Source organism: Notamacropus eugenii, chromosome 6 (assembly GCF_028372415.1).
Source record: "Notamacropus eugenii isolate mMacEug1 chromosome 6, mMacEug1.pri_v2, whole genome shotgun sequence".
Classification (NCBI taxonomy): domain Eukaryota; kingdom Metazoa; phylum Chordata; class Mammalia; order Diprotodontia; family Macropodidae; genus Notamacropus; species Notamacropus eugenii.
Genome location: NC_092877.1, coordinates 73,470,129 through 74,623,561, shown reverse-complemented (window position 1 = coordinate 74,623,561; position 1,153,433 = coordinate 73,470,129). Strand labels below are relative to the sequence as shown.

The window sequence follows — 1,153,433 nt, the reverse complement described above, 5'->3', positions numbered from 1 at the left end:
AGGAAGTACCTATTTAGTGAGGGAAAAACCCTCTCCTTCCTTCTTCACATAAGCGCACATGGAGATCAAGCTTTGGCATGTTTATGCATTCCTACTCTCCTAGAGGGAATTAAGGTAGATACAATTTCATAGTGCAGGTTTTCATTAGCTACAGCTAATGGAAAAAAAAAGTCTTGGTATGAATTACTCAAGTCTAGAGAGAATTTGCAAATTTAGTCTCAATTCAGAGTATTTATTAAGCTGATAATTTAACTGTCTTTTTAATTATAGAAATGCAAATCATTTAGTTAAAATACTGAAAAAAATTACAACTATCTAAGTAATTTTTAAATAGCAAAACTGTGGTGACCATTTAAGGAATGGCTTTTTTTCATCCAGTATTTGTCATTTTTATTTAGGAATTTCATTTTAATATTTTACTTTGTGAGTACCACTTCATATGGGTTTGTTAACTAAATGTTTTTAGGAATGTTGAAGTTTCCAAGTAGTTGCAAAAGTGTCTTAAAACAATTCAGTTTGTATCTCAAATTGAAAACGGGAAAAATTGGCACCCCAGATTCATGTGCTTGAGTTTTATCTCTTCTCCCATCTGATTCTTTTTGGATAGAAATGCTAATGAACAAATTTGAGATCACATTACTTCATGTCATTTATATGTGTTTGTAAATATGTACAAATGTGTGTCTATATATGTATACTTATGTATACAGATACATACATACACACATATATATGACCCTTTATTCAAAGTATACTACTGTCTGACCCATGAACTTGATATTGTAATTGTTACTTTGGGGACTTTCACATTAGTTACCCTCTTTTCCTGGAATGTGACAGTCTTTCTATATCTCTGCTTCTGAGAATATTTATCTGCCTTCAAAGCTCAACTCAGACACCATCTTTTCTATGAAGCATTGCCTGTTTTTCACCAGTAACAAGCTGTCTCCACACTGCCCCAATTTTGGTGCTTTCTCCATAAAGTTACTGTGAATTTACTTATCTATATGCATGTTTTATCCCCCAAGTCATATGTAAGTTTCATGAGGGTTGGGACTCTCACACTGTTGTCTTCCTATTCCAAACACCTATCACAGTGTTTGGCCTGGATTAAGGTCTTCCTAAGGAAGGACATAGGATTATTCAAGTCTACACTAAGTTTAAATCCTTTACAATTCTTGTTATGTTTTATTTCCTATAATTCAAATTGATGAACTTGTCTGAATCATTATTCTCATATAATATTTCCCAGAAATTTAGCCCTCTGTTAATTTTCTCCCTTCAAAAAAAATACTTCCATTAAATATGCCTTCAGTTCTTGAAATATTAGAATGGAAAACAGGCAATCTGTTTTTTATAACTCCTTGATATAAACACCTGCATTATAGTCACTAACAATGAAAATCTTTTTGGTCTTAGTCCAGTTGTCCAATTTTCTTTCGTCAGTATCACCTTGTGGTTGTCCATTTCAATTTACCTCCAATCTATGGTCCATGCCCAGAACATGTTGTTCATTTCTTTTGTTTATGTCAAATAGGATGCCCATTTTCATAGAACCAGAATGGGTTTTATGTCCATCTGCTTCCTGGCTTTCTTTTATTGGAAAGTAACTAGGTGCTAAGAGGAAAAAATGAGTCTCTCATCATTTTTTACTCATATTTGGCCTTTTGTTTTGGGGAATAGCAGTTCACTGTGTGTTGGGATCCAAATTTTCTCATTGGAAAACCTGAAAGAATCATTCTGTGCAAGCCCAATGACCAAATTGACATTGTTGGCTGGGCAGTTATGTGGTTAGGAAGGAGGCTTCTCTCTCAAATCATATACTGATGGACTACCATCACCACTCTTATACATAGTTATTTCCATGTTGTCTCCCCCAGTAGAAAGGAAGAAAAAAACATGTTTTGGCTTTTTTTTTTTTTAAAGTAGTACTTGGTACAGTTCCTGAGACATGTTAAACGTGTAATAAATGTTTGTTGATTGGTCAATTGGTTTCAGTAAGTTACGTGGAAAGCCTTGTAGAGTTGTATCTGTTGGCTGACAGATAGGATAAGAGAAATTGGCACAGGCATTGAACCACAGGATAGGGACAGAAGCTTAGTACTTGATGCCACGAATGGAAAAAAATGACAATACAGTAGCACTGTGTTAGCGTACAGTGTATATGATAAGCATTTAATAATTGTTCACTCTTTGATTCATTCCATTTTCAGCCATTATTAAACACCTTTTATTAATAGGACACTGTGATAGGTTCAAAAAATATATGGTCTTTGCCTTATGTAATACAGTATAACAGAGAAGATGAAATAAACACACTAATAACTACATTGCAAGTATAAGAAACTTTTTCCTTTCAGATATGAACTGTTCACCCCACTTCCTATTTGAATAGTTTGGCTGCTGAAAGGGATAGAAAAAGAACTTTACTCATATGTAAAACTAATAAAATTAAAGAGTAAGGAACTAGTTTCTCGAATGTGAGGAGAGACACAGACTATCAGGGGACCAGATATAGAACTGCTTCACAAATGAACATACCTAGAAGACCTTTTTCGAGGGAAGAAAAATGACTGAGACTACAGGGTATTATGGTCCCTCAATTCATCTGCATGTGAATGGTTTTATCGTTGAGAGGTTAAAACTGACAGTGTCAATCAAACACTGTTCAGAGGCTGTGGGAAGATTAAGGATGACTGCTTGTGTAAATGACAGAAAAAAGAATTTCATGAGTTTTACCTCATAAGTGACATGTGAATTACTGACCACTAAGAGACTGTTTTGAGGCATTAAAGGCAACGAAGAGACTGAATTAAGAAGTCATTAGATTACAAAGGTTTTAGCTATTGGACCAGGAGCCTGCTGATTGACTGGGGAAAGACTGGAAAATTGATGAACTCATCAGTAGTTTGAACTGTTGTCCTTTAGCACTATCTGAGCCTTTGAGAAGTGGCTAGTTGCTCCCTACTTCTTTCTGTCTCTGGTTCCAAAAGTAGAGGTAGAAGAGGAAAGGCACGCTTTGTGATTGTTTTGCTGTGAGAAGATATTTAATGCTGATGGGACAATGAAGAATCCTACTGAGAAAGACCTGCCTGGGATTGTTTACATTGGCCAGAGAGTTAACTTGAAGAATTTAGGCATGAACTCTGTTTTGTCATGAGAAAATGCTGAGGGCATGATTGGACAAAGCAGAATCCTGTTGAGTGAAGAGCTACCTGGGTTTGTATGCCTTACCCAAAGAGCTGACCTGAGAAACCCTGTAGCTCTATTGTTTAAGAGAACTTCATGTCACTAAGTTAGTATAACATATTTTTCAGAACACAATTAAGGATGGTTGTGAATTAAAATAGCTCATTATTAATTCATTAACTCAAGAACAAAAGAAGAGAGGATTTGCCTAGCAAGAGTGCGATAAAGACTAGAAGGAGGAGAAGTTAGAAAAGTGACTTCGTGTAGCATAGATTGTTTCTGAAGGGACCAAAGTTATCAAGGCTTATAAAACAGATTTGTGAGTTCCCCCAACGATATGGATTTTGCTCACTCATGAATTTCCCTGTTGTCATTGTATGTGTTCACTCTCTTATGTGGACAGTATGTGCGTTTGTGGGAGTATGTGACCAGATTTATGGCTGGACTGTAATGTAATTAATTATTCACATATTTATACTGAGCTAGTGTGATGTGGCTTTTCTAGCTTTTGTCTTATAGAAAAGTAAAAGTTTTATGTTTAGAAGCTAGTTATGTCATGGTGATTCATTTTGTATAAATGGGAGGCCACACCATTGATGGCCCAGAATTAGCAATGGCAGGCAGCTACCACAAAAAGGGTTACTCTTAGGAACCTGAAAGAGTTTGTCATAGTCACGTGGTACTTCTTCTCTGTGAACCCCAGATCTGTCAGTATGAAGATAGCCTAGAAGACTGACATCCCAGAGATTAAATGTGGTAGCCATTGACCACATATAGTATGCTACACAAAGTATAATGTGAATGGATTTGTTTTTATTTTTTAAAGGGTTTCTTTTGTTATGACTAGACCTGTGATGTCATTCATCAGAACTGTAGAATTCTCGTTATGGAAACAACTTCAGCCAATGCAGATTGACTGCTTTTCCGTCAGTCACAGACATAACCTGCTAGGGGTCATTGAGAGCATGTGTGGCTTGATTCTGTTAATACAGGCAGTAGTTTTCAGTGTCCAGACTTGAATCTACACTGCTGAGAGCCTGCAATTTATTATTCTATAATATTTTTTAAATGGTAGGATAGCTCTTTGAGGATAGAAATGACTTGTAGGTGGTTTTGGTTGTTTTTTTTAGAAATCTTCTTATTGCTACATCTAGACAGTTCAAATTAATACAATATTGATGACATCATTAAGATCTCTTGTACAGATATGACATTGTCATGATACCATAGGAAGAGAACTCTAAGCATTCCATGATAGTACTTGCAAGGAATTGAGTAGGGTGGGAGAAGTCAAAGGATCCCATGTGGTGATTGCAGAAAATCATACTGTGCGAAACACAGTGAAAGCACAAAAGTCTTAGTCATGGAATGCCAAAGTCTCAGTTAGCTCTTATGTGAAGCAGAGTTGCTTATAGGATGTATTCCACCATTTGCTTAAAGATCTACAGTGAGAGGGAGGGAACATATTATTTCATTTTTTGTCAAGCAAGTTAAAGATCCATATACCAAAGTAAGTTACTATTCAATATCTGGAGTTGTTAGAGGATTTTTTTGGTCAAGCATATTATTAAAAATAAACAGAAAAAATAATTTCAAATATGCTAGATAATAAATTGATTCCTACTTATATCTTATACTCCCCTCTCTCTATGAGCTATTTGCTGTATTTACTAAATAGATGCATGAAGTTTTGGTCTTGGATAGAATTAATTGCAGTATTATCCATAGAGGTTAAATAAGAAATGGCATAAATAGAATTCAAACAGCTTAATCATACCCCATAGTGAAAAAACACAATGAAGACAATAACCCTTCTTGAGATTGTTATTATGCCAGCAGTATGAGTCCACAACAGGGGTACACAAAATTCCATCTGGTATGTTTCACATATCCAAGCTACAATTAGCTAGAAATATTACAGGGATGCTGCATTTCCTGCTGTGAAAGAAAATACATTATTTTCAAGTGGTTTTTTTGCTATAGTATATTATAATCAAAGCATAATTATTATTAACTTTCAAAGGTCAACTTAGATGTACCCTACATTTACAAATTGACCCAGAAGGTAGATTTCAGTTTTTATTTATATTTTTGTCATCTTGAAAAAAATTCCTATTCTTTAGCAGTAAATAATTGGTGTATAGTCTTTATATCTTTACCCCAATACCTGACAATCCATTTGTAAAATAACAATAAATTGGATCATTCTGCGATGTAATTCAGTCAAGCTTGACTCTAGAAGACATGTCATCTACAGTAGTGTTATCAAACTCAAACAGAAATGGGAACCACCAAACTACATGAGGATCCCAGCAAACCTTGTATTTACTTAGTTAAAAATATAATATCTATATTTATTGAAATTTTTGTTTATCTTGTTAAATATTTTTCAATTACATTTCAGATTGCTTCAGGGGGTGTTTGGCCTTGTGTTTTACACCTCTAATCTACAGATAATGAATGTTTTTTGTTTAGAGGAGGCCCAAGAGCAGCCTACCTCTGACCCTGTTCATCCTAGATCTTACAAGAAAAATATTCTCTCTTTTTTTTGAGTTCCTGTTGAAAAATGAGGTAAAGGGGACAATAGATAATCCCTCTGCAAGTTGTTCACTCGAGGAACTTTCTTCCATTTTGGAATTCTTCTTTCTTGATAGCACATAGTCGTAGATGACAATTTTTATAACACTGAAATGAACTAAAAAAAGAAAAAGAACATATGTGTTGAAGTATCTAGAACAATTAAAAGTCAATTCTCTGACTTTGAAAATAATATCTCACATAACAAAATCAGTTTTTACTGTCTTGGGTATGCTCACTTAACATCTGCTCTCATTAGTATGCCCTTGATGCAAAAGTAACTGCTATAGGGATTACTCCAGGTGGTGAAAGTCTAGGTGTGACAGGAATATTGGCTTTGGGGGAAAGATAAATATGATGTCACAACCCTCTAGACATAGAAATGCCACCATTTTAACAAGATCAACACAGGAGACATTTGTCTATTTGTCATACATAACTGTATTATAGTCATCTGAAATTTTAGCATCTGTTCTGTATTTATCTACCTTCAGTAAAAAAAAAAAAAATATTTTGGATAAGTAAATAATGCCTGGCACCTGAATTTCCAGTCAGAATGAAATATTGTAACTGGTACAAGTGGTGGTTTTGAGGTCAATAGAATTCTTAAAATATAAACTGCATTTTATTAAATTCTAAAAATTTTAAATTTGAGATGCTTGTAGAATTCAAATCCAAATCTGTCCTAACTTCTCTTTAAGGATATTAATCTGAAATAACATGAATCTATTAATGAGATATTCATTCAACTAGAATAGTAAGAAAAATCATTAATTGCAGAAATTATAAAAAGTGATAGATGTATCTACTTGGTAATTCTGTAGTGAAATCACTAAGAACTTTTGCGACTTCTCATTAAAGCATTCTTACCATCAAAATTTTGTGAAATATCAATTTGATATTTAGATAGGATAACAAATTGAATGAAGGTATTAAATTATTTTGAGAGTCAATCCAATAATCACAGTTGTAGTTGCCAGTTTTCCAAAATAAAACTTAAATTGTTAACTCAAAGAAATGAAGGTACTGATTTTTAGTAAGCAGTTAGTCTTAGTGTGCATTAAAAAGCAAATTAACAGACTTTTATTTCAAGGACTTCAGGCTAGTGGTAAGGGTGGATGTTGTTTTGTTTTGTTTTTTACCTTTTATCTATACATGGAAAAATACTCTTGTTGATGCAGATACCCAGAGGTGCTGAAAAATCTTGTCCCCTGCCTAAAGATATTCTTCTTCTGCCATCTAGGAAACGCTATAAGTAATGGTTGTTTTTGCTCAATAGTGCTGAGAAGTACCATGACATGACATGGTGGATAGAGCCATGAGAACCAGGATGATGTGGACCCAGATCTCTCCTTTGAAACATGCTTGCTCTGTAACTTTGGTCAAGAAACTTCACCCCAGGGCTCTGGGCAAGTCTTTAAGACTCTAATTACAGGGAAGGTATTGATGTGCATTTGTAGAGGGAGTTCCCTATAATAGTGAAAATGCAGCTCTACTTCCAAGCACTACCCTGAACATTCAGTCCATGGTTTGTGAGAATTTTATCTCCAAGGGGTATTTCATTGTGGGTGATTATTGTTGTTTTCCCCAATTTGGCATCTCCTTTTGATCATTGGCTCTGATCCATTCTCTTTCTTAGGTGGCTTTATTGAAACTTACCTCTTCTTGGCCATGCCTTCTGGGTTCCTATAAACAATCTCTTGTTTTTGCAACACTAGATTCCACTGAATCTTAGACTCAACCCAATCTCTGACAGCTCTAGAAGATGAATTCCATGCATTTATTCTACTCATGATTGTCTTGCACCAATTAACAGTCACTGAAGTAGCAATTTGGGACCAGAGTATGGTCCATGAACTGTAATCAATAATGCTATACAGATACAACACAGTCTTGTTGTTGAAATAGTTATAATTGTAGGTATTTCATATGCTTAAGCATAAATGACAATACCTCTTATTTTTATGTTTATTAATTGCTTAAGGCATTATTGTAATGTAAATGGATACCTAAAATAATTTTCGAGCACATAGTTGGCACAGTGGATAAAGTGCAAGGTCTGGAGTCAGGAAGACTCATCTTCCTGAGTTTAAATCTGGCCTCAATATTTACTAGCTATGTGACCGTAAGCAAATGACTTAACCCTCTTTGGCTTAGTTTCCTAATCTGTAAAATGAGCTGAAGAAGGAAATGGCAAGCCATTCCAGTCAGTATCTTTGCCAAGAAAACCCCAAATGGGGTGACAAAGAGTATGACATACCTGAAAAACGATTCAACAGCAATAACAATGAGTAATTTTCAGTGTTATCATTCAATCCAATCTAATCTCTCTAGCATTTATTTATTAAATAACTTCTATAAATGAATATAGTGAATACAAATGAATAAAAGGTACAGGGGAGACAAAGAAAATAGAAAAAAATCTGTCCTCAAGAAACTTACTATCTTTACAGATTTATGATTTTATCTTTATAGATTTATAGATTTATAAACTATTATTTTCATCAGAATTTTTAGATCATCCCCACATTTTCTTCTTAAATTCCAAGTGGAATTAAAGAAAGAAAATGAGGAAGTAATTAGATCACTAGAATGTTAGTCTAAAATCTGTTTTAGAAAAAATAGATTTACTTTTTTTTATTTCTGCAAGCAATCAGTCTTAAAAATATAAAAGAAAAAAAGCACTTTTTACCTTTGTCAAGAAATTATTATTTTTTGTAGCCATTTACCTCTTTCTTCTCCTCTGTATTCCAAATATCCAAATATGGTGGATAGAATGTATTAAATTTTGAACTCTGAGAAATTTACCCCAAAGTCTACTAGGACAGACATTTATTAGTCCACATGACAGAAGTCTCTTAAAGTTACTGTAAGCAATGTGTTTGATTACCTTGCCAAACACCAACACCAGGAACTTAAGTTCTTTTCTGCACTATTCTTGTAACAGCAAGGACCCTGGCATACAAAGGAGGGCCTGCTGTACAAGTTCTTAGATCTCCTTTTCTAAAAGGGAAGCAACTGTTGAGGGGTCAGCAATCTACTTTAATCAAGCACATATATCATTCACTTAGTTCAGGGGAAAAAGTCAGCACCTTGAATTTCAGAGAAAATACAGAGAGAAATAAAGACCAACAGAAAGGGCTTCTGACTGTCTGACCATAAGCAATATATACAATACAGATCAACAGACAGTCTGACCATTGTATACATACATAGTTACCAGAGAGAGAAGCACCAACATCTGAGTTTTCAAAGCCAGGGGGCTCCTTAGTGGCTGCCCAGAGTCTCTTCTGGCCAAATAAACACTTCCAGTGAGTAAGTCCCCAAAACAAAACCTTACCTCAGAGTAAATACAGGTGTTTCAGAGTCAGAAAGTGTCATAAGCCTTGAGAACCAGTGCCTCATTAGAAATTAACAAAAAAATGTGGTCCTTCCTACAAAATAAATCTCCCCTAATCAAACTTCCCTTAATGGGTAGGCCTATTAATGAGTGGGGGAGATCTTTAACTCACATTAACATAATTAACATTATAGCTCTTTAACTCATAAGAGAAGATTCACTATCACACAAAGCCCTGGGATTGTGGGCAGTACAGAAGCAAGTGTGGCAATTCCCACATTTTGACCCCTAATCTTTTGCACGCTGGGCACACATGTCATATATATGACCTCTAGATAGTCATTCTCTTTAGGGTCTTTTACTTGTGGTTTTCTTGTATTGCCACAGAGGGTCATGCTTTTACTTCATAAGTGAGCACCCATCACTGATGTCCCCAAACCAGAGTGATTTGGTTGTAGTTAAAGCCATTTTTTGGCAAGCTGAATTGTCCTGCTGTCTCCAACGTTTTCAATAATCTATTTTGTTCATTGCAATTTGTGTCTTTTGTTGCAGACACAGCATAGTGTAGAACAGAGAACGTTGTGATAGGAGATCTAATTTTTAGGCCTGGCTTTGCTACTGAACAACTACGTGAACTTGAAGAGATTACTTCATCTTTCTTGGTCTCACTTCATCTGTAAAGTTGGGGGGGCTAGATAGATAAAAGACCCCTAAATTGCCTTCTAGCTCTAAGATTCTTTTTCTATTATACTACTCTTTTTTGGCAACTTTCTCTAATCAGTCCATTAAGATGAAGTAACCTTTTTATTTTCCTTTCTTAGAGCATAATGGATTGATAAGTATCTTGATAATCCCCTCCTTTTTCTTCTCCCTGTGGTGTTTGCTTTATTCCTTCTTCAGTTAAAATGTCAGAGATTGGAATGGGCCATGCTACTCCCTAAATGGCTTCAGCACATTTCTTTCTGAAAAGTTTGGGCTGGTTATGTAAGATCGTAGGGTTGAATTACTAATTCAAATTTAAAAACTATATTAAGCCTCAACAGCAATATATAATGCATTAAAGGTCCAGTTTGGTTGTTCTACCATCAAATTATTTTTTTCTTTTTTTAATATTTAAACTTAAATACTGAAACTTAAAGGCATAATAAAAGGAAAAAACATAAACCTAAATATAAAACAAGAAGAGAAAAAAACATTCTCTGTGGGCAGCAGAATGTAAAAGAGGATTCAAAATATATTGTAATAAATGTCCATTTCAAGAAAACCTATGTATTAAATACTATGCATTGTGCTGAGAGCTGTCTGTCTTGTCTTTGCTTCCTTGTAGGTTTTCTTTTGTTTTCTGCTGTGCACTTTTTACCTTGTTCTTTTTTTCCCCTTCCTCTGCCCTCTCTCCCTCCCCAGGCTACAATTAAGCATATACATTCATACATACATACATACCTAAACATATACTTTCCCTAACAGATTCTACTCCTAATTTTTGTTTTTATGTTTGTGTGTATCTCTTATTTCCTATCCCTCAGGTCTCCTCTACTTTACTTCTACCCACTACTTTGACATCCTATTACTTAACTTACCTCCCCCTCCAAGGATCCTTATTTTTTCTACTAATTAAAAAAGGTTGTTATATATTTTTTATTCTATCAATGTAATTATAATTCCCTCTTGCATGAATCTCTTTCTTATAAGAGAAGAAAAATAGTTAACTGAAAGCAACTGACAAAATTACAGGGTCCAGTAGCATGTACAGCAGTCTACGACCATAGCCCTCATCTCCTCTGAGAAGAGGGAAGCGTGTTTCATAAATATTGATGACTTTTTGACAAACACTATCTTTGGTTATAGAATGAATGTTGAGTTAACCTTATTTATGGGCTTAACTATATATGGCAAAGTATTGAAATACAACCAGATATGGTAAAGAGTCACAACCATGATACATGTAAATGTCCATATGTATCATCTGACCCAATACTCCTACCTGATCAGTATGTGTATTTATGTGAAGATAGATAATAGATTTCTCTACATACACACATGCATGTATATATGCACATATACACATGTATGTATATTGATAGACATATGTAGCTTTCTCTACACACATGAACACACAGAGAGACGTGATCAGGTAGAGACATTGGATGAAATGACCCATATGATCTTTTACATTTATAACATCTATCATCTATCTGTCTGTCTATCTATCTTTCTATCTATAGATCTATTCTGGCTTCTACTGAGACATTTGAAAGGATGGTGCATCTCTTCTTCCTATGGAATATCTTCTTCCATTTTCTTTTAGCACTACTAATTTTTAAGCTCCTCATTATTGAACTACTGATCTATCTCTCTATAACTTCAACCCACTGGCCACAGTTTTACCCTCTTTGGCCACACAGACTGCAGTGGCAATGTGGTAAGAAATTTATTGCTTATAGTGTCTGAGTAGTCTTTTATTTAGTTCAAAGGCTTCAGTATCTGGTCATTTTTCTTTCTTTCCTTTAATTTTTTTTCTCTATGGAGTCTAGGAAGGAGAGGCTGTTGTTGGCTCAGGTAAAACATGCATGTTTTCACAAAAGTCATCTGAAATCCAATTATCTGTTTGCTGCCTGTGCCGACCCCAGTACTGCACATTCATGATAATTATGTGTTGGTTCAGGTTCAGTTTGGATTTTTCAATCAGAGAACAAACTGATACTGTTTCTGCAATTACTAGAAAGGTCATGGCTTCAAAGGTTTAGACAATAGAAAAGCTGAGATGAAAATAGAATCTCCAGAAGGGTTTTGAAAACAAGATAGGAGGAATGAAACCTGAGGCCAACCTAGATGTCACGAGAAAGATAGAAGAAAAAATGAGAAAGTCCAAGTCGGGAATTAAGAAATGAATTAAGGCTTCAAGGTGGGAAAACAGCAAAAAAGATGAAAGGAGGTGTTGTTTTTCTCATTCAGATGGAAACTCCAACTCTATGGACTGCCTTCCACATGTTTATTGCACTTCCAAGTAGTGTCAGTACTATCTGCTTCAGGTTAAAACTCTCCATTGTTGATGTGCTAGTGGGATTTTCCAGTATCTTTATTGAGTTACAGAAATTGGAAGGGAGGGAAAGCACTGAAAGGAGCAAATTCAGAAGTCTCATATCCTTTAGAAACTCAGTAAACCGAGATTTAGCAATCTCTGTGAATATTCCAATAGAACAAAAACCTGGGATATCTTCTGTTTTTTTTCTTATCTTGAATTTGGGAGTAGCAATGGTCATTGAATGCTCAAAGTAGCTGAGAGAAATTGGAGGAGAAGGTAGGTCTAATGAGAGAACGTATTGTGCATTTCCCAATTCTAAAAGTCTGAAACTCTTGTTAATCTATGTCATCTTATAACTAAAACAAAGGAGGCATGGGGAAATTTTGGTTTTACTGAGTTGACATGTCTTGTTCTTTTAAAATATATATATATATGTATAAATGTATACATATATATGTATAAATGTATATATATACTTCTATTTATTTTGTTAAGTATTTCCAAATTACATAAAAACTATTTAACAATCATTGCTTTTTATATTTAGAGTTACAAATTTGCTCTCTCCTACCTGCCCCTCCCCTTTCCTTGAGAGGTAAAGTGATTTGATATCTATTTTATATTTGAAGTCATGCAAAACATATGTCTGTAATTAGCCACATTACTAAAGAAATTACAGGCAAAAAAAAAATACATCCAAGAAATATAAGGTAAACAAATAGCGTACTTCAATCTGTAGTCAAGGTTCATCAGTTCTGATTAGCTTTTTTCATCAAGGGTCCTTTGGGATTTGTCTTAGATTATTGTCTTGATCAGAGCATGGAGATCTTTAGCAGTTGGTATTGTGTACAATGTAATCCTGGTTCTACTTCCTTCACTTTGCATAAGTTCATATAAGTCTACTCAGGTTTTGTGAAATTATCCTGCTTATCATTTCTTATAACACAAAAGTGTTCCATCACAATCATATCCCATACTTTGTTCAACCATCCTGCAGTTGATGGTTAATCCCTCAATTTCTAATTTTTTGCCACCACAAAAGGAGCTGCTATAAATATTTTTGTACAGAGGGGTCCTTTTCCTTTTCTTTGATCTATTTGGGATATAGACCTAATAGTGGTATTGCTGTGTTAAAGGGTATGCACAGTTTTATAGTTCTTTGGGGGTAGTTCAGAATTTAGACCACTTCACAACTCCATCAGCATTAAATTAGTGTCTTGCTTTTTCCATATCCCCTCCAGCATTTGTGATTTTCCTTTTTTGTCATGTGAGTCAATATGATAAGTGTGAGGTGCTATCTCAGAGTTGTTTTAAATTGTATATCTTTAATCAGTAGTCATGCAAAGCATTTTTAATGTGATTATGGTAAGCTTCATTTTCTTCTTCTGAAAGCTGTCCTTTGACCACTTATTAACTGGAGAAGGGCTCTTATTTTTATAAATTTGGCTCACTTGCTAGTTTTTTGAGGAATGAACCTTTTCAGAGAAATTTGCTATAAAATTTTCCCCACTTTTTTAATTTCCCTTCTAACTTTGGCTGCATCAGTTATGTTTATGCAAACGTTTTTTAATTTCATGTAATCAAAATTGTTTATTTTACTTCTTGTGGTGCTTTTTTTTTGCTTATATACTCTTCCCTTATCCATAGATCTGACAGGTACATTTTTCTGGGGTCCCCAAATTTGTTGATATTACCATTTATGTCTAAATCATTAACTCTTTTAATCTTATCTTGGCGTTCACTGTGAGATGTTAGTCTGTGCTTAGTTTCTGCCAAACTGTTTCCAGTTTTCCAAGAAATTTTTGTTAAATGGTGAGTTCTCAGCCCAAAAGTTTGAATCTTTTGGCTTATGACTCATTTACCACTGTGTATTGTGTACCACATTTAGTTCTTATACTAGAATTTGAGTTATAGAAATCAAAGTGTAAGTTAGAAGAAGTCATCTAGTCTAACTAGTGTTCATTCTTATTTCTGTGTGCTACATTATTAGCTGGCATAGGTGCTGCTGTATCAGTTTTATCTTCCTGATTTTTAAAAATAATTATTGTTTATTATTACAAAGAAAGAAGAATAAAATATTTGTCCACTTTGCCCTTTCATTTACTATGATGCTCAATTCAGTGCAGCTCATAGCCTAGTTAAAGAAAATGCTCATTGGATTAATAGAAGCAGAATGAGAAGCAATGGCTTAAAAGATGCTATGGAAAACTAAAAATGGCGTTGCTTGTTACATCATTGTTAGACATGTTTGCAGTTGCCTGGTTTGATTAAATAAAGTGAATGCAACTTTGGAATAACCATAGGATATTATGTCAACCTTGTTAAGAACAGTCACCCAGTGTGCCTCTGCAGATACCTTTTCCTGGGATTTAAAAAAAAAAAGCTAGACTATGAAGGCAGTCATAGAGTAATGATGTCAGGGTTATTTATGTTTAAAATTATACTGGATATACGGAAAAGCAGGATAATGGAGCAGAATCCACATTTTAGAATCAGGAAGGTCTTTATTCAACTCCTGCCATTGACAATGTGCTATTTCCAGTCTGGGATCCACCATGGATAGAACTCTCAGTTGGACAAAATCACAGGTTTTTGCTTCCCGACTGAAATCTTATGCAGTGCAAGCAATTGTTTCTTGAGATAGTTTTTGTTGTCCAATAGGAGTGCTAAATTAGGACAATCAAGCATCGCTGCTATTTCCTGTCTAGGACTGTTCTCAGATTTCACACACAAAGGTAATTTTTTGAAGGATGTGGATAAATGGGAGAAAATGTTCTTGGTTAATGAAGGGAGATTTGGATGCAGTATCACTCGGACTTTTGAGAGAAATTCAGTGGAAGAAGGGGAGTGGGGATCAACTGTATATAGGCTAATATAACAACAGGTATAGTGGTACTGGAAGGAGGAATGGCTCATTCCCTATAGATGGTTAAGCTCAGGCACTTGGAAAGGAGTGCAACAGTCACAGGAATCTGGGACTTGGTGATATGGGACTCCCCCCCACCCCCTGCCCATTATGTAGCATCCTGGGTCAATAGTTGCCCCATGGAAGAAGCTCTCTCACCAACCCACATTGTTAACATTAAGGGTCAAGACTCCAAATGTTCCCAGGTAATTATACTCTTGTTTGTGTGGCTTAATTTTTCACCAGGGTTGAGGTGGTTTTGGCAGGGTTGGGCTGAGCTGTGGAATTTCTATCCTAAGGCAAGGTAGGATAGTAGGAAAGTAGGGGTGGGTGTTCAGACATCTGTGGTTATGATGATGATGATGAGGAGGAGGAGGAGGAGGAAGAGGAAAACAAAGAAAACTTGAAATTTACAAATGCAGAATAAGTGCATTTAGTGGCATTTAAGCTAAACCCACAGTACCCACAAAATGTAGTTGACAATCTCATTAAGTATATCATTATATTAAAACAAAACCATTCCTCCAAACTGTTTAACCAGAATACTGTCAACTTAGGAGTAAAAGCATGAAACTTATCAAATAAGATTTATGGGATACTTGGTATTTTTCCTTTCAACTCTGTTTTTTTTCAGTCATGTTCAACTCTTTATGACCCCATTTCAAGTCCTTCTGGCAGAGGTACTGGAATGGTTTGCCATTTCCTTCTCTAGCTTATTTTACATATGATGAAATTGAAGCAAACGGGATTAAGTGACTTACACAAGGTCATACAGCTAGTAAGTGTCTGAGACCAGATCTGAACTCAGGTCTTCCTAACTCCATGTCTGACATTCTATCCACTGTGTCAGCTCTCATAGTCACATCTGAAAGCTTTTAGGCCTGCATTTACTGTGCTTGAATTATTTGCCCCAAGCACATACTTTTAAAGAAAACAAACCATAAAACTAGTCTCTTGGGTGGTTTCACTCCTTTTCTCAAAGTATAGCTTAAGTGCTTTTTTTGCTCATATAAAACAACTGAGCAAGATGGAAGAAAGATGGAGAAAAGGTGGTGAATGTAACACTGTGCCTTTTCTGTAGCTACCAGAATCATCTCTACCATTGTCACTTTGCACCTTTTCCCCTTTATTTAGGGAACTCAAAGTGTGTGAGAGTGGCTTGTTTTTACAGTGTTCCCTCTTGTAGGCTGTTCATAAACCACACTCACTGCCGCATCAGGTATAGTCCTTAGGTGCAGAATGTTCACAAGGTCCACTTAAGTTATGTGAGTGCCAAGGGACAAAGAACACTCATTAGAACAATAGAACTTTTATGTAGTGGATCATATGGCCATGAAAAAAGATTATTGCTTCAGAGCTCTCAGTTTTTCAGGTGACACTAAAGCACAGAGAGGCCACAGGACTTACCTGAGACAACCCATATAGTAAGTCAAAGAGCTGTGATTCAAACCAACATTTTCTGATTGGAGATTTATTGGATGCTTTTCCCACCTCAAAAAGGCTGACTAACATTCATTACCCCTCTGGATCCTCACAAGAAACCTGTTTGGTAGGATAAGTATAACTATCTCAATCAGATGGATAAACTAAGGCTCAAAGAGAATGCTAGTAGACCTACTAGTACTACAGTCTAGTCCCTTGACTATCATGCCAGTATTTTTCTTCCATACCACCCCTCTCAGACCTTGAGCAATCTGGGAAAAGCCAGATTTGTAGTACCTTAGCTTATGGGTACATTATAAGCCTTAACCATATAATGACCAGCAAACAAAATAGAATGGAAACAGATATCATTTTATCCCTCATTAACTTTTTCCCCTTTTGCCTTCAGCATGTCAGTATATTATGTATGTACAAACATACTGGGATGGTCAGGTTTAGGTTTTTGAAGAGCACAGACAAAACCTCATTCTAAACAAACTCAGCTGTAGGATTTATTGGATGATCCATACAAACCACTTAGCTGTAGTCTCTCAGACAGAGTGAATACAAGGAGACATGCATGTATATCCATCTTGCTGGGTCCCTATCTTTGTGTGGCTCAAGGACGTGAGCCTGCATACATGTTTCCAGACCCAGGAAGTGGTCCCAGCCACCAGCTAGGATGTGAAGCTATTTTATGTTGTTAGACAAAGGGGGCTTGGGACTGTTTACAAATGCACCAGTCTTGAGTGGGTCAAATAAGGCCATCATACAGGGGTTGGTAGAACTCAATTGAAATCAGAAGCTGTATTCATAGATATTACTTAGTCACTCTGTCTTAATTTATATACCCTTCCTCCCCCTCTGAGTGAATGGACTGCCTACTAAACTGCATCATTAGATGCAGAATAAGGGAGTTATATTTCTCAAATTCTTGAATTTTTCTATTTCCCTCTGTCTTCCTAAATCAGAATTTTAAAAGGCAGTTTTCTTACCTGCTTTTGGGAAAGTGAAAGTAATTTGCTGATCATAAGAGAGTCCTTGGGCCTTTGGGACAAAGTATTTTTCCAAAGGGATGGAGTACTTATTCCTTTAAAATAAGGAACATCTGGTCTGAGAGAAAAATATAATGATAAATGATGCCATCCTGGTGAGCCAAATGTTATAAATTATGTGTATGTCTGTTTTCAAAGATAAAATAACAACCTATGGGTGTGTTCTACTGGGATTTTAGGGGGAGATTTTTCACACTGGAATGAGGTGTTATTTCCCTGAAAAATCAACTTGTTCTGGGCATTCTTTGTAAAGATCTTGGAGATTCCTTCATCTCTCTTCCTCGATGATTCTATAATGAAATAAGACATTCAGACCCTAGAAATGTTCTTATCCTGTGGCTGGAAAGGAAGGCAACAGACATTTATTAAGCTATGTTAACCACTTTAACAATATTATCTCATTTGATTCTCACAACAACCCTGAGATAAAAGTGCTATCATTATCCTTATTTTACAGTTGAGGGAACTGAAACAAACAGAGGTTGTTGTCCAGAGTTCCAAAGCTACTAAATATCTGAAGCTAGATTTGCACTCAGGTCATCCAGACTCCAAGGCCAGCTCCATTGTGCCACCTAGCTCCCTGGGCTATATGGATTTCCACACGCGTGCATTTTTAAGAGCTTACCTAGAGAAAAAGGCTAATCTAGATCAGAATGAGAAAATCCACATTGCTTACGGAATAAAAATGCCAAAGTTATGCTCTCAGATTGAAGAGAACCCAGCTGGAGATCTTTGTAGTGAAAGGACAGATGTTGGGTATTTGCCTGTAAAACTTTATTTCAGTTACAAAACTCTTCCCCCCCACCCCCTTTTTAATGGAGTGTAGTAGAAAGGGCCTTTGCCTAGGAATCAAGACAAGTGGGTCCCTATCCAAGATATGGCACCAAGTCACTGTGTGACTTTGGACGAACTAAACCTTTCTCAGCTTCAGCCTCCCAAAATTCAGACAACACGCCCAGCCCTACCTATATTCTGTATTCTTGTGAGGAATAAGTGAGATGTTAAAGCTTTGTAAACTATAAAAGTCTTTTATAAGCTTGATAAATTAAAAAATGATGTTATGTGCAATCTCATCTTATGCCAGAATTTGTCAGGTATTATTAGAACATCTTCAAGAATCAAGTGCTTATGCTTCTTGGAATATTTATCAGGTACAGGTGTCTTCAATAAAGTCAGTATTTAACCAATGAAAATAATTTGACTTGTAGTGTAAGTTGGTCATAAATTCAGATCAACATTGGCAATAGTTCTGGGTAAATATATTCCCAGAGGTATCCTATTAAATTGTTTCTGACAAAAAAGACAAAGTGGTTGATGTTTCCAGATTTTGTGTGTATTCATTTGTGTATACTATCAAGGTGCTAGAGAGTACAGATCTAGAAAATGTTTTTCTGTTTATCAAACCCTTTGAAATCCAATTTCAGTAACTGGTTTGATTTGAAGTACATTTCTTTGCTGAATTTCAGATTGATTTATAAGCTGCTGTGTGAGGTTGTATTAGTAGAACAGAAGGAGATGTGATTAGATTGGAAAGGACCATTTATATATGGAATTATCCATGAACAAAGTAGTTTTCCTTAATGTTATCTCTTCATAGTACTCTTTTTCAGAATGTGCATAATTGATATTGCAATAAGGACTTTATTGTTCCTTCTTACATAGCTGGTAGAAAGAGAGTGAGCATGTTAGAGTACCAGCATAAAGGCTCAGGGTTGTAAAACGTGGTTAATGATGGTCTGTTTCATAAAATTTTTTATTCATTAGAAAAAAAATATTTTCATTGTAAATGGACCAAGAAACTCAGGTAGCCTGAATTCTGCATTGTGCTCTGAGCTGCAGAAGTAATAATTAAACAAATAGTACCCAGTGAAGCCTTGTCATGTCAATCACTTTTTTCTATTTCAATAATTACTTCTAGAAAATAAAGAAGCTACAGATTGTAGGACATCGGTTTACAAAGAAACCCTCCTGTATACTGGCTTTAGGCTCCAGCTGATTTCCAAAATAAAATTGTTAGTTTTTCTTGTAACTGTAGTAGATTAATTGCCAGCATAAAGATGCCTGTCATTTATATATGACCTTCTATTTCTGGCTAACAATTTTAAGTGAGAAAAAAAAATCAAAATAATATAGAGTTCTGTTCACATTGGAAATATAGATTTCCTTTCTTTTTGAATTTCAGTTCCATAATGAAGATCATAGACATATATTGGGAAGGGTCCATATTGGCTTTATGTAGGAACATAAACATTGATTCATTCAACAAACAGTTAATAAAAGATGTTATAATCACCTACAAGTGCAGAAGGACCCTAGGTGGCATGATGAGGTCAGGAAGACCTTAGTTCAAATCTGTCCTCAGATACTTAGAAGCTGTGTGATCCTATGCAAGTCGCTTAACTCTGTTTGCCTCTGTTTCCCTGTCTGTAAAATGAACTGGAGAAGGAAACGGCAAACCACTCCAGTATCTTTGCCAAAAAAACCCTAAATATCATCATAAAAAATTGGATACAACTGAACAACAAACAAACAAAGAAACGTGTGCATGGTGCTACTTTGAATAATGTGTTCTTGTAGTATGATACAATGCGGAAAAGTCCTAGTTTCAGTGTCCAGTAGTATGAACTTGAATCCTACCTCCTGTATATAAAACCTAATGATCTTGGGCAAGTAATTTATCTTCACTGGACCTCACTTTGCTTAACTTTAAAATTAGAAATTGTGCTAGATGACATCTAATGACTCTTCTAGTCTTAAACCTACAATCTTATTCTAGTACCTCTCAGGATTGTTGTGAGTATGTAATGAGATATGTTTGTAAAGTGCTTAGTATAGAGCCTGGTATGTAATAGGTGCTTAATAAATGCTTGTTCCTTTTCTTCCTTCCAATATTTCGATTTGAATATCTTTGACCGAAACTGCAGAATAGCATCCACTGAATCCAGGAAATATAAGTAGGCAGCTTTGCAGTCTTCACTAGCATAACTTCCTCCACAGTAATGGTAACATCTATACCTTCCCTCCATCCCCACTGCCACTGCCATAGTTAGGGCATTCATTACCTATTGCTTCTCATTATTTCAAGAATTTATTTCTCTGTGGTTGGGGGACAAAATTGTAAAGGCTATTGCAAAACTAGACTTCTTGGATTCTCATTAGCTTCTTTACTCCTGCTTTGACTCATATCTGTCCTTTTCATGTAGAATGTCCTCCATTTCAAAGGTTTCACCACATAACAAATATCCATCTTGTACAAGAACCAAATCATGTGCAGTCATTTTTTTTCATAAAGTCTGTGCTGATTTATCAGCAAGAACTCACCTATCTCTTCTCTAAATTATGGACTTCATTTCTTAACGATGGTTGCACGCTGTCCTAGCATTGTGGATGTTTGTATCTATGCCTAATTCATTGTATTCTGCCATATCATGTAGTACAGTGCAATAAATATTGGCTGAATTAATGAATGGATTTGCAAAGGAAAATATATTTGATCAGTAAATATTGGTTCATTTATGTCATCAAGGCACTGATTGGGTCTTTTACAGTGAGGATCCCTTTGGAGTGTTGGTGGGACTAGAGGCCTATTGAAATATCTTCCAATTCTCAAATTCTGGGATCAAGATGTTTCTGATCTAATGTGTAAGGTCTGTCTTCTGATGGGTCAGCAGTCACAAAGTAGTAGCTAGTATTAGAAGACTATGTATGTGAAAATATCAATTATGATACTGCAGAAAAATTTAATGATTTTTTAAAGGCTTCATTTCTGAGCATCATTTCTCTTATGAACAATTTTGTCACTGGCTAATCCCTACCCTAAAAAGTGAAAGTGAAATTTAAAAGCAGAATAATGCCATGGATCATTCATTTGGAATTTGAAAGAGCCTTGGACACCACAAAGTTCAATATTCTCGTGGTTTTTTGTTTTCTTTCGGGTTTTGTCTTTTTCTTTTTTTGGATGTGAAAACTAAGGCTCAGAGATGTAAGATGATCTGTTCAGGGTCAAACAACTCTTAAGAGATTTAAGTGGGATTTAAATGAAAATCTTCCTTTCTCCAAGTTCATTCTTCTTTCTGCCATACCATACTAGTACAGCTTGCTTATTTTTACAGATGCTAATGTTGTCCTCTTTCATACAATAAACCTTTGGGAACAGGAACATTTCATCTTGTTGTGCTTTCAGACATATTAAACACTGCAACTTACAGAGAACAAAATCATGCATGGGCAGATAAAAGTATTTTTTGAATCCCATAATCTTTTTAATACTTTTAGTAAAAAACATCATTCCAGAAGCATATTTTCCTGAGAAAAGCAAGGCTATTCTATTGCTAAAGTATTTTAGAACTAACCCTGGGGAGGTAAAGTTATGTAGGTGTGTATATGCTTTCTGTCTTCCTCTCTCCAAATGTTTCGTTGATTCAATACATCGTGCTATTGAAGATATGAAAAGTTGTTACTGGAGAGATTTTTACAGCTCTTTTAACATTGAAGATGCAAACACTAAGGAAAACTTTGAAAGAATCATGGCCTTATTTTAGATTCGCAGAAGTGTCATCTGATAACATGCCTAAAGAAGTGATGATCTCACTCAATTCTGACTAAATCAGATCATATCTGGAATACTGCTGTTGTCCATTCTGGGGAGAGAGTGTATAGAGTCCAGGACTTCATAAATTTTTCCACTCCTGACCCCTTCAGTGCTTCTTAAACTGTGGGGTCAAGACCCCACAGTTTTAGAAGGACTAGATAGACTTCGGAAATGAATCTGGAGGGGAATGACCAGGATATTAAGTGGAATGCCATTAGGAAGAGCAGTTACATAAAGATTTACTGAATGCTTTATTACTATTTATTAAATAATACCATGCCAAGTATTGGGGACAAGAAGATGAAACATTGCATGGTTCCTGCCCTCAAGGGGTTATAAACTAATATTTCATGCTTTTAGTTCAATAATTAATTGGGAGGAATTGTAGCCACATGGTAGAATTGTGTTATTCAACCTAGCACAACCCTTTGCTTATAGTAGGAATTCAATATTGAATTTTAATTTGAGATCTTAGATCAGTGATTCCTAATTCAGGTTAGAACCTGCAAGGAACTACTGATAAGAGAGCAGAGGGAATACCCAGTTACCTTAAGAGGCACACAAATTTTCAAAAGTAAATTATTTTATTTTATTTCACTTAATTTCAATTGTATTTCACATATGTTGCATATAAAACCTATGTAGCACTCTCAGGATAATAGGGATGCGTTGTAAGACAGTAGATATCAGTTTTCAAGTATCTAAAGGTGTATGACTCAGAAAAAGTAGTAGACTTGTTGTTTGTTGTTCCAGAGAGAAGATGAAGGTCGAGAGGCAAAATTTGGCTCAATAGAAGAATTTCCCAACATTGAGAGCAGGCCAGTATCAAAATAGGCAGCTTGGTAAAAGAGTGAGTTTCTGGTCACTGGAAGTTTTCAAGATGAGGCTGGCTGGCCTCTTTCAGATACATTGTCAAAGATATTCCTGTACATATGAGATGTATAAGAACATCCCCAAGATGTTTCTCCCAGCTCTAATATTCTATGATTATATGAAAATAAAATAACTTGGTATGCTAGCTCTTCCCAAGTAGTTGAAAATTTTCCTTAAGTTTATAGAAACAGTAAGAAAAGAACGTAAAATCATTGATCTGAAGGTCAAAATACTATGGAACTTTCCTCAAAAAGTTTTCAAGCCACTGACTTGGGAAAGATACAGTAGTTTCTTGTGAATGCATATGAATCCTAATTATTTATCTGTAATAATCTAGCTGAATCATATAGGATCTTAATGCTACTAAAATGATTGTGATATCAAAATAGTTTTCATATTTTAATGCCACATAATATCCATTAAGACTTTAATTACAATGCATTATTTATTCAATAATGAGTTTGTGATTTATATGTATTTGTGTCAAGATACTGAAATGGATTTGTGACCTCATCTATTTGTACTTCCCTCCAGTGATGTGGATGACAACTCATCTCTGTCTGCCCATTTTGTTCTGTGTGGCTTTTCTATCTGTCTTGAAAGTGAGAATCTAGCTAACATCTTAGAGGCCTTCCTTGCTTTTTTCTAACAATGAAAGGGTACCAGTGGAGTACTCTGTGTACCAGATTTCCATTGTTTTTGCCACATGATCAGCCAATATTCTCTTCCTGTAGCACAATTCCTCAATGATTCTTTTATTACTGTTCTCCAGAGTTTCTCATTGATTATGTTTTACAGCCCACTTATATTCAGTATGCAATGCTCTATCGTCCTCTGCATGGTACTTATTTTAGTTTTTCAGAGGTAGTTATATTCTCTTTTTCTCCACTATGTAGCAACATTGATAATGCTAATGTTGAAAAAGTGGGCCTTTGTTTTCATGAAATCAATAAAGGAACTTTACAATTTCTTGAAAGCAATCCAGTCTGCCTTTTCACTATCTATCTGTCTGTCTGTTCGTCTGTGTCTGTCAGTCTGTCTGTCTCTCCGTCTGTCTGTCCATCTGTCCATCCAACTGTCTGTCTTTGTGTTGTGACAAATAGTCATGAATTAACACACTGTGAGTACCCTTGAATATGAAAAGTCTCTCAGAATCATGGAATTTGAGATCTGAAATGTGAAACAACCCCCATCTAGTCTAGTCCATCCTCTGCTTGAGAAAGATTCCTACTATAATACACCCAACAAGTGGTTATCTAACCTTTATGTGAAGGCTTTCAATGAGAGATAACTCACTTCCTCTTAAGGCAACACATTCTAGTGCTGAAAATAGCAATTTCACTTTCAAAATGCAATGAGACATGGGATTCGTGAGACAAATGTGAATTTCTGAAAGTGGTGTGGCTACATGTATACTGAGTGCATTGCTACTGCTGTCCTCACAGTGTTAGGTGAAAGTGAGGGGGAGACCAAGAGCGTGGTGAGTGGATGCCCTGTAGCTAACCTATGGGAAGACTTAGATAAGAATCTCATAAGAAGAATTGTGCCCTGCATCAATGGAAGAAACTTCTGAATCAGTAAGATCACAGATACATTTTTGGATTTGAATACTTGTGCTGTCTTTTCATATCATAAATAGATATATTTTCTGTCACCCAAGTTCTTTAATCAGCAAGTCTGAAATAGGGCTGTCCTAAAGTTACTGGTTGTGACTTCCTTGTGAATAAAAGGTGATGTGTTATGGGTAGAGTGCTAGGTCTGGGGTTAGGAAGACCTGACCTAAATCCAACCGCAAATCATAACTAGCTTTATGACCTTGGGTAGGTCATTTAATCTTTGCCTCAGTTTCCTCAGTTGTGAAATGGGAGTAATATTAGTTCCTACCTCCCAAGATTGTTACAAAAATCAAGTATGCTATATAAATACTACTTGCGATGATGGTGATGTTTGGGTTTGGGTAGTGGAGTGTTCAGTTAGAAAGAATTTCCCTCATTGGATGGGATTGTGGAAAGAATTTTCTATTTAACCACTTTACTACTAGTATTATTAATATTCAAAAAAGAAGCTTGGTCATTCTTCTAGATATGAGGGAGTGGGGAGAAAAGTGGGGAGGCAGTTTGTAATGGTCAATGGGGTATGCTGATAAATGTTTAGCAGCCAGCTCTTTCAAAAAAGATGATCTGCTCTTTTAAGTTTAATCTGTATTATTAACATTTTCTTAAGTCTAGAAATCAATAAAACAAAATAAGCCCTGGTTTGTAGCACTTCCAAATTTCCAAGGAACACATGTTCACACTGAAAATTTACCAACTGGTTCTCATGAACCACTATAAACTGTCTCCAGCAAATCCCTGAAAGAGTATTGGCCTTGGAGTCTCCATTTGAATTTCAGTTCTGATGTGTTTTATCTGTGCGTGCTTTAGCAATTAATTCATTTCAACTTTTGGAATTTCAGTGCTCTCACCTAGACAATGGGGTAATAGTACCAATATTACTTAAGTTGATGTGAGGAAAGTATTTCAAAAAGAATACAGAGGCAGCGAGGTTGTACAGTGTATAGAGAACTGGCCCTGAAGTCAGGAGAACCTGACTTCAAATCTGGCCTCAGACACTGCCTCAAAAAAAAGGACAATAAAGATGTGAGGTAGGATAATAATGATGACAGTGGTGATAATGATAATCCTTTAACATGTGGAAGCAAACCCTTATTGAGTTCTACGCTACGTCAGTGAGTAACTCTAAAGTACAGAAATCTCAATAGGTGGCATCTGGCTGCCATTTAACTGCTTTGAACAAAAAGGAAGGCTTTTCTCTCCCTTTGTTTCTTTAGATGTAAGAGAAAAATCAAATGGAATATTTCATTTTTGGCTCAAAAGCAGAAGGTAGCTGGCCTCGTTGCTAGTATAAAATGTGAATTAGAAAATACATTTTCTCCCTCAAATTTTTTGTGGAATATTTCAAAGGCCTTAAATGGGCAATGCTTTATTGTAGACCCAGTTCATCATTTATAGAACATTTATTACAAATTTTAGTATGGTTTCATAAAGCTGTCACAAAAGGAAATAAATGAGGATAGAGCTAATTGAAACAATGTGTCATAAAAAGCTTAAGACTCTCTTTAGAATTATTTAAAAATGTACAGAAAATGTACCATTCACCAACTGTTCATATAACCCTGGATTATATAGGGGCTGTTTATCTACTGAGCACATTTTACTTTTGGCCCATGTTTAAATACAAAGCAGGCTCACTGGGACTATTTCTAACCTCTCTTTTCAAGCTTCCAACTGTACTTCCAACCACTTCCCTCCTACTTGATCACTTCAAGTTTTACTTAACTGAGATGGGGGCCATCTGTGAACATGTGAGTCTCTTGTGTGGCATACCACTTAATCTTTCTACGGCTCCATCCATTCGTTTTCTCATACTTCCTTCCCATCTCAAAGGATAAGGTGGAACATTGTTATTCTCTTTATTGTATTGCTACTTCTGTTTCTTTCAGTCTTTTTCTGAACTTTTCCCCATTCATCATTTCTCTTTCGCATCTTTAATTTCTCCCTCTTTCACTACTAGCTTCTCCTTTTCTACTTATAAACATGGTGGAATCTCCTCTAACCTGGAAAAAGACAATGTTTCCCTTGATCCTCACTGTCCCAGCAAACCATCACCCTGTAGCCTTATTTTTTGTCTGTTAAACTATAAAAAGGAATCTATCTTTCCTCCCTCCATTTTCTTGGTACTCTTAGTAACAAATAGTCTTAATTCTGACCCCATTCACCATCTGAGATTATGACTTCCTTCAGCATCTCAAGTTACTTCTTCATTATTGAATCTAATGTCCTTTAATCAACCTTGACCTTCCTTAAACTTTTTGAAGCATGTGACATTGTTGATCATTCCCATCTCCTGGGCATTCTGCTGTCATAGTTTCTGTGCAATCCTCTTTAATGATTTGTATCCTATTCATTCAATATCATCTTATTAAATAAGTAAGCAATTTATTAAAATAAATAATCTATTAGTCAAACATCACTTTTTTTTGGTCTTCTTTGCTATTTACTTTTCCTCCTCCCAAGTGTGGATATTCTTCAAAACTCTGTGACATTATTTTCTTTCCCTGGCAACTTCCATGACCTAATTACCATTGTTATCCTGATAGATTCCAAATAAAAATAGTTCAGATCCTCCCTCATTAATTTTTACCTAGATTATCACAATAGTCTCCTAATTCTTTCCTTATCTCTTCTAGTCTCTATTTCATCAATCATAAAGCTGACAAATAATAGTTGTTATATACCATGTCACTTTCCTGTAACTATCTATGACTGGCCTATGAGAGAGACACAACAGATACTTATCAAACACCTAATATATGTAGTACCCCATGCCAGGCACAGGGAGAGCAAAGAATCTGATGCTACAAAAAAGAATATCCTTTTAGCAGTCACATAGGAGAGCAAAGAGAGTACTGTTGTGAAGAAGCTGTTGGGTGAGAAAATATTCCTGGTGAAGGAGTGTCAGAGTGACAGAGATAAAGGAAAATTGGAATGAGGAATAAGTATATCCAAACTCTCAAGCCTGATATTTAAAGCTTTTCATGCATGATATGGCCAAAGAATATTTTTCTAGCATTATTTTAATCAGCTCCTTTCATGAATTTCTTGATCATGCCAAACTGTGTTCCAATCTTGTCTTCTCCTTCTTTCAAGAAATTGTGTAGGCTCACCTACATTCCTGGAATGCATGACATCCATATTTATGCTTGGTGAAATCCTTTTTTTCCTTCCAGGCCAAGTTCAAATAGCATCTCTTCCAAAAGGCCTTTTGTGATCTTTCTGGTTTAAGACATTCCCCGCCCCCCCCGCCCCCGCCAAAACACACATAGACACATCCCCCTCCCAACACACACACACACACTCACACACACACACACACACACACACACACGCACGCACGCACCATTTTCATTTATACCCTTCCCTTTTGTATCACCTGACCTTGTACACAGACCTCATCACCATCATTAGAACATAAACTTCTTGAGGAAGGGATTGGGGATTTTTTTTTCATTATGTTCCCAGGGTCTTGCACATAGTAGGCACTTACTACATGTTATGTGAATTGAATGAAAATATTCCAGTTCTAAGTATAATTTGGACCTTTTCCATTCAACAAGTAATTATGGGGCAGTTATGTATTTGGCATCGTTTCACTGGTGTCTCCATCTATGAATGGAGAGGAAAAGACATAGAATTCAAGTCAGTCCTTAATTAGTTGCTTGTTAGCATACCTTGTAGGACCTTTAGTGGAAGAGAATATTTGACATAAATGAAATGTAGGTATTGTCCTTGGCTGGCAATTATCATAAACCTCTGTACCATTGTAGTCCATTACCATGGGTGATAAGCTACAAATCTGTGCACTTCATTTCATAGTTGAAAGAAATTAGCTTTGATTAGTTACATAGATTCTTTCACCCTCTTGTAATTTCAAATCATTCTCTGCAGTCCTTACCTTAGGCAAAGATTCCATTAAAACATATAACTACATTTTTGGAATTAATTTGATATTATCAATGTATTTATTAGTTACCTTTTAATAATTCTCTAAAATTGGAGTACTAGGTAACTGAAATTTTACCAATCCTACATAGAGGCAGTTATTGTTTCTAAAAATCCCTTTGAAAATTGGAAATGTGCTTCTAAATAGGAAGAAAAGGAGTGCAACATATAAACTATTCGAATGGACTAGAAGTTGGAAAGAGATATGACATACCTAAGCATCTCAGAACACCTGTGTTTTCCCAGCGGGTTATCGCTTCCCCTATCACAGGTAGCTGTAAGGGCAATTATCTCCTTTCTGGTCTTTCGACTTTCGGGTAACAGCTGTTGATAAATGGTAATTGAGTTTTCCCAGGGTGTCTAAATAAGAAAGGGCAGGTCATCAAGAAATACAGCTGAATTCTTTTGTGTTACATTTTCCTCAACTGAATGCTTTCTAGTCTGTTTCTTTTATTTGGTTTTCAAGTCTTAGATTAATGTCTTTGCCAGAAAGGTTGGAAAGACTTGAATTTCTTTCAGAAAGTTTGATCATTTTCTCATGAGATACTGATATTACTTGTCTTCTAATTTGTCAATATTGCAAAAGACAGGGAATAGGAATCAAAAAGCAAGATTGGTCATTGTTCATTTACCCCACAGTTTACAGGGAAGATGAAAACAATATTCTTGATGGAATATGTTTGAATCTGAGTGAAAATTGTTATTTAGTTTTAAACCCCTTCTTCCAGGGGTTCGTAATTTTTATGACCGTAGAGAACTGGTGTATGGGAACTTTTCCCACAGGTAATCAATCAGTCAATTAATCTACAGGAATTTATTAAGTTTATAATATGCAAGGCATTATCCTTAGATCTATGTGTGTAAAGACAATATAAACCAGTCACTTCCCTCAGAAAGGTTTCATTTTAATAGAGGAGACAACATGAATATATTTAAGTATATATGGAATATGTATAAAATGGATACAGTGTAGTTTTTTAAAAGACTTTGCTAGCAGCAAGGAGGATTTGGAAAGGTAGATACATTTTCTGATTTAATAGAGAAATGTTTAAAAGTTATCTTGGACAGGTAGAGATTAAGTGACAGTTCTACATCACAAAGTTATTATCAGAAGTGAGATTTTCATCTAGGTTTTCCTTACTTCAAATCTAGCACTTTATAAACTATGCCAGACTACTTCTTAAAAAAGAGTGTACACCCTTAAATAATCAGTCTAAATACCAATAAGAATATTTTTTAAATGAGAATTTATAAAAAAATAAAGATTTTATGACCTAGACATGGAGAAATATGAGATAGAAACATAATAGAAGAAAATTTAGAGTTATCTCTATAAAACAGAGATGTACCAGATTTGATAATATCCTATTTTAAAATTAACTTTGCTACAGTCACCAAAACAAGGAATTCAAACCGTGGTTAACTGTAAAGAGTAATGGAAAGGAGCATTAGCTAGGCATGGTAATTCAAGCCTGTAACCGCTGCTGCTGAGGGAGGCTCGTGGATCTCTTAAGTTTAGGAGTTCTGAGATGAAGTAGGGTTAAATCTGATTGTATGTCACCAATATGATGATTTCCCATCCCCAATATGATGAACTCCCAAGTGATGGGAATCTAATGTGGGTGGGAGAACTCCCCCATTCTGGAACCTGCACAGGTCAGCAGTGGAATCAATCAACATTTATTTGCTGATTGGCTCTGTGAGTGGCTGCTGTACTTCTAGTCTAGCTGACATAGAAAGACTGCCTCAAAGAAACAAACAAAAAGAATGGTGGGTGTAAGGAGAGGACAGCCTGTTAACAATTACAGATAGCTAAAAAGTAGAATTATTAATGGCAGATAGAAAGGAGATATGTTACTCATGAAGTGAGGGTAAAAGCTGTACTGGCATCTAAGACCCAGAGCAAGATCTCTATTGTATTGGGTGAATTAATGGAAACACGTGGGCAAGGGTCACATTGGAAAATAAGAAAGTAGCAGTCCATGCTGGTGGAGGGTCTTTTGCACAGAGGAGCGTAATAATCTAGTAAAGTACCATTGCACTACCTAAACATTCCTGAAAGTGACAGTTAACCTGCTGGGCCATCACCAGCTGTCTTGACTTTTGTCTTATAACTGGATTCTGACGACTCTGAAGGAGATAGTAAAGCTGATGACTTTGTGTAACTCTGCCTCACCTCAGTCCGATTCATGCACAAGTCAAGACATTGCCCTCATGATGTCATAGGTCCTCTTTGAGAATGAAGAACAAATCAACAGTCTGTGACCATCCACATATAACCTTATTTTAATAGATTTATAGGATTTCTCAATGGGATAATCCATAAAGCTCTTTTTGACTTCCCAAAATCACTGTAACTAGGAGGCACTTATTTTATCCCTTGCAATATACTTGCTTTTTCTTTTGTAGACCTGTTCTTCTCAGCATGGCATCATAGGAAAAAAAGGATTAGACCTAAGATCAGAAGATTTAAGTTACTCTATGGGTCCTATCAGTAACCAGCTAAATAACCACAACCTATTTTCTCATCTGAAAAATGGGAGTGATATGGCACTTATCTCCCAGGGATGTTGTAAAGAAAATACTTTTTTTGTAAAAAGGCAAAGCATTTTATGTATTTAAGCTATTTTCATTGCTATTACTTCAAGTGCCGTTTTTTTGCTACTCTCCCTGTGACCTAAGAAAATTAGCTATTTCAGGTTTTACAAAATATACATTGTTATGTACCTGCCAGTTTTCATATTATGTAGACTTTATAAAACAAATGATTCTGCTCCTTTATTTCTGACATAGCATTTTGAGAGTGAGTTTATGTGAAATGCAGTAGACAAAATATAATTTATCATGTTCAAAACACGTTCAGACATATAGCATCTTGGTTTCTGGACAATGGACTTTGAGCAACTTGTTAAATCTTCTCCAAAGTAATTTTTCCACATTAGATTATGCTTTTAATATGGATGAAAAAACTAGCTCTACTCAGGTACTTCTCTCCCACCTGTGTTCCCCAGTGGCTATTATTTTCAGACTTCCTATAAACAATATGTTCTTTCATACTGAAAATTTACTTATTTCTTATCTTACCTATATTTGTTAGCTGTTTAAGGGCTGCAATTATGCCAAATTAGCTTTGTGTTCTCAAAGTCTAGCATAATATCAAATATGAAGTAGGTGTATGAAGATGTTTGTTGAAAAGAATTTATTTTTTAAAATGAGAAACTTCATTGTGTAATTTTTCTTGTCTGTGATATGAATACATATTGAGAACAAAGCATTTGGACAAGAATTTTCTTTGTTATTGATTCTGAAAGCATCCTTATAAAAGACTTTTAACTTATATTTTAAAAATATATAAAAGTCATTGACAGATACAACCATAAGGAAAGCTTTGTTTAATTTTCCTCTGATTATTGATAGCAAATAAGGCTTTGGAGATGTTTGCCCCAAATTTGTGTCATTGCAGAATAGAAACGGGAAAAAAAAAATCCCCATAGGCATCTTTGAACTACTCTTTACAGATGACATTGGACAAGTTAATTAATTCTCGTTGCGTCTCAGTTCCTCATTTGTAAAGTCATAAGATTGTATTAAGTGACCCTGAATTTCATCTCTATACCTATGAGGTTGTGATCATATCAAGTACCAAACTACTACAAGGCTCAGACAAGGCCTCCTAAAAGATGTCTAAGACCTTAAAGAGGCAGGCCAGCCATTCATGTTGTAAAAAATGGAATGTATTAAGGAAACTTGTAGTCATGTCACTGCATGAATATTTGTCTGGACTCAGACTTGAATATAAGCGGAAGCTGAATTTCATTTAGGGAATTGCTTCAGTTCTTTCGACAGAATCTTAACACAGAATCCATCCTTGCAGCACCAGCATTCTCAGAATGATGTTTTCGGAGAAAAAAATTGTGGGATTTGTACGCATCACTATTTATGAAGAAGAAAAATTTTCTGTGACCCACAAGGGCGATGGAGGAATAAATACTGGGCTTGGATTTGTTACTGGTCCGTACTGGCATGGAAGAAACACCATGATATCATGAGGAATTGATCAGAAGAGGAGGTGGACCAGTCATACAGGAGGAATATGATAAGACAGAAAATGCAAGGATTGTGCTGTTATCCAAAAAACATCAAATTAAAGGACTTTAGTATGTTGGGCAGATATACTGTAGAGTAGGTGTGAGAGGATGATGACACGCATAGCATAGTCAGGTACAGGCTGGAATCAAACTGGTGGGAGGAATACCCACAGTGATGAGATTGGAGGTAGAGGGAAATACCAGTGAAGGGTATTGCATAAAGAATGATATACATCTCTAATGACTGTAGTGTGAGTGTGTGTGTGTGTGTGTGTGTGTGTGTGTGTGAGAGAGAGAGAGAGACTTTAATAAACTAAAGGAATTCACATGTTTTTCCCCTAGGATTGTTCACGTGTAAAATATTTAATTCAACAAAGATTCTCATCCATTAGACAAAAATCCTTATGTACATCTACAGAAAAGAACTCATGTATATGACCTTAACTAGGTCACATTAATGCAAACACTGCATGTATCTACAAGCATATCAAATGTATCCTCAGTATTCACTATAATTGTAAATATATGAAATCTTTTTATGTATGAGAAGTCGAGATACTTATGGGTAAAATGATTTTAGACTCACTCTACACAAAATAAACAAATGAGGAATTTCATATTCAATACTCCCTCCATCTATGCCCTCCCCCTCATAAATATCCTTCATTTGGAATAAAGGTGAAGGGAGGAGAGACAGTTGCCATGGTAAACTTGCATTTTCAGTAAGTCAAGTGAACTTGCTGTGTATGAGTCAAAACTAAATGTCATATCTGATTTTTCCAGTTCCAATATTACTTGTCTTTATTTCTGGGAAGCGTGCATATTTTTCCCCTAGATTGGTCACCTCTTTTAGAAACATCTGGCTAGGAGGGATGACACTTGTAGACTCCCTGGCCCCTATCTAAATTTGTTCTCATCTTTGTATAAATTATTGAAGTGAAATCTAAAATTATTGCAGGCTGCTGTAGACTTTGAGGGCTACTGAAAAGAACTTCAGAAAACTTCTCTTATCTCACTTTCCTTTAGATAGCCTCTATTCCAGCAAAAATAGACTATACTACTCTAAATTCCTCTTTCTTATCCTGCCCTCTTCGTTGACTAGACTTCCTTCCTTCCTTCCTTCAAGGCCCAACTCAGGTGTTAACTCCTTTCTAAACGCTTTCAGCTGATTCCAGCTTAAATCCCACCACCGATTTTATAACCTTGTCTTGATTTCTTCTTTGTACTGTTTCACTCTCTCTTGTATCCATAGTTGTGCATGTATGTGTTCTTCTCCCCATTAGACTGTAAGTTCTTTGAAACAGGGACAGTTTTGTTTTTGTCTTTGCGAGGCCTTTTAACCCTTCTGGCATCTGTCCTGCACGTTTCCATTACCCTTTGGACAATTATAAACTTTATTCCTTTATAGGTTGTAGTGTTCTGTGACATAAGCTATACAACATTACTGGAAAACAGTCATTAAAAGAACTTTGCAATTTCTCCAAAGCAGTCCAGTCTGCTATGTTAAATCTGATCCTGGCTCATTGGACTTTTGCAGTTTCTATCCAAGACAGACTGACTGAGCTGTACTGTTTGTCCATCAGACAGTTTTATTATTGTTGTTGTCATTTTCCAGTCCCATCTGACTCTCAGAGACCCTCTTTGGGGTTTTCTTGGCAGAGATACTGGAGTAGTTCACCATTTCCTTCTCCAACTTCATTTTACAGATAAGGAAACTGAGGCAAACAAGGTTAAGTGATTTATTTGCCCAGGATCACACAACTAGTAAGTATCTGAGGACAGATTTGAACTTAGGAAGTTGAGTCTTCCTGACTTCAGTCCTAGCACTCTTTCCACCATGCCACCTAGCTGCCACATGAAGAATGATAGTACAAGAGAAGTCCTGTAAATGGTTTCATTTAAAGAGCATATGTACAGAAACGAAAAGTGGAGTGGTCATGTGGCGAGGGCAAAGGATGATCAAGAGGCTGCCTATTTCATTAGGGCACCGAGCACATTGACCGAACCTCACCTATGACAAACTTCTGATAGGACCTTGAAGAAAGTCACATAGGAAAGATAGACACGGATGAGTTATCAGCTTCATTTGCAGGAATATTTGCATCAATGCGTTTCAGATTCATTTCAGCATGTAACATACCTGGAGTGGGAACCTGACAAATGTTTGCTGAATTATACAGGTACTGCATTTCTCTTGTGCTACTTTTGTTTATGTAAAATAAATGTCACATTACCCTGTGGCTTGTTAGCTATGAACAGATGTTGCACTTTTTAAAAGAACAAACTTTGCCTTTTAGTATGCCTCCAATGTACACATAATTACATCCTCTTTACCACATTTTTTTATTTGGTTGGTTTTGCTTCTCTTATTTTAGTAATGTGAAGGTTCCTCAAAAGTAAATTGAAAATTTCCCATGATGCATGCATAGTATACTCATTTTGGTGTTAGTATAATTTTGCTTGTGTGGCAGCTGTGTAACATGAGCAAAGTATAGCAAGCCCCGTCCTCTCCTTTATCTAATTCAATTCATCAAAACATTAAATGACTACTCAGGTTCAGGCACTGAACATTTCTGGGAATACAGAGAGAGACAAGCTTGAAAACGATTTCAGTACTCAAAGAGTTTAGTCTACTGGGGGTGGAGTTGGGAAAAGTGGGCATACAAATATGTAAATGCAAAGTTCACATAAGAGAAATTTCAAAGTAATTTAGAGGGGATGGGACATTAGTAACTGGAATTCCCAGAAAAGGTGGCAGTTTAGAGAAGCATTTTAAGAGTGGAAAGGAGAACCAGAAGATCTAAATCCTAGTAGTAGGCTGACCTCTAGGAAAGGGCTTTAATCTCTCTGATCCCCAATTTTCTTAGCTACACATGAGGTGGGCAGCTGAAGAATGTGGAAGTTCTTTTCACATTTTTAATAATAGGACATAAAGGTCCTTAAGGGAGAAAAAGAAGTCCATTTCTTCTGTTTAGCATCATGTTTCCTTTTTGTGCGACCTTAAGGAAATGAATAGGAAATAAAATCCAAATAAATGAATGAAGTAGTTTACTTATGACTCTGTAGGTTGTATAGACATCAGTGCAGTTTTAAGCTATTGAGACTTAACACTGCACTAAGACTTTTGGGACACCTGTGTGTAGTGTGAGATGTGACTGTATATGGTGAAATAGGGAGCCGGTAAGCAGGTGTCAATCACTGTTAGCTTTCTTTCCCCTTTTCTGTGGTCTGGGCTAGTGTTTCCACTGGGTATTGTTCTCTCTTTAGTCATTCCTCTGGACTTTATCTCCGCTGCCCCATCTACTGATGCTGACTCATTTGCCTAAAGAAATTCTTATGAAAATGTTCTCTTTATCCTTTAAAATTTTTTAAATGAATAAATTATTCTTTTTTTGACTCCCAGTACCCCAGACTACGATCCCACATTGGCGAAATACCAGTTTAAAATCTCTTTTTCTTTCCTCCAAACTACTCCCAAACATTCTTCCCAGTGTTTCATTTGAACAGTGAAAGCATATGGTCTAGAAATAGCTTTAACAAAACCTAAGAGATGAAGTAAACATTTAAAGACAAAATAGGAAAGCAAAATTTTTAGAAGCAAATAGTAGTCTCCTGATCCCTGAAGGGAAAATCAGATTTATGGTGTCTTGGGAGGGAGAAGAAAAGTGGAGAATTGTTGCTTTTGAATGACAATCTTGACTAGTTTCTGCAATGCAGGTCCTTCCAGACCAGCCTTATGCATAAACCATGATCAACTTGAGTTGGGAATCCAGTGGGCCCTCTCCTTCTTCTGCTCTCCACTGGCTCTCTTGATTTCTTCCTCTCCTTCATTCAAGTATGAAAAAGTTAGCTGATGACTGATATAGTTGCTCTATGAGTCCCAAGTTCAATCAGACTTTCTTGGGGGTCATGGAAGATACTGGGAGAGCCCTTCCTGAAAAAAAAAAAAAGCAGGCATTTAGTTCTAGTGGCCTGTTCTCCTTGGTGACACTTGAAGAATGGATGGGCAAATGTTATGCCACACAACTCTAAGTGATCTAACTTCCATAGGTTCACAAAATATCAAAACCGTTGGAAACTTTAGAGAATGAACTATTCCTTCCTTTTAATTTTACAAATGAGGAAACAGGTACAGCATGGGGAAATGATTTAAACAAATGCGCTCTGACTCTACATTCAATTTTTGACCGTATATCACATTGCAGGAAACCTTTGTTAAAAATATCTGGGCAGGAGGTCCCTCATATAAAGTATAGGCTACGATTTGATTAACTGTGGAAATTAATTCTACTGCATAAATTTATTGCCACCTTACTGTAGTTGATACCAAGAATTTCTTAGTAGAGCAAGTCTGGAGAAGGTACAGCAAGAGTGATGCTGTGTGAACTGGAGTAGGGAAAATTGCAAATCAAAGACTCCATGCCCTGTTCGACCAGCTTGGAAAAAAACACCAAAAATGAAAACAAACAAACTTGTGGCATGATGTGACAAATTTTGGAATTTATTAGGATATTATGTTGAAAAGTAGAGGCAGCATAGACTAATGGAAGAAGCACAGGACTGAAGTTAAGATGCCTACCTAGGTTTTCTTTTTATCTGGCTCTACTGCAAACCGACACACTAGACAAATTTCTTCACCTCGTGGTGCCTCATTTTCTCATCTATAAAATGAAGGAATTGGAAACATTTTTCTTTAGTTAAGAATCAAGTCAGAGTCAGTGCTCTTACCACTCTCAAATCCAATGATCATAAATGCTTAGAATATTTGCATGCATTGTAGTAAAAGTCATTTTCTGAAACTCTCCTGGTAAACTTATTTTCAAAAAAACCCCACAACTTCTATATTGTAGGTACTTTTCACTGTATATGTAAAAAATGATATAGTGATGGACTCTTTGGCAGAGTTAACCAGTCTGAAAGGAGAACGTGGCCATTTACTAGATTGAAGCAAGGGAAATGTATATAGTCATTTCTGAATTATTCATGCATAGATTATATGAATTCTAATTCCCCCAGGGGACTCTAGCTTTGAGATTTGTTGTTTGGCAGTCTTTCATCTATTGCCTTTGTTGACTTCTTGATTTTGCCTGTGACCTAGATTCTATTAAAGAAGTCCTATAAGACAACATTATGGCGTGAGTTTTGCATCTGAGTAGATAGGAAATGGTCTAACACAGCATAGATTGATGCTATGTATGAATCTGAGATGAATTGACTTTCCCCACAGGCATTTAGAGTTTTTGGACAGTAGGTTAGCAAATCTGGACAGATTTCTAGCTGACTCCAGACCTTGTGCTTGAGAACTTGTCATCTTATGAGTTGTGAGTCATAGGGGAAAAAAATAGCCTGGGGTGTGTGTTTGTGTGGCGAGAACAGGGGGTGGGAGAGGAGAATGGTGTCACTCAAGGATAGGCTGAAACTTTACTCCAATTTTGCTGCAAATGTCTGGGTTTTAAGCAATAAGAAATGAATTTAGCTGTGACCAACAGTGGCTGGTTCTCTTTCTTTTTTAATACTCACAAATGGTCCTGAGCAATTTAGGAGGTAAGAAAGATATAGCACCCTAAAGTACTTTCTGCTTGTTTGTTTGTGAACTTCCATGTGATTATTTGAATTTGTCCTTATTAAAACTTTAGAGGAAAGGAAGTTCTTTCTTTGAAATACCATATTTGAAATGCCCGAAGAGTTTGGAAGCTATGTTCCACTGTTGGTGATAAACAGGATTGTGCTCAGTTAACTTCAACTCTTAATAGACCAGTTCTTCCCCCTCCCTCACTAATTTAAAAAAAAATTCTGCTCCCTCCTCCCTTCCTGTTGACCTGCTGACTCACAGTCACAGCATTTTCTAGTGTCTTTTTTCCCCCTGAAAACTCACTGTTGACCATGGTATTTACTTTCTTTTATAGTCTGTGTAGACAATATAATTGTGTAAGATATTTCTCCTTAAACTGGTTGAGCTTGGGTGCCAGGTGGCAACCCTGATGAATTGAATTTATTCATAATGCCAACGGGAGTGAGCAGCTGCTTTGTTTTGCTGATTTTAGATTTCATTTCCAAAGTGAGTTGGGAACTCTGTTCTCTGCCCTGGTTCATGATTAGGAAAATATGCACTTTAAAGCTACTTCTCAAGATGGTGTTTTCCTTACTGGTCCCCATCTCAACCTAGCACTAATTGTCTTTATTCAGGAAACCAGTTTTAAATGCTAATGACAAGAGGTCATTATGTACAACTCTTGTTCCTTACCTACTGAGTAATTTAGAGCTGGGAAAACCAAATTGTTTCATTGTGATAACTTCTTTTTTCCAGAGATTTCATACAGAGTTGCAGAAATTAAGTGCTGTAAGTGACTGATGAGGTTCCTTGTGCTCCTTTATATTTAATTCCTTTGTCCAGCAAACAAAGATTGAGGGCTTGTGGTGTAGGAGGGGCTAGGCTAGTGGGGAGGGATGTACAAAACAAAGTCCCTTGATCAGAATCAACAGAGTTCCATTTTGGTGACAAGAATAGCAGTTATTTATCATTTAAAGAGTCTTTTAATTATTCACTAGCTTCTTTCATCCTTACAGCAGCCTTGTGAGGTAAGTAGCACAAACATCACCCTCCTGTCAAGATTATAAGATAATAGATTTAGAAAGAGAATGAACATTGGAGGTCAACCACTCCAACTCCTTAATTTTAAAGATAATGAAAAGTAAGGTGCAGAGTGGGTGATTGTACTTGCTCATTAACTTTTGGTAGTATGTCTCCAAGTTCAGCATTAATTCCATAGAACCATGGCAGAAGGAAGTGGAGGAAATAGGACTTGAACTATCTTTGAAACTCAGTTCTCTGTCCATCAGTACTAATTCTTAACTAACACAATTCAATTAAATAACCACTTAAGAGATACCTGCTGTGCTTATGGCATCCAAGGAAATGCAGAGTTTAAGGGAGACAATCCCTGCCTTCAAGTTACTAATAGTTTAATTGGGAATTTAATTATTAATAGTCATGAATAATTGAAATAAAAATGACATGATAAATGCATTAAAGACCTCTCAGACAAGAGAAGTCATTATTGACTGTTAATACAGTGTATCACAGCAGATATGACATCAGACTTGAGCTCTGGAAGATTAGTAGGACTTCCATAGATAAAGAAATGTATTCCAGTCCCAAAAAACAGGAAGACACTTGCTTTGGACAATCATAGGGCATGCTTTGTAGACAGAGTGGTTCAGTTTTGCTAGATCTCATTGCATCTGTTCTTTTATTCTCTCTCTCTCTCTCCTCTCCCTCTCCCTCTCTCTCTCTCTCTCTCCTCCCCCTCTCCCGCTCTCTCTCCCTCTCCCTCTCTTTTTTCTGTTACCCATTTTCTTTTTCCCAGACCAAGCAAAAATGCACAGAGCAATTTGTGGAGTGTTTGGTATAGTATACAGCAAGGAAGCCATATACTAGATCCCAAAGTATGTGAAAGGAACTGACAAGGTGGGAATGACTCAGGTTACGATGGGCCTTTAAAGGCAAACTAAGTATTTTCTATTTTATTAAATATAAATACGGTGTCAACATGCTCAGATCTGTGTTTTAGGATGCTCAGTTTTACAGTGGACTGGAGGATGGACTGGAGAAAGGAAAGAGTGGCAGAGACCAGAAAGCAAACTATTGTAATAATCCATGAATGAAATGCTGAGAGACTGTCCCATAGTGGTGGTAGTGTCATAGGAGAGAAGGGTGACATATATGAAGGATAGAAAGGTGATAAGGAAATAGAAATGACAGAACTTGACAAATAATTAATTATATATTGTGGGAAAAAAAAGAGTAGTCAAGCATGACCCCTAGGTTGTGAACCTTTTGGGATTATGTTAGTACCTTCAACATTAATAGGGAATTTAGGAAGAAGAGAGGTTGAAGAATTGAAAGAAAATGAGTTCAATTTTTGACATGTTGAGTTTAAGATGTCTGTAGCATCTCTGGTTCAAGATGTCTAATAGGTAATTGGAAGTGTGAGACTGGAGGTCAGCAGAGAAGCTAAGTCTGGCAAATCAAAGTAGTAATGTCAAAATTAAACTATCAGTAAAATATGCTATGCCAATACAATTCAATTAATGTTTGAACTTTAGTTATCTCCAATTCCATTCTGAAATTTCAACTCTGGGGGAATGTTATAGCTTTTTTAATTTCAAAATAAGGTAGGTCTTTTTTTGGTAAAAAGTTCAAGAGAACTTTTAAAAGATGATATAAACTGTCTTGGGCTAACTCTGTTAATACCATGTTGGTCCCATAAGTATGAAAAATTTCCCTCTATAGTAGCAGCAGCACTATCCAACACTGTGAGAAGCAAATATAGGATTTTCTTGTATATTTACAACATACAATAATAACTGAGGTTTAACCAAAATGTTGCTGTTGCCACATGTGGTAAAGGAGTTGGGAATTCAAGGGGTTTTTTTGTTTGTTTGCTTGTTTTTTAAGAAATGTGGTCTCTGGGGGTGGAGCCAAGATGGAGGAGAAGAAAATGCACATACTCTAGCTCTTCCCTGATAGCCCATAAAATACCTGTAAAGAATGACTCTTAACAAATTCTAGAGCAGCAGAAGCCACAGAATAACAGAATGGAGGAGATTTCCAACCCAGGGTGACCTGGAAGGCTGACAGGAAAGGTCTGTCACACTGGAAGCAGAGCAGAAGCCAGCCTAGCCTTGACCACACAGCACAGGGAGGAACAGGAACAGAGCAGGCCTCAGGAGTGGAATCACCAGCAGCAGCGGTGGTTCTCAGATCCCTCAACCTAGAGGCAACAAAGACACTTCAAAGGTCAGTGAGAGGGCTTTTCCCACTAGAGCAAGAAGAGAGCAGGGTCCTCCCTTAGCTCCAGCCCCAGACAGCAACAGCAGAGGTAGCAGCGACATCCATTGTTGGATCCCTCCCCCTAAAGCCCCTGGGGGAATTGAGCAGCTGATCTGAATCTCAGCCCTGAGCAAGGTCCTGGGTTAAGGAGAAGTGCTGGCCTGGTGGAGCTGGAGGCCATGGAGGAGTAAACTTCTCTCCTTTGATTGTGCCACCTTGGAGAAACTGAGATCTTACAGGTCCCCAGAGTGTACCCTATTCTTGATAAAGGACCCAAAAATCAAGTAACTGGTTGGAAAAATGCCCAAAAGAAGTAAAAAAAATGAGACTCGAGAAGGTTAATTTCTTGGTGAACAGGTATTTTCTCCCATCCTTTCAGATGAGGAAGAACAATACTTACCATCAGGGGAAGACACAAAAGTCTTCCCAAATATCCAAAATAAATATGCAATGGTCTCAGGCCATGGAAGAGCTCAAAAGGGATTTTGAAAATCAAGTAAGAGGTAGAGGGAAAGTTGGGAAGAGAAATGAGAATAATGCTAGAGAATCATGAAAAGCAAGTCAACAACTTGCTAAAGGAGACCCCTAAAAAAATGCTGAAGAAAATAACACCTTTAAAAATAGGCTAACTCAATTGGCAGAAGAGGTGCAAAAAACCAATGAGGAGAAGAATGCTTAAAAAGTAGAATTAGTCAAATGGAAAAGGAGGTTTAAAAGCTCACTGAAGAAAATAGTTCTTTAAAAATTAGAATGGAACAGATGGAAGCTAATGACTTTATGAGAAACCAAGAAATTACAAAACAAAATCAAAACGATGAAAAAATGGAAGATAATTTTAAATATCTCATTGGAAAAACAACTGACCTGGAAAATAGATCCAGGAGAGACAATTTAAAAATTATGGGACTACCTGAAAGCCATGATCAGTAAAAGAGCCTAGACATCATCTTTCATGAAATCATCAAGGAAAACTGCCCTGATATTCTAGAACCAGGGGGCAAAATAAATATTGAAAGAATCCACTGATCACCTCCTTGAAGAGATCCAAAAAGAGAAACTCCTAGAAACATTATAGCCAAATTCCAGAGTTCCCAGGTCAAGAACATATTGTAAGCAGCTAGAAGGAAACAATTTGAGTATTGTGGAAAAGAAACATGGTCTCCAGAGTGAGTTATAAAATATTGGGATAACAGAGTCAAGAGCCTTATCTCATGGAATATCTAGACTTCTAATATTTAGTTCATCTAATGGTAAGGCTGTTTAGAACCAGACTTTGCCATAAATACAGAGACCCTTAGAACTGAGAATGCTTGCAGACAAGCCTGACTCTCAGCTCTATCCAACTTCAGAACACCACAAAGTACATTTGAGAAACGACTGTAATATTATAACATTTTAGAAGAAGTCAATTAGTGATGCAAATGTGAAATTAAGTGCATTTGAAAAAAGCACAATAAATGCATCAGAATGTGCTTATAAAAGTATCCAAGTTTTCTAAGGTCCACTTTAGCTTGGAGTCTGTGATTCTTACTATGGATATAGATTACTCCGCACACTCTTAGGCATAGTCGCTTTATTGGTCCTTACATTGGGATGGTTTGTTGGGCAGGGAATTAAGGAAGCATATCTTAGGAAATTGAGATATAAAAAATCAATAAAGAAAAAGTAAAAAAGATTTTATTATTATACTGTGGTGATTCACTTACCTAAAGGTTTTCAATACCATAATAGTTTTTAAGCTAATATTAACTTTTCTGGAAATTTAGTCAGGGTTCATATGTGGACAAATCTACCTACAAGTGGACCAATTCCACATGCCACCCAAGGTGGCAACAGTTAAATGTTCATGTAGCACTATTATTCAAAACCCTATTATCTCAATTTAAGAATCAGACCTCTTTATGGTAAAGGTGTTCTGCTATGGATACTTGGTCGTTTGACCCAGAGTAAACTTAAAAAAAAGATTAGTTATAGAAAGCTTTTCTAATTCTTTGATTTCTCTCTCTCATGTACACAAGCATTTAAAAATAATTTCTAATCTATCAAATCTAGTATGATAAGAATTCATTCTATTTAATGAATGAATTTAAATTCATTCTATTTCTATTTAAAGCATTTTTATTCATAAAACACTCAGATAGCTTTATCATTTATACTTTGCCCTTACAATAGGGAAATTGCCTCAGTATGCCAAACTTTTAAATATAACCAGTGTCAGTTTCAAAAAAAAAATAATGGTAACAAGTACAGCATAGACAAACATCCACAATGCCTGTTTTTTCCCCCCTGAAAAGACCTTCTTAAATCTTTATGGAATCATTCCTTCGCCTTAGAAGAATGTGTTGCCCAATAGATCAAGAACTGTGGGAAGATTTAATATGATATTAATGTTGAACTAACAATTGTAACACATGCCTCCCTGGCCTAGACACTTTGTGACTTGATTGTAATTTGGATTATTTTTTCAATGAAGACAAAATTTTGAAATTCCTTTTGAGATGAATTTTTAAGATCTAATATATTAGTCACTTGTAATTTAAGTGACAGGCACCAGTCTATAAATTCTAGATGCTGGATCTTTGCTACGCTGATCCTAATAATAAGTTAGTATCTATATTGCTACAGTAGTCCTACCCAGTACAGTCAAGTTCATGCTTTTTGCCCAGCAAAATCTCTCAAAACCTTTTCTTCAGTAATGCCTTACATATAGTCAATGCTTTGGAACATATGTGTGGAAAACACCATGAAAATGGGTGCTGTATGTAATAATGGCAAAGCTTGGGCTCAAAAAAGAGAAATGCAAGAGTGTCCAACCTTTCTTTCTTTGCCAAAGTGGACAACTGTGGAGAAGAATTCTGCACAATCTATAGGACTTATATGTCTGTTAGCTTTATTCAACTACCTTTTTAATCTTTTTCTATTCTTTGTTATAAGGAATGAATCTCTAGATTCATTCTAGACAAGGGGAGGAATATTTTGGGAAATATAAAGGTAATGTAAAATATTTAAAAATTTTAGAAAATGCTTGTTCAATTGAATTTGTTTATTTTCACTCAGATAGGGAGAGCCTACATTATGCTGATGTTAGAAAAAAAAAGGCAGCTGTTTCATTTTTCTGTTTATCTTCAAAGCTTCCACTGCATTTTGGATATGGGAATTTGTTCAGAGAGTAATAGAGGGGAAAGGGTAGCATATTAACGTAATTGATATATCATCCAAAAATAAATCTCCTTTTCAAAGAAGTTTTTTTCCATTTAAATGAAAAAATATAACTGATAGAATGCAACTTTGTAGGCTTTGCTTGTTTATTTTAATCACTTATGATTTCAAAGATGTAGAGAACTGTCACTGGGTCAACTCTTAACCAATGGTGACCAGCATTTACTATGTAACTCAGTGGCTTAGAGTGTTGTCTAGGTGATGCAGGCAATTGCCTAAGGTCACACAGCCAGTATATGTCAGACATGACACCTAAAAGGAGATCTTTATGACTCCAAGGCCAAATCTCAATCTACCACCCTCTTCAACTTACTTCCCTATTTTATAGTCATATGTGATGCCCCAAAAAATACATCCTCAATCCAATTTAAGATGAACAGAGCTGATCCTAGAGATAGTTTGGCTATCATGAAGTTTGAAGTTAAGTCATGTAATTTAGAGTTATTGAGCATAGGAAAGAGAAGATTTTGATTTCTTCAGATATATCTAAAAGGTTAACATGTAAAAGAAGAGATGGACCTATTCCTTCTCAATTCAAAGGGAGATGGGTAGAATTTACAGGTTAAAAACTTCTGTTCAATACAATGAAAATGTTCTAATCCTTAGAGATAGCTATAAAATGAAGACTACTTCACAAAGTAATTAAATCTCCATTACGTTAATCACTGACAAGGATTTACAAAGCTCTTTACATATATGATATTATTTCATGTAACCCTGTGAGGTAGGGCTTATTATTATTTCCATTTCATAGATTCAGAGCCATCTTAATTTCCTTTCCCTTCTCTGCCTGAACATAGCTCACTCAGATCCCTTCAACCACCTATGAAAACCGTACCTAACCTATCTTAACCCTGTCCCAAGATGCTTTTGTGATGCTACTGTTATATTTAATGCAACTTATTGGCATTAAATATTATTTTCAACTATAATCTTCCATAGATGATATAGACTGTATTCAAATACTTCATCTGTAGGCTATATCACGGTAGTAATATTTCTGACAGAGAAGCTTTTGGAATACAATTATAATTCATTCAAAACTACTTACTAAGAACCAACTGAGAGATGATGCAACATTTAGAAAACACATTTCTGTTGTCTACTATTAGAACTTATAACTTAGTCATCAAATAAAATACAACTATAGATAATTATTTTGCATCGTATTGCAAGATTAGTGAATTACAGAGATGCAAAAAAATGCTCTCAAAGATTTGAGGAGGAAAGTCATTACTAACTATGCCTTTTAGGACAGGCTTCATGAGAGAACTGGTAAGTGAGTTTAAAGGACTGATGAGAATTCAACAGTCAAGGAAGGGAAAGGAAAGGACTCTAGACAGAGGGAACAATATAAGCAAAGGCTTTAAAATGGCAACATAAATACTATGTTCAAGGGACACAAGTCAACTTATTTGTTTAGACTAGAGTAAGCCAAGTGATACAGTATGAGGTAAAGGTACTAGGTTATAATGTGCCTTTCAGGTCAGGCAAAAGAATTTAGAATTTTATTTTTGAGGTAGAAAGATGGGGGAAGAAAACATTTTTTTGAGATGAAAGAGTTACAAGATGAACTATATGAGGGAGAAAGATTAGTCTGCCAGGGCTATGGAGAATAGATTGGAGGTGGGAGAGAATGAAGGTCAGAAGGCCAGTGCAGATTACAGTGTTCAGGCAGGTGGTTGTGAGGTCTTGTATAAGTACCAGTACTTGTAGTAGTGGGAATAAAACGCCTTGCTTTTGCTACTGTCATTGTTATTGCTTCTTTTCCACTGTAGGAAACAAAAAATCCCACTGAAAAGCATTTGGTATTTTATAAACATTAATTGATTACTGGCTTTCAATCTAATTATTTGTTTATTAGCTCATGTTGCCAACCAAGCAACAGAATTATTCTTTCCATCACTTACAGGGGCATCCTGCAAAGAGTGGGAATGTACGTGCCAATCATTCAGACAAGCTTTCCAAATGTCACTTTTATTTGAAAGTAGATGGGGAAATAGAGGTGTCAGTTATATTTTTGTTTTGTTACATAAAAGGGAGTTAAGAATTGTTCCAATTAATGTCAATAAAATACGAATGTTTAATATCCCATAATGTTCTAATTTTTACAATGTCTTGCATTTATTTTTTTGTGTTTTACAGAATATTTTTATGGAATACTTTTAAAGATGATGTATTGAACTTTCATTGTCTTCATGTATGATCAGAGTGAATATTGTATCAAGAAACAAGGAGAGAGTATCAGCAAAAATAATTTTCAAAATTTTAGATGAATTATGCATACCAATTATTCTGAAAATGAGTTTTTGTTATATTGTACGATGACCTGACCATTTTCATTAGAACCTCGTCCAAACCTTGACTTGTCACAGTCCTAATTGCTGTTTTAAAATGTGATGATAATTCAAGCTTTGATTGTTGGATGGACATAATATACCCTTACTGTTATTATCAGTAGGTGCACACAAAGACAAATTCAAATACCTAAAGAACACAACCAAGATATTAGACCTTCATTATCTGAACTGTGACCTGAGACAAAAAGTAAGCTAGATTTTTATTTTTTTCATAATTTAGTTAAGTGACAATTGATTGTTACATGAACATTTAATCAGTATACTACAATGGAAGAGATATTTTGGGAGTATTATACCAGCTGGTAGCCCAGATGGTACAGATGGCACAGGGCTCTTTAATGGGATAAAGATAATGTATTGGCATGAAAAGACCTGACTGTGTGACCTCATGAACTCTTTTTTTCCCCTTTTAGAAATATTCTAGGCTATGTTCATGACCAACACTTTTGTTGAAAGGTTCAGCCTCCAATACTAATCTGAAACAAACTTTTTCCAGATGCAATATGCTGTCAAGCCTATCTAGTTGATAAGATGAAACTCTTATACATGATAGACTGTAGACCAACTTTATATAATTTTGCTATAGTATTTTGTAGCTTATATTTTATTGTTTTCCTTCTCTAAAATTTTCCTAATTGTTTTATGGACACTAACATTAAATAAGTCTTATAATACTTACTACAGTGTCAGACACCTCATGGATACCTAATGAGTAAACTATGGTATTTCCAATGCTGTTGATGATGGTTGGACTAATAACTATTAACATCATTGCTTTGCATGTATTATCTCAGGTGATCTTAATAATGAGGACAGAGAGGTGTGGGTGGTCATATTTTCCCATCCTCACACAGCTAGAGTTTAGTTAAGGTTTTCTCACTCCAAGTCAAGTGCTCTTAATGCTAATGTGCTGTCAAAGTACACAGAAATCATCAGAGCATCAGAGCAACACACTTATGCCAGAAGACACTGTAACACCAAATGGAGATTCCATAGAGTGTCTGTCTAGGTAGCTTGGAAGCCAGTAAAAGAATAAAATCTTTTGACGACAATGAAACTGTTGTTCCTTATTCATGAGTTCAAATCAGACCTTCAACATTTACTAGATATGTAAGCCTGCCCAGGGGTCACTTAACCTTTGTATGCCTCCATTTCCTCATCTTTAATATGAGAATAATAACAGTACTTGCCTTGTGAAGTTGTTGTGAAGTTCAAATGAGATTACACTTGTAAGATGTTTGGCACAGTGTCTGGTAAATAGCAAGTGCTGTATAAATGTTTATTGAATAAATTAGAGAGCAATTACTACCTACATTTTCATATAATGAGGCTAAGGATGAGAAGGATTAAGTGACTGGTCCAGAGTCATACAGCTAGTGTGATATCATAATCAGGATTCCAACACAGGTCTTCCTAACTTCAGGTACAATGTATTCTATTCAGTGGGCCCTTGAAGTACCCTGACTCCTTCATGGACTTATGATTAGGATTGCTCTTTGAAAATCTTTTATCCCTAGGAATGTAAGTTATTATTATAACTGGAATCCTTGCTCAACTTTGAACCATTCAACAGTTTAATAAGTGATTTCGATGGAGACATCCATGTTGCGATTATCGAATTTGTGGATGATACAAGGCTAGACAGTAGATCTAATATTTTGAGTGATAGAATCAGGATAAGAAAAATTCTAGATAGACTAGAATATGGTCCAAGTCTAACAAAATGAAAGTTTATGGGAATACAAATGTAAACTCCTGAACTTTGGTAACTACATCCAGCTGCACAGTGTTAGAGTAATGGGCACAGAGAATGAAAGATGTGCATTTGAGAAAATGTAAAGAGTTTAGGTGATTACAAATTCAACATGAATCACCAGAACACTATGACTGACAAACTGCAAACCAAACAACCAAAAACCCTAATGGAATCTTAGATTGGATTAATAGACATGAAAACAGGTTACATGGAAATCAGTTGAAGGTTTAGAGAATATTTAGCCAAAAGAAAGACAGAAGAAAGGATGTGATTCTGGTCTTCAAAGATTTAAGAACTGTCATCTTGATGGCAAGTTTAGCATAAGTGGATGGAAGTTAAAGTGTTACTTTTAATTGGATATTAGATTAGAATGCATGATTACTGATATTTAGTTGTAAAATGTTGCCTGGAGAGATAGCAATGATCAAATGGCCACATTTTGGAAATAGAAGTAGGCTTCATGCATGTGCTATGAGTTACACCTATAAGGTTCCTTCTAATTCTTAGGTTCCAAATTTCTGTGATTCAAAGTAAAAAAAAAATCAGAAGCAATTACATTTGAAAATGCAGTGACTTTTTGTCAGATTAAGCTATTACATGCATCTATAAACTTTGGGAAATATGGCTATAATTGAAGCTACAATACAATTTTCATTTTGAGTTTTGTTTCCCACTGCAGGACTGCAGGGTATTCCTAGTTGTTTTGATAATAATCTTAGCTCTGAATTGGTGTAAAAAATTGTTTCATTAAAGTAAGTAATAGCACAACATTGCATTAAAAAAGGCAAAGTTGCTGAGCATTTTTAAATATGGAAAATCCTGTGTTTCTTTCAAGTATATAACATTGCTGCCACCTATCATTTCTTTTTTTAAAAAGAGAGAAAAATTTTATTTCATGGCTTTTGGTTAAGGTATATTTGAATAAGCAGATAAACTGAAATTTTCTTTGGGATGTTTCTTTTTTAAATTCTTTTTTAATATTTTATTTTTCCTAATTACATGTAAAAACAATTTTAACTTTTTTTTTCAAATTTTGAGTTACAAATTCTCTCCCTCTCTTCCTTCCCTCCACCTCCCCCCAGTAAGAAGGTTGGTTGGTTTGTTGTTGTCCTTAATTTTGAAAGAGAACCAAAATGACATCACCATGATAAAGTGAAATTTCACTGTGTCCACCTGTGGTTAATCAGAGCAATATGAGCTTGGAATGCTTTACCACAGGTTGGGCACAGATAGTCCGTGAGAATATTTGGGGTGGATACCCCAAATTTGCACATCCTACATTTACTTTGTGCTGTCTCAATTTTGCTTTGCTCATAGAGCACAGCACCCTTTCTGATGTAGGCATGCCATGTTGAGCAGTCCTGTGTGGGTGCCTCCCATGTTGCACAGTCAAATCCAAAGTTCTTGAGAGTGTCCTGGTATCATTTCTTCTGACCACCATGTGATCACCTGCCCTATGTGAGTTCTCCGTAAAATAGTCTTTTGGCAAGCATACATTTTGCATTTGAACAAGGTGGCCAGCCCAATGGAGTTGTGTTCTCTGAATCACAGTTTGAATGCTTGGCAATTCAGCTCGAGCAAGGACTTCAGTGTCTGGTACTTTATCCTGCCAGGTGATCCTCAGAATCTTCCTAAGACAGTTCAAATGGGATCGATTCAGTTTCTTGCCATGGCACTGGTAGACTATCCATCTTTCACAAGCATATAACAATGAGGTCAGCACTCCAGGTCTCCTGGAGTTGTTGGGCAGCAAATACCATATCAACTGTTCCTCAGCCCTTTCTGAAGCCACGCTGACTCTCAGGTATATGACCACCTTCCAGGAGAAGGATCAGTCTATTAGGAGGCCTGTGGGTTGAGGGACCTGCGAACCACTGCTACTGCAACTAGAGATTCTGCCCCTGAGGGCTGTTTGCCAGCCACACAGCCAAGGCTGGGCTGGGGTCCGCTCCACATCTGGTGCAATAGACGTTTCCCGCTGGCCTTTCAGTTCACCCTGGGCTGGAAATCTCCTCCATTCTGTTGTTCTCCACCTCTGCTGCTCCAGAATTTGTTGCGAGTCCCTCTCTACAGGTATTTTATGGGCTGTGTGGGGAGAGCCAGCATATGTGTGTCTTTCTACTCTACCATCTTGGCTCCACCTGTTTTAACCAATTTAAATGGAAATTTCACGTACTCTCTTCTGCATTTCCCCCATTTCCACCTTCACAGTAGTATCTCTTTCAGGTCTGTTTTATGTCAGATAACAAGTCTACCTCTCATTCCCCTTTTCCCATTGCATTCTTCTTTCTCATTCCTTTTTTTAAAGATATTTTTAGTATAGCATTCAACTCACACCGCTAATTTCTGTCTATGTATATTCCTGATGACTGCCTTAATTACAAGAAAATTTTTAGGAGTTATAAATATCATTTTCCCATGTAGGAATATAAACTGTTTTACCTTATCAAATTCTTTATGATTTCCCTTTCCTGTTTACCTTATTAAACTGCTTTTGCATTTTGTATTTGAAAGTTAAATTTTCTATTCAGCTCTGATATTTTCAACAGGAATGCTTGAAAGTCCTTTATTTCATTGAATGTCTATTTTTTCCCCTGAAGGATTATACTCAGTTTTATTGTAATCCCACCAATTTCCCACTATTGGCTGATTGGATCTTTGCAGTAGAAATCTTCCACATTACAAATGGGTCAGGTTCTCTTTATAGATCTTCTCCTTCCAATACAAATTGATACAGTGAAAGAGATTGGCAAAACATCAAAAATGATTGGAAAATGTATGCAGAAATATATTTTCCAAATTCCTGATATTCCTATTTCTTTGGCCTTGAAAGTTCTTACTTCCACATTATTGGGAATGAAATTAGAGAGGTATGAGATTCTGATCATTGGGCCATGCTGGTCACAAAAAAACAACAGATGGCCACTGTACTGAGACTGGGAATTCAGTGTAGCAGTTACTGTGGTAGTTGCCAGAACCTGTATCAACTGTAACTAAGACAAACCAAACCTGAATTTCAGACCTGGGACAGAGATGCAAGTTGCCCACTGTGACTACAGGAGCTAACAGTACTGAGGTGAATCAGCTATGGAGTAGACAGATTCTGAGATGCCTAACCTAGCAACATTTAGGAATTATATAAGTGGGTAATTAGACAAAGGAAGGGTGCTCTGCTCCTCCCCAAAATCACTTTGCCTCCATTTGGCACACATCTCCTTCTGCTATGCCTTTTATCTCTTGGACAAAAAAGAGGAAACACCAAATGTAGGAATGGGAGCTTTATTTTCCTAGATGTAAAGTGCATTTGGACAATTAATTATTATAAAACAGTATAGCAGTGAGCCAGATTGAGGCTACTTATTGCTCATGAAGCAAATGTCTCCATCTACTCTCATATATTGGTACTTGAATAAGTAATGGAGGATTAAAATAGCCAATGACTTTTAAAAACAATTAGTTTGTAATTATAGACATGATAAGACATTTCATTTTTATCATGTAATTCTAAAGTAGCAGAATCCACAAAATGACAGTGGAAGAGATTTCCAGTCCAAGAAAATCTGGAAGGCTGACAGGAAAGGTCTATCACACCAGACTCAGAGTGGAGTGCAGCTCAATCTTGGCCACATGCATGGCAGGGACCAGACTGGAGCAGGCTTCAGGGTGCAGAATCCCAGGTAGCAGCTGTAGTTACCAGATTGCTCAACCCACAAACACCAAAGACGGTGTCAAAAGTCAGTGAGAAAGCTCTTTCACCTGGGTGAGAAGGGAACATGGTTTGGTGCTGCTGGCAGCAGCCACTGCAGCACCAGGGTCCATTTTTGGAGCCCTCCACCTGAAGACCCTGGAGGAATTGAGCTGCTGATGTGGGTCTCAGCCCTGAGTGGTTGCTTTGTGGTGAGTAGGTGCTCTGGCCTGGTGGAGCTGGTGGAGGCTCTGTAGAGGGAACCCTGATCACAGATCCTGGGCAGAAAAGCTTGTGGTCACTTCCAGACCAGAGTGCAGGCCAGGAGAGGAGTAAAAATGCCCAAAAAAGGGAAAAATATAAGACTATAGAAGGCTACTTTCTTGGTGAACAGGTATCTTCTTCCATCCTTTCAGAAGAGGAAGAACAATGCATACCATCAGGGGAAGACATAAAAGTCAAGGCTTCTGCATCCCAAATATCCAAAATAAATATGCAATGGTCTCAGGCCATGAAAGAGCTCAAAAAGGATTTTGAAAGTCAAGTAAGAGAGGTGGAGGGAAAATTGGGAAGAGAAATGAGAATGATGCAAGAAAATCATGAAAAACAAGTCAACAACTTGCTAAAGGAGACCCCCAAAAAATGCTGAAGAAAATAACACCTTTAAAAATAGGCTAACTCAATTGGCAAAAGAGGTTCAAAAGCCAATGAGGAGAAGAATGCTTTAAAAAGCAGAATTAGTCACATGGAAAAGGAAGTTCAAAAGCTCACTGAAGAAAATAGTTCTTTAAAAATTAGAATGGAACAGATGAAAGCTAGTGACTTTATGAGAAACCAAGAAATTACAAAACAAAATGAAAAAAATGAAAAAAGAGAAGACAATATGAAATATCTCTTTGGAAGAACAACTGACCTGAAAAATAGATCCAGGAGAAACAATTTCAGAATTATGGGATTACCTGAACCATGATCAAAAAAAGAGCCTAGACATTATCTTTCATGAAATTATCAAGGAAAATTGCCCTGATATTCTAGAACCAGAGGGTAAAATAAATGTTGAAAGCATCATTTTGGTCATGTACCTTAAAAGTAGTTTGGCATTTTGTACTTTTTTATAAAATAGAGGCAGGTGCAGTAAAAGCAGATTAAATGAGCAAAACTGGCTCTAATCTAGGAAAGTCTGAGATACAAAGCCTTGAAATGTTAGCATGTGTGATGATTCCTCATCTTCCCCTATAATCCCTAGCCAAACAATCATGTCTTATTGTCCCAAGTAGCATCAGATAATCCCAGATATTACCATTTTCTTTGTGATATGGACATCCAGCTGTGAGTGTCAGATTTCTATTCTTTTGAGTGTTAACAATAGGATTCTTAAGTCACCCATAAAAGTCTCAATGCAGAACAAATCTTTTTTTTAATTTTTTTATTAATTTTATTTATTTTCAGTGTTCTACAATCGCTGCCATGTAACTTAGAATTATTTTCCCCTCCCTCTCGCCTTTCTCCCCTCTCCCTCCCTGAGACAGCATGCAACTTTATATAGGTTCTACAAATACATTCCTATTAAATACATTTTCACTATAGTCATGCTGTGTAGAAGAATTAAAATGAATGGGAGAAATCATATAACAAACCAAAATATAATACACACAAAAAAAATGATCTGCTGTATTCTGCCATCCAATTCCATAGTTCTTTCTCTGCATGTGGAAGGCATTTTGCCTTAAAAGACCATTGGGAATTTTTTTAAGTATTTGCATTGCAGTGAAGTTCCAAGTCTACCAGAAAAAACTCTCACACACTGTGGTCCTTGCTGTGCACAAAGTTCTCCTAGTTCTGCTCCTTTCACTTGGGATTAGATCATATAATTCTTTCCAGGCCTCTCTGAGGTCTTCCTGTTCTTCATTTCTTTTAGTGCAATAGTATTTCATTACATTCATACACCATAATTTATTCAGTCATTCCCCAATTGATGGGTATCCCCTTGATTTCCAGTTTTTGACCACCATAAAGAGTGCTGCTATAAATATTTTTGTACATGTGGGACACTTTCCCATTTTTATAATCTCTTTGGGATACAGTCCTAGAAGCAGTATTGCTGGGTCAAAGGGTATGCATATTTTTGTAGCCCTTTGGGCATAGTTCCAAATTGCTCTCCAGAATGGGTGGACCAGCTCACAGCTCCACCAACAATGAATTAGTGTTCCAACTCTCCCACATCCTCTCCAACATTTATCATCTTCATGTTCTGTCATGTTTGCCAATCTGATAGTTGTGATGTAGTATGGCAGAGTTGTTTTGATTTGCATCTCTCTAATCAATAGTGATTTAAAACATTTTTTTATATGACTATAGATATCTTTAATTTCTTTCTCTGAAAACTGCCTGTTCATACCTTTGACCATTTATCAACTGGGGAAAAAGGTAAAACCTTATTATCAACATTTCTCTATTATTTGGCTCATGGGACCTCTGCATATCAATGAGTCTTTTCTGCGTGTTGCTGACCAAAAGAAGTCTATGGCTTTAGCCTATTATAAATCCTTCTTATGATTAAATATCATGCCGTCCATCCCAGAATTCCATTGTGGAATGGATGTGATTCCAGATTCACAGTCAATAGCATTTGTTTACAAGCTCAAACAGGTCCTCCTACTCTAGAAAAATTTTATATATGGATCTCACAGTGGATTATATTATTATTTCCTTAAGGATGGTCATTACTTATGTGACCTTGAGCAGATCCCTTCCCTGGCTCTTCATGTTCTCATTTGGAAAATAAGGGGGTTGTACTATAAATAGATGGCCTCAGAGGCTCTTTATAGCCCAAAATCTTAATCTAAATTCTTTAATAAATCATAGGAAATTGTGAAGGGTCTTGGCATTTAGAACTGGTTGGTTGTTGTCCTTCATCTTCGAAGAGGACCAAAATGACATCACCATGGCAAAGTAAAATTATAGTATGTCTGACTGTGGCTGATCAGACCAATATGAGCTCAGAATGCTCTACCGCAGGTTGGGCACAGATAGTCTCTGTGAATATCTGAATGTGAGTATTTGAAAATTTGCACATCCTACATTTATGTTGTGCTGTCTCAATTCTCCTTTGCTCATAGAGCATAGCACCCTTTCTGATGTGGGTATGCCATTCTGAGTAGTTCTGTGCTAGTGTCTCCTATGTTACACAGTCAAATCCAAAGTTCTTGAGAGAGACCTTGAGAGTGTCCTAATATCACTTCTTCTGACCACCATGTGATCACTTACCCCATGCAAGTTCTCCACAGAATGGTCTTTTTGGCAAGCGTACATTCTGCATTCAAACAAGATGGCCAGCCCAACAGAGTTGCACTCTCTGAAGCATAGTTTGAACACTTGGCAGTTCAGCTCAAGCAAGGACTTCAGTGTCTGGTATCTTATCCTGCCAGGTGATCCTCAGAATCTTCCTAAGACAGTTCAAATGGGATCGATCCAGTTCCCTGGCATGGCACTGGTAGATTGTCCATGTTACACAGGCATACCACAATGATGTCAGCACAGTGGCTCTGTAGACCTTCAGTTTGGTAGTTACTCTATTACCTCTTCTCTCCCAAACTTTTCTTCAGAGCCTCCCAAACACTGAGCTAGCTCTGGAAATATGTGGATAGTGTGATGGTGGCTAATGGAGCACATGTGTTTCCTTGGTGTTAATTATTAGGCCAAAATTAACACAGGTAGCAGAGAATTGATCCATACTTTGTTGCATCTCAGCTTTAGAGGATGCATTGAGTGCACAGTCATCTGCAAACGGAAAATCATGCACTAACACTTCCTCCACTTTGGTCTTGGCTTATAGCCTTTTCAAATTGAAAAAGTTATCAGTATGGTAGCTTGCCTTGATGCCACGTTCATCCTCATTGAAAACATGCGATAACATGTCTGAAGCCATCATGCTAAAAAGCATGAGAGCAAGTTCACAGCCCTGTTTCACTCCATTGGTGAATGGAGTGGGAAGGCATGAGAGCATTGTCCATTACCTGGGCAAACATGCCATCATGAAACTGATGTACAATATTAATGAACTTCTTTGGGCAACCAAACTTTGACATAGTTTTCCATAAGCCCTCATGACTAACAGTGTCAAACACCTTGGTCAGATCTACAAATGTGTACAGACCTCTGTTCTGCTCCTGGCATTTCTCCTGGAGTTGTCGGGCTGCAAACACCATATAGACTATTCCTCAGTACTTTCTGAAGCCACCCTGACTCTCAGGTATATGACCATCTTCCAGGTGAAGGATCAACCTGTTAAGGAGAACTCTAGCAAGAATTGTGCCAGCAATGACTTAGAGAGTGACCCCCTCTGTGATTGTCACAGGATAATCTCTTCCCTTTACCTTTATAGAGATGGACAATGGAGGCATCCTTGAACTGCTGAGGGATAGCCTCTGCTTGCTATATAACATGCGTTTAGAACTAATGTCAAACCAGATGGATAAATAACCACCCTGCCTTCAACCTCTTCACTGTTTCCTCCCCTCCCCCTCCAAATGTCTTTCTGGACATTTTCTTTCCTTCTTCAGAGCAATTCACTTTGGGAGTGAGATTAGGGGTTGAGAGTATTTATTAAAGGGCAGAAAAAAAATTCTACAAAATTGCAAATGTAACAAATTATTCTTGATAGCCCCGTTCCTTCCAAAATTTTTGATTATGACAACAGAGAATCTGGGAAAATGTATGTAGGCTCCTTCTTTACTATGTCCTATTAGTGCATCCCACTAAACCTAATGTCATATTCTCACCATCTTGAACAACTTGGTGATTTTCTCAGCCTTACTTGCCCTCATGAAAAGCTTTAACTCTGCTAACTGAAAGGATTTTTCATAATTTTCATAAATTTCATAATTTTTTTACATTTAAATAGGCAAAAAAGAATTATTGCCAAAAATATATGAACCCTAGTTCAAATTCCTTAGCGAAGGTAGATTCCCGACCATATGAATGCATACACTTTTATCCCTTCACCTCTCTAGCCCTGCCCTTTTAAACTCCATAATGTCTTAACTACTTACCAGGAACATCATTAAAAATATATTTTATTGTTTTTAATCAGCAAAAATCTGCCTCTCTCCCACATACTGTTCTCCTCCTCAATGTCCAAACTGGGTAGCATGTTTAATCATTTGTCCTTCACAATTATAGTTGATAATCAACTAATTAAAGTTCCTGGTTCTTTCAAAATTGTTTGCTTTTACTGTATTGTTGTCATTTTATAAACTGCTATCTTGATTCTGTTTGTTTCAGTCTGTATCAGTTCAGACAAGTCTTCCTGTTTCCCTGAAACTGTCCTCTTTATCATTTCTTACAGATCAACATTCCATCACCATATGCTGTCACCATTCCAATTTTCCAATATTCCAATACACCATAACTTTTAACCAATTGATGTATTCCCTCAGTCCCATTTTTGCAGCCTCAGAAAGAATGATAAATATTTTTGTATATCCTTCACGTTTAGTAATTAGTCCCTTAATTTGCCCTCTCTGGTTTTTAATCCACTCTGCTATCTACTTCTGTTTTATGGGTGAGTTCATTCTGTTCAGATCCACAATTATAATTACTGTGTTTTTCCCTTCATTCTGCTTTTCTCACCTGTTTTTCCTTCTTTTTCTCACCTTTCACCCTGTCCCTCCTCCAAAATGTTTTGTTTCTGAGCACTGCTTCTCCAATTCTCCTTGCCTTTTATCAGCCACCCTCTCTTCTCTTGTCTACCCTCCCTCCTACTTCCCTGTAGGCTAAGATAGGTTCTATACCAAATGAGTTTGTATTTTATTCCCTCTTTAAGACAATTCTGGTGAGTGTAAGTTTCTAGCATCACCCACCACTCCATGCCATTTCCCCATCTACTGTAAAAGCTCTTCTTATCATGGCTGTTTTATGTGAGATCATTTACCCCACTCTACTACCCCCCTTTCCCTTTATCCAGTGCATCCTTTTTCCTCATCATTTAATTTTATTTTTTGGACACTGTCCCATCATGATTCACTTGTGTCTGTTACCTTTGTCTATGCTCAGTCATTCTAACTGCTATCATAGTATGTTTTCCACTTAAGCAGTATAGATTATAAAATTAGTATAGATTAAATTCAGTGAATAATTACTAAGTGTTTATATTTTGTGAAGCACCATTCTAGGTATTAGGAAAGCTACAAAGTTAGGCAAAAGGCCCTTCTTACTGTTTTGGACTTTAGGTGGAAGGAACTTTTCTGTTAAACTCAGGAAGCTAAGGTCTAAGCACGGATTCTAATATTCAGTATTGCTAAGCCTTTGTTCATTTGGAAAATGAAGACAATAGTTACATTTCCTCCCTCACACAGTGGTGGGAGAAAAATATTTTGTAAACCTTAAGGTGATATATAAGCAGGAGTTCTTTTTTTAAATCTTTTTAGGCTTTGTGACTCACAACTAAGGGGAAAGACATGTTTCAATTATCTAGGCTGATCAATAATTAAATATTTAGAGATTAGAATCGCCACAGGTCTGCATGACATGCTAAATAAAGTAGAAGGGATTTCTGTCTAGAGGGTGGGAAAATGTTGACAAAAAATAATAATCACTGCTTCACTTTCGTGAATTTAGTAGGTGTAAGACAAGTGGTGCCCTGGAGCAAGAATAATATTTCATCATCTCCATCACAAAATTACATATTGTTCTTTTTATATTAGATCCTTTATTTTGGGACAGAATTTCTTTGAGAAATTCTATATTGAAATAAATGCTATTGGATTATATCTATAATTCCTCTAAGCCTTATTTTATTATAGGCTCACTAATTTATTTTCAGGTCATCTTGTGAAAAATGTTGAAGATAAAAACCTATCATTCCAAATGGAGTATGCAGATGTTTTGGGAGAGGGTTGTTGTCTCACGGCATATAATTCATTTACTTTTCCTGTTTCTTGTCTTCAGTTTCATTTTAAAATCTCTTGCCTTGGGATTTCACAGTTTTTAGAAAACTTGTTATAAATTACCACAATAACCTCACGATCTGCAATGATCGGATCTAGTCTGTGTTTACACTTCTTGCTATAGCCCTAGGAAGAGAATGAAATGCTACCTGGGGTCCATGTGCTCAGCCCTGCTAAGCCGTATGTAATGATGCTGAATTGTAGGTAAAACAACAACAAAAACAACAGATGGGTGATGGTGGTGGAGAACAAAGCCCTTTGAAGTATTCAGAAAATAGATTCTTCTATTTTCCCACCATACATGCACTTTTTAATGGGGAAATTGGTAATCTATTAGGAGATTGGTGAGTTGTGGGGAGTAAAGAAAATTTAAGAAGTTAAAGGGTTTTTACTAACTACTATACCTTCAAAAGTTGTTGGTATATCATTTTTCTACCTTAATGGTCATAGATGTAGAACTGACAGGTCCTCAGAGGTCACCCAATTCAACCTCAAACCCTATATGTTAATAGGTGAAGAAACTGAGGTAGAGAAAGTTTAAGATGATTTACCCAAGGATACAAAGGTAGTATAGAGGTTCAAACTCAGGTTTTCTGACTCTAAATTCAATGCTGTTTTCATTGGTCTGTGATTAAAAGGATGGCTCAGAAGAAGGCAGCCAGGAAGAAGAATTGAGCTGGAGTCCTGCCTCTAATTCTAGGGCAAAAATTTTTAAAGAGCTAGATGGAGTCCAGTGTGTGCACCGAAGTACACTGTGGAGAGGGGGAACTGAAAACCAAATAAATGAAGGGACCCACATACATTTTAAGTATTAGTTATTTTTACTGACTTTGCTGGCATTACTTGTGAAGACTACTTTCTCCATGTACAGCTAAGTAGCACAGGGTTGAAAAAGCATTGCCCCTAGGAGGATAAATCTTTGAGGGGAGGGGTTTGGACATCCTGAGAAGAGTAGAGGAAGGACATGTTTACCACCTCCTTAATTTATCTCATGATTTTCTGAAGACTCAGGGAGTAACTGTCATCATTCCATGTGATGGCATGACTAGTATATGTGTTAGTTTATATGGTATATATTTATATAAGTATAAATATGTACTATATATGTACGTTTGTAATATATATACATATATATATAGTATATATAATAATGTGTCAGTGTTCCCTATTGAAAGAACTTATGTTAGATGCAATTTCAGCCAGAAAGCCCCAGAGTATCATTGTTTTAGTGCTGGTAAGGATTTTGGAAGTCACCCATTTTAATTCCTTCATTTTACAGCTGAAGAAAAGTGTAACAAAATTGAATGTGTATTCTACCATAAGTGATAGAGCCAGGAGTGAAACTCAAAGTCTTCTGGATTCAGAGTTCAGTGATCTTTTTATGTACCATAATGCCTTTGCCTCTTTAATCTGTATTCCTTGACCCCCAATTCCCCTTCAGCTTCCTAAGATCTTACTTATCAGACATCCTTATTCCACTTCTGTTTTGACTTTTGCTTTGTCTAAGATCATAATTGATACTCCTGCCCTACCTTTAACTACAGATGAGGCATAATAGGTTCTAGTCCACTCCATTATGTTAACTTCATGTATGTCTTTTGTGAAGAAGATATTGTTAGATTTGGGTTTCTAATACATCTGACTATCTATCCTCTTCCATTTTATGGGTAAGTTCATACCATTTGTATTCACAGTTATTATTATTAACTGTACATTTCCCTCCATCTTATTTTCTTCTAGTTATCCTTTTCATTTTTATCCTATTCCCTCCTTAAAAGTCTGTTTTGCTTTTGACCACTTAATCTACATTCCATTTTACACACACACACACACACACACACACACACACACACACACACACACACACCCCTTTTCTCTTTGTTGATTCCCCTCCAATTTCCCTCTTGATAACATGAATTTGTATACCAAACTCTGTGTATATACTCTTCCCTCCTTAAACTTTAATAATCTTCAGGTGAGAATGAGGTTGAAGCATTACCCACTTCACCCCTCATATTCCCCTTCATTGTAAATACTCCTTGTGCAATTTTTTTAAGTGAGATAATTTTCCCTATTTTTCCTATCCCTTTCCTCTTCTTCCAGTTTCATTCTTCTTTTTCGTCCTTTCATTCTCCTTTTGAGATCATCTTGATATAATAGACTCAATTCCATGCCCTGTAAGTAGACTCTTTCTAACTGCCTTAAAGATCATTTATGTCCTTCTGCTTTCACAGATCATTCTAGGGGCCTGTAGATTTTTGGTGCTTTTAACATGGTGTGATCCAGAAAGATATCTGTTCGCTGTCCACTTGCTCTGTACTCTCATCCTTAAACAAGTAGAGCCCATGCTGTCTTGTGACAATGGCAGTTTCTCTCCACTCTATAACTGTGACCAGAACTAAATAATCGTGACAAAGCTACCAAATAGTTTTCCGTATTAGACCTTGTGCTAGTATAGGGGTTCCTTGGGATCTCTTTCTGACTAGGTATTCAGGCTTTACTTACTGTCCCTGAGTATGGCTCCTTCCCACAACTTGTAACTGATGCTGCTTCAGGCACCCTATGCTTCCAGTTTTCTTCCACTTCCACTATCCTCTGCTTCTGCCACATTGTGGTCCCAACCAACACCTACCTTAGTATCTATAGATCTCCCTTATTGTCTTTTAAAGCTATTCTGGACTAGAAAAATGATTCGCTTTATTTTTCTTAGGTTTTTCCACTCAAATTCTGTTTGGTCTTTTCTGTGGTCATTTGTTAGGAGAAATTTGGAAGGGAGGTTTAGTAGCTGTGACCTTTCACCCCAACGTGTTGTCCCCACTCTTTCTTATTCCCCTTACAGACAAATTTCCAGGGGTATTCTGCTTTCACTAGATTGGTCAAGGCTGGCTGAGATACCTTGGGACTGGTATCATCCATGATTTGTCCATGTTTTATTCCCAAAAGGTTCTCTTCTTTACTGAGACTCAGTCTACTGATTTGATAAACTAATGCATACTAATTTCCTAATGGATTCTATGTTCTGAGCATGCTTTCCTTTTGGATAGAAGGTATATTTTGGAGACAATGTCTTTGCTCTAAAATGAGTTTGGTGCATTACAAGAACTGAATCTATGATTCATTCTTTTGAATGCATGCTAACCTCTGGACACATTTGACATTACTAGGCATTTTCCTGGATACATTATCTTAGTCTTTGTAAAGTACAGGTCCCATGAACATAGTAGTTGGTTAACAGATGTTTGTTAAAATTAATTGTATTATATGCAATGAAGCTTCATTTATTTTACCTCTAATAATTCATTTTGTGAATATTTAGAGAGAGGTTCAGTTAAATGTTATATTTTAGTTGATCAATGACTTCAGTAATCAGTGATCAATGTCAAGAAGTTTGCATGTTTTCTAAGAAAATAAAAAAAGAGTTTCCAAGCAAGTTAATATTTTTGATATGGCTGCAATGAGATGCTTTATCTGAAAGATAAAGCTGCATTCTTGCTTTGTTTAATTTTTTATGTCTATTGTGTGTACATCATAGCCATTTCCACATATATCTCTTCTCTATTTCTCATGACTAAGAAAAAAATTAAACAAAACCAACTGACGCAATGACTGTATTTGACCAAATGTTCCAGATTATACACCAGAGTCCCCTACCTCTGTATCAAAAGATCATACTTTTTTTTAGAAATACTCAAAGTATTCCACTTTTTTATTTTGTTTTTTTTTTTTGTTTCCCATCAAGCAATGCCTAAAATATTAGCAAGTTTGGCACTTAAACACTGCTGAACCTAAAGAACTTGAGAAAAATGGAAATGATTTTATGATATCGGCAGTGAATGTCAGAAGTAGTGAAAAGCAAGGTTTGTTTTATGTCCCTACTCTAAATGCCTCCATATTATTAGCTAAGGACATTTTAATGATCTGTTTAGCAACTAGGATAACATCCAGAACATCTAAATCATCACAGATTCATGAAACATTGCAGGGAGCCTTAGAAATCATATTGCCTAACTTGCTCTTTTATTTATAGAAAAGGAATCTGAGGCCCAGGAGTTATGACTTGGCCAAGGTCATGTAGGGAGTTAATGGCAGTGCCAGGGATTATAAGGTAGATCTTTCACCATCTCAGGACAGTGTTCTTTCCATATCATGATTTCACCAGTTTAGTGTTGATTGCATTTATCATTTATTGACTCTATTATTTTTATTTTCTTTAAATCCAATCTATAATAGATACATAACCCTGGTCACTTAATCTCTCACTCCACCCAGACACTTCTTTGAGATTTTCAGTGAATTAGTGAAGAAAATTTCTGAACAGTGCTCTTCACGCCAAAGAAATCACAGGTCTGGCACAAAATAATTACCTGTATATGTATGTGCATGTACACACCTGAAAATACAAGAGAAAATTAAATCATTTATAAAACAATTAAATAAATTTAGATTCACTCCTTACTCATTTACAACTTTGTTAAGGAGTCGTTAATAGTATAAAAATAGTAGAAGAACGTCCTAATTTAACAAAGAGTTTTTAGTTTTAAAATGATGCAAAAGACAATCGTTTTTACAGTTACCATGTGTGCTTACTTAGTTTTTCCTTTAAAATGATAAGTCAAATAAATATTTTAGAGGGGATATTAAGATGTTCTAGATGGAAAATTCAAGCTGATGGTATACATCAGAACAAGAAACGCTTCTATGCAGTACTTTGGACCTGTTCCAGTAATTGAATCCTGATGTTTGCCAAATGCTCAAGTGATGACCTTTATATGATGAGGCCTTTTTACATCTTCCAAAAAAAATTGCAAGATTGTGTTTGCAATTTTACACTTGTTACTTTGGGCTCAATTTTAATATGGCATATATGGTAGAGAACAATTATTCATTTATAGCTAGATCACTCTTGACCTGAACCATTATGCTCTTTTTATGCATAATTTCTTTTGGTTATTGGCAAACTCCTCAAACTACTTCATGCACATCAGCTTTATCATAATCTCCTTGTTTTCATGGATTATTCAGTATTCTGCTACTACCAGCCTCTAAATCCTCTGTATTTTCAATGTGCACTGTTTCTCATCATTGGCATGTAGAATTAAATTTTAGCACAATTTTTATCTATCTACCTATATCTTTCCCTTGGCATTTTTTCCTTCACTTTATCCCATCTCTTAGCTTCTACTTGATGGTATCAGTTTTCACTCATTTTACATGTGCTTGTTCTGTGCGTGTGTGTATAAAAATTTTATTTCTCCAGTGTTGGTTTTCTTCCTAACATCTATCCATTTCACTGTTACAGTCACACATTTGATTTTGACCTCTCTAATTTCAACAGGATGAATTATTTAATTATTACCATGAAAATATTTATAAAAAAAGGTCACCTCATTGTGCAGGGCTAAGCTCTGCATGAACGTAAATATTCAGGCCTGGCTCCTGTCTGCTGGAATAACCTTGTCTATTTCATTGTGGAAAACTGTAAGAGATCTTAGACATGGAAAGCAGAAACATTAATCCTAAATTCTGGTTGGTTATGAAATATCTTCTGCACATCTTATATTTTCATATATGAATTTATCTGAACATAAACAGTTCAGTGACTTTAAAGGTTCAATTCAGCAAACGTTAAGTTTCTCTGTACGAGGTACAGTGTCAGGTGCTGTGAACAGAAAGATGTGTAGAGTACGTTGAAATGTAGACAGCACTGAATTTGTGATCAGAAAACCTGGGTTCAAATCCTAGCTTTGATATTATTTATCTAGGTGACTATGAGCAAATTACTTCGTATCCCAGGGTTTTAGTTTCCTCATTTGTAAAATAAGATCCCTTGTAGGGCTAGATACTTTAACAGATTCCAGAGTCCCTGCCTTCATGGAATTTACAATCAATGAGAAAAGTAAAATCTCCATGTCTGATTCCTGAGGTTATAGGTTCATTTCTTTTTATAGACTTGCTTGCCTATACTTATTTCTGTACTTATCAGTCTGAGTTTGCATTCTATGGATTCCCTTCCACTAACATGTCTAGTGATCTTTTATGCTTAGTCAATCAAACAATAAGCATCTATTAAATGTTTATTGTATGTTAGGCACTGTGCTAAGCCTTAGGGGTAAGGGGAATACAAATAGACTCTGACCTCAAGGAGCTCACATTCTATGGGTGACCTGTAAATAACTAAGATATATGCAGAGTAGACAGAAGATGATCTCAAAGGGGAAACCAATGGGGGCCCCAGGAATAGCCTGCAATAGAAAGTGAGATTTGGAATCCCCCCTAGGATCTGGAGGTGGGATCTGGAATCAGGAGAAGCTAGAAACTTAGAAGTAGGAATGAGGATGGAGAGCTTTCCAGGTATGGAGAATGACTAGTGCAAAGGTAAAGAGAGAAGAGATTGAACATTGTGTGCAAAGAATGGTTTTAGTGAAACTTTTGAGAACAAGGACTATTAATTTTTTTCTTAGTATCCCCAGCACTTAGCACAGTGTCTGCTGACACATAATAAGTGTTTAATGGATGCTAGTTGACTGATTAAATAAAAATTTCTTACCAGTGTCCAATCTTTTCATGTAGAATCTCTTTGAATATAACTAGGCTGGCCCTCCAGTAACAGCTTGTTATAAGGGCTCTATTTGAAACCTCTACAATGCATTAGAAGCTGCCACATTGTGGTCTCTCTCAGGATAGCTTTTGAGAATCCTGAATCATTGCCACATTAAATGAAAAATTTGAGTGAGACCTGACCCATGGCTCTAATTGTATGTTCCATTGATTCTGTATCTGCTATCTGCCTCTCCTCTTATGCATTCCTATAACCACTAGCCTCTCGGATTATTGTAAAAGCCTTCAAAGAGTCTTTGTGTCTACCTTTTCCAATCCATACTTCACAGTACTGCTGGATATTTTCCCCTCATGAACAAACTTAGGGCATTTCTCTTCTCAGAATCCTTTAATAGTTTCTGATGACCACCAATTAAAGATCATTTGGGCTCCATCCTGAGATGTTGCTCACCTTTCCCACTTTTATTTTCCTCTTTTTCGTGCTACTACTAGAATTAGACTAAAGAAAAGTGGAAGAAAATGGAGCCTTCCCAACAAGGTGTTGGCTATGGTTTTTGGACATATTAGATCAGTCATCTTCAGTTCTAACAGTGGGAATGGAGAGAAGTAAGTTATCCGGTGATGGCCATCCTTAGAAGCTATGCTGAGAAGAGTTGGAGTTAAGAAACTAAAGGATAATTAGAAACTACTTTCTAATAAAGCACTTTGGGAAGCCACATAAGCCTTGGTAGTCTGCTGAGGCCATGTTTACATGGTTAAAAATTGAAAAATCAAGTAAAAATAGCTTATGTTTTTGTACAAGTAGGTCTAGGATACAATTTAGTTCAATACAAGTTATTATAACAAACTGTATATTAGGATCTATGCATTTCCCCCTAGGGTACACAACTTAATTCTAACATGGAGATTAATTTATTCATTGAGATGCTGAGACAGTCAGCATCATTAAATAAAATGAACAGTATTTAGCAACAAATCTTTATATTTTGCATTAAGGGGCATTTACTTTTATTCTTCTTTCTTCTACTGCCCTATTGTGACTTATTGACAACGTCGTAGATACAAATGGACTCCTTATTCTCTTGTGTGATGAAATCCAGACTTCTGATCCTAAACACTGAAAGCATGCTACAATCTGCTACCTACTATTTCAACAATTTTACGTTTTCCTGATCCCCAGAAAAGCTTTTTTCTCTTAACAAAACTCTTCTGCTTAGTTTCCCTAAAACATTTCACTCATTCATTCACTCATTCATTCATTCATTTATTCATTTATCCACTCCTTCATTTACTTATTCATCCAGTACATACTATGTACAGAATACTGTGTTTGCTACTTCATTACTTTTGACTCTAGAATTACAGCATTTTAGCACTTGGAATGCTAATTGTTCCATAAGATAGGCTTTTGTTTCACTAGCTAGATTGTAAAGTTTTTGAGAACTTTTTCCTCATTATTCTTTTATTTCCCTTCTCATTTGCTTCACATTTTATATTATACATAGTAGGTTCACAACAAATATTTTATGAATGAATTAATTATTATCTCCACCTAGATTGCCTATTGGCATCTCTGTGTATATAAAACTGAACTCATTATCTTACATTATCATTCATAAGTTTTTCCCTTTCCCAACTTTCTCAAATTTGTTAATTGTACAACTGCCTTGCTATTTCTCTGGTCTCATTACCTTGGGTTTAACTTGGACTTTTTCCTGTCTTTCACCCCCCATATCTAGTAACTTGCCTTTAATATGTATAGTTATAGCATGTTTTTCAGCTACAACTCCACAAGGATTTTACCCTTAGGATGATAGCTAAGGGAACCGGGCTAGAAGCAGTACTCTTCCCCAAGTTCTTAGGTTTTGAGTCCTGTGTTATCTCCATTAGGGTCTGAGGGGAAATACTGGTCAAAGTGGTGGTGCTGGTAGTGGTGGTTTGAACTGTCTGATGCATGGTGCTGCTTTCTCAAGGAATCCTCTAGCTTCACCTAGGTTGACCTGCTGACCTTACATATGGCAGTTGGTTAGTAGTTGGTATGTAGGACTGTTCGTTTTCCATTCCTTATATTCAGCACTCATTCAGCTTGCTTTAAAGTCCTGAGCTGTCTATGTCAGGGTCTGAGGGGAAATGGTACTCAAAGCTGGTATTCCTGAAAGTAGCTTGATATGGTAGAAAGAGCTGTGTCTTAGAAGTCAAATGACCTAGATTTCAAATCCTATTTCTAATGCTTGTGACTTCTGTGAACCAGGGTAAGTCATTTATATCCCCATTCCCATCTCCACCTCCATTTCCTCAACCATAAGATCAGAGAACTGAACTAGAGCAAAAATGATTCCACTCATCATTGGTACATGGTGTGTGTGCTCACATATGGAAAACACGAAATCCAATAGACCTGAGAAACAAACAGCTCTTGTTATGAAATAACTCAGCAGATAGCACATCCAAATAACAGCCCTGAGTGAAACAAAGCTGGCAAATGAATGTCAGTTTACTGAAGTTGGAGCTGGATACACATTTTTGTGGAGTGGCCACAGTGATAGGGAGCATCATGAAGCTGCTGTAGGGTTCACAAGCAAAATTAATGTAATCAGAAAGCTTTTATACCTCCCAAAAGGAGTGAATAATAAGACTGATGACAGGGTGATTGCCACTTGCAGGAAAAACCATACCACCATCATCAGTGCCTGTGTTCCCACCATGAAGAACCCTGATGAGGTCCAAGAAAAGTTTTGTGATGGTCTGGAGACCATCATCATCTACATGCCAAAATGGGAGAAACTTGTCATTTTGGGTGACTCTAACACCAGAGCAGGCCCAGACTATCAGAAATGGCACAGTCTATCACACAAGGCAGGGAGTCCTTGGGAGGAATGGAGTGAGAAACGGTGACAGTGACTGTCATTGTGTATCTCATGACCATCTCATCACTAACACTGTCTTCTGTTTACCTAAATGCAATAAAACTTTGTGACTTCACCCTTGCAGCAAACATTGACATATAATAAACTGTCATTTTAAGGAGAAGAGATAGAATGTGAGAGTGGTGTATGGTGATGTGTGGTACAGAGTGCTGGACTGATGGCAAACTTAATTGCTCCAAGTTAAACATATCCATGCAACAACCCCCCCCCCAAAGCAAGATGATTACCAGACTGGTAATCAACAGATTGTAGCAATTCTGCACACATAAACAGTTTGTTGCTAACTTAGAAAGCTAAGCCTGGTTGGCAACAGTGGAGCAGAAAAGGAGTGGGCAGCCTTCAGAGATTTGGTGCACAGCACTGTTAATCACCTTGGTCAGAACATTCACAACATCAAGACTGGTTTGATAAAAATGATAGAGAAATTCAGGCACTGCTAAACAAACAGAAAACCCAAACTGAGAACTCAGTAGGGTTAACCAGCATCTTTAAGAATGCAGCATTTAACTCTGTCAAAAGTAAAGTGCAAGCAAAACTTAGAGAGATGCAGAATTCTTGTCTCAGTAAGAAGGCAGATGAAATTCAATTTTATGCTCATAGTAACAACCCAAAGCCTCTTTTATGATGCCCTGAAGACTGTTTATGGGCCAAAGACTTATGGTGCATCTCAATTACTCCAACAGTGATGGAGCAACATTGATTAATGATAAGGACATGATCCCAGACAGCTGGGCTGAACACTTCCATAGCATTCTCAACAGATCATCATCAATCAGTGTTGAAACCACTGACTGTATAACTCAGGTTGATGTCAACCCCCCTCTACCTGAACTTACAATGGAAGAAGAGGTTTTTGAATGCAATTAGACTCCTCTAGTGTGACAAAGAACCTAGTGCTGATTCTATTCCAGCTAATATTTCTAAGATAGGTGGTCTACTGCTCATACAAAAGATGAATGAAATCTTCTGGGGTATATGGCAAGAGGAGGTTATCCCCCAGGAATTCAAGTGTGCCTCCATTGTCCATATCTTTAATGGAAAGGGAAATAGTTTGTCCTGTGACAATCACAGTGGGGATGGGATGGGGGGGGTGGTCTCCTAATATCAATATTCTTAACAGAGTCCTCCTCCTTAATAGGCTGATCCTTCACCTGGAAGATGGTGATCTGCCCAGGAGGTTTTGTGGCTTCAGAGAGCACCAGGGAATGGTTGGCCTTTTCAAGTTAAAAAATTTACCATTCACAAGGTAGCTGAGCTTGATGTCATTTTTCATACTCATTAAAGGCTTCTGACAACATCACAGAAGACATCATAGTTTTTTTAAAAAGCAGGGGAGCAAGCACACAGTCCTGGCATTTCTCCTTGAATTATAGAGCAAAAAAGAGATTTGCACAAAACGTTCATCAATCTGACCAAACCTTTGATACTGGCAGTCATGAGAGCTTTTGGAAGATTATGGCAAAACTTTGTTTTACAGCAGCATGCTTTCACAGGTTCTGGACAATGAACAATGCTCTTATGCTTTCTTAGTGACCAGTGGAATGAATGAAACAGAGCTGTATGCTTGCTGCCATGCTTTTTTAAAAAGCCTGATGTCTTCAGTGATGTTATCAGAAGCCTTTAGTGAGTATGAAAATGGCATCAAGATCAGTTACCTTACTGATGGTAAATTATTTAACTTGAAAAAGGCTGTAAACGAAGACTGAAGTGGAGGGAGAGTTGGTGTATGATTTTTTGTTTACAGATGATTGTACATCAGTGCAACCTCTTAGGTCAAGATACAACAGAGTATAGATTGATTCTCTGCCACTTGTGCTAATTTTGATCTGACAGTTGACACCAAGAATAAAGTTCTCTACCAGCCATCATCACATTATCCATATATGGAACCATTGGTTACAGCAAATGGATAAATTTTGAATGTTGTGCATAAGTTCACTTGCCTTGGCAGTATGCTTTCCAGGGATGTACATTTAAGTGATGAGGTTGCCAGAACTAGCTCAGATTTGATAGGCTCCAAAGGTGGGAGAGAAGTATTAGGCTGACTACCAAACTGAAGGTCTACAAAGCCATTGTGCTGATTTCTTGTTCTATGCCTATGAAACCTGGGTAGTCTACCAATGCTTGCCTGAAAACAGACTTTCTTCCATTTGAATTGTCTTAGGAAGATTCTGAAGATCATTTGGAAAGATAAGGTACTGGACACTGAGGTGATTTGTTGAGCAGAGCTACCAGGCATTCCAACTCTGCTGCAGAGAGTACAACTCTGATGGACTGGCCATGTTGTTTGAATGCCAAATGTCATCTACCTAAAAGAGCAGTTTATGGAGAACTCACAGATGGGAAGTACTCACACACAGGTCAGAAGAAAAGATACAAGGACACTCTCAAGGTCTCTCTGAAGAACTTTGGAATCAGTTTTGACATATGAGAGACACTGGCACAGGGCCACTCAGCATGGCATGCTCTCATCAGAGAAAGTGCTGTGTTCTATGAGCAAAGCAGAATTGCCAACAGCTCAAAAGAAATGTGAGAGGCACAAATTTAGAGACATTTCTATCTGAAATGTTCACATGGGCTATTTGTACCTGACTTGTGGTAGAGCCTTTCCTTTACCCACAGTCAGATCTAGTTGATTTGGGGTTTACTGGCTAGATTTCTTTCTCAAAGACAAAGCCTTTAACTCAATTCCCTCAGATTCTCAGGGATTGAACAACCATAGGCCCTTGCCCAAGCACCACTTAATGGTTATTTTGGGGCCCTTCCGGCTCAGGGGGTATGTAAATAGTAACTATATCTCTTCTGGTCAGCAACCTTAAGAGTCTTCCCCTCCCAGTTTAATTTTTTTTTTTTTAATTAAAGGGACCATCCCTTGATTCGCTTCTTAAAGAGACTTATTTCCTGAATAGGCATTGCCTCATTTAAAGTGAGAACTTGGAAAGACCTTAGCTTAAAGGGGCTAAGGTCTCCCATTACATCCTGGGCCATCTCTAGTCATCCTGATCAATTTCTGGACACTGGACCCAGATAGCTCTGGAGGAGAAAGTGAAGCTGGTGGCTTTGCACAGCCCTCCCTCATTCAAATCAAAGTCAATTACACATCATGTCATCATCTCCCTGATATCATGGTCCTCTTCAAGAATGAAGGACAAATCATACACAAAACTATACAACCTTGATCCCGATATAGTAATGTTATATTGATCTTCTTTGAGCATGAAGGACAACAACTAACCAACTTATACTCTGCGTAGCTTGGTTATTGTACATAGTTGTTTGAACATTATTTCTCCAATGGGACTGTAAGCTTCTTAAGGGCAAGAAATGTTTGTTGCCTTTCTTTGTGCTTAGCACAGTGCCTGGCACCCAGCAGGTATATTAATGACTGGCTGAGATGACCATCTAGTTATAGTTCATATTTGATAAGGGTGAAAGTATAATGATGAGAAAGAGGATGGCAGTTCCCATTTATAATATGCTTTAAAAACAGTGAATACTTTTCTCATAAAACCTTATGGGAGAATCTATATACATACATACCTTCTTAGTATATGGTTTCTTGTCTTGGCAGCTGGTCACTGCCTTGCCCCTGGACAATTCTTGTTGTTGCATAACTCAGCTTTCTGAAAGGAATACTTACAGTAAGACTCATTCAGTCTCTTTTCCTTGGTATAGACATGAATATATTTGCTTTTCCTTATTTCTTAGTCTCTCCCAATTCTGGTTTCTCTCCTTCTTAGTTAACTGGGAGTATCAACAATGAACACCAATAAATTTGAATATTTTAGTAAGGAGATTTCCCCCCCCTAGAATCAGTGAGAAAATGTGAAAATTAAATATGCCAAATCTATAGTATGAAGTGACTGAATGCAAGAAATAATTATTTTTCAAAGACAAAAATCTTTACCACAGTACTGCATAATGGCATCATTTTTTTGTTTCAACTGCTATTGACTCAGCAAAATAAAACTTGTGTAATTTAAGTAAGTGATGACAACATAGAAGTGAGAAGTTTGGCCCTTTATTGTTATTATTTTAATCTGTACAGTAATGCTGTAGAAACATCCACTTCAGGGGAGACACAATTATCTATATGTAAGAGTCTTGCTAGAATGGGAAGTTTTATTTTTCAGTTTGAGAACAGCACCCTCTTCTGGAAATTTAAAACCATTTTATTGTCTTTACTCTTCAAAGACAAACTGGGAAAAAAAGAGGGTGGGAGGAAGGAAGGAAGGAAAAGAGAGAGGGAGAAAGGGAAAATGGAAAGGAGGGAAGGAAGGAATAAGGAAGGAAAGGAAAGAAAGGAGGGAGGGAGAAGGCAAATGGAAAGAAAGGAAGGAGGGGAGGGAAGGGAAGGAAGAGAGGAAGGATTGATTTAGTTCCTGCTATGTGACAGACTGCTATTTTATTGTTTGATCTTCATCACATCCAGTGGAGGTAGATTCAGTAAAATAAACCATGAAAACCAGATTTTTTTTTTGTAGTTGATCACAACTGAGATTAAATATGGTTGTTATTCAACACTGTGATTAGATAAATTCCATTTTAATATCAGGTTGGGGAGTGGGATATAGATAGATAGATAGATAGATAGATAGATAGATAGATAGATAGATAGATAGATAGATAGATAGATATAGATATAGTGGGATAGAGCTGGAAGGGATCTTGCAAATATAGTCCAGCCCCTTCATTTTATGCATGAGAAAAATGAGGCTCAGAGAGGCTGAGGCCTGCTCAAGATTACACAGCTAGTATACAAGGTTTAAATCTATGAAACCATGGACATATAGGAAAATACCCTTTAATTACACTGATAAGGCTGGACTGATGAGTAAATTTCTTGATTTTTTCTAAAAATATTTATTATAAGTATTTTCACTGTTAGATGAAGCACATTTCTAATGCCACCAAAAAAAAAAAACCCTTCAAAATGTTGGGAGGGTCATCCAAGAAGTGTTCCATGTGTATCAGAAGAAATATAACTAGGGAAGGGTGAGTTGGCCTTATTCCTTAGTACTGACGTTCACAGGGCACAAGTCAGTTTGTATTCACTCCTTCAATGGAGTAGACAGAAATAATCGACAAATTGTCTCTATATACAGTTGATAAAATTAGTTGGAGTAATTAATTAAAGTAGGAAACTACCAGATAGCTTCTTCCTCCCTGCTGTTTTACAGTTGGCAGATTCCATCTCCCATCACTCCCACATGTTATGCCACTTGCCTCGGTCTCAAAAAATGGATACTTAGAGTTTTGTATGTTGAGAGAATTTTGGCCAAAATGTATTAGAATTTTTCCCCCTTGTGAAAATAGGTTCGGTGCTTACTGAGAATGGTTCTCATTTTTCTATCAGATCTATCTGCCTGTCTCCCCATGATCTAAACTTAATATGCCCATGTGGGATATCGTGTGGTTCCTATTTTATGATCTTTTCATTTGCCCAGGCACATAATGGTTTTGCCTGAAGCGCTTTCCACTTAAATGACACTGAATGGGCGTCTCAGGGCTGTTTCATAACCAAAATAACATTTCAGTGCTTTTCTCAGTTCTTTAAATGGATGTTCGTACTGGAAATGTGAAGAAACCCAATTTCAGTTTATTTTCTTCTGGGCTCACATTCAAGTCATTTTACTAGAGACCAAATACAAACAGAGTTTGATGTTCATTTCCACAAGTAGTTGTTTAAAAAGCCAAACTCAGACAGATTGTTTTTTAACTTATGTTTATTTAACTAGAAGGAATACACAGGGGCAGTATGATATGCTGAAAAGGGCATTGACTCTGGAGCCAGATGACCTGGTATTAAGCCTTGTGACCTTGAATTATTTATTTAATTTCTTCAAACCTCACTTTCTCCATTTATAAAATGATGCTGATTAATTTCTCCTGCCTCTCTCATAGGTCATTATGAGGAAAGATCTTTGCAACCTTAAAGTACTTTAAAAAACTGAGTCTTTTATTATGTATTTCTGACTCTCCTGTAGTTATTATCAGCCTTAAAAGCCTTTGTATTCAGTTTACATAAGTGCTGAATTAATACAGTGATCCTTCCCTTTATAGGAACTAAGCATTTAGCAAATGTGGTGTACTTAAATATTTGGCATATTTCCTTTACGGAGAAAACATTCCAACCTTTAATTTTTCTTTTTCTTTTTTGAAATAAGAAGTGATTGAAAGTGTGTTTAATTCCTGACTAACTTAAACTTTGATTCCACAAGTTAATTACACATTATAGAAGCCTGCCTTTTTCCCTCTAATTACTCTTATCCATTTGCTAAATATCTATGATCATCTAATCTTTAATGTCTCTCTCTCTCTCTCTCTCTCTCTCTCTCTCTCTCTCTCTCTCTCTCTCTCTCTCTCTCTCTCTCTCTCTCTCTCTTTCTCTTCCTCTCTTCCTCTCTTCCTCTCCCTCCTAATTTCTCTTTGTCTAATCAAAATGCTGTGAGAATAAAAGATGATCCGGAGATTCCATTTTTAAGTTAGCTTCTTTAAGCAATGGGTGAAAATTACATGTGGAACTATCTCCACCTAGTGGATACGTAGAAACAATAGCCAAAGAAATAAGATCAGTATTGGTAGAAATGGGAGTTCATCTGAACTGTGAATAGGATGAGATATTATGAACTACTTTTTCCCTCTCTTAAAATAAAGATCTGAAGGAAATGTTTCTTTCTCCCGCTTAGTTAGTGATACCTTATTTTGCCTTGTAGACAAGGCCACATGGATTAGCATTTGCCAACTAGACTGTAATCTCCTTGAGGGCAGAGACTCCATCTTTTATATGTTATTTCCACCACATGACATTTGATAAATAATATTAAGATGTATTTATATTGCCTTAATATTTACAGTGTTTTCCATGTAATGCTACTTCTAGATGTGTATGGGAAGTACTATCTTCATTTTTACAGATGATATGACTGAGGCCCATGGCCATACAGTTACTAAAAGTTGTAATCAAGATTTGAACTCTCCTAAATTCCTGTTTCAAAGTCCAGGGTTCTGTCCCCTCATTCTCTCCCAACTCCAATTCATTATAATGTTTGCATAATAGGCAATTGATTAATAACATATCACAGATTTTCATGTAGAAGAAAAAGACAACAAACTTCTAAATGCTTAAATTTGCCCAGAAATGGAATAATCCTCTCCTTCTGCCTGTCAAATATTCCTATCTTTATGCCCTTTCTCTTGGAGGACTAGTGGGATTTCCCCTCACTAAAGCCATCTAGCAAAAGGCCCTTTAATTTTACAGTTGAAGAAAATGAGCTCCAAAGAAATGAAAAAAGGTCTGCCTGTGGACAATTAAGAAATAAGGGGTAGAGCAGGATTCAAACCCATGTTTTCTGACTCTAAACTGAGCATGTGAATTAAGTTCCAGTATTTCTTCATTTACCAATGTAATAAGAACAATAGTTAATTTCTTGAATACCGTTGATATCAGTGACTTTCACAGGTCCTGAGTACACTTCACAGGGTTTATCACTTTCTCACTTTTCTGGTTCATTGTCCTAATCAATAAGAATAGAGGTCTTCTTATCTGAAGCAAACTAGCATCTTATTACCAGCTACTTTACGTTTCACAATTCTTCAGTTATGAACAAATTTATCGAAAGATTATGGTACATAGACTATTGGGCTTGTAGAAGAGCCATAGAAAGTAATCGTATCTACTAGGAAGAACCCTTCGTGGTGGCCTGGGTAGTCTCAGTTATATGCAGTATTGCCTCTGGCAGGAGTTGCTCAGGGTCATTCCTCCACAGTGGAGTTCCTCTCCCTAGGTGCCCTTAGCTGTCTCTGCAGAGATGATGTGCCTGAATGAAGCTCATCACCCCAGTTCCATCTCTCCACCTCTTACAGTTTGTATTTCCTTTCCAGCAAATGCCACCAATCATTGCTCCCTACAGCAGATTTCCCTCCTGTACAGTGCAGCAATTTTCTGTCCTCTTAGTTTTCCTGAACTTCCAAATGATGGTGTCAGATGTCTTTATAAAATTACAGAGTTGAAAGAGATTTCACATACCATCTATTCCAACTCACCATACTTGACTTCCCTATACACCTTTACAATAGATTCAACAAGTAATCCTCCAGTCTTTGATTAAAAATTTCAGGTGAGACATATCTCAATATACTTCCAAAGAATGAGACATGTAGATGGAATTATCTAGCAGGTAATGGGCAAGTCCTCTTCTGGACATGCCTAATTTTTCATTATTTTCTTTTTCCATAGTGTTGAAATCTGCCTTTCTCTTCAGTTTTCTTACGTTATTCTTAGTTTTATCCTCTGTGGTAGATGGAATAAATCTCTTTCCTTTTCATCAGTTCTTCAATTACTTAGAGACAAATATGTCTAAGTCTTGTTTTCTCTAGACTAAAATTTCCATAATGCATCCAACCTATCCCATGCATGGCATATAATCATACAATGAGAGTTTGAAGAAACTTCTGAAAATATCTAGTCTACCTATCTCATTTTACAGAGGAGATCCAAGGGGTTAAGTAATGTAATAGAAGGCAACGTTACATATTTAGTATGCAGCAGAGCCAGGATTCAAACCCAGGTCCTTTGGCTCTGTAAAAGCAAGGACCCTGACATACATAGGAGGGCTTGATATCACAGGCTTTTTGATCTGCTTTTCTAAAAGGAAAGTAACTTGAGAGGGTCAACAATAACTTTAATCAAGCAAATGTATCATTTACTTAGTGGAAAAAGTCAGCACCCTGAACTTCAGAGAAAATACAGAGAAATCAAAACCATTGACAGGGCTTCCGACTGCCTGACAGATCAACAGACAGATGTGACTGTCTGACCATACATCAATAGTTACCAAAGAGGGAAGCACCAACATTTGGGTTTTCAAAGCTGGAGGGCTGCTTAGCAGCTTCCCAGAGTCTTATCTGGCACATCAACCTTCTTCCAAAAACTAAGCCCCAGGTTTTGATACCTAAATCAGGGGGAGACAAAACAGAGAGAAAATATAAACCAATTTCTCTAATGAATATAGATGCAAAAAATTTAAATAAGATTTTAGCAAAAAGAATACAGCAACTTATCACAAGAATAATACATTATGATCATGTAGCATTCATACCAGGCATGCAGGGCTGGTTCAATATTAGGAAAACTATTAACATGTTGATCATATCAACAACATACCTAACAGAAACCACATGATTATCTCAATAGATGCAGAAAAAGCTTTTGACAAAATGCAACACCCATTTTACTAAAAACACTGGAGAGCATAGGAATAAAAGGAACTTTCCATAAAATAATAAACAGTATCTACCTAAACCCTTCAACAAGCATTATATGCAATGGAGAAAAGCTAAATGCATTTCCAATAAGATCAGAGGTGAAACAAGGATGTCCACTATCACCACAATTATTCAGTAGGGTACTAGAAATGTTAACTCTAGTCATTAGAGAAGATAAAGAAATTGAAGAAATTAGAATAGGCAAAGAAGAAACTAAGTTATCACTCTTTGTACACGATATGATAATATACTTAGAGAATCCCAGAGATTCAAGCAAAAAACTACTTGAAATAATAAACAACTTTTGCAAAGTTGCAGGTTACAAAATAAACCCACACAAATCTTCTGCATTTCTATATATTATTAACAAAGCCCAACAGCAAGAGGTAGAAAGAGAAATTCCATTTAAAGCTAGTGTAGACACTATAAAATATTTGGGATTCTACCAACCAAAACAAATCCGGGGACTATATGAACACAATTACAAGACACTTTTTGCACAAATAAAGTCAGTTGCTCATGGGTGGGCCGAGCTAATATAATAAAAATGACAATTCTACCTAAATTAATTTATTTATTTAGTGCCATGCCAGTCAAACTATCTGATAATTATTTTCTAGAGCTAGAAAAAATATCAAAATTCATCTGAAAGAACAAAAGGTCCAGAATAGCAAGGGAACTAATGAAAAGAAATGCTCTGGAAGGTGGCCTAGCTCTACCAGATCACAAATTATATTATAAAGAAGTAATTATCAAAACCACTTGGTAGTGGCTAAGAAACAGAAGGGTAAATATATGAAATATGCTAGGTACTCAAGACAGAGTAGGCAATGAATATAGCAATCTACTGTTTGATAAACCCAAGGACCCCAGTTTCTGGGATGAGAACTCACTGCTTGACAAAAATTGCTGGGAAAACTAGATAAAAGTGTAACAGAAACTAGTCATAGAGCAAGCCTAACACCATACACAGGGAATAAAGTCCAAATGGGTACATGACCTAGGTATAAAGATTGATACTATAAACAAATTAGTGGAACAAGGAATAGTGTATTTATCAGATTAATGGAGAAGAGAAGAATTTTTGCCTAAAGAAAAGATAGAAAGCATTATGAAGTGCAAAATGGATAATTTTGATTTCATTAAACTGAAAAGTTTTTGCACAACCAAATCCAGTATAACCAAGATTAAGAGGGAAGCAGAAAACTAGGAAAGAATTTTTGCAACTAGTGTCTGTGATAAAGGTCTCATTTCTAAAATATGAAGACAACTGAGTCAAATGTACAAGAATACAAGCCATTCCCCAATTGATAAATGATCAAAGGATATGAACAGGCAGTTTTCAGAGGAAGAAATTAAAGATATCTATAGCCATGAAAAAATGCTCTGAATCACTATTGATTAGAGAGATGCAAATCAAAACAACTCTGACATACCACATCACACCTATCAGATTGGCTAACATGACAGAACAGGAAGATGATAAATGTTAGAGAAGATGTGGAAGAGTAGGAACTCTAATTCATTGTTAGTAGAGCTGTGAGCTGATCCAGCCATTCTGGAGAGCAATTTGGAACTATGCCCAAAGGGCTACAAAAATATGCATACCCTTTGACCCAGCAATATTACTTCTAGGACTGTATCCTCAAGAGATCATAAAAATGGAAAAGGGTCCCACATGTACAAAAATATTTATAGCAGCACTCTATGTGGTGGCCAAAAATTGAAAATCAAGAGGATACCCATCAGTTGGAGAATATCTGAATAAATTATGGTATATGAGCGTAACAGAATACTATTGCACCATAAGAAATGATGAACAGGAAGACTTCAGAGAGGCCTGGAAAGACTTATATGATCTAATGCTGAGTGAAAGGAGCAGAACCAGGAGAACTTTGTATACAGCAACAATCACAGTGTGTGACGACTTTTTCTGGTAGACTTAGAACTTCATTGCAATGCAAGGACTTAAAAAATTCCCAATGGTCTTTTAAGGTAAAATGCCTTCCACATCCAGAGAAACAACTATGGAATTTAATCACAGATTGTAGCAGATCATTTTCTTTTGTATTATATTTTGGTTTGTTATACTATTTCTCCCATTCATTTTAATTCTTCTATATAATATGACTATGGTAAAAATGTGTTTAATAGGAATGTATGTGTAGAAACCATATAAAATTGTATGCCATCTTCAGGAGGGAGGGGGAGTTGCAGGGGAGGGAGGGAAAGAAAAAATCTAGGTTGTATGGTAGTGATTGTGGAACACTGAAAATAAATTAATTAATTAAAAAAAAAAAAACTAAACACCAAAGTAAAACCTCACCTCAGAGTCTTTATACACTTTTCAGAGCCATAAGGCATCACAACCCTTGAGAACCAGCGCCTCATTAACCAAAGATGTGGGCCTTCCTACAAATCTTCCCTAATCAAACTCCCTTAATGGGCAAGCCCATTAATGGGTAGGGAAGATCTTCTTTAATCACATTTAAATAATTAACAATGCAAATACATAATTTCTAGTTAAGAGACTCTTGATAAATTCAATGAAAGGCAAGATTCAATCAGAGGCACTTGATTATCCTAAAACAAAAATAGTAAAAGATCCTACTTTGCTTGCCATTACACTGTACCCTTCCAGGATCTTTGGCCTTAGAATCTAAATGATCATAGATCTTGGAACAAATAGAAGTGTTATGCTTTGGGATCCCAAATCCAGGTGCTTTAAGCAGGTCACATGGGCCCATTAGTGGATGGGAAATATCTTCCCATTAAGAAGCAAAATTATATTAACAATAAGCAAAACGCATTATCATTATAGGCTCTAAATCCAGTGTTCCATCTACTGTACCAACACATTCAAAGACATTCAACATTCTGGTTACACATCTATACTTAAATCCTTTTCTCCTTTGTCCTATCACTGCCCATAGCTTGCCAAAATTCAAATCTAATTATTCCCACTATCCATCTTGAGCAGCGTGTGAACAGGAACACAGAATGTCAGTGGAAGAAATAATAATATTCTTATCGTATAGATTTAAGGTTGAAAGGGACCTTCATTTTATAGATGAAAAACTGAGGCAAAGAAAAGTTAAGTAGTTTGTTTAAGGGTCACACAGGAAGTAAATGTATAAGGCAGGATTTGAAACAAGGTCTTCTAGACTCCAAGTCTAGTGCCTATCGATTGTCTTACTCATTTCACTCCAGAGTTATTGTTCAGTCTCAAATGATTCCTTACAGTTGCAGGTTATTTTTCTGGGTTTTGCAGCTCTAGACTTTGTTTAGAGTCATCATTTAGAGCCCTAATTTTTCAAGTGCTTATTGGATAGCTCCATTTCCATGCACCAAAGACATCTCAAGCTCAGTGTGTTGAAAATAAAATTTATTATCTTCCTCTCCTTACCTACATTTCCTCTTAGCTTCTTTATTTCTGTTGAGGGCTCCAACACACTTGTAGTCACCAGGTTTGAAACCTAAAACTGGCCCTTGACTGTTACTTTTTCCTCAGCTTCTCCTATAGCCAATCATTTTCTCAAGACTTGTCTATGTTAACATGCATGTATCCCCTTCTAAGCCAGTATGAATCCTCATATGCTCTCATGAGAACCACTGTAATGACCTCCTAATTGGACTCCCTATGTCCCATTTTTCTGGAAAGTCTGAAGCCTCATAACCTCTAGCCACAGTCTCTGTAGCCTCTTAATTGGTCTCCCTCTATCCAGTCTTTCTGCTCTCTACACTTGCATTCCCTTATTTATCAAAGTAATCTTAATGTACTTGTAAAACAGCAATAACAAGTTGGCTTGTGTATAGTACTTTAAGGTTTGCAAAGCTCTTCATGTATGCTCGCTATTCGATCTTCACACCAATCTGATGAGATAAGTGCTGTTATCATTCCTACTTTATAGATGAGCAAGCACAAATTAAATGTCATGCCCAGGGTCCAGAGCTAGTAAATACCTAAGGCTGGATTTGAACTTGCGTCTTCATGATTCTAAACCCAGAACTCTGCCCAGTTCAGTGCTGATCTGCTGCATCGATGACAGTGTTATCGCTGATTAAAAATCCTCTTTTCTTCCTCTGGAATAAAATTAAAACCTCAGTCTGGAATTTAAATTTCGCCATGTTCTACGTCCAACTGACCTTTCCACATTCAAATTACTCCCTACTGCTGCCTTACATTCCGGTCAAGTTTGCCTGCTGGTTTTGCCTAAATTTCCTTTTCCAATTCTTTGTGTGTGTGTGTGTGTGTGTGTGTGTGTGTGTGTGTGTGTGTGTGTGTATGTATCTGTGTGTGCTTTGGTTTGTCTGCCTACTTAGAATGTACTTCCTATTCCTTTTTGAATTTTTAGCTTCCTTCACAACTCTTGTGAAAGTGTCATTCCTATGAGAGGCGTTTTTCTGGTGGCCTTAGATTTTATTGCTTTCTTCTCTTACAAACAATATTGCTTTCAAATATCTTTTAACATATTATATCCTGGAATAGAATATGAATTTCTCGAAGACGTGGATTTAAAAACAAGAACAAGAAGAGATAAAACAAAACAAACTTTTGTCCTGTTATCCTTGGTGCCTAATACACATACTTTCTACCAAGTACTATCTGTGGATAATGCCTTTTGGTTTAATGGTATTATTAAGTTCCCGAAATGTGACAAAGAGAACTGAATATGGTACTCCTTTTGTGGGCTGGCAACACCAGTACTGCCAGGCTATCACCTCCCTAGCTTTGGACAGTATGCCTCTTTGAATGCAATGTAAAGGTTTGTTTGGTTGGTTTTCAATTCCCAATCCATTATGAATCAAAAGTTTTTGAAACAAACACACTTGTTATTAGTTCAATGTTACCAATATCATTTTAGTTCAGAACAAATTTATAATTTGAAATGCTCTTTCTCATTTATATCAGTGACTAAAATGGGGCTAGAAAATAGATGTTTAACTTTGTTTTTGTTATCATTGATAACATGGCAGCCTGGCAAAGCCTATAGGACCCTTTCTAGAATACTGCTCTGTTGCCTAAATATGTAATTGTAGGAAATGCTAAATGTCAGAGGTTAATGAACATATATGTATATATGGTATCTATGATATGTGTTTATGTGTACTTTTTAAAAATGCACTTTAGGGAATTGAGCCCACCACCATAGACAAGGAGCTCTCCAACTAATAATTTCATAGCAGTTTGCTCCAGATCATTTTTATCCTGCTTTAGGATTTCTTAGAAGTTTGATTCATATATATCCTCCCTCTACCAGAGTTGTGTCCATGTGAATCCAAAGTTAAGTTTTGATACAGATGAGAACCCCAAGAAACAGAGTTTTTGGGTAATTAATAATCAATTTATTAATTGGCCTAGCCAGCAATCAATAAATTGATGCCAGTAGTTTCAGTAACAAAAGACCCCCCCTAGTGGAGACCCTGAGAGCTTTAAATGCCTTTCTGAAAGAGAATGCCCCTGACTAGTGAAAAATCAATCCTGATTCATGGACATTTAATGAGGAGGTGGACTAGAAGTCTTCAGTTTCTCCTACTGAGATTGTGGCTTAATCTTAAAACTCAGCAGCTTGCAGCAGTTTGGACTGGAGAATCCATCTCCATCCTGACTTCTTTGCCTAGTTTTCTACTTCATGAGCTGAGTCACCTTAAACTCTAGTGGAGTGGTACAGTGACAGGGGCTTCTTGTCCCAGGGCAAAGGTCTCACTCAGACTGCATTCTCTTTATACTCTAAACAGAAGTTAGGTATTCTAGTTAGTGGGGTCCTGCCTAAGACTGAAGATCCCCTTCCTAGAAGGCTAGAAATAATCTCATCAATCAATAATGTTCTTCAGGGACTGACTTCAATAAGAGTTGGCATATAATGAGGAAATAGAAGGAGAAAAGCCTGGATCCCAGTTGAATAATTGGTTATTGGTATGATAGTGTAATAATTATTATTTTTCTTCTCTCCTGTCTAGAAGTTCAGTAAAGCACCCCAGTCCCTAAAGTTTTCCCTGGGATGGCTATGTTAGTTATTCAAATTCAAACCCTGGGGTTACTTTTTTTTTTTTTGAGGGAGGAATGCTTTATTTGCATCTTCCATTTTCAGAGGGTTCATAGGAGATTTAAGGAGTCAGACTGTGAAAGAAGTCAAAGGAAAGGAGGCAAGCTTCCCTATCCCAACACCAATTGTAGAATGAACCACAATCTAGCATTATCTACTTTGAAACTGACATCATGGGAGCTTCAGGGGACAGCTCATAGTCAGGCTGGGCAGAGGCCATTGTCCTGCAGGGCCCTGTGCTTACCATCAGCCATCCTGGGGACAGCATACATCTGGAAAGTGCTAACCAGGAAAGAAAGCCCTGGTCAAAGTCTATTCAAGATTAAGGAGGACTGACCCACAGATGCCAGCGCAGATTGGGATCAGAACTTCTGCCCTAGATTGGAAGGGTCAATTTAGGTTCCCTATGTTTAGAGGGGACTGGGTACAATTCAGGGTTCAGCTGCTTTGCAGTGGGCATCATGGGGACTTCAGTAGACAACTCAGAGCTAGGGTGGGCAGAGGTCAATGTCCTGTAGGGTGCCATGTAACACCATGCTTGCCATCAGCCATCTTGGGGATAGCAGGCAACTGGAGAGGGCTAACCAGGGAAGAAGGCCCTGGTCAAAGTCTGTTCAAGGTTATGTAGGACTGACCCATGCATACCAGTGCAGATTGAGGTCAACACTCCTGCCTTAGATTGGAAGAGTCACTTTAGGTTTCTAATGTTAGAGGGGACTTGGAACAGCTCAGGATGCTTGTTATTTTGAAACTGACATCATGGTGACTTCAGGGGACAGTTCAGGTTCTAGATGAGCAGTAGGTCTTGTCCTGTAGGGCCCTATGCCAACACTGTGCTTACCATCAGACATCCTGGGGACAGCATGCATCTGGAAAGGGCTAACCAGGGAAGAAGACCTTGATCAAAGTCTCTTCAGAGTTATGGAGAACTGGTCCATGGATGCCAGCCCAGATTGGGGTCAAGACTCCTACTCTAAATTGCAAGAGTCACTTTGGATTCCTGATGTTAGGGGGGACTTGGAACAACTCAGGATACTTGTTATTTTGAAACTGACATCATGGAGACCTCAGGGGACAGTTCAGTTTCTACCTGGGCAGCAGCTGTAGTCCTGTAAGGTCCAGTGCCAACACAAGCAATTTTGAGCTCCAATTTGAGAAGGTGATGGGGCTTGCTTTTCACCCAGAGCTTTGTGGCCTCCTCTACTGGCCCTCCTCTTCCCATAGGCTGGACCCATTCCAGAGATGACACACTCTCTGTTGGGGTGCTGCTGCTGTTGGAGATCCAGCAGGGAGTTTGGAGGAGAGTGCTCTGGGCCCCAGCTACTGAGGCGGGGAAGGGCCCTTTCCCCTCAGGGGCTTCAAGTACATCCCCAGGAAAACATCCCCAGGAATCCTGGAGGTACTTTCTAAATCATGTCTGGGAGGGTAGAGGTATCACTCACTCCCATGCTGCACTGCTGAGCTCCTGGGAGAGAAACTTTCACAGTTCTTATTACACTTCACTTTGACAAAGATAAATATGGATGATGTGTCACTATAATGGCACTTGTTTGCCTTTCCTTAAGATTATAGAATCATATATTTAGATTTAGAAGAATCTCTGAGGCTAGCTAATCCAGTTCCCTCATTTTTCCAAAGAAGATACTGAAGACCAGATAAATGAACGGCTTTATCTTAGGTCAAACCAATGGTAAGTGGCAGGGCCAGAATTTAAGCACAGAACCTCTGATCTCAAATCTGTCACTTTTGACTGGCCGATTTTCCATATTCCCAGTGAAGATTTTAGTTCCTATTTACTAACTGCATCTCATAATTGCCTAATAAATATACAAAATTTAATTTTGAAAACCTAGTTATCAATTCCTCCCCTCTCCCCCTTAAGACACTAACTCAAAAAATTAAAATTTTGTTCGTTTTGCACATTGTTCAGCTCTCCTGGTGGAGGCACATGAGGCAAGAGCACCTCTTTATCTCTGGGACTTTATTTCACTTTCCTCTGGGAAATCTAGAGAGCATGAAAAGACAACGCCAGGCTAACTTCAAGTTTATAAGTTTTCTACCTTGATGATTTTCCATCAAACTTGTAAGAAATGCTAGAGCAGGATAAAATTGATCTAGAGCAAACTGCTATAGAATAACTAATCAGTGAGCTTCTAGTTTATGGTGGTGGACTCATTGCTCTAAAACATTTTTTTTAAATGAGTCCCTGTAGAATTTCAGCGTGCCCAGCTGGAATATTGACACTGGGCTGGGCTTCATCTCAACAGCCTGAAAGTTACATCAGTTAACTGTGAGGTATCTCTATGGCCATATCCTTTCATTATTCCTTCTTCCTCTGTCATTTTAAATACACAAAATTCATGCACCTTGGGTACAACCTCTGGTTATTTAGCTTTTTTAAAAAATGAAAATATATGAAAAATAGCAAAAAGTACCCCTAATTTAGTGTTCCAGTATTATTATTAGGTAAACGGTTACAGGTATGTGAATACATCTTCTCCAAAACATGCCATAGTCAGTACAAGGCACACTAGATTTAGATCTGAAGATCTATGTGTAAGTCTCTACCCTCATACCACCTGGATCACTTTGGGAAAATGGACTTACCTCTCAATTTCTGGTGTTTGCTTATCTATAAAAGGATATGGATGGGTCTTGAAGTCCTTTTCTGCTTCTAGGATTATAGAACTATAGATTTGGAGCTAGAAGGAACCTTAGAGGCCATATAATTCAACCGTCTGTTTTACAGATAGGGAAAGTGAGGCAGAGAAGTTAAATGACTTGGCCAGGTTGAACAGATTGTAGATATGTGATCTCAAGTCTTCCTGGGTATTGAGGTCAACACTCTAATCTCCATCTACCTGCTTCAAAAGAAATGCCCTTGTTTTTTGGTTCCACTTGGACTCAAACCCAGTACCTTCTATATGTGTCTTCTTCATTGACCTCTTAAGTATTTTTCCCATGACTGATTAGCTTTTAGTCTCTAAACAAAGATAAAAGACACTCAAAAATTTAAAGTGACATTTGGTGTACATCTCCCTAGATTTTAGATAGATCTAAAATCATAGATCTAGAAGTGTCCACCAAAACTTACCTAATGTAGTCTCTTAAGGGTTGTCCTAGGAAGAATCTTTTCTAGATTTTGGAAGCCCAAGGCCTGGAGGGTCCCTGGTATGTACATAAAGATCAAAAAGGTGACCTGACATTTTGGTGGAGAAAGGTCCTATGTTTATCTGGGACTCCCTCTTTTTTATGCCTTACTCCTCTCCATTGATCCACAGCCACCCCCTCCCCAAAGTGTCCAATATTTCTGTGACCCAGGCTGTTTAACTCCTATCCAGCCTCTGATCCCCAAAACTTCATCCCAATTTTTGTTTTGAGGCAGGACCCAGTCTCGTCATTTTGGACCTAGATTATCCAACTCCTACTTGTACTGGGGTAGAGAGACCAACCTAGCTCTTTGACTCGTAGCTATTTCATTAAAAGTACTAACCCTAAGTAATTAACCCAAAGGGTGTGATTCATTAAAATGTACATTGGTTTTGCTTTGAGTTTTTTTTCATAGTGTATATAAACAGATGAGAAGGACTCCTTTCTTTCGAAAGTTTCTACTAACCCATCAAAAAAATAATTTAGAACACAATCAACAAGAATGTTGTTAAAAGCACTTATTATGTGCAAGGCACTGTGCTGAGCATTTTACAAGCAGGATTTGTGTGAACAGATGGCCGAAGGGATCCATGACACAGAATGGTGGAGAACTTTGCTCTAGAATTGATGTTCTTCCTATTTATCAATGCTGTCTTAGAGATTCCAGCCTGGTATTCTGAAGAAACTAGTCCAGGGCTTCTGGACAGAGGTCCATAAACCTTGGTGAGGAAAAAATGCATGTTTATTTCACTTTGACTTATGTGTTTTATTGTATGTATTTGAAAACATTATCCTGGGGAGAGCTTCACAGACTTCATCAACCTGCCAAAGAGGTCTAAAATCCAAGGAAGGCTAAAAATCCTGCTTTCCCTTTTCTTTCTCAGTCACTACTGGTCTTCATCATGCCACTCCTAATGTTTCCCCTTAATTCTCACCCATTAGTTCTTGCTTTGAGAGTTCCTACTTGCCCATCATACTACCTTAATACCCACTGGCCAATGTCTTTGACTTCCTGTCCTTTGCCCAGCACATGATTAGTCTAGACTCATGACATCCTATGTGATCTTTATCTGCTGCTGCCTAGCTTTTCTCTACCTCCTTTCCCTTCTAAAACCACATGTTGGTTGCTGACTTAGAGTCATAGCTGTTTAGAACAACAAAGAAATGTATAATTCTATCATTTTACCTATGTTGAAACTGAGGCACTGAGAAATTGTTATTAGTCTGGTCACCTGACTTTATCATATTTTTTTTTTTTTTGGCGCTGTGCTCTGTGACTACTTCGGGGCGAAGTTCTTGGCATTGCTTTTCTTTGCTTTAAATGCTATGTATGGCCTAAGTGAAATGTCAAAAGGAGATTACCTTTGTGTACAAACTTGCCATACCTAAGTAGTTTTATTTAGCTGATCTTAGTAGTCAAGGTATGAAAAGGGTCAGGGATGATCAACCAACAAACATTTATTTTTAGAAAACTTCTGTTGATCTTAATTATATTCATTATCTTTTTTTGTGAGGGACATCCAGGGGACAATATTAGGCAGCATTGGGACCCCAACTGGGGCAGTCATCTGTAGCTTATTGGGGGTCGGGTAAGTGGACAGGACCAACAGGCAGATTTCAAGAGGGCTAGATAGAAGGACTAAGAGTTTTGGGAAAGGGGTTAGTGGATAGTAATTAATAAAATGGCGAAGTCTAAGCTACTTGTGATTATGAGTAAGTAGGATTTTCAGTAACTTGAGCCTCCTGTTGTTCCTCAACTGTGACATACTCTGCCATGGTATTTTAATGCAGCTCCTAAAATGTTGGTATCCAGCACTCATTCCCTGGTAGCTCTGATATATAGCATCATTCTTCAGGCATAGGTCATTTTGTTGGATAAATGCTTTGTCAGGGGTGCCATCTAGCTCCTACAAGGGAGAATGGTTCCAGCGCTTCCTCCTCCCATATTCCACCTTACAGATCTTTTGATGTAGTACTAGATCTTAACCAAAGATATGAGAAAACAGGTGAAGAAGGTGGGTAGTTACTGTGGAGGCAGCTCATGTACGACTCTAGTGGACATCTTGCTCCAGATAGGCCAGTAGAGGAGAAGCAGAGTAAGGTCCCCAGCTAGTGAAACTCCTCCATAGAAGCTTTGTTTGAGAAGGTGGGCAAGAATTAGAATAGAAAGCATGAAGTCTGTATGAATGGAGAGAGGCCTCTCCTTAATCCCCACCCCCAACAAAAACATGAATCTGTGACAGAATCCAAGTAAATAAAGGATACAAAGGGAAAAATGGGGGGAAAAGTGTTAAGGAAAATGTCTTAGTTGACAGACAATATTTAAAGAAATAGCACATAAGTGAGGTAGGCAATGTATAAACATTAAAATATTCACTGAGGATTTTCCATATTCTTAATAAACCAATTTAGGCAGTCTGCTAACACTGTACATTTCTAAGCTGCTAAATTACTTGCACGTATCTGTTGTGGAACCAAATTTTCAAACATCAAAGCTAACATGTGGAATATGTACTTTTGCATGAATAATGTATCTGTCCTGCAAGGTGATAGAATTAATGCTGTTTACGATGTGGTTATTAGTGGTTGAAAGTTTGAACCATTGCAGCTTAGTACACAAATAGCGCAGTTCGTTCTGTAAACGAGCTGCCTCACATATACCTGTACTGCAGCAATTTGGCTAGGTTTAATCTATTTTCCACAGTTTTGTATTGCTTTGTGCTAAAATTGGCTGATTGTCAGCACATCAAAGTCATTAGGAGGTAATTGTTATATGAAAACCTAGTTATATTAATCTCAGTGTCTGGTATAGGCTGGTGGAAAATGAAATTTCATTTGAAATATGTTATGGGATATGTTTATTTCATTTTGCGACCAGATTTTATTTTTAATATCTTGGAAAATAAAGTTATCTTGGAAGCTTGGTTCAATGAACACAAGTATAAAGATTGCAGGTCTCCTCCCCACCATGACTTCCCTTAGCTTGTGAGTGAAAATCGTGTGTTGGATGGAGGGATTGTGCATGGCTAATCCCTATGAGCATTGCTTTTCTAACTCCTTACTAGGAGGAAGACTAATCTAATGGAGTGTGTGTGAGGTTGATATGATGACCTAGTGCAGAAATTCTTAATCTGGGGTCCATGACAAAGTTCAGATTTCAGGGGGTCTGTGAACTAAAAAACACACACACATATATGTACACACACATATGTATACATGCGTCTTTATATACATATGTGTATGTATGTCTATATCTATTTTTAAAAATAAGGCTACTGTAGAATTTCATCATGAAGGCCAGCTTTCATGAATCTCCATTGATGTATGCATATGTATATATGTATGTGTGTGCATATACATTTTTTTCCTCCTAACCTTTGGTTTCATTTTTAATCCTTTGTATTTACTTTATCCATTTAAAAATATTATTCTGAGAAAGATTCCATAGACTTTGCCACAAGGCCAGAGGGGCTCCATAACATACTAAAAGTTAAGAATTGGTGATCTACTACTATAAAAAGCCCTGACTTTGGAGTTAGAGGACCTGAGTTCAAATCTTAGCTGTCATTTATTATCTTTTCAAACTTGGGAAAGCAACTTAAGAACTCTGAGTTTCATTCTGAGCATCATAAAACAAGGGGATTCAACTAATGAACTTCTATGAACCCTTCTAGGTCTACATCTATGATACTATTTTTATGACTTCAGAACATGTTATCTTGTTTATTAAAGTATCAATAAATCAAAGCAGTTGTTAGTGGCATTACACCACCACCCCCTTCCACCTAGGACATGTTAGTTCCTCGTATCCTGATTCATCCTACTGCTATAGATATTAAAGAACAGAAGAGCTAATTATCACATAAAAATATTCTGAGTACCTCAGTACTAAGACTTTCCTTCTTTAGACTTCAGTTTCTTGATTTGTAAAAATAAGCGGGACCCCCTAGCACATTTCTAATGTTTTTTTTTCCAGTCCTAAATTATATTATTTACAGTATTCACTACAACTTCATGAAAAGAATGAATGTCCAAGTATTATTATCAACGTTTTACAGATGAGAAAAATTTTCTTCATACTTGGACCTAGACCTATGGTCTCCCTATTTCACCAGCTATTTTTACTACACTGAGCTGCCTTGAAGTTAAAGTTACAGGCTGATAGAGAAGATGGGTTGGAGGAAAACACAGATGATAATTCATTATTTGATGTGTAAATGGGCATTTTATTTGTAGATTCTTTATTTTGTCTTGACATGGATATTCATGAGTCTTAAATTATCATAGCATAATGGCAGCATTATGACCGATCGTATTAATAGACACAATAAAGCTCCCTTGATAAGCATTTGCATATTAGGTGGTAATAGCTCCAGATGACTCTTTATAGCCTTCATGTTTTAGTGATTCATAGACTATAGATTCTAGGCATGACAGGTGTCCTAATGGACTTTGTAAGAAAAAGAAAATAGACAAGTACCTCTTCCACATCCATAGATATTCACAGAAACTTACTTTCACAATGAAATTCCACAGTAGCTTTAAAAAAAAAAAATAGGAAATATGCAAAACAAGACAAGGAATGAGTTAATGAAAACCAGCAAATAGAAAGCCGTTGACTGGTTTGTGCCTAGATTTTAATGTCAGTATTCTTTCTAAAAAACAAAAACTGAGACCAGCAGGTGGCATCACTGAATAAGCTGTATTTTTTCTACAAATGAGAAATAGTTTTGAGAGCAAAGCTTAGTCTTCCTCTTTATTATTCAGATGTATAGTGAAAACATCAAAGAGATGTTCTATTTTCTAGAAATAGTCTGAATTTAGCCCAGTATTTCTTCTAAATGAACAATCTGAAAGACAAGAAGAGGTAAACAAAATATATTTAGAAAAAGTAGTGTGATGATAAACAGATACATACACATATGTGTATATGTAATTTAAATTTTGATTAATAGTAAAGATACTGATTAAAATTAAATTATTATTAATAAAACACTTTATACTGCAATATGAGAACAGAAATAAAGATATGGAAGTTGTAGCTCCCTAAATTTGCCCAATAATCTATCTTATCATAATAACAGATCATATTTTATAGCATATTAATGTTATTTAATTTGATCATTACAACACTGTAACAATAGATAGAGAAGCTGTTTCGGAACCAGAAAGCTCTAAATTCAAGTCTTTCCTCTGACTCACTGAGACGCTGGAAGTGTCCTGTCAGGGTTCTAGGCATTTGTCTAAAGGTCTAAGTTGCAGAGGAGGTCCCAGATTGCATTGGTTGAGGGAGTTTCCTCATCCCAAGATTTTCCCATATGAAATATAGTCCCTTTCTCCTCTTCTTTTACTCACAGCATCTCTATTGAAGTAGATAAAGAATCTTCCTTTTATAAATGAAAAAAAGTGGGTTAAAGAGATTATCATTTTCACAAAAGCCTTTAACAAATGTAAGTTCATATCCTTCCCCCCCGAAAATTCATGCTTGCACGCGCACGCACACACACACACACACACACACACACACACACACACATACATCCCTATCACTAATGGCTAAGACAAATAGATTGAATGAATCAAAAGTAAACCAACTGTGAATAACTCCCTAATCACTTTGAAAAGTGGTTTAGGGCCGATGGATATAAATTGATGAAACCACATAGGACCATATCTTCTTCCTTGAAGAAAATCAAGTCACATGTCTTGGGCCAAATGTTAAAAAAAAAAACAAAACACACTTTGGAGTCAGTCAGTTGAATGCTTGATGGCTCTAAATTAAGGATCAAGGAGGATTCCAGTCACCAGAGCAACAATAGCCCTCGAGGGAGGAGAGATGTCACCCAAGAAAAGGCAATGAGATGAAACTGACCAAGTTATAACCTTGTGATTTTCAACAATTCAGAAGATTTATAGGTCTTATCAGTATTGATAGCAATATCCACCAAAGACAGTAACTATTGTTGTCTTTTGTTTTCAAAGAGAACCAGTGGCATCATGGAGTGATGTCTTGACTTGTACTTGACTTTCATTTAAGTGAGGCAGACTGGCACAAAGGTGTGTGCCTCGCTCTCTCTCCCTGAGTCATCAAAGTCCAGTAGCAGGACAGAAGTCTGTGCTACTGTTGATGGCATCTTCAATGTCTGACTAAGCACTCCACAGTGCCTACTTCAATCACCATGATGGACATCGCAACAAATTCTTCACATCTATCTGTTCCACTAGGGGAAGTCTCCACAATCTTGGGGTAGACATCCCCCTAATTCACCAACAGGTTTGAGGTCTGTTGGCTAACATTAATTTGGGTTAGCCTGTCTTCTGAGACGGTTTTGCTGCGGTGTGGCCACTGTTCATGCTACAGCTTCTCAGAGTCACAGATGAGAGTTGGGTAAATCAGGTGGACACCAAAGGTAGATGAGCAGCCCTGAAAAGGGCTGGGGAAGCCCTCACACCAGAGGGACATCGTCAGGAATGGAAAAGCTTAAATATAAGAAGAAAAGGTAGCTTTATCTCTGTATGAGTACACTGACTCTCAGAGCCCAGCAGAGAACCATGCCTAAGGAGAACTCCATGAAGACTCCATGAAATGAGAAAAGAGCTTTTCATAAGCCAGATCTGTCAGTTCCTCCTTTATCACAGAGATTCTATAATTTTTACTATAAGTTTAAAACAACTCTTCTCAGACAGCTTGTTTGTATAAGAGGGAAAGTGTCTATTCAGCTGGGAGACAGAGAGATTGGGCAGTGTTCCTATAATAATTTTCCTTGCCACGTCTGCTTAGTGAGTACTCTTTCTGAGACCTAATAGAGTGACTCTGTGAGGGCTCATTAATCACAGTATTAGAAACTCTCATGATATTAGAAATCAAAGTATTAGAAAGCTTTATGGTTGTTCCTAGAATGTTTAGGGTATAATAGTAAGAACACTGTAGGGACCTGGTCCACCAGGATGAATGGAAAATGAGGAAAATTACATTGAAGGGGTGAATCACAAGTAAATGCTAAAGCCATTATTCTCACCCACATAAGTAGGGGAACTGGGATTCTATTCCATTCACGAATCAAAAAACCTTTGTTCTGTGCATGTATATGCCAGGAATTGCGATGGGCACCACTGATGTAAAACCAAAAAATGTTTCTGCTCTTAAGGAGTATAAAAGGGAACCACCATGTGCACAAATAAGCACATAAAGTAAAAAATGTATACGTTTTAAAAAAGTTTAAAATATGTTAACTTGAGGGCACACGAGCAGATGGGGTGAGGGGAGGAATTGGGAAAGGTCTTATGTAGGAAATGATTATAGATAAAAGGACTGAAGGAAGTTAGGAATTATAAGAGGCAGAAGTCAGAAGGAAGGCATTCCAGGCATCCTAGAGAGTGTATAAAAAAGCACAGAGATGATGGGAGATGGAATGTTGTGTGTGACAAACAAGAACAACATGGGCTTTACCACAGATAATATTGTAAAGCACTTAGCACGTAGTAGGCACTAAATACTTATTAACTTTCTTTTCCCCATATTGGATATGGTAATGACGGAAAATCATGGGAGGTAGAACAGAACCATGTACAATGACATCAAGTCCAATAATCCAATTTGTGAAATAATGACATATTTTAAAAATCAGCTTCGCAAAACTTTAGAACTATTTTACCCACCTCTGGTCAGAGAGATGATGGATTTAAAATTTAGAATAAGGTATACATATTTCTTGACATGGTCAGTGTGGGGATTGTTATTAGCTATGCATGTATGTGTCATGGGGGCCTGATTTCACTATTTGCTCATTTGATGGAATAGGGACAGAAAATAAAATGCCTTAAAATTATGTGTATGTATTTATGTATACACAGATATATAAACACATACACATATATGTTTACCCAGAATCACTTGTTCATTTAGAGCCCTGGAAATGCTATTTCTATTGTTACTTAAATATATCCCTGAAATTCAGTATCCTTGGAAAATCTGTCAGCATGATATGAGACAACATACACACTCACACACACACACACAATATTTTTTGTTTTATTTTTTATTCTCTTTGAATTTAGTCTACCTACTTTCTTTCCCGGACTTCTTTTGTTCATTCATTTCAGTTAATAATAACAATCATAATATCAATTTCTAGTCATTTAATATTTTTAGGCTTACAAACTGCATTCCTCAAAAGAACTCTGTGATATGGGTTAGAATATCCCTGCCTCCCATTATAGAGATGAGAAAACTGAGGCTCAGGGAGATGGAGTGATCCATGCAACTAATAAATAAAGGAGTTGAGATATCAACTCAGATTTTCAGACTCCCTAGGCAATACTATCGCAGTCTCCTGTAGTGCCCTGTCTATCTTTTGAGGGGATTTAGGGTGGGATGGGGAACTACTCTAAGCAAGTCACAAGGGTTCAGTGTTAAAGCAATGGGCATTTTGCTACTCAATTCTCAAACTCAGTCCCCTGAAAACAATTTCAGCTGGCTCATCTAAAATTGTCACCTAGCACCCTGTTCTTCCTCCTGTTGCTAGGCTGCTGGAGGTGTATCACATCCTCCCTGTGAACCTTGAAATAATTTACTCTCCACCTCCCTCTAAAGCTCTTTTGGAAAATGGGTACTTACTGTACACATATCATTTTAATTCTTCTGTCCTTTAATGCTTTTGTGAAATATTCAAGCTTCTCTTAGGGACTATTTTTTAAGCCTATTGCTTCATGTTTACCTTCAAAGCCACACTGTTTATTCCCTAAGTGCGTAATCACGTTTAGCCAAAAACATTTAATTGCATATGCTTTCCCCAAAGCAGCATTTCTGGTACTCAAAGAATTTCCTAGCATGTCATTATAAATTCACATGCTGTCGCCTCAATTCAGTGTGTGCTAGTTGATTAATTTTGTTTTTAAAGTGAACATAGTTATATAATCTGGCACATTTTAAAATGGTAGGATGGTAGGATTATTTTCTGGTTTGTATGAGATGTCATTGTTAAATAGAGCAAAAAAATATTTATTTACTAAGGAAGAACTGTGTTTCCAAAAAAACATTTAAAATATCTTTGACTGTTGTCCAGACTTTTTCCTTCGGATGTAGTAAGCTCAGAACTGCTTTCCTTTTTTTTTCATTGTTCAGTCATTTTCATTGCTGTCATCCTCTTTGTGACCCCAGTTGGGGTTTTCTTGGCAGAGATATTGGAGTGGTTTACCATTTCCATCTCCATCTTTCATTGTACCCCAAGAGTTTACTTGTGCTTAGATTGAATATACTGTACTTTGTTTCAGCAACTGGAAATTTCCCCTTTTTTGCATTCAGTGATTAAAACAATTTTTACTTTGCATGGTAAATAAAGCAAAAGTTTAATTAAATTAGAGAGAAAATATGGTGGTATTAAAACACACCAGATGTGATATAAAATGCAGCATATTATTCATCTACCAAGGTCAATTCCTAATCCAAGCTACTCATCTCACTCTTCCCTAACTTTAGCACTGAAATAATTGTGGTGCTGAAAATTCACAATCCTTCAACCAGATAATTATTGAGAACAGTTCAATCTAGGAAAAAAAAGAAAGAAAGAAAAGAAAGGAGGAAGAAATTAAGAAGAAAAAGGAGAGGGAGTAAGGAAGGAAGAAATATGTTAAGCACTTACAGTATACAAGGTACTGTGCAGAGTGCTTTACAATTGTAGTTAGATTCTATTATTATCTCCATTTTAGAGTTATGGCAACTGAGGCAGACAGAGGCACTGATTTGCCTAGGGTCATACAACTGAGGAATGACTGAGGCCTGATTTCAAATCTTCCTGAATCCAGACTCTATCTTCTGTACCACCTAACTACCTCTAAACAAATAAGACATAGGTTGGACTTGCCACAGATATTGGTCAGAGGCACTGCATCTCAGACCTCAGTGACCATTGCATCTTTGGGTGGTCTGGTAGCTGATTTATTCTTGCACAGATGAGTAGAGTCCTAAGAGGTATACACTGATACAGTTCAACTAGAGATTGTTCATATGGGAAAGATTGCTATACCACTTTGTTTCCGCTAACAGGGTTCTAGATCATGCATACATGGATACATCCATGTTTCTTCCTCTTCTTCTCTTCCCATATCTCATTACTTTTATCCTCAGTCTAGCTGACCAAGCTGGTCGCCTTCCTCCTTGATATCAAATGTCCCAGGAAAAAGAAACTCATAGGGTTATGTCAGAAGCATCAAGATTTTGGCATGGTATTTAAGAATGACTCTTTTACATAAATTTCATTAAAAGACTGAGCCAATGACATTTTTTAAATATGCATGGCATGATGCTGTAGGGGCAAAGCTCTCCCTTTCCGCCACCTAGTCTCTCTCTTTTCATACACAGTACACTTCAGACCTTGACTTGTTATTGCCCCAAGTGATCACTGTTGTTATCACCATCACCCGTCATCAACAGCAAATATTCCTTGATTAAACAGTCAATTATATTGTCATATCATATATATGATAGAAAACAACAACAAGGAAACACGGAAACAAGAAAACCCCAATATGCTCTAGCACTTTGCCCTGACAACCAGTTTTTGGAAATTAAGTGGTCATCTGTAAGTGGTTTGTAAGTATGGAGACAAAACCTAGAGGGTTTTATATAGTAAATCCTTATTAATTATAGGTCTATCTGAACAAATAAATATTGCTCATTAACTGGGTAGGAAACTGTACCTTCCTGTTAAACCTATCCAATTTGATGTCACTATTTCTTAGAAGGTCCCTCGCTTTTATTTTTATTTTCCTTTCCTAAAAGACTTTATCCAATTTCAAACTGTGGCCCTTTTCCCCATGCTACACCCCCCTGCCCTTCCCTCTGGAGGAGTGAATGGGAAGGAAGGTGTACAAGCATCTAACTGATCACCAGATGCACCTCAAGGCCCTGAGCATGAGGCAGGTATCTTTGGAGACTGCTAGAACAGGGTCCTTCCAACTCCGTGGAAGGAGGAGACATGAACAGGATTGTGAACAAAGGTGCATCAGCTGAGAGGAGCTTCCCCTATTTACAGATGTTCTTTAATTGTATAAAACTTTAAAATTTGGGAGAAAAGAAAAATGTTTATATATTTTTAAAAATCTAAAGTGGTAGAATAATAGGTTGGGCTTTTGAGCTGTGAGTTTCTGTTTTAAAAAGGCAGAACCTTCTTCCGACATAAAATTGAATTCACCAAGTACTTGCTGACCTCCAATTATATGGATGCCAAGTAGGAAGTTAGCTGCTACAAAAGAATGAATTAAAAATGAAAGTAGGGTTCCCAAGCTCAAGTTGCTTAACATTTCATTATTTTGATGGATCCATCCATTATTTCATCCCACTAGGTACTGCTGTACCTTGAAACCCAGTCATGCCTATCTATCTTATTAAAATTCTATGGCTTCGCATAAAACAGACACATGGAGTCTTCCCAAAATATTCACAAAAATGAAATATGTCAATATTTTCATACTCAAAAACTAAATAGGAAATATCGATTTCTGTGGAATAGTGTAAAGAATGGAATTCCAAATAAAAAAATCTAAATTAAAATCCTGGAATTTAGATAAATCATTTCACTCCCCTCTCCCAGTCTCAGTTTACTCATCTATAAAATGAAGGAGGCTGGAAAAGATAACCCCGTAAGTCTCTTCAGTATACAAAGATACGACCATTCATATTACTGAAACCTCAAAACTAAATCTCAAGACTAACAGTTTATCTCAGTTTTAGATTCAAAGACTTTTCTGTTCAGTCAGTCAACAAGCATTTACTAAACACCAGGGAATATACCAGAAACTGTGCTAAGCACTAGGGATACAAGAAAAACAAAAACAAACAAATGAAAACAAATAAAAACAAACAAAAAGCCTCCAAAATGATGAAAATGAAAACTAGAAAGATATAAGAAACATCAACTGAATGCTATAATGTTTCTCTTGGTGGTTGACAATTTAATAGCATTCTGAGTTAAAAGTACATAATAAAAGTACTAAACCAAATCTCCACCCACCCCACAAATCAAATCAGACTAACTTTATAAAAACTTAATGTTTTTTTTCGTTACTTCCCATTTTTAAAATCTCTCCTGGTTTGTTGTCTCCAAGACCAAGTACATCATGGATATCAGATTTCTACTATGTAACTCCATAGACGTGCAACATCCTAGTAAATTACACATAGGATGATGACCCTGAGAGTTCCCACTGGACAACGTCATGCCTTCGTAATTTGACTCTGATCTTGGAAGTTCAGGTACTTGATCAAAATAGGGGGAAAAAAAGATGTTCAGATTACAAAGTATTTAAAATCAAGAAGAAAGCTGGAGCAATTAGCACATTTTTTTTAAAACAAATGGCAAATGCTGTTGGGATGAAACCATCTCCTCCTTCCAATTAGCTCCCAACCTCTTTTCACACTCAATGCTATTCACACCTAAGCTGTTATTGAAAGTTCTAAGTAGGAGAGAGAAATGTATAGATACAATAGCCAGCAGCTGTAATTATTTCCTTTATAACAGATACAGTGAAGATCCGTTTTGTAATCACAGCCCTAATGGTTACAACCTATGGGATTTGGGGAAAGTTATTGTCTCTCCTAGTTTCAGTTTCCTCATCTGCAAGATGGAGGAAGAGGAGTTGAACCAGACTACCTATTAACTGCAAGGATGACCATCCTATAAAGGGATACTTCACTTCAGTCATTAAAGATAGTCTCAACGTTAATGAACTATGACCACAAGATAGCCAGAGAATTTCCACATTGTTCTATAATGTTGACTCACAAAAAAGGAAGGAATTATTATGCATACAATTTTGCTGAAATGAAGAATTAATAATATCAAATTACAGAATTGGGCTGCGCTTACTGCAGTTCCTGGTACACAGAAGGCACTTAATGAATGCCTGTGGACTGATTGACAGTAGGCCTGAGCACCCTGATTCTTGGGAAGGAGGGATGGAGTGGTAGAAAAAGTTGTAGACTTGAAATCAGTAGAACTGGATTTGAACCCTGGCCGTGTTGTCTTATGCAAGTTATTTAAGGGTCAGTAGGCTTTCTACTCTGAAACATAAGAATATTGCTCTCGATGATCTGTAAGGTTCCTTCCAGCTCTGTGATTCTTTGATCTAAAGGGAACTTGACTCCATGGTTTTGTGAAGAGCTTTCTCCTGATCTTTCACTCTGACATTCTCAGACCAGAGAAGGTCTTTGCTAAGGGTATTTGGTCCTCTGTCTGCAGTTCCTTGTTTTCATCTGTCAGACTCATTTTACTTATTTTTCTGGTAAGAAGAAAAATAATCAGAATCACCTAAAATATGCACATTCTAAAAGCTCATTTTCTGTGACTTGAAAGATGAGTGCTATGAAATCATCTGAGCCATTGAGAGACTTGCATATACTTAGCATCAAAGTCTAGACCTAAAACTCCAACTCCAGCACCCCATTCCCTCACTACACTGGGCTGCCTGTTAAATGGAACATAAGTAATGAAAGTCAAACTCAAGATAACAATTCTTTGCCTACTTGATTTAATGAATTTTCTGTATTGCTTTAATGAGGTACTTAGTCAAACCACTCTAAGTGCTTTTTAAACCAACTGCCCTATCCTTTATAATTAGTACCATTAATGTGTAGGTTTGGTGATGTTTTTTTTTTTCCCACATTAATGTCTGTTCTAAAATTACTTACAAAATCTCTCCAGGAATAGAATATTTTCTCATTGATATAATTATGCTCCCTGAATACCTTCTTGAGCAACGGAATAAAAAGAAAAAGAAAAACAAAAACAAAACCCATGTCTTTGAACTATCTAGCAAGTATTTTGTTTGAGAAGAATAAAGAAAAAAAGAATGAAGATATAAATCAAAGAAAATGTAAGTTACAGAGGAGAAATCCTTGATTAATTGGAATGAGATTACTAGTGTGATGTTTAAGGATTCATTGGATCATGTCATTTTTTATTCGAGACTCTTTAATGGTTCCCCATTGCCTACTGAATAAGATTTAAACTTGTTAATATCATGTCGAGACCTTCCATAATTGAGCAGTCATCCTTCTTACTCTAGTTTATATTACTCTCTCCCAGATAACCTATGTTCTAGGCAAACTTAAATACTTACTATTTTCTGTAACTGAAGATGGCTTTTACAGTGGTTAGAGCACTGATCCTAGAATCAGATACCTAGAAAACAAGGTCCTTGGCGGATTTCTTAAGCTCTCAGTTTCCTCATCTATGAATGAGTGCCTGCTGATGTCCCTTCCAATTTATGATCCTAAGATTTGAACATCCCTGGATCCCCTTCTTCTCACCTTTGCTCACAGTTTACCTGTTTTTTTAAAAGATCTTCTTTCTCATTTCTGCCTTTTAACATCTTATCCATCATTTGAATGCTACATGAAACCTGAGTATGTTGAGTTACAACAGCACTAGATTTTGAATTAAGACATTAATTCAAATCCTCACTCTACCAATGTCTCTGTTACCTTAGGTAAATGGCTGTATTCTCTGGGTTTCAGGTTTCTGGTGTGGGTGTGTGTGTGTGTGTGTGTGTGTGTGTGTTCATCCTTCGTTGCCAAAGAAGACCATGCCATCAGAGAAATAATGACATGACTTACACCTGACTTGGTTTTGAGTGAGGGAGGGCTGTGCAGGTCACCAGCCTCACTTCCCCTCCAGAGCCATCTGAATCCAGTGACCAGATATTCATCAGGATGTCTGAGGATGACCCAGGATGAGGCAATTAGGGTTAAGTGACTTGGCCAAGGTCACACAGCTAGTGAGTGCCAAGTGTCTGAGGTGAGATTTGAACTCAGGTTCTCCTGACTCCTGCACTGGTACACTATCCGCTGCACCACCTAGCTGCTCTAATAAGAAAACTAGATTAGCTCAAAAATCTTTTTCCAGTTACAGATCCTATTCTCCTCCCCGACATTTCCACCCCGCTGTCAGACAATAAAACAATCTTCCATCCTTAGATTTCAAAGCTCTCAATGCTGCTCTCATCTTGTATCCTTCTTTCTCATCACCTGTGAGATCCAAAGCTCTATGAAGGCAGTAAATAGACTGTTTGGCTTGTCAGCAAGATCTGAATTCAGCTGCTGCTGCAGATTTTTAATTAGCTGTGTGACTGGTGAATTAGGTATTCAAACTTTGAATCTTAGTTTTCCTATCTGTAAAATGTGGACAATAATAATTCTTGCCTCAGAGAGTTAATGTGAAGATTAAATGAACTAATGTGTGGAAAATGCTTTAGAAATCTTAAAATTTTAAATAAGTGGAAATTTTAATATTTATCTTTGCATCTCCCCCAATGCCTAACAAAGTGCTCCTCATAAAGTTGTACTTAATCAGTAATGGTGGAATTGGCCTGAATTGCTGTCCATTGTTCACATTTCAAGGTATTACACTGGCAGCATGACTGTTCATGGGTATCAGTGTAACTGCATTTAATTTTTAAAGCTTTTTTGACCAGCAGCCCTTTTCATGTTGGGTTTGAAATAAAAAAATAAAGGCCCCTGAAGGGATTCAAGTGTGTGTATGAGGGTGGGGGAGAGAGGTTGTGAGAGGAACAAAAAGAAATGAAAAGCTGGAAAGTCATAGTGATGCGCATTCCAGTAAATTATTCAGGAGATGACTAAGAGAGAGTGGTTTGGGCCAAGGTGCAGAGTTAGAAGAAATGAAATAAATCTGGCCTGCAACAGTCTGCCTGCAACAGTCAGGATGACATTTCCAGGAGCTGCCTTTGGGGAGCTCTAGATACTGTAAGTAAACATACCTTTTCTTTTAGACAAGTTTGTAACTCAAAGACCATTTTAGCCATAGAGAGAGGCCCCTCAGTCTCACTGAATACCACACAATAGTCTCCTTCCTGACTGAGTTCAAGTATTCTCTCAATCCTTTCTCCTGTTGCCTGTCTCCCCAGGTGTCCCCTAATCAAGTCAGATCAACAGGTATTTGTTAAGTGCATGCCTAGAGCCTTATAATGTGCTAGGTACTGAGAGAATTTTAAAATGGTAGATGATAAAGAGCCCATCTTGAAGAATTTAGTTCAGTTAAGTCATAGACTTTATAAGTAGAAATTATACAAAGTCACAAATAACTGAATGTTAAATTGTATGCTAGGGTCTATAGAATTCAGTCAATCAGTCGATCAACAAGCATTTATGAAGTACTTGGTATATGCTGTTCTAGGTACTAAGAATAAAGCAAAAAAATGAAAATTCAGGGAAAAGAAGATGATTGCAGATTGAAGTAACTGGCAAAGTTTCACAAAGCAAGCGACGCTTGAGCTGAATGAGGAATAGTGTTTGACTTTGAACACAGGAGACAGAAAAGGTATATTTAGGGAGATAAAGGCATAAGCAAGTGATGGAGGTAGGAATAATTATGCCTCATATAGAACAGTAGAAAGGCTAGGCTTTATAAAAGAGGATTTTTACTGGGATGTAAAAAGTGGAAGAGAAGTTTGAAGATATAGGATGGGGATTGTTTCCATATATCTACCTTCCATTGAATCATTACATCACTAACCTTAAATTGCTTTCTCCAGTGACATCAATCAATGAACCAATAAATTGCCAGACATTTATTATATATAATATGTCATCCAACAAGGTAGTAGATCCTGGGAATACAAATTTAAAAATGAAATAATCTCTGCCTTTAAGGAGCTTATATTTTCAATAGAAACCAATGGCAGTTCACTACTTTATTCAGACTTATGTCTGTTTTTCATTCATCATAATTCTTGCCTGCTATATCTGCCCTCAGATTAGAAAAAAAATCATCTCCTTAATTTTTATAATGTCAGAGATGCCCTCCAATGTCTAGATTATGTTAGGTAAAAGAGATAGCCAAGGAAAAAATGCTATCGACATCCAGAGAAAGAGCTATGGGGTCTGAATGCAGATCAAAGCATACTATTTTTGCATTCTCTCTCTCTGTCTCTCTCTGTCTCTCTATCTATATATCTATCTAGTGTTTTGTTTCTTCTTTCTCATGGTTCATTCCATTGGTTCTAATTCTTCTTTACAATATGACTAATGTAGAAATTAAAAAAATAGACATCAAAAAAAGATATCCAAGAAAACAATATTAACAATATTTTAGTGTACCTCACTGGTATATATTTTTCCAAAAACTAATAATTTTTGATATTTTTGTGAGACAAAATGAGAAAACCTCATCAAATCCATTTTTGCATTACTTCAAACTTTCATCATAGCAAACTCAACTATCTCTTCATCTCATTTCCTTAAAAAAAAATAATCCTTTGTTGCTCAATCCTTATCTTTTATGAACTCTCTGAGTAGTGGAGATTGGGGACCACTCTCTTTTTTAATGTGTTCTACTCTTCTGATTCTTCTATTAGTCTTCTGATTCTCTTCCTACCTTCTTGATCAAGTCTTCTTCCTTGTTTCCTTCATGATTCTTACCATTTCCTTAAAAAATAAATGTTATCCAAGTTTCTTCAGCTAACTTCTCTCTTTACTTCTCTTCTCTAATGACTTATCCATGTTCATACTATTAGCTGTAAGTTCTGCGTGAAGGATTCTCATATCTTCATCTTCAACTGTGACTTGATATTGACTTGTAATTCTAATACACTACTGAGAATCTTCAAGATATGGTAGTTTAGGGGAAAGGAACTTGTATCTTAAGACATGGGGCTACAAATCCATTTTTGGCCACTTCCTCATGGTATAATTATAATCCAATCATTTAACTTCTGTTGATTGGTTGGGTGTGGACTTGTAGTCAAGAAAACTTGAGTTCCAATATGGATTCAGATACTTGGCTGTATGACCTTGGGCATACAGGGTCTCCCTGACTTAGCCTCTTCAGGTTCCTTATCTATGAAATGCAGATAATAATAGCAAGTATGTCGTACTGTTATTGTGAAGATAAAAATAAGATATTTATAAAGTACTTTATAAATCTTAAGTCACAATATCAAAAAAGCTAGGCATTATTATCATTATTATTACTGTAGCTATAGTAATAGTGGGAGGAGGAGCTGTTGTTTTTGTTATCTCTTTCAATTGCTTTCCATCTAATATTTAAATGATAAGGGAAGTGCCCATAGAAACCTGGATAGATCCTCTGGGGCAATTTATTGGAGGACATGGGTGAAAATTGCACAGAATGGTTAGGTATGGGTGGATTATTATCTGTATTGTTGGAATCGATAAGACCACAGACCCAATGGAGTCTTGATTTCTATGGCAAATTAAATTCCACATATTTAAAAATCAAACTCACGATCTTTCCCCTGAAATGTGCCCCCGTCCCTGACTTTTCAATTCTATGTTACTTCAATGCTCAAAAACATTTTGCTTACCAAAAAAAAGTTCAAATTTCTTAGCCTTGGAATCAAAGGCCCCTATAACTTAGCTCTAACTTCCCTTTCTAGACTTGTATCACATCACCACCACCCCTTACTCTCCTTTGCACTCTGGCCAAGGTCCTGTGGATATATAACTCTTTCTTACAAGACCTTACTGAAGAGCATAGAATCACCAATTTTGAGTCAGAGAGACCTAGGTCATTCACTACTAGAACTCTTCCGTTTGTAGATGAGCAAACTGAAGTGTAGAGAGACCAAGTGACTTGGCCAAATGGGATGTCATGCTTAATGTTCTTTAATAAAATCAGTGATCCTGATTTAAAGGAAGAAGATTATCTAACTATGTGGTCTTGGGAAACTCATCTAACCCCTCTGAACTTCAGTTTCTTTAGCTTCTAAATGAGTAAGATGATAGGACTAGATAATTTTTCTACCCTTTTTAGCTTCAAAATTCTGTAACTTTTTAACTTCAAAAGGAGGAAAAAAAAACCTTGATTGCAGTAGAAAATACCTGAAGGGACAGATGGCATATATTTTTCTAGGGAATTGCTTTAAGACTATTTATTTTTAATACTTTTTAACCCCTTCAATTGGTAATAAATTGAAATGCTTCTGTGTAGTGATAAATGCATATAAAATGCATCCAGCTACTACTGTGGAGATGTAGTGATGATGGGAAGCAATATTGGAGGAAGTGCGTAAATGAGATGACTGCTTAATCAGGATGAACCAGAGGCTGCCAAAGTGCCCAAATTAAGTGTCTCCTGCTCATCTACCTTATCAGCATGTTGTGCAGCTTAACGAATATTTGTAAGGCATTTTAAATCCTTGGGGGAAGAGCACCACTACACAGCAAGTGATTGCTACCGCTGTTAATGGTAAGCCTTCTATCACTTCCAGGGACCTCTTTGTTCTTTGTTTTCCTAAGCTCAGCATCCTGTTGAGAGTAGCTTTGGTGGGATGTTGACCTCACGCCAGAGGAACTCTTGCCATTTCTATACCCTCAGAAAGACAATTTCCATTGAAATCAAATAAAGCAGGCCACTCAAATCACTTCCCAAGGTCCCTTTCAGCTCTAGGCCTGTGATTTTGGTTTATGAATTCTACATTGCCACTAATATTTGTTATACAAGCTTGTCACAGGAGTCATAACAATTCTAGAATATAGATTAATTGTTATGACTATGCTAGCCTTTAGTGTTAAAACAAAAGAATAAAAGGCAAATATTTAAATGGTTACTGATTCTGCCTAGTAGTATGCCTTTTATGATCAGTTGGGTGGGGTAAAGGGCAATAACTTTGGAAGGGTTAAGAATTCTGGGGGGAGGCAGGGAACAAATCCTGGCTTTAGAGAATTGATCGCAAAGTATCTCTTCCCTCCCTCTTGTAGCACAGAGTTAATGGACTACACTTTGGTAGTGAAGCCTATGTCACCAGATATGACCAATATCCTGTTCTGTTATAAAGCAGAGTTCTGGGTTCTATTGTGGGGGAAGGAAGATTAATTCGAAGGGATAAAGGAAGAAAATGTCTTCAATAATTTTTTTAAAAAGCTTTACAAAAGATTTTAGAAGAGGAATGTATGTATATCCTGAAAAAATCAGTACTTGTTTCCTAGAAATATAGTTACTTTTATAGCTTGCATTGATCAGAGCTAGCTAGAGTCATGAGATTTTGTAACACTCCTGGGGCTAGTTTTTTTGTTTCGGTTTTGTTTTTTTGGTTTTGTTTTTTTTTTTTTGTAGAAGGTCACTGAGATGATAAAACCCACGTTTATACAATCCTTTAAAATTTTCTGTTTCTCTTACAAAAAACCCTATGAAGCTTGTCATGTAAGTATTACTGTCCCCATCTTACAAAATAAGGAAACAGGTTCAGAGAGAATAAATAACTTTGTCTATGGTCACAAGGAGTGATTTAAATCCAAGCAGTTTCATTATAAATATAGTTTATTTCATCTCCTCCACCCTGAGACTCTTGTATCCTGATTGGTGGCTGACTGCCAAAATCATTATTTCTGGAAGGGGCCCAGTCATACTTCACTAAACATTCAAAGCTCCTTTTTAGATTTCTCCTCATCATTGTCACCTGCCTTCTCACAGTGAAGAGATCATTTCCCTTAAGCCTTACTCTTGTTACAGTCCAGCATATCATTTCGTGCTTCTCCTCTGCATCACCAGCAGCCTTGCTTTTCTCACCTGCTTTCAAGTGCCATCATCCCTTCTGTGTTGTTGCCCCCCTCATTGTAACCCTTCCATACCACTACTAAGCCTGTACCTCAAAGAGATGAAAAAAAGAGGAAAAAGATTTCTGTACAAAAAAAGATTTGTAGCAGCTCCTTTTGTAGCCGAAAAAACCCCAAAACCGAAACAAAACTAGAAACTAGTGAGGCATCCAACTAGTGGGAAAAGGCTAAGCAAATTATATATTGAATGTAATGCAATATTAGTGCCCCATAAGAAATAACCAAATGGATAGTTTTCAAGGAAACTTGATAGACTTCTATGAACTGATGCCAAGTGAAGTGAGAACAGTTGATTCTGTGACAATAAGTAAAACAAATAATTAAATAAAATAAACTTAAAATAAAATAAAACAATTAGATCTCTGATCAATGGCAAACCATGATAGTACAGGACTGAAAAAGAAACACGGACACCCACCTTCTGCCAGAGATATGATAGACTTCAAAAGCAAAGTGAAACATGTATTTCTGGATATGGCCAAAATGGAAATATTTTGTTTGATTATGCATATTTGTTATGAAGGATTTCTTTTTCCTGTTTATAATACAATTGGGATGGCAAATGGAAAAGAGTCTAAATGCTTGTTAATCAGAAAAAATTCAGTGAAATTTTGGGGGGAAAGAATACAAACATCTGGAGTGTAAGGACTGTCTTGTTTTATTTAGATCTGCAGTGTGCTCTCCCCCCCTACCCCCCTCTCCCTCTCTCTCTCTCTCTCCCTCTCTCTCATGATTTCTTTAAGTTATCTTAAATAAGAGTTGACTTTTCAGCAGTTAGTCATTGATTTTCTTTCAGAGTCAAACCCTTATTATACAAGCAATCCAGAAAGCCATTTAAAGTGGTCAGTTCAGATAATTACTGAACTAACACAAATGCACTTGAACTGATTTAATATTGATGCCGAAATGGCACCTATATTTCTCCAACATATAGCTTACTGAACTTTTTGTTATTGTTGTTAAACTTTGTGAAACATTAGCTTGTTGGCAGAAAATTACAAAACATCAGATTTCTAAGGAGGTAAAAACAAAGTAATTTCATTTTTATAAGTCCTAAATCTAAGAGTTGAAGGGGATCTTGAAAGCCATCTAACTGAACATAGACATAGATCTGAGCAAGAATTCTCTCTAAACAACATCAAGGAAAACAACCCCCTCCCCCCCACCTACCTCCCTTCCCCCAGACATGCACATAAATCCTGGATCTCTTTGCAGGATTAAATAAACAAATCTCTCTTCCTTCAAACACTGAGGTATCAGACCCCCATGAAGTCTTCTATTGTATAGGCTAAAGTAACCTAATTACTTTATTTAATGATCATATAACCTGACTTAGAGCCCAGTCATCATCCTGAGTTGCCCTCTTCTGGAAGAGTTCTAACTTGCCAATGTTAATTAACAGAGTCTGAAAATAAGGTTCAAGATAGGGACTGACCAAGGCAGAGTATAAACTATTATTTCTTCTGTTCTAGGTACTGTAATTTCTTTAACACCTCCTAACTATTTAACTCAACTCAATAAAGCATTTATTTAGTATCCTACTAACTGTACCAGGCACATTTTGGGCACTGAAAAATGAAGGGAAAAAATGCTGATAATCCTTGTGCCCAAGGAGCTTATATTCTTTTTGAAAAAAAATTTATTTTCAGTTTTCAACATTCACTTTCACAAAATTTTGAATTTCAAGTTTTCTCTCCATTTCTCCTCCCTACACACACACACCAGGACAGCATGCATTCCGATTTCCCTTCCTTACAGTCTATCACCCCCCTCCATCCCCTTCTCTTTTATTTTCCTGTAGGGCAAGATAGATTTCTATACCCCATTGCCTATATATCTTATTTCCTAGTTGCTTGTATAAACAATTTTTAGCATTGATCTTTAAAGCTTTGAGTTTCACATCCAGCCTCATTGAGAAGGTAAGCAATCAACATAGGTTATGCATGTGTAGTCATGCAAAACACTTCCATAATAGTGATATTGCGAAAGACTAACTATATTTCCCTCTATCCTGTCCCACCTTACATTAATTCTATTCTCTCCTTTGATCTGTCCCTCCACAAAATGCATGCTTCTGATTATCCCTTCCCCCAATCTGTTGTCCCTTCTATTATCTCCTTCTCTTATTCCTTTCCTCCCTGCTTTCTGGTAGGATAAGATTAACTTCCATACCCAATAGTGTGTGTGTGTGTGTGTGTGTGTGTGTGTGTGTGTGTTATTCCCTCCTGAAATCAAATCTGATAAAGGAAGACTCACTTATTTCCTCTCATCTTCCCCTCCATTGTAAAATCTCTTTCTTGCCTCTTTTATGAGATAATTTACTACATTCTACCTCTCCCTTTCTCCTAGTAGATTCTCAACACTTAATTTTCTTTTTTAGATATCATCCCTTCATATTCATCTCACCCTGTGCCCTCTGTCTCTATCTCTGCCTCTATACATACATACACACACATACATACTATATCTATCTATATGTGTGTATGCATATATATTCCCTCCAACTATCCTAATACTGAGAAAAATCTCATGAGTTACAAATATCATCTTTCCATGTAAGAATATAAACAGTTCAACTTTAACAAGTCCCTTATGGTTTCTCTTTCCTGGTTAGCTTTACATGCTTCTCTTGATTCTTGTATTTGAAAGTCAAATTTTCTCTTCAGCTCTGGTCTTTTCAACAAGAATGCTTGGAAGTCTTTTGTTTCATTGAAGTTCCATTCCCCCTTCCCTTAAATATGATACTCAGTTTTGCTGGGTAGATGATTCTTGGTTTTAATCTTATCTCCTTTAATCTCTGGAATATCATATTTTAAGCCCCCTGATCCCTTAGTGTAGAAGCTGCTAAATCTTATGTTTCTGACTGCTTTTAATGTTTTCTCCTTAACCTGCGAGCTCTGGAATTTGGCTGTAATATTTCTAGGAGTTTTCCTTTTGGGATCTCTTCCAGTAGGTGGTCGATGGATTCTTTCCATGTCTATTTTACCTGCTGATTCTAGAATATCAGGGCCATTTTCCTTGATAATTTCTTGAAAGATGATATCTAGACTCCTTTTCTGATCATGACTTTCAGGTAGTCCAATGATTTTTAAATTTTCTATCCTGGATTCATTTTCCAGGGCAGTTGTTTTTCCAATGAAATACTTCACATCATCTTGTTTCCCCATTCTTTTAGTTTTGTTTTATAATTTCTTGGTTTCTCATAAAGCCATTAGCTTCCATTTGCTCTATTCTAATTTTTAGAATTATTTTCTTCAGTGATCTTTTGGACCTCTTTTTTCCATTTGGCCCGTTCTACTTTTTATGTTGTGGTTCTCTTCATTGGCTTTTTGGACCTCTTTTGCCATTTGGGTTAGTCTAATTTTAAAGCTGTCATTTTCTTCAGCATATTTTTGGGTTTCCTTTAGCAAGCTGTTGACTCATTTTTCATTATTTCCTTGCATCACTCTCACTTCTCTTCCCAATTTTTCCTCTACTTCTCTTACTTGATTTTCAAAATCTTTTTTGAGCTATTCCATGACCTGAAATCAAATCATATTTTTCTTTGAGGCTTTGGATGCAGGAGCTTTGACTTTATTGACTTCTTCTGGTTGTATGTTTTGATCTTCCCTGTCATCAATGATGTAAGAAAATACCTCTTCATCAAGAAATTAAGAATCTGCAGTCTATTTCTTTTCCTTGTTTGCTCATTTTCCCAGCCAATTACTTGACTTTTGAGCCCTTTGATAAGTATAGGGCTGCAGAAGTAGCCTCTGCTTCAGCAATGGCTACTGCTGCCCTGGGACTTGGACTGGGGCCAGACCACTCTCCCCTCTGAGCCAGATGAGAGACTCTTATCACTGACCATCCAAGCTGTCTTTGGCATTTCTGAGTTGAAAAGTGTGGAAACTGCAGCAGTGCCCACAATTCAGTACCCTAAGGCCTGCTCTGTGTCAGTGGGCATGGTCCATGTCTAACTCCCAGCTTCTTGCCATAAGCCCTTCCTGTCAATCTTCCAGAATGTCTTGGGCTGGAAATTTCCTTTATTCTGTCCCGTTGTGGCTTCTGCTGCTCTAGAATGCGTTTAGAATCAGTTTTTACAGGTTTTTTGAGGGGTTTCGGGGGAGGGCTCTAGCAGGTTCCTGCCTCTATGCCTCCATCTTGGCACCACCCCCTAGGAGCCTACATTCTATGCTAAGATCTTTTACATTTTTTTCTTTTTTTCTTTTCTTCTTATATTTGTCATTGTACATGACAGACACAAATTGAGCTGAAATCCACCAAACCCCCAAGTGTTTTTCACATGAACTTTTTTACCATATTTCTCTCTTCATGTATTTAATAAAGCTTATATTTAAAAAAAATGTAAGAAGATGTCTTTACATTAGTTTCTAGTGATTTTATTTTTGGTAGGAAAAGTATACTCACTTGTCTTCCTGTAAGTATACCTGGGACTTTTAGGTAATTATACAAATAGTATCATTGATTTCTGTAAAGGAAAAGCTGTTCAAAAAGTTAAAAATTAATTTACTTTCTTAGTTTCTTTAGAGAGGCAGTAGAGCCATTTATAGCTTCTAGTAAAATTTATGGAGAAATGCAAACTAGCTTAGCAATTCAGCCATTAAAATGCACACTTTTTTGTGTTTGTTTCTCTAAGATCTTGGAGAATGTCCGGCATATAGTAATTGCATAAGAAATGTTTCTTAGATTCCATCGGTTCATGAAATACTTTTTAAAGAGTTAGCTATTTTTAAAAGGTATAAAACCCTTAACGTAAAACTCTGTGACCTCCACATTTTCTTGTGTTTACCAACTTTTTGTTAGAATGAAGTCATATCCCAAGTTTATTGTAATAGATCCAGGGTCCAACATCTTCCTAATGTTTTAGCAATTGACAAAGAATATGCTTTGAAGTGCTTGAAAATGACATATCTATTCCATTTATACCCCACTCCCCCATTCTCATAAAAGATTTGCAGTAGACTATTTCTTTAGTGAAGTTAATTGAGAACAATTCCATAAAATATGCCCTCAAAACATTGACCTATGGAAATAGCTTTGTTATATAGAAAGCTTTTTTAATATTAGTCAGTGGAATATGTTTTTACTCATATACCTACTTTCCCCAGTACATTTTAATTGCTTATTATGACATTTTTCTTTTAAGAATACATAATAATGCAATTAAAGTCATTACTACTTATAAGGTAATAAAGCACCAAATGATATTTTGAAGTAGGTCATTTATTCAGTGACCTATAGGATAATTCATACTTTTGTAAGGGGATGGTCGTTTTTTGAAAGTTTGGATGGGGTAATCATTGCCATTGCTGAGGTCCACCTCTTACTTCATTCTTAACTATTACTTTTGAAGAATGAACATCTAGTCAAACAATGTAAACAGTCCTGGCCCAGAAGGATTTCTATCATTGTCTTGGCTCCAGTTTCTTTGGGGAACAAGGAATCTAATTCTTTTTATATATTTTTTTAAAGTTTTTTGAGGGGGGAGATAAGGCAATTATGGTTAAATGACTTACCCAAGGTCACATAGCTAGTAAGTTCCAAGTATCTGAAACCTATTCACTGTGCCACCTAGCTGTCCCTGAGCAAGTCAGTGAGTCACATTTTAACTCCTCCCAGATTGTGCCCATGAAAGAGGCACTATTATAATGGAAAAAATATTGTGCCAGGAGTAAAGAGATTGGGGTTAAAATTCCACCTCTTCCAGTACTTGTTATGTGACCTTAAGTAAGTCACCTTCAAGGGTCTCAGAGGTTTTCTTGTTTGTAAAATGAGGGGTTGTTCAAGATCAGGGGATTTTAAGCTCTTTTTGTGTAGGTCGTTAACAGACTATTGAAACCTGCAGACCGTTTCTCAGAATAATGTTTTTAAATGAATTTTTTAAAAATGAGTTTTGATTATAAAGGAACCAATTGTATGGTTCTTCCCATCAAAAATGATGAGCCCCCAAAATCTATACATTGGCTCAGAGCAATTTGTGGATCCCAGGTTAAGAATCCGTAGTTTAGATGAGGGGTGGGGAACCTATGGTTTGGAGGCCTTTAAATCCTTGAGTGTTGCCTTTTCACTGACTCCAAGTCTTACAGACTTTTATTAAGGAGATTTGTTCTGTGAAGATTGGTCAAAGGGCCATATTTGAGGACCTAGAGGGCCACATGTGGCTTCCAGGACACAGCTTTCTCACCCCTGGTCTAGATAATGTCCAAGATCCCTTCTAAAATTCCATTAATGTTCATGACTATCTTCAGGTAGAGGGTATTATCTTATTCCTCAGAGTTCTGAAATATTATTTCATTTTATTTTCTAACTCTTTCTCAAGAAATACACCCATCTGCCTAGACCCTTGGGTTAACTTAGCTGGCTCGGTTCTCTGGAAGCTTGCCACACCCCTCCAGAACTTCCTGGTAAGAGTGCACACAGAGAGTACATGCATACAGGCACCTAGATGACCTTTGTAATGATTGGCTAAAAGGGCTTGTGCATGAGCTAGTCATGCATATGGAACTAAGGCTGAACCGCATATAAGGCTTGTACTTGCATTTAATAAGCGGAGCTTTCACCAAAAATAAAAAAGGAAAGAAATACACCCATCTAAAGAAAGACCAGGGTCTGCCATGACACACAGTTTCTACTTTGATGCTATCATTATAGCATAGGATGAGAATAGAAGCTCCCTGAGGACAGAAACCATTTCCTTTTTTGACTTTCTGTAACTGGTGCCTAATGCAGTAGTTGGCACATAGTAGCTTTTAATTAATTCCTCTTGATTGATTGACTAATTGACAGATTGGAACAGTTACTATTGTCCCATTAAATTGTTTTCAGATACCTATTTTTCATGGTACTTTACAATGAACAATACTTCTTTAGTCTGAAAATCTCAACAAAACCAGTTCTACCTTAATTGAAAATAGATATAAAAGGCTGAGTGGCAGATGGGCACAGCTGCCTGTTTAGCTCCATCCTGATTTTGCTCAGTGGAACTATTTTAAGATCATTGCTTTAGCCAAGTCACTCTGAATGTCCTCGAGAATGAAGCAGCCATAAGACAGACCCAGGTAGATATCAAGACTGAATTGCAAAGTTTCAGGTATTCTTAGACACCAGTTGAAAAAATGTTTTGTTGCCTATACCAATAGGAGGCATATTTTAACCTTCCTCTGAGAAATTCCAATTCTAGGCAACACTTACCCAGAGATGCCAGACATTTAATTAAATTTTAGATTCAGATTCATTTTGTCTAAATCATAACATTTGTCCAAGATCTTATAAAACAGAAATAAGCCTCCAAAAAACAAAAGAGAGAGATAAAATGCTGTGAAAAAAATCCTTAATTGCAGTAATACATTTTATGGACAATAAACTCTTTAACACATCATGTGGTGAGAATGTTTCAAATGCTGAGAAGATAAAGATAATTGCGGATGGTGCAGCACACTGGAAAATTACTCTTATTGGTATAGACTTGGTTCCTAACTCGTCAGGCCTGGCATTTTTGACAAATGGCTTCCTAGAAGCAAACTTGATTACTCAGTCCAGCTCTAAGGAAGAATTTCCTGACAATGAATTGATAAAGAAGATTATACTACCTACTTTTCTCTGTCTTCTTCTCCACCTCCTAGCTTCTCTGGCTTCCATCATGTCTCAGCTAAAATCCCTCCTTCTGCAAGAAACCCTTCCTGATGTCCATTAATGCTTGTATCTTCCATCTGAGACAATCTCCAACATAGCTTACGTACACTTATGCACATAAGAGCAGCTCAGTGGCACAGTGGACCGAGTGCCATTCCTGGAGTCAGGAAGACTCATCTTCCTGAGTTCAAATCTGGCCTCATACCCTCACTAGCTGTGTGACCATGGTCAAGTCACTTAACCCTGTTTACCTCAGTTTCCTCATCCGTAAAATGAACTGGAGAAGGAAATGGCAAAGCACTCCAATAACTTTGCCAAGAAAACCCCAAATAAGGTCGTGAAGAGTTGGACACATCTGAAGAATGACTGAAAAACAAAAAAAATCTATATAGATATTTATAATACAGCACAAACATTATACATACTACTACATATGTATAAAGATTGTATATGTATGTGTAAACACACATTTTTTGTACCTCATTGTTTGCTTGTTATCTTTTCTATTAGATGGTGAATTTCCTTAGGTACTGTTATTACCTTTTTTTGAATCTCTGGTTGCCTAGCACATGGTAGGTGTTTAGTGAATGCTTGTTGACATGACTGCTCTAACTCTGGGATACTTTTTGAATCAATCCAATTTATATCCACTTGGGATTGTGTTGAAATAAACCTGCCTGAAATTTTTCCCAACCAGTACAGTGATTCTGGTTCTTTTTACAGAACATAGAATTGGACATGGCCTTGGTTTTGTTTAGAAGTTATGTAATCTAAAGCCCTCAGTTCCTCTATGAAGAAATTGAGTCTTACAGAAGGGATGTCCCTTGGCCAACATCACACAGATAGTAAGTAGCAAAGCTAGTAAGTTTCTCGTGGGTAGGAATTGTTTCATTCTTGGTATTTATTTCTCCCATGCTTCCACAGAGTACTTGGAAAACAGTGAATGAGTATTCTTTCAGTATTCTTTAACACTGTGCTAAATGTTAGGTATAACCAAGTTAGACAGTCCCTGTGTTCAAGAATCTTATATTCTAATAAGAAAACACATTTCAGAGAGGTAGAGTCTGAAAAGCAAGTCAGAGGTACACGTGGGACTGTATGTTTTGCACAAAGCTGGCTGGCAGCCCACTTGCTGGTGAGTTCACTTAATAGAGTCTAATGTCCTAGGGGCCACAGTGTGATTTTTTTTTGGCAGAGGGGAAGATGAAGAGGAGGGGCACAGAGTACAGAAGACAGCGTTTAGAGAAAGGTGAGAAAGATACTTGATTGATTGATTGAAAGTAAAATCCTCTGATTTCAAATCAACTATAACCATATTACCCTTGCAAACTTTGACCAAGCTTAACCTTGGCCTCTTCCTTGGCCCTCTGCCTTTCCCTCATTTAGGCCGTGTTGTTAACTTCTTCCATTTTCTATTTCCCTTCTATTATGGCCCAAGCATGCAGGTGCCTTCAGGAAACCTGGAGGTAACCTTAGAATTCGGTTCAAATTCAAGTTTGTTGACTTAATAAGCTTCATGTATTACTTGGTTACAAGGGTTGTAAGGTCATTTATTTTTATGCACCAGAAAGACCATGATAACAAATTATAGTTTCTGGTCATGTAGAGAAGTACTAATCATGTTATAGGTTTGAATAGCATTTACTGGTTCAGAAATAATTCTAATAATGACAGTAATATAGCCTTTGCATACTTTCTATAGGAAGTATTCCCCAATTCCTCTTAATTCCAATGCTTTCCCTCTGTGAATTATTTTCTATTTGTCCTGTACATGGCTTGCTTTTCATACAGTTGTTTACATGTTTTCTCCCCATCAAACTGTAACTTCCTGGAGGACAGGCACAGTCTTTTGGCTCTTTCCATATCTCTGCCACATAGCACGGTGCCTAGCATGTAGAAGGTGCTTAATAAACTCTGGGTGATTGATGATTTATAGCAAATCAACGAATTAGGTACTAAAAGTATTTTTTCACATTTTAACAGATGAGGAAATTGATTTTCAGACAGATAGCCAAGATGAAATTCTAACCCATATCTGATTCCAAGTCTACTAAAACATCTTTTTCTTTTTCTCTTCTTTTCTTCTCCTTTACTCCCCTATTTCCTCATTTCAAATCATCTTCCTAGTCAGACACATATTAATAAAATCACTTGTCAAATATGTTACATCACAATTTTATTATGCATTTTTGTGCACTTTTAAAGAAAGTTCACTTTTTAATATAAGGCAGTACCCTAAATCAAAATCTTATTTATATGCTTAGATTTAAAGGATGTATTACATGGTACTCTTTTAATATGCAAAAAAGGTCTCCTGAGATACTTCTGCAGAAACTGAAAAGTCTGCAGGGGCTAAAAGAAAAAGGCATTACAATGTAAACTGCAGTGCCTACAGATAGAATATATCTCTCAAGCTGGAAAGGGTGAGAGGCTTGGATATAGCACTTGAATGTGAAGAGGCCAGCAAGGCAATGAACTTGCCTCTAGGCAGTAGTATGAAAGTATACCTCATTTGCATAAGATTCTCAATGATGTTTGGAAAGTGAAAATGATTGAATTGAAATTAATCACCCTGAGGCATACATATTGAGGGAAAGAGCCTTCTAGCCAGGAAGAATTTATCATGGGAAAGGTAAGCTTTCTGTTTCCTACCTAGACATGACAGACCATCTCAAAACTCCACTTCTGAGGGAGTCAAAGCAGCTTCTGATCCTGAGCTGAGGGTCATTGTCCTAGCCGAAAGACTTGTGTAGATCTACTGTAAAGTAGCAATTCAGGTGAAGAGAGCACAGTACTACCCAGCCAAGCCCCAGGCTGAAGGTAGCTAACCATTGAGTCTTGTTTTGTATAAATTGGTTTGCTTGTCATCTCTCCCGTTAGATGGTAAGCAACTTGAGGTGTTGTCTTTTTACATCCCCAATGCTTAGTACAATCACATGATTAATTAGGTACTCAGAAATTGTGTTCATCCTTCATTGCTGAAGAAGACCATGCCATGAGAGAAATAATGACATGACTTGCACTTGACTTGGTTTTGAGTGAGGGAGGGCTGTGCAGGCCACCAGTCTCACTTCTCCTCCAGAGCCATCTGAATCCAGTGACCAGATATTCATCAGGATGACTGGAGATGACCCAAGATGAGGCAGTTTGGGGTTATGTGACTTCCTCAAGGTCTCACAGCTAGTGAGTGTCAAGTGTCTGAGGTGAGATTTGAACTCAGGTCCTCCTGACTCCTACACTGGTGCTCTATCCACTGCACCACCTAGCTGCACTTAGAAATATTGCTTGATAGGAGGGGAAAATCTAACTGAGCTGATGACCCAGTGAAGACACTGGTTTGCCAAGGGCCAGCTCTACTGATGCCATCCATGCCTTGCACTAAACCTTGTGATGACCCTCTAAAGTGAGAAAGAACATTGAGTCCTTAAAATCCTGGAGCTGTCAATTGCCTGGGCTACATGTATTCCCTATGCATGTACCTCACTAAATTTGTGCCCAGTTTTCTTCTTGGACTCTCAGACTGTATGTGAGAAAGTATCCCCATGTCCCAAAATGCATCTCATTTTGTAACAGAAAAAAAAAATGAAACAAATAAACAAAAAGTGTGCCTTTGGTGTTGGCAGAAAATATTTGTAACTGTTTTGCTTTGCAATGTAAAAAAAAAGCCTTTGCTAAAGAACTAAGTCTACTGGATGATTAGAAAGTAGAATTATGCCAGGTGGGGGGAATAGCGAGTAAGAGGTTTGACATATAATCACCACAGGGTGAGCCCTAGAACTTTGAAAGGAGTAGCAGCCATTGACTGTGCAAATTGGGTGAGTAAGCCCTGAGGAGGCATTGTAAATGTTGGAAAATACAGATATATGAATACGTAATTACCAGAAGTATTTGGTAACATGCTACTTAATTACCCAAATACTGCCAACTCCACTCCATTTATTTTTGGTTTTATTTTCATTTAGTTTTGAAAAATAGTTGTAGATAGATGCTATTGCTTTACATTGGAATAACTGGCATAAGTAGATATTTTTGGCAGATCATAAAGTTCTAAACCAAGAAGATTAAACTATCCTCTTTTAAACTGTATGCTTATTTAAGAAGGCCAAAAAAAAATCCATATCTATTAAGGAACAAATAACTATGTTCAAGTAACTACTTAGCTGGGTACTTTTGTTCCTCGCAAAAAAAAAAAAAGGAAGAAGAGGTCCACAATTGTTGTTTAAAGAATGCCATAGACTTTCACCAGCTTAAGGAAACATAGATCTAATGTACTTTTAAAATCAAGTAAATTATGAACGTTGCATTGGCCTTGGTATGAGGGTAAGTTTAGTATAGTGAAAGGACGACTGAATTTAGAATCAGAGGAGCTGTTTAAATTCTTGCTTGACTAATTAAGATCATAGGATCTTGGAGGTCAGCTGCTCTAAACTCTTTATTTAAAAATGAAAAAAATGAACTTAAGGGGTGGGAAGCAACTTGCCTGCTCTCACACATGTAAGTGGCAGAACTGGGCTTCATACCCAGATCCTCTGACTTCAAATCTGATCTCAGATACTTACTAATTATATGACCCTGAACAAGTCACTTAACCCTATTTGTCTCAGTTTCCTCATCTGTAAAATGAGCTGGATAAGGAAATGGGAAACCATTTCAGTATCTTTGCCAAAAAAAAAAAAAAAAAAAAGCAAACGAACACCCAAAAGGGGCCACAAAGAATTGGACCCAACTAAAAGATGACTAAACAACAATTAAAAACCCATTACGACCTATGTGACCTTGGACAAGCTAAGACACATCTTTGGATCTCATTTTCCTTATTCTGTAATGTAGGGATTGTATTAAATGATCTTATTACTTTGGATCCCATGATTTACCAGATTTCATTAGTTGGAGGAAATTTTTGTAAGATCCATTGTCAAGATCCAATTTCTGCCAGGATTCTATTTTCCAATGTAACTAAGTCTTGAAAACTTGCAGTGCTAGCAACCTCATTTGCTCCCTTTCCTATATGATTCCAGATGTCTGAAGGTTGCAACAAATTATTATTAATGGTGGAGGAACAATCCTAAAAATAGTTGAGCCATATTACACCTCCACCTCTCCCAAAATCCATCAGAACTCAGCTGTCTATGTAATAAATGATTCTTGTTAAGTTCCAAAGTCTCACAGCCTTCAAATTTTAGAAACCACACCCCTAGGGAGGAAAAGTAATTCTTCTATCTCAGGAGGTAAAGAAGGATCTAAAGTAGGGAGGAGTAAATAAAACAGATACATTCATTCATTTCATGAAAATGGTGATTTACTATGCTATTAGTGTTCATTATTACTCCTTAATTAAAAACCAGCTAACCATTAAAGTCAAACTCTTAAATTCAATATAGCATTTTTCCTTAAGGAGTCAGAGTTTCTTAATCTTATCAAAGAAAATTGATTCACCCTTTTCAATAAAACGATTATGAGCTATTTTCTTTCTTGAATTAAGGCTTTGAGCTCTGAAATTTATCATTTACCTTTTTTTTTTTTTTACATTCAGCTGTTTTTCAGTGTTTCTTAGTTGTGTTCAACTCTTCATGATCCCATTTTGTTTTCTTGGCAAAGATACTGGAGTGGTTTGCAGTTTCCTCTTCTGATTCATTTTGCAGATGACGATCCTAAGGCAAACAGGGTTGAGTGACTTGTCCAGGGTCACTCAGCTAATAAAAGTCTGAGGCCAGATTTGAACTTAGAAAGATGAGTATTCAAAACTCCAGATCCAGCACTCTATCTACTGTGTCACCTACCTGCCACTATTTACTTTGAAAACCCTGAGTTTTATAAGCATAAAATCCAATATTGTGAGAAAGTAGAGAACATTCCCATTCTGCTACATTTTGAGGCATTAAGGCATAGTGAATAGGGTGCTTGGAATCAGGAATACCTTGGTTCGGATCCTGTGGGGGGTGGTAGCAGGAGAGTTTATTTCATCAGATAACCTCTAATGTTCCTTTGCCAAAGAATCTGGTTTTATGAGCCTTTTAATAGCAGGATAGGGGAAGACTTATACAGAATACTGAATTCATTTTCAAACATGTCACCATGACAGGTTTTTTTAAAGGAATTTGTTGTTATTGAATTGTTTCAGTGGTGGAGGAGGGCGGGGGGGATCCCAGCACTGACATGCAGAAGGAAGCTAATAAGTTTATCAATTGAACAAAAATGAATATGATCCAAAACCAAAAGTAATCAATAGAGCTTATTTAAAAGTGAAATCTTCTTTGAATGATCTGCCTTAACTGGGTCTCCTGCTGAGTTTTCGGTAAACTCATTTTTTCCTTCACTACTTTTTTCCTGTTTTATGAGGCTGTACTAATGATTCACTATCCTCCATAAGACTTTGTAAATGAGTTTATATTCTAAATAGAGCATGAAAATAAAAGTGTGTTTTATGCATAGTCCATTCAAATATCCACAAAATATCCATCTTTAAAATACAAATGTGAAGTTACACTCTAATTTGGCTCTTTGTCCCTCTGTGAGGTGGCAGTTTTGTGAGACTGAATGAAAGCAGTCAAATCAAAACAGAAAAATAATGACCAATACTCACTTAAAACCATCTGTTTACTTGTTATCATATGTGTATCTCAAACTTTAATCATAATAACCAACATTAATATAACATTTTAAGTTTTATTTTAAATGCATTATGCAATGTAATCTTTGCAGCAAACCTGTCAACTAAAAATTTTAGATTATATGATATCCATATTACAAATCAGGAAACTGAGGCTCAAATAGCATAATTGATCCCTTGAAATGGTAATTTAAAGTTAGTGGTGGGTGATGGTGGGGGGAAAGAGTTAAAGATATTCCCTGCCCATTCAAAGGCTTCAATATCTTTTGTTAATTTTTACTGACACACTGGGTCAGAGGGTCCTGCCCTCCAGTTTTCAAAAGTGTATAAATACTCTGAGGTGAGGTTTTGTTTTGGGGCTTAGTTTTTGGAAGAAGAGTTGTGTGCCACATGAAACTCTGGGAAGATGTTGATGAGCCCCCCTCCTCAACTTTGAAGACCCAGACGTCGGTGTTTCTCTTTCTGGAAATTTTGTATATATGTAATGGTAAGACAGTCAGATCTGTCTGTTGATCTGTGATGTCTGTGTTGCTTGTGGTCAGACAGTTGGAAGCCCTGTCAGTTGATCTTTATTTCTCTCTATTTTCTCTGAAATTCAGGGCGCTGACTTTTTCCCCTGAGCTAAGTGAATGATACATGTGCTTGATTTAAGTAGATTGTTGACCCCTCAAAAGTTGCTTTCCTTTTTAGAAAAGTAGATCTAGAAACTTGTACAGCAGGGCCTCTGATGAATGCTGGAGTCCTTGTTGTTACATCCCTAAATCCAAATCATACGATCATAAACTTATATTAGAAGGCACCTTTGAAGTCAGATCAACCTACTCACTACAATGATGATGATTTAAAAAAGGAGGAGGCTGAACATAATAATAGATATCCTGAGTTTCCATAGTACTTTAAGGTTTGCAAGCACTTTTTAAATGTCACATTTATTTGCACAACAATCATGAAATACTATCTCCATTTTACAGATGAGGAAACTTAGTTGTATAGAGATTAAGTGACTTGCCCAGGTTCACATAACTGTTAACTATCTGGGGCATGATTTGAATTCATCATGTCTTCCTGAGACTTAGTATTCTGTGACTTGTGCATAGATAACATATCCAGATTTCAAAAGACAGAGAGAGAGAGAGAGAGAGCGCGCCCCAGATAGTAATGGACCAGCATTTCACAGATAAGAGAAGTGTGGGCAGGTGAACAAACTCAAATGACCAATACATTGGCCTTAGAAACATAGCTCCCAAATTATAGGGATAATGAGGATTTAATAAAACAGCCACAAGATTTCTTAATTGCTGTTCATATTTACAGAGTATTTTCTGTTTCACAGACATCTTATTAGATCCTCTGAACTTCGGTGAGAAGTAGATACTATAGATTTTATTCCTTTTTTACAAGGGAATTTTACAATTGAAGCCCAGAGTGGTTAGGTGATGTCTCTAGAGTTACTAGTGGATTAAATATTGCAAATAGGATTTGAACCCAGGTTTTTCTGACTCAGTCTTCTGTATCCATCACTCTGTAGCCACAATTTTACATGTACACAGTTGACTAAATTGTGCAGAAAACTCAAGATGTAGTGTTGTTTAAATTGGTTAATACTAAAAAGAGCTTTTGGTCAAGTTGAGTAAAATTCAACTTCAAAGACTCTCCCCCAGAAAGCTGTATGTTGCATAATGCTGTCCTCATCAAAAAAAAAAAATAGTTGTCCCTTTGGTGGAAAAGGTTTCAACCAAGGATCCAGGCTGATGGTGAAACATCTTGGCAGAGAGGTAACTGACTAGAGATATATCATGTGCTCCCAGCATGGTCAGTGTAACAGACAAGGAGGAGATTAATGGGTAAAGATAGCTATGTAACAAAATGCATCCTTCAAGCACCTCTAAAATTGCTTAAAGGGAAAAAAATAGTTCAAATGGGGACTCAGAGAAGGCAGTTTTATTACTACTGTGTTAAAATGAAAAAATCTCTTAAAGTCACCTAACAAAATTTATAGTTTCTTATACAATTTTCTTTGTAATTGACTTTTTTAATGTATGTTGAGGATTAAGTTCCTAATAAAAAAGGAAAAGAAAAAATACACCAGACAAAGGGGGAATTTTCTATAGATGGTGAGTTCTTTCAGATTTTTCTATTTGTGGTTAATGATTCCATCAAATCTTAGAAAATTATCAACTTTCTCAAAATGAGGTATGCAACTACTCCAAAGGGTTCACCAAAGCAATCTATGCAGGTAAAACAAAATGGGGAAAGAATAAGTATTGTCTAGATTGTTTATACACAATTGGATGGACAGCCCACAGAGCTAGTTTATCAGACTTTGGACTGACACTGCAGATGGCTCCTTGAAACTGGGCTCAGGATTGAAAAAAACAAAGAAAATGGGCTTGATTGTGTATGCAGAATTAAGCAATACTTAAAAAAAAAACAGCATGGGATTTCTCCTGAAAGAAAAACATATTATAAATACCAAGTTTTTTCCAACAATATACATGGTACAGATTATGTAAGTAACAAAAAAACATTGCTCACCAACAAGGTTGCAAAGAGACAAACAGTAAACGTAACCAGATTGCAATATACTGATAATGGTTAGTGACTAGAGAGTCTGCCTCTGAGTGACGAAAATGAGTTCAAGTCTTGTTTCTGACATGTATTCATTACATGATCCTAAGCAAAGTCATTAAGCCTTTTCAGTGTCCCACTAAAGTCATTTAGATCTTAGCTAAGATCATAGAAGGAATTTTCCTTATCAGGAGTTCCATGTACCACAGATATCATGGATTTTATTAAACACACACACATGCACACAATGATTAATGCCCAAGAACACAAGAAGTGCGCTAAAAGATATCAAAGCTTATAAAGAAAAGGGAGGTGGGTTGGTCATGGAGTAAGAGTGAAGGATACATAACAAATGGAGAGCCCACATGCTAGACTGTTCTCTTTTCAATATGTAGAGATCTTGAAAAGGGGATGCTGTATACTGAGAAGGAACTAATGCTAAGGGGGCAAGCATTTATACAGCACTTACTGTGTACCAGGCTCTATGCCAAGTGCTCTTTTTTTTTTTTTTTTTACAAATATTATTTCATTTGATTAGCTCATATTTAAAACAACCCTGCATAGTAGGTCTCTTGTCATTCCCTTTTTAATGATTGAGAAAACTAAGGGAAATGTTAAATAACTTCTCCAGGGTCATACAGCTAGAATATATCTGAGACCACATTTGAACTCAGGACTTAATGAGCATTCTACCTATTTTATTATGCCACCAACTGCCTAGGGGGACAATGATGAAGGATTTGGGGGACAATATGCCAAGAGTTACAGAGTATGGGAAAAGCATGAATGATTTTCCATATGCACTATGAGAAGGAGTACACTAATCCATGAGATCTCCAATCCATTGAAGTTTGGAGTATCAGGCCAATGTTGAAGCAGACTAGCAGCTCCTTGTTTAGTTGGAGAGGCAAGCTAGCATAATAGTGAGAGTATCTGAATTGAAATCAGGAAGATAGCAATTTGGTTCTTGTCTCAGGAACTTAACAAACTTTGGGATCCCAGGCAAATCATTTAACTTCTCTGAAACTCAATTTCTTCATCTGTACAATGGGAATAAAAATAGTGCCTCATTCCCAGGTTGTTGTAAGGATCAAGTAGATGGGTATATAAAAAAATAATGTGCAAACATTACTGCCTTCTGTAAGTGTTACATCTCAATATTATTTGGCTGTCATTTTAAATGTTGGGGGTAGGGGGTATCTCATTTTGGGGCCTCCATCGTCAGATTATGTGATTATCTTTCTTTTTTGTAGCATTACCAATGTCAGTATTTCCAAACAAAAGGTTATGCACTTGGTGAATGACTCCATCTGTTTCAAAAATATGGAAGTTTTTTTTTTTCAAAATCTGCTTGAATTTTTGCCTCAGGAAACACGTATCTTTCAAATGATAAAAAAGATGTTCCCTCATTTTCACTCATTCTTGGGAAATGTTTCAGGTCCTTTAAAAACTACTTTACCTAGTTTGAAGTTGGATTGGAAAATATTATATTATTGTTTTACTCCATTTAATAATATTTTCCTTTGTGTAGCTCTGTGTTTATTTCTTTTATTTTTGCTCTCAGCAATAACAATAACTTCTCAGCTAGCTGTTTTGATTGGTCAATTCTAGATACACACATGTATACATATGTAGATATAGGTATCTATGTATATGTATGTATGTGTACATGCACATGCACACATGCATATATATCTTAATTTCTGATAAATCTCTGAATATTCTAGATCTTTCCTTCAACTTAACCTCTATATGGTAGTATTGACCTATCTCCTTCGTAAAATTAATAATAAAAATTATTCTCTTTTATGGATTAATTAAATTATAGCCATGGGGTTCCACTGCATCTAGGCAAATAGCTTAATATTCATAGTCCTTACAATTGCTTCTCTATTTGACTGTAGTCATCAATTTTTCCTTCATTCACTAAAATGTGGAATTATCTACTTTAACTTGAATAGATGCTGAACAACTTAGATATGTATCATAAAATTCAGCCCCAAACCACCTACTGCTTGAGGTTACAATAAAGTACTCTGAAGTCCAGTTTAGAAGCTTGAATGAGCGGATGGTTAGCTAATTGGACTTTTCCCCAATATTCGATTGCTGTGAATGTCATCATTTAGAAATCATTTTCTATTCACCTGAATCTATTTCTAATATAGCTTTAGTTGGGTCTAACCCCAGGGGTAATTGAATGGAGTACAACTTTACAACATCACTTTTCGTAGCTGTGCTCTCATCAAGCTTTCAATATGCCACTAACCATGTAGGGTATAATTTTCATTCAGATGAATATTTCAGCTAAGTGAAGAAGCTCCACTTTTCTCAAAATATGACATCTGCTTCTGGTCTCCTGTCATCTGCTTAGCGAAATACAAACTTGTAATTGCTATTTTTCTTAGGGCAATCTTTCAAACCCCAAATCCAGAGCCAAATTTATATGTAAATATATGTATAGATAGATACATATTTAGATAGAAACAAATTTAGATGACTGCATAGAGGGTTTTTTTTTATTTACAGTAATTCTCCAGGAAGCCACTAGCAAGAATGGCAAAGGACTGTGGACCTCACTTCTTGAAATTACGGAGAGGAGCGAGGATTTTACAGTAACTGGAATGGACTGCAGTTTTTTGTATTTCTGCCATGTCAAAAGTATATGACTAATCTTCTACCTAGAAGAAAAGGTAGATTTGAGTAAACCCATTCCATTCCAGGTTATCGAGGAAAATGAAGTAAATTTATAAATATTTATATAAAGTAGAAGGTCTTTAATATGAAAAGAGAGGAAAAAAGTATTTGAATAGCCAGGAGTTTGGGTGATGGAAAAATAGAACACTGTTGAGAAAGAGAAGATGTAGCATCAAACAATTAGCAATAATTTATATGAGACTTACCTTGGAGAGGAAGTAGCTGGACCTTCTGAGAAGGAAGCTGAAAGATTTGTGCTCCAAAAAATACTATATTAAGAATCTGCATGTGCTTTATCCAGAGTTTATCCAGTAATAATTAGAAGAAATAAGTAGTGGTAGCCACTGACTTCTTACTGGGGAGTAATGAAGCAGTAATTTTTTTTGCTCTAAAAACAAAAATAAAGAGGTTTGATATCATTTCAGGACACATGTCAAGGATGTGAAAGAAAAGTTCATAAGATCTGTCAAATCACACATTACCGACTTCTGGTGATTCATATTACTACAAGCAATCAAGAAATCATTGCTAAAATTTATAGAATGTTTTTTATTTGACCTGGGAGTTCTGGAATTTGGCTATAATATTCCCAGAGGGTTTTCATTTTCATCACCTCTTTCAGACGGTGATCAGGAGATTCTTTCAATTTATATTTTACTCTCTGTTTCTAGAATGTCAAGGCAGTTTTCCTTGATAATTTCTTGAAATATGATGTCTAGATTTTATTATTATTGTTATTACTTTCAGGCAGTCCAATAATTGTTAAATTATCTCCCCTCAATCTATTTTCCAGGTCAGTTTTTCCAGTGAGATATTTCACATTAGCTTCATTTTTTTCATTCTTTTTACTTTGTTTGGTGATACTTGTCCAGTTCTAATTATTAAGTAATTATTTTTCTTCAGTGAAATTTTGTGCCTCTTTTTCCATCTGGTGAACTCTGATTTTTTTAAGGTATTTTTTCTTCAGGATTTTTTTGTGCCTGTTTTTACCAAGTTGTTAATTGTCTTTTCATAATTTTCTTCCTTTGCTCTCATTTCTGTACCTAATTTTCTGCTCTACTACTCTTATACGACCTTGAAAATCATTTTTTAACTCTTCCAGGAACTCTTTTTGTGTTAGTGTCCAATTCAGTTTTTCCCCTCTTTGAGGCTTTGCTTATAACAGTTTTTATTTCATTGTCCTTTTTTTTTGAGTTTGTTTCTATATCTTCCCTGTCACCACAGTAGCTTTTTATGATCATACTCTTTTTTTGTTTTGTTTTTGCTCATTTTTCTACTTTATTTCTTGATTTTTTAACTTAATGTAAAAGTTCAGCTCTGTTCCCAGCTTGGGGTGGGGATGGGAGAGAGAAACTGCCTTAAGCTTGAGGCATTTTTGTACTGCTATTTTCAGAGTTAGTTCTGGGGTTGGGAAGTTTTCAATGCTTTCAAAGTGATGTGATCTGGGGAGAGGTGTGGTCACTGCTCTCTTGGTCTGTACCCTGATTATTCCACAGAAAGAGCCTCTCATCCCTTTGGATTGCAATTGACAGTGCTCCTATGGGTCCCCCTTTGGGACTAAAAGTCATGGTGTTCCTTAGGGTCCCTTCTCTTCACTCTTGAACTATGCCCCAAAATTGGGAATGGGCAGTGGACCTCAAATAGTCTGGTCCTGTGAGCACAGGGGGTCCCTGTCATCTCTTTCTGACCATTTGCCAGGTCCTCTTACCCTCTCTGCCTTAAGAGCTCCTGAAACTGCTGGTGCTGCTTCTGTCACCGTTACCTAGTTCCAACATCCACAAGGCTCCAGCCCAACCTCCACCCCTTACTGGGGATTTTGTAGAAGGCTTTCCAAATAAGTTATAGATTTGACTACATCAACAGTACTATGCCAGGGATCTGTGGATAGATTTCAGGGAGTCTGTAATTTTGAATGAGAAATACATCTTTATTTTCACTAGCCTTTGTAAACTTTTATACCTATCCTTTATAGTCTTTTGAATTTTATTCATTTAAAGTAATAAATCCATAGGATTTGCCAAACTGCCAAAGGAGTCCATGACGCAAAGCTTAAGATGACTGTAGACTAGGTCATCTCTAAGTCCCCTTCCAATTTTGATACTATTTAACGCTATTTTTCTGAAAACCAGTCCATCCAACGTGAACTCTTCTCTCTCTATCTTCATCTATTCTCTCCTGTTTCTCTAAAGTTTCAGAGAAATTGTCTATATTACTTGCCAAAGCTAATCCCTTAGCTTGTGGTCTTTATCTTATCCCAATCAATATTCTCCAAGATCTAGACTAATTCATCATTCTTTATGATCCATGCATATTCAATCTGTTCTTTTTTATTTACTACTTAAAAAAATTTATATCTCCTCTGTCCCTTAAAAAACAAACAGTAACCACAGAGATATCAAAGGGCTTTCCTTTTCCCCTGCTACCCCATCATGCTATATTCCTAGCTAATTCTCTCTCCTCTCCATCATTATCACTATCATACTCCTAGAATGAGTAGTCTAAACTTGCCATTTTACTTTCTGTGTGCCAGATCACTTTGCAGAGACTTGCAATCTGACTTCCATCTGTATTACCATAGTGTAACTGCCTGCAATGGTAGATAATGACATCTTTGTTGCCGTATCTAATGTTCCCTTTTCCTCATTCATCATCCCCTTTGGCTTCTCTGAAACCTTTTACTCTGTTAACCACATTCTCATTCTTTGACCTCTGATACTTCATTTTCATGTTTCTGTTCACCCCTCTGACTTTTCCTTCTGATTCTTCCAATGTGTCCTCATCCATCTCATATACTTTAAACATGGGTTATATCCTTGGCCATCTTCTCATCTTTCCTTGTTCTCCCTTCCCTGGCAATATCATCCAATCTCATGGTTCATTTTTTATTTCTTTTTTACAATTTCAGTTTTATTATAAATTTCTTAAATACATTAATATATCATATATTACATAATTATTGTATATAACATTAATACATAATGTATAAATATGTTATGATAGAATTAGTCAAATACAACTAATTATACAGTGACTATATTTGAAAGTTTATGTGAATTTTACATCTGAAGCATCCCAACTCTTGACTTAAAAAAAAGATTAAAAATCCAATTTGTCTTCCTACTGTCAACATCCAGTTGAAAAGAAACTTTTTAAAAAATCTTATAATAAATATGTAGTCAAACAAAACAAATTCTTCCATTGGCTGTACACAAAGATAGTTTGATGTGTGTGTATATATACATGTATCTATACACACACATATATGCATATATCTGTGTGTATTTAAATTCTGCAACATAAATTCATCACCTCTCTGTAATGGATAACATATTTCATCATCAGTTACCTGGAATATTGATAATAATTCTTTTACATCTTTCGAGGTTTTTTGTAATGTTGAATAAATTGTTCTTCTGATTCTGCTCATTTCATTTCTCAGTAGTTTATAAAAGTCCTCAAAGTTGCTCATTTTTATAATATTGATTTTATGGTATAAACTACATATTATTTCTGCTCACTTCACTTTGCATCATTTCATGCCTTTTAAAGTCTTTGAAAAAATCCATTTCCTTATTTCTTACAAAAGCATTCCATTTTTGCCTTGATCTAGATGATGACTGCATCTAGTTCACTAGCCCCATATTTCCTAATACTTTCTAAGTATCTCCAAATGTATCACAGCAGAATCTCAAATCTAATATGTGCAAAAGCAATTTCACCATCTTTATCCTTTAAAACAACCAAGTTTCTTCTCTTCTCAGTGCCTTTATTTGATCTTTACAACAACCTTGGGAGGTAGTTACTATAAGTATTATCCTCCTTTTACAAATGAGCTTGTTCCTAGGAAATTAAGTAGTTTGCCTAGAGATACTTACAATATCAAAGATGGAAAATGAACCAAGGTTTTCCTTACTTGGAAACCCAAGCCTTGCTATCTGATCAGTTGCCAGATCCTAATAATTCTCCTTCCTTTCCTTTTTACTCCTATTTTAATCACCCTAATCCAATCTTTTATGGATTACCTACTTCTTACCAGGACTTCCTTCTTCCCAATTATCTTTTCACCTCTAAATCTTCCCTTTTCCAGTTTATCTTTTACATTGCTGCCATTGCAACTAATTTTTTTAAATAGCCTTTCTGCATTGACTGCTGATGAAGTTCAAATTCTTCAGCCTGGCATTCAAAGCCCTCTTTAGTGTTACCCCACTCTACCATTTTAGATTTATCAAACACTTCTTCCTTTTAGGCATTTGCATTACAGCCAAATGACATCGATGAATTTTCTTTTTGGTAACCTTTGGAAAACTCTGCTCTCAAGAGTTGCTCTAACAGGACTGTTTACGATGTGCAGGTTGATTTTTATTCCTACTGGAAACTTTCTCATTAAGAAATAAGTGAGGGGCAGAGCCAAGATTGTGGAGTAGAAGCAGGGACCTGCCTGACCTCTCCACCCAAATCCCTCAAAATGCCTGTAAAAAATGACTGAACAAATTCTAGAGCAGCAGAGGCCACAAAATGACAGAGGGAAACAGATTTCCAACCCAAGACAATCTGGAAGGCTGACAAAAGGGGTCTATTTCACCAGACTTAGAGAGGAATGCAACCCAGTGTGGGCCATGCTGGCACAGACAGGACAGGAGCAGACTTCAAGGCACTGAATCACTGCACTGTGGTTTCCAGACTTCTCAACTCACAAACACCAAAGACAACTTCAAAAGTCATGAGGAAAGCTCTCTCCCTACCTTCTGCAGACCAAAAAAAATATGAAACGGTCTTAGATCATGGAAGAGCTCAAAAAGGATTTTGAAAATCAAGTAAGAGAAGCAGAGGAAAAATTAGGAAGAGAAATAAGAGTGATGCAAGAAAATCATGAAAAATGAGTAAACAGCTTGCTAAAGGAGACCCCCCAGAGTTTCATTGAATATAAAGGACTTCCAAGCATTCTTGATGTAAAGACCAGAGCTGAATAGAAGATTTGACTTTCAAATACAAGAATCAAGAGGAACATGAAAATGTAAACAGGAAAGGGAAGTCATAAGAGACTCATTAAATTTGAACTGTTTACATTCCTACAAGGAAAGATGATATTTGTACCTCATGAGAACTTTCTCAGTATTAGGCTAGTTAGAGAGAAGATAGATAGGTAGGTAGGTAGCTAGAAAGATAGATAGATAGATACATACATACATATATAATATTATATATGTATGTATCTGTATGCATATATGTGAATATTATAGATTTATATGTATATGTATGTAGATGTATTACTGTGTGTGTGTATATATGTATATATAAAAGACAGAGGGCACAGAGCAGCTGAATATGAAGGGAAGATACCTAAAAAATAAAATTAAGTATTGAGAGGAATGTACTGGGAGAAAGAAAAAGGGAGAAGTAGAGTGTAGTAAAGCACCTCACATAAAAGAGGCAAGAAAGAGCTTTCATAATGGAGGGGAAGAAGGGGGAGGTGAGAGAGAATAAGTGAGCCTTACTCTCATGGGATTTGGCTTAAGGCGAGAATAGCACACGTTGAATTTTATATGGAATTCTATATTACCCTACAGGAAGATAAGGAGGAAGGGAATAGGAGAGGGAGGTTAATAGAAGGGATGACAGATTGGGGGAAGGGGAAATCAGAAGCAAACACTGTTGTAGGGGGACAGGTCAAGGGAGAGAATTGAATGAATGGAAGGCAGGAAAGGATAGAGGGAAGTGTGGATAGTCTTTGGCAACATGACTGTTATGGAAGTGTTTTGCATGGCTACACATGTGTGACCTATATCAAATTGCTTGCTTTCTTAATGAGAGTGAGTGGGGAGGGAGGAAGGGAGAAAATGTGAAACTCAAAGCTTCAAAAATGAATGTTATTAATTGTTTTTGCCTGCAACTGGGAGATAAGTTGTACAGGCAGTGGGGTGTAGAAATCTATCTTACCCTATAGGAATATAAAGGGGAGGGAGATGGAAGAAGGGGTTGATAGAAGGGAGGGTATATTGGGGAAAGGGACGGTTGAGATGTATGCTGTACTGGGAGGGGGGGTGGGGAGAGAGATGAGATAATTTGGAATTCCAAATCTTGTGGAAGCGAATGTTGAAAACTGAAAATAAATGAATTATATTAAAAAAAAAAAAAAGAAACGTCATTTTTCCCTAGTTCCCTCTTTCCATTGGGGCAATGCAAAGCTAGTTAATATCATCTACATTTTTGGAACCCCTGTGTGCTAACTATACAGTAAGACATTAAAACAAGCTTACTTAATGAAGGAAAGGACATCAAAGCAAATTAAACCCGAGATTTCTGCTTCCTTTTACATATTAAGTGTTTTCTTAGTGGTAGTGTTGGCACTGTATCAATTAATTAACGCTGTCATTTAGAATGCTGTTTGTTCATTTTTCTTTCATAACATTAGTTCAGGTTGAAAGAAAGAGAAAACTAGTTTTGTCATTTTAAAAATCCACTTTAAACAATTATGATTTTCTTCCTCTCCCCTAATAGTGTAAATGATATACTTGTTTTTCTATGTACTCCTATGTATTCATATCTTGAAAGAAATAACCATTTGAGACTAGACTGTATCAATTCATTTGAAACCATTATGGGTGATTATGTCTGCTGTTGGCAGCCAAACAGCCCAGTACAAGTTTCCCTAATGCTTCTATGAGAAAGATAATATTTTGTAAATATTATCAAGAGCTTGGACTTATAAATTCCTTGTTGGTTAACTGATTTTGAATTGAATTAAGGGGGCCTAGTCTATGTGATAAATTAACTTTGTACAAAGTTATATTTGCTGATTACATCTATTTTCACATGAAAAATTTGGAAATGACTTTTGGGGTTAGTTTGCATTTGAGAAATGTTGTCAAGTTTAGATTTTATTTCTCACTATGATATACATTTTGTAACACCATTCAGTATAAATTTTCAAGTAATGGAGATAAAAATAAGTAAAATAAATACCCTACAGATCTGTGCATTGAGATAGTCCTATCACAGCAAATATTTATCCGTTCATTTGTTAATTCATTCATTCATATAAATTCATTCAAGAAAAAAAAATATTGAGACCTTACTATTTTCACAAAATTATTAAGGACTTTAAGTATGAGACAGAATGAAGGGGCTCTGAAGTTTCAGAAAGCAGTAAAGGGTAAAGTGAATTTGTGTAACACTTAGCAGGTAAAAGCAATAGATCAATCTATTTAACAGGTATTTGTTGAGTACTAACTAGATATAATGCATGACAATTCAGTTAAGCCTTTATTGATTAGCAGCTGTGTGCAGAGCACTGTGATAGGTATTGTAAGAACTACACAGATGAACAGGACTCTCAGTACCCCAAATATGGGGTGTGTATTAGGGTGTGTGATTAGTATCAAGAAGGTATACCAATAGTTAAACAAAAAGCATAGTAAATGCCACAGGAATATAAATAAATGCTATGGAGTTTTTTTAAACCACTTTTTATTATATTATTACATGGTGTTCAAGACTTCAGTGTTTTATTTGACTCTACTATCTCTTATACTTTCCATTTCTAATTATTTGTCAGGTTCTATGGATTCTGGCTCCATGAGGTCATTCAGAAACTTCCTTTTCCTTCCTTTCTATTCCCTCTGCTACAAAGATAATGGATGGTCCTCTTTTATATCTAATGGGATTATTATAGCATCTTCTTATCTTTATCTACCACCTTTCAATAACATTTTTCCCCTCATATTAAGAGGCAGCATGCCATAGTAAATACCTGATTGGACTTTGGGGCAGGACTACTTGTGTTCCAATCCTGCCTCAGGCAATTACTGACTTGGTGCCCAGGGTTAAGTCTTTTAATGTCTTTCAAACTCAGCTTCCTTATCAGTAAAATGAGGAAATTGAGCTAAATGATCTCTGGCTTCCCTTCCACCTTGAAATTTATTATCCTTTAACTCTATGATCTTATATACAAATCTGACCTTGTCAATATTCTCATCCAAACCCTTCATAGTCTATGATGAAGCAAATAAAATCCAGATTCCTTTCTGTGGCACTCAGCATCCTCCAAAGCCTGATGTCTTCCTTATTTAACATTCTTATATCTTTCACATTACTCTTGTCTACATTAGCAATTCAGTCTACTTACCTGTCATCATAGTTGTGTAACGCCTCTGATTTTTGCTCACGTCATTTCTTATACCTAGAATACTTTCTTCTCGTTTCTGTGTCTTTTCAAGTCATGTCTGTCCAAGAAATTTTGAGTCATTTAATAATGTATGTAGATGCAGCTTTAATTGGAAATTGAAATGTAATTTCATTGACGCAGAAATGCCCAGATGAGGTAACTTCTTTTATCAGTGAAAGCCGGTCCTTTGTTTGCAACTTTTAGTCTTGGAGAGGTATCTAGAACAATGAGAGATCAAGAAACTTGTCAGAGTCACACAGCCAGCATGTATTAAACCCTGCTCCCTCTGCTTCTGAGCTAGCTTTCTATCCAAAAATATACTTGCCTCTTATGTGAATTTAATTATTGGCAATGGCTACATATGTATGCATGTATGTGTGTATGCATATGTATACACACATATATACAAATATATACATATTCACGTAAGTTGTACCTATAATATAATGTATAGTATATATACATAGTAAACTATATATAGTTAACTAAATATGTTAGTGTGTGTGCACTTGTGTGTGTCTATGTGTGTGTATTTGGATATATAGTTTATAGTTCTCAGAGCACTTTGGCACATATGATGCACAAATAATGTCAACTCCTTGAAGAGGGCAGAACTCATTTCATTTCTCTATGTATCTCCAGTACCTAAATCAGTATTGTCATGTAAATGCTGCTTGAATGATCTCACACGATCTTTACAAAAATCCCATAAAATAGACAGTGTGTTATGCCTCCCATTTTTTAATCAGATGGAAGAATTGAGGTTTATGGAAGTTAAATCATTTAACCAAGGTCATGCATCTACAGGATAATGAAATAAGGATCAAATCTTCTGGCTCTGAATCCATTGCACTTTCACATGCATTATATACTACTTAGATATTAAAACTTTTCCCACCTCAAAATGAATGTTAAATCCTTATCATTCAAAATAACAAGGGGAAAAATCATGCCTAATTTAGTGGCACATGTAAACAGGGCAAACTGGACCTTTTTTCCATACAGAAGAAGTGGTCTTTGAGAAAAAGAGATGTTGTCTACGTTGACAAGCAGATTTTGTTAATTATTCTTGCAAGATTCCTGATAACAAAGATTTCTAATTGGTAAGAAGTTGAAAAAGCCATCAATCCAGGAAGACAAACAGGGACCATTCAGTCAGAAATAAGTTGCTTACCTAGATGGGGATTCCCTTATTTAAACCACTTCAGTCCTGTTAAATCTCTTAAAACCTCTTCTCCTATGGGTCTTCTCTTTGCCCAGGTATAAAACTGACAAGAGCTAATGGCCTAGCCAGCTCTAATGGGAGAGAGGATTGCCTTTTCACTGCTGCAAATACTAGATGAGCAGAAGTGTGGGAGGCAAGCTTTGGCCATGGTTGTAGCGAGCCAGCAGTTAGGTGTCTGTGATTCTGCATTTCTAGTCTCCTTTCTTTCCCCAGATCACCATGAACTTGATGCTTTGTCTCTGCTGTCTTTAGTTTGCTTTCTTTATTGTTTTCTTTCTTCTTAGCTACATTTCTCCCCAAATCATGAGGATAATAATAAGGATAGTAATCATTAGTATTTATATAGTGATCAGATTTGCAAAGTACTTTCTCATTTGATCTAGTTGGAAAGTAAGTACTATAATTATCCCCATTTGTCAGTTACAGAAACTGAAGTCAAGTGAAGTTAAGTACATGCCCAGGGTGACACAGCTAGGAAGTGTCTGAGGCATGATTGGAACTCAAGTCTTCCTTACTCTAAGTTCAGAATTACAAGTATTCTGTCACCTAGCAGCTTCCTTCAGGAATCATTTACATTTATAGCTTGCCTTTTAGTTTGCAAAGTGTTTTCTTCAAAATGAGCCTATGAATTAGGTAGTGCAAAGTGTTTAGAAATGAGAATACTTGAACTTGGAATACAGATTGAAGCATATTTTTTAAACATTATTTTGATTGCTTTACTTTGTGCTTTCTTATGCAATATGGCTAACAAGGAAATATGTTTTGCATGATTTCATAGGTAAAACTGATTTCGAATTGCCTGCCTTCTCAACGAGGGAGGAGGGGTAGGAGAGAGGAAGAGAATTTGGAACTTAAATTTTTTTCAAAATGATTGCTAATTATTTTACATGTAATTGGGAAATATTTAATGAAATAAATTTTTAAAAGCATTTTTAAAGAAATGAGGAAACTAAGCCTCTGTGGAGAGGTTAAATTCCTTCCTCTCAATCACAGATGAAGGGTCAGACAGAGGAAGCAGTATTTAAACTGTGCTTCCAAGTCCAGTGCTCCATTTGCTACCTACCACATGGTACCATTTGTGACATCAAACTTCTTAGGCTGTACGAGGGCCATGATGGCAAATGCAGAAACACACCTTAATAAAATTCATGTGGCTAACTTTTAGTGTCTATAAAATATCCTTGGGAAAATACAACTTGATATCATTGACTGAACTTCTGAGATGAGCTAGAATCCAGGAAAATTAGCTTCCAAGAATACAAAATAAGCTCCTTTACGGTAAGAACTGAGTTATTTTTGTCTTTGAATTCACATCTTCTAGCACTGTACCTTGTACATAGTAGGAATTAAATAAATATTTGCTTAATTTAATGAACTTGCTGTATTTTCATGCATACGACTGTAGGAACCTATGTTTGAGTATCAAGAATTCTGCCCACAAAAGTAGATCTCCTAAAGACTGGGAGAGGGTTTGAAAGGAATTATTTTGTTGTCTTGGGAGAGGTACGCCCATCCCTAGGGTCCATTAACTGTGGGTCAAAGATAGGGAACCAAAATGAAAGTGAAGAGATTTATTAGTTTATTAAGGAATCTGCTCCGACTGATAATAAATTCGCGTTCACCCAGTACAGATTTGATTTTTATAACCTTTCAGGCCCACTTAGAAGACTCAGTCAATCAGCTGCATTCTGCAGCAACTCAGGATAGAAAAGTAAAGCATTTCACAGAAGAGGGAGGCATAGACACAGAAAGGGTTCAGCCAGTGCAAGTGGCAAAATTTATTGTCAGAATACGAAAACATCCCCTGCTCAAAGGCAGGAGACAAAGAGAAAGAGAACAAATAATTTTACAGTTGTGGAAGCAGCCCTTTTAGGTAAAACTTCAAGGACCTTATATGATGACAGCAAAGAGTTATTACATCATTATTGTTGGATTTATTATTAGTGAATGAGACCATCTGCTTTACAGTTTTGTGGCACAAGGATTGGGGACTTTGTATTATTAAGTCACCAGGTGTTTGGGGGATTTCTACATTGTTATTTCATTGAGATGTCCTGAAATGATTGCGGTTTCTATTTTTCCTATAGAAGGGTAATAGGTACTAGTCCTGAAAGTCACTTCCCAAAGGTTTAAGTTGTCAGTTCACCCAACTGAACTTGATGGCTAAAGATAGAGAGAGACTTGATGGCCCTGGGAAAAATCTCTCCCCATTCCTTAGCAGGCTGAACCAGTCTAGAGGGGCTGTCAGTTCTGTTTCCAGAAACAAATCTCTTAAATGCAATGCCCATACATACATAGCAGTCCTTCACTGATAGTCTTAACACATGCACTTTTGTCTAAGATCATTATTTCAACTTTCTGGTGTTATCATCTCTTATACTTAAGCAGACTATTTGGAGAGATTCTCAGGATGGAATGATGTGTATCTCTGTATCATCTGTAAGGAAAGGACGCTTAAATCTCTCTGTCAAAGTCATAACACTATCTTCCCTGAATAAGGCTTTTTATTTTGTCTAAAGTGTGAGTTCCCAGAAACCTTCAGCATAACCCCATTTGAATTTAAGTTTAAAAAAATATAACCACATTCCATGGCCAAACATAAATGGGTTTTAGATTGTCTGCCATTTGGAATTCTCTTTCCCCCTCCTGTGGCTTCCACTAGCATGGGCATATGAGCTGAGCCATTGATTTTGTAGAGTTTATGGAAAGCTTTTTTAGTGGGAGAACAGCCTGATCTTGGAGTCACTATACTGCCCACAGATGTCACATGGAACTCTGCCATTAACAAAGGGCTATGCTGCAATGGGCTTGCTTTACCTACTTACTGTTCCCTCTCCTCCTCTCCTCCTACCCCACCACCCCCAAGCATCCAAACATCAGTGTGACACTTTTGCTATAGATTTCTTTGACTGAACATTTTGATTATATGCACATAAGCTTACCTTTGTATGATTCAGGGGTATAACTGATAAACTGGTTTGTACTGTATAATTGACCACAGAAAATTCACTTTGGGATTTTAATGTATTCTATTTGTAAGAAATCTTCAACCCAGCAAAACCGTGAAGATAGAATAATATGAATAATATCTTACATCTGTAAAGATTTTTCCTTATCACAAAGTACTTACCTCCATTACTATTCAGTTCTCACAATAACACTTTGAGGTTGATACAGTAAGAATTACCTTCATTTTACCTTTAAGGAAAATCCAAGGACAGAGAATTTGCAGTGATTTGCCTTCATATCTTATAGCCTAGTAGGTTGTGGTATCTCAAATTGAACCTAGAACTCCTGGCTTCCATCCTGGTGATCTCTCCACTGCAGTAAAGTATCTGTTCGTCATCGGAATATGTGCCTAAGATATGGGAGAGAACATGTCAAAATGCTACCTACTTCAACCTGTAACCTAGGACTCAAACTCATTTGCATAAGGTTATCCTCGTTGGTAGAGACTGATCACTCACTGTTCTATGCCTGTGTAAGGGGTGGAGTTAGCAAGAGCTTGGGAAGGAGAAGACACTACATCTTCTGGCTTACAACTTTGAGAGAGGAGACACTCAGTTCCAAGTCCTCTTCACAGAGGAAGACCCTGGGAGGAAGCTGTGAGGTAGCAGAGCTGATACCTTACTCATGTCTCTTTCTCCAACTTATCACTCAAGGGACTTGAGGAAGGTCATATACTCTGTCTTTCTTTTAGTAGAGCTGAGTTATTTTATTTCCAGTGAGACAACTCATTCACTGTGTATTATCTGATATATTCTAATCGCTTTAACTGCTCTGATGTTTGCTATCTGCTAGAAGAAATGAGTTTATTTGCTACTCACTATGTGTAACTGGCATTTGATGGTGGTGTTTAACATTTCTGTGCTTGGAATTTCATGTTGGCATTCCATATAAGTTATTTTACTGTAAAGTACATATCACTTGAAATCCTTTACCATGTATTATAGTTACAGCATTAATAGAAAATAGGTTACAAGTCCATATTAGCATGATACTAGATACAAACACTGGAATGGAAGTTAAGAGTCCTAGTTTCTAGACTCACTGCCCTCACATTTCCATGTGAACTTGACTGAGTCACCTAGCTTTTCTATGTCTTATTCCTTTATCTAAAAAAATGGACTTCTGCAAGGATTATATTATATAAAATGTATATCTATCTGTCTGTCTATATATCTACACACATATCTCTGTAAACCTTGAAATATTTTATAAATTTTATTATGATTGTCAGTAGTGTTTGATGGATAGAGAGCTACCATCTAAGCCTGGAAGACCTGGGTTCAAGTCCTTCCCCTCAGACATACTGGTTGTGGGACCCTGAGCAAAGCCTTTAACTTCTCAGTACTCTAGGCAACTTTCAAAGGATCTGAGTTTCAGAAATGATGCTGATCTGGATAGGGTAAAGACAATTTCCTCATGTGAGAGTTACTTACGCCAGTAAAATCACCAGTTCTTCATCCCCATTAGTATTATCAAATCTAAGATGGTAATAGAATTAGAATTTATATATAATGTAATTTATTTTCTCATCATATATTCTTCCTTTTCTTCTCCCTAGACAGTTTGATTTTGCTGACCTGTATGTGTTTTCTTTTCCCACTTCCATTTCTTTTTTCCTATCCCTTCCAGAGTTGTCGTTTCAGCCATATTTTTCCTTGTTGCAAACCATTCCTAAAAGTGTACTGTCTCTGTGAGAATGAAAAGGACAGATGGAAGGATCAATAAGGACAGAAACAAAATTAGTTTTCTCTGCTTTTAACTTTCTCTCAGTAGGTATTTCCTATACATTTAACTTTGCAATTTGTATGAGCTCTCAGTGAAGAAATGTACCTTTGTATAGTCTACAAAGTGTGACATATTCTCAGTTCAATAATAACAGTATACATATTTCTATCCTGTCATATGACTCTCTTGAAAAGTGTTAGAACTTTTTGCTCCTTAATTTTGATATTTCTGGATTTTTTTGGGAGGAAATGAATTTTTGTGGTTATAAATAACATTAATAACATATCCTGATTAAACCCTTGTTTTGAAACCAATTCAGTCTATATTTATAGTAAAGTCATGTTTCTTGAGCCACTTTTCCCTCTCCTGTTTTAAAAATGCTACTTTAAAGATAATTCTGATGAAATTTATTCTAGGATATAAGAATGGCACTTCAACACAAAAATCAATCATGGTAATTTGAAATTAATGAATTTACCTTAAAAGAATTTACTAAGCAAAAGAATTGAGCCTAAATTTCTTACCTTGGCATTTAAGGCCCATAACAAATTGATGTTAAATTCTGATTTCCCATCATCTCCACAATTTCTGAAGTCATATAATATTTTTGGGGGCAGCAAAGAGGCACAGTAGATAGAGTGCTGGGCATGGAATCAGGAAAATCTAAGTCCAAATTTTACCTTAGACATTTACTAGCTATGTGACTTGGGCAAGTCACTTAACCCTGTTTGCCTTAGTTTCCTCATCTGTAAAATGAGTTAGAGAAGGAAATGGCAAGATAATAGGGTCACAAAGGGTCAGATGTGACTGAAATGACTGAATAACAACAGGAAAATAGTATTTTCCCATTTCCCTTCCTTGTCATGAACACTGCAGTTGGTAGGCATGTTTCATTTATTCAACAAACATTCAAGTATTGTGTGCATAAAACTATACGGTAGGACTTATCCAAAGACTAAAAGAAAAATAAATCAACCTATAACATTTGCCCTCAAGAAAGTCATAACTTACTTGGGGAGATGTGACGTGTCTAATCCAAGTACAGTATGATGAGTAAAGGGAAGAATTCAGTAAACTAATATGCGAAATTTGAAAGAAAAACTTATTGGGGGAAATAAGAGATGTTGTCATGTAGTGGGTGGATAAAAGAGAACTGACCCTTGGTTAGAAAAAAGTTTTCAGAAATTTGGAGAATTGCCAGAAGCCCTCTGGTCTAGCTCACATCAGAACAGCAATTCCCTCTATTGCCTGTCCAACAACTAGAAGCTCAGTATTCACTGAAAAGACCTCTAGAGAGGGAGGCACCCACTACCTTGACTGACAATCCATTCCAATTTTGAATTCCTTTAATTATTAGGGATTTTTTCACGTCAATCCTAAATTTGCCTTCATCCATCACTCCTATTATATTCCTTCAAATACTTAAATACAACTCATATCCCTTTTTCCAATATGCCTTTCCCCACTAAGAATTCTGTTCTCTCCATTAAAATATCTCTAATTCCTTGATCTGATCCTCATAGGGTAGCACCTCAGGGCTCTTCACCATCCAATTGCCTCCTTATGAGCAAATATCAGCTTATCAATGTCTTTCCTCCAAAGGTAGTATTCAATTTTGGTTTGACAAAGCCGGAGTCAAGTGGAACTGTCACCTCAATAGTTATGGAGACTAAGTCATTTTTTTATTTTGTTGAAGTCTAAGAATAGAAAGGGTTTCCCCCCTCTTTCTATATCCTTACATTGACATTTTGAGTTTGAAATGAGCAGACCCCCTCATTCTTCAGACAAATTGCTCTGTAACCATAATTCTCTCACCTGGTACTTCCAAAGATGATATTTGGGCTCAAGTATTTTAAAACTATTCTCTTAAACTAACTTGTGATTTCATTGATATAGGGAACTCCCACTGAAAAAATTCCCTCTTTCAATAAAAATCAATACCTGTCCTACAGCTTAGAGAGCAGCCTAGGGCACTAAGAGAATCATATGTCCAGGGTCACTTATCCCCATTAAATTTTATCTTAATTGATTTGTCCCGTATTCTAGCCTATCTATATCTTTGTTCATCCTTTGCCATCTGATATTTTAACTAACCCTCCCAATATTGTGTCATCTGCAAATCAAAATGTACCATCTATGCCTTGTTTGAAAATCATCATTTTTTGCAGAATATATTTAATTTTTAATTAAATTTTAATCATTTATTATTTTTCCTCCTTCCTGCCTTCATTGAACAATAAAAAAGAAGACTGAAACCCTCACAACAAATAGATAGGATCAGAGAAGGACAGAACTTGCAGTATCATGTCGCAGAATAACTTCCCATATTGACCACATCCAAAAATATATGTCACAATCTGCATTTTAAGTCTGTCATCTCGGTGGTAAGAGGTGGGTGGAATATTTCATCTTCATTCTTTTGGATTCGTGATTTATCACTGCATTGATTAGAGTTCTAAAGTCTTTGAAGTGGCTTTTTTTTTATATTATTGTTGAATAAGTAGTTTTCCCTATACTCTGCATGGTCTCCCAGTTTCGTCTGTCCTTCTTTTCATTGGAAAGTTCTCTCTGATAAAAAAATATGTTTACTATCACAAAAGTAAGCACAGATTATTGGAGACATTTAAGTAGAAATCTTTTTTTTCAAAACTGATATCAGAATATTTATATCTACTCTGGATTTGACCATTCAGCCAACTATGAACCCATTGAACTATACTGTCCTCTAAGAAACACCTCTATTTTTCCCCATCAAGAATAACATGATAGACTTTTTGAAATACACTGTTAAAATCTACAAAAACTGCATCTCTGGCGTTCATACAATCATAGATCTGGAGCCGAGAGCGACTTCAATGATGATCTAGCGTATGTCCCTCATTTTATTGAGGAGGAAACAGATGACCAAGGAGGTTGTATGACTTCCCAGTGCCACACATGGTAAATGTCTAGACAGGAAGTTGAACCCAGAGCTTCTGATTTCAGTGTTACTGCTTTATAGCATACTATTTTCTCTTTTTATATTTGGTTTGGTTTTTCTTACGGCTTCTCCCATTCATTTTAATTCTTCTATGCAACATGACTAACATGAAAATGTGTTTAATAAGAATATATGTGTAGAACCCATAGAAGATTGCATGCTGTCTTTGGGAGGGAGGGAGGAAAGAAAGGGAGAAAATTTAAAACTTGTGGAAGTGATTGTTGAAAATTGAAAATAAATTAATTAATAAATTTGAAAAAAAAAGAATTATTGCTTTATATACAGTCTCCTGCTCTATTAACCTTGTAACAATAACTTTAAAATAAAGAATAATGAAGCATTCTAAAATTTTACTAGAAATAAGGGTCTATATAACTGCTCTATAGTTTTCAGAATTTATTTTCTCTTTGGAAAATCATCTGCTATTCTCCAATATGATTCAGAGATCACTGACTGTGGCTGTCGTCATATTTGTTGGTCTTTTCAGCATGTTAGGATGTAAATCCTTGATGACTTGAACTCATCAAGATCAGCCAGGTACTTTTCTGTTGTCTCTATATTTACCATATATCAATTTCTTATTAGCATTTTTTGTTCCATACCTTTCCTATGCAAAAATACTTCTTCTTTATACAGAAAGCAATCAAAATAAGAGAATAATTTGACTTTCTCTTTATTATTTGTCATTATGGACTCACACAAACCAGACCAGTCAATGAAGGGGAGGATTAAAACATAAGCTTATAAATGTAGGTGGGTAATCAAATTATGCAGTCTTCGATGTTGAGCTCAATTATATAGACATATATGCATGTATATGTATATATATACACATATGTATATGCATATCTATACATCTATATGTATATGTGTGTGTATGTATGTATGTATAAAATTTTATCCTAGAAGAAATAGGAGACTACAGATGATTTTTGAGCAGAGAATGGTTAGGCTTGTGTATTAGCTCATGGAGGGGAAATTTTAAAGTGGAAATAATGAAGTCAGTTAGGGTGATAATTTAGGGGAGTGAAAGGTGATATAAGTTTGAACCAGGGTACTGGCAGTGTGGCTGATAGGGAATAAGGCAATGACTAAAATGACTGACATCTGGAACTTGGAGATTTATTATAGAAATGTAAATACAAATACCAACACACATGTACATACACATATCTATATATTTATAAATGTGTGTATATATTACAATTCACATGTAAAGCTATTAAAGTATTAAAATGTATAAGGATTTGATAACTACTTTTTACTTCCATGGTTCAAGGATGCATTATTGTGTCCATGTGGGATTTCCCTTCATTTACATAAATCACACTACATCTTAGTAGCGAATCTTCAAGGGTGGCTACTGCTAAAACATTTATCATGTTGTGGCCAAACTGGTAATGAGCCTCTTCATCATTAGTAAGGGATGCCTACCAGGCTTTTACCCAAACCTCAATAGGACCGTCTGGAATCAGAGTTTCATTGGTAAAGTCCAAGAATTCCAGCCCATGCAGAATGAGCTGAAACAAACCAGTAGGAAAATTAATATAATAGTAACAGTGTTGTAAAAACAAACAACTTTGAAAGTCAACAGGAGGATCAACCATGGTTTCAGAGTACCAATGATACCCACCTCCTGAGAGAGAAGCGATGGACGCATGCAGAATGAAACACACATTTTTGTATGTGGTCAATGTGGGAATTAGTTTCACTGACTCTACATATTTGTTAGGACTTGTTTTCTTTTTTTCTTTTTCCTGTTTGTGGGTGGGAGTGGGGAGAGGGACAGAAAGTAAGTGGTTGTTGAAAAAGAATTAGTTTTTTTAAAAAATCAAGGTTGCCTCTCAGACACTGTAATGTGCCTGGAAATTGAAGGAGGAAATTAGTATACATAAATATATATATCGAGAGAATATGAATGCATATAATCATACACTTAAGTACACAGACCACAGAGAGATACAATTCTGTGGACAGATATTTAAGACTATAAATCTTAATTTAAGAGTACTTAATGTGTTTAAATATAATTAGCATTTTAGTTTTTTCAAATAGTTCTCCCTTTCTTGTGGTCCAAATTGTTAGAAGAGAACAATTTATTTGAGTGATAAACTTTTATTTCAAACATGTGAGTAAATATATATTTTACCACCAAAAAGATTACCTTGAGTTCTTGAACAAGTAATTTTCATTAAATTAGGATATTTGATAAATTATTTCTTTGCTTCTGTTTTGTCTGGAGAGATGATTTAGATGGTGGTCTTACTTTGTATCCTATGTGCAAGTAACAAGTAGCAGAAACTCTGAGTGATTCTCAAGCCTTGACTTTCCTCTTCTCTGTGTTTATGTCACTTGCATTACTTTTCATTCATCACCTGGAAGATAATTGATCTTAAAAAGATGGGCTGAGGACATGTATAAGATGACTTATTGGTATCTGACACTTGGAAACTTATATACATATTTGTGTATGTATGTATATGTGTGTGTGTATACACACACATGCACATGTGTATATAACATACACATATATAATACGCACAATACATTTATACATATGTGTGCATATGCTCATGTATATGTTTGTGCATGTATATACATATATGTATACATAAATATACATGTGCATATATATACACATATATATATATTTTACACATATATTTGTGTGTTGGTTAGTCATTTTTCAATCGTGTCCAACTCTTTGTGACCCCATTTGGGGTTTCCTTGGCGAAGATGCTGGAGTGGTGTACTATTTCCTTCTCCAGTTCATTTTACAGATGAGGAAAGTGAGACAGGGTTAAATGATTCCCCCAGGGTCACACAGCAAGTAAGTGCCTGAGACCAGATTTGAACTCAGGAATATGAGTCTTCCTGACTCCAGATCCAGCATTATGCCACCTAGCGGCCCCATATTTGTGTGTGTGTGTGTGTGTGTGTGTGTGTATCTCTTCAAATCTTACAGATAAGTTTTAGTTATTAATAATAATATTTAGTAATTGTGTAGGTTTATGTTTTGAGTTTTAAAGAAAATATGTATTTTTCTGCTTTGACTTATTTACAAATCTAAAAATATGATACATTTGTTTTTGTATCTGGACACTCATGGCCTATATTTTGATGAAACAAAACACACTTTTTAGTGTAATTAAAAAAGCTGCTGTTACATTTTTTATTGCTATTAAAATGGGTAGGGTCTATTTGCTATACTATAGCTTACAAAGAAGGATATAGTTTTCATGTGTGACTCAACTTTATTTACAAATGTATATCTAGGAGGAAAATGAAAATTGGTCTTTATATGAATACGTGTCACATTTGCTAGAAGATAACCCCAACTCCACTGAATTTGAGCAATAAATCAGTGCTATTGGATTTCTAAACTTAGAAATATTAAGACAACTGAACTTTGTTGTACTTTGGGTGCTTAATCCCACACTGACTTCCATTGTTATTTAATTTTCATGTGTGAATATCTTATCTTTCTTAAAAATATGGTAAACTCCCTCAGGGAAATGACCAAGTCTCATATTTCTTTTGTGTCTCACAGAGCATCAATATATAATGGGAACCCAGCCTGGAATAGTGGCAATGTGATCAGTAAGACCTGTGTTCAAATCCCACCTTCAGCACTTCTAAATTATGGGACCCTGAGAAAAAGGCATGATCTCTGAAGTTCAGCATTATCATAAATGAAATAGGGATAAAAACTAGATCTCATATCACACAGTTGTTTTGAGGATCAAATAAGGAAGTATATGTAAAACAATTTGCAAAAAATAGTTATTAGACAAATTAGTTGAATTTCTAACATGGGAAAAAGATATGCTGGGTTGAAAAGAACTTGAATCCAATGAAGAGAATAGTCACTTTGGAAACGACTTCAGTTTCATTCTCAGCTTCTCTTGTTACTCTCTGGCCTCAGATACATGAGGCCCTCTGTGTCTTAGTTTTCTCTTGCTTAGGATGGGGATAATGATAACTATACTATTTATTTCACTGAGTTCTTGTGGAGATCAAATGGACCATTCATATTTCCCTTTGTGAACTACATTTTCTCTCCTCATCTTATTTGGTCTTATTAGTTGATTCAAATGCGTCAGCTAATTCAGTTTAGAAAATAGCCTCAGCCTTTTCCGATGCAGTATAGAAAATCTTGGTAGTATTCCTCTTTTATAAATTGGCTTAGAACATATGATGGGGTATGTTTTGGGGTTCCGTCTTAACTGAGTAGTTTAAAATTATTTTTTTCACAGCTTTGTCACCATTAAAATTAAAAATACCAACTTAAAGCGGTCTTTCCAACATGAGGTTCCTTGGGCATCCATTTCAAGGACAACCAAGAACCCTTCCTATGTAAACCTCAGAGTACTCAGAGTGACAAATTGCAGGCTCTTTGTGCTAGTAGATTATTACGATCCTTATCTAAATTGTTTACATGTCAGGTTTCTTTGGTAGCTCTGAATAATTTGGATAAATGAGCCTTCCCATTGGTAATTACATTTCCTTAACAATTCAGTGAATGCACCTAAAAAGTAATAAAAGCTTCCACCAGGGCCAATTCCTGCAGCTTGTCACAGACCCAGGCTGGGATAATGTCTGACACTTATTACCTAGGTCATAATTCTCAAAAAAGCAGAGGCATTTGTGAGATCTTGTCTCAAGCCTTTCTCTCTGCATTTCAAATTCTTTTATATTGGTTCTGAACTCTGACTATAGATTTACAGGGGTTCCACCCGCATTTATGGATGATATGCCTCACCCCCCCCCCATTCACACAACTTCGTAATGTTTACTGTGTCAGGAGCCTAAGACAGTGTTCTCCAAAGTGGGTGCCATGGCTCCTGGGCATTACTTGGCTGCCACCAACTAGACCATGATGTGTAAATAATAGGAAGTTGTATCACAATCCATAATCCTGGGAGAGCTGATCACAGATTTGTCTCCAGCACTTCATCAGCTCCTTCAACCATTGCAACTTTAACAATCTACTCTCTTCCTTCCTACAATTCTCATCTTGCACAGCCCTCCCTCACTCAAATCAAAGTCAACTACAAGTCATGTCATCATCTTGATGTCATGGTCTTCTTTGAGAATGAAGGACAAACATAACATCACCTTCCAAGGGGGAGTACAAGGCATAGTACCCTCAGGGCAGTTATAACCTTATTCAATGACCCAAACAGATGGTGTTTCCCCCACCTCCCCATGAAGTATACTCACACCCTGTCCCTCAGTTCACTTTGTGATTGCCATAGATAATTTTCAGTGGGCAGTCTCTGAGCTCAAGGGGTAATAAGGAGTGCGTAAGATCCTTTCCTTCATTTTGTTTTTCTTGGTAGAAAAGAGTGAGTAGCATAGGGTAAGCAGAAACAGATGAATTGCTCTCCACGTTACAGATCTCATTACATTATTTTCCCCTGAAAACATACTCCTCTTCTGAACTACCATCATTTTTCAAATCTCCCAGGCTCCAACCTCGGCATTGCCCTTGCTTCCTCATTCAACTGAAACTTCTCTCCTCAAAGTTAGTAATGATTTCTCCATTGCCAGATCTGATTGCCTTTTTTCAATCTTCATCCTTCTCACTTGGAAAAAAAAAATGGCATAATTGATCATCTTTTCTTTGGGGATACTTGTGCTTTCCTCTCTGGGTTGCTGAAAACAACATAGGTGTGTCAACTATAAAAAAATCTAATTTCTGCTCCTTTTATGGACTTGGATACAAAATTTTCTAGCATGTTTGAAAATTTTCCAAATAATGAATTTTAAATAGGGAGAGAAAGAGACAGAGACAGAGATAAAGTCGGAGACACACTGAGGAAGAATGAGAGAGAGGGAAAGAGGAAGGGGGAAGGAAGGAGAGGAATATAAATAGAGAGTCTGAAGTGCTCAGTACTAGGTTTATTTCATAATTTTATTCCAGTGACTTCTGAGATATACAGTTCATCACCATCATCATCAGCAAATAATTATGGCGTGCCTACTCTGATGGGCACTAGACTAGCAATCCTTCTGTGTTCCCTGCAATCCAGAGACACACGAGGCTAACAGACAGTAAGTTTATAGAGATCAGGAACAGCCTTTTTGAGGTTGATACATTTCATCAATCTGAAAAATGATGCTATCCATCCTGAGTAGTGCAGAAAAGCCGTACCAGATGAAGAAGCCGGATGACTTTCAATCTTGTAAGTCAGAATTTCATGGTGTAGCTTAGTTACTTAAAGCACAGCGAGTTCTTGCAAAGAAAAATCCATATTTAATTACAAAAATTCCAATCCAAATCAAATACAAATTATATGTGTGAATATCTATACTGCCACCTTCCCTATTAGCACAGATAATCCATAGTTTCATTTAGAATTAGTGTTCTATTTTTGTGAAAAGCAGCCTAGTTATGTAACACATGGTATCATGTATTATATTTGTATTTATTTTATTTCTGTTAGCCTTTATTTTATATCTTTTAATTTATAAGTATCCATCTATATTATATGTACTTGTCTGTTTTGCTGTTTTCAAGTCCTTTGTCACCTCTGATATCTTTTAAAGAATTGTTTTTTCCCTGAAAATCTTATTTTGGACAGGAATTGCTAGCAAAATTTAATTTTCTATTCACTAAATGAAATTAGACTGTCTTCATATGAAATATGTAAATATATTTTCACATATATATGCATATACATATGTACATATATGTGTATACACACATAGATATAAATAACTATACTCTTTGCCCTTTTCAATTCTTTTTTTATACATGATCATCCCCATTAAAATCATTAGCTTCTTGGAGGCAAGGACTGTCTTTCTTTTGACCTTTTATCTTCCCCCCCCAAGAGTTAATGCTGTACTTGACACATAGGAAGTGCTTAATAAATGATTGTTTTATAGCTTTCAAAGAATCTTGAATGATTTTAATGTATTGATGAGAAACTATTTTTTGAAAAAGCCATGTCTTATTCTAATATATCAGATTCTTTTTCCTACTTAGAAAACAATGAGATGGACAGTGAGTTAGTCCCAGAATTGAATGAGAGGAGAAGAGTGAACTCAATTGTCTTCAGAAATTATGAAACTCCTTTAGTGATCCCAAGTTTCCAGTGGAAATAAATGCCCATCTATTTCACATCCACATTCTCCTAGTGGTGTGATGTAGCTGACAAATCTTAGAATACATCGGTCTCCAAAGAATTCAAAATAAACATAGCACAAATGATTATGGAGAAATACATAGTTTATGAGAGTAGGGTTCAACATACTGGAAACTTTGTTAAGGAACAGGAGTAAAACATCCCATATGGCAATGTATGACAAGAATAAGGTCTGAGCGATGATGACAGTTATGTTGGCACAGTGCTCTACTGGTACCCTTTTGATATCAAGAGAAAGAAAGGAAGTCCCCTGTTGAATTTATAGGAGAACCTAGCTGAGAGCTCTACAGTCTGGGTAAAGCTAGATCAGCCATAATGTAGGGAAGAGACAAATTGATGAGATCACAGAATCACTTGAATATTTGAGTATAGGTTCAGTGCGGTGGCCTATCAAGTTGTTTTAGTGCATGGGTCTTTTTAATCTAGTGGTTTAGCTATCCCTTTCAACTTTATGCCATATTCAAATTAAATGAATAAGCTATATATTGTTTTATTCAAGTCATTGATAAAAATGTGAGAGATCACTGGACAAAGTATAGATCCACGGAATACTGTATTATAATCCTTTTCAGTTGATATCAAACCATTAATGACTTTGGTTTGGATCGAACTATACAAGTAATACCAAATGAAACTCATTTCATAATTTTCTATCATGTATCTCACCATTTTTTTCTGTACAACGATAGTATGCATTGTTTTACTAAAATCTAGTCAAACTATGTAACATTCTTTTTATTCTTATTTAGTACCTCTATTGGGGCAGCTAGGAAGTGCAGTGGATAGAGCAGCATTGCAGGAGTCAGGAAGACCTGAGTTCAAATCTCACCCCAGACACTTGACATTCACTAGCTGTGTGACCTTGGGCAAGTCACTTAACCACAACTGCCTCATCCTGGGTCATCTCCAGTCATCCTGATGAATATCAGGAACACACACACACACACACACACACACACACATCTCTATCAAAAAGACATAAAGTTAGTTTGACTCAATATGTTTGTGATGAAACCAGGCTTCCAAGTCATTGGAGCCTACTTATACCCACCATATGTCTATCTATTGCCCTTTGGATTACTTAGATTATTATGAATTCATAGGATTCCTGGATTCATAGATATATGACATCCCTGGGAAAAACCTGCTATTGCAGAAATGTCCTTTTGCAGCAATGAAAACTTTGAGATCGTTAAACACACTGTACCAATTCTCAAATGCAATATGATACTATTTTCTCTCTCTACTCAATACTGAGTCCAGCTTGTGATCTATCTTCAGCACTGCCCAAGACCTATATTTTGATTGACTAACTTGACAGGCTGTTTGTCCATAGAGCTACTTGTCATTATTTGTGTACCTCTTGCATTCAAATTTTTTTTTCAAATATGGATTGTTAGACTAAATTCTATGGATTTCTTAGAGGAAGCTCTTTAATACTCCTGGACACAATTCTATTATTGGAATATCAACTGTTAACATTTCCATTTTTCGATTAACAGGTAATCTTTCTTCTGTTTGGATTCCATGCAGTAAATTTTCTGGTGCACTGACTAGTACTTTTCATGAATATGTCTTCGTGATTCACATTTTGTTTGATGTTGAAACTCTTGAGAGTTCCTATTGACAATGCTTTTTCTCTAGTCAAATCTGTCATAGTCTTGTAAAATTTTAACATATGCACAGGAGACATCTTCATTCTCCACAATGGAAGTTAATATATAAGCTGCAATTTTCCTTCATTGTGATTTGTAGGCTTAATATCATCATAAGCACTGCAAAGGGAGATGATCAATTATAATATGAAATGATGTTTCTCGTTGCATTTGAGGTTATTATGGCATGACATATTCTTGATAAAGCCATGCTGACTCTTTGTAATCACCATTGCCCTTATTAGGTGTCCACCAACAATTTCTTTAATGATCTGTCCTAGAATTTCATAGCAATCATGATCAAGTTTGCTGTCCTATAGTTTTTCTTTTTTATTTCATGTCTAAAATGATTTGCTCTCTGATTGACAAACTTCTAGGAATAATTACTGTTATCAATTATAAGAAAACAATAAGAATTATCTTATATTTCCATATTACATAGTTATTCTCATTAACATATTCTCCAAATAATTCCCTTACTTGCCATGTTTTTGACCAATAATTATATACCAAAAATGCCAAGTGACTGACTTAGGATTATTTAGTTGAAATATCGACACAGAACTAAGTAGAAAAATGACAATTTACACATTATTTGATTTTTTTTCTTTAGTTCACTAGGCTATTTTGTTTTATAAATACAATGATGGAAAGTATATTCTTATTGCTATTATAAGGCACTCAGACATATCTTTATAGCAATTTATATGCTTCATCTCATTTGAGCTTTACAACAACCCTATCATGTTATTAACATGCTCATTTTATAGATTAATCAAGAGAAGCAGTGAGGCATTCTGTAACTTGTCTATAGTTACAGAAGTGTTGGAGATGGGTTTCCAAATTGGGTCTTTCAGATTCCAAGTGTGGCACTCTATCCAACGCTTTCTTTCTTATCTTTTAGCCTCCTTCAGTACAATTGCCAAAACTGAAGTTTTGCACATCTTAGTATACACAATTTTTGAGTTTTTGTGGCCAAAAACTTCTAGTTTCTGTTGTCCAGCCCTCTGGCAATAAGCCTGTCTTATCTTCACTGGATAGATCCCTGAACCATTCTCTGTCAACCACAACAAAATATGTTATTCAATTCGATTTAATTTAAAGAACATTTATTTGAAAATGGCCGTGTGATATAGGGGAATAAGTCTGGATGGGAAGTGAAAGGACATAGGGTCAAATTCCTGCTGTGTCCTTTATCAATAGCCTGACCTGGAGCTAGCCACTGAGATCCCCAGACCTCATCTGTCTCATCGGTTGTCAATGAATGATCTCCAAAGTCCCTTCTAGATCTAAATCCCATGGTTAATGTCTCCTAATTGATAGTCCGGCGTTCTTTGACTCCAAAATGTAGCAAAAGTAAGATGACTTCAGTGCGTATGTGTGCATGTATACAAACATGCATGTCACATATATGTATATATTTAATATAGAAAAATTTTATGAAATAGATTAGGATGTAAAATAACTTTTAAAATTGTTTCCTCCCATGTATTATTCCTTTGGCAATAGAGGAAAAATACTGTCTAAATAATAATCCCATTAATATTCATAGCTAACATTTACAAAATGCCTACTCTTTTCCAACAAACTGTATTAAATGCTTTACAGATATCTCATTGTACTGTCCCAACAACACCGGGAGGTAGGTCCAGTCATGCGGGGAGCGGGCTGCCGTTCAGCCCTCTTTCCCTTGACAGTAACTCCCCTTTTGGGCTCTTGGGGGCGCTCCTCTCGAGCGGCCCAGGCCCTGCCCGGCCCCGGTTTCCTTTTCCAAAGCCTCCCTCCATGTGGCTTGTCCTGGCGCGCCTCTCTTCTTTCTCCCGCTCCTTTCTCGAGGCCGCCGCCACCACAGGAGGCCACGCGTCCAGCCCGGGCTGCCGCCCTCGCCTCTGGCTTCCTCGGCCTCTCCCCTCTCGAGGGCCTCTACTCTTCCTTCCAGCTCTTTTTTTTTTTTTTTATTAAGGGAAGCGCCCCTAGAGGGGCCGCGGCCGCCGAGACCCCGGACTTAGCCACTGCCTCCTGCCCCAGCCAGCCCTCGGCCTTTCTGCCGCTCCCTCGGTTTAATTTGACACGTCCGACTCCGTTTCCTTGGTGGATGCCATTTCCCGGGGCCTGAATCCCAGCTTTGCAAGAGCACTTGGGTCCGCCTCCGTATCACTGCAGGCACGGAAGACAATTCCCTGGATTCTTTGTATCCAGAGAAGTTGATACAGTGTCCACAGAATGAGAACATCAGGTTGGGGCCTGCAGGTTCCCTTATCATCTGCTCAGATGCAGAGAGCACCACCCTGATGCTGCAAACAAGCTGGCTCCGTGTCCTTTCAGCGCTCGCCGCCAAGTTCCCAGGCTGAAATCCGTCACCTCTCAGGCTGCCATGGCACAAGCGGCATCGCACGGGACGTTGTCAGCCAGTCCGGAAAGGCAGGTGCCAGGCTCTGACCGTGCATACGGCGGTGCCCTCCTTGGGATGGATGAAGACTTGTGGGAGCAGTCCAGCACCTTCGTCTGGGGCACTGCCAACTGCGGTGGCAACGACAGCCCTGCGAACGATGCGCTGGTGGAACATAAGAGGATCCTGGCTTCGGGCATGCGGGTCCCCCAGTCTCTGCCATATGTTCTATCGTGGAAAAGCAATGGAAATTCACAGTAGCTGAAGATCTATCTCGTCAGATGACAGACCCAAGAAGACACTTTTGCCTCCTGCTACTTATTTTGGAAAGATAAACTGTCTGTGGCTCTGAAAAAAAAAAAAAAGTTTTAAAAGCTGACTTACCCAAGATCATATAACTAATAGATGTCTGAGGCTGGATTTGAGCTCAAGTCAGGCTGGATTTGAGCTCATCTTCCTGATTCCAGGTCCAACACTCTATCCACTGTGACGCCTATCTAATATTATATCCTTTCGTATGTCAAGGAAGGACCTGTTCTTACGCATAGACGTCTCTCCACAGAAACAAAACCCAATTCAACTATTATTTATAATATGAGTTGCCTGAGGATTTGAGAGTCTAAGTAAGTTGTCTATGGTCATACAGCTAGTAAAGATGATAGCTAGGATGTGAACATAAGATTTTCTGACCCCAAGCCGAACACTCTGTCTACCATGTATCTTAGTATTATCCTATTTAGTTCAACTCCTCAAACGTTTATAAAATACCTACTATGTGCAAAACCCTGATACCAGGAAGATGAAAAATAACCTAGTCAGAAAGCTTCCATTCTTCCGGGAAGAAGTAGACACAAAGAAGTCACATAAAGCAAGAATGTAACAGAAGCAAAGGGAAGAAATGCTCTTTGGAAAATTGAAGGGAGAGAGAGAGAGCATTTGAAGTTGATTGAATGTTTTATGGAGGAAGTAATCTGAGCTGAGTATTGAAGGAAGAAAAATATTTTAATAAGGTAAGATAAGAAAGAAGTTCAGACAGCGTGTGTGTGTGTATGTGTGTGTGTGTGTATGCGTGCATGTGCATGTAGGACAGGGACTGGCTTTGGGATCCAGTGGAGGGGTTTTGCGGGAGGAAGGGTCTGTACATGGAAGTGAATGATAATGAATTGAGTTAAAAAAATAGCCTTAGTCAATTTGCCTGAAATATAATCTGTCCCAAAAGTCTTGGTTCAGTTTTGAGCTTTAATAGCCTAAAACAGCACTGAGATTGTTTGCGACACATTGTATTCTGTGTATAAAAGGAAGTCATGTGAAATAAGATTAGAAAGATAGGTTGGAGACAGTTTGTGAATTCCTGATCCTCCTACTCATTCCTCCAGTATGGAAGCTAATTCTTCTTCATTTCATTTCATAATATCCAGTGTTCAACTTAATCACTCATCCTATTTTAATTTGCATTATATTTATTTGTGTATATGTCTTATCTTTCCTATAAAATTGTGATTTCCTTGAAGGCAAAGATAAGGCCCAATTTATTTTTGAATCCCTCAAAGGATGTAGCACAGTGTTCTGCTACAGTGTATGTAGTCAGTGCTTGATAACTGTGCATTGAATGAATTGAGGAATAGTTGGATGTATATAGGAATACAATAATGAATATCACAAAACGTGAAAAACAGATGAGAATGTTACAAACACTATGAAAGGAATAGTGCTATCAGCTCCATAGAGAACATTTCAAAGGGGTTATGGACTACATCTGTGATTTTATTGGTACTAGGAGCTCCTGCTTTGCCAGCAACGGCTCAGCACCTTCTCTGCATCATCATCATCACCATCACCATCATCATCACCACCACCATCACCATCATCAGCAATAAAAATGCTTAGCATTTACCTAGTACCTGCAGTGTTCTAGGCACTGTACTATGCAGTTTACAAATATCTCTTCAGATCTTCACAACATTATCTCCATTTTATATAGTTTTCCAACTGTATAAGTTAAGTTAAAGCAAAGGTTAAGTGACTTGACCAGAATCATACAGATAGCAAGTGTTTGAGGTTTGCATTTAAACTCAGATCTTCATAAGTCCAGGTCCAGCCCCACTACTCCACTCTATCCTACTCTCTTTCCACTCTATCCACTGCTCCATTTACCCAGGTGCTTGCAATTTCTAATCTTAGAGAATTGCCTAGCCTTAGAATATTGAGTGAGTGGGGACTTGCACAGGGTCATAAAGCCTATATTTGTCAGTGGTATAATATGTCTTATCTTCCATCAAGGCCAACTCTCTATCCACTATTAGAGCTACCTCTAAAATGTAATGGAACCCTTTTTTAAGGATGAACTTTTCAATTCAATTACATTCAGCTTAATTAAGGAAATGTATTAAGTGCCTAACTACATTAAAGCACTGGGAACAATAACTTTGCCTACAAGGGATTTACTTTCTGTTGGTAGGGGATATGATTTGTACATATAAGTAAATCCAATTATCTACGTAGTAAATATAATCTGTGAGAGAGCAGAGAGCACCAACAAAGAGAGGAGAGTAAAGAAAAAAAATCGAGGAGGAAGTGGGGTGAGAACATATTCTTGTCATAGAAGATCTTTATTCTGGTCTATAGGAATTATAGGTAGAATGCTAATATGTCTCAGGGCAGATGTTATTCCCTTTGCCAGTGCTGTGATCAAAAGATTTATAGCTATGCCTTTTGTAAGTACTCACTGGTGTATTCCCTGTTCTTTTTCAATTCATGTTAAGCCTAGTAAATTAAATTCAGAAGAGTCCATAGTCATGAAATATAAAAGTTATAAGCATATATTACAAAAACTGGGGAACATAAAAAAGGATGGTTCTAATGGAATCCGTAACTTGCTCTGTGCTTACTGCCTGCATTTAAGTATAAATATGCATTAAAGAGTCTACTTCTTTATTTAGTAATGGCTACTTATTGCCAAACAGCATTACAGAATGGAAAAACCTAGGACTTCAGTTGCCATATAGTCTAATTCTGGGATGGGGAACCTGCCGCCTTAAGGCCACGTGTGGCCTTCTAGGTCCTTGAGTGTGGCCTTTTGACTGAGTCTGACTTTGACAGAATAAATTTTTTATTAAGGAGATTTGTTCTGTGAAGTTTGTAGTCAGTCAGTAGACTGCACTTGAGGACCTAGAAGGCTACAAGCGGCCTTGAGTTTCTAAGTTCCCCACTCCAGGTCTAATTCATAAACAGTAAGAATCCATACTATATGACAGTTATCCAGTCCCTACTTGAAGACCTCCTATGAAAGTAAACTCATTACCTCCTGAGCTATCCCATTCCACTTTTGGAGAGTTGTCTATTATGAAGTTTTATTTGACGTCAAGTCTAAATTCTCCTTTTTCTGTTTTCTATTCATTGCTCTTGATTCTGAGTTCTGGAGCCAGAGACAGTCTAAATCTCCTGTAACAAGAAGGGCCCTCAAATACTTTATGACAGGAGTCATGGCCCCTTGAGGCTTCTCTTCTCTGGGTGAAATATGTCCATTGTTCTTAACCTGACTTCATAAGACATAGACTAAAGGCCCTTCAGTCAGTTTATAAACATTTATTAAGATCCTAATATGTACCAGGAACTGTGCTAAGAGACATCCTGGCTGCCCTTCTCAGAATGTTTTTCTGATTATCAATTTTCATCTTTCATTTGTCATTTGCCACTAAGTACAGAACTCCAGTAGATTCCAATTCCAACTTACTCAAAACCTGATGCACGTTAACCAAGACATCTGTTCGTCATTGTTTAGAGAATGTCTTAGGTTCGGTTCACCTAAATAAACCCAAATAAAAGTTAACAAATGATATTAAGGTATACTTTGAGATCCTGCGGTTGTTCATCAAAATAAAAATTATTGCATCAAATCATTGCAAAGATCTACTAAAAGATTATAACACATTTATGAATTAGTATATGAGCAGATTGAAAAATTTATATTTCCTCTACTCAGGTTAGAAATTCTAGACTTTTGGGGTTCAGATTACATCTAGAGTAAGGAAAGATTGGAATATTTACAAAGAGAAGGTTCATACTAGCATGAAAATGAATTGGGACAAAATGAAATATTAATTTACTTACACAATAAACCTTATAACTTTTTTACATCTTTAAAAAAACTCCATAAGCAATGTATTTGCTCTTTGTTACCATCACTTTGTTATGAATTAGCATTGCATTCACAAGATTTTGAGGCACACTCTTTCATTTTTCATCATGAAGACATTAAATACCTTTGATCAACAGCTGCATTTTCTGAGTCTAATTTTTACTATAGCCCATAGGTTATCAATAGAGTTTAAATCAGCCAAGTTTTCTGGGCATTAAAACATGTTTATCTCCATTTGTTAGATATGTTTCTTTTACGATGTGTGATATAGTACAAGGCCTTATGGCAGTATTTCGGAATTTCTATACTTCTGCAACAATTATTTCTTAGCACATCATTATGTTTATCATAGTGCCCCATTTCCTCAAGAGTTACAAGGTTTCCTGGCCCATTGGAAGTTAAAAAAAATCTCCTAAACATTTTTGGGTAGATATTTTCCACTCTGTTGAAGATACCTAAATCTTGTAGGCTTATCTGGATCTCTTCTAATAATGGCTTTAGTATATCCTTGAATAAAGCTAAACAAAACAAAAACATGAATTTCATTAGTAAAATTTATTTTTATCGAATCTTTAGTATTTTACTCTTTATATTATCTTGTGCTTGATAATTTTTCCTTCTTCATAGGAGGTATTGACACCTCTGTTTGTAGTTCTTTCTACTTCAAGAAGCCCAAGCCATAGTGTACATGAGGGGTACATCAGGGGTTCCTAACCTTGGTTCCATGAATCCCCAGAGAGCACATGAATAATATTTGGATGCAGAAAAGTACATTTTTCAATAATCACTCATTTAAATTTAGCATTAAATTAAGTTATGAATTTAAAAAAAAATAATTTAAGTGGTCCATCAGTTTCCCTAGTCTGCCAAAGGAGTCCGTGATATGTGAAAAGCTTAATAACCCTGTTTTCAAGGAATCAGTAACAACCCCTTCAGATGACTGATCTCTCTGAAGAGCTTTGCTTGTGTTTTGAGTACCATTTCAGCTGTTTTGCAACTATATACATATATATATATATAATATAATTTTAACTTGTAACTTTCTTTTGTGCTTTGAAGAAACTGACCCTGTGGCCAGAATGATTCATGGAATACTTGCTTTCCCCACAAAACAAAACAAAAAATAGCAATACCTCTAACAGTCATTGAAGTGTGATCTTTAAAAACTATAGCTATTTCGTAATACAATATACAACCATTCTTTTTAAACTATAGAATTAAACACTCAACAAAAAAGCAATGAAAACTCTGTATATGGCACAAAATCAAGCACCCAACTGACAGAACACTAAAAGTGAGGAAGTCATCTGAATCTGGCTTTTTCCTGTCAAAGTTAGTTATTCTGAGGTCACTTTGTGTCAGTAGAAACACTTGCATTACCTTTAATGTCCCAAAATGAAAACGTACCAAAATTATTGCTTGCCCCTCCTCCAAATAATTTGTACACTATTATAGAATTGGGGGCTTTATTAGATTGGATACATCCTAAATTTTTTTTCAGCAAATTTTTCGGAGATATGGAAACTATTTGGTTTATGTGTGTATATGTCCATGATTGTATGTTTATGTACATATGTGTGTATGTACATACATGCTTCTAATTAGTGTAGGAAACTCCCAGTATTCCTCCATTGATATAGATTGGCTTCTTATAGTCTCCACAATTGCTCAGGAGTTAATTAGTCATCCAAGCATCCATAGTTAATATGTAATAGAGTCAAAACTTGAAGTGAGTTCTTTCACTTTCCACTAAGCCATACTACTGAATTTATGCATATAAAAATAATGTGTGTATGTATGTGTACATATATGTATATAGCTGTATCTATGTGGCTATATGATAGCATCTCTCTTGTATATGCCTTCCTTCCAGAAACACAAATTGAGTTATTAGAACAAGTTTAGTTTTGGAGCTTTGCTTTGCCTTACTCCATCCATATTCACCTTTTAAGTAAATATAAAGTCAGAGCTTCTGAAAAATATACTCCTAAACTAATAATCCCAAGACAAATCTATGTTTCCTATATGTCCCCCTCCCCAGGCACTTACCTTTCTTCAGCAATGTAATGTTGTTTTCCATGCTTATAAATTTCTTAATTTAGTGTTTCATAAGCTATATCATTATAATTCTTTTAAAAAAACTCTCCAAATGTTTTATCATAAAATAAATTTATTTTTGAGAGACTGAAGAAGTTTCTATTCATCTTTTAGCCTAAAAATGATTTATTTTCCTCATTGCTTCCTCCGCACATGATTTTCTTGATGCTTCTTAGTCATTCATCCAGGAGAATGCAAATACCTCCAGGCTATGAGGAAAGCTACATGTTGGCCACATTCGTTCTAGAAGTAATTAATAACATTATATTTTCTTTGTGCTTTATGAAAAAAGTATCAGATAAAGAATAGAAGAGTCTGATAGGCACAACTTACAGATAGTAGTACTGATTTTCCATCAAAATGGAAAATAGTTGTTTATAAAATATTGTATTATGAAGTATTTCATAGATTTACAATTACAGATCGAGATCAGAGATGTAGAGATGATCCAGTACAACCCCTTCATTTTATAGACAAGGAAGCTGAGGTCCAGTGAGCTTAAGTTGACTTGCCCAAGGTCATAATAACGTAATAACCCCTATCAATAACTGCTTCTTCCTTCCATCCCCATAATGCTTACTGTTTCCTTCTAGTCATTCCTACAATGATGTTTGCTTTGAATTTCATATTCTTTTAAATATTCAGAAGATGGAGAAGAGATGAGGAAATACATCTTCTTTCCTTTTAGATTTGGGGATTATGGGTGAAGAATGTTGAATATGCTGTTAATCTCAGTTAGATAATTTTAAGTCTTTTTCTTTGTTTCAAGGGTTGGAATTGAGATTGAAAATCAATGGAGGAAAGAATATATTCAGAAATTACTGTGGTATAAAAGCAACAGTTATCAATATGATTTTAATAGATAATATTGGGGAAGCAGAGTGATACAGTGGAAAGGTAGTGGATATGGAGAAAGAAGACAGATTCAGGTCTGGGTTCTGCAGCTTAGCAGATGTGTGATTGTGGACAAATTGTTTCGAACCTATTAGGGTTTCCTTCCCTGGGGTCCATAAACTTTTATTTTTCTAAAAACATTTTGAAAACTGCATTCCAAGATAATTATTTTCCGTAGTAACCCTATTTTATTATCTTCATTTTAAAACTTTATTTTTAGAAGAAGTCCATAGGTTTCACCAGATTGCCAAAAGTTTCAGTGACACACAGGAAGGTTAAAAATCCTATTTTAATCAGTTGATTCCACAAAAACACTGTGCTACATATCTCAGAATTGTTGGGAGAAAACAACCCAATTGATTTAAAGCATTTTCCAACAGAAAAAAAAAATATATCTAAACCAACTTTAATAAAAATTTTGATAACCCTATCTCTCCAGGATTTTATTCCATTTTGACAAATATCAGTTGAACAATTAAAATTCCGTAGCAAATCCAAAAGAAAATGCATATTTTCTTATATGACCAGGAAAAAAAATGTGAAAGATAAAGATGTTCCAGTGTCCTCTATTTCCATATTTTAAAGAGAATTAAAAGTGAAAATATCAAAATGCTAAGATACCCTAAAGAGAAGGAGACTTGACAATCTATGTGAGGGTTGTTAGTTTCAGGTACCTAATCCACTCGCTGCTGATAATGCAAAGATTACTGCCTTGCAGTGTGATTGTGTGATGCGTTGCCAAATTTTTGCCATAGGATTTCTAGATTGTTGTATTTCCATAAGCAGAAAAAAGACACATGTTTACATTTTTGGATAGATATTTTTCTGACAGACTGGCTAATTATGATCAGCCGCTTGGTTTTATTTCTTCCACATCCACAGCTTTGGATCTCCCCTGAATTCTAACAGTGAATTTACCACACAGGAGGCACACAACAATTATTTTTGGAATTGATTTGTGGTGGAATTAATGGTGTGGGATGGTTGATTTTAGAGGGGAAAGCTAAGGTTTCTACTTTTTAGACCTGCTCTTAAAATACCAACTCTGAGCTCATTTTCATGAACAGTGTGAAATATATGACAGCAACTCTAAGAAATATGATGTGAGACTTTTTTTCATACATACTACGTGAAATATTTACTAAAAAGTCAGCAATTCTTGGACTGTACATTCTAACCAGGAATTATTGGTTTAAAACAAACCCTCAGTTTCATAAGAATAATATTAGGAGTCTTAGGAGACAAAGATGTAAAATAAATAATGCCAAATACTTAGAAGGGTCAGGCGCCAAACTCAGTTTGAGTGAAGGCAGAGCAGGGCTATTTTGACATCATATAGCAGCTTCTGAGATGCTGAAACATTTATAAAGCAACATCCCAGAAGGAAAGGGAGCAGGGCCAAGAGTGGAAAATTTGCAGTATAATCCTGAAAGGAAAGCAAAAACAAAATAAAACAAAAAAACAACAGAACACTGAACTAGAAAACAAACTTTAGATTTACAGTTATTCAAATCTGAGTTTGAATCTAAAAAGGCTTTGGTCTTTACTAGATCTATCTTGATCTTGGGTAAGCCATTGTAGCCTCTGTGGGACCCAGTTTCCTCATTTATAAAATGAAGGAACTAGAATAGATTATCACTATACTTTTTGCCTCTGGAATTCACCCTGAGAGGTTATTGGGTGCAAATATAACAGCAGACTCAAAAGTCACTTATGTGAGATGTCAGTATAAATTACTGAAACTAGTTCCAGTAAGCCACATACAAATAGATCTCATCTATTCATCATTGCACATTGTATAAGTTCATGGATGACTGATTCATGAAAGGCTTGTCAAGGGAAATTTAGGGATGTTTCAGATTTGTCTCTAGCCAATTTAAGTTGACATGCTTGAAATGCAAGAGTTGTGGTATATAGTCAAAAGATCCCTGGATTTGGAATCAAAAGACCTGGGTTCGAGTCTTGATGCTTGTCTTTTATAACTTGTACAAATCACTTCCTCCTTTTAGTCTCAATCTCTGCATATCCAGTATAGGAATAATAATACTTAGACTACCTCCACTGGTTCATTGTTGTGAGGCAGAGACACAAAATGCTACGAAATGCTATATGTAGAATAATTTACTTACAAATGAAATGGATGAACCATTGGCCTGATTATGCAATTTACAATGTACCACACAAGTTTTCAGTCTATGTTAGCACCATAGAAGTAATGAGATGCATCTAGCACCTTGAGCTATTTAAAAGAAAAAAAAACCCTATCAAAATGTAGGATGCTATACTATTTATATGACTTTTGAAGAATTTTACTATAATATGAAGGTATAGATAACTTTCTAGTGGTTTATTTTCACAACCGCTATAACAGTTATACTAGTTAGCCTTCATATGGCGCTTTAAGGTTTGCACACATACTCACACATTGACACATACACACATATATGCATATATATAACATATATTTAACTTTGCTAATTATATATTATATAGCTCTGTCTCTGCCACTGAAAATTAGAAGAGTTTTTTGTTTGTTTATTTTTAATCAAAATGAGCTCCTTTATTTTGTGCTAACTACAGATAGAGTGGTAGATAAAATCCTGGGAGTTGAGTCAGAAAGAACCGAGTTCAGATCCTGCTTCAAATAATAGCTAGCTGTGTGACCTTAAACAAGTGACATAATGTCTTTCAGCATCAGGCTCCTCAGCTGTAAAATTATAGGGCTGTAGTTCATAGCCTCTGTAGTCTCTTGTAGATCTTATAAATTTTTAAATATTCTCCATTCCTGCAGATCAATGACAAATGTTTAAATACTGATAAAATTTGATGAATGAGAATTTTCTACCTTTATCCTCTTTCCTTCCACAACATTTTTGTGAATATTCTCCCTTTTTCCCCTAACTCAACAACCATTTCCATTGTGATCCTCCTTAAAGAAGACAGGGCCACCAGTGCATTGTAGTTGAAAAAGTACTCTTTGTTTCTAACCAACTTTTATTAAACATACAGCTTATGAGCTATATCTAACCTTTTCGTTCTGTTTTAGTGATTTCTAGTCATTTGGACAGTTTTCAAAACTTATATCTATCTCTCTATCCCTCTTTCACAGTCCATTTTTCACTTATAAATCAAGATCTGATTGAGCAAATTTATGTGTATCTCTTTTAATATCTTGTATTTATGTATTTTTTTAAAATCATAGCTTACAAATCTTTCAGCATGGAATTACTTAAAAGGGCTACTTGGAGAAGGCATGTTAAATTTGAATTAAAGCTATAGTGCTGTACCATAGACTTGAATAACTCATCCTTCCTATAATATTTTAGGTAATAAAAATATGAGACATGGCTTTTAAAAGTTATGGCTAGTTCTTCTTATCCTTCGGCACCCACTATAAATAAAGAAATGGTCTGTTTCTAGAATCTTGCCTGTGAATTTCAAGGAGGCAATTGGGCTTTAAAGCTTCCTTCAGAGTTGATCAGTTGTGAGAAGCTGGTTCTCTCTTTTTCATTAGTCCTATTTTTATTATTTTATGTTTCTGCTATCCCCTGAGAAATCGACCCTGCATTTCCCATGAGGATTCTTTCTTTCCCAAATTGCTGTGACAAGATGCAGTTGTCCTTTATGTCCATACAAAGAAAGGCAAGTCGAGATTACAGATATTTGAAGAGAAGACTCTGTGGCAAAATTAGTGGTGATGGTGGTGAAGTATGTCTAGAGAAGTTTGGGTATCAATAATATCTCACATTGCTAACCCTTTACCTTGCAACCATGGTCTCCTCCTCTCTACCCCAACAGATGAATCTGTTGATAGTCCCCCACAGGTATACCATCGTTTACTGTTATTATAATGCTTTGTAGATAATTTGAGAATAGTCTAATTGCTTAATTTATTTTGCTGAATTAGTAATGAGCTCAAAAGTGGCACAGAACTTGCCTCCCCCTCTCTTACATATTCTCCTCCACAATCCTTTAATTTTGAGGAGGAAATTTTTCTTCCCCTAATGTCTCTCCTGGGCTGCCATTAGCAACAGCTTTAGACAAACAGTACATTCCGATGTCTCCTTGGTGTTTTGCTTTGCTCTTCCAAAAACAGAACTCTGTGTTGCGTTCCTGTTTGCAAAGCAACTCTGCCCAAAGGATCCTTCTTTGTCTCTGCATGCTTCCTCCCTGTGTCTGCTCCTTTACATCACACTTTAGGAAAGTGTTTGTTTGACTTTTGGGAAAAAATGTTAGCTATAATCATTTGGAATTGAGAATTATGTGGTTTTATTAAAGAGTGTGTCACTACTATTCTATTGATTCAAGTGGTAGCTATATAATAAATTTTGAGTGTTGAACTTGTGTTGTTCCTGTGCTAAGGGGCAGTGGCAGCTTGTGTATCTATGACTTTCATAGAAAGTCTACAGTTACTACCACCACATTTCTTTTCATCGTGGGTATAGACACATGATTCTGCTATTTCCTTTGTCATCACATCCTCATTCTTCTGTATCTTACTATCAAGTCTCTCTCCCCATAGGATCATTCCCCCAGTACAGTGAATTGAATAAGGGACTGAGCTTCTAAGAACTTCAGTTCACATACCAACTAGGAGACTTTGGAGAAATTATTTATCCTCCCTCAAGCCAAGTTTCTTCAACAATCCAATGAGATGGTTGACCAGATGTTCTTTAAGATCCCTTTGAATTCTAAATCTGTGATCCTATGATCCTATCACATCACCCAAATCATTCTCCTAAATATCACTTATATACTCTTAATTGACAGATTCAATAGACTTCATCTTCCTTGACTTTTCGGAAGCATCTAGCACTATAAATCAATCAGTCATCAAATATTAAGTGTCTACTATGTATCAAGCACTCTTCTTATCTTTGGAGATATAAAGAATGTACCAACCCCTACTTTCAAAGAGCTTTCATTATATTGCATGCTAATGGATAGATAAGTAGATGGATAGATAGAAAGATAAATAGATGAGTGGATAGATCAATAAATAGGAAGATAAATAATAGATATAAATGCATCAATATATATATATTATATATATATAAATATCAATACACCTTTAATTAAGCTATCTCTTTATAATAAATGTAAAGAGAATAGGGATGGGGACTCAACTTGCAGTTTCATTGGTATTGAGAGCTCCTGACTAAGGAAACTCCCTCTACCGTTGCAGGTTTGAAACTTCTTTGCATCTTCCTGTCTTACAGGACTGCCTAGAGTACTGAGAGGTCAAGTTAAGTGTCCAGAGTCACATGGCCAGTACATGTCAAAGAAGGGACTTGAACTCATAACTTCCTGACTTTAAAGGCTGACTGTGTCCACTACACCACTGGTGTCAAACTCAGATGGAAGTAGGAGCCACTAAACTGTACATAAGAATCCCTGCTGGCTGCTTACTGACTTAGAAAACTACACATTTCTGTATCTTTCTTTTTTTAATTTTTTCTGTTTTTCTTATGTAAGAGAAGATAGGATCTTCATTTTAGTTTCATTACAGTTGTACTTGGGAGGTTTTACACCTCTGCATCACCCCACACACTATAGAGTGCTAAATACAAAAAAATTCATAGTAGGTAGATACAAAGTGCAGTAGTTAGTGAGAATGGGCACTAACATTTTAGGGGATTAATAAATGTTTCATGTCGGGAAATGTGCTTGAGCTGAGTGTTGAAGGAATAGAATTCTATAAAGTAGAAGAAGAAAATGCGTTCCAGACATCAGGGCAGCCAATGCATAGGCATGGAGACAGGAGATGGAACACTGTGTTTTTATAATACAGAGAAAGCCAGTTTTATTGGATAGTAAAACCCCCAAAGGGGTTAAAGTGTGATGTACATTGTAATAAAAATATACTGTGTACATTTTAATGTATAATGATTCTGTAAAAGAGTTTGAAGCCAGCTTATACAGGGCTTTAAAAGCTTAACAGAAAAGTTTTTATTTTCTCTTAGGTAGAGTAAGAAGTTACTAGAGTTTTTGCACGATACGGTCAAATCTATGTGTGAGCAAAGTTGGTTTAGCAGTCATGCGAAGAACTGACTATGACCTATAAGACAGGGAGACTAATTAAGAGGCCATTATAATAATCTAGGCAAGACATGATGAGGGTTTGAACTGAAAGGGTTGAACTTGAAAGGGTAACTATATGAGTAGAGAGAAGGGGTAATATTTGAGAGATGTAGTTGGAGGTAAGATTGGGTAATTGATTAGGTATGTGACCTAAGAGTGAAGAGTTAAACCTGTGGTTATAATACTTTGAGAACAGAAGAATGGTGATGACTTTTCTGAGGAAATAAATAAATTCTATTAGAGTATAGAGTTGTCTTCAGGGCATCCTATTTGAAATGTTCAATAGGCAGTTAGTGATATGGGACCAAAACTCAGAGAAGATTTTGAGGCTGGATATATGGATATATGAGTCATCAGCCTAGAGATGGTAGATAAACTCATGAGAGCTCATATGTTCACTGTGAGGGAGTGTAGAGGGAGAAGAGGAAAAGAATCTTGGAACACCCACAGTTAGATTGCTTAGTTAGGTTATACTGGTGATAAGCTAATAAAGGAGATTGAGAAGAAATATTAAACAGGTAGGCAGAGAACCAGGAGAGAGTAGTAGAAATGAAAGCCTAGAGCAGAGAGAATATTCAGAAGGAAAGGGTGATCAGTAACATCATATACAGCAGGTTGAGTAGGTTAAGGACTGAGGAAAAGACCATCAGCTTTGGCAATTATTAAAGGCTCATTGACAACTGATGAAACAAGTTTCAGTTGAATAATGGGGTCAGTAGTCAGTTTACCGAGGGCTGAGAAGTATGAGGTGAGGAACTCAAGGTGGTGAACAGAGACAGATTTTTCTAGGAGTTTGGTTGAGAAAAGGGTATATAGAACAATTCATTTAAAGCTCTATTGACCACCTCATGAAATGCAACAAATATTTAAGCACTAATAACGTGAATAATGCACATACACTAATAGATATGCTGTAGCCCAAGCTCTCAAAGAACTTAATTTATTTAAACTTTTTGATTTAAACTCTCCTGTTTTGTGTCTTGGCTTCTCTTGGTTCTATCTCCTAGATGTTTAGCTGTTACTTCTGAATCTCCCTTAATGGGTCTTTTTACTGCCCTTTGAGTGGGGGGACCTCATGAGGCCCAGTCCCTCTTTCCCCTCTATTTTCTCTCTCTCTCTCTATTGGCAATCCCATCAAGTCAAATGGCTTCAATTATTACCTATGTGCATATGAGTCCAAAATCTGCGTGGGAGTCTCACATTTTCAAACTGCCTGCTAAATATCTACAGTGGATTATCTTTCAAGCACTTCAGATTCAACTCATCCAAAACAAAATTCATCATTTTGCCTTCAAAATTTTCCTCTACTCACAGTTTTGCCCTGATGGTACCACCACCCCTATAGATACCTAGCCATCTTTTATTATTCTTACCTCCATCAAATTATTTGCTAAATCTTATTGAATTTACCCTTTCAAATATCTCTCATATTCATCTTCTCTGTATTCTATTCAGCCTAGTACAGTCCATCATCACTTTTCACATGGTCTGTTTGTATATGGTTTGAAGTTTTGTATTTAGTTCCTCCATACTTCAATCTAACCTTTTCCAACTGATCATTACTAAAATTGCCAAGACAGCATCCCTAATGTTTGGTAGTTATGGTCATTAGGATGACCTCCCAGATCGAAAACTTTTGGTTGTCTTTAAGAATAACATACAAACTCCTTAGCTAGTATTATAAGCCCTCCATAATTTTACTCTGAAATGCTTTTTTAGATACTATTCCACGTTATTCCCTTTCATCCATTCTACCTTAGGGCTAAATTAGACCACTAGGTATTCTTCAAACTTGTTCCCTGTTCCCTATCCAGATATTTACAGAGGCCTGACCTCCTTTCATGTAATAATTTCACTTCCATTAAGTTCATATTAAATGTTTCTTCCCTCCCCCACCCCATTGGACCCATTTTCATGCAACTGAAAATGATCACTCTCTCCTCAAACCACTCCTAATACTTTGTCTGGATCTCTTCTTTGCCTTTATCCCATGCTACCTTATAACTTTTTTTTTTTAAATTTGAGTATATCTTTGTATCCACCCTATTAGGTGGTAAACTCCTTAAGGAAAAGGTTTGTGTCATTTTTATTATTGTGTTCTTAGGCCTTAGAATAGTTCCTTGAACATAGTAGATGATGATAATAATAATAAAATTACAATACCTAGCATTTATATGGTGCTTTAAGGCTTGCAAAGCATTTCACAAATACTATTTGGTCCTCCCAACAACCTGGGAGGCAGGGCTGTTACTACCTCTGTTTTGTAGATGAGGAAGCTGATGCAGATAGAAGTTAAGTGATTTGCCCACAATCACATTGCTAGTTAGTGTCTGATTTGGGATTTGAATTAATTTTCCTGACTCCAGGTCAAGTGCTCTACCCACTGTCCCACCTAAGTGTGCCACATATAACCTTTTAAAAAATTTAATTTGATAAGTGAATCCAGGAGCTCATCTGAGCTCTCCCCCAAATCCCTCCAAATACCTATAAAAAATGATGCTGAAAAATTCTAGATCAGCAGAACCCATAAAAAGACAAGTGAAACAAATTTCTAACTCAGGACAACTTGAAAGATTGATAGGAAAGGTCTTTTGCACCAGACTGAGAGAGGGGTGTAGTCCAATACAGGCTACACCAGGACTTCCCAGGACCTAGCAAACCCAGGGCATGCTTCAGGGGACTGAATCACTGGCAGCTGTGGTGGTCTCCTCAAACGTCAAAAACAACTTAGAAGGTCAGTAGGAAAGGTCTGTGAGAGCTGAGTAAGAGAAGAATGCAGTCCAGGCATGGCCACAATAACCCAGGAGTAGTTCTTGGAAGTGACTAAAGCAGCAGTGTTATCTGAGTGGCAACAGCTGCTTCTGGAGCGCTTAGACCATAAATGGGAAAGGAGATCGAACAAAACGGTCAGAAGCAAATATACTGGCACTGAAACAGGTCTCTGGTATTTTGCCCATACTCGGATGCCACTCAGTACTCGTGGCAGTCTCAGGGCAAGGAGCACTAGCACAGCACAGCTTGTGGCAGTAGTGGAGAGAGAACCTTACTCACATTTCCAGGGCAGAAAAAAGTGTATGTGGTCACTGACAGATCAGAACATGGGCTAGGAGGAGAGTAAATACCATTCCTTAAATCATACAATCTTGAAAGAACTGAAAACCTGTGAGTCCCTGGAAGCATCTCTGAAAACAGCTGCATAAAACCCTGAAGCTTGAGAGAGTATACCCTCCACACTGAAAGCAGAGACCTACTTAATGAAGAGTTAAAAAGTCAAATAAATGACTGAGAAAATGGACAAACAATGGAAAAAAATCAGACTATAGAAACTTACTTTGGTGACAAGGGAGATCAAAACATAAACTCAGAAGAAGACAACAGAGTCAAAACTCTTACATCCAAAGCCTCCAAGAAAAATGTGAATTGATCTCAGGCCATGGAAGAGCTCAGAAAGAATTTTGAAAATCAAGTAAGAGAAGTAGAGGAAAAAGTGGGAAGAGAAATGATAATGATGCAAGAAAAATGAGTCAACATCATGATAAAGGAAACCCCCAAAATACTGAAGAAAATAACATCTAAAAATGGCTAGACCAAATAGCAAAAGAGATCCAAAAAGCCAATGAGGAGAAGAATGGCTTAAAAATCAGAATTGGACAAATGGAAAAAGGAGATTCAAAAGCTCACTAAGAAGAAAATAATTGCTTAAAAATCAGAATGGAGCAAATGGATGTTAATGACTCTATGAGAAATCAAGAAATTATAAAACAAAGAAAAAATAGAAGATAATGTGAAATATCTCGTCGAAAAAACAATTGACTTGGAAAATAGATTCAGGAGAGCTGATGTGAACATTATTGTACTATCTGAAATCCATGATCATAAAAAGAGCCTAGACACCACCGTTCAAGGAATTATCAAGGAAAACTCACCTCATATTCTGAATTCAGAGAGGAAAATAGAAATTAAAAGAATACACCTATCATCTTCTGAAAGAGATCTCAAAAGGAAAACTTCTGGGAATATTATAGACAATTTCCAGAGTTCACAGGTCAAGGAGAACATATTGTAAGCAGCCAGTATTTGAGTATTGTGAAAACACAATCAGGATAACACAAGATATAGCAGCTTCTACATTAAGGGATTTGAGAGATTGGAATATGATATTCTGTAGCTCAAAGGAGATAGGATTAAAGCCAAGAATCACCTACCCAGGAAAACTGGAGTATAATCTATGTGTGGAAAAAAGGGATACTCAGTGACAGTGGAAATTAATTTGTTCTTGAGAAAAGACCAGAGATAAATAGAACAACTGACTTTCAAGTACAAGACTCAAGAGAAGCATGAAAAGGTAAACAGAAAAGAGAAATCATAAGGGACTTATTAAAGCTGAACTGTTTATATTTCTACATGGAAAGATGATATATGTAACTCATTTCTTGTTATTAGGGTAGTGGCAGGGCATATATATGTGTGTATTCATATATGCATATATGTGTATATGTATATATGTGTATATAAGTGTATATATACACACATATATGTATATGTGTACATATGTATGTATGCATGTATGTAGACAGAGGGCAGAGAGTGAGTTGAATATAAAGGGATGATATCTAAAAAGTAAAATTAAAGGGTGAGAGAAGAATGTACTGGGAGAAGGAGAAAAGGAGAGGTAGAATGGATAACCTATATCACATAAAAGAGACAAGAAATGTGGAGGGGAAGAAGGGGTGACAGGAAATGAGTGAACCTTACTCTCATTGGAATTAACGTAAGGAGGCAATAACATGTATACTCAATTGGATATGAACATCTATCTTACCCTACAGGAAAGTAGAGGGGAAGAGGTCGGGGGATGATAGAAGGGAGAAGGGAATAATGAGAAGCCAACACTTTTGTGGAGGGGGACAAGGTGAAAGGAGAGAATAGAATAAATGGGGGGATAGGATGGAGGGAAATACAGTCATCAATAGTAACTGTCAAAAAAATTGAAGCAAGTTTCTCTGATAAAGGCTAACATATGGAGAACTGTGTTGAATTTATTAAAATAAGAGCTATTCCCCAACTGATGCATGATCAAAAATTATAATCAGTTTTCAGATGCAGTAATTAAAGCTATCTATAGCCATATGTAAAAAATTCTAACTCATTATTTGTTAGGGAAATGCAAGATTAAACAATTCTGGTGTATTACTTCATGCCTATTAGATTAGATAATAGGACAGAAAAGTTAAATGACACATGTTGAGGGGGATGAGGGAAAAGTGAGATACTAATGTACTCTTGTCAGAGTTGTGAATTGGTTAAACCATTCTATAGAACAATTTGGAACTATGGCCAGCAATACCACAGCTAGATCTATATCCCAAAGATATCAGAAGCAGAAAGGTAAAAGGACCTATATGTACAAAAATATTTATGGTAGCTCTTCCCTGGAGGTAAAGAATTAGAAATTTAGGGAATGCACATCAATTGGGGGATGGCTAAAAGGTTGTGATGTGTTGTTATGATGGATACTATTGTACTACAAGAAATGATGAGCAGAACGTTCTCAAAAAAACCTAGAAAGACTTACATGGTGGATGCAAAGTGAAATGTACTGGGTACAAAGTAACAGCAATATTGTAAGATGATTAGCTGTACATAGTCTAGCTATTCTCAGAAGTACAATGATCCATGACAACTCTGAACGACTTGGGATAAAAAATGATACCATCCCCAGAGAAAGAACTGATGGTGTCTGAATACAGAGTGAAGCAATGTTTCTGTTTGTTTGTTTTTCTCATTTTAGTTTTCTTGAGGTTTTTTTTTTTGCTCCATTTTCTTTCACAACATGACTATTATGGATGTTTTGCATGACTACACGTGTATAATCTATATGGGAATGTTTGTCTTCTCAATCATGGGGGGTGGGAAAGGAGAAAGGGAGAGAATTTGGAATTCAGAGTTTTAAAAACAAATGTTAAATTGCTTTTACATGTAACTGGGGAGAAATAAACACTAAATAAATGGAAAAAAAAGATTTAATTCAAAGTACGAATTTAATTCAAAGTATGACTACATTTAAGTATGTAGTCAGCAACATTGATAGAACACTGGGCTTTGAGTCAGAAAGACCTCAGTTCAAATCTATCCACTCCTTCACTTACTCCATGCAATAAGAAGAGAACCACAGAACAACCTTCTACATCTCTATTGAACTCCTCGTGGCAGATTCGTAGAAAAACATCGTCTAAAGGCACCTTGGATGAGATGCTATGAATAGGTTGCTATCTGCACTGTTGAAGGGAGTTATCAGGTGTATGTGGTCATGTATTCATTGGAGATATTCATTTATCAACTGCTTAATTGTTTACTCTTAGTATGTAAAAATGATACTCATTTTGTTACTTGGTGAAAAGAGCAGTCAGGTTCCTGTAATGATTCATTGCCCACATCAGTATTTTGCACCAGGGGTAGCTAGGTGGTGCAGTGGATAGAGCATCAGTGCAGGAGTCAGGAGGACCTGAGTTCAAATCTCACCTCAGACACTTGACAGTCACCAGCTATGTGACCTTGAGCAAGTCACCTAATTCCAACTGCTTCATCCTGGGTCATCTCCAGTCATACTGATGAATATCTGGTCACTGGATTCAGATAGCTCTGGAGGAGAAATGAGGCTGGTGACCTGCACAGTCCTCCCTCACTCAAAACAGCCAAGTGCATGTCATGTCCTTATTTCTCCAATGGCACTGTCTTCTTCGGCAACGAAGGACGAACACACACAATTTCGCACTGAAACAACCTTGTCTTCTGGACCTTCTGTTGCTATCTTTAGTTAACATCTCATTTATTTTGGCATCAGAACAAGAGCTGTTTGTTATTCCTGATTTTTTAGACCATCCATTAAGGTGTCAAAATGGTTTAAACAGTCTAATGTGTACAGATTCTTAATATATAATTATTGAATTGATTTGATGAACATTTCTTCAGTCTTATATAGAGCATGCTGAACTTCATTTAACCTGTTAATGATGACTCAGGGTCATCATTTGACCTTCAGTTCTTGTACTGTACTGTCATTCAGTAATGCCCTTAGCAGCTATGAAAATTTGTAAGACTATTGGCTCACAGCCCGACACCATTTGGCATATCAAGTTCATGTGTCTGTTTTTAATAGTTATTTTTTCCTTCTGTCTGCCCCCCATACCCTTTACCCCTTGCTATTAGGCTGTCAGCTGTTACTACTTTCCTTATCAGTATGCCTGTCATGCAAGGGTACAGGTAGCAATGAGAAAAGATTGGCCAGAGAAGGGGAGGCTAATAAAACAGCAGATGATGCAATCATACATCTCAGAATTAGAAGGAACTTCAGGGTCCATCTGTTTAACCCATATCCAACAAAGAATACCCAATGCAATACACGTCTAAGGAATGATCATGCATTCTTTGCCTGATGACCTCCAAATAGGAGAAACTATTTCCTTAGGGAAAAGCATAGCTCTAATCATTGGAGTTTTTCTTCCTGAGTTAAACTTCAATTTGACTCTTGGCTATTTTCACCTATTACTCTCAGTTGTATACTCAAAACCCCCAAAGAACAAATCTAATTTCTAACATGGCAGAAAGGCTTTGCAACACTTGAAGATAGCCATTGTCATGCTCCTTTCCTTTCTTTTCACCAGGCTAATCATCCCTAATTTCTTCAAGAGAGCTTCATTTGACATCAGCTTGGTACCTCTTTTCCATTTTTTGCTATCTTCTGGGCTGTGTTCCATTTACCATTGCCCACAGATGACACACTGAATATACCAGTACTGCAGATATTATAGACAAATCAAACAAAATACTCCAGATGTAAATCTGACTAGGACCAAGTTCAGATGAACTATGTTCTTATTCTTGCAGGTCATTTCCATCGTAATGTAGGCCAAGAACATACTAACGCTTTTGGCTGTCCTATCACACTGTTGACTCATATCAGATTTTTCAGGACACTAAAGTCTCCTTATGTTTTTCATACAAACTGCTTCCTAATCGTGCCTCCTCCCATCTTGTGCTTGTCATAAATATTGTGAAGGTTAAAGAATACTGGGTTTGAAATAAGAGGACGTGGATTCAGCTTTCACTCGATTATTCACTACCTGTATAATCTTCCACAAATCTCTAAACTAATCTGGGCCAAGGTTCTCAATTATAAAGTGAGGGCACTAGACTACATTATCTCTGTGGTCACTTGGAGGTTTACATTTTTTGACACTTTGAAGTTAGCTTGTGTTAGCACAGATGTGGACAGTTAATAACTTGGGGTTATGAGGAAAGTGCAAACGAATGGCATAGATCAAGGAAGGTCAGTACAGTCTAGAAGTTCAATAGATGTGGATGCGCCTTTATATTATAGTAGATTATGAAAGTACAAGGTCAAGGAGGTAAATGAAGCTATGAAGGAACAGAAAAACACCTAAATCCAGAGGGGCAAGCAAAGCACAAAATTCAAAATACTGTCAAAGAGGACCTAACAAGCCATAGGAGTTATACTGTTCACCTGGATTGTGATGGGGCCAAAGGATATTTCTTCTCCTGGTCGGTTTTTTAATCTCTTTATGTACAGTTAGACAAAGACTCCCAAGTGTATTTTTGTATTTAAAGAGAGCCAAAGCCTCTATTAGAGCAGTACCTAGCACTTTGTAAGCCCTAAATCAATGTTTGTTAGATTGAATTGAAAGGCTAAATTATCCATTGGGGTTTTAAAACATGTACTTTCAATAGCCCCTTCATCCCACCTTTAACCTGATGTTTATAATTTGTTGTAGGACTAGAAAACTTCCCTTGTTAAAACTGCATTTAAAATAAGAGTAGATAAGTCTCTAGGGATTCTCAAAGTGGAAAGTGAGCCTTGTAAAGTCCAGCTGAGCTTCTCCGTGGTTTGTTTGGGGCGTTATGTTTGTTTCTGATTTCCTAGTTATGTTCTGGATGATTGAGGCACTCAGAGATATGTGATTTTTAGGTAGATGAATTTCAGTTGTAACAATATGGAATGGAGACCCTCTTGCTATCCTGCTAAACCTATAGGTTTCATTTTCAACAAATCTACATTTCTATGAAAGTTTAAAAAGTGAAAAAGTTTTGTGAAATTGCTTTTTATTTAAATTTTTTTCAGATGGCTAAAATTTCAACATGACCCAGAAAAAAACGGATCACAATTACATTATCCGTCATAGAAACATATTAAAAGAATGTAAACAGTATAGTGAAAATTAGGACTGTCCTATATAAAAAGGATGAAAATCATTTTGGGAGGCGGGATGCTCTTTTCAATAATTATCACTGATGGTATTTTCAGTACTGTATTGTTTCTAAAGATTTAAGGCTGGAACTTCTACAATTCAAGTAAAGAAAGAATATGAGGGACTATTAAATATTTTGTGAATTGTGTTGAAGATTTTTTTTTCTTGTAGTAGACGTAATGCATTTAATCTCACCAGAAGTTAAAGCAAAGCTAACCAATTCTAGTGGTGTAGTAAAATAGATTTTGTTACAAGTCACTAAGGAATCTATTGACTGGTGAGGCTTATTGTCTGCAGAAGAGCAAAAGGAGTCAATAGTTTAAATGCAGCAAGACATTTTGGCAATAAATTAGGAAGGACTGGTTGGCTTTCTGTTGGGAATTTGTATAATGAAGTAGGCTCCTAAGGGTCTGGAGCAAGGGGGAGTACAGAGCTGTAAAGGCATCATTTCTGAATATTTCTAAAAACAGATGGAGTGACTTATCTTAGAAGGGAGGGTGAGTATTTGGTGGAGGAAGGTGGGGGAGCCAGACAACCTCTTAAAGTCCTATTACTACCCGTTAATACTGTGTTACAGGATGACAGGCCAAGTCTCATTGACTTATTTGACTCATTATCCACGTGTGAAGGAAATGCCCATTGCCCTGAACTGAGTCTGCTCTTGGTTTTCACATTCAGACCGCCTGCTCTTAGTAGATATGACTAGATGCCTCCTATATAGTAGCACCCTCACTGAAGACTGGTTTTCCCTGTGGTAAGAAAGTTATAAAGATGACTGAGTATGAATCAGGAAGGCTGCTGGGGTCATGCACAGGGTCTTCTGTCTACCTCCTTTTTTCTCAGTTCTTATGGACCTCCTGGTTGCTGCTTGCGCTGTCACTCAAACAACTATGTTCATTGGCCATTCCCATCTCTTAGTGGTTAAATTGCTTCTGCTTTGCATTTGGTTTGTCCTCTGGTACTTGCAGGTGCTAGATTCCTATGGTATATCTGAATATTCCACCAAACTTTGTGCTCACATGACCTGTCTGTCCCTTCTGCCAGATGCTGCCTGGAAACTGCTATGATGTCAATATGGAGAGATAAAATTTAGGCAGCCTTATCTCAGCCAAATTTAATAACAGTAACAGTGATAATGCTGATATAAAGCAGTTTGAGTTGGGTAGAGCAGTTACGTGGTGCAGTGGATGGAGTACTAGGGCTGAACTCAGGAAGATTAATCTTCCTGAGTTCACATTTGATCTCAGACACTTACTGGCTGTGTGATCCTAGGCAAGTCACTTAACTATGTGCGCCTTAGTTTCCTCATTTGTAAAAAGAGCTGGAGAAAGAAATTGGAAACCACTCCATTATCTTTGTCACAAAACGCCCAAATAGGATCATGGAGAGTTGGACATGACTGAAAGAATTCCACAAAAACAGCAAAATGTGCTGGGTGCCCTTTGCAGTTATTATCTCATTTGATCCTCAAACAATGCTGAAAGGTATTGTTATCCTTATTTTGCTGATGAGAAAACGGAGGCAAACAGAGCATAAGTTTCTTGCCTAGGGTTATACAGTGGCCAAAAAATTGGCTATTCTGCCAATATTTTATATTCATAGTAGTAATGTTTTAGAAAAAATTCCCTTTAATTTTTTCACATGCAAAATCCTAATGCTAGAGGAAAATTGTGGCAAGTTGCAAAGTAACAGACAGAACTAAAAATGCTGTACTAAGTAAGGTGTTTTATTTTTTAAAAATGTATTCTTTGAGTTACCCTATGTTTTCCCACTGTTTGCTTTTTACTTCTAATTACAATCCTGCAGATAATCCCCTTATCTTGTCTTTTAAAACCCCAATGCCTTATTTTACCGGAACCACTATTTTAAACCAGAGATAGACTTCGAAGAGTGACCTTGTTAGCGCCATCATACTTCTGCTGGAGAAATGACAAACAAGTGACTTTAGTTCTTGACATTTCAAGAGAGAGCAAGACTTTGGCACTGTCTGTTTTATTTAGAAGTATAATCTCTGCCTCCAGGTCAGCGCTTTAATGAGGTGACTTTCTTTAAGCTTAAATTTAATATTTGTTTCCATATAGAATTTCCTTGCTTTGACAGACTATACAGTTTCAAATCAAACTTCAGGAAAACTGATCCAGAAATTGTTTTACCTCCATGTCAAATCCTATAAAACACAGGATTAATTAGGTTTTTAGAAGGAAGGATTTATTATTATTTTTGCATTCCTGGGTTTTTAGAACATCCTCCGTGACTTATTCTGGTACCTCATTTCCTCACAGATGTGTTGCTGTAAAGACATTTTTCATTTTCTGTGCAATAACTGCTTAACACTTAGAGAACTAAGAATTTACATCAATATTCAATCGACTATCTCTGTCTGTCTCTGTGTCTCAGAGTCTTGTCTCTGTCTCTGTCTCTCTCTCTCTCTGTCTTTGTCTCTGTCTCTCTCTCTGTCTCTGTCTCTCCCTCTCTCTCCCTCTCTCTGTGTGTAATGGCCTTAGAGGCTATCGAACCCAACCTTATTTTACAAATGAGGAAATCGAGTCCCAGGGAAGTTTAATGTTTTTCCCAAGGTCACATGGATATTTAGCAGGATTTGAACCAAAGTCCTTTACACAGGAGACATTGCTCTTCCCACTTACAAAATATACTTTATTAACTTTTTGTATTGGTGCTTGTTTTTTTCTTATTTTTAAACTGTTTTATGAGTTTAGTTCCTATGAATTTTTTCTTTGTATGATTATTTTGTTTTGAGCACTTTAAGGACTTTGAGCTTTCTGTAAAGTCTCAAGACCCTAAGCAAGTCTGCAAACCTCTGTTTCTGTGACTTATTTCTGAACTTGATCAGAACCACACTGATCACCTGGAACCTCTCTGTCTTATTGTTGTTTATGACCGAGGACACTTTTTTCTTTGTGTAGGTTATGGCATAAGTCCACTCATCTATGCACTCTGACAATATGAATTGTGTCTAGATGTGGCTTCTGGTGAAAGAAGAAAGATGCTAGTATGTCAAATTCTAAGCTAGAAAATTCTTAAAGGGTAGCAAAACCCAACATTTATGTGGTGCTTTGTGGTTTATCAATGATTTACACAACTGACATCATTGGCTCTGCATAGCCACTTTGAGAGGCAGGAGAACAAGTTCTAGTCTCCCAGGTCAATAGAAGCTCAGGCTCAGAGAAATTAATTGACTTTGGCCAAAGCTGTCTAACTCTTAAATGGCAGAGGGTGCAATCTGAGCCCTGCTGCAATTCTAGAATTCCAAATATCTTTCACTGTAGCTTCCTCTCTACTCAAAAGCAGGTAACACTTTCATGTATTTATATAAATATTTGTGAATTCATATTCGTCAGTTTGATGTCTTTTGTTCTTTATATCATCATAGTTTTTTTTTCCTCCCCAGGATCCCTTCCCTCCCAAAGAGCCATCCCAGATAACCAATAATATTGTTTCAAATAGAAAAAAAAAGTGAAGGGGGAAAAAATCAAAACAAATAATCAGTTTAATCAGTACACTGAGATAATCTGAAAACATGTGCAATGTGTAACACCTGTGAACCTCCCACTTCTATAAAGGATGAGTTAGGAATGCTTCTTGTATCTCATCTTTCAAGCCATGGATATTCCCTATAATTTTTCAGAATTCACTTTTGATAGCGTGTGTGTTTGTAGTTATTATGTCCATTTACATTGTTTCACTCGTGTATGAAGTTTTCTTGGCTCTACTTCATTCTGCATCAGTTCAGATTTTTTTGCTTTTCTGTATTCATCACATTCATCATTTCTTACAATACCATAACATCCCATTTTGTTTATATATCACAATTTGTTTAGCTGTTTTCCAATTGATAGACATCTACTTTCCAATTCTTTGCTGTCACAAAAATTGCTCCTATATCTCTTTTGCTATATATGAGTCTTAGCAATGGTATAGACACATTAATCACTCTTTTTGCATATTTTTAAAATGCTTTCCAAAATTATTGTACCTATTCACAGGTATAGCAACAATGCAACAGTGTGCCTATCTTCCCACAAACCATCCAGCATTGATTTTTGCCTCTTAATGTCCTCTTTGCCAATTGTCACGGTATTTGGTGAAACCTTAGGGTTGTTTTGTTTTGCGTTTCTCTTTCTATTGGTGATTTAGAGTATACTTTCATGTGGTTGTTCATATTTTGCAATTCTTTTAAGAACTATTTGTTCATATTCTTTGACTATGCATCTACTTGAGAATTGGGTAGGTAATACTTTAAAGGATCACTTCTGGTGGTTATGATAGGATTCAGACTTGTGATTTAATTTCATATGAAGCTCCCAGGAAGGCGCATCCTTTACCAGTGCAGGTACCTTCTCTGCAATATATTGTCTCTGAGAGTTGCTGAGACTACCTTCAGAACCTGAGGGAATTGCTCTGTGTCACAAGCCAGGACGTGTGCAGGGGGCATACTCATTGCTATCATGAATTCTGCAATTGGTAGTCATAAAATTACTTCCAATTCTAAATCCATGACTGTATGGTCCACTCCCTTAACACATATACATAGAACGTTTAAAGTTTTATAATCACAAAAAAGCAATTGCATTGATTAAGTGCCTAGTATGTGCCAGGCATTGTGCCAGATGCTGGGGACAGAAATACAAAAAATGAAGCACTTCCTACTCCCAGATGAACTTCTAATGAGGGAAGCGAGTATGTTTACTGTATACAATGGGAATAAAAACAGCTTGATGCTGAGTACTGTATTGTATCACATACAATTTGATTCAGGTACTCCATGGGGGAGTGGGGGAGGTCATTATCAATTGGGAGGTGGTACTGGGAAAGGTTTCATGCAGAGGATAAACACAGAATAACCCTATCTGAAACCTTTAAAAATCTGTTGTTTGAAAACCACAATATCATCAACTAAAAATGTTTTTTTGTTCCTTTTCCGTTATTCAGTTGTGTCCAATTCTACAGAACTCTATAAATCTTTGTCTGTGGGGTTTTCTTGGCAAAGATACTGCAGTGGTTTGCCATTTCTTCCTCTAGTGTACCTACATTTTACAAATCGGGAACTGAAGTAAATAGAGATTAGGTGGCTTGCCCAGGGTCTGTAAAAGCAAGCGCCCCAACATACACAGGAGGGCCTGCTATCACTGGTTCTTAGATCTTCATTTCTAAAAGGAAAGCAGCTTTTGAGGGGTCAGCAATCACTTTAATCAACCACATATGTATCATTCACTTAGTTCAGGGGGAAAAGTCAGCACCTTAAACTTCAGAGAAAATTCAGAGAAATGCAGATCTGTTGACAGGGCTTCCAACTGCCTGACATAAGCAACACATACCTCACAGATCAACAGACAGATAACCGTCTGACCATATCAGAGAGAGTTACCAGAGAGAGAAGCACCAACATGTAGGTTTTCAAATCTGGGGGACTCCTTAGTGGCTGCCCAGAGTCTCATCTGGCCAAACACTTCCACTCAGTAAGGGCCAAAGTAAAGCCTCACCTCAGAGTCTTTATACACTTTTCAGAGCCAGAGGGCATCACAACCCTTGAGAACTAGTGCCTTATTAACAAAAGGTGTGAGCCTTCCTACAAAGCTTCCCTAATCAAACTCCCCTTTATGAGCAGGCTCATTAATGGATAGGGAAGATCTTCTTTAATCACATTAAGATTACACATTAACAATGCAAATAACATAGACTATTTCTAGTTAAAGATTCTTGATTAATTCAACCAAAGGCAAGATTCAGTGAAAGGCACTTGATTATACTAAAACAAAAAGCAGCAAAAGATCCTACTTTGCTTTTCATTACAGGGTCAAACAGCTAAGGCCCAAGTTAACTCATATCTTCCTGACTCCACACCAACTAGTTTAGCGAGTAAGAATGCTTAGTAGGAACTAAAATGGCAGTAGCAGGGGCTAGAATGGAAAGGTCCCTTCCTCAGAGAACCTACCTGCATGGTTCTTGATAAATCTAGCTTGAAGATTCTTAAAAGAGGTCAACAAAGTGAATTTAGACGCGTTACCTCTGAAGCTTGTGAATCTTTTTCTTTAAAATGTCCCCTTTGATGTTTAATTTAGCAATAGTGAGACATTCAATATAATCTTAAATAATAAACCATGAATCCACAAACATATGTGGAGGGTCCTACAAGCCAATAAGGGAATATGATTGGTTAGCAGAGAAATAGCAAGCATTAGTGAAGAGAAAAGAAGTGGAGATGGATTGAGATGTCAAGAACAAAATGAAAGGGAGCATAGTTCCTTCAGAGGCTTTCAGAAGGAGATATGATTTGAGGGAAGAGGTTGAGAAAGATGCCATGTGATTGGCTGCATGTCAGTGTTTAGAAACTCCTGAAATAATGCTTAGCACAGGTGCTAAGTGGGAAAGAATTGATCCCCCAAAATTGTGCCACAAGTGCAAGGAGTAAATATCAAATCACAGCATTTGGAGCCAATGATGGATCCGAGAGGGGAAGCAAAAAGGAAGCTGTTGTAGATATATTTGAAATTCCACTTTGCTTTATGAATATGAAGAGGCTTTCCATGGAACTAATGGTCAGTGAACTTAGTTTAAGTGTAAAGGGATTCATGCTTCATTTAATTTTATTCATCTTATTGATTTGATTGCAGTAGGTCAGGCCAGGTATGTTTCTGAGTTTCTAAGGAGTTACATAAAATTATTCTGTCAGCTTTTAAAATGATTTTTGAATGATAAAGGCAGAATGTATGTAGGAATATTTTTTTCCTGCTCTCTCTGTTTTCACTGAACAAATACTTCAATTACTTAAAGTATTTTTGGACCCAAGCACTGCAGAAGGGTTAAGAACCTGAAAGAAAATGAAACCTGGTTGCTCAGTGTAGAATTCACCTCTATCCTGCCTCTAACCTATAAAAGAGCAAGTGGCTTCCATTTTGGCTATTAAACTTGGCAGCATCACCAGTTTTGGTGGTGAATTTCCAAGCACCAAATTCCATAAACATGAGTGGCTTCTTGCTTTTTCAGCCATGATGTCCTTCCTGGCTCAGTCTCCCTACTCCTGATGGATCCCCAAGTTCAGACAAAACTGCCTTTAAAGAGAAGGTAATCAGATTCTGGTGATGGCTTTTACTTACTACCACCCTACCCAGACTTTTGGAAAGTTAATCCACTGGTTGAACAAATGGCAATGATGATTTTGTTAGATTATAAAGTCAAAAATGATTTTGTCAGTCATAGTTCAAGTCAAAAAGTGAGTATCAAACACTATCATATGCCAGAAATTTCACTAAAATCAGTGAAATAGAGACAAAATTGAAAGCATTCTTTGACCTCAAAGAGCTTACATTTTGTCTTCTGGTTACTAGTATTTCTACAAGTAAACAGTATGGTTCTGGCACTCTTAGTTGTCCTAGAAATATGTGGTTTTGAATTCACGTTAGAATCAGTTAGAAGCATGCAGTGAGCAGGAGGTGGAAGCATCTAAACAAGGAAGTTTAGAAACACAAACTAAGAATTGTAGTAAAGAAATGGCAATTGTTTGAGGTGCTCTGTCTGGATAAGGGAAGGAAAAGAAGAGACCTCAGTAGCAGGCATGTTCAAAAGAGTGAAGGCCATGCTAGAGTCTCTGGTGTTGGTATTCCAAGTATAGCCATCCTCTGCAAATGTTCTTGTAGATTTTAACTTATTTTTCTCATTGGGTTTTCTGAGACCATAGAGAGCTGGACACTGATGGGAATGCAGAAGTTATCATAGAGTCATAACTGCATATATTGTTTTGAACTTTGATTCCCAGAACTGAAGTATTGTTGTCAGTGTGGCAATGTAAGCAGATGTTTAGATGAATTCACATAAGCCAGACCTGTGAATTCTCACCCACTATCCTACTTGCCTGAGGCATCTAGATGACTGAGTGGATAGAGCATTGGACCATGGAGTCTGTAAGACTTAAATTCAAATGTGGCCTCAGATAGCTGGGTGACCCTGGGCAAGTCACTTAACCTCTGTTTGCCTCAGTTTCCTCATAGATAAAATAAGCTAGAGAAGGAAATAACAAACCACTCCAATAACTTTGTCAAGAAAACCCCATATGGGGTCACGAAGGGTAGGGCCAGGTCTGAACAACTTTCCTATCCTACCTGGCCTACTTCCTCTTTACCTAGCACATAGCACTCTTTATGATCTCATCAACTCTGTGGGGTCAGGACCCACATACCGTGGGTTAGTACCACCTTTCCTTCTCTTACTACCCCCTTTCCATTAAAATCAGGTGAACTAAAATCCTTATCTTCCGGTCTTACCCTGTTCTGAAATGGATACATCCCAAGATAAGCTTTCTGGAAACATTTCTGTTTAGCTAATTGGAGTCTAGATAAAATGGTTATGAACTTGATAGGGGTGAGGAACCTGCAACCTCAAGGCCACATGTGGCCTTCTAGGTTCCTTGATGCAGCCTTATGATTCAGTTCAAGTTTTACAGAACAAATCCTTTTATTAGGGGGTTTTTTCTGTGAAGTTTGGATTCAATCAAAGGGCCGCATTTGAGGACCTAAAGGGCCACAGTTTTCCTACCTCTTTCCTTCCCTCAGCCACAATCCTTTCAGTTGTAAAGTTGGTATTTTAATTTCTTGCTGACTTTCTGTCTGCTTGTCACCATGTCGCCCCCCTCCCCTGAAAAAACCAGACCAATTTCTCTTGATGTGCGTTTAATTATCACTTAACCTCCACTTGGATGAGGAGTTGCCAAGAATGCTAGGGGAAATTTTCAGCTCTTTATTAGCGATAAAGCTGTTTGATTTCATGTACAATTCCTTGATACAAGCTCTGGCAAGATTTTGGTTGCCTTCAGATGCATCAGTCCCCAGTGCTTTGCTAACCTGAGTAACAGACTATAATATCTTACCTATTTTGCATATTTATTCTTAAATAATTCTGTGCTGACTCAAATATCAAGTGAGGTGTTATTTTTAAGTAAATTAAAAATAAAAAATAACTTCATTGAAATTCATAGATATACTACTGGACCTGCAGAGTCCTTCTCTTAGTTTATGGACTAGGAGGGTGTGTCTTCTGGCTTTACAAATGCTGAAACCTCAAAAGCAGCCATCTCAACTTGCTATGTCATGGGTACCCTAATAATTCTTGTCCTTGGAAAGAAGGCAAAGTGTATAACAGAAAGCAGATTGTGAAAGGCAACTGTGTGGGGGTTGCCAAGGAACAATTGTATTTAAATTCTAACTTGTGTTCTAGCATCAGAAATAAAAAAAAAAAAAATGAGGGTGGAAAGAAACTATTCACTCCTCTAATGTCACAGGCAGCAAAGAATCCCAGATAGTTAAATGAAATTAAAATGCTCCATCAAATGAAATAACTGACTTATAAAAAGTAATTCCACTTTAAAGTTGTGTTAGTGTTATAGTTGGATGAATGTGATAGTTATCTGCATAGAGATTCCCTGAATATTGATTTCCAAAAACTTGGATGATATTTCTTCCTAGTTACATAAAGCATTTCTTGGTAAACTGAGTGGACTAATGAAATTTTATCTTGTGCCAATTTTAAAATTAGAGTTATGGAATTAGTAGAGAATTCACAGTGATCTGCTTCTTCCTCTAGCAGGTCTACAATTAAGCTAATAAAACTTGCATAATTCATTTTATGAAATAATTTGGATAGAAATTCCACATACTATCTCTTCATATTAAAATAACCAACTTGGCTCTAACTTTGGTATCTTTAACAATGTGTGTATAAATAGTTTTATCCTGATGGTCTGTATATTGGCCTTGTCTATATCTCATCCTAATTATTAACTCCTCCTGAAAGATACAAAAGGTTATCGTAGAGATATTCTTCATAAAATCTCTTGAATCTTGATTCATCAAGATAAAGAAAACTGATTCCAGTGTGGAAAATTTTTAATAAAATTTACTACTAATCCAGGCTGGCCTTCTCTGGTCATTTGAATTCTGGTTCTGTCACTCTGTGTGTGCGTGTGTGTGCGCGCATGTGCAACCAACCTTGGACAAGTGTCCTACATTCTCAGGGTCTCTGGTTCTTCATTTGCACAAAGAAGTCCAGTGAAGGGTTGGATGGATGGATAATCTGTGTAAGTCCTTTCTAGCTCTGCGGATGTCTGATTTTAAATCTTTTCTCAAACTCAATTCTTTCAGTTTGTCAGATGGCCTTCTTCTGACCTTATGGGAGATGGAGAATATCTTCTATTTTATCTTTCTTGTAATTTGTACTTATTCCTTAGTTATATAATTATATAGAATAGTGTTATTCCTTATTCTTCTATAATGGATAGTCAAGTGTAAGCTCCTTGAATACAGGGCCATCTTCTCCTTTATCCTTCCCCATCTCCTTTCACTCATTTCTAGATTCGGGACCTAGCATAATACTTCATACACAGCTGACTCAAATATTTGTTTATTCAATTAAACTATTTGATACAATTGTCAGGGTAGTCCCCTGGAAAGTTGTAAAGTTTGAATAAGACAATTTCCCTTTCTCTTCCAATTTTCCCTTTTCCTCCCTCATCCACTGTTTTCACTTTTTATAATGTCCCATCCCAACATTTTACTTCATCTTTTCCCAAAATTCTTCTACCTAAAAGATCTAATAGCTGTTGTTTGTGTCTTGGTGTGAGATGATCACTGTGACATTTACTTTTCTAGAGACATTTGTAGTTTGAAATCTCTCATCATTCCTTCTAAAGGGAATTCAGGTGTCTCTGTGTGTCAGCGGATAAGTGTTTTTTGGTCCAGTTCCTGAAATCACTATCTCATTTACTGAATGCAGTGAGAGAAACTGGCCCTGCTATTTCTCAAACAAGCTCTCTTTCTTGAACAAGTTTAGGTTGTTCTTATCTCTGATTATATGGAGTTATTAAAATGAAAAAAGAAGAAAAGATAACAATATGGAATCATGGGATCATAAAATTTAAACACTAGAAGGGACTACATGATCATCTAGCCTAGCACTGAAACTCGAATCCTATTTTGTTGACAACATCCAAGGTAAGAGGCCATTTAGTTGCCACGTAGGAAACTCCAACAGGGTTTTCCTTTTAATTCTGACAATCCTTTCTGCTTTCAGTTAATGCTTATTGTTATCAAGTTTTTCTTTATATTGAGTTTTCTTCTTCCTGCCTGTAACTTCTGCCATTCATCATTAATTCTCCCCTTTAAGGCAATGGAAAAGAAAAATAATCCTTCTTTCACTTAATAACCTTTCAGCTATGTTGAGAGAGCTGCCTTCTTCTTGTGTTTTCTTCAACCTAACATCCCCTTCTGTCTTCAACCAGTCTCTGTGTAACATGATTTCAAGTCCCCACTTGCCCTCCCTACTGTCCTTTTCAGGATAGGCTCTACCTTTTCAAAGTCCTTACTAAATTATGGTTTCCGGAACTGAAATCATTTTTACAGCTACAATCTGACAAGAGCAGGGTAAGCAGTATTTATTGACAACTTAGTTTTTTCTTCTATTATACCATTCTTAATGAAGCCTAAACTCATATTTGGGGTGTTGTCTTTTTTATTATTTTTTTATCTTTTGACAATCACATCACACTCAGCACTGGTGGGAGTTCCTGGCTCAGGTTCCTGCCTGTCCAGCAGGAACCTTGGCCTATTAGAGAAGAAAGCATGCAGCTATAAAGGAGGAGATTCTCCTTCACTTAGTGCAGCACCTGGCATATGAGGTAGGCACTTAATAATGTTTATTGATTTCATTTTATTCATATTGACTTTATAATCCATTATAATCCCAGGTCCTGTTTACATGAGCTACTGTTGGGCCGCATATTCTCCATGAAGTACCTTTGTAATTTTTTTTTTTTAAAGCCAAGAGTAGCAATTTACATTTATTGCCACTAAACTTCATTTGATTAGACTTGACTATCATTCTATAGGCACTTAAAAGCTTATTTTGGTGGAGGGGGATCCTCATTCTGTGATCCTATATACTAGTTATTAATCCCAACTTTTATTATCTATATACTTCTCTAGGCTTTCATCCAAGCTATTGGTAACAACAAAAAAAAAAAGCTTGCTTGCTTTTAATCATCATTTATTAGGTCAATTCATTCAACTGGTTCTGAATCTACCTAACAATTCTCTCTTCTAGTCCCCATCCTTCCATTTTATCCATAAAGATACTGTGAGAAACAAGGAGGGAGTTCTGTTTCCACAGGTTAAAACTCCCAGCTTTGGGCCAAGATGGCGGAGTAGAAAGACGCATATACACATGGCTCCGAAGCCACAACCGATAGAACGGCTACAGAGAAGTAACTCACGGCGAATTCTGCACCCAGAGGCCACAGAACATTGGAGTGAGGGAGATTTCTGTTCCGGAGAGACCTGCAAACCTCTCGCAGGGGGTCCTTCGCGCTGCGGACTGGGCGCCGGGACTGGGAGCTGAGTGCAGCCCTGCCGCGGCCACGGCACTGAGAGGAAAAGATCCGAGCAGGCTTCAGGGACGGGATCTCCAGCGGCCACGCGGGTCCCTCCACCCACAGAGGGACCTGCAAACCTCTCGCAAAAGGTCCGTCGCGCTGCAGACGGGGAACCCAGCACAGACCTGCCGCAGCCGCAGCACCGAGACGTACAGATCCGAGCAGGCTTCAGGGACAGGATCTCCAGCGGCCGCACAAGTCCCTCCACCCACAGGTGACGGGGGTCGGTGAGAGAGTCTCTTTGGCGGGTCGAGAGGGCAGTGGGGTGCCCCCATAACTCAGGCCCCCCTGGGAGGTAGAAGCTGAGAGGAGGCTGCAGACCGGGGCTCCCCAAGGGGGCAGGAGCCTGGATCCATTGTGGAAGGTCTGTGCATAAACCCCCTGAGGGAACTGAGCCTGAGAGGCGGCCCTGCCCCCACCTGAGCCCCTGATCTTAATCTCACACTGAATAGCAGCCCTGCCCCCGCCCAAAGCCCTAAGGCTGGAAGCAGCATTTGAATCTCAGACCCCAAATGCAGGCTGGGAGGATCAGGAGGCGAGGTGGGTGTGAGGAGAATATTCAGAGGTCAAGTCACTGGCTGGGAAAATGCCCAGAAAAGGGAAAAGAAATGAGACTATAGAAGGTTACTTTCTTGGTGAGCAGGCATTTCCTTTCTTCCTTTCTGATGAGGAAGAACAATGCTTACCATCAGGCAAAGACACAGAAATCAAGGCTTCTGTGTCCCAGCTCACCCAATGGGCTCAGGCCATGGAAGAGCTCAAAAAGAATTTTGAAAATCAAGTTAGAGAGGCAGAGGAAAAGCTGGGAAGAGAAATGAGAGACATGAAGTCAAAGCATGAAAAGCAGATCAGCTCCCTGCTAAAGGAGACCCAAAAAAATGTTGAAGAAAATAACACCTTGAAAACTAGCCTAACTCAATTGGCAAAAGAGGTTCAAAAAGCCAATGAGGAGAAGAATGCTTTCAAAAGCAGAATTAGCCAAATGGAAAAGGAGATTAAAAAGCTCACTGAAGAAAATAGTTCTTTCAAAATTAGAATGGAACAGATGGAGGCTAAGGACTTTATGAGAAAGCAAGAAATCACAGAACAAAGCCAGAAGAATGGAAAAATAGAAGATAATGTGAAATATCTCATTGGAAAAACAACTGACCTGGAAAATAGATCCAGGAGAGACAATTTAAAAATTATGGGACTACCTGAAAGCCATGATCAAAAGAAGAGCCTAGACATCATCTTTCATGAAATTATCAAGGAAAACTGCCCTGAGATTCTAGAACCAGAGGGCAAAATAAATATTCAAGGAATCCACAGAACACCGCATGAAAGAGATCCAAAAAGAGAAACTCCTAGGAACATTGTGGCCAAATTCCAGAGTTCCCAGGTCAAGGAGAAAATATTGCAAGCAACTAGAAAGAAACAATTCAAGTATTGTGGAAATACAATCAGGATAACACAAGATCTAGCAGCCTCTACATTAAGGGATCAAAGGGCATGGAATAGGATATTCCAGAAGTCAAAGGAACTAGGACTAAAACCAAGAATCACCTACCCAGCAAAACTGAGTATAATATTTCAGGGGAAAAATTGGTCTTTCAATGAAATAGAGGATTTTCAAGCATTCTTGATGAAAAGACCAGAGCTGAAAAGAAAATTTGATTTTCAAACACAAGAATGACGAGAACCATGAAAAGGTGAACAGCAAAGAGAAGTCATAAGGGACTTACTAAAGTTGGACTGTTTACATTCCTACATGGAAAGACAATATTTGTAACTCTTGAAACATTTCAGTATCTGGGTACTGGGTGGGATTACATACACACACATGCACACACGCACACATACATAGAGACAGAGTGCACAGAGTGAATTGAAGAGGATGGGATCATATCTTAAAAAAAATGAAATAAAGCAGTGAGAGAGAAATATATTGGGAGGAGAAAGGGAGAAATTGAATGGGGCAAATTATCTCTCATAAAAGAGGCAAGCAAAAGACTCATTAGTGGAGGGATAAAGAGGGGAGGTGAGAGAAAAACATGAAGTCTACCCTCATCACATTCCACTAAAGGAAAGAATAAAATGCACACTCATTTTGGTAGGAAAACCTATCTCACAATACAGGAAAGTGGGGGATAAGGGGACAAGCAGGGTGGGGGGATGATAGAAGGGAGGGAAGGGGAGGAGAGTACAATTCGAGGTCGACACTCATGGGGAGGGACAGGATCAAAAGAGAATAGAAGTAATGGGGGACAGGATAGGATGGAGGGAAATGTAGTTAGTCCTATACAACACAACTATTATGGAAGTCATTTGCAAAACTACACAGATTTGGCCTATATTGAATTGCTTGCCTTCCAAAGGGAAGGGGTGGAGAGGGAGGGAGGTAAAGAAGTTGGAACTCAAAGTGTTAGGATCAACTGTTGAGTAATGTTCTTGCCACTAGGAAATAAGAAATACAAGTAAAGGGGTATAGAAAGCTATCTGACCCTACAGGACAAAAGAGAAGATGGAGACAAGGGCAGAGAGGGATGATAGAAGAGAGAGCAGATTGGTGATAGGGGCAATTAGAATGATCGGTGTTTGGGGGGGGGAGGGGATAAAAGGGGAGAAAATTTGTAACCCAAAATTTTGTGAAAATGAATGTTAAAAGTTAAATAAATAAATTTAATTAAAAAAAAAAACTCCCAGCTTTGGATGATCAGAGTTGTGACCTAGCATGGTCTGATGAAAGGTCAAAAACTTGTGCGCAGGCTTGATGAGCTGTTTCAGGGAAAGTCTATCAGAGAGGAGAACATGGAGAGCATGGCCAATGGATGGTGTGGTGGAAGGTCCAAAATTTGGAACAGTATAAAAGGGCTTGTATTGGACTGAAGAAACTCTAGTCTTCGTGTAGCCTTACTTGGGAGCTATCCGTTCATTCAGGGGGAATGAAGGTAGGAGGCATGCCTTCCTCCTGAAGAGGGGTGGAGTCAACTTTGGCCAAAGTGTTCAATTCCTCTGCATTCTGCAGTAATAAATTTTCCTTGTTAACTTTTTGTGTGTCAAGTGTGTTTCCAACAGATACCATGAAAGAGTTATTGCCTTGCTGAGAAGTGTAGTGCAGTGGAAAGAATGCTGTCTTTGGAGGCAGGTCAAATGCTAGATCCTGCTAGGCATACTTGAGTGACTCAGCTAATCACATATCCTTTCTGGACATCAGTTTCACCATCTGTTAAAGGAAGGCTTTGAAGTAGGTAATCTCAAAAGCCCCTTCCAGCTTCTGATTCTATTAATCCAGATATACCATGCATATATTTCCCAGATGTAACAGATTAATAACTCTGTTCCAAAAGAAGATGAGTTTGTCTGGCATCATGAGCTTTTATTATACCCATTGACTTTTAGTACTCACTGTTTTCTTTTCTAAAAGCTTACAGATAATGTGTTCAAGTATTTTGCCAAGAATTGATGCTTAGTTATTTTCTTTGAAGAATCAATCCCCTTCTCTTTTTTGAAGATTGGAACAAGATTTGCACAACCACAGCCCTGTGGCACTGCTGTGGTTCTCAGTTCTTTCAAGACTTTTGTTATAAGGTCTGTGATACCATTCGCAGGTTTTTTCATCACCTAAGGAAGTAGCTCATCAGAGCCATTGATTTGAACACTCCCCAAGGGCAACAAGATTCTCTGTTACTATTTCATTTATCTTGAACTTCAATTTACTTTTATCCATTTTTTTCCTTTCTTTCTAATCTTGACATTCTCACTGGTGTACAAAACAAAAGTGCTGCAAGAATCGAGGAGTTCTACCCTTCTCTCTCATGCATTCCCATTAGGACATCCACCACAAGCAGTAGTGCTACCACAACCCTGTCATTTTACAGATAAGAAAACTCAAAGCCACTGAGGTTATGTGATTAATTCTCGAAAGAATTGAGTCTCCTAAGTCCACATTCATTTCTCAGTATCTACTAAACATAATTAGATCAGATGAGCCTACATAGCACCCATGAAAATCCTTATATTCAGAAGGTAGCTGACTCCTTAGCAACATAATTAAATCGCTTCAGTTTGCCTGGAATTGAATTTCATTCTCTAAGTTCCTGGTTTTGGTTCTATCACTTCTTTCCCTCATCTTCCCTCCTCTCTCTTCAACCTTCTCATGCTGCCTAGCACCTTTTCTCGAGTTCCTCCCCCACTTCCCCAATGTCTGATTTCCTATCAAGTCTTCTTTTCCCATTAGCTTTCTTCATCTTAAAGCTCTTTTCTTTCTTGCCAATTTGCCCTCATTCATTAAAAGTCACCTTTCTAGTGAATTGGACTGGTTTCTTTTATTCTCTGTTAAACTAACAGGTCCCAAGTTGTTGGTGGCTTATTGTGTTGAACACAGAATCTCAGAATACCAGGATATTTGAGATAAAATAGACTTTGGAGATAATCCAATACAATTTTATAATTTTACAGATGAGGTGATTGAAGCCCAGGGAGATTAATTAAGTGACTTACCAGAATCATACTGTAAGTGTCACTTTATCTGTAATTTTGTTTTAATGTTTAACCTAAAGCAGTAAGTACAGTATCGTGGGGATTTTATGTATTGTATGTGTATCTGTGTGATACTTTGTTGTTCTTGTTGTTGTTGTTGTTATTGTGATCCTTAGCTCCTCTCAAATCAGCACTAGATAGGCTTCTCAATCTGTCTGTGCGTAGGACCAGCCTTGGACAATTCCACATGAGAATTTGTTCCCTGCATTAAAAAATAAGACAGCTCTGCCCTGGGGATTTAATAGTGTGCTTTCTGTACTAAAGAGTAGGCAACATAAAAGTTGCATTAAACCCTTTTTGTATGCCAGCACACAATGTCACATGACCTCCTGTTTATTCCCTAATGGTTTTCCTGTGGAAGGTCGGGGTCGTAAATTACTCTTTACAGGCCATCAGTCCAAGGTTCTCAACATTTAACATGGGTGATGAGAGAGGTAGGGGGTATTACAGTGGTTCTAATTGACAGGATAAAACCTTCTTCTAAATACTAAGTGAAAATGAATCCTTGGGGCACATTCAGGGACACCCAGATGTCACAATGTCATTCTTTTCCTTGGGCTAAATAGATGAGAACTTGGTTATTGTGAAATAGGCTTGAAAAGAGATCGCTGTTTTCAACATTGCTGATATTTCTCTTAATGTAGTGAAAACAAGATATTATGCTTCTGATAAAGTGTCATTATCCTTATCCTTAGTATTTCAGAATGGCAAGGAGTTGTTAGCTTGTCCATCCAATTTAATCTAGAGCTGCAAGTCCTGACAGCCCGACTGGTTGAAGTCATATATTGAAGATAATCATTATTAGTCACAGCAGCATGTGCATGGTTTTTGTTTGTTTGTTTTGTTGTTGGGTTTTTTTTTTGGGGGGGGGGCCAGGGGGCAGCTCAGTAGCACTGTGATTACAACACTGGCCCTGGAGTCAGGAAGACCCAAGTTCAAACATGGCCTCAGACTTACTAGCTGTGTGACCCTGGGCAAGTCACTTAACCTCTGTTTGCCTCATTTTCCTCATCTGTAAAATGGCGATAATAATTGCACCCACCTCCCAGGGTTATTGTGAGGATCAGGTGAAGGAATAAGTGTAAAATATTTAGCATAGTACCTGGCACATAGTAAACACCATGTAAACTATTATTAACTATTAATAATAATTAATGATAATAATAACTGTGACATTAATTCAGTCATAATAGGACATCTTTGGAAACTCATCAAAAGAAATTAATCAAACTAAAGGGAATTATACCCTTTTCTGTAGATATGGCTGTACTGGTTAGTAGTCAGTCCTATAATCCACACATGCCATTGCCACTAATATTATGAGTATTTTATGTGAAAAAGAAGGGATTGATTTTCACAGGTCAAATTCAAAGCATTTCACACCTTATAATAGCAAACTTGCCTATTTCCAATTATTTCTAATCTTTGCTCTTAAAATAAAATAAAAAAAAATTCTTTCTATTGCTCCTTTCTGAATCCATGTTTTGTCAGAGCCTGGCAATTTTGATTACCAGATAGATAGAAGAGTAGTGGTACTTACAGGTGATGGCCCCAACATCTAGGGGCAGCTCGTTAGTGTAATGAATAGTGTACCAGCCCTGGAATCAGGAAGACCTGAGTTCAAATTCAACCTCAGACACTTAGACACAACACTTACTAGCTGTGTGACCTTGGGCAAGTCACTTAACTCCAATTAATTTGCCTTCTCCTTTCCAAAAAAAAAAAAAAAGACCACTTTGCTAGTCCCTTGTTTGTTCCTTTGAGATCCTATCCATGCTGATTGCTTAAAATCATGAATTTGTAGGGGTGACTCCCAAATCTGTGTCCCTGAATTGACCTTTTCCTAAATCCCCCTCAGTACTTCACCTGGTATTTCCCACTTTCATCTTAGAGTCCACCCTATTTATTTGTTTACTTATTTAGCCTTTTATTTGTTTGTTCATTCATTAATTTACTTATTTATTAATTTATCTGTCTTTTCACTTATTTGTCTATTCATTTATTCAATCATTCACTTTGGAGACTGGATCTCTTTAGCTTATTTATTCTGGAAGTTTTAGGACTGAATCTACTGTTGATAGACACAAATGTTTTGACTGTCTGTTTCATTTCTGACTAAGCAAAAATATCCTGCACTAGGTAGTCATGGTGACCCTCCACCCTTGGGACCCATCATGTTGGTGACAGTCTTACTGTGGTCTCCTGATTGGTTTCAGCCCCACTGCATTTCAAGATACTCAGACTTCAGATTCACCAGCCACAGCCTCTTCAGTAGTGGATATGACAGGTCTAGGGGATCACACCCAAAAATTTCACATTTCTAAAACTGGCCTTTCCCTTCTCCATCTTGCATTCACCTCTCCAATCTGACCCGGACAGACACAAATTAAAAAAAAAAATAGCACTTGATGAGCCTCTCCATGACTTTCCCTATAAGTTCACTGTTGTTCTTCTAGAGATACTTAAATCTGGAAATAGATCTCTGATGCTTTTAGTTATATTTCTTGCCTCTTCACGAAGGGAGACAGAAATCTCATGTTTGTGTCTTCTGCTTTCACTCAAATTTTTAAAAATGCTTAAAACAGGTTTAAAATTTGAAATAGGTTTAAGCATTAATGTTAACCAAATGGCTTTATGTCATAGGATAATAGAAGAGAGAAATTAATTTAAAAAAAAAAAACTTTGAGAGAAAGGAAGACAATGAATAACATCCCAAATTCCATGTATACATATATACACAAATATGTACACATATTTGAGCGTGTTGCATGCTTTTTCTTGAATTCTCTGACCTTGTGATAAAATGTCATTAAAAGGCAATGTCATCATTAAGGCAACCTTTGAGCTATTGGGTCAGAATGGACCCTATGTGAGCACTGGTGGTTGAACTGTGATGGACAAGAGGTAAAAACAATCAAAATTGTTATTTTAGCTCTATTGATTGCCTTTGATATCATTGACAGTGCAATTTGATTGTGAGGTTTTATTGGCTTGACATTCTTTTTGAAATGGAAGGAAGGAGATGCGTTACAGAGACCACATCCCATCTTCTCTGAGGGCTGCAAATGGTTTTCAACAGTTGGTTGTGTTGGAATGATCTTCCCTGGAATAGATGTGGTTCCTTAATTATTTTGTGAAATATTCATGGGTTACTAAATTTGGAAGATTATTTGGCTTTTGGTATAATTCAGTTTCCTAGTCTAGCCTTTCTGTCATAGGCTGGGCCTTTCCTCCAGCCCTGCAGATGAACATCCAACTTCGGTGTCTCCTTTCTGTTATGATGTGAGCTCCTAGAGAGAAAGTCCGAATTTGCTTTTCTGTTCGTATTTCCAACACTTAGCACAGGGCTATGTATATAGTGAATCCTGAATAAATACTTTTATCCATTCATTCCCTCTCCAAAAGTCTCTATCACAGAATTATAGAGCTAGGTGAGGTTTTAGCTTATCTAGTCAAGTCTATTCAACAAATATTAAGTACCTTCTGCTTCCAGGTTATACTGCTAAAAGTGAGTAAGATAAAGTTTAGATCAAACATAGATCCTGGTCTCTGTCCCTATGGTGAATATAAGGGATAAAGCAATGCACATAGCCATTCAATGGAATTAGTACATAGTAAGTTTACTAGGGGTTATTAAACAAAGTGATATTTGAGGTCTCAAAAAAAGGCCATGTCTTAGAGTTTACATAATGATGTCTTCTTTTAGAACAAAGAAGAAACAATGATCTGTGAGTAATAAGAGCTACCCCACTGGGGACCCAAATGGCCAGTTCCAATTGGACAACTCAACACCTTTCCTCTCTCCTGTCCTCTCTACCTCCCACATAGGCTATAATACCCTTATCTGACAGTGCTCTGCCCAAAGGAATGTAATTTTTGATCACTCAAACCTACCAAGGTATCTTTGGATTTATAGACTAGATTTCTTTCTTAAGGACCATGGCTCAAACTCAAATCACTCAGTCTCTGATTGATTGACTAATAATAGGTCCTTGTCCAAGCTCCACATGTTTATTGTTTGGGCAGGCAACTTTTTCTGTTTTGATCATAAATCCTGAAGTTCTTCCCCTCTCAGATTGATTTTTTTTTAACTAGGTAGAAGAGGCCATTTTTTTTGCCTCATTTCTTACCTACTCTTAAACAATGAAGGAGCGTTGCCTGAGTCAAACTGAAACCTGGGAATGACCTTAGCTTCAAAAGATCAAGGTCTCCCACTTCATCTAGTGCCATCTCCAGTTCAATTGATCTATGTCTTCTCACTGGGTGCAGAGTGCTTCATAGAAGTAAATGAGACTGATGACTTTACACAGCCCTCCCTCTCTTAAATCCAATTTACTTGCAGGTCGTGGTGTCACCTCCCAGATGTCATGGTCTTCTTTGAGAATGAGGGACAAACAATAACAACCATACATATGAATATGAGAAAGGGTTTTATCCATGTTTCATGTATCCCATTCTAAAACGTACATGGAAATGGTAATGGCTCATTTAGTTTGTGCATTCAGTCAAATATTTCTTAGTAATTATGTGTGCCTTCCCTATGTTTCAAATGAGGTTTTTGAATATCTTTATTGGTGACCAGAGATGCAATAGGGGAAACCAATGTGTTTCAGTTTCTGTCAGAGAAATTCTCAAAGTGCATAAACTATGACTGTAAGGGAAGAAGCTGAGAAATTTGTCAGGCTGCCACCTCTAAAAGCATCTGGAGAAACACAGGAAAGCCATTTACTAGAACTTGCTGAACAGTGACAGTGGGAAACTTGACCATTACCTTTAAATATCTGAAGATATTTATAAAAAAGGAGTTAGATAAAATGTTATTCATCCTGGAGACAGAATGTGAATCATTTGGGCTGCAATTCAGAGTAACATATTTCATTTTAAGGAAGAACTTTTAAGCAAACAGCTAGAAATGGATCCTGAATATTTGATTTCATCAGTAAAGGGAACTCCCAGGTAAGAATATGCCTCTACCCATGTAGGTCAGCAATTTATAGTTTTTGAGACTTGCCTAGAACACTCCAAGGATATTCAGTGATCTGTCCAAGTTCATACAACTAGCATGTGTCGGAAGAGAAAACTGAACCCAAGTCTTTCCGGCTGGTTCCACACTGCCTCTTTTTAGATTAGGACTCTGAAAATGTGAGGCATTGCCTCACATTTATTGGTAAGTGGCGGTTGAATAACTCACTTGTCAGAGATTTAGAGAGGATTCATGTTTTAGTAGAGAGTTGAACTTTAATTGACTTCTGAGGTCCCTTGCTAGAGTAGAAAGGGCATTTGCTCTGGAATCAGAGGACCTGGCTGCAAATATAAACTCCAAAGATAAGTACCTGTGTGACCATGAGTTATGACATTAACCCTTTTTGGGCCTCAACTAGATAACTTGTGAGGTGTCTGTCAGTTCTAGGCTCTTGTCCATTTCAATTTTATAACACTAAGATTACAAGACATCCTTAAGGAGCTGAGGAAATTATATATGTATATATATGTATATATATACACATATATATACGCACACACATGTATTCATATACATGCACACATATACATACATATATTCATATACATATATACATATATATTGTGTGTATGCATGTGTATAGGTATACGTGTATATAACATATATGCACAGATATATGTGTCTGTGTATGCAGATACATAAACACATGCGTATGTGTGTTTCAGCACATATACACATATTCTGTATACATTATCTGCATCTGTACACATTAGGTATCCCTAACTGTGTGTGTATAGCTATTATATATAATATATAAGAGATATTTAAATAAGCAGTCATAAATTTTTTTTTAATAACTGTGGAATGCTGAAGGAAGTGAGATTCTAGGTTTTAAAGAAAGGTACAATGTAGTATTTTATCAGCAGGAAGAGAAGGGCCTGAAGACAGGGGACCAGGGAATAAGTATATATGTCTCTTGCCAGTAGTAGACAGGAGAACAGGAACAGGAATAGGAACAGGAACAGAGATACATGGAATACAATGGCGGCAGATATTGAAAAGGTATTGAAAATAGGTAAGATATTGAAAAGTGTTGTATGTTTTATCTGAAAGGAAATGGAAAGCCACAGGAGAGTGCTGAGCTATTGGGGGAGGGCTGAAATGGTGGGTGTAGAAAATGTGTAACAATCAACATACCAGAAGGAGCTGGTATAAGGAAAGGCTGAGACCAGAAAAAAAAAAAAAAAAAGATGCTATGTTCCTAATTTCAGTTGCAATTTAGGATACTCTGTGTATGTGTATTGCTCTATAGATACAATTCATATGCTTACATGTAAGTTTCACAGGCAGCATTGGATTTAAAACCAAATTCCTAGCCCCATGGCTATGACAAATCACTTGACTTCTCTGAGTATCAGTGGTCTTATCTGTAAAATGGAAATAATTGCATTTTTCTTACTGATGTTATAGGACTATAACAAGAATGACACTTGGTCAGTTGTAAAGATCATAACAGTAGGAGGGTCTTTACAGTTCATCTAATCCAACTCCCTCATTTTACAAATGTGGAACTTGGTTCCAGAGAGACTGTGACTGATCCAAGGTCACAAAGGTGGTCACAGAGTTGAGATTGTAATCTATTCCCTTGACTCCAAATCCAACATATTTTCCTCTGTACTGTACTGTGAGTTGCTTATATGATTACTATCAATATCTTTCGTTCAATGGATAAAAATAGACATGGTCTGGGAACAAGTTCCTGTTCTGACTGTTCTTTAATGTTGCACAGATTATTGCTGAGGTTCATAATAGAATTTTGTTTAATAGTCAAATAAAAATATTGAGACTTAAGCTTATCTTCTGTACTTATCTTATCAATGAAAGCATGAAAAACTCTTCAGAATAACTTCAGTAGCAGAAGGAAATACAGGTGTCATAGGTACGTCATTCTATTCCAGCTTGGCTTTGTTTACTTCTGCTAGTTATCTATATTTCAAAAGCTTTTCATTTCGTTATTTGGAGCTCTTGAGCATTCTGTAGAGTTACATCTATTAAAAACACTATTCTTAAATTTTTAGGGGGCAATGTTATATCTGAATAATTATATTGAAGGATTTTGTTTGTAATGACATCCCAATACATTTTACTTGTTAATTTTTCAGTGATATTTTGATGTTTATATTCGAATATTGGAATGTGTCTATTCTGTTTATGAAAGCTAGTGAATTCTGGTCTCCTGACTGGATCTTTCTATCTGTTCAGTAGGTACTAAATTTTTGTAACCTGCAATGATTAAGTGGCACAGTTTCCTCTGTGTTCTTGCAAAATCTATATCAAATAATAAATTCTGGCTCCCATAAGCATGACTTTTCCATTTATTTTGATGACAGTGACCAGAGTATGAATCACTTTGATAAGCCTTGTTACTTCTAGTAACAGATCTATATCACTTTGGCATTTGTTGAATGTTTCCTTGTTTACATATTTGTTAGGTAAATTCGTGAAGATTTTACCCATGGAGGGAATTTTGTTTCCATGATTGTACCTTAACTGTTTCATAGGTTCTACCTGAAGATAGACTGGTTTTGATTACCATATGTCCTAAGTATAGTGGGGGGTGGTGGGAGTGTATCCATTGTTTCTTCTTCTCCTCTACCTTCTCCTTTTCTTCCTTCTTCTTCTTCTTCTTCTTCTTCTTCTTCTTCTTCTTCTTCTCCTTCTTCTTCTTCTCCTCTCCTTCTTCTTCCTCTTCTTCCTCCTTCCCATCTTTCCCTCCTTCTCCTTCCTCCTCCTCTTTCTTCTTCTTTCATATAATATCTGTCCTGCTATTATTCTTGTAAATATAATGTTCTGCAGAATATTCTATATTAGGATAACATCACTACTTTTTGTAGAATAATATCATTAGGATGAAAGTTCATATTCTGTAGGTTCACTAAAACCATGCTCTACACCACTCCAGAAGTAGATAGAACAATACTATTGATATGTAACTTATTTTGTTCCCATATAATTTTGATCACCTTTTTTAGGTCTTTATATTTTGAAATCATGTTCCATGGAGATTAGAAATTGTTACTATTTGGCCTGATTCTATTAATTTATTTAGAATCAACATTATACCTGAACAATTATGAGCAGCATTTGGTCCTTGATGATGGCTCAATTCCAGTAAAGTTGATGAATGCCAAGTTAAGGATATTTTGTAATCTGTATTTGTAGGATGGGGATTTGTCATTGATCACTTCATGAGATACAACATGCTTCTGCTATATAATCTTATCTACCAAGTCATTTTCATTTTTTTTATTGTCTCTGAGTAAATATTTATCTCTCTTCCTCTTTCATGCTACCTTGCAAACTGGAAATAAAAGTAGAAAGAAAACAATACCTTATAACAGATGTGAGTAATCAAACAAATAAATGCCCACATTGACTGGCACTGTGCAAAAAACATGTCCCATTCAGTCTTTTCTCTAGCATTATTGCTGGTCGTTGCATTGTTAAGAAGGCTTAAGTCTTTTGAAATTGTTTCAAAATGTGAACAACATTTACAATGTTGTTCTTCTGATTTTGCTCACTTCATTCTACTTCAGTTCACACAAGTCTTCTAAAGTTTTTCTGAAACTGTCCTTTTCTTATATTAACTATGATTTTAGGCAGGTATTTTCCCTTTTGAGTCCTCACTTCCTCATCTATAAAAGGAAGGAGTTCTAGTTTGTCTTTAGGATTCTCTCCAACTCAAGCGTTCAGAGACCTTTTCTTATGGCTCAATATTATTCTGTTACATTCATATGCCGTAATTTTCTCAGTCATCACCCCATTAGTTTCCAATTCTTTTGTTGTGCTTATTGGGCATTTGGTAGGCATTAAGTCCTTACAGCCTGGTGAAATCTGCATTGATCACTAAGTCAAGAATCTTTAAGTATACCCCTTCTCTAATCTCTGGTGGCAATGACTTTCTCCAGAATTACCATCATAAAAACGTCTTTTTCCACAAATAAATCAGCATGGTACAGCCATTTGTTTAAGGCTTCTTTGACCAATACCGTTGGCTGAGTCCATGTGAATTATCACCCATGGAGGGGCTTTTGTTTTTTTTTATTCCTGAATCTCAGATATTCTGTAAGCCACATTCAGAGGTAAAAGCACTGGTTACATTCCACAAATCCCATGTTGTGTACCTATTATCCTCCTTTATTACTGCTCACTGATTTGATGTGGACTTGTTCCAAATTTATTTCGGTAAGTTTTCTTCCAGTTTATCATTTTTTCCTCTAAGAATATGTCTTGGTCTTCTCATTTTTGGAGAAAAAGTATTAAGTTTTCTGCAGGTGCCTTGGGGTCATTGGTCTTGTTTTCTTAATATTCTGTGTTTTTTGTTATTATTGTTACAATTGTTTCTTCCTCATCATTTTGACAGGGTGTGGATGGAAATGGCTTTCTGGAAAGTTCCTAAGTTGCTGTCTGATTATTCTTATATATTTAGTATTCTATGGACCATGCTATTATTCTTATAGATTTAATATCCTATAGACTATTACAGAGGTGGGTAGAATAACTTTTTTTTTTGCAGTTGAATAAAAATAATAGGATTCATGTTTATTTTCCATAGGGACACTAAAAACATTTTTATCACAACTCTAATGGAATAAAAAATCAGGAGGGATGATGTTCACCTCATTCTGCTTTACATGCTTTTGATTTTTGTTAGATTTATCTTATAATGATAACTTATTTAACATGTTGGTATTATTGTTGCCACAGTATTTTTGAGTTCATTCTGTGCAGAATGAATGATTGTTTTGTTTTTGTCTTTTATTACACAAAATCATTGTCTAAAATGGTTACTTGTTTGTGGTCAGCTAATGAAGACCTAAGTACTCAGAGGGTATGGGATTTGACCTCTCCTACTAATAGATTAAGATTTTGAGTTTTTGTTTATTTTTTGGTAAAAAGGCTGTTGTCATTAGGGGCCAGCTGAAATTGGAACAAATATTAATCACACATTAAAAAGCTCTTTGCTCATTGAAATAGTAAAAGATGATATTACTGGAATGCTAATGGACGTAGCAGTCAGTGTGGCTTCCCTCTTCACTGGACACTGGTTATTCTGATATTTTATCAAGACCCATTTTCAAAACCTGTGACTTTGCCGCAAGGCTCTGTTCTGTTTCTCTTTTCAGCCCCATGGTGAGCTATTTTTATTCTGCACATGTTTAATTTTGCAACTTGTGACAATTTGAAAAGTATAACAATGTCTTTTCACTGTAAGATGCACAGGATAGAACAGGTTTAATTTAGGATTTACAGGAGGTATGATAGCCTTTGATACAAAAGGTAAGTTAATATGGACAGGCTTATTGAGAAACTTAATTTTTTTCCAGTGAAGGAATAGCAACCTTCCTCTTTTGATAAATAAAGAGTATTTATTTTTTTTCTAGGGATCAAATCCCTTTACATTTGTGGGTATTCCAGGGAGCCATGGAGGTGACCCAAATACATTAAGATCTGTATTACTCTGACTGGGCTTTCTCTGAGGCAGCCAGAAAGAGAGAACATTTCCTCTGATAGACAATTAAGGTAAATGCATCCTTATATTAGCCAACACTTTCAAATCCTTGTGAAAGGTACTTAACAAGAAAGATCAGAGACTAGTTTGTTATGATATCTCAGAAAAGAGCTTGTGTTTCTGGTGCAGGCTTGGTAGTGCCTGTGATTATGACATGTTAAACCAATCCATTTTAATTAAAAATGTGGCTTCATTAGGGTCTTTGAATTCTAGAACTGAAGAGGAGGTCTTTGAGTCCATTCAGATTTAAAGTTTATCCTTACAGATAAGCTAAAACAATCTCTTCATTTCTACAGTTGAGGAAGCCAGGCTCAGAAAGGGAAAATGACTTATCCAAGGATCTGCAGTTAGTTAGCAGAGCAAGGGCTTTTAGCAAGGAACTAGAGTCTAGCTCCAGTTATGCTAGATTAAAGACTGGAACCTAAAGAACCTGCTATTTCTTCTCTACTTGCTAATTTTCAACTTTCCTAAATATGACACTCCTTTTCGAGCTACACATTTTTTTCTGTCCATTTCTAATGCACTGATCAGGTATGACTGGTATTAAGGCTCTCTTTGTCAGAGAGGACACCTCTAACAGACTTTAAACTCCACCAAGGCAAGGATTATAGTTCACCTAAACTTAGTACTTCACCCCAGTACGGTGAAAATCTGTATACAATAGGTACCTAACAGATGTCCGTACAAACATATTTCCTGATTATATAATACATAGATTGATTAATATTCCCATGAAAGGAAATCCTTACCTCTTTGGATCTTCCTCAGCATTCCCCTTTGGTCTCTCTTATTAGAAATAATCATTTTCCCTCAAGCTCCCAGAATTTTGTTTTGTTTTTTAAGGTAGAAGTGTGTGTGTGTGTGTGTGTGTGTTTGTCCTTCATTGCCAAAGAAGACCATGCCATCACAGAAATAATGACATGACTTGCACTTGATTTTGTTTTGAGTGAGGGAGGGCTGTGCAGGTCACCAGCCTCACTTCTCCTCCAGAGCCATCTGAATCCAGTGACCAGATATTCATCAGGATGACTGGAAATGATCCAGGATGAGGCAATTGGGGTTAAGTGACTTGCCCAAGGTCACATAGCTAGTGAGTGTCAAGTATCTGAGGTGAGATTTGAACTCAGGTCTTCCTGACTCCTGCACTGGTGCTCTATTCACTGCACCACCTAGCTGCCACAGGTAGAAGGGCATTTCATTGAAGAAAAGGCAACTCTTAGGCTGTGTCAGTCTGGATGGGTGGAAGATGCAATGAACAGCTGATAATTTAGAGAACATTTCCATTGTGCCTGGAAGATACGTTATGAGGTTTGGAAATTTACCTCCCTAGGTACACATTCTTTGTTTCTGGTAACATTAAATGTAATTATTTTCCCCAAGCATATCCCAGTAGGGGAGGTTGAAGGGGGAAGGGCAAAAAGGGGACAATCAAAAGTACAGACAAATCATCAAGGCAGGTTGGGAGGTAAGAGCAATATTAAAATACTCTTCAACAGTTACCACTGCTAGTTCATAAACTAGGTCATCTCACTGTGAAAACTTAAGGATTGATGGCTTTTAATTGATAACAGGCCAATACCTGCCTGTACATCTCATGAAAAAGAAGTTATTTGGAGGGCCTGAAGGCAAGAATGAGAGGGAAGAATGACAATTCTTGATTCTCATGTTGACATTCTCACAGCAGAAGTATGTGTACTTCTATTTTAGAAGAGCTATCATAAAAACAGAGGAATATAATTTTATTAGTTTATTCTTTTTTAAATGCTCTAGTTAGTCTATTCATCTCATAGACATTTTATGCTGTCTCATATTCTACAGGTGTGTTTTACTTTAAGGCAACCACTTATGTGAAATACAGAAGAGAAGGAGACAGAAAGAGAGAGGAGGAGGAGGAGGAGGAGGAGGAGGAGGAGGAGGAGGAGAGAGAGAGAGAGAGAGAGAGAGAGAGAGAGAGAGAGAGAGAGAGAGAGAGAGAGAGAGAGAGAGAGAAAGTGTCAAGGTTTTCAAAACATATTACAAATATTATCTCAGTTTTTCTTCCCAACCCTGGGAGATAGGGGCTACTATTATCTCATTTACAGATGATGAAATTGGAACATGCGGAAGTAAAATGACTTGCCCAGAATCATAGAAACAATAAGTGTCTGAGCCTGGATTTGAACCTGAGTCTTCCTGGAGGTGTAGGACTCTATCCACTATGCTACATAGCTGCCTAGATGTCTGTCTGTCTGTCTGTCTCCCTCCCTCCCTCCCTCTCTTCTTCTCCCCCCTCTCTCATCTATGTATATCTGTCTCAATTCAAAGTTAGTTAATTCTTATTCAACAGTAACTACAGAGACCATTATGCTAGCATCCATAGAGATCCAAGTTTTAGATAAAGTAAGGTCCCAACCTTCATGAAGTTTACAGTTTAGTGTGAGGATATGATACCCAGGAATAATCAGGCTCAACTGGTTAGCGTATGATGCTGGTATGGTCAGTCATGAAATTGATCTTCGAATGGGCAGAGCTTTCATTGTTTTCCCTTTTTTTCACTGTTGCTCTTTTTTGATCAGTTTCTTGCTATCATACCACTCTTTAAACTTCCCTTATATCAAAGAAAGCAAGCTAAACAAAATCAACAGCTAAAGCAGTAACATTAGTGTTTACTTTATTTTTTCCTTATAGTTGTCCACCTCTACTGAGAAAAGAAATGTATGTTACATTTTCTTTTCTCTAGAAACAAGATTGTTTACTAAAATTAATCTGAATTCAACTGACTCCCCCCTTCATTTCTTGTTTTTCTAAATTTTTCCATTTTTAATATGTATTTTATTTCTTCCCCCAATTACATGTTTAAAATTTTTTTAACATTTTAAAAAAACATTTTGAGTTCCAAATTCTATTCCTTTGTCCCTCCCTCACCTCCCCCCTCCCTGAGATGGTAAGTAATCAGGTAAAAGATAGACATGTGCAATTATGTAAAACATTTCCTTATTAGTCACTTTGTAGAAGACTCAAATAAAAGAAAATGAGTGAAAGAAAATGAAAAATAGTATGCTTCAGTCTGTATTAAAACAATATCGGTTCCTTCTCCGGAGGTGGATATGCTTCATGATTAAGCCTTTGGAATTGGATTGCATTGCATTGCTAAGTCATTCACAGTTCTCCATCAAAAAATATTGCTCTTACTGTGTACAACATTCTCCTGGTTCTGCTCCTTTTACTATGCCTCAGTACATGTCAGTCTTCCCAGGTTTTTCTGAAGTCTACCTGCTCATCATTTCTTGTCATACAATAGTATGCCATTACATTCATATACCACAGTTTGTGTTGCCATTCCCCAGTGGAAGGGTGTCCCTTCAATTTCCAATTCTTAGCTACCACAAAAAGATCAGCTACCTTTTAGCATTGTTTTCATTTATATTCTATCATTTTATTAAGAGGCAGCCTGTTAAAATGGAAGGAACATTGACTTGGGGTCAGGAGACCTGAATTTGAATCCTGGATGGAAACTACCTTGTTATATAAAGGAGAAAGGCCTTTACTGTCTCAAGCAAGACTTCAAGAATAAGGTGGTCTGTTAGTAGTATTTGAAAGGTGGAGAGGTAATTCAACAAATGAAGGGGGAAGGGGAGACAGGACATTCCAAGCACAGGCAACTATTTTTTTAATCTTATAATTCACTTATATAAATCTTTGTGTGGAATTTTTGAATTTCAGGAAATAATGACTTTTTGGGTCTCATTTATTCTAAAACAGTTTAGGCCCTGGGAAAACATAATTTAGAAGATTTCTTTAAGGATTCCAGCAGTCATACATGCCACTCTAAATATTTTCCTTATTTCTCATCTTATGTCTATGTCAAGATGTGAAATGTAAGCTCTTTGAGGTCAGTGCTTGTCTCATTTAATTTTTATAATTGAAAGCCTAGCATAGTGACTGCTACAAAGTGGTTACTTAATAAATGCTTGCTGATTCTCTTGAAGAACTGACCTTCCATAATGGCATATGCTGGAGCTTTTTGGTTACTTACATAGATAACCCATTACTGTTATGACTACATAGATTTTTGTTTTTGTACTTTCATCAACTTGTATAAATGTCACCATGAAAATTCCCTCCAGTGGTGCAGATTAGCAAATGTTCTACAATTTAGTTTTAGAGTTGCTGAGAGAACTAAAAAGATAAATGACTTGACAATGTTCTATCCACTATCCCATACAGCTTGCTTTTCTTCCAAAGAAAAATTACATTTGAATCTTAATAGTATACCCACTAAATACCAAATCTGTTTCCTCTGCTTCAGATACTCAAATACTCAGATCATTGGTTCATCCCTGGTCTTTTTTTGACCTCTCAGGCAGCCTTCTATGGCCCTTCAAGGTGATGGAATATGTGACTTTTATACCTGAGGTTCTGCGTCACAAACATACTTCCTCATTCTAGGTTCAGTACCAAGACTGTGGGAAGGAAAAGGAATTGTGCAGATGTTATGAGGGTTAACCTTGAGTATTTGCAGAGCTCTATGATTCCTAAGCAATGATCTCTCTACTTTCATTGAGAGAAAAAAACTAAAACTAAAAATCAAACTTTCTTTTAAAAAGAAAATTTGCTCCAGGAAGTGTTTTGGTTTAGTTGTAAGTACCAGAACCATATAACCCATATCTGAACAGATACAGGCATTTTTTAAAAAATGCATCCATCAAGAAACCTGAGAGTAAAATTGAGGATTTATCTGAAGCCCAGAAATTGCCAAAGGCATGGAGGAATCTCAGAAAGCAAACTGTACCTTCTGAGATAAAAAGTGAGGGGAATATAAATGCAGCTCAGGCTGTCAGAGACAACCATCACTATAATATTTTCAGTAAGAAATAGTGTTGCGTGAAGATCTCAAAGAACTTTATAAGTGTCATCCCCATTAACCCAAAATGAGCTTTCAGATGGACAGGTATTGCTTGACATCCTTTACGAATTTGAAGGAACATGATGAAGGCATTTCTGTCAGGGTAGAACAAGCACCTGTCATTATGCCTGGCACACAGTAGGCACTTAATAAAGGCTAACTTGCCTTCTTGATTGAAGACAGCTTAGTCTCTGAGACAGAAAAGTCCATTAGAGGTAGAAGATGAGGCCAGACATTTTGATTTCCATATCATTATGCTTCCTGGGATGGAAGACTTTTAATTTCCAACTGGCAGCCTTATTTTCCTAAATCTAGACAAAGTCGTCCTTAGTGGCAGAGCTATTGAAAAGTAATCACAACTGAGGAAATCTCACTTTGTTTCTGCTAATAGCACACTTTCCACCAAATGGTGCCACCCAGCTGTTTATATTTATCGTTTACCAGATAGGAAATTATCCATTTTTATTTTTAACCCTCCCTTCGGCTTTTTCCCTACATATACTGGCTTCTAGGACAAGCCCTCTCCCTGTTTAAGCTTGCTATATACAACTAGCACACTGTCAGAGACTTCTCAGATGTCTGACCTTGAGCTGCAGCCTTTCCTAGTTCCTCTGGCTTTTTTTCTTTCTTCCTCTTTATTTGCAGCCCCTGTGTTTATCCTTTAACATGCCTGGTCACTGTTCACTGGGGTCACTTTTTTTTCTGCCTGGTGAGATTGGTCTGACACCCAGTGACCTGTCAGCTGTCTCCCCACCTGCTTACATGCTGATTCATTGATGAGGAAAGAGTTGGCATGCAGGCCCCGCCTCCCTCTCAATGGTCTGCGAGGCTGCTGGAGCTAGTGGAGAGGATTCTGTGGATGGGAGCCTCCTCGGCTGTGCCCTAGCTACTTTACTACAAGTGTGCGCTGGCTGGTAGCCTGGCTGCTGCCTCTGAAGACCACAGTGACCACACTGAGCTGTCTCCCTCTCTCTGCACGTTGGTGGTGTTGTCTCTATAGCCGGCTTCTCTAGCTTTTTAAGGAACCTCCTATTCAGGCAGCACAGCTAAATTCAAAGGAGTTGTAGTGCAGCCTGTGATAGAAACTGAAACACAAGTTTCCCCTCAGAGACTGTCTTTTTTTTTTTTTTTCTCCCCTTTGGCAAAGACTTCTGGCTCACCTCAGAGGAATACCTTGTTGCTTAAGATGAGTGGCTGTAGAAAACGGTGTAAACGTGAAATATTGAAATTTGCCCAGTACCTTCTCAGGCTATTAACAGGGTCTCTTCATACAGGTAATGATTGCTTTTCTTTCTAGAAGAAGACTAAGTCTGGGAATGAAGTTGTAACTGAGCACAGAGGCTCGCTGTTTTGGTCTGGTGATTTTTAAGGGGAATTTAAAATAAAATGCCTCTTAAAACATGGGGGCTTAAAATCGGTGTAGTGTAGATCCTGTCTGTGTTTGGGGCTATAGAAGTTGATGTTATGTGTGTGGTTTCCGTATATGGGAGAGACACATCTTTGCTATAAATGAGCATCCTCTAAGGGAGCAGAGGGTCTGCAGAGTATTAAAGAATAAAGCGCTACGGCTCATGCAAATGGTTTATTTCCTTCTGTTGTTCTGCAGTGATTGTACCTGGCAGAGGGCTGACCTGCCTGTAGGTATTTGGAAATGGTCTGGAGGAATCTGATGATTACAGTGCATAGAACAGGTCTTGTGCTGGATTTTGTAATTTGGTTTTTAGAGGGTTAAAACAGTTCTTTTGGGTTCTTTGGCTACCTAGCAAAATGAGTCTGGGAAAAGAAACCAGCAGTGAAGAACTTGTAACAGGCTTGATTTTTGGAGGACTGAAGAGGAAATGACAGTTTTAATTTGAAAAATTTAGTGTGATTAAAATAGAAAGTATTTTAAATCAGCATTGATAGAAAGAAATATCTTTTAAATGTTCCAAATGATTGAGATAAACCCCAGTGATGGTGCTGCCCATGAGAATCCTTGTCAGTGTAATTCAGTTTTTTTTAACACGTGGGACAAAATTACTTTTTCATGCTACTTGGTTTATTAATATGTGAAACTGCTAAAGTTAGTCATGGAAACCAATACTTTAAATTGTTAGATTGAAAAGAGTCATCTCAATAGTCTTTATTGTCAGTGAATAAAATCTTGATGATAACTAACAGGGCTGAATTATTTTTATTTTATTGACAAGCAGGTAATAGAAAACAATTTCATCGAAATGATGGTGATTGGTGATGAAAATGTACTTTGCAAGTTTTTAAATGGGCATTAAGAGTATCCCGTCATGCTTCACAGTGTTCTTTTGGATTTTATGTCTTACTTTGATCAACTTTCAGCAACCTTAAATACCTCCCATTAAAAATGATTGTTTCCATTACAAATACAAAGCTCATTAGTATAATTTGGTCACAAATCCATCATTTCCATAGGACATTTAAATTGACCATAGAGCAATATTTGTGTTAATTCTTATATTCTGAAAAGTTAGATACATCTTGTTTTATGTTGCTAAGGGAAATAAGTAATATTCTATGAAAAAATGCTTTATTGGTAACCATATCCTGTATTTTCCTATTATACAAAGTAATTTAACATTATATTTCCTTCTAGGTTAAATGGGAAAGAGCCTCCAAATTAGCGTGTCTGTGTATGTGTGTGTGTGTGTGTGTGTGTGTGTGTGTGTGTGTATGTATCAGTGTGCTGTGTTTCTACATAACTCTCAGCTCAGAAGGGATTCTGTCGAATTGTGAAGGATTACATTACAAACCCTCTGACTTTTTATAAAATGCACTAGTGGTACTCTACAAATTTCATGACTGTATCTATTATGTTAAATGAATAGAAAGCTGGGCGCAGTGTGCTATTTTAGAGGACTTAACAATCAATACATATTTCTAAAATCACTGTAAGGTCTCTGCTTTCTTCAAAATCATGGGGGTTGGGGCAGAAGAAACCACCAAAGATCTTGAACTTGAAGAGGTGGAACTGATGGAATAATGTAAGAAGTTGCAAGGCTGTTTTATGATCTGTTGCATGCCATCACAACTTACTATGTTCTTAAAAAAATTATTGAGAACACTATGCTCGTAATTGTTCTGAAATCCAGCTTGACTCTTTACAACTCTTCACACTGCTTTTTGGAAAGGCCAGTTTATACATTTTACTATCTACTGCAATAATAAACACTGTTCATATTGCAGTATCTAATGTAAAATTCATTAGGGCACTCTCAAGTCCCTTGGCTAGTAATTAATGAAGAAGTGGGAGGCATAGAAGAATTAGTTTAAGAAATTTGCTTCACTGGTGCATGTTAAAATGGTTACTAATTGTACTATGAACCATCAGCATATGTTTATGTAATTATTGTAAATAAAGAAAAATTAATATGACTTGGAGGGGCTTTTTTATTTTGAGGGGGGAGAATGTCTGCCATTTCACAAACTCTTCTGTCTGTGATCTTTCAGTTACCGTTAGCCTGAGAAGTCTGTTGTTGCATATCCCATTTGGGGACAAGTTTTCTTCTGAGATGCACTGTATTATTGACAACTGCCCATCCTTCTGTTATTAAGGGGCCTGTGGAATACTCTAATTGGTTCTTAGCCCTTTTGAAAATCACGTGTGCACATACATACACACACACACACACACACACACACACACTTAGAGAAGCATTCCCTTGACTTTAGTTCTTTTTAGGGAAAGTATTTGGGGACTTGATTTTTCCTTTGATGTACCTTATTAGTGGTTATCATGAGCTTTAGGAAGAGAACTAATTTTCAACACTTCTTTGTGCTAAATAGTAGCAAACTCTTAACCTTCTTAGATACAAGATCCATGAAACAATTTATCTAAATATGCTTTTATTTAGATGAAAGCACGCCACACAAACGCAACTGAAACAATTTAGAAATCTAAACCAGACTGGATATAGTCATTTTCATGGGAACTTGATCTATATTTTTGTCAAAGCAAATCCATTCTCCAAGAGATGAACTTAAAAATATCATCTGTTTCCTCTTTCCGTAATGAGAGACTACAAGCTCAGAGATACCCTCTTAGCTATAATCATTCACAGAAAACCACAGTGAAAACATTACATATCCACAGATGTTCAGGTTCTGGGTCTCAATCTCAGTTCTCATTAAGTTGAGAATACTAAGTTCCATTCTAGTACACATTCATTCAACTTTTTCTCTGCTTTGAAAGGCAGGCTAGTTTAAGTCTCAAAGGCATATACCTTATGAACTGTGATCCTTCAATTTTGCCCTGCACGGTTTTGTGTCAAAATCTTGACCTTGCATGTCCCTCAAAGTAAGGATTACCTGAATAACATGATTGTACTAGGGTTATTGCCCTGCCTTACATGCACATTTAATGTAGACTTTTATTTATGTAGACTATTTATGTAGACTTTCTTATGTAGACTATCCTTTAACATAATTTATGGACCCATTAAAAAAGCCTGAAGGAAATTCCATTTCTTTATATGAATGAATGAAAAAACTCTTACTATATGTCAAATACAGTGCTAAGTTCTAGGCATACAAAGAAAACAAAAGAAACAAGAGAGACCCTGCTCTCAAGGACGAAGAAAATACATATTTGGGTTTTTTTTCTGAGGAGGTGGAAATTCATATTAGATTTATTAGAAAATATCCCTGGATAAAAGCATGGGTGATCTTCAGAAAACTGGGAAAAGCTTGCCTTCCAGGATCCAAACTTCATTTTCTTCTGTACCTTGTAATGACAGCACTGTCGGGTACAATTATACACATTTGCCAAGTCTACATGACAATATTAGAATTATCAAGGACTTTAGAGGACATATAGTCTAACTTTATTCTGCATTTGTGCACCTGTTGGAAGGGTTTGTCTAAGATCACACAACGGCTTAGTGGCTTAGTAACTGCTGTAATTGAGAACTTGGGGTCCAGTTTACTTGCTATCTTTGTTTTATTTCTGTTGAGGAAGCTGTATCTACATTTTAGTCATCTGCACATCATTCATTATTCATTTTCCAGTACCTTCAGATTTTACAAAAAATTGAGGAAATTGGGCATATTATTATCATGCATCATGTCAAGAATTTACTTTACTTAGCTACCTAAAGACTTCAGACCTTGGGTTGATGGACATGCAACAATAGAGAGGACAACCCATATATTACTGTACTTGGGAGAAATGAGGAAAATGGGCATATTGACACTTACCAATGGCTGTTGAGACCAGTGAGAGGCTTTCTTTTTCAAATTATTGACAGTGGTCATATAAGTAGGTCTCAAGTTATACAGAGTTAGATAAATAAATTAATCACATAACAAAAAGATTCAAAAAGGATCCATCTTTTTTTCTCACTATTTTTTGCTACAGAAATTTACTTAAGAGCATAGTGTCTTTCCACGAAGAAGCAAGATAGTAGCTACAAAATAAGCAAGGATTCTATTTTACAAGGAAAATATGATTCAATCAGTAGTCACATAGGTCATAATGAAAAAACCCAGCCTTCATATAAAGGAGGATGTCTCTACCATCACAGTTAAGGTGTGTGCTGTGAGATGTTTTGCCAGCAGTGAAGATGGATGGCCCTGTAGCCATTCATTCAGACTTGCATCTGGCTCTGCTTTCAATCAGTGGGAGGTGCCTGTGGGACAGTGGGACAGGGTCCAAAGTAAAGTCTCGATCAAAATTAACCAAAATTTATAAGGGTAAAAACCTTTAGCTTTGGCCTTTATTGGGATTGGACTGGCACATGATTAAACAGACTAAACAAACTGCACCACAGATTTTTTGTTTGATTTAGGCTTAAATTAAGTACCTAAAAATACAAAGTAGTCTGTTGGGAGTTATAAAATCCAACAAACATTTATTAAGGGACCCATGATGTTTAAGACCCTGTGCTAGGAGCTAGAGCATACATCTTTTTCTTTTGATGTAGATGACTTAAGACATGCTCTATTGAAAGAAATAGGATATAATACTTGGAGTTAAAAGTGAAACTGAGAGATCTAGTTCAATCTCACTATTTTGCAGATGAGTAAAGTGAGAACAAGGTAAGTTAAATGACTTATCCAAGGTCATACAGCTAACAAAGAGTAGAGGTGGAATTTAATCCCAAGGAACTCTAACACCAATCTTGTGCACTTTGCAATTCACAGTAGCCACTGTTCCCCTTATTTTACTTTTAATTTGATTGTGAACAATCATGCTCCATGACCATCATACAGTGAGTATTTAACATGCTTGTATCAAATTTGCTATAAAATAAAACTTACAACTGAAGTTAATCATATACATTTAATTATATATATATATAATTATTATACTGCATGGTAATTAGGTTTAATGATAAGCAGTACATATAAAATACTATAATTATGATTTGTTTTGCACAGCTAAACCAAAATGTGTGCTATTCATTTCTGCTTATTTCCATGTTGCTTCACACTGTCAAAAGCATCAATGTCCATTTTCTCTGATGCCATGAACGTTTCTTTTTAAAAAATGTTTATTTATTTATTTTTAGTTTTCAACATTCATTTCCCCTAAATTTTGAGTTCCAAATTTTCTCCCCATTTCTCCCCTCTCCCCACTCTAAAACACTGTGCATTCTTATTATCCCTTCCCCCAATATGCCTTCCCTTCAATCACACACACCCCTACCTTCCCTTATCCCCATTTTCTCTCTTTTCTTGTAGGGCAAGATAGATTTTTATACACCATTACCTGTATTTCTTATTTCTCAGTTGCATGCAAAAACAGTTCTCAACATTTGTTCCTAAAACTTTGAGTCCCAACTTCTCTCCCTTCCTCCTTCCCTGCCCATCCCCACTGAGAAGGCAAATAATTCAATATAGGCTATATATTTGTAGCTTTGCAGAAGACTTCCATAGTACTCATGTATAAGACTAACTTCATTCTATCCTGCCCCCCCCCATTAATTCTCTTCTCTCTTTTGACCTTGTCCTTCCCTAAATGTGTTTACTTCTAATTACTCCCTCCTTTGATTTACCCTCTCCTCTATCATCCCCTCAAACCACTTATCCTCTTCTCCTCTACTTTCCTGTAATGTAAGATAGATTTTCATACCAAATTGAGTATGCATGTTATATGATGAGAGTAAGTTTCATTTTTTCCCTCTTATCTCCCCCCTTTCCTCCTCCATTGAAAAAGCTTTTTCTTGCCTCTTTTATGAGAGATTATTTGCCCCATTCTATTTCTCCCTTTCTCCTCCCAATATATTCCTCTCATCCCTTAATTTTACTTTTTTTTAGATATCATCCCTTCCTATTCAACTCACTTTGTGTCCTTTGTCTATGTACATATGTATAATACCTCCAGCTACCCAAATACTGAGAAAAGTTTCAAGAGTTACAAATATTATCTTTCCATGTAGGAATGTAAACAGTTCAACTTTAGAAAGTCTCTTAGGATTTCTCTTTCCTGTTTACCTTTTCATGCTTCTCTTGATTTTTGTGTTTGAAATTCACATTTTCTCTTCAGTTCTGGTATTTTCATCAAGAATGCTTGAAAGTCTTCTATTTCATTGAATGACCATTTTCCCCTGAAGTATTATACTCAATGTTGCTGAATAGGTGATTCTTGGTTTTAATTCTAATTCCTTTGACTTCTAGAATACCATATTCCACGCCCTTTGATCCTTTAATGTAGAAGTTGCTAGATCTTGTCTTATCCTGATCGTATTTCTACAATGCTCAAATTGTTCCTTTCTAGCTGCTTGCAATATTTTCTCCTTGACCTGGGAATTTTGGCTGGATTTTGGCTTCAATATTTCTAAGAGTTTTTCTTTTCAGGTCTTTTTCAGTAGGTGATTGGTGGATTCCTTCAATATTCTAGAATATTGGTCCTAGAATATCAGGGCAATTTTCCTTGATAATTTCATGAAAGATGATGTCTAGGCTATTTTGTTTTGATCATGGCTTTCAGGTAGTCCCATAATTTTTAAATTGTCTTTTCCAGGTCTGTTTTTTTTTTTCCCAGGGAGATATTTCACATTGTCTTCTATTTTTTTCATTCTTTTTGTTTTGTTTTATAATTTCTTGATTTCTCATAAAGTCATTAGCTTCTATCTGCTCCATTCTAATTTTTAAAGAACTATTTTCTTCAGTGAGCTTTTGAATTTCCTTTACCATTTGGATAATTCTGCTTTTTAAAACATTCTTCTCCTCATTGGCTTTGTGGACCTCTTTTGCCATTTGAGTTAGTCTATTTTTAAGGGTGTTATTTTCTTCAGCATTTTTGGGTCTCTTTTAGCAAGCTGTTAACTCACTTTTCATTATTTTCTTGCATTGCTCTCATTTCTCTTCCCAATTTTTCTTCCACCTCTCTTACTTGATTTTCAAAATCCTTTTTTGAGCTCTTCCAGGGCCTGAGGCCATTGCATATTTATTTTGGAGGTTTTGGATGCAGAAGCCTTGACTTTTATGTTTTCCTCTGGTAGTATGCATTGTTCTTCCTCATCTAAAAGGATGGAAGAAAATATCTGTTCACCAAAAAAGTAACCTTCTATAGTCTCATTTATTTTCCCTTTTTTGGGCATTTTCCCTAGCCAGTTACTTGACTTTTTTTAGTCCTTTGTCAAGAGGAGGGTATACTCTAGGGACCTGTAAGTTCTCAGTTCCTCCAAGGTGACACAATCAAGGGAAAGGAATTTACTTCTCTCCTGGCCTGTGCTCTGGTCTGGGAGCTACCACAAGCTTTTCTGCCCAGGATCTGTGAGTAGAACTCCCTGTCCAGAGCCTCTGTCAGCTCCACCATGTCAGCAACTCTTCTTTACCCCAGGACCTCCACTCAGGGCTGAGATTTAGATCAGTGGCCCAATTCCCCCAGGGTCTTTAGGTGAAGTACTCCAAAAATAGATGCTGCCACTGCAGTGACTGCAGGGCCAGACCACATTCCCTTTATACCCAGGTGAAAGAACTTTCTCACTGACTTTGAAGCTGTCTTTGGTGATAGTGGGTTGAGCAATCTGGGAACCACAGCTGCTGCCCGGGATTCCACCCCCTGAGGCCTGTTCCAGTCTTGTCTCTGCCAGTGCCACATGGTCAAGACTGGACTGCTTTCCACTCCGTACCTGGTATGGTAGACCTTTCCTGTTGGTCTTCCAGGGTGTCTTGGGCTGGAAACTTCTTTCACTCTGTTGTTTTGTGGCTTTGGCTGTTCTAGAATTTGTTTAAAGCTATTTTTTTACGGGTATTTTATGGGTTATGAAGACAGCTTTTACAGGTCTGTCCTTCTATCTGCCATGGCTCTGCCCTGCCATGAACATTTCTTAATTATCTTGATGGACAAACTTCCTGCATTTAGGTTCCCAAAGTTAGGGTTCTTCTGCCTTCTATGCTTACCTAAGGTTGAGATTCCTTTTAGCCCAACCATGTACTTCCTTTGAATTCTTTTCTTTTCTTTCTCAGGAGCATTTGAACAATGACCCCCCAAGCCCTTGAACTGCCTTGTGCTGTCTTTAGTGTGGAAGGTTTAAATAAGTAGTAGAGGTTAATAAGCATGACCTTCATGTCACAAGGGAAGACCAAGGTAAGGATTTATTGCATAAAGAAGAAGGCACAGCGCCAATGGAGTTGTAATCTCATGAAATCTATGAATTTAGGGCAATGAGGATGAAAACCTCAGGGAAAGGAAAAATTAGGCATAAAATGTGATTTCTCTTTTGCCCTCAGCCATGTCATCTCTTTCAATGAAACCCTCAAGTCCATTACTGAGCATAGGAAAATTTCAGAGGATAGGATGATATTTGCTAAAAATAAAATAATACAAAACAAACAAAACTGTTCCATTGTCTGCTCTCTGAACCCAGACCTTTGACTCCAAATCTAGTTCCTGTGACTTTCTCTTCTTATTTAGACATGGAAAACTGAGGTTCAAGGGTTGAAATGATCTGTTCAAAGTCCCACAGATTGGTGATGGGAGCACCCACTACTCACCCTCCCATACTTCAGGGTCATTGGCCTTCATCCATATTTTGCTTAGTCTGCACAATGAACTTAGCAGGAGCTTTGCAGTACTCTTTTGAGGTCTCAGTAATAGTAATGAATGAGAACTTTTCTCTATCATATATTCTCTGAACCCCCCCCCCCCCGCAACCTTGCTTTCTTCACCATGACTTCCCCCTTTACAGCAAAATTAATATGGTATTATTTTCATGTTCTTCATAAAAAGGGAATGTGATTTGCTTCCATTCACTATATTTCAATATTCCCAGCTCTTTCTCTACCATCTTCTACCTCATCTCTTCAATGCCAGGAAATTTCTGTCTCCACAAGGAAAAACATTTTCTTCCTTCACAGTTCAGTTCTGGTACCACCTTTCTAATGAAACCTTTTTGATGAACCTAATAGAGTATTATTTTTTCTTCCTAAATTTTCCTAGAGTGCTTTTTCCCTCCTTGGATTTCTCATTTGCCCTTAGCTCAACTCGACATTGTAATACATATATCTGTGCCAGAGTAGTATTCTCCTTTTCCCTCAGTAAACTGCAAGCTCTCCAGGGCAGGAATTCCATATTCTCGGCACAGTAGAACCCAAGAAATTGTCACTGAATTGAATTGTTAAACTTAAGAAGAGTAGAGAGTAAAAGGGAGGTAGAGGAGATAATAATCCCCTAGAACTGACAATTTTTTCTGTGTCATGGATCTCTTTGGTAGGTTGGTGGTCTATTGTGCTTTCAAATGCATACAAAGAAAACACAGAATTACGAAGGAAACTATATGTATATATTTTATGTACATATATACGTATATGTACACACATACACAGATATGTATGTGTGCGCATGTGTGTACACACACATACATGTCTGTGTTTATATATACATCTAAAAATTCATGGACTCCAGGTTAGGAACACCCTGTACTAGAAGTACCGCATTTAAAGGGGCAAATATTGGAGAGGGAAAAGTAGTAATGAGCCAAGGAAGTAAGAGAAAATAACAATATTCTTATGTAATGGAGGAAGACTTGCTTAGGAGCTAGGATGACGTTTACTGCCAGGTACTGGGTTTCTACCAACCTCCCCAAAATTACTGATAGCCAATTGAGTTCAGCAGCTAAAAGATTGTCCATGTAGAAGAGTATTGTGGGATTTTGTCTTTTAAAGTCCAGAAGAATTTCCAGAAGAATTATTTGAGCTTTCTCTCACTAATATAGTACAGATTAACCTTTTCTTACTTTGAATCCCTACAAAAAAGCTACTTCTGATTCTGTTAGTTTAGCAGTGGCCTAAATTATTTTCTAATTGTTTCATTCAGTTTCATAATCCTTTTCTCAGGAGTAGACTATCAGAACAGTGATAACCTTCTTGTTGAACTTCCACAGCATTTAACTCAGTGCTGGCCCAGAACAGGCTCTAGATAGATATAATTAGTTAATTCCATACACTTTGTATTTCATCAGTAGCTGGCTTTTTTTTTAGAAGGTGAGAAAAAGTCTGTGTGGTTGTAGTTGAATGTTGTCCTTTCTAAATAAGTAATAGGTTTAGAGATGGAAGAAACCTTAGAGGTCATCTAGTCTAATGTCCTAATTTTTATAGTTGAAGAAACTAAGGATGAGATAAATTAAACAATTTGACCAGGATGTTGCAACTTATAAATGAAACAGCTAAGACTTGAACTCAGCCCACTGACAGGAAACCCAGTATTCCTTCTATTATATCATTTTTTCTCCATTTAATAAGGTTCTATTGAATTTAGGGTCTCATAATTTTAGAGACCTATGAGTTAATGAGGAAAAAATTAATGGAAGTCTTGTTCTGGTTCTGCAGCAGCCTCTGGGCTGTTATGTGAGTATCCTTCAGGTGATGTTTCTCATTCAATTCAATTCTTAATTCGCATCTCATCAACTCCTTCCACTCCCTCTCTTCTTGTCACTAGGGATAGATGCTATTTTTAATTATATCTTTTGTTTAAAATAAACTCACACAACTTTATTTAGGAAGGTCTTAAGTAATGATGTGATTCATTAAAATCATTATATATTTGCCCTTTCCAAATATAAATAATCATTTAAAAATGCACTTATTTGTGTTACCTAAAGCAAATTATTTCACCTCTCTATATTTTCATTTCCTAAATAAAAAAAAAATTGGGCATTAGTCTATAAAGAACTGCCAGGCCAGAACTTCTATAACTTGCTCTTTATGCCCTACATAATTGCTTATTGGGTAAGAAGCCATATTAAAGCTTAATTTTTAAAGACAAGGTAACATATGGTCTTTTTACAGACATCTACTAGAATGTACAGGTCTTCTTTGAGTATTTGTAGGGCATGTTGCCTTCAGACCCCAAAGATTTTATTTTTATTTAGAGATTGCATAGATTACTGTTGGGAAATTTGAATTTTTTTTTGATTACTTGCCCAGCAGTTGGCGATGTGATCTCCCTTGGGATGGTTTAGTAGACACAGCATAAAACTGATCTTTAAAGTACTAAAAGCTTTTTATAGAACTGGCTTCATAGCCCTCTACAGCCCGTCAACTTCCTAACCATGTTATTAGCCCCTGAGCCAAACAGTCAATCTACATTATTATTACAATAGAAACATACATATTATAGCACCTCATAAAAAGAGAAGTGTGAAATGGTGAGAAACTTCATTTCCCATTCCCTCACCCTAGTGACCTTGCCAAATCGCTGCCCATTGTAGAGATGGTCATTCTAAACTTGGAGGGATTGTGGTTTTTCCCAAGGTCATACAACAAGTTCAAGGCTGGAAAATAGAAAATAAGATAACTCCCAACAAAGTGATGTAAGACTAGACTTTTCTATTATATTGTGGCTGGAGAAGTGAGATTAAAACACACTTAAGATAATGACTTTTTTTTATCTGTGTAGAAACATACAGCCTATCTTAATTGACAGGACTTTCTTCTTTTGTGTGTATTTGTTAACCTTCACCTTCAAAGACTTGATTTTGGTGACATTGGTCCTCTCCGCTGTATTGAAGACTGCACATTCTCTTGCCTTTTAGCAAGTTCTTTCATGAGCTGTTGTGGCCAAAAGAATTCATCACCTGATGGCCCATTTAAAGGTAATAATGATATATTAGGATAATGAAAGCAAATGATTGATTGCCTAGGTTTTCCATTCATAGTACCTGCTTTTTTAAATGCACAGCAACACATTATCTGTCATGCAACCAGACTTCCAGCAACCTCAAACATCTGGAACCTCACTAAACATGGAATGAATTGAGACAAAAATAGCAGAGATGAGCCAAAGATATAAAGACGATGCCCCACGCTGTGATTGCTCAGAAGGAAAAGGGCTGGGGTGGGTGGAGTGTGGTTGGTTAGGTTAATAAATAACTAGCCAATCTCAGTGAAGCAGTCCTAAAGAATCAGAAATAAAGTAGAGAGCAAAGGGATGAAGGTGATCGTGGAGATGGAAAGTGGGGGCAGAAACACAAGTGGGGAATTACAGGTATGGTTAGGGACTAATAGGAGATAACCCGACAGTGAAGAATAAATGACTAAAATATGTTATGGAAAATAGTTCTGTGGCCTTGACTAGTCTTCATCTAACTCTAAATAGCCTAGAAGGGAAGTACTATCCACAACTAAATGCACAGTACTCATAGAACAGGTTTGTAATGAGAGTAGGGGAGAGAGGAAGAGTGTGTGTGCATTCGTTTTTCTTTGTTGAAGAAGACCATGCCATCAGAGAGTGACTTGCACTTGACTTTGTTTTGAGTGAGGGAGGGCTGTGCAGGTCACCAGTCTCACTTTTCCTCCTGAGCCATCTGAATTCCAGTGACCAGATATTCATCAGGAAGACTGGAGATGACCCAGGAGGAGGTAGTTGGGGCTAAATGACTTGCCCAGGTCACACAGCTAGTGAGTATCAAGTGCCTGAGATGAGATTTGAACTCAGGTCCTCTGACTCCTGCACTGGTGCTCTATCCACTGCACCATCTAGCTGCCCCGATGCTAAAGTTAAGAGTTATTTGAATATCTGCCAGAAACGTGCTACTAACTTTTTTGGACAAGGACAGTTCCTCATTTTAAATCTATAATTATATCAAATTCAGTAAATGGAGTAAGAAAAAAGAAAGAATGAGGACTCCTGAGTATATTTCTGAGTAATTCCAATACTGAGTGTTCAAAAAATATTACTATTTTTCTATGGGATCACAGAAGAGTAACAAAATGGGAGTCCTGAAGGAATGCATTTTAACTTTTCAGTAAATTCACTGACAAAATTTGCCTTTCAAAATGTCAATAGAGATTTCATTTAAGTAGTGTGTAATTACCTCAGAATTTGAGGAAAGAGGAAGAGTGGTAATAGTTAAAAAGAGAGAGATTGTTTTCAGGTGCATGGATTTAATGCCATATGCTCCATGATATGAGCATTTACAGTTGTTTATTGCAGTATTGTAAAACTCATATAGAAATGTATCCCTGCAAATAGAAATGTATGTATATTGACTTTGAAAATCACAAATTAACATTATCTAAGTCATATTGTATTTTCATTAATTTTTGTTAAACATTTCCCAGCTACCTTTTAATCTGGTTCTAGTAGCATTCTTGGAGTTTTGGCTGGAGGAAGTGAGTTTGATTCTTCCTCTCTACAACGCAGTACAATTGTATAGTATATTCTCTTTTTTAAGTATTTAAGTAAGAAGTGCATTCCAGAAAGATTTTCACCAAAATATTTAAAAGTATATGAAGAGACAACACCTCATACATATAGAAACGTCCCCACCCTTTTCAGCTTTTAAATTTCAAGGCAAAAAGTTTGTTTTCTGTCTGCATATCCCCAACACTTAGCAGCGCACTTTGCATATAGTGCTTTCAAAATGATTATTGAGCTAAATATGGGGGAAAAACCACTCCTTTATTCACTGGATCTAAAATAATTACACACCAGCTTTGTTGGAGAAACATGGTAATATTCAAAGAAAGAGAGGACAAACTAATGGCAGGAGTTTCTCTAATTAAACACATTTAACCCCGTATGCCCCATGTTATCACTCTCCCCCAACTCAAGACAATGCGGTATGATTGAGGAGTCACTACAGTGTGTGGGCTTTGTGTGGAGGAGGATTTACAACTTTTATAGTACTAGGGAGGGACTGTTATTTTTCACTTTTTCCCCAAAGCAATGAGGAATGCTGACAATTCTAGGTTGCATAGACTTCCTCCCCAAGTTAATATAGAAAAATGGAATAAAATAATTGATATTAATAAGTTAAAATGGAGAAGTTCTGGGTCTGTTTTTTCACTAGGCATGCATAGAGGCATATCATGACTGAATAGCTTTGAATAGATGATGAGTATAGATGTTGATAATGCTCTTTTATTTTTAAAGAAATATACTATTTATTTGTAACATTAAAATTTGTCTTGAGTTCCAAATCCTCTCCCTCTCCCAGTCCCTCCTCCATCTATTGAGAAGGCAAAGCAATGCAATATCATTTATACATGTGAGGTCATGCAAAACATTTCTGTATTACCCATGTGGCAAAAACAGTAAGGAAAACAAAGTGAATAAAATTATGAATTTTTCTTGATGGAAGGCAAAGTTATTTGCTCTATTTTATTGCTTTGAAAGTTTTTATTACATCTAGAAAACTAAATGATCTTCCTACCATCTTTTTCACAATGAAAATAGTTATAATTACAACTCAAAATCTACAAACCTGTAGGTTAGAAAATAAATGAAATAAATAGAAAAGAGGCTTCAGTGGCATTCATAAGAAGGCAAAACAAGCAAAACTCTGTAATAGTGAAGAGATCATTCCTGGTGCACGCTATTTTCTACCTTTTGAATGCTGTTGACATTTCTATTTTAAAATCAGTCTGCATTATTTTTAATGTTGAACAGCTTTCCAGTTTTCTGTCATTAAAGAGCCTTCTGTGGTTACATAGCAGTTTTAAAACAGAATTTAAAAATATCTCAAGTGATAAAATACTAGTATTCTAATTATGTCATCCAATTAAATGCCACTTTTGAAGTTATAAAGGTTTTTTTTGTTTTGTTTTGTTTTTTTTACCAATGGCAATTTACTCCTTCCAGTAAATGATTTAAAAGAAAATGAAGAGGCAAGTCTAGAATCAATCAACAGATAATTATTAATTGCCTATGTGCCAAGCACTGTGCTGTGTACTGGGAAGGCAGAGAGACAAAAGAGACCTTCTCCTAAAAGAGCTTAAAATCTAGTGTGTAATCATTTTAATGATGTTTAATCTGTTTGTTTTTGTTTTTGCAATGTAAAGTACCTTTTTTATTTCGCAAATGTTCTTAGATGGATAGAAATGTTTATTTCTGAAATGTTTACACAATATTTTGAGATTTTTTTTTCTCCAAGTACTATAAAAACCTGTCTTCTTAAATATAGTTCCAAAATAGTTCTGAAGACTATCTTCCTTTGTTAGGATACTTTAGTACTGTTCTTTCTTGGAATATCAACTTTCAAAGTGTGGATAGGAAAATGGGTTTAAATCAGTTTCATCTATAATACAAAAAAAAGGCTTTAGAAAAGTAAATCTAAGGACTTCATTAAAGTTGCAAAGGTTGATACAAATATTAATTGACTAATTATAGTCACCAAAGTCTATGACTCTACAAAATATGAAGATATTAAGAAAAATAAAGTGATAATAATTTACATCTTATGACCAGAAGTATTCTAATTTGTTTCTTCATTCTATCTTAAGCTTTCTTCACCCTTTCTTTGCAAATGCAAACTATGTTTCAGTAACACTGATGGAAGTGGGTCATAACCAACAAAACCTGTCAAGTTTATTGCAAGTTTACAACAGACATGCAATAGAAGACCTGTAATTTTTTTTAAGGCTCAGGTTCTTCATCTGAGGTATGTGAAACTTGTCAAAGAATATGGAAAATTTTGATAAATTATTATATTATGCTATTGAAATTTATTAATCTTTTTATTCTTATGTATACTGGCATGGAAACCCTGGAATGCATTTCATTTTGTATTAAATGCAGCATATAGGAAGATTTCCTGAAAACCAATGTGTACAGGGTTTGAGAACATAAAAGAGTGGGGAATTCTAGTTTAGGGAAACAATATTTGGATTGATACATAGCAATAATTGGTTCACTTACTTAATGAAATAAACAGTACATATATGCATACACATATACATAAACACACATATATGTGTACATATTTATGTATGTGTACATATGTATGTATGTGCATATATACACATACACACATATATACATATATATATAATTTTTTCCTTTAATGTGCATTCCCATGTTTAAAATTTAATTGAAAAAAAAAATGGATCCCAAAGCTGGACTAACTAAAGAAATGTGAGACATCTGCTGAAATGATGATATTAAAATAGTATTATCTCTTGATTTCTTAGACTTGGATTGTTAACTTGTGTTCCATGAACTCATGTTTTTTAAAAAAATATTTTAATAAATATATTTCAGGATGATTGGGTGTGTTTGTAATCCTGTGTATTTTATTTTACACATTTAAAAACGTTATTCTGTGAAGGGATTCATAGGCTTCTCCAGATTACCAAAGCACCCAATGACACAAAAAGATAAGAACCCCTGACCTAAACATAATCAATCTTGACTTTTAAAGAGTTGTTATTCAAGTCATTTTTCATTCATGCCTTACCCTTTGTGATCACATTTGGGGTTTTCTTTGCAAAGATACTAGAGTAGTTTGTCATTTCCTCATCCAGCTCATTTTACAAATGAGGAAACTGAGGCAAACAGGGTTAAGTGACTTACACAGGGTCATATAATAAGACTCTGAGGCCAGGTCTGAACTCAGAAAGATGAGTCTTCCTGATTCCAAGCCTGGTACTGTATCCATCGTGCCTCACATCTGACCTTTAAAAAAGGAAGTATTTACCTAATAATTAAGTTTTAGACCATTTAATCTAAGGCAGTATATAGTTAAATTTTGATGAATATAGAATTCTCAATGATAATTCTTATTTCTTGCTTACAGTTCTTATTGACATTAAGCAGATTGGGTAGCAATTTTCTTTATTGATATGCTTTTCTGTCACTCCTTACATGGCTATTGCAACAGAATGATTTATACTGAGTTATCTGCTTTGCTCTAGTAGAAATACTAATCTAGTTTGGAGATTAGTGACAGCTTTCAAACTGATATTTTTTATGAGTTAGAGAAACCATATCCTTGAAAAGAACTATAGAGCACATTATCCTTATTTGTGTCATTTGCTTCTCAGAATGATTCTCACCAACATTCATATTTGATAGAAATGTTAAATTTTAGTTGGAACTTAGTGAAAAGGAAAGATGTGAATTTTTGTATCCAAATTCACAGACCCTCCTGAAATCTATCATGGATCTATTTCAACCCCACCATTAATTTAAGAGAGTAAGTAGGAAAAGTGACTAAAAGTTTTAGCTTTTTAAAACTTTAGATTCTGTAAGGACAAGAAGAAAAAGGTCACAATTTATCCTGAAGTTGTTTGCCAAGGGTGTTTTGTGGCTCTGAATTTCCATTAGATTTGCCTGGTGGAACTTAAGACTTATCAATCGCTTGCAAGATTGCCTTCTATTTATTTTGTGGAACTTTAACTTATAATTGCATAGATAATATTTTGTTGTGAGGAAAGAAAAAAAGAAAATGTTCAAGAACTAGCAGGATAATGGAGGGATTCACTCATGACTTTAAGTGTAAACTATAAAAACCATCACCTATGTGCTATTGGTCTAGGGTTCAAATCATAGATAGAGGTATACTTTTAATTATAATTTACCTATGTGGTTCAATTGCTCCAATAGAGTTAGAGAATTGGGAGCTTCTTAATTTAATTAAGACCTTAGTATTTAATTGCTGGCCATAGTAGCAGATACCTACAAAGAACAGACATAAAAACAAGAAATTCATTTATTTTGTGGTAGAAATAAATATTAAAGAACAAGAAGCAATATTATTCAAATTCCAGAATGAACAGCATAGTCTTCAACCTCTCCCATCTTCCCCTTCTGTCAAAAGCAAGGTACGGGATTGTTTGTTCCTCTTGCAAAAGTCATGGGGCAGCAAAGTTTTGTCAGGATCCAAGTTTGTGCCCAGAATCCCTAGCTTTGTGCTTTTTTTTCACTTGGCTTTATGTCACTTATCTTCATGCAGGTTCCCCAAAATGGCTTTCCTCAGGAGTTTCTCTTTAATCTACCTGGCCATTGCTATCTCCATGCCACCTTGGCTCCTCTTTTGACTGAACATGGTCATTAATTCAGCTCTGACATTCAGTACTGTTCCATCTTCTTGCAGAAATGACAATAACCAATATTTAAAAATCTCATTCTTGAATCATTTCACCAAGAGATTGTTGTAAATGATTCTCTTTAGCTGCCAACCAAGACAAATTTCTCCGTTTTGCCCACTCCTTATTTGAGTGAGACTTTTTCTATCAGGAAAAGATTGAATGGTAGAGAAGTATAAACAAGCTGGCCCTCTGGTATAATTCACTGGTAGCTATATTAAGCACAAGTAAAAAAGCTCATCTTCAAGATAAGATAGTTATCAAAACACTAGAAGAATTCAACCTGCTCCTTGTTGGTCATTGGGTACAGAATTTCCAGGAAATCGACATCTTAAAGGCTTAATTTCTTAAAGTCATAACTCAATCCCTATTCAGAAGGATAAAGCTCTAACTTGGCTTTTCAGAGGATAAAAATGTAACTGAGGATTAAAATATATAGAACCCCCTCCCCCAGTCTAAGGGTGAGGAAGAGATATATGCCTCCATCACCAGCAGTGCAAATTTAAGAAAAAAAATTTCAGATTTCTGTTATTCTTCTTGATTATTAAGTGACACAAAAGATTAAAACCAATGTGCAAAGAAAAGGCTGAAGCACCAAGCTGTCAATAACTATCATCTCTTGTAACTTTTCAAAACCTCAGCCACTGTTTGAATTTTTATTCCTCAATTCTTAAGGTTACAGTTGAGGTAATGGCTAACTGTAGGAAAGGAAGAGGAAGAAAGGGAGGAAATGAAGGAAGGAAGGAGGGAGGGAAGCAATCATAGGTTTTATTTATCACTTACTATATGACAAACACTGTGTTATACACTTTAGTAATATCTTATCCTTGTAACAACACTAGGACGCTATTATCATCTCCATTTTACAGATAAGGAAACTAAAGCAGACAGGTTAAAAGACCCTGGGTCACACAGCTATGAAGTGACTCACCAGTGTTTCTGACCCCAGGTTCAACGTTTCATCCACTATGTTTCCTAACTGCCTTAATTCACATTCATGTAAAAATATTATCTACATGATGGGGTCAGAGAACTTTATTTGGAGTATAAGTCCTGCCTCTAACACTTATCTGTGTGACTTTGGGTAAGTCGATACCTCTGTGTTTCAGTTTCTTTATATTTAGAATAATACCATTTGAACTAGATGGTCTTTATGGTCTCTTCTAATTCAAATCTTATGACTCTATAGTATCTGATTATTTTTTGAATTTTAAAGTAAGCAATTTTCTGGACAGGTTGCATAGGTATAAATCTCCATTCAGCATTTATTAAGCTCCTCTTATATCCGGTGTAAAGTAATAGTTGTGAGATCATGTATTCAATTTATTAATGTTTGAAATAATTAAAAACACATTGTTTATTATACTTCAAGCACTATGGTAAACACTAGGAATGTAGCTTAAAAAACTAGACACACCTTTAATTCAGGGGACTTAGGACAGGAATTCTTAACACTTTTTGTGTTATGGATTCCTTTTGAACCAAATTGTAACATTCTTAGAATAGCATATTTTTCAATTAATAATTTAAGAAAATACTAACTTTCAGAGGATACTGAAAATATCTTTGAACTAACTTGGTCATATTCACAAAATTTTTTTGTACATTGTCTCATTGTCATTATCCTTTAATGAAATTATCTCTTGTTTGTATTTTTGATTGAGTGATTCTTTGTGATTGAGTTATTTAGTATTGAATTAATTACAATTGTTTTTTCAAAGGCCCTATATGAAATTTAATTTGATTGTATTATCACCTATAAAAGATTTTAAATATCTCTGCTGAATTTTGTTTTAGGGAAGACTTTATTACTGTAATATATGACCAGTGTTTGTAAAGGTGCCATCATACACAGCTAAGAAATATGCTTAATTCTTTCTCTTCCTGTCAATAATTACCAGATTTTTATTGTATCTAGCTTTTCCAAAATTCTGTTCTGATATTTCAAAGCTTTATTTTATATTTTTAGTTAGATTTTTCTGGGACTGAAAAGGTGATATACTGAGGTTCCTGTTATAAAAGTATAATTGCGTATTTCCCCATGTAACTCATTTAACTTTTCCTTTAAGTTTTTGAATGCTGTGTCATTTGGTGCATATACATTGTTTATACTCCAATCAACATAACGCAGTTTTCCTATTTAATTTATTTTAATTGAGCCTATATTTTACTATTGATTTTTAATTTGTTTGCAAACATGATTGCTACTCCTGCCTTTTTTTTTTTTTTGCTTCATCTGAAGCATAGCATAACTTAGTCTACTCCTATATTTTAACTCTGTGTGAATTTTAGGTTTCAGTTGTGTTTCTTATAAACACCTTGTATTTGTATTCTACTTTCTAATTTATCCTATTGCTCCCTTTCATTTTATAGATAGTTCGTCCTATTAACATTAACATTTATGATAATTATTTGTCCCTTTCCCTGCATATTTTCCTTATATACTTTTCCTTCCCTTGTTCCCAAAACTTCTTTAAAAAGAAGAGGGTAATGACCAAAAAGTTCACCCAGCACCAGTATCTAGCACCCCAAGTTGCATACACTCTTTTCCTCTTCTGTTCTCTCTTTTCCTTGCCCGGAGCGCAATCACAGTTTTTGACTCCTTTCCATTCTGATCCCACTCCTTCCCTTTGTCCCCTGCCCTCTCCTCTCCCTGGTTCTAACCAGTTTGTTTTTCTTAAGCTAATCCCTTTCTGAATGTACAAGCCCTCTCCTACTTCTCTGTTCAGTGACATACATATCTCTAACAACTATATGTGTGTCCTTCCTGGATTTCACCAATCCAGATGAAAGTTGGGACCATGTTTTATCTACTTCCCTACCCTTTCCTTCTCGTTGGAATTGTCTTCTGCTTATGTACAATAAATATGACGTAATTCCCCCTATCCTTCTTCTACTTGATTCTTCCATCTGGCCTTGGTTTACTGCATTTTCTAGACTTTTCTGGAGTAATTGGTGGCAAGCTAAGCTATTCTTTGTTCTTCTGTTCCACTATTTTGGCTGGTCTAGAACTTTCCAGAAACAATGGTAAAATTGGTAGATTATGGTTCTCAGAGCAAGAGGTAAAAAAAAATGTGTCTATATGTCTATTTGTGGAGAAAGAGTTGGATCAGGGTGAATTGGGTGAAGAGTTTGCAAGAGAATGGTTAGAATGGATAGATAGATGGGATGTGAAACATGCTTTGGTTAGTCATAATGGTAGACCTAATGGCTTATTTGATTTTGTGTTTAATTAGTAACCACTTATAGTTTGTATAGTTTGGCCCAAGGGTGCAATTTCCAAAGATGAATGGATTAAGTCCTTTCCATCAGTGTGATCTACCAGGCAGGCAAAACACTTGAATGAGCCCAAACCAGATTAAAATATAATTGGCAAATGTTTAACAAAATACATAAAAATACAGTACAATACTGGTAATGTTAATTTGCGGTTATTTAAATCAGTGTGACAATAGGAGCCTATTTCTTTTTGAGTTTGACACATCCGCTTTAGGGCATGATCCTTGGAGGTCTAGAGGGTGCTGTGGCAGGGCAGATGTCAAGAATGAATATTACTAGAGTGGACCAGCATTATTGACTAAAATGTAATGAAGTAGAAGTAATAGACTTGATAAAAAAAATCCATTACTACTTTATACTTCTGGAAGTCATTATGACTCTCCAGTGGGAAAATGACTATTTAGTTGTAACAACACAGTAACGTAATTCATTAGCTATCATTTGTGAATTCAACATGGATAGTATATTGTTATAGTTGGCCAGAGATTAAGAAGATGAATCTGCGTGTGTTCTGAGTTGCATGTACAATCAGTTGTTCATCTTTCGCCAGCCTACTCTGTGTTCTTTTCTTTTTTTTTTGTTTTTTTTTTTTGTGTGGCTTTAGCTTTTAAAAAGAAAGAATTGAAAGCTAGCACTTCAAGTCTACTGTTAAAGAGGCATCTTCTTTTTCTTTGCATCTGCTTAATGTCTAAAATATCTCATTTGTACTATTATTTTCTAATTGGATAAGTTTTATGCCTCTATAATTAAAGGGTGGTTTTTATTCAGATCGAACTGTTAGTGAAATCAAGAGTTTGAATAACTTCATCAGCATCAAGATAGATCGTTGGGGACTGGAAACCAACTTCATTGGCCTTTCTAAGAAGCCATCTTCCTTACCGAGTTTCTTTCTTCTCTCTGATTTTATTACAAATCATAGACTTTCCTAGAAATAGTGGGCAATAGTTTGCATTGTTTTTATGATTATGGGTCACTGATTACTAAAATTTGGATTTCAATATAAGGTGATGCTTCCTTTCTTCAACATTGCTGGGGATTGAGCATCTTTTTAAGGTTTTAAGGTTTTATAAAACTATAGTTCACAGTTTCTTAAAACAGAAACATACCTTGATATTTTCATTTGTAATTTAGGGTTAATCATAGCTCATTTTTATGTAAGGCTTCTAGGGTGGCAAACCACTTCATAAACGTTATCTAATTTAGTCCTCAGTACAAAGCACAATCATGCTATGATAGGAATATGGGCTATTATGTTTTCAAAGGGTTTAACGTATGTTATCTCCTTTGATAAAGAACAACCTTGTGAAAGTCTGAGAATGTTTGACACTTGTCTATGGGCTAGTATCAGAAGCTGAATTTGAATTCAGTTTTCTTCCAATTCCATGAATAACATTGTTTCCATTAAATCATGCTTATTATTGACAACTTGATACAGCAGAAAGAATCCTAGCCTTGAGAATCAGAAGACATATTTCAGTCATCCCTTGGCCATCAAGAAGCAATTTCATCCCTGGAGAACCTCAAGTTCCTCTTGAATAAAATGTGGAAAATACTATTACTGAAATCACCGGTCTAAGGAAAGGAAATGGGCCATGTAAGATGGCCTATAAATAGATTCTGTTGTTATTTCCTTCCTTCCTTGTATGTCGTTAACTAATTGCTTTGTTGTGCTTGATGTACCTCCAACAACCCTTCCCATAAACTTTCACATTTTTTGGATCATATAAGATAATATTTGTAAAACACATTTATCACAATACCTAGCATGTAGTAGGTATCATATAATGTTCATTCTCTTGCCTTTCCCCCTCCTTTGCTGTTTTTCATCTGCTCTGTACTAGGAAATCAGACATCCACAAGTGTTACACATAATATATTAAATAAGAAATGATAATAAAACTCTGAGTGAAGCTCTTAGTTCTTGGCATTAGAGCAGAGACTTTATGGAATCCATTGGGGAGGGCTAGAAATATTTTTGAGTTCAAGTATCAATGGAAAGAGTTCTGAAGTTGTAATCAGAGAACTCAGTTCAAATGCTGACTCTACCACTTACTGTGTGACTTTGAGCAAGTCACTTATCTTCTCTGTGCCTCAGTTTCCATATTAGTACAATGAAAAGGTTATTTCATTTATGTCTGAGATCCCTTCTAGCTCTAAATGTAAAATATGAGTCAAATGCCATGACCTGTTAGGTTATTCCAAATGCAAACTATATTACCCTATGATACGAGGTAAAACTGTGTTAGAGTATTACTACAGTGTTAATCTAATTTAGAATGCTTCTTGAGGTTCCCCTTCCTCCACCTCAACCCTGGGAATTAATCCTTGAGGAAAAATACTAACTCTCTCAAGCCAATCGGATTTCATTCTCTCCAAGTGCCTATGTCATAGCAGTTGATTACAGATGCTACTCAAGTCTTGTGCTCTGAAAATAGCATCGCTCCCCAGGATTCTGAAAATCAGCCACTTGCAGAATGGGCTCTATAAATCATAAAGCTTCGTTAATAGCAAGAGGAATGATGAAATATAGCCAAGAGGGGAAAGAAAAACACAAAACAACCTAGGTCCTGTTGACAGTTGAAATGTGATGAAGAATCTGTGAAGCTGAGATGTGTAAGGAGGTTGTTCTAGTCAAAAGTAATTGTAAACCCGGGCCAACAAGTGAAAACATTTCTGAAAATTCTCTCAACCTGTATTGCAATACTACTTTCAAGCCATTTTATAGTGGGATGAGAATTATATTTGGGTGTCCAGAATGAGTATCTTTCCAATAAATACACTGCAGGCATATGAAATTTGGCCTGTGATGCACCAAATTCTTTTGAGTTGTCCAAATCCACTGAAGTATTGCTGAAAGGTGACAGATTTTGCTTATACTTGGAAGTGTATTTGTTTGCCTCTGCTATCAACTATACTTGGTTGGTTTTGGGAATTGAATCAGGCCTGTCTGTGTTCATGGCCCAACATTTCAGTGACACATTTTCAGCTCTCTAAATCACTTTTATGGGGCATGAGATTAAAACCAAACACTGTTTAACATTTATGGTGTTCAGTCATATATGAATATGACCTGTATAAAATCTACCTTATTTGAGAGCAGATTCAAAGTGACATTGAAGATAGGGGTTAGGTTTTCCATTTAAAGGGGAAAAATATGATTAAATAATGTAAATAAAAACCAACTTATTAAATTTCAAGGAATTTTAATATATTTTACCTATTTTATGGCATTTCTCTTTCTGACAATTTGTCTTTGACAGATTCATTCCATTTTTAGTGGATTTTTGAATTATCCCTTGGGAATAAGTTAGGTTAATACCTAATTGTGATAAAATGTGAAATGGTAGTGACAGTAGGAGTAGGAAAGTTTTGATAAGTAGAAATGATTTTACTCTTATACAGTTAGTTTCTTCAGTTGATAGAGTGCTAGATGTTTAACTAATGATCCAGGACTAGCTACCCCTTCAGTATGTTTCAAGATCTATTGAAAGGCTCCACCCTTTTCCTCCAACCCCTCTAAAGTTTGATTAAAGCACTTCTCCTTGTCCCCTGGCTTAATGAGGGATGAAGAACTTTGTGACCGTTTTCCAATCATCCTTATGGCCACTTGAGGTAAGGGGACTAAAGTACTAATCAGCCAAAGTGGTCCACAAAGCAAGTGTCAAAACATATGCAAAGATCCATAGAAGTGCCCTTAATTTAGCTTTACTTGATTTCCTTCAGGATTCATCTCAAGTGCTCAGAGATTTTGGCTGATTCTCTGAGCCTCCTTCCTAAAATTCCCTCATCTTTATCCTGTTCACATTATATTACTTATGTACATCTCTCTCCCACTCCCCCCATAGAACATAAGCTTCTTGAGGGCAGAGATTGTTTCGTTTATATCTTTATATGCCCAGCACTTAGTAGACTGCTGGCATATAGGAGGTGCTTACTAAATGCTTATTGATTACCATCAAGAATTGATGGTCATCTCCATACCAAAATTAAACACCCAATTAGGACTTTAGTGTAGAAATAATTAAGAAGACTGCAGTAATAGTTTTCTCTTACCATTACCTGTGAAAATTAAGTTAAACAACCTTAGTTGACATCTCCTATTTCAGATGCCTGAATCATTTAGAGGTTAAGATGTTAAAAGAACTATAATGAAATAACTTTGGGCACCTAGCTGGCACATGGATAAAGTGCCAGGCCTGGAATCAGGAAGGCTTATCTTTGAGTGTTCAAATCCCACCACAGACATGTATTAGCTGTATGAGCCTCTTTGCCTCCAGTTTCCTTATATGTAAAATGAGCTGGGGAAGGAGATGGTAAACCATGCCAGTATCTTTGCCGAGAAAACTCCAAATAAGATCAGAGAGTCAGACATGACTGAAATAACAACAATGAACTAACATACTTGACTTTAAGAAATAAACCCTGGAATTATTGAGATACTCTCTGTATAAGCCCTAGAAAACTAATAATATTGCAGTATAAAAAAATGCAGGTAGTTTTTAAGAATTGGTTTGATACTGATTTGTGTTTTATTTGCCAGCAAGGCTTAATATATTTTATTTTGAACCAAGTATAGAGAAAGTTCTCCAAAGATGAATACACCTCTCTTTGCAAATCTCTGTCCTCTGTAAAGTATCTCTGTTCTAGGGGATAAAGGACAGCAGACTCAGCTCATTGGAGCATCTAAGGTGTGACTTTTACTGATGGTAGATGATCAGGTAAATTGGATATTAGCATGGTGTCTAAATTCCACTATTTATTATACAGATGTGATCATATTGCTTCCCCGTTGAAACTCCTTGGATGACTTCCTCTCAAGATGGAATATAAACTCCTTAGCCTAGCATTAAAGGATCTCCCCTGGCACCAATCTGTTTTCTGGCTTTGTCTCACATGATTGTTCCTTATCAGTCTGTGTTTTAGCCAAATGGAGATTTATTCATTGGACTTAATTCTTTTAACATGCAAATATCTCCTGGAAAGATTACAGTCTACTAATTCACTTTCGGTAAAAAGAACTTATCAGATCTAATTCTCATGAAGTTGAACTGTGTATACATAAGTGCTTTTATTTAAGTGAGTACTTATTAGATAATTGTGGCCTGATGGACTATATAAACTGAATCTTTCAAAAAGGAAGTATACCCACAGAGATAAGATGGAAAGTTGGAGTAAGATTTATGATGTTTCAGTTGATGCAAAAAAGGTAGGAGTAGCAGTTATGATCTCAGACAAAGTTATGGCTAAAATAGATTTAATTAAAAGAGATAAACGGTTAACTAGATTTTGAAAAAAGGTACCATAGACTATGAAACAATATAAATATGGAACCTTTATGCACCAAATACTATATAGCATCTAAATGTTTAAAAGAAAAGTTAATTGAATTGCAGGTAAAAGTGGATAGTAGTAATGTAATAGTAGGGGACTTTAATCTTAAAAAAATAAAAATAAAAAGTATTGGATTAACTCTGGTTCTTGTTTTTAGCTAACAGTTTGTTGTTTTTTTTTTAATGATCTTTCATGCTTTTAGAAATGTGGGTGACTTCAGATAGGGAATTTTCTCCATCATAGCAGATCACAGCACTGAGATTTAATAGAGGCCTAGGAGTTGCTAGAGACATATGGAACTTAAGCAACTTGACAAGTGTCATACAAATAATTCGTGTCAGAGGAGGGATCCGAACCCTTGTCTTCCTGACTTAAGGCCCAGAACTCTGCTGACAGAACACTTCTCCATAGACCCTTGACAGATAACAATTGAGAGGAGGATTTAGCTCTAAGCTTAAAGAGCACATCACTATTGTCTCCTGGGAGCTAGAAGGTTTCTTCTTAGTCCCTGCTGCCCCTCTAGGCTGTTATTACATCCTTAGGCTTCTCTCCCAATCCTTCTTTGTGTGCAAGGGAACACATTACACATAGATAAGGACAAGGAATAAGTTAAATTAACTTTCTGTTTTGCTTTTGGGAAGGGAATTTTCATTTCTTTCCACTTCTATGAAATTTAAGAGTTATGGCTCAGTATCACCTACAGTCTATTAACTCTGTCTCTCTGTCTCTCTGTGTGTCTCTGTCTCTGCCCTGCCCCTCCCCATCATTCTCTTGCTCTTGCCTCCCTTAGCTCTGTTCGTGCTTTTACCCTCTTCTCTCCTTTCTCTGGTTTCCCTATTAATGTTTGGGACCCTAAAGGTTTACAGGTGTAGGCTGAAACCAGCTTTGACTTGGTTTGGAAAGCAAATGGTTTTCATTTTCAGTGTAAGCATTTACATCTGGAATTCAGTAAACGCTAAAAGAGGGGCTTGATTTCTAGTTTTAATGTCTATCTGGGTGGGGAACCTGCAACCTGGAGGCCACATGTGGCCCTCTAGGCCATCAGGGGTGGCCCTTTGATTGAATCCAAACTTCAAGTAAAGTGAAGTTTTGAGACCACAGGTTACCCACCCCTGGTCTAGTAGAGAATGAGAGAAAGTATATGCATGATTATTGAAAAAATAAAGCTTAAAAAAAGAAACAAATGTAGAATAATGTGTATTTTCTTATGTTAAGGATACAGAAGGAGGAAAGTAAACACAAATTCTGTGGTCTTTGCTGCTGGCATAAATCACATTGATACATGGGGAAGGAATTTTGTTTTGTTTGGTCTTGTTTTCTTATGAACTGCAGGGAAAATTGGATCAACTTGCTCTATAGATAATGGAGACAGTAATGCACTGAGATGATCTGTTGCTGTTATGCATCTGGGAAGGTTTTAATGTGGTAAAGACTCCGCTCAATTGATGGCAAAAGGAAAGCACAAGTTATTACGGGCAAAGTTCTGTATATCTTCTCCTGCTGTTACTTCTGAATCAGACAGAGAAAATATTGGCTTGGCAAATACCTTATATTCCTGTCTTAAAAAGTAACAGATCTTAGAGAGTCCAATTTTATTTTTATGCATTCCCTTTAAAGGTGAAACCCTATTTTGGTAGCAAGATGTGCTTGGAAAAAAACCTTTTGTTCAAACATTTATACGATGAGTATACATATAGCAGTGTAAAGGTACAGAGTAGTATATAATGATCCAAAGAAATCTGATCTGGTGCGGGGTTCAACTGAGGTGTTTTGTATGGTTTTTGGCACAATCATAGTTAGCTTTTTGGCAATTAATGGTATACCTTAATATGTAAATCAGCTTGCATTCCCTATAAATACAACCAAATATGAGAAGGCAATCAAACAAAATGAGCTCTTAGACTCAGGGTACTGAGGAACTGGGTTGATTTTCTATTTTCATCCTGGGTCACCTGGCACAATTTCTTTGTCTACGGTGTGTTCATCCTTCCTTGCTGAAGAAGACCAGGCCTTCAGAGAAATGATGACATGACTTGCACTTGACCTTGTTTTGAGTGAGGGACAGCTGTGCAGGTCACCAGCCTCACTTCTCCTCCAGACCCATCTGAATCCAGTGACCAGAAATTCATCAGAATGACTGGAGATGACCCAGGATGAGGCATTTGGGGTTAAGTGACTTGGCCAAGGTCACACAGCTAGCTAGTGTCAAGTGACTGAGGTGAGATTTGAGCTCAGGTCCTCCTGACTCCTGCACTGGTGCTGTATCCACTGTACCACCTAGCTGCCTCTTTCTCTACAGTAGGCATTGCATAGATGCCTGATAATTGGGTACACAAGTTGTTGGAGCTATGTGGCCAAATTGGTAATATGTATTGATAAAAGGGGACTGATTCCATTTATTTATTCTCAGATCTTTGTTAAACAATTCAGAAGTTTCTGGGGAAAGAAGGTTATTGCAATGAAGCAACCCTGTGGGAAATGCCTTTTCATTTCATGTCATTTAGTTAAATTCTTTCCAATTTCTAGGTCTGTAGGTACTCTTAGTGATATGATTTTGACGTTTTCGGTAGAAATATCATCACATTTTGCAAAGAATGTCTGCATGTCCTTAAAAAGCGGGAGGGGATGGAACTGTAATAGAAAAGACATTAGCAACTGCAGCCTTAACTTTTCCCAGGCTTTCACTCGGAGGTTGCAATTACATTTAAGAATTAGATTTCAGAACTCAGCAGTACTTCCTGACAACATTTCCCCCTCCTACACAGATTAACTTTCTAAAGTACATTCTTCCCTCTTAAGGCTTTTCTATCCATTAATTGGCAGAGGTTGAGGAGAAAAAAAATATAACTCTTTCCCAGTTTTACTTATGGGGCCTCTAGCACTGATGGTTTCTATCTGTGCACAGCTGCCTCACATCCCCTCCTTTCTAGCATTTGTGGGGGGTGTGGAAATTCAATATAGTAAAGAAGAGAAGGGAAGGTAAACCATCAAGCAGTGTCCCTTGTAAATCTCACTGAGACAAGTGGAAATCTTTGTTGGCTTTTGAAGATACTAAGGAGGGGATAAAAGCCATTGACGAGCTCTCTACCCATGATTTCCTGTTACATCCTGACATGCCTCAAGCACAGGGTCTTTGGTTGCCTCATTATTGATCTATCTCCCCCACACTCCACTCTCTGTGATCCTTGCTCAGGCTGAAAGAACTGAAGAAATGTACCACATCAAGGAGCTACTTGAAGGCATAATAATATGTTATATTCATATATCATTATTTGTTTAGCCATTCTGTAATAGGTAGGAATTCCCTGATTTCCAGAGTCAGTTTCTCTAAACAATTTTTTAAACACAGAGATCACTTTTTCTCTTTGTTTAAACTCATTAGGGTATATGCCTACTCATGATTTCATTGCATCAAAAGATATGCTCAATTTAGTGACATTTTAGACATAGCTCTGAATCTCTTCTTAGATTGTCAAGATCAGTTCACTCCTCCACTAATAGTTGCCAAAATTATTTTATAAATTCAGAAATTTAAAGCTGGAACTCATGTAAGAGATCATCTAATCCAAACCTTGCATTTTAAAAATGAGGAAACCAATTCCAATACCAAGATCACCTAGCTATTAATTACCCTGACATACAACATTCATTCTGCTTTACCATTCTACCTAGATCAAATTATTAAAGGGATGTCTTGTGAGCATTTAGAAAGGAAAGCAATGATCATTAAAAGACAACATGACTTTATCAATTAATGAGCCATGGTGAAATGTTATTATTTTAATAAGTAATTAAAATATTTACAACAGAATACTGTAGCTATCATGTAATTACATAATAAGAAGCTCTCCCTCTTAAAGAGATCCTAAAATGCAATAAGGGCCCATGTACAGTGTAGTAGTATAGTATAGTACATATAGATAATAAAGAATTCAGGTGTAATATAGATTCACTATAGTTGGTGTTCAGTACTGAGATAACTCAACACCAGGCAGGGTCAACAGAAACCCCAGCATAGTGTATCGAAATCAGTAGCACTAAAGGCAAGCAGACTTCGTGCTTTTGGGAGCTATCTCACCAGTTCAGTAACCCTGACCCTGAATGAGCTTTTCCTTAGCTCTTTTTTTCCTTAAGGATCTCTCTGATCATATCTATAATTTTAGGCCTTAAACTTTAAGGAATAATCCAGATTCATATACCTTCTTTCTCCCACTGGTTCTAATACCTCTCCTTTACCCCAGCTTCCACCAAAATAGGGAAAAATCTCTTATCTCCTTAAGAAACAAAAGAATTTCTTTATCTCCCAGGTCTCCCAGTGCACTGAAAATGAATGAATTCAATTATGCTAGCAGTCAGCATTATCATCTGACAACTGGGATAGTATAGATTGAAAGTTTAACCAGGAAACACAAGTTTAAAAATTACTACTTTGGTCTAGTAGTCTAAAATGGACAATTACTTGTTTTACCTTTTCTCTAACCAGACAAAAGGGAACTAAGAAAATAAACTGTTAAATGGGAAATAGGCAACTTTGGGTTAAACTTCTTTTGAAAGAAGAAAAGGAAAACAAAGAGTTCTAACCTTCTCAGAAGGCTGACCTAAGATCCTTTTTGTGTCTTTCCAGTTCACCAGATTCTAGCTGGCACTGCCTAGTCACTTTGGTTCTTAATCTCCAAAATCCCGAAGAGTCTCACTGGGGCAGATGGGTGGCAGTGGAGGATTGTTCTGATTCACCATCAGCTCCTCTCCCTTACTTGTTGGACAAGATGAATTTCAATGTTTTGTCTCTCCCCCAGCATCCTCCTTCCCTTTGCATTTGTAATTTTAGAAATTATATGATAAACATCTTTTTAAACAAAACATGTTATATGTGTGGGAGAGCTGTAATTAGTGGTGGGTATTCCTTTCACGTCTGGATTGGACTAAATGGTCTCTGAGGTCCCTTAAGACCTTTTTTTGTCTCTCATATTTTATTTTTTTTTCCTCAGTTGCAAATAAATATTTTAACATTCATTACTGAAAGTTTTGAATTCTGCATTCTTTCCTTGAGAAGGCAAACAATTTGATATCGACCATAAATGTGAAGTAATATAAAACATATCAACCATATTGCAAAAGAAAATATAGGCAAAAGCAAGAAAGAGAAGAAGAAAGGAAGGAAGGAATGAAGGAAGAAAGAGAAAGGAAGGAAGAATGAGAAAGGAAGGAAGGAAGAAAGGAAGACAAAAATATGCTTCTCTCTGCATTCAGACTCATTCAGTTCTTTCTCTGCAAGTAGATAGTATTTTTTAATATGTCTTTCAGGATTGTCTTAGATCATTGCATTGATTAGAATAGCCAAGTCATTCACAGTTGATCATTGCACAGTGTTGTTACTACTGTGCACAGTGTTCTCCTTGTTCTGGTCATTTTACTTTGCATCAGTTCAAATATATCATCCCAGAGTTTTTCTGAAACTATCCTGCTTATCATTCCTTATAACTCAACAGTATTCCATCAATATAATATATGACAACTTGCTTAACCATTCCTCAACTAAAGGGCTAATAATCTAATCTGATAGCTATAAGGTGGTACCTCAGAGTTGTTTTGATTTGCAGTTCTCCAATCAATAGTAATTTAGAGCATTTTTCATATGACTATAGTTTTGATTTCTTCTTCTGAAAACTGCCTGTTCATATAATTTTACCATTTATCGATTGGTAAATGACTCATATTTTTATAAATCCAACTCAGTTATATATATTTGAGAAAAGAAGGGATTCACAGAAAAGCTTTAAGTAAAATTTGTTCTCAGTTTTGTGCTTTCCTTCTAATCTTGGCTGCATTGGTTTTCTTTGTGCAAAACCTTTCTAATTTAATGTAATCAAAATTATCCACTTTACATCCTGAAATACTCTCTAGCTCTTTTCTTCTCAGACATTCTTCCCTTATCCATAAATCTGACAGGTAAGATATTTCATGTGCTCCAAATTTGATTATATTAGCCTTCGTGCCTAAGTCATGTACACATTTTTACATTATTTTGGTATACAGTGTGAGATGTTGGTCTATGCCTAGTTTCTGCTCAAATTATTTTTCTCAGATAGTATTATTTAAGTATTCTATTTCTTCTTGTTTTAATCTGGGCAATTTAATCTCTCCTTTAATTTTGAGGGTTTCCTATTTGATGTTTAACTGGGAATTTTATTTTTTTCTTTTTGTAGTTTTTTTTTTTTTGTTTGTATGCCCAATTCATCAATCCATTCTTTCTCTTTTATAGATATACAAAGTTAGAGATGTAAATTTTCCCCTAAGCACTGCTCTGTCTGCATCTCACAAATTTTGGTGTGTTGTCATTATTATTCACTTTAATGAAATTATTGGTGGCTTCTATGATTTGTCCTTGTACCACCTTATTTTAGGATTAGATCATTTAGTTTACAATTAATTTTTAATCTATTTTCCTGTGGCCCTTTATTGAATATGATTTTATTGTGTTATGGTCTGAAAAGAATACATTTAATATTTCTGCTTTTCTTCATTTGCATGTGAAGTTCTTATGCTCAAATACATGGTCAATTTTTATGAAGTTGTCCTGTACAACTGATATATGGTATATTCCTTCCTATTCTCATTTATTTTTTTCTACAAGTCTATCATATCTAACTTTTTAAAATAATTCTATTCATTTCCCTCTTTCTCATTTATTATTTGGGTTAGAATTTTCTGGTTCTGAGAAGAGGAAAGTTGAAGTCCCCTACTAATATAATTTTATTATCAATTTCTTCCTATAATTCATTTAACTTTTCCTTTAAGAATTTGGATGCCATGCTACTTGGTGCATGCATTTTAATATTGATATTACTACTTTATCTATGGTAACTTTTAGCAAGATATAGTTTTCTTGCTTATATCTTTCAGTCGGGTCTTTTTTGTTTTGTTTTGTCTGAGATCATTACTGCTATCCTTGCTTTTGATTATTATTTTTTTCTCCATTCTCTTAGTTTCACTGTGCATGTGTCTCTCTGTTTCAAATGTTTTTCTTGGAAAAAAAAATTGTTTTTAATCCATTTCACTATCCTTTTTCCATTTTATGGGTGATTTCATTCCATTCATGTTAGGATTACTAGCTATATTTCCCTCTCTCCATTCTTCTGTATCTTTTTCTCTACCTCCACCTCTTTCTCTCCCTTCAAAAGTCTGTTCTCCTGCTCACTACTGCCTCCCTTAATCTGCCCTCTCTTAACAACACCCCTCCTCTCTTCTCTCCTGCCCCTCCAACTTGCCTGTAGGGTATGCTAGATTTCTATACCCAAAGGAGTATTAACTTATTCCCTTTTTGGTACAGTTCCAATTAGAGTAAGGTTCAAGCATTGCCTGCTACACCACATCTGTCATTTTCTCCCCCACTATAAAAGCTCTTCCTTTGATTCTTCTTTTATGTGAGATAATATTTTCCATTCTTCCTCCCACTTTTCCTACACACACCTCTTTCTCACCACTTAATTAAAAAAATACATTCCATCCTACTCAACTCCTACTTTGTACCCTCTGTTGATGTAGGCTCCTTCTACCTGTACTAATAATGACACAGATCTTAGTAGTTACAAGTATCATCTTCCTATATAAGAGTGTAAATTGTTTAAGTTTAGTGAATCCCTTAGGTTTCTCTTTCCTATTTACCTTTTCATGGTACTGAGTCTTGTATTTATTTGAAAGTCAAATTTTCTCTTTAGCTTTGGTCTTTTCTTCAGGAATTCTTTAAAGTTTTCTATTTCATCAAGTGCCTGCTTTTTCCCCCCAGAAGGAGTATACTCAGTTTTCCTGTGTAGGTGAATTTTGGCTCTAATCCTGATTTCTTTTCTATCTAGAATATCATATTCTCTCATCTATAATATTGTAGCTGTTAAATCTTGTGTGAACCTGCCTGTGTCTCCATGGAATATGATTTTTTTCTTTCTTTCTGGCTGCTTGCAGTATTTTCTTGTTCATCTGGGAGATCTGGAATTTGTCTATAATACTCTTGGGAGTTTTCATTTTTCAATCTCTTTTAAGAGTTGATGGAGATTCTGGCAATTTTATTTTATGCCATGAGTCTAGGATATTGGAGCCGTTTTCCTTGCTAATTTTTTGAAATATCATATGTAGGCTCTTTTTTAAAATGACTTTAAGAGGATAATAATGCTTAAATTATCTTTTCTTGATCTGTTTTCCAGGTCCATTGATTTTCTAATGTGATATTTCACATTTTCTTCAGTGTTTATTCTTTTGATTTAATCTTATTGTTTATGGATGTCTTGTGGAGTCATTGACTTCTACTTGCACAGTTCTAATTTTTTGGAGTTATTTTCTTCAGGGAGCTTTTGTATCTCTTTTTTCATTTAGTCAATTTTGCTTTTTAAGGAGTTATTTTCTTCTTTGAATGTTTCTGGCTTCTTTAAAATTTGGTTAATTCTGTTTTAAGGTACTTTTTTCTTCAGTATTTTGGTGCCTTTTTTTAACCAGCCTTTTGACTCAATTATCATAATTTTCTTGTATCCCTTTCTTTTTTCCCCCAAATTTGTCCTCTACCTCTCCTATTCTGTTTTTAAAATCCCTTTTAGGTTCTTTCAGGAATTATTTTGAGTTTGTGACCAATTCACATTTTTCCTTTAAGCTTTGCTTGTATCTGTTGTGACATCATTGTCATCTTCTTTTGAATTTGTGACTTGGTCTTCCCACTCACTCTAGTAATTTTTTTTTTTATGGTCAGGCTCCTTTTATTTTTTTTTAATTTGTTCATTTTTCAGCCTATTTGTTGACCTTTAACTTTACATTAAATACAGACTGTCCTTCAGGGAGAGACTAGGCACTGTCTCAAATTTCAGAATGTTTTTTGTCTGCTCCAAGAGTTATTTCTGGGCATCTATAAGTTTTTAGTTCTTCCAGACTGATATGATCAAAGGAGAGGTGTAGTCACTACTCTCTTAGCCTATGTCTTTACCCAGGAAGGGACCTGTTAATCCTGTATCCACATATGGTAGTGCCCCTCTTGGCCCTGGAACTGTGAACAGTCTCCTGCTCTCCTGCACCTGCAAACACCAGTTTTCCTTTCTGCCTTGAAACTGAGACCAGGGCCCCTGCACCCTTATCAGTGACAACATGAATTCTTCTTTGATCTGGAACTATGCCCAAGAACTGTGTATGGACAGTGCAGCAGAGTCCTGAACCCAGTACTAGCAAAGGGTCCTCTGTAATCTCTTATCATTTATCTATCCCATTACTATCTGTGGTCTGAGAGCTCCTGAAGCTACTGCTACTGCAGCCACCTACAAGGTCTGCTTCTGGCATTGCTACATTTGAGGCCCAACCACCACTCTGGTGTCACAGACCTTTCTTGCTGATCTCCTAAGTTGTCTTGGGAAAGAAAATCATCTTACCCCTACCTTTTGTTGACTCTGTCATTCCAGAATCCAATTTGAGGCATTATTTTAAAGTTGTTTGGAAAGGAATTTGGAAGAGTTCAAATGAGTTCCAGCTTCTACTCCACCATTTTGCCTCTGCCTTCCTTCAGACTTTCAAAGTCTATGATTCTGTAAAATTATCTTAATGGTGTGTTTAACACAATGGATTAGAACCTTATGCTTATGAAACATAAGACATGAGGTCAAATACAGCATCATACACTTACTTACCAGTTATGTGACTGGGTAATTCACATTATCTCTATCTGTATCAATTTTCCCATCTGTAAAATGAGAATATAATAGTGTCTGCCTCCTAGATGGTTGGAATAGAATGAGTTAATGTTTGTAAACTGCTTTGCAAACTTTAAAGCCTTGTGTAAAGGCTGGTTGTTGTTATTGATGTTGGTGAAGATGCCCCACACTCAGATTCAATTATAATATAAGCTCGTAACCTTTTCAGAAGTATTGCATAATAACAGCTGCTCGAGCTCTAGTCTTACAAATTGACATAATCCCAATCAGCTACCAGGACCTCAGTAAGAGAGCAAGGGCCTATGGATAGAACAGCTTACTCTGTCATTATGACCAACCAAACCACACGTATATCCTGCTGGTGCTGGGTAAACATCATCAATACCTATGAAGTCAAGTTCAGTTGAAATTTGAAAGCTTAAATCAAGGAGGCTGTATTTGAGAAGGAAGTGAGACTGGCATCCATCTTAATAAAGCAAATTTCTATACAGTTTAGAAAATATGTGTAGGAATGTATGCGAAGAAGGCGTATGAATAGTAAAACAGAAAAATGAAGCTGAACAGGTTTAATAGAGCTAGTATGACTCAATTCCTTCGCATGCAAAAATAAGGATGGGAGATCATACAACCAAACTGACCTGAGAAGATAATGTTATGTAGAAAGCTCAATTACATGTAGGTCCCCTAATTAATGTTGTTCTTGTTATGTAATTAGAATTCCAGGTGGATTATATAACCTTACATATGTGCATGAGCTGTTTTCCTGATTCTTTAGAGAATATAAATTTGCAGTTATCTATCATGGCCCTGGTCAAGTTTGATTTTATTCCCCAGTGAAGGAATAATAAGCATCTCAGATGTGTCTGGGTAGGAAAACATATGATTTTAGAAATTACCTCTCTAACATTTGTGGGTTCAAGTAAATTTAAAGTTTATTTCTCAGAACTGGCTGATCTCTCTCTCTCCCCTCCCTCTGTCTCTTTCTTCTTCTCTCTCTCTCTCTCCCTCTCTTTCTCTCACTCTCTTTCACACACACATAATGCTCAACACACAACATTGAACATATTTAGAAGCTCAAAGAATTATAAAAATTCAGATACTGTAGGTCTTTCCCTCATCTGCTTTTCATTCCTTCATGCAACAGGATGAATTTGACAGAATGTTTAAAATATTAGAAACAGTCTCCAAAAGGACTAATGATCCCTGAAATAAACTTAGTGGCACGAGGCTCCAACACCTTCCTGAAAAGACTCTCCAGGCTCACAGCACTCCTTTTAAGGGGCTGTCAGTTTCCCATGTGTGTGTCATCAGTTTCCTGAAGGCTGGAGGACATTCTCAAAATTAGAAAGTTATGCTGCCTCCTTTTGGTCTTATTTATACCCTGGCTAATTCATATTTTTGTTTGGTTGATTTTGTTATTAATAAGAAACATAAGCCTCCACATATCTTTTCTGCATTCTTGCAACTCTATCCTGCTTTTTTTTTTACCTTGGACTTAAGGACATCTTTGGGATTTATGGTATCAGCCTTTGGTTGAATCATTTAGTGGGAACCAAAATATTAAAAGTATATTTTTATGAGGAAAATCATCTGTAGCAAAGGAATATCTCTGAAGCAAGCACACTTTTCTGGGATAGCATTTGATAAACTGAAGTTTTAGGAACTCAAAGACAAACCTCAAGATCTTAAAAATCTGCCTTTTGCCAAAGTGGGCAGTCATAAATCTTGGTCCTGCTGGGTTTTACTTGTGACAAGCCAATACTGGCTGAGGCTGGGATCTGTCAGATTTACTCCCAGCACCTCCATCTGGGCTCTTGAGACAACCCTTAGGTCTTATTCCTCCTAAGAAAATTCATGTGTGCATGAATGGATAGGTAGGCATATTGAAATTGGTGGGATTCTGTTTTAAATTTTAATCTTGTCTCTAAAGCTTTAATCCTTCACCATCATAATGAATAAAGTCTAAATTTCTTAACTTGGCATAATGAAACTTTTTGGAAAATTTGTGCTTTTTAGTTTAGTGCCTTTCAAAGTCTATCTTTTCAACTTGATCTAATTTTCGCTATTCTCAAATCGAACTCACTGTAAAGAAATGCTAAGTTCCAGTTATAAGGTCTGTGAATGCCAGATGCCAGGATAATTAGTTTGGATGACGGGAAGCATAAATATTTGCTTGTATAGGCCAGAGACATAATCAGAAGTATGCTTTAGGAAGATTAATCTTATGGTAGTATAGTTAATGGGTTAAAGAGTAGAAACACTGGGAGCAACAACATTAATGAACAATGTTTTCAGTAGCTTTCCTGACTAATCTATTTCTCTTAAGAACCTAAACTAGGTTCCCAGGGTCAAACTAAAAGGAAGGTGGGAGATATAAGTATTGATTGGTGTGAGAAATGATGTGGAATTTTCCATCACCAAGCAAACTGAAACTTTTTATAGCTTACAATTTTAACTGCTTAAGGCTCAAAGTAAGGATGAGTGACAGAATTTGAACTCAAATTTTTCTGATCATAAGCCCAGGACTCTAGTCTTCAGAAGGAGATATAATTAAAAATCCATTACAGTTTAAAATTTTAAGTCATTATTTATTCACATTTTAATGCCATTATGTCAAGTTTTTTTTTTTTTTAAAGAATCTTTATATAAAATTCCTAGTAAGCTAACTTTTTTTTTCCTTTTTCAGCCATAGTTGAAGAATGGATTGTTCTGGTTAATTATGACTAAGTTAATTAAGTTAGCCTGTAAAATAAATGGATTGAAATTTTTTATGAAAATATACAGTAAAATTTCTTTAACTCTCAAACCAGGTCAAACAAAATTTGCTTTGGTGAAATATGTTTTTGTACTTTGGAAAATTTAAGTAGCTGCAGAAGCATAATTTATGGAAACATCTCCATTATCTCAAATCCCTAAAAGTTAAGTGACGGTTAACTCTTCAAGTGTCAAATATTTATTACTTTAATGAAACTTAATGGAAGTAGTTCTAAAAGATATTATGTCTTCCTGTCTTAGAGCATAGTCAACAGTATTTCATCTTTTCTTAACAACTCAAGCACCATAATAGTATCATTTTATCTGCTGAAGAGGATGCTATCAGTAGTTCCTTCAATAGCCATTGAGGTACATAATTAGTCAATAATAAACATTTTCTTAAAGAACATTCTATATGCCAAGTACTATGTTAAGTACAGAGAATACAGAAAGAAGCAAAGACAGTCCCTGTACTCAAGGAACTTACAATTTAATAGGAGAGATGACAAGCAAACAAATGTATTCAAATAATGGGATAAAAAAATACAGAATAAATAGGAAATAATTAAAAGAAGAAAGGTGTTATAATTGAGAGGGATTGAGAAAGGCCTTCTATAAGAAATGAAACTTCAATTGGACTTAAAGGAGCCTAGGGAAGCCAGTAGAAGGAGATAAAGAGGGAGAATATTCCAGGCATGAGGGACAGCCAGAGAAAGTACCTGGAGTCAAGAGATGGACTGTCTTATTTAAGGAGGTTAGTGTCACTGGATCAAAGAGTACATGATGTAGAGTAAGGTGAAGAAGACTGGAAAGGTAGGAAGGAGCTAGTTATGAAGGGCTTTGAATGCCAAATAGATTTTGTATTTAATTCTGGAGGTGATAAGTATAATGTTGAGAGTTGCTTGATTATGCCTCCCACAATCTTCTTGTAGGAAAACTCACACCTTTTGTTTATTTCTAATGAGGCACTGAGTCATATGAGGGTCATGCCCTCTAGCTCTGAATACTATGTGTGTGTGTGTGTGTGTGTGTGTGTGTGTGTGTATACTGAGGTGAGGTTTTGTTTTGGGGCTTACTCTTTGGAGGAAGGTTTGTGTGCCAGATGAGACTCTGGGTCGCTGTTAAGGAGCCCCCCAGCTTTGAAAACCCAGATGTTGGTGTTGGTAACTATGCATGTATATAATGGCCAGACAGTTGGATCTGTCTGTTGATCTGTGATGTATGTATTATGGTTAGACAGTTAGAAACCATATCTGTTGGTTTTCATTTCTTTGCTTCTATTTTTTCTGTTGGTATATGTGATTAAAGAAGATTGTTTATTCCTCAAAAGTTGCTTTCTTTTTACAAAAGCAGATGTGAGAACCTGTGCTAGCAGGCTATGTAGGTATTTGCTGCTACAATAGGGAGTCACTAAATTTTTTGGACAGGGAGGCTGACATACTCAGACTTGCTCTTCTAAAAAAAATCACCTTGCTAGCTGAATGGAGGATGGATTGGAGTGGGGAGAGACTTGAGAAAGGCAGACTCATCAATAGACTCTTATAATAGCAGATGGATATGGTCAGTTCAAATTTTTTTAAAGGATTTCGGAATTTTTAGGCTTTAGAATATGTAGGGAAAGATTGACGATTAGAGAAAGATAATAGTGAGGTGCAACTTACTAGAGAAAGTGGGCAGTGATATGATCAACAGTACATGTAGAGTGATTTGAGAAGGTCCACTTCTTTAACTGAGACCAGAAGGAAGGAAGAGATAGTAGGTGGGTATGTCTGAGTTATATGAAATGAGGAAGAGGAAACAAGAGTGAGCTCTAAGTGAATGTCCTTTTTTATTTTTTATTTTTCCCAATGAAGTATGAGGGAAGATGTCATGACAGGCTGTTGTAGGAGAGTGAAGTGGGAGGCCACAGTGGGATGAGGGATGGGAAGTTTAAATTAGTTTTTGGATAGTGGGATAACAAGCTAATTAGGGAGTAATAAAAAGATTGCTTTACTGCAGTGAGGGCCCAGTAGAGATTATATAACAAATTTCTAGTTGTCTTAATCAATAACATTTCATGATTTCCTTCAACTCCATTCAGTAGTATGTTGAATATGAATAAGCAAATTGGATAGTGGAATAAATCCAAAGCTGGACGTTGGCAAATCACACTCAATGATAAGCAAAAACACAGTTATCCCTTTCACTGGTCCAGATTACTATCTATCCACAACTTGTGCTGTACGATTCTTGTCCATATCCATCTATTAATCCCACCTGACATGTTACAGATTCTGAGCAAGAAAAGAATCCAGCAGTTCAGAATGACTATTATTATGTTCTCTGAGTATTCATAGTACAATCCCCTGCAGGTATTAGGCAATCAAGAAATTTCAGCTGATTAACAAGTTGTCCTGTGTTTTCTATTTTCTCTATGAGAAATTCAGCATTGATTTGAACTAAAATCAGCTGATGCATTTAATAGACTACTATATCTCAGCCTTTCCTTACTGTTCAATATTATGTGACAAGGAGCAACATATCAGATCAAAAATTAAAACAAATGGTTGTTGCTGGTATTTTAGCTACATGGTTTCGATGTGGCTTATGATTATTTAAGTTGCAACAAACTTAGTCAAGGAAAATGATACATTTTGTCCAGGGTGTACAGACATAGCAATTTCAGTTCTTAGAAGGCAGCCAAAAACTTGGGGACAATCCAGAAAAGTCTTTGTGCCACCATGCATATTCCTCCTAGGAGAACCCTGTGAAATTCTATTTATTCTTCTCTTAATCACAATTTTAGCACGCATAGGGGTCTGCTTTTCTTAACTCACAAAGTTATATTAGAAGGCAGGGTTTAGACATGAGTATACTAGAGCCAAGAAATGCTGGCATGAATGTAAAGACAAAGAAACTCTTTACTAAAAAAAAATAAGACAAGAAATTTTAAGAGGAATGGAAGTATAGGACCATCCAGGGTTGGTGAAAACAGCCAAACACAGCTTCCTGTTGTAGCCTAGTACAATAAATAATTATCAGCATGACCTTGTGTCATTTAGGGGAAAAAAGGTTATATTATATCCTGCACCTGAATTTTAAGAAATAACACTACAACTAAATGTATGTGTGTGTGTGTGTGTATATATACGTATATATGTGTATATATGTATATATGTGTGTGTATGTGTACATATATATGTGTGTGTATGCATATATATACATATATATTTGTTAGAAAACTTTTGTTTTCTAATCTCTGTTTATTTACTTCCTGTATGGCCTTGGTCAGGTAATTTTGGGATCTTTCGGCCTCAGTTTCTTCATTTTGTTTAATGAGAGGTTTAGTGTAGATAATCTCTAAGGTCTCTTTCAGTTCAAATTCTATGAGCCTAAGAATTCAGGGAGGTGTGTAATGTATTTTAGGAAAAATATGTTTGTCTATAATATTTAAAATTTCAAAAAACAATGTTGATGTTAAAGAATTTAAATTTCATTTGCCCAGATAATTCAGTGTATATGGGATACCTTTTTCCTAAAAGATGCAGAGTGAATGAGACACAGTTTCACCAATGTGTCCGTCTCCCACCTTTGATTTGTCAGGCACATTTCCCCCATATCAGGATTGCTGGTTGGTTGCTAGCTCTGCTGTGTGACTCCTTATGTCATGGGTGTTGATGGGACATAATAAACAGGTGGTCATGATTAGTTCTTGGGCTTGGACTACAGACTTTATATATGGAAGAATGATGCTCTTCTGGGTGGCAAGCAGCCACTGGCACATATGGCCAGTCTTTCTTTTCCTGAATGTATTTATTCCCGGCTAACATGGTTAATTCTGCCTTAATGCTTTGGAATAAATCTGCATTGTAATGTGTGGAATTTTATTATGTGAGTGAGAGCACAGCATGGCGCCTAACGTGACCCTTTGGTCTACTGTGCACATCAATGCTGATAATCCAATTTCCTGGAAGAAACAGCAGGGTAGACTTTGGGGACCTTCATATTATCATGGAACACAGAAAATGTGATGGCAAAAGTATCTAGTAATCTCATCCTGAGCTGTTCAAATAAGGAAACACACAATATATGAGAGGCCTTTTACCAACAGTGTAGATAAGGTGTATGTATCTCTGTAAGATGACCATCCTACGGATTGTAAATGATAAAAACAATAGAAATAATAATGATGATGATGATGATGATGATAGCCAAACTGTTTTTAGTTATCTTAAGATTTCCAAAACACTTTATGATTTTTGTCATAAAACATATTCCATCCTTCTAGGGGAAAAATGAAATGACTAGTTTAATAGCAACAGAAGAAAAAAAATAATTCAGCTTTCTAATGGTAGGAACTTTGGACATAATTTATATTTATAGAGTTTATATTTGCATTTATAGAGTTACACATTCTGAACTCCAAAAGTCCCTTCCAGTGGTCTTTAATTCTGTGATACTTAAATCCAAAAGAAAAAAGAAAAAAGTCAAATGGCAAGACAAGAAATTGAGTTCAGGATTGTATTTGGAAGAAATAGCTTCCAGGTTATGTCACAAGGTTATACTGAGTCAGCCAAATCTCCTCCCCAGAGGTTGGCAAGCTTTAAGAATCAGTACGTTATGGTTTGCTCTAATTTAAAGTTGGGTGTGCCAGTAAAGTATCTTGATCCTTATAAGGCCTTTTTCTAAATATTTAAGTTATGGGTACATATAAAATTAATAAGGTTGTTTTAATATTGGAGAAATATCATTTGAAGTTATTTATAAAAATATAGATTTCACCACTTTCCTGGGATGGTTGCCCCTTGTTTTTCTTTGCCAAATTGTCTAATTTCCATTACTGACTGGAAACCTCAGATAGGTCTCTAAGTAAACAATTGTTAAAATAGTCCAAGTTGAAGTACTCCTGCTAGCTAGTCACTTCTGAATCAGTTGCTCAAGTCCCAGAATTTTGTGGCTTACCAAGGTGATGGGGAGCCTAAGACTTCACTTGAACAGAGAGAGTTGAGTGTGGTCTTACTTTCCATAGACAGGTTAGTGTATAGACAGACTCTGTGATCTGGGTCAAAATATAATCTTTCTCTGGGTCTTGATTTCCTCATTTGTCAAATAGAGCAATATATTTTACTTCACAGGGGTATTAGAAAGATGAAGTGACGTCACAAATAGGAAAGCATTGTGGAAACTATAAATATTATGGAGTGAAAAAGTATTCTAATAATGATGTGGCTTAGTAGGAAGTGCACCAGATTTGGCATCAAAGGTTCAAATTCCAAATCTTCTTATTATCTTTGTGATCTTAGGAACACTTAACCCTTCCTGGGCCTCAGTTTCCTTATATGTAAAGTGTGCTTATTGGACTAGATGATCTATAACCTTAGGGCTTACTACATGAGTGAAAATAACTCCAGCCCAGCATGGGAATCTAAATGCTAAAAGTACTACAAATCTAATTAGTTGAGTTAAATTTCATAGGCTATGACATCCAAGAGAGTCAGAATAGAGGCCTCCTAAGATCTTTGCTGTTGTTGAGTTGTTTCAGTCATATTCAACTCTTTGTGACTCCTTTTAATGTTTTCTTGGCAAAGATAGTGGAGCGGTCTTCCTGACTTCATGCCCAGCACTCTGTCCCTGCGCCATCAGGCTGCCACAGTATCTCTTGTTAACATTGAATTCTTCATAGAAATGCGGTTACTCACAATTCTGAACTGACTTAAGAAGCTGCTGCTTGTAATTTTCAGTAACTGTTCTGGAATATAATGACACATTCTAATAACTTCCAGGTTCTAATTGAATTCTGGACTACTATTTTGCTTTACTTTTTGCAATTTTAGTGCTTTTTATATAGTTGGTATGTAATATGTGTCTCATACCTGATAGGGTTACATAATCAGTTCCAAATCTCATAGGTGGCCATGCTCTCAAAGGTCAGATAACTACTCTTCCTCCTCGAGTTCTAGGTGAGGTTTGACCAGTGCACTCTCTATTAATAACCAACTGGTGTTGATTAGCTTTTAAGGGGAAAGACATATCTATTCAACAAATATAATAAACAGTTGTTACAGAAATATTCCCCTGAACACAAAGTTTTTAGGAAGAGTGGGATCAAACCTAGAAGATCTGAAGGTTAATGGAAGGTCTTTTCTGCTAAAGGCAGAGTTTGCACAGAGTTCCCTTAAACTAGAACTTTCTTCAGAGCTCCTAGTTTTGGTGTCTGACGCTACCTTTCCAGGGTAGGTATAGCTTATCTTCTCTCTCAGCTCCCGATGCAGCTCCTTATGCAGACACTAACAGCAGAGATTGCGGTGTTTGTCTCTATCAGCCTTGATGGGAGCACCAGGTCTTCCCTTTCAAAATTCACAAAGTTGTCACCTGGTGAGTGGGGAAGAGGGAAGTGAGAAACCTGAGTTTCTCCCCATCCTCCAAAGGGAAATATCTTCTCAGTCATCAGTCACCAAATTGACCCTCATTGCTCATTTGACTTGTTTCTAGAATGTGTGATTCTACACTGTCTTTCTGTGTCATGCATGAGCCCAGAATTTTGTTGAATTGTTCCATCCAATCATGAGACATTTCTTGTCCACATAATTTATATTAACTGGATCACACCACATTAATATTTTGATGACTAATTCATTCAGAAACCTCAACCCTTACATATATGTGTTGAAATAAACAGAAAGTTGCCTTTGTTATGAAAATATTCAGGTCAGTTCATTCAGCATATATTAAGCCTCTACTGTGTGCAAAACATTGGGCATACAGAGACAAAATTGAAAAAACATAACAAAACCTAATTCCTTTAAGTAGCTACTGTTTTATTGTTTACACGTAACAAATAAGATAAGGAAGTACAGTTATCTACATCATTATTTTCCACGTCATGAACATTAGGGAGCACCACACCATTGCAATCTTGAAAATCCATGTAAAATTTTTGGGTCCTCCCTTTGTACCAGAGAAGATATTTGAATTTTTTTCTTTTTCTTTTATGGGGTGTTTATAGTATGTTATTATGAAATTTGGGTTGATATTGTATAATACTATACATGTATTTTATCTATTTCTGAGTTTCTAAACTTTATCTGTGTTGTCTGTGGCTTCTGAAAACCTCTCCCAAAATTCCCATTTAATTTCTTATGCTCACCCATAACTTATCAAAACTGCAATGAGGAAAGTCATGAGGCCGAAAGAATAACTGTACAAAATAATTTGAAGGGGGAGAGAACATGAAAAATTAAGGGAAAAATTAGGTTTTACATGGGGGGGGAGGGTAGAGCCTAAGCAGAGCCTGGAAGCTAAAGATTCTAAGAGGTCAGAGGAAGGAGGAGTATCCATTCTAGGAATGATGTGCCATCTTTGTAAAGGCAGGAGATTGAATGCAAAAGACAGAAAACATAGGAAACTGGACGTTTTGGATGGGTGTAGAATGTTTGAAGAGGAGCAATAGGAAGTAAGTTTCGAAATGTAGGTGGAGCCCAGTTATTTAGAGCTGTTTAGAGCCAGGCCACAGAGTTTGCATTTTCATCTGAGTCACAATAGAGAAGCAGTGGAGATTTTTGTTCACTTGTTTATGGGTGTAACATGATCAGTCCTGAGGTTTGTGAGGATTATCTTGGCAGTTAAATGAAATATGGGTTGAAGAGGTAAGGAATCCTGAAAACAGGAAAGCCAAATCAATGGTTACTTCATTAGCTGAATGAAGAGTGATGACAATATACATTAGGGTGGTGGTTGTGCGAGTGAAAATGAGGACCTGGATGTGAGAGATGTGATAGAGGTGAAATACAAACCTGATGGATGAAGGGAAGAATCAGGAAAAAAAATAGCATGGAGTTTACGCTTGTCTGAGCACTCTGTGGTAAAGAAGCGCCTTAGTAGTGTTGAAATGTGGGGAAGAATACGCTTAACCTCTAAGTGAGACCATAGTTCTAATTCTAGTAAGGTGGATGGTAAACTGATTAAGGGCAAAGTAGAAGTCCAGTCTTCCTGAGTCAAGTAATAGAGAGTTTAGGGAGGAGGAACCAATTGTATGATTCCATATATATACACATATATATATATGTTTACTTGTATATAGTAGGCACATATGGACAGAAACACATTTACAAAAGGAATATGTGATCATAACCATTACAAAAAGCATATCTGAATATCCACAGATCAGAAAGGCATATGTAAATATACATTTACATAAAAGGCATGTATGGATATACATCCACCTAAAAGCTGTGTCCATCTACACACACATAAAAGGTATCCAAGTGCATGCAATTTGTACATTCACACATGTACAGGAAATATATGCATATGTTGGACAGGCCAGCACATGTCCACATACATACAAGTGTAGGAGACTGAGTTTGTCCATGCATGAGACCTTTTGCCTAATATTCCTAGTTGCTCCTGCTGAGATGGTGCTCAGTGACTAATTCATGAACATTAGTCTTTTCTATACTATTGTCATTCACATTTGTGATTTACTGCAGTCCCTAGAAGAGGAACCATAGCCACACATCAATACTTGTGGCTCTATACCTTCCCTTAGAAAGATGATTAGATCATGTGTTGCTTTTTGTAATAAATTTCATGCTAAATTGGTTTCTTTGCATTTGAATCCCAGAAAAAAAAGATGAGCAAGCCACCTTGTTTGTAGTCATATGTAAGCAAATTCTTCAATTATTATTTTTCCTTACCTCACGTGCCATAATCCTACTTATATTAACTGTACAGTAGCTGCTTAATTTTCATGCAGTTGTGAATCCCCCAAATATGTCTGATCTGGTAAGAGAGAGTTGCACTAAGCATTGCATCAGTAGGGGTTAGTTAACAGTGTTCCACAACCTTGTGGGAATCTTTGATATTGAAATGCTTCATGAACTGTAACTTATAGGTGATGCTGATGTGACAATTTAAGATGTATCAGTCACTGCACATTTATCAATTTCCTGCTAAGTGTCAGGCATTATTGTTAGTCCTGAAAGTACGATGAAAAGAATAAAGCAGTTCTCTCCCTTTAAGAGCTTATGTTTCATCAGAGAATATGACATCTAGTCACAGCCTTTTGTTTTTAATTAGTCTCTGAGGTCCTCACAGATCATGCAATATGGTACCTGGAGAGGGCTTATGATATAACTGAAAAGGTCAAATGACTTGTATTCAAGTCCCATTTCTGAACCTGAGCAGCTACATGATCCAGAGCAAGTCATTTAATTTTTTAGCTTCCATTTTCCCTTTATAAAAATGATACTTTTGTAATTTCCACACATAGTTATTATAAAGACTTCTAAGGCTCATATAAATGGTAATTGTTATTTGACCTCTAATTGATAAATCTTTTCCTTCACTTGGATAATTATGAAATGCTGTTCCACCGTGTCTGTTCAATGTCATCTTCTACCTGCATTTCATAATTCCTGTGCCACCTCCACTGAGAATATCCATTAGAGTTGTGGTTGTTCAGTTGTTTCATTGGTGTCTAACTCTTCGTGACCCTCTTTGAGTTTTTCTTAGCAAAGATGTTGGAGCAGTTTGCCATTTCCTTCTCCAGCTTATTTTACAGGGCTAAGCGACTTGCCTAGGGTTTCACAGCTAGTAAATGTCTGAAGCCAGATTTGAATTCAGGAAGATCAGTTTTCCTGAGTCCAGGTCTGGCATTCTATCCACTGTGCCACCTTGCTGCCTCACTAAGATATTCTTCATTATTCCTTTCATTGTTGTGGTTTGTCCTTCATTCTTGAAGAGGACCATGCCATCAGGAAGGTGATACCTTCACTAGCACATGAATTGGATTTAACTGAGAGAGGACTGAGCAGAATGACCAGTCTCACTTTCTCCTCTGGAGCCATCTGGGTCCAGTGACCAGATATAGATCAAGACAACTGGAGATGGTCCTGGATACAGTGGGAGACCTTGGCCTTTTTAAGCTAAATATTTCCCAGGTCTTAGTTTGACTGAGGCAATACTTATTTAGTGATTAAAGCTTTTTAAAAATTTTTATTGACTAGGTAAAAGAAACCATTCTTTGTCTCATTTCTTACCAAGCTTTAGTCACTAATTCCTTCCATACTGCATTTATGAATAAGTAGTTACTGGTCTTTTCTAACCTTTTGCTCACCCTTCTAATTTCATAGTTGCATGTTGAATTTAACCTTGTCCAAGTTCGGAGTTTGTATGAGGAAGAGGAAAAATTGCTAATTATGTAAGATCTATATTTGTCAAAATTTCCAGATACACTGTACAGTGTACTCTAGCTTTGTAGCTGTCTGGACATAGCATCCCATCTGTCTCTTAATCTTAACCAAGGTCTGGTTTTCCCACTGGGAAACTGTCATCTTAATGCCAGATTTCTCCAAACCCCATCATCTTGAATCAGAGTATATTAACTTAGACTCTCTTGTCCTAGCACACATTTGACCCCTTCTACCCTCCCATTCTGATTAACTTTTGTTTCTGTTCTGTTTTCAAATGCTTTTTTCACCTATCTTAACATTCTACATAGGTTTAGCCATTCTCATAGGTCATTTGGATTTAATTGAGTAGATATATGTATTTGACCAAGAGAAAAAAATAATGGTCGCGTGCTCTCTCTGTGTGTATGTTTTTAGTAGAGAAATGTGAAGTTTTACTTTCTTCTTCAATATTACTGTCTTGTCTATCAAAGATGAATCATGAATTATTCAGTCATTATGAAGTGCCTACTACGGTTAAAAAAAACAAAACCTTAAAGTGGTACTTTTGGGAAAAGATCATAGTTTTGCAGAATTGTTACCTCCAAAATGAAGAACATTTAACATTATCAAGTTAGGAGACTTGATAATGAGGCTTTATCATATAGCAGTCCCCATTCTAACTGGGTAGACATTGTGAGAAGTGGAGGAGGGATCAAAATCCTGCTCAGTCCTCAATATTTGTACATTTCAGTTTGCTAACTTCAAGCATTCCTGTGATTTTATTAGTAAATTCATGTTCGGTTTCTCAGTGGCAACTGTGCGCATTTGCAGCTATGTGCAATAGAAAAAAAAAAAAAACCATGAGTGCCTGATATCCACAGAGGAGGAAAGCATTCATAAAAGTATTTATGAATCTATTACAGAAAATTCTACAGTAACCTCTTGAGTGTGAGAAAAGGGGTTTTAGAAAAGTGGCAAAGTTTATGGGTAAATAGTGGTCACTACTACTGGTCTCACTAAGCTTCCAGGTGAGTGGAACAGCATGGCCTACCTTGTCCAGACCAGCGCTCCAAAGGAGGCCATGGACTCACCCCAAGGCATGTACTTCAACTACAGAGCTGAAAGAGAGATTAGAGATGGCAGGTTCCCCTTTGTCCTTTGTTACCTTGGGGTTCTTCCGACATGGTGACATTCTATTTGGCATTGGCTCTCTTCTCTCCTATCTCTTATGAATTATTTCTTGGTTACCATATTAGGAAGAACACATATTATCAGAATTAATATTTTGTTATGAAGAATTGTATGCAGTAAAGTATATTTTCAGCAATCTCTGGTGAAATATTACAGTTTTTGAGAATCATGGGAACCTATACCTTTTTTCTCAAAGGTTCAGTGTATCAGCATTCAGGTTTTTAGACTTACACACCATTTTCTAGGAACATTACCCCCATGAAAGGTGAAGATTGACTCTACATATTATCTGCCCAGAGTGCAGAAAGAATAGGTTTAAATTGGCCTAGGGATGGAATGGGGAAAAAACCCAACACTTTGAATTGGTCCATTTTTTGTAACTGGAAAGCTGGTGTAAGCACTCTGACTGATAAAATATGGCCTTCATCCACTTTTAAATTGCTTTTGCTCATTCACTTTCAGAGGTCATAAATCTTTTCCTTCACAAATGGATATGCAACAAATTCCCAGCAATTGAGTCAACCGTAAAATACAAAGTTATGTCCAACTTTACAAGTTGTGATCAAAGAAAAATATTATATAGGAACAAGAGCAGGAATAAATAGGAGCAGCTAGTTGGTATAGTGGATAGAGTGCCTGTCATGGAGTCAGGAAGACTCATCTTCCTGAGTTCAAATCTGAATTCAGATACTTCCTGGCTGCCTGACCCTGTACAAGTCACAAAACCCTGTTTGCCTCAGTTTCTTTATCTGTGAAATTAGCTGGAGGAGAAAATAACAAATAACTCCCCTATTTTTGCCAAGAAAACCCCAAAAGGGGTCATGAAGTGTTGGACACAACTGAATGACAAAAAGCAGGCCTTAATAAGGTGTACCTTTAACACAATTAAAAATATACTCATTGATAAAATTAATTCTAACATGACCTGAGGAGAATCAGGTAAACAAACAATACATAAATTTTGGAAAATGAGAGTTGGAAATTTCTCCCCTCTCTCTAATATGTTGGGCAGATGACGATCTAGTCATTATTTGAACCGCTAGTGATAGGTAAAGGATTACCTTATTAAGCAGACCATTCAATTTGGGGGCAGCTCTTATTGTTAGGGGGAAAAAAAAAACCTTCTATTAATTTGAAACTGATTCCCTGTGCTGTTTTCATAGAAGACAGATTTAGAGCTAGTCCAACACTTTCATTTTAGAAATGGGGAAACTAACTCTCAGGGAGGTTGTGATTTGCTCAAGATCACCCAAGTAGTGAATATCAAGGTAGGATTCCAATTCATATCTTTTGAGCCAGAGCCAGGGGACAAATAGAACAAATCTATACATTCTTCCAAACTCTTCTAATGGCTGTACACCCATTCCTTTGCTTCCCAAATCAAAAACATTCTACTGGACTACCAATTCCCTCTATGTTGTGTGTGTGTGTATGTGTGTGTGTGTGCGCGCATGTGTGTATACACAAAACTGCTACTTTTCCTTAATAATACTCATCATTTTTTAACCTAAGTAGAAAACTTCATATTCACCTCTAGGGTCATTATATAAACTCCTTTCCTTTACATTTAAAGCCCTTGACAACCTTTTTTCAACCTGCCTCTCCACTCATTTTTTTTTCACTTTCCATCATGTACTAGCAAAACTAACATGCTAGCTGTTCCTCACATATGACACCCCATCTTCTCTCTCTGTGTCTTTGGAAAGATTTTCTTCAATGAATCAATTTTCACCTCTACTTCTCATAATCCCCCTTTTTTCTTCAAAAATCAGCTCAAACATCATAGTCTTCATGAGGTCCTTCCTAATTCCTTTAGCTGCTATAAGTATGGATTATTGCATATACTGTCAGATGCCTCTGATGTATTTGTTTTTGTTGAACTTTTCTTTCATCTTCTTTTAAAGTCATTGTCACAAGGAAAATCTAGCAAAGAGATGGATGTCTGAATTTTACTTAAATCATTAATAAATCACAACTCTTCTATGATACCTGTCCTTAATATTTGAAGTTGATGTCAATGTCTGTGCATCTTTTAACTTCTTGATGGAAAAGGAAAACATATATTAGTTCTTTCTGACACTGGGTATATAGAAATATACTGAGAACAACTAGGTTAGTCAGCTACTCCTTGAATCAGAACCACATATTCTTTCATTTCCCCTGGATACGGTAGAAGAACAATTCATTAAATAATAGTCAAGTGGCCTGAAAATATCACTCTACCTCCAAATATACATAAACTGTTCCAAAGATAATTTATCCCTCTGACAGAATCATGCAATTGCTCTACATTTTTAAGTGCCTATTTAAATGAAAAAGAATTTGGTATGATAGTCACAGAAAAAATTGCATTGTAGTGTTTAGGGTAGGAAAACTGTGAAGGCTAATTTTCTAGAGTAGATTATACTCTGTGGTTATCAGATTTTTTTTTTGGTTAAAAAAAAAAAAACATCCACAAACCTTGTAATTAAGTGCACACGTTTATGACAAATTTTCAGGGCTAAGGTGTAGAATGGCAGTCAATACCGAGGTGGTGTCTGAGGAAAAAAGAACCAGAGTTCAGATCTTGCCTCTGACACATACTGACTATGTGACTAGTGAGAAACCCCTGTAGCATCAATGCAATATTCATAGAACCTTCGGCAGCCATGAATATCCCAGTACAATTGTGAATTGCGAAATATCACAGACTCTCCACATGGAAGACAGAACCAAAATATTAATTCAGACATCAGAAAGCCAAATCCATCATAGTAACAAAAGTCTATACATATTAACAATGCAGAGGACAACACCATCCCCAAGCCTTCCCCCTGCTAGGCTTCCCACAAACTAGCTCCTTGAAACAAGTCACAAACAAGTTCTTTCACTCACCCTAGCCAGCTGCCTTCATCCTTCCTACCTTTGACTGCTCTCATGACTGACTTCCTCTCTGCTCAGCTCTAGCTCTGCCTCTTCATGTTCCACCCATTCAGCAAGTTCCTCCCACCCTGGGTTCCATATAACTCAGACTCATGTGACTCAAAAGATTCCATGTAACCCAAGGTGGTCACATAGGTATATTAATGAATATGAAAGATCTCTCCATTTAAATGACCATTACAATTCTTCACTTCCCAGTACCACCAAGTACTCTCTAAGACTATTAATGGAAAATTAGGTACTATCTTTTGTTGGGAGATAAAATTCCTCCCTAGCAGTTTCCTACACTGAAGAAATTAACCTTGTTAACAACAGGGAAAATGATTTGAAGTTGAACATAGAAAAATAAATTAATATGCTTTTCCATAAGTATAAAGCATGGACACTACTTGGAAAACTCTGATGGAATTTCTATGCCTCAAAACTATTCAAGTAGATTCCTATTTTTCCAAAATGATCTAGGAAAATAGTGTTCTAAGAATGAGACTAAAAAAATTTATAGTAGTAAAGATATATTTGTGTATATAATATGTATATATGGATACATGTGCATGCATGTATGTTTATGTGTATATATGTATACATATAGACACACACAAATATGGGGAGAGACAGAGAGAAGCAGAGAGAGATAGCAAGACAGAGACAGAGCGATAGAGACAGAGAGATCTGGAATCTCATTAGAATGATATACTTTATTTTTACTTTGTCATTATAGATAACAATATATCAATATCTTCTCATGTGCAATTCTTGCCCATATCTTTCTGGAAATTCTCCATAAAGAATTTACTAGAGGGCTTTGTATGATTTTAAAAACTCTCTGGGAGTACCAGTGTAGTATCTGCACTTTCCATCTGTTCTCAATCAGTTTTGCTGCAAGACTGGGCCACTGTCTTTTCTGGACATATGTGCCCTTGCGATTATATTTTTGTAATTCACGTTTGCATGATAATTTAAGGTTTGTAAAGCTCTTAAGGTCTGTTTTCTTATTTGAGCCTTCCAACTCTATGAGGTAGGTGCTGCTGTTCTCCTCATTTTTATAGATGAAGCAACTGAAGCTGAAGGTCAAGGGATTTCACAATCCCTCAGTTAACCATTGTGAAAGGTGGCATTCACTTCAACAAGGTCTTGCCTCCCTAGTCAAATACTCTAGACTATACCAACTTGCTTCCTTTTTATGTCATTTTTTGCCCAGATCACCTTTCCAGGGACTAAGAATATGCTGAAACTAATGCAATCACTGATGATTAAGAGATTAAACACATAAGGATCTTACCTCTAAGTCATTGTTGTGATTTCCAGTTTTCATTGTGTAAATTGGGAAAAATTCTAATTAGGATTCAATATAAAAGGAAATATTCCCAGTACTTTTAGCAGGAGACAGGGTTTCGCAGGTGATGTTGAGAACAACAGATGGCTAGGTCTTCTGTGGAAACCTTATAACTCTAATACCCAGAGGTCACTAAAAATGCAGGTGTTATTTTTAAACTAGTGTCTTAGAAGCACAATGAACTTCCCTAAGTCTTCGTTTACTCATTTATAACATAAAGGGCATTGGACTAGATGACCTTTTAACTTCAATGATTCTATCAATGACTAGTAAATAAATAAAAAAAACCCAACATATTTAGCAGTGTGAGTTAATAAAGATGCCCATACGAGTTCAGAGGGCCAGCAGAAATGCCAGGAGGCAGGTCTGACTCTTGTGCCCAAGACCACTTTGCAAACCAAGAAAGGCTGGCTCATACACATTGACTTGGCAGTATTATAATTAATGAATTCTGCTCTGTGTGTATTCTTTGATCCTGCTTCCTCTTCATATTCTCTGCATCCCCTTTATTAGCCGTTCTGTCTGAAAGGGAAGCCAGATTTCTAACAGCATGGCCTCCTGAAAGACCACATCTTTGCTTAACTGGCTAATTCTTTGTGTCATTTGATTGTGGTTATGGCTGTATTTACATTTTTCTGCTGCAAAAGAAATTTCAATTTGATTTGCATTCAGCTTTTGTCTAGATATCTGTCTTGCCCTAAGTTCACCACACCATCATATGTAAGAGTAGACATCAATTAGAGTAACAGATAAAAATGTACTGAAGGCCTTCGTTGCTTCCTCCTAACATGAGGATCCCAGTGGAACACTCATGTCATCTAACTGTTATCCTTCTCCTTGCTATGAGAGCAGCCTGCCTTTTATTCCTATCATACATTTCTCTGGTGACATTTTTTTTTACTTATCTTCTTCGAAGTTCCACTTTGGTTAATTATTTCTACCTACTCATATTCACCATTAACTTTAGTGCTGTTTGAGAGATACTTTCATTTTGGGGGGACAATATTATATCTGAATATATAGAATGTTTTAAGGAAATGTTTCCTCACCCTTGCTTATCCTTAGGTCATGTGACTTATTGAAAGTTTTTTTCTTGTTTCAATGATTTTTAAATTGTTTATGTCATTAATATAATACAGAATTGCAAAATCTCATAAACTTTGGCAGTCTTCCTGATTATTCCAAATCTGAGATGGGAGTAATTCTCTATTTCTAATTATGTTACTAAGGCAATTTATCAAATATATACACACATAGACAAATGCATGTGTTTTATATTTGACCTCAATTTATTGAGGAATTTAGCATGTTTATTTCTTGAAAGTGACAGAATGTGAAAAAGATTTAATAAAAAAATCATTCCATAAAAACTGGATGAATAGTAAGGGATTATTTTTCCTACATGCTTAAATATTTGTATTTCATCTAAATATTTGAAGAGTGTGCTGTCACAGTGTTTTTGCCTCACTTTTACTGTTGTTTTCTTATTTTAGATATCCTGAACCAATTTTGCAATATTTTTTCTTTATTTGAAAAGTCAAATGTGATTTGAACAGCATGTGATTAAAATTAATAGATTGCCTTTTTTCCTGCTGCCTTGCTTTGATTGACAAATTAGTGAAAGGGAAACAAATTCAACAGCTGAAAGAATTTGAAGGATTTGTTTTATATCTTGAAAAATCATGAACAGATAAGTCATTTTTCTCTCCAATATGAACGATTGACAGATGCATTTGTGGTTATCTTTTTACAAGATGTCCTTCATCCACAATTAGTCACTAATCTTATTGAGTTTAGGAGATGAAAAATGGTTTCCTAAAGCAGACCTGCCTAGGGCACTATATTGGCTACCATTTTCTCCTAGTATCGCAAGTGACTGATATCTTCTAATACAAATGTAATCAGCCAATTCTTTTTTTCTCCTTTTTTTCCATTTACAAGATCAAATACAGCAAGTGTTTGTGCTTAGATGAAAACATATTTACAACAAATTTGATTCAACATATTGATTTGTCTTTCAACTATTTGATAACAGCAAATTTGAGTTCATTTCCCATCCCTACCCCACTCAAGCCCTCAGAATGTAGAAAATTCAATTGGCAATGTCCAAGTAATGTTACTTGTTATCCTAATATTGTATTTATCCTCATATATTATCTTATCAATAATACCCCGTAGTCATCCTTTCAAAGCCATGGCCCTTGCTACTACAATAATAATATGTTATTATTCCTAGTAAGAACAAGAAAATAGGATACTAGTAGTGAAAAAAAAAAAACTGCTAGACTTTGATTTTCTGTCATGTGATTAGTTTCAATTTTAATCTTCCTACAGTGACAGACCAACTTAGCATTGACTAAAGCACATGTCAAGCATAAATCAGGCAGAGTTCTTTGAACCCATACAATATGAACAACATCTTTCACCTCAGGCTGTATACTAGGAAACCTGGAGAGATTCTCTGGCAATGGATGTTGCTCTAGATTGTCTGTTCGTTCTTCTACCAGGGAGCTGCTGATTGCTTATCTTTTTAGAAGGTCTAGAGAATACATTATCAGCATACTCTCACACAGATATATCAGAACATGATTTTTTTTTCCTTTTTACCCCAGTGGAGGTGAGGTGGGATAGAGATTAAAATAAATATTCCTTAATTTAAAAAATGCAATTTAGTATAAAAAGATAGATATGTCTATTCTCTGGTTAGTTTTCCTGGGAGAATCATTCCTTAGGGGTATCTTAAGGGTTCCTTCAAGAAAACTAAGTTATCCATTTCTTCTGAAGTAAAACTGACATTTTCTGTGGTTTTCAGCATTAGATGTGGTAAAAAGAAAAAAGGAAAGTTAAGACTAATCTCCTTCCCACTTCTCCCTTAGAAAGATGTGACAGCAGAGTAGTACCTGACTATGTTTTTTCGGGAAGTGACAGAAAACCAATGAAAAAATAAAGTTCTGTTATGCATAATATACAGCAGACTAAAGGTTAATAATTTGCAGGAACCTAGTTTTTGTTTGGCATTTTTTTGCAATAATTTTTCATTTTTTAATCGAAACACCAAAACCTTTACCGTCTATTTTTTTGTTAGGAATGAAGAAACAAACAAAAAAACTAGACACTTTACCAGGGGAAAAGATGTTTTAAACAATTTTGAGGCAAAAGTACCAGATGGTTGCTTTCTGACAGGATATTCTGATATGACAATCACCTGTCTTTTATTATTTGTTAAGTATGTGTCCTATGCCAAGAATCTCTAAGTATGGTGTTGAGCATAAAGGATGTTGTTTCTAATACCACTTACCATTTCAGTCTTTGCAAAAGGATGGTTTTCACTACTGTGTTATTCATTTCTTTCAAAATAAATCTCCTCTTGCGTTTTAAAGGGAAACTGTCATCTAATTTCTTAGGTATTGTATGTTTGTAGAGTTTCCATTCAAAGTTCACTTTGAGTCAGATTCTTCCAGACCTAATTAAATAGCCATACAGTGTGTTGAAAGAGGCATTCCCTGTGATTGATTTGTTTGCAGTGTCCATCCCCTTTTGCAATTGTGTGCTTTCTGTGCATAGAAGAAAAAACAGTAGATTGATTTAATCTGTCTGAGCACTTAACACTCTGTTTTAATAAGTCTTTTTTAGAAATGCCATGGGGAAGAGTATTACCATTTCTTTGCAACTCGTTTCCCAAGAGCAGAACACCTATTGAAGAGGTTTGAATGAGTTTCTTATAAACCATGGAGATGTATAAGATTTCATGACTCTACTATTGGGTCAGAGTCCCAATGTGCCAGAATGATTTATTTGAAAATAACTTTGCACGCCAAGTTATGCTGTTTTGCGAAAAGAAGATAGAATTTGTGAGTGATAATTTCTCCCGTTTATGCTCTCTCAGTTTTTTGGGTTGGAGTGGGTTGCCAATGCCAAATTGATCAGTTGGATTTTTTTCAAATATGGTGAAGTTAGATGTGGCTTTCAATATGCTGTTCTTATTTACTTATCTTTTAATGGAAATTGTATTTCTGTTTGAAAAAATGATCATAAAAGATATTTTGATATTTTAGACTTGTGGAAAGAATTCTAGATTTGGAGTTAAAAATATATGGTTCCAATGATCAGTGTGCTAGAGTTTTTTCTGGTAGACTTGGGACTTCATTGCAATGCAAGGACTTAAAAAATTCCCAATGGTCTTTTAAGGCAAAATGCCTTCCACCTCCAGAGAAAGAACTATGTAATTTAATCACAGAATGTAGCAGATAATATTCTTTTGTGTTACATTTTGGTTTATTATATGATTTCTACCATTCATTTTAATTTTTCTACACAACATGACTATAGTGAAAATGTATTTAATAGGAATGTATGTATAGAACCTATGTAAAATTGTATGCTGTCTTGAGGAAGAAGGAGGGAAGTGGGGGGAGGGAGGGGAAAAATCTAAGTTATATGGTAGTGATTGTAGAACACTGAAAATAAATAAAATTAATTTTTAAAAAAGAATATATGGGTCCACCTCTCTGCCATTAATTGCTGTGTGCTACTGGATAAGTCACTAAACCTCTTTGCATCCCATTGTCCTCACTTATAAAATCAGGGGTTTAAGATTTATGCCCTATAAACTTTCTCTGTATTTTAGAATTCATTTGTGTTTTGTTTCCCTTGTTTGAAAAATTGGATACTTTCTCCTGCTAGAGTATTGCAGTGTAATTATCACAGAAATGATTATAAGAACTCAGGGTAACCCTGTATGACGTGTAAGTATCTCCACATGCATTCATTCCACACATATTTGCTTGCTGTGTGCAAAGGAGTATGCCAGTGTAAAGCTACCAACATACAGTTTCTAGTCAGGACAATAAAATGTACACAAATAATTATAATAGAAGGATCAATTTGTTAAATGCCTAAGGGAGGCACCATCAGAATGGTTTTAGGGTTTCATAAGAGGAGAAGATTTAGTTCTGGGTGAAGTTCTTTGAATTTCAAAGGATGAGTAAGGTTCTAACAGACAAAAAAGATGAATATAACAGGTAGAGGAGAAGGCATTAGTAAAAATATATAACTGAGTTAGTGTAAGGCATGGTTCTGGGCACACTAAGTAGTTCAGATTGACTAGAGGAGAATCACACACATTGGGAATTTGGGGGAAGCCATCCTTTACTTTTATAAATGCAGATATTTCCCTCAGTATAAACTTTGACATGGATGTCCAATAATAACTTCTTTGTAATTTATAATCTTAGTGTCTGGGATATTGAATGCTTAAATGACTTACCACATGGCTAATATGGGTCAGAGCTCATACTTGATCCCACTCTTAATAGCTCAAAATCTAGTCCTCTTATCCTCTGTGTCATGTTTATATTCTTTGGCAAAGTGTATATGGTGGAAATGTTATTAGATAAGACTAGAATGGAAGACCTTGACATGCAGTCTTAGAAGTTTGGACTTGATTCAAAAAAAAATAGGGAAGTTTAGGAAGATTTTGAAAAAGGGATCACATGAACATATCTGTACTTTAAGAAGATTAACCTGGAAGTGATATGGCACATAGTTGATGCAGGTTTTGTAGCCACTACAGGCAAAAGAATATGAAGTCCTGAGTTGAAGTGGTTGCAATGGGAATAAAAAAGGATATGGAAAACAAGAGATATAGTTGACAGAGTTTTGTGACTCATTGGATAAATAAGGTGGGAAAAGGATGAATTCAAAAATGACGTGAAAATTTTGAGTTTGAGTGACAAAGAAAATTGTGGTGCTCTTAGCACAGACTGGGAAATCAGGAGGAGGAATTATTTGGGGGATTGAGAGTACAGAGGAAGAAAGAAATTGCATTTTGATACATGGAAGCTAAAGAGAAACAAGAATATAGACATGTCTAGCAATTAGAAACAAGAACTTGGAAGAGAGGTTAGTGCTATCATCCACTAGAGAATAAGGATGAAGCTTAGAAAGAATAAGCTAGGACTGGGTTTTGTTGTAAACCTCTGATTTCCTGAAGACATGGCAGGAGATGGAACCCATAGCTTCCAGACCGAGGTGAACCTCATTCTTGGCCACATGAGCCAACTGATGCTCAGTATTTTACCTACAGTTTAATTTTCTCATTTCCTCACTACTACCTCCCGAACTAATTGCTGCTTAGTAACACCTAATTCTCTTTCTTTCTTTCCTTCTTTCCTTCTTTCCTTCTTTCCTTCCTTCCTTCCTTCCTTCCTTCTTTCTTTCTCCTTTTAAAATTAATCCCTCCATTAACTTCTCTCTACAAGTGGCTTTTCTGGGGGCATTTATTTAGAAGGAAAAGGAAGATTTATCACTAATGAGATTCAGGTAATCAGAAATGTCTCTAAGACAGTTCTATCCACTCCCAATTATGCAGTTTCTAGGCTAAACTTTTTTAATTACCTAACTCACCATGATTTCATAGGATCTAGAAATTGTTGGTTCAAATCCTACATGATTTGAGAAGGTATCTTTTATAATAGTATACCTCTTCCTAGGCTACACTGAAGTTAGCCTTGTCAGGGGCTCTGCACAGTATTTATCTGCACAGTTTATAATCCCAAAGTCATTGATAGCCAGAACAGGCATTAAACATTTGAACTTGAATAATTTTCTAACTAAATTGCTGCCTTCTGGCTCCCACATGAATACAGATCTTTGCAGAGGCAAATTAGATAATGAATATATCCCTTCCTGAGATCATGATGACCCATGATACAACTTTATAAATACAGAATATGATTGAGAAGGGAAGTGTAGAAAGAGATTATGGTTAGCATTTAGGAGCCACCTATAAACACATGCCTGCAACCATACAAAAAATTTAAAAGTACTATCTCAACATGTCAAATGTCACTAACTGAATCAGTATACTAGAGAGAAATGTAGTTGTTTCCAAAGTGAAATGACTTTTCTTTATGTTTCTTAATACTGTTTTCATAATACTTTATATTTCATAATACTTCACACGCTGCTTCAGTGCCCCCTGTGGGAGCCCCATGTTGTTTCATTGTTGAATTTCTAAATGGGGAGATTTTATTTTTTTTAAATGGAGGATAATGCAAAGATGCTACATAGATATGATGATGCTTCCTCACATTACAATGACTTATGGATGGAGCCAAGAGGTTGGCAGGGAGAAAACACTAAACTGAGGTCTTCCAACATTCCCCTTCCAATAACTTTAAAATAATGCATCAAATTAATATCTGGAGTGGCAGAGTCAAATAAAGGTCAGAGATAGAGACATTTTTCCTTGCCCAAGACCACTTAGAAATTCAGAAAGAGAGATCTGTGACATGAGACTGGAGGCTAAACAGAAACCTACATGGGTTAATGGGTACATAATTTAGACATAACGAGTGATATAAGCTTTTAAGAGGAATGTGTAATATTTTATTAGTCAGATCTATGGATAAAGGAAGAATTTATGAAGAAACATGAGATAGAGAGCATTATGAGAAGTAAAATGGAGAATTTCAATGCATGACATTGAACAGTTTTTACATAAACAAAACTAATGTAGCTCAAATTAGAAGGAAAACAGGAAACTGAAAAACTATAGTAGGTTTTTCTGATAAAAGCCTTATTTCTCAAACATAAACCAAATTTATAAAAAGAAGAACCATTCTCCACTTACATAGTAACAGCAATATTGTAAGGATGATTAACTATGAAAGAATCTGATCAAGACAATGATCCAAGATAATTTCAAATGATCCTTGATGGAACATACTACCCACCTCCAGAGAGAAGTGATGAACACTGAGTACAGGTTAAAGTATACTTTTAAAAAATAACTTTATTTTTCTTGTTTTATCTTTTTCTTTTTTTCCCCTTATTAAACAGATTTTGCATGACCTCACATATATAATCTATATGAAACTACCTGCCTTTTCAAGGAGGGTGAAGGGTTGGGGAGGAGGGAGAAAATTTGGAACTCTAGATTAAAAAAAACAGATTATTAAATTTTAAAATGTAAATTGAGAAATATTTAAGGAAATAAAAATACATTAAAAACAAAGTGAATAATGAAGTGATGTAAAAATATCATCAAAGAAATATATGTGACAAGATAAACTGGTCTTTTCTGGTGAATAACTAATGGAAACCCTTATGAGCTTCATTGGCAGCCTTAACTATATAGAGAGTGTCTTCTCTTGTGGTGAACTTCAGGGAGAGGATGGTGAAAATTCACACAGAATGGACATACATGGTTAAGATAGAGTCTTCTTCACTGGAGGGAATAATCACATGAAGATTTCACCTTTTTGCTGGGGTATTTGAAATTAAGAAAATGTATTCATTTCCAACATGTAAAAAGAACATCTTGAAGATATGAAGAGAGTTTTAAATTTAGAGCCAGAACACCTTCAGCTTCTTCTCTGCCTCTTTGCTAATCATGCAATGGAGAGAGCATGTAAGCAGAGGTCCTGGGAAATATTTGCATTGAGATGTAGTAGAATCTCTTACCCACTATGTCGCATATTTTAAAGAAGGTGCTACTTTTGGCATCTTTTGTTTCCTTCATAGCTGCAAATTATATACATTGTTCTGCTTTGCCAGATAGAACAAAATTGTCATCATTACATATTTTTTTTAATTGTGGAGTATTTCATTACCTTTGTGGTATATTTTAATAGGTCTGTGGTGTTAGTTTCCATGATTAAAAGTATATTATTCTTTTGTCATATTTATCTTTTAATGCAAATTTCACAATGCCATAAATTGTTTAGACAAGAAGCAAAATTTCTTTAGACATGGTGAATATTTATTATTCTGAAAAAAAAAAGTTGTTTTTTTTTTTTTTAAGTTGACTGGGTGGGTAGGTTATGTTTGATTCAAAGTCAACCTTCCGTATCCAACTGATTTTGCAATTGACTCATTACATTTTGATAGTAATTTCAAATGTGAAGTTGTGAGATGGTAAGCAGACAGAAAGGAACAAAAAGGGGAAATTCATTAAGGGAACAATTTTCCTTAAAAAAATTCATTTGGTCAGAATACAAGGTAGCTTTTTCCATATATTCTAAATGTCCTCAATTGAGGAATATTACATAGTAAACAAGTTTGAAACCCTGGGCAAGTCACCTAATCCTGATTGCCTCACCAAAACAAAAAAAAAAAACAAGTTTGCATAGTTAATCATATTGTGATGTAGGATTTCTTACTTGAAAGGTATCTCTGGGTCAGTAAAGGCTTAGTTCAAGTAAACTGAGTGGCCATTATCTACATGCAGGTTTTTCCACTAGGACTTTAATAATCAGTAGAAAAAGCCTCACAGAATTATGTAAAATAATGGAAATTAATTTCATTATTTGCATATTTCTGAAAGCTTTTCCTACTTCTAAGAATTACTTTTTCTCATTTTCCACTAGTGGGTGCCCAATTTAATTGATGATATCTGAAGCCATTTTCATGTATTGAAATGGCCTTTAATGCTGAATGCCCATTAATAAGCTCATCAAAGACTCAGCAAAGCAAATTATCCCATGCTTACATGTTCTGGGCTGGGGTGAAATGAAGCATTGCAATTCAAAAACAATCATTCAGCAGGTCCAAAATAATTTAATAAATGGTGATTGCATTTTTCCACCATTATTTTTTTGTAAGATTTTATGATAATTCACTTGAGAGGATATTGTATATATATGTTTTCAGGCAAAAAAGTACAGTTTTTCCTTAAATACAGAATGAACTACAAGAGAGAGTATGGAGAGTCAAAAAGGAGAGGCAAAAGCTTGAATAATGATAGTCATGAATCAATAATTCCTTAAGTATTCATTAAGTATCTACTATATGCCCAGCACTATATACATTTCTCTGTTGTGAATCTGGTGAATTACATCGCTAGAACTGGAAGGTTTCTCAAAGATCAACTAGTCCAGTTGTGACAAAAGAAGATAAGTGACTTGACCAGAGTTAACACCATACACATTGTAATGAATAAGTTCACTGACTTAGGCAGTATTGGCAGTATACTTTCCAGGGATGTCCATCTAGATGATGAAATTGATGCATATATTGCCAGAGTTAGCTAAGTCTTTGGGAGGCTCCAAAAGAAAGTGTGGGAGAGAAGAGGTATTAGACTGCCTACCAAGCTGAAGGTCTACAGAGCTGTTCTGCTGACCTCATTCATTGTTTCATGCCTGTGAAACCTGGAAAGTATACCAGTACCATGCCGTGAAACTGAACCACTTCCATCTGAATTGTTTTAGGAAGATTCTGAAGATCACCTGGCAAGATAAGGTATGGTACCAGACACTGAGATCCTTTCTTGAGCTGAACTGCTAATCATTCAAATTAAATTGTAGAGAGCATGACTGTGGTGGAAGTTTTGAAAAAAAATTTCACTAATTTGTCTTTCCTGAGTAGGGACATAAATAGTAGACCGAAAGTTGGAAATCTTTTTACCCTTTGAAGTCATACCAGATACTCTGAAAGCCAGTGAATCTATTTATCATATAAATTATTTTGGATTGACTGCATTTCCCATAATCATCCCCAAAAGATAAAGTGCCATCTAGCGATCCTGCAGTACCTGAGTTCAAGTCCCATCTCAGACATATACTGGACTTGTAACCTTGGTGCTCTAGGAAACTTAGAGTAGGTGCTACTGCTTCCATAGAGGAAGTTTCCTTCCTCAGGAGTTCTCTATACCAATAAAATCACAGATCCTGTTTATTATTATACCCAGAACATCACAAAATGATTTTTCAGTTATCTACTAAAAGGAAGTAAGACCTAACTTTGGTATTGGTGCTCTATCATCATGTTTGCTAAGTTCACAAATATGTTACCTTCCCTGGTGGCTTCCATTAACTCGGAGCCCATTCAAGTAGGACTCATGAATTACTGGATCATTTACCAAAAATTAAATTAAGCCCCTGAAAACATTTTGTAAGTTGTATTTCAAAAGTGGTTTTCATCAGAAACTCTAAAGTGACTGCTCCATTTTGATGAAGGCATGATTCCAAGACTGCATTAGATCTATGGAATTAGGCAGCTTGACTAGAAGAAGGCATATCAGAATATGCCTCATTTTTCCAAGTGGGATTAAGACATTGGCATATCTGGGATGTTCTGAGCCTTTAGGAGAGAAGAATATCAAATGGACATAAAATTGGCATTTTAAAAGTGTCAAACAAATTTTACATACACAATTTTCACCAGTTGTTAAAATTTAATACTCTTCCTTAATGTTTATAAACATTCTTTCCCCTTTTCTTTGTAGAAAAGCTGTTCATTATTTTTTCCCTGTCCAATAAAGAATGAGTATTAATTTCAAGTTTTTCCAGGACTTACATTCTGAAAGTCACGTCATGCTTGTGAAATGTGAAAAATTATGATAATTCAATCATGCTCAGGATTTATTTTAAACTGTATTGATATTTAAATATTTTAAAGCATTATGCAAAACTGTTTCTGTAGAAAATCAGCATGAGTTGATGGTATTTGTGAAGTGAATTGTTGATTAAAGTGAAGGCTGCCTCTTCTTTGGGATAAGGTCAACAGGATATTCATGACTAGAATGGAAGGGTTTTCAACAGGTATCAGTGAAAGTACCTTCAGACCTCTGTATTGCCTAAACCTCCTCTCTTCTCTTCTATCCAGAATCATAGAATTTCAGGTGACCATCAGATCTACACAAGGATCCATGATACATAAAAATTTTAAGTGGACATTCAGTCTTTTTCATAATAGCCTCCACTTTGGAGGAATTCTTATTAAAAAAACCATTCCATTTTTTAATACTCCTAGTTATTAGGAAGATTTTTATGAAGCCAAGTGCATATTTGTCTCTGAAATTTTTACTCATGTTTTGTTCTGCTTTAAGAATTAGAACAAATCTAATCACTCCTCTGTGTGATAGCCCTTCTGATTGAATACCAACAAAATGTCTTTCCCTTTCCCCCAAGTTTTCTCCAAACTCAACATCCTCAGCTTCATTTAGTATCTGCTACAGAAATAAGTAATAATATTGGAATTCCCCTTCATAGCTAGTAGCAGAGTTAACCCTAAGATATGGCAAATGTGATTGAAGTGATGTTTCTGGTTGGAGACTGTGGAGGATGAAGAGGTCAGTATCAAGTGGTGCTAAAAACAAGAATAATAAAAAAAAAAAAAACCTGAGGTTAATGCAAATGGCCAGTAAACTCCCTTGCAGAACTGATAGAACTGCCCTCTTCTTTTTTCACATACTCTTCTCATGCTGAATGATTTGAGCAATTTTCCTCCACCAACACTACTCCTAATGTCCATTTTTTTACTTGATTACATGAGAAGCTGGATACTTATACGGGGACTCATCCTGATCAGAGGATTAACTCACAGGAAATAAACCTATTAGCTACATTAGCTACAACAACTCATGAAACCATCTCAAAGACTTGGATGGAGGATCTGTGATCAGCAGTGTGGCAAATGTGTCTACAATGATGTTGTCAGACCTTCTTGCAATATTCAAGAGCTGTTGTCCATTCATCTGTGTACATAAATACTGGGGAGGGTTGTGAAAGGAGGTGTGTTATGGCTTCCCTTTTATTCTTGAACTCCACGGAATGGCTCTAACTTTGTAAAGAAATAAGAGGTATATTTTTAGTTAGATGAACAAAATCAGATAGGACTGATTGAAAATTCCAAGATTATGTCCGTTTTTCAAGTAATTATTTTGTACTTTTCTGTATTTAGATTACTTATAAAGATCCATCTTTTAAGGTCTTACCCAAGATAAGTGTTTACACATACTTAATAGCTATAAAGGAGACAGTACTGCACTCACTGATTCACAAGATTTAGGGCTGGAAGGGGCACTAGTGCCAATACTTTCATTTCATGAGAAAACTGTGTCTTAAGGAGATGAAGTGACTGACTATAGGATTATGCTACTTACTGTCTCTCTGACCTTCTCAAAGCAATGCATATAATTATAACAAAGCCAGGATTCTAAACTGGGTCCTCTGACTCCAAATCAAGCATTCTTTCTACTGTATCATACAGTTGACTAAGAAAAAGTCATTTAATCCCCTTTAGCTTTTACTTAAAGAGACTTTGGGAATGTATTTCTAATGATTTGCCAAAAAAAAACATAGCATACATATGATTACATCTAGATTCTCATCACGTATTTTGGAATTTCTAATGGGTATTAAATACAAAATAGGAAGATAAGCTTATGAAGACCAAGTCATATTCAGGGATTACTAATTTCTCTGGGGAAAACATGCTGTAATGATCCTGTCCTTATTTCAGTGAATAGCTAATCATGACATCAGAGGAGAAGGAAGTGAGGTTGGTGACCTTGGACAGCCCTCCCTCACTCAAATCAAAGTCAACTGCAAGTCATGTCACCATCTTGATGTCATGGTCCTCTTCGAGAATGAAGGATGAACACAGCAACAACACTATCATGACATCAAGATAATGGGCAATTATTTTCCAGAAACACCTCTGTGGTCATAGATCATTCTCCAACTGGTTTACTTACTTAATGTTTATTAGCAGACTTGGAATATTCCTTCAAAGACAATGAAAATGAGGTATTAAATGCTCTCCGAAATCTGCTCCATCTATTTTTCTTAATTAAAATACTGTCATCTTTTGTGTGTAGGAGTCTTGACACAATGATATAAATAAATTTATGAGAAATTAGATGATATTATGATTAAGCCTTTTGGTTTGTTCAAGAGCCATGTGCAATGGTTTTAGAAAATTGCTCACCCTTCTTTTGCAGCTGCTAGAGAATAGAGGCACTACTTTGCATTCCAAGACTGAGACTGTTGTCAGGGGGTGGGGGAAGGCAGGGAGGACATAACAATGGTTCAAATGAAGATGCACCGTTAGGGCCATTCAAAAAAACAAGTTTCAGTGCGGGGTAGATGAATGAGTGTAAGAACTGAAAACATCCACAGCAGCCCCTGGAGCCAGATGCCTGATTGAGACATGCCAATTAGCCTAGTATAAACAGATGCATTAAATAGATGTTTGGGAGTGGGGTGTGGGCAGTATTTGGATGAAAATACAAGAACTGCTATTTAATATTCTGTTTGAAATGAATTTAGGGAAAACATTATTGATGCAATTCAACACAAGAAATATTAACCAGATGCCCCCAATATCCAAATCACTTTTAGGTGCTAATTAAAGTTGTGGGTGACTAAGTGTGTTGCCTCAGTTTCCCTGTTGTCATTCACTGTCCTTGTTACATAGAGATTGTGCACTTGAATAGATGTCTTTGAATATGAAAAACTAAATAATATTATTTTGTCTAATCACCATTGCATCTTTGAAGCTGGAAGGGAGTTTTAGAAGTTGTCCAGTTCAACTGCCTATTGAGGATAGAAATCATCTCTCTAACATACTTGGCAAATAATCATTTAGATTTTTAGCTTCAAACTTTTATCTTCTTGGATATCTTTCAGATATGTTAGCTCCAACATTTATATAGTAGAACTATGGCCAGCTAAGACCAAAACAGTATAATTTAGCATCTAGTTATGGAGCATGTATGTTCCTGTTACCTCAGACTTTGCCCAGTCTCTCTGAATATCTGAGAAAAAGATTAATTTATTTTTGGCTCCATGCTATTCAACTAATGTCAAAGAGAAGGGTTAAAAACTACTCTGTCATTTGTCAATATGGTAGTTCACATTAGTAATATAGATATTTGGAGGGGTGATTTTTTTAAAAGAGGTTTGATTCTAAAATGTTATTTTCAAAGTTTTTTCCTCTAAAATAGAATTGAAGTTGTAAATAAAGAATCCTCTCTTATTAGACTCTCAGAAACTTTAATGTTGACCAAGAATATTGATGACATTAGAAAACAACTTATTGGCTTGTTTCGGAGTGAAAATAATTGACCTAGGAAGTAACAGAAGATAATTTAAAGGAAAAACAATGAAATATTGTTATGGTTGAAGTGAAATTAAACGTGTGTGGAGTGTATGAGACATTCAGGGAGGACTAGCACCCTGGTGTGAGAGTTTGCAGAACTTTTTACAGGACTGCTCATCCACCTTTGGTTTCCTCCTCCCACTCACCTCTCACTTGTGACTCTAAGAAGTAATAACATGCACAGTTGCAACACTCCAGTAAAACCATCTTAGCAGGCAGGTTAAAGCAAGTTGAGGATAACCAACAGGGCTCAAACCTGTTGGTGAGTTAGGGGAATGCCTCCCCAAAGCATGTGAAGACTTCATTTGGCAGAATGAGCAGATGAGAAGAATTTGTTCCTAAGGCCATGAAGGGGTATAACAGCAAGGATCCCAACATACACAGGAGGGCCTGCTCTACAGGTTCTCAGATCTGCATTTCTAAAAGGAAAGAAACCTTTGAGGGGTCAACAATCACTTTAATCAAGTACATATATCCATCACTTAGTTCAGGGGAAAAAGTCAGCACCCTGAATTTCAAAGAAAATACAGAGAAAGATCAACAGACAGGGCTTCCATCTGTCTGACCATAAGCATACCTACATAGTTACCAGAGAGAGAAGCACCAGCATCTGGGTTTTCAAAGCCAGGGAACTCCTTAGCAGCTTCCCAGAGTGTCATCTGGCACACAGATCTTCTTCCAAAAACTAAGTCCCAAAATAAAACCTCACCTCAAAGAGCTATGAAAGTAAGAGGCTTCTTGACTAATCTATAAACAGTTGTCCTCTTTCTTTATTAAATGTAAATCATATTTTACAACAAGTTTTTTGCCACTGTCTTTAGTACCCACTTTTACATTGGCACTATTGGATGTTTAATTTTAGTCATTAGATATTCCTTTCTGACTTGAAAGCAATTTTTAATATAAATATTCTTCTGGTGATGCTTTATGATTATAGATTAATAAATATGCTGTCTGCAAAAAAGAATGGAGGGTTCAGGTGATCCAAAAGCTGTTGAAAAGACATGCTGTAGGAATAAATATTTGGTAATATATTTTCAGTCATGATCTTACACAGAAATGAAAAAAGGGATATCATTGAGAAAATGTTATCAGAAAAGAACCGATGGATACTCTGAATGATGGACTGATAATTCTGAAATCTTAAAATAACTAAAAGTAAATTCTATGTTGAATAGATTATCTGTGGAGGATTTATGCAAGAACAAGGATAATAATTACATAGGATAAAGAGTCATGGATGGATTGTCATATGAACTGATGAATGGCCTCATTAGTGAGATCAAAGATGGATTGAAATATTCTAGACTTACCAAAATTAGTATTGTCATTTTTCCTTCCCCAACTGTATAAAAGATATGTTTTGTAGACTCATTACTCAAATCTCTGTTTATTGTTCTTTCTCTATGTATTTGCAGATAGGTTACATGTTTATGTGCCTTGTCTCTGAAACTAGGTTAATTTTTTTTCCTTGCCTGGTTTAAATCTTTAATCTGAAAAGCCAGTGATGGATAAGGTATATATAAAACCTTGTTTTGGATGATGATTTATTTTCTCTCCTTTTTTCTAGTTCCTCGCCATCACCTTTCTGTATATAAAAAGATAGTTTAACTGAAAAAAAATGCAAAACAATATAATGGAAAAAACAAATAAAGAGAAAGAGTAAGATGCAGTATGAGAAAAGGGGAAATTGTAAAATAATCTATTTTACTTTATTTTGTTAGGTTTTAATGATGTGCTTTGTTTTTACATAACAAACATTTCCAGATTATTTCCTTTACATGAGTCACATCATGTAACAGAATAAAACAGTTGTCAAAGTAATAATAGAGTGACCTCATCTAAAAGCAATGTAACATTTTACTTCTGTAGTAACTCCATCTCTCTATTTAAAAATAGTTAATAGAGATCTATGATCTCTCCTTCCCAAGCCCTCCGAGAAAAAAAAGCCTCTCTAATTACAAATATATATAGACAAGCAAAGTAAATCCCCTCAATGCCTATCTACAATGGCTCTCTGTCTCTGTCTCTCTCTCTCTCCTCATGTATATACACATACACACACATACATAAAAAATTAATCCTCTCAATGTCTGTATACATACACGTATATTTTATATTTGTACACATGTGCACACATACAAATATAAATAATATACCATTCTAAAGCTTAATCTGCCATGTTTCAGTAATGGATCGTATGTCCTCTGCTGGTGTTCTGAATGTTTACTTTGGTGATCATATTGGTTACAGCTTTCCAAATTATTCCTTTTGACAGTGCTGCTGTTTTTGTTGTACAACTTATCTTGTTAAATACTATTCTTTTTGTAGTTCCTATTGAGCCACATTTAAAATCTGAAAATTTTGGTGCTGGAAGGAACTTTAATAATTATCTAACATATTCTGCCATTCAGGCCCAAAGAAATTATCATGGAATCTCATTATACCAGAGATGTGGTTCAGTGTTTGACAGAAAAGGAACCTGCATCGTCCCTGATACGTGAAGATCCATCCTTAGCTGGAGACCCTCTAATAAGAAGGAACTCATTGCTTTTAGAGATAATTCTTTCCAGTTTTGAAATTCTGGTTGAGATTTTCTTGATATTGATTCAATCTCTCTCTCTCTCTCTCTCTCTCTCTCTCTCTCTCTCTCTCTCTCTCTCTCTCTCTCTCTCTCTCTCTCTCTCTCTCGGTAATGTCAGCCTTCTAGTCCTTGTTCTTCTCTAGCAATAAAGAATATCAGTAAAAACAAACAACAAATCTATCTTCCTGAGGCCAGTCCTTCACACTCTTGAAGATATACATTATATCTCTAATATTCTAAGCCTTCTTTATGCGGACTAAGTATCTCAACTCCACCGATAGAGCTTCATATAATATGGCTTCTGGTCCCCTCAACCACATATCATGCTCTTGTCAGGACTTGCTTGAGACTCTCAGTATCTTCTCAAAAGTGACTTGCCCAAGGTCACATAACTAGCTGACAGTAGTGCTGGAATGAAAACTCACATGTCCTGATCCTTAGTCCTTGGTGATTTTTACTTCCTATTTTTCATTCAATTCTCATTTTCTTTTCAATATATCATTCTTATGATAGCTAAGTATATTCTAGAAGACTTGTCTGAGTTACTTGGACTTGATACTGCTTGTCCTTTCAGGTTCCCTATTTGTAAGTCATAATTGATCCATCTGAAATTATATTTGGCTTTTATTCAGTACAGTGAAGAGAATGAATGTATTTACCTCTGCTTTCATCAGACACCTTGTTATTTCCTAATTAAATATATATATATAGCTAGAATAAAGTACAAAGGGATGCAGAGGCTCAGTTCTATATTTCTTATTTATAGGAAATTTTTTATAACACAATTTGTGTTTCTTTAGTGCATATAATATTTAAACTGGGGTCAAGTTCTAATTTGCACCTAAAACAGTAAGATTTGGTGATTAAATGAAATATATTTTTTCATCCCAAATGAGCTAAGATGAGAAGAGAGTAGAGAGGTCTGATTCAGCATAAGACCTTTTTGCCACATTCTTTTGGATGATTTTCATTGAAAATTGTAGTAATGCTACATCTCTAATGCATAATTTGTTAGATTCAAGGCCTGTATAGTAGAGAAAAAGAGGAGTTTTCCATAAGGGGATGCTGTGAATACAGTTACAGATAGATGGGTATTTTATATATATATATATAAACTTGGGCCACATTTGCTAAAAGGGATGTACTGTTATTTCACTGTTATTTCATTGATTTCCTAAATCTAAGTCTGTGTGCCTACTAGGTATATAAAAAATGAATCATGGCAGAAAAATGATCCAGATATTGGAGATTTCCAAACATAGGGTTACATGTACAAAGAGAAATGATGGTTTCTGAATTTATTTTACACTTTGAATTTTCTTACTTAGAATCAAGGTGTTCTCTTTTCACAAATTTATCACTATTTCCATTTAATTTTGAAATTTTTCACATAGAGGTCATCTTAATCTTGTGTTAAACCTAAGAGGAATATAAGATACTTGTACATTGTATTTTATTTTGTTCATAGGCCCTATCTCCTTTGCTTTAGGGACCCCTTTTCGACATCTTCTACTGCCTTTTCCCCTTTTCCCGTGTCACTGAATGAATTCTGTTCAGTTTTCTGAGTCTCATATCCATTTTGTCATCTAATATTTCTTCAGTGTCCACTGAATAAGGTTTTCCAGTATAGACAGAATGGACAGTTGGGTGCGCTGTCTATGGTGCTGAACCATCAGGTTTAGGGAAATGCTCTCTAGGGCCTGAAACATTCAAACTCTACTGACTGGAAAATAAACAAGAATAACTGCCAAAGCAACGTAGCTAGTTTAACAGAGCTGCAACCTCAGCCTTTATGGTAATGGCTTTCAGTAAATAGCCCTTATGAATGTCTTGAAATTTAGGGAGCGAAGAGTTCCAGACTTCTTTAGTTATTTTGATACTGGCTGCCTTCTGTTGTACTTTGAAAGTTTCTCAGAGGGTAAAGTTGAGGAATTTTCATTGCACTTCATCCCTTCATTTTGTCACCTGTTGCCACTTATCACATAGTATATGGCACCCCATGTGTGGTATAAACAGTCACATGCATGTTGTTCTTTTTGGTGTTCGCTGTGTTTTCTATGTTTTGAGAGAACAGATTTCTTAGGAGAAGTCTATTTATCTATGTTTTGCTGTACAAAATTCAGTTGAAACAGAAATGGCCCAGAATCTCGCCAAGTTCCATGCTGGCCACTTTTCTGCTTTATGTGTTCACTTCATGATTCTGAGGTTCTAGTCATATTCACTTCTAAAAGGAGCACTCACCTTTATATGGACATATTAGTCATCCATACCAACAGCAATAAATATTTTCTGAGAATGTACTATGTAAAGAGCATTAATATGCTAAACCCCTGAAAATACTAAAGAACAACAACAACAAAAAAAAAAAAAAACCAGTCTCTGACCCTAAGTAATGTAGCGTAGTTCAACAAAGTATGTCTAAAAAGATTACTAACACAACAAGGTAGCATATGCTAAGACAGTAATAACTATGGGATGGAATAGCAGGATTATAGCTCTAGATATGAAAGAGCCCTCAGAGGACATCTAGTAATAGGGCTTTAGGATTATGGATTTGGAGCTGGAAGGGGCCTTAGAAGCCATCAAGTCTAAACCCTCTCATTTCACAAGTGAGGAAAACTAAGCCCATGGAAGTTAAAGGATGTGTCAAAGGTCACAAAGCTTCAGAGGCAAGATTACCACTGCACCTTTGTTCTATAATGGTGTGAACTTCCAAAAGAATAATAAACAATATTAATGTTATTATTTACTAATATTTAGGAAGATGATATGTCTTCAGTCAGTTATAATTCACTTGAATCAAGTGGTAGCACTACCAAAATATTTTATCTTCTTTTGTCTTAAACAGAATGCAGTCTTTGACCTATAAGCAATGCTGTTTCCTGGTGATTCCTCAATGACAGGAAGAACAGATGTTCACTGAGGGTCACAGACATTAAATAGAAAATCTTCCCAGACTATATGAATTGTTGAGACTAATTGCATATTTTTCAGGTTACATTGCAACATTTTTGTCCACATTTTTGTAAGAGATATTACCTGTGGGGAAACATATCAACCTAAATATTTACTAGCTATTCATGAACACTTCAAAAAGAAGAATCCTTATTGCAATTTCACATGGCTTCATAACATCTTTCTAATCACCCAGGCTCCCAATTTTGTAATTCTCTCCCCTCTTTCACAACTATCCTAACATCCAAATTAGTTGCCAAGTTCTGTCAAATATACCTCACTGAGATATTCCTTATCTTTTGTTTCTTTCTATACTGTCTCTACATTAGTTCAAGCACTCTCCATCTCTTATATGGACTACAATAACAATGTCATTCTAACATTTCACTGTGTTTTCATTCTCTGTGTATTCCATTTCATCTTCATTTAGCTGCCAGAATAGTTTTCCTAATGAATGGATCTGACCATGGTACTATCTTGCTCAGAAATCTTTAGTGGAGTATAATATCATCAATAGGATAATAGTATATATATATATATATATATATATATATATATATATATATATATATATATATATATGTATGTATGTATGTATGTATGTATACATATATACATATATACATATATACATACATCTTTAGCTTGGCACTTAATTGCATCCAATCTCCCAGAAAGCATTATTATGTCGTTGAAAGAGTTCTGAATCTGAATTCAGAAGACATAACTTCAAGTCTTGCTTCTACTACTTATCACCTATGTGACCTTTGCCAAATCACTTCTCCTCTATGACCTTCAATTTGCTTATATGTAAAATGTATTAATGTATTAAAATGTATTAAATATACTTGAGTAGGCAAAATGCCTTCCACACTCAGAGAAAGAAATATGGAAGTCACTCATAAAATGTAGCAGATCATGTTTGTGTATGTGTATGTGTTTGTGTATCATGTTCTGATTTGTTATATGATTTCTTTCATTTATTTTAGTCAGACTACATAGCATGACTATAGTGAAAATATACTCAATAGGAAAGTATATGTTGAATCTATACAGAATTGTATGCAGTCGTGGGGAGGGAGGGGGGTAGTGGGGGGTAGGTGGGGGGGGATAAAATCTCAATTGTATGGCAGCAATTGTTAAACATTAAAAAATAAAAAAATATACTTGAGTAAATTTAATGCCCTTTCCAGTTCTAATTTTTATAATTCTTATTTTCCATTGTAATATTTCACACCAATCCTATTGACTCACTATATTTTCAACAATCTGGATTATGTACCTTTCTCTGATTTCCTCCAACCTAATATGTTCTCATACACTGCCCCATATATATATATATATATATGTATATATATATATACATATATATATAAGTGCTTTCACATATGTTTCTAATGATTTCTCAAATGAGAATTTTCCCTCATTCTCCAAATTTTCCCATAAAAATACCTTTGGATCTCTTATTTGACTTCTTAACATTCTACCTTCTATCACACTTAATTTTTAAATGTAACTCATGGTCCAAGACACCAGACTCTAGACTTATGTGCTCCAGATTAAACCTTGAGAACATCCTTAAAAAATTTCACTCTTCATGGTTCATTATATCCTCACTTTGGATTGAGTCTTTTATTTATCAAAGGCTGAAATTTCCCTTTTAAGAATGTTATAAATTAAAGATTTCAATATTGTTCCAAAAAATTAATTTGATGATTATTTTTATTTAACCTGATTTTTGTTAAATTATTTTCTGATTTTTATTATACATTATTATGTCTTTAAATGTCTACCTCCATTGAGTGAGATCTGTAATTTACTGAACCACTAATTTTAATGCTGATTTTTTATGTCTTCATATTAAAATGTAACAGAAAAACATGCCATTTCAAAGTATAGACTATATCATTAAACTGAAAATTTAATTAGAAGAAATATTTGTAGAAAAGAGGCTATTATGAATGTATTATTTTCTCCTTAACTCCCATCCTGAGATTCAAGAAACTTCTTCTAAGTAACAGAAATTCTTTGGTAACCTATCTCCTACTTATGCTGATTAATAGTAATGCTAGTTATTATGTGGTGTAATTTATTATAATCATACCTCTCTTTATGGAAATATACAAATGTATATTGTATAAATGTACAAAATAAGTTATAGTGGTGGAGATTATTCATTTTTATGAATTTCACAAGAAACAGGAACATGAACCCCAAGCTGATGATAGCTAACACGTTGCATGATAGACTCCAAAAAGACCTAGATAGGTTAGGGTATTGGATTATATGTAATTAGATAAAATTTCAAAAAGCTAAATGTAAAATGTTACACCTTGGTAAAAACAAAGTGGTGAATATAAGATGAGTGATAATGGTTAGATGGCAGTTTGTGTGGAAAAGATTTAGGGATGCTGTCCGTCTCTGAGCTCAGTTTGAGTCCACAGTGGGATATGGCAGCCGAAAGAGCTAATATAATCTTAGGCTGCCATAAAAGCATTCAGAGCTCATACTATACAGGACAAAAGGAATGATAGTCTTTCTGAAATTCACCTTGATAAGACCATATGTGGACTATTGTCTTCATTTCAAGGCTCTCAATGTCAAGGAATGGCACAGATCTATAGATATGGCCTTGCAAGAGCTGAGTATAGTAGGACTATTGCTCCCTTAATCCTGGACTATATGCGTATCTCAATCAGCCCAAAATTGCATTAACTTTTTTCTCTGCCATATCATTCAGTTGCTTCATATAAAGCTTGTAGTCTATTAACATCCCCTGATGTTTTTTAGACAAACAACTCTCTACCCATGCGTCTCCAATCTCATACAGCTGTTCCAAAGGTCCTAATACAGTTTAAACTATTAAATATTTAAGTAAGAAATATTTAAGTAAATAAATAGGATAGTAGTATTGCTTTTTTGTTAAATTAGATTTCAGATTAGATTAAATAATTCATTAAATTATGTATGGAGTTATTAAACTAACATTAATATGTTAAATAAGATTTTAATAAATCTATAAAATTAATGGACCAAATATTTAGTAAAATAAAATATTTAATAAAAAAAGACTTGAAATTGCACTAGGATTTTTGGGACACCAGGAATTTGCCAACTTTTCGGTCAAAGGACCTCAGAATTTTCCATATGAGGATCTGTTGATGGAATTGAAAAAGTTTAGTCTACAGAGGAGAAATGTATAGGGTATGAGAGCAATGATAACTATCTCTAAGTATTTTAAGGATTGTCATGTAGATGCCACATTCCTCTTGTTCTACTTGGCTCTCCTGGGTCAAAACTAGTATTAATAGATAGAAGTTGAGAAAGATTTTGATTCAATATAGTGAAAAACTTACTAGAGCTACCCCTAAATGAAATGTGTTACCTGAGAAACTCATGGGCTTTGCTTTAAGAGAGCACTTGAAGACTAGAAGGGATTCTCTTTCAGATACAAATAGGAGACTCTGAAATTCCTTTCAACTCAGAAATTCTGTGATTCTGTGGAGTGGGAGGAGCATTGGACTTAGTAAGCTAATTTTATGTCTTTAGAGCCGCTCTATCAATAAGTAGTTGTCATGCCATGGACAAGCTTCAGTTTCCTAGTCTGTACAGTGGAGATAATATTTCAATGACCACTACTGCTTCCTCACATTAACTGGCTTTCTTTAGCCTAACCTCGACCATGGATATCCAAATTGAGAAGTTAGGAAATGTTCTGTTTACCTCCTCACTTTCAGGGGTTCTTACTTCACCTGCAGGAGACGTCCAAGTCTGCTTAGGTTTGGAAATAGGCTCAAACACAAAAAAGACAAGTACGTACTCTTTCAGACTAATAAAATAGGCTGGTTCGAGATCAAGGCCTATCTTGTTGCCAAAATTCCGTATTTATTACAAGTGGCTATGCACACCTTTACTATGGAATGCCCACCTTACTGCAAGGCCTTGGGCCTTAATGTTGGACTTTTATAGCCTCTCCAGCTCCCTAGACTGTGCTCTCTCTCCAGAATTTGTAACTCATGTCTTGTATCAACAACCACCAATTGCCATTATAGTTTAAAACTGTCTAAAATGCAGGTCTGATGCTAACCACCTTACTCATTAAATTCTAGTAGCTCCCAGTAACTTCCAGGGTCAAATAAGAAATTCTCTAAAGCCTTTTATGACTAGACGCCTTCCCAACTTTCTAGGCTTCTTATATTATACTTCCCTCCACTGACATCCTCCTCCTTTTCCTCACACAGGCTCCCTGCATTTTTTAAAAAAAATAATAAATCTGTAGATTATTTGATTTCTCATGCTAACAGTGCTGGGTTGTTTTTCATTTATTTTTTATGTTTTATTTCATTCTTTTTCAATGAACAAATTTCTCTCTCTTCCTTTCTCTCTCTCTCCCTCTCCCTCTCTCTCTCCCTCCCTCCTTCCCTCCCTCTATCTCTATCTTTCTCTCTCTACCTTTTCATTGGCTGTTCCCCATGCCCAGAATGTTATCACCCACTAGTTTCTCTGGCTTCCTGCAAGACTCAACTTAACGTTTCACCTTCTGTAAGAGGCCATTCCTGGTGTTCCTTCCAATTCTAGTGCCTTACCTTTGAGATTACTTCCTATCTACATTGTATAGAAGTAGTGTTGTTTGTATGTGATTCCCCCATTAAAGTGTGACTTCCATCAGGGAAGAGAACGTTTTCACCTTTCTTTGTACTACAGCACTTAGCACAGGGTCTAACACATTGCAAGTGCTTAATGAATACTTGTTGAATGAATAACTCACTGAAGGTGTCAGTTATTGTGCTTTAATGTGAAGAAAACTTGTGCTTTAATGAGAAAAAAATCATTAGTATTTAAATATTTTATATACAGGTCCTGTAGATATGTATGTATACTGGTATATTGTGTGTAGATATAACATGTTCATTGTGTCTCCCAGTACCCCCAAAATATCAATGGGCAATGAGTGGGAATCAGAAAACCTGGGTTCTAATACCAGTTTTTTTCTCATTTGAAATAGAAGAAACTGAGGTTCAAGATGGTTAGCAGATTTGGCCAAGGTCACATGACCAGTCAGTAGTAGAGCTGGCACAAGAAGCTTGGTTTTTAATCCTATGAAAACTACTTCCCTTTGACATTCTTATGAAGGAAGTGAATGAATAGAGATGATCATATCACAAAGAAGTTCATAGCAGAATTTAATGTGCAACAAAATGCCAGCACAGTCATAGTGCAACAGTGACAATGGGACAATGGGAATAATGAGCTGTACGTATCAGCTTCATAAATTCTAATGTATTCAGAGTTCATTGTCCCCTGAAGAGAGCCCCTATGAACGAAACTGAATGTGCATTCCTGGAGTCATACTGAAACTTTATGTAGTACTATTGAATTGGATTATTAGGATCTAGGAGGATATTTGTATTTGACGTTAGGAACTATCTGAAGTAATGGAGATAAAGTGAAAATTCATGGATTGAATGAAATACAAGCTGTGTTGGACTTCATAATGAAAAAAAGCAAAAAAGCAGAATACACATATAAAGATATGTATATACACGTGTGCACACACACACAAACACTTGGATCATTTCACTTATTTTCCCCAGGCATTTCTTACTGTTTAAGGGCTAATTTCAGCATTCTGTATGTATATATATATATATATATATATATATATATATATATATATATATATATATATAACACGTACATGTGTATAAGGTTATGCCACACTTAACCTCAATAATTATAATAACTGCAGTCAATAGTGGCATCCTAATGGTATGATAGTGACCTTATAGTAATAACTAACCAGCAGAATTATATACCCTTAATAGGGTGTGACACAAGGAGCAAAGTGGTTCATGCACTCATATGCTACATTAAAAAGGAGATAGTGGCCACAAGGAGAAATTCTACTATTTGAGGATTAATTGAAAATTCTGGGAATACTGAGCATTAAAAAGAGGAAATTTGGGGAGGACATGTTACCTATCATGTAGCATGACAAATATGGTCTTTTTTAAAGTAGATTAGACTTGGTTTATTTGGCCCTGGAGGTAGCAGAGAGGTACATTTCACCTTTATTTAAGGAAATGGACAAACAGTGCTATCCTAGTGTGAAATAGGCTACTTTAGGAGACAGTGAGTTCTATATCACTAGAGATCTTAGAGTAGAGGTTGGATGACCACTTGACAAAGACATTAAATATATGTGTGTGTTTTATATATAAAATACACATACATATAGATAAGGCTTGGACTAGATGATTTCTGAGGAGCTTCCAACTCTATGTGGTTCTGTGACCATTTGTATGATAGAGAGTATTTTTGAAGAATTGAACTGCCTATGATTATTCTTACAGCCCTCATAAGTAAAATACTAGGTTGCTAAAAGCTCTGAGAACTTTTACTTTGGAGGGAACTGAGACCTGAGTTTAAATATGACCTTAGAAACTTGCTAGTTGTGTGACCTTAGGCAAGTCACAACCTCTGTGTGCCTCAGTTTCCTCAACTATGAAATAGGGATAATAATGATAATACCTACCTCACAGGGGTATTGTGAGGATCAAATGAGATGATAATTATAAAGATATTATTATCTTAGCGCAGTACCTGGGACATAGTAAGCTCTGTATAAACATTAGCTATTATTATTGTTGTTGTAATAAATCACAGTATAAGCCCCAGCTAATGTTATATTTTATCTTCAAAGACCATGCCAGTCACAAATCCAATAGTAAAAACATTCAATTGATACATAAATGTGGCAAATAACAAGACAGAATTAGGTAATAGAATCATTCACTACCTACATACACAAAAAACTGCAAACCTCTTTAATATTACAGTCATCATAATCTAGCCACTATTTTATTTCTCCCAAGTCTGCCTATATTCAATGATTTTCCAGCATATCAGAAGAGGTTGTGAGACTTTTGAATAACCCATTTCTAAAAGCTTAGAATTCATCATTGTCTGCATTATGGAGTTTTCCAAAATCTCTAGTTGCCAACTATAATATAATGCAACCTCTCTGTTCAGCTCTGGGTCATCTCATTCTTCTGGGACTCAACTATAAGAACATTATAGCTATGCCATTTTTGATGGTTGCCACTTCTATCTTCCCCCTCCAACTACAGCTCGAAGCTGACTTTTTTAAACTCTGCTCAATCCTGTATTCCCTCTGTTTATTTCTGTTTATTTTCAGTGTGAGCTCACTATCTCTTTACATTTTTATTCTTTTCCAAGCTCAGTACTCCTGATATATTGCATCCTGGCACAAGACTCCATAGGATTCCATTGTACTGGAGCTTTCTGCATTGAACACAGTATGCTTATGTCACCCACACACCATAATCACTTAATGCTGCATCTGCAAAGTCATTTATTTGCAAAATCAATCCACATTGGTATTGCATAGTTAGTTTTTATTCAGAAAAATTTGAAATCAAATCTTAGGATTAAACCCTGGCTCTGACTTTTACTAGCTGTGTAATCCTGAGCAAGTCATTTAATTTCTCCAGTTTTATTACTTGTATCTATAAAACAGGGGTAGGGATAGAGAGTAGATTTGTGATTTCATTGATACAGGGAACTCTTAGAAAACAAAACGCCCTCTAAAAATGAAGACCAGTAACTTCTCTGCAGTGTATAGTCTCAGAGAATTGCCTAGAGTACAGACAAGTTAAGTGATTTGCCCAGGGTTATAGCCAGTGTGTGCCAAAAAATGAGAATTAAACCTAGTTCGTCTTACTTCTGAAGATGACGTAGTCTTTCCTCCTGTCTTTAAAATAGGTGTAGTAAGTATCAGTATCTCTATTTCACAAGATAATTAAGAAAGAGGACTTCATATGCCACAAAATACCATATCTATAACATATATGTGTGTGTTATAACTATTATATGTTCACAATTAATATTCTCTAGTATATGTGCATTCAAAACAAATTGTGAAAGTTTTTCCCCAAATTTATCTCTTTGTGCAATGAGTATTTATTGAGTCCCCACTATATAAAAACACATCTCCTTTTACCAGGACAGAAATTTTATGTAATATTTATAAGAATTTGCAGTGATGGATTGTTATAATTCCAGAGTAATAATCTTAAGATCTTAAAATTTATATAATATATTCTGGTTTGCAAAACATCTTACATAAATTATTTTTGATCCTCAAAACAATTAATTGTGATAGACACTATTGCTATTCTCACTTAACAGATGAAGAATTTTATAGCTTTCTTGTTCTCTAGCAGTTATTTGTTTAAGATATCCAACTTAGATGCTAAAGGTAGCATTCACAATCAATAATTGTAGAGGTTTATTAGAACCTTAAAATCTCCAAAGGAACCATCCCTGTCCTTTTTCCCCAGTCAAACTTATTCAGTGACAATTACCATCTTGGGTTTGTACCAGTGTTTCCATAGCCTTCTGTAACAACAAGGACCCGAGCATATACAGGAGGGCCTGCTGTACAGGTTTTTACATCTGCGTTTCAAAAAAGGAAAACAACTTTTGAGGGGTCAGCATCTACTTTAATCAAGCACATATATCAATCACTTAGTTCAGGGGTAAAAATCAGCACCCTGAACTTCAGAGAAAATACAAACAGAAATTATAAACTGAAAGACCAACAGACAGGGCTTCTGTCTGATCATAGACAATACATACATCTTTGCCAGAGAGAGAAGCACCAGCATCTTGGTTTTCAAAGCTGGGAGGTTCCTTAGTGACACACCAACCTTCTTCTAAAAAATAAGCCCCAAAGTTAAACCTTACCTCAAAGTATATATACTCTTTTCAGAGCTGCAAAGCAAGACCCTTGTGACCCAGTGCTTCATTAGAAATTAACAAAAGGTATCTGAAGCCTATTAATGGGCAGGGAAGATCTTTAAGACTTCCTTCCCCAACATTAACCTTACATTAACATTACACCTTCAACCTCAATTTCATTGTGGTAGAAGGCAGAAAGGTTTTTAAAGAAAGGGAAAATTAGAGTCCATGCCTAGAACTCATCAAGTAAATATTGATTCATTCTGTGTTGAATGAAAAGCTCTCTCAGGTGGTCTACATTTTTACTTGCAATATAGAGTCATATTCTTTTCAGATTGTTCTTAGTTGTAAATGATATCCACAAATTTAAGGGTCATTGGTTAGGAATGAGGCCATTCATTTGGAACACAGATTTTTGCAAGAAATTCTCTTTCCCTGAGATACTTCATGAATAACATATGTTCTGGGAGGCATATTTAATAAGTTTTTCTTTAGCGGAAAAAAAACAAATTGTATTGCTAAAGTCAGGACTCTGGAGTCTGTGAGAAGATACCATTAGGCTTCAGCTTTATGAGCTTAAACTACAGCAGATGTTGGTCTGGATAGTTTCCTCTAGGATGTTCCACTGGACATGAGGCAGTCTCAGAAAAAGAGAGATTTCCCATCCCATTAGTTATTTACATAATGTTTATCATGATAGAATCTGCCACATCACAAAACAAATTGCTACCTAATTATTCAGAGTCAAGGAGGCAAGGCAATATAGTAGGGATATTGTTGGCAATGAGAAGATTCCTAGTTAAGGTTCATTCATTCTCTTCCTTTAGCAAGCTAAAGCATCCTAACCAAAAAAAGGAGTGATGCCATGAGGATGCCTTATCAGTATTCTAAAAGTTCTGTTGTGCTTCTCACTGAATTTTCAAAAGGAGGTTTACAACATAATTATACTCAGATATTCAAAGGGATATATGATATCACTAGTTTGAATGTCCCCCCATGATGATATGACTCACAACCTATCCATGCCTGTCTATACTCTGCACATCTTTTCCATGTGCTTCCATATTTGTCAAAAGGACCCCAGTTTTTGCTTCCTTTCTCCTGACATATGAGGGTTATGTGAGGAGCACCAAGAGTGTTCACCCTTTATGCTTCCTCCTCAATACATAGCCAATCCATCTTCTCTTTTGATCATACCTTTCCTGAATGACATCTTTTCTTTCTTCGAGGTTTCTTATTATATGTGGTAGCCTGTTCACATTTACCATGTCCCATTCCCTTGGCCTCTGCTATTCATTTTCATCAAAGAATATTGTTTTCCATGTCTCATAGCCATAAAGTCATACTGATTGAAAAATGATACTCAAAGTTTAGACTAGTCCATATTTAAGTGCTTACTGTATGCCATGCATTGTATTAAGTAGCAGTTATATTGCAACATGGACCCTGCCCTTGAGAGGCTCACATTTGAATGATTAAGACAAGATTCAAATAACTGTATGTATACAAGGCAGGTATAGTGTGGATGCAAGATAATATCAGCAGGAAGGCAGGAGGAAAAGCAGTGAGAGAGTAAACCAGGGAAGGCATTTTATAGAAGCCTTACAGCTTTTTAGATGAATCTTAAAGAAAACCAGGGATTCTGAGAGTCGGAAGTGAGGAGAGGGCATGTTTCAGGCATGAAGGACATCACTGGAAATGCACAGTCAAGAGTTGGAGTGTTGGGTAAAGGGGAAAGCAAGAAGGCAGATGTTGCTGGATTATAAAGTATGTGGAGGGCAATCAAGTATAAGAAGATCAGATAGATGAGTTTTTATTTCAAGGAGAAGTTAGGGATCATAAAAGAGCCCTGAAATTTCCTAAAATTATCAAACAATCCTTCTCGTCCTGTTTTGTTCTGGGTACAGCTTACCTATTTGTATCATCTGACTCATAGTCAAATGACGTAAAATGAAAAGGGGCACCGTGAAATGAAAATGAACATTTTTTTTTCCCTAAGAGAGTCAAGTATGGTAAGCAGGTAGAATGTTGGATGAAAATCACTGATGATAATAGTGTTTAAGGTCAATATTGGATTGTAAATTAAGCCAAGTAGGCCACTCATAAAAGAATAGATAAAACACTCTAGGTATTATGTAGTCTATTGATTATATAGTGTTACTGGTTGATTAAATGATGAAGTTGGACTAGAATGATGCTGTCTGTGGTCCATTGTAGCCTTTTCTTTCTGTAGTAATTACATATTTAAGTTTAACCAGCTTAACTGTTCAATCTCTCATTCACAATGATAATGTTTCATCATAGAGATATATTTCGTAGGTCATTTCACCTTCTTTGAAGAATAATAAGTAACTATTTCAGCTGCATCTGAATTGTACTTTGAAGAAGCAAAAGGATCTCCACAGAGATAAGATGGAAAGGAAAAAAGAAAAAGAGACATCAATATGATATTTCTGGGCATTTACAATTTAGTTGATTAAAAATAATTTTGGTGTGGGCTATGGACTATACGATTTCTCTTAGCACCTTACTGTATCTTCTGTTTAGATTCTTCGTGTCTTTCTACAGTTTGACTTCATGATTCAAAATTTCTTAATTTCACTGCTAATTTTACCTTCTGACTTCCAAATCTAAAACCTTTGAGCTTTTTCATAATTGTTAGTTTCCTTTTTGATGCTTTAAGATGAAAATGATATTTTATCAGCCTATGAATATCAACTCCATTATCAGTCACAGGCTTTGGTTTAATTGACTACACGCTTGCTCAAGAAGTGCTACTGTCATGTGCAAATTTTGAAATATAATGTTATAGTAGTTTGCTCCAAGTATGTTGAATTATTGTGTCTCAGAATTTTATTAGGGCCAGCATATTCTTCATTAAACTGAAGCACTGATGCATATTTTTCTAAATAATAAAACTGTCCAAATAAGAGAGTTCATCTCCTAAGTCAGAACTACTAAAGGAAAAGCAAATTTGGAAATGGTACAGTGATGAAGGACTGTTTGTAAATAATTTTATAGTGTTTTTTGAAACCTTATAAATTATTCATTTTATAGAAACTGTCACAAAGATAAAAACCTCATATTTACTGTTTCTTTAAAAATATTTTAAGTGGAAATGAGCTGATTAAAATGTAAGAGAATGTCAAGAAAATACAAGGAATGTAGATGTAAATATTTTTCTGCATTACTGAAAGCTGGAATAATTCAAGATTGGTCTCATACACCAGAATCATCAAGGTAGAACCAGAGGAACCATATACTGCAGGTAGCTTCAGGATTAGAGCATATATAGTCAAGAATACTGCCAAGTATATATAGTCAGGATATGGATACATACAAACATATGCATACATACATATTCAAGGTATATACACACACCTATATGTATACACATATATGTGTATGCATACATCCAGACATACATCCATACATATATGAGTATGTATGTATATGTATGTGTATATATAGCTATGTAGATATCAGTATTGGGGTTGATTGGTTGGTTGTTGTCCTTCATTGTTGAAGAGGACCAAAATGATATCACCATGACAAAGTGAAGTTTCAGTGTGTCCAACTGTGACTGAACAGACCAATATGAGTTCAGAATGCTCTATCACAGGTTGTGCACAGATAGTCCATATGAATTTTTGAGGTAAATACACCAAATTTGCACATCCTACATTTACTTTGTGCTGCCTCCATTCTGCTTTGCTCATGGAGCACAGCACCCATTCTAATGAGGGCACACCATGTTGAGCAGTCCTGTGCCAGTGTCTCCCATGTTGCATAGTCAAATACAAAGTTCGTGAGAAAGACCTTGAGACTGTCCTTGTATTGTTTCTTCTGGCCACCATGTGATCACCTGCTCCATGCAAGTTCTCCATAAAATAGTCTTTTTGACAAGCATACATTTTGCATTCGAACAACGTTGGCCAGCCCATCGGAGTTGCACTCTCTAAAGCACCGTTTGAATGCTTGACAGTTCAGCTCAAGCAAGGACTTCAGTGTCTGGTACCTTATCCTGCTAGGTGATCCTCAGAATCTTCCTAAGACAGTTCAAGTGGAAGCTCTTCAGTCTCCTGGCATGGTGCTGGTAGACTCTCCATGTTTCACAGGACCTCACAACAATGAGGTCTACACAACGGCTCTGCAGACCCTCAGTTTGGTAATCAATCTAATACCTCTTCTCTCCCAAACAATGGGTTAGCTCTGGCAATGCGTGTATCAACCTCATTGTCAATGTGTACATCCCTGGAAAGTACACTACCAAGGTAGATTAACTTATTCAAAGCTTTCAAAACTTCTCCATTTGTTGTAATTGATGGTTCCACATATGGATGGTGTGGTGGTGGCTAATGGAGTACCTGTGTTTTCTTGGTGTTAAGTATTAGGCCAAAATTAGACTGCACAGGCAGCAGAGAATTGATCCACACTTCATTGCATCTCAGCTTCAGAGGCTGCACAATCATCTGCAAACAGAAAATCATGCACCAACACTCCTTCCACTTTGGTCTTGGCTTGTAGCCTTTGCAAATTGAAGAACTTACTGTCAGTACAGTAGTTGACCTTGACACTGTGTCCATCCTCATTGAAAGCATTTGTCTACATGGCTGAAAACATCATGTTAAAAAGCATGCAAGCAAGCACACGGCCCTGTTTCACTCCATTGGTGACTGGGAAGGCATGAAAACATTGTTCACTATCCAAAATCTGAGCAAACATGCCATCAAGAAATTAATGAACAATAGTGATGAACTTCACTGGGCAGCCAAATTTTGACATAATTTTCCATAAGCCTTTATGACTAGTAGTGTCAAAGACCTTGCTCAGATCTACAAACATTGTGTTCAGACCTCTGTTCTGCTCCTGATATTTCTCTTGGAGTTGTCAGGCAGCAAATACCATATTGACTGTTCCTCAGCCCTTTCTGAAACCACATTGGCTCTCAGGCATATGACCATCTTCCAAGTGAAGGATCAGCCTATTATGGAGGACTTTAGCAAGGATTTTGCCAGCAATGACTAAGAGATAGATCGCTCTGTGATTGTTGCAGGGCAGTCTGTTCCCTTTACCTTTACAGAGATGGACAATGGAGACATCCTTGAACTCCTGGAGGATAACTTCCTCTTGCCATATAACCTGGAATATTTCAGTCAGCTTTTGTAAGAGCAATGGTCCCCCTACCTTGTAAATCTCAGCTCGGATAGAATCAGCACCAGGTGCTTTGCCACATGAAAGTAGCCTAATGGCCCTCAAAACCTCTTTTTCGGTTGGAAGTTGAGCTAAGGAGGAATTGACTTCAACCTGAGGTAAACGGTCAATGACCTCAGCATTGATTGATGACGATCTGTTGAAAACACTATCAGTTCATCACTCAAGGATCATGTCCTTATCACTAATCAATGTGGCTTCATCAGCGCTGAGTAGATGTGATGCACCATAGATTTTTGGTCCATAAATAGCTTCCAGGGAATCATAAAAGTGCTTTGGATTGTTATTATCAGCATAAAACTGAATTTCATCTGCCTTCTTACTGAACCAGGAATCCTGCATCTCTCTAAGCTTTGCTTGTACTTTGCTTTTGATAGAATTAAATGCTGCCTTCTTAGAGGTAAATGAACTATCCTGCTGATATATCCTGTGGAGTTCTTGTTTTTGGTTTAGCAGCTTCTGAATTTCCCCATCGTTTTCCTCAAACCACTCTTGGTGTTTGCGAGTGCTCTGACCAAGATGAGCAAATGCAGTGCTATATACCAGATCTCTGAGAGCTGCCCACTCCTTTTCTGCTCCACTGTTGCCAGCTATGTGTTGGTTCATCTTTCCCTCCAGCTTAGCAACAAACTGTTCATGCTCAGAGAAGTGCTCTAATTTATTGACATTAATTCTTCTGGTAAGCATTTTGCCTTGGGGGGCAGCATTTTTGATGAATGTGAATATTTAGCTTGGAAAGGAAAAGTCTATGATCAGTCCAGCACTCTGCACTACACATTGCTGTCACTCTCACATCTTACTGACTCTTCTCCTTACAACGACATAATCTATTAGATGCCAATGTTTGCTGTGAGGGTGGATCCATGAAGTTTTATTATGTTTAGGTAAACAGAAGACAGGGTTGGTGATGAGAAGGTCATGTGATTCACAAGTCTTCAGCAGAAAATGACCATTGCTGTTGCTATTTCCAACTCCATTCCTCCCTAGAACTCCCTGCCAAGTCTGGCAGTCTGAGCCTACTCATTAAAGTCACCCAGAATTATAAGCTTGTCTTCTTTTGGCACATTGACGATAAGGGTCTCTAGGTCTTCATAATATTTTTCTTTGACTTTATCAGGGTTCGTCAGGGTGGAAGCATAGGCACTGGTGATGGTGACATGGCATTTTCCTGCGAGTGGCAATCACATTGTCATGAGGCTGTCGTTTACACCTTTTGGCAGGCATACCAGCTTGCTGACTAGATTAGTTCAGCTTCATGGTGCTCCCCTTCACTGCAGCCACTCCAGAAGAATGTGTATCCAGCTCCAACTAAAGCAAGCTGGCCTTCATTGGCCTGCCTTGTTTTACTCAGGGCTGTTATTTGGATGTGATACCTGTTGAGTTCTCTTGCAACAAGAATAGTTTGTCTTTCAGGTCTACTAAATTTTGTGTTGTCTATAAGTGTGTGCATGTTCTATGAGCCAGTGGTGAGTGGAATCATCTTTGCAGATGTTTTTGTACATTTTGTACATATTTTTGTGTTTTGACCACATAATAGGATTCCCTACTTGCTGCAGTAATCAGGCCAGGGTTGAGTAAGCAGACAATGTTTAGGGCACCTTTTCTAGCCACTTCCTAACACCAGTAGGTGAGCAGCGTGAACCTTAAAAGGCTGCTCAGACACCAAGGGGGCTGCCGAGTCCCACTGCTGCTTCCAGTGAGAAACGACCCTGTGGCCTGGGCTGCCTGTGTGCAAGATTGTGACTACAACTCCCAGTGTATCTACACCTGCCACTTCATCACTTGCTTGTCACCACAGGACTTTGAAGCATAATAGTAAAATGGTATGGGTGATGTCTTTTGATTCGTGTGTAAATTAGATTTAAGTGAGGCAGAGTTGCACGAAGTTGTCAGCCTCACTCTCTCCTCCAGGGCCATCATAGTCCAGTGGCAGGATAGAGTCAAAATGGCTGACAATGACTCAGGCTGCAATGAATGACCTTGGAGTCTTTGATGTCTAACCAAGCTCTAAGTGCTCCATATCACCTGCTTCAGCTGCCTTCATGGCCATTGGAACAAATTGTTCTCATCTGCCCATTCCACCAGAGGAAGTCTTCACATGCTCGGAGTAGACACCCCAGTAACTCACTAATGAGTTTGAGAATCCTTGGTTACCCTTAACCTGGTTTGGCCCATCTGCTGAAGTGGTTAACTGGTGTGTGATCACTGTGCATGCTACAGCTTCTTAGAGCCACAGTTGAGAGCTGAGTGGAACAGGTGAACACCAAAGGTGCAAAGTGCTCCCAAAAGGGCTTGGTGGCCATCACATCAAGGTACTGGTTCTCCCTAAGCATACCCTATATCCCAGTATTGGAGTATATATACTCCAGAAGCATTTATCACATACTTACTATATACTAGGTACTAATGCTGGGGATGGGCAAGGTGTAGGCATGTTTGTAGACAGCAGAAAAGCAGCCAGGAAATTGCAAGAGATTGAAGGTTAATGGGAGAGAATATGGGAATGATAGAAGCCACAATCTGCTAGAAAAGACAGGATGAGATGAAATCAAAGATTCACATAGAGGACTTTGCCTTTGGCAAGAAAGACCACCTTTTTATGACAGACAGGGATAAAGGAGGAGATAGCTGCTGAAGGGTGGGATGGGATGTGACATCTGAGTGATACGAGAGGATAAAGGGAGGAGAAAGAGTTCTTTGCAAATGGCCCCCCTTTTTTAACTCAAGTATGGGGCAACATTTTCAGCTGAGTGGATGGGGAGAAGAATTCCATGGATGGAATATTTCGGAATAGCCACTATAGTGAGTAGGAGAGTGGTTCATAATTTTCTCTAGCTCTATTGAGCAGTATATGAAAAGGACTGAAGACAGTCATTAGTAGGAGTAATCCCATGGACCTTGACAAGGCATGATGAGTGACAGGATAAAGGGGCAAAAGAATACAAAGTGTTCACTACAATACAAAATGACTAGATGATTAGGCAAAACTTGTGGCAAGGTAGGAAAGCTCATGTGTCATAAATTGGTAATGGAGTGGAGACATGGTGTTAGTAGGGCTCTCTCATTCTTTATAGACTTTCTTTTAAGGTAGGTCCGTACTTTGGCTCAAAAGAGGATGCTAACCTTTTCAACAAGGGAGCCTCCTAAAAATGGAAGTTTTAGCATCCTTCTTCTCCCATCTTGACTAATGGCTTATTTTACTAGCTTCTCAAGATTCAGGTGTGTTATTGTCACAACAAGGCCATGTTAACTCTCTCTACAGTTAACAGCTAGTGGGAGGACTGAAAGTTGACATAACATCTGTCCATATGTCTGTTTCATCATTTTAGCCCTATTTTCTGTCTTAGATATGAGACACAGACCTAAGAAGGCACACATCCATACTTCTATTCACGGACATACTCAGACCGATCACTGGACATTAGAATGGAGAAATTCTATACACAGAAACCCTATTCAACAATAGCTCCTCATTAAAGTTAAAAAATGGATAGTGAGAAACCAGCAACAGAAAATCCCCTGGGCTTGTTTCTGGAGCATTTGTCTCATCACTTCTTAAAGAAAGTGGCTATTGTGGTTTTCCAAGAACATTTTCCTATGAAATTTCAGGATGTAATCAACTGTGAAAGCTTGAGCTGCTGACACTAGAAGCCCACCCCCTCCCAACTGAAAATAGATGTAAATGCCCCCAAAATAGCAATAGGCAGGGAGTTGTTAGATTATACCAAGATACTTTTTACATCTTAAACTTTTTTGTTCTTCAAAAAATCCTGCTTTAAATTCCAGTGAAAGTGCCATAGTAGGCACTTAATAAATGTCAAATTGAGTTGAATTTAGACTATTAGAAGCAATTATCTTGCAGCTGTAGTGACCATTGATGCATGGTAATTCTTATATTATTGATTGTCATTCATATGTCTATGTATCATTCATGTTGAACTGTCAACTAGACTTCTTAAAAGTCACTTACTAGGGAACTAACATAAAGTAGTCCTGTTTAGATCTTGTCATTGACTTTAACACACATCATGAAAAGGATGAGTTAAGCATAAAAAATATATAGATCTGTATGAAAAGTTGGCAAATATCAGTTGGGTAGGAAGTGGTGGGGATACAATATATTAACTGGCATGAAGGCAGGGCCCAGAAAACCATTGTGGTAATAGATGGCAGCTGGGAAGTATAACGAGGCATTTTATGAGAACGAGGTTTGCCTTTTGCATTGTTCTTAAAATGATGGTCGGCAAGGTGCAGAATGCAGGCTTGGGATTTTGGAATCTTAATTAAGACTGAGGAAAGATAGAACACTGATGGGTTATCAGCACAGTGGCAGCACACAGACCACAAGACCACCTTGAGGTATTGTTGGTTCTGCTTATTCATAGAAATGCATAAAAGTTAAATCTAATACTCTGCAGCTTTACAGGAAAAATTCCACACTGCACACATAGGGCAGTATGTTTATGAATTTCAAATTCTAGTTTGATCCTATAGCCTTGTGTGGCCTCAGTTATCCCTGTGGCTATTATAGTCTCCCCTTAATTCTCAAAACAAATATCTTTCTCTTCTCTCTCTCTGTGGATAGATAGATAGATAGATAGATAGATAGATAGATAGATAGATAGATAGATAGATAGATAGATATAGAGATATGGGGAAATGGAAATGTCCCAGACAGTGCTTATAAAAGAAGGTTGAAGAGGAATTATGAATTAACTAGAATACTAACAATTAACATTTATGTAGAGTTTTGAGATATTTTTTGATATATGTCCAATCCAGTAAGCATTCATCAAGCACACAGTAGGCTAAGTGCTGGGAGTATTAAGGCAGAATGAAAATCAGTTCTTATTCTAATGGAGCTTACATTCTATCTGAGGGATGTAGAATGTAAACAGATAATCATAAACATGATAGTTTGAGGAAGAGGTAGAGAACATTAACAACTTGGGAGATCAGGAAAGGATTCCCACAGGAGGCAGTACATCCACTGAGCCTTGAAGGAAACCATTTTGAATGGAGTGAAATCAAAGAATGAAGGACAATCTGTGCAAGGCATAGAGCTCGACAGTATAATGATAAGCTCGGGATTCTCACAAATATTGGTCTATCTGAAACAGAGTAGATGAATGGGGAGTAATGGGCAATAAGTTGAAAAAGACATGCTGGATCCAAATTGGGAAGGATTTTAAATACCAAAATGGTTTTCTATTTTATCTTATTTTAGAAGCATTAGGGAGTTGTTGAAGGTTCTGGTGCAGAGCAGTGACACAGTCGGTTTATGCTTTAGGAAGATGGTTTAGGCCTCTGTTGAATGGATTAGACAGGAATGGGACTGGAAGCAAGGTGTCTTATTAGAAGATTGAGGCTGTAGTCTAAGCTAGATATAATAAAGTTCTCTATGACGATGATGGCTATATGAGTAGAAAATGTTGTCTAGGTAGTATTCATAAGCCTTAGCAGTAAATTCTCTCATCTGATCCTCGCAACCACCCAAATTGAGCACATGGGACGCCACTAGCAAAAAGTTGGGATTGCCTGGTTTAAATTTTGAATTTTAGTTTGACTATTGAGATAAATCATGTGCTTTTTATTCTTGTTCCCCTTTTCTCACTTCTATAAGTCATTGTGACAAGGAGATTTCATCATCTTTAAAAAGTCTAAAAGTAGCTTCCTTTCTGGCATATTATCTTACACTAACATCTTCAAAATGTTTCTCTCACTAACAGTTATCTAACTCTATGGGTTTTTCTTCCTTTTTTTAATGAAATTCTTCTTGTGGCTATGTCAAACCATTACACTGTAATGAAAATCATTATAGGCACCTAATTTTTTACTCTGTTGAAAAGTTGCAATAATGTTTATTTCATAGAAGCAGAAGATGGAAGAGGTGCCTGTGCTCAAACTCATTTCCTTTCTGAGACTGCAACATGTATCTTAGATGGTACTGAGTACCAATTATAAGGGACTCAAATGGGGCTGACTCCCATCAGATCAAGCTGAAATATCTGCTGATGCTCTCTGTTATGCCACACTCTGATTGCCTTCTTTAATAAAACTATTTGGGATTTAGCAAAAGCCAGCCAATCAATCACTATGGCCTTTTATTCTGAGGAAAAGTCACTGAGCGTAAAATGAGAGATTAAAGCAGCCCCACAACTGATCATCCATAATCAGGACCCAATGTTGAAAAATAGGGTACTTAAAAGAGTAAAATGGAATTTGCTGCAAGTAACAAAATGTCTTTTCTCTTTTCCTGGGAGGACAAAGATAATTTAAAGATTTATAATATAAGGTTAATAAATGAGAAAGATTCAGAGAGAAGTAAAATCAGGTGTAAAAATAAAGGCCGATTGTATTCTCTAGAAATAACTTCATTCTTTACAGTAATAAATTACCCTCAGTGATGCTGTCATTCGTATATATATCAGTAATTTCCCTCATGTATATTTTCTTTGTAAGTTACCAAGTTTCCTGGAGCAAGTAGGCACAAGGGAAAATAGAAAGTCTTGGTCAAAAATGGTTCTCATTATCAGAAAATTCACCTGATCATCTGCACATACCTAGTTTCACTACCTGTCAGTGAGAAAAGATGAGTGATATTTCGGCAAATTATTCCTAAGGAACAAAAATACAAGACATCTCTTGGATATCCTCTACCAGACAGTAGCCAATCAATAAATATTTGTTAAATTCTTGTTATGTGACAGGCACAGTGCTAGCACATGAGAATACGAAGGGAAGGATATCTAGATATGTAAGAAGGTTGCATGAAGGACAGCGAGGGGTTTTGAATAACCCTGGAAAAGTATGTCAGAGTCACTGTGAATATTTTTGATTGTCAAATAGAGAGGTGATTGATCAAGTGGATAGTACCAGGTCTGGAGTCAGAAAGACTCATTTTCCTGACTTGAAATCTGACCTCAGACACGTAGTAGCTATGTGACCCTGGGCAAGTCACTTAACCCTGTTTGCCTCAGTTTCTTCATCTGTAAAATGAGCTGGAGAGGAAATGGCAAACCACTCCAGTGTCTTTGCCTAGAAAACTCCAAAATGGGGTCATGAAGATTGAGAGACAACTGACAATGACTGAACAACAAGAAGTAATAAGAAGTAAGTGGGATTTATTGAGGAGACTAGACTTGAGCTTTAGAGTAAAAAAGGAACTTTGGCCGATGTGTGGAGAGACTTGAGACAGAGAAACAAATTATGATGCTAATGTACTTGTCCAGGTGAAAAGTGATGAAATTCTGAGCTAATTTTGAGGAGAAAGGAGTTGGATGTAAGAGACATTGTGGAGGTGGAATTGGCTAGGTTTATCCACTCTTTTGAAATGCCAGATGAGAGAATGAGATTGAGTACCAAATTGGGTGCTAGTGATACCAAAGCAAAAAATGGAAATTGCCCTCAAGGAGATTACATCGTAAGGTGGGTAGAATACGTCCCTAAGTAGCTGCACTACAAGGTGATCATCTGGTTCCAATCAATATGTAGTCATGAATTTCAAAAGCAACAGAAGATGTTTTTCAAAAGGTAGACATTTAATGTTATCTTTGGCAAAGACAAAGCTTGTCCTTGTTTAATATGTGAGACTAGTATACTCACAAGATCAGGTTGCAGCATGTGAATCTCAACTAAATAATCAACCCTTACTTAGCTGTCCTTGCTAATAATTTCTCAAATTCAGTTATTCATGAAAATCTGTAGAATTTTACCTTTAAATATTTCTCATATTTATTTCATCTTTCCACCTAATCAATTCTGAACGCTTTGCCTCCAATCACATCAGCCTTACCCTCCACGCTACATCCTCAACACCCAGTGCTCATCATGCCTGTCTCTGTCTTTGCTTGTTTTGTATACCCTCCCCCCATGGCCTACTTTCTCCCACCTGCTTATTCATACTCTCTGCACCATCTGCCAGTGCCCAGCTTTGCTTCCACCTCTTCTTGACCTTCTCGGTCTTCATTGATCTCTTTTTCCTTTGAACTTCTATCACTCGCAACAGTCTGTATAACAGAATTTCACATTTAATTATATGTTGTCCTTTATAATTTATTGTTGTTTCATGTGTTCGGCTTGCTTCTTCAAAAATGATTGATGCAGTAGGAAATATTTCTTTGTTCTTCTGTATCCCTCATTGTTCTGAATACCTAAGGGACATTCAATGGGCCCTTATTCGTTAATTGATATACATATATTCTTTTTAATAAAATTGTTTTCAATTCTATTATTATAAGTAGAATCAAGAAATTATTTGGGAAAGAAAATAAGCTCTCATCACCCTGTACTTATGAAGCTATGATATTCAATTAAACTCTTATTAAAACATCTACTGCATGCCAGGTATTGCAATAGGTACTAGGGTTATAAAGCTAAAAACAAATAGCAAATGTTAATGTTTAGTGATGTGATTATACATATACTCAAATGTAAATGCATATACAAAGAGAGGTGGCCAGATTTGCACAGTAAATAGAGTGCTTGATCTGGAATTAAGCAAAAATGAATTAAAATTTGTCCTCAGATACTTACTAGTTGTGTGACTGGGCAAATCCCTTGACCTCTACCTCAGTTTTCTCATCAGTAAAGGGGGATAATAATAACTGCTTACCTCCAAACATTGTTGTGTGAATAACATTAATGCTTGTCAAGAACTTTGCAAACCTTTAAATGTTTTATAAATGAGAGCTATCATTATTGTTATTATAAATAAGTAGGTACCACAATGTGAATCATTAAAATACCAGTAGAGAAGAAAGTTCAGAAGAAGACAGAGATAAGCAGGGCAATGTTGAAGCTGCCACACTAAATGTTAGACATACTAAGAAAATCCAGCTGCTTGGAAGGAAGAGTGATAGTTTCATCACAGCTTCATAAAGAAACATTCTGGATTTTTCTTCTTTTTTTAAAGGATGACTCCTTTTGACCAGGTGTGGTCAGTAAAGATTCAGGGAAATAGTACCCCCCTATTTATTTGCTGAGTTCATTTGCCGTGTTATGGCTAAGTAAACTACCTTTTGTTAACTATCAGATCATTCTACAAGTGTTTCTTTTTGTTCCAGTCCTGAACTTGAATTATCTGATTGGTCTGAAACAGGCCTTCAGATGAAGTGATAATTGAGGCCATAAAACTAGATGTTCTTCATCTAGAGTAGAAAAAGAAGAAAAGGTAGTCAGGAAAAAAAAAAACAGTCATTGCAGCATTAGGAAGAAAATGAATCAGCAAAGACTACTATGAAGGAAGATTCAAACAGGGAAGAAGAATTCTAGGATAGAGCACTACCACAGATGTCAAGGCTGAGAGGATCCAATAAGTAGCTATGATCTGTATGATAAATAGCTATGCTATGTGTTGAACATCACAGCATATAAATGTAGAAAGTTTTGTTAATCACTGTGGAAAGTATCAAGGTAAATAAGTTTTCTCAGCCCACAAGAAGTTTGTGATCTTTACCTCTTACCCATAACTGACCCTGTATAGCCATTCATACCATCCCCTGGCAACTATGATGAAAGACTGATTTTGGCCCTTCCAACCTAAGCAAGCCTCAACTTGGATGAATGCAGTCTTAGTCAGGTTGTTTCTCCTGTCCTACTCCCCAGTAGCATGAGTACATTTTTATAGCTTAAAATTTTGATGTAGGAAATAGGTGAAAGGATAAATAGAAATGATTGGTTGAAATTAACTTTGGTTAATTCCTTGATATCCCAATGTGGATATAGGTTGGCTCTTGGCGACTAGAAGCTTCAACCTTCTTGAGAGAAAGGACAGTTTCATTGAGGAATACATATCATTTGACTTCTGATTAGAAGGAACAGAGCAGTAGTAGTTGCTTTATGTTCTCTATGACAGTCCTAAAGATGTCTCCCTGGCAATTACTACTTTGAAATAATGAGATTGTGATCTGTTGGTCCCTTCCACTTAAACTATCTCTTGAGTCTTGAATGTCCTACTTGTAGAGAGGAATCAGCAACAGCTATTCAGAATTCTCAGTATAAAAAGGATACAGGGTCTATTTGGAGATTAGAGGATTTTTTTTAAAGAAAAGGCTTAGAAAGTTGAATGCATTTTCTTTTATAGTTATATCCCAAATGTTGCCAAAAAAGACTCACTGTGTATCCATGTTACGTAAGATTGGTTGGGTCGCTACTTTTATTTATGTTCTAGGTCATGCATTCCCAAGCAGGAGATTAGACTTTACCAGTAGATCTCAAAGCTAAACTTAGGAGAGACTGCATGGTGCAGGAGAAAAGTGTAACAGATCTGGAGCCAGGAGACCTGATTTCAGTCCGGGTTTCTGTATTTAACTGTATGGGTGATTGTGAGAATATAACCTCTTTCAGACTCAATTTCAAGGTCATGATTGTTTTTGCACTACTTATATGATAACAACTGGTATTTATGTCAATTCAAAATTTGCAGTGCAATTTACATATACTATCTCAAAGTATTGATTCCTTGCATAAAGTTTGAGAATCCCTTTTCAAGACTTACAGATTTAGTGTCTGGTATGCAAATGCTAACTGTAAACATTAAGAGGGAAAAAAGTTTATAGGAGTTTGCTTATTTTGGGTCATAATTATTCATAATTTTGTTTTGTTTTAATTGCTAAATATATTTATCCTTCTTTTGACTTCTACTTAGTCATCTCCTGATTCCAATTTCCTTCCTATTCTCTTACTTCATCTTATTCCATGAAAGTGGTAATCAATACATGAGACTTCTTGGAAGTTACTGCCCTTCACAGTTTCTGGCATAGTGTACATTATAAGCTAATATGCTGATTAGTCATTCCAGCACACTTGTTTTATATCAAACACTTCTGGTAATTCAAATATACTAATGACTTTAGTCTCTCAAGCTTACTTTGTATTTCTTACAGTCTCTCAATTTGTTATTTTGGGAAGGAAACTGAAGTTTTAATCTTCTGGTTTCAATTGTGTTCTGAGAGCTGTCTTATTGTGACAGAATTTTAAATACCATTCCCCTCTTTTTCAACATTAAATTTTATATTCAATTTTATTTTGAGGGAATAAAATTTGATTGCACACTTTATATTTGGACTTATTAGAAAGTGTTAAGCAATCAGAAAAGACTAGGAAGGGACTTAGGCAAGATAGTTATAAGGCTGTATTTTTAAATAGCTCCTCCCATGAGTGTTTTTTTCTTATATTTTCCTTTTTTATTTGCTCCCCTTTTCCTTCATTCTTCTTCCTTTCTGTTATAAATTTTTACTCTGTTTTTTCATTTTTCCCCCTTAAATCAACTCAAACCTAGCATGATAATGACGAGGCTATTTTTCACTTTTCTTTCTGCACTGACTTACCTGTTCATGATGGACTCCTACTCTTCTCCCTTCATTTCTTTTCCTCTACTTCAACATCTCTTTTCATCTTCAATTTTCCCATCTTCACCATTCAAGACTAAGATAAGGGCAGAACAGGATAACATAGTACCAAAATTTCTAAGGGGACAATTTTCATCGTAAGAGCTACCTGCTATGGTTTTGTCAACATTACAGCCAGAGAAAGCTCTGCAACCTTCAAGAGCTGATGTTGGTGAGCACGATGGTAAGGGAAAGCACAGCTGAGCCATGTTGTATCATCACTGCTTACAGAGGGATGTCCTGAAGGCAGAAGATGTAAATAAAGTAGAGAGTAGAGAATGTAGCTAAGTGGTAGTATTATGTCTTCTGGTGGATTTGGGTTTTTGTGGAGCAATGTTCAGTTCTAAGTAGACCTGCAGGACTTAGGAAGGGCCGGACTGTTTTATGTGGATTCCTTTAGAAACTTTCCTGACATTGCTAGCTCTGGGTGCCTTATCTGAATGAAGGTAGCTAATGGGAAAATACACAAAGACACACACACACACACATATCTATATGCATATAGTATTTTCCATTCCTCTCAGGCATATCACATCCTGTGCAAGCTGACAACTTCTTGAATTCGAGGATTCAAGAATCCTAGAAAGGCTGCATTTGAGATTAGATGGTTTTCTGGGATTCTGCTTCAATGTCCTTACAGCTTATTTGAAAATCACTATTTTAAAATGTCTTTATTTGTGGAGACCCTGCAGATTTTGTGGAAGAGAAGACAATTTGCCATTCTGGTGGAGATTAAAATGAGCACAAGCCATCCTCCACTTTTACTGATCAGTTACATCTCCCCCACCTCCTGTACGCTAAACATCCCAACTGTGCACCGAGGAATGGAAATAATGAGAAGCATGCTTAAGAAAGGCTTCAGTCAATGTATGCAGCTTGGGTTTTGGATAAATAATGTGCAAAACTAGCAATAGTAATATTGAAATAATATATAAAATGCAAAAGTCAAGTTATGTTAAAATTCATATGTTGAGTATCCACTTATATTCACACACACACACACACACACAGGTGTATGTATGTGTGTGTCTGCGTCCCAACCCAAGTAAGATGCATTCTTTGTAATCTTTTAAACATTATTGACAAATATAAATACAGATATAGAGCAGACCTAGAAGTAAAAAACATGTAGACACAAATTCTGCGTGGCACATTATGACCCTGGAAATTCTCTACCCACTGGCGATTCTCTGAGACTATAAGATGCAAGCGGGTGGTGCTTCTCACAAGGAGCTCCTTATGCCAATGAAGTCATAGGCATAAATTATCAGTGTTGAATGCTTCTAGTGAGGAACTCCCTCAAACCATGCAGATTGGCAACTTATCTGCCATCTATAGAGTCTTAGAGAGTTGCCTTTGGGTATGTAGAGGTGAAATGGCATGCCTAGGGTCACACAATCTGGATGTGCTTCCTGATCTCTAGGTCCTCTCTCTCTCTCTCTCTCTCTCTCTCTCTCTCTCTCTCTCTCTCTCTCTCTCTCTCTCTCTCTCTCTCTCTCTCTCTTTCTCTCTCTCTTCTTCTGTTCTCTGTCTCTCTTTCTTTATCTCTCTGTGTCTCCCTCTCCTTCCTCCTCTCTCCTTAAAGATCACCAAAAATAATTTGCAAAAATCTTTTCATTGTTTTGACAGCAAATTTGTCTAGAGATAGACTGCAGAGGAAGAGGGAAGAAAGCATTTATTAAGTATTCCCATCTACTTGAATCTGCCCTTGACCTTAAAATAATGACGATGCTGCTGTTGATAACAATGATACCATTATTAGTACCACTACTACTACCACCACCACTACTGCTACTACTACTACTATTATTACTACTACTACTACTACTACCACCTAGAATTTATGTGAAACTTTAAGGTTTGCAAAGTACTTTGCATTTGTTCTCTTATTTGATCCTCCTAATAAACCTATGAGGTAAATACTATTCCAATTTTACAAATGAAGAAACATGTCAAGTGACTTGCCCAGGGTCACACAATTGTTAAGTATATGAATCAAATGTGAATTTCTTCTTTACTTCAAGTCCAGTGCTCTATCTACTGCCACATAACTTGTTGTTGTGTCATTTTAGTCATGTCTGACTCTTCATGACACCCATTTGGAGTTTTCTTGGTAGAGATGCTAGAGTGGTTGGCCATTTCCTTCTCTAGTTCATTTTACAGATGAGGATACTGAAGCAAACAGGGTTAAGTGACTTCCTCAGGGTCACACTGCTAGTGAGTATCTGAGGCAAGATTTTACCTCAAATCTTCCTAACTCCAGGCCTGCCATTCTATCTTTACCACCTAACTGCCCCTGCCACATAACTAACTGCCTATAATACCATGCCATATGTTGACTAGTTATTGTTTTGTCCAGAAGTCAAATCCCTTATTAGTTCGCTTTCCTAAGTATCAGGAGAATTAAGGATTGTAAATCCCTGTCTCTGATTCTTCTGAAATGATTTAGGGTTGTGCTGACAATATTTCATATGTGTTATTTGCAATATAAGGGTTAGTAAGTTGGGCTGAGATACTAATTGAGAGCATTTTTTTTTCAGTTTATTTGTCCCTTTCTGTTATCTCTCCTGTCAAAAGATTATGTTGTTACTGGCCAAGGAATTGCCTCGGTGGCTATGGATACTAGGAAAGAAACTTGTCAATTAGTTTCTTTTAAAACAAACTGGAAGAAATCTTAAAAGTCATCTATTACAGCCTTTCCTTTTCAAATGAAATTAACTGAATGAAGTGTAGATGGCCTAAGTGATTGGCCCAAGGTTATGAGGTTAGTGGTAGAGCTCAGATTGTCTCAAATATTCTTGCCATTTGGTTGTTATACCCTTATAGCTAGAAATAACACTAAGTGGGAAAATGGTTGTGTGTGTGTGTGTGTGTGTGTGTATGTGTATGTGTATGTGAAAGAGTGGAGGTGGGGGAAGAATAGTGAGTCTCTTTTGCCATTTCAAACACAAACCTAGAAATAAGATTTTCAGTACAACTTGACAAGGATTTATCACATTCTTTTATATGCAAAGCACTCTTCAGCAGGTGCAAGAAATAGGTGAAAAATGAAGATAGACCCTGCCCTCAGGGATCTTACATTCTATTAGAGGCTATAACATATATACAAATAAGTAAGTAATAATCTTGTATATTTCTATAGTCCTGTAAGATTTGCAAAGGTATTAACATAGGTTATCGAATTTTACCCTCCCTACAACCCTGGAGAGTAGCTGCTATTATATCCTCATTTTACAAATGAGGAAACAGAGTGAAAGAGGTTAAGTCACTTGCTTCAATATCTGAGTTGGGATTTGGAGTCGGCTCTACATCCTTTGTTGATGTTAGTCAGTCTTTTCAGTGATATCTGATTCTTTGTGACTCCAGTTGGGGTTTTCTTGGTAAAGATACTGCAGTGATTTGTCATTTCCTTCTCCAGGTCATTTTACAGATGAAGAAACTGAGGCAAACAGTTTAGTGACTTGTCCAGGGTTGCACATCTAGTAAGATTCTAAGGCAGGATTTGAACTCATCTTCCTGATTATAGGCCTGACCCTGTATCCACTGCACCACCTACCTGCACATTTTGTCTACTACTTATCTAAATAAAGGTAGTAAATATGAGGTAATGTAAAGATTGAGATATTGCCAACTAGGGGGCTCAGGAAAGACTTCACAGAGCAGGTAGTATATGAGCTGAGGCTTAGAGGAAGCTTAAAGAGGAAAAAGAAATGAAGGTGAGAATTTCAGGTATTGGAGTTGATGTTTACAAAGGCACAGACTCAATCAAAAGAATTCCTATTTTTTGTAACTGCAAGTAAGGAAGTTTGTCTCTGAAAAGGGGACCCGTGTGAAATAAGTATGAAAAGGGTGCTTAGAAACAAGGTATGAAAGGAATTGTAATTCCTAAGAGGGGTGAGTTATCCTAGAGAAAATATGAAAATTCTGAAAATTCTTATGTATTCAATATGCATATATAATATATATACATATAATTGTAATATGTATAATATATACTTAATATAATAAATAATTTATTTTTTTAAAAGATGATTTTATTGGAAACAATGTGAAGTACAAATTAGAGAGAGGGAGAATGAAAGTGGGGAAGCCAGTTAGCGTACTGTCATAAGCTAGGCAGGAGGTGATGAGTATGGACTTTGTGTAGATGGAGAGGAGATCAATGAAAGAGAAGTTATGGAGGTAGAATCAATAAGACTTTGGAAATGAGTAAGGGTGGTGGTGGAGAAGAAAGAGTTAAGGGTGAGTCCACAGTTGGTGAACTTGGGTGACTGGAGTGAGATTGGAACCCTAAGTAGAAATAGGAATAGTTGGAGAAAAGTTTTTGGGAAAAAAATATTTTCACCTTTACTTAAATTGATGCATAATTTCAATCATATGGCTGCTCTTTTTAGTAACACGGATGGTAACCTTCATATAACCTTCATCCTCTACAAAGGTTTTCCTACCTTGTTAGGGCATTTCTTGATTTCTTGACACCAAAAATGGAGCATAGATGCTAGCTAGTTATTTGTTGCTCACTGCATCAGAAGCTCTCATCCTTTTCTAGTTTTGCTTTCCCCTCCCCCAATATATTTTTATTTATTTCATTAAATATTTCTCAATTGCATGTTTAAAAAAACTAACATTTTTTTTTTAAAAATTGAGTTCTGATTTTTTTCCTTCCCTCCCTGCCCTTCCCCTTCCTTCAGAAAACAAGTAATATGATATAGATTGTGCATAAAAATTCATGCAAAATATATTTGCCATTTTGTGGAAGAAAGCACACACTAAAACAAAGAAGAAAAGTGAAGAAAGCAAAAAAAAAGTATGCTTCCACTGGCATTCAGAATGCATAAGTTCTTTCTCTGGTGGGGGGGTAAGAATCTTTGATCATAAGTCTTTTCAATATGCTTGGGTCATTGTATTGATCAGAACAGCTAAGTCATCCACAGTTGATCATTGTAAAATATTATTGTTACAATGTATAATGTTCTTCTGGTTCTACTCACTTTACTTTGCATCAATTTCTATAAATCTTCCCAGGTTTTTCTGACATCATTTTACTAGTCATTTCTTACAGCACAGTAGTATTTCATCACAATCATATACCACAACTTGTTTGTTCAGCCATTTCTCAATTGATGGGCATGCTCTCAATTTCCTATTCTTTACCACCACAAAAAGATGTGTTATAAATATGTCTGTACATAAAGGTTCCTTTCTTTTTCTTTGATCTCTTTGGGGTACAAACATAATAGTAGTATTACTGGGTGAAAGGGTATGTATAGTTTTATGGCCCTTTGGCCATATACTTCCAGATAGTTCTCCAGAATGGTGGGACTACATCACAACTCCACCAGTAGTGTATCAGTGTCTCAATTTTTCTAAATTCCCTCCTGCATTTGTCATTTTCTTTTTGTGTCATGTTAGCTAATCTGCTACATATAAATTGGTATCTCAGAGTTGTTATAATTTGCATTTCTCTAATTACTACTGATTTAGAGCATTTTTCTGTGACTATAAATTACGTTGATTTCTTCTGAAAACTGCCTGTTCATATCCTTTGACCATTTATCAGTAAGAGATGGTACAGATCCTATTTTTAAGGAAGTTACTATCTAATGGCAGAAAAGACAGTTACACAAACTGTGAAAACAAAGAATGTAGTGTACAGAAGATGTAGAGACAGAGAAATCAGAGGAAAGAAAACTCTTTTTCACCAAGAGATAAGATGGGAGATGTTGGAGAGAAAGATAGTACCTCTTGGGCTTTGAAGGAAATGAAGTGCTTCAGTGGCTAAAGATAGAGTCCGTTCTAAGCATTTTTGAAGAAAAGTGCAAAACAAAGAGAAAGAGGAACAAAGAGTAAAAGAGGTAATGATGGGTAATCCATTTTGGTTGAGAAGGTAAACAAAAGTTATGATACCTTGCATTCAGGAAACAGGATATTAGACTTGGATAAGAACTCACCTGGGAATCAGGAGAACCAGCTTTGAGTCCTGGCTGATTATACCATTTTTTTTTTGTCAATTCGAATCTAATCTGAAATTTATGTTTATTTGGGAAGTAAGGCTGAGGAATGGAGGAGTTACGATAAGTTATTTAAATAAATCTTTTGAGTTGTTGCTATAGGACAGTCATCGGCTAACAGAGCAAACTGTACAATCTGTACAATCACATTGATTTTGAGCGTACCCACAGATCTAGGAAATCTCAATCCAAAAACCTACGAGGATTCTGAGCTAGCAGTCACTATCAGTATTGGGTAGTGAATAGCTCTTGAAATCAATCCTTTTCAACATCCCAAGGAACCCCTTGGGTTTATTTTTTACCATGTCTGTAACCAGTAACTTTTTTTTTTCCATTCTGCTTAGAAAAGTTATGGTATTTCGCTTAGGCATAACAGAAAAAAGTGATGATTTGTTCTTCAGGCCTATACTTAACGTGTCATCACGTAGGGTGACAAAGTGGAATGCAGAAGATAAAAAATAAATTGAAAGTGTAGTGCAGGCACAGCTTATAAATTTAGCTCAAGAGAGTGTCAGCTTTAGTTGTTAAACTACAGCCATGCTCGCTGAACTGGGTCATTCATTTTTTGAGAAGAGTGGTACATTATTGAGGAAACACAAATGGAACTCCTGGGTCTTTACACTAATACTCTCCATTTTTCTCTCTAATACACAGAAAAAGATACCCCACCCTCCAAGATCACCTGCCCAAATACAATGACTTCTCCCTTTAGGATACAAAGTATTTGGCAATATGAAAATGTCAAGTGATAAGTGAAGCCAGATTGTGAATGAGTCATCTTCATTGTGATGACAATTTAGGAAGGTTGTATTTGGCAAATGCACAATATTGAAATTAAGGGCAAGCTATAATGGCAAGTCTCCATAGTTTTGTCTGCTTTGAAGGCATACAGTCTATATTTCATAAATGTTTTTGAGCATCTTTGATGTTTGATTTCATATTTGAAGCCCTTTATAGCATGCCGATATGAGCTAGAGTTTATTTTCTTTTAACCTAAGCAGATAAGCATGCTCATTACTGCAGCAAATTGATCAATGCTGCTGAATTGAGTTATGTTTCAAAGTATATATTTTGCTAAATTGATACATTTATTAATACTTTATTTTAGAAAATATACATACCTGCATTTAGCTTGTGTGAGATCTATCTTCTAGTTGAATTCACACATCTATATTTATATAAGAGGAATTACTAGAAAGAAAAAATGTGTTATTTGAGTCAAGGAAAAAAATAAGGGAAGTAGGTGGGATTGCAGCAGAATAATACAAAAGACTGAAGTTGATCATGGGGAGCCACGTGGCTTTCCAACTGAGATCATGACATTGGATGAGTTGGGTGAAATCAGAATCAAAGTATCTGAGACTAAACTTTAACAAACATTAAAGGCCTCCTGCATTTTGTGCTCAGCACTGTGGGAGATAAAAAATTTAAATATGACTACATCATTGTCTTATGGATCTCACAAAACTATCTGTGATTTGAAACTTTATGTGAAGAACACAGAAATTAATTACAAACTATGCTGTATAAAATCTAAGAGCAGAAGGTTTTATTTCATTAGAGTTTTTCAATCAGAGATAATATGACCAGTTTTCTCAGACCCCCTAGGCATATGAATTAGACTAGATGTCCTGTGTGATTCCTTCCAATGATGGGGTTTTATGACACTTCAATCCAAGGGGGAAAAGTCATGTAGGCAGCTGGAGACTTTAATTTAAAATCTGTCAATGGTGGTAAGATGGAAATAAAAATTTTAGAATCACCTATGTAGTTATGATTATTGATGCTGAATACAAGAATGAAAGGACTAAGAAAGCAAGTGCAGAGAGATAAAAAATGAGAGCCACAGTCAAATTTAGGTAATATCAACAATAAGGAATCAAAAGTAAACAGCAACCAAAAGAGAAGCAGTTATAGAGATAGAGGAAGCATAGAAGTCTAGTGAGTTGAATGTATCCAAATGAAGGGCATGTTCTACCATTTTAAAACCTGTAGGGATAATTCTAGAGAGGATTATGATCTTTCAGGTGCATTCAAACTAGACAGAAAGAAAGTTTTATAAATATCTTTCACTCTTGTTTAAGAAAAGTAGAATTATTTTACCTCAAGTTATAGAGATGGAAATATAGTGAAATTGAGCTTCTTTTCTCTAGACAAGAGAACAATTTGAAGAACACATTGGACATTATGGCTAGTTTCACTGTATTAATCATGTAGTAAATTATTCTTTCATTCTAGGAATTAAAAAAAGAATCAAGGATAACATAACATTCCATGTAGTTATACAAAGAGTCGATTTATCAGTGAAAGACACAACATCTTTCAGTTCTCTTGAGTGTCTGTACCTGCAGTAATACAGAAGACAGCAGCAAATCAAGGAAGAAACTCTTTACACACCAAAAAAAAAATGCATATATGTATTTATGAGTATGTTTGCAGCTCAGTTAAATTAGAAATTAATAAGACAAATAGCAGTTTACAAAGAAGATGCAAATAAGGGGCCATGGAGGGACGGGGGAGAACAATCAAAAGATGCAAATTTTCCTCATGATATATTTCAATGTGTGAAAGAAATTAATTGAGTCAACTCTTCTGAAGTATTTTTATCTTTTATCCAAACTAGTTAAAGGTTCTTTATAAGTATGGAGCGTTTCATAATTCACAGTAGCTTTTTGAGAGTTATCAGGGAATTTAACACTAGCTTTCTAGCATCGTTCTTAAACTCCCATGGCTATTTTTGTTACAATATGTTAAGCCAAAGAATCTTAAATAATGGTGCTGAGAATTGATTTTTTCATGCTACTTCATTTTCCATACTGATTAAAAAATATGATTTGATCTAGACCTTCCTTAAATCAGTTGATTGTATAGACTCTCGGTTTCACTATTTGTTTTATTGGCTGAGGGAAATAACTGGAAAATGGATTTTAGTTTGACAGGTATGGGAGGTAATTGGCCTCATTCCATAATGCATGAGCAATCAATATATTCAGTATATTTTTGCTGATTGAAAAATACACACACATATGTGAATATTCATATACATATTGTGCATGTATATACCTATGTATCTCCAGTACATATATACAAGATACAAAGAAAAACAATTCATTGTCCTAGACCTAAGAGTGCTCACAGTCCCCTAGAGGACAGAATATATCTAAAATCTGTAAATGAGAAAACAAGGCAGCCTGTGAGGACCAACTAGTCACAGACATGATATATTCTATAGGACCTACAAAAGGGAACAGGGACATTGCAGTGGTCTGGGATGGATGGAAACATCATTATTGATGACATAGGACTGGAGCTAGACCTTAAAGGATGGGGAAGATACAAATAAGGAATAGAATAAGGAAACGATGCTACTTTATGCAGAGTGAATTAAAAATCAAAGACATGGAGTTGAGAATGCATATCATATTGCAGGAACTAGGTAGATTTACAAAAAAAGAGTAGATAAATTTGGCTGAAATAGTGAATTCATGGATGGGAGTAACAGGAGAAAAGTTTGGAGAGGAAGATTGGGGTCAGATTTGGGTTAAAACTGTAGAGAATATCTAATTGATTTGTTAATAATGCTTTCATTACTAGTCTTTTATGAAGTGCTCAATAAATACAAGTGCATTTTCTATTGTATTATGATTGCTATTAATAATAGTCATTAAATGTTAATGTAACAATCCTATTTCTAAAAGGAAAATACAACAGCATATTAATTAAGTCAATTAAGGCTACACAGGGTAAAGTCTTAAACAATTCAATTGAGAATGGTCTTTGAAGAACATTAACATACTAATGCAAGATCATTCTAATCATGACCCTGGATTGTATGGGTAGTGGTTTAAAAATGGAGAACTTTTCTTAAAGTAAATTAAATAATTCAACCAAGTGAATATTTAATAATAAAAAAAAAGGACTGATGTGCTGACGTTTTTTCCCTTACTGCCAACTTTTACCAGACAACTGAAACTGAAAATTACTAAACTCTTTGAGTCTCCATTTTTTTAATCTGCAAAATAGAAATAATAGTACTTGAAGTCCCTTCCTTACAAGGTTGTAAAGTGAATTGTAGAAAGTTGTGTCCATGTCTTATCTGCCTTCTAAATGGATAGTTTCAATACTTCCTGTTGAAACTTTCTGTCTTCCCTAGTTATTAGTAAGTATTGTGCTCTGCACACAGTAAATGCTCAAAGACTTTTGTGTGAACCAGTGTCTTGGTTTTCCCATTTGTAAAATAAGCTAGTTGATCTAGATGATATGTGAAGTCCTTTTCCACCCTAAATCAATGATTCAGTGATTCTATGCTCTTCTAGAGATAGCCTGATTATCAGATATGCAAATAGTACAAAGCTGAGAGAGAACACATCCAACAGCAGGTAGGATTTAAAGAGATAGACAGAGAGAGAGAGAGAGAGAGAGAGAGAGAGAGAGAGAGAGAGAGAGAGAGAGAGAGAGAGAGAGAGAGAGACAGATAGATCACAGACCCTAATAAAATAAGGTGAGTTTTCACAGGGATAAATGTAAAGCTTTGCATTTTTGTTCAAAATACTTAATTCATAAATAATTGATTTGAAACAGAGAGAAGGTGTTAGGTAGCAGCTCTGCTAAAATGCAGCTAGGGAGGCAGGAGAATTAAAACTCACTTAAAGGAAGCTAGTGGCAAAGTAGTTAGAACTCCGCCTTGAGTTAGGAAGACCTGAGTTCAAATGTCACCTCAGATGCTTAACTAGCTATGTGATCCTGGACAAGTCCCTTAATCTATTTGTTTCAGTTTCCTCAGCTGTAAGATAGCTCCTCCCTGACGGGATAATTGTGAGGATCAAGGGACATAATATTTATAAAAAGCACTTAGTGCAGTGTCTCTTGATAATAGATACTAAAAAAGGCTTCCCATTCCCTTTCCACCCCCTCCACCTGTCACTGTGTCAATAGAAATAAAATGTTTGGAGAGCAAAGAAAGGTAATACAGCCTTAGGCTACATCAAAGGGGGAACAGTTCCCAAAGTGAGAGAGGTTGGAGGACCATTTTGTTCTGCCCTGGTTCTGTCTCATTTGGTGTATTTTATTTTATTCACTTCTAGCCACAATTTAGAAAGATCTTTAATAAGTTGGAGAGTGTTCAGAGGAGGGGGACCAGGATTGTAAAAAACCTTGAATTTATGCCATATGAAGGCAAAGGGAGGGAATGTGCATTTATATAGCCTACCATGTGCCAGGCATTGTGTAAAGCACTTTTTACACATATTATCTCATTTGATCCTCACAACAACCCTGTGATACAGGAACTATTAACACCTCTAAATTACAATTGAGGAAACAGACTAGATAAAGGAAGGGAGGGTGTTTCATGTAAAGAAGGGGAAAAAAATTCAAGTTAAAAATATGTTATCAAGTATTTGAAGGGCTATCACGTGATAGAGGTTTAAAGGGGTTCTATCTGGTCCTAGAGAACAGGACTTGGACCAGTGTAACAGACAAATTCAGGCTTTATGTGAGGAAAACTCTTTTTTATAGACAGAGTGTGGAGCCCTGACTAGAAGACTGCTTAGGTGAAAGGACCCATGCTCTGACTGTTTGTGAGATCATCCTTGGTTTTTTGAAAGAATGCTGTATAATTAATAACAAAACAAACCAACATGGTATGTTAGAACTTGACATATTAATGCAAATGTTTGTGTGACCAGAGTTGAAATGTGTACTCTAGATATGAGGTTCTTAAGTTAGAACCTCATTTATGTAGTATACATTTCAACTCTGGTCACAAACATTCGCATTAATAATTTTAAATGAATGATTTAAACTGTGCCTTCAACTCACTGTTGTTCTTCAATCATTTTAGTCATGTCCAACCCTTTGTGACGCCATTTGGAATTTTCATGGCAAAGATACTGGAGTGGTTTGCCATTTTCTTCTCCAGCTCATTTTTACAGATGAGGAAACTGAGGCAAACAGGGTGAAGTGACTTGCCCAGGGTCATATAGCTAGTAAGTGTCTGAGGTCAGACATGAACTCAGGTTTTCTTGAGCCCAGGCCCAGCTATTCTACTGAGCCAGCTAGCTGCCCTGTCTTTAATGAGTTTGTGATTATTTTCTATTTTTCTACATACTTTTATTCTGTGTGTGGTTGTATAGGAACATTTCTCCCCACAGAGAATTAAGCTTTATGACAGTAGGTATATTGTATCTTGGTGTTCTCTCTTCATCTGTATCTCCAGTGCCTAACAGAGTGATTAGAGAGAGAAGACATTTAATAAGTGCCTGTTGATTGATTTATTTGATTTGCCTTGGGGCAAGTGTGTGGACAGGGTAGTAGTGGGTAGATGGTAACCTGAGTGAGGAAACAGTCTGTACCATTGGAAAGTGGAGCCACGTCAATTAAAACACAAATGTAAAAGATGTATATATGTCTTATACTGTTCTATGGCAAATTCAGTGGAGATATAATTCTTGGCTTATCTATCTTTCTATCTCTGGTGGATTAAAACATTCTAAGGCTAAGGTACTAATATATAATTTTTTTTTCCAAAATGACATGGCAGTAATAGTGTCATGTTACTTAAAAGAGCACAACCCAATAGAGACTCTTCTGATCTTTGTATATAGAAATGCTTGAGCTTTCAAGTGCAGAATAAATACATGTGCACAGATATATATGTATATGTGTGTATATATACACACATACACACACACACACACACACACACATATATATATATATATACACATACACATATACATCACAAAGAATGGGAGATTTCTGCAGATCTTTTCTTACATTCCTTTTAATTATCTGACATTAGTAGCTGATGGGTAAAACGGAAAATCCATAGGGCTTAACAGAACCTTTGCCAAATAAAACCCCTGCGTTTTTTCCCAAAAAAAACAATTTAAATAGGCTTCCTAGAAACATGGCAGATATAAAACCAGGCTCAGTCTATAGTTCATTTGGGACAGGACAGGAAATGAAAGGGAAAGATGTGTCAGGAGTATGTTTCTTCCAGCTAAATGTATGGATTCAGGTCAAGGCATGCAAAGTAACCCTTGGAGTTTGGGTGAGAAACAAAAAGCTTCAGGCTAAAATCTAGGATAAAACTGTTGGCTTCCATGTCTGGATTGCTATTAGATACTTAGACATATGATGCACAAGCTGGAAGCAACACATAAACAAAGCATGAGCAGCAGCCAAATGAGATTTCTCTGCTATCCTTGGAAACCACCATGCATGTGCCTACTAAGCAGTCCAAGTCTGTCTTTCCTTGGTTTTGCATATAGTAGTCAATAAATGTTTCATAATCAATGAATTATTGAGAATGTTTCAACCATATATGCAGCCTAAACTCAGTAGTTTTACTGGCTATGTTTCCTTAAGGCAAGTGATGAATATTTGTGTTTCTACTTCACCTTAAGATTTAGAATTCTAATATCAGGATAAACACATATGTTTTTGAGGGACAAATTGAAATTAATAGCTTCTTGATCCTGTACAGAATGGATCAATTCCCAAGTCAACAACAAATATGTAGCAATACTATACATTATTTAAGCGGCTTCCTATCTGTTTCAAGTCTATGAAATAGATCTTGACTAGAATATTTAGCCCTGGCAATGAACAAAAAGTATGTTGCCATAAGTACAACAAACTGAGGCACAGAGATGTTAAAATAGCTTGCCCAGCTTTGTGTCTGAAACCTGAATTCAACATTATCCAGTATATCACCTAGTTGCTTCTCTCTTTGACCGTGTTTTGACGTACTATGAGAATTATTTCATATTTCCAAGAATCTTATAGAAATAGATACTTTCTCGAATGGCAGAGACTATGACTCAGCCATGCCTTCTTGTACCATCCTCTCCCTCTACCCTAGATTCCATCAGTGCCCTGGAAACTTTCCTCTATTATTTTTAAAATATTATGGGCACTTTGGCTGACCATCTGCTAGTGTTCCCGTCTGCTGACCTCATCAGCTCACTTCCTATTCTCCCCCTCTATCATGTCTTGATGATGCTTCTATGCAAACTCCCAGTTGTATAAGTGACAGTTTGCACAATAATATTTTAATAGAGACATCAAGACTTGATTTTTCTCTAATAATATTTTCATGTCATCTTCATTAAAGACTGAAGAATGCATTTACCTTAAAAAGAAATCTATGTTAACATCATAACATAACATCATAAAACCACTGGTCACTTCATCCTTACTGGAGTGAAAACTAACGAGGCTGTTAATATCTTGATTATTTAGGGAACATCATATCTTAGGACTGTTATAGTAACTAACATAGAAATAAAGTTTTTAAAAGCCAGAAAATCTAACTGACATTAATGAGAAATTACAATTTCAAATGCATTACCCTTGTAAGGTAAATCAAAGGTAACAGTAATTAAGATAATTGCAAAAGATATTTTGGGTTCTGTGTATTTGTGCAAGTGTTAGAAGAAGAATATAAATGTGCGTGTATTTTTGTTCTTTTGGTATCTTGAGCTTGGCATAGTTTTTAGAACACAGAATATTTCTTTCCAGAGGAGATAAAATGTATAATTTGACATAATCTGCCCTGTGTATATATGTGTACATATCATCTCGAATTTCATCTCCAAACATTAATGGTAACAATTCTGTGTTTACATAAATTGTCAGTTGACTATGTGTAGAGTGCATAGACCAGATAACAAAATCAAATCTTAATTTATTTGCTCTGAAGCCTTCTCTTCAGTTGTTGTTTAGTACATGGACTATGTCTGAGCCTATATTTGATTCAAGTGTCACAGGCTATTATTGTTTCCTTAAATACTGCACATTTCATTCAACTGGGGGATCAGAACTTTGGTTAACAATTGGAGCTTGGTGAATAGCTAGCACCTTTTAAAAAACATTTCTGTTCAGAATTATTTTAGAGATTCTGTTCAGATACTGTTATATGTATTTACATTATATGTTATATGTATTTACATTATGCATCATAGTTTTACATCATAAATGAGGACTTTATAACAGTGGAGGGGGATTTGCTTTTATTAATGGATTAAATCTTCATAGTGGTCACTTTAATGATTTATTGTAATTGAATGAAGTTTTCTGCTTTAGTGGAGCAGCTTGCACCATTGGACAGCCCTATCGTTAACAAACTGTGAAAAAGGTGCTCTGACTACTAAGCTGTGTGTCTAAGATTGCGTGTTGGCATGGAGGTGGTGGAGCATCCATACCAATTCGAACTCTCACAAGTGACATTTAATCCTCTATGAGGAAATAGGGTCAGCCATTAACTTCAAGCCAATGAAAACTATCTTGTCATGTTTGCTTTCACTTCTGAACAATGGAGATGCCCAAAGTAATAGCTCTAATAAAATTCTTTCCTTTTATCTGTAATTTTATGAACAATGATAACCAGGCTGTCAAAAAATCACTGTAAAGTCTGAGTGCATAAAAACAATAAACAATAACAATTCACCTTTATATTGCACTTTGTACATATTTTTCACTTAATTCTTACAGCATTCAGGTGAAGTTAATAGCACAATTTATAGATAATAATATTAGGCACCCAAGCTTTTCTGACTTATTTGTAAGAACAAATTATCTAGCTTCTAGCTAAAATAGATTGCTAAGGCTCCGAGAATTCTCTGCCTCTTTTAGAACCTTTATCCTATGCTCATCTCCCTAGATCACCTGAGTGAACACATAATTTAAAGAATTTTATAGCTGGATATAGAATTATAACGAATTTTCCTATAGCAGTCTATTTCAACAAATGTTTGTTAGACACCTATCAATCAACCAACAGGCATTTATTAAACATACTGTATGCTAGGAACAGAGAACAAAATAAAACTGCCTCTACCCTCAAAAGATTTCATTCTAATGGGAAAAATAACGTGCATATGTGGGCATTGTGCTGGATTCTAGGGATACAAAAATGGAAAATAAGCAGTTCTTGTTTTCAAGGACTTTCCATTCTCCTTGGGCACAACATGTATACAGTTAAGTAACATGATGGCAATTTAGTAGGTTGCTGACACTAACTGACTCCTGAACTGATGGTACCTAACTAAATGGAGCATTGAAGTAAGATCAGCATTCTGAGGGTGGAGTGGGAACAATTGGGAATGAGGATCAAGATGGAATCCCAAATGTTGGAGACTGCTAACAGTCCAGGTGAGAAGAACCAAAATGTGGGAAGGAAATGAGATGTCTGGAAAGGTAGGCTGTAGTTAGTGTGGGCTCCAGGGTCAAGGTGAGGGATTTACATTTTATCTTAGAGAGCTTCAGGAGCCACTGAAGATTTTGAGCTAAGTCAGACATGTGATTTAGGAAAATCTTCTAGGGAGCTATGTGGAGGACAGATTGGAAAGAGGGAAAGTTGAAAGCAGGTAAACCAATTAGGAGACTGTTAAAATAGTGCAGGAAAGCCATGACAGGACCCTGAAGCAAGGTGTTATACCTAAGTGAGTAAAGAGAAGGGGCCAGATGAGAGAGGTACTTTAGGGAAGGAGTCAAAAGATTTGGCAACTGACTGGATGTGTGTGGCCCCAAAGATTCTTTTTTTCGACTTCTGGCCATCCTACACTGATTTTGTGTTCAGTCTCCTAAGCTTGCCTAGTGCCCTTTTCAGGTTTACACAATTTTAAACTATTAATCCTACTTGGAGTCATATAACAACATCAATACAATTTCCTTGGTGGTTGTGTGATTGAGAAATAGACCACAGACACTTCTGAAGTCCCTTTAGACCTAAGAATGTAGAGAATAATCATATCACGTAGATATTTCCTGTCTATTTCTGCCTAACTAGTCTTCTCAAGCACCCATTTATAAATTAACTTTCTATTTAGCAGAATAGACAGTATTCTGAACCAGAAAACTCCATCTTAAATCACAAATTTAATTTCTTCATTTACTTCAATCTGTAGTGATCTCCCCAGAGTTAAGAATGTTCAGGTGTCTATATTCACATGATAAATTTGGTGATGAATCAGTATTGAATCAAGATTAGGGTAAGCCAGGGGAATATGGTGAGAATGATGTTTGCAGAAGCTTGGTGTTGGAGTCCCACTTTCTGATTGTAAGTAATAAAAGGAATAAGTACATTTCCTATTCCTACAAATCTATATTCCTCTTCCTTTGCCCCTTGCTTGTAAGTGGAACATGAATGATCCAGATTACAGTTGGTGATGAGCTGGGCATGCAACAAGTAATGAGCTCCATTATTTTTTCTCCTGAAGCAATTTAATAGATGAGTAACTTCAATAACAAAATGTATTTCCAAGACTAATGAAAATATAACTCTATTTATGTTGTTCATCTTTTTTCACTGTTCAATTTTGGTAAATAAATTTGTTTCTCTATTTCACATCAGATAAGATGAAGCTATCACTATTACTAGGAAATTTTGGTGTTAACCTCTGTCATTTGTCCACAGTATCCAGTATTACATTTCCTAGGATCTTTGAGATGAACTGGTCTGCCCCTCTCTACTCTTATTTCACAAATAAAGTAATTGAGACCCAGAGGGAAGTGATTTATTCAAGGCCACTCAGCTGCAAAGTAAAAGAAACATGGCAAAAAGTGACTTCTCTTGGACTTCAAGATGAGGGCTCTTTTCACTGCAGAAATGCCGCTTCCTAACCAGGAAGATTATAGAAACTAAAACTCGTTCTCCTTTTAAACTACATTATGATAAAACTTGCTCATTTTTGAAAGAACAAGTGGGTCCTTTGAGTGTCACCCTTGTGGCAGAGATTCTTATGGCATGAAAGGTGTGGGTATACTTTGGAAGCTTTGCTTGGTTTATAATGTTAAATAGACAGCATAAGAAAAATGTACACCCTATATTCCCCAGCATACCAAGACTAGTATGTGGGTTTATTGCAGGAGTTTTATTAAAAGAAAGAAAATGAAACATGACATATCCTTCCCTACTTCCCCAAACCATTGCCTTTACCAATCATTAGCAGAGCTTTCTTACACTTTCATATGCAAATAAGCCACTCAGAATCTGATACCCTTAATTTCTTCTGGTTTATCTGAGGACTTATTTGAATCCTCTTAAAAAAAAAAAAAAAAACAAGCCTTAAAATGAACAACTCCTGGGTCCCTGAGATCTAAGTTAAGATTGAAGGTCCCCTCTAGAGTATAGAATCTGAATATTCCTCTGCTAGTCTTCCACCTGCCCTTTTTCCACTAGGAGATCCTTCCTATTCACAGTAGGTGGAGGAGGGGAGGGATGGGCTTTTCCTCCTTAATTTTCTCTCTCTGTCTAGCTTTCTGTCATCAACAATGACTCTATATCATGAACAGACATCATAGTTTTTCAGCTTCTCAACTTATGAGAAGGCAATCAGTCAATATGCAAGAGCTTACTTACCCTGTGCTAGACAGTGGCAATACAATGAACATGCAAAAAGAGTCCCCCAAGGAGCTTACTTTCTTAGAAGGAGTAGGGATATAAATGACTTTAATAAAGTTGAGGACAATAATAAGATATTCTCAATTAGCTGATGAGGCTCTTTCAGGATATTTGAGTAGATTTTAAACACAGAAATACTTCTAGCATAACCAACAGGCATTTATTAAGCACATATTATGTGCTAGGCACTTCACTAGAGGATAAGCATCCCAAAACAAAAATGCAGCAGTACTTGGGGGTTCAGAGTTTAAGTTCTCCAGGCGTTTGAGGATCCTCTCTGGTACTTATAATGAGGCAAGAGAAGGACAGAGTAACTTAAAATCATTAAATGTGTTTAATTTTTAATTAAACAAAGTGAAAGAAGGTGCTATAAGAGGACAGATAAAACAAAAATAATTCTTGTGGATTATTTAATTAATTAAATTTTTGTGTCTGGGAAGAATGCTGTGAGACATATGAGAGAATACAAGAATAAAAACCAAAACAATAATTAATGATAATAATAGACAATACCTCCTAAATGACATCATCTCCTCTTAGTTTCTACTGCTCCTGTCCCCTAGCTCCCTTTTCTGAGTCTCCAAAGCATTACCAGAAAATACAATTCAATTTAAAGTTGTGGGAAAGGGGACATATTTTCTTTCAGTTTTTCTATATCAGACTCAGTGTGGGAACGTTATTGAAATATTCAAAATATGACAATAGAGGACACATGACTAATGTCTAAACTTTAAAATGACCACAGCGGTTCTGTGATTAAACTCCAAGTTTTATGAGACCCACAAATGAAAAGGGATGTTTTCATAACTTGAAAAATTGCTCAATATTTACGAAAGGTACACAGCGCAGGATTGTCTGCACCAAGGTTATTTTCCTTCAGATAATTTTCCATTTGTGGTTTGGGTTTTTTTTGTTTTTATTTTCAAATGAGCAGTAATTGTGGATGTTTATTTTTCAGATCTTTGTTCTCTAATAGGCTCTTATGTATTTATGGATACCGTTTAAATTTTAATAAGAATCTTTTACAGATATAGCTATTGTATATATCTAGCAAGTATATTTAATCAAAGTTATGGTAAGCATATAAGTCCATTAATTTAAAAATTGGAGCCCACAGTGCATTTTGAAAATGAATGTGTCTGTTCTAACATGACCTTCAGACCAAAACAATGGAGTTCCTGGATATAAATACGAAAGTAAGTTTTCTGAGTGCTAAAAATCTTTCATTTGTATTAGTTTTTCAAAATAATTTACAAACTTTATTTACTTAGACTCATCATTTTCTCAAAAAATAAGCAATAAAACCTTTCTAAATGAGAATTGCAAACAATTAACCATCTTATAAAAGAATACTGTAAATCTATATTAAGCCCCTCCCCCCCAAAAAAACCTCTGAGGTTTCATCTCACAACTATCTATTTTGTGCAAATATTATTCAAAGACATTAAACAGCCAAGCAATCACTTGCATTACTTTATTTCATCCACGATTCTATCAGCCTCAGCTACTTATGCCTCTGTCCAGTTTCTTAAAGCATCAACAAAATCTTCCTGTTTCTTTACTTTGTGGTCCTCTGAATAAGCCGTGGTTGAATGCTGGAGCTGTTGATGATGAAGAGACTTGGGAACTTTTTCAAGTTTGGCCAGAGCCCAAAGAATCCCTGGATGGAATTTTTTATTTCACTTTCCCTTGGGTAGACAGTGAGGGAAAACAGGAATGGTAAGACCAGAAATTAAGTCATATAAGGGTCAGTGGAAGAAAATGGCAATGTCTAGGTGGAGAAAAGAATATTTGAGAAGACAAAAGCTATTCTCCCATGAAAGAAGTAGAATTGTTTTTCTTGGCCTCTCAGGTTAGAACTCGGAGGAATGGGCAAAGGAGTGGTAGCTGGACAGTGGAGAGAAGATTGGCTATGAAGGAGGGTCTGAGCTCAAGTGTTGTCTCTCTCACATACTCCTTTTTTGAGCATAGACAAATAACTTTCTTCTCTAGGCTTCAGTTTACATCACGTGAGAACTTTACTGGATGAAATCTGTGGGCCTATCTAGCTCTAGAGCTGTCCTGTTATGAAGATACAGAGAGACAGGTTTGAAGTATGTATAAGGAAAACATGAGGGGCAGTGAGGTGGAAGATTTATTTTTCTGAGTTCAAATCCAGCCTCAAACATTTACTAGCTGTGCCTTCCTGGGAAAGTCACTTAACCTTGTTTGACTCAGTTTCTTCATCTGTAAAATGAACTGAAAAAGGAAATGGCAAACCACTCCAGTTTCTTTTGACAAGGAAACCTCAAAATGGGATCATGAAGAATCAGATACAATTGAAATGACTCAACAACAACAAAGGAAAAACATGCTAACTTTTGAAGTTGTTTAAAAACAGTATACCCTACATATATTAGGATGTAGCCAGCTCTGTGGATCTTCAAGTGAAAGCTAGATGAACCCTTTATTTTATTGCTTTGGTAAATGTTGGTCCTGAGATCCTGAGGCTTCGTCAAAATGTTAATGAATGGCTAATGTTCCAAATAAATGATAATATTAATAAAATTGTAGATAACATTCTGCAGTGTACTTTTTACAAGGTGTACAATTTACAAAGCATACATTTTTTACACTTCAATAACCCTGTGAAGTAGCTGACTCAGATCTGATTATCCCCATTTTATAGGTGAGGAACTTGAACCATAGACACTGGACTTTATTATGTGATCTAGCCCTCAATTAACACTCAGTGAAATATTTGTTGAATGGACTAGTGAATTATACTTTAGGGTTACCATCCATCGTCAAGAATGTTCCTAATAGTGGATAAGGTATACATCAAAGAATCAACCGAGTCAGCTAGTTGACCCAGTGGGTGGAGCCCTGAGTTTGGAGTCAGGATGATCTGAATTCAAACCTAGCTTCAGACACTACCTGTGTGACCCTCTTAACCCCTGCCTGCCTCAGTTTCCTCTTTTATAAAATACGGAAAACAATAGCACCTATCTCACATGGTTGTTGTGAGGATCCAATGACATAACATTGTAAAGCAGTTTGCAAACCTTAAAGTGCTAAATAAATATTACCTATTGCTGATGTAACTCCCAATTCACATCTATCTGTTCTAAACCTTAACATTATACCATCAAGTAGAGCATAGCCAGTTTCACCTTCCTTTGTTTATCCCAATTAATTTCTCATTATTATATCCCTTTTGATAGCCAGAAGGTAATTGCTTTTACTTCATGATCACTTTGAATTGTATGCTCTGATTAGATTACCTGGATATCTTTATTTTTGTTACTGGCAATTTATTTCCATTAAATTTAAAATAGCAAGAGTTCTTATTGAGATTAATTTAGCACGACACATGCTGAGAGCTTTCTCCGTAAAGTTTGGGCCTAAGAAACTTAATCTTCATCTTTGCTGAGGTAATGTGCCAAATGCAGAAAAATGAAAAAAGTTCCAAATAAACAATCGTTAGCATCATAATAGTGGACACTTTTACAATGTTCCCTTTACAAAGTACTTCACATAAATTTTCTTTTGAAGTAGGTATACAGATATTATTCCCATTTTATAAGTGAAGAAACTGAAACTGGGCAAGTTAAATAGACTTATCCCAAACTTACACAATACTAGTCTTCTAATTTATGCCCTTTAAATGTGTAGTAGCTGTTCTTCTGGTGGAAACATCACTTCTATGGAGCTACTGGGTACTGTGATAATGAGAATATTTTAGATGGCATTTTTAAAATCGACAGTGTTTTCTCCCTAGGAAATGAGTACAAATATTATGATCTCAATTTTACAAATGAAGAAAGAGAGGTTGTTTTTGATTTTACTTGTAGTTTAGTTGGTGGTGGTGTCTTCTCACCAGCCAGTCGCTATCAGAACCATGTGGTGAAGCCAATTTCTCGACTTGGTCTAGCAATCTTTTCTCCATTCCCCAGATAGATGTGCCTCACCTTGTATCATCCAAGAAGTTACCGGATGCCCTTTTGGGACTGGCCCTGACTCTACCATCCCAAGGTTTTTTTTCTACTGAAAAGGGATAAAATCCTGAGTGGAGAGAATCAGGCCCAGGTAAAGGGTTCTAACTTCACCACAGGTCAGGTCCCACAGAGGAAAACCTAAATAGTGGATAGAAAGAAACAAAAGGCTATATGACTTTGGCCTCAATACATGCTACACATTCTGTACAAACCTTGCTTGTGCAGAAAATGGTGCAGCCTATTCTAAAACTTTGAACACTTTGATGACTCTACAAGATGAAAACTGGGATCCTTTTTCAGATACTTTAAACTATCTGTCTATACAAGTTGTGAACTTTTAAAAGTGTATGGTGGTACTTTTTTTTTTTTTACCAGAAGTATAAATGTGTGTGTGTGTATTTGTATGTGTATATCTGTATCTATATATACATACATACATATATATGTAGAGAGATGATTTTTTCTATCATATTTATAATGAATTATTAAATCAGGATTTTGGTTTTTCCTTTTTATTTCCCCCATTCAGGGACCAGCCTCTATAGCTTATTCAATCAGTCTCTGAAGGACAAGGCTAGTAGGTGAGATTGGCCTGATCATCCGGTATCTGCTCTTGGATTTTAAGTTAGAATGAATACTACCAGCGAGGTGACTACCAGCCCCAAAGCACTAAGTCTATGTCCTTTGTGGCTTAGGGTAAACTAGCTCATGAAGGAGAAAACCAACCAGAGTGGTAAGATGGATTAATTTGTCCAGATTGCTAGAGATGGCTGAGTCTCCTGATTAAGCCACATTCTCGGCAAGAAGAGTTGACGGCTTTCAGCCTATGTTACTGATCACCAATAAGGGTTGATTTTCACCTTTTGGAGGACCCTCTTTTCGGTAGGTATTTAAGTATTTGGTTATACACACACATACATACATATGTACATACATGTGTGTATACAAACACATCCCTATAGTCATGTGTTTCTTTTACGTAGGATCCAAGATTCTCAAAAGGTTGACATGTCTGCTTTGGCAATGGTGTGACTTGACTGATTATAAGCAACAATACATAAAATCCACTTTTAAAGTCAGAGTGTGCATCTTCTATGTACTCTGTGTAAATATGTTGATCATATTAAGGAAACTTTAACTCAGAGATGAAGTACAGAAGGATAATGGGTTTATTCAGACAATAAATTTGCTCTAGGCATTTAGCTTTAGTATCTTCTAGGAGTCAGTCACATATACCACAGTTAGGCGAAGAAGGCATAAAAACAGAAAGGATATAAGAAGGCATAAAAACAGAGGGCAAAGTTTATGAGAACGAGAAGGAAGGCATACAAACAGAGAATGTTGGATATAGCAGTGAAAATGGCAAATTGCAGTAAAATTACATCTGGGAAAATAGGAGGGAGCAATAAAGATGCCTTTTACAGAGTTGCTATTGAACTGTTCTTGCTAGGGTGCATTACAACTTCTACCTCAGCAATACCAAGAGGATTTCTGAGTCTAAAGGACCAATGCATGAATATTTTCACTTGGTTATTATTATTTGTTACATGAGAGGGCTTTTATTTTATTTTATTTTTTATTTTGAATGAAGAGTAGAAAAAGAAGGAGAGGGAGTGATGTCCCCACCTTCCAAAGAAAAGATTTAAAAGAATATCAATGAAACTTGAAAAACAAATTCAGAAAAAAGGAGAGGAAACATTTCAGAAGGAGACAAAGACAATCCTGGCAGCATATAACATGTTAAATTTAATATATACTTTTATAAACTATTTAATATTCCTAGCTTTATGAGTGAATGTGTTTGTTATCTGTATGTGATCCTGATTATTGATGTTTGTTAGGTTCATAATAAAAAAGATGAAAAAATACTTTTAGCAAAATAGAATTTTTGACTGCTCCATTCTTAGAAGAGTGAAAGAACAAAAAAAAAAGACTTGGAAAAGAAATGCTCTGTTAGGCCTTTTGCATACCAGGAAGAAAGGTGAGATGAGAAGGAGTTGGGTAGCAAGGGGAAAATGAAATGAAAGTCATCTTTCCAAAACAAGAAAGCAGCGATAGAGAATGTTATTGGGGAGGAAAAAAAAAAAAAACACTACCTCTACTCACCATTATTGTGTGTGTGTGTGTGTGTGTGTGTGTGTGTGTCTGTGTCTGTGTTTAAGAAGGAAATGTTTGCCATCCCTTTTTTCCAAGGTAGCATTTCTTTGTTCTAAATATTTCTACTTCACCAGGGCCTTACAAATACTTTTCCCCCTACTTCTCTACATGCTAAAATTACTAAGCTGTGAAGTAAGGTCTCTTAATTTTTTTCTTCAAAGATTAACAACTTATTATGCACTTTTTGATCATGGGTAAGATTTGGTTCCAGAATTATCAATTCGTACTCTATATCTGCATGCTACCTAAGGGATAAAATATACAGACCTGTGGTTAGCTAATTGTTTTAAAAAATGGAGAAGATACTAGTATTCAGAAATGTCCTCCATAAAATTGCTTCTCCATTCTTTTTCCATGGCCTTATGTATCTACTCTGACAAATTCAACAGTCAGCTATGTCATTCAGGTGGCTTTGTTTTGTCTTTCAGTAACACTATGGTAGGCAGTGGACCTATGGTAGGCAGTAGACCAGCACTGTGAAACACTCAAACTCTTCATGTCGTTTCATACCACATGACTTACTTATTGACTTTTTTCCACTTACATGATTGATTTATCTATTGACCTTTGCTCTAATAAATACTCTGTATTCCAATCATGTATTCAATGAAGTTGTTGATGTCCTCTTACAACAGCTGTTGATATTCTCTCCATCAATTCTTTTGGTATTAGGTTCAAGATTTTTCCTTGAATTCATTATCTTTCTCTCCTTCAGATACCATGGAAATCAGTCTCTAAAAGCCACACAACTGTGTTCTAGTATAGATTTTCTCTACTGGTTTAATCTAGTTGATCTTCCTTTCTTTGACTCTTTGGTATTGTATCTGCCTCCTAGAAACTGGATAAGCACATCTGGGATTATAATGTTAGATAGAATTCATGTGTTGTGGCTCTGTTATTGTTAATAGTGAAAATATTTTTTAATAAAACAGCATCTTTGTGGATATTTAACTTTCATTTTTCTGTTGGTTGTCCTCCTGCCATTTTTATCTTTAAATGCCTTCAGAATTCTTTGTTTATAGTATCTGTTATTAAGTTTCCTTTAAACTGATTTTCTGCTCTAATTCTCTCCTTTGTGAAGCAATAATTACTCATACTTTCCCATCACACTTCACAAGATTTTTTAGAAAATATTTTATATTTATTTCATTAAATATTTCTGATTATATTTTTTAGACAATTAACATTCTTTAAAAAAATTAGTTCCAAATTCTCTCCCTCCCTCCTACCATTCCATCCCCCTTGAGAAGGCAAGCAATGTGATATCAGTTATGCATGTGGTTATGCAAAACATTTCTATGTTAGCTATGCTGTGAAAGAGAATGCATACACAAACCCTAAGAAAAATAAAGAGAATTTTAAAAAAAGCTATGGAGGGGGCGGAGCCAAGATGGCGGAGTGAAAGCAACGACTCACCTAAGCTCCTGGAAAAACTCCTTTGGATATTTCTGGGGGGAGAGTCTGACCAGACTTTGGAGGTGTAGAATCCAGTGGGAGACGGACTTTGACAGATTCGGAGCCCAGGCTGGACTGGAAGGTCCACGGGAGGGATCTGTTCCGCGGGGGTAAGAGCCCGGCGCACGCGGTCAGCGCGGCAGGGCGGAGGCGACCCAAGGGGCCCGAGAGTGGCGGGCGAGACCAGCGGAGCAGGAGATAAGCCAGGCCGAGCCAACGATATCAGCGCAACAGCCTTTGAAATCTTCAGCCTAAAGACGGGACTTCAGTGGCTCACTACTTGAACATCCAGGAGCTGGGATGCCGGAGTGATCAGTAAGTGCTCTCCCCTCCCCCCCGATGACCGTGAGGGAACCATAAAATTCTTCCCCAGATTGATCCTGGATCAGTGGGAGCAGCAGAAAGGGGCGAGTGGTCTCGTAACACCAGAGGCTGGAGAGGTGGCAAAGGGGGATTCTTCCTACCGTGGTGGAGGCTATCTGGAGGGACAGACGACCCAGGGCAGAGAAAAATTCGCACTGAGACCCAAGCAAGCCTCAGCCCGGGAGACGAGCCCCAGGAGGGGCGGGAACACGCATTAGCCTCTAGGCGTGCCCCAGCCCTCCAGGGGAAAAGGGAAGACAATAGGGAAGCTGGGATCACCATCCCCCTGGACCTTGCCTTTGCCTCAGGCCAGCTGAGGAGATAGCCTGAGACCAGACCACACCTCCCACACACCTATCAAGCTAAACCCAGGGTTGATCTGGGAAACAACAACAACAACAAAAAAAAAAGCCTGCTTTTAGCCTAGACACACATCAACTCAACTTAAAAGATCTGTATCTTCTGACTGAAAGAACCAAAAGCTACAACACTCAGCCAACATCATGAATCGGAAAAAGCAGACGAAAAGTGAAAAAACCATAGAATCTTTCTATGGGGATAAGGACCAAAACACAAACACCAAAGAGGTCAGAGCTGAGACTGTACTTCCATCTGAAACCTCAGATGGGACTATGAATTTCTCGCAAGCACAACTAGATTACCTGGAACGTCTGAAGAAGGATATAAAAGAAAAACTGGCCAATGATTTTAAAACCATAAAAAAAGAATTCACTGATGAGAACATCAATCTGAAAAAGAAAATTGAAGAAATGGAAAAGGAAGTTCAAAAATTAACTGGAGAGAATAATTCCCTAAAAGGAAGAGTTAATCAAACGGAAAAGGAAACTCAAAACCTAATAGGGAAAATTGATCAGATGGAAAAGGAAACCCAAAACCTAACTGGGAAAATTGGTCGAATGGAAAAAGAAGTACAAAAATTAAATGGAGAAAATAGCTCCTTAAAGGGAAATATTGGCCAGATGGAAAAGGAGATGCGAAAGCTAACTGAAGAAAACAATACGATCAAGATTAGAATTGGGCAAGTAGAAACTAATGACTCAATGAGGCAACAAGAGTCAGTCAAACAAAATCTAAAGAATGAAAAGATGGAAGAAAATCTAAAATATTTAATTGGAAAAACAACTGACCTGGAAAATAGATCAAGGAGAGAAAATCTAAGAATTATTGGCCTGCCAGAAACCCATGATGAAGAAAAGAGTCTGGACAATATCTTCCAGGAAATCATCAAGGAAAACTGCCCAGAAGTACTAGACTCAGAGGGCAAAATAGTCATCGAAAGAATCCACCGTTCCCCACCGGAAAGGGATCCCAAACTCAAAACCCCAAGAAATATAGTTGCCAAATTCCAGAGCTATCAAGTGAAGGAGAAAATACTACAAGCAGCCAGAAAGAAACAATTTAAATATCAAGGTCACACAGTCAGGATCACACAGGACCTTGCAGCTTCTACATTAAAAGATCGAAAGAATTGGAACCCAATATTCCGTAAGGCAAAGGAGTTGGGACTCCAACCGAGGATCAACTACCCAGCAAAGTTCAGCATAACATTTCAGGCAAGGAGAAAGTCATTCAACGAAATAAGGGATTTCCAGAGCTTCCTGACCAAAACACCAGAACTCAATAGACAATTTGTTCTTCAAATGCAGGTCTCCAGAGAATCATAAAAAGGCAAACAGAGGGGAAAAAACAAAAACAAAAACTTGCTACTCAATTAGGGAAAACTGTTTACCTCCCTATAAGGGAAGATGATACCTGTTAATCTTGAGAACTGTGCAGCTATTATGATAAAAGGGATATATGTAGAGGGAACGGGCATAAAGTAAATGATGTCATGTCAAAAATATGATTTAAGTATGAGAAGGGAATGTAATAGGAGGTGTGGAAAGGGGGAAGCAGAAAATGGCAAATTATATCACAGGAAGAAGTACAAAACTATAGTAGAGGGAAGGAGGGGAGGGAGATGAGCATTGTTTGAGAGGTACTCTCATCTGATTTGTTCAAAGGAGGGAACAATAACCTTAAGCAGATAATCCTAACTAGCTCTATAGGTAGTAGGAGGGGAAGGGGGAAGAAAGGGGAGGGTGGCTAAAAGGGAGGAAAGAAGCAATAAGAGTAAAGGGGACTAAAAGGGAGGGGGGCTAAAAGAAGGAGGGGAAGGCTGCAGGAGGAGGGGGAGAAAAGTGAATACTATTGAGGAGGGGAAGGGAGACGGGAGAGTTAAAAGCACAAATGGTGGGAAAGAGGGTGGAGGGAAATACACAGATTGTAATCATAACTGTGAATGTGAATGGGATGAACTCTCCCATAAAACGGAGACGGATAGCAGAATGGATTAAAAGCCATAATCCAACAATATGCTGCTTACAAGAAACACATTTGAAACGGGGGGATACACATAGGATAAAGGTCAAAGGATGGAGCAGAATATATTGTGCTTCAGCTCATGTAAGAAAGGCAGGAGTAGCAATCCTAATCTCAGACAAAGCAAAAGCAGAAATAGATCTAATCAAAAGGGATAAGGATGGAAACTATATCCTACTAAAAGGCACCATAGACAATGAAGCAATATCATTACTAAACATGTATGCTCCAAGTGGTATAGCATCCAGATTCTTAGAGGAGAGGTTGGGGGAGTTGAAGGAAGAAATTGATAGCAAAACTATACTAGTGGGGGACCTCAACCTCCCCCTCTCTGAACTAGATAAATCCAACCTTAAAATAAACAAGAAAGAGGTTAAGGAGGTAAATAAAACTCTGGATAAGGTAGATATGATAGATCTTTGGAGAAAATTAAATGGGAATAGAAAGGAATATACCTTTTTCTCAGCGGTACATGGAACATTTACAAAAATTGACCATGTACTAGGACATAAAAATCTCACAATCCAGTGCAGAAAGGTAGAGATAATCAATGCATCCTTTTCAGATCATAATGCATTAAAAATTACATGTAATAAAAGGCCATGGAAAGAGAAACCAAAAATCAATTGGAAACTAAATAATCTAATTCTAAAGAAGGATTGGGTTAAAGAAGAAATCATAGAAACAATCAACAACTTCATTCAAGAGAATGACAATAGTGAGACAACGTACCAAAACTTATGGGACACTGCAAAAGCAGTTATTAGGGGAAGTTTTATATCTCTGAATGCTTACATAAATAAAATAGAGAAAGAGGAGATCAATGACTTAGGCTTGCAGTTGAAAAAGCTAGAAAAAGAACAAATTGAAAATCCCCAAGTAAATACCAAATTAGAAATACTGAAAACCAAAGGAGAGATTAATAAAATTGAAATAAAGAAAACTATTGAATTAATAAATAAAACCAATAGTTGGTTTTATGAAAAAACTAATAAAATTGATAAACCTTTGGTTAATCTGATCAAAAAAAAGAAAGAAGAAAACCAAATTACTAACATTAAAAATGAAAGGGGTGAACTCACCTCCAATGAGGAGGAAATTAAAACAATAATTAGAAACTACTTTGCCCAACTTTATGCCCACAAATTCGATAATCTAAACGAGATGGATGAATATTTTAAAAAATACAAATTGCCCAGATTAACAGAAGAGGAAGTTGAATACTTAAACAACCCCATCTCAGAAAAAGAAATTGAACAAGCCATCAACGAACTCCCTAGGAAAAAATCTCCAGGGCCAGATGGATTCACAAGTGAATTCTATCAAACATTTAAAGAACAGTTAATTCCAATACTACATACACTATTCTTGAAAATTGGGGAAGAAGGAGTCCTCCCAAATTCTTTCTATGATACAAATATGGTTTTGATACCCAAACCAGGAAGAGACAAAACAGAGAAAGAAAATTATAGACCAATTTCCCTAATGAATATAGATGCAAAAATTTTAAATAAGATTTTAGCAAAACGAATACAGCATCTAATCACGAGATTAATACATTATGATCAGGTAGGATTCATACCAGGACTACAGGGCTGGTTCAATATTAGGAAAACTATTAGCATTATCGATCACATCAACAACAAAGCTAACAAAAACCACATGATTATCTCAATAGATGCAGAAAAAGCTTTTGACAAAATACAACATCCATTCCTACTAAAAACATTGGAGAACGTAGGAATAAAGGGAACTTTCCATAAAATAATAAGCAGTATCTATCTAAAACCTTCAGCAAGCATTATATGCAATGGGGATAAGCTAGATGCATTCCCAATAAGATCAGGGGTGAAACAAGGTTGTCCATTATCACCACTATTATGCAATATGGTACTAGAAATGTTAGCTGTAGCAATTAGACAAGATAAAGATATTCAAGGAATTAGAATAGCCAAAGAAGAAACTGAGTTATCACTCTTTGCAGATGATATGATGATTTACCTAGAGAATCCCAGAGATTCAAGTAAAAAATTACTTGAATTAATAAACAACTTTGGCAAAGTTGCAGGGTACAAAATAAACCCACACAAATCCTCTGCATTCCTATATATTAGCAACAAAGTTCAACAGCAAGAGATAGAAAGAGAAATCCCATTTAAAGTTAGGGTAGACAGTATAAAATACTTAGGAGTCTACCTGCCAAAACAAACCCAGGGACTATATGAACACAATTACAAGACACTTTTTGCACAAATAAAGTCAGATTTAAGTAAGTGGAAAAACATTAGTTGCTCATGGGTAGGCCGTGCTAATATAATAAAAATGACAATTCTACCCAAATTAATATACTTATTTAGTGCCATACCAATTAAACTATCAGACAATTACTTTCTAGAGCTGGACAAAATAATATCAAAATTCATTTGGAAAAACAAAAGGTCCAGAATATCAAAGGGACTAATGAAAAGAAATGCTTGGGAAGGTGGCCTAGCGCTACCAGACCTTAAACTGTACTATAAAGCAGCAATTATCAAAACCACTTGGTATTGGCTAAGAAACAGAGAGGTAGACAAGTGGAATAGACTTGGCACTCAAGATGCAGTAGGCAAGGAATATAGCAACCTTCTGTTTGATAAACCCAAGGACCCCAGCTTCTGGGATAAGAACTCATTGTTTGACAAAAATTGCTGGGAAAACTGGATAACAGTGTGGCGGAAATTAGGCATAGACCCATACCTGACACCGTACACAAGAATAAAGTCCAAATGGGTACATGATTTAGGTATAAAGATTGATACCATGAATAAACTGGAGAAGCAAGGAATAGTGTATTTATCAGATCTATGGAGAAGGGAAGAATTCTTTACTAAAGAAGAGATAGAATGCATTATGAAATGCAAAATGGATAACTTTGAGTACATTAAACTGAGAAGTTTTTGCACAACCAAACCCAATGCAACCAAAATCCGGAGGGATGTAGTAAATTGGGAAAAAATTTTTACAGCTAAGCTCGGGGATAAAGGCCTCATTTCTAGAATATATAGAGAACTGACCCAAATGTATAATCATACAAGTCATTCCCCAATTGATAAATGGTCAAAGGATATGAACAGGCAATTTTCAGAGGAAGAAATTAAAGCTATCTATAATCATATGAAAAAATGCTCTAAATCACTATTGGTTAGAGAGATGCAAATCAAAACAACTCTGAGGTACCACATCACACCTATAAGATTGGCAAACATGACAGAACAAGAAAATGATAAATGCTGGAGAGGATGTGGGAGAGTTGGAACACTAATTCATTGTTGGTGGAGCTGTGAGCGCATCCAACCATTCTGGAGAGCAATTTGGAACTATGCCCAAAGGGCTACAAAAATGTGCATACCCTTTGACCCAGCAATATCGCTACTAGGACTATATCCCCAAGAGATCATAAAAATGGGAAAGGGTCCCACATGTACAAAAATATTTATAGCAGCACTCTATGTAGTTGCCAAAAACTGGCAGTCAAGGGGATGTCCATCAATTGGGGAATGGCTGAATAAATTATGGTATATGAATGTAATGGAATACTATTGTGCCATAAGAAATGATGAACAAGAAGACTTCAGAGAGGCCTGGAAGGACTTATATGACCTGATGCTGAGTGAAAGGAGCAGAACCAGGAGAACTTTATGCACAGCAACAACCACAGTGTGTGAGAGTTTTTTCTGGTAGACTTAGATTTTTGTAATAACACAAGAACTTCTGAAAAAAAAAAAAAAATCCCAATGGTGGACCTCAAGGCAAAAAGCCTTCCACACTCAGAGAGAGAAATATGGAAGTCACTCACATAATGTAGCAGATCATGTTTGTGTATGTGTATCTGTTTGTGTATCATGTTCTGATTTGTTATACGGATTCTTTCATTTATCTTAGTCTGACTACATAGCATGACGATAGTGAAAATATACTCAATAGGAAAGTATATGTAGAATCTATACAGAATTGTATGCAGTCGTGGGGAGGGAGGGAGGTAGTGGGGGGTGGGTGGGGAGGGATAAAATCGCAATTGAATGGCAGTGATTGTTAAACATTAAAAAAAATAAGAAAATTAATATGAAAAAAAAAAAAAAGAAAAAAAAGAAAAAAAAAAAAAAGCTATGCTTCAATCCACACACAGAGTTTATCAGTCCTCTCTTTCTGGAGGTGGATGGCATTTCTTTTTTGCACAACTGAGTCTTTTAGAAGTGCCCTAAAGCAATGCCTTGATCAGACTAGCCAAGTCTTTCCCAGTTGATCATCAATACAATGTTGTGGTTACTGTGTATAGTGTTCTCCTGGTTGTGCTCACTTCATTTTGCATCATAAGTCCTCCCAGATCTTTCTGAAACAATTCTATTTGCTATTTACAATAATATTCCATCATAATCATACATGAGAACTTGTTCAGCCATTCCCCAGTTGATGAACATTTCCTCAATTTCCTATTCTTTGCCATCACAAAAAGAGCTTCTATAAATATTTTTGTACAAATATGTCCTTTTCCTTTGACCTCTTTGGGATATAAATCTAATGGTGCTATTTCTGGCTCAATGGGTAGGCACAGCTTTATAGTCCTCTGGTTATAGTTCTATATTGTTCTCCAGAATGTTTGAACAAGTTCACAGCTCCACCAACAATGCAATTAATATCCTAATTTTTCCACATCTGTAGCATTTTTCATTTTTCTTTCATGTCATGCTAGACAATCTGATAAATCTGAAGTGGTATCTCAGAGTTGTAATTTGCATTTCTCTAATCAATAGTGATTTAGAGCACTTTTTATGTAGCTATGTATAGCATTGATTTCTTCTTCTAAAAACTGTCTATTCATAATGTTTGAATATTTCTCCATTGGGGAATGGCTCTTATTTTTATATATTTGTCTCAGCTCTCTCTATGGTTGAGAAATGAGACCTTTATCAGGAAGACTTCTTGTAATTTTTTTCACTATTTTCCTGTTTTCTTTCTAATTTTGGCTGCATTAGTATTGTATACATAAAACCTTTTACATTTCATGTAAGAAAATTAATCATTTTACTTCCTGCTCCTAAATTATTTATGATATCACCCTTTATGTCTAAATCATTTATCCATCTTTAACCTTATCTGGGTGTAGTGTGATATCTTGGGTCTATGCCTAGTTTCTGCTAAACTGTTTTCTTTGCAATTTTTGTGAAATAACGAATTCTTGTTCCCAAAGTTTGGATTTGGGGCTTTATAAAAAAAATGAGATAACTATGTCCATTCCTTATTGTGTATTGTGTACCTACTCTATTCCACTATTCTACCATTTATTTCTCAGTCAACAGAAGATTGTTTTGATGATTGCTTTTTAGTAACATAGTTTAAATTTGGTGATGTTTAGTCTCCTTCCTTAGCACTTTTTTTCCACTGATTTTTTAAATATTCTTGACTTTATTGTTCTAAAATAAATTTTTGATAATTTTTTTACCCTAAGTAAATTAATTTAGGTAGAATTGTCATTTTCATTATATTTTTTTGTCTTGCCCATGAGCAATTAATGTTTGTCCAGTCGTTTATATCTGTCTTCATTTGTGTGATGAGTATTTTGTAATTATATTTATTTAGTCTCCAGATTTATCATTAGCAGGTAGACCTTCAAGTAGTTTATATTATCGGCAGTTATTTTAAATGAAATTACTCTTTCTAGCTCTTCCTGCTGTGTTTTATTAGTAGTATATAAAAATGCTGATGATTTGTGTGGGTTAATTTTGTATCCTCTTATTTTGCTAAAGTTGCTTATTGTTTTAATTATTTTTAGGTGATTTTTCCTAGGGTTCTCTAAATATGTCATCATATCATCTGCAAAGATTAATAGTTTCATTTCCTCATTGCCAATTTTTATTTCTCTAATTTTTCTTCATAAAATTTTTGTAAATAAGTTTATAGGGACTCTTTTAGCACAGTATCTCCCATTTTAAATTCCTTGAAAGATATAATGGTAGAGATAACCTTGTTCAATAACCTCTGGTCATAAACATCAATAAAGGTATAAAACTGAAACTTATATTCAACCAAGCTGTTCATCACTATGATAAGGGAGATGAAGTGTAGAGTTCTAATTAAAAAGAGACTCGCAGTGATGATGAGTCCCTTCAGATGTTCATGACTGTAGATAACATTGGTCAGGTTGCATTAATCCCTGAAATATTTCAGAGATTTCTTGAAAATGCTCAAAAGAGCTTGGCCTATATGGCAGCATATTAAGAACTCATGCAGTGAAACTGAAAATATTAAAAAAATCACATTTTTTCTACTACTTTTTATAAACTATTGATCAAAGTGAAGAAGTCCCTTTATTTACTACAGAAGTCCCATTGATTTCTTCAGAAGAATGATCCAAGAAAGAAAAAAGCAGTTACTCTGTTGCTAAACTATTTTGGAATGTGGACCTCAAAGTGTGTAAGTGTGTGTGTATGTGCATACATACATATGTACATGTCCAGCCTATAATGCCATGGGCTGCCGGGTCCTCTTACCTCTCTCAGGTCTTCGGTGGCCAGCTGAATAAACATATGAGAGAAGAGATCTCCAGAGTCAAACAGAGGTGTAGGCATTATTCCGGATACAAACTACACGTCAGCATGCAGGGCGAGTTCTCCCCGTGGGAGCTTCCTTCTCCTTCCTGAGGAGAAAGGAAAAACAACCCCCTCTCAGGCTTTCCTATTCCCATTTAAGCTCTCCCAGCTGCATAGTTTGTTCGTGGACTGTGCAGCTCTCAAACCCTTAGTCAATTAACAAAAGGTGTGCTCAGACCACAGACCAATCTCAAGGGTGGGATGCTCTCCCCAGCAAGTTTCCACTGAGAAGAGGTGGAAAACAAAATAACTCATCTCACTCCCTCAATTCCAAGCTGTTCTCTGGGGGGCTTTGTGAGAGCTCAGCAGTTTCCAGAAGCCCTCACCTTTACCTGACCTGAGACAGTTCACGTGAGAACTGAGCTTGTACCTTAACAGGTACATATACATATGTGTGTATTTATAGGGTTCTAGAATGGGATAGTTTGTGTGTGTACGTTTATTCATTCTCCCTTGTTCCAGATCCCTATAAATGATTCCTACAGTCACCTCAGGAAAAAGGCAGACATGTTGGAGAAGACTAATCTGGAGGTCTCTCCTCTGTCCAAGCTAGGAATGTTTGAGTATTATATTAGTATCAAATTAATAAAAGAAAAAATTTCTGAAAGTCTTGAACCTAAAATGCATAGACTACAGTATGAATACTTTTTTTTTATTAGCGCCTGACTATGTATACAGGAAAACGAAACAAGTAAATGTATGAAGTGTATTGGCTAGTTTATGGCGTGTAGTTAGATGATGAACTTATATAGTTTATTGATCAGTATGTATATCTAAGAGAGGCAGTAAAAATGGACAATGTGTTGAGCCAAGATTTCAGCAGGAAGAGAGCTGAGATGGATTGTCTTCAGCAAACAGAAAAACTCCTTTAAGGATCACTTAGATCTTCCAGAAACAAGACCCAAATATTTCATGCCAACATTTTATCAGAGTTGTTACAAGGGTAATATGACATGTAACATGAGTATCTCCAAAGAACTGAAAATGCATTTCACTCAAAAAGTGTTAGGGATGTATATTATAGGTATGAGCAGGCTGCAACATAGAGAGAAGAAAGGTAACTGAAAAGAACAGAAGTATAGAAATTGATCAGGGGAATTCGAAATAGAAAAAGAGGATGGACTGATAACATGGTAAGGCATGATGGATAGACAGCCTGAATGCCCTAGTGATATACTCTAAATGGCAAGAGAAAGCAAAGAAGTCTTCTGGAACATCGGGTGGACACCCTGTAGTGCAGTCATGAAAAGGCAGGGATCACAATGTATGGAAATACCTAGATGGGTTGTTTTCTACATTTTTTGAAGAAAATATTCAGTTCAATGAGATCACAGATTTATTTTGTAGTACTTGGGTCCAGTTTCATCCAAGAAGCTAAATCATTTAGAAAGGAAGAAACAAAATCTTTCCCTAACATGAAAGACCCTGACTTTTTCATATGATAAATGGAGAGTTATAGACATTTTACGTCTTCTAACAATGTAAACAGATGCCAGGCATGAAATGTTATTCAGTTACATAAGGACTGCTAGTGCTCATCTACATTTGTGATTTACCTTTAAACACTGATAACCCTGAACAGTTACTGGAGGATCCTTTTAAATAGCATCTTTCATATAACAGGTACCAGGATGCAAAAGCAGCCCTCTCAGCAATCAATAGATAGTAATTGAATTGAACACATCTGTGTCGTGTTTGAGAATAAGCACATTTTAATGATACCAGAGAAACTTATAAATCTTTCCACTAAAATTATTTCTTATTTCACTTGGACTTTGAGAATACATGCTGTCTAAAACTGTTAAGGTTTCTTTCATCATTGGAGTGACCATGTCATGTACTTTCCTTTCTCTGTTACCAGAGTTGCCATCCTTTACTGCAATTTCATGTTGTTGTTGTTGTTTCTTTTAAAGAAAAATGCTTTCAGGAGTAGTTTAGTACCTTTATGAAGGAAATTATCCATTTCCAAAGAGTTACAGTCACTGGCCGCCCATGCAGTGGGTTGCATACATACATAGGTATTGGGATAATTGAGAGAATACCCTTCTTCCATTGCCTCTTTTAGTTTGGTTCAAAGATTTTATTGATTTTTCAAAACATGTTCATGGCTCAGTGAACTAAATACAGAATGGGAATGCAAGTCAGAGACCCACTGAAATGCAAACTTCACAGACTTCTCTGTCTTTCTCCATTGGTTTGTGAGTTACCCTTAGGCAGATGCTCAAAGCTCTTCATTCTTCCTCTATTTCTCTCTGAGATCACATGCCATTTTTCTTGTATATATCTTATATGTACATAATTGTTTGCATGCTCCTCCTCCATTAGAATGTGAGTGGCCTTGAGGTTAGGGATTATGTTTTTGTTTTTATTTTTATTTTTATCTCCAAGCTTGACACAGTATCTGACACATAACAAACATTTAATAAATGTTTGTTGACCGACTACCATCTAGGCAGAACTAAAACAAAGAATATTTTTACCTGGATAAAAAAAAAAAGAAACAGAGAGGAATATTTAGGAAAGGGGCATATGGGAAAGAGAGGTGCATAAAGAGGAGGAAAGCATGGTGGATGATTATTCTGAAAGAGGCAATACTTCATCATGGAGGTGGAGGAAAGGAAAGCCCCATCATGAAAGAATCAGGAGCTGGGTAGCCGTACTGGAAGACATCTGTTTGAGGTAGAGGATTGAAGTCTATGGACATCTCTCTGAGATGTTGGTATCCTGGGTCAAAGCCCCATTTGCCCCAAGGTTTTTATTACTATGAACCTAGTATAATGCTTTGTAGGCATTTAATAAAGTTGGTTTAATTGGATTGAATTATTCTTAATGACAAAAGAGAGAAATGCATTCTGGCACAATTCACCTGAGCAAGACAAAGGTGATGGTGGAAAATAGTATAGCGACAGAATAAAGACCAGTGGCTGCAGAGAAAGGCCGCACGTGCTGGTGAAGGATTTCCTTTAGAATTTGGTTGGGATTGCTCTAATTATTGGAATCGTTCATTTGAGGTACATTTCATAAAAAATCCTTCTGTAACTATTGCTTGAGGGTTCAGATCACTATGGGAATCCTAGCTGGAAGGTGAGTGATTTTTGATAGAGGCAGCAGTGGCCAAGTAGATTGAGCTTGTGAGGATCAAATGAGATAATATTTTTAAAGTGCCTGGCACATGGTAGGCACTATATAAATTATAATTGGTGGTAATAGTGGCAGTGGTAGTAGTAATAGTAGCAGGGGGAGGAGCAGTAGTGGTAGTATGGTGGTAGCAGTAGCAGGAGCAGTAGTAGCAATAGTAGGAGGCATTTTCCACTATCATATAATGTTTATTTTATCACTCATATTTCAAACTTATGTCATTTTCAGATAGGACCATAATTGTGTAGCCATTAAATCCTGAGATCCTCTCAGCAAATCTAGGCTCACCAGTCAGGACCTCTCCACCACTCCAACGCGGAAAAACAAACAAACAGACAAAAAACACTGAAGTCCCTTCTTAATCATTAGAATTGTTTGCTCTGGTATCAGCTAAAAAAACCCACCTATCTCAGTGAGATAAGGTTCTTACTGCCTTTCTCCTGCTTAACTGCAAAGTTTTCTAAGCTTGAATATCTCACAAGTATTTCTAATGGGTTTTTATCATTGTGTTTATTGTGCTGATTCCAAATTATTAACTTTATGTTTGCATTCTAATAAATTTTCCCATTATTTGTTGATGTCTTGTTTATTTTACTGGAACGTAATGTTTTGGGGTTTTTTCCTGTATATGGGCAGTGTTGATTAGCGTATTCACAGATAACTACTTATAATGCTTACTATAATCATGATACAAGACTTTTTAAAAGCTTTATGATTTACAAATCAATTTACATGTATTATATCTTTACACCTTTAGTTTCTGTATCTATAAAAGGAGGTGGTTGGCTTAGATTCTCCTAAAATCTTAACGTTCTATTTCAACCAACCTATACCTGCCAAGAACTTGTAAGGTAGGAACAAAAGATCTTATCCCTCTTTAACAGATAGAAAATCCAAAGCTCAGAGAGGCTTACTCATGTCACTATGGTCACATATTCAGTGTTAGAGGAGGGATTTTAACTCAGATTTTTATTTCAAGTCCATTACTTTTTTCTCAAAACAACTGTATTTCTGTATCCTCAACCAAATTCATTCTGTACATATTTTGACATCTATGTTTGTATGAAAGTGCATTGTTAAATTTTATCTATAGTATTTTCACATCTCAAAATCTCAGTTTTTTTTGCAATGACCTTACATTACTTATAACAAATATTAAGCAGCATATCAATGATGTGAACCCAGGTCCTCTAACTCCAAATCCTGAAGCTTCTCAACATACTACACAAGTTTGTGGAGGGAGGGAGGGAGAAACGGAGGGAAAGAAGGATGGAGAAGGAAGGGAAAGATGCTTTCCCTGCTTTGGTGCAGGGTAGTTCTGACTCCTGACCCTGTTGGTTTAGGTTTGATGTTGGAACAGAATGAGATACTTGTAGGTCACTGAAACAGTTAATAAAAAGAAGTTTACTTATGTCATTATAGGAAATATATACAAAAGTATTTTGCTTCCCAGGCTTCCCCCTTACCTGGGCAATAGAGAAGAATGTGGTGACTTGGTCTTGGAACATCCATGAAGTCTGAAGGACACAGATTCTATATGAAAGGGAACTTTTATGCCCATGGGTAATCAAGAATGTACATCAGCATAGCCAGAAGCGTTCAGGAAACTTCCGTAAAGGAAGGCGTAGCTTGAACTAATCTAGTCCTGCCTTTTTTTACCTTTTAAGGAAAATGTAACTTTTCTATGTTGCCTGGAGGGTGATGAAGGGAACTCTCTTAGACACTGATCCAATAACAAAGAGTTTACATTTCTGTGGCACCTTCTGGTTTTCAAAAGACTTTCACAACCATTAAAAGAAGACCAGATAATATTATTCACACTTTGTGGATGAGAAATTAAAGCTGAAAAAGTTTAAATCATCACTACATTGGTTGTTTTCTGTGCTTATTATGACATTATTATAAAATATGGTTATACAATATTAAAAAAGGAAGGGTTTGTTTATGGTTTCCATACATTTTCATTATCCATTAAAGTTAAGATGCTATTTATTAAAAATGTATTTGTGGCATCTCCTTTTATCTTGTATATTGTATTCAGTTCTGGAAACCAGGTTTTAGGAAGGAAATGGACAAACTAGAGCTTCTATAGAGAGGCAAACAGCCAAGATAATGGATGATAGGCACCTGGAGACCCTTATATATAAGGATGAGTGGAAGAAGCTGAGGATGTTTACCCAGAAGAAGAAAAGATACATTATTAGCTATCTTCAAACATTTGGAAACCCTCCATGTGAAAGAGGCATCAGACTTGCTCTATTGAGCCCTAGAAGATAGGACTAAGAGGAATAGAGGTCATTTGAAAAGAGGCAAATTTGGACCTGACGTCAGGTAAAGCTTTCCAACCAGTAGTGCTGGCCTAGAGTGGAATGGCTTGCTTGGGGTTTGGGGGGAAGAGGTGAGGAGGAATCTATCCCCCTTCATTTCAGGGCTATAAATGGACACATGTGACCACTTGTCATAGATGTTTTATACTTGATTCCTGTTGAAATACAGGTTAGACTTCTGAGGTCCCATAGTGCAAAGTTTCAACTTCCAAGTTTCCAACTTGCCCAAACAAAGACCATGTTCTGTTTTCCTTCCTCACCTCCTCTAACCTCCCTTCCCTCCCGAAAAAAAGCCTTTATGATATTTCTCAGCTGAAGTTCTAACCCTTAGTGGTAGTCATTTACTAAAAGGCCCCAATATTTCCTAATGGCTTCTCTTTTCAAGATAATTTGATGGCATACAATACTCTTTAAAAGCCAGATTTGCAGTTTCAATTGTGCTTATAAATTGTAGCCTAACTAGCAGAGTCTTGATGTGCTCTATGTGTTTTCTTCTTTTTTCTTGCTTCTATTACTTGCCTCATTCTTTTGAGCAATGAAAGCCCCAGGAGGTCTTGGAAAGCAAGCTCCCCCTATTCTGAGGAAAGGTCAGTCCACCAATAGTAATGGAATAGAAAAAAAATACACTTTACGGGGGAAAATCTAGATAAAACACTATTCTTTCAGTATTCTGGCTCTGTCTTTTTGAGTGCACTTCAAAATCCTCCATTGTGTCCAGTTGGGTAATTGAAAACAATTATTTGGTAGGTGGAGAATTCTTAATGCTTTTTCAGTGAGGAGAAGAAAAAAATATAAGGGCTCTCCTATTTATTGTATATCCTCTTTCTTCAAATCCAAATCATTGAATCCTATAGAAATTCTTCACTTGTGTAAGGAGTGCTTGAATGGGCTAGGATGGCAAGAGAAAAGGCAATTTCAGTTTAATGGCTGATTTCTTTTTTTTTTAAGTCAGCATTTTGTAAGACTGTATGCCCTTTGTTTCTGCTATAAGGGTGGGTTCTCTCCTTACATGTAAAGAGCCCATATATATATTTTCATAATATGCAAAATAAAAGGAGCAACAACTAATAAATTCTTAATAAGTAGCATCTTAACTTCAGCATATAATGACAATGTATGGAAATCATTAGCAAATTCTTTTTTATCAGCTTACTCTTCCAGGTATATTCTTGTGTTAGAAACAGTGAATCTGTAGTTTGAGAGGGTAGAAATGAGATGGTTTTCTAAAACTATTTTTTGCTTTGTAGAGCAGCAACCTTTTTTTTTCTTCTTCAGGTAAAGGTATTAAAGGAGGAAACAAAGACTTTTCTAAGAAAAATAAAAAATGGCCTTATCAGATGACAATTCCATGACTTAACTAATTCATAGTCACTGCATTGTCATGTAGGGAGGGGGAGAAGATTTAAAGAGAATTTAATCTCAGTTAGAAGCCACATAGTTGTTTTATTGACTATTAAGTAGGCACACTTTTTTTGAGAGTATGCTATCTATAAGGTGCTGGGTATATTAAGAAGAAACTGCCACTGTCCTCTTGAATTGTATTAGCTGATGAGAGAGACAGAGACAGAGACACACACAGAGACAGAGACGGAGAGAGATAGAAACAGAAGAGCGAAGGAGGGAAGAAGGAAGGGAGAAGCGGGGCATAGGAAGGATAATTAACAAGACAAAACAGTATTTAGAAATATTAGTATAATGATACTGTATACTCTCAAAAGTATATTCTCAAAATCTATGATTCAATAATTGTCTTTCCTGTTATTAATGCACTCAGAGAGCAGAACTTGGAGTCAGGAGGACCTAAGTTCAAAAGGAGCCTTGGACTCTTATTAGTAGTGTACAATCTTGAGCAAGTCATTTAACCTCTGTTGACCTCAGTTTCACCATTTGTAAAAATGGGCTTAATAATACCCCTACTTCATAGAATTGTTATGAGGATCAAACAAGATATTTGTGGAGTACTTTGCAACCCTTAAGGTATTATATAAAAGCTAATCATTGTTATTATTAATATTGAAATAATCTTTTCTCCCTTCTTCAACATAAACTCCATGATGGCAAAAACCATGGCCTTGGCTTCCTAAGTGTCTGGTCTGTCTACACAGTAGATAATTAAAAATAAATATTAAAGTGCATATGAGAAGAATCTTTGATTCAGTAAGGGTGGAATATTCCTCATAAAGATCCCTATTCTTCTAATGCAGATTTCTCAGATCACAGTTTGTCAGTGACATAGTAGATAAGTTCTAAAAGGTTGTAGGTCCGTTCATTTCCCATCTTGGAAGTCCTCAGAGTCTGAGCAGCCATAAATCCAGTATATTATAGTAGGAATTCCTTTTAGTTTTGAGTTGAACTAGATGGATGCTGAGGTCCATTTGAACTCTCCGAGTCTTTAGTTGTGTGATTCTAAATTGACTTCATTTGTAGACCTTTTTCTTCTCCAGAACCTTCCAACTTCTGGTATGTAAGGAGACCTGGATCCCTTCCCATGCCCTCCTCCTCAGAAAGGAAGACAATTCAAACATGCTCTTCCTCTCCAGCACTACATGCATCCTCTTTCTTGTGTTCCTTTACCTCCTCATACCCTAATATAGTAGGAGGAAACTAAATGTACAATTTGTTCACTCCTAATGTTCCATAATGTTCTACCATCATAAGCAGAAATCCACCTTCCGTTGACATTCACTTGATCCAGATTTATCAGTCTATCAAGTATCTGGTTGCAGTTGTACCTACTGGATTGGAGCTCATTTCTTCCCCTTTTACTTTCATTTTACATGAGCCTACAAACCTACAAATACCTACTTCTTTAATGAAAAGTTCTGAAATTTCTCTTTTATCATAATCTATTATTTTTCTTTTTTTTTACAAGAAATAATTTTTTTATTTTTTTATTTTTATTTATTTTTAATTTTTTTAATTTTTTTATTTTTTAATGTTTAACAATCACTGCCATACAATTGAGATTTTATCCCCCCCCGCCTACCCCCACTACCCCCCTCCCTCCCCACGACTGCATACAATTCTGTATAGATTCTATATATACTTTCCTATTAAGTATATTTTCACTATAGTCATGCTATGTAGTCAGACTAAGATAAATGAAAGAAATCGTATAACAAATCAGAACATGATACACAAACACATACACATACACAAACATGATCTGCTACATTTTGTGAGTGACTTCCATATTTCTCTCTCTGAGTGTGGAAGGCATTTTGCCTTGAGAACCACCTTTGGGATTTTTTTTTTTTATAAGAAGTTTTTGCGTTATTACAAAAATCCAAGTCTACCAGAAAAAACTCTCACACACTGTGGTCGTAGCTGTGCACAAAGTTCTCCTGGTTCTGCTCCTTTCACTCAGCATCAGGTCATATAAGTCCTTCCAGGCCTCTCTGAAGTCTTCTTGTTCATCATTTCTTATGGCACAATAGTACTCCATTACATTCATATACCATAATTTATTCAGCCATTCCCCAATTGATGGACATCCCCTTGACTTCCAGTTTTTGGCCACTACATAGAGTGCTGCTATAAATATTTTTGTACATGTGGGACCCTTTCCCATTTTTATGATCTCTTGGGGATATCGTCCTAGTAGCGATATTGCTGGGTCAAAGGGTATGCACATTTTTGTAGCCCTTTGGGCATAGTTCCAAATTGCTCTCCAGAATGGTTGGATGCGCTCGCAGCTCCACCAACAATGAATTGGTGTATTTTTCTGTCTCTAACACACTTTATTCCTGCTCAGCCTTTCCGTCCTTCTCATTAAGATTTCCATTTTTTTGCTTCCCTTTTTTTCTTTCAGGCCATCATGTCTGTTCTTGCTTCATTTCCCTCATCGCAAACATGAACCTTGAGTTAGCCAGTTCATTTTTACACTGTTCTTTGTTCTCAAATCCCTTTCCCCCTTGTCTTTCACCACCATCATGTGCCTTGTCAAACTTCAGTGCTAAATTCACTCCATCATTCGCCTCTAGTCCTACTTGAGCTATTGAACTGCACTGCAAAAAGTCATATAACTCTTTTAAGTGTCCTCTAAGTTAGTCATCTAATTTCACTGAGTCCTCACTGCCAAAAGGCTATTAAGACTTTTAATTTTCCCAAATTGATTTACAATTAACTTCCCAAATTGACTTCCCAAATCGATTAGAACAGTTCTCTTAACCTTCTTTTCACATAACACATTTCGTTTCCACTCAGCAGAAGACTTTGCCTTATACTTTACTGAGGTAGTAAAGTATAAAATAGAGGCATTTTACTGATATCCCTCTTCTTTCCTCTGCATCTCAAAATATCTTGTCATCATCCTCATTTATCTTTTTTTTTGTCTTTACTCCAGACTGATGAAAAGTTAAGGCCAACCCTTGCATTCTTGATCCTATCCCCTCCTGTCTCCTCTGGTATTTTGCCAGCAAAATAATCCCCCCCCCCCCATTTTTAATAGTATCCTATCTCCTAGCTCCTTCCCTGATACTTATAAATATGCATACAAGTCTTTGCCATCCTTAAACAACAATAACAAAAGTCAAACCCTTCCATTGACTTTACCACCCCTTCCATTGTTTGTCTTATATTTGTCATCCTTTCAGTCAGTTCTATAGGGATAAGTACTGGTTCTGATTTTTTTTTTTTTTTACATTCTCAGACAAAATCATTGGGTTTAGTTAGTAAGATATTTTTGGTAATTTGGTCATTTCAGCTGAGTATCCAGATCAGAAGTCGGATATTAAGAGTTCAAGAAATGAGTGAGAGGAGAAGTTGGGGCAAGAAATGTAGACTTTTTCTTAATCCTCATCCTTTTTGATCTCTCTGCAGCATTTGATATTACTGACCATCTTCTCATATATATTCGTTCTTCAATGAGATTTTATGACACTGCTGTCCTTTAGCTCTCTTATTTCTTACTTACCAGACTACCTTCCTTACTTTCCTTTCTTGGATCATTATCCATATCTTGAAGTCTTTCCACTCCCCCCACCCAATTCTGGACTTATTTTTCTGAAGGCTCTATCCTGGACCCTCTTGTTACAACTTCTTTTGAAGACATCTTCCATTCCCATCATTACAGTTACTGTCTTAATTCAGATGAGTCTCAGATATCTACCTAGCTAGCTACCCAATCTAAGCTTTCTCCTGAGAGCCCATCCAGCATAACCAGTGGATATTTCAAACTATCTAGTTTGATATTTCCTAGTGGATATTTCAAACTGAATGTACTCCAAGCATCTTGAACTCAACACGTACAAAATAGGACTTATTATTTTTATCCAAAAGCCCCTTTCCCAAATTTTCTTTTTGTATCAAGGGTACAACCATTCTTCTAGTCACCAAGGTTAACACCTTTGCATCATCCATGACTCTTTACTGTTCCTTACTTCATATATACAATAGTTGCTAAATTTTCTCAATTTTGGATCCTCTTCCCTTTATTCCACTCACTTGTCTTTTAGCCTAACGGAGCCTCTTATCACCACTTACCTGGACTATTGAAATAGTGGCCTATGTAATTTCCCTGACACTAATTTCACCTCTCTCTAATAAGGCGTCCACACAACTTTTAAAACAATATTCCTAATGCATAGATATGACCATATCACTCTCTTGATTAAAATGTCTGAGTGTTCCCTATTATCACTAGGACAAAATATACATTTCTCCTATTTAGCACCTACAGCCCTCCATAATCTGTTTCTGTCCTACCTTTCTCTCTTTATTATTCCCCTTCATGCTCTCTCTCTTTCTGTATGTATGTATATGTGTGTATGTGTATAAAATCTCCATCAGACTGATAAACTTCTATTTCCTTATGCAAAATATCCCATCTTCCTTCTCCATGCTTTGCTCAGACCATCCTCTGCCTAGAAGGCAGTGCTTTCTTACCTCTGCATCTTAGAATCGTTAGCTTCCGTCAAAATTCAATACAAGTACCCCCCTCCTACATGAAGCCTTTCCTGATCCCCCCCCACACAATCTACTGGTTTTATCATACCCCTGCACCCTCCAAAAGAAAGTACTTAATGTTTACTTGTATGTCTTGTTTGTGGAATAAAATGAAAAGTTCACTTATATCATTATAACCAGTCTCCAACACAGTTTCTGGCACAGAGTAGACACATTAAATATTTGTCAATTATTTAATTACTTGAACCACATAGGAGAGATCAAGTGACTTGCCCAGAGTCATATAGCTAGTAAGCAGATTTCCATCTCCAACTACACCCTGTTGCCTTTCTAAAAGTAATTATTCTTTTTCTTTTTCACTTTATATATTTTTTTCTAATTATATATAAAGATACTTCTCAACATTCATTTCTAAGATTTTGAATTCCAAACTTTTCTCTGTTCCTTCCTTCCCTCCTGCATCCCCAAGACAGCAACCATTCTGGTATAGCTTATATATGTACAGTCATGGTAGACATATTTAAATATAAGCCATGTTGTAAAAGAAAAATCAGAACAAAAGGGGAAAACCATGAGTATGGAAAAAAATAACAAGTGAAAATAATATGCTTTGATCTGCATTCAGATTTCATAGTTCCTTCTCTGGATGTGGATAGCATTTTCCATCATGAGTCTTTATAAATTGTTTTGAATCATTGTATTACTGAGAAGAGTTAAGTCTCTCATAGTTGACCATCACATAGTGTTGATGTTATTGTGTACCATGTTCTCCTGGTTCTACTCAGTTTACTCAGCAACAGTTAATTTAAGTCTTTGCAGATTTTTCTGAAATCTACCTGCTCATCATTTCTTATAGAGCACTGATATTCCATTACATTCATTTTCTACAACTTGTTCAGCCATTCCAATTTTTATTTTTGCCTCTTTATAATATGATTTTAAATCTGTTACAACTAGACCATCTTCCTTTGCATTTTTTCGTTAATTACCTTGATATTTTTGACTTTCTGTTCTTCAGATGAATTTTGTTGTTAATTTTTCTAGCTTTATAAAATAATTTTCTTAGTTTGGTATGATTTTAAGTAAGTAAATTAATTTTGGTAGAATTGTCATTTTTATTATACTATCTCAACCTACTCATGACTAATTGATATTTTCCAATTGTTTAGGTCTGACTTTATTTGTGTGAAAAGTGTTTGTAACTGTGTTCATATAGTTCTTGGATTTCTCTTGGCAGATAGACTCCCAAATATTTTAAATTGTCTACAGGTATTTTAAATGTAATTTCTCCTTCAGTTTCTTACTATTGGGCTTCATTTGTAATATATAGAAATGCTGATTATTTATGTGGGTTTGCTTTATATCTTTCAACTTTGCTAAAATTGATAATTGTTTCAAGTAGTTTTAAAGTTGATTCTCTAGGGTTCTCTAAGTATACCACTGATATCATCAACAGAGAGTGATAGTTTTATTTCCTCATTACCTATTCTAATTCCTTCAGTTTCTTTTTTTCCCCTCATCGCTAACACTGACATTTCTAGTGCAATATTGAATAATAGTGGTGATAATGGATATCCATTGCTTCACCCCTAATCTTTTTGGGAAAGCTTTTAGATTATTTCCATTATAGATAATGCTGGCTGATTGTTTTAGATAGATACTACTTGTCATTTTAAGAGAAACTCCATTTGTGCCTGTGCTATCTAATGTTTTTAATAAGAATGGTTGTTGTATTTTATCGTAAGCTTTTTTTCTTCATCAATAGAAATAATTATATGATTTCTGTTAGTCTTGTTATTGATATGGCCATTTATGCTTCTGGCTTTTTAAATATTGAACCAGTCCTTCATTCCTGGTATAAATCTCACTTGTTCATAATGTATTATCCTAATAATAAATTGCTGTAATCTCTTCGTTAGTATTTGATTTAAAAATTTTGCATCAATATTCATTAGGGAATTTGGTCTATAATGTTCCTTGTCTGTTTTGACTCTTCCTGGTTTAGTTATCAGCACCATATTTGTGTCATAAAAGAAATTTGATAGGACTCCTTCTTTGCCTATTTTTCCAAGTAGTTTATATCATGTTACAATTAATTGTTCCTTCTATTTTTGGTGGAATTCACTTTTAAATACATCTGACCCTGGAGTTTTTTTTTTTTTGTTTTTGTTTAGAGAGTTCATTGATGGCTTGTTTAATTTCTTTTTTTCTAAATTGAGGTATTTTTATATTTTATTTCCTCTTCAGTTAATCTGGGCAATATATTCTTTTTGTAAATATTCAGTCATCTCATTTAGATTTTCATATTTATTGGCATACAATTGGACAAAATAACCCCTATTGATTGCTTTATAATTTCTTCTTCATTGTTGATGAATTCAACCTTTTAATTTTTGATACGCTTTATAATTTCTTCTTCATTGTTGATGAATTCAACCTTTTAATTTTTGATACTTATAAGTTGGTTTTATTTTTTAAAAATCCAATTAACCAAAGATTTATCTATTTTATTTTTATTTTTCACAAAGCAGCTCTTACTTTTATTTATTAGTTTAATAGTTTTCTTATTTTTAATTTTATTAATATCTCCTTTGATTTTCAGAATTTCTAATTTAGTACTTGAGTATTTTTAATTCATTCCTTTTCTAGCTTTTTTAGTTGCATGCCCAATTCATTGATCTCCTCCTTCTCTGTTTCATTGATGTACACATTGAGAAATAGCAAATTTTCCCTAAGAACTGCTTTTACAATGAGGTATTTTACATTTACTTCTGTTTTTTCATTCTTTTGATTTTGTTTAACTGATTCTTAATATGTCATAGAGTCATTAGCTTCTACTTGCCCAATTCTAATTTTTAAGGAATTATTTTCTTCAGTTAGCTTTTGTACCTCTTTTTCCATTTGGCCAATTTTACTTTTAAAGGAGTTGTTTTCTTCATTCGATTTTTTTCCCCATTTGACTAATTCTAATTTTTTAAGTTTTCTTCTTCAGTCAGTCTTTGTACTTCCTTTTCCACGATGACTGTTTTATTTTCGTATTTGTCCTGTAACTCTCATTTCTTTTCCCATTTTTTTTCTTCTGCAGGTCTCACTTCATTTTAAAAATTCTTTTTGAGCTCTTTCAAGAGGACTTTTTGAGATTGAGACCAATTCATATTGCCCTTTGAGGCTTCACATGTAGACATTTTGACATTATTCTCTCCCAAGTTTCTATTTTGATCTTCCCTTTTGCAATAGTAGCTTTCTATGCTCAGGGCTTCTTTTTTTCTTTTTTTTGCTCATTTTTAAACGTTGAGCTCTTCTCCTAGGGCCCAGGGAGTGCTGTCCCAAGCTTCTCATGCTGGAGGGCAAAGGTCTAGTCTGTAGCTTTCCATGCTAGACCCTCGAGTGCTGATGACTTGCCCACAGCACTGGGGTGGTCTGTCCTAGTTACACCTGCTGTGCTGGTATTCTAGGGCTGGCAGTTTGCTGTTTGCACTGGGGCTGGAACCCTCACAGTTGGCCTGCTATGCCACTAGCCTGCTGATCCAACACTGAGGGGCCTCAGTTGTTGATCTGTGACTAACAGCCTCCTGTTGATTTGTCTGAACTGCCTGCACTGGGCTATGCACCCCTTTTTACCCAACTGAGAAAGAACTTTCCTGAAGTCTTTCTAAGTTATCTTAAGCTGGAAAAATGTTTCACTCTGTCTTTTTGTGGGTTATCTCACTCCAGAAACCATTTAGAACCTTGACTTAACTTTGTTTCCAAGGGAAACTGGGCAGAGCTCAGGCAGCTTTCTAGCTTCTCTCTGCCGTCTTAGCTCCCTGAAAGTAATGATTCACTTGAATTGAATGATCTACTCAATATAGATGATGTGAGATGAGATATTATTCAAGATCAGTCAATGAAGGAGCATTTATTAAGTGCTTACTAACCTGTTTCAGACGCTGTGTTAAGGAAAAGAGATAGAAATGAAAAGCAAAAAGAGTTCCAGCCATCAGTTTGCCTTCTGATACTGGGGGAAACACACCACACACACACATACACACACACACTTGTGTGTGCGTGCACACACATGCACATGCACACACACATGCATGCATACACACATACACATAAACCTATCAATAAATACAAGATAAGTACAGTATGAATGAAAGGTCGCCTTTGAGAAGAAGGCAAAATTTGAAATTATTTTATCAATGTCAGTTGTCACTTATTATCTAACCATTTCATAATAAATATAAACCTGAGAAACTGAGTCATGTTCTCATGTTGACCCAATAGGAGGACTTTTCAGAAGAATGCTATTTATAAATGTGTCCTTTGTCTAAGGCAGAGGAAACTTAGAACCCTGAAAGCAGTACATTTCCTAGATTTTGGCAGGCTTGTATCTTTTCCATTGGAAGAATAATAATTAATTTTTTATCAGGCTGTCAAGGATGTTTAGTCTTTGGGTAACACTTCATAGCACTAAGACGCATCAGACTGTCACACTTCTATGAACTGGAGCCAACTTCAAAAAGCATTTAATAATTCAGCAAGAAAGGTTCCTGGTATCTTAATGGTAAAGAGATATGGAACTGGCTACTAAATCTGTAAAGGAAGAAATGAAAACTATTCAATATATGGGAATTTTAAATAGCAGAGATGGGAAAAGTCTAGGTTTCTATTTGGTAGTTCCTAATTTTCCTGTCTGAACCATAGTTGTCTGTCTCCTTACTTTGGGTTATCTTAAGCACAGAGAGGTTTTTTCTAATCCTTTATTTGGAATAATAATAGTGCTATCTTAAGGAAATAGTAGTAGACAAGTTATTTTTATAAGAAAATAATTGTACTATTTTTCACAAAATTCTATGCAGAGGGTTCCCAAAAATCATTAAGTTTTAATGCTTAAATTTTCCTTAACACTTTCAGAACACTCTGTTCCAAAAAATAGCCCTTAAGATGCAGCAGTATAGCTTAAATTTAAAAAATAATGTATTGTAAGAATGAATTTCTCCTCTCTGCATTTTTAACTGTTCATGCTAAAAACAACTTCAATTTGTGAAGCATATTTTCTATTTAACACTGAACATGCTTGTTTATATATTCTGCATGTGTGTTTAAGAATGTGCAGCGATTGTAGGTGAATCATCAGATTTCTAGTTTAAATTGAAATCTAAAAATAAGCAAATCCACCTGTATCATTTACAGATGAGGAAGCAAAGGCCCAGTGATGTGGAGTGACTTGTGTGAGGTCACACAGATGGCTTTGTCAGACTCAGAAAGATTGGGATGTGGAATTTTTTTTATCCTGCCAAATTCATGTCACTGAAACAGTGACAATATTGGCATAATTTTCTTCTGTGACTAAATTAATTATTAAAAACCAAAGGCAAACAATTACTGCACTGAAAACTCTAGTCTCCTAGTCAGAGAAAAGAAATTATATCCATGGGCAAAAACAAAAAGTCCTTTTTTTTCTCTTTAAACTTGAAAAGATTCAAAGATAAACTCTATTAGTAGCCATGTCATGGACCCTCTAGGTTAAACAGAGGAGACTGGTAAAAAAAAGCCTTAAAACCAGTGAACTTAAATAGACAGGGCGAGACTGTAAAGAATAAACTAACATGATCATAGCTTCAAGTTGAAGGTGACTTTTGTCACAACCTAGAGGACTAATTGAAAGAAACAGAGACAATAGAAAACAAAGAAACCCAAAAAAAGACATCTCCAGTAATCCCAGCGAGTTGTGATTTGTATATCTAACCATAATCTAGTTATCAGGATGACAGTAGCTCTCTCATTCTGTGCGTGTGTGTGTGTGTGTGTGTGTGTGTGTGTGTGTGTATGTGATTCCTCTCTGGTAGCCTGTCTACATCAAGACAGCCATCACTCTTTATCTAAACAAAAGCTTTTCACATACTTTTCTTCAGTTTTTGCTGGGAGATAGTGCATTGGTTTTACTGGGTTAGGGGAAATTTATGGACCAACTCCCATCAAGCCTCTGATGAGGACTTTGAAGGTGGAGAAAATGATTGTGGGAGACCCGATAGACAGGATTCCCAAGGATCTTCTTTCTTTTATAGTTTCTGTCATTGCCAACAGACCTCTGATGAGGATTCCCCATTTTAGACAAGCCAGCAATATACTAGTGAAGACAGACACAGCTTCTAACAGTGGGAAGGCACAGCTGTAGTCAGATTGGCTAAAGCTGGGCAACCAGATGTGCTTGCAGTACATACAACTGTTCAATGCCAGGGTCTTAGGAATCATTTAGTCATGGATCATAGCTTCAGAGTCAAAATCTCAGAGGCCATTTAGTTCAGCTTTTTAATTATAAAGTTGAGGAAATTGAGGCCCAGAAAATTCAATTCACTGGCCCACGTTCTCATATATAATTAGTGACACAGTTGGCATTCTCTTTGCATTTTGATACGTTGTTTTCTGTTTTTAAATTTCAGTATGTTTATGCCATTGCTTGTATCTATATTGGAAGGGACTGTGACAATGACCCTTAAATCCTTCTCTCCAAAGGTACACAATTGAATTTGCTTTAAAAAAAAAAAAGACTCAAAGACACAGGATATCAAATTGAAATAGAGATAGACCTACGAGAAGAACATTTTTTTGCCAGGCTTCACTGATTTCACCTGTTCCAACCCCATGAAGTAGTTAGCTCTTCCTAATTTTGAATCACAAATACAAGGTTTTTTTTTCTCTTTCCCCATAAAATTCTTCCCTCCTCCATTTAATCTGCTTCTGTCCTTGGTCTTATTTTTAAAGGCCAGATTTAGTATTGATGTAAGGAAAAACTTCTTAACATCTATCCAGCAGTGAAATGAACCCTTTGACCCAGCAATACTGCTTCTAAATGTCCCCAAGAGATCATAAAAATGGGAAAGGATCCCACATGTACAAAAATATTTATAGCAGCACTCTTTATGGTGGCCAAAAACTGGAAATCAAGGGGATGCCCAGCAATTGGGGAATGGCTGAATGAATTATGGTATATGAATGTAATGGAATACTATTTTGCTACAAGAAATGATGAACAGCAAGACTTCAGAGAGGCCTGGAAAGACTTATATGATCAGATGCTGAGTGAAAGGAGCAGAACCAGGAGAACTTTGTACACAGCAACAACCACAGTGTGCGAGGAATTTTTCTATTAGACTTAGAACTTCATTGCAACGCAAGGACTTAAAAGGCAAAATGCCTTTGACATCCAGAAAAAAATGTGGAATTCAATCGCGGAATGTAGCAGATCATTTTCTTTTGTATTACATTCTGGTTTGTTATATGATTGCTCCTGTTCATTTTAATTCTTCTATACAACATGACTAGGGTGAAAATATATTTAATTGGAATTTATGTGTAGAACCATTATAAAATTGTATGCTGACTTGGGGAGGGAGGAGAAGGGGAGGAAAAAATCTAAGTTATATGGGAGTGATTGATTGTAAAACACTGAAAATAAATAAAACAAAAAAAATTTAAAAAAAAACAAAAGTAAAATGAGTTACCAAAGGATATTGTGACTCACTTTTTACTGGAGGATTTCAACCCCAACCCAGAAGCCATTTGTTAGTTATTCTTGTTCAGGTGCTACTTGGACTAGGTGTTACCTGAGTTCCTTCCAAATCTGAAAATACTTTGAATCTGCTATTAAACCATTGGGTGTAATGAATGAAGCAAGCATTGGCTAAATGCCTACTATATGTCAAGCACTGTACTAGGTCTTAGAGGTACAGGAGAAAAATATAAGCTCATGCTCACCCTTTTCAATTATCTTGAAGGTAGCCATAGGAACTGAGAGCCAATCTGAGAATTTCCCTTTGTCCTTATAGAGGCAGCTGCTGGCTGAGTGGATGGAACATTGGGTTTAGAGTCAGAAAGATCTGAGCTCAAATTTGACATCAGACCCTGCATCATGTAACCTCTGTTTGCCTCCATTTCCTCAATTGTAAAATGGGCATAATGATAGTACCCATGAATTATTGTGAGGATGAAATGAGATATTTGTAAAAATCTCTTAGCCTAGTTCCTGGCATGTAGTATGTGCTATAAAAATGTTTATAATGGTCCCTGATCCTGCCAACCAGAAGAATTCACTTAATTTTCTTTTTTTTATCAATTTATTTATTTTTAGTTTTTAACATTCATTTTCATAAGATTTTGAGTTGCAGATTTTCTCCCCCTCTCTCCCCTCCTCCCACCCCAAAACACCAAGCATTCTGATTACACCTTCCCCCAATCTACCCTCCTTTCTATCATGCCCCTCCCTTCCCTTATCCCATCTTCTCTCTTTTCTTGTATGGCAGGATAGATTTCTATACCCCATTACCTGTATTTCTCATTTCCCAGTTACATGCAAAAACAATTCTCAGCATTTGTTCCTAAAACTTTGAGTTCTTAACTTCTCTTCCTTCCTCCCTCCCCACCCATTCCCACTGAGAAGGCAAGCAATTCAATACAAGCTATATATGTGTAGTGTTGCAAAAGACTTCCATAATAGTCATGTTGTAAAAGACTACTTATATTTCCCTCCACCTTATCCTGCCCCTCCCATTTATTCTTTTCTCTCCTTTGACTTTATCCTTCCCCAAAAGTGTTACTCCTCTCATTTACTCTCCCTTCTCTCATCCCCCCATACCCCACTTATCCCTTTCTGCCCTACTTTCCTGTAGTATAAGATATTCATACCAAATTAAGTGTGCATGTTATTCCCTCCTTAAGCCAAAGGTGATGAGAGGAAGCTTCACTTTTTCCCTCTTCCCTCCCCCCCTTTTCTCCTCCTCTGAAAAAGCTTTTTCTTGACTTTTTTATGGGAGATAGTTTGCCCCATTCCATTACTCACTTTTTCCTCCCAATATATTCCTCTTTCACCTCTTAATTTTATTTATTTAGATATCATTCCTCCCTATTCTACTCACCCTATGCCATCTGTCTATATGTGTGTGTGTGTGTGTGTGTGTGTGTGTGTGTGTGTGTGTGTGTGTGTGTGTGTAATCTCTCCAACTACCCAAATACTGAGAAAAGTTTCAAGAGTTACAAATATTGTCTTTCCATGTAGGGATGTAAACAGTTCAGCTTTAGTAAGTCCCTTGTGATTTCTCTTTCCTGTTGGCCTTTTCATACTTCTCTTGATTCTTGTCTTTGAAAGTCAGATTTTCTATTTAGCTCTGGTCTTTTCATCAAAAATGCTTAAAACTCCTCTATTTCATTGAATTACCATTTTTTCCCCTTGAAGTGTTGTACTCAGTTTTGCTGAGTAGGTGATTTTGATCTTAGTCCTAGTTCCTTTGACTTCTGGAATATCATATTCCAAGCCCTTCTATCCCTTAATGTAGAAGCTGCCAAATTCTGTGTTATCCTGATTGTATTTCCACAATATTCAAATTGTTTCTTTCTGGCTGCTTGCGATATTTTCTCTTTGACCTGGGAGCACTGGAATTTGGCTACAATATTCCTAGCAGTTTTTCTTTTCAGAGCTATTTCAGGAGGTGATTGGTGGGTTCTTTCAATATTTATTTTATGCTCTGGTTCCAGAATATCAGGGAAGTTTTCCTTGATAATTTCATGAAAGATGATGTCTAAGCTCTTTTTTTTTTATCATGGCTTTCAGATAGACCCATAATTTTTTTTTAATTTAACTTTTAACATTCATTTTAACAAAATTTTGGGTTCCAAATTTTCTCCCCATTTGTCCCCTCCCCCCACCCCAAAACACCAAGCATTCTAATTGCCCCTATCACCAATCTGCTCTCTCTTCTATCATCCCTCTCTGCCCTTGTCTCCATCTTCTCTTTTGTCCTGTAGGGCCAGATAACTTTCTATACCCCTTTACCTGTATTTCTTGTTTCCTAGTGGCAAGAACAGTACTCAACAGTTGTTCCTAAAACTTTGAGTTCCAACTTCTTTACCTCCCTCCCTCCCCACCCCTTCCCTTTGGAAGGCAAGCAATTCAATATAGGCCAAATCTGTGTAGTTTTGCAAATGACTTCCATAATAGTCGTGTTGTATAAGAATAACTATATTTCCCTCCATCCTATCCTGTCCCCCATTACTTCTATTCTCTTTTGATCCTGTCCCTCCCCATGAGTGTCAACCTCAAATTGCTCCCTCCTCCCCATGCCCTCCCTTCCATCATCCCTCCCACCCTGCTTATCCCCTTATCCCCCACTTTCCTGTATTGTAAGATAGGTTTTCATACCAAAATGAGTGTGCATTTTATTCCTTCCTTTAGTGGAATGTGACGAAAGTAAACTTCATGTTTTTCTCTCGCCTCCCCTCTTTATCCCTCCACTAATAAGTCTTTTGCTTGCCTCTTTTATGAGAGATAATTTGCCCCATTTCATTTCTCCCTTTCTCCTCCCAATATATTTCTCTCTCACTGCTTGATTTCATTTTTTTAAGATATGATCCCATCCTCTTCAATTCACTCTGTGCACTCTGTCTCTATGTGTGTGTGCATGTGTGTGTACGTGTGTGTGTGTAATCCCTCCCAGTACCCAGATACTGAAAAGTTTCAAGAGTTACAAATATTGTCTTTCCATGTAGGAATGTAAACAGTTCAACTTTAATAAGTCCCTTATGACTTCTCTTTCCTGTTCACCTTTTCATGCTTCTCTTCATTCTTGTGTTTGAAAGTCAAATTTTTTTTCAGCTCTGGTCTTTTCATCAAGAATGCTTGAAAGCCCTCTATTTCATTGAAAGACCAATTTTTCCCCTGCAGTATTATACTCAGTTTTGCTGGGTAGGTGATTCTTGGTTTTAGTCCTAGTTCCTTTGACTTCTGGAATATCCTATTCCATGCCCTTTGATCCCTTAATGTAGAAGCTGCTAGATCTTGTGTTATCCTGATTGTATTTCCACAATACTTGAATTGTTTCTTTCTAGCTGCTTGCAATATTTTCTCCTTGACCTGGGAACTCTGGAATTTGGCCACAATGTTCCTAGGAGTTTCTCTTTTTGGATCTCTTTCAGGTGGTGTTCTGTGGATTCCTTGAATATTTATTTTGCCCTTTTTTTCTAGAATCTCAGGGCAGTTTTACTTGATAATTTCATGAAAGATGATGTCTAGGCTCTTTTTTTGATCATGACTTTCACGTAGTCCCATAATTTTTAAAATTGTCGCTCTTGGATCTATTTTCCAGGTCAGTTGTTTTTCCAATGAGATATTTCACATTATCTTCCATTTTTTCATTCTTTTGGTTTTGTTTTGTGATTTCTTGCTTTCTCCTAAAGGCATTAGCCTCCATCTGTTCCATTCTAATTTTGAAAGAACTATTTTCTTCAGTGAGCTTTTGAACCTCCTTTTCCATTTGGCTAGTTCTGCTTTTGAAAGCATTCTTCTCCTCATTGGCTTTTTGAACCTCTTTTGCCAATTGAGTTAGGCTATTTTTCAAGGTGTTATTTTCTTCAGCATTTTTTTGGGTCTCCTTTAGCAAGCTATTGACTTGTTTTTCATGATTTTCTTGCATCACTCTCAGTCTCTTTTCAATTTTTTCTCCACCTCTCTTCCTTGATTTTCAAAATCCTTTTTGAGCTTTTCAATATCCTGAGACTATTGCATATTATTTTGGAGGTTTTGAATAAAGAAGCCTTGACTTTTAGGTCTTCCTCTGACAGTATGCATTGTTCTTTCTCATTCAAGAGGATGGAAGAAAGTACCTGCTCACCAAGAAAGTAACCTTCTATTATCTTATTCTTTTTCCATTTTGGAGTCATTTTCTCAGTCAGTTACTTGACTTTTGAGTTCTTTGTCAAGGGGTGAGTATACTCTGGGGACCTGTAATTTCTCAGTTCCTCCAAGGTGGCACAATCAAGGGAGAGGAATTTATTCTTCTCCTGATCTGCTCTCTGGTCTCCAGAGCCTCTACTATTTCTACCACAATAGCCAGCACTCCTCCTCACCCCAGAGCCACCACTCAGGGCTGAGATCCAGATCAATTGCTTAATTCTCCCAGGGACTTTAGGCCAGGGCTCCAGCAATGGAAGCTGCTGCTTCCTGGGGCCAGAGTTAGATCTCTGTGTTCCTTTCTCACCCAAGTGAAAGAGCTTTCTCACTTACCTTTGAAGCTGTCTTTGGCTTTTGTGGGTTGAGCAATCAGGGAACTGCTCTTGTCAGTGATACCTGGAAGCCTGTTCTGGGTCCTATCCCTGTTGCACCTCACGGCCCATACTGGGCTGTGCTCCACTCCCCCTCTGGTGTGATAGACCTTTCCTATCAGCCTTCCAGGGTGGCTTGGGCTGGAAATCTTTCACTCTGTCATTTTCTGGCTTCTACTGCTCTAGAATTTTTTTAGTCATTTTTTACAGGTATTTTATGGGCTATGTGAGGAGAGCTTCTAGAGGTTCATCCTTCTACTCCATTATCTTGATTCCACCCCTATCAAATTCACTTATTTCTAGACAAAGAACTAGGCCCCCTTTATAGGAAGTGGCTATCAGACAAAAGGATATGTCCTGCAACTTCATTTGGCTGGTTTCTTTCATTTTAAAGATGAAGAAACTGAAACCCAGAGGGTGGTAGCATGGAGTCACAGAAATAGTTAGTGAAAGAATCAGGATTTAAATTTAAATGTTCTATTTCCATGTCCAATGCTCCTTTCATAATGCCAGGCTGCCTCAATTTACATCTCTGTAATGCCTTTTGAAATCCTGATGACCCAGGGGAATTTTGATACTGATATCCTTTAAACCTGTGTAAGAGAAACTATACCTTTAGCCATGTCAGCTAATACGATCCACTGTTTGAGAAATTTCACTATACAATAGTCTCATTGAATGCAATTCAACAAAATTTTATTAAACAACCTACTCTGTGTAGTACACTATATGTTACCTGTTGTTTTAACAGTAAAAGTTACACAAAATCCCTGACATTTTTAAAGCATGTTATGAATATCTTATCTTTGATGGATATCAGCACCAACTAGTTATATATCTTGAATTATATAACTTGAATTCCATGATATTATCTATACTCACTTTTTTTCTACAATAGTAACAATGCATTAAAGTATGCCTGGGCACAGTTAATTTCATTATGAGATAATAATTTAATTGCAGACTCAAATATTGTACAGTATAAATACCAGAAAGGAAAATACAAAGAACAGCTCAAGCTTTCTAATTCAGTAGCAGAATCTAATTATGAAATAACAGCAGTAAAGAGGTAGAAATGATGTTTAAGGAAATGAAATATTTTAAAGTGTTTCAAGATTTTTACCTGATTTTTAGAAAATAAGAGAGAGGGGAGGTCTCTACTGATACTTTTAGGGCCTTCAGTGACTTTCTTTATGGTTTGAATGTTCTTTTGATTATTTCAGTGCTGACTAGTTTCAAGGTTGGGTGCCTAGATGGATCAACCAACCAACAAGCATTTGTTAAGCATTGCCTAGACATTGTGCTAAACCCTGGGGATTAAACAAAAAAGGCCAAATGGCCCTCAAGAGCTTACATTCTGATGGGAGAGACAGCTTGAATTATTTAGAATATACAAAATAAATAGACTAGATGGAAGGTAGCCTTTGAGAAAATGGCATTGTCAGCTGGGGGAAGCCCAGGAAAGGCCTTTGGGAGGAGGGGATGCTTAAAGGAAGTGATTCATAGAGTCAGATTTTTGGAGGCAGGTCATACTAACATGGAGATAGAAGATGGAACCTTGAGTACAAGGAACAACATTTGTAAGAAAATTATATAAGCTGAAAAAAAAAAAAAACAAGAGTAAGTAAGAAGATTGAATGGGTAGGAAAGGGAGAAGTTGTGAAGAGCTTTAAATACCAAAAGAATTCAAACTCTATTGTGGATATAATAGGGTGTCCCTCAAGATTGTTGAAAAATGGGATTAACATAGTCAGACCTGTACTTCTGGAAAATCACTTTGTAAGGTGAATGAAGAAAGTCTGGAAATGGAAAGAGAATTGAGGCAGGGAAACCAGATATAATGTGAGGTGAGGAAGCCTGAACTATGGAAGTATCAGTGTAAATGAGGAGAATATATGAATTATTGTAAGCAAAATTATTAGAAGATGTGGCAACTCATTGGGTACATGGAATAAGCAAGAGAGAAGAATCAAGCATGACACCGAGGTTTTGAATCTGGCTGACTGGAAGGATAGTGGTACCCTTTGATAGCAACAGCATCAGGCAAATTTGGAAGAGGATTGAGTCTGATGGGGGAAATGCAATGAGTTCTCTTCAGCCATGTTGAATAAACCTTTTATTTAATTACTTCGCATTTATTTGGAATATATGCATATGTACATATATGCATATATGCACATATATACACACATATATATATATATATAATATGTGTCTGTGTGTATATATATTTGTATGTCTCTGTGTGTGTATATTTGTATGGATGTGTGTGTGTATTTCTTGTCTTCTCCAATACAGTGTAACTGTGAGGATAACATAAGAACGTATTCAGCAGGTGATTTGCCAGCTATGAGGAAAAAAAAGACTATATAAATGCTGCCTATTATTGTTATTATTGTGTATCAGAGGCCAGGTCTTGAGCTACAGCCTTTCTTACTAAGGAGTTCTTCACTTTTTTTGTGTCTCTGACAATCTGATGAAGTCTAGAGATCCCTTCTCAAAATACGTATACATATGCATGCACAATAAATTTTATAATATTACAAAGGAAAGCAATTGTTTTGAAATTCAAGTATCAAAAAAAAAATTAAGGTTACTTATCTCAGCTAAAAACAACCCAATACTAATTCATGCTGTTCTAAGGCATTGTCTGTGGTGCAGGGATGGGGATGGTGGCATATATTCAGATCAACAGAGTAAGATGAAAAGGGGGTTTTGTAGAATCAGAGGGAGGAAGATCTCTAAAGAGAACTTCTGAAACTGACAAAGTGCCTAGTGATTAGTCTGAATAACTTTTCTCCAGAAACATGGTCCCAGTATCTCCCCAAGCTCACTTTCCGTTTTGTTGGTTACATAAATAGAGTAACATCTTAAAGCTTTAGGGGGAGACCCTAGCGGGCCCTAATCCCCCTTTTTGTATCTTTGGCTTGACTCTCTCCACTTTCCCTACACCTGTTTTAAACCTAAGTTTTTTTGATAAATACGCAGAAGTCAACTCTAGCTTCCAATTTTAAAACTGCTGCGTACATACTATAAAACAATGAAGCAAGTTTCCTGTGTTTTTAACATTATGGAATAAAAAGCTTACATACTATAAAGTTATATAATAAAATTTTGATTTATTGTATTATCTAATGGAAATATGTCATTTCAAAATGTAAAAAAAGACGAGGGCTCTTTTTTCCTGTTTTAACGAATTATGTGTTCAGACAAAAAGTATTGACACATAGAAAAAATATTGGCTGGTGGTGATCCTGTTGGACCTAAAATTTCTTGTTCAAATAGTGGGGACTTTTCATACATTTTTCCAGAATATGAAATATTGGAATCACAGCACGGGTCATGTTTACTGATGGTGATTATTTAATTTAGTTTTTGTTTCATTTTGTTTTGTTTTGTTCAGCAAGCTAAATGCTGCATTAAACCCATGTAAGATGCTTAGCCTTTACCCTCTAAGAACCCAGGCTTAGTCATCCTTCAGTTTGCTGCACACTGTGAAATTAAATGTATAAACAATAGCCAAATGTTCCACAGTGAAGTGCTGAGACACTATTACCCATTCTGCAAGCTAAGAATGCCACATTAAAACAGATTTTAATGTATTTTTTAAGCAATTAAACTTGCACTTAGACAATACAAATTTTGTAATAGTGAAAGTGGAGTGAAGTTTTTAGTAGTCTTATATTAAAGAAAACTCTTTTTTCCTAGAATCTGAGAAATGTGCAGACTAAAACTGTACAAACTTTCAACCTCCCTGTTTCTCTAAGAATTTAAGAACTTAAGAGTTAAATATTTCAGGTCTGAAAGGGGTGTTAAGCGACTACAAGAAAAACCGAATTATAACCGGGAACATTATTGTTATGGGGTTTGTATGGTATATTTCAAGGAAGATAAATTTTAAATATAGTTATTAAAATCTATTAGGTGTTAAATGATAAGTATATCAACCTTGAGATTCAGTTGAGAGCAGAAGTGAAATCTGATTTTAAAATCTTGTTTAATATTTTATATTTCTGTAATTTAAAGCAAATGCCAAGGTTATGTAAATGGCATCCTCTAGAGATCCATATAATTTAGAAAATGTTCCAATTAGTCAGCAGGTTCTAGAAATTTAACACTGCTGATTGCCCATCAGCAGCAGAAAAACTAAAAGGCAAATTACTAAATTAGCTCCTGTCAGCAAGTTCATATTCATAGATTGATTTTTGACCCACATATTTAGAGAAAATTAGATGGTTGTACAAAATGTGAAGAAGTCTTGGTTGAGGGGAGGGGGGGAGGCAGAAGGGCATGTCTAAGAGTGTAGACAATGATACGTGAGAAAAAGTAGCTTTGGATTGGCATAGTGCATTTTATATTTCCATCTTTGACCTCATCGTTAAAATCATTGTGAGAAATGAGCCCCACTAACAAACCCCCAACTGTGAGAAACATGCTCACCTTAACAAGGAGCAATACTTGTTGTGACATCAGGAAAGCTTTTATTAATCTTTAGGTTCATTTCCCCTGAATGAACTGGTAGCTCCCAAGTAAGACTTTAGGAAGACTACAATTCTGTTCAGACCAAAGCAAGCCCTTTATACTGTTCCAAATTTTGGACTTCCCGCCACACCATCCATTGACCATGTAACTTCATGTTCTCCTCTCTGATTGGCTTCCCCTAAAATAGCTTGTCAAGCCTGTGCACAAGTTTCTGACCTTTTAATCTGACCATGCTAGGTCACAACTCTGATCAACTCTTACCAGTCAAAGCTGGAAGGTTTTACCCTGTGGAAACAGAACTCTTCCTTGTTTCCCACAATCATGCTGGGTACTATTTTGGCATATACATGCACAGAAAGAATATTTCCAATTCTCTCTTTAAAAGTAACTTTGAAATACCTTTGTATTCATTATTAGCATACTATTGAATAAACACATGTACACCATTGTAAATATGAATAGGCATCATCACAAAGTAAAATAGCAAACTATATGGAAAATAAATTTTATAGTTGTGTTTTACTCATAATTGAGTCTTTACTAAATAAAAAAAACTATTTCATTTGGTTTAATTTATTAACTGTTTCTTTTAATACTCAGAATTTTTAAAACTTGGAAAGATAAACTGATAATGTTTAGGAACAGTAGGAAATCTTAGGGCTCTTAACTTTACCTTTGAAAAATAAAAACTAGTATTTCTACCTTTCTCTACCTTTCTTTTTTAAAAAAATATTTTATTGATATCTTTTGTCTTTGCATGAAAAATCATTTCCCACCTCAGATTAATACTTCCCTGTGACAAAGAAAAATCATTAAGCCAAAACATTCAATAAGAAAACCTACCTGACAATATATAGAATATTCTCTTCTAGTAGCCTTTTGTCTGTCTACCATAAGAGAAGAGATCTGTTTCAGTCTTTCAAGACTGACAGTTTGGTTTTTCATCCTGGTACTCTGAGTTGAAAATTTTTTCATTAACTTTTTTATATTCCTATAGCTATATAGATATGGATATAGATTCATATGCATATATGTATAAGTATACACATAAGTATATATATAAATATTCATGTATATTTAAGTTTACACATGTTACATATGCATGTATAAGTTTACACGTGTTATACACATGCATGTGTATATACATGCTTGTATATTATATGTTTGCATATTAGTTGTCTTGGTTCTTTTTGTTTACATCATTTCAAACAACTCTTTCCATATTTCTATGAATCATCATTTCGTACCCCATAATGGTATCACTTTATGTTCAAATATCATGATTTTTTCAGTTTTTATTCTTTTCTTTTTTGCTACTATGGAAAGTACAACTATGAATATTTTATTATATATTGAATCTTTGTTTCTGTCTTTGGATTCCTAGGTATGTATGCCCAATATATATGCTAGGTCAAAGGGTATGGACAGGTTAGTAGCTTCTCTTTCCTAATTTTACATTGAAATCCTAAAGAGTTCCCATTTTCACCACCAGGTCATTACTCTGCCAGTCTTCTTACAGCCCATTTTCTTTCTTCCTTTCTGTCAGTTGACATGGAATGAACTAAAACCTCAGAGTTGTTTTAATTTGCATTTCCTCTGCTTTTCTATCAGACCAAAGTAAATTTCACCATGCCTGAATGTGTCAAAGTCATTTTCTAATGGGTTGTTTTATTCTGCTGATCACAAATTAGTGGTCCACTGACCCTTATATTTTTAGCAACCCTTTTTAAAATTGTAATGACACTTGAATTGATTTTGCATGGCTTTAAATACTTCAGATTCCAGTAGGAATGGCCTTTCACAATAAGTGTCCTGGCAAACACTTAAAAGTTATTTCTGACTAGGAGATCTCAAATCACACTTGAATGAATGAATGAAGCAATCAATAAATGACACATACACATATATGTATGTATACATATATACATGGATGTTTTGGAAAGAAATTATTATTAATAATCAATGATTTATGAAGATTCAGATTTCCCTCTTTTCTCTTTCCCTATTTCAAGACCTCATTCTCTGAAGGTTGAGCTAAGTTTCTCCTCTCAACCCTACCTAAATTCAATCAAGCTTGGGTGGAGACAGATCCTTTTGTCTAAATTTCCCATGGGTAGGGGTATTCTAGGTATAAAGATAGTCTCTCAGTGCAAAGGTGACATATCACTCTCTTCTCTGCCTCTCATTGTAATATTCATTTTCTCACTAATTGTTAACCAATAAGAATTGATTGAATGCCTGCTCTTTCAACGGCATATAAACCTTAAGCCCACTGCCATTTAGGGGTCTTTGGTCTAAGAGAGATGAACATGTTGGCTTTATTAACGCAGTGATTAAAATATTCAGAAACTATTTCAAGCCTTTTTGATTGCCACATTGTGTTGCTACCTAAAGCATTTCAAATTAAAATTAACGTCATACTCTTGTGTTGCCTAGCACGAAAAATACAAATACTAAAACAATTCCTACACTCAGTTAATTGAAATATGATTTCCTAGTGCCATGTCTAAAGTCTCAGTAATATTTGCCTACTCGTTTGCTTGCCAATGAAACCTAGTAAGTTAGTATGGCTTGTTGCTTCTTCCTTTTCAGTGTTTTTCACATCTGTACTCTTTTCTATTCTCACTGGCACCAAATTAATGTAGCCCATCATTACCAGGAATTAATAAAAAAACTCTGCAACTGGTCTTTCCAACTGTATTTTCTCCTGTACACTGTTGTCAGATCAACTAGGTTTATTACAAAGAGAAATGAACATGCATGTGGAAACCAGAGTTCACAATCCATATAGTAGTTTGCATTTTTATAACAACAAGCCAAAAAAAGACACATCTCTACCTAAAGGGGTATAGCATAGTCAGGGGAAAGGTATAGTTGAGGTGGAAAAAGGACAGAACCCCTCCCAAAGGGAAGGAGCAAGGTGATGGCAAAAGCAGCATTCTTTTCCCTTGGGAACTGCTACAGGATTATGGAACCAATGGCTTCGAGTCCACATGTGCACTTGTAGGTCTTTGGGTGCAGCTTTCTGACTCAGTCTAAGTTTTAGAGAAAAAATCTTTTTTAATTAGGGGATTTGTTCTGTGAAGCTTGGATTCAGTCAAATGACCACACTTGAGGACCTTGAGGGCCATATGTGGCCTTGAGGCAGTATATTCCCCATCCCTTCAAGACTATGAAGATAGAATGATCTGTTTATCTGTAAAGATACCAGCTGCATAAGCAGTTTCTCAGTCGAGACCAGACTGACTAACAGCTGTCTTGATTCTCAAGGACACACAAGGAGTCCAGTTAGGGAGGCAAACAGCAAATTATGTCAGCTGGGGAGGCTTTGTCCTGGACACATTCAGGGCCTCCTGAATGTTCTGGGTCCACTGCTTCTTGAAAATATGGCAACTCAAAAAAAAAAAAAAGTAAGAGAACTCCTTAACAGTCTTTAACACTGGAAATGTTTAGCGGAGAACACTCAACCAGGGAAGGTCTATAAACCTCTCTATAAACTTACAAGAATGGTTTAGAGCAGGGGTGGGGAACCTGCAAGCTGGAGGCCATATGTGGACCTGTAGGTCCTCAAGTAGGGTCCTTTGACTGAATCCAAACTTCACAGAACAAATCCCCTTAATAAAAGGATTTGTTCTTTAAACTTGGTCTCAGTCAAAAGGCTGCCCCCAAGGACCTAGAAGGCCACATGTGGCCTCCAGGCGGCTGGTTCCCCATCCCTGGTCTAGAGCACTGGGAGGTGATTTTCCTACAATTATTATGTTTCAAAGGCAGGGTTTGAACCCAAGTCTTCCTGGCTTCAAGATTGTCTCTAAATCCACTTTTCCAAGCTGCCTTTTCTGTGTGTTAATAACATATTTAAATCAATAGAGTGCTCTGAAAACTAAAACATAAGCATATTGAAAATATTGATGTTTTCTCCTCCTCATGAATATATTAAGTGAATAATTGAATTATTTTATATATGATTATTGAAAAAGCAAAAAAAAACCCTAGGTAATATGCAGGAAAACAAATCACAACAGTACAAGCTAAACCTTTTCTCATTAGGAACACATTGATCTACAATCAATAGGAACAATGACATTTAATATGGTGAGGCAGCAGAAACTCTCTGTTCAACTAAGGACTGAGAGGGGAGACACAGACACACACACATTTAAAAAATTCTTGAAATTTTAAAGTTATTAGCAATTAAAAAAAAGAAATTAGACCTGAAAGCATCATAGAGGCTCTAGTCCATTCTCCTCAATTATAAATAACAAAACATCCTGAGAGAAGAAAGGTGACTTGCCCATGGTCATACAGGAAGTAGCAGTCAGGATTCAAACTCAGGTCCTTTGACTATGAATCCATTGATCTTACCATTACAATACATAGTGAAAAGAGTTTGTTACATAAAAGAGAAACTTCAGACCAAGACCAGTGAAGATGATCAAAATTCTAAATTAGTGGAGTGCCAAAACAGTGGGAATTTGCTGCACAGAATGTCCCTTGAAATATAATGTCTATGTTTAGCAAAAGCCTGATAGAAATTAATTAGCCATTATGGTTATGTGATGGCAATTGGTAATTCTGACTTCCTCCTCACCACACTTACCAAAGAGTTCCTCAGTCATTTGGCAGTGTTGGCCAAAGGCAGAAACTAAGTACTACCTAAAGTTAACAAGGGGGCAGCTACTTGGTGCTTCTAAGTGCTGGGCCTAGAGTCAGGAAGACCTGAGTTCAAATGTGATCTCAGACACTTACTAGCTCTGTGACACATGACAAGTCACTTTACCCTGTTTGCCTCAGTTTCCTCATCTGTAAAATGAATTGAAGAAGGAAATGGCAAACCGCTCTAGTATCTATGCCAAGGAAACTCCCCAAAATGGGTCACAAAGAGTTGAACACAACTGAAATGAATGAACTGCAATAACAAAACTGTTAACAAATGGAGAAGGATCACTTACTTTTTTGTAGGTGTGTGGTTCTTTCAGCTTTCTATCCATCCTTTTAGCAAATGCCCTTTGCTCCTAGGGTGATAATGCCATACTAAGCTATGGCTCATACCAACCCCTCCATCTGGGACTGTCCAAAGTCTTAGTATAAGTACTAACCTTTCCTTTTCTACTATTCCATTTGGTGATTTCATCAGCTCCCATGGTTTCAATGATCATTTTTATGCAAATATTCTCAGATCTATATATCTAGCCTTAATCTTTTTCTTGACTTTCAGTCTCTCAGTTCCAACCACGTGTTGCTCATCTTACACAGTACATTCCATAGACATCTAAAACTCAACATTAACAAAATACTCTGTTGACTATCAAATATGTTTAATCTTTTGTCATCTTTTTATTTATACTTTATGTCGGTTTTTAATGTACAGAATCATTAGCACAGTAGTACAGATATACTTTATAAATATATGTGTATATGTGCCTTATATATTTATGCATAAGGATGCACATAGTATAAACACATATATACAAGAATGTTTGTATATAGATAAATATATGTACATGCGTAAACCCTTTTTTAATTGATACACTGCTCTTTCTATACTATTGATCTTTTATTTGCCAAATCTAATGGCATTTTCTCAACGATCATCTTGCTGTACCTCTCAACAACTTTTGACACTAAAGATCATCTTCTTTTCATGATACTTTCTTCTCTCTTGGTTTTTTCAACTCTACTCTCTCCTGGTTTTGCTCCTACCTTTCTGACTTCTCCTATTTTCCTTTGCTATACTTTCATCCAGGTCACACCTATGAATCATGTATTCTGTCCTGGGCCCCCCTTTTTACCCTCTCTATGATTTTTCTTGATAATCTCCTCAACTCCCATGAATTGAGTTAAATCAGCAAATGATTCTCAGATCTATTTATCTAGCACTAACCTCTCTTTTGATCTCCAGTTTTATCTCTCTAACTTCCCATTTGACAGATCAAACTGTGTATGTTCCATAGCTATCTTAAAAATAATATGCCCCAAACTGACCTCATTTGCTATACCCTCCCCTCTTCCAAACTTCTCTATTACTGTTGAGGACACCACCATCTTCCTAGTCACCTAGGCTTTGGATTCCAGCTATCATCCTCCTCAGACTTCCCCCTCCCATATCTAACCTGTTGCCAAGTTCTATAGACTCTACCTCTGCAACAGATCTCATGTTCTCTTTTTCCTTTGATATTTCTGTCTGGTACAGATACTCATCACTTCATTCCTCCTGGACTATTGCAATAAACTCCTGGTTGGCCTTTCTACCTCAGCTTTTTTCTGCACTCCAGTTCACCCTTCAATTACCTATCAAAGAGATCTCCTTAAAGCACAAGCCTCATCTTGACACATCCCTCCCATCCCTCACCTAGTAAACTCCTGTGGCTCTTATTGTTACCTCTAAAATCAAGTAAAATCTTCTGTTTGACTTTTAAGTCACTTCATAACCTGACCCTCTCCTACATTTCCATTAGTCTTACACTCATTCCTCTTCACATACTCTTGGATCCAGTGACACTGGCCTCCATGTTGTTCTTCACACAAGATAAATTGTTTCCTGATTCCATGTCATGGACTGTTTCTCATAGCTGGAACTTTCTTCCTTCTTAACTCTACCTCCTATCTTCCTTCAAATCTCAACTTAAGTCTCACTTTCTTCAAGCACTTTTTCTCATACCTGCTTAATCTTCATGCCTTCCATCTGAGAATACCTGTCATTAATCCTGTATATAACTTGCTCTCTAAATTGCATGTTATCTCTTGCCATTAGACTATGAACTCCTTGAGAACAGGGACTATTTTTCTTTTCCTTTCTTTGCATCTCAACTTCTTAGCACAACACTTGGCACATATTAGGTGATTAATGAATGTTAGTTTCCACACTGACTCTGAGGTTCATTTTTCTTATCTGTTACATTTTTCCCACAAGAAAGTTGCCAGAATAAAATGGAATATATTTTTATGTTCATTGAAAATTTTGAAAATCCTTTAGCCTTTTCTTTATAACAGTATGTCCTAGGGGTCTAGAATAAGCCCTATAATTTAAATTTTGTTGCAAGAGTTAACATAATTGCTAAGAATTGGAAAGAATGAAAAGAAAACAATCACCAATGGTTTAATAAAGGATATAACAGTAACTTGGAAGTAGATTGGCTATTAATGAACTCCACTGTGGGATATTGCCTTTCCTTTAATTTAGAAAAGTATGGTCCGCGGCTCATTCAATCAGTCAATCATTGCTTCAGGTTAGCCACAATTCAAGATCCTGGGAAAAACACCATTCCAAGAGGTATCCTAAGATATGAGAGATGGGAGGGACCTTAGTCATCATGTAATTCAAGCTGCTAACCTTAACCTTGAGTCAACTGAAATCCAAGGACATTAATTAACTTACCCGAGGTGGGTAACCTTAGGAATGTACATTCACATAGAAATAAGGATCATGGTATGATTTTGTCCTTAACAGAAAATATGGAAAAATAACTTTTTTTTCCATTCTTGGAAAAAAAAGTTAATAGTTTACGTAATATAGTAAATACGACTTAAGTTTATATAATACTTAATATTGCAAAATGCTTCCATCACAACCTTGTGAACTATGTAATACATCATTAAACTCCATTTGAAAGATGAGGACACTTATTCTTAGGAAAATTTAATCACATATCTAGTTCAACAAAAATCTATGACTTTTGAATGCAAAAGCCAGTTTTCTTTCAGGCATACCATGGTATCTTCTCAATATCCCACCCAATAGCAATCCAGAACACTTGTTTCTATCAAGTATTTTCTTATTATAAGGATATTCATGCTTTTTAATGATCAATTTTAATACATTTAGCTATATGTCAGAACTGATACAACCAAAATTAGAAGAGAAAGAGAAAAATTCAGGAAAAAAGTTTATAGCAGCTTTCTCTGATAAAAGCCTCATTTCTCAAAAATATTATGAAATAAGGGATACATAGGGATATAGGGAATATATAAGGAAAATGTAGGGAAATAAGCCAAATTTATTAAAAGAAATATGAGCCATTCCCCATTTTGACCAATAAATAGTCAAAGGATATGAATAAGCAATTTTCAGGAAAAAAAGAGAAGCCAGAGCTTCAATAATCACATGAAAACATGCTCTAAAACTTGTGGATTAGAGAAATGCAAATTATAGTAACTCTGAGATACCACTTCACACCTTTAAGACTGACTAACATGTCAGAAAAGGAAAATGACAAATGCTAGAAGGGATGTGGAAAAACTGGGACACCTCTGTTGTTGGAGTTGTGAACTGGTCCAACCATTCTGAAGAATGATTTCTAATTACACCCAAAAAGCTATAAAATTGTACATAGCTTTTGATTCAGCAATACCACTACTAGGTCTGTGTCTCCCAGCCTTAGGGTACCTGGATTTATATGCTGGCTTTGCTATTTTACATTTGTGTCCCTGGGTAAGCAACTTAGTTTCTCTGAGTCTCATTTCCTTCATAAGACCCAAGAGTTCGTTGATATTTGGAGTTTCTTCTAACAGTGCAAGTCAGTATCTTCTCCATATTCTTAGAGAATTGCCTGGATCACTGAAAAGTTAAGTGATTTGCCCAAGGTCACAAAGCCAGTGGGAGTCAGATGTGGTACTTGCATCTAAGTCTTCTTGTCTTGACATTTTTTAATCATAGAACAAGTGATGTGAGAGATAATTAACCAAACATATTCTGGCTTTTTATTTTACTGAGTTTCAACTGTCCCTCCTCCCCCCCACCTCCCACCCCCCGCACACATATACTCTTCAGACTGAAGTAAAACTAGCTATGAGAAATCATTGTTGAGATTAGAGAAGACTAGTCTAATGGATACTGTATTCAAACATAATCTTTTGTTTTGAAATCTCCTGTCATCTCAATTGCTTCTACTTAGAAGGAGCTCACTGTGACAGACAGGCTAATTGTAATTAGTATTTAAGATCTCTTTCAGCTAAAAGTTCCAAAAACATTCTTTTTCCTCATCACCACCTCTGGTGACAAGGGCTGTTCCAAAACCCTGATTTTTGTCATTACCTTGTTTGACACAACTAAATGTGATCTATTGCATTCCTCAGACCCGTGGGACTGGCATTCAGTTTTCCAAGGTTGATTTTAACATCTAAGAATTTGGGATGCAGGTCATATCCGTAAAGGAATTTATGTGACTATCTCAATCCAGAGATGTCTTAGAGGACATGTTCTAAGAATCCAAACTGGTATGTTTTGGAGATAGCAACCCGCTTGCATTTCTGTGTTGTTTTGTACAAAGCACCCTGACAACACTGTAAATTGGAAGGAAGGCATCATGAGTCTATAGCAACTGATACTTACTGAATACCTTAAAAGGTGCACTTAACATTTTTACATTCATTTCCTTGTTTGCTGTTATGGGAAGCTTAGGGTCAGTAGAAGTGATTTGTAATTTCTGAACACATTACAGCCCACTCTCCTCCTCCTCCTCTTCCTCTTCCTCTTTTTTGACTCTGGGCCCTGCTCATTGTCCATCTGTACTGTGTATTGATGTTATGCATGTTGTTAGGCAAACTCTGTAGAGTGTCCATTTTGATGTGTGTTAAGACTATCAGAGTTTCCTTTTCCTTTGGTCTTTTCTGTGGATGAATGAGCCAAACTCCTTTGAGTGTTAACAAATTTTTCCACGAGATCCTAAAATGCCTTATCAACATGATATGATTCATAAGTAGGACATGCGGAGGATCTTGCCATTCACTGAGCATCATTCCTTGATCTAGAGTTTGTGCTGGATTTCTTTCATCCAAGTGGCAAATACTCTCAACAAATAAAATCTCCCTGTTCTAGGCTTCACCTGAGATTTATTATAGTAGGGTTATTACATAAGCTTTCTAGAACAGCAAAGTCCCATATTTTTAATAAAATATTTTAGAGGCATGCTGTATGGCAGTGAAACTTTGAACACAACTCCCTATGCAGAGCTAAAGACAAGCATCTCACCTAGGGCAAAGGAAAGGTTAATGTTAATTGTGAGCCTGCTGCAGCATGTAACGAACAAGAAACTCCAAAGAGGAAGAGGAGCTAAGATGTCATTAAAGAATTATATAAGGAGAAGATGGGCTGGTTACATGGCAAGAGCCAGTAGACAGCCAGAGAGCATTCCATTGGTATGCTCATATTGTTGGAAGTGGGGAGGGAAGAGCTCCTGCATAGTGAGTGAATCCCCTGTGATGGAATTTGAATTCAGCTCCCTCCTGACGCCAAGGCAAGCACTCTTCCCAGCCAAACCTCCCTTTTGTGATCGTTCAGCCATCTCAGTCATGTCCAACTCTTTGTGACTCCATTTGGGATTTTCTTGACAAAGACATTGGAATGGTGTTGCCATTTCCTTATCTGGCTCATTTTTATACAGATGAGGAACCTGAGGCAAAAAAAGGATTAAGCAATTTACTTAGGGTCACATAGCTAGTAAGTGTCTGAGGCTGGATTTGAACTCAGGGACATATCTTGCTGACTCAAGGCCCAGCACTCTGTGCACTAGATGCCCCATACTCTCTCCCCATTTCCCCTCATAGAGAGATTGAATGACTTGCCAAAAGGCACACAGATGATGTCTTCTCCAGAGTTTAAACTCTTCAGGCCCAGTACAGCATTTTTTGTCAGTGTTCTAGAATCTCACGAGAAAATTCTGTTTTGTTTTTTTTTGTTTGTTTTTTGTCTTAAACTGTCCCAAAATAACTGAATTTCTCAGAACTCTATAGAGCAAATTGACCTTAGAGATTTCTGGGCCTGGTTCTAAGCCAGAGTTAGCTCACCCTTGGTCTAATACTAAAACATACCATTCCCTGCTGAGTTCCTGCCTTGGATATGACCTTTCTCCATGCCTTCTTCCCAAAGTTAACCCTTTGGTTGGAAGTAGGGTCATATCAGGTCCTCCTTTCCCTCTTCCCCATCAGACACTGCAGTATTAAATAGTTGTCAGTGTGCTGTCCAATGTACCCTACTCCTTTGGAAATAGAGGAATATAAAATTTAAGGTGATAGAGGGCAAGTGAGTTTATAAGATGCTGGGATTACAGCTGGAGAGTCTAGACATCAAATCCTATGCTCTCACAAGGCTACAATTCTCCTTGAAGAAGTGATAATGGAGGGCAATTTAATTAAAAGATAATGGAATGAATGAAAAAAAATTTTCCCAGCCTCTTTGCTGGCCTCAAGAGCATACTTTTCCTTCCCTAAATATCAGCCCAAACATCTTTCTTGCCCAAATTGCTACACACTATAAATAATTCACCTTGAGAAATGTGTTTATCTTATTAAAGATTATAGAAATGTTGGCAAAATGATTTTTAGACTTGGATATATGGTAGTTTCTTATTTTTTAGTGTTATATGTTATTGAAAATTCAAAGCCTGTAGGTGAGGTTAGAATTGCAAGACTTTAGTCATTAATTTCTTTACAGGAGTCAGTCAACAAATACTGCTAGTGAGAGGCTGAAAACTACTCAGCGTTTAGTTAACACCCAGGTAAATAGCTTTTTACATAGGGGAGATAATTTGGAAGTTTAAATGTAACTTCAGTAAAGCATAGATTTGAAAGGAAAGAGCAGACAGTATCTTCAAACTGCCTTATGTCTTTATCCAGGTTCGAATATAGTATTTGTCTTACAGTGTAAGCTGCTGTTAAAAGGCGTAAAGGGAAGACCTTAATGTAGCTACAAACGACACGTGTATAAATATGTCATATGCTATTGAAAGCCAAATTATCTGGCTGTCACTTCTGAAGGAACTGAGGAAGCCAACCCAGAGGGCTACGCCAGTGCAGTTCGTTCAGATCTATGACCTTGAGGGGGAAGGAGACATATGGAGAAGTATGGGTATGTCCAGTCTTATGCTGGCGTAGGACAGAAATTTCAAAACAAGGAAGAGAATAAGTGATAACTATGAATGTTTAGTCCTAGCAAGTTCTACAAAAATAAAAAGAGGGTGGAAAGAGAGAGATTGTTTTAGCAGAGCACACAGAGATTCATGAGGAAGGTGATACCTAAAATAGGAACTGATAGAAGGATTTCGCATGATAAATGTGTATTGTCATTTTAATAAGCATGTATTAAGTGCTTCCTATATGTCAGGTTTATGCTAAGTGCATACAAAAAAAAAAAAGGAGAAAAAAACTGCCCTCAGGGAGCTTATAACCTAACAGGAGACCACTTGTAAACAATTATGTACAACAAGATATATACTGCAGAAATGGAAAACAATTTCAGAGGCAAGGCACTTCCCTTAAGGGGGACCAAGAAAAGCTTCTTGCAGAAAGTGAGATTTTAGCTCAGCCTGGAAGAAATCCAAAGAAACTAGGAAAAGATGAGGAGAGAGAACAGTCCATTCATGGGGATAGTCAGTGAAAATGCAGTTTCTGTTCCAGGCAAAAGGAGGTGATGGCATGAGCAAAAGCAAACAAACGAGAGGCAAACAAGAACAGGAACAGTGAGTAGCTGTTTTACACAAACATAGAAGAGGAATGTGAGACAAGGCTAGAAAAACACAGATTAAAGTCATTTTATAGAGGATGCTGAGTAAAGCAGAGTATGAGCTCCTTGAGGGTTGGGAGTCAATACTACAGCACTGCACCTTGGCTGCCACATCTATCTGTGTGTATATGTGTGTGTATAAATATATATATGCACATACATACATGTATGTATATATGCACATATACACATGCAAAAATGTATACATGTATGTATATGTATATATGTACATGTATACACATATGCATACATACACATATGCAATTTGATTGGTTGTTTGAAGGGAATATGGCCATAGCTACAAAGCAGCATAAAGTAACTAATTTAATTGACTTGGAAGTAGAGACATGTGCTGTCTATCCCTTCCTCCTTTTGAAGGATTCTTTCAAGGGCTCAGCTTCCTCATCACCTTCATCTCTCTGCTCTTTCAACCTTTTATTCCTTCTTTCTGGCTTCTCTTTTTCTCTGTGTCTTTCCTTTCTGCCTTGAAATCATAGGAGTCAAGAGTTATGAGGTGTTAGAATATGAGTACAACTATCTGATTTACTAAATAAGTAAACTGAGGCCCAAGAAGTTATGACTTGCCTGTAGCAGGTCAGTTTACCCTTTAATAGCTTGTAATGCCTGACATAGGTAAAGTCTTTTACATCCTTTTGGTTCTCACCAGGACTCGGATAGCTAGTCAAACTAAGTGAGTCCACTGAGCTCACATTGACTTACCAATACTCTTTTACTTACAAAAATCTTGGATTTTCTTCTGCCCCACCCATTGCTTTCAGCATCTCTCTGTTTTCTACTCTTCTCTTTCACTCCTGTAGATAGAATATTAGCTCACTGAGGACAGGAGATGTTTTCTCATCCCTTGCGGACATTTGAACACTTAATAAATGCTTATTAAATGGACCTGTTCTCTTCCTTTCCTACATTATTGTGCCTGTCCTTGGCCTCTAGCACTTTTGTTTAGCATTTAGACTGTTATCCTGCTATCCTAATTTGGTGAACAGGAAATGCAGATGCTTTAATCATATTTGAATTCTCTCTGTTTCTAGCTGCTTAATTTAAAACATTCTCAAGAATGGGAAATAATAGTCATTTCCATGTTGTTTTCCCATTAGGACCTTATTTGTAAGTGTTTGTCTGCTGTCTCTGTAAAGACAACTCTGCCTAGAGTGGTTTGATTTAGTCTGATGATGACTTTTCCAAAACATCAGCCCTTTTCTTGTGCATTATAGAGAAATACATTAGTGTCAATGAGATTCAATTTCCTCAACTTAGTGAAATCAGGTTGTTGGGTTTTTTTTCCTCAGCAGACATGAAAATATTTTTTTTCCTTGGGAGGTTTAATTGTATATTTTGCATCCTTCTCATCTTCAGACACATAAACCCAACTTAGAAATGGTAACAGCTAAGTACAAATTGCACATCCAAACATGTCTGCATGATTTCTGTAATCATTTCAAAGGAAACATTGGTTGTCCCCAGAGGGCTAGGTGTCATGTATCTGGTTATGACCTCCTTTCATGGCACTACAGCATAAAAGAAATATGGAAAGGCAGTATAATTTTACTAGTTTCTGCTTTTCTATACATGTTTGTCTTGAAATAAAAAAATAATAATCAGTTTAGTTTAAAACATTTAATGAACAGTGCCTATCATGTGTCAGGCAATATGTCAGGCATTAAAGAAGAAAATGAAAAAGAAAAAGAAAATGAAAAGATGTTGTTTGTCTTTTGTTTTTGAAGAGGACCAGTGACATCATGGGGTCATGTCTTGACTTGTGGGTGAATTGGATTTAAGTGAGGCAGAACTGTATGAAGAGGTCAGCCTCACTTTCCCTTCCAGAGTCATCAACGTCCAATGGCAGGACAAAAGTCAGGATGTCTGACAATGACTGGGGATGGGTGTATGACCTTGGAGTCTTCAATGCCTGGCCAAGCACTTAGTGCCTGCTTCAGCTCTCTTCATGGCTGTTGGAACAAATTGTTCTCATCCATCTATTTTGCTGGGCAAAGTCTTCAATGCTTGCAGTAGATAACCCCCTAACTGATCAATAGTTTTGAAGGCTGTCGTCTACCCTCAAACTGGGGTAGCCTGCCTGCCAAGAGAGTTATACTGGGGAATGGCCACTGTGCATGCTGCAGCATGTTGGAGCCACCAGTGAAAGTTGGGTGAATCAGGTGGACACCAAAGGTGGAAGCATGATCAACCCTGAAAAGGGTTTGGCAGCCCTCACAACAGGGATGCTAATCCTCCTAAATTCCGCATTGGGTCAGTTACTAGAGGAGAAAGAAAATGAAAACTATACTATCTTTGCTAACAATAAGCTTGTAATCTATACACACTTATCTATGAACCATTTCTCATCTCCTAGTTCTGATCCTCAGGCTGCTGTATATCCTCCCCTGGAGGTCATGTGATCTTTCTTGTGTGTCTACGATATATTTATTGTATATTGTGTGCCTTGATTATCTGTATTTGAGTCTAATCCACCAAGAGTATTAATCTCATGAGGAGAGGAATCATGGCCCCTTTTCACTGAATCACACTGCTAATCCAATATGTATCTGAAAAATGTCCCCTCTCTACTATATCACCACCCCCTTGTAACGTGACAAGTGGTCACCTGCCTTTTGCTTGAAGACCTCCACTGGGAAAATAGGTAACTCTGTGGATAGAATGCTGGACTTGGGGTCAGAAAGATTTGTGTTCAAATCCCTTCTCAAACTCTCAATATGGGCAAGTCATTTAAATTTCTCAATCTCAGTTTTCTCATCTGTAAAATGGGGATAATAATAGCTACTTACATTACAGGATTATTATGCAAATCAAATGGAATAATATTTGGAATGTGCTGCATAAATCCTAAAACATCATGTAAATATTAGCTATGATTCTTTGCATCATCATTATTTTTGTCATCACTGTTCCAGGCAATCTTTTCAACTTTTTCACAGATCTACATATCAGGAAGTTTTTCCTTGTTTCCATCCTAAATTTTCCTCTTGTAACTCCCAGTCATTTTTTTAGTCCTATATTCTAAAAATAATTGCTAATATCAGTGAAATCATGGGCAAATGAAAAACTGAAATGGTGGTTTTGGTATTTTTTTTTTCAATCGAAGGCAAGAACTTCAAATATTAAGAGTCAATACTGAAGTTATGAAGGTGGTGTCTAACAGTAGGTTTTATATTTCTCGACCATACCTTAAAATGATATCTAGTGTCACTCAACCAACAAGCGTTTAAGCTCCTTGAAGACAGGTGCTATTTTGCCTATTTCAAGTACCTGGTGCTTGGCATATAGTAAGTGTTAATAAATGCTTGTTGATTGACCTACCATTATGTGGCAGACACTTGTTATGCACTACAGACAGAGACCAAAACAAAACAGTATGTCACCATGAGGAACTTGTGTTCTGTAGAGGGAAATAACACATTCACATCTGAACATATAGAGAGTCAAAACAGAAACAAGGCAAACTTTTTTTTTTGGAGTGATGTGGGAGGGATTGGGCAGAGGTACTATCAATTGGACAGAAAGTCCTCAGACTGGAGATTGTATGTACTTGAGCTGGACTTTGATGGAAACTAGTAATTTTAAGAAGTAGAGGGAAGAGTGAGCATGTTCTAGGAAGGCAAGACAACCTCTGCAAAGACATGGTGGTGGGAAATTACAGTGTGTATATGTGTGTGTGTGTATGTGTGTGTCTGTAACAGTAAATTATATAATCTTACTAGAACATTGATTCCAAAGTTATACTTCTACGCTTAAGAACTCTTAAATTATTTGTCTCGTCATAAGCCCTTATCATCTTTTCTCTCCCTATGTCTCACTGTTCCAAAACGTCCTCTTTCTATAGTGCGTCCTTTTAAACTCTCAGCATACCCGTGTCTCTGACTTCACATTCTTCCCTTCCAACTTTTAACCCAGTAGTTATTTAGTTTAACTCTATACCCTCACCCTCTTCATGCCCTTGTCTTATTAATCACCCACTAGAACCAAACCCTGAATTATGTGCCCTATGGACCTTCTACTCTCCTATACATGTTGCTGACAAGCCTGAAAGATCAGGTCATACAGTGGCACAGACATGATCAACTACAAATCTATACTATCTCACCTCAACTGGACTCTCCCTACCACAAGGCCATTATTCTACACTTTTCCAATGACTGTCACATTCCCTATAGAAACTAGTTCAATTCAAGTTTTTGTTTGTTTGTTTCTTTTTTAGTTTAGGCCTCCCTTTTCATTCCTCTGACCAAAATAACTATTAACTAAGAAAGTAAAGGCCATTTTCTTCTGTCCTACTCTTTATTTCATAATTCCTTGATGTTGTGCTCCATTCTCTTCTTTATTGTAGTCTGTAACAAAGAGAGAGCTTTTCTTTGTGACAAGATCAAACTCTTGATCCCATAGTATGGAGAGTATCTAAAAAGGACTAGTCTTCAAAACTGGCAAATCTACTCAAGAGGACTTTTAAAAGGCAAGAAAGGAGGGGAAAGAAAACTGTTAGTGCCTACCTAGATGTCAAACAGATTAATTGCATTGTATGTAGTGGGAGAAATGATTAAGTAACCAATTTTGGGGGAGATCCAGGGTTTTTTCCCCTTTTTCTTATTTTCTTCCAGGAGATCTCTGACCTTGCCCCAAATTTTGCCACCCCCTTCCCTATGTTATCTAGGTGGAGTTGTCACCCCACCCAACTAGAAAAGCTTACAAAGAATTTAAGATGAATTTTGTCATGTTATTCTGCTGTTCCACTTGGGCAGGCTTGGGCTGGGGGTGGGATGGGGGTTTGAGGAGGTAGGTAGATCTTTTGCAGAGATTGTAGAGGCTGGCAGTGGTCTGGGAACAAGTGTGATCAGAGTCACATCTTCCAGACCCTTATTAGAATAGGTTTGCTTCTCATTATAATATTTATTGTCATTCATTTTTAGCTAATCAGAGTTGATTGCTTCCTGTCAGGAGCACTCACTCTTCTGGGGGCATATAAGCATCAAGAATCTTTCATGATCAGTCTTTGATTTAAGAGAGACAGCTAAATGACCCTTTTATTAATTATCCACTAGCCAAAATTAATAAAATGATTAATTACCCAGAAACTGGTTTGCTCAAACTTTTTGTACATCACAGTAGGAAGAATATTAATAGAGAGGCCAAGAAATTCACAGGACATAATATTTGTCAAATGACATAGCTGAAATTGTACCAAATACACACACACACACACACACACACACACACACCACGTATCTCAGATGTCTATATACAAATGCGGCAATCAGGCTAAACTAGCAATCTTAATAAAAGGACATCCATTTTGCATCATTATTATTCCTGACTTGATCTGACCAATCATCATTATCCCTGACCTATAATTAGAAAAATAAACCTTATTTGAAAGGAGCAGTACAGACAAAAGATGAGTCCTACTAACAGTGTATTTTTAGAAAATGTACAAGGAAATCTGCTAATTAGGGACTTGGAGGGACCTTAAATTTGTGTAAACATTGGTTTCCCAACTCATACACCTGGCTCAGAGGCATCCTGTGGTAGCAATGGAGATCTTCAGTTATATAGTTTCTGGAGTTCTGTTTGTGTCAAAAAATTGCGTATTTAAATGATAATTTAATCCTTCAAAAAGTTAACAGACCAGTAAGGAAAACTGCCAATCTGAATGTAATTCTCACCCATAAAGAGCGATTGACAACTGAAGTAGAAATGATGGGGCTCTGGAGTGGGGGAAGGAGAATAATCTTTCTTTCCCAAATTTGTCCTGGAAGAGGAGAGTATGTACTCTCCTAGACTTGGGTGTATATGAATTTCAGAGGTAAAGAGTAGTAGGATAACATGACCTCAAATTCACTGTTTTTCTTTGTCACAAAGGATTCCGTGGTGGAGGTAGGGAGGGAATATAGAAAAAGGAAAGTCTATGACCTAAAAAGTATCAGTAATTTTTTTAAACTGCCTACTTTTTTAAGTTATGAAGTCTTTCCAAATAGTCTCTGTACATCTAAAAACATTTCAGTGGTCATATCTATATCTATGTGTAATCTATCTTTATCTCTCTATCCATCTATCTATCTGCATCTAGAAAAGTTAACTTTCTGTGATTTTACTTAACAGTAACACTTTTTAAAGCTCCTCTCCTTCAGGATATCTTTTTAAATTTTATTATTACAAACAAAGTAAGCTGTTATCTTTAGTGAAGGAAACACATCTGTTAAAACAAATGAGGGGGAAAACCCTCAGTTCTTCAAATATGATCTCTTTCAATTTGAAGATACAATCTCTGACCATGAGTTCCTCATTTTATTAATCATGAGTCACTTAAATTTTCTGTGCCACATCTTTGACCTTTGCTGGTTACTGAGCTATCGTTTTCTTGAGACTTACTTGCTAAAGCACCTTTTTCCCATTATGGGTCTTTCTATTTTTTCTCTAAGTCTCTGCTGCCACATTGTGGGAAAGAGAAAGTAAGATAATAAACTTTCAGGTATTTGGGAGATATGCTTTGTCCCAAGGAATAATTATTTTCCATAGTCAGGATTTTTTTCTTGAATACTAAAATGAAAACTTTTTAAAGAAATAAAGGTTAAAAATAGGGTTCCTTGAGTACAGTAAAAACAATAGAAGTCTCCACATGTTCTCCTTTTATACTTTACCCTCCCTAGGGGCCCAGAACCTGTGGGAAGCAAGGGAAACTTAACACATTAGAGATAAGACCTCTCCTGTAGAAAAGGGGAAAGTTGGGAAGCCATCTCGGAGTGATTTCTGTTACCCACCCCCTACCATTTCCCATCTCCTGAAAAATATCACAGACTTGCTACTTGCAACAGTTCCCATAAGAATATATAGCTTTAAAGTGGGGCTCGCTTTTCCCCCTTTTGTAAGATGGACACTGATTGATCAAAAATTCATTCATTTGGAGAGGCATTTGTTACCAAATTTAAGATTTTAAGTAGACAGGGCAGCTTGATCAATTAGTCGTATAAATTCATAGAAATAGTACAGACTCAATAGAGGGATCCAAGATTTAAGTTCAGCACATCTTCCAAAAATCTCAATCTTCATTGTTTTTCTCCTCTCTCTCTTTCTCTCTCTCTCCCCCTCCCCCTCCCCCTCCCCCTCCCCCTCCCCCATAGACCTGTAGGACTGTAATAAGCAAAGATGGATGTGAGTGGTGTGTCAGGTGCTCAGGTCAAACAATAGAGCATCCAAATATGTCGACAATGGACAAACAAGTAAAACAATTTGCTTAGAGCATAGTACATGGGGAAAAATATTCTGTCATTGTAATTATTGAAGAACTTTGAAAAAGATATGACTTGACCATTTTGGCATATGATAAAAATCATTTTGGCAGCAGGGTAGAGACTTAATGGAGCCATGAAAACCAGTATATAGACCTAAGAATCCAGAAAAAGGTAAATTAAAATAGACATAAGTTACAGAGCTTTGTCAAATAGAGATGGCCAGATCTGACAAATGATTTAATATGGGACTGAGGCAGGGAAGAAAATCAAGGGCAGTACCAAGACTTTGCATATGTGACTAGGTGAATGACAGCATCCCTATTAAAATAGGAAAGTGCATATATTTGTGGACTAGAGACGAGCTTAACTTGTGACATGTTGAGTCTGAGGTACTGAGGTACTGTCTCTGAGGCTAAGTTGGAGTCAGCTAGATGGCAGAGCGTGTAGTGTGCCTGCTGTGAAGTCCATACACTTACTAGGTATGTGACCCTGGGCAAGTCACTTAACCTGTTTCAGTTTGCACTTCCTCATCTGTGAAATGAGGGTAATAATAGGGCCTACCTTGCAGGTTTATTCTAGGGATCAAATAAGATAACATGTAAAGTATGTTGTGAACATTAAAACACCACATTAATGGTGCCTATTAATATTTTGTAGGCCCTTTGGTGATTTGAGTCTGAGTGACAGGAACAAAAGCATTAGGGCTGAAAAGAATTCATTTGGGAGTCATCTGTGTAAAGAGACAGGTGAAGTGAGGTTTTGTTGCCACATATTGAAATTTTACATACCTTCTCAGTGAAACTTCCCCCCATTCTCTCAGCAGGTAATGTCTTCCTCACCTGATTTCATAATCCTCTGAGTGTGCTCTCTTACACTGGACATAATCTAGTTTGTATTATGGCTAATCTGATTGTAAATCTAACCACCCACACTAAATTTTATGGCTCTTGAGGGAAGGCAATACATTTATGCATCTTTATATCTCCTCTAACACATAGTAATGTTTCACTGTTAAATGTAGTGGGGGGGGAAAGCATTCACAAAAACTTGTATTCCCAGATTTTCCTTCCATGGAATGACATAGATCGGTAGCTTGCTTTTCTCTTTCCTTTACCATCTTAACAACTTATATAACGCTTGTAGAGGCTGATAGTACATTGTTTCCTCTTTACCATCCAAGGACTTCTGGGAAACAAGGAAAACATACATTTTAGAGATGGGAATTCTGCAGAAAAGGGAAAAACCCATTTCGGAGCTGTTCCTGCTCATCTTTTTCCCACCCACTTCCATGTATGACCCAGACCAAATAACTTAAAAGATTCTCCTCATATAAATGATAATAGGTAGCATTTACATAACAGCCACTTAGGTGGCTCAGTGGATAAAGTGCTGGACCTGGAGTCAGAAAGATCTGAGTTCAAATGCAGCCTCAGACATTTACTAGCTGTGTTACCCTGGACAAGTCACTTAACCTGTCTCCGCCTTATATCTACTGGAAAAGGAAATAGCAAAACACTCCAGGATCTTTGCACTCTAAAACAAACAAATAAACAAATGAACAAAAAACCAACAGCCCATACATGGTCACAAAGAGTCAGACATAACTAAACAACAATACTAGAGCAGCAGCAGCAGCAGCAACAGCCATCAGGAGACCTCAAGAGGCTGCTAAGAGTATCCAGTTTTGTGCCTGGGTTCTTTCCTCCTTTGTAACGTGGATGCGGATTTATCACAAAATCTCTCATTTGGACATGCATTTGCTGTCAAATGCAGGAATTTAAATGAGTAGGACAATTTAATCAGTTCTCCCAGTCGCAAACATTCATGGTCCACTTTTCTAGCCTACCACAGATGGGACCACTTGCCTCAGTGTCATCCTAACCTGATCCCATGCTTTCCTCATAGCTGCTTCATAAGGATGTACTGAACTAGCACATACGCTCCTGAAATGGATTTAGCAGCACTTTGTTGGAGACTACCACAAAGTCTGTGGTATTACACAAAGACATTGTATGGTAGAAAGAATGCTTTTGTACTTATCTGTGGAACAAAGGTAAATTAAAATTTTTTTTTTAAAGTCTGCAGAAGTTCAATTTTCATAAGCTCCCTGATACTAGAATGAAAAAGACCAAGTGAAAATCCTATAATGTTGCATGTAGCAGTTCTTGATTTCAATAATGTAGTGCCTTTGTTTTAAAGCATAGGGAAATATATTTGCTTATCTTTGAAATGCACATTATCATACTAAGTCTATTTTTAAAAGAAAGACTTCTTGTGGGAGATAAAAGAAAATCAGAACCCGATTTTAAAAAGCAAGGACTTAAATGATTGTTACCACAGGGGTGCTTTTGAGAACCAAAGTCCATTACATGTACATGTACCATAGTTAATAACACATGTACCTGGTTAAGTGTCATTGTATGAATGAGAGAAAGAGATTTGCTTTTTATAACTTGTCATACTGTGGCAACTCAGAAAATGATTAGCTGGGACATATACTGATCAAGCTGAAAGCTATAGTCAAAGAATCCAGATTAAAATAAATGGTTATGCCAGGTTTATGGCACAGCTTGCTTACTGGACCTGAGCTCCAGGAAACAGGGTATCTCTTAATAACATTATGACACATTATCCATTTCCTCCTAGGTAACAAATTCAGGGTATAGAATTTTATGTATATATGTACATACATGCACATATATGGGATTGTCAATGCAAGAATTTGTTTTGAGGGACGGAGCCAAGATGGCAGAGTAGAAAGATGCATATACTCTAGCGTTTCCCCCACAGTCCACAAAATACCTGTAAAAAATGACTCTCAACAAATTCTAGAGCAGCAGAAACTACAGAACAACAGAGTGAAAGAGGTTTCCAGTCAAAGGTAACCTAGAAAGTTGACAGGAAAGGTCTAACCCATTAGAACCTGAGCAGAGCAGAGCCCAGCCCTGATTGTGTGACACTGGGAGGAATAGGACCTGAATAGACCTCTGGGGAAGAATTCCCAGCAGGGAGGGTCACAGATCTCTCAACCCACAAGTGACAAAGAAAGCTCCAAAGGTCAGTGTGGGAGAGCTTTCCCAGCTGGGTGAGAAGGAAATGAGGTCTTCCCAGCACTGGCCCCAGGTGGCAGCAGAGGCAGACACAGCAGTAGCAGGCAGCAGGTGGCTATAGTGGCCATGGAAGTAGCCTGAGTCCATTATCCAGGCAGCTCAGCTTAAAACCTTCTGGGGACATTGAGCAGCTGAAGTGAACCTCAGCTATCAGTGGTGGCCCCACACCCACCCAAAGCCCCTGGGGGAATTGAGCAGCTGATCTGAATCTCAGCCTTGAGCATAGTACTGGGAGGAGGAGGAGAACTAGGATCCTCCTCTTGACAAAGGATTCAAAAGTCAATTAACTGACTGGGAAAATGCCCAAAAAAGGGTAAAAAAATAAGACCATAGAAGGTTACTTTCTTGGTGAAGAGGTGTCTCCTTCCATCCTTTCAGATGAAGAAGAACAAGGCATACTGTCAGAGGAAGTCAAGGCTTCTGTCTCCAGTACATCCAAAATGAATAGGAAATAGACCCCGGCCATAGAAGAGCTTGAAAAGTGAGTCAGCAGGTTGCTGAAGGAGAACCAAAAAAATGCTGAGGAAAATAACACCTTTAAAAATAGGCTGAGTCAATTGGAAAAAGAGGTCCAAAAAGCCAATAAGAAGGAGACTTTAAAAAGCAGAATTAGGCAAATGAAAAAGAAAGTTCAAAAGCTCACTGAACAAAATAGTTCTTTAAAAGAGAGAATTGAGTTCAGGGAAGTTAATGACTATGAGATAAACCAAGAAGTTAGAAAACAAAACCAAAAGTTTGAAAAAATAGAAGATGATGTCAAACATCTCATTGAAAAACAACTGACCTGGAAAATAGATCCAGGAGAGACAATTTAAAAATTATGAGACCACCTGAAAGCCGTGATCAAAAAAAGAGCCTAGACATTGTCTTTCATGAAATTATCAAGGAAAATTGCCCTGATGTTCTAGAGCCAGAGGGCAAAATAAATGCTGAAAGAATCCACTGATCACCTCCTGAAAGAGATCTAAAGAGAGAAACTCCTAGGAATATTGTGGCCAAATTTCAAAGTTCCCAGATCAAGGAGAAAATATTGCAAGCAGCTATAAAGAAACAATTCGAGGATTGTGGAAATACTATCAGGATAACATAGGATCTGGCAGCTTAAGGGATCGAAGGACTTGGAATAGGATATTCTGGCAGTTAAAGGAACTGGGATTAAAGCCAAGAATCACTTACCCAGCAAAATTGAGTATAATGCTTCACGGGAATAAATGGCCATTCAATGATATAGAGGACTTTCAAGCATTCATGATGAAAAGATTAGAACCGAAGAGAAAATTTGGCTTTCAAACACAGGAATCAAGAGAAGCATGAAAAGGTAAACAGGAAAGAGATATCATAAAGGACTTTCTAAAGCTGAACTGTTTGCATTCCTACATGGAAAGGTAATATTTGTAACTCTTGAGACTTTTCTCAGTATTTGCATAGGGGGAGGGATTGTACACACACACACACACACACACACACACACACACATAGAGTACAGGTTAAGTTGAATCAGAAGAGATGTTATCCATAAAAAAAATAAATTAAGGGATGAGAGAGGAAAATATTGGGAGGAGAAAGGGAGAAATGGAATGGGGCAAGCTATAACTCATAAAAGAAATAAGAAAAGTATTTTTCAATGGAGGAGGAAAGGGAGGAGATGAGAGGGGAAAAGTGAAGCTTGCTCTCTTCACATGTGGCTTAAGGAGGAAATAACATGCTCACTAAATTTGGTATGAAAATCAATCTTACACTACTGGAAAGTAGGGGAGAAGAAAACAAGTGGAGTGAGAGGGAATTCAAAGTATTAGAAATGAATGTTGAGAATTATTATTGCATATAACTGGGAAATAAGAAATACAAGTAATAGGGTATAGAAATTTATCTTGCCTTACAAGAAAAGAAAGAAGATGGGGATAAGGGAAGGATGGGATATGATAAAAGGGAGGGTACGTTGGAGGAAGGGGTAATCAGAATGCAAGGTATTTTGGGGTGTGGGAGGGGAGAGATGGGGAGAAAAACTAGAACTCAAAATTTTGTGGAAATGAAGGTCAAAATCTAAAAATAAATTAATAAATTTAAAAAAAATTGTTTTGATTATCCATGTACATTTGTTAGAAAGGTTTTTCTTTTTCCATGAAAGTTGAGGTGGGAGGAATAGGAAATGATTTTTGTTCATTGAAAGCAATACAATTTAATTTTAAAAAATGAATGTGTATGCAGGCAAGGTCTCAAACTTGATGTTTAGTCATGAGTGAGATAAACTCTAGTGGAAAAGTCTGTATGCAGTGGCTATCTCCCTTCCTGTAAGATTCGAAATCCCACCATTAGATCCATCCATAAATTAGACAACAGCCTGGAAAATCGCATATCTATTACATATCTATTAGTTACATATATGTATATTATATATATATATATATATACACTAATTAGATATGTACCTATTAACATATATGTACATATCTTTTAGCTGAGGGTGCCTTTTTTCATTGTTTAGTCATTTTTCAGTTGTGTACAACTCTTTGTGACCCCTTTTGGGAGTTTTCTTGGCAAAAAAAAATGCTTGGCCATTTCCTTCTTTAGTTTTTTTTTTTTTTTTACAGATTAAGAAATTGAGGCAAACAGGGTTAAGTGACTTGCCCAGGGTTACACAGCTAGTTAGTGTCTGAGGTTAGATTTGAACTCATGTCTTCCTGACTCCAAACCCAGAACTCTAGTGAGTCATCTAGCGCCCGGTAACTCTTTTTCCCTTTCCTGTTTGCACAGATCAGTTTATTAGATTAAACAAACTCATTGACACCTTGAATTCCAAGGGAATGAAATGAAATGAAATTTCTGTGTGGAGGAGTGAGATATAACAAGTATCAAAAAAAAAAAAAAGGCGAAATGCCCCCAAAAACCTAGTTTTAAATTTTGTACAGGAAATAACTCAATTACTTCTCTCTTAGTGACCTAGTACAGAGGTATAACTTGTGGTCTGTCTGCAAGCAGCCCACAACATTCCAGATAGCTCCAAATCAGATTAAAATGTCTTTATTTAACCAAATAAATAAAAATACCACAGAATCTGTACAGGGTTAATGTTATTTTCTAGTCAACATGTGCCTGTAGGGATGCATATATAGGGTTCAGTGGTATCTGCTTCTGTTGGGCACAGACGATACAGCTCTGCACTTGGAGGCACAAAGACCTGAGTCTGGATTTTGCTTCAGACACATGCTAGTTGTGTAATCCTGTGCAAGTCACTTTATCCTCTAAGCTTTTGTTTCCTCTACTAAATACATGGGGAGTGATAGCACCTAGCTCACAGTGTTATTGTGAGAGTCAAATAGAGAGAGGAGAGAATGCTAGGGAGGCCTGGAATTAGGAAGATTCATCTTCCTGATTTCAAATATAGCCTCAGAGACACTAACTAGCTATGGGACCCTGGGGAAGTCTTTAACCCTGTTTACCTTGGTTTCCTCACCTGTAAATTAAGCACAAGAAGGAAATGACAGTCCCTCTAGTATCCTTTCCAAGAAAACCGCAGTTGGGATCACAAAGAGTCAGACATGACTAAAGCGACTGAAGAACCACATGTTTGTTGAATGTGTAAAATATATGAACATATATACACACCTATATGATGTGTCTACATGTGCATATATATTTATCAATATAAATAAAATACTTTATGAAGTTTAAATACTTCTAAATTTTTATTATTATTATTTATTATTATATGATCTCACATTGTAATGAGCATAAAGATGTTCGAGGTAACTTGGGGTCATGTCTGGGAAGCTGACCTCCCTGTTCAAAGAAAGAAATACCTTAGGAACATTTTCAAGGAAGGACATAAGTAAAGAACCTCAGAGAAGGATCAAGGGTTCACAGCATAGGATCACAGGTTTAGACTTATAAGGACCTTTAAGGATGATGGAAGCTGCTACCCAGAAAGGTTGTGTCCTAGGCTGAGTCTCAAACCTTGCAAAGTATTTGATGCATCCAATCTGTAGCCTGTTTGCAGTCCTGACCTAAAATCCAATGTGCTATCCATTCTTCCAAATGATGACTCCTGAAGTATGTTCTATTTCTGTTATGTATTATTGAAAGATAGTAAATTCTTTTTTTCATCGTACCAGAAAAGCCGATTTATGTTAATCTTATTTTAGCAGAAACGAAAGGAATTCATCACCTTATCCCAGTCATTGAACTTGCTCTTGCATAGTCCACTTGTGCATATACTTAGATGTTTTGCATATTTATGAATGAAAAAACCACATCCCCCCTCAACTCAAGTACCAAACAACTGGCATGAAAGATTAATATAGATTTGAAGAAATATTTCTAAGGGTGCTATGGGATAATGGGGAACTCTCTTAACACCTAAAGTGTGGTTGTGACAAAATGTTCATAGCCTTTATAGGAAGGAAAGGTGAAACTTGAAAATAAAAATTTGAAAATATAAAATATAGCCTTTCTATCTTCTTTTTTTTACCCACGTAGCTCTAAGTAGACACATTTTATAACTGCTGCTGTTACATTGTTTCTGCCTATGACCCCATGGACCACTGCACGTCAGGTCCTTGTGCCCTCCACTATCTCTCAGAATCTCTTCAAGTTCATGTTTGTTGCTTCCATAAAATACTTCACAATAATTACGCTTTTAAATTTGGAGCCAACATATGCTCCTTGAGAGCAATTATAAGTAGGAAAAGGTAAATGGGCCACTTTTTTTTTCAACAGTGACTTCATTAAGGGTACCTGTATTTGACTCCAGCACCACCAAGTGACAGATCTAAAAACTGCATCTTACAAAGTGGGGACCAGTGCCAGATCTGGTAGGTTTGGTGAGTTAGTATGTTTGACTAAGTCTTGGTGTTACTGAAGCCAAAGTTAAACATTTTAGCTTTTCATACAGAAAAAGGCAAAACAAAAAACCCAACCAACGAGCCAGACAAACAGATTCATTGCCTAAACCTGTCGTTTTAAATTTGATCAGGTTTTTGGCAAATGTGTGCTGGTGGTCATAAATGTGGTCACAGAGACCAGGTGAATATGGATGGTTCAACACAACTCAACTCTGTTAGAGAAGCACCTTAGAACAGTGCTCTGCTAATAGTTTCAAAAAGTTAAATAGTTTATTTTTATCAAAATTAGGTTCATATTTGATTATAATTATACAATTATTCTAGTTAAATGTTAAGGCGTTTCCTATATGCCAATGCAATTAGTGTGTATGTATATGTTGATAATTTCTTCATATATCATATATAAAGAATCTTCTAGAACCATCTTGAATACTAGAATCTTACGTTTTTTAGCCATTATCTTCCTTAAGAATCACAGAATCACACAGTGGCAGAGTTGGAAAGGAATTCAATAGCCATTTAGTTTGGCCCATTGGGAAAGGGGAAAAAATAAAAACAAACAAATATGTGTGTATGTGTGTATAAATAAGTGCGTATGTATATGTGTGTATATATATACATATATATATGCATTTTTAAAAAATTAAAACCTGTTATATATCCAACCACAAGACTTCTAGTAACATAGAATCCACTTTGTTCCAACGCTTTCCATTCCATTTTTGGAGAACACTAATTGTTAGAATGGGATTTCTTAGATCAAATGTAACTAAATTTGTCTTTCTGCAGATTCTGCCCTTTGTTCCTGGTTCTGTCTCCTTGGGCTGTTCAAATATCTGAAGACAACTTTCATGTTTTCACTAAGTCTTCTCTTTCCTAGCTACTTTAGCTCACATTCTGAAGACACCTAGGCAGGGCAGTGGATAGAACATTAGTTATGCAGTCAGAAAGACCTCAGTTCAAATTCACTCTCAGAAACTTAAATTTCTAACCTTAGCGGTTAGCAAGTCACTTAACTTTTACCTCCAGCTCCCTGAGGATCAAACAAGATAGTATTTGTAAAGTGCTTAACACTGTGTGACTGGCACATAGTAGGTGTAATATAAATGCTTATTCCCCTCCCCTTTGGACTTGATCTTCCCAATCTCTGCTGCTCTCCTCTCTAGTATTTTACTGTGCTTTTTAAAATGTGGCATATGGAAGCCAATATATACTACTTCACATGTGGGCAGATGAGAGCACAGTACAACAAACCTCTCACCTCCTTCCTAGAAATTACACCTCTGCTAAGTGTCTAGACCAAGATTGCATTAGTTTTCTTGGTTTCTGCACCCCACTAGTATAATCTCCTCATTGTCCATATGATTCAACTGACACTCAGAGTTTGTGACTTGTCCAAGGTCATACACCTAATAAGTAGCAGCAGTCAGCTTGTGAGCCTAGGTCCTAAACTCAAAATGCAATGCTCTATGACAGAGCCTTGCATACAAGATATATGTTGTTAAGAGTTCAAAGAACAGTTTCCTCAAAGTTATTACAATTTCATTTAAAACTTTTTGCCCCTTTACTCTTGGAGTTTTATGTCCAGAGATGAATCCTAGGAGAGGAAAATCTATGAAACTAAAGCTTAAAGGACAGTTCCAGGACATGTCTCTCTACTTTAGAGTGCTGCATGAAACTTGTCAGGATCAAATAAGATAATATAAGAGGCAGAATTTTGAGAGCCAGAAGATACCATGCTAATTGGAGGATGATAATGAACATGATGAAGATGGGTAGAATTCGGTCATTTGAAATTGTATAATGAAGGAATAACTTTTAAAATGCATTGCATAGTTCCTGCTACCTGGGAGGTTCTCCCCCCCCTTACTATGACAGAAAACATTGTGTTAAATAATGCATGGTTAAATATTATTAGAGTGCTACAGAATTTTAGTAAGAAAAACTGACAATTTTTATAATGCTTTAAGATTTGTTATATGATCTATGCGCGTGTGTGTATGGGTGTGCACTGATCACAGACTTTGAACAGAAAGGGATCTCAGACATTGTCCATCTTCCCACTTATTCTATATAAGAAAAAACTGAGGCTCAGAGATGTTAAATAATTGTCTGTGGTCGCACAATAGGTGTCAGAAATAGCATTTGGATGTTTTTATTTTCTCTGTTGGTTTTACATTTTTCTTTATAAAAGTGATTTAACTATTCCTCCCCCTCAAAATAGTAAAAAAAAAAAATTCAACATTTTCTGCATCTTTAATCTTACTCTCTCTACTAGCTCTCACATTTTTATCTACAAAAATGATTAGGGTTCCTCTATACTAAAAATAACAAGAAATAAAATTTTCCTTGACTTTGATTTGGCCTGAAATTAGCTTCCAATCTCTATGCTCCCACTCATTGGCAAATAGCTAGGGTCTTCACCTGGGGTTGGGGGGAGAGGTCTTTCATAACTGCTTTCCTTCTGTTGCCTTATATATAAAGTGAAAGAATGAATCACATGGTGTCTACAGTGCCTTTCAATGATCCTCCTCTATGGTTCTATGATTAGTACACCAACGTTTCCCTAAGGTTCTCTTACCTATTAACAAAAATAGTTATTTATGGCAAAATTTTGGGCATATGATAGGCACTCACTAAGTATCTGTTGATTGACAGAATGATCAAGTAGTGTAAGGGTACGGTTTGTGCTAAATTGCATGCCATGTTATATGCCCTGAGAGTATTCAGTAAATTCTTGTTGACTGACAAGCTAATTAACAGGAATGGTTGACACAAGAGACATAGGCCTGGTACCAAGCTTTGAATTTCTAGGAACAGAATTTTCTCTCCACTATTGTTCTCTCTTGAGCAAACACTGGGCCAGAGTCACTGGGTGATGTTGGTAACATAAGCTTTTTATCATGTGCCTGCCAAAGGGATTCAGCCAGGTCTTCTTCTAATCCAAGCATGTGAAGGAGGTAAAGTTGAAAGAATTTCTTGCCAATGTTTTCGGTGCCAGCCACTAGCATCTGATCTGGCTGACAGCATCTGTCAGTGACATCTCAGTGACAGTCCATCCAGGCTGCTGTGTCTGGTTTTACTTTTGCTGAGAAATGTTCATGATTTGTTAACTTTTGCAAAGCAACCTATTTTCATGATAGAAGGGACAGTGAGAATGAATAATCTATTTATCAGTTTTGGAGCTTTCCAGTTCAGTAAATAGCAAGGTATTTGTCTTAAGCCTGTCCCATTCTTTCAGTGACATGTTTAAGGGTCATAATTTTGTACTACAATCCTCATTCACCCTTATTATATCATTATTCATGAGTGTCCCCAAACTTTCTACTCAGTAAGCAACTTAGCTCAACATTGAACTTAAGCCTTCTAGCCACCAGTAATCAATCTTTCAAAATATGTCACACTTCTTCCATTGCCTTTCTGTAGTTTCATCCAAAATGGCCAATGTGCCATCTCCAAGATTAATCTCATCCTCCCTACTGTGCCTCATGTTCTTCTCTTTGCCTTGAAGGAAAAGTTCCCATTCCCTTTTCCATCCATTGACACTGTTTTCAACTTTTAAAGTTCAGCTGGGGTAGAGCCTCTTACATGAAATCTATCCTAGCTTTTCTCTCCCCTTTCCCAGTCCTAATAATTCTTCCTTTCCTCTCTCCTTTGATTTCTTCACCTAGGTATAGGTGTGTGTGTGTGTGTGTGTGTGTGTGTGTGTGTGTGTAAATCAAGCAAAACCAAGGAAGACAAGATGTGTAGATGAAAAGGGAGAGAGTTCTAGGGAAGAAGGAAAGCCAAGGAAAATAATCTGGAGTTAGGATGTGAACTGTCTAGTGAGAGGAACAGGAAAGATGACAATCATTGGATCCCAGATTATGTGGGATTTGGAAGAGGAAGTTAGAAGAAGACTGGAAAGGTAGGGCTATAGAGGACTTCAAAAGGCAAGCATTTTTAGTTGTGGTTATGTTCAGGCTAGAATATGAGCAAAGTATGACCATCTATTGCCTTTCCATACTGGAAAACATCGAGTTGTAATTAAGAAGAAAACAAAATCTCAGATAGGAGATCGGAGCCTCTCCATGTCCAGATGAATAGCATCTCAAGAGACCAAAAAGATATAGAGGTGATTATGGAACCCCTACTGATAATTTCTGAGATACCTAGTAGTAGGTGAGTGGTTCCAAGATACTGGAATTTTTGTTATGGTCAGATTTCCATGGGGGAAATATATAGGTATTTATACCCTTTGACTCATAAATTCTACTGCTGGATAAATATCACAAAGAGGTCAAAGACAGAAGGTTGCTATATGTAAGGAAAGATTCATAGCAGTACTTTCAGGGTAGGAAACAAAAACAAAGAAACAACAGTACCAAAAAGCTGGAAACAAAGAGAATGACCAGAGAGGGCAGATGGCTGAACAAACTGAAGCATGTGAATGTAATAGGATAGAATTATACAGTGAGAAGTGACAGGTTTAGGGAACAAACGAATGGATGTAGAGCTATCCATCAACAAGCATTTCTTAAGTGCCTGCTCAGTTTTAGACACTGTGCAATCACACACACACACACACACACACACACACTCACACATTGTGACACTTGCACTTTTCAACAGTGTAATGAAAACAATACCAGAGGGTAGTAAGACTAAAACCTTTTTGCAATGACCATCCTTGGTTCCAGGGAATAAATACTAAAACATACTTCTTTCCTCTTTGTATCATGAAAAGGAGAGCTGGATTCCTATGGCTGTGAAATGTTGTTAATGTTATCACACAAGATGGAGGTATTAGCTGGTTTTCCTTAACTGCCTAGAGTTTAGCACAATGCTCACTGTTCTGTGGGAATGTAGGTTGAATGTATTAGGAAATCATTGTCTTTTTTAAAAGCATCTCTAAAGTTTGTGAGCACTAAGGAGAAATCATGGCCACATAATCCCTAAAGGTTACTAGTACAATGAGATAATCAGTATTTGAATGAAAAGAATTTGAGAGATCATCTAGCTCTGATGTGTCAAACTCAAATAGAAATGGAGGCGCCTAATCACTACATGAGGCTCCTTGCTGGCCACTTACTAATTTTAAGATGTTGTGTGTGTGTATACACATTGCTATATGCTGTATGGTATTTTTTATTTATTTTGTTAAGTATTTCCTAATTACCTTTTTATCTGGTTTGAGCTACACTTCAAGAGTGTGGGCCATATGTTTGATACCTCTGATTCTAGTTTAATCCTGTGTATATTTCATGTGAGGAAACAGATTTAGAGAAATGAAATGTCTTCACATTAGAGACTAAGGCTAGAATGGATGTGTCCTTGGAAGGTGCTTTATCCCTGTTAAGGGAAATGATTTAGATATGGCATATCTGGATGCTGTGACATTCTTATGGATAAGCAGAAATTAGCTTCTTGATTACATAGTTATAGTTAAAAGAATTATCAGCTGATTGAATGACCAAACAAATCCATGTTGTTGAAAATGGATTTGCATCAACAAGGAAGCAGGTCTTTAGCAGTCTACGTGGTTCTTGGCCAAACTTGTTGTTGTTATCAACATCAGCATTTTTGACAGGGACTTGGAAGAATAAAGGCACATGTCAGATTTACAGATGTCCAAAACTCGGGTAAGATTGTTCAGGCAATCAGTAAAATCAAGATTCACAAGGCTCTGGGCAGGCTTCTGTAAGTTAAGACCATCAAGGTAAGCTAAGACCATCAATGTAACAGACATGAAAATGTCTTGTTTTCTGCCCAGAAATCCCAAGTATAGCATGGGAGAGATCTTAACTGATAGTTGTTCATGAAGAGAGGACCAAGCAAAGAATTTTATTTAACTACAAGGTGAAATAAATAATATTACTTGGCAGTTAAAAAAAAAAAAGCTGTAACAAAATGAAACTGTAATCCAGTCTTAGACTGCACTAGACATATGGTGTCCAGAGCCAAGTGGATATTATTTAGTAGTTCAACGTACAGAACATAGCATTCCATCTATCCATGGATCTTAGACAGATGCTAAACATCAACAGTGAATTGATACCAGATTCCCAGAACAGGTTGGGAGAATGGGTTGAATTGCCTTTACAAAATTGCCTGGCATCTTTAAAAACTCCATGCTGCTCCTTGAAATAAAAGCCTGTGTTTTCAAGAACCTGCATTGCAATCATGCTATATTCATTTAAGTCATGGATTGCAATTCAGTTCAACACATGCTTATGAAAAGTCTGCTTTGTGAAAAGCACTGGACTAGGTGCTACAGATTCAAACAGAAAGACAAAAAAGAAATGAAGTAGGCTCTGCTCTGAAGATATTCATATTCTTATGAGAGGATATAGTGTGTAAACAGATTATAGTATTATGCAGGATAATTTGAGGAAAGAGAGAGCAAAATGTAACAATCTTTTGAGGATCACTGAAAAGTCAATTGAAAGGAATACGGGGGACATGAGTAGGTTAAAATAAGTTAACTGCTAGGATTCTCAAGAGAAGTTAAATAAAGGATATCATCAAGAAAGGTGAAAGAACAGAAAAGAAGATTTATCTGTCAGTGTTGCCAGAGTGAGGAATATGCAATGGCTGGCCCACATGTTCTGTTGATATCTATGCAATGTTAAGAGTTGGAAAAAGGAACATAGGATTTAAATATATATATATGTATATATATAAAATTTATTTTGTTTAATATTTCCCAATTACATGTAAAATATTAATAATTAAAAAACATTTGTTTCAAATTCTCTCCCTCACTCTTGACCCTATCCCCTCTTTGAGACGACAAGCAATTTGATATCCATTATAATGTGAAGCCATACAAGACATATTTCTGTTAGCCCTGTTGCAAAAGAAAACACAGACAAAAGTAAAACAAGAAAAAATAGACAAAAACTTAAAAAGTATGCCTTCCTCTGCATTCAGAGTTCATCAGTTCTGTCTCTGGAGGTGGATAGCATTTTTTGGCATATATCCTTTGGAAGTGTCACATCATTGTCTTAATAAGAGTAGCTAAGTCTTTCATACTTGATCATACTTAACACATTGTTGTTACTGTGTACAATGATCTGCTGGCTCTGCTCACTTCACTTTGTATCAGTTCATAGAAGTCTTTCCAAGTTTTGCTGAAATCATCCTCCTCCTCATTTATTATGCCACCATAGTATTCCATCACAGTCTTTTACCACAACTTGTTCAGCCATTTCTCAATTGACATGCATCCCCTTGAATTCCAATTCTTTGTCACCACAAAAAAAGAGCTGCTATAAATATTTTTCTACAAATGGATAATTTTTCCCTTTTTGGATCTCTTAAAGATATGGACCCAGTAATGATATTGCTGGGTCAAAGGATATGCTTAGTTATATAACCATTTGGGTATAGTTCCAAATTGTTTTCTATAATGATCAGCCAAGTTTACAAGTCTACCAATAGTACATTAGTGTCCCATAATTTTCCAGATCACATCCAGCATTTGTCATTTTTCTTTTCTGTCATGTTAACCTATCTGATTCCATTGACCACCACTCTATTTCTTAACCAGTAACAGATTGTTTTGATAATTACCACTTTGTAATATAGTTTGAAATCTTGTATTACCAAATTGCCCTCTGTAACATTATTTTTTTCATTGATACCCTGGATATTATTAAACATTTGTTATTCCAGATGACTTTTCTTTTTGTTTTTGTACCAGCTCTGTAAAACAATTCTTTGGTAGTTTGATTGGCATGGCACTGAATAAATTAACTTAAGCAATTAATATTTTTCCATTTGCTTTTATCTTTTATTTGTGTAAAAATATTTTGTCATTATGTTCATATAACACTTGGGTTTGCCTTGGCAGATAAACTCTCAAGTATTTCATATTGCCTACAGTCGTTTTAAATGGAATATTTCTATCTGTTGCTGCTGGGATTTTTGGTGGTATATAGAAATAGTGAAGATTTATGTACCTACAACATTATGGAAATTGTGAACTGTTTCAACAAGTTTTTTAGTTGATTCTCTTGGGGTCTCTAAGAATACCATCATATCATCTATAAAGAGTATAGTTTTGTTTCCCCATTGCCTGTTTTAATTCCTTCAATTTCTTTTTCTTGTCTTATTACTATAGCTAGCATTTCTAATATTATATTGGATATTCATTGTTATAATAAATATCCTTGCTTTATCCCAATTTGGGGGGGGGAGAGGTTTCAAGTTTATTCTCACTAAAGATAATGATTGCCCTTGATTTTAGAGACTATTTATTGTATTAAGAAAGGCTCCATTAATTCCTATACTTTCTAGTGTTTTTATTAGCAATTGTTGTATTTTGTGAAAGGTTTTTTTCTGCATAATGAAATAACGAAATAGTGAAATAATCATATAATTTTGTTGCTTTTGTTATTGATGTGGTCAATTATGCTGACAGTTTTCATGATATTTAACCAACCCTGCATTCCTGATATCAACCCCATTTGGTTGTAATCAATGATCTTTGTGATATATTGCTGCAATCTTTTTGCTTGTATTATATTTTAAAATTTAGCATTAATATACATTAACGAAATTGGTTTGTCTCAGTCTTTTGCTCTCTGGTTTAGGTATCAAAACTATATTTGTGTCATTAAAGGAATTTGATAAGACTTTTTTTAACCTATTTTTTCCTAAATAGTTTATCTAGGATTGGATTAGTTGTTCCTTAAATATTTGGTAGAATTCACTTCTAAATCCTTCTAGTTCTGTGGAGTTTTTCTTAGGGAGTTCATTTATGGTCTGCTCAATTTATTTTTCAAAGATAGGGTTATTACGATATTTTATTTTCTCTTCTGTTAGTCTTGACAATGTATTTATTAAGTTTTGCAAATTTTCTCCTATTTCACTTCAGATGTCACTTTAACTGGCAAATAAAAAGACTAAATAACACCTAATAATTGCTTTGATTTCATATTCAAGTCTTATAGTCATCCTTTATCATTTTTCTTGCCAGTAATTTGGTTTTCTTTCTTTTTTCATTCAAATTAACCACGTTTGCATATTTTATTTTTTCCCCTACAGCCAGTTTCCAGTTTTATTTATTAGTTTATCTTATTTGTTTTTACTTTCAAATTTATTAATCTCTCCTTTGATTTTCAGGATTTTCATTTTGATAATTAATTAGACTTTATTTTTTCTTTTTCTTGTTTTTTTAGTCACATGCCCAAGTCACTCAGTTATTCTTTCTTTTATATATATATATATATATATATAAATTTTCTCCCAAGTTCTTCTTTGGCTGTACCTCACAAATTTTGGAATGTGGTCTTGCTGTCATTTTCTATCATGAAATTATCGATTGTTTCTATAATTGACCTACTCATTCTTTAGAATTAGTTTATTTGGTAATTTTTTAAATCTATGATTCCATAGCCCTTTATTAAATGTAATTGTATTGCATTATGGTCTGAAAAAAGGTGTATTTAATATTTTAGCTTTTCTGAATTTAGTTGTTAGGTTCTTATGCCATGTCACATGGGCAATTTTTATGAAAGTGCCCTGTACAGCTGGAAAAAAATGCTCCTTTCTATTCCCAGTTTTTTCAAGAGGCTTATCATATCTAACTTTTCTAAAATTCTATTCATCTCCTTGACTTCTTTCTTATTTATTTTAGAGTTAGAGTTATCCAGTTTTGAGAAGGGAAAGTTGAGTTCTCCACTAGTATAGTTTTGTTATCTGTTTCCTTCTGTAATTCATTTAACTTTTCCTTTAAGAATTTGGATGTTATGCCATTTGGTGTACATGCCATTTAATACTGATATTACTTCATTGTCTATGGTACCTTTTAACAATGTGTAGTTTTCCTACTTATCCTTTTTAATTAGTTTTATTTTTTAACTTAGTCTGAGATCATGATTCCTACTTCTGCCATTTTTACCTGAAACAAAATAGATTTCACTCCTGTCCCTTATCTTTACTCTTTGTGTATTTTTGTTTCACGTATGTTTCTTGTAAATAACATATTGCTGGATTCTGGTTTCTAACCCATTTCTGCTATCTACTTCTACTTCATGGATGAATTTATCCCATTCACATTGGCAGTTATGATCAGTCACATTGCATTTCCCACCATCCTACTTTTGCTCCTGTTTGTCTTTCCTTCTGTCCTGTTCTTCCTCTAAAATCTGTTTTTGTTCTGACCATCGCTTCTTTTGTCTGCCTTCCATTTTATCGTGCCCCCTTTCCCTTATCCTCTTCTCTTACTTCCTTGTTGGTTAAGATTGATTTATAATACCAGTTGAGCATATGTATGTGTGTATGTGTTTTCACCCTCTTTAAAACACTTTAGAAATGAGATTCAAGCATTGCCTACTCACCCTCACTGTTTTCTCTTCCACTGTAAATGTTTTTCCTTCAACACATCTTTTATGTGAGATAATCTTTCTCACTCTTCCACTCTTTTCTCTTTTCTCCCAGAGCATCTTTCTCTCCCGCATATCCATTTTTCCCCTTATCCCAACATATAGTCATCTCAATCCCATGCTTTTTCTATGTAGAATGCTTCCAACTCCCCTAATAATGACAACATTTTTGTAAGATACATGTATCGTCTTCCCATATAGAAAGGCAAACAGTTTAACCTTAGTGAGTCCTTTGTGATTTCTCTTTTATGTTTACCTTTTTATGCTTCTCTTAAATTTTGTATTTCTATTCAGCATTGAGCTCTTCTGGAATTTGGCTATGACATTCCTGGGAGTTTTCATTTTGGGATCTCTTTCAGGTGGTGATGGGTGGATTTTTTCAATTTCTCTTTTACTGTCTGTCTCTAGGCAATTTTCCTTTATAATTTCTTGAAATATGATGTCAAGCCTCTTTTTTGTGATCATCATGGCTTTCATGTAGTCCATTAATTCTTACATTATCTCCCCTTAATCTATTTCAAGGTCTTTTAATGAGGTATTTGGCATTTTCTTTTATTTTCTATTCTTTTGACTTGATTGTTTCTTAGTGTTTCATGGAGTCACTGTCCATCTCCCATTTTTAAGGAATTATTTTCTTCTGTGAGCTTTGGTGCAACTTTTTCTAGTTGGTCAATTCTATTTTAGGGTATTTTCTTCCTTGGTATTTTTGTGCCTGTTTTGCCAAGATATTAATTGTCTTTTCATAATTTTCTTTCTTTGCTTTCTTTTTTTACCTAATTTTCTTCTACCACTCTGATTTTGAAAAATTAAATTGTTTTTTGTTTTCCCAGGAATTCTTGTTGAACGTGTGTCCAGTTCACATTTTTCTGTGAGTCTTTGGTGTGAAAAACTAAATTCCAGCCAACTATCCTTTGTTTATTAAGGAGGGTTAAATTTAATGAAGATTATATATACATATATATATTTCTTTAATTTTCCATCAATTGTTTATTCCATATCAGAAATATGTTTCTTGGTACCTTGATGTTTTGCCATTTACAAAGAAATATTTTATTTAGTAATGACACTTCTAAACTAGAATACTAACTAGGGGAAAGTGCTTGTTTTTTCTTTTTTCTTTTTTAGTGTACTTCTCCTTTGTGTCAACTGTAGAAAGAAGAAAAATTAGTGTGAAATTATTGGTTTTATTAGAAAGTAAGGGGAGCCTAAGTGTAGTGGAATTTACCCATTATCTCTGCTCCTAAGAACAGTGAGGCTGATAGATAACTTGAACTTTGGAGTTCTGAGTTGCAAAAGGCTAGGATAACTGTATGTTCACTTTAAGGCTTGTATAATAATGTGGACCTCTGAGAATAAGGAAGCAGAAAGGCAACACTAAGGTGCCTAAGGAGGGTTGAAGAAAATGTTATTGGAAATGGAGTGGATCTTGTGCCAATCAGAAGTGAGATTTGGGTCTGTGAATGGCTGATGCTCTTCTAGACTTGTGGGTGGGGAGAGGAAGGGGAAATGGAGAAAGAAATAGGAGGAGGAAGTTAAGGAGGAAAAGGGCTTGATGATTAGACTCACACCTTTCTCTCTTTTTTGTTTTGTTTTGTTTGTTTGTTTGTTGGTTGGTTTGTTTTAGCAAAGTAAAATATTTTTTTCCAGCTTTTTCCAGCTGCTATATTTCTGACATGCAGTTGGAGGATTCCTGGAGGAAAATTAGGTACCATATTGCCATTTTCTATTGCACTCTTCAGTGCCATGAGCCATCTGTCCACAGTTGGTTTGGTTGTCTTATGTGGTATTATATATCTTTTTTTTTTTTTTTTACCCTTTACAATTTATAGTGGAATAAAATGCGAATCTCTTCTGTGGGATCAGGATTTATTGTAAATCCTATAAGCAGTGCTTAGAGCTGCAGTAAGCTCAATTAATCTCAGTGCTCAGAGAGACAATAGGACTTCACTATATTGGAGACTAGAATTTCTACTGAAGCACAGCTCTAAACCCTGGGTATGTCTAGCAAACTGGGGAAGTTGAAAAATTCAGCACTTAATTGTTGCTTCCTGGCTGTAGCCAGCTGTGCTCAAGAAAGAGGACTTACAACTTGTAAGAGGTCTAGAAACTGTCTAGATCTACTTTGCTGCATTATATGGCTTTTCTCATCCCTTCCTCTCCCCTCCCCTCTCCTCTCCTCTCCTTTCCTTCCCTTTCCCTCCCTTTTCCCTTCCCTTTTATCAAAGAAGAGAAATTGTAATTCTGCCTGTCAGGCTAAAAAGAGGAAGCAAGAGAATTGAGCCAGGAATAAGAAAACAGGGGCTATGATGGTGACCACTTTCTTCCAAACAGAAGAAAGAAGACAAAAGAGGTAGGGAGCACCAGGTGTATGCCTCCAGATACATTTCTCATCAACTGCATCCCACTAGGGCAAAGTTTGTTTGCACCGCCATCATCTAAGGTTGCCAGAGTTGGATGACAAAAGGCAGGGACTGTTTTGGGAATTCTGGTTAACAATGTCTACTGACATGTGGAATAAAAGGCAGTATTCAGTAGATTTTGTCCTGATTGCTCAGTGGTTAAATATCTTTCCTGACTGCAGGTGAGATTTCATGACTTAGTTGAAATTGATATTTGTTAAATGCTTGATTTGCCTGATGATCCCACTATAAGAAAGAAAGAGAAAAAAAACTGTTGCTAGGATAGACATTGAATATATGAAGATTTATTAGTTTCTTGTTCATAATTCAGAGATAAAATATTATGAGAAGTGTCTTACAAATCACTGTGTTGCTTGCCTACTTGCCCCCTATGTGAAAGTGTATTTTTTTTTCTTAACAAAAAACATTTCCAGGACTGAGTTCCATAGAATAATAGGAATTAATCTTCAACACATGAGAGTTAAAATAAGATCGAACCAAAGAAAAATGTGAATCGGATTATAGTATGATGTACAACTAAAAATGAGGGAAATAATGTTTAATCTGAATCACTGTCATTTTAGGAACATGACATTTTAATTACATGCCCTGCACATTCATCAGTTTTAATAGAAGTGGGATGGGCTTATGTGGATTCAGCTGAAGAGTTTTTCACTACAACCTCCAGTCTGAATATTCAGCTCAGAATGAAACTTGGACAATTGGCAATAAAGACAAATGCAAGTGATTTTCCTGTCAGAGTGAAATGAAGACAGAGGCTCTGCCCTTACTTCTCAGATTTCTTTTTCACATTTAAAAAAGGACTTGACACTGTGATGAATCTCACATATTGAAAATAATTAAAGTGATAATTACATTGAAAGATTAAATGAAATTGATTCTAATCACTACGGATTTAACTTTCATCAATCAGTATATTTCTCAGAGCTGTAATAAGCAACCATAGATTTTAATGCACAATTTCAGTGCGGGAATTAATTGAATATTTGAAGCTATATGTTTTACTTTTCTTTTGAAAACACTTAGAGTTATTGGTCCTTATAACCTGGCGGATCTAAGTACTACAGTATGAAAAGTACAGTACATAAATTTCTTGATGTGAATTATGATACCAACGATATCTTAGAAATACTTACAGGAAGAGGAGAGAGAGAGAGAGAGAGAGAGAGAGAGAGAGAGAGAGAGAGAGAGAGAGAGAGAGAGAGAGAGAGAGAGAGAGAGAGAGACAGAGAGAGACAGAGAGAGACAGAGAGAGACAGAGAGAGAGACAGAGACAGAGAGACAGAGACAGAGAGACAGAGACAGAGAGACAGAGACAGAGACAGAGAGAGAGGAGAGATTCTTTTTACTCAGCAGGGAAATAGAAAGGATCACAGGGAAATAGATGAAGTGCAATTTTAAGGAAAGGATTAGTCATAAGTATGCACAAAACAATAACTCTTTTTGAGGTGGCAAAGAGCAGGAAATTAAAGGGCACCCATAAATTTTGGAATGGCTGAATAATTGTGGTATATAAATGTGATTGAATCCTATTGTAATGTAAGAAATAATGGAGATAATTTCAAACAGAATGACAGACTTGAATGAATTGATGATGTGAGCCAAGTCAGATAATTGCGATCATAACTTAGCACACATAACTTACATACATATACATACATATATATATGTATAATTTGATCATTGAAACTACCCTTGAAAGGAAGTGTTATCATTATTCCCATTTTATAGATAAACAAACTGAGGCTTAAAGAGGTTAAGTGACTTGCCCAAGGTCATGCAGCTAGTAATTGTTTGAGACACAGTTTGAATCCACTTCTTCCGACTCCAGCTTATCAATGAAATAGCCAGTATTGAGCCCAGGGAACTACTAATGAAACATGGCTTCCATGTCCTTATGGAGAAGTAAAGGATTCAGAACTCAAAATTAGACTTTTTTGGAATGTGGTCAATGTGGAAATTTGTTTTGCTCCACTGCGTACGCTGTGTATGCTTGTAACAAGGATTTTGTTTCCTTTTGTTTTCAATTGTGGGGGAAAGTATGGGAGGGAGAGAAGGCAGAATTTTTGTTTATTGAAAAAAATATAATTTTAAAATCTCTCTATTTTAGTGATTTATTGGCATGGGTCTCTTGGAGTGGAACATGTGCATTTAGAACACCCACAGGCAATGGCTTTTATCAGTAATGGCAAGGCAATCCTGGGTTATCACAGAGCTTTTAGCATTTGCTGGACAAAGAAATTAGATTTCTAATATAGCTACTCTTATCTCAGTTGTATCATACATACCAATAGGCAAAAATTTGCAGTAGACAAATTATATTTACACCAACTAGACAATCGAATACTTTAATATCTTCTGTGAAAATGCCAGAAGCTCCACTGTTCTGTCATGCTAAGTGAATACACCAAGAAAATGTCTTTTAGACAAAATGTGGTCTAATCTCTTTTTTTAACGTACTGGTTTAAAGATAGAGGTATTTCACTATAGTGAATGGACTTCCAGATGCAGAATCAAGGAGTTCAAGGTTCCATTTCTAATAATTACTACTTGTGTAATACTTGCCAAGTCGGATAATCCCAATCATAACTTTGCAGTGATATATGTGTGTGTACACACATACATATATGAACACATATATATTCATATACACATGCATACTTATACACGTATACATATATGTGTATATCCACAACTTACCAATGATATGTGTATATATAAGTTGATCCTTAAAACTACCCTGTGAAGGAGGTGTTATCATTATCTCTCTTTTATAGACAAAGAAACTGAGGCTCAAAGGGGTTAAGTGACTGCCCAAGGTCATACTGCTAGTGATTGTTTGAGGCACATTTCTAATCCAGTTCTTTCTGACTCCAATTCAGTTGTTCTTTCCAATGAACCATGAATGTAATCTCTTTGCACCTGAGACAATTCCTTAAGATTTATACACTAAGTAATAGACCAGTTGAGATTTATTTTGGTGGGGGAAATTCCCTGGATCTTTTGCATGTTCAGTGTAAGTAGATGAGAAAAGAAAAGCCTTTATTATAGCCCATTTTGTAATTTTCTTGATCTTCAAACCATGGATTCTTAGGATTTAAGAAGTAGATTAGACCTTAGACTTGATCTAAGTCACCTCTTTAAATGAGGAGACACACACACAGACATAGAGAGAGAGAGAGACAGAGAGAGAGAGAGAGAGAGAAGGAGCGGCACATGGCTTTCTTAATTGATGCTATCATGAATCCATTAATTTTTTATCATATGTATTATCAATACATATTTAATGTGCATATATCTTCTACTTTTTATTTGTCTCAGAAAGATAGATGGCCATACACTAAAAAAAAAAATTGTTATTAGGAAGAAATAAGGTAGATGGGCATCATTAATCATTACCTTACAATAGCTTCTTATCCTTTTTGAACAAAGCTTTTAGTTTGCTAGGAGCACAAAAAGTTGACTTCCTGTGCTTGTCTGCCTGTGTGCCTCCTGGGGCTCGGATCCATTTTTTGGTTCATTGTGAGGTGAGTGCATTGGTGTGCTCTAATTACAGTTCACTAAGCCTGCTCTTTCGCTGTCATGCAGATTTCAGACAAGCTCCATTAAAACACATGCAGCACATCTCATGTTCTCTCTCAGCCCTGTAATCTTCATGATTGATTTTTAACATCGAGAAAATTTTGAGAAGTTAATAAAGATGGTGGTGGTGTGAAGAAACCTTAAATTAAGGCAATGATCTCTTGTTGCCACAGTTGGCATTGGAAAAATGAAAGGCTCTGGCTGTCACGTGTTTTGTCTGTATCGTGATAAACCACTGATTTAACTATGTTGACTAATTTACTTTTGAATTTTCACATTGGTAACTTCATAACTTATATCCTCTTTTCCTTGCCTGAGAAATGAAGACTTTTCCTTTAATGGTGCCTTTGCTACTGTCACCTAGATCCTTGCTATGGAAGGAATATAACACTATTCTGCTGTCAAGAGGTGCTGAGCTATGCCTTAACAGCTATGGCACTAGGTTTGGAAACAGGAAGATATAGATTCAATCAGGTAATGAATATCAGGTGTGTGCCAAGTGCTACAGATACAAAGAAAGGCAAAAGATAACCCCTACCCTGTCCTAAAGGATAACACAATCCAGTGGGGGAGACTGCATGCAAACAATTATGTGCAGAAAAACTGTGTGTGTGTGTGTGTGTGTGTGTGTGTGTGTGCGTGCGTGTATGTTTAAGTTGGAGATAATCAACAGAGAAAAGGCGCTAGCATCAAGGCTAAATCAGGCCACCTTTCTTGTAGAAGGTGGGATTTTAGCTGGGACCTGAAGGAGAGCAGGAGGCAGAGATAAAGAAGGAAGAGGGCATTCTAGGCATGGGGGCAGCCACTGAAAATGAAGAGTGAGGAGATGGAGTTTGGCATTGCAGTCCTGCCCCAGACGCCGACAGGATGCATGATTTGGGGTAAATTAATTGACTTCTCAGGGGACTCATTTTCCTTATCTTTAGTACTTGAACTACTTTCTGATCGGATTCTTGTGAGCAAAGTGCTTCCTGAAATTATATGTCAGTTATTATTATTAGTCAAGGTCAAGTAAAGAAAATGTACCTGTGTAGGGCTGGCCTTCAGCAGAGGTATTGTAATAGGAAAGTATGTTGAAGGTTCATGGATTATCAGTATTATTCAATTATCACATTGATGTCAAAAAGTTCCTGTATTTAAGAGATTTATTATTTTTCTTCATTTAGCTGAAAAAAGGTTGGATTTGAAAAAATAGAAACTGAGTTTGGGACCTGGTTCTGTCTTTCTCTGTGTTACCATGGGCAAGTCATTTAACTTTTCTGAACCTTAATGTCCTCATATGCAAAATGATAATAAATATACTTCTACTCCCAATTTTATATGGTTCCTTTGAAGAAAGTGATTTATAAACCTGAAAGTTCCATAGTGGAGAAAGAACAGGCTTTAGAGTCAAGAAGATGATTTCAAATCCTGCCTGTAATACATTATTGACTGTATGATTTCGAGTACATTACCTAACCTTTCATTCCCTTCAAACAACTCTCTAAGACCCTAAGTTAAAGAGAAGAGTAGCTTTCCTACATGGTTACAGGACATTCCTCAGAGAGAGATCCCTCTACTGAGAAAATCACATATCTGGGAAAAATAAAGGGCTATATTGATATGTGCTGTTGTTATTATCGAGACAGATGTGGCTTGGAGTAAGCAAGAAGGGATTCAGTTCCAGTCTCTGGAACTCACTTTACATGGGTGTGTCTCAGATAATTCCCTAAGATGGATTTGTTAAATCATCTGATCCGAACCTTTACACCTTTTCAACTGTTGGCTACCCTTACTGTCATTTTGAGTTAAGGTACTGTCCTCTAGTAGAGTGCACATATCTCTTGGGAAGGATAAGAAATCAGAGTTTTATCATTAAGATTTATTTTGAATTGGGTTTTCTGATTTCCCATGTTGCAGAGGACTCAAACTGTACTATTTGATTTTCCACCATCTCATATGATGTATCTTCTAGCAAAACAGTTTCAGGAAAATAGCTGGAATTGAGGCTTTTGTCTGGAATGTAGAAAAAGCAGAGAAGTATCCTCCAGTATTTCTGTTAACCATAAGAAAAATAATGCATAGATATCTCCTTTTCATTAACTAGTAAAGTGTTTTCCAAATGATTCCTGCCTACGGAACTTTTAACTTTAGAATATATTTGAGAGACTCATTTTTCTGTGTCTAAGTCAAATAGTTTTGAGTGTGTATATTTATGTATGTACATATGTCCCTTTGTGTATATATGGGTGTGGATGTATGTGTATATATATTTGTATTGTGTATTAAATAATCTCCCTGCCAGATATAGAAACCTCTCTTTGGAATAAATAGCAATTTATAACCTGTCCCTCTGTACCTTTCCAGTCTTCTTATACCTTACCCCTCTCCTCACCATTCCTCCTTCTTCTTTCCCACCTCTTATAGATGATCATTCAGTAACACTTTTCTCTTTCTATTTTTCAATTAATATGCTTTATCTCCAAACTCGGGGCATTTTTGTTGGCTGTTCCCCATGCCCAGAATTGTCCCCCTTTTCTTTTCTGCTCTTTGGCTTCTCTGATTTCCTTGTACAGGAAGAACTTCCTGATCCGTCTTACTACTAGCTGTTTACCTGTCTTGATTGTCCTCCCATGTATCATTTCCATATCTTGTTTTACATAATCAATTGAATATTTCCCCCATTAAACTATGAGCTCCTTGAGAGCAGAGACTATCTTTTCCTTTCTTTGTATTTCCTGCATTTACCTCAGTGCTTGATATAAGTTCCTAAATGTTTGTTAACAGATTAAGTGATTAGAACACTAAATGATTTACCTCAGATCACACAACTCATTTGTGGCTGAGACAGAATTCTATTCCAGGTCTCCTGACTCTCAGTTTGCTCCTTTCTCACCTGCGTGTGTTCGTCCTTTGTTGCCGAAGAAGACCATGCCATCAGAGAAATGATGACATGACTTGCACTTGACTTTGTTTTGAGTGAGGGAGGGCTGTGCAGGTCACCAGCCTCACTTCTCCTCCAGAGCATCTGAATCCAGTGACCAGATATTCATTAGCATGACTGGAGACGACCCAGGATGAGGCAATTGGGGTTAAGTGACTTGCCCAAGGTCACACAGCCAGTGAGAGTCAAGTGTCTGAGGTGAGATTTGAATTCAGGTCCTCCTGACTCCTGCACTGGTGCTCTATCCACTGCACCACCTAGTTGCCCCTCCTTTCTCATCCACCCTTTTGCAAACTACCCACTGTCCTCAGAGATTACTGCTATTCTCTACCCCTTTCCTTTGAGTTTCTGGTCCTGATTTCCATGACCCTATATATCAGTCTTCAACTCTTTTTTTGAGTTGATCTCAAGAGAACATGTTCACGGGCTACTTCTGATAACACTTAATGGAATGGTAAACTAAAGGCAAAGAATTGTATAAAGCAGATGAAGTGGCTTATAACTATTGGTACTAGACTAAAAAACGTGGGTAAGAAGCTTGACATTGTCATGGGACAGAAGCATGTAGGTCTCAGCTAAGCATTATCATATTTGCTTTTCAAATCAGCCTTTGGGGAGAAGCAGATATGATCATCCACATTTTACATGAGGATACAGGAAATTATATCACTTGCCTAAAGAGATACAGTTAGAAAGTAGAAGAGCCAGAATTTGAACTCAGATCTATGAGCTCCAAGTCAGTGCTTTTTTAAAGTCTATCATTGTTGGTATTTGTTGTGGTGACTATTGTGACCTTTTTTATAAAAACAATTAAGGGACAACTCTCACAGCCGCTAATGTGAGATGTTCTCTGGAAATATATTTAGGTTATTTGACATGCAGTCGTCACCCTGTTTCTGAATGGTTGGAATTTTAATACACTTATTAGCTTTTAACAGTCATTTACATATAACTTACAGAAAGTGGCTAATATAAAGACATTTCTGGGTTAGAATATATAATTTAAACATAAGAATCAAGGGAGAGAAGTAAGATTTTTTTTTTAAATTATCCACAAGTGCTTTTCATTGATCCCCTAAAATGAAAGTAAGTCATTTCAAGTTGCAAGGATAAAGTGAGAAGTCGTAACAGAAGGACCATGGAATTACCAAGAGCAGTACTTTGAATAATCACACAAGCTTCAGTCCTTACTTGCTTAATGAGCCAGGTTTCTATGGAAACTAGATTTTATGTTTCGAGGTGAATTATTGACAGGAGCAGAATGTGAGGAGCACAGGGGGAGGCTAACTGCTGACCAGGACTCTTACTTTATTAGGTGCTATATCCAAATATAATAAGGAAAGTACTCCGAGATGATGACTTGGAGGCAGAAAGCAGCAGCCTGGGGCATAAAGAATCTCAAGGAGTGTCTAGGGTAGGATAAGGGACAAATATCCCAAACACAAAGAAAGAGGAATTGTACTGAATCAGTTAATAAAATCCATAATGTTGATTAACCCAATTCTACCAGAGTCCAATGATGGAAAAGATTGTACCTTAGCTAAACTTTGTGTCTTTCTTAGTGCTTAGCACAGTCATATTTACACAGTAAACATTTAATAAGTAATTTTGAATGAATAAATTAGGTGAGGTGAGATTTCATGTCTATGATTATCCCTGGGGTTGGCTCATGTCAATGTACCAGGGTAGGAATGTTTAGGGGGAAATATAGTTGGAAATCCACTTTGGCTGGGATGTAGTATGTATAAAACAGAATAAATGAAATTAAATTGGAGAGGTAAGTTGGATCTAGATTATGGGGTACCTTAAATGTTGGGATAAAAAGTCCATCTTTTATTTCATAAGAAATGGGGAGCCAATGGGGATTTTTCAGTTTGGCATTTATGTGGTCAAATATGTGCATGACAAAGATTGTTTTGGCAACTATGTGAAGGGTTAGACAGGCAAGAGACTAGAGACAGATCACTGGAAAGATTAATGTGGTACGCTAGGCTCTAGATGTAATGAGAGGTGAAGCAATGGAAGTCTGAGTGGAGAGAGGAGACATGCAATGATTTTTATAGAAGTGAAATTAACAGGATTTGCTAATTGATAGTAGATAAGGGGAAAGGACGAGGGAAGAGTCCAAGATGGCTCTAAAATTTTAAGTCTGGCTTACGGTAGTGTCATCAACAGATAGAGGAAAATTGTGAACTGAGACAGGTTGCCGTGCATCCAATTTTCATGTTTATAGCAATATAATCTCTAAGGTCACTTGGAAACCTAAAATTATCCTTAAAAAGAGGGAGATCAACATGGCAAGTAATCATAGGCACTTGAAAACAATATTGAGACAAAATAAAATATAATCCCTACAGATACTATTAAGCTCCCTCTCCAAGCTCTTGTGTTCTGTAGTGTATCAGCTATTATATTCTTAGGGATACTAGAATGTAAGAGATCTCAGGATTACCATGCAGAGAACCTTATGGCAGTTGGCCCACTCAGGGTTAGCAGAGGGCTGTAAAGTTTGGGGTTTACTTCTTTGGATCTTTCATCTGCATTATGTTCTGAAATCAGGGAAAGGAACTGATCACCAGATACTGGTACAGGGTACAGGTACATCACTACTAAGGTAAAATACTTGCCTAGTTTAGTCAATTACAGGAATGCTTATGTTGTAACAATAATTTATATGCAATAAGTAGCCTAAGGAGTGCTGTCAAGGAATGTAGAGTTGAAGAAGTAGGTGGGTAAGCCATGTAACAAGGACTGATGAACAGTTCTAGTTCTTTAATAGTTAGTACCTATGAAATGGTAAAAATTGTAGAGGAACGATTGTAGACAGTCTACAGAAAATCAGTGGAGCATAAACATGAATCACATTTTATAATAAGAGTTGGGAGAAATGTGAATTATTCTGCTACAGGTAATGACCGTATTGCTAAGACCACAGATCGATTGTAAAAATGAAAAGGTATAGAAGAATGTCAAGTCACCTTAAACCATGAAAGACTGCGTTGGGATTACCTAAAATGTTCCTCCAAATGATACTTTCCTAGTTTTCTCTGGGTATCATTGGTTTGGTATCCTATAAAAATATTTCTATCTTTATAACTTTTGGACATTCACTCCTTTCTTCTAAGACAAAGCACTTGCCTCTGGCACAAACTAAATTCAACTTTTGGTTAAATGAAATATATGTGGCATAAGAAGCGAAGCCAACTTTTTCTTAAGTCACATTTGTATTAACCATTGAAAACTGATAATGTTAAGTAAGCAATATGGATTTTTCCATGGTCTGTTTTTGTCAATTGCTTTCCCTTCACAATTAAATTTTCATGTAATTTTGGAGTGAAAAAATTGGCTTGATGATTTCATAATTACATTATTCTGGTGAATTTCTCTTACTTTTAACACATCAGTGCTTTACCAGCATCATTTTTGTGAGTATCCTGGAGGCAGTGTGGTGGAGTATAAAGAACATTTCATGTTCCTGAACTCAGAAGATGTTCTATCCTGCCTCTTTCTCTTCTCACCTATGTGAGAAATGCTTGTATTTGTCATTTTAGTGCCCTAAGTTTGTGAAATGAGGGGGCTTATAGATTTAATTAATTAGTTAATTAATTTAGTTAATTAATTAGTATTCCTTACATCTTTAGAACCTTATCCCAGAATAGAAGCTATGCAATTTTTAAAATTATTACTATATTTTGTTTATCTTTTAGAGTGGCTAAATAAATGGTCTTGGCTGTTTCTCTATACTCAAAGAATCTTATAAGGGATCCTTTGATCCAGTCACTACCTATGGCCAGTTAGGGGAGGATCATCATTTAGTAAACAGTGCAGCCCAGGGGAAAGAGATATGGGTTTAATCAGAGAATCAAAGATATGAACTAGTCACCAAGCATTTATTAAAGACAGCTAGAAGGCACAACAGACAAGAGTTCTGGACTTGGGAGTTAGGAAGACCTGAGTTCAAATCCTGCCCAAGACACACACATTATATGATTTATGGTAAGTCACAACCTGTCTGAACTTCAAATGAACTCTTAAACAGTGATGAAATTCATAGATGAGCAGAAAGAATATTTCTCATATAGCTGATAAAAACATAACTAACTAGAATGGTATGCTTTTTCAAAAGGATCAATCTCATTGATACACCAAGGGGAAAATCATTTTTTTTTAAAATATATATATATATATATATATATATATATATATATATATATATATATACACATATATACATAGAACACTTTCTCTAATCTCTGAACACTTTTAAGATTTCTATGAATATGTACATGCTAAACTGGATATTCAGAAAATTACCTATATTCAACTAAGAAATTGAAGCTTATGCTAAATTTATATGCTACACTGTCACCTTTAACCAACGAATTGCAAGTTGTCATATTTTTTTCTTTCTGTCTGGTAAGTTGTATGTCAAAACTTCAAATGATTCAGCTAAGTCTAAGTTCATTCTTTTGGAGTACCTTGGAACCAGAAATGCAGTGAAAAATTGCTTGTATTCTCAGAGTACAGAAACTCACTGGTGACTTCTTTTTGAATTAATGGATAGCCTCAGACAATCTGATCTCCAAGCTTCTGATGCCATACCAAAGACAAAAGTGACAATGGAAGTGGAAAATATAATTAAATGAATTTTCTATGCTTCATTCAGAAATTAGAGTCGAGGTAGAACAATTCACAAACATTTACTTAACTTATACTTCCCCTTTCTTTGGAAAGAGGTGGAAGAAGCTAACCTTTTCTCATTGGTGCAGCAGCTAAACAATATTATTAATGATCGACTGTACTAAAATTAATTTATTTCCTAACTTTTCCTGGGTTTACCTTTACATCTTGGAATTCTTTTCACTGTGAGTGTATCTGAAAATCATATTTAGCAGTAAAGGAAAAAGAGTTTCTGCCAAATAGCAACCTTCTTGTTTTGTTCAAATGAAATTGAATTGTGGTGCTAGAGTACAGTTTATCCTGCAAGTCATTTCCTCCAAAGTCTATTGTCGGTAGCTGCTCCTCACTTTGTCCTCAAATTCCCAGCTTCTGTCAGGAGTATTATTGCTTGTGATGTTCAAGCCAGTTGAGTTTGGGGAACCAACCTTTTCGCTTACTGTTGTCATTTTTCAGACATCTAACTCTTCATGACCCCATTTGGGGTTTTCTTGGCAAATGGACTGGAAAGATTTGCTATTTCCTTCTCTAGCTCATTTTAAAGTTGGGCAAGCCAGAATTAAGTGACTTGCCCAGGGACACGCAGCTAGTTAGCATTTGAGGCAGGATTTGAACTCAAAGATGAGTCTTCCTGAGTCCAGGCTGGTTCAGCACTATCCACTGCACCACCTCACTGCCCTTATGTTTTTAGAAATCAGTTAACAGATGAAGGCACTAAAGCAATCCTTTACCTCAGTTATCAAATGCTTTCTTCGTCTTTGGAGTCTTGAGGTTGTTTTCTTACTACTTGGTCTTTATTCTTTATTTTCTAAAGGAATGATTTTTCAATATTTGATTGAATTTTCAATTTCTTATATTTTTATTCCTGGCTTCTAATCTGGTTCTTGCTCTTACATTCACCCTTCCATGGATGCTGGGACTCTGACTTGACCTAGATAAACGATTCATTATCCCATGCATAACAGTAATAAATGTTAAGTTGACACAATAAACTAGATTTTCCTATCATCTCTAATGGGAAGAATGGTAGTAAGCATTTATTTAGTGCTTAATATATGTCAGGCATTTGACCCTCACAGAAAGCCTAGAGGGTAGGTATTATTATTCTCAGTTTTCAACTGAGGAAACTGAAGCAGAGGTGTAAGTGACGTACCCAGGGTTACATGCTAATCAGTGTCTGAGACCAGTTTAGAATGCATGTCTTCTTGATAATAAGACCAGAGCTATGTCCATTGTACGACCAAGCAGCCTAATTCATTCCTAATACCTGCCTGATCATCATAAACTCACCTCTGTTTCCTCGGTCCTGCTCATTTCCTAGAATTGCTAATCCACTACTCCTTCTATCCTGCTGTAACACTTAGGTCTATCTTCTGTCACTCCATCTTTACTGCAAGAATAATACAAATGCATGGCATATAGTAGACACTGAATAAATGTTTGCCAGGTTCAAGGCTAAGAAAAAGATGAACAGTTTTAAAAAATAAAATTAAGAAAAATAATGCATTGATATCTCCTTTTCATTAACTAGTAAAGTGTTTATTTTTATTGGATCTTCACAACTCATTTAAGTATGTGCTGATACTATTCCTTTCTCCCAGTTGAGGAAAACTAGATAAATAGAAATTAAATGATTTGCCCAGGATCACAGTCACTATGTATCTGAGACCAGATTTGGACTCAGGTCTTTCTAAGTTCACTCTCAGTGCTCTACCCACTACATTATACCTAGGAACTCTACATGAGGATTCAAGAGTCAGTGGCAGGTTTCTTCAAGTATTTGGAAGGATATTTTATTGAAAAGGATAGGTTTGCTGTGATAGGATCTACATAGCAGAACCAGCTGTGGGAGGTCCAGATTGCAAAGAGACAAGTTTAGGCTTGATATGAAGAACAACAAAAATCTTCCGAATAATTCCAGTTATCCAAGAGTAGAAAAGGCTTCCTTAGGAGGCATAGTGTTTTACTCTTTCTTATGTAGAAGTCTTTTAGCAAAGATTGAATGACCATTTGCCCAAATGTTATAGAGGGAACTCTCGGATGAACAACATGGATACTGATGTCCCAAGAATAGATTTTGTGATTCTAAATAACAGGGATTGACAAATATATACAACACAGACCTGGCTTTCGGGGAGCTTGCAATGGAATAGGTCAAGGACAACAAGTATCTAAACAGCAGTGATACAAGGTATAGCGAGATAAATGCAAAGAAAAAGTCTAGGAAACGTGTTCAGAAAAATTTCGGGAAGGAGAAATCTCTTTGCCCTCTAGGATAGCAGGTGGGTAGAGTTAAGACAAACTCCATATAGGAGGTATCATCTGAATTGAACCTTGAAGCAATGAAGAAAAATCAAAAGACAAAAGTATAGAGTGAATTCATTCTAAGATCGAGGGATGATTGTTTTGAGCATAGAAATAGATGAATGAAAAGAATACAGGCTATAATTTGCCTTCCATTTATCTTTTTTATCTATCTTTGAACAATCTATTTTATATAAAATTTAAAATTGAATTAATGGGATTCACAGTGCAGTGAGTGGCTAGAAGACAAGAGTACTATAAGCCCCATGAGGGCAGGGGCTCTGTCATATGAAACTGTTGAGTCATAAATAGCTTTGAGTCCATTTATCTTTACCTCTCTCCTAGACCCACTGCAGTGGTCTGCATGCAGCTGACGTTTAATAAATGATCATCCAATAGAAGAGAAAGGCTACATGCAACATTTAGATTTTTAATCAAGTAAGCCAATGTTTGATTAGCATTTAGGATGTGTCTAGCACTGGGCTAGGTGATGGGGATAGCGATAAGAAAGAGACCTGCAATTTTATTGATATAGTTAGCTCTCTCTGCCCATGCAGGTTTGAATCTTATTGGATGCTTAAGGTCTTAGATAATTGTCTAGCTCCCTAAGATGTTAATTGACTTGCCCAGGGACGCACAAGCAGTACATGTCAGAAGAGACACTTGAACTCAAGTTTTGTTTTTTGTTTTGATTGACTCTAGATCTCTATCTACCAGACCACACAGCCTCTAAGTGTTGGGAATACAAAGGCATAAATGAACCAATACCTGACTTTAAGAAGTTTACATTCCATTAAGCAGAAGACACATTCATGTATAATAATGTGCAAAGCAGTTAAAAGTTATTTTAAGGTAAGGGAGGTGGAGTGACTTTAATAGATGACAGGTTTACAAAAAATCCTCATAAAAAAGTGACTGTGTGCTACTAGAATCAGGGATTTCACACCTGTCTGAAATGAGAAAAAAATTGTCAACAAAACATACAGAACTGTACTTTACTTCGGAGAAAATGCATTAAGGAGGCTTAAGGTCGTGCAAATAAACAAAACCTATATTTCTACTGATAGGTCTCAGGATACATTTTCATTCTCTTTGATCTTAAGGAACATGATGTAAAAATACCCCTGCCAACACCTGGAAGTGTATTACTTTCTTCTTATCTCCTCTTTTTAGAACCAAGCTCTATACTTTGAGATTCAGCTTTTATTTCAGAAGCAGTTTTTGAGGCATGGAATTATTAAATGTGTACCCTAGACTAAGTCCAAAGCTTTCATCTAAGGACCAGGATTGCTTCAAGCTCAACACACTGTATCATGAGAAGGCCCTGAATAATTTACTCACAAGAATAGGAGAATGAGACTCTGAGTGATTCAGCCATGTTATTACTCTCAGTCTGTTCACTGGCTACTCAGGACAGATCAAAAGCACTGGGCCAAAATGAGTAAAAATAAATAAAGACAGGCCATAAAATGAAAACTGATTCTCAAAGTGAATCCATAACTAAGAGAACCTACAAGATGACAGAAGAAAATAGTAGAAAACAAGTCACTGATCAGAAACAGAGTTGGATGATATGAAAAATGCAATATATATATATGTAAATGATAGTTACTCAAAGATCAAAATAAGGAGTGACTGCATACTTACACATAGCTCTACATACAGTTTAATATGCCAGTTAGAGCAGTCTTATTCTTCCTGGTCAGGTCCCACCTGGGGAGCTAATATAAAATACTGAGCATATCCAAGATAGCAAAGTGATGGAGTTCCTGTGATAAGATTAGTTACTAACAATTCTGGTACTTAGGTATATCTCATGGGACACTCATATTCAAGACCTATGGTTTTGCTGAGGTTGAGAGTTCCCGATGAAGTTCCCTCTATCATTTTAGATCTGTAGCTGCTTTGTAATTTATAGCCTTAGAGACTGGTGGTATTGAGAAGTTGAATAATACTAACACTAATCCCTGGTATTTCCATAGTACTTAGGATGTGCTAGGTGCTGTGCTAAGCATTTTACAAATATCTCATTTGATCTTCCACCACAACCCTACAAGGAAGGTGCTATCATTATCCTCATTTTACAGTTGATGAAACTGAGGCAAATATAGGTCAAGTGACTAACCCAGGATCACATAGCTAGTAAGTCCAGATTTTTTTTTCTTTTTCAGATGATATGATGGTGTACTTAGAAAATCCTAAAGAGTCAATTAAAATTAGTTGAAACGATTTTTTTAGCAAAGAAGCATGACATAAAATAAACTCATATAAATCATCAGCATTTCTATATATTACCAACAAATCCCTGCAAGACAGGACAGTATGAGATAATTCATTTAAAATAACCATAAGTAATATAAAATACTTGGGAGTCTACCTGCCAAGACAAACCCAAGACCTATATGAAAATAATTTTTAAAAATTATACAAATAGAGTCAGATTTAAATAACTGGGAAATATTAATTGTTCACAGGTGGACTGAGACAATACAATAAAAATTATAGTTCTATCTAAATAAATCTACTTAGTGCTATCCCAGTTAAACCACCAAAAATCATTTTATTAGCTGGAAAGTATAATAACAAAATTTGGAAGAACAAAGGGTTGAGAATGCCAAAAGAATTAGTGGGGAAACATGTAAAGGAAGTAGATATAGTAGTACCAGATCTTAAACTGTATTATAAGGCAGTAATTATCAAAACTATCTAATACTGGCTAAGAAATAAAATGATGGATCAGTGGAATTGAATAGGTAGGTATACAACACATAAATATAGTAACCTTGTTTTCATAAATGAAAAGATCTAAATTTTTGGGCTCAGCACTCTGTTTGGTAAAAATTGCTTAGAAAACTGGAAAGCAATCTGGCAAAACCTAGGTATAGATTAGTGTCTTACACCATTTACCAAGACAAAGTCAAAATGGATATATGACCTAGCAATAAAGTGAGATGTAATAAGTTAGAGGAGCATAGAACATATTACCTTTCAGATTTATGGACAAGAGAAGAATTTGTAAATAAATAAAAGACAGAGTATTATGCTATATAAAATGAATAATTTTGATTACATTAAATTAAAAAGTTGTTCTACAAATAAGAGCAATGTATCCTTCTTTAAGAGGAAAGCAGAAAATGGGCAGAGGGTGATTTGTAGCCAGTTTCTTGGATAAAGATCTTAAATATATAGAGAACTGAGTCAAGTTTATAAGAATATAAGTGACATATTCTTATATATAAGAATATAAGTGATGAATGGTCAAAGGAAATGAACAGGTAGTTTTTGGAAGAAGAAATCAAAGCTACATATAGTAATAGGAAAATGCCCTAAATAATTATTAATAAGAAAAATGCAAAGTAAAACAACTCTGAGGTATAACCTCATACCAGTCTGCTAAAATGATGGAAGGGGGAAATGACAAATGTTGGAAAGGATGTGGGGGAAAAAAAATTGGGATACTAATACACTATTGGTAAAACTCTGAACTGATCTGACTATTTTGGAGAACAATCTGGAATTATGCCCAGAGTTATAAAACTGTATATACATTTTTCTCAGCAATACCACTATTAGATCTGTTTGTCAAGGTGATCGGGGAAAAGAAATTAAATCTATATGCTTTGAAATATTTATAACAGCTCTCTTTGTGGTGGCAAAGAATTGGAAATTGAGGGGATGCCCATCAATTGGGGAATGGCTGAATTAAGTTGTGGTATATGAATGTGATGGAATACTACTGTGTTGTAAGAAGTGACAAACAGGTTGATTTTAGAAAAACATAAAAAGACTTGCATGAAAAGAATGCAGTGAAACAAGCACAACCAAGAGTATGTTGTACAGAGTAACTGCAATAATATTTGAAGCGTAACAATGAATGACTAAGGTATTCTGAGTAATATGATCATTCAAATCAATTACAAAGGACTTAAAAAGGAAAGTGCTATCCAACTCCAGAGAGAGAACTGATACATGGAAATATGTATTGTATAGTTCCACATATCGAATGTTGTTCTCTCATGTGGGAAGAGGGAGGGAGACAATTCAGAGCTCAAAAGGTAACAAGCAAACAAATAATTTTTAAAATTAAGATTTAGCCTTATGCAGCTGACATGATTATTAACATGTAGCCACTTACCCTCCTTACCTTTCTGATATACCATCCCTCCCTGTACTACACTTGTATGCACTGTTAGATATTGTGAAATGAAGCAAATCTCCCTTTAAGTGCAACCCTTTTCCTGTTCTCTCTCCTTCCACCATGAATCCTTAATCAATAGTTCTAGACGTCCTACCATAATTTCTCTTGGTCTTGGGTAGTCAGCCTGTAGTTTCTTGCTAGCTGTTCTGACCTTAGTTAAATATTAGTTGTGTGACTCTAGGTACTTAACAAGTCTGTGCCTCAGTTTCCTTATCTGTAAAATTATTCTGACTTGTGGGTCTCTCAGGTCACTGGCAGCTCTAAATCTATGATCCTAGAAGATCAGTCTGGCATGATTTAGATGAGCTTTCTGACTCTCTCAGGGTCATGTATTCAAGGCCATTTATTCAGATTCTCTCAAATAAAAAAACTCCCTACTAACACTGCAGGAAATAATTTGAACAGATAGTTCTCAGGACCAAGATGGTCCTGGGGACCATATAGGCAATGAAGAATGAGATAGCTTTCCACTAGCTTCATTGCAGGAGTAGAAATAGTTCCTCTGAAAGTTTTTACTCAGAGCTTTGCTTTACCCCTTAGTTAATACTGGACCTTTCCATACCACAGTTTGGACATTTAGCTTTTAAAAACTATTACTAAGTATGCTGATTATATATACCTGCCTAATTTCCTTTTTTGTACTAACACAATATTTAAGGTTGCAGTGTTTATCGAGAAAAAATAGTATTAAACACTAAATACATGGGAAGTGTTCGACTAATTGTAGAGATTTATTGATGAGAACTGCCTGCTGGCTAATTAATGTGCTGTAGGATAATTGTTAATGGTTTCAGTTGTCCCATGACACAGTACAGATAGTTCTTAATATTACCTAAACAATGGGGAGGAAATTCTCTGTGTCAAAGAGCTATAACAACTCTACCCTAGATGCAGCACTGCATGAATGAATGAAACACTTATTAAGGACATACTATGTACAAAGCATATACTTAGTACTGAGGATACAAATAGAAAAGATAAGAGTCCCTGATTTCAAGGAACTTACATTCTAATAGAGGGAGATGACACACCTGGATGGTTTCACCTACAAATCTGAGGAAAAGCCTGTTGAGTCTTCATCAGCAAAGCAGATGCTAATGTTAATTCTACAGTAAGGACAAAATCTTCAGTGAGAAGATATTTATTTTCTGGGTCTTAAGCAACTTTGGAAGTGGCACCCACGGAAGCAGGGAGTAGGCTGCTTCTTCCCAGGGGGATGACTAAAGATACTGGGCTGAAAGCAGTGCTATTCCCAAAGCTCTGAGGTTCAGTGTTATGGGATGTCTCCTTCAGGGTCTGAAGGAAGATGGCTGTCAAGGTGGCAGTGGCTTGATTTGGCTGGCACTGTTGCCTTCTTTTTCACCCTTAAATTGACTTGGTGCTTCATTTAGGCTGGTTTATATTCTCTGTGTGGAAAAGTTGAATGACAGTCATAGAGATGATTGCCTTCTCCAGGGGAGTCACTTCTGCAGGTGATGGTTATAATGAATAACTAGAAATAGGACTGATGTTTTGGGGTGCTGCCATTCCCAGGGCTCTTGTGACTATCTGATAAGCAGTTGTTGATGGTGTTAAAAAAGGTGACTCCACTCTTCCTTCAGTGATGGCTGTAGGGTCTGGCCAGAAGCAGATCTAATGGTTTGTGGGGCATTGTTATGCCCAGGATACTGGGCTGAGGTAAGATGGTAGGCAAGTTGGTGGAGGTTTGATTTACTTAGCACACGGTACCTCCTTTCTTTCCCTCAGCCTGTCCTGCTGAGCTAAACTGGTTTGCCTATTCTGTGCGTGGTATATGTTTGCATTGGTTGGTGATGGCTGATCCATTCCCCCAAATTTCCCCAGATGATGTCTGTGAAGTCTGGGCTAGAAACAGAATGTTTGGTCTGATGGGGAGTGGGTCACTGCCACTCCTTGGGCTCCAATACCTATCTGATCAGCAGTTGTTGGTAGTGATGCGAAGCCTTAAAGATGGGAACTGAACTAGAAGCAAGTCTGGAGGTAGAATAAAGCATAGAGTGCTAAGATTCCAGTCTACAAGACTAGGGCTCATATACTGCTTCTGACATCTGTTAAATGTCTAACCCTGGCCATGTTATTTGACCTACCTGAGCCTTAGGAAATTCCCTAGACCTTTTTGATCTAAAAATGATTTTGTTGTGTTGTTGTTTTTGAGTCATTTCAGTCATGTCCAACTCTTTGTGACTCCATGTGAGGTTGTGTTGACAAAGTTACTAGAATCATTTGCCATTTCCTTCTCCAACTCATTTTACAAATGAAGAAACTGAGGCAAACGGGGTTAAGTGACTTTTAAGTTAAGGTCATACAAGTAGTAAGTGTCTGAGACCAGATTTGAACTCAGAAAAAAAAAGTCTTCCTGACTTCAGGCTCGGTACTCTATCCACTGCACCACTCAGCTGCCTCAAAGATGAATTATATACATAAAAGGTCAGTAAAGAATGTTCAATGGAGAAAGTTCTGTACCTGGAAATTAGGAAGACAACTTCAAATTTAGCCTCAGACACGACTGGGAGACCTAGGCAAGGCTCTGCCTCAGTTTCCTCATTTGTAATATGGGGATAATAGTAATACCTACCTCAGTCCCATTGTGAGAATTAAATAGTATTTATAAAGCACTTTGGAAATACTAAGCAAAAATGATGTCATTATCATTTTCATCATTGTATTTGTTCTCTCTTTGGTCGAGGATATTCCCTTGCTAAAATTATTTCCACTGACGAAATTATAGCTCATTCATATAATCCCATTAATCTGTTATATTCTTTAACAATGAGGTCTTTTATCTGCCAGGAGTGAGAAGCAAGTCCCAGTAATATACAGAGTGAAGCCCTTTAAATTTATGTAGCCAAAGGGTCCATCTTTTCTCACCTCTCCCTCTGAACTTGTTACCATATGTGGAATGTTACTGAGTAAATTCATGTCTGTACAGTCTCTCGAAAAGTGAAGCTATTATTCCACTTTCAATGTAGTTCAGCTCAACAAGAAATTTTTAAAGAACTTACTAGGTGCCATGTATTATATGGGGTCATGGGCATATAAACACAAAAATGAAATGTATGTTCTCTGGTGTGAGAGAAGAGATGCAACATCGAAATAAATATACTGAATAGATACAAAATGGGTGGCTGTAGTGTACGGTGGAAAGACACTGGGTTTGAAGTCACAGGGTTCAAATCTCACCTCGGACACTACCTGTTTGAACATGGATAAGTTGTTCCACCTCCCTGGGATTAATTTTCCTAGTCTATTAAATGAGGGGGTTAGACTAGATGACTTAAAGTCACTTCTGGTTCTCAATTTGAGATGCTATTTTAATGCTTGGAACTACTTTGCCAAGGAGAAATAATCCTCTTTACCTCCACTGACAAGGAAAATGCATGCTGGGAATAAAGCCCAAGAGGGTGGTTCAAATTGGTTGGTTGATTGATAGACTAATCTATCTTAAATAGAGAGATGGCTTTTCTCTGCTTCCTGAATAGGACTGAGAGACTCTGAGACTTAACAGCATGAATTTCAGGAGATGTAATCTCATATAGACAAATGTAGTCTTCATCTCCAAAGTGTATTTTCCTTAGCAGGGGAGTTAACAAGGCTTCTTTCTCCTTCACAGATGGTTCCCAAGAGTTACACTATGATCTTATAATCATATTGAAAAGGAGACTCCAGAACTCTTTCTGAATGCATAGAATCAGAGTGATTGTATTCTCCAATTTGGCAATATAGAACCTGGAATATATTTGACATGAACTTTCAGAAATTCATGATTATGAATCCCTTAGTTGAACATAAAAACTCCTGGAAAGAGACCCTGTGTGGAACATAATTTCTCAAGGTCATTTATTCAGTTAGTTATCGATTTGGGAGTTTTTTTTGTTATAGTTATATTTTGTTATACTGCTTTCATGTCCTAGTTCAACCACTAGGTCCTTAAAGAAGCTTCTCTGATCCTCTAAAGCCAGAGTGTCATTCTTTTTCCTCTGAACCCCAAAGCATATTGAAGTTTTCTTAGGACCCTATATTTTACACTGCACTATAATTATGGCTACACTTTTCTCATGCCTGAACCAACCCCCAACATCACAAAAGGCTGTAGGCTTCTCAAAAGCTGACACTGTTTTAGGTATATCTGCATCCCTCAAAGCATCTGGCATAGAATGCTAGTAGGTATGGAATACCCATAGTAGGTATTCACTCATTTGAATTGTTGGTTGATTTTGCATTCTAGAGAATTCCATGACACATTGCAGTATTCCTTAGGTTAACAAGATGAAAAGTTTACAAAATTCTAGGTCTTCAGGGCAAAGTCCCTGACCAGTAATAGTATTTAGCCCTATATGGCACGATGGTGAAAATAAGAGAATTGAGGAAAGTTGTTTTTCACTGTTATCAAAGGCAGAATAGAACTAAATAATCCTGACCCCTATTTGCTAAAGTCAGCTAAGTATTGATGCAGGAGATGTCCAACCATATGATGCTCTCCTGAGAAGGGAATAGGTAGGTAGATATGGTCTACCTTTTGGGAAAGAGGAAAAAAAAGTCTGATATAAGTATATAAGTATAAGGAAGTAAGGAGATATTCATAGAGTAGACACACATTTGTCCTCATCAAGCAAAGAGTAAGAGGGTTAGGAGTGCTGACCCAGGGTAAACTATTCCCATTTCATGTTTAAAGGGAAGAGCGGTTGTCTTATCTATCAAATGAGATAAGGAAGCAAGAGAAGGAAAACACTTTTTTAAATTAAATTCCTGTCAGTCATGGATAGGTAGACAGACAGACAGAGAGACAGACAGGTAGATAGATAAATAGACAGACAGAAAGAAAGAAAGAAAGAAAGAAAGAAAGAAAGAAAGAAAGAAAGAAAGAAAGAAAGAAAGAAAGAAAGAAAGAAAGAAAGAAAGAAAGAAAAAGAAAGAAAGATTTGGCACTGTGGTAAGTGCTTTATAAATATCTCATTTGATTCTCACAACATCCCTTTTTCTGACTGAGGAAATTGTAATGTTAGAGTCTAGATGTGGTACATGACTTTCATGGTAAAAAGTGATTATCACCAAAAAACTCTTTGCATATCTTTTCCACTTTCATTTGTGATCCTTCCAGTTTCATCCTTGATGAAGTTATCACAAGTGAACAGTCGGACTTGATTACCAGTTTTCCAGATGGCCACTTTTCCATTCCTCCTTTGGTTGAGAGATATGAAGAAGACAAAATCTCACCAGGCATATTATGAGATGACTACAAAAAAAGGCTTTTGATTTAGCAAGGCAAAACACCATGTTACAAGTAGTATTCCAACCAAGTGCCTTCTATGCTGTTTTAGCAGAAGCGGTAGTAACATGGTAACAGTGAACATAAGAGAATTAAACAAAATTGGTTTTTTATGGTGACCAAAGCCACAAATGAGACTAAAATAATGATGGTTCTATATTTGCTGGGGCACTTAGGTCGTGTAATAGATAGAGGGCTGGGCCTAGAGTCAGGAAGAGTTCAATTCTGGTTGTATGACCCTGGGTAAGTCATTTAACATCATTTGCTTCAGTTTCCTTATTTGGAAAATGAGCTGGAGAAAGCAATAGCAGCCCATTCCAGTAAGTTTTTCAAATAAAACCAAGTGGGCTCACAAAGAATTGGATATGACTGAAATGACTGAACAACACCCATGTCATGTGCGGTCTCTTCCATGAGGCTGAGCACCTAGGACATGATGCTACTTGACTGAAAGTCTTTGTGTGAAGTACCTTTTAAGACTTCCTGATTGACCTGCTCATTTGTTCTTTAGATTTCGGGAGTGGGGAGGGGGTAGGGTATCAATTAGAATGAAGGAAAGACAATGTCTAATGATTTACAGAGTATGATAAAGTTTGCAAAGAACATTGTATACAATTGTATACAACTGCATCTAGGCCTCATAACAACCCAGTGAGATACAATAATTACTATAAATATTATTATTCCCATTTTAGGAATGAGGAAATTGAGGCTCAAAGAAGTTCAGTTACTTGCCCAGGTTTAATATTTGTCCTGGGTAAATGTCAATAGTGGGAACTGAACCTGACTCCAGATTTGGACCCTCTAACTCCAGGTCCAGTCCTCCAGCTTCTTTGCTAAGACACCTCTCATCTGGAGAAAAATAAAAACATACATAGATTATTAAAAATGCTTATCCTCTACCTGCCACATAGAGTACGGGATTTTTGTTGCAAGGAAGGAATGACATCCAATTTGTGAAAACATTCAGTAAGCCAAAAAGCCTTGTAGGCTTTGCTGAAATGACTCCACTAAGAGTAGGAAGTATTTTAAAGTGATAGACATTACATTATTAAGAAATAATAAGTGCAAAAAAGATCATCTTCCACATACAGGAAAGAAGGAAACTTTATAATGAAAGAGAGCAAAGACTTGAAAAAACAAAGCCCTGTTCTACAAAGCTGGCCCCATTGCTGTGCAAGAAATGAAGAAAGAAACGGCAGTGATAGAGGAGCAAAGAGAGTAGTCATGTAGAGACAGGAAATGAGATTCAACTTTCAAGAAGCACGAAGGAAGATAACATCAAATATAAAAGGAAAAAAATTGAAAAAAGAACATGAAGTCTTTAAAATGGAGGAAATAAAAATGATAGTAAATTGCACTAAAATATAGGAGGTATTCAACACTTTAGTTACTTGTTTTTTGTTTGCCCTTACCTCAATTCTTATAAAATTTGTGAACCACGAAGAAGACTGGGATGAAAATATGATTATCAAATAAATCTAGCTAGGCTAGGAGGAGACCTAGGAAAGACAAATCCAGCTACAGGATGTGATGTGTGGCCCTTCATTGCACTAGTAGGAAGCAGGAAGAATCTATAGACTGTCAAAGTCCATGGCGATTGTCTTTTAAAAATAGGAAAGACATTTCCCTGTGAATTGATGAGTTTTTGTGATCAGAGAATGGGGGAGGGGCTGTGCTGGGGAAAATACTTGTAAAATCTTTTTATTAATATTCAGAGAAGAACAAAACCAGAGTTTATAAAAAAACGGCTTTGTAAAGATAACATCTTATTTAATTTTCTTAATTTCCTTTTCTGCCAGAAGAAATTTCTTTTATGTTCAGAAGCAATACATGTAAATTGCCTTAACTGTAACAGAGCTTTCTATCCTCTTTCATTTAAGAGTCTTACCAGGGATAGCTAGGTGGTGCAGTGGATAGAGCACCAGTGCAGGAGTCAGGAGGACCTGAATTCAAACCTCACCTCAGACACTTGACACTGACTAGCTGTGTGACCTTGGGCAAGTCACTTACCCCCATTGCCTCATCCTGGGTCATCTCCAGTCATCCTGATGACTATCTGGTCACTGGATTCAGATGGCTCTGGAGGAAAAGTGAGGCTGGTGACCTGCAGAGCCCTCCCTCACTCAAAACAAAGTCAAGTGCAAGTCATATCATCATTTCTCTGATGGCATGGTCTTCTTTGGCAACGAAGGATGAACGGACATATACACACACACACACACATGAGTGTTGTCAATAAACTGTAGAATTGCAACAAGAATACTATTTATTAACTAGAAGATAATTAGCCAGAAGGTTATACCTGGAAAATAGTCATTGTTAGGCTAACAGCATGTGATAATAAAAGGGGTGTACAGTAGTTCTCTGTTGGGCTCAGTATTCAACATTTTCATCCTTATTTAGATAACAGAATTGGGAAGGTTAGCATTAAGTTTGAATATGACATCAAGCTGGGATCTTCAGACATCTCGGGGTAAAGAGTCCTAACAGTCTTAGGAAATCAAGTTTTGTTCAGTGAGGATTATTCAAAGGTAAAGTACTAAATGTACAAGGATAGGAATGATTAGCACTGCAAATATATGTGTGCATGTATGCGTGTATATATATTTATGTAAATATATAATGTGTACGTATATACATACACATAAATCTAAGTATTCTACTGTGACCACAAGTTAGTAATTTAGCACTATGTTGTAGGGCTGCAGGTCTACAGATGCATTTCAGCAGGTTCATGAATGTGGATATGGGAAAAAAATACATCTTTATTTGAATATAAAAGATTTCCTTTGGGATCTGTCTGGGGTGGGCTGTGATCAGCAAAAACTGACCCTTGAGAGCCAGTTGTTAAAATTTCAGTACAAGCTTTTATACCTGAAAAAAAGGCAAATTACATATAAGGGCTTTGCTAAATGTTTTATTGTCTAGATTTAAGACAGTGCTGGGAAAATGTTAATGTAGTTTAATTGAAGCCCTGGTATAGGGGAAAGAGGTTTGGCCTCGGAGTCACATGACCAATTTCCTATTCCCATATCTGCTGCTACTATGCAGCATGCCTTTAAGCAACTCATTTCACCTCTATAAAACTTCCAAAGGATTCCCTTTCATATAAATGAAGACCTTAGATTTGATGATCCTTAAGTTCCCTTTAATCTCTAGCTATCTATGAGGCAGCCTTGTAGGTTAAATACAATAGCTACGGAATTGAGACTGGAGTCAGGAGGATCTGAATTCAAATCCTGCCTTAGACACGTAAGTTACATCTGTTGCTCAGTTTCATCTGTTAAATAGTAATAGTAATACTGCTGACTTCCCAGTGTTATTGTGATAATATATTTGTAAAGCACTTGGCATACCTTAAAGTGCCATATAAATGCTAGCTATGAAGATGATGATGATGGTGATGATGATGATGAGTCTAGAAATCATGGCAATGAATCCTCAATTAGAAAAAATTAAGGTGTGTGCCCTCTTTTCCTCCCACAAATGAAGACTGTTCCATGGGGAGGCACTGTGAAAGACAAGAATGTAACCATAGTGCTTACTTTAGCGATGGTTAGAGGGATGAGCAGATAGCTGTAATGGGAAGATTCCAGTTAGTATCCTAATGTCTAATTAATCATGAGACTTTGGGTAAATTATTTTCCTTCGCTAAGCCTTAGTTTCCTCCTATTTAAATGTGGTTTTATTAGACCTTCTCTAAGGTCCCTTATAGCCCTAAAATCCTATGATTTTCCGTATTAAAGAGAAAGTTGCAGTTCATAATAGAATTCAAGGAGATTTTGAAGTATTTATGGAAATTAAAAATTCAATAAGTTTTCTATACCACTTACAGTTTTAATCTTCTCAGGAGTGGAAAGAAGAACATCATTTTTTACAATTCAAAGAGAACACTCTCCATTATAAAGTAAGCTATTAGTTCTTTAGCTGTAATATTCTCCAAACCCTTTTGTCTTTACAGCTGCAATATAGCAGAATTTGCATTTCAATTAATGTGCCCAAGTGCAGAGTATTAAGTGTACTAGCAGAGAATGTTTTCCAACTTCCAGAGTCTTACAAAAAAAAAAAAGAACTTTCAACCCTCCTACCCATGTGAAAGATGTTATATATTATAATAAGATATTTTTGATAGTTTTAAATTTGGCATTATGACTGCTCTGTTTTAATTAAGCCCTTTTAGCCCACAACTTTAAAGTGTTTTGCAATGACAGTTAACTCTAGTTGAGAATCATATTTGAGCCATTAGTGGAAGCTATGACTTGTTTCTTTGAACAGCAGGTAATTGTCAGTATCATATTTAAATATGTCATTGCAGAAATACTAAGATCTTAGAAAGGAAACAGATGAACTGGGTTGTTTTAAGCCAGAAGCTACTTAAATGTCTCAAGTGGTTTCTAACATAAGAAATCAGTGGTGATTTCTAGCATAACAGTGACTCTAAGACTGCTTGTTAATAATGAGGATATATGCCAACCTTCTGAAATAGAGAGGGACAGGGTGGTAAAAGGGTTTTGTTATCTCAGCTTCCTTGAAAGCATAGCAGCTCCTCACAGCCACACCCCCCACTGCTAAATGCAGCTTTGACCTGCTCCATTTCAGACATGGGCAGGTTCTCCCTCCTTTAGGTAGCTTGGTGCCCCCACCCTTCCCTTGCCTCTTTATTGGTGCAGACATCTCATCAGCTATAGCTGCACTACAGCTCAAAACCAGAGCTGAAGTGAGGCGCCAAACTTGGCCTACCTGATAGCAGAGATTATAGGTGAGCACTATCTCACCAGGTGATAATTTGAGAGTAATAAGAATGTAGATCCATTAGAAATATCAACACAAACATGCCAACACTCAATTTTAATATTTCTAATGGATCTATATCCACACACACGCACACATATGTATATACACATATATACACATATAACACATATATACACTTACACATGCACTTATGAGTGTAGGTAGAATGTATATATACATGTACATGTACCCACATACACACAGATTCATATATACATACGTACGTATGTGTTCGTCCTTCATTGCTGAAGAAGATCATACCATTGGAGAAATGATGACATGACTTGCACTTGACTTTGTTTTGAGTGAGGGAGGGCTGTGCAGGTCACCAGCCTCACTTCTCCTCCAGAGCCATCTGAATCCAGTGACCAGCTATTCATCAGGATAACTGGAGATGATCCAGAATGAGGCGGTTGGGGTTAAGTGACTTGTCCAAGGTGACACAGCCAGTGAGACTGTCTGAGGTGTCTGAGGTGAGATTTGAACTCAGGTCCTCCTGACTCCTGCACTGGTGCTCTATCCATTGCACCACCTAACTGCACTTATGTATGTATGTATGTGCATATGTATGTATTTGTGTATATGCATGCATGTATGTAGGCAGGCAGCTGGGTAGAAGTGGATAGAATACTGGCCCTGCCTCTGACACTTACTAGCTCTGTGACTCTGGGCAAGTCACTTAACCCTGTTTACCTCAGTTTCCTCATCCCTAAAATGATCTAGAGAAGGAAAATGAAAAACCACTCCAGTAACTTTACCAAGAAAATTCCAGATAGGGTCACAAACAGTCAGACAAAACTGAACAATAAATACATATATGCATGTGTAAACTGAATATTGTCATAAACTACATTTTTCTTCATTAGACCATTATAATTCTTGTTCACTCATCATGATAACATTATGTTGTATATCCTTAGACTTTTAGTTGACAGTGTTTTGGAAACACAAATCACCATGTGCATCCTACCAGTATGACAAAAAAAAAAAAATGTGAAGTGCTAGGCTAATTGAATGATAAGGTTCTTCATGCCATACACTTTTCTTCCTTGCCCTCACCCTCATTTTGCAGCAGCCAAGGAGTGATTTATCTAAATATTTCCCACAATTGTAATTCACCAAAGCTGATAATTAAAGGCAGTGTTTTTCCCCAGGCTGGTACCATTTGTCTGTGAGATACAAAATTATTCCACAGAGCTGAGACCTCTGTATTAAGTAAACCACGTTGTTATTCAGCAGCCTTGAAAAGAATTCTCAATATTCTACTCTGTTCCCTGCATGTCTTCTCCCAATACTGACTTTGCTCTGCTTTATGGTCTTATTCAAGCTTTCAATTTGTGTTCTCTAAAGTTTTATAGCTTAATAAAATCATGTAAATTGAATTTCTGGGCGGAAAAAACCAATATCTACTTCTGAAATTTGAAGTTTCAAAGGACATGTAAAAAGATCTGAAATCATGTCACGTCTGACTTTTTTTTTCTTCCTTCAGTTACAATCAGAAAACAATTTCATTCTGCTCAAGTCAAATAGGAAGGCCTGAAAACCAGAAGTACAAAGCATGGGTTACGTTACTGATCTTTCTATATTGACTCATATCAGCCAGGAGGCAGAGTTGGGGAGGGTAAAGGAAGAACTCATGAGGCGGGGTATGCTTGTAAACGTCTCCCCTTAAAAATTGGGATGCACTTTTAAGTTTTATCTTCATTATTAAGATTTTCTCCATTTCTTTCCTCAGTTTATACAATCAACAAAGCAATAATCAAGCCAGATTCGTAGCCTTTGCTGATTTTCGACATGCTCATGAAAATTTAACATTCAGAGCCAGAGCATGCTTTATCAAATACCAGACGGATGGTGATTCATTGGCCTGGGCTTCCTTCCCCCTCTGCCCTCAGAACACCTTCACCAGAGCCCTGACTCCCAAAGCGTTCCTTCCTTTTCTAAGAGGAAAAGAAAGAAAAGAACCCTTAAGTGCCTTCATGTCAATGACAGTAAAGTCACATGAGTGGAAGGAATTGGATATCCACTGAGGTCTGGGCAAATCATACAAAAATAAGATTGTATAGTTCTTTCATCTTCACAACCTATAAAGTTATCAAGGAAAATATTATTCACATTTTACGGAAAAAACAAACTGAGGCTTCCAGAAGTTGACTTGTCCAGGGTCAAGTAGTTAACTATTTGAGTTCATTCTAACTTAGATCACCTGATTCCAGGCCCAGCACTCTGCAGAATACCATAGTGGCTGCTCTGAGCTGGAAGAGGCAAGTCAGAGTGACCTGGAAGTAGACAAGAAGTAATTGAAAGATCTCTTGATGTACAAGTCAAGAGAACAAGACACAAGTCTCAATGATAGAACAGCAGTCAGAATCTTTCCAGCTTTGTCATAGGGATAGAGGTTTCTGAACTGGAGGAGATTAAAATTTTGTTAGATACACACACACACACACACACACACACACACACACACACACACACACACACCATTTGGCATTGTTAGAAGACATTGTGCATCTAGGTGGTACAGTGGATAGAGTGCGAGCCTGGAATCAGGAAGACTCATATTCCTGAGACACTAACTGTGACTCTGGGCAGATCATTTAACCCTTTTGCCTCAGTTTCCTTATCTGTACAATGAGTTGGAAAAGGAAATGGCAAACCACTCCAGTCTCTTTCTAAGAGAATCCCAAATGGAGTCACAAAGAGTCAGACATGACTGAAAAATGACAGGAAAAACTAGATAGTATCTGATCGAGTAGCACAGTGTGCAAAAGGAACACAATGCTACAGAAATTCAAAGAAAGAGATATTAATGTGAGCCTCAGTAGTGGAAAAAAAAGATTTTGAAAAAGAAATGAGGATGGGTGAGCTAGAAAGTACTGGAAAAAATAAGCACAATGGGGATGAGGAAAAAGAAAAAAAAAAAACGAAGAAAGATCAGAGTCAGTAATGAACAGTGGACCTAACAGATTTTTTGGACTCCCTGCTATGTGAGGAATTTGCATTTCTAATACTTCTGTTATTATACTTATGTACAGTTAATTATAATAAATTCATATTAAAATGTGCTTGTATTTTGCTAGTTGTTTAAGCAAATTCTAATACTTCTATCAGAAGCCCACACAAAGGTGGAATATAATTGATTTTAGCTTCCTGATACACAACGAAAATTTTATAGCAATTCAGAAAGAATGCTAAATAATAGTAATAATAATATTTATGATAATAATAAATGGTGTAAAGGACAGAGGCCTTGGCCTGAATTCAGGAACACTTGAGTTCAAATTGAGTCTCAGATACTTAATAGCTATGTGACCCTGGGTAAGTCACTTAACTTCTGCCTCAATTTTCTCATCCATAATATGGGGAATATAATAGCACCTATCTCTTAGGCTCATTGTGAGGAACAAATGATGTATTATTACTAAAGTATTTAGCATGGTGCTTGGCACATAGTAGGGACTTCATAAATAGTTGTTTCTTTTTTCTTTTCTAATTATAGCTCAAATTTATATAAATATTTTTCTATGCTAAAGTGCATTCCACATAACTGCACTGTGAAGTAATATCATCTCCCTGTCCTCCTTTTTTTGAAGAAAAAATGGAGGTTCAGAAAGGTTGGATGATTTGCCCAAGTCAGCATGCTTTTGCATGGAGGGCAGTGGAAAGAGCCTGAGATTTGGAATCAGAGGACTTGGGATCAAATCCAAGATCTGTCATTCAAAGACTGTGTGAAGTTAGGCAAGTAATTTAATTTCTCTGGGACTCAGTTTCCTCAACTGTAAAAATTAAGTCAACAAGCATCGATTAAGTGCCTACCACTTTGCTAAGTACTGGGGATATAAAGAAAGACAAAATCTATCCCTGCTCTCAAGAAGTTCACACTCTAGTGAGGTAACAGCAAGCAAACGACTCCGTAAAATCACGACACATTCAGGAGAAACTATAGATCATCTCGGAGAAAAGGCACTAACGTTAATGAGGAGGCTAGATGGGGCAGGAGCTGTATCTCTGGACCTGGAAGTAGAAAGACTGGAGCTTAAATATGGCCTCAGATATTTAGTAAATGGGTGGCCCTAGGTCTTAATCCACTGGAGAAAGAAATGACAAACCATTCAGTCTTTCCCCAGAAAACCCCAAGACAGGTATGGTGCAAGGGGTCACAAACAGTTGGACACAACTGAAAAGCATTACTTGCATTAAGGGGAAGTAGGAGGAATATTAGCTGAGACTTGAAGGATGGCCATTATGAGAATAAAGTGAGACATTGTCAAATGCTTTGTGAACCTCAAAGCACTTCATAAATTATGTTGTTATTGTTAATAAGAGGGGAATGATGGTGACAGAGATCTAGGATTTGTCCAAGACAATGTATGTGCTTACATTTTAGGTGGCAAGATGTTAAGGCTTCCTCTAAAGATGACATCATTTCTCATTTCCTACAGGTGATACAATGTATCCATGGGGTGGGGAGATGGGTGGGGGAATGTGGGGGATGTGATTTTCCTCAGTACATGAGTCACAGCTATAACTGAAATCAGGGATTATTACCAATGATCTCCCTTTGCAGTGACCTTGCATCCTCAAGATGTAAACTTTGGTTCTTTAGTATTCTAGTATCCATGTTCAGTACTGTTGGTCCTTTTCCTTATTCCTCTTCTTTTGCTTATTATCATGATGCCCTTAGGCTGATTTAGGCAAGGCTTTTTGAGAAATAAAGCAAAGGCTATGTTCTCTCTTCTTACTATCAATATGTGTATATACATACATATATGTATATCTACACATACATATGCACACTCCTATGTGTGCATACACTCTATTTTTCTTTTTGTGATTTGTCTCCTTTCCTTCCCTGAATACCATTGTAGGTAACAAGTTTTAAATTTGGGAATGCCCTGGATATTCAGCCAGAAGGACAGGATTCTAGTCCTGGCTCAGCTACTTACTAGTCATAATTTGTAGTATGTTTGAGCTGGAAAAAAATCTTAGAGCTCACATAGTCCAAAACCCACAATTCTACATAAGAATAAACTCAGGACTAGAGAGAGTTGAAGTGACTTGCCCAATATTCTGCAGGAAATTAGAAGCAGAATGAAACATCTCCTTGAACAGCAGTCCAATGCACTTGCCACAATTCTGTGATGCACATCAAACAAAAGTCTCTGCCTCTTGTTCTTTGTTGATCTTGGGGAATGGGGATGACAATAGGGGACATGCCTACCTGGTAGCATTGTGAGATTATGGGGAAAAAGCAAAAACACTTTGCAAGCTATAATACATTTTCTCAATGATTTTGTTGTTATACACTCATATCAGTTGTGTTCAACTCTTTGTGATTCCACTTGAGGTTTTCTTGGCAAAGTTACTGGAGTGGTTTGCCATTTCATTCTCCAGCTCATTTTACAGGTGAGGAAATGGAGGTAAACAAGGTTAAGTGACTTGCCCAGGGTCACACATCTAGAAGTATCTGAGGCCAGATTTGAACTCAGGAAGATGAGTCTTCCTGACTCCAGACTCAGCATTCTATCCATGGCACCACCTAATAGACTATTAATATTACTCTCCTCCCTCCTGAACAATTCATTCAAACACTTTTTGCCCTTGTCCTTCAGATCTCAACCTCACAGAAGTACTTTCATGTACCACAAAGGGTTTCACACAAAAGATGGTGCCCAGATTTCATTCCATTCTATTAGATTATTCAAATGAGTTTAGAAAATGATACAATCTGATGAGAAAAGAGTATTACATGGCTTCCTGAACTGTAATTTCACGTGTAATAAACCATTAACTTTGAAGTCAAATCCCAGTCCTAATTATATATAACCCCTTTGTGACCTCTAGCAGCTAACTTACACCACTTTGGCCCTCAGTTCTCTCTTCTGTAAGATGACAGATTGGATCTTAGTGATCGATAAAGTCTCTTGTAGTCCCAAAGGCAATATCATGTATTTTTTACATGCCGCATCATTTAATGTATGTTCTCATGTCTTCTCTCCTATTATTCAATTTAGTTTTTGTCTTTTTATGAAGTTGGCAGTATTTAAATTATGGATTATGATCATGAATTTATGGGCATAATATGAGAGAAACTGATCTTTTGAAAACTGAGTTTAATTACTAGCCTAACTAGCTAAAGTTATTCATATGTAAATGTCAGGGTGCCCCTTTTATAATACTGATATCAGTTGGTAACTTTACTAGATGACAGCTGTGTGTGATCATTCTATTTCAGGGTTCATAAACTGGCCCACTGTACACCTGAGGTCAAATAATGAGAAACAGAAGTTATAGCTGGATATTCCTGTAATCTAATCCATTCTCTTTATTCCTACTGAATGTATTTCTGCAGAGCACTGATGGTATTCTGTCATCAGGGCTTTAGAGGGCAGCAAAGGAGTTATCTAGAGGGTAAAGTGTATTTACTACACTGATCGGAAGAAAAAAGAAATTCCTGTCAACCTTCAAAAATCATTACTATTGGAAAGAGAGGCAAGGGTTAATGAAAAGTTCCTGCAGATGATTTTGGGTTTTTTCTCTCCTAGATAGTATCACTCGTGGAAAAAAGGAACTCAATTAGAGAAGCAGAATTACTTGAAAAGCACCATTCTAGCCAAGGAAGAGAGTTTTATCTGTTTATGATTCCAAGAGCCCAGCATACAGGGCACTGAACTACCATTCTTGGTTGTACCTTGACTTGTTAAAAAATTCAGAATGTTACTTTATTTTTTAAAAAAATTAGTACTTGTGAAAAAAAAAAACAAAACCCTACAAATTTTAGTTTGTTATAGAAAGAGTTTATTTTATTGATATGTATTTTTAATTGAAGATAAAAGAAGAGGAAAGGGTACATCTTTTTAAAGATTCAGGTTTGGAAAGATATTAAAATCCAGGTAGTTAATAAGTAATCTTAAATTGATGTGAACAACTTTTACATACACCCCAACTTCAACGAACAAGAGAAGCTATTGCTTTGAAGAGGGCAAAATCTCTCATTTAGAAACAAAAAAGGCAATCATCAGACTGTGGACATTTATATATGGTTATAAATGTTTCCTGTGACACAGTTCACTGTGAAGATTTCTCTCTGTATATAAGATAGATATAGGGGAAATAAAAGGCTTTGAGAACTAAATAGGCAATATTCTGAAGACATATTAATTTGTTTTCTTTATTCTACTAAGTTATAAATAGGGAAAAAACAAAAGAAAAAAATGTTTTTGATTTGGTCTTTGCAAAATTTCTTTGAAGTCCTGAAGGAACCCAGAAATAAAACTGAATTTGAAATTAAGTCCCAGAAGACTGTTTTAGAACAGATTCACAAGGTCCCCATTCTCCTTAGATCTAGGAAAATGCTATTGTTCAACTCGATATTGATTAGTAGCAACTGAAATGTAGTCACAAATTTATACCTCTTTGGAATTCCTCCAGTGACAGACAGTATGATGGAGATAATAAGCTCCATTCTTTTACTCCCGTCCTTCTGTGCAGGTTCTCCAGCATGTCTAGAGCCATCACATACCCCTTCCTTAACTTTGCTTTTTAGAATACCTAGTGAAGGCGTAAATCAGGTGTCATCTCATATAAGAGGCCCTTCCTATCTCTCCCTGCCCCATATGTTATAGCATAGAAACAATCTGTATATTTACTTGACTGTATATATGATATATTTCTGCCACTTGAATATAAACTCATTGAGGGCAGGGGCTGTTTTGTGGCTGTAGCACAAATTAGACGCTTAATAAATGGGAATTGAATTGAATTGAGTTGAATTAACGGCATGGTCTCTGCCCATAAGTGTTTTATCATCCCTTCATTCAACAACCATTTCTAAAATGCCTATAATATGCCAGGTACTAGGTACAGGATAGCTATCAGAAGACAGCAGACACAAATAATTAAAACATAAAATTATAATGATAAGGCGAAGAAAAAGTACAAGTAAGTACTATGAAAGCTCATTTTCTTGTCATTTTTCTTTTTCTTGAAAAAAAGTCAAACTGTATAAAACCCTTCTAAAAACTCTTCAGTAAAAGAGGTTGGGCACAGAATTTAAAATCACAGAATAAGAGTTTAAATCCTTGTTTTACCATTTACTGTGTGACCCTGCTCAAGTTACACATTTGTCTGAGTATTTGTTTCCTTATTTTAAAGTCCTTTACAATTCTAAATCCTATTTTTTTTATGTCCAAAGGCCTATGGGTATTTGAGGCTACTGGATAGTCTCTGAGTAAATCAAGATTTTACTATTTTATGGACCAATAGGATATACTGAGGGCATGATTCCATTGCTTGACCACCCAGGACCCTCGGGCAGCCAATGATCGCTCATCTGCTGCACTAACACTTCCCTGGGTACTAGGCTTATCTACTTCTAATGTAGGTCAGAGACATCCATCAAAAAATAAACACTCAGAGTATGTTCCCACCCATTAGCAATGTCCACTATCCCTTTATAATGTTCAATCAAAAGCCTCTCTAACAAAGCATTATTATCTTAGTAAATAATTTGAGGATTATCTAAAAAAGTAGTTAAAAGGTAAGCATGTTTATCTAAGAAATATCAACCATTTCAGTTCTTCCTATTCCCACCATGGCAGAAATTCATTTTTAGTATTTCTTCATAGTGAATTGAACACAAAATTCAGGTGCATAAAGCAATTTCTTGAGTCATAAGGACATAAGATATGAGTAGGTTTAGAGGACTCCTACCCAGTCCTCCTGGAGGTGGTTTAGAATTCATTTTTCAATTCTTTATTGAGACTGAGTATATTGCCCAGGCTGGAATGGATCATTTAAGCCACCCCTTAGGTAGTCTGGTACACCCCTGATCACCATATTGGTGCTATACTTAGTACAGACATCTGATTGACTTTGACCCTACTACAGGTCAGTACTGCTGAGCTTGAGTGATCTACCAGCCTCAGCTTCCCCAGGAGCAGGAATTACAGGCATCACCCATCATGCTTGACCCAGTCAGTTGGAATTCTCAAGCTCTGCTCTAATGCCTCTAGGAAACTGGATCCTCTAGATCAAAGAAGTAGCTGTTGTTCATTGGCTTGCATGGAAAAGACTTTACTCATGCTGCTGCTCACATCTGCTGGATTCCCTGATAGTAACATAGTAAGGTCCTTCCCTAGCCACAGAGGCAGTCCAAGGCATGTAAATAATTTCCCCCATTTTCCCCCCAAACACAGACTCTTTATAACTGCCTTTCCTTTACCTCTCTGCCTTCTGACATTCCCCTACTTGATACTGTGTTCACAAACATGTTGAATACAACTTGGGGAGGGGGCGGTGGAGGTGAAGGGTGGGTTGGGGAATCCATCAGGACTCACACAGTAGGTAGTTCTAAATCCTCAAATATGTATATGGGGATGCAAGAGAGTTCTAGATGACATACCTCTTCTGTGCCACAGAGTATAGATGAGATTTCCTTTCAAATACCTGTTGACTTCTGCCCGAAGTCTTTATATCAAGGTGGTAGAAATGCTTGGAGGGAAGAAAAGGAAGAAGAATCTATCCCTTTTTCTTTCCAAGTTTATGGTCAGTTCTTTCCAGTGCCTGAGTGTTCAGGAGTAGGTACAAAAGCAAAGCAAAACTTAGAAAGACCTTTGCTTCGATGTACAACCACTGACTATGCTGACCCTCTCTTTCCTCCTTTGTTAAATGGGCACAAAAAAACTCACTATCTCATAGAACTGTTGTGGGAATCAAAAGAAAATGGTTTCTAAGTGTACCAGATTTCTCTGCTGTTCACTTCTCATGTCAGAGGAACCCATGCGAAAAGCAGACCTTGGTTAGTGCCTGCAGTTCCTATTCATATAGGCTGCCACATGTAAGAAAATGCCACCATTTTCTCTTGTAATCCTAGGAACATACATGCCCTTTCCATTCCCTTGTGCCTTCAGTTTCTGTGAATACTGCCTTTTCCATCATCCTTCCCTTTGGATATCTTAGCTACAACCCCTACAGGCTCCACAGACATGCTGTCCATCTGGCCTTGGGCTGGGAAGAAGGCCAGAGCCCAGGCAAGCAGGCTAGAGGCCAGACAAAGTAGAAGTTTGATTTGCATGATTTCACCAGGATGAAGTTAGTCTATAGGTCAGTTTGTTTTCCTCTGAACTCTTCCAAATATCAGAATCTCATTCCAGTGGACTGATTGTTGCACTTTCTGATTAAGTCATAATTTTTTATTTTTAAGGGAAGGGACTCATGGAAAGAAAACAAGAAAAAATGGGGGATGAGGATAGGGTAATGCAAGATATCTGGAAATATTTCAAAAGGGTCTTGGTAACAAGGTTTTCATTTCCATTAGGAAAAAAATAAAGATAATGTAGCTTGCATGTTAAGAGGCATTCAACCTGGCAAGGTGCTAAGAATCTGGTGCCAGCAAGCTGCCAATAAGGAATTAAAAGATAGCAGGGAACACAGCCCAGAACTGTGTGGAGCAGCTTGGGCTAAATGGAAGAGCAGCCAGCAACAGATGACAAATGATCCTTAGGCAGTGATCAAATCCATTCATTTGGAAAGAAAGGGTAGCCAAGGAAAGATCAGCCTCCACCAAACGAAAGGACTCTTTTTAAAAATAAGAAAGAAAAGATGATCCTTGAAACTGAATGAAGAGTTAGGCAGTGGAGTTAGGTGCAAAAAGTATGATCATTTTTCAGGAAATAAGGGGAAAATATATAAGGAAACAACAAAGAGTCCCTGGGTAGACAGGATGAATCATCAAAGGAGAAGACCTGAGGCACCAAGGAAGCTGAAAGACAGCCTCAAGCAGTTGAAACAGACAGTTACTGTCTTCAAATCATTCTGAGTGTTAAATTAAAAAAAAAAAATCTTTATGGAGAAAAAGAAAAATAAGCAATTTTTGACCCTAGAGAGCACCCTATCAAATGATTATAGAAAGTGTCAAAAATTCAAAAGTCTGTTTTATTTAGCAGGAAGCCACTCTAGACAAAATTCTTTGGTTCTTTGCTCACTTTCATATGCCTCTTAAGTGTGAAAGCAAACAATGGATAAATTTGAGTCACTCTAAGTAAAGTTGGGCCACTCGCTTCTGGAAAACTTTGAAATCAATTGAATGTGACTCAGTCTCTTGTACTAAAAAAAGCATAAAGAACCCAGTAAATGAGGAAATTCTTACCTGCATTTGTTCCTTCACAAGCTGCAGACACTGTGGATATGTGTATATATGTACACATATATATGAATGTTTTCTTTTAAAAATTTATAACTAATATGACAAAAAAAGGAAAGTGATAAATATTGTAGGGGATGTGGGAAAACTGTAGTGTTGGTAGAATTGTGAATTAGTCCAACTATTCTGGAGAGCAATTTTGAACTATGCTCCACTGTGCATACCCTTTAATCCAGCAGTACTGCTGCTGGGTCTGTATCCCAGGGACAAAAAAGCAGGGAGAAGGACCTGTTTGTACAAAAATGCTTGTAGCATCTCTTTTTGTGGTGGCTAAGAATTGGAAATCAAAGGAATGATGCGCATCAGTTGGGGAATGGTTAAACAAGCTGTGGTATAGGATTGTGATGAGATATTATTGTGTTATAAGAAATGACAAATAAGATGATTTCAGGAAACCTGTAAAGACTTACATGAACTTATGCAAAGTGAAGTAAGCACAACCAAGAGAATGTTGTATGCAATAACAGCTATATTGTATGGTGAAGAACTGTGAATTATTTTGCTATTCTCAGAAATACGACAATCTAAGACAATTCCAAAGGACTAATGATAAAGCACGTTATTCATCTCCAGAGAAACAATTGACTTTGAACACAGACTGAAGTATGCTATTTTCACTTTCTTTCATTCTTTTTATTTATTCAAGTCTTTTGGGGGTTGTTGTCCTTTGTCTTCGAAGAGGACCAAAATGACATCACCATGATAAAGTGAAATTTCAGTGTGTCTGACTGTGGCTGATCAGGCCAATACAAGCTTGGAATGCTCTACTACTGGTTGGGCTCAGATAATCTATGTGAATACTAGGGGTGGATACTCCAAATTTGTGCATCCTACCTTTACTTTGTGCTCCCTCCATTATGCTTTGCTCATGGAGTACAGCACCCATTCTGATGAGGGCACACCATGCTACATGAGCCTGTGCCAGGATCTCCCATGTTGCACAGCCAAATCCAAAGTTCTTGAGAAAGATCTTGAGAGTGTCCTTGTATCGTTTCTTCTGGCCACCACGTGATCACCTGCCACATGCAAGTTCTCCATAAAATAGTCTTTTTGGCAAGTGTACGTTTTGCATTCAAACTACGTGGGCAGCCCATCAGAGTTATGCTCTCTGAAGCGTAGTTTGAATACTTGGCAGTTCAGCTTGAACAAGGACTTCAGTGTCTGGTACCTTATCCTGCCAGATGATCCTCAAAATCTTCCCAAGAGTTCAAATGGAAGTGATTCAGTTTCCTGGCATGGCATTGGTAGACTGTCCATGTTTCACAAGCATATAACAATGAGGTCTGCACAACAGCTCTGTAGACTTTCAGTTTGGTAGTCAGTCTAATACCTCTTTTTTCCCAGACCTTTCTTTGGAGCCTCCCAAACGCTGAACTAGCTCTAGCAATGCATGCATCAACCTCATCGTCAATGTGTACATCCCTGGAAAGTACACTACCAAGGTAAGTGAACTTATCCACAGCATTTAAAACTTCTCCATTTGTTGTAACCAATGGTTCCACGTGTGGATGGTGTGGTGGTGGCTGATGGAGCAAAGTACAAGCAAAGCTTAGAGAGATGCAGGATTCCTGGTTCAGTAAGAAGGCAGATGAAATTCAGTTTTATTCTGATAGTAACAATCCGAAGAGCTTTTATGATTCCCTGAAAGGTATTTATGGACCAAAAACCTATGGTGCATCACATCTACTCAGTGCTGATGGAGCCACATTGATTAGTGACAAGGACATGAGAGATGGGCTGAACACTTCCACAATGTTCTCAACAGACCATCATCAGTCAATGCTGAGGTCACTGACTGTTTACCTCAGGTTGAAGTCCATTCCTCCTTAGTTCAACTTCCAAATGAAGAGGTTTTGAGGGCCATTAGGCTCCTTTCATGTGGCAAAGCATCTGGCACTGATTCTATTCCAGCTGAGATTTACAAGGTAGGGGAATCTTTGCTCATACAAAAGCTGACTGAAATTTTCCAGGTTATATGGCAAGAGGAGGTTATCCCCCAGGAGTTCAAGGATGCCTCCATTGTCCATCTCTATAAGGGTAAGGGGAATAGATTGTCCTGTGACAATCACAGGGGGATCTCTCTCTTAGTCATTGCTGGCAAAATTCTTGGTAGAGTCCTCCTTAATAGGCTCATCCTTCACCTGGAAGATGGGCATACCAGAGAGCCAGTGTGGCTTCAGAAAGGACCAAGGAATAGTTGATATGATGTTTGCTGCCCAACAACTCCAGGACTAATGCCAGGAGCAGAACAGAGGTCTGTACACAACGTTTGTGGATCTGACCAAGGCCCTTGACACTGTTAGTCATGAGGGCTTATGGAAAATTGTCTTTTTGTACAAAATGACTAATATGAAAATGTTTTTCATAATTATAAAAGTTAATTTATAGTTAGCAAAAGAAATTGTGACTCTTCTACAGTGGCAATATACCTAATTTCATTGTGAGCATGTAAACAGTATGTGTCCATGGGGTGAGGAAATGGAGAGCAGAAGTAAGGAAATAAAATAAAAATGCAACTGGCCATCTACTCCAACTCATACACTAAAAGACTCCACTCTATACCATACTTGTCTAGCAGTCATACATGCAAATTCGCTGGAGTGCTAAAGTCAGAAAGACAACTTCAAATCTAGCATTACATGCATGCTAGATGCATGCTGTGTGACCCTGGGCAAATCATTTAACTACTATGTGCCTCACTTTCCTTATCTGTAAAATGAGGATAACTGTAGCACCTTCCTCTAAGGGTTGTTGTGAGTATAAAATGAAATGATGTGTAAAGTCCTTAAGCTTCAAGTAGTTTATAAATACTAGCTATCAGTATCCAATAGTGAGGCTATATGAATGAGAACCTTGGAATTCAAGTTTCATGGTCTTAGCTAAATTAAAATTCCAAGTGACTGAACATTAAAAAAATAAAGGTTTAAGATTGTTGCAGCTATCAGTTATCAGTTCTAACTTGTACAGCAACAACAAAATAAGTAACAATAAAAGTTTCTAGCATTTATATAGCACATAAACATTTGCAAATCTTATTTTATTCTCAAAACAACCCTGGGTGGTAGATACCATTTTATCATCCCCATTTTACAGAGTTGGAAACTAAGACAGAGGGTAAATGACTCCATCCAGAGTCACATAGCCAGTATGTATTTAAATTCAAATTTGAAATCAGGACTTCCTGGTTCCTTGTCTGATGCTCTATCCACAGTTCCATCTAGCTACACGGATGTGGTATTTAGTATAGACTTCCGTATGAGAAATGTCTTAAATTGTATAATCAAAGACATTTATGACCAGAAGATAAAATGGCTGTGTCAGTGAGCAAATTCAGAGGCTAGCATTTAGCTAAGCTTGGTGTGGTATTAGTACTCACAGCATTTTTAAAGACTTAGGGGTAAGTTTCCATTGATATGGCTAGATACTCTATGAAGGATTTATGGAAAGTCATAGACAAGAATATCATCAAAGCAGGAGATATATGGATAGGTTTCAGTTTTACCAGTGGAAAATGTAAAGAAGATGATGAATATAGATCAAAACATGGGGATAAAAATTTAAACCAAGTAGAACTGTACAACGGAATAGAAATGTTGTGGTCCAATGAGGAGAGGGCTAGATTTGGAATGATTGAACCTGGGTTTGAAATCTAGCTATCTTCTCACTCGTCATAAATGACTTAAGCAAGCCATTTAATCATAGTGGGCCTCAGTTTCCTCATCTGTAGAATAAAAGGGTCAGATTAGGTGGCCTCTCAGGTCTCTTACAGCCCCTCGATTTCGATCCTATAACTAGATGACCTCTGGAATCCCATCTACTATGGCTCTATGATTTTATAATTTTATGGTCTCTAGAAAACAGAATAAGTACACATTTTTGAAAGAGTAACTTCAATCTTCAGTGTCTGACTTTGAATGAACATATTTATTTTCACTAACATTAGCTAGAAAGCTACTGCTTAGTTGGTCTTACAATATGATTGCCTTCTTCTAATAATCTATACTATATGAAACTGACTGCTGGAAAATTGAGGATTATCTACTTGCCCTCGTTGGTTAATTTGCTCATTAACTTGTCCACAAAAGTGATAAGGTTTTCCTAGTAGTTAGAAACATTATGCCCTAAAGTTATAATGAATGATACATTAGGAACTTGGTTAAAATGGGTCCCCTGTGAAGTATATTGTCAAACACTGTTAAGAGTTCCCAAAGAAGCTATTAGCATATTATGAATTTGCTAGGAAAAAGACATGAAAACCACTCAGTCTGTGATTTAGGAAGAGCAACCCATAAAAAGGCTAGAAAAAAAAGTTTGTAAAGTAGTATCTTCTTATTTTCTCTTTGTGTGTTAGTGCCAGAGTCATTTTTTAAAGGAGATTCTTATTTTCCTTAAATTAAATGTAGCAAGGATTTCACTTTACTCAGTATTTTAGTGTGGAATGTTTGAGGTAATCATATTTATGTAAATATGGCTAAATACTTCAATCATTGCTTTCTCTATCAGTAATCATGGCAAGAAAAAAAATAAATCAAACTATAAAACATTTAATTAGGACACAATAGCAAAGTAAATTACAAGAGAAAATCAAGAAGTAAAATAAGATTGTGCTCTCTACCCCAAAGAATATAATCTTCCCCAGGCACAGTAGACAAAGGAACCCTTTGTTGACGGTTAGTTCTCTAGTTAGTTAGTTCTCTAATTAGAGAAAGGTTGCATCATCATCATGCCTGCAACACCTTTCACAGCTTCATATAATTGGACGAGATTATGCCTTGTTACTCTGCTTCATCTCTCTAGCTGCTGTTTGACACTATCTACACCATGACTTCTCTGTCTTTCTGCTTCAAATACATGGGGGATGAGGTTTAATCTCCTATTGAAAGTATTTGTTTTTGGTTTTCCTTAGAACACCTATAAACAGTCTCATGAGACTATCCTAGCCACCATTACTTTGGCTTATGAGCACATTTCAGTTCTTTTTAGCTCTTTTAGTTCTTTTTAATTTACTAGAGTTCAGTTCACTGTTAAGAATTTTTTTTTTTTTTACTGGTCTTTCCCCTCATCATCCTGTTCCAGTAGGAAGATCTTCAGCCCTTATTCCCAGTTGGATTAGAATGAAGAGTATGCTGGTACATATTTAACACTCAGCTCTCACTAATAAAATTCATGTAGAATAACAAAAGATTGTAAATATCAAGGGAATCACTGAAAAAATGTGAAGGAAGGTGGTCTAGAAGTTCTAGATTTCAAATTATATTACAAAATGGTAATAATTAAAGCAATCTCATGCTGAATAAGAAATAGAGTGATGACTCAGTGGAATAGGTCAGATACTCAATAGACAATAATAAATTACCCTAATAATCTAGTGTTTAACAAACCCAAAGATATAAGCTTTGAGGGTAAGAAATCATCATGTGACAAAAATTGCTGGAAAAATTAGACAGTAGTTGGGTAGAAACTAGGCATAGACCTTACATCATATACCAGGATAAGATCAAAAAGGATAAGTGAAATAGACACAAGGGTGATATTCTAAGTAAATTAGGGAAGTAGGGAGTTACCTGTCAAATCTATGGATAAGGGAAGAGTTTATGACCAAATAAGAGACAGAGAGGATCTCAGGAATTAAAATAAATAATTTTGATTACACAAAGTTAATAAAGCTTTTTTCACGAACAGAATTAGTGTAGCCAAAATTAGATGGAAGACAGAAGTTTTACAGCAAGTTTTTCTGAGAAAGGCTCATTTTAAAAATATATAGGGAACTGAGTCAAATTTATTTTAAAAAGTAAGCCATTCCCCAGTTGATAAAGCATCAAAAGATATGAATAAGCAATTTTCAGAAGAAGAAAACAAGCTATCAATAGTCACATGAAAAATGCTCTAAATCACTACAAATTAGAGAATGAAATTTACAACTCTAAGATACCATCTTATACCTATCAGATTGGCTAACATAACAGAAAGGGAAAATGACAAATGCTGGCAGGGATATGGAAAAATTGGCACACTAATGCACCTTTGGCGGAGTCATAAACTACTCTAACCATTCTGGAGAGCAATTTTGAACTATGCCCAAAGGGCTATAATTCTGTGTATATCCTTTGACCCATCAATACCATTACTGGATTTGAATTCCAACATGATCAAAGGAAAGGGGAAAAGACCTACTTGTACAAAAATAATTTACAGCAGCTCTTTTTGTGGTGGCAAAAGATTGGAAATTGAGGGGGGGATATCCATCAACTGGGGAATGCCTGAATGAGTTGTGGTATATGATTGTTAGGGAGATGAGGAGAAGGATGGTTTCAGAAAAATCTCAAATATTTATATGAGCTGATGCAAAGTGAAGTGAGCAGAACCAGGACGACCTTGTAGCCAGTAACAGCAATATTGTAAAGATAATCAACTGTGAAAAACTAAGCTACTCTGGTCAAAACAATGATCCAAGACAGTTCAGCAGCCCATGATGAAACAAGCTATCTGTCTGCAGAGAGAGAACTGAACTAGGAAGGCAAAGTGAAGCGTACTCTTTTTTCCTTTCTTTATTTTTATTGTTTTATTTTGTTTATGGTTTGCTTTTTCAACATGGCTAATACAGAACTGTGTTTTGCATGGCTTCACATGTATAATGGTTATCAAATTGTTTGCCTCCTCAAAGAGGGATTGTTAGGAGGGAAGATTTAGAACTCAACGCTTTTCACATGAGTGTTAATGATTTTTACATATAAATAAGAAGTATTTAATGAAATAAAAAAATTTTTTTTAGAAAAGCAGCTCTAAAAATGTACTCATGACACACGTTTACATTTAATCTTCACCACTGGCATTTTGTCCATCATTTTCTTCAGTACAAACAATCAACAAAACCATAAATGAGGACAGGATTGGCAGTGTTTACTCATGATTACAAAATGTAAATGCTCGCACTGAAAAGCTCACAGTGAACTCCTAATTCAAGCTGTCTAGTATACTGCAGTTAAAACAAATAAATTCCTTTCAACTACTTCTATCACCCTGGGAGTTGGTGCCAGGTAATGTAAATTCCCTTAAGTTTCTTTACCTCTAAAAGGGGCATATAACAATATTGGAAAAGGAAAAACAGCAATCTTTGCACTAGAGTCCTGCCTTAATGACAAAGACTTTTTTTCCTTTTACATATTTCTCTGAAAACCTCTTTACTTATCTCTCCCATTCATATTTTGTTAGCATGGTATTGATGCCTGATGCTATAGAGTTACTTTGCCATAGCAAACAGAAGACAATTATTCTGAGACTTGGAGGAGATGGATTGAGCCCAAGTTTGATTAGCAACTTGCCCTATGATGGTGAACAAGTTTCTTTTTTTTTTTTTTTTCAAAATCTAGGAGTTTCTGTTTCCTTAATTGATAAATAAAGAATTTAGACTAGATTGGAATTTCTTCAGCTGTGCCTTATATAACCCTGGTCTTAATTACCTTGTAATTAGTGATTTCACAAATGAGGAATTGGAAGGGAATTGATGGATTATCTAGGGCAGGGGTGGGGAAACCATATGTGGCCCTCTAGGTCCTCAAGTGTGGTCCTTTGAATCCAAACTGCACAGAACAAATCCCCTTAATAAAAGGATTCATTTTGTAAAACTTGGAATCAGTCATTCTGTACAACTTGGAATCAGTCAAAAGGCCTCACTTGAGCACCTAGAAGGCCTCATGTAGCCTTGAGGCCTCAGGTTCCCCACCCCTGCTTTAGGTGCACCATATTGAATCCCCATGATGTCCCAAACCTTGGTGTAGTGAGGGGAAAAGCGAAAGAGACAATGGAACTGACAGAACTAATTAAATAAATCATAGTGTGTTTCTACTCTTGAAATATTTTCATGACTCCCTTACCTAAGGTATGTCAATCAAAATGTCTGTCTGCCACAATCCCCATATTCCAGGCCTAACACTGAGGCTTTTTTCTCTAGAACTGTCTTGATATGCTTTTTTCCCCAATGAATTGAATAACAGCATAGATGACAGGCTTATCAAATTTGAAACCTACGTAGAACTATAAGGGATAGCTAGCAGATGACAAAGTCAAAAAATATAAAGATTTCAATATCTTTGAACATTACACTGAATGTATTAAGATGAAATTTAATCATTTTACACCTCATTTGAAAAGCACACACAACTTCCCAAATACAAGATGGTGGGAGAGAAGGGGAGACACAGTATGTTAGGTCTTGGTGGTAGTTCACTTGGGAAAAAAGATCTTGGGGTTTTAGTGGCTTTCAGACTCAATATGTGTCACCTGCATGACATCATAGACAGAATAGTTAATACATTATCAAGCTGCATTGAAAGGAAATGAAGGACCAGGATTAGGAAGGGTCAGTCCCATGGGACTCTGCCCTAATTAGATCATATTTCAAATATTTTATTCAATTTTGGGCACCACATTTTAAAAAGGATATTCATAAGCTGGAGCATGCTCAGAAGAAGGCAACCAGAGTAGTGAAGTGTTCCAAGTTCATACCACATAAATTTGAATTGAAGGAAATAGACTTGTTCAGAGTGGTGAGAAGACTTAGACAGGAAAGGGGTCATGGCAACTGTCTTCAGGCGTTACTAGGTATGTCTATGAAACAAAGATTTGACTTGTTCATTTGGGTTTCTGAGGGCAAAATCGGGAGCCAGAGATGGAAGTGGCAAAGAGGTATGTTTAGGGTTTATGGAAGGAAGAACATCTTATTTATTGTTGTTGCCAAGTCATTTCAGTTGTGTCTGACTCTTCATGACCCCATTTGTCGTTTTCTCAGCAAAGATACTAGAATAGTTTTGCTGTTTCCTTCTCCAGCTCATTTTACAGATGAGGAAATTGAGGCAAACATAGTTAAGTGACTTTTCCAGGGTTAGATTTGAACTGAAGAAGATGTCTTCCTGACTCCAGGTCTGGTACTCTATCCGCATCCAAAAATGAAATGGGATTACTTAGAAGACCATGGTTTCCCCTTCACCAGAAGTCTTCAAGCAAAACCTGAATGACCATTACTCTGGTATTTTGTACAGGGGATTGGGATTGGGACTGGGATAAGGATTTCGTGAGATGACTTCTGTGTCTCCACCTCTGAGATTCTGTGATTTTACCAAACTTCTTCTAGTTTCTAGGATATTACATACTCTCCAAATCAACATTTATGGATTTTGTCAAGATATTTCAAGTCCAAAAGTGTCATATGGCTAAATTAAAGCAAAGCTGAATTAGATAGCCTTTAATTTCCCTTCAGTTCTAATGGGATATGAACCAATGAAGGCTCCTCAGAAAGAAATAGCAAAATACAGAGAAATGGTATCTAATGTCTAGTGTCTAAAAGGTATTGCCCCAAATCTCCGTATCATTAGAGTGAAGGAGTTGAACTTGATGTCCTTTTTCCAGTTCTGGTATTCTCTTGCCTATGTTCCTCAAATGAGAAGTTTCTAGAACACACTTCTGTTCTCATTCATTTGTGTTAAAATGGAGACATCCTCATCTTTTTCTAATCTTTTAAACGTTCTAATCCCTTCCATGACAACTGCTAAACCCTTTCCCTATTTTAATATAGTATTTCTCAATCAAGCCTTGTCCTGACCTTGCAGCCTTATTACACATATCTCCTCTTTAGTATTCTAGCTGGCACTCTTACTGTTACTCACGTATGACAGTCCATCTCCCTGGAATGTATTCATGATTTCCTTCAAGATACAGCTTAAGCAGCCACTTTCTTCCTGAGACCTTGCCTCTCTATCCCTCCTTCCCCTACCACCAGTGGCTTGGGGGTCCCCTTTCCCCTCAGGTTACCTTGCATCTGCTTTGTATACATGAGTGTATACACATATGTACGTATATATAGTGTAGATATATGTGTGTTTTGTGTATTTACATATATAAACTCACATATATACACATAATAAATACATGTACATATACGCACACGTACACAAATGCATGTATCTATGTATTTTATCTTTCCCCATCAGATTGCACTAAGCACGAGAACTGTCCTTTTGTCTGTGTATGCCAAGAGCTCGGTACCCAATGGTCTCTTGTTGGTAGTAACTGCTCACCATCCAGCCCTTGATTGTCATTCCAAGCTCTGATGGCTTTTCACTTCTTTTGGGAAGGAAGAGGCATATTTAGGATATGTAGGAGCTGTGAAATGAGCTACACCCCCGTGAATGTATCTCAGTGGAACAAGGATACATTTTGCAAGTAAGGGCTGAGGGATCGCCCTTGAAAGGCATTTAAATTTGATACAGAGTAAACGTCACAGAATCACAGAAGGTAACTGAGTGACCTGAAGGCTTAGGAGGAAGAAAGCAGGAGAGTTCTAGGAGCAGTCAAAGAAAATAACTTTAGACAACATTTCGTATCGATTGGCCATTGCATATAACTACAAATAGTTCTTTAACACTGCAGAAAAGATTGTCTGTCTTACTGAGAGATTGGTATTTTTCCATGGGCTGTTTAGCATTCTAGCTGGGCCTTAGGAATTCCAGAGTTCTTACATAACTGCCGCTAAATGTCAGGATCACAGACTTGAATCTGGAAAGGCCCCTAGAAGTTGAACCTGCTCAATTTAAAAATAAGGAAACTGAGGTTTACAGAACAAAGTCATTTGTCCAAGGTTCCACAACTGACAAAACTGGGATTCAAACCCAGGCACTCTCATTACAAATCCAGAACTCTTTTACTTCAGGGGTGGGATCCATAGGTGCAAACCTTTGACTGAGTCCAAGTTTTACAGAACAAATCCTTTTATTAAGGGGATTTGTTCTGTGAAGTTTGCATTCAGTCAAAGGGCCACACTTGAGAACCCAGAGGCCACATGTGGCCTGGAGGCTGCAGGTTCCCCTTCCCTGCACCATCCTGTATCATTAGGGATGTATAGTGCTACCTAGTAAAGGACCATATCCACCTAGAGGATTATCCTGTGTTTGACATGAAGTTTTGTTATTTAAATATTCTTCAGACATTTATTCACATTAAATGGAGATATATGATTCTGTCAAGTCAATGATTAGCGGAATAAATAGAAAGTCTTATATTGTTTAAATAGCAGATGTGTTAATACAGAGTAATTATGTTGACTGAAAATGAGCTGCTTCATCAGGCAGGCATACAGTTTTTTTTTCCTCCTTCCAGTGTCAACACTGAGTGTGTTTTAATACACCGGAAAATTACTAGGCAGATCTGAAATAGGGAAGCAATCACTGCAGGCTTTGTTTAAAATTCCCCTGGAGAATAGGACAAATAAAATGATTACAGTTATTTGAACAGTCAGGACTTCATAGCTGTTCACTTAGAAAAACAATCTCCCAATTAGCTGACAATGGATAGATTCTGATATTTACTGAAGCAGGTTTTGCTTAGAGTATTGATTGAAACATCTATTCTTGGAGGTAACCTGAAAGAAGATTGTCCTCATTATATGGCATAGGTAGGCAATTTTCAGCTTGGGGATGTCACTATCAGACTCCAAATGGGCATTTATCCAATACTGGCAGAGTTTTTTGCTTATATCAATTACCAGCATTGCCTTATATTTACTGTAAACGATGGCATGTTCTTAACTGACAATGGATAATTTCTGATATTTACTTTAGTGGATTTTGCTATGGGGTATTGATTCATACCTGCATTTTTGGAGGTGATCTGGAAGACTGTTTCAATCATGGGTATGTAATTTTGGCTCTGTAATTCATTGTTATAGTCCAAATAGACCTCAGCCCACACATGCCAATATTTGTCTCCATATGTCAATGACCAGCATTGTAGTACATTTATAGTAAATGATACAGAATTCTAAAAATTTCTCTTCCACACTAGTCTCTTCAGCTATGGTTCTTGAATTTAATTTTGAGTTTCTATTTTATTTAGTTATCGGTATCATTATTTTTTAAAAATGTAAATGTAATCCATGACCTAGAACTCCCCACCCCAAAGACCCTTTGTTCATTCAGATTGGTCCAATGCTTGATTCCAGATCTCAAGCTGAGAATTTGGAGTTGTTCCTGTAAAATTTCTTAGTGTATTCATAGTGTAGCTCATATATAGATTTCTTCCCAAATAGGGTCCCTAGTTCTGGCATTTACTACAGTATGGACATGATGTATGGAATAGACTTTATTTTCCCTCCCAGAAAATGCAGAAGATGCTGCAAAGGAACTATAAGTATCCAGGAATTATACAACATCTCTTGTATGCAATGCTCATTATGTTCATATAACCATCACCTTATTTCAGGTTCTTATCCCCTCTTGTCCAGACAGCTGCAGCAGCCTCCTCTTCAGTTTCCAAGCCTCACACCCCTCACCATCCCATTTCATTCTCTAGACAGCTATGAAAAATGATTTTCTATAAGTGCAAATCTGACCATGTCATTCTCATACTCAGTAAGCATCATTGTCTCTCTGCTTCCCCTGGCATAAAATGTAAACTACTCTAGATGAATTTTAAAACCCTTTACAGCCTGGTCCCAACATATCTTTCAAGGCTTTTTACATATTTTTCCTTGTCCGCCTCTACATGACTCAACCAAATTGGCCTAACATTTTCTTCTCATACATGACACTCCATGTTAAGGCTCTATGCATTTGTCCTAGCAAACTCTCCCACATTGAATGCAGTCTTTTCTTCACCCTGCCTCATGGAATCTATCACTTTAGGGCACACAACTCAAGCATCATTTTCTTGATTCTCCCAAAGGCTAGTGCCCATCTTCCCTCCTAGCTTTTATTTCACTATCGTGTGTTTGTTTTTCATTTATCCTGCTTATGGATGTTCTATGTTTATTCACATATAGGTAAGTGGTGTCTCCCATAGAATATAAGAACTTTGAGAGTAGAGATTGTTGAGTTGATTGCATTTATATCCTCGTGCAGGTAGGTAGATATGGATAGAGGGCTAGACCTAGAGTTAGGAAGATATGAGTTCTGTGTGAAGATCTGTGTGACCTTGGACGAATTACTCAACATTTGTTTGCCTCAATTTACCCAGCTGTAAAATGGGAATAATGATAGCACCTGCCTCAAAAAGCTGAGAAGAATAAATGAGATATTTGTAAAAATACTTAGCCTAGTGCCTCATATATAGTAGGATCCTTAATAAGTGTTTGTTTGTTGATTAGATAAATAATTAGAATTCATCAGGTCATTCCCTTCCCCAGCAAAGAAAATTGGATGCGGGGTTGCTATTTGCCAATGCAATGGTATTCTCATAAAACTAATCTCTTCAACAAGATCATTCACAGCCCCTTCTAGACTCATAGTGCCATCCTGTGGTTTAGATTCCTCATGAAGGGAAAGGTGCTTTGAGGTTTACTGAAGATTAATCTCCTTCTTCCTGGACCTGTACTGTGTAACTCACTAGCTTTGCTGCCCAAATAGATACAAGATGGATAGTTGTTCAGTTTTTCAGGCATGCCCTACCCTTTGTGAACCCGCATGGGGTTTCTTGGCAGAGATACTGGAATGGTTTGCTGTTTTTTCTACAGCTCATTTTACAGGTGAGAAAACTGTGGCAAACAGGGTTAAGTGACTTGTCTAGGGTCACACAGCTAGTAGGTGTCAAATGATGGCTAGAGAACAGATAATTTCTTCAGCCCTTACAATGTGCCAGGCACTGTGCAGAGCCCTGGGAAAACAAATATAAGGAAACAATTTAGACTTTGCCATTAAGGATGGCATACTGTAATGGCGGGAGTTAACATGCAAAGGGTTGCTAGAAGGGGTAGGTATGAAAGAGGAGCATGGTGAGGAGATGGCTTGGAGGCCCAGGCTTCCTGCCCACCTTTAAAACTCCTTTTCTTTTCTTTTTTGTTCCCTTTTAGAGACCACAAGGAGGGGCAAGTGATTTTCATTCAGCCAATCGTAAATTTTTTTCCACATCCATCCTCAAGTTGCCAGTGAACATATTCACTTTCCTTCAGGAGATTCCCCTCAGTTGCCTCTGTAGGGTATTGTGTAGATTTTGTCAATGTGGGAGATTTTATATGTATATATGTATGTATGTATGTGTGTGTATGATCTCTCACATGAAATTGGCTAAATATGGCTTGCAGGAATACACACACACACACACATACACACACACACACACACACACACACACACACACACACACACACACACACACACACATATATATATGGAATCTTATTCATCTACCCCTCTCCAAGGGAGATTTTAATTCCTTTCTGCTGGGGAAGTGGGGAAGGAACCTTGAAGCTGACTTCTCTGCTCTCCTCAGAGAAGGGATACTAGGGTAGAATTATATCTATCTGCCCCACACCTAAAATCGTTATCCTAGGAGAAATTATTTTTTCTTAAATTTAAGACACTTCCCTGGTTATTATCCCTTAAAGGATTCCCTAAGCTCATAACTGAAGTCTTGACCCCTTCCACCCAGTGCTAGTTGCACAAGAGAGCAAATACCTAATTATCCAAGCAGATAGCATAGAGGCTATAAATAATTAGAATATAGCAGAAAATACAGAAGTGAATGAGGTCTCCCATTTGGATAAGGACAAAGAGACAGAGAGACAGACCCTAGTCTCACCAAAGGGGATATTCAGAAATCCTCCAAAGTCTCTAGGATAGCCCCATCCCTTCTCCCAATATATTTAGCTAGCCTGAATTTGAACTCTGGATTGAGGCTGTAGCTGTATATGTAGAACAAAATGCAAAGCCTATCAGTATAGTTCACCTCTAGTCAACTCTCTCTATCTGGAAGTGTAACAGAGGAATCACTCACCTGGTAATCTAGATGAACTGATAAGATGTCTGTCAGGAAACTATGTAGAATCATTCTGTATAGCTGAGCTCGATCTCTTGAAGCACAAATAGACTAGATTTAAGTTGCCATTGGAAGTATGAGATTGATTACCATAGAGAGCTGGGAATTAGATGACAAACATGATTCAGTCTCTGAAATATTCACCATCTTAACCTAAACAGTAATAAAAATGCATCAGATAGAAGACAGGAATGTTGTCTTTATATTCTTCAAGATCCTTCCTGCACTTTCAGATCATTTTTTGACACTCCTAATAATAAGTGAATATACCCTAAGATGTTGAAAAACTAGAGTAAAAAAAAATCAGAGTCCTAGGGGCTGGTCTCAGTATCATAGCATTTTAAAGCAGTAATGTAGAAGTTTAGAGATCATCTTGTCTAACCTCTCTTATTTTACATAAATGATCATTAAAACCCAGATATAAAACTATTCATGTAAGGTCACACAAGTTCTAAGCTGAGGTTTAAATCCAGAGCTTCTAAATTGAGTGTTGTTCTTTTTTACACTAGAGACCATGCTACTTGCTTAAAATGAAATAATTGATATGGAAGCATTTTGAAAATTATTTAAAACTCTGTATAAATCAATAATATTATCATCATTTTCTTTGTACGTTTCATTTATATACCAAATCTATATCACTTGTAATGTCTTTTTTTTCCTAGAAATGGTTTCTAATTGATTAATATCTTAGATTTTTATTCTTGTCATTTCTGGTAGAAAGTTATACTGGTGTTCCTTTTTCTAATTTTTTCTACTTACCTATCACTAGCCCACACTCACTTAAAAACACTATTTTGTGTATTGTGATGGGCTTGTATTCATATATTACTACCATGTGTGAAAGGTTGCATTCCTGAAAAAAATAATTATAAATAAAATGATTAAACTCAAGTCTGATATCCCATAAAACAAGAGTATGCTAGGTAGGTTATATTCTGAATTCAAAGCATTATGTCCCACATTAAAAAAAAATAGAAAACAGTAAGGGAGATTGGACCTGTGATATCATCAACTTTAGTGAAACCTCTTCTACCAATATTGCTTGGCACCATCTCTACAATTCACAGTCATAAAGAGCTGTCCAGAGTGCTGACAGATAAGTCATTTGCCCAAGATTGTATTGCCACTACGTGTCAAAGGTGAGAATTGAACATAGGTCTTCCTGGATCAACACGTTGAGCCTTGAAGGAGAATGATCCTGAGAAGCAGTGAATGTCTTCCACACATCAGGATACCATGTATGGGGGCAGCAGATGGGTAATTGTCCATTGAGTCCAGTTTGGCCAGAATGAAGAGTGCATGAAAGGAATTTATATAGAATAAATTTAGGAAGGTAGATGGAAGTTAGATTATAGAAGGGCTTACATGCCAAATTTAGTCATTTGCAATTTATCTTATAGGGTGTTGAGTGGCAGACTGTTGTGTTCAGCCCTGTGCTTTAGGAAGGTCATTTTGACAATGCTGTGGAGGACAGATTAGAAAGGGGAGAGAACAAGTAGGAAACTATTTCAGTAATGTCCTAAGGAACAAAATGCTACTGACAGCATTGCTATGTGGTACGGTGTCTAGAGTACTAGACTTCACACTTAGGAAGACCTGAGTTCAAATCTTCCCTCAGATACTTAGCTAGCTCAACTGAGCTACAGGTGGTATTTGGTTCATCCCGTGTCAGGTGCCTTGGTGTGATAATATGCCATCTGTTGGCCTAGTCTCTCTCATACAGAGCAGAGTAGTTGTGTATTAAAAATGCACCTTCAAATTACTTGTTAGCAGCAATAAAAGTACTGTATGTTTTTACTTTTTTGTGTTAAGATGCTAAGATATGAGTGTCAGAGGATTTCTGTGCAAGTTATAAAAATATTTTAATTATCAGCTATAAAAGTATGATTTATTAACCCTGGAAAGAGAAAATCTTGACCAAATAGAATAAAAAGAATGAAATAGGAATAGAAAATATTTATAAGGTACTGGTGAGCAATATCTTTCTGAATCTGGACTGCTACAGAAGTTGGTACAAGTGATAACAGTTGTGTAATCCAGAGAAGGTTTGTGTTTTGAGTTGGTAAGCTAAATGACTTGTGTAGGTTTGGGAGTTTTTCTTCTGTACAAATATTCTTTTCAAAAACATCTGCCAGGGGGCACTGTCTGATTAATTCCAAAGGCAAAGCATTTCATCTTCAGATGAATACTTTACAATGCTTGTGTTTGAAGAGGAGAATGGGGGATACAGAAAGGGTGTTTGTGAGAAGAGAATAGATGAAATGGTATGGTTCTAAGGACAGTGATCTCATAAGTCCAAAAGCTGAGTCAATTTGGGACATAAAGGAAATTTGGAAGAAGGTCTTTGGATAAAAAAGAGCAGTAGAGTCAGAGATTTCTGTGAGCTTCAAGAAAATACTGATTACTTTCCTCACAACAAATTTTATTTAAGGATAAGTGAAAAGAGAGAAAGCTTTGGGGCTTATAGGTATTGAAGAAAAGACATGATGCTTCCTAGATGCAGGTCAGCAGCCACCTTATTATATCTTAGCACCTACTGGGAAGATATGAAAAGATGGGGAAACCACATACAGGTTCTTCTTACAGTTTAAGATATAGCACTGTAGCTGTGTGAAGAGGTAATGGTCCAACATAAATTTCTCAATGAAAGTACTTTTGTATCTTTTCATAAGTAGAACTGTATTAATAATAGGTGACATTAGATAGTTAAATGATATTTAGTACATGAGATTTTGCCTTATTCCAGTTTAGAAAACAGAACATATATCCATTGCAGATATTCACCTCTATAAAATAGTAAATTTATTAAAATAATAGTGAGAGAGACAGGAACTAGACTTGGGATTTCACTGGTTTTAGGAATTCCTGGAAAAGAAAACTTTCTATGTCAATGAAAATTGGCACCACCTCTACAACTTAAAATCTTTCAAGCAGAGGTTCTTCATCAGTGTGTGTGTGTGTGTGTGTGTGTGTGTGTGTGTGTGTGTGTGTGTGTGTGTGAGTGTGAGTGAGAGAGAGAGACAGAGACAGAGACAGAGACAGAGAGACAGAGAGAGAGAAATGGATACCTTTGGAAATCTGGTAATGGAATTCTTCTTAGATTAATGTTTTCAAATACACAAAATAAAATACCTGGTATTACAAAGGAAATCAGTAATTTGGAAATAATTTTATATATGATTACAATATGATCATATCAAATTTAATATTTATAAATAATAAAATGTGGATGCTTATATAATTTATACTTCTAATAAATACATTACATTTATATAAAATTAAGTTTATATTTATAAAATATTAAACAAAATAGAACATTTTTTATATTATACTTGTGTGTATATGTATATATGTATGTGTGTGTGTCTGTGTGTCTGTGTGTGAAAGTTCATGGACTCTAGCTTAAGAATCTTTGCCTTAGAGAATTGTCTAACACACTGGGATAGGAAGTGCCTTGCCTGGGTTGTCCAGGCAGTGTGAATCAGAGATAGGACTTGTTGCCTTTAAGGCCAACATTCCACTATGCCATGCTGCCTTAGAACAGTGATACCTTCTATTTGTATAGTGCTGCACAGGTTACAAAGTGCTTCCACATGTGTCAGATGAAAAAGATTTGGTGGTATTAGGGCATTGAAAACACAATATGAGTCAACAGGACAATGTGGCCACTTTAAAATAAATGCAACATTACTTTGATGAATGACCTTTTACTTGTGGAGCAGAAACCATCTGTGAGCATCTTGCAGTGTCTTTCCCAAAATCCTCAAAGGGATTGGTTTTCTTTGTATTTGTCTTTTGCATTTCTTTATACTGCTAGAGCTTAGAAGAGAACTTCTCACAAAGTAAGAGTTTATTAAATACGTTTTGATTGATGTACCTCTTATCTTTTATTCCTACTATGAGACCAATCTATCTTTTCCAGGCATGTATGTCTTTGATAATGTCATTTTCATCATTCTTCAAGAGTCTTGGAGGGTGTAGACTTCAGCCTATTTTGTAGTTGCCATGATTTTTTTTATTCTTCTGAAATCATGATGTTTCATGATTCATATGCATATAGCATCTCTGTAAGGTTATCAGTATTAAGAAGGTGGTCTTTTGTCATTGTGAGTACCTTGTAATCACAGAAATCATCTTATTATTTACAAAATGTAATCCATCCCAGGCTGTTCCTCTTATTTGCTTCTGGGTCCATCTCATTTTCCATCTGTAGCACTTGTCCAAGTCATATATTCTGATGAACTCATTCACTGGACTGCAGGTCCAACTTCAGGTTATAACCTAAGAAATGTATTTTTGTTTTTTACCCATTTTATTCTTCCAGGATGAATAGGTAGGCTAATATCTTTTTAGGAAATGAATTTTATCAAGACACCCTTATAGTAATCCAGGACTTAATGAAATTAGCATAATTTTATAGGTGAATAGTAGTATTTGGAGATCCTTATCCTTGATAGAGAATGCTTCCTCTATCTGTATTCCTTGCAGGTCATCTCCTATGACACTGATAAGCAGCTTGGATATTCACATGTTGTAATTCCATGTTTTATGTCTCTTTATATTGATATACCAATTATTGAACACAGATATTTCTATGTTTTCTTGTATGATTTTAATAAAGGCATAGGAGATCTCTTGTATGAGAAAAAATATAGGACTATATACATTTTGTCCTTCCAATTCAAATGCCTTTAAAAATCAATAAGTGATTAAAGTAGGGAGATTTTGTCTACTCTGCACTTTTTAATCACTTGTGTGATTGTGATGATATGTTCTGAGGGAGAAAATTTTTAAAATTTATTCCCTTTTAGTATTTTCATCAAGGATATTCTCAATATACACATGAAACAATCTTATAAAATTTTATATAGATGAAAAAGTATGTATATATATATATATATATATATATATACACACACATACATATATAGGTCATTTTCTTTGGTGAAATTTCTATGGTTTTTCTATGTTTTTTGAAACATCTTGAAAACTAGTCCCTGAGTTACTTTGAAACTGCATGTCACCCAGCACAGATTTTTCTTCCCTATGAGTTTAAAGAGATCTAGATTTTCTTCCTTGCATCAACTTCTTGTGTGTCACTGTGTCTTTTTATCAAAGGTTATGAATGATGGGGATAGTCATCAGTACTGAGGAGGGATCACACCAGTGAGTCTGTTCCAATTCATTTCTTATTATTCTTCTTCCAATTTCATCTACCAATACTCTTATACTCTTAAAGTGATTTAATTTAGCTAAGTCTCACACTAAAACCTCTAAATGTATATTTCTCCCTCAATTTCTTTCACTGGTTTATGGGGACAATAGACGGTCATCATCCTCCATAATATTTTGTGTGTTAATATAAGCTTCAAATTAGTATTGTTCTTAAATAGAGCGGAATAGCTGAGACTTTTTCCCCGGTTGATGTTATAGTACTTATAGGGTTTCAACAAGATACAAGCTCACTTCCCTTGACTTTATCTGACCTCCATGATAGAATTACCAGCAGTGCTCAAAGACACCTGTAGAATGGTTAAGTCCATAAATGTTTTAAGTTATTTACCTCAAACACCAAAATTTAAATTTAAAAAATTACTAGTTATGACACCGACTCTCATATCTTTCTCTTTGGCAAGGATATTTAGCCTCAGATGATTTCTGGTCTCCTTTGACCTCTCTGCTGTGCCATTTGCTTGGCATTGTTATTATGTTTTCCCTAAGGAATGGTAATAGGAAATGTCTTTATATAATCGGGAACTGGGAATGAGAGCCCAGTCCTGGTAACATGTATAAGGACCACAAATGGATGTTTGGTGAACCTGCTTCTGGAAATTCATAATGATATAGAATGGAAGACCCCAAATCTCTACCCCAGAGCAGGAACAGGTTTTCTGTTTTCTGTCAACTTAATATGTAGTGAAGAAAAGTCTTTTAGTTGTCTGATGAGCCAAAATTTAGAGTGAATATACACATTCTCAAGAGAGAAACTATGTATGTCACCTTCCTGTGGACAGGAAAAAGCAAAGTTTTTATTTTGTTTTGGTGGCAAGCGTAAAGTTTTCCCTGTTATACTTACTTTTTGCATTTTCAGATCTATCAACTTTTGCCAAAATATTTGAGTTGGAATTTTTGTGATTGTAAGCTATATCTTATTATCTTTATCCTTCATTTTAATTTTCTGTTGCTTTTGATCTATGTCTTGACTAGTTGATTTATAGCTGACTCTGAAATGACTCCCACATTGTTAAACAGATTTTTCCTCCTCATTAAAAATATGCAAGTTCATTTTTTCTTTAATATTCATTGCTCTCTGGCCTTCCCATTAATGTCAGTATGAGGCAGAATAATAGTTTATAATAGTTTGGATGATGGAGTCAAGTTCTTCACAGAATTTTTGGGCATTTGCTATGTAATTACCTTTTTAATGGCTGTTAATTCGTGAGCACTAAAGGGGATGACCAAATATCCTATGAAAAATTGTTTCTTTCTGCCTTTTTGCACACCATGAACTCTCCAAAGGAAATCTGCAAGCTCTATCTCTATTAACATCTAATGATTTTATGTATTGAAATTGTGTCAGCATAGAGATTATTTTCTTCACTGCTTAGTATATAAACTCTCTGATCATTGGACACATATACATTAGAAAGCAAACCTCTTTTTGTTTTATAGAATATCAAAAACCTTTAATTCTCAGGACTCTTCTGAACTCTTCCCTATAACCTTACCAAGTTATTCCAAGAATGGAAGGGGATATTTAGGAATAAGGGTTATTTGTTAATATATATCTATTTCATGGGCCACCATCACCAAAATAATCATCACATAATTCTTGTGGTGATGAACGTCTCCCTACTTAGGTAGGCTGGTCCTCAAATAGCAGGCAAAATCCATTAATCATCCCATGTTCAGGGGTTTTCCAGGTTTGTGTTTGTGAGGCCAAGCAAAGTAGGATCTTTTGCTGTTTTTGTTTTAGTATAATCAATAAATATAATGCCTCTATTTGAATGTGATTAAAGATCTTCCCTACTCATAGATGGGTCTGCCTATTGAGGGAAGCTTGATTAAGGGAGTTGTTTTATAGGGAGGTCCTAAGTACCTTTTGTTTTTTTCTATTGAGGTACTGTATCAGAGGGTTATGCCCTCTGGCTCTAAAAAGTGTATAAATACTCTGAGGGTGAGGTTTAACTTTGGGGCTTAGTTTTTGGAAGAAGGTATGAGTATCAGATGAGACTCTAGGAAGCCGCTAAGCAGCACCCTGGCTTTAAAAACCCTGATGTTCCCTCTCTGGTAAAGATGTATGTATATTATCGGTCAGGCAGTATGGAAGTACTGTCTATTGATTTTTAATTTCTCTGAAATTTTGATTTTCTCTGATACCTATGCTTGATTAACATGACTGTTAACCCCTCAAAAGTTGCTTTTCCTTTTAGAGAAGCAGATCAAAGAACCTGTGCCCCCGCCCCGTGTATGTCAGGGTGCTTACTATTACATTATAGTGACAAGAATGGGATCTGCAGAAACTAAAAGGAAGGCATGGGGTTTTGTGGGACTGGGATAATTGTTGTTTCCCAGTTGTGGTGGCTGTGATTCTGTGGAGCCCTGGGAGGTGAGGGTCAGAGGCTTGAGAGGATTAAGCCAGCTCTGGACTTTGCTGGAGGAGGAAGGCCCTGAAAGTGTATTGTATTCAGAAACCAGGCCAGAGGTGCAAGAACTTGGAATGGATCCCTGGAATCTGAGCAGAAAACTGCCTTCATACTGTCCAGCAGAAGTGGAGAGCAGTGCTGACCTTGGTGAGGTGAGAAGAACGGGAGCGGAAGTCAGAATGGAGAGCTGCCTTTGCACAGACCCAGACAGGAGCTGGGAGTAGCTGGCTCTAGTTGGAGGAAGAGGGGAAACCCAGGAGCTCAGAGTTCAGCCCTGGGGCAAGATTGGGACTGCACAGCAAGGCACTGAGTATGCTTTTTTGCAGCTTTCTCCTGGGACAGTTTGGGAACCAGGGGGTGGAGTTGCCTATGGTGGGTGGGGGGAAAGTGCCATGTGCCTCCATGGACCTCACCCTGATGTCATTGTTGCCCAGCCACCCCTCAGATCTTGGAGGTGGGGACTGAAGCATTGTTAAGCTGGAGTTGGCTCATTAGAGCATGCACCTGAGAGTGCAGGGTGGACAGGACACACCCCCAAGAAAACTTTGCGTGGACATTTCTATTTGTTGCTCTCTCCTCAAAGAATGATGCTATGTTATGCATATACCATTGTGTTTGTTTAAAGCCATTTGGTGACCCTGGTAATAAGTTGCTATGTTATGTATTCTGCAAATGTGAATTATGTTGTATTTACTTAAGAAATGTTACAAATTCTAGAAGAGCAGAAGCCACAAAATGACAGAGTGAAAGAGATTTCCATCGCAAGGCACCCTGGAAGGCCAACAGGAGAGATCTATCACACAGGGCATGGAGAGGAGGCCCAGCCTTGGCCACGTGGCAGGGACAGAACTGGAGTAGGCCTCAGGGGGAAAATCCCCAGCAGCATTTGTGGTTCCCAGATTGCTCAATCCACAAATGCCAAAGACAGCTTCAAAGGTCAGGAGAAAGCTCTGTCACCTGGGTGAGAGGGGAATGCAATCTGACCCTGCTGGCAGAAGCAACTGCAGAGCATCCAATTTTGGAGCTCTTGGCCTAAAGACCTTGGGGGAATCATGCAGCTGATCTGGATCTCAACTCTGAGTGGCTACCCTGGGGTGAGGAGGAGTGTTGGCTGGCATGGTAAAGCTGCTTGAGCCTCTGGAGAGGGAATTCTACTTGTAGATGCTGGGCAGAAAAGGGTGGTTGTGGTTGCTCCCAGACCAGAGAGCAGGCCAGGAAAGGAGTAAACTCCTCTCCCTTCATTGTGCCACCTTGGAGGAACTGAGAACTTATAGGTCCCCAGAGTATAGCCTCTTTTCAACAAAGGACTCCAAAGTCAATTAACTGGCTAAGAAAATGCCCAAAAAAGGGAAAAAAATAAGACTATAGAAGGCTACTTTCTTGGTGAACCGATATTTTCTTCCATCCTTTCAGATGAGGAAGAACAATGCATATTATCAGAGGAAGACCGAAAAGTCAAGACTTCTGCATCCAAAACCTCATCAATGAATATTCAATGATCTCAGGCCATGGAAGAGCTCAAAAAGGATTTTGAAAATCAAATAAGTGAGGTAGAGGAAAAATTGAGAAGAGAAATGAGAATGTTGTAAGAAAATCATGAAAAACACATCAACATCTTGCTAAAGGAGACCCAAAATATGCTGAAGAAAATAACAGTTTTAAAAATAGGCTAAGTCAATTGGCAAAAGAGGTCCAAAAAACCAATGAGGAGAAGAATGCTTTAAAAAGCAGAATTAGCCAAATGGAAAAGGAGGTTCAAAAGCTCACTGAAGAAAATAGTTCTTTAAAAATTAGAATGGAGCACATGCAAGCTAATGACTTTATGAGAAACCAAGAAATTTTCCAAACAAAACCAAAAGAATGAAAAAATAGAAGACAATGTGAAATATCTCATTGGAAAAACAACTGACTTGGAAAATAGATCCAGGAGAAACAATTTAAAAATTATGTGACTACCTGAAAACCATGATCATATAAAGAGTCTAGACATCATCTTTCATGAAATTATCAAGGAATACTGCCCTGATATTCTAGAACCAGAGGGTAAAATAAATATTGAAAGGATCCACCAATCACCTCCTGAAAGAGATATGAAAAGAGAAGCTCCCAGGAATATTGCAGCCAAATTCCAGAGTTCCCAGGTCAAGGAGAAAATATTGCAAGCAGCTAGAAAAGAAACAATTTGAGTATTGTGGAAATACAATCAGGATAGCACAAGACCCAGCAGCTTCTAAATTAAGGGATTGAAGGGCTTGGAATATTATATTCCAGAAGTCAAAGGAACTAGGACTAAAACTAAGAATCACCTACCCAGCAAAATTGAGTATAATATTTCAGGGGAAAAAATGGTCATTCAATGAAATAGAGGACTTTCAAGCATTCTTGATGAAAAGACCAGAGTTGAATAGACAATCTGACTTTCAAACACAAGAATCAAGAGAAGCATGAAAAGGTAAACAGAAAAGAAAGAGAAATCATAAGGGACTTACTAAAATTGAACTGTTTACATTCCTACATGGAAAGATAATATTTGTAACTCTTGAAACTTTTCTTAGTATTTGGGTAGATTGAGGGATTGTACCATACACACACACACACACACACACACACACACACACACACACACACACACACATATATATATTATATATATATATGTATATCAATACTTTTCTTAGTATTTGGGTAGTTGGAGGGATTCTACCACACACACACACACACACATATATATATATACATATACACACCTATACATACACACATACATTATATTATATACATTATATATTATTATATAAAAGTTTTTCAATGGAGGAGAAAAGTGGGGAGGTAAGAAGGAAAAGGTGAAGCTTACTCTCATCACATTTGACTTATGGAAGGAATAACATGCACATTCAATGTGGTATGAAAATCTACTTACACTACTACAGTATTGGAGAAGGGAATAAGTGGAGTGGGGGGATGATAGAAGGGAGGGCAGGATAGGATGGAGGGAAATATAGTTAGTCTTACACAGCATGATATTATGGAAGTTATTTGCAAAACTACACATATATAGCCCATATTGAATTGATTTCCTTACCAGTGAGGATGGGTGAGGAGGGAGGAAAGGAGAGAAGTTGGAACTCAAAGTTTTAGGAGCAAATGTTGAGAATCATTTTTTCATGCAACTGGGAAATAAGAAATATAGTTAATGTGGTATAGAAATCTATCCTATCCTACAAGAAAAGAGAGAAGATGAGAAGAAGAGAAGGGAGGGGTGTGATAGAAGGGAGGGCATATTAGGGAAAGGGGTGATCAGAATGCATAGCATTTGAGGAGGGAGGGGAGAGATGGGGAGAAAATTTGGAATGCAAAATTTTGTGGCAATGAATGTTGAAAAGTATGAATAAATAAACATTTTAAAAATAATGGTAATGAAAAATAGATTGTAAGGCCTAGGATCCTTGAAGGGTGGAATGTGAGGCCAAGCAAAGTAGGATCTTTTGCTGTTTTTTTTTTTTTTTTTAGTATAATCAAGAAATATAATGCCTCTATTTGAATGTGACTAAAGAAGATCTTCCTCACCCATTGGGGCCTCCCTATTGAGGGAAGATTGATTAGGGGGAGATGTTTTGTAGGAGGGTCCCAGTTACCTTTTGTTTTTTCTATTGAGGCACTGGGTCGGAGGGTTATGCCCTCTGGCTCTAAAAAGTGTATAAATATTCTGAGGGTGAGGTTTTACTTTGGGGCTTGGCTTTTAGAAGAAAGTTTGTATGCCAGATGAGACTCTAGGAAGCTGCTAAGCTGGCTTTGGAAACCCTTATGTTCCTTTTCTGGTGAAGATGTGTATATGTTAATGGTCAGGCAGTTTGAAAGCACTGTCTGTTGATTTTTGGTTTCTCTGAAAATTTGATTTTGATTTTCTCTGATATCTGTGCTTGATTAAAGTGATTGTTAATCCCTCCAAAGTTGCTTTTCCTTTTAGAGAAGCAGATCAAAGAACCTGTGGTAGTAGCACCCCATCCCCCACCCCCATGTGTATTAAACCTGCACAGAGTTACAGTGCTGAACCTGCCAGAGTATACACTATGCTGGCATAAATGAAAAGCAAAGGATTACCACCACAGCAAAGTGAGTAGAAGTATGGCACCTATATCTAGAGAAATGCTGGTCCTATTGTGCTCCATTCTAGTCAGCCCATTTATGAAATGCTCTGTTAATTTCTGGGTTCCACATTTGATGAGGGATGTTGACAAGCTGAAATACACCCAGAAGAGAGCATCCAGGGACTTGGGGAATTAAAGTTATTTCACAAGAAGAACTGCCCTTGGAATTGATATGCTTCTCCTAGAGAAAAGAAGACTTGGGTTTTACACAAATAGTGGGTTTCACTCATAAGAAGATTTGTCATTTGGAAGAAGGAGAAGAGTTAATATTTGTGGCCCTAGTGGAAACATCTGTGTTATTTAGTGAAAAGCAATCAGGATTTGTTCTCAAAAGAAGTTTGAGCTTAGTCCCAAATCTACCACTTGTTACCAGGATCCCTCAGGTTTGGGCAATCAACAGAACAATAGACCAAGCCCTGATTTGTAGCATTTGCTCACTTCTGAGGTCCAGATGTGCACACTGAAAATTTAATAATGGGCTGTGCCTCCCCAAGCAGTTTCAAGCTGGCTTTTGCATAGTATTGCTTGTGTGGGTTAAAAGTTGAGATTTTTAAACCTTCTTTGTACTGACTGATTGTGACTGACCCCCTTTGGGGTTTTCTTGGCAAAGATATTACAGTGGTTTGCCATTTCCTACTCCAGCTCATTTTACAGATGAGAAAAATACAGGGTTAATTGACTTGTTCAGGGTTACACAACTAGCAAATGTCTGAGGCCAGATTTGAACTCAGGAAGACTCATTTTTGGACTTTATCCCCTGTGCCACCTAGGTGTGCTTCATTCTATGTCATACATTCCTCTCAACAGCCATGTCATATTTATCCTATTTATTTGTTCAACAGTGCAACAGCTAACACAAGAATTGCTCTATTTTAATACAGATATAATCCATTCTTTAATTAAGTAACAATTTGATGATTTAGTGTCAAAATGAGTGGGAAAGACAGGGAAGGCTAAAGCTAGAATCTGACTATCTTACTCTGATGTTTGAGACATTTCTTTTTTCCATCTTGAATTGAATATTGTGTCTTAGCCTCTATAAAGAAGGCGGACATAGCTTTGAACTAGAGGGTAGATGTGACAAGTGAGAAAGAAAAGAAATTATCCAAAATGACCACAGAGCCGTCCTGAAAGTCGCCATCCATCTTAGAGGCGTGGTGGTTAGAGAAATCTCATCCTAAAGCCTTTCTGTGAGATTCTCCATTGGTCTGCTTTTGTGTTTCCAATCTGTTCTGTTCAAATCATATTTGCAGAAACCCACATTTGTAAATAAGAACAGATTAGAGTCACTTAAAGGTCAACTGCAAAGCAGAAATGAAAACCAAGTTAAGCACAGCTTTGGGTGTTGAATGCCCCCAACAGCAAGGCCACTTGGACACTCAGACAACATACAAATAGATTTCTAATTCCACTAGGGGAAGAGGAGAAAGGGTGTGTTTTTTTTTTCTTTTAAACATTTGTGAATCTGAGAAGAGGATTTTCCTGTAATGTCTGCTTATTGTGTTATTTTTTTTCTGACTAGGTGCCCTTTCACCAAGCACTGTGGTTTTTAGAAAGTTTAAGTCAACATTCTTATTTGCTAGGGAGTATCACCACCTGTAGTCACCTATTCGGTGTTTGACTTTGGCCCATTATAAATAAGAGGCTTCCCCTCAAATGTGCCCTTCCCATTCCTTTTGTTGATAGGATGTTGTTAATCATTTTAATTAGTGGCTTCCAACAACTCAGATCAAACCTGATTAGACTGCAGTGTGCAGGGAACAGTGAAGAGGTAAAACCACTAGCTCAAGACATTGATTAATCTCCTAAGTATAAGACAGAAGCAGGTCCTTTGTTTTGTTTCTTAAAATATTCCCATTCACTTTTAAACAATACTGTCCCACTGCTTCAAAGCTAACGATGGTTTCCAATTGTTTCTCCTAAGAAGTCACAGCTATAGAATTTAAGGCCCTTCCCCAAACAGCCCTTTCCTTTACATCTACTTCCTTGACTTCTTTGATCAGGGTACCCAGATCTTTGTATTCTGTTCCATCTGCATCTAAGGCCATTTAAAGTTCCCACTTATCCATTTCCTGGCCTCTTTCCTTCCTGGTCCCCCTACTTGAAGTATACTTGCTAATTTTTACCATTAGAGATTCCTCTTGTACTTCAGATTTGAGCTTAAGATTTATTTCAGTGAAGTCTTCTCATATCAACCCTACTTAACTATGAGGTGTTTTATTTTTGGAAATACTCTCTACTTCTTTTATCAATTATCATGAAGTTTCGTTGGATGGTGTGGTAGAGTTTCCAGGCTATAATCAAGAGACATGGGTTCTAATCCTTCCTCTTATATTCCCTAGCTATATGACCTTAGACAAGTTCACCCGCCATTAGTGCTTTCTTAGAGATGGGAGAGGAGGACTTGTTGTTTACTTATTTATAAAATGTGGATCAGAATATGTCTGTAAACTTCCTGGCGGTTGTTTCTTTTTGTCTTTCTGTCTTGAAGAGGACCTTGACATCAGGGAGGTAATGCCATAACATTCATAGGAATTGGATTTAAATGAAGAAGGGCTGTGTAAAGTCATCAGCCTCATTTTCACCTCTGGAGTCATCTAGGTTCAGTGGCAAGATATAGATCAGGATGACTGGTGATGGACCTGGATGCAGTGGGAGACTTTGGCATTTTTAAGCTAAGGGCTTTAACAGGTCCCATTTTGACTGAGGCAATACTCAATCAGTGATTAAGCCTTGATAAGAAATGAGGCAGAGAATGACTTCTTTTAGCTAGTCAAAAAAAAAAATTCAATCTGGGAGGAGAAGATCCTTAGGGTTTCTGATCAAAACAAAAACATTTGCTATTTACATTCACTCTGAGAAAATGGCTAAGTGGGGATTGGCCTGGGACATATTGTTAGCTAGCCAATGAAAGCCAGAGCGATTTGGGCTTAAGGTATGGTCCTTAATAAATAAATCTAGCCTATAAACCTCAAGATATCTTTCAAGGTTTCAGTGATCAAACTTTACATTATTTTGGGTAGAGTATCCACAGGTAAGGGTATGATACCCTATCTGGACAGAGGGAAGGGAAAGAGAAAGAAAGGGGAAAAAAGGAAAGAAGAAAAGGAAGAGAGAAGAGAGAGAGAGAGAGAGAGAGAGAGAGAGAGAGAGAGAGAGAGAGAGAGAGAGAGAGAGAAGAGCAGTGTTGCTCAAATGGCCAGTTCCATTTGGGTCCCCAGTGGGGCAGTTCTACTTCTTTTCACAGAGGTTGTTGTTTGTCCTTCATTCTCAGAGGACCATGACATCAGGGAAGTGATGTCATGACATGCAAGTGAACTGCATTTAAGTGAAGAGGGGCTGTACAAAGTCACCATCCTCACTTCCTCCTCCAGAGCCATCTGGGTTCAGTGGCAAGATATGAATCTGTATGACTAAAGATGGTCCTGGATGCAGTGGGAAACAAATTGTCAAAAGACTTTATGGAAAGTTTCTTAAACACTTAGCTTTGTTATTATTACCACTAATGAATATTTGTTTATTTTGGGCACTTCCGTTCATTTCTTGGTCTACTAGGTAAACAGCTTCCACCCTTTCTAATCCATTTATTTATATAGATGAGCCATATGACATTCTGCTATCCATGTCATTCCATAATCCCCCAAGATGTCTCATCAGTATTGTAGGAGAGATATGTACACAAATACGTCTACTACCTGGCATAATGTGCTTCAAAAAGCATGTCATGATGGATGGAAAGGTGTCTTCATCATCATAAGACCAAGATTCACTTCCTGTCTCTACCACCTGAAGGATCTTGATGAAATCATTTGAAAAACACCAATTACATGGCCTACCCATTATTGTTTTGTTTCATACAGAAGACATCTATGATTTTCATATGCTTTCAGATTTTGTAATTTGAGATAACAGTAACTCAGACTTTGAAAGTTTTGTAATTTGACATAACGGTAACTCAGAGTTTGAAAGGACCTACGCCAAAACTCGTCTGGTAAAGAATCCTTTCAAGAACATAAACTATAAATGGCCATCAGCCTTTACTTCACTTCATTTCTAATAAGAGAGAACCAGTTGCTGCTCAGTAAGTGAAAATTCATACCACCGGTACTTCACTGAATGTTAAATGACAGCCAATTTGTCTTGATCACATTCAGTAGCTGACCAACAACAGTGACAGTAAAATGATAAATTGACATTTTTGTTTTCTGTTCCTCTAAGCAGTCTTTCATTTCCTTGTTATAGTCATCCTTAAGTACATCGCATTTATTTTAATGACTAGTGTGCCAGAGTAGATGCCTTTCTCTATTTCCTTAATCTACTCTGCTTTTTGTTATTGTTGTGTTTCTTTAGATTCTTCTGGACAGTGTCCAAGGAGATTCAGTGGAAAGGCCCCATGCTAGGAAATGGGATACTTAAGTTTTGGTTTGACTCAGAGAAAACTAAGGCATTTAGTGGCTAACTGACTAGTCCAAGTTAACCTAACTAGATAGTGTCGGGGCAACAACTGAAACCTAAGTAGTTTTGGAAGGAATTTTAAAACTAAAAATTCATAATTGGGATCATTTTTAGAATTTTTTTGCTTAAATATCTAAACTGGACCATACTGTCCACTGGATTTTCTTGGCAAAAATACTAGAGTGGTTTGCCTTCTCTTTCTCCAGTGGAATAAGGCAAATGGAGATTAAGTGACTTGCCCAGGGTCATGCAGCTAGAGTCTGAGGCTGGATTGAAACTCAGTTTTTCCTAACTCCAAGCCCAGTACTCAATCCATTGAGCCACCAAACTGCCTCCCCAGTACCGTAGGAGAAATACGTACACAAATAAGTCTACTACCTGAAAAAAGGTGCTTCAAGAAGCATGGTATAGTGGATAGAGAGGTGGTTTTGTAGTTATGAGACCAAGATTCACTTCCTGTCTCTACCACATAATACCTGAAGGATCTTGCTGAAATCATCTGAACTCCCTGTACTTCTAGCAATTCTTACTTAACACTAAGTTGCAGGTCATGGACTGATCTATGTTGGGAAGAGGCAGATTCATTGCCCAGAATTCTCTATGTCAACGGAAACAAAAAAAGTACTCCCCAAATACTGCATGAAAGTTCACAGAAATTATAATCACAAAAGGGCATGAGGTAAGTCTTCAGAGAGTATAAATGGCAAAGAAGGAAGGTGAACAAAGGTGTAGAAACAGGATCTATTTGGGGAGTAGCAATTGGTGCAGTGGGTAGCAAAGATTTAAAATAAAAAGTAGGTAGAGTCCATATTGTGAAAGTAGTGTAATATTACACCAAAGATTTTGGACCTTGTCCAATAGGAAATGGGGAGTGTCAAAGACTCCCCATTTTTTGACCCAGGAGAGGTGAGATAACTGGAGCTATCCCTTAAGAATACTAACTTGGTAGCAGAATTCATTAGAAAATCATTTTGTCTTTGGAAATTTCAGCTCCTACTGGACAACAGCAACTGCAATGCAAAGATTTTAATGTCTAATTGTTTAACAGCATTTGTAAATTCCTTGTAAAGGACTGTGTCAATTGCTCCCTATCAGTACCATATCCCATTTCTCAATTCATTCCAGTATGTTATGCAACAACTTCAGAAGGCTTTCTCTCCTTGTTTAACTCACCTGAAACAATATATTCATTATGGATTGTTGAACATCATAACTTTTATTTTATGTTTCCTGCACATTTCCTTCCCAAAGTCAATATAAAGTGAATTAATTCCAATTTCATTGAGCACATTGTAAATAGCGGTATGTTCTGCTGAATTAAGTGCTTTCTCCTGTTCAGTGAATGTGAAACAGACAGGAATTTGGTATCTTTGTTTTCTTACCTGATGAGAAAAAATTGATGCATTTGACAATTATTTAGCTTTCAGGTAATTCAGTTTGTTCTAAACTAGAATACAATTAAATGTATTTATTGATATGATCAAATGTGGGATTGGTGAAGATTTCTAAAATTTGCAAGAGAGTGGGCAGTTGATCAATAGTGGGGAAATCCTCTGGTACTCCTTCATTTATAGGAAATCCTTACTACTCACAGTTTCATAAATACAAAGTTTGAAATACTTTGGGTTGACTGAGCCCACTTGAGTAGCTGGTACTTTTAATAAGATGGCCCAGCACTTTCCTTTTCCCTCCTTAATGCCTGTTTAAATATTTTGGATGAGGTCAGAGAAAGATAAATGGGTATTTTTATATATATTATAATTATAATATAACTATTATATTATAATTATATATTGCATATATAATATAATTATAAATATAAATATATATTATATATGTATTATAAAGTCAGTGCAAATCTCTGAGATAGATATGGTATAATCCAATCTTTTGTTGAATCACAGAGAGTTTGAATGTTAAAGCTGGAATATATTGGGCTCATCTGACCAAGCTCCTCATTTTGCAGATGAGGAGACACGAGGCCTAAAAAAGTTAACACATAACAGGTTATTCAAGTAAGTACTAACAAAGATAAGATGAGAACTTATATCTCTTAACTTCCAGTAAATTTCCAAGAAAAGTGTTATTCACATAGGTATCACTTAGTAACTTAAAAAATACTTACAGTTTGTTCCCTAATTTAAAATCTTTTATATAATTTATCTTTTCAATTCTGCTAATGGGAACGTGAAACTCCATGTTATCACCTTTGTTTCCTTGGCTATATATTATCTATTAGGCATTTTTAAACTTAGTGCTACACTGAGTATACTCTTTTTCTTTCTAGATTTCTCCTGAAATCAGTTTTAAATTTTCTTACGGGTGATAGTACATTCCTTGCTATCTTAGAAATACACAAGTCATTTAGGTTTTTTGTGTGTGTTGTTCAGTTTTTTAATTTTTTATTTATTTTATTATGAACTTAATAAAGCAAGCATTTCTCTAATAGCATGATCGAAAAAAGATGATCGTACATAAAGCTGCAAATGTATTATGTACAACTTGTTATTCCTTTTAAATATGTAATAAAGTGATCATGCAACTTTCTTTTTTCTTTTTCCCCATTTTTTCTTTCCTCTCCAGCCTAGAGAGGGCTACCATTAGACACAAATATGTACATATGAAATATATATATACACACACACTTTGTATATAATGTGTATAAGTACATACATATATACACATTGTGTGTGCATATATACACAGATATGAATATGCATACAAATATATACAAAAATTTTTATATATACACACATATATCTGTGTGTGTACAGACATGTGTGTACATACTATATATGTATGTATATACATATATGTAAGACCATTCTTTACACATTTCTATTTATCACTTCTTTCTCTGAATGCAGATAGTGTCTTGCTTCCTATTTCCTTAATAGTTAATTTGGGTATTTGTAATATTAAAAAATAGTTACTCAAAGTTGTTTTTAAAACAGTATTGTTGTTGCTGTGTACGATGTTCTCTTGGTTCTGCTTGTTTCACTTTTCATTATTTCAGACAAGTCTTTCCATGGTTTTGAAAATTGTAGAGATGCCTGTCAATTGGAGAATGTCTAGCTGGGGGAGGCCCAGGATGCAGTGGGAGACCCTGGCCCTTTTAGGCTAAGGCCTTTTCAGGTACTCACTTAGAGTGAAGTAATGCCCATTCAGTGAATAGGCCTCATTAAGAAGTAGTCAAGGGATGTTAATTAGAAATTTAATTAGAATTAAATTAGAAAAAGAAAGAAAAACAAGGTGAGAGGTCAAGACCCTCAGGGTGGCTGTTCCAAGGAGAAACAGTTACCATTGACATTCCCTCTGAGCCAGGAGGGTCCAAAAAACAGCGATTAAATAGAGCTTGGGCAGGGACCTATGGGTGGTCCAATTTATGGGTTTCAGAGTGAACTGGGTTTCTCAGTCATTCTGATGAATATCTGATTTCTGGATCCAGATGGTTCTGGAGAAGAAAGTGAGACTGGTGATCTTGCACAGCCCTCCCTTACTCAAATCAAAGTCAACTGCAAGTCATGTCATCATTTCTCTGAAGTCATGGTCCTCTTCAATAATGAAGGACAACCGCAACCTGTGAGCAAGCTGCCTGAGTGGGGACCCAACTAGCTGGGTAACTAAGCAGATCCGCTCCCTCTCCCTCTCCCTTTCCTTCTCCTCTCCAAAGGAAGGTAAATTTTGGTGGCCAGAAGCTGCCTAGTTAACCTGGGATTTACTGGCTAGATCTTTTTCTTCCTTCCTTCCTTCCTTCCTTCCTTCCTTCCTTCCTTCCTTCCTTCCTTCCTTCCTTCCTTCCTTCCTTCCTTCCTTCCTTCCTTCTTCTCTTTCCTAAAACTTTAAATAGGGAAGAAACTTCAAGAGCAAACCTCTGCATTCTCCTACATACATACTAGAAACACAGAGGGTAAGTCACTTGGCTGGAGGAATGACTTGAACCCATAGCTTTCTCTGACTAAAGTGCAGCATTCTGCTGTCCACTATCTAACACTGCCTATGAATGAATGAATGAATGAATGAATGAATGAATGAATGAATGAAGAAGTTTGACTCATTTTGTTACTTTTAAAAATGAAAACATATTTAGGGAGGCAAAGTTGTCTGTAATTAAGATGTATCACTAAAGATATATAAAACTTTGACTCTAATATACATGTGTATCTACATGCATTTATGACATATCCATGGGTGTGCATATCTATCTCTATCAATATTCATATATGCATGTTTACCCGTGCATTTTTATATGATGCATATATAATGCAAATATGTGTGTATAGACCACATGTATAATCATGTCTTTATATATGTATCTGTATTGCACATATACGTAACTACACATAGATATGTATATATTATATATATACTGTATATGTATGTATACATATATGTGTATATATCTAACTATATGTATATCTATATATTGATATTTACCTATCTGTATTCTTAGTTACCCCTCACCATATTTCCATATTTTCATAGCCATTTATCATTTCAGCACATTAGTTACTGATGCCTCTCCCTAGCTCCATATCAATGAAACAAGTTCATCTACTTTTTCTAACAGCTTATAAGGAAACCCGCCCTCTATATTACTATACCCCAGTGTAATTTATACAGATATTAGAGTTGGCAGATCTATGCTAGGTATACGTCCTTCCTCATTATGAGCAGAACTTGGACTATAGACAATGAAATTCATTGGCAAGATGTTCCTGATTCACTCCCTAAAATTCACAATGAAAACTTTTTAAAAAGTTAGAAATTTTAAAATGTGTCACTTGGCCCTAGTGTGTAACTGAAGGCAAATTGGAATTCAGAGTTGGGTATGAAGAGATAAACTTATAGATAGCTGCAGACCAGTATAGGCTTTTTGCAACATTGTCATAAAGCAATCTGTAGCCAAATCATAGAAACTCTGTTTTGTTCAAAGTAATAAAAAAATGAACTTTAGAATTTTCTAGCAATGCACAAAGACTTCAATTATATAAACATTCAACAAGAAGAGGTAAACAAACTCTAGTCTAATTCAGTGGTCTTCATTAGTACTACGCTGTCAAAGTTAAAAGATTTGTCTTTCCTGTTAACTAATCATCTGACTTTCAGAGAAAGAATATTTCTTGTGAAGTTATTTGGATGTTTGGTAGAAAAATTTTGTTGTGTCAGAACAGTTCTAAACTTGACATAAGCTAACCAGGTTTCTCAGAATAAAATCTCCTTACTTCAGAAGTCAGATTGTAAATATTATTGAATACATACTCGTTGATTTCTGTACTTCATTGAACCAAACTAAACATATTGTGTATTATCCTAATTTGAAGACGTATGATTCAGAATTCATGTGGGAATGTGTGAAACAACAAGAACAAAATCTTACCATATGCTAATTCAGAATATTTATCTTACACTCTGTTGGTACTAATCTTGATATGAACATTCAACATCTGAATCAACAATCCAGGATTTGCCCTTTCCATGTTTGTCTAAATAATCAAAATGCTGGCATGTTCCATTGCAGCTTTAGCCCACTTGTTGGAGTCTAATGTGTTCACCAGACAATTTATTTATTGTCTGTCTTTCTTGGTGCAATAAACTCCCGGTGTCTTTCTCATGATGGACTGTAGTTTGCAGTTTGTAGTTTCTTTAGCTGTGTCAAGGTCCTTTCTTCTTTCCTTTGCATACTGAGTAACTGAAGGCTATGATTCTGTTTAGTGATTTGTAGACCACTCTTCTAATACATAGGTCATTGTGACCAGCACTATGTATGGCCTTAAACAATTTTTTCCTTGATCTTCTCCTCTCTGTTGATCAACATTGTAAAGATGTAACTGAAACTAACCCAGCCTGTTTTATACCTTGTGGTCTGTGACAATGTAGAAAATATATCTATAATGAATACTTGCCTGTGCACACAAGACAGATCTTCACACACACACACACACACACGCACACACACACACACACACACACACACCATTCCTTTACAGACTTAGTTCCAACTCCAAAGAAAGCATATGTTAGCAAGAGCTTGCCTAGAGACACATTGATGACAGTTTCTCTTTCTAGCCAAAGGATATCTTTTTTCTCACCCATCAGACAAGGAAAACAGCCGAATTCAGACAAGTAGGCAAGGAAGCATATGTTCTAGAGAGACAAACACCAAAAATAATTACTTCAAGACTTTAAAATGCTATCTTTACCCTTCTTTTTTGATTGCATGTAGTTTAAGGCTTTGGAATTCTGGTTGTTGCCTCCAGGGTTGAATGGACGTGTCAGAAGACAATAAATGAGCAAACGGAACAAAACAGACAAGGCAGGCATGTTTGAAACCCAGAAGAATGTCATTCCTTTTCAAATGTAGCTTATGCCACTGTAACCTCGAGCTGTTTTTTAATGGTATGAATTATGGATTTTAAAAATAGTAATTATTTTCCTTGTCAGAGGATGACTTGATTAAAATAGTTCATGCTTATGAGGATTTTTAGCATGCCTCACAGTCTATGAAAATATTTTTCTTTTTATTTGCCCAGTGTGTTTCTAGGATCACTCTGAACATACAGTAGCTTTTATTCACTTATCTGTATAACTAGCATATTTCCTTGTTCTCCTAATCTCGAGCAATAACAGAGAACATCTTTTCAGGTAGAGACAATCATCGTGTTTTTGTATTGCTAGTGCTTTGCAACTATTAGATACTTAATGATAAAAAACAATATGGAATTAAAAGGCAATATGATTGTTATTTGTCATTCATTTTTGAAGAGGACATCATAAGGTGATGTCTTGACTTGAATATTAATGGGATTTAAGTGAGGCATAGTTGCAAAGTTGTTGGCCTCTCTCTTCCAAAGTCATTGAAGTCCAGTACTGAGACCAAAGCTGGTGTTTGGTGATGACTGGGCATGCAGTCATCTTGGCATCTTCAATGTCTGACCAAGCACTAAGTGCTCGACAGTGCCTGCTTCAGAAGCCTTCATGGCCATTGGAACAAATTCTTCTCATCCACCCATTCTACCAGGGAAAATCTTCACATCTTTGGTGTATTCATCCCCCTTACTCACCGATGGGTTTGAGACCCATTGGTTACTCTCAGTCTGCTTTAACTCATTTGTTGAGATGGTTTTACTGAGGTGTGGCCACTGCATATGCTACAACTTCTTGTAGCCACAGGTGAGAGTTGAGTGAATCAAGGGGACACCAATGGTGGGTGAGCAGCCCTGAAAAAGGTGTGGCACCCCTCATACCAAAGACACTAGAGGAAAATAAGCCCTTACTTTAGCATTTGAAGACCTGGGTTCAAGGCCTTGTCCTGCAACAAGGAGATATTTACTGAACCTGTTTGAGCCTCAGTTTTCTTGTTTTTAAAATAGTACCAATAGTGCTCATTTCATTGGATTATTGCAATTACAACTTTGTAAACTATCAAGTTCTATAGCTAATAATCAATACTCAGTAAACATGTATCATGCACCCGTACATAGCACCAGGGAGCCAAAAAAAATGGGAAAAAAACAATCCTTGCCCTCAAAAAGTTTACAGTGTAATGGAGGAAAACAAAAATAAAAATGAAAGGAAGCAGAAAATGCTAGAAGGGGGAAGAATGAAGGAAGGGGAAAGATTTGACTTGGAGACTTGGTGGAAAAGTCAAACCAAGAAGTCCAAAGGGAGTATAACCAGGTGAGAAATGAGGAGATTTCTGAACTGAATTCTCTTTTTAAATAAAGGTTTGGAGTTCATGGCCCCATCCTCCAGAGAGTCTGAGGGTAGCAATAATTTCCAAAGACTATGAGGTTTTTATAGGATGAGGAAATAATTCCAATAATGATCTTCCTGAACCATAGGCTCAGTCAGAGGAGTTTCAGAATAGTAAAACTATGTAAGAAATGAGGTGAAAATAAAATGGAGTCAAGAAGATCTGAGTTCAAATCCAGCATCAGACATTTACTAGCTATGTGACTCTGGGAAAGTCACTTAACTCTGTTTGCCTCAGTTTCCTCACTTGTAAAATGAACTGAGGGAAATTCTCAAACCAGTCCAGTATCTCTGTCAAAAAAAACCCCAAACTAAATGGGGTCACAAAGAGTCAGACGTTAACTATTTTTATCATACATTCAAGTTGTTTATGATGTGGTCACTTATTGAATGCCAGAACTGGAAGAATGTTTGGGGGTTATCTAGTCTAACCTGCTCATTCTGCATATGAGGGAATAGAGAATCAAGGAGGTGAAGACATTTACCCTAAGGACTGATGTACCACTTTTAGCAACATAATTGGAATAAAACTCTTCTGTTCTGCAAAACTCATCACATTTCTTGATATCCCATCTAATAGCATCACTTTCATTTCCAGGATTTTTCAGAAATCATAAGTAACATGCCAGTAATCATAGCCTATCAGATTTTTAGCATCCCATGATAGTGTTCATCTTGACTGGTGTCTTGAGCTCATTGAGGGGAGCAAGGTGCTCTCTTCACCATCTACTCACTACTTTGAGTTTCAAAACCCTATTAAACTTTCTTTTAACTTTTCAAGTCTTGGCCATATTCTTGGCAAGGAAGATAAAAATGAAATAAGAGTAGTTCTGCCCTCAAGAAATGGTCCTGTCCCTTCTTTGGTCTTCCCCTTCTTCCAAAATATCTTAACAAACTAACATCTGACTCTGTATCTTGTCCTTACCACTAATCACAAACCTTAACTCATCCAGAGGTTTAATTCTCTTGACCCTAGTCTTATTAAGACATCACTTCTTTTTTTTCTCCTTTTTTTTTTTTTTGCAGTTTTAGGAAAATTATAATCAATTGGATTTAATTTGTCAATTAAACATTCAAGAAGAATCAGCTAATTCATTCAGATAAATCTGGTAAAGTCTTGAAAAAATTGCTCATAAAATCAACAGAAAACCTAGAAAATGTGCAGATAAGAATAAGTTTCCAGTAAAGAGTTTTATTTTTTATTTTTTAATTTTTTTAATAATTAAATTTATTTATTTAACTTTTAACATTCATTTTCATAAAATTTTGGGTTACAAATTTTCTCCCCTTTTATCCCCTCCCCCCCCAAACACCAAGCATTCTAATTGCCCCTGTCACCAATCTGCTCTCTCTTCTATCATCCCTCTCAGCCCTTGTCTCCGTCTTCTCTTTTGTCCTGTAGGGCCAGATAGCTTTCTATACCCCTTTACCTGTATTTCTTATTTCCTAGTGGTAAGAACATTACAGTTGATCCTAACACTTTGAGTTCCAACTTCTTTACCTCCCACCCTCTCCACCTCTTCCCTTTGGAAGGCAAGCAATTCAATATAGGCCAAATCTGTGTAGTTTTGCAAATGACTTCCATAATAGTTGTGTTGTATAGGACTAACTATATTTCCCTCCATCCTATCCTGTCCCCCATTTCTTCTTTTCTCTTTTGATCCTATCCCTCCCCATGAGTGTCGACCTCAAATTGCACTCTCCTCCCCATGCCCTCCCTTTTATCATCCCCCCCACCCTGCTTGTCCCCTTATCCCCCACTTTCCTGTATTGTGAGATAGGTTTTCCTACCAAAATGAGTGTGCATTTTATTCTTTCCTTTAGTGGAATGTGATGAGGGTAGACTTCATGATTTTCTCTCACCTCCCCTCTTTATCCCTCCACTAATGAGTCTTTTGCTTGCCTCTTTTATGAGAGATAATTTGCCCCATTCAATTTCTCCCTTTCTCCTCCCAATATATTTCTCTCTCACTGCTTGATTTCATTTCTTTTTTAAGATATGATCCCATCCTCTTCAATTCACTCTGTACTCTCTGTCTCTATGTATGTGTGCGTGTGTGCATGTGTGTGTGTGTACTCCCACCCAGTACCCAGATACTGAAATGTTTCAAGAGTTACAAATATTGTCTTTCCATGTAGGAATGTAAACAGTTCAACATTAGTAAGTCCCTTATGACTTCTCTTTACTGTTCACCTTTTCATGCTTCTCTTCATTCTTGTGTTTGAAAGTCAAATTTTCTTTTCAGCTCTGGTCTTTTCATCAAGAATGCATGAAAATCCTCTATTTCATTGAAAGACCATTTTTTCCCCTGAAGTATTATACTCAGTTTTGCTGGGTAGGTGATTCTTGGTTTTAGTCCTAGTTCCTTTGACTTCTGGAATATCCTATTCCATGCCCTTCGATCCCTTAATGTAGAGGCTGCTAGATCTTGTGTTACCCTGATTGTATTTCCACAATACTTGAATTGTTTCTTTCTAGCTGCTTGCAATATTTTCTCCTTGACCTGGGAACTCTGGAATTTGGCCACAATGTTCCTAGGAGTTTCTCTTTTTGGATCTCTTTCCGGCAGTGTTCTGTGGATTCCTTGAATATTTATTTTGCCCTCTGGTTCTAGAATCTCAGGGCAGTTTTCCTTGATAATTTCATGAAAGATGATGTCTAGGCTCTTTAAATGATCATGGCTTTCAGGTAGTCCCAAAAATTTTAAATTGTCTCTCCTGAATCTATTTTCCAGGTCAGTTGTTTTTCCAATGAGATATTTCACATTATCTTCCATTTTTCCATTCTTTTGGTTTTGTATTGTGATATCATGCTTTCTCACAAAGTCCTTAGCCTCCATCTGTGCCATTCTAGTTTTGAAAGAACTATTTTCTTAAGTGAGCTTTTGAATCTCCTTTTCCATTTGGCTAATTCGGCTTTTGAAAGCATTCTTCTCCTCATTGGCTTTTTGAACCTCTTTTGCCAATTGAGTTAGGCTAGTTTTCAAGGTGTTATTTTCTTCAACATTTTTTTGGGTCTCCTTTAACAGGGAGCTGATCTGCTTTTCATGCTTTTCTTTCATATCTCTCATTTCTCTTCCCAGTTTTTCCTCCACCTCTCTAACTTGATTTTCAAAATTCTTTTTGAGCTCTTCCATGGCCTGAGCCCATTGGGTGGCCTGGGACACAGAAGCCTTGATTTCTGTGTCTTTGCCTGATGGTAAGCATTGTTCTTCCTCATCAGAAAGGAAGGGAGGAAATGCCTGTTCACCAAGAAAGTAACCTTCTATGGTCTTATTTCTTTTCCCTTTTCTGGGCATTTTCCCAGCCAGTGACTTGACCTCTGAATATTCTCCTCACACCCACCTTGCCTCCTGATCCTCCCAGCCAGCGTTTGGGGTCTGAGATTCAAATGCTGCTTCCAGCCTTAGGGCTTTTGGCGGGGGCAGGGCTGCTATTCAGTATGAGATTATGTTCAGGTGGTCAGGTTGGGGCAGGGCCGCCTCTCAGGCTCAGTTCCCTCAGGGGGTTTATGCACAGACCTTCCACAATGGATTCAGGCTCCCGCACGCTTGGGGAGCCCTGGTCTGCAGCCGCCTCTCAGCTTCTACCTCCCGGGGGGGCCTGAGTATGGGGGCACCCCTCTCCCCTCTCGACCTGCCAAAGAGACTCTCTCACCGACCCCCATCACCTGTGGGTGGATGGACTTGTGCGGCCACTGGAGATCCCATCCCTGAAGCCTGCTCAGATCTGTTTCTCTTGGTGTTGCGGCCGCGGCCGCAGCAGGTCTGGGCTGGGCTGGGCTCCGCGTCTGCAGCGCAACGGACTTTTTACGAGAGGTTTGCAGGTCCCTCTGTGGGTGGTGGGACCTGCGTGGCTGCTGGAGATCCCGTCCCTGAAGCCCGCTCGGATCTTTTCCTCTCAGTGCCGCGGCCACGGCAGGGCTGTACTCAGCTCCCAGTCCTGGCACCCAGTCCACAGCGCGAAGGACCCCCTGCGAGAGTTTTGCAGGTCTCTCCGGAACAGAAATCTCCCTCGCTCCAATGTTCCGTGGCCTCTGGGTGCAGAATTCGCCGTGAGTTACATCCCTGTAGCCGTTCTATGGGTTGTGGGTTCGGAGCTATGCGTATGTGCGTCTTTCTACTCTGCCATCTTGGCTCCGCCCCGAAGACATCACTTCTAAAATTTATTTACCTAGCCCTATTTCATTTCCTTCTTCCAAATATTATATTACTTAATGGAGTACATATAAAATTGGAAGACTGAGAATTGTGTAATGACAGTTATTGTTTTTGTTTTTGTGGGGTTTTTCCTGCACCCTAATTTTTACAGGGCTAATAGCCTGAGCAGTCAGTTTTCATAGTCTTCTGGGAGATTAGAACTACTTAGTGTTAACCACCTAAATGTGGTGGGATAATAATCCACCTTTCATCTACTGTTCTGCCTGCTTCCAACTCCATGGAACAAGATGCCCATGAGGTAGGTGTCCCATGATCCCTTGCTTTCTAGTGTCCCTGCCTTCTTTTATGTGTTGTCTCCTGCCCTTATATTGTGAGCTCCTTGAGGGAAGAGACTGACTTTCTTTTTACCAAGCCCTCAGCACAATGCCTTGCACATAGTAAGCACTTAATAAATGTTAACTGGATTGAATTTGCAGGGTAATTGTCTAGAATTGCTAAGACAACAATTCAGACTACTAACTCCCTAATAACTGTATTAGATTAATCATTTCAACTAAGCACTGTGGTACAGTAAAACAAACACTTGTTCTGGAGTCAGAAAACCTGGGTTCAGATCCAGCTTATGATGCTTTGCTGCCTGTGTGACCTCCGGAAAACAACTTTACTTCTCTGGGCCTCAATTTTTTCATCTATAAAATGAAGGGATTGTACTAGATCATCTCTCAAGTCCTTTGCATTTCTAAGTCTTTGCCCCTACATAGAAGGATTTGACTGTGCAACATGGGAGACACTGACTCAGCATGGCATGCCCACATCAGAAAGGGTGCAGTGCTCTATGAGCAAAACAGAATTGAGACAGCACAAAGTAAAGGTAGGATATGTAAACTTGGAGTACCCACCCCCAAAATTCATATTGACTATCTGAGCCCAACCTGTGGTAGAGCATTCCAAGCTCATATTGGTCTGATCAACTACAGTCGGACACACTGAAACTTCACTTTATCATGGTGATGTCAGTTTGGTTGTCTTTGAAAATGACCAACCAACTTTATTTTCATTAGAGAAAAATGAAGATCCATTTGTTCTCTATCCTTAGTCTGGAACTGAATAAATGGAGAAATGCTAAATAATAAAAAAAAATCCAAACCACTTTAAATATATCAATGCCATAGCTTCATATTAAATCAGGAAATATAGCTGAAACTTTCTTCCCCTTCCCTGTACCTACTATAGTGAATTTTGGAAAAGTGAATTGGTATAATTTTCAAAAGCCCTGTGAAGCAGATTTACCATTTCCTTCTCCCCCTCCCCCATGTCCCAAACTCCTACAGAAAACATGGCAAGTAAAAAAAGAAAACAACTCTTAATCTATACAAATGACTCAGCACAGTTAACAGGAAGGAAAGATAAGCTGATATATATGCCCTAGGAATATTTATTGCTTAATCAATTGTGTTTGAATAACTATTACCAAATTTTCACTAAAGTACTTTTTCTCATTTCTTCATTTTATTGAATGTTATTTAGGTTACATACTATCTTAATTTTTTCTGAGTCCCATGATGCCTAATTTCATAAATTGCTAATTATGCCAATATTTTTCATCATCCTTTGCTCAGGACATTTTGCTCAGGTGTGTCATATACATATCAGTCTAGTTCTGAGAGACATCTAAGGAATTTTTGACATATAAGCAAACATGAGACTTGTTGAGGTCATGTAACTCATGTACGGTTGAACTGCATTTTCTGATAATGTCAAAACTGAAGGAACTTCCATTACCATTATTTTTTGACAGATGGTGACCTTTGGAGACTCTCAATAAATTCAGGAGAAAAAAGTCAGAGTTATAACTATACATCCCTTGAACAAATCTCAGACCTGTAGACAACTTAATTTTAACATATATCTGGGGGGTCATTCTGAAGATATGTGCTGATGAGTTTTTCTTAAATATCCTCTCCAAATACCATCACTCATTGGATCGCCATTATTGATAGTTATATTTAAGCAATTTCATGGCAATGGCAATCACATTGGTTCAAACTAAAGTAACATGCTAGGTTTCTTTATACTCCTATCTTCTCCTCTGAAGACTTCTATGACCCCTTGAATTAAATTCAGTTGCTTAAGAAAATATATTAAGATTTTGTCCTATGGGATGTCATTTAGGAGAAAGGGGAAAAAATGAGATCTCCTTTCTAAATTTATTTATTTAACTTTTAACATTCATTTTCACAAAATTTTGGGTTCCAAATTTTCTTCCCATTTGTCCCCTCCCCCACCCCAAAACACCGAGCCTTCTAATTGCCCCTATCACCAGTCTGCCCTCTCTTCTATCATCCCTCTCTGCCCTTGTCTCCGTCTTCTCTTTTGTCCTGTAGGGCCAGATAACTTTCTATACCCCATTACCTGTATTTCTTATTTCCTAGTAGCAAGAACAGTACTTGACAGTTGTTCCTAAAACTTTGACTTCGAACTTCTCTTCATCCCTCCCTCCCCACCCATTCCTTTTGGAAGGCAAGCAATTCAATATAGGCCATATCTGTGTAGTTTTGCAAATGACTTCCATAATAGTCGTGTTGTGTAAGACTAACTATATTTCCCTCCATCCTATCCTGCCCCACATTGCTTCTGTTCTCTCTTTGGATCCTGTCCCTCCCCAAGAGTGTTGACTTCAAATTGCTCCCTCCTCCTGTTGCCCTCCCTTCCATCATCGCCCCCACCCTGCTTATCCCCTTCTCCCCCGCTTTCCTGTATTGTAAGATAGGTTTTCATACCAAAATGAGTGTGCATTTTATTCCTTCCTTTAGTGGAATGTGATGAGAGTAAACTTCATGTTTTTCTCTCACCTCCCCTCTTTTTCCCTCCACTAAAAAGTGTTTGCTTGCCTCTTTTATGAGAGATAATTTGCCCCATTCCATTTTTCCCTTTCTCCTCCCAATATATTTCTCTCTCACCACTTAATTTCATTTTTTTAAGATATGATCCCATCCTATTCAATTCACTCTGTGCTCAGTGTGTGTGTGTGTGTGTGTGTGTGTGTGTGTGTGTGTGTGTGTGTAATCCCACCCACTCCCCAGTTACTGAAAAGTTTCAAGAGTTACAAATATTGTCTTTCCATGTAGGAATGTAAACAGTTCAACTTTACTAAGTCCCTTATGACTTCTCTTTGCTGTTTACCTTTTCATGCTTCTCTTCATGCTTGTGTTTGAAAGTCAAATTTTCTTTTCAGCTCTGGTCTTTTCATCAAGAATGCATGAAAATCCTCTATTTTATTGAAAGACCAATTTTTCCCATGAAATATTATACTCAGTTTTGCTGGGTAGGTGATTCTTGGTTTTAGTCCTAGTTCCTTTGACTTCTGGAATATCATATTCCACGCCCTTTGATCCCTTGATGTAGAAGCTGCTAGATCTTGTGTTATCCTGATTGTATTTCCACAATACTTGAATTGTTTCTTTCTAGCTGCTTGCAATATTTTTTCCTTGGCTAGGGAACTCTGGAATTTGGCTACAATATTCCTAGGAGCTTCTCTTTTCATATCTCTTTCAGGCAGTGATTGGCGGATTCCTTGAATACTTATTTTGCCCTCTGGTTCTAGAATATCAGGGTAGTTCTCCCTGATAATTTCATGAAAGATGATATCTAGGCTCTTTAAATGATCATGGCTTTCTGGTAGTCCCATAATTTTTAAATTGTCTCTCCTGAATCTATTTTTCAAGTCAGTTGTTTTTCCAATGAGATATTTCACATTATCTTCCATTTTTTCATTCTTTTGGTTTGGTTTTGTGATTTCTTGGTTTCTCATAAAGTCATTAGCCTCCATCTGTTCCATTCTAATTTTGAAAGAACTATTTTCTTCAGTGAGCTTTTGAACCTCCTTTTCCATTTGGCTAATTCTGCTTTTGAAAGCATTCTTCTCCTCATTGGCTTTTTGAACCTCTTTTTCCAACTGAGTTAGCCTATTTTTCAAGGTGTTATTTTCTTCAGCATTTTTTTGGGTCTCCTTTAGCAAGGTGTTGACCTGTTTTTCAAGTTTTTCTTTCATCTCTCTCATTTCTCTTCCCAGTTTTTCCTCCACCTCTCTTACTTGATTTTCAAAACCCTTTTTGAGCTCTTCCATGGCCTGAGCCCATTGAATATTTATTTTGGATGTTTGGGATACAGAAGCCTTGATTTCTATGTCTTCACTGATGGTAAGCATTGTTCTTCCTCAACAGAAAGGAAGGGAGGAGATATCTGTTCACCAGGAAAGTAACCTTCTGTGGTCTTATTTTTTCCCCCCCTTTTCTGGGCATTTTCCCAGCCAGTTACTTGACTTCTGAGTTTCCTCTCCACACCCACCCTGCCTCCAGATCCATGCAGTTGGTGCTTGGGGTCTGAGATTCGAATGCTGCTTCCCAGCCTCAGGGCTTTGGGTTGGGGCAGAGCTGCTATTCAGTCTGAGATTAAGTTCAGGTGCTGGGGTGGGGGCAGGGTCACCACACAGAGCTCAGTTCCCTCAGGGGATTTATGTAGAGACCTTCAACAATGGATCTGAGCTCCTCCCTGCTTTGGGAGTCCTTGTTCTCTGCTGCCTCCACTGCTTCCTCCCGAGGGGGCCTGAGTTATGGGGACACCCCACTCCCCTCTTGGCGAGCTGAAAAGGCCCTCTCACCAACCTTTGGCACCTGTGACTGGAGGGATCTGCGCAGCTGCTGGAGATTCTGTCCCTGAAGCCTGCTGGGATCTGCTCCTCTGGGTACCATGTGGCCAAGGGAGGGCTGGGCTCTGCTCTGGGTCTGGTGCCCAACGGACCTTTCATGTCAGTTTTTCAGGTCTCTCTGGAACAGAAACCTTCTCTGCTCCATTGTTCTGTGGTTTCTGCTGCTCCTGAATTTGTTGGGTGTTCTTTACAGGTATTTTATGGGCTGTGGGTTCGGAGCTAGCATATGTGTATCTTTCTACTGTGCCATCTTGGCTCCTCCCCTCGAGATCTCCTTTCAAGCAGTTTTAATTCCATGTTAGGGAAGGTGCAGAGATTTCTAAAGATCCTTGATTGTGTCAAGTTCTTTCAAGGATATTATCATTCCTTGCACTTGGGAGGATAGGGGCCTTATGCTTCAATTCCTTGTTCACTTTGCTTAATCCTTTCTTCTTGCCATTCCAAACCAAAGACACTATTGCTGATCTTTTGATACCAACATGTCACCTACCTTTGGAAATATTAGAGATCTGTGAAGAGTCACAGAATTTGACAGTTGGGAATAACCAAAGTGGGCATGCAGAAGAATCCATACATGAAAGGAATCCCAACTTATAAACCTGGCTTCTGTCATCCAGCTTCTATTTGAAGATATTCAGGGATAAAGAATCCAAAAGAATGTCCAATCCACATGTGGACCATCTCAGAGTTTATTGTTTAAATATATTTGATTTTATTCTTTTCCCTTAAAATCAAGTCTAAATTTGCCTCATTGCACCTTCTTCATTCTGTCTTCTGTGCCCCAAAGGATAAAGGCTAATCCTCACAATGTGCTAGACAGCCCTTTGCAATACTTGAAAACAGCTAACATATTTCTTATGTCTTATGTCTTATTTTCTTTAGGTTAGACTTTACCATTTATGGTAGATATTCCCAATCTGTACCTATATGACATGGACTCAAGACCCTTTGCCATATTGTTGCCTTCCTTTTTACAGTCTTAAGATGTAATAATATCTTCTAAAATTACAAATCCCCAATACTGAACTGAACACAATACCCCTGATGAGACGTGAGAATCTAAGAGACGATCTAGAGCAAAGTGATATTTAAAAGTTGAAAACATATAGTGCCATGGCACTAAAAATAGGGATCTGGCTTTTGAATTTACTCTGTTTTTCCAGTCAAGTCAACAAGCATTGATTCATCCATTCAAGAAACATTTATTAAGGGCCTATTTTATAAAGGATCTTATTGAACATTTACCCTGTGCCTAGACATGTGTTAAGGGCTACAGGGAATAAAATACAGTTGTTGCTATCTATGTTCCTGTGCTTTGGAGCCATCCTGACTTCCTATGTGGACATGAGCAGATCATCTAGAAAACAGCAAAAGGTAGGATTGCCATATGTAGAATTGTAATCCACTAGCCTCAGTGAAGTTATCTATAAGTGTTAACTCAACAAATAAACCATCATATATTTCACAGTACCTTCACGATTTTAAAAATATTTGATATACAGACATGAACATGCTTCTTGGAGTCATGACAAATCAAGTTTAAATCCCTGTTTCTGATATACTACGCAGACTTGTACAAAACCACTTACTTTGTAGGTACAACTTTCTGAGACAGGAAGTTACAAAGTTACTGACCTCCAGTTGTACAAGGAGTTTCCACACCGGGAGTGGCACAGATGACACAGATGACATCAGAGTTTCAGACAAATGATACATGTATGGATGATGGAAAAAAGATATCCATGCAGTCACATGGGATAAATGCTTGTTTATCTTGCATGTACAACCACAGTATGATTAAGTCCGTGATCTTTGGCTCCAATTTCTGTGCATGTACCTACTTTTCCCCTTCACTCTCACGATATTTCTAATTTTCTGGTTGCTCAAAATAATAAATCTAAATTCTGAACCCCATGACAGCTTTGCCAGTTTCTAAGAAGTAAGGGTAATTAGCAGAGAATAATAACCCAAACCCTGGGGTTCTGATGTATACCCTAGGACATCCACTCCTTAGTTGGTTCCTCTAGTTCACAACAATGCTCTGTTTGGGAAATAAATGGGTACACTAAGGGCAATCTTGACTTCCTCTTGTGATCCAGTTACAGACAATATGTTAGGGATTTTATAGGTTCTGAAGGCAGCTAGGTGGTGCAGTAGATAGGTCCTGGAGTCAGGAGGACCTGAGATAATATCCAGCCTCAGACCCTCCTTGCTGTGTTACGCTGGGTAAGTCACTTAACTCCACTTTTCTCAGTTCCTCATATGCAAAATGAACTGGACAGAGAAATAGAAAACCATTCTAGTAACTTTGACAAGAAAACCCTAAATAGGATCACAAAGAGTTGAGCATGACTGAAACAACTTTACATCCACAATTGTTTCTGAACGTTTTCATTCTTCCTTACTGGCCATGGAAGCCATTTCTTCACGTTAAAAGAAATGTGACTGCATATTTGCAGATTTGGAGTGTTGAAATATGATTGGTTCTTGAGTGGATTCGTTCAGTTTCCCTTTCTTCCATCTTCAAACTTCTCTTTTTATTTGAATGTCTAAATAATGGTTAACTACGAAGACTAAAATAGACAAAGTAATTGCCACTTGTTCTTTGTCTCATTGTACCATGCTGTGCTCTAAATGTATTTAATCCAGACCAAACTGGAGAAGTAAAACCTAATTTAATAGCTATCAATCACAGGCAGCAGTCCAGCAGGGTGAAGAGAGGGAGGTTAGGGGAGTATTGTCATTTTGGGAGGAAGGTCCATTGAAGAACAAACAAAATGAACCAGTACACTTTGCATATGGTCAAATGATACCTCATCCCTCAGAGACTCTTGTATACCACCTTTTTTTCCTAAATATGCTTCTATTCCATGCTTATTAATTGAGGGAGGGGAAGAGAAAATCTAATGAAAAAGAAAAGGAAAAAAAAACATTCTAGCTAAAACATTTCATTCCAATTAAAGCCATTGGGCTTAGGGAGGGAGGGAGAAAAGCAGCATAAAATGGAATTTGCCTACTAATTTAATTAGACTTCCCCAGGTGGTACCAAACAGCTGTTTGCCTAAGGAAGAGAATAAGTCATGCTTTATAGTCTTTTTTTGTTTGTTTTTTGGACCCAGGCTATCACACATTCTTGTAGAAATTGCTATGTTCATGTGGAATTGCTATTGTTTTCTAAGGAAACCAAATGAAATAGTAACAGGCTCTCTGCTGACCAGACCAGTCCTTCAGTTCAAAATAAGAATGAATCTTGGTAGATTTCACCACAACAATGGTGTAATATATCTTCTCAATCTAAACTAAATTGGCTAATGGATAGGATAATTTATTTTTTTATTTTAATTAACACATATTTATTTTCTCTCTTTCCCATTCTGATCCATGGGTGAGGGTGAAACTCTTATAACAAATACACATAGCCAAGCAAAATAAATTCCTCACTGGCCATGTCTAAAAAAATGTACGTCTGTCGTTCTGAGTATTGAGTCCATCGCCTTTCTGTCAGGATACAAATAGCATTGTTCAACATCAGTCCTCTGAAACTGATTGATCTTTGTGTTGATGATCAGAATGCTTAAGTCTTTCAAAGTTGTTTGAAGTTACATTTTATCTGTTATTGTATAAATCGTTCTCATGTATCTGTTCATTCTGCATCACTGTATAACTCAATTCCTCTGAAATTTTTACTTTACTCATTTCTTATGACACAGTGGTATTCCTTTAAGTTCCCATACACCAATCTGTTCAGTCATTCCCCCAGCTGATGAGAATGCCTTTAGTTTCCAGTTCTTTACTATTATAAAAAAAAAGTTGCTTTTTGGGTACATTTTATCCTTTATGAATTATGGGATTTAGAGTTTGAAAAAGATCTTTGAAATCATCTTATATGGTTAACTTTTCATTTTAGAGGTGAAGAAACTGATGCCCAAAGATGTGAAATGATTGGTTCAAGGTCATGTTGAGATCAAGTAGCAGAGTCAAGATCTGATCCTAGGTCCCCCATCATAAAGGTTAAAACAAAGATCATCAAGATAAGCCAGAAGTGTATTAAATATTGAATATAAAAGAGGAATGAAAGAGAAAGAATAGGGCAGGGGGAAATAGAGACCAAGAAAAGGACTGAGGTGGATGAGAAAATCATTACCAATATGAATTAGATTTCCCTTTCGCTACTATTATTAAGTAACTATTGTAGATAGAACCATGAGATCAGTAGTGTAAATTTTATTGTCCCCATTTTTCAAGTAAAGAAACTGAGACCCAGAAAAGTCAAGTGACTTGTCTGTACTCCCATAAAAATTAAGCAACAGAACAGCTTAGAAACCCATTATCTCTTGACTCCAAATTTTGTACTTTATCTCTTATGTTCTTGTCTTGTCTCGTCTTGTCTGCAGAGAGCCAACATAGTCTTACTATTTCATTTGGCTTCTTTAGAAAACAATTGCAACTCCACATGAATGCAAAGATATCTTTATTGGTCTATGTTTGATTAAACTAGGAGCTCTATGCATTCTTCCACTCTGTAAATGCCCATTGTTTTCTTCCATCTCTTTTGATAAGCAATGTATTCAAGAGCCACATCTGTGTATATAATTCAATATTCTATAAACACAGCCCTAATAACTCTTAAGAGTTCCAGTTAAATATCACCAATTGCCAATATGTGTCCATTAGACATTTTGAACTAGATGACCTATAAACATATTAAACTCAACATGTTTATAACTTAATTCCTTATTACTCCACCTTGAATCCTTCCTTCTTCCTACTTTTTTCTATTTCTTTTAATGTCATCTTCATCCTTCTACTCACTTGGGTACAAAACCTCGAAGTCATCTCTGACACTTCGGAACTCTACCTTCATAATTTCTCTTCTACACAACTTTGTGACCATTCTCATAGAACCCGCATCCTAATTCAGGGTCTCATTACCCTAAACCATTGCAACAGTCTCCTAGGTTGTCTCTCTGTTCAAGTTTCTCCCCATTCCAGTCTATCCTCCACACAATTGCCAGAATGATCTCCCTATAGCATATGTCTGATCGTATCATTCCCTTGCTTAAGAAACTACTGTGGTTTTCTGCTGTTTCTGAAATAAAACAAGCTCCATTTGGCATGTAAAACACTTCACAGTTTAGCTACAACCCATCCTTCCAGAATTATTACACGTATCTCCCTTCCACACATTCAATACTCCAGCCAAACCAACTTACTTATCCCTTCTATGACATTCCACTTGCCATTTCCATGGTGTTGCTCATTGCCTGGAATGTTCTTCTTCCTCATCTTCATCTTTCAGAATCCTTAGCTTCTTACAAGATCAGCTCTAGGGCTACCTTGTATGCTGGACCTGTCCTAATGGCCCCAGTTCCTAGCACCCCTCTGCAAAGAAATTACATTTATTTCCCCTGAATGTATGTAAAGCATCTGTGGCCAACAAATTGTTCTTTCTTGCCTTTGTAACTCCAGCATCTAGCACAGTAACTGACACACAGTAGGCACTTAATAAGTACTTGTTGAATGATGAATGGTAAAAATTTGCTAAAATAGACCTAAATTACCTCCTTTACCCCTCGCCTAATGACCTGTCTGCTTTGTGTACAGTCCCAAAGGGATGAGGTCAAGCCTTGGAAAGGCTTTATAGGAATGGTCCAGTGAGGAATGCTTCTAAAGAACCAGGCAGTTTCTGGTTCTCCATAAAAGTTGAATGAGTTTTGAACTATCTTAAGTTTTCATATATTATCTAATGAATCAAACATTCATCAGAATGCCATCAGAGAAATGATGACATGACTTGCACTTGAATTTGTTTTGAGTGAGGGAGGGCTGTGCAGGTCACCAGCCTCACTTCTCCTCCAGAGCCATCTGAATCCAGTGACCAGATATTCATCAGGATGCCTGGAGATGACCCAGGATGAGGCAATTGGGGTTAAGTGACTTGGCCAAGGTCACACAACTAGTGAGTGTCAAGTGTCTGAGGTGAGATTTGAACTCAGGTCCTCCTGACTCCTGCACTGGTCCTGTATCTGCTGTACCACCCAGATGCCCTATGCAAGGGGAACAGTAAGTCCTTGAGTAAATGATTACTATATCAAAAGTTGAATTGTAGGGAAGGCAGCATCAAGTTGTGGGTAGAGAGCTAGCCTGGAAGCCTGGAAGACCTAGATTCAAGTTGTACCTCTGACACATACTGACTTTGTCACCTTCAGCAAATCACTTAATGCTTCAGTGCTCTTGCCATCTCTCTAACATTCTAAGCACCAAAGAGCCTGCTGACTTCCTTTGGGAGAGGGAGTTAACTTAGCCTATTTCAATAAACAAGTAAAACCATAGATCCAGTCCCTATCCTATTTTTAAAAACTAGTCTGACAACAATATGGAATTACGAGAGAGGACTATCATGTCTGGTGGTCACAGGTGCCGATAGTCAAGGCAATGTAGCAGCTGACTCAGACTGGGCTGATGATATGAAAAGGAATTTTGAAACATAATTTTAAAGTCAAAAGGTAAGCCATAAAAGCTTGAAAACTATTGTCCAGTATGTGAGATGGATTCCATTATTTTCTGTGTCCCTTTATTCTCTCCTTTCAAATATTCAGTGAGTCAAATAAGGGTAGAATGATGGCTATCAGCCTGATGAAAAAGACAAGGACAAGTTGTCTTCCAAATTTATGAATGGAAGCCAAAATATGTTTCATTTTAAAATTAATATCCTCTTTATTGACAGAGGGTCAACAAGAGCATAGGCAGATTTTGCTATACAAAATATGGAATTTGCAATACAGAATAATAAATTTAACAATCCAAGATCAAGCATTCACAACAAAAGTAGGTACAAAGAAAACAGCACAGCATGGGCAGCACAGATAGCAATACATAAAATTCAAATGACTTAAAGAGAGTCCTAGAGAAATTCCACAAAGGAGGTTTAGGGTCATAGTTAAAAATAGACTTTTTCCTTTCCCTCTCACTCCTAAGGAACAAGATCTGATATGTACTTATTTTGGACTTCTGGACCCAGCATAGTGTGCTTTTTTTAGTAGTTTGATAAATTGTTATTGGATGTAATTGAACAATTCGAGTGCAAGCTACTATCAAGAGCAAATCTTCAAGGACAGAATTAGCTTGTATGCACTAGGGCTATACAGGACATGGTAACATAAACTGCAAAGAAAGTGAGGTCCTTAAATATCATGTTGAATTAATTAAAATAGAAAAGGTTGCAATGTGACAGAAAGTTCATAGGATCATCGGTTTTAGAGATGAAAGGGATCACAGAGATCAACCAATCCTCTTTCCTGGTTTTGTGATGAGAAAATTAAAATTAGATGTGCAGTAAAAGGCAAAGTCAGAATTTGAATCCAATTTTTCTTGCATCAAATATAGTTATGTGATAATCATCATATGATGCCAGCTAACTCTCCATAATTCTCCCAATGGAAGTGATAGCCTGTTTTCTCATAGCCTCTACAACAACAAATTTTGTTATAGCTAAGTGTGGTTTTCCTTAGAGTCTTGCATTGCACTATATCCATTCAGAAAATTTTAATTTGGTCTATTCATTCTGCATTTAAACTACACAGCCACAAAAAGATACATCAGTCTTCCTGAGGTCCTATGGAATGGACATTCATATGACCCATGTATCCACCCAACATGTTATAATAGTATGTTTCATAAGCTTTGGCCATCCTTTTTGTCAAAGATCTCCATGCCAGTCATAGTTATTCAGTGCGTTGTGTAAAGGATGCCTTGGACTCCATCAAGAACAAGTTTCTAGTTAAACTTTGAAGCTGTTACTTTTCACTCTACAAAAGCTGCCTGCTGTGTTTCCCAATAATAGACTTACAAATTTGAGGTCTTTGAAAAAATGCATTTTATCTTCTGTTTAACAAGTTATGGCTGTTTCACATGTAAAAGCCTGGGGCACTGGGGAAAGGTTTATGGTCTTTTAATATTGGCACACATTTCTTTGTTTTTGTTTTATTTTTTTTCTTTCCTCAACCTCAAGCTACTGTGATTGAAGCTAGTGACTTAGATTACAATGAGTAGACCCTCCAGCAGTCTACGAGGCACACAACATGGGGCTGCTGCTTAGGTGAAACCCCTTATGTCGTGGTCTGGTTGGTACTTTAGTAAACTATTTATCTTTCTATGGAGTCCTGTCTTGTGTGTGATTCCTGTCTAGAATGAAATGTGTTAGAGTAGGCAGCAAGGTGGTTCAATGGATAGAGAGCTGGGCCAAGATCGGAGTTTAATTCCAGCTCAGATCCTCTGTAGTTGTGTGCCTTGTGCTTAGCGCAGTGCCTGGCACATAGTAGGTGCTGAATAAATGTTTGTTGACCAATTAATGAATTCTGGGCAAGTCATTGAACCTTTATCTGCCTTAGGTTCCCCAATTGTCGATTGGGGATAATGATAGCACCTACCTCACTATGTTATCATGAGAATCAAATGAGATATTTGTAAAGTGCTTATTAGCTCAATGTCAGGAATACAGTAGACAAAAAGCCCTTCCTTCCTTCCTTCCTTCCTTCCTTCCTTCCTTCCTTCCTTCCTTCCTTCCTTCCTTCCTTCTTTCCTTCCTTCCTTTCTTCTTCCCTCCCTCCCCTCTTTCTTTCCTGCTTTTCTTTTTTTCCTTCTTTTCTTCCTTTACCCCTTCCTTCCTTTCTGCCTTCTTTTAATTAATTAAATATAATCATTAAATATTTCTATCCATATATAGGAGGAAAGGCCAAAAGCAAGGAAAACTATGTTGATAAAGTAAACTTCTGGACACTTTTACATAATAGGAGGGGACAGGGGAAGGCTTTATCTTTATCTGGCAAACATTTTTTTTTTTTTTTTTACAAATAAACTGCTTTCTTTACTTGAACTGTCACTTCTCCCCCCACCCCCATCTCCTAGACCTAGATGATGTTTACCTGAAAGAGTAAGTAATAGAAGTGAACTCTTTGACCAATTTGCCATTTAGCTATCACAATTACTAGATTTAGGAATGCCAAAGGCATCGTTGGCCATCAAGTACCCTGAAACTCATATTCAAAGGGAGTCTTTACTACAATATTCTCAACAAATGGTCATAGGAGCCTCTTCTTGAAAGTCTCCTTGTGGAGGAAACCTGTGACCTCGTGAGGGCAACCCACTCTCCTTTTCAATGACTTCAATGCTCAATAAGTCGGGGGTTTGTCTTGGTGATATGGTTCTTTTTTCCCTCTTATATCAATCCTAAATTGACCTCTTTGCCACACCCATCCTGTTTCTACCCTATACGGCCAAAGGAACAAGTCTATTTCCTCTTCTGCATGACAAAATATTTTAATGTATCCCATGGAGCACTTTATGAAATTAGAGATCCCTTAGTGAAAACCCCAGGATTAGCTAAGTCAGACTAGGAGTTAGCCAGATACCTCTAATTTTGACTCAGAAACCCTCATCCCCTTGACACCCCAGCAACCCAACCCAGGCCCACAAACAGAGAATTCCCCAGTTTCCCCAAAGAAATTTCTGTACTATGATAGGACTTCCTAAAAGACAAGGTGGGGAAGATTGTTTGCCAACACTACCCTTAATGGGCAAGGTTTTAGCAATATTCACAGCCTAGGAAAGTGATAGTCAGAATGAAATATTTTAGAATACTTTTCAATAGATGGAATGTATTAGTATTAAGGAACTGCCTAAATGTTTTGCTTGTTTTGAAAAAACAAAAAAGTGTTATGTAAATATAGTTATAGGATAACGTAGAAGTCATCGATTGACTGATTTAGTGATACCTTGCCAGCTCGTTGCCTTTCCTATGGCACATTTTCTGAATGAAACCTTTTATGCCATTCTGATCTTGGTCGACTACATGTTATCTAGGAATTGCTATTATGTAGTTTGTACTTTTAAAGTCACAAACATAACTTTTCTAAGGATACAACGAACATTTTCTCTACCACTGGTTTTTGTTTTGAGTTTTTGAAGTATAAATATCACTCAGTATAGAAAAGAGGAACGTTGAACTAGCAGTGAAGAGAGCTGGGTTTGTGTTCCCCTTCTGCCATGTTAACGAACTGCATAACCCTGGACAAGTCTTTTTTTTTTTTTTTTTTACCACTTTGGGCTTCAGTTTTCTAATTTTAAAATGGGGTGAATCACCATGATCACTACACCCTCTTTTAGCAATAACAGTTTCTGAGTTGAATAAATCAATAAATATTAATAAAGAAAGAAAGAAAGAAATATTAATATTGAGTGTGATATAATGGAGAAGACTGAAATGGAGGCAGGTCACCTAGGTTCTAGTTCAAATTTTTCTATTAAGGAACAGTAAGACCTTAGAAAAGCCACTCTGAATATCACTTTCCTCACTTGTTACATGAGGGAATTATACTGCATCCTCTCTAAGGCCCTTTCTTGCTGATAGTCTTCGTTCCGGTTTTTTTTTCATTTAGGTGATTTGATGATTATAAAATGTTCTTATTTCCCTTCACAAATCGTTCTTGGGTAAGCAACACAGCATGTATGCCTTACATGCACCAACGGTGAGGATGAAAATTCAGGGATCATTAACAGATAGCAGAAAATGGATGAAGGAAAGAGAGAGTAGATATGCATTTCCTACCACCATACCTTGTTGACAACTTCTGGAATAAGAATTACCTTATCTCTTAAGGAGACCCTGGACCACTGGGAAAATTCATATGCTGTATAGTTCCTGGAATTCCTTATGAGCAAAATTCTGTGGACCATCAACCTGAAATAGTTGTACAGTTCCAGAATTATATCCATGATCATTGCATTTTGAAGAGACAGACCTGGAAATGAGAATCCTATATGATTTACTAACTTCTGAGAAGAAATATCCGTTTGCAATTTCATGGAAGAACACCCTCTAGCCCAACCCTCAATTCCATCCTCCAGCTAAACCGGAGTAACCTATTCCTTATGAATAACTTTGAGTTCTTCCAAATGGATAATTCATATGAAGTGAAAATGCAGAAATTAATCCTAGATAATCCATCTAGATGGTATGTCTGAAGGAAAAGAAAATTAATTCTCTGTGTCTGTGACCCTACTTTCTGCACTTCAGGAAAATAAAGATTCCAGGCCACCACAAATTAGAAACTAAATTGTCTCCTTTTGAAAAAGAACTACATTAAGAGTTTTATGGTTTCTTATAAAATTAACATGTCATTATTTTCTTGTTAATTGTAGCATGCAAAGAGCCAACAAGGAACCAGGTACAATATTAATTATTTGAGATACACAGAATGGTAAAACAACAATAAACAGTCCCTGCTCTCAGGGAGAATATGTTTATATTTAATCCTGGTGAAAACAGGGAGTCGTAGGAGTTTTTTGAGTGGGAGTGGGAGGTGATGTGGTCAGGCTGGTTCTTTGGAAGATTGCTTTGGCCACTGAGAGGAAAATGGATTGAAACAGTAAGAAACTCAAGGTAGGGAAACCAACCAGAAGGCCAATGCAGTCATTCAGGTGTGAGGTAATAAGAGCCTGGCCCAGGATAGTGATATTGGCAGAGGAGAGAAAGGGACATATATTAAAAAAAAAAGTTTTAAAAAGTGAATGCACAGAAACCCCAAACCCTCCGTTGATGATCACGATTTCTAGTCTCACTCAGTAAGGTACATAGCAGTACTACGCTTCCAAAGACAACAATGTAAGGTGGGGCTTACTTTAACTGACCTTCTCAAACTTCCAATGTTCTTGACCTCCACTGAGAAAATATTTGCTGATTTATGTTATGGTTCTATGTCCCAAATGTGAGAACATGAATTAGCACATTGAACTCAGTTTTACTTGTAATCTAATTTTACATTATAAATCTCAGTGCCAGAAGGGAAAGGCTAACACACTACTTTGTGCTCCTTTGCCACCTTCCGTTCATCCTTTAGGTCCAGGGTTATTTCTATGACAAAAAGCTGGAACTAATATTATGACTATCATCATCACTATTCTCATTATTTTTGCATTACACCTGAATTGGGGAGATATAGAGTTAACTGATTGATGTCACTCAAAGATAAGTTAATTTATCGCAAAATCTTATTAAGAGTTAAACCTTAATAAGTCTGCCCCAGAAAAGACAAATTATAGTGTGTTCAGAGGCCCTTTGGAATTTCTCATTGAGTCTAGGCCTAAGAGACTTGCAAAGTGGGGCAGTCATCACACATCTGCATTCTTTCAATTAAGAAAAGCATGGAGCATATATTTAGAAAGAACCACAATGAGATCATCCTGGATTAGGGGAAATGTCACCAAAATAAAATTCAGTCCTGTTTTCCCCTGACAACATTTAAAGAGGGCAGCATTAGAATTCAAAGAGCCTAAGAGTGAGATGCCCTTAAATATGGTAGAAAGAAAAAATGATTAGGACAAAGGGGACCCTGTCCCATCTCTGATACTGAATAGCCTACGATGGTGTGTTGTACCTGATAGGCACTCAGTAAATGTTGAATTGAATTGTCCTTTAACAAGTCTCAACTTCTCTGATTCTCAAGTGTTTTCCTCCTCAAAAAGGAAGAATTTGACCAGATGATGTTATAGGACACCTCTATTTTTAACAATGAAAGCCAAATACTGCTTGAATTTTATCTTTATAGAATAATAATAGTAATGCCTTTCCCCATTAAATTGTTCGTTCCTTAGAGATGGACTGTCCTTTGCTTATTTGTATCCCTAGGAGCAGATCATTGCTTGGAACATAGTAGGCATTTCACAAATGTTTATTGGATTGAATTGAACAGGCATTTGTGATGAATGTTCCAGTTAGAATTGTTTCCATTTTATAGGTGAAGATATGAAAGCTGAGAGAAGACTTAACCAATGTTACTCAGCAAATGAATATCTGAAGTAGATCAGATTCAAAGCTAGGTCCTCTTGACCATCAGTCCAGGTCCTTTCCCAATGTTTGGCTTTCTTGTACTAGCCAACTTTCCCTTCAGAACTTAGAAGCCAGAGAATTCTAGATAGAGCAGCCCAGATGGAAAACAAAATGAGTGGCACAGGAAGGAGGGAAAATGAGAAAAGAATGGGTGGAAAAAGGAGGGAAGAAGGAGGAAAAGAAAAGTAGAATATTTCGTATACTAACAATGGACAGTCCATCAGAATCTCAAAGAGTCTATAAAAACTTAACACATTATCCTTTCTCCTAAGTGTTCCGTTCCTAAAAACTTCTGTATTTATATTAAGAGTACTACCATTAGGGCAGCTAGGTGACATGGCAGACAGAGCAACCAGCCCTGGAGTCAGGAGGACCCAAGTTCAAATCAGGTTTCAGATACTTAGACCCTGGATAAGTCACTTAACCCCTCTGATTGCCTCAATAAATAAATAAGTAAATCAGTGAATGAATGAATGAATTAAAAAAGAGTACTACTGTCCTTCCAGTCATCAGTGTAGATAACCTGAAAGTCATTTCTGACTATTCCTACCCCTCACCTCCTATTTCAACAAGTGCCCAAGTCTTGTCCTGTATCTTTCCACAATGTCTCTTATATTATCCCCTACTCTCTGTTCATAGGCAGAGTATCCTAGCTGAGACCCTTACTATCTCTCAAACACTGTTATAGCCTTTAGTTGGTTGGTCTGCCTGCCTCCAGGCTCTCCTTTGGTGCTTTTCTCCTTTACACAACTGTCCGATCAGTCTTCCTGTGGCACAGAATTGTCCATGTCACCCCTCTGCTCAAAAATCCTTCAGTGGTTCCTTATTGCTTCTGGGAGAAAGGCATAAAGTCCAAGGCTTTAGAGCCTTTTAAGTTCTTCCACTTTCACCTTCTTGACTAATTTTCTTTCTTTTTTCTTCATACAATGCTAACCATTCAATTCCCTAACTTTCACATCCTATTTCTCACCTCTCTCCATTCTTGCACACTGTGTCCCATGTCTGGAATGCCTTCCATCCATACCTCTGCTACTCAGAATCATAGTGTAATAGATGGAGAGCTGGAAGGGACCTCAGAGGCCACTGAATCCAACCATATCATTTTCCTGATAAATTAGAGGTATACAGAGATGCCCAAGGTCACCTGGTAGGTGTCTGAAGTGGGATTTGAAACCTCACCTTTCTGATGCTATATCTAATACTCTATCTACTACCCTGTTATCTCTCTAATATTTTCTTCCTTAAAGGTTTAATTTAGTCACCAGCTTGCTTCCTTGATCCCCCAATTGCTAAGGCTGTTTTTCTCAAGTTACCTTCTATATCTGCTGGAATAATGTAAACTCCCTCCAGGCTGAGAATATCTTATTATTTTTTTAATCCTTTATACCCAGGATGGTGTCTTGAGCATAACAACATGGGATAAATATATGAATTACATGCAAGAGTCCCCATTCTCCCCTTTTAGGTCTTCTGGCAGCATAGAAAAATGCTCCTTCTCAGTACCCTGGTTTAGAGAGCCAGATAGGAGGCAACATCAGAGCAGGAAAAGGAGAGCTAAAACATCAGTGCAGCACTGATGTGCACATGACCTTTTCTTCCTACACACTTCCTTCCTTCTTCTCTTAGGCTTTGGTCATTTGTTATCCTTCCCTACTGCCCCTAAATGCCATGCTCCAAGAATGCCATTCTGTGCTGTCCCTTCCCCAGGAGGCTTCATTAATTCCCCATATCTGTTATGCCTTTCTCCTTCGGGCAGTGCTCAGCATCAGGTAATGTTTGCTACAGGCTCCTAAGAGACATTATTCATATTAGCAGATGTTTAAAAATAAAGAGCGCATGGCATAATGAAAAGCAAAACAGAATGCTGAATTGGGAATCAGACAAAAGGTCTTCTGGGCCAAGCTTTGCCGTTAATTGGTGTTGTGACCCTAAGCAAAACATTTCAACTTTCTTAGCCTCAGTTTCAAAATCTATGAAAGGGAAATCAGGAATGGTGGCTCTAAGATACTCTAGGTCTAACATTCTAGAGTAGTGATCAGGAGGTTGACAGAGGGAGAAGAGTGGAAATCCTGGGCCTGTTTCTGTGCTGAGATGAAAAAATCTAGCATGAATCAGTGATTATAGCAGAATTGATTATGTATACGCTACTAAATGATGTAAGCTCCATTTCCATGGGGCATTGATTCTGGACGGTCTAAGGGTTGTGAATTTGTTAAACCACTTTGTGTGTGTGTTTTGTATAGATTCATCATTAGTTAAGAGTTTGACTCTGTGTATCCTAAGATACATTCAGTGTAATTACCATTCAGTCACTGATACCAATTTATGACTCTTGTACCTTTCCCACGGATGTTCATTAGAAATACTCTAAAATCACATTGCACTGATGTAACTCCTGGTGTTATAGGTGTGTGTGTGTGTGTGTGTGTGTGTGCAACAGCATACCATTAAAATGTCTTGTAACATATTTGGATCAACAAGTTCAAAGCACTTTTTTCTTCTTTTGGAAGTCAGTTGACATCTCAAGGCACTGAATTAGCACTAAAAAGAACAGATCTCATTATGATCCTTCTAAATATCCCAGAGAGGAAGAAAAGAAATTTCTCTCCTTTATCCTATCAGCTTCCCTTTCATTTGTTCTGTTTACCTCAGAGTCCTCAGGTTCAAAGGAAGTTTATAGCAATTCAGCTTAAATTCAACCAGAGCAAAGCTATCAAACTGATTTGGACGGTTGGACAGAGCGTGTCGCTTTATTCCTCCTGGTCCTAAAGTTCATAGGTCTGCTAATCATAGAAGAAGAGGAGAGGAAAGTTTGATTAAAAAAAAAAAAAGACTGTAAACCTATCAGAGTTTATGATACAGGTGTTAGAATCGGCAAAGTGGTCTAGCAACCAGAGGAATGTAGCCAAACAGCCAGCATTGAAAATACTAATAATAGCTAGCATTCCAATAGCACTTACTATGTGTAAGGATGGATGAAAAAGGATTGTGCACTCAGTGCAGCCTCTGAAGCTGAGATGCAACAAACTATGGATCAATTCTCTGCTGCCTGTGCTCATTTTGGCCGAATAATTAACACCAAGAAAACACAGGTGCTGCATCAGCCACCACCACACCATCCATACGTGGAACCTGTGGTTAAAACAAATGGAGAGGTTTTGAATGATGTGGATAAGTTCACTTACCTTGGTAGTGTACTTTCCAGGGATGTACATAGTGACAGTGAGGTTAATTCACACATTGCCATAGCTAACTCAGTATTTGGGAGGCTCCAAATAAAAGTTTGGGAGAGAAGAGGTATTAGATTGACTACCAAACTGAAGGTCTACAGAGTCATTTTGCTGACCTCATTGTTGTATACCTGTGGAACATGGACAGTCTACCAGCGCCATGCCAGGAAACTGAATCGCTTCCATTTGAACTATCTTAGGAAGATTCTGAGGATCACCCAGCAGGATAAAGTACCACACACTGAAGTCCTTACTTGAGATGAACTGCCAGGCATTCAAATTATGATTCAAAGAGCACAATTCCAATGGGCTGGCAAACATTGTTCAAATACAAAATGTATGCCTGAGAAAAAAACTATTTTGTGGAGAACTCATATGGGACAGGTGATCACATAGTGGTCAGAAGAAGCGATATAAGGACATTGTCAAGGTCTCTCTCAAGAACTTTGGATTTGACTGTGCAACATGGAAGACACTGGCACAGGACCACTCAGCATGGTGTGCCCACATCAGAAAGGGTGCTGTGCTATATGAGCAAAGCAGAATTGAGACAGCACAAAGTAAACATAGGATCCATAAATTTGGAGAAACCACCCCAAATATTCACACGGACTATCTGTGCCCAACCTTGGTAGAGCATTCCAACCTCATGTTGGTCTGATCAGCCACAGTCGGACACAGTGAAACTTCACTTTGTCATAATGATGTCATTTTGGTCCTCTTCGAAGACCAAGGACAACAACCAACCAACCAACTCTGTGTAAGGCACTGTGCTAAGTGATTTACAGATATTGTGTCATTGCATCCTGACAACAGCCCTTTGAGGTAGGTGCCATCATCATCTCCATTTAATAGCTGAGGCAAACAGAAGTTGTGACTTGCTCAGGGTCACACAGCTCGTAAATGTCTGAGGCCATATTTGAACTCAGGTCTTCATGACTCCAGGCCTAGCACTCTATTCACTGTGCAGTCTAACTCATTTGCACCTGGATGCTTTTTTTGTGGGGTCTTATTGCATGGGGCAGGGATTGAAGGATCTTTTCTTAATCCCATAATTTTATATCTTTGTCTTAGTGACAAATGCTTGAAAGAGCAATGTTTTCCCTGGGGAGGAAGATAGCATCAGTAATGCTTTTCCTTTTTTTCATTGGGATAATTTAATGGGGAAAATTTCTCATTTGAAAAAGTGTCTGTGACTAGGCTGTAGGAAAATAATTCTGTCCTTGGGAGAGACTAGGAGAGGGCTTCTGACCAGCAGTATCCTGACCAATCCCTCAGGCTCTAGCAATTCCAAGAAACATGATGGATGATAGGAGGAAGGAAGAAGAAAAGGAAGGAAGGGAAGAAGAAAAGAAATGAGGAAAGAAGGAAGGGAAGAAAGAAGCAAGGAAGGAAGAAAGGAAGGAAGGAAGAAGGAAAGGAGGAAAGAATAGGAAGGGAGGAATGAAGGAAGAAAGGATCAGTTAAGTACTACGTACCAGGCACTGTGCTAAGCACTTTACAAATACCATCTCATTTGATTCTCACAAATACCCAGGGAAATTTGTGGAATTATTATCCTAATTTTACATTAGAGAAAATTGAGGCAGATGAAGTGTGAGTGACCTGCCGAGGGTCATACAACTAAGAAGTTTCTGAACCCAGATGTGATCTTCCTGTCTCGAGCCCCAAAACTCTAATCACTCTGCCACATACCTGAGAGAACAAGAATCCAGCTGAAATTACCTGCTGTATCCTATAAACATGGCTCCCTGTCCTATGAATCAGAAATAGTCTCAGTAAGGTAACATGGCCTCCAACCTGAATATCACAAAATGAACACAGCACAAGTGTTGGGGGTGGTGGGAAAGTGACCTTAGAGAAAAGCTCCAGAATTTAGAAGGTAAGATCTCCCAGAATAATGTTAGACCATTTGCTCATAGTAGGTAAATGGAGAACCTGCTATTAGAAATGGTATTTTTGGCAAATATCACAAAGCAAGATTAGGCTAAGGAAGAGCTCAGCTCTGGGGTCACCTGACGGGAGGTAGTGACCATTTGATTAATTCATAGTTTATCTAATTATTTTTGGTAATTGAAGAGAAAGCATGGTATAATGGATGGTGAGCTTTTCTCCAAGTCAGGAAACATGGGTTCAGATCCCACTTCTCATACATACTAGCAGTGACCCAGAAAAGTCACCTAATATCCATTTGTTTTTTATATCCTAAGTTGTAAAGATGGTGGCACCCTTTATTGGTTAAAGGAATTTCCTCACCTGAGACTTCCTCATTACAATGAAATGACTAATTCAGGGCATTTGCTTCTCCTTATTCTGGAAAATACCCTGAGAATAAGCTTAGTTGTTTCTTCTAAAAACGTCTGCAGGCTATCCTTTATTTCTAAATTTTATTGAACTGCGACAAGGGTGTACCCTAGTTATAACCAAGGCTTGGGGGATTTGTCTTGATTAGTCCCTCTTCTTCAATATCCCACTAATGTAATGGCTCCTTTTTATGGAATGCAAATGTTTATTTATGTGCTATGTTCAAATTAATAGATGGTGGAATTGTCCATTATTCAGTATTATGAAGGGCTTTTCTTCCCTATCAGGATAATTAAGAGGTACTTAATTATTCTGAACTCATGTTTCTTTTTTGAGAAATAGCTAGAAGCATATAAATCAGGGTTTTCTAACCACTGGCACAGGGACCAATAGCTATCACTGGGAAAGTTTTTCTTTTTTATCAAGGCAGAAAACTTTTACTCTCAAAACACTTTAATTTAAAAAAATGTAAACTTAAAATGACTCTTCCTTCTCCCTAACATATTCTTCTCCAATCTCAGATTCTTTCTTTCTCCCTACCTCCAGTATCTTTCCAATTCCTGTTCCTTGCCCCTGGATCTCTATCTACCCCTGAGACTCTGAGAGACACATCTAAGCCTCTGAATGGAAAAGTTTTCCAAGGTATACAAAATAGATATTTTACAAGCCAACAGTGTGGTTTGGTTTAGGGGAAACTGATGTCAACTAACATAATAAACCTTGCTAAAGCTGACAAACGTTGTCTCTATACTGTGTTCCTAAATTTAGAGCTCAGAAACTTCCTGATTTCATGATAACAGTAGCCTTGACATTGAAAGTCTAGCATTTTTATGAAATACTGAGAGATGTGGGTGAAGAATATTTGAGTTCCTTATGCTGAACCAAATAATAATAGCTTTAGTAGTCAGAGGTCCCATCCAAACACAATAAAAGCACCACAAGTCTGCAAGGGGAAATGCTTAAGGTTAGAAAGGACACATTTACTCTTTGATATAGGCTATATATATAGACAGTCCCTTCTTTTTACCACAGTAGGATTCCTGAAAATTCTATCATAAAGCAGAAACGTTCAAAGTGCATTGCCTTTTTTTTCCTCCACAGAAACATTATAATTGGTAGTTTGGGCTCTAAGAATATGGCATCAAATAAATCATAGTTAAGATGAATGATAGAAAGACAGGACGGTATAATGAATAGAGACCCAGCCTAGAATCAGGAAGACCCAGGTCTAAGTAGTGCCTCTAACATAGACTAGTAGTGGGAAAGTTACTAATCCTCTCAGTGTCCCAATATATACAATAGACAACAAGTCACAGGAATTGTTGCTGAACTCACCCACAAAAATGAAATCTTAGTTCAGCTCCCACCACTCCAGCATAACCATATATTCTAAAAACCAGCCTCATTACGACTGATAAACCTTGATAATCATTTAAACATCTGGAAAATGGGTAAACTATAAATGAATTATATGAGTCCTAATGTATTATAAGCTATATATTTAGCACAAGACCAATGACAACAATATAGCATTATGAATTTAACCCTATTTTATAGTAATCTCCTAGTCATAATAAACAAAATATTTAATGAGCAATAATTATGTTTTTCACATAATTCTGAAGGACTTTGAGATTATGATTTGGACAGTCCAATCTTTTTAGAACAACAACAAAACTGCGGGGGGAAACTGGAGGAAATGGCTTCCTCTTCTCTGCAGAAGCATCCCTGTAGCAGCAATCAGAGGTTTCCAAAATCATTTCATGGACCCTAGATCTGGAACTAGCCTTAGTAGCATTAAAATATCTAATTATTTAAAGAACTCCCCAAAGGTTTTGGTTTTGAGTGTTTGGGCAGGAGGAATCTGTTGAATCTGGTGTTCTGGCTAATATTTTTGTTTGTTTGTTTTCTCCTACTCCACAACAATAGCAACCTTGAAGAAAGCCAGAAATCACCAAAGTATCCTTGGGTGTGTAAAAGGAGTAATGAGGCCATTTCATTATTTCCTAGTGATTGGGAGATGAAGAGAGTGCAGGAAGTACTATTAATGGCATGACTTTTTGGGGAAAAAATGCTTCTGGGCTTTTTTATAGTCAACTAAAGGAAACCATTCTTCTGACTTCCTCCCTCAGTTCTTGTGCTATGTAGCACTGTAGCAGAAAACATTCAGTTGATTGCCAATTCTCCACTTATTTCATGCTAAAGGAGCTGTCCTTGGGTTTGCCAAAGCACACATTAGAGAAATGAACCAGAGGAAAGGGAGCAAAGTCTAACTAATGGCAGACGTTGATCTTCAGAGGTTGTTTACTAAATAAATACAACTAAAGACCAGAATGAGACCGCATGCCAAAGCAAAATATCATAGGATAGTTCTAATGTGTTGACAAAATAAGGTAGACTTTTTAAATTGAGTCCCAAAGGGTTCCAGAATCATGAACTCTTAACTCTTGAGCACAGTACACCAAAGTTATCCAGTGTACTCCACTTCAGGCACATTTGGTTCCATCTCACCCTAGACTTGCTTATTATTCAGAAAGATGTTTTCTTAATGCATTTCCCATATGTAATGTCCTTCACTACCTTAGACTCTTCTAGGTATTTTGTCAGGGCCCTGCTAGACAGCTCCAGATGTGCCACTCAGCTCCTCCCCAACTCCCAACTCCTCCCAATCCAGGTCTCTCAAAATATGTAAACATTTTAGCCCTTCTTAGAGATAGGTCCTAAGTGCTAAATTAATTGAAAAAACATCTTCCCAATCTTATGTAAGGAGGGAAAAGGTATATTCAAGCTTTAGGCTGCTTGAGACTTGACTCTAGATCTTGTGATATGCCCCGCCAAAAGATAAACATCTATCTGGTGGATATTTGAAAGGGACTTGCCTATTAATCATCTAACTATCACCTTTAATGAATCAGCATGGCTAAACTCAAATGTCCCCAAGCTGTTTAGATCCATTCAGGAAACAGTGTCTAAGGTTTCAATTCAGAGGATTGCCTTTGAGCAACGCATTATCCCAACAAATTTGGTTCCATTTACATTTAGATTTCAGTGGCAGGGCTAATATAAAAATCAATGTGTATAAAGAGAAGCCCCTTAGGTCCCTTGATATGATTTATTACATTAGTTACATTATTGCTTCAGGTGTAATCAGGAAATTTGTCTTTGTGACATTGCCACAGAGATATAGGATAGAATATGCTAATATGCCTATCTTTGTACATAATGTTTTATTAGTCTTTTGTTTATTTCAGTCTCTTAATTAGTGACAGTCATTTCAAGTCATCAATCTTTGTTCAAATTTATGCAAATAGAGTAAGTTAATAATGGTACTTCCAGAGGACCCTGTTGATCAGCCTTTATTTTGAGATTGTTTTTTTAAGGTAGTCTAAATAGCATTCATTCTACTAAAGCTATGAGGGTAGAACTCACTAATCACTCCAAGTTTTGAAATGTTAGGGAAGCTTTTTGTAACATGCATAATGCAGTGAACGTTGAGAGTCGCAACAATTCTTCATCAGATTCTTCTATGACTGTTCATACTCTTAACCCACCATAGTCTTCATGGAGCTACCCAGAGAAATAAAAAAAGTCCTGTTCACATTTACAAAAAAATGCCATTGCTGGCATATTGACTCACTACAATTTAAAACCAAATCTTAATGATAATTGAAGTTAATGGCATAGGAGTTGATTATAAATGCCTGCTGGAACTGGAAGAAATAGACATTTAGTTTTCTTAATACTTAGCTCATATAATCAAGGCAAAAGATGATCATTTGCTTTATGGAACTGCATATTCATTGTACATTAAAGTTTCTGCATTTGCGTCATATTTTGTGTAGTTCTAAAGTGGATAGTTTGCACAGCTGGTATGTGGTTCTATAAGACTAAGTTTTCCACCCCTCTTCTCTTCCCCATTTTCAATTAAAAGATTATTCTACCATTTTAAGGTGTAGTTAAATAAGAGAAAAGACTTTAGCTTAAGGAATATCATAGACTATATACCGCATAACATATTATTCTTATATAACCTAAGTATGAGATCCTATTAGAACATTTAATATTTTCTTTCTGAAATTCTAACTCACTGTCTCTTCTTTTTTATTCTGCCTAGTTCTTCAATGTACATGGCATCATAGGCTTTAGTAATAGAAGGAATTTTAGAAATTATCTAGTCTAGGGAGTTCCCAACTTTGGGTATACCTACCCTCAAGGCATATGGGAAGCTTGTCAAGGAATATGGAGAATATTTGATAAATAACTATATTAGAGATTCCCACAATGGTCAGTAAATAGACTTGTATCATCGTTATAAGGAACTCCCAGATAAAGACTCTAATAATTCAGTTTGACACCTTCTCTGCAATTCATAGTCTTAGACAGGTGCTAGAGGAATAAACTGACAGTTTAAGTGACTTGCCCATGGTCACACAGCTGGTAGGCATCAGAGGAGGAATAAATAATTATGTTGTCTTACTGAAATATTGTAGATTGAATGAGCTAATAAACGTTTAACAACTTTATGATACTAAATTTTGTCCTCCATGAAAATTTAATGCCTTTCTTATTTTATTTTATTTTCTGTGTGCATAGGCATAGCAAATACTAGATTTAATTTATTTCACTCTCATTCCAAATCAAGGAATTCCTCTTACCTACCCTCCCTTCCCATCACTACCTCATCCACTTCAGCAAAACATTGTCTATGGTTCAAAATGGGTTAGAATTAGAGAGGGAGAGAAAAATGACTTTCATTCAGTCATACTAGAGTGACTTCTATTCACTAATATATTATAAAATATCTCTTGCTTAGAGGAGGTTATGTGGGTGGCATAGTGAACATCCCTTGATGTCAGGGAAACCCAGATTTGAATACTGCTTCAAACACTTCTTGGTTATATCAGGGGTGCCAAATGTGCGAATTGTAGGTCACATCAGGTCTGCAATTCTCCCAAGGGCTGCTAAACTAGATCAAAATATAATTGGGTAAAATTTAATAAAATAAATAAAAATGCAATAAAAACACATATTAACATTATATTTAAAAAATTGAGTCCATATGTGACTCTTAGGAATGCTTATATGTGATGGCTCCCATTTCTCTTTCAGTTTGATAGCTTGGGCTGTGTGACCATAGAGAATCTATTAACTTTTCTGAACCTCAGTTTCCACATCTGTAGAAAGGGAACAGTGATAGCATATGTTATGCCTCTAAAAAGGAATAATAACATCACTGGTTTCTTGTGTGCGTAAAATGAAATAATGAAAGTACAGTGCTTTGCATTTGTTAAAGTAAAATACAAATGTTAATAATTATTATCAGTTGTTGCTTTTAACGTATACTGTGCATTCGGTTAGAAAGTGGAAAGACATAAAATTTAGATATGATATTGTCTTTGATACATTCAATTCATTTTTTAATAAACAATCCCACCAAGAAAAAACCCTTACAAAAATAATGTAATAATAATGCTTAGTCCTGCAAAGCAAGTTCCCACATTGGTCATATCCAAAGAAATCTGTCACCTCCTGAGTCCATCACCTGCCTTGGCAGGAGATGAGTAGCATGCTCTATCATTGGTAGCGGTGATGCCAATATGGTGGATAAACAATCTCCATTTGTAAGGGATTTACATTCCATCGGAGGAAACAAGGACACATTTAAAGATACACAGAATAAATAGAAATAGACTAACTACAAAAGAATGCAGAGTAGTTAGGGAAGGAAGGTTTGATCCCTCGAGGGTCCCAACTCTGCCACTCCTTCATAGTGCTACCTAAAGTAACCTAATAGAATAAGTAACTTAATAACATCACTGTATCTCTTTAAGTCATAAAAACACATTCCCCCTAACAACTCTTTGAGGTAGGCAGTGCAAACATTATTATCACCACCATTTTATAGATGGGGAAATTGATCTTCAAAAGGAGGTTAAGTCCCTCGCCCACCATCAAAAAGCTATTAAACGTCAGCAATGGGATTTGAGTTCAGGTTTCTTCTGACTATAAATCCAGTGTTCTTTCTGCTACATCAAGCTGCCATTCTGATTCTTAACCTACTCTCCTGTAACCTCTCTACCACCTATGTTCTGGAGATGTTTTAAAAAAAGTCATAAAGAATTCTATAAATGTCAATTTCTAACATTACAATCTTACTTGAGCCCTCAAACATCCCTGTGTTGCTGGTAGGGTGGGGATTATTATTCCTAGTTTACTGATGAACAAAGTAATGCTATATCCTAAAAATCTATTGCTTGGAAAGGGGACCACTAAATCTTACATAATAATAAACATAAATGCTTTAGAAAATGGCTATGGTACATATCAACTTAAAATCACATATTAATATTATCTGTTTTATAGTATTTTCATTTTTTGTCAAATATTTCCCAATTACATTTAAATCTGATTCTGGCAGCACCGGGAAGTGCCCGTGGGCAGTGTATTTGATGCCTCCAGACAAAATGACCTCTGAGCTCCTTTATGGCTCTAACTGTATGATCCTATGTTCCTATGACCTTTCATTTGATGGCTATATCTTCTAACCCTGCTACATGAAAAATAGAAAGTGCAGATAGTGTCAGAATAATAACCAAGAGTATTTTTGGAAATAACAACAAAATAGCTAATATATTAATTAGGCTAAGCACACCTGAAATCTGTTTCAAAATCACACATTGAATAGAAACTGAGCCAATTTCTGAGCCAATGAGAAAACTCAGTGATTTCAAATATCAAAGTGATCATTGTTTCTTATTTTTATCTTCTCCAAAGTGGTGACACTTTCCGCAAATACTCTTTTCTAGATTAGTAATGTAGAAAAGCAAACTACCATTACCAATTATCTGATTTCCATCAAACAGTCCACCAAGGATTTGTCAAAGCTGTGTTATTGTCTTGTCTCCCTTTCCTTCTTTTCTGGCTTCTCTGGGAGAAACATTTATTGAAGTTGTTTTTTTTTTCATGGCATGTTATTGGTCTAGGCCTCCAACAAGGCATTTTTCAATCTTATCCTTTTTATACCTGAAAGATCCCTCCTTTCTTTGTTAGTTACACATCTAAAAGAGAATAAAGAAGTAAAGGTTGGATGATGGAGAGAGAATAGACAGGAAATTCGATTTCTTAAGGTTTTGAGAGTTTTCTAAATTGCTCTGCATGTTGCCATTGAAATCTAGGGGAAATCTTACCTTACTAATTAAAAAAAGTTCATTTTGGAAGGTGCACTACTGCCTAGAATATATTCTTTCTCTCTCAAAGATATTGGATGAAAAACATTGAGCTCAATATTACCTTCATATTAGTGAATCCTCCCCCAGGGAGTACCCAACATATCAATTTTACAAGTCTGGTATCAAGGGGTAGAGTGATAAACTTAGTGTCAGGAAAACTTGAATTCAAAACCTTGCATGCATTAGCTCCTTGAATTTATCTGTAAAAGGGACCTACTCATATTTCTATTACCTACTCCAGAGGTTTTGCAAGGTTCAGATTGGATAATGTTTATAAAATGCTTTAGAAATTTTGTAGTGTGATATAAATTCAAGTAGTTCATATAATGAATGAGTTCTAACCAAGAGGACATTGGAAAGCACTATGTCAGAGGGAATGTAGGCAAACTGAATAGCCCTTCCATGTAGCTAGACTCTTTTTCTAAGGAAGTCTCCAGCAACACAAGACCTATCCAGAGAATAAGGTGTAGATAATAGCTACAAGAAAAAGCTATTTCTGTCCAGGCTAACTCTTAAGAAAGGGTGGCTTCTTCGGGATTGTTGGGGAAGACCAGAGTTTTGAATAGCACTAGAAAACAACTTAAAAATCCTCCAAGAAAGGGTGGATAATAGGAGTTCTATGGAGTTTACCCAGTCTTCAAGGGGTCCTCAGGATTTAAAGTGTTCCAACCAGGACTGAGCCCATGGAGTAGTTAGAGATCCCTTAAATAACCCCCATCCTCTGTCCCTGTCTAAATGCCCAGGGAAACAGGATCCCAAGGTTGTTTTTGAGTAACACATAAAGAAAAAAGTGGTCATCTAGCATACTGAACAGTCTCACTAGGCTGCATCTTTCTCCTTGACTTTCTCCTCTTAGCTGGCCTGCTTGACCCAGAGAAGTAAAGAACAACAGAAGACTTCTTAGGTCAGTCAATGTCACTCGAAAGTGAATAAGCTATACCTCATCCTGGGCAGCAAAATCAAAGATCTTTCCTTTACTTCTTTCTTATCTCAGGTTCATTCAAGTTGAACCTTGGATGCACTAGGGAATAGAAAGGCTGCTTTTCAAGCTATGCTCCTAAAAACTGATAACATCCATTTACTCAGCTAATAAATAGCTATCACCTCAATGAGGATACAAGAAATTTAGGGGCAAAAGGTGTCATTAAAGTTATAGAACTTTAGAATCAGAGAAGACCTGAAATGTCAGCTAAGCCCAACAACAGTATGCCTAGTACCCTGTTTCACAGCTTTTACTGTAGCCTTTACAAGAAAGGGTCATTTGCCTTTTGACTTATTGCACAATTTATTTTGTCTTCCCCAGTACAGAGTGAGCTCCTTGAGAGCAGGAAATCTCTTTTTCCTTTTGTATGCCCATTGATTTGCATAGCACTTTGTACACAGTTAGCATTTAAGAAGTGCTTTTTCATTCATTTATTCAATTCTAAGCACAGGGAGCTCATTACCTCATGGCCTAGACCCTTTCATTATCAGGGAGCTCTAAATATTAGCAGTCTCTCCCTTACATTGAGATGCAATCTGCCAACCTATAACTTCCACCTATTTGGCCCAAGTTCTTTTGGGTCAGGTTGGGAATTCTAATTCCTCCCTATATGATATTCCTTAAGTTATTCAAAGATAGAAATCATGTATCCACTAAGAATTCTCCTTTCATTATAACTTTAATTGGATCCTATTATTTATAGCATGATATCAGTGCCCTCATCTTCCTGGCTTGATGAAAGTGAGGCATTCTCTCTTGAGATCTCATTTCAGGAGAACAGGGGAAATGATGAGAGTGAATTTGGGGGATACTTTAAGTATTGGTAGACAGTAGGAAGGTCATTCTTTGGATAATTTATTGTATTCTTGCCACCACTGCTTCATTCAGTATACTGGACCTCATTAAACATAGATAGAAAACACTAGTCATCTGACTGTAATGGAAAGAAACTTGAAGAATTGCTTCTGACATATTCAACAGATTAAATATATAATAAAAGCCTTCCTGTTATATTATTTTAACAACTTAGTATCCCTGTACCTCTGAACAAGGTAATTTAATCTATCCACTTTTTATTCTTGTTAATATCTTTGGGAGAGTTGGAGGGGAGATGAATTATTGGTTAAAGAAAAAAATCAGGATCTAGAAAATAAATTCCTTTTGTATAAAAAGTAACCAGATTTTAAAATTTCAGGAAATATTCATCACTGAGTATTTTTTACCATTCTTCTAGCAAATACCATTTGGAATCTTCATTTTTTTTTTCTTTTTGATGTAGCCCTTTCACAAAAGAGAAGGTTCCCTTTATGTGGATACAAAGTTATACCCATTGGATACAGTTATATCCATTGGATACAAAGTTATGTCCATTACTGACTTAAATGTGCTCATGAAGACAATAGTAGAGCCAGAAGTTTACTCTGATGATAAATACCATGTAATAGGTGGAAGGAGACTAGCTTCAGGAAAATGCAAAATTATCCAGCCCCAGTGCCAGGAATAACTCATAAATTACTGCAGAGCACTTTTCAAATATAGAGATAAGTAATGATACTTGAATAGACCCTATCTCTTTTAGGGAACTCAAGCATCTTAATAAATATCTTGTTAATCCCAGTGCTTTCATGATGTAACTAGCGTATAGGCAAAAATGTGATCACAAGTCACAGACAAGCCACACCAATTTTAAGTGGTTAAATAGTATATGTAATGTTGCATGATGAAAATTAGTGGTCCAGTAATACCATTCAGGAAGTCCATTTTCTTATTTTGAGTTAGTAGCCATTCATTCAACAAACATGTATTAAGTGCCTACTGTGTGTACTGTGTTATTCTCTTTGCAGTCTTTGGCCTAATGAGGCTTATACTCTACTCCAGATCATAAGATATTTTATAAAATAGGTATAATATAAAGTATCATATTGGGAAGAGATGCAAAGGAGAATGCACTTATTAGATGTCTTCTACATATTAGACACTGTGTTAAATACTTCATAGAGATTAATGTTATGTCATTTTGACCCAAATAACAATGCCATGAGATAGATGCGCTTATTGTCTCCATTTTTACAGTTGAGGAAACTGAGTCTGACAGGGTTTAAGTGACTTGCCCAGAGTCACACAGATAGTAAATGTGTGAGGTTGGATTTCAACTCAGTTTTCTCTGATTCCAGGCCTAGCACTCTACCTACTGTGTCACCTAAATGTCTCATAATTAATGCACAGGAAAATTATAAAGCAGCAGGAGATCAAATGAGAGGGGTAAAGTACTTCTGGCTCAGGGAATCAGGGTAGGTTAATGGAGGAAGAGACATTTAAGTTTGGCCTTGAAGGATGGGAAAGATTTCTCAGGTGAAATTGAGTATGAGGGAATTGAGTTATAAGGCTTAAAGAGAGTATTTATTCCCCTATAGGGAATGGTGTGAGCAAAGATGGGGAAGTGTTTTATTGGTTAAGGGTAAAGAAAACAAGAATATGGGATCCAACTTATTGTGGCAGGTATGGCCTTGTCACCATGCCCAATATTATTTCAAGTTCCTTGGGGATGCTACTCTACAATATCCTTTCATTCTTTTTTCCTTCCTATGCCTCTAGTCTATTTTCTCATGACTGTTAGAACTGCCATCAACCAGTGTTGTGAATTAAGAATGAAGGATATTAACATTTTTACATTACTTTAAAACCAATCCTTTGTTAAGTCTTGAATTAATTCATTCAAGAACGATTTATTGAGGAAGGTGGAGAAGAGGCAAAGACTCACCTGAACTCTCAACCAGACCCCTCTGAACCCATTTAAATAATGTCATAAAACAACTCCTGGAACAGTAGAACCCACAAAAGGACAGGGTGAAATGATTTGCCAGCCAAAAACAACTTACATGATAGGCAGTCTTTAAAGGTATGTCGCCCTTGGTGATAGTGGAATACAGTCCAACTCAAGTTATGCCAGCACAGATTCCACCCCAGCAAATCAGGAGTAGGCCTTGGGAATCACTGAATCAGCTGTGGCAGCTTCTGGAGCTCTCAACCCACAGATGGTAAGGGGGTCAAAGAGCTAATCACAAGGAGATTACAGGGGTCTCTTTGCTAACACTGGGGGAAGTACTTTGTTCCTTTGTCAGTATTGGATCTGGGTCACAGTCCTGCATTCTAGTCACAGGGCAAGGAGGAACACTAGCCCAAGAGAACTAGCAGCCACAGTGGAGGGGGGACGCTCCTCACTGTGCCAGGACAAAAAGAGTATTTGTGCTCACTCCCAGACCATTGCATAGCACAAGAGAGTAATAAATACACCTCTCCTTAGATCATACTAACTTGGAAAAAGAGAAAACTTACAGGTCCCTAGAAGTTTCTCTGAAAACAGCTGCCCCAAATCCCTGAAGCTTGGGAAAGTGCACCTTCCACTCTGGAAGCAGAGCCTCACTTTAGCAAACAGTTAAAAGTCCAGAAATAGGCTGGGAAAATGAGCAAACAACAGAAAAAAACATTCTGACCATAGATAGACAAGTAAGGTCAAACACACACACTTGGAAGAAGATAACAAAGCCAAAGCTATAACCAAAGATGTATCCAAAGCCTCCAAGTAAAATTATGAATTGGTCTTAGGCAATGGAAGAGATCAAAAAGGATTTTAAAAATCAAGTAAGAAGGCAGAGGGAAAATTGGAAGAGAAATGAGAGTGATGTAACAAAATCACACACAAAAAAGAGTCCACAGCTTGGTAAAAGACATAAAAAATACTGAAAAAATTACACCTTAAAAAACAGATCAGGCCAAATGGTAAAAGAGGTACAAAAAGTCAATGAGAAAATGCCTTAAAAAGCAGAATTGGTCAAATGGAAAAGGAGGTACAAAAGCTCATTGAAAAAAATAATTCCCTAAAAGTTAAATTTCAGCAAGTGGAAGCTATCATCTTTATGAAAAAATCAATAAATAATTAAAAAAAAAACAAAGAATGAAAAAGCAGAATACACTGTGAAATATCTTCTTGGAAAAATAACTGACCTGGAAATAGATCTAGGAGAGATCATTTAAATTTTTTTGGACCACTTGAAAACCATTTTCAAAAACAGAGCCTAGAAATCATCTTTCAAGAAATTTTCAAGGAAAATTGCCCTGATATTCTAGAACTAGAGGGTAAAATAGAAATTGAAAGAATCGAGTGATCACCTCCTGAAAGAAATCATAAAATGAAAACTCCCAGGAATATTATAGCCAAATTTCAGAGCCCCAGATAAAGGAGAAAACATTGTAAGTAGTCATAGAACGACAGTTCAAGTATCATGGAACCACAGTCAGGATAACACAAGATTTAGCAGCTTCTTTATTAAGGGACTGGAAGGCTTGTAATATAATATTCAAAAGACAAAGGAGCTAGGATTACAACCAAGAATCACCTACCTAGCAAAACTGGGAATAATCCTTCAAGGGAAAGAATGAAAATTCCACAAAATAGAAAACTTTTAAGCACTTTTGATGAAAAGTCCAGAGCTGAATAGAACATTCGACTTTCAAATACAAGACTAAGAGAAGTATAAAAAGTTAATCAGTAAAGGGAAATCATAAGGGACTTAATAAAGTTAAACTGTTTACATTCCTACATGGGAAGATGAGACTTGTAACTCATAAGAACTTTCTCATTATTAGACTGTTAGAAGGAATATATGTACTTACACAGATGTTTCAGTCATGTATGACCTTTGTGACACCATTTAGGGTTTTCTTTTCTTTAATTTTTAATTTATTTTTTTATTAATTTATTTGTTTTCAGTTTTCTACAATCACTTCTAAAAGTCTTGGATTTTCTCCCCCCTCCCACTCCTCCTCTATTCCTGACACAGCATGCAATCTTATATGGGTTCTACACATACATTCTTATTAAACAAATTTTCACATTGGCTATGTTGCATAGAAGAATTAAAATGAGTGGGAGAAAGTATGAGAAAAAACAAAACAAAATCTAACACAAGAGAAAATATTCTGCTTCATTCAGCAATCCAATTCCATAGTTCTTTCTCAGGATGTGGAAGGCATTTTGCCCCAAGAGTCCATTGGGAATCTTTTAGGTCCTTTCATTGATGTGAAGGGCTCAGCCTACCAGAAAAATTTCTCACCCACTATGGTTTTCACTGTGTACTCCTGGTTCTGCTCCTTTCACTCAGCATCAGTTCATGTAAGTCTTTTCAGGCTTCTCTGAAGTCTTTCTGTTCATTGTTTCTCATAGCACAACAGTATTCCATTACATTCATATACCACAATTTGTTCAGCCATTCCCTAATTGATGGGTAGCCCCTTGATTTCCAGTTTTTGACCAGCACAAAGAGAGCTGCAATAAATATTTTTTGTACATATGGGACCCTTTCCCATTTCTATGATCTCTTTGGAATAGAGTTCCAGAAGCAATATTTCTGGGTCAAAGGGTATGCACATTTTTGTAGCCCTTTAGGCATAGTTCCAAATAGCTCTCCAGAATGTCTGGATTAGCTCACAGCTCCACCACCAATGAATTAGTGTTCCAACTCTGCCACATCTTCTCCGACATTTATCATCTTCCTGTTTTGTCATGTTAGCCAGTCTGATAGGTGTGATGTGGCACCTCAGAGTTGTTTTAATTTGCATCTCTCTAATCAATAGTGATTTAGAGCATTTTTTTCATATGGCTATAAATAGCTTTAATTTCTTCCTCTGAAAACCGCCTGTTCATGTCTTTTGACCATTTATCAATTGGGGAATGACTTGTATTCTTGTACATTTGACTCAGTTCTCTATATATTTTAGAAATGAGGCCTTTATCACAGACAGTAGTTGCAAAAATTCTTTCCCAGTTTTCTGCTTCTTTCCTAATCTTGGTTGCATTGGGTTTGTTTATGCAAAAATTTTTCAATTTAATGTAATCAAAATTATCTATTTTGTACTTCATAATGTTCTCTCTTTCTTATTTGGTCATAAATTTCTCCATTCTCCATAAATCTGACAAATATACTATTCCTTGCTCCCCTAATTTGTTTATAGTATCAATGCTTATACCTTGACCATGCATCCATTTGGACTTTATTCTTGTGTATAGTGTCAGGCATTGGTCTATGCCTAGTTTCTGCCACACTGTTATCCAGTTTTCTCAGCAGTTTCTGTCAAAACAGTGAGTCTTCATCCCAGGAGCAGGGGTCCTTGGGTTTATCAAACAGTAGTTTGCTATATTCTTTTACTGCTCTGTCTTGAGTACCTAACCTATTCCACTGGTCAACCCCTCTATTTCTTAGCCAGTATCAAGTAGTTTTGATGATTGCTGCTTTATAATACAATTTGAGATCTAGTTGGGCTAGGCTACCTTCCCTAGAATTTCTTTTCATTAATTCCCTTGATATTTTGGACCTTTTGTTCTTCCAGATAAATTTTGATATTATTCGACAGAGATATAACAGTATATGTGGTATCTTCCATCTAGTAACTATCTAGTGTCTTTTCCAGCTCATTTTACAGATGAAGAACTGAGGCAAAAAGACTTAAGTGACTTGCCTGAAGTCACATGGCTAGGAAGGGTTTCAGGCTATTTTTGAACTTAGGAAGATGACTCTTCCTGCCTTCAGGACTGGCACTCTATCCATTATGCTACTGAGCTGAAAGTCTATACTGTGTAGTAAAATAGTCACGGATCCACTGAAATATTAAAAATAATCAGTAAGCATTTGTTCAGGGAGAATTTGTGCTAAGCGATGAAGAGGAATAACGTAAGAATAATATAACATAATAATAAGTATTTGCAAAGCTGAAGTAAAACTCTCCTTAGAGAGTAGATGAATATGAAATGAAGGGTCCTCCAAATAGCAGGTCATTGCTAATCATTAAAAATCATACCCCACCCTCAACTTTTTCAAAATTACACATTTTTCTTGTAAAAGAAAAGAAAAAATAATACTAAATTAGGTGCCTATGAAATGACAAGGAAATATTGTACAATATAATTTTAAATGAAAAGACTAGGAGTCTTCCTAAGTTGTTTCAATCAATTATTACCTTTCAATTATTAGAAAAGGTTCTGTTCAATACTCCTTTAGTTATTTATTTTATGCCATCTGCTGAAAACCTAGGGAAAATGATACCATAACAGTTTTATTTGAAACTTATCAAAGACATCCTAAATGGAAACAGATAAATGATGTCTTGGATCATGTAGACTTTTAAAAATCTTTGTTTTTGACTAACATCTTATACCCTATACTAAGATAAAGTCAAAATGCATACATGATCACTGATACTATGGGCAAAACTAAGAGAGCAAGGAATATTTTACCTGTAAAAATCTATGGAGAAGGGGAGCATTTATGATCAAACAAAACAGAGAACATTATGAAATGCAAAATTGATGATTTTGATTACATTAAACTGAGAATTTTTGCATAAACAAACCCAATGCAACCAAGATTAGGAGGGAAGTAGAAAACTGGGAAAAAATTTTTACAGCTAGTGTCTCTGATAAAGGCCCCATTTCTAAAATATATAGACAACCGAGTGGAATTTATAAGAATTCAAGTCATTCCCCAATTCATAAATGATCAAAGGATATGAACAAGCAGTTTTCAGAGGAAGAAATTAAAGCTGTCTACAGTCATTTGAAAAAATGTTCTAAATCATTATTGATTAGAAAAATGCAAATCAAAATGACTCTGAGGTATCACATCACACCTATCAGTTGGCTGACATGACAAAGCAGGGAAATTATAAAAATTGGAGAAGATATGGGAAAATTGGAACACTAATGCATTATTGGTGAAGTTGTAAACTGATCCAACCATTCTGGAGAGCAATTTGAAACTATGCCCAAAGGGCAATGAAAATATAAATACCCTTTGACCTAGCAGTGTCACTTCTAGGAATGTATCCCAAAGAGATCATAAAAATGGGAAAAGGACCCACATGTATAGAAATATTTATAGCAACTCTTTTGGTGGTAGCCAAGAACTGGAAATTGAGAGGATGCCCATCAATTGAGGAATGGCTGAACAAGTTGCAGTATATGAATGTAGTGGAATACTGTTGTTCTATAAGAAATGGTGAGCAGGTGGACTTCACAAAAACCTGGAAGGACTTATATGAACTGAAGCTGAGTGAAATAAGCAGAAGCCAGAGACCACTGTACACGGTACTAACCACATTGTGTGAAGACTAACTTTAATAGACTTATCCATCCCTTCCCCCTCTCAGAGCCTTAATTTATTTTTTCATAAAATAAGAGTAGAAAATTAACTGATGATCTCTAATGTCCATTTCAATCCTGATGTTGAATCTAGATTAGTTCATACATGATACATACATACATACATACATACATACACTGTTTTTACAGGACTGCTATACCTCATGCTTCAGAAATTCCATGGTTAATTGAAAAGCCATTGCTTTGTGTTTTAGTATCTTCATCTCAGCCTTAAAAACATTAACTGGGGAGGTTAAGCTCAATCAAATTGATCAAACTGGATAATTGCCAATAACTCTAGTAGAGAATCTATCTCTCTGTTCTTATTCAGTATTTCTAATTCTGCTTTTATTTTTTAAATCATTTTTATCATGAACTTCAGACATCAAATAAAAACATTTAAATATATTAACAAAAAAGGAAATATACATATATATATTTGTATAAGAAACTGGAAACTGCGTAAATACCTTAAAATACATTAGGGTAGTTTTTTTTTTAATAAACCTTTTTTGTCATAAGGACAGATAGCATGATATGGATGGAAGACTGGGGAATTGGAATCAGAAAGATTTACTTTTTTAAAAGAAATATCCACTTTGAATTTAAATACAAACAACAACAATAAAAGAACATTTCTGTGTACATTGCAAATGTGAACTACTTACTAGTTGTGAAACCCTACGCACATCATTTAATCTTGATGTACCTCAGTTTTCTCATCTGTAAAATAAAGGGATTAGACATGATGACCTCTGAGTTTTTTTGAGCTCAAAGTCTTTCATCCATTTCTGACATAATCTGGCTTTATGACCCTGAGCAAATCATTTAACAGTTAAAAGCCTCAGGCAACACTCTCTATGACTATAAATTATGACCAGTCTACATCAGAGAGTAAATTTTCCAAACCAGAATTTTTTTTTAATATTGAAATCACAATTTGTATGAACACAGTAAGCCTCTTCAAATTCCTTTTGAAAGTAATATATGTACTTTTAAAGACCTTGCAATTATGTCTTAAAATCTTATAAAATGCTTTCCTTGCAACAAGCATATGAAGTCAGCCATGTGAGTGTTATACTTAAACCCATTTTATGGATGAAGAAACAGTGCCAGAGATGATGGAACTTGCCCATGACCACACTGCAGGGAAGCACTGGAGACAGGATTCCAACTCACATTTTCAAACTTAATGTCTTGAGCTCTTTCCACCATGCAGTCATCATGTTTCTCATAAATGAAAAATTCTCCAAGGAAAGAGACTTAAAATGAGTGGTTTATCTTAATGGTGGATTCAATTAATCTGTGGCACCTTTTCTGAATTGCCATAAAACATTGATAGTTGATTCTATATCCAAAGACAATACATTCATCAAATTGCAAGATGGTTCTTAATGAGATAGCCCACAATGTTTTAGAAAATGTAGATTTGTGATGTCCCCCAGCTGTGCTTTACAGTCATTAGACTTACACAATTGAATAGTTTCAGATTCAGTGCTTTATAAGACACATGATGTACTTGAAATTAGTTTAGAGGATCAAGGCTTAGGCCATAGAAGGAAAGGTTATAGGAACTCCATGTATTTTGCTCAGAGAACAGAGAATTGAAAGTGAATTAATAGCCTTCAAAGGTACAAAGGCTTATTATACTGAGAGATTATTCACCAAGGCTATGGTGCTTAACAATTATTACTATGATATCTATATTCTTAATAAAAATTCCAGGAAGCCCAGGGGCTTCTGGGAAACATGAATTCAAGAGGAAATAAGAATTATATCCCCTCAGAATACCCTCAAGCACCAAGTTTTCCCTTCTTTATAAAGAGTCAGTGAAGCATCACAAGTCAACCAGTTATGCTGGCTTTGAAGTTTACTCCAATTTCTACATAATATTCCAGTTTTTGTATTACTCCCTGAGGCTAACATTGCTAGATAGGACAGACTTCTCAGAGTTCTCAAATATGATAACCACTTTTTTTTCATTTCTTTCTTTTCTTTTTTCTGGTCATCACTTCCATATACTCTTGAGCAACCCTTTCCCAAGAAAGTATGTATGAACCAAAGACAGCAATAGCATCTGAATCAATATTCACTTTTAATTTGATTTTAATATAAAATAGATTCCCTTGCATTTCAAATTCTGTGTCCTATTACCTTATGTTTGTAGCTGAAATACCCATCTTTTGAAAATTGTTGAGGATATTTAGTATATATTTTATATCTACAAATAAATGGAACATTCACAGGAAGACTGGAAGTTCTGCATTTAAACTATTTTATTTCTAAGGTGGCATTCATTCATTCCCATTTATATATGTTCAGTGTTGAAACAAATTGGCCAATAAGCTGGAACAATAGCCATCAGAAACATTATAGAATTGAGAATTAGGATTGCTTAGGGAGGTAGTAGTCCTAAAATTAAATTCACACATTTTTTTTCCTCATCAGATAATTTGAAATGGTATCTTAAATACTAATTTTTTTCTGTAAATTATTCATAACTTCTAATACATTATTATGTGAACCTTTTTGGTAATCAACTGCTGTCTGAGCAAGAGAAAGAAGGCATATTTTTAGTTCTAAAAAGCCGTCGGTGTAGTAACCTATGAATGTTGTATTGCCATTTAATTGTCACAGCTGGGTTTGTGCTATAAATAGACCTGTTAAATGATAGACAGTTTTCATGGCTTGTTGGCATGGAATCAATATGAGACAGAAGAGGCCGTATGAATCAATTACTTCATCACTACCTAGGTTACCATGGAATTTTGAATACCTCTGAGCATCTCTGCTTGTCCTGTCTGGGTAGTTTTCTCTGCATATCTCTAATTAAAATGGATGCAATTTATTTAGTGATAGAAAGCTTACTTGAGCATCTTCTGTGAAGGTGCCAGACACCATTTAACCATCTATGCATATTCAGAAAAGACTAATGTGGAAATGCAAATACCCTCTTCTAATTTAATTCCTTAGTTGAAAAAAAAAAACTGTATTCCCTCATGTAAATAAGCTTCATTTGTATGTAAAAAAAAAATTATATTTACTTCTGATTTTCCATCCAAACTCAAAGCAAGAAATTAAAAAAAAAATATTCACTTTTGTTCTGTGGTGGATATTATACTATCTTGTGCCTTTCTCACTGACTTAGCGTTCACACCTTTAATTTCATGTGGAAATTAGAATTCTGCAAAAACTCCATTTCCTTTCTCTTCACGGAAAAGTAATATTTTACCATGAGAAGTATCTTGGTATGGTACAAAGAGCATCAGACTGATCCATAAACCTTGGATTTGAATTCCAGTTGAAAAAGTTATGAATATTACATCAGAAGACCTGATTGAAAACAGTCTTGGCTCAGTCACTTATTACTTTTGCTACTTTAAGTGAGTCACAACCTCTCGGGGTCACAGTTTTCTCATCTGTAAAATGTGGTTGGAGAAGAAAACCTTTTATTCTAAGATCCCAATCCTATGATCCCACGATCACATATATAACAATGATTAGGTCACTTAAATTCTCTGAGGTTTAGTTTCCTGACAAAAGCTTATTTAGCCTACCACTACACATGACTATTGAGAGGAAAATACTTTATAAACTTTGTAGCCCTATATAAACGTGTTACTATGAATAGTGACATGTATTTAATTACATTTTCATAATTTTGATAAATAACCTGATGTCAAAACTTTGATTTCAAAAATCTCATTGTAAAGTCTCATTGAGAAGCTCATTCTGAGCATTTTTAAATAAAGTAATAAGAAACTAAGGAAATCACTATTTTTATAAAATAGTTTGCATATTTTTCAGGTGAAATTCATTAAAAATTCCTGTGGTAAGACCTTGTTATACAGAGTTTTGTTAATTTTTACAAATATTCTGATATCAAAACTTTAATTTCAGAATCTCATTGTAGGTACTCTTCAAAGCTTATTTGAAGCATAAGAAGGATTTCAGAATAAAGGAATAAGAAACTGAAGTTAATTATTATTTTATCAAAAAGTTTAATGTAATTTTCAGGTGGAACTCACTCATATAAAGTTGGTATTTTATAGACCTTAAGTTTTCATAGATTCGTAGAATCACGACATTTTTGGAGCAGATGAAACCTAGAAGTTATTTTTTCTTAGGTAATCAGAAGATTTCATGGAGAAGATGGATGTATTTATTTTATAGTAATATTTACCACTCATATTTGTACCGTACTGTAACAATCCCATAAGGTGAAATAAGCACTATGTCTTCTTTGCAAATAAGTAAACTGTAGTTAAGGAAAGTTAAGTGATTTGCCCAAGACCATATGATTAACAAGGAAGAGAGCTAAAGTTCATACTGAGGTCTCCTGCTCAACTATCTAGAATTTCTGCTAATTATACAATACTAATTCTCAGCACATAAGCCTAATACACCCAAATGAATAGATACAAAATTTACAAAAATAAAAGGACCCAAATTGTGGAGTATTAATTGTTCATGGTTAGACAGTCTCAATTCAATAAAAATAAATACAACTAAACCTAATTTGGGCCTTAAAAATGGCTTGGTTTTGAACAGGCAGAAATGGAGGGAGAAGGGCATTTGAGTCTAGGGAACATTGTAAGCAAAGGCTTTTGTGTAGGCCCTATTCAGGAGATAGAATAGCCCAGAATGCTCAGGGTATAAAGGTACTCTGGGTTTTGTTCGTTTGTTTTGTTCATTTGTTTGTTTTTTACGCTCTGAAGAAATTTTCCCAATTAAGGGCCATTAGGGAGCCTACGTTTTCCTTAAGGACCAAAATTAGGTCAAATTTTTTGGAAACGTGTAACTTAGTTACTCATAGAATGCATTCTCCTTGAGGATAATAACGATTTCATTTTTGTCTTTGTATATTTAGTGTCTAGCACAATATTTGGCCATAGTATGGGCTTCATAAATAAATATATTTTCTGAATTGGTCTGAATAGCTTAATCCATTTGCCCAAGAAAAAAGACTTCTAACATTAGCAAGAAATATGCTTTCTTGTGAGTCAAAAGCAAAACAACACTTGTTGTAATCGTTCTGTCCTGGAACTTTATAATCTCCTTTATATTTAGAGATTTCTCTAGACCTTATGGGGGGAATTTAGGATAATAATCATAAATGAACTGCTTCCCAATAACCTGAGATGATCTACAATACATTAATCCTTGTATCACTCACTAGAGATAGGGGAGAGTCCTAACTACAGTAGAGAGGGTCTTCACCTGGTCCCAAATTTATCTGCTATTGACACATTAGTCAACCTAGAGGGTAGAACTGGGACCAGAAGTAAAAGATGTGAGAAGGTTGATTCCAGTCAAGATGTAGGAAATACTGTCTGCTAATAGAGCACCGGACCTAGAATCAGAAGACCTAAGTTCAAATCTTATATCTGATGATCCTGAGCAAATCACTTAACCCATCTCCACTGCAGTATCCTCCTCTGTAAAATAAGCATAATAACAACATCTACCATGCATAACTATTATTGTTGACTTAACTTGTGTAAAGTGCTTTATAAATCTTAAAGTACAATGTAAATGTTAGTGATATGAGGATGAGGATGAGGATGATGATGACGATGATGGCGATGATGATGATTAAGTGACTTAATGACTGCATAGCTTTCAGGGGGTATATATTGTCAGAACTCTGCATTTCCCAACCACCAGGTTGAACGTAGTCTCCATGTCCACCTGTCAAAATGAGGCTGCTGGTGGGCACATCTTAACCTTCAACAATGTGCCTCACAGAGACCTAGGCTTCTGTACTTCCATTCAGTCCTTTGGTTTCTCCGTTCTGATATTCTGTTTTTGTTTATGGCTATCTGGTTAGTTTTCTCTCCATAGCTTCATGCCATCCTCTTACTTCATGTTTAGCCAATTCTCAACTCTCTCCTCTTGCCCAGGTTTTTTTTTGTTTTTTTTTTTGTTTTTTTAATTCTTCCTTCCTAACTCTCAACCCCTCACCTCCTACTGCATTTTTATCTGGGATCTTACAGTTTATACATTAGGTAGTAAATTGACTAGATTGCCTTCAGGGTGCCTCTTCACTCTTGTTACATTTCTGTGACTCAGAGTAATATCACAGATTGAGCAGATTCCAGGACTGGTAACTATCCTTCCCAGAGCAGCCTCCTTGGCTAAAGGACTTGTGTCTCCCACTTCAGAGTCCTGACTCTAGTTTCATCTTCTACCAGATTTATGTAGGGTCAACCTTGGTCCAGAAAGTGTATCGCTTTCAACTAGTGCAAGAGTCTGCATAACTTAAGAGTTTCATTGTCTATTTGGGAATCTTAAAGAAAAGACCTAAGTAACTTTCATGGTATTATGGAAAGATTACTAGGTTTGGATCCAGGAAAACCCTCAGTTACCATCTTGACTGAGATACATTTCTGCTATGCAATCCAGGGCAAATCAATTAGCCTCTTTAATCTTCAATTCCCTCATTTCTAAAATCAGGATAACATTTGTATTACCTATGAATAGGATTGTTATGAGAAAAGTACTTTGTAAACTTAACACACTAAACAAATGTGAGTTATAATTAATACAGTCATATTTTTAAAGCTAATTCTTCTGTGAATAGTTGGATTTGGAGGGCTTGGGGGAGGCTTGTTCTTAAGCTGATGACATTTTTAAATCTTTTTGAGATTTATCATGTACCAGTTAAATTAGCATTGCTTAGTGCTTACTCCCTCTCCCTGTACATGTAAATTTGGAAACATTTCTTTGTGTGTGTGTGATTTCCTTTTCCACTCATGTTAGCCATGAATATAAAATGAGTTATTTTTCTTTTATGTTAAGGCACTTCACAAATCTAGCAATAAACATGCCCAAGGCAAATATTATAACCCATTCACAAAGGAAAAGTCAAATTACATTTGCCTATGTAAATGACTCAAAGAATGGTTTCCATGACTGCAGTGGGTTAGAAATTAATCTTGAACAAATTTATGACTCTTCTTAGTTTATGCCCTCACTACATTTAAGACAGGCTAATGCATACGGGGAAAGCAGAAGAGGAAGAACTTCCTTAATGAGGTACAGACCTTTTCTCACAGAGTAAGCTGGAGAACATAAGATTGGGACCAATGTGGTCACTTGTTTTCTACCTATTTAAGTACTCATCCTCGTATCTATAAAGAAAATGTTTAAGTAGGAAGTTGCTGATACAAAGAAAGCTTGAGGGGTGGAATAGAGGGAACAAGCATTTATTAAGTGCTTACTACATGCTAGGCACTGTGCCACAGATTTTAAAATGATATAAAGTACGACCTCATCCTAAAACACATATTGCAAGTTACAATAATAGAGTGAGACAAAGGAGAATTCCAACATAAGGAATCAAATTCAGTAATACAACTTGAAAAGAGCCAGAGAAGAATGACATTATGAGTTGAGAGGGGACATGGGGGAAAAAAATCTGTTTCTAACTTCCCTAAGTGCCCCAATTCATTTTTCATTCAATCTGGATTGAACAAGATGCTGTTTCAATATCTCATTTCCTTTCTACTTCCTGCCCTGACCTCTCTATTCATGTGTTCTCATTCCCACAAAAATTTCCATTATAGAGACCTCACCCACCAAATAATGACCTAAACCTGCCCACTGCCAGGAGTTACATGCATGGAATAATCTGATCAATAAGACATTGGCTCCAAAACGCCGATATCATGGAGTCACATGGAGGATGGATTTCTTAAATGACATGATGAAAAATCATTATTTGATGGATTTCATCTTTTAGTAAATAAGAGAAAACATTTGGATATTCTTGAATCTTGAGGATTTAGCCACAGAAATACCCATGTCAATAAGTACAGACTTACATCTCTAAATCCGTAATCCTCCAAGTCTTTGATCATACACAATTTGCTAAAAATTCCAGTTAATTTCCTAGCTAGATTTTTTTCCTATAGCAACCTTTTTTGAATTTGGTGGATCATGTTTCCTGTACTTTATTTTACTTTTATTTTTAAGGGATATTTATTATCACAGAGTCATCTACAGCTTTCAACATATATTTTTTGTAAAAGATCTTTAAAAAAATATTACATATTGAGTTTAGTTTTATGCAGTAGCATCATACCAAAGTTTAGTGAGCACCAGCTCAGTGACATGAATTCATGTGCTAGGAGAAATATATACAGAGATGGTAAAGCATAACCACATTAAAATATAACATGAATAAAATGCAGAATGTACACAAAGTGCTATGAAACCATATAAGGAGATGTCATCTTTTTTGATATTTTATTGCATACAGCCTGAACACGTTGGCATGTTATAATTATAAACACCTTGATATGATCAAGTGCAAGTAATCTTACTGTCATCTGATTTCATAGTACTTTATGCTCCTTTCACCTAGCCTAATTTGTATTCCAGGTATTATATACCTGGCTTAATCTACCCCCCCCCAAAAAACTTATAAGTATCTTAAGAGCAGGGCCCAGATATTACTAATCTTTGTGAACCTGTCAGGGTAACTGTGTTCATCCTTCGTTGCCAAAAAAGACCATGCCATCAGTGAAATAATGATATGACTTGCACTTGACTTTGCTTTGAGTGAGGGAGGGCTGTGCAGGTCACCAGCCTCACTTCTCCTCCAGAGCCATTTGAATCAATGACCAGACATTCATCAGGATGACTGGAGATGACTCAGGATGAGGCAGTTGGGGTTAAGTGACTTGCCCAAGGTGACACAGCTAGTCAGTGTCAAGTGTCTGAGGTGAGATTTGAACTCAGGTCCTCCTGACTCCTGCACTGGTGCTCTATTCACTGCACCACCTAGCACATTGCACATAATGGGCATTTTAAAATGTCAAATGATTCAGAATCCTGTTGTGCCCTAAAGCTATCATCCCAGCTATGCCCTAAAGCTATCATGCCTTGTATTGACAGACTAGTAGAAAGAGGAATATATGGTCACTTCCTTTTCCTTATCTTCCTTTCTACCTTTCCTTCCTTCACTCATTTCTTGCAGCCTAACCTGTTTTCCTCTTCTTCTATTTCAAATATACTCTCAGGTCACACATGACCTTCTAACTGCCAAATCAATTTGACATTTCTATGCATTTTTGACCTCTTTGAATCTTGTCTTCTATTTGACAATGATGACCATCTCTTTCTTTTATATTCTCCCCTTTTGTGGTTTCTGAGACACTATTCTCTCCTGGCTCTTCTAATTTTCTTTCCACTCTTTTTCTGGTTCCTTTTGTGACTCTTTCCTCCTATGTCTCACTACATAGACTTATTCCCCAAAGTTTCATCTTGTCTCTATAGCAATCTCATCCATTCCTAGAGTTTCAGCCCCATATCTCTGTAGATGTCTATTACATGTATGCCTCTTGTTCTAGCCTCAGTTTCAGATGCACAGTTTCAATTTCCTATCTCACTGTCTATATGTACATCCTGCCACATCCTGATCCACCTATTTCTGTTCATAGAAGTACATTCATTTCAATCACTTATTCTAAAATTCGCAATCCTCCTTCATTCATTCCTCAGTTTAATCAACTTCACGATCCAATTAACTTCTAAGTTATTTTAATTCTACCTCTGGAATAGCACTCTTGTCTTTCCCCTCCATTCCTTTCCTATTTCAAGCATATTTGTTTACATCTCCCTTATTGTGTCACCTAAACTATTTTCACATCCCAGTAGCTCAGCTCAGAACTTTTCTCTATTTCCCTGTATTCTGCATTACATACTGTGGCCAAATTATATTTGTATTGTGTAGTTCTGATTGCATCACACTTCTACTAAAAAAAGTATAAAATAAAACTTTAATGACCCCGCACTTATAATAAAATCCAAATTCTTTAATTTGATCTTCTACACCCTCTAGCAATTTGGCTCCAATTCCAGTTTTTATGCTGAATTCATCTACTCAATGTTCCATGGCTTTTCTATAATTTTAAATTCCTAGAATGACCTCCTTTATTGCTATGCTTATATCTTTTCCAACTGGAATCCTATTTGTCTTTCAGTATATAATGCAGAAACCACTTTCTAGATGAAGTGATCTTATTTATCCAATTAAAAATTATTCCTCTCTCTTTAATTGTGACAGTATTTGGTTTTTTGTTTTTTTTTTTTTACCTTTCTTATGCCCTTTACACCCTTTAAATGCCGTTACAACCTTAACACAAGTTTGCATTTTACTTATTAGGCTATAGATTCTTTAAGAGAAGAAGCCCTGTCTTATTCATCATTGTAGCCTTTTAATGCCTAATACAAGACCTTGCATGAAGTGAGTGATTAAATTTTAATTGAATTATTACAATTTTAAAAGACCATGCCAAATGAACTTTCACCATCAAAATATCACTTATTTGACATTTCTACCAAAAAGCAATCTAATAGGATGTAAATTTCTTTAGGATTTAGAATTTTTTTTCATTTCATTTTTGTATGCCTACCACAATTACCCCAAAATAGTAAAGACTTAATAAATACTCATTGGATTAAAACTGAAACTTTTTTCTAGTTTAAAAAATCTACTTGACTAAAATTTGTTAGAGCTAAGCTAGAACTCAAAGAGAATATAAACTGTCCCATTAGTCTTAGAATGTATATTAGCCAGTTTTGGAAAGAATGGAGCTAAAAAACACAACATTTAAAGAACTCAAAATGAGTAATCTAGAGATCAGTATAAATGGTAGGTGAAGTAAATTTTTATAAATACACCAATATGCACACAGAGATAAATTTTAGAGAAAAACAATCTGAGAGTCTGTGTAGATGTGAATATTTACAGTGACTTTGAAGTGGGTTAAAATATAAAATGTGAGGAGGTTTTGTGAATTCTTTGGTATGTTGTTACTAGCTATCACTTTCAAATAATTCAGCATTTCCAGAGGCAACCTTGAGGAAATAAATTCTTTTGAAGAAGTAGATTTGACTTTTAGCTCATCAGAATTTATGAAATATGAAATTTTGGCAGTAATAAGCTATTTCATTTGCTTGAATTCAAAATGTTAGTCATTTTCAGCTTTATAATTAAATATAAATATTCTTACATTTTCACACTTGAAAATTCTTAATTAGTAATTGTTATCTATAAGCCATAGATAGGCCATATATTGTGGCTAACACAGTGCTAAGTATAAAGATACTCAAAAAACATTTATTGATTTGTAAATTTCTGTAACTGTATGCTCGTAAAATCAGATGACATTCAAAAGATATACTTCATTTGATCTGTGGTCTCATTGATCCCATCAATGAAGATAACTCACATATGCTGTATATTTTTTTCTGTTTTCCTATAGAAGTTATATCCAACATATTGAAGACCTTTCTCCAGGACCTCACATATTTTAAGGGAACTCATGCAACATTCAAATTATCAACTATCCCTCACTCTTACCACCCAAACTATCTGATCAGGCATTTTCTCAAAAGCACCATGTATCATTTCTTGCACATAGATAATTGTTGGAAGCAGACTAAAAAATGACTTATGTCCACCATGTCCTCATTGTTTTTTGAGTCATGTTGAGCAATAGTATAGCATAGGTATTATATGGAGCTTATTATCTCACTTGAGCCTCACAACGACCCTTTAAGATAGAAAGTATAATTATTTCCATTTTACAAATAAAGAAAATGTTTCTCATTCCATTTTTGCTTAGAAACAGACTATTGATCCTTAAAGATAAAACTTACTGAATGACAACATATTAGGTTATTTGTGTTGAGTTTTGTGTGTGTGCGTGTGTTTTGTTGTTTTTAGTTTGCCTGAAGTTAAATGGCAAAACTTTACTACAAATCGAAGATTTACCTCCTTGTACCACATAGAAGAAGGTTCGTGTTTGCCTGTCTTGTTGTATAAGAATGAAGCATTTCACTGTATAATATTCAAACATCTATGGCAGGAGCAAACAATGGCTCAGAGATTCCTTATGCATGCAGTCTTTGGGAAGCAGTTTTGCTTTCAACTATCTCAACTACAAATGTAACATAGTATTGGAAATTGCCATCAGGGTTATGATTCTCCTTTGATGATTCTGCTTACAGATCAGGGAATGTTTACCCTTTGCTTATGTTGTTTATAGGGGGCAGCAAAATGTTGGAGTGGATAGACTACCAAGGCTAGAGTCAGGAAGACTCCTCTTTCTGAGTTCAAATCTGGCTTCAGATTTTTACGAACTATGTGACCCTGGGTAGGTCACTTAACCCTGTTTGCCTCAGTTTCTCATTTGTAAAATGAGTTGGAGAAGGAGATGGCAAACCACTCCAGCATCTTTGCCCATAAAACCCCAAATGAGCTCTCTAGGCACTATGATGACTATAACAACTGAACAACAACAATAAATAGGTAGTTTATGTGTTTTATTTTGTGGCTCTTGTTTTAAAATCCTTGAGGGGAGATTTGTAAATATGGTTTTGCTTTTAATGGACAATCCAAAATATACCCCCCAAACATTTGTATAAGTAGCCCCTTCAATCCTTTGGGTCAGTTGTTTGTTTGTTTGTTTGTTTCATTGATGGACTTGGCATTAAATAAACTGACTGGGTTAAATTTTCATTCAAATTTGAGAGTAAACCACTAATAATTCCTGTTGTTTTATTGTGAAATTGACAGACATTAAAAATGAACACTTCAAAAGAACAAGAAAAATAGAAAAGGAAAGAATGTCATCATGAACTTCTGTTGCTTAAAATTTTTAAATATACATTATGTTTAACATGATAGTAACAAAACTGTCCTGCCTGTCTGTGTTCATTGATCCTCTCTTTTGTGTATTTTTTTAAAGTTTCATTTATTGGTTTTTTATTTTCATTTATATTACTATATTAGCCATTAACTCCTCCCTACAGCTGTCCTATCTCTCCCCCAAAGGCTTTTTCTTGTTATCATTATGTAGAGATAGATGATATAGATATTCAGCTTAGACAAATTCACTGTTCCCACAATGGTCGTGTCTGAAAATGCACATCTCATTTTGTGACTCTAGTTTATCACCTCTCACCAAGAACTGGAAAGTATGCATTATCATCCATTTTTCAGAGCTCTTAAGTCTTTCAAAATTATTTGCCTTTACATTATTGTTATCATTGTACATATACTTTTCCTGTTTCTTTTCCCTTTTATCTACATCCATTTATACAAATATTTTTAGAGTTCTCTGAATCTGTTCTTTTTGTCATTTCTTAGGTTCAGAAAGACAGCATTACATTCATATACCATATTTTGTGCAGGCATTACCCAATTGATTGGTACCCATTTTACTTTCACTTCCTTTCTGTAATAAAAAGGTGCTTCTATGAATACATTTTTGTATATTGTCATTCTTTCCTCCTGTCTTTAACTTCTTCGTAACCAGTAGTATTTTTGCTGGGTCAAAGGACTTTCATAGTTTAGTGATTTGGGTGGCATAATTACAACATTGTTTTCCAGAATTGTTTGGCCAGTCCATAGCTCCACCAGCTAAAGGGGCATTAGTGTGCCTCTCCAATAATCACCAATTTCCTTTTTTTACATCTGTGCCAGTATAAGGGAAATGGAGACTCAGAACCCTAGCAGATAAAATTGGTACTGTCCATTTCATCCACTTCCTCTTTGCCTCACATGCAGAAAACAAACTCTTGTAGGTTACCTTTAAATTGACCCTCTTTGAATATTTTACCTCTCTTCAGCATGTACACATTCTCTTTTGAATTATAGATGTTCATGAACATTTTTAGATTCTTTCTTACTAGAATATTGACTCTTTAAGGGTAGGGGTTGTCTTATTCATCTTTCTGTCTTTTAGAGTGTATAAGGCTCAGCTCATAGTTGATGCTCAATAAATATTTACTGAAACTGAAACTGAAACAGGATTGAAATGAATTTCCTCGACTAGTTACTCTCATCCTCTGTTTATACCATTCTACTTAGAATTTTAATGATTAATTTTGGAAGTTTTGATTTTTCAGGTCCAGAAAGTCTCACTTGTAGAAATAGAATCCTAAATAGAGTTATGCAACATATGTAATTTAATGTAGTTGTTGGGATCCCCAAATAGAGAAATATAAGCAAATGGCCATTGGTACTCAATGTGGTTAAGACCCCACTCACCTGTATTCTTCCTTCTAAATGGCAAGAAAATAATCTCAGATGTATGCATGGAAGCCTCATCTTTACCTTGATCTAATCCCTTATAATTCAGTTTCACAGCTGGCTCTCCAAAGGACCTCATTATAAGAGAGGGAGATGTAGAAGCTGAAAACATTGGGATTTGGGGTTGAACTAATGATGACTGATCTGAAATGGAACTTCACATTTCGATCATGTCCAACAGTACAATATCCAGAGAGATGGTGATTCTCTGTTTGCCAAACCAACCATGTAATGGTCAGGTTCCATTTTACACCTGGTCTGGCCAGCTCAGCTTTCCAGCTGAAGTGGCTCACTCATGCTGTTATAATTGGAGGAAGATGCCTTTATGAGGAGAAACAGGAGCTGCATTTAGAGATATGTCAATGAGATGGAAGACCCAGTAGACCTACTTGACAGGTTAGTCAATCAAATGTTTGCTGACAGAACCACGGCTGGATGTTTTGCAGTTGGCTGATTACCCATTCACAATGACTGCCTTGACCAGAGTACTCATCAAGAGACAGTAAAGAAATAATGCTTTGATTTCAAATTGACTTTTGACACTGACATTCTGGGATTTATAGAGTAAAAGCTCTCTTGAAAGAAATAGTTGGAAGATACCAACAAATTAATATTCATGTACACTCATTCATTTTTAAATATTCACATACATACATGTGTAATTCAGATGATAACCACTCATACCAGTACTGGTTTAAGAAGTACAGTTCTGTAGGTTTCTAGATGTATGCTTAAGTCCAAGGTTAATATCATTTCCTAAGATTCAACAACAATGGGCGTAAACTTTCTGACTATCATCTCCACCACAAATGTGAAGCATTAAGCAATTGTAGAGAATTGTATTGCATTGTAGAGAATGTTGGGGATCCAGAGGGTATAGGGAATGGAGCCGAATGGAGCCTCCAGCAGTGCTATCTCCAAAGTCCCATTTCCTTCTGTAACTAATGCTGCTCAATTCCTTGGTCCCTGCTTCCCCATCAAATTCTTCTCTCCCACTAATTGGTTTACAATATCAAGTCCTGCCACATACTGTGTTCTAGTGACTTAACTTCATAGAACACAGGAAAACCATGGCTGCTGGATGAGGTTTCATAGTAAGATTTTGATGGAGAAATTCTTGCTTACACATTCATAATCTTAGACAGACATTTTCACATCAGTTCCTCAGTTTTACTTTTGCCATGTGTTTCCTTAGAATAATATCTATCCTTTAAAACCACAGAATTAAAAAGCCCAACAAAAGAGAGCAATGAAATCCATGTGCATGACATAAAATTCATCACTTATATGAAAGAGAACTAATTAAGGTTCAAGAAATCATCTCAGTCTAATTTCATTTGGTCAAGGCCAGGTTGGTGTAGGTAGAAATACACATATATATGACCATCATGACAGAAAACAAAATATCCTTTCATCCCTATCATTGCTTGTTCCATCTAATTCATATACCACTATCAATATTTTTCTGTTCACATGCTCTATACACTCTAGTAGAATTTGAATTTCTTGAAGGCAGATGTTATTTTATTTTTGTCCTGGTACCCTCAACACAATAAAGTACAGGCACTTGATCACTTATGTTGGATTGAATTGGACTTTCACAGATTTCTCTTTTATTACTTAAATGCAGACAACAACACAATAGCAACAAAGATATAGGGGCAAGAGTGAGCATGGCATAGATGAGACATTGTCCTGATTGTAGCTTTACCTTTAAATTTAAAAAAAAATGTACAACGAAACAAAATCCATATTTTGTGAGAATGTGCCCTGTTACAACAAAGCTTCTCCAAAATAAGGGTGGGGAATAAATCTTTTTCTCCTGTAAATAAACAGCCTGTGCTAGCAACCCAGTACTGATTTATACCAGCCTGTTCATCTCCTCAAGAAAGAGAATTGTCTTTGGCGTTTGGCAATTTTAGAATCCATTCTTAATTGTGAGAACTACATTTATTTTCTGGTTTATCTTCAACACAATATCCCCTGGCACACCTGAGTCTGAAAATATTTCACTTCTAAAATGACATAGCCCAAGATTTTCTCAGGCAAAGAAGATGTAAGTATGATCATTAAATTTTACTACACACTTTCTAGTGATGATGCACTGATAGATAAAGAAATGGGGCAATGAGTTATGATTCCAGTCCTATCTTTTGGGAGTCTGGAGGCCAGGAGGATTGCATCAGTGTGACCTCAATTTCCAGACCAATATGAAAGTCTCCATACCATTAACATACAAGATAATTTGTACAGTTGCAAAATGTACATCACAAATAGCAAATAAAGCATAAATTTCCATTGGCATTCCTTGTAAGCACATATGGGCTTTACATTAAAAAAGATTAAGCTGATTCACCAATTACTGGAATATAGTTTATAATTAGGGAAGATGACTGTTAATGATAAAAATCCAGCAGATTAGAAATGTCTAAAATAATGGATAAACATCTAGATACAGTTGCCAAATCTTGTTTCTTTCTCCACGTCTCTTGATATCCTTCCTTCTTCTTTTTACTCATGTGACCATGACACCTATTTAAGTTTTAATCATGTCTCCCTTAAACTCTTGCAATTGTGCCCTATTTGGTGTTTTGACCTCAAAATAGTTATTACAAAAATAGCAACAACTAGCATCTATATAATGATTTGAGGCTTACAAAGATCTTTATAAATATTTTCTTATTTTATTCTCACAATAGCCCTATTAGGTTCAATTATTCTTATTTTACAGAAGATAAAAGGGAGACAGACAGATTTGCCCACTGTGTGATTTGGGATTTGATCTCCTGTCTTCCTGACTGTAGGTCCAGCACTCAATCGACTGTACCATCTAACTACAATTTTCCTACTCATTAAATGCCCTACTCAGTAAATGCCCTACTCAATAGTCCCAGTGATTCCTCATTAAAATCAAGGGTCAACAAAAATCCCTTCTATTTGACACTGAAATCTCTCCATGCTGTGTCTACCTTGATTTTCCAGTCTATTTACACATTACTCCCCTCCATATTCATTAGGGACAGCAATATTAACCTCCTTGCTCTTTCTCACACACAACTCTCCGTTTCTCATCTCTGTGACTTTCTACTGAAAGTCTCTTTACTTGGAATGTTTTCACTTCTCATCTCCATTTGTTATATTCCTTGATTTCCTTCAAGACTTAGCCCAGGGCAGAGCCAAGATGGTGGAATAGAAAGACACAAATGCGCAGGCTCTCCCCACACAGCCCATAAAACACCTATAGAGAGGGACTCTCAACAAATTTTGGAGCAGCAGAAGTGGAGAATAACAGAGTGGAGGAGATTTCCATTCCAGGGTGACCAGAAAGGCCCATGGGAAATGTCAGTTGCACCAGGCACAGAGCAGAATCCAGCCCAGCCTTAGCCATGTGGCAAGGCACAGCTCTGGTAGGAGTACACCTTGGGGGCAGAATCCCCAGTTGCAGCAGCCCCGAGTTCACAGATCCCTCAACCCACTGGCACCAAAGGTCAGTGACAGGATTTTTTCAGCTGGCAGGGAAGGGAGAAAGGTCTTCCCGTAGCTGTGGCCTTAGGCAGCTGCAGCAGATCCCACAGCAGCCCATACAGAAGCCCGCATCCATTGTTTCTGTTGTTGGATCGTAAAATTCCTAGGGGCACTGAGAAGCCGAATATTACCTCAACCTCGTGTAGAGGCCCTGCGGGAACTGATCTTTATCTCACACTGAATGGTGGCCCTGCCCATCCAGCTTATTTGAAAATCAGCCCCCAGTGCTAACTTGGCCAAACTGGAGACCAGGTGGCTGTGGAGAAGTAACTGCTAAGATTCTGGGCACAAAAATCTCTTCTTGTTCCCAGACCAGTGTACAGGCTTAATTGTGCCACTTTGGAGGAACTGAGATCTTACAGATCCCCAGAGTATGCCCTACTCTTGACAAAGGACCCAAAAGTCAAGTAACTCATTGGGAAAATGCCCAAAAAAGGGGAAAAAAATAAGACTATAGAAGGTTACTTTCTTGGTGAACAGATATCTTTTCCCATCCTTTCAGAGGAGGAAGAACAATGCTTACCATCAGGGAAAGACATAAACATCGAGGCTTCTGTATCACAAACATCCAAAATAAATATTCAATGGTCTCAGGCCATGAAAGAACTCAAAAAGGATTTTGAAAATCAAGTAGGAGCAGTAGAGGAAAAACTGGGAAGAGAAATGAGAGAGATGCAAGAAAAGCATGAAAAGTGGGTTAACACCTTGCTAAAGGAGACCCCCAAAAATGCTGAAGAAAATAACACCTTTAAAAATAGGCTAACTCAATTGGAAAAAAGAGGTTCAAAAGGCCAATGAGGAGAAGAACGCTTTCAAAAGCAGAATTAGCCAAATGGAAAAGGAGGTTCAAAAGCTCACTGAAGAAAATAGTTCTTTAAAAATTAAAATGGAACACATGGAGGCTAATGACTTTATGAGAAACCAAGAAATCACAAAACAAAACCAAAAGAATGAGGAAATGGAAGATAATGTGAAATATCTCATTGGAAAAACAACTGACTTGAAAAATAGATCCAGGAGAGACAATTTAAAAATTATGGGACTACCTGAAAGCCATGATAAAAAAAAGAGCCTAAACATCACCTTTCATGAAATTATCAAGGAAAACTGCCCTGATATTCTAGAACAAGGGGGCAAAATAAATATTGAAAGAATCCACCAATCACCTCCTGAAAGAGATCCAAAAAAAACCCAAACTCCTAGGAACACTGTGGCCAAATTCCAGAGTTCCCAGGTCAAGGAGAAAATATTGCAAGCATCTAGAAAGAAACAATTCAAGTATTGTGGAAATACAATTAGAATAACACAAGATCTAGCAGCTCCTACATTAAGGAATCGAAGGGTGTGGAATATGATATTCCAGAAGTCAAAGGAACTAGGACTAAAATCAAGAATCACCTACCCAGCAAAACTGAGTATCATACTTCCGGGGAAAAACTGGTCTTTCAGTGAAATAGAGGACTTTCAAGTATTCTTGATGAAAAGACCAGAGATGAAAAGATAATTTGACTTTCAAACACAAGAATCAAGAGAAGCATGAAAAGGTAAACAGCAAAGTGAAATCATAAGGGACTTACTAAAGTTGAACTATTTACATTCCTACATAGAAAGACAATATTTGTAACTCTTGAAACTTTTTGCAGTATCTGGGTAGTTGGTGGGATTACACACACACACACAAACACACACACACAGAGACAGAGAGCACAGGTTGAATTGAATAGGATGGGATCATATCTTTAAAAAATGAAATTAAGTGGTGAGAGAGAAATATATTGGGAGGAGAAAGGGAGAAATGGAATGGGGCAAATTTTCTCTCATAAAAGAGGTAAATGACTTTTCAGTGGAGGGAAAAAGTAGGAAGGTGAGAGAAAAAACATGAAGCTTACTCTCATCACATTTGACTAAAGGAAGGAATAAAATGCACACTCATTTTGGTATGAAAACCTATCTTATAATACAGGAAAATGGGGGAGAAGGGTATAAGCAGGGTGGGAGGGATGGTGGAAGGGAGGGCAGTGGGAGGAGGGAGCAATTAGAAGTCAACACTTTTGGGGAGGGACAGGATCAAAAGAAAGAATAGAAGAAATGGGGGCAGGATAGGATGAAGGGAAATATAGTTAGACTTATACAACACGACTATTATGGAAGTCATTTGCAAAACTTCACAGATATGGCCTATATTGAATTGCTTGCCTTCCCAAAGGGAATGGCTGGGGAGGGAGGGAAGAAGAGCAGTTGAAACTCAAAGTTTTAGGAACAACTGTTGAGTATTGTTCTTGCAACTAGGAAATAAGAAATACAGGTAATGGGGTATAGAAAGTTATCTTGCCCTACAGGACAAAAGGGAAGATGGAGATAAGGGAAGGGAGGGATGTTAGAAGGGAGGGCAGATTGGTGATAGCAGTGATTAGAATGCGTGGTGTTTTGGGGTGGGGGGAGGGGAGAAATGAGGAGAAAATTTGGAACCCAAAATTTTGTGGAAATGAATGTTGAAAGCTTAAATAAATTAAAAAAGACTTAGCCCAGACACCATCTGCTACAAAATGTCCTCTCCCACTCAAACCCCAGCTACTAGAGCCTTCCTTCCTGTTTGACTTCTATGTCTCTTACAGATATTTTTATACATAAAATAATATTTGGATGTATTATCTTCCCCAGTAGAATGTAAACTCCTCAAAGGGAGGACCTGTTTTGCTTTTATCATGGTGCCCGCAGGTCTTAACACAATGACTGACACATAGTAGCTATTTTATAAATGCTAGCTAATTGATTTGATATCTAGTAACAGCAGCTAGCCTTTATATAGTACTTGCTATGTGTCACACACTATACTAATCGCTTTACAGATATCCTGCTTTATCTTCACAACAACCTTGGGAGATGGGTGGTATAATTATCCCCATTTTATAGGTGAGCAAACTGAGGCAAACAGAGATTAAATGACTTGTCTGAAATCACACAGGTCAAAAATATCTGACGCCAGACTGAATTCCCATCTTCTTGATTCCAGGTCCAGCTCTCTTATGCACTGTACCCCCCAGCTGCCTAAAGCTTCCAGATGCTGTCAAAAGGGCACTTAAGGACTTATGCCCCCAAGAAGGGAAGCATTTCATTCAGAACTTATTCTTTCCTTAGATCTTGGCATTTTTGTTTTATTCTTATTGAAGGGAGAGACAGTAATTTTTGTTCTTTTTTGCTTTCATCTTAAAGTAGTGATGTAATTTTTCTGGGAAATATGCACTAGTTTGGGCAAAATGATGGAAAGGAGCCCATGGTCTTTGGAAACTTTAGGAAGTTTGTAAATCTCAGTGGCACAGCCACACACAGGACCAAGTTCTGCAAACAGTTTGAATCAGAGAGAGCCATTTTCTTTTTATTTTTTTTATTTTTTTTTATTTTTTTATTTTTTATTTTTTTTTATTTTTTATTTTGTAATGTTTAACAATCACTGCCATACAATTGCGATTTTATCCCTCCCCACCTACTCCCCACTACCCCCCTCCCTCCCCACGACTGCATACAATTCTGTATAGATTCTACATATACTTTCCTATTGAGTATATTTTCACTATAGTCATGCTATGTAGTCAGACTAAGATAAATGAAAGAAATCGTATAACAAATCAGAACATGATACACAAACACATACACATACACAGACATGATCTGCTACAATATGTGAGTGACTTCCATATTTCTCTCTCTGAGTGTGGCAGGCATTTTGCCTTGAGATCCTCCATTGGGATTTTTTTTTTTTTTGTAAGAAGTTCTTGTGTTATTACAAAAATCTAAGTCTACCAGAAAAAACTCTCACACACTGTGGTTGTTGCTGTGCATAAAGTTCTCCTGGTTCTGCTCCTTTCACTCAGCATCAGGTCATATAAGTCCTTCCAGGCCTCTCTGAAGTCTTCTTGTTCATCATTTCTTATGGCACAATAGTACTCCATTACATTCATATACCATAATTTATTCAGCCATTCCCCAATTGATGGACATCCCCTTGACTTCCAGTTTTTGGCAACTACATAGAGTGCTGCTATAAATATTTTTGTACATGTGGGACCCTTTCCCATTTTTATGATCTCTTGGGGATATAGTCCTAGTAGCGATATTGCTGGGTCAAAGGGTATGCACATTTTTGTAGCCCTTTGGGCATAGTTCCAAATTGCTCTCCAGAATGGTTGGATGCGCTTGCAGCTCCACCAACAATGAATTAGTGTTCCAACTTTCCCACATCCTCTCCAGCATTTATCATTTTCTTGTTCTGTCATGTTTGCCAATCTTATAGGTGTGATGTGGTACCTCAGAGTTGTTTTGATTTGCATCTCTCTAACCAACAGTGATTTAGAGCATTTTTTCATATGATTATAGATAGCTTTAATTTCTTCCTCTGAAAATTGCCTGTTCATATCCTTTGACCATTTATCAATTGGGGAATGACTTGTATGATTATACATTTGGATCAGTTCTCTATATATTCTAGAAATGAGGGCTTTATCCCCGAGCTTAGCTGTAAAAATTCTTTCCCAATTTACTACATCCCTCCGGATTTTGGTTGCATTGGGTTTGGTTGTGCAAAAACTTCTCAGTTTAATGTAATCAAAGTTATCCATTTTGCATTTCATAATGCATTCTATCTCTCCTTTAGTAAAGAATTCTTCCCTTCTCCATAGATCTGATAAATACACTATTCCTTGCTTCTCCAGTTTATTCATGGTATCAATCTTTATACCTAAATCATGTACCCATTTGGACTTTATTCTTGTGTACGGTGTCAGGTACGGGTCTATGCCTAATTTCCGCCACACTGTTATCCAGTTTTCCCAGCAATTTTTGTCAAACAATGAGTTCTTATCCCAGAAGCTGGGGTCCTTGGGTTTATCAAACAGAAGGTTGCTATATTCCTTGCCTACTGCATCTTGAGTGCCAAGTCTATTCCACTTGTCTACCTCTCTGTTTCTTAGCCAATACCAAGTGGTTTTGATAATTGCTGCTTTATAGTACAGTTTGAGGTCTGGTAGCGCTAGGCCACCTTCCCAAGCATTTCTTTTCATTAGTCCCTTTGATATTCTGGACCTTTTGTTTTTCCAAATGAATTTTGATATTATTTTGTCCAGCTCTAGAAAGTAATTGTCTGATAGTTTAATTGGTATGGCACTAAATAAGTATATTAATTTGGGTAGAATTGTCATTTTTATTATATTAGCCCGGCCTACCCATGAGCAACTAATGTTTTTCCACTTACTTAAATCTGACTTTATTTGTGCAAAAAGTGTCTTGTAATTGTGTTCATATAATCCCTGGGTTTGTTTTGGCAGGTAGACTCCTAAGTATTTTATACTGTCTACCCTAACTTTAAATGGGATTTCTCTTTCTATCTCTTGCTGTTGGACTTTGTTGCTAATATATAGGAATGCAGAAGATTTGTGTGGGTTTATTTTGTACCCTGCAACTTTGCCAAAGTTGTTTATTAATTCTAGTAATTTTTTACTTGAATCTCTGGGATTCTCTAGGTAAATCATCATATCATCTGCAAAGAGTGATAACTTAGTTTCTTCTTTGGCTATTTTAATTCCTTGGATATCTTTATCTTGTCTAATTGCTACAGCTAACATTTCTAGTACCATATTAAATAATAGTGGTGATAATGGACAACCTTGTTTCACCCCTGATCTTATTGGGAATGCATCTAGCTTATCCCCATTGCATATAATGCTTGCTGAAGGTTTTAGATAGATACTGCTTATTATTTTATGGAAAGTTCCCTTTATTCCTACATTCTCCAATGTTTTTAGTAGGAATGGATGTTGTATTTTGTCAAAAGCTTTTTCTGCATCTATTGAGATAATCATGTGGTTTTTGTTAGCTTTGTTGTTGATGTGATCGATAATGCTAATAGTTTTCCTAATATTGAACCAGCCCTGTAGTCCTGGTATGAATCCTACCTGATCATAATGTATTAGTCTCGTGATAAGATGCTGTATTCATTTTGCTAGAATCTTATTTAAAATTTTTGCATCTATATTCATTAGGGAAATTGGTCTATAATTTTCTTTCTCTGTTTTGTCTCTTCCTGGTTTGGGTATCAAAACCATATTTGTATCATAGAAAGAATTTGGGAGGACTCCTTCTTCCCCAATTTTCAAAAATAGTGTATGTAGTATTGGAATTAACTGTTCTTTAAATGTTTGATAGAATTCACTTGTGAATCCATCTGGCCCTGGAGATTTTTTCCTAGGGAGTTCATTGATGGCTTGTTCAATTTCTTTTTCTGAGATGGGGTTGTTTAAGTATTCAACTTCCTCTTCTGTTAATCTGGGCAATATGTATTTTTTAAAATATTCATCCATCTCGTTTAGATTATCGAATTTGTGGGCATAAAGTTGAGCAAAGTAGTTTCTAATTATTGTTTTAATTTCCTCCTCATTGGAGGTGAGTTCACCCCTTTCATTTTTAATATTAGTAATTTGGTTTTCTTCTTTTTTTTAATCAGATTGACCAAAGGTTTATCAATTTTATTAGTTTTTTCATAAAACCAACTATTGGTTTTATTTATTAATTAAATAGTTTTCTTAATTTCAATTTTATTAATCTCTCCTTTGGTTTTCAGTATTTCTAAATTGGTATTTACTTGGGGATTTTCAATTTGTTCTTTTTCTAGCTTTTTCAACTGCAAGCCTAAGTCATTGATCTCCTCTTTCTCTATTTTATTTATGTAAGCATTCAGAGATATAAAACTTCCCCTAATAACTGCTTTTGCAGTATCCCATAAGTTTTGGTATGTTGTCTCACTATTGTCATTCTCTCGAATGAAATTGTTGATTGTTTCTATGATTTCTTCTTTAACCCAACCCTTCTTTAGAATTAGATAATTTAGTTTCCAATTGATTTTTGGTTTCTCTTTCCATAGCCTTTTATTACATGTAATTTTTAATGCATTATGATCTGAAAAGGATGCATTGATTATCTCTACCTTTCTGCAGTGGATTGTGAGATTTTTATGTCCTAGTACATGGTCAATTTTTGTAAATGTTCCATGTACCGCTGAGAAAAAAGTATATTCCTTTCTATTCCCATTTAATTTTCTCCAAAGATCTATCACATCTACCTTATCCAGAGTTTTATTTACCTCCTTAACCTCTTTCTTGTTTATTTTGCGGTTGGATTTATCGAGTTCAGAGAGGGGGAGTTTGAGGTCCCCCACTAGTATAGTTTTGCTATCAATTTCTTCCTTCAACTCCCCCAACCTCTCCTCTAAGAATCTGGATGCTATACCACTTGGAGCATACATGTTTAGTAATGATATTGCTTCATTGTCTATGGTGCCTTTTAACAGGATATAGTTTCCATCCTTATCCCTTTTGATTAGATCTATTTCTGCTTTTGCTTTGTCTGAGATTAGGACTGCTACTCCTGCCTTTCTTACATGAGCTGAAGCACAATATATTCTGCTCCATCCTTTGACCTTTATCCTATGTGTATCCCCCCGTTTCAAATGTGTTTCTTGTAAGCAGCATATTGTTGGATTATGGCTTTTAATCCATTCTGCTATCCGTCTCCGTTTTATGGGAGAGTTCATTCCATTCACATTCACAGTTATGATTACAATCTGTGTATTTCCCTCCAACCTCTTTCCCACCATTTGTGCTTTTAGCTCTCCCGTCTCCCTTCCCCTCCTCAATAGTATTCACTTTTCTCCCCCTCCTCCTGCAGCCTTCCCCTCCTTCTTTTGACCCCCCTCCCTTTTAGTCCCCTTTACTCTTATTGCTTCTTTCCTCCCTTTTAGCCACCCTCCCCTTTCTTCCCCCTTCCCCTCCTACTACCTATAGAGCTAGTTAGGCTTATCTACTTAAGATTATTGTTCCCTCCTTTGAACAAATCAGATGAGAGACCTCTCAAACAATGCTCATCTCCCTCCCCTCCTTCCCTCTACTATAGTTTTGTACTTCTTCCTGTGATATAATTTGCCATTTTCTGCTTCCCCCTTTCCACACCTCCTATTACATTCCCTTCTCATACTTAAATCATATTTTTGACATGACATCATTTACTTTATGCCCGTTCCCTCTACATATATCCCTTTCATCATAATAGCTGCACAGTTCTCAAGATTAACAGGTATCATCTTCCCTTATAGGGAGGTAAACAGTTTGCCCTAATTGAGTAGCAAGTTTTTGTTTTTGTTTTTTCCCCTCTGTTTACCTTTTTATGATTCTCTGGAGACCTGCATTTGAAGATCAAATTGTCTATTGAGTTCTGGTGTTTTGGTCAGGAAGCTCTGGAAATCCCTTATTTCGTTGAATGACTTTCTCCTTGCCTGAAATGTTATGCTGAACTTTGCTGGGTAGTTGATCCTTGGTTGAAGCCCCAACTCCTTTGCCTTACGGAATATTGGGTTCCAATTCTTTCGATCTTTTAATGTAGAAGCTGCAAGGTCCTGTGTGATCCTGACTGTGTGTCCTTGATATTTGAATTGTTTCTTTCTGGCTGCTTGTAGTATTTTCTCCTTCACTTGATAGCTCTGGAATTTGGCAACTATATTTCTTGGGGTTTTGAGTTTGGGATCCCTTTCGGGAGGGGAACGGTGGATTCTTTCGATGACTATTTTGCCCAGAGAGAGCCATTTTCACATCTACACAGGGTAGAAAGGACCCCTCGCCAGGTCCTGCAACTACCTAACTTGGTCCTGAGGTGTCATCATTTCTGACTAAAAAATGACTAGAGACTTAACAAAAATAATGGAGCAACATTATCCTGTAGCACACAGTTGAGTCAAGAATCAAGACTGACTATTCTATTCTCATTGATAAAGAGGACAAATTGTCTGGAATCTTTAGTTTATTCCTGGAAAAACAGAAAGAGAGAACTTTCCTCCTTCCAAATGGAGAAACAGTAAAGTTAATCAGAAAAATCAATCCATTCCCTTTTCTCCTTTCTTAGTCATTTTTTCCCAAACTTCCAGATCCTTCTTTTAGGGGAATCATCCCAAGAGGCATTTTCTCCTTCCTCATGATGGGTGAATTTGAATTGTTTCTAGATAAATAACTGAGTTTTTTCTGTGGTTTTGCATCTCGTAAAATATGTCCTCAGTAGTTTGTTGCCTTTTTTTAGTAGGGGTATGATAAAATAACAGAGTAACGTTTGAATACTGCACACTTCTCTCCCCTCTTGTTCTATTTCTGTTTCAAAGCTCCGGTCCCCTATTTCTCTATCACTTTATTATCTTTCACATTTACCTGGTGCTTTTCTTGCTGCTTCCCTTTCTTGCCACCACAAAATTTGTTTGTTTTGTGTTCTTTGCTAGGCTCATAAGGGTCACAGTTTTCTCTGCCAACAAGCCAGACTCTATTTAGGATTTTCTCCTATTCTTTCTGTGTTTCATTATGCAGCTCTTTATTTGAATATTTTTCTGATAACTGATACAAATCCTTTATGAAACTGGTAATTCAATTATATTCTTTGTTTTTCTGATTGAATTTCACATATTGCCATTTACTTATTAAAACAACAATTTTCAAATCTGTGTATCATGTTTGATTTTGCTGCTACTGCCTTTTTGCTCTGGACTTTTCTTGGTGTTGCTTTTTGATCTCACATTATTATTGATTCTTTTGTCAGGAATATATTCTTAAAAATATGTATTAATCACATTTCTCTTTTAGGATAGGTGTGTTTCCCTTTCATTATTTCTGGTTTCTAATTCATAGCCGTAATGCTACTCTCAAAATCTAAGGTCTAAAATATATTTTTCACCATTTGAAAAATGCTTGATCTGAAATGTGACATTTATTTCTATGTCAGTTCATTCACATAATCAATAATACTCAAAGTAATCAACACTGTCCTAACGTGAGTAACTTGTGGCCTCATTCAGATTGCTAGTGTATTGATATAATCTGCTCATCAACTCAATCCTTCAAAATATAGTTTTTGAACTTCATGAGAAAGATGAAGCAAAAGAACACCCAGCCAATCAAGCGGTATTTATTAAGCACTTACCATTGACAGACACTATGGAGATAAAAAAATACTATAGTTAAAAAAAATGTTGTTCCTTGAGGAGCTTACTTGTGGATCCAATAGATAACATTTAAATAAAACAAGTATATACAAGATGTATACTGATTAAGTAGAAATTAACAGGGGTGATGGAAAGACAATGGTGGGAAGGAAAGATGAGGGAAGTGAGTTTATAGATGGAAAAATAGAGACAGAAAAGGATTTCTGTATTTCTAAATGGAGTGACAAAGCTAATCAGAAAACTCATTTCTTTTTTCTCCTGTTTCCTAGTCAAAGTTTTTAATTTCCAGGTCATCCAAATGAGGAAATTGTCACAAAGGGTATCTTCTCCTTCCTTGAAAGAAAAGATACTCTCCTCTCAGTAAAGAGAGTCTTTTCTGTCCCAAAGATATGTTAGGTCCCTGTCTTTCTGAGGTTCCTATCTGCTACCTCACCCTTCTAGCTGCTGTGGCACAACACTCCAGTCTGCCTTCTATAGAATACTCATGTTCTGAAATTCTTTCTCAGTCTTCCTCTCATATACTGACCCCATTCCCCAGTGAAAACAGCTGTTTCTTCAAGATGACTCCATTAATAGAATAATACCAGTCAGCACTAAGGTAATGACTGATAGTTACTGTCTAACCTTGCTTGTATGTTGAAAACCATATTGATTTTTTAGGGAGTCTATTTTTTAATTTGCAAGTACTTATTTTTTGACATCATATCCCACCCCAAATTAAAAAAGAAAACAAAGGTGGAAGACTTGTAACAAATATGCATGAATTTATATTGGTGAGATTTCAGACTGTGGAGGAGAGAGATTTTTGGATTTGTCTTTTTTTTTTTTATAGCAACTTTATTTTTTAAGATTTAAATTTATTTATTTATTTTTAGTTTGCAACATTCATTTCCTCAAGATTTTGAGTTTCAAATTTTCTCCCTGTCTTTCCCTTCCCTCCACCCCGGATGGCATGCATTCTGATTACTCCTTCCCCAAGTCTGACCTCCCTTTTATCATTCCCCGCTCTTAGCCTCTTCCCCTTTACTTTCTTGAAGGGCAAGATAAATTTCTATACCTCTTTGCCTATACATCTTATTTCCCAGTTGCATGTAAAAACAATTTTTTAACATTTGCTTTGAAAACTTTGAGTTCCAAATTCTCTCTTCTTCCCTTTCTACCTATTCCCATTGAGAAAACAAATAATTCAGTATGGGTTATACATGTGTAGTTATTCAAAACACCTCCAATAATAGTCATATTGTGACTTCCCCTCCATCCTATCCTACCCCCCATTTATTCTATTTTCTCCTTTGACCCTATCTCTTTTCTAAAGTGTTTGCTTCTGACTACCCCTCCTCCATTCTGCTCTCCCTTCTATCATTCCCCTCGCTTATCTGCTTCCTCCCTACTTTTCTGTATGCCCAATTGAGTATGTATATTATTCTCTCCTTAAGCCAAATCCGATAAGTCAAGTTCACTCATTCTTTCTCACCTCCCCTCTCTTACCCTCCATTGTAAAATTTTTTTATTTTCTCTTTTATGTGAGATAATTTACCCCATTCTATTTCTCTCTTTCTCCTTCTCCCAATATATTCCTCTCACTCCTTAATTTTATTTTTTAGATATTATCCCTTCATATTCAACTCACCCTAAGCCATCTATCTATCTATCTATCTATCTATCTATCTATCTATTTATCATCATCTATCTACTTCCTCCAACTACCCTAATACTGAGAAAGATCTCATAAATTACAAATATCTTTTCACGTAGGAATGTAAACAGTATAACTTTAATAAGTCTCTTATGATTTCTCTTTACTGTTTACTTTTTCATGCTTCTCTTGATTCTTGTACTTGAAAGTCAAATTTTCTATTCAGCTGTGGTCTTTTGATCAAGAATGCTTAAAAATCTTCCCTTTCATTGAATATCCGTTTATTCCCCTGAAGGATTGAAATCAATTTTGCTAGGTGATTCTTGGTTTTAATCCTAGCTCCTCTGACCTCTGGAATATCATATTCCAAACCCTTCAACCCTTTAATGTAGAAGCTACTATATCTTAGGTTATCCTAGTTGTATTTCCACAATATTTGGCTTGTTTCTTTCTGACTTGCTTGCAATATTTTCTCCTTGACCTGGGAATTCCGGAATTTGGGTACAATATTCCTAGGAATCTTCCTTTTAGTATCTCTTTCCAGAGTTGATCACTGGATTCTTTCAATTTCTATTTTATCCTCTAGTTCTAGAATATCAGGGCAGTTTTCCTTGATAATTTCTTGAAAGATAATTTCTAGACTTTTTTTTTGATCATGGTTTTCCGGTAATCCTATAATTTTTAAATTATTTCTCCTGGATCTGTTTTCCAGGTCAGTGGTTTTTCCTATAAGATATTTCACAGTGTCTTATCTTTTTTTTTCATTGTATAGACTGTGATTTATAACGTCTTGATTTCTCATAAAGTCATTAGCTACCATTTGTTCTCTTCTAATTTTGAAGGAATTATTTTCGTCAGTGAGCTTTTGGATCTCCTTTTCCATTTGGCAAATTTTTCTTTTAAAGCATTCTTTTCCTTATTGCCTTTTTGGACTTCTTTTTGCCATTTGTGTGGGTCTATTTTTTAGGGTATTATTTTATTCATTATTTTTTGGGTCTCCTTTAGAAAGCTATTGATTTCAATTTTCATGATTTTCTTGCATCTCTCTCATTTCTCTTCCCCATTTTTCCTCTACTTTTCTTACTTGTCAAAATCCCTTTTTATCTCTTTCATGGTCTGCTGGCAACTCATATTCTTGGAGGTTTTTGAGGTAGGATCTTTGACTTTGCTGTCCTTCTCTGGCTGTATGCCCTGATCTTCCTTGTCACCAAAGTAAGTTTCTGTAATCTGAATTCTTTTATGATGTGTACTCATCTTCCCAGCCAAGCACTTGACTTTCTAATTCTTTGTCAAGGTAGTTCTCTGCTTCCAGTGGGAGTGAGAATGAGCATTCATGTACTGTCTCAGGCTTCAGGGATTTTGTAACACCTGCTCAATCCCCTACCATCTGTGAGCCAAGAGCTCTGGAAGCAGCCTCTGCCACCACTTCTGTCTCTGCTGCCACCACTGTACCAACTGCCTTCAGGCTTGGGCCAGACCCGGTCAGACCATAGCATTCTTCTTTCCCAGGCCTCACAGAGTTTTCCCACGGACTTTTTTTGAGTTTGTGAGTTGAGATGTCTGGAAACTGCCTCAGTAGCCAATGATTCAATCCCCTGAGACCTGCTCATTCTGTTCTGTGTTGGTGTGGTACATACCAGACTGCACTCTACTTCCTGCCTGGTGTGAAAGTCTCTGTATGTCAACTTTCCATGTTGTCTTATGCTGGGGATTTGTTTCACTCTGTCATTTGTGTGTACTGCAGCTCCTGAATTTGTTTAGATGATTTTTTACAGGTATTTGGAGGGATTTGGGGGAGAGTTTAGGGAAATCTCTGCTTTTACTCTGTCATCTTGGCTCTGCTGCCTTGATTTTGCTTCTGGAGGGAAGGAGGAGTGGAAAAGATTATGCGTCTTCAAAATCACTATTTAACTGAAGGAACCTATGTTCCAGAACTTTTCCTGGAGTAGAAAAGATAGGGAAAGGAGTATTTGTAGCTTCCAGTTCTTTACTTTTCAAGAAGGAGAACATAAATGGAATACTTATTATAGTCATATATATGTGATCTGATTACTATTTTGCCTACCTTCTAAATGGTAAAGTTAATAATTATACAAATCTTTATACTAAATATAATTTTATATTATATTTATGTATTATATAATTTTTGAAGTTTTAAAATTTGATTAGAACACTAAACTCTGCATAGATTCTCTCTCCATAGATTTTTTTAACTTTATATAGCAGTGTTGATTCATACCCTCTATAATTACTCTCATCTTTTCTTTATGAATCTATACCATTTACAGTCATTTCTTGACCATTTTCCTGGTAAGAAAACATGGTATAGTCAATTTGTAAATGGTTTTGTCCTTAAGAATCTGATATATCTGATACAAAAATATAACCTCAGAGGAATTCAGAAGATTTGCACAAATTAAAATAATTTTTGAAAGGTTTTTCTTGAAATCTGAATTACTATTGCTAAGCTTTGGGGGAAATTTTCAAAATATAATATTTCTCCCTTTTAAGGAAATAAATTGAAATATATGAAATGTGTCATTTGTACTTATATGTGACATGTCACAAAAAATCACAATAATAGCATCTATCCCTCAGAGTTATTATGAAGATAAAATGAGATTATATTTGCAAAATATATTGTAAAGCTGAAAGCACTACATAAGTGCTAGCTATTACTATAATTAGTGTTATGATTAATTTCCAAAGGGTTAATTCCCATTATACAAAACTCCCTAAAAGTCTTGATGCTCTTTTAAGCATTAATAATTATTAAACTTAAATTAAATTGAACTTTATTTAATAGCTATTAAGACTTAGAATTGCAGTAAGACTTTTGGTACAGTCATCAATATTAGTTTCCCTTTGAAAGTTAATAAAATACTAAATTGGAATATTCACAGGATAGAAAAAACTTCTCTAATTTGTTAATTCTTCAAAAGATTATAAGAAAATATATCTAAACCATTTTGTATACTTACGTATTTGGTGTGAATACTACTCCCACAGTAGCATCCATGCCTTCTCATCTTGTCTGTGACTCCCATAAATCCTTCATAGGCTACAAAGTACTGTATAAAAAGGAACATTTATTTTAATTTTTTTCAGAAGGGAGGAAAGAAATAACTGGAACCAAAAAAAAAACCCAATTTAAATTAGTTTGAAGTTATTTTCCTTCCCTGAGAGAGTTTACATAAATAATTGGAGAGGATGCTTGCAAAAGTGTGTAAAATAAACCTATATAATATATCTGGAATTTTTGGAATAAATAATAAATGATAGTTTTGTATAGTTTGTATAGTAGATAGAATTCCACTGGGCCTGGAGTCAAGAAGACCCGAATTCAAATTCTCATACAGTTCCTAGTTGTATAACCCTAAACAAGTGACTTAACCTCTGTTTTTCTCAGTTTCCTCAAATGCAAAGGAGGGATCACAGCAGCCCCTACTTCACAGGGTTGTTGTGAGGTTCAAATGAGATATCTGTGAAGAATTTAGTACAATGCCTAGCATATGATAGGTATTTAATAAATGCTTTCTCCCTGTCTATCCAGACAATACTGTGAGGAAATATTCTACACTGACAGAATAGCTGGAAAAGTTTTGAGTGCCTTTACTTCCGTGTCTTCAAATATCGCACATATTTTTACCTCAGTTGATGTTAACAGGAGAGAATTCAAATCTAATTTTCATGCGTCCCACATCAGTATCATCTTAGATATGTTCAGTCACATCATGAAGCATGGTTCTTGCTGCTAATGAAAGGAATGAAGGACTGTTTAAAGTTTTACTCTGTTCCTTGTATTATAATTTTTTTAACTCCTTGGAGTGCAAACAATTTTTTAAAAATCCATTTTCTGTAATGATCATGATATACTTATTAGAAGATGCTGAAGAAAATCTTAGTATGTAAAATGAACAGTAGTAAATTATATCTATTGCATCTAAATTCTTAATCAAATTGGAAAAATCTTTTTTTAAAGAGTTATGTATTCTTGAGGAGAATATCCTCCTGCGTGTGGATTTCATTTCCTGTATGAACCAAATTAAATGATGTAAGGAGCTAGTTTGGTAGATGAAGGCTGGCCACTATTCCATCTTTAGTCTTCTTATTATTCAAATTGCAGGAAACATAGCGTTGGACCTATTCATGAAGCTGATTTCCGTTTGCTGAAATTTAAGGAATTGTCTTGATGTTCATATCATTCTGATTGTTAAGAACACTGTATAGCTTGACTAACTGCATCATCAGTCAGAGGGCTGATGAAGCTGTTAGAAGAGACAAGAAGAAACCCGAGATGTGGAAAATAGCCAGAGTGCACCTGCTTAAAGGTCATTCTGCTTCAGAGCAATGAAGCCAATCAAAGTGCTATTTCAATTGGTTTAAATGTTACGCTTTCTTTAAGCTTATGTTTTATTAACTTGACTTTAATATGCTAGGAAAGAATCTGGGTCAAGTAGTTAATAAAGTGATAGGCACCCTGTGGTCACTTGATAAATACTTAAGACTCATAGAACTTGAGAGCTAGCAGGGATTTTAGAGATCATCCATTTTATACTTGAGAAAATTTAGATCCATAGAGATTGAGAAATTCCATTAAAGTCATAAGGCTAGTTCCTGAGATAGCTGAGATTAGATCCTATTTTTCACAATGAGTTTAGTGATCTTTTTTCTAAAATACTTGCCTTTCTATTTTGTTATGTTATCTATCAAAATTAGCAAATATACCTACAGCTTTTTTTAAAGAAATGAGAGAAATTCTGTTGAAACTATTTCTAAATGAACTAGATTGGTCAAAATATTGAAAGAAAATGAAAAATGTGAAAACTTCCAACATTCCTTATTGGAGAGGGAATGGGGCAGCTAGGTGGCACAGTGGATAGAGTGTGGAGCCTGAACTGAAATGACTCAAAAACAGCAAAATTTAAGGATGAATGATAACCAGTTGGTTGGTGTGTGGTTACCATACATGAAATGATTCAGTGACCAATGTGATTATTTAACTTTTTTATATGATAAGTTGTTGTCGTTGAGTCATTTTTCAGTCACTTCCAACTCTTTGTGGGGAAACAAAAAAAAAACATTTTGGAATTTTCATGGCAAAGATAGTGGAGTGGTTTGCCATTTCCTGTCTGGCTTATTTTACAACTGAGGAACTGAGGCAAACAGAGTAAGTGACTTGCCCAGGGACACATTTCTTGTAAGTGTTTGAGGCCAGATTTGAACTCAAGAAGATGAGACTTTCTGTGTCCAAGCTTGGCACTCTATCCACTGTGCCACCTGCCTTGCCTTTCGTATGTGATATAGTTGTATATTATTTGACCTACTCCCTAGTTGATTCTTAACTCTACATCTATGCTTTCTGTATCTTCGCTGATTTAAATATTCTAATGAGAATATAGGTGGATGGATGGAGATCAGGTTAGTAAGGTTGGAATAGGTGAATAGAGATTGTTATGCCTCAGGTATAGTCTTATAAGACTCATCCTCTTGGGATCTTTAACTGACTCTAAAGCTACATGTGAACTAAAGATGTAAACTAAAATGCCCTTCTACCAGAATACTGGAAAGATATGTATGATAGGTGATTCTTTGATTTTGGTTCATGACCCCATGTGGTGTCATGAAATATTTGGCAAAAGTAACAGGTTTCTGAACACACAACAACCAAAAATTAATTTGAAACCAAACACGTAATGAATCTAAGGTGTTTCTGGAAGACTTTCCACATGTTACATAGCACAACTTCAATGAAGCCTTGGTTCTGAACACAAAGCATGCATACTTCGCATTGTACATGTCTTCAGGCCATGCAATGTCAACATACTGATGCTGAAATGAGAAAAGGGGTCGTGAGTGGAAAAAGTTTATGAAGCTCTGGTATAAATGAAGAAGGCATACCACATATCTACCTAAGGTAGATGGGATCAGCCATTAAACCCAGCAGAATAAAGAGTGCCAGAAACATGGCTTCAACAGAATTTTTTTGTAGTGTGTACATAGGCAACTTTCTGTGAGAAAACTTCCAGCAAATTAGAGAAGGGACAGTCCCAAATGGTACATAAACTGTCTACTATCTCTTTATAGCTCTGCCTCTATCTCCATTGGTTGGGGAACTGGCTAAGTTCATCCTTCTCCATTTTGATTTCTATTCTGAATCTTTCTTAACCCCTTCTGTCATTACCTTCCTTCAGTGTCTTGAATAATCTCTGGACCTGGACAAATTTGTCTTGATTCTGCAGGAATTTGTCAATTGATTTCCTCAATCATTGTCAGTATCATTAAGAGAGAGGGTTTCCCTTTCTTGGGCACATCATCTGCTAGAGATTACAATTCAAATAGTTCCTTTTACCTGCCAGGGGCACTTAATCATTAGAAATTATCAGCAAAAGTATATAATATATTATACATAAATTAAAACCAAAAATATACAGTTCATAAAGACTTACCTTTGTATGTTTCAGAAAATAAAGTCAAAATGATATAGCTATAGTCCTTTTCTATTTTTGGAAACACTACACAATACTTGTAGGATTCTTGCTCAGAAAAAGAATACAAATGTTAAGAACTTGCTCTTGATTTCCATGGGAATAATTTTCCTGTCAAGTGATGAATGGACTGGAAAAATATGAAAAACAAAGTCATGCTAACCTTGAAGCTAGAATAAATTGTTGTGAGTGAAAAGAGAATGAAATGTGAATTTCTTGCCTTGTGTATTATTAAAAAAACAACAATCAATATTTGGTAGATGAATCAAGGGGAAGTAACTAATGAAAAATGTTGATAAAGTGAAAAAATACCATTATTTGCAGAAAACTTTAGTTGGAATAACTTCACTATTAAACATTCAGGAATAAAGACAGGTAGTCATCTCAGTTATCTCTAAAAATATTGATGTTAGTGCTCTAGACCAAGTAAGCATATGGACAAAAAAGGAGAAATATCAACAAAGACTGAAATTGAACAGGCTGCCAACAGAAATAAAAACAGATTTTGGAACACCTTTCAACTTGTGTTTATTGAGAAAGTCAGATCTATCTAGTGTTTCCATGTATTTTTTATAGTAATACATAGGCAGTGAAAAGAATATAAGTGCTTGGCTCTCAAATAAAATTCAGAGAGAAGCCCCTCCTCTAGGTCACAGTCTCTAGGAGTGCCCTTGATGTACTTTAGGGATCATCTGTTTTTCTAGATTCCTAACTGCTTCAATTACTTGAGCATCAGCATCTTAGAAGTTTAGTTATCATATTCATGCTAGAGGACAAAATAAGATTGTGAACAGACATAAAAAAATCATAAAAGGACCCCCAAATCTCCCCAAAAGCATCAGAATGATACTTTTTCCTATCTCCAAGACTGACTTAGACCCATAGAGATAATATTGGTATTGAACCATATAATCTGCTATATCATTTGGTGGCTAGAATCTTGTACTTGAAGAGAAAAATATAAAATCCATTTCTGTCTTAGGTATAAACATGTTCCATGTCTCTTTCATCTTTTAAAAATGCTTATCATGCATCTTATCTGTCTGAGGAATTATAGGGAAATCATTCTACCATATAATTTCATGTTTGTTATTACCATTGGAATAGCATAGTAAATAAAAGCCTATATGCCTTATATTTTTTAAAACTGACATGAAAGTATGGTTATTTGTGGAGGAGTGGAAAGAGGGAGGGGCTGAGGTAGAAAAAGAGAACTATCCATTTAGCCAGTTAATGTACTAGGGCAGTTGTGTCAAACTCACAGATACCTGTGGGCCAATTATTGACTTAGAAAACCACAGATTAGCATTATCTATGTTGTATTATATTTTTAAATTTTATTTTGGTAAAGTTTTTCCACTTACATTTTAATCTGATTTGGAATTTGATATCTCAGTTCTTAGGAATAGCTGACTTTGGAGTTAGATTCATCATTGTTCTTTGATTTCATTCCAGCACTGCTACATAAACAAACTTCATTTAGCATCTCCTTCAGTCACTAAGGACAAGAATAGATACAATCCAGTTACCATATCTTCACTATCACATCACCAGTTTGTATTTGGAGATAACTGGCAAGATCTACCGACCATTTTCACAATACAATAGTTGCTTGGTTTAATCTTTGAAACTGTTTTATTTAAGAGGGCACTATGGTTGTCAATACTCTATGCATACTGAATTTGATATTGACAACCTGTCTGTAAGTGAGGTATCCTCTCAAGTATTATTATGCTCATTCTATAGAATAGGTTCAGGGGAGCTGAGAGTTAGCCAAAGTCAGTCATCTAGTTTGTGGTAGAGATACTATTATCATTATTTGTTCACTACTGTCTGTGTTATGATTATTGTAATATTATACGGCAATGTCAATTTGTGACCCAGGAGAACAATGATCAAAATACTCATAGAACCCACATACTTATATTGTAATTTTTGTTGGACACTGTTAGAAGTTCCTAGTTACATCTTAGAATTAAAATGTTAATAGAAAGTGGTGAGCAAGATACAAATACAAAGCAAATGATTAGTGAACTTTGGCTTTATTACTCTCTAATACTTTGCATATTAATAGTGCCAAGAGATTCTAGCTTCCATTCTCCCTCATACATTTCTAGTAAACCTTCATTTTATGTTCAATTTTATTTTCATCTTTTTTTTTCTTCTTAGCACACTCTTCAGCACATTGTAAGTACTTAATAAATGCTTGTTAATTGATTCATTGATTAGGAAGTTCATTTGATGTCATCATAATATGACTAAGACTATTCTGGTATTTCCCATCTTCAGCAAAAGTTAAAATTTCTTTCCCTGGCATTAAAATCCTCCTCAATCTAGCCTCCTTTTATACTTTCTTTCCCATTTCTTTTTCCTTTATTATCTCCTATCTCTAGACTTTCTGGTAGGGGCCATCTCCAGTCTTTTTGACTGATATCTTGCCACTGGACACAGATGGTTCTGTAGGAGAAAGAGAGGTTGATGACCTTGCACAGTCCTCCCTCACTTAAATCCAATTCACATGCAAGTCATGACATCATCTTCCTGATGTCATGGTCCTCTTCAAGAACAAAGGACAAATACAACAAAAACAGCAACAGCCTTCCTGGTTTAGTCTATTTTCCAGAAAATACTATGCCCATTCCCAATTCTCCAGTTAATTCAAGATAGCTCAATCACCACTGTCTTCGTGAAGTTTTCTGTGACTTCTCTTGCTCAATGACCTTTCCCTGCTAGGAATTTAGCACTTACTGTCTTTGACATTCTTATGTCCCTTTCTAATTTACATCTGTGACATCTTTTCTTTTTGTAATTTAAGTCAAGAACCTAGAATATGAACAAATGAAAGAATACAGAAATGCCGTAGAACTTTGAAGTACCTCGTAATGGAATCACAACGTCTATATTTTAACTATTCATTCGAAAACTTTGATTGTTGATTTTCGTATTTATACAATAGTCCATTTGACAATTTGCCAGTTCACAAAAGAATTGGGTTAACTATTTTCCAGTATTTGCATAGTCATGCTGCATTCAATACAAGTTTTGTTGGCTTCCAAACACGATGAACCAGGATGGAACTACAAGGCAAAATGCTTCATTTTGTATGCTGTAAAACACTGGCCAGAATATAAATGGTCTAGTTATGGTTTTTTTCCACAGAAGAGATTCATGCCAGCTCTCTGATTTCCTCACAGTATAACCTAGATGAGACATCTGTGCCTGTTTTGTAAGCTCCTGATAACTTAACTTGGGGAATAGCCCCAGAGCAGGTCTAGTTTTTCCGTTATTTTAACCCAGTTATGTGGATCTTGAGATGTAATTTTAAGAAATAATATCTAGTTCTGTGTTGAAGCATATCATTTGTGTTGTTTGTTTTTGTTTTATTAATTGAAAGCCAGGCTAGTCCTCTGTACATTTACTGTATAAAGTCAGAATCTGGAGCTCTCCAAAGTAGTGCTTTTGGATCTACTCTTTTCCTAAAGTATAATTATTGATTTCTTCACCTGTATGCATTTAAGACTATGCAAGGGGCAATAGTATCTGCATATTTAATGAAAAATTAAATATGTAAAATCTTTAAACTGTACCATAAGACAACCTGATTTTTTTTTGAATTATGGTAATCACATTAAGCTTTCAAATAGCCTTCTATATATTACAGAAGTTCATTTATAATCAATATTTCCTCTAGGACAGTTAACTTATCCTCATTCATGAAATAAATATGTGATATCATCAATATGAATAATCTATTCTTGAATACAAATCTCAAGCCCTCCAGTTTTTTGTAGCCCTTCTTCAACAATTGTAATAGACTCCAAATTTCATCCTCTCTTGACCATCCCACAGATGATAGGTGATGGATGATGATCACTCTCAGAGTTTAGATAAAAATAATCCTTGGATGATAGATGCATAGTCCCACAAGATTCATTCTTGAATTTCTACTTAGAAGATTTTAAGTTTGGATAGGACCAGAATTAATGTTCTGCCATTATATCTTTCAAAAACTTCAGGTCATATGATGAGGCACTGAAAGAAGATTTAAGTGGAATTTCTTAAATATCACAAAGTTTTGTTTAACCCAATGTGTATATGCATACATTAATTATTGATTAATAATTAATATTGATTAATAATTATATAATATAATTATGCAGAAAATGTTGATAGTTAAGGGTAAGAGAAGAACCAGATGTAGGAAACTAAATATCAGGGAGAGAATTTGAATTCTGTCTTAAAATTATTTTCAGTTAGTCAGCTTGATCCATCTCCCTTTCTCTTCTCCATTATAATTTAATCTGTCTCTGCTTTAAATTTGGTGTGTGTTGGGGAAATAAGAGAATTTAAAAAACAACAACTTTTCCCTTCTACAGGTCCAGTACTTAGAACCATTCTTTTATGTTTCCATAAACTGTGTATCAATGCCCACAATTTGCCCTCAAAGAACTTTTGATATTGGAAATCCTACTGGGAAGCATTCTGGCAAATCTGATCTCTCGCATATGCTCTGTAAGCTAATTTTGTCCCTTACCTTCTGAAATGTCTCATTTTAAGTCTCCCATTGTTGGGCAAACCACATTATATCCTTAATTCTTCTTGGTAATTCAGTGTTGCTGCGTAACATGTTTTCCAATGTTTGTGCCTTACTTGTTATCCTTAAAACACTCCATTCAGGATATGTAGGTGTTAGGATTTTTGTTTTTTGTTTTTCCTTTCTTCTCTTAGTCTCCCACTTAAAAGTCATTATTATAATCTTCTGGACATATCCTGCCACATTTGACATTCTTGTTTTTTATCTTTATAACTAACCCTTGCCAACTGGTTTCTAAGAGTCCTAACACATTTTTTCCTCCTTTTCCTAGTTAAAGATTTAATATTAATTCAGAAAAAAACTTAAAGTTCAACAGCTCTGTTTTGCTGTAGACAAATACTCTAATAATGATAAAAGATCACATTTAGACAGAGTTTTGACCCCACCCAGCTCTAAAAGGAAGTTAGAGAAAGGATGATGATGGTCATGAAGATAACTGACAATGAAGATCATGATGATAACAATGATGACAATAAGCATTTTTATAGCCCTTTAAGATTTACAAAGTGCATTATAAATGTTTGAACTTCATAACAACTTTGTGAGATAGGTAATCCAGGTTCATTGAAATTACCCAATTTGTCCAGGGAACACACAAATTTAAATAATTAGTCTGGAACTAGATACAGGTTTCCAGCAACAAATCTCAAGTCTTTCCACTCTATTCCACTACTTCATCACTATACAAATTGTACTTTTTACTCTTTGTCCCATAAGGAAATAATGAACAATCTTAGATAGATTCCAAGAATTTCTGGGACTGAGGCCTGGCATAATTTATGTATATATTAACAGAAATTAAAAGTAATGTGAATAACTATATTTTCCATTTTTTCTAGGTCCTTTTCTATTTTTTTCTTCTCATTCATTTTCTCTTCAACTCCTCCCTTTTACTTTGTAGAAGGACATCCTATAGTTTTATTTGATTCTTACTTTAATTCATCTTCTTCCCTTTGCAATCCTGTTTTGCAGAAATACATACTTGAAATGTAACTCTGGAGCTTTCCTGGGTCCTCAGCTTTCAGTGCATTGGAGTCTTCTTTGTTTTTCCTTCTCCCTCTCTTATCCCAAGAACTTGATGTATATCTCCTATTCGCTTTGACACCCAAGAACTCTGTGTTTGTCATAAGATTAAAAGCAACGATTCACCTCTTATGCTGACACCAGTATTATAAGACTATCCACACATGATAGAATTGGGCTTGCTGTTCTCACATCTCCCCTTTATAGTGTCTATAGTACTAGTTCCAGATAGACTGTGGCACACCTCTACTGAGGTGCTGCAGGTGGTGCTTAGTTTCTTCAGAATGAGAATGTTAAATTCAGAGAGGATAAGTGATTTTAGATGAAACGAAGACTACAACATGAGCTTCTTCTTTTCCAACATAATGCTCTAAAAATTATACAATACTGTCATCAGAAAATCAAGGAGAATGAAAATTGAGTTGTGCCTTACAAGATATAAGGATAGTATATAGTTGGGTGGATAGAGGGAGATGCTATTGTAAGTTAGGGAAGGTATAACCCAAAGAAGGAAATGAACAAGGTTTTTGAGAACAATAGTCAATAGACAAGCCTGACTTAAACTCTAGATTCATATATGGAAATACATGGAAAGTAGATTGAGATCATATCAAAAAGGAATTTAAATAGCAAGCTAAGGAGTTTTCATTATGATGGGTCACGGTAGGGACACTTTTTCTATTAAGGGCCACCCAGATGCATTGGGAGAAAAGCATGACTTCATTCATAGGAATTCCTAGGAGAAAATAAACATGAAGGATAAATGACAGTATCATGTAAGAAGTGCTAGTCTGAAGATAATGAGACATAGATTCATTAAATTTGCCTCTGACGTACATTGAGGGTATAAGCATAAGTAATCCTACTGAACTTCATTTTTCACATAGGTAAGATGATGATAGCAATAACTGAAAAAATATGATTGGGGGGGGTCAGGAGGTAGAAATAAGGAAAGGCAGGAGACCAAGTGAGAGGAAGAGATATGAAGAAAGAAGAAGAGACAGATAGGGAAAAGGGTGAAATGGAAAACTGAAAAGAAATATGACACAAAAACACAGAGAAGAAGAGGTTTTCACAAAGAAGATACAGAGATATCAGAGAATATCAAACAAGAGTATGGGGGAGAGAGGGAAGGGAGGGAGAGAGAGAGAGGCAGGGAGGGAAGGAAGGAAAAAGGGAGGGAGGGAGAAAGAGAAGCATCAATGATTTTGAGGTGTATTAGCTTGAGGTGACATCATATTTGGCTTATTGTCTGTGTGATCAAAAGCATTATCTCACCCATTTCTGTTTGGATTCCTGCTTAGCTTATTTTGCTCTGTTGTTTCATTTGTGTGTCTGACTCTTTGCGAACCCCACTGGGATTTTCTTGGAAAAAATACTGGAGTGGTTTGCTGTTTCCTTCTCCAGATTTTTACAGATGCAGAAACTGAGGCAAACAAATTTAAGTGACTTGTCCAGGGTCACTGAGTTAGTATCTGAGGTCACATTTGAGATGAGTCTTCCTACATCTAGGCCTGGCACTCTATCTACTGCTTTGTTATTCATTGTTTGTTGATGTTCTTTTGCTCTAGTCTTTAAAATGTAAAATGATCCTGGAGAGAAATATAGACTTGAGAGTCATGAGCACAACTATGTCTGAAGCCATGACAAGGGAGCCAAAGGAAAGAGTGTAAAGGGAGTTAAGACCAAAAACAAATTATGGGAGCATGCTGAGATTTAAAGGACAGGACAAAAAAGAAGAGTCAGTGATAGAGTTAAGTCATTTGCAGAGAGATATAAAAAGAACTAGAACTACGTAAAATCACAAAGAATGCTATGGTAATCTGGAAAGAATGCTGGATATAGATGCAGAAGAGCAACACCCCAATATTATGTACTATTGACTTCTGGACAGAAATTATTTTGTCCCTCTGGACTTGTTTCTTTTTTTTTTAATGGATATAATGGATATAAATGGAAATTGCATTCCATTTTACAATCATCTGTCCTATCTGAATAGGGCCTTTCTGGAGTAAATGGAAACCTTTAGCTAATTGGGAATATTAAAAACCATAGAATCACAGTATGTGTTAGAAATGACTTTATAAAATCAGCTAGTCCAACAAATACCCAAAGCATGACTTTCTTGTAAAGAATTCTATACAAGTGTTCATCTTAACTTTATTTTATTTTTTTATTTTATTTTTTGAATTTGTTTTCATTTGAATCATTGAGATCTGTGTTACAAATAGACGTGTTTGTTTGCAAGTAATTTTTTTCCAATTTATTTATTTATTTTTAGTTTTCAACATTCATTTTCACAAGATTTTGAGTTTCAAATTTTCTCCCCATCTCTCCTCTCCCGTTCCCCCACCCTAAAACACCATGAATACTGATTGCCCCTTCCCCCAATCTACCCTCCCTTCTATCATACCCCTCCTTTCCCTTCTCCCCATCTTCTTTCTTTTCTTGTAGGGCAAGACAGATTTCTATACACCATTACCTGTATTTCTTATTTACCAGTTACACACAAAAACAATTCTCAACATTTGTTCCTAAAACTTTGAGTTCCAACTTCTCTCCCTCTCTCCCTCCCCACCCATCCCCACTGGGAAGGCAAGCAATTCAGTATAGGCTATATATGTGTAGTTTTGCTAAAGATTTCCATAATAGTCATGTTAGAGAAGACTAATTGTATTTCCCTCCATCTTATCCTGTCCACCTCATTTATTCTATTCTCTCTTTTGAACTTATCCTTCCCCAAAAGTGTTTACTTCTAATTACCCCCCTCCTCTCATTTGCCTTCCCTTCTACCATCTCTCCCACACTTCATAGATTTTCATAAAAAATTGAGTGTACGTTATTCCCTCCTTAAACCAAATGTGATGAGAGTAAGCTTCACTTTTTCCCTCTCACCTCCCCCTTTCCCCTTCATTGAAAAATCTTTTTCTTGCCTTTTTTATGAGATAATCTGCCCCATTCCATTCCTCCCATTCTCCTCCCAATATATCCCTCTCTCACTCCTTAATTTTATTTGTTAGATATCACCCCTGCATATTCAATTCACTCTGTGCTCTCTGTCTATATATGTATATGTATAATTCCTCCAACTACCCAAATAATGAGAAAAGTTTTGGGGTGGAACCAAGATGGTGGATTAGAAAGAGGCATATACTAGAACCCTTCCCCCACAACCCATAAAATATCTGTAAAAAATGACTTTCAACAAATTCTAGAGCAGCAGAAGCCACAGAATGACAGAATGAAAGGGATTTCCAGTAAAAGGTAACCTGGAAGGCTGACAGGAAGTGTCTATCCTCTGGGACAGTGAGCAGAGTAGAGCCCAGACCTGGCCATATGGTGCCAAGAGGAACAAGATTGGAATAGGTCTCCAGGGCAGAATACCCAGCAGGGAGGGTCTCAGATCCCTCAACCCACAAGCACCAGAGAAAGCTTCAAAGGTCAGTGAGAGGGCTTTCCCAGCTGGGTAAGAGAGGAACAGAGTACGCCCTCAATTGGGCCGCATGCAGAAGTGGCAGCAGCACAGCAGGGTAGCAGAGTTGCTTGGCAGTGACCAAGTCAGGCAACAGTTTCTATTGTGGGAGCACATCAGCTTAAAGCCCCTGGGGGAATTGAGCAGCTGATCTGAATCTCAGCCCTCAGCATGGTCCTGGGGTAAGGAGGAGCACTAGGACCCTCCTCTTCACAAAGGATTCAGAAAGCAAGTAACTGACTGTGGAAATGGCCAAAAAAGGGAAAAAAAATAAGACGATAGAAGTTTACTTTCTTGGTTCTTCAGATGAACAATGCATACTGTCAGAGGAAGTCAATGCTTCTGCATCCAGTACCTCCAAAAGGAATATGCAATGGTCTCAGGCCATGGAAGAGCTTGAAAAGCAAGTCAATAGCTTGTTAAAGGACACCCAAAAAATGCTGAAGAAAATAACACCTTTAAAAATAGGCTAACTCAACTGGAAAAAGAGGTCCAAAAAGTCAGTGAGAAGAAGAAGGCTTTAAAAAGCAGAATCAGCTAAATGGAAAATGAAGTTCAAAAGCTCATAGAAGAAAATGGTTCTTTTTTTTATTATTTTATTTTTAATCTGTGTAGTTTTGCAAATGACTTCCATAATAGTTGTGTTGTATAGGACTAACTATATTTCCCTCCATCCTATCCTGTCCCCCATTTCTTCTATTCTCTTTTGATCCTATCCCTCCCCATGAGTGTCGACCTTGAATTGCATTCTCCTCCCCATGCCCTCCCTTCTATCATCCCCCCCACCCTGCTTGTCCCCTTGTCCCCCACTTTCCTGTATTGTGAGATAGGTTTTCCTACCAAAATGAGTGTGCATTTTATTCTTTCCTTTAGTGAAATGTGATGAGAGTAGACTTCATGTTTTCCTCTCACCTGCCCTCTTTATCCCTCCACTAATGAGTCTTTTGCTTGCCTTTTTTATGAGAGATAATTTGCCCCATTCAATTTCTCCCTTTCTCCTCCCCATATATTTCTCTCTCACTGCTTGATTTCATTTTTTTTTAAGATATGATCCCATCCTCTTCAATTCACTCTGTGCACTCTGTCTCTATGTATGTGTGCGTGTGTGCATGTGTATGTGTGTACTCCCACCTAGTACCCAGATACTGAAATGTTTCAAGAGTTGCAAATATTGTCTTTCCATGGAGGAATGTAAACAGTTCAACTTTAGTAAGTCCCTTATGACTTCTCTTTGCTGTTCACCTTTTCATGCTTCTCTTCATTCTTGTATTTGAAAGTCAAATTTTCTTTTCAGCTCTGGTCTTTTCATCAAGAATGCTTGAAAATCCTCTATTTCATTGAAAGACCATTTTTTCCCCTGAAGTATTATACTCAGTTTTGCTGGGTAGGTGATTCTTGGTTTTAGTCCTAGTTCCTTTGACTTCTGGAATATCATATTCCATGCCCTTCGATCCCTTAATGTAGAGGCTGCTAGATCTTGTGTTAACCTGATTGTATTTCCACAATACTTGAATTGTTTCTTTCTAGCTGCTTGCAATATTTTCTCCTTGACCTGGGAACTCTGAAATTTGGCCACAATGTTCCTAGGAGTTTCTCTTTTTGGATCTCTTTCAGGTGGTGTTCTGTGGGTTCCTTGAATATTTATTTTGCCTCTGGTTCTAGAATCTCAGGGCAGTTTTCCTTGATAATTTCATGAAAGATGATGTCTAGGCTCTTTAAATGATCATGGCTTTCAGATAGTCCCAAAATTTTTAAATTGTCTCTCCTGAATCTATTTTCCAGATCAGTTGTTTTTCCAATGAGATATTTCACATTATCTTCCATTTTTCCATTCTTCTGGCTTTGTTCTGTGATATCATGCTTTCTCACAAAGTGATTAGCCTCCATCTGTGCCATTCTAGTTTTGAAAGAACTATTTTCTTCAGTGAGCTTTTGAATCTCCTTTTCCATTTGGCTAATTCTGCTTTTGAAAGCATTCTTCTCCTCATTGGTTTTTTGAACCTCTTTTGCCAATTGAGTTAGGCTACTTTTCAAGGTGTTAATTTCTTCAACATTTTTTTGGTTCTCCTTTAGCAGGGAGCTGATCTGCTTTTCATGCTTTTCTTTCATATGTCTCATTTCTCTTCCCAGTTTTTCCTCCACCTCTCTAACTTGATTTTCAAAATTCTTTTTGAGCTCTTCCATGGCCTGAGCCCATTGAGTGGGCTGGGACACAGAAGCCTTGATTTCTGTGTCTTTGCTGATGGTAAACATTGTTCTTCCTCCTCAGAAAGGAAGGGAGGAAATGTCTGTTCTCTGAGAAAGTAGCCTTCAATAGTCTTATTTCTTTTCCTTTTTCTGAGCATTTTCCCAGCCAGTGACTTGACCTCTGAATATTCTCCTCACACCCATCTCGCCACCTGGTCCTCCCAGCCTGCGTTTGGGGACTGAGATTCAAGTGCTGCTTCCAGCCTTAGGGCTTTTGGCGGGGGCAGGGCTGCTATTCAGTGTGACAATTAAGTTCAGGTGGTCAGGTCAGGGCAGGGCCACCTCTCAGGCTCAGTTCCCTCTGGGGGTTTATGCACAGACCTTCCACAATGGATCCAGGCTCCCGCCCGCTTGGGGAGCCCTAGTCTGCAGCCGCCTCTCAGCTTCTACCTCCCGGGGGGGCCCGAATCATGGGGGCACCCCACTGCCCTCTCGACCCGCCAAAGATACTCTCTCACCGACCCCCGTCACCTGTGGACCAAAGGACTTGTGCGGCCGCTGGAGATCCCGTCCCTGAAGCCTGCTCGGGTCTGTTTCTCTTGGTGCCGTGGCCGCAGCAGGTCTGGGCTGGGCTGGGCTCCGCGTCTGCAGCGCAACAGACCTTTTGCAAGAGGTTTGCAGGTCCCTCTGTGGGTGGAGGGACCCGCGTGGCCGCTGGAGATCCCGTCCCCGAAGCCCGCTCAGATCTTTTCCTCTTGGTGCCGTGGCCGCTGCAGAGCTGCCCTCAGCTCCCAGTCTTGGCCCCCAGTCCGCAGCGTGAAGGACCCCCCGTGAGAGGTTTGCAGGTCCCTCCGGAACAGAAATCTCCCTCGCTCCAATATTCAGTGGCCTCTGGGTGCAGAATTTGCCGTGAGTTACTCCCCTGTAGCCGTTCTGTGGGTTGTGAGTTCTGAGCTATGTGTATGTGCGTCTTTCTACTCCGCCATCTTGGCTCCGCCTCCCCAAGAAAATGGTTCTTTAAAAATGAGAGTGAAGTTCAGGGAAGCTAATGACTATATGATAAACCAATAAATTACAAAACAAAACCAAAAGGATGAAAAAATAGAAGATAATGTGAAATATCTCATTGGAAAAATGACTGCTTGGGAAAATAGGTCCAGGAGAGAAAATTTAAAATTTATGGGACTACTTGAAAGCCATGATCAAAAAAGTAGTCTAGACATTATCTTTCATGAAATTATCAAGAAAAACTGCCCTAACATTCTATAACCAGAGGGCAAAATAAATATTAAATAAACCCACTGATCACCTCCTGAAAGAGATCCAGAAAGAGAAACTCCTCAGAATATTGTGACCAAATTTCAGAGTTCCAGAGTTCCAAGGTCAAGAAAATATTGCAAGCAGGTAGAAAGAAACAATTCAAATATTGTGGAACTACTATCAGGATAACACAGGATCTGGTAGCTTCTACATTAAGGGATCAAAGGGCTTGTAATAGAATATTCCAGAAGTCAGAGGAACTGAGACTAAAACCAAGAATCACCTACCCAACAAAACTGCGTATAATACTTCAAGGGAAAAAATTGTTATTCAGTGATATAGAGGACTTTCAAGCATTCATGATGAAAAGACCAGAACTGAAGAGAAAATTTGACTTTCAAACACAGGAATCAAGAGAAGCATGAAAAGGTAAACAGGAAAGAGAAATCATAAAGGACTTTCTAAAGCTGAACTGTTTACATTACTACATGGAAAGATAATATTTGTAACTCTTGAGACTTTTCTCAGTATTTCGATAGGTGGAGGAATTACACACACACACACATACACACACACACACACAGAGCACAGGTTGAGTTGATTCAGAAAGTATTATATCGATTAAAAAATAAAATTGTGGGGAGGAGCCAAGATGGTGGAGTACAAAGATACACATATGCTAGCTCGGAACCCACAGCCTATTAAATACCTGTAAAGAAGAACTCCCAACAGATTCTGGAGCAGCAGAAGCAACAGAACAATGGAATGGAAGAGATTTCTGTTCCAGAGAGCCCTGAAAAACTGACCCAAAAAGTCAGTCGCGCACCAGACCCAGAGCAGAGCCCAGCCCTGCCTTGGCCATGAGGCACCGAGAGGAGTGGATCCAAGCAGGCTTCAGGGACAGAATCTCCAGCAGCCATGCAGATCCCTCCACCCACAGGTGCTAAAGGTCAGTGAGAGAGTCTCTTTGGCTGGCTGAGAGAGGAGTGGGGTGTCCCCATAACTCAGGCCTCCTCAGGAGGCAGCAGCAGGGGCAGTGGTGGACAGGGGCTCCCAAAGCAGGCAGGAGCCCACATCCATTGTTGAAGGTCTCAGCATAAACCCCCTGAGGGAACTGAGTTCTTTCAAAATTAGAATGGAACAAATGGAGGGTAATGACTTTTTATGAGAAACCAAGAAATCACAAAACAAAACCAAAAAGAATGAAAAAATGGAAGATAATGTGAAATATCTCATTGGAAAAACAACTGACCTGGAAAATAGATCCAAGACAGACAATTTTAAAATTATGGAACTACCTGAAAGCCATGATCAAAAAAAGAGCCTAGACATCATCTTTCATGAAATTATCAAGGAAAACTGCCCTGATATTCTAAAACCAGAGGGCAAAATAAGTATTCAAGGAATCTACCGATCACTGCCTGAAAGACATCCAAAAAGAGAAACTCCTAGGAACATTGTAGCCAAATTCCAGAGTTCCCTGGTCAAGGAGAAAATATTGCAAGCAGCTAGAAAGAAACAATTCAATTATTGTGGAAATACAATCAGGGTAACACAAGATCTAGCAGCTTCTACATTAAAGGATCAAAGGGCATGGAATATGATATTCCAGAAGTCAAAGGAACTAGGACTAAAACCAAGAATCACCTACACAGATATGGCCTATATTGAATTGCTTGCCTTCCCAAAGGGAATGAGTGGAGAGGGAGGGATGAAGAGCAGTTGTACCTCAAAGTTTTAGGAACAACTGTTGAGTGCTGTTCTTAATACTAGGAAACAAGAAATACAGGTAATGGGATATAGAAAGTTATCTGACCCTACAGGACAAAAAAGAAGATGGGGACAAGGGAAGGGAGGGATGATAGAAGAGAGGGCAGATTGGTGATAGGGGCAATCAGAATGCTCAGTGTTTAGGGGTGAGGGGACGGGATAAATGGGGAGAAAATTTGGAACCCAAAATTTTGTGAAAATAAATGTTAAACAGTTCCCAGGTCAAGGAGAAAATATTGCAAGCAGCTAGAAAGAAACAATTCAAGTATTGTGGAAATACAATCAGGATAACACAAGATCTGGCAGCTTCTACATTAAGGGATCAAAGGGCATGGAATATGATATTTCAGAAGTCAAAGGAACTAGGATTAAAACCAAGAATCACCTACCCAGCAAAACTGAGTATAATACTTCAGGGGAAAAAATGGTCTTCCAATGGAATCAAGGACTTTCAAACATTCTTGATGAAAAGACCGGAGCTGAAAAGAAAATTTGACTTTCAAACACAAGAATGAAGAGAAGCATGAAAAGGTAAACAGCAAAGAGAAGTCATAAGGGACTTACTAAAGTTGAACTGTTTACATTTGTAACTCTTGAAACTTTTCAGTATCTGGGTGGTTGGTGGGATTACACACACACACACACACACACACACACACACACACACACACACGCAGAGACAGAGAGCACAGAGTGAGTTGAATAGGATGGGATCATATCTTTAAAAAAATGAAATTAAGGGGTGAGAGAGAAATATATTGGGAGGAGAAAGGGAGAAATGGAATGGGGCAAATTATCTCATAAAAGAGACAAGCAAAAGACTTATTAGTGGAGGGAAAAAGAGGGGAGGTGAGAGAAAAACATGATTTACTCTCATCAGTTTGACTAAAGGAAGGAATAAAATGCACACTCATTTTGGTATGAAAACCTATCTTACAATACAGGAAAGTGGGGGAGAAGGGGATAAGCAGGGTGGGGGGGATGATGGAAGGGAGGGCTACAGGAGGAGGGAGCAATTTGAGGTCCACACTCTTGGGGAGGGACAGGATCCAAAGACATAACAAAAGCACTGCGGGGCAGGATAGGATGGAGGGAAATATAGTTAGTTTTGTACAAAACGACTATTATGGAAGTCATTTGCAAAACTACACAGATATGGCCTGTATTGAATTGCTTGCTTCCCAAAGGGAATGGGTGGGGAGGGAGGGATCAAGAGAAGTTGGAAGTCAAAGTTTTAGGAACAACTGTTAATGTTAAAAGTTAAATAAATTAATTTAAAAAAATTAAGGGGTGAGAGAGGAATATATTGGGAGGAGAAAGAAAGAAATGGATTGAGGCAAATTATCACTCATTAAAGACATGAGAAAAATCTTTTTCAATAGAGGAGAAAAGGGAGAAGCTGAGAGGGGAAAAGTGAAGCTTACTCTTTTCATAAATTGCTTAAGAAGAGAGTAACATGCTCACTAAATTTGGTCTGAAAATGTATCTTACACTACAAGAAAGTAGGAAAGAAGAGGGCAAGTGGGATGAGGGCGATAATAGAATAGAGGGCAAATGGAGAAAGGGAGTAACTAGAAGTAAATACTTTTGGGAAAGCACAAGTTCAAATGAGAGAATAGAATAAAGGGGGGACAGGGTAGGATGGAGGGAAATATAGTTAGTCTTACAAAACATGACTATTATGGAAGTCTTTTGCAAAACTACACATATATAACCTGTATTGAATTGCTTGCCTTCTCAGTGAGGATGGGTGGGGAGGGAGGAAAGGAGAGAAGTTGGAATTCAAAGTATTCAAAACACATATTGAGAATTGTTATTGCACATGATTGGGCAATAAGAAATACAGATAATAGGGTGTAGAAATCTATCTTGCCCTACAAGAAAAGTGAGAATATGGGGATAAGGGAAGGGTGTAGTGTGATAGAAGGGAGAGCACATTGAGGGAAGTGGTGATCAGAATGCAAGTTGTTATGGGGTGGGGGGAAGGGAGAGGTGGGGAGAAAAATTGGAACTCAAAATTTTGTAGAAAAGAATGTCATAATGTAAAAAATACATAAATAAATAAGAAGAAAGAAGAAAAGTTTCAAGAGATAGAAATATTATCTTTCCATGTAGAAATGTAAACAGTTCTACTTTAGTAAGTCATTTAGGATTTCTCTTTCCTGTTTACCTTTTCATGCTTCTCTTAATTCTTGTGTTTGAAAGACAAATTTTCCTTTCAGCTCTGGTCTTTTCATCAAGAATGCTTGAAAGTCCTCCATTTCATTGAATGACTATTTTTCCCTTGAAGTATTATACTCAGTTTTGCTGGGTAGGTGATTCTTGGTTTTAATCCTAGTTCCTTTGACTTCTGGAATATCCTATTCCAAGTCCTTTATTCCCTTAATGTAGAAGCTGCCAGATTCTGTGTTATCCTGATTGTATTTCCACAATCTTCCAATTGTTTCTTTCTGGCTGCTTGCAGTATTTTCTCCTTGACCTGGGAACTCTGAAATTTGGCTACAATATTCCTAGGAGTTTCTCTTTCTGGATCTCTTTTGGGAGGTGATTGGTGAATTCTTTCAATATTTATTTAACCTCTGGTTCCAGAATATCAGGGCAGTTTTCCTTGATAATTTCATGAAAGATGATATCTAGGCTCTTTTTTTTTGGTCATGGCTTTCAAGTAGTCCCATAATTTTTAAATTATCTCTCCTGGGTCTATTTTCCTGGTCAGTTGTTTCTCCAATGATATATTTCATATTGTCTTTATTTTTTCATTCTTTTGGTTCTGTTTTGTAATTTCTTGGTTTCTCATAAAGTCATTAGCTTCCATGTGCTCCATTCTAATTTTTAAAGAACTATTTTCTTCAGTGAGCTTTTGAACTTCCTTTTCCATTTGGCTAATTCTGCTTTTTAAAGCATTCTTCTCCTCATTGGATTTTGGGCCTCTTTTTTCATTTGGGTTAGTCTAATTTCAAAGATGTCAATTTCTTCAGCATTTTTTTGGGTCTCCTTTTGAAAGCTATTGACTCTCTTTTCACGATTTTCTTGCATAACTCTCATTTCTCTTCCCAATTTATCCACCACCTCTCTTACTTGATTTTCAACATTTTTTTCGAGTTCTTCTATGGCCTGAGATCATTGCATATTTATTTTGGAAGTTTTGGATGCAGAAGCCTTGAGTTTTAGGTCTTCCTCTGATGGTATGCATTGGTCTTCTTCATCCAAAAGGATGGAAGAAAATACCTGCTCAGCAAGAAAGTAATCTTCTATTGTCTTATTTTTTTCCCTTTTTGGGGCATTTTCCCAACCATTTACTTGACTTTTGAGTTCTTTGTCAAGAGGAATGTATACTCTGGGGACCTGTAAGTTCTCAGTTCCTCCACAGTGGCACAATCAAGTGAGAGTAGTAGTTTACTCCTCTCCTGATCTGCACTCTGGTCTGGGAGCAACTACAAGCACTCTTTTCTTCCCATTATCTGCCAACAGAATTCCCTCTCCAGTGCCTCCACATGCTCCACCATGCCAGCCAGTGCTCCTCCTTTCCCCAGAGCCATCACTCAGTGCTGAAATCAAGATCAATAGCTCAATTCCCACAGGCTCCAACAATGGAAGCTGCCCTGCCCTGGGTCCAGGGCTAGACCACTGGGTTTCCTTCTCAACCTGAAGAAAGAGCTTTCTCACTGACTTTTGAAGCTGCCTTTGGCATTTGTGGGTTGAGGAATCTGGGAATCGCAGCTGCTCGTGGTGACACCTTGAAGCCTGCTCCAGTCCTGTCCCTGCCATGCTGCAGCAAAGGCTAAGCTTTGCTCTGCTCCGTGCCCTGTGTGATAGACCTTTCTAGGATGCCTTGGGTTGGAAATCTCTTTCACTTTGTCTTTTTGTGGCTTCTGCTGCTCTAGTATTTGTTTAGGGTCCCTTTTTACAGGTATTTTATGGACTGTGGGGGGAGAGCTTCTAGAGGTTCATCCCTCTCCTCTCCCATATTGGCTCTGCCCTCTCCCCCCAGCTTTATTTTAAAAAAATGAAAAGTTCATGTGACAGGAAACTCACTACAAAAAACTAAACCAAAAAAAAAAAATATGGAAAGCATAGCTCCTTTCATTTTGCTGTTGTTGCTGTTGAGTCACTTCTGACTCTGTGTGATTCCATGGACTGTTGCATATGAGGTTCTTGGCAAAGATACTACAGTGGTTTTTCCATTTCTTTTCCAGTATGTCCCCATTTTACAGACAAGGAACTGAGGCAAATCAGGGTTAAGTGACTTACCCAGACTCACACAGCTAGTTAAGTGTCTCAGGTTGGATTTGAACTCAGATCTTCTGGATTCCAGGCCCACTGTTATGTATGCTGTGCCACCTAACTACTACTCCTTCCATTTTAGAACAGCTATACATGTAATGAAGTTCTTCCTTATGAAAGTCAATATTTACTTTGCTGTGACTTCTTTGTGTTGGTTCTAGGTAAAACTTCTAGAGTCAAAAAGACCAAGTCTGTTTTCTCCTCCACATAATAATCCTTCAAGCACTTGAAATAGCAATCATATTCTTTTCTTTTTCTTATTTAGAGAGAGCATTCAAAGTATGACTTAGAGTTACTTACCCTATTTCACATGGGCCTTTAATAACCATGTCTATAAACTCCTTGCAAGTAGGAATTGGTTCATCCTTTATATTTGTATCCTTGGTGCCTGAAATGGTCCCAGGAACACAACAGGTAGTTAATAAATGCCTGTTTATTTGTCTCCTGATGAATAGCCAAGTGTCCTAGACTACACTGACAATTGGTAATTCTATTTCTAGCTTCTTCCTAGTAAAACTATACTTTGCATAAGTAAACTTGCTAATCTTGTCTCAAGATGCTTAGGGCCATACTCTGTGTATTTGCAGTCCAGTGCAAATAGCAGATACATTTTTTCCCCAAAGTATGATGTTTTTCCTGGCTGTGTATAAGTTGTAGGTATGCTGCTTACAGAGAGTATTCTAAAATGTTTATGCCCTTTATATACTCTTAGAATACATATGTGATAATAAATCTCAGATGCAGAGATAATGTAGTTCTCCTATATTCTCATTTGCTTCTAGTGAGATTTTAAACTTAACTAAATTATTATTCTGTACAATCCAGTACAAACCAGAGATAATGTAAATCAAGTTCTGCTCTTTCAAGTGCAACAAATTTGGATTTAACCAATAGATGCTTTCAAATAGTTTTTTCTTGATCAGATCTACAAGAATAATTAGAATGAATAATATGGTTAATACTGATAAGGTTTTTGAAATATAAATGAATTATTTTTAAAGGCAGATGAATTAATTTAAGAGGACTGTCAGGCAACAGGTATGGTAATTAATCTTGTAATAATTTTTTAAAAATAGATTGTATATATCTAAAGAGAAGTAAAAATTCAAAACACCTAATGATTTTCTCCAGACTTGAAATTTTATGTATAGTGTGCTGATGAGGGAACATGCACTTGGGATTGCCATTATGTTAATAAACAGTGTACAAGAGGAAAGGGAAAGTTATTAAAAGCTGAGTCCATTTAGAAAGAGGGGAAGATTGATGAGTGATTAAAAGGATGAAAACCAAGGATCTGATAAAAGGATAACATAACATAACATAAAGTACCAAGTTATAAAGTTCTGACAAGTTTCATTTGTTGAAATACATAAGAATGTGCTGGATGATTTAAAAAATTTTTTATTTAAAAAGATTCTGGTTATTTTTCTTCTTCCCATATCCTCTCAATGAAAAAGAAAAAAAAAATCTTATAAAAATATACAAAAAGAAAACAAATTCCAAAACTGACCATGTCCAAAAAATATATATATTCTTGAACTGACCACCTTAGTCCTTCATTTTCTCTGTCAAAAGATGGTTCATCATTAACCCTCTGTATTAATGGCTGGTGATTCCATTGATCAGAATCTCAAAGGTTTTTGGTTTTGTTTAGTTTTTTTTTTTTTTAACTTTTGACAGTGTTATTATATACATTGTTATGAATCTGTATTTTTCACTCTGTTACTTCATACAAGATTTCCAAGGTTTCTTTTAAACCATACTTTTCATCATTCTTATAAAACAATCACATTCTGTTACATTCATATGAAACAATTTGCTGAATCATTCCCCAGTAGATAAGCATTCTTTAGTCTCTAGGTCTTTAACATCACAAAATGAGCCACTGTGAGAGGTTTTGTACATATGGGTATTTACATCTCCTTCTTTCATATCTTTTTGGTGTAGTCTTGGTAGTGCAATCACTGGATTAGAAGGATGTCAAATTTAATACCATTTTGACCACTGCTCTAAATTGCTTTTCAGAGTCACTGAACCAATCTACAACTCCACAAATATTGCATTATTAATGTGCCCATTTTCTGCAGCCCCTCCAACAATTTGTATTTTCCTTTTTCTTTGTCATATCCAGGATAGACCAAGGTGAGAAGAGCTCAGGTACTGAGGAAAGGTCCAGGTTGAGAACGAATCTGAGTTATGGTAACAAGTTCACAAGAGTCAGAAACACGGAGAGTAGGAGAATGAAGCAATAATAGAATGATATAGTCATGGAAAAATGCTTACAAACATTTTAAAATAGGCATACATTGTACGATCAAATGTCAGTAATCAGAGTCAAAAAATACAGCTCTGAAAGAGAGTTTTAGAAATCATCTAATTCAACACTGTCTTCCACATATGATATCTGGAGAAAGTAAGGTAAAGAATGAGATGGAGGTTTGTCCAAGTTTGCACAGCAAGTTAACGACCTAATTCCCAGTCTAGTGTACTTTCTCTTGTCTCTTCTAGTCTAAGCCCCAAGACACATAGTCTTCAGTGAGTGAGATGGGTGAGATGGCTCATAGATGCCTGCAGTTGATCTTTAAGGAAAGCAAATATCTTGATGTACCAGGTGTTTACATCCAGCTACTGCTCCTCATGGTATCTCACAATTCTAATCTGCTTTTGACTTCTGTTTCTTTTGATTTCATAGTTTCTGAAGACTAAACATGCTTAGGCTATAGATTTCCCATCTCTCTGCTTTGAGTTTGGACTTTGGTTCAACATATGGTTTGTTCTATTGACTCAGTGGTTCTTTCTGGCTTTTTATATCTTTCATAAGGATCTTATTTGTCCTATATGCTAGGTGGCATAGTGGATAGAAAGATGGGTCTGGCATCAGCAAGTTAAGAAGACCTGAGCTCAAATCCAAATTGAATTTAAATTTACTAATTGTGAGACTTTGGGCAAGTGAATCAAACTCTGTTTACCTCAGTTTCTTTAACTATAAAATAATAGTAGCACTTACCTTCCAGGGATGTTGCGATGACCAAATGAGATAAGGTTTGTTAAATACTTTGCACATTGCCTGGCACCATATAAATAGTAGCTATCATCATCGTCATCACCAACGTCACTGAAGTCTCTCTTGATTAGGTCCATACCAAAACAGTGATCTGGCAATCTCTTCTACGGTTCTAATAGCCTAAGGGTATTCCATATGAAGCAATATATTCACCACCTTCCCATTACTTGGAATCAACTAATATATGTATTATGACTCTTTTCAGGCTTTAACTCAGTGGGGCACATATATTTGTGTATATATTACTGCATCTGCTTCAGTTTCTAAATGTGAGGCTGAGATTTAGAAGCTTTTCTCTCGTTCAAGAAAACCTGGATTCACTTCCTGCCTCTGATATGTACTGCCTGCCTGAACCTGAGCAAGTCACTACGTCTCAGTACTGTAGACAGCTCTTTAACTTGAGAGAGTTAAACAGTACTGTGGAAATAAATTAGTGGGAGCATTTCCTCATCAATGAAATCATAGGTAAAGATAAAAAATGTGTAGATACATACAATATATTATGTATACTGTAAGATTTATAAACATTTAAAATAAAGATTTATTATTATCATTGTATAACACATGCCAGAAATCCATTTTCCCCTTCCCTCAAACTCAGGTAGATGTTCCAGCTGCATAAACAATTAACTGTAAATTTTGGATTTTGGCAGATACTAGATATTTTCTTGGATTGTTACTAAATTGAGAAGTACAAATTGTGCATTGTCCTCAATTCTGTCCTTGACATTGAGATAGATACAGAGGCAAATAAAAATAACCAAGATGTATTTGAGGATTGGAAGAATTTATAATCTGGGGGGTTTTAGAGCAAGATTTTAATCACAGGTCTGCCATTTGCTACTGCACATGTATGATCTTGGGCAAAGGATTTTAGTTTTCTCACCTCAATTTCTTTGTCTGTAAAATAAAATGGTGAGAGAAGACTCGACTCTAAGGGGCCTCCTAGGTCTAAGTCTTCTGCATTAGTTAGGGAGGGAACCCAGACAAACCATAAAAGAATAAGGCAGTAGACAATTAAGTAGTACTTAGCATGATATCCTAGGGGTTCTTAACCTTTGTTGAGTATCCTGGTTCTCTTTGGAAGTCTGATGAAATTCATGGTCCCCTTCTCAGAATCATGTTTTCAAATGCAAAGGTAAACCACACTGGATATCAAAAGAAAGCAGTTGTTAAAATCCAATTTGTTTGTTTTTTAATCAGAGACTCCAGGTTAGGAACCTCTGATAGAATGAACATTCTCTAGGATATCAAAGAGGAAAAATTTCAAAGCATCTGTAATAGTGGTATGTGGACACTGCATATATGTATGTATACCAGCTTTCAAAATCATTTTCTGCAAATATTACCTCAGTTAAAAGATCTTATCTGTCTGATGTATTGGCACATTTCCAGGATATCTTTCAATACTGTTCATCTTCATCTTCTGCCACTGATCCCTAAGTTACTATGCTAAGAGAACACAATTATCTTCCAACAGAAGCTGTCATGGTCATGTAGCGAAATGAATGTTTGTCAGTTATGTCAGCATAGGTGGTTAAACCATGATTCAGATTCAAAGGAGATCGAGAAAGCATTTGAGTCCAAATCTGAACTCAGGTCTTCCTGATTCCACGTGCAGCATTCTATTCATTCTCTAATTATTATATGATACCCTCTAGAAAACCTTTATTGCATACTCCCAAACTAAGGTAAAAGAAATTATGAACTGCATAGAAAACAAGTCATTTTGATAATACATATATTTTTAACTGATATATTTTGTTTTGACACATTGTTCCCTTCCTAATAAATAGTGCTTCTTCCCCAACTGATAAATGGTCAAAGGATATGAACAGGCAATTTTCAGAGGAAGAAATTAAAGATATCTATAATCATAAGAAAAAGTGCTCTAAATCACTTTTGATTAGAGAGATGCAAGTCAAAACAACCCTGAGGTACCACATCACACCTATCAGATTGGCAAACATGACGGAACAGGAAAATGATAAATGTTGGAGAGGATGTGGGAGAGTTGGAACACTAATTCATTGTTGATGGAGCTGTGAGCTCATCCAACCATTCTGGAGAGCGGTTTGGAACTATGCCCAAAGGGCTACAAAAATGTGCATACCCTTTGACCCAGCAATATCACTTCTAGGACTGTATCCCCAAGAGATCAAAAATATGGGAAAGGGTCCCACATGTACAAAAATATTTATAGCAGCACTCTATGTAGTAACCAAAAACTGGAAATCAAGGGGGTGCCCATCAATTGGGGAATGGCTGAATAAATTATGGTATATGAATGTAATGGAGTACTATTGTGCCATAAAAAATGACGAACAAGAAGACTTCAGAGAGGCCTGGAAAGACTTATATGATCTGATGCTGAGTGAAAGGAGCAGAACCAGGAGAACTTTGTGCACAGCAATGACCACAGTGTGCAAGAGTTTTTTTCTAGTAGACTTGGATCTTCATAGTAATTCAAGGACATTAAAAAAAAAAAAATTCCCAATGGTCTTCTAAGGCAAAATACCTTCCACATTCAAAGAAAGAACTATGGAATTCAATTGCAGAATGTAGCAGATCATTTGTGTGTGTGTGTGTGTGTGTGTGTGTGTGTGTGTGTATTATATTTGGGTTTGTTATATGATTTCTCCCATTTACTTTAGTTCTTCTACACAGCATGACTATAATGAAAATGTATTCAATAGGAACGTATGTGTAGATCCTATGTAGAATTGTATCCCATCTTGGGGAGGGAGGGGAGTAGTGGGAAGTAGTGGGGAGTATATGGGGGGGGGGAAATCTAAGTTTTATGGTAGTGATTGTAGAGCATTAAAAATAAATAAAATGAATATATTTTTTAAAATAGTGCTTCTCCAGAAGGTACACACACACACACGCACACACACAACCAGCTAAGCAAAACTTCTAAATACAGTGATTAATACAGACACTACTTGTAACTTTCCGTTTGGAGACTTTACTGTGTCTTAACAGAAATGAAACCATGTGAGTTCTAACTTTGTTAATATAAAAAACAAACAAAGAAAAAGTTGCCCATTATCTTTCTTCTTTTCTTGCTTCATTTACATTGTTGCACTGGTTGTATATGTTATTCTCTTCCATCTCCTTTGCATGTACCTTCTGTGTGCATACTCTGTGTGTATACATGTTATCTCTCCCATTAGAATATGAACCACTTGAGGGGAGCGAACTTACTTTAGCCTTTCTTTGTAAATAGCACAATGCTGGTAGATGGAAAGCACTTAGTAAATGCCTATTGATTGGCTAATTCATTTTGGTTATATTTCTTTCCCATAGTGGCTTCAGTTCAGAAAAGGCTTCTTATATTTGTTTAAATTTTAATTTTAACATGGTACTGTAATATTCCATTGCATTCATTTTTTCCCTTTTCAATTTCTCAAAAAGTGGTACCTACTGTGTTTCCGCTTTTTGGCACTATAATTAGTGCTTCCATTCTTTGGTATAATTGACACCTTTCTGTCATTAATGTCCTCTTAAGTGGAATCACTGAATAAAGGGTATCAAAAGTATAATAAGTTTTCTCATAATTCAATTTTTTTTAGAATAGTTAGAACAAGTGATAGTACAGCCATGGTGAATAAATCTACCTAGCTACTTAGTGGAAGCAACATTCACTTTTTTCCATCTTTGACAGTTTGATTCAGGAAGGGTGATATTCTTGTTGTTCAGTCATTTTAATCATGTCTAACTCTTTAAAACTCTTTTAAGATTTTCTTGGCAAAGATAGTGGAGTGGTTTGCCATTTCCCTCTCTAACTTATTTTACAGATGAGGAAACTGAGCTAGGCAGGGTTAAGTAACTTGCCCAGGGTCAAAAAAGCTAGTGTCTGAGGTCAGATTTGAACTCAGGAAGATGAGTCTTCCTGACTTGAGTCACAGCACTCCATCCACTGTAGTTAACCAGGGTGATACTTAGAGATATTTTAATGTGTACTTTTCTTATGAGTAGTGATTTTTAATATTTATAGGATGTTAAATAGTTTGGATTTCTTTTTAAATTTTTTTCATATCTTCTGACTTGTAGATATCTTAAACAAATGATTTTTATTGATTTATATAAGTTCCCTATACTTTTGGATATCCAATTTTTCTTCTTATGGCTATAGAAAATGTTTTAGTACCATAGCATATAATAATGGAAATAAGGGACATCTGTGCTTTAGTTAATCATATTAGTAAGGCTTTCAATAATAGAATTAATGGTATTTGTTTAAAGGGCATCTTTTGTATTTGTCTTTGTGACAATTTGTCAGATTGTATTTGTATGAATTGGGAACTTAATTCCCTAGTGCTTTTATTCTGTTTTCTTAATACATTTTTGAGATAGAAATTTTCTCCAACTTTATTTTTGCTTCATTTTATCATTTTTAGATGTCTCAACATTATAATTTCTTTAAAATAATCATTTATTTTGCATTATTTTCCTTGCATTATTCATTATTTAGGATGTCATTACATAATCTCCATTTAGGTCTCTTTTGTTTGCAGTTCCTTTATTGTTAACATTTTGTTATATTAGGACCTATAAAGAAAGCATTTAATATTTATGAGTTCTTTATATACCTTATCATGTGATCAATGATCATAAAACTGTCATTTGATATTGATTCCATTTCAAAAATCATCATAGGACAATCAAATCTACTTTTCAATATTCTGTTCAGATGTATCATTTCCTTCTGGTTTGCATTTTCATGACAGTTTTGATGTTGGGATGAGGAATATCAAAGGGATTGTATTGTCTATCAGCTTTTTAATTTTAGTTATTTTTTATTAGTCTTTAAACATTTTTATATTTGGTGCGTATATGTAGATAATATTATTGATTATCATTATATAGGGTCTCTTTGAGCATGGTATAGTTTTCCCATTTGTTTCTAAGCAGTGTAAAATTTACTGTTGCCTTGTCTGTAACCCTTGTTACACATCTTTTCTTTGGGGATTCTCTTTAAGGGCAATAAATTTTATTCTAACCCCTTATTTTAAGTGACTCTTTTCTGTTTTGTGTGAGTTTTGTATACTAAAATGCATGTTTATGTAGCATTGAAGTGTATCAGGGGACAAGAGGTATGCCCTGTGTGTGATTTACAGGGAGGAAGGAATAGATACATCTCTACCATTTATTCCTCCCAATCCTTCTCCAAGGGAGATAGATACCTACTAGGAAGTGTAGTAAAAGGTAGGAGAGTTAGAAACTTTCTGTCACCCTATTCTCTTTCTGAGAGAGGTAATACTGGGTTTGGATTACATCTGCTCCTTTCAGTGATTTCTAGATCCAATATAAATTACTGATTTCTCTCCATTAAAGGGAAAATAGGGACTCCAAGTTTAATATCCAAGGTCTGACACCTTTCCCACCAAATACCAGTTATCAATGAATACACATAGCAAATTGCAATGAAATCCATTTGTACAAATTGAAAGCAAAACAAAAATCAGAGAAAGTATACATATGAGAAGATATGCCAGATAATACAGAGTGAAGAATGCAGTAACTCAGCCTAAAGGAGAGTCCCAGATCTCACCCAAAGGGGAAATTCTCCAAAGTCTCCAACGTATCAAAGTAGGAAAAGGGGCATGATGATAATCATCAAGTTCTTATATTGACTTCCTCCCAGAGATTTTTTTCTCCTTTAAACAACCTGAAGTGAAGTTGATATTGCCCATCTTCTCTCTTAAACCTGGAAACCAAAAGAATCCAGAAACTAAAAATCTGGATCTCTCCTCATTCTTGCTCTCTCTAATTATGCCCTGTCCCTTGTGCACATGTGAGGCATTGATCTCTACCAGTGAGGATAGAATCCAACACAATTGGTCCTTTTTACCATATGTTCATATATGTCATTTATTTTCCTTTCCTTTATCAAATTTTATTGTATTATATTTTCAAAAGTCAATACTATGTACTTGACATTTATTTTATTAGAAACAATGAAATTCTCTTCCTAAAGATCACTACTACCACCTTCCATCTTGGCTGCCTATTTTAAGCCCTTATTCCTTAGTTATACTATAATCGCTATTCTTTCCTTTTTATATTTTCCTTTCATAGATCAGATATAATTATGGTTTGGGATCCACCTCCACCACCTCCTCCATCCCTCCTTCATCGGGACAGTCATAATTCTAGTTTCCATTCAGATTGAGTGGATAATATTGGAAGATTCTCATACATGTGTCTCTTTGAAAAAGTCTGCCACTGAAAAAAAAAAACAAACTTGTTCAATTAAAAAATTCTGTTTTTTAAACACATTGTGGTTTTTCTATCTCAATACTCTATACAAAACCAGGAACTCCGTAGGAGCTATCATGCCATTCTTAGAAACAAGAAGTTTCTTCCTGTCCTCCATTGCTCCCCTCCTGTAGATAATCTTTACTATTAAGGCACACACACACACACACACACACACACACACACACACACACACACACACACCCATATATATATATTTGTTCACTTAATGACCCTCATACAAAGTGAGATTTATGAAAGACAAAAGTTTGTTTTCTTCTTTCTCTATGCTAGATAAGAATAGATTTTGTATCCTCTCCCTCCATTTTTTCCCTATAATCTTCATTTCAAAGATTTTTATCTATGAAGTCTATTCCAGAAATATTCATTCTTAAAGGAAGTAGCATGACTAGAGAAATGAGTTTTGAATCTGGAGTCAGAAGATCTGAGCCTAATTCATACCTTACCTATACGACCACTAGCTAACCATTCCATTCCTCTAGGCCTTAAAGATTATTAATGGAGGAAGTCAACCTGGAAACATTATTTAAGTGAGGTACAATGCCTTGGGGTGTGGTGGGACATAAATATCATATTGACAAGAGAACAAAATCGTAAGGATTACAAAGAAAAGAAGGCATGAACTTAACTTGTTACACAGTGTTCCTCTACAACTGCCATGCATTCCAGGACCTTTGTCAGCAGATATTGGAGATAAACTGATATGAAAGTTTCACTATTCTTACTTTATTTGGAGACAATTGGTCATGAGTCCAGTATTAGAGAGAACGGTGTTTCTTGAAGGTGTCAGTTGGACAATCTGCTAATTTACAGGTGAGTTTGTTGGTCAATGGGACTAAAGTTAGTGAGAGGCAAGCAAGCTAAGATTTATATTTTTTTTCAAGTTCTAATTTGTTGAATAATGAATGAGTGAATTTAATTTCCTTTGTGATCATCATATTTAAACCTCTAGTGGTCAGGGAGAAAAACTCACATTCAAATTTGAACAGCACAGATTTGGAGACATGGTGATGAAGTAGAAGAGAGGCTAGGCTGAGAATCAGAAGAACTGGCTTCAAATCCTAGTTCCACCATTTATTAGCAGTGTAACTGACTAAGCCCTATATTTTTTATCTGTAAAATGATGTACTTAAACTAAAGGACCTCTAACATCCCTTTTAGCCCCATATCTATCATTATTTAGGTAAATTCTAGTGTTTTGTTAATACTGAATCATAAATCTTTGAAACTGCATCTATATCTATCTCCTTTTTTGACTTCTTTGGACTTTTCCATCATGCTATCCTTCTCCAGGATCATTGAGACATCTCATTATCCTGTATGATTGTATCAGCCTTGGTATTCGCATCTCACCAGTATCTTCTACCCCTTTGATTGAGTCATTTGACTGGAGGGAAGAGCTGTAGGTTGCAGGCTCTCCATTTAAGAAGGGTTACCAGCATAGTCTTCTCTCCATTTCCTACCAGCTACGCTGCTTTTGGATTTCTTTGGATTATTCCATCAAGTCCCTTCTGGTTACTATCTTTTCCCCTCCATCCTAGAATACTCTCCCCTTTCTCACCTTCTTTTTGTGTGTTGTCTTTCCCCATTTGATTGTGAACCTCTTAAAGGCAAGGGCTCTCTTTCTTTTCCTTTGTGTCTCTAGGACTTCATGCAGTGCCTGGAACATTGTAGGTGCTTAAGATAATTTTCTTGACTATTGATTTTATATGTAGATTATTTATTTAATACGTTATTCCATTAGCAATGACTGTATGAAAATAAAAAAAAGATTAGGAGGAATAATATTAAATGTAGAAAGATTTGCTTTTAGACTATCATAAAACTGTTTTTTTGATACTATATACTTTGATACTCTATAAAATTGTTTATATCTATTTCATGACAGTAACAGTTCACGGTGGTCATAGAAATAATATGCTCCAAAAAAGGCATTTTGTTTCTATCAGATTTCATAGAACCAGAAACTTTTAGAGATGAAAACAGTAGGAGAGATTAGCTAGTTGAACCTCTTTATTTTATATTTGTGGTTCAGAGAGGTTATATGAGACAGTCTTGATAATAAGAGGGTATGAATTTCTGATGTTTGTATAACTGGTGAGAAATGAAGCTCAATTCACTTCAAATATATTTATTAAGCACCTACTATATTCAAGGCACTGTGAATGAAAAGACTGAAAAAAAATTCCTTTGCTCAAGGTGCTCACTTTCTACCAGCATGATATCCCAAGCAGGTAAATGCAAAGTAATATTAAGGAGTAATTTCAAGAGAAAAGGGCTAATCATTAGAACAAGGGTTAACTTGAGGTCTGTGAACTAGGTTTATTTTTCATATTTTGATAACTACTTCAATATACAGGCATACTTTGGAGATATTGTGGGTTGGGTTCCAGACCATCACAAGAAAGTGAATATCACAATAGAGTCACATGAATTTTTTGGTTCCCCAGTGTATGGAAAGTTTATGTTTACATTATACACAGTCTATTAAGTGTGCACTAGTATTATGTCTAAAAATTGTGTATACTTTTTTAAACATATTTTATTGCTAAAAAAAATATGCTAACCATTATCTGAGCCTTCAGCATCACTGTAATCTTTTTTTGCTGGTAGAGGGTCTTGCCTCAGTGTTGATGACTGCAGACTGATCAAGGTGGTGGTTGCTGAAGCTTAGGGTGACTGTGACAATTTCTTAAAATAAGATAACAATGAAGTTTGCCAAATCAATTGACTCTTCCTTTCACTGGAACATTTAGAGGCCATAATATGGCTGTTAATTAGCCTCCTTTCCATGTTGTTGTGTCTCAGGAAATAGGAAAGCCCAAAGAAAGGGAGAGAGACAGGGAATGGTCCATTGATCGAGCAGTCAGAGCATGTACATTTATCATTTAAGTTCATTGTCACATATGGGCATGGTTTGTGGAGCTCCAAAACAGTTGCAATGGTAACATCAAAGTTCGCTGATCACAGATCATCATAACAGATGCAGTAATAATGAGAAAGTTTGAAACATTGTGAGAATTACCAAAATGTGGCATGGAGACATGATGTGAGCACAGACTGGTTGGAAATATGGTGCCAATAGACTTGTTCACCTCAGAGTTGCCACCAACCTGAAGTTGTAAAAAAACATGCAAGATCTATTAACTTCAATAAATCAAAAGTGTAATGAAATGAGGTATCCCTGTAACAAATTTCCTTTGTATTCCTTTGAATTTCATTTAATATATCTAAAACATTTTTATGAAAAGAGATCCATGACATATACACAAAAGATTAAGAACCCTTGCACTAGAGGCATCTAAGATGATTACTCAGGAGGTAGCTCCTGCTTCCTTTGAATGAAGCTAAGGATTGTGTGATTATGAGGTAAGAAGGGAGTGCATTTGACATATAAGTACCACTTAAACAGGTTGGAAAGCAACATTGAGAATACCAAGTACAGGAAAGAGCTAGAAGGCCAGATTGACTAGAATTGACATAATACTGAAAATTTATATTTATTAAATTATAACTATAATTTATATCATAAATTATAAAAGATTATAAATTACAAAAAAATTATATGTATTAATTTATATATAATTATATCACTGAAAATTTCTGATTGGTGAATTGACATAGTGAGAGATATGTTTTAAGAATATCTGTTTGACAGGTATGTGAAACATAGATTGGAAAGAAAAAAGCCTGGAGGCAGAGAGACAGAACTGAAGGCTAATTTTTATCCTGCACAAATGGTGATAAAGGCCTTAACTTAGGTAGAAACTCTGAGAATAAAAAAAGGGGAGAAACATTAGGAATGTTGTAAAGATAGAATTGACAAAAATTAGCAAGTGATTGAATATGTGAATTGAGAAAGCAGTCAAGTATGATTCCAAAGGTGCAGATGTGGGTGACTAGAAAAGTGGTGCTGTCATCAGTAGAAATTGGGAAATTTGGGAGTGGGTTGGGTTTGGGGATACACCATCAGGACAATCATCTCTGCCTTTAGGATTCTCCCAGTGTTATAGAAAACAGGATCTGATGTATAGTTTGAAAAATCTTAGGAAACTAATGTTGTAAAGAAGAATCTTGTTTCAGTGCCTACTTTCCTGAACTAGTTGTTGGATGGATAGTTGACCACTAGGCATGCTTATTAACTAGACTTCCTAACTCTCCCAAATTTGTGCATCCTCAGGGAATGCCTTGTTTCCACTTCCAACAATTTATTTCTGAGGTCATATTCTAAAAACTTGACATAGATTTTCTGAATTGCTTGAGCTATTAAAGAACTAGCGGGAGATTAGAATGAAGACTCTTGGCTACTATCCATTTGTCTTATGATCAGGTGGATTATCCTCTACCTTTAAACCTTTTTAATTTACTGGGGAATGTTTATGTAATAAACTTTTATTGATAATGAACAAGTTTCACAGTGTGAAAACTGTTTTGCTTTAGACTTTTGGAAAGATTTTAACAACATGTGAAATTTAAGCAAAAAAGACTAGAAGGCTTTCAAACACATCCAAATTAGGTCCATTCCTATTTGCCTGATGAGATGGATCTTAGATTCAATTTCTCATAAACTGAGAAAACAATATGACAGAATTACAGCAAGTTATGATAGTTAATATCCTGGAAATTAACACCTATCTGTTTACAGAAACTCAGATGTAAAAGACCTCTATGGCCATCCATAAAACCTCATCTCTATATCCTACCATTCTCTTAAGCTTTCACTACTCTTCTCCACAACCTTCCTCAGCCAAAGGATGGAGAGTAGGAAGTAGTTCTCAGCCAAACTCTTACCAAAAGCTGTCTACTCTGATTGCTACCACTTTCTCTCCTTGCAAACACTTCTCCTCCCTTTCCTAGCTTCTGACCCTACCTGTCAACTGAAACTATTCCCTCTAGAATTACCAATAGTCTCCTAATTGGCAAATTGTATGGGTTTTTTTTTTTTCTCAGTCCACATCCTTGAACAGTCCGCAATAGTTGACACTGTCAACCATGCTTTCCTTCTAGATAGTTTGTTTTCCCTGGATTTTCATGACATTGTTTCCTCTATTTAACTTTTCCTGCCTGTCTGATCACACTTTGACGTTCTCTTTTGTTGAATCATTAGTATCTATATCATGCAGTCCACAATTGTGAATGTCCTCCAAGGATCTGTCCTGGGTCCTAATCTTTTCATTCCTTATACGCTGTCTTGACCATATCACCTCACAGGAATTGAATTATCATCATTATAAAAGTGACTGACAGATTTTTATATCCAGGTGCAGATTCCGACCTGAGCTCCAGTCCCATGTTCTGTTGTCCTATTGGACATTTTTAACTGGATATTCTAGAGGCATCTCAAAATCATTCTGTCCAAAAGAGAACTCACAAATCCTTCTAGCCCCCAAACCTGTCTTTCCAATTCCCCTTCTCATTACCTAAGTTTGAAAACATCGGTGTCATCCTTAACTCTGCCTTTTCACTCATTCCTACACTTAATTGTTTAAACCTCCACAACATCTCTCATATTCATCCCTTTCTTTCTACCCACATCTCACCTGGAGTATTAAAATGGTCTTCTAAGTGGTCTTTCCTTGCCTCTATCAATCAGTCCAACAGAAAGCATTTAGTAAGCACTTCTATATTTCAGGCACCACAAATTAAATACCCCAAGTATTATACCATTCAATCCTCCACACAGCTGCCAAAGTGAGACTCTGAAATAGCAGGTCAGACCATATTATTTTCTTGACCAATAAATATCAATTACTCCCTATTATGACTAGAATGTAATAAAATAGTAATAATAATTAAAAACAATAATGACAACTAGCACTTAGACAGCTCTTCCTCTGTACCAGGCACCGTGCCAAGCACTTTATAATTATTATTTCATTTAAAACTTACAATAACCCTTTGGATGCAGGTGCTATTGTCATCCTCATTTTACAGATGAGGAAACTGAGGTAAACAGAGTTTCAAGTCTAGCCTTAGAGCTGTGTGATCCTGGGCAAATCATTTAACTTCTTTCTGCTGTTTCCTCATCTCTAAAATGAGTATAATAGCACCTACCTCCTAGGGCAATTGTGAGGATAAAATCAGTTAATATTTCTAAAGCACATTGAAAATGTTGGAACATTACAGACATGCTAGGTATTATTATTCCTGTCACCTCCACAATCATTATCATTCGTCCTCCCACCCCCACCCCCACCACTACAACAAATATTTCCACTGCTGTTGTTACAGAGTATCCCCAAAGTCTCAACAGCTTAAAATTGCGCTGATTTGGGGGATACCGAGTATATAAACTTATTTGATCTTTGCAATAACACTGTTAGATAAATGCTAGAGATCTAATTATTCCTATTTTGTATACAGAAAAATTTAGTATCCTTGAGGTGAGTTGAATTGCCCAGGGTCACACCATTTAATAAGTATCTGAGCTGGGATCTGTGCCACCACTCTATCTACTATGCTTTACTGTTTCCATGGACTCTGTTTGGCGATATAAATAGATTCAACAAAACAGCAATTAGGACAAAAGAAATGCATCTTGTTGAATTTTTTCATTCACCTGTTCCAGAAAAGTTTTGAGCTCCTACTTTATATACAGCAATGTAGAAGGCCCTACTACAGATATAAAAGAACTAAAGAAAGGAATTATTTCCCTCGATGAGCTTATCCATATTGATATGTAGAGAGGACATAAACAATTCTTTAACGATATGGTGCATACCTCATGATTTTATGTAGGAGTGCTAATCTAACGCAAAATAAAGTCATGAGTAGTAGTGGGTTAAGGAAGTAAAGGGAGTCTTCATAGAAAGGGTAATTCCTGAGCTGGTTTTAAAGGAAGTGACAGATGTGATTGAGGAAGAAAATGCAGGGTCACATTCCTGTCAGGAGAAACTAATCAAAGTGTGAGAAAGTATAGAATCACAAAACCTTGTTGGAAGGGAGTTCAGAAGCCATCTATAGTCCAATCCATTCCTAAACAACAGCAAAAAATTGACTCTTTATTTTGAAATTTTCTAGAGAAGTAGCCATCCCACCAATGCTAGACTTGTAACACAATTCACTTTAGTCTTGGATAGCTTTTATTGTCAGCGTTTTTCTCCTGACATTAAGCCCAGATTCACCTCTTTATACCTTCTACTCATTACTCCTAGCCTTGTCCCCTGGGACCAAGCAAAAATATCAGTCATTCTATGAAACAAGCTTTACTTAAATATCTACAATGTACAAACAAAATAAATCCCTCCTCTCACATAGTTTCCAGTCTCCTACTTATTAAAGTACTTCGTTATAGGGACTTTATTTCAACCAGATTTTCTCTATTTACTGAAAATCAATCATGTGAGATGTTCCATGAATTTATAATTAAATTCGTGCAGGATTAAATATAAAAGTATTTCTAATTTCACTTTAAGGAGTAAATTAATTCATGAATCTTTACCTAGCCTTGGGTCGGTCCTCATAAAACCCCAAAGTAAATGTAATCATCTTATTTTCATGTTTTTGGTGCATAACACCAGAGTGGTACAGTTGTGTTATTCCTTAGTTTCACATCATCTCATTTGAAAAACATAAATTTTGGTAGTCTACTGCTCTCATAGATGTGATTCTACTGCTTTCCATGAATCTGATCTTTTGAAAACTGCTTCACTACAGCATTACTGGTATTTTTTAATGTTATACAGATGCATGAACTATTTTAACACACCCATCCTAATCTATTTGTGTGTCTCTGTAACTGTGCATTAAAATGGACTGAGTCTTGCTCTTCTCCTTTTGGATTTATCAAATGCATAATAATGTTACACCTGTAATTACAATTAACTGAAAAATAGTAGATGTGCTCTCAAGTTCTATTCAGAATTACAAGTAGCTAATAGGTATTTTGTACAATTTTGAGTAAAAGTTCTCATGTAATTAATACTAGTAGCCTACCTTTGAAGGATTTTCATTATAAGACATCTGAATGCATTGATTCTCCTAAAACTTTTCTCTGAATATGATATAGTGTTTTTTTAATGACTTGAGCCAAGACACTGATTATCTTTTAAAATACTACAAGCCTAAGTAAGCTTTGATCTCATCCTAGTCTTTGCTGAGATGATAAGCATAGGTCATATTTCCACAGATTTTCTCTTCACAAAACCCCTGTGAGTTAGATTGAAATAAAATTCATTAAATCTGGCAGTGATAATTAACACTGTATTTATTTTCACTAGGCTTTACCATCTTCTTCAATATGGAAGGCCTTACTTATCCTTCACTGTCAAATATCACCTCATTTGTGATGCTTTCCCTGAATATTTCAGGTTAAAAAGCTCCCTCCACCCCTCTGATGGCCTATGACACTTGTTATCATTCTGTCGTATTCTATAAAATTATTTACTTCTTCTGGCTTGATGCATGAGGTACTGGTGTAGGCATTCAAGATTCACAGTAGTCTAAAGTTGAGGAGCAGTGGGTTGGATGCTGAGAGACTCAGGACTATTATGTGGGATTTGGATGGAAAAGGGCAAATAGCATAGGGGAAATTAAACAAAAGGTCAGGTTCAAACTTTCAGAAGCATAATTCAAGAAGGCAAACTAAAACAAAGGCAAACACAGAGTTCCACAGGTCAGGCAAAATGATTTTCTGGGAGAGCTAAGGTATTTGGGGATGGGGGATGGGGAAAAAGTAAAAAAAATTAACGAGTTAGAGGTAAGGGCTTATACAGCCCTTGCTGCCCACATCTCCGACAGAATCTCATCTCTTCTGTTGTTTTAAGATTTAAATTTTATATTGGTATTAATTATTTAATAGAAAAATATTAACTTTTTAGAGATAGAATGACAGTGGATAGAGTGGTGGATTTGGAGTCAATGAAACAGGTTCTAATCCTCAGATGCTTACTAGTTATGGGATGCTAGACAAGTCACTAGACTTCTATGTTTCTCGTGACAGGGACTTGAAATCTGCATTGATGAAGAGTTCACATAGTTCCTTCCAATAATAGTTTTTCATTGAATCATGTTTTAAGGCTGGAAGGGACTCTATAGGTCATCTAGTCTGATACTCTCATTGTACAAATGAGGCAACTGAGACCCAGGTAAGCTAGGTTATTAACCAAGGTCACACAGATGTTATATGATAAAACCGTTGTCTGAACTCATAACCTTTGACTAAAAATATAGAATTTGTTCCACTGTATCATTCTGCTTCTTCTTACATGCTCATGTGAAAATAAGTAATCAGGATCACTGTTGAAAACTCCAGTGATTTTTATCTGGAGAGCTAAATGATAACCTTCTTTCTCTATTTCCCTAAGGAAGTGAAAACCTGACTTATGACTAGTAGCAGTAATCCAACACAGATTGTTATGATCCATTACAATCCAACAGTAATCTGTTACATCCAACAGATACAATTTTTGAAAAATGAGAGACAATAATTTACTTATGCCCAACCATCCACCCATGGACCTTTTGTTTCTTGCAACTTGTAGCTAAATCTCAATATTGAGGATTCCTTCTACAATATCAAATAAACAATTAAGTCATTTCTTCCCAAAGAATTAAATTTTACCATATCTGCAACTCATTAGTGGATGAAGCGAGTGAAAAAATTGACTTCCTAGGATTTTTCAAGATTACAAATAGTATTTGAGGGAATGTGATGAATTTTTCCCTTTGTTATTATTATTATATGTTTTAATTACTGGATTAGATTTTAAAATTAAAAAATGCACTCAAAAAGTGATTCTGTAGCACAGTTTTAAACATCATTACTTTGCTGGAGTAGCAAAATATCCAAGAGTTGCCAAATACAGTGTGACTAGGCATTGAATTTAATAGCAGTAATGGCCTTAACCAGGTATTTCAGGATCCCATTACTGTCACTTTCTGATTTAGTGGGAGCCTTCTACATTGAGGAAGGATGCTTATGCCATTTCTTTGCCTACCTCCTTTTTAGGGAAGAGGTTTTTTATTATTATTACTCTTGAGATCTGGTGGAAATCTATTTTCTGCATTTCTGTGTGTTGAATACCATAGAATAGATCAAGATTCCCCATTTCTATTTCTTTCCTTTCCTGTCTTTGCCACCTACAGCTTCCTAGTAAACCCTGCTTTGTTGAAGTTCTATTTTTAACAAGTGATCAATGAGCGAGTATCACAAAAGAATCTGACTTAGATTTGGTCCTTTTATCTTTTCATGGAAATCTCATCATGAACTTCTGCACAGAAACTTCCACCCATATACTGTGCTATATATTTCTTCAGAGATAAAAACAAGTTTGAATCTGAATTTTTTGTTTAAAAAAATTCTAGGATAGTATTTCTGTTTGCTTTAAATTGGTCAGAGCTGGCATGGTGTTCCTTCAAAGGGTACAGTGAATATTTCTTCCTGCCAATAATTCTTTCCTTATACTGGCTATGTTTTCTTTTTTTACATTTCATTTCTTCTAGTTATCGTATAATACATGGAGTGCTTCTCTCCATTATCCATATTTGCATCCTCTAAATGTTTGCAGATTCATATCATATCCCTAGTTGTCACTTAGCCAAGTAATAGGCATTTATCTCCTTTAATCTTTCCTCATAAATCAAACCCTCTCTTTTCTAATCATTTTTTCCTTCATCCTTTTTCCAAATGGTTTCCAATTTATCTGTGTCTTTCTGAAGTGGAGGTGCTTCAAATGACTCACAGGATTCTGGGTCCAGTGTCACTGGAAGCATTTCACTGCTCTACCCTTCTATACAGACTAGAGAAAATCAGATTCTTAATGCTGGTAAATACATACATACATATATAAATATATATGTATATTTATATATGTACGTATGTGTGTATACATAGACATGCATGCATGCTATAGCATTGTATTGCAAATTCACTTTAATTCATATTCATTAAAACTACTGGAAATAGTAAGAGGCATATATGAGGCATTAGAAAGAGCATTGGACTAGAAAGCAGGGGATATGGGTTCTATCCTGGACAAGTTCTTCTAGGACTGATTCCCTGCAATCCTGATTCTCTTAATTTCTTCAAGTCTAAACTCTAAACTATTATTTTTAAACCACTTCATTTGTTAAATGATTAATTATGCTTTTACTATCTACTCTCAAGAGTTGCTGTAAGAATCAAATGACAATGTATGAAAATGCTACAAAAAAGTTTCTTGTTGTAGTTTAATCATTTTAATCATGTCCAACTCTTCATGACTGCATTTGGGGTTTTCTTGGCAATTATACTGGAGTGGTTTTCCATCTCCTTCTCTAGCTCATTTGAGGAAACTGAGGCAAACAGGATTAAGTGACTTTCCCCAGGGTCATACAGCTAGTAAGTGTCTGGGGCTGGATTTGAACTCAGAAAGATGAACTATCTACTGTACCACCTAGCTGTAAAGAAAGTGTAAGTCACTACTAATTTCTGATATCCATAAGGTTACCCCTATGACCAATCTGAGTTTGCTTCTTGCTAAAGAGGGTGTAAGCATATGGTTTTATATCTTTGCTTCACATACCCCATTTTGGATTGTCATTTAGAATTGAAGCTCATAGTCCTAAACACATGTATCCATGATCAGTTTTATGCACTATCAGACAACCTCCATTATCTGCACTTGGCTTCTGTGAAAAGAAACATAATGGAGGGCAGAGTCAAAATGGTAGAGTAGAAGCAAGGACTTGCTTGAGCCCTCCCCAAAACCCTCAAAAAATCTGTAAAAATGACTAAACAAATTCTAGAGAAGCAGAAGCCACAAAATAAGACACTGAAGCCAATTTCCAGGCCAAGAAAATCAGGAAGATCAACAGGAAGGGTACATTGCACCAGGTTGGGAGTAGGCCTTAAGGGACTGACTTGTTGGCAGCTTCTATGGATTCCCAGACTTCTCAACCCATAAATGCTAAATAAAGCTTCAAAGGTCAATAGAAAGAGTCTCTCACCTGGCTGGGAGGGGAGTGTGGTCTGTCCCCAGGCCAGCCCCAGCCCCAGGGTAGCTGCAGCCACTGCTGCTTCTGGAGCCCACCACTTAACAAAGATCAAAAACCAAGTAATTGGCCGAGAAAATGAGCAAATGAGGGAAAAAGAAACAGACCAGAGAATCCTACTTTTTCAGTGAAGAGGTATTTTCTTATGTCATTGGTGATGAGGAATATCAAAACATAGAGTCAAAAGAAGACAACAAAGCTAAAGCTACTGCATCCAAAACCTCTAAGAAAAATATGAATTGGTCTCAGTACATGAAGCAGCTCAAAAAGGATTTTGAAAATCAAGTAAGAGAAGTAGAGGAAAAATTGGGAAGAGAAATGAGAGTGATGTGTCATGAAAAATTAGTCAACATCTTGCTAAGGGAGACCCAAAAAAATGCTGGAAAAAATAATACCTTTATGATTAGACTAACCCAAGTAACAAAAGAGGTCCAAAAAGCCAATGAGGGCAAGAGTGCCTTAAAAAGCAGAATGAGTCAAATGGAAAAAGAGGTGCAAAAGTTCACCAAAGGAAATAGTTCTTGGAATTGGAATGGAGCACAGATGGAACCTAATAACTTTATGAGAAATCAAGAAGTTATAAAATGAAACAAAAAGAATGGAAAAATAGAAGATAATGTGAAGTTCTCATTGGAAAAACAATTGACCTGAAAAATGAATCCAGGAGAGATAATTCAAAAATTATTGGACTGCCTGAAAACCATGATAAAAAAAGGGCCTAGACATCATCTTTCTAGAAATTAGCAAGGAAAACTAACCTGATATTCTAGAACCAGAGAGTAAAATAGAGATGAAAAGAATTCACCAATTGCCTCCTGAAAGAGATCCCCAAAGCAAAACCTCTAGGAATATATTGTAGCCAAATTCCAGAGTTCCCAGGTCAAGGAGAAGATATTACAAGCAGTCAGAAAGAAACAATTCAAGAAACAACTGAAATACAATCAAGATGACACAGGACTTAGCAGCTTCTACAGTAAGGGGTCAAAGGGCTTGGAATGTGATATTCCAGAGGTAAAAGAAGCTAGGATTAAAATCAAGAATCACCTACCCAGTAAAACTGAGTATAATACTTCAAGAGAAAAAATGGAACTTCAATGAAATAGAGGACTTCCAAGCATTCTTGTTGAAAAGAGCAGAACTGAATAGAAAATATGACTTTCAGATACAAGAATCAAGAAAAGCATGAAAAGGTAAACAGGAAAGAGGGATCATAAGGGACTTACTTAAGGTAAACTGCTTATATTCCTACATGGAAAGATAATACCTTTCTCAGTATTAGGATAGTCTATATATACATTATATGTGTGTGTATATATATATATATATATATATATATATATATATATATATATATATATATATATATATATATATATAAAGAGAGAGGGGGGGGAGCACAAGGTGAGCTGAATATGAAGAAATGATATCTAAAAAAGAAAATTAAGGGTTGAGAGGAATGTACCAGGAGAAAGAGATCGGTAGAATGTAGTAAATCTTCTCACATAACAGAGGTAAGAGAAAGCTTTTATAATGCAGGGGAAGAAGGGGAAGGTAAGAGGGAAGAAGTGAACCTTCCTTTAATTGGATTTGACTTCAGGAGAGAGTAACATACACACTCAATTGGGTATGGAAGTTTATCTTACTTTACAGGAAAACAGAGGGGAAGGGGATAAGAAAGGGAGGATAATAGAAGGGGTGGCAGATTAGTGGGAAGGGGTAATCAGAAGCAAACACTTTGGGAGAAGGACAGGTCAAAGGAGAGAACTGAATAAATGGAGGGCAGGACAGGATAGATGGAAATATAGTTAGTCTTTTGCACTGTCACCATTATGGAGGTTATATAATTCTTTATCACTTTGCTTGCCTTCTCAATAAGGGTGGGTAGGGAGCAGGGATGGGAGAGAATGTGGAACTCAAAGCTTTAAAAATAAAAGTTAATGGTTGTTTTTACATGCAACTGGGAAATAAGATATATAAGCAATGGGGTATAGAAATCTATCTTACCCTACAGGAAAATAAGGGAAGGGGATGGCGTGATAGAAGGGTTGGCAGATTGGAGGAAAAGGCAATAGAATATGTGCTGTCCTAGGGTGAAGGTAGGGGGGCATGGAGAGAAAATTTGAAATTCAAAATTTTGTGGAAGTGAATGCTGAAAACTGAAAATAAATAAATTTATGTAAAAAAAGATAAAAGAATCATTTTGAGTTTTTGTTATAACTTGTTTATGGATTAAGTATAATTATTTTTAAGAGGATCCTGATTCATTCATTCACTATGTTTCTGTTGTCAAGGAAAACATAACCTCAAGAGAGTTTTTACTAACCATGTAAAACCATGGGATTAAGCCCACAAAGAGCAAAGTAAGCTTCTTTCTACGACCACACTCTTTTGTAAAGTGAATCCTCAGTTGTTCTGCTCCTGTATAAACTTGCATTTAGTAAAAAGCAAAATCAAAGAATACTTCAAAAGCAAGACTCTTTACAAGGACAAAAAAGTAAAAATAAATATAAAAACCACAGTGGAATTAGAGTTTTCCTCTAGCTTGGGGTGGTAGTAGCCACTGACAAAGTGTTTACTTGTACAAAGTCTATGTCTTGAGAATACATAAAAGAGGTCAATGAATCACACAGGCAAAGTAACAAAGTGTGTCTGTTGCATGAGGACCAACCTCTTTGAAGGCAAGTGTATCATCTGAACATTCCCAACCAGCTCATGAAGTTGTGAAACCATCTACTAAGGGGTAAGCAGAATTGCAATCTATGTGAACAGAAAAATTAACTGCACTCATGAAGGTGTACATCTTTGAAAGCATTAAAACAAAAAAGAGGGAATATTTCTTCTAGCCTCTGTTATTTTAAACTTTATAAATTAGTTTTCATTTTAAATTGTTGCCTTGTTTAAGATGCTATTTCTACATCTAGTGAAAGCATGCAACTTATTTTTACCCTGTGTTATAGAAATAAATTATTAGCATCACTTAGCTCTACATGATGCAGCAAACTTCCAATTACCCATGCTAACACAGGCAGAGATGTTACAAGTAATTGAAATTCGTAGAAATACAAAACCTGTGTTCTAGCTATAAATTGTAATATCCTCCTTATCAGGCCTTTAACCAACAGATAAGAGCTAGCAAATCTGAATGATTAGAATTTTACCTCTGTTTTATCCATTTCTTGCTTTTCTGATGAAACACCAAAGCAGAGAAATAAACAGTTAGAATGTGAAAAGGAAAAGACACAAATTCTCCAAAAAACTGAAGAAGCAAGCTGGAAAGTGTTACTTCACATAGAAACACATTCATTTCCTTGGTCAAAGACTGCCAGCCCAAAGTCTCTCCTCATGTCCTCTTGAAATATATTCGTATTTGTTACAAAAAGAACTTCTATGGGAAAAAAGATTTACATGCATTTAGAGACATGTATATTAATATAATATTTCAAATACTTTAATAGGCATGTGTATTCTTAGTGTATATATTCCTTTTTTAGACTTGAATAGGTATATTCGTGAATGACTGACCAAAAACTCATCTCATTTTGTAAAAAGCATTCTTCAGTCTGAGTTATTTTGGTCCTGAGGCAATTATGGTTATCTCCTTATATATCTTTGTAATGTTAATTATATTAATGAGAATTAAAGATCTTCCTCATCCATTAATGGGCCTGTCCATTAAGGGAAGCTTGATTAGGGGAGATTTGTTTTGTAGAAAGTCCCATACCTTTTGTTACTTTCTAATGAGGCACTGGTTCTCAAGAGTTGTGATGCCCACTGGCTCTGAAAAGTATATATACACTGAGGTAGGGTTTTGTTTTGGGGCTTACTCATTGGAAGTGTTTGTTTGGTTAGACAAGACTCTGGGCAACTGCAAAGGGGTTCCCCCTACCCCAACCCCTGCTTTGAAAACCCAGATGTCAGAGCTTCTCTCTCTGGTAACTATGTACGTATGTAATGGTCAGATGGTGGGATCTGCCTGTTGATCTGTAATGTATGTATTGCTTATGGTCAGACAATTGGAAGCTCTGTCTGTTGGTTTTATTCTTCTGTTTCTATTTTCTCTGAAGTTCAGAATGCTGACTTTTTCCCCTGAACTAAGTGAATGGTATATGTGCTTCATTAAAGTAGATTGTTGACCCCTCAAAAGTTACTTTCCTTTTAAAAAAGCAGATCTAAGAACCTGTACAGTAGGCCCTCCTGTGTAAACTGGGGTCCTTGCTCTTATAATCTTACAGGGTTAGGATTTATCCTAAAATCCTTCACATTTTTATCTTTATAGAATTTATGTCTTCGATCTTGGGTCATGCCCACCATTAGAACTGAATACATACATATATGTATATGTATATTTGAATCTATGAAAACAGAGAAATTAATTATACTCATGAAAGTGTACATTTTTGAAGTATTAAGATGAAAAATGAAAAGGATATATTTACATATATGTATATATACATGTATCCATATAAAAATATATCCATATATCTGGATATATATGTGTATGTGCATATACATACATATATATGCATGCATATACATTTATATTTGTTGGCATTAATGAAGAAATAATAACTGAGTCTAAGCCAATGGATAAGATTACCTAAATCCTCAGTCTTGAGTCACTTCTGCCATCTTTCTACTCTGCTCCTACTCCCAAGCTACTAAAAACTACCATAGAAAGATATGCAACATGTCAACTATGTTAACTGTAAGTTACTTTTTATCTCATCTCCAATTAGACCTCAGTGCTTTCTAAAATATTAGAAAATAGTCCTTCCTTGACCAGCTCTTTGTCACATTCCGCAATGTGGTAAACATATCTGTACCACAAACCATAGCATGCTACACGAATGTATGTATTTTTTTGTCTTTTCCATTAAAATGCAAACTCTTTGCAGGTAGGGATTTTTTCATTCTTTGTACATTTAGTAGGCACTTAAATAAATGCTTATTGATTCATTCTACTTTCTTTTCAAACTCCTAACAACATCCCTGCTTTTCTCATGTCCAAAACATGGTCATTCCTCCTTCTTGACCAAGAAAATTGAGCTCCTTCATATCATTCAATCTATACCTCAGAATTGCTCTGAATCTTTACCCATCCTCTGATGTTTTGTTCATTCAGAGACTGAAGAACAACTTTTCTTTCCTCAGACCTCCCTCCCCTCCTGTCTTCTCCAAGAGATTGTACCATCCAGCTTTCCCCCTTTGTCATTTTCATTCCCTCTCTAAGTGAGAGAAGGAAGAAGAGATGAGGAGTTCTTAATAATAGCTAACATTTAATCAATCCTCTCTTACTGCCACCCAATATGCCCAACTTTATCCAGTCTTTGAGAAACTTTCATTTGATCCTGCCATTCTTTCAATTGGTTATCCTGATCTCTTTCCTTTTCATTGTCCAATCTTGTCTATGTTTATTATGTCTGCTATCTCACAATCTCTGATCAATCCCGTTCAATCTGCTTTCTAAAACTTCTCACTTCAGGGTTTCAAATGATCTCTAAACTACTAAATTCAATGACTTTTTCTCAGTCTTCATCCTTGGCCTCTATGAAACTCAGAGTCCTTCTTGGATCATCATTCCAAGTCTCTCTCCTAAACCTTTTCCTTCCCTCTCTTTGTCTTCTTTCATAGTAATCTTAACTGCTCATATAGCCTCAATTATGATCTCTATGCCAAAGTGCATATGTATATATATATATATATATATATATATATATATATATATATATATATATATATATATATATATATATATATATATATTTGGCACTAACCTTCCTTGAACTTCAATCCCAGACATATAACTTCCTTTGAGACATCTCTGACTCAGGATGTCCAAAGCAGAAGTCATCACCGTTTCCACAAATTTAACCTTCCTCTCTCTGGATTTCCTTTTTCGCTTAAAGGAAACTTTATTCTCAGCCTTACAAATCTTTCTTTCCCTGACCTTCCTATCCACCAAACTCTTAAGTTATACCAATTTTACCTTTAAAACATGTCTCACATGTTTCCTGATCTCTCTATTAACATTACTACCATCACCTTCCTTCAGGTCCTCATCACCTCTCATTTGGTCTATTTTTGTAGCTTTCTAATTGGTCCCTTTGCTCTGTTTCTCTTTCATTTTAATTCATTTTATAACTCCAGAATAATCCCCCTAAGGAATGTGTTTGGCCATGCTGCTCCCTCCCTCAAAAACTTTCTATAATTTCTTCTAGAATGAAATGCAAACCCCTTAGCCTCACAACAAAACCCTTCTCAATCTGTTTTATCCTGACTTTTCATGTGATTCCCCTTCCTTCATTCTGCTTGCCAACCAGATTGGACTACTAGCTCTTCTCAAAGTGAATATTCCCTCTTCTTCTCCTGAGCATTCACATAAACCATTCGCCATGTGTATAATGTATGCTTCATTCATATTGGTCTTCCAGATTTTTCAACTTCCTTGGAGGCTGACTTCAGGTACCACTTTCCTTAAGGAGCTTTCCTTGATCTCTGTAGCTGTTGGTACTCTGTCTCTTCTCAAATTCGTTTAGAAAACCTTGTCTCATCAATATCTATCTTATATTTATTTATCTATGTGCCTGGCAATCCTCCCATTAAATGTAAGCTTGTTAAAGGTGAAAATGCTTGTTTTTCTTACTATATGTCAATCAGCTGGTGTAGTACCTTGTCCAGAAAATATTTGTGAAATTGAATAAAATTTCCTCTGAACTAAATAGCTGCCTTCCTTTGGTACTTGGAATATCTCATTTGATGCCAGGGCATCTCTTGAGCTGTCCATCTGTTACCCTTCACTTTTGTGACATGACTAGCCTAAAGTATGGCTGAATTTTTTTAATGGACCAGAATTTACACATGCAAATGAAAGTTGTTCCCTTCAAAGTTAATACCTTAAAATGCTGTGCTCATTTTCCAGTAAGCTCCCACTGCTTCAAATATTTTTCAAAACTCGTATTAGAAAATTTCCTTCAGAATCCTATGATATAGGTGGGTTTTTTATGATCCTCAATAATAATAAATTCATGTCTTTGGTGAGTATTTTTAAAAATATAAACAACTATTCATTATTTGGAAATAAGCTGGTTGATTAAGGTGAATGACTGATGTCTGTGACATTATGAAAAAAAAAAAAACCTAGATGTGACTATAAAGTAATGAAACTCTGCTTCCCTAAAACTAAAGTTCTAAACTATAAAATAAGGAGAATGGTTGAGATGATTTCTAAGGTCTTTTTCAGCTATTAAACCCTATCATTCAATGATTTTCAAATGTAACTTATTAGATGGATCTGAAGACTATTCAAAATGATCCATTCCTAGAATGCCTTAAAAAATATTGGTGCTGCTGGAATGAGTATATAGTCACTTGGGGAGCCCCATTTCATGGGAAAATTTTTACGTGGTTGTATAAGTTATGATGTGCACTGTGCTATGTGTTCTTAAGTAGATACTTTGAATGTACAAAGTAGATACTTTAGGTGTAACTAATTTTTTTTGTTACAAAAACACCATTTCCTGTCTCCCCAACCAAATTCATAGAAATCCCTTCAGCATAAAACTAAGGAAATACAAAGGTACTAAAAATTAGCTATGAAAATATCATTTTGCAAATTTAAGTCTATTGTTCTAGCATATAAACTAGATGACTATAGGAGTGGTGTTGTAAGAATGAGTGTTATTGCCTCATTATTTTTGTTGACTCTGGTGAGTCTTTAGGAAATGTAGCCAACAACAAGCATCAGTACCAGACAGCTCTAGAGATGATGTTTCTTATGGCCCTGTAATTAACACATATTTCTAGAAGGAACACTTTCAGAAGTGATTAATATAGTGACGCCACCCTACTTGTATTCTGATGTTCATGTAACGCAAGCCTTGTGATTTCAACCATAAGAGCATACCTCAATCCAATTCTATAGTCCTAAAAGAGCGGGGCAGGGAGGGAGAGCACTAAATCTTTTGGCAAAATATAACAAGAACAAATGTATAGAGAAAATATCCAGAATATGTTGATTTTGGTCTTTTAAATCCTTAGATAAGTCTGGATAGAGATCGTTGAAGCAATTCTAGAATCATCATTGGCATTCTGACCAATAAACTCCTTGTTGAACCTGAAATCACATGTTGAGAAATAATAAATCTCAAATAATGGACTTCAGATGTTCCTTGCTCATCTACACTGTCTTTTCAGCTTAACCATGTTTTGGTTAGGGTGATGAATCATGACAGTGGCAATATTGATAAGTTCCTTATTATAAGGTTTTATAAAAAAAATCTCAAATTAGGTGAGTGAAAAATTATTACATATAATTGTGTCTGGCATTCTGTCTTTTGCAGATTCACTGATTCTGAATTGTAGTTTTTGCTGAAAGTTTGGAAACTTATCTGCTTTAACAGCAAATGATCAAGATGTCACACATCCACCCTTGCTTCCAAAAGAACACAGAAGGGACATGCCCTGAAACCACTAATCTTGAGCAAAGCACATAAATTCACAAAATAAAGAAATTGAGAGTAGAAAACTGAGGAACTATAATAATGAGCCCAAACTGATCTAGAAGTCTTTCATGGACACCATTCTGGATGACACTGTGTGAATCTCTAGAGATAATCAGTAAGGTATTAGAATTGCAAAGGAAATAACCAAAAATAGAAAAACTCTCAGAATCACAGTCACAGAATACCACAGTGGTAAGGGATCTTAGAAGACACCTCGTCCAACCATAAGTATGGATATGAGTTGGACTAGATATCTCTTTTCTGCTTTTTATAATGCTTATTGTTATATATATGGTTCAACTCTGTGCTCAGTTTACCCAAGTTTAAGATGAAACCTCTGCTAATACAGTACCACTGTCATGTACCTAACATTGAAAACTACCTGCACATGTGATGCACCAGATCGTAAGCACTTAGGAGATTAACTATATTTGATGCTCAGGAAATGTGTGTGCGTGTGTGTGTGTGTGCGCGCGCGCGTATTATTGTATAGTCATTTTTCAGTCATGTGCAGCTCTTTGTGACCCCAGTTGATGTTTTCTTGGCAAGGATACCAAAGTGGTTTGACATTTCCCTCTCCAGCTCATTTTACAGATGAGGAAACTGGGGCAAACAAGGTTAAGGGACTTGCCCAGGATCATACAGCTACTAAGTGTCTGAGGCCAGATTTAAACCCAGTTAAATGAGTATTCCTGACACCAGGCCTGGTGATCTATCCAATGTACCACCTAGCTGACCCTTGCATACACATGCCTGATAACAATTCCTGAAGCACTAAGTTTGAGTCACTTCCCACGGACAAAAGAAGATCTAGAATCTGCTTCATTTGTTTAAGATTGCAATCCTCACTTCTAGTCCTGCCTCAGATGCTTACTAGCTATGTAAGCCTGGGCAAGTCACTTAATCTCTATCTCAGTTTCTTCATCTGTAAAACAGAGATTATAATTGCACCTGTCTCTTAGGTTGGGAGGATAAAATTAGATAATATTTGTTAAGAATTTTCCAAATCTTGAAGTCCTATATAAATTTTAGTGGTGATAAGATGATAATCATGATTATGTGATGAATTGGAAAAAATGTTGGGAGCCATATTATGGAGGGTTTTCAAAGCCAGGTTGAGAGTCTTGTATTTTATCCTAGAAGTAATAAGATCTGTATTTTAAGAATAATTTGCTGACTAGGTGGTGAGTTGATAAGAGATGGAAGAGATTGATAAAAAGTGTTCAGTTTTATTTCTCCAGGTCTGTAGAAAAGAGACACAGTGTTGGTGTTGGTATAGCCTCAGAAAAAACAGCCCATAAGCTTACAAGCAACACAACTGGTAAAGGAGAACTTGCAGAGTTAATTATAAAAATCCTTGATTCCTATGATAATACCAAAGACTTCTTTGTCAATATGTGCATAGTTGTATTCTGTAGATGACAGTATTCTTGAGTGGTAAACAAGTCATTTCTCAATGCCATATGGCAGTGAGCATTTAAGCTTACCCCTAGGCTGTAAGGTGAAGCATCACTCATATAGCAGTGGTTTATGTTCATTATAATATACAAGCATAGTCTTTGAAGTGAATGACTTCATCTCTTTCCAGGATGCTTCCCAGTGCCGTTGAGTTCAAAGCTGTGGAATGTCCATTTGCAGAAGCCAGGGAGGTAGCTCAGTGAGGCTTACCTTTTTAAAAAAAAAACGTATTTTTAATTTATGGAACAAAACAAGCATTTCCATAACAGTATAATAAAAAAGATGATTACACGTGAAACTGTAAATCTATTATATATAACTTGCTATTCCTTTATGTAAATTTCTTTTTTCCCTCTTTTTTCTACTCTTCCCCACCCTACCCTGTAGATATCTACCATGACACAAATATATATAGTGTGTATGTATATACATATATGTGTAAAATTATTCTGTACATCTGTTTATCAGTTCTTTCTCTGAAGGCAAGTAGTGCCTTTCTTCACATGAGCATTAACTCCAGTATTTATAGCAGCAAAAATGATTTATTTGCTCAGTCATTCTTAAAGTAATATTGCAGTTAGGAAATGCAGTGTTCTCTTTATTTAGCTCATTTTGGTCTTCATTACTTCATGCAAGTCTTCCCATGGTTTTTCTAAGATCCTTGAGCTCATCTTTTCTTGTAACACAGTAGTTTTCTGTTCCATTCATATACCAAAACTTGTTCAGTCATTCCCCAATTGATGGGCATTCCTGCAATTTCCAGTTCTTTGCCACCACAAAGAGAGTGGCTATAAACATTTTAGAACAAATAGGTTCTTTTCCTTTTTCCTTAATCATCTTTGGAAATAGACGTAGTAGTGGTATTGCTAGGTCAAAGTCTTATCTTTTTGTAGAATGAAATTGAAACCAACCTGCTGCTCTAGGCAATTGCTATTTCCACAGGAAGAGTTAAGTTCAGGTACAGGTGGGATAAAACTATAGGAACGAATCAGAGACAGGTATGGAAGCGGTGGTATGATCTGTGGCCTAGATATTAGATGTTCATGATGTTCATAAAGGACCTCCTTTGAACTAACTCACTCTCCCACCTCACACAGGATTAACAGGTTAGGTTCCCCAGAGTTTAATAAATACAGCACCCTCTTAGCATCCCAGGAATAACATTGATGCTTTGGGATTTCTATTACTGTCACTCATAACTCCCCAACCGAAGCTGCTCAGTATAAATTAACCAGTTACCATCAGTTTACTTTGACAAAAAAGATTACAAAGAAGGTATAGACAGTATAGTAGCTCCAAAATAATCCCCCCCAAATAAAATCCAACAAGGGACATACTCTCCCATTTCACATAAAGAAGATCTTGAACGGTATGAACTCATAGTTAAAGTTGAAGGGTATGGACTCATGGAGAAGTGTAGGTAACACATGGAACTGAGGAGTACCTCATCCTGGCCCTAGGAGTCCTTTTCTTCTTTCATGAAGTCCCTCAAAATTCATTTCAAGTTGAAGAATCATAAGTGAATAAGATGTTCCCCTTAAACAGCAAGGACTTGGTGTCCCAGCTGACAGTTATCTAGGCATCTTGGCAGGTATTCAAGTTCCTCACTAAATACCCCACTGAAATACTACCTGCCCCATAAAGTTTTCTCCAGTCTTCCCTAGTCAAAATAATTTACCACTTTATTCTTACATCTCTTACACACTTATAAGTTATTTTGTATAATAGTGATTCCCTTATATGAGGTATATTAAGCTTCCATAAAAATGACCTCATCCAAACTTTGCATCTCCCAATGCCTGAGAGTGCTTTCCAGGTAGTCAATTTATAGTTAATTTATGAATTGATTGAGACATACTATGTATTCATTTCACAGCTTTCAGAAATCAGCTGTGTCATAGATAGAGCCAGTGTACACCCACAATTCCTGTTACAGAAAAAATGAGAGTGGCTTGTTGAGCTCAGAAACTCTAAGTCTCAGTTGGGCTAAATTTGATTGGGTAGCTACACTAAATATGGCAACAAAATTGTAAGCAGCATGGAGCCAATGGACTGCCTAAGAGGGGTGAAATGGGACAAGTTAGAAACTGTAGGTCAAAGGTCCTGTGCCAGTCATTCGTGGGATGAGGTCTGTGAGTGGTCATTATACTTCTAACTTGGGCAAGACCTAATAAAAAATGAAAGAGAAAGGAAAGGGAAGGAAGGAAGGAAGGAAGGAAGGAAGGAAGGAAGGAAGGAAGGAAGGAAGGAAGGAAGGAAGGAAGGAAGGAAGGAAAGAAGGAAGGAAGGAAGGAAGGAAGGAAAGAAGGAAGGAAGGAAGGGAGGAAGGAGGGGAGGGAGGGGAGGAAGGGAGAGAGGGGAGGGAGGGGAGGAAGAAGGAGAGAGAGAGAGAGAGAGAGAGAGAGAGAGAGAGAGAGAGAGAGAGAGAGAGAGAGAGAGAGAGATTGAGAAAGATTGGATAGAGGAAGGGTGGAGAACTGAATAGCTTTTACAATGTGTCTTGTAAGGAAACATTCTAGAAGTTAGCTTTCCTAAGTATTAACAATCATAATTAGAGCCGATATACATTTTACACTCATGACATGTTCTGAGGATGATTACATGCTGATATGATCTGATCAGTAGATAATGTGGACAATCACAAAGGATGAATGAAGATGTAGGAGCAATGATTTGTAGAATTGGAGCTTACCGTTACAATCACAGATCTTTGAAAATATTAACACAGAAGTATAAAAACACTTCTTCAGCTGGCCCTGTTCCTAAGAGCCCTCTCCTAGCATGTTATGGACAAATGCAATATTTGAAGCCACTATTTTCTTTTCTAGGACATGTAGCAATACCGTCTTAATGATTAGGAACCTGTTTGGGGCCATAATAAAAGTTGGATGATTTTAATCAGGATGCTGGTTTTGAATACAAGGTAATCCTGCAGCATATTTGGATATAACACTTCTTTTTTTCATTCTCTTGGATACTTGATATATTCCATCATAGTACATTTCTGAGAGTTTTCCATCTTCCTTGCTTTAAAACAGAAGCAAAGTTACTCTACATAAAAATCTCAGTAAGCTGGCTGACAGGCATCAAACACTACAATATACCCTAGAGTATCTATCTTATGCAAAGGGTCTTTGCAGGTTCCAAGATGAGGATTATAGTCAGTTGCTTACGATTAGTGTTGAGAGTGGAAACCTGCTTATGGTTCGCAGTTTTATCAGAACCCATTTTTTTCTGCATTTAAAGTGGAGACACTAGATGAGATCATCTCTAACATTCTTCTGGCTCTAACATTTTCATGCCTAAATGAGTGTTTTGTTGTGTTTTAGTAGAAGCATTAGGTAAATGGCAAATAAACATGACTATATTTTGTGTCTGTGAAACTACCCTGGAAAAAAAAAATGAACCTTATCCTAAGAAATCATTGCAGGACATACCTAAAGGAACTCAAAAGGAAGAAAATGCTGAGAGTCCTAAAGACAGTAGAGGCTCGCCACCCTAACACTGTAATATGCCAAATCATCGATAGATGAAAGGATGTTCGGTTTTCTAAAAAAAAAAAAATGGCATTACATTTATATTTTGTATGCAGACTTGATGTGATTGACTACTTATGTATTAAATAACTGTAAACACATTTTGCTTCATTTTATATTTTTAGTCAATATAATTTTCCTTTATTAAATCATGATTTCTTTTTTCACAGAAGAAAGGTTTTGAAAAATAATGAAAGTGAATGTTTGGACAGCAATAGCTAAATATAAAATTATAGTTACATGAATTCTATGTATATGACTCTGACAAGCAGTTTCCCCACTCGCTATTTGAAATAGAAAGTTGGGCTTCTGTTTTGGGGCAAGCTAACAAGGACTAAGCTAGAGAACCACCATTGGCCAGTGCTATGAGGTGGATGTTTCTTTGCCTGTAGATACAACTCAAAACCAAACAAATGTGCTTGTGTGTTTTCAGTTACCTTTCCTTTTTTAATCAAGTTTATCAGTATACATTAGAAGCCTAAAAATCATAATTAGCTTAGTTTTCATCCTCATAGAATTTGGATCCTACTTTTCTACTTCCCTTCTTACCGTGGCCCAAAGAGCTACTAACATATAGATTAAATGTCTTTTATAAAGCCATTGCAAGTAACAAAGTAAGGGCCATAAAAACCCCATCCTAGCTCTAGCTACTACTGCTCCTAAGGTCTCAATTTTCTACTCCTCCCACCTCCCCCATTCTATCTTTAATATCCACGTTTTTAGACATACACCTTCTCAAAATCGCATTGGGAAAAAGAGAAATTGACTCGCCACCATCAACTTCTACATCTTGGGATGGCCTCCTGGAGAATATGCAGCTCAGCACCAGAGGGACATAACTAAGGGAACTGAAAAGGGAAAAATAAAGAAACACAAAGAAACTAGAAGTTTATTAACCCAGAAACATAAAACACTAAAGCACATAAAAGGATGTTTATTTACAAAAACACATTAATTTCATCACATTGTATTGGTGTCTGGTATGGTAATACAATAATACAATATGAGTGGCTTGTATGATGTAGCCAGGTGGCATCTTAATAGAAGTGTACAACACTGTGGCATCTCTGCCTGCCTCTCAGTCCTGTTTGTCATGAACTGTTATTTTAAATGACCTGTTCATAGTAGACACTGGATGACCTAGAGCCCTTCTATTTAAGTGAGCCACTTCATTTATCCAGAGAACAGCACAGCTCCTTTTTCTTTCTGGTTCCTAGAAGATCAAGAGAATTAGAGATTAGGGCAGAGTGTGGAATCAAGCTGCTTCAGTAAATGATTACAAATTGAAATTGATTAATAAGCTTGATCTTAAAATTTGTAAAGGTTGAAGAACTAAGCAAAATTGACACAAAATAAACAAATTGAGGGTTTTTTTTTTCATTTTCATCAAATCCCAGACATTCAATAAAGAGTTAGAATATCTTATGAAACAGATTCACAGCCAAGTTCTGGCTAAGATTAGGCACATCCCCCAAACAAACATCCTGGACATAGTTTAAGAAAAGACTTTACACAGAAAAGTCTTACAATAAGTGAGGCACAAAACTGTTCATAAGAACAAATTGATTTTTACCTGTGAAATTACAGTGTGAAGGATTATTTTGACCTGCCTGTGAAAGAATCTTTGAAACATGAAACCAGTTATTGCCAGTATATAAACTACTTCCTTCGAATTGATCGAGTGATTTGTAAGGCATATCAGCTACTCAGGTGGTATTTAGTAAATCATGACTTCATGAGAAAAAGGCTGACCATGCAATATAACAAATAAATCTTTGAAAATGGAAAATGAGCAGTTGATATTTTCAAATCAGTTGTTATCTTGACAGTCACACTGAATTGACTGATTCAGCCTGGTTTTTCATTTGGTCAAGCTTTCTTGAATGCTACCAAGCTGATTTTTGCCTAGGAGCCCTACTCCTACTTGTCTCCCTTTTTAGACCCCATTGCTCACTATCACAAAATAGAGCTTGAGATGTTCATAACGGAAATGTTATAGTGGAAATTGCAGAGTGGGACAAATTAGCAGTAACAGGAGAGTTGAAGAGGTCTGGCAGCTGGTGCAGCAGTGGGTTATGGTAAAGGATATCCTCATGTAGAACAATATTCACCCCCCTGCAAACTTTCCTGTTGCCCTTTTCTCTGATTACAGGATCTCTGCCACTCTACCATCAGGTTGCCCAGTATTTTAATTCAAAGGAATATATCTCCAATAATTGGACTTCAGGCATCTTGCTTGGCACTTGGTTGAGGTGACATTTTAAATCATATCACATAAATGGTCACCTAGGGATCCTTGGAAGAGTTCTCCTACCTTGTTCTTTTGTAGTTGGAAGTAAAGAAGTACTGAAAGGAAGCACAAGATCCTCCAATTATTCTGACATTTTCAGTACCAGGTTCTAAAAGGGCTACCTTACCACTATTAAGGATCTTCTACCTATTAGTCTCAGCTATTTATCCATTTATGAGTCTGGAAGTGGCAAACCAATGTACAACCTGGGCACAAGAGGCATTATCTACTTTAGGGCTTAATTCCAGACTTGCAGGTAGGCACGGTGACTTTTTCTACATCATTTTTTCTAGCCATTTCTCCAAAAAACTACTGAACTAACTCCACTCACACACCTTCTACTTTCATCACCAAATTAGATCATGTATGTTCTACTGAAACAAGAATGAAGGTTTCTCTTTTTGTTTTAATAGCCTCATCCCACTTCCACACTATAAAAAGAATGAGAAGCTTTCCACTTTGAATACCAGTGTCTATTAGCTCCCCATGGAGTCTATGACAATGATTTTTATCAATAATATGCTGTCTTAACATCCAAAGAAATTAGACAATTTCTTTGTCTAAATCTTCTGTTCTTAACTGACTGGCATTTTCTTGGCACTAAAATAGAGTTATAACCAAAATAACAAAATTGCTGACTATGTGCATGCTTGCAGTTGATACATTACCCTCCAATGACATCTTTATTTTGGAAATGTTCTGATTATTAAAGGCTTTATGCCTTTTATTGTGTTTTAAATAAAACATGAGCATATTTATTATTTACAAATTGATTCTAACATGTAATAATAGCCATAGTTATTGTATCTGAAATATCTCTGCTACGAATCAAAGTTATTAACAAATGATGCAATTAGCATTGTTAGTAATTAAACTACCACACAAAAGTATGTATGAAAAATTGCCTGAGGGGAATGCAGTGAATTACTTTTCATATTTTATGTTTCTTTAATGCAGTGAAATTGTGAAGTAAACAGTTTTACTGAGCTCAGTATTACTGTAGGGATGTACAATCTGTCTTAAATCTAATGAGGATTCATTGGTTGTAGAATTTGGAAGGGAATGAAATTTGACTAAATATACAATCTGCAACTAAGATTTCCATTAAGCAGAGTTGAAATCCATAGAAATTCCCTTGGGTATTAATAATCGTATAAATAAAACTGATTCAATCGCTTGCATCTTTAAAGAGTTCATAATGAATGAATTATGCATCAAATAACTTTACACAATTTGTTACTTCTATAGTATTGACTTGGGTAAAGATTAGACCCAAAGGAGCAAGGAGTAAAGGACTCAATGCCTTGACTTGTTTTGTTGTCATTAGACCTCAAGTTCTAATATCTACCACATCTCTGCTTCTGCGAATTTTAATTCCATTAAGTAAACTGTTCATTCCATGTTTCTTGGTTATTAGGATGGTTGTGCTTCAATAATATCTGTCATTTGAATAAATTTCTAGCCAAAGGGAAGATATCATTGCAGATGGGGGTAGGGGAAGGAGAAATTAAAGGTGGAATATTATAAGGGTTTTCCATTTAAAGTTGTATCAGAAGCTGACCAAAGAAAGAAGGGCATGATACACATGTTACTGGAAAATGAGAGAAATTGGAAGTGACCAACATCTGTTCAGTGATGTATTTTGGTTCTTACTGGGGACAAGTTAATCCATTTCCTGGAAAAGTATGAGAAGTTCTGAACAAAATATAACACACCCCACCCCACTTTGCCCCTTTATTTTGCTGAATTCACAGGTTCATTAATTTCATCTAGCTAATAATGAAATACACTAGTGGTAGCATAACTCTCAGCGGAATCCAAGCAGTGGATGGATGATCATATGTAAGTGCTTCCTTCAATCTATGGAATCTGATCTTTTCTGATTCTGTTTAAGTATGCGGGTCCATGATAAATGCATGCAGAATGACCTTTTCTACACAACATGTTCATAAAATCTATTCTTTGACAGTTCCTTCAGCTTGCTGTCTTTGAGTCGCACATAGCCTTCTACATTGATTAACATGAGTTATTTGATTCATCAAGTTCTACTCCAGTTGTACTTCAGAAGATGTTTCTATGTCCCTGTTTGTCATTACTTTATGTCATCTCAACATATTGTTGCTCCTGCCACTGCTTAGGTATTCCCCAATGCATTAGAATTGGTCATCAATCCACCTGCCCAAGGCCAATCAAGAGAAACTACAGCTGACAAGCAGACTGGTGTAATAAGAAAAGAGTAGGATACGGAGTCAGAAGAAACTTGGCTTTGAATCTTGGCCTCGTTCCTTGCTAGTCATGTAACCTTGGGCAAGTCTTTTCATCTCGCTATGCCAGAGTTTATTTAACTGTAACATGAGGGGATGGAACCAAATGATCCCTAGAATCCCTCCAACTTCTAAATCCTGAGATCCTTTGGCATATTGGGTGGTACCCTGCTCCATGAGAAGTCTTTTTTCATTGTTGAGGTATCTACTAGTCACTCTTGTTGTATTTGATTCTTGAGTAAAGTGAAGAAAACTGCTCAGAATCTGAATCTGAAATTAATACTCTCTCTTGTGACTTTATCAGAAAAGAGGCACTGCCAAATCCTTGTAGACCTCTGATATGTAGACTGTAGCCCCAATTATTCACACATGTAAGGATTCAGAGACAAAGCTACAAAATGCTATGGCTTAATAATATTATGCTTCCACTTTTATTGGCAAAAAACAATCCCTCGAAATCCATTTTTCCAGAGCAGTTCAAATGTAAAGTCAGGAAGTTATGGCTAATAATAATAGTACCTTATATTTACATAATGTGTTAAGTTTTAGAAAATACTTTAGATTCATTATCACATTTGATCTTCACAATTACTTAGATAACATAACTACACTTTGCTAATAACAGTTACAATTAGATTCAAATTTATAAACCCTTTACTTTTAAATATAGTCTTTTCCCATTAAACTGTCTCTTTAAATAATTGAGGCCTTATATGATTGTGTCTAGGGGCTTATCTGATTGTTCTGTTTTTTAGTTTTCTTTAGAGTGTTATCTCAACTGGTAGATTTTCCTCTTTGTCCACAGACCCATGACAGTAGACATCTTGGCAGATAATAAATTATGCAAATAAATGTGGATGTCCATCTCTTTGTACCCAAACTTCTTTTATGCTTTTTTATATGTCTTTTTTCTGTTATCTCTAGAGAAAGAAAAAAGAAAAGGCCCTATTGTAATGTCTCAATGTCTTATTTTCTTTTCCAAAGACTTAACAAGCAAACATTTGCTCTATGTAGATTCAAAACTAATTCTTTCTACTATTTCCTTGGCCATGAAGTAGAGTCTTTATTAGAGGCTCTAGATTTTAGAGGAATTCTGGAGTTCAGATGGTGCTTCAACATTGGTTCTATAGTACAGATAACTTTGAACTTCCTATAAAAGTCTTCAAATATGCATAACTAACCACTACCTCTTCCATGAAGACTCCTTTATTACCTTTATAAACCCTCAAATCATCTTCTTCCTCTTGTGGCTTTTATAACTTATCATCTTGTAGTATAAACATTCGTGTCTTACCTCCTTTTTGCTTCTAGACTGCTAACTGGTCTCCTGGTTGACCATAAGAGACTTAATTATGTTTTATTCATCTTATTCCCCATGTATCTTGTACACCAAACACAAAGCTTGTTGAATAAAAGATCATTGTATTAGAATTAATCTGGGCAAAGTTTAATTACTGACATAAAAACTGAGGGAAAAAAAAAAGCTAAGGACTTTATTTCCTACCTACCCCAACTTGGAATTAGGGAAGACATATTTGTTTAGAAGCTCTTTGCTATTTGTTTCAAATTGTCCAAGACTGGTTTCATTTTTCATTTTGGAAAGAAAACAAGCATTCTTTCCAAAAGCCATTTTGCTGAAAATGAGGCATAAATACATTCACTCCTGCCAGTAAGTGCTGATTTTGAGTAAACTGGACTATAGAGAAAAGATAGTTTCCATGTGTTAGCTTTTCTTTGAGGGTACGAGAAGATAATATTTGGTGTTAATACAGCATCAGGTACCAAAAGTCAGGGACTGAAGACCATTGACTTGGTTTAACTGTAAGAGATATGCCCATCTGGACTTCAGGAAAGCTGAAGGTTGGCCGAGGCAAAAGAACTACACGCTGAAATGTAAAGGGAACCCCTTTCAGGTGTAAAGTACTCCACACTTTAGGAAGAGTTTGAGGCCTGAAGAATCCAACAATTTATCCAAAGACATGAAGAGACAATGAATTTGCACATTGGGCATGGATAATCTGTATTCCTTTGCCTTCAGCTGCTTATCTGTATAAGACCCAATATGAATCTGGAAAGCATAACTGGAGTGGACTTTGCTTTGAGCCAAGATTGTTGAACCTTCTGCCTACAGATAACAAAACTTATAGCCAAATCTCTGAGGACTTTAGAGGTAAGGCTGGGTTAAGTGCCTTATCCTAGCTGAAAAGAACACTGTTTAACACTTAGCCTAGACAGAAAGTGGAAGTGACAAAAATGCAGCTGCCCATCAAAGAGTGACTCAAGGGGATCTAGTGGCTTGAGCTGGATCCTGAAGCTGATCATCTTGCCCAGCTTAATCCAGAATCATCAGTTAGTCAGTCGATAAACAATTATTAAGCATCTACCATATGCCAAGCACTGTGCTAAGTCCTGGGGATACCAAAATAGGGAAAAGATAATCCCTGACTTCAAGGAGCTTAAGATCTAATGGGGGAGACAATAAGCAAAAAAAATTTACAAGCATGCTATATACAAGTTACATAGAAAAGAAAAAAGAGAAGAAAGATCCTAGAATTGAAACTTAAAGAAGCCTGGGGAAGCCTATAGGAAGAGATGAGAAGGGAAAGCATTCCAGGCAAGGAGGAGAGCCAGAGAAAATGACTGGAGGCAAGAGATAAAGTGACTTATTTGTGGAACCACAAGGCCAGTGTCACTGGATTCAGTGATACTGGATCAAAGAGTTCATAGTGGGGAGTAAGGTGTGATAAGACTGGAAAGGAGGGGTCCAGGTTATGAAGGGGCTTTTAATGTGCTTAGCCAAGTCTAATAGTAGCTACCCAGTGATTAAGTCACCTGCTTGGCCCAAACCAGGAGCAGCTGAGTCCAGGAAGGAACCAGCTCATCATCCAAGAGACCTACTTGCCCCTGCCTAGCCACAGATTGGCATATCCAGTCAAGATAATGCACCCTATGAACAGCAAGCCCAGATGAGCCTCCCATTCAATGGAACATCTTGCCCTGTAAGGAGCCAACTCAGCCTAGCAGCAGAATGACTCATCCATCACCAACACCAAAATCCTAGGCCAAAATAAACTTCTTAGGACTCTCCAGAGAGAGATAGAATAGGGAGACTTTTTTGATCCAAAGTTACCTTGGTCACATATGATCCTTACTACCATTATTATCCCTTAAGTTCATGGTAAGTCTCTTCCCTTTCCCTGAGGGCTTCTCAGATTTTTATGGGAGAATGTTTTGTAATTAATCTTGTTCTTTTACTCTATTTGGGAGAATGCCTTTTTCAAGTACTAACCGAGTCCACTGGCCAAATGTTAAAGGAAAATCACATCAGCAAAGGCCCATGGGCTACAATGTTAAGAGCATAGCCTCCCACAGGCTTTCCCCTGTAGGGATTCAACCTGCTAATTCTTGATGTGATTTAGGGGAATGAGCCCAGAAAGAGTGATACTTAACCTTTTAGAGAACTTGGGAGACATAAATCTCCAGTTATGCTATTTTGGTTTCTTAACTGCTGCAGCCAAGGCCACCTTAGGCAAAATTGTCGAATTCACAAGGCTTATCCTCCTCATACCTGAGTCCCCATCTCGTCACCCTTTTTCCTTCCTTCATTCCCTCCTTATTCCACAATCCTTTGGGGGATTGTAATATGAATGTAAATAACGTTCAGTGCTACCAAGTTCCTCTTGTCAAGGACTGAAAATGATCTAAATAAATAAATCAGAATAAGGACTTAATTATCTAATGTGTTTCATCTCCTATTAATATTGGCATTACAGTAATAAAAAGTTCAAAACCAAAAAAAACCAAACCCTCTTGGAGAAGGCAATGAGCTCCTGGGCAACAGTGTTATAATGGAAAAATGCCTGGATTTTTGAGTCAGGTAATCCGATTTTGAATTGTAATTCTCTTACTCACTAGCTCTCTGTTCTTGGGAAAACCACTTATCCATTCTGGCCTCCAACGTTTTCTCCTCTATAAAAGGAGAAGACTAGGAAACAATATAGTATAGAGAATAACCAGGCTGGATTTAGCATCAGAGGACTCAGGCACAAATTCCACCTATGCTATTTCCCACCTTGAGAACCCTGGGAAAGCCACTAAATTTCTCTAGGCTTTAGTTTCCTTACCAGTAAAATGACTACAGTAGACGAGATTAGATAAGATTCCTACCAGCTCTAAATCCAATAAGGTCCCTTCCTGGATTTCAGAATCTAGGCTTCTGTGGTTTTCTCTGAGCCTTGGTTTTCTTGTCTATAAAACTGGTCTAAGAATATTAATAGCCCTACCTAATGCACTGAATCATTAAGGGATCAAACATAGTTGCGGGGAGCCCTTTGTAAAATATAAGTCCCTTTGAGGTCATACAGCCAGGTCCTGCCCAAGAATGAAGACCAGGGTTAAGTCAGAAGTCTGATACAGTGGGTAAATAACTTGATGTCTTGGGGTTGTGGCTGTCTCTTTTCAGGAAGGTGTTATCTTGGCTTGCAAATGAATTGGATTGGTCCTCTTTGAGAACACACAAATAACAATCACTATTAAACTATAAATTAGAAAGCATAAGCTCACCTATATTGGCACAAGGAGTTTTCTCATCCTTCAACTTTTCTCCAAAAAGGCAAATAGCAGAAATCATTATTCATGGCGGAATTTGAGACCCCTTGGTTTCTAAGGAAGAACCTATTTTGATTCAAGGGTGTCTTCTCACATAAACACATCCTATTCTACTGGCTCCTAAGGTTAGTCTGGATTGTAACCAAAAAAAAAAAAGTGTTAACCCACAAGATAAGAACACCAATAGCAGGGAAGGGGCACAAATGTGAAGCCAGGGCAAGAAATTCACGAACCATAGTAGAATCAGTGCCTTCCACAAGCCTGCACTTCTGAGTAGGATATGTGCTAGCTAACTGGACATAAAGGAAAGGGAGCAAGTAATCGCTTCCTCTGGAGTAAATTGAAGTTGACAACTACTCACATAGTAGACAGAAGAAAGAGCGGGGAAAAAAGACTTCAACACCACTTCAGACAATGAGACAGAAACTTATGGTACGAAAGAAGAGTTGTTCCAGCAGAGCAGCTCAATTTGTAGATTTCAGGGACAGGATAACTTTTTTAAGGGGGAAAAAAATATTCAAAAGCCATGGGGGTGAATAGGAAGATTAATACATATACATATGTTAATTATAATTTAAAATCTGAGTAATTTTCCTCATGCATGGAATGTAGACTCATTCTATCCATGTCTGATAAATGACACCATACATGTCTGGTTCATGGTAGATGCTTAATAAATGTTTGCTCATTCATTTATTCACTAAGTTCTATGGGATAAGAGAGTTGGAAAGGAGTTTAAGCAGCTTCATTTTACAAATGAATAAATTGAGGTGGAAAAGGTAAGGTGACTTCCCTAAGGTCTCAAATGTAATGAAATAATCAAGCTGGGATCTGGACCCACATCTTCTAATTCTAAATTAACTCTAATTTAATGGAACATCTTTCTTCTGTGGAGCACCACTTCTCTCTATACTCTGGGGTAGCTAGTTGTGTAGTGGATAGAGCACCAGTACAGGAGTCAGGAGGACCTGAGTTCAAATCTCACCTCAGACACTTGATACTCACTAGCTGTGTGACCTTGGACAAGTCACTTAACCTCAATTGCCCCATCCTGAGTCATCTCTAATCATCCTGATGAATATCTGGTCACTGGATTCAGATGACTCTGGAGGAGAAGTGAGGTTGGTGACCTGCACAGCCCTCCCTCACTCAAAAACAAAGTCAAGTGCAAGTCATGTCATTATTTTTCTGTTGGTATGGTCTTCTTGGCAACGAAGGACGAACACACAGATGCACACACACAGTAGTAGTTGTTTCTCTTTTACCCAGGAACCATGAGGGTCTTCCCCTCCTTGTTTGATTTTATTTTTTTTATTAAAGGGGCTATCCCTTGAGAAGCTATTTAAAGTGGTCTATTCATTGAATGGGTGTATCTCACTCAAGGTGAGAATGCTGTAAGACCTAGGCCTGAAAGGACCAGGGTCTCACATTGCATCCTGGGCTGTCTCCAGCTGTCCTGATGAATATCAGGCCACTGGACCCAGATGGCTCAGGAGAAGAAGGTGAGGCTGGTGACCTTGCACAGCCCTCCCTCATTCAAATCCAAGTCAACTGTAAGTCAAGTCATCATCTTGATGTCATGGTCCTCTTCGAGAACAAAGAACAAACACAATCAACAAGAACCTAGCGGGACCAATATTTGTTTCAATTTTAAAGAGGAAGGTCTAACCCATTTCACATACTCATAAATTGAGACAATTTAAATGGTTTTAGAGAAAGTGTCATGAAAGCAAAGAATTAACAATAGAATAATTTGCTAACTAAAATTCTTTCAGCTTTTTTAAGTGAGAATGAGGAATTAGGGGAGAAACAGAATTGTATCTGGCACCTAGCAATGACAGTCCATCTAATTCACCCATAGGAAGCTCACAGATTATTGTAAGTGCAAGTAATAAGCTTATGAATGAGCAGGAGGAAGATCTATGCATCCAATTAACTACTACTTTGGAAAATGCTCAGGTACTAATGTTATTAGGGTTGATGAATAAATTAAAATGCCACAAACTTTGTGTGGTCCATTTGCAATGCAGTCTTCTCTCCTGGTGTTATAAATACTTCCACTGCTATGCAGTTTTGGATGAAAGATATCTATAAACTTTAAGAAGCTTTTTATTTTGATTGAATATTTCTCTATCACAAAAGGTGCTTTCATTTAAAATAAAAAGATTACTAGAGAGAGAACAATGAAATACGTTTGTTGTCATGCGTCCACAGAGTACATATCATGAAATGTTGAAATGCAATCATTACTAGTCAAATGAAAGAGTTAATTCGTAATGAACAACATTGAGCTTTCAGAAAGAAGGAACTAATTGAAAAGTAGAAAGTCAATACTCAACAAATCCCTTAAATCCCCATTTCTTTTCCCACTTAGCTGGTTTGGTTAAAATCTTTGCCCTTTCCCTGGTATAATAAACAATGAATCAGAAGCAGCAAAGTCAGAATTGTAACTCCTCCTTCTCCCCTTTTTTATATATTTTTTTTGAATTTTCATTTAAGAAGAGGCCTCTTTCATCCCTTAGTATCCAGCGTGAGTGAGTCCACACATTAGTTAGCTTCTGTTACCAAGGCAACTGACTCTCCACAACAAGCCTACCAGCAGCCCTGACTGGCACCAGGAGCAGCATATTCCCAGATGCCTAGCTATCACTCCGGGCACGTCATTTTTACTGGGGACTTTTACTGGATGACCTCCTGGGTCTTTGGGTGATCGGCGCTTTACTTCATGCATGGCTGTCTTTCTGTGTAAGAGTGATAACGAGGAAACAGATAATTCTGACAGGCCTGAGTTTATCCGGCTGCTACTTCTGGCCTCTGCTAGGGTAGACAGGATGCATTCTCACTGTCTCTTTCTCTCTTTCCTTTTCTCTCTGCATCTTCATCTCTCTTCTCTTGCTCTCCCCTTTCTTTATTTTCTCCCCCTTACTTCTCTCTGCTTTTTCTCTCTCCCTCCTCCCTCTCCCTTTACCTCTTTCCACCTCTGTCTCTCTGTCTCTCTCTCTCCACACACACACACACACACACACACACACACACACACACGCACACACACACACGCACACACGCACACGCACACACACTCGCATTCACCTCTCTCTCTCTCTCTCTCTCTCTCTCTCTCTCTCTCTCTCTCTCTCTCTCTCTCTCTCTCTCTCCCCCTCTCCCTCTCCCTCTCTCCCTCTTTCTCTCTCTCCCTCTCCCTCCCTCCCTCTCTCCCTCTCTCCCTCTCCCCCTCTCTCCCTCTCCCTTCTCCAGCAGTAGCCTTCTTAATGTAGTTTAATGGCTTTGCAAAGAAAGCCAGGCAGAGGAGCACTTGCCTCAGTACCTGTGGTCGGACCATGACCTAGCTCACCATGAACTTGGAAGGGCTTGAAATGATAGCAGTTCTCATCGTGATTGTGCTTTTTGTTAAATTATTGGAACAGTTTGGGCTGATTGAAGCAGGTTTAGAAGGTAAGGGAGTGCTTTTTAGTGACTTCTAACATTACTCTGTCTTGTCATACTTATTTCTTAAGGGGATGAAAAGAGGTACCTGAAATTAGACCAGAGAAACCATGAGCTGGGATGTACACAGAGTACAATTTTCTGTTTATGGACTATGTATAGGATAAACTTTATGTAAGTTGCCAGTAGTATTTTTACAGCTACCATGCTAAAAGAAGGAAAACATGTTGTAGAGAAGGACTTTATGGAGAATACTGTGAAAAGGAAGAATTTCCAAATAGATTATTATATATTTTACTGATTGAACTAAGAGTAGGATTTGTCCAAGAGGCTGATTTATCTTAAGGATTATTTAGAAATGATCTAAGAATTGTAAGAGCAGTTCAATGATCATAAATTCAGAAGGGCACTTGTTTATTATCTTGCAAATACATTTAGTACACAGAATAAGTGTATGTATTTATCTTCATATCACATGGCTTAAGATTGTGTGGCTGCTTATTTGGACAACTGAATATCTGTTTTCAGTATTGCCTGCTTTACAAATCTCTAAGTCTGTCATGGGATTTCTGCCTCCAACTCGTGGATACGAGGAACTTTCACATACATTCTGGATAGCTTCTCGCTGTTTGAGTTTTGATATATACTTTAGTCTGGAATCATTTTTCATATTCTTCTTAGCAATAAATCTAACATTAGAGCATGTGTGCTTCACATATATCATATCCTAAATTGAATTTTCCTTTGAGTGTCTAAATAAATTTAGTTTGTGATTGTCTTAGTGCCTTGAACATTTTTCAAAGTGTACATGTCATACATCTGTCATATATAATATACATAGCATACAGGCTATTCATTATCTCTTCCGATTTGTCATGGGCATGGTTGAAATTAAACCAAACAGTCAAATCAGTTGCAGAGAAGTTATTGAATGATTTAAAATATATCCTAAAACACACACTGGAATAAAATGCATATATAAGATGCACACTTTTCACCTACATCTTAGACAGTATACTACTTTCCACTTGTGTCATGTCTAGGATTGTTTTCTAAATGATACATTTTATAAATTAGATAGTTAAAATCTAAGAGTGTCACTGTGTTGAGAATTATAGGACTCCTGTAATCGCTTAAAGCGGGGGGGAGACAGGGAGGCAGGAAAGTGTGTCTCATTAAAGTGAATTTTAAATGAGAAAGTTCTCAGTAGTGTCGCCCCATTAGAAATGTCTTAGGAGCTAATCAAAAGAAAAACTATAATGTTTGAAATAGTAGCCCCTCTTTAAAATGTGCTTTTTCTCTTTCATTATTATAAAGACAATTACTTGGAGGTGGTGTACGTCTTCATTTCAGTACTTTTTTTTTTTTGAAAAAGGAAAGTGAACAAAAGTCTTCATTTTAAGTTTGATCTTTTTGATTCTGTTATGTGGCAGTTACATTAAATAAAATGCTAGAAGTTCTAGGTCTCTTTGTGGATTTCTTTTCCCTTATTTATAAGTTACATCTTAAGAGTTCTGATTCTTGGCTTTGTGATAAAACATACTTTGGGGTTATTATTTATTTATTTTTTTTAGAACTTACACTTCACTTTCACAATTGAAAAATAAGCATCCCCTTTCCCCCCTTGACCCCTCCAAGTGTTACTGACCTTTCTGCAGGTATTTTCTCTGTTTTCCTATTACTTATATCTGAAGTACTAAAGTATTGGTTTGTGTTTGCATAATCAGCTGTCTTTTATCTTTTGCAGTCTTGGCATTTTCCAGTCTGTAGCCAAATAAATGTTATGGGAAGCAGGCATTCACAAAAGTATCAATATAAAATCCAGGTCTGATTTCCAGTGGTTTAGACAGGGATAACTAACGTAGGAAAATTCTTATATAATTCACAAGAAATAAACCCATAAATGCGTACGTGGAAGTTTATGGAGGTAAGGAACAAATGTAGTTTTCACTATAAGATTAGTGAATAATTCTGTCTAGTGCTACTGGGCATCATAGCATTAGGAAAAGTTTGACACCAGATGCAAATGCACAATATTCACAAGTTATAGCCATGGTAATGAGTTAGTAATGTACTGAATCTTAAGACAGTGACTCTAGTCAACATATAAATCAAAAGAGAACAATATTTGTTATGATTAAAAAGGAGGTGGGGTGTGTATTGTTTAGCATCCTTTTTCTTCCACTTTCCTACATCATTAAAAATAACAACTGATGGCCACTCCACAGTGATTTTCTTTGCAATCTGTTATCTTTTTGTGTTCAGCCTTTCAAAATGTAGACCCTGATACCTATCATCTTTTCCACTGCTTGATGTGAAAGTTTTCTGTTAAGAAACTTTAAGTATTTAGTAAAATATCCTAGTTTCTGGTTAAACCAAGACAAATCTGAATGTACCCAATAGAAATTTACTTTCTGCGTAACTGAACTATTTCAGCTATGAAAGTCCTAGTTTTTATACTGCACCTACCATCATTCAGCAGTTTCTTTTATACCTTGTTGTAGATGTAGTATTCCTATGGAGATCATGTGTATATGGAATGGAATATTTTTTGTAATGCATTGTTCTATTGATTAAGTATAAATATAACTGATGTAAACAATAATAAATCAATAATTTTGGAATATTTGTATCTGTTTATCTTTCAGTACTTTGTACTCTCGGTCTCTATAAAATGTTGCTGTGCCTGTGTGGCATGCTACTATCACAAATGTGTAAGAAAAATACACATACAGAATTCCACAACCTTTGTCATATACTTCCTATTATTTATTTAATTTTACCATTCTTTTCTTTTGAAATTTTGAGTTCTCTATTCTCTCCTCCCTCCCACTCCTTCTCCCAGCCACTTTGAAGGCAAGCAATTGTTAAGTTCTTAGCACTAAGAAGAAATAAGTACTAAAAAGTGGACTTACTTTAGTGGAATAGTTTGCAAAGTAATTATAGTGATTCATATTATGAAAGGTCAGTAAGTAACCTAAGCTTGTCTGTTTCTTGACATGTCCATATTAAAGGTCTTTTTTTGAAGTTCACAAGAAAAAGATTTGTTTATCAGGGGTAGGGAACCTGCAGCCTCAAGGCTATATGTGACCCTCTAGCTCCTCAAGTGTGGCCTTTTGACTGAATCCAAACTTCACAGAACAAATGCCCTTAATAAACAAATTTATTCTGTAAAACTTGGATTCAGTGAAAAGACCATACCCAAGGACCTAGAAGGTCACATGTGGCCTTGAGGTCACAGTCCCCGCCCCTGGTTTAAATCTTGCATTTTATTTACTTTTACCATAACTGGAATTGGTATTTTATCAGACCTTTAGAGAGTATTGCATTATCCTTTCAGAGAAGGAGAATGTCCTTTCATGCAGGCTCTAGGACATGATAACAGACTGCTAGAATGTTGGAGTTAGGAGGGGACACTGGGTGTCATCTAGTCCAAATCTCTCAAGTGACAGAGGAGGACCATGAGGAGAAAGAGGTTAAGTGACTTGTCTGTTTGGGGCTATTGTGTTCCAATGTGCTTATGATGCCTTCTCAGAATATAGGAGAAATAGAGGCACAGCTTACTGATACTAGCTAGAATCTTAACATTAACTTAGAATGGCAATGAACTTATGAAAATCTACTTTTAAAAAAGTTTAATCATACTAATAAATTTATGTTGAGATAACAGTATAGGATAACTCTACCATCACAACAATATGTAAATAACAGTTGTTCCTTGAAAAGAGTTGAAGTCAAAATTCAAAATCTGGTACCTGGTTACGTAAAACAGTATAACTGAAAGTTTAAATGCAAGTGACATTTTTTTTCAATTACTCTCTGCTTTAAGAGTTTTCTAATTCAAATGACCATTGACAGTAGAGAAATTGTTATAAATGTTGAAATGGCGTTCTGAAAACATATAGGAAGAAATTGTATCCAGTTTTTAATGGTAAAAGTTATTTTAATATATCTCTGTACAACACTAGGATGTGGGATAAAACCCTTTTTGTTATTCAAATATTTAATAGGCCATATTGGAAGAGTTCCTGGATAAAGAAAAGAAAGAAAAAAACTACCTTCTACAACATATATGAGAAAAGTATACAAAAATGACCATTTGTTACTGCTCAAAACTTTGCCTAATACTACATATTATAGCTTAAAAACAAAACACATGTTTTGTTGGTAGTTACCTTAAATAATCAGGTAATAAAAATCAGAAGAAAATTCAAATGATTTGAAAATAAATGACTTTCTTTGAAATTGACTTATTTCACAGTAACCATCTGGTAATATATTTTTAGAAGCTTCCTTAAAGAATCTAGTGTAACAGTTGACAGAACAGATAGCAGTCATTTGTGATTCTCTAGGCAAGGTTTAAAAATTCCACCCTACTTATTACTGCCCATCAGAGGACTTGAGCCTTCATAGTAATGAGTAAAACTTGACTAATCACAGAGTAAATACTGACGTGCTATTCACTGTGGAATTTTCTGTCAATAACAATAATAATAAATACTAAATCTGTAATAGGGTTCCTTGTTGCATTTCCTCAAGCTGCCACCTGTGGTGCCCTGGAGATAGCTTCCCATCAGACTCACCCTAAGCTCTGTTCTAGTCTCTTATCCATTAACACATTACTGAGTGTGGAAAGTGAATTAATGAAAATGAGTCAATGAGATTTAAGTCTCTAGTGAAACTGTCAAATCTGTGAATATCTTGGCTATTTATTGTAAACAGGAAAACAATACATCTATTTCCATAGTCTTGTGTTTGATTGCAACTAAGTATGGTAGAGATGAATAGATAAAAGTCTTGTTATTTTCATCTCAACAAGTCTAACAGGAGACTGGAAATGAAAGAAGCCCTTAAGTCACTTTGTTACTCTTTCTTCATTCTTGTGTAACAAAGGTTATCAAACCTGCCACATGATATAAACAAAGCTGTCTAATCATTCTGTGTAATCATTCTGCCCTGCAACGTCTATGAAAGGATATGTGTATACACACATACAGGTATACATATGGATATATAAATGTATGTGCATGTATATGAAATACATATGTATAAATATGTCTCTCTGTATACATTCCTATATACATATATATATATATAATTGGATATGCATATATGTGTGGATATACATACATGTGTATCTACTTATATTAGAGAATTTAAACTCACTATTCTTTCATGCCAGCATTAGCAAGTTTCAAGTTATCCATTAGTCACAACATTTGATTTTTTTCTTGCAGTCACAAACACATTTTTTTTATATTTTTCCCCTACCACCTTAATGCCTTTTATTTTGGGAACAGCCCTGTTGCTTAAAGGAGCCTTGATCTACTGTCTTAAATTACACTATTGGATGGAACATGACCAAGAGAATGAAAGACTAGATAAATCACTAAAATTAGAAACTGGAGTTTATAGGCTTAATTCACCTTGTGCCTAAATTACTTCTTCAAAGTAAATGAAACACTTGGGAGGTGTGTAATTCTTGCAATCCCTTGGGATACAACGGTATTTACCACTTAGTAGTTGTGCAGATACTGAACAAAACCTGAATCCATTTAACACATATGCTCTATTTTTAGATGTTATATGAGGAGAATTACAGTCAGTGTTTTTGGTAATGGGGGAAGGGGTATTGGAGCAGGTATGTAGCCAGCTCTCAGTTTCAGTATCACTTGTGTACAACACTGTACACAAAGCATTTTGCCTCCATACCTTAGGTACTCTCTGGAAGATTAGAGTCCACTACAGAGTAGCCTTATGTGGATTTACCCTATGTCATAGAGTATTGTATTTAATCAAGATATGGCAGAAAAACAAATGGACAGAATTGTATGTATCCATATTCTCTGGAATTTTGTAGTCTGGGACAGATTTAGTTTAGGTAGATGCATATTAAAAAGTCAAAAACTTTAAACCAAGGCAGAATGGACAGAAAGAGTATACAGAATGTATCAAATATAAGTTAAGGACAGCTACATTGTTCGGAAGGTGTGTGACCAAGTTAAGAGCAAAGTAACTTGGGAAGCCAGACTTATGCTGGGTAAAAATGTCAATTGCCTGTTCCTGTCAATTGATTGGACAGATTTTTTTTTGGAAGTCATATGATTATAAGAATTTATTAAATTGTGTGAGAGAATCAAGCTGGTCATTTGCTAGAAGATGGAATTTCCAGGCTAAAATGTTACTCTGGATAAAATGGAAATGCCTGAACCCAGATGTAGAATGAACTCATAAAATGGAGAGAGCTGGTTGGAAGAGGATGGCAAATTCATTTGCATCTAATGTGTTTTTTAAATTAAGAAAACCTACATTATTAGAACTGAGAGGGCATTTAGAGATAATCTGATCCCTTCATTTTACATTGAGTGAGATCACACAACCAATTAGAAGAGCCAAGATTAGGGTCATAGAGTTTTACCACACAGGCAATGTGATATAATGGATAGAGCACTGGACTTGAAGTCAGGAGACCTATATCTGAATCTTTCCTCAATATATACTGCCAGTATTGTCAATGGCAGGTCAAATTCTGAGTCTCAGTTTCCACATACATAAAATGGGGATAAAAATACTTGGATTTCCTAGTTCACAGTATGGTTATGAGGAAAGTATTTTGCAAACCTAGAAGTGCTATGAGTTGTTATGTTATTATATAATTAACAAAGACAGGTAGGTGCAGTAGATAAAATAGCAGGCCTAGAGTCTGAAAAGCCTGATCTCAGATTGACTCAGACACTAGGCAAGTTGCTTAACCTCTCTCTGCCTTGATTTCCTCAACTTTAAAGTGGGCATAATAGCATCTATTGCAGAGTTGTTGTGAGCATCAAAGAGATGGTTTTGTAAAAACACTGAGCACATGCCTGGCCTGTAGTAACTGCTATATAAATATTTATTGCCTACCCCCGTTTAGAAGTAGAAGGAGCCAGAACCTGTGTCCTAGATTCTAGTTCTCTGCCCTTTGTATCACACCCAGTATTCACTTTATGGGGCAGAGAGGTGGCACAGTGGATAGAGCACTGAGCCTGGAGTTAGGAAGACTCATTATTCCTAAATTCCTATATGACTTCAGATATTTTCTAGTGGTGTGACCCTCACAAGTCACTTAACTCTATTTGTCTCAGTTCCTCATCTGTAAAATGAATGGGCTGGAGAAAGAAATGGCAAATCACTCCAGGATCTCTGCCAAAAAAAACCCCAAATGGGGTCACAAAGAATCAGACTTGATTGAAACAACTGAACAACAAAATTCACTTTATAATATATTCATTTGAATATAATTTTAAGTTTATGTAGTCCATAGGATTTCAAGTTGGAAAGTTGGAAAGACTTTGACTCGTGAAACCATTTCATTTTACAGATGAAAAATATGTCCAGAGAAAGGAAGTGACATGTGCCAAGGTCACCCAGCTCTGAAACTAAATCCACAGGGAAAATCCTGTGATCTTCTGATGTTATCCCCAAATCTGCCACAAACTAAGATGTCCAATTCAATCCAGCTCTAAAGCTTGGATCCAAGACCTACCCTTACCACTAAATAGACTTCTGCTGTTTAATACCTATATGACCTTAGACAAGTCACACCTCCTTTGAGTAGCAGCTAACTCTAAATAATATGTCAGGAACTGTATCTATTTTAAATGATGAGGTAGCATGGTACAAAGGAATGAGTGCTAGATTTGGAGTCAAAGGACCTGAACAAAAATCCCAGCCCTACAACTTACTACCTATGTGACTTTGAGCATGTCCCTTATTTGTAAAATGAAGTAGCTGTACTGGAAGACTTCTGAATTCCATTGCAGAGCTCTTCTCTATCAGACTATAATCAGAGAAATCCAATCCAAAACAAAAGGGACTATAGTCTTCTAGAATTCAAAACATCAAAGGCTATATATGGAATGTGGTTACTAATTTTTCTATCTGATCATCTTTATCTCTACCTATGTTGTTATATCCCGTTATATTACTATATGGTACCAAGAATCACAAAAATTGATAATAAATTTCCCATTACATTCTGACAAAATACCATAGAGAATCTGAGGAATTAGTAGAATTCCAAATATAGCTCACCTATAAGAAGTCTTGGCTCATTAAACTCTGTATTAATAACAGATTAAGTAAAGAAAAATCATGGTTACTACAGAATTTCCTGAGTTGTCCTTCCAAGAATGACCTCTTCCAGTGTATATGAATTTTATTTGTGAAGTAAAATTTATATACCACTTCTCTAATAATGATAATAGCTAGCATTTAGAGTGCTTTAGAATGCTTTGTATATGTTATTTTATTTTATCCTCACAGTAACTCTGTGGGGCAGATGTTATTATTCCCATTTTACACATGATGAAAACTGAAACTGAGAGAGGTTGTACCTTTCCCAGGATCATATGATTATTAAGTTTCTAAGGTAGGATTTGAATTCAACTCTTCCTAAACAGCAAATCCAGTCCTCTATTCACTGTGCCTCTTGGTCACCAAATATATTGATCATGTAAAAGGAAGGTGTCCATGCACTTTCTCAGTTATGGCCATCTGACTAACAAATTAACATTCATCACTCCTATCCTGTATCCTTCCAAAGTGTTAGTGGATGCTTAATAGGTCAGTACATAGACATATTTTCAAAGGAAATTACTAAGAAAAATTTAAAAATATTTGATACCTCTATCACAAAATCTGAGGCTATATTTCTCAGAATTTTTCTTTTTCTTTCCATAACAAGTCAGAATTTAGAAATTATAGAATTATAAGAAATCTCAAGTCTATCCTGTGTAGATATTGTCCAACAACATCTTATAATGGACATCTTCCTCTAGTGAGAAGAAACCCAGAGCTTCTCACAGTGTCCATTCCACATTTGGATTTGGAAGTATCTCCTTACGTTGAATCTAAATATGCCCCTTTTGCAACTTCCACTTGGTATTCCTAATTCTGCACTCTGGGGCTATGGTGAACCAAACTCTTTCACATGACAGTCTTTAAATATTTGAAGACAGCTACAGTGTCAGAGAAATCAGCTAAATCTTACCTTAAAGCTTCTAAATACTTTCCTCTTGTTTTTAGCTTTAGAATTTGAAAATAAGGCTGGTTCCTACTAAGCATTTCAGATTCTTCTCTAATTTCTTTATTTTCTCCTTCCTCTTCTCTCCTTCTATTCATTTCCTTTGATCCCCCTTTGTACTTGTCTGGTCATATTGAACTAGCATGATTGGGCACAGAGATAACTACAAGTATCTGGTAGCAGAAAAGAATCACTCAATTTTTCTGTATGTAAAGAAGCTTTAAAATGGCATCCAGCTCATATTAATTTTCCAAGTTACATGTCTCTTGAGAGATGGAGACAGAAATAAGCAACAGCTTAGTAGAGCCAGTCCAAACATCAATATGAGGTTTTTTTCTGCTCTGTAAGTTATCTCTGTTCTATTTCCATTAGATCATGGGACCAAAGATTTAGAACAGAGAGACAGTACGGGTCATCGAGTTCAATTCCCCTGCAGATGAGGCAACAGACCTAGAGATAAGTGAATTAGCCAAGGTCATACTGGGAATAAATGGTGGAGGCAGGATTTGAACCCATGTTCACTAGATTATAAATTCAGTGACTTTTTCATTATCTAATAGCTGTATAGTCAACTTACTCATCCAACAAAGCCTCACTGGGTCAAAAAATTGGTGTATTAGGTAGAAGGAGGGTCTTCTTTCCTCTATAAGCACATGTGGTTCAAAAGGTGCTTCTCTACCTCTTAGAAAAGCTTTGAAACTCACTAACTAAAAAACGGTTGTTTATAATTTTAAACTAAAACAATCTAAGTGTAAGTTTAGGAGTTCAGGAGGTTTTTATGGTTTCATGTTGTTAGGTTATTGGTTTTTTCAAGTTTCAGATATTTTTTAAAAAATCAATTGTATATATTTAGGTTAGCCAGACTTCAGTGACTAACAGTTCTTTCCCCCAACCCCCCCCCCACCCAGTTTTTAACTTGAATCGATTTTGCCCATTTCAAGTCATACATTTTTCCTGAAATTTCTCTAATCAATGGTAAAGTTCTGAGTTCAGAAGTATTGCTTCTTCAAATAAGTGAGAATCCAAAGTGTTAACTTTCTTTAAGAATTAGACATGATTTCCTGTCCCCAATGCTTTACTTTTAGAACCCTTAGGCATAAAGCTATGGTATAAACATATCCATATATTCTCAGAGCTGGAAAAGATCTTAGTGAGCATCTAGCCTAGCCCCTAAATTACATTGTTACTTTTCGCTGCAATTCCCTAGAAAGGGGAAATTGGCTGAAGTGTGTGATATGTCAGAAAGGGAGTATATGAGATGGGAATTCACAGTGTATTTTCAGCATGTACATTTTCCCCCTCTATAATTTTCTCTGCTATTGAGTCACCTATTAAATCCTGACTCACTGCCTTCTAACTTAAAATCTTAAATCATAATGCTGGAATACTGAAAACTACTCTGATGAGGAAGAGGGATGACAAAGAGAGATTCCCAATGGGATATGGGATCATTTAAAATTTTTTAAGTGATCATTAATCCAAACTACCGTTAAAGTTACTAGCCTGTGTTTGAGTTCAAAGCATGATATTGGACTAAAACATTCCTTTTCCCCCCCTAAACCCATCACTTACAGAACTCCCTGTATCCTAGAACATAAATGTATTAAGACTTACCTAAACTTTATTTCCCAAATACAGATATGAACTGGAATAGTGATTTGATTAGTATAGGGAACTCCGAGATGAGAAAATTCTATCAATGCAGATCAGCATCTACTCAGCAACTCTTTCTAGAGCTCCTCGAAGAAAAAGAAAATGGAATGCTTTCAACTCTATTGGCATAGGCTTCTTAAGATACAAATTAATTTCATGATCAGTTGTTCCCACCTAGCTAGCTTGTTTTGTGACAGCATAGTATCAATCCCCAGAGACCCCAGAGAAAAATCTTCCTATCAACCTAGACTGTACCACTAACCAGTCCTAGCACAGGAAACCAAGTGAGAACAGATTACTCAGCAAAACCTTACCATCTCTTCCCCAAAAATTTATTTCTAGACATTACCTGTTGATGGTCGGCTAGCTTCATATACTACTGGAAATATTTTGTCCGATTCTGTTCAATCTTTTTTCACAAATATCCTTCAGTTGCCACAGCATTTAATCTTTCATAGTTAAGATGACATTTACCTTGTCCAATGATGTTCTTTTACCTATCTGTCCACATTTACATATGGTTTGCTTATGTCTACCTAAATTATAAGAACCTCAAATGTTATGGTTATCTACAGTGAATGAATCTCTGTATTGATTCTCTTTAACCAGCCTTTATTAAGTGCCCAGTTCATCTGTCAGGTGCTAGAGATATGAAGAAAAAATAAAATAATCTTTAGCCCTCAAGAAGCTTACATTCTCGAGTTGAATGTTCAGAATTGTCCCTGGAATTCATCTGGCAATAGAGGGATTTTGCGAAAGAATGTAGATGGACCAATACAAACAAATCTTTGACACTAAAACAACTAACTCAAAGTTCATGGCCACTAACATTGTGCCAGCAGTCCCACTGTGCCATTGGACCACTTGTCAGTAGCTTATCAACTTAGATGCTTATTGAATGTTTTTCATTTATTGCAAATTTTTACTGCCTTTGCCAACGTAATTCTTTGATGTTTCTTTTAATTTTGTTTCCAAAGATCTGGTACAATATTTTCAGCTTTGCCCCTAGAAAGAAGAACCAGGAACAATTAGTGAAAGTTGAAAAAATCAGCAAATTTAGACTTCTTATCATGAAAAAATAAAAGCTTTCTAATAATTAGACATGGTCAAAAGTAAAATGGCCTTTTAATGGGTGGAGGATTCCTCCAAGATGAATCTGGACAATCACTAGTCAGATATATGACTAGATTTAAGGATGACTTGTAGGAGTGTTGGATGAGATGAAAATCCCTTTCAACTCTCAAATTTTGTGATTCTGTGATCTCTCAGACCAAAGTCATATAGAAAAAGGGAAAGAAAATGAGAGAGGGAGGTAAACATACACAAGAGCAGAAGAAATATAGATTCTAAGAGGTTGAAAATACTTCAAAATTTTATTATTAAATTTGATTAATTGAATTTGTTTATTATAATTGCTACTCAAGTAAATAATCAGCCCCCATTGTATCTCTGACAAGTAGTCATCTAGCCTCCCCTAAAGTACTATAGTGATAGGAAACTCAGCATACCACAAGGAAGACCATTTCATTTTTGAACAGCTACAAAAATTAGGGAGGTTTTCATTGCACAGTACCTGTCCGTCTTTCTTTAGCTTCCAGTTTATCATCCTAATTCTGCCCTCAATGGCCAAGAATGAGAATAAATTTCATTCTTCTTTAGCATGGACAGACCTCCAAATATTATAAGATAGATATCCTTTGCTCCTGAAACCTTCTCTTCTTCAGGCTAAATGGCCCCAGTTGTTTCACCCGAACCTCGTATGGCTTCATCTGAAGTTTCCCCAACATCTTGGTCTCCCTGCTCTGGACCCACTCTAGCTTGTAACTGCAGTTCTTGAAATGTGGCTCCCAGAACTGGGCATAATCCTCTGTATGTCCTCTGACCAGAGAAATAGAATACAAGGGGATAGTAGAAGCAGAAAGGCATCAGAACTGAGAGATTTAAAACCAAGAAAGCAATCGGGGAAGAAGAGAGGAAATACTTATTAGATTTAAAATTACCTTCACCGTGTGGGTCTCACTCCAACACTCTACAGCGTAAGGTTAAGGTAGTGCTAGCATAGGTTGAGTAGAATAATGGACTCTGGTGTTAGGATATGTCTGATGCAACATAAATAGTGCTTTCCCATTTAATGCCTTCCTACTGTTATTTCCCGATTATCCTTTACATCACTTTGTGCATATCTGCTTGCTTCTTCTCCCCGCCCCCCATTCCATTGAGGGCAGGGCTGCTTTTTGCTTCTTTCTGTATCTACAAAACTTAACGCAATACTTGGCACATAGTAGGTGCTAAACAAATGTTTATTGATTGATGGACTTTCTAGGTTTCAACAGATGCACAGTTATTTTCCCTGCTACGATTTGAAGGAAACTGCTTTTAATTTATTTGTTAAGCAGCCATTCTGTGCAAAGGGCTGTTCAGCTCTGGAATAGAAAAAAAAATAAAAATGAAAAATATCCCCAACCCTCACAGAGTTTAAATTCTACTGGGGGAAAATGGCATGTAAATATAAACAAGTTCAAAATATTTGATGAGGAAGAAATTACAACTAAAAAAAAAAGCAATTCATCCATTTATTTCTCATATTCCAAGTGAGGAGAGCATTTGAATTAACAGGGAATATTCCTGTATCTCATTATACACTATGAATGTTACAATCTCCATGGAAAATTTAATTGATATAAATATTATGGATTATAAGTTAGAGACTGTAGTTCTGAGTCTTCTTGGAGAACCAGTGGGAAATGATTTTCCACAATTTTCTAGTAAGTGGAACCAAGGATAGTTTAACTTTTCATATCTTGTAGACATTATTCCATTGTGTTAAAATACTTTTGAGAGCTGTAGACTTTGTGCCACAGATCAAATATATTTTCACTTTGAGGCATCCCACCTTAGGCTGCCTCCATTATCATCTCACTAGTTTGATACATAGATATTTCGTACCTGGGAGGTTTGGGCAGGTTTGGGGCACATTGTTTTTTTTTCTCTCCTTCAGTGAGGGTCATTGCTTTACTGGTGGGTAAGCAAGACATACCAATGCTAATAGAAATGATAAGAACCAAATAACACTGGTGAAACAAGTTTGATCACGTTGGCCTTATCTGCTTAGTATGGAAAGAATTATAAACCTTAGTTGACAAGTAATGATACTGAGGGGTAGGAAAAGGAAATGACCTGCTAAAGGTTATTCAGACTCAGGCCCCAAGACTTTAAATCTAATTCTCTTTCTCATGGTATTCAAGGGTGTATTTCACTTTGTTGTTTTCACACTTTAGGTTCATGCTTAGATCTCACCTAATGAAGTTGAGCATTCACACTAACTCTGAAATTCTAAAGTCTTAAGCTATTCATTTTGCAGCCAAGGTTTGGATGTACATTAGTCAAAACAAGGAGGGAAGAAAGAAGAAAAATAGGGGAGAGAGAAAGGAAAGGGGAGAGGAACAGAGAGACAAAGATAGAAAGAGAGACAGAGACTAAGAGACAGAGTGACAGTAACAGAAAAGGAGACAGAGACACATAGAGAATTAAAGAGGACAAGGAAGACAGAGATAGAGAATATGAATGAACAGCTTAAGTATAATAGAAATACTACAGTTCGTTCTGGATCTCAAGGAATCATTTAAGTGGGAAGGAGGCTGAGCTGGGTAGAAGGACAGGCTAGATCAAACAATATCCATTCAGAAGTCAGGTTATTCCTTATGAAAATATGCTTCATGTATAGCAAAATGGGGCAGCTAGATAGTTGAATGGATAAAGCACTGGGTCTAGATTCAGGATGACCTGATTCTAGTTCAAATTTGACCTGAGGCACTTACTGGCTTTGTGACCCTGGTCAAATCATTTAACCTCTGTTTGCCTTAATCCACTGGAAATGGCAAACCACTCCAAACCAATCCTTACCAAGAAAAACCCACGGACATTATAGTCCAGAGGATCATTAAGAGTCACGCATGACTAAAGTATTGAACAACAGTAAAATGATTTGCAGCTGAGAAAAAGAAGGCAGTTCTTTAGATTGGTATTTAAGCATCTTTTCATTTATCCATTGTCATTTTTTAAAAAATAAACCTACTGTATGAAGGGCAGATTGTAATTTGAGATGGTGATTTCTTAGTATTGTTTTCTTGGACAGAGAGATGATTTGTTCACTGGTTCCTGACGTAATTTTTAGTTTTCTCTAAAGGTTTTAACTACCACAATATGTCAAATTATTTGGTGAATCCTCAATAATTTAGAGTGCTTGTTTGGAATCTGATGATTTGAATTGGGATTTGGTCCAAAGGTCACATTTTCAAGAAAAATTTTCCTTTTTCTATAGGCAATAGGTATTAAAAATTATATTTGGGGCAAATCTTAAAGAATAATTAACTGTAACCATTCATCAAGCATTTAGAACCACCTGTTCATAAGCAAACAATTCCTAATCATTTCCTGACTGGGTACCTGTCTCTTAGTTCCACTTTTTTCATGGGTGGAAAGCAATAGATTTTAAGATATGATAACTAGAACTACATCCTCTTAAACTGTTGTTGTTATTTTGTCTTTCTTACCCCTATCAATCAGAACCTCAGGACAATCTATTATGTATGAGCTGGGCCAAAGAAAACAAAGTAGGTCAAGAAGGCAAGGGTTAAAACAAAGTCTTCCTCTAACTCAGCTGTCCCTTGCTCAAGTCCCTGGGCTGGAGGTGTATAAGAGTAGTAATAGGAACAGAAAGGAGGTATATAGTCAGCTTTGCTGATCGTGATAGGAGTTGGACTTTACCTTGCAGGTGCACCACTACTAAAGGTAAAGCAGTACTTTGGAAAGGATTTTAGAGTGGCCTCCAACAATGTAATGCTGTCAATGTGACTAACATGTCTCCTTCATCCACCCCTAAGCCAACAGGGGTAGGAAGTAATGGGAAGATTCCAGGGATTGTCCCCACTCACAGTGGGTTCTAGATTCTAGTAAATCCCACTCTGGTAGTAAAGCTTCTAGCTCTTTAGGGTATAACTGGGCATCCTAGCATACCTCATACATATATATATATGTTTGACAAGTTGTTATCGTCACATAAAAAAGGGATTGGATTTGTGTTGACCCAGATGACAATACCAAAAGCAATGGATAGCAGAGGTTCACGGAGGCAGAAGAGTTAACATAAGATCACAGCTTTAGAATTGAAAGTGACCTTGGTGATGACTCAGTCCAATGATCTCTTCTTTTACAAATGAGAAAACTAAAGAAAAAAGAAGTGTGACTTGTCCAAGGTCACACATTTAATGAGGGGAAGGCAAGGGATTTTAAGATAGCTCCTCTGACTCCAAATCCAGGGTTCTTCTCACAGTAGATTCTCTTAAAAAAAAGAATATTATTATTTAAAAAAACCATCTCAATAATGAGTTGCTCTGTCCCACTTAACAGTGTGATGTGATCTCCATCACTGGAAGTTTTAAAATAGAAAATGAATGAAAAATTGATCAAGATTTTCTAGACAAGCAATTCTCCATGTGTGGTCCACAGATGCCACACAGAAGCCCCTAAAATCCTTTCAGAAGTTCCACAAAATCAAAGCTATCTTCATAATAATATTAATATATAACAACCTTTCAGAAACTGCTACTTGTCAGATTTGGTAGTCTATCAAAGAAGAATATCCACAATTATCTGAAAAGGCTATTGAAATATTCTTTGCCTTTCTAACTACATATCTGGGTAAGGCTAAAGCATCTTCATGAACTTCAGCCCAAAGAACATATAAAAACAGATTGAATGCAGAAGCAGATATGAGAAACCAGCTATCTTCTTATTAAGTCAGATATTAAAGAAATTTGAAAAAAATATGTAAAACAATACTGTCCCCTAATTTTTTGTTCTGAAAAATTAATAATTTTATAAAATTTTTTGTTAGAATTTTAATAGGTTGTTATTTTTAATGAATTAATAAGTAACTCTTATAGCATTTATCTGTTTTAATTTCTAATATGATAAATATCAGTAATACATAACCCACCTAGGCAAAAACTCTTCTGAATCCTCAGTAGTTTTTAGAACGTAAAACAGTCCTGAGACCAAGAAGTTTGAGAACTGCTGCTCTGGAAGATAACTGGGGTGGGATAGTTTAGATCAGATGAATTCAAAAACATTTTGCATGCACACGTATGATAATCATGCAGCAAAGATATTTTTCTTTAAGGACTTAGTTGACTTTAAAATACTTAGCTTACCTTGAATTACTTGGGTTACCTTTCAATGGATTCATATTATTTTAGAAATAACATTCAAACTTTTTCCTTACCATTCAAGGCCCTTTATAGCCTGAGGCTACCCCACCTTTCCAGCCTTTATCCCTCATAGGTTCTTACCATGTTTTCAATGCCAGTTGGGAACTGGGAATGTCCAAATGAGAAAACTCCCTGTCCAAGGGATCTATTCCACTCCAAGGGGTATTCTTCTCCATTCCAGGCTTTTATTGGCTCAGGTTACTTTCTGTTCCTGGAATGACCTCCTCCTTGCATCTTTCTGAGTTCCTACCCATCTTCAAGACTCATTTCAAATTCCACTTTCTCCCAAAGGGATTCCTTGATACCAGGGCAACATGGCAGAATGCATCAAGCACATAACTTTAAATTGGGAATACTTGAATACAAATCCCACCTCAGACACTTACCAGCTATAATCCTAGACAAGCCTCTTTACTTCTCTGTGCCTCAACTTCTTCATGTAGAAAATGAGAGTTTGAACTTAATGATCTCTAAGGTCCCTTCAGCTCTAACTCTGTCATTTTGTATTCCCTTTCCACTCCCCATAAGAAAATATCCTTTCTTTTTTCAGACCTTGTATGTCACTCTTTTTCTTTTCCTCTTGTGCACTTATTATAATTTATTTTTGGTGAATGTTTATATCATATCCTCAAACTAGATTAGAAATTTTGTGAAAATTGAAGTTCCTTGAAAGTAGTTTATAGAGATGTCCCTAACTTTGGCCCAGGATATTGTAGCTAGTAAGTGTTTAACAAAATGCTTGTTGGAATTAAATGAATTGAAGCTAAAGAACCTGGATTATCAATGTTTTTTATCTTTCCCTTGATACTTATCAGTGTTCTACATGTAACGTTGGTTTAATTGAATTAAATTGCACTAAATTAATGAGACTAGCATCATAGGCTGGTTGCCGATGTGGGACAGGTAGTTTTACTATATATGTTCTATGGACAAACAAAGCTCCCTTTATCCTTGTCAGCCATCTCACAGATAGGTACCACTAGACCCAGGGCGGGGCGGGGGGAGGTATGGGGGAAGATGTGCAGAGAATATAGCAAAAGAATATAACTGCCTTAGGGAAAACCAAGCATTCATTTTAGGGGAGAAAAAAATCATTCCAAGTACCTGCCCTAGGAAAGGTAGGCCAGCTATACTTTCTTGTACAATGGGAATACATCATCTCAGGCTCTGGAGAAATAGGAGTTCATTTAAACTCATCTCTACATATATGAGGGTGAACTTAGACCAAATCTATTTATTTAATAATAGAGTACAGATATTAACAAATTGTTTGAATTGATAGGAAATCTTAAAAGGTATTATTAAAGGGGGAAAAGATACTTCTTAAAAAATTGTCTTGAGCTAAATTACACCCTTAAATTGACCACCTTAATTTAATTTAACTTTTGTGTTTTGGTTCTTCCTAACCTCCCTCCATCCCTCCCTCTCTTCTTGCCATTGCTTCCTTCTCTCCTCCCTTCCTAGTGTGATTGTAACAGGAAGAGTATTGGATTAGAGATCAGAGAAACAAGGGTTCAACATTATGTCTTTTATAAAGTGCTTTCCTTACAACCCTCTGTGATAGGTAGTATGTGTATCCATATCCAATTTTTGCAGGGAAGAAGCTGATTTTCAGAGATTTTACATGATTTGCCAAAGATCATAGACCTAACAACCAGAAAAGAAGTATGTTGTCTAGTTGTTCAGTCCTTTTAGTCATGTCCAACTCTTGCTAACCCCATTTGAGGTTTTCTTGGCAAAGACACAGGAAGGGCTTGCCATTTTTTTCCTCCAGCTCATTTTACCTATATAGAAACTGAGGCTTACAGAGTTAAGTGACTTGTCCAGGGTCACACAACTAGTAACTGTCTGAGGCTGGATTTGAAATCACCATCTCTACTGGTGAAAGAACTTTCTTCATTAATCAATGTTCTCATAAGCCTACCCTATCTATGTGTATAAATGTATGTATATATATATGTATATATAATATATGTTTTATTGATATCTTTTCTCATTTTATCAATAACTTTAGAAACATCTTCCTCTCTCCAGATTGAAGTAAAAAAAACAAAAACCACAAGCAAAAACACTGAACCAAGTGACTCTTATCTCAATCAATCAATCACTATTTATTTCTCACCTGTTATATGGGTCCCGGCAGTCCTTTGCATATTTAAGGAAATATTTCATCACTGATTCTTTCAAATCATTCTTAACAGTTTTGTTTGCTCAGTTTAGTGACTTCTTTTAGTGAGCTTTTCATTGAGGTAACTGTGGTTCTTTAAAATTTCATTTGGTTCTGCTTGTCCCACTCTGCATCAACTCATATATATCTTCCCCTCTTTCTCTTATTTCCTCATATGCATCATTCCTCTACCATAGCCTTCTAGTAGAAAGAGGGATAGGGACTGAAACTATGATTTCATTGGAACAAGGAATTCCCAAATAAAGAAACACCCTCTACCAATGCAAGTACGCATCCTCTCCCCAAATAATAATCTTAGAGAGTTGCTTAGATCAATGAGAGGTTAAATACCCCCTTTCAGTGTCAGTCAGCCAATATGTGTCAAGAGCAGAACTCAAACACCATTCTTCTTGGTTCTGAGGCCAGGTCTCTGCCCACTTTACCATGCTGTTCTCTGTATTGATACACCATCATTTTGGTGTAATATTTAAAATGACTTTCCTGTGGCTCACAACTTGGAAAAGAGATATAAGTCATATTTTGCCACAGTGAGCTCTCACCGAACTTATAAAAGTAAGGATCATTATGTTTTTTATTTGTTTTTGTTTTTGCAAAGTCTAAACAAAATTTTAATCTTCTTGGTGATTTAAGTAGCAAGATTTTTTTTGTCTTTCACAGAAATCATGGCCCAATTGCTATGTAATTATATGAACTTCAGGTTGGGAAATATTTCTAATTGTCAGGAAAGCAGAAGGTATGTGGATGTTATTTTTAGGTGTTTCATTCCACATTGATATTGTGAATTTGCATTTATTGTTAATGGGGACAACAGCTGTGTTTGTAAATAGTCATGTGAAAGAGTCTTTGCCCTGCTTATGGGGGGAGGGGATCTTGTTTTCATGTAGAATGGAAGAAGATAAGTACCTTTCTCTGGTGTTTTATAAGCAGGGCCCATTAGGAAATCTCAGGTAATTGAATTTTTCCAGTGAAATAACCTTGTTAGGTGTGTGACCTTCTACAATGAAGTGGGATATGATTAGTACAAGTGTTCCTGCTTCTCTCTCTGCTTTGTTCATCTTAAAGGATTTTAAATGAATTTGTTAAATGTCATATCCCAAAGGGAGAAATAAGAGTTCTTCTGTTTCTAATTGGGCTCTCCTTAAACCCACCTCTTTAGAATGTCATTGAATATTACGAATACTTTGTAATCTCAAGGCAAATCTTGAGACCAGCCCTCACTAGAAGTACTTTACTCAGAGCCTTAACTAATGGTTAGGGACAATTCTGCTGAGAACACGGGAGACTCCTGACAACTGACCCTCAGAAGAGAAGTCATCAGAAGATGGTCCCACTGTACATGAGCTTGGACAGACTTTGTGAGACAGTAGAGGATAGAAGGGCCTGATGCGCTATAGTCCATGGGGTCACAAAGAGCTGTACTGAATGTTGTTTTCCGGTGAGACCATGATAGGACTTATTTCTGCCATTTTGGTTGGATGGTCCTACTTAATCTTTCTCATATTTCCATCCCATTCCTCCATCTTTCCAAATAGATAAGAATTCTTACTATATATCTAAGTACAGACCATTTCCTACTGATTCTAAATGAACACTTCTGTCTAAAGTAGTCTTTAACACCCTTAGCAGCCATAATCTAGTCTTCCAATGATTAAAAGCAAATCTCAGACTCTACATCCTCCACAAAACACATCTAGACCAGACTGCATACAACCAAATGAGGCATCCTTTTCTACTTTCACAATAATTTACAAATATTATCTCATTTAATCTCACAGCAACCCTGGGATGGAGGGGCTATTGCTATCCTCTTTTTCACAGATAATAAAACTGTAGGCAGACAGGGTTTAAATGATTGCCCTGGGTCACAGAATTAGTAAGGATCATTGGCTGGATTTGAACTCAGGCTTTCCTGACTCTAAATCTAGCACTCTTTTCACCTCAGTGCCTAGTGGCAATGTATGGAATATTACAGGCTAACCAATGCAAACTGAGCAGCATGAAGAGGGAAATGAGAGGCTCATATTGGGTATGAAACTGGTGCAACCCATTAGAAACAAAGAATGATGAGAGAGATCTAAAATAAATGATGTCTACAAAGAAATATATGAACAAGAAGGAAGACTATTCCACAATAAAATGAAACAAGGAATTGTTTCAGAGCATTGGTCAGAAACATTCCAGTCTAGGAATCAAAGGGTGAACTACTCCAGTTCTCTTCTACTCAGGCTATTGGTCAAAAGACACAATGCAGAAGCTGGGAATTAAAGGAAAATTATTTTGGGAATGTGTGTGTTTGTGTTTGTGTGTGTGTTTTACACTGTTGAATAGGAATACACAGTTAATCTGACAAAGTCATTGATGCATGAATTATTTATGTTTGAATGTGGAATGTAGTTTTGCAATTACACTTAATTTTTCTAATACTGGACACCTTCATGAAGTTCAGAACACTACAAATAAATTAATGAAGGTTCATTGAGACATCCTGCTTTAGGATAACCTCAGATGCTTCCCTGACCAATTCCTTCCTACTTCTCATTGCAAAAATGAGTAGATGATGGAGAGATCTATATTAATTAGGCTTCCTCCTTCATAAATTGGTTTCTGTTGGCCAGAACGAGACCTAAGTGTGTTGGAAAGAGGGAACTTCAAAATCCTATCTGTTTAGCTTTTGATGAATTGAGGGCTATCTCTAATACATGATAAATGCTAGTGGCAGGGAAAATATATTTAAAAAGGTATTATTTAAACCATTCCCAAAGTCTTGGCAATGAGAGCAGAAATAGCATTTTTTAATGAAGTAATGCATATGTATAACTCAATTGCCCCTGTAATGCCGCATTTAAAAGGAATTGATAATTTGAGAAAGATAATGAAGATGATGTATGCCTCGCTATTTCATAATTAACTGTAAGAAATAAAATGAAATGTCCCCAGGATTCTATTAGCATATATTCATCATCATCATCTATGTCTACCTATATATATGTCTCAACCTGTTATTTCCCTACACGAACTTTGATTAATTCCCCATTGCCTACCAATTAAAATCCAAATTTCTTTTCTTGCCATTCAGCATCCTCCACAATTGGATTTCAACAAAGCTTCTTTTCAGTTTTATCTCATTACATTCCCCTTTATATGCCCTGTGCAATTTGGAAACACACCCTACTCTTTTTTCCCAAACATATCCTTGACATTCCTACCTCACTGCTTTTATCTATGACTTTTGCTATGCCTGGAACACTCTCGTCCAAATCTGTGCCAACTAATATACTTCTTATCCATGAATTTCATTTGAAAAGTCACTTTGAGTCATATTTATTTGTGTATATGCCCTATATCCTTTGCTAGACTATAAGCTTCTTCAAGACAGGAACCAGGACTTATTTACCTTTACATACTTAATGGAGCTTAATACATATATTTCATGTTGCAGGAATTTATCAAATATTTATTAAGTTGAATAGAATTTAATCATTTCAGTAATACTTTTAGGAAAACTGTATAAAAGGACATTAAATTTTCTAGGTAAAATAGTAGTTCTGAAATGTAGTACAATAGGATGTATGGCTTACTCACTGATTTATTTAACTGAGTTAAATATCCATTATTTCCAAATCCTACTTTCCTTCATCTGGAACTCTGCCTCTAGAGTGCAGATATCTGGGTAATTTTACTCTAAGGTGAGGAAAGTGAATAAACTGTCAGATATAATTGAAAATAGATATGCTACCTCTTTCCATTATTGATAGAACCAACTTTTGGCCAAGGTTCAGCACCATGATGCAGTCCCACTGGGAAAAGAATGCTTCCTTCTGCCTAATGCTTTTGATAGGTCATTATCCTTTGAAAGCAAAGGAAAGATAGGTGTTAGAATGACTGGAAATAGCATGAACACAAAGTTGTGGAGCTTTTTCCAGAGCTGTATTTCTGTGTCTCAGTCTAAACACCTACCTTATTTTTTAATTCCTAATGATTCTCTGTCTCTCTGTCTCTGTCTCTGTCTCTCTGTCTGTCTGTCTGTCTGTCTCTCTCTCTCTCTCTCTCTCTCTGTCTTTTTCTTTCTATTTCTCTCTCTCTGTCTTTCTCTCTCTCTCTTCCTCTCATCATAACAGCTAAACCATTTCAATAGGGGACTGGTCAAAGAAGCCTCCAGTCACACTATACAATTATGCCTTCTACATCACAACTTTCCCCATTGTGTTTTTGATATATCACTAGTCAGCAGAAGAAATTAAATTGGAATTTGGGGGGGGGGCGGTTTGCAGAAGTTTCAGACAATTTGTGAAGGCCAGAAAATGACACAGAAAAAGCTTAGAGACTCAGAAATGCATAAAATACATGTATAGTATTGTGTAATATCAAAGTATTTTTATCATTTAATACCATAATAATTACAACTTCTTCTCTGGTATGGAGGGAGGTCCAGAAAATTTTTCATTGATTGTCCAGTTTTTAGGGGTGCTGAGTCCCTAATCTTTATATTGTTGAAGGAATAACTATAATCATTTTTTCCACTCCTTCTTTCTCTTACTTGCAGTTTTCAATAATTGCATTTGCCCTACAGTACCTTTGGCCCTGAGGATCTTGAACCATTTAGCAATTTGGTCGTTTAATTACCATAAATGATCAGCTTTGCCAGCTTATACAAGGTCTGTGGCAGTACCTCAAAAGCACAGCTTGGTCTAGGGGAAACAGATTTATAACATTTCTTTCTTTTCCAGTGACTGCAAGCAGGAAACACCATCTCTCACACTTTTTTTTTTAATCACTGAGTTCTGACACTCCCTTGGGAAATGTGGATATCCTATTTTTTAAAAGTTGTTTCTAGGCATTAACACAGTCAAAAAAAAAGAGCTATAAGCAACACAGTTTAATGACATAAATGAATGTGTACTATCTATTTCATAGAGTTTTGCAATGGAAGGAATCTAGACGGGATTCTAGTACAAGTCTATCATTCTATAGATGGCAATCTCCTTGGGTCATACAGAAAGTCACACTAAGATTCAAATCCACTTCCTTTGACTGAACATCTTCTGTACCATGCTATGCAATACCACCAATCACCCAAAGCTATATCTAAAGGCAAGATTCAATGAAAAAAGTGTTGGAGTTAAAGGACTTAGATTCTGCTATTACTGTCTTTGTGACCTTGAGCAAGTCACTTAACTTCTCTGGAGCTCTTTCCTATGGAGGGAGTTGGACTAGATGTTCTTTGAGATCCTTTCCATTTCTAAATCTACAATTCTTTGAATGTGATCATGGAAATCCTGATGGCACCAGCCAAGGCAGGGGGTGGGGGAGAAAAGGGAGGGCAGGATAACTATGCTATTAGTTTTCTTTACAAGATGCTTCATATTCACGAGAGAGAGTAATTGTCTTCTGTGACATTTTCTTGTGAAAAGTAGAAATCTTAATGGGACCAATATGAGAACTTAATGAAATCTTTCAGAGAGATTTGTTTGGTCAAAATCCATCATCACTAATTAAAGTTGTTATCTACAGGTAGTCTGATTGTTGTTTAAAAATCAATGGCCTGGAAAGGAAGTAAATCACAAAGATATACCATGATGTAAAAAGCTACATAGTGAAGCAGAAAGACCATTGGATTGGTAAAATCTAGGAGGCTTTGGTTCTCATTCCAATTCTGCCATAATTTTCTGCTTAAATTTAGCTAAATCACTTCATCTCCTATGGTCTCTTCACTTAGCAATTTCCTCATCTGTAAAATGAGCATCTCAAATTGGATGATCTAGAAGGACCTTTCAAGTTTATCAAATCAGTGATGCTATCAGTCTCTTCTCTCATAGCCTCTTTCTGCAATATGATGATAATGCCACTTGTACTATAGGGCTGTTCCATTATCAAACAAAAATAATATATGTGAAATACTTTGTAAACTCTAAAGACATCTATAAATATAAACTCTCATTTCTATCACAGAGATGAACCTAATCCTATTCCTTGATTGTGGTATTAGTGCTGAACTGCTTCTCCCACCTGGCTATACACAGATATGATTTGGGGTTGAAAAAAAGAGAGCTGCACTGCTCAAACAACATCCCTGGGAGATCCTAGGAGCAGACACCACTGAAGCCATAACCAGTGCTTTCTTCAACTCAGTTATATTCCTTGCTTTCATCTTTATTCTCAGTCTTTTCTTTTTAAATGAAAATTCTTCTAAACCAGTCATTCAAAGCATTTTATAAAGCAATTTAGCTAAAAATTTAAGATGTATATGTGATATCTTTTGTCTTTTGATTCATGTGTAAATTGGATTTAAGTGAGGCAGAGTTGCACGAAGTCGTCAACCTCACTCTCTCCTCCAGAGCCATTATAGTCCAGGGACAGGAGAGAGTCAAGATGGCTGGCAATGGCTCAGGCTGCAGTGGATGACCTTGGCATCTTCAGTGCCTAACCAACCGCTAAGCGCTCCATATCCCTGCTTCAGCTTCCTTCATGGCCGTTGGAGCAAATTGCTTTCATCCACCCATTTCACCAGAGGAAGTCTTCGCCTGCTTAGGGTAAACATCCCCCTAACTCACCAATGGGTTTGAGACCCCTTGATCACCTTCAACCTGGTTTGGTCCATCTGTGGAAACGGTTTACTGGGATGTGGCCACTGTGCATGCTGCAGCTTCTTAGAACCACAGGTGAGAGTTGGATGGAACAGGTGAACACCAAAGATGGAAAAAGCCCCCAAAAGGGTTTGGCAGCCATCACACTAAGGTACTGGTCCTCCCTGAACACACCCTACATCCCAAAATTGAAGAAGTAATAAACTGTAGAACATTAGAGATGGAGGAGACCTCAAACATAGTTGAATCCAACCCCCATTTTACAGATGAAGAGCCTGTACCCTACTCTAGATTGCCTGAGTTGGAAGTCAGAATTAGAATCCAAGTTTGCTGCCTGCCAGGACAATGGTGGAATTATAAAGGAGTCCTCCTGCATAAACATTGGAGCAGTTTTATAGTGTATTATCTATAATGCAAGCATAAACTCCATTGCTTCCAGAAAGGAACTACAACAGTGCCTGTTAAGGAATCCTTCATTAGACTTCTTCCTAGGCCAGGATTTATGACAGAAGGAAGAAAAAATAGGAGGTCCAACTGGTATTATTAATGTCAGACAGGTGAGTGGAAGACCCAGTCCCATGACTAGCCACATGCTCATTCTAGGCATCTTAGCCCAAATACATGAGTCTATGTATACGTATAGAAACACTCTTCTGTCTTTTGTTGAAAATGATATGCTTTAAGTGGATGCCATGGGTTATCTTTAATTCAATTGTATTGTTGTCTATCTTGCTCATTCCCACAGAGCTAAAGGTGTGCTTTCATTTAAAAGTCTTTTAAATATTCACATCATAAAATTAATTTTATAGAACATCAATAGTCAATTAGTGAATGGAAAATAGAGTTAGTAATCAGTGTTATAACAATAAAAAAACTTATTAAGGAAATAAATGCATAAGAATTGTAAATATATGGAAAACATATTTGATATTGAAGACATCTCATTTTCCATGTGAAATATGCCCCCATTAAAAATCAGTAAAGCTGTTCTTCATTTATAGACAGCTGAAGCCTACAGTTTCATCTTTAAGATATTATCATGCAAATATTCTTTCCAAAATACATATTGATGCCTGAATATTTATTAACTTTGTTGAAGAAAACTCATCTAGTGGAACCCAAAAAATCTAATAAATATTGAATGACTGATATGTGAAGAATTCTCTTCATTTGAAGTGACCTTCTAAAATGTGCTATAGAAAAACTAAAGGACTTTAAAGTAGAATAATTGATATATAGTATAAGCATATCTCCAAAAATGATTTTTTTAAAAAAAATTCACCCAAAGTTTAAAATTTACCTGAATTTCTTACGTATTGTACTGTATAAAATTCATGATGTCTACTTGCAACTTAGAGGTGATCCTGGGCTTTTAAAGTCTGTGCCAATGACATGAAGGTTTTATCACGGTAAAAGGCTTCATATAAGGTCCCAATGATAGAGTGAGTCTACTTTTCAAGAATCTCTCTAAACGAATGTGGAGAGTCTTATCACTAGAAATCTGGCTAAAATCTGACCTTCAGTCTTATCACTCAATTTAAGGTATACTGTTCCAAATGAGCAACATTCTCTTAATCACCAAATCTAATGTCTTTTAGTGAGTCCTAATATTTTTCAGATAATCTTCTGCATTTGAAAATGTTAACTATGCTCTTTTCCCAGATACTTCCATCTCTTCTCATTTTTCTGATATCTTTCTCTCCTGGTTCACTTCTTGTTTGAGCTATTTGCTCTTTCTTTTATTGAGTCATTGTATTGTTAATGTATTTTTTGCTTAATTTGAAGATCTTTCCCATCCATTAATAGACCCATGTGACCTGCTTGAGTCACATGGGAACCTGAGTCCCACCTGAGTGCTGGGAGGAGCTTGTTGAATGGGTGGAACAGGAAGAGGCGGAGCTGAGAGGAAGTTGGTCAGACTAGTTAGAGCTGGGAAGGACAGAGGAAACAGGCAGCTAGCTGTGAGTGAGAGAAGGGCATTTGCTTAGGGGACCCTGTTTGTGGGAAGGCTTGATAATATGTGTAGACTTCTTGGTTACTATAATGGATTTCTTTATTGCTATGATGGATTTGGCTTTCTGGTGTTGGGATTTGGCTTTCTGGTTTTTGAATAATCGTTTTGGTTCTGTCTTCTGTGTCTGTTATAGTTTGTGATTCAGAACTGTGCTGGCGTATTCGTAGCCCTGTAGGCGCTGTGAATATCAAAGTGGCTACCATCACCATCCACATCAAGCATCCTAACTATGGATGTTCCCCCAATATATTGTCTTAGACTCTATCTAGAATTTCTTAATGTTTTTTGTGTCAAGGATTCCTTTACAAATCTGATATGTGTGTGTGTGTGTGTGCATGTGTGTGTATCTATGTATCCCAGTCCCAGTCCCGCTGGTTCAGTCCTGCTTTACTGCTGTCTCTTGTACACATCCCAGAGGTGTCATTAATTTAACATATATAAACCCTCCACTCTTCCAACTTTCATTGTATCTTCTATTAAGGTATTACTATTCTTTCATATGTCTCAGGTTCATTATCTCAACCCTATCCTGGATTACTCATTCTTATCTTACATTTCCAATTAATTACCAAAACATGCTGTTTCTACCTACACAACATCTATCTCTTCTTACTCTTTTTTTCACTCACAAAGCTACCACCTTGTCACCTTTCCACTTAATTAACAGAACACCTTCTTACTTGTTCCCCTCTTTCATGTCTCTTCTTGCTCCAGTCTATCTTGTTCACTTCTGCTATTTCCTTTAAACACAGATCTGATTGTGTGGTTTCCCCATTCACCCAACTCTAGTGGTTTCCTATGGCCTTTAGGATAAAATACAAACTAATCTATTCAGTTTTTAAAATGCTGTCATACATACACATACATACATACATATATATGTACATATATATGATGTATACACATATAACTATAGCTATAAATATGTATGTAAATGTGTATTGTGTATATATGTATATGTGAAATAGATATAAATATATAGCTATAGCCCCTATACATATGCATTTATACACATGTACATATGTAAATATATACACAAATATACACATATGTATATGTATGTGCCTATGTATATCTCCCCTACCTTTCCAGCCTCAGTGGACATTACTCTCCCAGCTGTTCTCTGCAATCTAGACAAATTGTTCTCTATGCCTCACTTACAACACTCCAATCTCCATCCCTCTGCCTTTGCCTAGAAAGTAATCCTTTTCTTTTTACCTCTATCTCATGGAGTTTTTCTCCTCTAAGATGTAACTAAGGAACTTTCAGAACAAAACCTTTTCTGATACCCCGGTTGCTACTGTGTACCCTGTCTCTCAGAATAAGTTGTATTTAGCTACTGTATTTGTGATTGTATGTGGATTCATTAACTTTATATTTATTACATATATATTATATTCGTATTTATACTGTGTATATTTTGTGTACTTTTTGATCCAAATTAGAACAAATCATTTGTTAATAAGGATTGTTTCATTCTTTGTACTTACATCTGCAGCACCTATCACACAGCTAGTCCCATATTAGGTGCTTAATAAATACTTGTTGAATGGTTAATTTAAAGGCTTAAGTGGACTGTCTCAGGAACGTTTTATAGTGGGTTCTAAGGACTGCAACTTTTCTTTCTATGCTCAAATTAGCCTCAAGTATGTTTGCATCTTTCTTATGTTGCCATAACACACTATCTTGGATTACATTGATCTAGGTACTATTTTAGCTTCTGCCTGTTCTCAGTAAACTCTTTAAGCTCAAGGACTATATTGTTTATTCTTGTCATTCTATATCATTTTTATGCTATGTCACTAGTGCCTAGCATAGTGTCTTCACTGTATTAAAGGCTCTTATGTGTTGAATGAATAAGTAAGTTAATGAATAGGCCAATGGCAGTGCTAAGATAGAGTTGGGAAAGAGATAGCTAGATTGATAGTTAAACTATATAGCTACAGTTGTTGAGAAGTCAATTTGTTGGCTTAGATGGATGGGGGGAATGAATGTTTGTGTCTGTCTGGTAATATATAATATAAAGTAATAATATAATAATATAACTATTATATAAATATAATATAAATGATGTAATTAACAATAATATATAATATATTATCATATATCATTTATATACATATGCATATATGTATATATGTATGCATGTATGTATGTATTATGTGTGTATACCAGGTGCCAGAATTACTAGCTATTGCTCTACCTATGTCTGTGCTTACTTAAGCCTTAAATGGTAATATTAGAAATTTTTCAGATCATTCTTATTTATTTTTACCCTTTACAGGTTCAATAGTTGTCCAGTGGCAGGTACTATGTCTATACGTCACCAAGATGATTGGCTATTTCAGTGTGGGAAAAAAAATTGAAAACACTTTTTGTGAGTCCTAGAGATTAAAAAAAAGTTTCTCATCTGTATTCTTCATTAACTAACTGGTGGTTGCAGAATCTGGTAAACAGAGGCAGAATAATATTAATTATTTTTAAATGGGCATCATAATGCTTATCTATATGACATATTGATCAATTGAAGATTTATCCTCAATGACTAATCCATACGACAGTAAGTGGGTACGAAGGAGAGAGGTGTTCATCCATTCAAGTCCTGAAGGAGTTCTTGACTCTAATGGGGGATGGGGAGTGGTTCTGTACAATGTGGGAAGAGGAGGAATGTTAATGGACTTAATGCTATACATGTTACCTAAAAAAGAATAAAGTTAATAGTTTGGGGAAGCATGTTCCAAACTGTGCAGAATTTGAAAGTGCTTTGAAAGCTGTTGTGTTTTACAAATGGAAGGTATTTTGCTTTTATTATGATCATAAAGCTGGCAAGTTAAAAGCATTTTTTTCTATGTGTGCAAGTATTTGGGGTCTAAGAGAGAGACGGATAACATTGGCAAGAATGAGTCACAGCATGACAGAAAGAGTGCCAGCTTCTTTGCACTGCTCTGTTAATTTAAAAATAGAGGTCAGAGTACAGGAGCCTTGAAAGAATTTCAAAAACAGAATTAATTGATGAAATGAGAATAGAAAACAGAGAATTCTATAGCAGCAGATAGGGGCTGTTTTGAAGAGATAAGAAAAAAAGCTCATAGTATGAGTCTCATGTAAAAAACCCACATCCAGACCCCCAGTGCCCCTGGAGAAAAGGTGAAGGTAGAATTTAGGATGACTTTAATTAAAGATAATAAATCTGATAAAAGAGTAGATTCTTCACACTGTCATGGTAAGACAGCAATAGTGTTTTCTGCAGTTGCCAGGGGGAGTCCAAAACTATTACTCAGGCAATTTAGAAGCTTCTGCAACTTACATCTTTAGGACTTAAATTAGTGAAAAAATATAGTCTATTAAAAAAAAAAGAAGTTGGTTCCCTTTCCTTATATAAGTTATATGATATTAAGTCAGTTAATCCCCCTGTATGTTCTTATGTAAAATGGCATAATAAAAGTAGCATACATGTCTTACAGGGTGTTGTGAAGATAAAACTAGATAATCAAAACCAGAAACTCTTTTGAAAAGGTAAAAGTGCAAAACAAATATGTGAAGGCTTAGTATTGTTCATTATGGAGCGAAAAGATTAAGAACTATATGATTTTGTAGCTAAAATTGTGTTTGTCATAGGTAGGGAATAAGTGAGCCAAGACAAGGAAGGGAACTGGTTCAATGATAAAGATGGGAACTGTGATGTTAATTGTTCAGTCCTATCAGAAATGTTCAACTCTTCAATGGGGTCCCATGTGGAGTTTTCTTGGCAAAGGTAATGGAGTGGTTTGCCATTTCGACATCCAGCTCATTTTACAGAGGAGGAAACTGAGGTTTGACTAGGGTCACACATCTAGTAAGTGTCTAAGGTTTGATTTAAACCTAGGTCTTCCTAACTCCAGCACCAATGCTTGATCCACTGCACCACCTAAGTGCCTGGGAATAATGAGAGGGACATTTTATTAGCTCTTAATATGAGGAAAGGTGATGACAACAAACTTTTTTAAAAAAAAAATTGCTTAGTCCTCTAACAAGTACATTCATATAGCAGACCCAGTGGAGATTATAAAAAAAAGAATTCAAGATATCAGTTCATAAGATAATCAGTCCTTGCCCTGAAGAAGCTTATTCTAGATGGGGAGACACTAGGAGATAAAAGACTTGTATGTGCATAAGTATGGTAAACCCACAGGGAATCCAAATTGGGGAAAAGATCAAGTAGTATCAATCAGGAAAAGCTTCTGAAAATTAACTGATGATCAAAAGATAGATATGAGAGATAAAACATTTAGTAAGTGCTTGTTAAGTCCCAAACACTATCCTAAGGGCTGGTGATACTTACAAGAACATAATGTGGTCCCTGCTCTCAAAAAATATACTGTCAGTAGCACATAAAGGAAAGCTGAAAGTTGGGGGAGGGTGGAGGGAGAGATTTGCCTACCCCAACCAAGGCGGGTAAGGTAGAACAGTCTGAAAAATGAGCAAACTAAACTTGAAGTGAGAATATATATGGGGCTTCTCAAATGTTGCATCTGGCCAGGGTCTCAGCAATCAGGAGAACAGGCCCCCAGGTGGAGTCATCACGTGGTGCGTAACACTACAGAAAAGGGAGAGCAGACCAGCTGGGGGGAAGGTGATACAGAGAGTAAGGACTGGTGGAAGGAATCAGGGAATGACATACCACGGAGACACAGCAGAATGTGAACAAGGAAGCCTTTCCTTACAGCTAGGTTACAGGCAGCTAGGTATGGGATAGGATTTCAGTGATCTCAAGAAGAGTATTTTGTCTGTTCCCTAAAAGTATGAGGCAACCCCTTGTTAAAGTCACAAATCATTGGACTTCATTCCATTAGGTCAAAACTTTTGCCTCCTCTGAAATGTGATTTTTTCCTGGAAGAAACCAAAAAGGTATGTACTAGCTAGCATTTATATTTTAATGTGAATGAAAATTCTGATAAGTTTCTATACTTACATTAAATTTGTCTGTTTTTTTCTTAAGAACACTTTTGGTTTGAGTGAAAACAAAATGACACCAAATTATTGAGGGAGGTACTACTGAATATGAGAAAAGGCACAGACCCAGAAGGCCCAGATACAAAACAAACCTTGTTTAACTCACAATTTTATCTACAATTAGAATTGTATGTATATTTAGGGGAAAGGAGAGGGAAGTATATTAATATGTATGCTTATGGAAATTCTCTTGATGGTAGCAAAAGTCATGTGGCAGAGAATGAGAAATGGAATTGGCTAGGCAAAATTAAAGTCATTTAATGAATGTTCTAAAATGTGAGGTTAAGGTATTACTGATACTGCTGCAGAGGAGATTTGAGGGTTTGATTCAACTCTACTTCCTAGGTAGTAATTCCTGGGATTTTGAAATTTGGGTCAATAGAGAATTATGGTGGCCTGAATGTCATTCCATAAAACAGACACCACTTCTTCAAAAAAGAGAGAAATATATAAAAGGAAAAAAAAACATACATATATATTTATGTGTACATATATATATATTTATGTATATATATGCACAAAAGAAATATATAAAAGGACCAGCAACACATTACTAGGGCATTTCTAATTTAATACAAGTATAAAAACTTGTCAGAATTATTTCTATGAGTTAAAAATATAATTTTTCACAGCAACCCTAAAGATGCAGGTACCTATACATTCTTGCAAAGGGTAGAATTAAAGTAGATATAATTTACTCTTCTGAAGCCCCTTTGGCCTTGTCATATGACCTCCAAACCCTAAACACATGTACAAAAAAGGTAAGAAAGCAAAAGCGTGAGTTTTCCCTTGATGTCCCTGTGTCATTGGTCTGTCAGAAAAACATTTTTTTTTTAAAGCAAGAACAAGACACATAATGGTGCTTGGGCCCATAATCTGGAAAACTGGAAGAGTATGACATACCCTGGCTATTGGCTTGGCCTCAAGAGAGAGCCAAGGCATGATGTGATCTCAATTGACAAGAAACCAGAGTGAAAATGAACATAAATTCTGTATGTCTTTCCTATAGCCTTCCTACTACTTTTGGCCTAGCTTGGTCATTTATAAGGAGAAAAAAGAAATTCCCTCCTAAGTTTCATATAGACAGCTCCTCTGCCTCTAAGTATTGGGGGGAACTTATTGCCGTCACCATGTACAATGTAAATGTTATGAGAAATCTGACCATCACGCTCAGTGGTGGGGAAGGAACAGCCCAGTTTGGAGGATTTGGTTCCTTACTAAAGAAGCAGGCTTGGAACTGCTCGGTCACGTGGCCCATCACTGCAACCCTGTCAGATGTCTGGGTCTCATGTAAGGGTTCTTAACTTGTTTTGAGTCATGGATAGTCTCTTCTGGGCAATCTGTGAAAACTATGGACTTCTCAGAATAGTATATTCTTGTTCTCTCAATAAATAAAGGATATGCTAAGTTCAACTTAGAGGTTAGTGAAAATGAAGGTTGTTTTTTTTTTTTTTTTTTTTCTCATCTAAGTTCAGATTCCCTGAAATCTATCCAAAGGTCCATGGACCAAAGTTAAGAAAGCCTGTTCTGCTGGAACATGGGGGAAGGGTTCTGTTTTTATTCCTCTGCCCCTCCAAAAGGACTAGACAAGACAAAAACATAAAAAAGTAAAGCCAAATAATTCTATTTGGAGACTTTTATGAAAGTAGCATGGAGTTCCTTTCACAGGCAATCAATAGCCTAAGGACTTAGTTTCCTTAAACAATGGTCTGAAATGACAAAGGTGTTTTTAATTACAGTGATTTACTGGAAAGTCAGGACCAGAGAGATTATAGTCACACAATAGAACACAACAGAGGAAAGACCAATAGAATTAAATTTTTGTCCTGACTTTTTTCCCTGTTTGAGTGACCTTAGGCAGGTGACTTCACTTCTGTGGGTTCTGTTTACTCATTTTCAAAATTAGGAAATTGGACAATATTCTCTCTGAAAACTCCTTCCTTTAGTACCTTGTTACAGCCAGGAATGATATGATAAGAATCTGGAATAAGATGGAGAAGTCATCCTAGAGATGTGTGGAAGTAAGATTTTGTAGGAATTGATAACTGACTGGATTTGGAAGGAGAATTAGAAATCAAAGGAAGTTCGTGAATGGGAGGATAGGGCACAGATGCGGAAGTATTATGACTGACAATAATGGGAAAAACTGAAAAAGCCACTTATTTGGGGGGGAAATGACAAGTTCAACTTTAGACGTGTTAGGTTTTAAGTGTGGGTTGGACATCCAGGTGGAGATGACATCTAGTCAGGTGGAATATTGAATGATAAAAGAAAGTCAGACAGTTAAAAGGAGGATACCAGCTAAGGAATCCGGCATCAAGAAGTGCCAGAGAAGTACAAGAAATGACTGCATAAAGTTTGATGGTGCAGAAGAGTTGGACAATCCGGGATGGCTGAAAGAAGAGGTTATCGTGAATATGCGTCAGACCTCCAGGGAAGGTCCTTGAAAGAAAGGTTGACTCCTGGCAGGTGATCAGTATTGCTGGCCAGGCCACAATGCCTGTTTCTTCTTGTAAGTGAGGACAGTGAATCACAGACCTCTTCTGCACAAGTAGTACTTAGCAAATGAAATAGGTGAAGGAATGACTGTGTGTGTGATTGACGCATTCCAGAACTGTTTGGATCTTGACAGCAGTATTTAGTTGACCTAGATTAGGTGTAGGCCTGAAGAGGAGGTCAAATCACATGAGGCATCAATTCTTCACGAGAACACAGTTCTTTCTTCCCAGAAGACGCCCTTCTAACAATTTCTAAGAGAGAGGTGCTTTTGCTTTTAGATGAAGGAAACTTCATCTGAATTTCAACTGAATAAGGTGAGAAATAAATAATATTCAGCTGATTTAGGTAAGAAAGAGCCTCAGAAGTACTATGTAGTGATCTGAATAGGGGAATGTCAATCTTTGTCGAGATGACCTATCGATGGCTTCTAGGTAAAGAGGCTACATTCTGTCACTATTATTTAAATGAAAATGCATATTCAGTGCTAAGACCCCAATGTTATCCTATGTGTGAAGCGTCTATGGATGTAACAGAAATCTATGAATGGAATTCTTTGATATAAAGCTTTGCAATTTATAAAGCCTATTAAACCTTCTGAAGAATTCAAAGTACTTCCCAAGGACTTTGGTTTAGCTCTTTAGAGGTCCTTTGTGTTACAGATGGAAAGTGTTGTTCTCCTTGCACAGATGATATGAAGGCTTAAGACCGAGAGGTCGAGTGACATGTAGGCCCACGACAAGTCCACTGGGACAGAACTCGGCCTGCTACCTTTCCAGAAGTTTTCTCCACTAGACTCCTTTGCAAACTGTTCTTAAACAAAGAGCTTGATATGAAGTATTTACTGAAAAAGGCATCCGTTTAATGGCCAAAGATAGATGTTCTCAGTTTAAACTTTTATCTGCCTGACTTGTGAGTTCTATCAGGGTCATGGCTCATTATTGATTTAAAGTACAGAGACTTTTTTCTTTTTGACAAGTGCCCTTTTTCTTTGTAATGATGTACATGGGTTATGTAAACACTGTCAGTGTTTTCTCTGGACCTGGTAATGTTACTAACATGCTACCATTTGATTCTAGAAAGGATTCACTTTCTTGGAGAGGTTTCCTTTGCTCCCTAGCAGTGGCGAAATAAGGTCTTGAGGAAGTGAACCCTGCCCCCACTTCCACTGCACCCTCAGCGCTGGCACACTGGCTGCCTAGATCATAACTGGAGTGTAATTTGGTTTAGGTGTAAAATGAACTACCTTCAGTTTGGGCAAAAGTCTTAATGTGATCAAGTGATGTGATGCCTGAAACAGAATAGGAAAATATTCTAAGACCAGACCATTAAAATTTAGTCTAACCCACAAATATATTTTGTTGGATAAGGTCACTTATATGGAAGGTCTTAATCTATGTGTGTAAACATGTTTTTAAATATTTTATATCTATTTCAATACAATTGGTTTCCTTTGAATTCTTACATATTTTATTTTATCCATTTAAAAAAAACATTATAATGTAAAAAGGGTCTATGACACCAAAAAGAGATAAAGAATCTCTGATAGGTCATTTCAAGAATTGAAATGTTCTTTCTAATATTACATCTCTTATTTTGTTTTTTACATATGTCTGTATTTTCACAACTACAGCAGCAGGCAACACTAGAAATTTTTGAAGTTAATGAGTGCTTTATGGAGGATTTGATATTGCCTTCTATACTTTCCCTGTAAAATCAAATCAGCCTTATACTGAGGCTAAAATGGTAAAAATTCTAAGTCTATGGCATGCATGACTGGAGTCCTGCGGTGCTTACCAAGGACTGGAAAGATTAAGCTTCCACTCAAGTGTAACACATACTGATTTCCTTTTTGGCAGAAGGAAGCTTCACATCTGAATAAAAAAGGAAAATATTGTGCTAGCTTAGCAAAGGTGTTTTGACTCTGCAGAACTCTCCAATTCTGTGAAAATGTGTTCTTTCTTATTGTTAGCAAGTATCTTTTGTAGAGCTTTTAATAAAATATATATATTTTTTCACAGTACTGTAGCATGGTCCCAAGTAAGACTGTAGCTGTCTGGATGCTTTTATGACCACCTGAGGTTTTTCAGTAAAGTCTTTCTGAAAGGAAAAAAAGAGAAAGAAATTGAATACTTCAACCTTTCTGAAGATATTTACTACTCTCCTTGTGTCTCTAGGAAATTTATCAGTTGTATAAGATCTCTCTTTTTAAAAAGTCTAAAAGAATATCAAGAAATCATCTGAAACCTGTCGTTTAAAAAAATGCTCAGAGGTGAGCATTGCCACAATGTGGTACTACTCTTGTTTGATGGCTGTTAAAATACCTCTATTGTACGATCATTAAGTGAACAAAATCGATTTTGGTGCTCCTGTCAGGAAAATACTTTGTCCCTGGAATATTATATTATAAGTAGAATTATAACAAATAACAAATATAAATTATATTATGAGTTATAAATTAAACTATTGTCCTTGTTTCTTGTAATATTTACAGTTTTTATATCTAAAATATTTCACATTTTATTAAAATTTAAATCTTTTAATCTCACTTGATGAAAGGCATTTGTGTATACATCTAACATCCTCTGAGAATTTTACCATATGTGTATCACCTTTTCTTTATATCTCCTTTCAGATTCAGAGTGCCTCTTTGGTAGAGGTGAGGTGGAAGGGGCATGTTGAGAACATGGCTGAGCCCTCAATCAATGTCATTTCATTCTTAAGAATGCCTAAGATAATTAAATGCATGGCCAAAAAGCATTTTATCAGGCCATGAAGCAACATAAATATTATCTAGGAAGGGAATCAAGTAATATCAGGACCAGTGACAAATTTCTTATACCTCCAGGAAAACTTTCGTCCATTTTCTCTTCATCCTTCTATCTCTTCAGTATAGCTGTATGGCACAGGCACTTTATACTCAGGTTATAAGGGGTAGATATTGTGTAGTATGGTAGACTTCTTTGAATCTTTCCAGAGAACCAACTGGGTAGATTTTACTCACCATCTTTATGATCTGCACACATGGTTCAGCTATGACTGCTGTATACTTCTGTGGACTTCTTTCCTATTTCTTCCTGTGCCGTAACTTCATTCCCTCTACCCCCTTCAAGCCTACCCTGGTGTCTTTTTATTTTTTTCCTCCAAGTTTATTGTACCCAACTAAAAATTAGTTAAAGTTTAGGAAACATGGATGTATAATATGATCTGATAAGAAGGCAGCACGTTGTAGTTGATAACGTATGGAATCAGATATCAGAATCAGAATCAGAAAACCTGGTTTAAAATTTGACCTCCAATACTTATTGGTCAGATAACCACCAACAAATCACTAAATGTCTCTAAGCCTCAGTTTCCTCATCTATAAAAGAGGATGTTGTTGTTTGGTTGTTTTTAGTCCCATCTCTTTCTTTGTAACCCCATTTGGGGTTTCCTTAGCAAAGATACTGGAATGATTTGCTTTTTTTTTTTTCAGGATTATGTGACTTGTCCAGGGTCACACAGCTAGTAAGAGTCTGAGGCAGGATTTGAACTTAGGTCTTCCTGACTTCAGGCCAGGACTTTATTCACTAAACCACCTTACTGCCCTATAAAAGAGGATGTTTTATATTAAAATATATTTCTAATATATCTCTATGTTCTCTAAGAGAACAATATTATTTCTTGTCTTTGAAGTTATTTTTAATCATTATCATCATAACCCTTCGTTATGTACTCCTCTTGGAAGGGTTCCAGTTTGGGACACATACATCATAAGATCATAAAGCATAGTGTTGGAAGAATTTTAGGAATCATCTAGTTCAAGGGTCCTTAAACTGGGGCTAGGGTTTTAATAAACCCATAGGCTTATAAAAAATTGGGGTTTTAATAAAAAGTATATTTTAATAGAAATATATTTTGATAAAAAATATTTTGACATAGATACTTGGTTTCTTTTTTAATAGTATTTTTTTTATTCATTTCACATTTTTCAGAGAAGGGGTACATAGGCTTCACCCTTTTGCCAAAAGCATTCATGACACATCAAAACATTAAGAACTAATCCAACCCATTTATGTTGCAGATAAGGAAACTGAGACTTGGAACTTAACAAATTGCCTAGGTTCACACAAGTACTAAGTAACAGAGGAAATAGAAATAAATAAAAATCTAGTTATTTTTCCATGAACTGTCCACTAGTCCTGTTGGCTACATATAAATTGGTAAGAATAAAAAAATCTAAAATTTCTGCCATAAGTTCTATATACCTACTACTATATTGTACTTTAGACAACTAGGTAAAAAAATATATATTCAGATTCTCTCACGTCATGTAAACAAAACAGTTGTTAGTTATGACTTTTGAACTTTTCACCCAATCATGTTGGCATCACGTTAGTGTAATAGTGGCCAAGTGGCTCTGCTTGCCATGGGCTGATGGTTAAGTCAGAAAGCTCTGCTGGCATTTCAGATGCTGCTACAGGTAGAACCAGAATGTACATCTCATCTACTTTCCCTCTTTGCTCTCCCTCCTTTCTGAATGGAATGATATGGCATTTGGTTAGTAACACTTGAGCCAAGGATTTTTTTGAGGATGGCTGTGTAATCCCCTGGAGAAAAACCAAATGTACAATGAAACCCAATTAAGAAGCTTGGGCACAGTTCCATGGAAAAGTGGTCCAGGACAGGTGGTCTACAAATCCACAGTTCCTCCTCCATAAGCTTCCTGTGTGCCAACTGCAAGAGCTGAAGTGGTGTTATCATAGCTCAGATTAAAATGATGTCCACAACAAAATTAATAGCCTTTCTCCATCCAGTTCCTTTTTTTTTAGAAAATCATGTGGCAATAATAAAATGACAATTCTCCATGATCACATTTGAAATGTAGTTTGAAAGATATTTGCTATAATTATAAATGTGGCTTCCCTACTGTAATGAAGCTGACCAGTCAGCTATTTGAGGCATTTACCATAATTAGAATGTTTTGTAACTGAGGACAAATTTAACTAGGTATAGAGGGGATCATCACAAGGATGATTTCAAGGTAATGAATTTTTCAGTCACAGCAACTGTTGAAGGCTACAGTGGGATTCTGTCTTCACTGGTTGGGAAAATGCCCACACTAATGAAATCTTAAGTTTTGAAGATTCTTGATATCATTTCTCTATACCACATCACATATTAGCTACATATGATAGGTTACCGAGGTCCCTGCCAATTTTGAAATTCTGTGATTTTATAAATTACAGGAGATTTTGTCCCGATAGCAGAATGAGTGGTGTAATAGTCACCATTCTTTATTCCTATATTTTTTTATTTTCTCTCATTTTTGGTTTCTAGGTAAATAGCCTAAAATCTCTAAATTCAATATATTGCCAATAAAATGGTGACCCACTTCATGGGATCTGTTCAAGGACTAATTAATAAAACATTTAGAGAACCTTGGATGAAAGACAAAAAAGAGATGGAAATTACTCATTATCTTTTCATAATTGCATTTTAAATAGTAAGAGCTGCTAGTCTGTGTGCAACCTATGAACGTAGCTTTAATCATTATTGCTATTTTATTTAGTTCCATTTTTATAGTCCTTTGTCCCTGAAGAGTTTTTTCCTTATTAGAATTCCTTTTTGTTCTTTTTGAATGTTTTCCTTAAAGTTAGTCTACCTACAGTCATGATTCCTGTTCATGTTATATGGCCATGATTTCCATTCTCAGATGTCCCTGAATTCTTGTTTTCTGAAAACAAATTTATTAACTTTTTTTCCATATCTATCCTTCCAAATCATCTAGTAAAGTCAGTGCTCATGGAAGTTAAAATGCTGTGACTGTGTGATCCACTTATTTGTAACTTTCCATAGAATATGTTGATAGTTTTCCTTTTTATGAAACAAAAATGTTTTTATTTATTTTAAAAAATTCCACCCTGTTGCTGTTCCACCCGTTATTTTGAACTTCTTTAAGGAAGAAGCTATGTAAATTTTTGAGCATATTTAAAGGAAATTCTCCCCCACTAGGAAGAAGATAAAAAGTATATAACCCCACCCTCCCTAGGAAAGTATGCTCAGAGTGTCACTCTACTTTTCCTTTTTTTTTTCCAATCCCTTCACCTCACATTTGAGAGGTTACTTTGGCACTTTCTGGAGCAAATTTGTGAACATTTTTAATGAAAATTTTCCTCCTTTTTGTGGATACAAACTTGTATTACACCTCTCATTTTTTTCTCTATTGCACATTGCTGAAAATGTGTTCATTTGCCAACAAGAAAAACAATGAAGTTAGTAATAAAATTACAGGAATCCTTGAAGTTCCAAAACTTATACACAGGAGATACACGCATCCATGCATGCATACAGACATACACACACACACACACATATATGTATGTATATGTATATATATGCATATATATACATACATACACATCTATACCATATGTGTACATGCATTCATATTTTATTTATATACATATATATGAATACATATTTGAGTATTCACATACAGTTTTAGGTGTACATCTTAATCGGGTATTTGAACCAAAGGAAGGATATATTCTGATTAGTTCAAATAATCTTGAGTATTTCATGACAGATCAAAAAATATATATTTAGAATCAGAATCGATTGACATTTAAGTGGAATTAACATTCCCTGGATCAGCTTGATAAAAAAATAAAATGAACTAGTCTGTTTCTTCTCTGTGGGATTTGCATGTTTGTATTCAATATGATAAACAGAATCAATCTATATCCAATACATGGTTCTTTCTACATGACTTTCCCTCTCCTGGAATAGTCTTAGAATATGTATGGATGTGATATAGCACAGTAGTGAATATTTTATTGTTCAGAAAAGATAAGGAATATATTATTGGTAAAATATTAAAAGCCTATACTTTGATTTGTTCAATCAATATACATCAGTGACTGTTAACATTGTTTTTAAAATTGTTCAGGGAAATTGAGGGAGTTATGAAGAGCAGTACCACTACTGCTTACTCAACAATGACTAGCATTTTTACAGTATTTCCTGTATGCTGGACCCTGTGCTAAATGCTTTACATTTGTCTCATTTGATCCTCACAATAACCCCGAGAGAGAGTGTTATTTTGATCTGATGTTTGCAGATGACAAAACTGAGGCACAGAGAGATTAAGTGACTTGCCTAGGATTACACAGCTAGCAAGGGTTTGAGGCCGGATTTGAACTCTAGTCCTCCTGATCATAGACCTACCACCATCCATCATGCCACTGAGCTTGTTCAACAGAAATTCTTTAATTGCCTATAACTGTGACGTAGTAGAGAGACAAAGATCCGATCAAATAAGTCTTTAAAACAGCAATGTCAAACTCAAGTAGAAACAGGGGTCACCAATCTCTACCTAAGGATCCCTATGGGCTGCATATTGACTTAGTTTTAAAGTGCAATGTTATCTATGACTTATAGTATGTTTTAATTTATTTTGTTAGATATCTCCTTAGGGAAGAAAGGTCTTTCCCGCTCTGGCAGAGGTGGGGAACCTGCAGCCTTGAGGCCACATCTGGCCTTCTAGGTCCTCAAGGGTGGCCCCTTGACTGAATCCAAACTTCACAGATGAAAAGTTGATATTCCCTCAAAGGACCACCCTTGAACACCTAGAGGGTCACATGTGGCCTCGAGGCTGCAGGTTCCCCACTCCTATCTATGGTTTCCTGGAGCTCCCCTTCACCAGCCTTGAAATTGAGGCCATAAAACATTGTTAAAGTGTGCCCCTTCCCCATAGACCCCATCTGGGTTTTCCTTCCCTGGGGCAGTTCCCCTAATTGCTTCTAATCCTATCCTTGGTAAAGTGGACTTCATTACCTATGTACCTAGAATGGAACCCAGGCTCTCTCCTCTCAGGAAGACAGGTTGCCCCAGAATCACATAGTCTAAGCTACTATGATCAACTTGAATAGGCCTCATGTTCCTTTGTTACCCAGTAATGGGACAGAATCCTCTTCCTTACTGTTTACTTGTAGATTGGACCACAATAGGTCCCTGCCCAAACACCAGTAAATGCCTATATTTTGGGCCCTCCTGACTCAGAGTGAATGTCAAAGTTGCTGTTTCTCTTTTGACCAGCAACCCTCAGGGTCTTCCCCTCCCAGTCTGATTTTTTTTAATTGAAGGGGCCATCCCTTCACTCACTTCTTTAAGAAGCCTATTCATTGAATGGGTGTTACCTCCCTCAAAGGGAGAACCTGAAAAGGCCCTAGCCTAAAAGGGTCTCCTGTTGCATCCTGGACCATCTCCAGTCCTGTTGATGAATATCTGGCCACTAGACCCAGATGGCCCTGGAGGAAAAAGTGAGGCTAGTGACCTTGCACAGCCCTCCCTCACTCAAATCAAAGTCAACTGCAAGTCATGTCATCATCTCCCTAATGTCATGGTCTTCTTTGAAAAGGAAGGACAAACACAACAACAACTCCACCTACCAGCTGATCCCCAGGTTCATAGCCCAACCTCTTCCCTTCCATCTATCGCTTCCTAGCTTCCAAATTTCATAATAAGAAAAAAAATACATTAATCCTCTATGGCCAAATATTTAGGTTGGAGTCATCTCACTAAAATCTTTCTCATCTTATTTCTTCCACTTTAATTATCAGTTTCTTCTCTCTATACCCCAACATGACTAATTTTGACTCCCTTCCTACAAGAAGTCTTTTCACCTTATCCTCACTCTACTAACATTGCCGCTGCTTTGGCTTTACTTCCCTCCTTTCCCAATTTTGTTCCTCTAGTTAACCCAGTTCAACTACATGTAGTCCTCTGTGCCTGAATCCTTTGCCTCTCTGTATTGTTGCTACCTAAGCCTTGCCAAACACCAGTCCTAAATACCTTCTACCATCCATCTGCTATCTTTTTATTTGTGTAATATTGAATGATGTTAAAGGGAGTCACAAAACTGGGCTGAATGGATTCACTACAAACTCATCTAAACTCAACTGGGCACAAGAAGTAGAGCAAGACATTCTTTTTTTTTTTTTAAACTTTTTTTAAAAATTTGCTTTCCATAGCATTCTCCACAAAGCTTGTTTGAGACCATCTATACTACCCCATCCCACCTCCATCTCAGCAGACTACTTTGTCATATATTATTGAGAAGAGATGACATTCTGGGATTTCCCTCTTCTCCCCTATGATATATCCCTTCAACATAACCCCTTGTTCTCTTCTCCTCTTCTCCTGTTGTATCATAAAGGGGTAGCTATTCTCCTAAGCAAGACTAGTCACTCTGCTCAGGTCCTTGATTCCATCACCACTTATCCTGTCTCATTTAACAACTTATCTCTCAACTCATTCCCACCCTCTTGCTACTTTTCACTCTTCATTTCATTACTGACTCATTCCTTGAAGTCCACAAAGCCAAGTGTTCAACATATTTATCCTTTGCTTTTCTCTTCTCCCCTCAAGCTATCATCCAAGGTTAACCTGTCAACAAAAGTGTATGATAAATGAGTCAATTCCACAATAATTCATATCCTGCTTTTTCTGGGACCTTGTTCAAAGAATTATTTCCTCTCTCTTGTCTCCTCAGTCTCTGCCACTTCAGTGACTGTATCTCCTTCACCTACCAACATGTTTAGATCTCACTGTTCTTAAAAATAACGTTGTTCCCTTAATTCTTCTGTTCCACCCTGAGCTGCTGCCCAACATCTTTCCCTGAAAGAATTCTATAAGTAGTAGCCTATACTTTCTTTTTCTCCTTACTTAGCACTACAATACTTTCAAATATAACTCCCTTTTGTACCATTTTCCTGAAGCTGTTGTCTCAAATGAATCACTAATGATTTCCTCACAACCAAAGTGAATGGCCTTATGTCACATGGCTTTGGCATTGATGTTCCCTCTGAATTCTTCTCCAATGAGATTACATGTGCAAAGCACTTTGCAAATCTTGACGTGATACACAGATTCTATTATTATTTCTCTGTCTTATAGTTGGCTGTCTTTAACATAACTGTATTCCCACTGACAGGTTAAGATTCAATGAGTTCCCACTGGGAGATGGCCACATTGCTACATTTCTCTCAGGGTCTTAGGAGTAATACTAGTTTGAGGACAAATTTATAGTTGATCTTTCTGGGTAAAATCAACTTTCCCCTGTGACTTCACAAAGCCTCTGATGTACTATTATCATATATCAGAGTTAGTCATGTTTCTGCAATAAACCTTATGATATTATAAGTTCCATCAGGATAGAGACTACATTTTGTCTAAATTTCTTTATCTCCTTTGTCGCTTAGTTCCACAGTATTATTAACAATGATGATGGTGATGATGATGCTACTAATAATCATTCTTTAATTCTGTGAAGTATACAGTATATTTACTGCATATAAATTGTCCAGTACTGGCATAATATTAGTAATGCAAATTATCTAATAATGTAAAGCAAGCAAGTGGCATAGTGGATAGAGTGGTGGATCTAGAATCAGACCTGAGTTCAAATTTGGCCTCTGATGCTTACTGGCTCTGTGACCCTAAATGGGTCACTTAACTTGTTTTCCTCAGTTTCCTCACTGCTTAAAAACAGGGAAGATAATGCCCCTATGCAAGTGCAAGGTAATTGTGAGGATCAAATATGATCAAAAACACTTAGCACACTGCCTGGCACATAGTTCATGCTATATAAATGTTGGCCATCATTATATTATCCCTTTTGAATGTTCAGTACTTTGTGTGAAACTCTACATGAACTTAGTAAATGTTGGTTGAGTTGATAAATAATTTTAATTATAACTCAGACAGCTCCTCCAGGGTTCCACAATTTATTGAGAACCTGGGTCAGTGGCAACATCAGATCAATCTGTCCTTGCCAATCAAAAGATTGTTTTTCATCCAAATGTCTAATTTTTACATATGTAGCAATAAAGCCTAATACTCATAGTTTTCTTTGTAATGAATATATTTCATTCATTTTATTTTTTTCATTTAGGCAGAATCCCAGTATCTAATTTCTATCCAAATATCTTTTACCACATACCTTCTTTTTTGTATAATGGAACTAATCATCATAAATATCATTGTTCATCAGTAATAGCGAGGCTTTAAATAATGATCCAAGACTTCTAAAGAATTTTACAAATAGGCTGTGATTTTTGTCATCCAGCATAACTCTTGGAAGTAGAAACTATTTTTTGTAGGGAATTGAGGCATGCAGAGGTTCAAAAGACTTGTCAAGGGTCACACAGCTAGCAAGTGTCTGAGGCCTTATTTGAAATGACAGCTTCCTGACTCTTTCTTCAACACTCTAGTCATTGCATCATCTATTTTTGCTTATACTTGAAATATATTTTTGAAATTATTAAAAAATTTCAGTGATCAAGGTTATGTTTCTCCATTGAAACTTTGTATCCAGTGATGGCATTTTTATTTGTTCACACATAATGATTAAGTACCTTCAATGAGTAGGACATGTATGATGAGAATTTACATTTTTGATATATAACCTTAGTTAAAAATGTATACCTGAGCTTGCCTAGGAAAAACTCCAAGAGTAATATCCTAAGCCTATGAAAGGTTCACGGAACACAGGGATTCATTATACCTAGTAATTCACCAACCACAATAAATCTTAGCATCCTGTCTTATAGCAAGCATCGGTGGTAAAGAGCAGGTAATTTCACCCTATTGGAGAAAACATTATTAACTAGATCACGTTCTTTATGTATGCCCTTGTCTATCAGCACCCTTCCTTTCTTCCCTTGATTGAGAGTGTGCTCTTATCTATGACTCGACCTTGGGTACATATTGGAAAAGTCAGTCATCTATGCCAAATGGGTTGAACATAAAAGAAAAATGGAGCTGGAAATCAACAGGTTATTGATGCTATTGCAGTCCCAAGGGTCTTACTCTCCCTTTCCAAAAGGTTTCTCAAATGTGTCATATCTATTTTCATTTTCCACGGAGGGGATATGATGAATACATGAGTCATGGCCTTTGATCTACCTGGAAATTCTCATGGAGATTGAGTCAATGTATTTACATAACCAAATCCAAATGAATCCTACCACTGCAATTTTTTTTAAAAAGGTTAAGAAAATTTGTTTTCTAGAACTGATCAAATTGTTCAATGAAAAGTTTGACTTGTATAAGTCAAAACATAACTTTACAAATTCACTTTAATGAAATGCATGCACATTCACATTCACACATTATGCTCTGATGGTCCTGAGCATATGCTGCGGCATTTTTGTCATCAGCAATTGATCAATAAGTATTTATTAAATACTTGAGTTTCTTCTGTGCTGGATGCTATAGGGGATAAAAAAGTAGATAATCTGATACCCACAATTAAGCAGCTTAAAGTCTGGTCAGTGAATGTGGTAAAAATCAATTGTATTCAAAATGTTTGTTTGTTTGCATAATGAGTCATATTTCCCACATAAGATTTTGTACAGAATAAATTAGAAGGGGAAAATATGTTCAAAGCCTTCTAAGTGGATCTAATAGACAAGGACAGTCAAATAGGGAAAGAACTCCTACCTTTACTTTAGTCAGAGTATGTACTTCTGAACTATTTAGGCTAATGGGATCTTTTATCTAGAGTAATAATTGGGTTAGTGAAAACAATTAACCAGATACTAAAAAACAGAGTGCAGTTGGGTATCAAATATGTGAAGAAGCTTGACAGAGCAAGGTCACAGTTGAGCTTATAAAATTCTGCCAGGGGACCAAAAACAGAGACAATAAAGCAATCAAATATGTCATCTGGTAGCTATAATTATTAGTTTTTTTTTTCTTAGGTCTCATCACAATGACTTATTTATGTGTTAATAGAATTACTTCACTTTTCCTTATTTGATTATAAATAGCAATCATACATTGACTTGTTACAAGAAGTTCAAGTACAGAGTATAATATCTGTATTTGAGAACCTAAGGCATCTTGATCATATGATCAAAGCACCATCTTTGAATTTGTTGTCAGTAGCCCAAGGGAAAGAGAAAATTCTTAAAATAGATGTTAAATCTCAAATACATTTTTCTTCTATTTTAAAATAGATTATTATTAAAACAATGACAATAACTATATTTATGTAGCATATATAACACATATAACAAATATATCTCATATTAATGTTATAAATATATAACACATATGTTTATATATGTGTCAAGCACTCTGCTAAGTTCTTTTCTAATTATTTTCTAATTTTATACTTCCAACAACAGGGAAGTAAGTTCTGTTATAATCCTCATCTTACAGATGAGGAAACTGAGGGAAACAGAGGTTAAGTGATTCCTCATTTTTAGACGTGTCCTCCAGTCTGCCCCTCCTTTGTCACACACCTTACTCCCTTGAATTTGGTCATCTCATTTAACAAAGAAAAACACTTAAGCAAAAACTGTAAATACATATGTCAGTGTATGGAACATTCAGTCCCTGTAGTCTCTCACCTCTCTGTGGAGAGGAGGGGAGGTACTTCATCTTCTGTTCTCCAACACTATTAATGGTTTTAAAATTAATCATTATTTTATTTCCTTATAGTCATGTTTTCATATGTATTATTGTAACTGCTATGCATATAATTCTTCTGACTTTGCTTATTTCCCTGTGAATTCTTTAAAATATTCTTATGCATTTTTTCTGATTTCCTAATATTGTAACTTCAGTGAATAATATCTGTTACATTTGTATGCTTCAATTTCTATAGGCATTTGTTCCACAATTAATGGGCACACTCTTAGTTACTTTTCTGCTACCAAAAGAAATGCTATGTATAGTTTAATATATAGGGACTTTAATCTCTATTTTTGACCTATTTAGGATCACTGAATCAAAGAATATGCTAGTACTCTTCTCTTAACATAGCCTCTCCAACAATTGCTATTTTAGTTTTGTGTCATCTTTGCCAGTTTTCAAGGAATAAGATAAAACCTCAGAAGTGTTCTAATTTGTACTAATGATTTGTCTCATACTTTCTTATGGTCATTTATATGGATTATTTTTTTAAAAACTGCTTTTTTAAGGTTCTCTGACCATTTATCTACAGGGCAATGGTTTTTTGTCATATATTTATGTCATCAAAGTGCATCTCTTTGTTTCATATATATATATGTGTATGTGTGTGTTATGTATACATGTGTGTGCTTTGTATGTATGTATACACATATGTATGTGTGTATACGAGTATGGTTTTTATCAGCTTTATTTGATGCAAAGATCATATACCTTTTCAACATCATCTCTTCCACATGCATTGATTTTGTTTGTGCAAATTTTTTTTTTTTCAAATTAAGCACAATTGTCTCTTTTGTCCTTTATGATTACTTCTCTCCTTTTTTGGTCATATAATTCTCACCCCAGACACAGGTGACAAAGTTATCTCTTAATTTCTTATTCACCTTTTATATTCAGATTCCAGATTCATGTTGAATTTGCTATAAAATATAGAAGATGCTCATCTAAACCTCTTTCTGCCAAGTTGCTTTCTAGTTTTCTAGTTGTTTCCATTTCTTATCAAAATAGGACTCCCCCCTTTCCTATATTTTGTGCTCTTAGATTTTTCCAATGCTAGACTATACCTTTCAATTTCAACAACTTGTTTGTTCTCTCTGTTCCATCGATGTACTTTTCAAGTTTGTACCCAGTGCCAAATCATTTTGACCATAGCTACTTTATAGAATTTCAAAAGCTGCTAATGCTATGCCCCTTTCATTGCTAGTTTTCTCATTATTTTCTTTGAGGTTGAGACATTTTGCTTCTCCAAACAAGTTGTCATTATTTAATCTCAAATGCTGCCATAAAATACAGAGTCTTGACCCTTGAGGGGAAACAGGAACTAATCACAAGAAGTAGAGGATGATAGAATATATGATCCCAGACAAATTGTGTTAGCACTGCAGGAGATAAGAAATGGGTAAGATTATTTTTGAATGCAGTGTTCAAAGGAAGTTCCATCAAGCAACTAGAACTGAGTTAGGACTCTAGTATGGAGGAAAAAAGGTGAATTTTCAGGAAGAGCAAGAGACATTCTCACTTCTCCTTATTCAGATAATGTTTGTGCCCTAGACCAGGTTAAATATTTGCTGTCAGACAATTGGAAAACTTGTTTTAAGTCTTCATTGACATGATTGTGTTTCCTTGCAAGAGAAATGATGGTAGTGGCCTCCACCTGTTAAAAACTGCCATCGTACCGAAGAATTTCTGCCTAATTTTTGGTCTCATCTTAAGATCGGTGATGATGATTGATATCTCTGCAAGATACTCAGTGCTACTGAGAGTCTGCAGTAGTTCTGGATTAAGGGATGATTGTGAGTCTGTCCTGCTCTTTTTGATATGCTTGATCAGCCTAAAGAATATCAATTAGTTCCTTTCTAAACATTTTTCGATAGCCCCAAACCTCTGAGCATTTTCTGTACCAGTCTAGGTATTTTTGCCAAAATCACAAGATGTAAACAATCTATCAGCTGTCAAGTTACAACACTGGTGACCAGCAAGTCAGAAAATTAACAGTCTATTTAAGGAACTCTCCCAGCCCGGGGGCATGTGTGCTTGGTAGATCATCTTACATTCAGTTATGAAAAATTTCCTGACCTAATGGATGAGCCCAGAAACTGCACAACCCAAACCATGTGGTTCATGGCACAGGGAGCATGCTTAACTGTGGCACAGACTATCTTTTTTTGTGGATAATTATGCAGTTTCTAAAGAAGTAGCATTTTAAGAGTAAGTCTGTGAAAAATGGAATGTTTGCACAATGAAGAAACCTTAATCCCATTTAGTTGTTCAAAGTTTAGGAGAATTGTAAATTCTATCTGGAACATCCTCACGTCTAGGTCACAGAATCCCTAACTTCAAAGAAGAGTTCAGGTTCCATATTCTACTATGCAAGGTCTTTCCTGCTTTCTCTCCTGTTTAAAATCTCTTCTTCTTGTTCTTCCTCTTCCTCCTCCTCTTCCTCCTTTTTCTTTTCTTCTTCCTCCTCTTCCTCTTCTATTTCTTCTCCTCCTCCTTCTTCTCCTCCTTTTCCTCCTTCTTCTCTTCTTCCTTCAGTCCTCTGGAATCAGGACTGATTTAGATTCTCAAGTCTTTCAGAATTGTTTATTTTTTACAATACTGATGTTATAGTATAACTTTTTGAATCTGCTCATTTCACTTTGCATCAGTTCATATAGGTCTTACAGTACACACTATTCTACTGTATGGCACAACTATATGCCACAATTTGTTCAGTCATTCCCCCAATTGATAGACAACCTCTTTGTTTCCTGTTTTTATCAATACAACATGGATTGCTACAAGTATTTTTGTACATATATGACCTTTTCTCTTCCATTTGCCTCGTTGAGAGTATAGATCTTATATGGCATAGCTAGGTCAAAAAATATAAACTTTTTCATAACATATTGTCCATAATTCTAAATTGCTTTCCAGAATTGTTCCAGTTCACTGTTTTATCAATAATATATCAACGTGCCTATTTTCCCACAGCCCCTTCAACATGTCATTTTTTATTTTTGTCAGCATTTCCAGTTAGATCAATGTTAGTCAGAACCCCAAAATTGCTTAATTTTTCTAATTACTAGTGATTTGGACCTTTTTTTTTTCATTTGACTATAGAGAGTCTGGACTCCTTTACTTGAGAACTACCTGTTTATAATAAGTGAACATACCTGTTCAAAGGGTCCTTAGACCCTTTATCAGTTGGAGAATGACTGTCATTCTTATAAATTTGAATGAGATCCTTATGTATCTTAGAAGTGAAATCTTTATTAGAGTAATTTTCTTCAATTATATTTTACCAATTAACTGTCTCCTTTCTAATATTAGCTATATTGGATTTATTTGTGTTAAAACATTTTTTTATTATTTTATGTAATCAAAAGAGAAAGAATGTGTCTCCCTCCACATCTACCAACAGCTGAAGAACTTTGAATCATAGCAGAATAGTGAGGAAATATTGTAGTGCCATTCCCTTTATAATAATAGCTGGTATTTACAGGGTGTTTTCAGTTAGAAAGAATGCTTTACAGATATTATCTCCTTCGATCCTCATCAAAAATGTATGCAGAGGCTAATGCAGATGTTGTTTCCTCTTTTTTACATGTAAAGAAAGTGAAGGTCAAAGAGGTCAGATGACTTGGCCAAAGTTATGGAGCTGATATCAGAGGAGATAATCAAACTCAGGTCTGATTCAAGTCCAGTATTTATACCATTGTATCATATATGTTGTTCGAAGAGATTTTTTAAAAATTGATTAGTGTTTTGTGACTTTTACACAACTGTCACTTTTTTTCAGTAGTGTCTTCCTTCTTGCTCTCCTCCTCTCCCCCATGACTGTAGTAGCTTCCTTTGTAATAAAGAGAGTATAGAAAGACAAATATAATTATAGTCATGGTATCTAAGCCTGTGAGAGACTGTCTCCTTCATCTTTGAAAAAGGTCTTTATATTTGTTATGCCGTCTAACTGAGAGTAAGTTTGGAAAAATCATCAAAAAGATTGTATTAAATAATATTTTTGGAATTTTAGGACTGGAAAGGACCTTTAAAATAGTTTTTTATTTGTCTACTTGCCGGAATGGAGAAGTAGAGAAGACAAAATTTCTAATATTAGTCTTCTGAATGGAGAAGAGAAAGTAGAGAAGACAAAAGTGGAGAAGATAGGAGTTCTAGATTCATTCATCAAACCATTCATTCATTCATCAAAAATTCCTGCTATGTAGCCGACATAGTGGTTTGTTCTAGAGATGCAAAAACAAAAATAGAATATTTTCTGTTTCTTAGGAGCTTACATTAATTACACAAAATAGCTGGAGATTGATTCTCTTTCTGTAGTCTCAATGATAGCAAATTCTTCTTATTTGTCCTTCAGTTGTATTTTAGCCCTATTATAAATACTCCAGTATTTACAACCTCTCATAAATTGGAAGTTCTTACTTGTTTTATCTGCATGTAAACTTATCCTAGTCATTCACTTTCATACACTAAAGATGGTCCAAATTAAGATTCATTCATTCAGCCTTCTTATCTTATGTAAGGTTCTGCGCTAAGCTCTGGAGCTACAAAAAAAAAAAAAAAAAGAATTCTCTTGAGGATTAAATTCCACTAAGGGAAAATAATATATACACAGTTAAGCCAATGCAAAAATATACATTAAAAAAAGGCAATGGATTTGGAGACAAAGTGCCCAGAGAAAGATACTGCATGCTCTTGGCATGTGAATTTAACCTCTTTTGATACCATCAGATCCAACTTTTCTCCATTATTTTCTGTGTGACTTTGGACAAGTCACTTAATCTCTCTGGTTTGCACTTTCCTTAGCTGAAAAATGAGAGGGATTGGCCTTTGTTCTGTGAGGTATCTTCCAATTCTAATCAATGATCCTATGAACATGTAAGTGCAAAGTGATGTAGGGCAGTGAAAGGGACTAACTTTTACTTCCTTTTGTGTACTTCTTGGTTGCTTATCTTTTGTATATGTGAAGGAAATTGTCAGTATTAAGATTCTAGCATTAGCAACTTCTAATCCTTCTGACTATAACATCGCTTTCAAAGCTACAAAAATCTATACTGATTCTATTTAGGGCAATTGATTCTGTAGATTCTCGGAAGAAATCAGGTTTCTCATCAATTTGTGATCTGATAGATACATCCAAACACTGATCAGCTTTCCAGTGAATATTCCCTTAGTCAATGATTTATAGAGTCTGAAAAATAAAAGGTAGCAAGAAAAATAACTGTTTAAAAGCATTTATCTAATTAGCCACTGCCTTTCTGCACGTCAGATATTATTGTTATTGCCCAAAAGATAGGTTATTGGTGTTTCATGTATTTCTTTATTGCAATCTTCACACCCTCATTACTACAGCAGACTTCCAAAAGATCTCTCTTCATCTGATGTAACCTCCACCAATCTATCCTTCAAGCCACCTACAAATTAAGCTCCCTAAAACATTACTTTTACTGTCACCTACTCCAAAACCTTCCATGCCCCTTGATATTAATAGCTATATTTCTTAGCCTGGCATCAAAAACTCTTCAAAATATGGCCCCAGTCTACTCACCAAATATATCTACATGTTACTTGCTTACCTGTACCCTTGGATTTACTCAGGCTAATCTGTGTGTGGCCAACATAGCATGCCCTATTTATTGTCACCTCCAAAACACTGCAAATCGATTTTAGTTACCAGAAATACCTTCATATGGTACTTGATCTCCAACAGTCTTTACTGATTCTTCAAAGGGAAACTGAAAGCCCATCTCTTCTACTTTCCATTACCATCTCAGTTGAAAATCCATTCCCTTTCTTCTATTACACTGTATCATGGTACATATAGATACTACCTACCTTATCATAGTTTGGGTGTATATGTTTTGCTCCCCAAAATAGACTGTTCCTTGAGAACATGGACCATATTTTATGTATATGGTCAATGTGCCTTGTATATAATAGGATGTCTGTAGATATTGATTGGTTGATCACTTTGCATTCATATTTTTTAAATCATGCTGGGAATGGCACACTTTATGGGGACTACATTTCTACCCAAACTAATAAAATGTTTGGATAATAATGGACTGAGAATCAGCAAGAGAACACTCTCATCCCAAATGAACAATAAATTTTGAAAATAACAATATTTCCTTTCTCTTTTCAATGTGTCTCAACTGATTTTTATACCCTGCTATTTTTAGCAGTTAAGCTATTTACTAGAAGGCTTCTCCCTATACTAATACAAGTGCATAAATCTTACTAATTAGAATTGGAACTGAAAGTTCTATAGAGGCAATAAGAAATGAAAAAAAATACTTTAAGAACCTATAAAGTATAAGGAAGATCCATTGAAAGGCTTCTGCTGTTAGAAGTTATTTTCTCAGACTATTGGATACACATTTCAGAAAACTAACAAGGGAAGGTACTTAAGGAATTCCACTGTTCTTTAATTCTCTGGTAAATGTGGAAATTTTCATGAATATAAATAATTACATGAATTAGTACTTATTGTTAAGTAGATCCATATATGTGTGTGTACATGTACACATATACATACACACATGTATAACATTGCAGATTTCTTTTTTTAATTAATTTATTTTTAGTTTTCAACATTCAGGTCCATGTGATTTTGAGTTCCAAATTTTCTCCCCCTCACTCCCCTCCCCCACCACCCCAAGATGACATTCATTCTGATTGTCCCTTCCCTGTGTCTGCCCTCCTTTCTATCACTCCCAACCTCCTTATCCCCTTCCCCCTTTTCTTGTGGGTCCAGATAGATTTCTATACCCCATTGCCTGTATATTTTACTTCCCAGTTGCATGTAAAAATAATTTTTAACATTTGTTTTTAAAAGTTTGAGTTTTAAATTGTCTACCTTCTTCCCTCCCCAACCACCCTCATTGAGAAGGCAAGCAATTTAACATAGGTTGAACATGTGTGGTTATGCAAAGCAGTTCTATAATAGTCATGTTGTAATAGTCATGTAAAACTGTTTTCTTTCATCCTATCCTGCCCCCACTTATTCTGTTTTCTGTTTTGCCCCTGTCACTTTTCAAAAGTGTTTGCTTCTAAATACCCCCTCCCCCAATCTACCCTCCCCTCTATCATCATCCCCCTGCCCCTTATCACCTTCCCCTTACCTTCCTGTATGGTAAGATACCCAACTGAGTGTGTATGCTATTACCTCCTTAAGTCAAATCCAATGAGAGAAGGTTCACTCTTTCCCTTTCACCTCCCCCCTCTTCCCATCCATTGTGAAACCTTTTTCTTGCCTCTCTTATGTGAGATAATTTACCCAATTCTACCATTCCCTTTCTCCTTCTCTTAATATATTCCTCTTTACCCTTTAATTTTTTATATCATCCATTCATATTCAACTCACCTTGTGCCTTCTATCTAGATACTATTTCATCCTACTGCCCTAATGCTTTGAAAGGTCTCATGAGATACAAATATTATCTTTCCATGTAAGAATGTAAACAATTTAACTTTAACAAGTCCTTTATAATTTCTCTTTCCTGTTTACCTTTTCCTGCTACTCTTGATTCTTGTATTTGAACATCAGATTTTCTCTTCAGCTCTGGTCATTTCATCAAGAATTCTTGAAAGTCCTCTATTTCATTGAATGTCTATTTTTCCTACTGAAGTATTATACTCAGTTTTGCTAGGTAGGTGATTCTTAGCTCCTCTCACCTCTAGAATATCATATTCCAAGCCCTTTGATCTCTTAATGTAGAAGCTGCTAGATTTTGTGTTCTCCTGATTGTGTTTCCATGAAACTCTAGTTGTTTCTTTCTGGCTACTTGCAATATTTTCTCCTTCACCTGGGGACTCTGGAATTTGACTACAATATTCCTAGTTTTCCTTTTGGGATCTCTTTCAAGAGGTGATCAGTGGATTCTTTCAATTTCTATTTTACCCTCTGATTCTAGAATATTAGGGCAGTTTTCCTTGATAATTTCTTGAAAAATGATCTCTAGGCACCTTTTTTTTTATCATGGTGTTTAGGTAATCCAATAATTTTTACATTATCTTTCCTGGATCTATTTTCCAGGTAAGTGGTTTTTCCAGTGAGGTAGTTTACATTATCTTCTATTTTTTTCATCCTTTTGCTTCTGTTTTATAATTTCTTGATTTTTCATAAAGTCATTAACTTCTATTTTCTCCATTTTAATTTTGAAAGAATTATTTTCTTCAGTGAGCTTTTGAACTTCCTTTTCCATTTGGCCAATTATGCTTTTTAAGGCATTCTCCTCATTGGTTTTTTGGACTTCTTTTGCCATTTGGGTTAGTCTATTTTTAGGGTGTTATTTTCTTCAGTATTTTTGGGTCTTCTTTAGCAAACTATTGGCTCATTTTTCATGATTTCTTGCATCTTCCTCATTTTCCTTCCCAAATTTTGCTGTACTTCTTTTTGCATGATTTTCAAAATCCTTTTTGAGTTCTTTATAGTCTATGACCAAATCATATTTTTCTTGAAGGTTTTTGATGTAAGAGCTTTGATTTTGCTATCTTCTTCTGGTGGTATGTTTTGATTTTCTTTGTCACCAAAGTAAGATTCTGTAGTCTGGGTTTTTTTTTTTACCCTGGCTATTCATCTTCTCTACCAAATACTTGACTTCTTAACTCTTTTCAAGACAAGACTCTGTTTCCAGTGGGGGTCTGGGTAAGTGTACTGTCCCAGGCTTCAGGGGTTTTGTATTAGCTGTTCAATTCCCCACTGTCTATGGGACCAGAGCTCTGGAAGCAGCTGCTGTAGCTTCCACCACTGCCACGTACCCCCCCCCCCCACATCCCACAGAATTTTCCCACTGCCCTTCTATGCTGTCTTTGGCATTTGTAGGTTGAGATGTCTGGAAATTACCACAGCTGCCAGTGATTCAGTCCCCTGAGGTCTGCTCCCAGTGCAGGGCAATGTACCCTTCCTGTTGCCCTCCAGGTTGTCTTGTGCTGGAGATTTCTTTCACTCTGTCATATTGTGGTATCTGTAGCTCTAGAATTTGTTTAGGGTCACTTTACAGGTATTTGAGGCTAGAGCTCAAGCAAGTCCCTGCTTTTACTCCTTCATCTTGGCTTCATCCCCCATTGCAGATTTCTAGATGAGAATAAACCACATACATATCAGAGTCCTTATAATCTGTCTATCAATATGCTCTATACTTCATGCTATCTGTGTCTGCCTTCAAAATAATGTGAAAATGTCATCAGTTGATGTAGAAGATAAGCTTAATGCATTTCTTCAAAATTAGAAGCAGAGGACTACTGATTATGCAGAGTGATAGCCTCCAGTGCGTTAGTCTCCACAGGAAAGCTTCGGTGTTTGGCCAAGTCTGTTAATTAAATGCTAAATAATAAATATAGGATTAGGAACTGGAAGTGTGATTTCATAAACATGGAGATCTCTCAGGTAAGGAAACTCCCCCTACTAATAAAGATCAGGACTTTTGTTGTTTTCAACTTTCAGTGTTAGAGAGTTGTCTGTATAATTGAGGGTTTAAGGGACTTATCCATGGTCACATGCCAATATTTATCAGAGCCATGACTTAAACCCAGCCTTACTGGTTGGGAGAGCAGCTCTCTCTCCTTTGTACTAAGTTGTCTAATAATTAAAAATAAGAACTAAATATGTCCTTTGGAAAGGAAGGGAGTTATCACATAATTGCCTGTGCATGAATGGAATTCTAGAGTGATAGTGAATTCCTTAATGTTCAGTGTAACAAAATCATAGGACATAAACCAAAAGATTTTCTAAATTCATTCATTCATTCATTTATTCTATAAGTACTTATTAAATTCCTAATATATGAAAAACAAAAATAAAACTGTACTATATGCTTAAGAAAATATAAAGACAAATAAAACATCTTAAAAGAAATTGGCATCCAATAGTTTACTATTTAAGCATAAACACACAGTAATAATAAAGATTTTAATACTCTACTTAACCCTATTCTGGGGGGTGGGGGGCATGATGTCCTCCAAACACCCAAGGATTTTAAATGACTGTGTACATCTTTAAGAGGCTAACATCACTAGCCAGCTCTTTGTATGGGGGTAGGGGAAGAAGGAGAATTTGGAGAGAGAAATCCACAGCTATTTGAAAAATAGCACCTAGATGGCCAGCATTGTGCTAGGCACAGAGGACATGCACAAGGAGTACAGGGTCCTGACAAAGCCGGCTAGTACAGTGAGAATAATAGCACTGGCTATGGAATCAGAGGTTGGGTTCCAATCTCACCTTTGATATGTATTTCCTGTGTGACCTTGGGAAACTCACAGTCTCCTTGGGCTTGCTGGGATTATACTAAATAGACTTTGAAGTTACTTCCAACTCTGTGATTCAGTGCTTCCCATTCATGAAGAGCATACACTGCTTGGTTGTTATCTTTCATTCTTGAAGAGGACCAAAATGACATCACCATGATAAAATGAAATTTCCGTGTGTTCAACTGTGGCTGAGCAGACCAATACGAGCTCGGAATGCTCTACCATGGGTTGGGCACAGATAGTCCATGTGAATATTTGGGGTGCATACTCCAAATTTGTGTATCCTACCTTTACTTTGTGCTATCTCAATTTTGCTTTGCTAATGGAGCACAGCACCCTTTCTGAGGTGGGCATGCCATGCTGAGCAGTCCTGTGCCAGTGTCTGCCATGTTGCACAGTCAAATCCAAAGTTCTTGAAAGAGACCTTGTGAGTGTCCTTGTATCCCTTCTTCTGACCACTATGTGATTGTCTGCCCCATGTGAGTTCTCTATAAAATAGTCTTTTTCAAGCATACATTTTGCATTCAAATGATATTGGCCAGCCCATTGGAGTTGTTCTCTCTGAAGCATAGTTTGAATGCTTGGCAGTTCAGCTCAAGCAAGGACTTCAGTGTCTGGTACATTATTCTGCCAGGTGATCCTCAGAATCTTCCTAAGACAGTTCAAATGGAAGCAATTCAGTTTCCTAGCATGGCGCTGATAGACTGTCCATGTTTCACAGGCATACAACAATGAGATCAGCACAATGGCTCTGTAGACCTTCAGTTTGAAATAACACTAAGTAAATATTAAACTATGTGATATAGACTTTTAGTACAAGATGAGTTCAGAAATAGAGTAGATTTCATGTAGTATTCAAAATTGGATTAGATCAGTGAGGAATGAAGCACTTCGAGAAGATTTGCAGGGGAGGGTATTGAATAGTTCTCAAAGGCTGGGCAGGATATGGAAAGGCAGAGAAGAGAAAACATGATTTTCAAAGTAGAAGCAGCAGCAAAAGCAATGAAATATCAAATGCATTGACAATCATTATGACAAAGCAACAGCATAATTTAATTTTTCATGTAATCTTGGATTGTCTTGCTCAACCTGCAGCTGAAAAGTGGCTGGAATAGTATCAGCTTTCATCGAATTTGCAAGAGGTTTTGTGGTGTTGGAAGAATTTGATACTTTCCTAGAAGAGTAAAAAGACAGAGAATAGTTTCATCTGTACAGCTGGGAGAGTTTGCTTTACTCCTACCTTATAAAACAAGTCTTTCTAATTTACAGTTTTGATTATGTCAACTATGCTGCTCAGAAACTATCAGTAGCTCCTTACTGATGACCAAATAAGATGTATACCCTTTAGTGTGGCTTTTAAGACCATCCATAATCTGGCTGTATTTTATTTATCACTAATATTTCAAAGTGTTCACTTTCCTGTTCATTCCAGTCCAACTAGAATGTTTACCCTTGCCCCATTACTGTTTTCTAATCATTTTTCACCAAATATGGTTCATTAATTTATTCCTGCCTTCTGTAGCTATCATGGCTTTTATATATTCAGTCCCCCTTACCTGGACCCCATGGACATCCCTCCCATCTTTCCTTATTCATTCAAGGCCCAATTTCAGGACCACCTTTTCCAGGAAGTCTTTTTAGGTTTACTCATTAAACGTGATACCTCCCTCCTCAGACTTCTTATAGTTTGAAATTCTTGTATATGCTTATAAAGAAGATTAAATTATATTCATATATTCATACCTTTCTGTGGTTGCAGGCCAGGAGCTAGGTTTTGTTATGATGTGATCTCCTTAGAATCTAGGTTGTGTATGTTCAGCACTTAGCACATAGGAGACCCTTAACAGACATTTGTTAAATCAAATAAAAGTGAAGAGAAAATGAAAAGGGACTAAAGATGATCATTCCACTTTACCTAGTTTAACCCAGGGATTGAAACTGACAGCCTGAGTGTCCATAACAAGTCAGATTCACTTAAGTAACATTTTCCTTGATACACCTACTTTATCCTTTCTGCCTTGGTTCCTTTCCAATTCAGCGCTTCCGCTGGATTCCTTTCTGTTCACTTTCCCTCTTGCTTTTATCCCCTAGAGCATTCATGCTAGCAGTACACAGGGCTATGGGAAACATTCATTTCAAGAAAGAAGCTGCCTAAATGTGGCCTTGTCCCTCATTTCAAGAGTGCGATCAAAAGTATTATCTGGAAAACTGGGATTAGTCAGACTCATCTCTATGTTTCGCTCATACCTCTTGCTGAATCTTTCTTGCTTCCAAAATATGAACACATTTCCTGTACTTTTGTGGATTTTTGGTCTTTTCCTCTCTTAACTGAATCGTTGCCCTTCATTAAGTCTCTGGCAAAGGTTAAAATAAAAAAAAAAGATTTAGAGCTTGAACTTTCTAACTCAGAGCCTTACTCTACTTTCCCCCAAGATATGAGGCTAAAATTAAAAAACTGTAAGCTTTTTTATTTTCTCATCTATGCTTTTTTAAAAAGTGTTAATCAAAACTTTGAAAATCCATATATATGATTCATTCAGTTTTAATTGGTTAACTTCTCCATGAAACATAAATGATTTCTTCTTACTGTTTTTATATTGGTCATCCCTATCTATGGGATTCATCAGAATTTCAATTAAGGCTGTCTTAGGCTGCTAGCAACAATCCTAATACTGTCCCCATACAAGTCAAGAGGATTAAAGAAGGTTTACTTCAGTTGTAAAGATTTAAATGTCAAGTTCAGGGCAAGGATATATGCTGATAATTCTGGTATTGGTTCGTGTTCTGATTTCTATACTCGTTTTTGGTTGGTGAGCATTGACGTCGCATGGTCTCATTCGTGAAGATGGACTCAAAATGGTGCTGATAAAGCACACCTGACGTAGAAGACTCCTCTGGTTCGAGGAACTTGAGGCTTGTCCTCTCTTCTCCTCTCCCTTTCCTCAGCATTTTTGTAACTCCACAGGCCTGCCACATGCTAGGTTACTACTTCAGTCCCACCTTTATGATTGAAATAAAGAAAACTTTGGTTATTAGTGATCAAAGGAACAGAGCCTACTGGTCAGAAGCATTTCCTAGTTCTCACTAGGCTTTAAATCTGCTCCAAACTCCAGGGACTTCCCTCTTGAAATTCTTTCTGCTCCATGAGATCTGCTCTCTCCTTTGTCAGGCATTGACCTAGCCATTGGCTAACAACACAAAGGCAATCAGGATACTGGCATGGTGGGTGAAAGTACTGAACTTGGAGTCAGGAAGACCTGAGTTCAACTCCCAGACATTTAGTGGCAAAGAACCTGGTGAAGTTTCTTAACCCACCTTATCCTCAGTTTCCTCATCTGTAAAATGGAGATAGTAATAACATCAATCTCACATCAGAGTGCCAGAGCTGGCTCATCTTCCTGAATTCAAATCTGGCTTCAGACACTTACTAGACGTGTGACCCTGGGCAAGTCACTTCACCCCATTTGCCTTAGTTTTCTCATCTATAAAATGAGCTGGAGATGAAGATGGCAAATCTCTCCAGTATCTTTGCCAAGAAAACCCCAAATAAGAAACAAAGAGTCAGATATCATTGAAACAGCTGAATAGCAACAAATTATTGTTTTGTCCTTCCTTCCTTCCTTCCTTCCTTCCTTCCTTCCTTCCTTCCTTCCTTCCTTCCTTCCTTCCTTCCTTCCTTCCTTCCTTCCTTCCTTCCTTCCTTCCGTTCTCCCTACTAACAGAGAGCCAACTACATATAAAAGTACTGAGCATTGTTCTTTGAAGAGTAGAAATGAATTGCAAGCTGCATCCTGTGCCACCCTCTGCAATTTGCAGCCCAATCGGGGAAAAAGGGCAAAGCCATTAGACAAAGAAGGAAGGTCACATGGCAGGGTATAAAGAATATAACGACTGCAATCACAACACCTGGGTTTAAAACCCAGCTCTCCTATTTATGCGTACTACGTGACCTTGGGCAAGTCACCTCCCCTCTGGGCCTGTTTTCTGAGCAATAAAAGTAAGGTATTGGAATATATGGTTTCTAAAGTCCCATCTAGCCCTCAAGCCCATAGGAGCCAAGATGAAGACCACTATCTGCTTTTCCTCAGCATCTGGTCAAAGGACAGAGAAATATAAGCTTTCAGGTGGGAGGTGGAAGGACAAAGGGAACTGGAAACATCATTTCAGGTACCCAATGCAGAGAGCCACCGTGGCCTATGATGTTAATGCTTTGTAGAGTGAATAAGGAAGCCTGGTACAATGGAAGGCTTACCAAAGCCAAAAGGCCTGTATTCAAATCCTGTCTCTGTCATGACCTATAGAATGGTGGGTAAGTCACTTAACCTCCTTAGCCCAGCTAAGTTGAGCTCAGTTTCTTTATTTGTAAGATGAGGCAGCTGGACTGGATAGCTTCTAAACTCCCTTTCAGTTCTAAACGTATGACCTATGACTTTCACGTGGCAGCTTGGTGCCACAGAAGATAGAGGGCTGGGCTTGAAGTTAGGAGATTCATTTCCCTGAGGTCAAATCTGGCCTCAGACCAGTCACTTCACCCTGTTTGCCTTCTACTATCACCTATAACTTCCAGTCCCCATTCTATATTCATCAGTGTGACATGTTCCTAAAGCAATGCACCTGAGAGTTTTCAAAAACTCTTTTTCAGGAAATTTCAGACTGAAGATTGTCCTGTGTATCTGCTAAGAGACTTTAAACTCAAAATATAAATATTAAAAGAATAATAGGAATAATGAATTGTGTTGTGTATGAGAAAAACTGTGTTCTTGAGTCTTGGAAGAATAGTTTTACTTTTTAAGGTTTGAGTTCCATTCCTTGTCATTGAAATGTTCAATTTGACATGGCAAAGATATATAGGGAGTAATTTTGCTAAGCTCCATGGGAAATAGAAAAGAAGTCCAAGACAGAGTACTAGCTCCCGTGGCCTGCTGTTGTGGAATCAGTGTGGTATAGTAGATGGTGCACTGAGCTGCAATACTTCCAACCCAATTCTGGCCCCAGTCCTAGCACTTAATCCCATTATGACCTTGCACAAGTTAATTTATATCCCTAGGCCTCAGTCTTCTTGTCTAAAAAGTGAAGCAATTGGGCTGTGACTTAGATAAAGACGTAATGGTATGGTTGTCAAATTTGCAGGTGATGAAAACCTTACAGGAATTGCTAGCACACTGGATGACAGGATACCAAAAAGATCTTGACAAGCTAAAATATTGAGGCATATTTGATGAGATGAAATTGAGTAAGGATAATTTGAAGTATCACACAAATAAAAAACTCAGCATCAATCAAATAAAAATTTATTAAACACGCCCTATATGCTGAACACAGTGGTATGTGAGAGGAGACAAGTGGTTAGACAGCATTGTCTCTAACAAAGATCTGCAGATTGTAATAGACTGCAAGTTTATTATCAGTTAAAAACAGAGACATCCAAACAGCTTTTAAAATCTTATATTATGTTAAAAGAAGCATATTCCCCTAGACTTGGAAGGTGACAGCACTTTGATCTGGTCAGATGTCATTTGGAGTACTACATGCTTTAATGGATATCAGATTTTGGGAAGGACATTGTTAAGCCATGTGGTGTCCCAAAAAAGGCAATCAGAATAATGGAAGACCTTGCATCATTTTATATTAAGGAACTAGAGAAAAGGCCTTTAAGGTAGATGTGATAATAGTCTTCAAGCATTGAATGGGTTGTCATGGAAAAGTGAATAGTCTACACTTGTTTGGCCATAGAGGGCAGAACTCAACAGTGTGTAAAAGCTTCAGAGGAGCAAGTTTAGCATTGCTATAAGGTTGAACTTTCCAATTAGAACTCTACAGAAGTAGAAGAGGCTAACGCAGAAGACAGTGGGCTGTCTGTCATTGGAATCTTTAAGCAATGGCCATATGACCTTATCTTCTGGAAGGAAATTGTTCAGTTATAGGTAGAACTAGGTGGTCTTTTTAGGCCATTCCAAATCTGGGACTGTGTGACCTATATGATTCCTATAGGACAAAAATAGGGTCGAGAAGGTCAATTAGTGGACCGTTTAAAGATGCATGCCTCCTGCCCCCGTGTATGCTAATTTCATGTTCCACCACAGTTATACTCTGTTTAGGCTTGTGTGGTGTTCTTTGCCAGAGGTGTCAAACTCAAATAGAAGCAGAGCCACTGAACCATACGTAAGAATCCCTGTGTACCACATATTGACTTAGAAAACCACATATTAATATTGTCTATGTTTTATTGTATTTTAATTTATTTTTGTTAAATATTTCCCATTTATATTGTAATCTGGTTTGGACCACACTTGGGAGTATAGCGGGTTTCATATAACCTAAAGAGGTCTCATGTTTAACACCTCTGGTCTGTTCTCTTTATAGAGTAATCAATAAAGTGGCAAGATTCATATATAATGGTTCATGTACCGTATTTCTGTACTGGAGGGGACGTTGTTTCTGAGTTTCTCCATTTCCTTCCTCTTTGGATGTTCTAGTGCTTTGAATAGTGGGTAAACAGAGTAGTATCTTTTTATCTACATGTCTAGATCTAGGCACTGGTAAGTATCCACGGGTTCAATGAACATCTCTTCATCTAATTAGTCCCACATCATCATTTGCCTATTGGACACTTTGAAATGAATGTCCTGTAGGCATCTCAACCTGAATATTTTGAAAATGGAATTCATTATCTTTCTTTCCAAAATCACCCCTTCCAAATTTCCCCATGCTATTCCAAGGAACCATCATCCTTTCAAGCACACTGGTTTTTAGTGCTTAAAATATCTTTGCTTTATTACTCTTCCTAAACCATAGTGGCGACATCTTACCTGTTCTTTCTCCACAGCATCTCTCACATTTGTACCTTTCTTTCAACTCTCCTGTCTTCCACCCTAGTGTGGACCCTTATCACTTCTCATCTGAACAATCACAGTAGTCTCCTAATTTATATCAGTGAGTAAGCAATCTTCCTTCTTCACCATATACCTTCCATTTAGCTGCTAAAGTGATATTCTCAAAACAGAGGTCTGACGTAGCACTTTTCTGCTCAATGAACACCATAGTCTCTGACTATGTAATGGATCCCTATTACCTACACATTCAAAGACAAATTCTAATGTTTGATATTGAAAACGCTATACATCCTGTTCACAACCAATTTTTCTGGACTTATTACATGTTAATCCAGTGTAGCTATTATATATTTTTGCCAAATAGGCCTTTTCGCTGTCAACTGCTATCACACTACCTCCAATATCTGAGTTTTTTGCCTCTACCTGGAATTGATTCCTTTCTGATCTTTGCTTCTTAGATTCCCTATTTTTTTCCAAAGGTCAGTCAACCTCTCATGAGTCATTGCTGATTCCCCATTCTCCAGTTGCTGGTGTGAGGACTTGGACCAGATGTGACTGGGGGTATGTGTGCTAAAGCCTGCTCCTGTCAGCTTTAGTTGTTAAATTTTCAGTGATAGCATTTCGATCTCAGAAATCAGCAAGCACTACAAATCAGGGCTTGATTGATCTCGTTGTTAATTGTCTAGACTTAAGAAAATGTTCGTGATGTAGATGAAATTTAAAACTATGTGTGAATAATACATTTCCCCACATATTACTGGCACATCTCTGAAGGTGACCTAAGGAAAGTCCATACAATTTTCTGATCCTCAGTTTCCTCATCTAAAGAATAAGGCATTTGAACTACATGATCTCTAACTTCATTCCCAGCTCTAAAATTCCACCCTTAGAATAGGTTGGAGGAAATAGAGGTAGAAAGGTCAGTAGGAGTCTTCTGTAGAAATGGGAGCATGAAGTAATAAGTTCTTGGACTAGTTCATGACAGTGAAGAGGGAAGGCTTTTGTTATAATCTGTATATTTCTCCATTTCACGTTTGAAAAAATGCATAAAAGCATAAAATTCAAATATTTGACTGGTCAAAATAAATCTTTTTTCCTGAAATCTTTCTGTCAAATGGTTATTAAAACTCTCAGGAGTAGTATTTTAGGAAAATGTCATATTGGTGACTTAATGTGGAATTAGGCTAGGAATGATGAATGACAGGGATATTAATAAAGGCAAATATATTTCTACTCAGTACTAAAAAAAGTTATCTTAAATAGACTACCTGCCTAAAGATTTTTGCCACAATATAAATTAGTTTCTCTTGCTATTCTGAGGTTATTTTTTAAAATATTTTCATTTGAAGACCCCATCCAATTATTTTTTCCTTTCCCTTCTGCTTCCCTCCTCCACTTTTTTTAGGTGTTTGCTTTCTCTTACGTTTGCAACCACATCTTAAGATGTGATAATTATAATCACAGAATCCTCAAATTCTAGTTGAAAGAGATCTTAATACACATCTTGCCTACCTCATATACAGCAGGAACCCCCATAATCGCATGGCTGACAAATGGTTTTCCAGCCTCTACAAGAAATCCTCCAGTGATAGAGAGTCCATTACTATCCATGGTTGCTCATGTCTCCTTTTGGTGAATCTCACTGTTAGGATTTTTTTTTTCTGACATCAAGCCTCCTTTTTCCATTTAGTAACTTTTTCCTCCTGGTTCTTTCCTCTGGATGAAACAGAATAAATCTAATTCCCCTTCTGTAGGACATGCCCTCAAATGCTTGAACACAGATAACATGTTTTCCACGTCAAATATCTTCCATTACTTCCACTGATCCTTATGTGATGTGGACTATGGGCTTGGAAGATGCAATAGAGAAAAGTGTCCCACTATAGAATATGTCTAATTTCCACAACACAAAGAGATGACAATTTATATCATAAAGAAAACAGCTCATGTATTCATTGCAATGTAAATTACCTCATTTCCTTTACAATAAATAAATATTTTCACTAATTCAAAATATAGGTCCAAGAAATGTAGTAGCTAAAAAAAGTTTAGGGTTAGTGGAATTCTATAAGATTGTTATAGAATCAAGAACTGAAAGGAATATCAGAGATCATGTGTTCAACTCATTCACTTAGAGGTGAGAAAACAATTCATAAAAGTGTTGTGATTTTACTCAGTTCATATATTTAATTACTAGCAGAGGGTAAGACTAGAACTCAGACCTCCTAGTGCCCAGTCTAGAGTTCTTTGCCTGACTCTGCAAATGATTACAAGCCATAAGGAAAGAAGGAAATATGCAAGTACATTCATATATGTGTATTTGTAAATACTTAGCCACAAGTGCCTAATATTGTTGTTTTATTATGAAATTCAAAACCATAAGAACTAGCTCTCTACAATGACATATTTTCAGCAATTAAAAAATCTCTGGGACGGTATTCTGTATGATACTAAGGAAGGGTCAGAGCCACTTAGTATGACTAATTTGAGCTTAAACCTTTAAGCTACAGCAGTGCCCAGAAATAATTTATTACAGTGGCATTACGTAAAAGAAGTAAGTGCTAAACAAATATTCAGACTGGCATTTTAAAATATTTCAGCCAAATAGATCAAAGGTTCCCCACCTCCTTTGCTTTATATCAAGATGAACCTGTTTGGTACCTGTCATAGGGTGAAGCTTATCTAAACTCCACAGGAAGCAAAGGTTATCTTTCACCCAATAAAAAAGGGCACATAAATGTTAACATTTAATTAAAGGCACAGGAAAAGGAAAGGTACAAGTGCAGGTCAATAGCAGGAAGAATGGAGTTTTAGTGAGTAAAGAGGCATATTTGGATGCAAAAGTGAGATAAGATCTATACTTTGTTAAAAGAACAGCTTACTTCATATCCATCAATCACCATTTTTTTTCTCCCACAGAAGAGGGAAATTTTCTGTCAAGATTTGACTAAGAAGAGTACAGGGAATATGAGATGGTGGTGTCTTTTTTAAGACGAGTTCCTATTGAGATTTTACAGCACTTGTGTGTACATAAGCATGCATGTGTTATAATTATATTTTTATATACACATACATGTTTGTGTGTGAGTGTGTATGTTCTATACATTCTCCTACTATGCTCCAAGGGGTACCTAAATGGCACAGTGAATATAGTACCAGACTTGGAATCAGAAGGACTCTTCTTTATGAGTTCAAATCTGACTGTAGACACTTAACTAGTTGGGTGATCCTAGGCAAGTCACTTAACCCTGCTTGTCTCAGTTTCCCCATTTGTAAAGTGTGCTAGAGAAGGAAATTGCCAACCACTCCAATATCTCTGCCAAGAAAACCATGGGGTCATGGAGAGACAGACACAACTGTCAAATTACTTACCTCCAAGCTTCATCGTGTTGTGTTACCATGGTTCCTCCAAAACTATTCCAGGTTTTAGCAACTTTATCAATTTTGTAAAACTTCAAGTGTAATATTAATGACACTGCCCAAGGAAGGCTAGCTTAGCTTTCTTCAGGGACGACCTCCATCATATTGTTGACCAGACAGTGAGTTGTGAAGTTACAGAGACATATGAAACAATTTCTCAAGGTATGGAGTAGTTGCACTCTGCATCAGTCATGGGACTTTGGAAATCACAAAATTATGGCTTTTTTGAAGTGTTTGAAGATACCAACGTCTCGCGAAGTCCAAAGATGTCATTACTATAGTCATGTCTTCATTTCTTTTACTGACTCTTGAGCTAAAGCATTTGAAGAAAGACTTCATGATTCACTATTAACCCAGAATTTAAAACTAGTTCTAAATTAAAGTCTCTTTCCCAGGAACAATTCAGCAAACTGATGAGTTGAGGGGCAAAGAAGTGGGAATTATAATTATGAATTTCTAATCAGATTGTAAACTCATTGAAGGCAGAAACCATGTCTTCTTTATCTTTGTAGCCCTTGGATTTGAGGCAGTTCTCTACTGGGCAACTAGTCATTTGTTGATTGGCCTTATTTTCATCTCGGATATATTGTATATACATGTTGTCTCTTCCAGGAAACCCTAAATTCCTTGAGGACAGGGAATGTTTCATTATTGTCTCTGTGTCATCCACATCCTAGAACGGTTGGGGAACCTGTGACCTTGAGGCCACATGTGGGAAGAACAAATTCTGTGACATTTGGATTCAGTCAAAGGGCCATATTTGAGGACCTACAGTCACATGTGGCCTCAAGGGCACAGGTTCCCCTCCTCAGCCCTTGAACACAATGTGCATTTCATAAATACTTATTGATTAATTACATTTGTTGCAACTGAATCAGAAATCTATATAACAAATTTCAAGCTAAATAAAAGATCACAAGGCAAGACAACAAACATTTCTTGAACACTTATTACGTGTGAGGGCACTGTGTCCAATGTTTTACAAATATTAGCTCATTTTATACTCACAACAGCCATCACACCAAAGGTGCTGGTCTTCCCTGAACACAACCTACTCCCCACCTTAGCTTGAACTTCCAAACGAAGAAGAGACTTTGAGGGCCATTAGGCTCCTTTCATGTGGCAAAACACCTGGTGCTGATTCTGTTCCAGCTGAGATTTACAAGGTGGGGGACCATTGGTCATACAAAGTTGACTGAAATTTTCCAGGTTATATAGCAAGAGGAAGTAATTCCCTAGGAGTTCAAGGATGCCTCCATTGTCCATCTCTGTAAAGGTAAAGGGCATAGATTGCCCTGTGACAATCACAGGGGGGTCTCTCTCTTGCTAGGGTCCTCCTTAATAGAGGCTGATGCTTCACTTGGAAGATGGGCATATACCTGAGAGCCAGTGTGGTTTCAGAAAGGGCCGCAGAACAGTCGATACGGTGTTTGCTACACAACAATTCTAGGAGAAATGCCGGAGTAGAACAGAGGTCTGTACACAACATTTGTAGATCTGACCAAAGCCTTTGACACTGTTAGTCGTGAGGGCTTACGGAAAGTTATGTCAAAATTTGATTGCCTGGAGAAGTTCATGAGTACTGTATGTCAATTTCATGATGGCATGTTTGCCTGGGTTCTGGGTAGTGGACAACATTCTCATGCCTTCCCAGTCACTAATGGAGTGAAACAGAGTTGTGTACTTGCTCCCATGCTTTTTAACATGATGTTTTCACCCATGTTGTCAAATGCTTTAAGTGAGGATGAATACGGCATCAAGGTCAACTACCATACTGATGGTAAATTCTTCAATTGTTGTATGCCTGTGAAACATGGACAGTCTATCAGCACCATGCCAAGAAACTGAATCGCTTCCATTTGAACTGTCTTAGGAAGATTCTGAGGATCACCTGGCAAGATAAGGTACCAGATATTGAAGTTCTTGCTCAAGCTGAACTGCCAAGCATTCAAACTATGCTTCAGAGAGCACAACTCCAATGGGCTGACCAACATTGTTCAAATGCAAAATGTAACTTGCTAAAAAGACTATTTTATAAAGAACTCACATGGTACATGTGATCACATGGTGGTCATAAGAAGTGATACAAGGATACTCTCAAGGTCTTTCTCAAGAACTTGGATTTGACTGTGCAACATGGCAGACACTGGCACAGGACCTCGCAACATGGTGTGCCCACATCAGAAAAGGTGCTGTGCTCTATGAGCAAAGCATAATTGAGGGATGTACAAATTTGGAGTATCCACCCCAAGCATTCACATAGATTATCTGAGCCCAACCTGTGGTAGAGCATTCCGAGCTCATCTTGGTCTGCTCAGCCACAGCTGGACAACCTGAAATTTCGCTTTATCATGGTGATGTTATTTTGGCCCTCTTCAAGAATGAAGGGCAATAACCATAACTCACAATAACCCTGAGTGGTAAGGGCTATTATTATCTTCATTTTCCAGTTGAGAAAATGGTGGCAGACAGAACTTCAGTGACTTACCCAGGCTCATGCACCCTTTCCTCCCCCACCCCTAGAAGGCTGAAATTAAGCATGGATGTATTTATATATAGACATACATATACATATACATACACACACATATATGAGAACATATATATGAGAACATAAACTTTCCCTAACAAATTCTACTCCTGATCTTTGTTTTATGTTTGTGCATTTATTTCCTATCCCTCCTGACTCCTCTGTTTCACTTCTGCCTGCTACCTTGCCTTCCTGTTACTTAACCTGCCCCCCCAACAAGAATGTCTCCCTTATCCTCCATTTCCATAAATCTAAACCTCCTTCTATACTCCCCTTAACTTATTCACTCACCCTTCTCTCTAGATTCCCTCTCTTATCCTCTCCCCACTCCCTATGCCTTTGCCATTTTATTTCTTTCTGAATGTAGAAGACTTTTATTCTCTACTAGATATATATATATATGTATGTATGTATGTATGTATGTATGTATGTATGTATGTATGTATGTATTGATCCCTCTTGAACCCATTCCAGATGGAAGTGGGTAACTAGAACTAACAATCCTCCCCCCATCTAATTCCTCTGTGTTGGCTCTTCCTCTCACACCTCATTTCTATAAGATAATTACTCATATTAGCTGTTCCTAAACAGTTCTACTTCTTAAAGACATATCACACTGAATTCTACCTCAATCTTTCTTATATACTACCCAATTGCTAATAACAATGTTAGACATGTGTTTTACATTTTACACACATAAAAATTAAACAGGCTGTCTTTATGGAGTCCCTTGTAATTAGTCTTGGCTTGTATCTTATATTTCTCTTGGCTGTTGTATGTCAAATCTTCTATTAAGTTCAGATTTTGTTTTATTTTGTTTTTAATAAAGTCCTGAAAGTCTGACAATGCATTAAATGTCCTTTTTATTCCCATTTAGGATTATGCTTCTCTTGGCTGGATGTTATATTTATGGCTGAAATCTTTCCTTTGCTCTTTGATATATAGTGCTTCAAGACCTTCAGTTTTTTAATGTCACCACTGCTAGGTCTTGTGTAATTCTAATTGTGGCATCACCATATTTACATTTTTTTTTTCTTGTTGCTCAAAATATTTTATCCTTGAGTGGAAGACTAGGAATTTGACCATAATATCCTTGTGGTATTCTCTCATAGTATTTCTTTCAGGTGGTGATGAGTGGATTTTTTTCTATTTCCATTTTCCCCTCTAGTTCTAAAGCTTTAGGACAATTTTCTTTAGTCATTTCTTGTGTGATTGTATCAAGATTCTTTTTCTTAATCACAGCTTTCAGGTTGTCCTATTATTCTAATGTTTTCTCTTCTTGATCTGATCTCCAGATCAATTGTTTTTCTTATGAGATAGTTTACATTCTCTTCTATTTTTTCATTCTTTTTGTTTTATTATTTCTTCATTTGTTAATACTTCACTGACTTCCTCTTGCCTAATTCTGGTTTTCAAGGAGTCATTTTCTTCCTTAAGATTCTAGATCTCCTTTTTTAATTGGTTGACTTTCTTTTTCAAAATCTTCTTGTTTTTCTTGGATTGTTCTTATATTTTATTTTTTCCTCAATATCTCTTAATTTTACTTTTGAAATCTTTTTAAAATTCTATGAATTCCTTATGGGCAGGTGACTATTTAACATTACTCTTTCTCCTTTGCCTGTGCATTTGTTTTTGTATTAGCTCAATTTTTGTGATCACCTCTAGTTTTAGGGTATGAGGGGTGGTCCCTCTAACCTTAGACCCTCCCTTAGTTCTCCTCTCTGGTTTGGAACCTAGCTCAAGGTCTCCAGCCTCCTATAAGTGCCCACAGCCAGCACTGCTTCTTCACTCATTGGACACGTGCTGGTTCCTTCTCATCCCCACTGTGTGACTGCAGAACAGCTGGTTCTAGTATTCCTTGTCAACAGAGGTTCCCTTGAATCCCTCAGACACCCAACACCCCTTGCTGTCCCAGGGGTAAAAGTTCCTGCAGCTGCTCCAGAGGCAGTCTCCCCTCATGGATAACCTCCGGGCTTGCTTGTTTACATGGTCCCTAGCCTGGAGGTATTCACTCTTCACAGGGACCAAGCCTCTTCCAGAGATTTTTCTTCTTATCTCCAGTTGTCCCAGAAGGACTCTTGTTCTGCCCCTACTCTTATTTTTATTTCATTTTATTTTATTTTATCACTCTATGTTCACCTTCAGGTCCTATTTTATCTCTTTTGTGGGGGCAAATCTTGAGAGCTTGGAATTTTCTGACCACTCTGCCATCTTCCCAGAATTCTCTCCAGGGTACATTCTTTTTAGGAACATTAATCACCTGACTAAATACTCTTTAGATACTTCAGGATGCTTTCTTATTCTCCTTGTATCTGTGGCCCTCCTCAATTAGTGACTGAGGGAGAAAGTGAAATGAGATTTTTATAAGGATGTCTAAGTTAGAGTCCAGGTAAGTGACATATTCTTTGTATATTTCTTGTCTATAACAGAAAGCTTTTTTGACAGTGGAGGAGAGGGAATAATGAACCTGAAATTAGTATGAATATATAATCAATTCCTTCATTTCTATCCAAAAGAGTTCCCAGAATGATTGATATATGTTTGGTGCCTCCCATGTTGACAGCTGGTTGGAGAGCAACCCCTATAGACTCCTGTTTGTCTTGTTATTTTTAAATGTCTTGAGAGATTTTTGATCTTATCAAAGTGGATACTCCCTCCACTGATGCAGCCACATTCCACCTATCTTCCTTAGCCTACAAATCCTTTCACAGAGGATACAAATCCAGCACTCTTCAGGTGGCTTAGTGGAGAGAGTGTTGGAATTGGAGTTAGGAGAAGCTCAGTCTAAATCTTACTTTAGCAGTGGTATGAAACTAGGTAGGTCACTTACTGTCTACCTCAGTTTCCTTATCTATCAAAGGGAGATGTAATCAATGTTAGAGTGGATTTGTAATTCGATTAATGTGGGTACTTCCTTCATAGATATAGATTATATCCCTTTTTCTTTTAAAAAAATTTATTTAGTATTTTATTTCTCTCCAGTAACATATAAAAACAATTTTAACATTCATTTTTAAAACTTTGAGTTCAAAATTGTCTCCCTTCCTCCCTCCCTACTACCCCTCATTGAGAGGGCAATCAGTTTGTTATAGGTTATACTTGTGTAATCATGCAAAACATTTCCAAAATAATCATGTTATGAAAGAAAACATAGACAAAAAAAACTCAAGAATAATCAAGTAAAAAAAAGGTCTGCTTCAATCTGCATTCAGACTCCATCAGTTCTTACTCTGGGGATGGATAGATTTCTCATGCTAAGTCCTTCAGAGTTGTCTTGGATCATTATATTGATGAGAGTAACTAAATCATTCACTGCTTATCATTTTACAATATTGCTGTACCTTTGTACATAGTACATCCACTTTGCCTCAGCCCATGCTAGTCTTCCCAGGTTTTTCTGAGAGCATCCTACTCATCATTTCTTACAGTACAGTAGTGTTCCATTATAATCACATACCACAGCTTGTTCAGCCATTCTCTAGCTGATGAGCATCTCTTCAATTTCTAATTCTTTGCCCCCAGAAAAGAGCTGCTATAAATATTTTTGTACATATAGATCCTTTTTTTTTTTTGTTTTTTGTCTCTTTTGCAATACAGACCTAGTAGTGTTATTTCTAGGTCAAAGGCTATGTATGATTTTATAGCTCTTTGGGCATAGTTCCAAATTGTTCTACAGAATGGTTGAATTAGTCCAGAACTCCACCAACAGTACATTAATGTCTTTTTTCCCACCTCCCCTACAACATTTGTTATTTTCCTTTTCTGTCCTATTGACCAGTTTTACAGGTATTCTGTAGTACCTCAGAATTGTTTTAATTTGCATTTTTCCGATCAATAATGAGTTAGAGCATTTTTTCATATGGCTATAGATAGACGATTATTTCTTCTGAAAACTGATCATATCTTTTGATCATTTATCAATATGGGAATGGCTTGTATTTTTAAAAATTTGACTCTATATGTTTGAGAAATGAGACCTCGTGCTGATTATATCATGTCTATATGCTCTCAAGCTACAGTTCTCCACAAGGGCTGTGAATCTAGCACTCTTTTCACTATATCTCTCCATCTTTGGTTCTATATTTGGGTTCAAAAATTTAATTGCATAAATTCAAGATGGGAAAATATGGCTGGAAAGTAATTCCTGCTGAGGATTTCAGGGTAAAATAATATCAACAGTAATCAATAAAAAGATGCCATGACAGAAAAAAAAGATCTTAAATGACTTTCAACTGCTTTATGAGAGGTATAGAGCCCCCAAGGAGAAAGGTGATAGGCATTCTTAGATGAAATTGTGTTCAGTCCAGGGTGTGATTCCAGAGCAAAGTCACCAGAAAGATGAAGAGAATGGAGAGTTCACAGATGGACTGAAAACTTTGGAGATAATTAGCCTGAAAAAGAAAGAGTTAAGGGGCACCTGTTAGTTAACTGACTAGAATTTAAGGGACTTTTGAGATTGATATTATTCCCCTGGGTCTCGGGGCAGAACTACAATAAATGGGTATAAATTACTTAGAGAAAATCATCATTATCATCATTATCCTAATGGTAATGATGGTAACAATAATGATAACACTGTAACAGTTTTAGGTTTTCAAAGCCCTTTGCCAGTAATATCCCATTTTATCCTCCCCTGTCCTGGGAGGCAGATGCTATTACTATTCCCATTTTACAAATAAGGAAATTCCAGAACTCCTTGTTTTTCCTCAAATGACTCCTATGTCATTTGAGGAAAAACTGTCGTGACTCCAGACAGTTTCCTTAGCTGTGCCTCATGCCTGGAATACCCTCTCTCTTCATCTCCACTTCTCAATTTCCCTGACTTCTTTCAAGTCCCAGTTAAAATCCCAACTTCTGTTGGAAGCCTTTCCTGATTCTCCTAGTACCTTCCTTCTCTGATTTTCAGTTTATCCTGTATATAGCTTGACTAAAGTGATTTGCATCTTGTCTCCCCCTTTAGACTGTGAGTTCCTTGAGAGCAAAGTCTGTTTTACTTTTTTATGTTTCCAGACTTTAATATAGAATCTAGCACAGAGGGGGTACTTGTTGTTTAGTCATTTCAGTCATGTCTGATTCTTTATGACCGCACTTGGCAGCGATGCTGGAGTGGTTGGTCATTTCCTTCTCCAGCTCATTTTTATAGATGAGGAAACTGAGACAAGAAGGGTAAGTGACTTGCCCGGAGTCACATAACTATGACATATATATGACACATATATGACATATATATGACATATATAAATGTGTGAGACCAGATTTGAACTCAGGAAGATGATGAGTCTTCTTGACTCTAGGCCTGGCTCTCTATCCTCCACACCACCTATCTACCCCAATGGTTGCTTGATAAATATTTATTGACTGATTAACGGATTAAGCAATTTATCCCAGGTGGTATAGTTTATAAGTGTCTAAGATTAGAATTATAACTCATGTCTTCTTGATTCCTGATCCAGCACTCTACTATACCTTCTAAGTGCTGCCACATACCTGTAGAGAAAACATCTAAACTATCTAATGGTTAGAGCTATTGCATGGTGGACCTCAGGAGTTACTTGGTCCTCTACCATTGTAGACTATTCATAGACTAGTCAGAGAATTTGAAGAGATGCCTTTTTGTATGTGAGCTTTAATGAATGACCTTTCTGGGTTGTTTTTTTCTATTTCTGAGTTTCTCAGGTTCCTCAAAGTCTTTATCAAAGTGTGTCTTTAATGTATGAAATTAAATGATGATGATGATAGGAACATAATGGCCTTTAAAATAATCACTCTTACCATGCAAAAACCTTTGTATCTGAATAAAAAAGGGAGTAGGCTTGAGATTTAGGAGTTTCATTAATTATATCTGGTTAATGAAACTCCTAAATCTCAAGCCTACTCCCTTTTTTATTCAGATACAAAGAAAGCTGCAGCTAAGGTATTTTTTGAATTAAAGGTTCAGAGATACATTTGTCCTCAACAGAGAGAAGGACAACCTAAGGTTGCTCCATACACCTTAGTATAGAAAGATTTAATGGAAATCACTAGGTATGCCTACAAGGCACAGTTTGAGGTTAAAGAGGATAAGTTTTATCACAGTGAGTGGTTTTTACCAGAGACTAGTTTCCACACAGTGGAAAAATGTAATCTACAGGAAAAAAATCTGAGACAGAGAAGAAGGCAGGATGTTCCAGAGGAAGCTGAAACATAACTTAATTAGAGAGAAAGAAAAGAAATATGCCCCACAAATAGAGAACATCTGTTTTCATAGCATATACAGTGTTCTAATGAGGTTGCCTTTAGGGTACAATCCTGCCCCTAACAGGTAAAACTGTTATTTACCCATTTAAGTTGATGTTTCCCTGCAGGGGTAATTCCTGCTCCCTGCCAAGTGAAATCCAGAGGGAGTTTTCCCAGGGCAGGTGGTTCAGTGGTTTCCAGAGGCTGTGGTTATAAGGACATTAGCATTCAGCATGCTGAAGAATGCCTGCCTACTTATATAACTAAGATCTCAGAGGATCATTAATACTTAAAAATTTTCACAACAGGAACTTGCCTTTTTAGGTGAGGTAAATAACCGAGAGATGCAAAAAAATTAATGCACTTCCTAGAATTATTTCTAATCATCCAATTGCTAGGAACATGCTGTTTTCTGCTTGTCAATCCTGATAACATTTATTACGTGATGTCAGATTGCATTGTATACAACTAAGGCAGTATCCTCAAGAGCAAGGCCCTTCAAATTTTATGCCATTTAGCCAAGCAGGATTTGAGAATATATATATTGAAGGAAATCTAAGGATATCTTTTCTGTCCTACAGTTACACTCTCATCTTCACCCCATACTGGGACATTGTCACTATAAATTTGTGGACCATATAGATTTATAACTTCTTTAGAGATCCAATTTTTTAATGGTGGATCACTTGAGTTTGGGAGTTGGGAGCTGCAGTAGGAGTGACCACATAGAATCCAGCACCAAAATGTTGAGCACCCAGGAGGAAGCACAACCAGGCTACCTGAAAGGAGTGAACCAACTCAGATCCAAAATGGAGCAGGTCAACCTTTCCCTGTCAGTAGTCACTGGTCCTGGACTTAGGAAGACATGAATTCAAATCCTGCCTCAGATACTTACTAGCTTTGTTGACTGTGGGCAAGTCATTGTCTGCCTCAGTTTTCTACTGCAAATAATGAGGATAATAATGTCATTTATCTCAGAGAGTTGCTGTGAGGATAAGATAAAATACTGTTTGTAAAGTGCTTTGTAAAACTCAAAGAACTGTATGAATGTGAACTAGCTAACAGAGGAATCAGCAGATAAGAAGCTGTTTTACTCCCAGCTCAGGTGACATAAGGAGACCAAGTCTCAAAACCAAAGAATATATATAAAGATTCTTTTAACTTCAAAAAGTGCTAAGCTTCCTCCTGTTTAGGTTGTGTCCCACAAAGTCATTGATATCAGGGTCTTTCTGTCTTTTCCATTTGTATTTATAGACCTTTGAAACATGAGGCACTTTAAAACAAAATGCCATTCATTCTTTCATTTATTTGTTCATTCATTCATACATTCATTCACAGCAGTCCAAGTGAGAAGTAATAGGTACTTAGATAAGGCTGCAAAAGGAGATTAGGGTCATTATGTAGAGTTTAAAGACACAGTCCTTACCCTCAGCTTGCAATTTTACTAGTGAGATGACACATATATATTGAATGATTTGATTAATGGAAAAATCCGATGAGTGATACAGATAATAATTGTTCAATAATCAGAGGTGGGAAAGGGAAGTCAAGGAAGGTTTCATGTGGCAGGTGGGGTTTGAATTTGGTCTTGAAGGATGACTTTTGTACTCTGTTATATCCAAGGCTAATCAGGATCCTGCATTGAGGCCTCATTGTCCCCCACCCCTATATAATTATGATTAGTTTGAAGTCCTAGACACTAATAACATGAATACAATTCTTCCCACAATTGAACCTTTGTTTGGTCATGTCCAACTCTTCATGATCCCATTTGAGGTTTTCTTGGCAAAGATACTGGGATGGTTTGCTATTTCCTTCTCCAGCTTATTTTACAAATGAGGAAGCTGAGGCAAACAGGGTTAAGTGACTTAACCCAGGGTCACACAGACTGTAAATATCCGAGGCTGTATTTGAATACACTTTTTCTTGATTCCAGATCTAGCATTCTATCGACTGTACCACCTATGTACTGTACCACCACACAATTGAACAGTTATAGCTTAATAAATGCTTTCTGACTGATGTCATTAACCATATATAACTTGCAAGACATCATGCTGGGTACTGGAGATAGAAAGATGAAAAATGAAATAATTCCTTTTGTTGGGGAGTTAACGTAATTGGCAGAATAAGCCATGTATAACATGAAGTGTGATTCAAGGTAGACTGTGATAGAGGTAAAGGAGAGATCCAGAAAAACATGATAAGAAATTTGAGGGATGGAGAGATCATTCTTATCCGGAGGGATCAGGAAAGTCTTTGTTAACCCAGAAAAGCTTAAATGAGCATATTTTTAAATAGTATTTTTTTCAATTACAAATAAAGACAAATTGTAACATTCATTTTTTAAAAATTCTAGTTTTAAATTTTCTCTCTCCCTCCCTAAGATGGTAAGCAATTTTATATGGATTATATATGTGCAATCATGTAAAACATATTTCCATATAATTAGTCATGTTGCAAAAGAAGAAACTGAACAAAAGAAAAAAAAGCCTAAAAAATAAAATGAAAATAGTATGTTTCAATCTACAGTCAGACTCCATCAATTCTTTCTCTGGAGGTGGATAGCATCTTTTCTCATGAGTCCTTTGCTATTGTCTTGGATCACTGTATTGCTGAGAATACCTAAGTATTTCATAGATGATCATTGCACAATGTTACTGTTACTGTGTACAATATTCTCCTGGTTCTGCTCACTTGACTTACCATCAATTCATGTAAGCCTTTCCAGGTTTTTCTGAAGCTCACCTGCTCATCATTTCTTATGGAACAATAATATTCCATTAGATTCATATACCAGAACTTGATCAACCACTCCCCAATTGATGGACATCCCTTCAATTTCCAGTTCTTCAGCACCACAAAAATAGCTGCTATAAATATTCTCGTACAAATAGGTCTTTCTTTCCTTCCTTCCTTCCTTCCTTCCTTCCTTCCTTCCTTCCTTCCTTCCTTCCTTCCTTCCTTCCTTCCTTCCTTCCTTCTTTCTTTCTTCCTTCCTTCCTTTCTTCCTTTCTTCCTTTCTTCCCTAATATCATTGAGATACAGATCCAGTAGTTGTATTACTGGATCAAAAGGTAGGCACAGTGTGATTGCCCTTTAGGCATAGTTCTAAACTGATGAGCAGATCTTTGAATTCTTCCTCCAGTATACTACCTGAAACCTAAGTCAGCTCTGGGATCGTGTCTTTGGAGTATTTATCTCACAAGAGTCTATTAGGGTATAGATGTACTTTATAGTTTTCCCAGTGGAAAGGGGCTAGTTAACTGAAAAGAATGAGTCTGTAATAGTAAGACTACTGATATGTGTGTGTATGTGTGTATATACATATATGTGTATATATGTGTGTACATGTATGTATGTATATATGTATACATATATGCATGTCTATACATATATAAATATACATATATGTACTCTCCACTACATATCTGATGCTGTGTTCTTATAACCTATAACATCCTAAGGGTTTTTTAAGAGCCATAGATACATTCATAGAGGGAGTGCCATGAGCCAAATCTTGAAGTAATAGAAGGATTTTAAGACAGATATGTGGAGAGAATCTATTTCAAGGATAAGGGACAGCTTACATAAATGCAGAGAAACAGGAACCAATGGGATAAGATAACAGTATGGATAGCAGTCTGATTTAGTAGGAAAGAAGAGTGCATGAACAAAGCTAGAGCCAAATAAGCCTGAAAATGTCAGTCATATTCAGATTGCGAAGAGTCTTTAATGCCAGGTTAAGGAGTTTGTCCTTTTTTTTTCCTGTAGGAGAGTCACTGAAGGCTTTTGGTTAGGGGAGAGGCATCGCAGAAACCATATTGAGAAGACTTTTAGCAACAGTGTGAGTGATAGATCGGATAAAGGAGAAAATAAAAAGTTCTTTAGAAGTCTGTTATAATAGTCCAAATGAAGGGTAATGAGGGCCTGGGCTAGGGTGTGAGGCATGGGAATAGAGAGAAGAAAATATACAAAAAACAGTGTGGAGGTAGAATCTAGAGACTGACAGATGAAGGTAGAGGTGAGGGAGAAAAAAGGCAAAAGATGGATCAGAGATTTCAAACCAAGGAATATCCCTTGGTAGTCATATCCATCCCCCCAATTTCAGACACACCTCTAGATGACTTCTATGTCTCCAGCCCAAATTTCTAGTATTAGGCTCACATTTCTTATTGCCAGCTTGCTATCTCCACCTTGTTACCAGGTCAATACTTCAAACTCAGAAAGTCCAAAATAGATAATCATCCTTCTCCCTTCTCATTCAAGCATCCTTCCCCTTTCCTCAACTAGTCTAATAATTTTTTGCTGGCACCAGCATTCTTTCAGTTCCAGGTTCCAGCCTCCAGGGTCATCTTTGACTTTTCTCTCTCCCTTAGTCATCTATCATATCCAGTTATTGCCAGTATGCCAAGGTTCATCTTAGGTGCTACCTGCATTGTGAAGTCTCCTTTATCCCACTAGCTGAAAGTGGGATACTCTACTGTGCATCTACGGCTCTAACCTGGTTTCAACTCTGTGGAATGTGATGCCTCCCCCAGGATAAACTGATTACCTCTAATCTTTATGCTGCTAACTCAAGTTTTAATTGCCACTACCTCCCCCAGCCTTCTCTCCACTCTGATTGGAGGACTGGAGGGCTCAGTGCCAGGCTCATACCGAAGCTGTCCTTAATAGAAGGCAAGAACTGAACTCAGTTCACTCAACTTTGCATCTGCTGCTTTGATTGGTTTTAACTCCATACAACAAGATGTCCAAGACCTGTTTCCTACCCCTGCCCTCCTGCCTCCTTTTGCGTATTGTCTCTCCCCCCTCCTTAGATTATAAGCTTATTGAAGACAGGGACTGTCTTTCTGTTTTTTAAATTATGTCCTCAATGCTTAAGCCTTAATAATTGAATAGGTTTTGCCTAAGTCAAACTGAGACCTATTAAGGACCTTAGTTTCAAAAGGCAAAGGATCCCCACTACATCCTGGGTCATCTCCAGTGGTCCTGATCTATATCTGGCCATTGAACCCAGATGGCTCCGGAGGAGAAAGTGAGGCTGGTGACTGCACAGACCTCCCTCATGTAAATCCAATTCACTTGCATGTGATGGCATCACCTTCCTGATGTCATGGTCCTCTTTGAGAATGAAGGACAAACAGTAAGTACTAGCCTAGCACAAAATAGGTGCTTAATTAATGTATATCAGATTGAAATGGATTGGAAGTGGTTTCTTCCTTGTATTTCTTATGGCACTTTGACCATATCCTCTGCACTTATCAAATTTTACCCCATATCATCCTTCTTGGTCTACATGCCTTAACCCTCCCTAAATAGATTATAAACTTCTGAATAGCAAAGCCTGTTGTTTTTCTCCTTTGTTATATATGCTAAATTGAATTGAACATACATTAAGTGCCCATTATGTATAGGAGATTATGTTGGGCACTGCAAATAAAAAAATTTAGCAATGACACAGTCCCTACTTTCAAGGGTTACAGATCCCTAGGAAAATAAAATATACAAGTAAAGAAATATAATATACGGGCTTTCTTGACAAAATGCTCCAGAAAAATAAAATCAGGGAGGAAAGGACGCCTTTAGCCAAAGGAGTATCAGAGGTTTTAGGGAGGATATGACAGCTAAATTGAGCCTAGAAAGATGGCAGGGATTTTAATAGGTAGCAGTGCATTCCAGGCACTGAGGTAGAAGGAAAATAGCGCAGTTTTCCTGGAAGAGAGAGAACATGAAGGAGAGTAGAATGAAGCAAGACTGGAAAGATAAGTTTGAGGCAGATTGTGAAGGGTGTTAGTACCAGCCTTTGCAGCTGTATGAGGGATGAGACAGGAACGGGTGGAAAATAAACGTGGAAGCAGAAATGATAACTTGGTAACCGAGGGATGAGGAAGAAGATGGCTTCAGAGTTTTTAAAAGACACGACAATTGAAGGGAATAAGGGAGTTTTAAGGAACGGATGATCTGTTTTAGGGGGAAGAGAGGAAATTATATGACTTTGTAGTGAACTCGGGCAGCAGTTTCCTGACTCTCCAACAACAGTTGGCAGCTCTGGAGTAGGGAAGGGAAAGGAAGAGCAGGGACGAAGTATTTATCATGTGCCTACTATGTGCAGGGAACTGTGTTAAGTACCTTACAAATACAACCCTGGGAGGAAGGTACTAGTATTATCCTCATTTTTCATGGTTGAGGAAACTGAGGGAGACAGAGATTAAATAAATTCTCCACAGCCAGGCAGCTTGAAAGTATTTGAGTCTGGATTTCAGCCCTAATGTCCCTGACTCCAGGCCCAGTGCTCCATCCCCAAGCCCCCAGTCATCCAAAGGATGGTGGCAATAGGAGGGGATTTTAGCAACAGGAGAATAGCAAGTCAGGGAGACAGAAGACTCAAGAGTAGAGGACGGTGAATTGTTGAAGTGGCTCCTAAAAGATCAGACTATGGAAGGAGAGAACTGATGCCAGAAGAGCCAACCCATCTCCCCCAAGAGACTAGAAGAACCAAAGGTACTCAACAGGCAGCATAACATGGTGCACGGTAAAGCATGAACCAGCCTGGAATCCCAGCTCTGCATTGTTACTCCTATTTCATACATATTTCTGTAGCACTTTAAGGCTTGCAAATGCCTTGTGGACATTATCTCCTTGCATGTTCCGAACTACCCAGTGCTATAAAAATGCTCATTTTATGGGAGGGGTGCTGTTGTCACCCTTATATTATAGATAAAAAAACTGAGGCTCAGAGATTCGTCTAGCATCACAAAGCTAGTAAGCCTCGGAGGTAAGATGCAGAACCCAGGGATTTCCTGTCTCCACACCTAGCACTCTATCCCCTGTGAATCCTGTCTGTGTTAGATTTGGCTGTGGCTATGGTCCTTTCCAGTTAAAATATACTAAAAAGGGGGTAATATGATGTGCCAAGGAGCAGAATCAGGAAAGGTGAGGCTGTGGAAGAGGTTGAAGGACACAACATTGTGGGGTTCTTAACTTTTCATGTATGTCATGGGCCTCTTGAGAACTCTAATGAAGCTTATGGGGCACGTCTCACAACAACATTCCTGGGTGCTTTGTTTAAAATTCATAATTGAAGGAAAGTCTACATTTCACTTAAAATTTAGAGAAAGTAAACTATATTTTCCTCATTCATTTTTGGAATCTATCCATGGACCCCAGGTTAGGAACCCTTGAGATACTGATAAGAGAGGAGTTTTGTACCTTGAAGATGAGGCATCTAGATGGCTCACTGAATACAGCACTACAACCATAGTCAGGAAAACCTGAGTTCAAATCCAGCCTCATGCACTTATGAGCTGTATGAACCTAGGCAAGTCTCTTAACCTCGATATACATGGTTGTTGCTCCTGCTGTTGCTGCTGTCATTGTTGTCTTAATCCGCTAGAGAAGGAAATGGCAAACCACTCCAGAAACCATGTGAGGGGTCAGAGAGAGTTTGATACAACTGAACAACAGCCACAACCTTGGAGAGGGACCAAAAGTGAATTTAAGGCAAGACCATCTCTATGGGTGGTCACAGCTTAATGGTTATGGTAAAGTAAAATGAATAAATGGACAGATATCATGGGGAAAAAAATGGTGAAATTTGAAATCATTGGAACAAGGTTCAGTTCCTCTCAGCCAATTACTATCTATTTAAACTTGGGCAAGTCATTTGACCTCTGTGGCCTCGATGGGGTACAGGCTCTGGGAATCTCCTTGAACTCTCCCTGAATCTTCCCACTTGATCTGGTAGTCTCTGGAGGCCCATAAACTTTATAATCATTATGCCCAAATTTCTGTTATACTTCCCACCCTTGATCCTATCAAAATCCCATTCTCCAGGCAGCTGGCCACTCCCATCAAGATCCTCCCTAGATTAGATCTTTATTCACCTTAGGGTACAGGTCTTTCCCATCAAGACCTCTAGACACACTCCCATTAAGAGCATCCCTGGAACAACCAGACTACTAGACCACTCCAGATCCCTCTCATGGTCCTTCTGTATATAAGATCCATCTCTCCTCCATGGAGGCACTCAGATTCAATCCAGCTCAGACTGTCTAGCTGAGATTCTATCTGGCCCACTTGTCATTACAAGAGTCACAAATGGCTAGGCTCCTTAAGAGTCAATCCAATATGGCAAATCTTTAATAACCTTTGTTTTACTTTGGCTGGAAGAAGTCTTGAGTCAAATTCATTAGGCAAGACCCAGTATGTTGATATTTTGGGGTCCCCAGCACCCCAAACCTCAACAGCCTCAGTTTTCTCAACTGTTAAAAAAAAAAAGAAAGAAAGAATAGGAGTTGAACAAAATGACCTTTAAGATAGCTTCTAACTTTAAATCAATGGCCTGTGGAGAAGAGGTAGAGGTCATAGAGGCTAATTATTTTGATAAACTGTGAGTTAGAAATGACATCACCATGAATATTGAAATCTCAAAATTAATATTTTTTCTAACTAGATAACAGATTTCTATTTACCTAATACTTTCAATGAATTAACAACAACAAAAATGGCAGAAATTTCAGGGATCTTGGTGGACCGCTAAAGGAGGTACTTTTGAGCAAGTGTACCTTTCCTTAAATCATACTATTCATGGGACTATCTCTTTTCTGTGCATTTAGCATTGTTTCTTCTTTAGAATGGGTTCAAGGAAGTTTTTTTTAATTCCTCATGTTGATCATAGAAAATGATACGTTTATGGAAGAGGTCTGAAGGAAGTAGGCAGAGTTGGGCTAATTCCATATGCAAACCAGTTAAGTTCCCAAGGTGCTAGGGGGTGGAAAAGAATCTCCAGATATTGGGAACATGAGCAATGGGGAGAGATAAAGAAACAAGACAACAAGTTTTTTCATCATCACTGCTGGGTTTGAGTTTTGAGGAAGTATTGCATAAGGGAAAAGACATTTCTCTTAGAGTGAGATCTAATTCCTGGTTTGTTACTTTTTAGCTATATAATATTAAGCAAAGCACCTGACCTCTCCAAGCCTCAGTTTCTTCATCTGCAAACTAAGAATAATATTTTTCCAATCTACAAGTGAAGACATGAATAAAACATGGTCAAATTTAAAAGGTTAAATAAATGTGAGCAAATGAGCAAGGAAGTTCACTCAGGTTGAGGAATAACAGTTAAGATAGAGCTGAGGGAAGAACATTGTAGCTGAGTATATGTCAAGTAGTCTGAAATTTTCCAAAAATTAAAAGAAGATACAGCCAAAAACCAGACAAATGAAGATGATCGGGGGTAATTAGAACTAGCTCTGCCTCTTAAACTTTTCCACTGCATGTCTGAAAAAACTTTAGACAAGTACAGTTGTCTGGAGTTGCTGAAATTAATGATTTATTATTACTGAGCAGACAGACTGGGGAGAAAAATGAGGAAGTAACACCAGCAAGAAATCTGATGAAATTTAATTAAACAAAGTGTTTTTTAATCCAACCTTACTATTTACATTTCTTAAAATAGTTCATAGAACTTAGGTTTCTGTCTTTTGGAGCTGGCAGAGACCTCTACTGTGTAAACAAGAAATTGACACCATGAATTTATCATTCATATTTCATCATACCTATTTACATAACAGAGGATGTAGGAGGTTGGGACATCATTTTACTCCTTTGGTTAGTTATCAGGAATTATGTTAAGAAATATTGCATGACTTTTCATCTATCAACTGTTGATCTTCATGTCATTCCACTATTGTAATATTTAGATCAGAAGAGATCAAGTCTCAGAACAGCAATTTATGAGCATTTCACAGCGATTGAGTTCTTACAAAGGGCTAGACTTTGTGCTAAGTGTTAGAGATACAATTACAAAGAAACTAGCATACAAGGTTGTACATTCTCATAGGCTTACAAGAGGTATTTTTTTTCTACCACTTTAATATCAGCAGAACTGAGGCTAATAAAATATATTTAAGGTTTAAGTAGACCTTATTCAATACCCTGACAGTCATCAAGTGAAGCCGTTAGTTCACTTTACAGGGATATTTATGGAATTAAACTTCAATCCTTACTTTCTCTCCAACCCAGCAGTGACTCATAAAAGGAAGCTTTAAATATAATGAAAGCAATTAAAACAACAAGTAGGTACATCCTTAAAAAGAAAGAAAAATCACTGAATTTTTTTAAAAAACATTAATCATAACCATGTTCTTGAGGAAAATAAGATGTTCTTATATACTTCTCTTGCTAACCTAGCTATGTTGTTCAGAGTGACTCAGACATTTTCCTCTTTTCGCAGAGAAATTTTTCACCAATATTTTTCACCACGGATGCATTTTATGCTGCAAGTTATAGATACACACTTATTTTATACTATTACTTTCTCTTACTTCTTTCTTTCACAAAGCTCATGTTTGATTTTCTAACAAGGAGTTTCACAGAGAAAAAAGCCACGTTTTACCACTGCCGTTATTGATGGCTGGTGTCTAAAATGTCAGTGAGGGACTTATTTTTCCATTCTATTAAAGGACACTGGTGCTGAATAGAAGTCAATAGAGGATCCAGTAAGTAACAAAGCATTGTAATGCTAATGCATTATTATTGTTTTATAAAATACAAAATGATCCACTTATCGGTTTTAAAATTTAAAACAAAGCCCATAAAATTATTCAATAAATACAATATAGATTATAACTTCAGATTGTTATTTTATAATTATCATTTAAGAGGAGAGGTAAGTAAGACAAGGAAGAAGAAATGAAAAAGGGAGAAAAAAGATTATAATCTGTGTTGTGAAAAACTTATGATTTCATCAATGTGGGCACTCCTTTAATATTACATATAGCCATCCATCCATGCCTCCGCACCCAATGGAGTCTTTGTCCATATCTTTTTACAAATCATTCACAAAATTCAATCCAACAAATATTTATTAGATGGCTCCTATGTACAAGGCACTGAGCAAGGCACAACAGATGGAAAAACAGATTAAAAATAGTCCCTGTTGATTAGAGTGATGCAAATCAAAGCAACTCTGAGGTACCACATCACACCCATAAGATTGGCAAACATGACAGAATGGGAAAATGATAAATGTTGGAGAGGATGTGGGAGAGTTGGAACTCTAATTCATTGCTGGTGGAGCTGTGAGCTGATCCAACCATTCTGGAGAGCGGTTTGGAACTATGCCCAAAGGGCTACAAAAATGTGCATACCTTTTAACCCAGCAATATGGCTACTAGGACTGTATCCCCAAGAGATCATAAAAATGGGAAAGGGTCCCACATGTACAAAAATATTTACAGTAGCACTCTTTGTGGTGGCCAAGAACTGGAAATCAAGGGGATGCCCATCGATTGGGGAATGGCTGCATAAGTTGTGGTATATGAATGTAATGGAGTACTATTGCGCTATGAGAAATGATGAACAAGAAGACTTCAGAGTCCTGGAAGGGCTTATATGATCTGATGCTGAGCGAAAGGAGCAGAACCAGGAGAACTTTGTGCACAGCAACAACCACAGTGTGCAAGAGTTTTTTCTGGTAGACTTGGAACTTTGTAATAACGCAAGAACTTAAAAAAAAAAAAATTCCCAATGGTTTTCTAAGGCAAAATGCCTTCCACCCTCAGAGAAAGAACTACGGAATTCATTTGCAGAATGTAGCAGATCATGTTTGTATGTATGTGTGTGTGTGTGTGTGTGTGTGTATTATGTTTTGATTTGTTATATGATTTTTTCCATTTATTTTAGTTCATCTACGCAGCATGACTATAGTGAAAACGTATTCAATAAGAACATATATGTAGATCCTATATAGAATTCTATGGCATCTTGGGAAGGGAGGGGGGTGATGAGGGTAGGTGGGGAGGGTAAAAATCTAAGTTTTTTGGTAGTGATTGTAGAACATTTAAAAAAATAAATTAATTTTAAAAAAAAGTAAATTGGGAAAAAAATAGTCCGTGTCCTCAAGGAGGGATCTTGATAGCCTTTGGATAGATCATTTCTATTTGACAGGGACTTCTGCCCACAAAGGTCCAAAGTCAAAGGAGGGTGATATTCTATCTCAAAGAGTCAAAAAGAAGTAAGATTGGCATGATTTTTTCAGATACATAAATACTAGTTAATCAGGATCTCAGGTCCTGTCTACTCTCAAATTTAGTAGTAATTTCTTAGCCCTGTGCCTGGATGGAAGACAATAATTTATACAGAAAATGGCACCCAATTGGCATAGCCATTGAAAACCCAGGATCACCAGAGTGTGATATTGATGCATCAGAAAAGGCCTCTAGATGCTCTAGATGCTAGATATATATAACAATCATTCATTATATAACAAATTTGTTGATCTTTGGAGTGCTGTTACCTGGTGAAAAAACCGATATCTACCAGGGTTTCCCTTTTCCTTTCCATCTGTCAAGCTAGGTTTTCCCTGGAAGTTGACAAAGGCAGGTCTTGACCAGCTTGGGGTTGGCAAGGCTCAATCTGGATCTCCTTCATTGTAGCCCCCTGGCAGTTTCTGACTGTATTTACAAGATTTCCTTGTTAAGGGCATAAAAAGACTTCCCCCACAGGTTGGAACCCTTCAGACTTGATGGATATTCCAAGACCATGAGAGTCTCTACAAATTGTACCCTATAACTAGATAAATTTGCATAAGGAGACAAAGAATGGGAGAGAAAGGGAGCATCTACCTGAGCTAAGTAGTAATATAATCTTATTGAATATCCTAGGTAAGACTAATTAAGCCTCTTTAAAAAAAAAAAACAAAACTGCTGAATGGCCTCCCTTCATCCCAGCATCAAACCCGAGTTACAAGGTGCTGGCCAAAATCAGATCCACTCCTAACATATACATATAAAAGAAACTTTTTATGATTTCAGAGGACTGTCTCATTTTCTCCTCATGTATCAGTAAGCACCCCAACATACACAGGGGTGTCTGCTATCGCAGGTTCTTAGATCTGCATTCATAAAAAGAAAGGCAACTTTTAACAATTACTTTAATCAAGCACATGTTTCATTCACCTAGTTCAGGGGAGTCAGCACCCTGAACTTCAAAGAAAATACAGAGAAATCCAAAGTCGACAAACACAGCTTCCTCTACCCTGACCAATATCTGCATTTTCTAAGGGCAGTGGGGGGAGCAGAGGGCAGCTCCTTAGCCACTTTTCCCAGAGTACTTATCTGACCAAGCAAACAGTTCCAGTCAGTAAACCCCAAAGTAAAACCTCACCCTCAGAGTATTTATACCTTTTTTAGAGCCAGCCACATCCTGTGCCTCATTAACAAAAGACTTGGGCCTTCCCACAAATCTTCCCTAATCAAACTCCCCTTAATGAGCAGGCCCATTAATGGGTGGTGAAGATCCTTAATCACATTAAAATAATTAACAATACAAATATATATATACTGTTTCTAGTTAAAGAAACTCTTGTTTCTGTACTTTACTCCTAGTAAAGACTCTTGATGGATAAAGGCAAGATTCAATCAGAGGCACTTGATTATATTAAAAAAAACAAAAACAGTGAAAGATCCTATTTTGCTTGCCATCACACCTCCTGATATCACATGTTGTGAAACAGCATTGCAAAAGCTTCCAGAGCTTTGGGAAGGTAATAGTTATGAGCAAGCTTAGAGTATAGTTGGGTATTCCTGCAAGGATAAGAGCCATAAGGAACATTCCTATAGGGTGCCAGCACACCTGGGCCACACTCTAGGCATGTCTGTCACTACAGGTAAAGAAGACTTCCTCTCTCAAACAAGACCATATGGTTCCCCCATTGTTCTTTCTCTTCTTTTCCTTGGGAAAGAAAAGAAAATATCACTCATTGTTTCTTGATGACCAGTGCTGGGGAGAAGCAAGAAGAGTTTAATCCAGAAGGTCTCTATTGACTGTTGTCAACAGTCACATTGAGTCAACATCTAAAGAGAAAAGAATGATATTTGGCAGGTAGCTAGTGCATACTATATGGTAGGAGCTGGATCTGTGATTTCAGTGGTATGGGGAATTTTGGATTGCAGAAACTTCCTCTATCAATATAGGTTGACATCTTCTCTGAGACATAATCTTAGAGAGGTACCTAGAGCTCTGAGAGGTTGAATTATTAACTAGGGTCACACAATTAATATATGTCAGAGGAAAGACTCCAGTGTAGGTCTTCCAGGCTCTGACCACCAGCTTATCTCTCATATTGTTATATAATTGCCTAGCAATACTCTGTCACTGTTTAATGAGACTGTGATCATGTGTTTGATGTCTCAACATGGCATGGTAAATTTTGTGTTTTTCCATGACCATTGGTTGTCTTGCTAACCTTTGCTGACCTTACCAAATATGTACCATTGGAAATAAATAGTGTTTGGCACTACTAGAAAACTTTTACAGTTACTTTCTTTTAGACACTCACCATCACCTCCTAAACCAGGGATGGGGAACCTGCACCCTTGAGGCCACATGTGGCCCTCTAGATCCTAAAGTGTGGCCCTTTGAATCCAAACTTCATTGAACAAATCCCTGTAATAAAAGGACTTGTATTGTAAAACTTGGACTCAGTCAAAAGGCTGAACCAAGAATCTAAACCGATTCAGGAGTTTTTTGGTTTTGGTTTGGTTTTTTATTCCCTCAGACCTTAATCTCCCTAACTTCTGAGATGAATAACAAGCTGCATTTCTTTATCCTTTCACCTCTCAATTTTTTGGTTGCGATCTTTCCTTTTGCCATTGTCCATTAAATTGACTGGAACTAATAGACAAAGATCTTTGAATAAACAGATATATTAAAATTGACAACATTGCCACTAACATTTATTGTGGATTTACTAGACACATACCAATGCACACAGGGCCATCTTTGTGGTACCGTATGAAGGTAAGAAGATTGTAAGTGCCCACTGGCAGAATAGGCAACTCCTCAGTTTCCAGTCCATTACAGCCTAACAAGCACTTTTTTAAGTACCTAGTATAGTACAGAGTTGTTACTAGGGCAACAAGACTTTGTCTGAGTTTAACCAGGTACCTCATCCTAAGTTCCCAAACCAAGTATTGCTCTCAGAGAAGTGTAAAAAACAATATCAAAAACAGAACTTCTTCTAATCCACTCCTGAAAAGTAACAGAGATGCTCTGAAAAGTAATTTCAAATACTAGACAGAAATGGGACTTAAGATCCAGGATGCCTAAACACAGAAGCACAAAATAATACAACTGATGAAACACCTTGAAAAGAAAGATTGCCATAGCAAAAAGAGAACAAGAACAGCAAATCAAGCCTCAAAAACCAAAGTTGACATTACAGAACCATCTCTCTGAATTGTGTCAAGACCTGCCTCAAATTGGCCTCATTCATCACTTAATAACCCAGAAATAGATCACAGAAAAACTATTCTCTCTTTTGAAGAGTTGCTGATCATCTTAAGACAGCATGGACCTATTTCATTTAGGAGCTTATTTATTATGAGCCTAAGTTTCCACATTTCCTAATAACTGGCATTCTGCTGCTGTCCACATTACCACTACCTCTCAACCGAGTTGCATGTCTTTCTGCCACACATCTCTTTTTTCATAATTCAGATGCAAGTGGGAGAGCACAGTTTTTATTAATCATCTTGGACTGGCAGTTGATGTTAATAAAGCCATTAAAAAAGGTAGGTAGCCCTAGGACATCGAAATAAGCATCTGATTAGTAATGTTATTAGAAGTCACTGAAAAGTTTAGAGTCCTTTATACATAGTATATGTATATTTTCCTATTACGGTTATGATGTTTATAATTATAAGTGCTTTCCATCTACCATGTTTAATAGATTCGATTCCCCCTTTTTAGTACCTTTGATATAGGATGCTCAAGATAAAACACACCTAAGAGAATAATAGTAACTCTAATTTCTTTCTCCTCCCAAATCTCTATTATCACATACAAAAACAATTTTGGCAGAAACTGAACCGGGATTGCAGGATAAGAAATGCATCATTATTTTCTCCACAATACATGTACATCCCATCAAATTCCATGTTTGTTCAGAATGTCCTTTTGCTTGCTGTAGAAGATTCCCTATAGAGATGTTTGGCTTCTCTGTCTAATAAATGACAAAGAAGTAGAATGCATGCAGGGATCACTTGGAAGGAAATACTAGGGGACTGAATTTCTATGCAATGTTATTATTCTTGAAAACCACTATTTTCTGATCCGCTAGGACTTAACTTTTTTCCCCCTCTATCCAGGGAAGGGTTTATTGGTGACAAACAGAACCTCTCCTTTTCAAAATATTTACTCTTTAATTCAAGGTTTCTTTAAAAACCTTTCAGATACAGAATTTAGTGCTGTAAAGAATAAGAATTAGAGCAGCTGCAGTGTTTAAATGTAATTACACCTCTAATTTGCATAGGATTAGAGAGACTAGAAGGATAAGGAAATATTCACTTCTACTATTACAAGCCATTATGTTTTCTAGACATTTTTTTCCTGACATAGGGTCAGAAGGAGGGGTCAGTCATATACAGGGGATTTTTTGTAAATAAACAAAAGAAAATCTTAAAATGTTGCCAAGTATGGGAAGAGGATCCTTAAAAGTATGGGAAAATTTGAGGGCTTAAAAGGATTTACAGGAAAAAAAGTATCTCACTCTGGATAAAATGCTATATTTCTCTAAAAATGGAACGGGAGGTACTCTACAAATTAGATTAGATCTTTTTCAGGAACCCTCACCAGTCACCTTTGAAAGCAATGAGATTAAACACTAAATTAGGTTATGCGACATGTTTTCTACCATGGTATGATCTGAGGGCAAATGTTCATCATTCTGTAAACACCATTAGTTGCTTCATTAAGATAAAAAATCCAGATGTTCTAGTTTCTAAATCACTCTTAACTCTGCATGTGGATCAGTTTTTAGTAAAGCAGCTATGTCCGTGGAAATGGAAGTTCAGAATGTCAAACAGTTGTTTATTAATACAAAACAAAGAATCATAAACATTCTCTATGGAATTTTAGTTTTTCACTTCAGGGTAAGATAATGTTTAGGAGTTCTGTAATTATACAGACCATATTATGAATAGTTATTGCTTGGGTTCATCTCACTAAATGGTAGGTCACCTTTCTTGCCCATTTCCCCACCCCCCCACTTAGTTATTAAATGAGAGCTTCTGATCTTAGTCATGGTGGCAACTGCATACCCAGTTCATAGGCATAGGGAAGGGACAGTATTACATCAGTAACACATTTATTCAGGACAGAAATATAAAATAAGGGAACAGCAATCATTTTTCATATTCTCAGCAAGAACATGATCTATTTCCCTTACTCCTACAGTAGTTTGGGTCTAGAAACCCTCCAAAACCTCATGATTTCAAGTGAAGATACTTAGACAAAGTCTCTGTATAGCTAAAATTAGAGGGGCCAGAGAACTTGAAACTTTAAAGCAGTTCCAGGCTCTTCCCTCCTAGAAGCTGTCCAACTCTTTCCAAAAGTCTGTCCAATCAACAGCTAGATAGTAGACCTGGTGCCTCATGAAAAATGTAGTACTTGCTCCTCTCTAGTAAAAGCTTGTGATATGGGCAGTCATTCCGGAAATGTAGACATATCACTATTGGATTTAAAATTTATACCCTTGCCAGTAAAATAACAACCACAGCAACTAAAACATTAATTATGATGATGATGATGACTTTTGATGATAATAATACAAAATTTGTAAATTGTGCTATACGTACATATGCAGCCATATGCAGATTATAGATAAATATCCTGTCTGTTAACATAGTTTAGTCACATTATCTCCAACTTATTTTACATGTGTGTAAAATCTATCTATCTATCTATCTGTCTATCTATTTATCTATCTAACCTGTCTGTATGTCTATCTATATGTTCTTGTACATAGTTTTTTGCATATTTTCTCCCCCATTTAACTAAGAGTTCTTTGAGTTCAGGGTCTATCCATTTCCCTTTTTTTCCCCCCTCATCACTTACCACTGTGTCTGACATAGAGTAGGCACTTCAGCGTTTATTGACTGACATATTAATTGTATCATTTCACAGCCCTGGTCAACAACACTTTCAGGTAATTTTTGGTCCCCACTTATCTGGAATCATTAAATTTTTTATAACTCATCTCTCCACTTCACATGCTCAAGAACCCTTTCTTCCTCCCTATTCTCAAGAATATCATATAATTTTACTTCAAATCACAACTTTATAGTATGTAATCTGGGCCCAGACATCCTGGGAAATTCCTTTGCTGACCAAGGATTCCTGCTACACTTAGATGGGGCACATAAAAATATAACAATAACCCATCTGTATTTCCTCATTTTCCTAGTATCAGTGGCTGACTAAAAATTAGCATCAATCCAATTATGACCTGCTTTTTCATTGCCTGATATGCACGGTTGGGTATGTGTTGGTTGACATCTCAATTATCCAATGACAAGAAGAATATATATGCTGGAGTACTGGAAAATGTTCCTCTTCCTTTCAGTCCCTTAGATGCAGTTTGTAAGGTCCCATAACTCAAGCACATCCAAGTCAGCTGGATGCTTTATTGTTTCCTTTCTAATTAGGGTTTCAATTAGTATTAGTCATTTTTGTTGCATGCATTTCAGTCCAAGGGTACCTTTCTGAGATTGGGGAGAGAGAAATAAATAGGAATTGGATTGTGGTTTATCATTCATTTCCGTCATGTCCAACTCTTTGTGACCCCTATTTGGGATTTTCTTGGCAAAGTTACTGGAGTGGTTTGCCATTTCCTTCTCCAGTTAATTTGACAGATGAGGGATGGAGGTAAACTGGGTTAAGTGACTTGCTTGGGGTCACATAGCTATTAAGTGTCTTTGGCTGGATTTGATCTCAGGCCTTCCTGATTCCAGGTCTGGTGGTCTACCCACCACACCACCTAGCTGCCTAAGAATCAAATATTTTTTTCTTATTCTGCATTTTCAATTGTCAGTGTTCTATCCATCTTGGGGAAGAGTACTTTTCTATTCGTCCTCTTTAATTCAAGGAGAGGAACCCTGGTAACATCCTGAGAATGTGGTATCTGTGAATGTTCCATCATGCCAGAAGCACTAACAAAAACTATCAAATATTTGGAGTCTTTTGTAATGTTCTACGGTTGTTCCGTATGAACTAAGTAGGAAAGGAGCTGGAGCCCATTCCTTAAATGAGGCAGTATGCCCCAACATCTCACTGTAGTTATAGGTCTATGAGTAAGTAGATTCTAGCACTATTAGGGAAACGTATTTCTGCGTAATGGTTGCTTTAGCCATTTAATATTTTTAAAAGAAGAAAATGACATGGATTAGAAGTGATTTTAAAATATTTAACAGTCTAGGTACATCTAGCCCTTGAACTGAGGTTGGGGGCATAAAATTCATAATTAAATGTACTTTTAAAAACTCAAACGAAGAGGAAAATGAAATTCCTGAATTTCTTATTTTACTAGACCTCTGGCATTCAATAAAGTTTCCCTAATACAGATGACTGCCAAGTATAAATTATGGGGATATAATTTTCCATCTCAAATGTATAACAATAATTTTCTCACTGACTGCAGTGAGGAAAAAAATAAGAAAATTGAAATTAATTGGATTCCAAGAGTAATAGTCTCATTTTGGTGGCAAATATTTATAGTATGTACTTTCTTATATGGTTATGACTTTGGAATTTATCCATGAAAATGGTTATACTTAGTATAAAATGCATTATTCTTTTAAAGAAAAAAGAAAATCTATCAGGATTTATTGCATAAGAAACATTTTACATTATTGATACTCATGAACTGATGCTAATAATATATTCCGTTGACTTGAAATATAATCTAAAACTGCTATTTTAAATAGAATAATAATTTATGAACCCTATGCTAACTACTAACTATAAGAATGAACAAGAACTAAGAATCTTGATTCTAAAAAGTATGGACAGCAGGGTTCCTAGAATTTGACAGTGATCTGTATATAGTGAATGAAGTTTATTTTTCTGCCATCTCCAAGGAGATGTTCTCTGTGATCAAAGTAAAACTTGGTGCCTCTCCTAGAATACAAAGTAAAGGGAAATGTTTCAGCACTCACCAGGTTATCATATTGAATGAAATATTTATTTAAAATACAGAAGGGCTTCAATGTAAAACCAGTAACAACAAAAAACAACACCACCAAAAACCCTAATCTGAAATCAGAAAGAAATCCAGACCTTGGTCAGGAGTCTGAAGGGGAGGGAAAAGATCACTAATTACATGGAGTTAAATCATAAATATTGGGCATTTTCTAGAAAACTGAACTCTCTGTGAGGGAAGCAACTCTTGTCCTCCTAGGAATGGTAAAATGGTTTGATGTGGGCTCTCAAGTGAAAGGTCATACAGTAAAGGTCAAGTGAACGAGAAGCAAGTAGTGGTGGTTGGAGACTCCATGGTAAAGAATACTTACACAGTTATTTATTGACCCAGTCCTAATTGAAGGGAGCTTCAATGCCATCCCAGGGCAAATATCTTGAAAGTGATAGTGGCCAGAGGCTTTCCCAAGATTTTATTAAACCTGATGTATGTGACCCATTTCTAATGATTCACAGAGCTAAAAATCATAGTGCCAGCAGGAATCTAAGATATATTGCTAAAGTTAAAGTTTTTGAAGTCTTGCATAAGAAACTGAAGAATGTAGGGGTAGGGATGATATTTCTATGCATGCTGCCAAAATATCATAGGTTATAGTATCATAGATTTTAGAGTTGGAAGGGATGTAAAGGCTATCAAATGCCAATTTCCTAACCATTGATGAAATATCAAGTTGAAAGCAGTCCCCAGGGGAATGTTCAGAGATTATGCTTGGCCCTCAACTATTTAACATGGTTTATCAATGGATTAAGATGTGGATATCATTTATGAAATTAACTAATGACAAAGCTATTATGATAACTGATTCATTATATGACAAAGATAAAATCTGAAAAGGTCTCAAAAGATAAAATGTTAACCTTGATCTATTAAGGTACAATGTTCTGGGGATAAATATAAACTCTTATATTTGGGTTCAAAAAATTAACCTCCCCAATACAGGATGCAGTAGGCAGGGATAGGCATCTATTTGTATTTTTTTAAGTAGGAATTTTATAGAATTGCAAACTAAATATAAGTTGTATGATAGGTAGCCAAAAAAGCTAATTCTACTTCAAAATTTTATAAACGGTGATACACCAACAGGACCAGGAAAATGGTAGTGTGATTGTATTCCTTCTTACTTAGACTATATCTGTAACATTTGCTCAAACCTTTATACATGGAAAGATATAAGCTAAATATTATTCAGGACATGGCAGCTAGACTCTTGAGTTCATATCATATGAGGACTGGTTTAAAAAAAACAACAATAACTGTGTTTAGACTAGAGAAGAGACATAGGTAGCCATTGATAGCAACCTCCCAGTAACTGAAGATACCAGTCAATAATAAGGATAATGAAGATGAGGATGATAATTTGATACTCTAAAGTTTGAAAAGTTCATCCCAATCATTATATTATTTTATCCTCACAACAACCCTAGAAATAAGTGCTATTGATACCCCTGTTTTATGGATAAAGAAAGTAAGCAAGTGTCTGAGGCTAAATTTGAACTTGTTGCTTTGCTGGCTCCATGTCCACTGCTCTATCCACTATACTAACTAGACAGATTAAATTTGTTCTAATGGGTTAAAGAGATTATAACTATTAAAGTAATTCAAAATTTCAAAGAGGCAGAGAAGTCTAAAGTAAAAACAAAACAAAATGACCTTTTGATCAAGTTATTTAAAACTAGAGTGGGATGTTTTGGATTCCATCTCACCAGAGATCTAGGAAAGGTTAGACAAGTGTTTGCTGTGCTGTAGAGAGAATGCTCATGCAGGTATTTTGACTAGAGGGCCTCTGAGATCTCTTTCAAATATTAGATTCAGTGATATCTAATATTAAAAATACATTTCTATACAAAAATGTTAGAGAACTGAAACCATTTTTGCTTATGGAAAGAGTGAATACTGATAGCAAAGAAATAATGGATGTCTCATAGTATCAATATATATTTGATAAAAAAAAAATACCTACTACAATCTGAGAACAAATTTTCTAATATAAGTTTGTATCCAAGTGAGAAATTGAATCATCATGATAAAATATTAAGAATTTGTGTTTCTCTAAAAGTTTTCATTACATTCTCATTTCCTTCAATTTCAGAGAGATTTTATTTTGTGTCTCCTTTTGAGATATAATTTACTAGAAGAAATATTTGTAGAAAGAAAAAATATTAAAACCTTACACCTGAAATTATTTGCTTTTATTGAATCAATTTTTAAATGATCAATTCATAATATTTGATCATTTTGATAAGAGCTAGCAATGAAAATCTATTTTTAGAGATTCCGTAATCATATGTTTTTATTACTTCTGACTGATCCCAATTATTGTGAATTGGGTTTAACTGTTCCTCTTTGGCCTATTTCACCTCTAAATTTTAATTTATTTTTCCCAGTGGTACAGTAGGAAGAGTGTAAGACAGTGGAAAGAGTTAGATGACAGTTTCTCAAGATTTTTAGAGATGTGGAACCCAGTATCCCCAACATTCCTACTGTACCCCTATCAGTAAAGATGATTGATTTTTAAATTTTATGTAACTTGTACTTTCCTTTGAGGCAGGTGAAACAGATAAGGTTATTTGCTTGTAAATTTAGACCTCGAAGGATCTTTCAAGTGAATCTATTCAAATCCCTTCATATTACATATCAGTCAATCAGTATTTATTTATCACCAATTTAAACCAAGCATGGTGTTAAGTACAGGGGTCCAAAAAGAAGCAAAATTCATTCACTATTTTCAAGGAGCTTACTGTATAAAAAGGATGCAAAAAAAAAATATTCGCAAACAAGCAATGTACAGGAGAAATAGGAAATAGCAGAGGGAAGGCTCTACAGTTAAGAGGGGTTAGGCAAAGCTTCCCTATAGAAGATTGGATTTTAGTAGGGATTTGAATGAAGGTAGGAATGTCAAAAAGTAGAGATGAAGAGGGAGAACATTGCAGTCATGGGAGATATCCAGAAAAAATATTTGCAGCTGAGAGGCAAAGTGTCTTGTTCACAGAGCAGCAAGGAAGCCAATGTCACTAGATTGAAGGGTATTTTAGGGTTCAAGGTGGAGTCTCAGTTATGAAGGGCTTTGAATGCTCAACAGAGGATTTTATATTTTGTTTAGGAAGTGATAGGAAGCCACTGATTTTAGTCAGTAGGGGTGGTAAGTGAGATGGTCAGATGTGAACTTCAGAAAAATCACTTTGACAGCTGAATGGAGGATGAATTGGAGTAGGCAGAGACTTGAGGCAGGCAAACTGACCAGCAGGCTATTGAAATAATTTAGGCAGGAGGTGATGAGGGTCTACACCGGGGTGGCAACAGTGGAGAAAAGGGGGTATGTGAAATATTACAAAGGTGAAATTGACAGGTCTTGGCAACAGATTAGATCTAGAGAATGAAAGATAGTGAAAAGGCATAGACAACAACTAGATTGTGAGCCTGGGGAACGAGGAAGATGGTGAAACCATGAAAATAATAGGGAAGTTTGGGGAGAGGTTGTCTGGGAGGAAAGATAATGAGTTCAGTTTTGGACATATTGAGTTTAACATGTAAAGAAACTGAGGCCTTGAGATTTTCGGTGTCTTATTCAGTGTCACACAGGTAGTATGGAATAAGTCTGGGATTCAAACTCAGGGCCCCCAAATGAAATTCAGCCCTCTTTTTCCAGGACCATGCTGCCATTAATAAGACTTTAATGCATCTTTTAGACTATAAATTCTTCAAGGTCACCAACTAATTTCATTTCCTTTATATCTTTCCATATTTCCCAGAATTACATTCTGAGCTAAGTAAATATGTGAGGATTGAATATATATTACCATTAGTATAAAAACAACTCTCTGAATTCCCCAATGTTTGAAATCATATACATTATCCTTTTAAAATATTTCATATTTGTTGATTTATTCAAAGGTTTTCATTTAAAATAGTCACTAAAAATGTCAACAAATGCTGTCAATTTGAGAATAAGTATGAGTAACATACAAATGAACAAACAGTAACTGGGAGTTTTATTGGCTTTAGCAAAGGTATCCTTTGGAGCTTTAACAAAATAAATGAATTACTAGTTACCTTATTGCCCCCCCCCAAAAAAAGATGAAACACAAGAGAATATTCACATTGCCTGAAGTTGAACATATGGAGCCTAGGAAAAACAGTTAGCACAATAATCCAGTATGTTGTTTGGTGAGCTGCTCATTCCAAAATCTGTTCAGTTGGGCTGTAAAAGAGGGAAATAATCTTTAATTTTAAATGTGGTTTGATTAAGGGCATGTCCTTTACCTAGTGATGGTAATTTAAATATAATTTAAACAATCCTGTAGGTAAATAACTATGATGTTTTGTTTAAATTTAACCAAAATCTGAAGTATGAATCTGTGTGTCATCCATACTGCATACGTATATAATAATGTTCTCCCTGTACTTTTTAGGGAAGTGGGGCTGGAATATGATGTTACATACAACAGGATAATGTGGAACCTTTTAGATATCTCAGTCTTGCTAAATACATCTAGAGCAAAGTTTATAACCTCAGGTCTGTGAATTTTTAAAATGTTTTTTAATAGCTATTTCAATATAATTGGTTACCTTTGTAATTTCTATATTTTATTTTATGCATTGAAAAACATGATTGTGACAAAGAGTAGATGGTTTTTACCAAAGTGCCCAAAGGACCTATGACACAAACAAAGTGAAGAGTTTTGTGCTAAAGAGAATGAATGATACAGTATAAGGTGATGGACAAGAACACTTATGCAGTTCTCTTAGTGAAGTCAGGATAGTTGTGATTCCTGGAATGTGTTTTATAAAAGAAAAGGACAAGGTTGTTGGTTCAATGTGGAGCAAGAAAAACTTTCAGGGATAATAGGCATAATACCAAGAAAAAAGAGAAAACGAGATCATTATACTAATGGCATATGTTTCAACTGGGACTTAGGTTTTAAAAGAGAAACAAAAAACCTTTTCCTCACATTTTCTCACAGCAGCCCTGTGAGGTAAGCAGTACAAATATTCTTTTATGAATAATTCAGATAAAGAAATAGAAGAAAAAAAGATGCAAAGTGACTTCCCAAAGGTCACACTACTAATAATCATCAGATGCAAAACTCCAATCCAGATCTCATAATTCCAAGTCCTAAATCCTTTCTTCTAAATTACACAATAACAGAATGAAAATTAATACCAGTCTCTATTGAAATTGTTGTTCTTAATGTTTTTGCTGCTATTTTGTTTCTAAAGCAAATACTTTTTAAAATTTATTTCTAAAGCAAATGTTTTTAAAATTAATATCTGAGTATTTGAAGCCTCATTAATACACCAGAGAAGAAACCAAAAAGACCTGACTCACATCACGGAAGTTTCTTCTCTGAAAATCCTGACAATACAGACACAGCCCTCCCCATAACCATCCCCTATTCCCAGAGACTTACCTATATCAATTTTGGCATTTTGGGAAATCCAAATTGCTTAAATGCTCAAAAGTAGTTTAACCTGATAAAATCTATTAGCTCTAGGGGAAAAAAAACTAGGGGAAAAATCCTTAAGAAGTTGGTGCTGTCCATTGTCACAGTGCTGAATCAGCCACCTTCTTCATAACTGGTTGTGATGGTGAAATAAGAATCTTAAGAACAAGATGTGGTGTACTTTGACCCAGATTAAGTCTCTTGATCCCTATTCCCCATCCTCCATCCCTCTTCCATCACCTATACCTTACTTCTTCTGAACATGTACACAAATCTCCATTATACATATTTAAAGAAAAAATGAATCCAGTTTATACCTCTATTGGTCTCGGTGACCTCGGAAGGCTACTAATATGATTGAAATAACAAAATAAATAAAGTGTAGTCCTAGTAATCTCCATAATATACTTGCTTCTTATTATGTGAGTTTGGATAGAATGTAGAAAAATCCTGTCTCCTAAAATGAAAGAATTATGTTAGGTTAATGTTGTGCCAGTGTGTACAACATATTGCACCAATCCCCCAACACGCCTTCCTACCAGAAAACAAATTTTAGAATATATAACATTATGGATTATTCACTATCTTTTCAATAGTAACTCTAAAGTTTATGTGGATCCAGTATGCTCTTATTCACCATTTCAATCGAATCTCCCAAATTCATATAGCATTTTATATTAGTACCACTCATTTGAAATTTGTTGATATTGCTTTTTATATTTAGATAATTTTGTCTCATTTTCTCACCTAAATTTTAAACTTCTTGTACTCAGGGTCCTATTTTGTATCTCTCTGCGTCCCTTGTGGTATTTTATTCAAAGTAGATACTTAATAGATATTTGTGCATTCATTAGTATTTCTTTACTGCCTGTCTTCACATAAGCGTAAACTGGACCTAAATGCTAACCATCCTCCCATGTATGGGAAGTCTTATGATGGAATGAAAAACTTACTGACCTGGGAGTACATACAATAGTATTTGGTCTAGATCAAGAGTTTTTCATCTGCGTCCTATGAATCTGTTCATATTTTGATAACTATTTTCTATATAATTGGTTTCTCTTGCAAACTTATATGTATTTATGCATCTAAAACATTATCATGAGAAGTGATTCAGAGGCTTCATCAAATTGCCAAATAATTCTGGAATATCAGATAGGTTAAGAGGGGGTACCAATATTAGGGCAATCACAGATCTACTAAATAGATGTGTAGCATCTTACTTAGTCAGAAAGGATCTTGTAATCCATCTGTTCCAACTGTCTCATTTGACAGATGATTAAAAAATAACAACTATGGGCTAGAATTTGAAGTCAAGTGCTCTAACTCCAAATCCATTCCTCTCTCCATCAAAACATGTCACCTATTATTTAAGAAAGGATTTAGGCTTGCTTTAGTTAATGGATTTTTGACATTGTGAACTCAGCTACTTCTTTATAGATCATTATAGTTCATAGGTTTTCCAGTGAATGGGAATGGAATCTTTTGATTAGGTGCCTACCTTTAGGCACTCAGATTTTTTTTTTCTTTATCTCTCTCCATCTCCCATTTCCTTTCCTCTCCTTCCCTCCCTCCCTTTCTTCCTTCCTTTTGCTCTCTTTTTTTTTTTCTGCATTCTTCCATCTTGTGCTCTTCCCTTTTCTCCTCCTGTTCCCTTTTTTTGACCTTACCTTCTTTATATTTATTGCTCTATCTCTCTCTCTTTCTCTCTGTCTATATAGATATATGCCTATATATATGCATATATACACACACACTTATGCATGTATCTATATATACACATATGTATATATGTGTATACATACATATTTGCATGTGTATATGTATGTGTTCACATATGTATGTGTGTCTATATATATCATATGTGCATATGGGTATGTGTGTGTGTATAAATTCTTCCTGATTCTCCTTAACAAATCTCTTGGGCTCAGTCTATCTTTAAATGAGAAAGGCTCTCTACATGACTTCTAATGTTTTCCCAAATCTAGACTCTGTGAAGATATATTGAGTACGAACTATGTACCTTGGCACTGCACTAACTACTAAGGTGCCAGAGATATGTACAACATATATTATGGCTTCAGGGAACTCCCAAATCTCATTTGAAAAATGAGACATTTTTAAATACCACATACTTCCTTATATTAAAAGACCATATGAGAGAGGAAAATAAAATGGTAGAGTTCAGAGGCATCATGTCATCAATGATCTCCTATTTGAAAAAGCCATTAGTTACAACTGGCATTGCTGTGCACACTAAATCCATTACTGTGGCCCCTAAAATTCTTTTCATTTCACTTTTAAACATTCACTATGGGAACATTTTTCATCAAATAGTAAAATCTTGAAACTTAATAAAACAGATACAGAACAGATAAACAGTAAAAATAGTACCCTTGGGTTAAACATTTGCTTCACTAATGTTGTACAATCTCTAGTTTCTAGCAATAAAATATTATTTCATTTTGTTTCAGCCGTGTTGGAACGGTTTCTGTTGTTGTCCTTCATCTGGGATGATAAAATTATAAGTAGTCCTACAGTGATAGCATGTGTTTGTAAAAATACATTTGGCTTCATTAGACAGGAAGAAAGTTGAAAGGAAGAGGCCAGAAGGTTGTAGTAGTTTAAATATAGGAATAGGCAAGGACATTTGTGATGTTAGATTAAGAACACCCTGAGGACTTAATGAAGCACCTTTCATTATTTCATTTATTAAAAGAGTAATCAAAGATATGTTGTTAGCAAAAGTTAAAGGTAAATATAGAAGATAAATTATGAACAAAGCATTTAGGGTTAAAAATTATGCAAGACACAGGTTATATCCCTGTCCTCAAGGAGTTTGTAATTTAGTTAGAGAGACAATTGTGATGATGTAATAAAAATAATGATAAAAGAAGATAATTTAAAGATTACAAGGTCTTTTCTATATTTACATGCATTGTCTTACTTGATAAATTGGGTACATAGGTAAATATAAAACAGATTACAATGTAAATACATAAGAACAGTTGTGTTTGTCCTTTGTTTTCAAAGAGATTCAGGACCTCAGAGAAATGATGACATGACCTGCACTTGACTTTGTTTTGAGAGAGGGAGGGCTGTGCAAGGTCACCAGCCTCACTTTGTCCTCTTCAGCTATCTGGATCTAGTGACCAGATACTCATCAGGATGAATGGAGAAGCCCAGGATGCAATGGGAGACCTTGGCTTTTTAGGCAAAGGCCTTTTCAGGTACTCACTTAAAGTGAGGTTATGCCCATTCAGTGAATAGTCCTCTTTAAAATGTAGTCAAGGGGATGGCCCCTTTAATAGAAAAGAAAAAATAAATAGACAAATCACTCTGGGAGGGGCAGGAGTCTTAGTGTTGTTGTTTAGAAAAGAAATTGTTACTATAGAAATTCACTTTAAGCCAGGAGGGTTCAAAACCAGCCACTGAGTGAAGGTTGGGCAGGGACCCTTCACTGTTCAATCTGTGGGCTTCAGAGTGCAGGGGTCCAAGGCTTTGGGAGACAAGAACAGTCCAAATAACCAAAAGATAAGAATTTGAAAGCCCTTCCAGCCAGGGCTAAACATCCTCAAAGCCATGAATAAGAATAGTTATTTCAAATGAAACAATCAATGTAATTGGAGGAGGTGGGAGTCAAGAAGCAGAAAATGCAAATGAAGAAAAATTTGTAAGAATCTTATTAGGAAAGGAATTTCAATCTACAGACTGGATGAAAGATTATTTAAAAACTGATATAAGGTAAATGGTAATTTATTTATTTTAACTGATTTTAGATTGCTGCTAGACCAAAGGTTTTCAAGTTTAGCTACCATACACATCTCTTATCTTTGTTCAGTTCCATGCTCATATCTATATGCCTGTCTCTGTTCAGCTGTCTTAAAACATCAATTTCTGTGTCTTAGGATATGGAAAAGAGTGTGAATGAGTTAATACTATAAACTGAGGCAACCATTTTCTTGAGGAAATTTAGATCTCTCTCTCTCTAGCCCAAAAGGAAAGGTGCCTAGAGAATGCAAAAGCCAGTTCTTGAGGTTTAAATCTCCTTTTTCCATAAAAGAAAGAAAGCCACAAGAAGACAATGCCTGTGAAATTAAAGAAAGGTTTTTACAAAGAAGGGAAGAAAAAAACATGTGCATGTGTACTGTCCCGCCTGTGCTGAACAAAATATCAAGTAATGAATGGGAAGAGTTTATATAACTTTTAAGCAAAAAGAAAAATAAGAAATTTGCAGGGAAAGGTGGACTTAAAAAGGAATGAGTCAATGAATCCAATTCCCAATGGAGTGGGGGTGAGGAATTCCAAGTGTCTGAGCTATGGCCCTTTGATGCACAAATCAGAAAGCATTCTTGGTGATAAGCAGTTCAGAGTTCAGGGTTTGATAACGAGATGTTTCCAAAACCAGAATATTCTCAGAGCCCCATAGGCAAAGTTAGAGTGGTTTCTGGGGATAAAGTTGTCTCCAAAAACCAAAAAACAGGAGATGTTCAAAAGTCCCATAACATACAGTCAGGAAATTATTTGAAAATAGGGATGTCTCATGATGGTCCATAAACTACCAAATGGCTTAGGGTCTGCTTCAAAAGTTGGTATGAGCTTACAACTGGGTTTACTCTAGGCCGCTGCAAAAGATGGTATCTCAAGCCACTCACTCTGTGTTTTAGTTAATACAGTCAGTCCTCATACAGCTCTTCTCAGTTACCTAGATAACTGGGGAGCTCAAGCACAAATTCACTTGAACAATACAAATCCACCACTACTGTTGGAAAAACTCAAATGACATCATACACACAATAGCCAATTGGTAGTATATTTGTGTCTGTAAGAAAAAGCACTTGGTAGTATCATGTAATATAAATGTGGAGTTTTCACCAGGTATCCCTTGAATATTATTGTCATAGTTTTGATATGGCAAGTGTTGGAGACAAGGCTTTAATGACATCACCTTCTTATTTGAGTTTCAGTCTTGTTATGAAATGAGACACTTGCAAGTCATTAAACATTTAACAAAGGAGATGTACTTTTCTCTAACACAGGAATGATATAGAAAAAAGGATGCATACACATTCCTTAACACCACCCTCCAACCCCCATCTCCATTTTGTAACACGTCTGGTCAGCAAGTCATCTGAGTATGTTCATGACTGTAGGCACCCACCAAATCAGCGAAGCCCTGGACTCTGCTGAGTTGGGACCTTTTCATACTCCTAGGAAGCTGTGTCAGGGAAGCTAATTCCAGTCAGGTCCCAGAGAACTTTTGTCCTGGGTCTACTCCAGGATGGTCGGAGAAGTGGGATAGGACATTGCATCCAGGAAACTGAAGTCAGCTTGGTCCAAATAGTAGCTTTGTGCTATCACAGCAAGTCTTGTAATTTTGGATTCTTGGTAGCATTCTCTCCATTGAAACCTTCTGAGCAAATCGAGTCTAAAGATGTATAGGTATGATCCCAGCTGCTAAATGGAATGTTGGGCTGAACTAAGCAAGTTCATGGACTAACCAAATCTAAGAGGCAGGGTTGAAAGAGAGAAAGGAAGTTACAGCAGTGGTCCAAAGCTGAGGTCATATACAGGGAATAGAGAGAAAAATGTCCCAGATATCACTTATTTCAATTATATTCTTCATTATTTGGAAGATGTAGAAACTGATCTCTGAAATATGGTGGCATGACTTGGATTTATCTCCTGATTCCAACTATATTGTTTTTTGTACTACATTAAACTGTATACACACACACACACACACACACACACACACACACACACATACACACACACACACTCACACACTAAAATGGATGTGTGGTAACAGGAGCCAGGAAAGCTCAAAAAGATATATATCATACTACTACCTAGAAAAGGGACAAAGAAAAACAAAATAGGAAAAAGCAAAAACCTACTGCAAAAAAAAAAAACAAAACCACATCTCTATTTTCATCCTGCTCAGAAAAATGAAATGAAAATCTTCCATTTTTTTCCCCCTTAAGTATTGATGGCAACAAAAGTTAAAAGTCATAGTAGGAAACTGAGTCAGTCCATTGACTAAGAGCAGTCATTTCACTAACAGCAGAGCAAGGGCCAAAATTGTGCAATTTGAAAATTTCAGAATCCAGCAGCATGAACACTTCAGTCTCCTTTGGTGGACAATAGTTAGCCCTGGGATAGTTTGGATTGAATTAATAAAAGAGGAGTGGTATCCTGAAAAAGAAGAAATATTCTCACTGGTAGGCAAGTGTCATTACTACCTGTGGAGCAGCTGGACTGGCTGGAAGTAATACATAAGAAGCAGGCTGTAAAATGTTCGGTTATTTTTTTAAATTAAATTTCAGGATGCAGAATTCACTCCTTGGATTATGGGTCTCAGAAGAGTGGTTTCTTGGATGCAGGAACTCAATCTTTTTTTTTTCTTCTTGTCCTGCACCCCTCTGGCAGACTGCTGAAGCCAGTGAACCTATTTTCAGAATAATGTATAAAAGCATAAAATAAAATACATAATACTACAAAGGAAACCAATTATATTAAAAAATTATTATTATTTTTAAATCAAGTTCACAGTGAGGGTTAGAACACCTGTTTTAATGGGAAGTCTTCTGGTAATGTTACACAATGTAATTTTGTATCCAATAGGTGCTTACATAATATAATATTTCTTGTTATCAGGTGAATACAAGTTGGCATTGTAAAAAATCCAGGGTAATCAAGACACCCAGGATCTAGAACTGACTTTGACACTAATTAGTTGTGTGCCCCTAGCTAAGTCATTTCCACTGTCTTCCTCAAATTCTTTATTGTGACTCAGGTGATCATTAAGGTATCTTCTGTAGCTCTAAAATCCTAAAAACAAGGGAATCAGCTAGGTGTCCTGGTGGATAGAATGTTGGAACTGTAGCCAGGAAGATCCAAGTTGAAATATAACCTTAACCACTTACCTTGGGCAAAGTACTTAATCTCTGTTTGCCTCAGTTTCCTCATCTGTAAAATGAGGATAATTATAGCACCTACTTCCCAGAGTTATTATGAGGATCAAATGAAACGATGCTTGTGCAGTCCTTGACACAATGCCAGGCACAGAGGGCTATGTAAGGATTAGTTGTTATTATTATAATTATTATTTTCAACTATGATTGAAAAGAACTAGTCTATAAAAAACTTAATCTATAAGCCCCTAAGAGGAGACTTCAGTTCAATAACCAAGCTTTAGATGGTATAACTTCTCATTGTGGTGACTGTTGGTATTATCTGCCTTTTCTTCTAGACCCAAAATGTTATTTGATTTGATTGTTTTTCCCTGGAAGTGAGCAGCCTCTGGCAGGTTATAACAATGATGCTTGGAAGTTGTTAACTTTTTTTACCTCTTCCCATTACTGCAAATTATAGTTTCCTACAACTTATGTCTTTTGTTCCCTAAACCAGTTAGAAGTACTTTCTTGGTAAATTAAAGTTTCTTAAAATTTGAACTCATTCCAAAAAAAAATGTTTGGTTCCTGACCCCAATGTTTGCTGTAAAAATATTCCTTTGGAACCAAAAGAAAAAAATATTCAGACAACATCTGCTGAGTGCTCTCTGCCTTATTTACAGAAGATTTTTTAAAATGTTAAAATAATGCATTATACATATAACTTTTACAGCAAACCCAATTAAACATGCATTTGCAACTGGGAATTAGTATGCCAGTTCCTTACAATTATCCCTTAGTTAATGCATCTAGATTTCTCAAGGCAACCTTGAATCTTGGATGTAGTTTTGGGTTTAGAGTTAAGACTCTTCCTCTGCATACCCTAACTCAGACAGCTGTTAGTCATATGATGATTGCAAATTACTTTATACCTGATCTTCAGTTTTCTCATCTATAAAATAACAATATTTTTTTGAAATCTATTTTTCAGGACTGTTTTGGAGCTCTGATAAAATGATTACACACTTTTTAAAAACCATAATGTATTATATGCATATCTGGTCTGATTCAAACTAAAACTCCTACAATATGAAGTCAACAAATGTTAAGTTTACCAATTAAGAAGACTCATTGGTTGCCTATAAGGCATAAAAAAATAACAACACAAAGCACAGCTAACAAATTCAGAGCACTTACCACATGCCAGGCACTGTGATAAACACTTTGCAATTATTATCATATTTGATCCTCAACAAACCTAGGAGGTAGGTGCTATTATCATCCACACGTTATAGGTAAGGAAACTGAGGCAGAGGTTAAATGTCTTGCCCAGAGTCACACTGCTAATAAATATGAGGTCAAATTTGAATTCAGGTCTTTTGGATCCCAGGCCCAGTTCTTGAATAACTAATGCATCATCCAGCTACTTCTAAACTAATTGAATGACTTGCTTAAGGTCACACGACAAGCCAAAGGATTTTTACCTGAGTCATTCTGATTCTGAAGTCCATGAAGACCACTTCATTTATTTCTTAAGGAATCATAGAATATGAGAGCTGAAAGAAATTTTGGAAATGATCTAATCCAAATGATAATCTTAAAGATGAGGTCAGAGACATTAGGTGAGTCAGTCAGGGTCACTCCACCTGGCTGGTATCAAAGTTAGGACTACTAGACTACAATCTAGGTCATCTAACTCCGAGGTCAACATATCAGGTTGTTCATTGACAGCCCACCCAATGTAACATGAATTTTCTTCCATGAACACTTGCCTTGTTTTGGATTTTCATCTCCAGAAACAATATAAAAGGAAAGTATTTACCTTTTCCCCACCTTTTTATCTGATCAGTCAGGAATTAGTTGTAAACTTACTTTGTTCATTCATTCAACAAATACTCATCAAGCAGGCTCCGTAACTGGTGGCCAGAAGGAAAAGAAAAATCAACAAGACTAAATTCTCAACGTTAAGAAGCGTGCAGACTAATTGGAGAAGTAAGATGTGTACTCTGATAACAATAACGAAAGACAATATGTAAAAAAAAATGGCATAAAACATTCAGACATTAAGTTCTGTAAGAGGTCAGAGGCAAAGGAAATTATTTCTACTGGAAAAAGAAGGCTGTATAAACAAGATGAGTCTTTATCTGTGCTTTGAAGGATGGCCAATCAGCTATCACTGACTGAGAGCCCATTTTTTACAGAGCATGTTCTCTCAGTTTTTAGCCAAGTGATATGAGCTGGCACAAATGTCAACAAACCATCATCATATCTCCAATGATATGTGAAGCTCAGGTTTTGGATGAAGTTCAATTAATAACTAAAGTCAGTTGCTTTCTGAATTTACTCTTGATTTTCTTTATTGTTTTATTGTCTTTTAATCTTTGCTACATTTTTCTGATACTATTACTTGCTATTTTTGAGTTATCTTTAAACCTTGAGTATAATTTTGCAGTTTTTCTAATTGTTTTGACATCTCTACTTATATCTGTATGTACTGGTAACTGCTTTGTACTTATGTTTTGATTCCTTTAAATATACTTTTTATCCAATTTAATTTTTCCACTGATAGTTCTTTCATCCCCCAATAGTGATACTGCAACTGAATTTTCTCAATGGTTTTCATCCTTTTAGTCTCTTACATTGAAAAAATTCTTATTTAAATTGAAGGGTTGGTTTTTTTCTATTTACTACATATCTTGTAGGTTGCTAAATCTTGTCTTTTCTATTATATAATATCCCGATACACATCCTCTCCTTTCTATTCATTTAGCCACCGCGCTGTTTCAGACCCACAACACCTCTCATTTGGGCTATTGTGGTAGCTTTCTGCTTGTTCTGCCTGCCTCAGGCCTTAACTTATTCCAGTCCAGATTCCCTAACCTTCCCTCCCTGGATTTTCCCACAGTTCTTGCCTCAGGATTTAATGAATTTAGGCCACCAGACTTACAGCAAAAGAATTAGAGGCACTTAGAACAAGAAAGGGTCCCACTAACCCTTTCTCTCCTAACTCAATCAAGCAGGGAAAGAGGAGAGGATGGAATGAGAATTTCTGGGTTTAGGTCAGGGAAGGATCCAGAACTCCAGAACACAGTGATTCCTTTTAGGATTAAGCTGCAGTTACAAACTTTACCAGTATCCAGGTACTTTTCAATCTTTCTTTGAGTATTACTCTTCTCAGTTAATTTAGTAGTAATAAATGAAGGGCAGCTTGGTGGTGCAGTGGATAGAGCACTGGGCCACTTCAAATGTGCTCTCAGACACTTACAATATGTGTGACCCTCGACAAATCACTTAACCCCTGTTTGCCTCAATTTCCTCATCTGCAAAATGGACTAGAGAAGACAATGGCAGACCACTCCAGTAACTTTGCCAAAAAAAAAAACCAACTAAAGTCAGACACAAAATGACTGAAAAAGTGACACATACATTCAAAATGAGTAACTGCTCAAATATCCAAAATAGTTTGATGGCAATAATGTTGTAAATTCTCATGCTTCTTACTACCTGTGTGACCATGTCAATGATAGCTAACATTGCCATACCACTTTAAGATGTGCAGTGTGCTTAATAACATGCACCATATCATTTGATCCTCAGAACAATCCTTTGGGCTAGGGTGCTATTAATATCTCATACTACTAACGAGGAAATAAGCTCAGGGTGGCTATGCTATGCCCATGATCATATAACTATTCAGTTTCTAAGGTAGTATTCAAACTCCGGGCATCCTAATTCTAAGTCAAGAAGTCTGTTGACAACGGTACACTGTCTCTCCTCACTGAGTGTCAGTGGCCTTACCTGTAAAATGATGGAGATGATTTCTAAACTTTCTTTCATCTCTAAATCCTATGAAGTCTAGACCAATAGAAATATTCAAACCACTATTTTAGAAATTGTTTCCTGCATTGTAATCAATGACAATGAAGACTCAGGTCTGCATTTTTTTTAAATCACCAATCCTAGGTATTTAGTTTACTCTAAAAAATAAAAATATTATCTGGGTCCTCTCTACAAACCTAGAAAATATAGCTGATCTTGTTCCACATACCTTGGCTGAGCCAATATTCATCACAACTAGCCTAGAAACTTGTTTACCATTATATCAGAACACTGTGAGTCTTAGATCACTGGCAGCAAAGACTCATTGGATTCTTTTTCCCTGAGGGGTTAGACAAAGCTGGCTTTGTCATGGAGACTGTGGGATTTGGGCTACTTACCTGCTAGAAAATGTAATTAGGCATTTGTCCAACAACCAAATAAAATCTATGCTGAAAAACAGGAACACTTCATGCAGATTTATCTATAACCCAACCAGACTAATCAATACTTTCATTGTTTAGCACAATTGAATTGAAAAATATCAGCTCTAAGGATGGAAGTTAAATCTAAGGAAATTGGAGTATAACAGGGGAATCTGTTTTCTGCCAAAGCCTGGGGCCCACTGGAGAGCCAATTTCACACTTAAAAATAACTCTAGCATGAATTAGTTACAATATTTGGGGACAGATTTTTTTTTTTCAAAATTGGAATAAATTTGAAACAATACATATATAAGCCAAAACAAACTTAGCATTGTGATAAATCTTCTATTTATGATAGGGAAATTTTATTCTTTTTTGGAAATAACAAATGTATTTCAGCAACTATGATCCATAGAAGATGTTTCCATGTAGTGTAATTTTAAATATATGTAAAGCTCTGTATTTTAATAAAGTATAAGTATTTTCTAAGTCTGATTAAAATCCCTGTGATCTAGTTAGGGATCACCATGGTTGCAAAAGATACACAATATTCTTAATCTAGTTTATTTAATACTATGTCAAAGACCCATGCAACAGTTGTGGTAATATTTCTGGCCTGGAGCCACTGTTTTTTCCATGTCAGTTATCTTCCAAATTCTCAAGGCTATTTTAGGAAAGGTCTTTTAATCAGGAGAGTGCTGAAGGAGAGCAGGCTAGAACACTACAATAGTAAACTCCTCATTAGCTAGAATGGGTGGAGGATGAGGCATTTTAGTTAATTGATTATTAAGGCTCATAGAGCTTTATTGAAAACTTACAAGGATGCCCAATTTTCAAAGCATATAAAAGACAATTCTAACTGAAGTGGCAGCATGGTACAGTGGGCATCATGCTGAACTTGACATCAGGAAGATCTAAAAATCAATTCTGACTCTAGTGGCAGGATGATTGGAAACCTGTCCTGGCTTCTGGCAGCTCTTGAGAATTCTTGTGTCCTTGACAAATTAATTTATAGAATAGTATAGGATATGATCATTTATTCATCTTCTTTTAATGGTGCAAAAAACAGCTTTATTCTCAGGGTCAATTTTCAATGATAGTACTGAAAAACAAAAGGTCTGCCTACTTGAATGTGCTGTTTATTTTTTTGGATTGGGATATTCTACATAGGTAAAATGTTACTCCCTGTGGGTCTGAGGTAACAAAATTAGGGTATTTACTTGCCTGGAATTGGATTTGCTGCATCAAACAGGTTGGCTCACTTCTATCAATGATATGGTACTGCATCGAGTATTTAGAATCTGCATCACCTTTCTATTCCTTCCCTATTTCTCTATATTCCCTCCTGTAAAAAAATGCAGGTCACTCTACTTGCCAACCAGTGAATGAACACATTCATGAACCTCCAACTAGTATAAATAGAATGCAATCATAGTTTGTTTTTAGCATTCTCTTCTTCCTGATGATTTTCCCTCTTCTGACATAGGTGGTTCTCCCTCTCAGGTAGGCAATGCCTTTGCAGTCTTTCTCTGGTCCTTTATCCACATCTGTATTCAAGAAAGAATGTAAAAAACTGATCTTTTCCAATGGCTCTCCATGTTTTCTAGAATATAGCACATTATTAAATAACTCTTATGTGCCCAGAAACTGCTCCAGAGGTTCCCAAAGTGGTTGATATCACCCACTGGAGGTTCCTGGAACAATCCAGAGGGGGCAGTAGTAGGCTTGGGTATAGCTGGGGGGAAAGTGTTGAATAAAAGTAAGGGGGAGGTGGAAGCATAATGAAAGAATAGAAGACAAAAATTTGAAAAAACATTCATACACGTTTCATCTATTGTATAACAGAGTTAGTCATAGTGATTACATTATTTTCCAAATAAATGCACAAGATGTAAGTTATAACCAGTCAGTGGTCAAGTCTGCCAACTGGTCTTAACAAGCAAGTATTGGCAGGTGAGCATGTTGCACATTGTCAAGAAATCCACCATACATTCATTGGCAGGAATAGGTTTTTGTGATGATTTGTTTATAATACGATACTATACGGTTACATGATGTAATATTACATCATCAAAATTTCAGTGGAGGAAAGAATACAAATTTTCAATAAATGACTAAACTTAAGATACATGATTTAAAATATATTTTTTTGAAGTTGAGGCAAATTTCAAAAAAAAATAATTAAAAGGTTAAAAAAAAGTTGATTTCTGGGGGGGCACTGAGTATTTCTTTTAAAGGGGGTGGTAGGTCAAATTAGTTTGGGAATCTCTGTGCTAGACAATAGAGTTAGAAAGGTAAAAATTCAATAGTTCTAGGACTTTGTAACAGGGTGCCAAAGTTAGGCAGAGCAGATAGTAGTGCAGTGGGTAGAGCACTGGTCCTGGATTCAGGAAGACCTGACTTCAAACAAGGCCTCAAACACTTACTAGTTTCTTGTCCCTGGGCAAGTCACTTAATGCAGTTTGCCTCAGTTTCCTCATCTGTAAAAATGAACTAGAGAAGGAAATGGCAAACCACTATACTATCTTTGCCAAGAAAACCCCAAATAGGGTCACAGAATCAGATATGGCTAATGGATTAAATAATAGCAGCCAAAGTTAGAGGGTGATTGTTAATTTTTGCATCCCAAAGCACCAAAAATGGAATAGATCTTAGCACAAGAATAATCAGTTAAAATAGGAGACTACCAGATGTTACTTCCTCCTCTCCTGCTACAGTTTCTGTACCTTAGTCCAATTCTGCCCTGCTCCTATCTCCCCAAAATATTGACCTCCTCAGTATTAGCCTCACTGGCTTTCCCTGGTACTTTTCTAGCCTGGACACAAAATTCTTAGTTACATATCTGATTCCTACCTTGTAGGAGGTAGGAGACTATGTGAATTTGGGTATCAAACACAGGTACTGACGATCTGTGTTGCCAAAGCCAGGAGATATCTGAAATGAGATCTGGATCCACAATCATTGTTCAAGAAGAGGGCACTGGTTTCCCCTTCTACAATCCTAGAGATCTTTGTACCATAGTTGCTGATGGAGAACATTGCTAGACCTCCTCAGATGACATCATGTTGTCAAGGATGGTAAATTTAATGACAAAGATTGAAAATAAATAAGATAGTGATTGTTAGACTGTTATGTTGAACACTTCTTTTCATCTTTTCTATTTTTTCCCTAAAAGAAAATATATTTAACTTCTGTTCTTTGTGTGGAGAAGGTCAAACAGGCAGACAAATTAATCCTGTCACAACCTCAGCTTTCTTTAAAGTAAATTGTTTTACTTTCCTGGGAGCATGTTAGGTTAGTTGTAATCCCACCTTTATAATTAGAGCCAATACAGAGTGAGAATCATATTAGCTGCAATCTATATAACACTTTAAGGTTGGAAAAGCCTTCCTTTGTGTTCTATCCATTTATCCTCACAACAGCAGTTTTAGGTAAATGCTGTCATTATATCCATTTGACAGACGAGGACAAATGTCTTACCTATGGTCACCAGCTAATGAATGTAGAAGACAGTATCTGAACCCTGTTCTTCCTGACTCTACCTCTACCACTCTTTCTACCACATCATGCCGTTTCTTACAGTTGTATTTGCTGAGGAAGATAAGGCAATAACTCAACACAGACCAATAGTCTTTCTAGAAACCAAAAATCACTGTCATTTCTAGCTGTATTTTTCCTCCTTCCTAATAGAAACCATAGATTTATCCAGTTTCTCAATTTTTAAATATATAGAAAAGTACTATTAAGTTATCACATCATCATTCAAACTATCAAAATTTTTTTAAATTTATTTATTTATTTAACTTTCAACATTCATTTTCACAAAATTTTGGGTTCCAAATTTTCTCCCCTTTTGTCCCCTCCCCCCACCCCAAAACACCGAGCATTCTAATTGCCCCTATCACCAATCTGTTCTCTCTTCTATCATCCCTCTCTGCCCTTGTCTCCATCTTCTCTTTTGTCCTGTAGGGCCAAATAACTTTCTATACCCCTTTACCTGTATTTCTTATTTCCTAGTGGCAAGAACAGTACTCAACAGTTGTTCCTAAAACTTTGAGTTCCAACTTCTCTTCCTCCCTCCCTCCCCACCCCTTCCCTTTGGAAGGCAAGCAATTCAATGTAGGCCAATTCTGTGTAGTTTTGCAGATGACTTCCATAATAGTCATGTTGTATAAGACTAACTATATTTCCCTCCATCCTATCCTGTCCCCCATTACTTCTATTCTCTCTTTTGATCCTGTCCCTCCCCATGAGCGTCGACCTCAAATTGCTTCTTCCTCCCCATGCCCTCCCTTCCATCATCCCCCCCACCCTGCTTGTCCCCTTGTCCCCTACTTTCCTGTATTGTAAGATAGGTTTTCATACCAAAATGAGTGTGCATTTTATTCCTTCTTTTAGTGGAATGTGATGAGAGTAAACTTCATGTTTTTCTCTCACCTCCCCTCTTTTTCCCTCCACTAATAAGTCTTTTGCTTGCCTCTTTTAGGAGAGATAACTTGCCCCATTCCATTTCTCCCTTTCTCCTCCCAATATATTTCTCTCTCACTGCTTAATTTCATTTTTTTAAGATATGATCCCATCCTCTTCAATTCACTCTGTGCACTCTGTCTCTATGTGTGTGTGCGTGTGTGTGCATGTGTGTGTGTGTGTAATCCCACCCAGTACCCAGATACTGAAAAGTTTCAAGAGTTACAAATATTGTCTTTCCATGTAGGAATGTAAACAGTTCAACTTTAGTAAGTCCTTTATGACTTCTCTTTGCTGTTTACCTTTTCATGCTTCTCTTCATGCTTGTGTTTGAAAGTCAAATTTTCTTTTCAGCTCTGGTCTTTTCATCAAGAATGCTTGAAAGTCCTCTATATCATTGAAAGACCAATTTTTCTCCTGAAGTATTATACTCAGTTTTGCTGGGTAGGTGATTCTTGGTTTTAGTCCTAGTTCCTTTGACTTCTGGAATATCCTATTCCACACCCTTTGATCCCTTAATGTAGAAGCTGCTAGATCTTGTGTTATCCTGATTGTATTTCCACAATTCTTGAATTGTTTCTTTCTAGCTGCTTGCAATATTTTCTCCTTGACCTGGGAACTCTGGAATTTGTCCACAATGTTCCTAGGAGTTTCTCTTTTTGGATCTCTTTCAGGCGGTAATATGTGGATTCCTTGAATACTTATTTTGCCCTCTGGTTCTAGAATCTCAGGGCAGTTTTCCTTGATAATTTCATGAAAGATGATGTCTAGGCTCTTTTTTTGATCATGGCTTTCAGGTAGGCCCATAATTTTTTAAATTGTCTCTCCTGGATATAGTTTCCAGGTCAGTTGTTTTTCCAATGAGATATTTCACGTTATCTTCCATTTTTTCATTCTTTTGGTTTTGTTTTCTGACTTCTTGGTTTCTCATAAAGTCATTGGCCTCCATCTGTTCCATTCTGATTTTGAAAGAACTATTTTCTTCAGTGAGCTTTTGAACCTCCTTTTCCATTTGACTGATTCTGCTTTTGAAAGCACTCTTCTCCTCATTGGCTTTTTGAACCTCTTTTGTCAATTGAGTTAGCCTATTTTTCAAGACGTTATTTTCTTCAGCATTTTTTTGGGTCTCCTTTAGCAGGGTGTTTATTTGTTTTTCATGCTTTGCTTGCATGTCTCTCATTTCTCTTCCCAGTTTTTCCTCTACCTCTCTAACTTGATTTTCAAAATCCTTTTTGAGCTCTTCCATGGCCTGAGCCCATTGAGTAGGCTGGGATACAGAGGCCTTGACTTTTGTGTCTTTCCCTGATGGTAAGTGTTGTTCTTTCTCATCTGAAAGGAAGGGAGGAAATACCTGTTCACCAAGAAAGTAACCTTCTATAGTCTTATTTTTTTTCCCTTTTCTGGGCATTTTCCCAGCCAGTGACTTGACTTCTGAGTGTTCTCTTCACACCCACTTGGCCTCCATATCTGCCCAGCCAGTGCTTGGGGTCTGAGATTCAAATGCTGCTTCCCAGCCTCAGGGCTTTGGGTGGGGGTGGGGTTGCTATTCAGTGTGAGATTAAGTTCAGTTGCTCAGGTCGGGGCAGGGCTGCCACATGGGCTCAGTTCCCTCAGGAAGTTTATGCAGAGACCTTCAACAATGGGTCTGGGTTCCTGCCTGCTTGGGGAGCCCTGGTCTGCTCCCACCTCCGCTGCTGCCTCCCGAGGGGACCTGAATTATGGGGGCACCCCACTCCCCTCTCGGCAAGCCAAGAAGACCCTCTCACCAACCTTTGGGGCCCGTGGGTGGAGGGACCTGCGTGGCTGCTGGAGATTCCATCCCTGAAGCCTGCTTGGATCTGTTCCTCTCAGTGCTGCGTGGCCAAGGCAGGGCTGGGCTGGGCTCGGCTCTGGGTCTGGGGTGTGACAGACTTTTCGAGTCAGGTTTTCAGGTCCCTCTGGAACAGAAATCTCCTCTGCTCCATTGTTCTGTGGCTTCTGTTGCTCCAGAATTTGTTGGGAGTTCTTTTTTTATAGATATTTTATGGGCGGTGGGTTCGGAGCTAGCGTATGTGTGTCTTTCTACTCCACCATCTTGGCTCCACCCCCCGCCCCATATCAAAATATTTTCAAGTAGCTACACATATAGTTCTATAAGAGACATTTCAAGGTGGCATAGTTCAATGGGAAGAACATTGGATTTTGAGTCAGAAGGAAGGAAAGAAGCTTTTATCAATATGCCTGTTGGTGCTGGGCACTGTGCTAAGCACTTTACAAACATCTCATTTGATCCTCATACTAATTTTGGTAAGGAGGTGCTATTATTATCCCTTTTTTCCAGATGAGACAATTGAGACCTGGATAGGTTAAGTGACCTAACCAGGTTCACACTCCTAGATTTATACTGATTGTAAGTCTCTGCATCCTAATCTTTGCCCCCTCACTTCCCTGGCTTCCTTTTAAGTCCCAGCTAAATTTCTACCTTCCACCAGCAGCCTTTCACAATCCCTCTTAATTGTAGTGCCTTCCCTTTGCTGATTATTTCCAATTTGTCCTGTATACAAATATACATCCAGATATGTGTATATATGTTTATATGTATGCAAGTGTACATACACACATGTGTATATGTGTATGCAATATTCATATATATAATTTTCATGTTGTCTTCTCCACTAGACTCCAAGCTTCTTGGGAGCACGGATTGCCTTTTACCTTTCTTTGTTTCCCTAGTGTTTAGCATAGTTTCTGCACATGGTAGGATTTTTAAAAAAATAAATGTTTTATATCATACACAAAAGCTGTCATAGGATATTACATAGAGGATTTGCGTTTCCCAAAGTTGTTTTCAATAATGGAATATGATGGAGTATCACATAATCTCATAATTTGAAAATACCTCAAAGACCATCTGGAACAATTTGCTCCTTCATTTGCCACCAGCTGCTCTGCTTGGTTTCAGCACATGTACTCCCCCCACTCCCCAGTCATGCCCACTTTTTGTTTTCCTTTTGTATGTCATCTTTGCCCTTTATATTGGGAACTCCTTCAAGTCAGGGACTGCCTTTCTTTTAATTGTATCCTCAGTGTGTAACACAGTTTCTAGCACATGGTAAGCACTTAATAAATGTGTATTATATGTTCTTGTATCATCCATGACCAAAAATCCCTTTGAAAACACCTCCAACAAGTAGTTATCCTATCTTAAAGGAGGCAAAACCCCCAAAATTCATCCAAAGATCTTGATGAGTCATCAAATCACTATAGATTGAGAATTTACAATCCTGTGTTAGTTCCTAATTTTCTGTCCTACTAAAAATAAGAAATAATATCAAATAGTATCTGTATAAAAAGTTTTATTAGCACATGCAAGTCTTGTAACTATGGCATATTGTGTGGATATCACAAGGGGGATTTCCTATTAGATGATTTTTAAGTTTTCCTGAAGGATTTTCAAGTCATTTATATAGGCTTCCATTATTAACTTGGTCCTAGGAGTTTCCTGATTTGCCACTCTAGGTTTGTCTTCCCATTAGCACTTCATTTCCCTATATGACATCTGTTTAAATGTCCTGTCATTATCCCAAACTCATTACATCCAAAAGTAGAATCAGCATCATTTTTCATCAAGACTGGCTACTCTTGCAAACTTACCCACTATTGTCAATAACACTAGATATTTCCTTAATATATTACTTCCTTATTTGTTTCACTACTGATAATCCAAATAATTAATGCCACATTTTGCCAGTTTGACATTTCTCTAAAGTCTCTCTTAGTCAACCCTTCTCTTTCAATTCCAGAATATCTATCTTGGTGCTGATCAACTCAGTGAGAACTAAAATGGCCTCCTAATCTTCCTGCCTATAATGTCTGTTCAAGTCTCTGACATGACACTACTGGATTATTATTTCTTGAATACCTCTTTCTTTATGTCTCTCCCCCAGTTAAGGAACTACAATTATTCCTTCTTGCCAAGTCAAAACTCAGTATCCTGACATTCAAGGTCTCTCAATTGTGCTGAGATCACTGTTCTCTCTCTTTCATCTCTCACCATTTCACAAAGTAACCTATCTATTCCATCCAGTATGGTCTTTTTACTGTGGCCCAAAAATGTTCGTCTCATTCTTATAGCCAGGGTTTTACTGATAACCTCTTCCCTACCTTTAACATGTATTTTATCCTCCTCTGCTAAGACAAAACTTACCTTTTGTATAAGAACTAGCTGAAGACTCCATCCTTAAAAAAGCTTTAAGGCCACTCTACTGGACTGCTACTATGCATGTCATCAGATCTCAACTTTTATCATAATTGGCAATATATTTGACCTCCCTTTACTAAATTACAAAGTCCATGAGGCAAGAATTATAACTTTTTGGAAAAAATTGCATCCTCAATGTTTGAAAGTACTGTACACATAGTCGGGAGTTAATGAATATCTGTTAGCTTGAATTATTGTTGAATATTTCTCAGATCACTGAGGTGCTAAGTAGATTATTAATTTTAAAATCAATAATTTACAACAGAACAGTATAATATGTACTATGAAAATAAACCATGAAAATAAAATAAAATAAGATTTAATCTCATTTTGATCCTCAACTATTCAGAGCATTTAGAATTTGGAGACAAATATAAATAAATTTTCATTTTAGTTTATACATTTGTTTGATTCCTTTTAAGCTAAACATTGAAGTCTTAGGTTCAAATAAGATTTTTTTTTATGCTAAAGAAAAAATTTCCTGACTGACAATTCATCTTTTAATGCTCTACACTCAAAGCCAATTTAATTCACATCTTCTTTAACTGTATCTAAATTTGACATGTTGGAAGCAGTGCAGTTTTTCACTGAACAGTGTTTGAGTTCTCATCCAAACAGATAGATCATTCATATTGCTGCCCAGAGATAAATAAAATAATTTAGCAAATTGAATTGTGCTGTTTGGTTTGGTAGGAATAAATTGTCAATTATTTGCTGTGATTTGTCACTTTGCTTACCCTTCCTTAATGCTGTTTACTTCAACTTCCTTGTTTCTTTTCCAGCATTAAATTTTGAATTTGGTCCAGTTCTCTTCCTGGAACAGCACTTTCTGAACAGAAAAAAGACATGCGAATGAATAATGAATACATCACAATTGTATCACTTCATTGTTTCATGTTTAAATAAGATAAAATTAGTGAGGCACAGCACTATTTTTAAAGTATTTTTTGTGGGAGGGGGGAAGAGGGATCATCCAGGTTCAGGAATAGAAAAGAGGATGTACCTTCTTTGGGTCATCAAAACGTCAAGTCAAAAGGAGGACCAGAGGCTCAATTGTCATTCAGGGGCTTGATCTACATGAATGCATGTGCCTCATCTCCAGATGTTTGCTTGCATTGGTTATTTTTCTTCCGGGTGTCTTATCAGCTATAGAAACACAAATAGGCATATTCTGTTTTGAAGGGCAAAATGTCCTGATGCTGGTGGTAAAATACTAATTCACAATGCTATGCAGCATTTGTGAAACTTGGCAGGGCAATTGGCTCATTAGTAGTATAAAGGTGTTAGAAACAAGCTGTCACTGTTTATAGTATGCCTGAATTTTAGAGTGGGAAGAGCCTTTGGTGACAATGGAGTCCAATCTGGGTCTTAAAAAGAATCCTTGCCTGCAACATATCCTATGAGTGGTCATCCAACCTCTGCTTGGAGACTTCTAGTAAGAGCAAGCTCATGATCTCCTGAAGCAATCCATTCCCTTTTTGGACTGTTCTAGTTATATGGAAGTGTTTCCCTGACTTTAAGAGTTACCTCTTCACTACTTTCATCCATTTCCCTGGATTTTGATCTCTGGAGCTAAAGAGAGCAAGTTTGATCTTTCCTTATAACATTCCTTCAAATTTTTGCCTTCATTGTTGTCATCCTAGAGTGTTCTCAAGCTTGTGGATGCTCTTCTTTAGCTATATCACTGAGAACTGAACACTACTCCAGGGATGATCTGAACAGGATATACAATAGTTTTGTCATCACCTCATTCCTGGAAACTGTTCATTCATTCATTACTACAATCCAAGATTGTTTTCATCTTGTTGCCTGCCATATCAATCAATCAATAAACATTTATTAAGAACCTGCTATGTGCTAAGCACTAGATCATACTACTGACTGTATTGTTTTTATCTATTTAATTTTCCATTTTTGCTTGTGGGACCAGGAGCTAGAATTATGACACCATTTACCCTTTTTGTGTGGGAAAATACTACTACTTTGTGTCACAGTCAGGTTGTAAGATCTTGATGGGCTAGAAAAAAGGAATGAATCTAGGGAGAAATTGACTAGACATAAATGTTAGTTTTTCACCTGGAGTTAAAAAATAATTTAACTTTGCAAGTATAAGATAGGGGAGTTATAGTTAGGTAGCTATTTGTCTGAAAAAGTCTGAGACAGAGGAAAGTTATTAACTGCAAGCTTAATAGAAATAAGCAGTATGATATTACAGCTAAAATAATAGAGATAGATTATAGTTAAAAATAAAGATGAATAGTTGACATACATCAAGAGATCAAAAAGAGAGACAGAGGGAGATGATAGATATAAAGAAATGGAGACAGATAGTAGGTAGGTAGATGATAGAGAATGGAGAGATAGAGATAGATGAAAGCAGAAAAAATAATGGGTGATGGATAATGGACAGATAGAGACAAAATAGAGAGAGAAAGATAGATAATGGGGAGATAAATAATGGAGATAGATGATAGATGGAAATCAATAGATAGAGAGACAGAGGGAAATAGAAAAACAGATAATAGGGAGATAGAAATAAAAAAGTGGAGACAGACAAATAGAGATAGAAACAGGCAGACAGACAGACAGACAGACAGACAGACAGACAGACAGACAGATAGATAGATAGATAGATAGATAGATAGATAGATAGATAGATAGATAGATAGATAGATGGATGGATAGATGGATGGATAGATGGATAGAAGGATGGATAAACAGATAAACAAAACTTATCCCCCATTCCAATGTAAGTTTCTTTTAAGTAGGGATTATTTACCTCAGCACCTTGCACAGTGCCTGACACATAGTTGGTACTTTTTAAATCCTTGTTGATTGATCCTTGGGCTGGTCATATAATGAGAATGTGGTACGGCCTATGGTCAGTTCATGTGCCCTGCGAGTATCTAAACAATATCAAGAGATTCATTTAGAGTTTACTAGTTTAGTACAGATTTACAGGTTGGTGACAAGAATTGGAATATCTGCATTGATAAAAATCAGAGAGCTATTTATTGAAATATCTATGCAAAATGAAACTTGTTTTCTTTCTGTCATGAGTTATTTTAAATATATTTCCTGAAACTGGAACAGCTACAAATTTTCCAGTGTTAGTATTTCTACTTGTTGGTATGTATCTTGTCAATTATAAAGCTTTCATTTTGTCACTAAGCACATTCCTAGACTATATATGTGGGTCATTCTGATTCTAGGAGCCAAGCTGTTGGGTCAGATACAATTGATGTCATGGTAATGAAACTTCACTTAAGTCAGAATATTTGTTTTAAAATACCAGCTCTGCCACTGGTTAGTGGGATGAGCTTGGGCAACTCATGGTATTCTCTTCTGAAAAATGGAGATAATGACTCCTGTCCTTCTGGTTGTGAACATCAAAAGAAACAATGAGTAGAAAAGAGCTTCATAAAATATTATGCAAATGGAAGTTATTTGTTCTAAAAATTGGAGGTTATCTTATTTTTCTGTGATGGGAAGAATTTGTGTGGTGATACTACCACGTGACATCTATTTCATAATCTCTACATATGTCGTCTCTCATAGCCCACCTATTGATTTACCATTGATCCTACAATGTGCCATAGGCATCAGGTACTGTTAACAGAGTCAGGAAGATCTGGGTTCAATGCTTTGCCTTGGATACATGCTAGCTTTATGACCCTGAACAAGTGGACAAGTGGTAGAATCAGATTTAGAGTGAAAAGGGACCTCAGAGGTCATATAGTCCAACCTTCTCCTTTTATAGATGCAAAAATAGAGGGATAAAGTAAACTTTTGCCAATGTAAGACAGTAAAGAAGAGGCAGGATTCTTAGCCAGGTCAAAGTTTGGCATGGCCTAGCATGCTCGAATTTGAAGAGACCTCAGAAACATCTGGTCTAATACTTTCATTTTACATATGATAAAACTATTAGGTTAAGGAGCTGTCCAAGGTCACATTGTAAGCATCCAAGACAGAATTTGAGCCCAGTTGAACTCCAAAGAACCACACTACTTCAGTCACCAAGCATTTATTAAAAAACCTGTGCTAGTAGTCACTGCCTCACTGAATGCACTTCTCGGAACCTCAGTTTACTTAGCTGCAAACTAGGGACAATATTACCTATGTATTTATGTCACAGGATTGCTGTGAAATCCAAGTGATACAATATATGTTAAATTCTTTGAAAATTTTAAAACTCTACATAAATGTTAATTGTTATTACATCTAATTGTGTGCCTGAGGCAATAATATAAAACTGTGCCTCAATAATAGATGATGATTTTGTATCTTTGTGCCCTTTAGCTTTGTGCAGTGAAGGCAAATGCCTCACTTTTTAGGTCCTGCTCTCACTAGGTGACCCAGTGTATTTAACACTGAGCTTGGAATTAAAAAAGCCTAAGTTTATATACTGCTTCTGACTAGTAGGGTGGCCCCAGACTGTCACTTAACCTCTGTGGGCCTCAGTTTCCTTATCTATAAGTGGGGATAATATCTTACAAGGTGGTTGTGAAGGTCAAATGAGATAATATATATGTAAGGTACTTTACAAACCTTAAAGTGAGATATAAATGTTATTGATTATTACATGAATTTATTTCACGTGCCTCTCATTCTGCCTCCCAGGTTGTTCCTCAAAGACCAGGTCATGTCTGCTAATTCTCTCATGTGTCTTCCCCTCCCACCTCATGCAGTGAATATATTTTTTGTTCTTTTAGATGCTATATGTGCTTTTTTAGATACATCTGTCAAGGGTTACAAAAATTAAAACACTAATTCATTTTTAAGTTCTGCTGTTCCCATTTCTGTTCAACAGTCACATACTTATATTTGAAATATGTTAAGAGAGTTTAATCCTTTCCTTAATCCCCAGGTCATTACATGGTATTAGCCTTATTTCCTGGTGTCTCCTTTAACAGCTTCCTTAGTGGTCTGTGTGGAAAGAAGATGTGGGACACTGGATGTCTTTGGACCAGACTACTCTTGGGCAAACTCTGAGAGTCAAAATATGCCTACATGACTCCTTTTCTCCCTATTTTGTGCCCATAGCCTTCTGCTCCTCCCTCTGTTAACCTAGACCTATGTGCTCAGGCAACCCTTGTCCCTTCTCCTTTTGGATCTGAAAACAGTCCATTTACCCTAAGGAATAAATGAAGGATGAATCCACCGAAGTTGGTTAAGAATCTACTATGGGTAAAGCAGAATGGTTGGAGTATCATAACTCTTAAGGGAATTTGCATTGTAATAGGAACATAAACATTGATCTATAGGCATGAAAACATTTCAGGGATAGAGAAAGGGAAGGATATAATTTTAGGATGGGTCATAGGCCTCTTTGAAGTTTCTGAAATTTCACACCATACACAATTGCTAGGTCCACCAAACTCAAATAGAAGACCGTTGCTGTTTACCCATCCCTGAAAAACAAGATCCAAAATGCACTGATAGCAGTCCCATCCCCTCATCCCCTCCCCCCAATTCCTATCTTATAAGGGACTGCTGCTATCAGGGGCTGGAGCCAGAGAGCTGTCAGACTCTTGGCTGGGAGTCTGCATTTCACTAGCCAGAAACCCACAGCTCTGGAATTCTTATAGCTTCTAAACAAACACAAAGCAGAATCTGCCTAGCTGCGATTTAGCCACCTCCCCTAGAGCTTCAGGTGGCCTAAGCTTCTTTTCAGCCCATTCAGAACCAAGTTATTCATTGAGCCAACCATGTGGGTGCCTCATTTGTTCTCCAGCTGGTCGCCTTGCTTTCTATCATTGGCACAATGTATTCAGTCCCTCTCCTCTATCTTCTGGATGTTCCCCTTCTTGTCTATTCATGCAAATACTCTGCATTTTCTGATTGCAACAGTACATCATCTGTAGGAGTTATTGAAATACCCAAATAAGGGCTACTAGTGAAGTCATTCCATGTGGTTGGCATTTTGTTCATTTTTTAAAAAACCTATTTTTGAAAGGGACAGATCAGAATTTTTAAAAAGAAAGCTTGATCCCAAGAGATCTGAAACATATTAACTATTTATTATACATTAAAGAATGAAGAGTTTTCAAAGGAAGAAAACTGAACATCCAAATAACAAAGTATTTATTCCTTTCTGGTTCAGCAACTAAATTCCTCAAGCTAATACAGTTACATATTAGGACATATTCAATGAAGAAAGGAAATGCTGAGAACTCCATGAGAGTATATTTTTATATAGGGACACTCATTTGTTTTTCCCTAGGTTCTTTCTAGCTTTTTTCTTCAAGCTATGTTTCAATACCTGAGAGATCTATAATATTAGCTGTTGAGATATATCTTCCACTGAGGCAGACTTCCCTCTCTCCCTAGCTTAAGACATAGTCTTTGAGATTTTCTGTAACTCAGAAGAAAGCATTCCCCCTTCAGCCAACCTAGTGATGAACCTGTCCAAATGTAGCTTTGCTGGTCCTCAGACTTATAGTCAGTTTCTCCTTTTACCCTTATCTCCCATGAAGAAATGCTTCCCCTTACCAAGGCAAAGCTCATTACTTATAAAAGTATCCTATTCCATCTTTTCTTCTCCAGAAGATGCCCCCTTTTATTCTTCTGACTTTCTCAATAACCTTCAATCTCTTCCTGTCCAGGGGCAGCTTCTCTATTGCCTCTAAACACATCCATGTCTCCCATATCCCTAAAAACCCTTCTCTTGATCCGTAATCCTCATTTGCTGTCATCCTGTCTCTCTCCTTGCTTGCCTGGTTAAACATCTTGAGGTCACCTACAATGAATGCATTCACTCCCTTTCCTTTCACATTATCTTAATTTCATCCTCTGGGTTCTACCACCATCATTCAACTGAAACTGCTTTTGCCACAGCTACCAGTGATCTCTTAATTGACAGATCTCATGGTCTTTTTTCAGTCCCCATCCTTCTTGTCCTCTGCAAAGATTCTGATGCTATCAATCACCTTCTTTTCCTAGATATTTTCTCCTCTCAAGGTTTTTGTGGGATTACTCTCTCTCCTCCTACCTGTCTGATCACTCCATTACCTTCTTTGCTGGATCTTATTCAGGTCACATCCACTAATTGTGGGTGTCCCCCAAGGCTCCTTCCTGGGCTTTCTCTCTCTGTATTCTTTCCCTTAGTGATCTCATCAGCTGACATTGGTTCTATTATACCTCTATACCAATTATTATCAGATCTGGTTATCCATATCTAACCTTTCTCCAGATTTCCAGCCTCTCTTTTCCAACTGCCTGTTAGACATCTCCAACTGGGTATCTGTTAGATAGCTTAAACTTAGTCTGACCAAAACTAAAATCACTTTTTCCTCAAAACTTTCCCTTCTTCCTAAATTTCCTTTTACTGCCTCGTGCCCTACCATCTTCCCAGTAACTCAGACTCAAAGTACTTACTTCTCCCTATTCTGGGCATTTTCTCTGACTCCTCCATACCTGGACCTCTCTCCCTCCTCATCTCTACCTTATTGCTTCCCTGATTTAAGACTCAGCAAAAAACCCACTTTCTGTTGGAAGCCTTTCCTGGTTCTTCATTCTGCTAAAGTTCTAGAGCATAATGAGTAGAAGATTAACTTCTCTTGCTTTCCTCCACTACAGCCAGTAGAAAATTGGGGTATATTCTTTTGTTTCAAAGTTTTGTCTACCTTGGCAAGAAGAAAGTGAGATCTGCTTATAGAAGAAGCCCTACTTTATGTAGTATGTTAACATCACAAAGTGCTTCATACACTCATTACCCTTCAATCAATAACCCTGTATAATATGTATAGACAGAACAATGATTAATGCTCCTATTTCACAAAGTATGAAACTGAAAACTCAGGAAGAGTCATCTATCTCCAAATTGTAAATAATAAGGGAGCCAAGACTTAAATTACAAAATCGTGGAACTATAGAACTGGACTGAACCACAAAGGACTGATTTACAAATGCTGAACGTGAGACCTAGAAGATGACAGCTACTTTTATAAGCTCACACAGCTGCTTAGTGGTAGGCCGTGGATTGGAATTCAGGTCTGTCTATTCCCAGTCTGGCGTTCCTTTTATTACCTGTCAGTCACTTATCCATGCTTGTCAGTTAGTCGATCAACACGCATTTATTGAAACCAAAGCTGCCTATCCACATCAGTCAGTCAGTCATTAAGTATTTACTGAGCATGCAATATGTGTCAGACTCTATGCTAAGCATAGGGAGATCCAAAGAAAGGAGTGGGGGAGCATAGTCCGTGCCCTCAGGTTTGTATTCCAAATCCAGTGTTCCCCCCACCCCCAACACAACAACGTGAGATATTTCTGGTATGGCAGTTTCTGTTTCAAGGCTCTTCTCCCCCCTCCATAAAGAGAATACCCAAGAGCCAGATCAATCTTTTCAAAATACCTAGAGTATGCCAGGGATATAAACAGTTTAAAACATTCACAGAAAGAAAATGAGCAGTGGAATGAAGCCTCTTAGTTCTTCCTTTGAATATGTTATGGTGCTGTATTCGGTGTATTAAAAAATGAAAAATGAGTGTGCCCTAGATCTTCTGGTACCAGGCCTCTGGGAAAAATATCCCCTAATAAATGAGGCAAAAAGGGAGCAATGAATAGACAGTGGAGCTGTGTCACTTCCAGGCCTCTAACTTTCTGCTCTCATTAGAAGCGCTCAGAGTATAACACTGCTGCTCTCTGTTGGCCAGTAGAAGCTGAGTGTTCATTTGGAGCAAGGCAGAGACCAGAGCCTTGCTGTGGGACCCCAGGACAGCCCTAGGTACACGCACAAAAGGGAGTCATTCTATGTGATTTGTTCTGAGGGAAATGGAATGGCTTACTTTCCTACCTGAAGCACTTCCAGGGATTTGGTAGGAGTCAGATGAGCCAGGCTTTCTTTTAATCAGGCCTTTGTCTGACTATGCTGTCAGTCTTCATTGGGGCAGTCAAGGATGGTTTTAATTGCTCGTCTATCATGACGGGATGGTCAGATTGTGACTAACTACTTAAATAGCCAGGAACAAAACCCAGAGGATCCAGTGCTTCTCTATAAATAACAGGAAACAGCGACAACCAGTTATCTTTCAGACATGTTTAGTATCTCTGTCTCTATCCCAATCAATCAGTCAAGTTATTTATTGAGTTGCTACTAAAAGCTAGGCTTTGTGCTGTATCTGAGGGATACAAGCATAAAAAAATGGAACAATCTCTACCAATAAGGCACATATATAGTAATTGGCAGATGATAATGTGTGTATATGTATGTGTATAGAGAAATATGTAAACATATTTTTAATAGATACACAGTTTATGGGTATATATATATGTATATATATATATATATATATGTATGTATATATTTTGTCTCTCTCTCTTTCCCTCTTCTTTTCTCTTTCTCTTTTCTTATACATCCAGGGATAGCATGAGGTTACTGGTACCACAGCTAAAACGTGGAGGTAGGGATTGCATTTTTTGTACTTGTGTCCCTCAGGCCCAGCACAAAGTTTAGCATATGGTAGCATCTCAATAAATAACTATCTTTGTGAAATTCTAGAACTAGCCTTGACCCTCACTAGACTTCCTGATATAGCTCTGGATCCACAAAACCAGATCGACCCTACCTCCTCTTCATCCATGACTCTGTTTTCATCCTTACTTCAAGGATCTATAAATTCCTAGGAAGAGACACTTCCTCTACCATTGCATCTCAAATCCTCTGCAAAACTTCAACACCTTGTGGCCAATCCTCTAAGAGGGCCCTACTAGAGTTTGTTCTCCATTGACATTGCCCTGAACACACTAGGGTTAATTCTGTGTTATGATGTGGCAAGAGAGTAGGAATTTAATTTAATTAATTAACAAAATTTTTTTGTAAATAATGTATGTAATCATGAGATATAATGGGTAGCATACTTTTACTTGGAGTCAAGAGATCTGGGTTCAAATTCCACCTCAGATACTTCTCAGCTAGGTGTGATCATAAACATGTCACCTAACCTCTCAAAACCTCAGTTTCCTCATCTAAAAATAGTGACAATGATGTTTGGAGGACCTGTCTCATAGGGTTGCTGTAAGGAAATATTTTTAAACATTAGATGGCACATAGAGGATATTTAATAAATGTTTTCTGATTTGATAGAAATGTGAATCATCATTAGGGATTTTACAGTTCATAACATTTCTAGATTTGAGTTTTACATTACTGTAAATCTCATTTGAGTTTTACAGTACTATAAGACAGGCAACATAAAACAATAACCTTATTTTACAGACAAGGAAATTCTAGAACTAGCCTTGACCCTCACTAGACTTCCTGATATAGCTCTGGTGCCCAGGGTGTTTCCAGGGTGCCCAGACTTATCTTATATGGTATAGGTTGGATGAACCTTATATATCAATAGACCTACCTATGAGATGTCCAAACAGTCAGGGGAAGAATAAATAAGCTGGAAAGTTTAGATTTCTGACAACCAGATAATGTCCCATTTTGTGGCTTCTGGCTCAAAACTAGCCTAATCATTTCTTTGCTAAACAAATAAACATTAGGAACTGTTAATCTTCTTTAGGGGATGTTAGCTTAAAAGAGCAATACATTGTACGGCCTTTATTTTTTTATTCCTTGTTATTGCTTTATTTGAAACTGCCCTTTGCTAATGCTCCTTAATGAGGGCTAACAGTTCCCTGGGTTTTGTTTTTGGTTTTTTGTTGGGTTTTTTTTGTTGTTGTTGTCCAATGGACAAACCATTGGATTGTGAACAGACGGTCATTGGGTCATAAGCTTGAATGTCTTATTACCATTTGACATTAACCATGCCAGGCATCAGGTCATTTTGAGACACAAAACTGATGGATGAAGGCTTTAAGAAACCATGAATTGTGTTATCTAGCAAACACACTTTAAATATAAGGTGAGAGAGCCAGGTTCTTGGGCATGATTTTTAGTAGCTGTCTGATGACAAACAAATCTCTTAAACTTTCTCTCACTAAACCTGTTTCCTCACCTATGAAATGGTAACACATGCTTACATGTTGAAATCTTCTGCTGCAACTGGGCAATAAAGATGGTCCAGGCAGTACTGAAAACAATAGATCCTTTCAATCAAAGGAAGGGCAGGTGCCCGTGGTGGAGACAACCAAGGGACTACTGAGAAAAATCAATGTATATAACAAGGAAAGAGTATAAGATCAGACAATAAACTAATTTTCCCTGCTGGGACCAGGGCTAATACTTCCAGTAGAAGGCAGACTGCCATCCCTTTGGACACACACACACACACACACACACACACACACACACGACTACCACCTCCAAAGTGGGTCTGGGAAGATCAGGGAAGGGATACAACCAGAAATATTATTAGGGATCCTCAGGTGTCATGGATCATATGCAATATTAGGAGGAGAGATAACCAGACTTTTCAAGAGAGACTACTCCAGGACTTTGTCCAACCTTCCTGGAACTCCGGATCCATCTTCACTTTCTCAAGGCAATAGTTCCACCATCTCTAGGGTCAGGAAGCTCTAGATATTTTAGAGGGAAGGAATGTCTCCTCTTCAAGTGGATCTGATTGGTTGTTCACCATAGAAATCAAAGAAAAGGAACTGCCAGTAAGCAAGGAAAATGGAAGTTTCTCTTCTAGGACAGAAAGTTCTAAATTCAGGATATTCTAGAGGATGGAGATGACAAAAGGGTAGGAGTCTGACTGGGACATAGACATCTGAGAAGAGCTAGAAATTCTGATATTCTTCCAGAATACAATACTCGAGTACCTACTTCACAGGGTTGCTGTAAAAAGTAACATGTGATGTTGAATAAAGTGCTTTGTAAAACTTAATACACTTTATAAATGTTGGCCATTATTATTATCTCTGAGACTTTTTTTTTAATTTGTAGAAAATTCCTCAATTGATACAGATCTGCACTCCTCTGTAACCTTTAGTTGCAGAGAATTGCCTGGGACACTTGGAAGTTAAGTGACTTGTCCATGGTCACATACCTTACTACATCTCACAGGCAGAATTTCAACCCAGGCCTACCTCACTCTGAGACTGGCTTTGCACCAATACTCTCTACCTCTTTCATCTTCAAAAATAATTGTGACCAAAAAATTCACTCACAAAGGACAAAACAATGACGAGCCTTTTTGGAATGAGCAAGACCATGGACAACCTAATAGTCAAGTCAGTAAGAAATTGACGGAGATATAATAATGAAATCAATAACCACCATCTGTGTAACTTGATGATGGACATCATCCTCATAAAATCTCTTTGAATGAAGCAACATAAGTATTATCAAGTATTATTTTATGTGTGAGTAAACTGAGGTCCACAGATTTTTAGGGACTAACTCAAGGACAAAGAACTAATATATTTCAGATCTAGAATTCAAACTCAGTTTACCTGAGGCTTAATCAAGTGTTCTTCCCACTATGCTTTGGTGTAAGATCAAAGCTCTAGAATGCAATAAAATATGCAAAAGATTAAATTGTTTCATAAATGACTCAGGAGTAATTTCACTGTCATCTTTCTAAATATAAACTATCGTAGTACAGGCAAAACTTGGGCATGCCAGTTACTCAAGAGTTCTGGATAATAGAATTCTGAGTAACAGAGACCACCATGTGAATTAGTCTATACCATGGTGGGTATCACCAGTATAGACTAACTCACAACTAACTCTCTCTTTCTCTCGTATACATATATATATATATATATATATATATATATATGTAAATATATGTGTATATATGTATACGTACAAGCATACATATACACACATGCATATATACACATGGACACACACATATATATACATATATACGTATATATGGATGGATATATATACATTCTGATGGACTTTCCAAAGCATCTGTTTCCTCTGGGAAAAAAACTATTTCTTGTAGTTTATGCAATTTTCCTATCTGCATTTGTGCCATGGGGTAGATCTGTTTCTAAAGAATAGATTTTCACTGCTTCTGCCTCTTCACGTCTGTATCATCTCTGCTTCACTATAGGTAAGAGAATAATGCCTTTGACCAGCAGAGAGCAGCAATGATATACTTTATAATTATCTCAGACTAAGTCTGGTGAACCTGGCCAGTCTCTCTACAAATGTTCCCATTTCAACATCTACTGAGACTCTGCCTCAGTCATTCTGTTGTCCATGCTATTTGTTTCCATAATACACACACTAGGGTATACAGGCACTATGACACTCATATACATAAGGGGTAGCATAGTATAGCTTTGTATAGCCCAGTTTCAGAAAGGATTTGCACATATAAGCATAAGTGTTACCATTTTACAGGTTTCAAGCATATTGCCTGTGGGCCCCAAGTGGGATGCAAACTACATTAAAATGGCAATTGAGAAATATCCAACAAAACAAATAAAATTATAGCAAAGTAGAGAATGTTAATAAAGTGGTTTCTGAGCCAATATGTGCCCATAGTGATCCTTATCTACTAGTTAGTGGCCCCCATTTCTATCTGTATTGGACACCACTGGCATATTGGGTAGAGTGATGGAGTGATAACCAAAAATATCTGGGGATACCTTACTAGCTCTCTAAACACAGGATTGATTGTCATGGACCTCCTCTGAGCTCCAGACAACCTTCTAAGACTGTAAGTCATAGACAACTTGTGTTGTACATTTAAAGTTGGAGTTAGCACAATGATAAAGTCATGGGTCCTTGACATTTTACGCATGTACATTGAACATACATTCAGTACTGACATATATATGTAAACATAAACTCCATGAAGATGTGTAAACATTGTGCACATGTGTGTTTCATATCTACATTTACATGCATTATACTATGTCAGATCCTACCTCTGTCACTGGATGTGTGACCATTGGTGACACACGTACACATATACCTGCATATTCACATATACTCTTTTAAAAGCCAGTAGAACACAGATACAAAAGCAAACACTGGAGTTTGAGTCCTAAGATCAAAGGTTGTGTCCAGGCCATAACACTATATGACCTTTGCAAATTATTTTATCTGTATGAGCCTCAGTTTCCTCCTCTCTGAAAGGAAATACTTTTTGTACTACCTACATCCAAGAGTTGTAAGGATGAGATTGGATGCTACATTAAAGAGGAGGCACTAAATAAGTCACGTTGGAAGACTGTTACTATGTACCACCTCCCCAGGACCATTGACTGTTACATGTTCTCCATCATCTTAGTCACCTTAACTCTAGATAATCTAGTCTAACATTTGACAGTCTCAGTGTCTCTCAAAGTATAGCCACAAGAACTGAACACATTACCTAAGATGGTATCTGACCAGCCCAGATTACAGGGAAGTGTATCACTCCCTTGATTCAGACACTATATGTCTGTTAATGCAACCCAAATCACATTTATTGTGACTTTCACAAATTTGTTTTCTTTAAGGGGTAGGGAGGGCAGAAATATCTTACATACTGGCTACAAAAGTGGCTATAATTTAAACTCCATACATCTTCAAAATAAGGTAGATTTGTTTTTTAAAGCTAGACAAGATCCTCATTAAATTTTGAAAACTGTGTATGTGACCTGCACATTTTGACTGACAGATAAAATGGAAGAATAATAGACTAGCTCTAATATTAACATTCCTATACAACAGCAGCTGGGAGGTGCAATGGATAGAGTGCCAGGTCTGGAGTCAGGAAGACTCATCTTTCTGAATTCAAATCCTACCTCAGATATTAGCTGGGTGACTCAGGGAAAGGCACTTAAATCTGTTTGCCTCAATTTCTTCATCTATTAGGATGAGCTGGAGAAAAAAAAAGACAAGCCACCGTAGTATGTTTACCAAGAAAACCCCAAAGGGGGTCCTGAAGAGTTGGACACACCTGAAAACTGATTGAACAACAACAATGCAACATAGGAGCTATAGAAAGCTTTCAGAATTAGTAGATATTACAATAATATTTGACACGGAGGTGCTACACAATTCCTGGATGTTGTTGTCATCATCATCGTCGTCCTCATCATCCTTGTTTTGCTCTAGATCTTTCATCCATTTATTTATCCATTTTATTTCCTTAGAGATCTGCCACTGTGGAAATGCCACTGATAAAAATCAGCTCCTCATTTGTAACTTTAAGGCTTAGAGAGTTATCTAGGGCGTTAAGGAGACAACTGACTCGCCAGTGACAGCTAATAAGCAACAGAGGTAGGACCTGAACCCAGGTCTTCCTAGTTCTTGGATTGCATCTCATCTATTTTATTCTTCAGAAACTGGTTTAAGATGTGTGTGCATATGTGTGTGTGTGTGTGTGTGTGTGTGTGCGCGTGTGTGTGTGTCTGAGAAAGAGAGACAGAGACAGTGTGAGTGGAAGATTGCACATAAAATGAAAGATAAAGCATACTATTGAAAGAAACATATAAAATGAGAGAGTTGACACATCTACTTCCACCTATATAGGTAGGAGGTATAAAATATAAGAAACCCATTTGAAGACTTATCAGAACATGAGTTTGTAAGTGGTCAAAATTCAAAATGAACAAAAATATATCTTCTATGCCCTCTTCTTTCCAAGTAAATGGATCACTAAGACAGCTGATAAATTCAGGGGTTTGCAAAACAATAGATGATGCATAAATGTTTCAAGGAGGTAACTAGCCAATCACCCTCAGGTTTATGAAGGCTCTATTACTTGTTTTAGGGTTTCCCATTGATGAGGTTCAGATTCTGGGAACCCTCCTTGAACTCCCTTGAATCTTCCCACTTAAACTGGTCATTCATATTCAAATCTGTTGCCCTTGGCCTAGCCTGGCCTTCCATTGTCTGTTACTTCTGGATTGCCCTACCTCCTTCCCACCCAAACCCTCCATTGTCTGATATCTCCTGATTACCTCCAAGTGTTTCCCACCCTGGATTACATCACTAGTTACTCCAGTCCCATCAAAATTCTCCTTAGACCTTCCCCCCAGACCGCTAGACCACCTCTAGATCTTTCCCACAGACTTTCTGTATATTAATTCCATGAAGGCCCTCAGATTCAATCCAGCTCAGACTTTGTCTAGCTGAGATTCTATCTAGCCTGCTTGTGAATACAAGCGTTACAAATGCTTAGGCTCCCTAAGAGTCAACCCAAGGTGGCGAATCTTTAATAAACTTTGTTTTTCTTTGGCTTTAAGAAGGCTTGTGTGGAATTCATTTGAGCAGGACCCGGTGTGTCAGTATTTCGGGGTCCCCAACACCCCTAAACCTCAACATAATGATACCTTTGGTCCATAGGCATAGGCATTAATGGCCTCAAACTTCACAGGAAGGGATCTAAGACATAAAACATTGGATTTAAAACAGAAAGGCTTTACACTATGAAAGCAGAGTATGTTTATGATTTAACGTTGGAGCAAAGTAATGTATGGGATAAAAGACCCTTACTCAAAATTTTAAATAAACGAAGAGGCTTCTCAATAAGAACAGAAAATGATTTATTGCAATTCTCAGGAGAAAGGGGCATCTCTCCGACCAGGATGGGGCTAATCTGATGGAAGGAGGAAACTTACATAGGATAAGAACACCATTATATACCCTATCTCAGAGAATCCCACCTCCCCACTATCCCACTTCTCCATTGGCTGGGAGGCGGGTTTACAGTCTAAGTATGAAAACCTCGACAAACCCCAGGAAATATTCACCTATCCCAGCACACTTCCTCCCCTATTAGCTAACTTAGCTGCTGATGTGGCTTTTCTATAGAAAGGAGGGGAGGGAGAAAAGGGGGAGCTGGGTAGTGTTGGTGTGGCAACAGTATGACAAACAAAGGGGAGATGTGAGTAACTTCCAAGTTTCAACTACAGTCCGCAGCACTTTCACGAAGAGAGAAAGGAGTGGGAAGAGGGGCCCAACTGACTGTCCACAAGCCCTGGATACCTGAGGTATCCAGGGAGAAAGGCTTTATGGAAAAGAAATTTTATTTAGAAGATACAATATTCCCCAAATTTTTATTATGAAAAATCTTCACAATCTCCTCAGCTCACTCAGTAATAAGACTGCTTTGTGCAATACTCAGATATTTGTATGTCTTCTGACCTTAGAATATATCCCATCCCTTCTCTGTTTCTTTGCTTCTGTTGGCAGTCTTTTCTTCTGGGAATAGCTTTCTTTTATCTTGCCTGTTCATATTCTCCCTACTCTTCAAGGGCATGATCCCTGACTTTGTAGTTGGGCATTCTAGGTCTGAATTCTGCTTCTACTAATTGCTCTTGTATAATCTTGGGTAAGTAATCAAATTTCTTCATTTGAAAATGAAGGGTATGATTTCTAAGGTTCTTCTAGCAAGTAAGGATCAGCTCAAATACTCCTTTCAGTATGAAGCCTTCTCCAAACCATGACTCAAAAGATCTTTCTATCATCTGATCTCAAAGTACTTCCTCTTCCTTTTATGTACTCTATGACACCCTTGTTTGTATTGTATTCTTCTATATGTCAGAACTCTTACTAGACTTATCTGAAGGGTGAATTTTCTCCTCCATCCTTGATAATCTGTTGACTGATTTTTGTTTGAATGCCAGCTGATGCCAAGACAATCACAAAATATTCCAGAGGAAATCTACCCCAAAATTATTTAATCCAACTACATCTTTGTAGATAAGAAAACTGAGACACAGAGAAGCAAAAAAAAAAACCTTGCCCAAGATCATAATCTAGTTAGTGTCAGAGCTAATATGGTATTCATCCACACTTTAAATGGTTCTTAATTATATAACGCAATTTACAAGAAAATTTACTTCGTTAAAAGATGAACAATTCTAGTACTCGTAATATGATGGTGGTGATGATGATAAATCCAGTACTAAGGACTGAAAAGTATAGTCTGAGGTTAGCAGCATAGTTATTATTATACCCATGTTTACAGATGAAGACACTGACACTGAGATTTTAAATAACTATTGTATGGACCAGCTTCATATTATCTTGGCTCTAGATGCATAAAAATGTTTTTGATCATTATCATGATCATTGATTTGGAACTAGAAGAGAACTTAGAGGTCTTCTAGTCCACTCTTCATACATAAGAGGTGGGGGGGAAGAGGGGAAAAAAAGACAAGTAAGGCTTAAAGTCACTAGTCCAAGGTAATATAAACAATTTATCATAGACGAGGAATCTGAACTCAACTTCTCTTATTCTAAATCCATCACCCTTTCCACCATACTTTGCAGTGCACTAATCTTAACCTTATGTCAGGGGGACCTTGTAGCAGGATCTATGTACTTCCTTAAGCTAAACCTTTTTTTGGATAAATAAAATAGATATTTTCTAAAATTAGCTTAGAACAGTAAGGTTCATGTCTGTGGCCTTAGAGAGAATTAGAAGTTGGTGATAATTAAACCAGTGTTAAGGTAAATAATGTTTTAACACATCATGTCTGCCTCAACACCAATTAAATTATCTCTGCTTTTGACGCTGGTCTATCTCCTATAAGTTCAAATTGAATAACTGTGCTTTAATAGCAAACTCCAAGATTCCTGTCTTTGTATCTTTCATGTCTAGACTAGATGAAAAAAATTCACCAGAAGATTGAGGCTACATTTTGATGCCTGCAACATTTGTAGTTACTTTCCCAAAGTTATTATTTGCCAACTCTAATGACCTTTTCTCAATACTTACCCTTCTTGACCTCTTTGCAGTGTATGTCACTGTTGACCTCCTTTCTGCCTGAATTCTCTGAATCACTTTTTCTGTGTATTTATCCATGCCATATTCATTAACTTTGGTAATTCCTTAAACTCTCTGTCCTAGGTTCTCTTCTCTTTTCTTTCCTATATTCTCTTTCCTGGTGATCTCATTATCTCCCTTGAGTTTCATTTTTATGCAGATGTTGTTTAAATCCATCCTAATCACTCACCTGGGTTCTGGTCTCATATGACCAAATACCTACTATACATTTCAAACTAGAATCTCATAGGTATATTCAAAAGAGAATTCATTATCTTTTCAGCCTAATCCCCACTCCTCATCTGAATTTCCCCGTTACTGTTAAGGGCACTATCATACTTCCAAGTCACCCAGATTCACAAGCCAGTGTCAGGTTCAACTTCTTACTCTCTCTGCCTCATATATCTGACCAGTTGCTAAATCTTGTCCATAGGATCACTCAGACAGCCATAACCCTAATTCAGGTCCTAATCTCCTCTCTCATAGACTGTAGCAATAACCTCATAAACGCTGTCACTGTCATCTGTAAGATTGCTTCCCATCTGACCTGTGTATATCAATATGTATGTGTCACACACACACACACACACACACACACACACACACACACACACACACACACACACACACACACACACACACTAGAGAGAGAGAGATTCTATTTATGTCGATGTTAACTCCCCAAGTAGAGTGCAAACTCCTAAGGACAGAGACTATTCCTTTTTTTTCTTTATGTCCCTAGTGCTTAAACACTTGGCACACAGTAATCACTTAATAAATGTTTAATAATTGATCGAAAATAAGCCCTTAACTGACTCTTCCTGAGAAATGAAATGCCAGAGAACAAAGTACTATATAGCAGAAAGAACTGGGTTACTAAATATTAAGAGTACTATATAATAATAGCTATTTTCCTTGGAGCAGTCTTGTGACATAGGTGATACATATTTTATATTTTATAACAAATATTCCATGTGGAATAAGATGACTGAATTCAAAACCTGATGCTTTTATTACTTCTTTGTGCTGCTCTAGGATAAGCTTATTTTCCCTCTGAGGGCTGGCTCTAGTTTTCTAAACATCAAAATGGATTGTTTAGCTAGAATGTTCTTTAAATTCTCTTCCACCTCTCAGGCAGTTTTGGCTCAGTAAAGTGAGGTGAGTTAAGCATGCTGGGAGACAGCAGAGTCCAACCTTGAACCCACATACTCTAAAATCTTTCCTTTCTCCTTTTCATTCTCTTTTCCCTCTTCCTCTCTTTCTCCTTATCCCTGCCCCTACCTCTCCCTCTCCTATTGGAGTGGAATATTTTGGTAAAATAAGTTGATTTTCAGAAAATAAATTATTAATAGAATGGAGAAGGGTTGTTTTGTTTTGAAATGTCAGTTACTTGGAAATAAACACAGACTGAGAAATATCTTGTGGGTGCAGAAATCAGATGATTCACTAAATGTTTTGAGCTCCTTTATCTTGGTAGAAGAGAATACATTTGCATAGCTGTGGGGGGAGGGAGGGGGTCCTCTAAATTTCTCTTGGTCTTTTAGTCTCCCAGATTTTTTTTTTTTAATGTTGCTTTCACTTTCCCTCAGGCTCGTTTCATACAACTGATCTTTAAGCTCCAAGCCTATTAAATTCAACATTTGAAGGTCAGTGTTTAGCAAAATCAAACCTATAGTTTTGATAATAAACTAAGCTGGTTATGCAAAGCAAAAGTAAGTGGTGCTGAATAGGAATGGGATTTTAAAAAGTTCTGCCATTTGATTCTCTCAAATATCAATCAAGGAAGATAATGAATTTTTGTCCCCAGTGCACAAAAGCAATTTTAATATTGTTGTTTAATGTATGTCTTTATGTCAAAGAGATCTAAAAGTACTGGGAAAGGCAACCGAGATGATAAGGGAAGTGAGAATAAATGCCCAGGCTTTGCTCTCATTTACTCCTTACTATAACTCAAAGAGGAAGGTTTCTACAGCTATAGATATTCTTGATTTACAGATGAGAAAAATGAGACTTGGAGACATTGGGTGAACCACCATAGTCACACAGCTAATAAGTACCAGAGTCAAGTTTGGAATGCACTCCAGATTGGAATAACTCCAGGGTTAGCACTTTGCTCTTCCAGTCAACCTCTCCAACGATGTGGTTGGCATCAGCTTGTTGTAGGCCAAAGTTCTCAACCTGGGGTCCACAAACCCCCCCCAAAGTGTTCATGGATAGCTTTAAGAAAGTGCTTGAACTTCAACTGAGAAAAAAATACATCTTCATTTCAATATAGTTTCCTTTCTAAATCATGTGGTTTTTTATTTATTAAAAATACTAGGCTTCCCTAGACTGCTGAAGAGGTCTGTTAAAAAAGTCAAGATTCCCTCCAATGAGGAAAACAATACTCCATGTGGAATAACATGATGGGATTCAAAGCTTGATGCTTTTATTACCTACTTGAGCTGCTCTAGGATAAGTTTATTCTCCCTCTCAGGGCCCTAGTTTTCCAAGCATCAAAATGGATTGTTTAGATGGAATGTTCTTTAAATTCTCTTCCAACTCTCCATCAGGAGAGAGGAAAAGGAAAAAAAGCTATGGAGATGGTGGCAAAGGAAGGGTGTTTGCGGAAAACCTTATTTTCTATACAAGCTTGGAGATAATTTGCAGGTGTCAGAATGTTCTTGATTATAGTAATCCATCAAAAACAAACGTAAAAAGACAAGTTCTTTGGATAAAGGACAAAAGGATGAATAATAAATACTCTTTGCTTTGCTACTATAAAAACAGCTTGAGATAGTTTGTGTATATAAATATATATACACACATATATAAAACATATATACAGACACACATGTGTATGCATGTACACATATATACACGCACATATGCCTGTGTACATACATACACACATGTATTATATAGCATGTTATATGTAACAATATAGCATTATATAATGTTATTTTTGTGAAATAATGTATTTTTGTAAAATACGTTATTTTTGTGAAATAATGTATTTTTGTAAAATACATTGTGCACATATATTTGTTATATACAGCATATATTTTTAAAATCTATATGCATATTTTGTATATATGTGTGTATGTGTGTACATATGTATATATTTATGCATGTGTGTGTATTGTTGTTAGATCTTGTTCAACTCTTTGTGACCCAACAGACCACCACATGCCAGAACTGTCCATGGAGTTTTCTTAACAAGGACACTACAGTGTTTGTCTTTTTTCTTCTCCAATGGATTAAGGCAAACAGAAGTTCAGTGACTAGCCCAGGTTCACACAACTAATAAGTATCTGAGGTCAGATTTGAACTCAGGTCTTCCTGACTCCAAGCCCAGAGCCCCCAGCTGCCTGTATGTGTGTGTGTATATTATGCATACACACATATGTGTGTACATGCAGGTATACATGCATGCATATTTGTAAAAAGGGAAGTTGATCAAATGACATCAGAGGATTCTTTGACTCAGAGACAGTATGCTGTAATGAGAAGAGCGCTGAACTAGCAGTCAGGACATGTGGGTTCTAGACTGGAATATGCCACTCACTCTTGTCTCTAGCATAGCATGGTGTGTTAGACTGAGCGTAAGACTTGGAGTCCAAATCCTAGCAAGTTAGTTTATTTTTTTCCTCTCTGGGTCTCAGTTTCCTCATCTATAAAATTAAGGAGCTGGACTAGATTATCTCTAAATCCCCTTTCCACATCTAAAATCTATTTAACATCTCTGCTGATTTTCTCAGCTGTAAGACGAGATCAATCAGCTGCTCTCCAAAGTTCTTCCTTGCTCTAGGTTTTTCCTTTCTCCTCAACACACTTATATTTGACTTTTTCTTGGTAATTAACTCTGCAAGTAAAGTTGAATCCACTACCACTTCTCTCTCTCTCTTTCTGTCTCTGTCTCTGTCCTTCCCTCCTTCTCTCTCTCCCTGTCTCTCCCCTCTGTATCTCTCTCTCTATCTCTCTCTCTGTATATATGTGTTTGTGTGAAATGACATAAGCTCTTACTTACTGTTTACAACTTCTACTTCACAGCTAGAATCTGTGCTGCTGAACTTAACACTGAAAGCATCGACAAAAAATGTCAGACTGCGCTATTATTTCTTCCTAAATTTGTCCTTAAAGGTTTTAATATTTGTAAATAATATAACAGGAGAATAGACAAGAAAAGAGAAAAATAATTGGAGTTACTTAATCCAGGAAAGATAGTGTTGTGAAATGGAGGACTTGATGACTGTCTTCAAGCATATAAAGCTGAGGATCTTAACATTTTGTGTGTTATGGATACCTTTTCCAGTCTAGTAAAACCTGTGGACCCCTACTGGGAATATTTTTAATAATATAAAGAAATGATAGATTTCAGTTAAAACTTAGTGGAATTAAAGATGTCTTTTTTCCCCATACAAATTCACAAAACCACTAAAATCTATCCATGAGTCACTAGGTTAAGAACCCCTGAGATGAAGGGTTCTAATGAAAGAAATGCTACGTAGTCACTTTCTTTGTCTTCTACAAAAGCCTGAAAGAGAAGAAATGGATTTAATTTAAAGCAAGGAGAATTTTCATGGATTTTAGAAAGAATTTGACCATTAAATAAGCACTGGGATTTGTTTTGGAGTGAAGTGTCATCTCAGATTGGATGATCTTATAAGAATGGAAGTTGACTGAGCTAAAGAAACATTTCTAATTTATCTTTATATCTTCTTTAGTACTGATCATGTTTTTCTTTAGTAATTCAAGGTTCCATGATGTCACTGGTATGGTATAGTAAGAGAGACAACAATTCTTCTAGGATTTAGTTGTTCATCTTTCATTCTGAAGAGGACCAATGATGACATGGGTAATGTTGTGACTTGTGCACAAACTGGATTTAAGTGAAGTAGAGTTGTACGATGTCATCAGCCTTACTCTGTCTTCCTGAGTCATCAAAATCTAGTGACAGGATAACAGTCATGATGAGTCGTGACCGACCAGGATGCAGTGGATGACCTTGGCATCTTGATGCCTGACCAATATCTAAGGGTTCCACAATGCCTACTTCATGGCCGTTGAAACAGATTGTTCTCCTCTGCCCATTCCACCAGAGAAAATCTTCCCATGCTTGGAGTAGATATCCCCCTAACTCATGAATAGGTCTGAGGCCTCAACTTGGTTTAACCAGTCTGCCTAGGCTATTTACTGGGTTATATCCACTGTACATACTATTGTCTCTTGGAGCCACGAGTGAATTGGGTGGACATGCACATAAGTGGTGGATGAGCAGCCTTGAAAAGGGTTCAGCAAACTGTCACACCAGAGGTGCTAGTCTTCCTTGAACATCCCATACACTACTAGGATATAGTAATAGTAGTAGCAGTAGGAGTAGTAGGAGTAGTAGGAATAGGAGTAGTAGTAGTAGTAGTAGTAGTAGTAGTAGTAGTAGTAGTAGTAGTAGTAGTAATAATAGTAGCAGTAGTAGTAGCAGCAGTAGTAAGTAGTAGTAGCAGTAGTAGCAGTAGTAGTAGTAGTAGTAATAATAGTAGTAGCAGCAGTAGTAGTAGTAGTGGTAGTAGTAGTAGTAGTAGGTTTGTTGCTATTATATATAGTAGTCTAAGATTTTCAAACCCCTTTGCATGTGTTAACTCATTTGAATAGTAAACATTCTTCAGAAATTGTAATGGTCAAAGAATGCAGCCAGTCTTGTTTTCAGAATGCCCAGTCCTTGCTGGAGGTTAGCCCTTTTACATACATAACCACAATGAAACCACATGACAACCATGTGAGTTATAGGTATTCAGTTATTATTATCATTATCATTATTCCATCATTTTGAGGATGTGTAAATATATGATGGGGAGTAAAATGGGAGATCTTGCAGCTAGTGTCAGGGACAGGATTTGAACCCAAGCCTTCTTCTCTGGAAGTCCAGAATTCTTTCTATCATACCACCATGCCTGCAATGAAATGGAGTAGAACGTTAGTGTCTAACACAAAATAGCAGCTTAAATAGATCTTCGTAGGAAATCCTTTCCATTTTCTGCAAGTATCTTCTTCTAGTCACTACCATTTCAAAAGTTGCCTGTGCTTTCAGTCTGACCTGATTCATGGGCTCTGTAAGTGGAAAAGTGTCTCTAGATCATCTACCTCAATTAACTCCCTCATTTTAGGATGATGATAGGTAGCATTTATACAGTGCTTTAACGGTACAAAGTACTTTCTGAACATTATCCCACTTAATCCTCAAAACAACCTTGGGAGATAGGTACTATTATTATCCTGATTATACAGATGAGGAAGCTGAGACAGAAGTTGAGTGATTTCTGCAAGGTGACAAAGTAACAATCTGAGACCTGATCTGACTCCAGGTCCAGTATTGTGTCACCTGTAGCTGTGTGATTTTAAAAATCACAAAGCAAAGAGACTTGTACAAGGTCACATAGCTAGTAAGTGTCTGAACTCAGGTCTTCCTGACTTCAGGCTCTGTGCTCTGTTTACTTTGCTACCTAGCTGCCAACAATTCTAGCCAACATTTAATACAAGGCAGCAATGTGTTGTACTGCTCTCCTCACCCCTAACAAAAATATCAGCAAATATAGAGAAAAATGTAATACTCATTTCATTACTTAAAGGTGCTTCATGTATCACCTCAGATAAATCTGTATTTATAGAGATACGACAAACAAGTACCATGGAAAACAGAGTAGATTAAACATAATGCAGCTACAACTAGCCCGTTAATATATTAAAATCACATATCTAAAAGACAGCTGCTTTAAATTCTACCCTGTTAGAAAAAAGTCAATGGCAGAAATATTTTTCCTGTCTTATAGATCATTAAGACTTCCTAGTAGGATTGGAAGTAAATTCCAAAACTGAGAACTTACAATAAAAAAAAAAAATATGTCTCTAGGTCTCTGGAGGTGGCATTATCAAAGAGTCATCATCATGAAATGTACTTTCCAATTTCAATATTCATCATGATACCCTAAAGTGAAGCTTGTAATGGTCAGTACCCAGACCATCTATGGACATCAGTTTGTTTTCCCAATCCACTCTACCCTCATCCCCAATTCTGTTAACTCTTCTGCATCCACTATGTATCTCCAGGGGATTGTTCAACATTATTAGTAAAATGTAGAAAAGGATAGGATTGGGGGGAGGGGACGGACTGTTACCACTTTCTCAAGTTGGTAAATATCTGTGGTACCTGATGGTTCTTTCAAAGTCAACTAAAGATTGCCTTAGGATCTCTTGAAAACAAGTATCTTGAAAATCTTAACTCTTTGTAGATCACTTATCCGGAATGGTATGGGAAATGTTGAAAGAGAGACTTGTCCCCATTATTTCAGCTTTTCACTGTTGTAACCTGCCAAGCATTTGCAAAAAAAGCATGAAGCTGACTCTGGATCATCTGTGTAAAATATAGATACATACATGCATATCATATAGTCATATATATACTATATACATATATTTCTTAGCTGAGAAGTGATAAGCAAAGAGAGATAACTGAGAAAATTACAACTATTGTATTGATTGGCACATGAATGACATGGAAAAATTAATGATTATCCCCAAAGAACTGACTGGAAAAGTTTTATATTTTAAAAGTTTGGCAGGATAGTATCTGCCATAAGTCAAAGTGGAAAGCATATTGGTTTCAAGGTCAGGTGACCTGCCTTGTAGCCCTGCATCTTACTGTCAACTTAAACAGATACCTTACCTCTCAAGATCTCATTCTCATCTATAAGGAGGAATCAGATCATCAAATGAGGAGATTATACTAGGAAACCTTTAATGTCCCATTGTGCTTTCCAAGTCAGTGATTGTGTGATTGTATACCACCTGCATATTTAAACTATGTTCACATCGGGGATTGTATTTTGCTTTTCATTGTATCCTCAGCACTTAGCACAATGCCAGCACACAGTAAACATCTGATAAATATCTATTGACTTACTGACTGACTCTACCAGATGATCACCCCTAGATCATTTGTTTAATTCAAACAAAACATAGTCCCCAGAAGCAAAATGTGATAACTTATTGCAGTGTAAAGTGACCTGAACTTGAAACCCTGAGAAAAGTTAATCTAACTCTAGCCCTACCACTCCCTGTTTGGAAAGTCCTTTCCCCTTTCCTAACCTTAGTTCCTTCCATAAAAATGACAACATTTGAGCAGGTGATCCCTATGGTCATACCCTGCCCTACAATTCTATAATGCATCTATGATTTCTTTAAGCAAATAAGAAGATCTTTGTGATGAGATAGTAAGTTGGGCTAGATTTATTAATATGTATCAGTAAGTAGGAACTAGTATTACTGATGCCTGTTATTAAATAATAAAAATAAAGAGAGGGCTTTAGGAAGAAGGCTCTTTTAGGCTTTACCATTTTCTAAAGTAGACTGGCCAACCAATCAAGACAATAAAACGTTATTACACAAGACAGATGTGTGGTAGTGGCTCAGGTCAGGCGATCTGTCAATAAACGTTTATTAATTGCCTATTCCATGCTAGTCTTAAAGTCCAAGTCGAATAATAAAAATACAAGGTTCTATACAGACAACAGTTCAATGGGTTTAACAAAATGGTTGTTTAATGACCAGGAATGTTTATATTGCAACCTTTCCTCTAGGAAAATAAATGTTCTTATAGAGATCAAATTCTAGCAAAGAAAGAAGATTAATCTTTAAATGAGCTGGAGCTGTTTTTAGCTTCGTTTTTTGCTTCTCCCAATAGACAGTTTTTGGGAAAAGGACAAAGAATCTATGCCATGACAGAAAATTGGGAGATTAGCTGAAGAGTTATGATCTTCTATTTTAAAACCTCCAAAGGGATGACACCTTCACAGACTCTTCTCTTATAAGTCTTCCTATAAGCCAGATTTAATTTTTATAGGGCATTGCTGTGTAAGAAAGAAAGTAACAGCACAAGTTTTAGTCTCAGCCCAACCCCAGTTCAATAAAAAAAAAAAAATTGTGCGAAGGGGTATCCCCTTTGTCCATCATCCCTAGAAACATCCCTCCACATCATCGGCAGTTACTTTCACAAACTCTCAACCCCTGTGGAGACTTCTTCGTGTAACAGCTTAGTTTTATGATTTTGGGGATACTGGAAAGTCATCTATTCAAGACCCTTCTATGCAAACAAGGAAACTCTCAAAAGAGGGCCTTCCTGTTCCTCTTGTTCCTTGGATTTAGCCCTCCCTGATCTGGATTCAGCACTGGGTTACTAAACCTAACAAATTGTTGGGTGTCACTGTGGAGCTATGAATAATAACACTTAATTAACACAGGCACACAGCTCCAACACCTTTTACTAATTAATTTACCCCAACTTTAATTGCATTTACCTCCCAACTTCTAACTCCCAACTAAAGCCACTAATTACTTAGTGCTAATTCGAACTTCTGTAGCCCTCTCAAAGGGAGAAAATGAAGATCACTTACATGTGGGGAGCAAATAAAAGAAGCACCCAGACTCTCTCCTTATAAGATTTAGGATAGTGAATAGATAAAATCAATTTCCATAAAACATTTAACCTTCCTAAGAATAATTTTTGCCTAAAATTTGAGTTCATCCTTCTTGAATTTTATTTTTCTTAGCCTTTCTAGGCTAGGAAGCAAGGGAAGAATAAGTCCCATAATGGACTGTGAAGAGCCACTGGCTTGGTCTTAAGGATAATAACATAGAGTTCCATGAGTCACCCAAACACAGGATAAACAAACTCATGCCGAGAAGAAGGGTGAAGAGACATTAAGGATAATAGACCAAGGGAAGTAGAAAACATAAAACAAAGATATGGGCCTAGGGGGCCAATTTGTATAGCTGAAATCCGTTTGATGCACTCCGCAACAGACCCAACATGGTTTCTGTCCTTATGAAAAAGTATTATTAGAATAAACAAGTCATTTACAGACTCACTTCATTAACCCACACTGAGGAGATGCATTAATAACTTGGAGCAACTAAATTGGCTTTTTGGCAAGTCCTACATTCAGGGTTAATCAATTTCAATGAAATTGGTTTAGTTAATCCCTTCTGAGAAGTAAATTAATTTTTTAAACAGATAAACTGACCTTGTCTACGCCACCTTCTAGGTAAAGGAAAGAAAATGATAAATTTAAGCAGTTTTAAGCAGTCATCCCCTCTACTAAAGATCAGAAGTAGTCTGTGAATTTCTTAGTTAATAATTAAGATTAATGACTAAACAGAGAGCATGAATTGGAACAATCAGTACACATTACATGGAGCTTTCTAAATTTGGGGATACTAGAAAAAAGAACTGTCAGGTATTAGATCTAACTGAAAATGGCTTTCGTGGAAGATTGTTTTTCTTCATTATTTTTTTCAAAATTACTTTTCAAAAAAAAATTTAACATTCATTTTTTTTGAAATTTGGAGTTCTAATTTCTCTTCCCCCATTCCTTCCCTCCCACAACCATTGAAGGCAGTCACTGGGGTAGTAATTAAACATTTGAGGTCATACAAAACATATTTCCATACTAGCCATGTTACAAGAAAAGTAAAGTAAAAAAAATATTCTTCAATCTGTACTCAGAGTTCATAAATTCTCTCTCTGGAGATGCCTGGCATTTTTAATCTGGGTCCTTTGAAATTGTCTTGGATTATTGTATTGCCCAAAGTATGAGTCTTTCACAGTTGATAATGTTTATGATAATACTGTTGCTGTCTATGATGTTCTTTGGGTTTGGCTCACCTCACATCGCATCAGTTCATGTAATTCTTCAAAGTTTTTTTTTCCTGAAATCATTCTGTTCATCACTTTTTAAAACACAGTAATATTCCATCACAATCATATACCACCTAAGTTTTCCCGATTGTTCAGCCATCCCCCAATTGATGGGCATCCCCTCAATATCCAATTCTTCGCCACCACAAAAGGAAATGCTATAAATTTGTGCATATAGGTCCTTTTGCTTTTTCTTTGATCTCTCTGGAATACAGACTGTTTAGTGATGTTGCTCTTTTTCCATTTGGCAAATTCTGCTTTTATGGTGTTATTTTCTTTATTTTTTGTGCTTTTACTAAGCCATTTCCCCCTATAATTTTCTCCCTTTGCTCTCATTTCTTTACATAATTTTTCATCTACCACTTTTATTTCATTTTGTAAATCAATTTTTTTAGCTCTTCTGGAAATTCTTTTTGAGCTTGTGTTTAATTCACATTTTTCTTTGAGATGTCGTTTATGGCAGTGTTGACATCATTGTCCTTTTCTGAGCTTGTGTCTTGGTCTTCCCTGCCAGGATGGTAGCTTTTTATGGTCATGTTATTTTTTATTGTTTGTTCACTTTTCTTCCTATTTCTTGACTTTGAGCTTTATGTTAAAGTTGGGCTCTGTTGCTGGGAGGGGAAGGGGGAAGCACTTTTTTGTATTTCAGTACTTTTTTTTTTTCAGTCACTCGAGAATTTTGAAGCTTTTAAAGCTTCACAGTAGTATGATTTGGGGAGAGGCATGGCCATTGCTCTCCTGGTCCCTACCTAAAAGGAGTCCTTAAGCTCTTGAAGCCAGAAGTGATAATGTTTCTCAGGGTCCCTGCTCTTTTATAACTGCAAAGGCTCCTGTCTGCCCTGGAACTGTGACACAGAAGTGTATCTAGACAATGGAGTTGCCAAAAAGTGTCTGGTCCTGTACCCAGTAGGAGCAAAGGAGTCCTCTGTAATCTCTTTCTGACCAGTTGCACAGTCCCCATATGATATTTGGTTTCAAAGCTCCTGAAGCTATTGCTGCTGCTGTTACGGCCAAGTCCCACAACTGGTGTTGCCACCACGTGGACTCCAGGCCAGTCTCTACCCTAGTGTCCTAGAACTCTCCTTCTAACCTCCTAAGTTGTCTTGGTTGAAAAAAAACTGTCTCATCCTGACCTTTTGTTGACTCTTCCACTTGAGAATTCAATTTGAGGCATCATTTTTAATTTGTTTGGAAGGGAATGTTGGGAGAACTCAGCTGTAGTGCTTCCTCTACTATACCATCTCAGCTTTACCTCTGGAGTTTTGAGATAGAGGTTTGTACTCAGGCAATAGAGAGCTTCAAATAGTGTGAATGATCATTTATGACCTGGAGAAAACTTGTAACATTTGTTAGACTAGATGACCTCTAGAATCCCCTCTAAGATGATCTGATTCTAAAAAACAAAAAGACATTTCTTGATGTTGTGGGAAATTAAAAAAAAATAGAATCTCAATTTCTTGGGAGGAAATGGTAGTTCTAGATTTAGCCTGGACAACTTTTCCTTCCCCTCTCTCTTGGGTATTAGTAGATATGACAACTTAGGGATAAGATTGGGATAGCACTATATGTCGAAAGTACACCACCATAAGGCAGTATGAGATCACCAGGCATCTGGGAAATTAGGAATAGGGAAAGGGACAAAAGCAAGAGACAAAATCAAGAGAGGAAAAGTTGACTAATGGAGGCAGAAAACCTATTTCACAAGGTTACTATACTCATTCTTGGTAAAAATCAGAATATCAGAAATTGTGTTTTCCTGTCCATACATTAGGATAGTAGCTCTGCTTTAGCCAGTGGATTTTTAACCTATTAATTGTTAGAAATATGAGTGGCATATTTAAATAGCTAACATCTATAAGGATTTTACTGGAAACCCAGTGTTTATTTCTTTTGCCAAAGCCCTGAAATAAATTTATTTTTACAAATGAAATTTAACATTGATTGGAAAGTAATTTTGTTCACTTGATGGTGCTGGCCCAGAATATGTTTATTAAGACCCACTTTTTTCCTTGATCTCCATTTGTTCCCAAAGGCTAGAATTTGCTATAGAGTTATTGATTTGCCCTTTAGCACAGTGCAGCAATGTTTGGGGTTAGAGTTTTGAGCCACTGCAGTTATAAAATCAAACTTTTTATGTATAGCTGAATCAGCTAATGTTGGAAAAAGGAAACAATTTACTCCTCATCTTGCTTGTTACTTGGTAGTGTGAACTATGATGTTCTTCACCACTTGTAAGACCAGGTAAGTTAGATTTCACTCTTCCCCTAGGATTCTCCAGGACTTTTAAGAGAATTGGGCATCACGGTCCTCTGTCCCTGGCACCAGCCTTCACCAGTGGTGTTGCTTCTATTAACTCAAAGAACTACAAACTATAATTTTCTGATTCTGAGATGACTGCATATCTGAAATCCAGAACATTTGCTACTTTTGTAATTCAGATCTCTTGCTAGCTAGTCTGACTCATGTTCATCCTGGCCAACAGAAACCTTATTTCTGGGGTTTGATTCTAATTGGTTGGGGCTTCTTTATTTGAATAGCAAATCTGTCATGTTAAATCACATTGAATTCACTTTATCTTTTCAGGTAGTGGTTCATAAGTGGTTTCTCATGCTCCCAGATATGCTTACTGATTCTTTCTTTCTGAAAGGAGCGATGCTGTCAGAAGCCCATTCATTGCACAACAGTAGGTCCCTGCCCAAACTCCACTTAATGGCTCTTTTGGGGACCCTCCTGACTTCAGACTGATTATCAATAGTAACTATTGTTCTTTCCCTCCCAGCTTGATTTATTTATTTATTTTTTTCTTTTGCTCATTGAAGAGGCCATTCCCTGACTACTTCTTAAAGAGGCCTATTCACTGAATGGACCTTATCTCTCTCTAAGTGAGTACCCAAATAGGTCAAGGTCTCCCATTGCATTCTTGGCCTTCTCCAGTTATCCTGATGAATATCTGGTCACTGGACCCAGATGGCTCAGGAGGGGAAAGTGAGGCTGGTGACCTTGCACAACCCTCCCTCACTCAAAACAAAGTCAAGTGCAAGTCATGGCATCATTTCTCTGATGTAATGTTCCTCTTCAAAACTGAAGAATGAACACAGACAGACACAGACAAATGCTCTGATGCCACATGCTACATTGAAATCTTTATCTCTTGTGAATATGCATATTATTCCCAGAATAATCTCCCACTCATAAACAGGCTGGAAGCTGGATATTTATATTCTTGTTCTTAAAGCATTCTTTTGGGTGTAAGCATCTCCCCCCAGCAGATAAAGCATATTCGATTCCTTTTGTCTGTGTTGTATCTCAAGGATCCTAAATCCTGACTATATTTACTGCCTTTCTGCCTACCAGGTAGGTTTAACGTATTCCCCTGCTACCAGACCAATGTCTTCTCCCAAGTTGCATTTGGGTTTCAGAAGAAAAACAAGGAAATAAGAGTGGTAGAAAGAAGGATAGAGGAGAATTTGGGGGAAGGCATAATAGCTCTATACATTCTAAAGGTTGCTATATACAAGAATTTCCCCCTCCTGTTGTTTATCTGAGCTGAATTGTGGAATGTGACCATGAGAAATCTAATGAGGTATGTGTGTGTGTGTGTGTGTGTGTGTGTGTGTGTGTGTGTGTGTGTGTGTGTGTGTTGCTCCATTGAAGGAGAAAAAAAAATCTATGTTTCATAGTGTTTCTTGGGAGTTCTGTATAGAGCTAGAATTCAATCAATTGTTATCTGAGTCCTCTATGGTTCATTGTTAAATTGTGTGTATTTATTTTAAGCCATAATTCAATCTGACAAGTGTTTATCAAGGTTAGAGTGTACTCTAGGCATTGAGAGATGTACAATGTTTGGGAAAGATGTTGTCTGCCCTTATGGATCACACATGAGGGAGAAGGCCAATTTGGAGCCAAAAATATTTGCATTCAAATAGTATTTTTGACAGTTACTAGATGTGTAACCAAGGATAAATTTTAAGGAAGGAGACATGGTGCAGTGGAAAGCTCAGTGGCTATGGTGTCAGAGGGATTGGATTCAAATCCCACCTCTGATGTTTATTACCTACATGTCCTTAGGTAATTAACTTAATATCCCTTAACTTCAGTTTCCTCATTTGTAAAATGAGTGGATTAAACTAGATGGTCTAGTGCCTTCCAACTCCAGAGCCATGATTCTATGAGAAGTGACTTGATCTCTCTTGGCCTCAATTTCCTCAGCTACAAAATAAAGATAATATACTGATCTCACCGGGTAGTTGTGCAGCTTTAATCAGAGAGTGCATATAGAGTTTTGTGTAAACTTTAAAGTATTACATAAAATGCCAGCTATTATTCCAAAGGATGCAAATATTGGCAACTTTAATATCCAATCATACAAAATAACTCATCAGGTGGGGAAGCAAAAATTCTGTGTGAAGTCCTAAGAGGAATAATATGTCTGGCATGGTGATCAGAAGGACTCTAAGATCATTTGAATTTAATTTTAAAAGATAGGTTGGTGTTCAGAAGTCAAAGAGGAGAGATAATTCAGGGAAATGGAAAATCTGAGCAAAGGCCTAAAGACATAAGAGTCACATTATATTTGAAGGGTGGAGGATAGTTCAGTTTGGATGGAATATGGAATGCATAGGGAAGGACAATATAAGAAGCCAAGAAAGGTTGATTGGTACCAGAATGTGGAGGGACTTAAATACCAGGCAATGGAAACTGAACATTAATTAATAAAGTCAGAGAATGGTGGCAGAGCAAATAAAGGAGAAGGAAGATGATGGAGAAATAGATTTGCTGAGGCTAGGCAACTGATTCTATATGTAGATGGGAGGGAAAGAGAACAAAGTTAGTCACAGAATTTCAAGTACACATGACAGGGTAAATGATGTTGCCACAGATAAAAGAAAGTCAGTGATCTGCCAGCAATGACAGTGGACTTCGTTTTCAACACCATGAGCTGGCAGTGCCATTGGCACATGGTGAAGATGCCCTACAAGCTGTTGGAAATAAATATCTAGAGCATAATCATGTAGTAAGCATTTATAAAATAATAGATCTTAAGCTGTAAGGGACCTCAGAGGACATGTAGTCCAATTCCTCTTCATTTTACAAAAGATAAAACTTAGGTGCTTAGGGGATAAGTGACTTGTCAAGGTCACACAGCTAGTAAGTGTCAGAGATGGATTTTGAGTCTTGATCTTCCACTATGCCAGGTCCACAGAACAAAAGTCTGGATTAGACGTGTAGTCTTTGAAGCCATCTTCATAGTCGTATTAGTTAAAGCTATGGAAACCAATGAGATTGTCAAAGGAAAAAGCAAAAAAGAACATAAAGAGTGAAAGATCAATCCTGAGAGGTTCCACCATATTCAGGAGTTGGGAAAAAGATGAGGAGTCTGTGGAGAGAGAAAAAGCCCTTAGAAAGAAAACAATAAAATCAGGATACAAGGGAGAAGAGAATATTCAGTAAGAAGAGGCAACCCGCAGCACCAAAATGTCTGTAGACAAAATGGTATTTAACTTGGCAATTCAGTGGTCAATGAGGATTTTTTTGAGAAAACTGTTTCAGCGGAATGGGAGTAATAGAAGTCATAGTTCAAGGGACTCAGAAGAACATGGATAATGAAAAAGTAGAGGCATCAGGTGTAAACACGGTTGTTGTTTATACATGATCTGATTCTTCTATGATTTTGGCTCAGAGGAATAGATGTTGTCAATTATATAAAAAATTCTTGCCATTGTTACGTTTTGAGTGTTGACAGTGTATAGAGTAATATACACTTTAGAAAGACTCCCCTGAGGGTTTATAATGAGGGGAAGCAGGATTGATGGGAGAGTGGGGGAATCAGACCTCTAAACAACAGCACACTGGCTACTTAGTTTTCAGTTAGATGTAGATACATCTATTGATATCTATCTATATCTATCTATCCATCTCTTTATCTTTCTTTCTCTCTCTGTATACATACATACATACATTATATATATGTATACATATATATGTATACATATATGTATACATATATATATATATATATATAAAGGTGCTCTCTCTAGAGAGAGAGAAAGAGAGAGGGAGAGATCTCCTTTCTATCCTCTTTCCATGATGGTAGTTTAACCATTTACTACATAAACATGGAGAAGCAAATAGAAAGTTGAGCCAAATACAAGAAAGGAAGAACAAAATCCTGGCCCTATCTCCCTTGAGGGGATTATTAGAAAAACTTGTCTTAGTCTTTAACTACTCTATTACATTTCTAAAGGGATTTTAAGCCTGTATAATTTGAAGACATTGGGCAAGAGCTGACCAACACAAAATCATGAAGAAGAGAGGCTTTTCTTTGGTTTACCCAGAGAAAAGCAAAACTAACCCTGTCCTCAGGGAACTTATATTCTAATGAAAAAGATTATATGAACAAACAGCATATCAGTTACTCAAAGACCTACATAGCTAAGTTGCCATTTTGACCACAGAGTGATGCATTTTTTAACCACTGAAAATTTTTAAAAGTCTGCAGTGTTGTATAAGGGTTTGTGATATACGTTCTTGAAGGGAGGCCTTAAACCAATAAAGCTACAGATCTTGGAAGTGCTGAACTGGGGAGTCAGAAAAACCTAAGTTTTTCCTGATCTTGGTTCTGACAGTTACTAGCTGGATGACCATAAAGCAAGTCACTTAATTTCTCTAAGCTTAGGTTTTCTCACTTGTGAAATGGAAATAGCAATATCTGAAGCATTTACCTCATGGAGTTGTTGTAAGAGTCAAAAATAGGATGATCTCTATCAAGTATTTTGTATCTTTGAAGTACTATGTATTAGTAGTAGTAGTGTTATAATATAAAATATATATGTAACATTTAACAGATGAAAAACATCTTAATATACTGTGGCTAATAATTATGTATTACATTTGTACAAAATAGTCCTTTATTGTTTACAAAGCATTTTTGTGTATGACTTCTCATTTGATCCTCATAATAACTTATTGAGAAGATAGACATTTTACTGATAAACCAAGACATGCTGAGAGAGGTTAAGCAAGGATGTGACATACAACTGATTTATTCATTTAGAGAGAGTAGGGCCAGTGCCTGGACTTTTGTGTCTATGGTCAGATGCAGGTTATAATCAACCTAACAGCATCACCATAGCATTTAACGGATGAGTCACAATAGTTCCTTAAACTGAAGGGTGATAAGAATTGCCCTTTGGAAGAAAAATGTTTGGTAAATTTACAACCCTAGTAATGGCCATGAGAGATGGCTTTGTCTTTTAAAATTTAAATTATATTTAAAGTTTTTTTTTTACTTAAAAGAAAATTTTGGTAAAAATACATCTTCAGTGAATTATTTAAAATAAAGATGTTAAGGCTCTTATAGTGTATGAACTATGGATCATAATTCAAGCCCTAATGTCTTCTCCTGGTAGAGAGTGATTGATGCTGGATTCTCAAAGTCTGTCAGGCAGTTTAAGCTCAGACAATTCCTACTAAGCTGACAGAGCACTGACTCCATCCACTAAGCAACATCAACCCTCTGTGGACCAGTTTTCTTTAGTGCAAAGAGACTTCCTTTGGCCATTTGGTGATAACACTTTTTTCTAGCCACAGTAATAGCACAAAGCATCTAGCAATAATAGAGGTGCTGTAAGTTGCATCAATATATGCATTACATGGATGAATTTAAGGATCTATAAAATATCAAAAAATTAACTAATGAAAAAATTTGGATTCATTCTTATAAATAGGCCACAGCAGTCAATCAACTCTGTTAAGAGTCCAATCTTTTGTTCCCTGGGGCTCTATAGATAATTTGGAAAGATTGAAGAAAACCACTTTATCCAATGGGATTTCATCTTCACTAAGTTTAGAAGAACCCATTAAGTATGAAAAAAGGCTTAATTTCAATTCTCCTATCATGTAATGCTATCTTTGGAGATGATACTTTTTAGTAGTGGTATGTAAGGAAAAGAGATAATAGGATCCTGTAATCAGAGTTGAAGGGCAACTTAAAGGACATTTAGACCTACACACACACCTCTAAACAGGAATCTTCTCCATGATACACCCCTTACAAATTTTCATTCAGTCTTTGCTAGAATGTGCTAGGCATGAGGAGCTCAGCTAGTTGGCACAGTGGATAGAGAGCACTGGACCTGGACTCAGGAAGTCCTGAGTATAAACCTGGCCTCAGATACTTAACAGTTGTGTGACCTTGGAAAAGTCACTTAATCTCTGCCTCAGTTTCCTCAACTATAAAATGGTGGTAAGAGCACCTACTTTGCAGAGTTGGACCAAATGAGATCTTATTAGTAAAGTGCTTAGCAAAAGCCTGGAATATAACAAGCCCTACCACAATGCTTATTTCCTTCTTTCCACTACCCATCAAGGCAGTCATTTCCACATTCAGATATTTCTAGTTAGCAATTTTTTCCCCTTACATTGAACTAAGTTCTTCCCCCCTTTAACTTCCTTTCATTTGGTCTACTTCTGATTTCCACAGTTAAGCAGAAAAAAATTTAATCCGTTTTAAAATATCTTAAAACAATAATCTTGTCCCTACCCTATTTACTCTTCTCTAAATATCTTCACTTCCTTCAGCACGTCCTCATATGGCAGCTTCTAGTTATGCTGCAACTTAGCACCATCTTTTCTAAAACTCTAAGCCAAGAACTGGACAAACCACTCCAGCCATGGACTGATGTAGTCAGAGTGCTGCAGGATTTTCAGTACCTTTGCTCTGTCTATAACTCTATAACTTAATTTCTATTAACATAAATTTATTAATGATTACTATTGACTTGCAAAATTACAGAAAAATAGACCTTTACCTGTCGCTAAATGAGTGGAATACAGAAAAGGTAGATGATTGTAGTATTGAGAGAGACAGAGTTGACCAAAGGAAAAAACAGATAAAAGAGAAACTCATAAAATGAGGGGCAGAATAATGTTACGAAACTTCTCAGTATTCTCTAGAGCCCATGAATTTCAAAAGGTAGACAGTGTACATGGGAAAATAAGGAAGACAGAAAGATATGGAAAGACAAATTAAATAATAGCTGCTCTCACATTCTTGCATCCAGAGGGAATTCTCAGAGCTTAAGGGTAATTGAAAGAAACAGGGAATGATTTCTCCTAGTGACAATAAACAAACTGTGTTTGGAAGTATCGTTGTCACTAAAGAAAGTAGATAGTATTTGAGGACTTTGGCATTGTGTCGCACAAATTAACTTTTGTCCAGTTTTTGAACTTGACTTTATTTTAAGAAACAAAATTATATAGAAATTCAATTGTATATCCAATAAGCTTTTATAAAGCATCCATTATGTTCAAGACACTATGCCCCTGAAAATAGAGACCTCCTCCAAAAAAAAATAATCATTGAGATGAGTGAAAAGTTCTAGATACAGAATTTGATAAATTTATTAAGTATGATCAGGAGATAATAAATTGAAGGCAGTGGTTCACTAGGAAATGGATTTTGGAGATTGTAGAATGATTACATACCTATGGAAAAGGGATTGACCCTGATGGAAGGAAATCAATTCTGATTGGTTAGCAATAAGAGAATGAATATTATGATAAGAGATGGGCATTTTCTACGGAGAGCCTGAGAAGGCATGACTGATCAAGTCATCACTTTTGAATAAAGAGATTTATCTCAAGCCAAACCACTCCCACGTCTTTCAATTTAAACAAAGGATCTATTCTCTACCCAGTTATTGAACAATGAGCCAGAATTCACCTGGATTAAATTCTCTTTACCCCTTAATCAGAAATAAACTCTCTCAGTTGGCTAAAGTCCTGCACAAGATAGGAGAGAATATCTCAATGACAACCTTGTCCTTCACAAAGACTAGACTTTAAGTCAGGCCTGCACAAGTGGTGGCCCTGGGCTGCTTGCAACCTGCCAAAGGATTTGGTTGGCCCCAAAAAAGAGAATGTTTTCCTCTACATTTTTGATAAGCTACCCAACATCCTTTGGAAGGCAGCAGGTTGTAAAGACCTACTTTAAATGATGAAATGGAAAGGAAAAAAAAAACCCTGGATTCCCTTCATATTAATAATTGGCTATTAATAATCATTTCTCATAACCAAACTGTCCCTGCCCTATTCTTCTAGGGATTATCATGGGTACGTTAGTAAATAGAGAGCATAAATAGAGTAGCACAAAGAAATTCCAAAGGGGAAATGGAGCTGAGGACTTAGGGAATCAAGAAGGTATCTAGGTGGCACAGTCGATAAAAAAATGCCCCAGAGGACCACCTGAGTTCAGATCCAGCTGTAGACATTTACTAGCTGAGTGACCTTGGGTAAGTCACTTAGCTTCTCTGTCTTCATTTTCTCTGTAAAATGGAGATAATAATAGCAACTGTCTCCCAGGGTTGTTACAAAGATAAAATAAGATAAATTTATAAATTGATTTGTAAACCTTGAAGCACTTATTATCATTACTGTGAGATGTTCATGTAGGAATTGACAGAGGAGGGGCTGTTTTGCATTCACTCAAGAGAAAAGGTCTTTCTCTTCCCCTCTCCACTATGGTCTAAAGGACTTTATCCTCTAACTTCCTGGTTATGAACTGAGAAAGCAAAACACCTATACCTCATAGTCCCACAAACCTCAAAGTATTCTGGGTACAGACTCCCAAGAATCTCCATTTGTCTCTTTCCAATCTAGAGTCAATTCAGGAAAATTTCCAAAGTAAATACATATAGTTTCCCCTAGTGTGAATGGCAGAGTCTATAACTTCTACATAGGTGCGCAGTGTACAATATAGGTGATAAGTATAAGAAAGTCTTTTGATTTTACCCCATGGAAAATGTGTAAGATACTAAGAAAGCACAAAAATCTGTATTTTTATATCCAATCATGGTCTCCCTTGAAACCTTTGTCTTGAGTTTTATAATTTTTTTAAAGTAAGGCACCACCAAAATCACAGACGTGTGGCTAGCCCTGTCTGGATTTCTTTAGTTTGCAATGCGGTTTTATTGAGTTCAGGCAAATTGTTCTATTGAAAGAGCATAGCCTCTTTTGAATGATTATCATTTTGTACTTGAAATGTAATGGTTGACTGTAAATTGATTAAAAAAAAATTTTAAAAAGCTTTGTGGAGAATCGACCCTTTCTTTTTCTCTACCTTCTTTCCACGCCTGTGTGGTTTTGCCTTGGCTATAGATTTAAAGATTGTCAGTGCATGGTGACAACCATGTCCTAAGGGGGCATCAATTTGTTCCAGCTCATTGTATTTCATGACCCAGTTCCAAAGCCATTTATCTCATATAGTAAAAGCTTTAGAGGCTTCATTAATAAATTGTAAATCATTTAAGGTAAGATTTTTTTTTCCTTCTCAAGTGTCAGTTTGCTATCCCAAAGTACATAGAGAGGCAACAGTTTATCTATCTATATATGCACAGAGAGAGACAGAGATAAGGAGAGAAAGAGAGAGAGAGAAGGTTTCATTAAAAATTAATTGTCTATTCCAATCAGTTACATGTGCAAATTAATTATATCTTATCTGGTTGATGAAAGCATAAATAATAACCTTCAAGAGTTGGTTTGGACTCTTCCATTTGTTTACCTTCATCAAGAAAATACTGTGTGTAGAGTCAGAATTAGACAAGTAATGGCAAAGAAATCTCATAAGATCAATTCATCCAGCATGCATTAAACATCTCTCTGTCTTCAAGGCACTGTACTTTGGGAACATAAAGAGAAAAATGAAATAATTCTGGTATTCAAGCAGCTCATATTCTATGATAGGTTTGGAAGAGATGTTAGGTATTATCTAGTGTAGACATGGAAAGTGAGGCAAATGGGAGAAATGACTTGTCCTCCTTATTTGGTGTTAGGTATTGGGATAGAATTTGCTAGAAAATAAATGAATGTGTTTAAAGGTAGCACATGGAAATAAGGATAAAGAGGGAAGTGTCAGCAGGGCAGGAAGAAAAGAGAAGCATAACCCTGGTTATTTTCAGTGTTTCAGTCTTTATCCACTATACTTCTGTCTCTCAGTAATACAAGCAGCTGTGTGGAACTTGCTTTCATGGATAAACTGAATTTCTCTAAATGACTCTGTGGATGTATTCCACCAAAGTACAGAAGTTAAGCCAAGAACAATATTCGGAATTTGTATCCATGTGTATTTGAGTATAAAGGTGCATGCATTATGTATTAGGGTTTGTCAGATTTAATTTTTATTGGTTACTTGGGTGCTGTTCTTTTAGCATCTGTATTGAATTTTCTTGTACATCACAAGCACCCAAAATGCTACAGCTGAGCAGCTGTGAATATGTACAAATCTTTTCAGAAGCACATCTGCTTCATGCCATTTTACATCTATCACAACAGAGCATTTTATATCTGAAACAAGAACTTTCTAGGTAAACAAGCATTTTCTGCTTTTTTAAAAAGAGAATACTCCTAGCAAACAGTGTCATCCCTTGGCTAAATAACTAATCCATCAGAATTTGGGTTTTTATTTTTTCAGTAAAATAGAGTCTAGAATGTTCTTCAAGTATCTTTTCAACTCTAATATTATATCACCCCAGGATGATGAGTGCTCCAGGGTTTTTGTGAGAAAAACACTTTACAAGCTGTAGTTTGCTATATAAATATGAGGTATTAAAATGAGCAAGAGTCAGAAAAAGCAGTAACAGATCATTTCATCTCTTCCAAAAATATTCACATGATTGGGTATCTTTTGTTACCTGTCACTAGGGAAACGTCTTCTGTTTCCCTTCTTTGTAAAAGGTAAAAAATTTAATCAGTCCTAGTAGTGGTTTTGCCTCATGACATCCTTCCCCATCCTACCTTTGAAAGAGATTTTGAAGTCGTGATTCTATTAGTTTTGGGAACTCTCAGTATGGGCATTACCTCTGCCAAATCTTGTATAACTTATAACCTTAAGGAAATGCTTGGTGCACTAAGATAAGTGATTCATCATGATCACAAAGTTAGTTGGTACCAAAGGCAAGATTTGAATCCATGCGTTCCTGAACCCATGGCCACATTAGAACACACTTCCAGATACACAGTGTGGTTTTCTCTTTTGAGTAAATTACTTGATTCTGTTTTTCTTTTTTAACCACTTGGGATTTAGGGCAGCAGAGCACATTGGGTTGATCTATACACAATCTAACTAACGAATCAAAATGTAAAGAATGAAGAGCATAAGTGAGCATCTTTCCAGGTCCTTGATTAACTTTCTGCAGCATAAGCCTCTGATGGCACTCTACTTATACTTTTGGGGAGAAACTTCTTTTAATTAAATACCAGCATATAGTATATAGGCTAAAATCCAAAGTCCTCTGGCCTAGAAAACAAAGTAGACATATTATCCCTGGGTAAAATCAGACTCCAAACTCACAGGGAAAGTTATCTAGAAAACATTACAAATGTAAGTCAGCTCAGTGCACCTGAAGTCCTGTTATCCAGTATTGCTTCATCAAGGACAAACCATTGCTGAGTAACCTCAGTTCCCTTTTATGACAAGTTGACTGATAAAAACCAGTGAAGGTTACAGACCAAATATAATTTATTTTCAGTGAGGCATTTTACATTTCCCATGATATCATGATTGATAAGATAATAATGAAGATCATAATGATGATAGCTAACACTTGTATAATGCTTTAAGGTTTGTAAAACACTTTAAATTATCTCAGTTTATCCTCACAACAATCCTGAGAGGTAAGTGCTATTATTATCCCCATTTTACAGATGAGGAAACTGAGATAGAGAGAGGTTTAGTTATCCAAGTTCATACAGCGAATGAGGATCTGAACTTCAGTCTTCCTGAGCCCACGTCCACCATTCTTTTCAACATGCCACCTAGATTAGTGCAATACGGATTTCAATTCTGACATAACTATTTGATAGCTGGACAAGTACTTCATGTATGGAAAACTTCCTGTCCAAAAGTAGAATGAACTTCCTTAGATGATTAATGGATTTACTCTTGATAGAAATTTTCAAACATAGGAGAGATGATCCCTCATTCAAGATTATGCAACTTAATTCAATTCAGCAAGCTAAGATATCCCAGTTTCCTGGGGATTGAAAGACAAAAATAGAAAAGCCCTTGCCTTTAAGAGGGTTCTATTCTATTGGTTGAAAATGTACACAGATAAATTTGGGCAACCACAGGGGATAGAGAGCTGAGCCTGGAGTTAGGATAGAGGAGGGGAACTGGAATCAGAACTGGAAGATCTGAGTTCAAATGTGACCTCAGATATTTACTAGCTGGGTTACCTTGGACAAGTCACTTAACCTTCTGTGTTTCAGTTTCCTCATTTGTAAAATGAGCTGGAGAAGGAAATGACCAATCTCTCCAGCCTCTCTGCCAAGTCAGATCATGAAGAGTCAGACATGACCGAAATGAACAAACGAGACAAATTTAAATATTTATACACACACACAGGTATATACACCAGGTAAGTCTGTTACTATTACCTGGGCAAATGAAGAAATGCCAGTTGTAGAAATGGCACTGAGTCTTAAGAGGAGATAAAGCTTCTAAGAAGTGAGTGAGGACATAATACATTCTAGACCTGGGGAGAAATGGGCCAGTCTCTGCAGAGGCACCATGATGGGAGATGAAATATAATAGATAGGAAGAAGCCAGAAGGCTAGTTTGTGCAGAGCTTAGAGTTTATAGGGAGGCAGGAGCACACACAATAACTCTGGAAAAATAACATGGAGGCAGTATATGAAGGTCATTAAGTGCGAAATATAATTTATAATTATCCTAGAGGCAATAGGTAGCTATTAGAGTGTCTTGTGATCACATCCTAAAATGAAGTCTAGGATAGCACTAGATTTTTGAGGGGAAGGATTGGGGTGGGGGTGGGGGGCTACTGTGTCACATTGTTTGTTCATATTGAATTTGTTATCAATAAAAACAGATTTTGTTCACAGAAACAGTTACATAGTCAAGCCTCTCCTTTACTAGCAAAGTTGGTTTTTAAGAACATTTTACTGTAGAATCCTAAATTTTGAACACTTACATCCTATAATTAAAAATGCCATGGTTATACTTCCCCATACAATTCTTATCTGTCTTACCATTATGAATAGGACCATAGTTTAGAGTTGAAAGAGACTTTAAAGACCATCTAGTATAATCCCCTCTTTTTATAAATGGGGATGCTGAGATTTGGAGGACTTGAATGACTTGCCCAAGGTCAAATAGCAAATAATTTGAGGCAGATTTGAACGTGTCTTCCTAACTCCAAGTCCAATACCCTGCACATTAAAGCATATTGTCTCTTCCACTTGTAATATCTCATGAAAATCTATCTTCCACTTGTCCTATCCATCTATCATCTCTCACTCTCCATAGGTAACCTGCCCACCTCTTCTTCTGCTCCTATATATTCTTGCTAACGTTCTTTACACCATTTCTTATATGCAAATCAGTGCTAGTAATATGATGAAATTGACTTTCATTTATCATATCATTTTATTGGTCTTTCTGTTATGGTTTTCCAGGATTGGTGGAATCCCATGAATTGCAGGCATTGGGGATCACACATGAATTTTCATGTTACCGTTTGATTTTTGTGACAGTGAACAGTTTGTGATCACAGAAAGTATCATACCTCTTCCCAAATGAAATCTAGTTCAACCTTTCCCTCCCAAGATAACTCTAGAGCATCATTTCATACAACTGATTCTCTCTCTCTCTCTCTCTCTCTCTCTCTCTCTCTCTCTCACACACACACACACACACACACACACACACACACACACACGCACACACACACGCACACCGGTGCTCCATTGTCATTTTACAGTATCAGCTATGAGCTTCTTGTACAGCTAAAAGATACAATCTGGCCAATATGAACTTTTCAATCATTCCCCCTCCCCTGTTCCCCAGCGTGAATAGTTAGACTTGTGTCTGTCACATTAATAGACATTTCACCCAGGATGCTTTGTAGAGTTTTCTACAGATTTACAATTTTTGCAGAATTGCAGAAAATACCTTATTTGAGCAAAGTTTCCTAATAAGCAAATCAGTTTAGTAAAAATAGATAAGGCTTTGTCTATTGACAAAACATGGCATTCATGTATCACACATGAGGTTTAAAAAGTGTGCCCCTCATATTCACCATTCTTCAGAGCCTATGGGGACTCTGTTAGAAACTTGTGCCTTGACGAAAGAAATCCTTGCATCCCATAGGGAACATAATTTTCTGACATTGAAGATCTCTGTGTTTATTTTAGTGCATGTCATTGCTTATCTTACTGACACCAGCTCCATTTCTGCCCACCTTTATTCAATATTTTCATATAATCAATCAACAAACACTAATGGAGCACCTATTATATACCAGTCTAAGGTACAAAATACTGGGAATACTGCAAGGATCAAAATTAAGTAGTTGTTCCTTTGAAGGAAATTATATTCTTTTGAGGGAGAAGGCTACATGTATATCTCCTTGGCAATCCCAAGGGGACTTGGCACCAACATCATCTCAAGTTGAGCCTTTCTAATTGGTGATTGTAGGATTTTGCCTTTATGTCGTATATTTTTGTTGGCATCTAGGTGGTTCAGTAGAGAGAAAACTATGCTTAAAGACAGAAATGTCTGAGTTCAAAATCAGCTTCCTACACTTACGACCAGTGTAATCTTGGCATTTAATTTCTATTTGCATCTGTTTCTTCATCTGCAAAATGGCTATAATTAGAGCACCTAACTCCCAGGGTTGACGTGAGGATCAAATGTGATATTTGAAAAGTACCTGGCACATAGTAGGGGCTAGATATAAATGCCAGCTATTATTACTATTATTAACTTCTGCTATCTCATTGGATCCTCCCCCTGTCCTTTGTTAACGAAAAGACCAATGACTTCTCAGAGTGACATCTTTACTCACTTACGGTGAATTGGATTTAAGTGAGGCAGAGTTGTGTATACGTCTTGCAACATAGGGAGGATCTCTATTATTATCCTAATTTTGCAGAGAAGGAAATTGAAGCTCTTTAAATGACTTCTATAATATTTCACAACTACTAAATGACAGGGCCTGATCTCATTTCACATCTTCTGATTTCAAATCCATTCATCTTTCTGCTACTATCCTGTTATCTCTCTTTAGATATTTATATACAGATCACTGCAGCTTCTGGCACTGGTACTTGGGGTACATTTGTCAAGGTTTAACTGAAATAGTCAACATTTCTAGAGTACTTTATTATTTACAGAGTACTTTGCATGAGAACATCACATTTGATGCTCACAAGAATTCTGTGAAACAGTTAAGGCTTTAATTTAATTATAGGGAAACTGAGGAACTCACCGAGTTAAAGTGACTTGTCTCAGTTATCACAACTGATAAATAGTAAAATCAGGGTTTGAATCCATATCTGCTCTCCAGTCCTGGGTTCAACCCACTATGCTACAGTTGTCTCAGGGCAGACGCTCTTGTCTAGATGAACACTTCCCAAAAAATGAAGAATGTTGTTTACTGTGGAGACCAAAGGAAACTGAAGATATTTAAAATGGTATTGTTTTCTACTCTTCATGAAATAATTCTTAACACAATTTCACATCATAATTAAGTTTGCTTTTGCTGTCACTGAGCTATGAAGTGCAACTGATGATGAACTTATTAAAATATATCGTTTCTTAGCGCTTAGCGTAACATCTAGAACATGGTAGGCTCTCAGTAATATATACTGATTGATGGTTGTTCTTCAGTTGTTTCAGTCATGTCCAATTTTTCATGACTTCATTTTGGGTTTTCTTGGTAAGGATACTGGCATAGTTTGCTACTTCCTTTTTCAGCTCATTTTACAGATGAGAATCTGAGGCAAATAGCATTAAGTGACTACAGCTACTAACTGTCTGAGACTGAATTTGAACACAGGAAGTCGAGTCTTCTGATTCCTAGTCCAGTGCCCTATTCACTGTGTCACCTAGTTTTCCTTTGATGAATGACTTTTGTCTTTAATATTGGAGAATTGAGAATGGCTAACAATAATAGACTTGCTATTATAATAATTTGCCAATGCACACTGTCCTCCTTTCCCCATCACCAATAATGTATTCATGAAAAAAACACAGTTAAATCATCTACAGTGCTTCAAACGTTTAGTATTTGCTCATTATTTCATATAGGATCCACGATTCTTTCATTTGAAATATAGAAAATGATACTGAGATTGTCACCATAAGTTCAAAAATTTGTTTTGAATAAAAATCTTTGTAGTAGTCAAAACAAGATCTTAAAAGTAACAAAAAATTTCAACCAATATGATCTTTTTTATTCTGAAAAAAAAATCTTCATGTAAAAATAATTGCCTTAGTCCAAACAGAAGCAGCCTTAATGTATGAACAACCACCCACCCCACCCCCCACATTTCCCACAGTACATTTTATTAATATAGGTTCTAGGCAATTATGTTAAGTGGGAAAGTTTCCTTCATTCACCTTGCCAACTGCTCATTTGCAGTTCCTACTCTTTTTTAATACCATCCTTCCTCATAGACGCCATGTGGTTCTTAAAGACTGCCCTCTGCTGCCCCAGTACCTCACTTGCTTCTCCCCTTTCTCCTTTAAATGAACCATCAAACTTTTTGATTGTCCTCATCACCCTTATCAGAAGGTACTCTTTGTACCTGTGTGTGAGTCCTTGGGCAACAGATTTCCTCCCTTCCTTTAACTTTGGTCTCACAGGCAGTGTGGAAAGAGTGGAGTTTGAGTCAGAAAACCTGGATTCAAATTCCCAGCCCCTCACTTTGGACAAATCTCTTAATTTGTCTAGCCTTTCATTTCTTCTGTAAAATGAGTGGATTGACTTAGATGACTTCTAAGGTAACTTCAGATTCTAAATCTATGATTCTGTCCCATTCTCTAGGGTCACAGTAAGGAAAAAGTTAGTTAAAATAAACTGTACATGCTGGGATGTTAAGAAATCTTAGTAGGTTAATTTGCTATCCCTCCCAGGTAGTTTAGTTGCTATTTTAAGGCCTCCTGGACACTGAGATGCCTTGACTTAGGGTGTCAACTCTGATACTGATAATTCCAGACGCCATAGCCGATATGTGAGGGAAGATATTTGAGGGTAAACTATTTGGGAATGCTCCATTCCCAAAGCACCTACCTACCCAATGATCTAGCCCAAGGATATGCATCTATGATGGATAGATAGATAGATAGATAGATAGATAGATAGATAGATAGATAGATAGATAGATAGATGGAAGGACAGACAGACAGATAGATATAGAGACAGACAGATATAGATATATGTTTATATATGTATGTGTGTATATATGTATATGTATATATATGTATATTTACATATGTGTGTGGGTATACTCTCTTCAAATCTAAAATTCTACTTCTAAAAATCATTCTCATTCATCTTTCCTCTGAGGAACGTATTTTTGAAAGACATCTTCCTATCCAGGTCCACAGAAGTTTTTCTTTCCAGCTTTCTAATGAATGTAAAAGAAGTCATTGCGATGCTTCTCTCCAACCCTTGCTTTACCATGCTCCTATTTCTGAGGTCTTAATCATTGATGGAGAACCTATGTGACCAACTTTTAAAATCTGTGTATTAGTTTAGCCTTGATGAGCCAGCTGAACTGAACTATAATTAGCTCTGCGCTCTAAGAATCATCAGCATTTGCCCTTGAGTTTCTTGCTAACCTCTTCTTCTGAGTCACACAAATTGACAGGTATGAAATGAAATGCTGATTGGCCTGAAGTATCTGTCAGGGAAGGTGTTAACATGCCTCTAAGAACTAGGGAAGAATTAATATGTCTCTCAGACCTCCTTTTTATTCTCTCCTCACATGAAATCAATTCTGCCTAGCACTCCCAAAGTCAGATGGATTGACTGGATCAAAATAATGCTTAGACTTCATGTAAATATGCAGATTTCATGTAAGAAAGTCATATGTTGTTGGGGAAACAAAAAAGTAGAAGAAATGGTCCTTGACCTTAATGAGTTTATAGTGGACCTGATGGTTTAACTGTATTTCCTGTTTTGTCTTGAGTTTTTCCTGGAAGTTGAACAAGATTAAATTTGTCCTGCTGGTTTAGCCTAAGTGGGTGAAGTTATTTAATTTCACATGCATGTTTTGCCAATTTAAGAGGAATATCCATAACAAGAAATATTAATTTGGACAGTATTTGGCTTCAATGTTTTTAGCTTTATAACATGGAAAATAGATTAGGTGATATACAGGGAGCGCCCTCCAGTTTTGAGATTCAGGAATTCTAAATCTTTAGTGTGATTAAGAGAGCTAGACACCGTACCATCATTTTCACTCTATGATTAGTTAAAAAATGATTTTTAAAAATGAACACTTAGGCAAATGTGAACTTTTGCATTAAAAACCTCCAAAATATTTGGTCACCAAACTTTATCATTTCTTTCTAAATAGCATTATTATATTCTCAATTCCTCAATTCTTAAGGAAGCACATATTACCCTTCTCATTGGTTATGGTGACTATCTCTTAACTTCTTACACATTTTTTTTCTTACTATTCATTCCAGTTCATCTCAGGGAATCTTTAACTATATTATTCCTATGCTTTGGAATCTTTAATGGCTTCCAGGTACAAACCATTTAAAAAAATAAATTCTGGTCTGTGATCTTCAAAGCACTCATCTCCAACACTTGACTAACCCTGACTATATATCTCTTCTGCTACATTTTGATAGAAGGCTCCTCAGTTTAGCCCATCAGATATTCCCCAGAAAATATCCTTGACTTATTCTCACCTTACTTCTGAGTATTTGTTTCAGGCATTTTGGTTTGCTTCTTTCAATCTAGTTACTTGTGTTATCTTCAAAGCACCAGTTTTCATTTAAATAATCATAAGTCATCATTCATTGGCCAAATTATGTATGCATAGAACTTTTCTGTAGGTACTTTAAGTTCTGTAAGTAAGGGAACATGTTAGAAACATAAGATAAAATTTTTGCCCTCAAATTGTCTATAACATATTTAGGGACCAGGAAACTTTCTTTCTCTTCTAAGTATATTCCTTAACTTTGAGATGCTGGATTTTTTCAGACTTGATGTTGACATCGGTTTGGGAAGATTCAGCTAATTAATGTTTGGAAAGCTTGCTGAGGGGATTGCTTGAAAGGTGCCATGCATGTGATAATCATCATTTCTAAAGTGTATGGATTTGAAAAATCTGCCCAGCATGATTTTCACTTGGCTTTTTGTTGTCTGAATGGGCCCAAACATTCAGCCATGTTCTACATCTCTCATATAATTTCAAGTACTATCTCCACTTGCTGCTCTTAATCTCCAGTCTCGTTTTTATTTAGTTTTTCTTTCTATAGACTTCTTTTGCCCTATACACAGTAAATCTCAGCTGCATTCCTAGGTAGCTATGACAACTTTAACAAGCAGCTGGATGCTGTATGACTCTATCAAAGCTTGTTGTTAGACCAGAGGATTATTGGTGGCCAAGGTTAGACTAATTCATTATGACATCCTAGACAGTGTCAGGTGGTCAGTGTCAATAATGGTGCTATTTGGATGGGAAATCTCTTCGAAATGTGAAGAAATGGCATGCTGAAGACTTTAAAGAAATCCTCTGGGATTTCTTTCCTTTTTTCTTTCTCCTACTGGCTTTCTTTGCTTAAGTGCCCCTGATGACACTCTCCAATGGAAATGTAAGTGTTTAGTTAATTTATGCTAAAAATGAAGTCTCCTTGGGGGGATCCTTATGCTTTTCTGCTCTTTGATGAGCTATCACGGTTGTTTTTCTTTAAACACTTAACAATCAGCACAGGAGAGAAAAATCATTGCAGTTCTATCTGGCATGCCCAATGGAGAAATCAAAAATATACTCATGCACAAGATAACAAATCTAGAAAATCAGATTCAGTGGGAGACACAATAAATCCCAAGCTTTTTAAAAGAGCAGACTGATTAGCTGTCAGACTATAAGATCTACATTTTTAAAAGGTGAATTGCTACCTCCTCAGTATGACATTAACAGCATCAGACTTAATGCACCCTAATTAATAATCAGCACATATTCTTCATGTGCCTTTGGGATTTTAATCGTTTTGCAAACTGAGCATACATTCCTTCCATTTGTGAACCACATTACTTTCAGAAGATCAAGTCTTCAGCATTTTAATTTGCTGGTAATTGTGTTCATTTCTGTTTAAAAATTTCAAAAGTTTCCATTTGCCCTTCAAAACTCTGGAAGTTGTACATTAAAAAGTAATTGAGCTTCTCCCATTATGTCATACAAGTGATATGACTGAGAGCTTTGATTAGCATGTAATTAAATTGCAAATGTTATGCTAAAATTTGGAAATGTTGGGGGGGGGAAGCTGAACAGTGAGACAATATGACATTCTTGTTCAAACTCAATAAATTAAAAGGTTGTTAACGTGGTTTAGGGAAAATTTAATTTCCCTTATCCCAATTATTAACCTATGTTCCACTATTGTAGACTTTATTTCATTCCTTTCTATTTGCACCAAAGCTCATGATTGCTTAAAAAAAATAAGTCACAACATGGTATTACAGGTTAATGGCATTCATCTATAATAATGCAGATTAATTAGTGTTTGTTCATTTAGTTCCACTAAGGAGATAATATACACTTACAATAATAACAGATGTCTTGAGATTAGTTTGAGATGAGTGCAAAAGTGAACATTACCTCCAAAGAGAATGTTAATTTCAGAAACAAAAACATTGATTTCAATGGAAATTACATTTGAACTTTTCTCACGTTTTTGGACTAATTCATTTGCTAATCTCCTAAAAACCTCTACTTATGATCAATTTTGTCAAAGCATACAACATGCTCAAAGAAGTAAGATCTTCTAGCATTCTCCACCCCACAAAGTTCATTCTAGTCCAACCTGTCTGCAGTAACAAAATTAAATTCCCATAGCTTGTCATATTTGTCAGAGGGATTGTCTTCTTCATTGGTGGTGGAGACAGGATCTATACTAATAAAATCTTGGAATCATCTAAGTACCATCTCATCTTTCTTAATTGTAAGAATGGCCTTCAGAACTGTGTGAAACAGAATGCCTGGCCTAATGATTAAAAATGAAAAAACAAAGAGTATTATTTCAAATTAGCTTTGAGTGTTTAGAGAAAAAGAATAGGACATCTGATATCCCACTGAAATTTTGTGGAGAAGCGTCTTCCTCTGACATTAATAATAGGGTTTTAAAAATGTGGTCACTTCACTACATGTTAAGCAGGTAAGCAACAAATATTTTAAGTGCTTTCTACATGCCAGCCAACGTGCCAAGCACTGACAAAATGAATGCCTCTGCTCTCAGGGAGCTTCTATTCTAATGGAGGAAGACAACATGTAAAAAAGGAAGTGAAAGAGAAAATAGGGTGGAGAAGACGGTATAGTATATAGAGTCAGACATAAGATAGGAGTGAAATGAAGCAAGGTCAGCCTGGGCATGTCTCCACAATGGAGGTTCTGGAAGGAACTCATCAATAAGAGAAGGGGGAAGGGGTGGCAAAGCGATGTTCCAGGATGAGAAGGCCCCAGGTGCTGAGTAAAGTCCCCAGGTGAGAAAAGAAGCATGGTGGTAATTTTCCAAAATTTGCCATCACTTTATATATTCTTCACTCCACCATTATTTGAGTTAAGATTTGATGAAGCAAATCACATCAAGTGAATGATTAGCTAGTGAAGTGTTAATCCTTGAAAGATAATGAATAGAAAGTATCTCTTCAAGAAATTAGAAACTAGTCACACAGATAGTTATGGGATGCTTATTATCTGCTAGGAGTTAGAAGTATAAGATGTAATTCCTCCTTTTCAAGATCATCATCCATATTCTGCCCCCTAGGCATTGAGATACCCCCATGCTAGACACTTTCTTCTTCTCTGTCTGTATTCTCACTCTATGATCTCATTAGCTCCTATGGATTTAACTATTCTCTCTGTACAGATGACTCCCTAGCTACACATTTGGTCCTTGATCTCTCTCCTGAATTCCAGTCCCACGTTTCCAACTGCCTACTGTAGTCCATCAGGATATCACACAGACATTTCAAGGATGTAAAAAAATTGAACTTTTTGTTCCTCCTCTGCCTTTCCTCCTAACTTCTCTATTTCTAATGAGGGCATCATCATTCTTCCAATCACCCACTTCCATCTTCAAATCTTATCTTGGTACAACTAGAGAAGGATAAAGTAAATTCCACAGTACTGGAAACTTATTTGGTTGGCTTTGAGGTATCCTTAAGAATTAATTAAGAATTAAGCAGAGGAAAAGGTCACAACCTTTATTTATGTAATCTACAATGTCATCCTGACCATTGAAAACTCATACATAATGGGTTTTACAAGGGCTGCATAAGGACTCTGGTGTAACTCTTAACAGTTATACTTCAGGTGTCATATTGGCTGAGCGAACCCAATATTTTGTAAGATGAAAGAATGGGTTAATGAATATATTGTCTCAAGTTCTGTAAAATTTTATACCCATCTAGAGCTAGAAGTAGTCTATAGGGATCATTCAGCCAATCAATCAATGATTTATTGAGCATGTACTCTGTACCCCAGAACTATGCTTGGTGTTCTTAAGGGTAAAACACTGACTACAAGGCTTAAAACATGACTGAGAAAACAAGACAAACACCCATGAAACAATTAGAAAACAATGCCAGACAGTATATAATTAAGTGCTTAATTGTGTGCTTTGGAAGAAAGCTGCTATTAGTGTTCAGAGAATAGAAAGATCAGTGTAGGCTGGAGACAGTCATCAGGAAAGGCATTCTGGGGGAGGCACAACTTACAAGGGGCCTTCAAAGATGGATAGAAATTGTGTGGGTGACCATGGGTGTTTTCTAGATGGGAAATGGTATGAAGAGGGGCATGGAAACTAGAGAACATTAATGAGCCACACATAACTGGAGCAGAGGGATGATTGGAAGATGAGGTTGGTCATTGAATTTGTTTTTCTTTCTTTTTATCAAGTTACTATTAAACTATTCCAAGTGCTTATGGAGTTATAAAGATTTCAAAAGATATTCCAGAACTGTTCTTTGGCCATCTAACCTAATCACTTTTGTTTGAGTTTAATCATTGCAAAAGTTATCATAAGGAATAGCTGCAGTTGGTAGCACCAACGTTCACGTACATTATCATCTTTGAGTTGACCTATTTCCTACATCTGCTCTCCATGTTGCAAAGTAGAAAACACATATTTGACCTTGTCACTGTGTTCAAGAAACTTCAATGGCACCCTATCACCTCTAAGATTTTTTTAAAAATTCTTTTTGGCATTTAAAACCTTTAACATTCCAGGTTTAATCCATTTTCCCATACTGATGTCACACTGCTTCTCCTAAAGCATTCTGCATCCTAGCCAAACTGTCCAACTGGATGTCTCTGGTGTGTGACATTTCATCTCCTTTCTGCATACATTTGTTTACACAGGCTGTCCTTCAATTCTGGATTAATGTCCTGCCTCACTTTTGCCTCTTAAAATCCCTACATTTCCTCAGGACCTAGTTCAAGTACCACTTCATAAGTGAGGCATTTCTCGATTCTCTCAGTTATCAGTGTTTTCCATCTTTCTTCCCCCCAGATTGCTTTGTATTTGCTTTGTGTGTATTCATCTGTGAATGATAACCCCCCCCTCCACCTCAGTAGAATATAAGCTTCCTGATTGGGGAATAGGTTCACTTTTTGTGTCTATTTATCATAATGTCTGCTGGGTAACAAGTATTTAATAAATGCTTGTTGAATTAAATTAATTGAATTATGTATGAGAACAAAACAATTATCTGAAGAAAATAATTTCTCCCTACATGTAGATTCCCAAGAATTTTTTTAAGGAAATAGAAATTTAAGGTAAATTGATAACATTTTTCTCTTTTCTCATAATGATTCACTTTAGGCCACGAGCATAGCATGATTTTCTATTTATCTACTATATAACTGAGAATGTCAACCTTCTCTTTCATACCTAAAGGCAAGGTGTTCTACTGGAAAGAATTTTAGACTCAATGGCAGGAAACCAGGGTTCTTAGGGCCAGCAGTTTCTGTGATTGGGGGAAGAGGAAAGGGCACACTTAATGTAACTGTGTTGTAGTTTCTCACGTCCAAAATAGAGATAATGTATGTACCAGTTATGAGGATGTATGAAAGGGATTTGGCAAATTAGAGACTCTATTGAAAAGTACTGGATTTTTATCACTATTTAAGACTCCCAGTATGTCTTTGGACTGAATATCCACTCTATCTTACAAATCCTTAATACAAATTTTACATAGAAGGTCTCCAAAAGAGAGGTACAATAAAAAATTCAAAGAAAATAAATTTTAAAATGCATCCCTCTTCTTACAGTGCTACACTGAAAAGACCTGATTTATTTTTTCATTTTAAAAATAAGAAAAGAAATCATGCCATCTATTTTTAACTCACTGGATGTTTAATTTTACTCTTTAAAAAGAAAATTCTGAGCTATATAGCTGTTGACAAGTGTGTTACTGCACTACTCTATATTGCCTTCCAATGCTAATTATTTTCTCATAGTAGTAACATCTCATCACTACTTTGTAATACTATAGTTTAAAATCTTACAGAGTTAGGCAGTCATTACAGTGGAAAGGGGAAAAGGGGAAAGATAATATGATCATATTATTTATGCTTCTAAAATATAAGATGACTGGTTTAATAAAGGTACATCCAAAGGATGGAATAAATTAGCTCTTTAAATTTTGTAGCCTGTGGGAGGCTAGAGACCTTGTCAGCAAGAGATATAAACAAAGGTAACTTCAACAATAGAAGAATTCTGTTCGTTATCTAGTATCTTTATGTGAAGTTCCAGTAGAAGAAGAAACACATGGTTTAAGAATATCCATTGATGGTCATAATTTCTCCTTAAATGCTACTGCCTGACTCTCAGTTTTTTAGAATATTGTTCAAGATGCTTACTCAAGACTAGCTTTGTCTTCTATATTTAACCCTTAATTAAGGAAACTCACCAATTAATATTTACAGATCATTTGACATTTGATAAGAGATCCTCTGGCATAGCAAATAAAGGCTAGAAGATCTGGGCTCAAATCCTGATAAGTTGTAGAACTCTGAGCAGTTCACTTACTTACTTTGGACAAACACCTAGGATTCCTTTACTAAGTTTTAGATGCTATTGGAGTCTCTGTTTAGAAAAGGGAATTCACATACTGAGAATTCCCATTGCTGATGAAATCACAGATCCTTCTCCTGAAAATTTAATCATGAGCCAGATTCTCTACCATAGAGCTTAACATATATCATCTCACCAAACTCTCACAATAACTTTGTGAGATAGATGGAGGAAGTATTATTATTTATCAGAAAAACAAAACCACCAGAACTATGTAACAGAGGCAAAGAGAGGTCAAATGACTAGAAATAGAATCCATGACTTGTTCACGGTGAATCAGCATTGAAATCAGAACTGGAATGTTTCTCCTTCCTGCAAACCAGTGATCTTTGCCCTGTATTTGCCCAGAATATTTGCTGATTTTTAATTTTTTTTGTGAGGGAAAGGAATTTGAATCTATGATTAAATGTCTATCCTAGGATTCAGTCCCCTACCTAGAGTATGGTCTCACAAAGATGGAATCTGATATTTTTTTTCTTTTTGAATTGTGGCTTCCAATGGAAGAACTTACTTCATGATGGTCTCCAGATATATTCATAGTGCACTGACTCATATCTAGGTGTTCCCAAAAGAAATCAACAGGGTTCCAATCTTCAGTATAGGCACTCAATTAGCACATGCATAGAGTATATAGAACAGTCTTCTTTTCACCCCAAGAAATAGAGAAAATCCGAAGAGAGAAAACACATAAGGCAATAAAATGACCATCAATCCCTACCCCACCCCCACATGTAAACATACACATGGACTCACCAAGAAGAGAAATGAACTTAGTGTTACTGTTGGGGCAATGTTTTGACATTATAGTGAGTATTTCTTTTTTTCCAGTCCTTCACAGTCCCTACAACAGTAGCAGACATCAGTCTCTGATATAGATTCCCTATGGAAGATAGACATACTTTAAGGAATACTAATCAAGCTATCCCCTTCCTCTCTGATCTATCACATCCACTGATTTTGCTCACTAGATAGGAACTACATGGACTTACATAGTCCTTTTCTTTTATAAAGGAGTATGCTACATCAGGAAATCCTCCTTTCTTTCTATAAGATTCAGACCTCTAAATCTCAATCTAGGAACTCTGGAACTTGGACCAAGTAGGTATGACATATGTCTCCATCTGTCATGTGTTTCTTCTGGAAATCTCCCAGTTCTCCAAATGTGCCCATTTCTTGAGCAAGGATAAATCCACCCTCAGGACCTCTCTCAGACTGCATGAAAAGACAAGTAGCACAAAGCCTATCAAAAGTTCATAGTAAGTGATTATTTGATCATCTGATTGCAACTTTGCTTTGTGCTACTGCAGTATTTCTAACAATGATTCAGATGCTACTATTCCTTGGATTGGGAAGCTGCTCCAAATTCTTGCAAGCACCAGTGACTCCTAGGTGTTCTTCCTCCAAAGCAGCTATTACCTATTCCAGTGATGAGAGGAGAAGGGGGAAAGTCCCTCTTTGCCACACTCTGGAAGAAAGACTTACAGGGAAATAGAGGGAGTTATCTGGTCTGTCAGTTCACTTTAATAAACAACCAAGAAGAGTGACTGTTTCAGTAAAGGTCTGTGTCCTTTTAAGACCTAGCCAAACATAAGGAATTCCTCGTGTCATCTCAAAAAAGTGCCAGGGGGCATGGCTACACTCCATATGGACAGGTGCCCCTCAAATCCCTCCAAACAATGCTCATGCCTTCTAATCTCATCAGGTGGATTGAGACAACTCATCAAATTGATTAGGAAATCTCCCAATCAAGTTCCCTTATACATAGGAAAAAGGAACTCCTGGTGTGAAAATTCAGCAATTTCTAGTTTTAAGGAGTTGCCTAAGACAAAGTGAGATTAAATAATTTGTCCATGAATATGCAGCTAGCATGTGTCAGATGCAAGGAGTGAACCTAGCTCTTTCAGACTTTTCCTTTTTTCTACTACTACCTCTTGAAATATAGATCAGTAGTTTTCCATGTTGAAAATAATCCTCTTTTTGAGGAAGAATGCTATATCATTCCTTTTATATTTTTCAATCAAAGACCAAGTATGCGAGGAAGTCAAGTGTCACTGTAGTCAATGTGACAAGTATGTGTCCCCACCAACTGAAACAGAAATCATTAATGTAAGACCATGATGTGTCACTGAACCTACCAACTTCAACTAGGAAAATGTCCTCAAGTGATGTGTTGGTAACTGTGAGATGAGAGGCTGTCAGCATGATGGGGGATTGTTGGTTCAGCCCAAGGGGGAAGGAGGAATGGCTAGAGTAGTAAAAATCTCTAGACTAAAAAGTGAAAAATGACACAGATTAAGAATTAATTATTTTCAAGCTTCCTTCTAATTGCAGTTCTCTAACGGTGCAAAGGTGATTTCAATTTTTAGATGTGTAGTTTCATGCACAGAAGACTCAGAGAAGAGGCAGGGATGCTAGTCATATATAGGTGCTCAACTTGATGAAGAATTTGTTTTTGATTTTTAAAACTGATAACTAGACAAGGCTGAAGAACTTGAAGGATGTTTAGATATCATCCAAATCAATTCTTTTTAGTTAAAGAGGGAGGACAGTGAAGCCCAAGGAGAATAAATATATTTCATAAAGTCACTCAGCTATTTCTTTCCATGTCACTTTCTCTCCCGTGTCACTGGTTTCTAACTCCCTGGAAATTGTCATGGACAGATGGAGAAACACAAGTGAACCTACTCATTACTTCTTAGATTAGAAAGCACATCAAGTATCAAATTTGTTTTCCTTCTTGCTCTTTTACAATTTCTTTTCCTAAAGAAATATGGTGGTTGAATTATAAATAAGACTCCAAATACTTAAATTAATGACTTTTCATTTTAAATGAAATATTATTTCATTGGGAATGAGAGATAAGTTTTTGAAAAGGGATATGTTTGATTCTATGATTTAGTCCTCTGAGCTACATGTAGATTTTCTTTCAGATTCCAAGTTTATTCAAGCTTAGGGCTTATGCACCTTTATATAAAGTGAAAAGAACCAGTTAATATTTCCTGAAAGGGTGGGAGACATGTTAGAACATCCCACAGCTATCTTCTGCATGGTGACAGTTACTATATTGCATTGACCAAGCTCAAAGTAAATGAAAAACAGGCAAGAATTAAGAGGGTAAAGAGAACAGAGGTTGGACATCTGGTCAAAAGACTGAGTAGTTCCTTCAATGTCCTTTTCCCCTCCTCATACATGACAATACTTAGTGTCAAAGAATTGGGAGCTACATGGTGTTTACCCCACTAAAACCTGAGCTTCTTGGGGATGAGGACCATTTTTTGACCTCTCTTTATATCTCTTGTGCCTAATACAGTATCTGCTACGTAGTAAATATTTCAGAAATTCTTCTTTAATAATTTATGGTCTCATCATTTATGTTGTCCCAGCAATGATGAAGCCCATTCTAACCTAGAGAGTGTTACTTTGAAAAAAAAAACAAAGCAAAATTGAAGTGGAAAGAACATAGAGATTTCCACTGAATTTTAGGGGGAAGAAAAGATCTTTGCTGTTGTTTTCAAGTAGGAAAAAGTGTGTGATAGAGTTGAGAGTGGGGCTAGGTAGATAGGTCAGATTTTAGTAAGGAAATATTTCCCTGGCTTTTCTTCTCACATGGGGGACTTATGTAACCAGCTGAGTCAACGCACTGTTGTCTTTATTTCTGAAGGTGAGACTGTTGGCAGTCCCCCTCATTTCATGTTCCAAGCCCGAGCCTGTTACCAGATGTCCCTTAGTTGAACAAAGCGCAGGTGAAAAATCAAATACTCGATTACAGAATGTTAATCATTTCTCTTCCAGTGACTAAAGACTGAGTTTTTTTTCCCATTTGTCCATCTGCTTAGGCCGTATGCTGCTATTAGTGCTAGCACTGTGATTACAGTAGGAAGCCGATTTATCACCCTGGGAAAGAAGGGTCAGGTCTTATAATGTTACCTTTCTATTTAATTATTAAATTGATATTTTTCTTTTTCATCTATATTGAGATTTTGTGTGGTTTGTTTTCAGGAGGCCACATGTAAACATGGGAGGGGAGGGGATGAACATTCCCAGTTATGGAATCACCTATGCCTTACTCGGAACCTCATCAGAGTGTAGGATGGACCCTGGCCTCTAAAAGACTTCATAAGCAGATAAATGTAAATACTCACAGTTCTCAAACTTGAAGTGTTTCTTTCTAGTGTAAACCTGGTGAAAGACCATATGTCTTTTTTTCCCCCATGAGGATCAAGTTCAGAGATCTCCATCGGCAGATCAACCACGCATTGATTTCTTTAAGGAGCCACATGAACTATTGAAGATAGTTGCCCAGGCTTTGACGGAGGATATCTGGAATAGTAGAGAATGCTTTCACTCTGAAGAGGCCATGAATTCTTGGAGTTTGGAATTATTTCAACACGTAGAATTCCTAGCTTCCTTTAAATCCCAGCCAAAATACCACTTCCTATGTTGGAAGACTTTTCCCCAGATACTTGTGATTCTACCCTCCATATTACTTAGTGCCTAATTTGTGCATATTTTGTTTATAATTATATGTGTATATGTTGTTTCTACCTGTAAAACAGAAACTCTGTAGGGGAGAGGACTGTCATTTTTTGCCTTTGTATCCCTGGCTCTTGTACAGTGACTGGCACGTACATACTACCTTTTTGTTTGATTAAATGAAGACAAGGATATTTACTCAAAATTTAATTCAATGAGGATTTATTAAATGCCTGTTACATTTCAAACACTCTGTTAGGTTCTGGGGATACTGAAATAAAACAGAAGACTTTTCTCCTAAGGAGTTTACATTCTACTTTGGAAACAAAATGTAGACAGATAGGTCCATACAAATAAAAAAAAACTTTTCTTGTTATTAGAAAGACTGACAACAATGAAATTAGAAAAGGTCTTTGGTGGGAAGTAGTGGTTAGGGTTAGAGTTAGGATTAGGGTTAGAATCAGAAGCATTTTTGGGTTAGGGTTAGGGTAAGCTGAATCTTGAATGAAATTAGGAGTTGTAAGAGGCAAAGATGAGGAGAACAATCATTCCAGGAATGAGCACCAACCAATGCAAAGGCATAGAGGTAGAAAATGGAATGTTCCATCGAGGCACAGTTTGGTTGGATTCTAACATGTGTGGCGATGATGATGATAATAGCCTTTGTATAGAACTTTAACTTTTACAAAGTACTCTGTAAATATCATCTCATTTTACCCTGTGAGGTGGGTACTTTTGTTATCCCCATTTTAGGGAAGAGGAAAATGAGGCAAACAGAGGTTATAATTTGCCCAAGGTCATGCAGCAAGTAAATTTCTAAGACTAGAGTTGAACCAAGGTCTTCCTGACTCCAAGTACAGTGCTCTATCCACTGTGGCACCTAGTACTCCATGTACTCTCTCCAATTCCACATATTGTAGTAGAAAGAGTGATGAATTAGAACTCTACCAGTTCTACTTTTTTCTCTCTGTGTGACCTTTGGAAGGTCACTTCACACATCTATGTGAATTTCCTCACCTGTTACACAAAGTAATTAAATTGAATAACCTCTAACATGCTTGCAGCTCTAAATCTATGGCTCTTCTCAATATTTTAGCTATAATAAATAATTCTCAAACTTTATGCAATAAATAATTCTGAAAGGGAAAACCTATTTAACATCATCTGGTAAATTCTTATATAAAGTCACATAACTTTCGCACCTTAAACATGCCAGTTGGCAAGAAAGGGGCTTTATGTAAGGCAGACGTTACTGCGTTACTGCACTGTTCGACTATTGAGAGAGTGACGCATTTGGCTAGTTAAAGCAGACACTATGAGGACACCAGAGGTCTCATGGAACATTTGGGGGCAATATTCTCTCTGATTTTTTTTAAGTTGCAAGCAGATGGCCAAGATGAGTAAGCATTACACTATGAAGGCTGAGGACACAAAGTGTGACTATAAAGTCAGGACAATTGTACAGTCTTGTTCCTTTACCGTATGTAGCCAACTGTTATAATAAAATAAGTTAACAGATCAGTTTGATGGCCCGGTAATAGAGCCATTGAAGACCAAACAGCAAATAATAACTAACCTTTTATACGACTTAGCACTTGACCATTATTATCGCATTTGAACCTCCCAACAGTCCTGGGAGGTAGGTGCTGTAATTATCCCCATTTTGTAGATGAGGAAACTGAAGCAAACAAAGGTTAAGTGACTTGTCCAAGGTCACACTACTAGTGACCATCTATGGACAGATTTGAACTCAGGTCTTCCTAACTCCACACCCCACATTCTATCCAATGCTGCACCTAGCTACCCATAACTTGGAAGTCATAAGATCTTGAATTTACCGTTGGAAGGGACCTGAGATATCATCACTTCCAACTCCCTCATTCTACAGATGAAAGAACTAGGGTTCAGAGAAATTGTGACTAGCCCTGAGTCTCTCAGATATTAAATGAAAAGGTAAGATTTTGAACACAAGTTCTCAAATTCCAAATCCAGTATTGTTTGTAGTCTAGAGCTTATGTGGCAGCTACTGGGTATAGTGAATAAAGTACTGGACTTGAATTCAAGAGGAGCTAAGTTCAAATCCTGCCTCAGACACTTAGTAGCTCTATGACCCTGGGCAAGTTACTTCACTCTGGTTGCCTCAGTTTTCTCATCTGTAAAATCAGTTGGGGAAGGACGTGGCAAACTACTTCTGTATCTTTAGCACAAAAACCCCAAATGGGGACATGAAAAGTTGGACATAACTGAAATGTCTGAATAACAAGCCCATCTAGGTCATTGCTCTGAACTTATAAATGAGGAAACAAGTCAAATGTACTATAAAAAAATTTAGGGGGCGGAGCCAAGATGGCGAAGTAGAAAGATGCACATACACATAGCTCCGAACCCACAAACCACAGAACGGCTAGAGGGGACCAAGCCAGGGCGAATTCTACACCCAGAGACCACGGAATACTGGAGCGAGGGAGATTTCTGCTCCGGAGAGACCTGCAAACCTCTCGCGGGGGGTCCTTCACGCCGTGGACTGGGCGCCGGGACGGGAAGCAGAGTGCAGCCCTGCTGCGACCACGACACCGAGAGGAAAAGATCCGAGAGGGCTACAGGGACGGGATCTCCAGCGGCCACGCGGGTCTCCCCACCCACAGAGGGACCTGCAAACCTCTCGCAAAAGGTCCATCGCGCTGCAGACGCGGAGCCCAGCCTGGACCTGCGGCGGCGGCGGCGGTGGCCGCAGCTCCGAGAGGCACAGATCTGAGAAGGCTCCAGAGACGGGATCTTCAGCGGCGGCACAAGCCCCCCCACCAACAGGTGACTGACGGGGGTAGGTGAGAGAGTCTCTTTGGCGGGTTGAGAGGGGAGTGGCATGCCCCCATGGCTCGGGCCCCCCCAGGAGATAGAAGCTGAGAGGTGGCTGCAGACAGGGGCTCCCCAAACAGGCGGGAGCCTGGATCCACTGTGGAAGGTCTGTGCATAAACCCCCTGAGGGAACTGAGCCAGAGAGGCGGCCCTGCCCCTGACCTCAGCTCCTGAACTTAATTTAACACTGAATAGCAGCCCTGCCCCCGCCAAAAACCCTAAGGCGGGAAGCAGCATTTGAATCTCAGTCCCCAAACGCTGGCTGGAAGGACCAAGAGGCGAGGTGGGTGTGAGGAGAACATTCAGAGGTCAGGCCACTGGTTGGAGAAAATGCCAAGAAAAGGGAAAAGAAATAACACTATTGAAGGGTACTTTATCGGAGAAAAGACACTTCCTCCCTTCCTTTCTGATGGGGAGGAACAATGCTTGCCATCAGGCAAAGACACAGAAATCGAGGATTCTGTGTCCCAGCCCACCCAATGGGCTCGGGCCATGGAAGAGCTCAAGAGGAATTTTGAAAATCAAGTTAGGGAGGTGGAGGAAAGACTGGGAAGGGAAATGAGAGGGATGAGGGAGAAGCATGAAAAGCAGATCAGCTCCCTCCTAAAGGAGAACCAAAAAAATCTTGAAGAAATTGGCACCTTGAGAACTAGCCTAACTCAGCTGGCAAGGGAGGTGCAAGGGGCCAATGAGGAGAAGAATGCTTTCAAAAGCAGAATTAACCAAATGGAAAAGGAGATTCAAAAGCTCACTGAAGAAAATAGATCTTTCAAAACTGGGATGGTATGGATGGACGCTAAGGACTTTATGAGAAAGACAGATATCTCAGAACATACCACACAGATTCGAAAAATGGAAGATAATGTGAAATATCTTATTGGAAAAACAACTGACCTGGAAAATAGAATCAGGAGAGACAATGTAAAAATTCTGGGACTACCTGAAAAACATGATCAAAAGAAGAGCCTAGACATCATCTTCCACGAAATTATCAAGGAAAACTGCCCTGAGATTCTAGAACCAGAAGGCAAAATAAATATTGAAGGAATCCGCAGAACACCGCCTGAAAGAGATCCAAAAAGAGAAACTCCTAGGAGCATTGTGGCCAAATTCCAGAATTCCCAGGTGAAAGAGAAAATATTGCAAGCAGCTAGAAAGAAACAATTCAAGTATTGTGGAAATACAATCAGGATAGCACAAGATCTGGCACCCTCTACATTGAGGGATAGAAGGGAATGGAATAGGATATTCCAGAAGTCAAAGGAACTAGGACTGAAGCCAAGAATCACCTACCCAGCAAAACTGAGTATAATACTTCAGGAGAAAAAATGGTCTTTCAATGAAATAGAGGACTTTCAAATTTTCCTGATGAAAAGACCAGAGCTGGAAAGAAAATTTGACTTTCTAACACAAGAATGAAGAGAACCATGAAAAGGCGAACAGCAAAGAGAAATCATAAGGGACTTACTAAAGTTGAACTGTTTACATTCCTACATAGAAAGACAATATTTATAACTCTTGAAACATTTCAGTATCTGGGTACTGGGTGGGAGTACACACACACACACATGCACACACGCACACACACATAGAGACAGAGTGCACAGAGTGAATTGAAAAGGATGGGATCATATCTTAAAAAAAAAAAATGAAATCAAGCAGTGAGAGAGAAATATTGGGAGGAGAAAGGGAGAAGTTATATGGGGCAAATTATCTCTCATAAAAGAGGCAAGCAAAAGACTTATTAGTGGTGGGATAAAGAGGGGAGGCAAGAGAAAAACATGAGGTCTACTCTCATCACATTCCACTAAAGGAAAGAATATAATGCACACTCATTTTGATAGGAAAACCTATCTCATAATACAGGAGAGTGGGGGACAGGGGCACAAGCAGGGTGGGGGGGAGGATGGAGGGGAGGGCATGGGGAGGAGAATGCAATACGAGGTAGACACTTATGGGGAGGGAAAGGACCATAAGAAAATAGAAGTAAAGGGGGACAGGATAGGATGGAGGGAAATATAGTTAGTCCTATACAACACAACTAGTATGGAAATCATTTGCAAAACTAAACAGATATGGCCTATATTGAATTGCCTGTCTTCCAAGGGGAAGGGGTGGACAGGGAGGGAGCTAAAGAAGTTGGAACTCAAAGTGTTAGGACCAAATGTAATGTTCTTACCACTGGGTAACAAGAAATACAGGTTAAGGGGTCAAGAAAGCTATCTGGCCCTACAGGACAAAAGAGAAGACGGAGACAAGGGCAGGGAGGGAGGATAGAGGAGAGAGCAGATAGGTCACAGGGGCAATTAGAAAGCTCGGGTTTGGTGGGGGGGAGGGGATAAAAGGGGAGAAAATTTGTAACCCAAAATTGTGTGAAAATAAATGTTAAAAGTTAAATAAAAAAAAAATTTAGCCTTAAATGGTTAGAGGATCTTGTAAAAAATAACTGTAATTAGTGTTGTTTTTGCTTAGACAAACCAAAGTTAGGGTTTCTCTTTTAACTTGGTTATTTTTCTGGGATTCATAATTTTCCCCCATTTATATATAACCTATTCACTCTGAAGCTCATAGATTGGACCACGAAAAGTCCCTGCCCAACCTCCATTTAATGGCTGAATTTGAGGCCTTCCTGGCTTACAGTGAATGTCAATGGTAACTGTTTCTCTTTGGAACAGCAACCCTGAGGGTCTTCCCCTCCCAGATTGATTTTTGTTTCTTTTTTCTAATTAAAGGGGTCATCCCTTGACTCATTTCTTAAGGAGGCTTATTCACTGAATAGATGTTAGTTACCTCATTCAAAGTGAGAACCTGAAAAGGCCTTAGCCTAAATGGGCCAGAGTCTCCCATTGCCTCCTGGGCTATCTCCAGTCATCCTGATGAATATCCGGCCACTGGACCCAGATGGCTCAGGAGGGGAAAGTGAGGCTAGTGACTTTGCACAGCCCTCCCTCACTCAAATCAAAGTCAACTGCAAGTCATGTCATCATCTCCCTAATGTCATGGGACAAACACAAAAACAAGCTGTATAAACAACATATAAATGCCAGTAAATGTGAAAATACACCCCGTAGCTGGGGTGCCTTAGTGTTATAAGATCTCTGTGTGCTACTGATCTCTTTGGAACTCTTGGTTAGTAGACTATTCTATAGCTAAAAATTCCCCATTCATGCTCACATAAGGTAAGCAGCTAGGAGATTGATGCCTCAGAGAATAATGTGTTTTGATAATGTATCAGTTAACAACAAAAGCCTGAAAGAGAACCAAGCTTCATTACTTTCCACTTTCTCTTTTCCCGGTCTTTGCTGTTTCCTCCACCCCATCCTACTTTTTCAATTGACAATATAGAAATTTATACACATGAGGTGAGGTGAACATATAGGGCTCAGTTCATTTCTTCCTTCCTTGCCCAGGGTCATATACAATAAATGCTTCAGGCAGGATTTGAACTGAAATCTTTCTATTGTCTTTAAGTAGACTCTTGATAAATTACTTTTCATGTTTGCTTCAAGGAAAATCTTTGTTGGGTGAAGGTTGCTTTAGCTCAGGGGTGGGGAACCTATGGCCTTGAGGCCACATTGTAGGTCCTTGGGGGTGGCCTTCTGACTGAGTCCAAGTTTTACAGAACACATCCTTTTATTAGGGGGATTTGTTCTGTGAAGTTTAGATTCACTCAAAGGGCTGCACCTGAGGACCTAGAAGACCACATGTGGCCTTGAGGCTGCAGGTTCCCCACCCCTGGTCTAGTGGGTCTCTGAGATCCCATCTCTAAGGTTCTGTGATTTTCTAAAGCATCCCTGAAAGTCGCCATGTTGCTTATATGGTTTCCTCATTGTTTTGTCGAACCTATTTCTCATTCTTGTATCAATATGGTACTTTGTAGCCCTACAAATCACTAACTATGCACATTAACTCATTTCAATCCCTAGTGAAATAAGTTGTATGCATTTTATTATGCCCATCCTACAGAAGAGAAAATAGAGGCTCCAAGAGGAAAAATGACATATTTGCTTACGAATCTTCAGCAAGAAGAATGTTAATGAACCTAGAGAGAATGTCATTTTTTTTTTTTCATATTGGCTATTGAATTGTGCCCTGACATAGAGGGACCACAGTTTCAGCACAGACCTGCCTAAATTCCCTCCCCGGTTTGTAGCCTGGATCAAAACTGTCCACCAACATCCCATATTATCACAATATGTTTAAATAGCAGATGCTGCCTGAAACTCATTAAATTTATCTACCTTGTTTTGAAGCCACTATGACACTTTTTCATATGTTTTTGAATGAAAAACAGATAACCACCATTCCACAATAAAGGGCTTATTTTGGATATTCCAATGTCTTAATATATTTTTTAGCTTTTATCAAGGTAATTTTGATCCAGTTCTTTCCAAACAATGGGTTGAAATACATCAGTGAGTCATGAAAATTTGCCTGTGAAATGTGGCCTAACAGTGCTAATAAGACAGACAATGCTGCCTTCCAAGATAACCACTATGCTATTGGAACTTTCTGAGCTATTTTTTAAATGAAATTAAAGTTAATTTCAACCTGGTAGCAAAAGTCTCTTCCAAATGGAGAAACTATTGTTCAATATTCTGTGGACTTGGATATAAAAAACAATGATTAATCTTTTCTCTGAGAAATGGATTTAAGTCTATATTCACTTCTTGGGGAGAAAAATGAGGCAATCAAATGAAGCTTAAAAGTACTATATGAAAGTTTTCCCTTGAAAAATAATTGTTATATCCACATTTTTGGTTCATAAATGCGTATTACTCTCATAAAAAGTAAGCGGTGAGGAAGGTGTAGCCAGCTAAGTGATGAGTGTGCAGCAGTCTTTACTCTGTAGTAGTACTGACTGGGAAAATAGCTGATGATATTAAATGTTGCTAAATGTAAGAGATTATTCCCATCCTCGAATTCAAACATACAGTTGCACAGTGCAATACAGAAAAAGTGTAACTAACTAGACAATAGCTTGTGTGAAAAATGGTGATTTTAATCCATTTAAAACATTATATGATGTAATAGTGTAATGCAGTGATCAAAAACCTTAGTGTTATTTGTTTTTTAGTCTATACCTATGATTTCATTTATGTAAGGAACTCTTTGAGGTGAAAACTCCCTTCCTGGACTCAGATCCACAATTTGATTGTAAATTGGAGTCTTAAAGAGCTGCTTGAACCACTGAGGCTTTAAATGATTTATCTATACCAGCAAGTATCACAGGCCTCACGTGACACAATTCCAGTGGCAGAGAGGACAACAGGAATTGTATATCCATCATACCATTTCCACATGATTTTAATTTCCTCTATTATGTCTTTATATTTTGTAAGTTTTTTTTATTCCAACTAGCTGGAGATGAGCGTTTGTTATAGAGAAAGCTATCTAAAATATTTCTTGGGTGTTTGTAGAGCAGTGACTCTAGGAAACCCTAATGCAGGCAATCCAGGAGATTGTGGTAACAGATCAATGGATGATAAGGATTCCATTCAAAACAGTTTGTTGTTTGTGTCCTCCAGGATATTTTGAGGTTTGCATATGTAACATGAGACTTTGCCATCTATCAGTTGATAAAAAATTGTGAGCCTCTACTTATAATTACAGCCGCAAGGTTATACATAAGGGCTATATTTTTTCACCTTGTAGTAATATACTACACAACTGTTACCATTTCTTTGCATAGTCTACAATAGTCAGTCCAGCCTCCCTTAAGGCTAACCCTGCTAGAATATCTGCCACTGGGTTATAGTAACTTGATCCTGAATGGCCAAAATAGCATCTCGTTTTTCCACAAACAAATCTTTATTTCTCAAACGTGTGTTGCTTCTTTGTCAACATCTTGTTGATCGAGTTCATAAATAAGTTAACCATGAACTGCCATTTTATTTCATGTATGTATTTTAGTCACAATAAGCTTCATTCTACAGGTAAATCACTATACTTTACTTTCCACAAATCTAATGAAATGCACTTGTATAGCCTTTAACACTGGCCATTGACGTCTCTTTAATCCATAAGCATTTCTATAGATTTTTGAATAGTTTGTCATTTTCTCTAAGAATTCCATCTTGAGTTGAAAACCACAGTTAGTTCTGTTTGGGAGATGTGATAATGTATTTAAACCTAGATAAAGCAATGATGGGTTTGACCTGTCCCCTTGGAAACACCAAATTCTATATCAATTTTTCTTGATGGTGGCATGTTTTAGAAAATAGTTTTTCATGTTAACTACTTGAATCTACTTTATATATTTGTGGTACATGGTAAGTCATGAGTGCAGAAATAAATCAAAGTTATTATAATAATCAATAAGGGCAGCAGAGATGTAATGGCGCTTTTATTAAGCCATTTTAATTATTACCAAATCAAAAATAACTTGCTCTTTACATGCCTGAGACTTTTTTTTGGCTTTCCTTTTTGTTCCTTGGCCAGTCTATTATTTTCTTACAATGTCTGCATATTTTTTTTCTAAAAAGACTAGATTGTTTATGTAAAGTATATAAATATATAATGGGCATACATTCAAAGGAGTCACTGGTGTTCTCATCTTTTGGTGTTAACTATGTGATGTTTGCTATTAACAAAAACATGAGAACAGGTTTGCATCTGAAAAGGAACTGATAATGTATTCTCATAATTCATGCCTGGAGGTAAAGTGTTGAACCAATCATGATGAATATTATCTGGTCCCACTATTTCCTACTTATGCAGAGAAAGTAGAGATTCAATATTGATATAACTTGATGTAACTGTTTTATCATTCTGCTTCACAAAATTTCTGTTTCATGTGGCCCAACTTAAAGTTTTATTTTGTTGGATTTCTTATGATCATATAGATGAGCAGAAATTTTCCACGTCTCCCTTCTTCAAAGGTTTTCTCTCTCTCCTATCACTTATTTCTCAAATTTGTGTGGTTAAGTTCTGCTTGATGTCAAATTATTGGTTTTATTTTTTGAGCCACCTCCACTCCTTTTTATCTCTCTGTATAACCTTTTGATTTTGTCTTATGCTTTATATGCTTCGTCATATGATGTTAAGACAATCTATAGTTTTTGATTCCGTTGCCCATTCCATTTCATTCTGATTCCATACCCAGATTCCACTGTTCATGTTTCATTTTTTTTTTGTTTCCTTTAATGGGGATATATGAAATTTGTTTTTATTGCATATGTCAGCTAGATATTAATGTAATGTTCTAATACCATTCCAAAGATGTTCAATTGCTTTTGCAAATTATTTCTGATGTGCTGCTGTTTAACACTTGTATAAGCATTCCTTAATAGCTCCATCTTTGTTTCTATGGCTTTTACTATGGTAATAGTCATCAAATATACCATCATATACAAGTGCTTGAATTTTTATGTATTTTCTTTTTTACTTATTTACTTATTTTCAGTTTTCAACATTCATTTTCCCAAAATTTTGAATTCCAAATTTTCTTCCAATCTCTCCCCTTTCCCCACCCCAGGACAGCATGTAATCCAAACACCCCTTTCCCCAATCTGCCTTCCTTTCTATCACCCTCCTCCCATCTTCGTCCCTTCTATTTTTCTGTAGAACAAGATAGATTTCTACAGAATTTTTATATATTTTCTATCAAACATTGTGGGAGAATGCAAATACTACTTTTTTGGAATTACTCCATTTTTGAACGCTTGGTTTGCTAGTTGGAATCATGCTGTCAGTCTCAAAAAGGACATTTTAAAACTATAGCCTGGGTATGCCCATTTCCTTTTCAAAATTATTTGAGGCATCAGTATTATTTCTGTCATCAATTTCATCTGTAGGTATAATTGCCATAGTTTGCATTAAGTCAAGGCTTTTAATAATCTTTGACTGCTTAATTTTTCCCTCTTCAGATTTCAGCAACCCCTTGATTTCATCTCTTATTTCACCCAATCTAGGTTTGGGGATGATATCCTTTTGTTCCAATTTTAATAATTTTAATTTTAAAGTAACAAGATTTTTCCATTAATCTGTCTTTCCCATTGCTCTCCACTGAGCAAATTTTTAAAAATTCCTCAATACATATCTACAGAATCCTAAAAAAACAAACTCTCAATTAATTATGCCCCAAAATGACTTTTTGCATCTTAAGTTTACCATCTCTCTGGCAAGAGGCAAATGGTATGTTTCACCTTCATTTTTGTACATGTAGTTCATCATTTAGTTGATGTGAGTTCTTAAGTCTTTCAAAGTTATTTTTTTCTCTATAATGTTGTGCTTGAAGTATAAATTCTGCTCCTATTTCTTTTCAGTTCTCCCTGCATCAGTTCATAAAGGTCCTTCAGTTTCCTCTGAAATTGTCCATTTATATCACAATTTTCATAGCACAATTATATTCCATTTTATTCATATGGTAAACTTTCTTTAGCTCTTCACCAATAGGATACTAAACCATTAGTTTCCAATTTTTGGCTACTATGAAAAAAACTTAATAATGTTTTTCTATATAGGATTCTTCCTCCTCTTTTCTTTGATTTCTTTGGGATATTGGCCCCAAAATGAACCCAAGTAGAAAAAAAAAACTAATCTCCATATGATAGGCCTTCAAATTCTTGAAGACAGTTTCCATCACCACCCACTCCTGGCCAATCTTCTCAAGTCTAAGCAACCAGAATTACTCTAACCAAACCTTATGCAGAATTATTTCAACATCCCACATAAACATGGTTGTCCTCTCTTAGACACTCCAATTTGTCTGTCTTTCCTAAAATATGATATTCAGAGCTAAATGCAATGGTTAGGAATGTAACTTGACCAAGACAGATCACACTGTAAGAAACTAGGAACATTACTCCAGAGACTAGGCACTATGCTTTTATTGATGGAGCCCAAGATTGGATCAGCTTTTCTAGCTCCCATACTAAACTTGTGACTCATATTGAACTTGTAATGGGCTCTTGCAGGAGAACAGGTCACTGCTTCATTTGAAGTTTCAGTAGTCCTTAAATTCGCCTCACGCTAGAAAGACAATGTAAGTGCTACCAAAAGCATGACTGTATTTGCTCCTCATGGTATTATGTATTTTTCATTTTTTTCTTCTATCTTTTTTAACAGAAAAGATAGAAAGTGCTACATCTCTAGATTTCTGGGTTGATGTTTTAGAAATAAAGAAAATTATCTGTTGTTAAATTCATGGTAAGGGCTTTGATTGCTCATGCATTTCTAAGAATGGTTAATCATTATCAAGAATGTCCACAATTCATCCTTTAGAACATTTCAAGGGATGTTTTGCTGAAAAGAAGGGAAATTTAACAGAAGTATATGAGTTTTAGAGCTGAAAATAGACTTTTGAGGGGTAGAAACAGGCTGAATGAGTGAAGAAGCACTGGTTACACAATTGATATATGAAGCACTACCCAGAGATTCAGAAGCTGAAATATAAAAACATTCAGAGAATCAGAGAAGCATAGAGACGCAGAAAGCAAAAAGACACTGGAATAAATGAAAGAGAGACAGATACAGAGCATACACTGATGTAGAGAAATATAGACGCAGGAGACACAGGCAGAGGGACAGACAGGGACACAGAAAGAGAAACCTAGAAAGACTGAGACACATTGAGAGATAGAGACAGAGACACAGAGGGAAAAGGCAAAGCTTCATGTACTGTTGAATAAAACCCTGATGATATCAAGATCTCTACTTTGCACTTCAACTAGAGAGTTCAATTTCTTTCTAAAATCTGGTTTCTCAGATTCATCATCTACTGACAGGTACACTGTAGCATTTAATTTAGGTAAATGTTATTCAGACTCTCCATAAAGGACCCCTGTCCATCACGCAAGCTGAGAGACTCGAAACACTGAAAGAAGACAGATACCACAGCAGGAAGGAATTTGACCTGTATAGTATTAGATCTGTCCTTTTCTTTTTTATCTACCAAGCATCACAAGGCATATCATTTTAAAGACTTATTTGGATTTATTTTTGAGGATTAAATGCTATGTGAAAAATAAATTGGAGGAAAAATAACCCTTTTAGCTTTAGGAGCTCAAAAAACCAATCAGCCACAGTAATATCATCGTGTTTGGGCATTTCTATAGCCCCTTGCACCAGAGCCCTCAGTTGCTTTGTTGCTAGGCAGGTAAAAATTGTAGTTCACACCATTAAAAGAAAGCAAAACCTAGTACAGAATAAGTGGATTTCTCAAATTGCCACATACTCACTAAACCGTAACTACAGTAAAGTCAGAGCTATCACTGGAGAAACAGATTTTTAAAGAATAACTATAAATAAAAACTGAGCATTCACATAAAGGCAGCAGAGTACAACAGAAATGGACTGGACTCAAAGGCAAGAAAATTGATTTCTGGTCATAGTCCTGGCATCTATGAGGCATTTATAAATCAATCTCACCAATGGGAAAGTGTGGGCTTAGTTGTCTTTCTCAGAGCTACTGGGTGAAGTAAATGGAGATAAAGCCACAAACTAGGCAATCAAGAAGGCCTGGGTTCAAGTCCTACCTTTAAACAATACTGGCTTTGGGGCAGCTTGGTGTCATGGTGGATAGAGGACAGGTCCTGGAATCAGGAGGACCTGAGTTCAAATATGAGCCTCAGACAATTGAGATTACTACTTCTGTGACTTTGGGCAAGTCACTTAACTCCAATTGCCTTGCAAAAGAGAGAAAGAAGAAAGGGAAGGGAAGGGGAAGGGGAAGGGAAAGAGGAAAGGGGAAGAATAATACTGGCTTTATGAACCTAAGTAAGTCATTTAAATTCTCACTTCCTCATCCTTTGATGACTCCTCATGCTTTGCCGCTGCAATTCTCTAGGATAAGAAAAGCAAAGAATGTGCTTATTGAGAGACTTTCTTACCTGAAAGTTCCACCAGCGAAATCACAAGTCCAATGCAATGAAAAAAAAAAAGTCCTTTCAGATCTAAACTGACATGTTTCTATGACTCTAGAAATGATTATGAAATGTGAAATATGCCAGAGACGGTGAATGAATGTTTCCCTGCCTACTGTAATTCTGTAAAAAAGTATGGAGAAAATGTCTCTCCATAGAATTATTTTAGAATGCCAAGAGACATGAGGGAGATGAGTAGCAATTGACAATATAGCAAATTAAACAGGAATAGAAGTGTTATTGACTTCCTCCATAATCATTGGAAAGTTGAGGCATAATAACAGAGGAGGGTGAAAAAGATGTATTTTTAAAAATAGCTGCTTCTTAGGTGAATTATAAGGTTTCTTGTTAGAAATAGAATCACAGACTCTAAAAATCCTTGTTTTGATTTAGAAATCATGTTCCACAACTTTCATGATAAGCAGTCACTCAGTCTCTAGTTGGATACTTCAAGTAATAGGTATCTCACTACCCTGATAAGGAAACCCATTCCATTTTCTAATGGTTTGAGAAATATCCTCTCAGAGATGTACTGAAAGTCTCTGCCTTGTAATTTCCACTCATTGGTCCTAGTTCTTTCCCATGGAACCACATAGAATGAGGATAACTTTCTATCAGGTGCTTTATAAATGTTTATTGGCTGATATGTCTCCTCTTTCAAACACATTAAAAGTTGCAACTAAGAATGGAGCACTTGACATTAAACCAGAAGACTTGGGTTGAAAACTGCATTCTGTCATTTAATTGTCATATGACTATGGATAAAACTCTCTGAATCTCAGTTTTGTCATCTAGAAATTGGACAGTAATGTCTACGTGACCTCCTTCTTGCAAGGAATTCTTGGAAGGAAAGCACTGCCTATGAATTGAGTTGCTATACAAATATGTAATACTACTATTGAAGAAAGTATGCTGTACTCACTATGTCATCTCTTCTTTATTTCTTTTCTCATTGAATATCCACTAACTTTCTATTTTCTTTGTAATTCTGTAACATTGTTTTAGAGCCACAGTTACACATTTCCATCCCCCTAGGAGACCATTCAGTAGTTATGTACAGATGATGTCAGACTGTTTCTCATCAGCATATATCATGGATTGAGTTTAAGCCTGAATTGCCAAATACCTAAGTGATTCAGGATTTTTTTCTCTATATTAAACAAAATATTTGACTTAAGAAGAAATTAAATGGTTAAGATTTTTCATGCTGTTCACACAATTTGGCTATGAAAATGGCTGCACACATGGGTTGACTATACCAACAATTCATTACTTGAGTTATATAATCACAAAAAGAGAGGTCCATTAAGACTGAAACAGAAATCTCAACCCTTAAGTATTTCAACTCACCTTTGATCTCATCAGCATGGTATTTACACTGCTAGGTGGCAAAATGGATAGAGTTCTGGGCCTGAAGTCAGGAACGCTCAACTTCCTTATTTGAAATCTGACCTCAGAGACTTGCTAGCTGTGTGACCCTGCAAATCACTTAACTCTGTTTGCTTTCGTTTCTTCATCGGTAAAATGAGATACAGAAGGGAAGGGCAAATCGCTCCAGCATCTCTGCCAAGAAAACCCCAAATGGGTCATGAAGAGTCAGACAAGACTGAAAAATGACTGAAAAACAAGAAAAAAGGATCATAACCCATCCATATCTTGTTATCTGTGTGATTCTTATCCATATTTTTCTTCTTTATTCTTTATCTATTAAATTTTTGGTAGAGAGTGCCATCAATGCTCTAAAGGTCATTCTTAGGTTCTTATAATATTTTGTAGATACTTGTGCTGAATTTTAACTATGTATCTATTCTCCCTCCCTTATATAGCTTTTCAAGCCTATATGTAGTACATGTAATAGACAGAGAGTGATACACATGTGTGTGTGTGTATGTGTATTTCTCCTCTATGTGTCATTCTTGCTTTTAGAGTCATTGGCCATTTTGATTCTTACTTTTTAATAAGATGTATTTTTTAGCAGTGAGCAGATTGTAATCATTGTAAAAACTGTAAAATTTGCATTCCAGCTCAGTCTTTTCTTCCTTTTTTTTTTAAATTTTTGGACCCACATCATTGCCCAATATCAATATCCATCCAAGCTATGCATACTGATGGACTAATTCAATGGGCTGCTTATCTAGCCACATGTCATAACATAAATACAACAAATAAACCTCTTTAAAGATTGTAAACCATTTTATAACTACAACCATTTTAAAGGGAGATTTAAATTTGTGCATGGCATGGGATAAAAGAAAGATATATATTGTCCCTATTTGGTGATAGTTAGTAGTTAGCAAAATTATCAAGAAATTGAAGTAGTCTGTAAAAGGAAACCACACTTTAACATTCTTCTTAATTAACTATATGTTCATTCAAACTGCTCAATTTGGCAAACAGCTCTACTTAATTAGAATTTCCCATTGTAAATCTGATGGTTCTTAACCTGAAATAATCAAGCAAGGGGAAATATCTAAGTTTGTTCATGATTCCTCTTCTGGTTTAATTTGTAATCAGCAGTTTGCTTATAACATGTTGAACCATCCCATTCACTTTAAATCCACATCCATCCCAAGATGATTACATGAGTTTAAAACCTTAAGAATCTTCATTTGAAGTGCTTTGTTAGACAGACCGATGAATGCCCTTCGAAGTGTCACTATAAACACAAGCTTCTTGCTTCATAAAATCTCTTTGATTGCAATCTGTTTCTTTTGGCAGGTCTCTTCAATTTGCCAGTAGCAAAATTTGCTTTGATGTTTAAGTTGACCATTCATATCTTTGAGAAGAAAATGTTCAAATATTTTTCAGCAGTGTATCCAAATAATCATTGTTCTAATGTGCAGTTGGTATGTAGAGGATCCAATGAAGTTAAATAAGCATGTATTTTGTTTTACTCTTTCCTCAACCTATAGTTTTATCACTTTTATTAGATATACCATGAAAATAACACTCATACTTGATATTGAATATAAAGATTAAATAGGAATTTAATTAAATTACCCCAGAGGTATTGATTTTACTTATACAAGAGCTATCAAAACATTTTGTTTTCTCCTATCTTACGCATTTATATCTGCAATCTTAAATATTTATCTGTGTATATATCATATTGACATAGTAGACTAAAAACTCTATAAATCAGTGACTTGTCAGCTAAATCTGTATCTCATCCAGCATCTAGCACATATTCTGTTCATTAAAATAAATTAATAAATGTTTGTTGGATTGATTGAAAGATAGAATATAGAAGGGGAAAAGTCATATTTTATCTGGGACATCAAGAAAGACTTCATGGAAAAATAACTTTGGAGTTGGGATTTGAGAACAGTGAGCATAGAGTATATCGAAGGGAGCAGTATGAGATAAGGCAGGAGGTATAAAGCAGAGTTAATTGTGGAGGATCTTTAATGTCAGGTTACATAGTAGGCCATGGGGAGTCATTGAAGTGTTTTGAGTAGAGGATTGATATTATAGGCATAAGAATAAACTTAATTTGGCAAGACACAACAAAGTGGAAACAAGAATGTTGGCCAAGAAGTTATTGCATTAGTTTAAATGGAGGACTTGTAATAAGGTGTTGGATTAGGAACAGAGATAATGGGATGAATGTGAAGAGGTCCTATGGAGTTGGGATGGTTAGGACTTAAGAGACAAGTTGGATATGGGATGTAAGGAAGAATGAAGAGTCACAAATTTCTGATATGGGTGGTATGAGAGTGAATGATGGTACCACTGACATCAAATTAGAGGAACACATGGGGTCAGAGTCTCTTAATGAATTCATATTTATTTAAATTTGCAAATTATAGTCATGACCAGTATGCATGTACTATGAATTTAGTGAATAAGATGCTCAGTTTAAAAGTTCTAGTCTAGGAGCTTAATATTAGCTGTTCAAAACTGTTCAGAACTTATACACTATAAGCAGTGTACATGTATCTTATATGTGTACATGTGTTCTCAGCTAAAAAAAAAAATACTCTGTGTGCAAAGTTTGCCTCTAATGATTTTATATTTGCTTAGCAGCTCATCGTAGTGTAAATTAATGTCAGGGTGCTGTAGAACTCATTTTAAAGTAGATGTTTGTGGAGAAAGGTCATTTTAAGTAATCAGATTCAATGGGAATAAATAGATTGCTTTCTGCCTCAAATTACTTTTCGGTTTTTCAAAACTGAAGATTTTTAAAATTTATTTAGAAGTCTAATCTTTTTTTCCCCTTCAATCACTTCTAACCTAAGTTTGAAACCAATCAAAAAGTGCTAAAGTATAAAAAAATGATCATTTTCACATCCCAGGACCCCACCACCCCTGGCAGTGCCTCTATGAATGGTTTTAGGGATTCATATTTCTGACTTCATTTTTCGGTAAAATGGTCAAGACATGATGATTTTAGAAGTTTCAGACCATGCCTAGTTTAGTGTTTGGAACTCGGTGTTTGCCCATCAAGGCTGAAATTTGGAATCCTTTGAAATGTGCTCTGTCATATTCTGTTCTTGCCTTTATCAATTTAGTTACTTCACAATCAAGTTTTTGAATAAATTGAAAAGTTGAATTGTCCTAATAGGAAACAATTGTAACTGTAACTGTATATTCATGTAGTATCAAATGTAGTTCAGAATGCACGAAGGCCACCCTGGACGTCCTTTGCTGCAACTAAACTAGCACAAGTAAACCCAATCAATGCTTCCAAAATCTGTTTTCATCTTGCCAAGTCCATCGTATCTGGGGTCAGTCATTTCAGATGGTGATTTTGATTCATCCCCTTGAAGGATTTACATCTTGCAGTTAATATACCAATCAGCCAGTGTCTTCCCAGCACTTGAGAAGAAAGAGCTGTTTTACTGAATGCATTGGTCAAACTGTTCAGATAATCAATCTATCATTTAATTGCTTGTTGAGTACCTACTCTTTTCTTCACATTGTTTATTTACTTATTCCTTTTTCTGCTCTAGTCACTGTTTATTCTTTCACATTAATATGAGCTTTTATAGATTAAGCGGTGAGGGTTTTGTAAGGTACCTGCTTTTTATCTGCCTTCAGTCAGCTCTATTTTTTTAGGTTCTCCTTTTTCCATCTATAGGAAAAAAAAGTATTAGGTCTAAGATGCCATCCTCATGGAATCTTACTAGGTTCAGGAAGACCAAGGTAGATGCCAAAGTGATACTCAGAGAAATCTTTTGGTTACAGAGCTACTGAACATGGTTCCATATTCTCTGATTTCAGCGACTATGAAGGTGCTAGACAATGGGTTGTTTTTGTTGTTTCAGGCACTTCTGATTCTTCCTGACTTGATTTGGGGGTTTTCTTGGCAAAGACACTGGACTAGTTCACTGTTTCCTTCTGCAGCTTATTTTATAGATGAACTGAGACAAATAGGCTTAAGTGACTTGCCCTGAGTCTCATAGCTAGTAAGTGTCTGAGGCTGGATTTGAACTCAGGAAGATGAGTTTTCCTGATTCCAAGCCCAGTGCTCTATCCACTGTGCTATCTAGCTGCCCCAGATAATGGGCATACATCATGTAGAAAGAGAAAGAATCATGATGATAACTTTTCACTGTATAGGGCTTGACATTTTACAGTGAATTTATCTTACATCTTCTTTACTCATTACAATAAACTGATGAAGCCAGCAGGGGACCTATTATCTTTCCATTTTACAAATAACCAAAATAAGTCCAGCAGAAGTGGTCAGCTGTGATTCAATTTTGTTTTGTTTTGAGTTTTTTTTTCTTTTTGTTTTTGTTTTTTTTTGCATAGAGCAGAAAGTTTGTGGTGGAGAGAAATAGCAGTGGGAGAGAGGACAGTCTAACTTAGGGGTAGGGATAGTGATGCAGTAGACTCCAGGTAAAACTGTACCAGGGAAAGTGTTGGGGGAGGAGACATGCCCCCATGAGAGGGACACCAGTGTGATAACTTTGGGGGTGGTTCTTGAAGGGATTTCTATTGTGCTGCAGCCAGAGACAGAGATATCCATCACAGGGGGAAGAGGTATAGCATCTCAGGGAAGAAATAGGACAACACTCCCTTCCATAGGCCATTTTGATGTCTTAGGACAAAGTCTTGTTCTCCTTGTGCTATTTACATCTCTGAATGAAGTGACTTGTCCAAGGTACATAAGTAATAGATTTCAATACTAGAACTTAAACACAGGTCTTTTAATTACAAATCTAGGTGTATTTCCACATACCATACTACCTTATTGTTGATAGCATTATAATAAAACAGTTAATCATATTATTTCATACTGATTCATTATTATTACTTGAAAAAAATAATCTTTGGGGACAAAGTGCTAGATGGAAATTCTGGATTTAATGGGATGTTTTGTGTGAAGGAGAGGTAAAAAATATGAAGTAATCCTTGGAAGGCTAACAGCAGAAAGAGACCTTAGAGATCATCTATTCCATCCTTTAACTATATTCACCATAATATTCCTGACAAGCCTACTCTTGACAGCTGAATAGTAAGAACTGGCCATAGAGATGATGCCAAGAAAGAATCTAGAAAAGGGACATACATCCTTTTGCCTGTTTGTCCCTTAGGCTCAATAGTAGTCTAAACTCTTTTTTATTATCACAGATGCCTAATGAGTTCCTCCTTTGTATGCAGAATAGATCTCATGGGTAATTTTTTTTTAGCAGTTCATCTCTGCAATATGAAATAAGCAAAGAAACCAAATCTACTACCTTCTTATGTCAAAGGTGTGAGTCATTTAGAGCAAATTGCAGGAAGTTCAAATTAGTTCTTTAAGCATCTCTTGTATTCATTTTGCATGAAGCCATACATCTCACATTCAGCCCATATACCTTTGGCAAAGCCTTATGTTCCCTCAACTGTGCTCCCTGATGTTACAGTGAGAAATGCATTTAGTAACTGATTTCCAAAGAGATCACCCAAATGTTACAGAACAGGAAACTAAATTGAATGTTCTTGCAGTAACCTAATCATGATAAAAGACTTTTAAACTGAAGACAAAGGCAGATTGAATCATCTAGCTATTGGTATGAAAAATTGATGTAGTTTGGAATTCTGAAGAATTCCATTTTCCAACTGTATTCTTCTGGGAGTGAAAGAGAATTTAACCTTACAACTAGTGGAGCTACAATTTTAATTATTAAGTTTTTTTTTTTAATGAAGAATCATGTGACCTCATTTTATTAGCCCTTTGGAATCACTGAATAAGAGTGGATTTCTTTTTAAAGATCATCTAGTCTAGTTGCAAAAGTCTCACACACACACACACACACACACACACACTCTCACACACACGCACATACACATACACACACACACACACACACCTTAGTGATAAGATAAGGCCCATGTCTAAAGTCATTTTTCAAAGTGGAACTACTCCAATTGCTCTACTGCAAGAACTTTTTCTTTCACCCAACCAACCTGAACTATTATGGAAGGCACTGGCTTCCAAATTAACAATGTGGTTTCATAAGATAAGTAATACTTGCTTCAGGAATATTTATAGCCTGCTGTCTTCTAATGCTGTCACAAATTCTCCAAGGATGTTTACTTCTTATTAGTCAGAAACCAAAAATGTGTGCTTTCAGTTATTACAGGAAAGATGTTTTGGTTCTGTATACATGACTTGGAATTTCATTGACCTATCTCATTCCTATCTGATTGCTGTAAGGTTTTTAGTCAAGAACAGCAGTATAGAGGCCATGAACAGAAATGTTTATATGTCTTGTATCTTCCAACTTCAGAGCTGGAAGGGACCACAGGGGTCATGTAGTTCGGTCCTCTACTATGTAGATGAGGAAACTGATACTCAACAAGGTTAAATGATTTACCCAAGGACACCCAATTAATAAACTTCAGAGCCAGGATTTAAACCCAGGCCATTGTATCACATAATCCTTTGACTTCTGGAATATCATATTTCAAGGCTTTGGATCCCTTGATGTAGAAGCCGTTAGATCTTGTGTTAGTTATCCTGATTGTATTTCAACAATATTCAATTTTTTTTTTTCCTGGCTGCTTGCAATATTTTCTCCTTGACCTGGGAACTCTGAAATTTGGCTACAATATTCCTAGGAGTTTTTCTTTTGGAATCTCCTTCAGGAGATGATCAATGGATTCTTTCAATATTTATTTTACCCTATGGTTCTAGAACATCAGGGAAGTTTTCATTGATAATTTCATGAAAGATGATATCTAGGCTCTTTTTTTTTTGATCATGGACAGATTTGAACTCAGGAAGATGAATCTTCTATCTCTAATCCTAGCCACTGCACCATCTAGGTTCCCTATTCTGTTCATTGTGTTACCTCTCAATGACAAAATTCTTCCTATTTGCCAACAGATAACAAAATTCATTCTTTTGATAATCTTCCATACAACTGATTCTACCTCAGAAATAAAAGATGAAAGTTTGATGCTAAATAAAAATATGAGAATGCACTTCCATTCTCTCTTTGTAGAGGTGAAAAACTATGGAAATTGAATACAGCACCTACTAATGAATTTGATTAATGCATTGGGTAGTTTTGCTTAACTGCTTCCCCCATTTTTCCTTTTATCTTTTTCTTTTTTTAATTCTTTGTTAGGGAGGTGAAGCCAAGATGGCCCCATACACTTACTATCTGTTTGACTCTCAACAAGTCACTAAACTGACTTTGCCTTATTTTCCACATCTATAAAATGAGCTGGAGAAGGAAATGGCAAATCACTCCAGTATCTCTTCTAGGAGAACCCAAAAATGGGGTCACAAAGAGTCATATGTGACAGAAAAATGACTGAACAAAACAACATAATGAAAAGAGAACTAGCCTCAGAATAGGGAAAACCTGGTTTCACATCCTTTCTCTAACAACTACTGCCCATGTGATCATAGACAAGTGATTGAACCTCATAGTGCTCCCAGGCAACTCCTTAAGTCTAGAGATGAGCCCAGGATCCTAACTCAAATAAGGATCGGTAAATGACAGTCACTTTATGCATGTCAGTTGGTCCTAATAACTGTCAATTTCACCTTAGTGACACAGGCACCGCTCTAAGATTATAAAGTTCAAAGTAAATATCCCTCTGCATTGGCAGAAGAAGTTCTCTTGCCAAGAGGTCCCTACACTAGTGGAATCATTTTTAGGAAAATAAATAAATTAACACAAAACTCTCCCCCTTGTGATTATTATCTTATGTCTGTGAGAACAGAGGCAAGTTTTGTTGACAGAAAAGTGCTTCTGCAACATATACCAAAGCTACTTTGTTAGCCATTAGACAGAAAGACCACACAAGGCAAAGACCCTTAGTAAACAAAAGCACTAAAAGAGGCAAAGTTCTTTTAAGCCAAGTCCTGTGAAGAACTCTACAACTCTGGACAATGCAATTCAATTTAAGACATGTGTATTAAATCTTTGCTCTTTTTAAAGCATTGTGTTCCACAGTATTCTGAGGTATATCTCAAGGATATGGAATCTGTGATAGTTTCCTCCCTAACCTGAGACTCAGAAGTGTTAAGTGACTTGCATGATTGTGCAGCTGGTGAATCTCAGAAGGCAGAGAATGGAGCCCATATTCTTAACAAGTCCATTAATAACTCTTTATGTTATATCACCATGCCCCTCGTGATAAAACAAAAGCAGAACTAGAAACATCGAAAAAGCAAAACTGCCTATTTTCATCTTCAATGAATGGATCAAAAAGCATTTATTAAGGATCTGCTATATTCTAGGAATTGTACTAGGTATGGGATACAATGACAAAAGAGAGAAAAAGAGAGAATCCCTACTTTCAAGGAACTTCTGTTTTTACATTTGTAGAGGTAAATAGATGTTTGCTTACTTTCATCACCTCTGTTCCCATTAATTGAGGCCTTAATAAATGGAAGTTTGAGATAATTTAGATGGAAAGAAAAAGTTGAAGGGGTTGAGGTAACCTTGACTTCTTGAATGCTGTGTCAGTAGCATGGTGGCAACTAGGTGGTACAGTGGATAAAATGTCAGGTCTAGAGTCAGACAGACTCATTTTCCTGAGTTCAGATTCAGTCTCAAATGCTTACTAGCTGTGTGACCTTGGACAAATCACTTAACCCTGTTTGCCTTTGTTTCTTCATCTGTAAAATGAGCTGGAAGGAAAAATGGCAAATCACTTTAGTATCTTTCCTAAGAAACTCCAACTGGGGTCACAAAGAGTAAGAAAATGATTGAACAACGATGTCAGTAAAACAAAAACTCTGGCAGATTCTACTAATGTGGAAAGACATCAGATGCATATTCATAAATGACTCTAAGTACATCATCCTGGCATTAGCCTTTCTAATTTCAGAGGAGATGATCACTAGAAAGTGGGCTACAAATAAAGATTTCCTCCTAAAATATAGAAAGGTTGTGATCTGGGTTGATGGAGAAAATAAATTGCTGGAAAAAGGGGTCTTTGAAGTATAATATATAGTAATATAAACAATATTGAGAGTGGTCATGTTTTTAAAGTACAACTTCTACTTCAGGGTTAAGGTAAGTTACTAAAGTTGGCATTAGAAAAGATGATAGCTCTCAAAATATGACCATTCTCTGTACTAAATAAATAAATAAATACTAAATAATATGATCCAGTTCAGTATTTTGACAACAGAGTTGCCTGTAGGTAACGTCTATTAAAGTGAACAAACAAATTCAAACCTACCAAATCCCTAAAACCATAAATCAATACCCTTTTTCATTATCTTTCAGCCTTTTTGAAAAACAGTCAATCATGACCTTGTTCTCCATAAAATATTCAGTAAAAGAGTTGTCCAATTAACAAATGCCTGAAAATGTTTTAATCCTTTTCTTGTTAGACTCAATTAATCAATGAAACCTTTTGTAATTAATTAATTTCTCTTCTTACCTGAACCCTCCCTCTACTGCTCACAGAAGTTGGTCCAGTGTAACTCCATTCATCAGTAAACCTCTTTGCAAGAGTATTCCCATATAGAACTGCGACTGGTGGAATATTTGAATCTGGAGTGGTCCATGCTCCTATACGAGATCGTGTACCGAAAGATAAATTCCAGTGATAGCTAATAGCAGCAAATAGCACAAACATGATGACTAGAGTCACTAAACTTTCTTGTTAATCTCTGTACATTAGAATGAAAATTGGCCTTTAAAATCCTTAGTTTCCATTGGCATCTGGATTTAGGATTTCGTCTGATATAGAACTCCCAGTGTAGAAAACCCTCCCACCCATGCAGCACTATAACTTATAATCTAAGAGAGTTGATTATAGTATTGAGACTAACTGACTTATTTACATTCATATATCTAGTATGTGTCAAAGGCAAGAATTTAATTCTTGTCTTTGTCTCTCCAAGGTCAACCTTAACCCATCACACCATGTCGCCTCTCCATTCCTATATCATATTTTATGCAAATTTAGGATTAACTTAAGGTACCATTTTGGAATGAAGCAAGTAAAACTGTTGGTAGCCATATTTGACTTTCATCTGTGTGTCTTCTAAAGAAATGGAGAAGTATCTATTAGCTATGCTTATTTTCTGTTGAGGGCTGTGGTCAGAAAGGGGAAGCTTGCACACTGTCAGTAACCAGTCAGAGATGCTCCTTATTTATCGCCTCCATTGCTGTTAACTTCCCTTGCTCCTTTTTCTTCAGAAGCCCTGACTAGTACTTCTCTAGAGATTGGACTGGCCCTTTAAGGAAGGGGACACTGTTTGGATTTTGCTAAAATATGAGGTCCCAACTAAATTGGAATGGGATTAGAAGTTTCATTAGAACTTCAATTACCTGATGGGAATGTCCTTCTAGTTGTCCTTTGCCACTGCAGTAATGACTACAAGTAGAAAGTAATATTATTTTAATATCCTTATCATTTTGGAAACCTTATTCTTTTAATTTCCTTTTAGTAAAGCTGGTTTTGATTATATTTTTCTGATCTAGAGTGCCTTTTTCACATTTTAAATCTTGAATCTGAATTGCTAGACTCTCTTAACTTAGGCCTGGTATAGAGTAGGAAGAAAGGAAGAAAGAGAAGTCACAGAACAACTGCCTCATGGATTTGTTATCATATCAGGTTTTTTTCATAACTCTATTGATAGCATTGATACCAATGAATCAACTAATCAGCAAATAGTTATTAAGCTCCTATTATGTGATAAGATAAATTACTAAAAACTTGGATTGTGAAAAATAAGAAAGAAAAAGCAAGGATAAGATTTGCTTTTTTGGTGATTTTAATGTTTCCAAGAGAGGTGCTTTGTTTCTGCAGTTGTGGAAAGTGTTCCTTCCATTTGCTTCCAAAGTTACTTTAAATACCAAATTGTAGCAGAATCACCTTCAGAGACATTAATGGTAAAGATCAACGTCAATGCCAAGTATAACTGTATTCATTTTAGGTCATTAGTTTGAGTGAATTTGCTACAGCTATCTAAGTAGAGCAGGCTCAACTCATCATTTTCAACTGAGCTGCTTAAACTACCCTGGCCACTAGTATAGAAAAATTCTATTGATTTACTGTTTATAAAGATTAGTATCTGCTGAGTACTGTATTACAATGAACTCCACATAGGTACGCTATTTAAAAAATCTAGGATAAAACCATTCGTGCAGCAGTTTCGAAGATTTGCTTTACTTCCATTTCCTATCGATACACTTAAGAAGTTGTTTAATGAACATGGAATATAAACCTTTGGTTGCTTGTCTTCTGCTTTTCAAATGATGAATTTGTGGTAAGACTTCTTTCTTAAACCAGCCTTAGGGATCAGAACATAAAGAAAAGCATAATACATGCATGGAATTCTGGAGCTGGAAGTAATATTTAGTACCACTTCCATAAAGGGTCAGGTGTACACAAGCCAGCTACATCCAAGGATCCTTCTTCTGTCCTTCAAATCACACCTTATTTCCTTAGTGTGAGTATTTACTCTGTTGAGACGATGATGATCTCCCCTCGTCTGTGGAGAATGCTTCACAAGTTATGTAGTGGGGGAAATTCACTACCTAGTGACTAACTCTTAGCTAGTCTTCTTTGAGGAGAAAGTCCCCATTCAGTCCCCATCTCTCTTCTATTTGAAACTTTTTCAGTTTGTTAGCTCCTACTAGAACTTACATCCCAATAGATAGGCATCAAAGCAGGATTTTAATAGAGAATATCTATTTGGATTTGGCCATTTAACAATTCTATATTTTATTACTTCTTTATTTGATTCCAACCTAATAGAATGGAGAGGGAAGCAGCTCCATGATTTGTCTGGGGGAAGTTCTAAGTACTCCAATAGAATTCATAGCATCAACTTGTTTATCTGGGTAACAATGGTTGGAAATCCAAATATTGGACAGCACTCTGGATTTAGGGTCAAAGAGTCAGTTCACATCTTTGCTCTGCTATCTACTCTGTAACCTTAGGTAATTTATACCCCATCTCTGTGACTCAGTTTATCTCTTTATAGTGATTTGTCCTTAGTTCTCAAAGAGGAAGTGACATCAGGGAGGTGACTCCATGACATGCAGGTGAATTGGATTTAAGGGAGGAAGGGCTACCTGTAAAAGAAAGGGGTTATACTAGATTGTAGGAATATAATATCTCAGATGTAGAATTCATCTAGCCCCACTCCCCATTTTACAGAGGAAGAAATCCTTAAATCTCCAGGTTTAATCCTATGATCCTTTAAGACACGAGATCCTCCTAATGTACCTCATGATTTGTCTTATCCTTGGTCCTAATGAAATGAGCACAGACATGGCTGTTTGAGAGGATGATAATGTCTTTATTTGATCATATCAAACCTGGATAAAGTCAACTGCATATTGTGAGGCAACCTTATCTATCTATCTGTCTGTCTGTCTATCTATCTGTCTGTCTGTCTATCTATCTATCCTATCTGCCTTTCAATCTAGAGATGTATATGCACATCCATATATATTATTTCATTTTATAATATATATACATGTATGTATGTATGTATAAATTGGGTTGCCGCATAATCTGGCATCAAAAAAGCCATAGTTATCAACCTTTCACCTTCACAATCAGGAGTTGACTTTATTAAAATCTTAAGCTTTGCACTTGAATTATTGGACTACACTAATTTAGATCTAGTATACAATAGGGAGGGAGAGGATATCCACACACACAGATATGTGCATTGTGGGTATGTGTGTATAGTATGTGTACCTATGCATATGTGTGTACACAAATACACACATGTACATATATATATAACTGCAACAATACTGTAAAGCAATTATGCTTATATTTTTTTCACCAGTGTCATATGACATTCCCACCCTAGAAATTACATCTATAGCAAGATTTCACCAGGCAAAAAGTTTGTTTAGAAAAAATAGCTAATGAGGAAAATGGTTGAGATGAAATGCTCTCCCTCTTCGCCTCTTCCTTATTGGAACCCCTCCTCTCCTCCAAAACTGAGTTCTAACACTGCTTCTAACATGAAGTCTTTGTGATCCCCACAGATGTTAGGGGATTTTCTCATTTCAAAATTACTTGGTATACCTCGTATATTTCCTTATATGCGTACATGTTGTAAATTCCCGCCCCACTCCCTCTGGTAAATAAGCTGTCTGAAAGCAAAGGCTGTTTCATTTTTGTCAGCATCCTTAGCACGGTGTCTTACACATAGTAGGGTGCTTAATAAAGCTTGCTGAATTCAACTGAATCAAACTAAATGAGTAGCCCTGCTACAATTCAGCCCAGCGTAGGTCAGATGCACAGACATGATTGAATGTGGCATTTGGGAAAGTTAAATCAAAAAGTTCTTCATGTTTCAAACTAATGAAATGAATAGTATTTTGAACCAGAAAAAGTTGTTTCTTCTTTGCCCCTCTTGCTACCCCAACCCCTATCCAGAAATGTGCTTCTCAGAAAGCTCTCAACAACTAATAGCCCAGGCTAGTGTCAGTTAAAAACAAATTCAATTGAGTGGCAAGGAGAGGAAGGGGAAATTGCTTCTTTTTGAGTACTATCCAGCTGTTTTATTGATCCTGGTGGACCATATGGCACTCTTCATAGATCTCATTTGTATATCAACCTTTGAGTTCAGCAAATTACCTGAAAGGAATCTATCCAGTTATCCAGTCTCTAGAGGGCAGTACAATATTCTAGCAATCCAACAGTATGTCCGTTCTGCCACCTTTGGTCTCTTCACTCTAGCTGTCTTAACTCCATCAGCCAGAAGACTAGACTTGCCCAAGCTGTGGATAATAAGCTGAATTTCAGGATGTAACAACATTTCCTTTGAATAGATTCAGTAACTCTTCAGCCATGCATGTAATCTCTACCAAAGCTTCAGCTAACAAATAGACCTTATTCTATGTCCTGAAAATTAATGGGCCTACACATTGGTGATTGACAGAAAGAAACTTCTACTGAAAGTAGCCCCTGGACTCTCAGAACTCATTTCCAGGAATTTCCAGGGTTATGCTACTGAATAGATGATGGAAAGGGCAAGAAGAAACAAGCAAATACCACAAAACCAAAACTAAACCCAAGAGGCTTTTGAATCTCCATTGCCCCACACTTGGGAAGTATGAGCCAAACAGCATCAGCACATGGAGAGATGAAATGTACTCCACACAGCTTGTCCTATTACAGAAGTAAACTGTGACCATTTGGTGGCAAAGGAAGCCTCTGGGCTGATTTGTTTTTAATACTGATCTGTAACCAAACACAAATAATTATCTTGATGAACCTTCTGGCTAGTAGTTAATTCAATGCAATACCACCATGATAAGAATGGGGAAAGGAAATAACTTACAAGGAAGCCTCAAAGCCTAAAGGCTAGAAAACTGAGCCTTTCCCTCTAGTTCCTAAAGTGACATCTGCCCCAACCCCAACACAAATTCCATCCTGTGCTGTCTTGGCAAAAATTGTTTTTCTAAATGCATGAAGTAGGTTTTTCTCAGCCATTCCTCTCCCTTATTAAAATCTTATTCACAAATGTTTTTACAACATTAATTATGGAGAGAACCAGAAGGAAGTATTTTTGCCTGTCATGTAATTATGTATTTAGGACACATGCTATGCAAAGCAAATTTTCTTATGAAGAAAGTTCAACTTGCTTCTACCAGAGAGGCATTTATGTAATTTTTCTGATAGCCTACACAATAAACCCAGATTAATTATTGCATATTCACTGCAGCTGGTTTGCATGTGAGTATGTAAGCAAAAAATACTGGAAGCTTTCACACTGTTCCTGAGCTATTTCCTGAATACAAGCTTACCTTGCACTAAGCAAAACCTAAAATCAACATGAGTGACAAAGCTTTAAAAAAAAATTATTATTCACATTATAAAATTATTCAAAGTATTATGGAAGGATTCACTTTAGATTCCTCTTAAGATGAATAACTCTAATTTATATTGGGCTTCAAAGTTTATTGTACTCTTTCCTTAAAACAACCTTGTGAAGCAGCTAACATGAATATCATGTATAGTTTTGTGTAGTGGAGAGAGAGGCCGCCTGAAAGCCTGGAGGACCTTGATTCAAACCCTTCATCTGATACTTATTAGGGTATGACACAGGACAAATCTCTTCATCTTTCAATGTCCAAGGTAAGCAGATCCCTAAGATTTTAAGTTGGAAAAAAGGGGCTATCATACATTGGAAGGAAGAGTTTCATCCACTGGACATCCTAGGACAATAAATTCTCCCACTCATCGATTTAGGGTGAAGAAAATGAGCCTCCCAGAGACTGTTACTGACTTACTTGCCCATAATCACAGGATTAACTAGTATCAGAGCCAGAATTCAAACTTTCAAGTTTTCAAATTCTTTCTTCTACTTCATAGTCCCTCTCCAATAGCCAATTCAAGTTATGCCTTTACTATATGATATGTTATACAAAAATGTGACCTACAGGTCACATATATTATATTGTTAAATAATGTAATAGGGAAAACACAATTTAACTACCCCACCTTGGGAAATTTGAGGGGGGATTTGAGGGGAGAAGGTAAGTCTAAAGTACTCAAAAAAGGAAAATCAAAGGCCAGGAGAACATTTTTTCCTCCGTCAAGTCTTTTAGGATAGGGACATGTACATAGTAGGTGTTTCATAGATATTGCTTAAAATGAGTGGAATTAAATTGGATAAAATAGAATGAAAGAGCCAGTGGTTCTTTATGGATTCCTAAACAGCAGTCTCCTTGAGGGTAGGAACTAGTTTTCAGTTTTTGCATTTTGTTCGTCTTTTGAGCTTGGAGTAGGAGATATGTAATAAACCTTTACTTAATTTAATTAAATGGAATGGAATGGAAGGGTGAACTAATGGTTCATAACAAATAGAAAGTTATCTCACCAAATACAGGGACTGACATTTTTTCTCACTTTTAGCTTGTGTCTCTAGAAACGTAGGAAGTGACTGCTGTTCACTCATTCATCTTTGTCCACTTCTTTGTGACCCCGTGGATGATAGCATGCCAGGCCGTTCTATCCTCCACTGCCTTTCAAAGTCTGTTGAAGTTTATATTCATTGTGTCCATGACACTATCTATCCTTCTCATCCTCTGCCATGCCTTTTTCCTTTTTCCTTCAGTCTTTCCCAAAATGAGGGTCTTTTCCAATGAGTCCTGTCTTCCCATTATGTGGCCAAAGTATTTAAGCTTCAGCTTCACTACTTGATCTGGTGAATAGTTTTAATTACTTTCTTTAAGTATTAACTGATTTGATCTCTTCCTAGTCCAAGGGACTGTCACAAATCTTCTCCAGCAATGCAAAAGTGTCGATTCTGCAGTGCTCAGCTTTTCTTAGGATCCAACTGTCACACCAATGCATTATTATTAATGGAAGAATCAGAGCTTTGACTTTATGGACTTTTGTCAGCAAGATACTTTTTAGTAAACCCTCCAGATTTGCCATAGTTTTCCATCCAAGGAGCAAGCATATTTTAATTTCATGGTTACAGTCACCATCTGAAGTGATCTTTGAACTCAAGAATATAGAATCTGGTACTTCTTTCATTTCTTCTTCCACTATATCCCAGGAAGTGATGGGACCAGTTGCCAAGATGTTAGGGTTTTGTTGTTGTTTGTTTGTTTGTTTTTTTGTATGAAGCTTCAGACCAGCTTTTATACACTCCTCTTTTACCCTCTTCAAGAGGGTTCTTAATTCTTTGCTTCCTGCCCTCAGAGTGGTATCATCTGAATATCTCAGATTATTGATATTTCTCCTAGCAACCTTAATTCTGACTTTTGATTCATTCAGCCTGGAATTTTATATAACATACTCTCTGCACAAAAATTAAATTAAAAAGGTGACAATATGCAGCCTTCCCATACTCCCATCCAAATCTTAAACCCATCGGTTTTTTCCATTTAGTTCTAACTGTTGCTTCTTAATCCTCTAACAGGTTCCTCAGGAAACAATAAGATGATCTGACCCTCCCATTTCTTTGAGGACTTGCTGCATTTTATTATGATCCACACAGTCAAAGGCTTTAATGTGTAGTCAATGAAGCTGAAGCAGATGTGTGTGTGTGTGTATGTGTGTGTGTTTTTGTCTGGAATCCCCTTGCTTTCTCCATAATCCAGTGAATGTTGGCAATTTGGTCTGTAGTTCCTTTGACTCTTTGAAAACCAGCCTGCTCTACTGGTAATTCTCAGTTCACATACTGCTGAAGCCTTGCTTATAGAATCTTAAGCATAGTTTTGCTGGCATGTGAAATGAGTACAATTGTTCATTCATTTGAACATTCCTTGACATTGTCCTTCTTTAGTATTGGGATGAAAATTGATCTTTTTTCATGCAATAGCTGTTTTCCAAATTTGCTGCCATATGGAGAACAGCACTCAATTAATTTGAATTGAACTATCAGATCAAGGACATTAAACAGACTGCATAGTCTACAATCAAAAGCCATTGTACCTTTTAGTTAAGCAGGTTTAGTTGCATACTATTTATCCATGGCATGATAAAGAAGGAAGAAAATGCAGAATCATTAACTGTCCAAAATATAGAACATTTCAGAAAGTCATGTGCTGTCACTGGGCATTTAGAGGCATAGGGGAATGTCTATTAGCCTTTTCTATTTCCCCTTCTCATCATCTCAAGTGGAGGGAGCCCTATTTGTTTCATCACTAAAGGAAATCTCTGAATGTTAGAAAACAAAACATGACACCCAGAGCAGAGAGGGAATAAAGAGAAAGCTCATTGCTAAAAGGTTTGTGTGTGTGTGTGTGCTATTTTCTATGGCTGCTGTGATGTCTGCTGAACACTGAGTTTTCAGTAATTGTAGTTGGGTCTTGACTTTCAAGGCATTTATTTATGAATGTTGGTTGAACAGATGCATAAATACAAACCAGAAGACCTTGGATGAAAAATATTTTCTAATTTCTCTTCTCACTTCTCAAGATAATTGGTACTCCTTGTAGAGTGGGTGTAGTCAGGAGATCATAACATGAGAATGTAGGAAGAACTATTCAAACTTCCTTTGGGAAATGCATAGAGAAGATATAATGATATAGGAGTTTTTTTTCTGCACATAAAGTTGCAAAAGGAGCTCTTCACTAATAGTTTATTGCCAGAATTTTATCTCATGACAAATGCCATGTATTTCAAATATTCTCATTTAACAAGTCAATGAAATGTTTGTTCTCAGTCAATAAATCCTTTGGGAAAGCTTGGAAATAAATGTAATATAATGAAAATAATAGACCTTTAGCAAACAACACTGGGCACAAGTTTTGGTTGTTTCCAAGAGGGAGTTCATTCCCATATGAGGTATTTCTATGTTCTAGCCAAGGTATTCTTGACCAGGGCTCCAAAGAGATCTATGGACAGATTTCGGGGAGGGTATTTATTTTCAGTAAGTGAAAGTTAGCATTTTTCTATTATCGATGTAGGCTACAACCATCATTGTAGGAAGAGCTCTGGAATGGCAAAGGGGTTCATGATAAAAACACAGAAAAAGTTTAAGAATTGTTCTAGCAAATTTTTTGGATAGCCTTACCATCCATGAAGATCATTGTGAGTTCCCTGCCCTCAGGATCACAATATTGCACCTGAATTTTTAAAAGCATAAGCTGTATAACTACAAAATAAGAAGATCAAACAGCAGTTAGGAGCAGAAGATTTGGGGAATTGGTGTGTGTATATATATATATATATATATATATATATATATATATATATATATATATATATGTCAACAGTATGACAAAATATCCAGAAAAAAACTATTAAAAATTTTAGATGGCATTAACAGAAAGAGAGAATATGATACAATGGAAAGAAGCCAGAATTTGACCTCAGGAAAATTGTGTCTATTAAAATCATGGCTCTACCACTTTCCAGTCATGTGTCATGTCCCTTCTTTGAATCTTAATTTCCATACCTATCAAATGTGGGGGTTGGGCTGGATAATTTCTTTTGTTATTGTTCTAATTTATTTTTAGTTTTCAACATTCATTTCCACAAGATTTTGAGTTCCAAATTTCCTCCCCATCTCTCCCCTCTGCCCACCCCAAGACAGCATACATTCTGATTACCCCTTCCCCCAATCTGCCCTCTCTTCTATCATACCCCTCTCTTCTCTTATCCCCATCCCCTCTATTTTCTTGGAGGACAAGATAGACTTTGGTACCCCATTGCCTGTATATCTTATTTCCCAGTTGCATGTACAAACAACTTTTAATATTTGTTTTTAAAACCTTATGTTCCAACTTCTCTTCTTTCCTCCCTCCCCACACATGCCCACTGAGAAGACAAGCAATTCAATATTTTTATACATGTGTAGTTATGCAAAAGACTTCCATAAAAGTTATGTTGTGGAAGACTAACTACATTTCCCTCCATCCTATCCTGCCCCCATTTAGTTTATTCTCTCTTCTGACACACTATCCATCCTCAAAAGTATTTACTTCTAATTACTCCCTTCTATCATCCCTCCCACACCCCACTTCTCCCCTTCTCCCCTACTTTCCTGTAGTATAAGATAGTTTCATAGCAAATTGAGGATGCATGTTATTCCCTCCTTAAATCAAATGTGGTGAAAGTAATGTTCACTTTTGACCTTTCACCTCTCTTTTCTTCCCCTCCATTGAAAAAGCTTTTTCTTGCCTCTGTTATGTGAGAGATAATTTGCCCCATCCCATTTTTCCCTTTCCCCTCCCAATATATTGCTATTTCACCTCCTAATTTTATTTTTTAGATATGATTTCTTTTTCCTGTTTACCTTTTCATGCTTCTCTTGATTCTTGTGTTCAAAAATCAAATTTTTTATTCAGCTCTGGTCTTTTTATCAAGAATGCTTGAAAGTCCTCTATTTCATTGAATGACCATTTTTTTCCCCTGAAGTATTATACTCATTTTTGCTCCATAGGTAATTCTTGGTTTTAATACTAGCTCCTTTGACTTCCAGAATATCATATTCCAAGCCTTTTGATACCTTAATGTAGAAGCTGCTAGATCTTGTGTTAACTTGATTGTATTTCCACAGTACTTGAATTGTTTCTTTCTGGCTGCTTGCAATACTTTCTCCTTGACGTGGGAACTCTGGAATTTGGCTACAATATTCCTAGGAGTTTTCCTTTTGGGATCTCAGGAGGCAATCAGTGGATTCTTTCAATATGTTTTTTACCCTCTACTTGCAGAATATCAGGGCAGTTTTCCTTGATAATTTCATGAAATATGATGTCTAGGCTCCTTTATGATCATGGCTTTCAGGTAGTGACATAATTTTTAAATGGTCTCTCCTGGATCTATTTTCCAGGTCAGTTGTTTTTCCAATGAGATTTCACATTGTCAGCTATTTTTTCATTCCTTTGGTTTCATTTTATAATTTCTTGATTTTTCATAAAGTCATTAGCTTCCATCTGCACCATTCTAATCTTTAAGGAACCATTTTCTTCAGTGAGCTTTTAGACCTCCTTTTCCATCTGGCCAATTCTGCTTTGCAAGACATTCTTCTCTTCATTGGCCTTTTGGATCTCTTTAGTCATTTTGGTTAGTCTATTTTTTAAAGTGTTATTTTCTTCAGCATTTTTTTGATTCTTCTTTAGCAAACAGTTGACTTGTTTTTCATAATTTTCTTGCATCACTCTCATTTCTCTTCCCAATTTTTGCTCTACTTTTCTTACTTGATTTTCACAATCTTTGTTGAGCTCTTCTATGGCCTGTGACCAATTCATATTCTTCTTGGAGGCTTTGGATGGAGCAGCTTTGAATTTGTTGTCTTCTATTTGCATATTTTGATCTTACTTGTCACCAAAGTAAGATTTTATAGTCTGATTCTTTTTGGGGGGTTTTCCTCATTTCCCCAGTCATTTACTTGTCTTTTGAGCTCTTTGTCAAGGTAGATCTCTGCTTCCAGTGTATTTGTGGGGCTTACTGTCAGTCACTTGATTCCCCCACAATCTGTGGACCTAGAGCTCCAGAAACAGTTGCTGTCTCTGCCCCTGCTGCTGCTGTGAGTGGTGCAAGTTCCTCCACCCCATTCCCTCTGTGTTGCCCTGTAGCTGGAGCCGGACCCCTCCACTCTCCCATGCTAGTCCCACAGGCTTTTCCCACTGACCTTCCAATTCGTCCTAGGTGTTTTGGGGTCCTGAAATCTGGAAACTACCACAGGTGCTAGAGATTCAGTCTCCCCAAGGCCTGCTCAAGTCCTATCTGTGTCAGCATGGCTCTTGCTGGGCTACCCTCTGCCCCATGCATGGCACAATAGATACTTTCTGGCAACCTTCCAGGCTATCTTGGGATGGAGATTTGCTTCACTCTGTCATTCTTTAGGTTCTGCAGCTCCAGAATTTGTTTACAGTCATTTTTACAGGTATTTGGCTGAGCTTGGGAGCAGTGCTCTAGAAAGTGCTTGCTGTTACTCTGCCATCTTGGTTCTCCCACCCACCCTCCATCCTCCCAACCCCCCACTCCCCTACCCACCCCCGCTAGATAATTTCTAAGGTCTTTTCCAACTCTAAGTCAATAGTAATATTAATGATAATAACTAACACATAGTGTTTTAAGGTGTACACAGCAGCTTGTGTATGTTATCTCATTTGATTCTTGAATTGACCGTATGAGGTAGGTACTAATATTATCCCATTTTTACAGAGAAGGAAACTGAGGATGTGAAAGGTTAAATGACTTACCCATGGTCACATAGCTAGTAAGAATTTGAGGTGTAATGTGAATTCAGGTGTTCTGACTCTAAGTCTAGCATTCTAACCACCATACCTTTGGCTAAACATCAGCCATTTTAGCATCTTTGCACCTAGCTGCAAATACAAGATAGTTTTTTTTTTTCTCAAAGGGCAACCCAATATGTCCTACTCAACACATATTGTATAGTATTATATACTACATAAAGACAAATCATGAACAGTGGTTGCATTCCTGCTTCTTCATTCATTCCATGAGCATTTATTATGTCATGACTCCATGTAAAGAATTATGCTAGATATGTGTAGCAGCATAAAATAAAGAAGGCCTAGATCCTCCAGAAGTTTACAATCTAGTTACAAAGCAAGTATGAAAAGTAAAATATATATTAGAAACCATATATGTCCAAAGTATATAAAGGCCTTGGAGGTCAGATAATGGAAAGATTACTTCCATGCAGAACGGTTCAGAGAAGGATTCATAGAGAAGATTACATTTGATCTACAACTTGAATGATTAAAATTTCAAAAAGCAGAGAAAGGGGTATAATGGAATAGCATTTGAGGGAAAGCTTCCAAGCAGAGGAGACAGCACAAGCTAAAAATTGTAGATTGGCTAGAGAATACAATAGGTGTTTGAGTGACTTCCCCCTCAGGTTGCAACACTTTATAATAGCTTTGATGAGAGCATGGTTCTCACATATGAAATCTCCATCCTCTCCAGTTTTTAGAAAAGTTCCAAAGGGCTAGATCAAAATCAAAGCTATATAGCCTCAGAAATAAATCTTAGCTCTGACAAAGTCAATTTCCCCATCCCTAGATATTGATTATGAGCAGTGCCATGAACTTTACGTATTAACATTTATTATGATTGAATCAGAATTTCATTTATTTATTTTTTAAAAGCACAGAAAAAAGTGTTCTTTAGTGACTAAGGCATTTTGGCAGGATTTTAGATAAGTCGCTTTTTTTCTTTCTACCAAGAAAAAGTCAATAACAATAGAATCCTGTTGCACAGACCAGAATAGCTCCTTCATGGGGTCGAGTGCAAATCTGTATTAGGTATCTTGACATTCACTAAATGCCAACAGATAAGACTGTGATTGTAGCCTCTATAAAGAAAATTTTCTACTCAGCCTAATTATATTAGGTTAGGCAAGGTAGTGATAGATTCATTGTTGACTTGTTTTGTGAAGTTGAAAGAATATTAGTTTTGTGAAATGTATTGACAAATAAAGGAATCTTGAAACCTCTGTGTATATTTGTGGTTGAAAACAATGGGTTTTAAAGTATTACTGGGATGCTTAGGAAATGGTAAGTTCTTATAAATGAAACATTCTAGTTAATAGAGTGTTGTGAGGCAATGTGACAAAGTAGATAGGGAGCCAATCTCAAAACCAAGAACCGTTGGGTTCAGACTCATACTGGCTGAGCGGCTACTCTGAGCAAGTTCCTGAAGCTCTTATGCTCTAGGTTATAGACAAGTCTAATTATAAATTGCAGAGAAGTTGTGGATCTGTGTAGGCATAGAGAAGTTCCTTGCCTGGGAGTTCCCTATTCTAGTGAAATCACAGGTCCAGCCCCTATCCATTAATAGAGTTATTATATAGGCAACACAAAGACCACCATATTTCATATAATAGAATGCTCCACAAAAATATTGTATGAAGCATAATTAGTCATCCATTAATGATGCAAAAGTCACTTTAGAATGTTGTGTTACCCCAGATTCCCAACTGATGAGCATGAATTAGAGAGAGAGTGGTAGAGTCGAATGAGCACTAGATCTGGAATCAGGAGAGATTTGGCCTTTAATCTCATCTCTGACACCATTAGCTGTGTGAGGATGGAAAAGTTGACTAACCTCTTAGAGTCACAGGTTCCTCATATAAAAAGGTATAATCATCATATAATAATAAAAAAAAGGCTAAAAAAGGGAAATAATTATTATCATAGGACTTACTTCCCAGGTTATTATGAGGATCAGCTAAGGTCATGGGTCCAAAGGCTAAAGCTTGTGCAAGTATTGTAATTGACTGAGATTCATTCATTCATTAAACACGATTTATTAAGTACCTACTGTGTACTAGACACTATTCTAGGCTTGCTATAGGAAACTGGGAAGCACTATTTTAATGTAAAATACATTTAAATGTGAGGTACTATTAATCAGCATCAGAGAATCAGTGATGCTGAATGATAAAGAACCTTTGCTGGGTTCTGATGATCCCTACTAATGATGTGGAATAGAGGACCCTTTAAAAACTGCTGAGAGCTGAAAACATTGCATATAGTAGCAGGCAGCATCATTAGTAAAGTTTAAGATTTATATAAACTAATTGAATAATAAGGTTAGTGACTAGCAAAGCTACAAGCTGAAATAGAGAGGCAGTGTGTTTTAGGAGAAAGAACATTCGTTTTGGAGAGGCCATTGTTTCTAGCACTTACTACATTTGTCATTTCATTCCTCTGAATCTTGGGTTTATCTCTAAATTAAGAAACATTCTGAGCATTTATACCTCAGAAACTGGCAAATGCTACAAATCAGGGCTTGATTCATTGTTCTTTTGATTGTCTAGACTTAGCAATAGAGAAAAGTGCATCATGAGTACACCTTTTCTTCCTTTTTTGGGGGGGTGGGGATGTTGAATGTTAAACATTCATCAGTACACCACTAGATGTTGGCCTGTTTGATGTCTAAGAGTCCCTCTACCTTTAGAACCTACAAAGTTCATGACATCATTGATTTCGATCAGATTAGGACTTCAGGAGCCATCTGGTACAGATGAGAACATTGAGGTCCAAGATATAAAGTGACTTGCTCAAGGGCATACATGTAGCAAATGAAAGAGCTGAACCCTTAACCAAAATTCTCAGATTACCAACCAGAAGGCTTTCCATGGCACTAAGTTGTACATACAAGCAGTCCTCTCAATTACCACCTATTCATTCAGTTCCATGAGCATTTACGAGAGTATGCCAGCACTGCGCAAGGTGCCAGGAATACACAAATGCAGCAAATTTTGTCCCCAGGGAGCTTATACTCAGACTGGGGTGGGGGGGGGGAGGGAAGCCATGTGTGGGCTTTAAATTTTAATGAACTTTGCCTCTTGTTTGAGTTATGGTTAATAACTGCCAGTGGTCATGTCCTCAAATACAAATGACTACTTCGTCTCCAGAGCCAATGCAAAGGAATCAGTGATGTGGATTGGATGTTGTTGGAAACTGGCTGGTTTTGTCATTAGGAAACATGGGAGGGTCTGGGGAAATTCTTATGAAATTTTTAATCTGCAAAAGCTTGTCAGACATGCTTCTTTGATTGGGTTTAAATGCATTAGGAAAACTGAGCAACTATTTCTGTATCCATTGCATGGTTGCCCTCTAAGTTTGGAATGTAATCCCTCCTTAGCACTATGTTGTCCTTTAAGATGCAGCTCAGACCCCATCTTCTGCATGAAGCCTTTCCTGATTCCCAAATGCTAGTGTCCTCCCATAAAACTAATTTGTAATTAACTGCTTTATATATATTTTTATTCATTCACTTTATACATATACAATATATATTTATTTGTGTATTCTATCTTTCCCATTAGAATGTAAATTCCTTGCAAGTGTGGATTATTTCAGTTTCCACTCTGTTTCATTATGAATTTGTTTCACTCTACTTGTGCATGGAGCAGAGTGCCTTGCATGTAGTAGGTCTTAATAAATATTTACTGCTTTGTTATTATTATCATTACCTCACAGCCCAAGTCATTCAGTAATCAGAAAAACAGATTGGGACCCATGGCTCCTGGTTACCATAAGCCTTCTTCAATTTGTTTTGTTTTGTTTCATCAATTTGTTTTGTTGGGCAATGGGTCACTTTCTAGAGGAAAGAGGGCAGTAATGGCCTCTTACTTTTTAATCAAAGTGACAAAAATAATTTAACCCACATCTGTAAAGTTCATTGAACTCTTTAGAAGACAAATATGGGGTAAATACTATTATCAGAGGATCATTTTCTTTTCAAAAGTGATCTAATGATTCTGAGAGATGACAGTTGGACAATACTGGAAATTGAAGTTGTTTTCCCTAAAACCAATACAGAATACAGAGGTTGGGTGTAAACTTCAATCTCATGTGTCCCAATAACTGCAATTTGCAGGGGTGGCTCCGGCTCTCTTACCAGTAGACAAAAGGGAAAGCATTTTCCAAAACATGCTCTCTTTGCATCAGAGTACAGCAGAACTTGCCCATCTTCTGTAAGACGCACTATTCTTCAGTCTTCTGAACAGTGTAACTTGGAGGTAGCAAGGACAGTCTTTAACAAGCTATGGTGGTTAGAAGGGTATTTGGCAAATAGGGTAGTTCCCAGGAAGACTTGGAAGGCGATTTGGGTCCTCTGTGGGAATTCTAAAAGAGAGGGCACACTGGCAATAAAGGAGATAGCTCAAGTGTAGTTATCTAAGTGGTAGGAGATATTAGAACTTATATAGAATGCTGCCAGTCTGGAAGCAGGACAAAGAGATGTTATCCTGTGTACATTATTTTATTCATTCAGGCAACATTTGCTGTCTATTACATGCCAGAATTAATATGAGATGTTGGAAATACAAAGAAAATAATCCCTCCCTTGAAAAGCTTACATTCTAACAAGGGAAACAATACTAGGACATACAAAAATACAAAATATATACCAAATAAATGCAAAATAATTTGAGAGATCACTAGCAACTGGGAGATCAGAAAAAACTTCTTGTAAGGTACGGAGAGGGTTTTTGACCCTACCATTGAGGGAAATTGGGGATTCTAAATGAAGGAGGAAAAGAGGGAATGAATTCCAGGCATGGTGGGTGGGAGGGCGGGGTTGAGGAGTAGTGGAGAGAGGAAGGCACTAGATGTGGAATATCATATAGGAGGAACAGCGATCAAGCCAGTTGACCTGAATTGTGCACTATGTAAAATGGAATAATATGTAATAGAATTACAAACATAGGTTACAACCACAATAATATAACCAATGACAAAAACTTCTCAAATTCCTTTTCTTTCTCCTTTCCTATCTCTCGCAAAGGGCCAACCACTAGACTTTTCAACTGTTAGACAATAAATATTTATTAAGCACCTACTATGTGCAAGGCATTTACCTAAATGAAAGACAAAAAAAAACCAAACCCTACTCTCAAGGGTATTGTCTTTACAAAAGGTTTTTTAAAATCTCATTTTAAGTTAGTAGATAACTGAAAGGATCTCAGGATACTGGAGAATATCAAAATCCTAATGACATGTTCCATTTTAACAAATCAGGCAAAAAAAATTAAAAAGCAGATATAATCAAGACCTCTCAACTTCCTAATTCCATTTGTTTTCCTTATTTTATTTGGCAAAGAAAAGGGATTTAGTCAGTCAACAAACATTTAAGTGTTAATTATGCTCAAGGCACTATGTGAAACACTGGGTTGACAAAGAAAGGCAAAAAGAAAACCAATGCCTGCCTTGTAAGAGTTTACATCTAAAGGGGCAAAAAACATGAAAATAACAATGGACATGCAAGAGATTAACAAATAAAATGGACAGCAGAGCAGCAGCTTGGTTTGGAGGCAATAGCAAGCATTTGCTAAGTATTTTCTCTGTTTCAAGCATCGTAATAAGACACAGATACAAGCAAAAAGGACAGTCCCTGCTCTAATAAAGGAAGGCAACCTACAGAGAGGACCAGAAAAGCTGTGGGGGTGGTGAGAGGTTTTGAGGTCCAGAAGGGAATGAAGGTTGTCCATCCTGGGCACCTCCTCAAAATGAGGATCCTAGGAGAACTCACTAGTGGTTGAAGGGGGTATCCTTTCTTTCTGAAATCTATCCCAAGTGAGAGAACCCCTCTTAAGATGCTACAGGGAATAAAAAAGAAGTAGAAGAAAGAACTCCTGAGCTGAAAGAGCTTATAATCTCTCTGGGGATAGGATGGCAGAGTACTTTCACCTCTGGGCATTCTCTTGGGATTTCATAGGGAATGCTTAGAGTTCTGCCAACCTTACTGCTCTCCTCTCCACTAGAACATAAACTCCATGAGACTATTTTCCAGCCTGCCTGTGTAGCCCTAGCACAATGCAGTCAGTGCACAAACTATAGTGCTTAACCACTACCTGTTGACCTGAATTAAATAGAAAAATAATGTACACAGTATGAAGATATTCAAATACCAAAGCACTTGCTTTTGATGATAACTGCTCCAGGGATTCTGAGAAGACATAAATCAATGTAGGATGATACTTATCCTAGAAAGTGAAGGGTTAGGGCTTTATGATGACTGTCCTGGCCTGGGCTTGATGCAGGCCAGTCCCCTGGTAGTTTAAGTTCAATCTCAAAATAAATGAGACTTTCCTGGGTTATCTATCAGCTAACAAGAAGAGATTTATTTTGCCATAGTAGGAGAAGTGTATTCAATAAGGGAGGTCATTGAGGACAATCAGAGTTGATCCAGCTGATGGAAACTTCCTTACTTCGCTTTCCAATTGTGAGCTAAGCATCACAGAAGACACATGGAATTCCTGACTACTTTGGAAATTGTACCAGAAGTCTGAACCTTTAGTCCCCTGAGTTGACTCAATACTTTTAAGGGAAAAGTTAGCCTAACTTTCAAGGCTGGGATAGGTTAGGATATTGCTCCTACGACAATGGCTCACTTCAATGAAGACTTGTCCAGCACACCTCCAGAAGACAGAATTAAAGAAACATGAGTGTCAGTTATAGGGAGAAAGAATTTTGATTCTGCCTGCCTGACAACTTCTTAAAAAAGAGAACTCTCCAAAGTGGAAACAACAATTTAATGAAATAAGGAACTTCCTCTTACTAAAAGTAGATAAAGTACTAGACTTGGAGTAAAAAATACCTAAGTTCAAATTCTGCCTCAGATACTTAGTAATTCTGACATGAAACATCTTTTGCCTCAGTTTCCTCATATGTAAAATAATAATATTGCCTACCTCACAGAGTGATTATGAGGATCAAATTAGACAATAAATGCAAAGAGCTTTGCAATCCTTAGACCACTATGTAAATGTTAGCTATTGTTATAGAGGGATTCAAAGAAGGAACTAAATGACCACTTACGACCGGATGTTCTAGAAAAACTCCTTTATGTGGTAGGAGGTTAAAGCTGTTAACTTCTAAACTCCCTCTCAACCCTAATAATTTGTTATTTATGAGGACAGGCTTAATAGTATAATTTTATCATCTCCATAAAATGAGCTTGTCCCCTGGAAGGCTTCAATTTCTCTTCAAAAAGTCACACAGCCAAATATCAGTGTGTCTTCAGGGGCAGGGAAACTTCAGACTGATCAAAGGGCCACACTGGAGGACCTAGAGGGCCATATGTGGCCTTAAGGCCACAGGTTCCCCATCCTTGGTCTATATCCTACCCTTGGGTTCTTGGTCCTGACCACTGAAGCTTTTAGAGGCAAGTAGGTGGCACAGTAAAGCACTGGAAATGGAGTCAGGAGAACCTGAGTTCAAATCCTATCTCACGCACTCCTGGTGTGATCCTCGGTAAGTCACCTAACCTCTGTCTTCCTCCATTGCCTCAACTTAAAAATGGGTTTGCAGGATTGTTGTGAGGATGAAATGAGCTAATATTTGTAAAAGCACTTAGCACAGGGGCCCCACACATTGCAGGAGACTCTTAAATAAATGCTTGTTCCCCTGAACCCTCCCCCTTTTCTTGACTTAACATTTCCAATGAAATTCTCAGCCAAACTTCTAACTTGAAGATGGAAATGGATACACCACAGTCCATAATGACATGATCCCTGGGAGGTCTAGAAGGCTTTTTCTACAAATCTTGCAGGACATGTATTTCTTTACTCTTTAGCCCCTTTATGGATCCTGACCTGTAAGGGAGTCTGAACTGTTCTGACTCCTTTTCTTCTGTCCTCCCATCATGTTTTCTTCCCCTCCAGCATTAATGAAAAAATCCTCATCCCTGGGAGAAGGAACATTTTAGGAGGGATGAGAGACACTTCAGAAGACCAACTCCAGCAGGGGGCTTTTTGGATTTGCACCAAGCAGATGAGTTGAGAAGCTACAGCCTTAGAAGGCAAAACCTCTGCCAACACATCTTGTGCCTTTTAGTGGCTGGGCTGCATTCTCTGCTTGCTACTGATGTGTGCAGAGGTGCATAGAGATACTCAGAACCACAGTGATTGTAGCAGGGTAGCTTTAAGCTTCCCAAGTTAATTAGCTACATTGCTTTGTATTTTCACATTCTGAGACATAAGAAAGTCAAAATAATACCCAACTGGATGACATTTGAAATATGTGCATACTATCTTCAAAAGCAAAATAATATTAGGAAAATGTTTAGTAACAAAATTGTCTATTCTAGCATAGAAATGGAAAATTCTGGCTTTATGGCTTCCCAGGAAAACTCATGTGTTCACAAGACCAGTGGTGCAAGATGTTACTTATCTACTTCTTGACAAAGAGATGACAGACTCAAGAATGAGACATGTATGCATTTTAGGACTGGCCAACGAGGGGATTTATTTTGCTTAACTCTGCATATTTGTTACAAGGGTTTTGTTTTTCTTTTTTTCCCTAGTAGTATGGGAGAGGGGAATAGGAGGAAGGAAAAATAAATGCTTGAAGAAAGAAAAGAAAAAGCAAAGCTAAAAGAACTCATGGGAAAGGTTGGGCTAACCCAATGGTGGGAGCCACTCTGACCCATAACCTAACTTTTGGTGATCACTAGTCAAGAATACTCTAGGCAACATTACCATTTTAAAACATACCTTTATCATCCCTCCATCTTTCCTTTGGTTCCTTTCTGTCCCTTTACCTACTGGCACCTTATATCCTCTTGTGCCTCTGATTATATTCCACTGGTCTTAAAGTACCTCACACGCCCAATCTTGTTCTCATCTTCAAACTTACTGCGTTTCCTGTTATTCCATGCTGGTGACAATGGGTAATAATAGGTAATCATGTAAAATAATGTATTAATCAGTTAGCAAATATTTATTAGCATGTACTATGTGTTTGGCACTGTGCCAGAGGTTAACGTAAAGACAGAGGCAAAGCAGTCCCTGTCCTGAGCTTCCCATCTATCCAGGGAAGGAAATATAAACACACAGTCATGCACACACACACACACACACACACACACACACACACACACACACACAATTACCTTCTCCCCCACATTATTTTATGTGTATAAGAAGGTAGATGGGTACTGGAAGCAGGGAGAAGAGGAAAGCTTCATGTAGAAACTGAGGCTTGAGCTGAACCTTGAAGAAAACCAGAGATAGCTTCAAACACATATGCTTCATTCACCAAACATGCACCAGAATGTGCAAAACCGGCATGATAATGGCAATGAGCAGAATTAAGGTCTGAGAATCAGTGAATGATTATTCAGACAGTAGCCCTGGCAGGTAACACCAAGCTTCCTTGAGGAAATGGCTGGGCAGAATTTGGAGACTTTCACCCAACTATGACATATAAAATGTATTTCCCTGGGAACCAGCAAGGCAGATGCCATAATGTCCCTTTAAAACTATTCAGACCTTCAGAGGAAAATAGATTTTAAATTCTATTCTACAATATTTACTTGTTATACTTGTCACTTGTTAACTCTTTAAATTATCTTATGATTTACTTGTCAGCACACAGCCTTGATTCTCCCTTTCTGAAAGCTTATAAACATTACAACTACCTTGAAATCAATTTGGGCTTCTTTCATGACAAACTGGTTACAGAAAATTTGCCTGGCTCGTCTTTATTATGCAGCCAGAAGTGATGGAATCCAAATAGAATAAACAGAATTATTAATTTTATCCCAAGAAGCATCTGGCAAAACTGGTGATGCTGCAAAAGAACTTTTTTTTAACCATATCTAGATAGAAAGATGATTTTACTTGGATCAATTAGGTCTTTTTAGGGCAAAACCTGGCAAGGATGTTATGTTTTTCTTACAACAGACAAACTTGCTTTCTGTTGACTCTGAGACAAAATGTGTTGCATGAGTATTTTTCTATAAATGAATTCTCATATTTCAGGCAAACAATGGAAAGGTTTAAAAGCTACATATGGACCTAGAGATCTGGTTCCCATGCACATTTTCTATAAATCTAAATTATAAATAAATAATCATTTATAGTGCTGCCGCAGGTGCAGTGCACATGCTTAAAGCTACTGAGATGGGAACTGTTGTTTGTTCCAAAATCAGATGAAAACAATACCATACACAGGAAGCTAAAGAAAATCTTAATGAAAATGATCACCTTGACTATTTTGTGATGCGTAGAGACCCTCAAAAGCCCTTCAGCACAAAGAAAAGTAATATAGTGAAGGATTGATCTTCTAACTCAGAGATCTGAAGGCATTTCAGAAATAAGACATGTAAAAAAAGAGAAAGAAAGAAGTGTATGAAATGCTGTCTGAGTCCTACAGAGTCACAACAGGTCTCCTTCAATCTTTTTTTTTTTTTGAGGCTTTTTCTTCTTTTCTCTTCTTTTTCTCAATAGCCTGTAAAAAATTAACATTTATTGGGTTTTTTTTTTTAATTTTGAGCTCCAAATTCTCTCTCTCTCCCCTCCTCCCCACTTTGCAAAGGCAAGCAATTTGAGATAGATTATACATGTGAAGTCATGTAAAGCATATTTCCATATTATCCATATTGCAAATGAAAACACAGACAAATGAATTCAAGAAAAAATAAAGTTTTAAAAGTATTGCTGACTTAAAGGGTATGCACAATTTTATAGCCCTTTGGACGTAGTACCAAATTGCTCTCCAGAATGATAAGATTAGATCACAACTCCACCAGCAGTGCATTAGTGTCCCATTTTTTTTATATCATTTTTCTGTTCTTTCATATTAACAAATCTGACGGGTATGAGGGAGTGCCTCAGAGTTGTTTTAATTTGCATTTCTCTAATCAATAGTGATTTAGAACATTTTTTCATCTCTTGCAATCTTAAGAAATGCTTTGAATAAAGTAGAAATGTCATTTCTAAAGTTAATGAAAGAGAATCGTGGTACCAATTCATTGTGAATTTCAATAGAAAACTACAGGTGCCAACTGTTTCCAGGGTTCTAAGGATATTAAAAGAAGTGATTTTGTTCTGCCCCTGTCACAAGGTATTAGTCATCTTTTGTTTCCTGGCCCCTTTACCTGCATGCATTATCACTCTCCTCTGTCTTTACAGGACTAAGCCAGAAATGCTTTGCATGCTAAATGATGTTTACCTCTGATTACATTAACTAAATGGTAAATATCAATCTGAGGATGGCCCAATCAAATTCCCTTGGAAACTCTTTAAGGTTGAGGGATAATTGAGATGATACCTGTAAAATTGCTGAGTGTCAACAGTACAATTCCTTGAAGTTAATTAAATCTGTTGAAAATTAAAGCCAATAGGATGTGCCTATAAAGTAAGGATCCTTGGTTCAGGGAGTATTTCTTTCTTTTGGAAACAGACCAGAACTCTTCTAACTAAATGTCTTGGCCTGGAAAGCAAAAACCTTGGTAGGAAGGTAGGTGGTGCAGTAGAGAGATTAAGGATAGACCCAAGTTCAAATCTGACCTCGGATATTTACTATATATATGATCCCAGGCAAATCACTTTACATGTTTGCCTCAGTTTTCTCAACTATAAAATAAGGATAATAATAGCACCTAATTCCTGGAAGATCAAAAGAAATAATTTTTGTAAAGCTCGTTTTAAACTGTATAACTCTATATAAATGTTAACTATTAAGAATACTACTACTAATAATAAAAATAACTGGTCTTATCCTATATTATGTATAAGACAATGTTCTAGGCACTGAGAATACAAAAACAAAAATGAAATAGGCCCTGACATCAGGGAGCTTACCCTAGAAAGGATTTAGCACTGGGCCTCGAGTCAGGAAGACTTGAGTTCAAATGTGGCCTCAGATACTTACTAGCTATGTGACCCTAGGCAAGGCACTAGGTCTCTATTTGCGGCAGTTTTCTCATCTGTAAAATGGGGAGTAATAATAGCGCTTACCTCGCCTTTGTGAGGACCAAATGAGATAATAGTTGTAAAGCAATTAACACAGTTCCTGGCACATAAGTGTTTTATAAATGTTAGCTATTATTATTACTATATTCATAAATAAATTGACACAGAGCATATGCAAAACTATACAAAATGATCTCAAGATTACAATACTGCTGAGTGGATTGGGAAAGACATGGAGTAGAAGGTGACATCTAACAGTAGTTTGAAGGAAACTAGGGATTTTAAATGGTAAATATAAAGGAGTACATTCAAAAAACTTCAAAAAGAGAAAACACAGACCACAAACATCCCTCTCCTTCTCTCCCCATTAGAGGATCATTCTGATTAGACTACAAGTTTAAAAAAAACTGCTTACTTCGAGAAAATATACATAAGATATTTATCACAATGGTTAATTTTTTTGAGAAAAAAAAGAGAAGGGGGGAAGGGAGAATGGAGATGGGAGAAAGGAGAGAGAGACAGAGACAAGAGAGATAGAGAGTGAGAAAGAGAGACAGAGAGAAAGAAATAGAGAGAGAGACAGAGACAGAGAGAAACAGAGAGACAGAGAGAAAGAATGATTAGCATAGCATCTTTCCCCTATTTTATCCTCCCTGGCTGCTTTGGCTATTAAAATCCCTAGGCTCTGTGTCATGTTACAGTAATAGAAGCATTTCTGCCTCTATCATATATTATATACTGCACCAAGATTTTAATCATCTCAGACATGGGGGCCATCTTACTCAGACTCTTAGAGTTATGGAGAGGGAGAGACAGACAGACAGAGACAGAGACAGACTCATTAGGAGCAGAACCAAATGAGCTCCAATTAAGCTGTCTTCCCTCCCTTCTTCTGGGCAAACTACCAATGTCTCCTGTGGGAACCTTGCCTAAGTGAGGGCTGCAGCACACACCAGCGCGCTTCATATGGACATTAGGATAAGGCGAGCACAGGTATGACACCCAATTAATTTCTGATTCCAGTTGCCTCTCTTAGGCAGCAGCTTAGTGTTCAGAGGCAAGGATCCCTTTGTACAATATTTTCTGAGATAATTATGAAATATAGTCCAAAGAGCCTGTAGTTTGGCCCTTCTTAGTTGACTTCAGGCAGCAACTGTAGAGTGTTTCTTTTATTTGCTTGGGAAGTGTCTCTGTCAAAACTTTTTATCTGGTGGAGAAATTTGAGTCCTGTCTTCCTAGTCATTTTACTGTACACAGCCGGCATTAAGTCAGTTCTCGAGGTCAGCCCTCTCCTGCTGACTTTTTCCTTAGGTAATCTGTGGGCTTCACTATATGTGAAGAGAGATGGGTCAACCTGCATAGATCAACCTTGTCTGTAGCCTGTGCTTATACAGTTTCTGCAGGCTGATTCAGAGAGACACTCTGGAAAGTCAGAGAGCGTCACCAGGAAAGTCAACTGACCCGCTTGCAATAACATCCAGCTCTTCTTTCAAGTCATCATCTAATCTCTCGTCTTACTTTGCCAACAAGGGTCTTGAAAAAGTAATCTACGTTCATTGGCTTCACTTTTCCACATCCCACTCACTCTTTAATGCTGGCTTATATTCATAACACTTCCCCAGAACTATATTTGGTAGCCACCAATAACATATTATTCCTCATCATTATTTCTGACCACTCTGTAGCATTTAATACTACTGGTCATCCCTTACTTCCTAAAACTTGCCTTTTTTTCTGACTTCCATGACATGATAATTCCCTGATACTTCTACTTCAATGGCCATTCTTTCTTTCTCAGTCACTGACTTTTTCCTTTTGCTCACTAAATATAGCCATTCTCCAATGTTCTATCCTTGCCCTTCCTTACTCCTTTTTATATACTCTTTAGGTAATCATTCCTACTTCTGTACTATCAGTTAATACAGACTAAACCAGGAATAACCTTGGTTCATTCATTTCTCAACTTGCCATTTGCCAAGCATTAGCTGCTTAAATCATTCACATTTTGGCAACTTGCTTTTATCAGTTAAGTTTCTTTACGAAATTGCAATAATCATGGTTGTTTCCAATACCCATTTCCCATGTATCAGGCTCAATTAGTCTTTAAACATCCCAGGTTGGAGATATTTTATTTGCTCAAGATATATTTTCCTCATTTTTAGAATTCTTGTTCCTTATCATTTTTAAAATTTTTACTTCAGTAAGTCAGTAGTCTGTCATACACTGATAGCTGATTTAGCAATGACTTCTATCAATGTTTTCTGTCTGTCAAAGGACATGAAATTTCATTTTTGTGATGTTATTCATTACTTGTTATGTCTCAGCCCCCTTTGATTCCTTCCTGATTCATTTATGAAAAGAGAGAAAATTTCTTTGTAGCTTAAAACTCTTTGGCTTTTTTATTCCTTATTCCTGAACTATATTTCTAATATATTTTTGTTAATTGTCCTTATTTATCCCCGCCTTTATATTGAAGTCACCAGGTAACAAATACATTTTGCTTTAATTTGGAGAGCCTTATTGAGTTCTTAATAACTTTTTTCCATCTTCATCTTTGATAGCATATGTTCATGCATAAGTTGAAATTATTTTTCTGGTGAATTTTTTTGCAAATATGTATGGAAAACATGGCAATGTGAAATGATCCCACAAAATGTTGTTTCTTATTGTCTCTGCATGTATGGTAAAACCCAATCATCCTGCCCTGTTTTTGTCTCTTCAAGGAGAAACTGTGGCGCATATGATGATTTAACCTTGATTTCTTTCTTTCTCTTTTCATTTGATATGAGAATATTTATTAAGATTGATACATTCCAGTTCCTTCAGTAATCTGTCCACTTATTGGTCATTATACAAGTATTTTATATTTAGAGTGCCTGCATCTAAGTTAATGTTTATAATTGGTCTAAAAATGTAATTCTTAATCCTTTATACCCTCTTTTCTAGCATTCAATTACCATCATTTCAAAAATAGAAGGGAGCCACACGGAATAAAGGCTGGTTTTTGTTTTATTGCTTTTCATGTATTGTCATGCCAAAAGAATCCATCCCCACATGGCCAACCAATCAGGGATGAGTTTCTCTGTACTTAGTTTGGCTAGTCTTCAGAGAGCAGATATAGTCTGTATTTTTATCATTTCTGTTTATCTATATGTCTTAAGTCTCTTACTAGATTTTAATTTCTTTGAGGATAAAACCCATATTTCATTCATTGCTATACCTCATATACCACGGGACACAGTGCTATGCCTTTAAAAGGTATTCAACAAGTATTAATTGATTGAATTCTCCATTTCATATGGATTTTGATTTAGTTAAGATTAAAAATAATATAGCTATAACACAAGACAATTCAAGATGTTGACTTTGAGCCTGATACTTTCCTGTCCATCAAAGCTGAGAAAAAGCTTTGTTTCTCAGTCCTTGGTTTCTTTGTGTTCATTCTGCTAAGTTTTTGTATAACCACTACACAGTGGTTAACCAGATTGAGAGAATGGAAGAAATACATTCTTATATTATGGTATGGTATGATATGTTATATGTTATGTTACGTTATGTTGCAGTATATTGCATTATATATGTGATATATAATATAATAAATAGTATAATATATGTAATATATAAGAAATAATAATATATATAATAAAACTGACTTTTTAAAAGGTGGTTTTTTATACCTTTAGTTTTCACACTATCACCATTTCCTGATGTGCCCATTTGTCCCTTAAACTTTACTTATGACAAAGAACAATAATTAAGCAAGCCCACTAGCACAGGTACTGTAATTGATACCACTTGCTGCACCTCTTTGTACTCTCAGTCCCCCATGTGTCTAGCTTGACTAGGCAGATGTTTCATCTTCTGTTCTCCAGGACCACGATTGGTTGTTACAATCAATCTGAGTTAAGTTGCCCTGGGATATTGTTTTCATTTATTTTATGGAATCATTGTTCTCCTGGTCCTGCCTGCTTGTTTTACTTTACATGTGTTCATAGAAGTCCTGCCATGTTTCTCTGTCTTCGTCGTATTCATTGTTTCTTACAGAATATGAGGAATCTATATATTTACATACCACAATTTGTTCAGAGGTACACCAACTGATGGATACCTACTTTGTGGCTGCCTCAAGTCACCTATTGGTATTTTTGCATTGCAGATCTTAAAGCTCAGAATTAAGGTCAGACTCTGTAGTCAATTTTCACTTTTAATGAGGTCCAAGGTGTTGGGCACCAGCAGGCTTGTTAAAATAGCAGTGACTAGGTAAGTAAATATCTGGTTATCAGTACAATCTTGGCTACTCTTAGAGCTTCTCACCCCTGCTGATTTCTTGGTCTTTTATTTTCCCTGCTCAGGTACTGTTTTTAGATAAAGTGACTAAAAATTCTTCAAGACTTAGTTCACTAGTCAGCCAAAAACAACATGGTACCTATATGAGGATATCAGCTAGCCAGCGGCTCTGCAGGTTCAGAACCATGCCAGAAGGTTGATACTTACATTCCCAAAGACACCACTGCCTACTTAGATTTCTAGTTGAAATCCAAAACTGCCCTAAAGTACACCAATAAATAAATTTTTGAAACTCTTTGTTCTACTTAGAATACTTGGAGAATCCATAAAATCTTGACTTTCTTTCAAGCTGTTGTTTGAAGAGGAATAAAAAGTATGCAGGCACTTTTTTTTCTAAATTTAAAAAATTGTGAAATAGGGATATATGCTTTCTTGGCATATTTTTTTTCCAATTTTATTCATTTATTTGTTTTCAGTTTTCAACATTCACTTCCATAACTTAAATTTTCTCCCCTTCCCTCCCCAAGATGGCATTCAGTCTTATATGGGCTCTACATATACATGCTTATTAAACACATTTTCACATTAGTCATGTTTCATAGAAGAATTATTGTGAATGGGAAAAACCATGAGAAAAACAAAAGGAAACATAAGAAAACAGAAAATAGTCTGCTTCATTCTGCATTCTGACTTCATAGTTCTGTCTCTGGATGTGACTGGCATTTTGCATCATGAGTCCTTTGGAGATGTTTTAGATCCTTGCATTGCTGAGAAGGGCTAAATCTCATCAAAATCAGTCCTTGCACACTGTGTACACACATTTTTAAAATAAGTATTAAATTTTCGCTTTGCTTTCTAAGCATGTTATTCACTGAGGGTTCAAAGAGTTTCAGCAGCAGAGCATGGAAATTCTTCCAATAAAATATCATTCGCTTTCTGCCTTAAAGAAAATTCTCAAATTAGCACAAAGAGGTATGAGGCCCATGCTTATATCTTCTCTGCATTTCTAAATTACAAATGCCCTTCATTTTCATGAAATTGACGGGAGACTCCAAAGCTGTGTTCTAAAACCCATGGAGCTGAAGCTGAGACATAGTTTCAGAGGACCCATTTAGTTCTCAGTGTACCTAAAAGGGCCAAACTTCAGTTCATGGGTGATTTTAAGCCTTATCATGGTGCAGTAGGCCTGATTCCACCTTGTGCTTATGCTACTACTTCTGAAAGTAAGTTTAGAAAGGCTCATTAACTCTGTCAAGCCATTAGAGTTCTCCTTTTCAAAGTCTGAGCCAGGAAGGGTCTTCTAGGTCAGTGTTTCCCAACCTGAGCTACACTGTGGACTGGTAAAAATAACTCAATTATAATAACTATTATAATAACTCAATTAAAATAACTCTACCGAGGAATGAACTGCCCTCCACAACTTTTCCTCAGCTGCTCTCCTCAGCTCAGGGGGCAAGAACTGGGAGCATGTGAGAAAGACAGGAACAAAAAGAAGGAGGAATGAGGAGGAGGAAAAGAAAGAGGCTTTCTTTTAAGTCTTATGAAGTAAGGACTTTTAGTCATAAAAGTTTAATGAAATAAGAATTTTCTACAGATAGTGCTACACTGAACTAGATGATATGTAGACAGATCTCCTATAGTAAAAGCAATGCTTTTAATATCACAATATCTGTTTTTATTACAGACCTGAATTAATGTACCATTAATTTAAACAACCAAACAAAAGTCAGAGCCAGACATCAACTTATCATTGCACTGTCCTTTCAAACTGTAGTATCTAGACATGAAGACAGTGTCTCAAATGTGATCTGACTAGGACAGAGTACAGTGGGAATATAACCTGATTATCCAAGAAACTATACCATTCTTCATGTAGCACAAGCTCCCATTAGATTTTTTTCCCTGCTATAACCCACTACTGAGTCACACTGAGGTTATATCTACAAGAAACTCAAAATCTTTTTCAAAGTGCTGTGTAACTATACCTCCCCAATGCTCTGTTTGTAAAATTGATCATTTGAACCAAAGTGTAAAACTTTACATTTATCCCTGTTGAATTTTAACTTATTAGAGGTCACCCAATGCCCTATTTAAGCCATTAATAAAAATATTAAACAGTATAGGGCCAAGCAGACTCTTGCCAATTTCTTACTGATCCATTAATACCCACTGTTTTAGTCTGACTACTTAACCAGTTGCAAGTCCATTTAACTGCGATATGAAATAGTCCATATCTCTCTATCATGTCTACCAGATACTAGCTTTGCCAAAATCTAAGTAAACTGTCTCTGCAGCATTTTCCTGCTCTATTAATTTAATAACCCTGTCATTATTCTTTAGGTTCAGAATGTAAATCGACCTTTTCCAATCCAGTGACCATTGTTGAGTTTTCCAAATTTGATGGCACAGTGAATGGGACACTTTAATGGCATTATCTTTTTGGATTTTAAATATTTCAGCAGGAATTGTCAACTCCCATAGCATTATTATTAGGAATGCTTCCTAAGGCCCAGGCCCATTTGACTTCACTCTCCAGGATGTATCAGTTTAGGTCAGCAACCACATCATCCTGGTGTCATCAGTGATGTTAAGATCTTTCTTGGATGACTCTTCTGTATATTATTGTCATTTCTTCTTAATCTCTAATACTTTCTGTTAAGTCCCTACCACTTTAGTCTTTTAGAATGCCCATTTTTTGCATGAAACATTGCCTTGATATCTCTAGTTTTCCTGAAGAGATCTTTCGTCTTTCCATTCCATTGTTTTCTTCTATTTCTTTGTGTTGTTCATTTAGGGCAACCTTATCTCATCTTGCTGTTCTCTGGCATTCTGCGTGCAGTTAGGTATGGCTTTCTCTTTCTCCTTTGCCTTTTGTTTTCCTTCTTTTTATAAGCTATTTGTAAAGTCTCATTAGACAGCTATTTCACTTTCTTGCTTTTTTCCTTTGGGATATCTTTTGTTGCCTCCTGTACGATATTGTGAACCTCTGTCCGTAGTTCATCAGACATTCCCATCTACCAGGTCTAATCCCTTGAATCTATTCCCTCCAGGTCACATTCACAAGGGATGTTATTTAGGTCATACTTACATGACCTATTGCTGTTTCTCTCCCAGTCTGACGTCTTTCTTTTCTTTGCCTCACTAAAGGGGCCATCCCCTGACTACTTCTTAAAGAGGCCTATTCAATGAATGGGCATTGCCTCACCCTAAGTGAGTACCTGCCTAAAGACTCCAAGGTCTCCCAGTCCATCCTGGGCCATCTCCAGTCATCCTGATGAATATCTGATCACTGGATTCAGATGGCTCTGGAGGAGAAGTGAGACTGGTGACCTGCACAGCCCTCCCTCACTCAAAACAAAGTCAAGTGCAAGTCATGTCATCATTTCTATGATGTCATGGTCTTCTTTGGCAATGAATGATGAAAACAACAACAACCACCTTGTCAGAAAAGGAAATAATTTTAGTCTTGGAAGACCCATTCTTGATGAAGCCATCCTGGATCTTTATAATCACTGGTTCATTTTCTTGATGTTTTTAAGCCTTCCCTGTAATGATCCTTTTATTTTGCCACTAATCAAATTCAGGCTAATTGGCCACTAGTTTACAGAATCTATTCAATTCCTTTTTTTAGAAAACTGGGGCATTTGTCCTTCTCCAGTCCTGTTGACTTCAAGTGCTGTGCCATGTTTACTACATGCACTACCTCTCTGTCATCATGAGACAGGCCTTAAGGGAACTTGATTAACCCTTTCAGGTGACTTCAGTAAGCTTCTTATAGGACCAAGACTACACTATAGAATTAAGGAGGCAGCTTAAGGAATGTATGTGCCTGAGAGTAACCATTTCAGAGTCGTATAAATGCCCCTACAGGCAAATGGTCTGCTCCTGTAGGAATTTTCCAAGATAACTGTAAGACTATAAGAGTTAGAACTATAATAGACCTAGAGATCATTGAGTCTGGGAGTAGTTAACCTTGTTTTATGTCATTGACTTTTATGACAGTTTGATAAAGCTTGTGGACCCCTTCTCAGAATCATATTTTAGAATATAAAAGGTAAAATGTTTAGCAAGTCAAAGGAACAAATTATATTCAATTAGGTTACCAAAATATATTTTTTTAAGTTGATGTATCCCAAGTTAAGAATCTCTAATCTGGTACAATCCATTCAATTTAGATATAAATATATAGCTATGGATACATATATTTCTCCTTTCCATTTGTTGTAACAAATAATTTTTTGAAGACAGTTCAGCAAAATGAGTCAACATGTCAATCGATTCTGGCAGTATATGCAATGTTTTATACCAGGGGTAGGAAAGCTGCAGCCTTGAGGCCACATGTGATTTTCCAGGTCCTCAAGAGCAGTCCTTTGAATCCAAACTTCGCAGAATAAGTCCCCAAAGATTTGTTCTGTGAAGTTTAGATTTAATCAAAGGGCTGCATTTGGGAACCTATATGTGGCCTGGAGGCTTCAGGTTCCCCACCTCTGCTTATACTTCCTCACTTCTACAAAGAAATCAGTTGGTCAGTATTTATTAAGCACTTACTAGGTATCAGGTACTGTACAAAAGCCCTGGGGATACTAAGAAATAGAACAATAGTCCCTGAACTCAAGGAGATCATATTCTAATAGTGAAATCATAAATAATTAGGCACATACATGATATGTATATTCAGAAAGCTAGTCTAGTACTAGCACTAAGTAGGATTGAGAAAGGCTTTCTACAAAAGGTAAAATTTGAACTGTGTCTTGAAGGGACTCAGGGAAAAAAGGGATAGAATAGCCCAAGCAGCTTCACACTCTGGAAAATTCCAGACCTGCTAGGCATCTTAGTTTGCTCTGTAGAACTTTGGTTTGTCATTGCCTTCACCTTCAGAGAGGTCCTGTCTGAAGGAGGGAAAACAGTCTCTATCTTGTGGGGATATCCTCCTGATCTGAAGGAGAAACCAGAGTTCTGGACTTTATGGAACCATCATCATTATTACTATAAATGAGAGGGAGATAAATTTTCTAATCTTTTCTCTGGGCTCAAATTTGGTCATAATAATTACACAATATTATTTTATTTATTGTTGCTATTTCTCTTTCTATTTAAATTGTTACAATCATTGTGTGTATTGTTTTCCTGATTTTGTTCACTTAGCTCTGCATCGGTTCATGTCTTCCTGCTCTTCTCTGAATTCTTCCAAATTCTTGTTTGTTTGTTTGTTTGTTTTTCAGAGTGACAATATTCTATTACATTAACATGCCACAATTTGTTTGGCTGTTTCTCAGTTGGAGGCATCTACATTGTTTCCAGTCCTTTGCTCCCAAAAAAAGGGCTATTGTGAATATTCTAGTGTATTGAGGACTTTTTCTCTGGCTTTAATTTTTTGGCAGTGCGATCTCTGGGTGGAAAGTTATAGACATTTCTGTCACTTTTAAAAGCATAATTCCAAATTGCCTTACAGAATGTCAATAATTTCATTTTCCAGATGAGAAGACCAAGATTTGGAGAGATAAAGTGATTGACCCAAAGTCATATGGGTAATCAGTGGCAAAGTCAGGATTCAGATCAAACTTTAACTCTTCTAACTCCAGCCCTTTTCATTATGACATATTCTTTCTCATACTTCCACAAAGAAAATCAGGGAAATCAGCCTTTCTTTTAAAAATACAGACACAAAATTCCTGTTCTGGCTAATTCTCTTGGAAAGTTAAGAAATGAGGTAATACATGTGGTTCTTTCTGCCTATAATTGGAATATTTCCATCCCTTAACATCTAATGTGATGGAGGTATTAATAAATCACAAAGCTTGTACAGCCAAATTCACAGTACAAATACAAACATATTTTATGAACTATCTTATACCAGGTAGTTTTATATGAAATCAATAACTGTGTAAATTGTGTTCAAAGTAATTGCTTTTACACATTTAATGGACTGATGCTAATGTCACATCCTTGGCCCACATGGTCATAGCGTGGGCCTGCTTTTCTACCTAGGGAGGAAGGTTCTGACTATGAGTCACATAGAACATGAAGGGAAGACAGGTCCCTAAAACTTCTATATCTGATTGCAATAGTGACAGGGGTCTGAATTTTCAGAAAGCAAGAGAACCGCTTGTGCCAGCACTGTTACTAGGTAATCAGAATCATAGAATTGTAGATCCAGAGACAAAAGGCTCCTCCAGGACCATTTAGTACAAGCTTCTTACCAAGGTCACTGAGACCCAGAGAGACTGTTTTGTAAAAAGTTATATAGGTACACAGCCAATATTTGAACTCAGGTCTTTTGACTTCAATCTAACACTTACCATTTGTAGGATTTTGCTTTGTTTTGTTCTAGTTTTTTACATTTAATTTTTTATTTTTTTCTCAAATATATGTTAATAATTTTTTTTCTTTTTTAAGTTTTTCATTTATATTTTCCACTTGGCAGTATTTTATTATTTTCAATTACATGTAAAGTTAGCTTTCAACATTTATTTTTATAAGATTTTGAATTCCAAATTTTTCTTTCTTCCTTCCTCCTCTTCCCTCCCTGAGACAGCAAGTAGTCTGATAAAGGGTTTCAATCTGCAACTATATAAACATATTTCCATATTGGTCATTTTGTGAAAGAAAAATTGTAACAAAGGGAAAAAGTAAGAAATGAAAAACAAAAAAATGAAAATAGTATGTTTTGATCTGCATTCAGAGTTATTTCTTTGGATGTGGATAGCATTTTCCATGTGAGTTTTTTGTTTTTTTTTTTTGGAATTATCATAGACCAGTATACTGCTGAGAATAGCTAAGTCATTCATAGTAAATCATCCTATATTGTTGTTATTGAGTACACTCTTCCACTGGTTCTGCTCACTTCTCTTTGAATAAGTTCATACAAGTCTTTCCAGGTTCTTCTGAAACCATCCTACTAATCATTTCTTATAGCATCACATAGTATTCCAACGCAATCACATACCATAGCTTGCTCAGCCATTCTCCAATTGATGGGCATCCCCTTGATGTCCAATTCTTTGCCACCACAAAAAGAACTACTATAAATGTTTTTGTACATATAGATCCTTTTTGTTTTTGTTTTTTTTTTAAATCTCTTTCAGACACAGTCTTGGTGGTATTGCTGGGTCAAAGGGTACTCATGTTTATAGCCCGTTGGACATAGTTCCAAATTTTGTCCAGAATGGTTGAATCAGTTTACAATTCCACCAACAGTGCGTGTGTCCCAATTTTCCCACAGGCCCTCCAATATTTGTCATTTTCTGTCATATTAGCCAATATTTTAGGTATGAAGTAGCACCTCAAAGTTGTTTTAATTTGCATTTCTCTAATCAATAGGGATTTGGAGCATTTTTTCATTTGACTATAGATAGCTTTGATTTCTTCTTCCAATAATTTCCTATTCATATCCTTTGACCATTTATCAATTGTGGAATGATTCATATTCCTATAAGTTTGGCTCAGTTCTCTACATGTTTTTGCTCTTCTTGGTTTATGTACGAGAACCATATTTGTGTTGTAAAAGGAATTTGGAAGGACTCCGTTGCCTGCTTTTCCAAATAGTTTATATAGGATTAGAACTAATTGTTCTTTAAATGTTTGGTAGAATTAACTTGTAAATCCATCTGGTCCTGGAATTTTATCTTTAGGTAGTTTTTGTATGGCTTATTTAATATCTTTTTCTAAGATAGAGTTATTTAAGTATTTTATTTCCTCTTCTGTTAATCTGGAAAATTTATATTTTTGTAAATATTTGTCCAATTCACTTGGATTGTCAGATCTATTTGTATATAATTGGGCAAAATAGTTCCTAATAATTACTTTAATTTCATCCTCAGTGGTGGTAAATTCACCCATTTCATTTTTATACTGGTAATTTGGTTTTTCTTCTTTATTTTTTTAATCAAATTAACCAATGGTTCATCTATTGTTATTGCTATTGTTTTTTATAAAACCAGCCCTTAGTTTTATTTATTAGTTCAATGGCTTTGTTTTAATATTCGCCTTTGTTAATCTCTTTTTTATTTCCAGGATTTCCATTTGGTTTTTAATTGGAGATTTTAAAATTTTTTCTAGTTCGTTTTTAGTTGCACACCTAATTTATTAATTTACTCTTTCTCTATTTTATCAATGTAAGCATTTAAAGATATAAAAATTTCTCTTAAGTACTGCTTTGACTGCATTCCATAAATTTTGGTGTATTGTCTCATTTTTGTCACTCTCTTTAATGAAATTATTGATTGTTTCTATGATTTGTTGTTTGGCCCACTCATTCTTTAGGGTTAGATTATTTCATTTCCAATTAATTTTCAATATGTTTCCATGAGCCTTTATTGAAAACACTTTTATTTCATTATGATGTGAAAAGGATTTGTTTAATGTTTCTACCTCTCTGTATTTGGTTCTGAAGTTTTTATGCTCTAGTCCATGGTCAATTTTTATAAAGGTACCTTGTACAGCTGAGAAAAGGATATGCTTTTTTCCATTCCCGTTCATTTTCTCTAAAGGTCTATTATATCTAACTTTTCTCAAATTCTAATCATCACCTTAACTCCTTTATTGCTTATTTTATGGTTAGATTTGTCTAGTTCTGAGAGGGGAAAGTTGAGATTCTCCAATAGTATAGTTTCCTATTCCTCCTGTAACTTATTTAACTTTTCCTTTAAGAATGTGGATACTATGTTATGTGATGAAAAAAAAATGCTTAATATTGATAGTACTTCATTGTCTATGGCAATTTTTAAAGAACAATATAGTTTCCCTCCTTATCTCTTTTAATTAGGTTTTAATTTCACTTTTCTTTTGTCTGAGATCATGATTGCTATTCTGTCTTTTTTACCTTAGCTGAAGTATAATAGATTCTGCTCTAGCCCTTTATTTTATTCTGTGTACATCTCTCTTTTCCAATTGCATTTCTTTTAAACAATATTTTGCTGGATTCTGATTTCTGATCCATCATGCTATTTACTTCAGTTTTATGAGCAAGTACATCCCATTCACATGAATATTTATAATTTATTAACTATACATTTCCTTCCATTCTGTTTTCCCTTCTTAATCCCCCCTCCTCTCCACCCTGTCCTATCTCAAAGTCTGTTTTGCTTCTAATCACTACCCCTTAATCTACCATCCCTTCTACCAGTCCCCCTCCTTTTCCCCTCCTACTTTCCTATAGGATAAGATAGATCATCATACCCAACCAAATGTGTATATCATTTCCCCTTTGAACTAATTCTGATTAGAGTAAAGGTTCAAAAATTGCTCACTAATCTTTCCCTCCATTGTAAAAGCTCTTCCTTTCATGCCTCTTTTATTGGACATATTTTTCAGTTATTTCTCTCCCTTTCCTCTTCTCCCAGTGTATCCTTTCTTCTCAGCCTTTCATTTTTTTGGAAATTATCCCTGCATAATCATTTCACACCATGCCCTCTGTCTACATATACTCCTTCTAATTATCCTAATAATGATACAGTTCTTAGTCATTACAATAATCATCTTCCCATTCAAAGATGTAAATATATTAACCTTATTGATTCCTTATGATTTCTGTAACTTTTAAGGAATTATTTTCTTCAGTGAGCCTTTGAACCTTTTTTTTCCATTTGATCAGTTCTATTTCCTAGGGAGTTCTTTTCTTCAGTAATTTTTGTACCTCTTTTTTTCTATTTGGCAAATTCTGCTTTTTACAGTATTATTTTCTTCAGTACTTTTTGCACTTATTTTACCATCACTCTCATTTCTTTTCCAGATTTTTCTTCTACCTCTCTTATTTGACTTTTAAAGTTCTTTTTGAGCTCTTCTAAGAATTCTTGTTGGTATTGTGACCAATTCACAATTTTTTCTTTGCTATTTTGTTTTGACATTATCTTCTCCTAGGTTTGTGTCCCAATCTTCCCTGTCACCATAGTATCTTCTTACAGTCAGGTTCTTTCCTATTGTTGTTTGCTCATTTTCCAGCCTATTTCTTGACTTTTAACTTTATGTTAAATTTGGGTTCTGCTCCAAGGTTTGTGGGGGTATTTTCCTCATCTTCAGGATAATCTTGCTCCTGTTTTCAGAGCTAGTTCTAGATCTGGGCAGGGGTTGGGAGAGGGAGAAATCTGTAGGTTTTTGGTGCTTCTATGACTGTATGATATTAAGAGAGGTGTGGTCACTGTTCTCCTGGTATGTCCTATTCATCCCTGTAGCCACCAGTGTTAGCACTCCTCCTGGTCCTGGGACTGTGGCCAAATTCCCCACTCTCCTGCAGCTGCAATTGGTAGTGCCCCTCTTGTCTTCGAATTAAAACCAATGTCATTACTCCCCCATGAGTAACCACAAGAGCTTCTTTCCACACTGGAAAGGGACACTGTGTCTCTATTCTTCTATGGCCTATAACTCCCTTTGACCCTTGGACTGAGACTTGGAACTGTGTATTAGCAATGGAATAGTGTCCTAAACCCAGTGCCAGCAAAGGGTCCCTTGCAATTGCTTTCTGACTAGTTGTTTGACACACCACCCCAGCTGAGAGCTGCTAAAGCTGTTTCCACTTCCAATGCAGCCATCACCACAGTGTGATCTGTACTGCAGTCCCAAGGTCAACCACTACCTTGATGAGACAGACCTTTCCTGCTGATCTCTTATGTTTTCTTGCTTTAGAAAATTGTTTCATCCAACCTTTTGTTGGTTCTGACACTCCAGATTTTTATTTGAGGTGTATATTTAAGTTGTTTGGAGGGAAATTTAGGACAGTATGGTTAAGGTCTTCTCTACTCCACCATCTTGACGCCCCCTCCTCTACTGATGTTTTGAAGTCAGGCTTTTTCTTCAGCAAAGTCATTCAGAGAAGAGCTCCTAGATAGGAGAGTCACAACATTTAGCACTGAACACATTCACTTCTTTGGTCTATTTGACATGTCATGTCCTTTTCCAGACATCACATAATGTATAAAACCACCATGCCATAGTAAAGTCAGAAAAATCTATGTTGAAGCCTGAGATCTACCACCTATTAGAGTTGTGTCAAGAAGAAAATCTCTTTGCCTCTCTGTATTTTCATTTCCCAATATGTAAAATCAGAATTTTCATGCTCATTTAACTTATGTCACCAAATAGTCCATCTCCCACTTCTGTGCTTTCACCCTCCATTTCTAGAATCCATTCTCTTCACCCCTCCACCTATTTAGATCCCTAGTTTCATGAAAAGCTGAGCCCAAAGTCTGCTTAGCATATAAAACCTTTTCTGATTTCCCCCATCTCCAGTGGCTAGTGCTTCCCCCTCCAAAAATTTACTTTTATTTGCTTGGGATGTACTTTTATTGTATATACTTCTACTCATATATGCTGTCTTGCCCTGTAAAATACACTCCTAGGGGGCAGGAACTATGTCACTGTTTTTCGTTGCATCCTTAGCACAGTGCCTGGCACATAAGTGTTGAATAAATGCTAATTGATTGACTGATTGATTGCTTACAGGTTTTCTTTTGCTTTGTAAACCCTAAAACCCCAAGAAAATAAGACACTTCTCAAATCTGAAAGCACCATGTAAATGTCAGTGACTGTTATTATGTAGGGTAAGCAATTTTATAGCCATGATTATTATTGTTATCACTGGATGAGCTACTTGTTCCCTCTTTACTTTCTGCTTTGCCCTCTTATAAAATAGAAGTGGTAGTAATCATCATAATATCAGTGATGATTGTGATGCCTTAAGATTTGAAAAGTGCTCTGTATAGGTTATATCCTTTGATCCTAACAATAACCCTGCTGTTATTATCCCCATTTTACAGATGAGGAAACTGAGGCTAAAGAAGGTTAAATGACTTGTTAAAGGCCAAAAGTCTTTAGGAACCTCTGACTTCTCATTCAAAGTCCAGGACGCTATCTAATGTGCCACCTAGGCCAGCCCATTCTTCCAGACACCTCTTATAAATGCTTCAACCTTATTTGGCTAATGCATTTCTTGTCACTTGGAGTTTTCCAGAGTGGCTCTTGAAAGGCACTGAAACAAGAAATTCATTCTGGGACTCATATTTTGCCTCTGTGCCATAGAAAAAATGAGGGTTTTTTGTGCTCTAAAGGCAAGGAGAAAATATACCCCATCCAAACAGTATCTTTAAAACATGAAATGTTGATTGGTTTTTAGGGATTGTAAAACACTGTATTTTTTTTCTCTTGCTGCATACAAGCAATCTCCAATTTACAATAAAGCCATGTCCCAAAAGTTCATTCATAAACTGTTTTTTTGGAAGTTAGAATATTTGTTTAGGTAGAAACAGTGGTACCATTTCAGCTACATTATGGCAGGAGAGACTTTTGCCAGATGACCTGGGAACCTAGTTACCATTTATAGAGCTGTCTCTATGGGAGAAATGTTTCCTGCTACCAGGCAAGGAGAGAATCTAACATAGTAGCCAGTGGAATGTGACAAACAACCCAAAGTCCTTTCCATTTCAACTGTGGTCCATCTAACTTTTCCTTAAGCTATCACTGTGTTAGATACTAGGAATGAAAAGGCATAAATGAACTTTAAAGTCCTGTGTTCAAAGAGCCTGCATTCTTGTGGTGGGAAAATAGCACAGACCCAGATAGAAAGCAAAATACATATGGGGGAATGGAAAGTAAGGGGAGGCAAAAGGGAGGGAGACAACTAATAACCACAGCGATCAGAGGTCTCCAATTTGAAGTAGAACTTGATTGCTGTCTTGAAGGGACTGGGGACTCCAAGTGGACAAGGTGAAGAGAGTGAGCATCCCAATCATGGAAAATGACTAAAGAGGGAAATGAAATATGGAATGCCCTGTGTGTTCTAATGGGATATATAGTTAAAATTTCCAGTAAACATTATAGTCGCACAGATTAACTGTGCCACAACGTGGAGCCCTTGAACCAAGTGTATACCCTTGTACAAATGATTTGTCTCATCCTAATTGCAAATTATCAACTACTTGCTTGTCATTGGATCATGGACTAATAGTTTAAAAGACCTTAGAAAAATTTTAGGGTCGTACAAGTAGTAAAGGCAGAGGCAAAATTGCTATTTCCCCTATACATTCCAAAAGTGCTCCTAATTCACGTAACCAGTCCTGACCCAGACACAGAGAAATGCTGTGTCTTGATTTGATATTCCCTCCAAACAAAATACAAGTGAGCCAACATGGGCTTCTACTCTGCAGTACTGATTACACACAGAGAGATCTGTTTAAGGACAATTGGTCTAAGAAAAGTAGTATAATGCTAGTGTTGCCTAATGAAGATGTATCTCACTCCTCATCTTCTCTATCTGTGGATTCCACAATTTCTGTCAATGTTCAGATGTAGAAAGTCCATAGCACTGTCTGACCAGTTGCCTTATGATGATTCTTTTTAAGTTACTGTCACTAGCAATAAAATGTTCATACCTCTTGAGCCAGAGTTTCTGCTAGTAGGCATGTGTGCCTGAGAAGGTTACTGACACATACCTCTGAAAGGATTCATGTGCCCCAGAATATTTACAGCAGCACTTTTATGGTTCCAAAGAATTGGCAGCAAAGTAGATAGATGCCCATGGGTTCAGAAATTACTACACAAAGTGGGGTACAAGAAATGTAATGGAATCTCACTGTGCTGAAAGGACAGACATGATGAATACAGAAAGGCATGGAAAGCCATGAACTGCTGGAAGGTTAAGCAGAGTCAGGAAAACAATATAAGTTAACTACATCAGTTCAGATGGAAATAACAATCACCAAATACCAACTGAAAAGAAATGTTGAGAAATTATAAAGAACAGCTTGACACCCCCAAAAAAGAAGTATGAAAAGATGATTCTTCCATGCAAGAGTCCATGTGTGTAGAATATTGCATATATTGTCAGATTTTTAAAAATATATTGATCAGTTTTAATGAATTTTTTTTCTCTATTTTCTTTAAAAAATTATTATAAAGGATGACACTTGTGGAGAAGAAAGAGAAGAGATACAGGAACAAAATTTAAGTAAAGTGAAAACAAAAGATACCTATAAAACCTCTTTTTAAAAATGTTGTCACCAAGTAAACTTCATCTCTGACAGAGACAAGACAATATGGTGGAAAAGAGAACTGGAGAGGAACCAGAAGAGTTAGCTCCTCTCCTCTGCCACTTAGTACATCATCTTCACAAATTGGAGATCTGTAGCATTTCACTGTGTGGAAGACTAATAAATGAACTCTGTCCCTGCTGGGTGGTAAACCCCTCTCCATTCTGAGCTCTTCCTATGTTTGGCTACGATGCTACAATACTCAGGGTACTTGAAAGCAATGATTGTGTGTTTCCTCGCTCCTCCTGCCCTGTCTCTTCTTCAGACTAAATTTCCTTGGGTGGTATGATGTTAAGACCCTTCACTCTCCTCTATATATCATTCTTCTCTGGATAACTAGATACTAGGCTCACAGGAGATTCCAACTGATTGATGTCCAAAGCTCAATGGCTAATTACAACTGGATACTAAATAAACAATACCATGGCTGATTGACTCAGCTCATATCTCGTTTTCTTTTAACATTTAAAAATGCACACTCCGTTTATCATATCTCTCCTCTATGAAAATGTAAAAGTTCAGAAAGGGACTGCTAATTAAGGCCTTCTTTTTCATCTACAATACATTGGGGATAGGGTTTGGGTTGGGTTGGGGATAATATTGCTGGTTCCAAAAGAAGAGTATTACATCAAAGGTGTCTTTCAGAGTGTGTGTGTGTGTGTGTGTGTGTGTGTGTGTGTGTGTGTGTGTGTGTGTATGTATTTCAGCACAATAGAAAAAGTTTTCATTCAATGATTTTGGTAGAACCAATTTGGGCATGAAAATAGACCTCCTATTTTAGCAAGCAAACTGGGTGGACTCAGTCTTCAACCATCTCTTTTTACTAAATGTCTATAAAATGAGGCTTGCCTTCCAAAAGAAAAAGAATTTTATTTCCATCTTTCTAGGTTGCTCTGGAACCTAGCTACTAAAAAAGAAACCCATCCTCCATTTCCTTCCTAGATTTTATTTGCTTTGCCTGGAAATAAGACTGAATTTCTCAGACGTTATTCTTAGTTGGAACAGAGAATCTCTCAGATGCTATCTGTAGTTCTTGTTACAGAGTTGAGTATCTCCTGACATCTATTTCAGAATGGGTCAGAATTTTCTTTATTGTGACAACCAGGAATTCTAGAGAATGTTAACATGGACAGAAGACAATCATGTCATCAACTGAAGAATCAGAATCACACTGTTTCAGAGTGCAAAGAGACCTGAAAAACAATGTGAAATTTAGATTAAACAGTCCCTATGCTTTTGGAGCTCACAGTCTAGTGGGAGGAATAATATGAAAATACATATAGCTATATTATACAATATCACATAAGTACCTTAGAGAACTAGTAAAAAGAGGGGTATGTGCAGACCAAGGGGAAAATAAGGAGGCTTCATAGCAGGTATGGATCAGATGTCCTCTGAGGTTTCTGGGTACACCTTGAACCATATTCTGTCCTGTGGGCAAACCTCAGCAGGTCAGTTTCTCACTTTGACTATTATTTCCACTCCAGAAATTCCAGGAAAATCTCCTGAATAAAACTTAGTTATGACATAACTAGGTTTCCCTAAATCTAGGTAATAATTAGGATAAGAATTTACAATTTTCTTGAGGGCAGAAATTCTCTCAATTTTTCATTTGTATTAGCAGTACCGAGGATAAGGTCTGATATGTTCTAGAAATCTGATAATGTTTGTTGATTGTGGTTTTAAATCATGGATAGCAATTTAAGAGGCAGAGATGGGAAAGGGGGAGATGGTCACTGTCTTCAAATTTTTTAAACAGTGTGCCATGGAAGGATTAGGTTTGTTACTTTTAGTTTCAGAGGGTAGAACAAGGAGTCCTCAATAGAATTTGAAACAGGGTGTCAGTTTGGTGGATGGAAAGCCATCCAGAAGTGTGATGAACCACCTTGGGAATTAGTGGGTTCTTTCTCACTTAAGGTTTCCCAGGAAATCCAGATGACTACTTATTGCATATTCTTCTTCAGGTTGGACTCAGTTAGGTCGAGTGTAGAATGAGTAGAAGGGAATGACAAGGGAGATTCAGAAAGTAGGATGACACCAATCTATATAGAGCCTTGAATGGCAGGAAGAGAACAGCTGGAATTTTACTCAATAGGAAATAGGAAATCACTGAAAATTTTAGAATAAAGGAGGAACATGCCTAAGAAAGATAACTGTATGTGAGTGTATACATGTGGGTGTGTGGGTGTGTGTAGTGGTCTCCGTAAGCATAATGTTTCTAGATCTATGATGATTATACATACATACACACACACACATACACACACACCCCAAAACAAAACAAAACAAAACAATCGCTACAGATGGAAAATGAGTCAACTAGGTTTATAATAGACTCACCAGAGAAAATAGGATTGGATTGAATCTGGAAAACTACAACACTCTCAGTCATCCCAAACTGCACAATCACCTTTTATGACCTAGTGTTCTCAAAGTGTTGCTATGTGGCTGACAAATACGGAACATCATTGCCTCCAAAGAATCAAAATTGGGGAGAGAGAGAGAAATATAATTATTAAATGCTTACTATATACCGGACACTGGGCCAAGTGCTAGAGGTACAAAGAAAAGTCAACAAAATAGTCCCTGGCCTCAAGAAATTTATATTCTAATGAGATAAGTAAAGAGCATAGAAAGTAGAGAGAGCAGCCTGGTACATAAGCTAAGGAAGTGGCATATAGGCCTGATACAAGGCAAGACAACGGAAATACTTAGAAAACAGAGAACAACTTTCAGAGACAGAGGCCAAAGTTAAAGTAAGAGGGGAGGATGATGCCAGTGACCAGAGTGCAGGCCACATGCTGTGGAAATGTCCAAAAAATGGCCTGGAGACAATTCCAGGCAAGATGAGGCAAAAGATCACCCATCAAATGGTCTAAAGAGATGGAGAAATGGATGATGGGTTTAACAACACAATGAAGACTTATGCATGGGGAATCCTATAAAAGAAGGATCCAAATGGGGCCAAATGACCCCAATCACATAGTGATGAAGGACGGAAGATGGACAGGGTAGGGCTGCTCTGGCATCCCCCAAATATCAAATGAACCCCTATGAAAGGCCTCCACTATATTGAGTAGATCACCTATAGAGGATTTACAGCTTTATCAAGAGTCATGCAGACTGAGAAGGCAGTACTCCCATACATGAAAGCGAGTGACCCTGGCTAATTCAAATAACCATTCAGCTTCAGTTTCCTCATCTATCAAACATGACTATCTTCTCAGGGGTTTGTTTTGCTTTTTTTCTTTTGAGAAGAAGATAAGGTATGCACGGTTTTTTGTAAACAAATGTCAGCTTTGAATATTTTGATGATTTTTTCCCCTGCATCATTTTATATACCAGAAAATGACATTTCTCCTCAGCCTTGTGTCTGCCTGATTTTTCTAATGTTTCTTAAAGAAATGGGTTTAGTATTAGTATGAAAAGTATGTTTTCTGTGGAGAAAGAAGAGGCCTTGATTAATATGTTTCAGTGATTTTGTAAGAAATACCTTGTAGCCATATTTTCTAAGAGCATTTATAGTATGACATATTCAATACCGAGATGATCACCCCTTTTCTATAGCACTTGGTTGTCATTCTGAGTAAGTTGGCATCACTTAGGAGGTTCATTAAAGTCTTCAGATCCGTCGGGTCCCATTTCATAAAGTGCCCACTGTGGAGCACCAAATGGGACCCTAATGGCCTAGAAGAGTTAATGTAGCTTCCAAAGCACTTACATTACTCCCTGGGAGTTTCCTACTTAAGCACTGGGAGACTGAACCTGACTAAATACTAAGTGATATATTTAGACAGGCATATACCTCCACTCAGTAGGTTATATTCCACCCCAAGTGGGGAGATGCCAATCTAACCTGCAAGAAAAGGTGAGAAGGTTCCTCTTCCTGAGAATTGCCTTCTGTTGTAAATTACCTGATGCAAACCTCACTATTGCTACATCTAAGAGACACTATTGCCACAGGCTTTACCACCCATGAGCCACAGTGCCAGCGTAATCCATCAGCAGTATAGGAAAAGGGAATTCATGGAGGGTGATAAACAGAAATGCTGGATGCTTTGTTGCAATGGGCACCCAAGTCAGCGCATGTAACTGCAAGTCTGCAGCTCTTAATACGATATTGTGATGCCTCTGTGTCCCACAGGTACGTGAAATGTCACAAGTTCAGAACTGAATGCTTCATCTTTTTTCCCTCACCCCCACACTGCTTTTCTTCCTAATTTCCTTTTCTCAGTTTATGGCACCATCATATTCCTCATCACCTTGGGGTTAATTAGACTAATTTTTTTTTTAACTTTTCCTCTTTACCTTAGATCCTATTTCCAATCTATTGCCAAACTTGTTTATGCTACTTCTACAGTACATCTCCTCTTTCCTATTCCCATTTACAACTACCCTTGATTCAGACCCTTATCATCTCTCATGGAAGGCAATTGTGATAACCTCATATAATCCTCCCTGCAGTGAATCTATTAAAATGTAAAGCTCCTTGAGGGCAGGGACATAGTTATGGTACACAGTGGGTGCTTAAGAAGTATTGATTAATTGATCTAAAGCATCCATCATCTACTGCCAAAATAATATTCCTAATATGTGGGTCTGGTTCCATCATCTCTCTGATCAATCAGAATAGTTTCCTATTGTCTACTACCCTGAGTGTAAACAATGCATTAAGTGTTTATCCTGACGTTCAACTCTTGTAAGCTTCCTCTTATATTTTCCAGTTTTATCTCCCACTACTCCCCTTCTAGCTATAGTCAAACTAGACTACTCATTGTACAGGACTTTCTATTTCCTGTGTTCTATCCTTTGCTATCACCTTCTGCTTAGTCCTGCTATCAAAACCTATGGCTCATGTAAACCTCAATAAAAACCGAAATTAATGGATTATTTCTCCCAAAGCTCATGAAATCCTACCCTTCATGTCAAACTTTGGTTTTGAGTGAGCCCTTCATAGTAGCCAGTGGCAACCACTATTTTGATATAGATCAGTATTGAGGAGATCAATATGAAACATGTATGTGTCCTGTGAACAGGAAATAGGAGTTGTGTGCAGTGAGAATATTGATAGCTAAATGATCCTGGGTTATTTTATCAGAAGTACCCAGTGGATCATCAAGTTTAAGAATAATGTCAGGGAATCTTTTGTTAAAAAAGTAAACATTGTATAGTGTAGGAAATTCACAAAACAAAGGAGAAATATTTAATATTTCCTATGAAATATCTCTTAGTTGCAAAAATGTAAAAAAGTGTGTGTGAAGAAAAGTCATTTTTTTATATCTTGAAGGGAATTCTATATGTGGATTATTTTATAAAAATAATAATGATAACCTTGGCATAACTTTAATAGGTTTTTTAAAACTACAATGGCTTTTTAATGGTGTATTTTAAAATCTAATCCTTCTATAGATTCAAGAGGGCACTCAAATCAAAAGGATATAATGCTTAATTGTTTAATGGACATCCATATACATATTTTAGAGAAATCTATTCAAGGGGCATTTACCTAACCTTTAGAGTCTGCCCTGTAGCTAAGTGCAATATACTTTTAACACTACTGTAGTTCCTGGAGATAGTCAATCCAGAATGCTTTCAAATACCTTTTAAATGTAATAAAACAAGGTAAAGAATTGATATACTTTATGGGGATATTGAGAAAGACCCTTACACTTGTCTCATAGAGGTAAATAGTTTTCATAATCATCATCACCATCATCACTAATATTTATATAGCACCTACTATGTGCTAGGCACTTTGCTAAGCTCTTAAAACAAGCCTGGGGGGGGGGCAGGTCACATTATTTTTCCAATTTTACAGATGAGAAAATTCAAGTATACAAAAGTGAAGTAGCCTGCCCAGAGTCACAAAACTAAAGAGTATCTGAGGCTGGATTTGAACTCAGGTCTTCCTAAGTCCAGACTCTGCACCTTACCCACTATATCACCTAGATATCTAAGCATGATCATTTCTCCCCACTTCTCATGAGTCTGTAACTCCCTATTGTCACAGAATACAAGATCCTCCTGGCTTCCAAGCCTTTACATAATTTGGCCTCACTATACTTCACCAAAATTATTTTGTCTTCATTACCTACTCAGCAATACGTCTCATAATAAGCCTTTGACTTCAGTTAGACTTCATCACTATCCCCAGCATACACTTTATTAAACATTTCTTTTGTGTCTTTTTTTCACCCTATACTGCTATTCTCTGTATAAGCAAGTCCTATTCATTTTTAAGATGCAGATCAATTCAATTTAATCCCACAAACATTCCATTAATCTTTGCCAAACTACTACAGTCCGTATCAGATCAGTCCTTCCTCTCAGCTTCTGTTGTAGATAATTGTTCTTTTTTATTTCATTTTTTTTTTTTTTTTGGATAGAACCTAGGATTTCATTGGTATAAGGATTTCCCAAAGAGGAAATTCTCTCCCCCAGTGCAGATTGAGACCTGATCTGAAATGAATAGTTTTAGTGAATTGCCTTCTGAAGTGCAATATAATTGTGCCATATAATTGATAGTTATTGTTTTTATTATTACCATAGCCAGCATGTGTCCTACTCATTAAACTCCAGTGGCTACCTGTCCCCAAAATCAAAAATAAAATTTTTTGCTTGATGTTCAAAGTCCTGCATAACCTGCCCTTTCCACCATCTTTCCAGTCTTCTTACATCTTATCATTTCCCTCCATCCTACACCAAATGTATATACACATACATGTATGTATATGTATACATACACACATATACATGTACATACATATACACATATATGCGTATATACAAAAATATGGTCCTCACAAAGAACATGCTTAATAAATAAACTTTTTGATGAATGAATGAACTGTAATCCTGTCAGGAGATAATAAACAATGCTTTAAGTGTTCCAAATTTTTCTTAATTGCAAAAAAATAAAATATTTCTGGCTCCAGAAATGAGAGATCCAATATTCACAATTGATATATGGATAGGACTTTAGTGTAGGCCTTTCTACTTCCCTTCCTACTCTTTTCAAAATATACTATATAATATGATTGAAATAATATTCCATATCTACTGAATGTTTCTGTTGTGCAGATACTCTCCTTGTTTTATGGAGGATGTAGAAGTTTAAAGAAAACAAGTTCATTCTCTTGGAATTTAGAGTCTAGCCAGTGAAAGACAAGAGACAGATATTAAAAGATAATCAACAATATAAGACTTTGATAAGTATCAGTTGAATAGTTCAATGAGTGGACTTACAGGAGTTGAGACAGCAAAGTACAGTATGAGCTCAGGTAGTTAAAATTTCATTAAGGCTTTTTTTTTCTAATATGGTATTTAAATTTCTAAATACATTATATCCCATTTGATATTCACAACAATTCTGTGAGGTAACTGTTCAGTTTTTTATACCCATTTTTCAGATGAAACAACTGAGACTCGGGGAAATTAAGTGACTTGCCCAGAGTTACAAAGTTATATTAGTCAATATCAGAGGTGGGATTGGAACCCAAGTTTTGCTGATTTCAAATATAATGCTGCCCACTCATGCTACTATAGAATAAAAAGAAAGTCAGAATGGGAATTGGAACTCAATTAGATTTGCAACCTATCCTCTAACAATATATGACTATGAGCTATCACTTTAATCTCATTTTCTTGATTTGCAAAACTAGTGGTTTGAGATAGTGCTTCTCATTCTAGTGTAGTACAGTAATACTCAAATAGACAGAGGAGCACTAATACATATATGTAGATCCCTACAGACTGCATATTGACTTAGTTTTTAAAATGTAATGGTATCTGTGTTTAATTGTACTTCCATTCATTTTGTTAAGTATTTCCCAATTATATTTTAATCAGTAGTGTTGCTGGCCACATGCTGGACAGAGACACTTATATGATACCTCTGGTGTAGCGGATTGAGCATTGGATTGGAGACCCTGGGCAGGTCATTTACTGTCTCTCAGTCTCAGTTCCCTCACCTCTAAAATGAAAGGCTTGAACTCAGTCTCTAATATCCCTTCCAGCTCTAAAGTCTATAATTATATGATGATCTTTGATGTATGAAATCTCCTTCCAGCAGTAAGTGCTGTGATCTAAGGTGAAACTAAGCTTTGAAGACTGGCTAGGATTCAAGCTAAATGATGAGAGAGTGTGCCCTAAGGCACCCCAGATGGCCCATAGCATGTTCCTGGATATTAGGCTTGCTTTGGTTATGTTGTTATCCCTCCAGAAAGGAGAATGATACTGGGGCAAGAGAGTAGTAGCAGCTGCTTGGGAAACAGGACTGATTGTGTTTAAATGATCCTGGCAGCACCTGGGCTATGTTTTCCCTTAGCTGTTTCATGGAATGAAGGCTCCCTCTCCTTGTGTGGTCTTTAGAGAAAGAAAACATGAATGTGTATGAATAAACATACTTGGGAAGATGCTTCACTTGGATTAAGCCCTGGGCTGTATATTGAATGAAACTTAGCTGCCTAAACATTTCTTGTTGCCCTTTGGTTGCCTTAAGAATCCACATGCCCACAGTGTTCTTGCCTTCTCCGCCCCCCTCTATACTTGTGTTAGTAAACTTGCCAGCCAGATTAATCTTGTCAAAGCCTCCAGATAAGACCTTGGTGACAGGGAAGCTTATGTGGTAGGTGCTCAATTAGGCATCCCTTTAAATAAGACCTGAAGCCAAGATTGACAAAGAACTCCCAGCTGTCTTGTATTGTCCTTTCATTTCTATTGGAATACATTGCAAGTGGAATCTGGAGGAGATGGGGAGGGCTGGGGGAGGAAGGGGCTACATCTGCAAATATCATGCCTGAGTATTTTTGTTTTCTGTGGAAGGAGGTTAGTTTTTTTTCCTCTAACGAGCTAGCTGTGAGGGAAAGCAGCCGCCTTTGGCAAATAGGCGTTTGTCAAGCTTCACACACACACGCACACAGAAAATAGTGTTAAAACAGCTCTGAACAGACTTGCAAAGCTGGAGTCTGGGAACATTAGGATGCACAGTGCTGGTGGCAGTGTGCTCCCTAGTGCAAGTTTCCTGGGAGTGTTCCTTCTTTCAACTGACACAGCAAAGTCTCCAGTTCGGAAACAGCTGTTTCCCTGGACGCTCTCGAGATACAGTCACTGCTGCTGGTCCCGATGTCCACAGAGCCGAAGCTAGGTGGACCTGGGCGGCGTGCAAAAGCAGCCCCGCTGCTCCCTTAAACAGATGGGAAGAGGGGCAAAGTGGGCCGGCCTCCGCTTGGGATCGCTCCTCCGCCGGGAGGTTCAACTGCTTTCCACCTTGACAAGGAGAGGAGCTGCTCACTTTTTTCCTTTTGCAACTCGTCCTCAGCAGCTCGAGGCTGCCGGCCCCCTCATTACCTGCCTCCCGCTCTTCCCCGCTGGTGCGGAGCCTGGAATGATTTGCCTGCTTGGAGAATGTTGACTTTAGAGTGGGAGTCGGAAGGACTGCAAACAGTGGGTATTGTTGTGATTATATGTGCGTCTCTCAAGCTGCTTCATTTGCTGGGACTGATTGATTTTTCGGAAGGTAAAGAGGCTGCTCACAGTCGGGGCTTTGGGGGACTGACTGGTTCAGGATTGGGCTAAGTCCTGCCAAAGTTGAGTTAAAGTTTGCAAATCAGCATGCTCCACGTGTGCAATCAATGGGCTGTGTGTTTTCTTTCAACTGACCCTGACGTTTCATACCGGGAGGGAAGTGCAAATGGTGTTAGAAGGCTTGTTTGTGTAATAGTATGGATCTGACAGCGTGCCTGTGGTCCAAAGGCAATTTCCAGGGTGAGACTGGCAGTCTACTCAGGATACTAGCCTAGCCTAGCGTTGCAAGTTGCTCTGTAGTTGGCAAGTTATTCCTGACCACCTCGCATTCATTTAATGAGTAATTCTGTCTGATTAATGATCTAAAGACGCTTCATTAGCTAAGGTGCAAACCTGGGAAATGGAGGGGTCTAGGGAAAGGAAATGTGGGTGGACTATGATGTAAACTAGTTTCAACTCTGGCTCTGTTCATGTGTATGGTTAATACTTAGCAAAGATGTATTTTCCACACTAAATTTCAACCCTTTGCCATTTAATGCCTTCTGAATCTACTTTGTTCATGTATCTCCTCAGAATGTTTTTCCTAAGTGTATCTGCCTTTCTGAATATGAGGCAATAAGCCTCTTTGCCTAGCATAAATTACATGACCTTTACTTCTGCTCTTTGAAAAATCAGTTCGTTTTACGAAGATATTACACAAATAGTAGTTTTGTTCTGAGATGTTTGCCCTAACCATCTTTTCTTTTTTAATCTGTTCAACCCATCCTTGAAACAGCAGGACTTTTTAAAAATAGCATGCAAATCCCAATAATTTAGGGTGAATTCTGCACCAGGTTGCTTTTCTTCCCAGATGAGATTGCTTTAGCTAATTCTTCCTTTCATGATTGGATCCTTTAGGATGCCAGGTGAGATTATTCCCCTCACATAGTTCTCCATAAATGATGAGTTGTTAAAGATTTCCCATCATGATTGGGGTTTAGATAAATAGGTCTTGTTTTGTTTTGAAATCTTGGTAACCACAGGTGCTAAGACATTATCCCCAGATAAATCTTGTAAAAATGCTGATTCATTTTAATTATTTTATTATAGATTCACTTGTGTGTATATATACACACACAATTTTAAAACCCATTTTCTTTAGATTCCTTAGTTGAAGACTTGTGGAGAAAGAAATGAGTTCTTATCACTTCAAATTCTTATCTCCTCCTCAAGTACTCGAGATCTGTGACAAGTCCTGCTTAATCACACATGAGAATAATATTGCAAGGGGATAAAAAAAAGACCAGAAATTACTTTCTTCTTATTCTGATATTACACAATAATTTAATTGAACTACTGGAGGGACAAATTGCGTAACCAAACTTCTCACAGTGCCCCAAACCAGGACTGTACTCTTCAGAGATCTCTGGCCCAGCACATTAGTTTCCATATCTCAGTAACATTCCAAGTGAAGAAGATTACATCTTGCTCTTGAAAACCTTCCTGGTGATTTCTTTTTGAGATGGAGTTTTTTGTTTTGTTTTGTTTTGCATCGTTCCTGTACCGTTTTAGTCTCCGTGTCACTATTCCCTTGCTCCTATGAAATATCCTAGAAGTGACTGCACTTCAGAGGCAGAAGCAGCAATTTCTAGATTCTAACATCTCCCAAGGAACTTGAGGAAGAGAACTTTGACATCAATGTAATATGATGTATTGTTTTTTATAATGTCAATATTGATAGTATATGGCTTAGAAGCTGAATATCCCAAGTTCAAGTCCATCGAGAGTGACTCAGCTTTTCATCTATCCTGAAGGATGTCTTTATCTCATACACTTTACCAAGTAGGGGGAGGTGGGGATTTCAAAGGCAATCTTCCAAACCATGGTTCTGGTAGGTAGAAAGTATATTAGTTGACCTGGTGTCCCTAATTCAAAAGTTCCATCTCTAACTTCACCTCTTTTTCAGAGGAGTATTTATCCCTAATTTCTTTCTTCTGTAGTTCCAAGCCATTTGTTTTGTCTTACTTTCACCCTTACTTCTTTTCCCCCTACCTCCTATTGGAGTTATCTGAATTTGCTTTATCTTCTCTACTCAGATGTAAACTCCTTGATGGTAGGAACTGGCTTTATTCATTGTTGAATCCTTTAGATCATCTTCTGCACACAGAAGGGACTGAATGAATGTCTGTTGACTTGAACTGAGTTAAAAATTTGGTTTCTAAACTATTTCTGTGTGAGCTACAGGTTTATAAAAACCAGAGATAAGTCAGAATAGGATGGTGTTGCTGTAAAATGATTATTAAGAATATTCTAGTATAGTTATACTTTAGTATGAGGAACATTTATGTCTCATTTAAATAAAATTTTTATGTCAGTAAAATATTTTTCTTCTCCCTATAGTACTTTTTTCAATAGAAAAGCAGGTTTTCCAAAATTGAAATAAGTGGTAAGGGATAAGGTAATGATGCTAATGAGATTTTTCTCTTATTATTTTGGTTCATACACATACTGACTCACTAATAATGAGAAAATGGAAGAATATTGGCAAGAATGTTGCCCATTATTGTGCAAACAAACTGAAATACTTTTCCCCTAAGAAATGTAGTAAATTACCACCTTCTCCCCTAGAATTATTTTTAAGATAAAAATAATGTTCCTGCTTCCCACCCATTCTACTAAATTCAGTTTTAAAAAAAGACTTTGCTCAACTTTCTAATGAGAAGACAAAGAAGGAAACCTGGAAAACATCTCTTTAGGTATGGCAGATGATTTTGGAGTGGCAACCTCAAGTTCTAACAAGCAATAGCCATGTCCTGAAAAGATGTCAAAATTTATTCTTCTTACATTTGATTCCCTCAAAAAACTCTGCTTTTCAGCTATCCTGCCTACATGTTGGTCCTCACTCATAGTGCTCCATCTCCCACCTCTGGACTTTTGCATTAGTTGTCCCTCTTGCCTGGAATGTTCTACCTGTTTATTATTGTGTGGTTTCATACACAATACTATTTTTGTTTTTTAATGTTAAAATTTTTCTATTTTTTGACAATTGTTGATGACAGAGACTCTCTTCGGTATTCCCAGTGTTTAGCACAAACAATAGTTAACATGTATTCAGTCATTTCAGTCATGTCTGACTCTTCATGACTGCATTTGGGGTTGTAATGTTAATGTAAGGTTAATGGTGGAGGGGGGGGAGAATTAAAGATCTTCTCTGCCCATTACTAGGTCTCCATACCTTTTATTAATTTCTATTGAGGCACTAGTTCTCAAGGGCTGTGATGCCCTCCAGCTCTGAAAATTGTATAAATACTCTGAGGTGAGGTTTACTTTGGGGCTTACTCATTGGAAGTGTTTGTTTGGCCAGAGGAGATGCTGGGAAGCTGCTCAGGAGCCCTCCAGCTTTGAAAACCCAGATGTTGGTGCTTCTCTCTCTGGTAACCATGTATGTATGTAATGGTCAGACAGTTGGATCTGTCTGTTGATCTGTGATGTATATATTGTTTATGGTCAGATGGTTGGAAGTCCTGTCTGTTGATCTTTATTTTTCTGTTTGAATTCTGAAGTTCAGAGTGCTGACTTTTTCCCCTGAACTAAGTGCTTGATTAAAATGATTGTTGACCCCTCAAAAATTACTTTCCTTTTAGAAAAGCAGATCTAAGAACCTGTATAACAGGTGACCCTCCTGTGTATGTTGGGGTCTTTGTTATTACATACTGGAGTGGTTTGCCATTTCCTTCTCCAACTCATTTTATAGATGAGGAAACTGAGACAAACACTTTCCCACGGTCACACAGCTAATAAGTGTCTAAGGTCAGATTTGAACTGAAGAAAATGAGTCTTCCTGATTTCAAGTCCAGTACTCTATCCACTGCACTAGCAGCACTTCTGCTTCTTTGCTGTGGCTTCTTTCAAGATTCAACTCAAATCTCACCTTCTACAGAAGTCTTTACAAGTCTCTGAGCTTCTGAGATTATTTCATGTCTCTTCCGTATATATCTTAGTATATACTTCGTTATTTTTATTTCATCTCCCCACCCCCTTACAATATAAGCTCCTTGAGGATAAGGACTTTTTTTGCTGTAATTGAAGTTTACGAGTACATTTCTTTTTTTCTTTGTTTTTTGTTTTCAGTTTGTTTCATTTTTGCATTTCTTTGTATCTCCAGCCTCTAGTGCTTAACATTGTGCTACTACATAAGTTGTTTATTTTAATAAAGATATGTTGCTTGACTCACAACACTGAACTACTCTTATTCATTTGCAGAGACTGTTGGGTGAACCTCACGGCTTCAGTTATTATCCAAAATTAGTGACTGCACAGGTATTTGTAGCAGATAACTGAGAAACCCTCAGATACTTTTAGGAACCCTAATCTAATTTTAATGTCCTATGGCAGCCTGTGCCTTCATTAGAAGTCTCTTAAGATTTGTCTGTGGGTTATATGTGTATTTATATGCTGCAAAGCAGAGACAACCTCATCAAAGGCATCTTGGAGGCTGTTCATTAGAACTCAAGGTCCTGAGCAGTACTTTAAGTCAAATTTCAGCCAGGAGCTACAGAAGCCCAGCTTCCATCTGCTTTGATCTGGCTGTGGTGAAACATTTTTCAAGTTCCATAGTGATAGGGAAACCTAGATTCAAATAGAGAGAGAGAAAGACCAAGAGAGACAGACAGAGACAGAGAGAGAATGAGAGACATAAAGAGACAGAGAGACAGAACAGTTTCAAATTTATTAGGGAGAGTGAATAGATTGGCTATTTATACCCTTTACTATAGGTATAGTTTAAATAATCAATACTTATTGAGTGTCTGCCATTTCAAGGCACAAATTCCATGTGATATAAGACATTGGTTTCTTTAGAAGAATTTTTTTTTAATGTTTAGCTTCTTTGGGAGACTTCCTCTAGTTGTGAGTGGAAGAATTGAGATACGAATCTTAAAGCTATATGCACCAAGATGTAATGAAATATGACTTAGAACCTAGAGGCATATTTGAGTCCAAGGACATACATCTAGTAAATAAGGAAGTAGGGACAAATTATTTCACCTTTATGAGCCTCAGTGATGCTGGCCTCCTTGCTGTTCTACATACACAATACTGAACTCTGTATAATTTCCCTGGCTGCTCCTATGTCTGGAATGCTCTCCTTCCTCATCTCTACTTCCCAGCTACCTCAGCTTCTTTCAAGTGTCAAATCCCATCTTCTGCAAAAAGCCTTCCCCTGTACTCCATAGTGCTAGTGACTTCCTTCCAAGATTATCTCCAATTTATCCCATACATATCGGGTTCCTCCATAGCTAGTTGCCTGCCATCTCACCTATTAGACTATAAGTTTCTTGAATACAGAGACTTTTTGTTTGTCTGGTTGGTTGGTTGGTTTTGTGTTGGGATTTTTTTCTGTATTCTCAGGGATTAGCATGGTATCTGGAACATACTGGGCAGTTAATAAATGCTTGTTGACCGGACTCAGCTTCCTTATCAAAAAATTAATAAATGTTTCTTAACTACCTAACAATATGCCAGACATTGCGCTAGGGGGGAGTGAGAGACATAAAGAAATTGACCTCTTCCCTCAAAGAGCTTATATTCTATTGAAAGAGACTACATGTTTACATATAAGCATATGAAAATATCCGCGACAAACACAAGGTAATTGAAGTGCTACCAACTGTGAGAGAAGTGAGGAATCAGAGTAGTGTTTGAACTTTGCAATGAAGGATGGTACGGATTCAAACGGAAAAATGAGGAGGGAATATATACCAGATACTGGGTTGCAAAAGCATGGAGATAATAGACAAAGTATTGTATCTCTGTGTGGTTTCATGCACAATCCTATTTTGTGTGTGTGTGTGTGTGTGTGTGTGTGTGTTAAAATTTTTCTATTTGATGACAGTTTTTGAGGACAGGGACTATCTTTTTTCTTCTTTTTTATGCCCAGTGCTTAGCACAGGCACATGTTCAATTATTTCAATTGTATCCAACTCTTCATGACCTCACTGGGGGTTTTCTTGGCCGAAATATTGAAGTGATTTGCCATTTCCTTCTCCTGCTCATTGACAGATGAACTGAGGCAAACTGAGTTAAGTGACTTGCAGAGTCATACCACTAGTAAGTGTTTGAGGCCAGATTTGAACTCAGGAAGATGAGTCTTCCTGACTCCAGGCCCAGCTCTCAATCACTGTGCTACCTAGCTGTCTACCTGGCATGGAGTAGATTCCCAATAAATATTGATTGAATAAGAAGAAGGCAAATTTAGATGGAGTATCATGCATGTAAAACTGAGTAATGTATAAATAGAGAAAGATAGGTTGAGGCTAGTAGGTGCCAAGCTTTAAATGGAGAGACTGAGACAGTAGTGGGGGGTGAGGAGGGGTGGCAAGAGATAAAGGGAAGGGAGGAAGAGAGAGAGAGAGAAAAGAGAAGAGTAGAGTTTGTATTTAATTCTAGAGATCATCAGAATTCAGTAGAATTTATTGAGAAGGCAGATGACATTGTTATACCTGTGCTTTAGGAAAATCACTTTGGTAACTATGTGGAGGATTCATTGGAATGGAGAGAGACTTGAGGTAATGGACCAATTAGGAAGCTACCTCAGTAATCCAAATGAAAGGTGATGAGGGTTCAACCTAGAGTAAGGGCTGTGTGAGAAGAGCAAACGTGGTGGATGCAGGGACTGTGGTATGAGAATCTATAAGCTGATTGGATATGAGCATTGCTGGAGAGTGAATAAAGCAAGGATGATATCAGGGTTGTGAATCTGGATGACTAGAAGGCTAATAGTTCATTCCACAGAAACAATGAAGTTCAGAAAAGGGGCTGGTAGGGGGTGAAAGATGAGTTCTATGTTGGCTGGGTTGAGTTTGAGATACTTATAGAATATTTAATCTGAAAGGCCAATGAGCCACTGGTGATTCACTATAGTAGTTCAGGCAAATCAGGAGAGAGACTAGATCTGAGGATACACAGAGTTGTAAGGAAAGAAGTTTTATGAACTATAATAAGTCATAATGATTACATTTTGAAAAAGAAGTGGTTGCCCCAGACCCCAGAGGTACAATGATTTGGAGGTAATCCAAGAAATTGGAATCTCATAAGGTGCAGGAGGTAGAGTGATATCAAACGTTTCATTTCTACAGAATATAGAGATTTTATTTTTTCTTCTTCTAAAGTCATTGATCTTCTTTCATTAGGGAGAAGCATTCAAAGTAGCTCTTTTCAATATTACTGAAGTTTCCAGTTGAATTTCATCTCAGGACCAGTAGTAAAGTGATCTATAAAGAGCTGCAATGAGTATTCAAATAGATTTAAGGAAGAACACTTTTATTCTTTGTTCTCCTTTAGGTTCCCAGAATGGCCAAGTAACCAGTGTCCCTCTTCCTACCTATTGCTCTGGGGTGTTGAAAAATATTTGTCAAGTTATCAAAGAACGAATATCTAACAGCCTTAAAGAAGTGTCTCCTTTTTTCTTCTTTTCAAACCACCCACTCCCATGCTCAGCAGAATCTCTTGGTAGAAGTTAAAGCACACTGATTTGAGATGTTGAAAACAAGTAATTTGCTCATTAGTCAATGTTGAATCCAAACTCCTAATTTTTAGTTTGAGTACCACACCTTGCCATTGCCTTTCTGATCAAACTGTGTGGCCAATAGGGTGGAACTGGGTCCCTGGGGATAGCTTTGTTTGGCTAGTGTCACAGCAAATGGCCTAATGATCTATAGAAAGGATTTCCCTGTGCCTTATAAAAAAATTATTGTATTTAATCCTTTAAAGAGAGTTATGAGTCAATGACTGTGACATTAGCATTCTCATTTTACGAATGAGGAAATTCAAACCTCTAAAAAGCTTCAGTGATGTGATTGATGTCACACAATTGATGAACATTAGAGGCAAGATTTGACCTTAGGCATCTCCTATTTCCCAAATTCATTGCTCTTTCATGTATCAGCAGGGACCCTGACAGACACAGGAGGACCTGCTGTACAGGTTCTTAGATTAGCTTTTCTAAAAGGAAAGGTCAACAATCACTTTAATCAAGCCCATATATATCATTCACTTAGTTCAGGGGGAAAAGTCAGCACTCTGAACTTCAAAGAAAATACAAAGAAATAATAATCAATAGATACTGTCTGACCATGAGCAATACGTACATCACAGATCAACAGACAGATCCAACTGTCTGACCATGAGCAATATGTACACCACAGATCAACAGACAGATCCAACTATCTGACCATACATACAGAGTTACCAGAGAGAGAAGCACCAACTTCTGGGTTTTCAAAGGGGGGGGAGGGTGTTCCTTAGCTGCTGCCCAGAGTCTAGTCTGGCCAAACACTTCCAATGAGTAAACCCCAAAGTAAAACCTCATCTCAGAGTATTTATACACTTTTCAGAGTCAGAGGGCACCACAACCCTTGAGAACCAATGCCTTATTAGAAAATTAACAAAAGGTACTTGAGGCCTATTAATGGGCGGGTAAGATTTAATAACATTACATTTCATTACACTCCCTCTACCGTAGAAACAATAAACAAAAAAAACCTCCACAGCCTTAATATGCTGCTAGTTGGATATGTTCATTCAATACAGCAAAATGGTCATTCTTTACCTTCTAACACTCATCTTCAAATACTATTGCTTTCCCAATCAGTAACTAGTAAAAAGTAGCTCGAAAGCAAATTCAGATGCACTTCCAGCATTCAGTGTGACAAATATACAATACGTAAATATAATACGTAGAAAACCCTTCTTCTGACATGTGACTTTTCATTTTGTCTTATCCAGAACCAGACATCCACACCACTCCCTGGTCTTCTCCACGCCATGCTGCCTACCCTTTGGCCATCATCCTCATATCTGCACCTTGGACTCTGCCTCAGACTCTCCCCAGTTCAGATAGGAGAGCTTTTTGCCTTATGTCGCTTGAACCCAACCCCATACCATGCCTCATCCTACCCCATTTTATGTATTATCTTTTCCCAGTGAAACATAACACAACAGGACTATCTTGCATTTAACATGGTGCCTGATGCAAAGTAAGAGCTTAACAAATGCTCTAGCTATCTATCTTAGGGGAATTATACATTTTACTTATATTTGATCTAAGAATAACTCCTCTGGGCTGTCCAGTCTTCTCGATGTCCCATGGATGAGCCATGCTCCTTCCTAATTTCATGCTTATGCTGCTCACCTCATCTCAGATGACCTCCCTTATTGAAATCTTGCCTGTCTTTTAAGGCTCAGCTCACGATGCATCCTCACAAAACCTTACCTGATTGTTTCATCCCTCACGACCTACCCCTTTCCTAAACTCCTATAGTACTTACAGTCTGGACCACAGACTTTAAGCCCTTTAATTACGTATCATTTGTATTGAAATCATATGGGTTTAAAGGTTTAAGAATTATTTGTTCATATATTTGTAAGCTTCTTGAAGTCAGAGACTAGATCTTTCATTCATTTTTTTATATTCAGCATCATCTAGCCCAACACTGAGCAAAGTTATATAGATAAATAAAGGTATTTGGATATGTATCTCTCACTTATATTTATGTATATGTATGTATCTGTAGCTATATATACATATATGTGTGTATAGATATAGGTATAGTTGTACATGGAATACATTTTTCTTTATTCTCTTATATGTTCATGGTTAAGTTAAGCTGAGTCTGGTCATAGGAGACTGTAAGTAAAGCTCTGAGTGCTGGGAAATTTAGATTACTGATTCATAGGGTATTTGATTCATCCAGGGTTAAGGATTTTTTTTTTCCTGTTCTATGCTGCTTTGGGAAATAATTTAGAATATGTTGAAGAGGTCTAACTGTTTTCATCTTCTCAATCCCCTTGTGCTTCCTGGACCATCATGAAGGTTGTGCTTTGATGTAATAAACTCAACCATGAGGCTGTAATTATATGTCCAGTCACAAACTCAATCATCAAATATTAAGTACCCATCCAGTTGCCGTGCTAGGCATCTGGGTCTAAGCTTCCCTGTGTATAAAATGAGGTTTGTAATACTTGTAGTAACTGCCTTTGCCTCAAAGGATTAAATGAGATTTTGTAGACATGGTGTTCAAAAAGTCTTAGTGCTAATTTAAGCTTCAATAGCTGCAAACAGCATTAAGGCTTTCAGAACCCTATGTGCTCATATTTATGTATGTGCACCCACGTATGTATACTTCTTGTATATTTACAAAACCAGAAAGTGCTATATAAGTGCCATTATTATTATTTTAGACATAACAGAAGAGACTCACTTTAGGTCTTAAAAAGTGGTGTAAATATGGAAGAACCTTAGAAATCACTTGATAAATCCCCTCCTTCTATAGGTCATGAAACAGGTCTAAAGAGGTAAATGACTGGCCTGAGCTCACAACTATTAACCACAGAACCAAGCCTTCTGACGTCTTGTCAAGTTCTCTATTTAATGCACCCTGCAGTCACATCATTTTTCTTCATTAGTAGGAAAAAATAAAAACATAGCACGTGTTTCAAAACATAACTCCTTGAGCATCAATGTTTTAGGGTGATGGATTCAGGCACAGTTAAATTTGTGGGAGATGGAGGAGGATGTAATACAAAATAATACATTTGTCTATAAAGTATCCAAATTGTTGCTTCAAAAATAATCCAAGGTATCCAGAAAAGGATATGGGAGATTCCTACGCACCAATGTTTGAATCTTTCCTATTCTACTTAGCAGTTACATGACCTTGGACAAGTCATTTCCCTTTCTCTGGGCTTTAGTTTCCCTGTAAAAGAAGGTGTTGGACTAAATAATCTCTAAGGACCCTTCTAGCCCTTAATGCTATACTATTGTCTTCAGATGTGGATGGGGGGGGTGAGGGGGGCAGGTGTGATTTGCATGTGTTAGCAGTCACTGAAGTGCACTCTTGTCAGAGTAATAGGCAAGCCTGTTTGACTAATGAGTAAGCAGGGATCTAAGATTAGGTATGCAATGAGGTGAATGGAAAGCCGGTTTTCAAATTTAAACAAATTAAGGAGGGAAACTGATCTTGATACATGACTGATAAAAGACTTAGAAGAGTAAAGCATCTACAAAAAACATCTCAGTTTCCACATCTGTCTTGCACGGCATTCAGCACTTCTCAAACATCACTGGTGCATTGATGTTGAAATTAGAGATTCTCTGAAGCATCACCTTCTTGGGAAGGCACATTTAACTCCTTCCTGTTGCAATAAAATGCTCAAAGCTGTAGATAGGAAGTGAGCTAAATGTGCTGCTTAATGACAATAAGAATTTTACAGCTACAACTCAGAGCTTCTTTGGAAAAGGGAGCTCATTAGGAATTTGTACAAAAGCTCAGGATCCCTAATGACTGTTCAGAAGAGAAGTACACTGTTCAAAATAGGATACTAGCTTCTGTGTTGGGTTATCTATTCCTCTTACCAGGCAGATATATATATATATTTATCTTAGTATTTTATGGGCATGTTCAAGAAAAGCTGCAGAGCAAGCAAAGAAATGCTTTAGCTACAAAATACTCATAAAGTGAATGACTGACCTGCAGAGCTATAATATCTTCTAGTAGACATGTTGCAGAATCTATGAAGGAAATCACTCTTGCATTAGTTGGCCATATTAAAGGCAAAAATTCCACATTGAGGCTTCCATCCCTTAAAGTCCTCTCTTCTACCTTGATTTTCAAGGAGACTGAAAACCCACATGATTTTAGGGAACCATGCAGGAGTCATTGGTTCTGATTAATAGCATACTCCTTTTTTCCTTCAGTGCTAACTGATGTGTGCTGTATAGTGGTCCAGAACTTGTGTCAGTATCATATACGTGGATGAAGAGGGTTCAGGGAAAACAGCAGCTGTTGAATGGCTCAATTAAGGAAAACTCTGGCCTATAACTCCATTTTTCTGCCAGGGCAGTCTACTAAGTCTTGAGTTAGATAGTGGAAAAGAGGCTAATTATCTGGGATCAAAAAGACCTGTGTGGTGATGAGTAGAGCTTATGGTAAGAGAGATGTGGAGTGATTACAAATGAGGAATGTATTGAGGTTGGACAGAAGCACTGCAGCTACTGAACTAAATGCTGGAGTTGCAAATAGGAAAAACAAGTCAGTTCCTGTCTTCAAGGAACTTTTCTGTTATGGGAAGACAAGGCATATACAGTGATGGAAAAGGAGAATTCCTAGGTCCTTTTCACCTGGCCTGATCAGTTTGGTGAGTAAGAATATTTACCTGTGACAGGAAGTCTAACTTTTACTGCTCAGTCTATACCAGGGTTATAGGAATAAGAATGTGTTCATGAATTGACCCATGACTGCACTTACCATCCCTTTAGGAATTCTCCTTTTCCATCACTTCTCTATATGCCTTGTCTTCCCATAACAGAAAAGTTCCTTGAAGACAGGAACTGACTTGTTTTTCCTATTTGCATCTCCAGCATTTAGTTCAGTGACCAGTAGGTAGAAAAAGCTTAATAAAATTTTTCCCATTCATTCAGGTCCAACCTATCTAAATTATACCAGCTAAATATACTAATGATTCTCTTTCTTATCAGTAGGGTAGTTTGGAACCAGACCATGACTCTGTTTGTATACTATTTTCCTTATACCATAGATTCTGAATTCCTAAAAATATTTTCAAGGCCAGTCCTAGAACTAGTTTTGTATTAAAAGGGGATGTAAGGGAAAAATCCTGCTACTTTTCTTACCTTGACTGCTTTTATTTCTTTCCTACAAGAAAAGTGAACTGGAATCAAGAGACCTAAGTTAATGGGCTTACTTTTGTCATTAGCTACTTGTGACCTGTGGTTAGGTCTCTCAATCTGTAAGGACCCTAGTTTTGTTATTTGTAAAATTAAGATGTTGGACTAGAATGATAAACATCTCTTCTGGTTTTGAGATTCTTTGCTTCATGAATCATAATTAGAGAAATTTGACTGGAATTTCTTTTCTTTAGGCAAATACCAGTGTTTGGGAAGCAAGGTTAAGGTATTCATGCCTTTACCATATGAATATTAAAACCATGTGAGGATAAACAAAAAAAAATTGTAGACCAATATTATCAATGAATATTAATTCAGAAATGTAAAATAAAATCCCATGACTTTTATTGCAATTTATCCAACGAATCATTTATCATGATCAAGCTCTATTTATATCAAGGTTGGAAAACAATCAACATAACTAATTGTATTAGGATATTCTTTTCTCTGACCCTATTTTCTCTATTAAAGGCCCATTTAGAAAAAGTAGCATGCTATTGTAGAAGAAAAGTTAGGTTTTTTGCTTAGCATGCCATTGACATTATAGGACTTTTTGTTTTTCTTTCAAGTCGGCATGGTGCCATGGAATGAGGACTGGATTTGTGAGTCACTGGGCCTGAGTTTAAATTGCAATTTTACATTTTCCTTTTTCTATGTCCTTAGGGAAGCCATTTCATCTCACCAAGCCTCAGTTTCCTTATTGTACACTGGATTGGACTATATGGTGTCTAAAGTCACTTCCCTTCCAGCTTTAAAACTATGATCTTAAAGTAATGGTATTTTAATGGTCCTTTGCCTAAAAGATTAATAAAGATCATCGTGAAATAAGCCACGTTTTTATAAGCCATTTTTTTTAAGGACCAGGAGAATTTAGTATATTGCCCCAACTTTGCCAATTGGAGTACAGAAGTCTAGGTTTTCCCCAGAATTCTATAATAGGTACATTAAAAATGAAAACAAAGGGATTGCTTCAGCTGTAGCAACTAAGCCCTTTTAGGATATTCAATATTAACAATATTTTTTGCCTGCAGAGAGCAAAGACAATAGCAGACATACTCAGTAAATTACTCACAAGATTTATTATGACATCAACTTAATATGCAGTCGCTGTGGGGAGTGAGGGCCACAGGGATCAGTTAATTATCTCAGAGACACCCTGCATGTAGACATAGATATGAAGCACTCAAACCACAAATTTAAAATCTGCCTTTCTTTGAATGGGGAGCAATGGAAACTATATTGAATTTGGAGTCAGAGATTCTGGGTTTGAATCTTCTTTCTACTACCTACAACTTGCATGACCCTGGGCAAATCGCTGAACCTCTCTGAGCCTTAGCTCTTCATCTATAAAATGAGGGTATTGGTTTAGATGGTATGGAAGTCCTTTCCAGATTGCAATCTATAATTGTTGTTGATCAAAGCAGTGTTATTTTTAAATTTTAATTATCATTATTATTATTTAGACTTATAGTTCCCAAACTTTTTTGTGGCAATGGAATCTTTCACTTAAAAAAGAGCTTTGGAGAAACTCTTACAGCAAAATCTTTTTTAAATGTCTTCGACTAGTAGTCAAATAACAAAACACCCATTTTAAGTCACATTTCAAAGATTTTTTTTATGACTAACACTATTTTTAAAAATTGATAATAAATAAGTGATTTATTTACTGTAAAGTATTACATAGTTGGGAGCATATGAGAAGCAAGAACTCACCTTAAAAATGTTTCACAACAATTTTTATTTCCCTCCTCTTTTTTCATCAGCCATTATTCTGCGTTGTTAAACTTCATCACCCTTTCACTAAAAACAAAAACAAAATAAAACAAGACTTTATTTTTGTTTTATTGGCTACATTTTTAAAAATAGCTTTGAATTTTGATAGGCTGGATAATATATTTAAATTTTGGTAGCACCATTCGTATCAAATCACTGTATGTAAATCTAAATTGTAGAACTATTACAGTCATACAGGCACAATTACAGGCATGGTAGACAGAGTGCTGATTGTGGAGTTAGGAAGACCTGAATTCAAAGACTCTTCAGATACTTTCTAGCTATGTGACCAGGGCAGGTCATTTCTTTTTCTCAGTCTCATATCATCTCTAAAATGGGGATAATAATAGTACTTACCTGACCAGATTGTTGGGAAAATATTTGAAAACTTTTAAGTACTGTATAAATGCTATCTACAATTATCATTTCCTCTCTAATCAGTGTTTGAGGTTGAAATAGGTGGATGAATCTTGGTTACATGGTCAGAATCTTGGGTTTTAACATGTTGACTTTTCTCTTGAAAATTCTATTTTCCCCTAATTAGTCAAAAGGATCATTGGTGCAAAAAAAATGGTAATAAAAATTTCTAATAATTAAGAATGGAAATGGACACCATTTATTTGACATATGCCCTGCTGAGGCATAGCTTTCACTTTGATAGCATCAAAGTTTTAAGAAAGTTCTAAAGGGAAGTCTTACAATGTAGGGAAAACAATAAAGATAATAAAATGGCGACCCAAACCCAAAGAGGTAAAGAGAAGTTGAGACTTTCTTTGATCAGAAGGTCTTAAGTATGGCCATATCAAAAAGATGAGTAGGATCAGAGCCCACAGGGGAAATCAGGTCTGGGACAGAGAAGAAGACAACACATAGCAGGGTAGGATTCAAAGGAGCTCAGTTCCCCAAGATTCTGGAATGTGCTTCCAGGTTTTTGGTTGACTTTTTGGTACATTATTTATGGGAAATAGTCCACAATTGATGGTAGGTCAATGGGAACCCCGCTTTTCAAGTAGTGGATTGATTTTGGCCAAAATACTACTTGTTTTTTTCTTTGTTATAAAGAATGGGTAGATATGGTGGGAAGAAGGATACAAGAAGACATTTAGGCAATATAAAAAGATAGATAGCAATAAAAATTTTTAAATTGTTCTTTTCTATATCAACTGAATGCACACACATTCTGTGCTGACAATGCAGGCAGAAATGTCAATGGGTTTATTATTTGTTTTTTTCAGCTACTACAACTTTATTCTTTGAGAATATTTGAATTGTATCAGGGAGCACAAAAATTCTACAGAATATGGCTTGTGAAAGACTTCTATAGGTGATGAAGTATATAGAGTGTGGGCTCTAAAGTCAGGAGGACTCTTCTTGATTTCAAATCTGGCCTCACACATTTATTAGCTTTGTGACCCTGGGCAAATCACTTGACCCTCTATGTCTCAGTTACTTGTCTGTAAAATTGAGCTGAAGAAGGATATGGCAAACCATCTAGTTTATCTCTGCCATGAAAATCCCAAATAGGGAGAGTCAGACATGACTGAAAAAATAGCTTAACAACAACAAAACAGAATTAAGCTAACAAGCACTTGAATTCTTCCTTCTGAAAAAATGAAAAGAATGCTGGATTGAAAGTCCAAGGACCTGGATTCAGATCTCAGTTCTTATGTTTACAACTTCTGCATCCTTGAAGAAATCACTTAACCCTTCCATGCTTCAGTTTTTGCATCTATAAAGTGAGAAGATTAAACTAGATGGTCTTTAAGGTCCTGTGGTTCTAAATCTACAATCTTATATACATATGATATATCTATTTCATTTAAGATGTATTAGTAAGCTGTAGATAATAAGGGAAGCTAGTCCTTTAATCCAAAACTAACATTATTACAAAAGACTTATTTTGTGAAAAGGATAAACAGATATGGGTTTCCTTAATGTAAGGTATTCAATGTAAGGTAAGCAACCACTTTTCAGGGATGTTGAGTTTAGGAGCTATGTGATAGGGAAGGGCTAAGACTAGGTGACACTAAGGCTCTTTCCAACTCAGACAGGGTACTATAGTGGAAAGATTACAGAATTTGAAGCCAGAGGACCTGCTTTCAAATAATGACTGCTACTATCTCTATAACAGTAAGAAGGGACTCAAAAAGCCCAGAAGTCAGACAAATCACTTAACCCCTTGTGAACTTAGTGTTCTCAAGCACAATTAATAAGCTGGAATATGTAATTCCTAAGTTTCTTTTCAGCTCTAATTCCTTTTATCTTATGAATTCATGATGCATGATGGATGATTCAGTGGATGAGATGATGTTTTCTGTGGCATTTGCCACAATAGGAAGCATCCTTAGTAAGTAGAGCCAAAACTATGAATTTGAGTTACCAACCAAATGGCCATCTCAGCAATCAAGAATGAACAGCATTTTCATTGCTTCTTATATAATGTCTAATCTGATGAAAGCTCTTTTTTTTTGCTTAAACAAAGTCATTTAATACTAACCCAGTCACCCCGAGCCACCCCCTGACAAATTACAAACAAAGGGCTAGAGGCAATCTTCTACATTTGGAAAAAAAATTAAATTGCTTTATAAGTGAGACTCTACCAACTTCTTCAATTTCTTTCTAGATATGACAGTTTAAAGAACTCGAATTTGAGGGAGAGGAGGTGGAACTCTCCAAATAAATCAATTAATCTCTCTAGATTTTAAATGAACCTGAGGCTTCTCCTTCAGTTTCAAGTAAATGTCTGTGAAATAGCAGCTTTTGTGCACCATGTTGGATGTGTATGTTTAGTGGTAAACATATGAATAAACCCTAGAGGCAAAACTATCTCAACATTCAGTCTCCTTTACTGCATTTCTTTTTCCTCTGTGGTCTTCCTCCTTGCTGAAATGGTGCAGTGGGGAGGATGGAGGAGAATAAGGGAAGGAGTATAGATGTTGTATTGAATTCAAGCCTGCAAGAAATGCTCTAGCTCTGTGAGCACTGAATCAGGCAATTCAATACCTTTTTCATTTGTAAATATCAGTGTATTTCATTCTTTGAAAATAAAACACATTAAGTACTATAAAAGTGTCAATTGTTTCTGAAAATCCATCCAAAACATGAAGAGGAAAGGGAGCATAATGCAGAAGATAATTACTTTAAAAGACAAGTTCAAGATTTGTTGGCCTGTGCAAGGAGGGAAGGAAAGTCATCTCTACTTGTGGTCTTGTAAATACCCTCCGTTATCGCCTCTATTATTTCAGTGGACTTCCATTAGAAATGTCTTTTCCTGAACTTTCCTTCTCACTTCAGGGTTACCACCTCTTTTCATTAAAAAGGACAATAAACAGGGTTTGCTCCACAGAGCCAAAATAATCATTTAGAGATTTATATCCTCCTACCGATTCCAACATGCTCCCTGGTGGCAGAATTTCCATCTCAGTTGGCATCCCACAGATGAGGAGGATCAATGCCCAGCATGGCAGACCTACATGTCTATTCCTTCCTAGCATCTTCATGTCCAAGAGTTTAATCCTATAGTAATGCAGTGTCTGTGATTGGTAATGTTCATGCTGGTGAAATCAACATACCTCCTACAGACTCTGTTTGATGTCAGACACCTAGCAGGAACAGTTGAGTGCCCCGATAAGATGCACAGATGGCTTCTTTTCAGTTAATAATCTTTGCTAATATTAGCTTAACATTATTTAGAATATATGCATCCTCACTGGCTGAACCATATTAAACCTGTCCCATAATAGCCATGCAAAAAAAGAATATTGTCATAATGATCTATCAAAAGAGTCTGATGTGAAAGAATCAATTCTCTGCCCCCAAAGTCTTAGTCCCAGTCATATGCCAGTGTAAACTGGCAGTTTGTACTATTAAGAACACAGTAAACAGTTTTATTTTGCTTTCCTCCTTTGTAGCAATGGGTCTCTAATCTTTTTTGTGCAGTGTGCTTGAATACTGAAACTTGGGAAAGGAATATATTCATGGCAAAGAGACCATAGACTTCGGATCCTCTGCTTTAGTTTGCTGTAGAAGAAGTAAAGTTAGTTTGAGTTGAAATGTTTTTACAGGTTTTTGAAATAATTAATTTATCCAAAAAGTTTAAGAATTTGACTATGTGCTCTCCAAGTTGTCTTTAGTTTCATGAATTATGGAATGAATCTATAGGATCAAGTAGGGAAACAACAGGGTGGAAGTTGCCAGTACAATGTCATTGAACAAAAAGTTATGAGTCAGGTGAACTATAGGATCACAAATATGAAGAGGAGCATGGAAGACTTTGAGTGTGCCATGTTTGGGAACTGGCTGCACAAGCTATTTGACAGGTTAGCCACATTGAGCAATTGACCTGAGTACAATCTGGTGTTGGGATCAAATCCTAGATTTGTTGCTTTAAAAGCTGTGTAACCTCATACAAGTTATTTCATTTCCTTGAGCTCCAGTTTCCAAAGGTGTTAAATGAGGAGGTTGGATTAGATAGCACTCCAGGTGGCCTTTCAGCTTTAAATATGTGACATCTCCTTCCTTCTACACTCTGGAAATTAATGAAGGAAGAGCTGAGAATAGGCCTATAGTCCAAAAGATCCACAAAGGTTTTTGAAAGCAAAGCCAGCAGGAAGTGAGGAGGGTTTGAATGACTTGGGAAGGAGAACCTGTAAATGCACAGAGCTGGGCTTAAATCCTGCAATCACCTGTGCAGTCATAGAGAATGAAGAATTACATTGAAATTCCTTATCTAGATAATCCCCTGTTGAATTGCAGTACCATATTCTTACAGATTAAAAACTAGACCTTGCCTTTTCATAGTATCTGCTGTAGGTTTGCAACTAAAATGAATTTTGGAGATAATTAAGTCCAACCCTCTATTTTGCACTTGAGTAAGCTAAGGCCCAGAGAGTAATAGCAACTTTGCAGAGATCACACAAATGACCTTAAAACTCATCTCCCTTGATGCCAAATCAAATGCTTTTTTCTATACCAACCCACACTTCCTTTCTTATCAGTCCCTTTTTTGGATCTTGTGAATGTCTAGTTCAGGAGATTTTGACCTTGGGTCCATGAGCTAACTATTTCCCTCCTCCCTTCTTGTTTTTCCTCTCTCTGACCCTAATCTCTCTGTCTCTCTCTGTATATACATCATCATATTTCAGTATAGTTCCTGGGTCATCTCTAGTCATCCTGATGAATATCTGGTCACTGGATTCAGATGGCTCTGGGGGAGAAGTGAGGCTGGTGACCTGCACAGTCCTCCCTCACTCAAAACAAAGTCAAGTGCAAGTCATGTCATCATTTCTCTCATGGCATGGTCTTCTTCAGCAACAAAGGACAAACACATTTCTTTATAGTTGGTTCCCTTTGTAATCTTTTGTATTTGAAAATATTATTCTGAGAATGGCCCCACAAGTTTCAACGTCGGTCGGATTTTAATTCTGCTCCTGTTCTCTGATGCTCCTTCTCACCTCTAATCCTTTCCAGAAAATTTGGTGACTCAGTTCTCAGCATCAGCACATGCTTCTTTATATTCCAGATGTCCATTGGTGGTGGAACTCCTTCATTACCTGTCTCTCTTTATTCCTGGAGGAGGGAAAGTATCAGCCTATACCATGAACCTTACATGCATGGCTTCTACCCCACTTAGAAATCAGGGCTTTTCAGCCAATACAGTTGTGCTCATATTATCATAACTTTGAGTCTGATGTAAGTCACTGAAGCTCTCTAGAACTCAGTTCTCTTATCTGGGAAATGGAGGTAATGATATTTTCCCTAACTTTCTGACCAGATTATTCCAAAGAAAAACCCTCTAGGGTATCATAATATTTCTTTACAACTTTCTGCTGTTCTTATATGTAATGTTGTATATTTCATTACTCTGTTTGTCACTTATCCCTGTCCTAGACTGTAAGATCTATGAGAGTAGGAAATGTGCTTTATTTATGCATTGTACTTTCTCTAGCACCTAATACAACATTCTACACAGGCACTGAACGAATGAATGAATGAATGAATGAATAAATGAATGAATGAATGAATGAATGAATGATGAAGGAAGGAAGTTTAGGCTAGATGGTAGCAAAGTTCCATTCCAGCATGAACATTCTGAATTCTCAATACTAGGGTTTCCTTTCTGAAATAAATGCTACTTAAGGAAACCATGACCTAAGATTCTTCCTCAAGTCAGGTCAAAGTCATTTCATACATAGTAAAAATTAGACTGAACTCCCCCTAATGAGAAACAGCACTTCATGGTCTCCCCTTCATCACTTTCTTTATATCCTACAGTGAAAAAGTCCTACATTTACTCTTTCCTCAAAGGAAGCTATAACTTTCCTGGCTTATTAAACAGTGTGAAGTTATTAGAACCTGTGCTCTTTGACGTTAATAGACTTTCTTTTTCATGTCTTTTGCCAGGAAGTACTCAGTTTTCCAGCTGAAGTAATGAATGATGTAGGTAGGACTAGCTTGTCTGTTGGGATTTGTTTGCTTGTACTTTGGATTGGTTGGTTTGCTTTTTGTCAGTCAGATTCATGGATTCTGTTAGGGGAAATTCAGTCATTGTTTAGAAGCCCACACCCATACATTCCTGGCCAGAAAAGCAAATCTCATCACCCCTGTGAATTTCACATAGGTCATTCCTCAGACACCTTTCATTAGGATCCTTTCCCATAAATGCTTATTGAGTAAGGTTACTAAGGAAACCAGAAGTGCAGGTAGTAGCAATTTGCACTAAGGTTAACAAAATGTACAAATGTAATCCCTGCCTGGCTCAAGGATTTGGCTCCTCATTTTCTCAGCAGATGGGGCAGAATCACATTTCCCAAGCATTCTCTAAAGAGAGATTCTGTTTCCAGTCCTCCCTGCCCCCTTACACTGCAGGTTGGATTTTGGAAGAGAATTGAAGTAGAAAACAGAATTAACCCTTGGAAAGGTTGGATAACTGTCTCCCTCAATGCCTAAAGAACATACCTTGAATTTTCTTATTCTAGTCATAATTAATAGTCATACTTTAATGCTTTACTGACCCATGAATAGTTTTATTGGTGTGAGTTTTCTTTCCATGGATGAAGATAACTAATCCCAGCATGTTTTAGTAGAAGGTCATTGGGAGTTGCTATTGCTGGACAGATGCTCCTTACCTAGTGGCCAAACTCCTTTTGATGAGCACATCCAAACATAACTAGACTGGTCTTTGAACAGCCATACAGTAACATCCATCACTGGGCCCATTCATGAAGTCTTTCTAGTATGGCAGAACTGTAAAGAATCTGTCTTCCATTGACATAATCTTCAAGCATTCAGGATCAGCTAATGTCATGAAGAGTAGTAATATTCTAATGAAGAAATTGATTTTTATTTGAATATTTTTATTCCTTAAGCTTCTCTGTGAAATTTAAAGTTAATTCACTCATTATAATAAGGATAGAGATTGGACCTATGATATAGGATGTTCCCAGATGAGGAAATTCTCTCACTTTGGCATGTGCTCTGCAAATATATGTTCTTGAAAGAAGGGATCACAGTTTTTGTTAGGTTTTTTCCCCTTTTTTTTTGTATCCTTGGTGCTTATCACAATTCCTGACACATCTATAAGTACTTACATAAAAGACTGTTGACTACTGATTGACTGACTTGTAGTCTTAGAAAATTTATTTGAATACGAAGAGATTATGACCTGCCCAGGGTCATACTGCCAGTATATGCCAGGAGTGTCTTAAACACAGGTCTTCCTGATTCTCAGACCAATTTTCCACCAATTAGGCCATGCTGCCTCTCTTGGTAATCAAATAAATCTCCCCCAAAAAGGTAAAATGAGTGCTTGGTAGATGCTAGGCACTGGGCAAAGTAAAATAGAATACAGAAAAATAAATAAATCATGGCCACTAAAAGAGCTTACTTTCCAATTGGGATATAAACCGTGAAACCAGATTAAAAACCCCTGAATACTTTTTAAAACTATATACATAGTTTTAAAATAGCCATTCAAAAACAGTCAGAGATGTCACAAAATAACGTGTCGTCAATGGCCAGAGGAAAGTGAATAATGGTTCTCTTTGAACTCACCTTTACCATGCTACCCTTAAAAAATGTTTTATAAATTCCTTTTTTGTTTTTTTATACTACAATAATTTCTAATAACCACCCCTTCTCCACATAAAGCTCTCTTATAATAAAGAAAAAATAATTTAGTCAAGCCAACCAACACATTTGCCCCATCTGGCAGTGGAAACAGCATGCTCTACCCATAGTATGAGAGTTCTCTACTGAGAAGGGGAAAATGTGCTTCGTTATCAGTACTTAGGAACCAAGATTGGCCACTATGATTTAATGATGGAATAATATTATTGCAAGCATCTTTTAGAGTAGTTTAATTTATAAAAATATGTACGTTTATACATAGACATGTGTCTATTTGTATATAGGCACACATAAATGAATATATATCCATATCCCAAATGTATGCATATGTTTTGTTCATAAATATGACTGGACATATCTGTATGTATACATGTGTACCTGTATGTGTGTGTATATGTACACACATACATGCCTTTTTTTGCTAGCTTTGTTGGATAGCCAAATGAAAGTCTTCTCATTTCTAAAATAGTTAAATTAAAAGTTTCTCTACTCATCTCACAGATGAGAATAAGAAAATTGTTTGGTGGACCTTCAAATGTTATCTAAGTATGAGTTCTGATAATAATATTTCAGCGTCTCTGTCATCTCTCCAGGATGGGAACTCTTTACATCGGTGCAGATGGCAGCACATCCACACTTTCTCCTGTGCTATTCTTGCCCACATTTCCCCGTATATTCTCCACAGATGTTCTGTTTATATTTAGTGAGTAAACCACTTCTTCCCTCAAAGTATTTTTATATCAGCGTTGGGACCAGCCTCTCACTACATGAATGGTCCATGTCTTTTACCCAACATTTTCTGGAGTGATATCAGCCTGCCAGTAAACACTACTGTGTGCCAGCATGGTGCTAAACATTGCGGATACAAAAGGAAGCAAAAAACAATCCCTTGTCCTCATGGAGCTCACAATCTGATATGGGAACAAATATGAATAAATAGACTATCTACAAGATAAGTAGGAAGTAATTAAAAGTGGGAAGGCATTAGAATTAAAAAGGATTGGGAAAGGCTTCCTGTAGAAGATGGTATTTTAGTTGGGACTTAAAGGAAACTGCAGAAGTCCAAAGTTAGTTATAAGAGGGGAGACCATATCAAGGCAAGGTGGACAGGCAGAGAGATGGAGTATCTTCTTCACAGAACAAGAAGAAGGCTGGATCAAAGAATTCTTGGTGGGGAGTAAGATGCAAGAAGACTGGATATGTAGAAGTAGTTTTGAATACCAAACAAAGCATTTTTCATTTGATCTTGGAAATGACAGGGAGCCTGTGGAATTTATTGAGTGGTGGGATGGGAGAAGATGATAGAGTTAGACCTGTGCTTTAGGAAAGTCACTGTGACTGTATGGAAGATAGATTGGAGTGGAGAGAGTCTTGAAGCAGGTAGATCTGCCAGCAGGTTAGAGGGCATGATCTGGATAAGGATCCAGGAAAGGAGACTGAGAAGGAGCCTTCTGATAAGAGGGGAACCAGAAGAGAGTGCTCTCACTAAAACAGAAAAGAAGGTAATGAAAAGTGCCAAAGACTGAAGAGAACTCAAGGAATATGACAGTTGAAAAGATGTCATGGGATCTGACAACTAAGAGATCACTGGCAATTTTGGAGAGAGCAGTTCAGTGGAATGACAACGTAAGAAACTAGATTATAAAGGGAGAAAAAGGGAGTAAGAGGAGAGAAAATGAAGGCACCTGTTGTAGATGGCCTTTTCAAGCAGTTTAGCCACAAAAGTATAAGATATATTAGATGATAACAACCAAATATTTTAGGATGAGGGAGACATGAGCAAGTTTGTAGGAAGTAGGAAAGGAGCCAGTAGACAAGAAGAAATAGAGAAATAAATGATATAGTGGGGATGACAGAAGGAACAATCTGTTGGGGGAGACAGGATAGAATGAGATCACTTGAGCAGAAAGAGTGGTTAGCCTTGGCATGGAGTAAGGTCACCTCTTCATATAAGACAAGACAGAGAAGGATGAGATAGTGGCAAAAGGCCTGTGAACAATATGAGATGAGGGAAGAGGAGAGTAGAGGGTGCTCACAGCCAGTGGTTTTAGTGTGTAAAATAAAAAGCAAAGCTATTACCTGAGCAAGTGGGGATAGGGTCAGTGTTTTAAGGTTTATAAAATGTTTTACAAATATCTTATTTTATCATTATAACATATGTATGTTGTCATATTATATATATGTGTGTGTATATTTTGTATAGATTTTTTTGTATATTTGTATGCATGTTGTCTTCCCCATCAGACTGTAAGCTTCATAAGGAAATGGAGTGTCTTTTGCCTTTTCTTTGTATCCCCAGCAACTAATATGGCAGCTATCACATAGTAGGTACTCAGTAAATGATTATTGATTAACTGAAAGCAACTTGTGAAACTTCACTGCACAATATCCTAAATTCACTAATGGTAAGATTAAAATAGGAATGATCATTTTTTTGCCACTTAATAGAGTCTTTAAATTAGATTTCCATCTTCACTTTAAAATTTATCTCATTTGAACCTAGTTTGGATTTTGATACCCCCTTTGTTCTGATAGGCATTATGGTATAAGGCACAGGGGTCAAACGTAGCCTATAACACTCCTGAGTGCAGTTTGAACCCAATTAAATGCAGTTCCCATCTGTTTTTAATGTATTGATGTGTATTACTAAGAGAAATATATAAACGTGTGGTTTTCTAAATCAAGATGACACCTGCATGGATACTTAGATATGGCTCAGTGGCCACCATCTCTCTGGGATTTTGACACCACTGATATGAGGGATAGAACACAGAACTTGGAATAAGAATCCTGGCCCGTATAGTTACCTTATGGCTCTGAGCAAATATTTTAACCTCTATGCTCTTCAGTTTCCTAATCTGTAAAATGAGAGTCTGGACTCACTGGCCTCTAAGGTCCTTTCCAGCTCTAAATCTTTGATTGTATTGCCTCCTTCCACCATCACCTTGTTTACCAACTAATACTGATCCTGACCTGTCCTTTCTGTCTGGTGAAATTGGCCTTGCATTCCTCCCCTTCCACTAGGAAGTGGCAGGACTTCATGTAGCTAAAAAGTCATATCATATGTAGAAACAGGAAATTTTAACTGTCAGAGTCAGTGATTGTGGAACAGTAATGGGGGAGTAACTTCAAAGGAACATTCTTGCTCTTTTGTAAACTCATTCTTTCCTGCTAATTCTTTTTAGTGCTTGTAGATTCAAAATTACGTTGCCATCTGCCAGGTTGTCCTATCCACTTGAATGGAAATAATCCTGAAGAATCTTTTTTTGTTTGCTTCTCTCAGTGTATGTAGATACACATTGCTTAACACAGTGTACACTATTGCATTTTAAGTAGAATTATTGATTTATGTTTCCTATTTCCAGTGAATTTACTTAACTTCTAAATGTGGAATTTTTACATTATTAGAAGAAATACTGGTACTCACATAATACGTTGCCCTTTCCATCCCCAGATAACATTATTGACCCACTATCAGTAAGACATGTAATTTAATTTATTTTTGCCAGTAGGTGGTAGAGATGGATTTCTCCTCCTCCATTGTCTATGTTCCGTAATCACATTTTCATTTTATTTCCCAGCATGGTGCAGAAGGGTATAAAGATACCACATATTATATTGAAAAGTATTAGACATGATATCCCAGCTGTTAGTAAGGAGGCATTATTCTAGATGATAAGAGTGCAAAGATGGGGATTGGGGGGAGTCACAATTCATGCCCTCAACCAGCTTACATTCTAGAAAGTAGGGAGTGGGATAAAAGATGAATACCACTAAGTTGGTGAAGAGTTTAGAAACCATGTCAGCTGTGAAGTACTTGAAGGAGCTGGAAAGGAGAACATAGTTTTCATAGAAAATAGTTCTTGGATATCAGAAAGGGATGGTGAGTTGAAAAGAGGTTAGAGACATTTTACTTGTACTCACAGAGCAGAACTTGAAAAAAGTGGTGGAAAGTTGCAGAGAAGCAGATTTCTGTCTAGCATAACAATTGCTAATAATTAAAGCCATCAGAAAGTGAAGTGGGCTTCATTACCTAAGAAGGTAGTGAATTGCCTTTTACTCTAGGTCTTCAAGCCTAAGTTGTATGGCTGTTTGTCAGTCATGGTAGAGGAGGGATTCATGTTTAGCTGCATGATGAGTAAATGACCTCTAATGTCCTGTCCAGCTCTGACTTTCTATGATATAGTCTATATTTTCAGTCATATTACAGTGAGAAAGCCATCTTATGATTCCTGATCAGATGCAGTTTCTTACTGCTCTTAAGCCTGTAGATTCTTAATCCAATAATGAATAAGCTAATAAGAAAACTCCTTATTGTTAGTTGTACAATTCAACTGTATTGAATGAGGGAGGGGAAGAGGAATAGTGACATTAATGATGACATTAGTATTTTATCCTTTGAGAATTTAATTCCTCTGTTAGAGAATCACTGTCATTTTATAAAGACTTTCCAGATGATTAAGGGAATTCTAAAGCTGAATAATATCAAATGCCCTCTGCCCTTTGCATACATGAATTCAATAAAATCCACAGTTTCTTTAGTGAATTTGGAAATGTTTGAGCTACATGATGGCTGAAATCTTTGCTTCATGTTTTATTCACTTCTCACTTTTGTCGTTGTTCAACCATTTCAGTTGTGCCCAACTTTTCTTGAACACATTTGGGGTTTTCTTAGCAAAGATACTTTTAATGGTTTGCCATTTTCTTCTCCAGCTCATTTTACAGATGAGGAAACTGAGGCAAATAGGGACAAGTTATTTGCCCAGGGTCACTCAGTTAGTGTCTGAGCCTGGATTTGAGCTCAGGAAGATGAGGTTTCCTAATTCCAGGTCCAGTGCTCTATCCATCACTGCACCACCTAGCTGCTCAGTCACTTCTCCTTATGTCTTTTAATGTTTAAAAGTGGTTAAGATTTCAAAAGTAGATGAATCATCCCATATTATCAAGCTATTTCTTGGTCATTTAACATGGACACATCATTTATGTATTGCTATCAAGAGACAAGAATCAAGGCTTTTAAGGCAGATTAAAATTGAGGTTCTTTGGATTTAATACATCCTGGGAGAACCATAATTCCAAAATAATTTATCCATCTACAACTACTTTGGAAAAGTAGGAAAAGCCCAGGAATTTTTTTTTCAAAATGCCAAGTGCATTATTCGGGTAAATGAATGGAACAGATATCATTCTTCTTTTTCCCAGGCTAGATTCAATGATACTGAAATTTTGTCATATTTAAGCATTACTAAAAGAAAGACTCTTTGAAAACAGTGGGATCTGTAGAAAAAAAAGTGTAGGGTTCATGGAGCTCCTTTGAGAAGGGTTCAATTGTAGATGAAAAATGCTTTCATGGAAAGAGCATAGATTTGAAATCAAAGGATGTGAGTTAGAAACACAACTTGCCTACTTATCATCTGTGTGACTTTGAGCAAAACAATCCTTTCTCCCTAAGGCCTCAGTTTCCTTTTTGGTCATAACTCACATTTCAGTAGCATCTTAAGGTTTATGTTGGGCTTTCTTCAGAACAACCCTAAGAAACTTCAAGTACTGCTATCCTTATTTTCCATGTAGGAAAATGGAGTCCAGGTTAAATAACTTGCCCAACCCGTCACACATGTCTATGTTGCAGAGTGAGAATGTACATGTAGGGCTATAACTCCAAAACAAGAGTTTCCTTTTGTTTTTCCTCCATAACATCATACTTCTTCATTCATAAGAAGAGAGTTTCACTAGAGCAGAGGTTCAACAATTTAAATCTTCAGCGGTGGTCATCTAGCTTAACTGCTTAATTTTACATATTAGGAAACTGAGTCATAAAAGGGGAAGCAATTTGCCTGCTTTTTGCATACTAAAAGAATGGCATGAAATTCAATGTAAATCTCTTTTGCTTTTTGCCATTTTCTTCAATGTGGAAGACGCTCCAAAATGAACTTAGACCCTTGTTTTCTGAGGGACTGCAATGTTAAAACTGAACTTTGAATCTGGATTATTCAGAAGAGAAGGTATGATAGAGAGGGAAAAACGTGTAAAGCACAATAAATAGACACTAAAAGAAGGATCCTAATGGCTTAGCTCTCCTTGGGCTTTACAGGATCAAATTGGTTTGGGAAAGTCAAATCTTTTCTCTATGAGTCCACGAGCTGAAACCTGTGATTACACTTCTAATTGCAGAATTTAGTTCAAAGATTATAATTTCATTGGTTTCAACATCACAGATGTTCTCTGTTGTTCAGAAAAGCAGTGCTTGTGAATCTAGGGGAATAGGAAAAGGGAAAAAAATCCTCCTAATGGCATCATACTAACTCTTATTTATGGTCTCTGCTGTGCAAAGTATTGATTGCATCAAGTTGGAGCTCAATTGCCACTAAAATCCAGTTAGATCTCTCTTCAGTGACTCAGGGAATTTTGATTGCTGAATGGGAGTGGGTAGAATGTTGTCCATTACTTAAATACAACAGTTCTGATTAAAAGCAACTCTGGCCTCTGTGTCATGTGGTCTGGAAATACAGGCAGAGTAAAATCTCCTCTGCAAAGGAAGCAGAAGAACCTCTTGATTAGTTCACCCTGTGATTCAAGCACGAGGGAGAAGTTCATAGGTGAAAACAGGAAGCATCACGCAGTGGAAAGGAGACTGGTTTGGGAGCTGGAGAATGCCTGAGTTTCCTTCTAAAAAATTAAAAGGGTTTTGCTTCAGTCTCTGATGACTTCGAAAATTCTTTCAACTTCTAAGTCTATGATTTTATGATCCCTTTCATCTGAAAGTAGACATACTATGAAATCCTTTGGCATGACATAAAGAGCCAGTTTACATAGTGGTGGGTAATGTAAACTTTAACCGTCATGTAAGGCCATACATGCCCCTGTTTGGTCAGGAGCTGATAAAGTTCCTTAATTCCTCCCCACTATAATAACTGCTAAGATTTATGTAGCACTTCAACATTTGTAAGGCTTCACAGGTGTTATCTCACTTGGTCCTCATAACAACTCTAGTAAGATCTTTTATTAAGTCCATTATACAGATGAGGAAACTGAGGCTGGAAGATGAAGTGATTTGCCCAGGGTCACCCAGTTAGTCTCTGAGGGAGGATTTAAACTCATTTCTTCTTAACTCTAGGGCTAGCACTCCATGCAACATGTAGTATCTTTTTTTTTTTGATATGCCTATTAGATTTCTTAAACATGGAAGAATTTTTCTAATATAGCTCAGTGACATTGTTCAAGGTGCTCTTCAGCTCAGATCAGAGAAGCTGGGTCTTCTCCAAGTTACCCAGCATGTATTTTCTCTGAGGACTCATTTCATTCTCTAAGAGAGAGGGGGAGGGTGAAACTGGCCAACCCTACCTACATCTCTAATAATGAGGAGTTTCACACATAGTAGCCTCAGGATTGAGGTGGTATCTCTGACTCTAAAGGCTACTTTGCTCCTTCTGATGCACTTAAAATCCAGACTATTTTGGTAACTTCCTACTCCATATGTGAGTACCAATTTCCCTATTACTTAGTCACACTCTCAAAACTAGGTACTCTACCAAATCACTCCCATGAGATATAACCTCCCACATGTCCCAGAACCACCCAAGGATGTAAGACAGAAGTGCCACAGCCTAGATGGAGTCATTTGTCTGGCAGCCACAAAGCTAGTGAGTGTATGGTTCCCTCCCTGACTGGAGATCTCAGACTGATGTAACTAACTGGTTTGACTGCAGCTCCCCGGTTGCACAGTAATCACATTAGCTCCTATGGATTAAATAAACATCTCTATACACATGATTATCAGGTCTATTTGTCCATCCCTAACTTTTCTCCTGACCTCCAGTCTCAAATCTCTAATTGACTAATGGACATCTGGAACTAGACATCCCACAGGCATCTTAATTTCAACCTGGCCAAAACTGAACTTATTATTTCCCCCAAAATTCTTCCTTCTTCCTAACCTCCCTATTGCTGTCAAGGGTGCCATCATCCTAGCCATCATACCCTACTTTTTGCTAATGTTCTCTCATCCTTCATATCCAATTATTTGCCAAGATCTGTTGATTCTACCATTGTAACACTTCTATATGAAGGGGGAGGGGGGAAGAAAATAAGCCTTTGTATAGTGCCCGCTGTGTGCTAAGAGCTGTACAAATATTGTCTCATTTGATCCTCACAACAACTGTATGTGGTAGGTGCTGTTACGGTTGAAGAAACTGAGGCAAGGAGAGGTCAAGTGACTTACCCCGGGTCATGTAGCAAATAAATGTCTGAGGTCTTTTTGATGAGGGCCCAGCACCATCTTACTGTCTGTCCTCTGATACTGCCACCAATGTGGTGTAGGTGGTCCTCATTATTTCATACTTGAACTGTTCTGGTAGTCTGCTGGTGGGACTCCCTACCTCGAGTGTCTCCCCACTCCAGTCTATCCTTTACTTAGCTGTCAAAGTGACTTTCCTAAAATTCAAGTTTCACCATGTCACCCATTTTGTTCACAAACTCCTGTGGCTCCCTATTACCTTCATGCTCAAATACAAAATCCTCTAGCTTTAAATGCATTTCATATCATGGCCCGTTCCTACTTTTCTAATTTTCTATCACCTCTCTTCCCTCCATATATTCTGTGATACAGTGTCACTGTCCTCTTTGCTGTTACTTATACATAAGACACTTGATCTCCCAGATCTGGGCATCTTCACTGCCTGTCTTCCATGCCTGGAACTCTCCTTATCTCCATTTCATGACTTCCCTGGCTTCCTTCAGGTTTCAGATCAAATTCAACGTTGTTCTAGGACTTTTACCAATCCTTGTTCATCTTAGTGCCTTCCCATTAAGATTACCTCCATTTTAGCCTGTCTATATCTTGTTTGTACCTACCTGTTTACATGTTGTTTCTCCTTTGAACACGTGACCTTGTTGACAGCAGTGACTGTTGTTTATTTTTGTTTGTTGACACTGACAAATTCCCTTCATCACACAGGTACTGTGTGTTTAGGCAAGTCTTGGACCCAGGTCTTTCTGGCTTCAAAGTGGTCTATCCACAATGTAAGGCTGCCTCTCATGGATGAGAGATGGTACATGACATATTCTAATTCAAGATAGTTTCCTTCACTGGATAGTCATCAAGCAAGACACTGAACCCTAACTTGTCTCCTTACACCAGGCTCATTTCTGATGCTTACCTTCCACTCTATGGTACTTAGTGTATACTGTTTCATGAAGCTGGTAGTTTTTTTTTTCTCTCAACTATCTTCCTGACTACAGGTAGCTGGGTCATCGGCTCTTGTTTCCTGACTTACGAACCTGTTAATTCTTAGTAAGATATATGACTTAGCCCAATAGACCAGAACAGAGTTGTGCTCATATTCTTCCCTGAGAGAACAAGACTCTTTTCAGGAATCTCTTTGGTCTGTGTCATCTGTAAGGGCAAGAGAAATATGGTAGTAAAACTTCAGACCTACACCCCATAATAAGCCCAGCACCATAGGGTCCTAAACTTTTAATTAGTTTTCTCCTAAGCTGCATTATTTTAAAGGAAGGAACTATGTGGTCTACCATGACACATAGTTATGCTACCCTCTTTATCCAAGGGGAAGGCAAGGTGGACATCTTTTTGCTGTGTCTTCCTGACAATAATGTGGCAGCCAGAAATGCTGGCATGATCTTTGGCCACCTTAAGGGGATAATAGTGTCCAGAACAATAGATATAACAATTCCGCTCATCTCTCTCTAGTCAGACAATGTCTGTAATCAGTTTGGGCCACCACATGTTGCATACTGAAGAATCTCCAGAGAAAGGTAACCAAGATGGTGAAAAGCCATATGAGAAGCAACTGAAGGAACAGATGATGTTTAGCCAGGAAAAGAGAATGCATGGGAAAAGGGGATGGAGGATAGTTGTCTTTAAGTCACTGAAATACTCTCATGTGGAAGAGGGATTAAGCTGTTCTGCTTGGTCCAAGAGGGCAGAGATAGGAAAGCTGCAGATAGGCCAACGCAGGAGTTCTATAAGGAAAAATTTTTTGAAACTTCCTAATAAGTAGAGCTGTTATTCAAAAGGAGGATGGGCTGCTCTGAAAGGTAGTGGGTTCATCCTCACTAGAAGTTTGCAAGGAAAGTCTTTTTACATGTGCCGTTGGAAGAATTCTTATCCAAGAATGGGTAGGCTATCTCTGATATCACATTCAACTCGGACATTCTATGCTTTCATGAGCTCCAAGGTCCTTTCTGCTCAAAATCCTAAGACCATTCCTCAGAACTAGCACAGGGAAGAGAAGGAGGTGCTGATTTGATACTATGAATTCTGAAATATGTGACTAGTTGTTTAACTTTACGGGAAACTTGCTTAACTGATTGAAAAATAAAGGTTATTATCAAAGTGAACTGAAAATAAAGGACCATGGTCAATACTTATTGAATTTTACTTAACTGAGCTTTTTAGACTTTCAATCGTGTACTGAATCATGCTGTCTTAAAGTTTTAAGACCCATTTCTTCTAGGAAGAGGCATTAGTTCTGATGTAAATGGTTGCATAAAAATCTGTCAAATGAACAGGGCCTAGCAGGGAAGAAGAGGGAATCTTGCACGTGACTAAATAGGAAGCTACCCTGGACAAGGGAAGAAGGGTGGTTCTGCTCAGAGGTTTCACAAGAGTGAGCAGAAGAAAGATTTGGAGGCAGGCAGAGGTAAGGATCTCCTTCTTTAAGGTAGAAGAACACAACTATGGCAGGTTTATTACAAGAGATATTTACCTATAACATTTTAACTCCAATTGGGCATAAGAATTTGCATTATAATTTAGTTACTTACATTCAATAAATATTCTTTGGCATACTTATTGGAATGTGTAAGGTGTGTGTGTGTGCTTATTACTATAAACCACTGATTTTTGACTTTAATTTCTGACAAAATTCTAATACAGTTTGTGAGTACTTAGGCTGCTGTAATCACTGAAACCCAGCATGGATTCAAGAACCAGTCATGCCAGCCTACATTCATTTCCATTTTTTGACAAGGTTACCTCTCTACTTTTAACAGCCTCTGAATTCCTTAGTGAGACAAAGAAATAGGGTGAATAGTTCACTGCTGTTCTGGAATCCATGGTTTGAAAAGACCTAGAGAAATGCCTGTAGTGAAATGAACAGACCCTCTATAGAGGATTGATGGTAGAACATGGAAATTGTGCAAGATGAAACCTGTGCACATTGCCAGGGAACTCATCGACCAACCTTCCCCAACCCCCCATGTAATTTAAAGACACATAGAAGCAAGAGCAGATAATGGCAGATAAACACAAAAGCATGGCACAGCACTCTAAGAAGAGTATTAGGAGTGCTGATGTACAGAACAAGTTAAAGCTGACCAGGAAATCTAAGGACAATAAAGTAGTTGTAACTTTATTGGAGAAAAGAGACTGACCAAAGAAGACAAAAAAAAAAAAAAAAAGCCAAGATCCCACTATTATTTTGCTTCCCTTTTCTCTTCCAAAAATGACCTTTGGATGAAAGGAAGGAGAAAAAAGTGGCTCATAAGGAATTCATGCCAAAGATCAGCAGGTAAACAGTAATTCAGTAGTACCTAGTTGTCCTTGATGACATCAAGTCGCCAAGCCCAAATGAATTATCTTAAGGGACTGGAAGAACTGTCAAAAGTGATTGCTGAGGCTATGCCAATGACCCCTGAAAGACTGTGGAGAACAAATAGGTCCCATAAAAAGGAAGCAAGTGGACTCTACAAACCATAAGCCAATGAACTGCTGACAAAAGTACATTCTTAAAGGGATGCTTGGTGAACATCTAGAAAGGAAAGCAGCAATCACAGAAAACAATTTATAGAGCTGTCAAAATAAAATAATTACAGACTAACTTCATTTCTGTTTTTTAAAAGAAAGTGTGTTTAAAAGACTAGACAAATGTGACAGGTACTTTAAAATTATTCAATCTGGATTCTAGCAAAGCATTTGATATAGTCTTTCATGCTATTTTGGTGGGCAAGATGGAGAGGTACGAAATAGACATTTAGGTATATTCATAACTCATTAAATAACTGGACCCAAAATAGTGATTCTGAATTCAATGGATAAATAGTCCTAAAGGACTAATGGATTATTATCTCCTTAATGGGAGACATTCAGGAATTTGGTCTTCTTCCTATTCCGTTCAACATTTTGTCAGTAACATGAAGAAAAAACTTCCTAACAATTAAAATTGTCCAAAAGTACAGTAGATCTTTCTGACAGGTGGTAAGTTCCCCATCACTGGAGTTCTTAAAGCTGAAGGATAGGTGTGCACTCACATTTGACTTGAAGTTAGGGGAAGGGGAGACAAGAACATTTCTCTAACTCCTGCCTCACTTTTTCTAGTCATTTCTCACAGCATATCTGCTTTAGCATCAGCTTTATTTACCCCCATCAATCAACTTTTGGTGAGCATATGCTAGATTCTAAGCCCTGTGCCAGATACTATGGTGAATTATAAGATGGGTCCACTGCTGTCAGGAAGCTTATATGAGGAGAGGAAGGAGATGAAGAAAGGGGAAAGAAAGAAGGAGAAAGGGAGAGGGAAAGGGAGAAGATGGAGGGAAGAAAAGAATATCGGGGGGGAGGGAAGAATGAGAAAGATATGTATGACAATAACTAACAGTATCATAAGTTAAGTGATACAAATGCAGTTTTGCCTGGTCCAGTAGGTACTATAGTCATATGGAGGTAGAAGAAATCACTGTGGACCCTGATATTCAGAGAAAGTTTCCCAAGATTAGGAGGAGCCTGAACTGAAGAAAGAGTTGCTTCGGTTTGTACATTCACTTTTACTTCTTGATTTTGGGTAGGAGGGAAAGAGCTAGGAAATGGTTCAGTCAGAAAGTGGTAGCTTAAAATTAGCTACTTCTGTAGTTCTGTTGGGAATGTGTCATCCTTCACTTTGTACAATGAGTCTCTTCAAGGAAGAATTGGGTTGGTTGGTTTTGGAAGGATTTTGCAAGGTTACTATCTCTTGAATGAATCAGCAAGAAAACCTATAACAAGTCTTCAGGGGCTGGTGCCATATTCCTCTTTGTTGAAATATTCAAGAAGCATTTTATGCCCAATCATTGCTTTAGTGAACCATATTTACCTTTTATCAAAATATTTCTAAACCAAATAAAAATCAATGTTTTCAAAAATATTTCCAAGATTGTTTTCCCTGTCATAAGTTCCCAAGAAATTATTCAAAGCTATTTTTCCAACATCCTGATTCTGTAATTTTGTGCTTTGCTAGAAGGAGGAGCAACCATCACATGTCCCTATCTGCCTCTCCTTTTTTTATTTCCCACTTGGTTCTAAGGTCCAGAACTATGTCAGTTTGAGGAGGTGACAGAGTGATATCAACCAAGACATTAAAGACTGTAGAAACAAATCCCTCATTCTGTCTCACAGATAGGCTTATGTTTTCTTTAGAACTGTGTCCTCACTAAACCCCTGGCAGGCTCTTGGGTCTTAGACACACTTCCTCCCTATTCTGTCTCTGTTTCATCTGTTCAGAATATTGCCTGTCCATCTCCTGATACCAGATATTCTGAGGAAATAAAAGGGAAGATAAAGAATCTTATTCAAGCCCCACATGATTTATCCTTTAGGAGCATTTATGGATGCCTACAATGATTATGGATCCTTAGGCAGGATATAGTGTACTATGTTCCTCCTACCCCTGTTCTCAGACAGAAGATTTATGATAGCATGCTATTGACCAGTCCCATGATTATATTGTATTGCAGTATTATGTAGAAGGGAGAAAGAGGGGGAAGGGGCAAGCTGCAAAATTCAGTAAGGATTCTCACAAAGTTGAACAGATTTTTTCTCTTTTTCCAATGTCTGGGATAATTGCTAGGGCAATCTCTTAAAATCATGTCCATTTTGATAATACTTGAATGACTGGAATAATTTGGAGTAAGGGGATATAGGGCAGGAGTAGGGTTCACAGAACGTGAAGTTCAGATTCAGTCAAAAGGACCACACTTGAAGACCTAGAGGGTCACATGTGACCTTGAAGCCACAGGTTCCCTACCTCTGGTTAAGGTGTTCACACACTCCTATACACATAGTAGGTTGTATATGCTGGAGAATGAGACCTGTAATCCACAGAGTGCTTTACATTCTTCAGAAGGTTGAAAATCAAATGTGTAACTAAAACTGAGCAAAAAGCACTATTATTCCAGGATGACAACATCAGGAGGGATGCATTTCTGCCCTGGGGCAATGGCCTTTCCATTTCTTGACCCATACTCCAGAAACACAGACAGAGCCATTCTTCCATCTCACCTTCCATCACAGCCACCACCAGAACAAGGGCTTGGAATCCCTCTTCCCTACTAGACTATTCCTCTATATCAACCCTTTCTGAAACCTAATTGAGTTTTCTCCATGTGTGAGGCTAGTTACTATAATAGCACAGTAGTAATGGGTAACATGCTCAGATAAAATGAGAAAAAAAGAGCAGAATAATCAGTAAAGAGCTCCGTTCCCATCCCAACTCTACCCTTAGTAATAAGGAGGAGATTGGAAACTCTTCCATTTGGAATGCACATTGAAAGGATGAGAAATGTCTTAGCCTAGGAAAGGGGAAACTTTGAAGGAGACATGATAGGTCTGTTTATTTGAATGGGTTACCATGAAAAAGAAGAATTAAATTTGTTCTACTGGATTGTTACAGAGAATAAAACTAGGACCATTTGGTAGAAGTCACAGGGAGATAAAAGTTGAATTTTAGAAAGTGCTTCCTTTTGTTACAGTTGTTCCATTAAGAAGATTCCTTAAAAAGTAGTCACTTGAATTCTTTAAGTCGAAGTTGAACCAATGAGTACCTATCAGGTACCTGCTCTGTCAGGTACCATGGTATGCACTGGGGATACAAAGGTGAAACAAACTAGCCCCTGCCCTTAAGGAGCCCAAATTCTACCAACATGTAAGTGTTTAAATGTAAAACATTGTGGTGTAAAACCATCTATACCTTGGGGGAGGGAGGAGGGTTATGTGTTTGTCCTTCATTTTCAGAGGACTGTGACATCAGGGAAGTGATGACACAACTTGAAGTTGACTTTGATTTGAGTGAGGGAGGGCTGTGCAAGGTCACCAGCCTCACTTTCTCCTCCAGAGCCATCTGGATCCAGTGGCCTGATATTCATCAGGATAACTGGAGATGGCCCAGGATGCAGGGAGGCCAGGGAGGAGGATAGGGAGTTGAGGAGGGCTGTCAGGAAAAATCTTAGCCTACTTGTCATGAATGCTCTAAATGAGAGATGTGCCTTAGATTAAATGATTCCCTAGGTCCCTTCTCACCCTACAAGTCTCTAATCATAGCTACATTCTATGCTCTTCATCTGTCAAATGATGGGGATGGACTAGAGGATGATTTTGAAGGTCCTTGCCAGCTCAAAATTCTATTTTCCCATGTTATTATCAGGGATTTCATCCAAAGGACTGTCAAATTTATGGTTGATAACCACCTACTATTGTCCAATGTATGCCAATGGTTTATTAAATTCCATTGCCCATCACCTTATAATTGTGAAGGGAGCCAAATCTGAATCTGAGTGAGCAGAAGTCACAAAAACCTTTGGCTTATCCAAAGCCCTGAAGCCATGCCTGAGAATGATGACTGATCCAGGGAGGATTAACCCCAGCACAGACTTGCTGACAAGGAAGCAAGCTGAGCTTCTGTACGTCCCTCCCCAAAACTTCTCCAGTGTCATCCTGTCTCTGCTCTGTGCAGATACGTTGCTATGATCTTCAATTGAATCTGCCATTTTCCCACCTGACTCAGGAGTGCCAGTGAGGTAGGAGGTTCAGACATCCCCCAGAGTTTGTGAATTACTTAAAAAGTTGTTATTTAACTTTCACTTTTGCTGTTTATGTTGTTCGGTCATGTCTGACTCTCCATGATCCCATTTGGGGTTTTCTCGGCAAAGATAGTGGAGTAGTTTGTCATTTCCTTCTTCAGCTCATTTTTCAGATGAAGAAACTGAGGCAAACAGGGTTAAGTGACTTGCTCAGGGTCACACAGCTAGTAAGTGTCTGAGGCCAGAACTCATGAAGATGAGTCTTTCTGACTCCAGGCCAGAAGCTCTATCCACTGGGCCATCTAGCTGCCCTAACTTTCACTTAGTACGCTGTATTGCACATAGTGGGTGCCTATGTTTATTGAATGAATGAATAATGATGTAATATCTCTTTTCTTATTGCTTTAACCTTTGGGGAAGGTTTTCCTCTCAACAATGAACTGTATAAAGTATCTCCTAGCTAAGGCAGCTAGAGTTCTGAAGGGTTTATGACTTCTGAAAGTTAAGCAGAGCCCAGGTTCGAACCTGAGTGCTCTTTCTCTTTGAAATATCCTCTAAAATGGGTTCTTAACCGGGCATCCCTGAACCTTTTAAAATATCTGTTAATTATTTCAACATATTTGGTTTTCTATGCAATCTTATGTTTTTTATACACACACAAGGATGGGCACACACACACACACACACACACACACACACACACACTTTAGCACTTACCTCCCCAGGGTTGTTGTAAGGATCAAATGAAATAACGTCCCAAAGTGCTTTGCAAACATTAAATTGCAGTAGTGATGTTTGTTATTATTAGTATTTTAGAACATTCTGGGACGGGGCCCACAGGTTTCACCAGACTGCCAGAGAGGCCTTGGTACAAAAATTGTTACGAACCTCGGCTCTAAAATATTATAATATTTATTCTAATAAGGTTGCAAAAAGAATTTGCATTTGGAGAAAAAAATATCTGGGCTGACTAAAAAAAAAAAATGATTGTATTCAAGTCTTTCCTATTGAGTGGAAGCCACAATTCAATTTTCTGTTGTGTTTTGCCACAGGGTTCAGCTGTTCAGTTGATTGTACTCTCCCTCAACCCTAGGAAGGTGTATAATCACTTCCTGATTGCTGGCTAGGCACCATCGGTGAGACGGACAGGATTTGTACCCTCACAGCCTCTCCTTTACCCTCTCTATATTCTGTCATGAGAAAGGGAAGGAAGGAAGGAAGGAAGGAAGGAAGGAAGGAAGGAAGGAAGGAAGGAAGGAAGGAAGGAAGGAAGGAAGGGAGGGAGGGAGGGAGGGAGGGAGGGAGGAAGGAAGGAAGGAAGGAAGGAAGGAAGGAAGGAAGGAAGGAAGGAAGGAAGGAAGGAAGGAAGGAGGGAGGGAGGGAGGGAGGGGAGGAAAGAAGGTAATGTCTAATATGTGTCAGAAACTGTGCAAAGCACTTTTCACATACAGGTGACCATCAACATTCCTACATTTAACTTGTGTGACTTCAAGCATCTGAGTGATTTTATTAGTAACTTATTTTCACTTTTGTATTGACAATTGAGACCATGCTGGCTATGTGCAGTAAAGAAAATGTCCACCTGTCAGAGGTGAAGTTGAGACCCCACCAGACTCTGGGTCTGCTGAGCAAATGGGGAAGCTTATGGGGCAAAATGTGACTGCCTTCTTGGACTCCTCTCAGCTCAGACTGGCGTCAAATTCTTTTGTGCACAGAAAGAGGGAAGGAACACTGCTGCATGTCCTGGGATGCTTGGCTAGGAGGGGGAGTCACTCTCCCTTGAAAGCTTTTGGTTGGCATTGGCCTCACATCTGGGACTGCTGGAGTACTTAAAAGGGAGTGAGGACCAGGTACAGGGAACTGACCAAGCTAGGGTGCTGACTGACCACGCTCAGCAGCTAAAGTCTCAATAACCTCTCCCTTGGTTTTCAGAAGACAGCCAAAGTAGAGAAGTTTACAGGAGTATAGTATATAGTACAAGGCCCTCACACAGCCATTGACATGGGAGGGTAAGATTTAGGTTAAAAAAATATTTCATTTTTAAGAATTACGTTTACTGCTTGGTATTTATGGTACTGTAGATTTCATATCCTATGAAAAGTGAAAATTGTCTGAAATCATTTTTTTTTGAAATTGAGATGTTAGCACAAAAGGTCACAGAATTCTAGGGAATTTCTAGCAATTTTATCTCTGTACTGCATTTTATGAGTTATTTCACAGTTACTGTGTTAGGAAAAATGAATATTTTCAGAATTAATGTTTTGTTGTAAGGAATCATGCAGGAAAGTGTAACAATCTCTAGTAAAAGATTGCAGGAACCTAACCAACTATTTTCCATAGTTTCAATGTATAAATATTTGCATTTTTACTTTCCTTCAGTTTCCTAGAATGTTTCCCCCACTCTAAAAGTTGAGGATTGAGTGTATTATCCCATTTCGTCCTTGAAAATGATGTTGAGAGGGAAGGAGGTGCTGTCATGATCCTTTTTTAGATGAGGAAAATGAGACTGGATTTGAACTCAAGTCTTCCAGATTCTAGGTCTGGTGTTCTAGGCTCTCCACTGCATCATTTTGAGTAATTCATTGTTTTATCAGTTTGACTCATCCATTTATGTTAATATATTGAGTGAGCGTATGGAGGTGAAACAGGACAAAAGACACTAAAAAAATAAAGCCTTATAAGAGTTTCTGCAATGTGGCTAGAGCCAATACTCAGAGACGCTAGGGAACAGAATGCTGCCTGGGAGATTTGGGTCCAGATCCCATGTAAGACCCTTACTGGCTAGATGCGTGACCCTGGGAAACCTTTTTCTGGAGCAACACTTTTTTCTCATCTGTAAATCATGGATAATAATAGCAACAGCCACCTTGTTGTGTCTTAAGCAGGTCATACAAGTAGCTATTAGCAGAGCTGAGGTGGGAATCAAGGTTCTCTCCATTGTTTTCCAAATAAAATTCCGACTTCTTAGTAAATCACTTGAAGACCTCCACAATGTTACCTAAACCTAATTTTCCAGTCCTAACATAAACTATTCCATTCCTCATACTCTAGGCTCAAGCTGGAACAGCCAATTCATACTTCCCTTGATGACTCCAGTTCCTTCCTACCTTCCTCCTTTTCACTCAGCCTCTTCCCTCAGTCTGGCGCCCTCCACATCATTGGTTATCAAAAGTTCTAACAGTCTTTCTACACCTTGTTGGAGTGCCACATCCTCCATGAAGCCTTCAGAGGAAAGAGCATCACTTCTTTCTCTCAACAATACCTCTCATTAACTAGTATAAACACACAAACATGAAAACCAATATGGATATTAAGCTGCCTTTCCCACATAGGACCAGAAAATAATTTGTAAGAATTTTGATTTTTCTTCTACTCGCAAATGAAAAGTGAAGGAATATAACCATTTATAAAAGTTCAGGAATAGCTCTAGGATGAAGAGATATTAAATGATGCTAATAGCCAAGTAATCACTTATTCTAGAAATCCCTGATATAAGTCTAAGGTGAACGGGAAGAAAGGAGAAAGGTACAAGGGTTGTGTGGATAGATTTCCGCAATAATAATTAATTAATTACATTTGTATGATGTCCTACAGTTTACATCATATTTTCCTCCTAGCCATCCTGGGAGGAGAGCATGGAATTCTTTGTGTTTCACAGGTGGAGAAAACTGAGGCTCAGAGATGTGGCTTGCCCACAGTCACCAAAGAAATAGCAACATAAATGTTAACTCTATTTTGCAGATGAAGAAACTGAAACTCAGGGAACTTAAGTCATAGATAATGGAACCATGATGAAGACTCAAGTCTTCTGCTTTGTGCCATACTGCTTTGGCAATAATGGAGGCTGCAGGATGTAAGCTATTAAAGCTTAAAGCTGCTCTAAGACTTTGGGACATCCTTTATTGCAATACCTATGTGAGTATCCATCCTTGAGACACATAATTATCTTAGACAATATTTACATCTATGGCCTGACTACCAGACCAATAGACCATCAGGAATTCTTAAGAGGACTTTTAAAACTAGACTTATCTTTAGGTTCCGGAATGGTTGTATATACAACAGCAAATTATTCTCAGTTTATATAAATTTTCAACAACAATCTAGACTAAGGCAACACTTTTGGGGTAGAGTGAAGGATATTCTCATCCTCTTCCATTTCAGGTTCCATTCCTGATCCATAGCTCACAGCACTGAAGGACATCCAAACACCTTAGTGCACAAAGGTACCTTGTTGAAATAACTACTTGACCAGATCTCAGACAGCATGGGTCTTATTGTTGTCTCTGCAATGTCCTATGGAGATTTTGATGACATCTCATTGTCTGGTGTACTTAGTAGGATAGCAGTGGGGACCAAGATAATTATAGGCCACAATATTAGGGAAGCAAGGAGGACAGATGTGCTTAGGTCCTACAGTTAGGTCCTGAGGCTCTGGGATTCACTAAAGGACATTCGATCTAATTAAAGTAGAGGGGTGAGAGTATTGAAGGGGAAGATGAGAAGGGTACCCAGGAAAAAATGCACAGTTTTGCATTGGGCCATGCCTACATGGATCCAAACAAGCAGTTCCATACGAATTCCAACCCCAAAACTTCACCACAAAGTGTTTGAAGTTTTAAAAGAAAAAAATATACTGTGAAAATAATAAACCGTTTTCGGATCCCTTTTCTAACAAGATATTCAGATTTATTTCAGACGTTTATGATAATCCCAATTCAGAAACTAATAACAATGACATTTTAAATACAAGATTATATAAGGTCCTCCAAAATAGTTAACCTTTCAATGTGACATTTTATAGTATGTCGAATTAATGGTAACATTTTATTGTTTGCCATCTCAAACTCAGAGGTTCATAAGTCTTGAAGACTAAGCTAATTTAAACAATCAGTCCCTGTACTGAGAGCTTTTCTATCTGAATCTCTTTTCCTGCTTCCTCAGTCTCACTTCAACCTGTTCCCCCCTTTTTCTTTTTCTAGCTTCTCTGGCCCTTCTCTCATTCAGCATCTTTTTATATTTTCTTTTCCTTTCTTTACCTATGAGAAATGTTGATCTAGTTTCTGCCTTCACATAATCAAGGAGGGAAAAAAAGTCCTGGAAGAGTCAAGTACAAGAGAAGCACATTAATAACCAGGAAAGAGGGGGAAATGAATCCCGGATCTTCTTTTAATAGGGGTTTATTACTATTTGCCTACATCTAAATTTTGTATATCTGTCCACTTTAAATTATTCTTGCTGATGCAAAGCAACAAGAATGTGAATATTTGAATCTATAGGCTATCACAAAACCTCGCTATGACCATTAATTTGATTTCCTGTTTTTTATTCTGATCTGCACTGACAGATGAAATTTCATTAACATGAGTTTCTTACATCCATAATTCACAGGCTTTGGCGGGGAGGGGAGTTATTGTGAATCTTGTTCTGGTTTTGCTTGCTTCACTTTGGATTACATCATTCATGTCTTCATAGTTCTCTAATTTGCTCAAATACCTTGTTTCTTATAGTGCAACCCTATACCCTAATTTTCCAGCTTTTCCTCCTATCAGTGAGTACCTACATGGTTTCTAGCATTCAGCTACTTCAAGAAGTATACACATTTCACTATATGTGTGTGTATGTATGTATATGGATATATAAGACAGAGATATATATACATATGTATACGTGTGTATCTATGTATATTGTATATGGTAGACACTGGCATAGGGCCACTCAGCATGACGTGCCCACATTAGAGAAAGTGCTGTGCTCTATGAGCAAAACAGAATTGAAATAGCTCAAAAGAAATGCAAGATATGAAAACTTAGAGAATCCACACCAAATGTTCACATGGACTACTTGTACCCGACCTGTGGTAGAACATTCCAAGCTCATATGGGTCTGATCAACCTTAGTCAGACATACTAAAACTTGACTCTAGGATAATGATATCATTTTGGTCCTCTTTGAGAATGGACAACAACTCTGTGTGTATGTATATGTGTGTATATATATCTTTCTATATATAATATGCATATATATATATATATTTTATTATAGACGGAAAAGTCCTATATGTATGTTATGTATAGAAATGAAATATATTCCTTCTGTATTCTTACATTTGGTTGTTTGTATTCTTGTAAACATGAAATAAGTACTTTACATACTCTAACATTTAAAATGTCATTATTTTTTGAAATGGATTGATCATAAATATATATGTATATTGTCATATAAATATATATATATATACATGTGTGTGTACAGCAAGAAATTTTCTGTCTTTAATATCCTTGGGAGCTTGGATCCAGTAGCAGTGCAGCTAGGAGAGTTTGGTAATGTCTTGTCCTCAATCTGCTGTTTGGAACAGTTGGACTAATTCACAGCTACAGAAGCTGCATAATGACATGCCTGTTTTCCCACAGCCCTTCCAACATTCACTGTTCCCTTATGTGATTGTATTTGTCAATTTGATGGCTGTGAGCTGATACTTCAGAGTTAATTTTTAAATTTTCATTTCTTATTGTGATTTGGAACATTTTTCATGTGTTTTTAAAATAATTTACATGTCTTTTCAAAAGGATGTGTTCATAACCATTTGACCACTTATCTATTGGAAAATGGATCATAGGCTCACAGATAGGAAGATGGAAGACATCTCAGAGACCATCCAGTTTAGCCTCTTTATTTTCCAGATGAGGAAAGTGATGCTGAGGGAGGTAAAGGAAGGTACCCAGGGTCACACAGATAGGACTCATCAGAGGCAGGTTTGAAGCCCAGTTCTTCTGACCCTTTTCACTTTTCTCTGCTTCCAAATCCTACGTTTTTCCCCCTCAGTACTTTTCCCAATTCTAGCTGCATTCTACCTACAAAAGCTATTTAATTTTGGTATTAAAATTGTCTGTATTTTAGGATCACCTCTATCTGAGAATATTTGACTGAGAATTCTTCTCTTCATTATAGATCCTAAAGGTACCACCAAACATTCTCCTCTGATTTTTTTTGAAATGTAACCTTTTTTAAAATTTAGTTTGTGTATCTACTGTTTTGTAAGGTGCTAGTTTAGACCTATTTTCCGCATAACTGCTTTAGAGTTTTCATAACAGTTCTTGTTGAATATGGAGTCTTTCTTTTAAACATTCTATTTAAAGTTTTGACTTCCAGATCCTATCCTCCCCCCCCCCTCGCCGAGATAGTGTACAATCAGATATGTTATACATGTGCAATTATGTAAAACATTTTTATGTTAGCTAGTTTGTACAAGATACAAAAGAAAAAAAATGAAAGAAAATAAAAAATAGCATGCTTCAGTCTGTATTCAATCCATATCAGTTCTTTCTCTGGAGGAGGATAGTGTGCTCCATCATTAGTCCTTTGGGATTGTTTTGGATTATTGTATTGCTGAGAATAGCTAAGTCATTCACAATTCTTCATCAATCATTATTGCTGTTACTGTGTACAACATTTTCCTGGTTCTGTACACTTCACTATGCATCAGTTCATGTAAACCTTCTCAGGTTTTTCTGAAAGCATTCTGTTTGTCATTTCTTATAGCACAATAATATTCCATTATAATCATATACCACAGCTTGTTTATCCATTCCCCAATTGGTGGGAATTCCTTCATTTTCTAATTCTTAGTGGCAATAAAAAGATCTGCTATAAATATTTTTGTAGAAATGGGTCCTTTCCCCTTTTTTGAAAGTCTTTGGGATATAAATCTAGCACTGGTATTGCTGGATCAAAGGGTAGGCACAGTTTTATAGCCCTTTGGGCAGAGTTCCTAATTGCTCATAGAGTCCTTTTCTTTTAATGCTTGCACGGTTGGCAGATATGACTAATCCTATTCATGAATTGTATTCATGGTGCCTTCACTGGAGGTTTGTGCTTTTTTATGTGTTAAGGTTGTTAAATGTAATACTATAAAAAAGACTGTCGTGTAAGGAAATTTGAACTTACACATTTACTAATTTAAATTTAAGTTGGCATGGAATGATTGGCTTCAGATTTTATCTTGTTGCCAAAAGTAATAGCAAGTGAGTCCAAATCTTGTGATGACTAGATATTATTGAGTAATTTGTTTCATGAGGTAATGATTCAATTTTGAAAGTGCTTACTGTTTCCAAGGCATTGGGCCAGCCTTTGCATCCTAAGGATGACCATATTGTCAAATAAAGGAAAATTATATCAGAATAATTAGAGGGTTGAAATGCTTACCAGTTTTACTTACGATTGCTGAGTACTGTACTGTAAGTCTATTCTGATCATTTGAGAGATGAGTATGGCAATCTATCCCTGTGCCTTTCCTGTTATACACAAAAGAGCTTCCATTTACTACTAAGTACTAGTAGGATAGAAGGCACTTAGTTCTAGTGTCTTACAAAATAAAGCAGTCTGGTAAGATTTTTTTTCCTATTTCTGTGTTTCCTTCTCTAGTTTTACATGCAACCATTGTATAATCAGTTTATTTTACTTAGACTCCCAAAATTCACCTCCTGGTAAGGAGAGAGCATGGAAATCCTGAAGTTCTATTTACTTGTAATGAAATAAATGTAAAATGTATATAAAAGACAAAAAAAAACACTAGTATTGGGGTTATATTTTTTTCCCCAGTTCATCCCAGTTTCATACAAGTAGATGTGTAGTAGTGGAACCACTATCTGGCCTGGACAAGGGTACTGGTTTTTATTCTCTTTAAAATATAACAAGTCGGTTTCACAATGACTGATCTAGAAAGAGAAATACAGAAGTATGTATCTGATTGAGGGGAGAGTCTCAAATACTACAAGAGCAGAATTCCCTAAGATGTAAGGACCTATGTCAAAATACACTATAAGAAGATCCAAAGCAAAAGCTTGAATTTTAGGTGACAGCTGAATCACCTCTGAATCTATGGAACTTGTTTTCTCTTACATAAAAATGTTCAGCATTCTGTACAACTTTTAAAGATATTTATTTACTTCAAATTTTGAAATTGGGTATTTCCAGCTACAATATAGAAGAAGATACCTTTTGTCAGGCTCATTTTAATAGTTTATGTGAAACATCATGGTTCAATATTCTGAATAATTTAAAAGATTACAAAGAAAGAAATATTGTAATGAAATATGTGGTTTGGATTTGTTAATATGCACAAATGACCATGGTCTACTAATTTAATTATGTATGGATTACCAAGCATATACTTCAAACCCAGTTGTCTGTCTCCCTTGGTGAGTACAGTAGCTATTTCCAAGGTAGTATTCTAACTTCTACCGAATTAAAATGCTCCCACATGTAAAGTCACAAACGTGGCCCTGAGCTCTGGTTGGCTGATTCAGCAAGAAGGCAACCCTCATAGGAACTAATTTCTTCCTTTTCTTTTTTTTTATGAGTTTAAGGCTGTGTGGAAATAAAGCGGGCACTGAGAAAATGAACTCTCTTCTTCAGCAGGACAGATCACTCACATGTTTTATGTCCTGTCCTAGGTCATGTTCTAAAATTTTTAGAAAAGCCCAGAGATGCTGTAGGCAAGAGCTTGAGAAATATATGTTATGCTTACTTATCATGTTGATCTGACTTTAATAACCATAATGGTTTTTTGTGAAGAATCACTTTTTCAGGGACCAAGAACCAGGGCTGGCTGTAGGCAAAATGTTGCAGGAATTGGAATTGTCTTTGGCAGCACTTTCTTTTGAACATCCACTTTCCTTTTCTTTTTTATTTCCCCCTATCATGTTGTCACATCCATTTGGGCCAGCCCCCAAAATTGTCCTCTTCTCTGGTCCTTTCTGATCACTTCTCTGACTTAAGTCCCTTTGTCCAAGTGCCAATGCTTCCCAGAGCTAATCGGTGTGATCACCTAAACTTTTGTAAGGTGTTATTAGGCACAGATTTGCTGAAAGGTACCAATCTATCTTCATCTCTATGATTTAAACTTCTTGTTTGTAGAGAATGCCTTCACAATTTTCACACATCCCTCAGCATCTTACGTACTCTTCTCCTTAGAGATCAAAATAAATCTCTGCTTTCTTTCCTCATGTCAAAGAGGAAGAAATATGCCTTCTTTCCAATGTTAGCCCTTTTGCTTCTCCTCTCAATACTGTTTCCTCCAGAACTTTGTCCCATCAATTATCCTTTTTTTCCCTTGTAGTTTCAGTATTTCTCCAGCATTTCTTTCCCTTCTGCCTATAAACATGTTCTGTTCTCCTGTCCTAAAAAAGTAAATATAAAATGAAATCCTTTAAATTAGCTACATTGTCCCTCCCTTTCTGTTGTTGTTGGCTTTCCTGTCTATTCACAAGCAATCTTCTTTTATATTTTATTTTATGTTCTTCTTAATTACATGTAAATAAAAATGTTTAATTTTTTTTACTTTGATTTCCAAGTTATCTCCTTCTCTCCTTTCCCTTTCCACTCCTTGAGAAGGCAAGAAATTTAAATTGTTTATATCTGTACAGTCTTGCAAAACTTTTCCACATAAGCCATGTTGCAAAAGAAAATGCAGGATCCCAATCCCCATCCCCCCAAAATAGCAAGAATATATAAAGAAAGTTTAAAAAGTATTCTTCAATCCACATTCAGACTCCAACAGTTTGGGGGTTTTTGTTTGTTTGTTTCTCTGGAGGCAGATAGAATTTTTCATTAAAAGTTCTTTGAAACTGTTTTGAATCATTGTACTGCTGAGATTAAGTCATTCATGGGCAATCATTGTACAATATTGCTGGTACTATGTATGATGTTCTGGTTCTGCTCATTTCACTTTGGATCAGTCCATGTAAGTCTTCCAAGGTTTTTCCAAAATTATCCTGCTTGTCATTTCATATCCATAATAATATTCTATCACAACCATATACCCCAGCTTCTTCAGCTATTTCCCAATTATTGAGCACCCCTTCAATTTCCATTTCTTAGCCACTAGAAAAAGAATTGCTATAAGTAATTTTGTATCTATAGGTCCCTCCCTTTTTCTTGGAGGTATAGATCCTCTCATGGTACCGACAAGTTTCCTATAAGCAGCTTTCACATAATCACCCTTCACTCAATTTTTCCTCAGGATCTGACTTCTGCCTCCATCACTCTGCTCAAACTGTTGTTGCTAGTGACTTTGTGACCACTAACTCCAGCGCCCTTTTCCAGTGCTTTGCTTCTTGACCACTCTAATACATTTAATAGCTTGAGATTCAGTCTCCACCTGCTTTTTAAGACTCTTCCCTTTTTGTCCATATTGCATCAATCTTGCATTTCTCCTCCTCCTCTCTCTCTGACTAGACTTTCTCTGTTTTCTTTGCTTCCTCTTCTAATCCTTCTTTTTTCTAAAAGTTGGAAGTCTCCAAAGCCCTATTCTTGGTCCTCTTGTCTTTATAAAATCTCAACCTTGATAGGCTTTCAATAAGTTTATCTGTTGTCTGTGATAAACAAAACAAAACCATTCCTGCCCTTACATAGCTTTCATAGAGGGAGGTAGCATGGGTCAGGAAGGGGAAAGGAAGGCATTGGAGGTACAGGTAAAAATAAAATATGTACAGAATACATTGGGGGAAAGCACCAGCAGCTCGGGAAATTGGAATAGGTCTAGCTAAGAGATGGCACTTCTGAATACCCTATTATATAAATATAAACACATATTTCTATGTGGTTAAGCTCAGATATCTATATCCTACCCTAGTAGGATATAGTATCTCTCCTGAGTTCCTGGCCTATACCATCAATTGCATGTTAGACATTTCCAACTGGATCCCCCATAGGCATCTCAAACTCATTATGTTCAAAATATTGTTATTTTTATAAAGGGTACCACAGTTTTTCCTGTCGCTCAGATTTACAACCTGGGAATCATCTTCAACCTCTCACTTTCCCTCATCCAACATATCTATTAGGGTACCAAGTCTTGTCGATTTTATCTCTCTAATATCCCTGTGTGATACTTTCTCTCCATTCACATAGCCCTTCCTCTTTGAGGCTTCATCATGTCTCCCCTAAACTGCTACAACAGTTTCTTAATTGTGCTACTGTTTAAGCCATTCTCCTCTGCAATATGATTATTTGAAAACATATATCAATCTGCTGCTCAAAAACCTCCTGTGGCTCTCTATTGCCTTTTTTTGAGGGGCAGGGACAGAAATCAAACTTCTCTGCCTGGTATTCAAAATACTTCACCATCTGAGTCTTTCCAGGCATATTTTTCATACTCTACAGTACATTCCAACTAAATTGGTCTACTTAATGATCCCAGAATTTATTACTGAATCTCCTCCCTTCTCTGTGCTTTTAAACAATGTGACCCCCATAACTGGGATGGACTTTACACTCACTAGAATCCCTAGCATCCTTCAAAGTTCAGCTCTGCAACTTCCTCCAAGAAGAACCCTTTTATAAACCTCTTCATTATTAGTGCTCCCTCTGTCCTCCAACTATCATCCATGTATTTATCTATTTAGATATTATATCTCCAAGTCCCAGCACTCCTTAAGGATCTGAACAGATTCTCAGTTTATTTTTACATTTTCAGTTTGTATTTCTAGCACTCCCTGGATGTAGGAATAATTTCAAATACTTGTTGGATTGGACTGGACCGTGTGTATGTGGTAATGAATTCACTGTTCCTCTATTCAAATCATAGGATGGCATTCTAAAGTCACTGGTGTGTTTTTTTTTTCTTAATAATGTTAACTTTTTAAAAAATGGCCAGATTTGCTGTTCATTTCCTAAGTATTCTATGCAGAGTTGCCAATAGTCTGGGACCACTGGAGCTTTGTCTCAGAAAGACTGTACCAGCACCATTTGGAGATATAGTTCTTAAGTCGCTGGCAGCAACTCCTTCCCCAAGCTAATTTGCTAGCTTCTCTGACCAAGATCCTGGCAACAGACATGGCAGTGGCAGAAAGTTCACTGAGACATCTTTGATATGATCACAAGTTTATGTTGTAAGGAACCTTAGAGGTCATTCTAGCCCAATCCTCATTTTGTAGATAAAGAACCAGAGGCTTGAAAACATTAAAATGACTTGCCTATGGCCACAGAGCCACAGAGTTGGGAAGCATCAAAGGTGGTGTTGAAACCTTGTTCTTCCTGACTTACGACATTCTGAAGACTACACTATATACTTCCTCACCTTCAACAAAAATCTCCCAGTATCCCTTGGTGCACTCCTGATCTTCCCTTTGGCCACCTCCCCTGGACAACAAGAGCCAGTCCCTTCCCTAACAGTGATACCTCTTAATGTGCTAAGACAGGTTCCTTTCTTCCAGACTTCATCCTAGGCAGCTGTCCCTCAAACCTTGTTCTAAGCTCCAACATTTCTAATTAATATTGTTTGTCATACGTGAGGTTTTTAGGCCACCCACATATTTTTTTTAAAAAAATTGGTAATAGATATCATCATAGGATCATAATCCCAGTGGAAAATAAATTCCTTCTCAGCATTTCTTGTCACTTGTGTTTGCTTTCTCCCTGACTTTTTTCTCCATGCTCAGTGTTTCCTTTGCATGCAGCCTTTGGGTATCTTTTTTTTATTTTTTCCTTCTTAGAATTGCTTCACTGAAACAGTCATGGATATCTTTAGCTATTAACAAGCTTTGGAAAATTTAGGTATTTGAATGCAGAGCTTCTTAGACAAAACAGAATGTAAAAATAGCAGCTATTGCCTTGTTTTCTAGCTTTAAAAATGTCCTTTTAAAAATACAGATAAACACGGGACTTGATATTCCAGGCAAACCATTCACTTGTGTACACTTGCAATATATTAGAATATGATTAAATCCCACAAGGTTTCATTTAAACCTCAACAACACATGCCAGAAATGAGCATCTAGGAGTGTAGCCCGGAATCCTCCTCCAGGAAATAAAGGGTTGAGGAAAGAAAGGAAGGAGAGTTCTTTGATGTTCTTTCCTAATGGAAGAGGGTTTCCAAAATGCTTAATGGTAGATTAGGAGAATCTGCTTATTTCAGTTTGATGGACAAACATCAACACTTCAAGAGATGGTTCAGGAACAATATTCACTCTGCAAACATTTTTTTTCATATAAATTTATTTTCAGTTTTCAACATTCACTTTCACAAAATTTTGAATTTCAGATTTTTCTCCCCATCTCCCCCCTTCCCCCACCTCTGGACAGCATGTATTCAGATTGCCCTTTCCTCCAGTCTGCCCTCCCTACTGTCACCCCCCCCCCTTAATCCCTTTCCCTTCTATTTTCCCTGTAGGGTTAGATAGTTCTCTATACCCCATCCAGCAAACATTTCTTAAGGGCCTACTATGTGCAAAATATTATTCTAAGTTGGAGGAAAAATATAATTTGTCTCTACTCATAATCGTAGAGTGATAGGTAGGAGGTCATAGGCTTAGCACTAAAGAAAGAAAAGCACTAAAGAAAAATTAGGAGCCAACTAGGCTACTCCCCCCTTTTTTTTTTTTTACAGGTGAATAAATTGATACTTTGAGACGTCAGGTGAGGCGCCCAGGATTACACACATAATAGCAGTAGAGCTAGAATTTGAACCTAGGCCCTCTGGTTCTGTATCCACCATTTTTTTTTTCTTCCATTGCACCATGGACTATTCATAAATATGAAGCAACTGCAGTTACTATGATTCAGAATAAAATCAAGGCAAAAGCATAAGAGAAGCACAAAGTGTTATGGGAAGTCAGAAGTAGAAACGATCATTTTCAGTTTAGAGGGTCAGGGGACAGTTGGCATTATAGATTATGTCCCTCTGTATTTTAAAGCTCAAGTTGGAAGAGGAAAGAAAAATTCCAAAACCTAAAGATTCAGCCATTCGGATAGGCAAAGCTCGTTAAAATATTTCCTTCCTACACCCTTCCCATTTTTCATTCTCTGCCCACTAAAGACATCTCAAATATAGGCCATCCGATTGCAACGCCCACAATAAACTGAGAAATATCTTGAGAAAATACAAAAGGCTTATTTTTCTGGTAGTAATTGTTGACTTCAGATTTTCTTCCTTAATACTGAAAGGTTTGGGAATTTATTTTTGGCTGTCCAATTTTAGGCAGCAGCTGAATGCTTAAATTATTTGAGTAGAATACACAACAAATACTATGCAGTAAAAAGAAGGCTGGGAAAGGTTTTTGTAAGCCTGGGGATATTCAAATAGTTGGGCAGGTGATGGAACTCAGGGGGGAACATCAGCAATGGGTGTATAGGGTTGTCCCACTTTCTAATAACTCATAAGGAAGAACCTGAACATTAAAACTTATACTTCTGGGAAGAGTAAATACTCTGTTAGTAAAGGCATTCTTCATTGTGCTACAAGCCAAGGTTGGACTTCTCTGCCCTTCACAATCTGGCATCACCCTACATTGCCAGCTGGGCTGCATCCTTTTTGCCCCACTGAAATCTCCATGCAGTAGTACTGTGACTGAAGTAGAAGTCTTGCTTACCCTTGCTCATGCCCTTCTCCTCATTTAGAAAGCTTCTCTCTTCATCTGTTGAATTCCTTTTTATCTTTTAAAACCCAACTCATTTAACCTCTCTAGACCTCTGTTTCCTTAGCTTTAAAATGGGGAAAATAATAGTTGAATGAACTACCCTTGAAAGAGTTAGGAGGAAAGAATTTTGTAGACTTTAAGGCATCAACTAAATATGTGTTTCTTTTACAAGTGAACATGTCTGTCACTAGCTTAGCTAATGCTGGAGATGCATGCCCAAAACACAGGAGATCATTAATATTTGGACCATAGCAACCCCTTATCCATTCACTGATTCATAGGAGGGAAGGGTTAGTCTTTATCAATGAAGGAAACCCCCACACTCATGAAATCCTGCATCGTCAGAAGGAAAGATAAAATGACCAAAAACTAGAGAGCAGCTCTCTTTTTTGTATATAGCCAATTCTATTTCCTTGTATTCAGATATGAGCCTAATGATAGCACTTTCTTCTCCAGCGGCCCTTCTCCCAGTCTGATGATGTACCTAAAAATATTTGGTAAATTGTTCTAGATGTTATCCTCTGGAAATGATACATTTTAATTTTGTAACTGGCTTCCCAATCCCAATTTTGAAACCAGATGTAAAGAAGATTCAGCATACTACTCTGCATGCAATATCCTAGTACCTTGGTCTTTTCCTCTGCTGCTGAATTTGAAATACACATTTTCAATATTTCTCTTCCTTCCAAAGTGGAGCTCTTGCTAACACAACCTATGCTCTATTTTACTGTCTTGATCTTATTTGTGAGACTATCTATGGGAGAAAAACAATAAGAATGCATGTAATTGGAGACATTTATCTTTTTCTGCAGATCCCAATATAAAGAACTGGATAGACACCAAAAAAAATCTCCCAAGTGTGCAAAAGAAAGTATTTGTAAAATGGTACTATAGAATCATAGAATGCTAGAACTGAAAAGGACCTAATTTAACCCCCTTGTTTTATAGAGGATGAAACTGAGGCCGAGAGAAGAGAAGAGGCTTGGCTGAGATCTTATTGCGGGTAACATTCGTTCAATAAACATTTATTGGGTGCCTACTGTGTCAAAGTCCCTGTGATAGATTCTGGAGATGTTACAAAACCTAAAGCAGATAGAAACACCATAGAATCAAAAGTATTCTTACAATATGATGGAGCTACATTTAGAATATGAGAGGTTTATAATGAAAACTAGTCATGATTTCTATAGCGTGAGCCATAGTTTAATTCAAATGACTGTTTACAGAAACTCAAGCACATATTATGTTGTGCACGTTTTCTTGGAAAAATCCAGACTGTCCCATGTGGTACAGTAGAGCCTTGAATGTCAAGTTAGAGGACTCAGGTGAAATTTCAGTTCTCCTCTTTTAAGGGTCACTTTAAGTGCCATCTCCTAGAAGGAAACAGGCCTGATTCCTTGATTCCATTAGAACACTAACGTGTTCCTTCTCCAAATTATCTTGCCTCTGTTTCTCTCTTTAAATGTTACCCCACCCCCAACAGAAAAATGTAAACCCCTCAAGGGGAGGGTCCTTTTTTTGGCTTACATTTGTGGCATTTCCAAAGGTTTGAGAGATGTACGTTCTAGGTAATTTTATTTTATTAATAATGCCAGCATTTTAACAAAAGGATGGTTATTTGGCTGTCTCCCTCCTAGACCAAAGACCATCATGGTGCAACAGGCTCAAGGCTTATATATTTCTTTTGGAAGAGAAGTGTTCAAAAGGATGGTAATCAACTCTGATTGTCTAACTATTAATGAGAGGCAGACTTCAGAGAAGTGGGATTACTCCAAGAGGGACTGAGAGGGACATCATGTCACCACTGGACAGAAAGACTATCTACCCAGACTACCTTGGGCAATTTAGACAAAAGGGTCTCTCTCCACCTAAACTTGATTGAATGGAATTCACCTTAAACTAGAGATTGCCTCTAAGGTTGGTTGGGGGTCTGATAGAGGAGGTTAGCCCAGTCTTCTGAGACTGAGGTCTTGAAATGAGGATAGAGAAAAGGGGGAACTTTGAATACCCCAAATCATTACTCATCATTTCTCTCAGCACTTTAAGGTCTACAAAATCCTTTCCTTCTAACTCTCTTGTGATATAGTTAGAGTAATTATTTCTACTCATTTAATAAATAAAGAAACTGAGACTCAGGTTAAACCACTTGCCTTTAGTTATACAGCTAGCATGTTCTGAAACTGGAATTTAAACCCAACTCTCTTGATTCTAAATTTATTACTCATTCTACCACATTATGTGAGGGTTTCAGCTTCAACTCATGACTCCCTCCTGTCACAAAGAGACATCTGGGTAAGACTTCCGCAGAGAATTTCTTTAGTATAGTTCCTTATTCAATCTAAAATGCTTTCATTAAGTGCCTACTATGTGCAAGATACTGTGCCAGTTTTAGGACACAAGTCAGACGCAAAAATAGTCCCTGGCCACAAGGACCTTGCATTCTGCATGGATAGATATGTTATGTAAATCAAGAACACATGCGTGATAAAATGAGGCAGAAAACACAAAAAGCCAAGATGATCAGGAAAAAAATTTCCAGTGACATAGCCATTTCTTAATATATTTGATTTTTTAAAAAATAATTGGTTGATTTTTTTAAATGAGCTTTCTTCCATCTCCAGAATTCCAACTTTTAAATATTAAGCTATGCTTCCACCCTGGTTAGATTTGCCATTTTAAGAACAAAAAGGCTTTGGAACATGAAGTTGGATCACCACCTGCTGCAGTGACACCTAATGGCTTCTGGCAATATAACTGAAGTATGAGCCCTGCTAAAGGTTCTCTAGTTATTTAAACTAATAAAAATGTTGTTAACACCAGTCCTGGAGCTTGCAATGACCTCTACCTCCTAATCAATCAATCAGCAAGCATTTGTTAAGCACCTGCTAGGTTCTGTACTAGATAGTGGAGATAGAAGGACAAAAGTAAATCCATCTCAGCTCTCCCTGTGAGCTTGTCAATGATTGGGAAGACAACACGTAGATAATAAGTGCAAGACGTTATTTTGGGGAAAGGCACTAGCAACTAGAGGGGATTTCCACTTCCTTCATGAAGTATTTTTTAATACTTCTAGTTGACAAAAATCTTCCATCCTTCGGACCTCATAAAGCATCCTCTAATATACTTATTATGCATTACTTTATTGTTTATCTTATGTCTCCTGATTAGAGGCACAGTAAGGGTGAGGATCAGGTCTTATTTAATCTTGGTGATTTCCCAGGGCCATAGTAGGTGTTTAATAGATCTTTGTAGATGCAAGGAGGGAGCAAAGGAAGGAAGAAAGGAAGAAAAAGAGGGAAGGAACAAGGTCGTGAACTAGGGAGGAAGAAAGAAAATGAGAGAAATGACCAGGCTAAGTAAAACCATATTCACTCTGTTCTGTTCAAACCACATGGAGAACATGGTGTTCAGCTCTGGGGGCCATGTTTTATGCAGGAAATTTTCAACTTATAGCATATGCAATGCAGAGTGATCAGTATGGTAAAAGGACTTGAGGTTATCTGATGTGCAGCTGAGTTAAAGAAATGTTGAAGTTCATCATGGAGAAAAAGACTGAGGGAGAAACTTAAAAGCCCTGTTCAGTTATATGAAGGGTTGTCTTAGTGAGGAGAGCTGCTAGACCTGGTGCTTTGGCTCCAGATTGTTTCCCTCTGAAGACAAAGTCAAAGATGCAGAAGCAGATTTTCACAGAATCACAGAATTTCTGAACTGGAAAATACTTCAACTTGATAAAAAAAATGTAACCTTTGGGCTCTCACTTAAGGTTGATGGAAAAATGGGAGCCTGATGTTATGTGTTGTGAATGGAAGAAGACATGATCCCTGGTTAGCAGAGAAAATGATGAGCTCAAAGCTTTGTACCTGCTTCAGGGACTTAATTGAGTAGTTTGAGACACATCTGGAAAGAGAGAGAAAAGACTTTGGAATGGTAGGCATGCATGAGAAGCAAGCTCCATCATGTCTCTGGACTTAGTTGAAGTTCTAGCCTGTTAGAATGGATCCTTTCCGGGTAAGATCCTTCTTTGTCTTCTTTGTTTGATCTAAGATCTGAGCTCATTACCAGCTGCAGAGTTAATTCACTCTTGTACCTTATGTGGCATATTTCTAATTTCTGTCTGATCTCTGTTTGCTTGGATATTTGACTTTACTTGCTAGTAGCTTTTGTGATAGCCTTTTGTATAACCAGTTTGATGGGAAGGAGATAAGCTGGGAGAGCAGGCTAAGGACTATCCTTCCCCTTAACAACGACCAAGGAAGTAGCTTTCTATCTGAACTCAGACTTCTGTACCTAGACCAGACAGATATTTTAGGTATGGCAAAAAGTTATAATTCTTCCCCAGTGCTACTCTTGGAGGCTGAAGAAGAATATTTGGCCTCACCAACACTCCTGAGGCCTTCTTGCCCCTTCTACCAGCTATTATGGAGAGAAACAGCTGGTGATGACATAGATAGAATGCTGGGTCTGGAAACAGAAAGACTCGAATCCAAATTCAGTCTCAAATACTTACTAGCTGTGAAACTGGGCAAGTCACTTAACCTCTGTTTGTCTCAGTTTCCTCAGCTGTAAAATGAGGATAATAACAAGCATCTAATTCATTTCGTTGTCATGTCACGTAGTTGTTGTGAGGATCAAATGAGATCATATTTGTAAAACGCACTTAACACAATGATGCTTATTCTTTTTCTCTTGCATGAGATGGAAATGAATGACTCTCCTGATCTCCACAAAAGCTTTAGTGTCCCTGATCGCTGCTTATCCCTATCACTAAGCTCTTCAAGCAGGAGGTGATTACCTGCCCTCATGATAACTGATATTAGAGTGAACAACAAGAAACATAATTTAAAATTTGCTTTTAAAATTGCAAGTCCTTTGAATATGCTGCCTCCTCCATGAAGTTTTTCCTGACCTATCCCTCAGTTTAGTGATCCCTTTCTCATATTTCACTTATCTCTTTGCCTAGCCAAGTGTTTCTGCATTTTTCTCCCTCCTTCTTTGAACCACAGGTATTTACATGTGTCCCTCTTCCCATTAGAGGGTAAGCTCCTTGAGCATCATGATCTCCATTGTATTTATCTTTATATCCCCAGCTTTTGTATAGAGTAGGCACTTAAAAATGTGCTAGGCTTAATTGCTCAGTAAATTGAGTAAGGAAGGGACATATGTAGATTGTAAAGTTTCAAGGCTTAAGTGGAAAAATCTTACCTAACTTGGAGGAAAGGGACTGATGTAATTTGAGGAAATTCCTTGTGCTCAACATATGGTGCCATAGCTCTCGGTATTAATTATGGGCAGACCCAAAATAAAGACTGTGTTATTTCCTGTGGTGCATAAAATGTTTTTCTTCCCTTTTCATTCATATGTAATAGATTTAGACTGGGAAAGCACTTCAGAGGTATCGAGTCAAACCCCCTTATTTTATAATTGAGGAACCTGAGGCATGGTTAATGATACCCAAGATGACACAGGTAGTAAAGTTCAGAAGTAGGATTGGAGCCCAGGTCCTCTGATTCTTGAGCCAATTTCCCCCCCACTATATCATTCTCCAAAGATTTTGCACATAGATACAGTTTAAAAAAAGAAAAGTAACACATAAATTCACAAATGAACTTATTTTAACTGAAGGACATTATTTGAAATATTTATGTAGGTAGAGAGTATTAAATGAATTGAATAAATTGGTCTCCCTTTGACTCCATTTCATGGCTTTTGGAAAAGGATAGGTATTACGCCTATGATGTCATTAATATAGAGAATTTTTATAAGAGAAAATTTCTTCTGACAATATGAATCTACACATTTGTAACTTATAGTCTTAGGAAGTTACCTAGAGCAGAGAGGTTAAGTAACAAGTCCTTTCAGAATGCTTCTTTATAGTTTAATTTCCGAAAAGCAGTAAACAATATTTATTTCCCTGACTAAAAGGTTTTGATTTGTATACGTGTATAGCAAAGTTTCTAACTTTTCTGACTTCTGTAAGAATTCTAGATTCACAGAAAAGTGACCTGAAAGGTCATATAGTCCAATTGTCATTTGGGAAGTGAGGAAACAGACCACAAATCGCACAGTAAATATATGGCAGAGCTCAGACTAGCTATTATTTGTCTTTAGAATGAAAAATAAATTCTATTCAGGCTGCTGTCATAGGTTTGTGATACACACAGCACATAGGGGAGCATCGTTTTCTCCTTTAATAAAGGAGACTAACAGAAAAGACAAACTTTTCTACTCTTCCAATATCTGGGTAGTCAGCTGAGTCCTGCTTGCCATTATGTTCTTCAGGGAATTCGTTCTTCCCTAGGGGACCTTTATTTTTCTGCTGATCTCTTTCTGAGTATTGTGGCATTTGAGCCAATAAATTCAGACACTGATGAAAGGTAATAAAATGTCACACCATGAATGTTCTGCTTGTTTAGTCATATTCCGGTGTAGTTTGCCTTCTCATCAATCCCCCCTCCACAAAAGAGCTCTGCCTCCACTCAGATTCCCCTGAGTAGTGAATTCCTTTCCGTTGCTCTGTCTCTCACAACAAGTAATATGGTAGGTATTTCAGAGGAGTATAATTTACTCTAGGAGGATTTTTGAATATAGAAATTCCAACTCTGTAATATGTAATTTATCAAAAAAACCATCTCGAAGTAGCCCAGGTAGATGAGGCAAAGATAACACCTACATTAACTAAATGGTATTTTACAACTAAAGGAGCGCCAAACCATCCTTCTCATTTTACAGATGAGCAGACTGAAGTTCATATGAGGAACATGAGGGGTGAAAGGTCTTATGTAAAGTCACACAGTTAGTAGGAGAGAAAGCTGGGATAAGAGTTGTGTCTTGTCTATGACAGTTTGGAGCTCTTTCTCTAGACAGGAAAGCCTTCTCTGTTAGAAGGGTCAATGACCAGGGCGTTCCTTGAAGCTGTGCATCACTGACACATTTATTGCCATGTGTCATCCTCTGTTTTCCAGTGAGATAGAAAGCCTTGTGTGTGTTCTTTTGACTGTTTACTTCTGCACTTTATAAAAAGGCATCCTTGGATTCCTTTAATTTTACTCCTGCAAACAACTAAGTGAATTAGAATTGAAGGAGGAAGTCATTTTGCAAATTTGGGTTGGAATTCAGATAAAAAGGAATAAGTGATAATAGGCCTAGAAGGATGGAATGGTGAAGGAACAAACAAATCTTTTTGCCACAAAGTCTAAGAATGAGATATGATCACAGTCTATTAACAGTCACATCAGGATAGAGAAGGATATGAGTACAAATACTAAAAATATACTTGTTAAGTCATATGGATTAATATAAACAAAATATCTCTTTCCAAACTATAATTTGTTGGATGGGATAATATTGCCCAAATTCTCTTTACCTGGGAAAACTGATAACTCCCATTTGTTTTCCTTGATGATATTCAGGTTTTTCATCGTTCAGGTCTTTCTACATTCTCCCCTCATTTCCATAGCAACCACCACTGGTGATAGAGCCGCAGACTTTTTCCAGAGCTGACCAGGATTTTCATACATCACTGAGTGTTTGCTTTCTTCATTTAAAAAAAAAAAAAAAAGCCTCTCTTCATTTCTGAGGAAAGCAGTAGCTACAGAATTTTGGGGAAAGGTCTGGGGGGTGGGAAGGAGTAACAGAGTTGCACTCTAATCTCTAAGTGATGTTATATATGAAATTTATTTTAGAGAAATACCATACAGATGTGAATTGTTATTGCTAGCAAACATTAACTTATAATTAGAACCATTAGCAATGATAATAATACGCTATTCAAATAAGTACACATAGTCTGATTTTGTTACACATTGATAGGATATATCGTCCTATTCTTAAATACTCTCAGAATGACTTTACTTACTTGGATCACTCATCAAGCTCTTCATAAACAATTTTTTCCTTGCCTATTTCTAGCTATAATTTTTTTACTGAGGTACTACTCCTCATATTCTTCCACTTTCCTTTTCTGTAACATTTTACAAATAAGTTGACATTCAAAATATGTTTTGTCCTGGCTACCAGAAATCTCTTCTCTGCGAGTAAATTTAAGGGTTTGAAGATTGAGGTCTTAGACATTTTGGTCTCCTCATTGTGGCAATTGATTAAAACTTCTGCATAGAATTGCTATAATTGGTATCAATGGCCTTTCCTCCACCCGTTTCCCATTCTTGAAGGCAATCAATTGTTTAAATAGGATAGGCTTAACTTATCATATACATCACGGTATTGTTTTCATTTTTATTCTAGTTTTGTACTTTCTTTTAATGTTAACAAATTGATAGTCTATGCAGAGAACTGATTCAAGAATGACTCCAGAATTAATGGCCCACTGTTTCCTGTCATTAAAATCAATTTTATTATGTTGTGATCATCATGTCCAGTGTTGTAGTTATGAACACCTGTGAAAATTGCCAAAATTTATTAATAGAAGTATCAAATAACAATTTCTATGTAGTACAATTATTGATGTCATATTAATAATATTTTACCTTGAATAATAATAAAAATAGCTTACGTTTATAATTCTTAAATTGTTTTCTTTAAAACCAGCCAGTGAGGTTAGGGAACAAGCATTGTTATCCCCATTTCACAGGTGATGAAATTAAGTCAGTCACTATTAGATAGCTTGCTTAATATTCCATGGCTAAAAAGACTTTGGAATTAAAACTCAGATTGTCTGACTCCAGGTTCCCTGTTATACCACTCTACATGTCACAGAGAAACCGATTTATTAAATCTCAGAGTTGGCAAGGATCTCAGAAGTAATCTTAGAGTCCAACCTCTTGACACAAATCATTAATCTCACCTGAACTATCCCTATTCAGTGGTTGTCTGGGGCAGCTAGGTGGCACTGAACGGTGAGTCAGGAAGACTCATCTTCTTGAGTTCAAATCTGACTTCAGACACTTACTAGTTGTGTGATCCTGGGCAAGTCACTTAACCTTTTTTGCCTCAGTTTTCTCATCTACAAAATGAGCTAGAGAAGGATATGGCAAATTACTCCCGTGTCCTTGTCAGGAATACTCCAAATGAGGTCACAAAGAGTGGGACACAACTGAAAGTGACTAAGCAACAATAAAGTGGTTATCCAGCCTCTGCCTTAAAACCTTAAATAATGAGAAACTTACTTTCTTTGGACAGTCTTATTCCACTTTTGAACAATGTAAATTGTTTAAGGAAGTTTCTCCTTTTGAGTCTAGATCTGATTCCTAATTATTTGTACACACTGGTCAAAGTCAAGGCCAAATAGGACAAGTCTAAGCTCTCTTCCAAATAAAAACCCTTCAGATATTTGAAGATCACTGCTACTGTCCAGAAATTATAATTTAACCTATCAGCATTAAGAAACATATCAAAAACTTCAGGAACAGAAGAATATTGATGAAATAAAAAAGATAAATTGTGTTCTCCCCATCCACTCACATTTCTTGAAAGTTACATATATTTGTACAACATTTGCTATAAAAAGTCTCAGTGTAAAAAATTAGGATTTGACATAATTTAATGAGCATAGGATCGGATAATATACATTGCATTTTTATATTCCTTCGTCCTGTGGAATCTTAAGTCCTTTAACAGATATTTTTTGTGATATGAATAAATCAGAAACAATATCTTTTCAAGTTGGTGGTAGAAAATGATGTGGACCATCAAGGTCAGCCAGTAGATAGCGAGAGAACAAGAAATAAGATTTCTGATGTCAAATCCCTTAGGCTTGAGCTGAAGGGAAAGATAAGCTGGTAAAGCTTTCTTTGCTGCCCTTCTTCCCTTCCCTCTACCCAGGAACAATCCTACCCACTGCCTACCTTCTCTTCTCCTACTAAAAAGGAGACAGGAAGATGAATGTGAGAAACAGGAGGAGAAGAAAAACGAGAGAAAGTTATTGTTGGGACCTGAGGGATTGTAGGGGCCACAACAGCTAAGAGGAAATAGAAGGAAAAAAGTAAGGCTCTGTTCCATCTTAATCCAGCCCTCTCTCAAGTCCTGGATCCAGAACCCTGCTCATTACACACCAGAGGCTACTTCTGGTGTTATTTAGCCTGGAATAGAAAAGGGTAAAAAGAAACCTATTAACTATCAAGTAAGTAGATGAAGCTACAGAGAAGTAGCTGTGTTTCATCCACACCAAAGGAGAAGAAAAGAAAATGGGCTTAAACAGTAACAGACAAGATTTAGGTGAGACAGCTTCCTAACAAAAAGGAGGGTAAAACCCTGAGCTGTTTCTCTGAGGGAGACATAGCAACACTCAGTACCCATCTGCTTTGACCGGTGGGCTTGTCTGGAGGCAATAGCACTGATTTTTCAAGGTTCCTTTTGACTCTCTAAACAATTCCCCACTTCCCCAACATTAATGACACAGAAAGATTATAAATTTCACCGGAACTTTTCATCTCCATCACCTTTCCTGTTTTTCTTTTCACTAAGCTGTATCTTAGGAGGGAAAAGTAAAAGTAAAATAGATGATCTGTCTCCTCCCTCCCATGCCTGGAACACCTTCCTTCAGCTTCTCACCTCTTAGAAACCTAAGCTGTAATTATGACTCCTTGTACTTGCCCCTTTCTACACAAAACCTATCTAACCCCTTCCCATCCCTGCTACTTGTTAATACTTTCCCCGCATCTCAGATTATTTTGTATTTACTTTCCTGTGTGCCCATTATGTCCTCCAATAGAATGTTAGCTCCTTAGGTCCAGAACTGGGTGCTGGTGATGCTGGTTTTTGAGAGTGTTGTCCTGGTATCACCACATATTGGGTACTTACTGAGTAAAGTTGAATTGAACCAAACAGAAAGGAATATTGAACCAAACAGAAAGGAATACAGATAGATTCCATGTGCAATTTATCAAAGTCAGCGTTACATCCTATAGCAAGAAAAAAATATCTCCACTTTATCTTGTTCTGCTAAAGCACATTGGCCAGCCACAACCAACTTTTATGACAGAAAGACCATAGTACGGATGCTATTGTTTTCCTTTAAAGGATACTCTATATAGTGTTTGTTCCGAGATAGGTATTTTGCAAAGAAGAATGATAATGATGGAGCTTTAATAGTGATTAATATTTTATTTGTATACTAAATAATAATTATAACATAATGATGTGATAGTGTTGTAATCAAAACATAAAACTGACCAGTGTATTTTGCTTCCTCTACTAAGATTTAAATTCTAGAGAGCTAGGACTGGGTTACTTAAGGACAAGCAGCATGCTGGCTATACAATTGATGCTAAGTAAATAAATGTTGAATAGCGTTCAAAGTCATCTCACAATAAAGAACTGATATTAATATAAAGTGTGTTATGATTTATAAAGCACTTTATGAACATTAAATCATTTGAGCTTCACCTTCACCTTTTAGGGGTAGGTAATTAAGTTATTATTCTCCATAGTATGCAGCTGAATAACTGTCATTCACAGAGGACAAGTGATTTTGCCCAAGATCATATGGCAATGTCAGAATGGGGATTTGAACCCAGGTTTCATCAAATTCATGGTGCAATATACTTTCCACAATACAATGTTTCTCTGTATGTGAAAAAAGCAAGTGGCTATGCGGCTCTAAGACCAGTAGTAGAGTCCAAGGCTAATACAGTATCCTACATTCATTTAATACATAATATGTCTTGATTAAAGGAGGGAATAATTATTTAAATAGCATGTGTCAAGCACTGTGTTAAGCTTTTTTTTTTTTTTTTGAAAATATCTAGTTTAACAATTGCTATTTTGTAAGCTCTTTAATGTTTTGTGTTGGCATGAGCAAAAAAAGGTAGTTTTGTCCATCCAGGGTAAGGTATCCAGGTAAACAGGATTCTTTTGGTTTTATTCCTAATCATGCTACAGAGGCTATGGTTTAATGTTCCACCTTTAAAATTCACAGGAAATTTTAAAATTACAAAGGAAATCAATTATATCAAAGTATATGTGTGTGTATGTGTGTATGCATGCACACACATATATACACATACCCCATGGGTAAAGAACTCTCATTTCAAGTTAGTATATAAAATTTATCTTTTTTAGTTTTATAATGGTCTATTCCTAGGATTGCTGTATTTGTTCTGCAAAATAGTTCAAAATTTCTAGCACCTGGAAAGACATTTAGCTTCCCTGGGCCTCAGTTTGCTCGTCTGTAGAGTGAGGGCGATGTATTTGATAAACTCTCACCAGTCCCTCTTTGATCTAAATCTCTGATCCCATGCATTTCCATATATATATGCGCTTTAAGAGGGGGATCTTGTCCTATAGGACTTCTCAGGAAGACAGAACTAGATTGATTTAAGCCAAAACTAAGCAAGATACCAGAGGTCTATGCATATAAAAAAGGTAGCATAGAGAGGAAAATCCTGGTCACTTCCCTCTAAAGGACACTTGAAGGAAGGCATCATCGTCACCATCATCGTCATCATCACCATCATCATCACCGTCACCATCACCGTCACCATCATCATCATCATCATCATCATCATAATGATTCATACAGAAATGGAGTACGATGAAGTTATATAGAAAGAAACTTCTGACAGGAAGCTGTGGGACAGTGCACACTACGAGGTTAGAGATGCTTTCTCTCACTAGAGGCTATTAGAAATAGGCTAATGTAATATTTGAAGAGATTTGGCTTGCATATCCCTGTGGAACCATTGGTAACTGGAAGAAATTTCTTCAGTGTTCATCCTATCTTGTTTTAGAGGAAAAAAGAAAGTATTCAGTTCAGGAAGTATAGATAGATAGATAGATAGATAGATAGATAGATAGATAGATAGATAGATAGATAGATAGATAGATAGATATCCCTATCTATGTATAGATAGAGATATTTCTATCTCTATCTATCTATCTATCTATATGGATGGGTGGGTGTGGGTGTGGTTGTTATATATGTGTATATATATATATGTATATATATATATATATATGTGAATATTGTAATTTTAAAAAAGTGTTTCTATTCAGATTTACCAAAAGCTGTATTCAGGCCATGATGTGACTATAAATAACATTACTTCTGATTTCTTGATTGGATGCCCAAGGCTCCCAGTTAAAAGGAATCCTATGATAAATCTTGAGCTCTTTCCATGTACATCTTTTTTCGCTGCTTTCTCTTTCTACCTACTAGTTTACAGTCCTACTCCTCTTTCCTTGTGTACAATCTGTCAAACACTCAACACTGAGTCTTTTCCTCTTATCCCTCAATCTGATAACCCCTGTGAGAGATCAGTAACGTGATACCCATTTTCTAGCTCTTTGAGCTTTGTGGAAATAAGCCCTAGAGAAGAGAGAGCTAAGTTTGGACTAGAATCCTCACTAATTGTTTCATGGAGAACCGGGCTTGAGCTTTGTCACGAAGAAATGGATATGCAAATGAAGCAGTTCTATTAGTCCCTGTTGGAATGTAAAATTTATGAGGACAGGATTGTTTTGCAGTTTCCTTCCAGAGTGAAATTCAGTGTGATTAGGATACACTACACATTTCTTAAGTACTTCTTGCGTGCAGGAACCATACTAGATAATTGGGATAAAACAAAGTTTAGTTAAAATCAAGAAAGCCATTGAAGATCTGGACAGAATATTAAATATTTTAAGGATAGAATATCAATATGTGGGGGAAGGGAATAATTCATTAACCACCTACTATGTGCAAGGTACTATGTTAAGTACTTTATAAATATGATCTAATTTGATCTTCACAGCAGCACTGGGAGGTAAATGCTTTTATCATCCTCATTTTACACTTGAGGAGACTAAGGTACACTATTTTAATTGATCCTGACAACATCCTTCTGAGAATTTCTGGTCCATTGATTAAAATATATCTCACCTCAGACACTTGACATTCATTAGCTGTGTGACCTTGGGCAAGTCACTTAACCCAATTGCCTTATTCTGGGTCATCTCCAGTCATCCTGATGAATATCTGGTCACTGGATTCAGATGGCTCTGGAGGAGAAGTGAGACTGGTGACCTGCACAGCCCTCCCTCACTCAAAACAAAGTCAAGTGCAAGTCATGTAGATAGAGATACAAGGAGATAGAATAAAACTTTTGCAATTATTAAATAAGAATTTCAAAAGATAATCACATTTCTAGAATTAAGTAGTACCTTTATAATATTGATCAAGCGATAGAAAACAAAGGACTCAAAAATGAATATGCAAAGGCAGAATTGTTGAACAAATTCATTGATGCCCATAAAAGATAAAAATTGTGGCTAATAAGGATTTATAAACAAGATCAAGATTCAGAAGGAGTTATCTTAGAGTATAAGTGGGTCAAAGGACAAACTAGAGAAATAGTAAGTATTTACATTAAAGACAGTAATAGCATTGAGACACCATACCAAAATTTGTGGGATGAACCTACAAGGGAAAGAATATATCTTGGAGTGGTTTTTAAGAAAGAGAAGACCAACAAATTGAACGTTCAATCAAAACCATTAGAAAAATTTTTAATGAATAATCCCAAAAGAAACCTCAAAATAGAATATAAAAATCAAAGAATTGACAAACAAGAAAAAGATTTCATTAATAAATAAAAGTATGAGCTTTGAAAAAAAAACTAAAATAGATAAGCTATTTTAAGAGCAAGGAAACCAAGATACTGGGATCAAAAGTGAAAATGGGTTAAGTTATAAGAATTTGAAAGGAAAGAAAGAGAGCTATCCAAAAATGGAATAGGTTGTCTTGGGAGGTAATGGGACCCCTGCCCCTTCTCAGAGTTTTTTAAGGAAAGGTCAACTGCCCACTGACAATCATATTGGAAAGAGAAATTCTTATTCAGTGTAGCTGAAGAGGACTGCTAAAAGTTACTTTCAATTTTGTGCTTCTGTGGTTCCATAATTCTCTTCTTTATATCCATTAAATGCACATTTTCTGGTAGGAAGAGAATTATATCTCTTGGCTTTTTAATATTTCAAGTAGAGGGAAACATTATAAACAGCTGCTGAGTAAGGAAGACAATAAGAGGAGAATGGTGTTTCCAGATGACAGTTCAGTGCTAAATAATGCATCTAAAATGATACTAAATGCCACATTTTACAGCTCCCTGACTACTAGATCAAGTACAAATCTTTGCTTCCAGTACCTGCTGTAGATGTGCCTTAAATATCAGATGTTGTTTGATATGACTGGCGGGGGGAAGGGGGAGAGAAGGAGAAGAAGCCCAGAGATGTTTAATGCTAACTCTATGTACTATTTTAACAAATCTTTTTCTAAAATTTTATTTTATTTTGAACTTAAGAAATAAAACAAGCATTTCCAAAGCATAGTTGAATAGGGAAAAAAAAGATGATTATACATGAAACTACAAATCTGTACTGTACAAGTTGCTATTGCTTGTGCGTGTGTGTGTGTGTGTGTGTGTGTGTGTGTGTGTGTGTGTGTGTAAAACCATCATGTATGTCCTATTTACAAATTCTTTGTCTGGATGCAGATAGCAAATTTGACTCTATGTAAAATATTTTCTTACTTCTGAAAGGGAATGGGGATTTTGAATTTCAGGGATGTTCACAGACAGCTTTTCCACTTTTCCATTCCCCTTAGCTCTTTAATTCAAAAGCCCAATATATACCATAAGCTCAGTATTTTCATGGTCTTTATTTTGTGTGAGTAAGAATTTCAGCATAAAATTTCAAGCCACTTTTTCATCTTGCCTCCCTCTCCTGCTGAGCAGATCTGAGCAGGGACTTCAAAGAGTTCTGCTTGTGAATCAACAGCAAGGACTCAAGTATAATAGAAACTGAGACAATTTTAGTTGTAGATTTTCTTTGCAAAAGGAAAGCAAGGGACACATAGCACTGGAAGCTTTCTACATGTATTAATGAAATAGTAAGATTATAAATGTAGTGGGGTGAATTGATTAGAACACCCTTGATCAGCTGGTTTTGCCCTACCTCCAATCCAATTAACGAAATTACAGATAGAGAAATTATTAAGGGTTTAAATGGAGTACAGGAAAATAAATCTACTTTGTTATTTTTTGCAAGGTATGAAATTCCATCTCAGTGAAATTAGAGGGTAGTTAGCCATCATATGGCTAAGAGTGAGCCATACATTTCATGCTTCTTTAAAAAGCAAGATACTCTCTAGAGATCGGACAGGGAAAGAGAGAGAATTGAGGAGAGGGAGCTCTATGAGTTGAGAAAAGACCCAATCCTGATTATCAGGAGTTGATCTACAAAGGGTAGGTCAGGATCCTGCATAGAATGGCCTGCCTGACAGAGAAAATGTGTCCAGGAGGAAAAGTATGAGGAAACCATGAAAGGGGGGAGCATGTTGAGGTCCTGCGCTGTAAGTGTGACCTACCTGAACTGTGTCTCTTTCCTTTATGTACTTTCTATCATTGTACTTCTATTTTTGTGCCCATTCTTTCCACTAACCTGGTATCTCTCGGTGGGAGGGTGGTGCCCCCAGATTTGTGGATTTAGAATTGGAAGGGACTTTCAAGATCATCAGGTTCCTCTCCCCCATTTTCTTGATAAGAAAACAAATTGTAATGTGAAATGTCCTTTCCTAAGTCACTAGGTATTAAACAAGAAAACTCAGAATTTGAATCCAGGTCCTCCAATATCAAAATGAGTACTTTTTCCATCATATCACACCACTTCTAAAACTTATAAGCAAAATTCCCATGGAATGAGAATAGTAAATATTTACTGAACTACAGGAGAGAGAAAAATCAAAGATTGTAAACTTTCTCTTGCTGTAAACAATGTGATACACTTCTCATGTTGGCATTCAAGGTCCTCCGACTATGACCTCATCTTATCTATACAAGTTATCTCCTGTAATCCCAAACATCATGATCACCTTTATCAGCTTTATCTGGCTTTCAGATATAGCTGTGCTTATCAGGACACTTGGCCCTCTCCTACTTTCCAAAGTGGCAAATACAGTAACAGGTGTTTTTTTTCCCCCCTCTCTAGTATTCAACACAAAGCATTCTGGGTCCTTCTGGATTTTGAGTGAAATAGATTTGTCTGAGAAATTTTAAATTAATGATAAAATATCATTAGTTTATGAATAAAATTACAGCACAAACATCTGCTAGACAATACTTTAAAATGACTTAATAAAGAATACACTAATTTACAGATAATCTAACTAAGAGATAATGTGGGATAGACCCCCATTTCAAACCAAAAATAATAAACTACCATCCTAAAATGTTATTTTCTCTGCTTCCATTATATTAAGGTTTCCTTCATAATCACACTTAAAATTATAATATCCTTTAGATTGTGCTCAATTTGAACACTTTATGTCTGTATATATAAGTCCCTTTTATTCAGAGACTTTCTAATTCTGGCCACTTCAATATTATCTCCTATAGTCTTGAATAAACACCTATGAACCAAGACTTTCCCTGTACACAGAGGTGCAAAATTCCATAATTTGAGCTACTTGCTAGCAAGAGTGCTGGTAAAAACTTTGGTGAGAAGTCAAAGTTATACTCTCAACCCTAGATCATACAACTGAGGGGGACAGAGGGAAAAAAAGTAGAAGATAAAGAAATATTTTTATTGCACTTTAAATTTTTATGTGTGTTTCCAAGTGGTTGCTGTCCAGCAGTTTTGAAATCCACTAAAAATTGCAAACCTTAGAACATATTTCCTGATTCAAGATGAAACTTGGACTCACTGACTAAAGGCTATCCCTGGTCTCATTTATTTTTTGCTACAGAAAAAGAGAAGTTCAGGAAGTAAAGGCGTTTTAATCACATCTAGCCTCTGTCATCAAGATGTCAGTGGGAGGTTAGGAGAAATATAATACTGCTTCACTGAACTCATCTTTTAAAATGAGTCACTGAAACAAACAAGGAATGTGTGAATTATTACAGGAAATTTACTCCTCCTCCATTTCTTTTTACTAGTTATTGTTTTAATCCATCTAACCTCTCTCCAGGACATGATGGGAGAGGAAGGGAGCAAAAGAAAAAGGATAGTAGGGAAGAACAAAGGAAAGAAGGGAGAGAGAGAAGGAAGGAGGGAAGAAAAGAGAGGAGAGATGGAAGGGAAGAAGAAGGGAAAGAAAGATGAAGGAAGAATAATGACATTTATTATGTATTATTGTGTTATATTTTATTTACACTTAATGTTTGCAAAGTACTCTACAAATATTTCATTTTATCCTCAAAACAACCCTGGGAGGTCAGTCCTATTGTTATCCCCCATTTTACAGCTTAGCAAGCCAAGGCAGACAGAAGTACTAGCTAGCCCAGGGTCACACAGCTGATAAATGTTTGAGGGCAGATTTGACCTCAGATCTTCCTGGTTCCAGGTCCAGGGCTCTAACTACCCCCACTGCTCCATTTAACTTTAGGAGGCAAGTGTGGACAACAAAATCTAAGTCATGAATGGTCAGAGTAGAAATTCAGCAAAACTTCAGTGCAACAAACATTTCTTATGTCTGCAATGCACACTATGTAGAAGGTTCTTTGCTAGGTGCTGGGAACAGAAAAGACAGTCCATTGTATTCGTCCTTCATTGCCGAAGAAGAGACTGGGCTATCAGAGAAAAGATGACGTGACTTGCACTTGACTTTGTTTTGGGTGAGGGAGGGCTGTGCAGGTCACCAGCCTCACTTCTCCTCCAGAGCCATCTGGATCCAGTGACCAGACATTCATCAGGATGACTGGAGATGGCCCAGGATGCACTGGGAGACCTTGGGCCCTTTAGGACAAGGTCTTTGCAGGTACTCAAAGGCAGGTACCTTAGGGGGAGGTAACTGCCATTCATTGAACAGGACTGTTTATTAGTCACCATTGGAATGCGAACTCTGTGACGTCAGGGCTGGCTGCTCACTTGGTGGTTTAGGTGTCTGTACTCACATCCCCAGCACTAAGCACTGTGCATGGAACAACACTTTTCCATTAATTAAGTTCTTTTACAAAGAATTTGAGTTCTTATGGATTTATAGCAAACGCAACCCAATAAATAACAAAAACAACAATTCACATACTTATAGCACTTTAATATTTACAAAGTATTTACTTCACAACTCTAATATTGGAGGCAAGACTCACTGGGTTGTCTTCACTACAAATCCAACATGCTTTGCATTGTAACTATGCCATGTTTTGCAATAACCGCAAGCCTTTCCTCTAAGTGAAATAATTAGTGTGATTGTACACAGCCAAGTATAGCCCTTGAAAGGACACAGGTAGGAATGGATGAAGTGATTTGGCCGGGCAGGCCTTGGAGGGTGTGGCCGCCTGGAAGGCTAGCGTGAGGACACGGAGCTCTGGGAACTAGGACAGAGGAGAGCTTGAGGAATTGAGTGAAGGGCACAGAAAAGCAGAGGCCAAAATGAATCTCACCTCCTTTAAAAATGTTTCCAGGTGGTCTATGGTAACTCAGATAATATCTGGCATGTTTCTACAGTTATTCATCCAAATGTTCTATTATAATAATAATAAATAATGATAATTGCACTGATGTATCACGTTAAGGTTTGCACAACATTCTGCATATGTTATTTCATTTGATCCCCACAGCAACTCTGGGAATTAGATGCTATTACTGTCCACCATTTTCACATGAAGAAACTGAGAACTTGCTCAGGCTCATACAACCAGTAAAAAAAGCTGTTTGTTTATGACTGTTTTACATTTCCCAATGGAATATGTAGGCTGTCCTGAAATAACATACTATCCTCTAAAGGAGTAGGATGAGCAAACGAAGGGGGGAGGGGTGTGAGGAAGAGGCAGGGGTGCTAAGAAGAATCTAAGTATATCCTTCCAAAGCAGGGTTCTTAAAGGTTTTTGTGTGTCATTGACCCTTCTGGCAGTCTGCTGATGCCTAATTGTAAACCCCTTCTCAGAATACTGTTTTTAAAAAATGGAAGGAAATGCTAAATTTCAATTAGAGAAATAAAGACCAATCAATAGATCAATAAATCCATCTATCTATATCAGTATATACACACACATTTATCTTAATATCTATATGTACATAGATGGGTGTGGATTCATTTATTTCCCAACCAAGTTCACAAACCTCCTGATTCTACTTCAATACTATGTTTCAGCTACAGTTTGACCCTGGATCTCCTTTGAGCCTCTGAACCCTCATCCTTATAGAACATACTTCTGCCTTGCTGGCCTATATCTCTTGTGGCTTGTCTTTTCTCCATAGAATGCGAAAGATCCTTGAGGGTCAGGCTGTTAAGTGACTTGCCATAGCTAGTAAGTGTCTGAGGTTGGACTAGAACTCAGGTGCTTCTGACTCCAGGACTAAGTGCTCTATTCCCTGTGCCACCTAGCTGCCCCTTATGGGTTAAAAGTGATGTCTTCATGTCCATCATTTGTTATGTACTGTGTGATCTTGTGCAAACCTCATCTCACCTCTGTGAGTCTCAGTCATTTTTTCTTCCATAAAATGGAGCCAATGCTGCATAGAAATTTTGCTAGCTCATAGAGCTATTATAAGTCAAGTGCATGTTCATTACAGACATATAGAAGTATCTGTGAGAGAAAGACATCTCAGATTCTATTTTTAGATGGTTGAGTTGTAAAACCCACTCACTAGCTCCCCACCCGCCTCCACTGAAACAAAGAAATACATGGACTTCTAATTTAGATCTTGAGTAGGCAGAATTCTTGAAAAGAGGGAAGGGATTCTATGTGCAAATCATATCATTCATAAACTATGAGGAATCCTCAAAGAAAAACAAAACCTAAAAGACATGTTTTAACTGTTTTAGAATCGATCATCTAATAGTGATGATGGCTTTAGTAGATGAGCACCTTCATGCTCGCCTACATAGACCCAAAGACCTCAGACATGGTTTAAGACGATGATGCGCAGTCAGGTTGTCATCAAGTTTTTGGAAAATGTTCTTGGCTTTTTATTTTACCATTATAATGCAATTTTTTAAAAAGTAACCCTTTTTTAGCATTTCAGGTTTTAATTGTGAGGAGCTGCTGGTTAAATGTAAACATTTCCCCCAAATTTAAAAGTCCATGAGAGGATACTTTGTTGTAGCATCAAGATGAAATGTCTCAAAAATGAATTTATGTTTCTTTGGCTTCAAAATCTTTTGGCCAGTAGTTTCAGTCTCTGATTACTTTTTGGAACACTGGAGACAAAATTTATAGTTTCAATGAATTTGTACCCTCCCATTCAAGATTAGTTGTCCTTGAGTCTTCATCTGAAAAATGAAGTCACTTAACTGTTCAACATCAGTTTCATCATTTGTAAAATTAAGAGGCGAGAGCCGGTAACTTTTAGGGTCCTGTCTAGCTGTACATTTATTGATTGGGTGAACTCTACTAAGGCCTCTTTTAACTCCTGCATTCTGTGAGTCTAGTACAGGAGTTCCTAATTAGGGTTCTAAGAATTTCAGAAAATATTTTGATAACTGTACTTTAATATATAGGGTTTCTTTCTCTTAGTCTACATTATACACATTTTCATCATCACTCTCTTAAATATAGACCAGGAGTTGGGAACCTGCAGCCTCAAGGCCACAGATTCCCCACTCCTGTTCTACACACTCAACAAAACAACACATTGAGCCCTGATTTGAGATATAGGCCAAATTTCTGGGACGAAAATGCTTCCGCCAAAATTTTAACAACCAGCTTTCTTGAGTCCCTATAAGCTGGTTCCAGCACACCCCTGGCTTAAGGCCCAAACATAGGCCTACAGGTCCTGAAAGATCTATTTCTGTTACCAGAGTAATCGCTCAGCAGGAGCTGGCCTCTAGGCTGAAAGCACTTTGAGGCCATAAGTAGAGAGAAGACAGATATATGCAGAGAGAGAGAGCGTGCTGTGTATCGCCTATTAAGTAACTCCCGGTATTCACTTATGCTCTTTGTTGGGACCCTTTAAACCCAGTGTCTTCATTGTTGTATGATCAAGAGAGTGCTAGATTTGAAGTTAGATATACATGGGTTCAAATCCTGGGTCCAACTTTTACTAGCTGTGTAACCATGAGCAAGTCACTTAACCACATTGGGTCCATTTCTTCATATGTAAAAACTGGGGAAAATAACTGTACTTATTGCCAAGGTTGCTGTGAAGATCTAGAAACAAGGCATGCAAGGTACTTTGCAAATGTGAAAACACTATATAAGCACATTATTATTACTATTATTATCATCATCACTATTATTTATTTTGGAAGGTTAAGTAGTAACTCCTAGTGATCATTTAAAAAAAAAAATGAAGTCTAGTGAGTTGTTTTTTGTTTTTGTTTTTTCATTTTCTTTAGTGAGTCTAGAGGGTCCTGAGTCAGGATGAGAATACTGAATAGCTGGGGGAAATCTCTAAAACTTAAGAACAAATAGGGCAAAATGAGATGCGAAGTGGTAAAGAGAATTTATCTATTTAATAATTGCCTGTTGGACTCTTAAAAAAAAGTTCCTAATGTTTGACTGGTTTTGTGGCTTTTTAAAAATTATTTTATTTGTTTTCAGTGTTCTACAATCACTTCCATATATCTTAGATTTTTTCCCAACCCTTTGCCTCCATTCCGCCCTCCCTCCCCACTCCCTCCCTGAGATGGCATACAGTTTTATATAGGTTCTACACATACATTCCTATTAAATACATTTTCACCTTAGCCATGCTGCAAAGAAGAATTAAAATGAATCGGAGAAATCATAAAACAAAACAAAGCATAATACAAAAGAAAATGGTCTGCTTCCTTCTGCGATCAAGTTCTGTAGTTCTTTCTCTGGATATGGAAGGCATTTTGCCTCAGGTTTTGTGGCTTTTTAAAATGATAAAATTGGTTTTGAGTTATTTTTAAATTGAATCTTAATGATTGAATGTCAAGGGAAAACATACTAGATTGTCAAGGTTTGGGAGAGGTTTCAGCAAAGGTTCTATGGTTGCTACTTGAGTTTTAAATGTTTTAAATACATTTCTTTCATTTGAGTGGGGATATGAGAACAGGATATAGCCTGCTTGAAAATTAAGCTCACATTCTTCCATGCAGGGGTCATAGCCTCTACCTTCAGTGATGCCTCCCAAAAATAGTCTTCATCTGAAAAAAGAGTATTGCCTCAGTAGCTCTAAAACTCAATAATGCAAGATACCTTTCAGTGCTAGTTATTAGTCCCTGGGAGGGTGGGGTTGGGGAGGAAAGAGTTGCAGTATCATTACTGTATTACAGAGCTCACTCTCCAAGATATAAAATGCTAGTGATTTGAACTTAGAACTTAAAGCAGTTTATAGACATTCTACATTCCACCTTGGCTCTGCATTGTCCAAAAAAATCGGTATCTTCTAGCAAAATGAACTAGATTTGGGCCCCTGCTCTTATGACTGGTCATCTAAGAATGGTTGCTAAGAATTTTTACTTGTCACCAGCCACATACAACCAAAAGGACTCAAGAACATCAGAATTCTTGAAATCACAAGGTCATTTCCAAATCTAGACATGTCTACTTCAGGACAGATACTAATTCATCTAAGAAGAAGAAGGAACAAATAGAAAAGTGGCTTCCCAAAACCCAGGCTCAGTTTTACCTGGGCAGGACAAAGACTTCATTTTCCACATACTCAAGTTGGTTAGGATGGAGGATTAGGCAGTCCACCTCTTTCCCACCCCTCAGGGCAAGATGCTCAGCCACCAAAAGGAAGGAGAGCTAAGGATGCCATTATTTCTTTATATCAAGTGATCCCTTAATTGTGCTCTTCTTGCTCAGCTGCCAATAAGGGGATTGTCTTGTCACCTCAATGTACTAAGCCCCCTCAGTGCTGTCACTGAATCAGTCACAGAGTTCAGAAATGCCCATGCGCCTAAGTACAAAGTCACACATGTGCTTATATTGAAGCAGAAATGGCAACTTTGTGCATGACTTATTAAACCCCCATTATACTAGAAAATTACACGTGGAGACCCATTTATCATGTAGGGTGTGTGTGGGGGGGTGTCTGGATCAGTATTTTTGGTTGGGTTTGGGGAAAATAAATCTGATCTGTCCCTGGGAGAACAGAACTCCTCTGTTTGTCTTTGTGTGTTTTGGGGATTGGAAGAAAGTCCTGATATGGGCCATTGAGCAGGATTGTGTGCCTCCCAGTGAGAGCTGAGCTCAGCTTATTCTGAAGATTTGTCTGAGAATGGGTTCTTTGGGAGAAGTCAGAGTCCTTCTTCCCCATCCAGTAACAAAAAGAGGAACTGCAGTGAGCATCCAAAGCTGGAAGACTCTCTCCTCTTGCCCCTCATTTGTCTGAGTCATACTTCAAATCTCATATAGAACAGTCATCCTGGGAGACAAAGGGTGAAATTTCATGGCCTATAGGTTTCATGAAATGTTAGAAGTTAATGCTGGAAAAAAATCAGGTTAGTTCATTTTTCCTTAATTAAGCTGTATTTTTTAATAGCTCATATGACTCAGGAACTGAAGCTCAAGGCACGTGGCCCCCACCAGCAAGTTACCCTTGGGTTCTTCTGAGCTATTCTCTGTTACTTTGGGCAAGTTTGTTGTATGCCTTTAGTATTTTTTGATCCAGCTATATTATTCTGGTCAAAAAAGATGATTCCCCTCTCTCTCTCTCTCTCTCTCTCCCTCCCTCCCTCCCTCCCTCCCTCTCCCTCCCTCCCTCTCCCTCTCTCTCTCCCTCTCTCTCCCTCTCTCTCTCACTCTTTCTGTCTCTCTTTCACTTGCTCTATCTCTCCATCTTTCTTTCCTTCATTTAACAGTATTAGCTTCATATGCTGTTACCTACTCAGTTATAAAATCTAGGTTTAAATTGCATGCAACAGACCAAGGGGGCAAGGGATTCTTCCTATTTTAGAAACAAATGAATCTATCAAAAAATGCAATTTACAAACAGACCTCACCCCTGAAAGATATACCAAAGTCCTACAAAATCCAGCTCATTCCTTCTCATTGATGAAGAGGTCAATCTGTCTTAGCACAAGGTCTGGGTTAGAAAACATATTAAAAGGAATTCAATTTTATCATGAGGAACCACATTTCTAATGTCCTGGGCATTGCTGTATTTTAAGGGGCCATTGAATAACTAGACAGCGTCTGGCAGATGGTGACCGAGATAGTGAAGGTTCTGCAAATCTTGTCAGCATGAAGGAGCATTGATGGATCTGGTCACTGGAGCTTTGTATTTCTCTTAGCAAATGATTCTGGTCTTTCCACCCACAGTGAATAATAATAATAATTAATAATAGATGTAATATAGTTGCATTAATATATTGGTTCTTATTTTACTGTTATTAATTTGATTATATTGGAATATACTACATATAATTTAATTCTATAATTATTAATTTGTTAATATAATTTATTATTAGTATTACTCCAAAGGATCTGTGACCTCAGCGATGTGTACATTCCCTATAATGATAGATATCACAGTCTATCCATGCTTGTTTATTCCATGTGACTCTTGTCAATATTCTCTCAGTCCCCCATGATATCTTGGGGCTTATTTTAATTCCTCCTATTACAAGGATACCACTAAATCACTTAGATTGAATAACTCCTATCCCTCCATCTCATCATATGACTAGCCCAACTTTTTTCGATTATGTATTTTCCTTATGACATCTTTTAGTCTGTTTCCTATTTGAAATTCTATTTTGTTTTGTTTTGTACGTTCTGGTCTGCTCACACCCACCATGCACCTCTCACTTAGCATCTGAGTGGTATTCATTTCTAATTCTTCAGACACAACATATCTCAAAGTCATATGGTAATACTAGGAGACTATTGGTATTTAAAAATTTGTTTGTGGGAGAATTTTGGGATATACTACTTTGTAATTCCTCAAAGGCAATCCAGCTCGCTCGCTCGCTCTCTCTCTCCCTTTAATTTTGGGCCCACAATTAAATTATAACTTTACTAATATTATTCTATTGTATACAGTACAATAAGTACAGAGATTCCTTTGGGGATGATAATGTATTAGAACCTTGTTCTCCCACTATTTGCCATACAGCAGAACTTGCTCTATGGAGGTTCTTCTTGGATTCTATCCAAGTGATTTACCTACAAAAAATATGGAAAAGAGCTCAATTTACCTAATGGAGACCTTGTGCCTGGGACTCATGGACCAGGATTATAGACAGGTGATAGTATATATCATAGATAATATGATATGGATAACTAATCCTGGATTAATACAGTTTAAACACACCTCTTTCAGATAAATGGATTGTCATCATGTTCAACAAATTTTTAAAGAATTTTAGTGTACTAAGGTTCAAAAGCCATGCCATTATTTTCATCTCTAAATACATACATACGTATATGTGTGTGTATATACATAATCTATCTCTTCAATCTGTCACTTGAATATTAAACAGTATTGTGAAAATAGAACTGGACCAGAAATGGGAAAATGTCAGCTCTCTCTTGGCAGCTATGTGGCACAGTCAGTGGATCAAGAACTGGCCCTGGAGTTATGAAGACCTGAGTTCAATTCGAGCCTCAAACACTTACTAGCAGCATGATCTTGGGCAAGTTGCTCTGTCTGCCTCAGTTTCCTCAACTATACAATGGAGATAATAATAGCAACCACCTCTCAAGGACCTTATGAGGATCAAATGAGATATTTGTAAAGCACTTGCCACAGTGTCTAGCAGATAGATATCGCTCCTGCTGAGTCATTTTAGTCACATCCAGCTCTGTGATCCCAGCTGGGGTTGTCTTGGCAAAGATACTGGAGTGGTTTGCCATTTCCTTCTCCAGCTCATTTTACAGATAAGGAATATAAGGCAAAGAGGGTTAAGTGACTTTCCCAGGGTCATACAGCTAGTAAGTGTCTGAGACTGGATTGGAATGCAAGTCCTCCTGATTTCATGGCCGGCATTAAAATGCCTGTTCCATTCCCCTTCTATAGATGAACCCTAAAAGTCCAGGTAGTCAGGCAGCATCAGCAAAGCCTGGTAGCAGGGAGTCTGTCACAAAAACTAAGCTTCTGGAGCATGGCTCTAAGTCTCTGGGAATCCTTCAGGGAAGGCCAGAAACCAGTCCTGAAGGAATGAGGTTACTACACAAGGAACCAAAGAATGAAAGCATAAGACCCAAGAGTGGTTATGAAACAGACAGAAGGGGGGGGGGGGGGGGGTGACCAGCAGCAAAGATGATTGGATACTCAGCTGCTGAGTCACACATTTGCATCTCTTTACAAAGCTGGTTTTGGTCCCAGAGCTTGGACACCTTTTGCCTATTGGAGTTAAGAAGCCTGAGCTATAATGCCTAGAAGGAATGGGGCCTGGGATGGGAGGTGAGGGAGGCTAGAAGAGGAAGGAGAAGTAGAGTTAAGGGAGTCAGGCTGATCATTACCATAAGATTTGTCTCACCCATTTCGTGGCTGAATTGCGAGAGTTAAAGTAACAGGAGTATATGAAAGGACTAAATCAACTTAAGGCAGAAGAACCGAAACTAAAACCATTCTAGTACAGAGCACCTCAGCTTCTAGGCACTGGTAAATCAGTCATCTATCTTGACTATAGGTGCAGAGCTGCAAGATACATTCTGTAGGTCATTTTTGCAAGGTCTCATTTATTTGCCCCAGGCATAAAACAGGATCTGGGTTTGTCCTTATTCATTGAGTTATTGGCACAAGCAGATTACACAATATTGCTTTCCATCTACAATGATGCTTTATCTTGGGCTTTCTCAGGTCGCTGATCTGTTCAGTCTACCAATCAAATAGCATGTTAGCATCATTGTTTTCTCAGCCTGTTCAGCTGTGTGAGGAAATGTCCCTTCCCCCATCTCTGTCTTTACCCCAAATGTGGCATTATCAGGTACCTGCTGCCTGAGAAAGGAATACTTCTGAAAGAGGGGCTAGTTTTGACAAAAAGAGGCGCCATTTCTTCAGTTCAGGTACCACCTACTTCATGAAGTTAATCCCAGTCTCCTTCCCCAACTGCTCATGCCCTCCCAACCAACCTACCTTGTATTTAACTACTTTGTAGATATTTGTATGTATTGGCTTTACATTTATCCTGTATACATTTCTTTATGTACCTGTCTCCTATTGGAATATAATCTCCTATTAGAATATAACCCTCCTTGAGGGTAGGAATTATTCCCTTCTTTGTATTTATATTCCCAGGGCTTAAAAATTATTTATTGATTGATCACTTGACTGGAATAAATAATGGAGTTTATCACAAGGTTTTGGGGTGAGGCATAGGGGAAGCCCGGAAGATCACAATGAATAACCTTGATTTATTCAGTAAGGGAAACTGCAATTTGTAAAGAACTGCCAATCAACTAGACAGATGTTGTTCTTTTTCAATTAATCAACCAATCAATCAAAGCATTATTAGCACATCATGTAGCCAGCACTCTGTGGGCCCCTGTGGAAGATCCTGATCTGAATGAGCAACACACGACCTCTATTACAAAGACCTCAGCTGAGAGACAGAGTGGGGTCATAGTGAAGCCTTGAGGAGAGAGTTTGGAAACTATGCCTGTGAGCGTGTGCTAGGAGAGTCATTTAGAAATAAAAAAAGGATTATCATGCACTAGTGAGTGACCCCTTAAGATTAGTCAACATGAAACTGGAGTGAATTCAGTAGGCAAGCAGTTTGGGAGAGAGGGGAGCAGAGAAGATGAGATCACTACAAGCTTCGCACAAAAGATGATATTTGAACTGAAGAAGAGGCCATTTTGTGACTTCTTGCAGGAATATTCAGCAACATGAGGGGAGAAGTGAAGCAGGAAGATAGTGGGGGTTTTTAATGCAATTGACTTAAAGGTTGTTGACAGGATAATTTGGGGAAGTATAAAATAGTTTTGGAAGTTGCTGTTCAGTTGTTTCAGTCATGTCTGACTCTTTGTGACTCCATTTAGAGTTTTCTTGGCAAAGATACTGGAGTGGTTTGTCATTTCCTCCTCCATTTTACACAAATAAAGAAACTGAGGCAAAGAGGGTTAAGTGACTTGACCAACATCACACCACTAGTAAATGTCTGAGGCTGGATTTGAACTCAGATCTTCCTAACTTCAGGGCCAGGTCTCTAAAATATTTAAAAGAAAAGCAGTAGAGGATAATGGAGTGCTGAGTCAAGCATCAGAGAACATGGGTTGTCTTTCCTACTCTGTCACCAACCTTGAGCAAATCTCATTGCTTTTCTGGGTGTCAGTTGCCTCATCTGTAAAATGAAGGAGTGGGACAAGATCATCTCTCAAAGTCTCTTCTAGTTCTCATTCTGTGATCATGTCAAGGATCATACAAAGAAAAGAGATCCAAATTTCAGGTTGTTGTGTGAGATATAACTACTTTTATTTGTGGCTTGGTTCTATATAGAAATTTGTAGTCCCATCTTTTGTCTCTGCATATTGTAAACATACCTATAATCACACAAGAGATGAAAATTAGCTTATATTGAATTTTAGATAATCTAATTCACTTTTGCAAGTTGCAGGGAAAATGCAAATAAACTTGCCAGATGCTCCTCTCTTTCAATTAATCAACCAATCAATCAGCATATTATGAGCACTTATTATATACCTGCTGCTTCATTGGCTGCTACACAAGATGTCAGAGCAGTACATCACTATTTTTTGTAAAAAACAATAAATCGTATGTCTGTGGTTCCTTAGGGTTAAAAAACCAGTTCCTTTATACCACAACAAGCATGTTCAGTAGATGACAGTCCAACTCTCACTTAACAGATAAGGAAACAGACTCAGAAAGGTTAAATGTTTTCCTAACAGCTGCACAGCTGTTAAATGCCAGAGTCTGATTAAAGCAAAACCCCTATCTACAAAGAGCTGAAACTTTAAACTAAGCTCTGAACCTTTTCATGGACTACAGTATAATTCCATATGAGTCAATAATGTGATGTGGCAATCAGCAGAAGAAAGGTAGGGCAGTTAGATGGCTGAGTGGATGGAGTGCTGAATCTGAACTCAAGAAGACTCATCTTCCTAAGTGCAAATCCAGCCTCAGACAATGACTAGCTATGCAATAGTGGACAAGTAGCTGAACCCTGTTCACTTCAGCTTCCTCATCTGTAAAAGAAGTTGGAGAAGGAAATGGCAAACTACACTAGTATATCTGCCAAGAAAGCCCCAAATGAGGTCACGAAGCATCAGACTCAATTGAAAACAATTAAACAGCAATGCTATCCCAGAGAGTTATAATGTCCAGGACCAATGAGATGACACACTACTGCCATACTCTGCATTTGTCATATAGTACCTCTATTGTATTATGTGTATTCAGCTCTGTATTCAACATTTTTTAGGAAAAAAATAGTAGGGCAGCCATGTAGTGAAGGCCTCACTATCAAGTCATGTAAGTTAAGGAATTGGGGTTGTATAACTTGGAGAAGAAAGACTTCAGGAGAACATTAATGCTATCTTTAAGCATTTGAAGGCCTGTATTTTCATCGATTCACTCCAGAACACAAAATTAGAACTATGGGTAGATGTTACAAGGAAGCAAATTGAAACTTGATATACAGAAAGGCTTCCTAACAATTCAAACTGCCCAATGATCCAGCTTAAGACTTATTACATGTCCCATCACTAGAAATCGTCAGTTAGAGACAGAATGACTACTTGTCAGGTGTGTGGTAGATAACCAGGTATAGGTTGCCTAGATGCCTTCCCAACTGTGAGATACTGTGATTGGATAAGGGGGACAAGTTATCCCTCCCAATATTTAGCATAATACTCTGAGTCCCATTCTCTTGGCCCTTTTAAGTGGTAGAATAAATCATTTTGAGCAAAAGGCTAATGGCCATTAATGACCTAGACAAATGTTTTATTACTCATCTCCAATAATATAGACTACAATAATCTGGCCTTTGTGAGTAATGTTGGAATTCCAACAAAATTGCATAAGTGAGTTTGAAAAGATGTTTTTTCACAGAGATATAGCAGGTACCTTTCAAAACCCACCATATCATCAAGGCTATCCATGAGAGTAAATACAGTGCTATAGACCACAAAAGTAATCACATGGGTTGGGGGAGTGAAGGAATGTCCTAAGGAATTTTTAGAAAAAAGCATAGTCACAGAGAATATGTTTCATTCCTGTTTGCTCCTTCATCTCCTAAACTCCAAACTCACTAGGGTCTGCCATTTTGAAGAATAGGAAACACACCCCAAAAAATCTCATGACCTCAAAGCTCAGTAATCACTGTTGTAGAGTAATTCAATATCCTATATGTTTTAAATATTATAAGTAGTTTTCATGGACTATTAAGGTTCAATAGAATAAAAATGTCCCAGGTCATGAAATCAGCAGTCTTAGCCTTGTTTGAGTGGAGGGAGAAAGATCATGGAACAGAATCGTAGTTTACATTGTGAGAGACTTCAGAGGCCATCTTTCCTGTCTACCCTATGTTGCCTTCATGTATTTTCTTATATTTTTGATTTTTTAATAAGTCTTATCTTCCTGGTGAGGCGATAGTTTGTCTAGGATGGACAATATATCTGTTAAACATCTTTTGAATTCCCTACAGTAGCGAGTTTAGCATAAAACAGAATGAAGAGGAAACTAACCATAAATGTTTTTAGAATGCTACTGCAAGTCACTTAAAGCTTTCCTCCAGTAGTGGCAGCTTCCTCCGCCCAGTCTCCCTTTCCGTTCTCCCACCCCCAGCAAAGAACTGAACTGATTCTGCTCAAAACGAAGTGTGAGAAAATAAAGCATAAAACCAAAAAAAAAAAAAAAAGGTTTCCATCAAGATTTTGAGCTGACCAAAGTAGCCAAATGCAAGGGGATATCAGAGGACACCTAATAACTCACCATGGAATAGATTTTCCTTTGCAATATCTAGATGATCAGTTGGCATGATGAACTGCTAATGCTAATGTTCCTGGCTTGATGTCCAGTGGAAGGAAGATGTAAACGAATAGGGTCACCTGTGGTCAGGAGCAATTATTTTTTAAAAGATCTGGTTATCAAAATAAAATTAGCAATGAGGGCTCTTCATTTCAGTCTGCAGGGCATTCATTTGTTTTCCTTGGTTTTGGTTTGGCACTGATGGAGACCTTGGCATTACCCTTCTTTGGGATTTTTTTCCTCCAGGCTTGTTGAATGTGCTTTGTTTCAGGGCACTGAGCCCAGATTTGTATAATTTGTATTTATTGTATATGCAGCAACTGACTCTAAGTATGTTTTCTAAGGGTAACTTTATGAATGAGTGATGTTTACTGGCAGTCATTGCTAATAAAATTTAAGTGATTTTAATGTTTCTTAAATGCTGATGGAGATCCTCATTTCTTCGCCACTTTGGCTGTTGAGGCTCATGAAGTAAGATGTGACCTCTGTTGCTAAGTTTTTACCTTTACATAATCATCAACAGAATTACAACAGGGGAGCAGGTATTTATTTGGTGCAAAGAGTTGATTTCCCTGTGGGAAATACAAAGCTGGAAGAGAGCAGGATCCTTGCTCTGGAGGGACTTGGAACCTGTCTACTTGTTCATTATTTAGCCCAGAGATCTCCAAGAAGTTGATCATGATTGAACTATTAGTTGGAACAGTTCATCTGGTCTTCCATAGGCTGATAGCTATCATTCCGTTCCCTCCCTCCCCAAAGCTTGCTGAAACTTCAGATCAAGGAAGGATAAATCGGAAGGCTCTACATCTTGAACAATTGCTCCCCAATTAGAATATTTGCAAGGTGGCTGAGGGGTGGGGTAGCAAGACAGCTCTCTCTCCGCTACCAAGAGAATGATCCCAGAAGACCTCAGCTGAGGCTCAGTTCCTCCAAATAGTTCCTCCAAAAAGGGCAGTCTTTGGGAAAATTTATAGAAGGCAGGGAATGTCCATTCTCCATCAGTAGGCAGTCACTGAAATCCATCAGACAGTCTCAGTTACCTAGGAGACAACATATTAACAGCAATTTGCAAAGCTTTTATCATTGATGTTCAGAATGCTGTAGTTAGCTAGTGGTGATTATTAGGAGATGAATAATGACTCAGTGGAATGGATTGTCCTGAGGAAAGAGCAGTGATTTGCTTTGTAATACAAGCAAGGAAACAGAATGAAGTCCAGGGTCTAGTCAAGATTCATAGGTTAACCAGGGAGTCGAGCAAGAGTCAGGACTCTAGTTCATGGTAGTGGTACAAAGACAGGCAGCCAGCAGACCCAGGGAAACAAAATGAAGGGGAACAGTAAATATGAATATGATAGATTGTGTCATGGAATTTCTCTGTCTTGGATGTTTTTTTCTATTCATTCTAGTAATGTCCCTTCTTTGTTCTATTACATCAGTTTTACTGTAGTCACAAACATATTCTTATAGGATTGAAATTTCATGCATTTAGATTTAGAAGGGACTTTAGAAAGCCCAGCCCTTTTCATTTTACAGATGAAGAAATTGAGACTCCAAAAGGTCAAGTGACTTTCCTCAGAATCACGGGGCTAGAAAATATCCCTGCTTAAAAATAAAGATCCCATCTTGCCTTAACCTACAGCACCTAGAACAGTTGACTGTAGTGAGTTGCTCAAAAAACATTTGTTGGCTTGGTTCAATTGAATTTACTGTGATGCTCTTGCAAATCCAGTATTGGTTCATTCCTAATGGGGAGGTGGGCAGGCTAGGTGACTTTTGGGGATATCTTTTTTAAAAACCCTGAAGTTCAGATACATAGGAATTGATTTCCTAAGACCTAATTAGAACCAATATGTATGAAGTCTTCACAACTAAAAGAAGAAATTTGAATCCATATTTAATTCAGCAAAAACGTATTTGTTTAATACCTACTACATACCAGACACTGTTCAGTATGAGGGATGCAGAGATAAAACTGAAGTATTTCTTTCTTGTCTTCTGGGGGTGGGTGTGCAGTGGGGGAATACTAATAGTCAGTAAACAAGCATTTATTAAGTGCTTATTATGTGCCAACCCTTTTGCTAAGTGTTGAGGATACAAAGAAAAAAGAAAAAAGAAAGACCACCTCTGCCTTTGAAGACCTTACGTTCTTTTTTTTAAGTTTATTTGTTTTTAGTTTTCAACATTTACTTCCATAAATTTTAAATTTGCTCTCCTTCCCTCACCTCCCCCCTCCCTAAGATGGCATACAATCTGATATAGGAAGACTTTGCATTCTAACAAAGATAACACATGAAAGGAAGCTGAAACTTGATGGGAGGTGTAGGCATTTGGGAGCATAATGGGGAAAGAATTCTGGGACCCAGAGAGGAATGAAAGAGAGAACTTGGCTCACCTTCTTTAAAATGCAGATTCTGGGAGAAAACAGCCAATTAGAGAAAGGGGCTTTATAGGCACAGTGGGATTCCAGGGAAAGAAAGCGGTAAGGATAGAGAGATCTTCCAAAATAAAAAGCCTTCTGGGGCATGTTGGAGAATGTAGCACAGAGAGTCAGGATGGGGGCCCAGCAGAAAGAAATGAAGGACTGAACCTAGTGGTTAATATCTGCTAGTTGGAATGTCTACATTCCTACTTCTGTAGCATTTTACAGATTTTGCAGAAACAAGTACTTCATTTATCTCTTTAATTTCCTTCGGGTCAGTGGACACCAAGTCTTATTGTTCTAATTTTTCAGATGAAGAAATAGAAGCCCCGAGACAGCCTTTCCCCCTCAGACTCATTATTATTTTCCTTAATGTTATAAAGAATTTGATAGATGTTGTTCACAAAATGGAATTAGCTGCAGAATTTCTAGTGAGAAAATTCAGAACACCAAGTGCCTATGGTTTTCTTAGTCTTGTATTTTAAAATCTAGAGAACTGTGGATGCCTGAAGGTTCTGTGACCTCATCAATGACAGTCCTCAGGATGCCAGTACAGACTGCCACTTATTCCGTTCTTTTCCTGTGGGATTCTTCTTCAAGCCCTGAGATAAGTTTATTGAGATAAGTGATCTATGCAGTTTGCTAGAGCTCTTTTTGCAGATCTTTCTGCATTTCCATGGTACCAGCTCTATCATATTCCAGATTGCAGTCCTCTCACGGAATGAACATAAAATGAAAGCCTCATTTCTTTTCCAAAACATATTTGCTTGATGATTCTTTTAGACTACTTCTCTCATACAGTTCATTGTTGATCTTAGGAAAAGTCATGTCATAGGACAACTCTTAGTGTCACCTTTGAATTAGGGTGAGAACTAAGTAACTCTAAATCAGGAGAAGCATAACAGAAAAATTACAGTGAAGATAATAACTATTTCCATATCTTCATCTGTTGCAGGGGCTGAAGCAGCACAGAAATTTTAAAAAAATATTTTGACAAAAATCTCCAAACCAGGTTATACCTGGTATACCTTGATACTCAAGGCAATGGTGGGCATTGGGGAGTGCATATGTTGGAAAATATAGTTCAAGGTTGAAGAATTAAAGAGGTCAAAGCCTGTAGGCTGTATATATCCTATGCCTATATATCCTAAATTCTTTCAAGATGAAAAATAGAACATGCTATATATGAAAAACAAAGAGGAGTATCACAAAAATAAAGCTGAGTGAATGTTGAAGGATGGAAACTCCTGGTATTGAAGATTATGGAAAAAGAATGGGAAAAAATTGAATTATATCTTCCTTTAGCTAAGAAATACTTTCAGGAGATTCACAGATGTCCAAAAAATTTTGGAATGTTCTTTACATTGGGATTTTTAAGAAATCTAATGATAACTATATTTGTAGAAAAATTTATCCTGAAACTAAGGAATATATAACTCAATTGAAATCTGAAGTTATCAATCTATGTTGTTTAGCTGGAAAAAAAATAAAATGCACGTCAGTTATTTTGTCAGCTTCACAACTTCTAGGAGCTATAATCTGACTGACATTGGTGCCCTTTCCACGGATTAAAACCACAGCCTCTCTATAATCATAATAGATACTATGAGTGAATTGTTCCAGTCATAAAAATTAATCATCCACTAGTCAACCTTCTGGTGATAAGACTCTCAGAATTTAGCAGGTGAAACTGGGTAATAAACACACAATTACATTCTAGACCTGCTTCAGTCTTCTCAAATCCCATGATCCCCTCCTCAGCCACACAAAGGGAGGTCCTAGAGAAGTCACTCACATCTTCGGGTGTTCCATTTCCACAATCAGTTATCTCTGACATTCTTCCATCTGATCATAACCTCTTATTAGTCCATTTCTCCTGTGCCTTACCCCTCCCAAACTTGCCCTTTGAGCTCACTGTGACGTCTAACCCTTCCATTCCCCAGTATTTTCCCAGGTCGCTGTCCATAGTGTCTGCTCAAACTTCACTCTCCCTTCCCAATCCCAATCTCTACCTATAGCTTTCTAGTTCAACTCCATACTGACTTTTACTCTTAGATCCCTTCCCCCCAGCTCATCTTATTGCCTCTCATGTCTTGCCTACTAACCATACATCATTCACACTCTTTGCCTCTGGTACTCCTTCAATCTATTTCACTGAGATGAATGGGATTAAGTAATGAAAATTCATAGTATCTAAATTCAACTGGGACATCATCATATGAAGGTGGTTCATTTATTTCTCCCTAATTGATTATCCATCTCAGTGATCTCCAAACTTTTCATATGCCCATTTTGGTAAAAATGTTAGTATATGAATCCTCAATGTATCTGTTTAGTTACATATTACATTTGTACTGTTGTCATAATAATAATTATGTTTGATTTATAGATGCCAACAGTTTACCCAGTAATTCAGAGTGTTTTTCCTCTTCCCCACCAATCTCCAGTGCCTATGTTAAATATTCTGTCACTACCAGATGCTAACACTTTCATCCCCATAGCTCCAATGGGTAGGGTAATCCAGAGCCTTGCAATACTTCAACTCAGCATCCTACAATGCCTTTTCCAAAAGTCATTGATTGGGAACCATATGCTCTGTAATTTCTTTCCAAAGTCCCCCAAGTCTTACCATCTTCTTGACCTTTTTACCCTCTAGACTCCCGGGAATTTCTATTTTCCTTGAAGCTCTTGTGGGCTCATTTACCATCTCTATGCAGATGTCACCAAGATCTATCTTGCCAGCTCTAGTTTCACTCTTGAGATACAGTCCCACATCAGCAGCAGTGGATTAGATATATCAAGCTAGAGATCACAAAGCCATATCAAACCTAACATGTTCAAAATGGAAATTGTTCCTAAACCATCCTTTCTCTGAACTTCTTTGTGTCTGTATTCAACATTGCAATTCTTCTAACCTCTCAGGTTAATAATTTCATTGTTATCCTTGATTCCTAATATATTCTCATCTCACAAATCTGATCAGTGGCCAGATTTTGCCATTTTTACCTTCATAGCATCTCTGCATATTTTTCCAACTGATAACTTACACAGGTGCTACCCTAGTTCAGTCTCTCATCACCTTTCCCTATGGTCTTTTTCAACAGCCTCCTAATTTGCCTCCCTACCTCAAGTCTCTCCCCCTCCAATTCATTCTAAAGTGATTTTGTCTGTGTAGGTTTCTCCAAACCGCTTCCCTATGCAATAAATTCAGTAGCTCCCCATTGCCTCTTGAATAAAGCATAGTCTTCTATTTGTCTTTTAAGGTCCTTTATAACCTGTTCCCAGTCTACCTTTCTGACCTCATTATACATCATCCTTTTTCCCTTATTCTACAACACAGTCATAATGGATTTCCCTATGTTTCTCACATACCGTACTCCGTCTCTCATCTCCAAATCTTTATTGGATATTGGCCATACCCCATATCCAGAATGCACTTTTCCTCAACTCTCTCTCTCCTTACTTCTTTCAAGATTAAGCTCATGGATCACTTTCTACATAGAGCATTTACTGACACTCTCCATGCCTATTTATGAGTCAAGGTGACACTGGATTCCCCATCAATGAAGCTCAAATTCTAGAAGATCACACCAAGGTGGAAAGGTGAACCAGCATGTATTAAGCAGCTATATGATAGTCACTGTCCTCTCCCTGGACATACAGAAATGAAAATAAAACAGGTCCTGCTTGCCCTCAAGTAGCTTGCTTCTATCAGGGTAGACAACATATACACACTTATGAATGTATGTGTATATTTGTGTGTATTTGCAATATATACACACATATAATTGTGTGTGCATGTAATATACACACATATGTATTCCATATATAGTACAATTCTATATTCTCTCTATATTATATTCCATATGTATTCTAGAATTTGAGATACATTGAATGGGGATTCCAATGTCTGAGGCCAGCTTTGAACTCAGGAAGATGTCTTCCTAACTCCAAGCCTGGCAGTCTATCCACTCTGCCACTCTTTCATTTAATATGGCAGAAGAGATTTGCATGAAACTCTTCTTCATATCCAAGACTAGACTAACTAAATTAACTAATAATATCTGACATTATATAATACCTTTTTATGAAGAACATTAAATATCATTAGGAAAAGCATATAATTGAGCCTTTTAAAATATGTTAATAACAGCAATTTGACACAGCAAGCTTTGCAGATTCAAAGATGACCAGAATAACACTGCTTTTCCAGGAGGACATAATAATCAACTTCCAATAATTTTAGGTTAAAAAGCAGAAAGATTAATTATTTGTAAAGAGGAGCATTGTTTTGATAAGGAAATGTCATTTATAATCTTATGCCCTCATATTAAAAATAACTGAATAAATAACTTTGTTGGGCTCACATTACCAGAAAATTAATTTAAAAGCAGTTTGTTCAGCTTCCTGCCTTTAATCAAATTATTAGATATTTCCAAAGGAAAATCTGAAGTTACGTAATTTGGTTATAGAAAATACTAAAACTCAAGAAACTAAATGCCTATTTTCCTTAGCCTGAAAGAAGGAAGATTTTTATATATACACACACACACACACATACATACACACATATGTGCATACATGTGTGTTTGTATACGCACACATATATATACATGCACGTGTGCATGTATACACTCATATATACATATAGTATATATGAGATATATGTGTATATATGCACATTTCCTTAGCCTGAAAGAAGATAGAAATAAATTTGTATATATGATATATATATACATATATCTTAAATTTTGATTCTGAATTTACTTAATAAATAAAAAACCTCAGGTTAGAGCTCTTTGTGGCGGTCTTACTGTTTTCACTATGGCGAATACTACTGGCAAGATTTAGGTATAAACAGATGCTGGAAAAGAAGGGAGTACAACAGTATTCTGCCTAATGTTCTTAATTGGTTACATGAAAACAGGATTCATCTCTTCATTCTCCAGTCCCATTCAATGGACTTTTATTACACACCTGCTCTTTCAGGGGGCATTATGTTAGACACGGAAGACCTGGAAACAAAAAATATCCCTGCCCCGAGATACCTTGGAAGATATAACAGGTCCACAGTTAAGTAAATACAAAATATATGAGAAATAATAAAAATCATGAGGAATAAGAGCACTACCGACTTTGGGGCTGGGCTCAGGAAGTCTCTGGTATAAGAGGCAGCTCCCAAAATATGAAAGGAAGGAATGGAGGGAGGAAGAAAGGAAGGACTGAAGGATTTCCTCAGTCCTTAGTTATTAAATTTATTAAATCCTATTAAACATCTATTATATGCCAGACCATGCTAATTGCTTTATAAATATTATCTCATTTGTTCCTCACAATGACTAGCAGATAGGTGTTATTATCTCCATTTTACAATTGAGGAAACTGAGGCAGATTGTGGTTAAGTGATTTGCCCAGGATCACACAGCTAATGAGTCTGCTGAAGCCCTATTTGAACTCCAGTCCTCCTGACTTCAAGCCTCAGGCTCTACCATGACATCTACTTTCCCTTAAAAGAAAGAGAGTCTACCAGTTTTGAGGAGTGTACCACACATGGGAGAGTGTATACACAGGTTAAGGGTATGAGAAAAAATTTCATGTGCAGGGAACAGCTAGTAGACTAGGTTCACTGGAACAGAGATCACGAAAGGGAGGAATACACAATAAAACTGGAAAGGTCTTCTTCCATATTTCATTCAACCAAAGATGTATTAAATGCTCACCATACTACATGCAGTAGTTACTCTGGGCAGTAGAGGGTTTATCTAACATATGGCCTTTGCCCTTGTCCAGCTTTTAGTCTGGTAGAGAACCATTGTTTTGTTCAGTCATTTCTGTTGTGTCCAACTCTTCTTGGAGTTTTCTTGGTAGAGATACTGGAGTGGTTTGCTGTTTCCTTCTCCAGCCCATTTTACAGATGAGGAAACTGAGGCAAATAGGGTTAAGTGACTTACCTAGGGCATATAGTTAACTCCTTTAGCTATCTATTTCAGAGAAGATTGAAATCATAAAATATGATAGTCTTCTGCCATCATAGCTCCTCAGAATACAGCTGGTTCTAGTTAATCTGTACAGATGAAGGGCAGTAATGGCTCACTACAGAGAATACACGAATCATTCCAGCACACACCCTGGATGACTTATAATCAAAGAAATGTAGGCTCTCATTTTATCTTGACTATTGGCTACTTGTGTGACCTTAAACAAATCATATAATCTCTCTGGACTTCAGTTTCTGCATCTTTAAAATAAGGGGATTAGGGAGGAGATGAACTGAATGATTTCAAAATACATTTCCCATTATAAAATTCTATGATTCAGAATATACAGTTTATCTGAATTAATGGACAACTCATGAAATGACGAGGTGAGCGGATTGAGGGAGATTAAAAAGGATGCTGGTAGAAAGAAACCAACCTCCAGTTGCCCTTTTACCTGAATGACTCACAAATTATACAGTCTGTAAAATGATCAAGAATTGACTGTAATCCTACCTCCCAAAGTGGGGAGAGGGGGAAGAATACAAGAGTGGAAGGATAGAACGGGGTAAAATTCATTTAAATAGAAATGAGCATATCCAAATGGCAATGTGAAGAATTATTTCTTCGCATAGAAGCCTTCACTTCTCTGCATGTAGATGATCCACTTTGAGGTTTATCCACAGCAGATTTTGATTTGATTTTAATTTAAAACTCAGGAAGCACCCAGAGTTAGCTTCCTTGGGGAGTAACTGAAGTACTGGGGAAGGCAAATGGGTTTTAATATTTGACAAATCTAAACACATTTGGCAAGGAAAATCTGCGGAAAAATATATGATTCATTTCAAAGCTCCAAATTCTGGATTTCTAATACCCCATTTTCAATTGGTTCCTTTAATGTTGTCATAGGATCACAGAATTTAGAGTTGGAATGGATCTTATAATTCATGTCACCCAACAGAAGTTGGATGTACCCAGGGATGTGAGCTTGAACCAGCTCACAGGAGAAGATTCTTAAACTTGCATTGTGAGCATTTATACCTTAGAAATTAGAAAATGCTAAAAACAAAAACAAAAACAAACAAACAAAAAAAATCAGGGGTTTTCTGTTGTCAGTTGTCTAGACTTAAGAAAGTGATGGAGAAAATGTGAATAATGCAAATTAAACATAAATGTCTATGATGTATGCATTTTGTTTTAGAGAGCCAGTTGTTAAATGTTTACCAGCCCACCACTGGTATATCTAAGAATTAGTTTGGTGAATGGAGGGTGACCTGGTTATAAATGACAAAACTAAAGCTTAAAAGTTGTTTGGCATTTGCTTTTTCAAGAACACATTTGAAAATTCCATCGGCTTTGAAGTTTTAAATGGACTCTAAACAGATCATTGACCTATAGACGCATAGGTTACTGACAAGTTCATATTTGCAACTTAAAGAATCCCATTCAAAGCTGCTGTTGATAAATAATCTTGTCACTGGTTCAAAGGGGGATCAGGAGAGACTCAAAGGGCATTTGAAACTCTGGTGATTTTTCTCATATTTATTGATCTGCAGGAGACATGGTGTCTGAGAAAATGTTATTAGCCATTTTCATTCACTCATCATCTGCAGACTTAGGTTCTAAGAAGAAAAATCGTGTCCATGATTTAAAAGCACAGGATGGAAGTAGAGAGGGGCTGTAAATTATGAAGCAGGGAACTTCCTTCTCAGGCCAAACCATAGAAATCATTTTTCTTTTCTTCTGTTAGGCTGCTACTAAGTAAATCAGAACTAGGAAGAAGATAAGGGCCATAATTCTCACTTATATAAATGTTTTCCTGGAGAGAACAGGGGAGGGGCAACTTGCCACTTATATGATTATCATTAATCCTTGTTGAATCCATAATTCAGGAATCATTTTTTGCCCCTGAAGCCTGAAATTGAAATGGAATGGCATTTCTTGTATCTGTGAAAGAAAGCAGTTGATGAAAAATGACTACTTGCTTGAGCCACTATTTAAATTTGAAGGGTCGAAAAGAGGAGCACCCAAGATGAATGATAAACCAACTTATCTTCAATAATACCAAGGTCTTTAAGATGAAATCTTTTTTCCTTGATATACGGTGTAGATCTTCTGTCTCTGCTTTTTCAGGTACCTGCTTTGTCCCCTGATAGAATGGGATCTCCTTAAAGGCAAAAAAAATCATTTTTGTCATTATATTCCTAGTACCAAAAGCAGTGCTTGCCATATAACAGGTACTTAATAAATCCTTGGGACAACTAAGTGGTGGAATGGATAGAGTGCTAGGCCTGAACTCAGGAAGACTCATCTTCCTGAGTTCACATCTAGCCTCAGACACTTAATAGCTATGTAACCCTGGGTAAATCACTTAACCCAGTTTGCCTCAGTTTCCCCATCTGTAAAATGAGCTGGAAAAGAACAAGGCAAACCACTTCATTGTCTTTGCCAAGAAAACCCCAAGTGGGATCACAGAGAGTCAAAAATGACTGAAAATGACTGAACAAAAGCATCAATAAATCTTTGTTAATTGATTGCTGTGTTTAATTTTTATTCCCTTATCCTACTGCTTAATTTTGGAGGTGCTATTACAATACTCTATAATTTTCTTTGCCTCCTTAAAGGGGCCATCCCCCACTACTTCTTAAATAGGCCTATTCACTGAATGGGCGTTACTTCACCCTAAGTGAGTACCTGAATAGACCTTGACCTAAAGCGGCCAAGGTCTTCCATTGCATCCTTGGCTATCTCCAGTGGAGGTGTGAGGCTGGTGACCTTGCACAGCCCTCCCTCACTCAAAACAAAGTCAAGTACAAGCCATGTCATCATTTCTCTGATGGCATGGTCTTCTTCGGCAACAATGGATGAAACACCACCACCACAGCAACAAACAGTACCAACTTAGATTACCTTCTGGATTACAGAAAACCTCTGAAGTTGAAAAAAACAGAGTTAATTAATTGGGTTTGTTCTGTTTGCTTAGATTAGTGGATATCTTCTTGGGTTCATGATTTCCGTAGCCAGTTTATGTGTGGAAACTATTGACTAGTGTATTTGGTCTTCCTGAAGTAAAATCTCAGCATCACCCACCTACGGAAGCCAAGTCATCAAGGATTTATTAAGTAACAACTTTCCAACAGAAATAGTAGCTACTTAAGATACAAAGTTATGTACATATTATGTATCTTAAGTAGCTACTATTTCTGTTGGAAAGTTAACTGAATTAAAGGAGCAGCTAACTGCTTCATAGAACACTATGTCTGGACTAAGAGCTGAGTTCAAATATGGCCTCAGATACTAACTAGCTGTGTGACTCTGAACAAGCCATTTAACTTCTGCTTGCCTGAGTTTGCTCCTTTATAAAATGAGAGAGCACCAAAATCTTAGAAGGATAAAAATTACCAAAAATGTCTTGGACAGCAGAAGTAATGTAAAAATATCATACAGGATGTACAAGTTCAGAAAAGGGAATCGGGCAGTCACACATGAAGAATGAGAGGTGAAACTTAAACTCCATTACACTGGTACACTAAAAATATTAAGAGAATTATAAGAAAACCTCCAGTGAATAAATTCAATAATGTATATTATGTAGAATATATGTATATTATATGTATATATGAGTATGTATAATATATTATTTGTATAATATTGTAATAAATTCAATAATGTATAGAGATTATATTTAATGACCTGGATAAAAATCCTACTCTCTCTCCCACAAGACAAGAATGCGTTGTGTGGTTGCCATATGCATTAATGCCAAGACTGCTTGTACTGATGAAAACAGATCTATCAATGTATCAAAATGAAATTCTGGCCCAAAGACCTGTCTGTCACTGCTGGCATAGAGTTCATAGCAGGCAACAATCTTCACCCACGCTTCTCTTGAAAAAATGTACACATTAAACTAAGGAGCCCCAAATTAAAGCTAAAAAATGGCAAATCTCTCATTACAGATGTAGATTTTTCCCTAAAAAAATAAAGAATGCAGATATGTGAAATGTGAAGCTGTACTCACTCCTTGGAAATGCATTGCCCAGCAGTAGGATGAGACACCAAGAAAAAAGTGATGGAATAAAGTAAAGTTGTCTTTGAAGTCAGCTACCTACACTCCAGGGCATATCTTGGCTCAGAAAAGTCCTATGAAAAACACCTGTCTAATTATGGGAATGATACCAGTCTAACTTTTTGAGTTTCCTCTTGGAAACAGAATTCTAGTCTAACAATATCACATCCTACTTTTCCTAAGCTAGTTCAGGATTTTCTCACTGGATCCCATGGAAATGTTCACAAATTATCAAAGAAACAATCCCTACTTCCCCTGCACCTCAAATCACAGTAATATAGCAGGATCATGCTTGCCTTCTTATTAAATAGAACCCTCTGTAAAAAAAAAAAAAAAGTGTAATTCTTTACATTAGTTCTTGGATTCTGCTCCAGGTGGTTACTTCAAAAGATCTATGACTCAGAGACATGGGCAGGGGGGGGGGGGGGGGGGGGAAGGGGGGAGGCACTAAAGGCTTTGCTTTAGTATGCCAAATTTAGGCCTTGTGGAGACCATAGAATTTCAGCTGGACCTTTAAAGATGAGTAAGATTTGAATAAAGAGGAAAATGTTAGGGTTTCCAAATATGAGGAACAACATGTGCAAAGGTATGGGTGCAGGAAAGTGTGAAAATCATGTGAAAAGTGTAAACGACTATTTTGATTTTTTAAAATTTTAATTGAATTATTTTATTTGTTTTCAATGCTTGACAGTCATTTCCATATATCTTAGATTTTTTTCCACTCCCTCCTCCTCATTCCCCCCTCCCTCCCCAATCCCACCCTGAGATGGCATATAGTCTTATATAGGTCCTACACATACATTCCTATTAAATGCACGTTGCATAGAAGAATTAAAATGCATTGGAGATACCATAAAACAAAACAGAACATAATACAAAAGAAAATGATCTGTTTCTATCTGCGATCCAATTCCATAGTTCTTTATCTGGATGTAGAAAGCATTTTGCCTCGAGTCCATTGGAAATTTTTTTTTTATTTTATTTTTTATTTTTTATTTTTTAATGTTTAACAATCACTGCCATACAATTGAGATTTTATCCCCCCTCACATACCCCCCACCACCCCTCTCCCTCCCCACGACTGCATACAATTCTGTATAGATTCTACATATACTTTCCTATTGAGTACATTTTCACTATAGTCATGCTATGTAGTCAGACTAAAATAAATGAAAGAAATCGTATAACAAATCCAAACATGATACACAAACACATACATATACACAAACATGATCTGCTACATTTTGCGAATGACTTCCATATTTCTTTCTCTGAGTGTGGAAGGCATTTTGCCTTGAGAACCACCATTGGGATTTTTTTTTTTTATAAGAAGTTCTTGCGTTATTACAAAATTCCAAGTCTACCAGAAAAAACTCTCGCACACTGTGGTCGTTGCTGTGCACAAAGTTCTCCTGGTTCTGCTCCTTTCACTCAGCATCAGGTCATATAAGTCATTGGAAATTTTTTAAGTCCATGTATTGCAGTGAAGTACTAAGTCTACCAGAAAAATTCCTCACACATTGTGGTTGTTGTTGTGTACAAAGTTCTCCTGGTTCTGCTCTTTTCACTCAGAATGAGTTCATATAAGTCTTTCCAGGCTTCTCTGAAGTCTTCCTGTTCATCGTTTATCATAGCAGAATAGTATTCCATTACGTTGATATACCACAACTTGTTCAGCCATTCCCCAATTGATGGGCATCCCCTTGATTTCCAGTTTTTGGCCACCACAGACAGAGCTACTATAAATATATTTGTCCATGTGGGACCCTTTCCCATTTCCACAATCTCTTTGGGATAGAGTCCCAGAAGAGATATTGCTGGTTCAAAGGGTATGCACATTTTTGTAGCCCTTTGAGCATAGTTCCAAGTTGCTCTCCAGAATGGTTGAATCATCTCACAGTTCAACCAACAATGAATTAGTGTTCCAACTCTTCCACATCTTCTCCAATATTTATCATCTTGCTGTTTTGTCATGTTAGCCAATCTGATAGGTGTGATGTGGTACCTCAGAATTGTTTTGATTTGCATCTCTCTGATCAAAAGTGATTTAGAGCATTTTTTCATATGATTATAGATAGCGTTAATTTCTTCCTCTGAAAATTCCCTTTGACCGTTTATGAAATGGTCAGATTTTTGAAAGAATTATTGACAATTTATCATCTGAACTGTTGGCTAATCTGGACTGTTCACATTTATAGCGGCAGGCCAGGGGCCAGCACTAATCTGGAAAACTTACCTGAAGACCTGGCATCACAGACGTTAGTCTGGACTGCTTCATGGAAGTCATCTTACCTTGGTCTTGTTTTATATTATTTTGGACAATTGCTGGTTTATATAAGATAATATATTTCAGCTTGTGAATTGACTTCCTGGTTTTAAAAGAGTAAATAGGTTAATAATGAGTTTGACAATTACAGTTTCCATGATTGATGGTACCATTTGTCTGGAACTCTTGCCACTCTGCTCCCTCCTTTGTTGATCTTCCTTGTACCAACCATGACTACCCAAAATCCCTAGGTACCTCTCCACCTGCTCTGAGGTTAACATCCTTCTAAATCTATTTGCTTCTTTTGAAATTACCCCCACTTGAATAAACTACATTGATTAACATTGCTATGTGGACAAAAATATGAAGGATTGTCTCATATCTGCATATCAAATTATGCTAATCGAGGCACCCTGGCTGCATCTCAAGGACATTTGTTTTTTTACTTTCAGTGAAGGCAAAAGTACTGGCAGGTTATTGGTGATTTATGCAGGGGAAAGATCCCCTTTGTAATCAGACGATGAGAGGTTGGAAAGTCATCAAAGGGGACATCAAAGCTGTTTTTCATGGTGAAATTTCAATCCAGTTAAATAGTTTTCAGTAAAGCTTATTGAATTTCTCCTCCCTTTGAACCTTTTGAAAAAGTTGACACAACCCTTTAGTTTTCATTTTCAAAAGTGTTAACTTTAGCAATTCAGTGGCTACATTGCTACTCATTACATTAAATGTAACCATTTTAATACAGATATATTAAAAAAAAAAACTTTCACATTTGAAAGTATGTTTAAAAGGGGAGGGGAGAATTCTTTTGGTTCCAACTGACTAATTGGCATTGAGTAAATGAATGCTTCTTGATCCTTGCTTTCCCTAATTCTTTTGCTATACCATCCTGGCATGCACCCCATGAGCCCCAAAGACTGTATTAACGCAACTGCAAATGTATCTTCTAGGTTTCCTCTACGCTCAGAGTGGTACCAAGCGCAGCATTAAAGAGCGACTTTTGAAGCTCTTGCCCTGCTCGGCTGCCAAAACGGCATCTCCTGATATTCAAAGCAAGTTTTATTTTGTTTTTTTGTCTGTCTGGTTCGTCTATTTATTTAGGTTTGCATGTGATGCAGTTTGCTGCTTTTGAAAAATAAATCGATATATGAACTTGCTTTTTATAAGACACTGTTGATGCATCAGTATTCAATGGAAAACCCTACTCTAAGATCATATCCCCACCCTGCCCCCACCTTGGGCAGATTTATGGCGAAGTAGTAGTGATGAGCTTGAGCCTGAGCTTCTGATGGCTGGATTTAGGTTTCCTTTGCTGGTGGAGGAGAGGTAAGGTCAGGAAAGGAAGGGGAATGCTACCTCGTGTTTGTTCTAGAATATGGAATTAACTCCTCCTGAGTAGGAACTCAGAATTATTATATTGCCATACTACTCATCTCTGAGCTTTTATGGCTCTCATTTCTTCTCTCTCTTTTCCTCCTCCCCACGCCCTGATAGAATGTGAGATCATTGAGAGCTGTAGAGGGGAAGCAGGGGAGGGGGGTGCCTCTCTTCTTTTTGTGTGCCTTGCACTTAGCACAATACTTGGCACTTTTGTGTTTTGTCTCCCCTCATTCCATTAGACTATAAGCTCCTTGAAGACAGAGACTGTCTTTCTTTTTCTTATTTGTATCCCCAGTGGTAAGCACAATGGTTGGCACATAATAGGTGCTTAATCAAATGTTTGTTGAATTGAAATTTAATTCAATTGGCATATAGTAAACATTAATATGTGTTTTCATTCTTTTTTTTTTTTTTTTTTTTGCTCTCAGTCTTGCTATTTGCCTTCACTTTCACTCTTCTCTCCTTATTTTCCTTGGGATGAGTTACCATCTCTATGCAGATCCCAAATATACATCTCTTTCCCTTACTGCAATCCAGAATCATTAGCTACTGGCAGGATATCTTCACCAAGATGTCCTGTTCAAACTCAACATATCCCAAATAAAACTCACTATCTCTGTCCACCCCCTCTGGTAGAACCTACCCTAATTCCTCGATTTCTGTGATTTTGGCACCATCTTTCCATTCACTGAGTTTTATAACCTCAGAGTCATCCTAGAATTTTCAATTCAGTAAACATTTATTAAGCACCTACTGTGTGCTAGGCACTTTGCTATGACAGTCACCCCTACCAGCACCAATGCCTCACACACCTTTTGCCAAGTCTTATATTTCTACCCTCACTATATCTCTTCATCTGTCTACTTCTTTTATCCTAGATCAGACTCTTATTCCCTCACACTTGTATTATTACAATAATTTCTTAGTTAATTTCCCTGAATTTAGTCTCTTCCTTCAGCAATCCCTTTTCCAGACAGCTCTAAAGTTAATACTGCTAAAGGGAAGATCTAACCATATCATTTCCTTCCTCAATAAGCTTTATTCAGTGGTTCCCATTGTTTTAGGATAAAACAGAAACCTCTGTTCAGCATTTAAAACCCTTCAAAATGGGACCCTAAAATTGTCTTCTCAGACCTAAGTCATATGACTGCTCTCCCTTACTCTTTATTCCAGCCCATTTCCCATACTTGCTATTCTCTATCAATGGCATTCCCCACCACCAGCAGCCACTTCTAGTCATTTGCATAGGTCTGAAATGCCTCCTCACCTCAACCCCTTTCAACCCCTAAATTTCCTTCCAAGCCCAGTTCACACACTAGGTACATGAAGTTTTCCTCAGTTCCCTCAAGTTGTTTGTTTTCACTCCCTCACACAAAAAGAATTATCTATATTTATTCTAAATACATTTACAAATACTTGTGTATAATTTGTTTACCTCCAATATAACATAAAGGATTATTTTATGTTTATATGTGCATTCCTAGTCCAGTGCCTAGCACATAATAAGCATTTAACAAATCTTTATTGAACTGAATTTAGAGAATTGCTTCTTTACTTGCTATCCAGCAGGAAAAAAAATACTTGCTAACTTAGAAAATATCCCTTAGTAAAATTATGTGGTTGTGGTTTGTCCTTGATTCTCGAAGAGGACTATGACATCAGGGAGATGATGACGTGACTTGCATTGAATTGGATTTGAGGAAGAGAGGGCTGTGCAAGGTCACCAGCCTCACTTTCTCCTCCAGAGTCATCTGGGTCCAGTGGTCAAATATAGATCAGAATGACTGGAGATGGTCCAGAATGCAGTTAGAAATTTTTACCTTTTTAAGCCAAAGTCTTTCCAAGTTCTCACTTTGAGTGAGGCAACACCCATTCACTGAATAGGTCTGTTGAAGTGAGTCAAGGAATGGCCCTTTACTAAAAAAAATAAATAAATAAACTGGGAGGGGAAAACCCTCAGGCTGGCTAGACAACAAAGTAATAATACGTCAGTTGGAAACGAAAATACACAATTTTTCACCGTTGTCATTCTCTTTTTTCATTAACTAGCGTTATCTTAAGAAGGACAAAATAGGAAGGTACGACTGTATAGTTGTTCTTTTTTAATGGAAAAGATGAAGGAAACAAAGAAGTTTAGGAGATGTCCTCTATCATTATCCATAGAGACCAATCAATAGGTACAAAAGTGTTTTCCATCATTAGGCAAAAGCCTAAGCAAAAACTTTATTTGAAGACCAGTTTCAAATGCCACTGTTTCCTATCTCCAAATAATGCTTGCTTTGCTCTTTTCTCGTAACAAGAATGTGAGATTAATTGACATTAATCTCCCTTGTATAGATGACTAAACTGAGACCTGGGAGATTTATTCATCATACTGAGTAAATTAAAAATAATAATTCTTTTGGTTGGGCTTAAATAATAGCTAAGTGATGGAAAAACATTTATAGAATTTGGACGTCAGGGATCATTTTGTGTAACTTCCTGTTCTCTGTAGGAATTCTTTCAACATCATCCTTTAGTTGATGATCTAACTTCTGCTTGGATATTTCCATTGTCAAGGAACTCACTACTTAAGGCTACCTATCCCATTATGAAATAACATCCAGTGCCATGTGCATACTTGGCTTGTAATATGTATTAGCTTTGTTGTTGAACTAAATCACAAGTTTTCTAATGCAAGGGTTGTCTTCATCAATGAAAAGACCAAGAATCAGTATCATCATGTGAAGTCAAGCAGGTATGTGGAGAAAGCCTAGATAAGTGTCAAAGTCATCCATTTTCATTCTTTCAGATATCTTTGACTTGCATACAGTGACAGATATCTTTAAATTTAATATCTTTCCATATGAGCCAGATGCCCAGCAGAAAAGTGTAAATGCTAGATTGAATCTACTAGAACTTAGGCTTCAGAATGCATCGCTCTCACCTGACTGACATTCTCTCCAATTAAACAGAAAGATGTGCTAGAAACTGACACTGGCACTACCTGGAACGTTGGTCAGAGACTGATTTGTCTGTCTTTGGTCTAACCCACTGGCTCCTAGAAAACCATTTTGCTCTTCTTGGTCAAATAGCAGTACCTGTTCATCAACATTAAGGGATTAATGGACTAATTTTAAAAAAAGTTAATATAGTTATTAACCAAATCCTGTCCTTGGCCTCTTGGCAAGTTTCTCATATTCCTTGTGCTACTTCCCAAGTTGGGAGGTAGTAGTTTTCTATCTGTTCTGTCTGAAAGAGTGTCTTCAAGGTTCTCCTACACTGATGAAATCACAGGTCCATCCTCCCCTTCCCCTCAAAAAAATTGTCCTATAAAATGAATTGTTGCCACAAAATGAGAAGAAGCACTAAGGCTGGAACATTTGCCAGTAACCCTAAAGAAAGCATAAGCCCTTTGCCTACTTAGACGATACCTGCCAGCAGGGGATAAAAGCAGGAATAGTAAAAAAATAAATGTTGATTGAAAAATAAGGTTTGCAGAGACTGTCTAGTTCAAACCAAATCTGAGCAAAAGTCCCCTTTGCAGCATCTCCAATAAATAACCATTATACCTCCATTAGAAGACCATCAATAATGCGGAGCCTTCTACTTTTAGAGACAACCCATTGTACTGTTGGAGGACTCTAGTGGTCAGGAAATCCCAGCCCCATCTGCCTTTATCCTTCGATGTGTATAAGGGCCTAATCAACCTTTTTGTATCTCCCATGCTTTGCTTCTATGTCTTCATTCAGGGTCCAAGTAGAACAGATTTACTCTCCCTTCTGTATGATGTCCTTTCAAGTACTTTTGAAGAAAGCTAAGCCTTCTCATCTTTAGACCAAGCATCAACAAATCTTTCAGTTGACCTTTATTTGATCCAATCTAGTCTAACCATTTTACAAGGGCAAGTGATTTGTCAGCATCATATTGACAGTAAGGATTAAATGAGGGATTTGAGGCCAATTTATGTGGTTCCAAAGACAGCCATCTTTATATTTTGTTCCTCTGAATTAATATTATTTCATATGAAGAGCTGGCTAGCTTATTAGTTGGATTAATCTCAAGAATTCTTAACTGAGTAGTAGGTAGCACCTGATCAAATGGAATTTTCCTCAATTTTTTTCTTTGTCCATGGTGATATGATCTATCTAGGTTTATCTAGGAATGTGTGCTACAATTTCTTTGCTCTAAAAAGGAATTAATCCAGACACACACTCCCATTTTTTCACTGAGATATTCTGAAAGCAATCAGATTGGACAATGCCTTTATGAAATAAAGCACTAAAGGCAAGAAATTATTACACATTGACTTGTATGGAGGTATGGCCCATCTATATAAGCATGTATTTGTTTTTCAATTTCTTAAGTGCTAACACCTGCTCTGTAATCTCCTGGTGCCCTAATTCCTTCACAGTAATTGATTCCTGAAAGTAAAGGTATATTCTTGCCTTGCTTTTTGATTATGGCAGACACAGCAGACCAAAATGCGATGAGGTTAATATGAGAACAGACTACTCATAACTGCTGAGCTGCCATCAGCACATTGTTCAACATAATCGTGAACCACAGTTTGCTAAATAGTTTTCAGTTTTTAATATTAAATAAAACACAGAATTTCAATTTGTGTGTATGTGTTTTCCTAGTCACCATATTGAATGTGTTTTTCTTCTGGGAAAGGTTGTGGATGCCTCTCTTGGCAATGAAATACTTTGCATTGGCTGTTGGAGCATTTGTTTTCAGAAAGTGTTTAGAACTACCCAAATGTTGCCAATTAAAATTCAGCCTTAGCCACTCAGACCTGGAGAACAGCACTACTTTTAACCTTCTGACAATTACTTGAACTCCTGCTGACTCCTGGGTGACTTTAACAAAACAAAGACAAAGAAAAAAAATGAAAGAAAAAGAAAAGAAAAGCTGAACTGGCATTCAGAAAAGTATCCACTTTCAGATTATCTGTTGCATGATTGATATTAGCCTATGCATTCCCTTTTAAATAGTAAGGCTTCTTGGGGAGAGGAGGGGGAATTCACTGATGCTAATTTCATTATATTTATTAAAATTGAGAATTATGCTCTAAGATTCTTGTCATTTAGTATCATCGACTTAGAACTAGAAGAGACCTTTGGGTCATTCAACCTAATCCCATCATTTTACAAATGAGGAAACTGAGGTACCAAGTAGTTAAGTGTCTTCCTCAAGGTCACACAACTGGTAAGAGACACACTAAGAATTTAATCCCAGGTCCTTTGACTTCAGATCCTTATAGCTCTTTCCTGTGTACCACATTTGTGACAAATGTTTTGGACCACTAATTCAGTGTCTAGGCTCAAACTTGAGAAACAGAGAACCTACCATGTAATATAAAGCGCTTTGGTGATCTAACAAACACCTAAGAGCAAAGAATTTCAGACCCTTAGAACCTATCCAACTCATCCCTTTTGAAAATTAGGAAGCAAAAATTCAGTGAGGGAAAGTAATCTGGATGATGTTACACGCCTATTTTGTAACAGAGATAGCATTAGCATCCCGGTCTTCTGGCTCTCAGTGGGCTCTTCTTTCCATTACACTCTGCCAACAATAATCTTTATTAAAACCCTCGAGGGTGAAGTACAAATAAACATTTTGCTTTCCTATACTGTTCTTCACTTTGAACTTCCCTTATTAGGAAGCCAGATGTTCCTGCTTCCAGGCAGCTGATTCCCTGTGGCAGACTTATTAGATTTAAAGTCAAAGCTCGGTGTCTCCCCAGTTAATGTGCTTTTTTTCTATATTAGTAAACAAAATGAAGCCAACCTTTGACTTTCTGCCTGATTTTTTAAACCATTTTTACTTTGGTGTTGATTTGGGGTGAAAGGTATTGAGTAGTCTCTGCTGGTGAAAATCTATCCAATAGAAGGGTAGGAAAATGAAAGCCATTAGTTATCACTTTGACAGAATGTTATGAAAGGCCACTCTTGTAAGTTCCCAAAAGTTGTGATACCTGATATATGTTTGCTATTTACAGTGGCTTATGAAATTACTCTTGGGATTAAAATCAGCCCAGCCAGTAGTGATTTCTTCAGGGTTACATTAGGCCCTAAAATAGGTAAGGAATGCTTCAAGTAGACTCAATTTTCCACGCCAGTGGGTCCGTAAAATACAGGTTATTACTAAGTTACCTGCTTAGATGGAAGATTAAAGTTCAAGCTGTCTTTCTTCAAGCTGTTTTCCAGCTCGAGGATACTTAACACTGAGAGTTATGAATGATGCTAGAAAGAGCATTTTACCAAAACTCAGAAGGCCTGGTTTCTATCACTGACTACTGTGCTATCTGACTCTGTGACATTAGGCAACTCAATTTACTTCTCTAGGCTTTAATTTCCTATTCTATAAAAATAGGAAATCTGAGATAAGAACCCAGGATCTCAGATAGTGAATCCAGCACCTTTTTTTAAAAGCATTTTTTCTACTATACTATAATGTCTTTCTGCTACCTACTTCACGAAGTAGTAGTTGTAACAGAAGGCGTTTATAGAATGCTTTAATGTTTACAAAGTACTTTGCAAACATTATTTCATTTTATTCTTGCAAAAACCCTGTGGCCTAGATGCTGTAATTATTCCCATTTTACAGATGAGGAAACTGAGGCAAGCAGAGGTTTAAGTGATTTGCCAAGAGTCATGCAACTAGTAAGTATCTGCAACTAGATTTCAACGCATCCTTCTCCATGGTGCCATGTGACCGGCTTTTTTTGTTAGTAAAGCACTTTCTAAACCTTAGAACACTATAAAAATGTCATCATTGTTATTATCTCTCTCTTTTAGAAAAGTCATACTATTGAAATTGATGCTATATAAGGGTTCAAAATGAAGAGGGTGGGAAATAGCTAATGTAAAGACAAAAAGACAACAGTATTTGTTTTTAAAGGAATTTTAAAGTGAAATAAGGAAATAAGAAAGAAAACATTTGGGATGCATCAAAATATGGCATGCATAGTGCGTTACAGTTCACAAAGTAATTTATGTGCACTATTTTAATTGATCCTGAGAACATCCTTCTGAGAATTTCTGGTCTGGTGATTAAACTATATCTCACCTCAGACACTTGACACTCACTAGCTGTGTGAGCTTGGGCAAGTCATTTAACCCCAGTTGCCTCATCCTGGGTCATCTCTAGTTAGCCTGATGAATATCTATCTGTTCACTGGATTCAGATGGCTCTGGAGGAGAAATGAGGCTGGTGACCTGCATAGCCCTCCCTCACTCGAAACAAAGTCAAGTGCAAGTCATGTCATTTCTCTGATGGCATGGTCTTTGGCAATGAAGGATGAACACACTATTGTCTAAAGACTATACTAACTAAGATTAGAGAAGTTTCTCATGAGGTTGCCCACAAAGTGATAAATTTTGGGGTCCAGTAGTTCTCAAAGACCAGCTACTAAATCATAGAAAAATTATCATCCTTGCCAGTGGAGAACATGCACAGATCTTAAAGTATTGAAATATGCTAGGAACTGAAAATGTTTAATTCAAAATACAAATAAACATGTTGGTATTTTCATTTTTCTATAAGATTTGGTCTTTGGAATCAATCATATGCCAGTAATCTCCATATCTTCATTGTGAGACTTTTTTCAACCAAAGAAGATTACAGCCTTAGCGAATTGCCCAAGGCTCAAAAAAAATCACGTGATTTGGCAGGTGATCACCCAGTAAAGTGCCTGAATGGAGATTTAAATCTAGGTATTTTCAGTGGAGTATCATATCCACTATGGCAGCCTATTCCTTATTTCTATAAGAATCAGTCATACAGTGTCCCATATTTTTTTCTTTTTCTCTTATGATTTTCAGGCAAATATTCAGTGGCTTATTGCCATCACACGCCATCCCATTGCTCCACTCAAGTAATCCTCTCAAAATTTTCATATGTCAAAAAATGAGGTATTTTTAAATAAAACCTCCAACTGCATGATTTCCCCACTGACTTAAAAGCCCAGCAGGATGGTGAAACTAATGGTAAGAGGGAGCTTTTATTGCATTTTAGGAAGTAATAGGATTTTTATATTGAGTTGTTTTTGTTGCCGCCCTTATCATATTTTGGTTTCCTTTGGAATGTTTCATCAAGTTTGTAACGTTTTTTTGTTTTGTTTTGTTTTGTTTTTATGGAATGATAAAGTAAATCTCTGAGTCACTCTCATAAGGAGGACTAGTGATGAATTTAGACTCTGGAATTTTGTGTTGGTTTGATCAATGTCATTCAAAATTCAAATCCTCAGATTATTGACTTGAACCTGATATCTATTTCCATGATAAATGCAAATTTATTTATGTTAAATCAAGTTATTGTCATTAAATTAATTTTACCTATTAGATGTGTTCCTGAAAAGTTAGGGGTGAATCAAATTTTGGGAAACTCTACATAACCAAAAATCACTCATCTTGCCTTTCAGTAACACATGGCAAACAAGTCACTTACAGGTCTAAATTAATATCTGCTTTCAAGCAACATAAACATTTTTCCATACTAACTTCTTTTATAAAATCTTTTTTTCAAAGTTAAAAAAAATTCATTTTATAACATTTTAAAGTTTATAACACACTTTCTTCAAAACAACTCTCAGAGACAGGTAACCAAAAGACCATGATACAGTAGAAAGAGCCCTGAATTTAGAGTACAGGCATCTGCTACTTCTTAGCTATGTATCCTTGGTCATGTCAGGTCATTGACCTCCAGGGCTTCTGCATCTGTTAACTAAAGGAATTGGATTAGAAGGCCTCTAAAGTTCCTTCCAAAATCCCTAGCCCCTGTGATCCTAGGATTAGATCATTTGTGATGTCCCCTTTACCTCTAAATCTGTGTGCCTAAAGAACACCATCCCAAGTACTGGCAACTCTTTGTAATCCAACAAATATCATTATGCTTTTATTCAGATAAGAAAACTAAAGCTCAGAAACTTGTCCAAGACAAGTAAGTACTAGTAAGGCTTAGAGTCAGGATTGGAACCAGTCTCCTATTTCTTTCTTTCTATTGGTTAACTTATACCTAAATACAGAGTATCTTAAATATTTGTGAATGTGCTCATTCATGCATACAAGTTTTATAGGACTTAGCCAAACATGTATTTCTCTTATATCTATTCTTCCTTATTTATCTTGTATCTATTAGCCTCTCAGGGCTTTAGAAAACACCTAACTCTCAGTGCTTTAGAAGAAAAAAAACACTCAAAGACTGCATGTTTAAAAAGAAAAAAACTCCTGCATTGGTGGGAGTTTCCTTATCTAGAAATTGACTACCCCAGTGAAATCACAAGTCTAGTCACTATCCTAATCTAAATCCTTGTATTGTACTGGAATTCAAGTACTAGGGGGGAAAAAAACATTATTGAGGTCTTCAAAAAGAATGTAGAGAAAGGCATTCAGAAACTAGAAGGTTTTGTGCTACAAAGATAAGAAATGTTTCCCCCTTACTAGAGTAAATTTGGTACACCTAAGCAGAACATCTTTAAAACTCTTGTGAACAATACTTAAAAGTAATCAAGGATAGGCTTTTTCCTTCAGAAGATAAGTTAGAAGGAAAGTTTGATGGTTGCATTGTTGAGGAAGGTTAGATTTCAAAGTTGTATTCATAGCTTAGAATGGCATCTTTTGAAGGGAAAAATTACTCTTCAATTGTGTCATACAAAATAAAGAAATTATCCAGGTTATGAGAATTAGCAAAATAAACTATTGATGCATCCAACCTGAGCTGGTACTTGTCTATCTGAATTAGGTCCATGTCATAATTCTGGGTATGGATACCACAGATGGAAAATAGCTGAGAAATTGTAAAGTCAGAGTGAAGGACTGATAGGGTAGAAATGATATAAAACATATAGTCAGAAGATTTGGACTTAAAACCATGCTCTGCCATTTTCTAAACGTATGACCATGGGAAATTCACATAATCTATTGGAGCCTCAATTTTCTCATCTGTAAAATGAGAATGTTAACATTTGTGCTTTATCCCTCACAATGTTCTTGTAAGGAAAGTATTTTTAAGTGTGCTATAAAGATTAATGGTCATTATTATAAAGAAGTTATTGTTATTGCTCTACTACAACAAAGACCTGTAGATTTGGGTAGTTTCTTCACCAACTCAGATCATAGTTCTTCTGTACCTTACTATATGATACTTCTGTACCTTAGATGATTTCATGACTTGCCATGCCCCCCCCTCCAAAAAAAAATCAGTCATTTGGTAGTCACTGTTCCGGTTATGGGCAGCCAGAACTTGGCTGACAAGTCCTTGTGGAAAGATACATTATTTAACCCATTCTTGAAGGCTTTCCAGTTGGGTCGGAGCCATCAGAACTTGTATGGCTTTCAAGAATCCAGTAGTATATCCATGCTGTTCTAATGAATCAATGTGTGTGCTTTTTATTTTTTTCAGGAATAGAACTTATTTCCTTTACAGAGTTCAATTTGAATCAATTCTTCCTTAAATTCTGTGCTGTAGTATTGCTGTTGAAACAATTAAATTAAAATCATAATTGTCCTATGTAGTCAGTCAACACCGCAAATACTTCAGTGAATGTTCAGAAGGAATTTGGCAGATGAAGTATTGATGGAAAGAACTAGATAAAGCCACTGAAATCATCATCAAGGAAAAAAGGATCAAAGATCAAATGTCAGTAAACCATATGCCATCACTTAGGGATGCAGTCATTTCCTCTCATGGTAATACTACCAGTACAAAAGTATGCACAGCTAAGAGTAATTGAGAAGAGGCTGCAGAGGAGGAACTCAGGCACCCAAGTATAGAAATATATGTTGAACCACTGGAAAAAAATTTGTTGCTCATGATCTTGAATTCTGTGATGTATTCAGTCACTCTCTTTTACATACTCCCAAGACCATTCCTTATAATCCCTGGCTCTTCATGATCAACCTAGTCTTTGACTCTCCTTGCTCTCTGTCTTAGAAAGTCTCAACTATTCCCACACAGGAAATCCAACATGAGTCCATGTCAGGTTTCATCTCTGCCCTTGCCCTTAGAGAACATTAGAATAGTTTTTATGGGAAAAGATGGGGAGAGAGAAAGAGAGAGAGAGAGAATGAGAGAGAGATTTCCATGGATTTCTATAACATATATATTATAATAATACATTTGATATTTTCTTAATTAAAAAAACTTTCTCTGAGTCATTATGCCATTTTAGTACTAAAAAGAGTATGTCATGTTCAATTGCTGTTCAGTCTGTAATCAATGGAATGTTCAGTTTATGATGGACAATTACACTAGAGAGGTTTTGTGAAAGACATTGCTGCCTCCAAGATGGCTGCCTCAAGTGGCTTAGGATATATCTTAGACGTTCATATGTTCCCCTAGTGATTCACTAGAGTTTAGATCTATCACTCATTCACTTATTTTTAAACAATGTTTTCTGTCTTGGTGACCAGGATTGGGAGAGTTCTAGATACCATGCTCTGTAAGTATCTGTTGAAAAGAACTAGCAGTGTTTAGTCTGGATAAGAAGCATTTAGGGGAGATATGATAGTTTTCTCTACATGTTTATAGGGCTTTTGTGTTAAGGGTGAGAGCCTTCTGCTTGACTCAGAATACATAGGAGGAGCATAAGACAGAAGTTGTAAAAAGCTAAATTTAGGCTCCATGTCAGCAAAAACGTTTCTTGAGAATTAGAACTCTCCAAAGACAGATTAGGCTATTATGAAAAGCGATGTTTCCCTTCACTGGAAGATTCCAAGCAATAGCTGGGTGACCAACTTTGGGGTATTTTGTAGAGGAGATTCTTGTTCAGACATGGTTTCTTTCCCACTGAGATTCTGTAATTCTAGCTAAAATATTTCATTTCTTTACCACCTGCTTTGTAATTATTATCATGCCCTGAGTTGTTTCACATAAGTATGTTTTCCCCATATCTGAAACTCTCCCCTCAGGCACTGAAATTTCTTCATATTTTAAAACTATTTTTTTTAACTTGTAAAAAACATTGTAAAACATCTCCTGCTCTATTGCTTCTATCAACAATAGAATGAACACAATTTCAATGTTTTCTTAATGACTCAGGGTTAAAATTCTAGGCATCGACCATTGAATTGCACCATGCTGTTATGTTGTAATGTTAGAAATGACTGGGATGTGGAGAGTGATTTACCCAGCATCTAAGGTCCCTAAACTGCTTAGCTTTAAAAACATGTGTGTTACATGGTTTTTGTTTCTGCAGCCCCTCCAATTGCTGATTCTAATCTGTTGCAAACTGGGAAATGAAAATAATAATAATATTACATTTGGATAGCATTTTGTGATTGAAAATGAGATTTTCTCACAGAAACCCTGTGACAGAGATAGTAGTGATATGATCCTCCCTGTTTTGCAGATGAGGAAACAGGCCAACAGAAATTAAATGCCTTGCTCCACTTAGTCAACAAGCATTTACTAAGTGTTTACTAAGTACCAGGCAGTGTGCTAAGCAGAAAAGCAGAACCAGGATCCCTGCCCTCAAGGAGCTCACATACTAATGGGGGACTCCACATGGAAATAACTAGCTACATGCTAAACATATGCAGAGTAAATCTATGAGGGAAGGCACTGTGAGACTAGAGAGGGACAGTGGAGAGAATAAGGACTGGGGGCGCCTTCTTGCAGAAAATTTGGAGTCTGAGCTGAGACTTTTGGGAATTCAGGGAAGCTAAGAGATGGAGGTGAGGAGGAAGAGCATGCCCTCCTCCCCCCATAGAGGACAATCAGCTCAAAGTTGCAGTCTCAAAGATGGAGTATACATGTATATTTAGTCATATAACCTCTCTGGGCCTTAATTTCCCCATCTTTAAAAGAATAAAATTTGATTAGGTGACATATGAGGGCCTCTCCACTTCTAAATTCTGAAACTCTGTCAATCTGTGATATAAAAAGAATTCCTTTAAATTTCAAGCAAAAATCTTTCATTCTGATATTTTCACATCTGTTGAATGGGTCTGGTTTTACTCTGTTCATATCCATCATTTCCCTAATTTCCACAATGGAGACAGGAAGGTGTGGTGGAAATGATGCTGAATGTGGAATCTTTAGGTCCTGATCATATCGCCTTTCAACGTTTGCCTTTCCTGACTTTGTAGTAATCAGTTATAACTTTGTAAACTACACTCAAGCACTGGTGATTTTGTCACCTTGGGGACTTCTGAGTTTGGTAATTCCCTCCATTACAACAGATTTAAATCTCTCTGATTTAAGAGATAAGTCCTAGAGGGTTGCTTGAAGCATGTAGAGTTGGTGACTTGCCCAGGTCTCATAGTTAATAAGTGTCAGAGGCATATGTGACACTATGTCTTCCTGATTCCAAATGCATGACTCTGCCCACTTTGCTATACTATCTTTTAAGTCTCTATCTTTACGTATGTGTATATTTATCTGTGTGTATGTGTGTGTTTACATGTATTGAGTCTGGACCTGACTTTATTGGAAATTCCATTGAGGAAACTCCTACTACCAATGTAGATGGGCAAATGGGTTACGCTGTTCCAGGTACTATCTGTCTACTGATTTGTCTATCTGCCTATCTATTTCTCTAACTATGGAGACACACACACACACACACACACACACACACACACACACAAATGTAGATAGTAGAGCATCTACAATATTCCTTAAAAGGACTACAGAAAAATACAAAGAAAAATATGAGAGAGAGGATACAAACTTTACTTTTTCTTTTAGCATAGATCATAGAGAGCTAGATGGATTCCGAGAGGTCACCCAATCTAATAATAAGAATGTAGATTCTTATATGAAAGTTTTGCCTTTTCCCCTAATCATTTTGTCTGCTTTTTGTGCAACCCTTTTCGACTATATTTTTCAATGCTCTGTCTGGATGATAAATGGCAAATTAAAACCCAGACTACTTGGGGCCATCGAATCCTTGCAGAAGTAATATGGTTAGAACTGATAATCTGAATTCCAATAAAGTTATTATGATTTGAAGCCTGAGATTATGTGAATAAGTTACTTCTGCACATAAATAAGTCCATTAAATCTATTCACAAGTGCTAGGAAGAAAAAGTCCAGTAGCCCACTCCTCTGGAGAAGGAAATGGCAAAATACTCCAGAATCTTTGCTAAGAAAACCCCAAATGGGGACATGAAGAGTTGGACATGACTGAGAAATAACTAAACAGCACAGCCCACTTCTAAGGTATTGCCCTTTAGAGGGGATTGGATTGAAAAAGAAAATTGGAAAACAATTTATGTTCCCCTGGACTATAAATTATGTCAGTGGTTATCTACAGTAATAGTAATGGACCAATGATGATGACAGAATTGAATGTTCTCATGCATTCTATCTTCAGTGTTCTATAGATGTAGAATGTTATAATATATTATAAAATTCAGAGGTGACATGATGTAGTAGGTAGCATGGTAGAAATAGAGTCAGCAAGATATATGTTCAAGTCCCAGATTTGATAGTGAATAAGCCTTTATTAAGCATAGCCACCTTCTATATTGGTCGTTCCCTGATGCTCCCAGTTACTAGCACTCTTTCCTTCCTGAAACTGTCTTGTATCCCTTTATATTTACTTACTTGAGCACGTTATATCTCCCAGATACCTGCTCCATGAATTCAGAACATTTTTGTCTTTTTTATCCCCAGAATCTAGGATCGTGACATATCATAGACACTTTAAAAATGCTTGCTAAATTGAATTGTTAAGAGATCCATAACCTTTAAAACATTCTTCAGATATGCATTATGTATACTTATGTTTATATGTGTATGTATATAACAAAATATGATATATTATACATATGTATATACTTGGATAAAAATAGCATAGTCCTGCTCTCACTGATCTCACATTCTATTGGAGAAGATATATGTACATATATGTGTATATATTACATGTGTGTATGCACATTAAATGAATATGTGTGTATATGTATGTATGTATGTCACATAACCCCATATATACATACTCCCCATTGTAAAGATTATAACATGCTTAGAGTCAGGGAAATAGATGCAACTTTTTAGGGGCCCTAAGTTTGGAGACTCTCTTGGAATCATTAGACAGAATTATCATTTTATTTCCATGGGTTATATACACGCAGTGTGGGACTAATTATTCATGTACCCACCTTGTGCAACTAAAGATAGAAACCCAGGGTGGGTGGATGGGTGAGTGGCTGTGTGGGGGAGGAATCATGAGGAGATCTTAGGTCCAAAGGTGAGATTTTTTTTTTTTTAATGAAAGATGTAAAGAATTATTCATAGGGCCAGGCTTAAGGCTCAGCTATTTACTGTCTTTTCAACCTCTGTGGAAACCAATGTGTTTATGATAAGCATCTGAGGATTCTGACAAGAAGAGGATACCACTTGGGTCAGATTTCTAAGCCTATGAGGACTGATTGTTCATCCCGGTCCTCAGAGATCTGCTTACCCATCAGACCCTGAAAGGGTTTCAATCCCTGGCAGCATTCCTTCTCCCATATAGCTAGTGTTAATAGCAACAGCAATAATGATGATGAAGATGACGTTCAATTTGTCTAATATTTCATCCTATGTCTTTAAGCTTTCCCATACACAATATATCATGACTTTGCAGTAACCCTGTGGGATAGACCAGGTCTCACTGGTCCCAGTTAGATGGGGAAACGGAGGCATAGAAAATTTAAATAACTTCATAATAGAGGCAAGACAAGAACCCAAGACTCAGCTCCAGTCCACCAACACAACACATATTTATTAAGCACCTGTTGTATGCACAAAGTTGTGCTAGGTTCTAAGGCCACAACAAAATAAAAATTAAAAAAAAAAGAAGAAAAAAATAAAGGAAAATAGTCCTCCCCCAAGGGAACTTATAGTCTATACTCGTGTGTTTCCTTCAACATCTCCATGTATCTTCGCAGAGCCTTCCAGAGGGTCTGTATACATACTTGACATTTCAATAACTGCTTACACTTTCCAAAGGATGTCATCATTTATTAGCTCATTTGATCTTCACAACAACCCTGTGAGATAGGTCAACTATCTACCATTAATCCCAAATTATGAATGAGGACGTTGAGGTACAGAGTCCTGTGACTCTCCCAAGACCATGCAACTAGTAGACCATGAGATTAGACCTGAAATCTTCCACTGCCCAGTGATGTGCAATTCTCAAAGCATCACACTGCTTGCTTTAACCCCAGATGCCCTTAGCCATCTGTAACACTTTCATTTCATAGATTCTACCAGTTGTTATGGTAGATCTGTTCAGTTAGATCTGACTCTTCATTGACCCCATTTCAGAGTTTTCCTGGCAAAGATACTGGAGTGGTTTGCCATTTCCTTCTCTACCTCATATTTTACAGAGAAAGAACCAAGGCAAACAGCTTTAAGTGACTTGCCCAGGGTCACGCAGCTAGTATCGAAAGCCAGATTTGGACTTATGGCCACTGTCTTTTCAGTGGACCCTAGAGATAAAATCTCAAAAGGGAAAAAGCAAGTTAGACCAGATACGGAAATAGAGAGAATGCAAGACCTATAAGTTTGAATGTTATATGGGAAAGTTTTGGGAAAAAGTAACTTTTAAAGAGAGTTTCCAGATGTAAACAAATAATAGAAATCAAATCGACTCAGCTCTTTAGCACAGTAAATCAATTTAAATTCAATGAGACTTTAAATGTTTTGACATTAAGTGATCTCTTTGTAATGTAAAATTAATGCATTTTTCAAAGAAGGGACAGCCCCCATTAAGAATCTGGCCTGCCCAACTGATGCCATTATTGCTAATGAGATGTTTGTAGTTACTCTTCAAAAGCTTTTATGATTATAGGGAAGGGCCTGCATTGGTTACATAGTGCTCCGACCTGTGATGTAACCTGTCCAGACCCCTTATATAAAGTTTAAAGAGTGAGACTGTGGAGGACATGACTTGACCTCTGTTGCAGCCTTGTTGCAATGAAATTCTGCTGCATTCTTTAAAGCACTGTGATTTAAAATAAATATAACCATTTATAAAATTCAATCCCCCAGTTCTCCAGGCAGTTTAATTTCCATTTCTAACACACGATTTTATGGTGACATGAGAAAATGACTTTATGTAGTAGCTTTACACCCAAGGGATAAAGGGGAGGAAATCACCTACATATCTGAAGAAAGGGATTAATGTCAGAAGGCTGATAGATTAAAATGCTGAAATTTCAGTTTATCTCAGAAATCAGATCTGTCTTGTGAACCACTGCCATGAGGTAAAATAGTACTGAAGGTACACTGGACTAGGAGGCAACAGACCATTGATCTTTGGACCTAGCTCTGACATTAACAAGCTGGATGACTTTAGGCAAGTCATTTCAGTTATGAAACAAGGGGTTTAAACTAGTTGTTTTCTAATACTTTCTGTTCTAAAATTCTATTTTCTCGGTATTTATTGTCTGGGACCTGCTGTACTCTGTAAGGAAACCCTGAAGGATTGCAATCTAGTTTTCCCGTGAGTGATAGCTGACTAGTGTGGCCTTTTGGAAGGAGTGTAAGGGGTTGTGGAGGTGGGAGAGAGTTTAATTTGTAACCTACCACAGTACTGTTGCTACTACTACTACTACTGCTGCTGCTGCTGCTACTACTACTACTACTACTACTACTACTACTACTACTACTACTACAGTGTACTATTGCATTTGTTTTATATTCAGGGGAAAAAAGAAAAGTGGGTAAGGTAACCCTGTCAGTTCTCAAATATCAAGGCTAAAGGAAGAGAGAAGTGACTTAGCTCATCTGAAGGCAGATTCTAATATTTGGGAAATTAATGTTACATCAAACCAAAAGAAGAAAATGAAATAGACTATAAAGATTAAAGAGCCAAAAGACTTCTCAGTTTCATTCCTCTGTTCTGTTCATCCCTCTGTTCGCTCCAACAACCAACTATGCCTTTATCTCCTTCCCTTTCCCTTTCTTCCTTCTTTCCTTCCCTCCCTTTCTTCCATCTTCCTTGTTTCACCCTTCCCTCCTTCCCTCATTTCCTCTTTTCTCCTTTAAACATTTATGAAGTGCCTACTGGGTGGGATTGTACTCTTATAGGCACCGAATATACATGCTAGGATTGGAAATGGATAGCCTTATCTCATAGACTTGTACACTGCATGTTAAGGTTCAGCTGTCACTCCCTTTACCTTTCTCCAAAATCTGGCTATCAGACTGACCAACCCAATCAAGTAGAGGTTCCAGTTGCTTAAAAATCATTATCTGATAAATGGCCCAGGAATGCTGAGCACCACTTTAGAATCACCGAAAGTCAGAGAGATAAGAAAAGGTATAAACTACATATAGCACAGTGTGGAAATTTGTTTTGCTTGGCTATGCACAACTGCTCAAAGGATTTGGCTTTTGTTTATTTTTAATGGGGAGATAGATCTTTGTTAAATGAAAAAATTAAATTAAAATTAAAAAAACATTCATGGAACTTGACTTTAAACAAAAGATTAAGAAGTAATACCATTTGCCATGGATAAGCTAATGAAGATAATTCCCAAAATAAACATTTCAATATAGTGGTTAATGGAAAGTTCATTATATAAAGATAAGTAGCCCCAGTTGGATTCATAGTAGCTTTCCAGCAGAGTTTTTATTGAGAACTCAGAGAGGAATTTTAGTGATGGGGTTAGTGTTTGTTCAATCTTGGAAACTTCATGTATACTATTAGATACTATTATTGTCCGGAAATGGAAACAGTCCTTTATCAGGCAAAAATCATGATAGCCATACATTGTAGTGAGTCAGAAGAAGACACAACCTCAGGGAGAAAATGCCTCAAGTTTAGTTCTGTTTAAATATTGCCAGTGATGATTGGGCTATCATGCAGTTCTACCCAATTATACTTACCCTCAAGGCAGTCTGGGCGCTAAGCCTTTTGTCATGCAGACAACGTGTCAGCAAAGTCTGGCTCTGCTCCATGAAGAAGCTATATTTACTTTTTATTTGGCCCGGGTTCCATGTCGTACTGAGATGAGGAAGTCAATTTGTTGATTTGTTTTTCCCTAGTGTAAGGGTACTTACATGGGTCTAGGAGAGGTCACTCTGTGATTTAAAGACATTTTAGAAAATCAGATTTAAAAATACTGTTTTGTTCTTTGCTTATGAGCATAGCTAAGGCCCAAGGTGACTTTGTAGAAATGGAACCTTCAACAGAAGGATTATAATGGTAGCTTGCATTTGTATAGCACTTCACAGTTACAGAGGGCTTTGCATATATTACCTTCCTTGACTCCCATAACCACTCTGTGAGGTTGCAATACAAGTCATCTTATCCTAATTTTGCTGAGCCTGAGATAAAGAGATTAAATGTTTCAGGTGATCACAAGGTGGCAGACGTTAGAACGGAAGGTCCACAGAGATCATGTCAGTCTAATCACCTTATTTTAAACATGAGCTAACTGAAGCCCAGAAAAATCAAGTCATTTGCCCAAGATCACATAGTGAGTGGCATCTGACACCAGATCATCCCATTCTAATAAGTGCTTTTCCCTCTGTGGCTCATTAACTTTTGAGCAATAGAATTTTGAAGAAATATCAGGCACCATCTTGCCTTTATTTGTCCACTAGCATGCTCAGCCATCATGAAATTAAGTTGAGCAGAGAAAAGAGAGAAGAAATATTTGAGATGTAAAGCTGAATTTGCCCCTAGACTGGTTTTTCCAGACAATTCTTTACTCCAGCCTGTCACCTAATCCCCAGCTTTCTTCTTTCCCATTATCACTCTGCATCTAATATTCCACTCTTCACCTTTATTTCCTTTGTTTTCTCTCTCATATCCCGCTATCTCTCTATCATTCCCTTGCTGGCTCTTCGTACCTCTATCCTTTCCTCCAACAAATTGCTTTTTAAAAAGTCAGATGAATTTTTTTCTTTTCCTTTAATGTTTTCCCCATTCTTAGACACTGGAGAAACAGACTCTAGCATGAGAGTGGGTTTTTCTTCAGTATTCTTCACATTGCTTTCTTTTGTCAACTCCTAGAACTATAAAATAGAAAGTATGAAGGGATGTGGAGTAGTAAAAGAGATCATTGCTCTCAGAGTTTAGCAGACCTGAATTCTAGTCTTAGACTTGAGGAGAACTTTTAAATTGCCATACTTTAGTTTCCTTCTCTGTAAAATAATGTTTTATATTTCTTTCCAGTTCTAAAATTCTATGACCAGATGCATATGCTTCCATTAAGTGATAAAGCTGAAAATTAACATCAATGGCTAAGAGTCTAGATGTCAACATGGAAACAGATCTGCAACTTCAAATCTTAGGTAGCTGTTTAGGACTTTGAGAGATTACATGGACGGTAGATGTCAGAGGCAGAACTTGAAGCAGGCCTGTGGTTGTTTGATATCTTTCTGACTCTGAATTCAACCTTCTACACATGGTGTTTCAGCTTCTAGAACAAATAAAAGAAATGCTAAGTAAAATTAAGCCTATTTTAGGACCCCCAGTTCTGAAAAATGAAGAAATAAATCTCTTGCCAGTGAAAGACTATTTGCTTGCCAAAGAAGTTGATATGTTCCCAGAGTTTCACTCACTTTCAAATTTGACCATGAGATGAGCATTTAGCTCCTCCAAATTTTTTTGGTGAGCCCTTTCTGGTTTCCTCCCACAGACAGTGTCGAAGATGAAATGGAAATGGCCACCGTGCGGCATCGGCCAGAAGCTCTTGAACTGCTGGAAGCCCAGAGCAAATTCACCAAGAAGGAACTCCAGATCCTCTACCGAGGCTTCAAGAATGTGAGTACAATCCCAGCCTTCCGAATCTGAGGAAAATCTCTAAGAAATGTGAAGTCAAAAATAAGAAATAAAAAACTGAAACTGAATTGCATCCCATTGGAGGCCAGACTGAGGTTGTAGAATGAAATTCTCTGTTGCCAGGCAAGGACGTTATCCATTGTGCAGTTAAATTTCACTTGATGGTGAGCTTGGTAATGCTGATCATTATCAAACATCGTCCAGTGGCTCAATATCTGTACTCATGATATCCCTATATAATTTTTCTGGGGGCTATTTTGAACAATTCAAGTGTCATCATCCTATCTAGCTCATTCCTGGTGATTGTTTGGCAGCCCTAGTCTGGGTCCAAAGGATGAAATCTTTTTAGGGGGAAAAAAAGAATTTAAGAGTATATGTCGTAACTTTAGAAAGGGTTGATAGACAATATGCATACGGACATACAGATTCTTTTGGTTTGTCAGACCATGGTGTTAAGGACGCTGAGCTTAGAGACAGAATTCCCCATGCAATTGCTTGTGTTCTATATGGCCTTGCATTTTCTATTCAAAGAGGCTCAGAAGAAAGTAACCGAGGAAGGGGAAGAAGCATGGGTTTTAGAAGGTGGCAAAAGGAATGGGAAATGAAGGTATCTTTCTATTTTTGAAGTTTCAAACACGGATATTTCCAGAAAAGGGCAGGAAAAAGAGAGATGTGTCTAGAGCAGAAGTACTTGTCTCCAAAAGAGGCTAGGCCCCAAAATACAAGAGGTTTGAGTTTGTTTGTTTTTTTTTATTACCACACAATCTATTATGTGCCCAGATCTGTGCTGGAGCTGTTCACTGCCCTCAGAGGGTTTACAATCTATTTTGAAAGACAAAATCGTCTGTTACTCTAAGAAAGCCCAGACTGGAGGTATAATTGATGTTAGCTCAGTAGCATTATCTTACTAAACAGAAAAATATGTATATAAACATGCATTCCACTGGTATCCATGCTATCACAGGATATAAAAATCAGGAAAATAAAATGAAGACTCCCCAGAATTCGGGGTGAACTCCTGATGGCAAATTTATAGGAGATTGATTATGAGTTAAAGGCAGCTAATTGGTTCAATGTAGATACAACACTGGATTTGAAGCAGACAACTTTAATTCAGCCCTTTCTCAGACACTTACGAGCTATACTGGGTAAGTCACTTAATTTCTCTCAGGCACAATTTCGTCATCTGTAAAATAAAAAAAAATTGTAAAGATAAAATGAGATAATATTTAAGCATTTGGTAAATTTTATTGCTACATAAATGTTATTATTATTAGATTCACTTTTAGTTTTTGTTGTTGTTGAGTTGTTTCAGTTGTATCCAACACTTTGTGACCTCATTTGGAATTTTCTTGGCAAAGATATTGGAGCAGATTGCCATTCCCTTCCCCAGCTCATTTTACAGATAAGAAAACTGAGGCAGAGTGAAGTGACTTACTCAGGGTCACGAAGCTGATAAATATCTGAGGCAGGGTTTGAACTGAGGTCTTCCTGACTCCAGGCTTAGAATTCTATCCAGTGTACCACCTAACTGCCTTGAACAGGATAGACTGGCACAGATGGGTGACGATTTACATGGAAATGCTCCTCACATTGATGAGTTCCCAGATCCATTGAAGTTTATATATCAAGTTCATAAAATTTATGTGTTTATATGTAAACACATGTATCGCAAAGGATTCTGTCATCATAGAGAATTCCTTCAAGCAGTGTAGATTTTGGCTGTCTATGACATAATAGATAAGTCCTAGGAAGATGCTCAGTTTTTAGAAGTTAAATGACTTGGCCTAGCATCGCATAGCCAGTAAGTTTCGATAGCAAAATCTGAATGTCTTCCTGACTCTAAAACTGCTGCTCACTTGGTCAAACCTTATTAAGTACTTACTATGTGCCAAGCAGTGTGTATGTCACTCTCTCCAGTATACCTTTACATGTAAGTGAAGATAGATTAAAATGTGTATTTGCATTTTATATAGTCCAATACTCTCAGTCTCTTCTACATATGCTATTTCACTTGGTGATCTCATCAGCTCCCATAGTTTCAAACTATCACCTCTATGCAAATAATTCTTTGTCCAGCCCTAACATCTCTCCTGACCTCTGGTCTCACATCTCCAGCTGCCTAGTGGACATTTTGAACTAAACAGCCTACGGATAACCTAAACTCATTGTCTAAAACTGAATTAATTATCTTCTCACCTCCTCCAAACCTTCTTCTTTTCCTAACTTCCCTATTACTTACCCACTATCCTCCCGATCCCTCAGTCTCCCAACCCACTCTCTCACCACCAGTCCCTACTCAACTATTGCTAAAGCTTAGTGTTTCTCCCTTCATAACATGTCTCACATGTGCCCCTTTCCCTTCTCTGATGCTGCCACCATCCTGATGCAGGCCCTGACCCTTGCAGTAACCTGCTGTTTGGTCTCCCTGCACCAAGTCTTTACCCACTCCTGTCCAAGCTCCACCCAGCAGCCAAAGTGATCTTTGTAAAAATTGAATTTAACGATGTCACTCTCCTGTTCAATCAATTGCTGTGACTCCCTAAATCTACCGGGATCAAATATAAAATCCTTTGGCTTTTAAAGTCCTCCATAACCTTTACCCAGTAGACTATCCCAACCCGCTTATTCCCTGTGACCTAGTGACACCAGCCTCATTGTTATTCATCAGATAAGACCCTCTTACTCCCAGCATTTCCTCTTGCTGCCCCTCCTGGCTGAAATTCTCTTGCTCCTTCTCTCCACCTGGCTTCCTGCAGTTCTCAGCTAAAATCTCACATTCTGCAAGAAGGCTTTCCTCATCCTTCTTATGCCAGCGTCTTCTCTGTGTTAATTTCTCCAGTTTATCCTATCTGTATCTAGTCCATGCATAGTTGTTTACAGATTGTCTCTTCCACTGGATTGTGAGCTCTTTTAGACCAAGGACTGTCTCTTACCTTCAGTGCAATAGAAAGTACTTCATACTTGCTTATTGACGTTGATTGACTATCATATAAAGAAACGAACTCAATGAGAGGTTAAGGAACATGATCAAAGTCAAGTGTTGGAACATGAACCCAGATCTTCTCACTTTAAGTCAGGTGTACCCTTTCTATCCTGTCATATGTATGTATACAATAGCATGTGTTTGAGAAGACAGCCATAGTAAAATGTATGTATACAATAGTATGTGTTTGAGAAGACAGCCATAGCATAATGGAAAAAACTGTAGCTTTGGCACCAAAAGAATTGAATTTGAGGCTTAGTTTTACCGCTTCTTACATGTATGACTGGGGATAAGTACTTCTGCTCTCTGAGATTTAGAAGAAAACTGTAATCCCAAAGGATGGAGAGAAAGTTTTGTTTGTTTGTTTTTAACTGCAAACAGCTATGTAAATTTGAGACACTCAAATCTATTTTGGTGGTCGGAGTATCAGAGAAGGGAACAGATCCAAGAGATGCATTTTAAAGAAAGCTAGCTTGGAGCAGTTTAGGTTATTCCCCTAATAAGAAGTGTTGCTTGCCCAGATAGGACTACTTAGAACACTCAAAGGCCCATAGCTTCGTCAGCCTCCAGCAGTAGAAAAGCCCAAAGCAGCAGGAATGGGAAAGACAAAATTTTATGAAATACTGAGTCTTGGCAAAAACTAAACATGAACAGAAGGATAGTCAGGGAGGGAAACTAATATTTTATTCATTTGAAATTTAGCATCTTCAATTTCAAGATTTTATAGTGTTAACTTTTTAAAAAATTGCCATTCCTAGATATAAAATTGAAAATGTCTATAAGGAAAAGAATTTCCTTGGAGATCCAAACTTGCCCATTTGTAGACTGCCACTGTGTTGTCATTCTCTCGCCATCACAGTGGGGCCTCTCTCAGTTTGGGGTCTGGCTTCCTTTCACCCTATTTGTTGCAAATTGAAACAGTGATTACTGCAATCATTAACCTTTTGAGCCAGTGTCTCTGCAGCAAGCCTTGTACAAGAGCCACTTCACAGGAATTGCTGTGCTTCCTTTCTCTTTCCTTTCTTTTTTTGCTTGGTTTTTTTTTCTTTATTCTCTTTCTTTCCTTCCTTCTTTTCTTCTTCCTTTTGTGTTTTCCTCCTTCCTTTTCACCCTCCTTTCTTCTTTCCCTCCTTCTTTCCCTTTCCTTCTAAAAAGTGCTTTGCAAATCTTAGAGCTATATAGAGAGGAAATATTATTTTTTTTGTCTTCTTTCTACCTCTTCTTTTCTCCTCTTCTTTCATTCTTCTTCTGTCCTGCTCTTTCCTTTCTTATCATCTCTTCCTAAAGTATATTGCAAACCTTTCGTCTTTGCTTTCTTCCCATTCGTTTTCCTTCTTTCTCTCTCCTATTTCCTATTTCCTTCCTTCCCTTTTATTCCTTCTTTCCTCTTTTTTCTTTTTTTAACACTATTTTCTTGCTATCCTCCTTTATCTAGTTAATAATTTTCTTTCTGTTGTGAAGATATTGCTAAACCACATTATCTATACTTAGCCCTTAATAGAAAGGATTAGATTGTTCCCAAAATATGAAAGGTTTATTGACGATGAATTCTGACAGGAATGGCTTTTAAAATTGTAGTTTGTTGTTTCCTCTTCAAAAATACACATGTCTAATAAATACATTCACAGAATTATTAAAGGATACAGAAACAATGAATATTTTAAAACTAGGTCATTACTAACAACTTTGTGCTGACACTTTGTGAACTAGATTGCCATCGAAGAAAACAGACCAACTTTTCTTGATTTTTCTGAACATCAATATTCTTGAAATATTTAAGAACAGAATAATTTCCCTGGAAACAGATTAAGTATTCATTTTTATGAAACTCCTGAAAGCTTCCCTGCATATTTTGATTAAAAGGAAAAAACAAATCATTCATCAGTGTCTTAAAACTTTACTTTCTTCATATGACAATGCCTTAGAGTAGCCCATTTCATCTGCAAGCAACAGCTGTTAGCCTCCAGAATGCCCCTCTGCCAGGCCCCTACTCCTGATCATTGGCATTTACTTATGTGTGTGAATGAGCCCTAGGTAACTAGCAGAGAAAGGATGAGACAGAAGGGAAGTAAAGACAGTTGGCTTTGCCCCTCCTTTCCCTTCCAAAAACCCCCTCCAAGGGCACACACAAAAACGCACACATGCTTAGAAACTAAATGAGTTTTTCTCCTGACCATAGGGAAAAAAGAACCCTCTAAAAGAAATAGCTGGTGAGAATTGATGATCCAAAGTAGCCCAAGAATCATTAGTCTCAGTTTCCTCACCCATTAAAACAGGATCAAATAATTCATTATATCTTCCTCTAAGGGCTGTTCTGAGGACTCAGTGAGATAATGGATGATGTGAAAGCATTCTGAAAAGTTAAAAGTGCCATGAAAACATGGACAGTTTTACTATTGGGATCATCCAGGCAGCATTTTGTCACAAGAGAATGGAACACACTGACAACTGCTACCTCATAAAAGTCATTCTGCCACCTACCAGATAGTAGCCATGCCTTTGTCCTCTCCTTTTTCAGGTCGATGTTTCCCTTTGATGTGGTAATTCTCCAAATGGTATGGTAACCACTGAGATGGTGTGCAAGGAGTCATCACATGACCTGTGGCTGGCTTTCCTTCTAGCCTCAATACTTCTAAAGATCTGTGATTTTACCACTGGTCAATGATTTGCCTGACCTCCTTGCTTTAATAGCTGTTGTCACAAGATGCTTTGGCAACAACATTAACAACAATAATAAGTCCATCATCCGTTGGCCAACCTAACCAGGCTGATCCTCAGATGACAGGCCATCACTGGACCTGTGTGCCAAAGTCTTGTCTACTTGGTCTTACTTGGCAGACTTTCTATTCTGCTGACCTTATCTTTGGGAACCCAGGGTCACCTGTATGCCAAAGTGATGAATCAAAGGGAATTTTCTTAGGGTTGAGTATGTAATTATGTTATTGTATGTAATAGTGTGATGTAATTATGTAATAATATATAAGGTGTATTTTTATATAATATGATTATATATAATTACATCATATAGTATATAATGTGTGTTATACTAGATATTCTTTTGTTTGTGGCTTGACTTAAAAATGCATCAGCTTCCCTACTAATTCACAGGGGAGAGCTTCTAGAAATTGCCACAAATGAACCAAACTCTCTCTTACAAGATATGCTTTGTGAGCTGAGTACTTTTTCCACTGAAGTTCTTCCTTTTATTTTTTATTTTTATTTTTGGATCTCTTGATGCTTTTTGTATTACAGCATAAAAGAAAAATCTCAAGTGTATTTCATTATAATACTTGATTTTCCCTTTTAATAATTGCTGACATGCTATAACCCCTTTGCAGTTTTTGAAACATTCTACCCATAATTATTTTATTTATGCCTCACATCAACCACATGAAGTAGTTGTTATTACCCCCATTTTATAGACAAAGAAGCCAAGGTTTAGAGGGCTTGAACAATTTGTCGACTGACGTAAGGCTAGTAAGTGCTGAAGAGGGGAATTTGAACTGAGATCATCCTGCATCCAAGACCATTCCTCTATCCATTATTTATTCCAAACTTCCCTACTAGCTGTTCTCCGACAAAGAAGGTATGCTGAGAACAGAAGCATTTATTGAGAAGAAGGCATCAAAGCTACACATGTCCCAGAAGGAAGAAAGCATTTGAACCATAGCAGAGCATACTTCAGAACTTATATTTAATACAACCCATATATCACCAAATCATGTTTTTACCAAGAGGATGACCAGACTTTCCATTCATGCTGGTGATGTCTATGTTCGTTGTGATGGAAGCTAGAGGGCGGTAGTGGTGGTTGTTGGGTTTCTCATACCAAAGTAGCCTTCAAACTGTCAGAAACTTTTGGAAGTCACTGCCTTGCCATCTCTAAGAGACCAATGGCAGAGACTAACCCATTCTTGTATTAATTGGTTTGCTTTGGCTCTCTACAGGCTCAGATAACAGGTATTCCTTCACTGCAATGTTGCAGGTTTGATGATTCAGATTTGCCAGATAATGGATTCTTAGAATTAAAAAGCATCTTAGAGATGTCTTTTTACAGAGAAGGAAACTGGGGTTTGGAGAGAAGGGACTTTTCCCAAATTACCCAGTTAGTTCATAGGATGATCAGGATAAGAACTAGGTTATCCTGACTTCTCCTCTTTCCACCATACTTGTGGCTTCCTTTCTTTTCTCTTCCTTCTCCATTTGGGAAAAAAAAAAAAGGTAACGCCTATGTCTATCCCAGAGTTGAGTGGAAATTAGGAACTGAGAAATGAGGAGATGAGAACATAGGACTCTCTGTTTATTGGAAATGATTCAAGTCCTGAGATCAGATATTATGCTTTTGGTTGACTCACTTGTGACTTTCAAATAGTCATTTAATCTCTCACTATTGCTGTTTCCCCTCTCTGTAAATGAGAGATTAAAATCTTCTCCTTCCATAATGAAGCAGGTGTGATAATAATTGGTTTCCTTATACTCTTGATAATTTCAGATGAAAGATACTCCGTAATACAAAGCATTACATACATACTTTAGTACCAAAGCTTGAAAAAAATGATTTCCTCTGAGCCACAGGATATTCTACGGTAATGCTCAAGTGGCAGGCCTGTAGAAAAGAAAGTCTTCAATTACCCTCAGAAGATAAAATAATACTGCCCTTCCTACTTCTCAATGCAAATATTAAACAGCTTCTCTCCATATGAGGCCAACTGCACCTACACAGAGTCAAAGTCTTTTGTGCAGTAAGAATGACAACCATAGATCTCTTTTTACCAGCAGGTCTGTCCAACTATACTACAATGATTGCTAACAAAAGCGTGGATAACCTTGAGGAATCTCAGTATTTTCTCTGGCATTCAAAACAACTGTTCTCAGAATAATTTTCATCTTAAGGTGTAGTTTATCATAAATCTCTCTCTTTTTTAAAAATTGCTTGTTCATTTATTGCAGGGGTTGCCAGGTTTTGGACATCCAAGCTATGCTTAACAGATGAATAATGATATTTATATAGCATTCTAAGATTTTCAAAGTGCTTTACAAATGTTGTCTCATTTTATCCTCAGAAAAACCCAGGGAAATATGTACTATTATTTTCTCTATTTAACGGTTGAAGAAACTGAGGCATACAGAGGAGGTGAAGTGACTTCTTCATGGTGTGTTTCATTAATATAATAAGCAAGTGAAAACAATTCCTACATTGGTGATGTTCTCGGTTCATACCAGCATCTCACAGGCTTACTGGCATCATAGATTGGAGGCTCAGACTGCCTTTCTTGCTATCCATACCTGGTAGTTAGACTCAGAAGAACAGTCACTAAATAGTCCCATAACATCTTAAAATAGCAAGTTCCAATAACCAGGTTTCAGATATGACTATAGTTTCACTTTGGCTAAGGAACATCTTTTGGGTCAAGTCTTAAGTGGCTTACATGCCTTTCTATACATGTTCTAGTTCCACTTAAATAACAATCATAAAATCAAATTTACCATTAAAACCTTAACTTTTCATCAATGCCAAATTTTACCCAAAGTTACTTGCCTCTAGGAGACTTAGACTAAAATTATTTCCACAAACTAAAAATGTCTCTGATTTTGTCTCAGTAATTAATTCAGTCAATTGTGTTAATACTAATTGTTTTTACATCACTTTGTAATATGTCCAATTTTTCTCCCCATCTCTCCCCTCCCCTCACCCCTAATACCTTACATTCTGATTACCCCTTCCCTCAATGAGCCCTCCCTTCTATCACACCCCACCCTTCCCTTATCCCCATCTTCTCTCTTTTCTTGTAGGGCAAGATAGATTTCTATACCCCATTATCTGTGTTTCTTATTTCCCAGTTATATGAAATAACAATTCCCAACATTCATTTCTAATACTTTGAATTATACCTACTTTTCCTCCCTCCCTCCCTACCCATCCCCACTGAGACAGCAAGCAATTCAATACAGGCAATATACGTGTCGTTTTACAAAAGACTTCCATAATAATCACGTTGTGTAATACTAACTATATTTCCCTCTATCCTACTCTATCCCCCCTCATTTTTTATTCCCTCATTTGACCTTGTCCCTTCCCAAAAGTGTTTATTTCTAGTTACTCTCTTCTCCCATTTGCCCTCCCTTCTATCATTCCCCTCAACCCACTTGTCGCCTCCTCCCCTATTTTCCAGTAGTATAAGATAGATTTTCATACCAAATTTAGTGAGCATGTTATTCCCTCCTTAAGCCATATGTGGAGAGAGTAGCTTCACTTTTCTTCTCTCCCCTTCTTCCTTTTCTCCTCCATTGAACAAGATTTTTCTTAATCTCTTTTATGAGTTATAGTCTGCCCCATTCCATTTCTCCCTTTCTCCTCCCAGTATTTTCCTCCCTCACCCCTTAATTTTTATTTTATATCTATTTTTTGTGGATATCACCTCTTCTGATTCAACACAGGCTGTACTCTGTGTGTGTGTGTGTGTGTATGTGTGTATGTACAATTCCTCCACCTATCCAAATACTGAGAAAAGTCTCAAGAGTTATAAATGTTTTCTTTCCATGTAGGAATGTAAGCAGTTCAGCTTTAGAAAGTCTTTTATGATTTCTTTTTCCTGTTTACCTTTTCAAACTTCCCTTGATTCTTGTGTTTGAAGGTCAAATTTTCTATATAGCTCTGGTCTTTTCAACATGAGTGCTTGAAAGTCCTCTATATCACTGAATGGCCATTTATTCCCTTGAAGTATTATACTCAGTTTTGCTGGGTAGGTGATTCTTGGTTTTAATCCCAGTTCCTTTGACTTCTGGAATATCATATTCCACGGCCTTCAATCCCTTAATGTTGAAGCTGCCAGATCCCGTGTTATCCTGATTGTATTTCCACAATACTCGAATTGTTTCTTTGTAGTTGCTTTTGCAGTATTTTCTTCTTGACCTTGGAACTCTGAAATTTGGCCACAATATTCCTAGGAGTTTCTCTTTTCAGGTCTTTTTCAGGAGTTGATTGCTGGCTTTCAATATTTATTTTGCCCTCTGGTTCTGGAATATCAGGAGAGTTTTCCTCAATAATTTCATGGAAGATAATGTCTAGGCTCTTTTTTTTATCATGGCTTTCAGGTAGTCTCATAATTTTTAAATTGTCTCTCCTGGATGTATTTTCCAGGTCAGTTGTTTTTCCAATGAGATGTTTTACATTATCTTCTATTTTTTCACACTTTTCATTTTGTTTTCTAACTCCTTGGTTTGTCTCATAGTCATTCATTTCCCTGAACTCAATTCTCTCTTTCAGAGAACTATCTTGTTCAGTGAGCTTTTGAACCTTTTCCTTCATTTGGCTAATTCTACTTTTTAATACCTCCTTCTCCTCTTTGGCTTTTTGGACCTTTTTTTTCCAATTGAGTTAGTCTCTTTTTAAAGGTGTTATTTTCCTCAGCATTTTTTTGGTTCTCCTTTAGCAAGCTGCTAACCTGCTTTTCAAGCTCTTTTATTGTCTGAGCCCAATTTAAGTTCACTTTGGAGGCCCTAGAGGCAGGGGTCTTAACTTCCTGTGACAGTAAGCCTTGTTCTTTCTCATCTGAAAGGATAAGAGGAGACACTTCTTTACCAAGAAAGTAATCTTCTGTGGTCTTATTTTTTTTCCCCCTTTTTGGGTATTTTCCCAGCTAGTTATTTGACTTCTGAATCCTTTGTTAAGAGATTAGACTCAGCTGCTGGGTTCCCCTGGGCTTTGGGTGGGGGTGGGGTCATCACTCAGGACTGGGGTTTAGATCAGCTGCTCCCTAGTGCCAGAGGTTTTAAGCTGAGCTGCCTGAACAATTGATCCAGGTTGCTTCCCGACCTCCTTAGCTGCCTTCAGTCTGCTGCTAAGGCCTCGCTGTTGCCTGGAGCTATTGCTGGAGAAACCCCTTTCCCTCTTTGCCCAGCTTGGAAAGACCTCCCCCACTGACCTTTGGAGCTTTCTTTGTCACTTGTGGGTTGAGGTATCTGGGACCTTCCCTGCTAGGAACTCTGCCCAGGAGGTCTTTTCAGGTCCTTTTCCTCCCAGTGCCACACGGCCAGGGTTATGCTGTGCTCAGCTCAGCATCCCATGAGATATACCTCTCCTATTGGCCTTCTGAGTTACCTTTGGCTGGAAACCTCTTTTGTTCTGTTGTTCTGTGGCTTCTGCTGCTCTCAACTTTGTTGAGAGTCATTTTTACAGGTATTTTATGGGCTGTGGGGGAGGCACTAGAGTATATGCATCTTTCTACTCTGCCATCTTGGCTCTGCCCCCAAGACTGCCCCACTAAATTTTCTCTAATCTTGCTAGACGTTTTTTTTAATTTTGTAGCTATTTGCCCAGCAATACAGTTGGTCATTACAGTTATTCAAAGACCAAATATCTCCTGAGGGGGAAAATCTGATGGTAAACATAATTAGAACTAACACATCTATTCTCCTTAAATCACAATCCACATGGCTTTAATTGTTTTTTATTAAACTTTGTTCATAAATGTTACAAAATACTCATTGGTAATGAGTAATGTCCTTTGTAATCCTGAAATACCTTGTGTGCTACCAAAGGACTACTCATGGTACTAAAATCTTTTTCCTTCTTTTAACTGAAAGAAGTCTTAAATAGTGGAAAAGAGAGAGAGAGAGAGACTAATGAGTGGAAGGTCCCAGGATATCTCCCTCCTATTGATTGTTTATAGAACTACTACTCTAGACTTGGTGACCCTCTCTGATCTCTCTCATGTCTTACTGTACCTTATTTTAAATGAGTAGGAGTTCTGAGTTTTTTAGTTTAGGATAGGATCAAACACAAATCTGCTTGACACTAAATGGATTCTTGAGTTTGCTTAGACCCAAACTGAAGAAAGAAGGAAATAATTTCTGTGTTCTGTCCCCTGGATTATATATAAAGCTTTGGTGTCCTTTTCAGTAATATCTAAAGCAATTATTCAGAGGAGAAAAAAAATAGTTTTATCACAAGTTAAAGGATGAAGCATCCTAGGAATATTTTAAATGCATTGCAGTTTGTCATCTTGGCTATTTTTTCCCATAAAAATTAAACAAAGAGGTGCCATAGCATTTGGATTCTGAATAGCTCAGCCAAGTATGTAATGAATAGACAGGTTAACCTTTTCTTTAAACTATACATGCAAATTTTCCAGCAGTTCTTAGTTTAAATCAAGCTTTTTGGGTCTATAGAATGAAAGGGCTTTAGTGAAGCAGGACAGGACTCTTGTAGACAGAAGACTTGGTCTCTAGTTCCAACTTTTACTTACTAAGAAAACTTGGGCAAGTACCAGAACCTCTCCCTCCTACAATTTCCTCACTAGTAAAACAACATTATGGTGACAAAGATTTCATATATATATATATATATATCCCTGAGGTGGGGAACCCGCAGCCTCAAGGCCACATGTGGCCCTCTAGGTCCTTAAGTGTGGCCCTTTGACTGAATTCAAACTTCACAGAACAAATCCTTTTTATTAAGGGGGTTCATTATATTTATATGTCATATAATATGGTATGATACAACCTAACATAATTAATATAAAATATAATATAACGCAACATCATATATCATATCCTATCTTTACATATTGGGATTTGTTCTCTGAAGTTTGGATTCAGTCAAAGGACTGCACCTGGGGACATAGAGGCCATATGTGCCCTCGAGGCCACAGGTTCCCTGCCCCTGCCCTAGCCAGTCAAAACAGAAAATTCACAAAAAGCTATTTGAGACTTTGGAATGTTTTTTTTGTTTTGCTTTCCTATTTGAAGGACCTATATTGGCTGTTTATCTTACCTATTTTGCCCAGAAAAACTTTATGGTATGTAGACTTTGTTTATTTAGAGCGGTGGGTATATGTGTGTGTGTATGTGTGCATGTGTGTGTTGTGTGTGTATTTATATAGGGATAGGGGTTCAAAACTGATAAAATCAGAAATTATTTCTATAATAAGAAGGTTTAATGATTTTATCAACTCTCCAGCCGACAAAACCTAGATGAAATTAATTATCAGAATATCATCCGATATGCTAACCTCATTGCCAAGCTGCTTTTGTACAACTTTATAGTTGATTTCTGAAGAAATGCAAAGATCTAGATATCTTTGGAAGTATCTAACACAGTGCCTGTACTCTGAGATTTAGGAATAAGATTGTGGCCTTATTATAAAACCTCACGCTCATCCTAACAATGCAGTACATGACTGGTTCTCTTTGGTCCAAAGAGGTTTATGAAAGGAACTTGTTATCCCTCAGCTCTGAGTCTAATAGGCTACGCCTCACAGAGATGTTTTGATGGCTGTAGGTTTCTGATTTATTACAAAATTTCAGAAGGCCACCCCATCTTGAAGCATGTATATCCTTTTTATAGCTTGAACACATCCAGTTACAGTCAACTCACTCTCTTGAAAAATAACCCATTTAATTTTAAACAACTCTAATTATTAGAAAGTACTTCCTTATTCTAAATTATTATACTAAAGTATTCTAAAAATTATTCTAAATTACTTCCTTATTGAAAATCTTACTCCCCTGAGAACTTACTGCCACTGATATTTTAATTCTATTAGTTCTTTGTATTCCATTTAGACCTAATAAGTTTACCAAAAAAATAATAAGAACAATTTTGGAATAATTTTAAAGTTCAGCATATGTTTCTTAAAGATCTCACTGAGGGGCTGTTGATATTTTGTAGCTAAAACCAAAAGCAACCATTGGACAAAATTCATCCATAAAAGTAGAGAGCAGCATCTCTGACAAAAAAAAATATTTCAGTTTTTACTATTTACTCTTGAATTACTACTTAATATAAGCCCTATTAACTATCACTTTTACAACTCTAGAAATTACATGGAAATTAAAATAACAAGTTGGCAGTATTTGAAAGTTCTTTTTAATGCTACATTAAGTTGATGGTACTAAGCTTTAGTCTTTAGGAGAGATCTGTTTTCAAAGTTGACTCAAGCATTTGAAAATTCTTCTCAGTTTATTAATTTAATTAGTGTCTAACTTTTGTCTCTCCCATTAAACTATGAGTTCCTTGAAGGGGAAGGACTGTCATTTGCCTCTTTTTGTATCTCCAGCACTTAGCACAGTGCCTTATACATCATGTTGTTGTTCAGTCATTTGTGTCAAACTCTGTGGGATCCCATGTATGTTGTTTTCTTGGCAAAGATACTGGAGTAGCTGACCGTTCCCTTCTCCAGTATGCCCCCATTTTTTATAGGTAAGGAATTGAGGTATGTAGGAGTTAAGTGACTTACCCAGGGTCACATAGTAACTGTCTGAGGCCAGATCTGAATTCACATCTTCCCAACTTCAGGACCAGCACTCTTTCCACTGTACTACCTAGCTGCCCCTATAGCAGCTGCCTGACACATAGGAAGCAACTTATAAATGTTTGTTGACTGACTGACTGATTTCCCATAGATTCTACTTTAGTTATCCACTCTACTGCTCAGAAAAGTCATTTGTCAAAAAGGGGAAAAATAAAATTAGTCAAAACAGGTTGGTATATTAACCAACAAGTAAATAAACTGCCAGCTTTTGGGAGTTGTAACAAGTAGTAGAAGCCCTGTGCAAAACCCAATATCACAGAAGTGCTTCAACTCTGATAAAATCATTGAGGTACAAAGGACATAAGAGATCATCTCATCCAGTTAAAGGAACTGAAGTCCATAGCGTTTAAATAACTTGCCCAAGAGTACACAGGTAAGAAACAGAAAAGCTGAGATCACCTCTGATTCCAAATTCACTCTGCCACACTGCTTTACCCAGAAGTTTGCTTGTTTCTTTGTTTCTCTACAGCAATATATGATACAACAAAGTTTTAAGAAAAAAATGAAATATTTGGGTACCTTGTTGAATTTTCTTGTAGTGAGATGAGACCAACAATTCTTCCAAATGACTAACATTTATTTTGAAAGAGAAATGAATTTGGTGGGCGAGGACACAAGTTCAAATCCAACTGCTATCACTAACTACCTGTGTGACCTGCCTTTTTGCTTCAGGTTTGCTGGCTAGATTTCTTGCTCAAAGACCAAGTCTTAAGCCCAATTCACTCTGGAGCTTGTAGACTGGATATAGTCCCCACCCACCTAGCACAGAGTGAATATAATTACTAAATAGTAATTGTTTCTCTTTTTACTCAGGAACCCTGAGGGTCTTCCCCTCCCAGTTCAAGTTGGGTTTTTTTTTTTTGTTATTAAAGGAGCTGACCCTTGAGTAACTACTTAAATATCATGCCAATGGACCCAGATGGCTCAGGAGAAGAAAGTGAGGTTGGTGACCTTGCACAGCCCTCCTTCACTCAAATTAAAGTCAACTACAAGTCATGTCATCATCTTGATGTCATGGTCCTCTTCGAGAATGAAGGACAAATACAATGATGAAGATGATGATGATAAGACATTATCTAATATTTATGTAATACATTAAAGTTTGCAAAGTTCTTTACATATATCATTTTATTTTATACTGACTACAACCCTGGGAGGAAGATGCTATCATTATCTTCATTTTACAGATGAGAAAACTGGGGCTCAGAGGTTAAATGACCTTCCCAAGTACACACAACTAAATAAGTGCCTGAGGCTGTGTCTGGGCAAAGTAAATTCTTTTTTTTTTTAATATTAATTTGGATTTGTAATAATTATAATAAGATTCACATACAATATAAATGTTCTCCAAATGGGTTTGCTTGTGAATGTATCTGGAAAGGAGTCATGAGGTTGTACAATTTAAGGAAATACATGATATATTTTAAAATATCTTTTAAAAAATTAATTAAAATTTTAACTTTCTACTATAAAATAGGAAACAGCATGGGACAATCCCTTCCAAAGACTTTACCTCTCTCTTCTCTCTGACAATATCCCTTTTCCCCTCTCCATTCATGACAGATCAACACATATACATGGGTTAGATACATATGTAAGCTTTAGTACTGTTTGAAGCAATCTGGGTAAAAACCTTACCTGTACGTTATAAACTTAGTTTCATTATTCTCTTTGTAAAGTTTAAATTACTAAATCTTTTCTGGGTATTAACTGTCGTTACTCTCTGAAAGTCTGAAAGACTTCTCTGGAAGCCTTTTGCAAATTGTCTGCATTTCCACTTTGAAGCTGAAGTATTGCCTTTATGCTTACTTTTGAACTCCAAGGAATAAGCTCTTTTTATTTTTGGTTTCAAGTACACCCCTACTTAGCAGATAAAAAATGATGCTGACTTTAAGACCACCTCCCTGACTAGCTCAGCTGATCTCCACCTGGTTGCCTTCCTAACCATTCAAAGTTTCCTCTTCTCTCTTGACTTGTGCTTTCTTCAGTTACCAACGATCTTTTAACTAGTGACCTTTTCTCTATCTCTGTCTTTTTGACTTCTCTAAAGCCTTCCACACTATTAATCACTCTCTTTAATATTTTTTTCTTTTAGGTTTTCATGACACTGCTCTGTCCCAGTTCTCATACCTGTCTGAATGCGCTTTCTCAGACTCCTTTTCTGAGGAAAAGTTCTTCTAGTTCATGCCCATTGGCCACGTCTCTGTCCTGTGCCTACTGATTTCACTTGGTAATCTCATCAGCTCCCATGGATTCAACTATTATCTTTATTCATGTGATTGTCAGATTTATTTGTCCAGCCCTGCCCTCTCTCCTAATCTAAACTCTTCTCACTACCTATTACACTGAAACTGAATGTCTCATAGACATATTAAACTCAGGTTCAAATGTAACTCATTATGCTTTTCCTCAAACCTCCTCCTAACTTTCCTATTATTGTGAAAGTTACCTTTACACTCCCAGTCTTCTAGACTCCCAACTTGAGTATCATCCACAATTCTTCATTCTCTCTCACCCTCCATGTTCAATCACTTGTCAAGTTCCGTCATTTCTACCTTCATAAGATCTTTTGTATGTATTCCCTTCTCATTATTCTCTTTGTAAAGGTTTAAATTACTAAATCTTTTCTGGGTACTAAGTGTCTTACTCCCTGAAAGTCTGAAAGACTCTTCTCTGGAAGCCTTTTGCAAATTGTCTGCATTTCCACTTTGTGGTTGAAGTATTGCCTTTGTGCTTACTTTTGAACTCCAACTCTCTAACATTGCTACCACCCTCATGCCATCCTTTATCAATTTATTCCCAGACCAGAGTAACAGCCTGGTCATTTCTCTCCCTGTTCAAAACCATCCTCCATTCAGCTGTCAAACTGACCTTCCTAAAGAACAAATCAGACCATTATTCCCTTATTCCAACAAGTCCCCTGGCTCCCTATTACTTCCAGGACCAAACAGAAAATCTATTTGGCTTTTAAAGCACTCCATAGCCAGGCCCCTTCCTACCTTTCCAATCTTTTACAAGCAAAGTAAATTCTAAAAGGCTTTTAGAAAGTGACCAGTTCATGCTCTTTTCAGAAGTAGAATCAGCCAACATGTAATTTGTGCAATGAAGCTTTGTCCCCAGGAAGCCTAATATTAATTTGAAGGCAGGAGGCAAACCTATTACTTAGCAGAATGTGTATTGTCATTGATAATTGCTGCTGATTTATTGTACAGATTAAGCATATCAGAAGCAGAACATGACAATGCAGTTTGCTAATTACTGAGTTTGAAAAATTGATGTGTTTTATATATGCATAGAACATAACACCTTTGATCATAAAACTTTCTGAAAGTTGTGAATTTTTTGCCATTGGAAAAACAAGGTCACATCCATTCAGTGCAGTATTTTTTCAGTCAACATTAAACCTGAATTCAGTTAAATATTATTAAAGCCACCTTGGACTTCTCCTTCTCTGCTGACTTTTCTTAAAATGGTTTTCAGGTTCCCTCCGTTCTCCCATCACAGTGCCATGTGCATCCATCTCTGTTCTGCATAAACTGCCCAAGTCAGATGCTTTCAATTTCATATGCAAACTGTTGTAATAACTTCCTAACTGACCTTCCCGTTTCCAGCTCCCTTCCCTCCAACACCTACAAACAATCAAAATGGCTAATTCAAGTAAAACCACTTGAGGACTTAGTCTGCTTTTGTTTTATATCATTTTTATTTGGAGGACTTTTTGCCCGGAGAAACTTTCTAGACCACACACACACACACACACACACACACACACACACACACACACCCCACACCACACCACACCACACCACTTCAGAAGACTATTCCTTAGGCTCAGCTCTTATCATCCAGTCCCTTCCCAGATCCATCAATGGATTCCTATTGTTGACAGTAGGAGTTCAAACTGCCACTGGTCCCCATTCATACAAGCATCCAGCTTCAAGTTAGAAGGGATATTAGCTGTCATGTGGTCCAATCACTACATTTTCCAGATGGAAAAGTATATTGAGGAAAGTCAAGTGATTTGTTCAAAGTCAAAGAGAGAGTGGCAAAGCAAATAACAAAACTTAGGTCTCTTTAATATTCTCTTTTCCCTTGGCCCCACTGCCTAGTTCCTTTAATTTGCTGTTCAGTGTTCTCTTTACTCTGAAGGCAGGAAGGTCTGAAGCCTTCTCTTCCATTCCTCCACCTTCCAGAATCCTCTGCTCCTAACAGACCATGCAAAAGGCAAAATGATGCTAGGAGAGAACTACTGATAGGGCTTAGATGACCTGGCCTCTGATCCTCGCTCTGCTACCCACTCACTACCTGTGAGGGTTTAGGGAGAGTCATAGTGCCACTCTGGGCCCCCACTTTTCTATTTGTAATAGGAGAAGAATGAACTCACATGATGACTGCTTTTGTCCCTTCTAGTTCTAAATCCAAATCCGTGGTCCTATGACTGCACCATTTTCCATGTTTGTGTCTTTGTTTCCACTTCTCTCTGGAGCTCCCCCTCCTATTCTACCCTCTAAAAACTGCCCAATAGGGTCTCTCCAACTCTTAAAATCCTTGAGGCCTAGCTCAAATACTGAGTCTTTCTTGAGGTCTTCTGTGATGTCACCAACAAAAGGATCTCTTTCTCCTGTTTATTCTCTTAGAATTTTATGCATGCCTTTCTTATGACATTATTCTCTAGCTCTCTCTCCAACCCCCCCCCCCCATATATGAACATAAGAATAGTGTGAAGGAGAGAGCCAAAGACAGAGAGAGAAGGAAGGAAGGAAGGAAGAAAGGAAGGAAAGAAGGGAGGGAGGGAGGAAGGAAGGAAGGAAGGAAGGAAGGAAGGAAGGAAGGAAGGAAGGAAGGAAGGAAGGAAGGAAGGAAGGAAGGAAGGAAGGAAGGAAGGAAGGGAGGGCGGGAGGGAGGGAGGGAGGAAGGGAGGGAGGGAGGGAGGGAGAGAAAAATATTCTCTAAAAAATTGAGGTCCCACCTACCTACGTGCTTCCATGACAAGCTGGTAAACTATTTCCCTAATTCTTAATATAATTCATCCCTCTGTCCAGATCTCTAGTATACCACAACAAAGATTTGTGTTCTTTTTTTTTTTTTTCTTTCTCTCTGCTGATATGCTACCATGATCTTTAATACTAGATTTTCCTTCAGGGACCTGGATTTGTTTTGCATGAGTATATCTTCTAATATACCCCGTCCCTTTCATCTATTTTCTTCCTTTTCAATAAAGCATGTACTTCCAGACACAACTTTCTAGTGTTGAGTCCCATCCCATCAAATCTCGGTAACAGCTATGTGGTCACTTGCCTGTTTGCATCAAACTCTCTAGTTCATCCTATTTATTACTCATTCTTCTTGCATGTCTGTGTATACATACATATATGTATGCATGTATGTATAGATAGATGTATCTACAACTATATATGTGTATATATACACATATACACATGTATATACATGTATGTGTGTGTGTGTGTTTGGGGAGGGGAGGTTGTTCCAATACAAATCTATAGAATCAGACAGCTATTTTCATCACCACTGTTTCTCTTAAAAGATACTAGGGACTATTTTGAGAGTCAAACATAGTTAGGGTGCCAGATCTCTGCGCCATATATGTGTGTGTGTGTGTGTGTGTGTGTGTGTGTGTGTGTGTGTGTGTGTGTGTGTGTCCCAGACCATGGATTTTATTGCTGGCTTTCTTCTTGGGTATTGTCTCTAGCAGGAAATAATTGTTTCTTGCTAGAAATTGTGAGTCTTCCTAAGCCATTCTTGAGTATTTTGGGGATTTAGATAATGGGTTCTAGTAGAGTTCCTGTCACCAACTTTCTATATGACCTTATAAAAGTAACTTCATCTCTCTAAGCCTCAGTTTCCTGATCTTTAAGATGAAATAATGGAACTATGATTTTTAATTTTTCCAATGTTGCTTCCAACTCATATTTATTAAATAAATCTTCCCAACTCTGATTTACGAAATCAGAATGTTGCTTCAAACTAAAAAAGAATGACCCATGTGAAATAATTTATTCATTCACTGGCAGTAGTTTTTGCTGAAAGTATGTTACTCACTAGGGGACAAAAAGGAAATTCCAAGAAACAAGAATACTGAAAAAAATTACTGATGAAATATGAAACAAGTACCCAAATGTATTTGTGGAGCTCCCATTGGGTATATAGCATTGCCAGCCATTTGGGGGGATGGTATTAGGAATTACTGGTGGTTCTTACTTTCAAAAAGTTTAATAGACCTTGGAATATGTTATACTAAAAATACACATTTTATCTATGTAGCTAGTTCACATACAGCTTTGTATTACCAAGGCTCAGTGCTGCACTGTATTTTCTAACTGAATAGACTTAAATACCAAGACATTCAGAAATGTCTCCAAGGTTGCATTGTTAGTTTGTAGCTGAGGCAGAATTGGAGCAGGCCTTACAAGGATACTGTATAACCAATGAGCTACCTCATCTCCTGTCAGTTTCATGTGGTGAATGACATCACCAAAGGGCAAATTTGTCTTCTAATTAGAATGCAGAAAATATGCTATCCCTTAAGTAGGTAAGAAAAAGATGGAGGCAGGAAGAAATTCCTTTAAAGGTATTTTCTCATCTTTTACATTCCAAGAAGGAGCTAGGAAAGAAATAATTTTCAGCATAAAGGAGAGGGTTAGGGTCTGTCGTGTTTGCACAACTTTTTGCTCTGATTCATTCTGGTCATTTATTTCCTGTGGCTAAACATTGAAGTGTATTCCATTTGGGAGACAAAAATGTTACCATTTGTAGAGGACTATAATGGCCGAGTCCAAATATAATTTTTGGCTAGTAATCCCTGGTGTGTGTAACTCAATGCTGGGCAAAGCTCAGAAATAATTGGGGTTTTCAACCCATTTTTAACAATATAAGTAACCATCCAGTAATACTATATAAGCAAAAATCACATAGCTTCAGAATTTCTGAAGAATCATAGACTTGGGTCACCCAGTCAGCCATAGAAAGACTCATAGTGAGGACAGTCTGTGGCATGTCAGTGATGATGGCTTTTGATTATATAGGTAGAATTAGATGGTTCCTTCCAACTCAGGTTTTGTGATACTGTGATTTTCATTCAAGAAGTGTCACAAGAGACATAATCCAAGAGCTATATGACCGTACAAGGAGAGGAACCACTTATTTGGCAAGAGAAGACAATAAATTGACAGCCCAAGGGGTTAAACTGGAAAGAAATATGAGAGAGCCTAGACTTTAGAGAGAGGATATGGAGGGGAGGAGAAGGGAGGGACTGTCTTTTGCCTTTCTTTATATCCCCAGAGCTTAGCAAAGTTCCTGACACTTAGTAGATGCTTAATACGTTTACTGACTGACTGTACAGTGGGAGGAAGTGCTCATATTAAAAGATATAATGGATCCATTGAAGTATGAGCATGTCATTTCAAATGGGGTCCACATGGCTATATTCAAGTCCTAAGGGTAGTTTTGAATTATGGCCAACCCTAAGAGCACTCCTAGCCCTGCTCTCTGTATTGTGGGGCCCAAGAAAAATAATCTTGTGCCCCCTCTTCCCTCTCCCAATACTTAAATGTTTATATCCAGATTAAAATGAACCTCAAGGGCAGCCTTGATGTAGAAGAAAATGAAGGCACAAAGAGGAAATAAAATGGCCTGTGGGGTGTTGTAAGACAGGTATTAGATTATTTTTTTCTAAGACCCAGAGAACAACTCTAGAAGCAATGAACAGAAATTGAGATGTTTTTGCTCCATATAAAGCCTCTCTAAGAATTGTTATGCTTGTTCAATTGTTTCTAACTCTTTGTGACCCTATTTGGGGTTTTCTTGGAAAAGATACTGAAGTGGCTTGCTTTTTCCTTCTTCAGCTCATTTTGCAGATGAGGAAACTGAGACAAAGAGGGTTAAAGTGACTTCTCCACGGTCACACAGCTAGTAGGTATCTGGGGGCAGATTTGAACTCAGGAAGATGGGTCCTCCTGGCTCTAGGCTCTGTGCTCTACTGCACCACCTAGGTGCCCTTCTAAAAATTAGAGCTGTTCAAATGCAGAATGGGAAGCCTCAGAAAGGAATAAGTTCCCTGTCTCTGAAGGTCTTCAAGTGGAGTCTGAATGAATATCTGGTGAGGATATTGTTAAATCCTGATCCCTGCTCAGAATAAACTTGGAGCAGATGATTTCTGAAAGCCTTCCCAAATAGGTGATTCTGCAAGTCTGAGAAGTGACCAATTATCCAACTTCCACCAAACTTCTCAATAAAGTTCTCTTCTACAGTTCTTCAGGGCTTTGTGATTTCCTCAAGTTACAAATTAGTAGAGAGTCTTAAATAGTTGCTATGGCCATAAAATCCAACCCTGTGGACATTTTGTTTATTTTTTAAATTTCATTTTTTTATTGACAAACTTAATAAATATGACTCCTCACAAATTACTTTCCTTTTAGAAAAGCAGATCTAAGAACCTATACAGCAGGTCATCCTGTGTATGCCGAGGTCCTTGCTGATACACACGTGCAACCATCTCTTCTGTTCTTTGCATATTAAAGTATTCATGTTTGTTAAGTTTGCACATACATCACTCTCTTAGTTCAGGGGGAAAAGTTGGGACCCTGAACTTCAGAGAAAATACAAGCAGAAGTTACAAACAGAAAGACCAACAGAGAGGACTTCCAACTGTCTGACCATAGACAATACGTACATCATTACTAGAGAGAGAAGCACCAACACCTTGGTTTTCAAAGCTGGGGGGCTTCTCAGAAGGGCTGCCCAGAGTCTTATCTGCCATAGGAACCTTCTTCCAAAAAATAAGCCCCAAACTAAAACCTCACCTCAAAGTATATGTACACTTCTCAGAGCTGGAGGACATGACCCTCCCAATGCCTCATTAGAAATCAGCAAAAAGGTATCTGAGGTCTAAGACCAATTAATGGACAGGGAAGATCTTTAACTCTTCCCCTTGCCCCCCTCCATTAACTTTATAATGTGAAATTGTGAAATTACTTTAATATAGTTAGTAAAGTGTATTAGATTTAATAGCAATAAAAAACACCCTGCTTGTCTGTGTCGCTTTCTGAATTTCTGTCTGATCTCTTCTAAGTGTTTTTAATATTTTGATAATGTTCTTTTCTCTGATCTCCCTTATTTGTTTGCATATTGTTATCCATTAGATTGTGAACTCCTTGAGAGTTGTGACTGCGTTTTTGTGTCCCCAGCACATAGCACAGAACTAGGCACATATTGAGACTGAATATATACTTTCTGGCTTGATATTTTTGGTCAATTCATGTAGTATCACTTGATGAATGCATTTTAAAAAATAAAAATAATTAAATTAACCTTTTACAATTAACAAGCATTTATTTCCCTCTCTCTTCCTTCTACTCTACTGAACAACAGTGACCATAAATTAAAAATATAAAATCTTTTTAATAAATATGTAGAGTTAAGCACGGCAAATTTCTGCATTGGTCATGTCCAAAAATATATGTCTCATGCTTCATCTTGAGTCTATTACCACTCTCTGACAGCTGGTAGATGGCACAGTTTCTCTTTGGTTCTCTGAGGAAGGGAAAGAAATAAGCATTTGTATAGCACCTACTGTGTGCCAGGCACAATGCTAAACACTTTACAAATATTATCTCTTTGATCCTCACAACAACCCTGTGAAGCTGGTAATACTATTATCTCCATTTTATAACTGAAGAAACTGAGACAGTCAGGTGTTAAGTGATTTACCCAGGATCACACAATTAGTGTGTGTTCAAAACTCAGGTATTCTTGACTCCAGACCGAGCCTTCTATCTCTACCTATCTCCACCACCTCATTGCCCCTGGAATCCTGGTTTGTCCTTGCATTGATCAGAATCCTCAAATCTTTCGATGCTTTTTCTTTAATGTTGTTATCATAAAGAGTGTTCTTCTGGGTCTGCTCTCGTCATTCTGTATCAGTTCATAGACATCATCTCAGGATTCTCTGAAATCATCTATGTCATTTTTATGGCAAGGTAATATTCCGTTACATTCGTATACCATAAGTTACTTAGCCATTCCCCAATTAATGGGTAAACCCTTAGTTTCCTGGTTTTTGCTTCTACAAAAAAGGCTTTCTGTAAATATTTTTGTACACTGCTCTTTTGCTGATATATTGGGATATAGGCCTACTAATTGTTATTGCTGGGTCAAAGAATATACACAGTTTAGTGACTTTTCATGGCATAATTCCAAATTGCTTCCTAGAATGGCTGCAACAAGGTGCAACCTCACTAAAAGTCTCTAACCAGCATGATAATGAGCCTCTCTGAATTTATTCAGTCTGGCCCTCAAATGAAACACATGAAGTTGATCACCATGCCAATACTTGAAGCCTTTCCCAGCTCTGGAGAGCCAGCTAGAGTTGGTGCTGTCTTTTTAGGTCCCAGGAGAACTCAGATTCAACTACCCCATGATGAAACAGTTATGAAGGGCCTGAATGGTACTAAAGCCTCTTGTACTAACCACATCCTGGCTCAGTGCCACTTTTGTGATCTGGGTCAGAAATTCACGCATATCGTCCAGTAGTCCTAGATACATCCAATAATGCCTTGACATCTATGCTTCTTCAGTGTCTTCATCTTTTGTTTTGTTTGGTTATGGTTGTTATTGTCATTCACCTAAATGTTCTTCACTATATGTTCCCTCCCATAGTTATGATTTTCTCCTAAAGTTTCTGGATTTCTGTATACGTAAATATCTCTGAATTTTCCCCCCTTCTATACCAGTGTGTATTAGACTGGAGGAGAATGGAAGGGAGGTGCATTGCCTATTGGAATACTCAATATAAAGTATACATAATTTTTGCAATGGAGTGATGCTGGACTTGTGATTTTGTCTGTGTAGAGACCTTCAGATGACAACCTCCCACTAGCAATGTGGCTACTTTCTCTGAAACTAATGAATCACTGAGAGGTTAACTGACTTGCCTGAGGGTAACAGAGCTAGTGTGTGCCAGAGGCACAACTTGAATCCAAAGTCTTCTGCCTTCTTAGCACTCCATCCATTTTTCCATATTGCCTCTTGTATATGTAAATTAAATTATATAATCTAAGTTAGTAATAAGTTGTAGTAAATGCTGATTTACTGTATTTAGTTCCCTGAGATTAATAACCCAATTTAGCATGTAATACATATAAATGGGGAGTGTCCCAATAGGGAAGCTATTCCATGTGGGCAAGTTTGGCACTTTCAGAAACTTCATTAATCTTAGGGTCCACAGGGATAATAACAGGGCTCATCTGTATTTCCAGAACAGCTTCCTCCCCCTCCAAAGCCCTATTTTGCACACTTGTGCCTAGATTGCAAAGTGTCCCTCCCCCTCCTTGGGGAAAACTTTGAACAAGAATCTTCAAAATTTTTAAAAGCTTACCTCTCATTAGACAGTCACTTAAGACTGAACCATTTCATGCTCTGAAGAGTCTCCTGAGAGCTGGCACACTTATGGCAGCTGGACCAATCTACTTGCTCCCAGGCCACTCTGTACAATTGGCTTCTTCATCTCTCATGGACTCCTTATCAAATCCCCCACAGGGATAATTCTCGAAGTTTCCCACTCTATCCAAGCCCCAACTCTTTTCATCTCAGCCTTGCCTCTTACTTGACCAAGATCTAAGCTAATCTATCCAACATGAGTTTTCTTTTCAAATTCCCTCCTCCCTCTCTCATGTATCTATCACCCATCTGTTACACCTTCCCTCTCATCCCAAAGGAAGAAGAGGTCTTTGCCTGTACCCCTTCTCACTTATTTTACCCAATGAATCATCCCTTGTATTCTGTATCCTTAAATTCTACCTCTCCACTGGCTTCTCAGACTTTACCTACAAACATATTTAAGTCTTCTTTGTCCTAAAAACAAAATTATACCGTTGACTTTGCTACTAGCTCATCTTTCTTCTTTTTTACTCACAAATATCTATAAAGACTGGTCTATGTTCTCAGCAATCACTTCCCATTTCTTGTAATCTTTCATCTTTTCCAAACTCACTCTGTTGAAACTGCTCTTGGAGACCACCAGTGACCTGGTTCACAGTCCCACAGATGTTTCCTCAACCATCTTTTTTCTTGTATAATCAACTCTTCGGAGCAAGTAGGGCACTGTGGAAAGAGAGATGGATTTAGAGTTAGAGGAGCTGGGTTTGAGTCCAAGCTCCCTACAACCAGTGTGACATTGGGTGAGTTATTTTGCTTTTCTGAGCCTCAGATTCATCATCTGTAGAAAGAAGAAGTTGGATTTGATCATCTCGGGGATCCCTTCTAGCTCAAAAGATACAGACCTCATTGAGGCTCATTTATTCCCATTCAAATTTTCTCTTAAGACTCAACTCACCTCATCAACAAAGTATTAATTCTCCCTTGCCCCACCACCAAAAGGGACTTCACCCTCTGTGAGGCTCTCCTGCCTCTACCTGTCCTCTCCTGTGCATGTATCACTTTCTTTATACCCACTCCCTCTATGTATATCCTTTTTAAATATTACGATAAGAATACAATTCTCAAGATTACCAAGTATTGTCTTCCAATATAGGGATGTAAACAGTTTGCCCATATTGAATAACAAGGTTTTTATTCCCCTTACCTTTTCATGCCTCTCTTGAGACTTGTGTTTGAAGATCAAATTTTTTATTGAGCTCTGGCCTTTTCATCAGGAAGGTCTGGAAATACCTTATTTCATTGAATGTCTACCTCCTTGCCTGAAATATTATGCTCAGTTTTGCTGGGTAATTGATGTTTGATTGTAGTCCCAACTCCTTTGCCTTACGGAATATCATATTTCCAGTCCCTGTGATCTATTAACGTAGAAGCTGCAAGGTCCTGTGTGACCTTGACTGTAGCTCCTCGATATCTGAATTGTTTCTTTCTCACTGCCTGCAGTATTTTCTCCTTCACTTGATAGTTCTGGAATTTGGCAATGATATTCCTTGGTGTTTTCAGTTTGGGTGAAATTATTTTTCAGGAGGTGAATGGTGAATTCTTTTGCTCTCTGGATCTAGGACCTCTGGTCAGATTTCCTTGGTGATTTCTTGGAAGATATTGTCCAGGCTCTTTTTTTCATCATGGTTTTCTGGTAGACCAATAATCCTTAGATTTTATCTCCTGGATCTATTCTCCAAGTCAGTTGTTTTTCCAGTGAGATATTTTACATTTTCTTCTATTTTTTCATTCTTTAGATTCTGTTTGACTGATTCTTGATGTCTCACAGAGTCATTAGCTTCTACTTGCCCAATTCTAATTTTCAATAGATTGTTTTTTTAGTTAACTTTTGCATCTCCTTTTCCATTTGTCCAATTGTTCCTTTTAAGGAGCTATTCTCTTCAGTGAATTCTTTTTTCATACTTTTTAAAATTATTGACCAGTTTTTCTTCTACTCTCTAATTTGGCTTTTAAAATCCTTCTTCAGCTCTTCCAAGAATGCTCTTTGGTCTTGAGACCAGTTCATATTCCCTTCTGAAGCTTCAGATGGGAGTACAGGCTTAATGCTAACCTCTTTGGCATTCATGTTTTGGTCCTTGTCCACATAGAAAGATTCTATGGTCTTTTTATTTTCTGGTTTGCTTCTTACTCATGATGATCACCCTTTTCCTGGCTTTTAAAGTGGACCTCTGCTTCTGGGGCACAGGGGGCTCTGTCCTACGGTTCTTGTGCTTAGAACTTGAGGCTTTGTGTGTTGTGGCCTCTGGTTCTTTCAGTTAGAAGCTAAAGTTCTGGAGCTTACCTAGTGCTGAGCTGATTGGTGTGCCAAGACAGAGGCCAGGTTCTGAAGTCTTTCTGGGTTTCCCCAGAGTTACCCTGGAGCTATCTGTGTTAAGTATGGAGGAGGGGGTGGTTTAGTCACAGGAGGTCTCCTCTCTTGAGCTAGCTTGTAGGCAAGCTCAGCAGTTGGTGAACTTGGTCTGTGTTAGTGTCTTCCCAATTCCCCTGGCTGTGCTAAGGCACTCCTGGGGTCCTGGTGCTGGCATTTACAGGCTCCACCGCCCTGGGCCTCAGGATCTCCTCCTGCTTTGCTGAGGTGGTCCTACACTGGTCTCCTTCAGCCACAGCAAGAGGGACCCTCCTTAGTGATTTTCCTAGTCCCACAGGCTAAGAGACTATTTACCCTTCAGCTGATCTCACTGTTCTAGGATTTTCCCTGGGGAAATATTCTCTGGGTTTTTCAAGTCAACAGGGGGTATGGGAAGATAGCATTGACCAATAACTCCAACATCTTGGCTCCCGGAAGTTCGAGTAGGTGACTTACAGGCATTAAGTCTGCAGGCTGATAGTCTCAGGAGCAGCTGCTGCAGTTACCTGGGGCTCTGCAGTTCTCTCACTCACCTCCACTGGACTCCCATCCTGAGCTGATATGTTTGAGAATCTGCACTGCTGCAGCTTCAGACTGCCTGAGACTTCCTGCTCGGCTTTGCTATGGCAGGGTCTGTGCTGGTACTCCATGTATCACTTTCTAACTGGTATCATAATTATTTACAGTCATGTCTTGGCCTCATCCTAGATTATATGCTCCCTGACAGCAGGAATATAGTCATATTTTTTATCTTTAGTCTATAGTATCAGGCACCTGACAAAATATTTATTGAAATGAATGGAAATGCCTTTGCCCTCCTATCTCTAATATTTTATACTCCAAGGACCAGCTCTAAAGCCATCCCCATAAGGAAGTGTTTCTTAATCCCACAGCTAAAAGTAGTCTATCTCTACTTTTAACTGATGAATTCATATTCATTTATCATAGTCTACTGTATATTAGACATATCTGCATATTTATTGCCCCTGCTAAAGTGTGATCTGCTTCAGTAAAAAGGATATACCTTATTTATCTTTGTGCTCCCCTCACCATTTAAATTAAGGCCCCTTGTGAAATAAGATGAACACTTTGCTTTTTAGATGTCCTAATACATTTCTTCCCTGGGTCAGTGTGCTAAGCTGGTTTGTTTCAGTCTCTCATTTTTTTTGGTAAATATTTTTGGTCTGAAATGCAGCAAATATACCCCCAAATATTCTCTTTCATTTCATCATGGATGAGCTAGGTGGCAAAGTGCATAAAGCACCGGACCTGGAGTCAGAAAGGCCTGAGTTCTGGCCTCAGACGCCAGCTCTGTGACCCTGGACGAGTCACTTAACTTCTGCCTGACTCATTTTCCTCAACTGTAAAATGGAGACAATAATAGCACCGATCTCATAGAGTTGCTGTGAGGACCAGATGAGCTGAGCACTGTGCCTGCCACATTGTAGTCATTTAACAAAAGTTGTCCTTCCCTCCCTTTTTTTTACTTTTCTTCTTTCCTTCCTTTTTTTCTTCCTTTCTTTTCTTCCTTCCCTCCTTTTCTTCCTTTCTTTTCTTTCTTCCTTCCTTCCTTTGTTCCTTCCTGTGAGCTCAGTGAACTTCAGCTCCACAGTGAATGCTATGTATTCCCTTGTTTGGATTACTCTCTATTAAAACACAGGATAGGAACCATCTCTTATTTATCTTTGGATCATTTCACAGCACCTGGCATTGAACTTAGTGGGTAGAATTAGTCAAAGTTTAGGGCCACTGGATGGCACAGTAGATAGAATGCCAGGCCTGAAATCAGGAAGACTCATCTTTCTGAGTTCAAATCTGTCCTCAGACACTTACTAGCTGTGTGACCCTGCGCCAATCACCCTGCTTGCCTGGAGAAGGAAATGACAAACCGCTCCAGTATCCTTGCCAAGAAAACCCCAAATGGGGTCCCAAGAAGTCATGTCCCTAGTGTTCTGTGATGATCAGAGCCAGGCTTCAAATTGTAGAGTACAGATAAAAAAGTAGGGCTTAGATTCAGTCTTTGAACAGATCTTTGCTCAGATGTCATCTGAGGCACAATTCTGAATTTGAGGTATGTGCCAGATTACCTCGTCTGTTTGTCAAGTGCCAAACATCGAGGTACCTCCTTAAGGTCAAGCACTTACCAGAATGTTATGGCATCCCTAAATATATGAGTCTCTCCACCTCCCTCCCTTTCTGCCTCCTAACGATTGGCTTTGTCCTTGACCGTACTACTGGATGACATCATTTTCTAACTCCTATGATTTGTGGCCTAATTGTATCCACTGCGTTTAGCAGAAGTAAAATATTGATATTTTTTTTCCATTAAAATTCTGGAGAACGACACTGAATCTCCACTGTATAAATTATCATGAGCACAAAGGGGTGAATCATAGGGTCTGCTGGACAGGGCTTTAAGCACTCAAGTACCAAAATCCCAGTTAAATGCAAGCAGTCTCTGAAAGGAAATAGACAAAATAAACAAGGAAAACAGTTTATTGAGTTTTGGAGCCAAGTCATGCATCCTCCGTAACCAAAGTGACCCAGAAGCACTCCCGAGTCACCAATTATTTGTGGGTATGTTGGACTGTAATAGACTTAAATAGCTTTGGCAAATACCTAGAGGTCCTTCAATTGGGTTTAATGTCTCAAGAAAATTTGAAGTCACATTCGAAGTGCTGACTTGACTTGTACCTGAACTTTCTGAGTGCTAAATCTCCACTAATAAAGGACTGGTGAATGACTTGCCAATTCTCTTTTTCTTTCTTTTCAATAGTTTCCATATATATTCCTTGTTATACAGTCATTTTTGCCTGTATTATCTCATTCATAGCAGCCCATTTAAGCAAATAGGTTTGGTTATGACTGCAATTAGTCACATTCCCACCCATTACTGGACAAAATGATTGAGAACAAGTGACATGAAATGTATCCTCCAGCCAGGGCACTGTTTCCTATTGTTGCTGCTGGGGGAATTGCATTATGGGGTTAGAAGGGTCAAGCCCAGTTTGCTTTGGCAAGCAACTCATCTGGCACTTGGTGGCAAATCATGCAGTAGCTTCCAATGGAAACTCATTCTTCCTACTAACTAGATACTGAGCTCCATAGTTATTGTAATTATGTTTTTTTTTTCTTTTCTAAGGAAAATTATTCCAATGGCTTCAGTGCTCTAAATTTCTCAAAGCCTTAGTAACCCCACCTAAATTATGGCTCTGGGCTAGGTGTTATTGTTCCCATTTTTACAAATGAGGAAACTGGAGACAAGCAAAAGACTTATTAGTGGAGGGATAAAGAGGGGAGGCAAGAGAAAAACATGAGGTCTACTCTCATCACATTCCACCAAAGGAAAGAATAAAATGCACACTCATTTTGATAGGAAAACCTATCTCATAATACAGGAGAGTGGGGGACAGGGGCACAAGCAGGGTGGGGGGAGGATGGAGGGGAGGGCATGGGGAGGAGAATGCAATCCGAGGTCGACACTCATGGGGAGGGAAAGGATCATAAGAGAATAGAAGTAATGGGGGACAGGATAGGATGGAGGGAAATATAGTTAGTCCTATACAACACAACTAGTATGGAAATCATTTGCAAAACTAAACAGATACGGCCTATATTGAATTGCTTGTCTTCCAAGGGGAAAGGGTGGAGAGGGAGGGAGCTAAAGAAGTTGGAACTCAGTGTTAGGATCAAATGTAATGTTCTTACCACTGGGAAATAAGAAATACAGGTTAAGGGGTCAAGAAAGCTATCTGGCCCTACAGGACAAAAGAGAAGACGGAGACAAGGGCAGGGAGGGAGGATAGAGGGGAGAGCAGATTGGTCACAGGGACAATTAGAATGCGTGGGTTTGGGGGGGGAGGGGATAAAAGGGGAGAAAATTTGTAACCCAAAATTGTGTGAAAATAAATGTTAAAAGTTAAATAAAAACAAAACAAAAAAAAAAAACAAATGAGGAAACTGTGTCTCAGCTTAAGTGGCTTACCCACGGTCACACAGTGGGTAGGTGGTACAGCAAGGGTTCCAGCCTCCCTCTTCAGTTTTCCAATTTGGTTCTGTATCCACCACTCCAATATGTCTTTGGTGTCTTGGACCTAGAACTCTTCAACCTCCTTTGAAAGCATTTCCTAGGCCCAGTAAAAACTGAGACATGTGGCTCCAAATTATAGACATGCTGGGGAAAAAGTAGTGCTGCATATCTGCAAATTTCTTTTCATGCTTTTCATCAAATACCTTTCCTTGTCTGTAACCTTAAGTTTGCAGAACTTATAGAAACTCAGTCAAATACCAATCTTTTACAGGAGTTCTCGATCTTCTGCCCATGGGCACAACTTTCAGGGGACCAATGAACTCCTCAGTCGTGAAGGAAGGCAACACACATTCTAAAGAGGAGTCGCTGACTTCCCCAAATGGCCAAAGAAGTCCATGATTCAAAAAAGGTTAAGAATCCCTGGGCCTACCATGTTTGTATGAACTTGGACAAAGGTGATTTTGTATCATAAAGTGGATTTGTGATATAATTTCCATGGTCTTCTTTTCCTAACTCCTTCTAAGAGAAAAGTCATTTTCCAAAGTGATTCTTTTCCTTTCTTGAAAGAACAGTGTGATTTCAAGCCTATGTTTTCATTTTCTATATTGTGCTCATTGATTAAGATTGGGCAATAACATTGTACCAAAAAAAAAAACCCACTTTACCTGGCAGAGTAAGGTGCTCAAGTCTATGGTATGATTTTTAAGAAAACTAGGGAAGATCTCTCTAATGTTTTCTACCACTGGTTTATCATTATAGCTGTAATTCAACCATTAGGCATTCATTTCTTTGGATAAAAATTTTGCAGATGTGAAAAAAAGAAAAAGAAAATCTTCTACTAAAATACTAACACAAATGTAAAATTTTAAAGGAAAAGCTAGTATACATAATATTATTAACAACCTAGCAAAGGAATACAGTATCAGATTGCTTTCCGGTGTTAATAGCTAGCTAGCTGATTATGAGACTCACAGGGAATATACCTGGGGTGTAGTGGACAGAGCATTTTACTCAGATGCAGACCCAGATTATACCCATCATTTTTTATAGACATCTAATGACTTTCTTATTATTCTCCCTATACCCTTAATGACTTTTTTAACTTACCCATAGCGTTCTTTATATCCTACCTCTTGCCATTCTTCTTGGGAAAAAACCTATATTCACTGCCTTTACTTCTTTTCTATCCAGTCTTTACCCTTTGCAACTGAGTTTCACCCCCCACTACTACCACCATTCTACAGAAACCTCTCTCTCAAATCATCTAGTTGTCAAATTCCTTTAACATGTTTCAGTCTTTATCCTTATCCTTGCTTCAGCTCTGAGTTCTGTTAACCATTCTCTCTTACTTGATACTCTCTACCCCATTCTCTACAGAGAATAGATACTACTTTTTTTTAATCATTCATTTGCTGTTTCCACTCATCTTCTTCCTGACCCCCTCATGTGGGTTTCCCAAGGCTCTCCATACACTCTCTCTCTCTTAGACATCTCATTCCCTTTGAAGACATCAATGCCATCTCTATGCAAGTGACTCCCAGATCTCTCTTTTTGGCATGATATCTCATCAAAGCACCAGGTCTACTTGTAGAGTAGAACCTTCCCCTAGGAAGTTCCTCCAGCAAATTAAACATCCCAAATGGAGCTCACTGTTTTCCTCCCTTAACTTATCCTTTTTTTTTCTCTTATTGGCTTGGGTATATATTGTCCATTTATAGCTCTCTGATATTCATAAGTGTTTTTTAACTTAGGTTATCACAGAATCGTGGATTTGGAATTAGAAGGGACCTCTGAGGCAATCTGGCCCCACCTTCTCACTTTACATAAGAGGAAGGGAAAATCCAGGAAGTTTAACTTGCCCAAGATCACACAGATAGTAAGTGGAGTCAGAAGTGAATGATGTAGCTCAGAGATGTCAAACTTGGGCAAGGCAGTGAGCAAAAAAATGGAACTAAGAAATATTTAGCAGAATAAAATTGTAAAATACAGTAAATATGGATAATATTAATTTGTGGTTTTCTAAGTCAGTATGCTGCTCATGAGAATCCATTTCTGTTTAAGTCTGACACCACTGTTCTAAGCCAAGGATGTTAAACTCAGAAAAGAGCCACTAAACCATGCCTGCTGTAGTATGTTGATTTGGAAAACCACATATTAATATTATCTATATTCTATTATGTTTTTGTTTATTTTGCTAGTTATTTCCCAGTTACATTTGAAACTGATTTGGCCTAAGGACTATGTGTTGGACATCTCTGGTATACACAAAAGGGCTAGAGGCAGCACACTGCCATAGGAAGATTGCTTCTTTTAGGGGTCAGGAGCCTCAGGTACAGTCCCAGCTCTTGCATTTATTAGCTTAGTAAATTTGGGCCATCCTGATCCATTCACTTTGACCCTGTCTAAGCCTCATCGCCCTCATACATAGAGGAAATAATAATGCCTTCAAAACCTGCAGAGAATTATATAAACCTTAAAGATTATGTAAATGGGAACTATCACTATTGCCATTCTTGTGCGGGTAGGAAAGGACAGGAAGAAATGAGGCAAAAAAACCCCAAAACCACTGTCATGTCTCCATTTTACAAGTTAACACCCAAGACTTGACCTTTATCAAGTCAGGAATCATGTCATCTGTCTTTAGCCCTTAATCAGCATTCAGTAGTTGCTTGCTTGAATGAATACATGAATGAATAGAAGTAAACGGGATTGTCTTTTCTTTTTATTGCATACAGAAGTAAAGCCCATTTCACCTTCCCTCTCTCTCTCTCTGGCTTCCTCCCGCTTTTCTAGGGACCCACTCAGTCTATCCAGACAGGGTCGGGGACAGAGGGAGGGAGACAACATGAGGAGTGACTATTAATTATGTAAGTTAGCTAGGCTAGCTAGATGAATAATAAGCTAAGTTGAAAAAATTGCTGGCAAATAATTGGAGGCTGCTGCTCTAGCCTATTGCTTTGCTAATTTGGCTTGTTAATTCACACAAGTTGTGTGTCAAACAGATTTCTTCCTGTCCTCTTTAATTCAACTTAAAAAAAAATAAAACTAAAATCTTCCAATATATTATCTTGCAAAGCCTTTCAAAATATCTGCATCTGAAAGAATGCAACATGCTGGGAAAGATAGGGCTGTTGTGCTTGGTTTTTGGTGGGTGTTTTCATTTGTTCAGGTGGTAAGTTGTTTGATTTTCAAAAAATGTTCCTTTTCTATGTCTGTGAACACATACAAAACAGTGAGTCAGATGCAAACAAAGGACTGAAATTTCCTAGTGTATGTGTCTGCCTATGTGTAAAGTCAGGAAAGAGATGTCAAGGACAGAGGTTTCTTTCAATTTGTCTCAGTATTTGATTTCAGATGATCAAAGCTGTAGACCTGGAAGGGATCTGAGAGACCATTTAATTTAGCACATTCATTTTACAGATAAGGATACTGAGGCCCACAGAGAAGAGGTGATTTTCCCATGGTCACATAGGTATTTGTTCAGAGAGTGGGATTTAAATCCAGATCTTCTGAATCCCGGGGCAGCTCATTCCATGGTATTTCTACTCTCTAGCATGGTACCTTGCACACAGTGGGTGCTTAATTACCACATATTAATGTTGATAAAAGTACTATATTGCTTAGCCTATTCTCCTAGTCAGCCACATTATTACTCCCTCAATCCTATCTGTAATTCACCTTGTTGACCAAATTCCTCATTCACCAACAACCATCGCAACACATTGGAGAAATTCAATCATTCTCCATCAAGATATTGAAAATCCCTGCTGTGGTATATAATGTAATGTCCTAGAAAATAATTAAATAACCTTACAGAAGACTATTAGAAATACTTTATGTTCAATAGATAAGCAACAAGTCCAGATTGAACTGAGGGGTGAGACTGAGGTTGCATATCTGGTAGTCACTGGCATTGAGATGGTAATTAAATCCTTGGGAGCTGATGAAATAACCATAAGACAGAGAGAAGTAGGGAGTAAAGAACCTATGACAAAGCAGTAGATATCACCTAACTAGGGGATGTGATATGAACTATAAAGCAAAGGAGATTAAAAAGGGGCAGTTGACAGAGAGGTGGAATGAAAAAAGTAGAGAAGAGCATTCAAGAGAAGGTGGCCAGAAGTCAGTCAGCAAGCATATATAAAGTGCCTACTAGCAAGGAAAAAAGATGAAGACTGAAAAGGTTATCAGATTTAGCATCTATGATCATTGGTAACTGGAGAGAGGAGTTACATTTGAGTGATAAAGTAAGAATTCAGTGCTCATTTCATCATCACCATCCCTACTACATTACCACCTTTGTCATCATCCTAATCACCACTACCATATCTCCACCACTGCTGTTCTCATTATTCACTACCACTACCATCACCACCATCACCACCATCACCACCACCACCACCACCATCATCACGATCACCACTACCACACACACTACCACTACTGTCACCATCACTACTACTACCATCATTACCACCATAGCTAGCACTCCCTCCTTACCTCAGCCCACATAGAATTCCTCTCTTCCTTTAAGACCCAGCTTAACTACTATCTTTTCTATGAAATCTTACCTGTTCCTCCAAACAGCTAGTGCCCCATTCTCTTAAAACACTTTTTACTTAACTTTTTAAAATTTATTTTCTTTGTATTTACTCTGTACATATTTGAGGATGCCTATTGTCTCCCCCTTTAAATGCTGACTCCTTACAAATAGGAATTGTTTCTTTCCTTATATTTGTGTCTCCAGAGCCTAGTATAGTGCTGCTCTGGAGTAAGTCCCTAATCAATGTTTGATGATGGATTGATGACAACAGTGTTTAAAGAAAATCAGTATAATATATGAAAGGGAGAATGGTAGTATGGAAAGCACAGTGAATGGAAAGTTAGGAGACCCAAATTCTTGTAGCAAATGTGCCACTAAGTAGTCTAACTTCTTTGGCCTCAGCTTCTGCACTTACAGCCTTAACCAGCCTTGACTGATCATTTGGTCAGATATTTCAAGGAATATTATGTAAATATCAGTTGTTATAACCATGATTTGATCATGTTACCCCATGACTGTTAAAACTAAAACAAAAATGAAAAACTACCAATGAGTACTTACTATCTACTAAATATAGCCTGAACTTCTCTGCCAGATATTCTCCAAGTTCCTCCTGGGAGCTGAAGCAAATCCGCCTTTTCCTCTTATTGCCTGCTGCTCCCCTGAACAAGCCCTTTGCCTTAGCCAATCTACAGGATCCTCTCTTCCCCAAACATCCTGCACTTTCCCACTTTTGTGCCCTTTGTCTGACTTAAATCCAAGATTCATCACCATTTTTTTTGCCCATTGAAGTTCAGCATATTTTTCAAATCCCAGCTCAAATGCCATTTCTGATAGTTCTCACTTCAAGAGATGTCTCCTCTGCCACATAATTCTTAGTTTGTTGCACTCATATACAAATGATTACATGTTGGCTTTAATTGTAGTTCTTCATTTATGTGTCATTTATCCCTTTCTAGAGAGGATAGGAATATGTAATGCAAGTGATAAAGGTAGGGATAGGAATGGCACCTATGATTTCATTGGTATTAGGAGATCCCAAGTGAGCAAACTCCCTTTCCTATTGCAGGTAAACTTAGAGAATCCCCAAGAGCTGTGAAAAGTTACCAGGGTTATATAGCCAATATGCTTCAGAGACAAGATTTGACCCCTGGTCATCCTGGCTCTGAGGTTTTTTCAGCATCCTCCCCATCATGCTGACTCTCATTGCAAATGATATGATAATTAAGTAAAATCTATGCAAATTGACTTTGACAACTTCATTAAACATTCAACAAACATGTATTAAGCATGTATGCTGTGAAGACTAGGATAGGGAAGATGCAAAATTTGGAAAGGATGTTACCTCTCCCTCATTGGAACTTTCATGATAACTGCAGAATAAAACCCAACTAAAAATGACTATAATATATATCACATGATAAGTATATCTGAGCGGCACTCAGCAAAAATCTGCTTGAGGTCTGAGGAGCCAGATCATTGCCCTTGTGATAAGGTGAATGCCTCGCCCTCCATCCTCAGTGCATTTCTTCAACATAACTGTCTGAGAAGCCATAAATTAGTCTCAAGCTTCAGTCTCCACAAGGGAAGAAAAGGTCTAAGGTTTAGTTGCTCCTGCCTCCTCTTCTGTAAAAGAGAAAATGTAAATCCTAGCATCACTGCCCCTACCTTGGCTGACTTTTCAGTAAATATGAACATTTTTTTTTTTTTTTGCTTTATTTATAACAGAAAAGACCTACTGCTTTATTAGGTTTCCATCCAGGGTTCAAACCAACTTCCTTCTATCACTTCCCCTAGAGGACTAGGTAAGATAGACGCTGATTAACGTCTTTATTCAACTTGTTGTTGTTTTGGTGATTTGTCACGTCTGACTCTTCGTGACTCCATTTGGGATTTTCTTGGCAAAGACATCAGAGTGGTTTTTCATTTCCTTCTCAGGATTATTTTACAGATGAAGAACTAAGGCAAACAGGATTAAGTGACTTGCCAGAACCACAGCTAATAAGTGAATGAGGCTGGATTTGAATTCATGAAGGTGAATCTTCCTGATTTTAAGTTGAGTGTTATATCCACTGCTCCATCTAACTGCCTCTCTACCAGTTTGAGATATAATATTATACTTATCAGTCAGGCAAAGATAAGAGAAGTCATCTACCTCTCTGAACAGAAGCTTGGTCAATGCCTCTATCCTTCCTATCATTATGTAGTCACTCTACATCCCTCTCTTTCTCCCAGTCTTTCTCCCACATCTTAGCAACAACCACATGACAAAAGTATATTTTATCTTTAATTCCATTTGCATGTCAACTGTTCTATAATTTCTTCAAGGGAGAGTAGAGTTGGTCTAACAATCTTGGCAGAGTGAGTTTGTGCAGTAAATTGACTTCTGAGACCCGTGTCCATGTAATGAGTACATGAAATATCTCCCATGATACAGTGCCTCCCATTTCTCCCACAGGGCATGTGAACACACTTCCTCTATATGCTAGCTTGTTCACTCCAACCTGCCCTCACACTGGAAAACTTAAATTCCCACATAAAGACCACTATCTTGCAGTTAAACTCAAATTCTCTTGAAGGTCAAAGGGTAGTTCTGCTATGAGGGAATATATTCTCTCTACTTAGCAGTTTAGCTCATGAGCCCCCATCAATGTGCTTCCATTTCCATAAACCAGTCACTCAGTTCAAAAAAAACACTGAGTCTTTTCTATTATGAAAAGAGCCAGGGATATTCATATTCACAGGCACATCAGCCAAGGTGGGGGCAGTGCTGTTTGAACTTACATTTTCTCTTCTATAGAGTACGGGGCAGGGATCGTTAGACGTAAGACCTTTTCTTCCTTTGAGGAGACTGAAGTCTGAAACTGATTTATGACCACCCCCGACAGATGGTTATGTTGAAGAAATGTTCTGAAGAAGGAAGGAGAAGCATCCACCCTATCCCAGGAACAATGACCTGGCCCCTTAGGCCAGTTTACCACATAAAGCAAAAACACTTTTTCCATTTTACATATTACCATTTATTTAGTAACAAAGAAAAAGATATATTAATAGCATTACCAGCATTGATATATTTAAAGTGCAAGAATAATAAATACATCATAAGACACATAAATCTAGGTCACACTATCCCGCTAAGACTTTCAGTATCTGTGGGGAAGAATAGGAAAGAGAAACCTCTCAACAAGGCACATAAATAAGGAAAACCTGTGTCCTTGGGTAATTCACTACTCAGGAATTGCAAATGTTAGTGTCTTCATTTTATCTTAGGAACGCTATGTAAATGGTCTTTGATAAATACAGCTTCTGTGTCAAAAAAAAAAAAATGCTCCTCTTTTAATCTGAGTTGGTCCCTGTCGTACCCAACTAAAACTTCATTAGATACAATGTCTGAGCCAAATTATTTAAACTACCGGACCTTTTCCTCAATAGCAGCTGAGGTATTTATCACTTCCAGCTTTAGACTTAGATGATGCAGTTCTGAAATCTGCTTTTCACCTCACTATTCTTGTCTTTTTTAGTTCAGATTCTAGGTCCTCTCTGAGAATTACATAACCTTAGCTAATTTCTAGTAATCCAGTTCTAAATCTTTTGGCTATAGTCATATGAATTACTTTTGTCGCATAACAGTTCTAGTGTTCCTTTCCCAGTACTATACTATAGCTCGTCACACTCAAAACCAGCAATGATTGTCTCACAATTTTGAGTCAGAGTAACTTCCTCTTAGAATCATGAACAACATAAACTTAAATTAGAAACAAATTGCTCTGTATGGAAGAGCAGAATTTTAAAGTAACAGTACCTTGCACAGAGGAGAGTTAGCGTCAAAATACATCGCAGAAGTCAATCTGTCCAATCACCTAATTTTAGAAAGAGAAAACTGAGACCCCGAAAGGCTTAGTGATTTGTCTGAAATCACACGAGTAATAAGGGAAAGAGCTTGTGTCAGAACCCAGAGCTTATGACTCCTAAGCTATGTTACTTCTTGGTGGGAATAGTGGGAATTCTGTCCAAAACTCATGAAAGAAGCTATACCTGAATTGGGGCTTAAAAAAAGTTTTTAGTTGAGATGAGATGGGGCCTGGATGGAATCAATTCCAAATAGTATGGACATAGGCAAGAAGGGGTGGAATAAGAAATGGAAGCAAAGGTTTGATTTGAGTTGTGTTAGTCTGTCACCTATCCTCTTGATCAACATTCATTCTTTCCACAAGAACAGATGTGTCCCAATCACCTACCTCATTGTTCCCACATTTTTTCCCCATCAAACTTATTCATTACCTTAACATATTGCAACATAAATGTTAACTTGCTAGGAGTAGCAGAAGCATTAGCTCAGCAGGCAATATAGCAAAACATTAGGCGAACGAACACCCCATGCTTCACCAACCTTATTGTAACACATAAAGGAGCCCCCTCAAGCAAGCCCCCCACATCCTAAACTAATAGTGGTACAGAGGCATATATATCCTGTTACATGAAACCTCTCTGACTTCCTTCCCAGCAAGTATAAATGTTAGCTTAAAGCGGCAAAGCAAACCCTGCTAAAACAAACTCCTTCATGCCTAACACCGATGACACATTCTTTTTTAAAATGACTCCAATAAATGGGAGTGCTGCTGCTGTTTTAAATAAGTTTGCTCTCATCTTGCAGGTCCTGAGCAGGGCATTGTCCTGGAGAGTTAAGTGACTCACTGGTGACCACAGAGCATACAAACATGGTGAACATCTTGCTTTTAACAAGTTGACTATTCTGACCTATGGTGCATTCTCATTACTTTTATAGTCTCTGAAAAGTACATTGCATTATATGCTTCCTTTATGGGACAGGGGGAGGTAAGGAATGATTCAGTATGAATCAGTACCCCAGGGGAGCTGATCAAACTTTTGCATTTATTTTCTTTTATGAATTAAATGAGGATTTCATCCTGCTGGGCAGCCTTTATGTGGTTACATTAAATATTCAGCTAAGTCAGCCATGGACACCTTCACATTACCACTTAAAATGGGCTGTATTCATTTCCTTCACCTGTTTCATATGTATCACCCAAAATTATTAATGTACTCATAAAATTCAAGACACCCTGTACCACAGGGATCTCCAAAAGCTGCTGTCAGTTTAACAAAAGCAGAGCTACATTTGATGAAAGTGGCCCAAGTTTCCAGTAGAAATTTGATTTGAGCATTTTATGAGAAATTTTACAAAATGAAAGACCCAGACATTTTTTCCTGCTCTTTACTTTCTCAAACACTCACTATAAATAAACTCTTTAGACCTTAGGTGTCAAAAGTCAGTCTGCTCTGTGAGGTGCTTGCTGCTCTGCTTTCTGTTCTCCCCCATCACACTCACTTTTTCCTGTTTCGGTGGCCATGTTTACATGATAGGAAAACTATTGAAGGAGGTTAGCAAGTGAATGAGATTGCTGCAAAATGAATTCAAGCAATTGATGTACATCCATTCACGAAGAGCTTGCAAAATGCAGAGCCAATGAGCCCACATCCTTGCTGATGTGGACAAGGTTTCTGTCTTTTTTTTCTGTCTCAAGCATTTACATTCACATGTAAGCATACAAACCCACCCCCTACACACACACACACACACACACACACACACACACAGATGCACACATGCACACAGGTACACTGCTTTTTACTCTGATATTACTTTTGAGCTGGGTTCTCAGAATCATTCTCTAAAGTAAGAAGGAATCAAATCAGGTCCATGAATTGATGACAGAAGGAAAAATAAAATGAGGGATAAGGAGACTGACGAAGCTGAGAGTCTTATTTTCCTGAGCAAATTGGTTTTGAATGTCAACAGTGGTGCTATTTCCCTGCTTTTTTGTTCCCAAATGACAATGGCAATGAGGGAAATTTTCCAAATTAGTGTATTTTTCTTTGGCACCATTTGCAGGTATCATAGCAAGCAGACCACACTGGTATGTCAAAGAAGGAAGCTCTGGCACTAATCATAGGATTACAGATTTAGAGCTGAAAGGGACTTTTGATGCCACTGAATCTACCTCCCTCATTTTATAGATGAGGAAACTAAGTCACAGAAAGATTCAGTGACTTACTTAGAGTTACACAGCTCATATATATCTGAGATGGAATCTGAACCCAGGTTTTCTTGTCTCTAAATCCAGTGTCCATCCTTTAGACATTTACTGCATCTCAAACCAAGTTGTGGTGTTATTGTTTAGGAGCAATGGATAAAGTCCTGGATTTATAGTCAGGGTGCAAATCCCACCCCTGAGACATATTCTTTATATGATTGGGGGAGGGGAAGGGTAAATTCTTTCACTTCTCTGACCTTCAGTTTCCTCTTCTATAAAATGGGTAGGGCCACTAGGTGGTTTAGTGGATAGAGTACCAGACCTCAAATCAGCAGGACTTTAGTTCAAATCTGGCTTCAGACGCTTTCTAGCGACGTGACCCTTTGTCACTTAGTCATGTTTGCCTCAGTTTCTTCATCTGTAAAATGATCTGGAAAAGGACATTGCAACCCAGTATGTTTCCCAAGAAAACCCCAGATGGAGTCACAAAGAGTCAGACAAAACTGAACAACAACACTAAAACAGTTTAAATAAGAGCTTGCTTGCCTAACATGGGGCTATAGGGAGGATCTAACCTGGAAGAACTACAGAAATGTAAGTTATATATAGTGGGCATAGAATTAGGGAGACAACGACACCGTGGAATAAAACACTGCACTTCTAGTCAGAGGGCTTGGGTTCAAAACTTCCCCTGCCATCAACTATGTTGTGACCTTGAACCACTCTTTTAAACTCTTTGGGCCTCAGTTACCTTATTTGTAAAATGAGGGATCTGACCTAGACTCCCTGTAGGTCCCTTCACAGCTCTAAATCTGTGATTCTCTACCCAGAGAAGCATGACGTTCTAAATAAAGTATAACCTTCTTCTGAAACCTTGTTGTTTTTTAACTTAATGCCAAATAAACAGCATACTTGTCAAAGTTCCTGTCAAGCCCTTATGCAAGGATTGTGTTCGAATGGAGTTCAATAATAAATTATGGTGGTTTGTAGTAGTTTTAGTAGCAGTACTTTAAAGGGTTAGGGTTAGGGTTAGAATCAGAGGGTTGGAACACTCTAGGCTCTCTTCCTCAGTCTAGCAAGGCTGTTGGCTATCTGAACTGTAAAGAGGCATCAGGTTAGCTAGCAATAGGGTGGCAGAGTGGACAGGGTGTAAGGCCTGGAGTTAGGAAGATTTGTTTTCCTGAGTTCAAATCCAGCCTCAGATACTTACTCAGTATGTGACCCTGGACAAGTCACTTAACTCTGTTTACCTCAGTTTCTTCATCTGTAAAATGAGTTGCAGGAGGAAATGGCAAACCACTCCAGTATCTTTCCTAAGAAAACTCCAAATGGCATAAGTATTATTTCCATTTTTCAAATGAAAAAGCTGAGGTTTGCAGAAGTTACATGACTTGCACAAAGTCAGAATTGGTTTCAAAGTCACTATTTGAATATAGGTTTCCTGACTCCAAACTTAGATATTTCCACCATTTCAAGGGTGATTTCTGTAGACACCATAAATTGTGATGGTTAGGGGATTTAGTTTGAACCCTAAATTGACCATGCATGAGCGTGCGCACATGCACACACACACACACACACACACACACACACACACACACACACAAGGAAATGCTCTATTGTGATTAGCTGCAGTTATTATTTGTCAATATCTAAACAAATCAATGAAATAATTTATTTGACAGGTAAGGAAACTGAGGAAAGTGTCTCTGTTCTTCGAAACATCTTCATCTCTTACTTAAATTCTGAACGCGTAAGGTCTCTAAAAACATCACTTTGTTGAGTTTTTTTTCCCAACATCCCCTGCCTTTGGCGTTAGAAGTCCACCTAAGTGCAACTGGCAGGATGGTATGTGTTTTGCAGTGTGATATGGCAGAAAGAATTCTACAATTAGAGTCAAGACATGGATTCTAATTCAATCTCTAATTTTGTGACCTTAGACCTCGGTTCCTTCATCTAGAAAATGAAGAGTTTGGACTATGTGAATTCCAAGATCCTTCCATTTCTAAGTCCTATGATCCAGGCCACATCTACATTTTCCAGGTTTCATTTTCTTCAAACAAATGCTAACAAAGATACAAATAACAGCAATGATATTAACATATGCATGTAAGTTTTATAAATTAAGTTTTGTAAGTTTTATAAAGTATTTTCCTCACAATCATACTATAAGTTACACACATCCTTTTCTCCATTTTACAGAAGGGGAAACTGAGGCCCCCAAGAGGTTAAGTGACTTGCCCGTGGCCATATTGGCCTTTCTACATTTTAGGTCCTTTGGCTAACATATACTAGTGTGAAGGAAATTGTCAAAGAAATTTAATGGGAATCAGCAAAAGAAGACTTGACAGGAGGAGTTGCCATCATCTGCCATAGTTGTAGAGCACTGTACTGGTTATTTAAATAATAACCAAGAATACTTGGAGCAGTGCATGCCCCAAATAGGAAAAACCTCCCAAAGGGTGGGCATCCTTTAAACCCTCTCTGTCCCCCACAAGCATTTTTGTTCTGATTGCATAAATACATCTTCATATTCAAGATCAGAGGGCCAAAAGCAGCTGGCAAAATCTAGAGCACTAGCAGGGACAAACTAAGACGTAATTGGGAAATGTTGAACAGAATAAACAAAAATACAATACAACATAGATAATGTTAATTTGTGGTTTCCTAAATCTATATGCAGCCATTAGGGACCTTTTTTTATTTGAGTTTGGCACCACTGAGTATAGTCAGACATTCTATTACAAGTTTGAAAATAATATTAGTCTTTGGAGAGTTCTCATTTTTTCATGAATAACATATGGGGTAATATCCCATTTAAGTGCTTGAAAGAAGAAAAACAGCTTCTCTTACAATATATAGTACTAGGCATTAGTTATACTAATGCCTCATGACCTCTTCAGTCCCTCATTACCTTTCTCCTAGACTGTTGTAGCAGTCTACTAACTGACCTTCTTGCCTCTAATATTTACCTTTTCTAATCTACATGACACACTGAATGCTGCTTCATCTTCCAAAAACGTTATATGACTATGTCTTCTTTTGGCTTAAAAATCTTCAGTGACTCCTCATTACTCACAGAAAACAAATCATAAATTTCTTTACTTGACATTCAAGGCCCTTACCAACTTGTCTCAGTCTAATCTTCCATTTTTAGTGTATATGCTGTTGAAGTGAACACAGTTTTATCTCCTGCCTATGTGAATTCTATACTCCAAACAAATGTGTTTCTGGCCTGGAAAGTCCTTTCTCCTCAGGTCTGTCCAATTCCAACTGATTTTTTTTTTTTATCATTTTCCAAAATTTGCTTTGGTAATGGAATGGGCAGACCCAAAAGGTTCCATTGTGTTTAATAAACATTTATTCTATTGTGGGTAGGGCACAATGCTAGGTATTGGGAATACAGAAATAAAAATGAAAGTTCCCGTCCTCAAGGAGTTTATATTCTTCAGGAGGAAGAGAGGTGAGGAATGTATAAAAAGTAGTGTTACACAAGACAAAAATGGAGATCCAGACAAAATGCTTTCTGAATATTTGATCTGAGACAGAACACTTTCAACTGGAGATGGGAGGGGATTAAAAAAAGATTTGGGGAGATAAGATGATCTCCCCAGTCACTACTGGTTTCTCCTTCTTCAGATGTATGTGTCTATCTTGTATCTCTTCAGTTCCCCTGAGGACAGGGACTGTTTTGTACTTTGCCTTTGTATCCTCGGGAACTTACATAGCATTTTCTGCATAGTACATCCTTCAAGCATATTACTGAACTGGATTGGATGAAAGTGGTACCTGAGCTTAACACTGAAGGAAGGTTGAGGATTCTGAAAAGGATGAATAAAAGGAAATCTAGTATGGTGGATATATGACCTGTGCAAATGGCACAAAACAAAAATGGACATTTTGAGTGTGGAAAACAACTTGTGATCTGGTTTTGCTTTAAAACAGAATGAGTGAAGGGCAATAGGAGGGATCTAAGGTTGATTACAAGATTGAGCAGGGCCTTAATAACAAGTTGTGAGGTCTACATTTTATCCCAGAGGCATTGAGAGGGAACCACTGAGGATTTGTAGCGGGGAGTGAAATGGTAGAGGTTGGACTTTCAGATTATTTTGTCAGCTAGATGGAGGAGGAAAGAAGGAAGGAAAGAATAAAATTATCATTCCCTGTGTGTAAAGCATTATATGCTAGAGATAAAAAGAGAAAAGTAAGATAGTCCCTACTCTCAAGGAGCTTCCATTCTAATGGCATAGATAATGCATATGGAAGGAAAGATTCTGCTACAAGTCATATGAAAAGGTTTCCTGGTCCCTAGGGTGGAAATGGTGATGCTTCTTTGATGTCATTGTTTTTTTATATCAGTGTCTGATGTTAAATAAGTCAATAATGCTGGCAGTGCTGAAAAGGGAAAGAAAAGGGAACAGCCATTAAGCACCAATTATATGCCAGCAACTGTGATAAGTGTTTTTACAAATATTATCGAATTTGATCTTCATAACTACCCTGTGAGGAAAATGCTACCATCATCCCCATTTTACAGATGAGAAAATTGAAGCAAACAGGTTAAGTAACTTACCAGGGTCTCTATCCAATTGCTCCACCAAGATATTGTACTAAATCTCTGAGTCCTTTCAGATTGGACCTTCTGTGACTAGGAAACCTGTCCTTGCCTTCCAGCTGACAGTGAGCTCTTTGTTCACTGAATAAACAGAGCCCATTGTACCTCTCTTGAACAAATTCATGAAATATTTAATAAGCATCCACTGAGTACAGGACGCTATGCTAAAAGAAGAAGGTAGAGAGGGAAGTGGGAAGGAAGGGGATAAAAATAGAGAAAGTTTTGTCTCTGCCTTCATGGGACTTAGAGTCATGGGGGGAGGGGAATAAGACATGCACAAAAAAATAATTATTGTGTGTGTGATCTGTTACATATGATAGATACATTACATATTTATATATAATTTACACCTAGGAGGAGGCATTCATATATGATAATGATATTATGATAAGCCTCTCTAAGTCATAAGTTCACCTAAAGGCCAGCTTTTGATGTTACTGCCTATGTGCCCACTTAGGGAAGGTCCTTTCTATTGTTTTGGGATCCTCATCCTGCTCCAGCATCCTGGTGGTGCTGCTTTCTGACCGGCCAGGATTGTGGTCCTATCTGAGACTAGATGGATGTAGTTGTAGTTGAGCGCATGGGCACACCTGCTGTTTCTGTGTGAGATATGAGGAATGGGTCTGGGGGGAGTGGCTAGCTACAGGCAGTGGCTGGCATTCCAGCATGTGAGGCACATATAAAGAAGTTAGGATATGGAGAGGGGAGTGCCTAGGCATGGGCAATGGGTTTGCTGTTCAGGGAGTCGTATGATTGAGTTTGGGGACCTGTGGTGTGGTTAAAGCCAGATTGTGTGGTTTTAAATCAGGATGTATCCAACATTCAGTGAGGCCCATAAGGAAGTTAGAATATTGGGACTGGGGGCAGCTTTATTAGGATTCCATCAGGAGCACTGAAAAATAAAATGATAGTCAAGGCTAAAGAGAATGATCTTCCCTGAGAGAAGACCAGGGAAGGCATCAGTGGAGAAGAAACATTTGAAATGGTCTTAAAGGATGGCAAAGGAGAAGGAGGAAGGAAGATGTTCAAAGTATAGGAAGAAATGTAAGCAAAAACAGACAGGAAAGTACAGTGCACATTGGGGAACAGAGAGTAAGAAGTTCTGATTTGCTAGACTAAAGGACAAAATGGGACTGTAAAAGGGAAGCTGGGAAGGTGATCTGGTACAAGATGGCAGAGCACTTTGAATGCCCAGCAAAGGAGTTTGACATTTACTTAGTAAGCATCAGGGAGCCATTAAAGACTTTTCAGCAGAAGGATGACAAACAGATCCATGCATAAGTAAGATTAATGCGAAGAATGGGCTGGAGGTGAGGTATTTTCGTTGTTTTTGTTGCTGTTGAGTTGTTTTCAGTTGTGTCCAACTCTTCATGACCCATTTGGGGTTCTTTTGACAGAGGTATTAGAATGTTTTATCATTTTCTTCTTTATCTCATTTTATAGATGAGGAAATTGAGGTAAGCAGGATTAAGTAACTTGTCAAGGGTCACATAGCTAGTAAGTGAGGACAGATTTGAGCTCAGGATGATGAGTCTTCCTGACTCCAGGACTGGCACTGTGCCTCCTAGCTACCCTAGTTTTCATTGTATGTTGCATTATAATTATTTGGGTTTTTTTTCCTCTCTATCGAAGGGGAAAAGACCTCAAAGGCTATCTTATATAATACTCTTATTTTACAGCTAAGGAAACTGAGGCTCAAGGACCTTTTCCAAGGTCACACAGGTTGTCGGTGTCCCAAATGGAATCTGGACTCAATTTCTCTACTTCCAGAATCAATGTTCTTTTCCCATTGTGTAAGCATCCCCTTTTAGGCAATGGGGGGCTATGGAATCTGATGTCATTATAAATAGGCACTTACTGAAACTGACTTCAGAGCTTGACACTTGGAAAGCATGCTGGATTTACAACTAAAAGACCTGAGTTTAAGGCCTTGCTGGCACTAAACTGTGTGACTGCCCAAGTCATTAGCTAAAATAGGTCTCAATTTCCTTGTCTGTACAAGAGAAATGATAACTTCATTGCCTCCCTCACAGAGTGATTGAAAGGAGTTAATGGATATAGAGCTCTTTGTAATCATATGTTATACAAACATCAGCCTTGGGTCCTGATCCGTGCCCCTGCTGCAACAAAGAAAAAGGAGCTAATACAGCTCTAACATTCTGTGAATCAAACTAATTAATGCTGCTTTGATAGCCAGCTAGAGTTTGACCCTTCCACAGTAATATTCTCACCTTAAATCAGGGAAAACTGGTAATTCCATTGTTACTAAGCTAAGGTGTAAAGATTAGTGGATGGGAATTAGGAGGCCTGAGTTCTAAGACTGGTTGTGCCATTCCAAGCTGTGTGACCCTTGATCTTTCTGTGTGTAGGTTTTGTATCTCTGTAAAAAAGGAGGTTAGACATGGTGCATCAAAGGGTCCTTTTTTGTACCAACCTTCTCCAGGTCTGAGAATACCAATTGCCTCGTGCTGAGTTGCCTATCCCATCTGAAAGTAGAGACCCTCAGCTTGCTGTTTGCCTTTGTTTAAAATGTTTGAAGATGTTTTTTCAAAGTCAGAGATTTTCCCACAAAAGATAGAACAGTGTTGCCTTGAGCAAAATAGAGGGGAGGGAGAGAATGTAGGGCTAGGGGACGTCAAAGTAATCAGGAGGAATGACCCATATCAAAAGGAAAGAAAGAAATTAGGTGAGCTCTTAACAGCATCAAAGGGGAGAAGAGACCCAAATGGAATGTAAACATTGGTGTATTGGAAATTCTATTATTAGGGATGGTTCCTGAGTTTTGATAATTTCTCTGTCTTTTGTTCCTCCCTGGTCTTTACTGATTTGGTGGATTCTTTTTGCTCCCTCTCTCAGTGAAAAAAGATCACAGAGCTCTGGACTCAGAAAACCTGGGTTCAAATCCCACCTCTGATTCTATGTTCATGACCTTGGACAAATCACTGATCTTTCCTGGACCTCAGTTTCCTGGTTTAGACTAGATAACATCAAAGTTGCCTTCTAGCAATTGATCTCTGATTAGATGATCTTGAAAAACTCATTGACCACAGGGAGTTATGAGGAGAATAACCATTTTGAAACTTAGCCTTTTACTTCTGAGAAAAGTAGGAGTCACATAAGCTGAGAAGACTGGTTGTCAAGGTCACCTGAGGATGACCATGGTCCCTACTGCCCTTGCTGCCCTGGGAGCAACTCTCATTAAGGGATGGCAGTATGATTTGTAATAGAAGAGAATGATAATAAAAGCTATTTACCTCAAGCACAAAGTTCACCTTACAGACAAAGATGCTTGAAACATTAAACAAAAAATTCTTAAAATTCATTATAAAGAAATAGCTAGAGCAAAAACAAATTCCAGGGGGAAAAGCTCACAAAATGAAGAATTAAAGACTGATGATGAGAAGATAAAGGAAAGGAGTCTTGAATAAATAAATAAATTCACTTCTGGGCTAAGCTGTGGCATTTCTTCCTTTCTTACTTCTCCTTTTTGCCATTGGGAAGCAAATGACACATGGAACGTTCCGGAAGTAACCCATTGAATAAACAAATGTATACTTGCTTAGGCCTTTCAGGCCTTATTTCCTTATACCTCTCACTTACTTCTATGTGATCTATAAGGACTCCATTTTCATTAATATTCTTTTTTTTTCAGATGCACCCTGTCTTCTCCATTCGAACACAAAGTTTGATTGGAACCTAACTGCAGTGAACTTGAACTAGCCTTCCTGTTCTGGTCCCTTCCCAATCTTATCCATCATGCACAATTCAATAAGAATCATCTTCTTTAAGTATTGTTTGTGTGAGGGCTTCCTTGCTTAGAATCCTCTATGGTGGCTGGGGAGAGGGGAAACCTATAACCTCCAGGCCACATGTGTCCCTCTAGGTCCTCAAGTGTGTCCCTTGGACTGAATCCAAACTCCACTGAACAAATCTCCTTAATTAAAGGATTTTATTCTATAAAGTTTGGAGACTCAGTCAAAAGACCAGCACCCAAGGACCTAAAAGGCCACGTGTGGCCTTGAGGCCACAGGTTCCCTGCCCCTGCATGCTTCCTGGATCAAAGTAAGCCTCCTAATTGAAGACTTAAATGTTTCTGCACAAATTTCAATTCTGCCACTTACTAACTGTGTAACCTGGAACAATTTGTTTCATCTCTATGGGACCAAATTTCTAATCTGCAAAATGAGTGCTAAATTCCTGTGAAATTTCCAAGATTCCTGTGAATTTAACTCCTTCCTTCTCATCTCCAAACTTTTCTACCATCCATTCCTCCCAGTTAGAATTCTCTCTTTCCTTAAAAATGTCCCTTGTTTAATCTAACTTATCCATGCTCACCACTCCCACTCCCATGCCAAGCTCCTTCAATTTTTTAACACGCAGTTATATACCATTGTGCGGCTTTCATCAGGTATACCTTTTTTCTGGTTTGTCTGCAGATTCATAGTTTGACAGTTTTCCTCTGTCTTCCCTGTTAGGTGGGAAAATTCTTTAGGAAAAGAACTCTACCTTACCTTTAATTTAATATTCTCCCCCCAAATTGTTTAATATGTTTAACTATAGTCACCATATAGTGAGTACTCTAACAGTTAATGGGCAATTATTGAGTGTGTTCCATATACTGAGCACCATGAAACAGAAAAAACAAATGAAAGAAATGGTGCCTTCCTGAAGGGAGTTTAGCGACTGAGTAGATGTTCTTGATCTATGTATGTGGTCTGTAGATAGATTTCAGGAGTTGATGAAATGGAATGGGGGGAAGTGGGCGAAATCTATATTTTAATTAAAATGTGGTTTCCTTTGTAATCCTGTGCATTCTATTTTATGCATTTAAAAACATGATCTTGAGAAGAGGTCTATACATCCCACTGGATTGTCAAAGGAATTCATGATACAAAAAGAGTTAAGGACCTCCAATCTAAGGGATGACTAGTAGTACATGATCAATTAGTCTATAAACAAGAATTTTAAAGCATTTACTGTTTCACATACCAGGAACATGAAAGCAGAAGCAGTCCTGCCGTTGAGGAGTTTATATTCTGTCAGAGAAACAGGTGCACATATTAGAAAATAAAAAAATTAGCCCAAGGTAATTTCAGAGACTGATAGGTTCTAGAGGCTGAAGGGGTCAGGAAAGGTATAATGTAGAAAGTAGCACTTGAGCTGTCCTTTGAAGGAAAATAAGGATTTAAGGGAATATATACATATATAAATATGTATATGTATATATATATATATATGTGAGAGAAATGGTTCTTTCTTATATTAATAACCAATTATTGAAATGGGACTAAGGTTTTTCCTCTTCCTATTTCCTCATTCAGAAAGCAGCTCCTGTAGGTTATCCAGCCAGACTTTTAAGAGTGGGGCTGATGATAAGATGAAATCTTAAGCAGACATACCCCACTGGGAAAACTCAGATCTGATCAAAAAGTAAAGAAATTCTGCTTTAGGTGAATTGGTAGATTCTGGCCCATTGTATTGTAGTCAAGCAAGTACAGGGGAGGGGAGAGTAGATTCCCTCTTTTTTTCTAGATTACCTTAGTTGGAATGGGATGGGTATAGATGTCTCTTTGACCAAGACTGAGTGATCAGGGTCACATCCCCAACCCCTCATTAGAATAAGCCCACCTCTCATTATAATATTCATTCTCTCATTAATTGCTAACTAATCAGGGCTGATTGCCACATGTAAAGGACACCCAGACTTCCAATGGCATAAAAGTGTTGAGTGGGTTCCATGAGGAATGGAATGACCCTTTTATTAATTATCTACAAACATAATTAGTAAAATGGTTGATAATTACCCAGAAATTATGTCTCTAAACTTTTATATGTCACAGCATGTTTACATATGTTTACATACATATACGTGTGCGCGTGTATATATGTATGTAAATACCCTCAGTGCCCTACCTTTCCCAGGCTAGAAATGAAGTGACCACTAACTACCCTGTCCTTCTGCTGATTGACCTGATTTTGACCTTTATGCTACTTGGGCTGGTTCATGGCTCCATAAGCATAAGGGATGTCTCCATATTGGTTTAGGACTTATTCAGGACACTAAGTAGACTTAGTCTTGCTGCAGCTCAGAACTCCTGAATGCAAGTGACCCACCAGATTCATTCTCCTCAGTAACTGGGATCTTAGACATGTGCAGCACAGCCCCTAAGTGTATATGGAGTTCACATCGGGGGGGGGGAGGGGAGTTCATTGGGGGTTCAAAGACTATAAGGCTGCTTCATGAAGGAAGTGAGATTTGATATTAAGATCATAGATTAAGAGCTCCAAGAGACCTTAAAGGACATCTGATCCAAGTCCTTCATTTTACTGCTGAGGAAATTGGGCCCTAGAAAGGTCAAATCAGATTTGGGATTCAGAAACTATTCCTCTGACACAAATTCCAGGGCTCTTTCCACTACATCATGGTCTTTAAAAGACAAGGATGTGGTAGAGGACAACTTCAAATTAAAGTTCTGTAAGATATCTCAAATTCAACATATCCAAAGCAGAACTCTATCCTTCCCCCTAAACACTCCCTTCTTCTTGACTTCCTTATTTATGTAGAGGGTACCACCTTCGTCAAGCCACCATGGCTCATGACCTCAAAGACATTCTGGATTCTTTCCTTTCCTTCATCCCTCACATCCAATCAGTTCTTTTAATAATTCTTTCTCCAAAATATATTTTGCAGCCATCCCTTTATCTTTTTGCAAACCCTAATTACCTCTCACCTAGACAATTATAATACCTGGTTCAAGCCTCTTTCCTCTACAATCCATCTCCCACACAGCTGCCTAGCTCCAGCCTACTATCTTATGATTATCGTATTTATACCAAATTTACTTTATATTCTAGGAAAACTGGTCTCCTTGCTGTCCTTTATACCCTTAGTTTCATATCCCATATCCATGGCTATGCATAGACTATACTCTCCATGCCTAGAATATCCTCTGTTCAACTCTGTCTCAGAGAATAACTTTCTTCAAACCTCAGCTCAAGTATGAACTCCTACAGGAAGCATATCCTTCTCCCCAAATTTGTTTGTGATAGAGTAGGAAGAGACTAGGCAGAAATGACAGGTAATAGGGAGCTATTGATTGTTTTTGAACAGGAGAATGACAAAGCATCTATCTCTAAAAACAGAGAATTCATTGGACAGTGAAGTCAGGTTTTTCCAGTGATTCACATTTGAGGGGATGGATGCTTGAATGATGGTAAGAATGGAAACAAAGAAGTAGGAAGAGATAGGTCAAAGTTCTAAGGAAGAATCAGCAGAACTTATTGATTAATTGATGACTAGCTCAGTAATCCACTTTCTCAAATTACATTGATTTTATTTTGTTTAAATGTTGCATCCCATCCCACCTCAGACATACACCCCAAAAATAAGCAAGGACTGTTTTTATTTTGCCTTTTTCCCCCACTGCCCCTACCAAATACTTAATACTTAATAATATACTTGTTATACTTAATAAATACTTGTTCAATTAAATTGAATTGGATATGAGATAAAAGAGCTTGATGGAAGAATGAATCAAAGATGCCTCAAAGTATGAAGTGTGCATAACTTGGGGGCATGGTACTGTCATTTGCAACAATAGGGAAACTGTCCCAGAGCGATGGTTGACAGAAGTGTGGAAAGTGAGATGATAAGTTCAGTTTTGAATCTGTGAAGTTTGAAGTGATGTCAGGATGTGCAAATTAAAAGTATATAATCAGCAAGTAGAGATATAGGACTGGAATTGGGATGAAAACAAAAAGATTTCAGTGTTAATAAAAATGGAATTAATATCAGAAACCATGAGAACGAATGGATTTTGAAAGAGAAAGTTTATATTGAGATGAACACAAATTCAATGATGGTGCCTCTGTGCTTAACTAATTGGGGGAGAAGAAGAGCCTGTAAAGAAAGTAAAGGATAGTTAGATGAGATGAAAACTTAAATAGTTTAATGTTATTGATACTATGGAAGAAGAAAAATTCAAGACTATTTTCTTTAAAAGATACCCAGTGAGCAGTCATAACAGGTGGTTAAGATACAAGAATGGGCTAAAAGAACTGGAGATCTTTAGCTTGGAGAAGATAGATATTGAGGTAGGGAGAGGGGATAGACACAATTGTTTTCAAGTTTTTGAAGGGCTACTAAACTTGATCTGCATGACCCCAGAAGGGATTACTAAGCTCAGTGAGTGGAAATCAAAGAGAAGTGCATTTCATATCAACCTAAGGAAAACCTTCCTCATGATTTGACCTGTCCAAAAGTGACATGGGCTGCCCAGTAGAGGTCGAAACTTTTTCCTCTCTTCAAAATGTCTTTAGAGGCTGGATCATCACTTTTCATGAATTTTACTGTTCAGTTACAAATTGGCCTAGGTCACTTCAGAGGTCCCTTCAATTTCTTCATTTCTGTGAAATCACCATTTGATCTCTTCTTGACACAGTCTATGATTTTTTTGAGCTCGAAACTAATATTTCATTCTGTTTTCCCTCCATTGTTTTTTATATTTTCTGACCTTACATCTACATGTTCCTGTAATGGTTTTAGCAGAAGATGGGGGGAGGAAAATCAGTTTCCTTCACTTAAATGTGCTGAATACAGATGCAGGAAGAAATAAAACTCCTTGTAGAAACACTAGTTGCTGGCCCTGGACTTGAATTATTTTGTTGTGGTTTTCATTCTTGGTCAAGCATAGGCAAAGTTAAATACTGTGACACCAGATACGAAGAAGTCAGGAGTGAACTTCTACCCCTTTCTCTGGCCCTGTTATATTCAGATTGACCTTTCCAGGACATCCTAAGAACAGCTATGAAAAATACCACCGCTCATGTTAACTTGTGTAGGACTTGAAAACACCAAGTTCTTCTAACACAGATGTTATTATAATTGTAATTTATTGGGGAAATCTAGTATTCCATAAACCCAGCTGTGATGAAATGAGAATAGATGTGATATGTTAGGACTTGCAGTTCTTGGCTTTATGTCAATGTTCTCCTTTACGTTTCCTTTTAAGTGGTATTCATTTGGTGCTTTTAGTAATATATTTCATTACTAATTCACCTGCATTTTTTCTTGTTCAAACCATAGTCTGTATTCTAGTACTGAAACATTTCTTTTTAGTTCATGGCAGTGGTGAATCTAAGCTATAAAAATGCTTTGGTTACTTATTTAAAATGAAGTTTTATGTGTCTCTATTATCACAAAGGGTAGAAAGTTAATTGTAAAAAAAAGTCAAAGGTTAGGTTAATATTACTAGCTACATTTATTCCTCAACTTTTTTTAAAGTCTATATATTTATAGAGAGGCAATAGAACATGGCAGAGAAAAGGACAGCTTTGTATTTAGAAAGATAAGAGTTCAAATCCCACCTGGGATGCACTAGCTATATGATCATAGGCAAATCACTTATCAGTGCCCTCAGCCTTCAATCTCTAAGTTACAAATGGATGTTGATGTATCTAGGTGAATGCAGTCTCCATCCTAGGAGTTCCCTACATGGCTAAAATAACAGGACTGAACTAAAACAATTAACAATACTAATAAATAGTTCACAAAAGAGAAACTGTCACTTCGGCTGGAGTTAAGTTTGTCCTTTATCCTTCTATAAATTCCCCTCAATTATCCGACCTACTAGTCTTTTGGTCTTTTAACTTAAATCATCCATTTCAAGTAAAATAGTTAGATAATTCAAAAAATAAAAAGTGTAGTTCATCTTGATTTAGATGAGTAAATTTAAAGCTTGCAAAGTTTTGATGGAGTGAGGCTGTGTTGACAAAAATTCTTGATAGGAAATGGAGGAGAACAGCAACAGCAAACACAAAAAAATGAGATCCTGTTTGTTTAGGGATGTATCTCCCTCTGAGCTGACCAATACACACAGATGTGTGTGTACATATACATATGTGATTAAATATGTGATTAAAATAGCCTGTTACCTTACAGCTTATATTACCTATTCACCTTTCTACCCTAAAAATGAGCATAGATCAATGCACTTGGGGGCTAGAAAGCAACTTAGATGTTATCTAATCAAATTCCTTCAATTTACTGAAGAAAGTATTTGTATTGGAGAGTATAAACATTATGTCAAAGTTATAGTCCCTGAGATACTTCCTTGTTATTTCTAACAGTGTCTTTCCTGTTGGTACATTGGTAGCTTAAACTTTATTTTGTTATCTCTAAGATGGATGCTAAAAGTATCTGCTTTGAGCCCATAGAGAAAAAATAATTTGCCTAGGCTAGATAAGGGCCAAACTTGTATTCATACTCATGTCTTCTGACCTGTCTTCTTTCCTTATTTATCTGCATGTTTTGCTGTTTCTTCCATAGAGACCTACAATTTCCATGATGTAGGATCTCCCAGTGAGGAGATTCCTTCTACCAGTGCAGTTCTCCAACTGTTCTGCAATAGATATGTAATCATATGGGCACCAAAGGATTAAGTGACTTTTCCAGGGTCACAGCACCTCTGAAGCAGGTCTTGAAACCAGGTCTTCCAGCCACTTCTACTCAAATCTACTAATTTGTTTTTTAAAAATCCATTTGTTTCTACTTTCCTGAGGTTCATTTAAAAAAAAAAAAGCATGGTATCAACTCTCTAGAATTTTCATTCCAGAAGAATGAAATAGTTTCACAACTGATTAGCATTAAATTTTAAGTTCCCTGAGGGCAAGGACTGTCCTTTGTCTCTTTTTTTTTTGGGAGGGGGGAGGGGGAAGGCAAGGCAATTGGTGTTAAGTGACTTGCCCAAGTCACACAGCTAGTAAGTGTCTAAGGTTGGATTTGAACTCAGGTCCTCCTGACTCCAGGGCCAGTGCTCTATTCACTTGTCTTTTGCCTCTTTTTGCAACCCCAAGAGCTTAACACAGTCACTGGCATATAACAAGTGCTTAATAAATACTTATTTAATTAAACATCCACCACTGTCACAGGAATTGTCACAATACATACTCTACCAGTTTATCTCCTAAACCTTATGTGTGTATGTATGTGTGTGAATACACACACATATATTATATGCTATACTATATACATATAATACATATTACACACATACATCACATGTATATTTAATATTTGCATTATATACCTATATATATATATATACTTACATAATAAGAGCTCTTGCATTCTAACCCAAAATTTGTGAACGTGAGCCATCTAGAGATATTATAATGAATGGTTCCTCCACCTTGCTCCAAGTTGATGAAGTATTAAATAGGAGTCTGTTGTAATGACAGTAGGGAATGAAGTAGAGTTTAAGTAACAGATGTCCAATTGGAAAGAAAAAAGCCATTAAAAATGATGATAAAGCATCTCAGAGACTAAAATTTGAACCATTAGAACCTCTATATTTATAATCATTAGCCAAGAAACATTAAACACTGGCCTAAAGGAACACAATATTTCTGCAATTAATGATATGAAACTTGCAAAAGAAAATATAAGAAGGATGCCAAGAACACACACCTGCTCTGTGTGCATTTGGAATATGACACCATTTCTGAGGTGGATGGAATTAATTTTCTATGTACTTGTAAAAGGCTTGAATAAGTTAGTGAAATGTGTGTATCTGAATGTAAAAATCTCTTCTTAGTGATTCAATAGATGTCAATTAAGAATATACTGGCAGAACCACCCTGATCCCAGGATATAGACACTAATAAGTAGAGACAAAATTTTAAAATCTTTATTCTCACACTTCATGCTAGAACTGGGCTAATTGATTTTGATCTGTTATTTGATTTTGACCCCTGACCTTGTTATGCAATAATCATAAATTGTGTAGTATTCTCCCACCTATACCCTATTCCCAGTGAGGAGGAGCCACCCCCATGTTTATAAACATTTTAATTAGGTAAATTGAAGTTGTCAGCATGCTCTCTTCTCCAAGGATTCAAAGTATAGTAAGAAATAATTTCTACAATACTTTATGGTTTACAAACAAGTATTTTTGTCCTTGTATTTTTACAGATAAGGTAGATGAATTCGCTCCTTAGTAACACAGCTGATCATGGTCACTATGTTTATGAAACGTTTTTAAGATTTACAAACATTTTCTTCATAATGACTGCTTTTGAGGTAAAGAAGAAAATCTTATTATTCCCATTTTATAGATGAGGAGTTTGAAATATTATGAGATTTTTGTGTTATAAGTGTTGAAACCACGATTTGAACTCGAGACTTCTGATGCCCAACACCATGTTCCTTCTCCTACACTGTGATGATTTCAACCCCATCCCAACCACTTCAATGATGGGGGAGATGAAATCAGGGCCCTATCATTAGAGTTCTAGAAGTAGGGTTCCAAGAATGCAGCCCTTCTCCCAGCTTCACCTCCATCTTCACTTGCCCAAATCATTCCAGACAGATGGCTTCTGAAGGAATTCCAGACATCCACAATATCATTCCCATCATCAGCCGGAGTGCATACATAGACTAAGGCAACAAGGGAACTGCTATGATATAGAAAGAGGGTGTCTTGATGTCACTCACTAAAATAATGGAGATCATTCAACTTGTGAGACTTTGTTTCTGATAAGCAAAGCCATCTTAACAAATTGAAGTGTCGTATCCCTTCTTCTTGACTGAGATGAATGCAAGCTGTTACTGTCATTGTTACAGTTATGCTTCTTGCTACTGTCACTGTGGTTTTTCGTGTTATTTCCTTAGCATTTCCTTGGCATCCAGAATTGTTTGATTGAAACAAAAAGCCTCAGTCATCACCAGCTCCTGTTGCTTTAAAAATAGGTCATGAAAGACTAATGAGCTTTATCTAGCCCAGCTGGTCAGGAAAGATACTAGGGTCATGGTGGACATGTTGTTCCATCTTAGATCACATAAGCAAAGATGCTGAGCATGAGACTTTTGGTATCATTTAGATTAATAATGTCAAATTCAAATAGATACGGGGGACACTTAACTGTATATAAAGGTCCCTGCAGATCAGATATTGACTGAGTTTTAAAATGTAATATTTTCTATTTTCATTGTTATTAAATATTTCTCACTTAACATTTTAATCTGGTTCAGGCCATTCTTCCACAGCCGCAGGTCATATGTTTGACACCTCTGATCTACCAAGATTAATATACAAAAATGAAATGATGGGACTTCTTGGTCTATGACCATCTTTTTTTTTCTCTCTGCACATTCTTCTATTCACTCTTTAAAAAGGATTCATAATATAGTGAACAATACATTAGTTGTGAATCTATTGATTCAATCTGTTGATTAGTCATGAGTTCTAGATTCAAATCCTTACTCTTACAGGTACTATTTATGTAACCATGAGTATATCACTCAACTTCTGTCAGTTTCTTCATCTATTCGGGGTAATAAAATGGGCAGATAGCCATGTTGAGGGTCAGGAAGATGATTCAAGTCCCATCTCTGATATATACTAACCGTGTGACTTTGGGCAAATCACATAAGTTCTCATGCTCTGGGCAGCACTCTAAGATTTTAAATTGTAAAGGAGGTTCCAATCAGCATTCATAAGAGATCATCTTCTTTGATAGCTCTGTGTACCATTGCATTGGCTGAATAAGTTGTGGTATATGATTGTGATGGAATACTACTGTGCTATAAGAAATGGTGAACTTAATGATCGTAGAAAAACATGGATAATTTGCATGAAATAGTGAAGATCAAAATGAGCAGAACCTAGAGAACACTGCATACAGTAATAGCAACATTGTTTTAAGAGCAACTTTGAGTGAATAAGTAACTTTGACTATTACAAGTGCCCAAATTAACTACAAAGGACATATGAAGGAAGATGCCATCTCTATCCATAGAAGGAACTGATAAATAGAAATATGTATAGAATGATTTTATGTGTATATACATATATGTGTGTACACACATGATGGTAGCCATCATGGGTGGAAGGACAGAAGAAAAGAAAAAAGAAATTTATATGATAACTTTATTATGCATTTTCAAGGTATAGCAAGTTGTACAGAATAGATTGCAGTTTCATGTGCAATAATCTTTTTAAAAAATGTGCTGTGTTATGTATATGCTTGTTTTATTCTATAAATTAAAAAGAAAAAAAATCATTCATTGCCCCCCCACACACACACAGAATGAGTACTTTCACTAAGTGCATGTTTTGAGGTGAGGATCCAGTAATGGAGCTATGTGAGGCAATATGTAAAACTTGTATCACTTTAACAGTGTCAGCTACAATAATGATTGTTATTATTACCATTATTTTGAGGAAACAAGAGACACAAGTTCTGATTGTAATTTTCCCAGAATAGCTTTGTGACCATGAGCAAGTCCCTCAAATTCTGTCTGGCACAATTTTTTCATGTTTCATATGAGATTTGAGCAAATCTCCACTGTCCTCCATGATGCTGTGACCACAAAGTGTTTCTTCTCTACCCTCATTTTGATAATGTCTTTTTATAGATAACAGAATCATAGACCTGGAAAGGAGCTCAAAATGCCCCCAGAAAACTCTCTACCACTCACTTACAAAGGAGCTGCCAATCTGCATTTATGAGAGGAATTTCTACGCTTAGAGTTCCTTGAGTGCTAATGGAGCTGTAGTCCCTTGCCTTAACCTCCTCAAAATACCTAAACCAACAGTATTTGTATACTTCTATATGTTGGGATAAGGTTTTCATATCCACCTTTCTCCTTTGATCCTCCCAATCCTCTGGGATAGGTAGTATCTATGTTATTAATCACAGCATAGAAAGAGAGAAACTGACACCTAAAAGGGTTAAGTGATTTGCTCAAGGGAAGCTCCCAAGGAGTCAGACTTAGACTCAGGTCTTTGGATTCCAAATTCCATTCTCATTCTACTCCCCTAAGGTGCCTAAGAGGTGAAAGAATGAAAACCTAATACAGTAAATAAATCACAAAAAAGATGCCCTAAGTGCGAACTTTGTTTTCAAAATAAGAAAGTTAATTATGTGAACAAGCAGAAAAAGACATGTTAGCAGCTTCAGCATAGTTACCCTAACAGGTAACTGACTGATAGCAAGCATAAGAATAGTCATGAACCAAATGCTCAAATACCAGTAAATACATTGATCAAAGGTATGTTAAGTATGATGAAATCTGCCTATTGAACTTGGCTGCCATTACTATTGGAACGCTCAGTTAAATATTACAGAAAAATCCAGTGTGCTGAAGCTTTTATCTCTTATTCATTCCAGAAGCCCCTTCCATTGACCGCTTTTTTGGCTTGTGCTGCAGAGCAAAATCAATACAGAAACCCTAAACAAAGACTTCTGGAAAGAAAATCAAACAGCAGGCAGAAGATGAAATCTTAAAAAGCTATCAGAGATGCAATAAAGAATTGAATACACCTATAGCTTCCTTCAGACAGCGGCTCCAAGGTACTCAAACTTTCAGCCCAATAAAATCACTTCAATAAATACGTTGGCAGGAGCAAAACTGTCTTTTGGCACAAAATATCCGAAAGGAAGGGAAGATTTGCAAAAGGGCAGAATTATTAGGTATTATCAATATCGTCTTATATTATTATCATCATCTGCTTAAAATTACTAAGTGCTTTCAAATGAATTATGTCATTTCATCCTCACAAAACAGCCCTATCAGATAGATTGGATCAGCATTATTGGTCCTACTTTGTATATGAGTAAACTACATCTCAGAACATTCATGACTTTCCCAGTTCACACAGTTGATTTGTAAATGGGATTTTAACCTATTTCTGTTCTAGCAGAGGTTACCCCTAAGTGGAGCCACAAGGACCCACACAGTCCTCAAAGGAGCAAACATACCTTCTGTGTTGTTGTTTCATTATTTTTCAGTCATGTTCAACTCTTCATGACCCCATTTGGGGTTTTCTTGGTAAAGATATTAAAGTGGTTTGCCATTACTTCTCTAGCTCATTCTACAGATGAGGAAACTGAGGCAAACAAGGTTAAGTGACTTGTCCAGGCTCACACAACTAGTAATGTCTGAGATCAGATTTGAACTCAGGATGATGAGTCTTCCTGACCTTATAGGGTCCCAGGGTTTTAAAGGGATTTTTTAAAAAAAATAACACAGAAGAGTTTCTATTTTACCCTTGAGGCAATATTTGTCCCCTGGAGTTTATTGAATAGAGGAGTGATGTGGTCACATCTGCACTTAAGGAAAATAATTTTGGTTGCTATGTGGTGAATTGGAGCAGGAACAGACTTGAGGCAGGGAGACCAATATAGTGTCTATTATAGTAGTCTAGGAGAGGAGGCACAAAGGGTTGTGTTAGGGTGGTGTCTATGTGAGTAGAAGGAAGAAATCAGTATGAGAGATGTTGTGGAGGTTAAAATTGGAAGGATCTGGCAACTGATTGAATATGTGAAGTGAGGAATCGAGAGGAGACAAGGCTGACATCAAAGTTACTGAACTAGGAGACTGGAGGAATGGTGGTGCCTTTAGCAGAAACTGCAAATAGATATTGTGCTTTTCACACCGATCTAGCTAGCTAGCTGCTGCAAACGTACAAAATTCTTTGGTAATTAATAAAACATGAATTTATTTAAAAGCTTTCCCGAATTAATAGTAGCTTCTCATATTTACTCAAATCAATAAATATTGTTACAACCAAGGGGTACCCATATAGCTACTATCATGTGAAATTATTTCATGTTAAATTTTTTGATGTTAAAAAGAGATTCTTTAAGACTTTCAATGTGAAAAGCTATGTGAAAAGTCGCAGAAGAGCCCAAATCTCTCACTTTTATTCCAACAGTGATCTAAAGTGAGTGCTAAATATAGATCTTCCTGACACTATGTTTGCCTCTTTATTATTCTCTACTTCGTGCTGCCTCTCAATAGACCATATTGCCAATGAAAGCAACAAAAATCACATGGTTATATCAGTAGATTCAGAAAATGCACTTGAAAAAATACATCACCCATTTCTATTAAAAATGTGACCATAAATGAACTTTTTTATTATTACAAATAGTGACTAAAACCAAGAGCCAGCATTATATGCAATAAACACCAGGAGTCTTTCCGGTAAAGCAAAGGGAAAGGGAGGATGTCCATTATCACCACTACAATTTCACAAATGCTAGCTATAATAAAATATAAGAGAAAAGAAATTGAGGAAATAAGTGTGGACAAAGAGGAAATGGATTATTGTTTTCCAAATAGTATGATGGTCTACCTAGAGAACCCTATATATTCATCTAAAAATGAATCAATTAATAATTTCATTTAAGTATGTATATAAAAGCAATTATCACCCCTCTTGTCTATTATGAATAAAACTTAGGAAGTTATGGAAAAAGAAACTCTATTTACAATACCTACAGAAAGTATAAAAAAATTTGTAAATCCTTCTAACAAGACCTAAATAGATACCTTGTAAATACAACTAGAAAACACTCTTTAACAAAATAAAGACAGGCCCAAGGCTTTGTCCTGGGCTCTCTTCTTTTTCCTTTATACCAGGGGTTATTTACCTGGGGTCCACATATCCCTTATGTGATTTGTGGTTAGATTTCAAGGAGTCCACAAATGTGAATAGGAAAAAAAAAAAAACCACACACCTTTATTTCAAAATAATTGTGAATTGATTTTTTTATGTATATAATCCTATATGTATATGTATATAATCTATATGTATAGAATCCACAGGATTCTATATTATGCATTTGAAAGTATTATTTCTGAAAAGGGGTTCATAGGCTTCAGCAGACTGCCAAAGGAGTCCATGACACAAAAAAGACCTGTTCTGTACTGTCTCACTTGGTAATCACATCAGCTCCCAGAGTTCCATATATATGTGTGTGTGTGTGTGTATACACACACACATATGTATACATACATACATATGTATGTCTGCATATGTGTATAAATGTGTGTGTGTATACAGTGTTAGACTCTCTCCTTAGCTTCAGTCCCACGATACCACCTGGCATTTGGGTTCCTTTAGCTGGGTAACACCTTAAACTTTAAATTACTAAGGCCTGGAAGATAGAGAAGTCTTTCAGCACTCTGAGCTTTACTCACCTCATCTCTAAGAAGCCTTGGATCTAGATGGTCTAGAGCTGCAATTCTCAAGCCTTTTTGTTTCATTACCCTTTTATACTCTTAAAAAATTATTGAGAAGTCCCCAAAGGGCTATTGTTTATGCGGGTTATGTATTTAGATGTACCGTATATTTGAAATTAAAATGTCTTAGTATTATTAGGAAAATAATTTTGACCTCATGAACTTTCTGAAAGAGTTTTGGTGACCCTCAGGGGCCCCTGAGCTACACTGTGAGAACCATTGGTCTAGAAATTATTTTATAAGTCCCTTCTAGCTCACTAAAACTAAAACTCAACTCGCTCTGTATTAGTAAAAGTGCTTTATAAATTTAAATTGTAACAATCTGGAGCCTGGTGTAGCTTCTAAAATTTTTGGTTGATTATGTTGATAATTATTTGTTAAAGCAAATGTACATTTTTATGTCTACAAAGAAAACAGATAATGTAATTCATCAACTTTGCAGCTCATAGGCATCCTCTCTGGCAGAGAGATATTTTAAATTTGTAAGATTTATCTCCCTTCTACACAATTTAATCTTACTCAAAATTAAGATAAAATAAATGTAAAATGTGCTGCATTTATCCTTTACTGGAATTTTCTTGGTTTACATAGAAGTTGTGTAGGTTCAAAATAGCTTTGTTATTCAGATCAAATTAAGTTGTGTTTACCTAATTGAATGAATTATTACGATAACTTATCTGTGACAACTCTTGGGAGGATACGATTTTAGAGATGGAAGCACCCTTTAGGAGACATCTGATAAGCACTTTCCTATAAACTTCATCTTATTGTCCTCATTTTAAAGAAGTAGAAAAGGAGACTTGAAGTGAGTAATTTGTCACAGAGGACACAGATCACTGTGTCCTCACAGCAGCTGAGGCAAAAATTGAACCCTTGGTCCCTGATAATGTGGTGTCATGGGAAGGGTACTACCTTTGCAATCCAAACATCCTGGGTTCTAAGCTCAGATGGGATACTCTCAAACTTTGAGCAAGTCATCCTCTATAAGTTGCAGTTTCTTCCGCTGTAAAATAGGGGGGTTTAGATTTAAAAATATCTCGATTCCCATCCAGTTCTAAATCTATGATTACATGACCACAAGTTTAAGACTGTCATCAAGAATAGGGATTATTTTGTTCTTTGATACCCAGTAAGGGTTTAATAAATGTCGGTTGTTTATTTGCTTTATTAATTGTTGAGCCATGCTGCTGAAGTTAGAATGGCACCAGAATTTTCGCTGTCCAAGGTCTGACTGTTTTTAAGAGGGCCATGATGGAGCTTCATTTTGAGGAGGCCATGACCAGGAGGTGGTGTGAAGCCAGCTCAAGAAGCATTTCATAGCTGCCTCCTTTTCATTTTCTCCCATGTTCTTGCATCCAAGCATTTCAGTACATCCTAGGCAGGGAATTCCTTGACTGTATTTTTCTGCTATGTCATAAAACATGTCAGAAAGATCACTGGGAGGAGGTTAAGGCAATGTGATTTCTCTTCCATGCTCTGCAAGAAAAGCTGTGGCCTCCTTATATCACTTCCCCTCTTGTAGCTTCATGTAAAATATGTAAAATTCAACATGTAAAATTACCAGGTGACTTCTAACTTTGCTGCTAGCTCAAAAGTGATGTGACAGTATGATCAGTTAAACTAGACAACCCCTAATATCCTTCCATCTTTAGTTTTCCATGAAACAAAGAATAATGATGTAATGGGAAGGAATGAGGGACCACAAGGCACTACAATTTTTTAGAATTTAAAATGCTTTAAAGATTGATCTACTTTTTATACCACATGGGCTTTCTGTGGGTTATACCCTAATGGTGTAGCCCTTCTGGCTGGAAAGATAACCTTCATAACACCAACTAATGTATTGTTTTTTTTGTGCCTAGAGTCAAACAGATTGAGACAATAAGTAAGAAATTGGAACTTCTCCATTCATCACTGGCTGTTATCTCTTGAAGCCACAAAAAATAAAAATAAAAGGCAGGTAGGAAGGGAGAGGATAGAGGGAATTGGAGTGCTAACATTTTTAACTATTTTATTGCTGATTCTAAAAGAAGAAAAAAAAATGAAAACTACCACACTTGTTTAGTTAACTGTGTCTGGATGATATTTTAACAATGTCTATTTCTCAAAGTACTTATCCATACTCAAGGCATTCCCTCAGGGGAAGGGAACAAACATTTATTAAGCACTTGCTGTATATCAGCACTGTTCTAGCTTTAGAAATATCTCATTTGAGTCTAACCACAACCCTGGAAGTAGGTACCGTTATTATCCCTATTTTGCAGTTGAGGAAACCAAGGCAGACAGAAATTAAGTGACTTTCCAGGGTCACATCAGTAGTAAGTGTCTGTGGCTGAATCTGAACTCAAGTGTTCTTGACTTCAGGGCCAGTAATCTATCCACTCACTGTGTCACTTACCTGTCCTGGAATCAGAAGGCTTGGCTTCAAATTCTTTCTCTAATTTGAGTTTTTGTGTGATTTTGGGCAAGTCACATAGGTGGTAACCTCCCTGGGCCTCCAAAGTAAAAAGAGAAATCTGAAACCATCTAATCCAGTCCAGAATTATGAGAAGGGACCCTTCCTGCTCTTGCCCCCTTAGTCTCTCAGCACTCTCACCAAGGGATCATCCTGTCTCTACTTGAAGACTCCAATAAGGGGCAATTTTCTACCTCCCATCTCACTTTCAGACAGCTCTAATTGTTAATGAGTTATTCCTTACCTTAAGGTGAAATTCGCCTGAATGGAACTTACACCCTTTCCTCCTAGTTTTGCCTTCTGAGGCTGAGCTGAATGAGACTTATCTATCTTCCATATGTCAGCTCTCCAAATAGTGGTAGTGATTCTTCCATCACATATCTTCTCCAAGCTAAGCATTCCCAGTTTGATTTGATTTTTGTACTGCATGCTTTCCAGTCTCCTCTGGTTATCCTTTTGAACATGTTCCAATTGATCAATGCCCTTCTCAGAACAGGTTACCTGACCCAAACAAAATGCTCTATTTGTGAGCTGACCACAGCAAAGTACTGTGGCCTATTCCCAGGGGGTAGTGTGATACAATGGAAAGAGCACAAGCTTTGGAGTCAAAAGACTTAGGTTCGTATCCTACCTCTGATGTTTATTTCACTATAATTAAATTTCAATATTTCAATTGTATTTTAATATAATTTCCTTTATTTGCAATGATGCTTTCATACAGATAAAAACATTGTTATGAGGAAAGGTTTATAGGTTTTGTCAAACTGCCAAAAGGTAGTTTCTTTTTTTTTTTTCCAAACCTAAAATGGATTGCTAATCCAACCTAAACTAAGGATTAGAAAAATTTGTAGCTGGAAGAAACCTTACAGAAGATCTACTTCAATCCCATTGTAATGTCTTAAAAAGTTTTGAGAGACGTGGTTTCTAGGTAATTTAATCATTTTATTAATAAGGCCAGCAGGTTATTAAGAAAAGGATAGTCATTTAGCCATCTCTCGTAGACTAAAGACAATCATGGTGGCAGGCTCACAAGTTTATATGCCCTTTGAAGAGTGGTGTCCAGTGAAAGGCTGAGGGTGACATGTCACCCTTACCCTTGGACTAGGAATTATCTCTATACTCAGACCACTCCCAGCCTTGGTATATCTAGACAAAAGGTTTTGTCTCCATACTAGCTTGAGTAGAAAACCATGGGCTCCCCCACTTCCTTGTAAGGTTGGATGAGATCTGACCAAGGAGAGTGAATTCAATTTCATTATCAGTGATGTCCTTCTGGAGACTGAACTTTTAGGACTTTGGAAGAAGAGGAGAGCTCTGAATCTCCCCAAGATATTGGTTATTAATAATCATTTCTCTCACCACTGTAAAGATGGAGAAACTTGTCCTTTTCATCAATTGGTTATTGACCAAGTCATGACTAGAACCAGAGACACCTGATTCCTAACCTAGTATTTTCTCTCTTGCTATACCACAGTGCCCCCTTTATAATACTGACCATATTTCTCTGGGTTTGAAAAGAAAGGAATAAAATGAGTGGGTAGAAGATTCAGAAAAGTGTTTGTACTTGGTATAATGGGAAGACATTTGAAGAGCAGAAGGTATTAAATAAATTCTATTCCAATACATTCTTCTTTGTGTTATTGATGCTCTTACATGAAATTGCATGAAAGAAGTGGGAGGAAAGACAGTTTTTGAGATATTCTTCAAAGTGGCTAGCAGAGCATCCAGAAAACTAAACTTTCAAAATAAAGGTGACAGAGACAGACAGACAGACACACACACACACACACACACACACACAGAAACAGTGATGCAAAAGAGAGACAAGGAAGGAAGGAGGAAGGGAGGGAAGGAGAGATGGAGGGAGAAAGAGAGGCAGGGAGAGAGGGAGGGAGGAAGAGAGGAAGTAAGGGACAGAAGAGAAGAGAGAGAGAGAGAGAGAGAGAGAGAGAGGGGGAGGGAGGGAGGGAGAGGGAGAGAGAGAGATTTAATGGAAACTGGCAGTCACATGGAGCATAGGGAAAGTCTTAGCCCGATATCTAACAGCACCAGTTGATATTTTTAAATACATGGACTTTGGGGAGAAATTCCTGCGTACACACACGAATCTAACAAAAATTCACTTCTTTATAGTAAAATATTCCTTAAAATAATCCAAAAATTAATTATTCCTGAAAAGAAAAGATCCATTCAAGGCCCTGCATGTCCTGAAATGCAATTGCCTCAGAAAAGCAGAAGAGACAAGGATTGTTCTTTGTGCCACCTGGAATAGAACCAGGAGCAACAGCTATTATCTTAACTTTCCCAAAGGGAAACAAGCAAGATCAAGAGGAAGACCCCAAAGTCTTTGTGTCTTGAAGCTGTCCCTCTGCCTTCTACTGTGGTCAGGTCACATTTCTGAAGGTTTAGTTTCCTTTCTATATACCTTTTCATGGAGACCCATGCTCATCACTCATCTTTGTATTCATGAGAGTTAAGGGCAGCCTCATGACCTCTTCTTTCAAAGCTCAGATAGACCCAATGGAAATTCTTTATCAGCATTTCAAGGAGAGGCTGGATCACAATTTCTCCAGAATATAGCAGAGAGTACCTGCATGAATATGGCTTGGACTAAATGACTTCTGAGGTCCCTCCAGATTTAAAGTTTCCATGATTCCTTGTGAAAGTACTCTGAAAACTCTGATGTTGATTGCTGGTAAATACATTACTATTACCAACTTGAAAGAGCAATGGGCTAAGGGTTCAGATAAAAACAGAAACATTTTTAGATGCTTTCAAGTCCTTATTTGTGAGATATCAAAGCATATTGATTGATCCCCTTTTACCAGTGCTATTCTTTTATAATCCTCTTTAGCAGTAGTCTCCAAAATGGAGTCTATGGCATAATACGAAGAAGGCCTCAATGGATAGGAGAGTGACCAATCAAAGGAGAGAAGGTAGCTAATATTCCCCTCCCCACAGAATCATCGGTTTGTATCCAGCACAACAAAACCACCTTCTTCACTGCTCCCACACTTAAGGCCCCTCCACTGGGCCCCCTAGGGCAGGAAAGATATAACCTATCCCAATGGAGGCACCTACAACAACTTTCCAGGTAAGTTTTCACTGCCCCTCCTCTACCCCTAGCATCCTTGCTCCCTTTCCCTAATCACAACAGTGGGCTTTGCATTCAACATGACCCTTTCCTCCCCACAACATGCCCACATTTCATTTTTTCATCAGGAAATTAGTAGCAGAAGGTAAACAGACACAGATGGGTTGGGATTATGTTATGTTTCCCCTCAAAATGACTCTTCTCTCTTTGGAATTTCTATTTTTCCATGAAGAGCACTAAGTTCCCAGCCTTATCCTTATCCTTGACTCCTTCAATGAAAGCTACTCTCTCCAAATTTACCAGTTATCTCTTACTTACCAAATCTGGTGGGGTTTTTCCCTCAGTCATTATCCGTATTGACTTTTCTGGAGTATTTGCCACTACTGACCACCATATACACAGTAGTACATATTTATAATTTACAAATAAATACTTACAAGTTTAGATGGGTATAAAACAAAAATTTTTGGCAAGATAATACAATCAAAAGAAGACTGAGAACCACTATTCTCAAGGGATTATCACAGCGTTACACCTAACAGAATCTGGGACTATAGGGAAAGAACAACAGAGCTATTGTGTGTGTGTGTGTGTGTGTGTGTGTGTGTGTTTATTTAAACAGGGGTTTTATTCTCCTGCTTTTTTTTTTTATCAGAGTCAATTGTCATAATGTTTTGAATGAAACAAAATAATTCCCTGCACTTGGTTAGGGCCTGCCATTTCCTTTTATAGCATGATTATAGTAATGTCTGTTCCCTATTTCTCCCTTTTTGGGTATGTGAATTAATTAGATCTCATATATGAAATCCTATGAGCTCTTGCACCAAATTCAGTTAAGAAAGTATGGGTTATAAAGCAATATGATTTTAAAATAAAATGTACTAGGACTTTTATATCCAAATAAATCTATCCATTGAAAGCAGTCACCTTTGGAGACTAGGTGCTTATACCATGGGATATGCCATTACTCAAAACAATTTTGGGATCCAATTGATCTATGAGGAATAAACCATAAAATAAGTTTGCCAGTTCAAGAATGCTAGTCTCATTACTTTATGGTCATATAAATCTCTTTAAAAGAAAAAACTGAAACCATATTACTCAGTTTGGTAACCCATATTATTAACCAGACTTGTCTCTGAGTAATTTTTGGTTGAAGTGATATGTGCAAGTATCTTAAGATAGTTGTCATATCATATCTATTTAGGCTAAACAGTCCCATTTTCTACAACTTGTCATCATGCAGTATGCCATGGTTCCAAAGATGAGCCCAATCTAGTTGCTCTCCTTTGTTGACTCTCAGTTGACAATGTTGTTTATAAAATGTAATGATCAGAATTAGACCATGTACTCCACATATGATCTGCCAAGAATCTAGATTGCTACAATTATTCTCTTGAAATTCATGCCGTCAAAGATGACAGAGTAACAGCATGGACTTTATAGAGCACTCCTGCCAAGCCCAGCCAAATACCTATAAAACATGGCTCTACACAAATTCTGGAGCTGCAGAACCCACAGAATGACAGAGTGAGGCAATTCTATGCCCAAGATAGCCTAGAAGGTCTCCGGGAAGTGCCTATCACTCCACACTGGGAGCAGAGCACAGTCCAGTATGGGCTATGAGTGCACAGAGGGGCCCTAAGCGGGCCTTGGGGAGACTGAATCTCTCATACCTGTGGTGGTTTCCAGACTTCATGACCCCAAAATGTGGAGGATAAATTGAAATGTCAGTGGGAAAAGCCTGTGGAGACAGGGCAGGAGAGTGGAGTGGTTCAACCCTAGCCCCAGGGCAGCAGAGGGGGAAGGTGGCAAAGGAACCCATAGCAGCCACAGTAGCAGCAGGGGCAGCTGTAGCCACTGGTTCTGGAGCTCTAGGTCCACAGATTGTGGGGGGATTGAGCAACTGACATTACACCCTACATCCCCACTGGAAACAGAGATCTACCTTCACAAAGAGCTCAAAAATCAAGTAAATGGCTGGGGAAATAAGCAAAAACTAGAAAAAGAATCAGACTACAGAATCTTACTCTGATGAAAAGGAAGACCAAAGCATACAAATAGAAGATAACAAAATCAAAGCTCCTCCAAGAAAAAATATGAATTGGTCTTAGGCCATGGAAGAACTCAAAAAGGATTTTAAAAATCAAGTAAGAGATTAATATACTTATTTAGTGCCATACCAATTAAACTATCAGACAATTACTTTCTAGAGCTGGATAAAATAATATCAAAATTCATTTGGAAAAACAAAAGGTCCAGAATATCAAAGGGACTAATGAAAAGAAATGCTTGGGAAGGTGGCCTAGCGCTACCAGACCTTAAACTGTACTATAAAGCAGCAATTATCAAAACCACTTGGTATTGGCTAAGAAACAGAGAGGTAGGCAAGTGGAATAGACTTGGCACTCAAGATGCAGTAGGCAAGGAATATAGCAACCTTCTGTTTGATAAACCCAAGGACCCCAGCTTCTGGGATAAGAACTCATTGTTTGACAAAAATTGCTGGGAAAACTGGATAACAGTGTGGCGGAAATTAGGCATAGACCCATACCTGACACCGTACACAAGAATAAAGTCCAAATGGGTACATGATTTAGGTATAAAGATTGATACCATGAATAAACTGGAGAAGCAAGGAATAGTGTATTTATCAGATCTATGGAGAAGGGAAGAATTCTTTACTAAAGGAGAGATAGAATGCATTATGAAATGCAAAATGGATAACTTTGAGTACATTAAACTGAGAAGTTTTTGCACAACCAAACCCAATGCAACCAAAATCCGGAGGGATGTAGTAAATTGGGAAAAAATTTTTACAGCTAAGTTCGGGGATAAAGGCCTCATTTCTAGAATACATAGAGAACTGACCCAAATGTATAATCATACAAGTCATTCCCCAATTGATAAATGGTCAAAGGATATGAACAGGCAATTTTCAGAGGAAGAAATTAAAGCTATCTATAATCATATGAAAAAATGCTCTAAATCACTATTGGTTAGAGAGATGCAAATCAAAACAACTCTGAGGTACCACATCACACCTATAAGATTGGCAAACATGACAGAACAAGAAAATGATAAATGCTGGAGAGGATGCGGGAGAGTTGGAACACTAATTCATTGTTGGTGGAGCTGTGAGCGCATCCAACCATTCTGGAGAGCAATTTGGAACTATGCCCAAAGGGCTACAGAAATGTGCATACCCTTTGACCCAGCAATATCGCTACTAGGACTATATCCCCAAGAGATCATAAAAATGGGAAAGGGTCCCACATGTACAAAAATATTTATAGCAGCACTCTATGTAGTTGCCAAAAACTGGAAGTCAAGGGGATGTCCATCAATTGGGGAATGGCTGAATAAATTATGGTATATGAATGTAATGGAGTACTATTGTGCCATAAGAAATGATGAACAAGAAGACTTCAGAGAGGCCTGGAAGGACTTATATGACCTGATGCTGAGTGAAAGGAGCAGAACCAGGAGAACTTTATGCACAGCAACGACCACAGTGTGTGAGAGTTTTTTCTGGTAGACTTAGATTTTTGTAATAACACAAGAACTTCTGAAAAAAAAAAAAAAATCCCAATGGTGGACCTCAAGGCAAAATGCCTTCCACACTCAGAGAGAGAAATATGGAAGTCACTTACATAACGCAGCAGATCATGTTTGTGTATGTGTATCTGTTTGTGTATCATGTTCTGATTTGTTATACGGATTCTTTCATTTATCTTAGTCTGACTACATAGCATGACTATAGTGAAAATATACTCAATAGGAAAGTGTATGTAGAATCTATACAGAATTCTATGCAGTCGTGGGGAGGGAGGGAGGGAGGTAGTGGGGGGTGGGTGGGGAGGGATAAAATCGCAATTGTATGGCAGTGATCGTTAAACATTAAAAAAATAAAAAAAAATTTAAAAAAAAATCAAGTAAGAGAAATAGAGAAAAAATTGGGGAAAAAAATGAGAGTGATGCAAGAAAATCATGAAAAATGAGTCAACTGCTTGCTAAAGGAGAACCAAAAAGATGCTGAAGAAAATAACACTTTAAAAAATAGACTAACCCAAAGGACAAGAGAGATGCAAAAGAGATCTCCAACGAGGAGAAGAATGCCCTAAAAAGCAGAATTGGCCTGATGGAAAAGGTGGTCCAAAAGCTCACTGAAGAAAATAATTCCTTAAAGATTAGAATGGTGCAGATGGAAGCTAATGACTTTATGGAAAAATCAAGAAATTATAAAACAAAACCAAAGGAATGAAAAAATACCAGACAAGGTGAAATATCTCATTGGAAAAACAACTAACTTGGAAAATAGGTCCAGGAGAGACAATTTAAAAATTATGGGACTACTTGAAAGCCATGATCAAAAAAGGGCCTAGATATCCTCTTTCATGAAATTATCACTGAAAACTGCCCTGATATTCTAGAATCAGAAGGTAAAATAAATATTGAAAAATCCACTGATCACCTCCTGGAAGAGATCCCAAAAGAAAAACTCCTAGGAACAATGCAGCCAAATTCCAGAGTTCCCGGGTCAGGGAGAAAATATTACAAGCAGCCAAAAAGAAACAGTTCAAGTATTGTGGAAATACAATCAGGATAACACAAGATCTAGCAGCTTCTACATTAAGGGATCACAGGACTTGGAATATGATATTCCAGAAGTCAAAGAAGCTAGGATTAAAACCAAGAATCACCTACCTAGCAAAACTGAGTATAATACTTCAGGGAGAAAAACTGTCATTTAATGAAATAGAAGACTTTCAAGCATTCTTGATGAAAAGACCAAAGTTGAATAGAAAATTTGACTTTCAAACACAGGAATCAAGAGAAGCATTGAAAGGTAAACAGGAAAGAGAAATCATAAGGGACTTACTAAGTTTAACTGCTTCCTTTCCTGCATGGAAATATAATATTTGTAACTCTTGAGACTTTTCTCAGTATTGGGGTAGTTGGAGGGATTATATACATATAGACAGAGGGCACAGGGCAAGTTGAATAGGAAGGGATGACATCTAAAAAAATAAAATTAAGGTGTGAGAGAGGAATATATTGGGAGGAGAAAGGTAAAAATGGAATGAGGCAAATTTTCTCTCATAAAAGAGGAAAGAAAAAGTTTTTTCAATGAAGGGGAAAGAGAGGCGGTGAGAGGGGAAAAGAGAGGCAGTGAGAGGGAAAAAGGTAAACTTACTCTCATCACATTTGGCTTGAGGAGGGAATAACATGCACACTCAATTTGGTATGAAAGTCTATCTTACACTATAGGAAAGTAGGGGAGAAGAGGCTAAGTGGGGTGTGGGAGGATGATAGAAGAGAGGGCAAATGGGAGGAGGGGGTAATTAGAAGTAAACATTTTGGGGGAGGGACATGGTCAAAAGAGAGAATAGAATAAATGGGGAGCAGGATAGAATGGAGAGAAATATAGTTAATCTTTGACAGCATGACTTTTATAGAAGTCTTTTGCTTAACCACACACATATAACCTATATTGAATTGCTTGCCTTCTCAGTGGGTATGGGTGGGGAGGGAGGAAGGGAGAGAAGTTGGAACTCAAAGTTTTAAAAATATGTTAAAAATTGTTTTTACATGCAGCTGAGAAATATACAGGTAATGGGGTATAGAAATCTATCTTGCCCTACAAGAAAATAGAGGAGATGGGAATAAGGGAAGGGAGGGTTGTGATAGAAGGGAGGGCAGATTGGGGTAAGGGATAATCAGAATGCACACTGTCTTGGGAGGGGAGAGATGGAGAGAAAATTTGGAACTCAAAATCTTGTGGGAATGAATGTTGAAAACTAAAAACAAATAAATTGCTTTTTTAAAAAAGAAATTCACACCATCTTTTTATAATCCACCTTCCCCAGAGCCTCATCTCTCTGTCATATATCAGCTTCCAGTGTGTTCTGTGGTATTCTCCCTTGGTAACATCTTCATTTGACTTGCAGTCTTCTTCTCTACCCCAATTCTAGTCATCATCTTTGGGGACTTCAGCACTCATGTTGATTGTCATTTCTATAAGCCGACTCTCGCAGTTCATCATCTTCAACTCCCTTGACTTTTGCCTCCATTCTACATTAGCTACTTGCAGAAGTGATCATTACTCACAGCCCAAACCTCCCAACTCCAAGATATTGCCTTGAGAAATCCCCCTTCCCTGATTGCAGACTCCTAGCCTTCTACCTAGTCTCTGCTACTAGTCTGTAGTCCTGTTCTTGTCTTACATTTTTGTCCTTTGGTTCCTCAGACCACTCCCTGTTCACCCAGTCTATCAGCCCTGTCTGACTTAAGAGAATATATCCAAAAAAAACCAAAAAAACATAGCATAATACAAACAAAAGGTATTGTTGCTCTGTGACCATTATCACTAATAGTGTTGCTGCAACTGTTATTGAGAATGGGAAGTGGAAGAGGCTGCAGCATAAAACCACCAATGAACTCAGAAGAACAGGAATAAAGGCTGCCATCAGGGAACTGTATGATAGAGAAGATGGGCTTGTCAAATGGTGAGAACAAGAGTTGACAGGTAGACAGTCAAAGTGCTCCATTGGTTTTCTTGCAATGTGGAGAGAAATCAAGGAAGGCCTTCAGCAAGTTAGATGCCTCCCCCATGTTAAAACTTTTGGAAAGATATGAGAGTTGCACTGGATAAGTAAGCATATATCAGTTGATGAGATTCAAGATCCATCTGAGCATTGATTAAGGGCAGTGTTTATGAGGCCATTCCAGGAAATGAGCAGGAAGCTGAGATACGAGCCCTTCCACATCTATAAGCACCTACTCTTCATGCCCTCCTGGCACAAGGAAGAAATTGAGTTCCTTCTGTGGGACAAAAGTAACTGGGAGCTCATTGTATGGGAGGTCAGTGGATCAAAGAATTTTTTACTTGAGCAGAGTAGAATTGAAGAAGATGTGACCTGTAAGGTCCCTTCTAGCTGGAACATTCTATTATTATGATATTTGATAAAAAGAGAAGAAATCCTATGGAGACCCTAATGAGGCTAGCAGAAGTCCTGTCCTGCTCCCATGCTCTGTGAAAGGTGACTACTAGCAAGATCTTTCTAACAGAATTGGAATTGTATCTAGACTTTCCGATCTGGTGTGGAGAGCATTGCTGCCCTCTTGTGCTATAACATTATAATCAAACATTAACTTCAACACTTGCAGACTCAGCTTTAATCATCAGAGCTCTCTAGAAATCATTTGAAATCAAATTTGATTAGTTATCCAATATCTAAGGTGAGGGATACAAGGAATCATAAGACATGGTCTCTGTCCTCCAGGGCCTTCAAAAGTATTCGAGCCTGCATTCATGAACAATATCTCATTGCGTGGACAAACAATATTTTCTGTTTTAAAACATTTCAAATTTGCTTATGCAACAGATTGATATATATCACAATTATTGAAAACAGTCTTCCAACACAGAAACATTTCAGGAGGGAGCAGGGTCTGATTCTCCCAAAACAGTGTATGATCAGTTTTACATTGTAAGCAAACATTATATTTACATTATAAGAGAACATGCTTCTTGCAAAGCTTCAGGATGGCTGAGACACTTGAGACTTGTGACCCAGCAGGTAGGGTGGGCATGGCACAGTGGCAAGATTACTGGATTGAAACCATGTAGCCCAAGTTTGATTTCTACTTTTGTCACTGACTCACTGGGTGACATCAGATAAAAATGGTCTTATCAGACCATTTGTAAAATGGAAATATTTGTTACGTAAGTTTTCAGGAAAGTTCTTTGTAAACTTTACTTTGCTTTGTAAATATGAGTTATATTATTATTGTTTTATGTATTTTAATTCTATATGTAATAAGAATTTGAGGCTTGAAGGGAAATTTTGTGATCTTCTAGTTTAGCCCTTAGTTTTAGAAATTAAGCTTTATAGAGATAAAATAACAAAGCTACAGTAGCAGGGTCAGATCTCCTGATGTCAATTCCAGAGTTTCCCTATTACACTGCACTACTCTTCCCATTTTACAGATGAGACAATTGAAACATGGAAAGAGGTAATTTGTCCAAGATAACACAGTGACTTGCAAAGCCATAACTTGTACCTAAATGACTGTCCAATATTATAACTGAGTTAATTACCTTTTAGAGATAGGATTCATGATTCCAGCATAAGTAAATTAAGTGAAATAACATTTAAATTCAGGAATAAGAAATCTGTTATTTTCCAATAAACAGGAATAAAACACTGGCAGATGAAAGGTCTTGGACATGGAAAATAGACAGTGTTGCTAAATTGAAGAGTACATGGTGTAGAGTAAGGTGAAGAAGACTGGAAAGATAGGAGGGGGCTAGGTTTTGAAGGGCTTTGAATGCCAAATAAAGCATTTTGTATTTGATCCTGGAGACAATGGGAAGCCAGTGGAGTTTATTAAGTAAGGGGGAGGAAGGAGGGGATGGTGGCATGATCAGACCTATATTTTAGTACAGTGTGAGGTGGCATATATATGTCTATATAGCTAACTTTGCCATAAAATAACATTATGGCCTTGACCTGGCAAATGACTTGACTTCTCTGACTTTTAGCCTCCTCTTCTTTAAAAATGTTGATAATAATACTTAAGCTACCTAGCTCACGTGGTTCCTTATAGTGAAATATGTAGGGTACTTTGTAACTTTCAAGTAGCACTAAATGCTAGTTAATCATTTGTTTTTTTAAGTACGTGATCTATTTATTAATAGAAACACTGTTGCAAGAGAAGATGCTATGAAAAGGAAAGTCAAATTAGATCTTCAGAAACAAAGTTAGGTTTTGTTGTTGGTATTGTTATTTTCAGATCATTGTATCAATTGGGTGCTGAAATAATCATACATTGTAACATATCTACATATGGGTCTACATGGGGTAGGACAGGGTGGCTAAAGAAAGGTTAGAATCCTCTTCTGCCATTAACTAGCTATATGACTTTAGGCAAATGACTCCTGTTTGCCCTTCTTTTCTTATCAACAAAATGGTGAAATTTGAGGTTTCTTCTCATTTCAACTTTGTTTGCCTTAATATTAATCACTAGAACAAGAAGCTATTTAAGGAGAAAGCCTGCTCTCCTTCTGGTATCTCCTTAGGTCTTCTACTAAGGAATCTCACCTCAGACACTTGACACTCACTAGCTGTGTGACCTTGGGCAAGTCACTTAACCCCAATTGCCTCATCCTGGGTCGTCTCCAGCCATCCTGATGAATATCTGGTCACTGGATTCAGATGGCTCTGGAGGAGAAGTGAGGCTGGTGACCTGCACAGCCCTCCCTCACTCAAAACAAAGTCAAGTGCAAGTCATATCATCATTTCTCTGATGGCATGGTCTTCTTCGGCAATGAAGGATGAACACACACTAAAGGATAGGGACTGGAGTTGTGATTTCATTAGCAGAGAGAACTCTGGAATGAGGATACTCCTCCTAGCTAAAGAGCAGTTCCAGTCTCATTTCATTTCAAGCTGACTCCAGGTAGCCTTACTTAGCTGCTCATGACTTGTTCCCCCTCTGTACTCCCAGAGTAGATCTTGTCTTTACCATTCACTGACATAAAGTGGCTTATATTGCTATTGATTTGTTTATATTCGTGTTTTATTTTGCCAGCTCAGATATAAGGCATACTATGATGTACATCCCTTTGTACCTCCTGAGACTGAGTATATCTGCCCATTGTAATCATAACACCTTCCCTTTAAATAGTGCTTTAAGGTTTGCAAATTGCTTTGCCTACATGACCTAATTCCATCCTCACAGGGAGTTATGCAGTAGGTACTTCCTGCATTAGTATTTTTGGGGTGAGGAAGCTAATGTTCAAGACAGTTAAATAGTTTGCCCAATGCCAAGCAACTAGTAAGTGTCAGTGGGGAAGTTTAAAAATAGATGTCTACTGAATCCAAGTTCGATCTCTAATAGGTATCCCTGGTAATTGCTTAGTCAGTCAATCAGCTTTTATTAAGGATTGACTTTGTGCCAGCCACTGTGCTAACTACTGAGGATACAAAGAAAGGTAAAAGATACCTCATGCTCTCAAGAGGCTTACAGACAGTCTAATGGGGTAGGGGGAGGAAGGGAGGGAGTGCGAAGAGACAACATGTAAACAACTGCATGCAAACCAGATAATTTGGAAATACTCTCCAAAGGAAGGCACTAAGATTAGGTAAGACTGGGCAAGGCTTGCTATAGAAGATATAGCTTTAGCTAAAACTTAAAAGAAGCCAAAATAGTAGAGGGTGGAAATGAGGAGGGAAAAAATTCTAGGCAAAGGGGGCTGTGAGTGAAAACACTTAAGAACTGGCTGAAGGAGTATTCTATGTGAAGAACAACAAGGAAGTCATTCACTAGATCACAAAGCATATGCAAGAGAGTAGGGTGGAACAAACCTGGAAAGGTAGGAGGGGACAAGGTTATGAAGGGCTTTGAAAACCAAACAGAGAATTTTACATTGTATCCTGGAAGTAATAGGGAGTCACTGCAGTTTATTGAACGGAGTTGTGACAAGCTCAGAGCTGCATTTTAGGAAGATGATTGTGACAACTGGATGGAGGATGGATCGGAGTGGGGAGAGACATGAGATAGATGGACCAACCATCAGGCTATTAAGAGATAAGGTTGATAAATGATGGCAGGAACAGAGGAGCATAGGATGAATATAAGAGAAATGAAGATGAAGCAAAAGGGGAGAATAATGGGGCAGCACAAGCAAAGGCAGTAGAACCAAGGAGTAAAATTATAAGATAATTAGACAGCACCAAGAAAGTTGATCCAAATAGGAATATTATTACAGTAATTTCTACAGCATTTTATCTGTGATAAAAAAACCAACATAAGGTGAGCTGAGAGGTTTTCTTATGACAATAGTAGGGTTAGAGATCCATGAAGTTATGCAAAAGAAATTTTCTATTCATGTGTGAATATCTCCAGGAAGCTCCATTTAGTCTGTCAGTTACCCTTACAAGGATAATAACTCACATTTATATAGTGCTCTATGTATGGTCTTCAAAGCACTTTCCTGTCAAGGGCCCCATGAAGTAGAAATGTGTGCTCATTGTTATCCCCATTTTACAGAGAAGCAAACTAAGAATCGGAGGGTTTAATTAGTAGTAATAATAATAACTGACATTTACATCATGACTTAAAGTTCACAAAATACTTTGCATACATTATTCCATTTGCTTTTGCAACTTAAAAGTATGTACTATAGGCAGCTCAAAAAGATGAGGTGACTTGCCCAGATGAGAAAACTGAGGCTCAGAGAGGTTAATGACTTGACTGTGGTCACAAGGCCAGACTTGAACCCAGATCTTCTGACTCAAAGCCCAGCATTCTTTCTCTGACACGGCAAAGTTTCTGTCTTAATATGTTTCACAAACCCTAACAATCATACCCTTCCAAGGACTGCAAGTAAATGTCTTCATTTAAACTGAAGGATTAAAGATTCCTTTGTTGTCATGAACATCTATTTTGTCATTGTTATTACTGTCCCTTTCCTCTAACAGAGAAGTCCGATTGTGGCTTAGAAGTGATTTTAAGTTTTTGAAGGTTATTGTAGTAGGGAAACAAGTCCTAGCAGGTCTTGACAATCAAATGACTTCATGGACAGGTCAGAGGAGTAAAGGATTGTCTGCTGGTCAAGGAACACTCTACTCAAGGGTGGATAGGCTCTTAACTAGAAGCCTGGCCACCAAGTGCTGGTTTGTTGTTGTTGTTTTCAGCCAAGCAACTTATGAAATGCTGCTGCTATTCAGTCATTTTCATTTGTGTCCTACCCCATTTGGGATTTTTTTTGGCAGAGACATTGAAGTACTTTGCCATTTCCTTCTCTAGCTCATTTTACAGATGAGGAAACTGAGGCAAATGGAACCCTATTTGTGACTTGCCCAGGGTGACATAGCTACTAAATGTCTGAGGCTATATTTGAACTCAGGATGATGAATCTTTTTGATTCCAGAGCTGACACTCTATCCATTGAGCCACCTAGATACCCTCCTGAAGATTTGAAAGTAATATAATAGTATTCCATCACAATCATATACCACAACTTGTTCAGCCATTCTCCAAATCATAAGCATCCCCTCAATTTCCAATTTTTGGGCACCACAAAAAGAGCTGCCACAAATATTTTGGGGCAGGTAGGTGGTATAGTAGATAGAGAGCCAAGTCTAGAGTTATAAGACTCAACTTCCTCAGTTTAAATCTGGCCTAATAATGATAAAGTTCTTATAAAATGTCATCTTCTAAGATAGAAAGGTAAACAGTTTAATCTTATTGAGTCCCTGATAATTTCTTTTTCTCATTTGCCCTTTTATGCTTCTTTTAAGTCTTGTATATGAAAGTCACATTTTCTATTTGGCTTTTGTCTTTTCAACAGGGATGCTTGTAAGTCTTCTATTTCTCTAAATTTCCTCCTTTTTCCTTGAAGGATTATACTCAGTTTTGCTGGCTAAATTATTCTTGGTTGTAATCCCATCCCTTTGGCCTTCCATAAAATCATAACCCAAGCCTTTATTTGGGTAGCTTCTAAATCTTGTATGATCCTGACAGTGGCACCATGGTATTTGGAGTGTTTCTTTCTGGCTTCTTGAAGTGTTTGGTCTTTGACTTGGAAGATCTAGAATTTGGCTATAATATTCCTGGAAGTTTTCATTTTGGGATCTCCTTCAAATGGTGATCAATGAATTCTTTTATATTTTATCCTCTAGTTCTAGGATAATGAGGCAGTTTTCCTGATAATTTCTTGAAATAGATTGTCTAGGCTCTTTTTTAGATCATGGATTTCAGATGACCCAATAGTTCTTAAATTATCTATTTTCCAGATCTATTGTGCTTCCTACGAGATATTTCACATTTTCTCCAATTTTTCATTCATTTCACTTTGTTTTTATTGTTTCTCAATATCTCTTAAAGTCATTAACTTCTAATTGCCCAATTCTAATTTTTAAGAAATTATTTTCTTTTCCCACTCAGCCAATTGTGTTTTTTAAGATGTTATTTCCTTCGGTATTTTTTGTGCCTCTTTTACTACACTTTGTCTTTTTTACAATTTTCTTCCTTTGTTTTCATTTCTGTACCCATTTTTTCCCATTTTCCTCTTATTTGATCTCAAAAATCATTTTATAGCTCTTCCAGGAATTCTTATTGGGCTTATATCCAATCTGCATTTTTTTTAAATTGAAGTTTTTCTTGTAACTATTTTGACTCTTTGCCTTCTGAGTTTGTATCTTGATCTTCCCTGTCACCATAGTAGATTTTTATGGTGAAGTTATTTTGTTGATGCTTCTGTTGTTTGATCATTTTTCCCACTCTATTTCTTGATATGATACTTTATGTTAATGTTGATCTTTCTTCCTGTCATTGGGAGACAAAGGGGTATTTCATTCTTTTTCACACTGCTGTTTTCAGAGATAGTTGTGAGAGTTTGCAAGTATTCAGTGCTATCCAAGTTGTGTGATTTGGCAAGAGGTGTGGTCACTGCTCTCCTGGTCTGCACTCTGCTCCTTACCCAGGAAGGGCCCCCCATCCCTTAGGACTACATGACCATTCCTCCCTTGGAACTGGAAATAATACTTTTCCTCAGTGTCATTGATCCATTGGAATCAGAAATGATGCCAACCCTTAGAACTTCCACTCTCTCTTCATTAAAAAGATGTCTCTCTGCCCTTGAACTATGATACAGAAGTGGTTACAGTCAATGAAGGTGCCAGTCAGCTTCTAGTTGTACGCTTAATGCTAGCACAGGGGTCCCCATAATCCCTTTCTGACCATTTGCCAGGTTCTCATACCATCTCTGTCTTGACAGCTTTCAAAGCTGTTTCTTCATTCCACCACTGGTGTTTCATCTGCATGGGCTCCAGGCCAGCCTCCTCCCCCAGACTACAAATCTCCCTTTCTGACCTCCTATATAGTCTTAAGTTTAAAGAATATCTCACTCTGACCTTCTCCAAAATCCAATTTGTGGCATTATTTTAATGCTGTTTAGATGTAAGGTTGAGAGAGCTCAGATGAGTGCTTTCTCTACTCTGTCATCTTGGCTCCGTCAACAAATATTTAAGAACCTACTGTGTGCCAGACACTGTACTAGGCTCTAGAATCTTGAAGGGAACTAGAGATTCCAGGAGGTAGAGATAAGGAAAGAAAGTGCCATAAGCCTGTGGCATAGCCTATGCAAAGAGAAGAAGGTGAGAGATAGAATAATATATATGTAGGGCATAGCAAGGAGGCTGGTAAGGCTGGAATAGAGAGTATATATGAAGAATTAATGTGTAAATCAGACTGGAAAGAGAGGGTATAAGCAGATTACAAAAGACTTTAAAAGCTCAACATGGTAGTTTGCAATGATATATATTGACCCTGAATATACCTACATATTCCTAGGTGCTGTGATTCAGGTTCTGTTTGTCTACATATTCATATTCACTCCTCTGGCTTTGGTAATCATCTCCATTAGATGCCTCCCAAGGAGAGAGACAGAGACAGAGACAGAGACAGAGACAGAGACAGAGAGAGAGAGAGAGAGAGAGAGAGAGAGAGAGAGAGAGAGAGAGAGAGAGAGAGAGAGAAAATGAACCATCAGCTTCCCTTGAGTATGTCTCCCATTTCCAGCTGTCTAATGAGTACCTCACCTAGATGTCCCACTTGGACTTCAAATTCAACATATCCAGAATTGAACTAATCCTCCCACCTAAGCTTGTTCCTTTTTCCAAATTCTCTTTCTGTTCATGCAACCCCAGTTTCCCAGTCTCACAAACTCAAACCACATAATGATATTTACCTCTTCCCTCTTCATTACATGTCAATTCTCTCATTTATAGAGGGGAAACAGAGGCTCAAGGAGTTTAAGTGACTTGTATAGGGTCATTCAGCTAGCAAGTGTCTACAGCAGGATTTAAACTCAGGTATCCCTGACTCCTATTCCAGAATTCAATTCACTATACCACACAGATGCAAATCTGACTCTCATTCTCCTAATCAAGAAAGTCTAGTGGTTCCTTATTGCTTTTATTATAAAATATATGCTTCTTTGTTTGCCTATTAAAGTCCCTCACAACCTGGTCCCAAGCTATGCTTTCAAACTTATCATACAGCATTTATCTTCCCACCCTCTTGCAGTTCAGCCAGACTGGCCTTCTCACTCTCCTCTAGGATCTCTGCCTCTTGCAGCACCATCCTCCATACCTGGAATGCATGCCCTCTTCACCTCCATGATGTAGCACACATTTCTACATGAAGTTTTTCTGGATTTTTACATTAGCCAATGACCTCCCTCCCAAACCCCCTTATGTTTAGTCTCTATATGTTTGTTCTGTATTTATATGTGTGTGTATATACATATAAATATATACATATGCATATGTGTGTGTGTGTTTTCTCCTGCAATATAAAGTAAGTTTATTGAGAATAGATGTAAAAGCAAGCACCCCAACGTACACAGGACGGCCTGTGTGTCACAGGTTCTTTGATCTGCTTTTCTAAAAGAAAAGGCAACTTTTGAGAGGTGAACAATCTACTTTAATCAAACACATATATCATTCGCCAATAGAGAAAAATACAAAAAGAGAAATAAAGACCAATAGACAAGCTTCCAATCGTCTGACCATAAGCAATCCATATATCGCAGATCAACAGAGAGGTCCAACTATATGATCATAGTTACCAGACAGGGAAGCATCAACATCTGGGTTTTCAAAGCCAGGGGACTCAATAGCTACCCAGAGTCTTATTTGGCCAAATAATCTTCTTCCAATGAGTGAGTCCCAAAGCAAAATCTCACCTCAGAGTATTTATTCACTTTTAAATAGAGCCAGACGTCATCACAGCCCTGGAGAACCAGTGCCTCATTACCAAAAGGTATGGGCCTTTCTACAACTCTTCCCAGGTCCATTAATGGGTGGGGAAGATCTTCTTTAATCACATTATTCAATCAGAGGCACTTGATTATACTAAAACAAAAAAATGCATTATCAGTACAGTAGGGATTGTTGTTTTATTTTGTTTGTCCTGAAATAGCACAGTGCCTAAATACTTGTTGATTAATCCATGGGTGGAAACCCAGGGAGAAGAGAATATCTAAGAAGAGAGAGTGGTCAATCCAGGAGTATCAAAAGGCTTAAAGAAGATGAAGACTAAGTAAAACAATTTGAAATTTTTAAGAAAAAACCTACTTAAACCATTTACATAACTTCTCCAGGAATTCTACTACTGGGTTTATAACAAAAGAAGTGCAGCGATAGAAAGAAAGAACCTATCGTCTCCATCTTGAGATTACTTTTTAAAAACTTTATTCATATTTCTTAGTTGATGACCTATGAATATGTTTCATCCTATCGATAGAAGAAAGTTTTTTAGGGATGGGAGTATTTTGCTTTTGTGTTTGTACCCCTACCTCCCAGCACAATGCCTCACTTAACAAAAGTTGTGGAGTTGGATTGAAGAGCAGCCACAAGCCACAGCAAAATGCAAAGAAGCAAACATTTGTAACCAACAATTGAAGGAATGGCTAAAAATGTTTTGATATATGAATCAGGTATGATATTACTGCACCAAAGGGATAACTAAGATAAAAAAAAAAGTCAAAGAACCATGGGAAGAGTTAAATGAACTGATTCAGAGTGAAAAAAAAAGAATAAAAAAAAATGATACACAATGACTGCAGTCACACAAATGAAGACAAAACTTAGACGATAGAATTAAGTCAAAGTCAGTGGCCAATATTGGAGCCTATATCTGAGGTTAAAATATGTTATCTTCGTGTTAAAAAAAAAAATAACTATAAAATCAAAATGTTTTACACTGGGCATAGTGAGTGGTAGGTTTTCAAGTAAAGGATGTATGACCACAAATATTTTCTAGAAGCTGTTTCTATAGTTATGCATTTATGCATGGTCTCTATTGCCTCACTAATTCCAAGATTCTGTGATTTTAAGATTCAGGCATTTTTTATCCTTACAAAAACCCTTAAAAGGAAGGAAAGCAAGTATTACTATTCACATATTACACATGTCCCTGCATATGGTGTTCGCCTGGGCCTGCTTACTTCATTTTGCAAGCAATTTCTGCTTCCTATGAGCCTCTTAAATTAAATCTTTGCACATCTATCGCCATGTTATAATATTATATTCATATATCACAACTGATTCAGCCATTCCCCAGTTGGTGGACAGCCTTTAACTTTCAGTTCTTTTCTCATTTTCTTCCTTTTTCCTCCTTTTAACCCCCCCTTAAGAATTAGTAAAAGTTGTTTTGTCTACTTCATAGGCATTAATCTATTCAAAACAGAAAACAAACACAGTTAACAATAATAGCTTTATTTATCTAATATTTTATTTACTCACTGAACACTTTATGGGGTGACTTGGAATGATGTAGTGGAAAGAACAGTGGCTTTAGAGGAAGAAAAATGGGCTTTAAAACCTGTCATTGTTATTTACTACCTGCATGACTTGGAGCAGATATTTGAGCCTCAGTTTCCTCTTCTGAAAAATAAGGCAATTGTCCCAAATGGCCTCTAGGTTTCCTTCCAGTCCCCTGATCCTATATCACTGACATTTGAACCTCACAGCAATCCCATGAGGTAGGCGTTATAGATATATTACCCCATTCTACAGCTAAGAGAACTGTGGTTCAGAATAGTTGCTCATGGTATACATAAGTAATACATGACATCAATCCAGTTCAAAATCAGATCTTTTGAATCCAAATTCAGTGCTGTTGACACTGCTCCCTATACAAGTGTGATTTTAAAATGCTGTTTCCTTATACGAGGGAAGGTAGTGACTATAGAAACTTAATAACCAAAACTAGTGGAGAAGACTGTGATCCAATGGACTCCTGCCTTTCTTTACTAATCATCCTCACCTCTTGCCAGCAGCATTTCCACTGCTCTGAAGTTTCCATCTCTGACCTTCCATAAACTCACCACCATTTAGCCAAGATTCATCAAGTTTCTTCTCTTATTTCTATTACAAACAGATGACTTGCGTTGACATAGCCACTGAACCATATGCTTTCACTATATAAAAGTCTGTCAGTCAACAAACACTTATTAAATGCTTACTATGTGCCGGGCACTGGACTAAATGCTGGGGAAAGGCAAGGGGGGAAAAACAGTCCAAGCATTCAAGGAACTCATATTCCAATGAGAGAAATATTCATTGTATAAATGGGATATACTCTCTCAGTGGAGGCACTGGTGAGGACAGAAGGCTGGGGGAGAGGAGAGAGGGAACTAAGAACAGCCTCTTCCAGAAGGTAGAATTTGAGATGAAGGTTGTGATTTGCTCATGCAAGTGTTTCTGTTACTGCCATGGAGTCAAGTACTAAAAAAGCTATTTTGATCAAAAAATCTGAGTCGGTCATTCCTATGCAGACAGTTTTATCCCCTTATTGTTATACTTAGAGACTTTCTTCTTTTTAGGTCCTGGAGATTATCATTTTGCTAAAGGTATATGTTGATACTACATAATATTTCTGTCTCTCTCTGTCTCTGTCTCTCTCTCCCCAGAATAATTTAACTGAGGATTTTTTTTAAGCCTTTTATGATATAGCATTATGATGAAAAAATGTTGGTTGGGTTTTGGTTTTTTTTCTTTTTTTGGTAGACAAGGGTCAAAAATCACTTGGAGAAATTACATATTAAATTTTTTCAGTCTAATATGACTCAAAAATATGGTATGTCTGGCAGGGCTAGGGACTAGACCTGATTTCCTTAGTATAGGGGACTCAGCACAGGGGACTGACTTCCATCAGTGCAGGTAAGCACCTTTTCTGCAACAAGGAGTCTTTTGAATGACCTGAAACAGTGAGAGGTTAAGTGACTTGCCTTGGGTAACATAGTCAGTATGTGTCACAGGCAAGATTTAAACCCAGGTGTTCTTGACTTTGATACAAATACCCTATCCCACTACACCACTCTGTCTCTGTGAGGCTCATTGGCATCTATATTAACTGTTTTCTTCTTTCCAAATAAATGTTATGCCTTTGATTTTTCTAGCACGGAAGATTCACACTATGGCCAGCTTTGTACTCCCAAAGAAGAAGTGCAAAAATTCATTTTTTATGGACCATTCACTCATACTGCCTCTCTGTAACTTTCTTTAGGAATGCCCCAGTGGTGTTGTTAATGAAGAAACCTTCAAAGAGATTTACTCTCAGTTCTTTCCACAGGGAGGTAAGTACAAATGGAAAGTTGTTAATATACTCTGAAAATGAGCATTCCGGTTGTAATTTGGAATGTGATTTTGATCTTCCTCACGTCCCTCTGGTTGTTAAAATGATTGTGTATACATAAATAATATACAGTGGTCATGACTGAAAGTAACACAGGAGCAGTTAGACCTACTTTTGTTAAAGAAGACAAAGGAGAAACACTTTTTATTAGGTTCTACGATGACTTTAATGATGATGGTAAGGGAATATAACACTTATATGACTGTCTTTGAACGTGCTTAGTTTTTCTTTATCATTTTTTAAAGTATAATCTGCATCATTAACATTTTCTCCATCATTTTATTAAGTCTAGACATTAAGAAAATGATCAATCAAGTCCTAATTTGTAGCATTTGCTGACTTGCAGGGTAAAAATGTTCACAACGCACATTTAACAATCAGCTTTCTGGAGTCAAGCTGAACTAATTCTAGCACACCCCTGCTTAACTGTATGTGTAACACTAAATCAGATCCCCTGAAATCTAGTAAAATTCCAGTACATCGCAGTTAACCTTCAGACAACTGGTAAGCCATATGTTCCTATACCAATATAAAAGAATGGGATAAGCATATATACAGCACCTACTATGTGTTGGGGACCAATCTAAGCACTTTTTTTTGAATATTGCATTTGATCTTCATGACAACCCTGGAAGTAGATGGTGTTATTATCCTCATTTTTTTTAAACAATTGAAAAAAATCAAGGCAAGCAGAGTTTAAATGCACTTGCCCAGAGTCACATAGCTGGTAGGTGGCTGAGGTCATATCTGAACTCAGATCTTTTGACTCCAGGCCCAATGAATATGGTGTCACCTAGCTGTTTTAGCTAGACTCTAGTAACATAGGCAGGATTTTGAAACAGGAGATTTGGATTTAAATCCCAGCTCTGATATTTCGTATCTGACACAGACAATCCAATTAACCTCCTGGAGCATCAGTTTCCTCAACTATAAAATCTCTTCTACTATTGCTGCAAGGAAAGCATTTTGCCAATTTTAAAGCTCTAGAGAAATGTGAGCTCTAAGAATTATATAAGATCCATTTAAAATATCATTTCATTTCCACATATGATTTTTAACTTATTTTAGATTTTGAAAATTATTGAAGAATTAAGTATATACTCTTTACTCATGTGTTCACATACATATCCCTGGAAATTATTACAGCCACAAACAGAAATAGGATGCTTTTTTTTTCTTTTAAATACATATACATTGCTTTTGGTAATGGATAAAGTTATTATATGAAACAAATTCAATCTAGCTTCACATTAAAATTTCATCTTTTTTTTTTTTGAAAAACAGTATTTCTATATTATGGACTCCCTACTTAAAATATATTCCCTTGGCAAAAGATTTCATATTAAAAAGTCCAAAGAGATAAGAAGAAAATTGCTTTCTTTACTTTTAAAAATTCTTTGATTGCCCATGTTAATCAAAATACATAAATTCACAAGAACTATGTCTTACTGATGACTATAAATTTTTAAAAAATTCATGGCTTGCAATTGAAAGAACTGATAACTGTGTGCTCATAGTTTGCTATAATGCAAATGAAGGAAAAGATGTTTTAAGGCAGAAAATTCAAGTGGTGATCATTTCTCCCTGACCTGTAAAAGTCCTTCTTTGGACAGCTTTTATGAACTGTTTGTCAGTTCTTGGTCCTGACAGGACCAAAGAAGGGAGAGCAAAAATTATGGTCCCCTATGTATATATGTGTATGCATGTATGTGTATATACATTGTGGTATATATAATGCCCTATGTCACTATGTTGCATAAGTATATGTAGTATATAATATCTATTGTATACTATATGCATATGTGATGTATATGTTTGTAATATCCTGCAAAAATATATAATAATATATAAATGCATGTATAAATAGTATCCCAAAAATCTTACTGCAGTTTTAAGCTTTAATAACTTAAACTTTTATATTTACATATATATACGCATGTATACTTTTATATATGTGCAAGTGTATGTTATGTATATATGTATATGTAAGTAATTGTGTGTATATGTATGTGAATATGTATACATATGCCTATATAAATAAACATGTATGTGTATGTATACACATTATATAGTATGTATACATATATACATGCAATATATACATTTATACATGTTATCTGACAATTAAATTATATATTATAGCACGCTGCATATACAATTATAATTACATTAAACAAATTGGATTATATAGGTAGGTAGGTAGGTAGGTAGGCAGGCAGGCAGGCATGCAGGCAGGTAGGTAGATGGATATAGATCTAAATATACACACGTATATGTGTGTACACATATTTATAATCCCAGTTTCCTTAGATAAAGAAGATGCTTTATTTAATCTATAAGTTTTATTATCTCAAGATGTGAGGCTTACACAGCATTTATGGGAACTGTTAACATGTTTTTGTAGAACAGCAAGTTCATGGATATGCGAGTATTGGCTTTAGAGCACAGATAATAGTAGGAGCATGTAGGACACTTATGTCTGCTTCACTCCACCATGTTTATGTGCATGAATGAGGTATGAGATGGACCAGGGTTAGGAACAGATAAGCATCTGTGAGAGTGAGGCATGTGAGTTATCTAGTGTTCTGGTCATCAAAATACCTAGAATAAACTAAGAGTGACATCGATAATGAGTGAAGTGTACCTAGTATAAAAAAATGAGGAAAAGCACAATGGAGAAATCTACTAAAAGCAATAAAATTGAGACATAGGTTTTCACCTTTTGAGCCAATGCATGCCCTGTTTTACATATATATATATAGATATAGATATAGATATAGATATAGATATAGAGATAGATAGAGATGTAGATAGAGATAGATATAGTTTCTAAAACCTATTACCCCACACCACTTTTACTATCCATCTAATTTTCAACCTCCCTGTCCACTGCTACCCTGTGTTTATTATTCATTTGTCCCTTCATACGTTCATTTGACAAACATTTATCATCTGCTTGCTATTTGCAGGTCATAAAGTAATGATAATAGCAATAACTGATATTGACTTAGATTTTTGTAGTTACAAAGGATTTTGTACTTATGTCTTATGTAAATCTTGAAACAACCCCATGGAGATAGACAATACAAATATTAATGTCTCTATTTTACAGGTGAGGGAACTAAGAGTCAGAGAGGTGGTCACTTTCCCAAGGTCACATAGCTAATGAGTGATAGAGGCAGAACTCAAGCCAATATCTTGTCATTTTAGGCTGAGTGTTCCCCAAACTTTACTAAGCATCAAATGGCATTTGGTTCATACTTCTAGTCAGATTAGATGCAACTCAATGACTTATTAACTCAGCTCCATCAGTAGTTGCATTGATATTTCTAGTTTCCAATATTCAAAGGGTCATATAAGTAAGTGGTAGTGAAAGCAAATGCCACTTTTTCCATCACACGTAATAATAATAATAATAATAGTTATTATTATTAACAACAACAATTATAGCTTGTATTTATAAAGCACTTTATGGTTTACAAAGTTCATTAAAACGTATCTGATCACCACAACCCTAGGAGGTAAGTACTATTATTCCCATTTTACAGATGAGGAAATTGAGGCAAAGAGAGGTTAAATGATTTGCCCAGGATCATACAGCTAGTAATTATCTGAGACTAGATTTGAACTATGTATAAACTTATAAGAAGAGAGACTTCTAGATAGTACAATGGTCAGAGAACTGGAACAGGAGACCAGAAGATTTGAGTTGTAATCCTGTTTCAGGATCTAACTAGCTTTGTGACACTAGACAAATTGCTTAGTCTCTCCACAGTGTCTCATTTTTCTCACTCATCAAATAAAGTGATTGTTCTGGCTGCTAAGATCCTTTCCATCTCTAAATCTCTGATCCTATGAAGCCCATATATAGTCATATCCCTAGGTATTCTCCCAAAGCTCCCCTATGACCTGCTCTTCCCTGACTTTTACACTCCATCCTCATCTTCCACATCCATGCAATCATGCCCCTTCTGCCTCTCTTTATCTCTTCCTTTAAGGTCTCTTTTCTTCCTCCTAGACTCAAGGTAGTCTCCTTGAAGTACTCCCTCATTCTCTTTACTCAGGTATTCATAAAGTGTTTGCCTGACCTCATCTTTTCCCCCATTACTTCTGGCCTTGTTTCTCTGTGTATATGGTTCCACCACCACTACCACCTCCCTGATAAACTTCTTCAGAGCAGGGATTGTTTTAGTTTGGACTTTATATCCCCAGTACCTAGCCCTGGCCTTGCACATAGACCAGTGGAAGGAGAGATGAACCTTCATCATACTATTAATAGTTAAAACATTCTTGGCTCTGGTTAATCAATATTCAACTGAATTGGATGCTATAAATTTTAACATCAGTTATTAATATTCTTGCTTTTTATGCTATGAGAGCTATAGACCATAGTCTATTTTTTTTCAGGCCATGTCTATGATCAGTTGTATAAGAAATATATCTATACAGATATCTGTATGTCTGTATCAGTGTTTCTTCAAGTGATATGTGAAAAAGCATTTAACTGAAAATATGTTTTTATGTGATAGGCCAAGTTACTTGCTCTCTAAGTTTCAGACTCTTTGTCTATAAAATGAGTGATGAGATCCAAGGTCTCTTCTATAGAGTTCTTCCCAAGACTGTATAGACTTGATCCTTCTGAGTCAGTCAAGGAAACAAGAAATTCAGTGAAGTCATCCAATGAAGGGAACTTCAGCATCTTGGACACAGAATTTTGACCTTATTGTTGGGTATGAGAATAGGTGGTTGGGCCATACTTGGGGGAAAAAAAGCAGATCTATTGTCTTCTTTTTGGTACCATTAAACTTTTCTTCACTATGCCATGACTAAGCACCCTCTTATCACAATAGTTGGTATCAGTATCCATTATCACATGGAAAGTTTGGCCAACTTTTCTTTTCTTTGCTTTTCTCTTTTTTTTTCTTTTTTTGCTTTTTTACAGCAGATCAAATATATGCCGAATTCAACACAGAGCCTTAGCTACAGTCCCTTGCTAAATTAAGTGCCTTGGAAAGACACATTAAAGTACTTCCTGAGGAGTCTAATTAGGAGTTATGCTAGAAGAAATATCACTTAATATATTATTATCTAAAAATGTTTTAGGATACCTTAGACAGCTCTCAAAGAGTTATCATTTTATGGATGTTCTATCTGTAATTCAAATTAAAAATGTCAGTGCAGATGTGTTATAGTTTGATAGGTAGATACTCTGAATCCCACAGAGAAACCATGTAACATTAATAAATGAAGTTTTGTCTTCATTGATGGTTTTGCTTGAGTATGTGACAATTTACTCAAATAGACACTCAGGTCATTTGGGCGCTGAATTTAGATTTCATTAAAAGATGAACTTCTTCATGAAGGGTGAAAGTCATGTTATATTGATATAATTAGTACTTTACCATTTAAATTAAATAAAATTATTGTCTTTGGAAGATTTTCTTAAAGCAATGGAAAGCTATTACAAGTTTAGCGTGGAAAAGTTAGTTTTTCTGTATGACATAAACGTCCATCGGGGAACACGAGAGTGGATTCAACTCCTTGGGTGCTTTTCAAATTATATTTGTCAAGGAAGGTGAGGAGTGGCTGCTCTATGTCCTTGATATCAGAAGGGAAAGATTTCCTCCAAATATCATTATCTAATATAGAGCAGTGCAATTATCTTTCTATAACTTTTTTAAAATAAATATCTTGAAATTATAAAACTTTGGAAGCACCATTTGAAGAGGATAAAGAGCTCATGGTCTATAACAAATATTGCACTCAGGTGAGATCCTACTCCTGGGGAGACTATGTGTGAATGATAAGTCACTTAATAAAGCCCCTTTCAGAATGGACAGTCATTTTTTCCCAAAACAGCAAAACCTAATGGCTAATCAGGTCACTGCCTCATAGGTTAGTAAAAAGTTTAAAATGTCATAGACTTGGAGCTAGATGGGACCTTAGAGACCATCTTTTTCATCCATCCCCTTATTTTATAGGTGAGAAAACTGAGGCCCAGAGAGATCAAGGGATTTGTCCAAGTAGGTATTAGAAGTGGATTCTGAACCCAAGTCCTCTGACTCTAAACCCAGTCTTTCTTTTACCTTGAACCATGCTGCCTCCCTCTAGAAGCATGTACAGTAGAACAACTTCAATCTTTTCAAAGAAATAATCTTGGTAGTTCTACATTGGACTGGTCCGGGACCTGTAATTGCTTTGGTCTAAGGAACTTCTGCCTGAGGACATTTGGGTAGGTTGGTATTTCCTTGGCACCTTACAGCCTTAGAGAGGAGTCTGGATCACTGAAGGTTTAAGTCATTTGCCCAGAGAGTAATACAGTCAGAATGTGTCAAAGGCTTTCTTGAGCTCAGGGTTCTGGAGGTCAGCTCTCTAGAACCCATACCAAGGCTGTCTTACTGGAGAGATCTTATGATTCTCTCCCTGCAGCAAGTCGGCATAATTTAGTTCATTCTCATTCAATTTGGGGTTTGTCATGAAGCCAGTGTGTGGTGTGACTGCTCTACATATGACTTAGGGAAAGACCTGTACAAGATTTCAGTCAGTCAGTAAAGCATTTATTTAGTACCTACTGCTTACCAGGCATTACCAGGCACTGAGGCTACAAAGACAAAAATAAGAAGTTCCCATTTTGTATTCTATCTGGTGAGAAGAAGTTCATATATGGATAGAAGATACACACAAAATGAACATACGACTTTTTGAGGAAAGGCCTCATGAGAAAAGGAACTTCAAAAGAAATTTGAAGCAGTTTTGTCAGTGCATCAAAGGGTTTGAAACAGGTAGTTTTTTGCAAGGGCAAGGAAATGGGAGATTGGAGTCTTGTATGTGAAGAAATGGAAGAAGGCCCATTTGGCATGCTTTTGAGTACAGGAACAGAATCAGTGTTGAAATAAGGCTAGAATGGTAGCTGGAGTCAGGTTATGAAAATATTAAAAGACCAAACTGAACATTTTTATTTGATGTTGGAGGTTATAGGGAACCAGTGGAATTTACTGAGTAGAAGAGTCATATGGTTAGTCCTGTGTTTTAGAAATATGTTGCTGGAAGCTGGAGAATAGATTATAAAGAAGAAAAAGTGGAGGCAGGGAGACTGGTAGGACTTGTATTAGGGTCTGTGAGTAGAGAAGCACATGGATCCAAGCGGAGTTATGGATGGAAAATGAACACAACTTGAATATTGATTAGTGAGTGTGATAGAGAGCGAGGAGCCAAGCAGTGCTGACAAGACTACAAACCTTGGTGAATAAAAGAATGATAGCACCATAGCTAGAAAAAAGGAAGGAAGATATATATTTATAAGGATATGTTGAGCTTGAGATACCTTGGAAGACATCTACTTTCAAATGTGTACTAAGTACACACATATACATATATGTATGTGTGCATTATATGTGTGCACACACAAATAAATCTTGGAGTCATTTGCATAGAGATGGTAATTGAATCTATGGATAAAATCACCAAGAGATAGAATGAGGGTAGAACATTGGGAAATATATATAATTAGAGTTTGCGTTTTGGATGATGATCCAACATAGGAAACTGAGGAGTGGTCAGAGACATAGGAGAAAAACCAAGAGAGAACAGTATTATCAAACCCCAGAGATGTAAAATTATACAGGACCAGTGGGTAGTTAACAGTGTCAAGTGCTACAGAGAGGCCAAGAAGGATGGGGATTTAGGAAAGGCCATGAATTTCTGATTGGTAATTTTGGAGAGAGTAGTTTCAATTGAGTGATAAAGTCAGAAACCAGATTTCCAAGTGTTAGGAAATAAGTGGGAGGAGAAAAAGTGGAATCAATGAGTGAAGACTGCTTTTTCTAAGAGTTTGGCTATAAAAAAGGAGGAGAAAGATAGATATCTTGAGGGGGTAGGTGGAAGTGTCAAGTGAAGCTTTTTAAAGGTGGGAGGGGACCTACCTGTATTTTCAGGCATCTGGGAAAAAGTAGATCCTGGAGATATTTAAGATTAGAAAAAGGAGATGATTGTAGGGTCTAACTACTGGAGTAGTCTGGAAGGGTTGGGATCTAGGGTCTTTAGGAGAAAGGCCAACTATTCATCAGAAACCAGAGAGAAGACAGAATGGACCATGATGTGAAGGGGTTTGAGATGTAGAACTGGAAAAAATGGGGGCAGGGAACCTCTATTTTTTTCAATAAACTGTGAGATGAGATCATCAGCTGAAATAGTTAGGGGAAGGGCTAGTATGGAAAGTGTGAGAGAAAACAATTTTGAAATAGCTGCTGTGGGAATTAGGGTAGAATCAGTTAAGGAAAAGGCATGAATATATATATTGGTAGAGGGAGTTTCCTCATGAAGAGTTTCCTATTCCAAAGAAATCGCCACTCAGACCCAAATCCAAATTTTTACTAGAATAAATTTAAAAAGATTTCCATTACACGTGGTAAAATTAAAAGGGAGGCTGGTTAAATTCAATTAAACAGAATACCCCATTTTCTAGCCATTTATTTACTGAAGTAGTATTGTGGTGCAATGTAGGGAAAGGGAGAAATTCTGACAGACTTACTCTGTATTTTATGGGTAAAAAAAAAGAGCTCTGCAAACTGTATCTTAAAAACTTGCCTAATCAAGCTGATGGTTGCTTTTTTTTTTTTAAACTTCAGATTCGACAACATATGCACATTTTCTGTTCAATGCATTTGATACCGATCACAATGGATCTGTAAGCTTTGAGGTAAGTCCTCCATCTGACAAATGAGCAGAGGTCCTAACAACTGTTCCTTTAATTTAAAAATTCCTAAACCTTACTGGAAATTCAGCAATTTCATCATATTTGAGCATGGAAAAGTAAAAACAAGGAAAATATTATGCAGGAATCTCTTTTTCAGCACTGAAATTCAAGATAGTTTTAAATTGTGCATCACTCAACAGCAATAAAAATTACATCCGTAGTTAGAGGCCCAACACTTCAAATCTCTCTGGCATGGAGAAAGGTTAAGTCTCCTAATTTCATTAGTAATAGCCATTTGAGGGAAGAACAGTAAAAGCTCAGTTAATGAATCCCCTAGGACTGAAGCTCTTTGATAACAAAGTTAGTCATAATCTTTGAAGACATCTTAATTTGTGGAGGTCAGGAGACCTGGAAACAGAGTAGAATGTAGGTGGCAGATGAATTTAGAAAGTATTCTAGGTTTCAGGGGCTGAGCAAATGATGGTAGCTGAAAATATGGCAGCAACTGGAACAGACAGCTAAAATTAAGTTATGCTGGAGGTGAAAACAGCAATGATGGAGGTAGAGCTGGGGGAGGAGAAAATGGTAGCATTATCACTGCATGCATGGGACGAGGAATTCATTCTAATGCTTCCTATGTGACTGAATTGTTCCAGTTATAGGCTGGCTGAAAACAGACCACACTCCTAAAATGAGACCTTTTTGAAGTGCAATACAAGACATTAATTCATGCTTTGCAGAGAAGTACTAGGGAGAATATATCCAGTTTAGAGGAGACATCGTCTCTAGTAGGGGGAAGACACAAACTCATATAGCTATAATATACAATGCTCCATGAGAAAGATGGAACACAAAGCAAGAACTTGCTTGCATGGGGAGCAGAGGAAGTTTCGTGAGAGAGGTTTTATTTGAGTTAGTCTTTAAAGGATGGAAATGGAATCATTAAGAGGAGAGTAAGAAACTGACATGACTGAAAACAACAACAGAGATTCATCAAATGAAGAAGTATTTCGAGATACAGAAAACAGTGTGAAAAGGGGGGGAAAGTATTTTTGTATCACCACTAGTTGTTACTGTGATCTTTGGAGGCTTTGAAGGCTCACCTCACTTCCTCCTAAACCAGACTGTAAATTCCTTTAGGTCAGAGACAGTATCTACTGTAAACGTAATAGTTTCCCTACTGCCTCTCATACTGCTCTGCCTTCAGCAAAAGCATGAATTAACGTCTTGTATTGCATTTCAAAAAGGTCTCATTTTAGGAGTGTGCCTGGATCAAAAATTCACATGCCATTCCTTTCTTTGCTTACCAGCTTGGATTAGAGAAAGGACTTTCTCCTCTAGTTCCTCCCACCCCCAGCTCCTTCCTTTACTCTGCCTTTTTTCTGGGGCAGGGAAGATATAAGGTTTAGTCATAGCCACAGGAGCTGGGATGCCTCCTTCCCAAAGTAATTCAGTCAACTTTTATTAAGTCGGCTACCTGCAGTGTTGGAGATATGAAGAAAAATAAAAGACCTACTCTCGAGTAGCTTACAGTCTAAGGAACTCCTCTAAAGAGCCACCACAGGTAGCAGTAATAATAGAAATGAAAGACTCACTGAATCAGAGGGACAGTTAATAGCCCCTAATTCACACGGAATCTTCTCTTGCTCCATAAATGTTTGGGTTTTCTGAAGATGACAAAGTCATTCCCCTCCCTGTCCCACTTTCACATGCCCCTTTTAGTAAATTATTTTCTGCTGAAATGAGAAGAAAGAAGATGAGCAAATATGAAATTATACCCATAAATAGGTTATGATGACTTCAGGTAGTCTTTTCCCTACTAAGCCAGAATGGTAGGACTTTTGGTTATATGCAAAATGAAATATGAAATCACTTCAGAGTTGCCTTCTCTGACCCTGATCAAAATTAAAGACATATCTGCAGACACTTGAAACAAATTCATTTATAATAGGGAATCAGGCTCCCAACATACGGTACAATGATGTGGGTGGTATTAGGGGGTTGGGATGGAGAAAAGTAGCACAGCAGGAAAATGGCGAACCTTTTTTCATATCTATCTATCTACCTATCTATCTAAATTTATATTTATTTATATTCTATTTAGAGATAGATAAAACATAAGAAGGGGTGCAGAAAAGGGTAGAGAGAGTGGAAGAGGAAGACAATGTTCTACTCATTATAGTATTTCACAGCCAGAGTGCACTAACGCTTGAGAGGAAGAGAAAGAAATATTCCATCCACTGATGCTGAATTTCATAGCTGGGAAACATTCACCAATATTTGAGGCTTACCTCCCCGAGTCCATTTGCTTGTGGCTCATCTGCCTCTGCTGGATAAAACTTTTGACTGGGAAGTCCATTGGACACCATCACCCCTCTCCCCTGGCAAATGCCTCTCTCGGCCATTTCTCTGTCATTTCTCCTGTTGTTTCTGCTTCTATAAAATATAAAATAGTTATACCTCTTCTCTGCTCCGGTTCCAGAAATTAAAAAGGAATGGCCACATCTCTTAAGATTCTTTGCCATCATTCACATGTACCTCGTGAGATTTTCAATGCCAGCCTTGCCCATGGGATGTTAAATGTGTCTTTATAAATGGCTCCAAGTATAGGCCATGTTAGGATGTTAGAGAAATCAGATGTGGGAGAACAGCAAACTTGATTTGTTGATGATGAAATATTTTAATGGAACATTCTCTTCAATTTTTGAAATATTGCTGGATATAACAAATATTTTCTAACAAAAGATGAAAATAGGAATTAAGTTCATCTAATAGTTTTGTTTTTAATTTCTATCCTTACATAATTGTGACGAATTAGTGGGGTAAGAGCTATGTGTGTTTGTGTCTTCTGGAGGTGATAAAGATACTTTCCTCTCCTTCACACACACACACACACATACACACACATACATATACCTCCTCCAGGTAAATGATTTTCTACTTAAATAAGGAAACAGTCCAAATGCTTAACCTGTGAGAGGAAAAGAAGCAAAGTTTTCACCCAATTTGTGTTTCTGGGATGCCCTACAAAGGGAAGAGGAGTGATTCATGCCCACTACTACCTCAGAAGGAAGAGGGCAAATACAATCCCACCTCTGCAAAAACAAAATAACAACAAAAAAAGAGTTCTCCTTTTTTTCCTTTTTATTTAAGATGCTATGGGCTAAGAATACAGGAATCAAACTGTCGTTCAGTAAAGTTGATGCCAAAAGCTTTTCAGCAGTTTTGTGCATCAGGGAGCAAATGAACCAGTCTCTTCACAGATAAAACTAAGAAGGTACAAATGCAAGTACTCTTGAAAGCAAATTGAGTTTTTGGCAAGTGCTTACAACTTCCTGCTTGACAGATTTCAATTACCGTGTGGAAAAGCTAGGAGCAAAAATGAGATAGGCTACATTGAGTTCCCATTTTACATCAGCACAATATAAGGTAGAAATTCATTTTTAAGTAACTGTTTATTGAAATGGAGACTGCATCATGCAGAAAAGATTGTATAACCTCAGATGTCAATAAAATAGGAGAAAAACTGGTTAGTGCTAGGGGTTCCCATCTGTCTTCTAATATAACTTTAAAGCATGAGAAAAAGAAGGTGCTCAAAAAGGAAAAAGGGGCAAACTAGTTCTTTTGCTTTAACAATGAAACTCAGATTCCCACCCTTGCAATACTGAGCTCTGATAGATGAGCTTTTACTGGATCTTACCCAGAATCAGATGGCAGCTAGGTGGTGCAGTTGATAGAGCACCAGTGCAGGAGTCAGGAGGACCTGAGTTCAGATCTCACCTCAGACATTTGACACTCACTAGCTGTGTGACCTTGGGCAAGTCACTTAACCCCAATTGCCTCATCCTGGGTCATCTCCAGTCATCCAATGAACATCTGATCACTGGATTCAGATGGCTCTGGAGGAGAAGTAAGGCTGATGACCTGCATAGCCCTCCCTCATTCCAAACAAAATCAAGTGCCAGTCATGTCATTATTTCTCTGATGGCATGATCTTCTTCGGCTAAGAAGGATGAACACACACAACCAGAATCAGGCAAACACCATTTCCTAATCATCTCCAAACTATACTGCCTTATAAAAGAACACATACTCCGCTTATGAGAATGAGAACTACTCCAGCAAAAAAAGTCTTGATATTCTCAGTGCTTAGCACAGTCCTTGACACATAATTAGTTCATAATAAATACTTTTTTATTCATTTCTGATCTTGTGATGATATTGGAAGATGGTACACCTGACAGTAATCCCTGCTGATGTGTCTACAAATGCAAAGCCAACTATCTTTTTCACACATGTAACCACCATGTTTTAACTTGGAATGAAAGTCAAAAACAAGCTACTTAGCTTTTTCCTTCTGTGCTTGTGTCCAAGTGTTCTACAACAGCCACATACAAAGAATTTCTGACTTATTACTTGGTCATTATATCATCCATGGTTCACTTCTGTTGACAGTAGGTTTGGTAGAGACCTCTAATCTGCCTCCACTATAACCAATGACTGATCAGAGCAACCACATCAGTAAGAATTTAGGAAGGCTCTATTGATATTGCCATAATCACAAACTCTGTCTGCATCTAGGATGAGTTTGGTTTAATTTGTGCTCTGTGTAAGTTTCTAATGGAAATTCCCCCAAAATCAAGAATCATTTTTCTCTAATGGAGCATAGGACAGTAATAACCCCCCTCCCATCCCTATTGGAATGGATAGCATAATGTGCTTGGGATAGTGTCATTTGGAAAATGAGATTGGGAAGAGTCCTCAAAGGGGGAACCTTGACATTAGTTAATTGAGTAGATGTAGTGGTATTATGCAAAAATAAAGTTCCTATTGTGGAAAGGTACCAAGAGGCACCAAGAATACAAAGATAAAATCTTTGCACTTACGGAATTTATAATAATATAAACTACAGGAACATAGCATGTTCATAGATAACTAAATACAAAATACATGAATAAAGGACTGTTCAAAATTATATTCATCAAGAAAGGCTTTAAATAACACCTGACATTTGAATTGGGCCTTGAAGGATGGGCAGAGGTAAGGAAGGATTACGCTTTAGGCTTGAGGGACATTCTATACCACCTGGAGAAAAGAAATGGAATGCTCCTTGGGGAAAACAAAGTTAACGTGATTAAATGTGACTAAAAGTGACTAAAGGCTAAAGTGACAGAAATGTAGAGGGTCATAAGCAATAATGGTGAGTGATAAATCTGCAAAGGCAAGTGGAAGGCAGATTATGAAGACCTTTAAATGCCAGACGGAGGAGTTTTTATCTAGAGACAATAGTTCTTTAGCAGAAAATTTTGAGGTGTAGTTATGTCTTAGCCTTGCAATGATTGTCTTTTCTTTTTTTGGCAATTACGGGTTGGATGGATTGGAAAGGGGGAAATACTATAAACAAGAAGGCTAATAAGAGGGATATTACAATAGTTCCAGTGCAAAGTGATGCAGACTTGAACCAAGATAAGAAGGGTAGGATGAAAAGAAAAAAAAAAGTGATTCTCCAGTTGTATTGTCCTGGGAGGCAGGAAGGGGATGGGGAGAGTATCTAGGAAGTGTGAGCGATCAACAGCATTGAAAACCAGAAAAATGTCAAACAGAATTAGGATTGAGAAAGGGCCATCCTTTGCTAATAACCTTTGAAAGAGAATTGTCAGCTGTAGGGTAAGGTGAGCATTCATATTATAAAAGACTGAAAGGTGAAGTGTGGTGGTGTTCAGTTCTTTTTCAGTTATGTCTGATTCTTCATGACCCCATGAGGAGTTTTCTTGGCAATGATACTGGAGTGGTTTTCCATTTCTTACTCCAGCTCATTTTACAGATGAGGAAACTGAGGCAAACAAATTTACATGACTTGCCCAAGGTCACACAGTGCCTGAGGCTGGATTTGAACTCAGGAAGATAAGTCTTCCTGACTCCAAATCCAGTATTCTATCCACTGTCCCACCAAACTGCCCTTATGGATAGAGGATATTTCTTTGACAGTGAGTCACTAGACATTTTACAGTTTAAATAGCAGTATTCATTGACAATTTTTCATTCTCAATTGCTGAGGAGGGGAAAACTGGCTTTATGTCAGTTTCCCTGGTTGAGGCTGGCATAGGTCTGTGGGTCTAGCTTTAGTTTTAGAACTATATTGCCTGCAAAAGTCTGTCTATGATTACTTGCACTTACTCCTGGGAATATATATTACTTAAAGAAGACATATGACTACAGAGTTTTTTGGTTTAGGGTTTGGTTTTGGGTTTTGTTTTTTTTCTTTTGGTCCAGACCTGAAATTTCATCATTAGGGAATTTATATTGTGGGAAAACTCCCTTCCCCAATGAGATTGGCAAATTATCTGTAATTTATGGCCTAAACAGTTACCTTAAGCATTTGAAAAGTTAAGTGACATGTCTAAAGTCACACAGCTAGCATATGTCAGAGAGACAACTTGAATCTGAGGTTTAACTCCCCTATGTCATACTTCCTCTCTTACAGATGTTCAAGTATACTATATGTATCCACCTTATAAGACTGTGTGTATAAAGCTTGTTTAAATAGGTAAATGTGGCTTATGGGATAGCATTGATAGATATAGTCTAGAATCTGAACTACCTCTTCAGAGAGCAAAGGCCATGAGTGCACTGCCAGGCTGCATTCAAAGGGGATGCAGGAGACAGACAAGGTCTGGGACAGTCAAAGTCGTAGAATCTCTTCCCTAGTTTCCAAGAGGAATATTAACTTAGAATTATATCTATCTGCTACCTTTCAAATATCTCTGGTCTAAGGATATGATAGGCTCAAGAATAAAAGCTACTTTCCTGATTACTCTGGAGAACAACTTACAAGGTTAGTCCCAGCCTCATAACACCAAACGCTAGTTACACAGAAGACCATCACAAATAGAAAATAGTGAGCAAACCCTATCCAAGCAAAATAACATGAACAAATTAGAGAAATTGAATAGCATAGAATGCAACAAAGAATACACAAGGGTGAATGAGTTCTTCATTTGGGAGAGAGGTAGAATTTCATTTCAGTCAAGAGAGAGAATCATCTCACCTAGAGAAGATCCATTTTAGAATCACAAGCAAAGTCAAAGGAATGATGGAGCTGGCTTTTCCACGAACGTCCTCTATTATTCCAAAGTCTTTCTCTTTCCACCACCACTTTGGAGCTTCTTTCTCCATGTGACTCTCCCAAAGAAATTCTGGAACCAACTTAGTAAGTCCCTTATGGCAGGCACACTTATCTTACTCAACCTCCTTTCTAGCAAATTAAGAGTCCTTTCCTGAGTATGCAACACAGCAAACAACTGTTACTGCCTTCTCTAACTGAATGTGAGCCCAGTTATTTATAAAAATAATTATAATTTTCCTTTTAAATTATAACTATTATGGCTAGAAGTTTAATTTACTGTTTTATTTTTCCATATGTATTCCTTTCAAATCTGTCCCTGCATAACAGAAAGAGAATCTGAATCCATGCAATACCAATTACAGTAATTAGTGGATTGGTGTACAGTTTTTCATTATTTCTTATAATTTTAAGCAACCTACTGTTGTAGGTTTTAGATTATTTAGATTTCTGGTTCTCAATATTCTTAACTCTGTCCTAGCGACCAATAAGCTGTTTTCCCTCAACCTCTAGGTGGTCTCCTTTAGATGGGTCACTGATCACTCCACTCTCTTACGTTCTTTTTGGAAGAAGGGATTTGAATCAAGGAAAGAGTACTATGTTTTTTGAGATGAGTTTCTACCCACACCAGCCCAAGCCTTATGTCACTGTGACAATTCTTGCTGAGAAGAGAGCACATTAAGAAATTCATGTTTGTTAACTACTTACAAATAAAAATTAACATGTAAGGAAAATGAAAAATTATTTTTACCGGCGGATGTGACATTGAAGAATATTGTTTTGGGTCCCACATGAAAGGATTCAACATCTCTTTTATAGTCTTTGCATTGTTCTATTTGATTGGAAGCCATCCTTTTGAATTCAATCAAGATTATTCTTCATTAAATGTCTCCTCTGTTCCAGGAATGATATTCTAATTGCACTGGAAATAAAGATACAATGAATGAAACCATCCCTACTCACAAGGAGTTCACCTTCTAATGAAAGATAGTGAATAAATGGGATCAAATGAACTGTCTGTGCTGAAAATGTGAAATGAAGAATTTAGCAAGGTTACAAATTTTGCAACTAGAACTGTAATGTAGTATAATGGTTAAGTACTTCTGTTAGAAGTAAGCCCGTCTAACAAGCCCCCAACAGTGAGAAACATGCTCACCTTAAATAAAGAACAATACCTATTGTGAAATCAGGAAAACCTTTATTAATGCTTACATCCATTCCCCCTGAACGGACGGGTAGCCTCCCCAGTAAGGTTACAGGAAGACTACAACATGTGCAGGAAGATGGGGTTTCTTTTACTGTTTTCTGAACTTTGGATCTCTCACGACACTGTCCCCTGGCCATGTGACTCCATGTTCTCCTCTCTGATAGGCCTTTCCTCACACAGCTCCTTGGGCCTGCTCATTAGTTTCTGACCTCTAACCTGTCCATGCTAGGTCACAACCCTTATCACCTAGGAATGTGGACAACAGGACTTTCTTACTTCCCACAAAATCCCCTTTTTTCTTTATTAAAATTTCTGTTTCCACACCTAAATCCAATCAATAAATACCTCCTCACATTCTTTCCCCCCTATGAATTCTTCCCTTCATCTATCCCCCTTTATATGAATATGGAAAGGGAGCACTGACTAATTACAAGGGAGCAGTCCCCTTGTTATAAGTACAGATACAGAAATTCAAAATACAAAGGTAGATCAATGAATTATCCATTCAGAGTTTCCATCTCCTGCAGTAGTCTGGGGAGGAACATTATCTGATGCATTTTTCTGGTCCGGTTGCTCATTCAAGCTATCGTCAGCGCAGCATCTCAGCATCTTCTTCCCTTTATTTTCTTGTAGAAATTCAGATGTCCACTCTCCTATAAAACTGACCTTAATACTATTTTACATGACCATTCCTTAGCTTTATACACTTATCACTCTTACAAAATCAAAATTGGAACTCTGGCCAATTGTCATGTTTAAGAAATTCACATTAGAACTCAATTTTTACATTAATTTATTCATTTCCCCCATCAGAAAGATGAGATTTTGCTATGGAATTAATAACAGGCTCCAGTACTCACATAAATACAATAATCATTTTTAACACAGTACGTATCACATCATAAAATAATTCCAACTTCTGTTCATGTGATGCTTCTTTTAAAGCATTTACAATATGGATCGGAAACCACTTTTCTTTTAACATTAACCAACTGAGACAAAATAATAACTCTGTACGCTAACCTTCCAAACCCTTGACCGGATTTGTCTCCACACTATTACTAAGAATTAAAGGACCCTAACTTATTGTTGTTGGTCTAAAATCCTAAGCCTAATAGCTTAAATTTAGACTTAACCTCAGATGTTCCCCTACCAACAATCTATTATTTAATAAATCTAGCATTATGCTTACAAAACTTTTTATTATAGGAAATTGCCACTAAGAGCAGGGACATTGCAGAGAAACTTTCTTACTTCCCACACTTCTAATCATCATGTGGTTTATAGATATCTCATTGCCATTTTCACAACCAGATTCTCATCATTTTATTGTTCTATATTTCAAGGGATCCTACCAGTGTTGCTAGTTACACCTCCCAGCAGTTCACATCACCACCCATGTACTCTTCCTGTCCCATGTAATTATTGACTATGTCTTCCTGGATGTATTCTATATTACAGCTTAGGCTTATACTGGAAAGACACTGCAAAGACACCAGTTATGCTTCTCATTTTCATTTAATCACCTATTGAAGGTCAGAGGGATCAGAAGATGCTAAAAGTACTAACAAAAACCTCCAAGAAATCAAAATCCAAGAGAATAGCATCGATTTTACTAAGTGAATCTTAATTGTCTAGTGTAACATCCAGGAGTTTACTGCCCTAGTTTTCAGTATTTTACAACTGACTGTCATGAGTTTTATATCATCTTTACTTTTTTTTTTTTTTGATGCACATAACACACAGGTCTGCATATTCAGTACCCGTCTTTCAGTCAGTACACATCACTCACTGTCTATTGAGTATTTCAAACTCAATACATCTAAAATCATTACCTTCTCTCCAACTGACCCTTCTTCCAAATTTCACTATTTCTGTTGAAGGCACGCTCATTCTTCTGGTCTTTCAGGCACATGTCCTCAGTGACAACCTTGACTCCTCGCCACACATCTAGTCAGATACTCTCTCCTCCACAATGTCTTTTTTTCTCATTGATCCCATTTCTCTACTCCACAACCATTACTTTATTCCAGACACCTAAAACTTCTCACCCAGATTATTGCGACAGTCAATTGATCTCTCTGCTTCTCCCTGTTCCAGTCCTTCTTCCACATAGCTGTCAAAGTGATATTCCCTAAGCACAGATCTGACCATATCATTTCCCCTTCTCAAACAACCCCAGTGACTCCTGATTGGCTCTAAGATGAAATATAAACTCTTCTGTTTCGCCTTTAAAGCCCTTCACAATTCTGTCCCAATCTGTGGTTCCAGTCTCATAGTACACTGTTCTCCCTCCCATACTGTATGATCCAGTAAAACTGGCCTTAATTGTTCCTAACACGGTACTCCATTTCTGCATTTTTGTACTGGCCATGTCCCATGATTGGAATGCAGCCCCTCCTTATCTCTACTTTATAGATTTCCTCTCTTCTACACTCAGCTCAAGTACCATTTTCTAATTGAAGTCTTTCCTAATTCACTAGTCCCTTCCCTCTTTAACTCTATTTCATTTGTCTAACTTATATTTATTATCCATATATTTGTATATAGACTTGTTCTGGAATGTAAGATTTTGAGAATACGAATTGTTTCATTCTTTATATTTGTGTCGCCAGAACCTAGCACAGTGCCTGGCACATAGTTATTGAACTCTTTGGGTAAAATGCTTACTGCCTGATGGATTTGTCTAGATTATACTGTACCCTACTAAGCTGTAATTTTCTCTCTTTAGGACTTTGTGATGGGTCTTTCCATTTTGCTTCGAGGGACGGTACAAGAAAAACTCAACTGGGCATTTAATTTGTATGACATAAATAAAGATGGATATATAACTAAAGAGGTAATAATTTTCTTCTAGGCATAGCTAATTTTAATTTTTAATGCTGATACATTCTGTTTTGATACAATTATTTCCCAATAAAATTTCTCCATAGAATCTTCCCTTAAAAATGTGGCTGAACAAGTTGTGGTACATGATTGTGATATAATACGATTATGTTATTAAAAATGATAAGCTCAATAATCTTAGAAAATATGGAAACATGTGCATGAAATAATGAAGAGCAAAATGAGTAGAACCTAAAGAACACTGTATGCAATAATAATAATATTGTTTAAGAATGACATTGAGTGAAAAAGTCATTTTTACTGTTGTAAATATCCATATTAATTGTAAAGGACATATGAAGAAAGATGCTATCTGCATACAGAGACAGAAGTAATAAATAGAAATTTGCATAGAATAATTTCACATATATCTAGATAGATAGATAGATAGATAGATAGATAGATAGATAGATAGATAGAGAGATAGATAGAGAGATAGAAAGAAAGAAAGATAGATGCCTATTTGTGTCTAATGGTAGCCATAGAGGGGGATGAGGGAAGGAAAAAAAGAGGGGAAATAAATTTGCATAACTTTATTATATATTGAAAGGGAATAGTAATTTGTACATGATAGGTTTTCAGTTTTATGTGCAATCATATTTCTTATTATATTGTTATAGAAATGCTTGGTTTATTTCATAAATTAAAAATGAAACACATTTTTAAAAATAGCTAAGCAAAATCATCTAATTGTGACTGACAGAACGTGTTACTTTCTGATGCTGTACTTTGCCGTTTCTTGACAAAAAGGAAAGTATATTTTAAGTTCAGTCAAAAGAATTAATATCAGTTGCTATATTTGACCTCAGTTCTGTTTTCTTTTTGGGTTATCTCCATTTACATTATTGTAATCATTGTGGATACTGCTCATATGGTTTTGCTTTTTTCACTCTGCACTAATACGTGCCAGTTTTCCAATTTTCCCATGAATTCTTCAAATCCTTTGTTCCTTATTGCACATTATATCACACTTCATGATCTTATTCATTTCCTAATCACTGTGCACACAATTAATTTCCAGCTTTTGCTATTATAGATAATGCTACTATAAATATTTGTGTGTATCTACATTTGTTCTGCCCCTCTCAAAAATTTGTTTTGCTCCTGACCATTGCATCCCTTGATCCACCCTCACCTTTATAATCCACCTTCCGCTCTCTCTTATCCTCTTCCCCTCCTATTTCTCTACTGGGTAAGATAGATTTCTATACCAACTGAGTGTGTGTGTGTGTGTGTGTGTGTGTGTGTGTGTGTATGTGTGTATGTATTTCTTCTTGAGTCAATTCCAATGAGAGTGAAGTTCAAGTACTGCCTGCCATTCCCCTGCCCCATTATCCCCACTATTATAAAAGTTCTTCCTTGTATTCCTCTTTTATGTGAGAAAATTTTCCCCATTCTGCTTCTCCTTTCCCCCTTTCCCAGTGCATCACTTTTTCTCATCCTTTCATTTTTTTAAAGATTATCACATATCACACCATTATCATTATCATTATCATTATCACACCATGACCTTTATCTAGGTAGACTCCCTCTAACTGCCCTAGACATGATAAAGTTCTTGGTAGTTACATGTATCATTTTCCCATATAGCAATATAAACAGTTTGACTTTATTGAGTCCTGTACTATTACCCTTTCATTTTATGCTTCTCTCAAGTCTTGTGTTTGAATGTCAGATTTCTATTCATCTCTGATCTTTTCATCAGGAATGATTAAAAGTCCTCTGTTTCATTAAATATCCTTTCCCTTCCCCCTTCCCACCATGAAGGATTATATTCAGTTTTGCTGGGTAGATTATTCTTGGTTGCCTTTTGGAATATCATCTTGCAAACGTTCCATTTCTTTAATGTGGAAGCAACTGAATCTTTGTGATGCTGACTGTAGCTCCACAATATTTAAATTATTTTTTCCTGTCTGCTTGCGATAATTCCTCTTTGACTTGGGAGCTCTGGAATTTAGGTATAATATTCCTGGAAGTTTTCATTTTGGGATCTCTCTCAGGAGGTGATTGATGGATTCTTTCATTTTCTATTTTAACCCTCTAGGTTTAAGATAGTATGACAGTTTTTCTATTATAATTTCTTGAAATATTATGTCTAGGATCTTTTTTTTATCATGGCTACCAAGTTGTCCAATAATTCTTAAATTCTCCTCAATCTATTTTCCAGGTCAGCTTTTTTAAATGAAATAGCTCACATTTTCTTTTTTTTTTTCATTTTTTAAAATTTTATTGTATTATTTCTTTTAACTTCATCTTACCCAATTTTAATTTTGGAGGAATTATTTTCTTCAGTGAGTTTTTTTAACCTCCTTTTTCATTTGATCTATTCTACTTTTTAAGTTCTTTTCTTCAGTAAATTTTTGTACCTCTTTTACTATTAGACCAATTCTGTTTTTTAAGGTGTTATTTTCCTCAATATTATTTGTATCTCTTTTAGTATGCTGTTAATTCTCTTTTCATCATTTCCTTTCATCATTCTTATTTCTTTTCTCATTTTTTCCTCTACCACTCTTACCTTAACTCTTCTAGGAAGTCGTTAGGTTTCTGTCTAATTATCATTTTTCTTTGAGGCTTTGCTTGTTGATGTTTTTAAGTTATTGTCATCTTTTGATTTTGTATCTTCGTCTTCCTTGCCTCTATAGTAGTTGAGATCAAGGAGTGTGTGTGTGTGTGTGTGTGTGTGTGTGTGTGTGTGTGTGTGTGTGTGTGTGTGTGTGTGTGTGTGAGTGCATTTGCTAATTTTTGCAGCCTATTTCTTCACTTTGAACTTTATGCTAAAACTGGGCTCTGTTCACCAGAGGATGGGGTCCTAAGCTTCAGGACTTTTTGTACTGCTGTTTTCAGAGCTAGTCCTGTTGGTCTGCAAGTTTTTGGTGCTTCCAAGGTAGTATTATCCTAGAAAGGTGTGATAACTGCTTTCTTGGTCTGCACTCTGATCTTTAACCAGGAGAGGCTCCTGCTCCCATGTAGAGGCAAGTACTAATGCTCATCTTGCCTTCAAATTGAGACCAGGGTCCCTGCTTTCTTATGACTCTCTACAAGTGTTCCTCTCCACCCTGGAATTGTGACCCAGAACTGTTATAGGCAATAGATTTGCCAATCAGTGCTAGCTGTACCTAGTCCCAGTAAAGGGTTCCCTAAAATCTCCTTCTGATTAGTTGTCTGATCCCTTTACAATCTATGGGCTGAAAGCTCCCAAAGCTGCTGCTCGTGCTACTATTGTAATCATCAAGACCCACCACTGGTGCTGACACCACAGACTTTGTGCTCCACATAGCTCTCTATCCAGGTGTCACAGACCTCTCATATCAATCTTCTAAGTTTCTTTAAGCTGTAAAAATGTCTTACCCTGAGTTTTTTGTGGGCTCTAGTGCTCAAAATTTGGTAGGTATAGTGAAGAGAGGCAAAGAGAAATAACACATTATGCTTAAAGACATCATAAATAATGGTAATTAAAGGAAAAGCTAACCAAGGTTCAAAAAAGAATTAGCAAAACAATAATTGTAGGTTACGTTAGCATGCCTGTTTTAGGACTAAATAGAAGTAGCAAATCAAAAAAGAAAAGAAAAGGAAATTATAGATCTAAAGAAAATTTTGGAAAAACTAGATCTAACATACCCATAGTGATTATTTAAATGGGAATGTAATGGAATATGCTTACACTTTAGCATCATAAAGCACATTTACCAAAAATAAACAAACAAAATCCCTACTCATATGCAAAGATTAAGAATTCATAAAAAAATGCAGAAGGACAGAAATATTAACATTTTATGTACCATAATAAAATAAGAATCAATCAGGGAAATATGAATAAAAAAGAACCAGATATAAATTAAATAATAATGCCTAAGTAATAAGAAGTTAAAGAACACATCACAGAATTAATAATTAAATACATTAAAGAGAAAGAAAATAATAAAACAATATACCAAAATTTATAGGATATAGTTAAATCAGTCCTTAGAGAAAATTTTTATCTCTCTGAATATTTTTATTAGCAAAATCAATCCAGAACTTATTAGGTACTTCCTGTGTTCCAGGCACTGTAACAAATGGTAAGGATACAAAGACAAAAACAAAATACTCCCTTAGTTCAAGGAACTTGCATTTTGTCAGGAATAACACTATATAATGTGAATAAATATAGATGTAAATAGATATATAACACATATGAATCAAAATACAAAGTAATATTTTTGGATAAGCATTGTCAGTTGGGAGATGAGGATCATGAAAGGTCTCATGTAGGAGATAGTGTTTGAGCAGAAGTTTGGAGGAAATCAGGGACTGGAAGCATGGAAAATTATGAGGAAGCACATTCCCAGAATAGACATCATCCCAGTGAATTCCTCAGACCAAATTTCCCTCTTCAGTTACCCCTCTCTTCTATGCACGTCTATCCTTATTAGAATGAAAGTTCCTAGAGGGAAGAAACTGTTTCCATTTGTACTAGCATTCTCAGTACTTATAGTACCAGGCACTAATAAATGCCTAGTAAATCCTTTTTCATTCACTCATTAAGAACTATTGCTAGGGGGAAATTCTTAATCAAACAAGGAATAAAGGGGATTATGAAAGACAAAATAAACTTTTTTTGATTACATAAAATTAAACAAAATCATTACAACTTAAAATTAGAAGAAAAGATATGGCCAGGGAAGATATTTGCATTTAACATATGAATAAATTCTGATATCAAAAACATATGAAGACTTGAAATGAATCTAAAAGACCATCATTCTCCAGTGGATAAGTAGTCAAAGGGCATGAACAATATTTTCAAAAGGAGAAAAGCAAACTGTCAATTTCTGTCTGAAAGGAAGTCAATTCAGCAAATATTTACTGAGTATCTACTCTATGCCAGGCACTGTGCTAAGTACCTGGGATATAAAAACAAAAATGAAATAGTCCCTACTCTTAAAGGGCCTAGTTTTTCCTGAAACAATGTTTGCAACGATAAATATATAACAAATCAAAGTAAATAACGGAATAATTTAGAAGGGGAGAATGAACACTAATTGAGAGGAGGCAGCTGGTCTATGCTTTGAAGAAGCTGTGAATTCTACAAGGTTGAGAATTCAAAATAAAAGAATTCTCATACTTATTAAGTTGAAAAAAGATGGCAAAAGAAAAAAAGTCCATAGGGGAGATGGAATTAAATTTTGGGAGTGCTAGGGGGTGGCAGACATAGCAATGCACTCTTGTAGATATCGTAAGCTGGTTCACTTACTGGAAAGTAATTTTGAATCATACAAGAATTACTGAATGATTTATTTGTTTGACCCAGAAATCCAATTACTGGGATTTATACCCCAAGAAGATTGACTGAACAAAAAAGACAATATGTGTAAAAATGTTTATAGTAGCATTATTTGTGACAATAAAAAGCTAGAAAAAAAATAAGATGTTAGAGTGAGTAAATAAATTGTGAGATATATGTAATATAATATAGGCATATGTGTGTATGATGTCAGTAGGATATTATTCTGAAAGAAATGACAAAATATGTATAAAGTGATGCAGAGTGAAGAAATATACGATGACTACAAAAATGTTAATAAAGATAAGACTAAATGGTAACAGAATTCAGAGATAAATTACAGGCAATTCAAATTAATGCACTTCTATTAAACAGTCAGCCACAGAAATGAAAAGTAACATATATAATCAGTCATAATAACTTGAGCACTTTTGCTTAACTGTTTTTGAGGAATGTTCTTTGGGGGGAGAGGTATTCTTTGGGTGTTTGTTGGAAAATGTTTATGGTGTTAAACAAAATGCAGGATTGAGATATGAAAAAATGATATGAAATGATAAATGAAAAATAGAGAATAAGAGATATCATGATATGCGTCTCTCATCCATGTCTTACTCAAGCTACTTTTTCTTTTCAGGAAATGCTTGATATAATGAAAGCGATATATGATATGATGGGTAAATGCACATATCCTGTTCTTAAAGAGGATGCCCCCAGACAACATGTGGAAACATTTTTCCAGGTAGGAACTGAAAAGGGGGACATTAGAAATGCAGAGTTAGAAGCTCCTCCACTAAATACTTCCTTATAATTTTTATAGTTTAAAAATATATGTAGTATTACACGTAAAATAATTAAAGATCAGAACATGGAGCATCTTCAGAGGTAGTAGGTTTCCTTTCACTGGACATCTTTACACAAAGTGTTATTATTATCGTAACACTAATATATCTTATTTCTGAACAGAAAATGGACAAAAATAAAGATGGGGTAGTTACCATAGATGAATTCATTGAAAGCTGCCAAAAAGTAAGTATCATAAGTAAGATACCACATCCCCTCAGTTAGCTTAATTACTAGGCACAGTGCTGTCAGCTAACCCTCTCAAACCTTTATGTTTCTATATACTCAGGGCCTGACCTTCAAAGGTTGATACTAGGCTAGCCCAAAGGTAATAATAAATAGTAATAAAAAGAGAAGCAATTCTGGCAGCTAGGTGGCGCAAGACCTGGGCCTGGAATCAGGAAAACTCATCTTCCTGAGTTCAGACTGGTCTCAGACACTTACTAGCTGTGTGACCTTGGGCAAGTCACTTTATCTCGTTTGCCTCAGTTCCCTCATCTGTAAAATGTGCTGGGGAATGAAATGGCAAACCGCTCTGGTATCTTTGCCAAGAAAACCCCAAATGGAGTAACAAAGAGTTAGACGCAACTGAACAACACGAGAACAATGTTATGTAGTTGATAAAGTTCATCTTAAAGTCCTCCTATCGCTGATGATATCAGAGGAAGCTACTGAGTCAATATTAACAAATAGTAATTTATTTTAAAAGCACGTGGCCTTAAGAATAAGCATGTGAATCTCCTCATGAGTGCCATATTTAATACAGAGAATGTAGACAATCTAGTTCCTATCAGGATATAGGAGAGTAACCTTGACAGGACGGATTATGCGGCACTTTTTGCCAACATTAGTATTTTTTAAAGTGTGTGGATATTTCTGCATCACAATCATGCCGTGTGTTGGAGAGAGAGGATGGTTCTATGTCTATCTACAACAGTTACAAACTATTTAAAACTTCCAAAGTTCATTTGTGCTTGAGAAACATGGTGTACCTTTATACCATACAGGTAACCAAACACATCACTGCTCATCAATGGCAAAGTATGCACTAGAGTTGAAAACCAATTCTCAATAAAGGTGTATCTTTATTTATAGCTACTTCCCCTAAATGTTTATAGACAACTTATGGTAGAATGCTTTTAAAATGCTAAATCGGAAAAATTAAACATTTTTGCTCTCTAGCCTTTAAGTACTAATGAGAGGCCATGTAGTAGAATGAAGAGAACACTAGACTTAAAGTTGGGAAGCCCTTGATCCCAATCTCATTTCAGATATTTTCTAGCTGCATGACCCTGGCCAAGTCACTCATCCTCTTAGAGACTCAGTTTCTTCATCTGTAGTTCCAGTGAGAAACTTGGACTGGAAGTGCTCTAAGGACCCTATCATCTCTAAATCTATGACCCTAAAGTGATTCTACTTCAGTCGTTGAATGTCACATTTTCATGATGTCTAAAATAGGGTTTTGTTTTTAATTCCCCGTCCTCTCCAGTAACCCTTTCAGCTTATACATGTATTTCAAGGTACTAATGATTGAAAAAACCAACCAGGTTGATATAAATCTTTAATGCTGCTTCTAGTATAAATTATCTTCTCATAGAAATTCCACTACCAGCAATGGAAGCCATGATGACTTCAGGAGTATAACTGCCTCCAGGGATATTCCTGGAAAACATCTTCAAACCGACCAGTTCCTCAATTTCAGTGAAATCCACTGAGATGTTAGGTTCCTACAGCACTGAGAAGGTCCTATATGGCCCATAAATGTTAGAGGTATGACTTGAACTCAGGTCTTCCTAGCTTTTAGAGAAGCTCTTATATTTAAAGAACCTCTCACATTTCTGGAAAACATCCTTAAGGACAAAAAACTGCCCAAACGTTCTGCATCCATACCAGGCTTCTTCAATAAAAATCTTCCTCTGCCATTTTAAGAACCATATTTATAGAAGTGGACCTATAGAACTTAGGATCTATAAGAATCTTTAGGGAGCGATTACTCCAATGGCATCATTTAGCTTTGCTCTTTTGTACTTCTCTCTGACCCGGCTTTTTAGCTGAATCCCCTGTCTTGGACCTACTGTTCCTGTTATAAATTATGTTTATATGTTGTTGAGTTTGGGGAGATTTCAGTTATCATAAAAAAATAGTTATTTAAAGTCTTGACAACATACCAACCTAAAAACAATATAGAAAATTAATAAATAGAATCTATATTTAAAAAATATATATTTATACACATATATCTTTATATTAAGGTATTAGCAGTTTACAAAAACAATACTTAAACATCTGCTATTTTATTGCCTAAGTTGTGGTGGTTGTTATGTGTGTGGTTGCGTGTGCATTCAAGTGTACATTTTAGAGTGGGGAATGGGAGGTCAGGGTAATAGCATACCTTGAATTGAAACAATTCAAATTTAATCTATGTGTTTTTGTCTCCTTTTACAGGATGAAAATATAATGCGCTCCATGCAACTCTTTGAAAATGTGATTTAACATGTTGGTTAGATCATGAATTTAATAGACAAATGTGAACTATTCTAAAACAATACTTAAAGTTGGAGTTACCACTTTTAGCATAGACTGCTCAGCTTTACACTGAAGCATATTATGCAAATAAGCTTTGTTTTATTATAAAGCCATCCCCAAATTTATTTCCAAGACATCAATTTGCATCCTTTTCATTATGCCACTGAGTTAGTAGGATGTTCCAAAAATTTCCTACCATGAGGCTATTCAAAGAAATGGTACCTGCCAAACACATAATTTTATTGATATTCCAACCCTGGGATTATTGAGGCTTTTGCACATCAAAGTGATGTTATGATAGTGTTTTTTGCTACCCATTTGTATTAGAATGTAACCCCAGGATTATAAATGTTTTTTCTAAAATACTGGCATCAGTGTTTAATTTACAGAAATTAGATTTCATTTCCATATTTGTATGCTGTAATCCCATTTATATACTTTGAGTAAACAAAAACAATTATCACTATTAAAAAATTATTATGCAGTCCCTATTTTTGTGGGTTTTCCTCCTTTTGTTGAAGTCTCCTTTTGCTGAAGCCTTTAATTCATTTATCTGGCATTTTTCTACTATTAGAACTAAAATCATTTATTACCAGATGACAGCATACTTCTTTTGAATAAGGCTTATTAATAAGCATTTGTTGGTTTTCCGTATTAGAACCCAAATCCCACATAACATATTAATTTGGGACTTGCTCAATATGATGCCCCTAACTAGGCTTCACATTTCCTATTAAAGAAAAAAAATTAGTGGATCCTAGTATCACTACATGAATGACCGAGGCCACAATATCCACATTGTCTACAATGAAGACAAGAATCAGTTTAAATTAAGGCTCACAAGTAGATGAGCATCCAGTAATACACATTCATGCCAAGGTCAGGTTCATCTCTGGCCTGACCTTGTCCCTTGCATTTCTATGACACAAAGAACCCTTACCTATATATCATGGGGAAGAACATTAGCATAATTTCATTTTGAAGGGAAAACTATCATATTAATAACTATAACGGGACAGTAGAGAATGTCCTATTGTTTCAATTATTTAACCATCATGTGAATGGATTAACAGCACACAAGCCCCGATTTTAAATATCATTGTTTCTGTCAAGAAACTTAGGCCTATAAAGTCTCCACAATAACACTAAAGCTACAACCATCTTCATTTTTCTGCAAATACCACAAAGACAAAGAAGATTCTGGGGTAGAAGGGATTTTGCAACTTTGTTTCACAAAAATATATCAGGGATCTATTCTGGTGTAAAAATAAGATGTTGAAGAATGTTCTGCTATCACCAGTGTAGGATTAAGTGTAGTACAATACATGTACACCTGAAATTTGCCATTAGAGTATGTGTGTAAGCTTAATGTATACATTTTGTATTTTAAAAAGGAAAAATAAACAAAAGTAGAATGTATATAACCCTAACGTTTATGTTTTAGGTCTTCTTTTTCCCCTTAAAAACGTAACTTTTTTTTTTTATTTTCATTGACTTATTTCAAGGTTCCAGCACAGGGGAAAGCTATGAATTGGGAGTCAAGACCTGGGTTCAAGTCTTGGTTATGTTATTTATTAATTGGTAAGTCACAACCTCTGTGAGCCTGTTTCCCCATCTATAAAATGAGGATAAAATGGAAAAAAAAATTCATTGTGTTGCATTTTTTAAGCTACTGTAATCTTCTTTGACGTTTTTGAGCCCCTATAATCTATAGGGAGCACTATGATGGTTTCTAAGATGCTAGCTAACACATTCAATTTTGCAATACTGGCAAATTTTCAAATTCTGCTCTCAATTCTATTATCAGGAGCAGTGGCCTTCAAACTCTTTACAGCTGTTGAACCCTTAGCTGTAAATAAAATTCGAGGAACCACCTACAGAGTAATTGAAGAATTATTTTAAATATTTACTTAATGGTACCAAATAACATAAGGATCATTTTAAAGAGTAAATATGCTCTATTAAATATAAGAAAAATTAAATAGTGACTTAAGATAGCCAGCAATCACCAAAGTGAACCTTTCACACATCCCCTCCAAAGCCTACTTTTATATTCCAGATTTACAGAACAGAATACAAAAGGGATCTAAACATAGTCATTTTCTCCCAGCCACTCTTCCATGGGACTTCCTGGAGTGGATGTAGAATATATAGATAAATGTGACGACTTCTCCTAAGTTAACATGGAAAATAGGGGAGAGACTTTTTTTTTTTTTTGCATATACAGTCTTATGTAGCATGGCAACAGCTAATAGTTGAAGACTTTTCTCTGGCTTCCCTCCTTGAATTCTCTTAGGGAGGAGCATAAGTATAGTGACTACGTATTCCAAAAGAAAAATCAAGACAAGTCTAAGAATTATTTTTTCCACATTTGTGAAATAAGCATTATAAACATCCTAGAAAACACATACATTGTGGATATGTACATCATATATATGGGTACAAAGGGCAAATAAATGGCACATTATATGGGCTCAAAATGATGATTACATAGCTTACAAAATTAAGCACTTAAGTTTTGTGTGTGTGTGTGCATGTGTGTATTTTTTTCACTTAATCCTCATAGTAATTGTGAGGTGAATAATGCAGCTAGGTCACACATGGTAAACTTGGAATCAGGAAGATCTGAGTTCAAATTCTGTCTCAGACATTTACTGGCTATGTGACAAGTGGAAAAGTCATTTAATTTCTGTCCCTCCTTCTCTGTAAAATGGGGATAATAATAGTGCCTACCTCCCAGGGTGGTTGTGAGGATAAAATGAGAATATTTTATAGCACTTTGTCAACCTTAACATGCAATATAAATGTTGGTCATTAGCATTAATAATTAACATTTAATTAATATTCATAATATTCATAATTAACAGTATTATTATTCCCGTTTTGTAGATGGGGAAACTGGCTCACAGAGCTTGTGACTCACTGAAGTTAAGAAATAAGTGACAGAACTGAGACCTGAACATAGGTCATTTACAAATCCACAGCTTTTCCTTTTATATCTGCCTCCTGTTTGTGTAGGGACATGAAGAGTATTGAACTTGGAGCCAGGAGTTCAAAGCCTACCTCAGGTATTAGCTGTGGGACCCTAGTCACTTAACCTCTGTCACCTAAATGAGAGAGGAGGCAGCTCACTGGTACAAGGTGGAGTTCCAAGGTGACTTCCAACACTTGCTAGCTATGTGACTTTGAGCAAGTCCCTATATCCATTGGTTTCCTCAATGGTAAAAGAGGGATAATAACAGCATCTAGGAATCTCATAGGGTTGCTGTGAAATTCAAATGTGATAAGATTGGTAAAGCAGTTAGCAACACTGCTTGGCACAATAGTAGGCTCTATATAAATCCTCCCTCCTCAGATTCAGTTTCCTTTTCTGTAAAATGGAGGTCTATACCGACAGCAAAATTTCCAGTTTTAGACCCCATGATACTAGACTGCAAATATCCCCTAAGGGAGGAGATGTCATTGGCTATCCTCCTCACATCTGTCAGAGGGTTGTTTTGAAGAAAAAAGTTTTGTAACTCTTAAAGTCTTATAAAAATACAAGTATTTATTACTATAAAATCCAAGATCTGTTCCTGGATTGTCAAAAATCTGTAGCCTGAAATCTGAGAGGGTGAAAGATATTACTTCTACTAATATTCTTTAAATCTATATTTATATAAAAGCAATATATATGTAACCTGTGAAAAACAATTTTGTTTTTGCATAATCTTTCAATATATGCCTTCCTTTCCCTACCACATTCCAGAAGTTAGCCCTTAATTACCCCCCTCAAAAGAAAATAAAGTTTAACAAAACTTAACAATGTACCGAATAAGGTCTAGCAACATAGAAAAGTGTTCCAAATCTATAATCTCCTACCTGTGCAAAGAAGAGGGTGAAGTGCCTTCTCATACTATTTCTTTAGGATCAGGCTTGGTCATTATAATTTCTCAGCATTTGCATTCAGTTGTTTTAGTGGTGTTTTTTCCATTGCAGTATGTTGTTTTCCTGATTTGGCTTACTTCATTTTACATAAGATCATATAATTTTTCCCATGCTTCTCTGTACTCATTATATTTATTATTTCTTACAGAACAGTAAAATTATATACAAATTTATGTGCCATAACTTGTTTAGTCATTCTCTGATTGATGGGCAGCTATTTTGTTTTCAATTTTCTCCTATGACACAAACAAAACCAAATCTGTGTGTGGGGTGGGGGGGCGGTGACCATGACCTTTGTTTTTATCACTGACCTCCTTTGGGTATTATGTGTAATAGTGGAAGCCCTTAAGTTACATGCATCATATAATTCCAGTGTCTTCTAACTAGTCATTTTCCAAAATAGCTATGCTAATTTAGAGCTTCAATATGTCATCATTTCTACAAACCCTTCCGCACTCAGTATTTCCATTAAAAACTCAGTTGTATTAATTTCCACTTATTTTATTATTAGTGATTTGAAACATTTTTTTTTATTGGGTTTGAACTAGTTTGCAATTCTTTTGAATAATTCATATGTTATAACCACTATCTGTTGGGAATAGGGTCTGCTTCTAATTTCTATTAGTTGCTTGCTTAAAGGGCTGTGTTAGAATCAGGTTGAACCAGTTCAGGAATCAATTGTTACATTTTCCCTGTGAGCATTTATACTTTCAGAAATCAGCAAACCTACAAATAAATGAGCTTTTTATTAAAATTTTATTGACTGATGGAGAAAATGTGAACAGTGCTGTTCAAACTTAAAAGAGCATAATGAATACATTTTTCCTCTCAGAGATCTGATTGTTAAACATTTATCAATATATCATTTTGGATATTATACACATATCAGAAAGATTTGATCAAAAAAAGTTTTCTGGGTTGTTTTTCTTGTTATCCTAGTTCTAGTTAGTTAAGTGAAAGCATTTTAATTTCTTATAATTGAAATTTTCTATTTTTCCTCTTGTGATTTTTTTTTTTGGTTAGTAATTCTTGCCTCCCCCCAAGCCATAAGCTGTGAAATGTACCTGATCTATTTACTTTTTAATTTAAAAAGTTATCATTAATATTAAGATCACATACTGATATATGTTGTTTTAATGCCAAATTTGCTTTACAATTTTCCCAGAAATTTTTGTCAAACAGGAATCTCATCCCTAGGTAATTTGTTTTGGAGTTTGCAAAAAAAAAAAAAAAAGTTCAGTTATTTCTGATTCTTCCTTGCCTAGCCTGTTCCACTAATCTATTTTTCTACTTTACACTGCTGTTACTGCTTTAAAATTTGAGGGCTGGAAGTGCTTACTTTTCTCCCTTTCTTTCATTACTTCTTTTGATATATACTAGATCTGTTGTTGACTGAAATACATTTTGTTATATAGACTCCAGCTCTACATAGTATAATCATGGTATTTCAATGGGCATAGCACTAAATCTGTAAATTAGTTTTTACACTATTGCCATTTTTTATTATAGTGGTATGGCCCAGGCATGAGCACTGAATATTCGTACAATTATTTAGGTTTTTACTAACTTCTTTAAAGAGAATATTATGTGTCTGTATATAGATATATAATATAGACAGATAAATGAATGGTGCTTTGATAGATTACTTCCCATAAATTTTACTTTATACTTATTTTGAATGAGAGTTCCCTTTCTATTATCCCCTCCTAGATTTCACTGAGTTATGGTAATGCTGCTTTTTAAAAGTTTATTATAAAATCTGTAACTTTAATGAAGCTATATATTTTATCAGTTACTTTCTTTGCTGATTTCCTAGGATTTTCTAAATAGAGAATCATCAACAAATAGGGATAGTGTTGTTTTCTCTTTATTTTTAATTCCTTTAATTTCTCTTCTTTATTGTGATTGTAAGTACTTCTAGAACTGGAAACAACAGGAAAGTATCCTTGTTTTACTTCTCTGTTTATTGGTAAAACTTCTACTATTTTATCACTGAATATAGGGTATCCCAAAAGTCTTAGTGCATTTTAAAACTTTAATATTTTTTCTAAGTATAAATGTTACAAACATAAAAAAAAATACTTTCAGGGCTAACTATCTAAAATTTTAAAATATTGATTCCTATTGAAATTTTACATAACCACTGTGTTGTGATATACATTGCTCTAGCCGATTTTCAAATTTTGTAAAAACATTCATCATTTGCTACTTAATGATTGAAAGTCGGTAAGCATTTAACTGCTCACTATGTGCCAACACCGGGAACTTTAAAAAAACGGTAAAAGACAGTCTTAACCTTCATGAAGGTTAATCAGTCTACTCTAGCACTTGTAATCTTAGCCTTAAGATTGTCCGAACTATAGCAGTTTTGCTGCATATGTGAGTTTTGATGTGATCCTACAAGAAAAAATTCCAGTGAAGACAGATGTGATGGAGGCACATTAAGTATGAAGACTTCCTCTACCAATCCACTGGTCTAAGAAAGCACCATCCAGAAACTTTTGCAATGTAGAATAATGATAAGACATCTCATCCTGTCAAAAATTCAGATTAAAATTTACAGTTCAAAATTCACAAAACTAAATAGATTTAAACTTTAAAATCACATTTTTATAAGTTTGTAGCATTTATTGTAATGAATTTATTAAAGCTTAAAAATATACCAAGACTTGAGATACCCTGTATAATGCTAACGTTTGGCTTTAGATACATGCCTTTTTTAATTTAAAAACATTGTTTTTTAAAGCTTTTAGCAAAATGATTGTAGTTTATTAGTTTTTTTCTGCATCTAATGATGAAATCTTCTGCTCTTGTTTTTAATATTGTTATTTTCCAAATGTTGAATCATCCTTATATTACTGGTATAAATCCAACTTATCATGGTAAATACTTTTTTTACATAAATTACTGTAATGTTTGTACCAGGATTTTATGTAAAGATTTTTAATTATTATTCATTAATGAGACATCTTAGTAGAAAGATTAGATGTGGATTCAAGTCCTGCTCTGATATACTGGCTCTGCGACTTTAGGCAAGTCATGTGATCTTTCAGCTGTCTAGGCAACTCTCCAAGATTACAAATTACAGCGAAAGTGCTTACTTCTATTGATGGAGATTTCTCACACAAGTTTTTTCTGTACCAATGAAATCACTGATCTAATATTTATTTGCTAGGTCTGCAGATCCAGTACTTATTCATTAATGATCATTGAAGCAATTACCAGGCATTTATTAAGTATTTACTACATGCCAGGAACTACAGTATAGTGTGGTAAATACAAATAAAATGAATTAAAAAATCCCTACTTTCAAGAAGCCACATTCTTGTAGAAGCAGGTAAATACAATAATAAATATAGAAAGAAAACAAATTGGTACAAAGTAGCTAAATACATGGTAGTTTGAGAGAGAACATTAGCAGTTCAGAGAAGATACATGGACTGCCTCTTAATAGAAGAGAGGGATTCGATGGAGTTAAGATGAGAAGGGGGAGCATTCCAGGTATAGAGCACAGCCAGTGCAAAAACACAGGGACAAGGCAAGGTGTCCTGTTGGAGGGCAATTTGATTAGACTGCAGGGTGAAGGATGGAGCATAAACTATGAGGCTGGAAAATTAGTATGAAGCAAGTAGAGGTTTGGTGCTTTAAAATTGTGACTCCTAGATGTTATTCTAGAGGATATAGCTTTTTGCAGGAGTTTCACTGTGAAAGGGAAGAGAGATATAGGATGATGGCAGGAACTACTGAAGGTTTGTTGTTAATAAAACTAGTGGGAGATTTGGGTATATTTAAAGGCAGCAGGGAAGCAATCAGAAATAGGGAGATGTTGATTCCCTGTATGGATTAGTTTTTATTGCATTGTGTGAAATGAAAGCATATACTTTGCATTTCTGCCTTTTATTATTTCTTTCACTTTGGTATTTCAGGAAAGCTGCCATGTGATGCTAAGAAATCTATATTCTTCAATGTTCCCTTTCAGAAAACACCCTAAATCTTTCAGCCCTGACTCTGACAGTTTGTCTAGTTCTCTACGTTTCTTGTTTGGTTTGTAAGATATATCTAGTTCTGAGATAGGAATGTTATTACTGTGCTTTTTTTGCAGTTAACTTTTCCATTTTGTATCTGGGTGTTGTCATTTGCAGCATGGACTTAATACTGCAAAAGGTTATTTAGGGTTCCTTTAGAAACAACTTCCTTAACTAGACGGCCACTATGTTACGATTGTAACTCCTGCTTTTTTGGGTTTATTTGATGCATAATAATTATTCGGTCTCATCTGATTTTGTTTGCATTTTAGGTGTTTCATCTAAATAACAAATTGTGGGGTTATGTTATCTTCTCCATTCTATCACTCTTCCATGTTTTTTAATTGCTCAGTCCAAAGTTATAGCTCTGACTTAGGTTTGTTTGCCTCCATTTTCTTGGTACTTGTTTTCCCACAAGAATTTTGTTTACTAATTTAAAAAAAAAAGGAAAAAAAAAGAATTTTGTTTACTGATGGAACAAGGTGGTTTAGTGGGTAGAGTGCTGGACTTGGAGTCAGAAAACTGTTAAGATTCTTCTGTAAGACAAGGAACAAGTTATTTAACATTTCAGCCAGTTTCCTTTCTATAAAACAGGTAATAGCATCTACCTCAGAAAGAAGTGGTGAGAATCACGATAAAGAGCTTTGCAAACCTTACATTATCCTTTTCTTTGAAGTCATGGTTGCCCGTGATTAATTTTGCTTAGACTATATCAAGTCATTCTATTCCCTGGGGCTCTTTTCTCCAACCCCACTACCATTTTCCTACAGTTTCCCCACTTGGGACTTTTATTTTTCATGAACTTATCTCTTCCCCTCTTTACTGCCTTCCTTCAGCTCTTAAGTGTTTAGCTCAAAAACTTCAGGTTTACTTTTTAGTTCAGCTCCCTTCTAGGTTATTCTGCAATTGTATTTTCTGAGAAGTGAGAAGCAGTGCTGGGCTGGACCAGGGCCATCTGGTAGAAATTAATGTCCCAAGTAGTGTGGTCCCCTTCTACTCCATCCTCCCTTTAACTATTTTACCTTCCCCCAATGCTATGCCATCATGTCTCTGGGTTGATGTTACCATGTATGGGACTCAGCTGTCCCATTTTCTGCATCAGAATATTGTACTCAATACCATAATACTCCTACAGAAGGTAGCCTCTCAACACACAAATTCCTTTTAGATTTAACCCATCATCTGGTTATCACATGTATGCACATACAACCAACATACACAGCCTCTCACCTCTTTCACCAAGGGAGTACTCTTCTGAAGGATCCCTTCTTATCCCCCACCCAATTCAATCACCCAGACACGGCCTCCCCGCTTCCGCTGATAGCCATTCTAGCCAAGGTGGTTACCTATCTGACTACAGCAATCACCATTTCTTGGTTTAGAATTTGCCCTCTGTTCAGGCTTCTCTATCCCTATTCACCTTCCAACAATTTTGTCCCACAAAACAGTTTCATGTGTGAATTGGGTGGGGAGGGAGTGGTAAGAAGTGCTTGTTATATTTGCCTATGGTGCACCAATGGCGGTACTTTCTTCGGTTTTACATCTTTATCCCCTCATTTTTTAAATATCTGGTTTCTTTTTAGCCCCATGGGGAGATTACAAACAAACAAACAAAAAACCTTCTGAATAAGGAGCACTTTATTTCATTATTGATTTTTTTCTTTGGTAATTGTATTTATTTATCTGGGGTGTTTCCATGTGATACTGTGGACATGCCCATTTGAGTATCAATTTTTGCTGTTGTTAATGATTAACCTTAGCTTTGTAGGGTATGCCATTGTTATTTTGGGGTGGTGGCTTTTTTCCCCCCAAAATTATGCTACTTCATTCTCTCCTGTAATTTCTGATGTTACAAGGAAAAATTTTGTGTTACATTAAATTCTTCTCTTTTATGTTTCAAGGTTTCCCTTGGCTGCTTAAGCAGTTTCTTTTCTTTGCCATTGATATTGTTAAATTTAACAACTGTTTTTTGGAGTTTGAAGAATAAGGGTGGCGGTGGTGGTGGCTGTCATTGCCTTAGAAGACAAACTTCTTTGGATTGGCATTTTTTCACTGAGGCTGTCTTCTGTATTGAAAAGTACCAGGGAGCTTTCTAACCCCTGCATTGTGGCATTCATGTTTCTAGATTTACCAGGTTTCCCTGGAAGACCTATTGTCTGTAAGGTATCTACGTGCATCCTGTTCTTAAGGTCAGTTGCTTTGGCTGTTATAAAGCTCATGTATACTTTTAACAGTTTTCTTTGCATTCTCCATTGTCATTTTTCCTCCATTTCAGTATTTTTGTGTTTATATTAATCTTTCAGTTCTTCAGATATGCTTTTTGGTCATCTATGATGACATCATCCTGTCTAACAAGACATATCCAATCTGCTGCCAAGTCTGGTCATTTCCACCTCTGTAACATCTCTCATATTTATCTCCTCTTCATTCTGAAAAGCTTGAACTCTAGTGCATACCTGGACTACTGTAATAGTCTTCCAATTAGTCTCTTTCTCCCTCAAGTCTTACCCCACTCCAATTCATCCTCCACTCAACTGCCAAAATGTTCTTTCTAAAGCACAAGCTTGCTCAAGTCACTGTTGCTCAATAAACTTCACTGACTTACTCTTAACTTCCAGGCCAGATGTGAAATGCTGCTTGGCACTTAAAGCCTTTAAAACCAGGCCCTGCTAGACGTAAGTCTCCTTTCTTCCTGTTCCACACACACAACTTCATGTCTTTTCAACAGTTGTCCCCCATACCCACAATGCTATTCCTCATCTCTGCTTTCTGGCTTCCTTGATTTCCTTCAAGATTCTGCTCAAGCCCTTCTTTCTGCAGGAACTTTTCCAATACACGCACTCCTTTCTCATCCTGATAAGCTTTCTTCCTGAGAATACCATCCACCTCCTCTCATTATATAACTTCTAGGTGTGTACATCATCCATTAGGATATGGAACCATATGCCAGATACCAGGTTAAGCACTTTACAAATATGATCTCATTTGACCCTCACAACTACCACAGGAAGTAGGTGTGATTCTTTTCCCTTTCAAGCAGAGGCTAAGTAACTTGTTAAAGGTCATACAGCTAAGTAAGTGACTGAGGCTGGATTTGTATTTGTATTTTCCTAACTACAGGCCTAGCATTCTACCCACTGTGACACCTAGCTGCCTCTAAAATCTTGAGTTCTTTAAAACAGGAATGATTATGTTTGCCTTTGTTTCCCAGCAATTAGCATTATACCTGGCACAGCAAGTGCGTTGCACTCCTCTGTTATTTCCAGTTACCTTCATTCTCCCTCTGCTTTCTTTCCTACTGCCTACAGACATATCTATCTCCCCTATCCTCAAACACTTGATCTGTTCCTGCTAGTTATCATCCTATATCCCTAATTCCCTTTAGGGCTAACTTCCTTAAGAAGGTTTCCAAGAGGTAAGTCCACTTACTCTCAATATTCACTCTACAGTTTGACTTACAACTTCATCGTTCTGAAGTTACTACTAATCCCTTAAATGCCAAATTCAATGGCTTTTTCTTACTCCTCAACCTTCTTGACTTCTCTGAAGACTTTGACACCGTCGTCACTCACTCTAGGTTTTTATGGCACTTAATCTTTCCTACTTCTCCTACTTATGTGACCACTCATCTCCTTTGCTGGCTCTTCAACCAGGTCAAACCCACTAACTATGGGTGTCCCACAGGACTCTCCTGGGTCCTCTCTGTTCCCTGTTATATCACTTGGTGAACCCTTCATTACCTTTTCCACCAAACACTCCAAACTTTCCTATTACCGTCAAGGGTAATTCTCTGACTCACTTTGGCTTGCAAACTAGGTGTTATCTGCACTCCCCTTTCCCCCAATATCTGACCTGCTGCCAAGGCCTATTGATTTTATCTTTGTAACACCTCTCACATATGCCTCTTCCTATCCTCTGATACTGCTACCACTCCATTCCAGGCTCCCATAACCTCACTGCTGGAATAAACCTGCCAGTTGGTCTTTTTGACACAAGATATCTCCCCACTCGAATACACCCTTCACTCAGCAAACCAGGAATACTTGCCTCCTTGCTGTTTCTCACACAAGAGTTCTGAAATCTAAGCATTTTCACTGGCTATCCTCCATGCCTAGAATGCTCCCTCTCCTCATCCTAACTTCCCTTCATGTCCCAACTAAATTTCAGCCTTCTATAGGATGCCTTTTGCTATCCCGTTAATTCCAGTGCCTTTTGTTAAT

General features: G+C 36.9%; 1 protein-coding gene and 1 pseudogene across 3 annotated transcripts; both read left to right on the top strand.

The window, feature by feature from the left end:
• Positions 1-155,450: 155,450 nt before the first annotated feature.
• LOC140511293 (gametocyte-specific factor 1 pseudogene) lies at positions 155,451-163,501 on the top strand (annotated as a pseudogene).
• A 473,031-nt stretch (positions 163,502-636,532) lies between these two features.
• Positions 636,533-1,142,691, top strand: KCNIP4 (potassium voltage-gated channel interacting protein 4). 3 transcript variants are annotated; one of them, XM_072622134.1, is made up of 8 exons: positions 636,533-639,405; positions 1,022,438-1,022,562; positions 1,112,593-1,112,662; positions 1,121,349-1,121,419; positions 1,132,478-1,132,585; positions 1,138,530-1,138,634; positions 1,138,859-1,138,921; positions 1,141,181-1,142,691. In XM_072622134.1, exons 1-8 carry the CDS (start codon positions 639,306-639,308, stop codon positions 1,141,226-1,141,228), a joined length of 690 nt encoding a protein of 229 aa, XP_072478235.1. In that variant the 5' UTR covers positions 636,533-639,305; the 3' UTR covers positions 1,141,229-1,142,691. The 3 variants fall into 3 exon arrangements, with proteins under 3 accessions (XP_072478235.1, XP_072478234.1, XP_072478236.1); XM_072622133.1 differs by lacking the exon at positions 636,533-639,405 and adding an exon at positions 897,082-900,208; XM_072622135.1 differs by lacking the exon at positions 636,533-639,405 and adding an exon at positions 897,085-900,135.
• Positions 1,142,692-1,153,433: the final 10,742 nt, after the last annotated feature.

Coding starts and splice junctions, on each gene's coding strand:
- KCNIP4 (XM_072622133.1), top strand. CDS start 900,097: ATGTTGACTTTAGAGTGGGAGTCGGAAGGACTGCAAACAGTGGGTATT. Junction 900,209..1,022,437: donor ACTGATTGATTTTTCGGAAG/GTAAAGAGGCTG, acceptor TTCCTCCCACAG/ACAGTGTCGAAGATGAAATG. Junction 1,112,663..1,121,348: donor TCAGTTCTTTCCACAGGGAG/GTAAGTACAAAT, acceptor TTTAAACTTCAG/ATTCGACAACATATGCACAT.